Source organism: Staurois parvus, unplaced genomic scaffold (genome assembly GCF_062004578.1).
Source record: "Staurois parvus isolate SC_StPar_1 unplaced genomic scaffold, SC_StPar_1.0 ptg000414l, whole genome shotgun sequence".
In the NCBI taxonomy this organism is placed as follows: domain Eukaryota; kingdom Metazoa; phylum Chordata; class Amphibia; order Anura; family Ranidae; genus Staurois; species Staurois parvus.
In genome coordinates this window covers 4,739,883-5,673,776 of record NW_028318210.1, presented here as the reverse complement: position 1 = coordinate 5,673,776, position 933,894 = coordinate 4,739,883, and the positions used below count along the sequence as shown (strand labels likewise).

The window sequence follows — 933,894 nt, the reverse complement described above, 5'->3', positions numbered from 1 at the left end:
TTAACTTGTCTGTGAACTTGTTGTTTGTAGTAGAATTGACCTCTAGAAACTGTACTCCTCCCAAATAAAATGCAGGCAGGGCTCAAAGAACTGGTCACCTGTGATTTACTAAACTTGTTCTGTACTGTGTATATGTGAAGGTGGCCATCTTGGTAGAGGCAGTGCTTTTTTTTCTGATATCTGTGAGCCTCCAGCAAGGAGAACTGTGACCAGCAGGGTACAGCCTTTACTAAATCGCACTCCAAGACTTGAAGTTAGAGGAAGCAGTGCATTAGATGATCTCAACTGCAGAAATGAAGCTACACAGAACTGGAATGCCCATGCACCCGCACTTACAAGAACACGCGCTGCTATTTTTGGGAAGATTTTATAACAAAGGGTACGTTTTACAATATGCTTGTTTAGGCAGAATTACCACGTCTAGATGTTCTCTGTAACATAGCAAATCATTTCTGTTCCGCAAGTTTAGAAAAATACTCCATAGATTTTTTTAAGTATATAAAAAATGCAAAAAAAACGTCTGGTTCCTGAAATTTTGCCTTATTTATGCCTTATATATACTCTGTCTTGGAGACATGTTCCATTGATATTGCTATGGGTGTGTTATGTGCCCTTATGTTTATTTTGGCACCAGATAAGAACATGGTATTTCTGTACCCTATTTTTTTTTTTCTTAATAAAAAGTATTAATTATAAAAAAAAATAGGGTAATTATAAAAAAGTATAAAAATCCTTAATCCGCTAAAGCACATGCTATATAGTAATTGTAATCTAAATGTTACTTTGACTAGGACCACACATCTGTTCGTATTAAGTACCGGCTTTGATTAACTCTACTCTAGCTAGGGTACCATGATCAGAATGGATGTATATATTGTAAACCCTTACAGCATAAAGTATATAGCATCAAACCTAGCATCTAATGCTCTTTTCTGTGTGTTCTTCAAGGCTCTCCAATGCTGTTGGTTGATAAATATATTATAAATAATAATCGGAGTCACAGCACCAGTATGTAGTAAATAATCATGAGGATCGCTAATAATTTAATGTATTTATTAGTATTGTAGTGGAAGCAGGAGTGCGCTAACAGGCATAGAACGCAAACTCCATCAATCCAAACGAATTTCTGCAGGAACATGGTTCTTTCCAGAGAGTTGGCATTTATTGGATCCAGCAGTTTATGTAAAATATTACAATAATCCGAAACCTGCAGTGTCCCTAATTCATCTGACATAACTCAGTCACATTAAACTTCACTCATTTACACCTTCACCCCAATGACTAGAATGTAGAGCAATCTGATTGGTTGAATAGATGAGTTCTTTTGATCCTATGTATGACAAACAATGCTCCTTGACCTAGAATAGCTGCATATATGAATTTAATTTGAAGTTACTCAGATATTTCTTGTACTTTTTAAGGTAAAATAGCTTTTTTTTACCATGCTTTTACAAAGGTGAACAAGTTATCCCTTTGAAATGCTATTTACCAAAAATAAGTACCCTATTTGACTCCTTTAAGTCTGTTCACTTCTCTAAAAGGGGAAGTTCTGCTTTAATGCTTTGTCCCCCGCTCCCCATTAAGGATTGGCACCTTTGGGGAGCGGCTACCTGAATTTGACAGGCACCTGCTCCTACTTCTGCTGGGATCGCCTAGGCGATCGGAAGCGGAAGTTGTCCACTCCTTCTTACATTCCTTGTGACAACATTTAGCAGTGACAGGCCCCCTTTATTGAGACATCTGGGGTATATTAGACCCCAGATGTCTCCTATGAACTTAACAGCATCAGAGCAGACCAAGATCAGTCTGATGTGATGTTTGTATAACCTAGTAATAGCTTGTAAACAAAACACTGAACCTAGAAGTGACAACATACAGGTCATTTCCAGCTTCTAATACCATAGTGGTGACCTGAGACAATCAAGTCTCTGAACACCTCTATGGTAAGCCGGCACAACCTCCAACTGAAAACTCAGGTCTTACGGTGGAAAGGGAGAGCCACGGAAGCCTGCGGGAGGGGGGTGCAAACCCCTCCAGCCACCTGTAAAAGCAATTCAGCAGCTAATTAGCCACTAGGATTGCGTTTTACATTTTAGGGAATCGCCAGCTGAAAATAAAAGCACCGGTATGGTGCCTGTAGCTGCAGTCATCATCCCAATATTACCCCATAAACCAGAGGACGCTTGCGCGTGTCCTTTTGGGGGAAGGGGTTAATAACCCAACCAGCATTTATTCCTTTGTAAATTTCTTAACATGCCCTTGACTTTTTTCCACTTGTTTTAAGTAGAAATCCTGCCTGTTTAGATTCGTAAATCGGTTGGCCCACAAAGCCGGGAATTTACTTCTGAAGAATTATCGGAATAAAAGTGTTTACTGTTTCCATTTAATGTGTAAAGTGCAACTGTTGCCAGACTTCTCTGACCAACAATGCGAATCAAAATTTGTATGTGTGTGTGTGTGTGTGTGTATATTGTGGGGTTAGCTCAGGTGGGGGATCTCCTTCCCTGGGACAAAGGTAGACCGCACAGCAGGCTTTCATCAAAATCTGACTGGTTGTCAGCTTTATTTAAAAGGTTTGCAGGAAAATAAACAGAACATGAAAATAAACCCTTGCCATCCAGGCACTAACTAAACAAAAGATGATTCCTCTCTCAAAGGTGAAGGGCTTCTCCCTGTCACCAAAACAAAGTAACAGCAAACCTTTTCTTGCAGGTATAGTCCATACACACAGCTCTCTCAGAACACCTCTCTGAGTCCCAGGCCACGAGCCACTCCTTGCTCCAGCCCTGCCCTTTTTATACCACCTGTTGGTGGTCATCAGTGGAGCCCAAACTCTGGTCCGGACCCACCTGCTTAACTGTTGCCTCGAAAACCCGGAGTGGACTCCACCTAAACGGTCAGGTATGAGCATATGCGAGGTGACACATAGCGTCCCTCTATCACCTCGCCGTTCATCCTGTCACATATCCCCCCCCTCTGCTCAAGCCCCTGCGGCTGAGCAACTGTCCCAACCAGACAATGGACCCGGGAGAGGGCATCTACATTACTTTGCAGCTTCCCCGCTCTGTGTTCCACTGTGAATTTGAACACTTGTAGCGCGAGAAACCACCTTGTCACTTTGCGAGGAATTTACTTTCCACGGTGGGGACTAGCACCAGCACTCTATCCCCAGGGTTGAAGGTACGGATCCTGGCACCCCGGTTATAAACCCTTCTCTGGACCTCCTGGGCTTGCTCCATGTGTTCCCGAACAAGTGGCATGACAGCTGCGATTCTATCCTGCATCTGTGAGATATGCTCGATGACACTTCTATAGGGCGTGCTCTCTCCCTCCCAGGTTTCTTTTGCGACATCTAGCAATCCCCTGGGATGTCTACCATACAGTAATTCAAAAGGTGAATATCCTGTAGATGCCTGAGGTACTTCTCGTATAGCAAACATGAGATATGGTAGCAAAAAATCCCAATTTCTCCCATCTTTGTCCACCACCCTTTTTAACATATTCTTAAGGGTCTTGTTAAACCTTTCCACAAGCCCATCGGTTTGGGGGTGGTAGACCGAGGTACGGAGATGGGAGATTTTGAACAATTTGCATAACTCTTTCATAACTCTAGACATAAATGGCGTGCCCTGATCCGTTAATATCTCCTTTGGGATACCTACACGACTAAACACCCGGACAAGCTCTTTGGCGATATTTTTAGCGGAGGTATTACGCAAGGGGATGGCTTCAGGATACCGGGTGGCATAGTCAAGTATAACCAGTATGTGCTGATGGCCCTGGGCAGACTTTACTACTGGATCCACCAGGTCCATGCCCACTCTTTCAAACGGTACTTCAATTATAGGTAGAGGTACTAGCGGACTGCGAAAATGGGGTGAGGGCGCGGAATATTGACATTCCGGACATGACTCACAATGCGCTTTGACGTCTCCATGTAAGCCTGGCCAAAAGAATCTCTGGGTTATTCTCTCCTTTGTTTTCTCTACACCCAGGTGTCCACCCATTATATGCCCATGGGCTAAATCCAGTACCATCTGGCGAAAGGGTTTGGGGACCACTAACTGTTCTACCACCTCCTCCCCTTGCTTTACCACTTGATACAGCAAGTTATTGTTAAGAGCCATGTAGGGAAAAGACACCGCTACATCATTTTCCACTGGTTCCCCATCAATCATTTTAATGTTTTCACGGGCTCTATTAAGTGTGGAATCTTTCAGTTGTTCCGTACAGAAATCCTCTTTTCTGACCTCTAGGTCAGGCACCACATTCTGTCCACTCTCACTAGAGCCAGCGATCATCTCTTGCTCTATCTCCTCAATGTCTGGGGTTGGATCCAACTCCTCCTGCTCCCCAGCCATTACAGATAAAGGGAAAAGATCTACGCCTTCCTCGGACACACCGACAGTTTCCCCTTCCACCTTGCCGTCAAAGGGGTCAGGAGTGAGTTCAGGAGTTTTCTTTGTTTCCCCAGCAGGGGGAGCTCGGTCCTCCTGACTCCCCTCCTTATCCCATAACTTCCAGAAATGGGGAAAATCTCTCCCCAATATGGCTTCATGAAGCAGAGAGGGCACCACCCCCACTGAATGGGTCACAGGGCCCCAGGGAGTACCAATCTCCACCAGAGCAGTCTGGTAATTACGTGTATCACCATGAATACAAATAACCCCAATCATGCTAGGGTGTAAGCTTGCAGGGTTTACCAAATCACTCTTAACCAAGGTCACAACACTACCCGAGTCTAGCAGAGCAGTTACTGGCTTTTCATCAATGGCAATCACACACATTTGCTTTTCCATGCGTTTCTGACATGCTGCAGTACATACCACCTGTGCAAACAGAGACATGCGTTTTCCTAAATACGCATTTTCACATTGCATAGGTTCATCATTTAAAGGACAGTTTGCAGCAATATGACCTAACGCATGACAACGATAACATATTATATGTTCAGTGCTTAGACCTCTAAATGGCTTTGGGGACCTTCCTGACCTATTTGGCCAGTCTCTAGGTCCTAAGCCTACAGTCTCATTATCTGACACAATAGTCTTATCATTTTTTTCTGAGCCTTTGGCCCATGGAACAGTCTTACCGGATCTTCCGGATAGTTTTCCACCCCTAGTGACATTGGGGTACGGCCCAGGTGAATGGAAAAAGTCCTCAGCGGCTGCATATCTCTCCACCAGGTCCACCAGCTCGTTTGCAGATTTAGGGTCTCCACGGCCGACCCACTTCCTCAAAGTGGCAGGGAGTGCACGCAAATATTGGTCCATGACCACCCGCTCCACAATCTGAGGGCCTGACAATACCTCTGGCTGGAGCCACTTTTTGGAGAGATGTATCAGATCGAACATCTGAGATCTGGGTGGTTTGTCCGCCCTGTAATGCCACTGATGCACCCGCTGAGCCCGGACTGCAGTGGTGACACCCAGGCGTGCCAGGACCTCAGCCTTTAGTTTCTCATAGTCCTGGGCATCCCCTGGCTCCAGGTCATAATAGGCTTTTTGGGATTCACCTGTCAAAAATGGTGCAAGCAGTCCTGCCCATTGCTCCTTTTTCCATCCTTCCCGAACAGCAACCCTTTCAAAAGTTGTGAGGTAGGCCTCCACATCATCCGCCGGTGTCATTTTCTGCAACACATAGCTGGCCCGCACCATTTTCTGCTCCCCTGGCAGCGGATCTGCAGATTCCTTCTTTAATTCTAGTAGGTGTTGGGCCACCTGCTTAAGGAGCTCTCGGTCTGCTTCTTGGGCTTCCGCAAACTGGCGATTTGTCTCCCGTTGTGCTGCATTGGCCTGCAGCAAGGCTCTTATTATTTCCTCCATCTTCCCACTTGCTCAGGAAGTTGCCCGCATCCTCCACCATATGTGGGGTTAGCTCAGGTGGGGGATCTCCTTCCCTGGGACAAAGGTAGACCGCACAGCAGGCTTTCATCAAAATCTGACTGGTTGTCAGCTTTATTTAAAAGGTTTGCAGGAAAATAAACAGAACATGAAAATAAACCCTTGCCATCCAGGCACTAACTAAACAAAAGATGATTCCTCTCTCAAAGGTGAAGGGCTTCTCCCTGTCACCAAAACAAAGTAACAGCAAACCTTTTCTTGCAGGTATAGTCCATACACACAGCTCTCTCAGAACACCTCTCTGAGTCCCAGGCCACGAGCCACTCCTTGCTCCAGCCCTGCCCTTTTTATACCACCTGTTGGTGGTCATCAGTGGAGCCCAAACTCTGGTCTGGACCCACCTGCTTAACTGTTGCCTCGAAAACCCGGAGTGGACTCCACCTAAACGGTCAGGTATGAGCATATGCGAGGTGACACATAGCGTCCCTCTATCACCTCGCCGTTCATCCTGTCACAATATATATAAAAAAAATATAGAGTTTGTGTGTGTGTTATGCAGTATATATTCTGACAGAATATCTTACAATATACAATATGGATTGCAGGTTGCATCTTCAATGGATGCCAGCTTCATGCATAAGGTCATTCAGGTGCTCTCTGAGCTCCAGGTAGTCCCGAGTTCCCTTGTGTTTTCTTTTGCCTGTTAGTGGCCGTTTGCTTTGTTGGTCACCCATGCCTTGAGCTGCTTTTGGACATCCCAAAGATGAAAGACTTCTTATGTCCTTCAATGGGTTAGAAAGAAAATTGGATTTTTATGCTTACAGTAAAATCCTTTTCTTGAAATCCATTAAGGGAAGCAATGCTCACCCCCTCTACTTTATGTTCATGTTCTTGGTATTGCTTGGTTACAAAACTAAGGTATGTTGGTAGTAGGAGGGGTTATCCTTGACCTGCAGTTTTTTTGTTTTTTTTTGTTTGTTTTTTTTTGCCAGTGTACAGTCCCTCTGTAGGTGCAGTATAACCCAACGGTGAAGGACTTCCTCTGTCCCTTAGGGGACTCCTAGAAAAGGATTTTATGGTGAGTACAAAAATCCTCTTAATTGTAGGAAACAGGCTGGATCTTTATAATTCCTAGGTCACAGGTTGCTATATTCAAGGGAATGGACACTGGCAAAGCTTTGCTAGGCTTGTCCCCTGTGCATACCCCTATCCCAGACCTCAGCTTTTTGCTAATGTACATGGGTGATGGACCCTTTTTGTCTCACACAAAAAAACCTTCTATGCTTACAGCTTAACTGCAGGTTCATGATGACTTTTTAAATGGTTAATTTGGACCAAGCTGGTGCAAATGAACAATTTCCTTTACGAACATATGTTCCAAATGAGAGTGCTGCATAAACCGTAACTAGCATCAGCTACATACAGTATACTGCACTATGTTCTGGAAGCCCTATGGAACCCAGACCCTGAAGGACCCTCCTGGGGTATGCCCATCGTAACAGGTGCACTTTGGACCTAAAGTACGGACCAGCGACATGGAAATGTAAAACAGAATCACCCTGACTGATACTGAAGCCTTACACCTATGATGTGCCCCCTGAATAGTATTCGTTTTCTTCGTAAACTGCTACGGAAGAGTGAATGTGTTTGGACTTATTCACTTACAGAGTGTTTAAGGGATTAATTCACCTTTTGTAAAAAATAAATAAATAAATGCACATCTTTTTTGCAGGTAAAAAATGCATTTTTTTTTTATTTTTACACTGTAGCCTGTAAAGCATTGCACTCACGATCATTAGATTGTGGGTGCAATGCCAGGAACCTGCAGAATAAGCTGTCTGCCCATATCTCTTGTATGAGCAGACAGTTACTGAAGTGCAGGAAGAATCCATGAACTATGAGGGATAGGGACTGATGTGAATGTACAATATATATGTAAAACGCTGCGTAAATTGACGGCGCTATATAAGTATCTGTAGTAATATTAATAATAATGAGAGCACTCACCAGCACCTTCACAGTTCATTGAGAACTACAAGCCGTCTGCCACCACGGTAATGTGTTCAGAGACCACTTTGAATAAACGATGCAGCTTTGTGGACGGAGCTGTGACAGCAGGCGCAGGGTGAAGGTACCCCCACCTGCTGTCAGGGGGAAAGGGGGGGGTGAGTGAAGTTTGGGCTGGTGCTATACTGTTGCATGTTGCATCCTAAATTTGGATGTAACGTGTTACAAATGTGAACTTTTCCTTTAAACTTTCAAAATTTAGCAGTAAAAATGCCACCATTAAGAGCTTAGTCTCAGGTGTTACATCACACCACAGTAAAAATTCTGGATAAACCCTATGCACTCTGCTATATACCTTTTCTAGCAAATTTTGCATAAAAAAACAGGGATAGTTTACATACATTGAAATGCATGTTTAAGCTACTGTAGGTAGTTGCATCAAATTAATCCCACTGTGGCCAATCCCTAATCTGCTCAGCAAAATGCAAATGCTACAGTGGATATAGTGCCACTATAGTTGTAGAAGAGGTAACAAGGTTCAGGTCTGGTCATTGACCTACAATGCTATAGAAAAAAGACATACATATGCTCAAATCACAATAGCTTCTACATGCATATAATACATCAGGTGCTACAGGGGTGTGACCACATGTTAACAGTAAACATTCCAGATAAACCCTCTGCACACCGCTATACAGTTGCGAGAAAAAGTATGTGAACCCCTTGGGATTACGTGGAGTTTTGCATGAATTGGGCATAAAATGTGCTCTGAACGTCATCTAAGTCACAACAATAGAAGAACACAGTCTGCTGAACATAATACTACACAAACATTAGATGTTGCCATGGTTTAATTGCACATAACATGTAAACATTCACAGTGCAGGGAGGAAAAAGTATGTGAACCTTGGGACTTAATAACTGGCTGACCCTCCTTTGTCAGCAATAACCTCAACCAAATGTTTCCTGTAGTTGCAGATCAGACCTGCACAACGATTTGGAGTAATTTTGGACCACTCCTCTTCACAAAACTGTTTCAGTGTAGCAATATTCTTGGGATGTCTGGTGTGAATCGCTCTTAAGGTCATGCCACAGCATTTCAATCGGGTTGAGGTCAGGACTCTGACTGGGCCACTCCAGAAGGCGTATTCTGTGCTGTTGCAGCCATTGTTTTGTTGAATTACTTGTATGCTTTGGGTCATTGTCCTGTTGCATCACCCATCCTCTGCGGAGCTTCAGTTGGCGGGCAGATGGTCGTACGTTTTCCTGCAAAATGTCTTGATAAACTCTGGAATTCATTTTCCCATCAATGACAACAATCCGTCCAGGCCCTGAGGCAGCAAAGCAGCCCCAAACCATGATGCTCCCTCCGCCATGTTTTACAGTGGGGATGAGGTTTTGATATTGGTGTGCTGTGCCTTTTTTTCTCCACACAGTGTTGTGTGTTCTTCCCAAACAACTCAATCTTGGTTTCATCTGTCCACAGTATATTTTGCCAGTAGTGCTGTGGAACATCCAGGTGCTCTTTTGCAAACTTCAAACGTGCTGCAATATTCTTTTTGGACAGCAATGGCTTCCTCCGTGGTGTCCTCCCATGTACTCCATTGTTGTTTAATGTTTTCCTTATTGTAGATGTGTCAACAAAAATGTTAGCATGTACCAGAGATTTCTGTAGGTCTTTAGCTGACACTCTGGGATTGTTCTTTACCTCATGCAGCATTTTGCGCTGTGCTCTTGCAGTCATTTTTACAGGACGACCACGCCTAGGGAGAGTAGCAACAGTGCTAAACTTTCTCCATTTGTAGACAGTCTGTCTTACCGTGGACACATGAACATCAAGGCTTTTGGAGAAACGTTTGTAACCCTTTCCAGCTTCATGCAAGTCAACAATTCTTGATCGTAGGTCTTCTGAGAGCTCTTTTCTGCGAGGCATGGTTCACATCAGACAGTGCTTCTTGAAACCAGTAAACCCAAAACAGGTGTGTGTTTTTTAAGGGCAGGACAGCTGTCAGCAACACATCCAATATCATCACACTGATTGGAGTCAAGGTTGGCTCACTCCTGGCTCCAATTAGCTCTGGGAGAAGTCATTAAGCTAGGGCCTCACATACTTTTTCCTCCCTGCACTGTGAATGTTTACATGTTATGTGCAATTAAACCATGGCAACATCTAATGTTTGTGTAGTATTATGTTCAGCAGACTGTGTTCTTCTATTGTTGTGACTTAGATGACGTCCAGAGCACATTTTATGCCCACTTCATGCAAAACTCCACGTAATCCCAAGGGGTTCACATACTTTTTCTTGCAACTGTAATACCCTGTGTAGGAAAGTTTGCAGTAAAAAACGGATTTTTAATTCACTAAGAAGCTTGTCGGTGTTACCAAAACCCAGACTTTCTGTACTTATTAGTAGGAGAAAAATGCATCCAATTTGTCACACTGCCATGTGACCTATAATCTGTACCCAAAGTATTTACAAAGGTACTTGCACCCCTACTTGCCCTTTTTTTAAGAGCTCAGGGGATTTAGTTACCTAGACAACCTTCTGATGAAAGATTTATCCTCCTGTAAACTATCTGAAAACATCCAAAAGACTGTTCAGATACTCCAGGCTATCGGTTGGCTAATCAACTTTCAGAAGTATGCCATTAAACCTTTCCTTTGTCAGAATATGTAGGCCTCATTCTAGACACAGCCCAAACAAAAGTTTTCTTTCTGGAAAACAAACTTGTCTCTCTAAGATCTCATGCTCAGACTTTAAGATGAAAAGCACATCCGGCAGTGAGATTCTCTGACAGTCCTGGATCTCCTGGTGGCCTCATTAGAGTCTGTTCCCTTCACTCACTTCCACTCAAGGCCATCACAATATCCTGTTGACCTGGAACAAACTACTCTAGCTTTCCCTATGCTCCTCTTTAAGGATCTCTCTAGTTTGGTGGATTTTCAATCCAGTCTTGGCATTTTATTCCACATCCATGGATGGTAATAACATTTACCAGCCTCACAAGTTTGAGCAAAGTGTTATAATCTCTCATGGTTCAGGGAACATGGTCGCTCATGGAAGCAAAGCTCCCCATCCAGGAGCTCAGAATGATAAAACTAGTTCTGCATCACTGGTCCTTCTACAGGGAAAATGCAATCAGACTATACCATGGCTCTTGCCAATAAATGTCTCCAGGGGGGTACCAAGAGTCATTCAGCCTTAAAAGAAGTAAGTCTGATTATCTCATGGGTGAGAAACGCCGTCCAGCAATCTTTACTGTTCACATCCCAGGAGTGGAAAATTGAAGGGCAGATTCCACATTCATCACTGCCTGGATAACTTTAATCACCTTTTGTCAGAAATGGAAACTTCAGATGTGGGCATCCTGTATTCCAGGCACCATAACAAGTTACCCCTTTTTGTAACAAGGACCAAGAATCCTCTAGCACTAGCGCCAGATGCTCTGGAAAATCCCTAGACTCCACTTAGGTTGATATATTCCTTTCCTCTCAAGTGTTTCTGCCTTGAGTACTAAAAATACAGAGAGAAGAAATCGGGGATTCGTGTTGCACTTCCAGAAAGGTCTTTTGTACCTGGAAATCCTTCTTTGCCTGGTGTTTCAACCCCAGAGATTACTTTACTTTATGCCTCACATTCTGGATTTTCTACAATTGGGACTAGACCAGAGTTTAGTTTTAAGTATTCTTAAGGGACAGGTTTTGGCCTTGTCAATTTTTTTCCAAAAACCTCTGGCTTCACTTTTCCTTTTGTTGGACCTCTTGGTACAGTTTTGTTTGCCTAGTTGTTGCCCACCCTTCTAACCCATTGCTTTGAGATGTCTCTGGGCCTATGAATACTCAACTAGTGCCCTCTACTGTACACTTATGGTAAAAGGAATTTTGACTTGCCTATAAAGTCCATATCTTTGACTACAGTACATAAACCACAGGCCACTGTACCCTTTTGTTCTTGCATTACTCTGCATTGCATACTAAAAAACTTAGGTCTCATGGAGTGAGGTATGGTTATAGGTGTATGCCCGGGGGGGATGGGGTGTCCAGCAAAGTTTTGCCAGTGTCTAATCAATTGAAGGTAGCAGCCCATAACCCAGGGTCTATTAAATCCAGCTTGTGTCCTGTGCTGTATTCTAAGATATAGTATTTACAGAGAAGTCTCAATTCCTTTTATTTTTTTCAGTAAAGTTATACTTTGTAATCTTAGATGGTTCTTTATTCACTGAAAATAGTTCTTCAGAAAGGAATTGTCTTATGTTCTGCAAAGAAAAGGTTGAGCTTCCAGTCAAAGGTTCTACCTGGAATTCCACTTTAAGGCCTCATTCTCTCTGGCTTACTTAGGCGTGAGCCCATGTAAAGGCCGTGTTTGCCTGCATGGAGAAGCACAGGTGTTTGTGCATCCCCATGCAAACAGTCCGATTCATGTAATTTGTGACACGGGCTGCATGGACACAGTCAATGCCCCCAATTTGACAGCCATGTGGGTGGGTGTCCCTGAACACGCACAGCATTTGGGGACCTACATGTGCACCCACACAGATGTCAAATTGGAAGCAGTGCCTGTGTTAGTGTAGCCACTGTGTCCTTATAGACATTAATGGGACTGCCTGCACAGGAATGCTTGGAACATCTGTGCATTCCTATGTGAGCCAACACAGCCTTTGCGTAGGGGTACACTTAAGTGAGGAGTGCTCAACTTTTTGAAGGAGGGTCACTTAAGTGACTTGGTAAATGGCCAAGGGCCACAATGAAAAGAAATGGTTCAGAATTCCAATTTTTTTCTTTCTTTTTTTTTTTTTTTTATTTCCTGCAGCCACTGAATGTGGGCAACAGGGACAGGAGGAGAAGCTAGCTTTTAGCGGTTGCAGGAGGAAAATGGAGAGGATCATGTCCTGTGTATGCTGCCCTCACCCCTCATGACCAGCTGTAAAACAGAATGTGACTGAGAAGACTGCACAGCCCCCCGGAGCATGGTGCAGGGTTGCCATTGTGACCCCTGATGCTACACCAATGGTTGAGGGTGTGTGGTAAAAACATGTCTCAACTGTGGGGTTTTACTGCCTCCCAAACCACATATGTAAACATGCCGCACTGTGGTTTACCTGCACCATGGGTGCAGCACAGTGCACCTGCGCAGGGGCGGACTGACAAGTCATGGGGCCCCCGGGCAATAGGGGATCATGGGGCCCCTGTGTGCTTGCCCAAACTCAAAAAAGCCTATGCAAAGGGTACCAGGGACATCTCATGGGGCCCCCTACTGACCCTGGGCCCTCGGACAGTGCCCGAGTTTCCAAATGGTCAGTCCACCCCTGCACCTGCGTCTATTCTTTGAGTTAGCTGCACTTTGCTATAGAGCTGTATTACATCTTGCAGGTGTGGTTCACTTTCTGAAAAAACACCAAAACTGCATTCAGGAGTTTTGGTGCACTTTCAGAAAGCACGCCAATACCGCAGGATATAATAGAAGTGCGCTTCCCTGGTTTGAGGCCGATGGCCATAGGTTGAGCACCCCTGACTTAGGCCTCATTCACATGGGTGTACTTAAGTGCTCAGCTACACACCTATATTTAAAGTATTTTTTTTTTTAAATGTTATACAGCCTGAGAACTGTAAAAAGCATATCAACATTTAATTTCAGGTAAAGCTAGCCATAACAAAGGGTAGTTTTTGAAAATTGCAGCATCAAAAGACTGTAAAACTTGAAGCAGTAAAGTCACATTTTAAAGTAGATTGTTCTAGTTTAAAATATACAGTTACTACCACTGAAAGAAACACTGCTGAAGACTTGTAATAATTTATCCAAGCTGGAGACTTAATATTGAAAAGTACAGCTTCTACTTAATTCTGATTGCATTAAGAAGGAATGGCCAAGTAGCTAAGTCCTTTTCCTGAGCCTGTCTATTTCTGTCACATGGCAGATGTTAAGCCCTGGCCAACTTGTCTTTTCCTAATAACCTTCATCTCTTAACATTTAACCCACAAAATATCAGCACAAAACCTGGCTTAGCCTTTTTTTAACTATAATATAAAGGTGAATAATACATAACATAAATGGCAGAGCTGTACAATTGTGTTTATTTTAAAGTGTTACAGGGTGAATATCAAGTGCTGCCATTTTTTTAGACTAGTAAATGGTTAAATTGCTTATGTGACTTTCCTTTACACCCAGAGAAAACCAGGTGTACCCAAGTTGTGTCTTCATCTCCTGTTCTGGTGACAACTGTAAAATATTGAAAGATCAATTGCTGTAGGAAAAAAATGTTTATTTTAATTGAATGTCATCATTAATCATTTGTTTTTTCTCCTACAAATTTCCTGGTCCTACATACCTGGGCACTCTGCTGTAGAAGGGAATTGTGTATTTTATTTACAAAGATATCCAGTTCCTACAACTAAAGTATATTTCTTTGATTTGTTCCCTGCAAATGGTGTTATCCAGCTTTCTCTGAGAGACAACACACTTGCGAGTAAAAAAAAAAAAAAGTCAAATTACAGATTATTTACTTGTGCTTTAACTGTTTTCCCTCTGCCCTATAGCAGAAATACTGCTACAGCCCTACCAGTGCCGCCATTTGCGACCTCGGCTGTCAATCACTAGGTCCTGGCCGGTGATTACTCTCTGGCACCCGTGATTGCCGAGTATCTCCGGGGAGATACCTGTGTATAAACAACACAGATTTCTCCCCTGTCGGTTCCTGCACACTGCTTTGTATGGCTCTGCATAGCAGAGCCATGCAAAGCAGTGTGCTTACAGGGGAAAGCACTCCCACAGCATACTGTGAAACAGCACACAGTTAACCCCTTTGATCGCCCCACATGTTAACCCCTTCCTGCCCAGTGCCATTAGCACAGTGTCGATGTTTTACATTAGCACTGATCACTGTATTGGTGTCACTGGGAATGTCAGTGACGCCAGGTCAGTTCCCCCCCAGTGTCAGAATGCCTGCCGCAGTCCCTCTGTAAGTCACTGATTGCTGCCATTACTAGTAAAAGAAAAAAAAGAAAACATTCAGTATATATACCACCATTTGTAAATACTATAACTTTCACGTAAACCAATTCATGTACACGTATTGGGATTTTTTTTTTGTAGCAAAGACATGTAGCAGAATACATTTCGGCCTACATTTATGACGAAATTTGATTTTATTGAATGTTTAATCGCAAAAAGTCAAAAATATTGTTTTTTTTTCCCTCAAATTTGTTTTTTTTTTTTTTTATAGCGCAAAAGATAAAAAACACACAGGCGATCAAATACCAACAAAAGAAAGTTCTATTTGTGGGGAAAAAAGGACATAAATTTAATTTGGGTGCAGCGCTGCATGACCGCACAATTGTCAGTTAAAGTAACGCAGCGCCGTAATAAAACAAATGGGCTGGTCAGGAAGGGGGGTAAATCCTCTGGAGGGCAAGTGGTTAAAAAATATAAATATGTACATCAGCCAGCAGGCAGGCTTTAAGCTTTGACAATGGTTGATAAAGTGAAGATAATACAGTGTTTTGGAAATGCAAATACATATACAGTGGTTAGACAAAAAATGGAAACACTACATGATTTGCAGGTGTAAAAGCGACTACGTTTCATGTTGAAAGCGGAAGTGATGTAACATTCTTTTGCTTCCGCTGTGTGATGAGACACCTAGCTAACAGATGGGAAGCCTTACCTTTTTGTCTTTCACTGCATGCGATGCTAGTAATACGGAGTCATGTCTGAGCTTTAAAGAGGGAAAATTGTTGATGCCCATTTAGCTGATGCCTCTGACTGAAGTTGCCAATTTGCTGTGTCGCGAGGTACAGTATCAAAGGTTATGACGGCATATACAGTTTCTGAGAAAATGACGTCTGATCAGCATAAGCATGGTTGACATGGTCATGTATAAAATAGCCCCACCATAAGCACTTTCTCTCTCTGGGCTCTATTTGTGAGCTGTTCCCTTCAAGGTGGGGCTATTTTATACTGAGGATTGAGCGATCTGTTGTCGGCATCTCCTATTTCTGCTGCATGACAGCAGTCTATTCCCTAGGTGATCGCAACGGAAGTGGGAGCAGGTACCTGTCAAATTCGGGTACCCGTAACACCCCCCACTCCCCCGCTCCCCAAAGGTGCCAATCCTTAATGGGGAGCGGGGGACCAATCCTTAAAGCGGAACTTCCCCTTTTGGGTGCAACTCCGCTTTAATGTTTACTTATATGGCTAGAGTAAACAGGGACCTGAATGATTAGTATTGGTTATTATCTCTTTTCGCTTTCTGCTTTGTTACTTAACAGGACCAGTAGTTGTCCTGAGGAGTGGAATATACAAAAACACACAGCTATGTCTTCCATGTATGCACAGGTTGTCTACTGTGATCATAAAAAAAACTGTCCTTTGAAGAGAGTTAGACGTTCTTTACTTTATACCCACAAACATATATGAAAAAAAAAAACTTTAATGAAGTCTTGTTAAAACTCTAACCATTTACACTAGATAGTTGTTAATAATTCAACACAGACAATGCAAATTGTGCGCTGATTAGGTATTCAAAGCTGCCTAAGGAAAATGAATTCACTCATTGGAAAAACTGTGATTGCATGCATAATTAGTTGCAAAACAATAAGTGGTACAGATAACAAGCTTGTTAATGTGTCATACCCAATTACTGAATATAGATGTTCAACCCAGGAAAATATAGGCTAATTAGGGAGATCTCCACTCTAAAGTATAACTGTTTTTATCTTTTCTAATCTTAGAATTGTTTAGGTCTGTAAACATGACAATTTGTATTTAGATTCTGAATCTGAGAAGGCAGTTAATATATACCATGTTTTTCTCTCCATAAGATACACTTTCTTCCCCCCCAAAAAAAGCGGTAAATGTCTGTGCTTCTTATGGAGCAAATATTGACCAGGCCTCCCCCCATCGCCATCGCCATGTTAGGGTTTAGAGCCAGCGGTCAGCTCTTAAGTGGAGCCCCCTTTCGCCACTGCAGCATGCAGCCTGTCACCCGGGCTGCCTCCGATGCTCCTCATCCTCCCAGGAAGTCACTGCCAGGCAGTGCCCTCCCCTCGTCGATCCCTCAGCCTTCTCTACAGTGAAGTCCGGTCCGACCCCACTCCAGTTTGCAGGTGCGGCCTGTCAGAGCTCCTCCCCCTAGCAGGCAGGCAGGTCACTGCTGGGCATTGCGCCCCCCCTCCCCTGGCCCTTGGCCTGCTTTACAGTAAGGTCTGGTCCCATTCCACTCCTCTGTGCAGCCTGTCCCTGGAGGTCCTCCTGTTCCTGGCATGTCACCGCAAGTAGTGCACCCCCTGCCTCCTCTAGCCTGCAGCCTTCTGTAAGGTAAGATGCCAGTGTGGATGCTGGGAGTTGTAGTCCTTTTTTATATACTATGTACCTGGATGTATGGTGCCTCTACAGATCATTTGAGGGGGGCCCTGTTAAGACTTTCTGGCTTTATGAGGGGGATGCCCAGTAATCAGGGGGAAACCTTACAGTCTGTCCTCATTTGTTAATGACAGTGATGATGGTTCTTAATGCCATTGACTGCTGTTCCCTTTACACGGTTTAAATATTATTGATAAATTTTATTAAATATTTTAGTACACCATTTTGGTTCAGAATATTTTTTTTTCTTGTTTTCCTCCTCTAAAACCTAGGTGCGTCTTATGGTCAGGTGCGTCTTATGGAGCGAAAAATCCGGTAAATAATCAATCCTAAACCAGATACCTACAATAGCTTAGTTTGTGTGTGATATAATTGGGGGAAGCAACCTAGTCTTGTCATATGTGGGCTGTGCCTAGCCCTATGAAAGTACTGAGCTTCAGCAGGCTGGAATCTGCAAAGGATTGTTTTGGGCCTCCAGCGCTGAATCAGAGATCCAGGAAAGATCAGGCAATTTGGAGTGCCAATTTCATAGGAAGAATTATTTTTCTTTAAGCAACCTGATTACAGTCTCATGTGTGTGGTTTGAACATAGCACGGGTGTAGCGCAGTGTACCCATGGGTTAGCTGTGCTTTCCCATAGAGTTCTATTATATCCCACTGTTTTGGTCCGCTTTCTGAAAGCACCCCAAAAGTCCTGCATGCAGCTTGATAAATGTTATTACTGCAGCTTGCTCTGGGTCCACCCGTAGCACTTCCTTGAACCTATTGTCAGGAAATGTCCTATCATCCCTAGTGCCATGCACCATCTTCCTATCCCTGGCTGGAGGTATTTTGATATACACTGCAGGAGGAGCAGGAACAGTGCTTGCATTGATGGGTTCAGCGTCAGTGTATGTACATACGGCTGGAGTCGCAGCTGGTAGAGTGCACACATGGCTGGCTCCATACAACCCTGAAAGGGAACAGAGCCACCTTAACAATGGAAAGGAGAAAAGGTGTTAAGGGACACTGTCTGAGGCAAAAGGAAAACATCATATAATGTATGTGTATTGTACAAACATCAGCAACATAAATTACAGCGAAAAAAGTAGACTTTAATATTACTTTAATAAAGGTTAAAACCGGTATCTTGTTGCATTTACCTTAGGCTGCATTTTTACTGTTAAAGCTTAAATTTGAGCACACATTCACTTTTATGCACAAACACCAAGCAGACATATTTTTGAAAATATACAAAGTGAAATCAAATGGCGCTCCACACCAAACCTGAAAAGGGAAGCAGCTCTTTACAGTGTAAATTACTGTGTGTCAAAAATTTCTATATAAAAAGGCGCTCACCTCACTACAAATAAATTCAATCCCAGGCAGTGAGAACCATATAACATATGATCCAAAGTGCTAATATCATTGAATAATAATCAACATAACTTAAACATTATCCATTGAATGAATCAACATAAATCATAAACTAAAAAGTGTCCATAAATAAATCGCAGCCCATCCGCTGATTTCTCATCCGCTTGTGTGCCCAACACCTGTGTGAACTCCACTTGCTGCTGATTCCCCACCACGTGCATTAAAATGAAATGCTTACCAGATCCATCATAATTCATGCATGTCTCAAAGTCAAGGAGAGGAAGCAGATGCCACCAAGATCTTCTTTTCAAAGAAACCAGTATGATAATACACACACTCCGGAAACAAAGATGCTTCCCATAGTGTAGCAAATTTTATTAAATATAAAGAGGTTAAGAAGTTAAAGGATAAGAATATGCTCACATTTAAAAGTGTCGCTCCGGCACTTGCACAGTGCGTATTGTAACTAAGATGCCAAGCACTGCTGCTCTGACAGGTTGAGCCGGCATGCATTCCACAGGCTGAAACCAAGTCACCGGAAGTGACGTAATCAGGGACCGAATATGATGACAACAGCCAGGCCTCAATGCATTTTGCGGAATTGCATCATCCGGAGTTTCCTGAAATGGTATTTAATTTTAATGCACGTGGTGGTGAATCAGCAGCAAGTGGAATTCACACAGGTATTGGGCACACAAGTGGTTGAGAAATCAGTAGATGGACTGTGATTTATTTATGGACACTTTTTAGTTTATGATTTATATTGATTCATTCAATGGATAATGTTTAGGTTATTTGATGTATGAGTATAATGTATCCTCCTCCTAAAACAGCGCTCATCTATATACAGTGGGGCAAAAAAGTATTTAGTCAGCCACCAATTGTGCAAGTTCTCCCACTTAAAAAGATGAGAGAGGCCTGTAATTGGCATCATAGGTAGACCTCAACTATGAGAGACAAAATGAGAAAAAAATCCAGACAATCACATTGGCTGATTTGGAAAGAATTTACTTGCAAATTATGGTGGAAAATAAGTATTTGGTCACCTACAAACAAGCAAGATTTCTGGCTCTCACAGACCTGTACCTTCTTCTTTAAGAGGCTCCTCTGTCCTGCACTCATTACCTGTATCAATGGCACCTGTTTGAACTTGTTATCAGTATAAAAGACACCTGTGCACAACCTCAAACAGTCACACTCCAAACTCCACTATGGTAAAGACCAAAGAGCTGTCGAAGGACACCAGAAACAAAATTGTAGACCTGCACCAGGCTGGAAAGACTGAAGCTGCAATAGGCAAGCAGCTTGGTGTGAACAAATCAACTGTGGGAGCAATAATTAGAAAATGGAAGACATACAAGACCACTGATAATCTCCCTCGATCTGGGGCTCCATGCAAGATCCCACCCCGTGGGGTCCCAAATGATCACAAGAACGGTGAGCAAAAATCCCAGGACCACTCGGGGGGACCTAGTGAATGACCTGCAGAGAGCTGGGACCAACGTAACAAAGGCTACCATCAGTAACACACTACGCCGCTAGGGACTCAGATCCTGCAGTGCCAGACGTGTCCCCCTGCTTAAGCCAGTACATGTCCAGGCCCGTCTGAAGTTTGCTAGAGAGTATTTGGATGATCCAGAAGAGGGATTGGGAGAATGTCATATGGTCAGATGAAACCAAAATAGAACTGTTTGGTAGAAACACAACTCGTCGTGTTTGGAGGAGAGAGAATGCTGAGTTGCATCCAAAGAACAGCATACCTACTGTGAAGCATGGGGGTGGCAACATCATGCTTTGGGGCTGTTTCTCCGCAAAGGGACCAGGACGACTGATCCATGTACAGGACAGAATGAATGGGGCCATGTATCGTGAGATTTTAAGTGCAAACCTCCTTCCATCAGCAAGGGCATTGAAGATGAAACGTGGCTGGGTCTTCCAACATGACAATGATCCCAAACATACCACCCGGGCAACGAAGGAGTGGCTTCGTAAGAAGCATTTCAAGGTCCTGGCATCTCACCATGCACAGCACTGCTGTTACACTTCTGCGTGTGGGAGGTTCCGTACTGCTGGTGAACCGGCAAAACACTAGTCATACTATGTGGTTTATTCTTACTCTCTACTTATGCACTGGATCTGAGATATTTGCTTGAGTGACGGCTGCTGATGAGTCCAGAAGGAGGATATTTTCAAATTATCCACCTTAAACTGATTCATGATGCTTACCTGATTGGTTGCTGTTGGTGAGCTTATGAGGAGGATATCCATATTGCTGGTTATTCCCCACAATCTGGTGAGTGTTCACTTTGATGGAGTGCTGATCACTGTAAGAGCACAGAGGTGTTTGGAGTGAATCTTGTTTCAATACAGCGAATGCCCTTGGAGAAATAGATAAGCTGGACCAGTGGTCGGCAAGCCGCGGCTCGCGAGCCACATGCGGCTCTTTACCCAGTCTAATGCGGCTCTTCTGTGTGCCGGGCGCCTGCTCCCCTCCCTCCTCTCGGTCGGCCGCTCCCCTGCCTCCTCTCGGTTGGCAGCCCCAAAAGTCCGCGCGGACCTTTTAATCTGGCCTGCGGATGTGGCTGTCAGGATGTGTGTAGGCGGGGCAGCGTGCCGAACGTGAGGGGAGGGGAGCTAGGCTCCTCTCACAGTCCGCCCTGAAGACCCGAACGGCGCGGGAAGACAGCGAGAGGAACACAAAAGGTAAGTGAATTGACACGGGGGACTTGGCTTACTAGAAGGGGGGGGGGAATAGTACTGTGGGGGATGAAATACTATATGAGGGATGAATTACTTTATGAGGGATGAAATACTATATGGGGGGATGAAATACTATATGGGGGGATGAAATACTATATGAGGGATGAAATACTATATGAGGGATGAATTACTATATGAGGGATGAAATACTATATGGGGGGATGAAATACTATATGGGGGGATGAAATACTATATGAGGGATGAATTACTATATGAGGGATGAAATACTATATGGGGGGATGAAATACTATATGAGGGATGAAATACTATATGGGGGATGAATTACTATATGAGGGATGAATTACTTTATGAGGGATGAAATACTATATGGGGGGATGAAATACTATATGAGGGATGAAATACTATATGAGGGATGAATTACTATATGAGGGATGAAATACTATATGGGGGGATGAAATACTATATGGGGGGATGAAATACTATATGAGGGATGAATTACTATATGAGGGATGAAATACTATATGGGCGGATGAAATACTATATGGGGGGATGAAATACTATATGGGGGGATGAAATACTATATGAGGGATGAATTACTATATGAGGGATGAAATACTATATGGGGGGATGAAATACTATATGGGGGGATGAAATACTATATGAGGGATGAAATACTATATGGGGGGATGAAATACTATATGAGGGATGAATTACTATATGAGGGATGAAATACTATATGGGGGGATGAAATACTATATGAGGGATGAAATACTATATGGGGGGATGAAATACTATATGAGGGATGAAATACTATATGGGGGGATGAAATACTATATGAGGGATGAAATACTATATGAGGGATGAATTACTATATGGGGGATGAAATACTATATGAGGGATGAAATACTATATGAGGGATGAAATACTATATGGGGGATGAATTACTATATGGGGGATGAAATACTATACGGGGGATGAATTGCTATGGGGGATGAATTACTATATGGGGGATGAATTACTATGGGGGATGAATTACTATATGGGGGATGAATTACTATGGGGGATGAATTACTATGGGGGATGAATTACACTATGGGGGATGAATTACTATATGGGGGATGAATTACTATGGGGGATGAATTACTATATGGGAGATGTATTTTCAGTTTTAAAAATGTGGCTCTCAAAATAAATTTCAATCATGGTTTTGGCGAGATTTGGCTCAGTTGAAAAAAAAGGTTGCCCACCACTGAGCTGGACTGAACTTTGTGTAAATACACTCTATTCCACCTGGGTGGAAGAACTGTCATCTTATTATTTTATTTATATTTTTTCTATTATTTCTGTTTGTTCTCTACAATATATCTGTTATATATAAATGAGTGCTGTTTTATGAGGATACATTCTACACATACATCAATTTATCTATTGTTATTCTAACAGCTGCTTATCAATTTTTAATGTTATATTTTATTTAATTTATTTCCATTTATTTTAAATCACCAACACACAAGCGCATAGTTATAAGCTCTTGTGAGCCTATATTTGTTATTGTATTTAATGTTTAGGTTATGTCGGTTATTATTCAATGATATTAGCACTTTGGGTTATGTGGTTCTCACTGAGTGGGATTTAATTTGTTTGTAGTGGGGTGAGCCTTTTTTTTTTTTTTTTATTTTTGAAAATGTTTATATAGTATATACTATGTTACCAGATAGATGTTCAGCATTTTCAAGGCTGTATATCAAATATAAAGCTATAGAATCTCCTTTTAGTAGAAAATCTTGTGTGTAATGATATATATACAGTTTTAAGCTTTGCAATCCTAAAATATCATTGAAAATGTAAATACTAATAATTTTCATTACATGATTTACATATTTTTATTTACTGTAATATTTACATTCATTTCATGTGTCTCTTGTAGCGTTCCCCTACAAAATTAATTCTAGCATCATCCAACAAACCATCTTACTTGAATATATCAGTCTTCATGCTGTTGCTTCAAGAAGCACATCCAATCCAAGTTCCTTAATTTAGTTCTTTTGTAAATGTTTTCCAGTCATATACAGAGACCACAAACGTTCTTACAACTTCATAAAAACAGCCGTTGCAGTGCAAAATATAAACAGTTTTATGGGCTGTAGTTAGCATCACATACTGTGGTCAGCTAACTGTGGGGATAGAGCCTGGTGGAACGTTATCTGGGCCATAATCTGCTATTGGTATATCCACATTTGGATCAGATTTACCAGAAAGGGTGGAGATCTGGTTGGCTTTACCCAGATTCTTGATAACTTTGAAATTTTGTTTAGCAGTTTCCATACAGCTGTTCTCCAGTAACCATCCATGGGATTCACTTTCAGGGTCTCCTAATATCAGCACATTTTCCATGGCAGTCTGAAGGTAACGTACACCAGTGAGTACTGAAAGCTGTAGGAGACAAAAAGAGTCATAGATCCACAGCCGATGTACAGTTGCTAATACTATTATAAGTATATTATGTCAGGTATAATGGTGTTAAAGCATTCCAAATATTACAGAAGTAACATGTTTAGATATTGCCATATAGTATACAGTATATAAATCGAAAGGACTACGGTTCACAGTCATGGTAAGACTTTTCTAGATATTTTTTTACTGCAAAATTGAGCTGCTGTTAGCCCTGTTCCCGATTTGACCAAAGATACCCTCATTTGAACCTAGTCCACTGCCAAGAAATGCCACATTTCAAACAACTATTGGGATTGTCTCATCCACAATGAGACAGCTGCAAAGTATGAACAGTACTCAAATGGAACAGTTACTACATGGATAATTGGTGATAATGCCGAGAGAAAATGTTAGTCTCTATTAATACAAGACTATTGTCTAATGAAGAGAACTTTTCACTGGATGTAGTATTTTTACCCACATGTATATTCAGACTGGATTTATTTGTGGCTAGTGGTTTTGATTTTATTTTATACTTAAGTTTGGATTATTCAATATTCTGAACTTTGTAACTTATAGGTATCTGTTCCATAGCCTAGCCACACACCTATATATTTCTCCAGTCATGCTCAACAGCATGGATGAAGGAATTTCCCATTTCAGCTATTGTATTCTGACAGCTGGTACAAGGGGCTTTCAGAACACCCGAACAGTGACCTCATTTGATTAATGCAGTCAATATCCAGCCAACAATTTTCCGCCCAGCTTATTTAACAAATGTTAATTTAAAAAATCATCTTTTGTCAAGCTAGGTGGTGTTGACAGGGACACTCACAGCTTGAATTTAGACCAATTTAGCAAGAATTTCCTGAAATTCAAGCAGTGTATCGTAGGCTTTACTCTAAACCCCTGGTGCTCAACCTGCTGCTCTCAGGCTTGAGTTTCTGTAGTAAGTAGTCTGTGATGCTTTCTTGGGCCAATTAAGGAAAGCTATCCTTTTAAACTGGCTTCTAGTTGTTAAATGGGTTGTATTATTTCTTTTATACTATACTCCTTTTTTTTTTTTTTTTCTGTGCTGCATATCCCTTTTGTTTGTTCAATTGTTTTCCAATAAATTTTAACCTGTTCCCACCAGCCATATGCATATTGAGAATAGCTTTTTGTGTGTTGGGAGCATGCTCACTGCACACTTCCAGCACAGTAACAAAGATGCCACAGGTAGCTTCTGATGCCTACTTACGATCCGGAGCTTCAGATCATGTGACTGCTATGACAGCCAATCACTAAGAGAAATATCAAATGTTTCAAAAGTAAATTTTAACCTGTTCCTGCCAGCCATACACAGATTGTATTGACTCTGACAATTTTCAGTTGCACTACATTTCATTTAATAAATGTGGAGCCAGGGTTGGATTAACCATTAAGCAATATAAGCACATGCTTAGGGCACCAAGGGAAGGGAACACTTTTTTTTTCCCTAGCTATCCCTTAAAGGGTAAGTGCACTTATCATTTTTGTCCCTTTGTCATGAGCTAAATGAAGTCAAATAGCTTTGATGTGAATTCTCACAGACCTATAACCATATGAATCTTTGTGATGTTGGCGCACTGAACCATATATAGATGCGTTATCACCCAAAGGGCGGTTAAGTATTCTGGTGATATGGTCCTAAAGGGCTGCTCACCAGCAACTGTGGGGTTTTGCTGGAGCACTCCCATTCTTTCAAAACTTTAGTATAATGTAGGAAGAGACGATTAAATATCACTATAGGCCTTCCCATGCAACAAAGGTAAAGATAATTTATGGAGTTTAGCCAACAATGTAAGATCCAACAATAACAAACCTTTCCCTGGTGTTTTTATTTAAATCATTATCATTTACTTCACTCAACAACATACACATTAGAGAGTAGGGAGTAGTACACAGTATAGGATAGGGATTTGGGCATTTTTGCATTGTTTGAATATAGCAAAATCTGAAATTCCCCTTTTAATAAAAAATAACATGAAACCAATTACCATAACTAACGCAGGGTATTGTTAAATTACAAAGTCAGAGAGGGAACACTTAGCAGATACTATCAGTGCTGGCCAACCTTCAAGAAAATCATCTTGGAGAAACTAACCTAGTCTTCTAATCTACTTTTGCATGGTCAGATCAAATAAAATGATTCCTTTATTTAGTACAACTATTCAACAGTGGCCCAGTCAGTGCAATTCTTCAACCCTGTTATTCTCACATCTGCATCTCAACTCCAAAAGATCCCTTTTTGCTCTGTGTGTTAAAACCATTTAAAATACACAGAGTATAAGTTCTTGCACAGGACAAGAAACAGACAAATCACAAAGTGACTAAAAACCTTACAGTGCATTTAAAGTATGTATGTAGTTATACATTTTAAGGATTTTGTTTTGTTTTTTTTAATTGTAGTTTGGACCAAAATGAAAGTGAAATTTGTTATGGATGGCAGACCAGACTTACTTCAAAGAGCCATACGATGAGGACAGTAAGACCGATAGTCTGCATGAGTTGGTCATAGTAGTCCAGTAAAGCCTCCCTACAGCCGCGTATCCAGATGTTCAGCTCTTCCGCTAGGTAGTCGTAATTGTAGTGAGCAGAATTGTTGGTTATTTGATACTGGATGCAGGGACGGGGAGAACTGGGGTTGCAGCAGCTGAAGGGAACTCCATCTAGTAAATATTTTCCATCCACATTGCTTTTAAAACGACTGTAAAATAAAATTAGGCATACATTATACTAGATCTATTATTGCTAAATGGGCTAATTATAATTTCAGTCACTGGTTCTTTTGTTTGGACATCACATTATTGTTTGAGTAGTCCACACATTTAAACTGAACTTTTTTTGTGATTTTCACATTTTACCTGTTAGTTGTTTATGGTTGTAGATAAAATACAAATCAGTAAATTCTTCTTTTAGTGGCAAATCTCTTATTTTCTGTGTTTAAGCATGGACCATCCCATTCTACTTCATTAATAGTTCCTCAGTGTGACAGGCAGTGTCTCTGACCATTATCAAGGCTCATCTTTTGGACAGGATTCACTGGATGAGTTGCAGTGTGTTCAGAAACATACATGCGTGGGTGTTAAAAGGTCCATGCTGCCTTTCAAAATACACCTAACTGCAATGTATAGGTGTGAACCAGCACCACAGGATAAATAGGCATTCTTCATTGAAATGCATTTCTGGGTCAGAATTTTTTTATTGGGTTTTTACAAAAATAAGCACAGGTCATGCAGCTGTCAAGTAGATTGCATATACAGTATGATGGTAGAAACAAGCTAATAAGTTTGGTTTGGAGGTCTTTTAAAGCGGAGCTCCACCCAAAAGGGGAAGTTTCGCTTTAAGGACTACTCCTCCACTCCCTATTAAGGATTGGCACCTTTGGGGGCTGGGGGGGGGGAGCGGGTACCCGAATTTGACAGGTACCGGCTCCCACTTCTGGTCCGATCGCCTAAGTGATCGGAAACGGAAGGTGTCCTCTCTCCCTCCCTGTAGTCTTTTGGGACACGTGACAGGTCCCAGAAGACTACAGGACCATTCATGAAGCGCAGCGCTTACTCACGCTTGCACAGTGGGTACCCAGCTGTGAAGCTGCAAGCTATCACAGCCGGGTGCCCACACTGAAGATGCCGGCCTTTTGGAATACAGGACAGCCTATGAAACGGGCTGCAGGAGACACACCACGGGACCGAGGGAAAGGTAAGTGGCTGTTTTTTAAAAGTCAGCAACTACCATTTTTGTAGCTGCTGACTTTTTGACTTTTATTTTTCGATAGGGTGAGTGGAACTCTGCTTTAAAAACTCTGAAAACTGTAAGTGAAAAACGATAACCTCCAGATTTTTAGAGTAAATTGCTTTTATTTACAGTTTATCGCACGATCAGTTTTCACCATTTCACAAAATAGCGCAATTTAAAATGTATAAATATTATTTATTAACTCAATACAGTTTTAGCGTTTATATTTAGTAGGAACTTAGCATTAATTTTGTAAATGATTTTAGTGTATTTTCAGTAAAAACAGAAAATTGATAAACATTTGCGCAACTATTGCAGGGTCTAAAAAATAAATCAGTAGAACAATTCTTTATTCTACAGGTCACGTGCTTTCAGAAAGTGTATGGGTTTGGGGGCGGTTTTTACAAACTGAAAGTTGTAAGTGAAAAAAGATTACCTTCAGATTTTGAGTATATAGTTTTTATTTGCAGTTTTGGACACCTTCAGTTTTCACTTTTTCACAAAATGGTACAGTTTTTTAACTCAGTAGAGTTTTAACTGTTATATTTAGTAGGAATTTAGCAGGAATTTCGTAAGTTTTGCCATGTATGTATCTACGAATAACGTCTTTAGTGTATTTTTAGTGAAAATAACAAATTGATAAACATTTGCGTAGATATCACAGGGCCTAAAAAAAAATCAGTAGCACTTTCTTTTTATTCTACTGATCATGTGCTTTCAGAATATGTATGGTTTGGTAGGTCTTTTACAAACTATTAAAGCTGTAAGGTAAAAATAAAAAAACAATGAAAAAATTGCCTGACCACCTGAATTTCAAAATGGAGTGCAGGGGCTGGCAGCAAAAGGGTTAATAAAAAAAACACCCTTCCATTACGTTACCTAACTGAGACAATTCCTTCTTCATGTATGCCTGATATGCTTCTCCTTTCCAAACACTGCAGCTCACTGTGGGAGAGTTTCAGGAGCACAGTCAGTACTGCCAATCCAGAAAGCAGTGGGCAGGCATAGGTGTGGCCAGGTGCTGATTTACAACAAGCTACAGACTTGGGAATCGGCAGTGACAATGTTGCTAGCTATGCCCCCTGTGAGGAGGGGTGCAACTTGGTTCTGAATTCAGGAGCAGTGCAGGGTCATTGCCACAGTATCACAGGAAGCTGCATTAGGTGGGAGTAAACTAGTAGTGTCAACAAGTGTTTGTGAGTTTTTTTGGTAGGAGGCTAGGAGATGCACTTATAATTCTGCAGCACATGTGCTTTTTGTATATATTTCAAGGAGATGTATGGTTTTCTATGGAAGAACATTTGATAAGAAGGTAGTAAAGAGGAACATACAGTATGGTTGTTGCATAAAGACTTGTCCTCTTACTATGGGCTTTGCCTATTCTCTGTAGGAAGAATTGTGTATGGGATTGTTTGACTAAAATCTTGATGGCTTCATACTATGTGACTATTTAATACACTTAGCGAGTTCTTTAAGACATGATATGCCTACTGGCTTATACCCTGGTGTCTGTAATCCGAATGACGTAATGGGAAAGCTACCAGGGAGATAACGGAAGACATGGTCTGGATCAAGATGTCATGCCAAGTCAGAGAATAGAAAACAGACAGATTTCTCAAGCCAAGGTCAGGCCAGAAGGTGAGCAGGGCAGAAGGTGAAAATCTCAACCCTGAAAAATAGTTAAAATAAGTCAAACGCCACTACAAAAACCAACAAAGGGTACCCAGCTCTCACTGTAAGAAATTTAATGATGCAGATGTTACCTTTTCTGCGTATGTCCACCTCAGAGCTAATGTTACAGTAGAGAAGTCTATGGCAAGAAGGAGGACTAAGCAGGAATTTGAGACATACCGCAGCTTTGCATGTGTTGTTTCCTTGTTGGTTTGAGGCATCAAGGTTTCTGGGCATGTTTCATTTTACACCCATACAGTATAGCATAAAATGGTCATGCAACCCCCCCTCCCTTACTGAATTTGGGGGTTCTAGAGTGCATGTGTATTTGAGTTTGGCACATCTCTGAGTATCTCCACCCACACAACCATGTCATTTGTACCCAGAGGAACTCATAGTTCTCAAAGGAACACACCTGATATTCTGTACATCACAGTATTCTAGTGAAGTGCTTTTTGGGTCATTTTGGTCCAACTCACCATAACTTTAATGTTTCACTCTTCCCTACTCCATAGATCCATGTTGTGACTCCAATATCCTGCACTAAGTGTGAACATATCTAAAATAGTTGTATGCATTTAAAAAAAAAATATCCCCACACTACCTAAAACAATAAATCTGTATTCTTTTCTAAACCTCACTTTTATTTTACACTACATCTTTATTCTTGGTTCTGGAGCCATTGGCTGCAAGCGCTGATTGATTGCTGATTTTCCAGAATAACAGTTCGACAGAAGCCAATTGTTAGACTGGCTTCTGTTGAACAGACAGTGGAACACATGTTTTGCAGGAACTGGTCGACTTTTGGTATATGTATACCTAGCTTTAATCATTCCTCTCTTCCTTTCCTCTCTTTCGCTACATCTCTCCCCTGTCCACTTCAATCTAATATCCCCCCCCCCTTCTCTTTTACTCTTACTTTAATATAGGATTTTGCCCAAGTAGGCCATTACCCTATAGCTATACGCTTCTAATATAGCCTAACTGGTGATCTCGAGCATTATTTTCCCAGACAAATTGTTGACCTGATAGTTACCTGATAGAGGTTATTATTCTTTTTCATACTTCTTGTCTGACTTATTACTTTTGGCCTTATCTACAGATCTATCTTCTTTTTTTTTTTTTTTTTTAGATTGTTTGTTTGCCTATTCTTATGAGAGAAAGCTGTAATACAAATGCCTTCTCTTGTACCCATAAAAAAAAATTAATAAAAATTATATTTAAATAATGAAAAAAAAAAGTACAGAGCTCACATACAGACATTGCCAATTTCCTGCTGTCCTTTTCAACCTGGAGCCAAGCTCTGTTTTTATTCTTCAACTTTCTGGTGGTCCTGTGAACTGGTTGTGCACGGCCTTGTCATAGAGAATAATGGCCATCTACCTGCATGGCTTAGCTCATGTGCCCATAATGGCCATGAAATGGTTTAGATAAAAGGCACTGGATATTGGGTATTACAGTTTGATTTGATTGCTGGAGCTCAATGGCTTTGGCTAGGAAGCTCACATCAACCAGAAACATCTTGAATGTAGCACTAAGAAAAGGAGAGTAAACACCAAGCCACTAGTTTTAGAGTCCAAAATGATATGTTTAAATCCCAAACAAATAACACAGGATAAAAAGCAGTGTGTTTTGGGGGTTAAGTACAGTCATCCTTCATCAGGGCTGCAATAGAAACAAAAACTGCATATGTGCAAAGCTTAACAGGATTTGCAGAAAACAGAATAAAAACACTTCCTAAATCTGGGTAGACTAAAGCTATAAAAACCCGATGTCAGCATCTGAGGCCTGAACCTATATGGGTGAATTTGATTAGAAAGGTAGACAGATGGACAAATGCACAGTTACCCTTCAATTTCTTTTCAAACCAATGTACTTACTCAATGACCTCCTTGGAGCTCATGTCCAAATAACGAGCAGACATCCACTGGATCTCAAACCAGTCCCTAAATCCATTGTTTCCACAGCACTGGAACTCAATCTGTAGCATGTCAATGGTAGATTTTAGGAAGCAACGCCCGGGGATATCTGTGTCCTTGTAATATTTTAAGGCATCCTTAAGTCCACGGTACAGAGCAGATTCCAGCTCGTTCCTCATAGTATAACACATGATGGCTCCAGCAAACACGCAGAATGTAAAGAAGAAGGTGCAGATGATATAGGGCAGCATAAACAGCTTCCATCTGGAGAATTTATTGGCATCTGAACAATCATAGCAAATTTTTCCACCAAAGAAATTGATGACACAAGCAATTGTGCCCACAGCAATAAGCATGTTGGGAACGGTCTGAAGGTCCCTACTTATCATCAGCTCACTTCGTTTCTTAACTTCAATTTTCAGATAGAGCCCCAAACTGAAAATAATGAGTCCAGTCACAACAGACACCCAGTTTAAAATCCATAGAACTTGAGCTAGTTTTCCCCTTCTTGTCTTCGTGAACTTTACTTTGAGAACTGCCATTTTGTAATTGTAATAATAGGTGATGGAATCCTCCCTATGGAAGGAAAACATTGGGACAGAAAATATTTTTTAGAGTTAGCAAAAAAAAACATATTTTTTAATGTTATTAATATCCTTTAACCACCTGCCTACATGGCACTTATATCCCCTTCCTGCCCAGGCCAGTTTTCAGCTTTCAGTCACACTTTGAATGACAATTGCACGGTCATGCAACACTATACTTATAATTTTTTTGAGACAGAGCTTTCTTTTGGTGGTATTTAATCACCTATGGGTTTTTTATTTTTTGCTAAACAAACCAAAAACAACTGAAAGTTTTGAAAAAAAATTTTTTTTTTCCTAGTTTTTGTTATAAAATTTTGTAAATAAGTGATTTTTCTCCTTCACTGATGTGCTAATGAGGCTGCAGTGATGGGCACTGATGAGGAGGCACTAGTAGGTGGCACTGATGGGCATTGACAGGCATCACTGATGGACACTGAAAGGCAGCACTCATATATGGCACTGACTGGCACTGTTAGGTGGCACTGATAGGCGGCACTGACTGGCACTGATAGGTGGCAATGATTGGCAGCACTGATAGGTGGCACCAACTGGAATTGATAGGTGGAACTGACTGGCACTGATAGGTGGCAATGAAAGGCAGCTCAGATGGGCACTGATATGTGGCATTGATGAGGCATTGATGGGCACTGGCAGGTGGCATTGATGAGCACTGACAGCTGGCATTGATGGGCACTGACAGGTGGCATTGCTGAGGCTATACTGATCATCAGGGCACACTGATCATCAGTGCCCTGATGATCAGTGTACATGTCCCCTCTGAGGAATGCTGATTACTGGCTCTCCTCTCGAGCTGTCAGCGTGACAGCTTGTGAGGAGAGAAATTCCGATAACCAGCATTTCCCTATTTACATGTGATCAGCTGTGATTGGACACAGCTGATCACATGACTGAGCCGACATCTTCGGCTCTTTCCGTTGATCGGTGATCCGCTGTGTCACCAATCGCCACACTGCATGCTCCCGGAGCCACGCATGCGGTGTTAGAGTGGGAGGACGTCATATGATGTCCTCCCAAAACGAGAGAACCGCCTTGCACCCGTCATTACCTTTTATGGCTGGCGGGAGGCGGTTAAATTTGTAAGAGGATTCATTGCAAGTTGTTGTAATAAAAGTCACTTTATCTTTTTTACAAGCTATATTAGGGTAACTGATAGGGTAGCTCAAAGGGTATCTATACCCAAAAACAAAAAATGTAATATCTTGTGACTTACCAGCTCTTTTCCCCTTTATTTTCATCTGATCACATGTGTAATAGGGGACAGTTGGATATAAGACTGATACAGGGTTGGGGGTATGGAGAAGTAAAAGTTATGTTCAACTCTGGGCACACTGCTAACTTTAAAGCTGAAATACAGATATGTTTACTATTTAACTAATGAAGAATTTTTATTTAGTACAACCATTCTTGTGATTCATCTACTGTGGCCACACTGCAGAAAAAGGAAATGCATTTTTCTGCTATCTGGTTCAGCTTTATAGATCCTTGGATCACCTTCCCTGCTCACTGGTTAAAGGTGATGATATCTATTACTGTCCAGTGAGCAGGGAAGGGGGGAGAGGTGGTATACAATGGTGGGATTCTGAATCAGGAAATAGGGGTTACCTGTATGACTCTGCAGTGTGGTGGACAGGTGAAAATCACATGATGGCTGCACCAAATTAGAATCTCTGTAGTTAAAATCTATTCAGAACTGTGCAAAAGTTTTAGGCAGGTCTGAAAAAATTCTGTAAATGAAGAACGCTTTCAGAAATGGAAGTGTTCAAAGAGAAATCGAAATCAATATTTGGTGTGACCACCCTTTGCCTTTAAACCAGCATCAATTCTTCTAGGTACATTTGCACACAGTTTTTGAAGAAACTCAGCAGGTAGGTTGTTCCAAACATCTTAGAGAACTAACCACAGATCTGTGGATGTAGGCTGCCTCAATCCTTCTGTCTCTTCATATAATCCTAGACAGACTGTGATGTTGATCAGTTCTGTGGGAGCCAAACCATCACTTCCATGACTCCATGTTCCTCTTTACACTGAATATAGCTCTTAATGACATTGGCTGCATGTTTGAGGTCGTCGTCCTGCTGCAGAATAAATTTGGGGCCAATCACACGTGATCTGATGGTATGGCATGATGGAAAAGTATCTGCCTGTATTTCTCAGCATTGAAGACACCATTGATCTTGACCAAATCTCCAACTCCATTTACAGAAATGCAGCCCTACAGGTCAGGTGCAATGCTTTAGCCAATCACAGCACAAATGGCCAGAGCTAGTGGTGATGTCACTGCTAGCTCCACCCAATTGTTTACATCTGACGGACAAATGTCAGATTGCAGGGAGTGGTCGGTGGGCGTGGTTTTTTTTTTTTTTAAATTCCAGCGAGTCAGCGGCGTTGTGACAAGACTAGACACCATGATTGATGATGGAATACATCGAATAAATCATTTTTATGGGTTTTTTTTTTTTTTTTTAAATAAAAGACTTGTCAAAAACTGTTGTTTTTCAAAAGTCTGGCGTATTTATTTTTTACTGAATTTAACCCTTTAGTGAATGGGTAGGGGTACAAGTATCCCTTACTCATTCACAAGGGGGGGCAGCATCGGGGTGCACCCTTATTTAAAGGGGTACTCTGATGCTAATGAACTCCCCTGCCCGCAGACCCCCACAACCACCAGGCCAGGGTTGTGGGGAAGAGGCCAAGGGCACATGCCCCCCCCCCCCCCCCCCCTTCCTGCCCTGCCAGGCCTGTGCTTGGATCAAGGGTCTGGTAGATATTTAGGGGGGACCTCATGCTTCCCCTTAAAAATCCTACCAGGCCTAAAGGGTCCGTTATGGCTTTTAAGGGAACCCCACGCACTTTCCCCCTTTTTTGGGGAGGTGGGGTTCCCCTTAAAAGTCCTACCAGGGCCTAGTATGGCTTTTAAGGGCAACACTACTCACTTTTTAAAAAAAAAATTTACTTTTTTACATGTTTGTTTTTTGTTTTTTTTTTTTGTTTTTTTATGTCAATCCTGCTGCAGCAGGTTATATACATTGTACAGATGTGCAACTTTGTAGGTAGTTTAGGGGACCATAATATTTAAAGGAACTTTTCTTTTTTTTCACTGATTCATGTCCCTCAGGGCAGGACCCGAGTCCCCAGTTTATGGCCAATAACTTGCATTTAGGCCTTCCAAAAAGGGCACTTTTGAATTACAAGTTTGAGTCCAATAGACTTGAAGTTCGCAGTCAAGCATTCATTAGGTTTCAATGTTTGACCGCAAACCAAACACGGGGGTGTTCGGCTCATTACTACTGCAAACACTCATTATTGTACTGCTCTCCAGCCCTTCACAAACTGCCTCCTGCTACAGCCATATATTTCAAATTTTGACTCATCAGTCCAGAGTACCTGTTGCCATTTTTCTGCACCCTATGTTTTTGTGCATAGAACATGGAAACAAGGTGAAGCGACTCAGCTAAGCAGTACAATAATGAGCGTCTGCAGGCAACCGTGAAGCATGCTGGAGGTTCCTTACTAGTGCGGGGCTGCATTTCTGCAACTGAAGTTGGAGATTTAATCAGGATCAATAGTGTCCTTAATACTGAGAAATACAGGCAGATACTTATCCATCATGCCATACCATCTTGTAGACGTGTATTCGGCCCCAAATTTATGCTGCAGCAGGACAATGACCCCAAACATACAGCCAATGTCATTAAAAACTACCTTCAGTGTAAAGAAGAAGAAGGAGTCCTCGGAGTGATGGTTTGGCCCCCACAGAGCCCTGATCTCAACATCATCGCATTTTTCTGGGATTACATGAAGAGACAAAAGGATATGAGGCAGGCTACATCCACAGACAATCTGTAGTTAGTTCTCCAAGATGTTTGGAACAACCTACCTGCTGAGTTCCTTCAAAAACTGTGTGCAAATGTACCTAGAATTGATGCTGTTTTGAAGGCAAAGGGTTGTCACACCAAATATTGATTTGATTAGGATTTTTCTTTTGTTCATTTACATTCCATTTTGTTGCTTGATAAAAGTAAACTATTCACATTTCTGTTTCTGAAAGCATTTTTTATTTACAGCATTCTTTCACATGTGCCTAAAACTTTTGCACAGTGCTGTATGTATTTTTGTATGTAGCACACACTAACTTCAGACATTTTTATTTATGCTTTAGGACAGAGTATGTAAGAGTAACAATTTCTGTTAGGGTTTAATTTCTGTCTGTGCCCCCATTGGGTTGTTTACCTGTGAAGCCTATGCAGGGAATGGGTGGTGCTGTTGTCACTAGGACAGGAAAAAATAAAAATGTCTGTTAGTCTGTGCTATATACAAAAATACATTCAGTATATGTTTTAACTACAGAGACTGAATTCTGCATAGCCAATGTTATTTACACCTGTCCACCACACTGCATAGCCATACAGTTAATTTCAATACTTGCTCACTGTACCAAACACACATTTTGTAGTATTTGTCCTTGTTAGAGGTTTCCTACCAAGTTTTTTTCCTGACAGGACTTTAGAGAAAATCTCTCTAGGGAGTGATAAAAAACAGAATATATGGTCTAATTCTTCCCTGCTGTTTAAAAACAAATAGAACATTTATGCCAGAGTTCCAGTTTAAAGTGTTACTAAACTCAGAACCGTAAAATCAGTTTGTATATGCAGTAAATCATGCTGGGTATACTCACTGTGGAACCTAAGGGGTTAATCCTCTGCATTGTGTAAAAATGCTGTTTGATCTTGACTTCTCTGATCCTACCCTTCTTCCAGTGCCCTACTCTTATCTCCTGATAAGACATATTGTGTGGAGTCACTCTGCACATGCTCAGTTTGGTGTGTATTGCTAAAGAGGTTTTTGTTTCTTGGGAGAGTGCATGTAATCAGCACAGGGCCAATCAGCACTGTCCAGAAAGAGGTCAGGGGTTCTTGCATCCTCCTCAAGGAGAATGAAAACTTCTCCTACAAGCTTTAACCAGTGCTCGGCTGGACACTGGTAGAAGTCACAAGATTGCTCTAACTGCTGATGAGAAAAGGTATTTAGCAGTTTATATTTACTAAAATAATTGCATTTCCATTTTGTGTATACTGTGGGAGAGCAGATATAGTGAATGCAGGATCCGGGGTTTTGTTTGTCCTGCTAAGAGCAAATCTTTTGTGAGATGTTGAAGAGCAAGAATGGCACACAGAAGAGGAAATTCAAATATGGTACATAGTGAATAAAGTTGTAAAGCAACACAGGTCCAAATTCAACACCTATGAGCATGAATGCAAGAGTTATGCGTTTCAGAAACACCCCCTACAACCACAGGCCAGTTTGTGATCTAAAGAAAAACCACTCCTTTTTATTTTTATTTTCTATTAAAAATACCTATAGCCCTGTAAATTATACTGACTGTGGGAGATATCAAAAAGTGTTTTTTTTAGCAATAGTTTATCCACATAATAATACTTACTGGGGAAGAGATTTACACATTTTCACAGTTTTAACAGTATAGAACCCCTTTCTCAGTTTACATTTAAACCTCTTTTCATCTATTTTTAAATTGTGGTCACTAATCACTTTAGTCACCGGTCACACCGCTGCAATTTATGTGCAATTTCAGTACGATTTCAGGTGCAATTTCTGAAGACTTTATTAGTACTTGTGAAGATTTTCAACAATTTCTTGCAATTTGCAGTGTAATTTCCTTTATATTACATGTATGTAAAATCACAATAAAACTGCAGAAAAATGTAATGCAAGAACTACGTTAGAAATGACGCTGCAGCAAATTGCAAATGTTTAAACACTGAGGTTCACATTCATTAGATGGAATTTTTAGGTGCGATTTTAAATTCCCAAATTGCACCTGAAATCGCACCGGAATGACCGGGCACTTAAGGGACCGTACAGTAAACAGGTTATTACAGTTTATTTAACCACTTGAGCTCCAGACAATTTTACCCCCACATGACCGGGACATTTTTTGCTATTCAGCACTGCACTACTTTAACTGGCAATTGCGCGGTCATGCAATACTGTATGCAAATTAAAATTTTAGCATTTTTTTCACATTTGATCACCACTGGGTTTTTTATTTTTTGTGATATAAATGTAAATCGACCAATTTTAAAAAACAAAACAATATTTTCTACTTTGTTATAAACCACATTCAATACAATCAAATTTCGTCATAAATGTAGGTCAAAATGTATTCTGGTACATGTCTGTGGATAAAAAAAATCTCAATAAGTGTATACCAGTTTGTGGAAATGTTATAGTATCTACAATGGTATGTGTATGTCTATACTGTGTATATACAGTGTGTTTGTGTTTATGTATGTAAAATATATATATATATATATATATATATATATATATATATATATATATATTTGAAAACTGATCAGTTCTCATGTACTGACAGCCTATGTCTCATTTATTGAGGCACTAAATGCTAGCACAGTATAAATTCCCCCCAATTACCCCTTCTTGGAAAGGCATTTAGGCATGGTGAGTTCTGATTTTGTAATTTGTTGTCAACATTGTTTTTTAAAACAGACATTTTTTTTTTTGTACAATTTTTTTTACATACTGTTACCAGTGCAGTACATCGTCGGCATATGCAGGATTTATGTAGCGCCAACAGTTTACGCAGCGATTTACAACATAAGGGCAGAGTACAATTACAATTGAAATTAATACAGGAGGGATCCGAGGGCCTTGCTCATTAGAGCTTACAATCAGGCTACTTTTTTATATATATTATTTCTTTTGAAATTGCAGGGATACAGAATACGTCCAACATTCTTCTGTACATAAGTGGCATGATCTAAAGACACATTGGCTTCAGACCCATATTGATATATGTAATAATCTATTAATTGTTTTTGATGTCAGAAGACAACTCAAACACCAATAATGCCACAAGCGTATTTAGCTGTGCCTTAAAAATATATACTATTTCAATAACCCAAATCAGGCTACCTTCAGGTAACTGGATACTGTAAAAAAAACTTGCTATGGCCACCCCTAGAGTGCACACATATAACCCCGCCCACTCCATGAGACTCTCTTTTTGCTAATGTCCTTAGGTGATGGACCTGGGGTCATCTGATGCTTCTATCAAAATCTGACTGTTTTTCACCCTGAGCTATCTAGCAGTTTCTGAATTGGTGACCTACTGTGTGAGACCATCCTGTAATATTAGCTTTGGGCACTGGATTCTGTTTTAGCTGCTCACCGTGGCACAAAGTGCAATATATGTAGTTAGCTGCAGTGCTGTGTCGTGGTCCATTTCTATGGTTCCAGGATCCCAAAGACCTCTTCACGGTATGTCCACCATGATGGACAAAGCCTGGACCTCTTATAGACCCAGTGGCATGGATAAGGTAAGACAGGGTTTCTCCGTATGTTAACACTGGTTCCTGACTTTGAATAACACTATCCTCAGTGTGTAACACACAATGCAGTTTTACAGGCAGGGTTTTTGGGAGTTATTCACTTTATTGTGGTGTAACCCCCTGCCATTTCCTTATGTCTCAATGTCTCTAACACATTCTCGGCGCAAGCAATTTAAATGTGGTGGTTTTTCTCAACTTAACTAGACTTCTTTGCAGGAGGATGAGGTAACTGTGTCACACCTCCTGAATGATGAATTTCCACCTTCCTCTTCTGCCAAAACAGTGTTTTGCTGCACTTCTGCTGCCATCTTATACAGAGACACAGCCACAAGAACATGATCAGTCGCTGGGTTATAACAACTCCTATATCTGGACACCCAAAACTCCATTCAGTCCACACTCCATTCTGTGGGTACTGCACTGGTGATCCCCTCATATAGCAATGCTGACAGGTTCAAGGGAGCTATAACAAAAGGGCCACATAACATGTGTTTTGTAGATGGCCTACAGGATACTCAATACACTGCTCAGGGTAATAACTGTTCCCTTGTCCTGTTTTGACACCACTCCCTTCCTCTGACTCTAGGTCCCTTTCAGAGTGGGGGAACATCTGTGGGTGTTTTGGCCAGTATGGAATTGAGACATCCATGATGTCTGGGTCCAATCTGTCATTTCAAAGGGGTTCAAAATAGAGTTTCTATCTCTACCCTCTCCCCGCTTTATGTCTTTCAATCTGCCAGCTTCATAGCAAAAGAAGGCAGATTTAATTACTGCCTTCCACCAACTTCACGCACAAGGATTGGTTGTTCCAGTTCTTTTAGAAGAGTAATTTCAAAGTTTCTATTCAAACCTATTTACAGTTCCAAAACCAAATGGGGATATCCGCCCAGTACTGGACTTCTCTAAACAGATTACTTTGTATACCAAACTTTCAGATGGAATCAACAAGATCTATCATTACTGTTATTACTTCTCTCCCTCTACATAAACCATCAGTGGGGCACCAGAAGTCAAGCTGCCCTAAGAGAAACAGGTCTGCTATTCTCCTTGGCAGGAACTTACATTCCAGCTCTCTCGGCCATCCACGTTCCTGGAGTGGACAATTGGCAGGCAGGCTCCCTAAGCCTCTGATGCCTAGGCCTGGGGGAGTGGTCTCTGCACCCCAAGATTTTTCAAAATCTCTGCCAAAAGTGGGGCAAACTAAATGTGGACATCCTGGCCTCCAAATTCAACGACAAGCTGAACAAATAAGTAGCCGAGACCTGGGATCCTCCAGCCTTTGAAGAAGATCCTCTGACTATTCCGTGTACTTAATTAAAACTGGCTTATGCCTTCCCTCTTATAAAGAGCCTTCCTTAATTACTGGGCAAGAAAGAAGAGGAAAAGGTTCTGACCCTCCTCATCACACAAATTGGCCCAGAAAGACACGGTACATAGACATACTCAGACTTCTAGTGTATGAGCCTTGACCTCTTCCAAACAGACTAGACTTACTGGCCAAAGGCCCCTGTTCCATACTGCCTCTCAGTCCCTGGCTTTAATGGCAAGGCTGTTGAATCCCAAATCCTAAAGAATAGGGGTATTTTTGACACTGTTATTCCCACTCTGCTCAGAGCAAGACATTCCAAATCCCCCAGGATTTACCATTACACATGGAAGGCTTACTTTGCCTGGTGCAAAGATAGATGGCTGAACCCTAGGAAATACTGTCACTCATATTTTTACTTTTCCTGAATCTGGACTTGACCAACATCTCATTATACCAGTTTCTACCTTACCCACTCTTTTCCAGAAGCCTTTTGCCTCCTTATAAACTTCAGCGAGTTGTTCACATTAAACCAATTTTATTTCCTGTGTTGCCTTGGGTTCTCAACCTGATGCTCTCTGACCTTCAGAGATCCCCTTTTCAACTGATTAGAGATTTCACTTGTAAGGTTGCCTTCCTAGTCACCATTGCATCTGTAACGTGTGTTTCTGAGTTGGCAACTCTTTCTTGTTTTGCACAGGGGCAAGGTGGTTTTGGGACCAAAACCTTAGTTTTTTTTCCTAAGGTGGTTTCTTCTTGCCACCTCATTGAGGACATTGTCCTCCCTTCCCTTTGTCCTAACATGACTAGGAATTTCCTTACATTTCCTGAATGTGGTTGGGGCTGTCAGGGTCTTCATGGTGGCCACAGCTTCTGTTTCAAAGACCATCTCTGTTTTGCCTGGAGGTCCTCGTAGAGCACATTCTGCTTCCTGATCCACTATTACTAGGTGAATCAGACAACTTATTTCTAGGGAGTACACCCTAAAGGAAAAGATTCCTAGTTTCCCTATCAGAACTCATTCCACCAGATCTGATGGTATCTCTTGGGCTTTTCAGCATCAAGCGTCTGTATGCCAGATTTGCAAAGCCTCCATCTGGTCCTCTGTTCTCACCCTCTTCTACCAGGTGGATGTTCAGGCCTTGGATGATGTGAGCTTTGGCCTCATGGTGGTTCAAGCTGTTTTTTGTGGGTCTATTGGCAGTTATGTTTGCTATGTTGTTTCCCAACCCTCAGTTCTTGCATGGGGATGACCCATGGTCTGTGAATACCAGTACTGTATGACTAAGATAATAAGAATTTTGACATACCTGTAAATGGGATATCTTGGAGTACAGTACAGGACACACGTAATCCCCCTGTGTCTTGATCACTCTTTTTTAAACCCTCAAAACTCCTTGATAGCTCCCAAAAAAACAACTGGAGTGTCAGAGTGAGCAGGGTTAAATGAGTGTAATCTAAAGATGGCCCAAGCAGGTACTCTGCAAATAACTATAGTCGAATATCAGTCCTGTGTCCTGTATGAGGAATTTACAGTTAAGTCAAGATTCCTTTATTCCTGGCCATCCTCCTGTCAGCACATCTTGGGTTAACTCCTCTTGACCTCTGCCAAGACCACCTTTTTCCTAGCTTATAAAAAAGAAGCCCTCCCTTCCTCAGTTGTTCTACTTTGTTGGACATGGATTGGATTAAGTTCTCCCCCCTACCAAACATCCCCCCCCCCCAGGTTCAGCCCCCCTGGAGTTGGAGGGTCCAGAATGATAGAGGTCCACGGGCCTAGAATTCTTAAACTACATAGGTTTGTAGTGTCTGTGGCAGCAGTTCTCTCACCCATTTTGGCTCTTCTCCCTGCTTGTTTCAGGCTCCGAGCCCCTTACCTTGGAAACTTCACTGATGGCTCTCCTGGGTCCCTGGCACTGATGTCAAAGGGGGGGAGGGGCAGGGGGGGTCTAGCAAAGGGTTGAAGCTAAAAAATGGAAGCAGGCTCAGCAGTGGCACTGAACACCAAGGCTGCTACGGTGGAGGAGACCGGTAAGTGAGTAAGTCACCCAGATCTGTGTTGCCCAGCGGTTGCCCCCCTGTTATCCCCCCGAGATCCTGACTCAGCTCACCTTTCCTTTCTCTTCTCAGCTTCGGTTTGTAATCAGGAACTCTCTCTGCTGCCAACCTGGAGAAAGTCTGTAGGATGGTGGACGATTTAAAGGCAGTGCAAAATAAAATAAAAAAAAGGAGAGGGGGACATTGGAGGCTTTTTCTTCTGTTTCTTTCTATTCTTGTTCCATAGTTATGAGCGTGCCACAGCCACAGGAGGAACAAGGATCTGTGGAAAGGTAGGAAGGGACTATATGGGACTTGGTCGCAAAAGAGTGCCACACACAGGTCTGTGTTATTTGGTCTTTTTAGGAGCAGAAGCCCTAAGAAAAAACAATCATGGGAACAAAAGTCCCACAATCTCCGCATTCTGAGCCCCACTCAAGCAGGAGAAGCCACTCTCCCACTACGCCCCACGGCAATAAATCTCTGGCCAGGGATCAACAGAAGGCTAGTCGACCCTCAGAGGGTCTATGTTGGGCCTGTGCAGCCCCCTCCATTCCTGGAAAACTCATGTGTTGAATGCATTAAGAGATACTCATCCTCCAGAAAAGATTAAATGGTATTTCCCAAATTTAAAGAAACAAGGTGCCTCGTTCCCGGTCATGACAGAGATTCAAGAATTGATTGAGGAGGAATGGGAGAAGCCATAAAGAAAAGCAAGAATCCAAAATCGATTTGCAAAACTGTACCCATTCAAGCCTTCTGAGTCCGCCTTTTGGGAGACAACCCCAGGGATAGATGCACCCCTGCAACGCCTAGCAAGACACATTTTCCTGCTGCTGGAAGACTCTACTACATTTAGAGACCCAATGGACAGGTGAGCAGACGCTGAACTCAAGAAGATCTACTTGGTTGCTGGAGCAGCCTGTCATCCAGCTATAGCCCGCACCTCCATCTCTAGGGCCTTGAAGGTGTGAGTCAGGAATGTAGAGACTGCACTGAAATCCGGGATTGAAACAACTAGAATATTTGTGGCTCTAAAGGAACTCAACTTGACGGTCACTTTTCTAGCAGAATCATCCACAGATCTAGTGAAACTGCTGGCTAGACTGATGGCGCATTCTGTAACGGCGAAAAAAGCCCTTTGGCTCAGGCATTGGGATGCAGATGAAGCCTTAAAACAAATGCTATGCATCATCAGTACAATGGCAAAATGCTATTTGGAAAGACCTTAGAGGAAGCAATAAAGCGAGTTGCTGGCAGAAAATCAGGCCTATTACCGCAGAGGGCAAGGAAGCACCAGCAACCATTTTGTTCAAGGCAACTCAATTGTAGAAGAGCTCGGGAATCCAGGTCATACAGACCGGGCTGAGAATATGCTAGACTACAAATGAGGGGAGCACAAAGTTAATTTCTACGGGGCAGCACAAGTGGCCAAGAAAGCGGATAAACCATTTTTATGGTTTGTCCGTCCGACCCTGCCAGGTGGGCACCAGGCTGGCTTCTTTTTTGGAAGGTGTGGACGGTGAAAATTATGGATTGATGGGTCCAGGAAACAGTGAGACAGGGCTGCAAAGCCACTTAATATTTTTGTCCAGACGGAATGGCCGCGAGACCAAAAGGAAAGGAAGATTTTACGAGACTGTCACTAAATTATGTCAGAAAAAAGCAATTTTGTCAGTGCCCCCAGAAAATCAAGAAAAGGAAGTCTACTCACCAATTTTTTTTGGTACCCAAAGCCTCAGGAGATCTCAGGCCGGTGCTAGACCTGAGATCTTTAAACCAATTTATAGAGCCCAGAGGTTTCAAGATGGAATCAGTTTATACAGTTATATCCGTGGTGCAGCAGGAAGATTGGCTAATCTCAATTAATTTGGCAGATGCGTACCTCCATGTTCCAGTCAACAAGCACCATCAGAGATATCTCAGATTTACGACAGGAGGACGTTACTATCAGTTCAGGTGCTTGCCTTTCCAAATCAGCACAGCTCCCTGGGTCTTTACCATGATTTCACTAGCCACCATCTCGTATATCCCTTAGTAATTTTCCTTTCCTGGCCTGTCTTCACATCACCACAGTTTTCTTCCTCCCTAAGTGGCCTGTTGCCGCTAGATTATAGAACATGTGAGAAAGGGAGGGCCTTTTTTTAATAAGCTAGGAAAAGGTGCTCCTGGGAAAGGTCAAGTGGAGTTAACCCAAGATGTGCTGACGTGAGGACAGGCCAGGAGAGGAAAATTATGGTAAGTATTGATAACAATTTTCCATTTTCTCTGCATAGTTTAGTATTGTCAGCAGACACTGAAACTGAACTCTTAATTCCAACCTCGATGTCTATAATAAAAACGTAAAACAGCACTGAACCAAGACAGAGCTCTGGGGTGCCCTGCTCCCAACCCTAGTTTATTAAGAATAAGTCATTTACATTGCTTTCTGAATACATTACTGTTGTCAATTTTCTATCCATGTACATATAATTTCTACACCAATAGATCTTATATGAAAATTGAATGTGTATGAGGTGCAATGTTGAATGCCTTAGCAAAGTTCAGATATAATACATCCCCTTGCCTTCCTGTCTTCCTACTCACTCCCTCATGAAATGTAACAGGTTGGTCTGACTAGAATGGTTTAATATATTTTATAAATTATTACTACATTTTATACCATTATTGCTAACAAATTCTCAAATATGGTCTCTTACTAGTTCCTTGAACATTTTTACATACTATTGATGTTAAGCTGACTGGTCTGTAGTTTCCTGGCATACATTTTGGCCCTCTTTTTTTAAAATTGGTACCTCATTTACTTTACTCCATTCAGTTGGTACCATTCTAGACAGTAAGGTCCCTTTATAAACCAGAAAAATATGGGAAGATCGCTTTATCACCGAAAAGGTTATAATTTTCTAAAATGGCATAGAGTTATGTTGTTTGGTTATTTTAAACAAATATTTACCTGGTGGAGTGCCACGACTTTGTTTTTGTCTTTTTTTGGCAAATCATTGATTGTAATATTTTTATTGTTATTAAATGGATAGTCCAGTCTTTAAAAAATGAACATGCATTGAAATTATTGTTTAGATTAGGCAAACTTTCATGTGTGTATATGTAAAAATAAATACATTAAAGACAAACTGTGTTGAGACAATTATGTAGATTCCCATGTGTGACCTCGCCTTCAGAAATTATCAGCTGGCATGGAACAAGTATGCAGATTAGAAACACTAATTTCAGTCTCTGGCTTTATGGTATTCCCCATGTATGTCTCATTCTGGGTTGCCTTAAAGTATATGTTTAGTCAAAACTTTTTTAGCTTCGTTTTGGTTAGCATAAAGGAGATTTAAAACCATTTTTATTTTTTGCTCTCTGTGTTCCACTAAGAAGGTTTCCACTCACTATCTGTCCTGGATATGCAACAGGAAGTAGGAGAAAATATGCAACAGGAAGTAGGAGAAAATATGCAACAGGAAGTAGGAGAAAATATGCAACAGGGAGTAAGAGAACATCTCTACAAAAAGTGGAGACTCCTCCTCTTAAACAGTTGCCTCTGAAAGAAGTTTACATTAGAAGATTTCCCCCCAACTCTTGTTCAGGTGACAAGTGTAAAAATTTGGATTTCCCACCATGTTATGTCCCAGTGACAATGGTCCCTAGAACAAATAAAGATTATGGTTCTACATGAAGAGGTCACATACAATAATATTAGAGAATTCTAATCTTTTTATACTCCAAAAAAAAGTTTGGGGCTTAGGTTTACAATATTTCTGAAACATTTGCAGGTTAGGTTCTTTCAGCTGGTATTTTGACAGCTACGAAACTAGAAATGCTCAGAGCTGAGCAGGGGTGAACTGACAACTAATGGGGCCCCCGGGCAATAGGGGATCATGGGGCCCCTGTGTCCTTGCCCACACACAAAGCACACCCAAAAAAGCCTATAAAAAGGTACCAGGGGCATTTCATGGGGCACCCTACTGGCCCCGAGCCCTCGGGCAGTGCCGAGTGCTCGAATGGCCAGTCCGCCTCTGGACCTGAGGGAAATGCAAAGAGCTGAAGAAGTTAACTAACGGGAGGTTAATTTAGAGGTAAGGCTAAATCTTCCAGTGGGGACACCTGTTCCAGCAACCTTCTAAGGTGGAGATTTCCTTCACTTTGAGATTTACTCTCACTTTCTGTTGTATATCTAGGACAGGAAGTGAAGGAAAATCTTTCTAATGGAACACAGACAGCAGAGAAATACATACTGTCAGCTGTTTTAATCCTTCCCTACTCCGTCCATAGTTACATGGTTAGGTTGCAAAAAGGCACAAGTCCATTTAGTTCAACCAATAGAAAACATAAATAGTATAAATAACCATAAACTTCCATATATAGTATCCTGTATAGCCACAGCTGATTCAGGGGAAGGCAATAAAACTTTATAAAGCATGGCCCAATTTGCTTCAGCAGGGAAAAAGTAATTTCTTTCCTGATGTTCCAGTAAACAATTAGACATTCCCTGGATGAACAATCTCTTGTGTTATTACCTATAAATGTTAATATCCAGTTTTTTTTATGTGCATTTAGGCACGTATCCAGCCTTTTTTTATATATATATTTTTAATACATTTTTTTATTTAGGAGTAGCAGCAGTACAAAAGTTATAAGAATACAGGTATACAAGAAGTACTAATTGTAACAAGCAATACTGTAATACAATAGTAATAAGACCACTGAAATTACAGTGGCTGTCAATTTCAGAGATTAGCATTGGAACAACATGAATCACATGGTCTGCTCAATGGAACTTTGTCAACAGACATGTGACCACTGGTTCCCAACCAATTTTTTTTTAGTTATGTCGAGTATCCAGCCTTCTTTTAAAACAGTCTTGGGGTACATCACTAATAACTTTAGACCATTCAAAGTGGATATTATCACTGTTTGCTGCATATGGTCTTTTAGCAAGTTATCTATTAATTTACAAAATTAATGTTCTAAGCCAATAGACATTAACTTACACATTAGCAATTTGTGAGGGATGGTGTTAAATGCTTTTGCAAAGTCTAGGTTTATTATATCCATAAGCCCCTACTTTATCTAAGCTTTTGCTTACTTACTGTATAGAAAGAAAACAGATTTGTTTGACAACTTCAGTCTTTTGTGAATCCATGCTAACTAGTCCTTAAAATGTCTTATCCAACAAAAAAACATTTTGCTAGTTCATTCACAATAGTGGTTTAAAAACATTGTCTCTGTGTACGGTTTGTTATAATACACACTGGGGGGGAATTTATCAAAACTGGAGCAGCAAGAATTTGGAGAAGCTGTGTATGGAAACCAATCAGTTTCTATGTTCAGCTTTGAAAATGAAATCTACAAGCTGATTGGCTGCCATGCACAGGTGCTCCAGATTTGATCAATTCCTCTCATTGTTTGCACCTTAGGCTGGTCATAGACAATTTGGCTAAAGCAAGCGATGCTTCTAATTTCAAGTAATGTTTGCGATTGTTTAGTCGCTTGGTTTGTAGTGGGCACGTTGCTTGAGGGTGCTAGTTATTTCACAGGGATTGAAGAATCTGAACCTTCTGACCAAGAGATTTCCAAAGAGGTTAAAAAATGTCCGTAAGCAAAAACTACTGCCCCCAACTGCTGAAAGCACTCATTGCTGTGTTCCAGTGCTATGGGATAAGGCCAATAACCACATGCAATGCTGGAAATTAGGAGCAATACTTTCTTTTATCAAGCATTTTTTTTTACATTCAAGCAAAATGAAACCGCTGAGTTCTGAGTCATCAGTGCTGTGTCGGACGTCTGCAGAGGCAACTGCTTCCACACCAAGAGAAAGGGTTCTTCGCTGTAGCATGCTGGTATAGGACAGGCTTTTCTACTTGTGAAGTAGCTGCTTTCTTGGGGAAATGAACCGTAATAAACACTTTCTTTTATTTTGATGTGCCCGGAGTGTTGAAGCCAAGCTCTGGGAAACTTTAAAATGATCCCTGCATTGGTCTTGGTGACATCAGGACCTTGGACCACTGGAGCATGGGGGAGAAGGCACTGCGAGGACTGGCCTAGCAGTGCAGAGGAGCAAGTAAGTAGAACTTCTTTTCTATATCCCCTAGACATACAGTAAATAAGCAATCAACCCTTGGCTTTGTAATTTGTTGTTAGTATTTTGAATTTTATTCATTGGGCAAGTGGAAGCCAATGGAGGGATTGGCAGAGAGGGGTAGCAGACATGGCACGGTTGGTAAGGTGAATGAGCCTGGCAGCAGTTTTCATGATAGACTGGAGGGGGGATAGCCTATGTAAAGGTAAGCCAATGAGGAGGGAGTTGCAGTAGTCAAGGCGAGAGATGACCTGGGAGTGAATTAGGAGCTTTGTGGTATCATTGGTTAAAAAGGGGCATATTTTAGAGATGTTGCGGAGATTGAGGCGGCATGGGATTTGATGTGGGCCTGAAAGGATAGTTCAGAATCCAGGGTTACCCCTAGCACCCTGGCATGCAGGGATGGGTTGTTAGTGGTGCTATTGATCCTGACTGAGAAATCAGGGGAAGAGGCACGTGGGGGAGGAAATATTATGAGCTCAGTTTTGGATAGATTGAGTTTTAGGAAGTGGTGTGACATCCAGTCTGATACGTCTGTTAGTAAATCGGTGACACATGAGGAAACTGATAGAGTGAGCTGAGGAGTAGAGTGATAGATTTGTGTGTCATCAGCATAGAAATGGTATTGGAAACCATGGGAAGCTATCAGCTGACCCAAGGAAGAAGTGTAGATCAAGAATAGGAGAGGTCCAAGGACAGAACCTTGGGGGACCCCAACAGTAAGAGGAGTAGGAGAGAAGGAAGTAGAGTTGTAAGTGACACTGAAGGTGCAGTGAGATAGGTAAGATTCAAACCAATGTAGAGTACAATCATGGAGACCCAGTAAATAGAGTTTTTTGAGGAGGAGGGGGTGGTCAACTGTGTCAAAGGCAGCGGAGAGGTCCAAGAGCAAGAGTACGGAATAGTGACCATTGGTTTTAGCAGTTAGTAAGTTGTTTGTGAGTTTTAGGAGAGCAGTTTCTGTGGAGTGTTGTGGGCGAAATCCAGACTAAAGGGGATCGAGAAGGTTATTTTCAATAAGGTGGCAGCTCAGTCGGCTGTTGACTAGACGTTCAAGGAGTTTGGAGGCAAAAGGGAGTAAGGAGATGGGTCTTAGATTGCTAAGATTGGTGGGGTGCAGTGTGGCTCTTTTAAGGATGGGGGTGACTAGCGCATGTTTTAGAGAGTTAGGGAAGATGCCAGTAGAAAGGCAGAGATTGAAGATATGAGTTAAAGAATGAAGGATAGAGCCAGAGGGTGACCGTAGTACTTGCGAGGGAACAAGGTCCAGGGCAAAGGTGGCTAGGTAGGCTTTAGAAAACAGTTTACCAACCTCCTCTATAGTAGCTGGGTTAAACAAGGGAAGCATAGATTGTGCAGGTGGACAAGGAGTGTAGGGTGAGGGAGATATCTGTACAGTGGAGATATCGTCACAAATTGTATCAATCTTATTTATGAAGTGATTAGCGATCTCCTGGGCAGTGAGTAAGTTAGTGGGTGGAGGTAAAGAAGGATGAAGTAGAGAGTTAAAGGTAGAGAAGAGTTGATGGGGATTGCGTGAGAGGGTGTTAATGAGAGTGATAAAATAGGTCTGTTTGGCAGTGTGGAGACAAGAATTTTATTTTTGAAGGGCAGATTTATATTGGTCAGAGTTTTGCTGGGTCCTAGTCTTACACCATAAACGTTTAGAGCACTGCTATGTTTTTTTGAGGCATCTGGTATTGTCTGTTTGCCAGGGCTGTAGTGGTCAGGGCCTAATTCTGTGTGTAGTGATGGGAGCCAATGTGTCCAGGGTGGATTACAGTGAACTATTGTAGACAGAAGTGGAAGTGGCCAGGTTGGGGCAGGACAGGGCTGAGATTTTGTCATAGAGACAATCTGTTGCTGAAAAAAGAAGAGAAGGGTTAAGATAATGAAGGTTTCTACAGGAAACTGTTTTGTAGTTGGAAGATGAGGAGGAGGAAGCTATGGAGAGAGTGAAGCTAATAAGGGAGTGATCAAAGCTCATATTTGATAGTTTCTGCAAGTGTTGGTAAAGGACAAGTTTGCTTTAGAGTAGCCTTTCTCAACCAGGATTATGACTAAGGCCCAAAGATTGTGGGGCTGAAATGCATCAGTCTTTTCAATGGATGGATCTTTTTATGTCTCAATGGATCATGAATAAAGAATTGTCATTTTATTTCATACCGTGTCGGTGCTGGACGTCTGTGGGTGTTCTCCAGAAGTTGCTGGGGGTTCCTTGAGCAGTGAGCAACTTCTGCGTCCCAGATGAGTAACCACTAACACTAATGATCTTTCTAGCTGTCTATAAGGAAGGGAATTCTTCCTACTGACCCTAAGTGTACGAAACATTCTTCTGCTTGACCATCACACATGTACAGTGAGATGTTAAGTCGATTCCTATTTTCCCTGCATAATTTGGTATTGTCAGCAGACACTGAAATTGAACTCATTAATTTCAAACTTAATTCTACGTTTCCTGGGACCAAAAGGGTATTTCAAGTTCAAAAGGTTTAGAAAGGCTGTTTTAGTGCAAAACTCTTATAAGTTTAGAAACAGAAAACAGAATGTTGAAGCACTCCGCAACAAAATGTTTTTAAAATAGCCACACAGCATAACCCTGTGCCATTTTAGAAAATTATAACTTTTTTTTTTTGGAGCAGTGTACTGCTTGAGGTATATATATTTGAATTTCCTTTGTATGGTTATTTTTGCATCCTCTTGTGTTCCCACAATATTTTGATACTGTGGGAAGAAAACCGGTGGGAAGGGAGCTTGGCACAGACCCTGTCCCTTATTTTCCTCTTGAAACTTCTAACTGGTACAGGAGCATGGGAGAATTAAAAGCTGGGCTGGCTTCATGAAGGCTGGGTAGCTGAAATAATATTCTTATTTTTCATACACATTATAATACACTATCAACCTACCAGCAGCTTTATGCAGGGACAGTTTTTGTTAATAAAGTGCAGTTATTTTTAAAACGAAGAATAGCATGTAATTATTTTTTTTGTTTTGTTTTACATCACAATACTGAAACTTCTCAATCTTCAGAGGAACTAAGCAGAGTTGTCCCCTCTCCCGTTTATCTATTGAACCATTGAGTCTATTAATCAGAGAAGCGCCAGCCATAACAGGTTTAGATGTTGCAGGCTACCATCATAAACTGTGTGTGTCTAAAAATTTTTACTAACATACTTACCAATAATCTACACATTTCAGAACAGATTTATCCAAATAAACCTTGTGAAAAAAAAGAAAACTATGGATTATACCTTATTATCCATGCAAAGCAGATGACTGCCAGAGCCTGGAAAAATAGACTATTCCTTTCAAAGAACCTAACTCCCATGTTCACCTGTGCATTAATTTCTTGACTACGGCTACCACACTTGGTGACCAGCTGCCCAATACTCCATATAATCTAAAAACTAGATTACTCTCTACTCACTGGCAGATTTCGACAACTCCCACCTAACAATTGGAAACCTCGATTCTTTGAGCTACATAGTCTTGGTCCAACTGCAATGTATTTTTCCGCTTTAGTTCTCCCCCTCCTCTTTACCCTATTTTCCTCCCCAAATAACAACCCCCCTCCCCCATATTTCATTTATTTTCTCTCACTTCTCTACTTATTTTCTCTCTATTCTGCAACCTATTATGTACCTGCGTACCTATCGTATTTATTGTTCAGCTCCACCACTACTCCATTAACTTCCATTCCCTTTTTCCCTAGACTAGATGTCCTGAGGAACACTGATTTCTATTAATATTCTACTATTAGTAATGTCAATATTACCACAAAATAGATTACTCCCACATACTACCAAGCTAGTCATTTTAAAGTATATATGAATAATGCTGCATAAAATTTAAAAAGGAAAAACAGCTTCATGATTTTGAACTCCTGTATGAGCAATACTAGAGTTTTTATTAAAACCAATAATTCAAAAAGACCTTTTACAATATTTTCAGTTTCAGTTAAGGCAATCTGTTGCAATCATATTCATCTTGGTTAGGCCATTAATACACTCTTGTGCCACTATAGACACTAAAATGCCAACATTTTTCAAAGTATCTTCAAATGCAGGTAAAGTTCAAAACCTGTCTCAGGTTTAGGAAGACAGCCAAATGGAGGATCATGGAAGTCCTCTATGCACCATGCATGGTCCTCCACGCAATACACACCTGTTTTAAACTATCACCCTGAATCTAACGGTGGACTGGTGGATGCCATCCTGTACAAACGCAGCGTAGAATACCTGAATCAACCTGCTTTGGTTTTTTGAGAACCTCCTATCAAAAAAGACTTGTAACAATACTAAGTTCATTAAACTGAACACAACTCTGAATAAGAGGAATCAATAAGGTACTTGATCTCACCTATTTTTAGCAAAAAGCCATGTCCCAGCCTTTCCAAATATCAATATCTAGGATATAATGAGAGAAAACCACCTTTGTCAGTGTTCCATAATGCACTACTTGCAGTCTGAGTGCCCTATCACTAGACCAAAGCACTGCCACTTGAGAAGTGGATGATGTAAAATATAGTGATATATAGCTTGTTTGAAATCCTAATCTGATATAACAGATTAAAAGCACTATTGCCTCCAAAATCATTGATCAAAGCTGAAAAAGTAACACTTTAGCAAAACTTAAAGTGTAAACGATTTTAAGAATGATTGCTAGTAGCATCATCCATGAACACATTTATAGGAGAAAAGTAGAAAAATTAAGGAGAGATCAAAAGAAATAAAATAGCCTGAACAAAGTAAAAAAAATAGAATGAAAGGTATGTGGCGTGCAGTAAGAATTTTGCTACATAAAGGATTGCGGTATGTAAATATTAGAAGACAGTACCTGTATCTCTCCCTTTGGCGCGCCCCTCTATTTCACATCACAGGTAGGGCAGCTGCATTGGTGTAATATACCCAGGGTTAGCTGTAATTTGGGGAGCTGAGTCTGATCTATCTCTTGGCTGTAGAAGACACAAAACAGAGGATTTGTTGAGTGAACAGTCTGAGAATCTTGCTGCACTAATCCCTTCTGGTCTAATTATGGCTTATAGATTTAATTGTGCCCCTTATGTTAGATGCTGCAAAGCACTTTGCTAAATAGGATATGTTGTGATGTGACAGTGTGTCTGCTTCACAAAGGAAACTTACCAGTGTTTACTATTTTATACACCAGATTTCTGTAAGGAGGTTAAAATATAACCAAACCAAAGATTTAGAGTGGTGAGGAGTTAGAACAACTGTTGTGTTCCTGTTTGGGGGAATTCACTCTAATTGTGCTGATCGCTTATGTCACAGGAGATATTATTATACCATTCCCTGAACTTAACAAGGTTAATTTACTAAAGATAAATAGGTTGTTCACTTTGCAAAGGAATTTTCCCTTAGCTTAGTGACTGAGTTGAAAATTAATTTTGTAAGCATACCCAGCCATAAATAAAATAACATAAAAAAACCTCTAGCTGTATATAAAAAATACATTTAAAAGTATACCTATGGGCAGCACAGTGGCTAAATGGTTAGCACTTCCGCCTGGCAGTACTAGGGTCGTTGGTTCGAATTCCAGCCACGGCTCCACCTGCCTGGAGTTTGCATGTTCTCCCTGTGCCTGCGTGAGTTTCCTCCGGGTACTCCGGTTTCCGGTTTCCACACTCCAAAGACATGCTTAATTGGATCCTGTCTAAATTGGCCCTAGTTTGTGTATGTATGAATGGTAAGTTAGGGGCCTTAGATTGTACACCCCTTGAGGGTTAGGGACTGATGTGAATGTATAATATATATATGTAAAGCGCTGCGTAAATTGATGGCGCTATATAAGTACCTGAAATAAATAAATGAAGGTGAAACCTCTACTTGTTTGCGTGCTTTATTCGGTGTGATATACCATCTAGCCATACATACAGTTGTGTTCAAAATAATAGCAGTCAGACATCACTAACCTGATCAATCACTGTTTTTGGTATAAATGATATTTCTACACGGCAAATAATTTACTAGCAGGTGTAGTAGAGTAATAGAAATCCAACAGACCCAACAGTCATGACATGCATGCTGCTGATTCTGTGTAATTGAATCACTAATTGAAAGGGGCATGTTCAAAATAATAGCAGTGTGGAGTTCTATTAGTGAGGTCATTCATTCTTTGAAAAACAGGTGGCAATTATTGCCCTTATTTAAGGAAGGAAGGCAGCAAATGTTGTACATGCTGGTTACAGTGCATTTCTCTCTGAAATTCTGAGGAAAATGGGTCGTTCCAGACATTGTTCAGAAGAACAGCGTACCTTGATTAAAAAGTTGATTGGAGAGGGGAAAACATATAAAGAAGTGCAGAAAATGATAGGCTGCTCAGCTAAAATGATCGCAAATGCTTTAAAATGGCAACCAAAACCTGAAAGACGTGGAAGAAAGCAAAAAACTGCCATTCCAATGGATAGAATAGCCAAAATGGCAAGGACTCAGCCAACAATCAGCTCCAGGAAGATCAAAGAAGGTCTAAAGTTACCTGTGAGTACTGTTACAATTAGAAGACGCCTATGTGAAGCCAAGCTATCTGCAAGAAGCCCCCGCAAAGTCCCACTGTTGAAAAAAAGACATGTGCTGAAGAGGTTACAATTTGCCAAAGAGCCTATTGACTGGCCTAAAGAGAAATGGCACAACATTTTGTGGACTGATGAAAGTAAGATTGTTCTTTTTGGGTCTAGTGGCCGGAGACAGTTTGTCAGACGTCCCACAAACACTGAATTCAAGCCACAGTACACTGTGAAGACAGTGAAGCATGGTTGCGCAAGCATCATGATATGGGGATGTTTCTCATACTACGGTGTTGGGCCTATTTATCACATACCAGGGATCATGGATCAGTTCGAATACATCAGAATACTTGAAGAGGTCATGCTGCCTTATGCTGAAGAGGAAATGCCCTTGAAATGGGTGTTCCAACAAGACAACGACCCCAAACACACCAGTAAACGTGCAACATCTTGGTTCCAGACCAACAAGACTGACGTTATGGAGTGGCCAGCCCAATCCCCAGATCTTAACTACTTGCCGACCACAGATAGCCGAATGACGACTACACTGCGGCTGGCCAGTCCTGGGTGGGCGTCATATGACGTCGTCCCAGAACGCGCTCTCCTGTGCGCCCCCAGGGGTGCGCACCCGGCGATCTCCATGATCGCTGTGTCCTACGGACACAGCTGATCACGTGATGTGGTAAAAGGTCAATCACAGCGGCCTTTTACCACGTGATCAGCCGTGTCCAATGACACGACCTTAGAGATCACCGGGAAATGCAATTGCCGGTTCTCGGCTGCACTTTTCCCACCTGTCAGATCGTGAGGAAAGTAGTGCCGAGAACCGGCAGTTGTTGGAGCAGGGATCGGCACCGATCATCAGGGCACTGATGATCAGTGCCCTGATGATCGGTGCCCAGCAGTGCCACCCACAAGTTCCGCCCACCTGTGCCCAGCAGTGCGCCCACTAGCTCCGCCCACCTGTGCCCAGCAGTGCACCCACCTGTGCCACCCAGCAGTGTCACACACCTGTGCTCAGAAGTGCCACCTACCTTTGCCCAGCAGTGCCACCCACCAGTTCTACCCATCAGTGCAGCCCAGCAGTGCTGCAAGTCAGTGCCGCCAGTCAGTGCCACCTATCAGTGCTGTCTATCAGTACCCATCATCAGTGCCGCCTATCCATGACACCTCATTAGTGCTGCTTATCAGTGCCGCCTATCCGTGCCACCTCATTAGTGCTGCCTATCAGTGCTGCCTATCAATGCCCTCCAGTGCTGCCTATCAGTGCCCATCAGTGCTGCCTATCAGTGCTGCCTCATCTACGCACATTAGTGAAGGAGAAAAATTACCTGTTTGAAAATGTTTATAATAGAAACAAAGAAACTTTTTTTTTTTTTCGAATTTTTTGCAATTTTTTTGTTTATAGCGCAAAAAGTAAAGCGCACAGCGGCAATTAAATACCACCAAAAGAAAGCTCTATTTGTGAGAAAAAAAAGATAAAAATTTCATATGGGTACAATCTTGCATGACCGCGCAATTGTCAAAGTGCGACAGCGCTGAAAGCTGAAAATTGGCCTGGTAAAGAAGGGTGTATAAGTGCCCTGTAGGCAAGTGGTTAATCCAATAGAAAACTTGTGGGGTGACATAAAAAATGCAGTTTCTGAGGCAAAACCAAGAAATAGTGAAGAACTGTGGAATGTAGTCCAATCATCCTGGGCTGGAATACCTGTTCACAGGTGCCAGAAGTTGGTTGACTCCATGCAACAGATGTACAGCAGTTCTCAGAAACAGTGCTTATACAACTAAATATTAAGTGATTCAAAGGAAAGCAAAATCTTCAAACATTTTTCAGTTTATATAGTGAATGTTTGAGTTTGTAAAGAAGAATACAAACACTGCTATTTTTTTGAACAGTCTAATATTCACTTTTCTTAAATTTTTTTAGAGGAACAACAAAATTTGATATATTTTTCTTCATGTTTTGATTTGGAATAGAATGTGTAGTGTTCCCAATGCATTTGTGTGTATGGAAATAAAAGCTATTAGAAGGATTTTGAGCTTTATTCACTTTTTTCAACACACTTCTATTATTTTGAACACAACTGTACCTATATAAGACAATACAGTGACTGACACTAACTTTCCTGATCACTAATGTCACTGCAAATGAAGTTGAGGGTAGGTGCAAAAGTTTGAGTTGCCTCCTCAACAGGAAAAAAAAGAGGAACTCTTCCAACTCCTGTTCACCTGTGGGCATTTGTCCTACATTGGAATGATATCCTCTTATTTCCTACTGAGTCTACACAACAGAAAGTGAAGGGAAATCACCCACTGAGACACAGTTAGTAAAAAACAGTAATTTTAACTTTCCCTTACTTTTTTTTTTTTAAATTGAATACAAGGATATATTAGTCCTTTTATAGTATATGGAGTTTTTAAAACCTAAGTTTACCCCAAATCAAAACTAAAAATCATTAAAAAAAAAAAAATTAATAAAAATCAGCACCAAGGACATAACTTATAATTAGTATGCTGTGTCCCTTATGCTGACTTTTCTTTCCTTAGGAAAAATCTTCCTCTATCATACCCCACCCCCACAATCTTCCAGTGTGGCGTGGTTAATACAACTAAATGGCTGTCAGGAGCTTTCATCAAGAGGGCTTGACTATGTCATTTCTCGATGGCGGTGGATATGGGAGGGAATTTTTCGTAGAAGAAGAAAAATCAGCAATTTGCAATCAGCAAAAGGGACAGACAGCATACTTACTGTAAGTTATGCCTCTTGTTTTGATTTGTAGGTTTTTTATTTTACCTGTGCTTACAGTACTGCTTAATGGGTTTTGTTGTTTAAGTATTGCTTTGAAATAAATGTATGAAATAAGACATAAAAGGTCTGCTGTTTTATTATGTTATGTTTTGTGTCACTCTAATATCTGACACTTTCTTAAAGCGTGGGTGAAAAAAAAATCTGATCTCGGCACATACAATCTACATCTAATAAATACCGCCCCCAACACAAATGTTCTAAGTTTTTTAAATGAAAGTTTTCATAGGTTCCAAATTTTTTTATTTTTTTTTATTTCTTCATACACAAGAATCCTGGGCTATGATGGCCATTTTATTTTCCGTCCTTTTTTTCCTATGTGTGCACAGAGTATCTTTCCATTCTGTATTACTATTGTATTTCTGTGCAGATGCTTTGCATATCACAGCATTGAATAATACTAATGGTGCTTGGAAGAAATCAGCTTGTCAGATTTACACACAATCCAGGCTGTTGCAGCAGTAGCTAAGAACAAATGTGGCCAAGTTGTTCATTAGTTGATTTCTTGCAACATTTTTAAAATACATACTTCATGAAATGTTTATGTCCCCTTTCTCTGGGATTACATATGGTAAATTGCATTTTTTACTACTATGTTCCAATGTTCCTTAGAGAAGATCTATGGTGACAGCATACTTTCATTTTGTAACATCAGCATTGTAATAGCAACACAAGCTATAGTTATTTTTGACAGTACAATATAAACTTAGCTGAAAAATCTCCTTTCAATAGGTGCGTGCAATTCTAACATTCTAATTTATTGTGAATAATAGCTGGTTGTTAAGGAGCAGGCAGGCGCCACGTCTTTAACAACCATGACTCAGCTGCTGTCAGCAGAATTCCCAGCTGACAGTAGAATGTAAACAAAACAAGTGCTGTTTACCTACTTTACCCTCCTTCCTGACCAGGCCATTTCTTGCGTTACGGCGCTGCGTTACTTTAACTGACAACTGCACAGTCATGCAACACTGCACCCAAATGAAATTTGAGGATTGCGGTAATCTATCCTCCTGGTTCCGCATCCCTCTTCCCCTAGACTTTGCCGCCTGGCTTCCCTTCTTCCTCTCCTCCGGGCTACCGACCATCATCCTAGGGGACTTCAACATCCCCATCAATGCCAACAGCCCGGCTACTTCCCAACTCCTTCTCCTAACCTCCTCCTTCGAGCTCACACAGCACACACAGTCCTCCACCCACACTAATGGAAACACCCTGGACCTCGTCTTCTCCCACCTCTGCACCCCCCGCGACTTCACTAACACCCCCTTCCCCCTCTCTGACCACCACCTTCTCACATTCTCCATCTCCCCCTCCCTTAACTCCCCCCCCCAAAGTATCTAACCATCACCCGCAACCTCCGCAATCTGAACGCGACCGATCTCCACCCGGCAGCTGACTGTCTGTATGACAGTATCCTCCCTCCATCATGCCCTCACCTGGCCACTACTGTGTACAACGACTTACTGTCGGCTGCCCTCGACTCCCTGGCACCCCTAACCACGCGTAACACCAGACACCGACCGCTTCAACCCTGGCAAAACGAACATACGAAATGTCTCAAACTATGCAGTCGCTCGCTGGAGCGCTTATGGCGCAAAACCAGATCCCCTCGCGCGTTCTCCCTCTACAAAGCTGCCTTCCTCACCTACACCACCTCCCTTCATGCCGCCAAGCAAGCCTATTTCGTAACACTTATCAACACCCTCTCCACCTGTCCTCGCCAGCTATTCTCCACTTTCAAATCCCTGCTCTCTCCCCCCCACCTCCACTCAGCACCTCTCTCACCACCCATGAGATTGCCAATCATTTCCAAAACAAGATTGACGCAATCCGTAAGGACATTGTCAACTCACAATCTACCTCTCCACCCAGCCCCCCGCCCTCCATCATCCCCTCAACCCTCCCCTCCTCCGACCTCATAGCCACACTACCCCCCACTATGCCCAACGCCCCGCACACTATCACCTCCCCAACGCTCCGCTCCTTCAGCCCAGCTACCCCTGAGGAGGTCTCTAAGGTCTTCACCAAAGCCCGCCTCACCACCTGCCCCCTGGACCCTATCCCCTCACAGCTCCTCCAGTCACCCCCCTCTATCATTCGCTCCCTCACCCACATCTTCAATCTCTCCCTCTCCACTGGCACGTTCCCCTCCTCTCTAAAGCACGCGCACATGACCCCCATACTCAAAAAACCCTCCCTTGACCCCATTGACCTGAACAACCTTTGACCCATCTCCCTGCTACCATTCACTTCCAAGCTCCTTGAGCGCCTGGTCTACAATTGCCTAAGCGCCCACCTCACTGATAACAACCTCCCTTATCCTCTACAGTCTGGCTTCCGTCCCCTACACTCCACCAAAACCGCCCTACTTAAAATCACCAACGACCTGCTAACCGCCAAAGCTAATGGCCATTACTATGTCCTCCTGCTCCTTGACCTCTCCGCGGCCTTCGACACTGTCGAACACCCTCTCCTCCTTACTAAACTGCACACCCTTGGCATCAGGGATGCTGCTCTCTCCTGGTTCTCCTCCTACCTATCCCAACGCTCCTTCAGCGTCACCTATAACACTGCCACCTCCCCCTCTCTCCCCCTCTCTGTCAGAGTCCCCCAAGGCTCTGTCCTCGGGCCCCTTCTCTTCTCCATCTACACCTCCTCCCTTGGCAAACTAATACACTCCCACGGCTTCAATTACCACCTCTATGCCGACGACACACAAATTTACCTCTCCACCCCCCATCTCACCCCCTCTCTCTCCGCCCACATCGCCCACCTCCAGACTGGATGTTGCTCCATTTCCTCAAATTAAACCTGTCCAAAACCGAGCTCCTGGTCTTCCCCCTCCCCACGCCCCCCCCATCCTCTCCATCACTACTAACAACGCCACCATCACTTCCACCCCACATGCCAAAGTCCTGGGTGTCACCCTGGACTCGAACCTTTCCTTCCTACCTCACGTCCAATTACTATCAAGATCATGCAGGCTCCACCTCCGCAACATCTCCAAGATACGTACATTCCTCACCGCAGACACTACTAAACAACTCGTACACTCCCTCATCATCTCACGCCTGGACTACTACAACTCCCTTCTCACTGGCCTACCCAAACAAACACTATCCCCACTCCAGTCGATCCTGAACTCAGCGGCCAGACTCATCCACCTCACCAACCGCTCCACATCTGCCACCCCCCTCTGCCTATCCCTTCACTGGCTCCCGATTGCCCAGCACATCAAATTCAAACTGCTAACTCTGACCTACAAAGCCATTCACAACGCTGCCCCAAACTACCTAACCGACCTGATACCCAAATACCACCCTACCCGTGCCCTTCGCTCCTCACAGGACCTCCTACTCTCTAGCTCCCTGGTCTCCTCCTCCCACGCTCGATTGCAGGATTTCTCCAGGACTTCCCCCATCCTCTGGAACTCCCTACCCCAATCCATCAGACTGTCACCTACCCTCCTCACCTTCAGGCGTACCCTGAAAACCCACTTCTTCAGGGAAGCCTACCCCACCCTCACTTAACAACTGACCTCCTCCACTCCTCCCACCACTCCATCCCCCACAGCCATTTCCTCCTGTACCACTTTCCCCTCCCTCCTAGATTGTAAGCTCGAAAGAGCAGGGCCCTCGAACCCCTTGTGTATTACATTGTTTCTGTCTTGTCTCATGTTCTGTCCCCCTTGCTATTGTACAGAGCTGAGCAAACCCTTTGGCGCTATATAAATACTGTATAATAATAATATAATAATAATGTCCTTTTTGTTTTCCCCACGAATTGAGCTTTCTTTCGGTTGTATTTGATCGCCTGTGCATTTTTTATTTTTTGCGCTATAAAAAAAAAGACCAACAATTTTGACAATACTTTTGACTTTTTGCTATTAAACATGTTCAGTAAAAAAAGTTTTAAAAATCAAATGTCATAAAGTTAGGCCAAAATGTATTCTGCTACATGTCTTTGCTAAAAAAAAATCACAATACATGTAAATTAATTGGTTTATGTGAAAGTTATAGCGTTTACAAATGGCGGTGTATATATAGTGGAATTTTTTTTTGTGCTAGTAATGGCGGCGATTAGCAACTTATTGCGGGACTGTGGCGGGCATTTTGACACTGGTGGGAACTGACTTGGCGTCACTGACATCCCCAGTGATACCAATACAGTGATCAGTGCTAAAAAAAACCCAAAACACTAACACTGTACTAATGGCACTGGGCAGGAAGGGGTTAAGATGTGGGGCGATCGAAGGGTTAACTGTGTGGCGGGTGTGTTTTTACTATGGGGCCGTGTGTTTGTGCTTCACTGTAAGCACACCCTCGGCAATCACCTGACCCTGGCGAGTAGTCACCGGCCAGGACTACTAAAAAAAAGTTTGCCTTTAAGGCTCCATGTACACAGGATGTTTGGAAAACACTTCTAAACGCAAACGCTTATAAACATAGTTAACTGCGTTTTCAAGCATTTGGCGTTTGAAACACTGATAAAATCTACTCTTAAATGCAAGTTTGGCGCGTTCAAAAAAACGACTGTAAACTCAACTGCCTGTACACAACTGTAAACGACATAGTGTACATGGACACATAGGAAAACATTAGGGAGAATTCAGGGGCTGCTGAAAAAAACCGCAGAAAAGCTCCTAAACTTTTTATCAGCTGCAGTGTACATGAGCCCTAAGTATGCTTTAAATGCATTTACTGCTGACTCACTTCCAAGTTAAAGAGCAAAAATATTCTTATTCAAACAAACATATACAGTTCTAACATTTTCATTTTTATTTTAAAGATCATCAAAACAAATGCTTGATGTCACAACATATTTTTATTTTTTTTTACATTTGTATTTGAATTAGACCTACTGTATACAGCAGTTACTGTTAATACTGTAGTCACAAAATGTTGGCAGCAGAGGGCGCTAGACACCATTTATTTCTGGTGTAGTACCTCGAAGTAATGCATCATTGTTACTACATATTCTAAACTGTAGCTACAAGTGGCTGTGCAGGAGATTGCTAACTAATATATAGAGCAGGGGTGTTCAAGCTTTTGACCTTCCTGGGCTACATTGGAAGGAGAGGAATTGTCTTGGACAAGTTTAGCTGATGAGCAGAAAAAGTTGGACAGAAGTTAACATCACCGATATAGATAATGTACCTATATAAAATATTTTTATCACAAAAGTAAAAGAGGGCAACATAAAAGTAGTACAATACGTGACAGCAGGGGCGGACTGACCATTCGAGCACTCAGGCACTGCCCGAGGGCCCGGGGTCAGTAGGGGGCCCCATGTTACTTTTTTAAAGGCTTTGTGAGCTGGTAAGGACACAGGGGGCCCCATGATCCCCTATTGCCCAGGGGCCCCCTGAGTTGTCAGTCCACCCCTGCGTGACAGTGTTTTTGATTAACCGCTAGCCTACAGGGCACTTATACCCCCTTCCTGCCCAGGCCAATTTCCAGCTTTCAGCGCTGTTGCACTTTGAATGACAATTGCGCGGCCATGCAACTTTGTACCCATATGAAATTTTTATCATTGTTTTGTGACAGAGCTTTATTTTGGTGATATTTAATCACCTCTGGGTTTTTTATTTTTTCTTAAACAAATCAAAAACCACTGAAAATTGTGAAAAAAAAAAAAAAGTTTTTTTCTTAGTTTTTGTTATAAAATTTTGTAAATAAGTGATTTTTCTCCATCACTGATGTGCGCTAATGAGGCTGCAGTGGTGGGCACTGATAGGCTGCACTGATGGACACTGATAGGTGGCACTGATGAGGAGGCACTGGTAGGTGGCACTGATGGGCATTGACAGGCATCACTACTAGGCGGCACTGATAGGCGGCACTGACTGGCACTGTTAGGCGGCACTGACTGGCACTGTTAGGCGGCACTGACTGGCACTGTTAGGCGGCACTGATGCTCACTGATAGAAGGCACTGATGCTCACTGATAGGCAGCACTGACTGGCACTGATAGGTGGCACTGATTGGCATTGATAGGTGGCACTGAAGGGTGACACTGAAAGGCAGCTCAGATGGGCACAGATATGTGGCATTGATGTACACTGGTAGGCACTGATATGTGGCACTGATGGGCACTGGCACGAGGCACTGATGAGCACTGACACAAGGCACTGATGGACACTAACAGGTGGCGCTGCTGGGGCTACACTGATCATCAGGGTACACTGATCATCAGTGCAATGATGATCAGTGTACATGTCCCCTCTGCGGAAAGCCGATTACCGGCTCTCCTCTCCTCTCACTGTGACAGCTCGAGAGGAGAGAAATGCTGATAACCGGCATTTCCCTGTTTACATGTGATCAGTTGTGATTGGACACAGCTGATCACATGACCTGAGCCGACATCTTCAGCTCTTTCCGTGATTGGTGATCCGCTGTGTCCGAGGGACACAGCGCACTGCCGATCGCCGTGCTGTGCGCTCCCTGAGCCGTGCATGCGCGGTGAGAATGGGAGGACGTCATATGACGTCCTCCCAGAACAAGAGAACCACCTTGCGTCCGTCATATTACTATATGGCGGACGGGAGCTGGTTACACTAACGCATCAATATCTAGTTTAATGGATGTAGTAACATTTCTCAATAAATTTTCAAGGTGCTCATCTGATATTTTGGTTCTAATTTTGCCCTTTGTGTGCTTCATTCTTGAAAATAGTTCACAAATATAGATGCTACTGAAAACTGAGGCCATGAATAAGGCGAGATTGTGAAGAGTGGGAGATTTTTCATTGGGAAGATAAAATTTAAAAAAAGTCCAGCAAAGAGACACTGTAAAATTTTTCTTTGTCTGCATGTGTTTGCTGAGTGTAAATACATTTTTATAAAATATTCCCCCAACATTTTTAAAGTGTTACTAAACCCCGGACCCTGCATTCACTATATATGGTCTCCCGCAGTACACAGAACATGAAAATACAATTATTGTAGTAAATATAAACTGCTAAATACCTTTTCTCATCAGCAGTTAGAGCAGTCTGGTGACTTCTATCAGTGTTCCGCAGAGCACTGGTTAAAGCTTGTAGGAGGAGTTTTTTCTTTCTGCTCTAGGAGGATGCAGAACCCCTGACCACTGTCTGGACAGTGCTGATTGGCCCTGTGCTGATCACATGCATTCTCCTAAGAAAAAAAAACATCTCTAGCAATACACACCAAGCTGAGCATGTGCATGATATGTCTTATCAGAAGATAAGAGGGGGGTACTGGAAGAAGAGGAGGATAAGAGAAGTCAGGATCAAACAGCCTTTTTACACAATGCTGAGGAGTAACCCCTTAGGTTCCACAGTGAGTATAACAAGCATGCTTTACTGCATATACAGACTGATTTTAGTGTTGTGGGTTTAGTAACACTTTAAGTAAGTTTACAGTGTTGTGTTGTGTTGCATTCATAGCAGGGGCGGACTGACCATTTGGAAACTCGGACACTGCCCGAGGGCCCGGGGTCAGTAGGGGGCCCCATGAGATGCCCCGGGCATCTTTTTTGAGTTTGGGTAAGGACACAGGGGCCCCATGATCCTCTATTGCCCAGGGGCCCCATGAGTTTTCAGTCCGCCCTGATTCATAGCCATCATGGGCCGCAGGTTGGACACCCCTGATGTAGAGTATGCCACTTGAAAATGACTGTGTAAATGCAAAAATATAAAATAAATACAAGATAACAGGGACAAAAGGAGAGATTTAGAACATAAATGAGCTAATGAACACTCTAGTAGAACAGCCTTTATCATAATTTTCAGCATGGAGGAACCCTTACAGTAACTTTCAAGTCTTCGAGAGCCATAGGTAATATGTACTGTATCTACAACTCGTGACGCATGAGCGTGAACATTAAAGTGGTATGGAACCTACACTTTGAAAAAGTACTGACAAGCAGGGCTTTTAATACAGAAGAGACTGTAGTGGTCTCTTCTCTCATTAATCCTCCGCATGTCAGTTGTAATGTGATCTGAGCCACTCATTCACAGCTCAGACCACAATCACAGCACCCGCTGTGTACCATGGTGATATAACTCCCTCGCACATACACATGAGTGATGTCATCATGGCCTGGCCACTCAAGCTGCAAATGAGATGGAACCCAGAAGGAAGACTAGGCAAATATGGAAGTGACCGGGACCATCAGGAGCCATGATGGCGCAGCACCGGAGGGCTCTGTACGACAGATAAGTCTATCATAATGCGGTGCGGTGCATACTAGTACATTATGACTTAAAGTGGTAGTTATTTTTTGTTCTAGTTTTTTTTTTTTCTCTTGTACTTACAGGTAAGTACAGTAAATATCTCCTAAATGTGTGCTGTTTAGAAGATATTTACTTTAGCAGCGCTGGCAATGTCACCAGCATGCCGCAGCCGAGGCTCACATACACATGCATGGGTGTGACAACATCGTCACTTGGCCAGTCAAACGGTCCCAGCCCGCGAACCTGGAAGGAAGATCGGGTGAAGATGAAAATCGAGACAGTGCTCCACTGGCGGGCTTCGTTTTCAGGTAAGTCTTTCATAATGTGCTAGTATGCAATGGACACTAACACATTATGCTCTTAACCTGCAAGGAGGAGATGTATTTGTTTTATTTTTTTGCGGTTTACTACCGCTTTAAACCTGCAGTGGGCCATTTTTTTAATACTGAGTTTACTACAGCTTTAGGCTACGTTCACACTAGCCTTGTGTGCAGGCGGCAGAGAGGCATTTGGGAAGCGTTTTTACCGCTTCCCAAACGCCTCTGCCAATTCTGCACATTACAGCACATGGTGCTGTTCTAACAGGAGCGTTGCGTCGCGGCAAAACGGACGCCTCTGGTCGAGTCAGGAGGCTTTGAAGCCTCCTATTCTCGTCTATGGTGCCGCTCCGCAAACGCCCGGCCGGCGTTTGCGGTGCGGTTGCGACGCGGTTGCGGGGTGTTTGCGGAGCGGTAACACCACTCAAATGCATTATAGGCATTTGTGGGGCGTTATTAACGCTCGGCAAACGCCTAGCAACCGCCGCTAAACCGCACATGCGGCGTTTGCGGAGCGTTTGCCGAGCGTTAAAAACGCTCCGCAAACACCGGACCAACGCTTGCCAAACGCTATAGGGGCGTTTGGCAAGCGTTGGCAAAACAGCCTAGTGTGAACGAGCCCTTAGGTTTAGATAAAAGAACAAATAAAAGAATTTGCAAGATTATGAAATGATGCAGCGTCAGTGAATATAGCAAAAACTTACTAAATACATAAATAAGCTGCGTTCAATGTACCAAATAATAATAATAATAACTAAGCTGCGTTCAATGTACCAAACATGAAGTCTCGCTTAAAGTGGAGTTCCAGCCATTCCTGTGTTTATTAAAAGTCAGCAGCTACAAAAACTGTAGCTGCTAACTTTTAATAAACACGCACATACCTGTCCCGGAGTCCAGCGATGTACTCACCTGCGCCGTCCTTTCTCTGCTTCTTCTCTCCACTAAGTCGGCATCTCAACTGTGGGCATTGGGCTGTGACAGCTTGCGGCTTCGCAGCCAGGTGTCCACTGCGCATGTGCGAGCTGCACTGCGCATCCTGATTGGTCCGACAGTCTTTTGGGACCTGTGAAAGTTCCCAGGAGACTGAGGGAGGAAGGAGGGGGTTGAACTTCCGGCTCACTTTGCCAGGTACCTGCTCCCCCCCCCCCAAATATGGCAGTGGGGAGGGGGGGGGTAGGCAAACAAGGGGAGCTTCCACTTTTGGGTGGAACTCCACTTTAAATCTAAGTCCATATATACACAGATAAAAAAGATCTTGCAGTAGATCCTTGTAGTGTAACAAAAACACCAAGTGCCACCACCTAATCAAATGCACACTCCCCAGAGACCAAAAGCTGTAATAAGTATAGCAGACACGGCATGTTTCTCACAAATCCTCCCCAAGTGTATGCGCTTCCACTCCGGAATCACTCCTCTTAGGCAGCAGCAAAAGACAACTCCCTCTGGAGCAGAGCAGTAAGAGAGCTTATGAGGACCTGGAATCACGCAGGGGTGTGATATCAGCACTGAGACTCTGTCTCAACTAGTTTAATTCAAATGGACATTCTCAAGGGGATATTCTCAGTGCTGACGTCACACTACTACACAATTCCTGCTTGTGAACTGATTGGCTCCTTGTACTTATTTTTCCTCTTGCACTATAGCCCAATTGTACAGGGTCTACAAAAGACGGCTACCAGATTCAGGTGCTTACACTGCTTGCATTAAAAAAAATGCATTTATTGATATATTAATGATTAGCAAGCTGAAATAATTTGTGCCTTTTTTTATGTCTGCCTCGAGTTCAGTTTTAACCACAATAATTGAATATTTCCTTAACTGTGAAAGTAAATTGTAGTGTGTGTCTAGTTTACCCCTTGTCTATCAGGGTACATACTGTATATAAATATTCTGGTATTCAATGGGTTAAAGCAGACACACTCTGGAGCCACTGGATCACTTTTATGGGGCTAAGAAGGTGTGTAAACAGCAATAACTGAGAGCAGGAGGAAATCAGGGAACATCCATGTCCTGATCCCCCCTGCGACTATAGAACCCCGAATTGTGTATTACATATAGTGTCTTCTGGATTCAAAGCTGTCATTCCTTGACTACTGTAGCTGAGGTTGCAGCTAGTAAGGCATGATCTGTGCTTGATTAGCTGCAGTAGAGGGCAAGGGAGGCCATTGTGGATCTAATAGACCCCTAATGTCTCCATAAAGAGGACTTGTCAACTGTCCACGCTATGTATAGGGATTCTGATGGTAATAAAGTTTAAAAAATTGTTAAAGTATACAAAAGCATAATAATAAAACATTTAAAGGCACCCCTACTACCCTGTACACCCCCCCCGATACAAATGTGCAGGGTGAGTACATGTATGTAAACATAAATTGCGCCACACATGTGTGGTTTTATTGTGACTGCTGGTGTGAAAGCAATAATTCTAGGGCCATAATTCATGTTTAACTCTAAACTGATAACCCTGATAACCTGTAAAAGTTTTGGGGAGCACAAAATTTTAAGGCTCGATATGTTTGGAACCTATTTACTTAACTCAACCTTATCTTTTATGTTTTACAACATGGGTATAATACTGTGCTTGTTTGCACTAGAACTAATTTGTGTATTTTTCCCTAAAAATATGCATTTGATGAATAACTTTCTTCCTCATTTGTTGCTCTTTTTGATTTGATGTATAGATCTTAATAAGCAAATGTACTATATAGTTACCAGACGTATTATACTGCAGTAAACCGTACATCCAAACAGTAAATTTTTTTATTTTTCAAATTCCTGTATAAAAGAACAGTAGTGGTGAAAATAAATCACTTGTGGGTTTAACCAATCATAGTCATTTTTCATGGTCTATGTAACTGGGTGCATCGCACGGGTGTGTCCTTCACCTATATATCTTATACTAAGATGTCCCTCTGAGATGTATGCCAGGTTGTCCCTGGAAATGGCCCTCTGCTTCAACCCAAGGCTTCATAGCACTTTGTAACTTGAAATGAGGACAGACTAAAACATTTAATGCGAAAATGGCTTAATGTAGCTTAATGTGTAATAAACTGCCTAAATCTCAATCAATTGACTTGAAACTTTGCAAAGCCCAAGTTCTCAACTTCTCAAACATGTCCTAGAAGTTTTATAGATGTTGGCCTGCCACAAAGAAAATGGGGGACATTAAACTTGTTTTTTGGGGAGCTTAATGTGGCTTAATGTGCAAAAAAGAGCTTAGATGTTTACCAATTTTCTCCAAACTTCACACAATAGAAGACTCTATGGCAACATATTCTGAAAATTTCAGATCATTTGGTAAATTACACCAAAAGTTAAATAACATTAAGCTATATTTTACAATGCTAAAACATTTAATGTAAACAGCTTAATGTAAAAAGAGCTTAACGTACCATACCTTCTTCTCTTCCGTACATGGATTGTATTCAACTGGACTACATAATGATCGAACATAGACAATTGGAGTTGTTGGTTAGCGCCAATATAGAGGTTATGTCTATCTCAGATCATGCTCCAGTCACAATGAGGCTTCGGGTGGGTGAGGACCAAGATAAAATACCAGGGTGGAAATTAACTGAAATGCTTATACAAGACCCCAAATTAGAAAAAAGATTAAGGGGGGAGATTTTTTGATTTTAATGAGATGGAGGATGTATCAGTAGCCACAGTCTGGGAGGCACATAAAGCCAATATCTCAATGGGAGCAGAAAAAAAGAAAGAATAAGGGAAACAAATAAAGGTCGTGATTGCAGAGCTCTCTTATTTAGAATGGTTACACAAAAAGAAGATGGGTACAGACGTGTATCAGAAGTTAATAAAGGGGAAGAATTAAAAGACCTGATAGAACAGGAGTTGAGAAGGATATTTAATAGAGTCTCAAAAGAAAGATATCGGTGGGGGAACAGACTTGGAAAATATTTGATGAGGAAGTTAAAGGAAAATAAATAAAAAAATTTCATAGAAACAAGGATGATAAAGGAGAAATGGTATATTCCACCACCGATATTGCCAATAAGCTCCAAAAATATTATAGCTGCCTGTATGATGTGAGTTCTAGAGATCAAAAGAAAAAAAAAAAAGAGGAGAAAGTAAAAGAAAAAAGCTGAGAATATCTAAATGAACTGCCAAAAATAGCAGGAGAAAAACTAGAGGTCCAAGAGAGACCTATTACTCTAGAGCAGTGGTTCTCAACCTTCTAATGCCGCGACCCTTTAATACAGTTCCTCATGTTGTGGTGACCCCAAACCATAAAATTATTTTCGCTGCTACTTCATAACTGTAATTTTGCTACTATTATGAATCGTAATGTAAAAATCTTACCTCCAATACTGCTGCTTTCAACTCAGTAGCTGCTTTTAACAGAGTAGCTGCTTTCAACACAGCAGCTGCTTTCTACACAGTAGCTGCTCTTTACACGTGTGACTGATCCACATAAGTACATTATGGTGCCAACCCTGTCACATACACCTGTATTTGTACAGGGTGTATGTGATGGGGTTGGCGCGATGATGTCATCACGCCGGGCACTCGTATGTGGGTGTATTTGCATGTGGGCGGACCCGCCTGGAGATGGATAGAGGAGCGGTGTCTTGGTTCCTTAGACAATCGGAAATATGTGTTTTCAGATGGTCTTAGGTGACCCCTGTGAAAGGGTCGTTCGACCCCCAGGTTGAGAACCGCTGCTCTAGAGGAAATCAATCTTTCCTTAAAAAATACAGCTAAAGGAAAGAGCCCGGGACCAGATGGATATATGATGGGGTATTATAAAAAATGTAATGATCTGTTGGTCCCCAAAATGTGTAACTATATGAATGCAATAGTGGAAGGACTGGAAATGAGAGATGAGTCATTGCAGGCCCATATAATGATTATACTCAAAGATGGGAAATATAGTACACAGTGTGCTAGCTATAGGCCAACATCTTTATTAAATGTCACTACTAAACTATATGCTAAAGTGTTGGCAACCAGATTAAAGGATCTGATGCCGGAGTGGATACACCTGGATCAGGCAGGATTCATTCCTGGTAGAGAAAGTATGGCTAACGGCCTGAGAATATTGCTCATCTTACAAAAAGAAAAAGCGTGGGCATTACTTTTGTCAATAGATGCTGAAAAAGCTTTTGACAGGGTTAATTAGGGCTTTATGATGGATACGTTGGAGAAATTGGGACCAGGGCCTAAAATGCCAAAGTGGATAAAAGGACTTTATAGCGCCCCGTCAGCGGTGGTCAAGGTTAATGGGTCCCTCTCTCAATTCTTTAAAATGTATAATGGAACCAGACAGGGTTGCCCACTCTCCCCCTTATTGGTATATCCTTGGAGCGTGTATTGGCAAAGGTAAGGAAATGTGTGGACATAGCAGGAATAAAGGTTGGACAACTGGAGCATAAAGTGGCAGCTTATGCAGATGATATGTTGTTTTATATAGTAAACCCTAGAATATCGTTACCTAATTTAATTAAATTATTAAAAGAATATGGGTAGATATCAAACCTGAAAATAAACAAGGCAAAGTCAGATATTTTAAATATCAACATACCAAAAGCTGAGAGGCAGGGATTACAAAAAGAATTCCCATTTGCGTGGAGGGAAAAATAAATAGGTTACTTAGGAATAAAATTGACCTCTTCAATAAAAGTCCTTTGATCAGGCAAATGATATTCCATTAGTAAATGAAATAAAAGGAGAACTGGGGAGGTTGTCAAAAGACAGGATTTCCTGGATAGGTCATATAAACCTGGTAAAGATGGTGATAGTGCCAAAACATTTGTATAGGTTCCATATGCTTCCAATATATACAGTATGTATGGCTAGATGGTATATCACACCGAGTAAAGCACGCAAACAAGTAGAGGTTTCACCTTTATGTTGGAGAGGTTGTGGGGGAAAGGGCACGATGACACATATATGGTGGGATTGCCCAAAGATACAAAAATATTGGAAGGAAGTATTACAATATATTAGGAAAAATTGTGGGAATACTATACAGAGAGAGATCCATGGATTTGTTTATTCTATAAATTTGAACCTTTGATAAAATTACACAAGGACAAGGTACTATACCATATAATTAGTGTGGCCTGATCCCTAAGTTTTGGCTTGCCCCTGACCCACCAAGTATGAATGACTGGGTAAATAGAGTAGATAATATTTACAGGACGGAGGAGCTGTGTTATATTGAGGAGTGGCAAAATTTGGGAGAATATGGAATAAGTGGTTGTTTTTAAAACAACTAAAAGATAATATGAACTACTGAGAAGGAAGTAAATAAGTGTGGGAGGGAGTTGCTAAGGATGGCCCATAGAGAAAAGGCACTAGGATGAAGGGAATAAAGATATAGACTGAAAGATGAAAAAGGTTAGAAACTAGGAGGTGGCGTGGTTTTAGCGAGTTTGGGGGGAAAGGGGTGGGATGAGGGAAGTAGTGAAATTACGTTATGGGGTGGTGGGGATGCATTGGAGAAGCTTTTTATGGCTTTTGTTATTTATCCAGATATGTGTATTTGATGCCTTCTTCTTTTGTATTTAAAAAAAATTGGTGTCTTTGCGGTTTTACTAACTTCTCAACCTTCTACTCTATACCCAACACACCCCTGAATCCTGCACCCTGTATGTCACGCATCCCTGAATCCCACACTTTGTACCCAACGCACCACTGAAATCCGTACCCTGTACGTCACGCACCCCTGAATCCCGTACCCTGTACATCACGCATCCCTGAATCCCGCACTCTGTACGTCACGCATCCCTGAATCCCACACCCTGTACGTCACGCATCCCTGAATCCCACACTCTGTACCCAACGCACCCCTGAATCCCGTACCCTGTACGTCACGCATCCCTGAATCCCGCACTCTGTACCCAACACACTCCTGAATCCCGCACCCTGTACATCACGCATCCCTGAATCCCGCACTCTGTACCCAACACACTCCTGAATCCCGCACCCTGTACATCACGCATCCCTGAATCCCGCACTCTGTACTCAACACACTCCTGAATCCCGCACCCTGTACGTCACGCATCCCTGAATCCCGCACTCTGTACCCAACGCATCCCTGAATCCCGTACCCAGTATGTCACGCATCCCTGAATCCCGTACCCAGTATGTCACGCATCCCTGAATCCCGCACCCTGTATGTCACGCATCCCTGAATCCCGCACCCTGTACGTCACGCATCCCTGAATCCCGCACTCTGTACCCAACACACTCCTGAATCCCGCACCCTGTACGTCACGCATCCCTGAATCCCGCACTCTGTACCCAACACATGCCTGAATCCCGCACTCTGTACGTCAAGCATCCATGAATCCCACACTCTGTACCCAACGCACGCCTGGATCCCGCACTCTGTATGTCACACATCCCTGAATCCCACACTGTGTACCCAACACACCCCTGAATCCCTCACTGTGTACCCAACACACCCCTGAATCCCGAACTCTGTACTTCACGAACCCTAGAATCCTGCACTCTGTATGTAACAGATCCCTGAATCCCACACTCTGTACCCAACACACCCCTGAATCCCGAACTCTGTACGTCACGAACCCTAGAATCTCGCACTCTGTACGTAATGGATCCCTGAATCCCGCACTCTGTACCCAACACATCCCTGAATCCTTCCACACTTTGTGTAGCGCACTCTTCTGTGGCAGCTCCCAGATATTGCAGAGTTCCCCTTTAAACTCTAATACTTCTAGAACCCCGTTTGGAAGAGCAAGGTCACCAGCTCACTTCCCCCCTCCCTTATTTCCTGTGAAATGTGTTCCAGCTTGTAGCTGGTATCCTTATCTGCAGCTGGCATTCAAGGCCATATACTACACAGCTTAGGAAGCCTTTTGAATGTACAGAAAGTGAAAGAGGAAAAATATGCATTGTGACGTAATTGCTAATATGTATACTTTGTGAGATGTTTTTGAAGCCATTTAGCTTTGCAGACATGAGTCTGGCTAAGTCTCAACCAGCGCTTGTTAAACAAAAGGTTTGTGTTCCGGTGTGTGTCCGGAGTTTACCTGGTATCCCCAAAGTTGCCGCTACACTTCCACAGTTTGTACAAAATCAGTTGTAATGGAAGCGGTTTATTCTTTTTTTTTCATTGATTGTGCTGGGGTTTGTGTCCGTGAGACTCTTGTGTCTGGCACAGCAATCAAAGCATATGTTATAGGTACATAGGTTATAGGTACATGGAAGCACGGGTTTTGTTTAACTACGCCCCTTGGGTCCCTCCAAATGTCAAGCATTTGGCCACACCCATTGCTGCTAGTGGGTGCTACGCACACCTTAGGTCACTTCCTCCAGTGTCCCCCCATTGTGAAGTTCCTACGTTGGGTGGTATGACCCCCCCGCGCCTGCCACTGACAGCGGTGTGGACAGCACTGGGCCCATACTCCGCAAGGACTGGCAGGCGGTGGCCGCACCTACTCCTGACTGTTGGCGTTGCCGGGGATGAGTGTGGATGGGCATCCTTTGTATGTTCCAGGGTGAATGCCACCATACTAGCCAAATCATCAGCCAAAACATGTCTGTGCCCTGCTGGGGCTTGTTTCCTATGGGAGGGATGCTTATATTATCATGTGTCACTCTGCCCACACTCCCATCCATTTCCCTCACTGACAGTGTGATCTGTCCATGGAGGAGGACTCAGCACGCTCCTAGCCCTCTGCTGACGTCTGGGAAGGCACGTGACTATATTCCAGTCAGGGGGATTTGGAGCGCGCGGGGGATGAGCGCACAGGCACAGCGTGCAGAGATATGCGGGAGCGCGCACATGGAACGTGCACGCAGGTAAAGGGGACGCCTGCATGCCTTCTTTCTGACAAGACGTTCTGCAAATCACGCATGCGCAATGGCATTGTGCCGCTTCTCCCAGGTAACCGCATTCGCCGTGAAGCGTTAGGCATTCGCTAGGAGTGCCGGGGCGGGGTTTGGAGAAGGCATGTCTGAGCACCGCCCCTTTCTAGTGTGGATAACACAGGATCTTTCTGCTGACTCCACAGCCTAGCCAATCGGACAATTACGTTGGTGCCGGGGGGAGGGGCCGGGCCTTGTGAATGGGCATGGCCATGTCTAGCATGCTAGGTTGTGGTTTGTGTTGGTAAGGTAGCTTGTGACGTCGCTGGTGCTGCAGTGATGGAGAGTGGGGGGAGCAGCCGGTGACCGGGGGTGGGAAGGGACGGCCGGGCACGGGACCGGCGGGGGAAGGTTCGCTTTGTTACCGGCATGGCTGCGAGTTATTGGACCGTTACTGGGGGATAGAGGTGACCCATAGAGCACCCGTCTTGCTGAACGGCTTCTCCCCTCCTGGCTGCTCGAGGGCTTCAAGGAATGTCACCCTTCGGATCCTTCTAGTACTGGAGGTAAGATGTCACCCCATTCATGTACTCTGATGTGGAGGCACTACATGTCCCAGCATGCCAGGAGCTGATAGGACACACGGGAATACAGAGCTGGGCCATGGCAGCATAGTGACTGAGATCCGTGACTGGTCTTCCCAAGAGCTGCCCAGAGACAGGCCCTCTCCATCCAGAGACTGGCCGATCCCGAGGGCTGCCCAGAGACTGGCCCACTCCATCCAGAGACTGGCCAATCCCGAGGGCTGCCCAGAGACTGGCCCACTCCATCCTTAGACTGGCCGATCCCGAGGGCTATCCATAGACTGGCTGATCCCAAGGGCTATCCATAGACTGGCTGATCCCGAGGGCTTCCCAGAGACTGGTGTACTCCATCCATAGACTGGCTGATCCCTAGGGCTGCCCAGAGACTGGCCTACGCCATCCATAGATCGTCCGATCCCGAGGGCTGCCCAGAAACTGGCCTACACATCCATACACTGGCAGATCCCGAGGGCTGCCCATAGACTGGCTCTCTCCATTCATACACTGGCTGATCCCGAGGGCTGCCCAGAGACTGGCCCATTCCATTCAGAGACTGGCCCATTCCATTCAGAGACTGGCCCATTCCATTCAGAGACTGGCCCATTCCATTCAGAGACTGGCCCATTCCATTCAGAGACTGGCCCATTCCATTCAGAGACTGGCCCATTCCATTCAGAGACTGGCCCATTCCATTCAGAGACTGGCCCATTCCATTCAGAGACTGGCCCATTCCATTCAGAGACTGGCCCATTCCATTCAGAGACTGGCTGATCCCGAGGGCTGCCCATAGACTGGCCCTCTCACATCCATAGACTGGCCGATCCCGAGGGCTGCCCATAGACTGGCCCTCTCACATCCATAGACTGGCCGATCCCGAGGGCTGCCCAGAGACTGGCCTACGCCATCCATAGACTGGCCGATCCCGAGGGCTGCCCAGAGACTGGCCTACGCCATCCATAGACTGGCCGATCCCGAGGGCTGCCCAGAGACTGGCCTACGCCATCCATAGACTGGCCGATCCCGAGGGCTGCCCAGAGACTGGCCTACGCCATCCATAGACTGGCCGATCCCGAGGGCTGCCCAGAGACTGGCCTACGCCATCCAGAGACTGGACGATCCCGAGGGCTGCCTAGAGACTGGCCGATCCCGAGGGCTGCCCAGAGACTGGCCTACGCCATCCATAGACTGGCCGATCCCGAGGGCTGCCCAGAGACTGGCCTACGCCATCCATAGACGGGCCGATCCCGAGGGCTGCCCAGAGACTGGCCTACGCCATCCATAGACGGGCCGATCCCGAGGGCTGCCCATAGACTGGCCTACGCCATCCATAGACTGGCCGATCCCGAGGGCTGCCCAGAGACCGGCCTACGCCATCCATAGACTGGCCGATCCCGAGGGCTGCCCAGAGATCGGCCTACGCCATCCATAGACTGGCCGATCCCGAGGGCTGCCCAGAGACCGGCCTACGCCATCCATAGACTGGCCGATCCCGAGGGCTGCCCAGAGACCGGCCTACGCCATCCATAGACTGGCCGATCCCGAGGGCTGCCCAGAGACCGGACTACGCCATCCATAGACTGGCCGATCCCGAGGGCTGCCCAGAGATTGGCCTACGCCATCCATAGACCGAGGGCTGCTTGCCGTCTGAATCCAATGGCTGCCCATAGACTGGCCAATCCAAAGGGTTGCCCACCAACTTTGTAATCCCATAGGCTGCCCATAGACAGTCTGATCCCAAGGGCTGCCCATCAAGTACCTAATCCTAAAGGCTTCTCCTAAACTGCTTGATCCCTTAGGCTGTCCATCAACTGTCTAATCCCAAAAGCTTCCCCTAGACCCAGTCCCAAGGGCTGCATATTGACTGACCGTGGACCAGTGGTTGTCAACTTATCAGCTAAAGAGGTCCTCAAATGCGGCCGCTGACATCACCAAAGGGCCGAACATAACATTCGATATATATATAATGCTTGAGAGGCCTGTCAGAAACTGGAGACTTGATAGAGGAAATAAGGGTCAGAGAGTGTAGACATGCTACATTGTTGGCTGGAGATATCCTGCAGAAGATAACATGAAACTGTGAACATGTTACATGAGGATAGTAGAGATCAATGCTGTTACTCCAGTTAATGTTTCCACTACAGACTGCTGAGGGCAATACATCATATACTAAAGGGCTGCAGGTTGGACACCAGTGCCATAGATGGTCCAATCTCAAGAGCTGCTTATCGACTGGCTTATCCCCATGGCTGGCGGTTCCCAAAGGCTTCCCCATGGCTGGCGGTTCCCAAAGGCTTCCCCATGGCTGGCGGTTCCCAAAGGCTTCCCCATGGCTGGCGGTTCCCAAAGGCTTCCCCATGGCTGGCGGTTCCCAGAGGCTTCCTGATCCCAAAGGCTTCCCCATAGCTGGCAGATCCCCAATGACTGCGCACAGATTGGTGGATCTCTTATTTCTAGCAATGCAAGATGAAACCTAAATTTCATTTATTCATCCTTTTTGTTTATTTTGAAGCAAAGGGAAGGTGATAACACATCACAAGAATTTTTTAATTTTGTATAAAATCTCTACATGTGGTAACCAGTACTTTTGATGTTTGACATACCTGGTTTTTACCTAAATCTGCCACACCATTTGCAAATATTGGTTTATTTGTGGCGCCTATGACCGTGTCATCTAGGTACCTCAACCCCTTTCTGTATACATATCAGTTGTGTATGTGTCCGCAGATGTACCATGTACTCCTAGTTTATTTTGTGATAACATGTATATGTGTGATTGAGCTCCAGCACAATGTGCATTGAATGTACACAAGCGTAGTAGGGAGGGGCCCTTCAGTCTGCTATTTCTTTATTGTACTGAAGGCTTCCCCTCCTCCCCTGTCATTACTGAACATCACATCAGGAATAGACCCCCCTATGAACAGAGAATCCCCATGGTAAAGCAGATTTTGCTGTCATTCAGCCATAAAGCCCTGCTTTTTGTAATTGCCTCGTCTGCACATTAATTTGGGAAAGTGAAGGCTCACAACGATCAATCGATTCTGCCGTGTTAGCCTCTGCATTTTGTGGTGTGATCACAGCCATGCTGTGTGATGGAGTAAGGGATCCTCTATAGTCTGCTGGTGACAATGGCCCATCTTATGAAGAACTCCTTTCCAATATGCTGTTTGTCCAACATAGAATATTCATCTTTGCCCAGCTACCCTAATGATGACACTAGTAGAGACTGGCAGTTGGATGAGCAGCAGCACTGAAATCTATATACTGTATCAATGAATGGAATTGATGTTGTAGCAGAACAATGGTGGATCACGATTCTGGTGGATTACTAGTATGAGAAGTGTATTACATCAGTGTGTGTACATCCATCAGATAGTTGTAGCCTTGTATCTGACGTCTTTTGATTGTGTGTTCAGCATGTTTCTTCATCTAGCCCCGATGTTCCTGAAGCAGAAAATGAGCAGATGTTGTACAAATCCAGTTTAATGCCGCGTGTGTAAGAGATATAAAGAACGATTCATATGTTGTCCCATAAATGAGGATCTGCAGGCTGTGCCATTGTATGATTGCAGGCCGCTCAGAAGCGTTCCTTGTCTCCAGTGCTGCAGACTTTCCCAACACATTGCATAGCAATCCCCTCCTTATTGCAGAGCGTAATTAACCCCTCTGTTTCCCCGTGTGCCTGATCAACATTGAATAAACACTTCTACCAGCGCTGTGATGATGGAAGAGGTTTTATCTATACAAGATGAGCTAGGTTCTGTCATTGCCAGGGTTCTGCAGAGAGCAATGGTGATTATTATCCAGCTGGTGTGTGCCAGAGATCTGACGGACGGCTTTACTACACAAAGGTAGCTGAGCATCCCTTGTACACAAAGATGTCAACCTACCTGACACATGGAAGGAAATCCCTTTGTGCTTTGCTATGGGAGCATTTTCCTAGGCAAGCTGGAGGTCACATTGAATGGTAAAGTAACTTGCGCTTGCTTGGAATAAGTACATCAGACATGCTCTGTATATTGTGTGTTCTGCCATCTGCAGGAAAGTAGTTTCTGACCTTCAGATTACTGTGACAGAATATTTCTCCATTCTTCGGAAAGTGACTATCGAAATACTTTAGCGACAGTGAATATTTATAGGAAAACTGAGGCTGGGTTCACACTGATGCGGTACGGAATTCACACCGCATCAGAATCGCACCCCGTTGAGGCAAACCGCTGTGGATGTTTATGTTAACAACACCCCGAAATCGGTCCGCAAAACGCGGTGCAATGTGCAGAATCAGATTGCATAGGTATGAATACCCATGCGATCCAATTCTAGTGAGGACCCAAAAAAGGGTCCTGTACCTTTTTTGGTGCAGGTGCTGTGCGATTTGAGCCATACATAAGCCATACATTATGTATGACTCAAATCGCACCGCACCCATGCGATCTGAATCTAGTACGGACCAAAAAAGGGTCCGTACATTTTGCACATTTTGGATAGAGAGAAAACAGGTGGCGCACACACCTAGTGCATTATCCAAGGTTTTTTGTAAGGAGTGAAAGAATAATAAAAACATACAGACGAAGCATGTATCTAAAAAGCATAGAAAAATGACAATGGCCGCAACGGCAGGCAAGGTGTTCTCACTGTCAGTGCGGTGAAATGGCTGATGCGTTTCGGGGACGAATCCCTTTCCTCAGAGCTGATGACCGGCATCTGATGCAGATGTGTGATGAATGGAAAGTAGGAGCCTTGCTGTTGATGCCTTGAGGCAAGGCTCCTACTTTCCATTCATCACACATCTGCATCAGAGGCTGGTCATCAGCTCTGAGGAAAGGGATTCGTCCCCAAAACGCATCAGCCATTTGACCGCACTGACAGTGAGAACACCTTGCCTGCCGTTGTGGCCATTGTCATTTTTCTATGCTTTTTAGATACATGCTTCGTCTGTGAGTATGTTTTTATTATTCTTTCACTCCTCACAATAAATCTTGGATAATGCACTAGGTGTGTGCGCCACGTGTTTTCTTTCTATCCAGTGGCTGATTTCCCCGTCTGAGGAGGGCTGCACCCCTGAAGCATTTCCTTTGGTTGTCGCTGTCCTGGTACCCTTGGCTTACCTTTTGGCTGTGCATATCCTGAGGCGCTGGAGAGTACATACGATATCCTGCACATTTTGGGTGCAGTGCAAATAGTCATACAAAATGTATGGCTCCAATCGCACCGCACCCAAATCGCATGTGATTTGCACAGGAATGTAGTGTGGTTCCTGTATGAATCACATGTGATGTACCGCATCGCATTAGTGTGAACCTAGCCTTAATGCTAGGTAAATCAGGGCCGTTGTTCGTAGGGCTCCATGTACACGGGGCGTTTGGTAAAACTCTTCTGAACGATGGAAACTGACTTCTGGAAAACGTAGGTTAAAAAATGTCAGTTTAGCCACGTTTACATATCGCGTTTAGGAGCGTTTTTAAAAGATGACCTCAGGAGACCTTCCCAAATGCCCAGAATGCACTGAAAAATAGTAAATAATTAACTATTTCAGACATTTAGAGAGAAATAGAGAGAGCATTATGTGTTGAGATGACCTGTCTTTTCTGGTTGTATTCACTATGGATCCCATCTACCATTTTTTTCCTTCACGTGAAACCTGGAATTGACTGCGCTGGTGTACTAGGTCCATGCATTTCTGATGAAAAAAGGCTCTGGATAGCATCTGGACATTGAACAGATAAAAAATGGTTCTAAACGCAAACGCTTATACAACACGTTTACAAGCGTTAGGTTTTTGAAACGCCGGTAAAATCTACTCCTGAACGCAAGTTTGGTGCATTCAAAAAAACAACTGTAAACTCAACTGCCTGTAAATGACTGTGTACATGGACACATAGGAAAACATTAGGGAGATTCCAGGGGTTGCTGAAATAAACGCTCAACAGCTCCTGAACGTCAGTTTATAATCTCTAGTGTACATGAGCCCTAAGCCAGTCACATCTGTCATTCTCTGACCGGCACTAACACAAGAATTGGGATGCACTGCTCTTCCTTGTGCTCTGTATCAGTAAATCGGCCGCATTAGCACTGGCTGTGCATGGATTTAATTGCTTTGGCATGGGCTTATCACTTCTTGTAATTGGCCAGTCGGTATGGGCTATAGTTGGCTGGTCTTTCATTAGGAGCACTTTGAAGCCTCGACCGTTCTTGGTGAGACATCCACCAGTCCGCGGCCACCCTTTGAGTTTGCACAGTTGCCAAGTAATTTGATGTCTCTATACTTTGTAAACTGAGCGTTTGGGTTTTGTCAGGAAATCGATGATCTTTGTAGTTTGAGCTGCTATTGATCTTCAGTTATCTTCAGACATGCCTTCATTGGAAAATGCTTATCATAAAATTTACTGAGATTTGGTAAAATAAGGAACGGCTGAATTATTCAGAATAAAGGCCAAGATAGAAATTCCTTTAATCGGGAGCTACTGCAGTCAACATTTGCTAGTGCCACAACAAACGAATGGTCCCTGGCAGGTAGCGGATGTTAGGAGATGTGAGTCAGATTTCTGCAGACATTGGAGCATGTTGTGTTTCTGACAGCAAGAGAATATTACAAACACATCCAAGAAATTTCTACCCACATCAAAATTCTGTAGTATCGTATGGTTTTTGGTGGTAGGGTTGGCTGCATTCTCTGGAGTTTTTCCTTTTTTTTTTCTTTTTTTACAAACAGCAGAAAGAAGAAGCTTGTTTTGTGCCTTTTATTCTAACATCTTTTTCTTGTCAGATGATTTGGTGGGCCATGCCCTTATAGCTTTGAATTTTGACTGTATTGGAATGTCTAAAGCACCCACCTGATATTTACCCGTCTTGTCCACCCGTGGCCTGAGTGTCCTTTGGGCTTGGTTTTGCTTTTGTTAGCACAAGCAAGGCCAATATTTTTTTCCTTTTTTATAGGGCTTGCCTTTCTTAAAGTATAACTTCACTGTCTGGTTTCCATGCCTAGGAAAATGTCATACATCGCAGAAGTCTTCAGGGGGGTCTTTCTCAGCTACGCACACCCTCCTGTCTGCATGCCTGAGCTAAGGGCAGATGGATTCTAGGAATTAAATGCTAAAATGAATCTTTTGCACTTGGTGTTACTAAACCAGCACCCTGCATTCACTATATTTGGTCTCCCAGATGCATGGAATTGCAATTATTTTAGTAAATATAAACTGCTAAATACCTTTTTCTCATCAGCAGTTAGAGCAGTCTTGTGACTTCAGCAGAGCACTGGTTAAAGCTTGTAGGAGGAGTTTTCTTTCTGCTCTTGGAGGATGTGAAGCCCTCTGTCTGGACAGTGCTGATGTGCCCTGCGCTGATAACATGCACCCTCCTAAGAAAAAAAAAACCTCTCTAGCAATACACACCAAACTGAGCATGTGCATGTGACCACGGGTTCAGTCTATATCGGGTGGTCATTTCAACAAGAGGGGCAGAGAAGACAGGCTCAAACAACCTTTTTGCACAATACAAGGGATTAACCCCTTAGGTTCCACAGTGATTGTAACAAACATGCTTTACTGCATATACAGACTGATTTTACTGTTGTGTGGTTAGTAACACTTTAAGATGGCAAGGGCCAGAAATGCTAGTGGGGTGGTTCAAAGTGATTTCTCAGCAAACTAAATCATGGCATAGAGATGGATGGGGGAGTTTGCTTTGGAAAAAAAATGAATTAACCACATGCCCCCCCAGCCACTGTAGAAATACGGCGGCAGGGCGGTACGGCTGGGCAAAACCACGTTTTAAAACGTGTGTTTTTAAAACAGGTAGGGGGCGCGCTGCCACCCTACCTGTCCCGCCGATCACAGCCACGGATGTCAGTCGCCGGGTCACAGCCAGTCGTTACCGGCTATGTCCCGGTGATCGGCGGCAATCGCTGACAGAGAGCAGGGCTGCAGCAGCTATGCTTTCTGTCAGTTCCCTGACAGCTCCAGGACACGCTGATCGGGACAGAGGAGTTTCTCTCTCCCGATCAGCGGCGTTTACTGCAGTACACACCCCCACCCCCTAGTAAAACACTCCCCCTCACACAGTTAACCCTTTCCCTGAAAAATAAACTTAACCCCTTCCTCCCCAGTGCCATTAGTACAGTGTCAGTGTTTTTTTTTTTTTGCACTGATCACTGTATTGGTGTCACTGGGAAAGTCAGTGACCCCACGTTAGTACCCCCCAATGCCAGAATGTCTGCCGCAGTCCTGCCATAAGTCGCTGATCGCCGCCATTATTAGTATAAAAAAAACTAAAAATCCCAGTATCTTTCCCGCCATTTGTAAATGCTATAACTTTCACGTAAACCAATTAATTTACACGTATTGGGTTTTTTTTTTAGCAAAGATGCCGCAGAATGCATTTTCGCAGAAATTTGACTAAATTTGATTTTTAATTTTTTTTTTTTTTTTTTTACTGGACATGTTTTATAGCAAAAAGTCCAAAATATTGTTTTTTTTTCCCTCAAAATTGTCAGCCTTTTTTTATAGCGCAAAAAATAAAAACCGCACAGGCAATCAAATACCACCGAAAGAAAGCTCAATTTGTGGGGGAAAAAAAGGATGTAAATTTCATTTATGTACCGTATTGTATGACCGCGCAATTGTCCGTTAAACTACGCAGCGCTGTATAGCAAAAAAATGGCGTGAATTGCAGTATTTATACCATAGTTTGTAGACGCTATAACTTCCACACAAAGCAATCAATATACACTTATTGGGATTTTTTTTACCAAAAACATGGAGCAGAATACATTTTGGCCTAAATTTATAACCAACTTTGAGTTTACTATATATTTTTTATAGCTGAAAGTAAAAAATATTGTTTTTCTTCAAAATTTTTGGCCTTTTTTTGTTTATAGCTTGGAAAATAAAAAGCGCACAGGGGATCAAATACCACCGAAAGAAAGCTCTATTTGTGTGAAAAAAAGGACATAAATTTTGTTTGGGTGCAGCATTGCATGACTGCGCAAGTATCAGTGGAATTAGTGCAGCGCCGAGTAGCAAAAAGAGGCCTGGTCATTAACCACTTCCAGACCGGACACTTTTACCCCCTTCCTGACCTGGGCAATTTTCAGCTTTTAGCGCTATCACACTTTGAATGACAATTGCGCGGTCATGCAACACTGTGCCCAAATGAATTTTTTACCATATTTTTTAGACAGATAAAGCTTTATTGTGGTGGTATTTATTCACCACTGGGATTTGTATTTTTTTTGCTATGTAAATGAAATGTCCACAAATTTTTTAAAAAAGTGTTTTTTTAATAAAATTTTGCAAATAAATAATATTTCATCATAAATCTTAGCCAAAATTTATTCCGTTATGTTTTTAGTAAAAAAAAAAAATCCAAATTAGTTTATAAGCAAAAATTATAATTTTTAAACACTTTTTTTTACATTTTTATTTTTTTTTTTTTTTTTTTTATTTTTTTTTTACATACTGTCACCCTAGCAGTACAGTGTCACCATGGTGACACTGTACTACTTGTGAGGGGTGATAAAGATTTTTTTTTTTTTTTTTTACACTGATTGCTTTTACACCCATATAGGATGTAAAAGCAATCATTTCTCTTTCTCTCTGTGTGCATTCTTGCACTCATTGAGAAGAACTGAGTGAGCTGTGATTGGTCACAGCTTGTCACATGGTACAAGGCTTTTGTGAATAGCCTTGTACCATGTGACCTCTGTGATCATTCACAGATTTCACACATAGTAAGCAATGATGTCAGAAGTGACATCTTGCTTACTACTTTGCATGTGATCACTGATTGGCCAATCAGTGATCACATGATCGGGACCTCGTACAGAGGTCCCGTCCGACGATCGGTGTTTCACTGTGTCCGGAGGACACAGCGGGCACCGGATCGCGGTGCTGCGCGCTCCCAGGGAGCGCGCACAAGCAGGGTGCGGGGAGGCCGTTTATAGATGGCCACCCGACCCTGCAGTGCCACCGTCCGGCCGTTTATATACAACGGCCGGTCAGGAAGTGGTTAAGGGGGGTAAATCCTCTGGAGGGCAAGTGGTTAAATAGCTTTTTTGATGCTCAGATGCAGCGTAAGTCCGCTTTAAAGTGTTACTAAACCCACAACCGTAAAATCAGTCTGTATATGCAGTAAAGCATGCTTGGTATACTCACTGTGGAACCTAAGGGGTTAATCCTCTGCATTGTGTAAAATGGCTGTTTAATCCTGACTTCTCTGCTCCTCCTCTTGTTCAAATGTCCACATCTTATCCTCTGATAAGACAGACTGAACCGTAGCCAATCCTTCACATTCTCAGTTTAGTGTGTATTGCTAAAGAGGTTTTTTTTCTTGGGAGAGTGCATGTGATCAGAAAAGGGGCCAATCAGCACTGTCCAGACAGAGGTCAGGGGTTCTGCATCCTCCTAGATCAGAAAGAAAACTCCTTCTACAAGCTTCAACCAGTGCTCTGCTGAAATCACAAGACTGCTCTAACTGCTGATGAGAAAAGGTCTTTAGCATTTCTATTTTGTGTGCACTGTGGGAGAGCAGATATAGTGAATGCAGGGTCTGGGATATAGGGACATTTTAAGCTAGCCATACACGCAGTAGATTTTTGAACAAACATTCATATGAATAATTGTTTAAAATGGTTTCAAAAGTTCCTCCAGTGACTTGTTGAATGTCATTTGAAAGTTGGGTTTTAACAAATTGTTATTTTTTTTTTTTTTGGAATAAAAGTAATTTCTCAAAACAAAACTGCTATTCACTTTTTAAAAAAAAATGTGTTTCAGAATAAGTTTCCATCCTGCCCTTTCGGATTTTCTGTGGTTGAAAAGGAACATTTTGACCCCAGTAACGATTAAAAAAATGCCTTTTTTGTTTTTTTAAACTAAAATTTTCAAATAAAATTCTATTAGCGTTTGTGACATCTGAGAGTGAGCACTTCTGTGGTGAGATAATCCTAGATCGGGGGTCAGCAACACGTAGATTGTGATCAGGTGACTGGTAGATCGTGGTCTGGAATTGCTGACCCGCCATCCCACAGCATCAGAGTGCAGTGCAAGGGGACTACTTGTGACGTTGGAGATGTAGTAGGAAGTAAGCGCTGCGTAAGCTGACTCCTCCTCTGTAGTGCCGGCTCCTGTCCCACGCGGAGTGATACCAACTACGTGTCATCTATTATCCCGGCTAATGGCCTCCGGAGTGGCGGCAGCAGCAGGGAAGAAGAGCTCTTCGGTCAGTGTGAATCAATACACAGGGCATTATAGTATAGGACTGCTTTCACACTGATGAGCTGCGATTTACCAACACCGCGGATGCAGTGCAGTGTACCCGCAGCTTTCCTGCACTTAGCCATAGACTTCTATTATATCCTGCTGGTTTGGTGCACCTTCTGAATGCAGGAGGTTTGGTGTACTTTCAGAAAGTGTACCACACCTGCAGGATATAATAGAAGTCTATGGCAAAGTGCAGCTAACCCAGGAAAGTCGTTGATGCACTGCACCCGTAGTGCAGGTATACCACAGCACATCAGTGTGAAAGCAGCCTTATAGGGGGATCAGAGCAGTAAGGGTTCATTTACAGTTGCAGTTTGGGGAGTGGTAAAACCCCATAGCTAAAACATGTTTTTACCATATTGTAGGGCTCTGGCAGTGCTCATCCTGTTTCTCCTTGTACAAAGGAGCAGATACCAGTCCTGCTGATGGGTTAATGACCTTCTACAGCCCTGTCCAGCTCTCCTAGAGTAACTTCCTGTCTCCTGGAATCTCCTCCATGCTCTTGAGACTGTGCTGGGAGACACAGCAAACCTTCTGGCAATGGCATGTATTGATGTACCATCCTGGAGGAGGTGGACTGTCTGCAACCTCTGTAGTGTCCAGGTATCGCCTCATGCTACCAGTAGTGACACTGACCCTAGCCAAATGCAAAACTAGTGAAAACAGTCAGATAAGATGAGTAGGGAAAAAAGTCAGTGGCCTCCACCTATAAACCGTTCCTGTTATGGGGGTCGTCTTATTGTTGCCCATCTAGTGCACATGTTCATTTCATGAACACTAAAGCAGCTGAAACTGATTAACAACCGCCTCTGCTACTTAAACTCCTGGGATATTGATCTGGTCAGTTAACTGACTTGATGCTATACTCTGATTAAAAAGTGTTCCTTTAATTTTTTTGAGCAGTGTATATGGAGGTTGTATATTTGATTACTCAAGAAGAATTTAATACCAACAGATATCATTGACTTACTAATTTGATTAAAAGCCCAGACACACTGAACATCTAAGTAATATATTCCATCCATCTATACCCTGCTTAAGTGATTAGAGAAAAGGCAGTTTTCTAGGTGTGGAAGCAAGATTTATTTATTAAGTGTAATTCCAGCCGACTATTTTTGTCTGCAAAAATGCTTGGGCTCTTCCTTCCTCCTTTCTTCCTTTCTTCCTCCTTCTTTCCTTCCTTCCTTTCTTCTCTTCTTCCTTCCTTCCTTCCTTCCTTTCTTCTCTCTTCTTCCTTCCTTCCTTTCTTCTCTCTTCTTCCTTCCTTCCTTTCTTTTCTCTTCTTCCTTCCTTCCTTCCTTCCTTTCTTCTCTCTTCTTTCTTCCTTCCTTTCTTCTCTCTTCTTTCTTCCTTCCTTTCTTCTCTCTTCTTTCTTCCTTCCTTTCTTCTCTCTTCTTTCTTCCTTCCTTTCTTCTCTCTTCTTTCTTCCTTCCTTTCTTCTCTCTTCTTCCTTCCTTCCTTTCTTCTCTCTTCTTTCTTCCTTCCTTTCTTCTCTCTTCTTTCTTCCTTCCTTTCTTCTCTCTTCTTCCTTCCTGCCTTTCTTCTCTCTTCTTCCTTCCTGCCTTTCTTCTCTCTTCTTCCTTCCTGCCTTTCTTCTCTCTTCTTCCTTCCTGCCTTTCTTCTCTCTTCTCCTTCCTGCCTTTCTTCTCTCTTCTTCCTTCCTGCCTTTCTCCTCTCTTCTTCCTTCCTTCCTTCCTTCCTTTCTCCTCTCTTCTTCCTTCCTTCCTTCCTTTCTCCTCTCTTCTTCCTTCCTTCCTTCCTTTCTCCTCTCTTCTTCCTTCCTTCCTTCCTTTCTCCTCTCTTCTTTCTTCCTTCCTTCCTTCCTTCCTTCCTTCCTTTCTCCTCTCTTCTTCCTTCCTTCCTTCCTTCCTTTCTCCTTTCTTCTTCCTTCCTTCCTTCCTTCCTTCCTTTCTCCTCTCTTCTTCCTTCCTTCCTTCCTTTCTCCTCTCTTCTTCCTTCCTTCCTTTCTCCCTTTTTTTTTTTTTTTTTTTTTTTTTTATTTTTTTATGCCCTCCGTCTTCAACTTGGGAAAATAGTTTTCCCGCCTTCTGCTCTAGAAATACAGTAATTGACCAGAAATCTTAAGGTGAATTTCCTTTGTTGACCGTAGTTAATGGACAGGGTGTCTGCATTGAAAACATCCCCCTTCTTTTTTATTCCTGTTCTAATGCCAGCAATCCTCAGGAAAAGGTTGAACTCCCGCAGGGAGTTGCAGATGGCAATCAAAATGTGACAGAGGGTCCAACCTTTCTTGACCTATTCAGAACAAGAAAAGTAAATTGGCAATGGCTCCTCTTTTAAGATGATCCATTTGCATGCATCTTCTGCACCACAGATGCATTAATATGTTTCAAAATATGCTTCACGTCAGACTTGCTTGCAGTCAGCTGTGACCCAGCTGTGTGGAAACATTGCCATAGCCATCTATTTGAATCTTTAAAGTGTAAATAAACCTCAAGAATGAACTTCTCATTTACTGTGTGTGTGTGTGAAACTTGAAAAATTAGAATATCGTGCAAAAGTTCAGGTGCCAAGTCCAGCTGGAAAATGAAGTCAGCATCCCCATAAAGCTCGTCTGCGGAAGGAAGCATGAAGTGCTCCAAAATCTCCTGGTAGATTGTTGCGTTGACCCTGGACTTAATGAAGCACAGTGGACCAACACCAGCAGATGACATGGCTCCCCAAATCAACACAGACTGTGGAAACTTCACACTGGACTTCAAGCATCTTGTAGTGTGTGCCTCTCCATTCTTCCTCCATACTATGGGTCCTTGGTTTCCAAATGAGATGCAAAAGTTGCTCTCATCAGAAAAGAGGACTTTGAACCACTGAGCAACAGACCAGGTCTGTTTTTCTTTAGCCCAGGTAAGACGCTTCTGACGTTGTATGTGTATATATATGTGTGTATGTGTGTGTGTGTGTGTGTATATATATGTGTGTTTGTGTGTGTATGTATGTGTATATATATGTGTGTGTGTGTGTGTGTATATGTATGTATATATATATATATATATGTGTATGTGTGTGTATATATATATATATATATATATATATATATATATATATATATATTATAGCGCCAAAGGGTTTGCTCCCTATCAAGAGTGTACTATCTGTTTAATAAATGCAAAATAATACCTTTTGATCCTGGCAGAAATCTAGTGCTCTCCTGTGCATTCTACAGTATTATCGTCAGCCGTCTTTTCCTCATGTCCAGGCAGTGTTGCGAACCGTTGATATTTTTATTGGCAGCCAGTTAGAAAATGGGCATTTTTCTCCTGCCAGCAAGTGCCAGTGACAGGAAAAGGTTGACCATTATTTTGATGGCTGATGCAGACGCTGCTGGTTAGGGATCCTACACCAGCAATCCGCTCCCCTGCACAGATTCAAACAGGAAAGCCTTTCTTTGAGTCCATTCAAGGTTCTCATTTTTAACTGAAGCCCTGATGAATGGGGAGTTCCTTTGTCCCCTGAAACGTGTTGGCTGTCTTTAATGTAACATGAATAAATTAATTTGGACTCTTATCTTTTTGGTATGGTGCTCTTTCCATACAGTGCCTTGAAAAAGTATTCATACCCCTTGAAATGTTCCACATTTTGTCATGTTACAGCCAAAAACATAAATGTATTTTATTGGACTTTTATGTGATAGACCAACACAAAGTAGCGCATAATTGTGAAGTGGCAGGAAAATGATAAATGGTTTTCGGAATGTTTACAAATATCTGAAAAATGTGGCGTGCATTTGTATTCAGAGAGGAGAGAGACAGCAGCGCAACTCTAAGTGTAGATGGTTAAAATCAGTCAGATTTAATGGTAAAATTGCACTCACATAGATAGGTAACAGGTAAGCATGTCAAGTAATGGAGGTCCAGTGGTAGCATCGGTCTGATGGAGTGAGCATGCTCCGACCACGTGTCATCTTGGAAACCCAGTCCATGTGGTGACATCATCACTGTGAACCTCCTTGCGCCCCTCTGCTACTCCCTGAGCCCTGGACACCACCGGAGCAGCAGGAACACACCCAGCGCGTGGCCAAAAGACCTGATGTTCCCATCAAAAAAAGCAACAAAAAGCATATTAGCATGTTCAAAACCCCCAAATCCTGTAAGATTGAGTAAACACAATGTAAATGGATGTTTTTCCTTAGACTACTACCAGGCCATTTTATATCTGTTCTTTTGTGGATTCCTTTCTGTGTAGCTGTACAGCCGTGGCTGTTTTCTCGGGAAGCTCTGAATTTGGGTATTGATTTTTGGGTATTTAGTTCTATTCTTCTCTCTGTAAGAGCAGAAGGGCCTGACTGTATTACGTTTCAATTTCCTGCCTGAACTCTGTGCTGCTCACTCAAAGCACTTCTTTACATGAGCATTGCCCACCGAAGAGTGAGCTATGGTGGATCACTTTTCAGAGACACTTGACAGGTTAAGAGGCGATATGTTGCAGGGTGGTCCCATTTTTCTTGAATGTGACAGGAGGTATAATTTCTGCCACAAAGCAAAGCATTGCACCTGGGGCATGTACACACCCTGTCTGGCTGCCTTTTGAAGTGTAAAACTGAACTATACTCATGATGCAAGAGGAGGGAGGAGGGATACAAAGAAAAGATAAAGAAGAGGAGAATGAACTCACTGAAAAAAGATGATGATTGGGACTTTAAAGGTGCCAATAATAAAACAAAAAAAAAATTTTTTTTTTTTTTTTAATAATTACATTTATTTCAGTCATTTAAAATAAACAAGTAAAACATCTCCTAGATTGTAAGCTCGAAAGAGCAGGGCCCTCGAACCCCTCGTGTATCACATTGTATTGTTATCGTACTGACGCATGTTCTGTCTCCCTTTGTAATGTACAGCGCTGAGCGAACTGTTGGCGCTTTATAAATACTGTATAATAATAATATACACTTAAGTGTTTAAACTGGGTAGTAGTACTGGTTACAGTAATCTGAATCCGATGCATTACTTCTCAACATGTTTCGCCTATTTACAGGCTTCTTCAGGAGACAATGAATATAGCACCTGGGCTTCGTGCTGGTTGCTGACCTCATCAGCTGTTTGACTTTCAGTTACCAATCTTCACCCCTTTTCATTGGCTGGGCTAAAATAAACTCCCATGCGTATGCAGGGGTGACGTCATCTTGGCGTTTGTAATAATTGTACAATGAGCGAAGGGTACAGGATGTATAGGCAAGTAGGGAACTTTAAAGTAGAACTAAAGGCAAAACTTATTTTTTCATTTTGGATAGAGCAAGGAAAAGTTATACCCTCATTTTTTTAAAAAATTTTTTACGTTGGTATCCCATTGGGGAGATTTACCTTCACTTCAGGGGTCAGGGAAATGGTGAATTGACCTAAAGGGGACAGAATTAATTTTTTTTTTCCTTATAAAGTCCCACTTTGGAAGAAGGGGAGGGGGTAAAAATGCAGCACAACTGCCTGGTTTTCTGTGCCACCGTAAGTGCAAGCATAAACTTAGCCAAAAGGTGCTGTCGGTGTGGCATGAGCTTTGTAAGGGATCTTTCACCGAGGGATCTGTCACCGGGCCGACATTTGTGCTCAGACAAGGAGGTAAAGGAATAAAATGGCAATATACACAACTATCCCTGAGAAGTGAGGCTGCACTATAAGGCCTCATGCACACAGGACATTTGCCCAGCTCTCCTAAACTCCATCCTCCTGGTAGCAGCGGTTTGGCAGAAAAAACATTTGATCCGTCTAAAAGTGTCAGTTATGTTAAGGCTGGCCAAGGCCTTGGGCGTTACTTTATTTCATTGGCCAGAATAATAATTTATACTGATTTCTGAAATTAACGCCCAAGTTTTTGATGTGCCTAGTGTTAATGTGCATTTTTCCTGCCAAATCGCTGCTGCTCCTGGATGTGATGGCTGTGCTTTCTCCTGCCTCTAATGCAGGCCATAGACGGTTCGTTTATCGGCTGATTTTTCATCCGAAAAATGAAACCTCGTTCGTTCTGTAATTTGGTGTTGCCACCAATGATTTAGAAAATTGGCCGTTTTTCACGAATTTTCCAGCATGACCGGTAAACGAAATGAGGAGGAACCGCAAAAATCGACTGATGCCATTGCCCCACTAACAGTGTGAAAAACGGCCGATTTATTCTTTCAGACGAAAAATCGGCTGATAAACCGTCTATGGCCTGCATAAATGCCTATGTTTGCATGGACACGTGGGCTAACATAGTGGCAGATGCCCCCCAAAAGCAGTGTTTTTAACACTCGGGTGTGCATGAGGCATGAAAAACTTTCTTGTGAGGGTTCAGACTTTAGTGAATCGTCGTTCTTCACTTGTTCTCTTTAATTGCGCGGTCATGCACTGTACCCATATTACTTTTTTTTTTTTTTCTTTTGAAGCAGAGCTTGTTTTTGGTGGTATTGAATCACCATTGGGTTTTTTTTTGCTAAAAAAAAAAAAAAAAAAAAAAAAAAAACAAGATTTTTAAGGAAAGAATTTTTTTTTTTTTTTTTTTTAAATTAAATTTAGCAGATAAGTAATTTTTGTCTTCTGCTGATGGGGTGGCACTGATGGGCAAAGATGAGGCTGTGATAGGTGGCACTCAGTGCCCTGCTTATCAGTGTAACCAAAGCGATCTCAGGATTGCTGGTTATCGGTGATCCTTTCCTCACACGGTGACGGCGTTGAGAAAAGAAAAAAACGATAATTGGCAGTCTGTTTACATGTGATCAGTTGTGATTGGACTTTGAGAAGCGTGTTCTCGGAGGATGACTATAGGTGCCCTCCCAGAACAAGAGAACCATGCTGTAGCCAACTTTTGGCTATGTACAGCAATGAGTAGGTTAAAAAGAACCCAAAACACACACTAGGCAGCTAAACAAAAGGCCAGAACCTCGGAGAGAGAGAAAAAGCATAGAAAATGCTCATAGTAGCTTATATTGCACAGGAGTTTATGGACATTTGCTCTGCTTCTCCCCCCCCCCCCCAAAAAAAAAACACCATTCCTCCATGCCCATTTTTCACTATAATCAATGTATACTTGAAAATGTCATACGCTCCTAAATGCTGCGTTTATTCACGTTTTTAGGTGTTTTGTGAGCTTGAAAAATACTTTTCAGAATGTGAGTTTGGTGAAAAGGTAGAAAATAAACAAAAGCCCCAAACTCCTGAATATGCCTGTAGTATGCATGGACACATAGACTACCATAGAGAAGAATGTAGAGGCAGAGAAAACAAATTTCAAACTCCTGTAGAAGCAGCTTTTTGTTTTTTAGCTGCAGTGTGCATGAGGCCTAATCTGATGTGTTATCTTTGAAATCTTTATTCTCTCCGCCACCCCCAGTTGCACCATTCCTCTGGTGTGGCAGGGGTTAATAAAACTGAGGTAGCTGTAATAGGAGTGCCTGCCTTTTACACCCAGCTCCTCCATTCATTGAAGCTGAGACTACAACTTATCTATGAATAGAGAACAGGCTGATGAATGAAAAGTCAAGTCCATTCATAGATTGTTCAATCATAGAAGCTGTAGTTCAGCTTCTGTGAATGGAGCAGGGAGAGGAAAGGGCAGGCATAGTTGGGCCTTCTTGATCAGTGCTTGTCACAGGTCCCTCAGTTCCATTAACCCCCGCTGCACCGGATATTATGGCAGTGGGGGTGGGGAGTAGAAAGATGAAGGAACGCATCAGATTAATAGTAGGTAAGCCCTCTGGTGCTGATTGTTTTTATTATTTTGTATATAATATATACTCTGCTCAAAAAAATTTAAAGGAACTCTTTGAAAACACATCAGATCTCAATGGGGAAAAATCTCCTGCTGGATATCTATACTGATATAGACTTGGTAATGTGTTAGGAACGTAAGGATGCCCCATCGTTTGTTGGAAATAAAAATTATCAACCTACAGAGGATTGAATTGAAAGACACCCCGAAAATCAAAGTGAAAAAATAATGCAGCAGGCTAGTCCATGTTGATGAAATTTCATTGCAGCAACTCAAAATGGTACTCGGTAGTTTTATGGCCCCCACTTACTTGTATGCATGCCTGACCATGTCCGGGCATGCTCCTAATGAGATGACAGATGGTGTCCTGGGGTTATTTCCTCCCAGATCTGGACCAGGGCATACTGAGCTCCTGGGCAGTCTGAGATGCAACCTGGCGGTGTCGGATGGACCGAAACGCAAGTGTATAGTCCAAACGCACACGTTCCTGCATTAAAAATGGCTGTGTGTATAAGTGGGTGCTGCAGCGTTCGTCGGCTGGACCCGAACAAAATCAGCAAGGAAAAATGTCACCAGCACACCAAGGATCACCAATATTGGTCCAAAGGTTTTAATGAAAGATCACATAGTTACAGCAAGGCAACGTTTCAGAGTCTTGCAGGACCCCTTCATCAGACATTCCTACAACTGACACCAATGCTATGGAACTATTCCCACTGACACCAATGATTGGGCACTAATCCTTTTCCTGATGCCAATGACGAAGCATTGTTTATTCCCATTGACGTCACACTGGCCACAGTCCAGTCCCCTTAAAGTCTGAAGGACAGTAAAATGTCCCTCTGTTCAAAAAGTTTGTAGACCCCTGATCTAGCCTGTAGAGGTCTGTGTGTCCCTCCATGGATATGCCTCCCCAGACCATCACTGACCCACCACCAAAACGGTCATGCTGAGCAATGTTATAGGCAGCATAACATTCTCCATGGCTTCTCCAGACCATTTCATGTCTGTCACATGTGCTCAGGATGAACCTGCTCTCATCTGTGAAAAGCACAGGGTGCCAGTGGCGGACCTGCCAATTCTGGTGTTCAGTGGCAAATGCCAATAGAGCTCTATGGTGCCAGGCAGTAAGCACAGGGCCCACTAGAGGACGTCGGGCCCTCAGGTCACCCTCATGAAGTCTGTTTCTGATTGTTTGGTCAGAGACATTCACACCAGTTGCCTGCTGGAGGTCATTTTGTAGGTCTCTAGTAGTGCTCATCCTGTTCCTCCTTGCACAAAGGAGCAGATACCGGTCCTGCTGATGGGTTAAGGACCTTCTACAGCCCTGTCCAGCTCTCCTAGAATAACTGCTAGTCTCCTGGAATCTCCTCCATGCTCTTGAGACTATGCTGGGAGACACAGCAAACCTTCTGGCAATGGCATGTATTGATGTACCATCCTGGAGGAGGTGGACTGTTTGTAACCTCTGTAGTGTCCAGGTATCTCTTCATGCTACCAATAGTGACACTGACCTCAGCCAAATGAAAAACTAGTGAAAAACATTCAGAAAAGATGAGTAGGGAAAAAAGCTGTCAGTGGCTTCCACCTGGTAAACCATTCTTGTTTTGGGGGTCATCTCATTGTTGCCCATCTAGTGCACCAATTGTTAATTTCATTAACACCAAAGCAGCTGAAACTGATTAACAACCCCCTCTGCTACTTAGCTGACCAGATCAATATCCCAAGAGTTTCATTGACTTGATGCTAGACGCTGATTAATAAGTGTTCATTTCATTTTTTTGAGCAGTGTATAATTTTATTTATTTATTTTGCCTAAACATTGCTTTTCTGCAAGTATCCAATTTTATTTTTTTTTTAGTTTTCCAACTATGCTTTTGAAATCACAATTGAGATCTTCTGAGCTACATAAATTGATCATACTGCAAAAAAGGAATACTCCAATATGTGTGCTATATCCCCAACTGCTACCTTGAAATATGCCAGGCCCTTGTCATACAAATTCTTCATATAATTATTAGATGTGGTGCTTTTCTAAATCAATGCACCTCACCATCACTAGTGATAGAACGTGCATATGCTAAACCACAAAAATTAACAAATATAAAAAAAAGTATAACAAAATACTTTTTTTTTCTTTTTGAATAGAGTGGAGATGGATTAGAACCCCTGTCAGTTTTTTTTGCTACATGTGTCCCTGTTAGGGAGATTCACCCTCTCGATTTGTCTTGGCGACCATTATCTCCAAAAGTGAAAGAAGATACTAAATTTTGGGTTGCACCAGAATAGGAGTAGAGGGGAAATCTTCCAATGCAGATGCTAGTTCTGGTGACAATGATGTCAACCAGGGACTCCCTCACTTTGGAGGAATTTTTCAATTCCTCTTTTTGGTTATGAAACAGGAAGTCGAGGGGAATCTCCCCAATGGGACACAGATGGAAAAAAAAAACCTGACGGGTTAAACCCTCCCTTACTCTATTCAAAATGGGAAAAAATGCATTTAATTCTAATTTAATATTGTAAAGAAATATATAAATAAATTCCAAAGGCTTTTTTTAATCACAAGATAAAGTCTCTAGTGCAAGATTAGTAGCAGGTGTTGGGATGATAGCCAAAAACTGCGTGTCCAGATTAAAATAGTCCTTTATTTTCAGTGAATCTTCAATAATAAATTCTTCACACCTTTGCCTAAAACTGAAATGTTGTACTCCAGATAACTTTACCTTTCAGACTTTCAGATTCAGGCAGAGAAACCCTCCAATGGGGACACTAGTTCTGGTGACCCTGGGGACAACCAGATATTCCCTCAGTTTGAAGGGATTTCCTCTCACTTCTTCATATTTTGGATATACTACAGGAAGTAAAGGGAAATCTCTCCTATGGGACCAATAGCAAAAATTAAAAAATAAAAATTTACGGACCCCATCACCTTTTCCAAGGTGAAGAAATAAATGTTTGCCTTCCATTCTACTGTAATAATACTTTGGCAGTGCTACTTCAGTAAAATCTGTAATGCCTAATTGCATTGTTCCAGGATCAAAATCTCAGTAAAAATCAGAGCAGGGACTACAATAGTGTTCTTTTTACCTGATCAAAGATGAAATCAAACAAGGCAATCCGGCTCCATTCACATCTTGGAGTTTTGTATCGAGGGCAGAATCTCCACTATGCTGCCTGCGGTCCCAAAGTGCTTTGCAAAACTGACGAATCGCACCAAGCCTGTTTAGGTGCCATTCACTTTCAGTGGCACGCAAGACAGTGCGCTTCTGCTGCGATTGTTGTGCGAAGCTTGTTGCCCCAAAAGAAGCTCCTGCTCCTTTTGGTCAACAAGCTGCGCACAGTGCGGTTTTCCGCAATTGCAGCACAATTTATCGTGCCAAAATCACACTCGCATTTTAGGTGCCATTGAAAATGAATGGCACCAGAACAAGCACAGTGCAATTTTGTCAGTTTTGCATTTTTACAATTCTGTCTGATACAAAATGCCTAGATGTGAATGGAGCCTCAAATGAACTGTGTGCAACTAAGCACCATGTGTACAGCATGCAAAGCTTCTGATGGCTACTTAATTTTTCCAAAGGCAAGCCATAGCTGTGTGAGGACTTCCTCCTGTGACGTCACCAGGCTCCGCCCCAACATGTTTCCTCTCAAAAATGCAATGTGGGGGTTTGCTACTCCAGCTGCTGTAATGATCCTGGGAATTTTTTTTAAATATTGGATGGAGTAAGGGAGGGTAAAACCCTCTGTCAGTTTATTTGTAGCCATCTATGTCCCATTAGGGAGCTTTACATTTACTCCCTGTTGCATGGCCAAAACAGAAAATCTCTGCAAATTAACCGCTTGACAACCCCCACATAGCAGATGTTCTGCTATGGGGTGAAATTTACGTGATTTCGCATTTCCGGGTAGGGGGTGTGCGCCGCACTACCCTCGCTACAATTGGTTCCTGTGGATGTCCATCACCGGGTGCTGGCCAGGACTTGGTGATCGTCGGCGAAGCTGAGAGGGGAGAGATCTGTGTGTAAACAACACAGATCTCTCTCCTGTCAGCATGGGCGTGCTGCTTTCCATCTCTGCACAGCAAAGAGATAGAAAGCAGCAGGTCTCCCTAGTAAAACTGCATACATTTTTCCACAATAAAACACAAACCACACAGTTAACCCTTTGATTGCCCCAGATGTTAATCCCTTCCTGCTCAGTGTCATTAGTGCAGTGTCAGTGCTTTTTTTTTTTTTTTTTTAACACTGATCACTGTATTGGTGTCACTGGAGATGCCAGTGGCAATTAGTCATTTCCCACCCAGTGTCAGAATGCCTGCTGCAGTCCCCCAGTTCCACTGATCGACACCATTACTTGTGTGTGTGTGTGTATACACTTATTAAGGATTTTTTTTATCCAAAGACATGTAACAGAATTAATTTGTGCCTAAATTTATGAAGGAATTTTATGTTTAATTTTTTTTTTCCAGATATGTTTTATATCCAATGGTCAAAACAATATATTTTTTTTTCTAAATTGTCAATCTTTTTTGTTTTATAGTGCAAAAAAATAAAAAGCACAGGGGTGATAAAATACCACAGAAAGAAAGCTGTATTTGTGGGGAAAAAAATGTACAGATTTCTTTTATGTACAGCGTTGCATGACCGTGTAATTGTCAGTTAAAGTAATGCAGCACCGTAATGCAAAAAATGGCCTGGTCAGGAAGGAGGTAAATCTTCAGGAGGGCAAGTAGTTTAAGGGAATTCCTTGGGGACCCCCTGGTCACTAGAACTAGTGTCTTCTTTGGAAAATTCCTCCTATTACTTATCTGGGGACAAAGCAAAATTTAGGATTTTCTTTCACTTTCAATGATAATGGTAAACAGGACAAATCGAGAAGGTGAATCTCCCTAACAGGGGCACAAACGATAATAAAAACCTGAGCGTTCTCATCCATCTCCACTTCAAAAAAAAAAAAAAAATATTTGTCTTTTAGTTACATTTTAACCCCAACCCCCCCATCCTTGCTTCACTTACCTTTTTGTAGGTGATTAGCTTTTGATTTCTATGAAACCAGTATAGTGGTGGGGAGATCTGAATTTCCTCGCTTCCTCCGCTTCTTTGTGTAGGGATCAGAGTGTTTCCAATTGTGCAGTGCCAGCACCTGAACTCTTTTGGCCATCATTCCCCCCTCTAGTTCTATGAATGAAAAGCTATGAACGATGTCCTTCTCATCACAGCCCCCAGGAACCCTGACTTGGGCTAGGTTCACATATGTGCGGGTGGTGCCGCTGCGGATCCGCACAAAAATTCGTGGAGCCGCACCACCTGCACAGAAGAATGCGGACCCGCAGGTGGGTGCCATTAATTTTAATAGCACGCTGCCCGCACTGGAAATTGCAACTGTGCTGGTAACCGAGGTTCCCGTGTGGGCTGGGTTTTCAGAAGACATGCAGGGACTTCTTCCCTGTGTGTCCCGGGGCACGGGAGTCCATTCAAATGAATGGGCTCTCGTGCCCTCACAAAACGTGGACCGCAGGAACGCACATATGTGAACCAGGGCTTACTGAATAGGCTCTGACCAACATAGATTTGGTTGGGTTTTTGCTAAGCAGTCTTCCATACAATTGAGCTTTTGATCATGATGAGCCGGATCACCCTTTGTTCTTTCCTCAGCTGTCCTCTGATCGTACCACAGCCACCACAGGCTGAGCAGATAGGTGAGCACATGGAGACACCACTCTCCTTTCCTGCAGTATCCGTCTGATCCATGCTCCTCGAGGAACTGGCAATCCTTCATTAATGGTGGTGAATGTGTTGGATAAAGAAACACTTCTTTGTGTAATATGTTTATTGTAGTTAAAGTAACTTTAAAAGTTTTTAAAATTTGATTCTGCTAGCACTGATGCATTTCATCCTAGACTCCTGATTGGTGTACTGGGGTTGCATCATCCCGGAGGAGACATGCGCTATCAACACCCAGCTCTATTCAGGAATCATATCAATTCTGTGGATAATCTGACTGCACTGTGCATGTGTTTCAGGCAGTGACCAGAGATCGGAAGCAGCAAGAGGAATGTCTTTTGGCAGAAGAACATTTGATTGTCTCTCCTGCCAAAAATTCAACCTCCTAGCAATTTAAAAAAAAAATGACTTTAGTTTTGCTTTAACAACTGTGCGATATCAAAATAGGGCATCCATTGTTTCGGTGGGCGGCGGACTTCTCTCTACTGTTCATTCAGTGGAAGAACTCGTTTCTATCCACATTTTCAAGCAATGTCCAGTATGATATATTTTTTTTTTTATTTGAAAATTTAGTATAGAGGTGTTCTCTGCTACAGCTAGCACATTTTATACAGTGGAGATTACTGTAATTATCACTGACAGTACTTTTATGGTGAGTCATGTTCACCCCAAAAAGGTATCCTTTTAAAATGTCAAGGTGTTTCCATTTTAAAGAGTTAATAAACCCACAACAGTAAAATCAGTCTGTATATGCAGTAAAGCATGCTTGATATACTCACTGTGGAACCTAAGGAGTTAATCCTCTGCATTGTATAAAAAGGCTGTTTGATCCTGATTTCTCTGCTCCTCCTAGTGTTGAAATGTCCACCTGATGCAGACTGAACCCATGGTCACTTGCATATGCTCAGTTTGGTGTGTATTGCTAGAGAGGGTTCTTTTTTTTTCTTGGGAGGGTGCATGTGATCAGCACAAGGCCAATCAGCACTGTCCAGACAGAGGTCAGGGGTTTCACATCCTCCTAGAGCAGAAAGAAAACTCCTCCTACAAGCTTTAACCAGTGCTCAGCTGAAGTCACAAGACTGCTGTAACTGCTGATGAGAAAAGGTATTTAGCAGTTTATAGTTACTAAAATAATTGCATTTCCATGTTGTGTGTACTGTGGTAGACCAGATATAGTGAATGCAGGGTCCTGAGTGTAGTATCATTTTAACTGTATAAATATTTTGCTAAAATTATAAATAAAGCAACTGTACTGAATAGCAGAACCCATCCAGTATATGAGAACTGAAGGGTAGGCTTACTCCTAATGATTAACAGCAGCCTTGATGTGGGAATGTGTTTTTTGAGTTAAAATGTTACTAAGATGAAATCTCTATATTGATCATTTCCCCTTAAAGTCTATGTCCAGCCAAAGCTGTTTTTTTTTTTTTCCTCCAGTTTTTGATAGAGTAATGAAGGATTAGTACTCTGGTTGGGTGTTTTTTTTTTTTTTTTTACTTTTTTTTTTTGCTATTCTGGGGTCCATTGCTAAGATTTCCCCTCACTTCCTGTTCTGTTGATGGTGATCTCCAACAGCAACATCGACAAAGGGTCCAGTTCACACCACTTGCAGTCCAGTGCATTTTTTTTCCCAAAAACGCATCGATAATAGGTTACATGGTTTCCGATGGCATGGGTCACACCAGTGTGGTCAGTTCCAGTGCGGTCTCAGTTCCAGAAAAAAAATAGAACATGCTGAACTTTTTCTGAACTGTACTGGAATGCAGTAAAACACACTAAAAAGTGTCAGAAATGTGTATACAGAAACTCATCTGGAGTGTGTTTCTATGGTGTGAACTGGCCCAGAGATAAAAAGCTTTTATGGGGGAGATGATTCATGTAAATGGTATCATGTGCTTACTCCCCCAGAGTGACCACAAGGTACTGAGCCTCTTGGATTGGCTCGGTACATTCTGTGTACGTGGAGATTGGCGAGTGCAGTGGGAATCTGATAGCTATTAATGGATATTTACTGGTAATTACTTGGCACATAACCATCCACAACCTGACGTTTAACCTCCTTGGCGGTATGATTCTTTCCGATTTTTGGTGCTGAAAGCGGTACCATTTTTTTGCATGGAAATATGTAGTTTTTTTATTGTAGGCCTGTAATTCTTAGGAATAACTCACTGAAATCTGTCTGAACAAGAGTCTAGTAAACATCCCGGGTATGATAAAATTTGAAACACGTAATCATAAATTATAATTTAATAAATAATCATAAAAAATAATATAATAATAATAAATTTAATTCAATAATATAATCAAACCAAAAACACTGAAATGTGAAATATAGCGCCAAGTTAGCACATTGCTGAGCAAAGTCGCAAAATCGTTTTCAGTGACTGTTGAGGAATTTCCCCACGAATCTTTATCACTCAATTCTGCAAGTGGTTCTGATTTACTATCGCTGTTCTCTAGCTGATCTAAACCTGCTTTTGACCTAAAGGGACACTTTTTGGATGCCATGGACATTTCTCAGTTTCCAGGCAGAAAGAACAGACAAAATGCAGGCAGGGCGCAGGACAAAGCACTGGGGACAAAATGTATGTGAAATTGGTTGAGACAGCAATGTTTTACTATGTAAAATGTAAAAAAAAAAAAAAAAAGACATTTTTTAAAATTTTTAAATTTCCCGCCGCCGGCGGCGCCCGTACGTCCCGACGTCACAGAAGCCGGATGCTGCCATCGGCCGGAGGAGATGGCCGGGGACGCTGCAGGGGACACATCGCGGGAGCGCAGGGTAAGGTAAGTGAAGAACAAATGCCGGAGCAGTGCCGCATGGTATTCCCGAGTGTAGCTACACTTGGGAATACCGTTTGTGGTACTGAAATGTTACCCCGAGCTACACTCTGGAATACCGCCAAGGAGGTTAAAGACATACCATGTTAGAAAGTCACTGAGAGGGTCAATGTACCAACAACTGGTATTTCAGGCTTGGTAGATGCTGGAGAGGTAAACTAACTCTCAGGTTCTGACATCTCTCTGGGAATCTGTTGATGAGACCTCTGCAACTGTGCTTTTGGGTCTGAACACCTGCTCTGGCCATTATGTTCACGCTCCCTTTGCTGTATTGTTTATTTTATATGATGTCCTATGAAACACAAGTGCAGGAACACACAATACTTCCAGGTGGACAGGAACAGGTTTGTGAATTATTCAACAACTTGCTGTTGGGAGTATCCAAGAAGTCTAAGGCCCCATGTACACGGGACACTTCTGAGTGATGGAAACTGACTGCTGGAAAACGTAGGTTAAAAACGGCTATTTAGCCGCGTTTGCATACCGCGTTTATAAGCGTTTACGTTTAGAAGTGTTTTTTAAAGAACCTCAGGAGACGTTCCATAAAGCCCAGAATGCACTGAAAAACAGTAAAAAAAAAAAACTAATTCAGACATTTTGAGAGAAATAAAGCAGAAGCAAAGATAGCAGTATTTGTTGAGTTTAGCTGCCTTTTTTTTTTTTTTTTTTTTGTGATGTTTGGATGTGTTTTAGCTCATTTCTGTGCAGAAATTATTGCAGCAGTGTCTAACATATTTTCTTTCATGCGAAACCTCAAACTATGGTGTGCTAGGTCCATTTGAGTACCAGGAAAACACTTTGCATGCATTCTTGATGATAAAGGGCTCTGGACAGCATCTGGAAATGGAAGAGTTAAACATTTTTTTCAAACGTTTATAAACGCGTTTACAAGCGTTTGGCGTTTGAAATGCTAATAAAATCTATTCCTGAACGCAGATTTGGTGTGTTCAAAAAAAGACTGTAAACTCAACTGCCTGTAAACGACTGTAAACGAAGATGTGTACATGGACACACAGGAAAACATTAGGGAGAGTTCAGGGGCTGCTGAAAAAAAAATGCAGAAAAGCTCCTAATCGTGAGTTTATCAGCTGCAGTGTGCATGGAGCCTAAGGCTGGCCGGCTCAGCCTACCAGATGTCACTTATAACTGAAATTATCCATTTTGGGTGAACTGGCCCTTTAATGATAAAAGGCAGATAAATGTTACTTTTTAATAGGAGAACTGGGACCTGTGTGAGTCATAAGTGGCTGCTGACGGGCCTGTAATGACGAGTGCTATTAGACTGTGACAGTTCTGTGAAGGAGCCTGAGCTAGCGATAAAGGCTTGTATTTGACATTGGTATAGATGCAGGCGACCTTGGAAGGATGCTCCTTCTGGATGTAAGCAGTGTGGATGCCTCAGCAGCTTTGCTGATCTCAACCAGAGAAACTTCAGTCTTTGCAGTAAGATTAAATTACTTTCCATCTGATATGATTTTCTGCTACACAAATGGCAAAGACTGGACATTTCACTAATGTACCATTTGGCCTGAGCTAGAGAAATGTGCACTTTCCATTGTCTTTTATAATTAGTCTGCCTACCTATTCCCCTGCAGTCTGGCACGGTTCAGCTTTCCTCCAAAATAAGAGCTGAGAAATATGATGGGTTTCTTTACAGGAATAGTCATCCTATGCTGAAGCCATATATTGATATAGAATCTGGAAAATATTTATAAACCAGCACATTGATTACATACAGTGTTGGCTGCCACACATTGGATTTTGATATTGATTTTATATATATATATTTAAAATTACAGAGCAGCCCCGATCATCCTCTTGTTGGGTCCCCTGCTGGTTCTCCAGGCCCTCTCCCTTGCAGAGTGCCCCTTGGGCTGCAAGTGGCTCCTGCTGCTTTGTCTCAGCCAATGAGAATGTAGAAACCCAGGGGAGTCACTGTTCTCGTTCACATTGCTGGATTGGGCTTGGGTGAATATAAGGGGGCTGAGGGGGCAGCTCAACACTGATGGTTTTTTTTTTCTCTGCATAGAATGCATGAAGATAAAAAAACCTTCAGGCTTTAGAATCACTTTAATACAAAGTACCCTTCTGTTATGTTGCATGCATATACAGTGTGTATGTGTATACACACACACACACACACACACACACTCGAAAGTTTGGGCACCCCAGCTAAAAATTTGTATTAATGTGCATAAAGAAGCCAAGGAAAGATGGAAAAATCTCCAAAAGGCATCAAATTACAGATTAGACATTCTTATAATATGTCAACAAAAGTTAGATTTTATTTCCATCATTTACACTTTCAAAATAACAGAAAACAAAAAAATGGCGTCTGCAAAAGTTTGGGCACCCTGCAGAATTTATAGCATGCACTGCCCCCTTTGCAAAGCTGAGACCTGCCAGTGTCATGGATTGTTCTCAATCATCGTCTGGGAAGACCAGATGATGTCAATCTCAAAGGTTTTAAATGCCCAGACTCATCTGACCTTGCCCCAACAATCAGCACCATGGGTTCTTCTAAGCAGTTGTCTAGAAAACTGAAACTGAAAATAGTTGACGCTCACAAAGCTGGAGAAGGCTATAAGAAGATAGCAAAGCGTTTTCAGATGTCAATATCCTCTGTTCGGAATGTAATTAAGAAATGGCAGTCATCAGGAACAGTGGAAGTTAAAGCAAGATCTGGAAGACCAAGAAAAATATCAGACAGAACAGCTCGCAGGATTGTGAGAAAAACAATTCAAAACCCACATTTGACTGCACGATCCCTCCAGAAAGATCTGGCAGACACTGGAGTTGTGGTACACTATTCCACTATAAAGAGATACTTGTACAAATATGGTCTTCAAGGAAGAGTCATCAGAAGAAAACCTCTTCTACGTCCTCACCACAAAAATCATCGTTTGAACTTTGCAAATGAACATATAGACAAGCCTGATGCATTTTGGAAACAAGTTCTGTGGACCGATGAGGTTAAAATTGAACTTTTTAGCTGGAATGAGCAAAGGTACGTTTGGAGAAGAAGGGGCACAGAATTTAATGAAAAGAACCTCTGTCCAACTGTTAAGCATGGGGTTGGATCAATCATGCTTTGGGGTTGTGTTGCAGCCAGTGGCACAGGGAACATCTCACGAGTAGAAGGAAAAATGGATTCAATAAAATTTCAGCAAATTTTGGATGGTAACTTGATGTGAAAAAGCTGAAGTTAAAGAGAGGATGGCTTCTACAAATGGATAATGATCCTAAACACACCTCGAAATCCACAGGGGATTACATCAAGAGGCGTAAACTGAAGGTTTTGCCATGGCCTTCACAATCTCCTGACCTCAACATAATTGAAAATCTATGGATAGACCTTAAAAGAGCAGTGCGTGAGAGACAGCCCAGAAATCTCAAAGAACTGGAAGACTTTTGTAAGGAAGAATGGGCAAAGATACCTCAAACAAGAATTGAATGACTCTTGGCTGGCTACAAAAAGCGTTTACAAGCTGTGATACTTGCCAAAGGGGGCAGTACAAGATATTAATTCTGCAGGGTGCCCAAACTTTTGCAGACGCCATTTTTTTGTTTTCTGTTATTTTGAAAGAGTAAATGATGGAAATAAAATCTAACTTTTGTTGACATATAAGAATGTCTAATCTGTAATTTGATGCCTTTTGGAGATTTTTCCATCTTTCCTTGGCTTCTTTATGCACATTAATACAAATTTGTAGCTGGGGTGCCCAAACTTTCGATCCCCACTGTGTGTGTGTATGTGTATAATTATATATATATATATATATATATATATATATATACATACATACATACATACATACATCATATGTTCACAAAAAGGTTGTGCATGCAGTATTTTTAAAAGCAACTGATTCTTGTACCCAAATTTGTCTTGGAGGCAATGCCTTGTACAGCAGAGCTTAGACTGAGGGAGAAAGAAGCAGCATAAGGACCCAATTAGTTGAGCTGCGGAAGAGGAAGATATTAGAATGACAGAGAGGTGAGCTTGTCGGTATGCTGCTTCTCCTCCACGGTTTAGTCTCAGGCTGGGGCCAGGACCAGACCAAGTTATATTAGTGTGGACTTTTTGTCCCCTATGTGATGGGGGAAAAAAAAAGGTAAGTAAAAAAAATGTGTCTTTTTAATTGTACAAAATTAGTTAAACCCAAGCAGATAACTCCCTCCTCCCCCCCAAGAAAAAAAAAAAAATGTGAAGGCTCCCCCACACTTACACATGTACAAACATAAAAGCACACTGAGGCACCTATGCATGAAAAAGTTGATTGCGATACACATTGCCTATCTGCACACACTCCAGGATGACCGCAAGAATTCTAGCACCACACCTCCTCTGTAACGCTAAACTGATTACCTATAAGGGGCTTTAAAAGAGTCACCTCTAGAAAAATAGAGGGTACTGAAGATTGCTGCCATTTCACAAGCACACACAAATTTAAGGTTTGGCTTGTTGGATATCTATTTACTCGGTACAACCTCCACTTTTATATTTTAGCACAAAATTGGGTAATTTATTCCTTTTTTGTGCCCTAAAATTAACTTGAATGTATTTTTTACTAAAATGTGAAGTGTCCTAGCCCTTTGTGGTAGTATCGTGTGACATAAAAAATTGGAACTACCACGGTTTTACTCTCTAGGGCAGTGATGGCGAACCCGTGGCACGCGTGCCACAGCCGGCACGCCGAGCCTTATCTGTGGGCACGCCAGGAGAATACCGTATTTTTCGCTCCATAAGACGCACTTTTTTTCCCCCAAAAAAGGGGGGAAAATGTCAGTGCGTCGTATAAGGCGAATATAGAGCGGCCGGTCCGGTATTTCCACCGCCGCCGTGTCAGAATACCGGGCCGGCCGCTCAGCTCTGCAGTGGGACCGTACCTGTCCCTCTATCCAGCGGCGCGCTGTCTTCCCGGCTTCTGTAGTGTGCGTGACAGCCGGGTCCCAAGTGCTCATGCGCAAGAAGCAGTGCTCTTTGTGAATGGTAAGGCGGTACCTGGGACACATGACAGATCCCAGAAGCCGCCGGACCAATCACAAAGCGCAGCTCTTCTCGTGCATGCGCACTGGGCATCCGGCTGTCCGACGAGCGCCCACACTACAGAAGCCGGGAAGACAGCGCGCGGCTCGATAAAGGAACAGGTAAGATAAAAAAAAAAACTCTGCGGAAATAAGAGCGGGTACCTGTCAAATTCAGGTACCCGCTCCCCCTCCCTCCCCAAAGGTCAGCAGTCATCTGTACTGTCCGCAGTCTCTGGTCATCTCCTGTACTGTGTCTGCAGTCTCTGGTCATCCCTGTACTGTGTCCGCAGTCTCTGGTCATCTCCTGTACTGTGTCTGCAGTCTCTGGTCATCCCTGTACTGTGTCTGCAGTCTCTGGTCATCTCCTGTACTGTGTCCGCAGTCTCTGGTCATCCCTGTACTATGTCCGCAGTCTCTGGTCATCTCCTGTACTGTGTCCGCAGTCTCTGGTCATCTCCTGTACTGTGTCCGCAGTCTCTGGTCATCCCTGTACTGTGTCCGCAGTCTCTGGTCATCCCTGTACTGTGTCCGCAGTCTCTGGTCATCCCTGTACTATGTCCGCAGTCTCTGGTCATCCCTGTACTATGTCCGCAGTCTCTGGTCATCTCCTGTACTGTGTCCGCAGTCTCTGGTCATCTCCTGTACTGTGTCCGCAGTCTCTGGTCATCTCCTGTACTGTGTCCGCAGTCTCTGGTCATCTCCTGTACTGTGTCCGCAGTCTCTGGTCATCTCCTGTACTGTGTCCGCAGTCTCTGGTCATCTCCTGTACTGTGTCTGCAGTCTCTGGTCATCTCCTGTACTGTGTCTGCAGTCTCTGGTCATCTCCTGTACTGTGTCTGCAGTCTCTGGTCATCTCCTGTACTGTGTCTGCAGTCTCTGGTCATCTCCTGTACTGTGTCCGCAGTCTCTGGTCATCCCTGTACTGTGTCCGCAGTCTCTGGTCATCCCTGTACTGTTAATTAGTTTGCACTACTGTACGAGTTGTTTTTTCTAAACCAAAAGCTCGATATTCAGGTTTCATTGCAGTGTTGGCACTTTGAAAGAAATAAGTTGGTTTTGGGTTGCAGTTTGGGCACTCGGGCTCAAAAAGGTTCGCCATCACTGCTCTAGGGTCTTTTGATTTCAGAAAATATATAATGTTTGGGGGTTCTTCAGGCCTAAAATTATTTTTTAAATGTGTGCAAAAAAACGCAAAACCGGCTCTGGCAGCGAGGATAAATAAGCCCGACACACCCCTTTCGTCACGAGCACCCAGTCTGTGCTCATTACACTGCAAGGTCTCTCCTCGCTGCTAGCCCTTGCAGGGCATGATATGAAGGGACAAACTGTAGGTTCAGAATTTTTGAAGTGGTGTAAAATCAAGTGTATACTAAGTGGTTAGCACTTCTGCCTAGCAGCACTAGAGTCATCAGGTTCAAATCCCAACCACAGCACTACCTACATGGAGTTTGCATGTTCTCTGTGGCTGCGTGGGTTTCCTCCAAGTACTCCAGTTTCCTCCCACACTCCAAAGACATGCAGGTAGGTTAAATGGCTCCTGTCTAAATTGGATTGGAGAGAGAGAGAGAGAGAGAGACTATAGATTGCTGCTTAAATTGATGGCGCTATATAAGTACCTGTAACAAATAAATGTGAATGTAATTTTTATGTGCTGTCCTTTACTTGCCTTACTTGTAGCTTTGGTGATTTCCACAGCTTTGGTTTTTTTGTATTTGATTCATTAGCATGGATTACTGCTTAAAGTGCTTGTAAAGTTACATTTGTATTTAAATGAAGTAACAAACATGTCATCGTTACCTGCTCTGTGGAATAGTATTGCACGGAATGGCCCCAATCCTCTTCTGGAGTCGCCTGCTACCACACTAGGCTCTTCTTCTCTGAGTGCCCCCATAGCAAGCTGCTTGCAATGGGTGTACTCAAGCAGGCTTGAGCCAGGCTGTGTGCATCCATTGACACACACAGTATGGCTTTTTTTCCCACTTATGTTGTATTTATTTTTTACTTTTATTGCTGTCACAAGGTGGCTAACAGGTCCCCTATGTTCTAGCATGGGCAGGGAAAAGGTACTCTTTATGGAGACTTTGGGAGTCTATTAGACCCCCAGTGTCTCCCTTGCTCTCTAATGCAGTTTTTTTCCAGTACAGGAGAGCCCAGGAACCACTGTGGTTGCTGCTGGCAGGGGGAGGGTGGCACATTGTTAGCTCCATAAATGTGATCACTTTTATCAGAAAGCCCTTCATTGGCTCTTAAAGCCTGCATCAAATTTACAGCTACAGCAGGAGCTGTGAGCTTGCTTTAACCACTTGTCTACCATGCCTTTAATAAACACACCTTGATAGACAAGTGTTTACAGGTAAGCTCTTGACAGATATAAAAGATGAAGCAGCTCTTTAATCATTTATTTTTAAAGGTTGTTTTTCCCTAAAATAAACATATTACCCGCACCTTACATCCACTTCTGGGGTACCCCACCAGCGCTACTGGCTCCTCCCTCTTCCTTGTGTGCCTCCATAGCAAGCCACTTCTTGTGGGGGCACACCTGTGTGCTTAATCCTGAGCCAGGCTGTGTACATCTATTGGCAGCCACAGTGAGGCTCAGCCTTTCCTCCCACTCTCTGCTCTCACAGAATTTAAAGCTCCTGCTGCTGCCCTTGCGAGCAGAGAGAGAGAGAGCCGCTGCAGATGTACAGAGCACTGGATTGAGATAGGACTCGGGTAAGTATAAAGGGGGTGAGGGGGTGACACAAATACTGGGATATTTAAAAGTATTTTAATGCAGGGAGTTCAGTGAGGTAAAACATGTCTAGCTTTTACAAACACTTGAACACAGCATTGAACATATGGAATCCTCTGTATAGCAGTGCTGCATGTGGCTATATGTTCTGGACCAGTGCCTCGAACAGTCTATTGCATGTATTTTTTTTAATGCAAGCAGTGTAAAGCACCACCTCTTGCAGTGCCTGTACAGCAGAGCTGGAGTGCGATAGGGAGAAGCAGTACAAGGAGCCAATCAATTCATGTTCTGACTAGAAGCATGCTGATGGGAGGAGAACGCAGAGTGACAGATGAGCTCATCACTGTGCTGCTTCTCTTTTCACTGTCCAGTCACAGGTTGGGGTGAGTTGAATGATCCCGTCCATTAGATTAACTACATCTAGCAGGAATAAAAAGTATAGCTGGGAAATCTTTAGGTGAAACATGAATATTTCAGCAAAAGCTGTTTTTTGCTATTTTATCTTTGAATTGGCTATTCATTTTTTTTTGTTTCATCTTTTTAGTTTGAGGTCTGCTTTACCTCTCAGCACTTTCCCATAGCCATGTGTCATGAATACACCAATGTCCATGGTGTTACTGTGTGGTAGTGTGTTTTTTAGTTTTCTAGAGAGGACTTTTCCAACTTTTCTGTGCTCTGGGAATTTAAGGCTCGGGTCACACTACTGTGATGCAACTTTATTGTGATTTACAGTGTGGTTATGTGATGTGACGTTGTATATTCTACGTCACACTGTAAATTGCACCAAAGTAGTGCAGGAACCTTTTCCAAAAATCACACTATGTGGAGTCTTGTTGATTAGAATGGGCACCCTTGAAAACAATGAGCTTTCCTGTGCTGTTCACTGCTGCTCGTGCTGTTCACTGCTGCTCGTGCTGTTCACTGCTGCTCGTGCTGTTCACTGCTGCTCGTGCTGTTCACTGCTGCTCGTGCTGTTCTCTGCTGCTCGTGCTGTTCTCTGCTGCTCGTGCTGTTCTCTGCTGCTCGTGCTGTTCTCTGCTGCTCGTGCTGTTCTCTGCTGCTCGTGCTGTTCTCTGCTACTCAAGTCGCATCAGAAGTCTCACTAGTGTGAATTAGGCCCAAGCTAGAAAATGATCCTTTCTTACATGACGTATAGTTATAAGAGCCTGACTTGTATTAAAGAAGGCTTTGATTCCAAGACACCGACCTGCAGCTCTTCTAGACTGTCTCAGACCCATAGAGGTGTACATTTTGGGGCACTTGAGAAGAGTAATAAGACCCAGAAGTACTTCTCTTTTTTTTTTAATTTCATAACGGTGTAGTTTTCTAACATTGTACAGCTTCATTCATTATTTTACACAATTCTAGTTTTTCTTCAAAGCATATTAGGAGTTAACAGATTCACTGTGACCCAAAAAGGCAAAACTAGGTGCCACTCAGGTAGGGAGGTGAAGTTCAGACTAGACCGCTGTGAGTGCTGGCAGGCATAGGGACCTCATCCTAGCTCCAAGCTGCAGCAATGTCACAAGGAAGATCTGTAAACCGCACATCAAAGGCAGACCCATGTGCATGAGGTGAGATGAATGGCAGCCTCCTCCTGGACTCCAGGCAGGCCACACCCCCAACATTTTGCTCCACCCATTGGAACACATGGTCTCCATGATAAAACTCCAAGGGGCAGAGTAAATAAAGTTGGGGGCGTGGCCCAGCTGGAGGCCGGACTGAGGCTGCCATTCATCTCACTTCATCCACATGGGTCTGCCTTTGATGTGCAGTTTATGGATCTTTCCTTCCAAATTTTCAGGAGTTAACAGATGTGTTGTTTATATCTAGTGGTGACATTCTTAGTTCTGAATGTAATTACACAGCGAAGTCCCTTGTGAGTTACCTTGTTAGAGCTTGCAGACTAATTTGGAACTGTTTTATCCTTGGTTTGATTGAGGCAGAGAGGACATTTCCTCAGCTGTACATGACAGGAAATAGTTGCCTAAAGCTTAGATACTGTTTTATCTAATCACTGAACAGTATAGGACAAGTTTAATGTATACCTGCATAGTTTACAAATATAAAGCTGAACCCCAGGCATGAACATTTTCATTTAACCACCTCCTGTCCAGACACTTTTACCCCCTTCCTGTCCAGGGCAATTTTCAGCTTTCAGCGCTATCACACTTTGAATGACAATTGCGCGGTCATGCAACACTGTACCTGTATGACATTTTTTAGCATTTTTTTGAGACAGATAAAGCTTTATTTTGGTGGTATTTATTTACCACTGGGATTTTTATTTTATTTGCTATGTAAATGAAAAAGTCCAAACATTTTGAAAAGTGTTTTCTTATAAAATTTTGCAAATAAATAATCTTTCATCATAAATCTTGGCTAAAATGTATTCCGTTATATTTTTAGTAAAAAAAAAAAAAGCCAAGTTAGTTTATAACCAAAAATTATAATTTTTAAACTTTTTTTTTACATTTATTTTATTTTTTTATATATATATATATATTATTTTTTTTGTTTACATACTGTCACCCTAGCAGTACAGTGTCACCATGGTGAAACTGTACTACTTGTGGGGGGTGATGAAGATATATATATTTTTTTTTTACAGTGATTGCTTTTACACCCATATAGGATGTAAAAGCAATCATTTCTCTTTCTCTCTGTCTGCATTCTTGCAGCCATTGAGAAATACTGAGTGAGCTGTGATTGGTCACAGCTTGTCACACAGTACAAGGCTGTTGTGAATAGCCTTGTACCATGTGACCTCTGTGATCATTCACAGATTTCACACGTAAGCAATGATGTCAGAAGTGACATCTTGCTTACTACTTTGCATGTGATCACTGATTGGCTAATCAGTGATCACATGATCGGGACCTCGTACAGACGGTTAGTGTTTCACTGTGTCCGGAGGACACAGCGGGCGACGGATCGCGGTGCTGCGCGCTCCCCGGAAGCGCGCTCCCCGGAAGCGCGCACAGCTAGAAATGGCGGGTGCCGTTTTATGAACGGCAACCCGCCCCTGGAGTGCCACCGTCCTGCCGTTTATAAACAGCAGGCAGACGGCAAGTGGTTAAATACGTTCCTCAAAATATCACTTTGTATGCATCAAGTGCTTTTGCAGTTATTACCCTGTAAAAGTGACGACCTTCACACCCTGCAACCTCTTGGGACAGGTCCCAGGAGGTTGCAGGTCCATTCACTAAGCACAGTGGGAAGCCAGCTCAGCATGGACTCACAGTTGGCTTCCCAGTCCACGATGGCAGCGCTGGGGACCCAAAAAACAGTGAAGAACTGATGCGGGAGAGAACAGCACTGGATCCCTAGACAGGTAAGTGTCCTTTTTATTAACACCAGCAGCTACAATATTTTACTTTATTTTATTGACTTACTGAGGAACCGCTTTAACGAGCAGAGATGGGGAAGGGGAGCGTTTAGGGTGTTAGATCACCTTTTAATTTTTTCTGAAAAGATGAACTAACCCTTTACTGGAACAAACAATGTTCTAGTTTACAACTGATAATGAGATCTACCAGTGCAGTACATGTAGGGTTAAGTATGGTAAACATGTACTCCCTGGACCACTTGGCATAGCAGAGTTAAACTTCAAGTGATTGTAGGGCCATTTCACGCGAAGAGTCCGATTGGATCCATCTGTCAGTTTTCCAGGCAGATCTGATTGGTCCCTCTATTCCCCCTCATGAACCGGCGGGTGTAAACAGGTATGTGTCCATTTACACTTGACTACCTTCAATCCGGTCCACTAAATAAAAGGAAGGGAATCCATCCTCCTTCGTCTAGGCGGGTTTGGAGGGCAGTTGGGTGTAAACGGACAGTGGAGTATGATCACACCCAGTCACCGATAGAGCAGAGTGGGCTTTGTAGAAACTGAGCAGACATGGACCTGTAATCTGCCTGCTCTGATCTAATCGGCAGAAGACAGATACCCTGCTGATCTAAACAGATACAGGTCATAGACGGGGAGAAAACCGGCTGTTTTTCGGCCGAGAAAAAAATCGGCGGATTTTCGGATCGTTAGTGGGGTAATCGGTCGGCCGTTTTTCGTGATTTTGACACTTTTTTTTTTGTTGGTCATGTTGGAAAAAAAATCGGCCAATTTTGTCGTTCGGACGATTTTCGCAGCAATGATGGACAAATCGGCTGATCTTTTTACCGATTTTTAAAAAATGCACATGAGCAGTGACCAGCAAAAAGAAGAAAAAAAGAAATAGAATATGAATAAGGAGAAGAAAAAAAAAAGAATTTCAGGCCGATATTATATTTGACATTTAAAAGTATAACAACATTGTATCTATTTGTATCCGAATAGAAACATCTGTATCTGAAATGGATACAAATAGATACAATGTTGCTACTTCTTTATATTCTATTTCTTCTTTTCTTACTCTTATTCATATTCTATTTCTTCTTCTTAATTCATATTCTATTTCTTCTTATTCATATTCTATTTCTTCTTCTTATTCATATTCTATTTCTTCTTTTCTTCTTATTCTATTTCTTCTGTCAAATATAATAGCGGAGCTCTCTGCAGGGACACCGCTATTATATTTGCCGGCCGTAGACGGGACAAAAATCAGCTGACTTTTTTTTTTTTTTTACCAATGGTGGTTGCGTCGGCCGATTGAACGACTGATTTTTTTTTTTTTTTTTTTTTTCAAAAAAAAAAAAACTGTCCGGTTTTCTCCCCGTCTATGGCCTGATAGAGTCTGCCCCCTGTGAAAAAGGCCTAAAGTGTGTGTGTCTATCACGCTGCACCTGAAGTGGCACTACCATCTGACTTGGAAATTGTGCGACTTCAAGCGAAGTCACGTGATTTCAAAGTCCAGTATAGATCGGGGCTAAGGCTGTCAGTAGATTGGCCTCTACAAGTTCAGCAGTGCCTAGAAATAGAGAGCAATTGAGCATGTGCAGGAGCAGGGTTGAGATGGTGTAGGCACTTATTTTTAATGTTTTATCTACAGTGGGGCAAAAAAGTATTTAGTCAGCCACCAATTGTGCAAGTTCTCCCACTTAAAAAGATGAGAGAGGCCTGTAATTGGCATCATAGGTAGACCTTAACTATGAGAGACAAAATGAGAAAAAAAATCCAGACAATCACATTGGCTGATTTGGAAAGAATTTATTTGCAAATTATGGTGGAAAATAAGTATTTGGTCAATATCAAAAGTTCATCTCAATACTTTGTTATATATCCTTTGTTGGCAATGACAGAGGTCAAACGTTTCCTGTAAGTCTTCACAAGGTTGGCACACACTGTTGCTGGTATGTTGGCCCATTCCTCCATGCAGATCTCCTCTAGAGCAGTGATGTTTTGGGGCTGTCGCTGGGCAACACGGACTTCCAACTCCCTCCAAAGGTTTTCTATGGGGTTGAGATCTGGAGACTGGCTAGGCCACTCCAGGACCTTTGAAATGCTTCTTACGAAGCCACTCCTTCGTTGCCCGGGTGGTATGTTTGGGATCATTGTCTTGTTGGAAGACCCAGCCACGTTTCATCTTCAATGCCCTTGCTGATGGAAGGAGGTTTGCACTCAAAATCTCACGATACATGGCCCCATTCATTCTGTCCTGTACATGGATCAGTCGTCCTGGTCCCTTTGCGGAGAAACCGCCCCAAAGCATGATGTTGCCACCCCCATGCTTCACAGTAGGTATCGTGTTCTTTGGATGCAACTCTGCATTCTCCCTCCTCCAAACACGACGAGTTGTGTTTCTACCAAACAGTTCTATTTTGGTTTCATCTGACCATATGACATTCTCCCAATCCTCTTCTGGATCACCCAAATGCTCTAGCAAACTTCAGATGGGCCCGGACATGTACTGGCTTAAGCAGGGGGACACGTCTGGCACTGCAGGTTCTGAGTCCCTGGCAGCATAGTGTGTTACTGATGGTAGCCTTTGTTACGTTGGTCCCAGCTCTCTGCAGGTCATTCACTAGGTCCCCCCCGTGTGGTCCTGGGATTTTTGCTCACCGTTCTTGTGATCATTTTGACCCGACGGGGTGAGATCTTGCGTGGAGCCTCAGATCGAGGGAGATAATCAGTGGTCTTGTATGTCTTCCATTTTCTAATTATTGCTCCCACAGTTGATTTGTTCACACCAAGCTGATTGCCTATTGCAGATTCAGTCATCACAGCTTGGTGCAGGTCTACAATTTGTTTCTGGTGTCCTTTGACAGCTCTTTGATCTTCACCATAGTGGAGTTTGGAGTGTGACTGTTTGAGGTTGTGGACAGGTGTCTTTTATACTGATAACAAGTTCAAACAGGTGCCATTGATACAGGTAATGAGTGCAGGACAGAGGAGCCTCTTGAAGAAGAAGGTACAGGTCTGTGAGAGCCAGAAATCTTGCTTGTTTGTAGGTGACCAAATACTTATTTTCCACCATAATTTGCAAATCAATTCTTTCCAAATCAGCAAATGTGATTGTCTGTTTTTTTTTTCTCATTTTGTCTCTCATAGTTGAGGTCTACCTATGATGCCAATTACAGGCCTGTCTCATCTTTCTAAGTGGGAGAACTTGCACAATTGGTGGCTGACTAAATACTTTTTTGCCCCACTGTAGCTATACCTGCAAAAGGGGTCAGCCTGGAGGGATCTAGCAGGAACTAATTTTCTGACTAAAGTTCCACTTTAACATTTAGAATCACTTTAAGGGATGGGGGAGGCACAGACACCTTCATGGTTTTTTACCTTTATTGCAGAGAATACATTAAAGTGGTTGTAAAGGCTTAAGGTTTCTTACCTTCATGCATTCTGTGCATAAGGTAAAAAAACCTTCTCTGTGCAGCAGCCCCCCTAATACGTAAGCCCCCTCTCGATCCAGCAGTGTTCACCGGCGTCTCGGCTATCCTTGCTCCCACTGTTGTCAACCACAGTCAGTGAGCCAATGAGAAAGAGGGGGCGGGGCTGAGCCATGCCTCCGTGTGTGAATGGACCCACGGAGCAGCGGCTGGTGAGTGTGCATGCTCAGGTGCCCCCATAGCAAGCTGCTTGCTGTGGGAGCACCCAGCAAGAGGGTCGGACCAGGAGCACCATTGGGGGACCCAGAAAAGGAATAATGGGGCTGCTCTGTACAAAACCACTGCACACAGCAGGTAAGTATAGACATGTTTTGTTATTTTTGTAAAACAAAAAAGCAAACCTTTAGAATCACTTTAAGTTAAAAAAAAGATCTTTTTGCCTTTTTAGAACAGTTAAGTTTTGGAGCTTTCAGAAAAGAGCAACTAAATTTTAAACAGTCATTTTTTTCTTCTGCTATGTGAACTAAAACATATTACAATTATAAAGTAGGTATTATCCCAATTCAGCAATTGGTGTGGAAACGTACCTTCAGTGGATATCTGTATGTCACTCAGTTCAGTCACTACCCATGCAGGACAAATGCTGAGATAAAATTCTTTACAAGAGAAATCATGTACTGATACTGGAAGACTCACAAAGAGAAATAGTAGAGCACAGTCACAGCACTGCTGAGCAGGTAAATCTGAATCCATGAATTTCCAGATTGCAGCACCCATTGTCCCAAGGATGTATTGTGCCTGTAGGGTTCTGCTCTGGATGGTTCTAACAGAAATGTATTATCAAGAGGAGTCTGTAGGCTGCAATCAGAAGACCTGTAGCCTTCTAATCCATTTAGAAATCTGAATTTGAGGCTCTGTAGTGTACATTGTACATGTTGACTTCCCCCCCCCCCCCCCCCCACCAAGTATTTTTGTTTAGGTGTATTTTTTTGTTTAGGTGTAGTTTGTTGTATAGCAACGAGGGACATTCCAGGGGAGCAAAGTCCAACATTGACACATTGTAGTATGTGTCCTGTCTCTGTGACATGGGTTAGGGAAATTAGCAACCCAGCCTTAGGCATTGTATGTAAATCGGTTTACATGGTAACCGCTTTGCATGTTGAATAGCTAAAATAGTAAAATTAATAGTTTACAGAAGAGAAATGTTAAAATAAGATGCTCTTAATCTGAAAAATAAAATGAATGCAGCAACCACGTCCAAGTATTGGTAAACTGCAATATATTCCATTTTTGGGTTTAGATTCGCTTTCACTTTTTAACGTGCATTTTTTTTTTTCATGCAATCATTTGCTTACTGTTTTTTTGTGCTTCCCTGTAACAATCCTGTGTGAGCTCCTGAATGCCTCCTTTTCCAACTCTGACTTCCATTTGGAATGGGCAGTGCACGTTAGTTGCGGTTTTTGTACACTGCTGTATGCACACGATAGATCCCATAGTCCCTAGTCCATCTTGGAAGCATGCAAGAGATGGTGGCTATGTTCCTAAGTACAGTGGGACCATGAAGAATGAGTGTAGCCACCCTCTAACAGGAAGTTTAATAGTGATTGTAAAAAGAATTCCATCTAAACTGATAAAGGCTTGCTCTTAGGCCGCTTCTCATAATTGCTGCTAAGCTGCTTATATCCCAGGTAAATGAAGACGCCTCAAAAGTGGCCATGCGGTGTTCTTCTTTCATCAATGTTTATTTTGTGTTCATTTCAAATAGTTTGATGTCGCTTGATAGTAGAATTACATTGCCTGAGGCAAAATTGCATGAATCATGCTGGCAAATTGTAGAAAATGGGATCCTGGTGAGACAGTATCCATCTAAAGAACTGTCAGTAACTCTTACATGGTCTGTATACAGATCGACACAGGCATCAGTTGAATCCCATTGCACAGTACATGCTTAAATCTACTGTACATCAGGGGTGCTCAACCAGGGGTGTGGACATTTTTGAAAAAAATATTTGGGACTAAATCGGTGTCCCAATCTACTTGTCCCTCATGACAATCTACTTGTCCAGATGATAAAAAAAAAATAAATGTTTTCACCAAAATCATATTTAAATCCAAGGTGATTTTTAGAATGTCTGGGGCTTTTAAAAACCGAAGCGGCTTTACGGCGACTTAAACGTGTAATAATTTTAACATTGTGCTGTTTATCTCTTCCTTCCCTCCCTGCCTGTCTCCAGCACCGCAACCGGGGACTAGCAGGAAAGAGAGAGACCTTGCAGTGTAATGTGCACTATTGACTGCTCATCAAGAAAGGGGAGTGTCGGGCTTATCCTTTATCCCTTTCGGCCAGAGCCATTTTTGCATGTGTTTTTTTTTTTTTTTTTGCACATTTAAAAAATAATTTTAGACCTGAAGATTACATTAAACCCCCAAACATGATATGTTTTATGAAAGCAGAGACCCTAGAAAATAGTGATAGTTCCAAATTTTTATATCGCATGATATTACCGCAAAATTTCAGTAAAAAATAGTAAGTTAATTTATAATAAGGTAATTTATAAATTGCCCTTTTTTTTGTAAAATATAAGATGAGGTTGCACCGAGTAAATAGATATCCAACATGTCAAACCTTAAATTTGCATGCACTTGTGAAATGGCAACGAACTTCAGTACCCTATATTTTCTATAGGCGACACTTTTAAAGTCCATTATAGGTCATCTGTATAGTGTACGGAATTATTGCTCTCATCCTAGTGTGCACAGTGATATGTAACGTGTGCTTCGCAATTGACATTTTCATGTGTAGGTGCCCCAGCGTGTGTTTTTTGTATGTTTGTATGTGCGTATACGTGGGGGTAGGGAGCGTCTCAATTTTTTTTGGGGGGCGGGGAGGGGATGTTATGTGCTTCGGTGTAACTTTTAAATTTTTAGAATTTAAAAACAAAAAAAAATAAAATCATTTTTTTTTTCATCACAGGGGAAACAAAGTCCCCTATGTGATGATTTTTGCTGACAGGTTCTCTTTAATCTGCTCCACTGAATGTAATGCAGTCGGGCATTAGGCAAAACATATTCAACATTCCTGTCAACCTTTTGAAGAGCAAGGGTCACTTAAGTGATTTGGTAACCAGTTGCGGGTCACAATGGAATGAAATGGTTCAGAAAATCTTTTTTTTTTTCTTTTCCTTCTGCAGCCGCTGGATGCCAGCGGTAGGGAGAAGAGGAGAAAAATGAAGAGGATTGGTTCCTGTATATGCTGCCCCTCCTGTGTAAGTGTAAAACAGAATGTGACAGGGAGGTTGCACGGGCTCCCTGGAGCATTGGACAGGGTTGCCGATTGGGACCGCTGACACTATTACACTAGTGGTTGGAGTGTGTGGCAAAATCACACTATGAGGTTTTATCTCCCCCCCCCCCCCCCCCCCAAACTGCAAATGTAAACGAGCCCTTACTGTCCTGAGCCCCCTATAAGGCTGCTTTCATATGCCTGCTGAGTGGGTGCAGCACAGAGCACCTACCTCTTTGCAGGTTAAATGCACTTTGCCATAGACTTCTATTATATCTTGTGAGTGTGGTGCACTTTCTGAAAGTGCACCAAATCGCTGCTCAATTAATCCAGTTGACACATATTCTCTTCGCACTACAGACCTGACTGGATTACACTTGAGGCTCTGATGGGTGCCCCAAATCTGATTGACCTCCTGCTTTGGCTCCCCTTCAAGGATCATAGGGCTGTTATTAGCCCCACTTTGTCACACTCCGTCAGGCTCTGGGATATGGTCTTAGATCTCCCCACACACTTGTGGCTCCCCTGTTCAATAATCCCCTCTTTTCCCTGGTCATTCCCCTCATAGCGGATTAATAAGGGTCTTTATAGGATAGGACATCTCACAAAGCCTAGTGGCATCAAAACATTAGAATATTTGCAGGAAAATCTTATACTGCCACCCTTGGAACTCTTCCGTTACTGTCAAATCACCCATTTCCTTCGATCCCTTAAATGCACTACGGAGAATATCTCAAGTAGACCTTGTTATGAAAACAGATGTATGGGCAGACCTGGTATGAAGGGAGGTATTTAAGAGATGTACTCCTTTTTTCTCCATCCTTGTGGGTAAATTCCCATATCAAAGAGTGTGGGAGGCAGAGCTGGGAGAGGAGATGGAGGAGTCAGACTGGGCCTGATAGTCAGACCTGGCGCATGGGGGGGATCATGAACACTACACTGGTCAAGGGCATTATAAGGGGTTTTCCAGGTGGTAACTGGTTCCCTCCAGAATCACTAAAATCTACCTGGATGCTTTGTCTTTGTTTTTGAGGATGTGGCGGTGAGGGCACCATGTACCACATATGGTGGACCTGCCTGAGAGCATGGATTATGCTCCATGAAAAATTGATAAGCATCCTGTGGGACAAGCAAGCTAAATGTCATAGGGTATGAAGGGGCTGGGCGCATACGGGTGGACGGGAGTGTTGCTGGATACTTTTTCTTTCTTTCATTTTCTTTCATTCTTCTCCCCCACCCCCATTTTTTTCCCCTCTTCTTTTTCTTCTAATTTTTCACTTTTACTTCTATTTTTTTTTTTCTTCCATGATACTTATCCAGATGGTCATTTGGATCTTACATATGCATATTTTTAAGAGTGTTCTGACCATTGCCACAAGCTTTGGCCCTAAATTTATCATATATAATTTCATGAGTTTTGATGCCCTCCTCAGGGCTGTAGGTCCTTTACTGGTCTATTCATTTCCTGTATTGGGTGATACAACCCTGCACCCTTGTAACAACCAGTTGGTCATCCTGACACTTAACTTTTGGCTTTCCCGTTTCTCCCTCTTTGCTGTTGGTTTTTTTTTTTGATAATGCTGTTTTCCCTATTTGATGGCAATGTTTCTCGTTTTTACTGATGCCATCTGGATATACCTCTAAAATTTTTTGCATCGTTTTTCATGATTGTATGCTGAAACTCTTAAAAAAAGAAAAAACAATTATTGAAACACAATGCACCAAACCTGCAGGATATAATAGAATTGCGTTTCCCTGGTTTGAAGTCAAGGGCCATATCAGAAGGCTTTGAAGGCCATATGTGGCCCACGGGGCACAGATTTAGCACCCATGATCTACATGGTCTTCTATTCTACTAGCCATTTAAAGACATTTTTACTAGTGTACAGTACTTGGAGACCTTGTTGACAGACCCTTTTTATTTTGAAAACAATCTTCCCATGAAATTTATATGTGCATTTATATATCTTATGTATCTTATTTACCTGTAAAGGCCCCCCTTGGTGTAGACATCCAAAAGTTCTGAGACTGCAGCTGGGTCCTGCCATCTTGGATGTGATCTCAAAGCCTTCCTCTAGACCTGTGGTAAACACCCTTTTTGAAAGCTGGACATCTACCTGAACAACATGAAAGTGATCAAAGATCACTTGGGTTTGGCGGCTTTTTTTTTTTTTTTTTAAAGAAACGGGCAAGGCCAAACTATAAATAGTAATGACTTGAGGAAAACTTAGAAAAATTATAATAAAACTGTCACTGTAAAAATGTACACCTGGCCTACCTTTTTAAAAGTTAACATCCAGTAAGCAACTCATTCACTTTCATTTACAATTTGCTCATATTTGTAGAGTAATTGTGGACGGGGTCAGTCTGGAGGGCAGAGGACGGGGTCAGTCTGGAGGGCAGAGGACGGGGTCAGTCTGGAGGGCAGAGGACGGGGTCAGTCTGGAGGGCAGAGGACGGGGTCAGTCTGGAGGGCAGAGGACGGGGTCAGTCTGGAGGGAAGTGCCAGTCCTGGTGTCCTGCTGCACCGCGTCATTGGCTGCTATGGTGCTGAAGGCCAGGCTGCACAATGTTATGCATTTCTGTGACACGAGCATCCCAGCTTCCTGCAATGTAACAACATATGTTGTTTGAACCATCAACCTGCATCCTAGAAACCAATGAGGCTGTTCGTCCCAGCCATCTACATCATAGCAACCAATGAAAAGATGGAGGGAATGGAACAGGTCTGGGTGGGAACCCTCTAGCTGACACACCCCCTTCCCCAGGCAGTCACTGAACTCTGTTAGCAATTCTACAAATTGGACTTTTGTCAGGGGAGGAACAGAAAAGTTGGAAAGCAAAGAAATAAAAAATCGATTTCCTTTCAATACATCAATACATTTTCATTGGCGAGGCTATTACAAGTACAGTATTTAGACATGAATGTATGGGCCTATATCTAATATTTTATTACTCATGAGTGTTTTTCTATAAAACCTAGCTCCACTGATTTTTTTTTTTTTATTTTTTATTTTTCCTTGAAAGGATGCTTGTTTCTGCCATACCTGTATGGAACAAACAGTAAAGCACTATGCACTCACTCCATGCTCCAGCGCATCCTCTATTGCCACTGGCCACCATTCCTATTCTGGGTGTCCAAGTTACTGCACTGTCCACGTCGGCATAACAATTTTGTATTTCCCTTCTAGTTGATTTTAGTTGGTCTTGGGGCTACTTTTTTTTCAGCACAGTGTAGTGTAGACCAGGCAACACATACAGGAGTTAGATAATTTAAAGGCTGCTTTGCACTTGTGTAATCCATTGTGGTGTGATGGTGAGAATTATGTTATGAAATCAACACTTGAGCATTTTGTAGCTCAAGGTTCCAGAATGTGCAAAATCCCATGGTTTTCAGTAGTGCCTGTTCACACAGGCTTGTAGCTTCAACTTTTTTTGGGCTACAAGCTTCAAGCGTTTTTGGCCCCGATTAGTCTTTAGTGGGGAGCATGTGCAAAATGCGTTACCTTTCGTGAAAAAACACACCTATAGCTCCTTTTTCCCCATCTAACTAGCTTTCCATTGACCAAAAATAATTGAATTAAAAAAACAAACAAATTCTCAAGAAAAAAAAACTTTGCAAAACAACCAAAGATACCCAGCTCATGTATGGATGCAGCCCTAATGATTGTGTTTTTTTTTTTTTTTTTTTTTTTTTCCTTTGGTAATGTGATAAATCAAAGTGTTTCTTTTTCATGATGCCTGCCTTGGCAACCGACACACCTAAGATTTCTGGTGAATGCTCTGCAGTGCCCTCCTGTATGCACTGCACTGTCATGACCACAGTACACAAATCACATTGCTGGAGCCAGTACAATCCGGTATCCATCGTCAGCATTATTGTCAAGTATCCTTTTCTAACTTCATTCTCTGAGCCAGAGAAAATCTTGTTTTATTACAGCAAGCAATCATCCTTTTTTTTTTTTTTTTTTTTTCCCACTAAAATAGCTGGTTCTCGGTTACAGCCGAAAGGCCCGTAAATCCAAATCACAGGTTGTTAAATATAAAAGACCCGTTACTAACATTCACAAGTGTATTTATATACTTTTCCAGTTCAATTCCTGTAGTATTCTGATCCTCGGGCAAAATATTTTCTACATGTAGCTGACTTCCTGTCGGTAATCACATTAAAAAATGTTGTGGTCGGCCTCTTCTCAGCATGGAAGCACACTTAAAATGTTTCTAAACCCAAAAGCAAAAATTTAATGGATTGCAGCTTACCAATCCTTGTAGACAGTTGGAAATCAAACCAATATGGAGATCTATGGGACAAATTTGAAGTCACATCCCAAAATAACCATAAATTAAGTGAAAGGGGAAAAAAAGGGGACTTTAATGGTATGGCTCCTCAGTCAGTGAATCACACATTAAGAATAGATAAAACATTTTTAATGGCTATTTTACCCTTTTGTACAAATAAAGATATAGATTTTAAGTGCATCAATGGTTGACATCTAATGTAAACACCTTTTTAGAGAGTATCAATAACCAGCTGAGCATATACAGTGGAAATGATAAAAATACCTCAGTATCAGTAAAATTAATCTGATACTTTGATAGAGAAGCCCCTCATGCTCAACATGTTTCGCAACAGTAGCTTCATCAGGAGATAGGTGCTATAACAAAAGAGATTTTTTTATAATAAAATGAGGTGGGTTCCTATATACTGGCAACCGTGCATAAGAAATGGCAGATTACATTAGTGCTGGGAGATCAAACTTATGAGTTTGCAATATGTCACCAAACAAGCCGGCCAAATAACTGGCTCACCAAGCAGGGCAGAGGCACCAGCAATGTAACACTAAAAATATATAAAAAGCAAAAAGATCTCAGTAACACTTGTGTGTTCAATGCAAGTCCCAATATCATATATGGTTATAATGTTCAAAGGAAAAATCATACCAAAAGGGACTGGGGGAGGAAGGGAGAGGGGAGACCTAGACAGTCTGAAATTTTCCAAGCCCAGCAGGGCTGACAAGGAGAGCTAGAAAGGCCACAACAAAATAAAACGTTTCAAAAGCCAAAAACACAAATGTAAAGGGCAATATGTTGCAGCAATGCCCACCTCCTTTCTGACAATTGGGTAGAGGGGGGGAGTGACATTGCTGCAACATATTACCCTTTACACTGGAAAATGTCCATCTCTCCTCTTCCAATCCCTGGTTCCCTGCGATTTGTTCAGTGACATTCTGCAAACTTCTAAGTTTGATCTCTCTTCCCCTATAGTATTTGTATTCCAGCCTTTTTTGTGTGCTGCTGCATATGTGCATGGGGACACATCTCATTATTTATTTTTATTAAAAACTTTCTCTTTTGTTATAGCACCAAGTTCCTGATGAAGCTATTGACTCGAAATGCGTCGAACACAAGGCATTTCAAGCCTACTAGTTCCACTTTACAAATACTTTGACCATTTTCACAATTGATGTATATATGCCCAATTGATTGACACTTCCTATATAGAATGTTTACAATTGATGTCAATCATTGATGCCCTTGAACATATGTTTGAATTTATATTTTATCCTTTTTATAAAGATATGGATTTTATTTGTTTGATGTGTGATTCACTGACTGAGGAGCCGTACCGTTAAGGTCCTGTGTGTGGTTTTTATTTGGTTTGTTTTTTTTTTTGTTTCTTTTTTTACTTTAGACAGTTGGAAAATCTCCCCTCTTCTATTGTTTCGGTGACATGATTGTTGGGTTTCCCCTCACTTTCTGGTGGTGACAATGGTAACCTAGACAGAGGGCGAGTCTCCCCAGGTCCGAACCCTTACTTATTCTGTTCAAAACTAGGAAATAAAAGAATTGTAGCTAAGAGACACCCAGTGGTTTGCATTGGTCATAACATTAATTTGTTTTTAATTCTTTTCAGAGCTTTGCTTATTCTTTACAGTTCTATGAGATCATCTTTCAGTATCTTCTGTGTGTTGTCTGCTCTTCTAATCATTAAGGGTCTCGTGCTTGGAATCATAATGGTCTGTACATCACTGCAGCCAGTGCATCACTAATGTAATGTGCCCTTGTCTTCACAGCCTCTGGGTAAATGGAAGTCACCTCTGGGAGCCAGATGATCTCCGGTGACGAGAGTTCTGCCTAGCAGCTCCAGCACCAAGTGCAATGAGCGGGGGAGGGGAGCAGCCGGATATCCTCAGTGTAGGAGTCCTGGTTAAGGAAAGATGGAAAGTGGTAAGTTGTGTCATTTTTATTTCCTTAAATTTTATTTTATTCTTGCTTTTTTTCCTTGTTCCTTGTTTCGCATGTAAACCTGCTGCCACTGTAGATTAAAGAAAAAAATTACAAGGCTGATGCAAAAGCAGCTTAAAGCAGAACTCAAGTGTGCAGCAATGTATATTTTTTATACTCCAACCCCCCCCCCCCCACCCATGTGCACATCCTTATCTTATTTTAACATTTATCCAAAATTTTCTACCTTTTTTAACAATAGAAAAAGGTCAACAAACAGTGGCTTATATTTAGAAAAACTCATTCTTCTCAAAACTTAATACACACAATCTTCCTTAAAGCCAGCCATAGATGATCTGAATCTCGGCTGGGTTCAGCCGCTCTGGCATGGCCGGAGTGGCAGCTGAGGCCATCTACTACATGGTGTTGTAGCCTGACTCCTGGGGATCGGCCTTGAGCAACATGTGTTTCACCCCTCCCATAGGGGGCCACTGATGCATTTCACCACGCCTACAGGGGTCTTGGTCACAGAGGCTTGGAGCACAGACAGCTCGAGAGCTAAATGTGGCATCATTGTGTGTGTGTGTGTGTGTGAGTGAGTGAGATGTGAAAAGAGGATCAGAGAAGAGGTAATGAAGAGACTAAAGGAAAGAACTTAAAAGAAAAGTTCATCAGAAATGAGAAATTGAACGAGACAAAAAACACAAATGGAATTGAGAGGAAAAATTGAGAAAGATATATAGATAGAGATATGTATATGTGAAAAATGATTAAAAGATAAAGTGAAAAAATAGAAATGAAAAATAAATAAAGGAAACAAAAACAAACTGAAAATAACTAAATAGAATTGAGAAAAAAATAGTAAGCAAAAAAATGTCAGAATATAGTGCAAATGAACTAAAGGGGATAAAACAGAAGGTGTGTGTCTACTTTGTTGTAGAAAATAGTTTTTTAAGGTAAACCCTATTCAACTAATGAGGCAAAAATTGAATATGAAGAAAGAGGGAAAAAAAAATTAAATAAATAAATGGGAAATATTTATGAAATGTGAAAATGACATGTGAATAATGAAAAATAAAAAATAGGGAAAGAAAGCAAAAAAAGTTAATAATCCCTATAAGAGTGAAGAAATTAAAAAATTATGTAAAAACACAAAGGTCTGTTGTCCTGCTTAGGGACATCATATAGGACATGGAAAAAAAGGTATCGGAGATCCATGTAGCAAAGGGTCTTCAAACTTAATATCCATAATCATTATATTTTATCTGCTCTATATGACCAAGGGAGGAGAGAAATGAAAAACTGTGGAATTGTCTACAATCCCATGTTGTTCATAGTAGTGAGTGACATCCCACTCAAAATTCAGTCCTTTTCGGTATCTGGGTTTCAAGTCTCAAAAAACGTGGTATTGTAGCCATGTGTGTTCAGGCCAGTTTGAAGAAATAGGCTCAGTGAAATCATATTGTCTTAGCTCTTCTGTTGATAAATGTCACGTCATTAGAATGTTTTTGTAATCGGAGTCCCCATGTGAAATGGACAAATATTGAGAAATAATGACGGATATGCAATGTATTGCATATCATTGAATATTGAGCCCCTCGTGTATTGTTTTGTTACTGTACTGTCTCATGTACTATCCCCCACTATATTGTAAAGTGCTGAGCAAACCTTTTGGCGCTATATAACTACTGTATAATAATAATAATGTACAATACGTGGGTCGAACAACCAGATGTTTGTGACAGAATGCAGGACCAGAACTAACAAACTAACGTCTCTAGATACTTTAGAATACACCATAACTCAGATACTTACTCATTCCCTTAGGTCATAGAACAAATAGATCTATTGTTTCTCTCCTCTGTAAGAGGGAAGTATTTTGGATATTCAGACTCGAAACCCAGATACCTAAAGGACTGAATTTTGAGTGGGATGTCACTCACTACTATGAATAACATTGGATTGTAGGCAATTTCCCTGTTTTTTTTATTTTCTCTCCTCCCTTGGTCCTATAGAGAAGATAAAATATAATTATTATGGATACTGAGTTTGAAAACCCTTTGCTATACGGATCTCCGATACCTCCCCCCCCCCATGTCCTATATTATGTTCCTTTATTATATTCAATTTTTGCCTCAGTTGATTAGTGTTTACCTTTAAAAAACGATTTTTCTACAACAAAGTACACACACACATACATATTATCCTTCTGTTTATTACCCCCCTCCCCCTTTTTTAGTTTATTTTTTTGTTCATTTGTACTTTTTTTGCCATTTTTTTCTGTATTTTTTTTTCTCCATTCTATTTTATGTTTTCATTTTTTTTTCTTACTTTTTTCATGCTCCCCCCCCCCCCCCTTATTTATTTCTTATTTTTTGTTTTCTTACTTTTGAATCAGTTATTCATTTTATACTCTGTAATAAATATAAATAAATAAATAAATAAATATATATATATATATATATATATATATATATATATATATACAGTCATGGCCGAAATTGTTGGCACCCTTGATATTTTTCCTGAAAATCAAGTATTTCACACAAAAAAGGTATTGCATTAACACATGTTTTGCTATACACATGTTTATTCCCTTTGTATGTATTGGAACAAATATAAAACAGAGGCAGAAAAGCAAATATGACATAATGTCACACAAAACCCCAAAAATGGGCTGGACAAAAGTATTGGCACCCTTAACTTAATATTTGGTTGCACACCCTTTGGAAAACATAACTGAAATCAGTCGCTTCCTATAACCATCAATAAGCTTCTGACACCTCTCACCCGGAATTTTGGACCACTCTTCCTTTGCAAACAGCTCCAGGTCTCTCTTATTGGAAGGACACCTTTTCCCAACAGCAATTTTAAGATCTCTCCACAGGTGTTCAATGGGATTTAGATCTGGGCTCATTGCTGGCCACTTCAGAACTCTCCAGCGCTTCTTTGCCATCCATTTCTGAGTGCTTTTTGACGTATGTTTGGGGTCATTGTCCTGCTGGAAGACCCAGGATCTTGGACGCAAACCCAGCTTTCTGACACTGGGCCCTACAGTGCGACCCAAAATCCTTTGGTAATCCTCAGATTTCATGATGCCTTGCACACAGTCAAGGCACCCAGTGCCAGAGGCAGCAAAACAACCCCAAAACATCATTGAACCTCCACCATATTTTACCGTAGGTACTGTGTTTTGTTCTTTGTAGGCCTCATTCCGTTTTCGGTAAACAGTAGAATGATGTGCTTTACCGAAAAGCTCTATCTTGGTCTCATCTGTCCACAAGACGTTTTCCCAGAAGGCTTTTGGCTTACTCAAGTACATTTTGGCAAACTGTAGTCTTGCTTTTTTATGTCTCTGTGTCAGCAGTGGGGTCCTCCTGGGTCTCCTGCCATAGCGTTTCATTTCATTTAAATGTCGACGGATAGTTCGCGCTGACACTGATGCTCCCTGAGCCTGCAGGACAGCTTGAATGTCTTTGGAACATGTTTGGGGCTGCTTATCCACCATCCGGACTATTCTGCGTTGCAATCTTTCATCAATTTTCCTCATCCGTCCACGACCAGGGAGATTAGCTACAGTGCCATGGGTTGCAAACTTCTTGATAATGTTGCGCACTGTGGACAAAGGCAAATCTAGTTCTCTGGAGATGGACTTGTAACCTTGAGATTGTTGATATTTTGCCACAATTTTGGTTCTCAGGTCCTCAGACAGTTCTCGTCTCCTCTTTCTGTTGTCCATGCTTAGTGTGGCACAGACAGACACACAATGCAAAGGTTAAGTGAACGTCTCTCCTTTTTATCTGCTTTCAGGTGTGATTTCTATATTGCCCACACCTGTTACTTGCCCCAGGTGAGTTTACAGGAGCATCACATGCTTGTAACATTCTTATTTATCCGCAGTTGTGAAAGGGTGCCAATACTTTTGTCCAGCCCATTTTTGGAGGTTTGTGTGACATTATGTCGAATTTGCTTTCTTTCCTCCCTTTTTTTGTTTTGTCCCAATACACACAAAGGGAATAAACATGTGTATAGCAAAACATGTGTTAATGCAATACGTTTCGTGAGAAATACATGATTTCCTGGAGAAATATCAAGGGTGCCAACAATTTCGGCCATGACTGTATATATATATATATATATATATATATATATATATATATATATATATATTTCTCTTCAATATCTCTTCTATAATTCTCTTTTCACATCACCTGCACACACACCTCTTCTCGCGGCCAATAATGCCACATTTAGCTCTCGCCTGTCTGTGCTCCGGGCCCCCTATGGCGTGGTGAAATGCATCAGGGGAAGTGGCCAGAGCGGCGGCTGAGGCCATCCACTACACGGTGTTGTAGTCTGACTCCTGGGGATCGCTCTTGAGTGGCATTCACCCCCTCACACATTATTAAGTCTCTGTAGTAACTTGGGACAGTGCTCCCTTCTCTGCTGGCGGGGAGACTACAATCTATAACCAGCCTTGAGCGGCACCAGAAGCTTTCAAACGGTCTTTATTGATAGCAGCTATTATAGCCCCTAGGAGTAATCGCTGTGTTCTCCTGGCAGAGATGGCTCCCCCCGCCAGAAGAACACACTAGCTCCGCGGGAGGGATTCCTCCCATCAGTACTTGACTGTGTTTATAGGAGAAATTGAGCAGTTTTCTTTCCTGCAACCCGTGGTTGCAGGAAAGAAAATTGCATCATGTATGGCCTGCCTTAGTGTAAACAGTAGAAGACCATAAACCAGATGTGATGTGTTGCATGTGTTTGCAGTCCAGATCGTACTACTCAGACATTGGCTTCTCTTCTATACCTATTTACTCCTCTCAGGTGTTTTACCCAGCAATACCCAATAATAAGAGATTGCTCATAAAGTGGTCTGTCCTTGTAGTGGATTTGGCCATTTCTTTAACAAGCTTCTGATTGTTCTATGGCGGAAACACTTGGAGACACTTTTTAAGGCTTTGTTCATCATGGGCCTACAACCCGCAATGTCTGTCTGCCAGACCTTATGACTAGACCAAGGATATATCCAGGGATCCTGGGTCTTTCCCCAGGGACCCCTTAGCCCTCCATCAACTTGTGATTATGCCTGTGGCCCTGCTGTACTGTGTAGATAGCCTGGTGGATAATTGTATGCCTCACATCAAGAATAGGTCTCTCTCACCTGTTTACATGTGGAGGACCCTTTGTTGGCTCAGATGTTAGTCTGCAGAGCAGCAGTGCAAAAAAATGCTTGTGTTTTAACTTTTGATGAGAAACCTCTTTCTAAAGTGTTCCTAGATACCTTTTTATCAAGGACATCACCGAAGATAAATGCACCCTTTTGCCCCATAAAGAGAAGGCTAGGCCTCTGCTTGGAGAGTCCTCCCAGGTTTGGACTGTTCAGTCCAGGAGCCAACCAACCCTCTCCTCTTCTGCATGTGGATTATAGGATTCCTTTGGGGCAGCCCCATTTGCTAAACTCTACTCCAGACTGTTGCAAATCTACATTCTTGCTGCATGTGACAAGAAGGTGCAGTCTCTTGATTAATGCATTTGTCTAATGCCATTGACTGTGGCTCTCTAGTCAAGCTCAGGAGTTGGTGAAATTCTTCCTTTCTGCTGTCCTGGAAGGCTTTCACAATTGTCAACCTAACAGGCTGTGGAGGAGCCCTGGACACCCTCTTGGTGCAGGAAGCATTTTCTCCCAATCAGTATTCTGGTACTATTAGATTGTATGCCCCTTGAGGGTTAGGGACTGATGTGAATGTACAATATGTATGTAAAGCGCTGCGTAAATTGACGGCACTATATAAGTACCTTAAATAAATAAATGAGTAGTTCAGCTATGCCTTCAATGTTGATCAAAAGCTTCAGCAGTCCATTTTTTTGTCTATTTTTTTTGAGGCAGTTCAGTTTGATGCCTTTCCTGCTGTGAAACTCCTTCTCCTGCTTTGCAGGTTTGGGATAGAGTGCATTGCACTGAACCACCCCAGGCGCTCCTGGTACTGGACCATGTTTGACTCCTAGCTGACTACCTGTGGACTTTTCCAGATTATCCTGATTTTCTGTCTCAAACCATACTTCATGGCTGCTGGCTTTAATGTCCTAGTTGATGAAGTCCAGGTTCTAAAGGATAGGGATTGTTATCCCTATGCTTCTCAAAGTTAGGAAATCTACCTCTCTCAAGGTCTACTATTGTACCTGGAGAACATATTTTCATGGTTCCAGGCAAAAGAAACCCTTTTCCAGGAAGTGTTCCCTGGGAGAAATCCTGTCTTTTCTCCAGTCTGGTCTAGATCAACACCTGATGTCAAGGGTCAAATTTCAGCTCTGGTGACTTTCTGTCAAGTGCCATTGGTCTCTTACTCTTTGAAGGCTTTCTTTCTGGGTCCAGGGTCTCTGTGGGATCTCAAAAATGGTTTTGTTAGTTCTTCAGCGAGCCGTTTTGAACCAGGGATTTTCTTTCCTTTCCTCGTTGCCATTGTTTCTGAGCTGGCTGCTTTCTCCTGTAAAGAGCCTTTCGTCGTGGTTCACAATGACAAGGTTGTATTGAGGCCAAAAGCCTCTTTTTTTTTTTTTTCTTCCTAAGGTATGTTTTTCCTTTCACCTTAATCAGGACATTATTCTTGCATCTCTGTGCTGCTCCTAAACATCCCATGGGGCGTTGTCTGTATGTGGTATGTGCTCTTCACATTTACCAATCAGTTACAGCTTTCTTGATCCTGCTGGAAATCTAGCGAGCTGATAACTTCCAGTCATGAAGATTTGGAGACCAGACACTAGGTCTAGAAGTTTTGAATATTTGCAGAGTCAGTATTTTATTGATATCCCCATGTTGATTATTATGAGTTTGACTGTAATATTCCTTTGTACAGCAAACAATTGGGCAAAAGGAAAGCACATCTTTCTGTCTTTTGAGTTCTCTTGAGTGCTTGTGAAACAAATTTCTTCCAAGGAGGTGTTATGTAAGATCACAAGAGTGTAGTAAAAAAGAACTCTGTACATGCTGTGTGGTAAGATCTATTCCTTCCCCCTGGACGGGTGATGCAGCTGTTGTGGTTTGTGGCAGCTGTTCATAGGCTTGTGTACATGCAAATCCCAGCAATTCAAACTAGCATGGGTTGAAAAATATATCAGCAGAGTTTGCCTTCAGAAACAAATTTTGGTCTGCAAATACACAGCAGCACACATTTTCACAGACATTCAGCATTTTTACACTGCAGTGCACAATAGCTTGTTAACATCTGTGCATTATGTTGCAGTTGTGTTGTGCTGTGCCATGGAGGTGTGTTGGAGTGCCATCTGAAATGCATGGTAAAAAAGAGTGGAAGTGCTAGGACCTTAGAATTGACCTTTTTGGTGTAAAAGATTAAAATGGTAGTTTTGTCAGGATTGTATCTGGGTTGAGGGCAGGCTTCCTCTTCACGCCAGGGGACCTCCACTGCCCCCCTAGCTTTTAACTGAAGCCAATCAAGACTGAAATGCCAAACCAGAAAGTTATGGAGCCAGATACAGATTTATTTCAAAATCAAATAAAAGGAATGATCAGCAGGCCAACACATCTCAGGGGGCAAAACCATGTCCCCTTCATTATGGGTTAAAATTGTTAAGTTACTCTATCTGTTTTGAAATCTAGCGCCTGAAGGAATTCTCCACCATCAATGATCCTGAGTGGGCCTCCCAACAAATTAACTGGGTAGCACATAAGGCCTCTGTCAGGGGCATCCTTATCCAACTGGCTTCTAGGTATAAGAAACTCTCAGGCTCCAATCACACCTATGCGGTTTGCTTTTTGACTGTTTTGCTGTTTTTTTCTGCACGTGTTTTTGATGTGGTTCTACTGTGTTTTTTGTTCAGCTTTTTTTTTTTTTTTTTCTTTTTTGTTAAAGTGGAATTTTTTTTGTTGCTGGGCAGAATAAAAATGCCAAACACAGCAAAATTGTAGCAAAAACACACTATTATGCATTTCAGCAGCTTCTCCATTGAACTCTATTGTAGCAAAAATGTTGCTTTTTTGCTTTAAAAAAAAAAAAAAGTCCCTGACCCTTTCCAAAAACACAGCAGCTCAAAAAAGCATAAATGTCAACATGTTCTATAGGAGACCATGTTAAATGGACTGTAGTGCATTTCTGCAAAAAGCACTAAACGCATTGGTGTGAACGGAGCCTCAGGCCCTCTTATATCAAAAAGGCGTGTGGGTTTACTTTACCACACTCTGCATCTTGTCCTCCTGTGACCATCCTTGAGAGATCCACCTGCTGTTGCGTTGGCCTCTAGCCATCTTCGGCTGCTTGTGTTTCCGTTCTGCAAGCTCCCATCATGGATACACTGTATGGAAGGGCGTCACGAGACACGTGATGTCACCTTGTTTTGCTAGATCATAGCATAGCTTCGTCAGGACGAGCGATGGCCTCTCAAATGTCCAATTTAAAGGTGCACACCATGGGTACGCCGTCCCATAGAAATTCTTAAAGGGACAAGTTCTAAAGAATAAAAACCTCACCTTCAGGGGGGTTGAATACTGAAATTAATTTACAGGTCTTCTTAGAAGCATGAGAAAAAACAGATTTATTTGTGTTTTGGGTTATGCTCTGTAGAATCGTTGACTGTTATTTAATCTAGGCCATAGGAAGGGCATTTCAGAAATTGATATTAAGCATCTTATGATTAGTTAATAGACATTTCTCTTTTTTTCACTTTTTACCCTGATTATAAAGCCATACAAGTATCAACAGTTTACTAGATAGTTGAAGGAACATACTTACTGGCTACTTTTAGGTACACCTGTTCAATTGCTTGGAAACACAAATTGCTAAACAGCCGATGTTATTGCTGCAACTCAATGCATTTAGGCATCTAGATGTGGTGAAGACGACTTGCTGAAGTTCAAACAGAGCATCAGAATGGGGAAGAAAGGGTATTGAAGTGGTACGGTTGTCCATGCCAGACAGGCTGGTCTAAGTATTTCGGAAACTGCTGATTTACTGTGATTTTTACATACAGCCATCTCTAGGGTTTACAGAGAAAGGTCAGAAAAAGAGAAAATATCCATTGAGCGGCAGTTCTGTGGAGGAAAAGGCCTTGTTGATGTCAAAGGAGAATGGGCAGACTGGTTCGAGATGATAGAAAGGAAACAGTAACTCAAATAACCACTTGTTACAACCAAGGTATGCAGAATACCATCTTTCAACGCACAACACATTGAACATTGAAGTAGATGAGCTATGGCAGCAGAAGACCACACTGGGTGCCACTCCTGTCGGCTAAGAATAGGAAACGATGGCTCCAATTTGCACAGGCTCACTAAAATTGGACGATAGAAGATTGGAAAAACTTTGCCTGGTCTGATGAGTCTTTTTCAGCTGCGACATTCAGATGGTAGGGTCAGAATTTGATGTAAACAACATGAAAGCATGAATCCATCCTGCCTTGTATCAACAGTTCAGGCTGGTGGTGGTGTTATGTTGTGGGGTATATTTTCTTGGCACACTTTGGGCCCCTTAGTACCAGTTGATCATCGTTTAAATGCCATGTCCTACCTGAGTATTGTTGACCATGTCCATCCCTTTATGACTACAGTGTACCCGTCTTCTGATGGCTTCTTCCAGCAGAATAATGCACCATGTCACAAAGCTCAAATCATTTCAAACTGGTTTCTTAAACAGGACAATGAGTTCTCTGTACTCCAATGGCCTCCACAGTCACCAGATCTCAATGTAATAGAGCACCTTTGAGATGTTGTGGAATGGGAGATTCACATCATGGATGTGCAGCCGACAAATCTGCAGTAACTGCGTGATGCTATCATGTCAATATGGACCAAAATCTGAGGAATGTTTCCAACACCTTGCTGAATCTATGCCATTAAGAATTAAGATTGTTTTGAAGGCAAAAAGGGGTCCAAGCCAGTACTAGCAAGGCATACCTAATAAAGTGGCCAGTGAGTGTAGAACACTCCTATTGAGATGATAGATAAATTAGACCTTGTCCCTTTAAGAATTTCTATGGGACAGCGTACCCATGGTGTGTGCACCTTTAAATGAGACATTTGGGAGACTGCCCCTCTTTCAGACGAAGGTACGCTACGTTGTAGCGGAATACGCTGGCGTCACTACCTCGTCACATGACACCCTTCCATTCGATTTCCCCATGACGGGAGCTTGCAGAGCGGAAACACTAAAGGACGGGGCCTGGAAATGGCTAGAGGTCAATGCAGCAGTGGGTGGATGTCTCAATAACAGTTATGAGTACAAGATGCAGAGTGTGTTAAAGTATACCCACACATTTGTCCAAACCTATGGAAATTAGAGAAGATATGTTGTGCATTGTGAAGGTGAAGTCAGCAGCGTGTGATGGCAATTGATGAGGAGGCAATGTACATATGGACTGTGAGTGTGCGGAGACTTGGATGGACATTAATAGCGTGCAATTGTGAGATAAATCAATAAACAGTATATACAATTGGTCAGATATGAATCCTATGTAATAGAGTCCTATAAACTGAATGATAAACAGTCCAAGGTAATAGGTATAATTTCAATCAAAAACGAGTGTATTCCAGTATCCCGACATGGAGATATACAGATATTGCCCACTCACTGGAAGCGCAATCTTAATGCGCGTATCAAGATCTCATGTAGCCGAACGTCCTGTGAAGGTATAGCCTAGTGATGGGAGTATCCTCTGGTGGTAACTCAGATGGCAGGTGCCGGGGATAATGGTCTGGTCTAACACTCTTACTTCTGCAGCCTGGACAGGTACCTGGAATACTGGGCTGAGGTGTGGAGGCTCAGTGCCAAGTGGTAAACATAGAATTGCTCATAGTGTAGTATTGTAAAGGTTTATTAAGATAAAATAAATGAAGTAACAATATGAGCATAAACGCACAGGGGGATTGTGAGTAATAATAAGCTCCTGAATACACTGACCAGTGGAACCGTGTGGTGGCCGCCGGACCTCCTGATCTGGCGGCATGACGTCAAGGCGTGCAAGGGCTCCTCCTAGACGCGTTTCGTGTAATGACACGTCTGCTGTGGGGGTGATGGCATGGCAGATCATGATCAACAGGTTGCCAACCCTGGCTATAGACCTTTTTGATGTGGACCTTCCCAAAGCAACGGAAAGCAGTCCTGTGCCCTACGCTGTCCCATTCCTATCTTTATGAGATTCCTTTTGTAAGCTAACTTCGCCACACTCCCCACAAACTCCTATATTCAACAATCTAGTGTTTTCACCTGGCCTTCACTCCTGTGAATTTCAGTGGTGGTTGAATAACAGACTTTATTGTATAGGCCATTTTCTTGATCACCAAGGTATTTGCTCACTATCACACTTTATCCAAGAGATTGAGAGCGGACCACCAATGACATCACATCAGAAAGACCCTACGAAGCCAGGTGTCTTTGTGGTTAGATCCAGTGGGGCAGCATCTCAATAGTGTACAAACAATTTGTTAATATAACCAGTAAGCTTCCTAATGCGATGTAAGGGGACATGGGCTCAGATGTATGAAGTGGAATGGAGGGACTGGTCTTCTAGAACATACAAAGGCATTATGAATGTTACACTCGTCAAGGCCAGTTACAAAGTATTATCCCATTTAGTACCTGAGTGACTTTCAAAAATGTTTCCTGGTTCCTCCTCACTCTGTTTTCCGGGCTACGGGCAAGTGGGAATGATGTTTCACATGTGGATGGGTTCCAAGGTCATACACTTCTGGATGAGAGTTCACGCCCTGATATACTTGGTCACATTGGTGAACATCATTAAAAACCCTAGGGTGCCCTTCTAAATGAGCTAATTGAAGGGATTCCCAGACATATGCAAACATTAATATATTTAATGATCCTGTGGCCAAAATTGCAATAGCGACCACCTGGAAGAGTTCTGTCATGAAATAATGAAACGTAGAACCATCATACTTGAATACTATTTTTGTCTGGTGACACAAACTATAGAAACGTATCGCTCCTGATTTATGTGCCTTACCTCTGTGATTCTTTTGTAACTCTACCCGCTTGTGTTGTGAAATATCCGTGTGTATTATATTGATGGGTGCTTACCTTCTGCTTGAAAATTTCAATAAAACTGATTGAAACAGAAAAATTTAAAACTTTTGGAATATAGGAAACTGCACTTGTTAATGTGTAGTATATTTTGACCAGATTATTACAGGCTGCCTTTACCATCTGGTTAGGGACCATGTGTCCAAATAATAATCTGGTCAAAGGTTCCGTACATTGAAAAGTGCAAAAGTGCAAGTGTGAAATGCATGGCACAGCAACATTTTACACTCTGTTCTAATACATTGCCTTGCATTGTGGTACTGGGGTAGTATAAATGGGCCTTGCCTGAAAACATGATGGGTAGTTACATTGGCAGCTGATGTTTAGTAAAAAAAATAAAAAATAAATAAATTCTTATAAAAGTCAAGCTTTGCCTCCTCCAGCCTTCCAAGCTCAATAATAATTAAAAAATGTAATTTTAAAATAATATTTATGATTATTGTGAACCTTTTCATGAAAATGAGCCTTGATGATTTCATAGCTCAGCACTGCTTGTAGCACTTTTGACATGGCCATGCCAGTAGTGACTTACCCTTTATTTTGCACAGTCCATACCTGATAACTAGTTGCAGAGACACTGGGTATATTGATATGGTATGCAGGTGGGGCATATCCACAAGTGGATATAGGGTGGGCTCTTCAGATAGTACTGTGCTGTAAATGGTGGGTTCACCCAAAGGTATGCGGAAATTTCTGCTTGTTGCTGAATGTGTACTGCCTAGGGATGTGCTGGTACCGTAAGGGTATGAACTGTTTTACTTCAAGGTGATAAAATGGCATAACGCAGTGATGCAATTGCAGGTGGTTCTGAAAAATGTTTGATGAGTTGGGTAGTGGAAAAATGAATGGGCATTGGGTAGGCTGTCTGCGCTCTCAAGAGCTCAGGACAAAACCAAATTCCTATTCTTTACACTACTTAGCCTTCATTTCTTGTCATGAATGCTCCAGCAAAACTACTTAATCTGTCCATACACTAGCAGATTTTCAAACAAATTATTTGCATAAAAATTATTTTTAGTATATTTTGATGATCTGACCAGTGTCATCCAAACTACTTGAAAGCTTAATTTGCTTTTAACGACTTTGGAATGAATGTAGTTTCCTAAACAAAAACCAAATTCACTGTTAAAAATGTGTTCCAAATAATACATTTTGCTTGGATAGTACTCAATTGTTTCTGTTCCAAATACAAAATTTCACCCTGCGCCTTCGTATTCTCTTAGCACTGTGGTCGATAGTAAACATATACTTGACCCCACGAATGCTTCAAAAATAGAACACAGTGAATTAAGGTTTTTGAACTAAATTCGTCTTGTGTATAGCCAGCTTAAAGAACATTTACCCCAAAATTTCGTATTTCTGATATGTGCCTGTTGTACCATGTACTTTAGTTTAAAAAGTACCTTGTTGACTTAGTATTGCTCCCTTTATGTGAAATACCTGGTCATCCCAATACTCTCCCCGCTCTCCTATTTTCAACCTGACCAGACTAGGTATGAGAACACATGCATCCCAGTGTGGTCAGTTTCCTGACTGTGCTGGGAGCACAGGCTGCCTGTCCTCCAGTGATCAGACTTGTGCTGACATGTGCTTCCCCCCCTTGTACAGCCATTAACTAGGAAGATCAGTGTACTGCTGCTACTCCCCCTCCCCTTTCTCCTCTCTAAATCCCTTATGCAGCTGAGGACAGGGGGTATGTGATCTCTTATCTTAAAAAAGAAAAATATATTTGTGTTTTGTATACATACACGAGTGTTTTTTTTTTTTTTTTTTTTTTTTTTAAGTGTTACTAAACCCACAACCTTAAATCAGTCTGTATATGCAGTAAATCATGCTTGTTATACTCACTGTGGAACCTAAGGGGTTAATCCTCTGCATTGTGTAAAAAGGCTGTTTGATCCTGTCTTCTCTGATACTCCCCTTCTTCCAGTGTTCCCCTCTTATCCCCTGATAAGACATATCATGTGGAGTTACTGTGCACATGCTAAGTTTGGTGGTGCATAAAAGGTGTGTTTTTTTTTTTCTTGGGAGAGTGCATGTGATCAGCACAGGGCCAATCAGCGCTGTCCAGACAGAGGTCAGGGGTTCTGCATTCTCCTAGAAAGCAAACTCCTCCTACAAGCTTTAACCAATGCTCGGCTGGACACTGATAGAAATCACAAGACTGCTATATACTGCTGATGAGTTTTTTTAGTGGTTTTATATTTACTAAAATAATTGCATTTCCATGTTCTGTGTACGGTGGGAGAGCAGATATAGTGAATGCAGGGTCCTGGGTTTAGTAACACTTTAAAGCTAAACTCCAAACCATGAAAAAGTCCGAATAAATGCAGTTAAAAATGCAAAAACATTTTGTGCATTGAAGTGATTGTAAACTGATAAAGTTTTAACGTTCTGTCCCCTGCGCCTTTCCTGTTTAGTGAGACCTGGTAAACCTGTGAGTTTTGGATTTTTCTTGCAGTGCCACCTGCTGGAAGAATCTGATATAAAGTACTTGTGTCTGCCAAATGAATATAAAATAGGTTTGGTATGGATCCTTTTACAATGTTAAATTAACCAAGTAAATTAATTTGTCCCCCAAATCTAGTGTGCATTAGGCAGTATATGGTGTAACAAAGGGCGGAATAATAGTGATGAGACTGCTGTACTATGATGTATTACATGCAACACACAATCTGGTCAGCATGACTTGGTGTATAGTTTCATGACAGTCACTTTGGATGACTGCACCACTTTGACTGACTGACTGACCCATATAAATAATTGATATACACAGATGGTGGTTTTAACTGTCGGTCCTATATTGATTCACTTTCGAACATCTCCAAATCTTTTGTATTTTTATTCTATAATTTATTCATAAAAGGAATCTGTAAACACCGTAAAACTCGGTTTTAGTGCATTTGCAGATCTGCAGAAACGCGCTATAATTCATTTACCATTATTTTCTGTGGGTCCCATTCACTTCTGTGCAGTTTCCCGTAATCTGTTTTTTTTTGGAAAGTTATGAGGATGTTTTTACATGCAGTATAGTGTTATTGACTCCATGGACTTCAATGTAATCGTGTCAAAACTGCATATAAAATGCATTTTTTTAAATGTGTTTTTGACTTCTTTTCTTGCATGACAACAGACACCTCCTTCTAGCAACATAAATACATAGCTTGCCATTAGCGAAAAGAAAAAAATAAACTGCAATACGCATTAAATGTTAAATATTAAATATGTATTAAAAAATGCAAAATTTACTGCATTTTTGCAGTGGCTGTACATGCCTAGATGTGAATCTAGCCCAATATAGGATCTGTCATTGTTCCAGTGATATTCTTATTGATCTGGATCAAAGGAAAGGGTCTTTTCTAAAGACTGTATCCTTTGAAACAGGTCTGCAATGGAAGCTCCATATTTCTTTCTGGACTTTTTTCCTTTGACACAAGCTAGTTTAAATAAACCTTTACAAAACTGCAGTTTTGAAAAAAGTTGCAGTGTGAAAGAATTCCTCTTTTCAGTGAAAAGGGGGTATAGAACCTCTACTTGAAAAGGGCATCTAATGAAATGCTAGATTTCCTATGATATAGGGAATATGTAGAAATATTGGTGTCTAAACCATACCCAGAGTTTCTTGAGTTTCTACTTAAAAATAGCAGTGCACTTTCTGGTATATGATGGTGCCTAGGCACTCCTGTGTCTGCAGCCCCATAGCTGTATACATGCAATATGAGAACTTGGACACTGCTTCCTTTGCTAGTCTCAAGAGAATTGGAGTCAGAGTGCAGAACAAGAGCTGATCGGTTTGAATTTAGGGTGGAAGATCAACTAGAGGGAGACCGCAGGCAATAACTGGTAACTAATCCAAAGCTCAAAAAATTATTTAAAAAATTCCTTCTCTTGCGGTTTTGTGTGTTGCAAAGTGTAGTGGCTAGTGTTACCTATTAGAATACTTTAGCAGGTCATATCCTCAAGGAAAATAGACATTGTAATGATATATCATCTTTCTCTCCAATCTAAAATCTTAGAAGAGATGTACCTGTAAAAAAGAGATTAAATATCTATCTGTTCTCTCTGCGTGGGCGTACCTTTTGCCCTGTTGGCATTAGAGCACCGTTTTTCCTTTTTTTTTTTTTATTTTGCCTTTTTTTAATCTGTGCAATTAATAGCCCCTGCGTGGGCGTGTTTTATTGCCTCTCTTTTATACTGTTTAAAAATTTAATAAAAACTATTGAAATAGAAAATATCTATCTGTTCTGCGCTCCAGTCCAGACAAATTCCTGGCTGAAGTCAGGAACCAGCACTTCTGTGAGTGTAGAATCTCTGCCAATAGGACACAATAGTGATGTGGAAGGCAGCATGAGGAATCACTCAAAACTGTCTGAAGGAGACATTTCTCTGAATTTCAGCATTTGGTGGCATGGGCAACATGGCAGGTAAGTTTTCACACAGCAAGTCTAGTAAACAGACGAGGATACAAATTGTGCTTGTTGCATTTTTGCATTTTTGTCAATAGAAAGCTATTTGATTTTTTTTTTTTTTTTTTTAGAAAATTATTGCTGTGATGGGAAAAGCCATTTCTGTTACCTTTTTCATTTACGAAATGGATTGTGTGGCTACTAAATAAGGTCTACAACTGTGTGCAATAAAAATGCATACAGAGTACTTTATGGATCTTCTTGGTTTGTCGATCATCCTGTTAATATTAGCTGTTGTACGTATATTGGGTTTTGTTTAAAGCCTTTTTGTAAAAATCTCTGTTGCACAGTTAACCATAACAACTAATGTGAATGTACAATACATACATATATACACTATATTGCCAAAAGTATTGAGACACCCCTCCAAGTCATTGGATCAAGATGTTCTAATTCCCTCCCATGGCCACAGTTGTATAAAATCAAGCATCTAGGCATGCAGACTGCTTCTACAAACATTTGTGAAAGAATGGGTCGCTCTCAGGAGCTCAGTGAATTCAAGCATGGTACCGTGATAGGTTGCCACCTGTGCAATAAGTCCATCTGTGAAATTTCCTTGCTACTAAATATTCCACGGTCAACTGTTAGTGGTATTATAACAAAGTGGAAGCAACTGGGAACAACAGTAACTCAGCCACCAAGTGGTAGGCCACGTTAAATGGCAGACCAGGGTCAGCGCACAGTACGCAGAAGTCGCCAACTGTCTATAGAGTCAATAGCTAAAGACCTCCAAACTTTGTGTGGTCTTCAGATTAGCACAACTACAGTACATAGAGAGCTTCATGGAATGGGTTTCCATGGCCGAGCAGCTGCATCCAAGCCTTACATCACCAAGTACAATGCAAAGCATCAAATGCAGTGGTGTAAAGCATGCTGCCACTGGACTCTAGAGCAGTGCATACATGCTCTGCGGAATGATAAATCCCGCTTCTGTCTGGCAATCTCATGGATGTCTCTGGGTTTGGCGGTTGTCAGGAGAACGGAACTTGCCTGACTGTATTGTGCCAAGTGTAAAGTTTGGTGGAGGGGGGATTATGGTGTGGGGTTGGGCTTCAGGGGTTGGGCTTGGCCCCTTAGTTCCAGTGAAGGGAACTCTTAAGGCATCAGCATAACAGGACGTTTTGGACAATTTCATGCTCCCAGCTTTGTGACAACAGTTTGGGGATGGCCCCTTCCTGTTCCAACATGACTGCGCACCAGTGCACAAAGCAAGGTCCATGAAGACATGGATGAGTGAATTTGGGGTGGAGGAACTTGATTGGCCTGCACAGAGTCCTGACCTCAACCCAAGAGAGCACATTTGGGATCAGTTAGAGTGGGGACTGACAGCCAGATCTTCTCGTCAGACATCAGTGCCTGACCTTACAAATTCGCTTCCGGAAGAATGGTCAAACATTCCCATAGACACTCCTAAACCTTGTGGACAGCCTTCCCAGAAGAGTTGAAGCTGTTAAGGGTGGGTCAGCTCAATATTAAGACTAGGATGCCATTAAAGTTCATGTGCGTGTAAAGGCAAGCGTCCCAATACTTTTGGCAATATAGTGTATATGTAAAATGCTGTGTATTATTATTATACAGTATTTATAAAGTGCCAACAGTTCGCTCAGCGCTGTACATTACAATGGGAGACAATACATGAGACCGTACAATAATAATACAATGCGATACACGAGGGGTTCGAGGGCCCTGCTCCTTGGAGCTTACAATCTAGGAGATAGCGCTATTTAAGTACCTGTAAGAAATAACTAATTTGAAATAAACTTTTAGCCTCGATTCAAATTGCTGTTGACCCCATTGTTGTGCAGTTTTCAGTGTGACTAGGCAGTGTGACTTTCATGTGCTGTTAGTCTGTAAGACTCTTCGTCGCATTGAAGTTTCATCAGAGTAGTAGCTGATTAAACTTGAGTAGCATTGATTGGAAATGTTTTCACTTCTTATGTGACTCAAGTTGTATGCCAAGTCGCAGAGTGAACCAGGGCTTAGTGTGCAGTGCTGGAGACTTAATGCATTAGGTTATTGAATATCACTGTTCTTTTCACTGCTAGCTGCAATTACTCATCTATCTCAAAATAAAACCTTATCTTTTCATTTTGCACTGTTTAGAACCCCTGTTGTGTATTTTCTATCCTTGTTCAGTTGGGGAGATTCCCCTTTACTTCATATCTGGTGATACAACAGAAGTTAAAATTTTTCTCTTAAGTGAGGGAAAACCCATTGTTAGAAGTTGTCAATGGAATAGGTGTCCCCATTGGAAGATTTCCCCTCCTTTTATTTTTCCATTGACAACTTTAAAATTTGGATTTTCTATCCCTTCCTCACCTGGTGTCAATGATCACCATAAGAACAGAGTGTGACTTTCCCAAGCGGGTACACAGACAGTAGAAAAATTCTGACCCCAGGTTTTACTCTTCCCTGCTCAAAAACTTAAAAGGAAGAAAATTTATTTTGGCTAAATTTACATATCAAACTAAATTCACTTTCCCCCTTTGAATGTGGATCCTTTTAATTCTGAAACAAAATATTTTTAATAGGAACTGGTTTTCTTTTAACTTAAATTTTTCAGTCACAAAAGAACATAATGCAGTATTTGATGAGTACATTGATGGGCACAGGGTCATACAAATTTAAGTAATCTACATTTAGCTAAATGACCTTCTTCGATCTTGGAGAAGACCCTGAATCATCCGGTTTTCTCTGCACCTATTAATGGGTACAGTAAATGGGAGTGCATTTTCCATTCTCTTGACAATACCATGCCAGATGGGACCAGTGGTAGTAAAAGCTCGTTCTGCTGTATAAGCGTTACAAAAATATTGTGGCTGGCTCCAATTTCCATATAACATATGAAGGAACAGGATGTTCTTTAATTGCTAGAACTTTAAAGAACGAGTTTAGAACAGTAAAATCAATGAAAATATAAATATATATTCAGAACAATTGTGGTAATTAAATGCAATTTCAGGCAACTGCAAAGTGTGTGTGTGTATTTGTAATTTATCATTACTTCTCTAAAATTTTCGTTTTAGAAACAAATATTTTTAATACCATGCTGTGATGAACGCGGAGCTGAACCCCTGCTTTTCTCACCAACTCATGACAAAGGACTGGCCAATCTCACACCACGCTGTCACTGACGTAACAATGCCGCTCTCAGCTGCACCTTGCACAAAGATTTGCCACAATTTAGGTGCCAGCAGCCTGAAAATGATAATCACTGGGTTAAGTTATTTAAGCAATTAACCCTTTAAACACCCCCACCGCCTTTTTACCAAGAAGGAGGAAACCCACAATTGTAGCAATAACCACTATGATTTTAGAATAAATGTCTGCAACATGCACTGTCGCCACAGACAGGTATGTTCAGAGATTTATTCTATAGTAGCACTCTTCGAGAGACAGGGATTCTTTAGTAGCAAACCGCAACAAATAAAAAGCACCCCGGGCAGTTTAAGTCATAATGTACTAGTGTGCACTGCGTAATAGCACATTATAACGGACTTGCCTGAAAAAAAGCCCTCCATCAGCGCACTGTCAATGCTGTAGGGGCCGCCATCTTCACCTAGTCTTCCTTCCAGGTTTGCGGGCTTTGGCGGTATGAATGGCGAGCCATGATGACATCACACTTTTACAGCACAGTGCTCTGAAGGAACGGCACAGGTATGCTGTTCCTTTAGAGCGCATGCGCCCGTGACGTCACCAGCTGCTGCCTGAGAAAATGTTTCCTAAACGGTGCACATTTAGCAGATATTTACCGTACCTATAGGTAAGCCTTATTATAGGCTTACCTATAGGTAAAATTCAACCAAGGGAGTTAACTTTCACTTTAAAAGCCTTAGAGACAATTTCAGCACTTTTACAAATATGGTTTAATAGTGTAAATAGAATATTTACAGAAAAAATGGTGTAACAAGGAAACAAAGAGACAATAAAGCAACAGAGAAATAAAAAAGTAGTTGAGAATTAAGAATACTTTCAAATCCCTTTTGGTTTTATCAGAGTCCAATAGATCAAGCAAAAAAGGTATAGTGGCTCTCTCAAGTCCGGTTAGGTGTTCCTTGGTTGATAAAATAAGAGCTGTCAAAAGGTCCTGACATTCCCTTTTTTTCTATGGTATCAAAGGGGTGTTGACAGAGACATCTGACCAATCATTCGGGTTAAGGGGTGGTGGCTTGTAGGTCACCATGTTTGACTGTATCATGGCCCTCCCTTAAACACAGTTTTATAATAATATTAATATCTTCCACTATGTACAGGTTGCATTCTGGAAACTGGTAGATTGTTGTTCAGCATTATATGTTAAACCTTAATCTCTCTTCAACTACATATTCTTGTATAGGGATGTGGTGCAATATTGTGTTCATCAACCACTCGCCGTATCTTTAATCTGTTGTTCAGCATTATATTTCGTGTCCAGGGATACCAAACACAAAGTATTTCGGATGGGCCTGTCACCCAAGAGGTAGGAGACCGCTATCTCCCCTTTTGTATGTGCTAACTTAGCAATGTATCGCCTTGATTTGTTCGGTATATTACCCATTCAAATATATACTTAAAAATAATGTGTCTGGTCCTGTTGGATTTTATGAATTGTGTGTGGATTTTGTTAAGTTGTGAATTAGGCAGAGGTCTCGGAAAGGTTGCCTCACGCCTGACTGCTTTCTGGGTAGACATTTTATGGCTCGCTATTTGCTCCTAGTACTTTAATTGCCCTAAAAACCACGTGTGACAGAACTGAAGGATTTTGTCATAGTTTTACGACCAGTTAGAGGAAAGTGTTGATCTGTAGAGGTGTTTTTTTTTTTTTTTTTTTTTTAAATGGTCAGTAGAAACAGACATCCTGCCAGGCCTCAATTAGCTGTTTACAGCTCTAACCAAGGCCTGTGTACTGGTGTCTGCTGTCCATAGGTTGAGATAACAGGCTCTTTTGAAGTGTGTTAAAAGTTAAGGCTATGGATTGCAGGAGGAGGGAAGGGGGTAAGATCACTGTGCTCATGACAAAAATGGCTGAGACCTGAACAAGATGGATGTCGCCTACAGCTTCTATGTGCCTAATGCGCACAACCATTAAACATGTGATTCCATGACACTGTTTACAGGGTGTTCTACTGAGATAGCCCAGCAATAGCCACTTGTGTACTACCTCCATTAAGAACTGCATAAAATATATATAAACGTAGGGTGTGTTCCCCTCCTTTGAACAGTGTAAGTGTTCTCACGAACGCTAAACAGCACTTTTACATTGCAAACATTTTAAGCAAGCACACTGGAATAGTTTACCTCCTGGTGTAGACATAACGTTAGCTGACAGCCACAGCTTGCCTTGCGCTCTTCACCACCACTGTCCTGTGCGCACACTTGTATTTACTGTAGAGATTAGTAGGGTTGTCTCCGGGGACTTTAGGATAGTCTCAGTCATCCCTGGGTCAAATGCTGGCTCATGCTCACAATAGTGAATTTACCTATCGTTTGACTTCAGTGCAACCAACTTGTACAATCAATGCTGCAGGCTATAGCCGGAAGCAGTGATCATTGTATTCTGATGAAGAGGAAACCTCCCACTGTCAAAGTAAAATAGCACAGCCAGAGGGATTCAGTCAAAGCCAGTGGTTGTTGGGGGAATCCAGTGTGATGTATAATGTTTTGTTTTTTTTTTTCAAAATTTTTACAGAGTACAAAAAAAAGGAGAAAATTGAGAAACTGTAATGTCATCGTTACAATTGCATGCGGAACTTGAAGTCATTATATGGAAAAGACAAGATAGTCCAATTGTAGCTCTTGAACACATAAAGCAATATAGACATATGAATATAAACAAAAATTCTATATTGCACTACAGCAAGAAACATCAGGCCTGTGTTGTGTCAGTAAAATGAAGCCAACCAGGTATGTCATATAGCGGCAGTAAGATACAATTAAAAAAAAAAGTTTAATATTTGGCCTATGGCAGCGGCTTTCCATGCAACAGAGCGAAAATCCTTGAAAAGGAAAGAAAAACTGGGGTAACTGTGTGCCACGGTCCAAACAAGCAGGCCAGCTGGGTCTAAGTGCAGGTTTTTTATCTTTTTGGACTTGCATGTGTATTTTGTCATCGCTGCTACCTTTACTTTACTTTACATTAATTTGGGAAATACATGTATGTATGTGTCAGCCAAGAATTGTTTGAGCTACTAATTCTCTCTCCAGAGGTCTCCAGCATTTCCTCGAATTACCATCAGTGCCCTGCAGATGGTGTTCATTGTACAAAGCTGTCATTATCACTGGTGTCAGATGCAGAGCACCTAATGACCAACTTCATACTGTGCTTGTTTACTTTTTACAAAGGTCTAGGTAAGCAATTTATGTGCATTGCTTAGAAGTCGTCAGACCATGAGATGAAAGTTCAGTTGGAACAATACAGTTTCAAAATGCCCTACTGTATGACAAATATTGAACATGGACCGTAATACCTGAGGCCTGATTTGGGTGACCTCTTCAATAGTTGAACCCAAAGCTGTTCTTCATTTATTTTTCTTGATTAACATATTAAAGGCCAGCTGTGATGTTGGCCTACACTTCATGTCCTTTGATGTTGGTTATTGTGATTTTAGCAAAATGCTCTACTTTCATCTTTAGTAAAATAGTTAATTATTCATCAATAAAAATTTGGCTTCAGTGTTGTCTTTTGAACTCCCCTTTTCAAGATTTTCTTGTTTAATCCGAACCTTTTAATTAGAGGACCTCCATACTCAGAACGTGGTATTAACCTAAAAATGCTTAAATTGCATGAACGATTAAATGCATTTATGCTTTTCTGTGAAAGCTGAAGATACATGGATCAATCATAGTAGTATGACCACTTACCACCTTTTCCTGCCAAAACAGCCCTGACCCATCAAGGCATGGATTCCACTAGATCTCTGAGGTTATGCTGTGGTATCTGGTACCAAGCAGATCACTGCCTCCACCAGCTTGCCTTATTCCCATAGTGCATCCTGGTGCCATGTCTTTCCTAGGTAAGCGACATACGCTCTCCTGGATATCCACATGATGTAAAATAAAACTTGATTTATCAGACCAGGCTACCTTCATCTATTGCTCCATGGACCAAGTCTGATGTTCACGTGGCCATTCTAGAGACTTTTGGCTGTGAATATGGGTTAGCATGGGTGCCCTGAGCATGGCTACACAGCCCCATATGCAAAAAACTGTGATGCACTCTGTGTTCTGACACTTTTCTGTGAAAACAGGCATCAACTTTTTTTTAATGCGGCATCACTGAGCCTGATCTCTACATAAATAAGCTTTGACCATCCATGACCTTCTTGCTGGTTTTCCTTCCTAAAAAAATAAAGTTGACCACGTCTAGGAGCGATGTACCGCAGCTATCTGTACATAAACGCAGTTAATCGCAGTACAAAGAAAAAGTAAGTAAACAACTGCTATAGAAAAGGCAAGAATTTACTATTGCAGCTGCATGTAAACGCAGATAAACACAATTTACAAACGCAAGTGATCTCTGTGCCAAGAATGTTGGAATTTCAAAATAAAAAAACCTGCATTTACAAGAGGCAGAACCGCCCGTGTGAAAGAGGCCTTAAGGTGCAAGAAACTAAATCCAAACCAAGCATCAATTGGCTATTAGCTTCCGCATTTTTAACATTTTAACAAATCTTGTGCTTGAGCCTTTTATTCAGATTATTTTATTGTATCTTCTTGATTTATTCTACATACAATAAAACTGTGTATTAGAGAAGCTTGTTGTAAACATTCTGTAATGGGTTATATGTTGATTAGTCTTAAGCCGGTCATACATGGATCGAAATGCGGTTCCAGGTAAACAGGCTGAATTTCGATCCATGGACGGACAGGCTAGTTGTACAGAAGTTGATTTACCAATCGACTTCTATACATCCAGCCTGTCCGGTTTTTCCCAGTCGATCAGTGTGTAGTGTTATTACAGAATAAAATATGCACATTTTCTGTGCAGTTTGCCCTGTTTAAAATGACTCTAAAATGCTGATTCTGGTACAAAGCATTGCAAAGTTATTTACAAATTAAATGTTTTTTTTTTTTTTTCTTTCAGTTGTATTCCTTTTTTAATGGAAACTGTGTACATGTATGTTAAAGTGGTTGTAAACCTTAAAAATACAAATCCGTCTAATCCTACAGTTGAATAGATTTTACCTTTTACTAGACATTTGAGCTTAATTTGGTATGTTGAAGCAATCCCCTTCTCCAGAAATCCCCCTGCTCTTCTGAACAGAATAAATCCGACACAAGCAGAGAAATGGTGTCGCCACTCCTCCTGTGAGTAACAGGCTTTGCTGAAGATGAGATCCGCATGAGCCTCCATGTAATACACTGCAAAGGGTGGGAGAGCGGGTGTCCTCTACCTGCTGGTCTTTGCCTTCACAAGATCGAGAACTCAGCACCAGTGATTGTTCTTGAGCCGAGGCTGGAGGGTGTGCAGATTGTGTGACATCACATCTGCGCCTACTATTCTCCGGATCTAAGCCACGCCCACAGACCAGCAGTTTTTGGAGGGCTCAAACAAGCTAAGGGAGTATTTTTCTCAAGTGCACTCACAGCTGTATGTACCGTATTTTTCGCTTCATAAGACGCACTTTTTTCCCCCCAAAAAAAGGGGGGAAAATGTCAGTGCGTCTTATGGAGCAAATGTAAAGCGGCCGGTCCGGTATTTCTGCCGCCACCATGTCAGAATATCGGGTCATCCGCTCAGCTCTTCTCTCCTGCAGGACTTTACCTGGTCCTTGCTCCAGCGCTGCAGTCTTCCTGCGGCGGCTTCTGTGACAGCCGGGTGCCCACTGCACATGCGCGAGAAGCGCTGCGCTTTGTGAATGGTCTGGTGTCTTCTGGGACACATGACAGGTCCCAGAAGGCTCCGGGCCATTCACAAAGCGCAGCGCTTCTCGCACATGCGCAGTGGGCGCCCGGCTGTCACAGAAGCCGCCGCGGGAAGAAGGAAGGACAACTCCGCGGAAGTGGGAGCGGGTACCTGTCAAATTTAGGTACCCGTTCCCCCTCCCTCCCCAAAGATCTGCAGTCTTAGGGTAATCTCCTTTACTGTCTGCAGTCTCTGGTCATCCCCTGTATTATGTCTGCAGTCTCTGGTCATCCCCTGTATTATGTCTGCAGTCTCTTGTCATTCCCTGTATTATGTCTGCAGTCTCTGGTCATTCCCTGTACTATTTCTGCAGTCTCTGGTCATTCCCTGTACTATTTCTGCAGTCTCTGGTCATTCCCTGTACTATTTCTGCAGTCTCTGGTCATCTCCTGTACTGTGTCCGCAGTCTCTGGTCATCTCCTGTACTGTGTCCGCAGTCTCTGGTCATTCCCTGTACTATGTCTGCAGTCTCTGGTCATTCCCTGTACTATGTCTGCAGTCTCTGGTCATTCCCTGTACTATGTCTGCAGCCTCTGGTCATTCCCTGTACTATGTCTGCAGTCTCTGGTCATTCCCTGTACTATTTCTGCAGTCTCTGGTCATCTCCTGTACTGTGTCCGCAGTCTCTGGTCATCTCCTGTACTGTGTCCGCAGTCTCTGGTCATTCCCTGTACTATGTCTGCAGTCTCTGGTCATTCCCTGTACTATGTCTGCAGTCTCTGGTCATTCCCTGTACTATGTCTGCAGCCTCTGGTCATTCCCTGTACTATGTCTGCAGTCTCTGGTCATTCCCTGTACTATTTCTGCAGTCTCTGGTCATCTCCTGTACTGTCCGCAGTCTCTAGTCATCTCCTGTACTGTGTCTGCAGTCTCTGATCATTCCCTGTACTATGTCTGCAGTCTCTGGTCATTCCCTGTACTATGTCTGCAGTCTCTGGTCATCTCCTGTACTGTGTTCGCAGTCTCTGGTCATCCCCTGTACTGTGTCCGCAGTCTCTGGTCATCCCCTGTACTGTGTCCGCAGTCTCTGGTCATCCCCTGTACTGTGTCCGCAGTCTCTGGTCATCTCCTGTACTGTGTCCGCAGTCTCTGGTCATCTCCTGTACTGTGTCCGCAGTCTCTGGTCATCTCCTGTACTGTGTCCGCAGTCTCTGGTCATCCCCTGTCCTGTGTCCGCAGTCTCTGGTCATCCCCTGTCCTGTGTCCGCAGTCTCTGGTCATCCCCTGTACTGTGTCCACAGTCTCTGGTCATCCCCTGTACTGTGTCCGCAGTCTCTGGTCATCTCCTGTACTGTGTCGCAGTCCATTGTTTCAGAATATTTTTTTTCTTGTTTTTCTCCTATAAAATCTAGGCGCGTCTTATGGTCAGGTGCGTCTTATGGAGCAAAAATACGGTATGTTTACAATAAAATGTATTAATTTATGGCAAAATATTTTTTTTATATTTTGCATTTACAACCACTTTATATGTGTAAAAATATTACCGAGCAAACAGCTGATAGCTGAAATATTTGGCAACACTATTGTAAGCTTTTGGCATTACCTATTGGTGATAGATGCTGGTTAAAGAACAGTGTGGATGCAGAATGTTTTATTTTGTTTTAAAGGGAGGTACAAATACAGTTTACAAATCGATGCCCAAAAGCAGAGCAACCATTATATCAACAAAAGAGTGATCATAACAAAAATGGTGCAAACCGCAAGGTGACACAGTCATCGATTGGTCAATATAACAAAGCAGTGAAGAAAAAAAATATGGCAGCCATAAGGCTGATACTATTGATTGAGCAGGATGATCGACATGGCATCAGTCTGCTAACGGAGAATTAGCTGCCATTGGGCAGAGAAATGAGAAGAAAAGGGAAAGAAGGAGGGGAGAAGGAGAGGCGTGGGAGGGTGTGACGCAGGGAGTGTCCAGCTCACTGGGAGGCCACTTATGTCAGTATGCGAGTCATGGGCTCCACATTTTAGGAAATTTGGTGTGAATATTGGTAAGAATACTAGTCAATTGCTTGTTAATATAAATACCATCAAGGCGAGATTCAGTTTCTGAAAATTGAATTGCTTCTTCTGTGCCTTAGCGATTGTAAGTTTTGGAAGCTAGCAGAATAAAGTGGACCAACTGGAATTGGCGTAGTAATGTTCAGGGGTTTAAAATGAAGGAGGGCCAGCCAAGGGTCCTTAGTAAGTGGCATTCCAAGTAATGAAAGCAACAGTGAGAAGACCCTGGAACAGACGCAACCCAGTGTAAAGCAGATCCACCAAATGTGAAGAACGTCACCAGGGACCTGGCTTCCACGGAAGCATAGGCCTGAGTATCCGAGGAGAATATGGACTAGTCTGGAAGGGACCATGTACCATCTGGTCATCACTTTATAGGCAGATTCCAGGGTAGTAACTTTGATAGAGCAGGAAGCAGTGGAGAACCTAATGGCTTGCCAGTTCAAGGCAGACTTGTGGGCCTTCAAATCTTACTCCCACCGAATCACATAGGCATGAGCTGTTTTTGTGGGTAATTCGTTAAGCTGGTAGTGTGCTAAGGGAATTATTTTATAAGCCAGTACCCCACTGGCTTATAAACGAATGTGGCAGCTATGTTTGAAGATAGTAAGCTATGTGGAAAGGTCTTTTTTTGAATGAGACCAGTGATCCAGTGCCTAATCTGCATGTGTCAGATGAGCTCAGTTGCTGGAGCTTTGAAACACTCTCTGATGGTTTGCCGTTCGAGAACTGAGCCCTTCTCCAAAAAGGAAAGCAAAATATTAAATCTGTGCATGGTCCACCAGCAAAAGAGAAATGAGTGTCGAGACCTGATGGAAAGAGGGGATTGCCCATGAGAGGAAGCAAAAGGAGATACCCTGTTTCCCCTAAAATAAGACCTACCCCGAAAATAAGACCTAGTGCTATTTTTGGGAATTGCTAAAGTAGGAGACCTACCCCGAAAATAAGACTTAGTGTGATCAGGGCTTTTTTCCGAAACATGGCGGAACGCCATTCCGCAACCTCCAGCACTGGCCTTGCGCACACCCATATCTACTGTCTCTTATAAACACAGAAGCACGGCTGAAGTGACAGCACCATCCGCTCCCACAGAACCTCCCTACCCCTGTACTCACTGTGGGACAGGTAAGGAACAGATATCTGTGGGTGCAGTGTGTTTAGGGGCGGGGCATCTCCTCCTGCAGCCTAATGCATGGAAGCCAATGCCCCAGGGGTGATCACTGGCCAGTGGGGAAGAGACGGAGCGGTGAGTAAGTGCGCTTGGTGCACTGTGTGGGAAGATAGGACCCGAAACGGGAGTTACTATAGAGAGGGGCCGGCTGCTGACAGCTGTGTTTTTTGCAAAGCTAGCTAACCATATGAGGGCAGTGGAGGAGGAGGGGGGATGTGCAAGGTGAGCTGCAGTCAGGTGTTGCAGAGGTAAATTGAGTTAGGTGAGTTGCAGGCAGGGTGCATAGGTGATACAAAAAAGGAGGGTTGTGAAAAGAGATTCACATAAAAGCGGCTACATAATGAACAGAACGTGACACTAAGGGAATAATTTCCAAAAATTATGCTTTATTACACACAAATGAATATGACATATGGGCATTTGCCCTGGTTTACCATCACCTCAGTATGAGACAATACACACAGACCTAAAACCATTTAAAATGACACAAAAACCGGTCTAAATGTATGTGTAGCAGGGAAAATGGCTACATGAGTCTAGTGTCCCTGCAACACAAACACACAGGTGAACACTTCCCTAGGGAGGTGTATCCAAAAATTATGCCATGGGCATACCATAATAGAGGATATAAGGGATTAAACAGTAACCATAATGGCAAATCCCTATCAAAAAATCCCAAAAATTATGCTGTAAATATATATCTCACATGTATGCAATGGAGCAAGCACAATATGCGTCAAAAAGGAGAGTAGCAGGCCTCAGGCCTGTATGAAGGAAGACATAAATGTCAAATATATTGTACAATACATTCCTGTGCCGGCACAAGTGGTTGGGGCCCATTCATCTGTAATATAGATAGCTGTTTCCTAGAGCTCTTGGATGGGAATATGCCCCATTTATTTCCAGGATGGAAGAAAAGATGCACACAGCAGCACTCTGCTTGAAATGGTTTCTTCACCACTACATGTGGACTATACACCACTTTTTGTAGGAAAAAACAAGACACATCCCAAAGACTCTTCTGCCTGTTGAAATATATATGGTATATCTTGTTTCCTATACAAAGCACCATGATGTCCCCATCCTGTAGTGAAACAAACAATATGTGGGAAGTCACTGACAGAGCTCACACTCTATAGAAGATATATAGGTCATATAGATCACAGAGGACCATATATCTAATGTCCTGCAACAATCCACTCACCACCTGTGCTATGGATAACGGGAATGAAAGAGAAATCCTTCATAGGTACTGCCATACAGTGCCAAGGCGGCCAAGGAACCACCGCTGACATCCGCCGATATACCGCGGGTTCCAGCCCCTTCTCGGCGCTTGTGCTGCTTAGGCTTGCCTCATGGCTTGTAAAGATGGCTTCCTCCTTATGGGTCAGCGTGCGTTCCACCTAGTGCGCATGACCGGAAGTGACGTATCTGACGTATGACGTCAACGCGTTTCGCCGATGGGCGTATCTCACTCAGCTTCGTCAGGACCAATGAAACAACCGCATTTCAATTTCCTATTTATAGTGGGTAAAGACCCACCCATTTATGCAAAAAGCCAACCTGCAGTTATTCCTAATGGAAGAAAGAAAGGGCTAAATACTTAGCACAGCTGCTGGTCATTATTGAATAAAATTAAAAAACAGATATCCGGAGACAACAGAGAGGGGAGAGACTTTAGCAATTTTGACGATACACATATTGATCAAAAAATCATGAATTAAATATATTCGTCAACTAAAGCACCCATCACACTCTAACCAGAAGGTGGCGATATTAATCAGAGAATCAACAAGTCTATCCACTGAATCAAATTATCAGAGAAACCCCTCTGAATTACCATAATATACCACAAGATGGCAATATAACCTGAAAATTCTCATTAAGGGTCACTTCAACAGAAATACCCCAATTTTTAAATATCCATCCTATGGTATAATTATTATTAAAGAAAAAAGGTACAAAGAAAGAAGTTAGCTCAAAATACCGTCCTGATACATATGGTTTGGAGCTATATTTAAACTCATAACTTGAGATCTTCCATATTGTTTTAGTTGTTTCCATATACATACATACTTTTTAAGGATTTAAGTGACATATTAGTGAAAACAAAAATCCCACAAATTAACCACCACATGGCAATAATAAAGTACATGGCTCTAGCTATTTTTCCAAAAATACTTGGAGATCACATTCCACATTTAACCCCTTAGGGTGCAATGTATCAAGTTTATATATCCAAAATTTTTCTTTTTTAAGCAGTTCTCTGTCAAAATCACCTCTCCTCTGTGGAAAGTGCAGTGCATAGAAACCTTTCACTTTCGTACCATCCAGTTTACCTCCATGATATTTAACGTAATGTTGGGCAAGATTACTATCAGGTTTATTAGATCTAATATCTCTAAGATGTTCACCTATTCGTACTTTAAGTTGTCTTTTGGTCTTACCTACATACATCTTTTTACAAGGACAGGTTAAGATGTATAATACTCTTACTGTAGAGCAATTTATGAGACTCTGAATTTTATAATGAGTATTATTACCTGAATCATGAAAGGAATCCGTACGATCCACATATTTGCAAATTTGACATTTTCCACATTTAAACATCCCTTTAGTACGTGATTTTAACCATGTTGTTTGTTTCAATGGTTGATAATCTGAGTGAATGAGACAAGAGTGACAAAGGGGGTAATGTAGTGATTTTGAATGAACAAAACTATGTTAGGGAAGTGAAACGCTTATTGAGTGACTCATCCACGTATAGGAAAGTGACTACGAATCCTTTTCATATGGTGGCTAAAAAACTAAATTCCATCTTAACATTAGGAAAGGAAGCTGGTCTGTTAACTAGAAAGGAATATGAGTATCTGAGAACTGAAGAATTTATCACCCTACTTTCTACATTATCCCCAAAATACACAAAAATCAGGAAAATCCTCCGGGTAGACCTATTGTTTCAGCCATCAATGGCCCCCTAGATAAAACAGGGAAATATATAGATTTGTTTCTTAAAGACATGGTCCCTAATCTCCCCTCCTATGTAAGGGATACTAAAGATGTGTTGGCGAAAATTGAGAATATGACTATCAATGATGATGCCATTCTAGTGGGAATAGATGTGGAATCACTTTACACCTCTATCCCACATGAATGTGGTGTGAGATCAGTCTCTTATTTTCTTGACAGAACATATCCTACGTCGGGGGGACAGAATGAGTTTATCAGTGAGCTATTGGAATTTGCATTAAAACATAATTTTTTCCAATTTAATAATACCTTTTATCAACAGACTAGGGGTACCAGTATGGGAGCACCGTGGGCTCCGGCCTATGCATGTCTCCATTTAGGGTTTTGGGAGGAGCGGGTTGTATTCAGATCATCAAGATTTCTTGCAAATGTCCAGATCTGGTTAAGATATATAGATGATGTGTTCCTTGTATGGCGAGGAACATCTGAGGAATTAAAATTGTTTTTGGGAGAGCTCAATCAGAACTCCTTTAACATTGGACTTACATATATATTTGATGAAAGATGTATCTCTTTCCTAGATCTGGAGATTAGAGTTGAAAATGGAAGACTTCTTACAAAGACATATAGAAAACCCACTGCCGCCAACACCCTATTAGAGGCAAGAAGTTATCATCCGCGTTCACTGATTTCAGGGATTCCAGTGGGACAGTTTTTGAGATGCCGGAGAAATTGTTCAAATATCAATGACTTTAGGATGGAGGCCCAGGACCTCTATAGAAGATTTAGGGAAAGAGGATATTCCCATTCCCAAATTAGAAATGCTCGGAGACGGGCATATCAAACTGATCGCGAGGATTTATTATCCTCTAAAAAGGATGTGAAGGCCAAGTTGAGTGATCAACCTGTTAGAATGATAACCCAATTTGGAGCCCAATGGCAAGATGTAAAATTGATATTAGAAAAACATTGGAAGATTTTGACTCAATGCCCCAGACTGAGTAAGATTGTAGGCGAACGCCCCCAGATGGTAGCGAGAAGAGCACCAAATCTTGGTGATCTTCTCATTCACTCAGATTATCAACCATTAAAACAAACAACATGGTTAAAATCACGTACTAAAGGGATGTTTAAATGTGGAAAATGTCAAATTTGCAAATATGTGGATCGTACGGATTCCTTTCATGATTCAGGTAATAATACTCATTATAAAATTCAGAGTCTCATAAATTGCTCTACAGTAAGAGTATTATACATCTTAACCTGTCCTTGTAAAAAGATGTATGTAGGTAAGACCAAAAGACAACTTAAAGTACGAATAGGTGAACATCTTAGAGATATTAGATCTAATAAACCTGATAGTAATCTTGCCCAACATTACGTTAAATATCATGGAGGTAAACTGGATGGTACGAAAGTGAAAGGTTTCTATGCACTGCACTTTCCACAGAGGAGAGGTGATTTTGACAGAGAACTGCTTAAAAAAGAAAAATTTTGGATATATAAACTTGATACATTGCACCCTAAGGGGTTAAATGTGGAATGTGATCTCCAAGTATTTTTGGAAAAATAGCTAGAGCCATGTACTTTATTATTGCCATGTGGTGGTTAATTTGTGGGATTTTTGTTTTCACTAATATGTCACTTAAATCCTTAAAAAGTATGTATGTATATGGAAACAACTAAAACAATATGGAAGATCTCAAGTTATGAGTTTAAATATAGCTCCAAACCATATGTATCAGGACGGTATTTTGAGCTAACTTCTTTCTTTGTACCTTTTTTCTTTAATAATAATTATACCATAGGATGGATATTTAAAAATTGGGGTATTTCTGTTGAAGTGACCCTTAATGAGAATTTTCAGGTTATATTGCCATCTTGTGGTATATTATGGTAATTCAGAGGGGTTTCTCTGATAATTTGATTCAGTGGATAGACTTGTTGATTCTCTGATTAATATCGCCACCTTCTGGTTAGAGTGTGATGGGTGCTTTAGTTGACGAATATATTTAATTCATGATTTTTTGATCAATATGTGTATCGTCAAAATTGCTAAAGTCTCTCCCCTCTCTGTTGTCTCCGGATATCTGTTTTTTAATTTTATTCAATAATGACCAGCAGCTGTGCTAAGTATTTAGCCCTTTCTTTCTTCCATTAGGAATAACTGCAGGTTGGCTTTTTGCATAAATGGGTGGGTCTTTACCCACTATAAATAGGAAATTGAAATGCGGTTGTTTCATTGGTCCTGACGAAGCTGAGTGAGATACGCCCATCGGCGAAACGCGTTGACGTCATACGTCAGATACGTCACTTCCGGTCATGCGCACTAGGTGGAACGCACGCTGACCCATAAGGAGGAAGCCATCTTTACAAGCCATGAGGCAAGCCTAAGCAGCACAAGCGCCGAGAAGGGGCTGGAACCCGCGGTATATCGGCGGATGTCAGCGGTGGTTCCTTGGCCGCCTTGGCACTGTATGGCAGTACCTATGAAGGATTTCTCTTTCATTCCCGTTATCCATAGCACAGGTGGTGAGTGGATTGTTGCAGGACATTAGATATATGGTCCTCTGTGATCTATATGACCTATATATCTTCTATAGAGTGTGAGCTCTGTCAGTGACTTCCCACATATTGTTTGTTTCACTACAGGATGGGGACATCATGGTGCTTTGTATAGGAAACAAGATATACCATATATATTTCAACAGGCAGAAGAGTCTTTGGGATGTGTCTTGTTTTTTCCTACAAAAAGTGGTGTATAGTCCACATGTAGTGGTGAAGAAACCATTTCAAGCAGAGTGCTTCTGTGTGCATCTTTTCTTCCATCCTGGAAATAAATGGGGCATATTCCCATCCAAGAGCTCTAGGAAACAGCTATCTATATTACAGATGAATGGGCCCCAACCACTTGTGCCGGCACAGGAATGTATTGTACAATATATTTGACATTTATGTCTTCCTTCATACAGGCCTGAGGCCTGCTACTCTCCTTTTTGACGCATATTGTGCTTGCTCCATTGCATACATGTGAGATATATATTTACAGCATAATTTTTGGGATTTTTTGATAGGGATTTGCCATTATGGTTACTGTTTAATCCCTTATATCCTCTATTATGGTATGCCCATGGCATAATTTTTGGATACACCTCCCTAGGGAAGTGTTCACCTGTGTGTTTGTGTTGCAGGGACACTAGACTCATGTAGCCATTTTCCCTGCTACACATACATTTAGACCGGTTTTTGTGTCATTTTAAATGGTTTTAGGTCTGTGTGTATTGTCTCATACTGAGGTGATGGTAAACCAGGGCAAATGCCCATATGTCATATTCATTTGTGTGTAATAAAGCATAATTTTTGGAAATTATTCCCTTAGTGTCACGTTCTGTTCATTATGTAGCCGCTTTTCTGTGAATCTCTTTTCACAACCCTCCTTTTTTGTATGCCTCTTTTGGCTACTGAATGGAGACCATACATTGGGTGACACGTTAATGTATTTAATAACCTCTTTAATAACTTTCTTAGTATAGGGTGCATAGGTGAGCTGCAGCTGGGGGGGTGCAGAGGTGAGTTGAGTTGCAACCCACCTTTGCACCCTCTGGCCACAGCTCGGCTCTGCACCCCCTGGCCACAGCTCGGCTCTGCACCCCCTGGCCACAGCTTGGCTCTGCAACTCACCCCTTCACCCTGTCTGTGGCTCATATCTGCACCCTGTCTGAAACTCACCTGTCATATCACCCCTGCAACACCTGACTGCAGCTCACAACTGTCATCAACTGGCCCTCTCCATAGTAACCCCCACCCACAACTACCTGCAGCTCACCTCTGCACCCCCTGTCCACACCTGGACATTTAAAAAATAAGACCTACCCAGAAAATAAGACCTAGTGTGTTTTTTGAGCCAAAAAAAATGACAGTGTCTTCTTTTCGGGGAAACACGGTAGAGAGAAAGTAAACTGCTGGAATACTAACCCCTTCACGCCTAAGGGTAAAGCAAATCTTAACGTAAAAGTACAGTCTTGCAACTTTGACATGTTAGTAATAGTAAAATAAAAATATATATTTTTTTAATTTTTAGCTGTGTGTTTCTTGTTCTTGCCTACCACCAAAGAACAACCAAAAATAACTTTTCCAGCTTATGACGATCGCAGCGATACCATAAGTATGTATGTTATTTGTTGTTTGTACCCACAGTACAGCCCAGAAACAATAGTGCACATTTTTGTGTTTTACCTAAAAAACACACTAACTTTTTTTTTTTTTTAAATCCTGACCTTGGCCCAAACACTAACCCTGGAAATGAACTAGATCAAACCTTGATCTAGGTATTTTTTGCAGTTTTTTTTCTCCTCTATGCAAGGAGAGACAGAGAGATAGATACAATGTGTCTCTCTCCTCCATTCACAGAGAATAAAAAAAAAGCGGGAGCGGGCTGTACAGTGACTGATCATTGTGATGGCCAATCAGAGCGATCATTTGACCTGGAATCTGGAGTCCCGGGTCCCCGATCGTTAGACACCCTCGTCTTTGTGCTGGGAGCGCACTGTGCGGCACGCACCCAGCACAAAGACAGAGACACAAATATGCGGCCCCACGGAAAAAATCCCAGTTCTGCGAGGCCACATATTTGTGTGACGTCAGAGTGAAGGGGTTAAACACCCAGGTGTGGTTCATGAGAGGGCCGTAGAGAAGGGGACGTTCATGGTAGGGATTGTATGTTAACAGGGTCACAAGATGTGGCTTCTAGGTCCACCCACAGAGGAGCCTCTGAATGGCAGGGGAGTGATCTGAACTGCTTGATGATATTTTGCCAGGTTTGGGACCCCCTGACTTTGGTGGATGTACATGGTGTGCCGAGGGCATCAAGGCCAGCAGGAATGCCAAATGAAGGACATAGCATTGTTTTGAAAGGAGCGGAAAGAAGGGATCGGGATAAGGAGGGTGCAAAATAAATACAATATTCCACATGTTCCTACTTCTCTTTTTTCCACATTTGAGAATAGAGGCACCTGCAGTTTACTGTTGTGGGTACTCGGTATCCTGATGAGTTTCATGGCTGTTGGCAGTGAGACCTTGTCACTTTGAGTGAAAGCAATGCACCAGTTCTTTAAAGGTCATAGCAGCAAAGATTCCATTCATCAGTCATTAAATGCCATCTGTGACAGCACAGTTGGCCAAGCGTAGTACTATAACTTTGGACCAAATCGTACATGCCTGGGGGACCATCAGGTGAGGATACACTGCTGTAAATTTGCAATAGAAGCTAATGTTCTCTATTGCTGCTTTCTACCCCAATGACTATTAAGTTGGCCAGAGACATGTGATAATGTGGATATTACTTTGTGACTTGATTGGATTAAATTTGACAAACGTAATACATATTATCCAAAGACATGCCATTTGGAAATTTAGACTTTGATCTCTGAGATGTATTAGCTGTGCTGAGGTCTAAAAGGGTCAGTAGACATCTGAGTCATGGTCATTCTCCTCTGATATTTTACAGGATGTAAGTCTCACTTAGTAAAATAGTCTCTAATTGTATAGTACTATGAGCATATTTGGGAACACATCTCTTTGTATCCTTGAAGAAACCTGAACAAATTGAGGGTCTGGGCTATTGACAAGGGGGCAGTTGTGATGCTTGAAGTATGTGGGTACAAAAATTCATGGAATGGGTACTTCTTTCTGTCTGTTTCTGCCAGAGTATGAGAAGTGTAGCCATGCTTCTCTCTTGTGTTGGATGTAGATTCATGACACAGAATGGCTGCCACCTGTAAGTTTTGTATAGAGAAACCAGACTGTGTGGGACAAGTGTTGTCCTTGCTCTTCGGTGAATGTCTATTATAGTATGATTACAGTAAATTGATATTTTTATTGGGAGCCATCCTTGCATTTCATGCTCTAGTGAAGATGGAGGTTCAGGTTTCATGTGAGATTTGCAATGTGACCTCTTCAGAAGTGACCTCCATTGTCAAAGCTTAGTTTGCTGGCAGCTCAGATCAGGTACATAGCATTCTAGCAACCGTTATTAATCTCAACAGGCCAGTTCTTTTTTGGTTTTGAAACCAAGGATAGCTTCAATAAAACATTTTCACATTTTATTGAGTTTCCACATTTTCTTGAAATTATATAAACTAGGTGTCTTACAAATACAGAAATAAATTACAGTAACAATAACTCGTATATCATTCTAATTAGGAAAACTATGAGCACCCCTGAACCCAGTTATCTGCAGGAATGAGGCATGACAAGTGACCTGGCCCAGGAGGAAAGAGTTTCACCTGCTCCACATACATAGAATATCAGAGACACAGCATGACTTGGCTATACTGTATACCGATGAAAGTCTAAATTGCTGTTGGTATAAATGTATCTACCGTACACAAGAAAGAGGACTAATATATTGCCTGCCTTCATTGGTGTTAGTCTAGTATCATGTGGACTAGGCGGGAGAGTGGCCAGTGGTCTTGCGTGTGTTTGGGTATTTTTTGCATGTCCTATGGATTAATAAATACACACTATATTAATCTATCCTCCAGTGTGCGGCTGACCCTTCTTCCTATTGCATTGTGTTTGGGTATTGCCAGTCAGATTGCTTTGCAACAAAGGTCCCAACTAAGCGTGGGAGTAAAGACAGAAGGTGTGGGTTTTTTTTTCTTCTTGTGGATGCTTAGCTGGAAGGGATAGCCCCACTTATATGTAGTCTCATGGACTGATGTCTTTCCAGCAGGGGTTTCAGCAGACATCTGCAGTACAGTGGTTGGCTGCAGTGGTAGAGTAGTATTTTGAATGGATGCACTGTCAGAATCAATATTCCCCAAGTTCTGTGCCTTATCCTTTACGTTGAAGTGTACACGACACAATACTTCTCAGGGTGGGGGTTATGCAGGGATCCTGGGTCCCACAGCTCTGTGTACACTGTGTAGTTCAACAGGAACGGCATATGGCTTGCCAGAACTGTATTCAGCAAGGTGATAGAGGAGGCTTTCAGGTCATGACTACAGGGAATACCTCTCAATCTAATATTGTTGTATCTGTTCAGCATCTTCCTGATACAATTGGAACAGGGTCATTTTCTGCTGCTTTGACAGGTAGGCCACTTCCAGTGTGGTCAGGCTGTTGTCTGTGTTCTGCTGGCAGACTTCCACAGAAGCCACTTTAATATTCACCTGGTGGGTGTTGCCTGTAAATTTGATTAAGCTCTGTTGGATAGAGTGAAACATGTCAGTGGGCATGGCTTTGGAGACTAATAAGCTGAGGCCATTTTTCAATACATGCATTGCTTCAGATGAGCACCTTTTTGGCTGCCTGCACCTTTCTCCCTGGTGATTGTGGGAGTTTGGCCTCCCCATCTTGAGCAGCGTTCATAATCTAGCACTACGGTCACGAGGTGTGAAGGTCTGATGTTTCTGCTTTGGGATTCTGGTCAGGTTTGATTAAGTTGGTAAATGAGACACTGCCAATGCTTGTGTCTGTATAGGAGAGACTGTGCGTCCTAACTCCTGTCTGTGTGGTGGGATGTTGGGACTGAGTGTCCCTTATACAGAGCGAATAGGTTTCCAGCTAGTGAGTCTTCTTCTCTAGGCAGGAAGGCATCATGTTGATCTGCTGGTTTGTCTGCTGTGGGTGCTAGGAAGCGATTTATGGGATGTGCCGGAATGTGGGGTGGTTTCCCACTGTCGTTTTTTGGCATGGGCAAGAAAAGTATCTGAGTTGTCAAGTTTTGCTAAGTGGATCACCCCTCTTCGTGCAGAGCTCACAAGGTTTGCTTTTTAATGCTGCCATAGCATTTTTTGTTGCTATTCTGTCTCTCAGTGTTACAATACACCTACCATTTGATTTTTAGACTGACCATTTCTTAGTGAGTGGGAAAACATTCAAAATCAGCAGGGGATCAAATACTTCTTCACTGTATATATAATGTGTTAAACTTTTAAATAAAATAATACACACCAGTGCCATGCTTCCATTAAATGACAATCAAAAAATCATATGAACAATCCAAAAAATTCCACAATAGTGCAGTCCACAAATGGCCTATTAAATATCTTCTGTGTTTCACAATGGTTTTATAAACTGCCTTTTACGTCTTCATTCTTAATCATCACCTTTTATGTGTCAAAAGTACTGTTATTAGTGAAACCCACCAGCAGTCATATACCCCAGGTCATAGCACATCTGGTGGTGGGTTCCACTAATAATAGTACTTTTGGCGCATAAAAGGTGATGATTAAGAATTGTGAAGCACAGAAGATCTAGAATAGGCCTTTTTTTGGACTGCTCTATTGTGGAATTTTTTGGATTGTTCATATGATTTTTTTGAAGTTCACATTTAATTGTCTTTTAAGGGAAGCGCGACACTGGTGTATATTATTTTGCATATAAGTTTAACACCTATATGAGGGTATGAATAGTGTGGGTGACTCCATACACAGGTTTTGTTAATTAGTCTTTTGATGCAATAGCCGCTCACAAGGGTTTGGTAACTTCAACATGAGATGGCTGTTTTGGTTTGTCAATCTGGTTATTGTCTTCTACTCTTACACCTGTTGGAGCTACAGAACACCACTGGACATGATGCCTTGTAACTCTGAATACAGATGCATAATCTGTTTTTGAAAACGACACCAACAATATACCAAGGTTCTAAACCTTATTGGCCAGTGGTGACTGAAATAGTTCCAATAGTCCTGCTGCTGTATAAATCTGTTTTTGTCTGTAGTATTTGCAATAAACAGAGTTAAAAAACAGAATTCCTGTAACTTATGGGGAGTACAAATTACCAATGCCTAAATGTTTTCTATGTCTATGCCAGATGCAACTGATGACATTTTAAATATTTTCTCTAAGAATTTCTACGCTACACATTTAAATAATACTTTCATTTTGTTTTTTTTGGCTCGCTCTCCTGGTCAGTGCTTGAAATACTTTGGCTATCTCATGCAAACATTTGCATTATATGTTAGACTTCTAGTAAATTAACTCATTCTGATTTTCTGTTTCTCAGCTCCGAAAAATTGGTGGTGGTGGCTTTGGGGAGATCTACGATGCCCTGGATTTGTTAACAAGAGAGAATGTGGCACTCAAAGTGGAGTCTGCCCAGCAACCAAAACAAGTGCTAAAAATGGAAGTAGCAGTCCTCAAGAAACTACAAGGTAAGGTGGTCAAGCATTCATAATTTTTTGAATATCAGCAAGTCTGATTTGACCTCAAAGAAAATGTTATGTTAGGCCTCATTCCTGTGGCTGATTTATTTCTGTGCACTGTTCAGGACCACGTTTTGCCGGTACAAGAATGCATAGGTGTTGCATGTATCCCTGTGTTTACAGTCCCATAGATGTCTTTTGGGAGATGCAGCTGCATGGACTCAGCCTTTGTATCCCAGTGGCACACCCGTGCAGTTGAGTGTCACCCACACAAATTTCACAGTTGGACACAGCTTCTGTGTCTGTGCAGCTGCGTGTCCCAATAGAAATCTGTGGGACTGCCTATGCGGGCATGCATGCAACAAATGTATATCCTCGTACCGGCAAAACACAAAAGTGCATGGGGCGCATAAGTAAATCGTCCATGTGATTGAGGCCTAAAGAGCCTTACTAAAAAAAAAAAAAAAAAAAATCAAGCTCTCCTTTTTCTGTGTTTTACATTTCAGTTTATTACGATTCACCAGTAAACTATCCAAAGCATTTAATCGAAATGTGTGTTTTGTGCGCACGTGTTTATATGCTCACCAGCACGTCACTGAACTTCCACTCTGGAAGCGCACACTGAGCACAGCGTTTGATCACTGGTGTCAGGACTACATGTCCTATCATCTCTTTTGCCACGTTCCATCTTCCTAAACTCGCTTTCAAGAGTTGCAATCAATCTATTACATTAGAGGAGTAGGGGTGAGGTTTATATTGCTAGACTTCAGAGCTGCTTGTGTGCATAGACAAGTGTAAGGATATAAGGCTGGTAGTCCCAGCTGAGAACTTGCTTTCAAGGGTGGCTCCATGGGACTTTGTAAGGTATTAGTGTAGTTATAATCCTTTTCATTTGCCTAACCTTGTAATGGCTCACATGTTGTGGCTTCAGTTTGTAGTGCCATGGCAAATCGATTTCCCAATGTCCATGCATGAATCCATCTAACATCGCTTTTCAACAGCGGGACAAGCAACATATTGTTCGGTCGCATAGCATCCAATACATGCCTAGTACTTTTTCTGCGTTGCATCACAAAAGTGTGAGTGATAATGTGATGGAGCAAACACATCTCTTTCTGCATCGTAAGCTCTGTTAATAGCTCTCACCTGCAGAGCACTAGACTGAAAAACCCAGGTATTGTGGGATATGTCATTCTTCATAGGAAGTGTCAGTTCTTAGATTAGAGTCAAAGGTCATGCATTAGCCTGTGCAGTGCCTGAAAAGCTGTTCACCCATTCAAGTGTTTTCTTCAACGGTATCCTATTGAAAAGCTTTTTTTTTTTTTTTTTTTTTTTAAAAAGGGTTGTGCTTGTTGTGGACCCAAGCCATTTTGTGTCTCAACAAGTGCTTAACTGTCCCTGTTGATATTTTGGTGTTCAGTGACCTTGTGGATAAAGGTCTGCAATCACTTTCTGTAGCCCTTTTTTCTAATTGCAGATCCTTCGGTCCTCCAAAATCTGCAGCTCCTATCAGTGGCCCTGTACTATTGTATTGATAGGCTATTGGGATGCGATCTGCCAAATATCTAGCCTGGGCCTCCTTTCAGAGCATTTGAGGATGCAGTTCACTGAAGAAGCCCCTGCTCCAGAAACAGAAAAAAGAGCTCCTTTTCGTTTCTTTCAGGCATCCAAGGCCAAGTGTGGAACCCAGTTTTGCTATAAGCACTGGACCCTTGAATCCATGAAGTCCAAAGGCAAATCTTTCTCACAATGAGGGGGTACTTCCACTTGTAATAATTGGAGGAAGACTTGTGGCCATCTAGCTCAGCTCCTCTTTCAAGGGGTTATAACCATGGTCTCAGGGGAAGAGAGGTTCCAGGGTTTCTATTCCAACCTGTTTACCACTCTTAGAGAGAAAAGAGGCATGCTGGCCTCTGTGGACATAAAGGATTCATACGTACACATCCCCATCTTCCTTCTTCAGTGCTATCTGCATTTTGTTGCACATTAGCAGTTTGTGGAATTTCCCTTTGGCTTGTCCAATGCACCTTGGGTCTTCACCGAGGTGCTAGTCCCTGTTGTTGCTCTGCTTCAATCTCCGGGCATTCAAATGTGATATTTGGATGACCTCCTTATTAGGGAACAATTGTCTCAAGCTCTGTCAGTTTTGACAGGCTGTGTAGAGCCTTCAACGGTTAGGGTGGATCCTAAATTTCCAGAATTCTGTGCTGGAACCATCTCTTATCTTGCAGTATCTGAATCTGTTCCTGGATGGATATTTTCCAGTCAAGGGCTTTCCTTTCATGGGATAAGCTCTAGAAGGTATATTACCATGCTCAGACTCTAAGGTCTAGGAGCCAGCCAGCTCTGTACTTTTGCATGAGGGTTCTGGGCTTGGATAGTGGCTTCCTTTTGAGGCTGTTCCATATGTTTAATATCACTCCAGACCATTGCAACTCAACATTCTGGCAGTGTGAATCAGGAAAGCTCAGGACTCCTCAAAACCAGGCTTGTCTTGACCTTTTTGATGAAGAGCCCAGTGCATTCCTCGTGATGGTCTGGAAGGTTCTGAAGATGAATGCCAACCTGTCAGGTTGGGGAGGAGTTTTTTTTTTTTTTTTGGGTGGAGTGTTTTGATACGTTTTTGATGCAAGGGATTGACTCCAGGGCGATTAGGTTGTCCCTTCAAAGCTGGAACTCTCCACCAGGATTCAATTGGACAATTCCACGGTGGTGGTTTACACTAGCCATGAGGGAGAAACCATAAATCTAACTTTAGCTCAAAGAGAAGCAGATCTAATTTATTCTCGTGAGGAGAAAGTCATTTTAACCTGACCTGTGCCTTTCCTGCTCCAAAACCCTGATTTTGCCTGTTTTGCAGGATCGAGATGGAGGGTACCCTCGTTGCACCATACTGGCCAAGATAGTCCTAGTACTGGGACTTCATCAGGCTCCTGGTGAACTTTTAAATGGGCCCTCACAGATGGTCTGGTTCTTCTGTCCTAAAGACCAGTTTACCACCATCTTTCTCTGTACCTGGTTTTTGTTCTGAGGGATTGAGGCCTATGTAATTCACTTTTCCCAATGTCTTTAATGGCTTAGAAACACAGAAACGAGTATAGATCTATGTTCGTCTGAGGCATGTTGGAATCTACATATAAAAACAAGTAGTAAGAGTGAGCGCACAAATTAAACCAGAAAACAGCTGCTAGCATAGAGGGATAAAACCCCTTAATCCTCAAAATAGAACATAAAATATATATGCAGCGCTAAATAGTAAAGTGACTGTGCATGTCACGCAAGTATAAAATTTGCGCAAAATTAGTGGATTCCAATAATGTCAAAAAGGTGACAAGTGCAAAAGTGAATAGATGAACGTAACAAAGAACATAACATCAATAATTAAAGTGATATAGTGATTGTGAACATTTCATAACTACAATGAATCATAAACAGGTAAAAAATTGACATAAAATAAAGTATTCAAAAAGAAAGTCCGGTGAATAGATGAAAACCACTAAATATCGAATAACGAATTCCAATAATTTCAGTAACTTCAGGATTCAGTGCAGGTGACTTCTAGTGGAAGAAGGAATGAAGTGTGCTTGCACTTACTAGAATCGCAAGTTAAATGCGCATATCATAAATATCCAAAAAGGGGGACCCTGGTGGTCATCATGGATCTGGTCACAACTTGGGGAAGGGAGGGGCTCCAATGGCACACACTGGACAGCACTCCAGACCCCGCAGCAAACCAATCCAGCACACGGAGAGACAGGGATAGCTCCTTTAGCGGTTTCAGCCACTCTGTAGATCGGTACAGAGTGGCGGTCAGGTCCACATGTTCTTGATCTTGGCTTCATACTGAAAATACTGCCCTCCTGAACCTTATTTTCCACCTTTTTGATGACTTTTAAAGATTTCAGTCATGTCTTCCCATTGCATTCTTTCCTCCAAACTACATATTAAGTTCCTGAAGTCTGTTTTCTCAGACCTTTCACCATTTTTGTTGCCAGTCTCTAGACTCATCCTGTTTTAGCAATATCTTTTTGTGAGGTCTTCAGAATTGGACACATTATCCTAAATGAGCTCTTACTAAAGAGCTATATAGGAGAATCGGGATGACCTTTCTCCTACTGGTGACCCTTCTAATGATGCATTTTGCAATTCTATTAATTTTCCCCACTGCCTTGCGCACTGTTCATTTTGCAGTTTAGTAACACATTAAGAAAGATTTGCTTTTGTTTCTATGTGGCTTGGTCTCCGTGCTAGCAATGGTGCTTGGAGAACAATAGATTTTGACTTGCACAGGCAGTAACCTTTTCTGTATGCAAAAGTGTCTCCATATCCAGTGTGTGTCCATCAACTTTCTTCTCTTAAAAGTCAACTGTCAGATGTAGATATGAAATCCTTGTCTGCTTTTTTACTGCCTGAAAATGTTTATAGGCATAGCTGAGATGGTGATTACCCGGCTGCTGCTGTGTGAGCTGGAATGACGCAGGCTCGTTACCTCTAGGTCTACAGAAGGATGCCAGCAGGTGCAGCAGAAATCTAACTAGGAGAATTTCATTGAAAAGAAGGATGCAGTGTAATTACGATGTATCCAATACTGACATACAGGCTGCATCCATATTGTATGCTGGGCCCTTCATTTCCATGATTGTTTCCTGTAGAAATATTGGTGCTGGTGACAATTTCAAGCCACAAGAGATAAATCTAACTGGGTTCAGCAAGTCAACAACTGTGTCTGGGGGGAAAAAAAAAATTGCTTCCATTGAGAGACTCAGGAAATCCGGGACTTTTGGGATATACAGTATTGCCACCTAAAAGAAGATTGAACACTGGCAAACAAAATTGTGGCCTGCCCAGTTTAATGCCTCCAACTCCCAGCATGCCCCCTTTTTTTGGTTAGTGGTCTAGAAGGATTATCATTTCTCTTTGCTGAGAAGACTAATCTTTTTGCTAGCTACCATTCTTCAAACAATATTCCTGCTAGTCAAATCTTCACATTTCACTGGTACAAGGGCAGCTCTGAATATGCTTGCAAACCGTTTCCAAATACTATATATACATGCAACAATAAAAGCTTAAACAGAGCACACTGGTGAATGCAGATAAAACCACTTTAATTAGAATAAATGATAAAATTGCAATTACAATGAACACTTGGGGGTTGGTTTACTAAAGCTAGAGAGTGCAAAATCTGGTGCAGCTCTGCATAGAAACCAATCGGCTTCCAGCTTTTTTTAAATTTTTTTGTGAAATCTTAATTGAGCAAGCTGAAGTTAGAAGCTGATTGGCTACCATGCACAGCTGCACCGGATGATCCAAATGATTTTTCGTCCAAAAATCGGAAACGTTCGCTCGGTAATCCGATGGTGCCATCAATGATTTCGAAAATTGACCGACCAAGTCATAAAGTTCAACCCATATAACAGGCGAAACTTCTGTTCCTTCCAGGTCACGGCTCATGCGCATATTCTTTTTGGAAAAATTATCGTACGATTTGACCATCATTGAGACGAAAAACGGCCATTTTTCACAATTTTTTCAACATGCCTGATCATGGAAAAGGGGAGGAACCACAAAATTCGGCCAGTGCCATTGACCCACTAACAGAGCGAAAATCAGCCGATTATTCTTCGGACGAAAAATCGGTCAAATTTTGACCCATGTATGTCCGGCCTTGGTAAATCAACCCTTTAGTCTACCAAGTATCGATGAACTGGGAGGTGCCTTCCAAGAGCGAGGAAAATATTGGAAGATACTTCACATCCTGGTAATAGTCTGTATACATTGCTACCGCCTGGTAGGTGGTATAGAAGTATTGGCTCTTGTATCACCAGGTTGTGGAATAGCTTCTTTCTTGGATCTGTGCGGCTCTTGAACGTTAGAGGTCTTGTGGAATAAATGGATTGGGAGTAATTTTTTTCTTTTTCCTTTTTTTGTTGTGTTTTTATGTTGAGCGTGGAATTCATTTTTTGAATGTGCGGGAGCTACAACTGTGTTTCATTTTATGACTGTTGTAAAATGACAATGAATTTTCTGATTCTGAAGTGACTTGATGAGGACATATCAGCAAGAAAATGCTAGGTCATGCCAGAGATGCTGAAAATCTCTCAGTGAGTAGCCAGTAACTATGAGAGGATGTAAGCCAAAATGGATTCTATGTGGTGTGAGAGCGAAAAGGAGAGAGAGTACAAAGACACCACAAGCTGGTGATGAAAGAGGACCACAATTCTATGCTAGGATGTAATACTACCTTTAAAAAAAGGACATGTTTTAGGGCCATCCCCCATCCTCAGTATTGCTGCTGAGCTGGTCTTATTGGATTGCCTTTTCCTCAACTTGACTTTGGAGTGCTTTACCAGACCCCACTGGACTGGGAGCTGAAGGGCTGGCCTGGAATGGGTCTTTCAGGTACAACATTGCGGTGCTTTCAAGACCAAAGTGTACTGGTTAAGTTAGCTGCAGAGCCCTCTCGAGGGGTAGAACAGTGACATGGCTCCAGTAACCCTGTTTCTGATGACCTGCTTTGTGAGGCCATGCAGGCCAAGAACCAGGAGCTACCTCATTACTATGACATTTGGGCACTATTTAAAATTCTTACTTTCTAACCGTTTCATTGTGGATGAGGATACCACTGAGGGATTGTGCGCAGACATCAGTTGGGTGGAGTTTTGCTAACATTCATTTTTTGTAATCTCTTTCCTGACGTTCAGCATTGAGTTAGCACCTTCCTGCTGCTCCTGATCATAAGTGGCATTCCTTAATCACTCAGTTCCCCTCTGCTGTCCATCTACAATGAATTGGTCACTTTTGGCTGCCAAATCTACTCCTCTCACTCAACAGTCATGTTAGAGAGTATCTAAGGCCTAGCCTTAAATCCTGAGCTATGTGCTGTTCCACTTTGTGGTGCAACAAGCCTCACTCTAGACACATTGGGATCAGTCCTGCCATACCGGGTGTCTCTAGATCATACTCTAATGGTACCGATGCTGCCTGCAGTGTACCCTCTGAGATGCCAGACACCTCCAGCCTGCAATTTTGCTCTTTACTAGAGTTAATGCCATTCTCAGTCTTCCATAAAGTTAAACTTCAGGAAACCCCAAAATTCTCCCTTGCAGTACGGCTGCACCTGCACCGTTCGTTTCAGTTTAGGGACTTTGGAAAAGCAGGTTTACTTTTTCGATCATCTGCGCATCTGCTAGACCGGTCCCTGCAGCATCTTCCTCCTCATGCGCTGGCGGTCTATTGTTCTCTGATGTCATGAAGATTGATGCAGGGTCCATTTCCCTGTATTGGGCATGAGGAGGTTGAGGGAGAGTCCACCACTAGAGCATGGGGGAGCAGAAGAAGCTTTAGCTGCTGAGATTTTTTTTGATGCAGAATCTTTTAAAAATCCTTAACGAATTTATGTACATTGGCAAAGTAGCAGACCATTTCAGCCATTACTGACTTGATGCAAGCCACTTGCAAAATGTGGGGATCTGCCTGCAGCTTCTACCACTGCTGTGCCCAGTCTAGGTTCTTTTAGGACTTCCAAGAATTTTCTGGTGCACCTATTGTTTGCAGGAACCCTGACAAGTTGTTTGTTCCTCCCAAGGGACCCCATCAATTAGTGTCAGAAAACCTTTCTAGAATACTGTTCTCTCTGACAGGCCCGGCATTGTAGCCTGTCTTAGCAGTGACACTAGGCTGTCAACCTTGGCTTATTTGGCTAAGGCCATTGGAAGAGATAGAGGGGTTAGACAAAAAATTGAAACACTATTTGATTTGCAGGTGTGAATGTGGCGGCATGTTCCCCAAATCTTCAGCATGGGGGGGTGCTCACTTTCCAAAGTGAGGGGATGTCTTTTAGCTTTTGCAGCCAGGTGGACAATCCTCATTTCCAATGCTTGGGTGGTGTAGGGGATTTTCAGAGGTTGTAAACTTGAAGTATTTTTTTGCTGTTGCAAATTCCCCTACACCCCCCTTCCCCAATCGAGCTGCTCAATGGATGAGAAAAATTGGCTTTTTGTATTTGTCATAAAATCCATTTATTGGGAGTTCATTGAGAGACATAGGTCCCACCTCAATTGGTTTATTACTATGCTCCTCGTACTGCTATACCACAAAACTGAGCCATGAGTAGGATGGGTTATACTGGGCAAGACATAATGTTTTGTTTGCCAGTGTCCAGTCATCCTGTACAGCATGACCGTCTCTAAATTCCTATGTCCCTCAATGGACTCCAAGAAATGGTTTCTACTGTAAATTCAAAAATCCTGGCTTGTTTAGTTCCCGATTTACAAGTAACTGGACAGTTTCCAAGGTAGCCATTTCTTCAGAAAATAAGTACTGCTGGCTCTTAAATTTATAGTAACTGGCTCCTAAATTCTAAATCAATTTCTTCCCTGAAGTAGAGCTATTAATTAGGAATGTGATTGGGGCTTTCACTGGAAGGCACTTGTGACAGGTGCAAATAAATCATGTTTCCCAGGAACTGCTCCACTCTGCAGGACTGAAAGGTCAAACAGAGAAAACGGCAAGTAGCTTCATCAATTTATAAACTGCAAGGGAGGTGTCCTACTTTTTATTAATTTGATAAAACCTAATTTACAAAGAAACAATGCAGGATGTTTTAATGACTTTAAAGTAGATCTGTAGGCAAAATTTTTTATTTCTTTTTGCCTCTTTCATTTTGGATAAAGTAAAGCCTGGTACACACGATGAGAAAATCAGACGAAAAATATCGCTGTCATGTACCTAACAGAGGAGCCCGAGATGGCCAGGGTGGCCTCTTGCACAATTCCTATCCAAGCATCCCTGGTAGTGGAGACAGGAACTGCTAAGGCAGTGGAAGGGTGCAGGTGTCAGGAAGCTTTTGTAGTGGACTGAAGTTTGGCAGCACAGTCCTTCCATCCATAGTACGGAGGCTGGTCACAAGCCTTGTTCAGCAGCAGCCAGGTAGACAGGTGCAGGGTCAGGATCCGGTTCAAGGTTGGTAATGTGCTGGCAGCAGGGTCCCAAATGTCAGGAGGCAGAGACATAGTCAGGAATCCAAGCTGAGGTCGGTAAAAAAAGCGAGCAGCATACATAACAGGTAGGGGTGATCCAAGAGAAATGTCAGACGAACCCGGGTCAGGAACAAAGTTGGCAGACTTGTGAGAACCAGGAACACAGGAACTAGAGCTGAAGACAAGCCAGGCAGACTCTCAGTTTAAATAGGCTTCTGAGCGCCATATTCTGTGGATGTGTGCGCACAGAGCTTTCAAGAGCCAATCATGACCGTTCATGCAAATTTATTCAAATTAATCAAACAAACTATTTTTGTTTTAAGTAATACAGTATTCGCTCATAAAATCAAGTGACCCAGACCACAAATGCTTGGAAACAAAAGAATACATTACAATAAAATACATCACTTCCAGAGTTGTGTTCTGTTTTGAGAATTTTCGTTACTTTAGTAACCTATTCATTTTCGATTTGAGACTAGCATGCAAAAACAAAACAGGCTGTCATTCATCCAATGTTATCATTGCGCATACGAGGCTTAAGGGAGGGTTAGAACCCCTGTCTAGTTGTTGTGGTTGTTTTGGGGTTTTTTTTCCCATTGGTGAGATTTTCTTCACTCCCTGTCCCATAGCCAAAACAGTAAGTGAGAAAATTTCTGCACATTAAGGGAATCCATTGGAGCCCCCCAGGTCACCAGAACTAGTGTCCTCATTGGAAGATTTCCTCTCTATTATTGTTCTGGGGACAACACAAAATTTAGGATTTTCTTTTGCTTTCACTTTTGTTGGTAGCCTTAAACAGGACAAATAGGGTGAACAGGGACAGGGATAGCAATAAAAACTGAAAGGTGTTCTAATCGATCTCCACTCTGTCCATAACGGGAGAAAAATGTTTTTTGTCTTTATACTTTAACTGCTTTCCCACTGCCCTATAGCATATATACTGCTACAGGGCAGCAGGGGTGCGCAAAATCAAGTGTGTATATATATATATGTGATTTTGCATTTCCAGGTAGCGAGCGTGCACACGCCCTTCTTCTTCCTCTTCCTCCTCTTCTTCCTCCCCCTCCTTCTTCCTCCCCCTCCTTCCTCCTCCTCCTTCTTCCTCCCCCTCCTTCCTCCTCCTCCTTCTTCCTCCCCCTCCTTCCTCCTCCTCCTTCTTCCTCCCCCTCCTTCCTCCTCCTCCTTCTTCCTCCCCCTCCTTCCTCCTCCTCCTTCTTCCTCCCCCTCCTTCCTCCTCCTCCTTCTTCCTCCCCCTCCTTCCTCCTCCTCCTTCTTCCTCCCCCTCCTTCCTCCTCCTCTTCTTCCTCCCCCTCCTTCCTCCTCCTCTCCTTCCTCCTCCTCCTTCCTCCCCCCTCCTCCTCCTTCCTCCCCCCTCCCCCTTCTTCCTCCCCCTCCCCCTTCTTCCTCCCCCTCCCCCCAGTGTCAGAATGACTGCCGCAGTCCCGCTATAAGTCACTGATCGCCGCCATTACTAGTAAATAAAAAATAAATAAGATCCAGTATCTATACCCCCATTTGTAAACGCTATAACTTTCCCGTAAACCAATTCATTTACATGTATTAATGTATTAGCAGAAATACATTTTGGCCTAAATTTATGCGAAATTTGATTTTTAATTTTTTTTTTTATTGGACATGTTTAATAGCAAATGGTAATTTTTTTTTTTTCTCAAATAGTTTTATAGCGCAAAAGATAAAACCGCACAGGCCATCAAATGCCACTTAAAGAAGAAAGCTCAACTTGTGGGGAAAAAAAAAGATGTAAAATTCATTTGGGTGCAGCGTTGCATGATCGCGCAGCTGTCAAAGTAACGTAATGGTGTAATGCAAAAAATGGCCTGGTCAGGAAGGGGGTAAATCCTCAGGAGGGCAACTGGTTATTTCAGGATGACATTGACTCTGTGTCAGGGGTCAGGCTTGGAATCCAGTAGCTATAGCCGTAGAGAGGCTTCCACTGACCAGGATATCTATAAAAGCAAGAATGACGCGGGCTCATCTGAGGTGCGGGGTTCAAGCAGTAATCTGTATTCATTAGAGCTCCTGATGATAATTTTCCTGTGTGTTAGTGCCAAGTTGTAATCCTCGGCATCGCCCCATCAGGAGATGAACAAGCCGGGTCCAGTGGCAGATATGGCAGGTCGGGATCAAGCAAAAACGTAGTCGGTAAACAAGTCAAAGGTCGGTAACAAGCAGTTACAGGTTGGGATCCTTCCATTGGTTAGTAACGAGTGGTAGTGAAGATCAGGATAGCTGCAGGTACACAAAGGTCGATATTGGCTGGAGAAGGCACAATAATCTGGCAAACAGGAAGTGCAGACATGGCTTAAATCTGAAAGGAACAAAGAGTTCAAGGTTCACGAGAGACAAGGAAACATTGTCCTAAGCCAGGGGTCCTCAAAACTTTTTAAACGGGCCCAGTTCACTGACCTTCACACTGTAGGGGGGACGGACTATAGTTTAAAAAAAAAAAGACCAAATTCCTATGCACACTGCACAAATGCACTGGACATCGCAGTGCACTGTACACTAACGTACTGGACACCGCAATATATTGTACACTGTAACGCACTGGACACAGCAGTGCACTGTAACGCACTGGACACTGCAGTGCACTGTACACTAACTAACTGAACACCGCAGTGCACTGGACACAGTGCACTGTAACGCACTGGACACCGCAGTGCACTGTACACTAACTCACTGCGCACCTGCAGTGCACTGGACACTGTAACGCACTGGACACTAACTCACTGGACACCGTAGTGCACTGGACACTGCAACGCACTAGGCACTGCAGTGTACTGGACACTAACTCACTGGACACCGCAGTGCACTGGACACTGCAACGCACTAGGCACCGCAGTGTACTGGACACTAACTCACTGGACACCGCAGTGTACTGGACACAGCAGTGCACTGGACACGGTAAAGTACTAGACACCGCAGTGCACTGGACACCGCAGTGCACTGGACATTAACACACTGGACACCGCAGTGCACTGGACACCACAGTGCACTGGACACTAACTCACTGGACACCGCAGTTTACTGGACACCACCGCACTGGACACCGCAGTGCGTTGGACACCGCAGTGCACTGGACACTAACTCACTGGACACCGCAGTGCACTGGACACTAACTCACCGGACACCGCAGTGCACTGGACACTAACTCACCGGACACCGCAGTGCACTGGACACTAACTCACCGGACACCGCAGTGCACTGGACACTAACTCACCGGACACCGTAGTGCACTGGACACTAACTCACCGGACACAGCAGTGCACTGGACACTAACTCACCGGACACCGCAGTGCACTGGACACCGCAGTGCACTGGACACCGCAGTGCACTGGACACCGCAGTGCACTGGACACCGCAGTGCACTGGACACCGCAGTGCACTGGACACCGCAGTGCACTGGACACCGCAGTGCACCGGACACCGCAGTGCACCGGACACCGCAGTGCACCGGACACCGCAGTGCACCGGACACCGCAGTGCACCGGACACCAACGCACCGGACACCAACGCACCGGACACCAACGCACTGGACACCGCAGTGCGCTGGACACTAACTCACTGGACACCGCAGTGCGCTGTAACGCACTGGACACTAACTCACCGGACACCGCAGTGCACTGGACACTAACTCACCGGACACCGCAGTGCACTGGACACTAACTCACCGGACACCGCAGTGCACTGGACACTAACTCACCGGACACCGTAGTGCACTGGACACTAACTCACCGGACACAGCAGTGCACTGGACACTAACTCACCGGACACCGCAGTGCACTGGACACTAACTCACCGGACACCGCAGTGCACTGGACACCGCAGTGCGCTGGACACTAACTCACTGGACACTGCAGTGCACTGGACACTGTAAAGTGCTAGACACTGCAGTGCACTGGACACTGTAACACACTGGACACCGCAGTGCACTGGACATTAACACACTGGACACTGCAGTGCGCTGGACACTAACTCACCGGACACCGTAGTGCACTGGACACTAACTCACCGGACACCGCAGTGCACTGGACACTAACTCACCGGACACCGCAGTGCACTGGACACTAACTCACCGGACACCGCAGTGCACTGGACACTAACTCACCGGACACCGCAGTGCACTGGACACTAACTCACCGGACACCGTAGTGCACTGGACACTAACTCACCGGACACAGCAGTGCACTGGACACTAACTCACCGGACACCGCAGTGCACTGGACACCGCAGTGCACTGGACACCGCAGTGCACTGGACACCGCAGTGCACTGGACACCGCAGTGCACCGGACACCGCAGTGCACCGGACACCGCAGTGCACCGGACACCGCAGTGCACCGGACACCGCAGTGCACCGGACACCGCAGTGCACCGGACACCGCAGTGCACCGGACACCGCAGTGCACCGGACACCGCAGTGCACCGGACACCGCAGTGCACCGGACACCGCAACGCACCGGACACCAACGCACCGGACACCAACGCACCGGACACCAACGCACCGGACACTGCAGTGCACCAGACACTAACTCACTGGAACACTGCAGTGCACCGGACACTAACTCACCGGACACTAACTCACCGGACACTAACTCACCGGACACTAACTCACCGGACACTAACTCACCGGACACTAACTCACCGGACACTAACTCACCGGACACTAACTCACCGGACACTAACTCACTGGACACTAACTCACTGGACACTGCAGTGCACTGGACACTGCAGTGCACTGGACACTGCAGTGCACCGGGCACTAACGCACCGGGCACTAACGCACCGGGCACTAACGCACCGGGCACTAACGCACCGGGCACTAACGCACCGGGCACTAACGCACCGGGCACTAACGCACCGGGCACTAACGCACCGGGCACTAACGCACCGGGCACTAACGCACCGGGCACTAACGCACCGGACACTGCAACGCACCGGACACTGCAACGCACCGGACACTGCAACGCACTGGACACAAACTCACTGGGCACTGCAGTGCACTGAACACTAACTCACTTGGACACCGCAGTGCACTGGACACTAACTCACTGACACTGCAGTGCACTGGACACTAACTCACTGACACTGCAGTGCACTGGACACTAACTCACTGACACTGCAGTGCACTGGACACTAACTCACTGACACTGCAGTGCACTGGACACTAACTCACTGACACTGCAGTGCACTGGACACTAACTCACTGACACTGCAGTGCACTGGACACTAACTCACTGGCACCGCAGTGCACTGGACACCGCAGTGCACTGGACATTGTAACGCACTGGACACCGCAGTGCACTGGACACTAACGCACTGGACACTGCAGTGCACTGGACACTGCAGTGCACTGGACACTGCAGTGCACTGGACACTAACTCACTGGACACTAACTCACTGGACACTAACTCACTGGACACTAACTCACTGCACTGTACACTAACTCACTGGACACTACAGTGCACTGGACACTAACTCACTGGACACTGCAGTGCACTGGACACCGCAGTGCACTGGGTGCCAACGCACTGGACACTGTAGTGCGTCGGACACCGCAGTGCACTGGACACTAACTCACTGGACACTAACTCACTGGACACTGCAGTGCACTGGACACTAACTCACTGGACACTGCAGTGCACTGGACACTGTAAAGTACTAGACACCGCAGTGCACTGTAACACACTGGACACCGCAGTGCACTGGACACCAACTCACTGGACACCGCAGTGCACTGGACACCAACTCACTGGACACCGCAGTGCACTGGACACCAACTCACTGGACACCGCAGTGCACTGGACACCAACTCACCGGACACCGCAGTGCACTGGACACCAACTCACCGGACACCGCAGTGCACTGGACACCAACTCACCGGACACCGCAGTGCACTGGACACTAACTCACTGGACACTAACTCACTGGACACTAACTCACTGGACATTGCAGTGTACTGTAACACACTGGACACAGCAGTGCGCTGGACACAGCAGTGCGCTGGACACAGCAGTGCGCTGGACACAGCAGTGCGCTGGACACAGCAGTGCGCTGGACACAGCAGTGCGCTGGACACTAACTCACTGCACACCGCAGTGCGCTGGACACTAACTCACTGCACACCGCAGTGCACTGGACACTGACTCACTGGACACCGCAGTGCGCTGGACGCTAACTCACTGGACACTGCAGTGCACTGGACACTGTAAAGTACTAGACACCGCAGTGCACTGTAACACACTGGACACTAACTCACTGGACACCGCAGTGCACTGGACACTAACTCACTGGACACTGCAACGCACCGGACACTGCAACGCACCGGACACTGCAACGCACCGGACACTGCAACGCACCGGACACTGCAACGCACCGGACACTGCAACGCACCGGACACTGCAACGCACCGGACACTGCAACGCACCGGACACTGCAACGCACCGGACACTGCAACGCACCGGACACTGCAACGCACCGGACACTGCAACGCACCGGACACTGCAACGCACCGGACACTGCAACGCACCGGACACTAACTCACCGGACACTGCAACGCACCGGACACTAACTCACCGGACACTGCAGCGCACCGGACACTGACTCACCGGACACTGCAGCGCACCGGACACTGCAGCGCACCGGACACTGCAGCGCACCGGACACTGCAGCGCACCGGACACTGCAACGCACCGGACACTGCAACGCACCGGACACTGCAACGCACCGGACACTGCAACGCACCGGACACTGCAACGCACCGGACACTAACTCACTGACACTGCAGCGCACCGGACACTAACTCACCGGACACTGCAGTGCACTGGACACTGCAGTGCACTGGACACTGCAGTGCACTGGACACTGCAGTGCACTGGACACTGCAGTGCACTGGACACTGCAGTGCACTGGACACTGCAACGCACTGGACACTGCAACGCACTGGACACTGCAACGCACCGGACACTGCAACGCACCGGACACTGCAACGCACCGGACACTAACTCACTGACACTGCAGTGCACCGGACACTAACTCACTGGACACTGCAGTGCACCGGACACTGCAACGCACTGGACACTGCAACGCACTGGACACTGCAACGCACTGGACACTGCAACGCACCGGACACTAACTCACTGACACTGCAGTGCACTGGACACTGCAGTGCACTGGACACTGCAGTGCACTGGACACTGCAGTGCACTGGACACTGCAGTGCACTGGACACTGCAGTGCACTGGACACTGCAACGCACTGGACACTGCAACGCACCGGACACTGCAACGCACCGGACACTGCAACGCACCGGACACTAACTCACTGACACTGCAGTGCACCGGACACTAACTCACTGGACACTGCAGTGCACCGGACACTGCAACGCACTGGACACTGCAACGCACTGGACACTGCAACGCACTGGACACTGCAACGCACCGGACACTAACTCACTGACACTGCAGTGCACCGGACACTAACTCACTGGACACTGCAGTGCACCGGACACTAACTCACTGGACACTGCAGTGCACCGGACACTAACTCACTGGACACTGCAGTGCACCGGACACTGCAACGCACCGGACACTGCAACGCACCGGACACTGCAACGCACCGGACACTGCAACGCACCGGACACTGCAACGCACCGGACACTGCAACGCACCGGACACTGCAACGCACCGGACACTGCAACGCACCGGACACTGCAACGCACCGGACACTGCAACGCACTGGACACTGCAACTCACTGGACACTGCAACGCACCGGACACTAACTCACTGACACTGCAGTGCACCGGACACTAACTCACTGACACTGCAGTGCACCGGACACTAACTCACCGGACACTGCAGCGCACCGGACACTAACTCACCGGACACTGCAGCGCACCGGACACTAACTCACCGGACACTGCAGCGCACCGGACACTAACTCACCGGACACTGCAGCGCACCGGACACTAACTCACCGGACACTGCAGCGCACCGGACACTAACTCACCGGACACTGCAGCGCACCGGACACTAACTCACCGGACACTGCAGCGCACCGGACACTAACTCACCGGACACTGCAGCGCACCGGACACTAACTCACCGGACACTGCAGCGCACCGGACACTAACTCACCGGACACTGCAGTGCACCGGACACTAACTCACCGGACACTGCAACGCACTGGACACTGCAACGCACTGGACACTGCAACGCACTGGACACTGCAACGCACTGGACACTGCAACGCACTGGACACTGCAACGCACTGGACACTGCAACGCACTGGACACTGCAACGCACTGGACACTAACTCACTGACACTGCAGCGCACCGGACACTAACTCACCGGACACTGCAGCGCACCGGACACTAACTCACCGGACACTGCAGCGCACCGGACACTGCAGCGCACCGGACACTGCAGCGCACCGGACACTGCAACGCACTGGACACTGCAACGCACTGGACACTGCAACGCACCGGACACTGCAACGCACCGGACACTAACTCACTGACACTGCAGTGCACCGGACACTAACTCACTGACACTGCAGTGCACCGGACACTAACTCACTGGACACTGCAGTGCACCGGACACTAACTCACTGGACACTGCAGTGCACCGGACACTAACTCACTGGACACTGCAGTGCACCGGACACTAACTCACTGGACACTGCAGTGCACCGGACACTGCAGTGCACCGGACACTGCAGTGCACCGGACACTGCAGTGCACCGGACACTGCAGTGCACCGGACACTGCAGTGCACCGGACACTGCAGTGCACCGGACACTGCAGTGCACCGGACACTGCAGTGCACCGGACACTGCAGTGCACCGGACACTGCAACGCACTGGACACTGCAACGCACTGGACACTGCAACGCACTGGACACTGCAACGCACCGGACACTAACTCACTGACACTGCAGTGCACCGGACACTAACTCACTGGACACTGCAGTGCACCGGACACTAACTCACTGGACACTGCAGTGCACCGGACACTAACTCACTGGACACTGCAGTGCACCGGACACTAACTCACTGGACACTGCAGTGCACCGGACACTAACTCACTGGACACTGCAGTGCACCGGACACTGCAGTGCACCGGACACTGCAACGCACCGGACACTGCAACGCACCGGACACTGCAACGCACCGGACACTGCAACGCACCGGACACTGCAACGCACTGGACACTGCAACTCACTGGACACTGCAACGCACCGGACACTAACTCACTGGACACTGCAACGCACCGGACACTAACTCACTGACACTGCAGTGCACCGGACACTAACTCACCGGACACTGCAGTGCACCGGACACTAACTCACCGGACACTGCAGCGCACCGGACACTAACTCACCGGACACTGCAGCGCACCGGACACTAACTCACCGGACACTGCAGCGCACCGGACACTAACTCACCGGACACTGCAGCGCACCGGACACTAACTCACCGGACACTGCAGCGCACCGGACACTAACTCACCGGACACTGCAGCGCACCGGACACTAACTCACCGGACACTGCAGCGCACCGGACACTAACTCACCGGACACTGCAGCGCACCGGACACTGCAGCGCACCGGACACTGCAGCGCACTGGACACTGCAGCGCACCGGACACTGCAGCGCACTGGACACTGCAACGCACTGGACACTGCAACGCACTGGACACTGCAACGCACTGGACACTGCAACGCACTGGACACTGCAACGCACCGGACACTGCAACGCACCGGACACTGCAGTGCACCGGACACTAACTCACTGACACTGCAGTGCACTGGACACTGCAGTGCACTGGACACTGCAGTGCACTGGACACTGCAACGCACTGGGCACTGCAACGCACTGGACACTGCAACGCACTGGGCACTGCAACGCACTGGACACTGCAACGCACCGGACACTAACTCACTGACACTGCAGTGCACCGGACACTAACTCACTGACACTGCAGTGCACCGGACACTAACTCACTGACACTGCAACGCACTGGACACTAACTCACTTGGACACCGCAGTGCACTGGACACCGCAGTGCACTAGACACCGCAGTGCACTGACACCGCAGTGCACTGGACACTAACTCACTGGACACCGCAGTGCGTTGGACACCGCATTGCACTGGACACTAACTCACTGGACACCGCAGTGTACTGTAATGCACTGGACACCGCAGTGCGCTGGACACTAACTCACTGGACACTGCAGTGTACTGTACACTGTAAAGTACTAGACACCGCAGTGCACTGTAACACACTGGACACCGCAGTGCACTGGACACGAACACACTGGACACCGCAGTGCACTGGACACTAACTCACTGGACACCGCAGTGCACTGGACACTACCCGGGTTGTCGGAAAAAAAAAATAGAAAAACGGCACAGGCTGGCATATAGCTAGACAGCTCATTAGAAGCCCCTGATTTCAAATGCGTTAGTGTCCAGCGCTTTGCCATGTACGGTGCACTGCGGTGTCCAGCACGTTACAGTGTACGGTGCACTGCGGTGTCCAGTGCACTGGACACGAACTCACCGGACACCGCAGTGCATTGGACACAAACTCACTGGACACTGAAAAGTACTGGGCGCCGCAGTGCACTGGACACCGCAGTGCACTGGACACCGCAGCACACTGGGCACTGTAATGCACTGGACACCGCAGTGCACTGGGCACTGTAATGCACTGGACACCACAGTGCACCGTACACTGTTACGTGCTGGACACCGCAGTGCACCGTACATGGCAAAGCGCTGGACACTGTAACGCATTTGAAATCAGGGGCTTCTAATGAGCTGTCTAGCTATATGTTAGCCTGTGCCGTTTTTCTATTTTTTTTTTCCGACGGGCCGGGTAAATGTCTTTGGTGGGCCGTAGTTTGAGAACCCTTGCCCTAAGCCATCAGATAGTGAGTTGTCCAGCATTTCAGTTGGCACAGTGAGAAGAGCTACAGGTAGTAGGTTCAGATCTGGGCCCTGACACTGAGACACAGTAGTGACGTAGGGATCCACAGATGCAACATTATTGCCTAGTATCTGGTAGCAACAACTCCTGTAGCTTTTAAGAGGAAGAATTTAGCACATTGGCTGCTGGAATTGTGGATATTAAGTTGCATCAATTTTAACCTATGCTGACTGAATCCGTTTATTTGGTGGTGATGGTGGTTGTTGTTAGCAGTGATCCATAATTCCATCTGTCAGTCTTGTGGGTAAATTTGTGTTTTTGAGCCTTTAAGTTTGTGCTATTTAATCTTAGAACGTGTCCTTTGTTACCTCTATTGATGTACTGCTGGGATTTCATCCACACAAAGATTGCACAATCAAACTGTTAAGGAACCATGCTGCTATTCTGAAGCCATTATTGATCCGTTCTCAGTGATCCTGTCTGTTTCTGGTGTTTAACTGGATCCTCTGCCTTTATCTCAGTCCTCTGATCATAATAAAAGAAACAATGGTAGCTGTGTGCTGAGAAGATTAACATACCTGAAGTAACCTACCTGGTGAATGTGTTAGAGTAAGAGAGTCATTTGCATGAATTTAAAACCACCATCAGCAACTCATACAGGGTTAAATGTTTATTCATATTGGGACCTTTCAGAATGAATGAATTTAGTAGAGGTTCATTCTTAGCCTTGTGATTATGTGAGATTCCCGCACTGTCACTGTCGTTTTTTCCTTTCATGTACAATAAACCTGTTAACAAGGCTTCTTGAAGCACCCACCTGATGCAAGATCAGGGTGATGTCAGCATGGTTATGTGACTACAGTCATCTCACCATACATTTTTGCTTACATCTGATTGGATGATTGATATCAGTACAACTTCACCTCAATCACAAAACAAAGTGAAAATTCACTTTAAAAGTGAAACATGCAGGACTATCAAATCAAGCCCTTTTATCTCATCTACAGTGCTGGATCTGTCCCAGAAATTGCAAATCTGTCTCGGCTGCCCAGGATTCCAGGCACAGGGCTCACAAAATACACAAACATTGTTACATAGGATTACTAAATATGAGGCAGCCTTATTTGCTTCTAATTGTGTTGCTAATTTGCTTGATAAATGTTCTGTAATGTATTTTTCCTTTAAGTCTCATGCACACGGGGCCATGCAATGTAAAATTTGGCCTTATTTGCCTGGAGCCATAGCTGTTGTATACAGCCACCCACGGAATTCAGTATCTGTATGCAGGATAAGGTGCAGATACTTGCATCTGAAACTTGTGTACGCATATGGATGTATGACCCTGGATGCAGGTTGTCTATGTTCATGTGCATGTTCACGCAAGTACCAGCATACACGCTCGTACAGCCACTGATTTCTATGGGTGGCTGTTCAGAGCACATATGGCTCCTGGGCAGTGAAATGCACCTGAATTATACAATACATGCATGACACCTTAAATAGACTCGCTGACTCACACTTTATTATTAGAAAACAAATGCTGCTGGAAGATATGAATCAGCGTTCAGTGCGGGGAACAATGGCATGGAGTAACCTATGGCAACCAGTCAAAAATGAGCTTGCTGAAGCTCTGGGTGGGCTTACAGAGCAGTTAATGTTTCAGCTTTCCAGTAGAGGGACATTACAATTTTTCCATACAAATATAAAGATATATATATATATATAGATATAGATAGAGAGAGCGAGATATATATATAGAGAGAGACAGAGAGCGCTATAGAGAGAGAGAGAGAGAGTGTGGCAGTGCGGTATCCTGCCATGATGGAAATCATGATGGACACCCAGGATTCTCAACCATGCAGGTTGAGGGGCTCCAGGCAGTTCTCATAATGCAGAGGAAACTGGTTTATCAGTTTCCTCTTTGGTTTGTAAAGCCTGTTTTGGGACCTGTAGCCTGGAGATTTCTAAGAGATTTGGGAGGGGTGAAATCTCCAATCCTGGGCCCATGTTTTGAGAGCAGCCAGCGCGATGATTGCACAGGTGTGTGCAGGCCTTTTTGTGGAGGCCAGGCCATGATCCTGGGCTCCACCCCGGCAGAAAGGAGTCAGGCGGGCTCCACCCTGGCAGATGGGAGGTCTCTGCCTTGGAGTAAGGTGGGATTCACCTAGTAGAGGCGGAAGCCAGACAAGCTGTGTGCTATTGGCTAGCTGTGTGCGGGAAAGCCATTTTTGGATAGAGTCTGCAGGAGACAGACGGAAATCGGTGTACCAGCCAGAAGGCTGAATATCATTTGCATTTGTTTGATGTGGATACCCCTGCGTGGGAGGATTTATGGAACTTTTTCTTTCAAATAAAATTGGGCAAAAAGGCCCTTAAGAAGAAGCGAGTTGCTTTGTGCTTTAAAAAAAGCTCTACCATCTGAAGCGAGTTCTCACAATAGATAGAGAGATAGATCTAGATATATACATATATTACACCCGCGCCAAAGAAAATCCGAAATCTCAATAAATAATTGCTGCTGCTCATAGATGAAAATAACACCAACACAATGTTACCAAACCGCAGCGCAAAAAAAAAAAAATATATAAATTAATTATACAATAAATAAACATGTAAAAAAAAGAAATAAATTATATTAATGAACAAAAAGTCCCGAATGAGTAGTAAATATTGTGCTCCAATCAGAAAATAGTGCTCAAAAAAACTCTCCAACATGCCCACACCATCCGTGACTTCCAATCCTGCCGCACTCACCAGATGCTGTGGACTCTTAGCTGATATGGCTTAAGAGTCAAACAGGCTTAAAGGTGGGGTAGAACCTCCACAAATGTATCCCACTCAGGAAATCCTTGCTTGACAATCTCCAAACGATCACCCATAGATGGATAGCAATGTGAAAGAGAGAACAGAAACACCAATAGTGTAATACTGTATAAACTTTTTAATTATTAAAACTGATGCCCATATTGCACTCACATTTCTAAAATATTTTTTAAGCCTTTTTTTAACATGTAGACTCCTCAAGCAGATAACCGAACCCATCACATTAATCCATGGAAGCAAAAATAGCAGATCACATTGGAGCATTAGAAAGTGAACTAGCAGCAGTCTATGGAGATGTGCTCTATTCTCCAACAAAACGGCTCTTGGAATGCCGCAACCAGCAAGCGGTCCACTCGCCAGACGCGACTTCACGAAATTGCGTCAGCGCATTTCCCCCTCCTCCAGGGCGTTATCACAAATAGAGATATATATATCTATCTAAATTATTTTTTTTTTCACAAAATGTAATCTGTCCAAAAGATTAATATACTTTTTAAATAATTTAAATGTTCTATTTTTACCAGCGTCTTATTATATGTATAATTACATTTCAAAAATAACTTTCTTTCAATATTTTACTGTCCATGGTGCATGGATTTAAAGAGATTCTTTAAGTATTTGAAAGCATGTAGACTTTTCTTGGTTAGGTATATAGCAATTTTCCGCATAGGGCAGGTGGAAATGGGTTGCTGTGCTTGGATGAGCATAAAATTGTAAAATGTTGCAAGGCTCATGTAAGCGATTATGCCCTTTTTTTCTTTGCCTTACCCCCCCCTCCCCCCAGAGACCACTTATTCCTTCATCTACACTATAAAACTATCTCTTACCATTTGTAGGCTTCGTACAATGGACTTTTTTGAAAGATGATGACATCTGGTTTAAAAGGGTTTATTGAGCCAAATGGTTTTGTATGCACATGTGTTTAGCTTTGCCCTGCAGCCCTCTTACATGAATGATGACTGCAGAGTCTGCAGGCAGTGATCCTGCTGTCCTTGTTCACTTGCTGCTTACTCCATTGGCCCCCTCCCAGCTGAAACAATCATTCAAGTGCTTGCCAAGTATGGCACAGGTGTTGGATGTTCATTTTGTCTAGTAAATATATTTTTAATTTGTATTCTATTTTAAAGCAGGGCTTTTTTTGTCAGAGAATAGGTACAAGTACTCAACCAAACACCCCCACCAAAGTGTAGCTATGTGGCACGCTGTCCCAAATGGTGGGTGTGGCCAAATTGCACTAACAGTGGGAGTTTCCTAAAGGAACCTGGTAAAATAAATCCTGACCTATGTACGCTATACATGTTACACATGTGCCACCGTCCTTGTGCCCACACTATATGCTCTAAATTTTGTGGCACAAGTGAGAGTCTAACAGGCATGTGCAAAAGTCAGCACAAGGAAGTAAAAAGAAATTATAATTCCATTACATATGCTTTTAAAAATCTTACCTCAACCACTTAAACTCCAGATGATTTTGCCCCTTTATGACCAGGGAAGGTTTTCTACTTAGCATTGTGCTATGTTAACTAGCAATACTCAGTCACGCCACACCGTACCCAAATTAAATTATCATTAATTACAATCTAACAGAGCTTTCTTTTGGTGGTATTTAACTGGTTCCTACCCGGCCTATTGTACAATGAAGTCTGGGTGGGACCCAGGGGCGGACTGACAACTCATGGCACCCCCGGGCAATAGGGGATCATGGGGCCCCTGTGTCCTTGCCCAAACTCAAAAAAGCCTATGAAAAAGGTACCAGGGGCATCTCATGGGGCCCCCTACTGACCCTGGGCCCTCGGGCAGTGCCTGAGTTTCCAAATGGTCAGTCCGCCCCTGGTGGGACTGCTGTCATTCTCGGATGATATCATATGACACGCATGTGCACCCTTGGGGGTGCACGGCGATCAGTGGTGAGCTGTGTCCCTTGGACACAGCGTATCACTGATCAGGGTAAAGATCCAATAATGTTGGCTCTTTACCATGTGATCAACTGTGTCCAATCACAGCTGATCACATGTAAACACTGGTTTGTGGCATTTCCTTTCCTCAGCGCTGTCACTATCTGAGGAAAGGGAAAGCCAATAACTGGCTTTCCTGTGACGGGGCATTTACACTGATTATCAGGGCACTGATCAGTGCCCTGATTATTGGTGCCCATCAATGCCTCTTCATTAGTGCCATCTCATCAGTGAACCTAGTTGAGGGAGAGTGTGATGAGGCTGAAGCATTATGGGTGGAACAGCACATGGGGGTGCGTACTACAATTATTAGGGATGCACTGAGATTTTGGTCACCAAAACATATCGGCCAAAAATAGAAATGCAGATAGGAAACATTTTGCCAATACAGGTGCTGATACGGGAGACTGTGTACTCCAGATGTGAGGGGGGGGGCTGAGAAAGGCAGGAGAGGAGCGGTGTGTACAGTGACTGGCTGTCACTATGTCAGTGCCACTTTTTAAATGTAATTTTTTTTAATGTAATTACCGGCTTTTTTTTCTCTTCCCTATAGCTCACAGAATTAGCTGTCGCTTCCCTGCACCTAAAAGAAACCGTTTCCTTTTAGTTTCTTTCCCGAGATAAAAGAAACCAAAGTTTTCTATAGCACTGGGGAAAGTGACAGCTCATAATGAAGAAAAAAAAAAAAGCTGGCAATTGCATTTTAAAACCGGCACCGACATATAGTGACAGCCAGTGAGGGAGCCTCTCTGTGTACACTGCTCCCTCACTGTATTCACTGCTTCTCTGCTGCCCCCTCCTTGCACACACACCCTCCCCCTACAAAGAGGACCTGTCACTCATATGCTATCACATAGGGGACTATTGGTCACCTATGTGATAACAATAAAGTCATAAATTAAAAATATACATGAAAGTCGAAAAAAAAAAATGGAGCCTCCCCGCCCCCACATAAGCAGACGTTTCGGATCGGTTTTCGGCCACATGCATTCTGAATTTTCAATATCGGTTTCAGCACCAGAATTATTTTCATTTCAGTGCACCACTATCATTGGAGTTTGTTATAGTCCTCCCAGTGTTAATGAGGAGGTGGAGACTCGGCTTCTTGCACAGATCGCAAGGGCTGGGACAGTGATAATAATGGGGGATTTTAACTACCGGGAAATTGACTGGAGTAATGGTACTGCAGGAACAGTTAAAGGGCAAAAATGTTTAAGCCTACTACAGGACAATTTTATGGTACAATTCATAGAGGCCCCAACTAGCAATGATGCTCTGCTGGACCTGGTTATCTCAAACCATGCAGAGCTTATTACAAAAGTCCATATAAAAGAACACCTGTTTAGCAGTGACCATAACATGATTTAATTTATTAAATCACAGATTGGGCCACAGATTGAGCATGTCTGCTTTAGACACTTAAGCGGTAATTCACCCTCAAAAAATTCTGCTTTATTAACAACCCCCCCCTCCCTTTCTTTATGAACTTTTTTGGGGGGGAACTGGGTAGTTGGTTTTGACAGGTTTCTGCACCCCCTTCTGCTCAGGTCGCCTAGGCGATTCCACCGGACGTTCTCTCCCCAGCTTGCAAACTATGGGGATATGTCATAGGTCGCAGAAGGCTGCGGGACCATTCACAAAGCGCAGTGGGAATCGCATTGTGAAGCTGCAAGGAGTCAGAGCCGGCTTCCCAGTTAACATGCTGGTGTTGGGGACCCGAAGACTGTCGAACAACAGGGTAAAATGAGGACAGCACTAGATCCTTGGACAGCTAAGTGTCATTTTTTTTTTTTAATTAAAAGTCAGCATCTGCAGTGTTTGTAGTTGCTGACTTTAATTTTTATTTCCAAACAGGATAAAGAAGAATCTCTTTAGGTAAGAGTCTGTCTACAAGGGACACACAGAACGGTGCCCTTATATTTACTGTAATCCCCCTCTATAGGAATCACAGTAAAAACCCAGTACTTCTGAATATAGAGGCACTCCCCTGCCTGTCCTAATTCAGAGTTTGATGCTTGAGCATCAGTTGAGACCTATTGTTGCATATACAGCTGGGAAAACAATTCTTTCATCCCCTGCAGATTTTCTTTGTATGTGGGGAAACCTACAAAATTTTGCAGAAGATCAAATAATTATTTTCCCCACTGTATGGGTGCAGGTTGTTTAACCCTGTGAAAATCCAAACTTTCAGTACAAAAATCATGTCAAAGTTGATTGTGGAATAAAGGTTAGATGAATATTTGCTTATTACCCCAGCAATGCAGCTTTTGCCACTAGCATGTAAAAAAAAAAGATTTAAGTGGGCCTGGTAAACCACGTTGTAAAAAAAAACGTATAATTTTATCTTTATTACAGAAGCTGCTGAGGGAGCTTGGTGAGTTAAAGTGATATTAAAGGCTGATTTTTTTTTTTTTGCACCTTTTAATAACATACATGTCATACTTCCAGCCCTGATCCTCCCCTTCTCGGGTCCCCTGCAAGTGTTCCTGGCCCTCCCACCTGCCGCGTGCGCCCATAGCAAACAACTTGTTATGAGGTTACCCAAGCAGGCTCGCTTCTGAACCGATGCTCTGTCTGCCCATTCAGACACAGAGCATGGCTCAGCCCTGCCTCCACTCTCTCCTCATTGGCTTACTGGCTGTGGTTGACAGTAGCAGGAGCCAATGGCTTCAGCTGCTCTCTGTCAGTGATAAAGGAAAGATCCCAGAGAGCTGCTGCTCTCGTGCACACTGCTGGATCGAGACCGGGATTACATAAGTATTGGGGGGGCAGCTGCAAACAAGGTTTTTTTACCTTCTTGCATAGAATGCACGTAGATAGAAAACCTTGAGACTTTACAACCACTGTAAATAAAGTGTGATTTTTCCTTTTTAAGTGAATAATTTTTTTGTGTCTGTGATCCTGGTAGATTTTTATTGATATCCTGTAAAGAGTACATCCTGTTATAATTTTGGTTTTGTCTGTGGTGCAGCTTTTATATAGGGAAAACAAATACCTATGTTGCAAAGTCATCTGCCTGCTTTTTATAGTTTCTCAGATTGCAGTCAGAATCATTTATTTTTGCAATTAAGCTGTCCTCAATCTATGTCTTTACCGCGGAGTGTCTGTAATGAAGCAGGCTACAGTGATGTATCTTGAAAACCTCTCTCCGCATACGGGAAAAGCAATAGATCTTTGAAAGTGGGCAGACGTGCTGAGAATTTTTGTGAGTCCTGTACAATAAATCTAAGCCTCTCTATAATATATCTATCTATCTACCTATCTACCTATCTATCTACCTATCTATCTATCTATCTTTGAAAACACCCATGCTCTGTGTTAAATTATACCAAATAAAATAAACTAAAAGAGAAGAAATAACCAAAACAGCACAAGAGTAAAGCTGCCGTCAATTAGACATCTAATTGTGAATGAATGTGAATACAGTTCCTCTAGGATGACGTCGGCGCTACCATATTAACATAAATTCCATATATTTTACGTGTGAATAAAGTGCTCTTGTACATTCAGTTTGAATAATAAACATGCGTTGTGCCCAATCAAAGTGTGTTCTTTCCTTCTGCCCTTTTAAAGCGGTAGTAAACTGTGTCCATTTAACAAAAAAAAAAATCCCCTGCAAGGTAAAGACATTGCTAGTATGTGTTGCATACTAGCACATTATATAAAACTTGACTCAAAAAGAAGCCTCCAGTGCTTCGCTATCACCGCTGTAGAGGCTTTCAATATTCACCCAATCTTCCTTCCGGCCATCTGACTGGCTGGACCACGATTACGTCACTCCCACGCATGCGCACGGGAGTCTCTGGACACGGCACAGTGCTCTGAAGGAATGGCACGAGCATGCCTTTCCTTCAGAGCGCATGCGCCTGCTGCAAAAAAACTTGAATATCACCTAAATGATGCACGTTTAGGATATATCATTTTACCTACAGGTAGGCTTTATTATAAGATAACCTGTAGTTAAAAATATACAAAAAGGGTTTACTTCCACTTTAAGAAATACACACTCCACATTCACCGGCCTAATGATTTCTAAAGTAAAAAGTCAGATAATGCTTTTCCATCAGCTCCTAACTTCAGCTTGTTCAATTAAGCTTTGGCAGTAAATCCTGGGAGCTGATTGCTTTCTATGCAATCACACCAGATTTTGCACTCTTCAGTTTTAGTAAATAACCCTCTTAGTGTACCAATTTTATTGTAAACTCATTGCAAATATTATTGCTCTTCTATGAACATTGAGAGGTGCAAGCCACAAAAACAAAGTTTCAGTTTCTTGTGGCTTGTACTTTTCAATACTAATGTACTGTAAGTGCAATACTATTCCCAATGAGTTTACAATAAAATTAGTGCACTATATGCGGTTTTCACTCTCATGATAGTTCTAATGCAGGGCAACACTGGGCACCCTTACCCTAGGTTCACACCCAAGTGTTTTCCGCTTTGCAGAAACGTACTACAGTCCATTTAACATGATATCCTGTGGGACACACTCACATTTCCACATTTTCACCAGGTGCATTTTTTTTACAGGGTCAGGGACTTTTTTAAAGCAAAAAGTTGCATTTTTGGCTCTATAGACATGAATGGAAACGCTGCAGAAAAGCATGTAGTTCGTTTTTGCCGCAGTTTTTTGATGCATTTTGCAGTTTATTCTGCCTAGCAACAATAAAAAAGTGTCAAAAACGCAACGGAAAAAGCACTGCAGAAACAGACTAAATGCAAACTGTATAGGTGTGAACCTAGCCCAGTGTTTCTCAATTCCAGTCCTCATGGACCCCCAACAGGTCATGTTTTCAGGATTTCCATTATTTTGCACAGCTGATTTGATCAGTTTCACTGCCTTAGTAATTACCACAGCTGTTTCATCTGAGGGAAATCCTGAAAACATGACCTGTTGGGGGTCCATGAGGACTGGAGTTGAGAAACACTGGCCTAGCCTTAGAGTGACAGAAGCATTGCACAGATTTGAAGGAAAAGCTATCCAGTGGCTGACACTGAAGGCCGGCCAGTTAACACTACACGCATTTCATTTGCTTTTTCTGCAAGTTTTTCTGCACAGAACTGTACTGGAACACAGTAAAATGCATCAAAAACGCACCGGAACGCACCAAAATGTACCAAAACGCACTGGAATGCATGGCCCTGTTTAAATTGGAGGAAAAAAAAGGGGGAAAAAAACTGGAACGCATAAAAAACACACTGGAACGTGTCAAAAACGCACCGTAATGCACCAAAAATGTGCATGCAAAAACTCATACGTAACGCATCTGGACTGCGTTTCTATAATGTGAATTGGCCCTTAAAGGGACCAAGGACCATCATTTGCTATACCTGTGACACACTGATGGAAAAGCATTATCAGAGTTTTTACTGTAGAAGTCAATGACATCTGCGGTGTGTGATTTTTTTTTTTTTTTTTTTTTTTTTTTAATAGTAATGGCAGCGATCAGCCAGGAATCAGTGACACTAATAGTGATCAGTGCTAAAAATATACACTGATCTAATATAAAAATTATGTCATATGTTAATGACACTGGCTGGGAAGAGGTTAAAGATCTAGGGCAATGAAAGCATTAACTGTGTACCTAACCAGTGTTTTTGTGTGTATATTTAGGTGTTTTTACTAGGCAATGTGCTGGATTTTATTCCCTGCCTTGCAGGGAAAGAAAATCCAGCAGATCGCCACTGACAGGACACTGCTCTGCCTTGTTTACATATGTGTCCTGTCACTCCCCTGACTAATCACAGCAGAAGGGGCACAAAGAAGTGCAGAATTACGTAAAAAAAAAAAAGTGTGTGTGTGATTTTTCACAGAAATGCCACCCTGTAAACATACATCTGCTATAGGATGGTCGGGAAGTGGCTAGAGGTGATGTATAACATCGTCCAAACTCATCTGTAACCCCAACTCCCAATTTTTTGTACTTCAGTGAGCTGTTGGCCAGGTCACATCTTGCCTCACAACTTTATACCTCAACATTAAAAATTATTTCTTTTGTAAATAAAAGAAAAAAAACTAAACATTTTTTGTAAATGCTAGTGTCCGCACAGTGCTGAGGATCGAAGGCAGCATTTTATTTATTTTTTACATCAGAAGTAAACATGTTATTTTTATTTCCGTAGCTCTTGTTTAAGTCCTCATGCACATGGGACCTTTTTACAGCTGCGGCTTTTGATGTTTTTTCTACAACCAGTAAACCCCCCAGCATGTTATCCTATGTGTCCATGTACACATAGATTGTAATCAATGTTTTTTGGCAGGGAAATTTTTTGTCTAGAAAAAAACCCAGAACTAGTGGGTCTCCTAGAGGAGTTTTTTTGCTGTAAAAACGCTAGAAAGCTGAAACACCGTAAAACGCCGCAAACCGGCGCTTTTTTTTTTTTTGACCAAGAAAAAATATTTTTTTTTTGGTCAAAGAAACCCGCTAAAAACCGCAAACTCGGAAAAACACTGCTAAACGCGGGAAAACGCGGCTAAACGCTAATGCAAACATGCTAAAAAAAAAGTTGAAGTTAAGTTGAAGTTAATGTGACTTTGCACAGCTAACGTTACCAGCGTTATCAAAACATCCCGTGTGCATGGAGACGTAAAACCATTATCTGCTTTTCTGAGAGACTATATTTTTTTATCGAGCTTCTAAATGTCTTCCTTTCATGCCATTCATTGCTTACAATTGTGTAGCTAGCTTTGATTGGTCACAGTGGTACATGGAGGGACAATGACTGACAAAGCTAATCACAATAATACATACTGAATGAATCGCTTTCATTCAGTAAATATGGTTGTTTATACCAGAGAAATTCACTGGTATAAGCAATCATAGTGCAATGAAAAAAAAAAAAAAAATCCTGATCACTATGTTAACACTGTATTGCTCTGTGCACAGGAGTAAAAGAAAGAGGGGAAAAAAAGTAATATAAAATTGAAAAAAATTACTTTTTTTTTTTTTTTTTTACTACATACGATCACCAGTCAGTGTCCTTGATCACCGCCACACAACTTATATTATGACTCTGTACTGTATTGGTGACGGTATGAATAAAACAATTGTGAAAAAAGGACAAAAAAAATCACACTTCAAAAAACTCACCATGCCTCTTACTTAATACTGCAGGCTACTTTTCAAAAAGGGGTCATTTGGGGAATCTTTGTACTGTCCTGACATTTTTGGGTCTCAAGAAATGAGACAGGACGTAACTACATCAGGATTTACCAATTTTCAGATAGAGTTCACAAACTATGGCATATAACTTTTCCTACCAACTAAATAATAAACATTGATTTGGGTTATTTTCACCAAAGAAATGTAGCAGTATACATTTTGGCCTACATTTTTGAAGAAAGATTAGCAAAATTTTAACAGTACAAAAACATTTTTTTACATTTTCATTTATTTTGCAAAAATAAAAACCCCATTGATTTTATTGAATGGTTAATCTAGTGCTGCCTCAATATAAGCTGATCTTTAAGGGCTCGTTCACACTTGGCTGTTTTACCAACGCTTGCCAAACGCCCCTATAGCGCTTGGCAAGCGTTGGTCCGGCGTTTGCGGAGCATTTTTTAACGCTCCGCAAACGCTGCATGCGCGGTTTAGCGGCGGTTGCTAGGCCGAGCGTTAAAAACGCCCCACAAATGCCTATAATGCAGTTTGAATAGTGTTACCGCTCCGCAAACGCCCTGCAATCGCACCGCAAACGCCAACCGGGCGTTTGCGGAGTGGCACCATAGACTAGAATAGAAGGCTTCAACGCCTCCTGACTCGACCAGAGGTGTCCATTTTGCCGCAACGCGATGCAAACGCTCCCGTTAGAACAGCACCATGTAATGTGTAATGTGCAGAATTGGCAGAGGCGTTTGGGAAGCAGTAAAAACGCTTCCCAAACGCCTCTCTGCCACCTGCACACAACGCTAGTGTGAACGTAGCCTAAGGGACAGGCCTGCCCTAAATAAATCTGGAAACCTTGGCTAGATATAGCGGACTCTTTCTGGAGTGGTGGAATTTAGGTGCTAGTGATCTCTTCTGGTACGTATGGGGTGCTGATGGTGCGAGTGTTTTGTGTTTGCTTGTGTGTGTTTGACTGCTTTTGATTGTTGATCTGTTATGCTGTTTTTTTGTTTTGAAATCTTTATTGTTCTCTTAGGTTTTAGTTTTGGGTTCCTGTTCTCATTTCTCATTTTGTCTCTTCTGTCTGTTATTATTTGTGTTTTTTATTATTATTATTATTATACAGGATTTATATAGCGCCAACAGTTTTCTCAGAGCTTTAAAATATAAATGTAAATGCAAAATAAATACCTTTTAAAAAAAACTAAATAAAAAACCCAGTGATGATAAAATACCACCAAAGAAAGCTCTATTTCTGTGAAAACAATGATAAAAAATTCACATAGGGTACAGTGTTGCATTATTGCGCAATTGTCATTCAAAGTGTGACAGCACTGAAAGCTGGAAATTGGCCTGGGAAGGGAGAGGGTAAAAGTGCCGATTATTGAAGAGGTTAAACATTTTAATTGGTTTTTATTCAGTCATGCAGCTCTGTCTAATTTCCTTTGTTAATTTATTAACTTGATTTGTGTTTTTTCTTGTAGGTAAAGATCATGTATGTCGCTTCATAGGATGTGGGAGGAACGATCGATTCAACTATGTGGTCATGCAGCTGCAGGTATTGCAAAGTACATTTCTAAAAATTTTAAAAGTGATTCTTTTTGTATTATCATTGGAGTTCAGTGGAATCATTTAAAATTTCCAAATCATGTTAAAAACTCTTCAACCTGCTTACCAAGAAGAAGGTAATCTACAACTAGTCCAGTGTGAATGCCAGCCACTGCCACCAGCCAGAAGTGAAAACTTACAGATGATGAATTTGAACACACAATTAATATGTAGATAAAAGCAGTAAAAGAATTAATAGGTAATAGAATTCTTGTCTATTGTAAGGTACCACTTCTCCTATGACTATAATATTAAACATTGGGGCCCTAAAGTTGGTGCACAGATTCACTGTGTGAAGTGTGATAAACAAGGAGCTGTTGAGGACGACGATGTATGATGCGTGCATTGACCTTTATTTTTGTGTAGTCGCATTCATCCAATGAGTGCTTTCACTTAAGGCTTGTGGTTTTCAAATATGTGTACTTTCAGGACTGTTTCTCTTCGGTGACTATTTGAATCTTTGGGATTGTGCCAAATGAGGCCTCACTCACACATGGGTTTAAGGGCCGACTACATTTTCCTGTGGGAGACTCAGCAGGGTTTCTGTGAACAGCTCCAGGTAGGGACATCCATACAAAGCAATGAGGCTAAAAGCTTCCACATCCATTTTTGGACATTTGTATGCAACTGGGCTTGCATTGATTACCCTCAGCTGGGTCCTATACACAAGTTTGCATCCAGGGCCGATCATCCACAGATAATCACTGCATGTCTGTTTACATATGAATGTGTACGGACACTGTCAGCCTCTCATTGGCTTTCATGGGGCAGCTGTTTGTGAAAAATCCATTGAGTCTTCTGCAGGAAATCATGTTTGGCCACAATACTTGTTTTTTTTTTCCTAATTTAAACTTTGCTGTGTTCATCTGCAGATCAATTTCAGTTTATGGTTTTGAAAATATAAAACTATTTAACCACTTGCCCTCCTGAGGATTCACCCCTCTTCCTGACCAGGCCATTTTTTTGATGTTCGGCACTGCGCTTTCTCAACTGGTAATGCACAGTCGTGCAATGCTGCACCCAAACGAGATTTATGTCCTTTTTTTCACATAAATAGAGCTTTCTTTGGTGGTATTTGATCACCTGTGCGGTTTTTATTTTTTTGCGCTATAAACAAAAAAAGACTGAAAATATTGAGGAAAAACTATATTTTGCACTTTAAGTTACAAAACACATCCAATAAACTCAGTCATAAATGTAGGCTAAAATGTATTCTGCTACATGTTTTTGGTAAAAAAAAAAATCTCAATAAGTGTATATTTATTGCTTTGTGTGAAAGTTATAGCATCTACAAACTATGGTGTATATATATATTGGAATTTACACAGCTTTTACTTTCTGTCTATCACATTTCTTGAGGTGCTAAAATGGCAGGGCAGTACAACCCCCCACCCCAATGACCCCTTTTTGGAAAGTAGACACCCCAAGGATTTTTCAGAGAGGCATGTTGAGTCCATGAGCATTTTATTTTTTGGCACAAATATTTTGAATTTTTTTTTTTTACAGTTGCCATTTTAATGATATGTTGCTCAAGCATTCCATAAGTATATGTGGAATAACACTCCGAAACACATTCTTCTACTTCTCCCGAGTATGGGGATACCACATGTGAGAGACTTTTTGGCAGCCTAGCTACATACAAGCCCCCCAAATCCAATTACCACCTCTCAGGCTTTCAAAGGGCATATTCCTCATATCACTTCCCCACTACCTACCACAGTTTCGGAGGCTCTAAAATGCTAGGATAACCCCCCCCCCCCATGACCCTTTTTTGGAAAGTAGACACCCCAAGAAATTTGGTAAGAGGCATGGTGAGTATTTTATAGATATCCTTTTTATCACAGTTTGGAAAAGAAAAGAAAAAATAATTTTTTTGCTTTTTTTTCCAAAAACGTGGCAACAAATGAGAACTGCAAAACACTCACCATGCCTCTTAACAAATACTTTGGATTGTCTACTTTCGAAAAAGGGGTCATTTGTAGGGGTTGCTTCTATTATCCTGTTATTTCAGGGCCAACATTGGAAAAGGCTTGGTCTTCAAAAGTGGGTGATGTGTGGCATAAGCTCTGACACTTTTTGTTCCCATGAAAAAACAGTTTTTTGTGCTAGAAAATTACTTTGAACCGCAACATATTATATATTTTTTTTAAAGCAGGGGCCCTAGAGTATAAAATGGTGGGTGTTGAAATTTTTTTTACGTCACAGTATTTGTGCAGCTATTTTTCAAAGCAAATTTTTTGGGAAAAATACACTAGAATTTTTATGCACAAAAACACAATATATTGCACAATTGTTTGATAAATTATAAAAGATGATGTTACGCTGAGTAAATGGATACCAAACATGACATGCTTTAAAATTGCGCATGCCCGTGCAATGGCAACAAAGTATGTACATTTTTTATTTTTGATGGGCGACACTTTAAAAGCCTTTACAGGTCACCAATTTATATTTATACAGGAGGTCTAGTGCTAGAATTACTGCCCTCGATCTGACGTTCGCGGCGATACTTCACATGCATGGTGCAGCCACTGTTTACATACCGGCACGGGGTCAATGCTGGGGGGCAGTTATTTTTGATTTTTTTTTTTTTTTAATGCCATCACAGAAAATGTAAATATCCCCTATAACTTCAATGGGCATTGCCATATATTCTTTTTTGAGAAATCTGGGGTTATTACATTATCTAATCAAACCAAGATCGGTGTGATCAGATGCTTTCCCAATTTTACAAATGGCGCTGTTTATATCCTGCGAAACTGAAGTGATGAAATGCTCGTAGCTTCTGATTTCTTAGACTATAGAGATGATTGGAGCCATTCTGGTCTCTGAACAGCTCTATGGTTAGCCAGCAGAACTTTCGGCTGCATTCTCGGATTCCCCTGTGGCACAGGAGAGCCCAGGAAACCTGTGGAAGGCAGCGGGGGGGCACATGTCCCTTCCCGCTGCTCATAAAAAAACAATTCAGCAGCTAATTGGCTTCTAGGATTGTTTTTACATGAAAGCAGACCACCAGCTGCAAAAAACTACAGTATACCAGGATGATGGATGATGCCTGTAGGTGCAGGCATCATCCCGGTATAACCAGGATGATGTCCAGCGACGTACCAGTACATTGCTGGTCCATGTTGGGCATATATGTATCATCCGAGAACACGGGCATACGATGAATTGGCTCTGTGGACCAATATGACCGCAATTCATTCTTTTCTGTAATGCCCATGTTGAGGGTTAGGCCCAAAAGAGTTTAAAATCAGAAACCGTGAAAGGTTTCCATGCGAACTGTCTAGCAAGAGCTGAATGTGGGTGGGTGGCCATGTATTGTTGTGCGTATAAATTGCCTTGGCCCACAATCAATTGATACAAATCTTCCATGAAAAACAGCGGAGGGGCTAAACACTAGTGCTGGCAGCGACCGGGGCCGATCCTGCGAACTCTGCGTTTTTGTAGACACTATACAAAGGAGGCACTAGTATAGTTCTATTCATGAACAATATATTGATCCGTACAAACACTAAACTAGTAATGGCGGTGATCAGCAAATATCCCAAGCTTTGAACATCTCACGGAGCACTGTTCAATCCATCATCCGAAAATGGAAAGAGTATGTCACAACTGCAAACATACCAATACATGGCCGTCCACCTAAACTGACAGGCCAGGCAAGGAGAGCATTGATCAGAGAAACAGCCAAGTGGCCCATGATAACTCTGGAGGAGCTGCAGAGATCTGTCCACAGGACAACTATTAGTCATGCACTACACAAATCTGGCCTTTATGGAAGAGTGGCAAGAAGAAAGCCATTGTTGAAAAAAAGCCATAAGAAGTCCCGTTTGCAATTTACCAGAAGCCATGTAGCAAACATGTGGAAGAAGGTACTCTGGTCAGATGAGACCAAAATTTAACTTTTTGGTTTAAAAGAAACTATATGTGCAGAAAACGAACACTGCACATCATCCTGAACACACCATCCCCACCGTGAAACATGGTGGCGGCAGCGTCATGTTGTGGGGATGCTTTTCTTCAGTAGGAACAGGGAAGCTGGTCAGAGTTGGTGCGAAGATGGATGGAGACAAATACAAGGCAATCCTAGAAGAAAACCTGTTTTGAGTCTGCAAAAGACCTGAGACTGGGGAAAAGGTTCACCTTCCAGCAGGACAACGTCCCTACCTATACCCAGTCAAAACCAAGACATAAATCAAATTGAGAATCTGTGCCAAGATTTGAAAATTGCTGTTCACAGACGCTCTCCATGCAATCTGACAGGGCTTGAGCTATTTTGCAAAGAAGAATGGGCAAAAATTTCACTCTCTAGATGTGCAAAGCTGGTAGAGACATCCCAAAAAGACTTGCAGCTGTAATTGCACCAAAGGTGGTTCTACAAAGTATTGACTCTGGGGGGCTGAATACAAATGCACGCCACACTTTTCAGATATTTGTAAAAAAAAATTTGAAATTTTGGTTGTAACATGACAAAACGTGGAAAATTTTCAAGGGGTATGAATACTTTTTCAAGCCACTGTATATTTGACACCTAAAAAGTCCCATTGACAGTTACAGTGACACATATAAACAATGAGTAAATAACAGTCATTCTTAAACAGCACTCTATCACTCAATGAATGAGTATGAGAAGCCAAAGTCCACCTTTTATGCTGATGATATTTGGCAAATAGGGTGTCTTCTGCAATCAAAAAAACAATGTCCATAAATTGCAGTCCCAACATCCACTATTGGTTATCCACTTTATTTGCCACAGCTCATCAGGTGACATCCGCACTCACACAGATTGCCTCTCATTTTACTGATCGGTACAGATCGCATGATTCATGATTAGAATACACTATTGTTCATAATGATCAGAATTCTATTTCCCAATTCCAACTTGTCACTTTCCAGTATTGTTTGAAACAAGTTAATTTTTTTTGCATCACAGAGAAGGTCTGGTTTTAGACACTGGTAAATTATTATTATTATACAGTATTTATAAAGCGCCAATAGTTCGCTCAGCGCTGTACATTACAAAGGGGGACAGAACATGTGACAGAACAATACCAATACAATGCAGAACATGAGGGGATTGAGGGCCCTTCGAGCTTACAATCTAGGAGGGAGGGGATGGTGGCACAGGAGGAGATAGCTGTGGGGGATGGAGTGGTAGGAAGAGTGGAGGAGGTCGGCAAGTTAGCAGGGGGTGGGGTAGGCTTCCCTGAAGAGATGGGTTTTCAGGGTGCGCCTAAAGGAGAGGAGAGTAGGTGATAATCTGATGGGTTGGGGCAGGGAGTTCCAGAGGATGGGTGACACCCTGGAGAAGTCCTGGAGGCGGGCATGGGAGGAGGAGACCAGGGAACTAGAGAGAAGGTCTTGTGAGGAGCGGAGTGTGCGTGCTGGGCGGTACTTGGATATTAGGTCGGTGATGCAGTTTGGGGCAGTATGGTGGATAGCTTTGTACGTCAGTGTTAGGATTTTGAATTTGATCCGTTGCGCAATCGGAAGCCAGTGGAGGGATTGGCAGAGGGGGGTGGCGGAAACGGAGCGGTTGGAAAGGTGAATGAGTCTTGCAGCCGTATTCAGGATCGACTGAAGCGGGGATAGCCAGCGGCGAGACAGGCCAGTGAGGAGGGAGTTGCAGTAGTTGAGTCATGATATGATGAGGGAGTGGATGAGCTGTTTAGTGGTTTCTGGAGTTAGGAACGTGCGTATTTTGGCGATGTTGCGGAGGTGGAGTCTGCACGAGTTTGTAAAAGATTGGACTTCGGGCTGGAAGGATAGGTTGGAGTCCAGAATGACACCAAGTACCCTGGCCTGCGGGGCGGGTTTGATGGTGGCGTTGTTGGATGTGATGGAGAAGTCAATGGGGGGTGGTGTCCGGGCTGGTGGAAGACGAGAAACTCTGTTTTGGAGAGGTTCAGTTTAAGGAAGTGGAGTGACACCCAGTCTGATATGTCGCTCAGTAGGTGTGTGATTCGGGCGGAGACCGAGGGGGTGAGGTGGCGGGTTGAGAGATAGATTTGTGTGTCGTCGGCATAGAGGTGGTAGTTGAAGCCGTGAGAGTGTATGAGTTGGCCAAGGGAGGAGGTGTAGATGGAGAAGAGAAGGGGCCCGAGGACAGAGCCTTGAGGGACCCCAACAGAGAGGGGGACTGAGGGGGAGGTGGTAGAGTTATAGGTAATGCTAAAAGAGCGTTGTGACAGGTAGGATGAGAGCCAGGAGAGAGCAGAATCTCTGAGGCCGAGGAAGTGTAGTTTTTTGAGGAGGAGGGGGTGGTCGACTGTGTCGAAGGCCGCAGAGAGGTCAAGGAGTAGGAGCACTGAATAGTGGCCATTAGCTTTGGCGGATAGCAGGTCGTTGGAGAGTTTGAGTAAGGCAGTTTCGGTGGAGTGTAGGGGACGGAAGCCGGACTGTAGGGGATCGAGGAGGTTGTTGTTGAGGTGAGAGCATAGGCGGGTGTAGACTAGGCGCTCGAGGCGTTAAGATGTGAATGGGAGCAGGGAGATGGGTCTGAGGTTGTTCGGGTCATTGGGGTCCAGGGAGGGTTTCTTAAGTATGGGGGTGATGTGTGCATGTTTCAGAGGGGAGGGGAAAGTGCCGGAGGAGAGGGAGAGATTGAAGATGTGGGTGAGGGAGCGTAGGATGGAGGGGGAGGGAGGTCGTAGGAGTTGAGGGGATAGGGTTGAGGGGGCAGGTGGTGAGGCGGGCATCAAAGAGGATCTTGGAGACTTCCTCGATGGTAGTAAGGTCAAAGGTGCGGAGTGTTGGGGGAGTTTCAGTATGAGGAAAGTAGGGTGGGGTGGAAGTGGAGGTCAGAGCAGTGGTGGGGCCGTGGGAGAGGGGTGATGAAGGGGTAGCTGAGTGAGGGGGAACGGGGTTGGAGGGAGTTTGAGCAGCGACGAAGTCCCTGCGGGTTATGTCGAGTGGGAGGGGGGATGAGGGGGTAGCTGTGTGAGAGGGGACGGGTTGAGAGGGCGTGTGAGTTGCGGCGATATCCTTGCGAATTGTGTCAATCTTGTTTTTGAAGTGATTGGCAATCTCAAGGGCCGTGAGTGAGGTGCTGGGTGGAGGTGGAGGTGGGGGTGGCGAGAGTAGAGAGTTGAAGGTGGAGAAGAGTCGGCGAGGATTGGAGGAGAGGGCCTTGATGAGGGTCAGGAAGTAGGCTTGTTTGGCTGCGTGGAGGGAGGAGGTGTAGGTGTGGAAGGCAGATTTGTAGCGGGTTAAGACTTGTTGGTAAATCAGAAATATTGTTTTGTAGTGGCAGCCAAGTCAGTGCAGAGCTATCTTTATGGTATTGAGTAATGTGTTTTGATTAACATTTTAAGGGACTGCATCTGATATCGTCGCTGGGAAGATATTTTAACCAAAATTTTTTTTTCTCTGATGAACTTGCTTTGGCTTTCCAGTTGTCTCCTTGTGTAATAGAAATGCTGGTCTTGTACAAGGTTAGATAACAAGTTGCAAAAGAGGAATACCAAGTAGGTACAAAGGGTACACAAGTTGAGACGGTGGAATTAAGCAATTACAGCTAAAGTATACAAAGCAAAGTATAGTAAATAGAATATCACAAACAAAACCTGCAGATATTAGGCTTTCTCCTTTTGACTATCTGTTAGCAATATAGTTTTATAACATTTGTTATTGGACAAAGGTTTTGAAGGTGTTGTCCATAGATTCTGCCTCCCTGTCTTCCAGTATGTTTGTGAATGCTACAGAGATATATTATGTTCTTCAGGCTTTCTTAAGGCTTGGTCCACACTAGTGCAATTTCAGATGCTACTTGAGTCGCACAGAATCTCATGAAAAAGGGAAATCACATTTTTGTCAATGGTGAAAGTCATGAGGCACTTGTATAAACAGTTTCCATAGCCAGTCTAGAAAGGTGCCGTATTCATGTGCACCTACTGTGAATTGGTTCCAATTAACATTGTCTAAAATTATGGGTGCAGGCGGCAGCTTTCAACTTTTATTTGGTGGAGTTTACTTATTCACAGCAGCAAAGATGTCATAAAAATAAAATCATACATAGGTGGATGCTGCATCGATCTGATACTGCATCTGTCCCCCACCGGCTGAGAATTGAGCGATTAGACACTGCTGATTGCTCAGTTCTCCCCACCATTCTGAGCAGAAAGCGGTGACTGTCAGTCTGCAGCTCTCTACTCTGCCTCTCAAAGCGCTCAATGCAGCAAGTCTGGATCATGTCCTCTTGATGACTTCTTTGCTGCTGTGGAGGGGGCAGGAGCTGCTGGCTCAGGCTCTCAACAGCTCACTGAGATGCTGAGCCAGGTGCCGGATCAGGCTCCCGGGTGAATCCTGGGTGATCTTTTCCCAGACTGGGCTGGCACTGAAACGTCAGCTGACGGTGATCTTTAGCCCACTATCTGCTGAAAACTAGTCATAGGAGTGCAGAATGAATTACTCATGTGATCCACAGGACAAATATTCTTTTAATTGTGGGTTGTTTTTTTTTGTTAATATTGTCAATTTGCCTTTTTGAGGTGCATAGTATGTATTGTATGGCTATGACAACCTATGAGCTCTAGTTTGCCAGCTCCCTTCTACTTGGATTATGATCACTTTCCGATTATGTGTTCTGCAAGTCCTAGGGTCCCATTTTGGGTGACATGAGGGGAGTAGCATACTGAAATTAAACGTTGTTGGTTGTTTAACCTGCCGTATACCTTTTTCCATTTAGGCTTATAGCAGCCCAAGCCCTGACAACCCTATCTGGAATCTAGCATCTGTATGATATCTTGTACTGGTATTCATTTACTGCCTTAATTCCCAGTGTTCTGGAATTTATTTGCCTTTTTTAGGCTTATAGTATCCTTAACCCCTGTCACTGTTTTGGGTACTCTTATGTTTTTGTTTTGTTTTGTTTTTATTTACCAGAGTGACTCCTTTAGTGGATTATACTTTTGATACTATATCGGATGATTTGTCATTTTCTGCTGTTTTCAGACTATTTAACAGCCTTTTAAATGATGAGAACATTGCATCTATATCCCCTGATGGCCTACTGCTTTGACAGTGCTCTTACAGCAGTAATTTATCTTTTTTTTTCTTGTGTACACTTAATTATTACTCTTTTTAATTACTGGACACAAGATAGCATTCTGGAACATTGGGTTATATTGCCACATTCAGGAGAATTAAACACTGGCAAAACTGTATAGTCAGCCCAGGATAACCCCTTCCAGTCCCAGTATGGTTTCGTTTTTTGTTAATGTCCTTAGGGAAAATGTTATTTTCTCTCTGCTCTGAGAGAAGCAAACTTTTTTTTTTTTCTTTTTTACTTTTTATCAAGGCTTTTTTTTCTTTTTTTTTCCAACAAGATTATTCTGTTGCTGCAGAGCCATTGGGTCTCACCTTTGCAGCTTCCCGATTGGTTACTCCTCAGTTTTGCTCTGTGGGCTGTACCTGGACCCTGCCTTGAAGAATTATGGCCCGGCCTGTAATATTTACCTTTCTGCACTGGCCCCTGTGTTAAGCGCTCACCTAGGCAAGTGATGCAATATGTTGTTACAGTGTGCTCTACATGTTCAGGGCTAAGGTGGAACCCAGTACCTGAAGACTCTTTAGGAGGTATGCCCACCACAGGGGAGAAAACTGCCTGGATGGGGTATTGTTACTAAGGGGTCTGTATGGGCACTTTCCAGTACTTGATCACTATGTCTGTTAGCCACAGAATGCCCCCCAGATCACCACTGTAGTAGGTAAGGGAGTTTGTCCCCCTTCTTTGCAGGAGCCTTGTATATGTACTTTATTTCCCATCAAGGCTTAATCTCTTGCTGTTTTGCTGCTTCAGATTGGTCACTGCACCTGATGGGCTGGTGCGATGATAGTTTTATGGGTCGCATGCGCCTTCGAGGGTACTACTGGTCTCTAGTTAGTCATTGCCAAAAATATTGGCACCTGTGCATATAATGCACCACTCCGTCCAGAAAATTGTTGCAGTTACAAATGTTTAGGCATTCTCCTATTTATTTCTTTTGTTTATATTGGAATGACACAAAAAAGTGGAGAAATAAAAAGCCAAATCTGACACATTCCACACAAAACTCCAAAAATGGACTGGACAAAATTACTGGCGCCTTCTAAAAATTGTAATAAATAATTGCATTCCAAGTTTGTAATGCTCCTGTGATTTGCAATTAAACTCACCTGTATCAATTAATTGGTGATGACAATCTAGAAATAACACTGGCAACCAGTTAATGGTGAAAGATTGACTCAACCATTCTATTGTGTTGTGTGCCACATGGAGCATAGAGAAGAGAAAGAGCAGCAAAGAATTGCTGAGGATTTGAGAACAAAAATTGTGGAAAAGCATGGACAATCTCAATGTTACAAGTCCATCTCCAGAGATCTGCATGTTCCTGTGTCCACTGTGTGCAACATTGTCACGTTTACAGCCCATGGCACTGTAGCTAATCTCTCTGGACATTGACAAAAGAGACAAATTGATCAGATTGCACCAAAGGATTCTTCGAATGGTGGATAAACAACTTCCAGACAAATTCAAGCTGACCTTCAGGCACAGGGTACAACTGTTTTCTCACACTATACGTCACCATCTGAATGAAAAGGGACGTTTTGGTAGGAGACCCAGGAGGACCCCACTGCTGCAACAGAAACATAAAAAGCCAGATTGCAGTTTGTCAAAATGTACCCGAGGAAGCCAAAATCCTTTTGGGAGAATGTGTTGTGGACAGACGAAACAAAATGACAGCTATTTGGTAAAGCCCATCATTCTAATGTTTTCAGAAAAAAGCAGTGAGGCCTTTTAAAGAAAAAAATACAGTCCCTACAGTCAAACATGGTGGAGGTTCACTGATGTTTTGGGGTTGCTTTGCTGCTTCTGGCACTGGATGTCTTGACCGTGTGCATGGCATTATCAAATTTGAAGACTACCAAAGAATTCTGGGGTGCAGTCTAGGCCCAGTGTCAAATTTGGTCTCTGTCAAAGATCATGGATTTTACAGCAGGACAGTGACTCAAAGCACACTTCAAAAAGCACCCAGAAATGGTTTCAGACAAAGCGCTGGAGAGTACTGAACAGGCCAGTAAGGAGTCCAGATCTCAATCCCAATAGAGCATCTGGGGAGAGATCTCAAAACAGCAGTTGGGAAAAGAAACCCCTCCAATCTGAGAGACCTTGACCTGTCAGCAAAAGGAGAGTGGTGACAAATTTTAGTAGAGAGGTGTAAGAAACTCCTTAATGGTTACAGGAAACAATTGATTCAGTTATTTTTCCAAAGAGTGTGCTATGAAATATTAGGGGTGCCAATAATTTTGTCCAGTCCAATTTTGGGGTTTTGCATGGAATGTGTCAGATTTGACTTTTTGTTTCTCCACTCTTCTTGTGTCATACCAATACAAACAAAAGAAATAAAAATGAGAATGCCTAAACATTTGTAAGTGCAATACTTTTCTGGACAAAGTGGTCCATTATCTGACAGAAATGCAGGGGTACCAATATTTTTGACCATGGCTGATAAAACTTGAAGCCAGCGCTACAATACTTTGTATGGTCAACTGCATACTGGAGTACATGGCTGTGACACTTTCATGTTTTGTGAGCTAGAGTACATTGGCTGCAATGCCTTTTTAAGCTCTTTCACCTGCATATGTGCCCTGTCCAAGTCTTAGATCTGTCCAGAGTAACGCCTTCCTCTGTTTTCTCTGGGCATGAATTTTCCTGTAACTATGTCAGATTTTGGCTAACCTACCACTGCCATGTTTGCCTACTCAGTACACGGGCTGCAGGTGTTTTACGTGTTTTAAGAGTCTTTCTCTGATGTTGCTGCAGATGATTTTGCACATGTAACTGAGGATGAGGAAGAATCTCTGCTATACTCCATGGATGACTTTGTACTGGAGTGTAGGTTCAGTCCTCTGAAATCTCTTTCAGGTTAAATAATACCATTTCAATACTCATGGGTGCAGTATGCACATACCTAGAGCTCAAACAACCTGCATCTCTACTTCTACTTTGCCAGTCTGGTCTCCCTTAAAAGCTCCCACCTAGTCAAGATCTTCTAGTATATGTGCTACAGCAAAAGCCTTGAAGTCTCTTTTCTCCTGACGGGCCCTGCTGTGCTACCTACCATTGCTGTCATGTCAATTTGCAAATCATTTTTGGTTTTGACCTAGGATATGTCTTGGGTTCACAGTACAATGTTACGTGATCTTCCAGCATATCACAGAGCTCTTGCTTATTGCTCTAAACTACTGTTGATGAGCTTGAGGAAATTTTCCGTCTCGTATCTGGATATTCTTTGACCATCAAGGATACCTTCTTGCTTGTCAGTTTGTTGCTCTTCAGTTTGGCCTGTTCACTACTCCTCATGTCTACACCAGGATACTGGGTCTCTGCTCCCACTTTAATCTCAGGACGTGTGTGTGTGTGTGTGTGTGCGTGCGTGCGTGCGTGCGTGTGTGTGTGTGTAATAAGTGTGTGCCAACATATGACATGTGGAAATTTAAATGGTTGCTGAATTCTCATGACCAAAACAAAACTGCCAGTTTTTTCAAACCGAAACCATATCTGCTGGGTGCATCTTCATATCTCCTGCTTGTGTGCTTCCTGTGCTATATATAAGGGAATGTTAGCCAACTGCCTTTTCTGAACACTGTTTCAGTGGTTAGGAAGAAGGTGACCTTTGTACCTGATCGCTACCACTTAGTTATTTTATTTAATTAAAATATTGATTGCACGGCTGATATAGTACTGTTGCTTTTTTTCCCCACAGACCAATGTTCTTTCTGAAAGTATAATGTCTCACTATTCTTGTACATTTACAAGCCATTCTTTGCTGCTGTTCCTGCTACTGATTTTTGTAATAGCTCTTTGTGTTGATTATATTGCTTCATCAATACTATTATCGATACAAGTGTTCATATGTGCTCATGTGTTTTAATGGTTCTGCTTTGTTTCTTCAGGGTCGGAATCTGGCAGATCTCCGCCGCAGCCAGTCCCGGGGCACTTTTTCCATCAGCACCATGCTGCGACTTGGGAGACAAATTCTGGAGGCAATCGAGAGCATTCATTCTGTAGGGTTCCTTCACAGAGACATCAAACCGGTTAGTACATGACAAATATGTACACTTGGATGTCCTTACAGTGGATCTTTCCCCCCCCCCCCCTATGGTTTTGATAGAGTGAGGCAGGATTTGATCCCCTCTTGGGTCCTTATGACTGTCTGATGAGGTACATCTCGGCTGGTAAAAATAGTATTATGATTCCTTAGACAAGATATAATGTCACATCTCACTGTGTTTTTATAAATAGTGTTTCACTTTTATAATATTATAGTAGCAACAGTTACTTTATTATGCCACTGTAGGCAATGTGATGGCGTAAACAACCCTTGTGATGTGTATATCTTATCTAACTATAGATCTCTGCGCTTTGTTAGTCCTATCCCAGAAAAAAACATCTCTAGCTGTCAGCAACCAATAAATGTACTTCTCTAAAGAATATACTCTATAAAGTCTAAATGGTGAAGTGCTCCCTTATATCAGAAGTACAATAAAAAATTGTATATGAAAAATCCATCAATTTTGATATAAATATAGAAAAAAACCTATATGTACATAATAAGCTATATAAAAAGTCTATCCTCAAACTGTGAAGGGAACTCAATGAAGTTTTGATAACAAAATGGGTAGGAAAGGACTTATGGTCAAATGGGCACAAAAAAAACCATTTTATAATCAGAAAGCAAATTCCTATGGATGTGTAATTATTGTATTATGTGTAGTGGTTTGAGTTGGTGATATTTGTAGTTTTATTATTTTAACAAAAGTAGTTTTAAATGGCGTTTCACTTTACAAAAAATAATCCAATGGAAAGCATTTAGCATTATAATCTTAATTCAAATAAAATTTAAATAAACCAGTAAGAAGATGCCTTAAAGCGTTCTAATAGCCTTGCAACCAATCCTGAGCCCAGTTGCAGATGAAACAAGCACGCATTTGTTAGTGTATAGTAACTAAAGAGGTATATTCAAAAACAAAAATGTATTAAATTGCAGCTCACCAACTTTTAGATGTAGTTGGCTGCATTTGTTTTCTTGTTTAGGCTTTTTTCTTTTATTTTCACCTGCTAATCCAGCTAGTAAGTTTGTTTTATTTTGTAACTTCTTTTAACAGACCAAGCTGTCCAGACAAACCAGTTGGAGGGATGAGGCAAACCATTTAACACTGATAGGGGTGCTTCCACTGATCAGCTGTTATTCATTTATATAAAACTTTTATCCCAAAAGGAAAAAATGTTTGCTGTAACTGCTTATAAAGAGTCAGCTGGCGTTCAGCTTCAATTTGTTAGTCAAGTTTCTATGAATCTGCTAGTCTACTGTTAGGTTCACACTAGCCCACACTCTGTGGGGGAAGGGGGGGTGCCATTCATTCTGAATGGCACCCCCCATGCATCTCATCCTGCAGTGTGATTGTGATATGATCACGGGTGCAGAAACCACATGGTCAAAAAGACCATGCAATTTCCGTGTGACTGCGTTGCAGAAAAGGTGCCTGCGCTGCAGGTACAGCAGCCCATTCAAATGAACCGGGCCTAACACTACTCTCTCCCATGACTGACCATGCTGCTCTCCAAAGGTATGTGCTTCATTTCTTCATTCTGAATGCAGAGGCTCTAAGACAGAAAGTGTGTTACTGGTGGGATCTCCAGATGAAATAAATAAAAAAAAAAAACTAAAAAAAGAAATCTAATGCAGCCACTGCGGTCTAAAGATTGGTAAGCTGTGATTTATTACATTTTTGGTTTTGGGTTTAAAGGATAAGTTTATCTTTTGTTGCATGTTACACATTACACCCATATTCTCCCCTGCATCCAGTGTCACACATTACACCCATATTCTCCCCTGCATCCAGTGTCACATTCAAAATTGTTGTTTCTTCGGTCCCAGAGCAAGTCCTGTCTGCCAAGGCAAAAGATGGCTTGTAGTTCTCAATGGACTGCGAGGGCACTTATGAGTACCCTTTGTAGTTAATTTACACTTCCTCCAGTTTTTCTGCCCATACCTCTGTATGGGCTTTTCTGTTTGAAAACTGAAGGATGTGCCTGTAGTTGCCCGAATTTGCACTCGATAATAAATGCACATTTTTTCAGGAAAAATATATGCCTTTATTCCACCTCCCACTAAGGTAAACTTATCTTTTAATATTGCTTTAAATATTCAAAGAGTGAGGCTCCCAAAGACAGATGTGCAGATTCGGTAAACTAAACACTGAAATCTCACACATGGGAGAAGAAATAAACCCAATAGGAATTGAAACTCTTCAGCATCTGCCAGAGTGTAGAAATCAGGGATGCACAGAAATTTTGGTGGCCAAAACATTTCGGCTGAAAACACAGCTTTCTGCCGTCGGCCGAAATGGAACACTCAGGTTTGTAATGTGATTGGGGGTAGTGAGGAACTTCAAGGACAGACACTTTGGTACATGTGAGAGATGACGGCCTGTAGTAGATGTGTTTTTTCATAGCTCTATCACACTGTTGAGGTGAGGCAACAGGTGAGCAGAAAGGTTTCCCAAACAGCCAGATTACTGATAAGCTAATGTCTACTATTCAGTGCTCCTTCTCCTTGACCTCTCCGCGGCTTTCGACACAGTCGATCACCCCCTCCTCCTCAAAAATCTACACTCCCTTGGCCTCCGAGACTCCGCTCTCTCCTGGCTCTCGTCCTACCTATCACAACGCTCCTTCAGCGTTGCCTATAACGCTACTACTTCCCCCTCACTCCCCCTCTCTGTTGGGGTCCCTCAAGGCTCTGTCCTCAGGCCCCTTCTCTTCTCCATCTACACCTCCTCCCTTGGCCAACTCATACACTCTCACGGCTTCAACTACCACCTCTATGGCGATGACACGCAAATCTATCTCTGGACCCCTCACCTCACCCCTTCAGTCTCCGCCCAAATCACAAGCCTACTGAAAGACATATCAGATTGGATGACGCTCCACTTCCTTAAACTGAACCTCTCCAAAACCGAGCTCCTAGTCTTCCCCCCAGCCCGCACACTACCCCCCACTGACTTCTCTGTCACGTCCAACAAAGCCATCATCAGGCCCGCCTCGCAGTCCAATCTATCCTTCCAGCCCCAAGTCCAATCACTAACAAACTCATGCAGACTCCACCTCCGCAACATCGCCAAAATCTGCACGTTCCTAACCCCAGAAACCACTAAGCAGCTTATCCACTCCCTCATCATATCACGACTCGACTACTGCAACTCCCTCCTTACTGGCCTGCCTCGCCGCTGGCTATCCCCGCTTCAGTCGATCCTGAATACGGCATCCAGACTCATCCACCTTACCAACCGCTCCGTTTCTGCCACCCCCCTCTGCCAATCCTTCCACTGGCTTCCGATCGCTCAACGGATCAAATTCAAAATCCTAACACTGACGTACAAAGCTGTCCATCATACTGCCCCAAACTACATCACCGACCTAATATCCAAATACCACCGAAAACGTACTCTCCACTCCTCACAAGACCTCCTTCTCTCTAGTTCCCTGGTCTCCTCCTTCCATGCCCGCCTCCAGGACTTCTCCAGGGCGTCACCCATCCTCTGGAACTCCCTACCCCAATATATCAGACTATCACCTACTCTCCTCTCCTTTAGGCGCACCCTAAAAACCCACCTCTTCAGGGAAGCCTACCCCACCCCCTGCTAATTGCCGACCTCCTCCACTCTTCCTACCACTCCATCCCCCACAGCTATTTTCTCCTGTACCCCTATCCCCTCCCTCGAACCCCTCGTGTATCGCATTGTATTGTTATTTTACTGTCTCATGTATTGTCTCCCATTGTAATGTACAGCGCTGAGCGAACTGTTGGCGCTTTATAAATACTGTATAATAATAATAAGCGGACTAGTTTTGGCATGGCAAACTGAAATCCTAAACAGGTAGGCATTGTTCCCCTTACGCATCTCAAAATGTCATTTTGATATTTACTGGAGTATACCTGTAATGTTGTGAGCTGATGAAGGTATCTTTTTATTGTCTTTATTGTGTGTGTGACTTTCTTCCCATATGTTTTTACAGTCAAATTTTGCCATGGGTCGTTTCCCCAGCACCTGTAGGAAATGTTTTATGCTGGATTTTGGGCTGGCGCGGCAGTTTACAAACTCCTGTGGAGAAGTACGGCCGGTATGTATGTTTTTAAAATGGAACTTCACTTTCTCAATCAACATTGACTATTTGTAATCCTTATGCTGCTAGCATTTGTAAAAGGAGAGGAAAGTATATCAGATTTACTTGTTTTAAACTTTTCTTTTTTTTTTACATCACTTTAGTTACTTCCTGGAAACATAGGCAAATGATGTCATACATCCCAGGAGTTTTCAGGAGGGGAGGAAGGGTTTTCTCAGGTCAGCACACTCTCCTGCCTCCTGAGCTAAGGGTAGATAGATTCCAGGAAGTATGAATCATCTGCCCTTATGCAAGATGGCCACAGCCAAAAATGCTAGGGGGTGGTTTTTCAAAGTGATTTCACAGCAAAATAAAGCATGGAGACATGGATGGATGCATTTGCTTTGAATATTAAAAATTAATGAAATAGCATTTTTGTTTTGTGTGCTCAGGTGCGGGGTAGCTCTACTTTAATATTACAGTGCACAGGACAATGATGTGCAAATTATACCTCTATATTATGCCATGCTAGGGGGGTAGCAGTGCCTTATACAGGTCTTAAAGAGGAGCTACGGTAATTTCTTAAAAAAAAAAAATTAAGTCATCTGCTACAAATACTGTAGCAGCTGACTTTTAATAAGCCCACACTTACCAGTTCAGGGATTTAGTGCTGTCCTCATCGGTTCAAGTTGGTTCTTCGTTTTTCTTCAGGTCCCTGGTGCAACCACATCCTGTGGCTTCACACCTGGCTTACCACTGTTCATGGGCAAGTCATGCTGCACTTTGTGAATGGATCTGCAGCCTCTTGGGACCTGTGACTTGTCCCAAGAGGTTATGGGCAGAGAGGTGGGAGAGTGAACTTCTGCTCGGATCACATAAGCAATCCAAGCGAAAGTGGGAGCAGGTATCTGTCAAAACCAGGTAACTACTCCCTGAAAAAAAACCAAAATGTTTTTCCGAAAGTGGTGGGGCGTTGAGGAGAAGTGGAACTTCTTTTTAAGATGAAGTTCCACTGTCACGGTCCCCCCATGCTCCCCCTCTCTCTCTCTCCCCCCCCCCTTCCAGATCCCTGCACCCCCCCCCCCCCCATTATATGACCCTGCATGTAGCCCACATAAGTGGTGTGCTGGGCGCCAGGGAGCTGCCTCCTGCTGTGGACCCCACACCTTCCTCCTGGCCGTGTGTGTATATGTGTATGTGTGTGTGTGTGTGTGTGTGTATGTATATATATATATATATATGTGTATGTGTGTGTGTATATACACACTGCGATGCAGAGCCATACAAAGCAGTATGCAGGAGCTGACGGGAGAGATCTGTGTTTATACACAGGTCTCTCCCCTGTCAGAGATACTCAGCGATCACCAGGTGTCGGTGAGTAATCATCTTCTAGGACCCAGGGATTGACAGGCGAAGCCGTGAATGGCGGCGCAGAACTGCAAAATCGTGTGTGTGTGTATATAAGTAAATAAATATATGGTTTTGCGCACACGTGCCACCCTGTAATAGTATTTCTGCTAAAGGGTGGCGCGGAAGCGATTAATGTTTGTAATTGTTTAACTTGTGTTTTTATTCATAGATCCATAAGGTCCACGTAGGCAGTGAACATCCTCCATATACACTATGTTGCCAGAAGTATTGGTCGGCCTGCCTTTACATGCACATAAACTTTAATGGCATCCCAGTCTTAGTCCGTAGGGTTCAATATTGAGTATTGAGTTGGCCCACCTTTTGCAGCTATAACAGCTACAGCTCTTCTAGGAACGCTGTCCACAAGGATTAGGAGTGTGTCTATGGGAATGTTTGACCATTCTTCCAGAAGCACATTTGTGAGGTCAGATACTGATGTCGGACGAGAAGGCCTGGCTTCCAGTCTCCACTCTAATTTATTCCCAAGGTGTTTTATGGGGTGGAGGACAGTTAAGTTCCTCCACCCCAAATTTGCTCATCCATGTCTTTATGGACCTTGCTTTGTGCACTGGTGCGCAGTTATGTTGGAACAGGAAGGGGCCATCCCCAAACTGTTCCCACAAAGTTGGGAGCATGAAATTGTCCAAAATGTCTTGGTATGCTGATACCTTAACAGTTTCCTTCACTGTAATTAAGGGGCCAAGCCCAACCCCTGAAAAACAACCCCACACCATTTCCCCCCTTCACCAAACTTTACACTTGGCACAATGCAGTCAGGCAAGTACCGTTCTAGCAACTGCGGAACCCAGACACATCAGTCGGATTGCCAGACATTGAAGTGTGATTGGTTACTCCAGAGAACGTCTCCACTGCTCTAGAGTCCAGTGGCGGTTTTATACCACTGCATCCAACAGTTTGCATTGCACTTGGTGATATAAGGCTTGGATGCAGCTGCTCGGCCATGGAAACCCATTCCATGAAGCTCTCTACACCTTGTTGTTGTGCTAATCTGAAGGCCACATGAAGTTTGGAGGTCTTTATCTATTGACTCTGCAGACAGTTGGCGAATTCCGCTAACTGTGCGCTTTAGCATGCGCTGACCCCGCTCTCTCATTTTACGTGGCCTACCACTTCGTGGCTGAGTTGCTGTTGTTCCCAGTTGCTTCCACTTTCTTATAATACCACTAACAGTTGACCGTGGAATATTTAGTAGCAAGGACATTTCACAGATGGACTTATTGCACAGGTGGCAACTTATCACGTTACCACGCTTGAATTCACTGAGCTCCCGAGCAGAACATAATCTTTCACAAATGTTTGTAGAAGCAGTCTGCATACCTAGGTGATTGATTTTATACACTGGTGGCCATGGAGATGATTGGAACACCTGAATCCAATAATTTGGAGGGGTGTCCCAACACTTTTGGCAACATAGTGTGTATGTAAAACCTCAGTTTCAAAAAAGTTGGGACGCTGAGTAAAATCTACATTTAAAACAGAATGCAATGATTTGAAAACCTCATAAACCCATATTTTATTCACAATAGAAAATAGAAAACCAAAAATCAAATGTTTAAACTAAAAAAAGTGTACCATTTTTAGAAAAAAAAAAAAGGTAATTTTGAAATTGATGGCACCAACATGTCTTAATAAAAGTTGGGACAGGACCATGTTTACCACGGTGTAGAATCCCGTTTTTTAAACAACACTCTGTAAACATCGGGGAAATGGGGAGGTAAGTTGCTGTAGTTTCAGGAGAGAAATATTGTCCCATTCTTGCCTGACATAGGATTCTAATGGCTGAACAGTCCTGGGTCATATTTTTTATTTCAAGATGCCCCAAATATTTTTAGTTGGTGAAAGGTCTGGACTTCAGGCAGGCCGGTTAGGCACCCAGACTCTTCTATGAAATCATGCTGTTGTCATAGATGCAGTATACATTTTAGCATTGTTCTTCTGAAATATGCAAGGCTTTCCTTGAAAAAAAAAGTCTGGATGAGAGCAAATGCTTCTATAAAACCTGTATATATCTTTCAGCATTGATGGTTCCTTTCCATATACGCAAGCTGCTCATTACATATGCGCTAATGCACCCATCAGAGGTGCAGGATTTTGAACTGAGCACTGTCAACAATTTTGATGGTCCCTCCCCTTAGTACAGAGGATGCAGCATGCATTATCGCCAAAAAACCATGTCACATTTCGATGCGTCTGACCATAGAAACCGTTTTCCACATTGCAACAGACTATTTTAAAAGAGCTTTGGCCCAGAGAAGATGGTGACGTTTCTGGATAATGTTCAGATATGGCTTCTTCTTTGCTTGATAGAGCTTTAACTTTTTTGGATGGCACAGCGATTTTTGAAAGTGTTCCTGAGCCCAAGCATGTCCATCACCGAATCATGCCTCCAGATTCTTTGAATCTTTTGATGATCTTATGTACTGTAGATGATGCTGTACTTTAGAGTCTTTGCAATTTCACATTGAGGAACATTATTTTGAAAGTGTTTGACAATTTTTAGATACCGCTATTCACAAATTGCTGAACCTCTACCCATCTTTACTTCTGAGATACTATTACTCTCTAAGGCTGGCCATACATTATACAATTATCTGCAGATTTTCTGCCCAATTTCCTTTAGATTTACCTTCAACTATGTAGTGCAAGGGCCGGCCTAATTGGATACAACTGAAAGTGTTGTTTAGGTTTGTCCTCCTATTATATGGTTTTTGGTAAATCTAAACCAAAAATCTGCAGATAATTGTATAATGTATGGCCAGCCTAAGATGCTCTTTTTTTTTTATACCCAGTCATGTTACTGACCTGTTGCCAATTAACCTAATTATGCAAAATGTTCTTCCAGCTCTTCCTTGTTAGTACCACTTACTCTGATGGCAGCAACATGTCTCAAAAAAGTTGGGAAGGGCAATAAAAAGCTGGCAATTTTGAAATTACCTTTTTTTCTTAAAATGGCACATTCTATTTTCTGTGGTGAATAAAATACGAGTTTATGAGATTTGGAAATCATTGCATTAGGTTTTTATATAGATTTGACAGAGCATCCCAACTTTTTTGGAATTGGGGGTTGTATAATTTTTTTTTTTTTTTAATCTAAATTGCGTTGGGTTTACACTGCAACACGTCAGATAATTTGGCTATTGCTCAGATCGAGGTGGTTACTGAACTAGTATACTATCAAAGTAGTAAATATACAGCAAAGCCATGTATAAAATTGTCCATTACACATAGACCTATAATGCCCTGACAGCTTTGTTCTTGAACTTTATACCACTTAATTGGTATATAATGGTCCTGGAAATCAATGCTGATGCCCTGTTTTATTTTGGTCCTGCTCAGCACCTTAATTAAGAATGATTGGTAGCAAAGTATGCATTAAATTAGCCTCTATACAGGCCTAGACAAATGAGATGTCGGTTACTGCAGGACTGTCTTCAGCACTAACAAATGTTTTTGATTGTTCTGACATATTTCAGGCAACGCTGGTCACATAATTGTGTTTCCTTGTTTGAAAGGAGAGCGGAGGATTTGATTTGTTGCATAACAGATTTGCATCAGCTGCTGGCAGAGCCTTAACTTGATTTGCATTCAGGCACCTGGCTTTCAGCAGCCTGGCCACTAATGATGTGAAAATGAGATTTGTGAAGGAATGCAGTGAACAGAGGGGGAGCTCTATTTTCCTTCAACTCTAGTTTGTATAAAATTCAGTAAAACTGAACTCCGGACAAGCAAAGATTAAATACAAAACATAGAGGCATTTTGCTACCCTAAAAATAATTTTTACTTCTGTCCATACAGCACTGAGATTTATCCAGCCCTGTCACATAGCACACACAGATGCCTGACACCATACTTTCTGTTACAGTTAACAGGTGTGTCCACTTCAGCCTCCTGACTGGATAATGAAAGAGCAGAATCAGACCTAAAAGAACATATCTTTGCTCGCTCTATTCTCTTCTCCTCGTCAACACATTTTGTATGTAGCATATCTGATCTCTCTCCCTCTCCCAGTCAAAGTGCTGCTGTACAGCAAATTGTTAGAGACTGACAGGAGGTCAAATTCAGTTGCATTAACAGTACATTCAATTATTAGTCAATCGATGCATAGCTACATTAAATTACTATGTGTCTTCTATATTTGTCTGGGGTTTGGCTTCAAATTGGCTTCCTGGTTCCATTTTTAACCTAATGCTGGCTCTTCGGAAATAGAATGTTAATGTTTCATTGTGAGGCATCATGGGAATGATTTATAAATTATGCAAAAACAAGTAGTTTTTATATACAGTATGAACCATATGTCCTCTAGAATCATTTCCAGCGAAGGGTACAAAACGAATGAGAACAGTTGGCTGTTCCGATGATAATCCCTATTATAAATCATTTCTGGTGACTTTTCATTACGTCTTCTGTTCTCTGCTCACATAACTTTTGTCAGGTCTTTAAGATCTTTTTCTTGTTGGGGAAAACCTGATAATTACTAGTTTGGTGCAATCAGATAGGCCTTTGTGTGAATCCATTGTGGAAATGTCCTGTATTACCTGGGAACTGATAGCTTCAAGCACTTAGTAACATGGACAATAGATGACAAAGTTTGCTAGTTATTTAAAAAGACCGGCTGAGTTTTTCCAATAATATGGGCAGAACAGACAACTGCGCAGGGCCCATGGGGTTGCTAAAAAAGAAATAAAAAATGTCAGTGCTAATTATTATAGTAAGACAATATTTAACTTGCCAAGTCTTTAGACCTTTAAGGTAATCACCTGGAAACATTGTTTCCATGCTATCTGCCACCACTAAGGCTCGGTTCACATATGTGCGGGTGGTGCTGCTGCGAATTCGCACAAAAATCCGTGCAGCCGCACCACCCACACAGAAGAATGCGGACCTGCGGACAGGTGACATTAATTCTAATGGCATGCCGCCCGCACTGGAAATCGCAACCACACTGGGAACCGAGGTTCCCGTGTGGGCTGCGGTTTCCAAAGAAGTGCAGGGACTTCTTCCCTGCGTGTCCCGGGGCAAATGAATGGGCTCTTGTGCCCACGCAAAACGCGGCCCACAGGAACGCACATATGTGAACCAGGGCTTAGGGCCAGTTCACACTAGAATGTGGTGCGGGAAACTCGTGTTTCCTACACCATGTTCACAATGCACTACACTTAGGGCTCGTTCACACTTGGCTGTTTTACCAACGCTTGCCAAACGCCCCTATAGCGTTTGGCAAGCGTTGGTCCGGCGTTTGTGGAGCGTTTTTTAACGCTCCGCAAACGCCGCATGCGCGGTTTAGCGGCCGTTGCTAGGCGTTTGCCGAGCGTTAATAACAAACGCCTATAATGCGGTTTGAGTGGTGTTACCACTCCGCAAACTCTCCGCAACCGCTTCGCAAACGCCGGCCGGGCGTTTGCGGAGCGGTACCATAGACGAGAATAGAAGGCTTCAAAGCCTCCTGACTCTACCAGAGGCGTTCGTTTTGCTGCGACGCGACGCAAACGCTCCCGTTAGAACAGCACCATGTGCTGTAATATGCAGAATTGGCAGAGGCGTTTGGGAAGCGGTAAAAACGCTTCCCAAACACCTCTCTGCCGCCTGCACACAACGCTAGTGTGAACGTAGCCTTAGTCTGCAGTGCGTGTCAGTGTTAACCTAACAACATCCCAAGTGCAGTACAGTATTACCATGTGATCCAGTTTCCTTGCTTTATTTTTACAGCATGCACTACTTTTTAATGCGGTCAGACACGATTTTAGTATGATTTCAGATGAATGGGCAAAATCACACTGCACCCAGATCGCATGTAAATCACACAGGAACACACAACATACTCCTGTGCCATTCATGGTGTGAACCAGCCCAAATTAAACTCTGTATTCCAAATCCATACAAAATTCTTTACAACTGCACGTCAGAAGCAAAACACACATCCTTCTATACATTGATCCTTATGCATGATCGTATTACAACGGGGCGAGGGGCATGTACCTTGCACTGGCCAGAGTTCAAAATACATTTAATTATATAGTTGAGTTGAAAAAAGACACAGATCCATCTAGTTCAACCAATAGAGAAAAAAATTAAATAATAAAACCCTTATATACAGACTCTTATATGCACAGCTGTTCTAGAAGAAGGCAAAAAACCCTCCCGCCAGTGGGGCATAAAATAAATCCCTACCTGATTTCCCAGAAGGCCATTGTATATTCCCTAGATCAACATCCCTGGTGTTACCTAGAACTGTTGGTATCTAGTTATATTTTGTTCCTACAGAAATACATCCAGCTCTTGTTTAAAACAATCTAATGGGCAGGCCAGAACTAGTTGTTGACTGAAGTCTATTGCACATTTTAACGGCTCTTTGGCCAGGTTCACATATATGAGGCCATGCAGGCTGCGATTTGCAAGGGCATGAGAGCCCATTCATTTGAATGGACTCTTGTGCCTCGGGACACGAAGGGAAGAAGTCCCTGCACTTCTTTGGAAATCGCAGCCCGCACAGGAAACGAGATTCCCAGTACGGTTGCGATTTCCAGTAGGGCGGTGTGCCATTGGAATTAATGGCACCCTCCCGTGGGCCCCGCATTCCTCTGTGTGGGTGGTGTAGCTGCAGGTATTTGCGCGGGTCCTGAAGCAGCACCACCCGTACAGATGTGAACCAAGCCCTACTGTGAAGAAGCTATGCACAGCACCATGATAGCCCCCCTTACCAGCCAGAATCTGCCTACATTGCATAGAGAAGCACAAAGACCCAGTGATGTCACAGGGTCTAACACAAGGTATGTAATACATTTGAAAATTGTTTTATTTAATATAAAAAAGTATGCAGGCGAGCGCTAGTGAAATAAATAAAAAGCAGCTAGCAATTATGGCATAGGTCACAATCCCAATAAGTATAAGCATAAAAGAAGTGCGGTGCTAAAATGAATCAATAAATTAGGTGGAACAGTCTAGTGCAGCATAAATGTATATATAACTTAACGTAAGTATAAATACAGCAAAATAAAAGTCCGTGAATGAGTGTGACAATCCGTGCACTAAAGTGCAAAAATTAATAACAATGATCATGGTTATAACTTCTTAATTTACTATTACATTCAACAAATCCATTCGTATAGTGTCCTTAATGTTGGTAAAGTGCAATACTTTCAACGTGCAGGATGTGAAAGTGTGAACAATCCCAAAAAGGGGGAATCCACCACCTTGGATGGATGTACACTCACCAGAAAGTATATGGTATCAAGCATGTATATGATGATATGTCACATTGCACATTAAGGAACACTTGCCTGTTCAAACTTCCATTTTCTGTGTGCTGCGTTTGCTCAGGTACAGCAGCCCATGAATTTGAATTGGCTGCTATACCTTCAGGAACACGCAGGGAATGGTCCCTGTACCTTTTTCAAAATTGCAGCCGCACAAAAACCATGTGGTACTTTTTCAGCATGCAGTATCATGCACCCAAAAACGCACTTCATTTTTTGATGTGTGGGCGTGCTATTACGAATTAATGGTACCCTTGTGTGTCTGCAAAGGAACAGCATGTTGTGGGTGTGGGAATGCATGCAATTTGCACACTGCCTTCCACCTGCAACAGTGTGAACCTAGCTAAAAGAGGAACTCCGGGAAGCCACTAAAAACCAATCTTTGAACTGCTGAAGCTAATCAGAAGAAGAGGGGGAGCGTTGAGTAGTACAAGGGGGATGCTCTACTTTTCATGGGGTTATTTCTTACACATACTAGATTAAGGTTTCTTTAGTAACCGAATACCAGTCAGAATTGAACATGGCATGTAATATATACCCATCATATTGGCAAACAGACTAAATTGATGCTTATGTTGTGCCAGCACAAACCGTTTTCTTTTGGAAGTGCCCTAAAAATTGCATTCATACAGCAGTAATCATATTTTTCTTTTATCACATTTTTTTCAAAATGTATTTAATTATGACTAATGTAGCAGGCAGATACAGATATCACCCCATGCTTAATAACTGAGTGTATTATTGTTCTCCTGTACTCCCAAGAAATAGATTTTACAAAGACCTCAACAGAAAGTGCCCTTTGAACTTGGAGGATCTAGATTGGGATGATGTGGGTGGTGTGAAGACCTTTCTTTTGCTGGACACAATTTAGGCCTCATGGGCATTGAGGCTTTGGTGTTTAGCTGTGGCTGGAGGGTATAGGTGTACCTTCCAGCCCCACTGTCAGCAGCCTGTCAAATTCTTTGAGTGTCTGGCAGCTGCTGTGGCTGTATGAGGCTGGGCGATGCACCTAGAGGTATGTACATTTAGGGTGGTATGCGTTCAGGAACAAATGCTCTGAAAGCAAGAAGTCTGTGTACCAGACATTCATCCTTGGCCACATGCTGTTCTAAATAGAAGTACTGCTGAGTGCACTGTCCAGCCACAGCAACTATCAGACTAGTTTGACAGGCTGCTGACAGCGGGGCTGGACAGTGCGCTCATGCCCCTCCAGACTTCCATACTGTGCAGCTTTGACCAAAGCTAAATAATGCCCTTTGCTATGGGTGAAGGCAATTTAAATGCCTCCCAAAGCCTGACTGAAGAACTTCCAGATATGGCATTGTCCATACTGCCTTGTTGCAAAGACGCTCCCTGCTGATTCAAAGCCCCTTGCATGCACTTTTCTTCCCTGTCACTTTTTCTGAGCTCAGCGAAGCTGCAACAGAGCAGTTGGCAGACAACACATGGGGGGTTTGAGAGCTTAATCCTGTGATACCTTACCTGCATAGGACGTTTTTTTGGTAAAGGTGGGTGAAATAACCCTATAAAACATAAGCAAAGCACCCAGAAACCCATATGTTTGTCACTCCTATAAACACGGAAGATTCATGTGGGAGAAAGTGGAAAATTGAGTATTACATGTATACTTATTTACATTGTCTGTGGTCAGTAAAATCTGCGTTAATGTTGCTGATGTTTTTTTCCCTTTTAGTAATGCTTGCCTCAGGCACTTGGACATTAGAATAGTTCTTCTCTTAATGTTGGTACTTAATGTTATGTATCTATTTATTTATTTATTTTTTTTGACAATAAATGGTTTTCTCCTGTAGCCTCGGACTGTAGCTGGGTTTCGTGGAACAGTTAGGTATGCTTCTGTCAATGCACACAGGAACCGGGTAAGTGGTTTCAATTAATTTCATACTGATTTTTCATGAAAAAACAATTGCAATAGCAGCTTGCTATAATAATGTCATGCAATAAATAGTTAACACATTTCTAGAAATACTTGTGAACTTAAAATACAGCATGAAGAGAGTAGGTACAGTAACTACAGATCACATTAGGCCATCCACTGATAAGGTTGGGTAACCAGCTTAAACAGGCGTAGGATTGTATGTAGTCCACTTTCAGTAGTGGCTAAATGAAAAGGGACAGAGACTAATGCAGGCCATAGATGGGTCGAAAATCGGCCGATTTTTCTTAAAAAAACCCGAAAAATCGGTCGTTCAAGCGGCCAACGTTACCAGAAACGGTAAAAAAAATCGGCCGATTTTCATCCCGTCTACAGCCGGCAAAAAGTGTCCCTGCAGAGAGCTCCGCTATTTCTTTGACAGTTCCTTGACATTTATAGCGGTTGCAACAATGCATTTGTATCCATTTAGGATACAGATGTTTTTATTCGGAAACAAATAGATACATTGTTGCAACCGCTATAAATGTCAAGGAACTGTCAAAGAAATAGCGGAGCTCTCTGCAGGGACATTTTTTCCTGGACTGGAATTCCTCTTCTTCTTCATCCTCTTCTTCTTTTTCATCCTCTTCCTCTTCTTCTTCATCCTCTTCCTCCTCTTCTTCATCCTCTTCCTCCTCTTCTTCATCCTCTTCCTCCTCTTCTTCATCCTCTTCCTCTTCTTCTTCATCCTCTTCCTCTTCTTCTTCATCCTCTTCCTCTTCTTCTTCATCCTCTTCCTCTTCTTCATCCTCTTCCTCTTCTTCATCCTCTTCCTCTTCTTCTTCATCCTCTTCATCCTCTTCTTCATCCTCTTCATCCTCTTCTTCTTCATCCTCTTCTTCTTCTTCTTCATCTTCATCATCCTCTTCTTCGTCATCCTCTTCTTCCTCTTCTACTTCTTCATCCTCTTCTTCATCATCCTCTTCTTCTTCACCCTCTTCTTCTTCTTCATCCTCTTCTTCTTCTTCATCCTCTTCTTCTTCTTCTTCTTCATCCTCTTCTTCTTCTTCTTCTTCATCCTCTTCTTCTTCTTCTTCATCCTCTTCTTCTTCTTCTTCATCCTCTTCTTCTTCTTCATCCTCTTCTTCTTCTTCATCCTCTTCTTCTTCTTCATCCTCTTCTTCTTCTTCTTCTTCATCCTCTTCTTTTTTTCTTCTTCTTTTTGTCTTCCTCTTGCAGGTCACTGCTCATGCACAGATTTTTTTATCGGTAAAACAAATTGGCCGATTTGCCCATCATTGCTGCGAAAATCAGCCGATTTTTTTTCCAACTTTACCGATAAAAAAAATCTGCCAAAATACCGAAATACGGCCGAACAATTAGCCCACTAACGATCCGAAAATCGGCCGATTTTATTTTCGGCCGAAAAATCGGCCGATTTTCGACCCATCTATGGCCTGCATTAGTGAATATTTTTTCAGTAAGGGATATTTCTTCTATGTTAATGTATTAGTATATTGTTTTTGTTTGGTAGGATTAGTGTCCTCTGTGCTTGAGAACCAAATAAAGACTGAAAGCCTTTAAAATTTGTCATCCAGGAATCCTGATTAGCAGAACAGAAAAGGCAACCATGCTTAGGAAGGAAAACTGAGCCTTTGGTTTGAACATGCTTGTTAACTTAAAGGGGAACTCCAGTCTCCTCCAAAAAAAAAAGAGTCAGCAGCTACAAATACTGTAGCTGCTGACTTTTACTATGAGGACACTTACCTGTCCAGGGATCCAGAGATGTCCTCACCCATGCTGATTCTTCCATCAACTTCAGGTGCTGTCATTTTGGGTAAGGAAAACCGAAAGTGCAGCCTTTTGCATCACAGCCGGTTTCCTACTGCGCATGCTTGAGCCACGCTGTGCTTTGTGAATGGTCCTGCAGTCTTTTGAGACCTGTGATGTGTCCCAGAAGGCTGCGGGGGCAAGGAGGAGGGGTCAAACATCACTGTGGCAAGTGGGAGCTGGTACTTGTCAAATCAGGTATTCGCTCCCCCCCAAAAAAGTGCCAATTGTGCCAGTGGAGGGGGGAGGATGTAAACAAGCAGAACTTCCCCTTTTGGGTGATCTGCTTTAAGGGTCTGTGCACACCTATGCAGGTGTGACAGTACAAGTGCAAATTTGCATGATTTCATGCATTGTGCTTAGGGCAGCCCATCTATTTAAATGGACTTTTTTTTTTTTTTTTTTTAATGTATTTTTTTATATACATAGATACCATGTGTTTTGATGCACACATTAGCGTGGGGTGCCTTTGAGAATAAATGGCACCACCACGAGCCTGCAAGAGGAATGCACACTTTTTGTGTTGCGGAAACGCTCCTTGATTTGTGTGCATTCTGGCAATGCACAAATGTGCACCAAGCCCTCTCCATCAGCATTAGTGCTTGCATTCCTTTTACTCCCCTGCTGCTCTATTTACCTGCCTGTGTAATGTATGAGTTGTAGCTTTCACAAGACTATGAAATCCCCATGTAATGAGGCTGATTGGCCCAGGTAAGGCTGATATGCTTCTTGTAATCAAAGTAACATTTATAGTCTTTGGCTGCATTGAACTGAAAAGTGAGGATGTGAAGAAAAGAAGTAAATACCAGGAGTATGTGGGGAAATTAAAAAAAAAAACCTTTTTTCTTTACCCTGTGCTTCAGACACATTCCATGTACTGGTTTAGTTTTGCACCTTCCCGCATTGTTCAGTGCAGGCGGTATACATGACCACGCATGTTGAATTTAAGGAAAAATACAAAGTAGACCTGCGTGATAAATTATTGGACTTTTTACTTGCCATGTGGCATTCAATCATTTGTTTAGACTCCTGAAACACAATGCAGTAAGTTTGAAAAAGTATATATTTGGCAGTTTCTGGACAAAACAAAAACGATATTTAGTTCAGGTTTCATGTTGCATTGTACAGATGTTTGATTTTTTTTTTTCTTTTCAGAATTATAGCAATTATTGTAAAAATGCTTGAATTTGTTTCCAAAAGCAAATGGCTCTATTTATTCTGTAGGAGATGGGTCGACATGACGATCTTTGGTCCCTTTTCTACATGCTGGTTGAGTTTGTGGTTGGTCAGCTTCCCTGGAGGAAAATTAAAGATAAGGTAAATGTGCTTCATTTCCACGTTTTATTTAAATGTATGAACATTTCTCTTTAGACATACATTTTGAACTATGCACTCTGTTGATCTTTGTTGTCAAGTTATCTGTTTCTGAAAATGGTGCCTAGGCATAATTACTGGAATTGAATCATATATTCTTTTCTACTACTCCTGTACCACTCTCCCCTCCCTCCTAGATTGTAAGCTCCAAGGAGCAGGGCCCTAGAACCCCTCGTGTATTGTATTGTTACTGTACTGTCTCGTGTATTGTCTCCCATTATAATGTACAGCGATTAGCAAACTATTGTCGCTATATAAATACTGTATAATAATAATAATACTAGTCAACGTTCCCAGTATGGAAAGTCTGGAGGTTAAAGGGAATCCATTGCAATGCAACCTTAATGTGCAAAGCCTCACTAAGAATCTGTGCTTTTTCCCTATACTGTATACCAGTGCAGTGCTAGGTATTTCACGAACAGTGAAACTGATGAGGTTCGGTTTTACTGTCCTGATACATATATGTGCTTTGAGTGACTGAGCGTTTTTACTGACTCCTTGTACACATTCATTTTGCTTCATAACTGCTCAAGGGTACCTTTACAGTTTGTGCAATGGTTTTCCTTCTAACAACAATTGTGGGAATTTACTGTAATGGAGTGGACTGTTCCTGTTACTGTTTAACACTGCACAAGACTCAATACAACCTAGTTACTGTATGTATTGTGAGTACCACTTGTTGTTCAGAGAAATATATTGGGCATATCATTGCTTTATCATTCTCTGCCTGCTCTGACACTTAAAGGATATGTTCACTTTTCATTACAAGTTACACCCATATTCAAGGTGTAACATGTTACGAACTGACAGGCCCCCGCTCCTCCTCAGTCTTCTCAAAAAGAGAAAAGAAAAAAAGTTTTTTGGCCAGACACACACTTTAAAGTGGCTAAATATTTATTTCACTTTCTGAGATACAGTATATTTTTTTTTTTTCTCGTGCTAGGTGGATAATAATAATCATGCACATGATAATGCACTATGCTTTTTTAATCTCTGTGTTCTTGTAAACTCTAACCACATAATTTTTTTTCATAGGAACAAGTAGGCTCCATAAAAGAACGCTATGAGCATCGCCTTATGTTGAAGCACCTTCCCCCAGAGTTTTATGTGTTCCTAGAGCACATCAGCGGTTTGGATTACTTCACCAAACCAGATTACCAGGTAACATTGCATGCATCCAGTTATATTGAGATGATACTGAATAAGAAATGTAGCCAAGCCGATGTCATGCAGGAAACACATGTACTTGCTGATATGGCCCAAGTAAAGCCCCATGTTCTGTCCCAAATGTTCTGTGTCTGCTTCTTTTTGTCAGTTTCAGATATTATGCTTCGCATAAAAGCATTTCTGGCAGTTTAAGGTCAATAATGGTATTGAATCTGACCAGTAATTGATAAATTCACATACACCTTCACAGTTATGTGCACAAGACTCTTAAAACAGTTTTTCAGTTTATCTTACCAGTTACCAAATATCACTGGTTGTTATGGTTCTAAGGATTCGTTACGCTATCCTGTGAGTTAGAATCTTTACGTTACTACTTTACTTTTCCTACTAGCACACACCCACACACACAATTTGGAGTAGTTTGTCAGCTGACTGTATGCTATGTGACCACACACACAGAGATCTATGTCTGGCAGATTTTGTAGCTTACAGATGGACCTTGATCTGTGCTCAGTCAGCAGCCACACTTAGCAATGTTATACAGATTAACAGCAAATGTACAGTATATGGGTCATAGAGACACTAACCTAATGCACCATTATCTATAGGAGTCTGAATTCTTAGCTTTTATATCTCTGGGCAGGCAGTGCATAGAAATACAGTACTGTGCAAAAGTTTTGGACAGGTGTGAAGAAATGTTGTAAAGTAAGAATGTTTTCAAAAATGTTTTCTTGTTCAATATTTTTATTGAAGCAATTACGTCAATTCTTAACAGTAGCGCCAAAGACGCATGTGGATATTAGTGATACACAGGGAACATGTTGAAAAAGTATGACAATGAGTCATATTAAACTGACAAGAAAATGAAGAGAAATGGTCCAACAATTAGTTGATAATGATGGTGGGGGCTGGGAGCCTCCAAAAATTCATATAATATAAGTTTGACAATCAAGAAAAATAATGGCAACAGACTACCCAGATTAAAGGTCTTATAAGATACATACGGGATAACCCCGGGTATCTTGGTAAAGAGACGAAGGAAGAGCGAAGAAAAGAAGAGGAAGAAAAGGGAAAGGTCAACTGCTCCAGTCCGCTAGGGCTGCAAGCTACAGCCTTGTTGCAAACCAAACCATCAAGGCTCAAGGAGGGTCAAACCCAGGCGGAAGGAAAGGGTCTACCTAAGGCTGCCATACTTAGATTGTATCCTGTAAGGTGGCCTCTATTTTACTATGCATCATCTTTGGTAACCCTGTTTTTTTGTCTTCAGTATACAAAGTGTCAGGGTCTTCCAGGCCATCGCAATGGTTTGTTTGGATGAGGTCATAACTTGCAATAAAAGTTTCCACTGGGCTCTGGTAAAATCAAGGGTATAGTGATTCAGCAACGCAATCGCTGGATCAGGGTCTAAAGGCTAGTTAATGTGGAGGCCATCCTGTAAATCTCTACCCCAAACTGCTGCACACCTGGACATGTCCACCAAATATGAACATGTGTGCCCATCTCCCTGTAATTACAAAAACACACAGAGGGGTGGGTAGGTAAAATGTTATAGATTCTGGCCAGGACCAAGTACCAGTGTAGGAGAACCTTATAGTTAGTCTCTATTGCCAGTATGATTTGAGAAGATGATTTGGTCATTGCCCAAATGTCATCCCAGTCCTCCCTTTCCAGCTGTAGTCCAAGGTCCAGCTAGACGCATAATCAGGTAGGGTGGAAGGGGGAGAGGTAAGATGAGAGTATAGTTTAAATATGAGGCCTGGAACATGGGGATCGGAATTGCAGATACCCTCCAAAAGAGTCAAACTAGCGAGGGGGGAGTGCATACGCATGTGTGTCGCAAACAAATGAGAGATCTGGAGGTAGTGGAGAAATTCCCCTGCAGGGAGACAAAAATATATATTTTAATTTTTTATTTTTATCAATTTCCAAAATACAAAGTGATCGAACAGAAGATAAATCTAAATCCAATCAATATTTGGTATGACTACCTTTCTGCAAGTATACAAAGTGTTAAAGTGTAAGAGTTGATGCTAGCTTGAAGCCAAAGTCTGGGATTTTGTAGGATTAGAGTGAGGTGTATGTTTAAACCTACATATGAAATTGATGATCTTTGGCACCTGCTTGGTATGATTGGTTAAACAGTCATTAACAGAAACAGCTGTGTAGGAGGCTTAAAACTGAGTAACAGCCAAACTCTGCTACTAAGGTGAGGTTGTGGAAGACAGTTTCATGTCACAGGTAATACACAATAGCAAGACTGAGCACAGCAACAAGATAGTTATACTGCATTAGCAAGGTCTCTCCCAGGCAAAGATTTCAAAGCAGACTGGGGTTTCAAGATGCACTGTCCATGATCTTTTGAAGAAGCACAAAGAATAAGACAACAGTGATGACTGTAGATGCAGTGGTCTGCCTTAATGCAGCAGATAAGACACATCATGCTTACTTCCCTTCAACATTAGAAGCTGTCCAGCAGTGCCATCAGCACAGAACTGACAGAAACCAGTGGGACCCAGGTACAGTTGTGTTCAAAATAATAGCAGTCAGACATTACTAACCTGGTCAATCACTGTTTTTGGTAGAAATTATATTTCTACATGGCAAATAATTTACTAGCAGGTGTAGTAGAGTAATAGAAATCCAACAGACCCAACAGTCATGACATGCATGCTGCTGACTCTGTGTAATTGAATCACTAATTGAAAGGGGCATGTTCAAAATAATAGCAGTGTGGAGTTCTATTAGTGAGGTCATTCATTCTTTGAAAAACAGGTGACAATTATTGCCCTTACTTAAGGAAGGAAGGCAGCAAATGTTATACATGCTGGTTACAGTGCATTTCTCTCTGAAATTCTGAGGAAAATGGGTCATTCCAGACATTGTTCAGAAGAACAGCGTACCTTGATTAAAAAGTTGATTGGAGAGGGGAAAACATATAAAGTGCAGAAAATGATAGGCCGCTCAGCTAAAATTATTGCAAATGCTTTAAAATGGCAACCAAAACCTGAAAGATGTGGAAGAAAGCGAAAAACTACCATTCAAATGGATAGAAGAATAGCCAAAATGGCAAGGACTCAGCCAACAATCAGCTCCAGGAAGATCAAAGGTCTAAAGTTACCTGTGAGTACTGTTACAATTAGAAGACGCCTATGTGAAGCCAAGCTATCTGCAAGAAGCCCCCGCAAAGTCCCACTGTTGAAAAAAAGACGTGCTGAAGAGGTTACAATTTGCCAAAGAGCACATTAACTGGCCTAAAGAGAAATGGCGCAACATTTTGTGGACTGATGAAAGTAAGATTGTTCTTTTTGGGTCTAGTGGCCGGAGACAGTTTGTCAGATAAAGATGAATCAGAGTGACTTGCGAGCCACAGGTGTGATAATTACTAGAGGATCGCAAACATGAAACACATAACTACAACTGTGTTGGAAATATCTACAAATATATGTTGCGCTCCTAAATACTTCTCAATAAATAATAATTAAATTATTACCATTAAATTAATTCAAATTATGATACAAATAACTAATAAAAGTGTATAAATACCAAAAAATATTTAAATAGATAATTTCAACTAATCAATCTCCTCCAAATAAATATCAAAATAATTCCACATGAAATACTCCTCTAAAAAAATATTTTACCAAGTGCTCATAAATCATCTATTAGTGACATGATGTACTTACTAATACCCTCAATTTCATTTATATTCATAATACCCTCATTTAATATAATAAAAATAGTAAACCACCATTTAAAACGCATTTAAATGATCCCCCATAAATAAAAATAACCAAATGCTCATAAATAATTAGTAGTGATTAGTATGAATCCAAATATCATCAAAATAATAGTCCCATTGAATAAACAATTGTTTATATATATATAGTGACTTGGTGCTTGTTCTTCAATTTGTGACTTTTGTGAATCCTTCAAATAGTGAAGATGTGCGCTCACCTCCTTTGATGCCTGCAATTAGGCTATACACGCTTTTAAAACATTAGACGGGTTTAAATAACGCAATATCCCATTGGAAATCCTCTGCTGGCCTCTGAGTCATACACCTGCCGTCTATCGTGTTGTACGGCTCCTCTCCGAGTGATGACGTAGCTTGGAGAGGAGCCGTACAACACGATAGACGGCAGGTGTATGACTCAGAGGCCAGCAGAGGATTTCCAATGGGATATTGCGTTATTTAAACCTGTCTAATGTGAGTTTAATACTTGGATGGTGGGAATAAAAAGTTTTAACAGGTAAAGCACTATGTCCTCTATTTCTTCCTGCATGCGGAGTAACACAAGGAGAGGATAATTAGGAGGTCTGAGATAACAAAAGGAGTGTGTAATCCCTGAGGGGATAATCAGCCACCAGAGGATACATCCATTACTCCTAAAGGAAGGATCTCCCAATTTTACCAGCAAAAGTATATGTCCAGCAGGTTCCAGGGAAAGTGAACCGAAAGTGTGTATAGCCTAATTGCAGGCATCAAAGGAGGTGAGCGCACATCTTCACTATTTGAAGGATTCACAAAAGTCACAAATTGAAGAACAACAAGCACCAAGTCACTATATATATATATATATATATATAATTGTTCATTCATTATTCAACTATCTTCAGTGTAAAGAGGCACAAGGAGTCTTGGAAGTGATGGTTTAGCCCCCACAGAAACCTGATCTCAACATCATCAAGTCTGGGATTTCTTGAAGAGACAGGAAGATTTGAGGTAGCTTATATCCACAAAAGATCTGCTGAATTCCTTCAGACACGTGTGCATGAAGTATAGATAGGGGACGGACTCTAACCCCTTGTCCAATTACCTCTGGAGGTGTTACCTCACCTGCTGACAGGAGTGGTCTTGACTCCTTAAGTGGCCATAGATTTATAGGGGCCAGCTGGTTTTGATAGCTTTGTCAGCATTAAAGAAGTAGTAAACTATTCCCCGGAGGGTAGTGTCATAATGTGGTAGTATTCATTGCATACTAGCATAGTATGACAGACTTGCATGTGAAACAGATCCCTCCAGTGGCGCCCTGACACTGCTGATGAGAAATCTGTCTTCACAGGGTCTTGCCTGCGGGCTTTGGCCATTTGACTGGCCGAGCTGTAATGAGGTCACTCCCGTGTATGCAAGCAGGAGTCATGGCCTCAACACAGCTCTCTCAATAGACATCCTTTTAATATGTCATAAACAGTGCACGTTTAGGAGATATTTACTGTACCTACAGGTAAGCTTTTCTATAGGGGCATGTGCACTGCGCTCTCAAATGACTGGGAAGTAACTATACCAGGATATACACGAAACAGGAACAACAGAGTAGAGAAGACAGGAGGTGGAGCTGCCATACAGTGCCTTGAAAAAGTATTCATACCCCTTGAAATTCTCCACATTTTGTCATGTTACAACCAAAAACGTAAATGTGTTTTATTGGGATTTTATGTGATAGACCAACTCAAAGTGGCACATAATTGTGAAGTGGTGGGGAAATGATAAATTGATTTCGAAACTGTCTGCAAATATCTGAAAAGTGTGGCGTGCATTTATATTCCACCCCCCCCCCCCCCCCCCCCCCCGAGTCCAATACTTTGTAGGACCACCTTCCAACCAGAGAGGGATCTTCCTTTAGAATTGGTGTAGTATACAGATCTACAGGCGGGCTGAAGTTTGACAACTTGTTGATTGATGAGATAACTCAAATGGCAATAAAGGGAGAGGTTTTAATTATGGGTGACTTTAAAATGCCTGACATTAACTGGATTTCTCAAACTGCTATTACAAGCAGGAACAGGAATGTAATGGAAGCAATGAATTGGGTTTAGGTATATAACAAGTGCAGACCCAAACAAAAATGATAAAAATAAATCGTAATGAAAAATAATCACCAAGATCTTACTTCCAATCTCTCCAATCCAAATACTAACCAGGCGCAACCCTGCTTAGCTTCCGATTTGTTTTCAGACGACATTGGGCACATTCAGGGTGGTGTGGCCATAGGCTTTACACCCAATATCTATTAACAGCAATATGTGAAATCAAAATTTTTTTTCTATAAACCATGATATTGTGATAGTATACAAAAAAATAAATCAACAAAGTGCTTAAACCCAGGACTTCATATAGAGGCATATACACTTGAAAATACCCTAGGACAGAATGAAAAGCGTCTCACAAGCAGTGATGAGAGAATAGAATGAGCTCCTCAGGCTGTCACTTTCAAACACTTTTAAGGTCTTCCTGGTGTCATTGGTCACGCACATGCCAAATAATGAGACCCTCCATATGAGTTGTCACATGCGCATAGTGAAATTCTTCCGGGAAAAGGGTGCTTTCTCCAACCTCCCCTCATCCACAGAGACACCACAAATTTTGCTGTCAGTTGTCACTATATACAGTGCTCAGCATAAATGAGTACACCCCAACAGATTTATCAGAAAACCTTTACTTCCTTTCAAAATCAACATTTTCTAAGGGACACTGTACTACAAAATTCTCCTACAAATGCAGGCCATCCACCCTTTGTCTGCACACAAGTCTGCAGGACCCGTCAGTGTTATTAGCTACATGTTACTTCATCTGATATCCAGGTCCTAAAATTGTCTGTTCAAATTGTGGATGTATCTCTACTCTGTTAACTTCTGGATATTTAAAATATCTGTAATATCACTAAACCAAGAGAATATCTGTGATATCTTACCACTTTATGTCTAATGTTAAGCTGGTAGTTACCGATTTTGTCTTCTTTGTCTCTCTGCAGCTTCTTTTATCTGTCTTTGATAATAGCATGAAATCCTATGGAGTTGTGGAAAGTGATCCTTTTGACTGGGAGACGAGTGGTTTGGATGGTTCTCTAACTACCACAACAACATCAACCACCCCACAGCTTCACACTCGCCTAACCCCTGCTGCTATTGGGTATGGATCAAGACATGCTGACACTAAGACCAAAATAAAAAAAATAATTTAACGAATTTGCATATTTCTAATTAACATTTTACCTAAAGTGGTTCTAAAGGCAAAGTGCTTTTACCTTCATGTATTCCCTGCCTAGTTCTTGGCTTTAGAAATGGCTTTAAAGTGGAATTAACCCCATCAATTTAATGGTTTCCCAAAACAGTGATCGTTCACCACTTGCATTGAATGTAACCTTCACAGTAAGAAGAATGGTCAAAAAAAGTGCCAAATGTTTTCCAAAATAAAATGATATATTAGACCTTTAGGATAAGTTCTTCTATCTTCCTGTATTCTACCTTCTATAACCATTTTACCCTTTAATGAATTTCCTGATAAAACCATATTAATTTATACTCCTCAGCCTGCCCGGCGCTAGTGCAACGTTCTCCAGATTCCTTCTGCGGATACATCAGGCCTGGTCATAGAGAATGACTGTCCATCTTTAGCATAATTCCTGGCCATTAGTCTTGCTAGACCTAGTACTTAAAACTGGAGAGAGTACAAGAGAATAGGAACTGTGGGCAGGCTAACCTGAATTTTGTGTGTCATTAATATGAAGTTCAATTAGTACAATTTTTTTTTAATTGGGCTAGATGGGATCCCCTGTGTCATGTTAGTTGGGTTGAAATAAATGTTTACAACATTACTACATAATTGGGTGGCATTTTAACTTGCAATTATTAATGATTATTCTCTCTGCATTTGGCTTTATTCTAATCCTTTGCAAAATGATTTTAATTACTTAGCAGATGCGTAGCTTAAATCAAACTGTACATAGCTTAAAGGGCAAGTTCACCTTTCATAACGTTAGACCCATCTCCAGAGTGCAACATGTTCCTAAATGAGCAGTCCCTGAACCCCCGAGTCCCCGGAATGGCAGCGGGATGGGGATCTTCTTTCAGCACCACCAGGCACAATTTAAAAAAATAAATACAGCCGTGTGGGGCTCCATCCACTTACTTGCGTCATTCATTCACAGAGTTCTGTGAATGGGAGAGCCACAACTACCATCAGCAGTTGCTGCTGACAGCTTGTAGTTCTCAATTAACTACCAGGGTGCTGATAAGTGCTCTAGGTAGTTCATTGATCCTTTCTGCTGAGGTGTGGGAAGACAGCTACACTGACAGTCTGCAGGAGCCTTGCTTTGTACCTGTGATCTGCTGATTGCAGCTGCATTGCTGTACAGGCTCCTAATTAAAAAATAATGGACATTTTTTTTTTACCTATAAAAAAGATGTGCATGCATTTGTTTAATTTAAACTTCACCTTTTAAACCGAACCTGCTTTTAGCCCATCCAGGGTAAAGCAACAAAATTACTTTAATGCTGACACCATCAGAATTTTATACTAGCCTTCCCTCTAATGCCCCCTGCTCTAATTAGCTGTCAGGAACCAAAAAAACAAATGGTGTGGGTGAACATCGGACTTAATCCCCGCCTTCTGTGTAACAGCGGTAGGTCTTGGTGATTGTTCAGTCAAGAACCCAGTGCTGCTCTACAGATGTGGAGAGTGTGCCCTTTGCTCTGTGTAAGCTCCAAATCGTGACGAACAGTGTATTCTGTCTTTTCTCCAGGTGGCTGAAGGGAAGGTACATATATGCAGCCGATGGGGCTGGCATTTAAAGGATAAGTTCACCTTTTAGAACATGTTACGTGTTGTACCCGTTTTTAGGGGGGAACATGTAACATGTTCCAGGATCTGCACCCCAAACCCCCCCATGATAGCAGACCAGGGATCCTCGCCCTGCCTCCTGGTCACTAAATGAAAATAACGCGGCCATGCGGGACTATGGCCACATCATTCATTCACAGTTTCCTGTGAATGAATGCCTACAAGTAACATCAGCGTTTGTGGCTGACAGGCTGTAGTTCTCAGTTTACTGTGAGGGCACTGGTGGGCGCACTCGTCCCATTGAGCTTCCTGGACTGCAGTAACTGCCTGCCCATATCGGAAGTACGGTACTGACAGTCTGTGCAGAAGCCTGACACTGCACCTGCGATCAGCTGATCGCGGATGCAATGATTTCTAGGCTCTAAAGAAAAAAAATAATGAATGTACATTTTTTTTACCTGCAAAAAATGTGCATTTATTATCGTTTTTTTAAAAAGTGAACTTACCATTTAAAGTGATCTTGCTGGACAAAGAAAGTTAATTTTAGGTTTTAAATGGGATGAGCTCCCTTTGTGATTACAAGCACCTCCAGTTGCCTGAGGAGTGCATTGTCTCTATGAAGGGGAGAATATATTTCACAGCTTCTTCCTTTTTTTGTGAACTTCAATACTAAACTAATAATCCCCTTTATCAGGATTGCAAATGCTACACCCATACCTGGAGACCTGTTGCGTGAGAACACAGATGAAGTGTTTCCAGATGAGCAACTCAGCGATGGCGAGAATGGAATTCCAGTTATGGTCTCCCCTGAAAGGATCCCCGGATCACCCAGTCATCAGCGCCCCCAGGAGAGAGATGTTTGGGAAGAAATGGATGCCAACAGGAATAAGATTAAAATGGGACTATGCAAGGTACTTCCACTTTACCAGATGGTCCTATTGTTATGAATTTCTCTTAGCAGGGGTAGAATTTTAAACTGGGACTTTTTTTTTGAACGTTTTATACTTTTGAAAATTTTAATGCTCAAATCTGAAATAAGCAAATATCATGTAAATAGAAGAGGCATGTATATTCTTAAGTCTCGGTGTGCTTTGTGCACTACTTCCAGATCTGTGCAGTAATCTAGTGCAGAATTTTCTCTGTGCAGGAGCTTCTGGTAATAAAGACCGGTCATTGCTGGTCTCTGCTCTTGTGCAGGATGACTGGTCTTGTCTCTGCCTCCTCCTGTAGTTTTCTGGAGGCAGCCTGTAGAGGGTGGAGCTTGCATCCACAGCTCTGCTCCCTGCACAGGCTATGTACAGAACATCTGATTTTACAGGGTATGCTCTGGGTTTGCAAAGGGATTTGGTGCTCATAAAGTAGATTTATACAGTGTATGGCTATTAAGGAATATCTTTCAAAGAATTTTTGTGCCCGAAGTTCTGCTTTAATAAAAGTTCATTGAAAAGTTTGTGAACTTTAAATCTTACATAGTGAAAATTATGTCTCTTACTGAATTGGGTATTTTGGTATTGCATGTGTAATTCCTCATGCACGTGGCTATATAGGGACTGTACTGCATGCAAAGCCTGCATAATCACTTTCCTGGGGCCTGATGCTGGTTTGTACAACTGGCCATAGAGGTGAATTAGAAGATGCCGCTAAATGCGAGTATGTGTCTGGGGTTGATGAAAGCATGGTCATATGCTCCGAACACACACTATCTATGTTCGGAGAATACATCTGGGTGCAGTGGGTCCAGGATGACCTGGACTGAGAGAAAATTGGTTGAGTGATGCTGGCCATCTTACCGAGGAGAAAGAACGGCAAAAGAAATACTGATATCTCTAAAGTGAAGTTGAATATCGCAGCAAAAGTGGTTTGTTTTTAATTTTCTTTTTTGCTGTTCCTTTTTATCTTGCTGCTTTTTGCTGCGGTTTGGCTTTAACCTCCACGTAAGGTCCTGTTCACACCGTCTATATGCTCGAGGACCCACACCTGCATGCAATATAGGGAAACAGTAGCTCTGTCTGCGCAGCCTTGTGTCCCAGTAGATTAAAATGGGATGCCGGCATAGGTATGTGCACAGCACTAGTGCATCCCCATGCCAGTAAAAGTCGGTCCTGCAGGGGGCATGGAGATAATCGCCGCATGTGAACAAGGGCTAAATAGTTTTGGATGCAGTGTTTTTTCCTAATAGGTACATTAGTAGGGTTTTAAAATAATCTAACTTTTTCAAATGTATTTATTTCTTAGGCTGCTACTGAGGAGGAACATAGTAATGGCCAGGCAAATGGTTTACATAATGCTCCTAGTCTTGGCTCTCCTGTGCGTGTACGATCCGAAACCACACAGCTCGATCGAGATGTACCCCTTCTGCGCAAACTGCGCAACATACACAGCTTTGAACTGGAGAAGAGAATGACTTTGGAATCAAAACCTGATGCTGACAAGTTCTTGGAGAACTGGTAAGAAAACTTCTCTGGTTCTGCTTTCAATCACAGCAAGGGTGTGCCAATTAATTTAAATTTCTTGTAACTAAATCCAAAGACTTCTGTGCTATCTTGCACATTAAAAAAAAAAAATCTAAAACTTAATGTAAAGCTGGTCAGTACAATCTAGAAGCCTATGTGCATTTTCAGTGAGTCAGGAAATTTATTTAAATTGCCAACAGCTACAAAAAAAGCCTTAAAAAAACAGAAATCAAGCAACTTCTTTTTACATGTGGCATTTGTAACGTGTAGATCCCCTGTTGGGGTCTGTAGGTTCTATTTAATGCTAATTTACATTTGTACTTTGATCACTTATTGTGCCATGATACATGCTGAAATGGTATGCATTCTGTATTTGGTACAATTTGATTTATACATAAAAGTTTTTTATGGCCATGTTTTTCAGTAGTTAAACAGTCACATTCCCCTAAAGAAAAAGTGACAATATCCTCTGATAGCCCTCATTCAGACCTCCAGGAAGGTATATTCATTAATCTATGCTTTTTTATGGCCTCCCTACCACAGGAGTCTACACTGGGCAAGCTCCACCATTGGTTGCTGTTGTAGATTACCCTGATGATGAGGATAACAGCCCAGTTACGTGGCAGTGTTTGGGCTTGGTGAATGGGTAGCCCTTGCATTGTCCATGGAAGATCACACATTTCCTCATACCCAGAAGGTTCACTCCAGTAGACCAACAGAGCAGGTTGATGGAGTGGCAATGCAATGAAGGTGGCGAGCATACCTTGCTGTGGGGAGGACTGTCAGAAGACCATGCCAGTTTACCATGAATGGGCTTTTACAGGCAACAAATGGAACCAGTCAGTGAGCTGCTAATTTTATCCAGCAAAAATCATGTTTGATGAAATCTAAAATTTCACACAATTTTTCTTTAAAGTGGAAGTATAGTCAAATATTTTTATATATACTGTATATGTTTACTTATTTTGTATTCATCTTTATTTTTATCGGGATGTTTTTTGATTAATATGTGTTAATGGGGGCATTCATATTTGCCCATTATATACACAGGTTTTGCAGTGTGCCATACGGATTCTTTTTCATTGCTCTTTCTCATAATGCAAGTCTATAACTCACCTGAATGATTGACAAGTATGCCTTCCCTGTGCAGCTGACATATTAAAGTAGAGCTCCAGTCTCTGGTGAGAATAAGTCAGCAGCTACAAAAACTGTAGGTGCTGACTTTTATAAAAACAGCCACTTACCTGTCACAGGATCCAGTGGTGTCCTCATTGCAGATGGGTTCACTGGCTGTCCTGTGTCCCCGGCGCTGGCATGTTAAGTGTGGGCACCTGGCTGTGATAGCTTGCGGCTTCACAGCTGGTTGCCCACTGTGCATGTGCGAGCAGTGGGCACCCTTCACATCTGCTTACAGATACAACAGGAAAGTGAGAGGAAATCTCTTAAGGGGAAAAAGTCACCTGAATATTCATTCCCACTGTAAAATTTTCCCTCGCCGCTCGCTCTTGTGGCACCTCTAAAATTAAGGATTTCCACTTATTTTGTCTCAGTGACAATGGTTAGGACAAATAAAGATGCTAAATCGTCCCAGTGGGGACACAGACAGCAAAAAAAACCTAACTGAGGGTATAACCCTTCCCTACTCTGTCCGGAAAGAGTTTTTCCCTTTACATTAACTTTAAGCAGGGAGGGTAAATGAGACTGAGTTAGTGAGATACAGGTCACCCTCTGATGGCTAATGTGCAGAATCCTTCAAAGTCTCATCAAAAAGGATCAGTAAATGGAGGATGGACAGATGAGTGATAAAAAAAAGCATGAGCAAATGAATGCTGAAACTCCTGCACTGAACGATGAGCTCCACAATGTCAGTAACCCCACATGGAGTACTTTTTGGGAATGCAAGCATTGCTGCCCTCAACGGACCAGGGAGATCCAAAGAAACTGTGTGCAAAGAAACAGAGGGCGCACGGGCCTAGTGCATTACCTTCTAAAAATGAAATGTATTGAATAAAAAGTAGTATAGTCACAAAAGAATAAAATCAAAGGGGACTGTAGTCCTCCAAATGGCTGACGTGTTTCGAGGCTCTGAGGAAGAGGTTCTGTCTCTAAACTTGTCAGCCATTTGGAGGCCTACAGTCCCCCAACAGCCACCATCTAGGGAGATTGGACCATGCTGTCTTTTTTCTGATGTGCCTTTCATTTTATTCTTTTGTGACTATACTACGTTATATTCAATAAATCTAATTTTTAGAAGGTAATGCACTAGGCCCGTGCGCCCTCTGTTTGTTTCTTTGCACACATGGACAGATGATTGGTCTGCCTCCTCCATTCATAGATCACATTTCATTCATAGAAGTTGAAGTACCAGTTTATATGAATGCAAGTGCTGGGCAGAATGGGCAAACATAGTTGGGCACTCTTGACGAGGGACAGCTTCCTCAGTTCTATCAGCCCCCGCCACAGTGGAAAACTATGGTGGTTGGTGTAGCGGGAGGCAATTGCTGGAGCAAAGTTTCAAGGAAACCAGGAGCTAGCAGCACAAGGAACATAGAACGTTATTAATAAGTCATGTCCCTTGTGCTCATTTTTATTTTTGTTTTGTTTTTTTTTAATTCACTTCAGCTTTATTATACAGATTGCAGTTGTCAAACAGTTAAATTGTGATCCCTCGTCACAGGAACTGAAATTTTGTCCCTTGTAACTTCTCTGTGTCACTGCATACCACTTTAGTAATCAGATTCAGATTTACCAAAATTGTAATCTTTTTGGTGGCTTACAAACTCCTTTTTTTGATTTTTTTTTTTTTTTTCCTTAGAATTTTTTTTATATTGGCCTTCTTCATGTGAGTTACAGTAATAAGCTAGCAGTTGGTGTGTTTGGCAGGAGCTGTCCTTCATCACAAGCACGTTTCTTAGGTCACCAGATTACTGATAAAAGGGACTGGAGCAGGAGCGGACTGACAACTCATGGGGCCCCCCGGGCAATAGAAGATCATGGGGCCCCTGTGTCCCCACCCAAAGTCAAGCCACACCCACACAAAGCCCAACCAGATTGCACAGCCCACAGTACATGTGTTCATCACAGATTTTCTCTACGTTATGTTCAAAAGAAATGTTTAATAAGTTTATGAAGTCCTAATTTGACAGGCCTGTGGGTGCAGGTGCATGGCCCCAAACAGTGTGCATTCAGGGCCACTCGCCCACACCTGTCAAAAGCGGATCTGCAGCTGTGTTTGCACTCTCACTACGTCCCCATAGAGTAACAGTCTGCACAAACAATCCACTCATCCATACTCGAGGGAACCTGTTTTAATGAGCCCTTAATTTTTTTAATTTTATTTTTTTTGTTACTTTATGTATTATTTATTTCAATGTTAATTTTTACATATTTTTTCACAATGCTTTTGTGGGGGGGGGGGGGGGGTGGGCAGTGGATGGTGTCAGCAAGGAAGTGGACATTGTCAATAGAGCAGTGGACAGTGTTATTCGTTTTTTCTATTATTTTGTTAAAATTTTACTTTTTTAATTTTTCTTAATGTTTTACAATTTATTTATATTTCTTTTACATTTTTATTCACAACACTTTTTTTTTTGGGGGGGGCGCAATGGACTGTGTCACTAGTCTTTTTATTTTTATATATTTTTTTAATTTATTTTTTACAATTTAATGTTTTATTATTTATTACAATTTTTTTATCAGCCCTGCTGGGGGTTTTTGGCCTGAAGTCTCACTTTTGAGAAAGAGAAAGGGACTGAAGATTCTCCGGTCCCTTTCTCTGTAGCCTCACCTGCACTAAAGATGAATGACAGATCACTCACTGTGCTCATGCAGAAAAGAAAGGGGCCTGTAAATGACATATTTACTGGCCCCTTCCCCCGTCTATACTGACACATCCCCCACAGCAGCCAACAGGAAACAATGTTGTCGGCGCTGCAGGGGGGCAGGGGAGCACACAGGGGCTCAGAGAGCAGGGGGAATCTTATGGAAAGTCGGGGATGACTGGTGCAGTGATGGGGGGAGGGATTACAAGCACTGATTTACCTGTATGGCTTACCATGAAGCAGCTGAAAACCATAGGAGGGAGAGGAGGAGAAGCAGCTTGCAGTTGCTTCATGGAAAGCCATACAGGGATATTGGTGCTTGTAACTGCCTCTGCCCTGATCATCCCCAACTGTCAGATTCCCCCTGTTCCAGAAAATACCAGGATTGGCCTCTTACTGGCATTGGGCCCTTGGGTAGTGCAGTCTGTTGGGCATTCCATCCCTGGCACTCACTAAGTGTTATTCCCTATATATAACACATCTCTATACAGTGAATGCTAGTACCTATATATAACGCTGATATCTGCACACTGAGCCGCACTCAATGTACAGATTGGGGATGGGCCGTTCGGGTGTTCGGTGTTTGCCCGCCACACCCCACAATGCACTGTGCCCTGACAGTGCATTGTGAGTGGTCAAAGCAATGCACCTGACCAATCACAGCGCATGATAATATCACAAGGGGGCGGGATGAACCCCCACCCCCTTGTGACATCATGACAGTATATAAGAACTGTCAATGCGGGAGCAGCTGTCAGATGGTGGGAGCTGGCGTCGTGAGCGGAGTGGGTTTTTTATTTTATTTTTTCGGGTAGCGGCGACAGCGTGCATCGTTATTGATGTTGGATCTACTTCGGGGACATTTTTTAAATTTTTATTTTAATAAAGGACTTGTTAAAGACTGTCTCCTCTATTTTTTACACAACACTTTTTTTCATTTGTGAATGGGTACCATGTTCCGCATACTCATTCACATGGGGGGGGTTGGGATCTGGGGGCCCCCTTGTTACAGGGGGCTTCCAGATTCTGATAAGCCCCTCCGCCCGCAGACCCCCACAACTACAGGCCCACGGTGGGGAAGAGGCCTTTGTTCCCATCAACATGGGGATAAGGTGCTTGGGGGGGCCTTCTGCCCCAAAGCACCCCTCATGTTGAGGGCACGTGGCCTGGTATGGTTCAGGAGGGGGGTCCGCTTGCTTGTCCCCCCCCCCCCCCCCCCTTCCTGACCTGCCAGGCTGCATGTTCGGATAAGGGTCTGGTATGGATTTTTTTTTGGGGGGGGGGGGGGGGGGGGGCACATCGTTTTTTGTTTTTTTACATTTTGGCGTGGGGGTTCCCCTCAAAATCCATACCAGACCCAAAGGGCTTGGTATGAATGGGAGGGGGGACCCATGTCATTTAAAAAAAAAAAAAAAAAAAAGTTTGTCGGGCAATGCAAACAGTTCTTTTGACATTCAGCTGTCAGCGGGGAGCCTCACTGACAGCTGAAACATGAATGAATCTCTCACTACTAAAATACCGCATGACTAATAGTATAACTCATGCAGTATTTTAGTAACTGAGCGGAATCTTACCACAAACTCAGATGCAGGAAGATATGCCGCTCAGTTGTTCAGCTTGTGTTCGAAGTTCGCGGTCGAACATTCTGTAGGTTTGGACGTTCAACAGCGAACCAAACGGGGGTGTTTGGTCCATTTCTAATACAGATATCAGTGTTGTATACAGGGAATAGCACTCACTATGTGCTATTCCCTATATATGACACTGATGTCTATACACTGAATGCTGTTCCCTATTCAGTATATAACACTGATCTTTATACACTGAGTGCTATTCCCTATGCAGTAGTACAGTGGCACACGGTGTACAGAGATCAGTGTGCACTCAATGTACAGATATTGTAAGCTTGAAAGAGCAGGGCCCTTGATCCCCTCATGTTTTGCATTGTATTGGTATTGTTCTGTCACATGTTCTGTCTCCCTTTGTAATGTACAGCGCTGAGCGAACTATTGGCGCTTTATAAATACTGTATAATAATAATAATAATATCAGTGTGTGAGTACTATCACACTTTGGCTGGCCTGGCTGGTACAGATTAGAATAAAGCAGAGTGCACACACTAAGCTGTTGGGCTTACGATCACTGACCTGCTGCTTGCTCCATAGTGGACTCTGCTCTCTCCAGTATCGACCTGCAGTCCTCCACAGCGGGGATGTGGACTGTGGCCCCGCCCCTCCGCTGAATTCCCCGGGAGGAGAGGTGACCGTAGTGTCTGTTGCTGCCCTCATCCCCATGGGTCTACCATCACTCTGTCATTCTGGCCAGCACAATTCTCTCTGAGTCCCCCTCTCCCAGTGCTGCATCGCCGCTGGCAGGAATGTCATGATTCTCTGCCTCCTCCCACCTTAAACCTCCTCTAAAGCTGTGGGCACCTCTCAGAACGGACTGAAACTCTCATGGGGTCCCCTCCGGCAGTTTACGAATGGTCAGTCCGCCCTAGACTGGAGTGAACTATTGAATCGGTGCTCCAGATTTAATGTTCGATTTTGAATATAATATACCTTGTAAGGGTAAGTTGCTTCCTGAAATTGATAAAGGTTGTCCTTCAACAAATGATACCATAGTAGCTTGGTTAGCTGTGTATTATGGTGTTGTGGCTGATTGCCACAGCTGACTGGCTTAGATGCTCAGTGGTAACAATTCATGTTGTTGTCAAGCTGTTTTCTTTTAAATGTATTTTTGTTCTTTTAAAGTGCTGAAAAAGTTCAGAAGGAGGCACATTCAAAAGATGGACCAGTTGCTGATGGCTCTTCTCCTTCACCTTCTCAACCGCGGAAGACACTTGTTGCTCCAGCTTCTATGCATGCAGACCATGTCTGGCATTATGATGATGAGTATGTGCCAGAGGGTTCTAAGCCTGGATCAGCGAGTTCCCCAGAACACTTGGATGGAGTTGTTAGCAATGGGTTTGTAGCTGTGAATCTGAGCTCCTGCCGGCAGGAGGTTGACTCCAAAGAGTGGGTCATTGTGGACAAAGAGCGTGATTTGAAGGATTATGGCTCAAGTGGAAATCACGGTCAGAGGGTGACAGGAAGCCCATCAGAAGAGGAACCAGAGGTGCTTCAGGTGCTGGAAGAATCTCCACAAGACGGTCCTCCAAAACCAAGCTCTTGGACCGATAATAAGGGGCATAATATACCAGATCCAAGGGTTGGACTCGACATCATGGTTTCTTCAGGTGTGTGTGTGGACAAATTGGATGTCATGTCAGGTGCTGCTGGCCAACTGCTTCCAGCGACACCTACAAGTCCAATGGAGGCTCAGGCAGAAGGAGCAATCACTCCGGTAAGCAACCTTTTATTAAAAATAAACCGATCAGAGGGTAAACGCCCCCCTCCCCCCAATAATGTTTTTATTTTTGTTCAGCATTCAGACTGTGTGTTTCCTGTAATGTCTTAGCAATATTTGTTATATTACCATAGAAGGCCACTAAAATCAATCACACATTGTTTAATATAAAATTTGTTCAGATTTTTTAAAAAATGTACAGCAAGTAGATTTTTTGGCTGTATACAGACAGGGCAGACTGCATCAAGTAACAGTATTGGATTCTAAAAAAATGGTCTACATTGTGGCATATACAGAAGTACAGATGTTGTGGTTTTTTTACATGAGTTTTAAGATCATGATACCTTTAATTTCACACCAGAAGACCTCTAGTGGAGTTGTAAGTAGAAACTGAATCCTTTTAAAGGCTTTCAGTAGCTGCTGTTTATCATATTTAAAGTTTATGCCAAAATCAAAATTTTTCATTTTGTTTTGGATAGAGTGGAGGAAGATTAGAACTCGTCAGGTTTTATTGTAGTTGGAGACTTATTAGCAGATACCTTCATTTCCTATCTGAAAATGTTGTTCCTAGGACGGGAAGTAAGGGGAAATCTTTGTAATGAAAACAGACCTAATGAAGACATTTTTAATTTAAAGTGGTTGTAAACCCTTACGTATGCCCAGTGAAGTAACTGGCCTCAGGTGACTAAACAAATCCGCCTACATAAGATGTACCTGTTTTGTGCAATCTTCTCTTCTGTACATCAGTTTCGAGTCCAGAATTTATAAACTTGTCTGAGTTCAGAAAAAAAGGGGCGAAGATCAGAAATTACACATTGCACAGCTCAGTGAGGTAACTCTGAGAGCTAATTGGAGGGAAGCAACACTCCCCCCGCTCCCCCTTCCTTCACACAGCTCACAGGAACTGAGGCTGTCAATCTGCTGGAGGTCCCTCCCCATCGCCATTTTTTTCTTGGTATCAAGAAAACATGTCAGAAGTGAGTTATGCTGATAGCTGAGGAATGAGACAGCCGACAGGAATGACATTTGGTGCTCCTAATTGAGAAAAGAACACACTATGAAAGATATTCTTTGTTCTTATTTCATGTCTGAGGTTTACAACCACTTTAAGTAGGGAAAAGCTGGAACCAATGTTAACTTTTTATTGTCCATTTCCCCCTTGCTTCCCATCTGGAAAAAGGTTGTCCCCAGAACAAAAATTGAGATGGATTCTCTCTGGCACCCCAGGTAGCAGTGAAGCCTGACAGCAGATTTAACCTTTCCCCATTCCATCTAAACATGTAAAGAAAAAAATGGAATGAATTGGTGATTATTGGCCAGTCTCATATATGTCTAATTGCAGAGGATTGATTTTTTTTTTTTCTTGTGTCGTGAAGATCATAGGCGTAACATTTTGTTTTTGTTCATGCTTAAAAATGCTTGGATTTCATGCATTTATCTTATTCAATAGAGCTTCTATGAGGAAATGCAGACAAAGCCCTACATCCATGACTTGTGCTACGAGTCATGGCATTTGCAAGCATTATTTATTTGTTTTTTTTTCCTCCCCCTCATGACATATTCACAGCTTGGTGCTTCCCACATCCCGTTTTCCTCTACCTCAAGACCTCCTAGCAGTCCCATACGCTTCACAAGCCCTATAACATCCCCGTTGGGTCGCACAGAATCTCCACCCAAGAGAGAGGTTGGCATCCCCAAGAGTCAGTCAGCCGAAAGCTACTCTTCCTCCTCCCGTTCTACTGGCCGCAGGAAGCTTCCCGTCACTCCCCATAGTGGCACAAAGTACCCCTCTGTAATTCGAATATCAAAATCCCAGGTGAATTACTTATGTCCATAAGTCGGTCATCATGTGTCTATCCATGTTAGTGGTTTGTGTCCTCACTATTAACAGTAAAACATGTTTGTCGCCAAGCTAAATCTTGACGTTCCACATGGAGCAGAGAAGATTTTATTTTTGACCTTTTGACATTGAATCTAATACGTTATAATGACCAGATACATTTTGTCCCATTTTCCAGGTTTTTTTCTAGAATTTAAAAGTAGATTTTACTGTGTTGTAGTATCACATGCCATAGATGACTGCTAAGTCTGTAAGCCTAATTCCCTAAGAGTACTAGTGATAAGGGTCATATGCTTTTTATCATATAGTGCCCTACCAACCATTCACACAAATGTGAGGACCAATCACAGTCTAGTTATTGTAAAACACACACAAGCATTGCACTGTGATTGGTGGATTGGTTAGTAGCACTACACCTGAGAATTCCACTGCTTTAGCCACAGGTCACCTATAAGTCTAGGTTTTATCATAGTTACTATTATGGTTCAAAATCCTGGGTTGTCAGATCCATGCCTGTTACTTCGGATGGAAATATAGAATTTTGGGGAGGATGGACTTAAAAAACCAAAACAAACACTAGTCAAATTCATTAGAACAGTAGCAGACTGCTGAGATTAGAGCAGAGCCTGTGTGTTCATGTCAAACTAGTAACCTCTAAATAATAATGCAGAATAACATTTTCCAGTAGACTACCTGAGCCACAAGTAACTCAATTGTAGTGTCCTTGCATTTGCATGAATGTAAATGGTAGATGGCTCATACAGTCAGGTCCATAAATATTGGGACATCGACACAATTCTAACATTTTTGGCTCTGTACACCACCACATTGGATTTGAAATGAAACAAACAAGATGTGCTTTAACTGCAGACTGTCAGCTTTAATTTGAGGGTATTTACATCCAAATCAGGTGAATGTTAGACCTGTGAATTTATGGACCTGACTGTATGTTCAGCTTGAAAAGCAAAAATACCACTATCAAAATGATTGATTAGTGGGATTGTTAGATATTATTTTAAATAACATGTTAAACCTGCAATGGAGAAAAAGGAAAATAATCTAGAATTTATTCAGATGCAGTATTGTGCAACTTTATTTTCCTTTCTTCTTCTGGAATACTTCCACTAATTTCTGCCGTCAGAACAGTCCTTTAAAGCTTTCCTTCTTGGAGTCTTTAATATAGTCTGTTAGGAAAGACCCGTCCATTACCAAAAACAGCTCAGCACAGAATCTAGCTACTTTATTCTTGAGCTGCATGAGAACATCCTCCCTTTGTACCCCTTGTTATGTGTTCAGTGCTACAAACTGCATGCTTCACCTCCTATAGCTTGCTGTTCCATCTGGTGCTTATTGCAATAGTTAAAGATTTTTAAGAAATGATTTTGGTTCCTGTTCAGTGTTGTGATCATAATACAATGGTGCCATATTTGTTACTGCTAAAAATGGTGTGGTGTGATGTATGACTACTTGCACGGGTAATCCGTTTATAAAATGTGTGTAGTCTTGAAAAGTACAACACATAATGTGCTCAATTTTGATAGCGCTATACCTAAAACTGAGAGATTCATACTTACAGATCAAACATTTTTTTCTTAGCACTCCCTGCCAACCATCCCATCTCCTATTTGTAAAGAATTGTGCATTACCTCTCCGAAGGGAAAGGTGAAACCATTACTTTATAAAACTCTATGAACCTAGCTTTCCAACCCGATAAAACTGCCCCATGTGGTCCTGGGAAGTAGCGTTGCCAGCGAAAAGATTTGTAAAGAAAAATACAAACGGATACATTTTGCAAACTATCTATGGGATCGTAATTGTTGCCAGAAAAGATGTAAAAACAAAATCTTTTGTAATTATTGCCTTACCCCAGAAGATCTTGTACACCTACAAGGGTATGATGTCCCGGGTGCAGCAGAACATTTGCAGTCAGTGACTGCTTTGAGTAGTGCCCTAGGCAGTCGGGTAGTGTAGTGGTGAACTGTGGTGCAAGTACTTGCTAGGTATCAGAGGTGCTTGCTACCCCTACGAAAAAAAGTTAAAATTTAACTATGGTTGAAGGTTTATTATAGCTTTGGACAAAGAAAGTGGAGATGGATTAGAACATTTGTCAGCTTCTTTTTGAAAATTCCAAATCTTTGGTTGACGTAACAGTAATAGAGGGAATATCTTCCAATGGCAACACCCTGGGGACCCTGATATGACACCCTTAGATTCCCTCACTTTGGAGGGATTTTCTCTCACTTACTGTTTTGGCTATTAGCACGAAATTAAGGAAAATCAGCCGTATGGAACACAGATGGCAACAAAAAAATGGCAGGGGTTATAGCCCTCTCCTACTCTATCCAACTTGGAAAACAAAAGTTTGGATTTAGTTACACTTTAAAGCAGTGTCATTACCATAACATTTGTGAAGTCAGTAGGCCTTATGAAGTATGGCTGGATAGAATCCAGTCAGCCGTTTCCTTTCCTATTTTAAACTGCCCTCATTGAAGGAGTTAAAAAAGTCTACTGGTTGGTTAGGGGTATGCGCAGTCTTTTCCTAATCAGCCAGAAGCCCTTTATTGCTTTTGTTAATTTTACAATACTTGGTTATAGTGTCAAGAGTGGTCACTGAAAGAGACATTGTCATCCAGGGGAAAAAAAAGCTGCATTTGACGAAAGACCATCAAAACAAGTTCTTAAAGAGACAATGTGATCAACAGCATTTTAAAATAGTTGTTATATTTACTATTAGTGCCCCCAGCATCTGACATTTTGAGGTGTGTTGCATGCTTACATCTCTTTTTTCGCTCCCTGTTACAGGCATACCTCGGTTTACTAACACCTCTGTTAACGTAATTTTTGGTTTACAAATTTTTTTTGCAATACGAAGTAAGTTTCCCCAGGATGCATTGCACCTAGGAGGTTCTTAGCGCTGGCCCTGTGCCTTTAAAGTGCACTTTATAAAGAGTTTTGAACAGATGAGACTTCTTTTGATTTTTTTCTGACCTCTGGAATGGATTAATTGGTTTTAAATGCATTTATACATTTTTTTTTAATCATGTCCCTATACAGTATTTATGCCTTTAACCACTTGCCGCCCAGCCACTGTATATATACGGCGGCAGGGCGGCACTCGCAGGCAAAACCATGTTTTAAAACGTGTGTTTTGTAAAAAATAGGGGGTGCACGCGAGGCGTGCCGCCGCCGCCCTATCTGTCCCGCGGATCACCGCCGCAGATGTGAGTCGCCGGGTCACAGACGGTCCTTAGCGGCTGTTTCCCGGCGATCTGCGGCAAACAGTGACAACACAGCACAGCTGCAGTAGCTGTGCTGTCTGTCACTTCCCTGTCAGCTCGAGGACGAACTGATCGAGAAAGAACAGTTTCTCTTTCTCGATCAGCCTTGTCCCGTCCAGTACACACCCCCGCCCCCTAGTAAAACACTCCTCTCACTCCTATAACCCTTCCCTGCAAAATAAAGTTAACCCCTTCCTCCCCATTGCCATTAGTACAGTGTCAGTGTTTTGTTTTTTTTTGCACTGATCACTGTATTAGTGTTTTTGGGGATGTCAGTACCCCCCAATGTCAGAATGTCCGCCGCAGTCCCGCCATAAGTCGCTGCCATAAGTCCCTGATCGCCGCCATAATTCGCTGATCGCCACCATTATTAGCATAAAAAAAAACCTAAAAATCCCAGTATCTTTCCCGCCATTTGTAAACACTATAACTTTCACGTAAACCAATTAATTTACACGTATTGGGTTTTTTTTTTAGCAAAGACATGTCGCAGAATGCATTTTGGCAGAAATTTATGACTAAACTTGATTTTTGCATTTTTTTTTACTGGACATGTTTTATAGCAAAAAGTCCAAAATATTGTTTTTTTTTCCTCAAAAATGGTCAGCCTTTTTTTTTCGTAGCGCAAAAAATAAAAACCGCACAGGCGATCAAATACCACCGAAAGAAAGCTCAATTTGTGCGGAAAAAAAGGATGTAAATTTCATTTATGTACCATATTGCATGACCGTGCAATTGTCCGTTAAACTAGCGCAGCGCTGTATAGCAGAAAAATGGCGTAAATTGCAGTATTTATACCATAGTTTGTAGACGCTAGAACTTCCACACAAAGCAATCAATATACACTTATTGGGATTTTTTTTTTTTACCAAAAACATGGAGCAGAATACATTTTGGCCTAAATTTATAACTAACTTTGAGTTTACTATATATTTTTTATAGCTGAAAGTAAAAAATATTGTTTTTCTTCAAAATTTTTGGCCTTTTTTTGTTTATAGCGTGAAAAATAAAAAGCGCACAGATGATCAAATTACACCAAAAGAAAGCTCTATTTGTGTGAAAAAAAGGACGTAAATTTTGTTTAGGTGCAGCATTGCATGACCGCGCAATTATCAGTTGAATTAGTGCAGCGCGAAGTAGCAAAAAGAGGCCTGGTCATTAAGGGGGGTAAATCCTCTGGAGCTCAAGTGGTTAAAGTGCACTTTAGAAAGAGTTTTGAACAGGTAAGACTTTTTTTTTTTTTTTTTTTTTTTTGGTACTTTTTTCTGACCTCCGGAATGGATTAATTGGTTTTCAATGCATTCCTGTGGGAAACCTCGTTTCGGTTTACCAATTTTTTGCAATATGAAATGTCCCAGAGAATGCATTAAATTTGTAAACCGAGGTACACCTGTATTTGTATGATGACATTGTCTCCATATGAGCCTGTGTTGATAGGCGTTAGGCTTGTATTGATGGGAAAATGCAGCTTTCTCTTGACATTTTGCCGTTTGCTACATGTGTAAAGACCTAGGCATTTGGTCACATGACCTCTCCTTTTAGCAGATGGAACCTTGTTTTCTTCTGAAAAGGTAAACCTGTCTGCTCCCCATGAGCTCCTGACAGAAGCTCTAACTTTTCCCCATTCTGTTCAAAACTGGGAAAAATGTTTTGCATGGAGTTCTGCTTTAATGGTTGCATGGAAGTCTGCTTTACGAAGTAAAGCAAAATTGTTGTACTTATCTGTAGATTGTTCAGAGGGAAGTAGCAAAATTAAATTAGTTTAGTTAAATCCTTTTATAGCATCTTTTGGGGTGGGGGGCACGAGCTGTAGGTTTCTATCAGGATATTGAAATTTGTTGTTTATAATGCCTGAGCACATATTTTATCCACCCCGTTTAGATGTCTTTTAGCAATGTTTAAGGCCTTGTTCACATAGGCAGTTTGATTTGTGCTCCCTGCAGGGTCATGTTTAGCGGCACAGGGATGTACAGGAATACAGCATGGGACAATTCATTTATGTCACTGCACAGCTGTGCAGTGACATGCAGGGCCAGCCAGAGCAATGTGATGGTAACATGCAAACATTTTGCATATTTTTGCATTTCTCTGGAACGCACTGAGAAACGCTGTGTTCTGCTGTGAACAGTTGTTTTCTCTGTTATTGAAGTTAGCTGCATTTATCCATGAGGAAAAATACAGGTAACTGTACATAGTGTGACTGAGCCCCTAACACTGTAATATAAAAAGATTTATTAAATAAAATGTAGAGATTCTGCAATTTATTTGCTTACAATGTAAAATATATTCCCATGGGCAACAAGTTCAAAAGCCTAAAAATCAAACCTATGTGGCTTACAGCCAAAGTTGAAAAAGCTACAAGTAATAAGAAAAGACCTTTTATTAAATATAAAAATGAAGGAACACTATCATCGTTTAAACATTACAAAGAATATAACAGAATATGTAAAAAGGAAATCAAGGCCACAAAAATTGAAAACGAACGACAGATTGCAAAAGATAGCAGAACAAACCCCAAAAAATTCTTCAAATATATTAATAGTAAAAAGGTCCAGTCCGAGCATGTAGGCCCTTTACAAAATAATCTAGAGTGGGTGACTGGGGACAAAGAGAAGGTAAATTTATTAAATACCTTCTTCAGCTCTGTGTATACAAAGAAGCATGGGGGAACTCTTGTCCATAATGGGCATAGTATTGACACCGCCCCAGATGATCCACATTGGCTCACAACTGATATGATCCAGAAATATTTAGACAGAATAAAGGTGAATAAAGCACCTGGACCGGATGGCATACACCCATGGGTCCTTAAAGAATTGAGCTCTGTTATTTCAAAGCCATTGTTTCTCATTTTTTGGGACTCTTTAATGACTGGCATAGTACCACTGGATTGGCGTAAGGCCAATGTGGTGCCAATATTTAAAAAGGAATCAAAATCTTTACCAAGTAATTATAGACCTGTTAGTTTAACAGCTATAGTTGGGAAGATACTGGAGAGTTTGATAAAAGACCACATAGATGAGTTCTTGCTGGAAAAAAATATTTTAGGCATCAGACAGCATGGATTCATGAAAGACAGAAGTTGTCAAACAAATCTGATTTCTTTTTATGAGGGGATGAGCAAAACCTTGGACAAAGGGGTGGCGGTGGATGTGGTCTACTTGGATTTTGCTAAAGCGTTTGACACAGTTCCCCACACACGGCTAATGTGTAAGGCTAAGTCTACAGGCTTGGAAAAATCTCTTTGTAAATGGATAGAAAAAAGATCGTATTCAGAGAGTAGTGGTTAATGATTCATACTCTGAATGGTCTAATGTTGTAGTGGTGTACCCCAAGGTTTAGTGTTGGGACTCTTCCTTTTTAATATATTTATAAACGATATAGGTTCTGGAATTAAAAATTCCATTTCAGTCTTTGCAGATGACACCAAGCTGTGCAGTGGAATAACGTCCTTACAGGATGTCTCCAACTTACAAGCCGACCTCAATGCACTGTTTAATCGGGCAACTAAGTGGCAAATGAGGTTTAATGTTGATAAATGTAAAGTTATGCACTTGGGGGCTAAGAGTATGCATGCATCATACATACTAGGGGGGTACAACTGGGGGGGGATCAATGGTGGAGAAGGATCTGGGAGTTCTGGTAGATCACAAGCTTATTAATAGCATGCAATGCCAATGCTAAAGCAAGCGAAATCCTCTCTTGTATTAAAAGAGGTATAGACTCCAGAGAGAGAGATATCATATTACCCCGGTACAAAGCATTAGTAAGACCTCATCTGGAATATGCAGTTCAGTTTTTGGGCACCAATTCACAAAAAGAACATTGGGGAACTGGAGAAAGTGCAGAGAAGGGCAACCAACCTTATAAGAGGCATAGAGGAGCTCAACTAGGATATGAGGAAAGATTAGAGGAATATAATTTTTTCTCTCTTGAGAAAAGAAGATTAAGGGGCGATATGATCAACTTGTATAAATACATCATTGGTTTATATAGTGAACTCAGTGTAGAGTTTTTCACCCTGAGGTCTTCACAGAGGACAGGGGGCCACTCTGTCTGGAGGAAAGAGATTTAAAAAGAAAATGTGGAATAGACTCCCTCAAGATTTCATTCTTGCCAGCTCAGTGGATTGCTTTAAAAAAGACCTGGATTCTTTCCTAGATACACAGAATATAAAGGATACTAACATTTCTAGGTAAAGTTGATCCAGGGGATACCTGATTGCCTCTCGGGGGAACAAGAAGGATTTTTTTCCCCTGCAGGAGCAAATTGGCTCATGCTTTGCTTGGTTTTTTGACTTCCTCTGGACTAATTGTGATTTTAGGATAACTTTTTTTTGTTTTTTTGTTGAACTGGGTGGACTTTTTTTCTTTTTGTTCACCCAGACTAACGATGTAACTATGTAACAATAATCCAAATGATACCAGGGTCTATAATATCCTAGATCTGGGCTTAAACACTATAAAGGTTAAGTATGGTGAGAGAAACCAAGTGGGAACCTTGCAGTGTTCCCTTATGCATTTATCCATTTGCACATTTATAACATACTGTTATACCAGTGACCAGAAACAGTAAGATTTTGAGACTGCAATTTTTGTTGCCAGCAATACTATGGAAATTGATGTTGACATTTAAATTGTTAATAAGTTAACCTTTCAGAGAGTGGAAGACTAAAACAGCATAACAGTATATTTTCATTTATTGCTACCAAAACTTGTTTTATGCATCCTTATTTTAATTCTCTTCCCATAGATGACCATTCCTCGGCCTTCGGTTACATCTACACAGTCAGCTTCAGAAAGCTTCCCATGTGGACCTCATTTAGAGAAGCGAGACAGAGACACCCATGTCTTGGAGATGTTGTCACCACAGGAAAATCCACTAGGATATGGTGCATCAGAAGACCCTGCTACTACTCTGGCAAACAAAATAAACCTGGCACTAGATTTAGACAAAACAAACCAGGAAAAAGCATGTGTCAAATCTCTAGACTCAGGCCATAAAGACTTAGTTAATAAGAATGACCAAATAAGTGAGAAGAAAGGTTTAGAGACTCCAGTAAAGTCTCCGTCCAATTCTCTACTTGGTTTTCTTGAAGGTAAGCGGGAGCAAAACAAAGGCTTCCATCCACATGGGCATTCCCCTGAGCAGTTCAAATCCTCTGAGGGTGCAGTGTCTGATGTTAATCAACTTAATGAGACTAGGACTTTCCACTCAGTGCCAAATGGACATACAGATTCTCAAGCTGTGAAACCTGAAGTAGTTTCAGAACTGCAAATGGTTGACTTTACGGTAGGAGGGGACTCTCTGGAGGTTCAGCAAAATGGTTTTCATGAAGAAGAGAACAATGTTGCTGCTAATGGCTTCCTTGACCACAAGACGAGCTTGTCCATGTTACTTGAACAAGAGAGGGATACAGATCAAACAAGTCTAAAAAATGGAGAGCAGCTTGACCTAAGTGACAGTTCTCCACAATTTAGAAGAGATCACACAAAATCCTCCCTTTCCACCAGACATAGCCGAATTCCTGTATTGGCTCAGGAGGTAGACTCTGCTTCAGAATCATCTTCTCCAATCTCTGCTAAGGAAAAGCTTCTGCTGAAAAAAGCTCATCGGACCGACCTTGTCCGAATTTTAATGGAAAAACGACAGAAGTCATTACTTGGTGACTTCTCAAGTGCCTCTGACAAGTCACTGGAAGAAAAAACCTCACCACCAGCTCTGGGTTTACCTGAAAAAGAAGTTTTCTTTATTCCTAGAGCAGTCTCAGACTCTAATGTCAGGCAGTCAGATGATGGCAGTGTTGCAACTCTCAATATTCAGTCAAGAAAGAGCAAAATTCCTCGTCCTGTGTCCTGGACTAGTAATGATCAGATTAGCAGTGCTCCTCCAACTCCATTCCTTCCCAGACCACCTCCTGGAAAACCACCCACGCGGCCTGGAGTGGAGGCACGGTAAGAACAGTGTGAAACACGATTGTTTTTCAGTTAACTAGGATGGTGTTGAATGTTAAAATCTACAAAATGGCCAATTTCATAATCATTACATTTAAAATGCTAATCTGTCTAAAGCCTATGTTTTAGATGCTGGCTGTGTTAAACCACACAACTGTTTCTTGTGCTCTTGAGTTCTCTGTTCGTCACAGCTCCATTGGACATTTTGAGGGGGCTCCACTTTTTTGTATTTGTTTTTTACTGTATGTAGTATAAATAAAAGTAACCCCTCAGTGTAGGTAATATTGGAGACCGGATCGATATTGGACCTGCTGGTGGAGTACCAAATTGATGTACGTTTGCAGCAAGTGATTTGGCCAGGTACCACCTTCAGCTTTTCATGCACCTCTGAGTGAAGGGGGGGGGGACTGTAAGTGCTGGCTTTTAGAGTAACAAGGGTTTGCAGTGCTTGTGGTTCTTCTTTTTGAGAGTTAACCTGGATACTATTAAAGCAGAAAGCTGACCAGGTCATTCACTGTATGCTTCTGTTTTTTTGAGCATCACAGCTGTTTAAAATGAACATGATACCATGAGCTGTATCTTTAAAATGCTTACGTTCTGTTTTAGAAATGTTACACACTTTAACAAAAAAAAAAAATCTCCTTTCCTTGTGTTTAACATGTGCTAGTAGTTTCGTTTAACGGTTCAAACCACCAGTGTTGGCACATGGTAGCAGGAAGAATATCCTCCACCCCATGTATGATCCAAGTTATGCCTTGACACTTACACAGTGCTATCTCTCTTCACTCCCAGCAGTTGAAAAGAGTGCTGGGGAGGGAGGTGAAGGTAAGTACAAGCTGTTGGTGAGGTCCTCTTTTAATGTGGACATTGTTTTTTGGTTCTGCTTAGGCAAACACAGGTTCACTGTAAGGGACAAAACCATTCTGTGGACATCTATCTTGTAAATGCACTGAAGAAATTAAAAGTATTGGTCATCTGTCTTGTTTTTATAATCGAGCAACATAAACTGCATATATTGGTAGTCATTTTCTATGTATAAAGAAGCGCCCATCATTTTTGGTTCATCTTTGTCTTGCAGGATTCGCCGGTACAAGGTTTTGGGAAGTGGAAATTCTGATTCAGACCTGCTCTCCCGTCTTGCTCATATAATTCAAAATGGATCCCAGAAGCCCCGTAGTTCCTCCCAGTCTAAAAGTCCAGGTTCACCTCACAGTCCGAAAACGCCTCCCAAGAGCCCAGTTATTCCTCGACGCAGCCCAAGTGGTTCCCCGCGCAGTTCATCTTTACCAAGAACCAACAGTTCTTCCTCTTCAAGAATTGGGCGACCCCACCACTACGAGCCCAAAAGCTCAAATTCTTATGTAGGCCGTAGCAAATCACCGCCCAGCCTATCTGGCTCTTCTTCTTCAAGAAGGTCCTGTCAACAGGACCATTGCTGTAGTAAACAAAGTAAGAACTTATCCAAGGGATCAGGTAGTGGCCATCATTCAACAGGCAGCAAAACCAGCCGAGGAAAGCCCTCTGTACGGGAGAGCAAAGTTTCCAATAAACTGAGCAGATAACCAGGCTTGGCCTCATCTGCAGCAGTAATTTATCCTCTTGTAATGCATGTTGTGTATGTCATTGTATATTTTAAAAATCCAAATCAGTGTTGGTCTTTATGTTAAGAGGATTGACTTGAATGTTCTGAATCATGTTTTTGTCATGGGAGGTGATAAGAGACTGAAGACCATCAGTTTGGGTCTTTGCCAATGGGAAGGTGGATGGGGCTGTTGTGACTCAGTGCTAGAGCAGCTGCACTGCCTGTTCAGAGTAGGAAAAGTTTTGTGGATCATTCATAAACTGTAAATGAATTCTAACATTCCAAATGCTGGCAGATAACATCACACTGAATAATACAACCAATAATCACTAACGCACAACCAACAAAGTGCTTGATTTGTTTAAATGTGGTACTTTCAAGCTGTAACTCTCAAGCAGTTGTTCACATATGTCTTGGCTTCAGAGACAGTTTACCAATAATTGGATTGCCACAGATTATTTAGCTTTGTCCATAGATTAAATAGCTTTGCATGTTCATTTTTCTTTTCCAATGTAGAAGCTATATAAAGAACACATTTTCTATAGTGATGGTTGACTATAGGTTTATAGACCAATAGTCAACCAGTATTTTTGTGGTCTCTGCTTTACTGACCACTCCTTGAGTACACCAGAAAAGCAGCTTTTGAATGTCCCAGCAAGTTGTTGGACCTTATTTCCGAAAGTGCTACAGAATGCATTTATACACCCATAGCTCAAGTGAAATGGTTTTAAAATGGATTCACTATAGAAAATGAAAACAATTATTGCATTGGTTACAGCCTATAGTGGTTAATGTACTGCGCATTATTAAATTAGCCAAAGAGGCAAATATGTAGGTTATTTTCTGTAGCTAGATATGAACCTTGCACAAATGAACCCTACCTAATTTGAAACTTGGCTTATTCCAAAACAATTTTAGTCATGTGATCCCACTTGAAAACAATGAACTTATGGATTTATATCTCTGCTGAATTCCTCTGCGACAGTTTCCACCCCTTTCCACAAGACATATTGCAGGTAGATGCCATGGTTACCCAGTATGACACGGTTATTTGGCCATCTTAATGGAACTAAAATCTGAAGCTGGAAACCTGATCTAAGAAAGTGTGGAGGTTGCAGTTGATGACTTTTCCTTCAGAAGATAGGCAGTTTTTTCTTCAGTTCCTTACTGACCTTGAACAAGTATGTTTGTTAGGACTTCTGTCTTTGCTGATCTGCAGTCAGGCAGATCAACAACTGTGGCCCCATATCACTCCTAAGGTAGGTTTTTTTTCTTAAAGCTAAACTCTGGGGAAAATTAACAACTCATTCTGTGGGGCTCCAGCACTGCAAGGGTTAATTCCCTTTGGGTTTTTTTTTTTTTTTTTGTCTAGGGAAGCAAAAAAAAATGACTTACCTTGTCCCCCTCTCCCTGCGATCGCTACCCCGAAGCAGCTCTTCAGTGTTCTGTCAAGCAGTTGCACTCTGAGGTCATAACTTACAATGCATAACCAGCAGGCCTGCATGGTAAGCGAAGCCATCTAGGGCCTACTCACAACCCATAGGGGTTGATTTACTAAACCTGGAAAGAGCAAAAATCTAGTGCAGCTGTGCATAGAACCCAATCAGCTTCCAGTTTTTTTTTTGTTTGTTTTTTTGTGAAAGCTTAATTGAACAAGCGGGAGTTTGAAGCTGATTGGCTACCATGGACAGCTGTACCTTCAGCAAGATTTTGCACTCTCCACTTTTAAGTAAATCAACCCCCATAGTGTCATAGATAAGAGGGAGAGTGCGGAACAAGTTAGTCAAACTTTTTTTTTTAATGCTCCCCTAAACAAAAAAATAGCTTTTTACCCTTTGCTGTTTGCTGTATTTTTTAAAATGTCCCTGGGGTTGAGCTTTAAGCAGTTTGAATTTGTAATATTCAGGATTTCAACATTTATCATTGATTCACAGAATACTTTATTAATCCCACAGGGAAACTTTTAAACAATATGTATTCCTCTTGATTTGTGGGTCTCTGCAAGATAATTTTAAAAATTATTTTTTGTGATGTGAATACGCATTACTGCCATCAGTCCCCCCCCCCCCCCCCCCACACACACACCTTATTGACTGCCGAACAAAAAAGGATCATCTCTCATGACCTGATAGTACTGTTTGCAAAAATGTTAATTCCACAAACCTGGTAAGTAAAGAGGGGCTGACCAAAGGATTACCATTGTGTACTAGTCCTTGTCTACACATAAATATTAGAAAATTAGTTTGCTCTGCTGGAAATAGAGAATTTATATAAATAATCACCATAAAAGCACTCATAGCAAGTTTTCTCAAGATTTTTCCTTGATGTAAACTGGTCATAACCTGGACAATTCAAGCTGAAGATAATGTGCAAAAATGCACAAGGGTTTTCTTCGGTGCAAACATACTGGTAGAACCAGATTGAAAGGCCGTTACCTTTAAATATCAACTTTTTTTTTTTTTTTGGTGGAAGTGGACCATGCTTCGCCTCTTCCACCTCACAAGCTTCCCTATTGCTCATTGAGGCTACACATCACCAATCAATAATATTAGGATTACCTGTTATAAACAAGACTAGGTCATATTACAGCCATTTAGTTACAAGAACATGTTCCATATGAGATTAAAAAAGTATGTGTGGGTTAGAAGATAAAGAAAAACTTAGTATCAAAGCTGTATCACTTGGCTGAAGAGATGTTGGATCATGCCAGCATGACCTGAAAATATGCAGCATCTTGTCTTTCATGGTTCTTTAATTTTTCTCAGGTGTCAAGGTGAGGTTCAATGATTTTCATTATGACGCCCTCTTACACTTGGGACTAATATCTTGTGCCCCTCTCTTGCCACAGCCTGAAGACTTGCAGTGTATTCATTTCTGGGAGGAATTATTCTGTAGAGGAGTGTGACCATTATAACCATCCCACTTCATCAGTTTCTGCAGTCAAAGTTGATGAAAAAGCAGCAGTGTGGAGTATTGCTGATATACAGCAAAAGTATCAGCCTCGAGTTGGGAAAGCAATGGGTATTCAGAATTGTGGGAGAGAAAAATTGCCTGAATAGGATCCTCCAAGTCCTCCTCGCCCCAATTCAGAAAGTGCTGAAGCTCAGCAGCCAGGAAGTACATTTTAGGGTGAGATCTGGCTAGTTCACCAGTGTCTTTCAAAAGCTGGAGAGTAGATCGTTTAATACGTGAAGGCTCCATTATCCAAATAAGGAATCCATTTGTTTTATACCATCGCTGCGGCATCCAGAGAGGTTCACTTATTTTAATGCAAATGTGAACATTTTAGTTTTTTTTTTCTAATTGGTTTGATACATTTTGTAATTTCCTGGGGCATTAGTGATTTTCAACTTGTCTTTGACTCTTAATGTAGACTTCAGTGCAAGGAAAATATTAGGAAACTACTACATTCAGGTATTTTTTGGCACTTTTCAGTATAACACTCTTGAATATATTTCTCATGTCCGTGCATTTGTCATGCGCAAAGTGACTGGTAACGTTGCTAGTTGAGAGAGCCATCAGTGCTAAGTGAGACCATAGACTCATCACAACCCAGTTTGTGGAAACGTAGCAATTGATGGTATACCATACTCAGGCTGGTCGTATGCCGCTAGAATTTAGTTTGAAAATTCTAACACAGCATGTATATAAAAATCGTACACCATAATGTGCACATTAAGTATGGAGTTCAATTCAAATTCATGGTATGGACAAAATTTTTAGACGCTATTAAACAATAGTGTCTGTGGTAGGATGGAATGCTCTGATGAACGTTTTTTTGGAATTTCTGTATGAACGTTCAGATTAAATTCAGCTGTTGTATGACCAGCTTCACTTGCCAATGAATACTTCAAGCTAGAATATAGAACTGTGAAACTGTAGCTCCAGAGCACAGATTTGCTTGGGGAATTTGAAAAGGGGTGAACTATTATGGGGCAGATGCTTTGAATGTATGTTTTTGTGTATATCTTTCCACAGAGCAAGCAAGGCATTGTATATATGTATTGATATGCAGTGAATTGCATGTGGCTCTGCCATTAAAAAAAAAAGGATGTATTTACTCCTTGCATTGCAAAAATCCTTGTGGCTTTTTGCTGCTAGAAAATAGCAACCTTAGGATACATAAGGGATTTTTTTTTTGGCAACTTTTCTTGTCCATGTGTAGCCCTAAGCTTTTAACCTCTGCTGTGCTGGAGGAACATTGCAATCATATTAAACACTGTGGGTATAAGGGATATTAATATAGCTGAAAATGTGTGTGTCTTTTTATATGGTTACCCTGTCCTGAACAAGCTGCAGCCCTATACCCTCAACCCTTTACTTTGTATTATATTGTACAGTAACTTCTGTCCCTATAATTGCATGCCCTAATAGTAAATTATATCATATATAAATATTTATAAATATATATAATATATATATACATGGGAGGATGTATCATGTGCTTATTCTACATTTGTAGATTGCTTTTATTTTGTGTGCCTGAAAATGTTCAACCTTTCATATACGCATACGTGCGAGTATTTTCCGAGCATGGCAAGTTTTGCTGTTTTGGTTTTTTTTAATCTCCCAATACTGCCTCTTGAAAAAGATCCATTCTCAGCACTGCACGTATGAAGGGTTGGCAATATTTTCTTTAACTACTTTGGCTTCTGTGTATATTTTTGTACATTATTTATTTAACTGTATTATAGATTATTTAAATGTTTCCTGAATATAATGTGCTATGTTACAGTGTATCACATAAAGTTGGTTTGTGTAGAGAATATTTTTATTTAATGAATTTATTCATTTAATTAATGTCTCCCCACTTTTAGAGGGTGCCTATGTACAGAACTGTTTCTAAAGCCCATAAAAGGACCACAAAAAAAATCAAATGGTCTGGATTAAAGAATATTTTTTGTTTTTTTAAATTATGGTTACTCTTTAAATACACTCTCAGTAGCACTCCATATGTCTTGAAATCTTCTGTTCTTGCTTTGTTTGTGAAAGTGCAGAGTTTCACACAATGGCATTATTTCAACGAGATCTGCTCCTTTTCTCAAGTGACCTGAAAAAGAGGGCAGAAACCCCTAAATGTAGTCTGTAGGCTGTGTCAGACTCTAACCTTTCATGAGTAAGGCCTGGTTCACACTAGTGTGATTTCAAATGAATCACATGACAATGGAAATCACATTGATTTCAGTGGTGCCCGTTTACATCAATACAACGCAACTGCAATGCGACTTTGGGGAAGGTACAGGTTCTACATTTGTGCAATGTGGCATGATTTTGTGCCCCATAGACTTCAATCAAAATGTGCCAAAAATGCATGTACATGCATTTTTTTGTGCATTTTGTTTGGAGAGTTTTGTATAGTGTCCTGCAAAAAAAACCCAGATCCATATGAAATAATGCACTGAAAATCTGATCAAGTTCCAGCTGCACTAGTGTGAACCTAGCCCAAAGTTTGAATTAAAGATTGCAACCTATATTGATGGCTTCTGTCTCTTAACTTTGGCCATTGATATTGGAAACCTTTGGGTATTACTGAGCCTGTATGACTCGTTCATCATGCAGTGGCTTGGACGATAAAGTCGTATACCTTCTAATGTCCACTGACCTGTGCAGTATGTTATCGTCAGTGGATAGAATTCACAATATCTACACTGCGCTCATTGTATGTGGCAAAGCTATAAACAGTAAAAGAATAAACAAATGCTAATAAAAATGAACAAAATTGTAAATTTAATCCCATATCTGAATAAACTATCCTGGTCCATAAAGTTCACCAGAGAACTGGCATTCTCAAATACCAGATTTTAAATGTTTTATTAAAGGTGTAAGCAGAACTTTAAAGTAAACCTTTCTTAGGAGAAGTTTTTTTGAAAATGGTAATTGAATCAGGAAATTTCCTTTTAAAAGTGGTAGTATGCACATTTGGCTTGCGCCTTTCCACTGTTCCTGCGCTGATGGAATGTGGATTTAGGGCTCATTCACTCTGTATTGAGTTAATGCACATAAGTACAGACACTGCCATGTGCAATGATGCTGCATTGGTCTCCATTGTATTAGTGTATTGGACTGCCATTTTAAATGAGTGGTACTGCACCACAGCTTGTGCATTATGGCAATATGCTGTGAAATATACATTTTTAAAGCACATTGCACAAGTTTAAATGGGCCTGTAAGAAAGATGGAGTGTTCCATTGTAACCCCCCCACCCCTGGTCACATCAAGCCCGACTTTGAAATCGTGCGACTTAGTGAAGTCGCAAAATTTCAAAGTCGGATGAGATGGCGATTTGCAAGACATCTTACACAGATGTCTATGCGAATCGCACCAAAAGTAGTACATGTACTACTTTAGAAATCGGTGCGGCTCCGCCGCTCTAATTGCGGGCAATGGGATGTAACTTGGCATACGATTCGCAAGTTGCATGGCATGCAAATCACATGCCAAGTCGCACCCGATGTGACTGGGGTGTAAAGGACCTCCGAAACAGTAATTGCTCAGTGAACAATACAGATAAATTTATAGTGAGCTGCAGAGATCCTCATAGAACAGCCAGAGGGCCTTTTATTGTGGAAAGGCCCATAGTGGTATTTGTGTTTAAGCATCTCTCTGCTGACTTTTACTGAACAAGGGGTATTGAATTTATTTTGTTTTTGATGTTTATGCAGCATTTATTGGTTTATGTTAAATGGGAACAGTTATTTAATGGGATGCAAATCTTATTTTGAGTTTCTTTATATTAGAGACTGTAGACTGAATCCTCTCTACAGTTGCTGTTGCCATTTTTCTATTGCTCTCGTTCTGTTTTTTTATTTCTACGCAGTTTTATTATGTTAGCAACAAGTAAAAGCCTTATCGCCTTACAGGTCATTTTAATATGGTATAGATATCAGTTGAAGCTGGGATATCTTTTATTATTCTATAAACACAAGCAAGAACGACGTTGAACTTTTTTTTAAATAGGGAAGCTCTTGCTATAGGTCCCATCTTAGCTGATATATGGAATACAGTGCACCCAATACAGTTTATAAATTTCTTAGAGTTAGAAAGGAACCAAGGAATTATTTTTATGCAGGTCGCAGAAATATACTGCTTTCTTAAATCCTGGCTGGCTTCTTTTTGACCAATCAGGAGCTGAGAGCGTAATATAATAAAAACGGTCAGCATTTACATTGCTGGATGAGAGCACGTCTGTTAGACTGACACACTCCAAACTCCTTGTTCTAATAGATCCTGCAAGCTGTTAGTGCAATTAAAGCTGTGCAGTGTGTTTAAATACAAATCATTCTGACCTGACGCATGGACCATGTAAACCGCTGCAAAGATGCACTGTGTACGGGTCAAGTAAGATGCTTGTTAAAGAATCCAACCAAACTCACCCCAGTAACATCTAAGCTTTTCTTTTTCCAGCAAATATTGTCATTTGTATCCTTAAACACCTGTCAAAGCCATTATGAGGACTTTTCACCGTGATCGAATTTACTTTATGGCGGAAGCAGCAGAGGGGGAGACCTCCTGCATGGTTTTATCATGACTGTGGTGATCTGAAATCTGCCAAAACTAAAATATTTGTTATGTGAAGTCTGAACCTAAGTATGGTGCACGTTTTATGTTTCTAGAGTATTAGATGCTAAATTCACAGAACGAAACAAAAAATAACAGTATATTACACATTTTTCTTCCTGCTTTTATTATGTAGATACAATGTAGAATTTAGGTCTTAAATTTCAAACTTCTTTTTTGTCTGTTTAAAATAGAGCTATATGAAAATGTTAACTTAAAGCAAATGTAAACCTGTACTATCAAATGTCACTAACAAGTAGAATAGGCAGTTCCTAATAATGATTTGCTTGTGTTTAACATAAAAACAAAACAAAAAAAACTCTTTTATTGGTTGTTTTTGCAGAGATATCACCACGTTCTTGGCTGCTCTGTTCATGCTGCCTGGAGCAGATGAGGGCAGTGAGCTTGCTTGTTCCTCAACTGTAACTCCCACACCTCCTATTACTTGAATAGGCTTCCAGGCACATCATGCAAGGCAGCCTGAAGCCACACATTGGGGAGTGTACAAAGCAGGGTGATCACATCATCACTGCATTGTAAGGCAGTGGGTGGGTGTTGTCATCCTTGAAAAGGAACTGCCAGAACTAATGGGGGGGGACTTTAAAAAACACCACAGTAAGGACTGAGTGCTTTGTAGCACTATACTGTACAAAGCAATTTTTTGGGTTTACATACACTTTAAAGCTATGTTACCAGTCTTCCTTGGGACGGATAAACTGAGTATATGAAAGGCAAAAATACTTGAAGAAAGTTGAGCTCCTGGTTATATGGCCACATTCCTAAAACGACCAAAGTGACAAAAGGGGTACAAAATGTTGTAAAGGTGGAGGAATACATTTCTGGCAAGCAGCAAGGTGAACCTTCACTTCAGTTCAGTAGCTACCAGAGCCGCTGCTACCCAACACTTCTGCATGTATCTGATGGCACATCCCCTGCTGTGCACTGTGGTTCCTCCCTCCGACTTCAAAGTCATTATTGAGTCCAGTAGGGACAAAAGAGTTGACAGAGGAGCCCATGTCTCAATTCAAATGCCTAGGTCATGTGACAAGAATGAGATTTTTTACATTGCTTTAAGTTACCATTAGAATATATGTCCACTTTCAGACACTCTGTATCCTATTGTATTTATTGTTTTTCTCAATATTTTTTAGGGTACCTTTTTAAGCCCTTTTCCACAAACGGAGCCAGCAGCAAATGAAAATATGCTGTGCAGTCATCCAGTAATGGAAAAATTTAATTGCACTTTGTGTTTATTTTTTATACTTTTTTTAATTATTTAATGTAAAAGAAAAAAAAAGTAGTTGGCAAACTGTGATAGATTAGTGTTTTTGTACTAGCTGCTTTATTGTATTCATTTTGTTCTTTTGCTTATTAGCTGTTTTGTGGCAATGTAAACTTGTAATGCATCTCCTTGCTCACAAGCATTGCTTTAGATGCCCCGTGATGCATTATAAGTGGAGAAAGGAAAGAGGTGGAAATCCCACTATTGACCATATTTATATTATATAATCAAGTGTCCAATGTGTCCTCGCTTAATCCCAAATAAGATTTCTTTGGAGTTTGTAAACAATTGTTTACATTCAGGCACTTGGAAGAAATTGTGCCATCAATTCAGGTACATGCTTTGTTTTTCAGAACATGTAAAGATGAAATAAAAAGAAAAAAAAATAACATAAATGGTGTTGGTGTATATGTGTGTGAATTAATGGAGATCTTGCTTGAAAGCCTTGCCTTTTAAAAAATTCATGTTCTACATTAGCCTCTTAACCTAAAAAAAAGTGCTTCATTATATATTCTGTTATGATCTGGATTCAAGAGCCCTTGCCGCCGCATGCTAGTGATTGCAAGAAGCTTTCATTTCCACCTCACTTCATTAAACATGTCCGTAAGTAATGTGTGTGTCTGAGAGTGTGGATGTTGTAAGGAAAATGTGAAACATGGGAAGTAATCTGTGTGCTGCAATTTGAATCTAATGAATTCCTAGAATACACACGTCCAGTGAGAATTCAACATATAACTGGATACTATGATGCTAGGAACCCATTATATATTATATTCATTTGAAACTGAATGCTGTTTAAGCATCTTATTCACAGATTGTGTTTTATGTAATTATTATTAAAGACAGGTTTTAATGGGGAGTAACTTTTTTTTTGGGGGGGGGGGGGGTAGCTTTGTTATATTTGTTGATCACACAAATACTTATAGATATAACATTTAGTAAAAGTAATGACAGTATTAGGAAATATAACAAGAATGCTTCACTAAAGATGGTGTTTCTGCCATGGGCCCCTCCCATTGTACGGCATGGTGCCGCTGATCAGGATCAGACACATGCCTGATGGCAGTTCTGAGGTGAGACCATTAGTTCCAGCCTAGCTGTGTGCTATACACAAACTGGCCACTTTGTTAGGTACACCTTGCTAGTGCCAAGAAAATATCCCCCACTATATTACACCACCAGCCTGAACAGTTGATACAAGGCAGGATGGATCCATGCTGTTACGTTTATGCCAAGTTCTGACCATACCATCTGAATGTTGCAGCTGAATCAGTCTGCCCATTCTCCTCTGACCTCTGTCATCAAAAAGGCATTTTCGTCTACACAACTGCCGCTCACTGGATATTTTCTCTTATCAGACCATCCTCTGTAAACCCTAGTGCTGATTGTTGCGTGAAAATCCCAGTAGATCAGTTTTTGAAACATTCAGACCAGTCTGTCTGGCACCAACAACCATGCCATGTTCAAGGTCACTTGAATCCCCTTTCTTCCCTATTCTGATGCTCGCTTTGAACTTCAAGTTGTCTTCACCATGTCTAGATGCCTAAATGCATGGAGTTGCTGCCATGTGATTGGCTGACTAGCAATTTGTGTTACCAAGCAAGTGAACAGGTGTACCTAACAAAGTGGCCAGCGAGTGCATGCTGGACTTGTGTGTAAGGAATGAACAACCCCTGGAAAACTCCCCTTGTAAGCAACAATATGACCTTTTAGTGCCATACCAGTGTGACTTGCGAATTGTAAATCGCACCTGAAGTTGCATCTAATGAATGTGAATGGCACTGTCTCTTAACATTTGCAATTTTCTGTAGCTCGATATAAGTAGTTCATGCATTACTTTTTCAGGAGTGTATTGCGATTTCACACACAGAGAATATCTTTGAAATCGCGCTGCAAATTGCAACTGTGTGTTAATCAGTGTGACTTGAAATATTTTTTGTTAACCCTTTCCTTCTATTTGCTTGCCTGTTCAAGCCTTATCAGCACTGACCCTAATTTTTTTCTACCTGTGACAAGGACAGCTCCCTCCCTACATCCCCTCTACATAGATACATGTCACATGATCAGAGGTGTATGAAGAGGACATCATGGCTACTAAGGAACATGCAGTGCTGTGCAATGAAGAAATCATTAGCTTGGTTAGGGAGAGGCCAGCTCTAAACTTTCAGATTATAGGACCACTGTAAAAATTATGCTGTAAGGCTGCATTGTACTTCAAGCACTGGAACATGTCAGCAGATGATCAATCTCACAAAAGTAAGTTTTCAGCTTTTCATATACACTATATGGCCAAAAGTATTGGGACACCCCTCCAAATAATTGGATTTAGGTTTTCCAATCGCCTCCATGGCCACGGATGTATAAATTCAAGCACCTAGGTATGCAGACTTCTACAAACATTTGTGAAAGAATGGGTCTCTCTCAGGAGCTCAGTGAATTCAAGCGTGGTACCGTGATATGTTGCCACCTGTGTAATAAGTCAATCTGAAATTTCCTTGCTACTAAATATTCCACTGTCAACTGTTAGTGGTATTATAAGAAAATGGGAGCACCAGCAACTCAGCCACGAAGTGGTAGGCCACTTAAAATGACAGCGGGTCAACGCATGCTGAAGTGTGCAGAAGTCGCTAAGGGGTTTATTTACTAAAGCTGGAGAGTCCAAAATCAGACTCCCTTCTGCATAAAAACCAATCAGCTTCTAACCTCAGCTTGTTCAATGAAGCTTTGGCAATGAAACCTGGAAGCTGATTGGTTTCTATGCAGAAGGGAGTCTGATTTTGGACTCTCCAGCTTTAGTAAATAAACCCCTAACTGTCTGCAGGCAATAGCTAAAGACTTCCAAACATCATGTGGCCTTCAGATTAGCACAATAACAGTAAATAGAGAGCTTCATGAAATGAGTTTCAATGGCTGAGCAGCTGCATCGAAGCTTTACATTGCAGTGGTGTAAAGTATGCTGCCACTGGACTCTAGAGCAGTGGAAATGTGTTCTCTGTAGTGACAAATTACATTTCTCTGGCAATTTTATAGATGTGTCTGTGTTTGGCTGTTGCCAGGAGAACAGTACTTGCCTGACTGCATTGTTTGGGTTTGGCCCCTTCGTTCCAGTGAAGGGAACTCTTAAGGCGTCAGCATGCTAAGACATTTTGGACAATTTCATGCTCCCACCTTTGTGGGAACAGTTTGGGGATGGCCCCTTCCCGTTCCAACATGGCTGCACACCAGTGCACAAAGCAAGGTCCATAAAGACATGGATGAGGGAGTTTGGGGTGGAGGAACTTGACTGTCCTGCACAGAGTCCTGACCTCAACCTGATAGAACACCTTTGGGATGAACTAGAGTGGAGACTGCGAGCCAGGCCTTCTCATCTGACATCAGTGCCTGACCTCACAAATGCGCTTCTGGAAGAATGGTCAAACATTCCCATAGACACACTCCTACACCTTGTGCACAGCCTTCCCAGGAGAGTTGAAGCTGTTATAGCTGCAAAGCGTGGGCTAACTCAATATTGAACCCTACGGACTAAGGGCTCATGTACACGGGGCATTTGAAAAACTTTTATGACCGCTGGAAATTGACTGCTAGAATACATAGGTTAAAAATGTCAGTTTAGCCATGTTTACCTACCACATTTGTGTGTTTGCATTTGGAAGTGTTTTTAAAAGATAACCTCAGGAGACCCTCCCAAATGCCCAGAATGCACTGAAAAATAGTAAATTAACTTTCAGGCATTTTGTGAGAAATAGAGCAGAAGCAGAGAGATCAGTATGTGTTGTGATTACCTGTCTTTTCTGGTTGTATTCACTATGGATCCTATCATGAGCATAATGCGGCACGTTCTACCATTTTTTCCTGCACGCGAAACCTGGAACTGACTGCACTGGTGTAGCAGGTCCATTTGAATACATAGAAAACGCTGTGGATGTGTTTCTGATGAAGAAAAAAGGCTCTGAAAAGCATCTGTTTATGGACCAGCTCAAAAATGCATCTTAACGCAAACGCGTTTACAACGCTGATAAACTCTACTCCTAAATGTGATTTTTGTGCTTTCGAAAAATGCCTGTAACCTCAACTGCCTGTAAACTGCTATAAACGACTGTGTACATGGACACATAGGAAAATAAAACATAAAGGAGAGTTCAGGGGCTCCTGAAAAAAACGCACCTGTAGTTAAGTACACAAAACAAAGAGAAATAATCAATGTAACATTGTTTTTATGTTATTCAGTGTTTGATTTGCAGAGACATGGGTGGAGTCTAAAAGACTGATACAACTGCTACCTGAGAAAAACCAGAGAGTCCAGGAGTGGGTCAGTAGTTCAAAGACTGGTTCCATATGCTCACGCCTGGGAGATGGAATTTTTAAGACCCACATTGGAAATGATGGAGTAAGCTAAAATCTATCATATTTTCCGATTCTCTATATTAACAAGCCATAATGTTACTTTTACTCTTTACAAATTTTCTATTGCAGAACACATTGCACTTGGGAGGACAGCCCCCAGCAGTTTAGGAAGAGGAGATGGAGGATAAATAGGCATTGGAGAGTCTGTTATCAGATTGTCCATTGGTTGAAAACAGTAGTAGGAGCATGACCCCTGTTGTTGAGAATGTGGAACACCGCTGCAGCCATGTGACATCTCAACAATCTACAAGGGGGCGGTGTAGGGATGCCAAACCCATAATTACAGGCGGTCAATGATATGTTCAAAATAATGACAGCGAACATGGATGAGGATGCTGCTTTTGATACTGTTCTGCTTGGCCATTGGCACAAATTGAAACCAGAGAAGACGTTTGCTCTATGTATGGCATTAATGTCAACAGCCCAATCTTTTGTGGAGAAAGAGCCACACACTTCTTCCCAAGTTCCACCCATGCCCCCCTGAATGCCCATATCGCCCTCAATACTCCCTCCCAGCTCCAAGTAACCCATATGTCCCACCACCAAGTAGGTCTAACTGTGATGCGTATGGAAATATACTGCTCTCCCAGGATAGACCATGCTTGCACTACCCAAATTCCTTCCACAATCAGCTCCCCCAACTGCTCAACCACGACCTACCAGTACTGAGCCTGCTGCTGTTTCTCAGTATGTTCATCATTTCCCGAGTACATCGGAGTACTTTTCTTCCCCATCAGCCACTTCAAGCTCTTCTGCTATGGGGCCCAAGATGTATCAATAGCTATGATGTGTTATCCTTTGTTACTTAGCCTTCTTTTGCTTCTTTGTAGTTTAGTCACATTGTTAGCTTTTGTATAGCAGACGTAAATGGTTGAAAATAAAACTGTTATATTTGACATGAATGAGAATTGCATTTTAAGTATAGAAGTAACATCATATTTGTTATCAATGGGAGGAATAGAGCACCAGCATTGTTGTCAGTTATAAAAATTCAGCCCCATCATTGGTGTTATGTCAGGTATTGTTCATAATTCTAGTCATATGGTAAACAAAATGGTAATGAACACACTCCACAAAAAAATCTTCAACTCTTGTAATTATTATACAGGATTTATATAGCGCCAACAGTTTGCTCAGCACTTTACAATATAAAGGGAGACAATACAGCAACAATACAGTTCAATATCAGAGGGATAGGAGGGCCCTGCTCCTTGGAGCTTACAATCTAGGAGGGAGGGGCTAGTGGTACAAAAGTTAGTAACTGTGGGGGATGGACTGGTAGGAAGAGTAGAAGATTCCATTATTAGCTGAGGGCAGTATAGGTTTCCCTGAAGAGATAGGTTTTCAGAGATCGCCTAAAAGTGAGCAGAGTAGGCGATAGTCTGATAAATTGGGGTAGAGAGTATGGGAGGAGGAGACCAGGGCGCAGGAGGTCGTGCAAGGAGCGGAGAGTACGGTTTGGGTGATATTTGGAGACAAGATTGGTGATGTAATTTGGGGCAGAGTTATAAATGGCTTTATATGTTATTGTTAATGTTATTGTTAATATATATTTGATTTGTTTCAACAAAGAAACACCCACAGAAAATTGTTGGTGAATGAGCCAAACAAAATCAATAGAATTTTCATAAATAAAAAAAAAATTAAAAAAGGAGATGGGGGATGTGTGGAGAGGGGAATGTGAAAACAAACAGCAACGTGGTGCATCAACAGCCATCACCTACAGGACTGAACCTTATACATCAATAAGTATCACAAAAAAAACTTGTATGTGACATATTGGGCAATTTCAGCAAGCTGCCATTACAGCTCACTGGCAAGACATGAAAATATGATGTAAATTTGTCGCAAACCTGGGCAGCAATGCAGGAGCCCCTACTAGTACACAAATGAGCACCCTCAAGGGTAAGCATTTGGGGCTCATCACAAAGGTAGCCATCACGCTGGTGTACAAAATTATGTAGGGGACACACTGCTTTCACAGCACATACAGCAATCTTTAGATTCATATTTATTGGAGTATGAAGTAGGCGCTATTTGCTAGAATTCCGAAGGCACATTCAACCATTCTACGTGCCCTGGTAAGTCCGTATTTGAACTCCGTCTTCTATAGTTCAAGGTTATGATTGGAGTACAGTCTTAGTAGGTGTTCCCCCAGTGTGAAAGCTTCATCTGTTATTACAGCATAAGGTAGGGGAGGATAATCAGTTTCTGGGAGGGTACAGGTGTGAGGAAGGTCCAAGTTAATTTTCCTGTAATTTCTGACCAAAGTTACAGCGACTGAAATACTTTAATCGGAGCTGCTTCCATATGATCCAATATCTATATAGATGAAACAATAATAAGCGTCAGCGACTGCTAACATAAATGAAAAATATATTTATAATTAAAAAAAATATGCTTCCACTGACAATTGGTTTGATGATTCGTATATGCTTTCCATCAATTGCTCCCACGCAATTAGGAACGTTTCATTGCTCCCAGAACACATTGGCTATGTTGACCTAATCTTCCTTTCTAGGATTTTTCATGACTATAGACTTTAGCACATTCCAAAGGAATTTGCATGTGTCATGGACAATGTAACCTACAGTCGATCTCCCAATCATGATATCGTAATGCATACTAGGAAATGAATGACCTGTGGCCAAATACCTGAAATAAAAAATAAAAACGATAATATTGGCTTTTGGTTTTTCAGTGGGAGATTATGCAGTGAAGGAGGATTAGAGGGTTAACATATCCACTGCTCAAAGAAAAAAAATGAAAGGAACACTTTTTAATCAGAGTATAGCATCAAGTCAATTGAACTCCTGGGATATTGATCTGGTCAGTTAAGTAGCAGAGAGGGTTGTTAATTTCATTAACACTAAAGCAGCTGAAACTGATTAACAATTGGTGCACTAGATGTGCAACAATGAGATGATCCCCCCAAAACAGGAATGGTTTTACAGGTGGCCACTGATATTTGTTTTCCCTACTCCTCTTTTCTGTTTTGCACTAGTTATGCTACCAGTAGTGAAAATGACCCTAGCCAAATGCAAGAGACGATACCTGGACCTTACAGAAGTTGCACAGCCAGTCCAACAGGATGGCACATCAATATGTGCTGTTGCCAGAAGGTTTGCTATGTCTCCCAGCACAGTCTCAAGAGCATGGAGGAGATTCCAAGAGACAGGCAGTTACTCTAGGAGAGCTGGACAGGGCTGTAGAAGGTCCTCAACCCATCAGCAGGACCAGTATCTGCTCCTTTGTGCAAGGAGGAACAGGATGAGCACTGCCAGAGCCCTGCAAAATGACCTCCAGCAGGCCACTGGTGTGAATGTCTCTGACCAAACCATCAGGAACCGACTTCATGAGCGTGGTCTGAGGGCCCGACGTCCTCTATTGGACCTTGTGCTTACTGCCCCGCACCATAGAGCTTGATTGGCACTTGCCACTGAACACCAGAATTGTCAGGTCTGCCATTGGCACCCTGTGCTTTTCACAGATGAGAGCAAGTTCACCCTTAGCACGTGACAGCCGTGAAAGGGTCTGGAGAAGCCGTGGAGAACGTTATGCTGCCTGTAACATCGTTCAGCATGACCGTTTTGGTGGTGGGTCAGTGATGGTCTGAGGAGTCATATCCATGGAGGGACGCCCAGGTTGCACCTCAGACTGTCCAGGAGTTCAGTGATGCCCTGGTCCAGATCTGGGAGGAAATACCCCAGAACACCATCCATCGTCTTATTAGGAGCATGCCCTGCCGTTGTCAGGCATGCATACAAGCTAGTGGGAGCCATACAAACTACCGAGTACCATTTTGAGTTGCTGCAATGAAATTTCAGCAAAATGGACTAGCCTGCTGCATCACTTTTTCCACTTTGATTTTCGGGGCGTCTTTGAATTCAGTCCTCTAGGTTGATAATTTACATTTCCACCAAACAATGGGGCATCCTTACGTTCCTAACACATTACCCATTTTTCCCCATTGAGATCTGATGCGTTTTCCAAGCGTTCCTTTAATTTTCTTGAGCAGTGTACATATATGTCAAGGGGGTAATAGGTTAGTATGTCGATGTCCAAATAAGATGCATGAAATAGATGAAGTTATGTAGTATTTTTGTAAACTTACTTCAGTGTGATTATAAGTATTTCAATGGGAGGAACACTCATTCGATAGTTTGTGTTCATTCACTGTAGCTGGTTAGAGACCAAACCCAGCATTTCATCAAAACTAAAGACAGATAAGTGGCCAATGTGTCACCGTGGATTAATAATTCAATAACATAACGAGCAACAATGACTACTTAAAATTAAAGCCAATGTACACAATGGAACAAGAAGAACCTAATAAATGTTAATTATATTAGCATATCTGTGTGATTGTAAAACAGATGCAGGTTTTCATAAAGCTAACATGCATTGTGGGTTGGATGGATGCACACACAATACATTTTTTAGAAAACAATGCATCTACATGTTAAGAATTAGCACACAAACTCACCTGGTTATTGACATGCGTGTGTAATTGAAGAATTTTTCAGGATATGTACAAAAATCTTTGTAAATGACTCAGAACTTTCCTCTTGTTTGACGATTGGCAATGACTGAATTGATCCAGTGCCTACACCTTTTGACTAATCATTTATCTTACGTTCTTCCTCTTCTTCATCTATTAGTACAGCAACTGCAGCCGTTACGACTGCTGCTGCAACATACTGCATAGCAAACATGGATAGTTAGCAATGGATGGTTGTCAGGAAGGAACTTGTGCTGGAAAGGAACAGGAATTCCATCACACACCAGCCTTTTTCCATTGGACAGGGCCAAGTAGGTACATTGAACTGCACTGCCAATCATAATCAATCATTTAAAATCTTAAAAGTTGCACTAAAGTCTTCAGAAATCGCACAGAAATTGCATGACTTTAAATCGCAGCGGTGTGACTGAAGTCTTAAAGACTTGGTCAGTTTACAATCACATATCCCTGAAAGGAGATTATTATTATACAGTATTTATAAAGCACCAACAGTTCTCTCAGCGCTGTACATTACAATGGGAGACAGAACATGAGACAGTACGATAACAATACAATGCGATACACGAGGGGTTCAAGGGCCCTGCTCCTTGGAGCTTACAATCTAGGAGATTAGTGGGCTGGCTTGTCCATATAGTCAGTTTACACTGACATTCATATAGTCAGCTAACATAACCAGGATATTAGAGGCTTTAGTAGATATTTGTGAGACCAACATTAATTAGGAAATATGTAATATGCAATTTCCCCATGGGGGGGGGGGGAGGGGAGGGGTAATTTTTTTTTTTTACTATTTTAAATCAAAAGAATCATAGTAACATACTCTGCACTGAGCATTAGCAGTATGCAATTTAAAATATGGATGCAAATATAAAAAAAATGACATGGAATAAACCTCTGACTCTGATTCATGATTGCTTCACCTGTGTGTTGCTAGAGGGGATATCATTATTCTTGAGTGGTGTTTTTGGGAGAACAGGGTTCGGCTGAACTGAAGTATCTCTCATTAGAGAAGCCTTTTTACCATGGGGAAAACCCTTTAACCTCTTGCCGACCGCGCATAGCCGAATGACGGCTTCACCACGGCCGGCCAGTTCTGGGTAGACGTCATATGACGTCCTCCCAGAATGCGCTCTCCTGCGCGCCCCAGGGGGCGCGCACCCGGCGATCTCCGTGATCGCTGTGTCCTACGGACACAGCTGATCACGTGATGCGGTAAAAGGCCAATCACAGCGGCCTTTTACCACCTGATCAGCGGTGTCCAATGACACGCTGATCAGAGGGAAATGCAAGTGACGGTTCTCGGCTGCACTTTCCTCACACTGTCAGATTGTGAGGAAAGTACTGCCGAGAACCGGAAGTTGTCAGAGCGGGGATCGGCACCGATCATCAGGGCACTGATGATCAGTGCCCTGATGATCGGTGCCCAGCAGTGCCACCCGCAAGTTCTGCCCAGCAGTGCCGCCCACTAGCTCCACCCACCCGTGCCCAGCAGTGCACCCACCTGTGCCCAGCAGTGCACCCACCTGTGCCACTCTGCAGTGCCACCTACCTGTGCCCAGAAGTGCCACCCACCTGTGCCCACCAGTGCCACCCACCTGTGCCACCCACCAGTGCAGCCCAGCAGTGCTGCCAGTCAGTGCCACCAGTCAGTGCCCAGCGGTTGTGCCAGTCAGTGCCGCCAGTCAGTGCCCAGCAGTGATGTCAGTCAGTGCCGTCTATCAGTACCCATCATCAGTGTCACCTATCAGTGCCGCCTATCAGTGCTGCATATTAGTGCCGCCTATCCGTGACACCTCATTAGTGCTGTCTATCAGTGCCGCCTATCCGTGACACCTCATTAGTACTGCCTATCAGTGCCCTTTAGTGCTGCCTATCAGTGCCGCCTATCAGTGCCCATCAGTGCTGCCTCATCAACGCACATCAGTGAAGGAGAAAAAATGCCTGTTTGAAAAATTTTATAATAGAAACAAAGAAACTTTTTTTTTTTTTCAAATTGTTTGCACTTTTTTATTTATAGCGCAAAAAGTAAAGCGCCCAGCGGGGAGTAAATACCACCAAAAGAAAGCTCTATTTGTGAGGAAAAAATGATCAAAATTTCATATGGGTACAATGTTGTATGACCACGCAATTGTCAATCAAAGTGCGGCAGCGCTGAAAGCTGAAAATTGGCCTGGTAAAGAAGGGGGTATAAGTGCCCGGTAGGCAAGTGGTTAAAATAGTACTCAGGAAACCTTTGCTAAAAATAATTACATCTACAACTCACTGTACATTAGCATGATCTGTATTTTGTAGAAAGTATGAAGAAATGTAGGGTATCTAGAATATCTTACAACCAGAACAAAGGAAGCACTACAAACACGGTAAGTATTAAACCCAAAAGTAAACATGTTTTATATTGCAACTTACCAATTCTTAGGCTCCATGCACACAGGGCATTTCAATAATGCTGGTAAAGTCACATTAAAAACATCAGTTTTTCAGTATTTTTAAGCGTTTTGTAAAAAAGTCCCAAAATGCTGTTTTTCTGCGTTAGAGCATTTTTACAGCTAAAAAACTCCTCTAGAAACCCACTAGTTCTGGGGTTTTTTTTCAGCCAAAAAACGATTACAGTCTTTGTGCATGGGCACATAGGATAACATGCTGGGGAGTTTACTGGCTGTAGAAAAGACGTCAAAAGCCAAAAACAGCCGCTGTAAAAACGTCCAGTGTGCATGAGGACTTAGATAGTGGCATTAGTTTTCATTTTAGGCTTTCCTTCCCTTATTTGCACCTGGTGATCTGGCCAGTAAGTCTGTTTTTCAAAAGAACAAGCTGTCCTACATATGTAGCAGTGACAGGGATGAAACAAACAAGTTTACCATGAATAGGGGAGCTTACAGTTATCAACTTTTATTTATGGAAAACCTTTATCCTAAAAAGAAAAAAAGTGTATTTATGAAATATGCTGTGCCAACTGCAAAAAAATCAATCCTGTCTAGTGCTTCAAATCATATGCTCTATACCCGTACTATATACAGGTGAAACTCGAAAAATTGGAATATCGTGCAAAAGTTAATTTATTTCAGTAATGCAACTTAAAAGGTGAAACTAATATATGAGATAGACTCATTACATGCAAAGCAAGATAGTTCAAGCCGTGATTTGTCATAATTGTAACACCGTCTGTGTTGATTTGGGGAGCCATGTCATCTGCTGGTGTTGGTCCACTGTGCTTCATTAAGTCCAGGGTCAACGCAGCCGTCTACCAGGGGATTTTGGAGCACTTCATGCTTCCTTCCGCAGACTAGCTTTATGGGGATGCTGACTTCATTTTCCAGCTGGACTTGGCACCTGCCCACACTGCCAAAAGCACCAAAACCTGGTTCAATGACCGTGGGATTACCATGCTTGATTGGCCAGCAAACTCGCCTGACCTGAACCCCATAGAGAATCTATGGGGCATTGCCAAGAGAAAGATGAGAGACATGAGACCGAACAATGCAGAAGAGCTGAAGGCCACTATTGAAGCATCCTGATCTTCCATAACACCTCAGCAGTGCCACAGGCTGATAGCTTCCATGCCACGCCGCATTGAGGCAGTAATTGCTGCAAAAGGGGCCCAAACCAAGTACTGAGTACATATGCATGCTTATACTTTTCAGAGGTCCGATATTGTTCTATGTACAATCCTTGTTTTATTGATTGCATGTAATATTCTAATTTTCTGAGATTGGGGATTTGGGGTTTTCATGAGCTGTAAGCCATAATCATCACAATTATGATAAATCACAGCTTGAACTATCTTGCTTTGCATGTAATGAGTCTATCTCATATATTAGTTTCCCCTTTTAAGTTGCATTACTGAAATAAATGAACTTTTGCATGATATTCAAATTTTTTGAGTGTCACCTGTACAGTATATTATCAATTGCAATAATACATAATGATGTACCACATGAATAAAATCGACCAAAAATTGTGTTTATTACGCTACTATAAAAATCAAAGCACAATAACAAAACTCCAAATGTGAACATAGAAAATCAAAAATGTGAAGGCAATATAATGCAACTGGACCGTGTTCATGAATTACACCTCTAATATCCTTCTTCAATAATATATATACAGTGGGGATCGAAAGTTTGGGCACCCCAGCTAAAAATTTGTATTAATGTGCATAAAGAAGCCAAGGAAAGATGGAAAAATCTCCAAAAGGCATCAAATTACAGATTAGACATTCTTATAATATGTCAACAAAAGTTAGATTTTATTTCCATCATTTACACTTTTAAAATAACAGAAAACAAAAAAATGGCGTCTGCAAAAGTTTGGGCATCCTGCAGAATTTATAGCATGCACTGCCCCCTTTGCCAAGCTGAGACCTGCCAGTGTCATGGATTGTTCTCAATCATCGTCTGGGAAGACCAGGTGATGTCAATCTCAAAGGTTTTAAATGCCCACACTCATCTGACCTTGCCCCAACAATCGGCACCATGGGTTCTTCTAAGCAGTTGTCTAGAAAACTGAAACTGAAAATAGTTGACGCTCACAAAGCTGGTGAAGGCTATAAGAAGATAGCAAAGTGTTTTCAGATGTCAATATCCTCTGTTCGGAATGTAATTAAGAAATGGCAGTCATCAGGAACAGTGGAAGTTAAAGCAAGATTTGGAAGACCAAGAAAAATATCAGACAGAACAGCTCGCAGGATTGTGAGAAAAACAATTCAAAACCCACGTTTGACTGCACGATCCCTCCATAAAGATCTGGCAGACACTGGAGTTGTGGTACACTATTCCATTATAAAGAGATACTTGTACAAATATGGTCTTCATGGAAGAGTCATCAGAAGAAAACCTCTTCTACGTCCTCACCACAAAAATCATTGTTTGAACTTTGCAAATGAACATATAGACAAGCCTGATGCATTTTGGAAACAAGTTCTGTGGACCGATGAGGTTAAAATTGAACTTTTTGGCCGGAATGAGCAAAGGTACGTTTGGAGAAAAAGGGGCACAGAATTGAATGAAAAGAACCTCTGTCCAACTGTTAAGCATGGGGTTGGATCAATCATGCTTTGGGGTTGTGTTGCAGCCAGTGGCACAGGGAACATCTCATGAGTAGAAGGAAAAATGGATTCAATAAAATTTCAGCAAATTTTGGATGGTAACTTGATGCCATCTGTGAAAAAGCTGAAGTTAAAGAGAGGATGGCTTCTACAAATGGATAATGATCCTAAACACACCTTGAAATCCACGGGGGATTACATCAAGAGGCGTAAACTGAAGGTTTTGCCATGGCCTTCACAATCTCCTGACCTCAACATAATTGAAAATCTATGGATAGACCTTAAAAGAGCAGTGCGTGACAGACAGCCCAGAAATCTCAAAGAACTGGAAGACTTTTGTAAGGAAGAATGGGCAAAGATACCTCAAACAAGAATTGAAAGACTCTTGGCTGGCTACAAAAAGCGTTTACAAGCTGTGATACTTGCCAAAGGGGGCAGTACAAGATATTAACTCTGCAGGGTGCCCAAACTTTTGCAGACACCATTTTTTTGTTTTCTGTTATTTTGAAAGTGTAAATGATGCAAATAAAATCTAACTTTTGTTGACATATTATAAGAATGTCTAATCTGTAATTTGATGCCTTTTGGAGATTTTTCCATCTTTCCTTGGCTTCTTTATGCACATTAATACAAATTTTTAGCTGGGGTGCCCAAACTTTCGATCCCCACTGTACATTGGTGCCGAAATGATTGTGGCGCTCACCTTCTTAAGATGGATACACACTATAAGGAGATCGGAAGAAAAAGTTTGTAAGAGGAACAATCGTTCGATTTTCAGATGGTGTATACACAACTTTCGATGTCTGATTCAGACTTCCCAACATCGATCCGGTACATCGATCTGTGGTCCATTAGCTGGAAAATCGTTGTGCAGGGTGCAGCTGGGTGTGGCATTGTTACGCACGTAACAGCGCGGTTTTAGATTGGCTAGTCCTTCGGTCACGAGTTTGGTGAGAAGGGCTGGGGTCTGATGCCGCGCCCGTCACAGCGAGTAAATCGATATCTAACATGTCACACTTTACATTGCATACGTGCGTGGAATGGCGCCAAACTCCGGTACCTAAAAAATCTCCATAGGCGATGCTTTAAAAGCCTTTACAAGTTGCCAATTTAGTGTTACACAGGATGTCTGATGCTAAAATCATTGCTCTTGCTCTAATGTTCTCCAGGATATCTCACAAGTGTGATGCGATCACTGTTTATATATGCGTGCTAGTCCTATATATGCGTTTGCATTTGCGCGTAAGCACGGGGGGGGGGGCACTTTAAAAAAAGTTTTATATTTTATTTGAAACTTCAATTTTTTTTACTGTCACTTTAATTTTTTTTTTTTTTTAACAAACATTGCTTTCACAAGGGATGAACAACATCTCTTGTGAAAGCATTGGCCGTGACAGGTCCTTTTTATGGAGAGATCTGAGATCTGTTAGACCCCAGATCTCTCCTCTGGGCTCCAATGCAGCCAATCAGACACAAATCTGTCTGGCTGCATTCCTGGCCGCTAACGGCCAGGTAAACAAAGAGCTGAAATCTCGTCACTTCCGGTTCCTGGGGTCACAGAGAGGGAGGAATAACATCAGTTCCTCTGTCCTCTGTAATGTCACTGCCGCCAGTTACAGCCGTCCCGGCCTCTGCGATCGGCCAGGTGAGTCCGGGATAGGTGGCGATGGTAGTGGGACCCATTTGTGCTGCCTACAGAAGTGATCGAGTGCCTGTTTAGCCACTCGAATCACTTCTGCATGAAAGAAAATCACTGGCTGCAAATTTTAATACAGGGATGATGCATCATCCCGGTATAACTATGCCAACCCAGGATGTCCATGGACATGTTTAATCTATAAGAAATCCTTAACGTGAAGATTTAGGCCTTTTTCACACAAGGGGACTGATCTCGTCTGCCTGTCAGATTTTCAGGTGGACCGGACCTTCCATTGTCCTCTATGACAAACAGAAAACAGAGCAGCGCTGAAAAGTGACTGAGTACGGCTCCTCCTTCACACGTTTCGTGCGCACGCACATTCTCAAAAGGGGTGTGAAGTATTTTGATGTCACCTGCATAACAGGACCTGTTTTCAACACTTTACTTGGACCCAATTGTGTCGCGCTTTCACCATCCTATGAACACTCTTTGTCTGAAGACTTGTTTAGTCGCACAGATTTCCTTTACTGCCCCATCCATAGCGCATCACTCATCTATATTGAAAATATTGTTATCACGAATAATGATTTATTTCATTAATTTTTATAATTTATGGTTATCCTAAGTTTTCTCACTTTTCACGCTGCACTGTTTTCTGTTTGTATTATGTGTAAGGTTTAGGGTTCCTTTTAGTGCACTTGCAGCTGATTCCTATCTGATCCTAAAGCGATCGCTGTCTCTTTGTTTTCTTCATTGTCCTCTATGAAGCTGTCCGTGTAAATGGACATGTGTCTATTTACACCCACTTACATCCAATTCGCTACAAACAGATGGGGATCAGTTTTCCTTCCGTCTAGAGCACGGTTGTGTCAAACTGGCGGCCTTCCAGCTGTTGCCAAACTACAGGTCCCACAAGACATTGCAAGACTGACAGTTACAAGCATGACTCCCAAAGGCAGAGGCATGATGGGACTTGTAGCTTCACAACAGCTGGAGTGCTGCCAGCTTGACACCCCTGCTCTAGAGGATCAGATGGCAGTCAGGTGAAAATGGACAGACAGTCTATTTACATCTGATTGCTCATAGAGAAGAGCGGGCTGTGTCTGTGTCAGCGCTACATAAGTGGAGTGGACATGGACCCGCCATTCTCCTGCTCAGCGCGGATCAGTGGACTGGTCTTCCCATCTGCCCCATCTAGAAGGAGCCTTAAAGAGAAAAGTAGGGAATTTGCCTGTGTGAGTTTTGAATACAAATAAAGTGAGGGGCGCATAGTCTGAATGTGTGAGCTGACTTAGTCATCATAGCCATTCTGGAGGAAAGCATTTCATCAACAAGGACATGGTGGATGCTAGAGCCTGAGCCATGTGTCTTAGAAGAGCAGGTGTTGCTTCATTCTGTAGGGTTTAAAGGTTCCAGGCATCCACCAATGAGGGGCCAGGCAGTAGGTGTTGTATGTTTGCTCTTGATGTATAAGATGTGTGACTACAAAGCTTGGAGTGGTGCAGGGAAGGGTGGATGGTAGTGATAAAGTCACCAGTACCAGTACAAACAGACTGAGCAGGCCTCGTTCAGGTAGTTTCTGGCTAAAGTAGTTGTTGATTCTTACATATACCCAGTGAAATGACAGCCCTCAGATTATACACAGAGATGAAGCAAATCATCCTACATCATTTTCTCCTGTTCCGCAGCCATTTCTCCTGTGGAGCCTTCTGTCACGATCGCACGGTCACTGCCACCAACATGCAACAATTGCACGCCCACGACTAACAGTAATACGTCACGCCCGCGGCGTCAGACCCCAGACCTTCTCACCAAACTCGTGACCGAAGGACCGGCCAATCTAAAACTGCGGTGTGATGCGCGTAACAAGGCCACACCCAGCTGCACCCTGCACAGCGATTGTCCAGCTAATGGACTACAATCGGTGCCTGCACCCTGAATGCGCTTGTTACTGGGTCGGGTTAATTACGCAACTAACCCTTTCAAACTGCCACCACCGTCTTTTGTACAGAGAAGATGGAAACTCTGTCAGAAATACACTATAATGATTGAAAAGTCACCTGTCCAATATGGTCACCTACAGGCCAATTGGGCAGGGAGTAAACAAACACAGTAGCGTCTCTTCAAAAGGCAGGAATTCGTGAATTGCAAATAAGCGCTTAAAAACAGTTTAACACTTTCAGAAAGAAAGATTTATTACTAAAAGAGTCAAACAGGTGCAATACAATATTTACAAAGGGATATCACTAAAATATATATATGTATATAAAGATAAAGCAAAGAGATAATAGGAAGGAAGTTACAGGGTTAAGTTACTTGCCCATATGCCTTGTTTTGCAGATCCAAGTTGCAGAGCACGAAGGTTCTTTGATCTCCTCCTTGGATGTTAAGCTGTTAATCTGAGGAGATGTGTTAGAAACTAACTTTCAGGCTTGCAGCCTGTCCTTTTTAAAAATCCCTCTGAAAGGGGGGTTGCTCTGTTGGGAGGGGTCAGGAGAACTCTGAATTGGAACCAACATCTGTCATAATCCATGACATGAAACATCAGGGAAAAGCTGGACTTGAGGAATGTTCAATTTTCTTTCAAGTTCGGGGAGAAGCTGTCTTATCTGTTTTTAGGATGGGTGAGCCTACACAAGTTTCTCAGGTCAGTGCTTTTAAGTGAGAAAGGTTACACTTCCGCAGATGGCCTGGCATCGGACTGAGGATGCCTTAACTTGGGTTGACCCCTGCCATCTGTCAGGAAGGGAGGGGGTAGGGAGTGAATGATCGAGGAATACCTCAAATAAAAAGAAAAGAAAAAGGAAAAGGGGAACTCCACGTCCAACTCTGATGAGCAAGTTTGCTACACCTTCTAAAACACACAAACCACAGGATTCTTCTTAGCAGTAAGGGCTGGGGATCTAATGTCACACACACTACAGAGCTAGAGCACAGAGCTTCCTATAATGCCTCCCAGCAGTGGATGTCAATAGCCTGTTCATATTGCAATATGCTTACCCATAGTGGCGACTCAGTATGTAATATAATCCCTCCACAGCAGCAATAGTCAGTGACAGGCTTAGGCGATAATACCCCCTTGCCTGCTGCACCAGTGGTAGGCACAGGCTACAGTGACCACCCTCTCCCCAGCTGCAGTGATGGATCAGATGAGGCTGTAATAACCACCTCCTTGGGTTTTGTGCACCTAAATGCAGGACTAGAGCAATCAATGAGCCCAAACACACTGCTGTGTCTAGCTCTGCCCAAAAAAAGAAGCTTCTTCTAGCTCTGCCGGCAAGAACGTTTCTTTCATGTAGGGAAATACACAGATGCCCGTGGTGATTGCAGATTGTATACTGTGTGGTCCTACTGATAGGAAAGGTCTGTAATGGAGCCACCGGGGGATCTAATTGGTCCCTGCTCTTTCCGTTCACATTAATACTTCTGAGATTTTATAGATCCACAATAATCATGTCATCCTGATGGGGTTGATTTGCTAAAACTGGAGAGCGCAGAATCTGGTGCAGCTAAACTGATTCTAAAGGCTTGTTTCTTTCTTAAAGTGGAGCTCCACCCAAAAGGGGAAGTTCCGCTTTAAGGACTGTTCCCCATTAAGGATTGGCACCTTTGGGGAGCGGGTACCCAAATTTGACAGGAACCCACTTCTGGTCCGATCGCCTAGGCAATTGGAAACGGAAGATGTCCTCCCCCCTCTCCCTCCCTGTAGTCTTTTGGGACACGTGACTGGTCCCAGAAGACTACAGGACCAGGGGCGGACTGACCATTTGGAAACTCGGGCACTGCCCGAGGGCCCGAGGTCAGTAGGGGGCCCCATGAGTTGCCTCTGGTACCTTTTTCATAGGCTTTTTTGAGTTTGGGCAAGGACACGGGGGCCCCATGATCCCCTATTGCCCGGGGGCCCCATGAGTTGTCAGTCCGCCCCTGTACAGGACCATTCATGAAGAGCAGCGCTTCTTGCGCATGCGCAGTGGGTACCCGGCTCTGAAGCCGCAAGCTGTCATACTGAAGATGCCGGCCTCCTGGAATACAGGACAGCCAGTGAAACAAGCTGAGGAGGACACACTGCGGGACAGGTAGGTGACTGTTTTTTTAAAAGTCAGCAGCTACAGTTTTTGTAGCTGCTTTTATTTTTTTATAGGTCTAGTGGAACTCCGCTTTAAGAAAGAATAACAACCCTATGTATACTTACCTGCTGTGTGCAATGGTTTTATACAGAGCAGTCTGTATCCTCCTCTTCTTGGGTCCCCTGCAGGCTCTCCTTGGCCCCTTCCTCCTGTCGGGTGCCCCCACAGCAAGCAGCTTCCTATGGGGGCACCCGCTGCTCCGTGTGTCTATTCACCTTCTGTTTATCTTCATCTCCAGAATACATGAATCGTTGAGCCTTTACAACCCCTTTACCTGTACAAGCTGAAGTTCCATGCTGATGGGCTCCCGTGCACAGCTGCACCGGCCTTCACACTCTCCAGTTGTAGTAACCAGTGGCAGGTTTTCCCTGTGATGACGGATATGTACATTGTGGGCGTGTCACTTTATAGATTTGCACAGGCATGGCCCCCGGGTTCTGTGTGGCCCGGGGGCCGCTCTCATGCAGTCCGAGCTCAGACAGCAACGCCAATAGGCAGTGCTAACCAGTGAACGCCCCCAAATCATCAACCACGCCCATTCCCTCAGAATGGCACTATCGAAACCGCGCCCACTCTCTATGCACGCCGTGTAACCCCGCCTCTTCTCGTCCCTGTACCGCCCTGTCGATGACGTCAGGGGCCCCGCGGTTGGCGCGCAGGGCACAGCATGGCGGCGGTGTTGGAGTTGGTGTTGCTGGAGCGGGTGACGGTGGATGCGGTGTTGCGCTGGCTGACCGGCACGACGCAGGTAGAGCGCCCACAGCAGGCCGAATCCCGCCAGTACTGTAATAGAGAAGACCCGTGTCTAGCTTTATAGTGTTGTCATGAAGTGTCGAGACCCTGCAGGACGTGCAGCAGCCTGACCAGGGTGTACACCGTCCGTGTGTCAGCTCAGGGTGTCGGTGTGTACAGAGCACTGCAGGGCAAAGCACACCTCATACCAGAGGGGCACTCTGAGGGATAACCACTGGTCGTGTCAGCTCCAAACAGCTGGGGCAGACGGCTTGTGATTGGTGGAAAGGGACACGTGGTTCATTGGTCAACTGAACTGGATAGGTTGTCTTGTCCGGAGTCACCAGAGTCCCAACAATGTATCCTGACCTGGCCTTGGTTACTGGAGTCCTCATATCCTGACCCCGATCAGAGCCACCTCTGTATACTGTCCAGAGTCCCACCCACCATAACCTGAGCTGTACACAGTCATCAGAGCCCCCCACCATATCCTGAGCTATACACAGTCACCAGAGTCGCCCCCCCCCCCACACACTGTATCATGACCTGTCCCTGATCAGAGCCTCCCACCATATCTTGAGCTATACACAGTTACCAGAGTCCCCCTTCACTGTATCATGACCTGTCCCTGATCAGAGACCCCCACCATATCCTGACCTGTACACAGTCACCAGAGTCGCCCCCCCCCCCCCCACTGTATCATGACCTGTCCCTGATCAGAGACCCCCACCATATCCTGACCTGTACACAGTCACCAGAGTCCCCCCCACACTGTATCATGACCTGTCCCTGATCAGAGCCCCCCACCGTATCCTGACCTGTACACAGTCATCAGAGCCCCCACCATATCCTGAGCTATACACAGTCACCAGAGTCCCCCCCCGTCCCCCCACTGTATCATGACCTGTCCCTGATCAGAGACCCCCACCATATCCTGACCTGTACACAGTCACCAGAGTCCCCCCCACACTGTATCATGACCTGTCCCTGATCAGAGCCCCCCACCGTATCCTGACCTGTACACAGTCATCAGAGCCCCCACCATATCCTGAGCTATACACAGTCACCAGAGTCCCCCCCCACTGTATCATGACCTGTCCCTGATCAGAGCCCCCCACCATATCTTGACCTGTACACAGTCACCAGTGCCCCCCCCCCCCCCACTGTATCATGACCTGTCCCTGATTAGAGTACCCCCCACCATATTCTGACCTGTACACAGTCACCAGAGCTCCCCATCACTGTATCAAGATCTGTCCCTGATCTGTGCCCCCCACCATCTCCTGAGCTATACATAGTCACCAGAGCCCCCCCCCGTATCATGACCTGTCCGTGATCAGAGCCCCCCCATAAAGGCTCCCACTGCTGGCAATCAGCCAGTTAGCCAATGAGGAATGAGAGGGGCGGGGCAAAGCCGTGGCACCGTGTGTGAATGGACACACGGAGCAGTGGGTTCCCCCATAGCAAGCTGCTTGCTGTGGGGGCACCCAACAGATAGGAGGAGCAGGGAGAGACTGCAGGGGAGAAGAGGAGGATCCAGGCCACTCTGTGCAAAACCACTGTACACAGTAGGTAAGTATAACATGTTTATTTTACAAAAAGAAGAAAAAAAAATGAATCTTTAGAATTGCTTTAAACGCTGGGATAAGTGTATAAATGTAGCAGGGGAGTATGTAAAAAATGCCGTTTCCACGCTCTGAAATTTCATTATATAAACTCAAAAGTCCCAGTTTGACTTGAACGCCCCTCGTATGTGGGTACAATCCAGTATTAAGTTAATTCTGCTAAGCACCTCCAACTAGGTTTTTGTCTATTTCTAACAAATCCATGATGGTCATATGATATGCACAGTAACCCTACTCCTGTGTATATACAACAGCAAGAAAAAGTATGTGAACCCCTTGCAATTAACTGGTTTTCTGCAATAATTTGCCATAAAATGTGATCTGATCCTCACACAAACACAATTCTAATTTCTAGTTTCTTTGTTGAACACACCCATTAAACATTCACAGTGCTGGTGAGAAAAGTAAGTGAACCCATGGACTAATTACATCAGTGGTTCTCAACCTTCCTAATGCCGCGACCCTTTAATACAGTTCCTCATGTTGTGGTGACCCCCAACCATAAAATTATTTACCCAGTAATTATAATTCATGAATGTCGTTTTACCTCCAATGCTGCTGCTTTCAACACAGTAGCTGCTTTTAACAGAGTAGCTGCTTTCAACACAGCAGCTGCTTTCAACACAGTAGCTGCTCTTTACACATCGGAAATGTGTGTTTTCTGATGGTCTTAGGGGACCCCTGTGAAAGGGTTGTTCGACCCCCAAAGGGGTCACGATCCACAGGTTGAGAACCACTGAATTACATCAACAATAGCTAATTGGAGTCAGTGGTTTGCACATGTGGAGTCCAGTTAATGAAATGCGTTGGAGGTGTGGTGCAGAGCTATTTTGTGAAGACATTCAAACATTAAGATTGCTGTTCATAAGAATCATCAGCTGATGTGAAGCATGCCTCACAAAAGGGGCTTTCTGAAGACATACAATCAAGACTGGTTGATCTGCATAAGGCTGCATTTACATTTGAGCGCAGCTTGCATGTTTTTTACGCATTTTGTCATGCAATTTCTGTACGTTTATGCTCATTTTCATAGTGTTTTTGAGCTTTGGCATTTTTTTGTTAGCCAACAGAGAAAAATATCATCTGTTGCATTATTTGTTGCTTGGATTTTCAGCTTTTTAAAGCTTTCTCATCAGTCTTTATTTTATTATTCATTAACTATTTTTTATGTTAGGGTAAGGGGTTAGAGTTAAAGTGGTTGTAAAGGCTGAAGTTTTTTTTACCCTCATGCATTCTATTCATGAAGGTAAAAAACCTTCTGTGTGCAGCAGCTCCCCCAGTCCCCTCAATACTTACCTGAGTCTCATTGCGATCCAGTGATGAGAATGACAGACTCGGCTGTCCCGGGTCTTTTCCTCATTGGCTGAGACAGCAAGCAGGAGCCATTTGCTCCGGATGCTAATCACAGCCAATGAGGGAAGAGGGCGGGGCCAAGCCGCAGCTCCGTGTGTGAATGGGCACATGGAGCAGCGGGTGCCCTCATAGCAAGCTGCTTGCCGTGGGGGCACCTGACAGACAGGAGGAGCAAGGAGAGCCTGCAGGGGCACCTGAGAAGAGGAGGATCCAGGCTGCTCTGTACAAAACCACTGCACACAGCAGGTAAGTATAGACATGGTTGTTATTTTTCCAAAACAAAGTGAACCTTTAGAATTGCTTTAAGGTTAGGTTAGGGCAGTGTTTCTCAACTCCAGTCCTCATGGACCCCCAACAGGTCATGTTTTCAGGATTTCCCTCAGATGAAACAGCTGTGGTAATTACTAAGGCAGTGAAACTGATCAAATCACCTGTGCAAAATAATGGAAATCCTGAAAACATGACCTGTTGGGGGTCCATGAGGACTGGAGTTGAGAAACACTGGGTTAGGGTAAGGATTAGGGGTTGAGTTTAGCGTTAAATGTTGGGGTTTGGGTTGGGGGTTAATATTTTTTTTGTTGTTGTTAGGTATTAATCATAGTAACTAATACATTCAAAATGCATAAATAAAAACAATCATAATTAAATAAAATAAATGAATAATTTGCTATAATAAATAAATTATTAACCCCCAACCTTAATCCCCTAACCCTAAAAAAAATATATATATTAAATAAATTATTAATAATAATAAACACCCAAACAAAATAACAATAATAATACATTTTGTGTTGGTCTTTTTTTTCCTTTTTTTTTTTTTTTTTTTTAAGGGTTAGGGGGTTAAATGTTCCACCTGTTTTTAGGGTGGAAAATGTATCATGTTCCCATAGCCGCAGCCGCGCAGCGTAACAGTACAAGAAGTTTCCCCATACTATCTGTCAAATTTGAAAACAGGCGTGAACGAATGAACTGCAAGTCCTGACAGCCTTAGCGGCTGTGGGCTTGTAGTTTTCAATGAACTACCACGGCGCTGTGGAGTGCCATGGTAGTTAATTGAAGCTTCCTGTCATAATATCTGTTTGCTAGTACATCCCGTATGCAGATATTCTGACAGGTCTGCAGGAGACCTGCATGGCACCAGTGATCTGGTCGCTGGTGCAATGCTTTCCAGGCTTCTTTGGGCAAAAATAATAAATGCACATTTTTTTTACCTGCAAAAAAATGCATTTATTATTTTTGTCCAAAAGCTGAACTTATCCTTTAAGGTTAAGGGTTAAATATTTATTATTACATATAATAGATTTTCTTATTTTTATTTGTATTTATTTTACATTTATTTATTGATATATTACTTTTTTAAAAATGTTTTCAAATCTGCCTGATTTAATTAACAAAAAAAACTCCAGAACTTGTCTGAACTTCAGGCGACTTGGAGTGGAAATCCATCTCCACTGAGAATAATTTTTTTTCCTCAAGCGGTTTCGAGCTTTGAACTTCAAATCGCTCAGGTGTGAATGGGGCCTAAGGCTTTAAAGGTATCCAAAGCAAAGTGTTTAGGCATCTATCAGTTGACAGATAAATTGTCTATAAATGGGGACAGTTTAGTACTGTCACTACTCTTCCTTGAAGTGGGCATCCAACCAAGATGACTCCCCAAGCAAATGTAAAATTTCCAGAAGTTTTGAAGCCATGGGAAAAACTTTTTTTTCCCATTTTTTTTTTTTGGAAAAAAATAGAAATTTTCAGAAAAATTAAAGAAAAATGTTCATTAAGGAGTAGCCTTACAAACTGAAAGTCATTTTGTTAAACTGTGAACATGAAATGCAGTGTATATAAAATCATTAAGGAAAATAGTGCTGCGCTAACAAATATGTTCAATATATAGAAAGGTATAAAATATAAATATATAACATCTTCAGTCAACAATAGATACATAAATGGTGTCAGTGTAGATTCCACCAAAAAATCTAGTGTGAATGAGGTCCACATATAGAAACACCTTAAATACAGAGAATGAATTCCCGAGTTTATCTAAATATCCTACACGATAATCTCAGGGTGGCTGTCTACCAGCTGAAGCTTAGAAGAAATTGGGTGATGCAGCAGGACAATGACCCCAAGTATCAAAGTAAACCCACCACAGACTGGCTTCAGAAAAAGCAAATGCACCTTTTGGAGTGTCCCAAAGGCCAGACATGAACCCCATAGAGAAGCTGTGGAATAACCTCAAGAGAGCCGTTCACACCAGACATCCTGCAAATGTGTCTGAGTTGGAGCAGTTTTGTAAAGCGGAATGCTCAAAAATTCCTCTTGAACGTTGTGCGGGTCTGATTCAGAGCCACTGAAAGCACTTGCTTGACGTTATTGCTGCCAAAGGAGCTTCAACCAGCTATTAACTCCAAGGGTTCACTAACTTGTTCCTCCAGAACTGTGAATGTGTAATGGGTGTGTTAATAGAGAATAGAGAACTTGTGGTTCTCTATTGTTACTTAGATGAGGATCAGATCACATTTTATGGCAAATTATACTTCAGACAACCAGTTCATTGCAGGAGGTTCACATACTTGCCACTGTATAGCCCAGTCCCTTCCCAAAAGGAAAGGCAAAGATTTTCAATATTTATTTTATGTTTAGGTGCAGGATGTCAAAACGTAATTGTCTTCAGTAGTTGGAGATAGTTCAAAAAGAAAGTAAAAGCGAGCGCTGTAAATCAGAAGAGCAGCCAATGCACCAAAGGATGCCAAACAACCTTTCAAAACATGAATATATATAGGGTGCGGCGCTCAAGCAATAATCAATACATCAAAGATATAAATAAAACATGAATTATATAAAATACATAAAGTGACTTGTGACAAGGTGCCAACATATAAAGTGACTTCAGTGATATCATATATTCCGTCACTGTAGGAGTGACTCGTGGTGAACAATGATGATGGAATAGATAGTTCAAATGTGAGTATAGGAGATTGGAATATCTCCAGCAATAGGTGCTCCGTATCAAATCAGATGGTGAAGTGACCGGTATATATGATAAGGCTGTGCACTGACCAGATGCACAGTCAATCTACGCATGTAGAGACAATGCTCTTGTAGGGCACGCTCCAGGCTCCCGTATAAATCTGGTCTGGTCAGGTGTTCCCCTCACTGCTCTCCTCTGCTGGCAATATGGCCTCACTTCCTCCTCAATATGGCTCTGTGGGTTGTTGATGACTCACAAAGAGCCCAGAGAAAGAGGAAGCCAATAGTGTGATACCGTTTAAGCATAGGCATTTTTATTCCATTCAAAGGCAGTAGTACAGGGAAAAAGAAACAGTTGCACGTGGTGCCGACGGCGTAATGTCACAACGCTGTAGCTCCTCCTGACGTGTTTCGTGCTAACCGCACATAATCATAGGGGGTGTGCTTCCACTTATATATTCAAGTTGGAGATAGTTGGCAACAATTTTATTGTATTTTTGGTGCTGTATAAATACTGTATAATAAATACTGTATAATAATAATTTACTTCATGGTCTGTTCATTTTATTTGAAATTGTTTTGACTTTGTTTACCATCTTAATGTCTTGAGAAAAAAAAAAAAAAAGTTTTGTCATAACAGTCTTGCATTTAAATGATACCATTTTTTTGTCTCCCATATTCAAGCCACATTTGAGAGCTTTACCCCTTTCACTGCTAGGTCTGTACGGTGTGTGGACCTACAGCACTGCTTTCAGCAGGCCAGGTCCATATGCTGATGCAGTTCCTGGCTTCCCCATGCTGCCTCTCCTGCCGGCAATTACCGTATTTTCCGGCGTATAAGACGACTTTTCAACCCCTGAAAATCTTCTGAAAAGTCGGGGGTCGTCTTATACGCCGGTGCGAGCCGGTGTCAGGGTGGCACTTTTTCGAGGGGCGGCGCCGCCCCCCCTCCTCCTCCAACGGACACTAAGTACAGGGGTGGACAGAGGGGCTGCTGTACCTTACCTGGCTCCGGTCCTAAGACGATCCGGTCCAGGAAGCGCGGCTGCTCCTTCTTTCAGTTCGGCCGCTCGATGGTCACGCGGCCGCTCGGCTCCGCCTCCTCACCGGTGATTGGGCGCCAGCACTGGAAAGGCACACAGGCAACCAATCACCGGTGAGGAGGCGGAGCCGAGCGGCCCCGCGAAAATCGAGCGGCCGAACTGGAAGAAGGAGCAGCCGCTCCCCTCCCCCACTGACACCAACGATGACACTGAGACACTGTTCCTCCCCCACTGACACCAACTGATACCAATGATGGGGCACTATTCCTCCTCCCCACTGATACCAATAATGGGGCACTATTCCTCCCCCACTGACACCAATGATGGGGCACTATTCCTCCCACTGACACCAATGATGGGGCACTATTCCTCCCACTGACACCAATGATGGGGCACTATTCCTCCCACTGACACCAACGATGGGGCACTATTCCTCCCACTGACACCAACGATGGGGCACTATTCCTCCCACTGACACCAACGATGGGGCACTACTTCTCCTCCCCACTGACACCAACGATGGGGCACTATTCCTCCTCCCCACTGACAGCAACGATGGGGCACTATTCTCCCCACTGACAGCAACGATGGGGCACTATTCTCCCCACTGACAGCAACGATGGGGCACTATTCTCCCCACTAACACCAACGATGGGGCGCAATTCCTCCCACTGACACCAACGATGGGGCGCAATTCCTCCCACTGACACCAACGATGGGGCGCAATTCCTCCCACTGACACCAACGATGGGGCGCAATTCCTCCCACTGACACCAACGATGGGGCGCAATTCCTCCCACTGACACCAACGATGGGGCGCAATTCCTCCCACTGACACCAACGATGGGGCGCAATTCCTCCCACTGACACCAACGATGGGGCGCAATTCCTCCCACTGACACCAACGATGGGGCGCAATTCCTCCCACTGACACCAACGATGGGGCGCAATTCCTCCCACTGACACCAACGATGGGGCGCAATTCCTCCCACTGACACCAACGATGGGGCGCAATTCCTCCCACTGACACCAACGATGGGGCGCAATTCCTCCCACTGACACCAACGATGGGGCGCAATTCCTCCCACTGACACCAACGATGGGGCGCAATTCCTCCCACTGACACCAACGATGGGGCGCAATTCCTCCCACTGACACCAACGATGGGGCGCAATTCCTCCCACTGACACCAACGATGGGGCGCAATTCCTCCCACTGACACCAACGATGGGGCGCAATTCCTCCCACTGACACCAACGATGGGGCGCAATTCCTCCCACTGACACCAACGATGGGGCGCAATTCCTCCCACTGACACCAACGATGGGGCGCAATTCCTCCCACTGACACCAACGATGGGGCGCAATTCCTCCCACTGACACCAACGATGGGGCGCAATTCCTCCCACTGACACCAACGATGGGGCGCAATTCCTCCCACTGACACCAACGATGGGGCGCAATTCCTCCCACTGACACCAACGATGGGGCGCAATTCCTCCCACTGACACCAACGATGGGGCGCAATTCCTCCCACTGACACCAACGATGGGGCGCAATTCCTCCCACTGACACCAACGATGGGGCGCAATTCCTCCCACTGACACCAACGATGGGGCGCAATTCCTCCCACTGACACCAACGATGGGGCGCAATTCCTCCCACTGACACCAACGATGGGGCGCAATTCCTCCCACTGACACCAACGATGGGGCGCAATTCCTCCCACTGACACCAACGATGGGGCGCAATTCCTCCCACTGACACCAACGATGGGGCGCAATTCCTCCCACTGACACCAACGATGGGGCGCAATTCCTCCCACTGACACCAACGATGGGGCGCAATTCCTCCCACTGACACCAACGATGGGGCGCAATTCCTCCCACTGACACCAACGATGGGGCGCAATTCCTCCCACTGACACCAACGATGGGGCGCAATTCCTCCCACTGACACCAACGATGGGGCGCAATTCCTCCCACTGACACCAACGATGGGGCGCAATTCCTCCCACTGACACCAACGATGGGGCGCAATTCCTCCCACTGACACCAACGATGGGGCGCAATTCCTCCCACTGACACCAACGATGGGGCGCAATTCCTCCCACTGACACCAACGATGGGGCGCAATTCCTCCCACTGACACCAACGATGGGGCGCAATTCCTCCCACTGACACCAACGATGGGGCGCAATTCCTCCCACTGACACCAACGATGGGGCGCAATTCCTCCCACTGACACCAACGATGGGGCGCAATTCCTCCCACTGACACCAACGATGGGGCGCAATTCCTCCCACTGACACCAACGATGGGGCGCAATTCCTCCCACTGACACCAACGATGGGGCGCAATTCCTCCCACTGACACCAACGATGGGGCGCAATTCCTCCCACTGACACCAACGATGGGGCGCAATTCCTCCCACTGACACCAACGATGGGGCGCAATTCCTCCCACTGACACCAACGATGGGGCGCAATTCCTCCCACTGACACCAACGATGGGGCGCAATTCCTCCCACTGACACCAACGATGGGGCGCAATTCCTCCCACTGACACCAACGATGGGGCGCAATTCCTCCCACTGACACCAACGATGGGGCGCAATTCCTCCCACTGACACCAACGATGGGGCGCAATTCCTCCCACTGACACCAACGATGGGGCGCAATTCCTCCCACTGACACCAACGATGGGGCGCAATTCCTCCCACTGACACCAACGATGGGGCGCAATTCCTCCCACTGACTCCAACGATGGGGCGCAATTCCTCCCACTGACTCCAACGATGGGGCGCAATTCCTCCCACTGACACCAACGATGGGGCGCAATTCCTCCCACTGACACCAACGATGGGGCGCAATTCCTCCCACTGACACCAACGATGGGGCGCAATTCCTCCCACTGACACCAACGATGGGGCGCAATTCCTCCCACTGACACCAACGATGGGGCACAATTCCTCCCACTGACACCAACGATGGGGCACTATTCCTCCCACTGACACCAACGATGGGGCACTATTCCTCCCACTGACACCAACGATGGGGCACTATTCCTCCCACTGACACCAACGATGGGGCACTATTCCTCCCACTGACTAATGATGGGGCACTATTCCTTACACACTGACACTAATGATGGGGCACCATCATTGGTGTCAGTGGGAGGAATAGTGTCCCATCATTGGTATCAGTGGGAGGAATAGTGCCCCATCATTGGTGTCAGTGGATGAAATAGTGCCCCATCATTGGTGTCAGTGGGAGGAGTAATGCCTCATCATTGGTGTCAGAGTGAGGAATAGCACCCCATCATTGGAATACCATACTGAAATACCATACCATATTGAAATCAAATCTGATGTTTTTTCATTTTTATTTGGTGTGCGTTGGAAGAGGGGTAGTCTTATACGGTGAGCATAGCTCAAACCCTATATTTTAACAGGAAAAGTAGGGGGTCGTCTTATACGTCCAGTCGTCTTATACGCCGGAAAATACGGTACACACAATGTTTTAAAGATCACTGAACTCCAGTGCCCCCCCATCTGTGTTTACTATGTGTCAGTTTGTGAATGAATAGAACAGTCTGTTTAGACCCCTGACGTCTCTCCAACCCCCTCAAAAAAAAAAAAAAAAAAAAAAAAAAGTGAAAATATTAAAATTAAAATTAAAAAACCTAGTAAGGATAGATTTAGACATGTATCTAAATCTCCCTGCTGTTGAAGCCCGATCCACATTCTGTTCACGCTCCAGAGGCTACTGACAGGTGGTGAGGAAGCAATTCGATGCCTCCTCACCACCTGTTTTAACCCCATTTTTGCTGAAAAATTCAGTTGCAGTTGTGGGGCCTTTGTGACGCTTTCTCAAACTCGAATATGTAGCGTTTGAAAGGCAACATCATCACAAGTTGAGTCAACTGTGCCATGGACGCAAAGTATTGCGGCCGCAGCATTTAAACAACCCCTTCTGCTGCCAATTGCAGCTCATGAGGGCTGGTTGGCGGCAGAAATACAGCTCAACTGTGCATTTTTGCTGACACCCCCCCCCCCCCACTGCGAGTGCAAGAAAGGCCTAAGGCACCGTTCACGTTGAGCATACTACAGTGAGGCCATGTTGAGCTGCACAGGGATATACAGATGTTCTGTGTATCCTAATGCAGTCTATCCCATTGATGTCAGTTTGGACACAGCATTTGCTTGGGAATACATAGGTGTTCCATGCATTCCTATGTCAGCAATCCCATCCATATCAATTTGGGATGCAGCGGCTGCAGGGACACAGCAACTATTCCCAACTTCATCCATGTGGGTGCATGTCTCTGAACTCACAATGTCTGCATTTAGAGCCATGCATCTATACCCACACCGATGTCAGATCTGTCCTTGCAGGGGCTGTGTCCCAACTGACATGTATAGGGCTTCCTGCACAGGGATGCACAGAACACCTGTTGCATCCCTGTGCAAGTAAACATGGCCCTCCATGGGTGCACTCTTTGGTATACCCCATGTGAACAAGGACTTACTACGAATTTGGCAAGAGTTTCGTAAGTTATGCTCTGTTTGAGTGCAAATAGGGATATTAGTGTTTTTAAAATAGCAAATTTGATAAACATTTGCGCAAATATTATGTGGCCTTAAAAACCATAGAACCTTCTTTTTATTCTACTGTTCGTGTGCTTTCAGAAAATATATGGTCTGGGTGTCTTTTATAAACTTTGAAAGCTGTAAGAGAAAAATTATAACCTCCAGATTTTTAGAGAAATTTGGTTTACGTTTTTTTTGGCATATGTTTGATTTTCACCATTTTGCTAAAAGGTGCAATATAAAATTTACAAATATTTGTTTTAACTCAATACAGGTTAAGCTTTTATATTTAGCAGGACTTTTGAAAAATTATTTGTTTTTATCTGCCAATAATGATTGTAGTGCATTTTCAGTAAAAAGATTGCTTTGATGCACATTTGTGCAAATATCATGGGGACTTAAAAACCGTAGCCCCTTCTTTTTATTCTACACATCCATGTGCTTTCAGAAAATTTGGTTTGGGGGGTCTTTTACAAACTTTGAAAAATAAAAAATCAAGGGTAAAATTGCACAAATGGTCCAACCAGCTGAGTTTAAAAGTGGAGCGCAGGGCCTGACAGCGAAAGGGTTAAAGTGGTTCTAAAGTCAAAACATTTAACTCAAGGTAAAATATGTCCACTGCTCCTTGTGATAACTCCCCACCCCTAAACACTTACCTGACATCTCCAACGATCCAGCACTGTCCTGTCTGCAGCCCAGCTGCTCCTTGTTCCTTGTCTCACAGTAGACACTGATAGCAGTGGGAGCCATGTGCTCCTGCTTTTGTCAGTCAAATTCTTCAAGGAGTGAGTGGTGGAGGTAGATAATCCGCATTGTGTGTGTCTACAGACGCACAGCCAGGCTAGGGAGCGCATGGGTACGTGCGCCCCCTTGCTGACGGGGCACCCACATGAAAGAGGAGCCGAGAACAGTGGTAGGGGACTTCCAAAACGGAAGTAAGGTACTGCTTTGTTTAATACCATTGCACAGAGCAGGTACATAAAACATATTTTTTAACTAAAAATATTAGCCTCTAATATTGCTTTAACTTGTACTGAATTTATTATTAGAATAGACAAAAAAGAAAGTTGAATTGTTTGTTTTTGTTTTTTTTGACTGTTGATGTTTGATTGCTAGGAGAATCCTGTTGATATCAACCTTGCTCCGCTTCACTTCTTACGGAAAGACTTTGTCCCCTATCTGCTCAACTTTCTTCGAGAGCAGACCAGCGAAGTTTTAAGTAATGGACCATCAACTCCAGCAAAAACCCCAAATTCTAAGACTGTCCCAAAACCAGTTAGCTCCAGTAGCCAAAGGACTATCCTAGAGAAGAGACCGAGCCAGCCTTCAGGTCATCGGGGAAGTAGAGTACAGCTGTTTGCTCAATCTCCCAATAGTCCTGGCGCTTCAGAACTATGGTTCGCTTCTCCAAATTCAACAAACAGTGACTCCTCTGTTATGAACAGATCCAACCTAACAAACTCTTCAAGCAGAGCTTTTATTCAATCTAGTCCAACTTCAAGTTGCAGTCCTATTGCACATCACAATGAAAAACGCTCAGCGCAGAAACCAGTTCTTGGCAACTTCTTGGTGTTGACGCCTGAAGGACAGACGGTTCGCCGTGGTCGGAAAAAGAACAATTCATCCGGCCGTCATGTACCTAAAGACCAAAGTAGAAGATTGACTGAAAATGAATTACAGGGAGAAAGTAACACATGGAGTGCAAACAAAAAGAAAATGTGTATAAATACTTGTAGTCCTCCTGCATCTCATTTAAATATAAACAACTTGGAAGAGTTTCCACCTATGGGTGCATCTTGTGAAACCGCAAGGTAAATAGTTTTTTTTCCTTTTAATAAACTGCACATTTAGTAGAGATACAGATATTGAGCTCCCATTCCTTTTCTTCCACAGTCAGTGGAAAAAAATATTGGTTCACTATTGACATCCAGATCCTACATGTAGGGTTTTGCATTTTTGGACTTAAGTCTCTATTAAACTTTGTTCAAATTAGTAATAATACATATTTTTCTGTGCTCTTAATTCTCACTCTTACCCAATAACTGGCTGCCAGCACCTCACATGAATTAAAAGGTACAGTGGGTTGTGAAAGTATTCACCCCTTTAATGTTCTTTCTTGTTTTGTTGCATTAACAACCTTGAATTAAATGGTTTTTTTGGGCTTTATACCAGTTGATGTACACAATATGTCTACTTAAAGTGCTAAATATTTTTTATTGTGACACAAATATTAGGATAAAGAAGTCTGAAATCTTGAGTGTGCAATAAGTATTCACCCCCTTATCTATGAAAACCTTAAATAAGATGTGGTCAAACCAGTTTGGTTCAGAAGTCCTGTAATTAGATCAATACATAAGGTCCACCTGTGTGCAATCAAAGTGTCAAATGTCAGCATAAATACAATACTGGTTCTGAAAGCCCTCTGAGTCTGCAACACCATTAGGCAAGCAGCAAGAAGACCAAGTAGCTCTCCAGACTGGTCAGAGGTAAAGTGGAGAAGTAAAGATCAGGGTTTGATCTTAAAAAAAAAAAAAAAAAAAATCCCAAACTTTATGCAAAAGGAAGGTATTGCCTAAAGAAAAATAGGAATGCATGTTTTGGAGTTCACCAAACACATCAAAGAAGTGTCTTCTGGTCAGATGAACCTAAACCTGAACTTTTTTGCCATCATGGGAAAAGCTGCCTGTGGCACAAACATCACCCTGAAAATGCTATCCCCACGATAATGCATGATGATGAAATATAAAGAGCTTTAGGTGTCCCACAATAAATCACAAACACAAAACCAAAAATCAGCAATGTACAAATAAAATCTGTATTCCATGATTGTGCCCCTAAACCGTAGCCCACAATTTCAAATATTAAACGTACACCCTGAGAGGAGCTATTGAGTAGGGCAGCAAACTCAGTAGTAATAAAAGAAAATCAAAATGATAATGAACTGTTTCAATCATAATACTGTTACCCAGAATATAATATATATACAATCAAATTATATTGAGTGCAAAAAGTAAACAATTAAATGGACTACTTGTGAGTTCCTTCCTAACTACAATTCCAACGAATACTAATATAAGATTACTATAGAAATATAATGGTTCTGCTAGAATGTTAATCTGAGGACCATATCAATGAAACCAATGGTCCAATATATGCTGAACACCCAGCATAACTAAATATTACTACATTACTAAATATGCAATTAAATTCCAGGGTGGAAATCAAGGATAAATACAATAGGGTTTGATTTAAATAGGTTCCACCAACTGGCACACTTGGCTTTTGGATCTTGCAAGAGCCTAAAGGGATAAACCACCTACGTACTATGCACATAAACATGTGAATGAACCCTATGCAGTCATAGAAGTACACTTCAAAAAGAGCATTTATTAGCAGTCACCATGATGAAGCGTCACTCCATATGTTTTCTTTATATATTGTTACTTCAAATTAATGACCTGGATGGCCTATTCAAAGCCTAGACCTCAATCCAACGGAGAATCTGTGGCATGACTTGTGACTTGAAGATTGCTGTACACCAATGCAACCCATATAACTTGAAGGAGGTGGAGCAGTTTTACCTTTTAAAGAATGGACAAAAATTCCAGTGATGGCTAGATGTGCTAGGACAATAGAGACATACTCCAAAAGACTTGTAGCTGTACAGTAATTGCAGCAAATGGTGGCTTCACAAAGTATTGACTTTGAGGAGAAGGGTGTGGGGTGAACATTTATGCAAAATCAAGATTCTTGCTTTTCTTTGTGCCTCAATAAAAAGTATATTGCACCTTCTAAGTTGTAGGCATGGTATGTGCATCAAATAGTACAAAGCCTGCAAAAAAAAAATTAATTTCAGGATGTAATGCAACAAAACAAAAAAAAAACACCCAAAGGGGTGGATACTTTGGGCGCACTCTTAATGCTTTTGATCTTTATATTAATATAACAGAATAATTAAAAAGTAGTACTATTACTTTGTATTTTTGATCATAATTTACAAATACTGCTCAGATACTTCCTGTTTGACAGCAGCTGCTCCTGTATCTGCTATCTACAAGTCCCAGCTGTCATTTGGACAGCTAGCAACTGCAGTTAGAATCCAGAGAAGCAGTAGGAGGGGCACATTTTTTTAGAAACTACTTGTCCAAGGGACGAAATCATGGTCCCAGTCTACTTGTCCCTCATGACAATCTACTTGTCCTGATAAAAAAATTTTTTTTTTATCCAAAACCATATTTAAATCTGAGGTGCTTTTAGGAATTTCTGGGGCTTTTAGAAACGAAAGGGGCTTTATGGTGACTTAAGCTTTTAATGTTTTTAACACTGTGCTGTTTAACTCCTCACCCCCCTTCCTGTCTCCAGCACCACCCCCAGGAATAGCAGTTAGAGGAGAGACCTTGCAGTGTAAAGAGCACTGATTGGGTGTTCGTCATGAAAGGGGAGTGTTGGGCTCTTTTACCCCCTTCCTGTCCAGGGCAATTTTCAGCTTTCAGCGCTATCACACTTTGAATGACAATTGCGCGGTCATGCAATACTGTACCCATATGAATGTTTTACCATTTTTTTGAGACAGATAAAGCTTTATTTTGGTGGTATTTATTCACCGCTGGGATTTTAATTTTTTTTGCTATGTAAATGAAAACGTCCCAGGGAGCGCGCACATCTAGAAAAGCGGGTGCAACCCACCCCTGGACTGCCACCGCCCTGCCGTTTATAAACAGCAGGCGGACAACAAGTGGTTAATGCACAGCAGAAGCGCAACAGCTGAGCAAGTAATAAGGCACCAGCCTCAATGAAAAAAAAAAAAACTTTGTTCCTTCAGGTTACCCTTCCACATGGAAACACATGGGTGCTCAGTACTAGCTCCTGCTGAGCCACCAAATCAAGCTCCAGTGTCTGCTCCATTAGGCCCCGTTCACACCTGGGTGTTTAACCACTTGCCGACCGGCCGTTGTATATAAACGGCCGGACGGTGGCACTGCAGGGTCGGGTGGCCGTCAATAAACGGCCTCCCCGCACCCTGCTTGTGCGCGCTCCCTGGGAGCGCGCAGCACCGCGATCCGGTGCCCGCTGTGTCCTCCGGACACAGTGAAACACCGATCGTCGGACGGGACCTCTGTACGAGGTCCCGATCATGTGATCACTGATTGGCCAATCAGTGATCACATGCAAAGTAGTAAGCAAGATGTCGCTTGTGACATCATTGCTTACTATGTGTGAAATCTGTGAATGATCACAGAGGTCACATGGTACAAGGCTATTCACAAAAGCCTTGTACCATGTGACAGGATGTGACCAATCACAGCTCACTCAGTTCTTCTCAATGAGTGCATGAATGCACACAGAGAGAAAGAGAAATGATTGCTTTTACATCCTATATGGGTGTAAAAGCAATCAGTGTAAAAAAAAAAAAAAAAATCTTCATCACCCCTCACAAGTAGTACAGTGTCACCATGGTGACACTGTACTGCTAGGGTGACAGTATGTAAAAAATAAAAATAAAAAATAATAATATAAAAAAATAAAATAAAAATGTAAAAAAAAATTTTAAAAATTATAATTTTTGCTTATAAACTAATTTGGATTTTTTTTTTTTTACTAAAAAGATAACGGAATAAATTTTGGCTAAGATTTATGATGAAATATTATTTATTTGCAAAATTTTATAAAAAAAACACTTTTTTTCAAAATTTTTGGACATTTCATTTACATAGCAAAAAAAATACAAATCCCAGCGGTGAATAAATACCACCAAAATAAAGCTTTATCTATCTCAAAAAAATGGTAAAAAATTAATTTGGGTACAGTGTTGCATGACCGCGCAATTGTCATTCAAAGTGTGATAGCGCTAAAAGCTGAAAATTGCCCTGGTCAGGAAGGGGGTAAAAGTGTCCGGTCTGGAAGTGGTTAAGAGTTGCGTCAAAATCTCTGTGATTCTGCCTGCATTTTCAAAATGGACTACAATCGTAAAATGCAGGTTTAGATGTCATTATTTTCAATGGCACCTAAAACACAGTGTGGTTTTGCCTCAGTTGTCTGCATGGCAATCACGGCAAATCGCATCGCGTGAAGCTTGATGCCCAAAAAGAAGCAGGAGCTTCTTTTGGGAGACGCTCCATGCAATGCAATTTGCCGCACAGCTATCTTGGCAAAACTGCACCACTTTTTAGGTGCCTAAAAAAATAATGGCACCTGAACCTACATTTTGCGATCATGGGCAGAATTTCAGTGATTCTGCAGTGATCCCAAAACGCCCTAGTGTGATTTGAGCCGCCCTGGTTCACACATAAGTGATCCTGGATGTGTTTTTAAAATGCACAGATTCACATGACAGGCTTGAAATTACATGTTCCTATTGAGGTGGTTCACACAAATGCAATCCACACGCATTGCGTTTTGAGTGTCGTTACAAAAAGGGCATGTGGAGATAAGTGTTCACATAGGATTGCTATTGACAGGTATTTTTACATTGAAGTCAATGGGAGGCATTTTGCATTGAACTCAATTGGGAGGCTATTGTGGAGAGAGAGAGATGTCAAAATCACATCTGTACTGAAATGTACTCTGGGGGCACTCAGCAGGGGGAGGGGTCTGGTGTGTCGGCAGGGGACCCGAGAAGAGAAGGATCGGGGATGCTCTGTGCAAAACCACTTCACAGACCAGGTAAGTATGACAAGTTATTTAAAACATATCTGAACCTTAACAATCACATTAAACCTGTCATCCTGATAGTCATTCATATGACAGGCTGGGAAAGAGATGCTGTCAATGTGATTAGCTGTCAGATCATATTCACAGAGCGCAGGACCTGGCACCCTGACATAGGAGTTGTGTCTTTGTCAGGTACAAGAGATGCCTGCATAATGGCTAATGAAGTGGCTGGTGCTTGTACTGCTGAGAACTAATGTAGACAACCACCACACATCACATCCACATAGCTGGGTACAGGGGCAGCCATATTTTACAGATTTTGTAGATGTGAATTGGCTGCTGGTTAGTTGCCATTTGCATGAGAGCAAAGTGTCAGGTATCACTTGTGTATAAGTTCATGGTTGCTCAAGGGTTGCTGAACCAGTCTGTTGTTAGCAGTTCTGTTCTGTCGTAACCTTTACGTCCGTAACAGTAATTGGGTTAAACTAAAGGTTCACCTGGGCTTTTAAATGAGTATTTCTGAATCCTTTTTAAAATTTTGTTTTCCTCAGCAAATCAAAGCCATCGCGAAGGATCAATCCAACTCCTCTTAATGATGTAAATTCCAAATCTAGGATATGTTTTACCTCCACTCCAATCAGCACTCCTGATATAGACCGCAGCCACCCAGGTATGGAGGTGTTTACAAGGGTTCAGGAAGGAGTATGCACTCCTGATGCCAGCAGTTTACGGGAAGAGAGGGAAATACTGCGTAAAGAAAGGTAAGATTAATGTTTCACATTGGTACAATTCTGTTTATTGGTCATTTTGTATTTGCTTTTGTGCAGTGAGGTGGTCAGTTTGAGGAATACTTTGGTTTGGAAGACGGTCATTTTTTTGCGTCCAGTTCTCACACCTGCAACACCCTCTGTGGACCAGAGCAATTTTTACATTTGTACTATGGGCCTATTTTAAAAAATCTGCAGGTTTATGAGGGGTTAAGTCCAACAAGGTATACGCTCCCCAGCCACTTTATTAGGTACACCTGTTCAATTGCTTGGTAACACAAATTGCCAATCAACCAATCACATGGCAGCAACTCCATGCATTTAAGCATCTAGACATGGTGAAGACGACCTGCTAAAGTTCAAACCAAGCATCAGAATTGGGAAGAAAGGGGATTTAAGTGACTTTGAACGTGGCATGATTGTTGGTGCCAGACAGCCTGGTCTGAGTTTAAAAAACTGCTGATCTACTGGGATTTTCATGCACAACCATCTCTAGGGAAATCGAGACTCATCAGACCAGGCAACGTTTTTTCCAATCTTCTATTGTCCAATTTTGGTGAGCCTGTGTTAAGTTTCCTGTTGGCTGACAGGAGTGGTGGCTCCCGTTGTGTTTTGCAGCTGCTGTAGCCCATCTGCTTCAAGGTATGATGTGCATTCAGGGATGGTATTCTGCATGAGAAACTGAACTCTCTACTGCTATTTTCCTGGTAAAATCTGGAGACCAGTGCTCGGGCTTTAAACGTTCACTAGTCACATGGTACTCTTCAAAAGGATGCAGCTGGCTACACGGATGCTTCTCCATGTAATTCATTTATTGGTTACAACTTCTTGGCACAGGATCTATTGATGCTGATGCATTTCGGCGAAAGCTTTCCTCAAAGCATGCAGTACATAAAAAATTTAATAAATGTGGTGTATATATAATGATTCAGCCCCTCAAACCAAATGTGGGGGCGGTAACTGCTTGATTGAAACAATTAGACTAATTGATACAAGACAAATACAGATTTGAAGACAACCCTCCCACCCTAGGAGGGATGATATAATCCACTCTCAAGACCAAGTTTTTATTGCCGGAAGTATAGCTTACAAGTGCTACAATTCCTGGAGTTCTGTTTCAACCACTTGAGCACCGGGAAGGTTCTCACCCCCTTAATGACTAGGCCATTTTTCGCTATTCTTACTGGTAATTGCGTGGTCATGCAACACTGTACGAAAATTAAATATATATAATTGTTTTCATACAAATAGAGCTCTCTTTTGGTGGTATTTGATCACCACTGATTTTTTTTTTTTTTATCATGTAAACCAAAAACTACCGAAAATTCTGAAAAAAATAAACAATATTTTCTACTTTCTGTTATCATACAGTTATGCTCCAAAATTTTCATACCCTGGCAGAAATTGTGAAATTTTGGCATTGATATTGAAAATATGACTGTTAATGCCAAAAAACGGGCTTTTATTTAAGGATAGTGATCATATGAAGCCATTTATTATCACATAGGTGTTTAGCTCCTTTTTAAATCATAATGATAACAGAAATCGCCCAAATAGCCCTAATCAAAAGTTTACTTACCCTGGAGTGTTTGACCTTGGTACAGACACATACAGGTTAAAATGGCAAATAAAGGTTCATTTCCCACATCTGTGGCTTTTTACATTGCAATTAATGTCTGTGTATAATCAATGGGATTGTTAGCTCACATGAATGCACCGAGCAGGCTAGATACTGAGCCATGGGAGCAGAAAAAGAACTGTCAAAAGACCTGCGTAGCAAAGTAATGGAACTTTATAAAGATGTAAAAGTATATAAAAAGGTATCCAAAGCCTCGATTACTCCAGTCAGTACTGATCTCTTGATACCAAGCCAAGTAGACCAAGAAAGAATGCAGCCACAACTGCCAGAAGAATTGTTCAGAATACAAAGAAAAACCCACAGGCAACCTCAGTAGAAATACAGGCTGTTCTGGAAAAAGACTGTGGTTGTTTCAAGGAGTACAATACGATGATACTTGAACAAAAATTAGCTGCATGGTCAAGTTACCAGAAATATTTTACTGCGCTAATTGCACAAAAAAGCCCAGTTACAATATACCCAACAGCACCTTGACACACCTCACAGCTTCTGGCACACTGTAATCTGTAGTGACAAGACCGAAATATGGCTTTTATGGTCACAACCATAAGCGCTATGTTTGTAGAGTGGTCAACAAGGCCTATAGGGACAAGAATGCTATCCTCACTGTAAAGCTTGATGGGTAGTTCAGTGAGGTTTTGGGAGGGTGTGAGCTTGAAAGGGCATGGGGAATCTTGTGACAATTGATGGCAAGATGAATGCAGCATGTTATCAGAAAATACTAGCAGACAATTTGCATTCTTCTACACGAAAGCTTCTCATGGGACGCTCTTGGACTTTCCAGCACAACAATGACCCTAAGCACAAGGCCAAGTTGACACTGACATCAATAGTGACACTGATACAGTGATCAGTGCTAATACTGTACACTCACTGTACAAAATCACGCTGTGCCCAATCATAGCGTGGGCCAGCAGGGGGTGTGCATGCATGTGCTCTCAGACCCAGAAGAAGCCAGTCACATACAGCGGGTAACATAAGTATTGAACATGTCACCATTTTTCTTGGTAAATATATTTCTAAAGGTGCTATTGACATGACATTTTCACCACATGTCGGTAACAACCCATGCAATCCATGCATACATACCAAGAGACCAAAGCAAATAAGTTCAGAAATTAAGTTATTTGTAATAATAATGGAATAATGGAATGACACAGAAAAAAAAGTATTGAACACATGAATAAAGGGAGGTGCAAAAAGGAATGGAAAACCAAGACACCAGCTAAAATTTATCAGTAATTAGAGAGCAATCCTGCCCCTTGTTAGTGCAAATTAATATCAACTGATTAGTCTCAACTGATGGCCTATAAAAAGGTGTCTCATTTCCAAGGTGTCACATATCATGATGGGTAAAAGCAAAGAGCTCACTGAAGACCTTTGCAACCTTTTTGTTGTAAAACATACTGATGACATTGGTTACAGAAGGATTTATAAACTTCGGAATGTTCCAGTGAGCACTATTGGGGCCATAATCCGGAAGTGGATAGAACATAATTTCACCATAAACTGGCCACGACTAGGTGCTCCTCATAAGATTTCTGACAGGACTGAAATGAATTATCAGAAGAGTTGTCCAGAAGCCAGAGCTGCAGAGAGACCTGGAATTAGCAGGTACAATTGTTTCAAAGAAAACAGTAAGTAATGCACTCAGCTGCCATGGCCTGTATGCACACTGTCCATGCAAGCCTCCATTTGCTGATGAAAAAGCATGTTGAAGCTTGTTTAAAGTTTGCTGCACAACATTTAGACAAGCCTGTGAAATACTGGGAGAATATAGTCTGGTGAGATGAGCCCAAAATGGAACTCTTTGGATGCCATAATACACACCATGTTTGGAGGTCAAATGGCATTGCACATCACCCCAAAAACACCATAACGAAAGTGAAGTTTGGAGGTGGGAACGTCATGGTGTGGGGTTGTTTTTCAGCATACAGTACTGGCAAACTTTGTCATTTAAGGAAGGATGAATGGAAAACTGTACCAAGACATTCTTTTTTTTAAATATATATTTATTGAGTTTTAACACAAGACATACAAGAAATACAAAACCAAGGACCAAGGTCCAACAATTAAAACAGTGAACAGTCAAAACATCTCACATTGCCGTACAGGTCTAACATGCCAAAGTATACAGCAAAGTGAATGAATGTACTCCAGTAAAAAAAAAAAAAAAAAGGGGGGGGGGGGTGAACTATACATAACTAAACTTAGGTAGAAAGAACTCAAGGTAATGGATCTGTAAAGGACAAAGTAAGGGGATTGGAAAGCCATCTGTCCCATATTTTGTGGAACACTATGGATGTTTTCCTGAGCTTAAAAGTAAGTTTATACAGGGAAAGGGAATCATTAACAAGTTTAAGCCAAGAAGCCACTGTGGGTCAACTTGATCCCTTCCAGGACAACAGAATCATTTTTTTAGCATAGAAATATATCCGTAGCAATCTTTTAGTGTATTGCGAAAGTACTAGATCTCCAAAAATGCCTACAGCCCCATACACACGATGAGAATATCGGACAAACGATCGCCCTTTTTTTTTTTTTGCCTGCTAGTCTCGCATCGAAAGTGAAAAGGTTATTAAAGATACGAAAATTCTCCTATGAAAGAAAAGAATTTCAAAAGTGAAGTCATGTATTGTATTTGTATTGTATTTTCAGATGACTACTGTACTGACTAAACGAAAATCGTATGATCTGGTATCGTACGAGAATATTTTTTGCGCTTGTCCCTTCGGATATTGTTGCACAAATTGTTGTGATCAGCTCTCGAAAGCTGTGTACTAACGATCCGATTATTGGACGATCGGTCCTCGTACGACAATTTTCATACAATATTCTTATAGTGTGTACGGGGCATTAGAGACAGTTCTTGGAATGTAATACATTAGGTATGCCCAGTGTGGAGGATATAATGGAGACTACCCCCCCCCCAGAATTCCCGGACTGTCGGACAGAACCAGAAACAATGCAGAAAGTTGACCCTAGGTCCACAATCTCTGAAACAATCTGCTGTAGGTAATAAACCTATTTTATGTAACCGGGCGGGAGTAAGGTGTGAAAGATGGAAAATTTTTAGGTGGGATGATTCTATCTTTAGAAGAGATGACAGATTTAACGTAGGTATCACTGAATTCGGACCGGTCTGCCTCCTCAAATAGTATGTCCGTTGAAACCAATTCAGCCTGGACAACCAGGAATCTGGGATTTGAGTCCATCACCAGAGCAAAGTAATAAGTAGAGATCAATTTAGTAGGGTCAGGTTGTCGTAATAACTTTTCTAAAGGGGTGATCTAAAAAGGGTTATCTAAAGTCCCAAATTGTGTACGCACTGCATGATGGAGTTGCTGATGATAAAATAAATAGTGGGAGGGCAGGTTAAATTCCACTTTCAGTTGTTGGAAAGTCTTAAAACCCTGGGCAGCGAAAAGATGACATAGGTATTTGACGCCTCTAGAAGACCAACGTTGGGGGTCAGGCAAAGAATAGAGTTCTTGCAAAGTGGGATTATGCCACAGAGGATTATTGGGAGATCTGACCCAGGTGGTCTTAAATATTCGGGTCAGCACTACATTGAATAAAGACAAGGTGCGTAACGTTGTACCAGGACGAGTGGGTACTTGGCATCGATAAATAATATTATGAAGGGCTTCTAAGGACAAAGCGATAGCCACTTCAGTAGTGGTGCAGTCATTAGCGGAGGTAGGGAATAGCCAGTCATGTATATGAGCCATTTGAGACGCCAAGTAATATTATTATTATTATACAGTATTTATAAAGCGCCAATGGTTCGCTCAGCGCTGTACAAAGGGGGACAGAACATGTGACAGAACAATACCAATACAATGCAAAACATGAGGGGATCGAGGGCCCTGCTCTTTAGAGCTTACAATCTAGGAAGGAGGGGATAGTGGTACAGGAGGAGATAGCTGTGGGGGATGGAGTGGTAGGAAGAGTGGAGGAGGTCGGCAGGTTAGCAGAGGGTGGGGTAGGCTTCCCTGAAGAGATGGGTTTTCAGGGTGCGCCTAAAGGAGAGGAGAGTAGGTGATAATCTGATGGGTTGGGGCAGGGAGTTCCAGAGGATGGGTGACACCCTGGAGAAGTCCTGGAGGCGGGCATGGGAGGAGGAGACCAGGGAACTAGAGAGGAGGAGGTCTTGTGAGGAGCAGAGTGTGCGTGCTGGGCGGTACTTGGATATTAGGTCAGTGATGTAGTACGGGGCAGTATGGTGGACAGCTTTGTGCGTCAGTGTTAGGATTTTGAATTTGATCCGTTGCGCAATCGGAAGCCAGTGGAGGGATTGGCAGAGGGGGGTGGCGGAAATGGAGCGGTTGGAAAGGTGAATGAGTCTGGAAGCCGTATTCAGGATCGACTGAAGCGGGGATAGCCAGTGGCGAGGCAGGCCAGTAAGGAGGGAGTTGCAGTAGTCGAGTCGTGATATGATGAGGGAATGGATGAGCTGTTTAGTAGTTTCTGGGGTTAGGAACGTGCGTATTTTGGCGATGTTGCGGAGGTGGAGTCTGCACGAGTTTGTTAAAGATTGGACTTGGGGCTGGAAGGATAGGTTGGAGTCCAGAATGACACCAAGTACTCTGGCCTGCGGGGCGGGTTTGATGGTGGCGTTGTTGGATGTGACGGAGAAGTCAATGGGGGGTGGTGTGCGGGCTGGGGGGAAGACAAGAAACTCGGTTTTGGAGAGGTTAATTTTAAGGAAGTGGAGCGACATCCAGTCTGTCGCTCAGTAGGTGTGTGATTGGGGCGGAGACCGAGGGGGTGAGGTGAGGGGTTGAGCAATTTGTGTGTCATTGGCATAGAGGTGGTAGTTGAAGCCGTGAGAGTGTATGAGTTGGCCAAGGGAGGAGGTGTAGATGGAGAAGAGAAGGGGCCCGAGGACAGAGCCTTGAGGGACCCCAACAGAGAGGGGGAGTGAGGGGGAGGAGATAGCATTATAGGTAATGCTGAAAGAGCGTTGTGACAGGTAGGATGAGAGCCAGGAGAGAGCAGAATCTCTGAGGCCGAGGGAGTGTAGTTTTTTGAGGAGGAAGGGGTGGTCGACTGTGTCGAAGGCTGCAGGGAGGTCAAGGAGTAGGAGCACTGAATAGTGGCCTTAGCTTTGGCGGTTAGCAGATCGTTGGAGAGTTTGAGTAAGGCAGTTTCGGTGGAGTGTAGGGGACGGAAGCCGGACTGTAGGGGATCGAGGAGGTGGTTGTCATTGAGGTGAGAGCTTAGGCGGGTGTAGACTAGGCGCTCGAGGAGTTTAGATGTAAATGGGAGCAGGGAGATGGGTCTGAGGTTGTTCGGGTCATTGGGGTCCAGGGAGGGCTTTTTAAGTATGGGGGTGATATGTGCATGTTTCAGAGGGGAGGGGAAAGTGCCGGAGGAGAGGGAGAGATTAAAGATGTGGGGGAGGGAGTGTAGGATGGAGGGGGAGGGAGGTCGTAGGAGTTGTGAGGGGATAGGGTCGAGGGGGCAGGTGGTGAAGCGGGCATCAGAGAGGATCTTGGAGACTTCCTCGATGGTAGTAAGGTCAAAGATGCGGAGTGTTGGGGGGGCTTCAGTATGAGGAATGTAGGGTGGGGTGGAAGTGGAGGTCAGAGCAGTGGTGGGGCCGTGGGAGAGGGGTGATGGGGGTAGTTGAGTGAGGGGGAACTGGGTTGGAGGGAGTTTGAGGAGCGATGAAGTCCCTGCGGGTTATGTCGAGGGAGAGGGGGGATGAGGGGGTAGCTGTGTGAGAGGGGACGGGTTGAGAGGGCGTGTGAGTTGCGGCGATGTCCTTGCGAATTGTGTCAATCTTAATATAGATGGAAATTGGGGAAAGCCAGTCCCGCCAAGGAAATGGGCAACCTCAAAACCTCCAATGCCATTCTGGGGGGGGGCGATATTTCCAAAGGAACACAGGGCAAATAGTGTCAATTTGTTGAAATAGGAATTTGGGTATTTTGCAAGGGGAATTAGCAAGCACATACAAAATTTAGGGTGATAAATCATCTTCAGGATATTAATCCTTCCCATTAAGTCCAACGGCTGGTTCATCCACTTTCTGGTATGGATTCAACTGGGCAATCAATGGACATACGTTTTTAGTAATGTAGAAGGACAATGGCATCTGTACCTTGATTCCTAGATATCTGAACATGGTAACAACTGACACGGCACCAGGATCTAAGGGGAATAGGCTAGATATATCTCAATTCACCCGGAAGCCAGAGTAGTCACCAAAGAGTAATTTCTTGTAGTAAAGTATGCAAGGAGTCGTGGGGATCAGCTAAGTATACCAAGGTGTCATCTGCGTACAGGGAGATGCGTTCTTCTATTGTATCAACAGGGAGACCTCTAATAGAAGGGGAATTACAGATACAGATAGCAAGCGGCTGTATTGCCAATGCAAATAGTAGGGGGGGTGATCAGGGACAGCCCTGTCTAGTGCCCCTGTGTATTGGATAAGGCATCAGTAACATAGGAGTTCACTCTTATTCTGGCTACAGGTTTGGTATAGAGTAGATGTATCCAGGCTATCATACGAGAGCCAAAGCCATAGAGACATAATATCTAAAATAGATAGGGCCATTCTACACTGTCAAATGCCTTACAAGTGTAGAAGGACAAGAACACGTGTAGAGGAGCAGTCATGAGGGTATTGCATATTGTGGAACAATCTGCAAATGTTCATTCTAGTGGAGCAACCAAGTATAAAGCCACCTTGATCTCCCCTTACCAGGGTTGCCACCACACCATTCAAACGATTGGCCAATACTTTTGCCAGAATTTTAACATCAACATTTATAAGGGAAATCGGCCTATAGGAATCACATTTAAGATCAGTATATCATGACAGAAAGCCATCTGCAACTTCAAGAGGCTGTCTAGAAGTAATAAACTTCAACTGTCCAGAAGGTAAGTATATCTGTGGTATACAAGTAGGGGCAAATTCAGGTCTAGTTAAGCAAGTAGGCGGCCAGCCTTGTTACCATGTTCGAAAACTTTTTTTGTGTAGTAGAGAGCATATTTTTTTTTTAGTAAGGTCTAACAATCAAAGTTCATAATCTCTACACATCATCATCCATTCTGCCCTAGTAAGGGGATCAGGGCTAGCAGTATAAGTACTTTCAGCTGTCACCATGGCCGACTCCAGTTCCTCAGTGCCTATTTGAGCATTTTTACATAGCATACCAGTAAAAGCCATAAAGGTTCCACGGAGGGTAGTTTTAAATGCCTCCCACACAGTGGAAGGGTCAGCAGTGTTCAAGTTTGTACTCCAGTAACCAGCAATACCTTGTGTATTCTCCCCGCATCACCCTGTCCTCCAACCACTGCAGGTTCAAGCGCCACAGTGTAGAGCCGGTGCGCGGAAGCAGGAGGATGTCCATGGAGAGAGGGGCATGATCTGAAATGCACCTAGGTAGGTAGGAAACTGCAGAGACTAAAGGAAGCATGGTCACAGAAGCAAAGGTCATATCAAGACATGACAGTGTGAAAAGAGTCAGAGTAACAACTGTAGTGACGAGCATCAGGGTGTTTCCATCGCCATATTTCAGTAAGATCATACACTTGTACCCAGTCTAAGAGTATCTGATACATTTTACCTCCACCCCCCAAGCGGTCAGCAGCAGGGTCCAATACTGCATTAAAGTCTCCAAAATAGAGTAAGGGGCCACTAGGGAGAGACAGAGTCATAAGGGATAGTTAGGAGATCCGGAGAGAAAGGAGGTGGAATATAAATATCTATTAGTGTAAATATAATCGAGACAATCTGAATGGTAAAGACAACGAATCTCCCTCCCGGATCTGTTTTCACTTGGACAATATCAGCTGGGAGGGATTTAGCCAGCAACACAGAAACCCCACGGGAGTAGGAAGTATGGGTAGAGTGGAAGGAGTTAGCAATCCAATGACTTTTAAGGGCCAAAAGCTTAGATCCAGTCAAATGGGTTTCCTGGAGACATACAATATGTGGTCTGTTTTTTTGAAAAAGAGAATACCAATGTCCGCTTCTGGGGTGAATTCAGGCCTCTAGTGTTCATGAAAGAACTTTCACTGGCACAGACATAAACGATCAGTAGAAACAGATATACAATCACAGAATATCGATGTGACATGGAGCACATCTATACAGCTAGACAGTAAAACTGTGGAGAGAAGGTATGTGAGATTAGCAAAAAAAAAAAAACTTCCTGTTCCCAACAAAGAACCCCCCAAAACCCTCCCTGCCCATCCTGCTCTTCCATCCCCAACTTAGAGAGTTTAGATCCCACTAACTTTTTAACATCCATTGGCCTCACCACTAACAGGTCGGCTTTTTACAGTAAAAATCAAATCCTCTAAAAGGGTAGGAAGAGTCTCTGAGGCAGGGCCAAAAAGACAGAAATGGGCAGTCCATGGTCACAAGAGGAGTTCAGTAGGAGCTGAAGATAATTGGATCCGCCAGCACAGGTGAAGTAGTCCGAAGAGAGCCCCAAAGAGTTGAAATTGGGTTCGGACATAGGAGAGCCTGACAGAGCCCACGCCTGGGTTCTGGCCCGAAACGGTCTTCCAGCCATCACCTCCTTTGGGCTGGTGTAAAAGTGAGCTTTCTCATCATGAATAATGTGCAGCTTGGCTGGAAAGAGCATAGCATATTGTTGGCCATGATTTCTAGCCGTGCTTTTACAGTGGTATAAGAAGCGTGTTGATGCTGTATGTCTGCAGAGAAGTCAGGATAAATAGAGATGGTAGCGCCATTATACCGAAGTGGCCCCTTCTCCCTAAGACTTCGGAGGATGATAACTTTATGTTGAAAGCTGAGGATTCCTGCAATCGGGGAGCAAGGGGGGGAGCTAGAAAGGGGGTAGGCGTGGTGGTGTGCAATGGGCCCTCTCAATTACAAAGTTGGAGGGTAATGCCTCAGCTCCAAAGGTGTGCCTGAGCCAGGAAGAAAGAAACTGTTCAGGAGATGATCCCTCAGAGCGTTCAGGAAATCCCACAAAATGCAGGTTATTTCTGTGGGAGCGATTTTCCAAATCGTCCTATTTTGGCCTTGAGAGCCACCATTTCTTCAGTAGCCGTGTGCACTGAGGCGGTCAAAGGATGAAGAGCATCTTCTAGAGAACTAATGCGGTGTTCAGCCACTCCTATTCTCTCCCGAAGATTTTGTTCATCTTGTTTCAACAGAGAAAACCTGACATGGATGGTCTCTATCTGTGTAGTCAGAGAAATCTTGCAGTCATGTATGGCTTGCATAATCTGAGATAATGTAGGTTCAGTAGATTGCTTAACCCTATCCCCCTAATTATCAGAGTTAGGAGGGGAGCATAAAGGAGGAGATAGGACTGCAGGCAGAGCAAAGAGCTCAGGGGGTGAAGCACTCACCGATCCAGCAGAGCCTGTCAGGGAGAGAGCAGGAGGTGGCAGCGTGGAGGAGGCAAAGTGAGTGGAGTCAGCGCCATCTTGCCTATGAAAATGGGCCAGGTTTTTCGCCACCGATGGAGCTTTTGCTTGCCCGATTTTGACCATGGCGATGTGTCTGCCGTCAGGAGGAACAGAACGATTTGTGAGGATTTGGTGCAGGATGCCTGAAGGATGTTGGAATAGAGCCAAAGCCGTTGGGTTAAGCTGCCACTCAGTCTGGCATCAGGCCATGCCTCTTACCAAGACATTTTATTTATCTGCTGCCATCAACCAGGATGATGAAGATGAAATAAAGATGGACATTTCAGCAAGACAATGATCCCAAGCACAAAGCCAAGGAAACTCTCAACTGGTTTCAAAGAGAACATTAAGCTGCTAGAATGGCCCAGCCATTCACCTGACTTGAATCCAATAGAAAATCTATGGAAAGAACTAAAGATCAGAGATCATAGAAGAGGCCCACGGAACCTTCAAGATTGGAAGACTGTGTGGAAGAATGGGCCAAAATCACACCTGAGCAATGCATGTGACTAGATTCTCCATACAGGAGGCGTCTTAAAGCTGTAATTACCAACTAATGATTTTGTACAAAGTATTAAATAAATTTCAGTTAGCTTGTTCAATACTTTTTCCCTGTGTCATTCCATTTTATTACACATAACTTAATTTCTGAACTTTGTTTTGCTTTCTTTGTGTGTAGGAATTGCATGGGATGCTGCCAACATGTGGTGAAAATTTCATGTCAATAGCACCTTTAGAAATATATTTACTGAGAAAAATGGTGACTCGTTCAATACTTATTTTACCCGTTGTGTATATACTGTATATGTGACAGTAAATGTACTGTCAAGGCAGCAAGAGGTTAAAGTGGAGCTCCACCAAAAAGGGGAAGTTCCGCTTTAAGGACTGCTCCCCCACTCCCCATTAAGGATTGGCACCTTTGGGGAGCAGGGGAGGAGGGGCGGGTACCCGAATTTGACAGGTACCCACTCCCACTTCTGGTCCGATTGCCTTAGCGATCTCAAACAGAAGGTGTCCTCCCTCCCTGTAGTCTTTTGGGACACGTGACAGGTCCCAGAAGACTACAGGAGCATTCACGAAGCGCAGCACTACCCGCGCATGTGCAGTGGGTATCCGGATGTGAAGCCGCAAATTCTCACAGCCGGGTGCCCACACTGAAGATGCGGGCCTCCTGCAATAGAGGATGGCTGGTGAAACGAGCTGTGGGGGACACACCACGGGACCGAGTGACAGATAAGTGGCTGTTTTTTTAAAAGTCAGCAGCTACAGTTTTTGTAGCTGCTGGCTTTAATTTTTAGATAGGTTGAGTGGAACTCTGCTTTTAAGGTAACAAAATAATCCCTATATTGTTTTTCAGACAAATAACATTTTTCTTTTGGTATATTGTCTTGCAGAAATAATCTTTTTTTTTTTTTTTTTTTTTTTTTATGCAGTCCATGGGCAGAAAAACAGCAAAACTTTGAAAATGCAAATTTCTCTAAATTAATGTTTTAGTGCTTACTGTAGATAAAATTATACATTTTTTTTCTATAATTTTTCCTGTTTTAATTTACAATAAAAATATGATTTTGGTACAAAGCATGGCAAAGTTTTTTCCAAATTCAAGCGGTACTCGGGCGTGGAAATTTTTTAAAAAAACTACTTGTCCACGGACTAATGCAGGCCATAGATGGGTCGAAAATCGGCCGATTTTTCAGCCGAAAATAAAATCGGCCGATTTTCGGATCGTTAGTGGGCTAATTGTTCGGCCGTTTTTCGGTATTTTGTCAGATTTTTTTATCGGTAAAGCTGGAAAAGAATCGGCCGATTTTCGCGGCAATTATGGGCAAATCGGCCGATCTTTTTACCGATAAAAAAAATCTGCGCATGAGCAGTGACCTGCAAGAGGAAGACAAAAAGTAGAAAAAGAAGAAGAGGATGAAGAAGAAGAGGATGAAGAAGAAGAGGATGAAGAAGAAGAGGAGGATGAAGAAGAGGAGGATGAAGAAGAGGAGGAAGAGAATGAGGAAGAAGAAGAAGAGGAGGAGGAGGAAGAAGAGGAGGAAGAAGAAGAGCAATTCCAGTCCGGCAAAAAGTGTCCCTGCAGAAAGCTCCGCTATTTCTTTGACAGTTCCTCGACATTTATAGTGGTTGCAACAATGTATCTATTTGTTTCCGAATAAAAACATCTGTATCCTAAATGGATACAAATAGATACAATGTTGCAACCGCTATAAATGTCAAGGAACTGTCAAAGAAATAGCGGAGCTCTCTGCAGGGACACTTTTTGCCCGGCTGTAGACGGGATGAAAATCGGCCGATTTTTTTTTTTTTACCATTCCTGGTAACGTCGGCCGCTTGAACGACCGATTTTTAGTTTTTTTAAAGATAAATCGGCTGGTTTTCTCCCCATCTATGGCCTGCATAAATCAGTGTTCCAATCTACTTGTCCCTCATGACAATCTACTTGTCCAGATAAAAAATAAATCTATTATATTTAAATCTGAGGTACTTTTAGGAATGTCGGGGCTTTTAAAATCAAAAGCGGCTTTATGGCGACTTAAACATTTCATATTTTTAACATTGCGCTGTTTATCTCCTCCTCCCATCCCTTCCTTTCTCCAGCACCGCACCCGGGGACTAGCAGGGAGGAGAGAGACCTTGCAGTGTAATGAGCACCGATTGGGTGCTTGTCCTGAAAGGGGAGTGTTGGGCTTAACCTTTATCCTTTTTGCTGCCAGAGCCTTTTTTGCATTTTTTGCACAAGTTTAAAAAATAATTTTAGGCTTGAAGATCACACAAAATGCCCAAATATTATATATTTTCTGAAAGCAGAGACCCTAGAGAATGAAATAGTGGTAGTTCCAATTTTTATGTTGCATGATAGTACCGAGATTAACAAAATTTCAGTACAAAATACACTTAAGTTAATTTCTAGGGAACAAAAAAGCCATAAATTACCCTATTTTTTTATGAAATCTAAAAGATGAGGTTTCACTGAGTAAATAGATATCCAACATGTCAAACCTTACATTTGCGTGCACTCGTGAAATGGCGACGAACTTCAGTACCCTATATTTCCTATAGGCAACACTTTTAAAGCCCCTTATAGGTCATCAGTATAGTGTTAGGAAGGATGTCTTGTGCTAGAATTATTGCTCTCATTCTGGCGTGTGATGATGTAACGTGTATCACAATCAACGTTTTCATGCGTAGGCGCCCCAGCATGGTCTTTTACATTTGTATGTGGGGAGCCTCAATTTTTTTTTTCAAGGCGATGTTATGTGCTTGGCTGTAACTTTTAATATTTTACAATTTGGTGACAGGTTCTCTTTATTGAGAAATCCAAGGTCTAAAAGACCCTGAATGTCTCCCCTGTGCTAGACTGAATGTAATGCTGTGCAAATCACACTGCATTAAATTTTTTCCCAGCCTCTATGGCTGGGAATCTGTCAACGGGGGCCTGGAAATGACATCATAACGTCACTTCTGGGTCAGAACAAGAAGGGGAGGGGAGCGGACGTGTCTGCTCTCCTCCCTCATCTCTACCCGGCGGTGCAAGCTGAATTGGTCCCGGACCTGCACATGGGCAAGCAGAGCCTTGGGGGCGGGGGGGGGCGGAGGCTAGCACTGTAGGCTGTGTGAAAACAATCGGGTAGCAGCAGCTTTCACCTGACAGGTGAGACTAAAGGTTAAAAAGAAACTACCTGCCCGGTGCCCAGAACTACATGTCCCCGGCATTGGGTGATATAAATTCAACATCCCTGGGTACTAAACCCAAAATGGTAATATATTGCAGCTTACCAATCGGATGTGGTGGCTGCATCATGTTCTTTTTATAGGCTTTTTTCACCAAGTGATCTGACCAATAATACAGTATTAGAGTGCTCCCACTCCGGATGAAGAAGCACAGGAGTACCTTTAGACAGCAGCATTGTCAGTCTGGAGGAGAGTGTTAGATGTACTAGCAGATTTAGATACACTAACAAATTGAAACCAAACACCAGCTAACTCTTTATAAGCAGTTACAGCAAACAGTTTCTTTCGTTTTAGGATAAAGGGTTTTTTTTTTTGTTTTTTTTTACAGAAGGAATGTTTATTAAGAACATAGCACAGTGCACATGTAAATTGCAGCAGGGATACATAATAACAGAGTCCTGAGCTCTGATCACCATACACATACATGGAAGAAAAATAAGATACAGACTTGGCAAACAACATATAATCAATCATATGAGATCACAGGTGTCTTGTCACATAGGTCATCATATCAGGATAACAGTTTACATAAAAGCTGACCATTGTAAGCACCCCTGTCAGTGGTAAATGCTTTGACTCATCTCTCCAGAGCAGGCTTCGTAGACCAGGAACAGTCCACCGCTGGACCATGGGGGAGCACTGTTTTCTGGAGGAAGGAAGGTTTGGGTGAGTATAAGCTTTAACAACAACAAGAATATGGCCTGGGGAGCTCACCCTTAGTACAAAAAATAATAAAGAGGTACCACCAACACAGTTTGGTGGAGTGTTGCCCAAAAGCACAATATAAATAAAGAAAAGAAAGTAGTCTACACACCCATTTGGTTATTTCCTCATACAAAAGTTTATTATGCACAGCATAATAAAAAGATAAAAGCATCGCAGACCTGTGGCCCAACCCCTACCCCACCATTCCCTACGGACCCCCTTAATACAAAACCCACGCCAGCCCAAAGCCCTACCACATGCACACCACCTCCCAAAATGAATCCCCAAAAGTGGATACAAAACCCAGCCCAGAGCCCCACCACATACACTCCCCCTCCCAACCTGGATCCCAAAATAGCCCCCTGCACACACACTCTCATATGCCCCCAGGAGGAGCTGAGGACTTTGGTCCACTGTTTGCTGATGTCACTCAGCCGGTCCAGCCTTGGAAAAGATCCAGACTTTAAAGTTGGGATCCACCCCAGAGTCTGGAGCTGCACCTGGCTCAGCCCCTCAGTGAAGCGTTTAGAGCCTGAGCCAGCTGCTCCCTCTCCCTGCACAGCCCAGCACTCCAGTGAGCACTGGGGGGGGGGGGGGCCGAGCAGACAGCTGGTTGCAGTTGCCAGAAATGTCTTCTTGAGACCATTATCTGGATCCATTAAACATTTGTTGCCGAAATGTTAAAGGCCCATTCACAATCATGTGCATGCGGTTTACTCCTGCAATGCTGCTGGAGTCATATTTATTTTTGCAAACATGTTAAAATGTACATTTTAGGCCTGAAAGTTCATCATCATGCCGACCAGCAGACTGGTCATAAAAGAAAAAAAAAATTCAGAAATTGCCAGTTGATTTTGACAAAATCTGTTGCTTTTGAGCTAGAGATAATCTGAAATGATTGAATCAATGATCCATTGTTTATTGACATGTTTTATTTCTGTGTTGGTTGGTGAGACTTTTGTTTTGGTCCAAATGGAATTTTCTGTTGGCAGTTCAGAGAAGGTTGAACCAACTTGACCCCTCTGATGTTTTCCAGTGGTACAGTAGGTATGTGTATGGGTGTGTGAGAGCTGAGCTGCCACATAATGAAGGCTAAAATCTTGAAGAGCCAACCCAGTTAAAGCTAGAGTTTTTAAGGATATTTCACGATTCCATTTCATCCTGTGTCTGTTACTGCCCCACATATAGTCAGTTATCAATATTTTAAAAGTAGGTATGTTGAGCAATGCTGATATATATCTCAAATCTCTGAGAAGAGAATCATCTTAATGACGCAGAGTTTATTTTTACACTTTCTTTGTAGGTCCAAACTACTGCAGCAGACTTCATCTCCAGTGATATTAGACCCTATCACTCCCACCAAACAGATCTTCAGCCGAAACTCCAGTGTTTCATCGGATATGCTGACGTACGCCGACCCTGGCAAGGTGTCATATCAGAAACGACTAGAAATCCTTGCTAAGATTTATTCATCTTGTATTACAGGTAGTTCTTTCTTGTATTGGGTATTATGTTTTGAAATGTAGCTATTACATGGGAATTCAAAGGGTTTGCATGTGAAATCAGTTTTTTATTTTAATGGCAGACTGCTCTAGGGCAGCAGTGGCACCTGTGTGGCCTGTGAGATAGGATGTATCTTCTACCACAGATTGCTTTTACAGACAATGCAGCTGGTGTTACTTAGTGGGCAGATTTACTTCTATACATTCAGACAGCTTGACAGCAGCCAATAAATTGAAGCCAGTGATAGCTAAAGAATAAATGGGGAGGTGACATATTCAGAAAACTGGCATCCATTCAGCTGCAGCGTGTCCCTCTCTGTGTTTCTATTGCACCCTGGAGGGATAGCTGCAGCATCCATCACCACTGCAACCAGCCTGTCAAAGCTAGTGGCAGGCTGTGGCTTGACGGGTCCTTGTTGTGGTTCAGATCAATGGACAGAAGGTTGTTATTCTTTTTCCTGACCTTCATCCCTAAATGCATTGGGCTCTAAATGCCGGTACCACTCCGTACAGCTTTCAATCCCACCTAGCTGCAGCTTGCTATATACTTTGACTGGTTGGCTGCAGGGGGATGTATGCACCTGTACCTCCCTGGTGTACTGAAAATGCCAGGATAATTCTGAATATGGCCAAAATAAAGGTAAGACCATGTGCTAGTTGAGGCTAAGACCACTGTGAAGGAGAATGCGTGAGGACAAAGAACTACCATCCAGTTCAAGGATTATCCAAGAATGCCAACTTTTGCAAAAGGGTACGATAAGACCATTGGTGGTGTCTGCAAGAGTGTCCCTGTAGGGGGCTGTGACCTTGTGGACTTTTTGGTTGTGCCACTATTACGAGGCGCGTTTAAGTTAAACCAGGACTTAAAATTTTACAGGTATAAAAAGGGATGTTAACGTGGCGGTACTACAGGCAGTAGTAAGTGGCAAGTGTGTCCTATTACTGATAGGCGGTTGTGACGGAAGCATAGGCAGGACAGAACGCACAAAGCTTTATGGAACTATGAAAGACACTCAATCAGGACAATTCATGGCACTCCGCGACATGCGGCTTGTAGGGACACGCATGGTAAGCGGGCTCACGGGGCTCTGACTGTGGAGGCTGCCCTCAACACAGCTCCCACACAGCATACTAGGGCAACATCAGGCTCACGGGGATTCAACAGGACTCTGGCTGTGGAGGCTGCCCTCAACACAGCTCCCACACAGCATACTAGGGGCAACATCAGGTTCACAGGGATTCAATGGGACTCTGGCTGTGGAGGCTGCCCTCAACACAGCTCCCACACAGCATACTAGGGGCAACATCAGGTTCACGGGGATTCAATGGGACTCTGGCTGTGGAGGCCGCCCTCAACACAGCTCCCACACAGCATACTAGGGGCAACATCAGGTTCACAGGGATTCAACGGGACTCTGGCTGTGGAGGCTGCCCTCAACACAGCTCCCACACAGCATACTAGGGGCAACATCAGGCTTACGGGGATTCAACGGGACTCTGGCTGTGGAGGCCACCCTCACACAGCTCCCACACAGTATACTAGGGGCAACATCCGATTCATGGGGATTCAACGGGTGGTCTGTGCGCACACTAGGGACAGTTCATGGCACGGGTGGTCTCACCAATAGGGGGGACAGCGAAGAGGGGCTAAAAGGCTTGTAGTCCAGCACCAAATGCAAAGGAAAGGTCTCTGTGGCAGATTGTAATCCAACAAGGGGTCATTACAGGAACAGTTCGGGTAAAACGGGGAGACATACGCTCACGGACCCAACAGGGTGCCCGGTCTCCCAGGGGTAAGATAATAGGACACAGGTACCTGTTAAAGTGTCACCTATGGCGATGTAGTTTGTCATTGTACCATGAGCGTGCGCACTTTTAAATAGTCACTTGTTAGGTATCTATTTACTTGGTGTAACACAGTCTTTTATATTTTACCAAAAATTATGTATTATAGTGTGTTTGTGTGCATTAAATTTAATTAAAGTGTGTATTTTCCCAAAAAATTTGCATTCGAAAAACCGCTGTGCAAATATCGTGTGACACAAAAAATTGCAAAACCCACCATTTTATTCTCCAGGGCCTCTGCTAAAAAAAAATACATAATATTCGGGATTCTAAATAATTTTTTAACAAAAAAATATTTGTCAGAAAAAGTCTGGGTCTTTAAGTGGTTAAACAAAATTAGAATTATGCTTTTCTAACAAAAGTTGAGTTACCCTCCAGTCTCAGCTTATGCTCAGGGTGCATTAGATTAGTTAGAACAACCAGTCTGAAGTATAGAATTACATTTTATTTACAATCACTGGTAGGCCATAACTTGCTGTAAGGAGACGATGTGATATCAAAGACAAGCAAAATCAATGTTTATGGAGTTTAGCAAATAAAATAAAACCTGAGCTCTTCTCATTCAACCAGTGGTGCTAGCAAAATGTTGTCTTTTGTTTTTGCTCTTGAACATGATTAAATGTTAAAGTGTATCTATATGCAATTTTTTTTTTTAATGTAGAGGAAAAAGAAACCCTGTCAAGTTTTTATTGTTGCCTGTGTCCCTCCGTTGGGGATATTTGTTCCAGTGACCATTGTCACTGAGAAGTGATTAGAAATCCACGATTTCACAGTTGTTACCAGAAAGTGGTGAAACTAAATTTCTTCTTGTGACAACCAAGGGAGGGGTTCCATTTTGGGTGGATCTTCTCTCACTTTTTTGTTGCAACTTTAGGAGAGGAAGTGAGTGGAAATCTTAGGAACCGCAGTAAAACATTGACAAGGATTGGCAATACATACACTTTAACCTGAACACCAGTTCATCTAGTTTTCCATCACCTGTATGTCTATCAGCTTTCCTTAGGTTGAAGAAAGAGAGGTGAGCATTACCATGCCTGCTGCTCACCCTAAAGGTGTATTGCCTTTCTTAGAGCTCTGTTACATTCTTGAGTTTGATACTCTCGCTCCCATTTTTGGGAAGTGTTTTCTCTGCTTTTAATTAGATTTGTAATGATAAAATATTGATGAGTTCTATTTTATTTGCAGAAAACCTTGTGCCAAATATATTTCTTGAGTTCTTTTTTGTCCTTCAACTGCTAATATCCAGGGGACCTGTCAGTGCTGAAGATAGGAACTCTGACCTTGAGATTACCAGAGGATTTAAAGGTGACTAGCAACAATATTTCAGCAATGCATGCAATGCTTAAAATATAACTGAAGGCCAAACTTTTATTAGTGTTCAATAACCTATCAGGTTTTTATTGCTGTGTGTCCCTGTTAGGGAAATTCACCCTCTCTATTTGTCCTGGTGACCATAACTTGGCATCTGGTCTAGGAATGTCTGGGGGGATACTGTGCAAGCACAGCAGCAGTCGACACAGACAAGCCTGATAAATTCACATCTTTAGGGACACCAGAAATGCTGTGTAAGCATGGCAGCCGCGGCAGCCTGCGTTGATAAGCCAGGCAAATGTAGGTCTGGAGGGATGCAAAGGCTGCCATGTTTGCTATAAAACTGACAGCAGGTAATGCAGGTGCAGCAGGTGAGTAAATGTACCAGTAGGAATTGTAGCAACAGTTCCTCCTGTGGCACTTAGTGGGTTGGTACGGCTACCAGCCCCATTTACAATAGTAATAGGTTGCCATTGGCTGCATCTATTCACGAATCTTTGCACAGCCATCAATTACCTTTGGTGATCTCTGCTGGATGTACTTTGTCTGCGTCCAGCCACGATCACAGGTAATAGCTGGCTTTGCAGATAGCTACAAATAGGTGTGGCCGCCGGTGACCTGTCATAGTGAATGGGGCCGACGGCCACACATACTCACTGAGAGAAGTAGGAGCAACTGCTCATCAGCTATCTTTATTGTTGTTTATCAAAAACTGTGTCAAATATCACACTAATATGTTACCCTCTTTTACAAAAATAAAATTTACAAAAAAATTAAGTTTTATTACTTTACATAGGTACATTATCTATATTAGTGATCGTTAACCTTGTGATCTGCCCAACTTTTTCTGCTCATCAACTATCCTTATTGTTAGTATATTTTATGTATGGCCCAAAACAATTGCTCTTCTTCTAATGTTTTGCCTTCCGTTTCGACTTTGCCTCATTCGCACGGAGCATTGTACAGCAAGGCATGTTTAGCTGCATGTGGATGCACAGATGTTCTCTGCATCCCCATGCAGGTAGTCCTATGGATGCTGATTGGAACACAGTGGCTGCACTGTCCTTTTTCAGCAGCCGCAGTCAGTGATCACTTGACATCCTTGTGGGTGCATGTCCCTGAACTCACATTGTCTGCATTTGGGGCCAGGCACCTATACCCGCACGGATGTCAGATGGGGATAAGTGGCTCTGTCCTTGTAGCCGCAGCATCCCAATTGACATGAATAGGACTGCCTGCACAGGGATGCACAGAACACTTGTGCATCCCAGTGCTGGTAAACGCAACCCTTTATGGATTTACAGTTTAGTACACCGCATGTGAATGAGACCTTAGAAAGAATTTTGTAAGTTGTATTGCGTTTGTGTGTGCAGATAAAGAGTTTAGTGGTTTTTAGTGAAAATAGTGAATTAATAAACATTTACGCAACTGTTATGGGGCCTGAAAAATCGTTAGCACTTTCTTTTTATTCTTCTGGTTCTATGATTTCAGAAAATGTATTGTTTAGAGGGGTCTTTTACAAACTCTGAAAGCTGTAACTGAAAAATGAAAACATTCCAGATTTTTTGATTAAGTTGGTTATTTTACAGTTTTGCGTACCTTCGACTTTCACCATTTCGCAAGAAGGCGCAATTTAAAATTTACAAATGTACAAATGGCTCCATAAAGGTTTAGCTGTTATATTTAGTAGGCATTTTGTACAATTTGCTGTGTTCGTGTCTGCTAAAAAATAGCAAAAATGGTCTGGTCACTTGAGCTTAAAAGTGGAGTGCAGGGCCTGGAAGAAAAAGGGTTAAAATGTTTTCACTTTATACCATATTTTCAAAAATCTATGTAGTGTTCATTTTAATTCATTTATTCATGGAACTACAGTGTCACGTGGGGCCTTCTCCTGATAAATGGGCTTTATTTTTCAGATGCCGTGGAGTCTCAGCACTTTCAGAGTGTACACAACTGTGTATTTTTTGCTGTGTTGGTCCTTGATTTTCAGTATACGTGAGTTAATTAATTTTATAGTTATAGATTTATGTTACAGACCATATAAATTCAGGTGTATTTCTGTTTTTTATTTTTTACCATAGGCACTATTACCCCAGCACTGTCAGGGTATGGGGGAGCAGGTGACCTGCTCCTCCAAGCATGAGCACTGTCGTTTGACCACAGTGGGCAACATCTGTGGTCCCCGTGGTCACCCAGTGCCGGCTTAGAGAGAAGAAAGCTACAAGGTAGTGGGTGTCTCCTAAATTTTTAATTTACATCAATCAACTATGTGCACAAACAACAAACCCATGGACTGAACCCATAACCTCTGCAATAAAAGTACCATGTGTTACAGTTTTAGTGCAGCTTTGACAGCAAACGGCAGAGTGGGGATAGCAAAGTAAAGCAGACATGGTAAAGTCTGGGGGAACGCTAAAGCTCTGAAAAAGAATAATGGAGCATGAAAGAGCTGCTTGGCTTTCAGTATGCCTTCCACTATTCCATACATTGTATAGCTTCTGTTATTAATACTAGTATTACTGTATGTTTTAACACTGAATTCTGTTTATCTAATTGTTACAAGATACTGTGCGTTTTTCTTCAGAGTTAAAGAATTGACAAAATGCAGTACTTTCGTGCTTCTCTTGCAGTGTAATGTCTCTCTTGGATAAGAGCACATTAAAGCTTCTATCAGAAAATGATCGTATTGGGATATTCGCTCCCCCTTTACAGGAACGTCTCTTAGAAGCATACAGAATCAGTACAGGGAAGGTACATTGTTAAATTCCCGCAGTATTTGATTACTTATTACATCTATTACATTTTAACTTCTGAACATCCTTTGACTGATTGCAGGTTTTTTTAATGAAAGCTTTTTGGATATTCTTAAATAATGCATCTATCAGTGCTTCTACATGAATATCTAGGGCTGTTTCTGTGTACCTCTGTTTATAATAATTCTTCTACTGTCTACTGAGGGACACAGCTTGGTAATAAGCAATTTAGGGTTATACTGCTGCCTACAAAAGACACGAGGCACTTAAATACAGAAAGCCCTTGAGGCTGTAGCCCCTCCCATCTCACACCTGCACATTTTCTTGTAGTTCCCTTAAGAGAATGGATATTCTTTCCCTTCTGCTGTATTTTATTTTTTAATTGGAAGTTTTTTTTGTTTTTGTTTTTTTTTACAGTCAAAAGCTATTCGATTCAGGCTGGATTTTAAAAATCTTTAACGTTTCTTCAGTTAGCCAAGAAGTGCAGGGTTTTCCAGTTCATTGAGATAATTGGTGGTTTTCTCTGCAACAGTCCTGTAGTCAGCAGTGACAACTTGCCTGAGTTCCAGTTAAGAGGACTCCGGTCAGGGCAGTATGGCTCCATTATTGCAACTTGTTGCTCCTTCTGTTTCCAAGGGCTTGTAGTTCCCACAACTTTCTCCAGTTGAGACTGACACAGAGATGACTAATGTTTCTGATTCTGTTGGTGTTCCTCCAGAGGACTGATTGTCAGACTCTTCTTTGGAGGAGAACTCCACAAGCTGAATTTCAGTCTGAAGTTGTCTTACCAAAACAGGATTAGTTTTTGTTCTAATCTATGAGTAGTTGGAAATTGAATCACCACATCGTAATATTAAAGTGGAAATGTCAGGTCTAGAATTGACTAGGCTTTGGGCTGCTTCCACCCACCTTCTAACATCTATACTAACTACCCTGTAGAAGAAAGACATACTTTAATGCTTACCTATTCCCAGACCACTTCGGTCCAATCACATGACCTCTCCAGTGGCCAGCTTCAGGGTAGAGGAGAAAAAGCGCCAACAATAGATAGAATGCTTATATAGGCTTACTATAGGGCGTCTATTTTCAGCTGCCCCTCCTCTCTTCTGATGCAGGCCCCTGTTAGTCAATCAGGTGACCAGATTGTTCTGAGAATAGGAAAGTATTAATGCAGTATTAAACCCAAAGCCAAAAATATTATATTGCAGCCTACCAATCATTAGATGTGGTGGCTGCATAAGTTTCCTTTTTTTCTTTTTTAGGCGATTTCACCTGGTAATCTGGCCAGTAACACACCTCCTGTATTACATTGCCCCCACACTGGATGAAGGCCCACAGGGGGCACAGCAGACAGCAGCATTGTCAGTATGGGGGAGGGGAGTGTTAGATGTACTAGCAGATTTAAATACACAAAAAAATTTAAGCCAAACTCCAGTTCACGCTTTATGATCAGTTACTTCAAACAATTTTGTTCCTTTTTGTGATAAAGGTTTTACAAAAATAAAACCTGATCATTGTAAGCACCCCTGCCATTGTTAAATTGTTTTTCATCTTTGTAACTGACACATCTGAAAAAGAGCTTGTTCTTTTGATAAACAACAGACTTACTGGCTGGATTACCAGATAAAAATAGAGAACGAAAGCCTAAAAAAAAAAAAAAAGAAGCAGCCATCACATCTTAGAATTGCAATATAATAAATGTTTGCTTTGTGGTTTAATACTGCTTTATCCCCCCCGTTCGAAAATGCTCGGCAATCACCCAGCAATGGCAAGTACTCACCGGCCGGGACCCAGTGATTGACATCTGAGGCTGCAAATGGCGCTCGCCCCCTACGTGATTTTGCGCACCAGTGCCGCCCTGTACCAGTACTTCTGCTATAGGGTGGACGGGAAGCGGTTAATGTTACAATTTAGGCTTCAGTTCCCAACTTATCCCCACCACAACCCAAAGTGATCATGGAACACCTACTTATCAACTATTTATCAATATTAAACCACATCTGCCATTTATTTGCCCAGTGCCTTAAGGTCTGCTTGCAAGGCATAACTTTGAAGTATCCCAGAGTTGGGTAACAGTGAGGGCGGAGGAGGGGGCCTGAAAAAGTAAAACTGTTCCATTGGTAGGCCATTGTTTAAAAAATAGAGGGCTCCTCCACGTGGCCAATTTGTGAATTACGTAAGGCTAGCCTAGAATAAGAGACATTAATTCCCCGTACAGAACAGAGCGCTACAGATGCTAATGTAGATAATACCACATGTGTAGCCTCAGTACATAATACAGAGGAACATTAACCTAGCATAAGCCTGCTAGGAGTATCAGAGAAGAGGACAGAAAAACGATAACTCCATAGGCAATCCACAAATGTACTGGGCTGACCTGAATAGCGGAGTCCTGTGTGAATTGGAACACAGACAGTTAATCACTGCAAACAACAGTACTTCTCGGAGAGAATACCAGCATAGATAACAGAGAGAATCTGCAATATTTAGCTAACTGGAGTACTTTCCTGAATTTCTATATCCAGCCTGAATCTTCAAGTAGCTGTAGATGACCGGAGAAACGTTAAGAAAATCAGGATGGTCACAGACCTATGCTCATTGGCTGACTGGGCATACTTCCAGGATGTGACTTATGCGGCATGAATTTTACCAGCAGCTGTTGATAGAAACATCCTCCAAATGAACAGAGAGCAGCAAAGCTAAAGACACATTCACTATCCAGAGCACAGAATGATTGCGGACAGCGGTTATTCTCTGCTAAAGGTTTTGTTTTTTGTGGGTTTTTTTTTTTTTGTTTTGTTTTACCTAGTTCTTTCGTAGGCTCCAGCATAACCCTAAGAATTCCTGTATCCTTTGGTGGACAAGAAATAGGATTTTTGGACTTGCGGTAAATGGGTTTTTTTTGCATTTTAACCCGTGTTATGCAAGGGGGAGTGGGGATGTGTTTAAAAAGCAGGCTTTTAGTCACGTTAAATGCAAAACCATTTTACAAAACGAAAAAAGGTGACCAGTGAAATAACCCATCATGGCAAGGATATAGTTCTTGGACCAGTTACTTCTGTTTTTCCTGAACATGGTTACAACTTGGACTGCATATCGATTGTTGAGAAACATATAAATAAGGGTATATGATCGTTTTATCCTTTTAAAGCTTTTTATTAAAATTGTCTTACAGTCAGCAGTATGGTGAATGGAAGAGATGTTGAAATGCTTAGAGTGGGTGGAGGGGGGGTAGTACCTAACCAGAATAGTGATGTGTTTTGAAAGGATCACCATAGAGTCTGGTTTCTTATAAAACTGGTTTCTCTAGCATTCTCAAGATGATTCTACTTGTACATATCAGAAGTATGTCTGTTTAAATTGAACCTGTTTTTTTCTGTTTCAAAGGTATCTCTTTTGCTTCCAGCAACCCTCCATTCTGTGTCCTTTCAGCCAGAAACCGATAATCGTTCTAACTTTCCTAGTGATCGGTCATTCCACATTTTTAAAAAGCAAAGGTGTGTTATATTAATTTGCATGATATTATAAGGATTATTGTAGGTGCTGAAGTGTTGAGCTAATGTTGGAAGTTTTGTTTGTTTATGTGTTTTGTACACATTTCATAGTAAAAAGATTACATTACATCACATCAATGTCTTTTTGCAATTTCTTGATCAATATAACACAAACCACGTGACTGACATTGTCTCATATGCTTTCTAGAGATATATTTTATGAGCTACTACGTGAGTGGGAAGATTGCCATGTAAAGACGGACTGGGATTTTGAGCGTTTCCTGGGCAATAAGATCAGGTGAAAAACTATTTTGTATATTATTCAGTCTTCTCAGATATGTTTTTTGTAAATGTCTATTACCGTTATAGCATAGCTAAATATCCTCAGCTATTTAATGACTTAATCTATGGCCATTTAAAGTGATTGTAAACTTCAGAAATGAAATATGAACAAAGCACATCCCTCTATAGTGTGTATTTGTCTTAATCCAGAGCACTGTGTAATTTCTGTCTGCTACCTCATTTCTCTGCTATCAGCATGAACTGTTTATGACAAGTGTTCCTGACACCAAGAGAAAAATGGTGACAGAAGTGGGATCTCCAGCTGATTGACAGCCTCAACTGTGTTCCTGTGTGCTGTGTGGAGTCGAGTGTGTCCCTTCCCTCCAATCGGCTCTCAGAGCTCTCCTCACTGAGCTCTGCAGTGTGTAATTGAAGCTCTCTGCCCCCTTTTTCTGTAAGCTCAGACAAGCTTTATACATTTTGAACCTTTAACCTGGGTTCACTCATGTGCGGTGTGGTATATCGCATGTGATTCGCATAAGAACTGCACCGAATTCCTTTGCAAATCACATGTGATTTGTGTGCGGTGCGATTGGAGCCATACATTTTGTATTGCTGTAAACACACCACACCAAAAACGTGCAGGACCCTTTTTTGTGTCCGCACTAGAATCGGATTGCATAGGTATTCACACCTATGCGATCCGATTCTGCACATCGCACCGCATTTTGCGGACTGCTTTCGGGGTGTTGTTAACATACACATCCATAGTGGTTTGCATGAACAGGTGCTATTCTGATGCAGTGCAGAATTCGCACTGAAAAAGCTGCGAATTACGCACCACATCAGTGTGAACCAGGGTTTAATGGCTGTAGAGATGAGAGGGCTGCAGATAAACAGGTACAGGAGGATTTGTTTAACCCCCCCAGTGTTAACCCCCCCCCCCCCAGTCCAGTGGGCATTGCTAGGAACATTCTTGATCCATCTACTGCTTAGGAGTTGACATTTTACAGTGATCTTCTTTGGATTCAGTAGATACAGTGGGGCAAAAAAGTATTTAGTCAGCCACCAATTGTGCAAGTTCTCCCACTTAAAATGATGAGAGAGGCCTGTAATTGGCATCATAGGTAGACCTCAACTATGAGAGACAAAATGAGAAACAAATCCAGACAATCACATTGGCTGATTTGGAAAGAATTTATTTGCAAATTATGGTGGAAAATAAGTATTTGGTCAATATCAAAAGTTCATCTCAATACTTTGTTATATATCCTTTGTTGGCAATGACTGAGGTCAAACGTTTTCTGTAAGTCTTCACAAGGTTGGCACACACTGTTGCTGGTATGTTGGCCCATTCCTCCATGCAGATCTCCTCTGGAGCAGTGATGTTTTGGGGCTGTAGCTGGGCAACAAGGACTTTCAACTCCCTCCAAAGGTTTTCTATGGGGTTGAGATCTGGAGACTGGCTAGGCCACTCCAGGACCTTGAAATGCTTCTTATGAAGCCACTCCTTTGTTGCCCGGGCGGTATGTTTGGGATCATTGTCATGTTGGAAGACCCAGCCACGTTTCATCTTTAATGCCCTTGCTGATAGAAGGAGGTTTGCACTCAAAATCTCACGATAAATGGCCCCATTCATTCTGTCCTGTACATTGATCAGTCGTCCTGGTCCCTTTGAGGAGAAACAGCCCCAAAGCATGATGTTGCCACCCCCATGCTTCACAGTAGGTATGGTGTTCTTTGGATGCAACTCAGCATTCTCTCTCCTCCAAACACGACGAGTTGTGTTTCTACCAAACAGCTCTATTTTGGTTTCATCTGACCATATGACATTCTCCCAATCCTCTTCTGGATCATCCAAATGCTCTCTAGCAAATTTCAGATGGGCCCGGACATGTACTGGCTTAAGCAGGGGGACACGTCTGACACTGCAGGATCTGAGTCCCTGGCGGCGTAGTGTGTTACTGATGGTAGCCTTTGTTATGTTGGTCCCAGCTCTCTGCAGGTCATTCACTAGGTCCTGGGATTTTTGCTCACCGTTCTTGTGATTATTTTGACCCCACGGGGTGAGATCTTGCGTGGAGCCCTAGATCGAGGGAGATTATCAGTGGTCTTGTATGTCTTCCATTTTCTAATTATTGCTCCCACAGTTGATTTGTTCACACCAAGCTGCTTGCCTATTGCAGATTCAGTCTTCCCAGCCTGGTGCAGGTCTACAATTTTGTTTCTGGTGTCCTTCGACAGCTCTTTGGTTTTCACCATAGTGGAGTTTGGAGTGTGACTGTTTGAGGTTGTGGACAGGTGTCTTTTATACTGATAACAAGTTCAAACAGGTGTCATTGATACAGGTGATGAGTGCAGGACAGAGGAGCCTCTTAAAGAAGAAGGTACAGGTCTGTGAGAGAAAGAAATCTTGCTTGTTTGTAGGTGACCAAATACTTATTTTCCACCATAATTTGCAAATAAATTCTTTCCAAATCAGCCAATGTGATTGTCTGGATTTTTTTTCTCATTTTGTCTCTCATAGTTGAGGTCTACCTATGATGACAATTACAGGCCTCTCTCATCTTTTTAAGTGGGAGAACTTGCACAATTGGTGGCTGACTAAATACTTTTTTGCCCCACTGTAACTGAACTGTTTTTGATGCTTCAGACTTGTGTGTATGGCCAAATCTGAATGCTTCCTATGTTCTGTGCCACTAATGAGGTGTGTGGGAACCAAGAGAAGTGCTTAGGCAGCTAGCCATTGCGATCAAGTCGGCAATGATTTTACAGGAATGTCTGATGTTTCCTGTCAGCATTCTAAGTATAGGTTTTTTTTGTTTTTTTTAAATTGTTGGAATTTAGATTGTATGTTTTAATGGGCACTTTAATAAATGGGCTTCTTGCACTTTGATTTTGGGAGCCACCAGTAGGATTTTCCAAATGGCAAGCTAGTTTTGTGGTTTTAATAATATAGCTGTAATACATTGCTAGATATTATATTGCTCAATTAACATTGATCTTCTCCTTTATCTCAGGGCCATGATGGTAAACTTGTCTCTAGCTTCTAATCATAGTCATTTTGCAAGACTATTTCAGAAGCAACTTGTGCAGGTAAAATGTGATTGATTTGTTTTTCCTTTTCCATAGTTCAGTCAACTGTGACATTTGTCATGAGTATTTGCATTTTTTGGTAATTATTAGGAAGTGCTCGACATTTATTAACACATGTATTGGTTTTGCTGAGTTTGATGTCACACACTTGGACTTTTCTTTAGAGTGATCCTGTGTGACCATAAAGGTAATAAAATCACAGCTATGTAGTGGACACCAAAAGATGCCAGATCTTACCTGTGGGTTTACTAATATCCTCTTCAAAAGCCATTGAGAAAATTCTTTGCATATATATACCATACATATATAACCTTCTCTGTGCAACAGCCCCTCTAATACTCACCTAAACCCCTCTAGATGCAGCGATGTGTACTGAAGTCTTGTCTATCCCGGGTCTCTCTCTCCTCATTGGCTGAGACAGCAGCGGGAGCCATTGGCTTTCACTGCTGTCAATCACAGCCAGAGAGCCAATGAGAAGAGAGGGGTGGGGCCGAGCCACAGCTCCATGTGTGAATGAACACACGGAGTACCTGGTGCCCCCATAGCAAGCTGCTTGCTGTGGGGGCACCCGACAGGAGGGAGAAGAGGAGGATCAGGACTGCTCTGTACAAAACCACTACACATGCCAAGTAAGTATAGACATGTTTGTTATTTTTTCTTAAAAAAATGTAAGCCTTTAGAATCACTTTAAATACTTGGGTATCTTTTTTACCCCATTCCAGACTCTATTTTTGGCAGCTAACTTTCCACCATTTTTGGTAACTTTGGAAAAGAACTACACTATTTGGACTCCACATATTTTTTATGGTTTGGACAGAAAGGCAGCCCAAAAATGAAAATTCGTCTTGCGTGTCATATGCCTAGAGCACTTGACTTGTGCAGAAACTATAAAAATCAAATGATGGATCCACTTAGAAAAAAGCTTAATCTACAATACCTCTTTGTAGCCTTCCCCAGGTGGCAGATGAAATCCTGAGTGATATTAAATCACACCCACTTATCGGGGCAGCCCTTAAAACTCTCCTGAACCCAGGACAGCCCCAGTTGATCACCCTAAACCCATCTACCTTAACTCCGGTCACAAGACACCCTGGATTTGTACCGGTTATATCAGATAGAACATTCTGTCTTACTGACAAATCACACTCGCCTTCAAAATTTTATAGACGGTACAGGACAGAAATTCTTAAACAAGTAATAACTCATCTCTTACCCCTATGGAGCCCCTTCTAGTCAGTTTTAGTGGCTGTATGATAAACCATAAACTCTCAGCATTTAAGCCAATCTGCCTGGAGACAGAACTGATGCATCATGGGTTATTAACCTCTTTTGCTCTCCTAATAACACCACCAGAAGGGTTCACTCCCACCTATCTGAAGTGAGACAAAGAGTGTCTTTTTCTCCTAGACAAATAGATCATAATTTCCTCAATCATAAAGCGTTGGTAGCGAGTAGGATACAACTAGTCATTTTTAAACTACTCTCTTGATGATATATATATGAGTACAAGCCCTTCTTCACAAAATATATCCTCAACCAAAACACTGGCACGCTCCTCTACATCTTTTGGGGTTGTCCTATACTCAACCCATTTTGGGATGAAGTAATCTTTGTTTTCACTAGCCAATATTGATCTTTGCAACAAGCCATGTGCCTTTCTCCTCCATTTGACCCTGATCCCAACAGCGAGGTACAAACACTCCCTTCTCATACATTTGGTAAAGGACCTCTATATCTATAATTTGAAAGACACCATGTCTTCCAACCCGTGGGTATGTAGCTTTCCAAGGTCTAGGAAATCAAAACCTTGTAAAGCTCTTACGTGCGTCATAATTTACTGATGTTTACTCAGAAACATGTGATGCCCGTGCACAAGGGGACAAAAACTGTGTGTAAAGTGTGAGTATAGGTGAGTAAAGGTGCGTAAGTGTATAGATCAGCAAAATTCTTCTTCATTGTCATTATTGTGGCCCCTTGCACATCACAAGTTCCTGAGTAAAAAGTAAATTATGACGCCCGTGTGCAAGGTGCCTAAACAAGTAAATACGCAAGTAAAATAATGCTCTTAAATGAAACATTTTCTTTTTTTGTTTTACTGCTCTGTACCCTCTTATCCCTTCCCCCACCACTTCCTTTTTTAATACATTAGAAAATCTTAATCAAGAATAGAAAAATTATTTTGAGTGATTAGTTTTAATGTTTAACCCACAGGAGGAAATGCATGAAAATACAAAGATTTGCAGAATATTTGTCAGTATTATATATTTCTAATTCTTTGTAAAACTTTTCTTGAATAATCTGTCTTTTCACATGATATTTGGTTAGTTGTGTAAGGGACCGAGTGGAGGAAAGGGTGCTGCTGGAGCTGGTGATAACCCTGACCAGGACCTACTCAACATGCTTGGCTCTGACAACCTGAACAGACTGAAACGACTGCAGGAAAGATTTGTGGCCCCTCAAAGTGTTGGAGGCCCATGCCCTCCACCTTCTTTTCCTGGGTACCAGGAATTTTTCAGAGACTTCATACTCAGTGCAGGAAAGTAAGTCTTTATCAAATAGTTTTAGAAAATTGTCACTTGGCATACTTCTCAAAGCGGGGCTGCTGGCTTTAAAAGAGGAGACATTTATTAACATATCCCAAGGCCATTGCATCGTGCTGGAAAATGTTAATAAATTGTGGGCATAAAGGGGTTGAAAGGAATTTGTCTTGAAAGATACTGTCATTTCTGACAACCTTCTAAATTTGCTAGATATGTGGCTTTCTTTTCCTTTCCTATGCTTTTTGTTTTAATATTTTCAGAAAGGTAGCCTGCCTGCATATTTATTTCACTACTGACTTCCCTAAAATGTATGCACTTTCCCACGGAAGTCTCAGAAAACCTATTTATACTTCCAGCTGGATGACACTTTTTTACCTGTGTTTTTAAATTTGCAGCTACCAGTTTAATCAGCACCTAATGGACAGTCTGTGTCAGGAAATACAAGAGCTGGATGCCCTTTCCATTGTGGGGCATGAGACTACAGATGGTGAATCAGATATGGATGAGCAAGTAAGTGTCTTATTGATGTTGACCCCCCCTATTTGTAGCCACACCCACAAAATCAGATTTTATTCAAGACCTCTGCAAATTTACTCTCTGTATAACTTTTCATTATAAATAACGGGTAGCGGCTCCTTTCTCATACTTATCTAGTGATGAGTTCTCTGCTACTATGTCTGCATTACGGGGAAGATTATAGCCATGATGGCTGACTCAGAAAAAAAGGACAGCAAGTGAGCACTTCTCCAAATTCCATCTCTTATTTTTCTGCACATTCACTTTATTGATGCAGTGCGCACCTCTTGACCTGGAGCTGCCTACATCTGCCTCACCAATGGTCATCAGCCATGTTTCTTTAAAAAGTCCCTAGAATGCCAAAAATTTCCCTGTACATTTGTTTTTTTGTATGTTGACTGACCTACGCATGAGACAGTGTGAGCGGTTCTGTCCTAAAAAGGTACTCATTCTGCCCCCCCGTCCCAAAAAGCTGCAAGTTAAATAGAGGCTGGGGGGAACAGTCAGAACAACTTTCAATTTATTCTAAAGATCTGCTTTAAAAGGCCCTGTGCATAATGAGTTGAAAAGCCCTATTTTCATTTGTAAGTTTTGGCTTGCAATTTCAATCCTTAGCTGTCTGGTCCAAGGACATTAACGATAAATCCAATCATTCCACACAAACTTCCATAGGTAATCCATGTAAAGGATGGGTGCACTGCCTAACCCATCCATGCAAAATGCAACAATATGCATTGTTTTATACACACTTTGTGTTTGTCACACCTTAGAAATGAGCTGTCATGGGGGTGAAACCTTTTTGCTCTTCAGTTAAATCCTGCTTTACAATCTTTCTCAGTGTGCTGTTTTTTGTTTCCATTGTTATTATTATTATACAGGATTTATATAGCGCCAACAGTTTGCTCAGTGCTTTACAAAATAACGGGAGACAATACAGCAACAATACAGTTCAATACAAGAGGGATAGGAGGGCCTTGCTCCTTGCAGCTTACAATCTAGGAGGGAGGGGCTAGTGGTACAAAAGGTAGTAACTGTGGGGGATGGACTGGTAGGAAGAGTAGAAGATTCCATTATTAGCTGAGGGCAGGATAGGCTTCCCTGAAGAGATAGGTTTTCAGAGATCGCCTAAAAGTGAGCAGAGTAGGTGATAGTCTGATAAATTGGGGTAGAGAGTTCCAGAGGATGGGGGAAGCTCTGGAGAAGTCCTGGAGACGAGCATGGGAGGAGGAGACAAGGGAGCTAAAGAGTAGGAGGTCTTGCGAGGAGTGGAGAGTACGGTTTGGGTGATATTTAGAGACAAGATCGGTGATGTTATTTGGGGCAGAGTTATAAATTGCTTTATACGTTATTGTTAATGTTTTGAATTTTATCCGTTGGGCAATGGGAAGCCAGTGGAGGGATTGGCAGAGAGGGGTGGCAGATACAGAACAGTTAGGTGGATAAGTCTGGCAGCAGCGTTCATGATAGACTGAAGAAAGGATAGCCTGCGATGAGGTAGGCCAATGAGGAGGGAGTTGCAATAGTCAAGGCGAGATATAACAAGGGAGTGAATAAGATGCTTAGTGATTTCCGAGGTTAGGAACGGGCGTATCTTGGAGATGTTACGGAGGTGAAGTCTACAAGATTTGGACAGTGATTGGATTTGGGACTGAAAGGACAGATGGGAGTCTAGGATTACACCTAGTACCCTGGCATGAGGGGAGGGACTGATGATTGTGTTATTGATCTTGATGGAGAAGTCAGGGGAGGGGGCACGGTCTGGGGGGAATACTAAGAGCTCAGTTTTGGAAAGATTGAGTTTGAGGAAGTGGAGTGACATCCATGCTGACATGTCACTTAGGATAGTAATGCGAGAGGAGACTGAAGGGGTGAGGTGAGGGGTAGAAAGATAGATTTGTGTGTCATCAGCATAGATATGGTACTTAAAGCCATGGGAGTTTATCAAGTGACCAAGGGAGGAGGTGCAGATGGAGAAGAGAAGGGGTCCAAGGACAGAACCTTGAGGGACCCCTACGGAAAGAGGGAGTGAAGAGGAGGAGGCAGCGTTCTAGGTAACGCTGAAGGAGCGCTGCGATAGGTAGGAGGAGAACCAAGAGAGAGCAGAGTCTCTGAGGCCAAGAGAGTGGAGATTTTTGAGGAGGAGGGGATGGTCAACCATATCAAAAGCTGCAGAGTGGTCAAGAAGTGTAGTGAGTGAAATCCAGACTGCAAAGGGTCAAGAAGGTTGTTGTCAGTGAGGTGGGAGCTCAGGCGATTGTAGACTAAGCGTTCTAAGAATTTAGAGGTGAACAGGAGCAGGGAGATGGGTCTTAAGCTGTTCAGGTTGGAGGAGTCCAGCGAGGGCTTTTTAAGCTGTTCAGGTTGGAGGAGTCCAGCGAGGGCTTTAGAGAGATGAGGAAGGCACCAGTAGACAGGGAAAGATTGAAGATGTGAGTGAGGGAGCATAGGATGGAAGAAGAGGGTGACCGTAGTAGTTTTGAGGGGACAGGATCCAGGGGGCAGGTGGTGAGACGGGCTTCAGAGAAAACCTTAGTGACCTCTTCGGTAGTAGCAAGGTCAAAAGAGGAAAGTGTTGAGGGAGGTTTAGTTTAAGGTATGCTAAGTGGGATGGTTGTCTGTGCAGTGGCGATGCCCCTACGAATTGCGTCAATCTTGTTTTTGAAATGATTGTTGGTCCAATACCATGTCTTGGGATCCTGGTTCTATCCTGAAGGTACTTTTGTTCTCCAGCAACTGGCTTTTGCCTGTGGCCCTGCCTAACTGTGTTGAGGGACATGGGGATATTATTAATCAAATATCCAGAATAGTACAAAAAATTTAAAACAGAGCACACATCCGCTGTAGTGTAACTCCATTTATTAAGATGATAAAAAGATCAAAACCATTGTACTCACAATATGTGATAACATTCAAGCATGAAGTGAAAAAATACTCCTCAGCTTTTCCCTGGTGGTAGAAGTGGCAGATGAGAGACTGGAATTAAGTGGATTCGCTTTGGACGGCTACAATGGAGAGAAACACACCGCCGCCACTGCGCGTGTTCCTGGACTAGCTGGCGCCATGCTCCGTCCCAATAGAACACAACCCAGGGAGGAAGGGGGATGTATCCAAAGAAAACGGGGTGCGCAGGCCTAGTGCATTATCTTTAAAAAAACATTTATTGTAATAAAAGAAGTGGTAATATACTCACAATGGACAATAAAGTCAAAGGCACATCATGTAAAGGACAGCAATGTCAAGTCTCGCTGGATAACATCCGTAATGGGAATTTTGGACCTCCAAACTGCTAATGCGTTTCGAGGACTTGCCTCTTTCTCAGAGCCAATGCCTATAGTGCCTGTAACCTCTCTTATATATCCTAATATCCTGTGGGTGGGTGATCCCAGACCCACCCATAGGCGGAGATAACAAGCACAAGTGATGCCCTTTTAAAGATATGGGAGTAGATGGGAATGGAGGACCCAATTGTAAACATTGCTACAAATATGTGATAAATACTAAATGGTCCATAGAGCATACACAAGTGCATAAAAACCATACATGCAAATCTAATATGTGTCATACTGTATGAGTAGAATACATTTGCATCATTAGAGTAAAAATCACCCAGTTCTTCCATATCTGCACAAAACAAAAAAGGACTAAAATCGCACAAAGCCATGATATAATAATTACTATGTAAACTAATCACACCAAAAGAAATGTGTATGAATATAAATAAACATGGAGGTGCACAAAGGCTAGTTTCAGCAATGTCATAGGAGTGTATTGACTCACATCATCAGTGGCTGTATTAATACCATGGGTCTTGAATTAAGCATGACAAGCTGCATTATGCTTTGGCTGGTAAACTCCAATGAGCAGCAATATAGTAGTTAACTAAGATGGAGTGGGGTATCCTCTTCTGTAGCGTGTGCAGTCCAATATATCAATATATCTTTGGAGAGAATTTTTGGAGAGCTGCCACACTTACTCCCTATGGTACTACATGTCCCAGCCAGACAAGATCCTTGTGGACCAGCGAATTAGTACATGTGTTTTTTTCACTTTATAAATATTCAGAATAGGCCTACTTTCCGTAAACATGCAGAGGACGTTTTGGCTCAAATGTTGACATGCAGAGTTTCGGCACAAGAAGTGCCTTTTGAACTCCTGTTCCAACAACTGATTGGTGAATCCCTGAACAATTGGAGGTAAGGATGCATCGATCACCTTCCGAAAATAGTGTTATTGGCATTTTGCGGATATATAAAAAAAGGTGCCGATAATGGCAGCCAAATACGTGCAATTTTACCACGTTTAGAGTGCATTTTTCATAGGTCATATGACGTAGAAAAAAAATTAAAACTGCAACGTGTGCGTTTTTGCTGTGTTTCAATGCATTTCAGGCCTGTTTCACACCAATGCAGTTTGCGTTTTTGTCCTTTTTGCAGTGCATTTTACTTTTTGCATGTGTGTTTGTGACTCCTCTTTTTTTTTTTTTAGTGCGTTTTGCAAATATTTTTGAATTTATACTTGGCAAAATGCAGTCACGCAAGTACCGCTTTCCTGGTAACCACCGAACCCAGACATGTCCATCAGATTGCCAGACAGACAAGTGTGATTTGTCATTCCAGTGAACACGACTCCACTTCTCTAGATTCCACCACTGCATCTGGCGCTTTGCATTGCACTTGGTGATATAAGGCTTGGATGAAGCTGCTCGGCCATGGAAACCCATTCCTTGAAGCTCTCTACACATTGTTGTGTTAATCTGACGGCCACACGAAGTTTTGGAGGTCTTTAGCTATTGACTCTGCAGACAGTTGGTGACTTCTGCACACTGTGTGCTTGAGCATGTGCTGATCCTGCTCTGTCATTTTACTTGGCCTACCACTTTGTGGCTGAGTTGCTGTTGTTCCCAGTTGCTTCCACTTAGTTACAATATCACTAACCGTTGAGCGTGGAATATTTAGTAGCAAGGAAATTTCATTATTACACAAGTGGCAACCTATCACCATGCTTTAATTCACTGAGCTCCTGAGAGCGACCCATTCTTTCACAAATGTTTGTAGACGCAGTCTGCATGCCTAGGTGCTTGATTTTATACACCTGTAGCCAAGGAGGTGATTAGAACACCTGAATCCAATGATTTGGAGAGGTGTTCCAAAACTTTTGGCAATATAGTGTATATTTTTAAAAAAACTGTCTATTTCGGTTTTGGTTTTCGACCAAATGCATTCTGAATTTACGGTTTCGGTCCAGAATTTTCCCTTCGGTGCACCACTAATTGGAGGAAAGGTACCCTTCTGCCCTAGAAAAAGAAAGCTAAACCTCCTACTGGGAAAACCCTCTTCCTCTTAATACAGTATAAGAGTTCCTTTCATTTCTCTCTTACCTGAAGTCCAAGGCAAAGCCTGAAACTCAGTCCTGCTGTATGGCCTGGACCCCCAAATCCTCAAGTTCCACAAACAAGTTCTCCTCTCAATGGGGGGGCATCATCATTTAAAGTAGTGGAATGTTTGCTGGCCTTTGTAGCTATCTGGTCCTGAGACATTTGGGTTCAAAGCATGGTATCCAACTACAAGATGGAATTTCAGCCTGCCTCCAACACACTTCGGTTGGATCCTGAATCTCCAAAAATCAGCACTGGAGCCATCTCCTTGCTTGACCTTGCACACAGCCCTTTTGAAGAATTTCCTTCCCCTAAACAAACACCAGACCATGCTATCGCACACATGGACTCCTGTAGCCAATTTAATCTCCACTTTTGCATGAGGGGTCTTGACTTAATGGAAGCCTCTATTGAGCTAGTCCTATATGCTCAAATCCGCTCCAGACCATTGCAACTCACATTCTGGCTGCTTGGAACAAGAGAGTTGAGTCTCTGGACAGTCACATCCACCTGACCCACAGCACTGGAATTGCCCTGGCATCGAGAGTCCAGCTCTGGAGTCTTGCCAGTCTGTCTTCTTACTGGTATGGAAACCTGCAACGATGGACCTCTTGACTGCAAGGACATCTGACACCTGATTTGGATTCAGTCGGGACAGTGCCACATTAGTGGCTTACATCAAACATGGAGTAACCAGACGTCTTGCAGCTTAAAGTGGTTGTAAACCCTTACATACAGTATACTTACTATAGTTGGTGCACAGAGATGAAACAAATCCTCCTACATAAGTTATACCTGTTTGTTATCTTCTCTTCTCTAAATTTGTTCCAAGTCCAAAATGTATAAAGCTTGTCTAAGCTTTCAGGGGGCAGAGAACTGAAATGACACACTGCAGAGCTCAGCGAGGAGTGCTCTGTTGATTCACCTCCATTACATATTCATCTTATACTGATCTGACTTCAGTAGAATACATTTTGATTGGTTGGCATGGGGTACTACTCTTCAGAATTAGTAATTCTTTATTGAATAAAGCCAAGGAAATTTTTAAATCGCAATTATATATATTATACAGTGAACACCCAGAGTACAGTATACTCTAAAACCTTATATTGTGTTTCAGGATGAAAAAATCCGATTTGCCTCAGTTCTCCTAACTCTTCGGCTCTTGGCAAAGTTCCTGGGATTTTTGACATTTTTACCTTATAGAACTACAGAATCTCTTACTGGGGAATTACAAGAGTCTGCAGTTGCTGTACGAAACCAGGTAAAATTAATAAATTGCACTAAGAAGAAAAACATCCCTCTACATACCTGTACCAGTCAGCTTCATCTGATCCATTTACCAACCCTCTCCTTGCACTGTACTCCCTTTCCAATCTTAATTCTCACCATTTTAATTTGTTTAGTCACTGCTGTCTTCTATGTGAACAGAATTGATTTCCTGATCCTTCCTTTTCTCCTCAGACTCTTCCTATGTTAGATGTGCTGCAGTTACTCAGACGGTCCATACAGGACCATCGTACAGTGCTAACTGTTCCATGGGCAGTAGAGTATCTTTCATTGATGGATGGTGTTGCTCCATATCTGGAATATTACAGAAATGTATTTTGTCACTTGCTACACCTGTACAGGTAAATTTCTATTTAAAAAAAAAAAAACTCTTTATGTCAGTTTTTATATATTTACAGGAGTGTATGTTTTAATTAGACTGAACACATCATTTTAACATTTAGTAATCACCACAATTTAGATGGTCTACCTGATTCTTATACAGATAGAAGAAATGTGAATCCTGTATTAATAGCCAGCAGTGATACTCTGTAAAGAGCCTGCTGATTAACTGTTCTGGCAAGTAAGGCAATTTTTATTATTGTGTCTTGCTAGAAAGTTTACCTTCATTGCAGTTGTGTTTTAATTTTTTTGTTGGTACTCTGAAAGATTTTCTTTTGTTGCAGTTAGAAGTCATTGTAATTGGTTTATATAAATGATTTGTTGTCCCAGATACAAGCTGATCCTGACTGATGAGAAGGAGATGGGGTTATTAAACAAACTGCTGATTCTTGCTGTTCTGGGCTGGCTCTTCCAGGTACCTTGTTTTGTAATAAGTTCTGTTTCCCTAAAAATGTATTTTCTTCTACATCGCGAGATACAGAGCATCTTTATTCATGGGACTGAACACTGGCAAAAAAATGTCCCCTCCACGTTAGGCAAGGCTTCTGTTTTTTGTTAGTGTCTGAAGGTGCTGGTCATGCGGGTGCAGCTCTCTGCACAAAAATAGCTAACTTCTGAGTGATTTCATCCAGGATCAAGAGACCTTTTTTTTTTTTTTTGGATCCATGTCCTTTGGCAATTCATCACTCATAGGAATCATACCTGGACCCTGCACCAGATGACATGGTGGACAACCTGTAAGGTGGTTTGTTGGCACTGGATCCTGCATAATGTGACCCAGCATAATAATACATTATTACCAAAAGTATTGGGACTCCTGCCTTTGCACACACCTGAACTTGAATTGGATTCCAGTCTTAGTCCGTAGGGTTCAATATTGAGTTGACCCACAATTTGCAGCTATAACAACTTCAACTCTTCTGGGAAGGCTGTCCACAAGGTTTCGGCGTCCCTCTATGGGAATGTTTGACCATTCTTCTAGAAGCGCAGAAGGCCTGGCTCGCAGGCTCCACTCTAATTCATCCCGCAGGTGTTCTGTTCTGTTGAGGTCAGGATTCTGTGTAGGCCAGTCATGTTCCTCCACCCCAAACTTGCTCATCCATGTCCTCATGGACCTTACTTTGTGCACTGGTGCGCAGTTATGTTGGAACAGGAAGCGGACATCCCCAATTGTCCATAATGTCTTGGTATGCTGACACCTTAAGAGTTCCCTTCACTGGAACTAAGGGGCCAAGCCCAACCCCTGAAAAACAACCCCACACCTTAATCCTCTCTCCACCATACTTTACACTTGGCACAATGCAGTCAGGCAAGTACCATTCTCCTGGCAACCGCCAAACCCAGACACTTCCAACGCATTGCCAGACAGAGAAGCGTGATTCGTCACTCCAGAGAACACTGTATAAATAAAGTGCAGCGCTAATAAAAGTGACAATAAAAGTTCATAAATAATAAGAGATGATAAATCATCCCAACTGTAGTAGAATTCAAATGCTTGTGCTTGGAAGTAATGGTAAAATTGCGCACTCACCAGATGCGCATTGAATATTCGCATATAAACATATGCAACCACGGACCACTTAGGGAAGCGTGGTATGTCAGGCGCCTGGTGAACTTCCTTCTAGGTATGGAACAGCACAGCAGTGAATCTTGGGATTAAGTGAGATCTGCTCATCCAGAGTTCCCCTTTAGGATGGATGGGTATGCAGCCTGTTTACAGGGATTCCCTCCTCTGGGTTCTAGATAAGTAAGGATCATCTGCAGGCTCTGTAATTTAATAGCTCCATAAAGGAGCCACAAAAGAAGTGCCCATAGTGTAGTCATTTCTAATGCTTTATTCCATGGAAATTGGTTAAAAGGGGTTAACAGTATTGCAAAGTAAACGCAGCCCTGACCAAGAGTAGAGATGGCCACCGGACCTACACGTGGCTCCGGCAGCGTGACGTCACGGCGTGTTGGTTCCTCCTAAAGCTTTTCGTGCCACGCACGTCCTCAGAGTGAAGACCAAAGCTGTTTCTGCTCTTTGTAAATCATGTTTTATGCAGGACTGGTTCTAAATTGGAATGACTTTCATTTTTGACAGCTGATGAACTTGCATGGCTCTGAGGAGAGTGGCAGGATCTGCATATCTTTACCCTTTAGGTGCATGCCACTAAAAATGAAATACAATCAAAGGGCACCGCCACTTGTATCTGCAGACCTTCGTGAAGACCACAGAGAATATTACTCTTCTGCAAGCTTTCCTCTATCTCAAAGTGATCATTCCAGTCCCAGAGGATGAAAGGGTTTTTGCTTTCTACAAAGACCCTTTTACAGGTTCTGAAATCAAATTTCGATGTTTGTCCCCTTTTAGACCTGAAAAGACTTGGCAAGTTTCTCCAAGTGCGAAAGTTTAGATGGAATCAGTATGGTCCAGCCTGACCTTTACCCAGCAGGGAATTTCCAGACATCACTGGACATCAAACATGCTTACCTGCAAATTCCGATCCTTCCATCTCATGAAAGGTTCTGCGGTTTGCAGTGGAGGACTACCACCTAAAATGGTGTCTCTGCCATCAGTCTTTCCACAACTCCCATAATGTCCACCAAGGCACAGTGGGGCAATAAAGTATTTAGTCAACCACCAATTGTGCAACTTGCACAATTGGTGGCTGACTAAATACTTGTTTGCCCCACTGTATATATCTCTATCAACACATATGTGTCAAAACATCTAACAATGCATATACATACAATTGTGTTCAAAATAATAGCAGTCAGATATCACTAACCTGATCAATCACTGTTTTTGGTAGAAATTATATTTCTACATGGCAAATAATTTACTAGCAGGTATAGTAGAGTAATAGAATAGTCATGACATGCATGCTGCTGATTCTGTGTAATTGAATCATTAATTGAAAGGGGCATGTTCAAAATAATAGCAGTGTGGAGTTCTATTAGTAAGGTCATACATTCTTTGAAAAACAGGTGACAATTATTGCCCTTATTTAAGGAAGGAAGGCGGCAAATGTTGTACATGCTGGTTACATTGCATTTCTCTCTGAAATTCTGAGGAAAATGGGTCGTTCCAGACATTGTTCAGAAGAACAGCGTACCTTGATTAAAAAGTTGATTGGAGAGGGGAAAACATATAAAGAAGTGCAGAAAATGACAGGCTGCTCAGCTAAAATGATCGCAAATGCTTTAAAATGGCAACCAAAACCTGAAAGACGTGGAAGAAAGTGAAAAACTACCATTCGAATGGATAGAAGAATAGCCAAAATGGCAAGGACAATCAGCTCCAGGAAGATCAAAGAAGGTCTAAAGTTACCTGTGAGTACTGTTACAATTAGAAGAGGCCTATGTGAAACCAAGCTATCTGCAAGAAGCCCCCGCAAAGTCCCACTGTTGGAAAAAAGACAAGTGCTGAAGAGGTTACAATTTGCCAAAAGCACATTGGCCTAAAGAGAAATGGCGCAACATTTTATGGACTGATGAAAGTAAGATGGTTCTTTTTGGGTCTAGTGGCCAGAGACAGTTTGTCAGACGATCCCCAAAATAAAATAAAATGTAAAAAAATAAAAGCTATTAGAAGGATTTTGAGCTTTATTCACTTTTTTCAACACACTGCTATTATTTTGAACACAACTGTATATCATATATACAGGATCACCTCAGAAGCCAACCATCCGACTACTATCATAGAGTCATTACATCACTAAGCCTCCATCGTGACGTGTTTCGACACTCCCGACGTGACTTCCTCAAAGGTAAAACCTTGAGGACGTCATATGGGGTGGTGACGAAATGCATCTACTTACCAAAGGTTCTGCTTTGGGGGCTCCTGCATACCGGTATCGCTGTTGTGGATATCTGAATGACTTGCTTCTGAAGGATCAGTTTTGCTTCTCTTCTGCAGACCAATGTGCTTCACACAGTGCACTGGAGAGGTTCGGATGGGTCCTGAATTTGCAGACGTTGGCCTTGGCCCCAACTCAGAGGTTGATATATTTAGGCCTGACCCTGCATACTGTCTAGGCTCCTCTCCTTCTGGACATGTATTGCTCTGAGGGTTCAGGTAGACTTGCTCAAGACTGTAACTAGTCTGTCAATTTGCTCTAGCATGAGGGTTCTGGGAAATATGGTAGCCTCCTTTGAAGCAATAGCTTTGCCCAGCTTTCTTTCATTGAAATCCCTTCAATGGAATGTCTTAAGGGCATGAAACAGGAGGACACAGTTTTTAGATTCCCTAATATTGCTAATACCAGCATGAAGCTGTCTCTGGACTGATGTATCTCCTCACACATGCCAGAGATGGGAAAAGCGTTCCTACTTTTGTCCTGGAAGGTCCTAACGATGGGCACCGGCCTCATGGGCTGGGGTGGAGTTTTGGACATTTTTTTCGGTCTGGGAGAACTTGGTCACCTCAGGAGAGGTTGTTGCCCATCAACATCCTGGGACTGAGAGCCATTCACCTTGCCCTCTTGCATTGAATAGCTGAAGTGATTTCCTGTTAAGGGTCCTGTCGGACAATTCCATGGTGGTCTGCATTGAGTTGTAGAAAATTGGCAGGTACTTTTTTCTCAACAACTCTCTCAGGGGGACTGGGATTTTCACCCAGAGGTGTTCGGGGGAACTTTGTCACTGGTGGGGCACCCTGGATTTGGATCTTCTGGTGTCCAGGTTCAATACACAGCTGGATGGGTTTGTCTCCAAGACCATGGGTCTTTGAGCATTTGTTTTAAATACTCTGGTTGCACCGTGAGACCCTTTCTCCCTAATTTATTCATTTCTGCCATCATAATGTTTATATTGTCTGCTTTTCAGGATTAGAGTGGGAGGAATTCTGTTTTCTAACACCAGTCTCAGGTACTCTGACCTTGTGAACATGTTGGCTGACAATCCTTCACTTTTCTGGACTGACCGATCTTCTGTCACAAGGTCTAACCTGCCTCCCTTTTTTTTTATAGCCGCTGGCTGTTACAGCCAGAGTCTTGTGAGACAGTATTTGCTTTTCTGTCATTCCTACCCTATGGAAAGCTTGGAAGGTGAATTAGGGAAGGAAGGTTTAACACAAATCTTGGAAATGTTGTTTTCTTTGGTGTGAAACTAAAGGTTTTCTCCTCACAAGCTTGCCTGGTCTTGCAGCTTGGCTTTTCTCCAATCTGGAGCTTTTTTGGAACTGACCTTAAGTTTGATCAAGAGTCAGATTTCAGTCTTGGCGGTCACTTTTCAGAGACTGATTTCTTCACATTCCTTGGTGCGTACCTGTGTGCAGGGTGTCACTAGTGTTGTTTCACTGGTCAGCATTTTGTTGACTCCTTGAGACCCCAATTTTTCCCTAAGGCGGTTTCTTCGCTCCATCTCATCCAGGACATTGTGTTCTGGGGCCTGTTGGCTTGTTGCCCTCTCCTCATATTCAGTGCCTGGGACATCCCTATTCATAATGAATATAAAGACACTCTGGGGTTTATTTACTAAACCTGGAGAGTGCAAAGTCAGGCTCACTTTTGCATAGAAACCAATCAGCTTCTAACCTCAGCTTGTTCAATTAAGCTTTGGCAATGAAACCTGGAAGCTGATTGGTTTCTATGCAGAAGTGAGCCTAACTTTGCACTCTCCAGGTTTAGTAAATAAACCCCTCTGTGTTCCATGGTGTAGGGTATAGAAAAAGTTTTTTTTTTTGTTTAACTGTAAGATTCTTTTCTTAGAGTACACCTCGGGACACAGAGATGTCACCCCTCTTTGTGGTGCCTGGCTTTCTACAAAAACTGAAGCCTTTGCCTAAAGGGGAGGGGTTTTGCCTGGGAGAGGACTTCCTGTCTTGTCTTTCTGCCAGTGTCTGGTCATCTGAAGGTGGCAGCATAACACTCTTCATAATGAATATAAAGAGACTCTGTGTCTCATATCTACTATTTTGTTATTAGTGTGTGACTGATGCCATCCCTCCATGTAATATAATTGCTTTTTAGGTGCCAACAGTACCAGAAGAAATGTTCTTCAACAATGAAACTGTCAAAGATGAGATTTCAGTAGGAACTGTTGTAATAGCACAAGCTCTGGTAAGTGTGAGAGTCTGGACGTTTTTGTAATATCAATATGTAGGTACTACTTTGAATGGGTTTTTTTTTCCAGTGAGCTCTGAGTAATTGTAACTTTACTGTACAGGTTTGTTTTAGTGTGTTTTTTCCTCTGTAACGCCTAAAGTTCTCTCTGATAAAATCCTCAGTGTGGGAAGGGTTGCAACCTTTGTCAGGTCTTTGTTGCTATCTGTGCCTCTTCCCTTTTTTTTTGCTCAAGGTGGTACTAGCCACAAGGACAGGAAGTGAGGAGAAAACCCTCCACAGCAACACAGAAAGCATTAAAAACCCTTCCAGATTCAAAAATATAAAGTGTTTTAATCATGTTTGTATCATTATAGGGAATGTTTCCCTTTACTCTCCAGAATAACCATGAGAAATGAAGGACAATCTTATAGCCTCTTTTGGCTATACCTAACTTTAATCAGTTAACTATTTCAGTCCTAGAGCCCTTTCGATTGATTCTACTCATAGAGTAAACCGTCTTAACGCACAGCAAATGAAGGTCTTATTGACTTTTATAGCTCCATGCACGGTGGATCAGTTTATCTCTAAAGCTCACAACAAAATCAGTGAAGCCTTTCAGGTTGGCAGCTCAGCTCACTCTGCTCCCCTTTTCCCAAGCACCTACTCCGCTTTTACATTATAGATCAGAAGTCTGCCAAAGACTGGGAAAGGGGAGCAGAGTCAACTACCGTATTTTCTGGTGTATAAGACGACTTTTTAACCCATGAAAATCTTCTGAAAAGTCGGGGGTCGTCTTATACGCCGGTATACGGCGAGCCGGTGTCAGGGCGGCACTTTTTTGGGGGGCGGCGCGGTGCCGTCCCCCTCCTTCCAACGGAAGAGACACTAAGTACAGGGGCGGGCAGGGGGCTGCTGTTTCTTACCTGGCTCTGGTCCCGGTCCCACGACGATCTGGTCCAGGAAGCGCAGCTGCTCCTTATTTTGCTGAAGCACTCGGATGACGTAGAGGTCGGGGTAGCTTTTAACTACGGGCATCCTGGAATGCACTCTTTTTGACACCATGAAAGTGTCCATTTTGACATCAGGATTGGCTCAGACAGCCCTGCTGATCAAAGTCTCTGTTCTGTGCCAGGTTTGTGCAAGTACTCCTAAGACGAGGTTCACATCTGTGCTGTGGATCTGCACAAAAATCCATGCAGCTGCACCACCCGCACAGAAGAATGCGGACCTGCGGGTGGGTGCCATTAATTCTAATGGCACGCCGTCGCACTGGAAATCGCAACTGTACTGGGAACCAAGTTTCCTGTGCGGGCTGTGTTTTCAGAAGTGCAGGGACTTATTCCCTGTGTGTCCCAGGGCACGGGAGTCCATTCAAATTAATGTGCTCTCGTATCCGCACAAAACGCAGACCGCAGAAACGCAGATATGTAAACCTGGGGTAATAGTTTCCTTGCTTATCTTTAGTTTGCAGAATACCACATAGTGACAGTGTCATAAAAAAGTCAGGTTTTCAGTATGCAAGAATTAGAACTACTTTGCCTTTTTCACATAATTGCAATCACAAATATCCTAGAAGCTGCGGCTGGGCTTTAAATGTATTATAAATGTGAATGATGTCAGCTCCATATTAAGCAAATGTTCTGTAACTATAGGATTGTGTGCCTCTGGTGGATCAGCAACTATTGTACAACTGTTGTCCTTACCTTGGTAAGTTACCTATTAAAGTTGGACAATTAGAAAGAGCTAGTTAGCCAAAAATTTCACCTCATACAAAATATTTTTCTTCTTGGCAGGAGAATTGCGAAAATTGCTTGTTTCATTTGTGGCTGGCTCTGGAGGCAAAAATGGAGGTTTTATAAGGAAAATCACTCCTACTGCAGCAGAACCGCTGATGCCAAAACTAACTTTGTCACAAAAAAAGCTGCAGGTAAAATTAGGGTTTTTTTTTTTTTATTTTTTGTGAAAACCAAATCAAATTTGTCTTGTTCTTGCTATTAACTTGAATGGAATTGACTATAATAAATGAAGCAATGTTCATGGCAAAAGTGCTGGATTGCAACTCTGAGATGCTAGTCTCCTTTTTTATATATTTGTATATTTCTCTATCATCCCTTGAGAGACACTGCTTGATGATTTATTAAAAAACCTAGGGTTATACTGCAGCCTACTGGATTGCAGCTGTGAGAAGCTAGTCTCCCTGTTTATAATTTTGCATGTTGCTCAATCGTCCCTTGAGGGACACAGGTTGATAACCAAACAACCTAGAGATATAGGTTGCCTAAAGCAGGGGTGGGCAACTATGGCCCTCCAGCTGTTGTAGAACTACAAGTCCCATGAGGCATTGCATAACTGACAGTTACAAGCATGACTCCCAAAGGCATAGGCGTGATGGGACCTGGAGGGCCACAGTTGCCCATCCTTGGCCTAAAGGAAAACAGGACCCTAGGCACATAGAAAACTGAAGGCCAACTCCCTGAGCCTGTAAACCCTCCCTCCTCACACCTGCTTAGTGCCCTTAGGAGAACAGATGTCTTTCTGTTCTGTTAGTTTTTTGCTTGAATTAGAGAATGTTTCTACCGTCAACAGTTACTGGTAGATTTCAGGCTCTGCATATTGGAAAACCTGGAAGTCTCTATAGTAGGCCAATGGGCTCAGGTTTTCCCAGCTCATTAATTATACTGGCGTTCTGTCAATGACAGTCCTGTAGTTGGCAAGAACTTCCCATTTGTGTTCCAGTTAGTGCTGAAATGTACTTTTCGGTCAGGCCAGTATGAATGGGGATTTCTTGTGGCGTTCTCAGGCCAGAGCTGCAGCAGTGTTCCTGTCCCTGTCTGTAAAAACTCATTGTTGCATGTGCTTTGCAGTTTTATGTTGTGTTGAGGTTTTTATTCTGTTTGGTACTGAGGCTGCTTGTATGGTATTGCTACCAAAGCAGCTGTAGCTGACTGGCCATTTTGAGAAGGCATTAAATTCATTGGGTTAATTGGATCCTGTCTAAATTGTCCCTAGTATGTGTATGTATGAATATAAGTTAGGGACCTTAGATTGTGCACTCCTTGAGGGTTAGGGACTGATGTAAATGTATAATATATATGTAAAGCGCTGCGTAAATTGATGGCACTGTATAAGTACCTGAAGAAATAAATAAAATTAAAAAATAAATTTACTTGTGGGTTTACTATACACTTATGTATTTGCATGCTGGCAACATGGGGGAGCTCTCCTCTTTATGTGGATAATATTGACAGATTTGTCTCAAGACCTGATAATGGAAGCGATAGATGCCCTGGGGTGCCATGGGATCGGTATGCGCCGATCTAAGCCATTTCTCTGCTGAAATTTTTACCACATCTACCTTGAAGGATCGAAGTCTACAGCATTTTAGCCATTCTCATAGCTCTCGAATGGCCTTGGCGGTTGTTGTATGCCAACATTGTTCGTCTGGTAGCCTTTGCACCTCTACTCAGCTTCTCTTTAGCTGGCTTTTACAGCCTGGCTGTTAAAACTTGGTCTGAAATATGGTGTTTTAGGATTCAGTTATTCAGGCCATGCTTAAAGCTCATAAATCTATTTCCTGCAAGATTTATCAGCGTCCTATTTGTAATAATATGCTAATTTGCATCTTAGTTCAAGGAGTTGCATATATTGCCCCCCCCCCCCAGTTAATCCTCTACACCTACTATGAGAATTAAATATAGTATTGTCAGTGCTTCAAAGACCCCTCTATTTGAGAAATTTCCTTGTAGTTATCCTGTAAGGGCGGGTTAGCAGTTTTCAACATTTTCCTGTAGTGAGCCCAATTTGATCTTATATGGATGCACTGGTGCCATTCTGTCATTTCCCTGGGTGATGTAATCAGACAAAGAAAATAAAGAGAGGGCGCACTGGCCTAGTGCATTACCTTAAATAACATTTATTGATAAAAAATTATAGGTGATATACTCACAAAGGACAAATGTAAATAAGCTCATCATAAAGAACAGCACTGTCCAGTCCGCATGGTATCCACATAGGAACATTTGACCTCCAACAGTCTAACGAGGACTTGTCTCTTCCTCAGAGCCAGCACTACCGATTTTTTTACACATATTACATATCATTGTGCACTCCAGAATGAGAGCAATAATTCTAGTATGAGACATCCCCCGTAACACTATACTGATGACCTAGAAGGGGCTTTAAAAGTGTCTCCTATAGAACATATAGGGTACTGAAGTTCGTCACCATTTCACGAGCGCACACAAATGTAAGGTTTGACATGTTGGATATCTGTTTACTTGGTACAAACTCATCTTTATATTTTACAAAAAAAAATAGAAAATGTATTTTTTTTTTGTTCCCTAAAATTAACTTGTGTATTTTTTACTGAAATTCTGCGGTAATATCGTGCGACATAAAAAAATGTAAACTACCACTATTTTAGTCTCTGGGGTGTCTGCTTTCAGAAAATATATAATGTTTGGGGGTCTTCAGACCTAAAATGATTTTTTAAACGTGCAAACAAACGCAAAAACGGCTCTGGCAGTGAAAGGGATAAAGGATAAGCCCGACACTCCCCTTTCCTGAACAGCACCCAATCAGTGCTCATTACACTGCGAGGTTTCTCTCCTCCCTGCTAGTCCCCGGGTGCAGTGCTGCAAAGAGACAGGGAGGTGAGGAGGAGCTGAACAGTACAATATTAAACATATAAGTCACCATAAAGCCCCTTTTTGTTTTTAAAAGCTTCAGATGTTCCTAAAAGCACCTCAGATTTAAATATGGTTTTGGTTAAAATGTATTATTTTTTTTATCTGGACATGAGGGATATGTAGATTGAAACCCCAATTCAGTCCCTGGACAAGCAGTTTTTTCAAAAATGTCAACACCCCTGCAGACTTTGGTTCAATATTATTTCTTGCTGATAACCTGAAGATATAAATCTCTTTTCACAGGCTGAGCTGGAACAAGCATTCTTCCATAATCAGCCTCCCTCACTTCGGAGATCTGTGGAGTTTGTGGCTGAACGGATTGGATCTAACTGTGTTAAGCATATCAAGTGCGTAATTATCTCCTAGCTTGGTTTTATACAGAAAATCACATTACTTGCTCAACCTCTGTTAAATATCACAATTATTCCATTGAGTGATTGAAGAATGTTCATCTCTACTTTTAAAGGGCTACACTGGTGGCAGACCTAGTGAAGACAGCTGAAATTATTCTGAAGGACAAAGTGACAGAGGACAGTGCAGGTCACAGCATGCTGCTGGACGGCGTTTGTGCCAGGCTCTGTGAGGATGGACGGCAGGCTCTGCAGCAAGGACAACAGTAAGAGGAGTTTAAAATACAAGTGAACCATTTTGAAGCATTACCATATACAGAGATCTTACTCTCAGCATGAAATATTGTCTCTTAGAGCAGCTCTGTGTTACTGAAGACTGGAATGTCAGTTTTGTATTACCACGTGATGGCAACATGCTGAACTTAAAGTAGTCCTATACTTAAAATCTGAAGTTTGGCTTATACAGTTTGATTTGCACAGCTTTTAATGCAATAAAGCAGATCAGTTTAAAGCCCGACTCAGGGATGGGGGGGGGGGGGACCCTACAGTCACCCTCATCTGCACTGCAAAGGTAAATGCTCATTAATTCTAGTGATAGAGGAGGAGGCTGTATTAGTCACCCTATCCTTTGCTCCAGTGCTCTGAATTCCATATGACCGCAGCTGGGAGCACCTTAGAGAGGAGGCTGCAGTGGGTCAGTTGCCAGTGTTGGCCAGCACTACAGGGGAAAAAAAGATTTGGGAGTACTTATGTCAGATGATTGCAAAATGTGCAGACCATGTGGCCAGGCAGTGGGAAAAGCGAATAGAATTCTAGGATGCATCATTAGAGGGGTCACCAGTAGGAGGAAGGTGGTCCTGATTCCCCAATATAGACCTGTTAGTAAGACCTCATTTAGAATACTATGTCCAGTCCTGGAGACCTCGCTTACAAAATGAGATTGTCTTACAAGGCAGACCCTATGGACCACTTGGTCTTTTTGTGCTGTCACATTTCTAAGTTTCTACATATTGAGGTGTATTGAATACTTTTTTTTTTTTTTTTGCTAAAAAACAGTTTGTTGCCTTTTTTGCCTGTAGTTATGGTGCTTTGGTCTGTTTACAGCCATCACAGTTAATGGTAATCTGTAAGGTTATTTTATATATTTAATAAACTGCATTCTTCTTTCTAGATACTGCAAGAAAAAGGCTCCTGAGGCTGTCAGAGTGCTTCTTCCTGAGGAGACGTCTGCTTTTGTGGGTAGTTTGCTGTAGTCAGCACTTTGGTTCTTATATTGTTGGATTTAAAATATATTCTTAAAGTCCATCTCCAGCCACGTTGGAGAGAGGTTGCCTTTAAACACGTGTGGCAGAGCCACGTTCTTAGTGTACCCCTCCTTTATCTCAACCACTTCCCCTTAAGCTGAAAATGCAGTGAACACATGCCAAGTGCAAAACATTGCAGTGCAACAAAATGATTTCTACGGTCTCCTTCAGCGTGTAGTACTGCCTGCCAAACATGACCCATTTAACTGAGCGAAGCACAGTTGTGTGATTTGTTTCTTTTTTTTAGACGTTAAAATGGGCGCTTAGGAGGCAACCTAACACGATGCTCACCGGCTATCAAACACCTTCTTAAAAGCAAACCACTGCAGATCACTCTTCAGAGAGTGACTCAAATGTAAAGAAGCCCTTATATAATCTTTTGTTGTAAAGTACCAAGATCAATACCCCTTATTTGACAATATTCATACATTCTGCTTATGGCAGTCATAGCACTTACAGTTGGAGAACGTATAGTTGCCTGTTGTTTGTGGTGTCCTCTTGTCAGTTTGTGGACTATAATATGAATTCTTACTACTGGGTCAGTCACTTATCCTTAACCACCTGCAGTAGGTAAATACACTTTGTGCACAATTATTAGAGTGAATATCCTGCCCAAATCATCATTTGTATGCATATTGTCCAACTCCAAGCTGTATAAACGTGAATGCTTATTGGATTTAAGCATATCAGGTGATGTGTATTTGTGTAACGAGGGAGGGTGTGGCCTAAGGAGATCAACACCCTATATCAAAGTGTGCATAATTATTAGGCAGCTACTTTTCCAAAGAGTAAAACATTCTAAAAAGTTTTTTAGAGGGATGCAGCACTCTTGAAATTGCTAAGATATTAGGGTGTGATCACAGGACCATCAAACGTTTTGTTGCAAATAGTCAACAGGGTCGCAGGAAACGTGTTGAGAAAAAAAGATGCAAAATAACTGCCAAAGATTTGAGAAGAATCAAACGTGAAGCTACCAGAAACCCATTATCCTCCAGTGCTGTCATATTTCGGAACGGCAACCTACCTGGAGTGCCTAGATGTACAAGGTGTTGAGTGCTCAGAGACATGACCAAGGTAAGGGAGGCTGAAACCCGATCACCACTGAACATGACACATAAGTTGAAACGTTAAGACTTTGGCCAAGAAATAACTGAAGACAGGTTTTTCAAAGGTTTTATGGACTGATGAGATGAGAGTGCCTCTTGACAGACCAGATGGATGGGCCCGTGGCTGGATCAGTAACGGGCACAGATCTCCACTACGACTCAGACACCAGCCAGGTGGAGGTGGGGTATTGGGATGGGCTGGCATTATTAAAGGTTGAAGATGGACTTAAAATCAACTCCTAAATCCACTGCCAGTTTTTAGAAGACACTTTCTTCAAGTGGTGGTACAGGAAAGTCTACATCTTCCAAGAAGACCATGATATATATTCAGGACAATGTTTCATCGCATGCATCAAAGTACTCCACTGCATTTCTAGCCAGTAAAGCCTTAAAGATGAAAGAATAATGACATGGCCTCTGGTGAAGGAAAACGGTACACCTCTCTGAACAGTGTCTGGGAGGCAGTGGTTGCTACTGCACAAATAGTTGATCATCAACAGATCAAGAAACTGACAGACTCCATGAATGGAAGGCGTATGACTGTTATTGACAAAAGGGTGGCTATATTGGTCACTGATTTTTTTTTTTTTTTTTTTTTTTTTTTTAATGTCAGAAATGTTTACTTGTACATTTTGGGTTATTCTCACTTTAACAGAAGAAAATAAACAATTGAGATGGGAAAATGTTCATTTTTCATTTAGTTGAATATTAATTCTGCACACCAATAGTTGCCCAATAATTGTGCACACATAGATATTCTCCTAAGAAAACTAAAACCTCATTTTTACTTTCTTAATTATTTAGGATTGAGGTTTATTAACATTTTGGATTGATCAAGAGCACTGTTAGTTCACTAATGAAATTAATCCTCAAAAATACAAGTTGCCTAATAATTGTGCACAGAGTGTGGGTGGCAATTCAGCTTTCATTATAATGGTAAAGCTCTTGTTGCTTGCCCCTGTCAATTAGTATGAGGTAGTTAAAGTGGAACTAAGGTGGAAAATAAAAAATTAGCAGTCAGGCTCTTCATTGCAAAAATGCAATCCCATGCACACTCCCTGAAGCTGTATCATTCCCAGTTGGCCATATACCCCAAAGAGTAGAAGCCAGCAAGGGGAGTTTTGCTTAGAGACTGTCACTTACAAAAAAAAAAAACAGTTATATTCTGTGTATCCAAGAAAGAATCCAGGCCTTTTTTTAAAGCAATCCACTGAGCTGGCCAGAACCAACTTTTCAGGGAGTCTATTCCACATTTTCACAGCTCTTACTGTGAAGAAACTTTTCTGTATTTGGAGATTACATTTTTTTTCCTCCAGATGTAAAGAGTGCCCCCTTGTCCTCTGCGATGACCTCAGGGTGAATAACTCTACACCAAGTTCACTATATGAACCACTGATATATTTATACATGTTGATCATATTCCCCCTTAATCTCCTCTTCTCGAGAATAAATTCAGTTCCTCTAATCTTTCCTCATAGCTGAGCTCCTCCATTCCTCTTATCAGTTTAGTTGCCTTTCTCTGCACTTTCTCCAGTTCCTCAATGTTCTTTTTGTGAACTGCATATTGCACTAATAGGTGCCTGCATATAGCTTGCAGCAGTTCTTTTTGCCTCTGATATGCTCAGGCCAGTACTTTCTGGTACTTACAGAGCTTGCCCACTTCCTCCAGCCTCACATGCATCTCTGTTAGCCAGTGAGGCAGCCCATTATAATGATGGGCCCAATGGGAAGGTGGAGTGAAGAGAGAGTGTACAAGCTTCAACAGTGTCCAGAGATAAATCTAGCATTTTCAAGGGTATCAGGCTCTAGATTGTTTACTTTGTGCAGAGAGAGCAGGTAAAATGTTGATGGTTTATATTTAGTTATGGCAGCAGAACTATATACAGTATATGCTAATAATCATTTGAAACAAGATCAATATGTGCAAAAATACAACAAAACATATCACCAACTCATTGTGTGCATATAAAGTGCTATAGTGTTCCACTCCTTGTGAGCTTTCGGAAGGCTTTATTGCTACTTGTGAAGATTTCCAATGATTTCTTGCAATTTGTAGCGTGATTTCCATTATATTCTATGTATGTGAAATCACAACAAAACTCCAGAAAAAGTAATGCAAGAACTATGTTAGAAATAGAGCTGCAGCAAATCGTAAACATTAAGACACTGGCATTCACTAGATGCGATTTCAGGTGTGATTTCAATTCCCAGATCACACCGGTGTGACTGGGCACTAAAACAATGTTACTGTAAGGAACAGACAGTCAGATGGCCACTGCTGATCTCTGGGCACTATGAAGCCCAGTCAAGCACTGGTATATCATCTTCTGAGCTTTGGTGACCATCTTGGGGAAGCCAGTGCCTTTTATTGACATTGGAATCCTGAAAGTTATATATAAGGCCCCAGGTGAGCTCCCCTGCTGTATACCTTCAATGGGTATGCTGAGAACGTTTAGTGGAAGGAACAAAGTTTGAGATTTCCTGTCAGAGCAAGTGCATGGAGTGAGAAGGCTCCCAAGTGTGGGCCATGTCTGGTGTACTGTTTGGCTTCAGGCTTGTACAGCATGGAAGAGCTAGTGTAGCACTGTTACTACTCCTCACATGAGCACTGCAGCACTCCCTCGTTTAATTTGGGAGGTAGGCTGTTCTAGCCTGGGAGGTAAACTATGTTCTGTCTAACTACGAGTATTGTAATTGCCATGATTTGGAGCTGTTTGTATCATAATATGGACGTCAAGTAAAAGCACCTTTTATGTTCTACCACCTTATTTACTGTTGCATAGTTATGGAAGTGGTCCTTTCTAGGCCAAAGAACAGCCTATAATACTAAAAATGAGAATAAGTGATAGTAAGCAACCAGCTCAGAGCAGGGAGAGGTGGGGTGGTCAGGTGATAGAGGGCTCTGAGGGAGAGATTGTCCATAGGGCAGGAGAGGTGGGGTGGTCAGGTGATAGAGGGCTCTGAGGGAGAGATTGTCCATAGGGCAGGAGAGGTGGGGTGGTCAGGTGATAGAGGGCTCTGAGGGAGAGATTGTCCATAGGGCAGAGACGCATCTCTCCTGGGCAGCTGAGTTACCGTAATTGGTTCTTTTCTGCATCGCAGAGCCCAGCCTTACAGACCTGCCTGGAACTATGGAATGGCAAGCACTTGCAAGAGTTCTTAGTGATGTGATCTAAAGCTGCTGTGGACCCTCTGTGTGTGAAAAGAGCTGGTAGAAGGGCTTGGACTGTCCCCTTTCCCTCCTGAAATACATAAATTAGAGGGAGCCAGTTTCATGCTTCGAAGCCTGACTTGAGTATAGTGGTGGTTCCATCCCTATGTAAGGCCCCCTACACAAGTCCTGTTCTTAACTGCCTTTGATCACTAGCGAGCGCTTACACTAGGACATTTCAAAGTCACTCCCAGCCAATTCAAACCCCCTCCTATGTGCTCTCTTCCCCCCCGTCACAGTAGTTCTGAGTTCAGCTATGCTGCAACGGAGGAGATAATGGTCTTCACATGAGAAGGGGTTTGAGAGCTCGCTCCTGTGATGATGGGGGTGAGCAGTAATGGTTGGGAATGTCTTAGCAACAATGCCAGACAGGATAATGCCATCTTTGTGATTTTTTTGGCCAGGCTTAGGGAGGTACGTAAATGGCCTACAGCTTGTAGAAAGGCATTATCCATCTGTAGTCAAAGCTGCACAGTTTGTTTTTATTTACATCTGCCCCTTAACCTGCATAAGGCAGCTTCTTGGTAATGCTGAACTAACCCTTTACCTGAATTCCTGCTTTGGTATATTTTGTATGTCATTGGTTCATCAGTGGGTAATTACTACTACTTTGTCATGTTTTTGAGTGCCTTTAACACAGTGGGCTGCAAATGACTATGGAGAAACTTGAAGTGATTTCATCTTCTCACAGGTCCTGAAGAGTGCAGAAGACATTGCAGTATCCCTGGCAATAGAAAAGGCTTGCACTTGGTTAAGCACCAACATTTCAGGTAGTTTGATAAACCCATAAATTTATTATAACTCAGGTTCATCTGTCTGCACTGATAAGTTGCCAATGTATTTTTCCAAGTTGTTGTTTTGTTTTTTTTTTTATTTAATTCACTCATTCTCACCTGTATACTTTTCACTTAATTGTTCTCTAAACTATACTCGCTGTGTTGTTCTTAGAATCACATCAGAGGGAACAGCACAGGTTACTTAGAATGGGTGATGGCTGTCAGTTTGATACTGAGATGAAGCTGCTTGGCAAAGGCATCTGACTAATGTTTTGAACAGCCAATGGGGATGGAGAAGTTGGGGGGACATTTCTGGTGTCAATGTATTGGAATATAGCTATTAATAGTAAAAATGAATAGTAAATAATATTTTAATATTTAATATTACAGCGCTTATCAAAAGAGAGGTGAAGGCCACTTTTATTCGTATGGTGAAGTCACATAATATGACATCATCCTTTGTGGACAGTGCAGATGTAAAGAAGGAATGTTGTGATGATTGTGAGCACAAAGTCACTCTCCCCTCCAGACTCCTTAGTGAAATCAAGGTATTACAGTGATATGTATGAAGTGTTACCATTATTGTTTCTTACCTCTATTGCTCTACAGAAGCTTTACACAACCGAGTCAAGTGCTGAACATTGTTTAATATTTCCTTGCTAGGAGTTTCTCTGTATTTCAATTGGGCCACGGGATGGTGATGAAGGATTGGAATTAGCAAAACTGAAGAGTTTTTTTGAGCGTCTTTCTCAGACTCTGAATTGCAAGAAGGTAACCACGGAATTGTGAGGCTCTTGTTCACAGTAAGTAAAGTACATCCATTTAAAACATATTTGTTTTTTCTTTGATAGTATATAACCCTTCCAGCAGAACACCACCTTGCAAGGTGTACTGTGGAGCTGGTTTCCCTTCTAGGTAAGGCTGAATCTATACTTGGCTTTTCCAGCTACATACTTTTGTGCACTTTGTTCCATTTAGCCACTTTTTTGTCCCAAACTTGCAGTGTCTGATCAAGTTCCATTGGTGGATTTCGCTTCCTCTGAGCTACGCAACTTTCTTGAAATTCATCGTAAGAAGAGGGAGGCAACCGGTCAGCTCCTGTTGTCAGTGCTCACAATCTGGAAGAAGGATTTTTCAGTCCCTGTACCCATACAGTTGATATTTAGCCACAAAAATATGAAGTATTTTATGGATGTCCATAAACAGGAGGTAAGATCAGCCAATGTTTTATACTTATGAACTTATTTACTGATAGAATTGAAGACTGTTTATGATAACTGTAAAGGCTAGAAAGACAGTTATATTGTCATTCTTTTTCAGTACATTAAAATGTAAGTCTTTTGCCTTTGCAGAAATCAGGATTATACAAGCTTTTATTTATGTTATTACATTATACTGTGTATTCAGGAAGTATCCAGTGCCCCACACAGGACCTATTGACATTTGGTTGACATGCGCGTGTGGTTATCTACCCAGTATTTTGCATAGATGGCTGACCTGTAGAAACTAATTCTGGTCATGCACTGCTCTAAATTTGATTCCTGCTGGCTGGGTAGAAACTCAAAGTGTTGACAGGGCCATACACTGTTTGTTTGACAAAAGTTGACCATTCAGTCAACTTTTGTCAGTGGGACATTGTCTACATCCAATCTGTGGAGTTGGCTGTCTCAGTACAATAACCTGTCTGGGGGACTTGTCCATCCATGCTGTTCAGTGTGGATGGAGGAATTTGTTCTACTACTTTTGTTCAGCCTGAAATCTTTATATGTATCACCAGCTTAACACCTCTTTTGGTAACAAAAATAATCTCAGTTCTCCTACTTCAGTCGTTTAAATTTTTTTTTAAAAGCTGGAATTGCATTTAATATGTATTGCCCTATAAGAGTTAAAGGCTAAGTTCAGGAAACTTCTGTAACATTTTCCTTTAGACTTACCAAAATTATGGAATAGGAGGATCCGCCTATCCATTCACTATGTATCCAATCAGGCAGGCCCTTGCACTACATCTGAGGTGTCCAACCCGCATCCCCAGAGAGGCTAGCATGTGGCCTGGGCCCATCTGGAGGGATGCCGTGCAAGCATTGCCACGGCAGCCGACATTGATGAGCCAGGCAAATGCACACCCGGTGGGAGGCCAAGGATGCCGTGCAAACATAGTTGATGGGTACAGGGTGTGTGCGCTAATGATGTCAGCTGGAGAACGCCTTCCTGTGTCTTACTAGTTTTTATGTCCTAAATCTACATACCAGGAAGTCATGAACTTTTGTATGCAACACACCATGGGTTGAGGTAAGGCCTTGTCTGAAAAAAACTTGGAAGGTGGCTTTTTCTGCAACAGAGGTACATTAAGTACTTGGGGCCGAGCGTACACAAATATGCGGCCTTTCGGCAGCTGGACGTTGGCGCCAAGGGACTGCATATCAAATGTAAACAAAACGTGCCAAGAGCACACGCCCTACGCGCTCCCAGCACCTCCTTGACAAATCACTACTTGCAGTCAGGAGCTTTTCGATCATAGTTACATAGTCTAGCTGAAAAAAGGCAAAAGTTCATCCACAAAAAAAAAAAGAAAGTTATAATCCTACACCCACAGTTGATCCAGAGGAAGGCAAAAAAAAAACCCAGCAAAGCATGATCCAATTTGCTCCTGCTGGGAAAAAATTCCTTCCTGATCCCCCAAGAGGCAATCGGATATTCCCTGGATCAACTTTACCTATAAATGTTAGTATCCAGTTATATTCTGTGTATCTAAGAAAGAATCCAGGCCTTTTTTAAAGCAATCCACTGAGCTGGCCAGAACCAACTCGTGAGGGGGTCTATTCCACATTTTCACAGCTCTTACTGTGAAGAAACCTTTACATATTTGGAGATTTCCTCCAGACGTAGAGTGTGTGATGACCTCAGGGTGAATAACTCTACACCGAGTTCACTATGTGAACCACTGATGTATTTATACATGTTGATCATATCTCCCCTTAATCTCCTCTTCTCAGGAGAGAATAAATTCAGTTCCTGTAATCTTTCCTCATAGCTGAGCTCTTCCATGCTTCTTATCAGTTTGGTTGCTCCTTATGTGACCGCTGTGACAGCCAATCACAGCGGTCACATGACCTAAAACTCCACCCTGCCTCCCGGCGTCACAAATTCTTTTAAGTCCTAAGAGGTGCCGGCGACAAGGGGTTAATGGTATATTGATACATAGGGGAACTGGAATTTAGAGAGGAAAAAAAGGATGAACTTGACCTTTGAAAATGCAGCTTTTGCCCTTTCACCAAGCATATCCCCAGCAAACACAGCTCTGTAATCCAGTGCCAGTCCTTTCCCGGCTTCAATGACACCCAGAGAGGGGGAGTCAGAAGTAAGCATCCAGCACTCCCAGAAGGGTTTGAATTTTAACACATACAGCAGAGTTAAATGGAGCTGATTCCTTCTGTTGGCACAGTTTATTTATTGTCATCAAATCTGTTTTATGTACAGCAGTGGGAATTGTTTGCCGCCTTAGTGCAACAATTGCTTGAGTTTGGCCTTATACAGCACGATGATCTCGAAAAACATGTATGCAGCCTCCAGAAGTACAAGTGGCCTTTGGTAAGCATTCCTTATTATTGGGGGTTAATGCTTAAATATCTTTCCATCCTTCAATGCTCAAAGATCTACAAATGTGTTCTTATATGTGAGGGTGTAAAAATACTTTTCTACTAAAACTGAATTTCTTTCACAACAGGATCTGTTGTCTGAGCTGGACCAGTTAGCACTTGGCTCAGAAAACTACAGAAAGCCAAAAGACTCAACAGGTATACTTGTACCACAGACAGGGGCTGAAATAATTGCCCCTAGTTAGTGTCTGAACACCATTTGTCTCTTCCTACGACTGATGCTGCTACCTGTGCCATATGTTCCACTTGCCATCAAACAGCTGCTGACCCAATAGAAGGTATATCCGTATGAACTTACACGGCATATGGCCAATTCACTGGGCAGCCGGAGCCAAGAGCACAATACATTTTTTCAAAGAACTTTATATTTATATGGTTTGTAATATTTTCTTATTTCAGCTGGTAATATGGAACCCTATGGGTATTTTTATATTGCTAATTTTACAGTCTGTTGAGAAACCTTGTTAAATATTTGGGTTTATTAAGGGTCAGTCCACCAAGCATATTTCTATTTAAAAAAAATAAATATATATATTATCTGGTGGGCAGAGTGTTCTGCTGGTATCTTATGTCTCTTGGGGACTCCAGCAGTGAGAAATCCCTGATAAGAGCTCTGTTCTCATCCACATTTGGATGTTACTATACCCCTGATGCCTTCCTATAATATCCAATAAAAGGGAGTCATCAGGAAGAGTGGGAACTCCTTTTGGTGGCTACAGCAGGTGTTCAGTCCCAAGAACACAAGCACACAAGAGTTTTCCACCTGAGAGATTCAACAAACTGTTAGGTGGGTGCTGGAGATTTGGATCACTTAACAATGAAATGGCCCTTTTAGGTGTACTGACCTTTTAAGACTATCACAGAAAATAGCACTTGCATTTTAAATATTTTTTATATAAAACCACAGTTTAAAAAGGTAATCACTTGAGGTCTTCTACCTTGAGGTGGGTACTTTTTTAATGGTACATTTAGGCCCTGTACATATGGACTTCATTATGTGAAATAGAAGGTTGCACACGAAGCATTTACAAAGTACTTGTAAAGCTGTCCGTGAGTTTCTGGCAGCTTTGTTCAAGCATTTAAAACAAAGTTTAGTTGCAGTTTGATGGTGACAAACAGATCCTCATGGAAATGCTGCTTGTCACGCTAAACAAGCAGCTAGCAGGCTTTCAGCAAGCTCCAAGTAGTTCTGAAGCACTCCCATTAGCATATATCTTTCATGTACTCAAGCTAAGCTGAATTTGTTTTAAAGGCTTCAACAAAGCTGGCTGGAAGCTTTGCCAAAGCTTGCTGTATACACTGCTTGTTGTACAAGCTTTAGCCCATATGCATAAGGCCTAATTGTAGGCTACTTTTATACAAGAAAGACATTGGGCTCAATTCACAAAGCTACAATGCATGTTATTTGCCATATCTGTTATGACTTCCAATCACGTGATACTCATTTACAGCTGTCAATACTTAAAATACGTTTTAGGACAAATAATCATTTTATAGCTTAGTGAATTGAGCAACATCACACAAGGATAACGATCATGTCATGCTAGCACAGAAAAAAATAGTTTTATGTATTTGTTTTTTTTTTCTTTTTTCTTACAATATTGTTCCACTCTGAGCAGTATTTACTAGAAATATTTTTTGAAGCTGGTTAGTTAGAATTGGAGGTCATTCTAGAGCTCCTTGCTCAATAAGGTCTCATATAAAGGAGCAAACTACATTTTACTTGCATTGTTGTAGTTTGTGGAATATTTCAACTTAATGCTGATCAGGGCAGCAATATCACAGGATCCTAGGTAGCCATTGATGTCTGGAGCTTAAAGCAAACCTGTATTGAGAAAAATACAGAAGCTGCCATTAGTGACCGCCTAAAATTACTAATTGTTTGTCAGTCTGACCCCAGTATGAGTCAGAAGAATGCATTGCCGCTGCAGATGTCCTGACTGGCATATTTGTATTGAGTCAGTTAACACCACACTCCTGCAACTAGCATTCCCAAAAGTGGCAGTCTAGGCATTTTTCACTACAGGTTTTAAATACTTGCGCCTTTTACAGTGTTAATGAATTTACATGCTCCTTACTCAATGACAAATGTGTTTGTGAATAACTGCTAATTTGTGTATGGATACATGGCCTTATAAAAGGTGAGAAACAAGTAATAAAATAATATTGTGGTCACTGTTATGAATTTCATGTAGCCCTATTATGTTTCGAAAATATATATTTATCATTTTTTCATTAAATCATGTAAGACAAGATTGCATTTTATGTTTATTGCATAATGCCGTTTTTAATACAATAAAATCAGTTTTAAAGAGATGCATGAGGCGCTAAATAGCTAATAGTTAGGCTTCAGCTTTAGTTTTATCACCTGTAATAAAGTTTGTCCTGCAAGGCTGCTAGATTCTGTAGAACTCTTCACTGCAAAAGCTGCCCTGTCTTCTTCATGCTGCTGAACCTCCGGCACTGTGGAAACTAACAGATTTGTGTCTCTAGGTTTAGCTTCACTAAAGATGATTAGCCTGGGACCCCCCCCCCCCCCCCCCTCTTCTACTCTCTCCGCATTAAGAAAAGTTCTTTCCCTGAATATGCTGCCTGTAACATGATCTGTGGCTGGGGAAAGAATCCTGTGACTGATCAGAGATTCCCCTATTCACAGATTGTGTTACAGGCAGTGTAATCTGTGAAAGATAGGGCTGGAGGGGGCATGGCTCTGTTGGATCATCTTTAGTGCAGCTGAGCCTGGACAACCAAACCTAACCCCCCCAGCACCAGAAGTTATGCAAGAAGAGGACAGGGCAGCCTGCCGCAAAGCTTTCTACCAAACCTTACAGCCTGCACATTGTGGGACATACCTAATTAGAGGTAAATAATATACCTAATGCTGTAGAGGATTTTTTTTTTTTTTTGAAAGCTAAACTTCAGCATTAAAAGGTGGAGAAAGACAAGTTGCTGCTCTTGTCCATAGATGTTTGCTGATAGTTTTCAACTATCAATTCAAATTTTAAACCCTTCTAAAATCCCACAGGGGACCTAGTGTATGGAGCAATTGGCCCTTTTCTCATCTGTGTCTTGGTTGCTGAGCAGCATGGTTGACAGCCTTCCCCCTTCTTCTTCCTGATGATGCTGCTAGTAAGGAGACAAATTTTTAAGTAGAACTGAGTGACAGGGACACAGAGAAGAGCCTGGTGACATTGGATCAGAGCTGGACTCGGTATACTGGGCTAGGTTTGCACTCTCCTATGTGCTGGCTGTGAAGAGGGGTTCAGACACCAGGCAGGTAGTGTGCCTGATTTCTTTTATAGGGTTCAGTCTAGAGGTAGTGGCCACATCCATGAGCTGATGCTGGGGACTCCTCGTGCAGTGCTGGCTGGGCAGTGATAAATCTTTTACAGTCTGAGTAACAGTTGGCAGCTTGTGGTGTTGTGAATGACTCCACTCATTATGACAGAATGACAACACCACAAGAAGCCATCTAGTTCTCTGACCCGCCAGCACTGGCCAAGGAGTCAGCCCATGGATGCAGTTGTCTGCCCACTCTCCCACTCAGGCTTGACCATGTAGTGATTGGTTTTTAACAAGCAGAGTACTAGCTGTGTGTGTTTTGTTATGCCATTGATATTAATGACTTGCACTATTCACAATACAAGATGCTAGCAATGCTGACTGTAAAAGATCGATTACTGTCCTGCCATGAGTGGCTGTGGCAATGGCTATGCTATAGTTCCCCATAGGAAGCCCATAAATTAGACTTCTGCCTAGGGTGGGCTGCAGCCAGCATAAACATAGAACATTATGTCCTTTAGTAGACTATGCAGCCATCGGTCAGGATAGGACCAAGTGCTCCATCCACTAGGTCCCCAGGGGCGTTCCATAGGGATTTAAAATTTGTAATGATAGGAATTAGATGAGTTCTGATGTACTAACTGGACAACACAAAATTGTATCAAACAATAGCATTTTTTTTGTTAAAATACTTTTGTCATATCTTAATGCTGTTAATCTCCTCCAGCTCTCCTCAGCTACTTCGTGCCTGCATGCATTTGCTCCAGTGTCAACTGCATATCATGATTCCGGTCCTACCAACTGAGTGACAACAAGACCATACCAGTACGCTATGTGTGGCATGGCCACTTGTAGTCTCCATTAGGTGTAGGAGAATGTGACAGGGTAACAATGAAGGAGCATTTTTTGGAAGATAATGGTCACCCCCATAGCAAGAAACGCCTGAACAAGGTTACCTTTGTGGCAGGACCACCCCATGTTATTTAAAAGTGTTTGTACAGAGAAAACGTTTCTTTTCTGAATAGGGAAGGGTTTAAACCTCTGCCGATTTATTTTTTTGCCCTCTCTATCCTGTTGGGGAGATTTCTTTTCACTTCTGTCCTGAAGATGCAAGAGGAATTATCTAGCCGATGTCACTGAAACAAGTGCCCTCATTGAAAGGTTTCCTGTTGCACCAGGTTTATTCTATACAAGGCTCTTGAAATGAAAGCTTCAACTTCTGGTGATTGAGCCTATTCTCCTTTAAGGCTTAAAGATCAGATTACATTTGCATGCTTTTCAACTGGGAGGAACTGTGTAGTATTCCTTCACACATGCATTTATCTACATACACTGGATTCCATCATCAAGAATCAGCACATTTTGCAGCTGGCATGATAGATGCATGTAAATAGCAGAGGCTGCTGCGCCTGTGCTAAGCAAGGAGAGGCTGGCAGCAGCCATCAGTTTGCATGCAGCTGCACAGCAAACAGGTTACCTGCGGTTAGGGGCGGGTGTCCAAGCCGGGTATGCAGCTATGTGCAAACAGCGAAGGATGCTGTCAGCCTGTCATTACTTTGTACAGGCTGAGAGGCTGCTGTTATTCATATGCAAATGTTGTTCCAGCAATAAGAATCTGCTGATTCTTGCCGCTGGAGTCTGGTGTAAGCAGGTAAATGCCTGTGTGAAGGAGGCCTTATATATCTACAAATAAAGTGATTTATTATGTCCATCCTTGCTTGCAGTCTCAGGTTGTCCCATGAATCAGTGATTTTGCACATTCCCCCTACCCACCCAATTTCAGTGTTCACACCTCCATGTCCAAAGGATAAAACCAAATGCTTTTATTTTTTTTTTTTAACTCTTCAGAACCCAAACTTATGATTGTGTGTGTTTTTGTACACATGTATATGTAAGTGATTTATATTTTAAAATATTTGCTTACAGGAACTGTATTGCAGTAGCAAAATACACACACACACACAGAAATCAATTCAAATCTTTACTTTTTTTGTTTTTTGATACAGGGGATAGATTACAAACTTAAATCCAAAGCAAGCATATACATATATAAATAAATTATATTGTAAACATAAAAAAACTGTATACATTTTATATAAAAATAAACTTTTCACTGTACAGAAAACTGTATCCTTCAAAATTCTTTGCACATGGTGAAGTTTGTCTTTTTTTAATAACACATTTGTGTTGTACAGTGCTGAGAGCAACGTTCACATTACGCAATATTCCTAGCTAAGTAGGAGTTGTGGATGCTACTAGACTGATATAATTTGCTGGGTTTCTAAATCTCACTGTCAATATTTTCATGTGATGTGGCTATGGTCTCTAAACCAAACCTACTGCTTGCATGTGGCAAAGATTTATGCAAATCAGAACACCCAGGGAGCCTGTAAAGCCATGGTATTCCAACTAGGAAGTTGGAACATGGTCCTGCCTCCTGATTGGTTGGTGAGTTTGCCCATCACATTGATAGTCCAGTAAGTAGGTGGGGCTAGGCACAAACTCCAGGGGTTGTACAGTGAAGAACACAAATGGTCAGATCAGTGGGGGGAGTATTTTAAATGCTGTGCAGCGGTGGTGGGTAGGACTGCACAAATAAAAACTTAGGAGCAGAGCTGGAAGTAAATATTTTGGAAGGTGGCTGCAATTCTGAGGGTGGGAAGAAAAATTAAGTGCCAACTGCACATAAAACTCCTTTGACAAGCATTTAACTCTTTAGTGGATGTTTGGGGAAGTCCTGGGAGATTGCTGGGTTAGGCTTTGCAGATGCTTAGTATAGGCCTGCTGATTGTGATACTCTTCAAATTTAGTGTTTAGAAGCCAAAAAGTTTGAAATCATAATGGCAACAATAATGTACCATATTCATTTTCTCTGCAATTGGGGTGTCTCCTTAACTTTTCAGAAGACCAATTAGCAATTGTTGGACAAAGAAGTAAATCTTTAGAGCAAATATAGGGGCAGCTATTGATGATCTCTTTTCTAGAAATGCCACTTCCTCTGGCTTCAATGTGAGTTGCTGAACCGCAAGAGGTAAGCAGGTCAGAAACGTCTAGCAAAAGTTAATTTATACTTTTATAAACAATGGGGTTGATTTTTGAAAACCACATGAAGGAGGCATAGAAGTTGCAGTAGAGAACATTCTTGTTTTGTCTCCTCCGCTTAGATTTGATAAATGACATCTGCTTGGTTTCTGTGGATAATGGCACTATTTTTACCATCCACACATTACATCCAGGGAACATAGCCTATGACTCAGCTGACCACACGGGATTTGGGTCTGGTAATACAGAACACCAAACTAGTCACATTTTCAAAAGCTATCTGTATGCAGTCTACTGTTGGTAAGAAAATCATTTGCATAGAATACTGCGATTTGAAGAAAAATTAAAAACCTCATCCCTTGTCAGAAAATGTCTTCATATGTACAAAAACTAATTTTACAGTCAGCATTCCATACACATTGAGCATTGATTGCCAACAAGGTACCAAGCTCCTTCATTTAAGGAGCACCTGACCAGTTGCAGCTAAAACTTTGTATAGCATAGTGTGCCTTGTACAGTATTTTAAAAATGCATATTTTTCTGTATGCATAGAAAGTGCAGTAAACGCTGGCCCCCAAAATAAATATACAAAGCATATGGAGTGTCCGCTTACTTGAACATAATGGAAAAAGATCTAACGTATGGAAGACTTTCCCCACAATCTGACCGAGATCATTTGGCTATGCTGTTTATAGTGTTGGGTAAAGATACCATCCAGCTCTGCTACATCTGGCTTTCCTGCCTCACACTAAACAGCAACGTTTGCTGAACCTGGAATAGCTTCCTCCGTGTTCTATAAAATGGGTTGTTATGCTAAATCAGAGCTAATTTAACCTCTCACTGTCCATGTAACACATGCAGTGGCAAATAAGGTGGGCTTCACCTCCAACTTGCATGCTAGCGTTTATGGGAAGTCAAGGTTTTTGTGCTGAAGGTGACTGGGCTATAAAAGCACCTGCGGTCTCTAGTAAAAGATCAGAAGCTGGCGGCACCAGCTCCTGATCATGTGACAGCTAATCACATTGGCACATTATTAGGCCATCCTTCCCACCCCCAGCTGTAAAGTCCCTACTAAAGGGATGTCAGAGCTGGGCAAGAAAGGGTAATGTCTGCTAGCTCTTTTTACACCTTCAGATTTAATATAATTCAGGCATTGAGAAGAGCAATGCTTACATGCAGTAACAGATCTGATATTAGTATACTGCAGTCAGTTAGGAGTTGTTCTGGTTGCTATTGGTTACTGCACTTTGCATATTTATTATGCATTTGTATCCTTTCACCTAGTAATCAAGGGTCTTAAGCTGGGCATACATTGTAGGCGGCTGGTTCCTAAGAGATCAGCTGAAATTTGATCAGTGGGTAGCTCTGTCAGCTGACATCCCTTGTCAGAATAACCTGGAAAGGGGCTGCATCTGATTGGATGTAACCACTTTTCAGCTGTCAATCTTTCAGAGAGGCAATCGAGCTTTTGTGGAAAGTAATATAAATTGTTTGCTTATATCAACATGTGCTGAAATGTCCTCACAGTTCGACAACATTTACAGAAATCTTCATACAGCATTGTCCGAATGACTGCAGCTTCTATTCTGCCAGCACTGCAAAACTAAATCCATGCCTTTAAAAGGATTTCATTAGAGGACTACGTCAACCTTAGCTTATACATAAGTAAGAACAGGTTGGTTTATCTGTTTTCCCATAGCAATGTGAAAGAATTAAAAGAAGAATCAGAGTGATATTGGCACTACAGACTACCTGAGACTGTTCCCTCACACTCTGAATAATCGGACCTACTTCTCTCAGTTGTGAACTCCTAAGCAACCTTAACTGTCTCTTCTCTACAATATCGTCCTTGTGTGCAGACAAGACGTCTCTGTCCTAATTCATGCACGCTTCATAATGCTGTGTGCAAAATAGTTTTTTAAACATTTCTGAAGCATCCACAGGAAAAAAAAAAATCAACTGATTATCTTGCAAGCATGAGAGCTGCCAAATCTTATAAGGTGTGCTACAAGCATATTGTACTTATCATGGGAATCCCTTCACAGTTCTGTAACTGGGCTTCTGGGACTATTGCAGTCCTTTGTGCTGATGCTCATACAGTTTTGTGTTACCTAGAGAGGAAATTGGCCAGTCTTGAAAGCACGAAAGGCTGCCTCTTGCTGACCACACCAAGCAGCCTAGATGGAATAGCTGGAGCTCCAAGATCAGCCTAGGAAGAAAAAAAAAAAAGGGAAATATTCTGTTGGCCCCATCCATCAATGTTACATTATTTGGTTTTTGTTAAATCCTTTTGCTGCCATGAAGCTGTCTGAACACCTGCCTATTCAGTTAGAATGATTTTGTTTTGTTGTGCTCTGCATGATTACATCAAAAATGTAACTGTAGTTAATAGTATCCTCTTACTGGCCATAAAAAAGGGCAAAGTCTGTGGTGCAGAAGCCTACTACTCCTACCTTTAGAAGCATTCTTTTTCTCTGTTAAATATAAATACTCTGTATCATTGAGTCCATTGACTAGATCTGAACTGGAACAATTCCTCCCTGGATAAAAGCCTTCATGGTTTCTTTTCATGATGCCTAAACCAAAACAGCAGCATTTGCCCAGTTCTGGGTCTGAAGGCTCTCTTTTGTGTGCAAAAATTCTGAATGGAATTGGTCCAGTCAGTGGTCACCTTCCTTTCTGGCATCAGTAGATATAAAAGATATATATCTTCAAAATCCATGCTACCCGTTGCACTGTTGATTCCTTCAGTTTGTGGTGAAGAACAAATGAGTTGTTGAGATAAGGTGGTTTCTACAACCTTAGTTGTCTTTTTTTTTTTTAACCTAAGGTGGTTGCTTTGTTTCATCTCAACCAGGATATTGTATTGTCCTCCTTGTGTCCTAATCTTAAGACAAAGAAAGATAGGGCCTTTTAGACCTTGGATGTGGGTTGTCCAGTAAAAGTTTGTCTGAAGGCAAGAGCTTCAATTCAACATTCTGACTTTTGTCCTTCCTGAGGGACCGAAGAAAGATCAAACTGCACCTAAGTTCTACCATTTCTAGGTGGATCTATCAACTTCTTTCTCAGGCTTATTGGCTTAAAGGAAAGGACCTGCCATTCCATGTAATGACTCATTCTACCAGGAGTATTGGCTTTTCCTGGGCTATTGAAAAAAATTTATAGAAGCTATAGAATCATTTGTGCTGATAGGAACATAAAAAAAAAAAAAAAATCAATCAGTAGCAAAGCTACAATGTTTGATGGGTTTTTTTTTTGTTAACCACTTGCCTACCAGGCACTTATACCCCCTTATTTACCAGGCCAATTTTCAGCTTTCAGTGCTGTCGCACTTTGATTGACAATTGCACGGTCATGCAAGATTGTACCCATATGAAATTTTTATCATTTTTTTTCTCACAAATAGAGCTTTATTTTGGTGGTATTTAATCGCTGCTGGGCACTTTACTTTTTGTGCTATAAGCAAAAAAAGTGCAAAAAAATTTGAAAAATTATAACATTTTTCAAACAGGTAAGTTTTCTCCTGCACGGATGGGCACTGATATGCAGCACTAATATGCGGCACTGATAGGCGACACTGATCATGGGTACTGATAGACAGCACTGATAGGTGGCACTGACTGGCACAACCGCTGGGCACTGACTGGGAGCACTGCTGGGCTGCACAGGTGGGTGGCACTGGTGGGCACAGGTGGGTGGCACTACTGGGCACAGGTAGGTGGCACTTCTGGGCACAGGTTGTGACACTGTTGGGTGGCACAGGTGGGCGCACTACTGGGCAGGGTTGGGTGCATTGCTGGGCACAGGTGGGCGCACTGCTGGGCACAGGTGGGTGGAACTTGTGTGCGGCGCTGCTGGGCACCGATCATCAGGGCAGTGATGATCAGTGACCCTGATGATCGGTGCCGATCCCCACTCTGACAACTGCCGGTTTTCGGCAGTACTTTCCTCACGATCTGACAGCGTGAGGAAAGTGCAGCCGAGAACCGGCATTTGCATTTCCCGGCGATTAGCGTGTCATTGGACACGGCTGATCACGTGGTAAAAGGCCGCTGTGATTGGCCTTTTACCACGTCACGTGATCAGCTGTGTCCGTAGGACACAGCGATCACGGAGATCGCGGGGGCGCGCAGGAGAGCGCGTTCTGGGAGGACGTCATATGACGTCCACCCAGAACTGGCCAGCCGCAGTGCAGCCGTCATTCGGCTATCTGCGGTTGGCAATTAGTTAAGCAGCAAGTTGTGTAGTTGCTACAAGTCTGTAACAAAGGGGCAAGTGCCATGACTCTTACTGCAAGCTACACTATTAAATACACTCACTGGCCACTTTATTAGGTACACCTGTTCAGTTGCTTGGTAACACAAATTGCTGATCGGCCAATCACATGGCAGTAACGCAATGCATTTTGGCATCTAGACGTAGTGAAGACAACTTGCTGAAGTTCAAACTGAGAATCAGAAAGGGGGTTTAAGTAACTTTGAACGTGGCATGCTTGTTGATGCTGTCACGACCCGCGGTCACCGCCACCAACAGGCGACAATCGCACAGCCGCGACTAACAGTAATACGTCACGCCCACGGCGTCAGACCCCAGACCTTCTCACCAAACTCGTGACCGAAGGGCCGGCCGATCCAAAACCGCGGTGTGACGCGCGTAACAAGGCCCCACCCAGCTGCACCCTACACAGCGATTGCCCAGCTAATGGACTACAATCGGTGCCTGCAGCCTGGATGCGCTTGTTACTGGGTCAGGTTAGTTACGCAACTAACCCTATACTGCCACCACCACTTTTGTCGGAGACTGGGAAACTCCCGTTACTAAATATACACTATAATGATTGAAATATTGGTCTATATAGCACGGCCCGCGGACCTGCTATACAGAGATATACAAACAGTAGCGTCTCTTCAAAGGCAGGGATTCGTGAATTGCAAGTAAGCGCTTAGAAACAGTTTAACACTTTCAGAAAGAAAGATTTATTACTAAAAGCGTTGGATGCAAAATAAATATGTACAAAGAGATATCACAAAAATATATATATGTATACAAAGACACAGCAAACATAGAATAGCGGGAAAATACAGGATAAGTTACTTGCCTTGCCTGGTTTTAGCAAATTCAAGTTGTGAGCAGAAAGCTTCTTTGATCTCCCCTTGTTACGATGTTGCTGGGAGATTCCTGTGTGTGTGTGTGTCAGAGTTTCTCTAACTCGCTTAAAAGTCTTCAAGGGTCCCTCTCAGGGGAAGGGGGGCTCTGACTACCCATTTTGGGAGTGGTCATTGGGGAACTCTACACTAAATTACTAGCTCAGATCCCGTGATATGAACCATACAGTTGACCTGAGGACTGTGCACTTATTCTGGTTGGTTTGATAATGAGTGGGCTTACATAGTTTTGGGTGATAAAAATGACACCTCATTCAGACTGGATGGCTCCACTTCTCATGTCTTCCTGGTTGTCCCCCACACCATCTGCCAGGAGATAACCTTTGCCTCACAGGAATGCAGGGGGGATGTGAGGAGTGATTTGAGAAATGCCTCAGATAAACAGATAGAACACGAAAACGAGGGTTGAGGGGGAACTCCGCTCCAATTCTGATGAGCAAGTTTGCCACACCTCCCCCTTAAGTGGTTGCCAAGGAGTGAGCTACAAGTTCTCTCCTGACGCAACCGACATCTGTCCAGAGGTTCCTCTTGGGACGTCGTGGTACTGCTGTACGGCGGGAGAACCGAAGTCCGTCTGAACCGGAAGCCGTTCTCCCCAGCAGCACTGCTGGGCCGACCAAGTGAGTGGTCACGGGTGGGTACCAGTCGGCTGTGGACATCCGAATCCCGTGGCAACTGCCAGGGTGCCCACCTGTCCACAAAACACTTGGCTCAGGGGTGTCCTTTGCTAACATATTAATATGTAGCTTCTTATCAAGGTAGAGAAGAAGATTTCCCTCTCCTACCTTCTTCCTCAGGCTTAGGACTACATCTGGCCTGAAGGTAGTAGCGTCCGTGTGCACCGGAACCGGACAGGCGAATTCTGGGCCTTGCCTCCCAGTGGTGTCCACAGGTACCTTCATCCAAGATGGACAGTCCTTGTTACCTGCTAGCATCCAGGACACCGGTTCCTCCAGTTTCCTGTCTGCCAGGTCAGTCACAGGCCCAGCTGATGCATGATCATCGCATCCAGGCGTCTTACCATAGCCAGCTGTACCTGCGACTGACGTAACCTGCTTCTTGGCCTGGGGAGCAGACCAGGCCTCAACTGCCTCGGTCTCCCCATGCCCAGACCTCTGGGGGTCTCTTCTTACTGATGGGTTCCTAAACTGAACCACTGACATGCCCCTCTGACAGTTACCCTTCTGGGCTGTCGGACTGGGCACAGGCGGTTTGTTCCCGCCTAGTGACAGGGGCGCAAGTGGCTCTTCCCAGACAGGGCTGAGCACCGCGAGGCCCCTACAGTGGACAACGGCACCCAGGTCCACTGTGCATTGCGGGCCACTCCTGACCGCAGGAGTGGCTGTCAGTGCCTTCTCAACCCCAACTAGCTTTCCCAAGGATTCAGGCAAGCCACATGGGGTAGTGAAGGCTGGCTCGTCTGGAGCTTGCTGGGTTAGAGATGGTGGCCCAGGCTCCTTGCTCAGGCCCATGATGGCAAAACAGTAGGCACCTTCCGGATGCTCCATTGCCTCATGGCTCCTGGGCATGGGGTAGGCCACAAACCCAGGGCTGGTGTTCAGTTTCCCAAGGCTCTCAGAAAGCCTGGTCATCGTATCCTGCTGGAGGACCACGACCATTAGGACTGCCCAGACTCTAGCTGATCCCTGGATTCCTGACTGTGCCATTCCCTTTGCCTCTGTGGCCCAATCAGCCGGCACCTTCTGAATCCAGACACCATCTATCGGAGGCCTGGACAGCCGCTCCGGACCCCGAGTGCTAGGGAAGGGTGATTGGGTCTGGGCCCGGAGGCCCTCTCTCTGTAACCCAAGCATCAACCTTCCTTCCACTCGTAATCCAGGCCTGCTGCCTCTGACCTCTGTCTGTCTGCCTGTGAACACACCTTGACAAGTGAAATTAACTGACAGGCTTTCAGGCTCCCAGCCCCCACTGACTAGGCCAGTCATTCTAGCCTCCTTGCTCGTTTGTTTACTCTCCTCAGCAGGGGGGCTCACACCTAGCCCTGGAATAAAATTTCCATCTGAATGGCTTTCCAGAGCAGTCTTCCCTGTGGGACTACAAAGCTCATTTAGCTTATCTCTGAAGGTCCTTTGAGACTCACTTTTCAGGGCTGCCTGAAGTGTGAAACTGCAAGTCCCAGCCAGCTTACCTCTGAAGGTCCTTTGGGACTCACTTTTCAGGGCTGCCTGAAGTGGGGAACTACAAGTCCCAGCCAGCTGTGGTGTGCCTTCTTTAGCAGGGCAACTCACAGCTAGCGAGCCTCTGAAGCTCCGTTGGGAATCGCTTTTCAGTGCTGCCTGAGGCGTGGGACTACAAGTCTCAGCCAGCTGCCTAGTCCTATGCAAGGCCAACGGCTGGGCACTTATCAAGGCACAATCTTCTGAGCCTGGGCAAGGGACAGACCTATCCAGACAATCCCCTTGCTCAGCCTCCAGAGACTGTACCTCAGCCCCCAACACTGAAAACGCATCCTTTGTTTCATCACAAATCTCATTGTTAGCATTACCAACATTGCCGTCAACAATACAAACATTATCAATGACATTACCATCAATGCTACTGATATTATCCATGACATTCCTATCAATGCTACTGATATTATCCATGACATTCCTATCAATGCTACTGATATTATTACTGACATTCCAGACTGTATTCCCAATGTTACTAACATTAGTAAGATCACCCTCAGTGTCACCACAACGATCCTCAACAGTCATGTTCATAATATCAGGGACACATGAGTCCAATACCTCCCCAGGCCAGGGGATTTCTTCTGGTTCTCCAGCTAATGGAGACTCCTGCAGCCCCACACCATTCCCAGCCCCCTCCCTCTGTCCATCCACCGGTGGCCCAGACATTACCCCAGTATCTGTCCCCAGTTCCTTGGCTGGTCCAGAGAGTTCCAGAGGGCCCTTCCGGGTCTTCTCGGCAGGAGCGTAATACGAAAGAAGAGTGCCTAGGTCAGCACCCAACAAAACAGGGGTGGGCAGTTTATCCGAGACCCCCACCTCCCTCATCCCCCTCCCCGCACCCCAATCTAGGAATACCTTTGCACAGGGTGTGCGTGAACGGGTCCCCCCAACTCCTGTGAGGGTCAGGAACTTTCCTGGGATGAGGTTCTGTGGCTCAATCAGCTCTGGCCGGATCAAAGTGACGTCTGCCCCGGTGTCCCGGAAACCAGTTGCAGACCGGTTGCCCACAGTAACGGGCTGCAAGTTGGCGGGGTTTACCCGCATCTTCCTGCGAACGAACAGCACAGAAGAAGAGTTGCTGGCCGGCTGGCCAGATGATGTCATCTGCTTCTGCTCAGGACACTGCGTCCTGAGATGTCCGGCTTTCCCACAGGTGAAACATCTGCGGGTGTCAGGCAGGAATGGCTTGGCTCCAAGCGCTGCAGGGTTGGGCGGAGGTGAAGCTTGACTCACCGCAGTAGGAGAGGTTGCTAGGGACGATTTCCCCCCTTTCCAGCTGTTCGGAGGAGCTTTGCGAGGTTTAGGCACTCGCGTGTGGACGAAGGTATCTGCCAGGTCTGCTGCAGCTGTAGTAGATGCTGGCTCCCTCTCCAAGACAAACTGTCTGACGTCTGCTGGACAAATGTGCAGGAGTTGATCTCTGATCATGAGATCCTCCAAAGATTCATAAGAATCAACTTTCAGTCCCTTAGTCCACTGTCGGAATGTGGTGCGTAAGCGACTTGCCACATCCGTGTAAGAGTCCCCAGGTCCTTTCTGCATGGACCTGAACCGCTTGCGGTACACTTCCGGGGTCATCTGGTACTTCCGGATAATGGCATTTTTTAAACGTTCATAGTCATCATCTTGCCCCTCTGGCAATTCAACAAACGCTTCCAGGGCCTTGCCTTGTAGCCCTGGTGTCAGGTACCGAACCCATTGAGCTTGGGGCACATGGTACTGACGGCACGTTTTTTCAAAGGACAGTAAGTACGTGTCAATGTCACTGTCCTTTTCCATTGCGGGAAACTTGGCTGCGCCCACGGAAAGAGTGCCGTCCCTGTGATCTAGGGACCCGAGGTTCTGACCCGGTCGCTGCTGGAGCCTTGCCATCTCCATCTCGTGCCGACGATCAGCTTCCCTCTGCACCGCCTCTCTCTCAGCTTGGCGTTCCGCAGTTTCTCTGTCAGCCCGGCGTTCCGCAGCTTCTCTGTCAGCCGCTGCTTGGCGCTCTGCAGTTTCTCTGTCAGCCGCTGCTTGGCGTTCCATGAACCGCAGGTATGCCTCCAAATCTGTCTCCAGGAGGCGTTTTAGGGCCTCCTGCATCTGAGAAGAGTCTCTGCTGGTTACCGGCACCACGTTGCTAGCGCACTCAGGCGGTGGTGTGACGTTAACCTTTGGTGATCCTCCAGTGTCAGTCTCTGTATGCCCATCCTGTGAGGCTGTCTCTGAACCACTGGCAATGTGGGTAATGGGAACCTCTCCATGTTCAAGTTCCCCCGAGTTCTGATTTGCTCGGATATCATACTCCACTAGATCACTAATCAAATCTTCACGAGTTTTGCGACCGACGTCCAATCCTCGTGAGGCACATTCAACTTTCAAATCAGCTTTGCTCATTTTCTCGTAATCTGCTTCACCAGGCATAATTGCAAGCAAAGATAGAAGAAAAACGTAGGAAAAGAAGGAGCTGTTGCTATGTGTCTCTCTATACACACATATATATAAAATAAAATATGCACCGCTTGTTTTCTAAGGACTGTTTCCACAAAGGTTACAATCCTTCAGTGCAGAGCCAACTTTTAACACTGCACTGAAGCTCTTACTGCAATTATCCCACGTACGCTGCCAACAATATGTCACGACCCGCGGTCACCGCCACCAACAGGCGACAATCGCACAGCCGCGACTAACAGTAATACGTCACGCCCACGGCGTCAGACCCCAGACCTTCTCACCAAACTCGTGACCGAAGGGCCGGCCGATCCAAAACCGCGGTGTGACGCGCGTAACAAGGCCCCACCCAGCTGCACCCTACACAGCGATTGCCCAGCTAATGGACTACAATCGGTGCCTGCAGCCTGGATGCGCTTGTTACTGGGTCAGGTTAGTTACGCAACTAACCCTATACTGCCACCACCACTTTTGTCGGAGACTGGGAAACTCCCGTTACTAAATATACACTATAGTGATTGAAATATTGGTCTATATAGCACGGCCCGCGGACCTGCTATACAGAGATATACAAACAGTAGCGTCTCTTCAAAGGCAGGGATTCGTGAATTGCAAGTAAGCGCTTAGAAACAGTTTAACACTTTCAGAAAGAAAGATTTATTACTAAAAGCGTTGGATGCAAAATAAATATGTACAAAGAGATATCACAAAAATATATATATGTATACAAAGACACAGCAAACATAGAATAGCGGGAAAATACAGGATAAGTTACTTGCCTTGCCTGGTTTTAGCAAATTCAAGTTGTGAGCAGAAAGCTTCTTTGATCTCCCCTTGTTACGATGTTGCTGGGAGATTCCTGTGTGTGTGTGTGTCAGAGTTTCTCTAACTCGCTTAAAAGTCTTCAAGGGTCCCTCTCAGGGGAAGGGGGGCTCTGACTACCCATTTTGGGAGTGGTCATTGGGGAACTCTACACTAAATTACTAGCTCAGATCCCGTGATATGAAGCATACAGTTGACCTGAGGACTGTGCACTTATTCTGGTTGGTTTGATAATGAGTGGGCTTACATAGTTTTGGGTGATAAAAATGACACCTCATTCAGACTGGATGGCTCCACTTCTCATGTCTTCCTGGTTGTCCCCCACACCATCTGCCAGGAGATAACCTTTGCCTCACAGGAATGCAGGGGGGATGTGAGGAGTGATTTGAGAAATGCCTCAGATAAACAGATAGAACACGAAAACGAGGGTTGAGGGGGAACTCCGCTCCAATTCTGATGAGCAAGTTTGCCACAGATGCCAGACGGGCTGGCCTGAATATTTATATATATCAGATGATCTGCTGGGATTTTCACGCACAACTATTTCTAGGATTTACAGAGAATGGTCAGAAAATATCCAGTCAGCGGCAGTTGTGTGGACGAAAATGACTTGGGCAGACTGGTTCAAGATGATAGAAAGGCAACAGTTACTCATTCCTCAGAGATTTTGGTCCATATTGACATATTTCCAACATCTTGTTGAATCTACGCCATGAAGAATTAATGCAATTGTGAAGGCAAAAAGGGGTCCAACCCGGTACTAGCAAGGTGTACCCAATAAAGTGGCTGGTGAGCGTATACCGGATAGTTATATCAATGGATGTTGACACCCTCTTCAGATCTATTAACTTTACAAATCTCTTAGGGTAGGAACTGTAAATTAAAAGAAAACACAAGGGGGCACCTCAGAGTGCAGTATTCAGAAGTAATTTAATAATCCATACATAAAACACTCACATGTGTGAAGAAAGTAAAAAGCCTGGAATTAGACAAGGACCATAGCCACTCTGTTGGCAACTGTATAAATGGTATGATGACAAAGGAGCTGATTGGTGCTCCAAATCACATTACCAAGGCTATAGCTCCATCCCGACACCACTTTTGGTTTTCTGTGTTCTACGGCAGGTTTCCTGACGTCACTTACGGTTCCGCGATCCTCTCCGTCCCTGGGAGCCGATGACTCCGTACAATGCCGATATCCACCCTGGTTTAGGTGCCATCGGACCCTGGCCACTGACCCCATCTTACCATCTATAAAGTGACCAACAGAGTGGCTATGGACCTTATTTAATTCCAGGCTTTTTACTTTCTTCACACATGTGAGTGTTTTATGTATGGATTAATAACCACTTGCCTACAGGGCACTTATACCCCCTTCCTGCCCAGGCCAATTTCCAGCTTTCAGCGCTGTCCCACTTTGAATGACAATTGCGCGGTCATGCAACACTGTACCCATATGAAATTTTTATCTTTTTTTTTGTGACAGATAGAGCTTTATTTTGGTGGTATTTAATCACCTCTGGGTTTTTTCTTTAACAAACCAAAAACCACAGAAAATTTTGGAAAAAAAAAAGTTTTTTCTTAGTTTTTGTTATAAAATTTTGTAAATAAGTGATTTTTCTCCTTCACTGATGTGTGCTAATGAGGCTGCAGTGATGGGCACTGGTAGGTTGCATTGATGGACACTGATGAGGAGGCACTGGTAGGTGGCACTGAAAGGCAGCACTCATATATGGCACTGATAGGCGGCACTAATACACACTGACAGGCGACACTGACTGGCACTGAAAGCCACTGATATGTGGCATTGGTAGGCACTGGTAGGCACTGAAATGTGGCACTGATGGGCACTGGCAGGTGGCATGGATGGGCACTGATACATGGCACTGATCATCAGTGCTCTGATGATCAGTGTAGATGTCCCCTCCGAGGAATGCCGATTACCGGCTCTCCTCTCGAGTTGTCAGCGTGACAGCTCGTGAGGAGAGAAATGCCGAACCGGCATTTCCCTGTTTACATGTGATCAGCTGTGATTGGACACAGCTGATTACATGACCGAGCCGACATCTTCGGCTCTTTCCGTGGATCAGTAATAGCTGCGTGCTCCCAGAGCCATGCATGTACGGTGAGAATGGGAGGACGTCATATGACGTCCTCCCAGAACGAGAGAACCGCTGCCTTGCGTCTGTCATTTTACTATAGGGCGGGCGGGAGGGAGGCGGTTAAATTACTTCTTAATACTGCACTTCGAGGGACCCCCTTGTGTTTTCTTTTATTTCTGCAGGGATATATTCCAGTCTCTTGGTGGAGCTGCCTTTAGATGCTTTTAATGGACTTTTAAGTTATTCATGAATTTTATATGGACTAATCCCGTTTTATTGTCTGCCGGTTATACTCCATGTGTTTTACTTTAGGTTAGCATCATATGCTTATTGTAAATAGGAACTGTAAATTTCCTACAGGAATCATGCAGGTTTTTACTTTGTCTTCCATAGATAATCGGGTAAAACTGATAACTGGAGAGGTTTTTTTCCTAAAGACCAGGGGCTATATTTGTACAGCATGTAGTTCTTACCTGGACCATATAAATGACCCGCGTGACTGTTTCTCCGTTGCTACTATCAGGCTGCAGTATCCATGCACTAGGCAGGATCTCTCCCCTTACAACATCGTTAGTAGGACGCGGCATAGATTCGTTATGCACTGACTGGAAGCACAAGCTGCAACATTTCTCCTGTGTAATACAAACACATTCTTTGAGAACAGCTATTAACGTGTGTAGTTTGCTTCTTTTTACTTACACCAGTAAAATGCCTGAACTAATTAAAGAACTATCATGTTTTTACATTGTTCTGCCCATGGTGTCTCCTGAGTTTAGGTAATGAAGTCGCCCTGCCCCCTCCCCTTCCCCTGCAGCCAGTCCAAATACAGCTAGGAAGAAATTGTCGCAACTTGTCTCTTGCTGGGAGTGTTTTTTCAAGACGAGTGGAAGACTGTAAGGGTTGGGGGGTTCCAGCTTCCTATCTCTCAGCATTTCTCTTGCCGCACCTTGTCCTAGGAAGGTGCACTAAGCCAAGACAGGCTTCCATTATGATGAGTCTCCTTCCAAGCTGCTGTCTGCTCTGCCAATGGGGGCAGGTCCAACCTCATATCCACTGGCTTCCGATTGCCCAACGCATAAAATTCAAAATATTAACATTGATGTACAAAGCTGTTCATAACACTGCCCCAAACTACATCATCGACCTGATATCCATCTACCACCCAAAACGCGCACTCTGCTCCTCACAAAACCACCTACTCTCCAGTTCTCTTGTCTCCTCCTCCCATGCCCGTCTCCAGGGCTTCCCCCATCCTCTGGAACTCACTACCCCAATCCATCAGACTGTCACCTACCCTCCTCCCCTTTAGGCGCACCCTGAAAACCCACCTCTTTAGAGAAGCCTACCCCGCCCTCACCTAATTGCTGACCTCCTCCGCTCTTCCCACCACTCCATACCCCATTGCTATTTCCTCCTGTACCATAATCCCCTCCCTCCTAGATTGTAAGCTCCAAAGAGCAGGGCCCTCGAACTCCTCGTGTATTGTTACTGTACTGTCTCGTGTACTGTCTCCCATTATAATGTACAGCGCTGAGCAAACTGTTGGCGCTATATAAATACTGTATAATAATAACTTGATTTGGGAAGCACATAGCTACACGGGACAAAGTATTACATGTACTTTGTTACAAGGGCAAAGAAGTGTAAAAGACGTGTAACGAGAGTTCTTCTTTAACCCCTTTATGCCGGCTGCACATAAATGTGCGGCCTCCTGGCATCTGGGTCTAGACGCCGAGCGGCCGCACATTTGCGTTCATGTAACAAAAAACATGTGCTGAGAGCGCGCGCCCTGCGCGCTCCCAGCACCCATGTGTGGTACTCACGGACAGGTCCCGGTCCGCTCTTTCGATCAGGACCTTTTCCGATCATGTGATCGCCGTGACGACGCGTCACGGTGGTCACATGATCCCTAAACCACGCCCCGCCTCCCAGCGTCTGAAACTCTTAAAGGGCTGGGAGGTGCCGGCGGGAAGGGGGTTAAAGCGGCCATAGATGGACTAAATCTAAGGCCGAGATTCGATCCATTTCTGGGCAGGCTGACTGGGTACAACCAGCATGTCAGATTTTTACAATGCGATTACTGCCAAAGACTATAGCCACTAGCAGTAATAATTGTGTTCTCGCAGCTGGGATGGGGGAATCGAGTGATTTACTTTCCTGCAACCCATGGATGCACAATAGAAAATCACAATCTATGTCCTGCCTACAGTACAATTACCTTTACACACGGATTAGGAAACCCCAATCCATCTTATCCATGCATCTAATTGGGTACCTTTATGTGTTCCACCAGCACTGCCCCAGGCGTGGTCAGTGATCATAGAAAAAGGTCAGCACCATCTCAATTTAATTAGCCCTTTAATGCCATCTGTTTAATATCTACGTAAACAACATAAAGATGCTGCATTTACCAGAGCTACCCAGCTTAATATGTGCAAGCGATGCAACCAATTAGGAGTATTGTTACAGGAACTGTGAAAGGCATGGCAACCACACCTAAAACTTCCAATTAAACGTATTAAATAAAAATGAGATGCCTGCTGGAGTGGAGCGAAATATCACCTGTGACAAACCTCTATAGCTGGCCAATGATGGGTAGAGTTTCGAAGGAAAAATCTTGGGAAAGGAAGATAAGAAAGTTTGTTGGTTTTTCTAATAATTAGTTGGTCAAATCATTGTTCGTTTTTGACCACAGTGACAATAAAAAAATGGAAGTAACAGATTACAAAATTTGTCTAGAATTAACGTATACATTTCTAACAGGGTATGTGGTTTTAGTTCAAGTCTTTATAGCACTTACCTCTTCAGATTCCACAGTGATGCAACAGAAATCCCTGGGTTGTTTTAGGTAACAAAGTGACATATCCATCACCACATGGACTACAGAAAAAAAAAAATGATCAATGAGACATCAAATTTCATATGTTTGCAGCACAGTCTAGTTTTTAAATGATCAGGTCAGTTCATATTATAACTTGATATACAAGCTTTTTTATGTTTCTCCCACAACATGTTTACTTTAACTTGTATTTTTAAGATCACAGTGACATTTAGGCTTATTGTAAAACAAATACTACATTCATTTGCATCACAGAAGTTACTACAGTGCCTTGAAAAAGTATTATATTCAGCACATTTTGTTATGTTACAACCAAAAACGTAAATGTATTATATTTGGATTTTATGTGATAGACCAACACAAAGTGGCACATAATTGGGAAGTGGAAGGAAAATGATAAATGTTTTTCAAAAATTTTACAAATAAATATCTGAAAAGTGTGGCGCACATTTGTATTCATCCCGCTTTACTCGGATACCCGCTAGCTAAAATCTAATTGCCTTCAGAGAAGTCACCTAATTAGTAAATAGAATTTAATCTCAGTATAAATACAGCTGTTCTGTGAAGCCCTCAAAGGTTTGTTAGTGAACAAACAGCATCATGAAGGCCAACGAACACACCAGACTGGTCAGGGATAAAGTTGTGGAGATGTTTAACCACTTCCATATAGGGCACTTTTACCCCCTTCCTGCCCAGGCCAATTTTCAGGTTTCAGCACTCTCCCACTTTGAATGACAATTGCGCGGTCATAGAACATTGTACCCAAACTAAAATTTTATCATTTTCTTCACAAAACTAGAGCTTTCTTTTGGTGGTATTTAATCACCACTGGGGTTTTTATTTTTTTGCTAAATTAACAAAATAAGACCAAAATTTTTGAAAAAAAAAATGTTTTTCTTTGCGTTATAAAAGTTTGCAAATAAATAATTGTTCATAAATTTAGGCCAAGATGTATTCTGCTACATGTCTTTGGTGAAAATAACCCAAATTAGGATGTATTATTTAGTCTGTAGGAAAGTTATAGAGTTCACAAACTATGGGATAGATCTGAATATTGATCAATCCTGAAGTACTGACGGCCAATCTAATTTCTTGAGGTCCAAGAATGTCAGAACAGTACAGATATCCCCCAAATGACCCCTTTTTGCAAAGTAGACAGTCCAACGTATTTCATAACAGGCATGGCGAGTTTTCTGAAGTTGTAATTTTTTTGTCATAATTTTTCGGAAATGAATAAAAAAAATGATTTTCACTATTTTTTTTTTTTTTTACATACTGTCACCAGTGCAGTACAGTGTCATCATATAACTGGCATGGTGGTGATCAGGGACACTGACTGGTGACAGTACGGGGAAAAAATTTATATTTTTAAAAAAATTTTTATTCCATTTTTTTTTTTGAAGATATTTTTTTTTTTTCATATTTCACTATGACCAAAGTAGTATAATGTTACCATGGTAACCATGTACTACTTTGGGGAAGTGATCTATATTTTTTTTTTTTACACAATTTGCTTATAGCAAATAATTACTTTGCTAAAGCATTTTCCTGAATGAAATAGATTCATTCAGGATTTTTTTTTTCCCTAACTGTGATTTCGCCACAGCTAATCACACGACACAGCTGTGATTGGCCCAGCTTGTGCATCTGATTGCTGTGACCATTCACAGCTAGCCACACTTGTATACAACGGATGGCATGATAGGAAGCCATCCATTGTGTACAACTGTCATGTGACCTGCTGTGATTGGTCACAGCAGATCACATGGTACTGGCAACAGGGCGGGTACACAGATCTGTCCGAGGTACACGGCCAGTGACAGATTGCGCGGCTCTGCTGGCATGCAAACTGCGCATACCTGAAAGGACACTATATGGCGTCCACCCGGAGGGACGAGGGTTTTTGCCGGCCGCCATTCAGCCATAGGCCGGGTGGGAACCAGTTAAAGCAGGGTTAGATTATTAAAAAAAATATCCCAAGGTTTGAACATCTCACAGAGCACTGTTCAATCCATCAACCAAAAACGGAAAGAGTATGGCACAACTACAAACCTACCGGAAATGTCTAAATACCCGAGGGGGGTGGAGCCCGAACATGGCGGCACAGGAGAGCGGGGAATAGGAACTCTCCGATAGCCTCCCCCACCTACCCTCCCTAAAGTGTCCCTAGGGCCTAACTAGCTGTGTTGGAGGGCTGCTGGAGACCAACCTGGAGAAGGGGGAGATCCCGGCGGTGGTGCGGCGGTCGGTCGGGGAGCGGAGAGTCGAGCCTGCCATGCTCCTGAGGTCTGTCTGCGGTGATCCCAGAGAGAGCGTGGGGTTGCCAGGTGACAAGGAGGAGTGGCGTTACCACGTGGGCTGCCGCGGTGGACAGCTGGGAAAGGAAGAAACCGGCTGGCGTCCTAGGAGGCAGGGGAAGCGCCGACAGTCACTGCAGTGCTGTCTCCAGGGATATCTCGGGGTATAAGCAGAGGAGGAAAAAGGGAATTCCCTGGAAGAGGAGGAAAAGGAATTCCCTGGAAGAGGAGGACACGGCTGCAGGAGAAAGGGCAACCCAGAACTGCAACTCGGAAGCTGCTCCATAGAGGAGGGTGAGTGAGAGCTGCTGGTCCCCCAAGTGATAGCTTTTCAGACTGTGTTACAGATTATCTGATATCCAGCATAAGAAATAAGAAGGGAATTCCCAGAGAGGATCTGAAGGATTGGATGAAAGAAGTGACAAGTTTAAGTATATACCCCAGAGTCTTAAAAAGCTTTAAAAATCCTATATGTGACATGAAAGGAAAAAATAGTAAAGGAAGTATGTCCAAGAACTCCCAAACTGGAACAATAAAAAAATACACGTCGCAGGGGAAATTAACTCCAGTGAAATCCCAGGAAATAAGTGATAGGAGTGAACTGGAAATAAGCTTAGATAATAGCTTAAGATCTTCCCTGGGATCAGTTAACAATAGCCAACAAACACTGGAAAGTATGGAGATGGGCGAAACTGAAAAAGAACTGCAAATACCAAATAAAAAGGAAACGGCGGAGATGTTTAAAAACTTAGAAAAATCCATAAAGCAAGAGATGGGGATAATTCGGAAAGAAATGGGACAGTTGTTAACTAGAGTGGAAGAAACGGAGGAAACAGTTAAATACCACACCCAAATTATCCCAAAATTAGAAAAACTGATAATAGATACTCGGAAGGAACAGAAAAGACTGCTTTATATGATGGAGGATCAAGAAAATAGGGATAGGAGAAATAATATTAGAATAAGAGGAGTCCCAGAGCTGCTACAGGGGGAAGACTTAAAGGAGACCACAGGAAAAATTTTGAACTCCATAATGGATAGATCTGGTGCGGAGATGTTTAAATTGGATGGAGTGTACAGGATAGGAAAGTTCCAACAAGAAAAAGGCCCCGAAAAATCAAGAGATATAATCGTCCAATTCCATAATTATAGAGATAAAGATGAGATATGGAAGAAGATTAAAGGAAGAACAAATATCAAATATGGAGGGAAAAATATTCAAATCTTTGCAGACATAGCAGCTGAGACACTGAGAAGAAAGAGATCATTGAAACCATTATTGGAATTATTGAAGAAACAGAATGTGCAATATAGATGGGGTCGTTCAGCATGTTTAATCGGTTGGAGAGATGGAGTCACAGCATTTTTGAGATCCCCTGAAGATATGAAAGATATCTGTAACAAATTTGAACTGCAGAGAATAGAGATCCCGGCATGGGAAGAGGAGGAGGGAGAGTCATATATGTTGGGAAAAGAGGAATGGCAGCTAGTTAGAAGAGAAAATAGAGAGCATATAGATAGAGGGACACCGGGGAGGAGGGGGGGAAGGCGAGCGGTACATGGACGGAGCCGAGCCCCCAGGTTGGAATCAAAAGTGGGATTCTTTCCACAAATGATTCATAGGCAAACAAAAAGCCTAACGGGAGAGGGGGCAGGGGTGAGGGGTATCTATGGAGGGGTGGGATGCTCAAAAGATGAACAGGAAATTGGAAAACCTAAACAAGGGAGAGGAGGGAGGGGAAGTGGGGGGGGGTGGAGGGGAGGGAGAGAATTGGGGTGGGACTGGGGAGAGAGAGTTTTAAAACTGACATCTTGTATGAAAGAAGAGGTATAGGGAAGGGGAAGAAGAAAGGGAATGGTAAAATAGGAAGAAGGCAAATAAAATATGGAGGAAATACGGTTTGTAACCCATAATGTAAATGGATTAAATTGCCCAGGTAAAAGATTTAGACTATATAGAGAATTACAACATAGAGAGGCCTCAGTTGTCTTTTTGCAGGAAACACATCTAGAGTTAAAAAAAAATATTAAGCTAAACACCCGACATGGTATTATGCAGATTCCCCAGTTAAGAGAGCGAAGGGTGTAGCTATAGGATTTGCAAAAAACATTAGGTTTGAATTGGAAGATAGAAAGACGGACCCGGAGGGGAGGTTTTTGTTCTTGAAAGGTAAACTACAGGACATAGAATGTACGCTTGCAAACATATATTGCCCTAATAGGAAGCCGGAGATGTTTTTGAAAGGGGTTATGAGAAGACTGATGGACTTTGGAAAGGGATATTTAATAGTGGCGGGAGACTTTAACATATGTATGGATCCACAGATAGATACAACATCTGTAGTACAGAGAGGGGGAAATGGGTCCATGGGATTATTGAAAAAGGTGATGAAAGAGTGCCAATTAGTGGATAGCTGGAGAATTGTCAACATGAGAGATAGAGATTACACTTTTTTCTCTAGTGTACATAGGACATACTCTAGATTGGACTATATTTTGATGGACCATCAAATTGTTGAGGATTTGGTTAGAGTAAAAATAGAAGCAATAACTTTTTCGGATCATGCACCTGTAGTAATGAAATTAAGATGGGGAGGGAAGTTGTCAGGAGGCCTATCATGGAGGTTGAATGAGACACTCCTCATGGACCCAAATACCGACCGGAAGATCAGGGAGGAGATAGAGAGTGTTGGATTTTTAGACACATATAATACTGCTTCTAGTGTCTTGAGGCGATTATGAATGAAAGAGCCATTGAAATAAAAAAATGAAGTGTGATTTTATTCTATCACACAATGGTGTCAAATAAACAATGTAAAGCGTATTATGAACAGTTCCATGTAGATAAAACTACTGTAAAAATGACAAGCGAAAGTTCAAAGAAAAAGTCACCATTATCTGTCATGGCTGTCCTGTCCTTGCCATGCTGTCCTTCTCAATGACTTTGTAAAGAAGGAGAAGCCGGATGTGACTAAATTGTAGCTGGAAGTGATCTCAGTATGCACCTGTTGCAGCTTCTCAGACGTGTGTATGCAAGAGTCATGTTGCTTGTGTGTGTGAGCGAGATTGTGTGCCCCCCGAGTGTCTGTGTCTCATGCACTTTTAAGAGGCAAATGTACGTCATAGTTAGTGATCTGAATACCTTCTATGGAAAGTATTACTGCTTAGCAAAGCCATTTCATATAAGGTAAAGATGCTAAACATATGATGTTCGATGGACAGGAACATATGTATGCTGATGTACCAATATTATAAGCTAATGACGTAAATGTATCAATGTTAATGACGTATACTAAATATACACAGAAAATACGTAATGTAATAGTAAGTCACTTCTAATAACCTTGACATAACTACCAAATACTTCTATGCCTAAATATCTCTAAATATAGTCTACTCAACTTTCAACTGGTATATACTATTTCAGCTAAACTTGTATATCTTTTGGTCTCAGCTATAATTGAAGAATAGTAAATACTACCATTTGTCAAAGACCACTTACACATATTAATATTAATTATGACTAATCATAAAAACCAAATATTTTGCAAGCTTGCCATCAATATAAGTGCCGAATCATAATTTAGATTTAACATGTCCCCCTTATTATGATTAGTTCAAAATTAATGCTTAATCAATGCACACTTCATTCATGTCCCATACATACTGTCTTATACCAAATGATCGTACATATTCTTCATAACTGGACCAATCAAAAAATAACTTTCCTTCAAAACTCTATTCCTAAAAATTCTTAATCATAATGTTAATTGATATATGATAATAGTAATAATAATAATAATAAAAATAATTAAATGATGTAATAATAATTAATGTATTATATTTCCATATTTGTATAATATTTTAACTCTCCGGAAATATACTTTCCATTCTAAAATGTGTCATAAGTTTATATTGCTCCTATAAGAGTAATATGTTTCTTAAATCTTGTAACAAAAGATATTCTAATAACTGGAATAACTCTATGAAGTTTTAACCAAAAAATATTCCGTATATGAATATGTAAAAAATAAAAAATAATAATAATAATAACATCCCAATATGGATGTAAGTATCGGAATAAAAGGATCATTACAATGTATATGTGACCTATAACAATATTTTCAATAATAAATTGTTTTATCACTAATAAATAGATTTCCTCTTGATGAATCTTTTCTTCATGCAATGTCTATAAAATATCTTCGTTAAGTTCTGTAAAGTAGAAACATCTTTGTTGAACGCAATAAATCAGTCACAAGTGTGAAGTATTAAGCTCTTGTTCAATCTTCTTCCATATGAAGAACTCTTCTTTAACGTTCAAATTCCTTCACGTTGGCTTGTAGGAGATTGTTACGCTTCATGTTTGATTTTAGATGTCATTTCTGTAAAGAAATGCAGTATCATTACTTTGGCACAAACATTGCATTAGTCTTGCACCTTTTTCAACAAATATGAAATATTATGAAACAATCAGTGTATGAGTTTGAAACACATACTGTGAAGTAACATTACTTCCTAAATTATTTTTACAGAAAACCTCTATATATCAATCAAAATACTGTCCTAATCCTGTCTGAAATTACCTAAACTAGAATACAAAAGTAGTGTGTTATTTAGGTATGACAGGACGCAATCTTTCATCATAGGTCATGACCGCAAAACCCTGTTTTATTAAACAAAGAAAGGTTTTGTATCACCCCAGAGATGACAAAGGTTTATGCCTTTGTTCTCATCCCTATAATATTAGAAATACGCGTAACTGTTTTCTGTGCTGATGTCATTATTCTGGTGTCAGAGTGTGCTTCAGTAATACATGTTTTGCTGTGAATGTGAGGTAGAGACTTGTCTGATACAGCTGTACCTATCACAATGTGTTTGGCTAACAGTGCTCTTATCCACTGAGGATATCTTTCACGGCATTCTCTGAATGTATCTTCCTCAAGAATTCTTCTTACTGAACTGTCAGGAGACTGTAATATGATACTATGTGACTTTACTGTGCTTTGTGAAACTTTGATTGCATAAAAGAAACTCAACAGTTGTTGTGCCTCTGATGTAAAAGTTCTTTCCAATAGTGATAAACTTCTGGAGAAGTAACTAATTAGTCTCTCATTACCTTCTTTTAATTGAGACAAAGTTACTGAAATTGCATTATCAGATACATGAGTTTTCACAACAAAAGGAGCATTGGAACAAACCTCAATTGTACTTAATGCTGGCGCGTTCTGCAAATCCTTTTTCAACACTTTTAAAGCATTATTCTCATTTGGACCCCATTGGTCAACTAAGTTATTTTTACTCTTCAAAAGATGATATAATGGCTTAACTTTCTCTGCGAAACCATGTATAAACTCTTTGCAATGATTTATGTTTTTCAAAAATTGTTGCAATGCTTTATGTGTTGTAGGAACTGGAATGGCAGTGATAGCTCTGACTGTTTCCTGCAATAATTGTCTCTTTCCTTGACTGATCTGCATGTGAAAGCATTTCACCTGACTTTTCATCAGCTGAACTCTTTCCGGGTTTAATTTAAGGCCTGCATCCTGTAACAACATAAATAGCTCAGACAAAAGAGTAATATTTTCGTTAACATTCTGCGTACTTAGCATAATTGTATTTACATGCTGAAAAATGCATTCTGGCCTTGAAAATTGTGATAGAATTTTTTCTATGGACTCATGGACTATACCATCACTGATGTCTAAACCAGCTACTAATCGAGTGAATGCATAGGTCTCTTTCTGAAACTTCAAAGCTAACTTGTATTGACAACTTTTAGCTATGGGGATCGAAAAATGACTGTTATCGATTTCCAAAACAGAAAACACTTTGGATTCGGCCTTTAAATGTAACTTGATATTAGAATGATCAGGAACAACTGCTTTGTTATTTGTAATATGTTTATTCAGTGTCCTGAAATCAACTGACAAAGAATATGAATTGTCAGCATTTTTGATAGGCCAAATACAGTTATTTACTACTGATTGTGTTTTCTTTAAAATGCCAAGTTGTACAAACTCTTGAATAATGGCAGAAAGTGGTCCTATTGATTCTCGTGGTAATTCATATTGATTAAGGGGTATGGGGTCTTTTCCCTCAATATTCAATTCTGTATCTTTCAATGTTCCTATGTCATTTTTAAATTTTGACCACAAACTTGGAAAACGTTGTACCAATTCTTGTAAAGCATAATTACCATCAGTATCAGGCCATTTTTGTGCTGTAGACATTTTAGAGTTGAAACCAACATCACTGTATATAGAAGGATCCATTAACATTGATTTGGGCCTAGATGGATTCCTCCAAATAACTTTAGTCGTAATATCAATAATCCACTTTTGCTTATTGATAAAATCAATGCCAAGAATATTCTCGGTGGCATTACTATACCAAATATCAATGTTAGTTTTCACTAGCCCAGGTATTTCAAATGTTACATTAGGCACCTGTCTAGCAGTGGAATGACCTGTATTATTAAAACCTTTTATTTTACACATGGGTGAATTTGGTTTCACAGGTACGTTTTCTCTGGTCAGATTAATCTCAGATCCGCTGTCAATTAGGAATTTGATCTTTTTACCATTTAGTAATCCGTCTATAAAAGGCCTTCCATTGTCATCCAATACAATTGGAGCGACAAATTCTAACGATATCGGGGATGAATGTGGACGTAATTCTATTTTTGGAACTGGTAATAAACCATTTCTGTCAGTGACAGCCCTTCTCACCATGTTGTCAGAACAGTTGTTTCTAGTCAAAGTGTGAATTTGTTTAACTGATGAAGCATAAGGCAATTCAGTTAAATTTTTATCATTACACAACACAGCAGGTTGTACAAAAGCTGCTTTTTCACTTTTTATTTCCAGTTTCTTTATTTGTGAGTAAAATTTAAACTTCCAACAATGGCGTCTGATATGACCTTGTTTATGACAGTGAAAGCATGTGGTATGCTCTTTATGACTCGCTTGCTTGCATCTGTCGTTGTCATTCTTACTGGGACCTGTAGTTCCTGGCAGCACTGTAATCTGACTGTTTTTGTCACTTTGAAGCGCAGCTACCTCATAAGTGATATTGCTATTTTTCAATTTTCTTCGAATTTTGTCAATGAAACTTACTATATCATTCAGATTTTGTTTTTCCTCTGCTATGACAATGGTTACTGGGTCTAAATACGTGAATTTATTTACAAAAGCTTTGATCATAGCTGAGTCTTCCTCATTTTCTACTCCAAATATAATTTTATATGCTTTGGAAAACTTATTCTTAAATTCAAAAGGGTCTTCGTCAGCAGTGGTCTGAAGTAATTCTAGCATTTCTACAGAAAGTACGTCTTCACCTGTTGAACATAACAGCAATTGTCGCAGTCTGTCTGTCGCGTCATTATGTTTTTTATGGTCTTTATCGTTATCAACAGAATTTTTAATGCGAGACATAAATTTAATTGGTAGCCACATCGGAAATAAATAATTTATGTCATGATCTGAAATCTGATGGCATTTGACATGCATTTCATATATTTCCATGTTGCTATAAATATCTTTATCTGGATCATAAGCAGGGATGTCTTTTAAAACCTTCATTAATTGATTATGTATTTGCAACTTAAGTTTTGCAGTTTTACATAACAATTCTTTATGTTTAATTTGTGTTTCGTCATCAGAGTCAATATCCGAACTTTCAGAGATATCGGACAGCCGTGGCTCTGATTTTGAATCACTCTGTTTATCATGGCAACCTGTTTACTGTCATTCTGCAGTCTTAACAAAAGATGTCTTTAAGTCAATTTGTTCCTCAAGATTCTCTACGTAAGTACAGAAAATGTCACAGTTTGGGCAACTAGGAGCATCTTGAGACAAATTTTCATGCTGTACAGTGCTACATTCTGTCTGTTTTAATGTACAAGCTTTTTTAACAGATAAATCAACATTCAAAATCATTTTGTTGAATATTCTTACTAAATTTAAGATGTTAGATATCTTTTTACGTTGTCTGTGCACAGTAAATCTAGATTTATCTATCTGAATATTGGCCTGTAAACATTCGTTATACATATAGTGCCATAGCTGACTGTCTTCAGGATATAAAGAAACATCTTTAAACTCTAACTTGCTTTCATTAACTAAGTCATCAATAAATTCCATTTTTTTTTTTTATATTGAGACACTCCTTTTGCACAAAAGTTGACTAAACAGGCTGAACTGCTGTAATACTGACACTCAGTGGCTGAATATCTCCTGGCCATGGGAACTCTGCCTTACTGAAGTCTCTATCTGCTCAACCCAGCTCTGATGAAGAAGGGAGCACCCTCCGAAACGCGTTAGCCTTCATCCCCCCCCTTTTCAATTTACCTGTAACCCTGTTTGGATTATGGTTACTTATGCCTGTTATACCATCACTTTAAATTGATATTTCACCTATACTTGGAGAAGAGCCTGAGTGGGAATACTAAATCCTGAAAAGTGGTTTTGGAGTGCTGTGGTGCCTGGAGGATCTGTGAGAGGGATCCATTACTGCTCTTTGACCCGCAAGGGTCGAAGTGATGAGGTGAGAGGCTAATCCAGAAGGTGGTTGGATTCATAAGCTCTATCTACACCCAGATATCTGCACGATTTGTTTCACTTGTGGTCACCTTACAGTATTATTGGAAACACCGTTTACAGTTTTGTTCACCTTCAACATTTCATTATTGGACTTTGAGTTTGCGTTTATTATTTAGTCATCATTTCACTTCACATTGTGCACGTGTGATGTAATATATGTATGTGTATTTCTCATGCACATACGTATAGATTTAAGTTTGTGCTTTTTCATTAGTTTGGGTGGTTTATTTGGTAATTTTGTTATCATTAAGCACATATTATTTATTTTCATTATTATTGTCACTATTTTGATTTGAGTTATTGGATTCCACATTCACTTAAATAAGTTTGAATGTAGCGCAGCATTTATATGGTTTATATTTACTTGATCACTGGTATATGATTTAATGCTAGCAGCTGTTTGGGGTTCATATATTAATTTAGTTTGTTTTAAACACACATTTGGAGCGCAGGAGGGTCACACCACTATTAAATCTAGATTTATCTATCTGAATATTGGCCTGTAAACATTCGTTATACATATAGTGCCATAGCTGACTGTCTTCAGGATATAAAGAAACATCTTTAAACTCTAACTTGCTTTCATTAACTAAGTCATCAATAAATTCCATTTTTTTTTTTTATATTGAGACACTCCTTTTGCACAAAAGTTTTTTTTGCACCTAAAAAGTTTTTTTATATTTTTCTGTGGTATTGGTATATATATATTTTTCTGGACTTATGATTTGATGATTTCTTTACATATATTTATATATATTTACTAGCGCAAATTATTTATTAATTGGTACACTTTATATATGGTGTTTTTTTTGCAGCTGGTACACTATTAGTAAGTTATACAATTTTGACCATAGGCGCTATTATTAATTTTTCTTATTCCTAATAAATTCCATAATTGTTACTCACCGTAATCAGAAGATTTTCTCGTTTGACCCGGCTCAGTCACTGGAATTCTCGTCCAAGTCTGTTTAATCGCCTGTTCTGCTAGGATTTTTGCACCGTGTGTTTCCCAAGACTTGACAATCACAGAATCGTGCGTTTTCCCCCTTAGCAAGGCATGGGAATACTCGGCGATGGCTGGCTCACCAAAATGTTGGATTTTTAGACACATATAATACTGCTTCTAGTGTCTTGAGGCGATTATGAATGAAAGAGCCATCGAAATAAAAAAATGAAGTGTGATTTTATTCTATCACACAATGGTGTCAAATAAACAATGTAAAGCGTATTATGAACAGTTCCATGTAGATAAAACTACTGTAAAACTGACAAGCGAAAGTTCAAAGAAAAAGTCACCATTATCTGTCATGGCTGTCCTGTCCTTGCCATGCTGTCCTTCTCAATGACTTTGTAAAGAAGGAGAAGCCGGATGTGACTAAATTGTAGCTGGAAGTGATCTCAGTATGCACCTGTTGCAGCTTCTCAGACGTGTGTATGCAAGAGTCATGTTGCTTGTGTGTGTGAGCGAGATTGTGTGCCCCCCGAGTGTCTGTGTCTCATGCACTTTTAAGAGGCAAATGTACGTCATAGTTAGTGATCTGAATACCTTCTATGGAAAGTATTACTGCTTAGCAAAGCCATTTCATATAAGGTAAAGATGCTAAACATATGATGTTCGATGGACAGGAACATATGTATGCTGATGTACCAATATTATAAGCTAATGACGTAAATGTATCAATGTTAATGACGTATACTAAATATACACAGAAAATACGTAATGTAATAGTAAGTCACTTCTAATAACCTTGACATAACTACCAAATACTTCTATGCCTAAATATCTCTAAATATAGTCTACTCAACTTTCAACTGGTATATACTATTTCAGCTAAACTTGTATATCTTTTGGTCTCAGCTATAATTGAAGAATAGTAAATACTACCATTTGTCAAAGACCACTTACACATATTAATATTAATTATGACTAATCATAAAAACCAAATATTTTGCAAGCTTGCCATCAATATAAGTGCCGAATCATAATTTAGATTTAACAGAGAGGTTCTTTGAGGAAAATGAAACTGGGGATGTATAACTAGCTACAGTGCGGGAGGCACATAAAGCATATGTAAGAGGAATCCTTATTGCGATTGGGGCAAAGAAAAAAAGGGAAAGACGAGAGAAGATTAGTGGGCTTTTGAAGGAAATAGCTGAGATGGAACTCCTACATAAAAATAACATAAGGAAAGAGATAGAGCAAAGAGTGATAAAAAAAAGAGGGAAGAACTAGAGAAAGTAATGGAGGAAGAAAAAATGAGAACTTTTAATAAGATCATTGGGGAAAGATATAGATGTGGAGATAGATCAGGGAAATATCTGATGAGAGCCTTGAGGAGAAAGAAGAATAGGAACTACATAGATAAAATAAAAAACTCCAAGGGAGAGTTAGTCCATTCAACCAAAGACATTGCAAAGGTATTTAAAGATTACTACAGTAAATTATATAATATTGCCCCCAAGAATGACATAAATAAAGATAAAATGGTAAATATTGAAAAAAGAAGGGATTATTTAAGAAATGCGGGATTACCAACATTAAGTGAAGAACTATTAAACTCCTTAGAATCTGAAATCACACAGGAAGAACTAAAAATAGCATTAAAAAGCTTTATGAGGGGAAAAAGCCCTGGCCCAGACGGGTACACCGTGAGGTATTATAAAAAATATAGTGATTTACTGTTACCTAAGTTAAAGAGATATATGGAGGCGTTGGGGGGAGAGATGGAGATAAGACAGGAATCCCTTCTGGCACAGGTGGTTCTAATACATAAGGAAGGTAAAGACATCACCCACTGCTCAAGTTATAGACCGATATCGCTACAGAACATCGACATGAAGTTGTATGCAAAAGTATTGGCGAATAGGTTAAAAGATCTGATGCCAGATTGGATACATGGAGACCAGGTGGGCTTTGTTAGAGGAAGAGAGGGTCGAGATAATGGGTTGAGATCCCTGATGCTTATACAGAAAAGTAAAATGGAAAAAAATCCAGTAGTGCTGCTCTCGATAGATGTGGAGAAGGCGTTTGACAGGGTTAACTGGAGTTTCATGATGGACACACTGGAGGTTCTGGGATTGGGTATTAGGATGAGAAAGTGGATTGGAAAGTTGTATGAAGGACCGTCCGCGATGGTAATGGTAAATGGAGAGAGATCAGAGACTTTTTCTATGTCAAATGGAACCAGACAGGGATGCCCACTTTCCCCACTGTTGTTTGTTCTATCATTGGAACCCCTGTTATCAACAATTAGGAAAAACATAGATATAAGGGGAATTAATGTTGGAAAGACAGAACATAAGATAGCCGCTTTCGCGGACGATTTATTATTCTATGTTGGAAACCCGAGGATAACACTTCCTAACCTAATGAAAACACTGAAGGAATATGGGGAAATGTCAAATCTAAAAATTAACCCGAGCAAAACAGAGATATTAAATATAAATCTTCCAAAGAGCGAAAAAGAAAATATACAGAGAGAATTTCCCTTTATATGGAAAGATAGAGAAATAAAGTACCTGGGAGTAAAACTTACTCCCTCACAGAAAAATCTTTATAAAGCTAATTATATCCCATTGTTAAACGAGATTAGGGAGGAATTGAAGAAAATGGGTGGAGGAAATCCTTCCTGGCTAGGTCGTATTAACCTGATAAAAATGGTAATTCTCCCTAAGATACTGTATAAATTCCAGATGATTCCCATTAATCTTCCAGAGGTGTATTTTAGGACAATCAAGCGAATGGTAACTAAATATATATGGAAAAATAAAAAACCTAGGATATCATATGCAGTGCTAAGCAGAAATAAAGAAAAAGGGGGGTTGGGATTACCGGATTTTAAAAGATATCATAGGGCAGTCATTTTAGCAAGAATTTTTGACTGGACACATAACTCAAAGAGTAAACATTGGGTCACAATTGAAAATACACTTAGTAGATAGGATCTGAGTAGGAGTGTATGGGTGCCACCACAGTTTAGAGAATTAGAGGAGAGCACAAGTATATACACGAGGATTGTAATAAGGGAGTGGGATAAAATGCACAAACAGAGGAAATGGGATTTTAACTCACTATTAATATCACTAAGAAATTCAGAGTTTTTTCCCCCAGGTAAAGAGGAAATTACAGGTAAATGGATTATGAAGGAAGACGCTCAGTTGAGGGACGTAATGGAGGGGGTAAACTTAAGAACACTGGAGTATTTGAAAAGGGAAGAGGGAAGGATTTTCACTAGGATAGATATATGGAGGTACAGTCAGGTCCATAAATATTGGGACATTGACACAATTCTAACATTTTTGACTCTATACACCACCACAATGGATTTGAAATGAAAAAACAAGATGTGCTTTAACTGCAGACTCTCAGCTTTAATTTGAGGGTATTTACATCCAAATCAGGTGAACGGTGTAGGAATTACAACAGTTTGCATATGTGCCTCCCACTTGTTCAGGGACCAAAAGTAATGGGACAGAATAATAATCATAAATCAAACTTTCACTTTTTAATACTTGGTTGCAAATCCTTTGCCGTCAATTACAGCCTGAAGTGTGGAACGTACAGACATCACCAGACGCTGGGTTTCATCCCTGGTGATGCTCTGCCAGGCCTCTACTGCAGCTGTCTTCAGTTCCTGCTTGTTCTTGGGGCATTTTCCCTTCAGTTTTGTCTTCAGCAAGTGAAATGCATGCTCAATCGGATTCAGGTCAGGTGATTGACTTGGCCATTGCAGAACATTCCACTTCTTTCCCTTAAAAAACTCTTTTGTTACTTTTGCAGTCTGCTTTGGGTCATTGTCCATCTGCACTGTGAAGCGGCGTCCAATGAGTTGTGAAGCATTTGGCTGAATATGAGCAGATAATATTCCCGAAACACTTCAGAATTCATCCTGCTGCTTTTGTCAGCAGTCACATCATCAATAAATACAAGACAACCAGTTCCATTGGCAGCCATACATGCCCACGCCATGACACTACCACCACCATGCTTCACTGATGAGGTGGTATGCTTAGGATCATGAGCAGTTCCTTTCCTTCTCCATACTCTTCTCTTCCCATCACTCTGGTACAAGTTGATCTTGGTCTCATCTGTCCATAGGATGTTGTTCCAGAACTGTGAAGGCTTTTTTACATGTCATTTGGCAAACTCTAATCTGGCCTTCCTGTTTTTGAGGCTCACCAATGGTTTACATCTTGTGGTGAACCCTCTGTATTCACTCTGGTGAAGTCTTCTCTTGATTGTTGACTTTGACACACATACACCTACCTCCTGGAGAGTGTTCTTGATCTGGCCAACTGTTGTGAAGGGTGTTTTCTTCACCAGGGAAAGAATTCTTCTGTCATCCACCACAGTTGTTTTCCGTGGTCTTCCGGGTCTTTTGGTGTTGCTGAGCTTACCGGTGCGTTCCTTCTTTTTAAGAATGTTCCAAACAGTTGTTTTGGCCACGCCTAATGTTTTTGCTATCTCTCTGATGGGTTTGTTTTGTTTTTTTAGCCTAATGATGGCTTGCTTCACTGATAGTGACAGCTCTTTGGATTTCAGCTTGAGAGTTGACAGCAACAGATTCCAAATGCAAATAGCACACTTGAAATGAACTCTGGACCTTTTATCTGCTCATTGTAATTGGGATAATGAGGGAATAACACACCCCTGGTCATGGAACAGCTGAGAAGCCAATTGTCCCATTACTTTTGGTCCCTTAACAAGTGGGAGGCACATATGCAAACTGTTGTAATTCCTACACCGTTCACTTGATTTGGATGTAAATACCCTCAAATTAAAGCTGACAGGCTGCAGGTAAAGCACATCTTGTTCATTTCATTTCATATCCATTGTGGTGGTGTATAGAGCCAAAAATGTTAGAATTGTGTCCATGTCCCAATATTTATGGACCTGACTGTATAATCAATTGAAACAATTTGTGGAGAAATTGACGAAGCCCCTTAGAACTAGGAAAGAGTGGAATGAATTTGAGAAATACTTAGAAGCCCGAGGTGATGGGAAACACAGCACTGCTAAAGCATATAAAGCTCTCACGGATTTAGATAGTAAGTTTAAATTAAAGTATATAGAAAAATGGGAAAGGGACTTAGGAGTGGAGTGGGAAGAGCACACACAGAGGAAAATATATAGAATGGTACACGAAAATATTAGCATGTGTGAGGTGGAAATGAATTTTAAATGTCTGACAAGGTGGTATGTTACACCGATGATAGAGCACAGGATGAGTGAGGAGAAGCAACCTTGGTGTTGGCGAGGGTGTGGAGGGATGGGCACGATGTACCACATATGGTGGGAATGCTTAAAAATACAAGAATATTGGAAAAAAGTTATAAATCAAATTAGGATTATTACTGGAATGGAGATCGGACTGGACCCTGAAACCTGCCTTTTTCATAATTCAACAATAGCTGGAAGTAAATATAAAGAGCTGGGTATATGGTGCTGCCTAAATGCAGCAAAAAGTCTGATTCCCAGGTTTTGGTGCAAAGTTGAGGCACCGAGAGAAGAGGATTGGATGAATAGAGTAGACCAGATTGCTAGATTGGAAAAACTTTATTATACACAGGAAGATAGAATGGTGGCATATTATATGAAATGGGAGGAGTTTAAGTCTAAGGTAAAGGTAAAAGAAGGTACTGAGTAAATAAACGTAAAGAAGAGAGAAGGAGAGAACGAGAAGACAGGAGGGGAAAAGGGGAAAGGAAGAGGAAAGGGAGAAAATATAGTAATGCGTCACTTTCGTTTTTTCTTTTTTTTCCTTTTCTTCTTTCAAATCTTTGTATCCAGAAGATGTGAGAGGTTAGTCGAGTAGATAGATGTCAGGGGTTTAAAGAAATAGGGTGGGGTGGAGGGTGGGAATTAGGGGGAGAAAATGATACGAAATAAGTGTTTTTATGAGATCCTGTTATGTTGTACTTTTATTGTGGAATTTTGTATTGATTTATCTGAAAATGAACAAATATTTAAATTATAAAAAAAAAAAAAAAACTACAAACCTACCAAGAGCATTAATCAGAGAAGGAGCTAAGCGGCCCATGATAACTCTGGAGGAGCTGCAGAGATTTTTCGTTGTAGCATGATAAAATGTGGAAAATATCAAGGGGTATGAATACTTTTTCAAGGCACTGTATGAGCAATTGCAAATTAATGATTAAACACTTTGCTACCACAGACATTTTGTTTTCAGTTATTGCACACGTTTAAAATGCACATTTTAGTTCCAGAAAATTACTTAACTCCTCTAAACATGATATAGTTCTGAAAGTAAAGTCCCTGAAGAATAAACTGGCATTAGCTGCAATTTTTTATGTCACATGACATTAGTACAAATTTTCAGTAAAAATTAAAATGGTTAATTTTAGTGTACAGGAACACAATATATTACTCTTTTTTCGGTAAAATTTAAAATACAAGGTTGTGACAAGTAAATGGATACCCAACATGTCAAGCCTTAAAATTGCGCATGCCCCTTTACATAGTTAGTCTGGCTGAAAAAAGAAGACCATCCAGTTCAACCATAAAAAAAAAAAGTTATAATCCTATACTCACAGTTGATCCAGAGGAAGGCAAAAAACTCAGCAAAGCATGATCCAATTTACCCTGCAGGGGAAAAAATATCTTCCTGATCACCTGAGAGGCAATTGGATATTCCCGGGATCAACGTTACCTATAAATGTTAGTATCCAGTTATATTCTGTGTATCTAAAAGAATCCAGGACTTTTTTAAAGGAATCCACGGAGCTGGCCAGACCCAACTCTTGAGGGAGTCTATTCCACATTTCCTTATTTTGGAGATTACATTTATTTTCCTCCAGTTACAAATTTAAGTACTCAAAATTTTCCACATGTAATGCTTTAAAAGCCTCTACAGATTCTCAGTTTAGGCCTGGCTTACATTAGTGCATCTTCAGATGCGACTTGAGTCATATAGAATTGCATGAAAATGGAAATCACCTTGTTTTCAATGGTGTCCATTCACATCAATGCAACTTAGCATGGAGCACTTTTGGAAGATGTTTCTGTGCTACTTTGGTGCATTTCCTTTGTGTTTTAACCCTATAGAATATGCAGATCTTATCCAAATAGCACTATATAATCGCACTGAAAGTCCAAACAAAATCTGATTGCAGCAGTGTAAACCTAGCTTTAGTGATAAGCATGAGTGAGGGTCAAAGAATTGTTGCCGTGCTCCATGCATGGCACAATGTGTTTTTGTTTTTTGTTAAAACAACTGTGCCACACAAGTGAAGTATTACAACGAATGTCAGAGAGAGAGCCATCATTGTATGACCATCACTTGTAGTTAACTCTAAACTAATAACCTGAAGGCCCACAGCTGACTTAAATTTCAACACATTTTTAAAAATAGCACGTTTAAAATCTTGTGCTACCAGCCAGTGTTTTTTTGTTAATCTGCCTTTCTGTAATGAAAAGTTAAAATAATAGCAGACCTCTAAAACAAGCCTAATCCACCAAATAACATTTTAGATGGTCTGAAACCTTTAAAAAAAAAAAAACTTTATGCTGTTCTTTTCCTCAACATGTCACAGCTGATTATTCTGAACATGGAAAAGCAGCTCTCTTTCCATTGATAAGTGGAAGCTTTTCACGCTCTACTTCACTATGAGCCATGCTGTCAGTCAGTATCATGGAATCAGACACGGAGTTTGTAAATATAGCAGTCCCTAGTGTATTTCTCCTTCCTCTATTGAAGGACACAAATTCAGAAACGATTGGGTTATACTGCCAGCTGAAGGAAGGTAGGACACTGGCAAAAAAGAAAAGCTGTAAGCCCCTATATAATCCCTCCTCTACCCAGCATGCCTCTGACTTTTTTTTTTTTTTTTTTAGCAGAGCTGAAGGGAAAGCGTCCAACCTTCTAGGACACTAGCAAAAAAAAAAAAAACAACATCACTTCATGCTAGCCTTCCTTGCTTCAAGGTTTTTTTTTTATCCTTTGACTTCGGTCAAGAATCTATAATACACTGCTGCTTGAGCAAGTCTCTATAAAGCAACTTTCCAGATAAAAATTTCCTCTGCATTAGCTTTGGAGGCCATACCTAGTCCCCACTGAACTAGACACGTGGAGCTAGCCTGGATTATGACTTTTGAGCACAGCACTTTGCATTGTGATGCTTTCTAAACCTTTGTGCATTTTGTTAGCTGCAGTACGTTTTCAGGTCCAGAGCCATGGCGCAGTCCCAGGTGCATTCCTGGGTGCCTTTTTAAAAGCCCACATCCTGCTTTTGAAGTGACACCCTGAGTCTTCAGGTTAATGGGGTGGTCTTTACCCTCCACCCTGAGGGAACTCTACGCTGAGGTGTGTCCCCATGTCTTGGGATTGAGTCTGGTTGAACAGAACACTGAGCCAGTTCCTTGATCTAGACTCCATTTGACATCACTTAGGTTCAAGATCTTTACCTTCTAGGGAGCTTTGACAGGATGAGTGGCCTGTTTCCCATACACTGGACGATGTTGAGGATGCTGCTCTCAATTGCACAATTTTTCTTAGAGACACTACTTCTCATCAACCAGTAGACTCAATTCTGGCAAGAGGCTTGTGCACTTGGCTGTGCCCAATCTTCTGCATGGCACAAAGAAACCATCGCTGTTGGACCATTTCCCCAGATTGTCAGCACACACTGAAATCCTGGTGCAGACATTTTTGGAAGCCACTCACATGGAGTTAGGTGCTTATTGTGTAGCTAATCCGCATTCTCTTGAGAAGGAGGTCTCATGATAAAATGCCTGGCATTGGTGGAACCTGCCAGAAGTGACATATGCAGATTGTAGAGGATGGAAAGAGTGGTTGGGTGCTATTGTTTGAGGTAAGTACACACTATATGGGAATATGTTTTTTTCATTTTTACATTTCAAAGATTTACAGCAACCTAAAGGGGGTGAATCTTGATCATCCTGTTGCTTTTCTGGGGTTATGGTACATCTTTATTTCTGCCTACCTCTTGCACACCCTACCTTCACTATCCAGTCATACTGAGGTTTAGGCTTGATACATCTAGGTCTGTTATCAGTCTTGGGTCTTGACTATTCCTTTAGGATAGTACACTGAGGATGCTTACTATATTGAGTATCTCATTGAAAGATTGGTTGTCTGGCCAGGCATCCTCACTCCCATTTACCCTATAACATTCCTTTTCAGAGTTTCAAGGGTCAGAAGTTTAAGGCTTGGTCCTTTTGCTTGTAAACCAAGTGGTCATCTTCTGTGGACCTGCTTTTATCCAATGTTCCCTCTGGAGTTCCATTTAACTTTCTTGGTGTGGAATCGGTGTACTTTCAGGTGAAGTTGTTCTCCTTATTGTTGATCTTGTCTATCCTGGTCTTTAGAGCATCAGGTTCACTCTCTGTGGCATTCCCTTGGTCATTAGCAGACTCCCTTGTCTTGCAGGGGACTTTACCTCGTCTGTCTGGTTGCCCTGTATTGCAGATGGTTCTTGGTTCCAGATCTGATCTGCATGCATTGTTTGCTGGCCCTGTGTATTGCTTTCACACAAAACTGACCTACTCTGACACTCGGCTACACCTTCTTGGTGGAAATCCCTCCTTTCTTGCCCTTGCTCCTTTCTTTAATCTAATCTCTCTCCCTTATCCCCTTACCCCTATCTGATGTTCTTCTTTTACACCTTTTCCTTTGCTGTTCTATGTAATCTAAGTGAATTCTTCAACCTACAGAAATGGCCATCCTACATATTCCCAACAGTAACACTTCTGCTTACTGCTATATTTCTTTCATTCCTTGCATTTTAGGATATGATCATAATCTCTTTCCAGAACTATGGGGCATACGTCAGGTTTGGTTTGTATATACAGTACAGCTTAATTACCGGAAAGGTCCCAGGCAACTACTCTAACGCGATGCCATCTTTTGACCAAATCCTTCAGGCAGTCATGGGCTACTAGTTGGGACCCAGTTCTAGATGTGACCTTTTACTTCTGTTTAAAGAAAATCTGGGATACTTCCTGCCATGTTTTTCACTTACCCATGTAAGTCACTTACCCAGCTGAACAGTGCTGCTCACTCTCTGATGTACATAAGCACTTAGGATAGACTTGTCATACAGTCTCCTTGCATGAACATCTTTCACCATATCCCAGACATTATATAGAGGCCTCTTGATGACTCCAGCTCCAATAAAGCCATGCTTTGTTGGAGATGAGAAGGCCTTGTAGTATACCAATACATCCTTCTCGGTTCCCTGGTATCTGTAATAAACACCAAAGCAATACATACAATGACATACAAAAGAACAAACCAATCTCTGTAGCTCCTATTTTTAAATTGTCAAAATAGAGACTCTCAAAACAACATACAACATTTTTCAGGTTCAGATCCAACAAATAAAATCCTTGAAACTTCACCACATGTATTTTTTTCCATAAAGAAAATAGTGGGGAAGTCGCCTGTATAATGAAATATATTAAACAACCCACAATAAAATCATGGCTAGCTGCGTAAAGCAGGGGTGCTCAACTTGTGGCCCACGATTTCATGCTCTCGGATGGCGGGTCAACAAGCCCAGATCGCGGGTTGCCCATCCGCCATCTCAGAGCATCAGAGTGCATGGTGCCGGCAGCGGAGTGAGCAGGAGATGCATAAGCTGATGCTCCCTCTGTAGGGCCAGCTCCTGTCCCAGGCGGAATGACACCAAGTGCACTGCGCCTGGGACCTTTGTAGCAGCATGGAGAGTGATGCCAGCAGAAGCTAGAAGAGAGAAAGGTCAGTTTATTAAACAAACATCTCATGCAATCACCATATTAGCACTTTTAAAAAAGGATTAGTAGGCTGCTTTCACACAGATCTGCAGGTGCAGCACAGTGTACCTACGGCTTTCCTGCAGGTTAGCTGCACTGAGCTATAATATTGACACTATGATGCAGCGCTAAATATACAGCTGGCTGGTGGATATATCCACCCTATATATTGGATAATAGTAAGTTACATATAAACCATACAATTTTCTATATATGGTGTTAGATCTAATCGGATCTGATTCGGTGATACACAAGTGATAATCAGTGCAGAGTAAGAGGTTCTATAGAACCTGTATAGGTGGTATAAATTTGCTTCCCATCTAGGGATTGATTATAGCAGAAATGAACGTGATTACAACCACAGTGAATCTCTATACAGGGATAAAAACTACCACATAGGTGATACGTGCTATGACCCGTATTAAAACAAACCACAATAACACATAAAAGTCCATATGAAACTTTCAAACTGCTGCATGGTTGCTCCAGCCATGCATTTTCATGTGTGCTCCTGTGTTTGGTGAGAAAGTGAAGTGAGAATCCTAGACAGCAGGGCGCATATGACCCGTATTAAAACAAACCACAATATCACATAAAAGTCCATATGAAACTTTCAAACTGCTGCATGGTTGCTCCAGCCATGCATTTTCATGTGTGCTCCTGTGTTTGGTGAGACAGTGAAATGAGAATCCTACACAGCAGGGCGCATTAAAACAACCACAATAACACATAACAGTCCATATGAAACCTTCAAACTACTGCTTGGTCACTCCAGCCATGCGTTTTCATGCATGCTCCTGTGTTTGGTGAGAAAGTGAAGTGAGAATCCTAGACAGCAGGGCGCATATGACCCGTATTAAAACAAACCACAATATCACATAAAAGTCCATATGAAACTTTCAAAACTGCTGCATGGTCACTCCAGCCATGCGGTTTCATGCGTGCTCCTGTGCTTGGTGAGAAAGTGAAGTGAGAATCCTACACAGCAGGCATGCATGCTCACCTTCCCACTGCGACCCGCTAGGGCCACAATGCCTTTTGGATCACCCTGGATCCTGCTCGCAGTCTCCGGGTGGGACAGGCTCCACAGCCCCTGCTGGTCTCTCCTTCACTCCCTCTTATACCTCCATCCACAGGCGTCAGTATGTAAGCTCATTAAAGCACAACATATGGGACCATAAAAAGAAAGACTCCATAGTGTAATACTGTTATTTATTGCTAAAATAGGATACAAATTGCCAAAATGTCCACTCACATTTCTGTAGAAATCAACAGGCTTTTTTCCCCACTAACATGGGTGTAATGGATGCACCCTGGTGTACCAAGATGGCGCCTACCGGAAGTGCATCACCATGCCGCCTCTACGCCTTCCTGAGGAAGCCACGTGGGCGTGGCGTAATGCGTAGAGGCGACGCCATGCAGCAGTTTGAAAGTTTCATATGGACTTTTATGTGTTATTGTGGTTTGTTTTAATACGGGTCATAGCACGTATCACCTATGTGGTAGTTTTTATCCCTGTATTCACTGTAGTTGTAATCACGTTCATTTCTGCTGTAATCAATCCCTAGATGGGAAGAAAATTTATACCACCTATACAGGTTCTATAGAACCTCTTACTCTACACAGATTATCACCTGTGTATGACCGAATCAGATCCGATTAGATCTAACACCATATATAGAAAATTGTATTGTATGGTTTATATGTTACTTACTATTATCCAATATATAGGGTGGTTATATCCACCAGCCAGCTGTATATTTAGCGCTGCATCATAGTGTCAATATTGTTTATATCCATCTTGAGGGGATGTTTGTGCTCCCGTATAGACTTGTATAGCAGCGCAGGAGGACCCCCAATTATAATATTTGCACTGCGTTATAGACTTCTATTATATCCTGTGGGTTTATTGCTTTCTGAAAGCGCACCAAAACTCCAGAATGCAGGCGTTTTGGTGCGCTTTCATAAAGTGCATCTCACATGCAAGGTATAGTAGAAGTTTGTGGCAAAGCGCAGCTAACCTGCAGGACCGCCGCAGGTGCACTACGTTGCATTCGCGGTGCAGGTAAACTGCAGCTCATCGGTGTGAAAGAAGTCTTATAGGGGGGGGGGGGTCAGGACAGTAAGGGCTCATTTACATTTTTGGCGGTGGTAAAACCCCATAGCTGAGATGTGTTTTTACTACATTCCCCAACCCCTAGTGTAGCATCAGGGCTAGCAATGGCAACCCCATCCCATGCTCCAGGGTGCCTGTGCGATTTCACTTCAAAAGGTTGAACTCCCCTGGCATAAAGCATACCAGGATAGTCATACCTATATATAAAACTTCATCTTTTATTTACTCAACATCCACAATACAACAAACAGTTTAAATTCTAGGCCAAGGAAAAATACAATATTGAAGAACTACAAAGGAGATTGAGGCCGTTTTATAGTATTTGGTATCGCTAGACATATTTAATCTGCCCAGTAACCAAAACCAGACAGCAAAAAAAAATACAACACTGCTAACCCTGGTGGATGTACATGTACAGCGGGTAAAATAAGTCTTGAACACGTCCCCATTTTTCTCAGTAAATATATTTCTAAAGGTGCTATTGACGCAAAATGTTCACCACATGTTGGTAACAACCCATGCAATCCACACATACAAAGACCAAAACAAATAAGTTCAGAAATTAAGTTATGTGTAATAAAATGGAATGACAGAGGGAAAAAGTATTGAACACATGAAGAAAGGGAGGTGTGAAAGGGCATGGAAAGTCAAGGCACCAGCTGAAATCTGTCAGTAAGTAGAAAGCAATCTTGCCCCTTGTCAGTGCAAATTAATATCAGCCGGTTCAGTCTCAACTGATGGCCTATTAAAAGGTGTCTCATTACAAAGGTGTCACACAAGAAAATCTCATGATGGGTAAAAGCAAAGAGCTCTCTCTCTCAAGACCTTTGCAACCTTATTGTTGCAAAACATACTGATGGAATTGATTACAAAAGGATTTCAATGTCAATAGCAACTTTAGAAATATAAATGGTGATGTGTTCAATACTTATTTTACCCACTGAATCCCTCATACACATATGTATAGAAAAGAATGACCCTAATTTAAAATAATCACATTTTGTTACTTTGCAGCCTGAAATGAAGACAGACATAGTTTTTGTTTTATCCAGCTGTATGTGCAACACAATATCCAAGTGAAAGATATCACAAACATGTCATAAAAAAAATGTAAAAACAGAATCACAGAATTGGAAAAAGGATCACCCCCTTGTGTTAGTATTTTTACCTTTCGCTTTAATTACCTCCTTTAGTCTGTTGGGATATGTCTCTACTTCCCATCTAGACTTTGCAATATTTGCCCACTCTTCTTTGCAGAACTGGTCAAGTTCAGTTAAATTTGATGGTGACCTTTGTGGACTGCACTCTTTAAGTCATTCCACAGATTTTCAACGGGGTTTAAGTCTGGGCTCTGACTAGGACATGGAAGGACATTCACCGTTCTCTCCTTCAACCTCTGTGTGGACATTTTTGCTGTGTGCTTTGGGTCATTGCCATGTTGGAAGGTAAACCTTCCCATTGACAACTTTCTGGCAGAGGGCAGCAGATTTTTCTCAAGAATGTGATGGTATTTTGCCCCATCCATTTTTCCTTCTATCCTGACAAGTGCTCCAGTCCCTGCTGCAGAGAAATAACCCCATAACAGGATATTACCACCTCCATGCTTTACTGTAGCAATGGTGTTAATTGGATGGTGAGCTGGATTTCTGCCAGACATATTGTTTAGTATTGAGGTCAAATGATTACATTTTAGTCTCATCTGACCAGAACACCTTTTTCTATGTGGCCTCAGAATCTTCAAGGTGCGTTTTGCCAAAGCTCAGGTGTAACTGAATGTGGCGTTTCTTGAGGAGTGGTCTTTTTCTTGCAACCCTCCCATACAAGCCCCATTTGTGGAGAATTTGTGACATTGTTTTCACATGCACACAATGGCCACTATTTGTCATAAATTCCTGCAATTGCGTCGGAGTTGATGTAGGCCTCTTGGTAGACTTTCTGACCAGTTTCCTCCCGACTCTTTCATCCACTTTGGAGTGACAATCTGATCCAGGGAGGGCCTGTGTTTTACCAAATACCTTCCACTTCCTAATAATAGACTTCACTGTGCTTCTAGACATTGATAAGGCCTGTGAATTTTTTTGTATTCATCTCCTGACTTGTGTCTGTCCACAACTTTATCCTGGAAATCTTTTGACAGTGCCTTGCCACCCATAGTTGACTGTTTGCTTAAGTTGCACTACAAGGGACTGAAATGCTCCAGGAAAGCCATTTTCAAGCTGAGCTAATCAAAATGGCCACAGCTGATCACAGTTGAAAGTCAAATGGCTTTGTGTGCCATTGAGAAGGTGATTAGCTACACCTGATTGAGTTTCCAAATAATTTTTAGGAGAGGGTGATTCTTTTTCCAACTCAGTTATTCTGGTTTTGCATTTTTTTTTCTTTATTTCTTTCTGACATGTTGGTGTTTTATGTTTCACTTGGATGCTATAAGTTGAGTAAATACAGTTGGATAAAACGAAAACTGTGTCAGTCTTCATTTCAGGCTGCAAAGCAACAAAATGTGATTATTTAAAAGGGGGCGATTCTTTTCTATACCCATTGTAATATCATATCATTACGTATCCCTCCATAAAGGCCGCAATTAGTGTATATGGCATCCAAGAATATTGTTCTGTGGAAATTTTAAAGTATCAACATATAGATAAATCCATCAATGGCACACCACACCACCTTAGTTCCTAAATAAATTATAGTCTATACATCAATTGATGGTAATTGTTCATCTCTCCATGCAGTCCATATGAATATTTAAGAGTAGTAATCAGTATAACAGAGAACCTCATGTCATCATAAAGGTACACATCTTCACTGTGACAAGCTCCAGTTATATAAATCCAAAGATAATCAAAAAATACATAGGTCCAGTGATCTGGCCAAAACTCGACTCAATAGAGGAGACTGGCTCTGCATCCAGACCAGGGGCGGACTGACCATTTGGAGGGCCGTGGTCAGTAGGGGGCCCCATGAGATGCCCCTGGTACATTTTTCATAGGCTTTTTTGAGTTTGGGCAAGGACACAGATGCCCCATGATCCCCTATTGCCCTGGGGGCCCCATGAGGTGTCAGTCCGCCCCTGATCCAGACTATACCCCAGACACGAGATCTGCATACCAAATGTAATGCAATGCAAGTCCCCATGCAAGATGTAGTGAGCATAGAGGCTAATGGACATGTAAAGTTGTCATTAATTGGCCATCAGATATTGCTATATTGATGTATGGCATATAATTTATTCAAGTTTGGTGTGCAGTTACTGGATTTATCTATACAGTAACACTTTAAAGGATAAGTTCACCTTTTGGACAAAAATAATAAATGCAAATTTTTTTGCATGTTAAAAAAATGTGCATTTATTATTTTGTCCAAAGGAGCCTGTAAAGCATTGCACCAGCGATCAGTAGATCGCTGATGCCATGCAGGTCTCCTGCAGACCTGTCAGAATGTCTGCTTGCTGTACGGGATGTACGAACAAGCGGATATACTGACAGGAAGCGTCAATGAACTGCCACGGCGCTCCACAGCACAATGGTAGTTCATTTAAACTATGGGACTTGTAGGCATTCATTCACAGAACACTGTGAATGAGTGACGCGGCCGTGTGGGCGGAGCACGGCCATGCTGTTTTCAAGTCTGACAGATAGTACGGGGAGAACTGTCCCCGCACTATTAGAGGGGAGGGGTGCCGGCGGCTGTGGCTATGAGAACGTTACATGTTCCAAAGGTGAACTTATCCTTTAGGGTTGGATTACATTATAGAAACGCAGTCCAGATGCATTTCTGCATGCACGTGTTTGACGCGTTCCTGTGCGGTTTTTTTTATGCATTCCAGTTCATTTTTTCACAATGTTTGTAGAAGCAGTCTGCATGTCTAGGTGCTTGATTTTATACACCTGTGGCCATGGAGGTGTTTGGGACACCTGGAAAATGTCCCAATACTTTTGGCAATGTAGTGTATATAGCGTGTTACCATGCACACATCCACTGTGTTATAATGTAATGATGTGCATTATATCATACACATGGCATAAATGACCCTCCTAAACCAGCCCTTTTGTAGCTGCAGGTACAGTGGAGCTATTAATCCTTAACCCCTCCCAGCTGGCTGTACATATATATCTGGCAGCAGGGTCTTAAAGCTCACCTTTGTGCTGCCACATACACTGATCAGCAATAACATTATGAACATTGACAGGTAAAGTGGATAACATTGATAATCTCATAACACCTGAAAGTGGGTGGGATATATTAGACAGCAAGTGAACATGTCGCTCAAGTTGCTATGTTAAAAGCAGAAAAAATGGGTTAAAGACTCACTTAAGTAGGTTTAATGTATATATTTAAAAAATACATTTTGGCTTTGTGAGATTCATTCAATAATGCTTTCATCTGCTTTGCTCTCTAGCTGTAAGGTGTCAGTGTATACAATATGTGATCTGCAAATGACTAAGTGAAAGAGGAGCTGAAGAAGACAAGAATGTGTAATAACTTACATCCAGCCTGCTGCTGCCTGGCCATTAAACAGGTTCTTTGTGTCATACGAACAAGCAGCCATTACCTAGAAGAAAAATATTGGATATCAACCATCTTCCTTTAGGGGATTGAAGCCGTGCGACAGAAACAATTGAGTACTATCCATGATACTTTTTTTATTCACATTAACATACAATTTTTCAGGACAAGCGTTTGGAGTGTACCCCCTTCTTTAAAGTCCAAGCTGTACTAATGCACAAAGTTTTAGCAGAATGTTAAAATAGGACGGTCTGAGGGTGGGGGCAGTCACAGAAGGGGTCATAAAAATGTTGGATAGTGATTTAGAAAACCCAGGTCTAGATTTAGGCCATTATCCTTTGTGTCACATAGAACAATCATTCCTAGTTCAAAAGTTTTCCTTTCCTGAATAGTTTTGAAATTCCCTTTACGAATTAAGACGTTAAGGTCTTCCACAGTGTGGTCTGGTTGTGAGAAATGATGTCCCGCAGGTGTGCAGAAACTATCTTCCTTATGTTCCTTGATGGTGTGCCTGTGCAAGTTCATCCTTGTTTGTAAAGTCTCTCTTGTTTCGCCAACATAAGATCCTTTGCTACATTTATTTGGATGAGGTACACAACATTACTTGAGGTGCTGCTGTATGTAGGTCCCTTTTAAGTGACACTTTTTGATTGATTTGCACAGGTTGCATAATTGTTTTTTGCAGGGTTTGCTTCCATTATTTGTGACTTCATAATCAGAATTAAGTTTCCTGCTGATTAGTTGATGTCTGAGGTTGGATGGTTGCTTGAAAACACTGGATTATGATCCCACCCAGAATTTTACTAAGCAATTAAAAGGTCTCATTAAAACACTACCAACCCACCTACATTCACAGCTTATCAGTACGACACCGGATAATCCAGAAACTTGGGACTTCTACATGCTCCCCAAGACATACAAGCAAGGAAATCCAGGCAGACCCATAGTAACAGGTATGAACAAATCTCAGGGCTTTGAGAAGAAATGTTAAAACCATGAATCATGAATACTGATAGTTTCCTGCAAGATACAGCTGATTTTCTGAACAAGAACAACATTATACAACAATTACAACCATTACAATAACACTTCTAGTCACTATAGATAAAGAATCTCTGTATAGTAACATCCCTCACAAGGATGGGTTGACTGCATGTCAAAGATTCTTATAATCCTCAGCAAACCATAAATGCAGCGCTGTGGATGTCACACACTCACTGAGTTCATTCTTACACAACTGCTTTGCTTTCAATAATGACATCTTCAATGGATGGAGACTGCTATGGGAAGTAAAATGACACCCCAGTATATAATTTATGGCTAACCTGAAGAAAAAATTCCAGAACAGCATACAACAAAAGCCATACAGATAATATCGCCATATCAATGATATTTTCATCATATGGACAGAAGGTGAAGAATACCTAAAACAATTTTACTTATTGATCAACAACTTTCACCCATCAAGCCGCACACCACAATATACAGGAAACTTACTGACAGATGCAACTATCTCCAAAGTTCTAGTTTTCACGTTCCAACACACTAAAAGGGCCATCGTACACAGCCAGGCCATCAGATACCACCAAATATGTTCAGACCCAGAAGACAGAGAAACATTTCAAAACACTAGCAGACTCCTTCCATAAGAAGGGTTACAAGGACAAAACCATCAACACCAGCATAAACACAGCCTTGAAAACCTGAACAGAAAATCTACTTCACTGCAGAGAAAACAAACAAATAACCCTGTACCTCTAGTAACCACATACAATCCAGCACTAGAAGGGATAAGGGATAAGAAAGATAATCAAAGTTTTACAACCCATCATAACAAAGGATGAAACTAAAATATTCCAACAACCCCAATACTGGCTTTCAGACAACCACCCAACCTCAGACATAAATGAATCAGCAGGAAACGTCATTCTGATTATGAAGTCACAAATAGCAGAAGCAAACCCTGAAAACAAAAGAAAAAAGATGCAAACGGTGCAAACAAATCAATCTATCAAAAAGTGTCACACACTCAAAAAGGACGTTCAATATCACCGGATCATACAGCTGCACCGCCAGTAGTATTGTGTATCTCATCTAAGGAAATAAATGTAGCAAAGGATCTTATGTTGGCAAAACAAGACAGAAGATACACACAGGCACACCATCACAACGCATAAGGAAGATACTTTCTGCTCACCTGTGGGATATCATTTCTCACAACCAGACCACACTGTGGAAGACCTTAATATCTTAAAGGGAATTTCAAAACTATCCAGGAAGGAACATTTTTGAACTAAGAATGATAGTCCTATTTGACACGAAAGATATTGACCTGGGTTTTCTAAATCACTATCCAACAATTTTTACGACCACCTCTGTGGTTGTCCCCTCCCCACAACAAAGCCTTGTTGCTTGTGGAGTTGTATTTTTACATTTTCTCCCCAATATTAAAAGTTGTATGATTTTACACTATGGGATGTCCGTTTTTGTCTACATTTTTATGTCAATACTTGCTTTACTGCCTGTGAAGCAGAGAAGGAATTCTGATACAGCCCCTGTGGAGTTACACTGTTACCATTAGCAACACTGTTTAAATCCTGTCCTAGAACATCAGTTACCACTAGCAACGCTGCATACCTCCCTGGGAAGGATTATTGGTTACCACTACTATGTAGCACACTGGGATAGTCCCAAACAAAGCGCATAAGACCATCATAGAGATAGGTGGTCAAGGGATGACAGTGAGTGCCAGTGCATGTGGGGCACTGGTTGGAGCACAGTGGGGCATCTGTCACTCTATAACGGAGTTCACAACAAAGCATTTAGCACCTTATTCTCAGGAACTGGGACTGAATAATACTAATATAATATATGTGTATTGAATATCACAATCATATGTATATTTTATTGCACTATGTTTATTGTATGCGCGGTCCATATGGTATGGTAAGAGGCAGTATGGGTAGTAGAAAAACTGATTATAGTAAAAGGCATTTGTTCTGCCTCTCAAAGAAAAACTGCTCTGACAAATACATAGATACCTATTGCTGAACGCTCCTTTTAGAAATGCTAGTTGCCTGGGTATTTACTATGTTGATTGATAGGTATCAGTGCTTTTTAAAGCAATGCCTCAGAACTGACTTTACTAGTTGCATGTTGGTTTTATATCAACAGCTCAAAAGCAAATTCAGTTATTATTATTTATTAATTTCAGGTACTTATATAGCACCGTCAATTTACGTAGCGCTTTACATATATATTGTACATTCATATCAGTCCCTAACCCTCAAGGGGCGTAAAATATAAGATCCCTAACTCACATTCATACATGCACATACTAGGGCCAATTTAGACAGGATCCAATTAACCTAACAGCATGTCTTTGGAGTGTGGGAGGAAACAGGAGTACCCGGAGGAAACCCACGCAGGCACAGGGAGAACATACAAACTCCAGGCAGGTGGTGGCATGGTTGGGATTTGAACCAACGACCCTAGTACTGCCAGGTGGAAGTGCTAACCATTTAGCCACAGTGCTGCCCAGTTATTGACAGAAGCTGATGAATTGAGACAAGTGAAATAATAAATAAGACCACTTTTATCAAATATGGGCAGTGGGGATAAAATGTACTTCCTCTAGCACAGACAAAAATTTACCATCACAATAATGAGATCTAGACACAATACAGAATATACCAGTTCTTGTGTATTTGACTGAATGCTGATGAGCAGCAATTAGATAACAAGTGGCGTTTATGTGGTCTCCTATTTCTTTGCGTTTCCTTTTCTTAGACTTTACCCTTCGATCATTCCTCCTTCTCATCATCTATTTCTTTGCACTCTCTTTTCTCCCTGACACCTTGGGAATATAGAGACCCAGAAGCAGTTCCAAAGTCCCAGAAATGACTAAAATTCTGAATTTAATCCATTATGGTTAGTAATATATACATTACATTCAGCTTCTTAAATTTCCAGCCTCATCCACTTACTAACATAACCCAAAGGTGGCCTTCAGGTGACCTTACCCAGGAAGTGTTTTTAATTTTACCCATGTGGAACAAAAAAAAAAAAAAGACCTTATAAGCTGGGGTGAAAATTGCCGGGGGGGATTATACATTGTACGAGGTACTGCATAAAGGACTCACCTCTGCCATTGCGCTGGCTTGAACCTGGGTGGCAAGATCCTGATATAATACAGGTGCACGATGGAGGGGAGCGAGCGGATGAGTAGGTTGTCTTGGTGATGCCTCTGCTGCTGAACTTGCAGCAGGTGGTTGGTTTATATTTGGGTCTAAAAAAAGAAGGATGAATGGTTATATCTAGCCAATCTCTTGGCACATTTTCCAATTGACAAACTGAAATACGTTTTATTATTGCGGCTAACCATCTTATCAGGGGAATAATCTGCTCATAGTGCTCTCATGGTGGGAATACATTCCTGTTCACATCTATGTGTTTTCCAGTCCTTGCTCACCTACAGGAATAATCATTTAAAAGGTGGAAACATTCTGAGTATACAACTGCTGATTACACTGATGGGTATTGCATTACACTCCAAAAAAAAAATGGGAGTCCAAACTCTTTTTTTTATCTTTTATTAAATTTTTCCCAATACAAAAAAGTACATCCAAAACACAAAAGTAGAAAATAGAAACTACACCAAAACATATAAATCGTCTAAATCCAACACTCCCTCCAAGAATGTTACTGGGGTTTTTTTTCAGCCAGTAGATATTTACTAGTGTAAATTCAGGTCCTTGTATTTTACCCTTGAAAAAAATCAGCCCCCTGGATCCTCCATTCTTCCCTCCAGAGTAAAGCTCACATTTTTTGACACCGCAGTCGCTACCCCTTTAGCCCTTTTAACTGGAGAGTATACATAGTACTACGTTGCTTCTAGTATAACTTCACATTTGAATCAAGGGTTATATGTGTCTCTTGAAGAAGCACTATAGCTATGGAATGTTGGTAAATTTCCCTCAATATCTTATGTCTTTTTGTAGGGAAGTTTAACCCTTTCACACTAATAAGTCATAAACTTAATGACACTCATTTCAACTATTGTTTCCCTGTCCTACCAGAGTTCCCATTCACTAGGATGCAGATACAGACATTTTAAGATATGGACTTTCTCCCTTCTCTCCCTCCAACAATTTCCCGATTTCTTCCTGCTCCCCCCCCCCCCCTTTCACTAACCCTCCCTTCCCATTCACTCTCTTTTCCCATCCCTAAACCCTACCCGGCCTATATATAACCCTGGAATCTGTCGTGGAAAATTCCCACTAGCTATTTCTAATTGGGGGTGAAACTCAAAATACGCACGCCAACCCCAATCCTTGACTCATGTCATCCCTCAGGTTGGGGTTGACAGCATGCTTGGCCTCCGGCCCACCCGCCAGATCCACAATCTCACTGCCCCTCAGTCCCTCCCACCTTTTTACCCTTTGACCATCCTACAAGGTCCATTTTCTGTAAATCTAATTTCTCACAAAAGTCATTAAAATCTTCTAAGAACCTCAGCCTTGCCGAATTTCCATCCAATCTATAGAATTCTTCACCATCCGAATAGGCTCCACCGTTCAACCAGGAGAAAGAAATCTCAAATAGTGTAATATTGCCAAATAATAGTAAAATTTCAAAGCAGAGATTAAGGCCACTCACATGTCAGCAACTCGTAAAAGGCACATTTATTGAATATAATAGCCTCCAGATAAAACATGAGCGTTTTAGCAGCCTCCTTATTCCAGGAATCTCACATCAGCCACAGGATAGAGCAGAGAATCCATACAGACCAACACAGCTCCCAAAGATGGCCGCTGGAACGCACCGCTCAACGTGCGCTCCACTCACCGGAAGTGACATCAGACGTACGGGGTATGGACCGGAAATGCGTCAATCTTTCTCCTGGTTGAACGCTGGAGCCTATTCGGATGGTGAAGAATTCTATAGAGTGGATGCTAAAGAGGGTTTAGGATCCCTTTAAAATTCCTTAAAGGCTTCTCACTCACCAAGTTCTGGTGAGTGCATTTGATGTACCTAAGTTGATCAATCAATCAACTTGGGTACAAACAGCCTGCCGGATTTCACATTCGATTATTGCTAGTGGTGTTTATAGCTTATACCAATAATGACTGTGTTGTCCCAGTAAGGATGGCCCCCCCACCAGGAGAACACAATAGCTCTGTGGGAGAGATTTACCTGTCAACACTGTCTGGTGCAGGAAAGAAATTTGCTTTGTCTATGGCCTGCCTAATAGCCATGCTACTGCAGATTAGAGTTAGATTATTATTATTAAAGGCTTACCTGTAGGTAAAAGGTGCAAAATAAAGTTTACTTCCACTTTAATAATGAACATTAGTACATATCAGTAGTAGCACTGCAATTGTCTACTGATTGCCATACATGACTTTGAATTTGCTATTACTTCATTGACATTAAAAAAAAAACAAAAAAAAACCTATTATCTGACTTCATAGTTTCACTAACATTGATATTTAAAGGGTAAGTCAACCCAGAAAATGATACTTCAATTACAGGAGAACTCTGCTTGGCTCAGTCACTCATTGGTTTTCTTTTTTACCTCAAGAGAGCTTCAATGATAATCTCTCAATTCTATATTTTTTATTTCTGTTTCTGGCCAACCTTTGTGGGTGTTCCTGCTTATCATTCTGCATTATCCATAAAATAAATACATTGAACATTCAAGTAGTTCAGGAGATAGGGACCCCATATGGCCATTCAGACTCAGTAGCAGAGATACTACCAGTGTATTCCAGATATAAGGTATAGATTAAATTGGAACCAAAAGCACTATATTAAAAGAAAAAAAAAACACATTGTTATACACTCACTGACCTGTTTATTAGGTACACCTGTTCAATTGTTTGGTAACACAAATTGCTAATCAGCCAATCACATGACAGCAACTCAATGCATTTAGGCATCTAGACGTACTGAAGACAACTTGCCAAAGTTCAAACCAAGCATCAGAATGGGAAAGAAAGGGGATTTAAGTGACTTTGAACGTGGAATGGTTGTTGGTGCCAGACGGGCTGGTCTGAGTATTTCAAAAACTGTTGATGACTGGGGTTTTCACGCACAACCACCTCTAGGGTTTACAGAGAAAAAGATGGTCCGAAAAAAAGAGAACATATCCAGTGAGCGGCAGTTATGTTGATGAAAATGCCTTGTTCATGTCAGAGGAGAATGGGCAAATTGGTCTGAGATGATAGAAAGGTAACAGTAACTCAAATAACCACTTGTTACAAGAAATTATAATCAGTTTCAGTGTATTCCCGAGGATGTGCGTGTGCACAAAATGCATTGAGTGGAGCCTACGTTCTGATGTCCTGATTCCCAGATCAGCAGCCATTTTGGCAGGTCCGGCGCAATTATTTGTTGATTTTCCACGCGGAAGATGTTTAAGGCTTGTTTTTAATGTAACTTTTTTAATATTAAATACTACACTATACATGATCCTTTGGGCTCCATGTGGTGAGCACTTCTCTTTAGGCTCCGGATTGTACGATCAGCATTATGGAGGAGTGAGAGACAGAGGTTCCCTATTTGTACTGCAGGCCTTCTGGTGAGTGCATGGTGGTAGGAGACCCTGCACTGCTTGGAATTATTTCATCATTATATTTACTGTCACTAGAAGGACTTGTTATATCACTGCATGTGGCACTTTAATGAGCACAATTTGTATTCTAATATAGATTTATAGTATTTTATTTATTTATTGATTTTGATAGTCACATATTTATATGTATATTGTGGATACAGGTTTCATGCACTGCACTGTTGAGGCTACAATTCACATAGGCTCACAATATAAGGTTGAAAAAACGTTGATGAGTCTCGATTTGCCATGGCCTACCTGAGTATTATTGCTGACCATGTCAGTCCCTTTATTACTACAGTGTACCCATCTTCTGATGGCTACTTCCAGCAGTATAATGCACCATGTCACAAAGCTTGTCATGTTTCACATGACTGTCATATGCCTTTAAGTGTTCTTTGTATTTTGTCTCTGCTCCTCCCTTTCCTCTGGTTTAGTTCTTGCTGTATAGATAGCCCCACCCCTTTATCCAGTAAGGCATTTCAGCTTCAAGACTCATGTCATAAAGCAGATCACATTATGATCTTTTGACCTATCCGATGTTCATTGTCGTAAGATTCTCTCAGTTTATGGAATAAACTTCACAAGATCTACAAGATGTCATGTGGATTGAGTCAATGCCTGTGTTATTTAACTAAGATCTCTATCTCATCACTGCTATATCATCATCAATGCTTAGATTGGAGAAACAGAACAGTCAAAAGATCAGTGAAATGTCTTCATAGGATCCTTGCTAGCTTTGGATACACAGTGAGATGTTATATGGACTGGATAAAGCAGCTAACAGAGTGCAGCCATTTCTACACAAGCCTGTACATGTCTGCAAGTATGTCTCAGCATAACACTCATCAGTGTCAGGACAAATTATTGATGTAAATGTCTTACAACTGCAAGTTTATACACTGCATCTGTATGTATTAGCACATGGCTTGTCTGTGAAATGTTAGAAAATTAAAGAAAACTTTTCTGCAACTATTGCCTAGGAAACCTGAGCTCACCCACAGAAAAATTGATACATTTCTCTGTAAACTTTCTATCAACCTCTCTCCTTACTAACATGATGTTTCAGGAAAGTAATATACAGTCCTGGGAAACTAATATACAACCACAATCAGAGCTTCATCCAGAGCAGGACTTGGATAAAAGAGAAAAATGCTTAATCAAACCAACCTGGAAGGTGCAAGAGAACCTTAATGCTGACGACAAGGAAGGATTGCTGTCTAATATTAATGACTTATGGTCTAATACTGTTAAATGCATGTCTGCTCTCTCCCAACAATCTCATGAGCCAATACAATCTCATGAGCCAGAGACAACAGTTCCAGACACTCAGTTGTATCTTATGTCTCTTCACACACATCTCCAGAACGTCAACTCCCTGTGACAGCAGCCAAACTACTCAATCAAAGTCTCTTCTCTGCACCTACTGTACCGCAAGACGATTTTCCCTTATATCCTTCAACACATCAGACTGCAGCATCTCAGTTAGCCGCAGGCATTGGTGTGTATTTAATAGACCTTATACATATATATAGTGCAGCGCTGTAATGTGATAAAATTAGTATAAATTCGTTCATAAAGTCTTTCTTGCAATAATAAAACCAAATATGTGCAGGCCTTCTCCTCATTAGGTGACTGGAATCAAATAGCAGAAATGCGCACTCACCGACCGCACATTTTAAATGCGCCTGTGTATGATATTATCCAGAAGACCAGCCAGGTATGCAGCTCCAGAAACCACACGGATCCTCCCTCTCCAACACTGACATCCGCCTTGGGTGTAGCAATACCTCCAGATCCAGAGGCCCTCTCGCCCCAAATGATAGGTAGACAGGGATCCCCCTTCTGGTTCCAGGTACCCCCAAGAATGGAAGATGTAAATCTGCAACCCTCCAACTGGAAATAAGCAGCATGAGAGCCCAGAGGGAGTGAAGGTCCACGTCTGTCGTGCCGGCTTGCTGTCTTTAATAGACCGTCCACCTTACTTACTTTGGCACCAACAGAGTACCTCCTAGCAAACGCACTACTCTACAAACTAACATGCCAATGGACTTTAAGACAGTTCCAGCATTGAATGCCTTAGCAGCAACATATGTTCTCAAGTCACTCCACGTAAGTCCACCAACCGTCACAACCAAATCTGTTCCACCTGCAGTCATGCACCCAAAATCTGAAAACACGGACATGTCACAGTTTGCTAAATGCATGCTCCGCAGAGAGCTTGTTAAGACAGGCCTCACCAAGTTTGGTGGCAAGCCTGAAAATTACAGAGGCTGGAAATCCACAATGAGTGACCTAGACATCAATGCCACAGAAGAATTAGATCTACTCATCAGATGGCTAGGTCCCCAGTCTACTGAATGCATCAAGAGGCTCAAAGCAGTTCATATTGACAACCCTGCTGCAGGCCTTAATGCTGCTTGGGGCAGACTTGAACATACCTTTGGCAGCCCAGAGGCCATTGAAGATGTTTTATTAAAAAGGTTGCAAAGCTTCCCAAGAATTTCTGTTAGCAACAATCTAAAATTTCAAGAACTCAGCGATGTTCTATTAGAGCTTCAACTTGCTAAGGCTGACATCAACTTACCTGGTCTCAGTTACCTTGATACCTCTCATGGCATCAAATCTATCATTCTCAAGCTACCATATGATTCCAGAAAGATGGGCAGCGCTTGGATCAAAGTATAAGGAAGTACATAGGGTTGCCTTTCCTCCTTTTTCCTACTTCTGCGAGTTCATCAAAAAAATTGCAGACTCTAAGAATGACCCAAGTTTCTCATATGGGGACTGTAACCTTCTCAGTACACGCTCTCCAAGACCTACAAACACACATATGTCGCACAGAGACCATAAAGGTCCAGCGTTAGTGAAAAGGACCAATGTTCTACCTTCGCCTGCTACAGTTCTTGAAAAGACTGATCAAAATAAGAAAACTGATGACCCAAATCGCCAATGTCCAATACATAACAAACCACATCCCCTTAAGAAATGTATCGGCTTCAGAAAGAAAACCCTCCAAGAACGTAAGAAACTTTTGAAGAAATTTGGGGTTTGCTAAAAATGCTTGGCCTCCACAGAACACTTTGCAAAGGACTGTAAAGCGATCACCAAATGTATAGAGTGTGAAAGTGATGACCATGTGCAAGCTCTTCATCAATATTTGCACAACACTACTACGCTCACAATCTTCCTGAGGCAAAGCAAGGCGGGGAGCGCCCAGATCAAGCAGCACCTACCACCTCAGTGGTCTCTACATGTACAGAGATCTGTGAAGAAGGATTCTGCGACAAATCCTGGGCAAAGATATGCTTGGTCCATGTATAACCCAAAAGGTCAACCTGAAAAGGCCATAAGACTGTATACTATTCTGGATGATCAGAGTAACAGATCTCTTGCAAGAACTCAGTTTTTTGAACTGTTGAACATAACTGGAGATGCTCTGCCTTATACTCTAAGCACTTGTTCTGGCACTACAGAAGTCTTAGGTAGAAGAACCAGTGGTCTTGTAGTTACTCCTCTGAATGACAATGTGGAAATATCTTTGCCCACTATCACTGAGTGCAACCAGATTCCAAACACCAAAGAGGAGTTCCCTACTCCTGAAGCTGCTTTTCACCATTCTCACTTAAAGCACATAGCCAACCAAATACCAGTCCTCGATGAAAGTGCTGATATCCTGCTATTACTCGGTCGAGACATTCTAAGGGTGCACAAAGTTTGTCACCAAATCAACAGTCGACACAATGCACCATATACTCAGCGTTTGGATCTAGGATGGGTCATCATAGGCAATGTCTGCCTACACAAGGAGAGGAGGTCCTACTCAGTCTTTTCCTTTAAAACACATGCCCTGTCAAATAGACAAACTTGTTCTGCACAACGACTACATAAATATATTGTGAAAGAAAGACTGTTTGAAAAAGGTGCACAACGGCCCATCATACAAGACAAAAAGAAAGCTCTTAATCTCTGGGATGACAACATCGGCAACACAGTGTTTGAGGTAACCACTAAAGACAATGAGTTGGCAGCCACAATAGAAGACAAAGAATTCTTGAAAACCATGAGTAAAGAGTTCTACCAAGATGATTCCAACAGTTGGGTAGCACCTCTACCATTTCGTACCCCAAGAAAGAGACTACCAAACAACAGGGTACATGCAGAATCACTAATTCTTTAAATCGCAGTTTGAACCAGAAGCCTGAGATGAAAAAGCACTTTGTGGACTTTATGCAGAAGGTGTTTGAGAGAGATCATGCTGAGCCTGCACCTCCTCTTCCGGAAAGAGAAGAATGTTGGTATCTACCAGGTTTTGGTGTCTACCATCCTCGCAAGCCTGATCAGATTAGGGTGGTCTTTGACTCAAGTGCTCATCATGAAAGTGTCTACCTCATTGACAATCTTCTCACTGGGCCTAATCTGAACAACAATCTCATAGGAGTTTTGCTTCGCTTCAGACAAGAGCCAATTGCTGTTATGGCTGACATTCAGCAGATGTTCCACTGTTTCATCGTTCGTGAAGACTACAGAAACTTCCTCAAGTTCCAATGGTACAGCAATAATAATGTCAATGATGAAGTCATAGACTACCGAATGAAGGTACATGTTTTCGGTAACAGTCCTTGTCCTGCTGTAGCAATTTATGGACTGAGGAAAACAGCTCAAGAGGGTGAGAAAGAATTTGGATCTGATGCAAGACAGTTCTTCGAAAGGAATTTCTATGTAGACGACGGACTCAAATCTCTGCCCAATGAAGAAGAAGCTATTGACCTTCTTACTAGAACCCAGAACATGCTTGCCACTGCAAACCTCAGACTTCACAAAATCATCTCTAACAGCGACAAGGTCATGACAGCCTTTTCTTCTGATGACCATGCTGTCAGTGTGAAGAAATTCCAACTAGGATCTGACCTGTTACACAACGCAGTCTCGGATTGCTTTGGAATGTTAAACAAGACACATTCACATTTCAAAAATCAGCCTGTGACAAGCCCTTCACAAAGCGAGGAGTTTTGTCTACAGTGAACAGCATTTATGATCCCTTAGGTTTCATTCCACCTCTCACCATTCAGGGTAAGATACTGCTGAGACAACTTACTTCCGAAAGCTCAGACTGGGATACCCCCTAACCCAAGGAAAAACAACAAAGGTGGGAATCCTGGAAACAGTCTCTAAAAGCATTAGAATAACTCTAGATACCATGCTCTTACACCCAAGCATCCTTAAAGAATGCCACCAAAAGAGAGATTCAGGCAGGTCTTCTCTGATGCATCCAACGAAGCCATTACTGCGGTGGCTTATCTTCGCGCTACGGATCCCAGCGGTGAAGTGGGTGTAGGATTTATCATGGGCAAGACAAAAGCTCACACAAAAACCTGCACATACTACTCCAAGGCTCGAGCTTTGTGCAAAATAGTGCTAGGATATATACTAAATAATGCTAGGATATATACACAATCGCACAAGTCAGTTCTACGTGTATGTCGGCAACAGAGTGGAACACATAAGGAAGTTCTCTATGCCTGAACAATGGCACTATGTTCCCACTAGCCTCAACCCTGCTGACTGCAGCAGTCGTGCAGTACCTACTACTGCATTTAGGGACACATCTTGGCTATATCCACCATGAAAGAAGGTTCTGCACACCTTTACTTCAGGCCTATAAAGGAACTAGTACTTCTTTTGCCCAAAGAGGAAGACAAGTCATCAACCTGATTTAAAGGGAGGTAATAAGGAATAGTGCATGTTGCTGCCTTCCCCTCTGAATATGGATTTCCATCTCTCAGCATGGACTTTCGAGACCAACATCTGCAAGTATTATGCTAAATGTTTGCATTGTTTTCCTTTGTTCTTCCTTTCCTTCTTGTTTTGCAGATGTTCTTGGAAAGAATCTTCATTACTTATATTGGACTTGAACTAAAGTTTGTTATATCAGAAATCATAGATTTCGACGGGGAGTGTCATGTTTCACATGACTGTCTTATGTATTTACGTGTTCTTTGGATTTTGTCTCTGCTCCTTCCTTTCCTCTGGTTTAGTTCTTGCTGTATAGATAGCCCACCCCTTTTCCCAGTAAGGCATTTCAGCTTCAAGCCTCATGTCATGAAGCAGATCACATTTATTTATTTATTTCAGGAACTTATATAGCGCCGTCCATTTACGCAGCGCTTTACACACACACACATATATATATTGTACATTCACATCAGTCCCTCAAGGGGCGTACAATCTAAGATCCCTAACTCACATTCATACATACACATACTAGGGTCAATTTAGACAGGAGCCAATTAACCTACCAGCATGTCTTTGGAGTCTTTAGACCTATCCAATGTTCACTGTTGTAAGATTCTCTCAGTTTATGGAATAAACTTCCCAAGATCTACAATATGTCATCTGGATTGAGTCACTGCCTGTGTTATTCAACTAAGATTGGCATTATCGCTATTTCATCACAACTGTAAGTTACAGAGATCACACTTTCAATGCTTAGATTGGAGAGACAGAACAAAGGTCAAATAATCTCGCACTGGTTTCTTGAACATGTCAGTAAGGTTCACTGTACTCCAATGGCCTCCACAATCACCAGATCTCAATCCAATAGAGCACCTTTTGGATGTGGTGGAATGGGAGATTCACACCATGGATATGCACCCGACAAATCTGCAACAATTGCATGATGCCATCATGTGAATATGGACCAAAATCTTTGAGGAATGTTTCCAATATTGAATCTATGCTACAAATAATTAAGCAGTTCTTAAAGCAAAAGAGGGTCCAACCCGGGAAAATAACCAAACTTCTATGATCTACCCTGTACATGCCTCATGTCCCACGCAGAAGGCTGTTCTATTTACACCTGTATCATATTGATGTGTGTCACTGCTAACAGGATTTGAGGCCACCCCACCCCCTGCTTATATGTCTAGTGAATTCCCCTTGTATAGGATCAGGGCAGTAGGTTACTAAAATCAGGCTGCCCTTCCTAAGCATAAACAGTCTGTTCTTTAGCACGCTGAATCCCCTATTAAGACTGGTGCAGGCAATGCAGGGACAAGACCATTTAGCGCCAAAGGCGAAGATGCCATACGGTGCCCCCCCAGTGTATGAGCATTGAGTGTCAGCAAACCCGCCCCCCCCCAAACAAAAAAAGAAACATTCAAGCACTAATCTTTACACTTACCTACTAAGCAAAAATTCCACTTGCAAGTCAAAATTCTCCCTCAACAGAAAATTACCCTTTTCCAGTACAAATCCCCCTCCCAACTCAAATCCACTCCCTACCCAAATCTCCCCTCCTAGAACACATCCTCTACCCCTCAAATTTCCCATGAGCATAAATTATTATTATTATTATACAGTATTTATAAAGCGCCAATAGTTCACTCAACGCTGTACATTACAAAGGGGGACAGAACATGTGACAGAACAATACCAATGCAATGCAAAACATGAGGGGATCGAGGGCCCTGCTCTTTCGAGCTTACAATCTAGAAATCCTCTTCCTCCTTTAAATCCAGCCCCCCCCCCCACAAGACCTCCAAAATCCACTCTCCTAGCACTAATCCTGCCCCCAATTTCCCCTGCTAGCATAAATCCTCCCAATCCTCCCTATTAGCACATATCCACCCACCCCCCAAATCCCTCTAACAAAAATCCATTCTAGTACAAATCCCCCTCTGATTAAAAGGAGGGAGTTAGGGGGTCTGGGTGAAACCTTGACACCTCAGACTCACAGGAAGTGGGTTTATTCATGCTGGACGTCATGCAACCTTTGAAGACAAAGCTTAGCTGGTTCAGTGACCAGGTGAGTTTGCAGAGGACAGCAGTAGAGATAGGATGAGTATAGCAGTCGGAGCTGCGGTTTTATTTTTAGGCTGTACTGGGTCTGGTTTGTTTCAATTTATACCCAAGCTCGACAGCGAATCTCCAGCATCTACCAAATACTAAAATATCACTTTTGGGATGACTGACCCTTTATTCCTGGGCATATCTGAGATTTATGTTATGTATTACTCTTTCACAGACTCTGACACCGCAGTAGGTTGCACATCATCCTCATTGTTTACAGTGTATTGTGGGTCACATACCAGGCACTGAAGCATTCTGAGTGGGGACCAGAAGAAAACAGTTCCTCACTGCAGATCTTCCCCTTCCAGAACCAAGTTCTAAGTCCAGGCCCTTTGGTGAAATCTATATAAAGAAAAAAAAATATTTTGAGTCCAAAAAGTGAGCACACATGAAGATTTTCACAGGGATGTTAGTACTTTGTTAGCATAAGGGCCTGTTTTTGTATGCTTTGGGCTTGTGTTGATATCATCAGTTTGATATCAGTCTGAGATGCTTCTGAAATAATTCACAATGCATTGACAGGTGCATTTGACCTGCAGCTGACTTCCTTTTGACCTGTTTCAAACAGGTTTTGCACTCCCATAGACTTGTATGGGAATACAAAAATCTGTCTGACACAAAGAAAAGCACATTGACATAGAATTTTAGTGTTTTAAAAGATATGTTCACCTTTCAGAATGTTCCATCTGTATTTAGGGTGGAACATGTTCCAGCTCCTGCAGCCTCTCCCTCATCCCCTCCTTCCCTGTGACAGGCCAGGGATCTTCTCCCCACACCCACTGTCAAAATTCAAAAACAGCAAGGATGTGCAGGGCTCCGCCCACAGCTGCGTCACTCATTCACAGTTTCCTGTGAATGGATAGACTACAACTACTGTCAGACACCACGGTTAACAGCTTGTAGTTCTGAATGAACTGTGAGAGCGATAATGAACACTTTGGCAGTTCATTCACAAACCCTGCAGCTTTCCACAGACAGCCGGTAAGAAGAAAGCTGTAGAGCTTGTCTGCAGAAGCCTGACACCGCGCCTCTGATCCACTGATTACAAGTGCAATGCTTTTCAGACTCCTGCAGGAAAACATAATAAATGCACATTTTTGTCTGCAAAAATATGTACATTTATCATTTTTTCCTATAAGATAAACGTATCCTTTAATTATACATGTCTCCAACAATGATATCATATATCAATGGTTTGCTTATTTCAGAACTTAAAGAAGGCTGCCACTTTCTGAGTACTTCACTTGGCATTGTCAGTGCCTCAGATGGAACCAGAGCTCAGACTCAATTCACGTGCTAAAAAAAAAAAATACACGTAGAGTGGTAAAACAGGTCACTCCATCATCTAAATTTGTGCCACTGCCATTTTTAAGCAGGAAAATGCTGAGTATTTCATGGATAGTTTTTATGCAGAGTGCCTGCTCTCTCCGCTACTATCTAGACATAGATCCCCCACCAGGCAGAAAATGCAAAATATTCTTCACTTCCTTTATACTTCGAAGAGATAACAGTTCTATCAGCAATACTCAGCAGTGCCATACAAATGGCAGGGAGGAAAACAGAGGAATAGACCTAACCGTTTAATGACTTGGATGGGAGGGAGGACCAGATTTATTGGTTCATTTCCTGTCCCAGGTGCAACCAGTAAATGAGATCAATGTGAGGGAAATCACCTAGAGTGTATCAGCAAAACACAATTGCTAAAAAAAAGTAAAAAAAAAAAAAAAAAACACTCTCTTTACATCTGCAATAATTACTTCCTTTTCAGATGAGACCAATCACCAGACCCGGATGGAACACAATGACCATAACCTGAAAAATTCTAAACAGCCCCAAAAAATGTTTGGGTAGACTTCTCTTTTAAAGTGTTACTAAACCCAGAACCCTGCATTCACTATATCTGGTCTTCCACAGTACACGGAACATGGAAATGCAATTATTTTAGTAAATATAAACTACTAAATACCTTTTCTCATCAGCAGTATTTCTAGCAGTGTACAGCCGTGCACTGGTTAAAGCTTGCAGGAGGAATTTTCATTTTCCTCTGACTGTCCTATGAGGCTGCATGACCCATGACCCTCTGCCTGGACAGTGCTGATTTGGTGCAGAACACATGCACCCTCCAAAGAACAAAAAAACCCTATCTAGCCATACACACTAAACTGAGCATGTGTAGAGTGCCTGCTAGGGATCTGTACCATCAACAGATGGGATTGGGATCTGTGGAAGGAGAGGTTAAGAGAAGACAGGATCAAACATCCTTTTTACACAATTGAGAGGATTAACCCCTTAGGTTCCACAGTGAGTATAACAATCATGCTCTGCTGCATATACAGACTGATTTTACTGTTGTGGGTTTGGGAACACTTTAAGTAACATAAAATTACATTAATGTACTGTACTAAAGTAGGGCTCTTTATACCTATTGCCAACCTTACACCCCCCACACACACACACGCACTGCACTGCTCCTTTAGTGTCTACAGTTACAGGAAAGATCTAGGCAGCCAAAAGTCAAGGTAACTTGCTACACTTAGGGGATGCCAGCTTAGGTAACATCCTCACCCTGCCTCAAGGTAAGATTTCTCTTTAAATTAAAAAACACAAAACAATAATAATTAGGCAATAAAATGTGATACTGAGGCAGTACCAGCTGGGCATAAAGTAAAATACTACATTATATTCCTGAAGGTAATGTAGCAGCTCACAGAAGTTTATATATGAGTACAAGTGTCATATAATCACTGTTGCCCCCAAAGCTAGACATCTGACCTATAACTCACGATGCATCTCTGCATAGGGCCAAGCCATACAGAAGAGGTTCAGAAATGTAATGCACGTTACACTCACCTTTGCCTCTTTGGAAGTGCTCTTATTGCCCATGTCAGGGGTGGTTGTCATGCCACTGTTGTACCCTGATGTTGGTCCTGAGGACAGACTGAGACTAGAATTGGTAAATAAAGTGCTGGTGCTTACAAGTGTCTTCATTTTGGTATCCTCCTAAAAAGTAATACATATCATTTTATTTCCATTGTTTACTGATATGTTTCTGTAATGATATCCTATATCATGTTCCAAGCTGATCTCCGGGAAGAAACAAATGCTGTGTTTAATAGACAGACATATGGGTTGGTTCTTCGATTCTCACCTTCTGCAAAGAGCTCTGCAGCAGACGTCTCTTCTCTAGCTCTGCCCTCTCACGTAACTTGTCTCTTGCTCTAGCAATCTCAGTCCTGGCCTCTTCCCGAGCCTTCTGGTAATCCTTCAGCATCGCTTCAATCTCTGAGGGACACTGAGCTGCCCTTCTCTTTGGTTCCTGAATTCTAAGATACAGTTAAGACATTACTAATTCTGTTGCCGCTGTGATGTGCATGTTTGTCTGTTGATGCCAGGGCTAAGGATTTTGTAAAAGTAACGATAACCTTTGTTCATGTATCAGCACAATGACTGCATCAATACAATCATTTCCATCATGACTAAAGCTTATCAAATGTTTCAAACTTTTGTACAATATACACTAATGATGTGACTTTTAAACAGGTCAGGCTTCTTTTGGTGAGAGCTAATCAATGCCATACCTGGTGCTATCCACAACGTCTCTTCTCAGCTGCTGCAGGTATTCTCTGCGCCGGCTGGGCGAATCAGAGTCTCTTAATGATGACAGCGATGTTTGTGAGGCACTCAGCTGTTTCTGAGGGCTGAGGCTGCGGCTCCTCCTAAAACTCTGCAATCTCTCTTCTCTTTCCTTGCGTAAATTTTCTATCACTTTCATGTGCCTTGAGGGACAGTGATGGAAAGAGGTATTAGGAAATGAATGTTTCATCTGCTAATAATGTACATCCTGTACCTGCATATTCCTAGCTGGTAAAGTGGGAGTAAACTTGTACCTACAGGTGAGCTTATAATAAAAATTACCTGTAGGTACGAGGAATATCTCCTAAACATGCACCGTTTAGGAGATAATCAGTGTCCCTGCAGCTGATGACATCTCCAATGCATGCGCCCTGGAGGAAAGGCCGTTCCTTCAGAGCTCTGTGCTGCGGCCGAGACGCCTGCCTGCATGTGCAAAAGTGATGTCATCGCGGCTTTGCCAATCAAGTGGCTAGAGCCCCTGAACCCGGAACGAAGACCAGGTGAAGATGGAAGCCCTGTCAGTGGTGACAGCGCTCCGCTAGAGGGCTTCGTAACTAAGGTAAGTCTTTCATAATGACATTACCTTGCAGGGAGAATTTTTTTTTTTTTCATTAAAAGTTTACTACTGCTTTAATACTTTCTATATAAATAAAAGGGAGTAATGAATGACAAGCTTTTACTGCTGACCTCCTGAAAATGATATTTGTCTGTCATGCTATATAGCTTTAATCCAGAACCCATATAGAGATCAAAAGTTGTTACCTTACTTGCTGCCAACATTTGTTTGGCGTCGGTGACCTAGAAAGTACTGGAGTCAGAATCAGAAAGGTACCCCAGCAACTAGCATTTTCAGGTGGAATGACATGCCATCTATTTCCCTTGGACACATGACAAACATAACAGCAAACGTGGCAATAAAGTAAAAAAGGCTTAACACAACTGTGCATATTGTAATATTCCTGAATTCCTGTAAAGATGTGTGCTTATATATATATATATATATATGTATATTCATTCAGCTTCTTATGTATGAGACTGCTCAACCCCTTAAAGATCAATTTTAACAGTTATTTTGTAGTTTATTAATTTGGCTTTACTTTGACTGTAATTATTATTATTTTTTTAATAAAAGGGGGCTTTGTTAACCACTTCTCCACCACACTATAGACGATATACGGCTACAATGCGGCTCTCCAGTTCTGGGAGGACATCCCTGGAAGTCCTCCCATGTGCATGCAGTAGGAGAGCTCTGTGACCACAGTGTGCCCTGGACACTGGGAATCACAGATCGGGGTAAAGGGCCAAGCACAGCGGCCCTTTACCATGTGATCAGTTGTGTCCAATCACAACTGTCACAGTGTACACAGACTCAATTGATTTGCCAGCTATCGGCTTTCCTTTCATCATACAGAGACCGCGTGTGAGGGAGGAAGAGCCAGATCTGAGAGGGGCACAGTGAGTACAGTATTTTAAAGTGCTACACAGCGCCCTGATCATCAGAGCAGCCTCATCAGTGCTTCCTCATCAGTGCAGCCTCATCAGTGCACAACAGTAAAGAGGAAAAATTATTTAATTCGATTTTTCAAAGTGTCCGGTATTGAGGTGGTTAAAGTAAGTTTACCTAAAACAAAAAAACAGCACAAAACATATTACTTCCCTTCGGTGAGATGTGCTTGTACAGCTAAAGCCTCCTGTTGCTGATATCTTCCTCCTCCAATGCCCCCCAACCCATCGCTGTAATCTTTCAGTGTGGCGGGAGTTAATAGAACTAAGGAGCTGTGACAAGCATGAATGAACCTATAAATGGAGGGGACAGAACTACCAATCTTAAGCCCAACCCCATTTATAGATCCTGTACCATTCATGGAAGCTGTAGTAATGGCTTCTATGAATGCAGGAGTTGGGTGGAAAGGGTGTGCATATTCAGGCACTCTTGATGAGTGCTCATCACAACCCCTTGCTTCTATTAAATCCTACCCGGTACCGGTAGGGGTGGGAGGCATTGAAGATTTTGGAGAATGGACAATGCAGCAGCACTGAAGGTAAGTAATGTCCTTTGTGCATTTTTTTTGGGGGGGCTTTAAGATTTGACTTTTGTGAAAGTGATGCATGAAACTGCTTCTTACCTTGCATATAACTGTTTCTTTATTGAAACCTGATCTTGACTTTCCATCTTTCCTGTCTGTATCACTCTCAGTAGTGCATCAGTTTCTCCAATTCCATAGCTGAGCTTGGCTTCTGCTAGCTGTACAGTAAGGGGCTGTGGATTCATTTCCAAGTGTACTGCAGACATGACCTCTGCACGTTCCCGCTGCAGTTTCTCAATCTCACGAGATCGGCTTTCCATCGCTTCCTGAGACATATAGGTTGGGCTCTGTTTCATATTCAAATTGGGGTAACTCATTGTCAACTGTTCATTTCTCTGTGAGCTACCTTGAACTCCAGACCAATTGCTGAACTTATTATGAAGAGGCAGATCCTGCAAACTGTAATGATGTAATCTGTGACTGTTTGCCAATGTGGGCTCTTGACCTAGAAGAATGTCAGTATTGCATTCACTCTCCACTACAGAGGAGCCATCATCCTGCAGTTGCAAGTCAAACCCACTTACTTGGGAAGGTGAATATTGGTAGTTTTCATTTTTTACATATGAATTACGTGATGTTATGGTACTACTAGCAAAATCATTCTCACCAGTACCATATACTGTCTGTGTAGTTCTTTTTAGAGACTGCGCGTGCCTGTCCAACACAGGATGTGCTATCTGACAGAGATTTTCAAGTGATTGTGGGCGTTCCCAAGGTGGCAAAGCAGTAAAAATGGCTTCAGTTACTTTTTTGGGTTGAGTGGATCTAAAATTGTCTTTTTGATCTTCCTTGTCTCCATACCCTGAAATCTCAGAGTTACTACTAAATTGGTTGGTAATGGGAGAGTGTTTGTTTTGCAGAATGCAGTTTTCACTCTTGTATCTCTGAACTTTATGTGTTGCTATTCTTCTTTTAGGTGATTCTCTGAGAGAGCTACAATGTACAACTTCAAATTTATTTTCTTTATTTCCCTGACCAAATGAAAAAATGCTTTCGCTGTCGGTTTCTGTTTGAGAACCGGTGACTTCTAGCTTACAATTTTCTTGTTCTCTCCTTTTCCTATGCCAAGATACTTTCTCAAAGTTTTGTTCACTAGAATGATTTTCAAGTTCAAGTTTATTAAAAGGCTTCTTGCTTGCTCTTAGTGTTAGAATTGGTGATGAAGCTCTATCAACCATCAGAGTGTTTCCTTGAATTGCAGTGTGGCATCTCAGAGTTTGAAATTCGGATGAAGGACTATTTGCTACAGCAGAAGTATCTTCGGAGTTTTTATTCAAAATGGATGACACAAGAGAACTTGTAGGTGAAGAAAGTGGAAAAGTGCTAGCAGACAGGAACGGGACAGATGCTCGTACATGTGGTGATTTAGACATCCCATGATCTGCTGGTTTAGCAGGCACATATCGATGTAAGTTTGGAAGGCTTTGTGTCCTAACATTTGTTATTTGACCACTACTCTGTGCCCCTGTTAAATGAGTGTTGTCTGGTATATAAGTTGATGAATCAGCTCCAACTACCTTTACAATAACACTTATTTCTGAGGGGCTTAGAAAACTGTTATTTTCTTTGCTATAGTTCTGTGCGATATCTGTTTTTGTCTTATCTGTCTGAATACCTTTGTCTTCATAAGTTTGAGTAAAAGAGTCTTTGACTGATTTTTTCACAAGTGACTCTGCACTATCTTTTTGTAACTTAATAGCATCAAGTGGGAAATTTTCAGAGTGATGTTGAGACAAATTTCCCAGTAGCTCTGAGGTTTCTTGTAACAGCTGTGATAAATGAATGGACATGCTCTGCACATTGGACCAAGAAACTGGTTTCTGGTTCTTCATTTTTCGTGAGGATAACACATCTGTGCTACTTCTTTGGTGCTTGGTGGTCCTACGATATCTAGGCTTAGTGTGTGTTCTGTGTTCATAAGATATTCTTTGGTCATTTTCATTACAAGTCTCTGACTCTGAAGTATAAAGAATCATTATTTCATCTAGCTGGGAACAGTCTTCAAATCTTACTTGTGACCCAGTTGCCCCAACAAATTCTGTATCATTTCTTGTGTGTACAGCAACAGTTTCATCCAGTAGGTGATCTTGAAAACCATCAAGTGAATTTAAATCAGGTCTGGAATCATTTCCTCCAAAACTGCTGATTGTGCTGGATGCTGGTTTAGCATTTGCATAGGAACTAAGATGTGAATTAAAAGGAGAACTATGAGAATTGAGCCCTTCATCAACACTAGAGCACCTTATTAATTTATCAGCTGCGGCTTGAAACTTACTGCAAGATACATCACGGGCACTGTTAAATGAGAAGTTCCTCCACCCAGCCCTAGGACTAACTTCCTGCTGCCAAGAGTGCACAAAGGGGTTAATGTCACTTGAGGAAAAGTGAAGACCTTCTGTATTCTCACCCATTTCTCCTACTGATGTCTGTGTTTGTTGTGATGAGTCATGAAATAAACTGCTGGGGAGTGTAGATGGTACTTTACTGGGAACGCAGTCTTTATTATCAGTACCTTCATCCCCAAAATGTGTATGCCCAGCAATGCTTTCCTGGGCATTTACAAAACAGTTTGGAGACTGACAGTGATCAGTAATACAATTTATTTTACAGTGTGCTACATTATGTGGTGTCCAATCCTTTGATTCCATATTTGAATGGATTTCTTCATTACACACAGTCTGGATGCCAGAACCTAATCTTTGTGGAGAAGATTCATATCTTAGGCTGGAGGCTGATTCATCAGAAGAGAACTTTGAAGATTCAGTCAACTCTGATTTAGCAAGAGCCATGGTAGGTGATAAACATACACACAGTGTATGGGTAGAACAAGAACAGTAAGCTTTGTTAGACATGGTACAAGTTGACATGTCTATTTTGGAAATTACAGCGTGAGAAATGTCACCAGGGACACATGTGTGATTAGCACCATACATTTCTGATTTGCCTTCATTTAATAATGAAAGACTCTCCGGTGATCTGATTTTCAAACTTGTGAGGCCACTTGAGGCTAAAGAACTGGATGTTTCGGTGTCATCTTCTCCTGAGGAAATCTCAGCAGATCCATTTATCTCTGAAGGACATTCTCCACTGTCTGCTTCAGTCACACAAACATTGTTTCCAATTCCTTCATTTTTTCTAATTCTGTATTCCATTGTTAAAGCTGGATCAGTTAGTTCTAATGCACAAGTTGATATGACGTTTACTCCATGGGGGTCCAGCACTTCTATAGGTTGAGGTGTGTTTTTATCCATTATCAAACCTAATTTTGAGTTAGGATTATGTTGCCATTTCTTAGTGGTGGAAATAGACACTTCACACATATGACCTAAGCCAGGGTCTACACTTCCTTTCTCCATTGGTTCAATGTCTTGACATGGTCCAAAACTGGATGGCTGACAACTTGGAGATATTTCACTAATTTGGTGTGTTTCTTGGCTTTGAGAAAATTGATACTGACATTTATTTGAATCTTTCTGGATACATTTTAACAGTTCATTTGATTTTGAAATACACTTAGAAGAGTTATCAAATGGTGCAGCAGCTGGCAAAGTGCAGACATTTGTAGAATAAGTTAAACAAGGGTAAGCAGATTCAGATTTGCAAGTAGTATTTTCAGGGTTTTGTGACGAGATAACCTTAGTTTTGTCTTCTAATTCTTCCTTTGCTGAAGACCTTTCATTTTTTTGCATAATCGTATTCTTACTTGGAAGTTTGTTTAGTGTTTGTTGTGCAGGCAAGTTTTCCTCTTGCACTTTGACGCTGAAGTTTTGCTCTTTGGTTTGGCAACTTTCCCTTCCTACATTATGGTGTATTTGATTGCTCTTCTCCTCAAATCTTTCTTGAAGATTTCCCTGTCTCCCAGAAGCCCTACCAAAAGAAATTATGCCATCTGTTTCAGCCAAGGAATGAACATCAGAGTGAAAACCATGCGGTAGCTTGGGTGCCGATATTGTAGAACCTTCCTGTGTGCTTTCATTCTTTGTGACATATGTTCCTGTTCCATGTGGGATACCAAGTTCTGATTCCTCATTTTTTGGTTTAAAAAAATTACTTCCTTCTTTACACTTCAACATCCTGAAAGACCTCAATGCCTGATTTTCACCCTTGACATCTTCTACCATTCTTTTCAAGCCAAGTGAACATTGTGAGCCAAAGTGCGATTGTTCTAGCTCAGAAGTGTTTGGTAAACTTTCTGTATTTTTATAATGAGTGTTTACAGCTTTAGCCCTCCTACATTGGGATTCAAAAACATGTTCACTTTGCATTATAGCTTCATAATAAGGAAGAATCTGATATGCACTTCCAAAGTTTTGTGTTAAGGGTGGCACAACACAGTAATGGTTCTCTTGCATATTATTTATAACATCACACAAAGAGTCATTAGAATTGGATTGCTCATTATTTCCAGTAACAGTGTCTACGATAGGTTTCTGAAGACATCTTCCTAAAGTTGTAGAATCCTCAGTGGTTGATACAGGATTATCAGGTTTAACATTTAAAGCACCTTTGCCATAATCTGTATTATCATTTTCATCTATGTCATGCTTTAACTTAGTCTGTTTATTAATTAAATATGAATCTTCAGGTTTTCTCTTTGAAGCACCATATTTGCCATCATCTCTATCATCATTGGTATTCTCAGAATTTCCATGGGTTTTCTCTTTCTGTGAACATTTACTTTCAGATGTCACCTTTCCTATTCTTAGTTCTGTTAAGGCCTGCAGCTTCTGATCGGCAATTTCATTGCAAAAATTTTCAGCATCTTCACTATCACTTTTATTACAAAACAATGGATCTGTGTGGGTTGAAATGATCCCTGAGGCTTGGTCATTTTTATTGCTATTAAACAATTGTGAACTTTTCGTATCTGTGTGGATGGCTTGTCCTGGAGGACATATATCTTTTTGGTGTTCAAAATTTGATTTACAATAGTCTATATCATCTTTACAATTAAGGATATCACTAGTAAAATGTGGTCTCAGGGGTTTTGCATTCAACACATACACCTGCTGGGTGTCTTCAGACAAAGATTGTAAATTCTGCATTCCCTCTTCTGGTAATATCCCTGTCTCTTTCCAGGATTTTGTTTGAATGAGGGCCTCATCACATGAACTGTAAGTTAAAACATATTGTGTATTATTGAGACTGGATAACGGCCCTGTATTATCTTCACAAGAACCCAAAGATTCTCCCTGTTCATTACTATTTATGTCAAGAATATTATGTTGAATTACACAAGTCTTGTCGGAAAGTGCAGTTTCTGAATGTTTCAACAGGAGATCACTAGGATGTTTACTAAAGCAACCATTTACTCTGCTTTCCTTATGTTTAGGGCTGTTGTACTCAGAAATATTTCCACCAGGTAATGTACTCAACCTTGGTAGTAAGTGCTCAGTAGAAGGAAGGTCATTGAGGTTTATTACTGGAGAATTTCTGGTGACTTCCATATCAGCCTCTGGTGATGTGCAGGAAAGAAAAGAGGGTAAGCCACTAAGAACCAAATTACTTTTTGTGTCCTTGTGGCTGTTGCCACACCCATATTCAGTTCTAGAAGCAGGAGAATCACCAATACCAAGGTTTTCAATATGCGGCGCTAAATTTATTGTTTCACTCTGATCAACAGACATTGTGTGATTTATATTTTTCACAACTGACAGTGGTTGGTTGGCCATTAGAACTGATGTGCTAATATCAGCATTGTCAACAGCTTTAGTTTTGCACAGCCCATCATTAATTATTATTTGAAGGGGGTCAGCTACTTTATTTTTATAGATATTATATTTATCAGGTAAATGTTGTTCTGTATCCAGCTTGCACTCTCTGTTCTCATTTAGATCTACAACTGCACTGTATGTTGTCACTTGTGATTCCAAATCGGTGGTCTCAAGGCCACTATGAATTTGTCTGTCCTCTGCTTGCAGCACAATTGTAGTGCCTGTCACCTTTTTTGGGATTTTTTCACTCTCTAAACTATTAGAATGTAAAATTCCAAATCTTTTATATTCTGGACAGTTATCACTAAGAACTGTAGTTTGTTTATTCATATAGTCAGTTTGCAAATATGATAACCCTACTTGTGTTACATTTTGATCAAAGGTTTTCATAGTGGCATCAGTATGGTCAGGACTTTCACCATTCTCCTGGGTTAAATGTAAAACAAACATCTCTCTAGGTTTACATTCTTCATCAGAAATATCAGATGCCAAATCGTTAGAGATGTGTTTTGAGTGGAAATTTTGCTTCATATCCTGGTTTGCACTTTTTAAGGCTACTGTGCTTCCAGCTGTATTTAAATTTAAAGTATTCGTTGATATAGAAAGATTTTTATTACACTCTGTCAGTTTTTCTTCTGCATTATTCCCTTTTTCAATACTCGCTTTAATATTTACTTCCTTTGGTTCTATAGATTCATGGCTGTCTGTTTCTACAGAAATTCCGAGACCTTTCTTAGTATCAGTTTTCAAAGAAACTGTGACATCGTTATTGCTGACTTGATCTGTTGTTGTCGGTTCCAAAAATGGTTGTAGTATTTTATTTGCAACAGTTTTGGTAAAAGCAATGGGCTCCAGAGCTACATTCTTTTTGTCTAGCAAGGATTTCTGAGTATTTTTCTCACTCTCCATGAAATTGTTTGATAAGTCTGGAAAATCAGAAAAATCTTCTGAGGTATTGAAGTCACCTAAATGTCTAATGGCACAATCATTGTCAATATTAATACATTCATTAATAGGCTTCTGGTTTTCAAGACATTTTACTTTGATATGACTAGTGCTTGGTTGATTTCCCTCAACATCTAGAACTTGACAGTGCTGTGTGTTCAATTCTTCTGGTATGTCAGGGGATGCCTTAGGTTTGCTTTCAATAACAATATTTTTAGTAGATACTTCTGTCCCTTCATTGTGTGTGAAGTCTGAATCTGTTTTAGCAGCCTTATTGTCAAGACAGGAAAAGTCTTCATGAAGAGCATCCACAGCAGGTTCTACAGTACATTTGTCATTTGGTAATCCATGCAAAGTGTAGTCACTATTAAAAACAGGTGGACTAAGGTGAATTTGATGGGATTTTGCATCAGGAACATTCAAAGGTATTGTTGAGGTATCTCTGTATCCCATGGTAGCTTCGTCATTTATCTTAAGGTAAAATGAGGGACTTCTTTCTAGAGCTGTATTTTCTCCAGGAGTTGTGATGTCTATATTATTCTGATCATTGTCATTCATATTTAAACACCTAGGACTCTGGAGCTTCCAGAAGATCTCTGCTGGTAATTCTTCAGACGAATCCACATCTGGCACTTCATCTGCATCAGCCAAACTGTCTAGAGAAAAACTTTTTGAGAATCCAGTAGTAACTGACCCAGTTGTAACTAAAGGAAATGAGTTGTGATCTTCTGTTAAACTTTTAGAAGTGTCAGAATGAGTCCCAATTGTCTTGTATCTGTTATATCTTCGTTTATTATGCCTATCCTTTTTGTTTTCTCTTTCCACCAATGAGTCCTGTGACATCTGGCTGTCCTCACTGTCTGAATCCCTCTGGTTATATTTCTGCCTCTCTTTATCTTCCTGTTTCATTTGTTCATTTAAGGCACTGGCATATGCAGAAGACAGAGAATCTACAGAATAGTAGCTTTCACTATCAGAAAAGTCACTGTTATCATCTTCTTTCCAACGTTCAAGTCTTTGTATATTAGATTTCAAAAGTCCCCTATTGAGTCTCTCCGTGCTCATCCACCTCCTCTCAGTTACATGGGGATCTTCATGATGATGTTTGACCTTGGAAATGTTGTCAACAGAAGATGATATCTTATTAGTCCCATTAATTGGTTTTGTTTTATTAGTTGGTGTTGACATTGCCATGTTTCTTCTTACTGTTTTCGCTGGTGGAATCTTTCCTGGGCCAGTTGAACTCTGAATATTTCTGGCATATTTTTCTGGTGGCGATTTTATACCCTCACTTTTTGCTGCCAGTTTGTTTTTCTCCAACACTGTGTTTTTTCTAGATATAACTGCAATAGGTTGTGACTGACTTTTAGTTGCTTTTAATTTTGTGTCCTTGGTTCCAGTATTTACAGGAGCTCGTATATTTCTTTTCTTTGGTGGCTCAGTAGAACAGCTTGATAGTCCTTTTGATCTACCACCAGCTTTATCCATTTTTTGACGTTTTTTACTCATTTGTGGATCACTTGGAAAAAGTGTAGCACCAGAGTTGCTGTAACTGATAAGCAAGTTAATGGTTCTCTTTTCTGCTTGTTGACTTGCAGATTCTACAATGGATGGTTCACTGTCCACTTCATCACCGCTGCCACCATTGGGTGAGGTTTTAACAAGACAATCTATCGACACAGCTCGTAGGGGCTTTTTCTTTTCACAGGTTTTGAATTTTTGTACCAGCTCACTTTTACATTTTTTTTTTATGAGAGCACTAAAGGAAAGAATAAAATTAGTTTCACTTGGTTAGGAGCTATAAAAACAATAAAAAATATTCCAGACACATATAAAAAGGTAGTAGACAGATCTCAACAGAATAGGCATAAAATAGGAATTTTGACTAACCTGTAAATTTCTTATCTTGGAGTACAGTACAGGACACAAGATTCTATTCATAGACTATGGGTTATATGCTGCTACCTTGAGTGCACACTTGCAAAAACCTTTGCTAGGGTCACCCCTAAAGCATACCAATATAACCCTACCCACTCCATGAGGCCCCAGTTTTAACAAACAATAAGGAGTGATAAAGGCACAGAGAGAAGGGCCCATTGTCAGGGAGCGAGGAGCCAGACACACAAGGAGGTGCGATTAAAGGTAGGTTTATTTACACAGAAACAAGGCAAAAGTCTATGCAAGTCCGACAGCAACAGCGGATGATTTGGTAGGACAGACGTTCTCCTGCCAAGGTCGTCTTTCAGGATAATCAAGTCGAGAACCAGCGGGAATCGTAGCCAAAGCCGGGGACAGAAGCCAGGAAGAATGGTCGCCAGAGCCGGGATCAGAAGCCAGGAGGAATGGTCGCCAGAGCCGAGGTCAGAAGCCAGGAAGAATGGTCGCCAGAGCCGAGGTCAGAAGCCAGGAAGAATGGTCGCCAGAGCCGAGGTCAGAAGCCAGGAAGAATGGTTGCCAGAGCCGAGGTCAGAAGCCAGGAGGAGTCTTAGCCAAAGCCAAGTCGGTATCCAGGAGAGCAAAGAGTTAACCAAACAGGAGCTTGCTGCTGTGCAACAGACAGGACACGAATGCAATGGACAGCTGCAAACAGCAGACTTAAATGTGATAAGCCGCCACCTCCTGGGAGGAGCCGCAGAGGGCTGAAAGCATAAAGGATCCCACAATGCTTTGCAGACCTAAGATGGATGCCAGCACATGGAGCAGCACAAGCCCTGAGGAAAGGTAGGACCTTGATACCCATGTCCTGTACAGTACTCCAAGATAAAGAATTTACAGATAAGCTAAAGTTCCTGTTTTCATATTCATACAGCACAGGGCACAGGACTGGTATATACTATGGGACTTACGTAGAGATGGGAAATCCTAGAAGGAAAGGGGAAAAAAACCACTTCATAAAATTACACAATACCTTAATTTATAGAAAAACTACACCTGAAAATCAGGAGAAAACTGAGCAAGCTCTTGCAAGAGCAATATTTGCTTCTGAATCAGCATTGTCAATAACTGAAAATGCATATTGGCAGAAAGCTTTTTGACGACCATCATACTGTTTGCCAAGCAGAAATTCCTTGACAAAACCTCTTTTCAATTTGTAAAAGCTTCAAAATTTCTGGAAAGTTTACATTTCTAGATTTACCCAAGCAATATAACTGTAGATCAACAACATAGCAACATATAATTGCCAACCGGCCCACAAAATCACAATGGTTTAAGGAACCCAAACAAAATACTGAAATAACTAGAAACACCTTGCAGCAGAAGCTCACATCAGCTTTAAATATTCACCTTGTAGTACTTTGAAAACATGTAAACAAAGGACCTGGTCTTAGCTTTGCAAATATGGGATACAGATGCCTGATGCTGAAAAGCTTCCGACAGCCCTGGTAGAATGGGCTCTGATAGAAAAGGGAGGAACCGGTTTTCTTTAGGGCATAGGCTCTGGAAATTAGTTGTCTGATCCACATGGCAATGATGGAGGGAGAAGCAGGGTGTCCTCTATGAAGACCTTCAGGCAGAATGAATGAAGAAAAAGTCAGTGTCTTGCAAAGGAGGCTGTAGCTGCCAGAAGACTGCCCTAACCACATCTAGAAAATGTAATTTTCTTGTCATGTTTTGGGGGCAGAACAGAGGAAAGGGATGATGATGTCTTTACTGAGATGAAAAGAATAGACCACCTTAGAGAAAAAGGAGGGTTTTGGTCTCAAATCATTGTACAAAACAAGAAAAGGCTCTTTACAAGATAGAGCTACCAAAACAGACTTGATGGCAACCGAAAAGGCAAATATTTCTGATCAGTTCAAGGGGGGGGGGGGGGTCTCTGAAGAGCAGAGAGCATTAGGTTAAGACCCCAAGGTGACACAGGAAGTCAAATTGGGGGAATGATATGAGCAATTTCCTGTAGGAAAGTTATGATAAAGGATACGAAGGTAAGGGTATAGAAGATTATAAGGTAAGGTTTTTCTGGAAAAGGATGGATAAGACCTGCCCCTTGAGGGCACCAAGGGCCAGACACTGCTCAAGACCAGTATAAAAAAAAGCCAAAATAAGAGTGAGAGAGCATTCCATAGGGTTAAGCTTTCTGTTCTTGCACCAGACAAAGTAAGCCTTCCATGTCTGATGGTAAATCCTACAAGAGTTGGATTTCTTTGTTTTAAGTAAGGTGGGTAAAATTGAATCAGATCTAACCCTATCCGTTAGGACTTGGGTTTTAAAGACCATTTTGTTACAGCCTGTGACTGGGTAGCAGGATGTAATAGGGGGCCTTGAGCCAGTAAGTCTGGTCTCTGTGAATGAGGTCAAGGCTTGTCCACTAGAAGTCTGAGTATGTCTGTATACCATGTTTTTCTGGGCTAATTTGGTGTGGGGAGAATTAACTCTTTCCTCATCTATCTTGTGCTGTAATATAGAGAGGATCTTCATCGGAGGGAAGGCATACACCAGCTTGAACTGGATCCAAGAAATCACCAGAGCATCTACTGGGAAGGCTAGAGGATCCCTGGTCTTGGTCACAAATTTGTTTAGCTTGTTGCTGTAAATGAATTCCAGGATGTCCACATATGATTTTTCCCACCTTTGTCAGATATTTTGAAAATCTGCCTGCCAATGATCTACTCCTGAAAAGTGAACAGCCGAGAAAGCTGGAATGTACATTTCTGTCCATGAAAGTATTAGACTCGTTTTTTTTCAGGGATGCTATGTTTCAGATGCCCCCTTGATGCGTTATGTAGATCACTGCTGTGAAATTGTCTGATTGTACCCTGACTGGGTGGCCTTGTAGAAGAGAGGGTCCAATGTTTAGATACAGCTTGATGCTTCTCAGCTCCAGAATGTTGATGGGTAAGTTTCATACTCCTGTGGGTACCACATCCCCTGAGCAGTCAGTGAGTTGTAAACCTCGCCCCAGTCTGTAAAACTTGCATCTGTGGTTACCACATTCCAAATCTTGCGAAGGAACAAATTTTCCCAGTTCCAAGTCAGGTTTGGTGATCCACAATGTCAGGGAGAGCTGCACTTGATGTGACAGAAGGACTGGGCGATCCAAGGTTTGAGTCTGCTTTTTCAATATCTTTAGGATTTTCACTTGAAGGGGTCTGGAGGGAAATTAGGCAAAGGGAATTGCCCTGAACGAGGCTACCATGAGACAAGGAACCCTCATGCTGAAATAAATAGAGGGTTGTCGTTGTGACCTGGTACCTCAGACCCATGTACCAGAAGGTGTGAGGACTGGAGGGGATAATTTGCAAAGCGGATTATCCAGCCAAAGGTTTGAAGGAACTGGATGTTCCATTGCACATTGCCCAACAAGGTGTTAGTTGAAGAGTCCTTCAACAGAAGGTCATCCAGGGAACTCCCTGGGATCGTAAAAGAGCCAGAAGTGAGGCAAGTGCTTTTGTGAACAGTCGGAGTGCAGAAGAGAGCCTGAATGGCAGTGGCACAATCTGGAAGTGCTGGTCTCCCATAGCAAAACACAGGAAGCAATCATGTAATGGCAAACTAAGAATATGGAGATAAGCATCGTCAATGTTTACTTCTCTGAGGGAAGCAATGACAAATCTCGTAAATTCCATATGGAATTCTGGTATGCAGAAAAAAACTGTTTATGGATTTTAAGTCTAGTATTGGGTGGATGCCCCCATTTGGCTTTGGAACTGCGAATAGATTCTAATGGAAACCTTGAAACAGTTCTTCTGAATGAACTGATACAATTAATTCCTTATGTCTGAAGTTGTTGCAAGGCATAAAATCTCCCTTTTTTGGTCTGAAGTTGGCAGATTGGAAAGTAAAAAGTAAGCAAGGGGAGGGATAAAAACTCTAATTTTTACCCCTTTGAAATTACAGATTAGAACCAGATGTCTAGGCTCAAGATAGATATCCCCCCACTCTGACAAGTTGTGACGCCTAGTCATTGTGAGGTAGGCTTCTAGGAAGGATTGGTGGGCCTAGTAAGTAGGCCAGAATTGTGGCAAAAAAGTGTTAAGCATTGGCTTAGAGTTTGGTGCCTGGAGGGAGCAGAAGGATTCCTTTCTTACAAGCATGTTCAGCAGACGAAGCTGGACCTGTATAGTGCCTTGCCGCTAACTTCACACGTTGCACTTTGTGCCAAGGTAAGCACCTAACAGAAGATTGGATCCAGTACCTGAAGTAAACATTACTGTCCCCCATCCCCCCGAGCTAAGAAGATAAAGCAATTTTTGTTTAGCAGAGTTTACACATCAAGTTTTTAGCTAATGCTTACATTCCATGTGATAATCATCTAAAAGTATGCCTCCCAAATACATGAAAACGTCTAATACTTAAACTGTATTACTAAACACTGCTGGCAAAGTTCTGATATGTCTAAAAATTCCTGTTACCTAAACTAGATTATTAAATTTAACTTGCAATGCACTCATGAGACATATGTTAAGATATATGGAGTTGGTTCTCACCTATATGTAGGAAGTGTCTGTAAAGTCCACGGCAATGAGCGCCTCCTATAGTATGATAATATAGAAGAAGACGACCTAGTTCTTTCTAGTGTTGTCGAATGTACCGCAGGGTCTTGATGCACTGGCTTCAGTACATCCTCATTAATCCAGCATGCAGCCTCCAGTTGTTGGAGGGTTTTCTTTGCTTCTAAGAGTTTTTGTTTTTTTACAATCCTCTCCAGCTGAAACTTTACCCTTTTTCTTCTAATATTTCGCTCGGCCTTCCGAAGGGAGCATTTTCTCAGCAGTTCCAGCTGCAACAGTTGCTTTCTGTCCACCTCCTCTGGGGATGGATGGGTTTCAGTTTGTACACAGTTCTGTATTTCAATCTCTGCATATGTTTTGGTCTCAGTTTGAGCTGCTGATTCCTTTCTTTGTTGACAGGCTGCAGTTAGCCTCTGCTTCTCTTTCACAAGCCACTGCTGGTCTGCAATCACATGGAAAACATGGTCGAATATAAAATATCTTAACCATTTACAAAAAACAAAATCGGGTTGCAAGGTCTCATTGTCTAAAAATTAAACCGGTTGTCAAGTTCAAAACTCAAAGGCAGTTACAGATGCATACATAAGTTCTTCCACCAAGTCTAGCTCAGTCCAACCAAAATGTTTACCTGTAGACAGCCAGGCCTCTTCTTCCTACCGCTTTTACATGCAAAGCAGAGCCTCAGACACTTGAGATTGGGGAGATGGCTAAATTGATAGCCTCAGTCTATGGAATTAAACTGTGCACACAGCAGGAGAAAGAGCCCATCTGGACTGCAAGAACTAGATGGGTATATGCAGCTAAGGAATAGAGAGGAGGATTTGAATGAGTTTGGGGGTGGCAAAAAGGGTAAGGAAAGTTTCAAAAAGATTTGTGTGAAAGCTTCCTTACCCTTTAGGAAACTGAGTGAAAATATTTTACTCAGTTTTCTGTGACACTAGTTCTGGAATGTTCTTGATCATTTATTGTCCACAGGCTTTAACCTAAGTATTTGTATATGAGATGCTATAAATGATTCCTTTTTAAAGTGGCCTTTTTGTTAAAACAAAAAAGAAATGTTATCTTATCTGCTCTGTGCAATGGTATTGCATAGAGGGCTCCCTTACCTTCTCTACTTAAGTCCACCCAGCACACTCAGCTGCTCCTCTTCCCCGAGTACCCCTATAGTAAGCTGTGTGCTATGGAGGCACATGTGCAAGCATACTCTTGAGCCGGGTTGTGTGCGTCCATAGACACCTACAGGGTGGCTCTGCCATGATCCCTGCTCCCTTCTCCCAGGATTTCACTAACACCAATGGTTTCTGATGCTCCCTGAGTCTCCTGTAAGACTAGGAAGATGGGAGAAGAGGAGCTGCAGCCAGGCACAGCGCTGGATTGAGAAAGGACTCGGATAAATGTTTAGGGATCAGGGGAAGAGGAGGTACAAAAAGTGGTAAAACATTTCACTTTAATGCAGGGATTGCATTAAAGCGGAACTACAATGCATCTAAGCACCACAAAACAAAAACACAATTTAGTTCATTTTTACTATTCAAAGCAAATTCATCCAGGTCTCAGTGCTTTATTTTGCTAAGAAAATACTTTGAAAAACACCCCTCCCAGCATTTCTGGCCATGGCCATCTTGTTTAAGGGCAGATGATGCATGTAGCATTTATTCCTGGAATTCATCTGCCCTTACCTGAGCCATACAGACAGGAGGGTGTGCTTTGCTGAGTATTCTGGATCATTATAATTCATAAGGTGGAGAAATGTTTTAGGAGGAGCTAGTTGTAACTGTGTCCCTGGTGTTTATAGATTAAATACATAAATTATGTTCTTACTTTCTAGTATCTGCTGATTGAGCAGAGTCTGTTCCTGTTCCAGTTCGTTCTCTCCTTTCACCTGTGCAACCTGGATTTGCCTTTTCAAATCTTCCACATATCTCTGCTGCTCTTCTACTTGTCGATAAGACGATTCCGCATCTATTTTCCACTGCTGATAGTCTTGAGACACAGTCTCTGTACTGTTGCTAAAACAAGAGAGAAAGATTAGGAGACTTTTTGCCTCTGCATAGTAGCTCTGTATGTAAAAAAAAACAACAAATACATACAAGGAGTTAATGCTTGTAGTAAAAAAAAAAAAAAAAGAGCTCAGGAGATCATACTTCATCTTAAGGTGTATTCTTAATTTTGCAGCCAAATTGGGATAACACCTAATATAGATTTGTTATACATTCCTATTAACATAGCACAGCTGTTTGAAAAGTCTCTAACTTTTTTTCCAATGTAACAACTCACAGATTCTGAGTGTCATCTATGCTTTGTGTATCTACATCATTCTAACAAACAGTATTTTTTTTTTCAATTAATTATTAAATAAATAAATATATAGTCTTTAACTGTTATAAGGACAGCTTGGATCTCAGAGTCAGTAGGGCCTTGATAATGGTGCAAATACACAGCATACGTATTAAATTTATTAGGACTAATATGGAAAAACGACTCCACTTGATGAAGTCCATCACTATGCTTAATAACATTGTTATACGGTACACTTAGGGGGTCTATGTATAAAAGGTTTGCTGAATGGTCAAAGGCTCCAGCTAGTGGCCATAATGCTGTATTTGTTTTGAAATAACTCGATAAAAAAAAAAAAATAATAATTTTGATGGCGCTTATGATCACAGAAGATCGTTATATAATACAGAATACGACACGTTTTGTGGATGTGTGTCACGTTCATTCAGAAAACTTTTCATACATAAACTTCTTTAAAAGGATAAGTTCACCTTTCCACAAAAAGTAATAAATGCACATTTTTGCAGGTAAAAAAAAAAGTGCATTTATTATTTTTTGTGTTAGGAGCCTGTAAAGCATTGCAACAATGATCATCAGATTGCTGGTGCCATGCAGGTCTCCTGCACACTGTCAGTGTATCTGCTTGCTTGTACATCCTGTACAGGCAAGCCAATACTTGCTGACAAGAAGCCAATACTTGCTGACAGCCGCTAAGTCTGTCGGAACTTGTAGTTCATTCATTCTCAAAACACTTTGAATGAATTACACGACCGTGAGGGCGGAGTCCTGCACGGCAGTGCTGTTTTTGAAATCTAACAGATAGTACAGGGAACTCCATACTTCTCCATACTTCTGTCACAGTGAGGGGGGGCAGTGGGCGGTGGCTACAGGATCAGAACATGTTACATGTTCCACCCTAAAAAGGGGTGGAACATGTAACATGCTCTCAGTGGTGAACTTATCCTTTAAGCCATAATAAACTCTTCTAATTTTTTAATGGGACTTAAAGTGCTTCTACAGGCTCATATTTTTTTACCTTTATGCATTCTATGCATGAAGGTAAAAACCTTCTCTGTGCAGCAGCCCCCCCCCCCCCAATACTCACCTAAGCCCCCGCTTGATCCAGTGATGTGCACTGGAGTCTCAGCTATCTCAGGACTTCCTCTTCTCATTGGCTGTGACAGAAGCCAGAGCCATTGGCTCTCACTGCTGTCAATCACAGGCAGTGAGCCAATGAGAAGAGGGGGGTGGGGCCGAGACGCAGCTCTGTGTGTGAATAGACACACGGAGCAGCGGGTGCCCCCATAGCAAGCTACTTGCTGTGGAAGAACCCGGCAGGAGGGAGGGGGCAGGAGAAGAGAAGGATTCAGGTTTCTCTGTGCAAAACCACTGCGCACAGCAGGCAAGGATAGACATTGTTATTTTTTTCTTTAAAAAAAAAAATCCTTTAGAATCACTTCAATGTGATACTATGCACTGCATATTAGTACATTATGACAGACCTACCTGTCACACCAGCCCTCCAGCGTTGTGCTGTCATGGCTCCAGCTGGACCCAGGTGCTTCCATCTTCATTTGGTATTCCTTCTGAGTTTTCCCTCTCCAGCTGCTTGAATGGTCACAATGATGTCACTCCCACGCATGCACGTGGGAGTCACTTCATTGCGGCAGAGTTGGTGCCGTAAATGTGATCTGAGCTGTGCATGCGCAGCTCGGATTGCATTACTACTGACAGGCCAGGAGAGGCATTTATGACAGAATAGATCACCAGGGTCTCTTCTGGTATAAAAACCCTGCCAACCAACAATTTTTAAATATTGCTTAAATGCTATACATATTGTACATTTGTGCAGAAGTGCACCCAAAGCCAATTGTGTTTTTCCTAGTTTTGTATAGAGTGGTACATTTGTATCATTTGTGCCTTGTGACCTTTGTCAGGGGGTCTGAATGTGAAGGAGAGTCCACAATTCTGATTGTAACCGGAGCATCAATAGATGGGAAATCTTTCAATTGAGTAATTTGTTCTGATGATGACTAACAGCACTTTTGTGTCTACAGGGTGAGGAATAAAGGACAATCTCCCCAGTGAAACAAAGATGGCAACACATAAAATGATAGGGGTTTTAAATTTTCCCTTTCCTTTACCCATTGTAATTTATGCCTCCCAAAAAAGTCTGAAGCAGAGATTCCTCACTTTGAGTATTACTCAGGGACGCAGTTACCACTAAGATGGCTCTCTCCTCCAGCCTATCAGAATAGTACTTACGTTGTGTATATGGAGGTCCTTTTCTTTTCCTATTTACCAAGCATATATCTTCATGGTTTTACTGTCTGCTTATTAAGTGGCTCTAAAGGCAGATGGTTTTCTGCTTTATTACATTCAACACATTAAGGTAAAAAACCTTCTGCAGGCAGCTCCCTCCCCCAAGCCCCACCTCATACTTACTCGAGCCAGATCTTGATCCAGTGATGTGCACAAGAGCAGAGGCTCTCCCTGTTCTCTCCCTCCTGATTGGTTCAAAGACAGCATCGGGAGCCATTGGCTCTTCCCTCTCACTAGCAGCTTCCTTGCCTAACTCTGCAGCTATTGATGGTTCCAGGAGATCCTTCTGTGAGCATGCTGACAAGTTAAACTCTCCCTTTTATAAATTGAGTGCATGTGGTTTTTAACCCTTTGTGTTCATTAAACATTTACACTTAGATGGCTGTGCCCTCTTGTATTTTCTTTCTCGCCATTGGCACCTACTATGTCAATAATAGCCAGTAACGAGGGAAAGGGTGGGCTTCAAAGTCCCGCTGTCTGTGTTAATAGGTTCAAACAGTGAGGCTCAGGAACAAACCTGCACGAGTGCCCCTACAGCAAGCAGCTTGCTATAGGGTTACTCGGTGGGAAGAGGAGCCAAGAGCACTGGCAGCGGGACCTGAGAAGAGGGTGATCAGGGCTGCTCTGTGCAAATCCATTACACAGTGCAGGTAAATATAACATGTGGATGGACTTATAGACTAGGTGAATTATATAACAATGTAACTAGGTTTTTTCATTTTAAAGAAAATAGATTAACATTTGGAATGACTTGCTTGAGCAGTTGCCTTTTTTTCTTTACCAAGAACACTCTCTCAAATTTTTTGGACACTTCAGACTGAACCTATGCTCTGTTATATTGTTTAAGTAAACGCTAATAAATTGTTTGTAAAAATTGTTAGAAAAAATTCCCAGCGTCCAGCAAACATCAGCCTCTAGTTACTGCTATGCAGCAGACTGTGGATTACACACTGGAAGCAAATGAAGGCATAATGCTGAGTCAACACCAACTGTTTCTGACAAACAGACAAAAGGACAAGAATGTACATCCACTGCACTTTTCCTGCATTAGTTTAGAACAATCAACTTCATGGCAAAGAGGATGTACGATTATTTGCCATTTTATTTGGTTCAGATAATAATGACATGGACTCAATGATGGAGAAGGATCTGGGGGTTCTGGTAGATCACAAGCTTAATAATGGCATGCAATGCCAAGCTGCGGTTTCTAAAGTGAGCAAAATCCTCTCTTGTATTAAAAGAGCTATAGACTCCAGAGAGAGAGATATCATATTACCCCGTTACAAATCATTAGTAAGACCTCATCTGGAATATGCAGTTCAGTTTTGGGCACCAATTCACAAAAAGAACATTGGGGAACTGGAGAAAGTACAGAGAAGGGCAACCAGACTGATAAGAGGCATGGAGGAGATCAGCTATGAGGAAAGATTCGAGGAACTGAATTTATTCTCTCTTGAGAAGAGGAGATTAAGGGGAGATATGATCAACATGTATAAATACATCAGTGGTTCATATAGTGAACTCGGTGTAGAGTTATTCACCCTGAGGTCCTCACAGAGGACAAGGGGGCACTCTTTACGTCTGGAAGAAAAGAAATTTAATCTCCAAACACTGAAAGGTTTCTTCACAGTGAGAGCTGTGAAAATGTGGAATAGACTCCCTCAAGAATTGGTTCTGGCCAGCTCAGTGGATTGTTTTAAAAAAGGCCTGGATTCTTTCTTAGATACACAGAATATAACTGGATACTAACATTTATAGGTAAAGTTGATCCAGGGAATATCAGATTGCCTCTCGGAGGATCAGGAAGGAATATTTTTTCCCTGCAGGAGCAAATTGGATTATGCTTTGCTGGGTTTTCGCGCCTTCCTCTGGATCAACTGTGGGTATAGGATTATAACTTTTTTTTTTAATGGTTGAACTTTTGTCTTTTTTCAGCCAGACTAACTATGTAACTATGATCAGTTCCTAAATATCATTATAAATCATACATCTCGATTGCCCTACTTGAAATCTGTCAACACAGCATATGTTATTTGGGTGTGTAATAATCTAGAACAATAAAGTGGTAGCAAACTCTGGATTTTTATTTTTACCTACAGGTAACCTTATAATAAAGCTTACCTGTAGGTAAAATGAATATCTTCTAAACGTGTATTGGCATAGAGGGATTAGAACACCTATTTGGCATGTATTGCTGTCTGTGTTCCATGTTACAGAGTTTCTCTCTCTGTCCTGTCTACCATTATCATTGAAAGTGAAACGAAAAGGACATTTTGGGTTATCATGAGAAAAGTCCAATGAGGACACTAGTTCTGGTGACCTGGAAGGCCCCAAAATTTGCAGGGATTTCCTCTCACTTCCTGTTTTGGCTATGGGACAGGAAGTGAAGGTACATCTCCTTAATTGGACACAGATGGCAAAAAACTGACAGGAGTTATAACAATCCCTTACTCTATCCAAAATGGAAAAAACTATTCTACTTTAAAATGGACCTTACTTAACCTCTTCTAACACCTAAAAAAAGTCTTAACCCCCAACTTTTAAACTCAACACCTGACTTTTCACCCCAGAACAAATCTTGTTAGAACAGAGATGAAGGATCTCCCACTGCTGATTTGGGGCCAACATCGCTGCTTAAAAAAAGTCATCAACTTTGTTTATCTTCTCTCTTCATGGATCTATAAAGCTTGTTGATTAAAAACTATACCAGTAATGCGTATTTAGACCGGAGGTATTGTATTTATTTAATTCTTTAAATATTTTAAACATAAATCACCAGCGCCAAAATTCGTACAAATTAATACTAAATATACAAATAAATGCTGCTGCTCATCAGTGCAAAGCCACACCAAAAAATTAAATATAAAACATTAAAACAGCGCAAAAAGAACTATAAATAAATACCACTGCAAAAAAAAAAATATATATATAAAATTATAAGTCCCACTCCAAATTGGTGAAAAAATTATTATATAATAAAAATTATAAAAAAAAAAAACAAAATAAAAAAAATGTATATATTAATAATAATGTTTTGAGCACAATTTTTGTTGGAAGCATGATTTATTTCTTTGGGAAGAGGACTTTCAAGAACATTTGGAAAATGTGTATGTATATATATATATATATATATATATATATATATATATTTCTTTTGCAGTGGTATTTATTTAAAGTTCTTTTTGAGCTGTTTAATGTTTTATATTTGTTTAAAAAAAAATATGACTGGTTTGTGTTTTATGGGTGATAAATACAGAAAAGCATAAGATAAACTAGACTACAGGCTTTTAAGAATGAATGACAATAAAATATATATGTAGTTGGTCCTGCTTGCTCTACTCTGAAGTTGGTATGAGTAGAGATAGTTTTACACTAGTCTACTCTGAACAGAAGCTTACAGACAAAACAAGAACTTGTGCCTCATACAAAAGGACGTCTTCAGGTTATAAAGCAAAGGACAGAGGCAGTGAAATCCTAAAGATAATGAGAAATGTATTCCTTAATAAACACTATTTATTGTTTTTTTTTTTGTGCCAATACAAAATATTACCAATACTAACATGATCAGGAAACAGCATTATTCTTCCTGATCTGTTACATATTAAAAAATAACAAAAAAATGAATGGATAGTAAACTTGGAAAACAAGGAGATGATGTTACATTATAATAAACAGAGAAAGAGGTATACTGATCTTACCTTTCTCTGTATTAGACAAGCTCCATGTTTGCAGGGAGAAAAAAAAAATCAGAGTGTAATTCATTTGCTACTCTGCTTTGCAAGAAAAATCCCACCACGATGCATAGAGAGAAAATCTCTCCATCCAAACATGCTTCCAGCCAGGACACACACTGTCATTCCACGCTCCATTCCTCCTGCCGAGGCCCGCCCAGGCTGGTGCAGGGGTTTGGCTGCAGTCTACTCTACAGCATAATGCAGATTTCTGTTACTATAGTAGCTCAGGCATCAACAGCAGGGGAATGAACTGACCGCATTCTGGAAATCATCTACTAATTGCAAGTAAGACCTGACATTTATATCATTAGCTTGTGATAAAAATAAGTAGTTAAAACACATTGTTCTTCACTTCTCCCAATCAAAGTGTCCTTATTCATGGATTACACTGCAGTTGGAAGGCCAGAATACACAATATAAATGTTATCATGGTGATGTGATAGCTAATTGCAGCTTTTCCACTTAAAGGGGAATTCAACTAATTTAGTCAATGCATATATTCAGTTATCATTGCAGTGTAAAGTTTAATATGACTTTCACATTTATACAAGCTTGACCTTCCATAGGTTTCTTATAGGACACTTTGATTGGGAGAAGTGAAGAACAATGTGTTTTAACTACTTATTTTTATCACAAGCTAATGACCCATCTCCCTGCTCCCATTTACATCTAAACTCCTCGAGCGCCTAGTCTACACCCGCCTAAGCTCTCACCTCAACGACAACCACCTCCTCGATCCCCTACAGTCCGGCTTCCGTCCCCTACACTCCACCGAAACTGCCTTACTCAAACTCTCCAACGACCTGCTAACCGCCAAAGCTAATGGCCACTATTCAGTGCTCCTACTCCTTGACCTCCCTGCAGCCTTCGACACAGTCGACCACCCCCTCCTCCTCAAAAAACTACTCTCCCTCGGCCTCAGAGATTCTGCTCTCTCCTGGCTCTCATCCTACCTGTCACAACGCTCCTTCAGCGTTAGCTATAATGCTACCACCTCCCCCTCACTCCCCCTCTCTGTTGGGGTCCCTCAAGGCTCTGTCCTCGGGCCCCTTCTCTTCTCCATCTACACCTCCTCCCTTGGCCAACTCATACACGCTCACGGCTTCAACTACCACCTCTATGCCGACGACACACAAATCTATCTCTCAACCCCCCACCTCACCCCCTCGGTCTCCGCCCGAATCACACACCTGCTGAGCGACATATCAGACTGGATGTCGCTCCACTTCCTTAAACTGAACCTCTCCAAAACCGAGTTTCTTGTCTTCCCCCCAGCCCGGACACCACCCCCCATTGACTTCTCTATCACATCAAACAATGCTACCATCAAACCCGCCCCGCAGGCCAGAGTACTTGGTGTCATTCTGGACTCCAACCTATCCTTCCAGCCCCAAGTCCAATCTTTAACAAACTCGTGCAGACTCCACCTCCGCAACATCGCCAAAATACGCACGTTCCTAACCCCAGAAACCACTAAACAGCTCATCCACTCCCTCATCATATCACGACTCGACTACTGCAACTCCCTCCTCACTGGCCTGCCTCGCCGCTAGCTATCCCCGCTTCAGTCCATCCTGAATACGGCTGCCAGACTCATTCACCTTTCCAACCGCTCCGTCTCCGCCACCCCCCTCTGCCAATCCCTCCACTGGCTTCCGATTGCGCAACGGATCAAATTCAAAATCCTAACGCTGACGTACAAAGCTGTCCACCATACTGCCCCAAACTACATCACTGACCTAATATCCAAGTACCGCCCAGCACGCACACTCCGCTCCTCACAAGACCTCCTTCTCTCTAGTTCCCTGGTCTCCTCCTCCCATGCCCGCCTCCAGGACTTCTCCAGGGTGTCACCCATCCTCTGGAACTCCCTGCCCCAACCCATCAGATTATCACCTACTCTCCTCTCCTTTAGGCGCACCCTGAAAACCCATCTCTTCAGGGAAGCCTACCCCACCCCCTGCTAACTTGCCGACCTCCTCCACTCTTCCTACCACTCCATCCCCCACAGCTATCTCCTCCTGTGCCACCATCCCCTCCTTCCTAGATTGTAAGCTCGAAAGAGCAGGGCCCTCAATCCCCTCATGTTTTGCATTGTATTGGTATTGTTCTGTGACATGTTCTGTCCCCCTTTGTAATGTACAGTGCTGAGCAAACTATTGGCGCTTTATAAATACTGTATATTAATAATAATAATAATAATAATAGTATTAAAAATAGAAATGGCTCGCTCAGCAAGAGAGTTCGGGTCTGATTTAATAAAACTGGATAGTGCAAAATCTGGAGTAGCTGTGCATGTTAGCCAATCAACTTCTAACTTCAGCTTGTTAAATGAAGCTTTGACCAGAAAAAAAAAACCCTGGAAGCGGATTGGTTTCTATGCAAAAAATTCAAAACACTAACAATGACATATAAAGCCATCCACAACACTGCCCCAAATTACATAACCGATCTTGTCTCTAAATATCACCCAAACCGTACACTCCGCTCCTCGCAAGACCTACTCTCTAGCTCCCTTATCTCCTCCTCCCATGCTCGTCTCCAGGACTTCTCCAGGGCATCCCCCATCCTCTGGAACTCCCTATCCATATCTTCCAGACTATCGCCTACTCCACTTACTTTTAGGTGATCACTGAAAACCTATCGCTTCAGGGAAGCCTATCCTGCCCTCTGTTAATACTGGAATCCTCCACTCTTCCAACCACTCCATCCTCCACAGTGATTACCTATTGTACCATTAACCCCTCCCTCCTAGATTGTAAGCTCCAATGAGCACGGCCCTCAATTCCCTCTTGTATTGAACTGTATTGTTACTGTATTGTCTCCCACTATAATGTAAAGCGCTTAGAAAACCGTTGGCGCTATATAAATCTTGTATAATAATAATATGCACAGCTGCACCAGATTTTGCACTCTCCAGTTTTAGTAAATCAACCCCACTGAGTGTACATATAAACAAAACTTTTTTTTCGCAGCTTAGAGTTTTCCCTCACAGCAATACCTTTTTTTGCCACTAGATGCCCAGTCTTCCAGACTGAATGATAGCCAGGGTGATTCATCCCACATCCTCCCAGCCCATGCTGTCATGGACCAGCCCACTAGGGCACCATCATCTTGAAGGCTGTGCTCAGAGCATTACTGCACCAGACATCGGTCACACATCATTACATGAGTGCTGTTTAGTGCAGCAGTAAGGACTGCCCCCATCCCATCTAAACATGCTTTTGATTGGTGTATGAAGACAGATTTATTGCACTTACAGTAGCCAAACTGAAACAAAATAAGAATTTTTTTCACAAAAAAATTGTGTGTTCCATACATTTGCCTAAAAATCGTTTTTTTTCTGGTTTTTGGTGGGTTTTTTTTAAACCAACAAGCAGAGACCTCCAGTCTTCCACTAGAACTCCACCCCTTCACCTTTTTCTTTCTCTAAACCCCCTTTCCATATGAGACCAGTCTGATTATTATCCCCCACTTTAACAACACACCTTACACCCTTATTCCTAATATGATAAAAGGGAGAACCGAATTCTGAATAGTAAACTATTCCTAATCAAACTGCCCAAGGTTGTAGTTCCTCTGACGGATTTATTGGACACGGATGACCTGATACTTGCTGAATCACTATGGACAGTGCATACTAGATATACAAGTCAGTTACTCATATTTTTATTCTTAAAATATATACTGTATGTATGTCAACTACCTAGAATAGTCATCTATGCCAAATCGTTATCAATCCTTCTGTAACTCTCTAAATAAAGATTTTATTAAAAAAAAAAAAAAAATGTTCTAAAACAGAAACACCACTGATGAATGAAAACAAAAAATATCATAGAATTTTCTAATGAGAACAACTGACAGCCAGTATAAGAAGGAAAGAATTACTGCCTCCCTTGCAAAAAAACACTTTCTAAAATATGTCACTGGTGTATCCTACAGCTTTACAAAAGAAGCTACATATTTAAATTACGAGCAACTGACAAGACAATATATGGCACAGTACTTCCATTATGGATCATGAACTCAATGTACCATATCATATCACACTGAATATGTCACACAACTCTATAGCTCCTTCCCACAGTAGTATTTGTGATTAAAAGGATTACAACAATGGTAACACTTCCGAAGGAAAACATGGAATTAATGTAATTCTAGACGGTGAGGAACATACCTCGTGTTCAAGATGAGCGAGTTCTCTTTGGAAGAAGAATAATCTCCAGACAGGTCCAGCCAATCCAAAGAACAATCACTTACAAAAGACGTCTGGCTCTCCTATGATAGGAACATACAGTATAAGAAATGTATGTCAAACACTGGCTATAGTAAAGCTTCATTGCAGATGTACACTCTCACAAAAGTCCAAATTAAAAGCACTCAGGTGTCAGTGTGCTAGATCAGGCAACCGAAAAGCTTTCACAGGGTTCGTGTAGAACACAATTAAATGATAAATGGATACATTACACAACTGGAGGACAGTTGCCGACCGCACATAAGAATTTGTGAACTAAGCTGGATGCATTATTTTAATATTATTAGACATTCTATGTCCACGGTTTTCCTTAAAACCCCTTGTTACAGGAACACAGTAAAAAGTGTTCAGGTTTGGAATTTGAAAGGTGTTATATAGTATATACTCATAAATCATTTTATCTCATAAAATGTTATTTTATCGCTACTTAAAATGACTCTTTTTGTTCTTCAAGTGTCAAGCTTCCAAATAAGCTCACAGGTGGCACCAGCAAACCATAAAATATTGTACGTGTAAAACAAATCAAATAAATAAATTATACATACAATTGTACCTTTAGTGAAAAAAAAACAAACGCAAACTACAAATACCTCATTTTGTGTGGAACTAAACATACACTGCTCAAAAAAATTAAAGTAACACTTTTTAATCAGAGTATAGCATCACGTCAATTAAACTCCTGGGATATTGATCTGGTCAGCTAAGTAGCAGAGGGGGTTGTTAATCAGTTTCAGCTGCTTTGGTGTTAATGAAATTAATAAGAGATGCACTAGATGGGCAAAAATGGGACGACCCCCAAAACAGGAATGGTTCTTACAGGCTGAGGTCACTGACATTTTCTTTCTCTACTCATCTTTTCTGACTGTTTTTCACTAGTTTTGCATTTGGCTAGGGTCAGTGTCACTACTGGTAGCATGAGATGATACCTGGACCCTACAGAGGTTGCACAGACAGTCCAACTCCTCCAGGATGGCACATCAATACGTGCCATTGCCAGAAGGTTTGCTGCATCTTCCAGAGCATGGAGGAGATTTCAGGAGACAGGCAGTTACTCTAGGAGAGCTGGACAGGGTCGTAGAAGGTCCTTAACCCATCAGCAGGACTGGTATCTGCTCCTTTGTGCAAGGAGGAACAGGATGAGCATTGCCAGAGCCCTACAAAATGACCTCCAGCAGGCCACTGGTGTGAATGTCTCTGACCAAGCAATCAGAAACAGACTTTATGAGGGTGGCCTGTGGACCCGACGTCCTCTAGTGGGCCCTATGTTCACTGCCCGGCACCATAGAGCTCGATTGACATTTGCCATTGAACACCAGAATTGGCAGGTCCGCCACTGGCACCCTGTGCTTTTCACAGATGAGAGCAGGTTCACCCTGAGCACGTGATAGACATGAAAGGGTCTGGAGAAGCCATGGAGAACATTATGCTGCCTGTAACATCGTTCGCTCGCCTGGCCTAAATCCAACAGAACACCTCTGGGATATCATGTTTTGGTCTATCCATCGCCGCCAGGTTGCACCTCAGATTGTCCAGGAGCTCAGTGATGTCCTGGTCAAGATCTGGGAGGAAATACCCCAGGACACCATCTGTCGTCTCATTAGGAACATGCCCTGACGTTGTCAGGCATGCATACAAGCACATGGAGGCCATGCAAACTACTGAGTACCATTTTGAGTTGCTGCAATAAAATTTCAGCAAAATAGACTAGCCTGCTGCATCATTTTTTTACTTTGATGTCTTTGAATTCAGTCCTCTATAGGTTAATAATTTTCATTGCCATCAAACGTTGGGGCATCCTTACGTTCCTAACACATTACCCAGTCCATATCAGTATAGATATCCAGCATGAGATTTTTCCCCATTGAGATCCAATGTGTTTTCAAAGTGTTCCTTTAAATTTTTTTGAGCAGTGTATAATGACACACATAAGGGCTCAAAAAAGAAAAAAAAAGCAAGCAAAGATGATGTGCAAAAAGAAGTAACCCACAACAAGCAACACAAAGTCCATATAAGTTAAAGCCCAATTGTAGCTTTCTGTAAAACATGATAGTTCAATGCAGGGTATGTAGGAACATTGCATGTTAAATGCGATACATTTGTTTTGTTCTTTATTTGCATCCCAGGACTGGGCCCAAAGTGAGAATCCTCACAGCAGGGTGAAAATAATGACTCAGATGGTAAATAGTGGTGCACAGAAAGGGTTAATGTAAATTTTTGCACCACAGACTCCAAACGTTCATCAATAAAAAGTCCATAAACAGTCCATGGGGCAGTAGAGGCATAGCAACTGCTGTTCACAGAGTAAGCCAGCTCTGTATGAAAAAGGATAAGAGAAAAAAATGAAAGCGCTCACTAAGTGCAGTATTAAAAGCAGACTTTAATCTCAAACGGTTAAAAACACTCACAAATAGCATAAACAGGATCACTCATCATTAAAAAATGGCACTGCCTCTTGCTCCCGTCCTGAAGGATCCACCAGTGTTCTCCTGGCGACTGATGGATGGATGGAATCAAGCTGGGATGGGGAAAGCAACCTCCATCCCACATGTGCATTCCAAGCTGGCCCAGGAGATTTTTGCCATTGAGCATCCCAGCTTCATTCCATCCACCATCAGCACCCAGGAGAACACTGGTGGATTCTGTAGGCCGGGGACAAGGGGCAGTGCCTCTTTTCATGATGAGTGAGCCTATTTATCCATTTGAGATTAAAGTCAGCTTTTAATACTACACTTAGTGGGGGCTTTCCCTTTTTTTCTCTTATTCTTGAAAATAATGACTGCTGCCCTCTGTGTGAAAGTAGCGGTCTCTCTCCAGTGGTCCAACATCCACAGGCTCAGCCAATTAGCACTGCTCACAGCTAAATACAAGTAGTTGTGACTGTGCAAGAAGTGTATTGGACTGTTAGGGATATACCTCTGTTCTCCCCCAGAAGTTGGGGATAGACCTCTGCTCTCCCACAGAAGGAGCACACACGCGCGCACACACACACCCATAATAACTGAACATAATGAGTCATTAAGACTTGATTACATATACAAATACAAAAATATCAGTGGCCACTGTGTTAGTGCATTTTGCATACCATCACTGCACTACCTTGATTACTGCACTACCAGAATCTCTTGTAACATAAACCGCACTATAACAGCTGGATGATGTTGCCAATAACATTATCATAACTGAAGATAATACAATTGTAAGAAGCAAATTGAACACATTGGAAGAGATCATAGATGACAGAGAGGACATCAAAATAATTATACCATCCTCCATAATGACACCAATAAAATCATCACACAATAGGGTATAACGGGTGACAACCTAAAACATCAGAATCAACAAGCACACAACGTACCCTAACCCATACCCTGGCCTAAGGTGACCATCACATGGTCTTTGTGTAAAATCTGTTTTTTCTTTTTTTTTTTTTTCTACAAATGATTAACATCAATGGTGACCTAGCCCAAGACGGTGATATTACACTAATCAACACTCTGCTTTTAATACAAAAACAGTAAGTGTCAATGGAACCAAAAGCACCAGGTGTCAATCAAGATTAATGGAACCTATAACGTAACAAACTGCAATAATTTTCTATTTGACTTCCCTTTTCAAGCTACCTCTGGACATTCAGTTCAGAAATGAATGACATGATAAAGTGTGTGCAGGGGATTAAAAGACTAATGCATAAAATTCAGTATACCTATTAAGACATGAAACATTCTCACCTTTGTCTTGTTTGTTGGTATATACTGTACAGTTAGCACAAAGCTGAAAATATAAAGCAGACAGCAGGCTTCCTCCAATACCATATATTTTAGCACTAATGTTTTACTAAAATTAGTAAAAATCTAAAAAAAGAATATTATGCCATTAAGTCTCATAATGTCTTAATAGTGTATGTAAGTACTGTCTGTATCTACCTTTAAAAATCTTCAGTTGAAGATTGAGGGAGATTTTGTTTGCAAGTACAGACACTGATAAATGAAACCCACTGTACAAACAGTAGTATCCCTCAGATTTCACCTAATCATCAAATCAATGAACTCAAACCACACCAAGACCATCTGCTGTGCACTCTTTTGTAATGTGTAAAGGGCTATTTCAAGATCATAGTGTAGAACAATAAATGTTACACTGGATGATGTCATCCAAATACATGTACATTCGAAAAATATAATCAGTGTCATGGTCAGTAGCATACCTAATAAAGGGATTATTTTTGCAGTGATATCATTTAAAACTTACAGATCTCATTTGCCTCAAGACAGCAGCCTCTGCCGGGTGGTTAAATCGAAATTTGTGGTTCTTTCCTAATACAATTACAGCTCCTAAAGAGAAAAAAAGGCATAATGTATAATGAACCATGACTTCATATTCAATAAAGATGACAAAACACTGTACAGTACATGTTATATCCATCTAAGAGTACAGATCATTATTATTAATATTATTATACAGTATTTATAAAGCGCCAATAGTTTGCTCAGCGCTGTACATTACAAAGGGGGACAGAACATGTGACAGAACAATACCAATACAATGCAAAACATGAGGGGATTGAGGGCCCTGCTCTTTGGAGCTTACAATCTAGGAGGGAGGGGATAGTGGTACAGGAGGAGATAGCATTGGGGGATGGGGTGGTAGGAAGAGTGGAGGAGGTCGGTCAAGTTAGCAGGGGGTAGGGTAGGCTTCCCTGAAGAGGTGGGTTTTCAGGGTGCGCCTAAAGGAGAGGAGAGTAGGTGATAATCTGATGGGTTGGGGAAGGGAGTTCCAGAGGATGGGTGACACCCTGGAGAAGTCCTGGAGGCGGGCATGCGAGGAGGAGACCAGGGAACTAGAGAGAAGGAGGTCTTGTGAGGAGCGGAGTGTGCGTGCTGGGCAGTACTTGGATATTAGGTCAGTGATGTAGTTCGGGGCAGTATGGTGGACGGCTTTGTACGTCAATGTTAGGATTTTGAATTTGATCCGTTGCGCAATCGGAAGCCAGTGGAGGGATTGGCAGAGGGGGGTGGCGGAAACAGAGCGGTTGGAAAGGTGAATGAGTCTGGCAGCCGTATTCAGGATCGACTGAAGCGGGGATAGCCAGCGGCGAGGCAGGCCAGTAAGGAGGGAGTTGCAGTAATCGAGTCGTGATATGATGAGGGAGTGGATGAGCTGTTTAGTGGTTTCTGGGGTTAGGAACGTGCGGATTTTGGCGATGTTGCGGAGGTGGAGTCTGCACGAGTTTGTTAAAGATTGGACTTGGGGCTGGAAGGATAGGTTGGAGTCCAGAATGACACCAAGTACTCTGGCCTGCAGGGCGGGTTTGATATTGGCGTTGTTGGATGTGATGGAGAAGTCAATGGGGGGTGGGGTCCGGGCTGGGGGGGAAGACAAGAAACTCGGTTTTGGAGAGGTTCAGTTTAAGGAAGTGGAGTGACATCCAATCTGATATGTCGCTCAGTAGGTGTGTGATTCGGGCAGAGACCGAGGGGGTGAGGTGGGGGGTTGAGAGATAGATTTGTGTATTATTATAGAATCTCCCTCAAGAGTTGGTTCTGTCCAGCTCCGTGGATTGCTTTAAAAAAGGCCTGGATTGTTTCTTGGATACACAGAATATAACTGGATACTAACATTTATAGGTAAAGTTGATACAGGGAATCTCCGATTGCCTCTCAGGGGGATCAGGAAGGATTTTTTTCCCCTGCAGGAGCAAATTGCATCGTGCTTTGCTGTTTTTTTTGCCTTCCTCTGGATCAACTGTGGGGATAGGATTATAAGTTTTTTGTTTTTTTTTTAATGGTTGAACTGGATGTCTTCTTTCAGCCAGACTAACTATGCCACTATGTAATAGTCCTGTAAAAAAAAAACCTCTGACTGTGATTCTGTAAGGGTTCCCACAGCCTTGAATATTCACTGAACAATGGCTTGCATTTATGAGTGACAAAAGGGGGTCTTCTAAGAATCAGACCCTTTTATACCATGAATTCAATGAAAATATCTAGAAAAACAAAGCAAACTTTTTACTTTAATAGCAATGATACACCGTGTTCATTTCCAAGTGTTTGATCATATATTACTGTACAAAAGTAGTAGTAGTAGTGTTTTTTTAGTTAGCAGTGGTGCATTAGGCTTATACAGTCTTTTGGATAGTTTTTTCCTGAAAAGCATATAAACTAAAAACACAAATATGACAGGAACACAGAGAAAGGGGAAGGTGGGTTAAATATTTTCATGTCCATACTTTTTCAAAATACAATTGGGAAAACATACTCTAATAATATATGATCTCAACACATAACTCCATGACCTATAGGAAAAAACTATTTTCCTTGTTGTTTGGGGGAGGGGGGGAAATGTTTTTATACTGAACATATGCTATTTCCTGTAGAACTTTGGTGTCTGTGCAGCATATACAGTGAAGGAATTAAGTATTTGATCGCCTGCTGATTTTGAATGTTTGCCCACTCACAAAGAAATGATCAGTCTAAAAATCAAATGGTAGGTGAATTGTAACAGAATAGCAACAAAAAATTCAAAAGAAATGCATGTCTAACAAATTTGTACGAATTTGCATGTTCATGAGGGAAATAAGTATTTGATCCCCTTCACAAAACATGATTTAGTACTTGGTGGTAAATCCCTTGTTGACTATCACAGAGGTCAGACGTTTCCTGTAGTTGGCCACCAGGTTTGCACACATCTCAGGATCAAACAATGCATTTTAGCTGCGGTCGTGGTTACTGCTCTGTGTACACTACACATCCCATAATCCACAGTACGTAGTTCCATAGTCCATCTTGGGAGCAAGCGAGAGGGTGACTACCGTCAGGTCCATAAATATTGGGACATCGACACAATTCTAACATTTTTGGCTCTATACACCACCACAATGGATTTGAAATGAAACAAATAAGATGTGCTTTAACTGCAGACTGTCATCTTTAATTTGAGGGTATTTACATCCAAATCAGGTGAACGGTGTAGGAATTACAACAGTTTGCATATGTGCCTCCCACTTGTTAAGGGACCAAAAGTAATGGGACAGAATAATAATCATAAACCAAACTTTCACTTTTTAATACTTGGTTGCAAATCCTTTGCAGTCAATTACAGCCTGAAGTCTGGAACGCATAGACATCACCAGACGCTGGGTTTCATCCCTGGTGATGCTCTGCCAGGCCCCTACTGCAACTGTCTTCAGTTCCTGCTTGTTCTTGGGGCATTTTCCCTTCAGTTTTGTCTTCAGCAAGTGAAATGCATGCTCAATCGGATTCAGGTCAGGTGGTTGACTTGGCCATTGCATAACATTTCACTTCTTTCCCTTAAAAAACTCTTTGGTTGCTTTTGCAGTATGCTTTGGGTCATTGTCCATCTGCACTGTGAAGCGGCGTCCAATGATTTCTGAAGCATTTGGCTGAATATGAGCAGATAATATTGCCCAAAACACTTCAGAATTCATCCTGCTGCTTTTGTCAGCAGTCACATCATCAATAAATACAAGAGAACCAGTTCCATTGGCAGCCATACATGCCCACGCCATGACACTACCACCACCATGCTTCACTGATGAGGTGGTATGCTTAGGATCATGAGCAGTTCCTTTCCTTCTCCATACTCTTCTCTTCCCATCACTCTGGTACAAGTTGATCTTGGTCTCATCTGTCCATAGGATGTTGTTCCAGAACTGTGAAGGCTTTTTTAGATGTCTTTTGGCAAACTCTAATCTGGCCTTCCTGTTTTTGAGGCTCACCAATGGTTTACATCTTGTGGTGAACCCTCTGTATTCACTCTGGTGAAGTCTTCTCTTGATTGTTGACTTTGACACACACACACCTACCTCCTGGAGAGTGTTCTTGATCTGGCTAACTCTTGTGAAGGGTGTTTTCTTCACCAGGGAAAGAATTCTTCGGTCATCCACAACAGTTGTTTTCCGTGGTCTTCCAGGTCTTTTGGTGTTGCTGAGCTCACCGATGCGTTCCTTTTTTTTAGGGATGTTCCAAACAGTTGTTTTGGCCACGCCTAATGTTTTTGTTAACTCTCTGATGGGTTTGTATTGTTTTTTCAGCCTAATGATGGCTTCCTTCACTGATAGTGACAGCTCTTTGGATCTCATCTTGAGAGTTGACAGCAACAGATTCCAAATGCAAATAGCACACTTGAAATGAACTCTGGACCTTTCATCTGCTCATTGTGATTGGGATAATGAGGGAATAACACACACCTGGCCATGGAACAGCTGAGAAGCCAATTGTCCCATTACTTTTGGTCCCTTAACAAGCGGGAGGCACATATGCAAACTGCTGTAATTCCTACACCGTTCACCTGATTTGGATGTAAATACCCTCAAATTAAAGCTGACAGTCTGCAGTTAAAGCACATCTTGTTCGTTTCATTTCAAATCCATTGTGGTGGTGTACAGAGCCACAAATGTTAGAATTGTGTCGATGTCCCAATATTTATGGACCTGACTGTATGTTCCCACATACAGTGCGACCATTGAAAATGAACATACTCTCCCTCTAACAAGAAGTCAGATCACAGCAGTAAAAAATAACTAGGAATTGAAGACTAGGAGGAGGCTGAGAGCGGAGAGCAATAGGACTTTTCTGAGTTAAGAATGCATACTTGAACATTTTTTTGTTAAACCAGTTTAGTGTCACCTTACATCATGCACAAAGCATGCACCATAAGGTTTGCAAAAGTTTTCAAAATAAGTCAGCATAAAATACTTGCTTCCACAAGAATAATAGCATGTAATAAATAAAATAACATATACAGTAGTTAAAAGAAAAAGGGACAAAGTTTTTTTTGGCTCTACTTCTCCTTTGAGTCACAGGAGAGCACTTCGTTTTCCTGTGACCCGTATTCAGCCAACAGTAGGTTAAAACTCACTATCGGCTGATGTCACTTAGCCAGTCCAAACTCTGGAGGGATCCTGACTTTAAATGTCAGGATCCACCCAGATGCCTGGACCAGCAGCAAGCTGCTGGGAGCCTGAGCCAGTTGCTCCCTTGCCCTCCACAGCTTAGTGCTCACGGGCAGAGCAGAGAGCTATCACTGATCTCTACTCACTGAAGACTGAGAACTGAACGATCAGTGATCTTTGATCCCTCATTTCTCTTTTGCCTTAAGAGGCAGAAGGGGGCAGATGCAGCATCGGACTGAAGCTGCATCCACCTAGGTAAGCATGATTATTTTTTCATATCCCACACTTCTCTTTTAATTCTCCATTAACACCTGAGTGTTTTGTAGCTCAAAACTACAAAAAGCTCAGCTTTATAATCCTTTTTGCCTTAAATGGAGCCTGTTCACACCTGAGCGCTAAGGCTTCTGTCTCTTCTATAAACAGGTGGATACATGCAAGAAAGTCTGAAAAAAAGCAACAGAAAACATTGACACTTAGGTGTGACTGAAGCCTGTGTCTTTGGTACAGTATGCAAAACAAACATGCTCTATATTAAAAAAAAAAAAAAAAAAAAGGCAGACAACCCTTTGCCTGGAGCAATCATCAGCAAGGCATGTGACAAGCTACCAATACATGGAATGCTGACAATGCATCCAGCTATAAATCAATATTTAAACACGCCTGTATGCAGCACAACATTTTTATGGAGCTGTCCCTTATAAGCTTTCTGTTTCAATGCATTTTCCTTCCCACTACTCTGGCATTAGCTGTCATGCTTGGCAGCATGGAGGCTGCTAGTAATTCCTAGAGTGCACGGTAAGCTGAGATTAATAGAGGATTTCTGTGCAAATTACTGCCTTGATCTCTGTATTCCGACTGATTATCGGGGGAAATGACATAGTAAGTGGCAATAAGAAATACATCTGAAATGTGGGCCATTCCCACCAGATGCATTGGAGCTACACTGTCTATTTTAGGAGCAACCATGATGCATAGACAAGGCAAAACATCTTGTTTCAAATGGTGTCCATTTGCACAGTGTTGAATGCAGTACTTATGTCAGCGCAGTGGGTTGCGACATGAAATCACCAAATTGCAAAGCCACCACAGTGAACAGAACTGTTCTGTGGGGGGAAAAGTAAACATGGGTCAGCACATTGGTACTATGGTTTCCACCACTCACAAGCAGCTGTGTATTCAGGTCGCTGGTGTAAACAGCCCCTTACTTACTACCTTGAATATTTTATTTATTTCAGGTCTATACATATTTGGAAACTCTTAATAAAAGTGTGAAAAAGGATAGCAAGAAATTATTAGCAACTCTACTCTTAAAGGAGAAGTTCACCTTTTGGACTAAAATAATAAATGCACATTTTTTGCAGGTAAAAAAAAATCTGTATTATTTTTGTCCAAAGCAGCCTGGAAAGCATTCCACCAGCAACCAGGGAATCCCGCTGACAGCTGAAACATTAAAGAAGATTTTCACTACTAAAATACCACGACTTAATAATTTAACTCATGCGATATTTTAGTAACTGTGCGGTATCTTACCACATGCTCAGATGAGGTAAGATACCGCTTAGTGAATTGTCCCCTCTGTTCGAAGTTCGCGTTTGAACTTAGGTTCGAATGTATGACTAACCAAACAGGGGGCTGTTCGGCCCTTCAATACTTGTAAAGTGTTAGCCGTTAGTCAAGTCCATCTACATCTACTAGTCGAACACTCTCTTCTACCCAGACTGACAATGCTGCTGTCCAAAACCTGTCTGCTTTACTACTTTATGCAGAATGCAGAAGAGCAACTTGAGGATATGTTCTATTCAGAAATAAATAGCTGCCAGAGAGACTATCAGCTAAGTTAGGTGGGTAACCTATGGCTGCTGTGGGTTCTTGGTGAGTGTAATGGAAATTGTCACACCTACTGTAGTAGCTGTCTGCATGTGACTTTAGAGGAGAATATCTGTCTGCACATGACTGTTGAGAAGTATTTATTGTACAGTTAAACTGGCTGCTGCAGTGTTGAAAATAACATTTACATAAGGGTGTCTACTTTGGGAGGACTGAAGTTAGTGCTGAGTCGGTATCTGAACAGTTTGATAAATTGTTGAAAATGCTGCCTGTAAAAAAAAAAAAAAAAAAAGAGGTAATACTTATCTGCTCTCTGCAATGATAGTGCACATAACAGTCGCTTTCCCGCTCTTCTGGTAGTCCTCACCAGAGCGGTCAGTTTATCAGCTTCTCCCTCCTCTGAGTGCTTCCTGTAGCAAGCCAAGTGCTAAGGAGGCATAGTGCGTGCGCTCTCCTGAGTCAGGCTGTGTGCGTCCCTAGACACACACAGTGTCAGTAAGCCACACCCCCTCTCCTTCCTAACAGGAGTTTAACTGAAAACAGCAGGAACCTATGACTCTGTTACTCTCAGTTTCTCCTGTGAAAGCAGGAAGTGAGGAGGGGCAGTGTGGGAGCCCGAGACAGCACTGAATGGAACCAGGTAGTGTTTAGGGACCAAATGGGTTGGACAGGCAGTGGGGCGATTTTTTTCCTTAGTGCAGAGAATGCATTCAATTTAACAAAAATTTAGACTTTAATACCACTTTAACTTTTGTCACCTGCACATACCGTTTAATCGATTCCCTACCACTGCCAGGGGCAAAAAGAATAAGCCATGTGCAAGCTGCCAGTCAATTCTACTAAGAGTTTACACAAGGCTCTTCTTACTCCAATGTGACATGCTAGGTGCCTGAATGGCCAAGCAGCAGCTCTGACATGTGGGATGATGGGGAGCGAGTCACAGGCTCCCCATACCTAGAACTACAAGGTGTATCTCTTCCTTCCTGGAGGCACAAATCGGAGGCAGGGGAGTGAAGTGAAGGCAGCAGTTAAGTAAGCCTACTGATTTTCCCTAAATGGTCTCACTTCATTTACACGTAGCAGGTGAAAACAAATTACTGACCTTGGCAGAGGCGACACACATCTGTGACTTCTTGTCCATTGACTGTGCAGAAAGCTCCTGAGATTGGCCGCAGTTCTACAACTCCAAAGTTGTTCTCGATTATACAGTGATCCTGCTCAATGCATTCACCCTGTAATACTACAAGCCAAAAAGCAGAATCAGGACACCACATTTCTCATTCTTGGTCAGCAATATAAGCGGTCATTCCTTAGTTTGGACCTTTAACATCAACAGGCCTACAGCCCCACGAAGAAGGATAAATAGTGCCCAGATAGGTTTAGATGTGTTGATACTTTATTGGATGACATGCAGCGTTCAGTTCTTAACAATTGAAATGTGAAGTTAAAGAAAATCTGTCAAGTAGACTGCCTTTTCTGAAACCTTCTGTGCTAGTTGCTTGACCTTCATTCTGCCCCTCGGCTTCAATACCTTCAGCTATTAACCCATAACAAGTATTCAGATAAGGACATCTCACTCTACCCTGGCTTTCCTGATCTGCATACTAGTTCTGGGTAAGTGAAAAAAAAAAAGTAATAAATCTAGTGTTCAGCATAGTAGCAAAGCAAATAGCATTCAGTAGGCCAGCATTGGAAGTCCTCACATTTCCCCTTTACCGCTCTAAAACAGCTCACCACTGTGAGTCCAAGGGAAATAGCCAGTTTAGGTTATGATGATTTAATAAAAAAGAAAATATAATATGGCCAAAGTACAAATCACATTCTAGTTGTAATCTTCCCAGCACAGGTCAGAAATTACCTTTTTTTTTTTTTTTACCAAATTTGTAATTTATAGATAAGAAAGACTTTCTTTGCTGCAGTGTTTACAATTTCAGTGATTAAACTGGGTTCTAAATGGGAAAAATACCCTGAAAATATTGAACCTTTATTTGCTCTGTAAAAAAGTATGGGGAGCAAGACTATACAAAAAACCAAATATGATCTTTTTTTATTGCTATAAGTTTTATGACACCATGGAAGAAGCAACCCACAAAAAAAACCCAAATATTTCAGTACTCAATGGAGTTTATCCTGGTGACAAAATGTATGGTAACTGAAGAAGAAAAGTCAGCACCCCAGTGCCCAGACTCATCTCTTATCTGCTGAAGCCAATCAGTCGGCCCCGTTGCCGATGCTGCCACCAATGTCCACGAAAAATGGTAGTTTTTCATGGATTTTCCAGCATGACCGATAAAAATAAATGTGAAGATTCGTAAAAAACGACCAACGGGCTGGCCCCACTAATGGTGTGAATATCGGCCGATTTTTCGTGCCGTCTATGGCCTGCATTACAGCCCTCCTCATTGAACTGATCATACATTTTATAATATGAATACAATGCAATATAAGCAACACAGTGGCTAAGTAGCTTTCAACCATTTCATTGCAGCTTGGAAGACTAACTTCCCTACAGTCCATGTTGGAATGCCCAGTGCTTTCTTAGATGAAGCTAGAAATATCTTGCAGGCCAATGTGGATGCCCAGGCTGAGCTTGTTCCTTTCCCACCAACTGTTATATTGTTGTTGTCCACTTGTAGTACAAGAGTAAGCACAAAAGCATCATTCAAGCTGAACATCTGAATATTCTATAACTATTATTGGACTGACAAATGGTCCCTTTGGTGTGCCTGGTCATCCTATCATATAATGCATGTAGAAGAACAGTGTCTCTTGGTTTTAAAACTGTGAGAATTGGTCCACAAACCAAAGAGGATTATTATCGGTTTATTTGAGTCATTGAGACCAACCTTTTGTTGAATGTCATATAAAGTGGTTCTTAATTCTAAAGGTTTTAAGGTAAAAAAAAAAATCTGTTCTCTCCCCCCCAAAACACTTTGAGTCCTGCATCGATCCAGATCTGTGCCCATCTGCAGCTCTTCTTTCACTTCTCCCTGCTCTTACAGGCTTTGCTGAGTGCAGAGGGAACCACTGGGTCCTGCTGCTGTCAGTCAAATGTTGTGAAGAAGAAGCGGTGCTGTGTGTGTTTCGTGTCTATGGATGCACACATCTTAGCTCAGGAGTGCTCCCACACATGTGCCCTCATAGCAAACGCTTTGCTTTGGGGAACACACAGAAAAGGAGCGGAATGGGCCAGTGGGGGACCCTAGAAGAAGCATTGAGGGGACTCTCTGTGCAATAGCCTTGCACAGAGCAGGTAGGTATAACTTCTCTTTTATTTTAATTAAAAAAAAAAAGGTTTACAATCACTTTGACATTTGCAGACATTAATTTCAGTGTGCTGCAAAGTAAAGTTCTCAAGCTACTAGAGTGATAGTGGGAGTTATATGTGATCACTCCCCTTTACAGAGGACCTGGAATCTATAAGAAGTACCCCATTGTTGGCTTACCATGGACACAGCCATCCTGGTAGAGGCAGGGCTTTGTATTCTCATGTCAGAACCTCCAGCACAGAAAACAGTGAGCAGCACAGTAGTGACACAATCAAATCTCACTCCAAGTCTCCAAATACTAACAGTCAGAGGCAGCTGTGCCTTGGATCACACACTGCAGATATACAGCTATTTTATGGGGCTGTAAGCATGGGAGTGCCTAAGTACCCTCACATACCAGAGGTCCTCTTTAACCACTTGCTGACTGTGCTATAGCCGAAAGATGGCTACAGTGTGGTCATCAAGTTCTGGGGGGGAAAGGGGGGGAGGGTCATTCGACGTCCTCCTAGAACCGCACGCCCACTGCAGCACGCACCTGCCGCTTTCTATGATCCATGTGTACTTCAGACACAGCTGATCACATCACGGTAAAGGGCCAATCACAGCAGCCCTTTACCACATGATCAGCTGTGTCCAATCACAGCTGATCACGAAGAAAACATACTTGCGCAAGTGTGAAAGGAGACATCCACAATGATAAACTGATTATCAGTGCAGCACCAACAGTGCCCATCAGTGCTGTCTATCAATGTCAATCAGGGTCCATCAGTGCTTCAAATCAGTGCCACCTATAAGTGCCCTTCAGTGCCTCCGCATCAATGCCCACCAATGCTGCTTCATCAGTACCCATCGGTGATACCCATCAGTGCTGCCTATCAGTGCCCATCGGTGCTGCCTCATCAATGCAAATCAGTAAAAGGAGAAAAATTTTCTGTTTGCAAAATTTTATAATAGAATTGAAGAAAAACTTTTTTTTTTTCAAAATTGTCTTTTTCCGTTTGTCTGGTAAAAAATAAAACACCCGGTGTTGATTAAATACCATCAAAAGAAAGTTCTATTTGTATGAAAAAAATTATAACAATTTCATATGGGTACAGTGGTTGCATGACCGCACAATTGTCATTCAATGTGCGACAGCGTTACAAGCTGAAAATTGTCCTGGGCAGGAATGGAGTAAAAGTGCCCGGTAGGCAAGTGGTTAATATCCTAAAGCCTATACAACCTATAAGATACCTTTTTTGGATCAGATTTAAATCGGAAGGCTAATTCCATCCCAATACACAAATTTTAATTACCTCAAAATCCTTTAGACCAACCCTTTTCTAGAGTGCATTAAGCCCCCCGTCAAGGTACAGGAACGATTATATTATACAACTGCAAATGGCATTCAATCTAGACCTAATGGCTAAACAAAAATTATAGAACATCCTAGAATACAACTTTAAGCCCTGTACATAGTCACATCTACAGTTTTGTTTTATTACTGAACGTCAGCCTGTATACAATCCTGCAATAAAGAAGCAATGATTGCATCAAGTTATTCGATAAGCTGTGAATTCTGGAATACATCCTAAACAACATGAAAATGATACATACATATGTACAGCTCTCCAAACATCCACACCAAAATCAGGGCCAGAAAATACTAGCTATTGTTAAAATTTTTATTAAATTAGCATATTTTGCTACATGTTGCCTTTAAAACTGCAATACACTAGTAATGAATGCAGCTAAAATACTGAAATGTCTGGAAATAGGTCAAATCACAGAATCTGGCATACATAAACAGCCTTCTTGTCTTACCTATATCGTGATCGTCCTTCCCGATGCTCGTTGTTCCTTCCTAGACAATCAGAAAACAGAAAATCGAAGCCGTCAATAAACGAAATGGACAGAATAGATGACAGATTTGCACCTCAAACACAGACACCTCGGTGAGCACCGCACAACTAGAACAGCAAAGCCTTTGTCTAAACATTCACAATGTGGAACACAAGGCAATCCATTTTACCTTCTCAGGAATAGCAAGACAGCAGAGCCTAATGAATGCTAAGCAGAAATGACAAGAAAAGCCTCATCTATGAGCCAGGGAGAGCCGGAAAAAAAAAGAAAGAGAAATAGGGGGAGACAGAGATTAGTATGCTGTGTAATATATTTCCCGTATCCCTAGCTTTAACAACAAATCATGTGACAGCCGGGGGGATTCAAGGGGAGTCCCCAGACACTGGGGGTGATAACAGAAAGAGCCTGAATTGTGACATGGAGGAAATCTCATGGAAAATATACACAAAATGCCTATCTGTATATTAGCCAATTGCCAATATATATATATATATATATATATATATATATATATATATATATATATATACAGTCATGGCCGAAATTGTTGGCACCCTTGATATTTCTCCAGGAAATCATGTATTTCTCACGAAACGTATTGCATTAACACATGTTTTGCTATACACATGTTTATTCCCTTTGTGTGTATTGGGACAAAACAAAAAAAGGGAGGAAAGAAAGCAAATTCGACATAATGTCACACAAACCTCCAAAAATGGGCTGGACAAAAGTATTGGCACCCTTTCACAACTGCGGATAAATAAGAATGTTACAAGCATGTGATGCTCCTGTAAACTCACCTGGGGCAAGTAACAGGTGTGGGCAATATAGAAATCACACCTGAAAGCAGATAAAAAGGAGAGACGTTCACTTAACCTTTGCATTGTGTGTCTGTCTGTGCCACACTAAGCATGGACAACAGAAAGAGGAGACGAGAACTGTCTGAGGACCTGAGAACCAAAATTGTGGCAAAATATCAACAATCTCAAGGTTACAAGTCCATCTCCAGAGAACTAGATTTGCCTTTGTCCACAGTGCGCAACATTATCAAGAAGTTTGCAACCCATGGCACTGTAGCTAATCTCCCTGGTCGTGGACGGATGAGGAAAATTGATGAAAGATTGCAACGCAGAATAGTCCGGATGGTGGATAAGCAGCCCCAAACATGTTCCAAAGACATTCAAGCTGTCCTGCAGGCTCAGGGAGCATCAGTGTCAGCGCGAACTATCCGTCGACATTTAAATGAAATGAAACGCTATGGCAGGAGACCCAGGAGGACCCCACTGCTGACACAGAGACATAAAAAAGCAAGACTACAGTTTGCCAAAATGTACTTGAGTAAGCCAAAAGCCTTCTGGGAAAACGTCTTGTGGACAGATGAGACCAAGATAGAGCTTTTCGGTAAAGCACATCATTCTACTGTTTACCGAAAACGGAATGAGGCCTACAAAGAACAAAACACAGTACCTACGGTAAAATATGGTGGAGGTTCAATGATGTTTTGGGGTTGTTTTGCTGCCTCTGGCACTGGGTGCCTTGACTGTGTGCAAGGCATCATGAAATCTGAGGATTACCAAAGGATTTTGGGTCGCACTGTAGGGCCCAGTGTCAGAAAGCTGGGTTTGCGTCCAAGATCCTGGGTCTTCCAGCAGGACAATGACCCCAAACATACGTCAAAAAGCACTCAGAAATGGATGGCAAAGAAGCGCTGGAGAGTTCTGAAGTGGCCAGCAATGAGCCCAGATCTAAATCCCATTGAACACCTGTGGAGAGATCTTAAAATTGCTGTTGGGAAAAGGTGTCCTTCCAATAAGAGAGACCTGGAGCTGTTTGCAAAGGAAGAGTGGTCCAAAATTCCGGGTGAGAGGTGTCAGAAGCTTATTGATGGTTATAGGAAGCGACTGATTTCAGTTATGTTTTCCAAAGGGTGTGCAACCAAATATTAAGTTAAGGGTGCCAATACTTTTGTCCAGCCCATTTTTGGGGTTTTGTGTGACATTATGTCATATTTGCTTTTCTGCCTCTGTTTTATATTTGTTCCAATACATACAAAGGGAATAAACATGTGTATAGCAAAACATGTGTTAATGCAATACCTTTTTTGTGTGAAATACTTGATTTTCAGGAAAAATATCAAGGGTGCCAACAATTTCGGCCATGACTGTATATATATATATATATATATATATATGAGACAATTGTTTAAGTTGTTATTTTTCCTTTTAAACCAATAAAGTGTTAGTCACATATTCGCAGAAAATACAATTATCTCTGAAAATAGTTTATAGATGTAGCTGATTCTGTTACTATTAATATGAGTAGAACGGTGATTGTAACTATTAGCACACACTCAGACATTAGCAATTGCAGTCTTGGAACGGTGGTGTTGTAGGCTTAATAGTATACAAGACACTATCTGCATGGAGTTTGTTTCCAGGGTTTGTGTAGGGTTTCTATAGGTAGTCTGGCTTTCTTTCACAGATCATAAACATAATCTATGGTTATCAGGTTTAATTGACTATACAAACACTACCCCTTGTCAGGGACCTCCAGGATGAATACTTTAATGTTCTCTGACAATATAACCTAACAAACCGATATGAAAGTTGAATAATATGTACCCAAATTAAATATAAATGTCCAGGTTATACTTCTGCAAATAAACAAGTTAAGATAACCCGGTCCCCTGGAAATAGGTTTTCTGTTAACAGCGCAGGGGCGATGGGTGGGGGAAACTGCCCCCGCCGGGAGAAGACCAGTGATGTAAAAGCCGCTGGGATAATCGCATGTAACATCCGGCAGGCAGGTTGTACCCAAGTTGATCAATCAATCAACCTGTGTACATTCAGCCTGCCCATACATGATTAGAATATCGGCCGGTTCCTGATGAACTGGCCGAGATTTGAACATCTATGGCCGCCATGTAAAAGACAAAAGTTTACTCTGTTGAACATTGTCAGTAAGCAGCTTGGTAACATTTCCTGTAATTCAGTTCAATTGATTCACATGGGGCAACGCATACTGGCAAAGGGGGGCCCAGGGGTTTCATCAGATGTGTGCACATATAAATAACAAGAAGGCTTATACTCAGAAACAGAATTTGAAATACACCATTACCTTTAGATGATAAATCACCACTCCAGTGCTAAGGATATCATCATCCATAGCAATTAGATGAGGTAGACCAGAATCAATGGTCACTCTGGCCTTTCCGTGGTTGATGTCCACATTATATTGCTCCATAAGGGCTGCTTTATCTGTCCACTTGTCTGTCCAGTCTTTGGTGAGCTGCTCAATCTGTAATCACAGAACGGTAAAAAATATAAATGCTATGAATATCTGTGAAGGAAGTAATGGGTTGCAGTGACATCACCTGATCTATGTGTTTTACATATAGCCATTCACATTAGAAAAGGGGTATTGAGCCAAATGGCTCAGTATAGAAAGCAACTCTGGAAATGCAGAGTGCACCATGAGTTTGCATTTATTACTTATTTATTGGTACAGTCCCCTCCCCCCACTTCTGAAATGTCTAATATGGAGGGAGGGGGGGGTACATGCTGAACAGACTATATGCAGGACCAGAGTGGCCTCTAACATCCAGCTTCTGTATGCAGACAGCCCAACAGTATAGATTTAAAGAAGCATCTTCTTTCCTTTGTTTTCACCAGGTAAACTGGCCAGTAATTCTACTGTTTTTCAACAGAACAAGCTGTCCTGTAGCTGTAACAGTTACTTGGTTGAGAAAAACCATTTACTACGGACAGGGGTGCTTACAATGATCAGCTTTTATTTATGTAAAACCTTTACCAAAAGGAAAAAAAAACTGTTGCATTAACTTCTTATAATGTGTTAGCTGGAGTTTACCTCCAATTTGTTAGTGTATTTAAAGCTGCTAGTATGCTCCCCTCCCACCAGATTGACAATGCTGCTGTCCAAAGGTGCCCCCTATGCTCCATCATCCAAAGTGGAGACACTCTAATACAGGAGGTGTGTTACTGGCCAGATCAGCAGGTGAAAACAGAGGGAAAACAAGCCTAAAAAAGTAAACTAATGCAGCCACAACATCTAATGATTGGTAAGCTGCAATATTATTATTATACATGATTTTTATAGCGCCAACAGTTTGCACAGCGCTTTACAAAATAAAGGTGGACATCACCTTAGATTGTACGCTCCTTGAGGGTTAGGGACTGATGGGAATGTATAATATGCATGTAAAACGTGGTGTAAATTGACGGTGCTATATAAATACCTGAAATAAATAAAAATAAATAAATTACAGTAACAATACAATTTGGTACAAGAGGAAACAGAGGGCCCCGCTCGCATATTACATTATTGGTTTTGGCTTTAATATGCTGTAATTCACATTCAAGGTCTGTAAAGTATCTAAATCCAGCAATGTGTTAATAGAAGAACGCTAGGAAAATTTACAAAAAGGCATAATTTTGTTTTGCAAGATGAGCTTACCTAAATATTACTACAAAATAGGAGTAGGGGCATTTAGCTTGATTCATGGCATTGATTATTTATTTTTATTTTTTTTTTTAAGTAAAAGTTTCATTTCTCTGTATTTGTATTAGTGATCAGGCCTCATCCCCCAAGCATCTTTTAATATTTTTTCTAACTTCTTATTTATTTGTGAAAGGCTTTGGGCATAATAACAATATAGAAGCACAACGAGCTTACCTGCAATACCACAAACGCAGACACAATGCCGTTTTATAGAAGGCATTTTTAAGAAGGAGAACTAGACAATCATGTTAGCAAATAGCATGGACACATGAGCAAATGAAAGAAAATCAACAGATCTGTAAAAAACCTTGCACTGACCTAAACGTTAAACTCAAGTAAATGGAGAGCTAGCACTGGACCTGTGAGATCATCCTGTTGTTATTTAAGATGCTATCAATTCTGCCAGTTACATAACATAGGGGAGGAATTCATTATCTCATAAGAGCACAGCGCCATCTTATGGATGCATGAAGCAAATCATCAAACAAAGAAAAAAACAACATATGCTCAGCTAGTATTACTTGACTAGTTTGGCAGGATTTTCCAACAAAGTCACTAGTCATACAAGTACAGGGACTGATAGAATGTAATACATACACCCACCTTTAATTCATTCTGCCGCACCAGTTCCGTAAGATTCCCATCTCGCTCCTCACTGAATGCAGGGCTAATAGCTCTCTGGTATGTAGAATGCACAGGAAAAGAAAACAATATGACAATTCCACATATACATTACATACAGATAGAAAAAGGCGAATTTGCATGTATAAACCAGGTTACCTTTACTAACAATAGACTAACATCATATAATGCTTTATCTTACATCTGACCTCACAACTTTGCTCCATTCAGAGCTTAGAAATTTCAGTTCATTAATAATTGGGACTTAAGCAAAATACATTTAACATACTTAACATTTTGCATACAGACACATCAATATGGACCAGCCCACACCACTGCACATTCTGTAGACTAGGCCGTGCCAGGCCACTGCTTCTATGATTGGGGTCATTCTCTATTGTTCTGCAAACCAAATGTTGTGCCAATGAGCAGTATAGGTATTCCAGTATCAACCACTTGGTTTTTGAAGGCACAAGCTCCAGGGCTGTCATCCACTTCTTTGCCTTCCCTGCTCTGTCAGTCACTGATCTTGAACACATTTATGAATATCAGGTGTCAGGACAAGGATATACACATGCTTGCTAGGTCAGCAACCCCATGAATAGTGACTCTAGAACAGGGAAGACAGCATCAAAAAGAAGACAGCTTAGCTTAGCTTAGCTTCCGTATCTTTTATGAGAGATTCCCTTTAAAGGCTAAGTAAACCTTTTTTTTTTCCTCTAAATTCCAGCTCCCCTTTGTACCAATATACCATTAATGTACCTCGGTTGTAGAAAAATAAAAGCTTTCTTTGATTTGGAGAACAAGGCCTTACCTTAGCCTTTGCTGAATTTCTTAGAAAGCTTCATCACTTGCTGGTATGTAGATTTTGGACAGAAAACCCAATAAGTGAATATACCAGTGTGATAAATAGTCCCTACATAAATGCTTAATCTAACCCCAGATGCCAAAATATACTTTCTCCCCCGAAAGTCCAAAATACAAAGTCCAAGTGTTTCTCAGCGCCTCAATGTCCTAAATAACCACAAATGTGAAACCAAACAAGGCATTTTATCTTCTTATTCAATGTTCTTCCTCCACATGTGACCACTCCTTCTTATTCCACTTGTTACCCTCAAAAGAAAAAATAATTGCACATAGTGCATTATCCACGATGCATAATACCATTCACTTACAAAACTAGTGCCAATTAGTGCAAAAACCACTCCACCATGTGTTCACTTCTAAACATCTGTCATCCTTACTCTTACCCTCTAATAACTGGAAAATAGCCTCAACAGATTCCACTTCCAACTTCCTCCATGGTTCAACCTCCTAATCCATCCTTCTCTGCATAGGAGATACCCCACTGAAGAAATTAGATATAATGTAGGATCTTCAAGACAAAAAACAATCTCTCGTGCTCCCCTCACTTCTCCACAAATCACCAGTGTGTGTGAGTACACTCTCCACCACCTGATGGACCATGCACCTTACCAGACGATATATATCCACCAACATAGATAGACATAGGCTCCTCTCATTCCACAATATATTCGGCTTCCAATGGCATCATAACATATGTCAAAACAAATCAATTATAGTGCAGTGATAATAGCAGAATTTGAGCCATTTATTAGGTAAAATGCGCTTACAAACAAAATGTGTCTCAGCATGTATCCAATCAATCAACACAGCATGGAATGTAAAAAACCTTCTCCAAAATGGCAGCTCCATAACTCCCGGTTTATGCCCGACGTCACTGTCTGATGTGTTTCGTCACTTCTGACTTCATCAAAGGCTCAATAAGACACAGGAAGGATTTCATCAGCTGACCTCATTAGCACACACGTGTGGCTGCCTCCCCCTCTTTTTTGCTATCTTAATTTCATCTTGCATAGATCATTTAATTAGCAGTGTGCAGGAGCTGAGTGATCAGATAACAGCCTATGTGGATAGAACTGTAGTATTAAAAACGGGAGAAGTGTGTCCTGGGTTCATTAAAACTCACCATACAATATACAATCTGATTGTACAATCTCCTTTAGATCTACCATTAACTACATAGTGCAAGAACCTGCCTGATTGGATACAGAGTGATTGGATAGATGGTGTGTCCTTCTATGATATAGTTTTGGTAAATCTAAAGGAGATCGTACAGAGATTGCACAATCAAATTGTGTAGTGTATGGCCACCTTTATACACCTAAAATTAACTAGTTGCGCTTTCGGTGCCATTGATTGTTAACGGCACACCAAACACAGAAACAAGCACACATTTTGCCAAGTAAAAAAAACCGAGTGACAAATGCAGCAAAAACACACAATAAAAAATAAGCAACACATATCATGCCAAAATGTCCCATTAGTTACTCTGCCACATGCAGAGCAGACCACTGAATCAATGAGCTGCCCTATGTCTGTCACTGGACAAATGAGCCAAAAACATGTGCTCCCTCTACTCTAGGTGTGAATTGGGCCTGAAAGTGAAATTGGTTTGTTTATACAAGAACAATGCAGCTCCATTCACATGTGTGTTTCCAAACGCATGGCAAATGACACAGAAAATGCACTCATTGCCATATGTTTCAGAAACATGTTGCAAATGTTCATCATGTATGTGTTGTCATTGCATGGTAAAGGCACCCCAAGTGCTGCAAACGTACCAAAAACGGTAATGTACTGAACTCTGCTCCAAAAAAAGTTCTGGAGCTTCTCTGGGGCAATTGTTGTGTCCAGGACAGCCCTTCAAATGAATAGGCTGCCTTATGTGTGATGAGCTGTCGCGCATAGAGATGTGAACGGGACCTGACAACTGAGTGTCTCTATCCACTCCCTCCTATGTACTTGTATAAAGATGGCCATATACTATGCAATCTGATTGTACAATCTCTGTAGAAGTTCCTGTAGATTTACCAGAACTATGGAATAGGAGGACACATCTGAACAATCTATTCAATTTGTATCAAATCAGAAAGGCCCTTGTTGTACAGGTGAAACTCAAAAAATTAGAATATCGTGCAAAAGTTCATTTCAGTAATGCAACTTAAAAGGTGAAACTAATATATGTGATAGACTCATTACATGCAAAGCAAGATAGTTCAAGCCGTGATTTGTCATAATTGTGATGATTATGGCTTACAGCTCATGAAAACCCCAAATCCACAATCTCAGAAAATGAGAATATTGTGAAAAGGTGCAATATTCTAGGCTCAAAGTGTCCCACTCTAATCAGCTAATTAAGCCATAACACCTGAAAAGAGTTCCTGAGCCTTTAAATGGTCTCTCAGTCTGGTTCAGTAGGAATCACAATCATGGGAAAGACTGCTGACCTAACAGTTGTACAGAAAACCATCATTGACACCCTCCATAAGGAGGGAAAGCCTCAAAAGGTAATTGCAAAAGAAGTTGGATGTTCCCAAAGTGCTGTATCAAAGCACATTAATAGAAAGTTATGTGGAAGGGAAAAGTGTGGAAGAAAAAGGTGCACAAGCAGCAGGGATGACCGCAGCCTGGAGAGGATTGTCAGGAAAAGGCTATTCAAAAGTGTTGGGGACTTTCACAAGGAGTGGACTGAGGCTGGAGTCAGTGCATCAAGAGCCACCACACACAGACGGATCCTGGACATGGGCTTCAAATGTTGTATTCCTCTTGTCAAGCCGCTCCTGAACAACAAACAACGTCAGAAGCGTCTTATCTGGGCTAAAGAAAAACAGACCTGGTCTGTTGCTTAGTGGTCCAAAGTCCTCTTTTCTGATGAGAGCAACTTTTGCTTGAACTATCTTGCTTTGCATGTAATGAGTCTATCTCATATATTAGTTTCACCTTTTAAGTTGCATTACTGAAATAAATGAACTTTTGCACGATATTTAAATTTTTCGAGTTTTGCCTGTACATAGCCGATGGGAGATCTAAAGGAGATTGTACAATCAGATTGTATAGAAAGTGGATGAAAAGTAGTACTGTAATGAGGGAGGTGTGGTCCAGAGTGGTGAACACACCCTATCATGCCCTCTTCTGTGATGCAACAAGGAAGTGAAGGCTTCTGGGAGATGACCTACAGGAAGTAAATGCTGAGAGATTATCTACAGGAAACAATGGAATCTGAAAATCATTTAAAAAATTCAAATAAACTGACAAACTTTTCAACCTCCTGTGGATGAGATATATGAGAGATGAGAATGCAAGTATATGATCCAAACGCACACGTTCCTGCGTTAAAAATGGCTGTGTGTATGAGTGGGTGCTGCAGTGACCGTCGGCTGGAACCGAACAAAATCAGCAAGGAAAAAATGTCACCAGCACACCGAGGATCACCAATATGGGTCCAAAGGTTTTAATAAACCATCACATAGTTACAGCAAGGCAACGTTTCGGAGTCTCGCAGGACCCCTTCATCAGGCATGTGTGGTCACATGCCTGATGAAGGGGTCCTGCGAGACTCCGAAACGTTGCCTTGCTGTAACTATGTGATGGTTTATTAAAACCTTTGGACCCATATTGGTGATCCTCGGTGTGCTGGTGACATTTTTTCCTTCCTATATGAGAGATGAGCACACAGGGATGGCTGGGCCAGAAATACAATTGGAAAAACATTTCTATTGATTATGAAAAGTGAAATTCTGCCCAAAAAGGTGAATTTATCCTTCAATCTATCTTCTGTGTAATCTCCTGCATCAGCAGAACCTTGCAGGGTCCAAAGTTTGTAGCACTAATCACATTCAGCATTCCAAAACAGGTTTGAACAGGATTGGAGGTTGGAAAGAAAAAAAACTGACTTTTTTTACATGAGGGTTTCTGTAGGTAGGAGACAGCAAGAAGTCCGAGTAGATATTGTGTATCAGAGGTAGGGGTTCTCAGATCACCACACAATGAGTGAAAATGTCTGGATGAAACGCTCAAATACTTGTGTGTATGGTATGATCTCTGTGTGCAGCTCAAGGGTTCATTTTGAAATTTGGACTGAAGTGTAAATTGTGACTAAAGCGGCAATCATTGCACAAGTGGAAACCATACTGTAGTTACGGTAATTTCTTTGGTTTGGCATATTGATTGTCTAGTTGGTATCCTCCATTTCCACACCTTCTCAGTCACTAACTTTGAATAAGAATGTATATTATCAAAGTCATGAGCTCTTGTCTGCATATATTTTCTGGGTTGAAGTCAGAGCGTCAGTCTGAACTACACAACTAGCATTGAAATAAAGATATATAGTATTGCGCTCACAACCTTCCAATCTATATATATAGACAAATGAAAAAGTGTATACGATATACATAAATAACTAAATAAGTGAATATATAAAAATCAACTCACATAAACGGAATAGTGAAAAAATACTAAAAGTAAAATGATAAAATAATATAATATGATAATAATGTCCCACAAAAAAACATATAAGTGACTTTGTGCTGAAAAATCTTCTATATCTTTAAATAGGTGACTGCTTGTGCCTCCTCCCTCAAGTGAAGATGTGCGCTCACCTCATAGATAGCCTGCAATTAGGCTATTAAAGCTTGCGGTTCACCTCCTTGGAACCTACTTGTTTAGGAACTGATGTTGATAAGATAACCATTAAATGCGACATGTGCTGTAGAAAAGTATCCTCTCACTGGGTGCCACTCAGCTGTCTTCTTATTTCCATGTGGTTCTCAGACACCTGGCAAGATGAGGCTGGCGTTGGCCCTGCCTGGCAGAAAAGTCAGGTGGCCTTGTTTGTGATCCAAGTTGTAACTGGAAACTTACACAGGGCTCTGAGCAATAATTCTTGCACTAGAACTCGTCTGTAACTTTACACTGCTAACCTGCAGGCATTTTTAAAGTGTCACCCATGGAGATTTTTCAAGTATCGTAGACTGACGCCATTCCACAAGCGTGCGCAATTTTAAAGCATGACATTTTGAGTATCTATTTACTTGTCCTATCATCTGTCTTCTTTTACAAAAATAATTGGGGTATATATTTTTTTTATCATAAAAGTGTATTTTTTTCCTAAAAATATATATTAATTTTTCTAAACTGTCCATTTAGTTTTTCGGCCAAGTGCATCCTGAATTTTCGGTTTTGGCACCAGAATTTTCATTTCGGTGCACCACTAGAAACAAGTTCCATATTTTATAGGAGTGCTGCTGGAACATACCATTTCAAAGTTCCTTAGCATGGCTTTCAGTCTGTTAATTTCTTCTCTTAGCTCTCGGATCAGCTTAACATTGGTATCCTGGAAAAAAATAATAACTTTATACATCACCCAATGCTGTGCTGAAGGGCTTCATGTACAATCAATGCAAACCACGCAAAAGCTACAGGATTTATCTTATTCATAATATGTGCAAAAAATAATATTCTTTTCTAAATTGTTGAACTGAACTTCTTATAAGGAATTCCGGGCAAATCCAGTCCTCAGGTTTCCTCTACAATGTTGTCCAAATGGATAGGATATGGAGCGTTTAAAGAGCAATGCCACAAAAATACAGACTTTGCGGTTGATTTACAAAAACTGTAGAGTGTAAAATCTGGTGCAGATATGCATGGTAGCCAATCAGATTCTAACTTCAGCTTGTTCAATTAAGCTTTGACAAAAAAACCTGAAAGCTGATTGGTCTCTATGCAGAGCTACACCAGATTTAGTAAATCAACCACATTGAGTCTGAGAAAGCAGTATAGCTGTACTAGGAAGTAAAGCAGTCCTAATTGCACAGAGTGACAGACATGTGTGTACCATACACACATATTGGACAATTTGTATCTTGTAAGTATGTATAGTTGCACATTTCATGGAAGTATTAAAATTAACATGATTAAAGAATATGTGGAATAATATTCAAACTAATTGTATTATTACAAGATCAAAGAGATGTATATGAGGTCAGAGGAAGCAGACAAGATCTGTCAAATGTATAACCATCTTTTCCCAAAACCGGAGCACAATTTCCTAGATAAACATTTGCTGACTGAATGCTATGAACACTTTTGTCAAAACGTATTGAGGTATACGGTAAAAGTATGTGAACATTAAACTTTGAATAGAACTGTGTTACTGCAATTGAATACTAATAATCCTTTTCATGTATGTCATCATTTTCTGATTCTATCTTCTTTCAAGCAAGATCATTTTTATGGTGTCAGTGTGACATCTTGAAAGTCCAGAATGCTGCAACTTACTACTGGGGATATGGTGTCCAAATAAGAATGCAAACAAGGATACTATATTTTGACCTTAATATATATTTTTTTAAGTTGTGTTAAGTAAACAGGAACATGTAACAAGTGTAGCATAGAAATTTTCCCAATTTGGTTGCAAAAATGGAAATTCACTTTATAGCTGAAGTTTATTTACTTTCTTTCGGAAACAGCGGCAAACACAACAGTTACAGTAGGGGAGATTTACTAAAACCGGTGCACTCAGAATCTGGTGCAGCTGTGCATGGTAGCCAATCAGCTTCCAACCTCAGCTTGTTCAGTTAGGCTTTGGCAATAAAACCTGGAAGATGATTGGTCTCTGTGCAGAGCTGCACCAGATTTTGCACACATCAGCTTTAGTAAATAACCCCCCCATGTGTTGATGTTTATATGATTATCTGCAGGCTGCTGCTTCTGGTAAAAATCTGGATTGTGCTCTGAGCAGCTATCTTCTGGAGCTAAAATTATTAGTAGCCACCAGGGGTGGACTGACCATTTGGGAACTCGGGCACTGCCCGAGGGCCCGGGGTCAGTGGGGGGCCCCATGAGATGCCCCTGGTACCTTTCATAGGCTTTTTTGGGTGTGGTTTGAGTGTGGGCAAGGACACAGGGGCCCCATGATCCCCTATTGCCCGGGGGTCCCATGAGTTGTCAGTCCGCCCCTGGTAGCCACTGTCACTAAAAGTTGCATTGCTCACCTGTCTCCATCTGCCCTCTCTGCCATTCATTCACAGAACTTGATGCATTGTGAGAGAATAGTAATAATAGCAATATCAATGGTGGAGGTGGCAGAAGAGGAGGGGTGAGAGCTGCAACTTTTCTCAGTAGCATTGACTGCAGGTAGCCTTCACAGTGTGGAAAGATTGTTGATCAGGACAATACCTGGTGGTTCTATAGAAGGCACTGAATGGAAGCATATTACCAAAAACAGCAGCCTGCAGGTATTGAGATGCTCACACTGCACATGACTAATGTGCTTGGTGCTGTGTCCAGAAAAGAAATACTAAACTGAATCTTTAAAGTGGTTGTAAACCTCAGACATGAAATATGAACATAGAATCTCTCTCTAATGTTCAGTTGTCTCAATCCAGACCACTAAGTGTCATTTCTGTCTGCTGCCTCATTCCTCTGGTATCTGCAGGAGTGACTTCTGACACTTTTTCCTGACACTAAGAGGTAAAAAGATGATAGGAGAAGGCGCACCAGTACACAGCCTGTGATTGACAGCCTCAGCCCTGTTCCTGTGTGAAGGGGGTGTGTCCCATCCCTCCAATCAGCTCTTACTGAACTCTGCAGAGTGTAACTTGAGCTCCCTGCCCTCTGCTTTCTGGAAGCTCAGACAAGCTGTAAAAATGTTGGACTTTGGTGATGTAAAGAACAGAATGCAGATAAACAGGTACAACTTATATAGGAGGATTTGATTAATCTCGGTGTATCACCTGAGACCAGTTGCTGCACTGGGTATATGTGAGGGTTTATAACCACTTGCCTACTGGGCACTTTTACCCTCTTCCTGCCCAGGCCAATTTTCAGCTCTTTAGCACTTTGAATGACAATTGCATGGTTGTGCAACACTGTACCCATATGACATTTTTATCTTTTTTTTTTCTACACAAATAGAGCTTTCTTTTGATGGTATTTAATCACCACTGGGTGTTATATTTTTTTGCTAAACACATAAAAAAAGACCAAACATTTTGAAAAATTAAATTTTTCTTTCTTTTTTTTTTTGCAAACAAGTACTTTTTCTCCTTCATTGATGTACAATGATGAGGTGGCACTGATAGGCTGCACTGATGAGGCAGCACTGGTGGGCACTGATGAGGCTTCATTGATGGGCACTGATGAGGCTGCATTGATGGTGCAGCACTAGTGGGCACTGATGAGGCTTCACTGATGGGTACTGATAGGCAGCAATGATGGGCACTGATAGGTGGCACTGACGGGCTCTTTTGGGGCTGCACTGATAATCAGTGCCCTGATCATCAGTGTAGATGTTTCCTTTCATAGTTGCCGGTTACTGGCAATACTTTCCTCATGCTCTGACAGTAATGCAGCTGCTGAAATTGTATAAAATTAAGTGTGCAGCGAGAAGCTCGGTTTTTAATATTAAAAAAAGGAAAATTTAGTTCTGTATGAAATATTGTTTTAGAGAATAAAGTCCCAGGGAGTAAACCTTTTTAATGAACCCAACAGACATGACAGGGCTAACTTTGGGAAACTGGCTTCATTAGAGTGTTTAACTCTCCATTGGGACCTTAAACTCTCTTCAGATCGAAGCATATAGCATGTTTGTATTTCATACATTCTGTGGCTAATAAGAAGAAAATTAGAGAAGCAAAGAGGAGAAGGATCTCATGAAATGCATACAGACTATGGTCCATTGTCCTGCTGCAAAGATAAATCTAAAAATCAGAAAACCCAGAATGGCTGCAGGGCTACTGTTAGAAACAACAGAACCCCATATAGCCAACCTGACAGCCCCCCCCCCCCCAAAAAAAAAGAACACAATTTACTATGCTTCAGTTATGAATGAACACACTCAGTGATAGGTACCAACCACTTATTGTGTTCATTCAAGAAAGAAGGGTGTTGGTAAATTTGACATATTTACCAGACCCTTCCCCCACTCTCCATCCTGAAGGATGTTGTGTGCTTACAGCTGCTGGTGGGAAGGAGAGGAGGGCGCCACCAGCACTTCGGGGGTAGGGGCAAATGCATGGTGCACAGGGATGATGGGTGTGTCGAAAGGGGGGGGGGGGGGCAATTACTGAAACTGATCTCCTCTATTATTATTATTATACAGTATTTATAAAGCGACAATAGTTCGCTCAGCGCTGTACATTACAATGGGGGACAGAACAATAACAATACAATACAATGCAAAACATGAGGGGATTGAGGGCCCTGCTCTTTCGAGCTGTATGGCTCTTTCTGCAGCAGCTGAAAGCCAGCAGGAGGGAGAAGAGAAGCCAGCTTTCAGATGCTGCAGAGCGAGCCTCTCCTACTCATATCTGATTCACCCAGCTGCCTGGACCCCCCTGCTGGCCTGGGCCCCATACAGGAGGACAGGTGGTACCCCCCTATCCACAGACCTGTTGCAGTAAGATCAAAGGGAGGTTTTAATTTAACAACATTACATTAAAACATGGCTTGTATGACAAACTAACAATTTCCACTTTAATAAGCTGTAAAAATGGAAAAAAAAGCAAGCAGAACCAAGTCAGGTGCAGGCAACATGTTGCCCTTCAATGATCCATGTCCCCAGATGACCCAACAAATTGGACAGGATTCCCACAACTACTGATTTTTGTCAAGATATTTCAAAAGACTCACACTTACCTCATTCACTCGAGGTTTATTGATTATGTTTTTGGCATTAGAAGCATATCTCAAGGTGCTCATTGTTTCATTGTAGCTACTGCTTGAAGGTGATACAGCTGGAAACAACGCAGACAGAAGTGTGATGCGTCACATATGGAGAGGTAGTCACATAGGAGTTGACTTACTAAAGACAAATAGGATTTTCCCTTTGCAAGAGAAGTTGCACTTTGCAAAGCAATTTGCTCCAAGCATAGTCAAGGTGGTGAAGTTTCACTTTGCCAAGAATATCCAATCATATGCAAGGTAAATAAAGACAAAAACAACATTTTTGGCACAGATTCGATTTTGGAAGTCTGCAGAGCGTTACCTCATTGAATAAGCTCTGGGGTATATTTTGTTTAAAGTGCAACTTCCTTTGCAATAGTCTATTTGCCTTTAGTAAACGCCATCATTTCAGCTATAACAATGTTACAGTATCTTTCCAAAGTCATGATATTTTCCTATATTGTAATGCGCTGCCCTATAATCTCTATGACAGCTACACTTCTGCAGGATGGACTGCAGTAATTAAATATTGCTCTGACAGTGTTCTTACAAAATATGAGACCACACAGAAAAGAAATTTAGCTTTCCTCCTCCTCTTTGACTTGCATTGATACCAATTTTCTTTGCAGTACAATTCATATATTCATACCCTATCAACAAGTGATTGGGATATCTTTATATTCTTACTCTCATATGGCATTGCTAAAGTCCAGTCTTTCATACTACCATTGGGTATTAACGCTAATTGCATGCATAATATTTGGATTTTTTTCACAGCTTTACGTGTCATTTTGGTCTCTGTCTTCTAGATTGTAAGCTCCAAGGAGCAGGGCCCTCGAACCACTCGTGTATTGTATTGTTACTGTACTGTCTTGTGTACGGTCTCCCATTATAATGTACAGCGCTGAGCAAACTGTTGGCGCTATATAAATACTGTATAATAATAATAATAATGGGATCGGACATACTTTCACTCCTTGGAGGAATTAATATCCCAAATTTACCATCTATCACCGAGTGATACTCTATAAATTGGCTTACTTAAGACACAGTCAGTTTCATCTTTTGATATATTTTTTATGGACTATTTTTTGAATGTATATTACTCTATCAGGTCTATTCAACTGGTCTGATGACTTGCAATTTAATATATTTTGTCTCTTATACTACCTGTAGTCCCACTGGGGGGGAATATTTTGGTGCCCCTCTGTAGCCCTTGTTGTCTGGTGACATACACCTGACCACTCTTGCTCTCTTGAATGGTGCATCCCGCCGCAACATGGATTTCAGCCTCCAATCTTGGAAGTCTTCCCCCTTTTTTTGTTCTGAAGTGTTTTTGTAAGTATTATTTTTTATTATGTGATAAAAATCTTTTTGCTTATTTTTTGGCATATCCATTTATGATTGCTCATATATTTACTAGAAAGCCTAGTTTCTTATGCCCCCTTAGGAAGATCTAAAATGTGGAATGATCAAAACGCGTCGGGTATTCTCTTTTTTGTGTCTCATATTTTGTATTAAGAGTTCTTTTGTAAGAACACTGTCAGAGCAATGTCCTTTTAGTAATCATGTAGTTAATATTATAACAAAAATGTTTATGTAATAAAGCTGACAAAAAAATATTTTTTACTATAATATCTCCTTGATTATATGTATGATCTAATTGCTGCAATAAAGTCCCACTGGGGGTTCTTTGGGTATATGTATTCAAACAGGGACGAGCAGCCAGATACTCGACCTTCTTTGGTTATGCAGTAATTAAATATATTATCTAGGAAGCCTCTCACTAGTTGAAATTCTGAATTTCTATGAAATCTGATGGCAGGTCTGTTTTGATCTCTATGAAAGAAAAGATTTTCCTTTCCTTTGAATTAGGTAGGAACCACGGCTCTCTTTGAACATGGACTTACTTTTGTCAGTAAATAAATGTTATGAAGAGTGATAGTTCTGATAAAAAATAGAGCTTCTGATTTTCTTCCATGGGCACCCCATAGGCAGCAAGGCTGCCTATACAAAGGCTCATGCTCTGTGAATGGGGAAATCTATATGATGCAGTAAGAAGCAGAGGTTCATATACTTGCATAACAAATTATGGGCTGCAGAAGCTTGAGGCATATGTTAAGAGAATGAACATTTCTGCAACTGCATTCAGCCTTTTTATATTACTACATTTTGATATGATATAATAAATGATACTATGCAAAGAGTGTGTTTACAACCCATGCACTGGAAATATACTGGCTTTCACATATGGTAAGCTTGAGAAATTCAGCTAGATACATTTGAACACTGCCATTTTATTTATGTCTAAGTGAAAGTGAGCCTTACTGGCAATCATAATTGTTTTTGAATTGCCTCCAAGACTGTCCTTTAAAAGCCAGGTCAAGATGGAGTCTCTGTAGGGTACAAATGGCTGGCGCTTTGATCCACTGATGCTACTTCCGGATGGGCTGCTGCCTTGGATTCCACTATCTCCATCACTGATAATACTGTTGATGCTCTGGCAGCTACTACTCATCTGAGAATTATGGGCTGAAGATAAAACAAAAATACATATGTTAAAGCTTATTAGTCCATTCAATAAATTTTGTCAATTTGCAACTAATCTAGACTGATATTCTGTAACCAGAAAAGCATAACCAACTAGTTTAAGTGGATAGTGTCACAAGAAAACCTGTGTAACAAACTGCGCTTACCCCCAGGAAAAGATTACCTGTTGTCTAAATAGCTGTGATGAGTGCAGTAAGGCTTGCCACTAGCTAACAGATTGTCAGAGTCTGATTAGGGATGGTCAGAGCCTGATTAGGATTGTGTGAGTGTGATGAAAAAAAACAATGAAATCCTAAAACGAGGCTGAGAATAAATAAAATCGCTCCAAGAGTAAAATATATACCTAATAAGTGATAAAAATATACAATGAAAAATCAATATGGATATAATAATATCTAAAGGTGGAGATTAAAAACAGTCCAAAAGCTACTGTAAAGAAGAGTGTGCTGCTGCTGAGCTGTGTGGGCTGAGGCTGCAAACCTGCGTAAGACAAGAGAGGAGTGCACACTCCATAGTGGAGCATGCACAAGGAAGTTTAATGGACAAAATAAAATCAATAGTTGCACTCACAAACAAATGGGATATAGAGGTGTGTCAGGTGACTTGGAGGATAGGTCCAGAGTCAGTGTATGAGTTATTCCAGATCCTCGCCTTGGCCACTGGCTGGGGGAAGGCCTAGGCTGAAGTTGAAATGACATTACTGGCATAGATGGATGGAGCTGCTCCAAGGTCTGGAGTCCAACCACTTGATAAGGAAGCAGGATTGCTTCAAAACATGTCCCTGTATTTCAGGGTACACAACAGGAGGCTTTCGGCTCTTGGAATCCAAGTCTTACAGCAGCTCCTTCCATCTCTGCCAGTAGTTTCATTTCAACTTCATCCCATGCTTTCCCCCAGCCAGTGGCCAAGGTGAGGATCTGGGATAATTCATACACTGACTCGGGATTTATCCTCCAAGCCACCTAACAAGTCTCTCTATCCTACAGTTGTTTGTGAGTGTAACTATTGATTTTATTTTGTCCATTAAACTACCTTATGCATGCTACCCTATGGGGTGTGCTCTCCTCTCTTGTGATAACCAACTAGTTTGCTAGTATTAATATCACATAATCAGGATTATAAGTGAATGCTGCTAGGTTCAGTTGCTTACAAGATTGTCATAACAATAAAGGCAACTTATAGTGGTTTTGTACAAAATATATATGCTACCTCTCAATTCAATACATTAATTGACTAAATGTCTAAAGCAAGCAGTTTCTGCTGCTATGAATCTTTAGCCAACATGTAGTGCTTTGGGAATCCTTTGACATGAATTAAACATATGCACATGCACACTTATTTCTGCTTTTATTTGCCAAACTAAACCTAGCCTAGTCATAACTATTTACTATCAAAAATCAGAATAAATATTTACCTAATGCAGAGATAACAATGCCAAGTGTCACTAGGGACCTGTTGATGTTGGAGCCCTCTGTAAGCCGGTCTTTGCAGTAGTTTGGAGACGCTCTTTCACTAAACAGGGATGATAAAAATAAACAACCAGTTATAAGTGATCACTAAAGCCAACAATGCAACCATAAAATGCATCACTACTCACCTCCCTGCTAAATCCACCAGGTTGACTTTGCTGGTAATTTCTGATGGCATATTATCTTCCAAAATTGCCTGCATCAATAAATTAACCTTGGTTATTTATATACACACTAGGACACAGAGGAGTTTTTTGTTGGTAGGAGGGGGATTTTGTTTTCATGAAAGCAGTGTTTTAAGGTCCGCTAATTCACCAACTGTTTGCCAGTAATATTTCCTTACAGATTCTTTTCTTGTTTAATCACTATTTCATCTCTCTTCTTTTTCCTGGTACACAGGAAGGATGCAGAGTGAGTAGGAGCTCTAACCCTCAGGAGATCTATGAAACACCATCTGCAGGCACAGTCACCGAGATATCACAGAATGGAAGGATAGGGTATAGATTTCCTGTAATGTACTCTGTCAGACATTACAGATATTATAATGAGAGCTATACCTACTCTGAGAGAAAAATGCTAAGTTTTAGGATATAACATAATGGATCTTCTTTGCATCTGAAGATAGAGGCTTTGCTCACAGACATACAATAAAAATATTTTATTGGCTGGTCAACTTTCCTTTGCACCAGTTGTTAAAAATATACTGTATACACTGACTCAAAGCAGCAAATATGAATTCCATATTAACGAGATTATTCAGAAGTGCTGATATCTAGTCAGTGATTCACTCCAAATATATAAACTTGCTGTGTACATTCTCTAATGTGCAGAGAAACCCTTTAATAGAAAACTATAGTGCGACTTAAGCTGCTGGCTACCTAAAAAAAATCCCTACAGTTTTAGGCACATCACTTTAATGTTATGTAGAAGGTCCCACATTGTGCAGGCAGCTGGATCCTGGAGAAATCTTCATTTCAGGGATGTCTGCCTCTTCAGATGGTCTGTCTGGGATTTACCCCCCCCCCCCCCCCCTTCCTTTACTGAGAAAAGTTCCTTCATTGATTACACTGCCGTGAATGTGTTAGAATCAGTGTAATCAATGAAAGAACTTCTTAGTGGAGAAGACACACAGACATACAATAAAAATATTTTATTGGCTGGTCAACTTCCCTTTGCACCAGTTGTTAAAAATATACTGTATACACTGACTCAAAGCAGCAAATATGAATTCCATATTAACGTGATTATTCAGAAGTGTTGATATGTAGTCAGTGATTCACTCCAAATATATAAATTTGCTGTGTACATTCTCTAATGTGCAGAGAAACCCTTTAAAAGAAAACTATAGTACGACTTAAGCTGCTGGCTACCTAAACAAATCCCTACAGTTTTAGACACATCACTTTCCTGTTATGTAGAAGGTCCCACATTGTGCAGGCAGCTGGATCCTGGAGAAATCTTCATTTCAGGGATGCCTGTCCTCTTCAGATGGTCTAACTGGCATTCACCCCCCCCCCCCCCTCCTTCCTTTACTGAGAAAAGTTCCTTCATTGATTACACTGCCATGAATGTGTTAGAATCAGTGTAATCAATGAAAGAACTTCTCAGTGGAGAGAGGGGGTGAACCAGTTGGAACACCTTTATTGCTGGTTTGCTTGAAGACCTGAAGCTGTTAAAGTCATAACATTTTTTATCTTAATGTATTCCCTGTATTAACCCCTTCGTACCTAAGAGTAAAACAAATCTTAAAGCCTAAGCACAATTTTGCAACTTTGACATGTGTTAGCAAAACCGTACATATCATCACAGCTACTTTGTGCATCCAGGTGGATTATACCATGTTTTTTTCAGGACAGACTGGGCTTTCATCTGGTGGTAAATGGTAATGGATATCTCCTGATTTTTTTTTTTTATTACCAAAGGAAAACTGGCCAAAAATAGTAATAAAAAAAACCACTTTAAATTTAGCTGTATATTTCTTCCTACTACCATAATCTACCACCCAAAATAATTTTTCCTGCTCCTGACAATCGCAGTGATACCACTTGTGTGTATGTTAGTTGTTTGTACTCGTAATACAGCACAGAAACAATAGTGCGCATTTTGTTTTTTTTATTCTGCCACTAACTGACACTGATGCAAATTAAAAAAAAAAAAATCCTGACCCTGACCCTTGACCTAAACACTAACCCTGGCACAGACCTAGATCAAACCTTGATCTAGGGATTGTTGTTTATTTTTTTATTTTTTTTATTTTTTTGTAAATACACTTGTTTTTTTTTCCTCTCTCCTCCATTCAGAGAGAGAAAACAAGGGGGGCAGGCTGCACAGTGACTGATCACTGTGATAGCCAATCAGAGGTTAACACAGCGATCAGGTGACCTGGAATTGGGAGTTCCAGTTCCAGATCGTTAGAACAAGACGCAGGGATCTCAGTGACATCCCAGTCTTTATGCTGGGAGTGCACCATGTGGCGTGCTCCCAGCAGAAAGACAAGTACGCAAATCAGCGGCCCCATGGAAAAAAGCCCGGTTCTGTGAGGCTGCTAATTTGCGTATGGTTAGTGTCAAGGGGTTAAGGTAAAAAAATCGCCCCCCCCCCCCCCCCCACTCAATTCTGTGAGCAGAGAGTGGGAACAGGGTCAAGCCATGCTATCTGTGTCTATAGACGCACACAGCTCAGGTCAGGAGCAAGCCCGAATATCTACCCTCATAACAAGCAGCTTGTGATAGTGGCAGACACAAAAGAGGAGGAGCAGAGAGTGCTGGTGGAGATCCAAGAAGAGGAGGTATGGGGCCCCTTCTGTGCAATTCCACTAAACAGAGCAGATAAGCATTACATGTTTATTTAAAAAAAAAAGAAAAAAAAGAAAAACAGCCTTTATAACTGCTTTAACCATTGAAGCAACAGATGTTCAGAGATAGAAAGAAGAGAGGCATCCCTGCAGTGAAGATTGCTCCAGGATACAGGTGCCTGAACAACATGGGACATACTGTATTATAGGCCAGTGATTCGACTAAAGTTGTTGCTTTTTAGCTAAACTGCATTTAACCTCTTCAAAACCGAGTACTTTTACCCCCTTTGTGCCCAGGCCAATTTTCAGGTTTCAGCGCTCTCACACTTTGAATGACAATTGCGCGGTCATGCAACACTGTACACAAACTAAATTTTTATAATTTTGTTCAAACACCTAGAGCTTTCTTTTTGTGGTATTTAATCACCGCCGGGGTTTTTGTTTTTTGCTAAATTAACACAAAAAGACCAAAAATTTTGAAAAAAACCCACATTTTTCTTTGTTTCTTTTATAAAAGTTTACAAATAAATAATTGTTCTTCATAAATTTAAGCCAAGATGTATTCTGCTACATTTCTTTGGTGAATATAAGCCAAATCAGTATTTATTATTTAGTCTGTAGGAAAGTTACAGAGTTCACAAACTATGGGATATATCTGAAAATTGATCAATCCTGACATACTGACAGCCAATCTAATTCCTTGAGGCTCATAAATGTCAGAACAGTACAGATATCCCCCAAATGACACCTTTTTTTGCAAAATAGACAGTCCACGTATTTCATAAGAGGCATGGCGAGTTTTTGGAAGTTGTAATTTATTTGTCATAATTTTTTGGAAAATGAAGAAATTAAAAAAACTAATTTTCACAAATTTCTTTTTTTACATACTGTCACCAGTGCAGTACAGCGTCATCATATAACTGGTGTGGCCGTGATTAGGGACACTGACTGGTGACAGTATGAAAAAAAAAGTGATTATTTTATTTTTAATAATTTTTTTTATTACTTTTTTTCTCTTTAAGATTTTCTTTTTTCATATTACACTATGACCAAAGTAGTATAATGTTACCATAGTAACAGTGTACTACTTTTGTGGAAGTGATCAGTATTTTTTTTTTTTTACACAATTTGATTGCTTATAGCAATTTATTTGCTATAAGTAAGCATTTAACAGAATTAAATCGATTAATTTAGGTTTTTTAGTTGTGATTAGCTGTGATTGACCGCGTGCCTGGTTTTGTGCATTTTAGTGTGTTTTACAAGCATGTCCATGCTTTGTGTATATTTGTTGCTAATCATTGAGGATGGTTTTCCTGTAGTGTTATCATGGGGGAATGTGCTTCCTAGTTTTTAGTACATGGAGTTGAGAAAACATGGCCGATTTTAAACCCCTGTTTGCAGCTGCCGCAGCACCTGTCACGTTCTTCATTGTGGCAGATATCTAAGGATGATGACAAATTGACATGCTCACCCACAAGTTGAAAATGCATGAAAATACATAAAAATGCACAATATATCACAATCCACAATATATCCATAGACTTCACCAAGCCAGGAAACAGATAAACGCATGTAAAATTGGACACGCCTCGGTCAGACAACCTAACACACAGATGTGAATGACCTCATTAGACTCAATGTATTCTTATGACAGGTGCATTTTTATGTGCTGCAAAATACACATAAAACTGCACAAGTGTGAAGCAGGCCTAAAGGGATGCCAGGGGAAAGGAGGTTTACTTGAATTCAGTGAATAAGATATAGTAGCATTTTCCATGCTTCTGGTAATGTTGATTTACAAACATGCTGCCATTAAAGGATAATCTTACCTTTCGTAAATGTTACACGGTATACCCATATTCAGGGTGAAACATGTTATGGTCAGACCGGCCCTCGCTTTGACAGCTAGCGGGGATCTTCTCCCCCCTCGCTAGCTGTCAGATTTATTAAAAATGTGGCAGTGCGGGGCCATATTGGTTCAAATTCTTACACATTGACAAAATAAGTCCAAGCCAGGTTATGATCAGTAATAGAAGAAGAAATGTTCTGTTATCCAAGAGGTTCCAGTGTGGAAAATGGAACTCTGCTTACATATATATTGGCTTATTATCAGGCAAACAAAAAAGGTCGTAGAATATAAAAAGGGTGTAGTACTGACCTGGGTATACTGGATGGTGAAAATAGCATGAGACCGACTGCTGGCATCATGGATATGAGTGGCTGCTGTAATCCTGTGAGTTAAAAAAAACACTGGATTAGATGCTTCCTAATAATAGTAGTCATACCAAAAATCTTCTTATATATTAAGAAAAAAAACAAATATATAAAACAGTTGAAGCAGGTTGAAGGGAGAGTGATCTCAAAATTATAATCTTTGCAATAATCTTCTTTCCATTCTCAGTGGCAGTTAAAGGATTGAGGTAACAGACAGAACACAGATATTCAGAGTTAAAGTAGAATTCCAGGATAACCCTAACTAATCTTAAAAAAATACTGTGATTGATATCTTATCAGTTTTTAAGCAGTTAGGAAGAGATTGGATGGATGACACATCACAGGGTATCCCTTGCTGCCTTAAGAACAGAGGCTTTTGACGCGTCCATCTTTTCTCCATTTTTGTAGCAAATAAAAATGAAAGAACAAAAAGAAAGACGTCATTATTTGCCCTGTCTGTACCCAACTTGAAATAACGCACATCAACTCATTTTTTTATAAAATGGGTCACAGTTTTTAAACGATCACTGTGACTAAAGTGTAGCAGAGAATTAGCTGGATAAATGTTAGACGAAGGAAGCAGCACTCAGCCAAGTGTGAGCACAAGAAAAAGAAGTTAAATGTAAGTATGAAAAGCATTAACAAATGTACAGCTTCTGAACTGAAACGGTGAGGCAGACATGTACAGTATGTCACACATTGCCACTCTACCTGTTCTCCATTCCCTCCTCCAGCAAGGCTACAACTTCTTCATAACTGGTGACTACATGCTGGGATAACCCTGTATTTTAAAAATAAATAGTTATGTACAAACTAAAAACTCTGCAAACAGATCTATGCAAGTCTCATAAAAGAACATGAAATAAGTTGATAAAAACACATTTAACAAGGAATATTCTAAATTCCAAAATTACCTGAAAACATCAAAGTGCCCCTTCCATAAAGGGTGGACTCTGCGAGGAGGCCGCATGGTTATCGGGGATTTGTCCGCTGATCCCCACTGAGCAGGTGGATGGCTGGTCCTTGTCTGCACTACTTATGCAGAGTGAACACAAACACAGCCTGCTGTCCTTTATGGGCAGTTGGATGTAAATGGAGGCCTGTCCATTCATACCCGACTGCCATCTAATCCACTATACAGAAGGGAACGGATCTCCATCCGTCTGTCTTTGTCAGATCAGACTGGATGTGGGCAGGTGTAAATGGACACATGTCTGTTAGAGGAAAATGGAGGGTCCGATCAGGTCTGCCTAAAAAACTGACAGGTGGACCCAATTAGTCCGCCTGTGTGAAAGGGGCATTTTTGTTTTAAAGCCCACCTCCAACTTCTAGTAATACTAAACACACTTCTTGTTTGCGTTCAGAAAAGACAGACTTACATATAGGCAAGTGTTTGGGAATGGGGGGGGGTTGTAATTGCACTGGAGTGTTTTTTTTTATATCTTTATGTTACTACATTGAGCTAAAGCACGCTGAGACTTTAGTACTACGTGATTCTGAAAGAGTTTCATATTGCTGCTGGTGTCCCTATTAGAAAATGTTCCTCTAAGATCCTGTTCTGCTGATCAGGCCTGCATTGCTTTGTTCTCCTGCCCCAGTGACATCTGCTTTCTACTTTTCTTGTTCTGGTGTCACAAGTACAAAAAGTAAGAGTAAATCTCCCCAGTGATCTCAGATATAAAAAGTAAACCTTTCAGAACTCTCCTTCACCCTGGTCCAAACCACTATACTTTATACTACTATATTGTTTTACTGGTTTTAGCTTTAAAAATAAAATTGTAGAATGGTGTGAAAACATCAGATTATAGGTAATATCTTGATCTTCCTTGCTTTTCAGAGTTTATGCAAGGTCAAAAGCAATGAAAGCACTAAGATTTTTTGCCACGAGGAGGCAGTACTTAACCAAGCATACAACAAAATTGGATATATCTAGATTCTCATTTTCCTAGTACCAAATAAAGCCTCAAGTGTGCTGTCCCCAATCACTAAAGAGCCGCAGATACAATTTTGTGAATATTCAGTTTCATAGACAGCAGATGCACAGTTCAATATAGTCAAAGACTGCGGACATAATACAGAAGATGGTCAGAGGCTGCAGACATGATACAAGAGATGGTCCGAGACTGCGGACATGATACAGAAGATGGTCAGAGACTGCAGACATGTTACAAGAGATGGTCTGAGACTGTAGACATGATACAAGAGATGGTCCGAGACTACAGACATAATACAAGAGATGGTCCGAGACTGTAGACATGATACAAGAGATGGTCAGAGACTGCAGACATGATACAGTAGATGATCAGAGACTGCAGACATGATACAAGAGATGGTCAGAGACTGCAGACATGATACAAGAGATGGTCAGAGACTGCAGACATGATACAAGAGATGGTCAGAGACTGCAGACATGATACAAGAGATGGTCCGAGACTACAGACATAATACAAGAGATGGTCCGAGACTGTAGACATGATACAAGAGATGGTCCGAGACTACAGACATAATACAAGAGATGGTCCGAGACTGTAGACATGATACAAGAGATGGTCAGAGACTGCAGACATGATACAGTAGATGATCAGAGACTGCAGACATGATACAAGAGATGGTCAGAGACTGCAGACATGATACAAGAGATGGTCAGAGACTGCAGACATGATACAAGAGATGGTCAGAGACTGCAGACATGATACAAGAGATGGTCAGAGACTGCAGACATGATACAAGAGATGGTCAGAGACTGCAGACATGATACAAGAGATGGTCAGAGACTACAGACATGATACAAGAGATGGTCAGAGACTGCAGACATGATACAAGAGATGGTCCGAGACTGCGGACATGATACAGAAGATGGTCAGAGACTGCAGACATGTTACAAGAGATGGTCTGAGACTGTAGACATGATACAAGAGATGGTCCGAGCCTACAGACATAATACAAGAGATGGTCCGAGACTGTAGACATGATACAAGAGATGGTCAGAGACTGCAGACATGATACAGTAGATGATCAGAGACTGCAGACATGATACAAGAGATGGTCAGAGACTGCAGACATGATACAAGAGATGGTCAGAGACTGCAGACATGATACAAGAGATGGTCAGAGACTGCAGACATGATACAAGAGATGGTCAGAGACTGCAGACATGATGCAAGAGATGGTCAGAGACTGCACACATGATACAAGAGAAGGTCAGAGACTGCAGACATGATACAAGAAATGGTCAGAGACTGCAGACATGATACAAGAGATGGTCAGAGACTGCAGACATGATGCAAGAGATGGTCAGAGACTGCACACATGATACAAGAGAAGGTCAGAGACTGCAGACATGATACAAGAAATGGTCTGAGACTGCGGACATGATACAGAAGATGGTCGGAGACTGCAGACATGATACAAGAGATGGTCAGAGACTGCAGACATGATACAAGAGATGGTCAGAGACTGCACACATGATACAAGAGAAGGTCAGAGACTGCAGACATGACACAAGAGATGGTCAGAGACTGCAGACATGATACAAGAGATGGTCAGAGACTGCAGACATGATACAAGAGATGGTCAGAGACTGCAGACATGATGCAAGAGATGGTCAGAGACTGCACACATGATACAAGAGAAGGTCAGAGACTGCAGACATGATACAAGAAATGGTCAGAGACTGCAGACATGATACAAGAGATGGTCAGAGACTGCAGACATGATACAAGAGATGGTCAGAGACTGCAGACATGATACAAGAGATGGTCAGAGACTGCAGACATGATACAAGAGATGGTCAGAGACTACAGACATGATACAAGAGATGGTCAGAGACTGCAGACATGATACAAGAGATGGTCCGAGACTGCGGACATGATACAGAAGATGGTCAGAGACTGCAGACATGTTACAAGAGATGGTCTGAGACTGTAGACATGATACAAGAGATGGTCCGAGCCTACAGACATAATACAAGAGATGGTCCGAGACTGTAGACATGATACAAGAGATGGTCAGAGACTGCAGACATGATACAGTAGATGATCAGAGACTGCAGACATGATACAAGAGATGGTCAGAGACTGCAGACATGATACAAGAGATGGTCAGAGACTGCAGACATGATACAAGAGATGGTCAGAGACTGCAGACATGATACAAGAGATGGTCAGAGACTGCAGACATGATACAAGAGATGGTCAGAGACTACAGACATGATACAAGAGATGGTCAGAGACTACAGACATGATACAAGAGATGGTCTGAGACTGCGGACATGATACAGAAGATGGTCGGAGACTGCAGACATGATACAAGAGATGGTCAGAGACTGCAGACATGATACAAGAGATGGTCAGAGACTGCAGACATGATGCAAGAGATGGTCAGAGACTGCACACATGATACAAGAGAAGGTCAGAGACTGCAGACATGATACAAGAAATGGTCAGAGACTGCAGACATGATACAAGAGATGGTCAGAGACTGCAGACATGATGCAAGAGATGGTCAGAGACTGCACACATGATACAAGAGAAGGTCAGAGACTGCAGACATGATACAAGAAATGGTCAGAGACTGCAGACATGATACAAGAGATGGTCAGAGACTGCAGACATGATACAAGAGATGGTCCGAGTGTGTGGAATTGTGAACATGCTATTGGAGTTGTTGAAGACTGGGGACAGTTATACACAGCACTCAACAGTACAATTGAATCATAATAATTAAAAAGAGTCCATAAAATGTCTAATTTGTCATAAGTGCTTCCACGTCACTATTGCATCTTTTCCAATAAAGTTCTCTGTGCTCTCAAAAAAAGGTCACTCTCATTTCAGATTTAGGGGATCAATTCACTAAAGTTTACTGCATTCGATATGAAGGTCACTCATTTTTCAGAAGTATTGGATGAGATAATAAGAGTCAATTCATCAAAGTAAAATATCGATTGTGAGGTAAAGACCACACATTTGTTAAAATAGTGAGATAAATATCGCAAAAAATTAGATAAATCATTAAAGTCAATTCATTAAAAACCACACACACTTGTTATTTATCACCAGGTGTTTGCTGGCGGTATTTTAAAAAATGTACAAAACAACAATTAGCCCTGGTTCACACGGATACGGAATTCTCAGCGTTGTCTGTGCGAATTCCGCACCGCATCAGAATCGCACCCCGTTCATGCGAACTGCTGCGGGTGTGTATGTTAGTTAACAACACATCGAAAGCAGTCCGCAAAACGAGGTGCGATGTGCAGAATAGGTATGAATAACCATGCAATCTGATTCTAGTGCGGACCCAAAAAAAAGGGTCCTGCACGTTTTTGGTGTGGGTGCGGTGCGATAAGAGCCATACAAAATGTCTGGCTTCAATCACACTGCACACAAATCTCATGTGATTTGCACAGGAATGCGGTGCGGTTCCTGTGCGAATCACATGCGATATACCGCACGGCATATATGTGAACCCGGGCTGAGAGGAACTCTGCACTGGCCAGAAAGTGAAAAGTATATAATGTATCAGTTCTCCTGTGAGCTCAGGAATTATAATAAATTGTAACATTTCATCAGAGGGGGATCATTTTGTGAATGAAAGCACACTACAATGCTTCCATAGTTTCAGAGTATTGCTATGTGCATTCTGGTGCAGTGTTAGCCTGCAAAAAAAAAAATTGTGAAAAAACAACACCAAAAATAACACAAAATTTAAGTGCTAAATATCACAAAACAAATATTTAACACATTTGGTAAATAACGCATGTTTTTTAGCGAATTGACTACTTCTGAAATAAATACCGCATGAGGTTTTTTTACCAGTTGCCCTCCAGAGGATTGACCCCTCTACCTGATCAGGCCGTTTTTTGCGATACGGAGCTGCATTACTTTAACTGACAATTGCGCGGTCATGCAGCGATTTACATAAACAAAATGTATGTCCTTTTTCCCCCCACAAATAGAGGTTTCTTTCAGTGGTGTTTGATCACCTCTATGGTTTTTATTTTTTTGCATTATAAAAAAAAGACTGAATTTTGAGAAAAAAAAAACAATATTTTTGACTTGATATAAAACATATCCAGTAAAAAAAACTCAAATTTTGTCAGAAATTTAGGCCAAAATGTATTCTGCCACTGACAACCCTATGACACTAATGCAGTGATCAATGCTAATAAAAAGCAATGTCATTGTACTAATGACACTGGGCAGGAAGGGGTTAATATCTGGGGCAATCAAAGGGTTAACCGTGTGCTGTTTTACATAATGTTTGTTTTACTAGGGAAACACACTGCTGTGCAGTGTAGAGAAATACACAGCAGCATGTTTTTGCTGGCAGGAGAGAAACCTGTGTTGTTTACACACAGGTATCTCCCGTCAGTGTTACTCAGCGATCCCCGGGTGCCAGTGGGGAATCTCTGGCCGGGACCCGGTCACAGACATCTGTAGCCGCCAAATGTGACGTGGGTAGCACAGCCCTGCAGCAGTAATTCTACTATAGGGTGGCGGGGAAGTGGTTAACTCAAAAATTCATGCGGTATTCATCTCTTAGTGAAATGACACATAAGAACAAGCATCTTTTTCTTCAGAGCAACAAAAGCACCAGTTTATTACTATGCTCTATACCTGCGGTTACTAAATGGCGGACAGCGGTCCGAGAATGGCCCGAGCAGTGCTCCCGCACAGAGCGCCAGACTAGAATGACGAATCCACTGCTTGGCAAAGCTGGCGTCCCAGCAACCGATTACATCATGAATGCGCCCCACCCCTTGCAGCTTACTGTTTCTCCCGACTCCCGCACCCTGCCTGTCCACAAGCATGCACCCCGCCCCCTTCAGCAAGTTTCTCGGCAAGCTCCTGCCTCCCACTCCTGTCTGCCTTCAAGGTAGGGTGTGTTCTTTCTGTGGGACCTTGATGGGCACATTTATATTAAGGGGTACTATGATGGGCACATTTAATGTTAAAGAGTAATGTTGATGGCCACATTTAATGTTAAGGGGCACTCTGATGGGCACAACATAGAATGTGCCCCTTAACATAAAATGTGCCCATCAGAGTGCCCCTTTCCACAGTATGTGTCCATATGTGCCTCCTTAGCATTACATGTGCCCATCAGAGTGACCTTTAACATAAAATTTGCCCAACAGCTTATTTTATGTTAAGGGGCACTCTGATGGGCACGTTATGCTAAGGGGGCACATACTGTGGAAAGGGGTACTCTGATGGGCACATGTGATGGAAAGGGGCACTCTGATGGGGAAATAAGATGGAAAGGGGTACTTTGAGTGTAAGGGGGCACTCTAAAGGCAACAGCTAAAGTAAGGTGGCAATGTGATGGGGATACCTGCTGTAAAGGGGTATTCTGATGGGGACAACTGATGTAAAGGAGAACTCTGATGGGCACACCTGATGTGATGGGGATACATGATGTACAGTTGCACTCTAATGGAGACACCTTATGTAAGCGGCCCATTGATGGACACACACTAGGTAAGGTGTCACCGTGATGAAGGAACCTTATATAATGGGGCACTCTAATGCGGAAACTCTAACTGTAAAGGGGCACACTGATGGGAGACACCAAGCTGTTGATAAAAGTTCCTCAAAGGAAAAATCCCAGGTCAAAAGCAAAAAGTGGAAAATAAATATGGAACCACAAGTTCTACACTAGGCAGTGTAAAAAAAACTGAGCTGCCTATACCAGAGAGGGGTTTTATTAGTCCTGCTAGGACTGCCCATAGACGTTGCTGGGTTTTATTTCGGCCTAGAGTCCTGCTCCTGAAGTTGGCACTATAACCCTACAGTCAAGAATATGGACAGCTGTGTCCATCAATGAATGAGAGAAGGGGTCATTCAGAAGATTACCAGGAGAACAATGAGTTTATAAAACACAAAGTAGTTCTCATTTTGCTGTCTCTTTTACCCTACAGAAGCCAGAATAAAACTTTCAGATTCTGACTGCTAACGATTAGCCAACAGAGACAGTTTTATTTCAGCCACTTTCAAAAATGAAACCCAAAACATACATGTAACTTTGCATACCTTGTACATATGGGCCTTTTTCTGGGTGTTCACGAACTCTTAAAGTGTAAGGCTTCTTCTGGTCTCCTTGATGTAACAAGTCCCGGACACGTTCATTATAAATTTCTAGAAAGCTTAAATAAATACATTACAGTATCACAATGCAAGCTACAGAAGTTAAGTAATACAAGATGTGCAACAAATGTGGGATCATGGTTTTAAGATATTGATTACCCCTTACCTTACTTCTATCCTGCATGAGGATGCGGTGCCTGAGGGATCAGCATTATAGCAGAATAGACCCTTAGAGAGGAAAACACATTACTGTGCACCACAAATTATCCAGCATGATACATTTCTTAGTAGTTAAAGGCTAAACTGCTGACAGGATGCTAGATATTTAGACAGGAACAAGAATGATGTTTTTATGGACAGAATATAAACTCTTATCTTATTATACAACAGAAATATATATATATATATATATATATATATATATATTTGTAAAGAATAAAAACTTAACTTACCTCACAAATGCGGGGTGTTAATCCAACAGATGTCTGTAAAAACAGGAGGAAGTGCAATTAAAAATTCAAACAAAATCTGTTCTCATTAGTCCACATAATCTAACATCAACCAAATAAATCCACACACAGACCAGGGGCGCTTAACACTTGATGGACTAATATGAGAGCAATTGAAGTCCCCCCACTACTGTGCTGCTAGCAATCCACTGGAGAAAATGGAAGTAAAAAATTATCAACCTGTATGAGTCCACTAGTGTAGACAGAGGTGTCCATAAACTCAACGGTAAAGGTAAATGCTCATTCCATCATGGTTGTGGAATAAATTACATTTATTTATGGATGTTTTTTGGAAGCAAGTTTCATTTACCTTTACTGTTGAGTGTGTGGACACAGGTTTATCATACATTAACATCAGATTGTTAGTACAGGCACCCATAGATGTCTGCACACATCACACTTTATTGGATTTTGGAGTTCCATTATGTAAATATGAACTTTGAGAGCTTATTCACTATGAGAGATTATTCCTCTCCCCCCTCAGCTCTCTATTACTTCAACAATTTGTCAGGCAGCCTCTTTGGCCAACAGACCACAGTGGGAGGTAAAAGAGGTGGCCATTGGCATAGTAGATGAAAATTATATTTTGCATATTAGAAGCCACTAGTTTTAAGGCATTCCAGAAAAAAAGTTTGGGCACCTCTGGATGTCTGCATTGATATTCTATCACCAGTTTGCACATGCTGAGATGAGAAAAGCACACATCAAACTGCCAATACCCCTGAAGATGTGCGGGGCCAAAAGAGACTTATTCTGAGATGTAGCACATCAAATCAGCAACAGATCTGGCCAAGCACATTGATGGCCAATTCTTACAGGTAAGGTCAGTCCTTGTGGAGGATAAGCATTCATACTGTATGTGTGCAAATATGACAATTGCCAGCCTTCATAATATAGCACCTTCAGTCATTAAAAAAATGGTATTTCTGGGAATAATTATCTGGTAAAAAAGTTGGCAGCAAACTTTCAAACAATTATCGGCAACGCAAGTTTTGTTTGCAGATAATCCACATATACAAGGGCAACTTTAGGCCAGCATCACACCTTTGTGTTGCGGTAACACGGCATGCATGCGTCAGTGCATTGCGCTGCCATTCATTCTGAAAGATAGCTCAAGGTAATGGACCTGCACTGCAGTACACTTCAATGAATGGTAACACACTACAGTGTGTTGTGGTGCACTGAGTTAGGAAAAGAAATCAGGCCTGGTTTGCAAATGACTGGACTACCTTGAAGTGCTTGTTAACGCGTTGCATAGTTTGCGCTAAAGTGCCTGCATTAATGCAATGCAAAGCATTTTAAAGGTGTGAAGAGGTCCTTGATGATTTCCATCTTTCAGCTTGAAGTTGTGGGGCAGAGCTAAGTTTTAAGTTAGGGGGATAAGGGACCTTTGTTTAAAAGTGCACTCATCTTTTAAAGGTGTCTGATAACATAAATTCATAAAATAAAATATACAATTCTTCTTTTCTCAGTTTTTACCTAGTTCAGATCTACTTTAACATGCAAAGTAGGGGTGGTCACACAAAGAACAATATGAATAGACCACATAGGTACTGAAAAATGCACCTTTAAAAACCAAATCAAGTAATCCTGACCTTGAAGGTTGGGGGTATTTTCCACAATGATTCCATCTACGACTTGCTTCCTTTTGGGATTGTTTTAGTATTTAGTATAGTATACAGGATTTATTTAGTGCCAAGAGTTTGCTCAGCGCTTTACAATATAACGGGAGACAATACAGTTCAATACAAGAGGGATAGGAGGGCCCTGCTCCTTGGAGCTTACAATCTAGGATCTTAGTATAATATGCACTTTCTTCATGTTCCTTGACTATTAATTGTTTAACAAAACCAATAAAAATTATTATTAGAAAGAAAAAAAAAAAAATAAATCAGTGATGGCAACAACTTACTGCTATACAGTTTCCATATCAAATATTTTTTAAAGCTTTGGACCAATGCAAGGTAAAAACAATCAACAAGCTACTACACTGTGTGCACAATTATTAGAAAAGTTGTATTTTTGAGGATTCATTATTGAACAACTACAGTGCTCTTGGTCAATCCATAATGTTAATAAACCTCAAACCTGAATATTTAGGAAAATAGAAGTGAGGTTTTTGGCTTTAGTATGAAAATAAATGTGTGCACAATTACTGAGCAACGATTAGTGTGCAGAATCATGCAACTAAATGAAAAACAAAAATTTTCCCATCCCACTTGTTTATTTTCATCTGTTAAGGTGAGAATAAACAACTCAAAATTTACAAATAAACATTTCTGACATTTATGGAAAAAAAAAAAAAAAAATCAGTGACCAGTAAAGCCACCCTTTTCAATAACAGTCATAAGCCTTCCATTCATGGAGTCAGGTTCTTGATCTGTTAATGATTAACTTTTTGTGCAGCAGCAACCACAGCCTCCCAGACACAGTTCAGAGAGGTGTACCGTTTTCCTTCACCATAAATCTCCCGTTTAAGAAGAGCCCACAAGTTTTCAATAGGGTTTAGGTCAAGGGGGAAGGGGGCCATGTCATTATTCTTTCATCTTTAAAGGCCTTTACTGGCTAGCCACGAAGTGGAGTACTTTGATGCATGCGATGAAGCATTGTCCTGCAGAAATATCATTATCTTCTTGAAAGATCCAGACTTTTCCTGTACCACTGCTTGAATAAAGTGTCTTCTAAAAACTGGCAGTAGGTTTGGGAGTTGATTTTGAGTCTATCTTCAACCTGAAAAGGCGTCTGAGTCGAAGTGGAGCTCTGTGCCTGTTACTGATCCTGTCACAGGCCCATCCATCTGGTCTGTCAAACACCCATCAGTCCATAAAACCTTTGAAAACCCTGTCTTCAGATATTTCTTGGCCCAGTCTTGAGGTTTCAAGTTTCCTGTTCAGTTGTGGTCGGGTTTCAGCCTCCCTTACCTTGGCCACGTCTCTGAGCACTCAACACCTTGTACTTCTGGGCACTCCAGGCAGGTTGCAGTTCTGGAATATGACCGCACTGGAAGATAATGGGTTCCTGGTAGCTTCTCATTTGATTCTTTTCAATCTTTGGCAGTTAATATGCGTCTTTTTCTCAACACATTTCTTGCGACCCTGTTGACTATTTATAACAAAACGTTTGATGGTTCTGTGAGTCAGTTAAACCCTTTTGGGTAACGTTTCGCTATCAATAAGCATTGCACTTGTTCTAAAATTTGAGATTTCACTCAGTGTACCTTAATCAGAGTTCTGTAATCCACTGTGGCCAGAAGCACACAAAGCTGCATAATGGTCAGTATTAATAGTCAGCAGTAGGGCAGTAGGATTGTACTTTCTGAAGACTGTGTTGTGCAATTTCCTCTCTCAGAGCAATCAGCATCCACAATCAAATTCATACCTCCAAAGTAAGCTTGAATCGGATTGGTAGCTATAAGAAACATCTTAGCACTATCTTTTTATACATCAGGCTTGAGATGTGTGAGCGGCAGCAAGATGGGTGTTCTAGCATCAGAAGCATCCATGTTCACAGATCACAGGGGCTGGTGCACTGAAGCAATGTCTGGCATTTGTAAAGTAACTTTTTTTTTCTTTTAAAATAACAAACCTTACTTACCTTCTCTGTGCAATGGTATTTAACAGAGCAGACCCGAACCTCCTCTTCTGAGGTCCCCCGCACTCCTGGCTACTCCTCTATTAGGTGCACCACCATAGGAAGCCATTTCCTATATTGGCACATCGGTAGGCTCAATTTTGAGCTGTGCTGCCTGCGTCTATAGACACAGACGAGGCTTGGCCCCCACACCCTGCTCCCTTTTCAAAGGATTTGACTGACAACGGGAGCCAATGGCTTTTCAGCAAAGCCTGTGAAAGGGGGAGAAAAAGGTGGAGCACTGGATTGAGTGAGGACTCAGGTAGGTATAAGGGGAGTTGCGGGGGCGATACACATACTAAACATTTTTTTACCTTAATGCAAGGAAATGTTTAGGCTTCATAATCACTTTAAACACTGATGCTCTGAGCAGGTAACCTATATGCATTTTAATTCTTTCATGTTACTTTTTAAATAGAAAATGTCTTTACAAACAAATCATTTTTATTACATTAAAAACGACTGTGGATTCTTTGCTATAACTCACCGGAGTTCCCATCATGGTGTAGGTTTTCCCTGAGCCAGTCTGTCCATAGGCAAATAAACACACATTATATCCCTTAATGGCCTCTGAGAGTACCGTGGTACCCAGATCTTGGAATACCTGAAATTAACAAAGTATACACCAATTTTAGTATGTTAGTTTGTCTAGCATACATGGGATAAAACAAAGTCAATGGATAATTACCAAAACAAACATACAACCAAGTAGTTGGGTTTATTTGCTCATATTTATGTATTTTAGAGGTCATCGAAAACCAGGTTCAAAAGGTTGTTAAGCAATGCACAGATACCCACAAGTACTCTCAGAACACAAGCACCTGATAAAATCTTCATAAAGCAACTTGGAGTCTCTCAGTTGAGTACTTTTCCTTCTGCTTTCAGTACAGGACTATTGGAATGTCAAGGTTCCTGGCCTGTGTTACATTTGTAGAATCTCATTGTGCATGCACGTGTAAGTAGATCCAAGTCCTAGTTCACACTGGATAGAACTTTGAAATCGTGTGACTTCAAGTGAAATTGCATGAGTTCCAAGTTGGATGGCAGTGCACCTTAAGGTGTGACTTGATAGGCATCTGTGCAACTTCATGCAGAGATGTCTATGCAAGTCACACCCCAAATTGGCAAAAGTAGTGCAGGAACTACCTTTATAATTGGTGCAACTGCGACTTTGTCAGAGTCACACTAATTAAAATGGTTCCACTGCCAATCATGGCATACAATTTGTCATGCAATTGGAATGGTCAAATTGTATGACAATTTGCAACAGGGTGAACCAGAGCTAATAGCAGAAGATGAATAACACTGAATGCCTGTGGCCAGCTAAAAATGGCAAAAAAAGACATCCACTAAATAGAAAAAGTCACCTGCCAGTAAAGGAAAATCTAGAACTTATCAGTAATTAACCTCTTTGGCGGTATTACCGAGTGTAGCTCGGGGTTAACTTTCAGTACCAAAAGCGGTAACCCTGAGCTACACTCGGGAATACCCTGCAGCGTTGCTCTGGGATTCCCTGCATCACTTACCTTGTCCTGCGCTCCTGCGATGTCCCCCTTGCAGCGTCCCCAGCCATCTCCTCCGGCCAATGCCGGCATCCAGCTTCCGGTCCTTGCGAGCGTCGGGACGTACGGGGGACGGATCCGGCGGGAAATTTAAAAATTTTAAAAAGTGACATTCACTAAATACACTAAAATCACATAGTAAAACATTACTGTATCAAACCATTTCACATACATTTTGTCCCTAGTGCTTTGTCCTGTGCCCTGCCTACATTTTTACCGTTCTTTCTGCCTTGAAACTGAGAAAAGTCCATGGCGTCCAAAAAGCGTCCCTTTATGTCAAAAGCGGTTTTAGACCAGCTAGAAAACAGCGATAGTAATTTAGAACCACTTGCAGAATTGAGTGATAATGATTCGTGGGGAAATTCGTCATCAGACACTGAAAATGATTTTGCGACTAAGCTCAGTGATGTGCGAACTTGGAGCTATATTTCAAATTTCAGTGTTTTTGGTTTGATATTATTGAATTAAATTTATTATATTATTTTTTATGATTATTTATTATATTATAATTTATAATTTCGTGTTTCAAATTTTATCATACCCGGGATGTTTACTAGAATCTTGTTCGAACAGATTTCAGTGAGTTATTCCTAAAAATGACAGGCCTACAATAAAAAAACAACATATTTCCATGCAAAAAAATGAACCGCTTTGAGCACAGAAATATTGACATAATCATACCGCTAGGGAGGTTAAGATGCCTTTATATCCTGGATTTCAGGAAGTAAATGCTGCATGAATCATCTGCCCTTATTCAAGATGGCCACAGTCGGATATGCTAGAGGAGTGTTTTTCAAAGGGATTTCTCAGCAAAATAAAGCATGGAGACGTAGAGGAATGGGTGAGTTTGCTTTGAATATCAAAAATGAATTAAAAAGCGGTTTTGGTTTGTGGTGCTCAGATGCAGTGTAGTTCCGCTTTAATGTGTCCTTCCCATTTAAGAACAAATCAAATCCATGAAGCACAGATGATCATGACTTGGAATGGCTCCTATAAAAAGCAACAGAACTCTGATCATCAGGGAATAAGACAAAGCCTGTTTATCCTCTTTGTCAAGCTGGAAACAAAAGGGTGGACTGGCAGACTTTCCAATATGCACACACCAGAAATATGTATGTCATTCTCCTCCTGTAGCACACCCATTTGATAAATACATTCTATTTATCAGCTTTGTGGCACTTTTTTGGTTTGAGTGTAGTCAACCATAACATGTTGAGGAAGAGATGTAGGTAATAAAAAGGGAGATAAAGGCATGCTATGCTAGTACATTATTGTCCTGTATGAATCACTTGTCAGGCCACACATACAGTCTTTTACATTGCTGGTGGCAAAACATTTAAAGAGTAAAGAAGGCCTAATTGATATATTTAAAAAATAGGTTTAGTTTTCAAAAAAAAAAAAAAAAAAAACTTACAGGTGACCTGATTAATACATATAGGTTTATTAAAAGCGCTAAGCTCTTGCAAACTATTTCTAAGAACTCTGCAAAGGACAACGGGGCAGACTAGATATAAAGGATCAAGACTTGAAGACTAATAATGTCACTAAATTTAAATTTGTAAACCTGTTTCACGATATAATTTATTGCTATTAGATCTTAAAGTATAACTAAAGGTAAAACTTTTTCGTTTTGGACAGGAGTGGAGAGGGACTAGAACACATATCAGGTTTTTATTGCTAACAGACAAAATATTTCCCAGCACACTTACCAACCAAGAACGTGCACTCGCCTAGTGCTTCATCCGGAAGGGTATTTATTGTAAATTAATAAAACCATAAATATACTCACAAACCAAGGTTTGGAATCAGCTTATAACAATAGTGTATCCAGAGGCGCAATGATGATGGGTGGGACCCAGTAGGATAAACAGACCACTTGTGCGCCATCCAGGGATCTGTGCTGGCTTACGCAATTGGAGGGCAACAGAGCCAAACAGATAGGGTCCACAGTTACCATGACAAGGGATTTGTCTATACTGTGGTTCTAACTCTATGATTTTCAGAGCCTCCATAGTAGGAACACATATAAAAATGGGGAGGTTATAACCAATAACTAGGTTTTTACTGTTGTCTGTCTACCCGTTAGGGAGAATCACCCTCTCTATTTGTCCTATTTACCATTATCATTCAAAGTAAAAGTAAAAGAAAAATTCAAAACTTTGGGTTGTCCCCAGAAAAGTAAGAGATGAAATCTTCCATTGGGCACACTAGTTCTGATTATCTGGGGGGCCCCAATTTTTTGGGATTTCCTCTCACTTCCGGTTTTGGCTATGGGACAGGGGAAGTGAAGGGAAATTTCCAGATTGGAACACAGATGAAAAAGAAAAAAAGGAAATTAACCGACAGGGGTGATAACCCTTCTTTCACAATATTCAGTGTGGTTTCTTTAGTTCCTTCATTCAGTTGTAAAAAGCACAAAGCAAACTCTGAAAAAGTCCACCCTTCCCAGAATCCCATGCCTTAACAAAAAGAACCTGCATACCTTTGAAACCTACATTGGGAATTGCTGTTTTTGCAGTAAAAGATCTATGTTTTTCAAGGAGTTCTGGCCTTTATACGTTCCAGAATTCTGTCACACACTGCACAGTCTCTATAACTGTCCCCACACTTCTTAAAACACTCTCACACATAGTATTGTCCATATTATTAACCCAACTCCTTCCCAAAATTCTCCTTCATTGCACACCTAACCCTTCCCGTAATCGTCCTACACACAGAATTATCCTGTAACTGACCCCACCCATTCCCAAAATCTTCTCATGCACAGTATAATCCTACAACTACCCCCCCCCCTCCTAAAATTTTCTCACACAAGGCAGTCTAATAACTGACCCTGCCCCTTACCAAAATCTTCTCACACAAAGCATAGTCCTTTAACTGATCCTGCCCCTTCCCAAATCTTCTCACCTTTCCCAAGTCTTCCCACACATAGCATAGTGCTATAACTGAGCCCACCCCTTCCCAAAATCCTCTCACACAGCATAGGCTCTTTACTCGACCATTTAAATACCCCTTTAAATGCCACCTAGTCCTGAGAGTAAATATTTTACAAACGTTTAACAATAGCTGAGGAACGTAGTCCTAGGTCAATATTAACACAACAGGTACGGTAAGCTATGATTGTTACAACAAACACATGTTTTATGTTCCATTGTCTCTAAGTAACAGGAAAGAAAAGGCGAGAGCTCAGCTAGACAAATACAAACAAATGAAAATGTAATTAATAATTATGAAAACTATAAATGCTCTGCTCATATTACATGTGCCTACCCTTCCAAGCTCTCTATTTAGCATTACATCACATGACTTGCGATATTGGCAATTATCTATGAAGACATATTTGGGGACCTTTATTAATTCTGTCGCATAGCAAGGCGATGAGAAACAGAAGCAGCGAGACTATGAGAATGATTTATTACATGATTACAGCCTTATTCATAAATTTCTCTCTCTGCTTCTATAACGTAGGACTAGGACAGACTAAAACCTTACCCGAACCATTTCCTAATTCTGAATCAAACTTCAGTAAAAATCTATCTAAGAAATTAGCAAATTTGTCACAGTTGGTTGCCCAGGATTATAGGTGCAAGAGTTGCAAAAAAACTGTAAACCTGCTATAGAGATTTTGCTAACTAATAGCCTGATTTGCTTGATAAATGTCCCATATTGTATTTTTCAAGTCAACAAATTATTACTCTGTGTCATGCCAATTGAAAGATTCAAAGAAATAAAACAAAAACATTTAAAATCAGTACTAGTTTACATGATATGCAAAGATATATAAATGCACCGATAACATGGTCCAGGATATTGGGGACAGAAGTAGCAGACTTTGTCTCCTATAGTCTTTGGCCGACATATAAAGCTGGCCATACACTGATACATTTTTTGTACAGCCTATATGGAACAAAAGAAATATATCAGATTCCTCCATCTATACGAAATAGTGTAGATGGATGAATTTTCCCCTGCAGTTATAGTATCCTGACACCCAGCTCTCATCTGGTAGCAGTGCTTTTGAGCCAGCAATTTTCTGTCTTCTTTGGATCTTTCAAACAAAGCATGTCGGGCAGAGTGGTACCCAGTAATTGTATTTTGGCTGGTTCATTAGAAAGCGGCCAAAAATCGTTCAGTGTATGGCCAGCTTAAGGTTCAAATCCAATGAAATGTAAAAATCCTAAAAACATCCTTCACCTCTCTGCAGTTGAAGAACTAAAGTAAATGCTTTTCCATAAGGAATTCGCCCTAAACCACAACAGCCAGTCAGAAGCAATTGTTTAATGTGCTGACTATATTAAACATGGGAAACATATTCTGATTTCAGGATAACATTGCGTCTTGGCTGTCAAAATCATTTAAAGAATCACTTTGCCAAGGCAAATAATCTGATTGCATTAGACTGGTCTAGGTTGGGGGTACATTATTCTGTCCAAATTATGTTGACATCTCATGGATATTGTGTCATGATCACCTCACCTGCATATGCACTGACAGGACCCCTTCCTACAATGTCCAACAATTAATCATCTCCTTACATGAGCACCAATAGTCTTCATGCTTTGGCCACAAGACGGTATATTATAACATCAAAAAACTGACACAGTGTAGTACTAAAGGCAGAATTAAAGAAAAACATACAGTCATGGCCGAAATTGTTGGCACCCTTGATATTTCTCCAGGAAATCATGTATTTCTCACGAAACGTATTGCATTAACACATGTTTTGCTATACACATGTTTATTCCCTTTGTGTGTATTGGGACAAAACAAAAAAAGGGAGGAAAGAAAGCAAATTCGACATAATGTCACACAAACCTCCAAAAATGGGCTGGACAAAAGTATTGGCACCCTTTCACAACTGCGGATAAATAAGAATGTTACAAGCATGTGATGCTCCTGTAAACTCACCTGGGGCAAGTAACAGGTGTGGGCAATATAGAAATCACACCTGAAAGCAGATAAAAAGGAGAGACGTTCACTTAACCTTTGCATTGTGTGTCTGTCTGTGCCACACTAAGCATGGACAACAGAAAGAGGAGACGAGAACTGTCTGAGGACCTGAGAACCAAAATTGTGGCAAAATATCAACAATCTCAAGGTTACAAGTCCATCTCCAGAGAACTAGATTTGCCTTTGTCCACAGTGCGCAACATTATCAAGAAGTTTGCAACCCATGGCACTGTAGCTAATCTCCCTGGTCGTGGACGGATGAGGAAAATTGATGAAAGATTGCAACGCAGAATAGTCCGGATGGTGGATAAGCAGCCCCAAACATGTTCCAAAGACATTCAAGCTGTCCTGCAGGCTCAGGGAGCATCAGTGTCAGCGCGAACTATCCGTCGACATTTAAATGAAATGAAACGCTATGGCAGGAGACCCAGGAGGACCCCACTGCTGACACAGAGACATAAAAAAGCAAGACTACAGTTTGCCAAAATGTACTTGAGTAAGCCAAAAGCCTTCTGGGAAAACGTCTTGTGGACAGATGAGACCAAGATAGAGCTTTTCGGTAAAGCACATCATTCTACTGTTTACCGAAAACGGAATGAGGCCTACAAAGAACAAAACACAGTACCTACGGTAAAATATGGTGGAGGTTCAATGATGTTTTGGGGTTGTTTTGCTGCCTCTGGCACTGGGTGCCTTGACTGTGTGCAAGGCATCATGAAATCTGAGGATTACCAAAGGATTTTGGGTCGCACTGTAGGGCCCAGTGTCAGAAAGCTGGGTTTGCGTCCAAGATCCTGGGTCTTCCAGCAGGACAATGACCCCAAACATACGTCAAAAAGCACTCAGAAATGGATGGCAAAGAAGCGCTGGAGAGTTCTGAAGTGGCCAGCAATGAGCCCAGATCTAAATCCCATTGAACACCTGTGGAGAGATCTTAAAATTGCTGTTGGGAAAAGGTGTCCTTCCAATAAGAGAGACCTGGAGCTGTTTGCAAAGGAAGAGTGGTCCAAAATTCCGGGTGAGAGGTGTCAGAAGCTTATTGATGGTTATAGGAAGCGACTGATTTCAGTTATGTTTTCCAAAGGGTGTGCAACCAAATATTAAGTTAAGGGTGCCAATACTTTTGTCCAGCCCATTTTTGGGGTTTTGTGTGACATTATGTCATATTTGCTTTTCTGCCTCTGTTTTATATTTGTTCCAATACATACAAAGGGAATAAACATGTGTATAGCAAAACATGTGTTAATGCAATACCTTTTTTGTGTGAAATACTTGATTTTCAGGAAAAATATCAAGGGTGCCAACAATTTCGGCCATGACTGTATTTAGGTTATCGTCTGTCACTAGCATTACCAAAGCAGTTACTTTTGTACCCATTGATCCTATTTTTTTCTCAACTTCCTTTAACCTCCCTAGCGGTCTGATTATGTCCATATTTCTGTGCTCAAAGCAGTACTTTTTTTGGAAATATGTCTTTTTTTATTGTAGTCCTGTAATTTTTAGGAATAACTCACTGAAATATGTCCGAACAAGAGTCTAGTAAACATCCCAGGTATGATAAAATTTTAAACACGAAATCATAAATTATAATTTAATAATCATAAAAAATAATATAATAATACAGTTAATTCAATAATATAATCAAACCAAAAACACTGAAATCTGAAATTTGAAATAGAGCAGCAAGTTCGCACATCACTGATCTTAGTCGCAAAATTGTTTTCAGTGTCTGATGACAAATTTCCCCACGAATCATTATCACTCAATTCTGCAAGTAGTTCTAATTTACTATCGCTGTTCTCTAGCTGGTCTAAAACCGCTTTTGACCTAAAAGGGACGCTTTTTGGATGCCATGGACGTTTCTCAGTTTCCAGGTGGAAAGAACGGTAAAAATGCAGGCCGGGCACAGGACAAAGCACTCGGGACAAAATATATGTGAAATGGTTTGATACAGGAATGTTTTACTAAGTGATTTTAGTGTATTTAGTGAATGTCAGTTTTTGACATTTTTACATTTCCCGCTGGTTCCGTCCCCCGTACGTCCCACCGTTGCAGGGAACGGAACCTGGAAGATGGATGCCGGCATCAGCCGGAGGAGATTACAGGGTGGACATCACGGAAGCGAAGGACAAGGTAAGTGATCCAGGGATCCCAGAGCAACGCTGCAGTGTATTCCCGAGTGTAGATCGGGGTTACCGCTTTTGGCGCTGAAACTTTACCCCGAGCTACACTCGGGAATACCACCAGGGGGGTTAACAAACCACGCTGTGCAGCAAAAGTGTCAGAGGGCTGAGAAAACACTACCATGTGCAGACAGTGCCGCTATCCAAGGGTGCCTCCATTGCTCCTTCATAGATAGAGGAGACATCTTAAGTCAGGAAGTATATTACTGCCCGGATAACCAACTGAAAATAAGGCAAAATACTAGGAAAAAACCCCCCACGAATGCAGCCATGACATCTAAGGACTGGTAAGCTGCAATATATTACATTTCTGGTTTTGGTTTTTAATATGCTTTAATACACCAAATGTTACAATTTATACAGGCATGACTTACCCTTTAAGCAGCGCATTCCAAAAGGTGGGAAGGTGAAATTTCTCCACCCCAAAATGAAAGAAGGTGGAAAGGGGGTGCATGCTTAGTAGAGCCAGAACCATGAAGCCAGTAGCTCACCTCCGAACCACTGATATTCTTTTTGCCATTATTCAGAAAGTAAATTGTGAAGTAACCATCGGCATTCTTCCTGCCTCTAACCATGTATGCATGTATAAAAGGGGGCACTTCTTCACTGACCACCAGTGTATGTGAGTGTGAATTTATACCTATTGGGTTGAAAGCAAATGCACCTTAAAGCATTTAATAAAAATTGGAATGCTGACGTACCTGTAAATTCCATATTTTGGAGTACAGTACAGGACACAGGAATTGATTCTTAAATTATGGGTTAGATGCTGCTATCTCAAGGTGATTGGACACTGGCAAAAGCTTCCCTGTAACCGCCCCCAGTGTATCCATATAACACTTCAGTGCTTTTAACAAGCAATAAGGAGATCACAGTGAAGAAAGGGGAGGGACCTGTGTCCTGTACTGTACTCCAGGATGTAGCATTTACAGGTACATCAAAATTCCAATTATCGTATTCATACAGTAGAAAACACAGGTATTGATTAACCACGGGACATACCAAAGCAATAACTAGAGGGGTGGGTAACAAAATAGCTGAAACAGCAGCAACAGGCCCACAGGAAAAACAAGAAGTGTCAATGGACTTGAACAGTTGACAGCAGAAGCACCTTGCAGCCAAAGCATGCAACAGCAAAGGCTCAAACAGGCACCTGGAAAACAATTGGATTTGAAATACATAAACAGAAAATCAGGTGGTAGCCCTGCAGCTTGTGATAAGGACAGTTGCTAGATGCTGTAAAAGAAGAACCTAGACATCTCTGGGAGAATGGGCTCAGGCAGTAGAGAAAGGACTCAAAATGAAGATGGGCTAGTTCTTCAAGGGAAGACACAGCAAGTAGTCCTAGATGACAGTACTCAGGGCAGCAATCAGAAATTTCGGGGCCCCTTACCCAGCCTTAGGTCTGGGCCCTCCCCAGGCCTGCCCACCAACATTACCCAGGGCCCACTCAGTGGCCTTCCCACTGAATCCACTCACTGGCCATCCCACCAAGTCCCATCTCATGTCCTCTTCCTGCTCCTCCAATCCCAACTCCCCCATCCCACGTCCTCCTCAATCCCATGTCCTCCAGTCCCACCCCCTCCATCCTATATTCTCCTCCTCCTCCAGTAGCATCTGCTCCATCCCATGTCCTCAATCCAATGTCCTTCTCCTCCATCCTCCTCCAGTAGCATCTTCTCCGTCCCATATCCTCCTCCTCCAGTCCCAACTCCTCCATCCCATGTCCTGCTACTCCAGTCCCATCTCTTCCATCCTATGTCCTCCTCCAGTCCCATCTCCTCCATCCAATGTCCTTGATACCATGTCCTCCTCATCCTCCAGTCCCATCCCCTTGATACCATGTCCTCTTTTTCCTCCAGTCCCATCCCCTTGATACGATGTCCTCTTTTTCCTCCAGTCCCATCCCATGTCCTCTTTTTCCTCCAGTCCCATCCAATGTCCTCTTTTTCGTTCAGTCCTATCTTCTCCATTCCATGTCCTCTTCCACCAGTCCCACCCCCCATTTCCATGTCCTCTTCTTTCAGTTTCATCTCCCCCATCCCATGTCTTCCTTCTCATCCCATGTCCTCCTCTTACAGTCCCATCTCCTCCATCCCATGTCCTCAATCCAATGTCCTTCTCCTCCTCCATCAGTAGCATCTTCTCCATCCCATATCCTCCTCCTCCAGTCCCATCTCCTCCATCCCATGCCCTGCTTTTTGTGGAGGGCTGTCAATGCAAAAAGACTTCTGCTGCATATTCTAAACATCCTCACCATCCGAGCAGCCCGAGCCCTAAGATCAGTCACCACATCCTCCTCTGCTCAGCTCGTCAGCCTCTGATGCTATTTTCCTACCTGGGGATCAGGGCTTCCATGCACTGAAACTGCTGGACCCACCTCCACCACCCGAGCAGTAGCAGTGTGCTCGATTTCAGTCAGCCAGCGCCGGAACTAAGCATTTGCAGTTCTGAGCCGACAGCAAAGCCATATTTTTAATGGGTGATCTTCTCCTGCCATGGGCAGGAAAAAAGTGCTCAGTGTTTTACAAACCATTCATAATTCTACGGACTGTTGGCAACACTGCTTCTGTCCCACATGTTAGATGGTCCTGGTTGGAGCCCATGCCCCTAGGGATGCCAGAGCCCTCTACATATGTATGGGCTGTCCCCCCTGATGGTGGCCCTGACAGTCCTTACCCTAGCCACAAAGTAAATTGTAAAATGTCTGACATGCCTTCAGGCTGGACATGGGGAGGGAAAATAACCCAAGAAGGGGAGAACAAGAACACCAGTGAAACAAGAAGAACCAGCTTCATGGATATTTTGTCCCCATGTAACGTAAGAAAAGAAGGGGGTTCCTAAGAAGAAATTAGGGGCATAACTACAGTTTCCTTGGGCAACAAAAAGGGATGTTCCATTTTTTCAAAGGGCATTTAAAAGGGAGTAACCCCCTTGAAGACAAAAGGGACAGTAAAGGTCGGAGCGGGAGAAAAGGAATACCAACAAATTTCTTGTAATGAGAGTACACAGGAAGTGCAGGATGTTAATAAAAGGACTATACAAGGTCCAGCAGAGATAAGCATGGTACCGAGGGCTAGATGTTTGGCGATTTCAAACAGAAGAAGTTGCAGGGTGAGGAATGGTAAGTTCTTGGATGAGGTTCCATATCATCACATTAGATGAGAACTACCAAAAGGGGAGATGGCCTGCATGCCCCAAGGAAAAAGGGGGGCACTCAACCTAGGGGTTGGGCTGTGCCTAACTGGAGATATCAGTAAATGAGAACTTCCAGGGGAGGGGAGCTTCATTACAACAGGAGATGCATGAAAGTACCAGTGCCACTGTCTGCATGTGAAAGAGAAACAAAAACACAAGCCCTGAAGCCTCCTCCCTTCCAAGTAGGGAGGAGGCGAGTCCTAGTGACTCTGCATGGAGAAAATACTCATGGAGGGGCAATTGGTCAATTAATCAGTTTCTGTGACATTTATGGTACTATCAAGCTAAACGACAAATGCCTTCCCCTGTGTAACATTTACAGTGCAATATGACATCTGAATTTCTTTTGGCTAAGTAGGATTTACATGTAACTGCCTGGTAGGAGCCAGTGTCCCCTAGCCAGATTTTTGAAATGTGTAGTTCTACAAGAAAAGAAAACAATGGGATGAAGTCACCTTCTGGAAATCTTCCAAGTTGTGCTGCTGCTTCAACAAAGTGTTTTGTCTTTACAATATTATCTACAGACTGCATGTTTTAAAATTAGTTAACAATGAATACCGACAACTGACCTTTTAAAAAAATTTCACGGAAAATTATTTTTCTAAACCGTTTCACAAGTGTATTGATCTATACACGTGTAAGCCATTTACACAATGTAAACAAACTTAGTAACCACATTCAGTAGGAAGTACTTAGCATATAAGGTTTGTAAAGTTTCTTTTAGTCTTCCACTCAATGTCCCTAAAGTTACTTTTACTATAATAACAGTAACAATTGTGAAAGTCTGCCGTGACTAAAATGGCAATAAAGTTTCATTTACATGGCAACAAAGCAGTGCACACTTTTGCTTTGCAATGCTGAAGTCTTAAAGTTCAACGGCAAATTTTTCATTGAACAAAACTCAACAAAATTTAAAAATGACAATTACATGTAGATTAAAGTGCATATGTCAGAATTGTGAAACATGAAGTTATATCAGCAATACTGTGTCAGTAAAACCAAAGACTCCATAAAATATTGTGTTTGTCTTCGTTCTTTAGAACTTGTGTCCTGGGGTCATTGTTCAGGCTCCTGTTGGTTGAAATTTACATATTCCAGGAGGATACCCTAAAGCAGAATCAAGCCCACCAATTTAACAGTTTCCCAAAACAGTTACATTCAAGATCTGTCTCTGGTGGTAACAGTCAAGGTTGCCATTGTGCTTCTGTTTCAACCTAAAAAACAGACGCTAAGTTGGCACCTTCCTTGGCTGTAAAAAAATGGATGGTGTAGTTCTACTTTGAGGGTTCTAATGTCCAACGATTCAGAGTTGAGTTACCTCAAATTGGGGCCAAGTGTAGCATGTGTATGTCTGGACTACAGTACTCTACTATTTAAAGTATGCTGGGTAGAATTCTTGCTTATGGAGTTTTAGGTAGCTTGGGTGGGAGAAGCTGTAGCTTTTAGAGTTATGAGAAAGTCGTGGGGGGGTAGCAAATATAGAAGGTGGGCATACCAGTTTCTTCCCATCTTCCCACTCCACAAAAACTAAAACCGCACTACAGAATAAAAGAACCTTGATGACTTGTTATGCCTGGGGTGATCGACATATTGACAGCTGTTTTGTTAGCATTAAATGTTTTTTGTCTCTTTGTAGTTCCTAAAGTTTTTAAAGGGAGCTAAGCAAAATCCCAGCAGATATGTTTTGTGTATCTATAGCCAAAACTTTTTGTTTTACATTTCAGATATAAAAAATTTTCTGTGTGTGTCACCATGGTCATCGGGACAGATATGGGTCAGAAATGGATTATTTTCTCCAATAGGGACACCTGTAATAGTGACAGTTGTCTAAGAGGGTATTTCCCCCACATTGGAAACATTTCTTCTCACTTTTCTGTTGTGTCTCTGAGACAGGAAATGAAGGTGTATCCTGTCCCCAATAGTATATCATTGCCAGAACTTGTGTTTATCCCCCCTCCCCTCCTCAACAAGTGTAGTGTCAGTATACATTTTCTGATCACTTCCACCCTGATACATTCTCCACAAAAAAGCAGTGTTAGCAAGATCAGGCCCGATCTCTGTTAGCATTAGCAGTTCTTTTTATTTCTAGCATGCAGGAAGTCCCTGATTGCTAGCAAGGAACTCTTTTTTTCGCCAGTCACTACTAGGTACCTGTAAAGTTAATACTCAAAATGTAAGAAAGAAAAAAAAAAAAAAGGAACACTACTGAGGAGGCATACAGCATTCTGAGCATAACAGATGAGAGTGAAGGGGAGGCCCTACTGTCAGAATCAGGCTCAGAATATGAACCTTCAGTAAGCGGCAGCACCTTGACAGCTAGGTGGGACGATGGTGAAGAGGTGTACCGTACCCTATACTACTGAAGTACAAGAAACACATCATTATGCTTAAATGCAGCAGGGTGCAAATACTAGCGCTGCACTACTTTTTGGTGATCCGGCAAGCACCAGCAGCATAGTACATCCTGGCCTTTTAGGCACCATCATTGCAGTATTTCATGATGAAATGGCGAGCACCAGCAGTTCAGTACAAAGCTGATGAGGTGGCTAGCACTCATAGCATAATGCAACCACAGCCAACAAGAATTCGAGCACAGGCCTGCCCTTATTGGCAATGCCCAGATTCTGCAACACCTGTTATCCCCCTATTCACAGCCCAGCTCAGGGATCATGTGGAAACAGCCAACTTAACAATGCCCCTTAACTATTTTGAGCTGTTTTTCACTGAAGACCTCTATAATTTGATTGTGGGCCAAAATAATGTTTATGCTCAACAGTACATCACCGCCAACCCAAATTCAAACCTTGCCAGGTCATTAGAGTCCCAGAAATTTGCAGATGTGTATGCACCCCAACAAAACATCTGCATAGATGAGTTCCTTGTACATTTGACTGGCAGGCTTGCAATCAAGCAATATCTCCCCAATAAGCGTGCCAGTATATGTTTTGTGGAGCGCCACAAATTATGCATACCACTTTAGAATTTATGAGAGAAAGACAGTCAAGTGGAGCCCCCCGGATGCCCAGATTGTATGGGGAGCATTAGTAAGATAGTGTGAGACTTGTTGTCACCCATGTTCTGTTTGGGGTACCATTTGTACATGGACAACTTCTATGCAAGCATGCCACTTTTTAAAAATGTGTTCCTTTAAGAAATTGGCTGCTGTGGTACCATGTGACCTAATCATAGGGGCTTTCCCCAACAGCTTGTTACACCCTGTGACAGGAGCGTAGGCAGGACAGAACACACAAAGAAGATGGTAAACATACAAAGCTTTATTGAACTATAGAAGGCACTCAATCGGGGCAGCAACATGCGGCTTGTAGGGACACTCACGGTAAGTGAGCTTACGCGGACTCAACGGGACCTTGACTTTGGGGTCTGACCTCAGCACAGCTCCCACACAGCATTCTAGAGACAACAGCAGCCTCACGGGGGCTCAACGGGACTCTGGCTGTGGGGCTTGGCCTCAGCACAGCTCCCACACAGCTTTCTATGGACAACAGGAGCCTCACGGGGACTCAACAGGTAGCGATGGCTCAAGCACTCAGGGGGGCAGTCCAGGTAGCTATACTCCGGGCACGCCATGGGGCAGTTCAAACAAGGGTAGTCTGAGCGCACAATAGGGGCAGTTCATGACAAGGGTGGTCTGAGCGCACAATAGGAGCAATTCATGACAAGGGTGATCTGAGCGCACAATAGGGGCAGTTCATGACAAGGGTGGTCTGAGCGCACAATAGGGGCAGTTCATGACAAGGGTGGTCTGAGCGCACAATAGGGGCAGTTCATGACAAGGGTGGTCTGAGCACACAATAGGGGCAATTCATGGCAAGGGTAGTCTGAGCACACAATAGGCGCAGTTCATGGCTTCTAGGGACACTCACGATAGGTGTCTTGTAGATGCTCAGCAGCAGGCAGCTTCCAGGGAGGTAGGCAGTTTGCAAGGGGGGGCGAACCTCCTCAGCACACAGCAGAGCAGATAACCCGGGCCCCAGAGTATTAGGCAGGGTATCATGGGGCCCACAGCAAAGCAGTTCCAGCACACAGCACAGTGGGTAATCCGGGCCCCAGAGTATTAGGCAGGGTATCAAGGGGCCCACAGCAAAGCAGTCTAGCATACAGCACAGCGGCTAATCCGGGCCCCAGAGTATAAGGGGGGTTGCAGCGGATACTCCCTGCCCTGGAGTATTAGCAGAGGGGCAGCGGATACTCCCCACCCAGGGGTATTTAGCAGAGGGGCAGCGGATAATAGTTCTGACCTTTGGGGGAGTCTCCTGCAGAGTGCCCAGCGGGGATGGCTGCGGAGGCCCAGTCCCCCCCACCTGGACCTCCCAGCGGCTTGTAACTCCAGCAGCGGCAGACAGCACAGGAGGAAGAGGCCAGCCGGCTCCCGCGCCGGCCTTTTAAACCGCCCAGGACGCTTCTGGGTTGCCCCGGCAACGGCCAGCCCAGCGCCGCATTGCCGGAGCAACGAGGCACACCCCCTTGACTCGGGACGCGCTCTCGTGAGCATGGCCTTCGTCACTGGTGGGCACAGAGCGCGGGAAGCCCATGTGCCCACGCTGCGTCCGCTGGGGCGTGCAAAGACATCTTGGCAGTCTGCCGTTGGGGGTCTCCTGGCGAGGGGGGTCAAAGCTCCTCCGCCTAGATTGCCGGATGAGCTGTGATCCTCGCCGCAGGGGTCCCCTCCCCCCATCCTGCACAGCCTGGCTTGAGAGGCTGTGTGCAGGATGAGAGGATGCGGCAAGGGGGTAGGAGGGGGGAGGGTGAAGGGACGGCAGGACACACTGTGAAACACCCCATTTAGAAAGGGGGAGAACGCCTGCTTGCAAAATGAAGAACTACTAGCAGTAAAATAGAAGGACAAACATGATGTATTTATTCTGTCTTGCATTCACCCAGACACAGCAGTTCAAATTCATACAGCCTCTGGTGTTGCTGAAAAGCCTCTCTCTGCCCTTTTTTATATCCAGAAGGTGCTGTGACCCAAAGTCACTTTCCAAAAAATGGGTAATTTGGGGGGTGTTTGTACTGTCCTGCCATTTTACAGCTTCTAAAACGGATAGTAAGGAAATCCAATGCATAATTAATGCCCCTTGAAAGCTTGAAGATGGTCACAGAGTTACAATATTATTATGCTTTTCTGTTTAATAGGTTCATTTTGGTATGTAACTAGGTGGCTATAGCACATATGAAATTATATCCATTGTAGAATAGTTCATCCTTAATTTATATACTCTTACATGTATGAGTCAAAGGCGACTGGTTATCTAATTATGTTAATGTTGCTTTTCCACATCACCCTTTGTATGAGTATGTTTTGATTATGTAAATAGTTGTGAGAAGATCAAACAAAATCCAACCCAGATACAGGATCATGATGTCTAAAGATTTAATCTTTGTCTCTTGGTGTGCTTCAAATCCATGTATTACTACAGTATATGAAATCTGTTGGAATGTAACATTCCTTTACAAAAACAATAAAAATATTGAAAGATAAAAAGAGGCTGCCACCATCTTCTATAGCGGTGTATGTGGGTTACCTGTAAACATGTATTTACAATGAATACAATTGAATGACTATTAAAATTAAATCTTATTAAGGTGGGCTTGTTTCACATAAATGTAAAAGGCTCCACTTAAAAATGTTACTGTGCAAACTGTTTTGTAATGGAATGCTATTAAAATATTTTTTCTTTCCCTATGTGTAGTTAACCACAATTTTCAACACTTCCACAAATACACAAATTATGTTTTCTTGCATCCATGGCAGCAGTACCCTGCACACTGCTGTTGCCGTTTGTTACAAGTTCCTAGTCACATAGCATAACCTAAAACAAATCTACAAATTGCTGCTTATCATTTTAAGAATATAAACAATAAATGTTTGTAGCCAAGGACTTTTTTAAGGAACATATAGATGAAAGAGAAGAGTGCATAGATAAAACCCAGTGAGTTTATTTATACATTGCCTAAAAACAATTTAAAAAACACCGATGATAAAAATGTCTAATTTGGTGTTTATGCAAATGTTGGGGTCTACTACAATCCACAACGTGTTTTGAATGATCTTCCTCAGGAGTACATGTGAATTATATCCATATGACTAATCCCTCAATTCTTTAGGTGAAACCAAGTGTACATAAATCAGCTCGGATCCACAAATTGCGAAGCATCTTTCTTCCATTGAGGGGAAAGGGGAAGAAATTTTGATGGTATAGGTGGCACGCGTCAAAAAATATCACAGAGCATCACGATGTATTTCAAAGAACATGATCAAACATCCATCACCCTTAGTTAGACAGGAAAAGGCAACATACAGTAGAAGGCTGTCTCTAACCGTATATACATTGGGAATTCACAGCGCAACGTCGCTTATGCACCAATAAAGCAAAGAAAACTCAAAGCTTCTCTGCACAGTTTGGTCAAAGCCTTAAAGTGGAGCTCCACCCAAAATGGGAAGTTCCACTTTAAGCCTTTGTCCCCCGCTCCCCATTAAGGATTGGCACCTTTGGGGAGCAGGAGGGGGAGCTGGTACCCAAATTTGACAGGTACCCACTCCCACTTTCCCTGCGATCGCCTAGGCGATCTGAAGGGGAAGTTGTCCTCCCCCTTCCCTCCCCGTAGTCTTCTGGGACACATGGGGCCATTCACAAAGCGCAGCACTTCAAGCGTATGCGCAGTGGGCACCCAGCTGTGAAGCCGCAAGCTATCACAGCCAGGTGCCCACAGTGAAGATGCCAGCGCAAGGGAAAGAAGACAGCCAGTGAAACCAGCGGGGGTGAGGACACCGCTGGACCAAGAGAGAGGTAAGTAGCTGTATTTTAATCCCTCTGCCAATCCCTCCACTGGCTTCCCATTGCCCAACAGCTAAAATTCAAAACATTATCAATAACATATAAAGCCATTTATAACTATGCCCCAAATTATAATCAGCAATCTTGTCTCCAAATATCACCCAAACTGTACTATCCGCTCCTCACAAGACCTCCTACTCTCTAGTTCCCTTGTCTCCTCCTCCCATGCTCGTCTCCGGGACTTCTCCAGAGCTTCCCCCATCCTCTGGAACTCTCTATCCCAATTTATCAGACTATCGCCTACTCTGCTCACTTTTAGTAAATCTCTGAAAACCTCTCTCTTCAGGGAAGCCTATCCTGCCCTCAGCTAATAATGGAATCTTCTACTCTTCCTACCAGTCCATCCCCCACAGTTATTACCTTTTGTACCACTAACCCCCCCCCCCCCTTTTAGATTGTAAGCTCCAAGGAGCAGGGCCCTCCTATCCCTCTTGTATTGAACTGTATTGTTGCTGTATTGTCTCCCATTATATTGTAAAGCACTGAGCAAACTGTTGGCGCTATATAAATTCTGTATAATAATAAGAATAATTTTTAAAATCAAACAGCTACAGTTTTTGTAGCTGCTGCCTTTTTTTTTTTTCAGGTGGAACTCCGCTTTAAATGTGTCAACATGCCTTGTACATATCCCATGAACAGCAATAAGCTGTTTAAGTTCAGCTTACCATCAAAATCCCTTCCCCTCTACAGGAGAAAGCTGCTTCACAATTTGTGGATCCCAGCTGATTTATGTATACACTTGTTTTTAACCAAAGAATTTTTAGGGTTTTATCATACGGATATTATTCACAAGTACTCCGGAGGAAGATCATTTGAAATGTGTACACATGTGGATTGTAGTGGACCCCAACATTTGTGTAAACCTCAAAAAAATTTTTAATGCCAGTGTTTTTTTCAATTATATGTTTTTATTCCATGTATAAACTCTATGATTTTATCTATGCAGTGTTCTCTTTCATTTATATGTTCCTCAAAAAGTGTGTGGCTACATACATATATTTTTTGTATTTGTTGGAATTAGTGATAAGAACATATAGCATACAGTATCTTGGTTGATTTATTTATATACCAATTTCAGAGCTCTTTTCTGATAAAAGCACTGAAAAATCCTACTTTGCTCTTTTTGTTTATGAGGGGCTGGGGAGCTATGTTCACCATAGTTAAACTGGTCAGTACTATGCTGGCAAATCAGATTATCAGTTATAAACATGATTTGAACACTATCTGTCCTAACACAGGGTTAAAGATTGAGAAGCTGAGCTTCTTCATTATATGTTAAAGGGATGAAAAGTATTTCTGCTGTGACGGACTCATTCTGAACTAGTCCAGAAACAAGTAGAACAAGAGTAAGACATACTAAAAAATTGACAGCGCTATATAAGTACCTGTAATAATAATTATTAAAAAAACATAGGTACAGTGCATTCATAAAGTATTCAGACTCCCTTCACATTTTCAATGTTGATATGTTGCAGCCTGACACTACAGTTGTTTAAATTTGTTTTTTTCTCATTAATCTACAAACAGTACCCCATAATGACAAAGTGAAAACATAATTTTAGAAATCTCTGAATTTATTAAAAAAGAAAAAACTGAAATATCACGTACTCAGTACAGGTGTTCAGACCCTTTAGTCAGTACTTTGTTGAAGCACCTTTGGCATCAATTACAGGCTTGAGCCTTTTTGGGTATGGCATGACAAGCTTTGCACACCTGGACTGAGGAATTTTCTGCCATTCTTCTTTGCAAATTCTCTCAAGCTCAGTCAGGTTAGATGGGGACTGTTTGTGGACAGCCATATTCAGGTCTCGCCAGAAAAGTTCATTAGTTCAAGTCAGGGTTCTGGCTGGGCTACTCTAGGATATTTACAGAGTTGTCCCCAAGTCACTCCTGTGTTGTCTTGGCTGCGTGCTTCGGATTTTTGTCACGTTGTAAGGGGAACCCTCAGCTCAGTCTGAGGTCATGAGTGTTGTTCAACAAGTTTTCATTGTGGATATCTTTGTACTTTGGTCAGGGTTGAGGAAAAGCTGAATGGAGCAGTCTCCCACGCCCTGCTGCTAAAAACACCTCAACAGCATGATCCTGCCACCACCATGCTTCACTGTTGGGATGGTATTGGGTAGGTGATAAGGGGTGCCTGGTTTCCTCCAGACAATGTTTAGAATTGAGGCCAAACAGTTCAATCTTGGTTTCATCAGACCAGAGAATCTTGTTCCTCGGGTGCTTTTCTGCAAACCAAGTGGGCTTTCATGTGTTTTGCAGAAAAAGGCTTCCGTCTAGCCACTGTGCCATAAAGCCCAGATCGGGAGGGTTGCGATGCTTGTCCTTCTGGAACTTTGTCCCATCTCCACACTGAATCTCTGGAGCTTAGCCAGAGTGATCATCGGGTTCTTGGTCACCTCTCTTACTAAGGCCCTTCTCCCCTGATTGCTCAATCTGGTCGGGCGTCCTGGTTGCGCCAAACAACTTCCATTTGAAAATTAAGGAGGCCACTGTACACTTGGGAAATTTCAGTGCAGCAGAATTTTTTCGTAGCCTTCACCAGATCTATGCCTTTCAATAATCTGTCTCTGAGCTATGCAGGCAGTTCTTTTGATCTGATGGCTGTTGCTCTGATACAGTATGCATTGTCTGCTGTGAGGCCTTTTATAGAGCAGTGTGTACCTTTCCAAATCACATCCAATCAATTTATTTTACTGCAGGTGGACTCCAATCTAGATGTAGAAACATCTAAACAATGATCAAGAGAAATGGGAGGCACCTGAGCTAAATTTCAAGTGTTGTGGCAAAGGGTCTGAATACTTATGCCAAGGTGATACTTCAGTTTTTCTTTTTCATGCATTTGCAGACATTTCTAAAGTTCTGCTTTCACTTCTTCATTATGGCGTACTGAGTGTAGATTAATAATGGGAAAAATTTAATTTAAACAACTGTGGCATCAGGTTGCAACACAACATAACATAACCTAATGATAAAAGTGAAGGGGGTCTGAATACTCTATGAATGCCCTATATGTTATGTGAATGGCAGCAAAATATGACAGCAAAAGTGGAAATACACTACAAATTCAAGTGTTGTTTCCTTGCATCCATGGCAATAGTATGCTGAACACAATGCCCTTTAAATCTCATCCCCTGCTTATGTGGCTGTCTCAGTGCTTTCTCCATCAACAACACTACCTCTGGAATCAATGCCTTTTCCAAAAGTCTGCAGTAATCTTCAGGTAAAATAGCAGGCATTCCAAGAGCCAATGTTAGGTTTACTGCAGTGAGTTGTTAATCTTTGGCGACATAGTGGGAACACATCTACAAGGCTGCAAGAGGTTGCTGTATTTCTCCTAATACAACACTGGGAGAGAGCCTAAAAGTACAGTAAGCAGACCCTTGGCCAGAAAAGTAAAACTGTCAAAGCACAGACCAAGAGAATCATGGGGGAGACTCCAGTGATGACGAATTAATACTAGCAATATAAAAAAATAATTTGACATATAAATCACTCTAGAAAATAATAAAATATTGCAGTCATTACAGCGCAGTAAAATCCTGCCACGTGTTTTTCTGACACCTCCCCCAATAGGCGGAAAGTCTAAGCTCGAGACAGGAAATGTGAAAACAATGTCATATAAAAATACATTCCCCCAGAGGATTTCCCTTCATGCGTCTGTGCCACAAGATTTTAAATAGAAGTTAGAAAGAGTTGCTGATCAGGCCCAAGGTTTATTTGTTTTAGGACTACTGGCATCATTCCATCTACCTGCTGCATATTATTTCTCTTTATTTTCCGTCAGGCTTTTGCTAATCCATTACACAAGAGTACTGGCAAGATTTCGAATAAGTACAGAAATGGTTATAGCAGAAAAAGGCCCTAGACAGTTTCTCACTGTGCCAGGTACTTTATCGTCTCATATGAGAAGTACTGTATGTGGACCTCAGCCACTGATTGAATTAGCTATATAACTCCAAAGCCATCTGTATGGTAACATAGTGTGCAGAGAACAGTAAGATGTAGTATATTTTTAAGAACAAATTACACTCCAAGACTGCCATTTAGAATTCAAAGCATTTTTTCTTGTGTTAAATACAGGTTATCTTGGTCCAGCATGAAAGTGAAGGTACTTCACTTTAAGATGAAGAGTTGGCTGTCGTTATAGACAGAGTCCAGCGCGCTCCATACCGCAATAGGACCCAGTCATAGGACAGTGCTGTGCTGAAATGGTGGATGGTACCACCAAAGTATAAATGGAGTCCAAGATATCAACTAAAAATAGGAAAAAACCTCCTGCGCTTAAATGGAATCCTACTCACAAAAAAGCTGCTGACACTAACCTTATACCCAATAAGTGAATAGTCAATAAAATAAAACAGTGTAGCGCTAATATTACTAAAAAGTATTATGTAAATCGGTGATTACAAAACACAAAATTAGTTAAATAAACATCCCCTAAATATAAACATCGGGGAAAAAACAACACACACATATATAAATAGTGTCATGCGTGAATCCCTCATAAGGGAATATCCAGTGCATAAGGTGACAAATACAACCCTAAATCAATACTGTGAAAAAAACACAATAGTGCACAATATTATTGAACAAATAATCAATTCCAAAGTCTGAAAAAATAATTGCGATGCTTAAGGTGGTCCTCCCACTTCACTCTTCATGCAAAATATCCTGCAGTGTACGTGATTCACACGTGTCAATCCTTCAACATCCAAAATGCCCCCTCACCTCCTTACCTAGACCCCACAGGGCCAGCACGCTTTGAGGATCAAGGTGATCCTGTAAGAATAAATTCCTCTCAGGCTTTCCCCTCACTGTTGGTAAACGTCTCCAGCCTTCACCAGATTAGCAGCCAGCTCCTCCCAGGGTCATAATGAAACACAAGCAGAGACCCTCCATAGTGCAACCAGTTTTAATAGATGAATATCCAGATAAAAAGTATTTCACTCACATTACAGCAAAAGAAGAATTTATTCTTACAGGATCACCTTGATCCTCAAAGCGTGCTGGCCCTGTGGGGTCTAAGTAAGGAGGCGAGGGGGCATTTTGGATGTTGAAGGATTGACACGTGTGAATCACGTACACTGCACGCTACTTTACATGAAGAGTGAAGTGGGAGGACCACCTTAAGCATCACAATTATTTTTTCAGGCTTTGGAATTGATTATTTGTTCACTAATATTGTGCACTATTGTGTTTTTTTCACAGTATTGATTTAGGGTTGTATTTGTCACCTTATGCACTGGATATTCCCTTATGAGGGATTCACGCATGACACTATTATCTATATATGTGTGTGTTGTTTTTTTCCCCGATGTTTATATTTAGGGGACGTTTATTTAACTAATTTTGTGTTTTGTAATCACCGATTTACATAATACTTTTTAGTAATATTAGCGCTACACTGTTTTATTTTATTCAAGATATCACCTTCACATCATATTCAGATAAACAGACAGGACATTTTAACGTCACAAAAAGAAGGCAGCAATGTTCTGAGGCCACCAAGGACCTCTTCCTCAGGAAGCACTGACAGTCAGTGGGAGAGAAGAGGGGAATGTTAGAATATAATGGGGCAGATAAATCATGCAGGGGTGAGACACTAACGGAGAATGGAATTGGAAAGATGGGGGAGGGCTATGACAGGTGATCTGCAGTTTGCCATGTTACCACAAAACATTGACGTTTACAGTATCATTTGTAAAAAATATATGGTAATACAAATGTAAAATGCACCAATGTTTATTCGCCAATGCTAGAAGTCTGCCTTGCAAAAACAGGAGAGTTGGCAGTTTTGGTGCACAAAAAGCACTATGCTTTAGGCAAGCAATACACGTGGCAAACCTCTTTCCTACAACCACTTGATTCCCCCATCAACACAGGCAGTGTTTACAGGGGAACCCCTCCCGCTGAGCCATTGTATTCTCCCTTGGGGGGGGGTTTGATGTGAGCCATCCCTACCAGGAGAGGACAGTGATTATTGCTAGTGGCTTTACCAGCTGCTAACGATAAACATATGTAAAATCCAGCAGGCTGGTTGGACCCAAGTTGACCGATCAACTTGGGTACATTCAGCCTGGTCATACATGGTTAGATTCCTGCTGAACCGGACGATTTGAACCGTCTATGGCCAGCCTTAATTGGGATTGCCGATTCTTGGCTATATTCTTCACAGGACTGGCTGTTAATTGTCCTGGTTATGCCATCATTCAGAAAGACAAGCTAAAAAAATATGTAGCAATGTCTGTCTCTATCTGAGAAATGATCTAAACGTGGGTGTGAATCAGGACTTTGTTGATGGAGAGTACTGAGGCCTTTTTGCATATGTGTGTGCATACTGCACTGTTAAATTATTGGAGTCTATTACAGGCTCCCAACTGTTAATGAGGAGGTAGAGAGGTACAGACTCTGCTTTTTACACAGATAGAAGCAGGACCACTGTTAGAAATCATGTCAGGTATGCTGTTCATGGTCCCAACCTGACAGGGCCTGAGCCTGAGCACCCCTTCCCATAGCCTGCAGACTAGGGAGAGAAATATTTGGTATAGCAAAAACTTGTTAAAACTTGTACAGAGCACAGGGGCACTTAGTATGTAACATACAGTGTGCAGGTATCAGGTGTATATAATAAACAAAAATGCAGGTGTCAGGAGTATGTACCGTACAGACTGAAGGAATCATGAGTTGGTAATGCACATATTGCACAGTTTATGAGTTTGTAATGCTCACAGTTCAGGGGACATTCGTAGCTAGAGAACAGACTTCAGGGGTCAGGTGTGTAATGTACATAGTTCATGGGTCAGAAGTGGGTCAGGAATGGGTAATGTACAGAGTGCAAGGATTAGAAGGTGTAGCAAACTAGCTCATCAGAGTTGGACGCGGAGTTCCCCTTTTCCTTTTTCTTTTCATTTGAGGTATTCCTCGATCATTCACTCCCTACCCCCTCCCTTCCTGACTGACAGATGGTGGGGGGGTCAACCACAGGCTAGGCATTCCTAGTTTGGTGCCAGCCATCTGCGAAAATGTAACCTTTCTCACCTACGTCCTGATAAGGCCAGCATTTCTCAGAGAATTGGGAAGCACTGACTCAAAACGGTGTAGGCCCACACATCATAAAACTGACCAGCAGTTAATTGAACATTCCTCAGGTCAACTATATGTTTCATATCATGGAGTATGAAGCTGTTAAATTCAGAGTTTCCCTGACCCCTCCCAAAACAGCGTAGTGGCCAGTGTTCAGAGCCCCCCCCCCTTCCCTTTGAGAGGGATTTTAAAAAGGACAGGTAAGCCTGAAAGTTTTTAAGTTTTTAAACACATCTCCTCAGCTTAACATCAGAACGAGGAGATCAAAGAACCTTCCTGCTCTGCACCGTGGATCTGCAAAACAAGGCATATGGGCAAGTAACTTAACCCTGTAACTTCCTTCTTACTATCGCTTTACGGAATCTTTATATATATATATATATATTTTTTTTTTTTTTTTTTTCGTGACATCTCTTTGTAAATATTTTATTGCACCTGTTTGACTCTTTTAGTAATAAATCTTTCTTTCTGAAAGTGTTAAACTGTTTTTAAGCGCTTACTTGCAATTCACGAATTCCTGCCTTTTGAAGAGACGCTACTGTATTTGTTTACTCCCTGCCCAATTGGCCTGTAGTTGACCATATTGAACAGGTGACTTTTCAATCATTATAGTGTATTTCTGACAGAGTTTCCATCTTCTCTGTACAAAAGACGGTGGTGGCAGTTTGAAAGGGTTAGTTGCGTAATTAACCCGACCCAGTAACAAGCGCATTCAGGCTGCAGGCACAGATTGTGGCTCATTAGCTGGACAATCGCTGTGCAGGGTGCAGCTGGGTGTGGCCTTGTTACACGCGTCACACCATGGTTTTAGATCGGCCGGTCCTTCAGTCACGAGTTTGGTGAGAAGGTCTGGGGTCTGACGCCACAGGCGGGACGTATTACTGTTAGTCGCGGTCGTGCGATTGTCACATGTTGGTGGTGGCGACCGTGAGATCGTGACAGAAGGGTAAAGCACAGGCAAAGGAATCAGATAGGACAAAAGGTGCAAAGGCTGGGGGTGTACACGTGCTGCAGCCGCAGAAGCAGCCGAGCACAACCCACGCGCGAACTGCACGCAGTGACAGCACGGTGATGCAGGTTTTTAGGGGTTAAAACAGCTTAGAATTCCTTAATAAAGTCAGGTTATAAAATAGGCAACCTTTGTCTGTAGTAAATTAAATGGAAAGGGTTCTTTGTGGGTGAGCATTGTTATTATTACATGGGTTTCAGCATTTTATTTCCTGTAATCAGCAAAAAAAATAGATGACTCTAGATATTGTGCAGCCAGAGTCATATATAATAAATGGACATCATTACTAAATAGGCTCATTATAATAAAGAGTATTTACATTTATACTATGCAAGGCAAAACTGATTTGTGTAATGTGCAATTTAAAATCAGCACATAAATTACAAACTAGTACACAAATTACAGGCACATTTTTAACATAACAGAAATGGAAACATCATCAATCTAATGCACACGAAGTTTAATAGCCATCATTATTATCATATACAGTAAAGAAAAATTACACGCAGCTTATGTAGAGGTGCCTAAAGTGGTGGACAGCTTACTTTTTTGACTGCGTTAAGGTAAATTTTCTTTAGATTTTTTCTTTAGAAACACTTTAAAGCCCAAATCCAGTAATTATAAAAATCCACCCTTGCAGTGGGCCCCTCACACTACAAGGTATAAATGCTTGTTATGTCTAGGGGGGGCAGAAAGAAAGTAAATACTTACCTCACTCCTAAATCCACCATTGGTTCCTCAGCAACCTGTCCCACACAGGTTTTGGGTATACTGTATTTTTTCTTTTTAAGTATGTCTAAAGCCAAAAGATTTTTTTCTTTACTTTTAGTTTTGAATAGAGTAACAAAAAGGTAATACTCCTATCATTTTTTTTTTTTTTAACTGTCACATTGGGGAGATTTCCCTTTATGTCTCATCCTGTAAACACAACAGGAAGGAAGACAGAAATCTCTCCAAAGTTTGGTAAAGTGAAGGAACCCCTCAGACACTTGTCACAACAAGTGTCACTATTGGAAGATTTCCCATCTATTCCTTTTCTGATGACAACTTTAAAAAAAGTGGGATATTCCTTCAGAACATCAGTTATGTGGCTTACACATTGTCTTCAAATTTGTGAAAAGAAGGTTTTTTTCGTGTCCTTTCAGAAACAGTGTGACATCATAGCACTAGGGTTGAATCAGATTCACACAGTTCTATACCATGGTGCCAACTGGACTTTAAAAATATGGAACATGGATGCCTTAAGAAAGACCCCCCCCCCCCCCCAAAGAAAGGATCCCTACCCTCTAATCACTTCATAGGGCTGTTTGGGTGGGTGCATGGTTTGGAAGATGGAGAGACCAGCAGTTCTCGCTCTTTCTCCTTTCACTTTCCTACTCTTCTTTCTTTCAAGTTTAGCACCTTTTTCCTTTTCTGCCTTATTACTAAAAAAACAGTGCAAGTTTGCTGATAGAATCTGTTTAGCTATACAACTATAATCTCCAATTGGGGACATTTTTCTTACTTTCTCATTCCATTTGATACCTTATACTGCCTGAGAAACAATAGAGAGATTGACCTGCAATCCTGTTGATATGGACTGCTCTGGTACATACTGCTTTATTTTCTTTTTGCATGCCTTTCTTGTTCATGTTTCAATGATGTTAAATTGATAAATATTATTTATGAAGATAAAAATAAGAAATGTGTTCGGTCACCAAAGATGGTTGTACAAGTACAGCAGCAACAGCGTTAACTCTTCATATTTCCAAAGCCCCCAATTCAAAACATAATACATACTCGAGGGGGAGGGGGGATGAGGGGGTAGCTGTGTGAGAGGGGATGGGTTGAGAGGGCGTGTGAGTTGCGGCAATGTCCTTGCGAATTGTGTCAATCTTGTTTTTGAAGTGATTGGCAATCTCAAGGGTGGTGAGTGAGGTGCTGGGTGGAGGTGGGGGTGGAGAGAGTAGAGAGTTGAAGGTGGAGAAGAGTCGGCGATCACATCCAACAATGCCAATATCAAACCCGCCCTGCAGGCCAGAGTACTTGGTGTCATTCTGGACTCCAACCTATCCTTCCAGCCCCAAGTCCAATCTTTAACAAACTCGTGCAGACTCCACCTCCGCAACATCGCCAAAATACGCACGTTCCTAATCCCAGAAACCACTAAACAGCTCATCCACTCCCTAATCATATCACGACTCGACTACTGCAACTCCCTCCTCACTGGCCTGCTAGCCGCTGGCTATCCCCGCTTCAGTCCATCCTGAATACGGCTGCCAGACTCATTCACCTTTCCAACCGCTCCGTTTCCACCACCCCCCTCTGCCAATCCCTCCACTGGCTTCCGATTGCTCAATGGATCAAATTTAAAATCCTAACACTGACGTACAAAGCTGTCCACCATACTGCCCCAAACTACATCACCGACCTAATATCCAAGTACCACCCAGCACGCACACTCCGCTCCTCACAAGACCTCCTTCTCTCTAGTTCCCTTGTCTCCTCCTCCCATGCCCGCCTCCAGGACTTCTCCAGGGTGTCACCCATCCTCTGGAACTCCCTTCCCCAACCGATCAGATTATCACCTACTCTCCTCTCCTTTAGGCGCACCCTGAAAACCCATCTCTTCAGGGAAGCCTACCCCCTGCTAACTTGACTGACCTCCTCCACTCTTCCTACCACTCCATCCCCCACAGCTATCTCCTCCTGTGCCACTATCCCGTCCCTTCTAGATTGTAAGCTCGAAAGAGCAGGGCCCTCAATCCCCTCATGTTTTGCATTGTATTGGTATTGTTCTGTCACATGTTCTGTCCCCCTTTGTAATGTACAGCGCTGAGTGAACTATTGGCGCTTTATAAATACTGTATAATAATAATAATAATAATACTTGTCTTTGTGGGGTTAATGCTGCCGTATTGCCTGAGGGCTAGAGCTGGAGTCACCAGGTACCAACATTGGCATCAACAAAAACAAATATCTCAAACCTCCAAATGCCGCTACCTCGGTTCACAATATTCATAATTACCAAAATATAAAAACAGAAACATGCTGGCGTTACTAAGATACTTTACTAGCAATAAAATAATACAATACCTAGTGTTGAAACAAAAACCTGCCAGAAACTGAAAGGATTTTTGTCACTGATGTTATATGACAACTAAATATGTAATTGACTTCTAAGATTTCTCATTGTCCAGCAATAGGAACCCTAAAAATACTGGTATCCATATGAAGCAAAAAAAGCTCAATCAATGTAATGCACCCAATGTTCTACAGCTACATGTAAGGCCTTCATATGTTCGTCAGCAAAAAGTCGTGTACATAGTTGGAGCGGTTTTCTTTTATGCCCACTTTTGTAAGGAACTCTGTACTGGATGAATATATTTATTAGCCACCATTCATCCAAACAGAGGATAAAGCTCTTCTTTTATATCTGGACAGAGCTACTGACCCTTTCCCTAGAAGAAAGTCTAGCTGAGGCAGCAGGCAAAGTGTAAATCTGTGACCACCACATGTATCCAACAACGTTTGTAGTTTCTTTACACAGGCATACTGTATATCCTCAGGTCAATGGACAGAAGACTCATAATAGGTCATTTGAACCCCTTCAAGTGGAATTTCACTCTCTCAATCAACACTGAATGCTTTATACTTTAATCCTTCTTCTGCTAGCATTAGTAAATAGATAGGAAAGTAGTCCATATTTACTTGTTGTAAACCTTTTGCTTTACATTTCTTCAGTTACTTCCTGGTTTCCATACCTAGGCAAAATGATGTCATACATCCCAGGAGTCATCAGGAGTGGAGGAAAGGAGGAGGAGTTTCATTGGCTAAACACACCCTCTTGCCTGCATGCCTAAGCTAAAGGAAAACAAGATTCCAGGAAGTAAATGCTACTTGCCCTTATTCAAGATGGCTGCAGCCAGAAATGCTAGGGGGTGTTTTTCAAAGTGATTTCTCAGCAAAATAAAAGAATGGAGACATGGATGGATGGGGGAGTTTGCTTTGAATATTAAAAATGAATGAAATAGTGTTTTTGCCAATTATTAACAACCCTCTTTTCCCGCCGGGTTTGGATCACCCAGGGGCGTTTTCTTGGTGGGTGACTAATGGTTTTTCGCAGGTGCGACACTTTTTGATTTTTCGGTCCTTTCCCACCAGGGACTCTCTTCGGGAATCCTGGAATATCCCCCCGGCGGAATTTTTTCGATATCTTCAATTGCTACACTGGCTGCTCTCGCTGCGGGGTACTTCTGCGTTCCCGTACCAGAAATCTGCCTTTGAACAGCTTTGCCAACAGCGTCCGGGCGCTCTGGGCCTTATATCCCTTCTTTTTGCAGCTCTGAACAGACGCTCGTCGCATACTTCTCTTTCATATGTTGTTCAGTGGGAGCGTGACCTGGGAGTGGCTGTGGATCCGGAGGACTGGAATAAGGCCTGGTCACTCATAGCTAAATGCTCATTTAGTACGACCACACTGGAGGCAGCCTATAAGGTATTGTTTCGTTGGTACTGGGTTCCGGCTTGGTTGGCCCGGGCTAACCCTGCCTGTAGTGATCAATGTTTTCGGGGTTGTGGCCATCGTGGTGATGTATTGCATATCTGGTGATCATGCCCGAGACTGTTTCGTTTTTGGTCTCGTGTATTTGGCCTCCTTTTCACCTTGTTCCATCTCTCCATACACCGGGATGCTCGGTATGCTTTGCTTCATTGCCCCATACCGGGCCTCTTGGCTCACCAGCAGAAGTTGGCTTCCTATCTGTTTTTATCCGCCACTAGAACATTTGCTCAGGCCTGGAAGAGCCCGTTTGTCCCTCTTCAGGGGGTTCGGGATCGTATGACCACTATGATGCTCAATGAACAGATGTCGAGTATCTGCAACGACTCCCAACGTAAATTTTTGAAAATATGGGAGCCATGGTTGCAATATGCCCTTCCCTCACTCCCCCCGGCTAGTCTGGGGATGTAATGGCGTTCGGTATTGGCGCTCTTGAATCCCTGCTCTTTGCCCCCCCCCCCCTTTTTTCTTTTCCTTTTTCTCTCTCTCTGTTTTTGGTGTGACTGGACAGCTGCATTTAGTTGTTATAATCAGTTACATTAATGTTTTGTAACTTATGTGCCATTGATAGCCCCTGCGTGGGCGTACCTTTTGCCCTGTTGGCATTAGAGCATTGTTTTTCCTTTTTTTTTTATTTTGCATTTTGTCTATCTGTGCAATTGATAGCCCCTGCGTGGGCGTGTTTTATTGCCTCTGTTTATACTGTTTAAAAAATTTAATAAAAACCATTGAAATAGAAATAGTGTTTTTGGTTTGTGGTGCTCAGATACTGTGTAGTTTTGCTTTAAACTGTGTGATGTCATATAATATTTGTGCCACAGACACTCCCCCTTTCCCAGCAGCACTGGGTGAGAAAATGTAGATATAAATTTGGAATTGTATCAATGTCAAAGACACATACCAATATCTTCAATGGTCCTCTGTATATACAGACATTACTTTCTTGTGCAAACTGATATCCTAAGTCAATAGACTTCAGTTTACAAGTGAATTGCGCAAATGTCTCTCAGCCAAATTGTTCAGCTTTCACTGCTGTCCATATACAGTCATACTTGGAAACAATGTTCCCAATCAGTAATGATCAGTCCTCTGCAGTGAAGGAAATGTCTCAGTACTCGACCAGTTTTGCTGGAACCGCGCCAGCTACCGGAGGAAAGCAGGAGTGTACATTTCTCAATACCATGCCCCTAAATAGAGCAAATAGGTGCCAGATTGTGTCATCCATGTGCTATCTTCATAGACACACACTTGGTGAAAATGATTTTATTGTGAAGACTGAGATAGCAAATATCTGATAATAGCGCACCCCATTGCATACATACAGCAGTCACATCAATATTATGGATGGGTTGCAAATTTTGCCAGAACAGCCTGTTATTTCTCTAAGGGGCATTAAAGGTGACATGTAAAAAAGAAGGAAAAACCTTTAGACCTTCTGATGATGCATGAGGTCTGTCTGTGTGAGTAAAGATGGACGGATGCCGCATCACCCTCCCCAGCAGGAGTAACAGTGTTGGCCTCAGCTGCTGCGCCAGCCACGCCCCTCTGATGTGTTTCGCCAGGCCCACCAGGGGCTTGTGACCAAGTCCCCCAGTGGGAGGAGTGAAACATGCCAGAAGGCGTGGCTTAAGCAGCGGCTACTGGGGAAGGTGATGCCGCGTTTGTCCGTTACTTCCATTGTCCCTGAATCAATGCAAGGACGCTGGCTCCCACTTTCTTTTACCAGCAGGGTTCTCAAGTCTTCTGGCTTTCAGCAGAGCTAGAAGCTGAACAGGTCTTTCTGTATGCCATGATTATGCGTGTGGTCTGCCTGCGTGCCGTAATTATGCGTGCGGTCTGCCTGTGTGCCATGATTATGCATGCGGTCTGTCTGCGTGCCATGATTATGCGAGCGGTCTGCCTGCGTGCCATGACTAGGTGGGCGGTCTGCCTGCGTGCCATGATTATGCGTGTGGTCTGTCTGCCTGCGTGCCATGATTATGCGTGTGGTCTGTCTGCGTGCCATGATTATGCGTGTGGTCTGCCTGCGTGCCATGATTATGCGTGCGGTCTGTCTGCGTGCCATGATTATGCGAGCGGTCTTCCTGCGTGCCATGACTAGGTGGGCGGTCTGCCTGCGTGCCATGATTATGCGTGCGGTCTGTCTGCGTGCCATGATTATGCGTGCGGTCTGCCTGCGTGCCATGATTATGCGTGCGGTCTGCCTGCGTGCCATGATTTTGCGTGCGGTCTGCCTGCGTGCCATGATTAGGCGAGCGGTCTGCCTGCGTGCCATGATTAGGCGAGCGGTCTGCCTGCGTGCCATGATTAGGCGTGCAGTCTGCCTGCGTGCCATGATTAGGCGAGCAGTCTGCCTGTGTGCCATGATTAGGCGTGCAGTCTGCCTGTGTGCCATGATTAGGCGTGCAGTCTGCCTGTGTGCCATGATTAGGTGAGCGGTCTGTCTGTGTGCCATGATTAGGTGTGCAGTCTGCCTGTGTGCCATGATTAGGCGAGCGGTCTGCCTGTGTGCCATGATTAGGCGAGCAGTCTGCCTGTGTGCCATGATTAGGCGAGCAGTCTGCCTGTGTGCCATGATTAGGCATGTGGTCTGTCTGAATGTGTAGTCTCATTGTGTGCAGTGAATAAGACTGCAGCCTGTGTGCCATGACAAAGCATGTACTTTTGTATGCCGCTACCAAGCATGATGTTTTCTGTGTGCCAAGACTATGTACACTTTTTCTGCATGCCATGACAGAGCACACAGCGTGCTGACAATCATTTCTAAAAATACATGTTGGGTGGATTGGGACCTCAGGGGAAGAGCTCAGAGTGGAAGATATTTGCTGATTGGTGCCCTCAGCAGCTTACCCTGGCTTTATATATGCTCCCAAGCTCCATCCAGAACCCTCGATAGAGTCAACTGACAGTCGTAAGAGAGGGGAGCAAAGAATCTTCCGGCTGCCATGATCCCACGGGGGGCAGGAGGCCTTAAAACAAGTCCCCCTTCTATTCATTCCTCTAAATGTTGTTTTCAGATTCGATTACTAGTAAGGACATTGTAGCCCATTTGGTGTATTTGAATAAAAGCCTACATTTGTTTTCTGATTGGCCGATTGAATTGCTGTGTACAGTATATTCATCATCCAGTCAAATATCCACTAAAGTTCTGCAAAGTAGGAACAATGCTGGATGAACTCTCTCCCAAATTTCAGCTTTAAACCATCAGCATGATTAATATTCAAAAGGCAGAAAAAAATGCATGCTAATATATCTTGTACAAAGGACACAAAGCCTGATATATAGAAGGCTAAGGACTTTGGTGCTGACAAATGCGTCATTTGCGTTGTCAAATACAGAAAGTGATTGTATACTAGAAATTAATGGTGTAATAGACAGACGGGAGAGAGAGTAGGCGTGCACACACAATCACAGCATTATGTGCAGAAGGCTGAGAAATGAAGCTTGTAAATTATGAGAAGAAAGGGACTGTTAACATCCACTAACACCTAAACTATGTAAAAATGTAATTAAAAAATCATCAGTAAGCGTTACATTTAATTACTTTAGTGATTTAAAGTAGAACTATTGGCAAAACTTTTTTTCTCACTTTGGATAGAGTAAGGGAGTTATAACCCCCATCAAATTTTTTTTTCACCATCTGTGTCCCATCACAGAGATTTTGCTGCACTTCCTGTCCCATTGCAAAACAGGAAGTTTAAAGGGAATAATTAAAAGAATTCATTGTGGACCCCCCAGGTCACTAGAACTAGTGTCCCCATTGGAAGATTTCTCTTCTACTACTTTTCTGGGGACAACCCAAAATGTGGGATTTTCTTTTACTTTCAATGATAATAATGAACAGGACAAATAGAGTGAATCTACCTAACTGGGACACAGACAGCAATAAAAACCTGACAGGGGGTCTAATCCCTCTCTACTCTATCCAAAATTAAAACAAATAAACAAATTTTGCCTTTAGTTGTACTTTAACCACTTCAAGTCTGGACACTTCTACCCCCTTCCTGTCTAGGCCAATTTTCAGCTTTCAGTGCTATCACACTTTGAATGACAATTGCGCGGTCATGCAACACTGTACCCATATGAATTTTTTATCATTTTTTGGAGACAGATAAAGCTTTATTTTGGTGGTATTTATTCACCACTGGGATTTTTATTTTTTTTGCTATGTAAATGAACAAGTCCAAAAATTTTGGGGAAAAAAAGTGTTTTTCTTATACAATTTTGCAAATAAATAATATTTCATCATAAATCTTGGCCAAAATTTATTCCATTATCTTTTTAGTAAAAAAAAAGCCCAAATTAATTTATAACCAAAAATTATAATTTTTAAACATTTTTTTTTACATTTTTATATATATATATATATATATATATATATATATATATATATTTTTTTTACATTCTGTCACCCTAGCATGGTGACACTGTACTGTTTTTTTACACTGATTGCTTTTACACCCATAAAGGCTGTAAAAGCAATCATTTCACCTTCTCTCTGGCTGCATTCTTGCAGCCATTGAGAACTACTGTGTGAGCTGTGATTGGTCACAGCTTGTCACATGGTACAATGCTGTTGTGAATAGCCTTGTACATTGTGACCTCTGTGATCATTCACAGATTTCACACGTAGTAAGCAATGATGTCAGAAGTGACATCTTGCTTACTATGCTGCATGTGATCACTGATTGGCCAATCAGTGATCACATGATCAGGACCTCGCACAGAGGTCCTACACAGCAATTGGTGTTCCACTGTGTCCGGAGGACACAGCAGGCACCGGATCGCGGTGCTGCGCGCTCCCAGGGAGCGCGCACAAGCAGGGGGCGGGGAGGCCATTTATATATGGCCTCCCGACCCTGCACTGCCACCGTCCAGCCGTTTATATACAACGGCCGGACGGGAGGTGGTTAAGATATTGTACATTTTATTGAACCAGTATTCTACATCAATGTTTCTCAACCTTTTAAAATTATGGACAGTCTTGAGGCATCTCGTTTTAGAATGGGGTGCCTCAAGACTGTCCATAATTTTAAAAGGGCGCCCCATTCTAAAATGTGAATAACTATTCTAATAGTTTTATGTAACGCAGCAACATCTGCACATGTAGGACTTCCAACATTAGAGGTGATGTATTCTTCCAAAGCAAATACACTTTTGCACACTGGTACTGACTAGTATTCAATTGTTTCTCTTCTCCCTCAGTTTTTCTCCATCACTGAGCTAATGTGACCCCAGCACTGATGGAGAGGGGCAGGGAAGGGCCAAACTAGGATGCTGTGCAGGCAGCTGACATCCTCTTTATCAACTGATGTCATTGGTTGTCAGAACGCTGGTGGCTAGAAGGTCATAATGGTGCACAATGAAAACCTGTGGCTTTGTGTAACTAAAAGGCAAGCTTGTTCCACCCGCTGGCTTGTATACAAGTTTTGGACAATTTTTAGACATTTTGCCAAGGCACCCCTGAAGAAACCTCAAGGCACCCTGGTTGAGAAAGGCTGGTCTACATAAAGCAAACCACCACAGAAAGTTGTTTAGCAGTTTTGTTATCAGGACCAAAAAGATAATTTGTACCCTCCCACAGGACGAAAAAACACACAAGGAGCGATTGTTTGATAATCTGTTTGCTAGTACACAGCTTTCGGGAGACGATCAGAACAGTTCATGCAGAGTTATCCGAAGGGACAAGCACATTTTTCCATATGTGTAGTAGCACTCTCGTATTCGATATGAGAATAGGATGCAAAAAACCACAAATGATCATTCGTCTGATTTTCTCATGGTGTGCACTAGGCATAAACCGAAAATGTTTCTCCGTAGGCATTCTCCTCCATAGCAGCCAGAAAAATCAACTTATCTGACTTGTTCCCTTTTGGTCTGTAAAATATATAAGTGAAGTATTTTGCTATACCTGCTTGATCTATAGAAAAAAATACTCATTGACCCTGCCTTGTGAGCTGCTAACTTCCTGTCCCCTGTGCTGCACTCTTATCAGGTACATTGCTCCCAGATATCTCAGAACTACAGAACACCTCTCCCTATGTTATTCAGAAGAGAGGAGGGGGAGGTGTTCTGTAGTCTTGTCCTATTGTGACAACCTTCTCCTCCACAGGTGTACCTCCTGACTTTCCATTGCATATGGGATGTGACCTGTCTGCCGACAGCTCACGTACCTATCACTGCTTGTGCTGAACTGGTGGGAGTATTTGTGGTGGGATGAGGGATCAAGAGCATGCAGCTCCAGTTGTACTGCTCTCTGTGCAGTCTATCACAGACATGGCATAAATAATCTTCGTCTTTTAGGTAGACTCAGACAAAGTGTCAGCTGTCCATATTCTATGTGCAGAAAAGCATGTTAAAGTTTAATTTTTAAACAATGATCCTATGTGTAGAGGCGTATGTGCATCATTATTACTGTCATTTGTGGCACAGTAATATTTTAAAGGAGAAGTATAGCCAATGGCCTTTTGGCCATACTTCTCCTGTGGGTCACGTGAGTGTACTTAATTCTGCAGTCCTATGACCCAGAATCAGCCAACAGCAGGCTAAACTCTGCTGTCGGCTGACATCACCAAGCAGGTCCAGGCTCTGCAGGAATCCCAATAATAATATGGGGATCCATCCAAATTCCTAACTGGCAGCTGGCTCAGCCTCTCAGTGTGCTGCTGAGGGCCTGAGACAGCCACTCCTGCCCCCTTCACAGTTCAGCACTCCAGTGAGAGCTGGAGGGGCAAGGCACAGAGCAGTGACTGTCAGCTGGACTCGGGAACTGAGTGATCAGTGATCTTGATCGCTCAGTTCTTGGTGTAGAGTTGGTAGGGGACAGCTGCAACATTAGATCACCATCTAGGTGAGCATGTAGGTTTGCTTTTTTATTTCTGTACTTTTTTAATTTAAGGGTACTAGACTGAAGGATACGCAATATTTGTAGTGTATACTGCAAGTAGGCTCAGGCGCTGTTTAACCAAGCCACTTTCTGCCCCATCCCTCTTCCCTTTCCCCTGAGGTATCCCTTCTTGATACACGTTCTAAACTTGGGAGGTACAGTGGGTATAGAAAACAATCACCCCCCTTTAAAATAAAACACATTTTGTTGCTTTGCAGCCTGAAATGAAGAGACACAGCTTTTGTTTTATCCAGCTGTATTTACTCAATGAAAGATATAACACCAACATATCAGAAAAAAATAAAAAACAAAATCACTGAATTGGCAAAGAGACCATCCCCTTGTGTCAGCAATTTGTTGAACCACCCTTTGCTTTAATTCCAGCCTTTAGTCTGTTGGGATATGTCTCTACTAACTTTGCACATCTAGAGTTTGTAATATTTGCCCACTCCTCTTTGCAGAACTGCTCAAGTTCAATTAAAGTTGGTGGCTGTTTGTGGACTGCAGTCTTCCATAGATTTTCAATAGGGTTTAAGTCTGGTCTCTGACCATCCGTATGGAACAAAAATATATTTGAAATAAATAACAAATAAAAATAACAAATAATAATAAATATAAACATACATATACATACACACACACACACATACATACATATACAGTGGGGCAAAAAAGTATTTAGTCAGCCACCAATTTTGCAAGTTGTCCCACTTAAAAAGATGAGAGAGGCCTGTAATTGGCATCATAGGTAGACGTCAACTATGAGAGACAAAATGAGAAAAAAAATCCAGACAATCACATTGGCTGATTTGGAAAGAATTTATTTGCAAATTATGGTGGAAAATAAGTATTTGGTCACCTACAAACAAGCAATGGCACCTGTTTGAACTTGTTATCAGTATAAAACACACCTGTTCACAACCTCAAACAGTCACACTCCAAACTCCACTATGGTGAAGACCAAAGAGCTGTCGAGGGACACGAGAAACAAAATTGTAGACCTGCACTAGGCAGGGAAGACTGAATCTGCAATAGGCAAGCAGCTTGGTGTAAACAAATCAACTGTGGGAGCAATAATTAGAAAATGGAAGACATACAAGACCACTGATAATCTCCCTCAATCTGGGGCTCCACGCAAGATCTCACCCCGTGGGGTCAAAATGATCACAAGAACGGTGAGCAAAAATCCAAGGAACGCAGAGGGGGACCTAGTGAATGACCTGCAGAGAGCTGGGACCAACGTAACAAAGGCTACCATCAGTAACACACTATGCCGCCATATACTCAGATCCTGCAGTGCCAGACGTGTCCCCCTGCTTAAGCCAGTACATGTCCGGGCCCGTCTGAAGTTTGCTAGAGAGCATTTGGATGATCCAGAAGAGGATTGGGAGAATGTCATATGGTCAGATGAAACCAAAATAGAACTGTTTGGTAGAAACGCAACTCATCGTGTTTGGAGGAGAGAGAATGCTGAGTTGCATCCAAAGAACACCATACCTACTGTAAAGCATCCATCAGCAAGGGCATTGAAGATGAAACGTGGCTGGGTCTTCCAACATGACAATGATCCCAAACATACCGCCCGGGCAACGAAGGAGTGGCTTCGTAAGAAGCATTTCAAGGTCCTGGAGTGGCCTAGCCAGTCTCCAAATCTCAACCCCATAGAAAACCTTTGAAGGGAGTTGAAAGCCCGTGTTGCCCAGCGACAGCCCCAAAACATCACTGCTCTAGAGGAGATCTGCATGGAGGAATGGGCCAACATACCAGCAACAGTGTGTGCCAACCTTTTGAAGACTTACAGGAAACGTTTGACCTCTGTCATTGCCAACAAAGGATATATAACAAAGTATTGAGATGAACTTTTGATATTGACCAAATACTTATTTTCCACCATAATTTGCAAATAAATTCTTTCCAAATCAGCCAATGCGATTGTCTGGATTTTTTTTTCTCATTTTGTCTCCCATAGTTGAGGTCTACCTATGATGCCAATTACAGGCCTCTCTCATCTTTTTAAGTGGGAAAACTTACACAATTGGTGGCTGACTAAATACTTTTTTGCCCCACTGTACACACACACACACATATACATATATATACACATATTATTATTATTATACAGTATTTATAAAGCGCCGATAGTTCACTCAGCGCTGTACATTACAAAGGGGGACAGAACAATACCAATAAAATGCAAAACATGAGGGGATCGAGGGCCCTGCTCTTTCGAGCTTACAATCTAGAAATACATACATACATATACACACACACACACACATATATATATTTATACATACATACACACACACACACACACACACACACACACACACACATATATATACATATACACACACACACACACATACATACATACACACACACACACACACACACACACACACACACATATATACACACACATTAATTGAAATATATTGAATATGGCCAAAATTATAGTATTTCAAATATAATTTCAAATTCAGTACATCGATAAGACAACAAATACAAGTTCAAATTCAAATATTTGGGAAGAATATTTTTAAAATATATTTAAAATATATTTTTATTCCATGTGGGCAGGCCATACAAGGATATTCCCCTTTCTCTCCTTCAACCACTGTGCGGTCATTTTTGCTGTGTGCTTTGGGTCATTGTCATGATGGAAGGTAAACCTTCTTCCCACTGACAACATACTGGCTGAGGGCAGCAGATTTTTCTCAAGAATTTGATGGTATTTTGCCCCATCAGTTTTTCATTCTATCATGACAAGTGCTCCTGTCTCCCGTGCAGAGAAACACCCCATAATAGGATATTACCACCTCCATGCTTTACTGTAGGAATGGCGTGATTTGGATGGTGAGCTGTATTGGATTTCCACCAGACATATCATTTAGTGTTGAGGCCAAATAATTCAATTTTAGTCTCATCTGGCCAGAACACCTTTTTCTATGTAGCTTCAGAATCTTCAAGGTGCATTTTGGCAAAGCTCAATCATGACTGCATGTGGCCTTTCTTGAGGAGTGGCTTTTTTCTTGCAACCCTCCCATACAAGCCATATTTGTAGAGAATTTGTGATATTGTTGTCACATGCACACAATGGCCACTATTTGTCATAAATTCCTGCAACTGCTTCAGAGTTGCTGTAGGCCTCTTGGTAGCCTCTCTGACCAGTTTCCTCCTTGCTCTTTTATCCAGTTTGGAGCAATGTCCAGATCCAGGGAGGGTCTGTGTTATACCAAATACCTTCCACTACTTAATAATAGACTTCAGTGTGCTTCTAGGCATTGATAAAGCATTTGAATGTACCCGTCTCCTGATTTGTGCCTTTCCACAACTTTATCCTGGAGATCTTTTGACACTGCATTGCCACCAATAGTTGATTTGTTGCTTCAGGAACTGCACTACAAGGGACTGAAATGCTCCAGGAAAGCTCTTTTCATGCTGAGCTAAACTTGACCACAGCTGATCACAGTTGAAAGTCAAATGGCTTTGTGTGCCATTGAGAAGGTGATTAGCTACACTATATTGCCAAAAGTACAGGGACACCTGCTTTTACACGTACATGAACTTTAATGGCATCCCAGTCTTAGTCCATAGGGTAAAATATTGAGTCGGTCGCTTCAACTCTTCTGGGAAGGCTGTCCACAAGGTTTAGGAGAGTGTCTATGGGAATGTTTGATGTTGGACAAGAAGGTCTGGCACACAGTCTCTGCTCTAATACATCCCAAAGGTGTTCTGTCGGGTTGAAGCCAGACTCTACAAACTTTAGACTTGGCACAATACAGTCAGGCAAGCACCGTTCTCCTGGCAACCACCAAACCCAGAAACATCCATCAGATTGCCAGACAGAGAAGCGTGATTCATCACTCCAGAGAACTTTGCTATAATACCATTAACAGTGGAATATTTAGTAGACAGGAAATGTCACGGATGGACTTATTGCACAGGTGGCAACCTATCACGGTACCACGCTTAAATTCACGGAGCTCCTGAGAGCGACCCATTCTTTTATAAATGTTTGTAGAAGCAGTCTGCATGCCTAGGTACTTGATTTAATATACCTGGGGCCATGGAGGTGATTGGAACACCTGAATCCAATGATTTGGAGGGGCGCCCCAATACTTTCAGCAATATAGTGTATCTGGCATGGGATGCTTCACAAATTTAGATTTTTTTCCATTTCTTTGAAGCTAACTTTTACTAAATGGAAAATATATTATGAATTCCGCAGCACACTGTAAGGTGTATGATATATTGTTCCTAAGGTAGCCCTGGAAGTAACAATTATTATTATTATACAGGATTTATATAGCGCCAACAGTTTGCTCAGCATTTTACAATATAACAGGAGACAATACAGCAACAATACAGTTCAATTCAAGAGGGATAGGAGGGCCCTGCTCCTTGGAGCTTACAATCTAAGATTTTGTTGTTATTTTTTCGCTCTGTGAATTCAATAACTGGTTAAGCCTGATAGATAACCTCTATGGCATCATCAAGAATTGGAACCATGTGTAACCCATAATCTTGTATGTGTAAGTGTATACTTGCAATCAGAGGACTGCTCATACTATTCAGCAAATGGTTCAAAAGAATCTGCTCAGTTTACCTGCAATGATTTGGAGGGTGCCCCAATATATATGATGATTCATTTTTGCTATCATTTGCGACCGATCACTAATAAGTCTCATTATTTTCAAAAGGAAATTGCATTAGCACCCTACAATTTATCTTCTCATGTCACATGCATAACATCACTTTCTTAGCTTCTACAGGTAAAGAAAAAAAGAGAATCGCATATACTCCTAATGAGAAATATCTGTTCCTGTTTGCCTCAACAGAATGTATCAGTATCTTATTTGTTTAAAATTGGAAAAATGTTCTTACAGGTAGCATTAATTTTTTTCTTTAACAATACAAAAGCTAAACACTAAAACATAGCTGAAGTGGAAACACATGCTTATGAACAAACAACAACTATGGCTGGCGGTGAAGCCAAGAAAGTGATGTTATGCCTGTGAAATTCAGGCCATTAGAAGAGCTATTGTAGAGCAGCTGTGGGGTTGGCACTGACAGATGAGAAGTTGAGAAGATCATGAATTTCTCTCCATTTCTCAAATACACTTCACATTCTGAGCAATGCTATTCCTCTCCATCAGCACTCTTCATATGTTTAACAACCACCAATCATAGTCTTAGGACCCCTTGAAAATAACTGGGTTTTGATTTTACCGAAAATTCCCAATCTTGTTGTTCCTCTATCGTAGTAATACAAAGGAGTGCACCTTATTATTATGCAGTAACCTTGAGTAATTCCCTGTAAACCATAACAATACCACAATAAATCCATACCAAAGTGTACATGTAAGGATCATTTCCCAACATAGAGGGTCGAAAAAGTTTTCTCCATCCAAATAGATTTCAGTTGTGCTGAGTTAATGGCAAACGGAACCTGATACTAACTTCTTATTTTTTTATGTTAGAGATTAGATAGCCCTGGTTGCTGTGTTCATTACAAAGCCAAGCAAAATCAAATTCCTCTGAGGGATAAAAAAAAAAATAACTCTGAAGTATTCCTAAAGGCAAAGCTTTTTTTTTTGGTTTTGAACAGAGTGGATATGGATTAGAATACCTGTCAGGTTTTCATTGTTGGTAGAAGGGGTAGCAATGAAAACCTGACGGGTATTCTAATCCATATCCACTCTGTCCAAAACCAATAAAAAAAAAAACTTTGCCTTTAGTAATACTTTAGAGTTACCTTAATTTGCAGGGATTTCCTCTCACTTTCGGTTTTGGCTATGGGACCAGGAGTGAAGGGCAATCTCCCCAATGGGAAACAAAAAAAAAAAAAAAAAACCTGACAGGGATTATAAACCTCCCTTATCCAAAATGAAAAGAAAAAAGTTTTGCCTATAATTTGGCTTTTAAGGATAAGTTAATGTTTCATAACAGGGAAACCTCCCTGCACCGATCCCATGCCGTCACAGAAGGAAGACCTGGGGATTTGAAATCCCTGCGGCTTTCACTCCTCTCAGTGCAAGGATTACAGTACAGGCAAGATAGCTTTTCATTGGTCAGCACCGTCACGGTGCTGACCAGTCAGAAGCAGTCTAGCCTGTACTGTCATCCCTGCAAGGAGAGGAGAGAGAGCCACAAGGATTTCAAATTCCCAGTCCTGTCAAGTGGCTTTCTCTCCTCTCCTTGCAGGGATGACAGTGGGGGCTAGAAAGCTTCTGATTGATCAGCACCAAGCTTTTCCTTCTGTGGCAGTATGCGATCGGTGCAGTTAGGTAGGTTTCATTTGACAGGCCTGGATTCACACAGGAGAAGTGGAGACACCACATACGATTTGGACAGAAATCTCACTAAATTCCTGCTCAAATTGCATGCTATTCTTTGTGGTGCAATTTCATCCATACATTTTGTATTGACGCAAATCACACTGCAAAGTATCAGTACTCAGTATCAGTGAGTATTTTACCGAAAGTATTGGTACTTATACTCGCTGATCAAAAAAAGGAGTATCGGTGCATCCCTAGTTCTAAACACGAATTTGTTTTCACTTTAATGCATTCTCTGCATTTAGGTAAAACCTTGCACTGCCTGCTCCCCCTCCCAAAAACTTCAGGGTCCTTTATTGATTCTGTGCTGTGCCCAGCAGTGAGTCTTCTCTCCCCTCTTACTGTTCTCATTTTGCTGATGGCAACGTAAGCCATTGGCTCCTGCTGCAGTCAATCCAACCCAGTGAGCACAGAGCAGGAAATGGGGCTGAGCTTTGCTGTGTGTGTCTATTGGCACACACAGCCCAGATTGGGAGCACGCCCACACCTCAGCCCCCATAGCCAGTGGCTTGCTATGGGGCACACACAGAAGAGGAGGAGTCAAGATCACAGGCAGGGGACTCCAGAAGAGGAGATTCAGGGCCACCCTATGCAATACCATTGCACAGAGCTGATAAGTATAAATCTGTTTATTATTTTAATTAAAAATAACATTACTTTACAATCACTTTAAAGGGGTAGCAAGGCTGTACCATAAATGGAGTCTAAATATATGAAAGGGTCTATTGACTTGATTGAGTGATAGAAGGGGGAGGAAGGAAAAGGTCTTTAAACTGTGATGATTCTTTGCAGATAACCCATGTGACCATCCCTGCTGTATAGATAGGTTGAAGGAATCAGTTGGATTTTTTTTTTTTTCCATTCATTCTCCTGGATAAAGAACAAAAATCAAAGAGTGTATAGCCAGCTTTAGTTTAAAACCATTAAAAATTCTCAATAAAACGTTTATTGTGAAAAAAAACAAAAACCAGAAATGCAGGTCTAAAAGTATTTGGCCACAGATGGGCAGACTTTAGTTCATATCCCAACCATGGCACTACCTGCCTGCAGTTTGCATGTTCTCCCTTTGCCTCTGTAGGTTTCCTCCAGGTACTCTGGATTTCTCCCACACTTGAAAGACATGCTGGTAAGTTAATCGAATCCTATCTGGTTCTAGTATGTCTATGCATGAATGTGAGTTCGGGTCCTTCGATTGTAAGCTCCTTGAGGGCAGGGCTTGATGTGATTGTATAACATATGTAAAGCACTGCGTACATTGATGGCACTATAGAAGTAAAAGTAATAAATAAGTAAATAATTATTTCCAGTTCTCAGCTGACTTGTTCCAGCACCAGGACCCATTGTCATCCATACCCATTGCTGACAGTGACATATGTAAAATAATCCTGAACTTTTGCTTTTCTTCACAGAAGATTGCAGTATGAAGACCCTCTCACAGAGATACTTTCAAACAAGTTACAAATCCTTCTTGTGCACTATTAAGTGTTTCTGACTGCCTAAGTTGTTTGTTATTACCCTCTAGCACATGAGGAACATCCTAATAAATGCACAAAATTCTTACAAATCAGAAACATGTCTTGCTTTTATGGATCCATTTCTGGCCAGCCCTTGTTTGAACTAGCCCTAGGTCATGGATTTGAACCAGTAATATGTATTCTCAATGGGCATTTGTGCTTGTTAAAGATTCTACAAAACAATGAACTGCCACAGGGGGGATACTGAATATACTCTTGCCAAACATGGCATCTTGTTACTCAGCAGTGGGGCATGGTATTGGCTTATCTTTGACCGGTATCACATAGCTCCTAATCAAAATGATCCATCCTTCGGTGTCACTAAACCCATATAATAAAAAACCTATTAACAAATGCTGTATTACATGCGGTTCATACTCACTCAGTCCCTTTTAGATTTGTTTCTATATTCTGCAAAAAACCTGGCTTATCCCTTATCCTGCTGTTCTCCTTCTCCCCCTTTTGTTCATGTACCCAATGCATTTTGGAATTTTGCAGAGCAGTGTTGGCGGCTTTGCACATGCTCAGTTTTCAGTGAGTTTCTATGCTGAGCATTTCCTCTCTAGCTCACCCGAGAAGCCTATGTGACAACAGAATCACATATATGGGTGTATACACAGTGATAAATGGCAGCCCACACCCTCCCTCCTCCATGCCCACTAACCAGCTAAACACAGTAGGTGTGGGATGTTACATGTAGATTGATGGAGGCTTTACCTCCTTGTGATTCTAAGACACAGGCTGGAGGGGTATGACACAGCCTGTGACTGGCAGAGATCTGCCCACATCATTACTTTTGCCAAAAATAATAAAGATTTGATTTCAAATATATATAACAATTTAAAACAGTGTCTTAGTAATTATTTATGCAGATGCAGATTTATTTTACTCTGTATTCCAAAATCGGTTTCTTTTTTTTTTTTTTTAACATAACCATATGTACCCCATGTAACGTGAAATTATTACATTATATTTCCCTGATGCAGCAAACACTTGGCATGAACCGTTCCTCCAAGAGAATGATAGTGCCAGGGGTATATGTTCAGGACACAGACATACACCTTCTGGACACAAGCCACGTTTTACTACATATTTTCAACCGATACTAGAGATGCGCCAAAACAAAATAACACGGTTGAAGTCTTCAGATGGGGAATGTTTACAGCAAGTTGTACGCTGTAACCTAAGCTTTCAAAGCTTATTGTTCACTATGTGTCCACTTGTTATCCTTGTTTAAACAATGATTGTAGTCTACTGTTCTCATGTACCAAATCAAACAGAACAATCCAGTGTCAGCCTGGACTTCAATGGGACAGCTCAGTTGAGTCCCAAGGTAGAAGGTCATAAGACAAGCCTCAGCTTGCCTTGTTCTTGTACAACGCAATATCAGCCAAATCGCCCTCTGTAATCTGCTCTGCCATTCAACAAAGAAGGAGAGGAGTGATTTTATCCAAACATAAACAATAAGCTTCACTAAAAAACAAAGTTCTGGCACGAAGGGTGCGCTGTAAATAATGTATTTCCAGCTTGGGTTCTGAAACAGGAAATCTATTTAGGGGTTAGCATTATGCTGAAAAGAATCGAGAAAACAAAACTTATATGAATGTTTTACTAGCAGCAAAATATCTGCATTTTCAGAGCCTACACGGAACAAAAAATATATCTTTTTCTAAAGTTAAAACTAAATCTATCACTACCTATGCTGGCTACAAAAGTGTTAAGCATAGATGGGTCGAACCTTGGATGGTTCAGCAGGAACTGGCCCAGATTCAATCCTTCCGTGGGCAGGCTGGTTGTACTGAAGCTGATCCATCCATCAGCTTCAGTACAACCAGCCTATCGGATTATGTTCACTGCCAGTGGATATAGCCACCAGCAGTAATCGTGTTCTGCTGGCAGGGAAAGCTCCCCACTAGCAGAACACAACAGAGCTGCAAGAGGAATTCCCCAATCAACATCAACTGTTAATTAAATGATTTTCTTTTTTTTTCCACCCATACTGGAAGGAAAGAAATTTGTATCATATATGGCTTGCTTTAACCACTTGCTTCCCAAGGACATCCCTGTATATCCCTGAGTTGCAGTGGTTATACCGAGATGATGCCTGCAGCTACAGGCATGTTTGGCTGATTGACGTGGTAACAGCATTACCTACTTTACTAATGTTATCTTTAGCAGTGTGAACAAACCCTACTCCTTTAGTATAACAGCCCCATTATGCTATGTTCTGATTATCACTAGTGATGAACCACTTACCTCCCAAGCTTGTGCTGACATTCCTCTCCTACATGTAAAAATCAACTTTTTGCTTGTGCTAGAAAATTAGAAACCCCAATATATATATATATATATATATATATATATATATATATATATATATATATATATATATTCGATCCAGAGGAAGGCAAAAAACAAACCGCAGCAAAGCATGAGCCAATTTGTTCCTGCAGGGGAAAAAATTCCTTCCTAATCCCCCGACAGGCAAATCGGATATTCCCTGGATCAACTTTACCTATAAAATGTTAGTATCCAGTTATATTCTGTGTATCTAAGAAAGAATCCAGGCCTTTTTTAAAGCAATCCACTGAGCTGACCAGAACCAACTCTTGAGGGAGTCTATTCCACATTTTCACAGCTCTCACTGGGAAGAAACCTTTCCGTGTTTGGAGATTAAATTTCTTTTCCTCCAGACATAAAGAGTACCTCCTTGCCCTCTGTGATGACCTCAGGGTGAATAGCTCTACACCGAGTTCACTATATGAACCACTGATGTGTTTATACATGTTGATCATATCCCCCTTAATCACCTCTTCTCAAGAGAGAATAAATTCAGTTCCTCCATGCCTCTTATCAGTCTGGTTGCCTTTCTCTGCACTCTCACTGAACCTTGGGGTACACCACTGACAACCCTAGATCATTCAGAGTATGAATCATTAACCACTACTTTCTGAATACGATCTTTTAGCCAGTTTTCTATCCATTTACATACAGATTTTTCCAAGCCTGTAGACTTTACCTTACACATTAGCCGTGTGTGGGGAACTGTGTCAAATGCTTTTGCAAAATCCAAGTATAACACGTCCCCTGCCACCCCTCTGTCCAAGTATACCACATCCACTGCCACCCCTCTGTCCAAGGTTTTGCTCACCTCCTCATAAAAAGAAATCAGATTTGTTTGATAACTTCTGTCTTTCATGAATCCATGCTGTCTGTTACTTAAAATATTTTTTCCAGCAAGAACTCATCTATGTGGTCTTTTATTAAACTCTCCAGTATCTTCCCAACTATAGATGTTAAACTAACAGGTCTATAATTACTTGATAAAGATTTTGACTCCTTTTTAAATATTGGCACCACATTGGCCTTACGCCAATCCAGTAGTACTATGCCAGTCAATAAAGAGTCCCTAAAATTAGAGACACCCCCTTATTTAAGCAGAATCTCAGAGAATAAAATTGTGGGCGTTACAATATTTTTTTAATGTTACACAGTATTTGCACGAAGGGTTTTCAAGCAATTTCTGGGGGATAAAATACACTTTAAACAGACTGGGTATTAAAAGTATATACAGCTTTATCCTATTTACCTACATTCATTTTGGTAAGTGAACTACCTCTAGTCATTTAGTAAATCAACCCATTGTCTGTTTGAAAACAGAAAAATGTAGTTTTAAAATAAGGCGCTGCTTAGTTTGTAAAATATAACCAGGTTGAAGAGGTGGATGAGCTTATATGCAAAAATCCCACATTTATACCCAAACTCCAGACAAAGCTAAATACAAAACATGAAACATTATATATGGTTGCGGTTTTACCCAACAATGGATTTGTATTTCTGTTCATTCAGTCCTAATAATCACACAGCTCTGTCATATAGCATAGCAATGTCTGACAAGATAGGGGACCTGTCTTTTCACTACTGCAGTTAAATTACACTGGACAGTAAAAATAGAAGCAGCATACTGAAATGATGTCTATTGTCACAGCTTAACCTCTTTATCTATAGGTTACACCAGAGGGACTTCCTGGTCCCATACATGTAAGCTATGTCCAATTCCTCAATCTTTCTGTACAATGTCACCTTTCTTCACATGTGAATATTGTCCTAGAAGTGCCATATCTCCCATTTGTTGGTATTGTGGATCTGTATGTTTGATCCTTTCAATAAAAAGATTGAAATATATAAAAAAAAAAAAAAAAAAGAAGCAGCAGAAGCAGATTGATACGGCCATCTGTCTGTCACTCTGCTCTCTCTTCCTGTAAGCATGCTTCCTGTTAGCAAATGAGTACTGCAGCACACAGTTGACTGGGCTCTAGCGCCGCTTCTCAATGGCCAATTCTGAGCTCTGGCACACAAGGACAACAATAAGCTGACACCAAGTCAAACTCAAGCGCCAACACGATCTGCATTTAACAAAATGTACTGAGTGCTTTATTAATGAATACAGAATTGCACTGATGTGAGTTCAAACCAGATTAGCTGTAATGTACAGAGGGAGGAGGGTGGCTACACACGGGAGCACAGATTACCATTTACATACATTATTTATTTATTTCAGGTACTTATATAGCGCTGTCAATTTACGCAGCGCTTTACATATATATTATACATTCACATCAGTCCCTAACCCTCAAGGGGCGTACAATCTAAGGTCCCTAACTTACATTCATATACTAGGGCCAATTTAGACAGGATCCAATTAACCTACCAGCATGTCTTTGCAGTGTGGGGGGAAACCCGCACAGGGAAAACATACAAACTCCAGGCAGGTCCTGTCTAAATTGGCCCTAGTATATGAATGTAATTTAGGGACCTACTTTACATGGAAATTAAAAGCATGACAGCTGATAGACAAAAAGCTGTATTTACAGAAAGAATGTAAAATGGGGCTATGAGCTGAATTGAACACCATACACAATTAGAAAATTTAATCCAAAATTAAAACCTTTTTTGGAAAACCCGTCAGTTTTTTTTAGCCATTGGGGAGATTTACTTTCACTTCTTGTCCCATAGTCACAACAGGAAATGATATAAAGTCCCACCAAAGTGAAGGAATATTCCCTAGTTGTTGCCAGAACTAGAGCTCCCATTGGAAGATTTCTATTCCATTACTGTTCTCAGCCCAAAAGTTCTTTCAATTTTGATGATAATGGTAAACAAGACAGACAGAGAGTGAATCTCACTAATGGGGGGCACTGACAGCAATACAAACCTGGCAGATGTTTTGATCCCTCCCCACTCTATCCAAAATGAAAAAAAAAAAATGCCTTTAGTTATACTTTCAGTGCCCATACTGAAAAAAATAAAATGCCTTATAATCTAAAAAGACTGACAATATAGTATAGTAAAATACTGACAACCTATTTGAACACAGTAAAATGATCTATCTAGGCAGACAAAGATGTACAGTATTTTTCCAAGCAACTGATGTAATAAATGTGTTACTATTTAGTGGTCACATCTAAGCAAATATTATGAAGAAGGGACTTACCACTTCCTGAGATGCATATTTTGGATCATCAGGATCTACAGAGCAATAGCAGTAATCAAAGCCAAACTCCAGGAACCGATCTCTGGTGTCCCCACAGCCATCTGCTTTATAGTCCAGCTGAGATAAGCAACAGACATAGTGAGACACGGCCAAATAAAATAGATTTGTACTTGAAAAAATGTAACAGCAAGTGCTATTTGGAACATGGACATCACAGGAATATCATATGGATGGTATCACATGCACATGTGTCAGCTTAGAGCAGTATTAACAAGTGTATAGGTAGACTGACAGGTTGATTTACAATATAGTCAATAAATAATCAATGTTGGAAACAGGGGCGGACTGACAACTCATGGGGCCCCTGTGTCCTTGCCTAAACTCAAAAAAGCCTATGAAAAAAGGTACCAGGGGCATCTCATGGGGCCCCCTACTGACCCTGGGCCCTCGGGCAGTGCCTGAGTTTTCAAGTGGTCAGTCCGCCCCTGGTTGGAAATGGCTATTACTTCTTAGAATGATGTCTTTACAATGTACTATTCACATCTGACAGGTAATCAATCTTCAGTTATTACAATTATTCTTGTTTAAATAACATTTTTATCTGTGTTAGCATGGACAAATTAAAACTAGAAAAATTAAAGTGTTACTAAACCCACAACAGTAAAATCAGTCTGTATAAGCAGTAAAGCATGTTTGTTAATGAAGATGTCCTCCTGCGCTTATATGGATGTCCCAACAAGTTATTAATGAGCTGCTATCACCTGACCTGGCCTTAATAGGTGAAATGACAATTTCCATCAGGATCATGTTAGTAAGACACAAGCAGAAACATCCTCCATAGTGCAAGAACGTTTATTTTGCCAATATAAAGAAATAAGATGTCAATTAGCCCACTCACATTTGCTCCTTCAAAAAACACTTTTAAACATCATGCTATGGGTGTACTGCATGGGTCTGTATAGTGTACCAATATGGTGTCCAACTGGAAGTGCGTCACCGGAGGTTGCGTACTGACGCGTTGCGTCACTCTACCACGTGACTTCATCAGGGTATACATGATCCTGATGGGAATGTGAGCTGTTTATCAGAAAGGACCCTGAGCGTGGTATTGAGGAAAGGAGCTTATGCGGCATCTCCACCTGGATGAGATTATTCTCTTAAGGATCGTGGTGTGATCCTAAAAGGCGAGTTGGCCCTTGTGGTCAGGGTTTGGAGGTGAGGAGGCATTTCTGCCATTTGGAGGAGTATTTTCACAAGAGTGAAGATCACCTGATCACTTGCACGATTTTTTGTGTTATAAAGACCACAGTTATATGTTATTGGACATTATTTGGATTTTTTGTCATTTTTGATTCACATGTGTAGAAGTGTGGTTGTTCCTTCCTTGCAGAATTTCTGTTCGCTATTTATATATTAGCTGGCACTGAACACTGATGTATTGTTTTTTTCCCTTTATTATAATGGATCACATATTAATCACTTCAAGTCCCATATAGGGACAGGGGGAGGTTTGATTTTTTCCAATAGGAAAAAGGGATTCACTATATTTGAAACAGGTTATCCTGTGTATTTCACTTAAGTTGCACTGGATTGGATCTGATAGGATCAGAACACTGTGTGTATTTATTACACTGTATATACAGTGAGGAACAGAGGTATTTGAACACCCTGCGATTTAGCAAGTTCTCCCACTTAGAAATCACGGAGGGGTCTGAATTCATGTTGTAGGTGCATTCCCACTCTGAGAGACAGAATTTAAAAAAAAATTCAGGAAATCACATTGTATGATTTTTGAAGAATTTATTTGTCCTGCACTGCTGAACATAAGTATTTGAACACCTGAGAAAATCAGTGTTAATATTTGGTACAGAAGCCTTTGTTTGCAATTACAGAGGTCAAACGTTTTCTGTAGTTCTTGACCAGGTATGCACACACTGCAACAGGGATTTTGGCCCACTCCTCCACACAGATCTCCTCTAGATCTGTCAGGTTTCGGGGCTGTCGCTGAGCAACACGGAGTTTCAGCTCCCTCCAAAGATGTTCTATTGGATTTAGGTCTGGAGACTGGCTAGGCCAATCCAGAACCTTGATATGCTTCTTACGGAGCCACTCCTTGGTTATCCTGGCTGTGTGCTTCGGGTCGTTGTCATGTTGGAAGACCCATCCACGACCCATCTTCAATGCTCTGACTGAGGGAAGGAGGTTGTTGCTCAAAATCTCACAATAAATGGCCCCATTCATCCTTTCCTTAATACAGTGCTGTCGTCCTGTCCCCTTCGCAGAAAAGCACCCCCAAAGCATGATGTTACCACCCCCATGCTTCACAGTAGGGATGGTGTTCTTGGGATGCAACTCATCCTTCTTTTTCCTCCAAACACGACGAGTGAAGTTTAGACCAAAAAGTTCTACTTTGGTCTCATCTGACCACATGACTTTCTCCCATGCCTCCTCTGGATCATCCAGATGGTCATTGGCAAACTTCAGAAGGGCCTGGACATGTGATGGTTTGAGCAGGGGAACCTTCCGTGCAATGCATGATTTGAAACCATGATGGCGTAGTGTTCTACCGACAGTGACCTTTGAAACTGTGGTCCCAGCTCTCTTCATGTCATTGACCAGCTCCTCCCTTGTAGTTCTGGCCTATTTCCTCACCTTTCTTATCATCCATGATTTCCCAAGAGGTGAGATCTTGCATGGAGCCCCAGTCCGAGGGAGACTGACAGTCGTCTTTAGCCTCTTCCATTTTCTAACAATTGCTCCAACAGTTGATCTCTTTTCACCAAGTTGCTTGGCAATTGCCCAGTAGCCCTTCCCAGCCTTGTGGAGGTCCACAATTTTGTCTCTGGTGTCTTTTGACAGCTCTTTCGTCTTGCCCATGGTAGTAGTTGGCGTCTGACTGACTGTGGGGTAGACAGGTGTCTTTAAAGAGCTCAGACAGGTGCTACTAAGTTAGATTAATGAGTGGAGTAGAGGTGGACATTTTAAAGGCACAGTAACAGGTCTTTGAGAGCCAGAATTCTTGCTGTTTCTTAGGTGTTCAAATACTTATGTTCAGCAGTGCAAGACAAATAAATTCTTTAAAAATCATACAATGTGATTTCGTGAATTTTTTTTTTAATTCTGTCTCTCAGAGTGGGAATGCACCTACAAAAAGAATTTCAGACCCCTCCATGATTTCTAAGTGGGAGAACTTGCAAAATCGCAGGGTGTCCAAATACTTCTGTTCCTCACTGTATTTCATGTATAGTATTTATGTGTGGTAGTAGTACTGTTGTCACATTCTAGTATTATTGTACACACTTATATTTATTAGGATTAGCGCTTCACCATTCATTCATCCAAATACTCATACTGGAACCTAAGGATTAATCCACCACAGTGTGCAAAAAATGTTTGATCCTCCCTTTCTTCTACTGTTCTCAATCCATCTGCTGACAGGACAGAGCCCTGGGGGCAAGCTGTACATGCTAAGTTTGTATTGCTAGAGGGTTTTTTTTTGGGGGAGCGTGCATGTGGTCAGCACAGGGCCAATCAGCACTGTTCAGACAAAGGGTCTGGGGTTATGCAGCCTCACTGGACAATCAGGGGAGAAAGAAAACTCCTCCTACAAGCTTTAACCAGTGCTCTGCTGGACACTGATGAAAGTCACAAGACTACTCTAACTGCTGATGAAAAAAGGTATTTAGCAGTTTATATTATAAAATAACTGCATTTCCATGATGTGTGTACTGTGGGAGACCAGATATAGTGAATACAGGGTCCTGGGTTTAGTATTAAGCCTAATCTTGTGGAATAATGAAGACACCTCTCTTAAGACCCAAATCAGAGATGCGGGGACATTTTTAAATGTTGACTTGGGGAAAAGTTAGAAAAACCTGGAAAAATGTGTGACCATTACCCCAGGGATTAGAAGTTCCTATACTATGCTGGAACTTCATTTAGACAGACTTGAGGTGGGCAAGGGCACTTTTGTTGCCTGCTATTCCATAACTATCACCTATCTCTTCTTAAAGGTTTCCTTGGCACAGATTCACTCTAAAGATGGTCATATACAAATAGATGTGGCAGGAATGTGGGCAGTACTGTGGCTAAATGGTTAGCACTTCCGCCTGGCAGTACTAGGGTCATTGGTTCAAATCCCAGCCACGGCACCACCTGCCTGGAGTTTGCATGTTCTCCCTGTGCCTGCGTGGGTTTCCTCCGGGTACTCCGATTTCCTCTCACATTCCAAAGACATGCTGGTAGGTTAATTGGCTCCTGTCTAAATTGGCCCTAATATGTGTATGTATGAATGTGAGTTATGGACCTTAGATTGTACACCTCTTGAGGGTTAGGGACTGATGTGAATGTACAATACATTTTATATATATATATATATATATATATATATATATATATATATATATATGTATATAGTGCTGTCTCCTAGATTGTAAGCTCGATAGAGCAGGGCCCCCGAACCCCTCGTGTACCGTTTTGTTATTGTATTGTCTCATGTTCTGTCCCCCACTATAATGTACAGTGCTGAGCAAACCTTTCTGGCGCTATATAAATACTGTATAATAATAATAAATTGACGGGGCTATATAAGAACTTGAAATAAATAAAATGTCTTCATCCAGGGATGTCCAAATCTCCTGATGCAGCCATTGGATTCTGACAGCCGGTAACACCAGCTGTCAAATACCTGAACAATGCCTGGATCTGATTTAGCAGGTACTTTCCGCCTGGCTCCTTAAATTTTTCAATCAGGGAATGTTGGGTGGGAGGCAGCCAGTAGGGCCACCCATGGAGAGAGTTTGAGTTGGTTCACCAGGAACTGGCCAAAATGTATGGGCAGCTTTAGTTGTAGAGATGTTTGTCAATGATCAGATGACAGCAGTCTTTCTTTAAACACATGGTGGTCTCTGTGTACAGCAGATTCCTCCAGTACCTTTGTTACCTTGGGGGATATAGTAATAGTCTATAGGCTGAACAATCTAAGCCAGGTGAACGACCTTCTTGTTTGGAGAACTGTATTCTACACCTGAATTCTATCCAGCACTTGCTGAGTTACAGTTGCTCGATATTAAATCTTGCACAGATGTTTCCATTACACAGCTGCTTTGTTCTCTTTATTATTTCAATATGACTAGAGCACTAGAGCAGACTCAGCTACAGGGCCTTCCCTCGCTATAGCTGTGGCTATCATTTACTAACCTTGTAAAACCTCACACAATTGAACAGCTAAAGCCTGCAAATTCAGCATAGCAATACAATGATGTGGTGTAACCAGAGAACACTTGTGTTCCCATATGGCCATGACATATTTTTCTACTTCCATTGGAGGAGGTTCGTTTTCACATCTTAGAGAAAATAAAAAGTGAAGGTGTTCATACAAGCCAGCCTGCAGATGTCATTCTGCATTGGAGGTTATAAAATGAATGTAAAGGCGGTTTTATTCTGGAGCACACGTGTTAAATACAAGGCCAGCGGGCCGAATGTGGCTCACTAGGCCATTTCATGTGTCCCTTCCACCCAGGGCTTTTGTTTTCATCTGGATCGTGGCAGAACTCTGTTCCGCACCCTCCGGCTTTCACCCTCTGCTCCCCGCTTACCACTGTCTTCTGTGCACTGTATGCAAGAACAGCTTTCCTCTCGGGAGCTCTCACAGGTTCCTGCCTGGCCTGCACTCACGGCAGGGACAAGGGAGATGCAGTGATAGGTGGGATGGGGCATCACGTGAAGGCTGCAATGTTATGCCCATCTGGGGACCAATGATCTTGTTGAACGTGAGATAGAGGCGTAAACGCCTACACTATGGGGAGGTACTAGAGCCAGGCTGAGTATTTTTTAAAAGTTGAGATGCGTGGAAGCTTTTTTGTGTGGGGTGGGGGTCAGAGCTGAGGAGGGGTGGAAGTGAGATGTGGTCAGCCTGTGAAAGAGCTGAACCTTGCACACTCCCGAACCCTAAACTGGGTACGAAACACACCCCCGAACCCTGCACTCTGTACGAGACGCACCCCCGAACCCTGCACTCTGTACGAGACGCACCCCCGAACCCTGCACTCTGTACGAGACGCACCCCCGAACCCTGCACTCTGTACGAGATGCACTCCCGAACCCTGCACTCTGTACGAGACGCACTCCCGAACCCTGCACTCTGTACGAGACGCACCCCCGAACTCTGCACTCTATACAAGACGCACCCTCGAACCCTGCACTCTGTACGAGACGCACCCCCGAACCCTGCACTCTGTACGAGACGCACCCCCGAACCCTGCACGCTTTACGAAATGCACCCCCGAACCCTGCACTCTGTACGAAACACCCCCCTGAAACTTGCACTCTGTACGACACACCCCGAAACCTGCACACTGTACGAAACACACACCCCGAACCCTGCACGAAACACACCCCTGAAACCTGAACTCCGTACGAAACACCCCCCCGAACCCTGCACTCTGTACGAAACACACCCCAAACCCTGCACTCTGTACGAAACACACCCCAAACCCTGCACTCTGTACGAAACACCCCCCTGAACCCTGCACTCTGTACGAAACACCCCCCGAACCCTGCACTCTGTATGAAACACACCCCCGAACCCTGCACTCTGTACGAAACACACCCCCGAACCCTGCACTCTGTACGAAACACCCCCCCGAACCCTGCACTCTGTACATAGTGCATCCCTGAACTCTGCACATAACGCACTCCTGGTATTTATTGCCCTTTTAAGAACCTCCCACTGTTGGTGCAATTTGGCCATTACCACCATTTGATGTGGTTCGGCGGTGGGGGGGGGGGGGGGGGGTTGAATTCCTGCACCTATTCTCTGGATACATTTATATAGTCTTACAGATACAATCAGCCCTTTGAGAGCAGCCATAATGCTAATACGGCCCTCGATGAAATTGAGTTTGACATCCCTGATCTAGAGTCTGTAAAAAAAAAAAAAAGTCCTATTGTAACAACCCCACAAAGTTGGGACGCACCTTTTATCTACATAAAAACAATGCAATGAACTGCACATCTCATAAACCCATATTTTATTCACAACAGAAAATGTATCAAATGTTCAGATTGAGAAAGAAAAAAAAAATAATAGATAATTTTAAAAAGATAATTTTGAAGTTGATGGCAGAAATACGTCTCAACAACTTCCTCAAGGTGACACTAGAGATGATGTATACCCATGGTGGCAATGAATCATGTTCATATTATCGAGGTAAACTCACAGAATCACAACTGACAACTACATTTATTCACATCGGATGTGTTTACAGCTAGTTATATGCTGCTGTACGGATACAGTGACTAGGGGTAAACGTGCATCACCCAAAGAGCAAACCATTTACTATGAAGCTGGATTTCCTCTAATGATGCAATAGTACATTTGTTCATCACCATAAAAAGTGTCTGTAGTGTGCAGGCTACAAATTAGCCATTGTTCAGCCTGAAGGATGATTCTCTTTTTTTGGAAAGGGTTAACATCCGGGGCGATCAAAGGGTTAACTGTGTGCTGTTTTACTAAGTGTGCTGTGTTAGTGCTTCACTGTAAGCACACTGCTTTGCATGGATGTGCTGTGCACAGCCATACAAAGCAGTGTGCAGGAGCTGACAGGGAAGAGAACTGTTTTGTTTACAAACAGTTCTCCCCCCTGTCGGAGATGCTCAGCAATCACTGACTGCAACCCGGTGATTGACAGTCGTGCCCACGAATGGCGGTGCAGGTAAGGCTCGCGCGTGCCCCTACCTGGAAATGCAAAATCATGTATATATATATACACATGTGATTTTGCGCACAGCTGCCACCCTGTAGCAGTATTTCTGCTAAAGAACGGCACGAAAGCGGTTAACCTATGTACAGGAGCTTCCAGTAATAAAGACTGGTCACTGCTGTTCTCTCTCCTTGCACAGGGTGACTGGTCTTGCATCCGCCCCTTACTCTAGCTTCCTGCCGTCAGCCTGTAGTGGGTGGAACCTGCTGGGTCCCTCCCACAGCTCTGTTCTCTGCACAGACTATGTACAGCACAGTGGTGGTGTCACAACTATTATTTGGTAATAACTGAGTTACAAAGGTGTTAGAGTGCACACAAAGTGGATTTATATTATTATTATACAGGATTTACAGTTGCAAGAAAAAGTATGTGAACCCCTTGGGATTACGTGGCGTTTTGCATGAATTGGGCATAAAATGTGCTCTGAACGTCATCTAAGTCACAACAACAGAAGAACACAGTCTGCTGAACATAATACTACACAAACATTAGATGTTGCCATGGTTTAATTGCACATAACATGTAAACATTCACAGTGCAGGGAGGAAAAAGTATGTGAGGCCCTAGCTTAATGACTTCTCCCAGAGCTAATTGGAGTCAAGGTTGGCTCACTCCTGGCTCCAATCAGTGTGATGATATTGGATGTGTTGCTGACAGCTGTCCTGCCCTTAAAAAACATACACCTGTTTTGGGTTTACTGGTTTCAATAAGCACTGTCTGATGTGAACCATGCCTCGCAGAAAAGAGCTCCCAGAAGACCTACGATCAAGAATTGTTGACTTGCATGAAGCTGGAAAGGGTTACAAAAGTATCTCCAAAAGCCTTGATGTTCATGTGTCCACAGTAAGACAGACTGACTACAAATGGAGAAAGTTTAGCACTGTTGCTACTCTCCCTAGGCGTGGTCATCCTGTAAAAATGACTGCAAGAGCACAGCGCAGAATGCTGCATGAGGTAAAGAAGAATCCCAGAGTGTCAGCTAAAGACCTACAGAAATCTCTGGCACATGCTAACATTTTTGTTGACACATCTACAATAAGGACAGATGAAACCAAGATTGAGTTGTTTGGGAAGAACACACACCACTATGTGTGGAGAAAAAAAAGGCACAGCACACCAACATCAAAACCTCATCCCCACTGTAAAACATGGCGGAGGGAGCATCATGGTTTGGGGCTGCTTTGCTGCCTCAGGGCCTGGACGGATTGTTGTCATTGATGGGAAAATGAATTCCAGAGTTTATCAAGACATTTTGCAGGAAAACGTACGACCATCTGTCCGCCAACTGAAGCTCGGCAGAGGATGGGTGATGCAACAGGACAATGACCCAAAGCATACAAGTAATTCAACAAAACAATGGCTGCAACAGCACAGAATACGCCTTCTGGAGTGGCCCAGTCAGAGTCCTGACCTCAACCCGATTGAAATGCTGTGGCATGACCTTAAGAGAGCGATTCACACCAGACATCCCAAGAATATTGCTACACTGAAACAGTTTTGTGAAGAGGAGTGGTCCAAAATTACTCCAGATCGTTGTGCAGGTCTGATCTGCAACTACAGGAAACGTTTGGTTGAGGTTATTGCTGCCAAAGGAGGGTCAGCCAGTTATTAAGTCCAAAGGTTCACATACTTTTTCCTCCCTGCACTGTGAATGTTTACATGTTATGTGCAATTAAACCATGGCAACATCTAATGTTTGTGTAGTATTATGTTCAGCAGACTGTGTTCTTCTATTGTTGTGACTTAGATGACATTCAGAGCACATTTTATGCCCAATTCATGCAAAACTCCACGTAATCCCAAGGGGTTCACATACTTTTTCTTGCAACTGTATATAGCGCCAACAGTTTGCTCAGCGCTTTACAAAATGAAAGTAGACATTACAGTTACAATACAATTTGGTACAAAAGGAAACAGAGGACCCTGCTCATTAGAGCTTATATCCTTTTCGGCTATTGATGAATAGATTTAAGTGAAAGAATGCATGCCCAGAGTTCCGCTTTAAATGTATTTTGCATGCAAGCAGGGCAAGAACCAGCATTTGACCTGGTATCAGCCTTTTGCAATCCACTGTACAGCAGCACTCAGCCTGGGAGAGGGGAAGGAACACAAGGAGATAGTTGGTTGTGCTGTAGTACTCTTGTGTTAACAAGGAGCATGCTGGCAGACGGAGAGAACAAAGTGACAGGGACGTGGGCTCAGTCTTCTGCTTCTCCTTTTGCTGCCCAATCATAGGCTAAGAAGGGCCAATACCTGAGATATTTAACTGCATCAGATTAAAAAAACAGTTCTCAAGCCCTGACCAATAGGGCTATGCTATGTGGCAGAGCTATGTAAATCTTAGGACTGGCTGAACAGAAATAAAAATCCTTTAGCAAGTACCACATATGTCTTCCATTGGCGTATTTAGCAGTTTGTCTGGAGTTCAGCTTTAATGCATCACAGGGCTGTATTTACCATATTTATAAAGGAAAAAAAAAACATGATAAAAAAGAAATCCATATGCTGAACATCTAGCTGCCAACTAAATATATAGCACATGCAAAGAACAGCTGATGATTTCAGGTATCAAACCTACAAAAGCTCCGCATGAAACAGTCAGACTCTGGAACAGACACTTCAGTCTACAAAGTCTCCTGATCAGATTTCAAGGCAAGGAGAACTCAAAAGCCAGAAATTCTACATGCCAGCTAGAGAGGCCACTGACCCCTCAACTGATTCAACAATAGAAGATCAAGTATACTGGAGATGATGGGTTACACATTCCAGCACACAGCAAAACAGGATCCAGATTCATAGTGTCAATACTTTGTTTTATTATTATTAAAGTAGACCTAATTGCAAAACGTTTTTTTTTTCCATTGTAGATAGCATAAGGGAGGATTATAGCCACTGTAAAATGTGCAGGTTAATGTCCTTCCCAATGCAGTCACACAAAAAAGTGACACATCACGTCACACAGGTGTGAATTGGGCCTAAAGGCTGCATCCACACCTGAGAGTCAAGTTTTTGAGCGTTTCGTCCAGAGTTTGTATGCGTGTTTTTGTATAGCTTTTTTAAAGTGTTTTTCAGCTTCTGGCATTTTTTCATTTGCTAATAGAGGAAAATATAATCCGTTTCATCATTTGTTGCTAGATTTTTCAGCTTTTAGATTTTCCATCAACTTTTTTTTAATTTTTTATTATTGTCCATTTATTATTATCTTTTTAAGGGTAAGGGGTTAGAGTTTAGGTTAGGTGTTAGGATTAGGACTTGGGGTCAGAGTTACGGGTTAGAATATAAACTATGAATGTGATATATTATTAATCTTATCGTTGTAAATTGTTCACTGATCAATGTATTAATTAACATTCAGCACCACATTTATTGAACCTTTAAAAATTATGTCAAGGAACGTTTTTATAATAAAAAAAAAAAAGAGCAGTAAAAGGTTTGCATGACAGCAAAACGTCAAAATAATCAGTGTCAGGACTGGTAAAAATTATCCCTGTTCCATTACCAGTGGATTGTAATTTGTAATGTAATCTGACCACAAACAGATGCCATTTAATTCATTTTTAATATTCATAGGAAATTCACCCATCCTTTCATGTCTCCATGCTTTATTTTGTTGAGATATCACTTTGAAAAATACCACTCTAGCATTTCTAGCTGTGAACATCTTGAGTAACGGCAGATGATTTTATGTAGCATTTACTACATGGAATCCATCTGTCCATAACTCAGGCATGCAGGCAGGAGAGTGCTTAGCTGAGAAAGCCTCTCCTCTAAATGAAAGAAAAAAAAATGTCCATGAAGACTCCTGGGATGTACGATAGCATTCTGGCCTAGGTGAGAAACCAGGAAACAACTTAACCACTACCCATCCGGCCGCTGTATATAAAACGGCCGGACGGTGGCTGTGCAGGGGCGAATTGCTGTTCATAAATGGTGCCTGCCATTTTGGATTGTGCGTGCGTACAATAGAGGCGTGCGGCACTGCAGACACAGCAGAACACTGATTGCTGTACGGGACCTCTGTGTGAGGTCCAATCATGTGATCACTGATTGGCCAATCAGTGATCACATAAATAGGTGCAAGCAAGATATCACTTCTGACATCATTGCTTACTACGTCTAAAATCAGTGAATGATCAGAGATCACATGGTGCAAGGTTATTCACAACAGCCTTGTACCATGTGACAAGCTGTGACCAATCACTATGTTTGAAAAATTATAAAAAATGTTTGAAAAATTGTAATTTTTGGTTCTAAACTAATTTGGGTTATTTTTTTTTTTTACTAAAAAGATAACTGAATACATTTTGGCCAAGAGTTATGAAGAAAGATTATTTATTTGCAAAATTTTATAGGAAAAACTTTTCGAAATTTTTGGACTTTTTCATTTATATAGCAAAAAAAAAAAAAAAAAAATCCCAGTGGTGAATAAATACCACCAAAATAAAGCTTTATCTGTCTCCAAAAAATCCTAAAAAATTCATATGGGTACAGTGTTGCATGACCGCGCAATTGTCATTCAAAGTGTGACAGCGCTGAAAGCTGAAAATTGGGCTGGACAGGAAAGGGGTGAAAGTGTCAGAACATGAAGTGGTTAAGTAAAAAAAAAAGTTTACAACAAAAAAAATATAATACACTTTCCTATCTCTTTATTAATGCTGGCAGCATAAGGATTAAAAGTAGTTAATTCTGACTGATGGAGTAAAGTTCCATTTTCAGTTTTGAGGACTACAGAACCACACCCCTGTATTTAACGGGTAATGGGAGAGGGGTAGGGTACTGTGGCTTGGTCTTGTTCCTGTCACCTTAAATCAGTAGAGTGCCTGTTGTCACCCTAGGGCAGAAAGTGTGCTACTGGCAGAATCTCCAAATGAAAATGAAGGATAAAAAAAAAAAACTTGAAAACATGAAAAATGAACGCAGCCACCACATTATTACAGGTACAATTTACGCAGCACCCGCCAATTTACGCAGCACTTTACATTTATATTGTATATTCACATCAGTCCCTAACCCTCAAGGGGTGTACAATCTAAGGTCCCTAACTTACATTCATACATACACATATTAGGGCCAATTTAGACAGGAGTCAATTAACCCATCAGCATGTCTTTGGAGTGTGGAAGGAAACCGGAGTACCCAGAGGAAATCCACGCAGGCACAGAGAGAACATGCAAACTCCAGGCAGGTGGTGCCATGGTTGGGAATCGAACCCGCAACCCTAGTACTGCCAGGCGGAAGTGCTAAACATTTAGCCGCTGTGCTGCCCATCTAAGACAAGTAGGCTCAATATGCTCAATTGTTTTTCTTAGCTATTATATCTATAAGACTATTAAAAGGTAAAGTGGAACTTCACTCTCTCAATCAACACTATTTTTAATCCTTAGGATAGGATATGAAAGTATATCATATTTACTTATTTTAGACTTTTTTTTGTTTTTTTTTTTACACAGGTTTTTAGCTGCTTCCTGGTTTCCATACCTAGGGATGTCATACATCCCAGGAGTCTTCAGGAAGGGAGGAGAGATTTTCTCTACTAAGCACACCATCCTGCCTGCATGTCTGAGCTAAGGGCAGATGGATTCCAGGAAGTAAATGATACATGAATCATCTGCCCTTACTTAAGATGGCCATGGCCAGAAATGCTGGTAGGGGTGTTTTTCAAAGTGATTTCTCAGCAAAATATAGCATGGATGGGTGAGTCCACTTTGAATATTAAAAATGTATGAAATGGAGTTTTTAAAAATTGTGGTGCTCAGATGCAGTGTGGTTCCACTTTAGGAATGATTTATGTTGTAGATTTAACAGTTGTACGATTAGACTATAAAGTAATTCCATATAGAAGTGCAAAAATCTTGGGGTTTAATAACGATGTGGTGTACGTTCTGCTTTCTATTGTTCAACAAGGATTGTGCTCTCAATGAAGATCTATAAAGGGTGACTGAACACAAAATCTTAAGGAGGTTTATTCTGCTTTTATTTTCTCTCAGCAGTCATACAGCAAGGACACTGACTACACAGTACTGCAAACAAATAGCAGAGGGGGAATCAACACCCTTATGGTACACACACCCCAGTTGGTGGTCTCACATTAGGTAATGGTAACCTTTGACCTCGTGTGTGAACTCGGCTAATATGTCTGTAATATCTGTACACTATCAGAGACAACAGATAATTGGTTCACCATTTCTATCCTAGGTGGTTGGCCTTTTGTTTTTCTCCTATAGAGCCATCACAAATTGACAAGGCTGTACATAATTGAATACACACTGATGTCATTAGGTATATACAGCAAGTGTAAGGCTCATTTCACACAGGCTTCAGCTAGTACAAGAGCAGTGTGAACAGCAAGCTTCGACAAAGGATTTGCAGAGCTTTCAGCAAGCTTTGAGCCTAGGATTCACACTTCTGTGGATTTCAGTGCCTTTTACAGTTTGCAGAAATGCACTACAGGCCATTTAACATGATTTCCTATGGATCTAGTTCAGATCTGTGCATTTCTGAAAGGGTCAGAACCTTTTTTTCCCACAGCAGAATGCATTTTGGGTGTAATAGACTCTGATGGAACCGCATCAAAAACGCATGTACATGCATTTTTGGTGTGCTTCCTGCATGACAACAGACACCTGCCCTTAGCAACATTAAACACATCCTCAAAAAAGCAAAATGCGCTAAAAGAAATTTAAAGCACGTCAAAAACGTGTGTGAAAAAAAAAAAACAGCCAAAAACGCACAGGAAAAATGCATTAACCACAACCTGCATAAGTGTGAACTTAGCCTAAAAGTACCATTCAACACTAACCTGTAAATGGTGAACACAGATCCTAATGGGAGAGCTGATTGTCACTTTAAACAAGCTGCTAGCAGGCTTCAGCACTTCTTGAAGCTTGCTCGTCAAAATCCTGCTGAAGCTTGCTAGCAGCTTGCTTAAAGTGGCAATCAGCACTCCCATTAGGATCTGTACTCAGCATTTGCAAATTAGAGTTGAATGGTAATTTCAGGCTTTCACACTGTTCACACTTGCTGAAAGCTCTGCTAATACTTGCTGATCACACTACTCCTATAGTAGCTAAGGCCCTTGTTAGACAGGCCTAAGGGCCCATTCACACTATGCCCTGATCTGAATTGTACAGGAACGTGCGTTCCTGTGCAATTTATATGCGGTGCGGTTTTAAGCCAATTCATTTGAACAGGCTGAAATCGCACTGCACCCGCTAGAAGTAGTGCATGCACAACTTTTTTTTAAACGCAAGGCAAAGGCAACTGCATCGCATGGTACTTTGTACCATGTGGTTTGGTGTGGGCCGGTGTGGGCAAACAGTGTGTTTATGACCTGCATTCGGGGTGTCTAACTTCAACTGATCCCCGCAGCAGATAGCAAGGACACTGCAATCGGAATGAGGTGCGGGAAGGCGCACGGGAACGCGTCTCTCCCACACCTCTCTCTAGTGTGAACAAGCCCTAAAAGAACCTACAAATAACAGATGTTTTTTTTTCATTAATGTGGGCTCTTGTCTTCCAAGCTGGTTATGCATACTGTCTATAGAACAAAAATACAGAATCCCAATGAGCAACAATTACCACGAGAACAAAATATCAGCCATGTGTGACAGTGTTTGGCATTTTGCTGCAGTAGGACTGATATCTCGTAGTATCGCTGAAGAGCTTAGTTATCGGTGAACAAGACCCTCAGGGCTGATCTGCCTGTGATCCCCTGGGATGCAGAACAGGGAGGGTCATGGAAAAAGAACGCACACATATGGTTTTATTTAGCAGTATGGGCTGGGAACAAATGCCTTCCAGACAGTGCGGAGTTTGCTAACAGCCTAGAGGGCAAAACTAAAAAGGGAAAATGTATTTGTGACAAAGCCAAATATTAACTTAAAGCAGTAACTTCTAATGTCATTCGATGCAATGATAACCTCCTGTATACATCGGTGCAGAAACGGGGTTCCTGGTAAAGTCAAAAAAGTCTACAATGATTTGGCAACAAGAGTTTACTGCGGCATTTTAATGCCATTATATACTGGAAGTGGTTGTAAAGGCTTCCTGCCCCCCCCCCCCCCCAGAGCTCTGAGGAAGAAGGGATCGACCTTCGAAACGCGTCAGCTTCATTGTGAGTGTCTCCCCTCTCGATGGGACCTGCACCTGTCTGCTATTCCGGTACGCTGATGTTGGATTTTATATGCTTTTACCAATGCTACTTTTGGGAGTATATTAATAAAAATAATACAGTGCAAATAATACAAATAATCAAAACTGTGAAAAATTATATGTGAAAGTCCAAAGAAAAGTCCCAAATTAAAGTCCAATGTCCCTAAAAATTTGTCCCAAAAAAAGTTCGGGCTCAGGTAAGTAAATGGGGGTGGGGGGACAGATATAAAACCACCTGCGCTCAGAGACCCGGATCAGAATTCAGCAGGTAGAACCATATATAAAAGATCATCCAATGGCCAATCAAAGGTTGTGCAGCTTAAAACACAAGGCTGGGGAGGCCCAATAGAAACTGCAACGGAGAACAAAAACAAAAGCACACCAACCTTGCGCATTACCTCAGTAAGTAAAGCGTGAATTTATTAAATTGAGATTTATACTCACAAAAAATATGTATCAAACTTGCGCCAAGGAAATAAGTGAAAAATTAAATGCTGCTGTTCCAGGATTGACTAAACATCAAAAAATAATAATAAAAATAATACAGTGCAAATAATCAAACCTGTGACAAATTATATGTGAAAGTCCAAAGAAAAAGTCCCAAATTAAAGTCCAATGTCCCAAAAAATTTGAAAAAATTATGATTTACTCAAACTTTATAAATTTTCCAGCTTGCTCACATCTTCTGTGAAAAGCATTTTATAGATCCACACTCACCAAATGCTGTGAATTCCCAAACTGATATGGCTTTAAGATGCAAAAAAGGCAAGCCTGCAGGTGGGGTGTGGTGGCCACAGAGAGGATAGAACTCTTTATGCGATTTGGTGAGTGTGGATCTATAAAATGCTTTTCACAGAAGATGTGAGCAAGCTGGAAAATTTATAAAGTTTGAGTAAATAATAATTTTTTCAAATTTTTTTGGGACATTGGACTTTAATTTGGGACTTTTTCTTTGGACTTTCACATATAATTTTTCACAGTTTTGATTATTTGTGCTGTATTATTTTTATTATTATTTTTTGATGTTTAGTCAATCCTTGAACAGCAGTATTTAATTTTTCACTTACTTCCATGGCGCAAGTTTGATAGATATTTTTTGTAAGTATATATCTCAATTTAATAAATTCACTCTTTACTTACTGAGGTAATGCGCAAGGCTGGTGCGCTTTTGTTTTTGTTCTCCTTTACAGTTTCTATTGGGCTTCCCCAGCCTTGTGTTTCAGCTGTACAACCTTTGATTGGCCATTGGATGAACTTTTATATATGGTTCTACCCGCTGAATTCTGATCCTGGTCTCTGAGCGCAGGTGGTTTTGTATCTGTACCCCCCCCCCCCCCCCCATTTACTTACCTGAGCCCGAACTTGATCCAGCGCTGTGCCTGAGACCAACTATCTCTCTCTTCTCACTGGATACTGTGAGAGCAGCAGCAGCCAATGACTAAATCAAATCCAGTGATGAGAGAGCAGGGGCAAGTCCAGCCACTCTGTGTATGTGTCAAGAGATGCACAGTCCAGCTCAGGATTGAGCCCGCATGAAGTGGCTTACTATAGGAATATTCAGCAAGGTGGAGGAGCCAGGAGCGCCCTTGGGGGACCCCAGAAGAGGATCGGGGGTTGCTCTGTGCAAAATCAACAAGTATAACATGTTCGTTATTTTTTTTTTTTTTTTTTAAAGAGACTTTTCGATCACTTCAAGCATTTGGCAGTGACTCAGGACAGATTTCCCCTAATCAAGGCTTTTGGATAAATGCATAACTCCACCCAAGAGTCAGCCTTAAGCTTCTGTCAGTACTGAGGGCTTTTGAGAGAAGTACCTAGCCAGGGTGCTGTGAAGTTTTCAGGAAGATATGTACAGCACCCTGCTAGCCCCTCCCACCAACCATGACCTGTCTGCATGGCATAGAGAAATAGAGAGACCCAGTGAGGACATGATTGTGTCTAAAATAAGGTAAATCATGAAAACCATGAGGTTTCGTTTACAATGGCATCAATGGCGGAAGAACCATGGAAGGCAACATATAAGCAGATTAAGCTTCAACTTTAACAGCCTGCTGCAGATGTTATTGAGCACATTATTGCAAAACACTGGAATTAACAGGCTTGCTGATTATGCCATTACAGTTTTTATTAGTTGTGCGTTTTCTAGGAACAAATTTGAACTTGATGAACATAAAAAACAATAATGAGTTTTCAGAAGGTGATAATGTTCAATATTTTATGGTAACCAGACTCAGTTTCAGCAAAGTCCCTCACAGATTTGGATTGCTTACAAAGCCAATACTTTACTTAAAGCAGAACTTCAGGCAAGGCAGTAAATACACAGCTGAAATTCATACATGAAAGTTGTTTTAACTGCCAAAGGATTTTTATTCCTATCCAGCCAGTCCTAACATTAACATAGCCATGCAAAACAGCACAGCCAGCCTGGTGACCTGACTTTTCTCTGCTGCAGTTACTGCAATACAGCTGGGTCACCTCTCTACCCACAGCATATCACCAATGTTTTATGTTACTGTACTCATTTTCTTTGAGTAAACTTAATAACCGTGTTTTTCCAAAAATAAGAGACACTGTCTTATATTTTTTCTGCCAAAAAAACAAAAAACAAAAAAAAAAAAAAACACACTAGGTCTTATTTTTTTTAGTGTACAGGTGTGAACAGGGGGTGCAGAGGCAAGCTGCGGGCCGGGGGGGGGGGGGCTGCAGAGGCCAGCTGCGGCCGGGGGGGGGTGCAGAGGCCAGCTGCGGCCGGGGGGGGGTGCAGAGAGGCCAGCTGCGGCCGGGGGGGGGGTGCAGAGAGGCCAGCTGCGGCCGGGGGGGGGGGTGCAGAGGCCAGCTGCGGCCGGGGGGGGGGGTGCAGAGGCCAGCTGCGGCCGGGGGGGGGGGTGCAGAGGCCAGCTGCGGCCGGGGGGGGGGTGCAGAGGCCAGCTGCGGCTGGGGGGGGTGCAGAGGCCAGCTGCGGCCGGGGGGGGGGGTGCAGAGGCCAGCTGCGGCCGGGGGGGGGGGGGGGGGGGGTGCAGAGGCCAGCTGCGGCCGGGGGGGTGCAGAGGCCAGCTGCGGCCGGGGGGGGAGGGGGTGCAGAGGCCAGCTGCGGCCGGGGGGGGGGGTTTTGCAGAGGTGAATTGCCACTCAGCAATGCACCTTGTCTGCAACTCACCTGTCAATTTACCTCTGCAACACCTGACTGCAGGTCACCTTTGCACATCCCCCCTCCCCCTCCACTGCCCTAGCTTTGCAAAACACAGCTGTCAGCAGCCGGCCCTCTCTATAGTAACTCCCGTTTCGGGTCCTATCTTCCCACACAGTGCACCAAGCGCACACACTCACCGCTCTGCCTCTTCCCCATTGGCCGGCGATCACACCTGGGGCATTGGCTTCCATGCATTAGGCTGCAGGACAAGATGCCCTGCCCCACACCGCGTTCTGCGCTGTTCCAGCTGAGAAAAAGCCCCGATCACAACTAGCTGTTATTTTCAAGGTAGGCCTTATACTTTAGCAATTCCCAAAAATAGTACTAGGCCTTATTTTCAAGGAAACAGGGTAAAACATACCCATTAAAAACACTGGATTTGTCATAGGGCAATTGCAAACTAATTTAGCATATATGAGGTTTTGTAGTCCAGTAAAAGATAAAGTCATCAAATGCAGACATGTCCGTGTCCACTCCATGTATCCACTGCATCCTAGACAGCAAACTCTGGATTACTGCTCACACCCCCCTGACCTCTATAGAATGCACCCCCTCTACACGTGGATGGCCAAGCCATTATATGTTCTGCTAGCTGCAGGCACACACACAAGAGCGATGTTCACTTCACAAATATAACAAGCTATAAAATATATTATGAGGTTCTCTAGTTATCTGTAATTTATTAAATGTATTTCTTATGGTTTCTCGAATGTCCTGCTAACTAAAAGATAAATGTTTGTAGAAAAGAAAAACGTAGAATCTCATGCTACCTGCCCCTGAGGCCAGCCTCCATATAGTATTGCTGCCCTGCACAGTAGAATAGGTTAAGCATGTCTTTGGCCTTCATGTAAAGTATGTGATCAGTTAAAATACCTCCCGATCTTACACCTCCTTATGTATTCACAACATAAACATTACAGAGCAATAGTTCTGGCAATTATGGATTATAGAAGAACAAAATGGCAGAAACTGCAATATCCACTTAAAGCAGAGTTCCAACTGAAAAAAAAAATAAATAAATAAAAGTCAGCAGCTACAAAAACTGTGGCTGCTGACTTTTAAAATACAGACACTTACCTGTCCCTCGGTCCAGCAGTGTCCTCACCACCACTGGTTTCACTGGCCGTCTTCTCTCCCTGGCGCTGGCATCTTCAGTGTGGGCTTCACAGCCGGGTGCCCACTGCGCATGTGCGAGAAGCTCTGCGCTTTGTGAATGGCCCCATAGTCATCTGGGACCTGTCACGTGTCCCAGAAGACTACGGGGAGGGACAACTTCCGCTTCCAATCGCCTAGGCAATCGCAGTGGAAGTGGGAGCGAGTACCTGTCAAATTTGGGTACCTGCTCCCCAAAGGTGCCAATTCTTAATGGGGAGCAGGGAGCAAAGGCTTAAAGTGAAACTTCCCCTTCTGGGTGAAGCTCCTCTTTAATGTCATAAAAAGAACTGGCAATGTCTTAGCTTTTAGGCTCCACTCCTACATACAAGAACTTCTGCATACAAACTGTCCAATGCAGCTAAGGAAGGCCATAGATGGAGCAAAATTCTTTCCTACAACCATACAGCGTTCAAAGGGAAACCTCTCCCGCGGAGTCATTGTGTTCATGATGAACCGGCCAAAATTTGAACCGTCTTTTGCCAAATTTTGCCACCCAATGAGTGCTCATTACACTGCAAGGTCTCTCTCCTTCCTGCTAGTCCCCGGGTGCGGTGCTGGATACAGGCAAGGAGGGGAGGAGGAGATAAACAGCGCAATGTTCAAAATATTAAACATTTAAGTAGCCCCAGACATTCCTAATATCACCTCCGATTTAAATAGATTTAAAATTTTGGTTAAACTTTTTTTTTTTTTTTATCTGGACAAGTAGAGTGTCATGAGGACCAAGTAATTAGGGCCCTATTTAGTCCCTGGACAAGTAGTTTTTTCAAAAATTTCCACACCCCTGTCTATGTAAAGCACAAGCTTTATGACTTCACCGCACCTATAGTCCATTGATACCTCCTCCAGCCCCACAACTGAATGTCTATACATTGTTAAAGGATAAGTTCACCTTTGGGAACATGTTACTGTACATGCTCCACCCGTTTTTAGGTTGGAACATGTAACATGTTCCCATAGCTGCAGCCACACCTGCCGCCCCTCTTCCTCTAAGTATGGGGAAACTTCTCCCCATATTTATCTGTCAGATTTGAAAGCAGCGCGGCCGTGCGGGGATCCACCCACATGGCCACAGTATTCATTCACAGACTCCCATGAATGAATGAACTGCAAGTCTCGGCAGCCTTAGCGGCTGTGGGCTTGTAGTTTTCAATGAACTACCATGGTGCTGTGGTAGTTCACTGAAGCTTCCTGTCATATCTGCTTGACCATACATCCCATACGGCAAGCAGATATTCTGACAGGTCTGCAGGAGACATGCATGGCATCAGCGATCTATTGATTGCTGGTGCAATGCTTTCCAGGCTCCTTTAGACAAAAATAATAAATGCACATTTTTTTTTTACCTGCAAAAAAATGTGCATTTATAATTTTTGTCCAAAAGGTAAACTTATCCTATAAAAAGACCTTAGCAGGAGCTAGAGCGTGACATTCGCAATCAGTGGATCAGATAAAATGCTTTGCAGGCTCCAATGCAAAAGATAACAAATGAATTTTTGCTTTTTTCTATATAAGTGCTTTTATTATTTGTTTTTGCAAAAGATAAAATTCTCTAAAGTTGAACTGCAGCCATACCTTCAGCCTTGCACCATTTGTGCGGGTTTGTTCACACCATCCACTGTGTTACAAGGCAGCACCTGGTGTGCAGCCCGGCCTGAACAGGGCAGTGCTGATTTATTGGTCTTGGCACATCAAACTATTTACTTTTTTTTTTTTTAACAAACTTTATTTAAATGTCACACAGGCATCTCAAAGTTCAACTGACCGCCACACAGTATGAAACTGTGGATTGGATCACACTGCTATGAAAAAAGTACTACATGCAGTATTTATTTCAGTGCACACTGCCTGCACACCACCACAATGCAGCGGTGTGAACCAGGCACATAAGGAGACAAGGCATTTTATCTTATGTGGTAGGATTGCGCTGGAATATCGTCCCAATGCAGCCCCATCACATCTGGCATGAACATATCATTGGGGCTCCTTTTATGTATGGTTTATTCATTTAACATCAGCCTGAAGTGCAAAAAAATGGTGACTTTAATGGTATCCATACCTTTATATTTCTAATCCTTGCTATTTTGTCATCGACATTCAGTATGATTCTTGCTCCATCCGCAATCTCTCTGAAAAAAAGATTTTATCATGTTAGTTTATCCCAGGTTAATAATGTCCATACAAAACAAAGATAAAAACAGGCAGTCAAGACTAGTTAGCTTGTTAGGCCCCTTTCACACAAACGTTCCAATAGGGTCTCTGCATGCCTGTTTTTCAGGCAGACCCAATTGGACCCTCCATTCTGCTCTATGGAGCAGCAAGTTTAAATATACATGTGTCCATTTACATCCGCCTACATCCAATCTGATCCGCCAAGAACAGACGGATGGATCCCCTTCCGTCCAGCGAATTGGACCTGTCATTTACCTGATCAGCAGGCAGAACCACTGCTGAGCAAATGGATTGCAGGTGGAGTCCGCTCCATGTGGAAGGGGCCTTATTGCACAACAGTCACATCTCACGTCAAACCACAAAAAGTACAGTAATACAGCATACATATAACAACCACTTTTTTAGGTTCACCTGCATAGGCAACAAATCAGTATATATAGCACACAAACATGCAGCTGTTGGAAAAATCCATGATCTAAGTGACTATGGGTGTTTAAAAAAAAAAAAAAAGTTGGTACTAGGTATGGAATTTTACATAGAATACTGTGAAAACAGTTAAAACTTCCAATGAGTTGCAGCTCCGTGGGCGAAAACCCCTCATTAGTGAGAAAGGTCAAGAGGAGAATGGCCAGTCTTGTTCAAGCTGACAGGAAGTCCACTACGGCTCCGAATATTACACTTTACAAAAGTGCTGTGCAGAAAGGCAGATCTGAGCCTACAATACATCAACAAGTATCACAAAAAAAAAAGCTCTAGCCACAAAGCAAAATCAAAGACACAGCGATGGAACAATTCCCTTCTGTGTAGAGAAGAAACAATCCCGATGGGAAAATCCAAACTTCTGATGTTTGAAAGTGTTTGTTATCACTCTGGAGTGGATCCAAGGCAGGAATTATTAGTGTCCGATAAAAGGAAAACCAATTATTGACTTGTAAAGTTTACAATTGCAAAGAGGACCAAGTTTCTTTTGAAAGTGCTAGTTGCCTGGCTGGAATGGTGATGCTCTATGAAAGACGGGGATAATTACTAAAAGTGGAGGGTGTAAAATCTGATGCAGCTCTGCACAGGAATCAATCAGATTCCAGGTTTTATTGCCAAAGCTTAACTGAACAAGCTGAAGTTAGAAGCTGATTGGCTACCATGACCAGCGACACCAGATTCTGAGTGCACCAGCTTTAGTAAATGCATGCTTGTTCTGGGCCTGTGACTCAAAGTCAGACACACCCAGCCAAGCAGGATTTTCAGATGAAAGCCAGTAATAGTAGCCAACGGATTTTCTGTGACAGGTCTAATTCAAAGCCGGCTGAAGCAACTAAGAAGGTGGATCAACAGTCACTTGCTAATGCAGACCATACATGGTTTGAATTCCCAACAATTTTTCATCCAAAAATTTAAACCGTTGTTCGCTCAGTAATCCGATGGTGCCATCAATGATTTAGAAAATCGGCTGACCAAGTCATAAAGTTCACCCCATATAACAGGCGAAACTTCTGTTCCTTCCAGGTCAGGGCTCATGTGCATATTCTTTTCAGAAAAATTATCGTACAATTTGACCATCGAGTCGAAAATTGGTAGTTTTTCACCAATTTTCCAACATGCCCGATCACCGAAAAGGGGAGGAACCACAAAAATCGGCAGGTGCAATTGACCCACTAACAGAGCGAAAATCGGCCGATTATTCTTAGGTCCGATTTTCGGATGAAAAATTGGTCGAATTTCGACCCATGTATGCCCGGCCTTAGTCTGTAACCTTTCCTGAGAGGTTTCCAACTCTCATTTGCCCAGACTCCAAAAAATAGGATACACTTTTAATATGTAAGCAGCAATACTGTACAATGAGCTAAAAGACATTTCTGCATTGCACACACTTCCCTCAGTTCTATTAAACATCTTCCAAATTAATTCCACACAGCTGCTGGAACTCAGATACAAAAGAATTCATGGGAATCACCAACTGCAATAGAACGGCGCCAACAAAACACAAAGCTAACCTTTTCCTTAAGGCTAGATTCTCAACTATGCAATTTGACCCATTTCTGCAGTGCTTTTTTGCGGTGCGTTTTGCACATGTGTTTTTGACACGTTTTGTGTTTTTTCTTTTTGTTGCTAGGCAGATTAAAATGCAGCAAAAATGCACTACATGCTTTTCTGCAGTGTCTCCATTGAAGTCTATAGAATCAAAAATGCTACTTTCTGTGCTGAAAAAGGCCCTGACCCATTCCAAAAAACGCACCGGGTGAAAAAGCGGAGATGTGAACGTGTCCCACAGGAAATCATGTTAAATGGACTGTAGTGCGTTTCTGCAAAGCACTGCGGAAAACACTTAGGTGTGAACCTGGACTAAAGCAGAGCTTTGGGTAATGCACAGTGGCTATATGGTTAGCACTTCCGCCTGGCAGTACTAAGGTCGTTGGTTGGAATCCCAGCCATGGCACCACCTGCCTGGAGTTTGCATGTTCTCCCTGTGCCTGCGTGGGTTTCCTCCGGGTACTCCGGTTTCCTCCCAAACTCCAAAGACATGCTGATAGGTTAATTGGATCCTGTCTAAATTGGCCCTAGTATGTGTATGTATGAATGTAAGTTAGGGACCTTAGATTGTACACCCCTTGAGGGTTAGGAACTGATGTGAATGTACAACATATATGTGTAAAGCTCTGCGTAAATTGACAACGCTATATAAGTACCTGAAATAAATAATAACACAAATATCACAAATTGTCCCCCCCCCCACCTTTCCCAAGGATGAAGAGCATAATGCTTGTTTTTGTAGGTGATGATCCAGAACGGAGATTACTTACCTTAGTCTTCGGTCATACCGAACCCAAATTTAAAATCGTGCAATTTTACTTGAATTTGTACAAATTTCAAAGTCAGATGTCAGTCCGACTTCAGGTGCAACTTGGAAGACACTTGTACGACTTCATGCACAGATGTCTAAGCAAGGCACACCTGAACTTGCAAAAAGTAGTACATGAAGTACTTTCAAAAATGGTGCGACTTCAACAGAGTTGGAATTGCACTGATATGACCGCTTCCATTGCGGACAACAGGATGTGACTTTTTTTTTTAATTTAAATATTTTATTGTTTTCAAATCACCATATTAAATGTACAAAAGCTAATAAAACAGACCGTATACATTACACATTTCTGTCATAACACTCCCCAGAAATAACCTTAATCTCGGTGACCTTTTACCCCTCCCCTTACCTATTTCCCCCACCCTTGATTATGCATTTTTAACTTCATTCTGCTTGAGGGAATGGTTTCTGTAACTTCATTCTAGAACTCCTGAACCTTAGGTATTATACTGTACTATATTTATCCCCTTTCCCTTCTTTTCCTTATTTCACATATCTGAATTTTTAAACTGTATCCACTTTTCCCAACTTGTACGAATCACCTCCATTTTATCTTCCTCCATATGGTAAAGTTCCTCCACTCTATATATCTTCTCCACTCTTTCTACCCAATCCTTTATTTTCGGTGCCTGTTTCTTCCAAAACTTGGGTATCAGTCCCTTTGCTGCATTTAAATAATACAATAATCCAGTTTAATATTTTTTAACCGAAAGCTCGGTACCAAAAAGAAGGCAAGTCTCAGGGTCCTTAGGAATATTTACCTGTGTTATTTCCTGAATTATATTCACTATGCCCTTCCAGTATTCTTGAATTTTGTGACACTCCCACGATAAGCATCATTGTACCTCTCTCTCCACATCCCCGCCAACATAAAGGTGAGTTGTCTCCACTTATTCTATGCGCTACATTCCGTGTAATATACCATCTTACTAAAGATTATACACTTATAATTCATTTCCATTTCCTTCATATTTACATTCCTATGAATTAAACTATATATTTTCTTTTGTTTTCCCTCATCAATTATTACTTCTAAATCCCTTTCCCACTTCTCTATAAATAGTGACCTTGTGGCCGTGATTAAACCTGTGAGAATTTTATATATTTTAGTGATCCCGTGCTTCCCATCTTTTATATCTAATAAGTGCTCAAAGGGGTTCCAATCTTCTCTTTTTCTTAATGGCATTGGGAGACTACCTACAAAATGTTTTAGGTGACTGTACCGCCATTCATCCATTCTCGCAAATATATCCATCCTACTTTCCAGTTCACTAAGTGGACACAACTCTTCTCTCACCATTATATCTTTTTATTGAACATCTTTCTTCTTTATCCAATTCCCTGTAATACTTTCTTTACCTGAAGGAAAAAACTTTGTACATCCTAGGGGCATTACCAATGAATTAAATTCCCACCCCCTTTGTTTGTGTAAAGTGAACAGGATGCGACTTATTGTGTGATTTGAAACTATCAAATCGCATGAGAAGTCGCACTGGTGAGATCAGGGACTTAGGCTGGCCATACATTATACAATTATCTGCAGATTTTCTGCCCAATTTCCTTTAGATTTACCTTCAACTATGTAGTGCAAGGGCCTGCCTAATTGGATACAACTGAAAGTGTTGTTTAGTTTTGTCCTCCTATTATATGGTTTTTGGTAAATCTAAACCAAAAATCTGCAGATAATTGTATAATGTATGGCCAGCCTTACTCTATATCTAAGCACCTTGCTTCTTTCCAATCACAAGCCTTCTCATCTCACAAACATTCTCAATAGAAATTGTCAGCAATCACAACTATCATTTGTATTGTAGAACTATTATCAGTCTGGTAGAAGACTGTTATGCAGGCCATACATGGGTCCAATTTCTTTCAAAAATCATAACTAAGAATTTTCTCTCAAATGTTGCAACATTATTGGGCCACAGCATCAGCCAATTTTCCCAATCAATGATGGGAGAATCATACAAGAAATATAATCAAAAAGGAATTGATCATGAAAATTATTTTCTGTACAAACACAAGGTGAAATTGAAGGCTTGGTTGGTCAAATCAACAATCAACACACTGCAATCGGATCGCATATTACAAAAGTACCATCGGTGCAAGGAGATGCACTGCATTTGCAACCTGCGTTTTGGGTTTTTATTAACTTTTACTTGTTATCCATTGCACATTGCAAATATAGTGCATTTTGCATGGGGTGTGAATTGAAAAGCACGTTCATGTGCGATTCAGATGCGGTCATGATGTGGACCGACTCTTATTCTTTTTTGTTTTTTTTTAAATTTGGAAATTTTTTTTCAATAAATGCAGAATGCAAAAAAAAAAAAAAAAAAAAAAAAAGGCAGTCTTATGTGCTTCACAAGTGATTGTTGACAGATGGTGAGGACACGATGTGACGCCTCCTCATCATCACTTATTTTAACCCTAATATTGCTGATGCCCACCGTTCTGGGGCATTTGCAGCACTGCTCCATTCATTTGAATAGGTCACATTTGGTGGGCTTGCCGCCCACCGATCACAACATGTTTGGATAGTGTTTGCCGTAGGTGCAAAGAATCGCAGCTGCAGCATGTAAATATTCCCATCTGTTGCCATTTGCAGCTTAAAGTGGAGTTCCACCTAAGAAAAAAAAATAAGTCAGCAGCTACAAAAACTGTAGCTGCTGACTTTTAAAATACAGACACTTATCTTTCAAACGATCTAGCGGTGTCCTCACCACGGCTGGTTTCCCCGGCCGTCTTCTCTCCCCAGCACCGGTATCTTCAGTGTGGGGGGGGGACAACTTTCGCTTCCGATCGCCTAGGCGATCGCAGCGGGAGTGGGTACCTGTAAAATTTGGGTACCCGCACCCCAACAGGTGCCAATCCTTAATGGGGAGCGGGGGACAAAGGCTTAAAGCGGAACTACCCCTTTTGGGTTGAGCTCCGCTTTAAGGGGTGGCTGGTTGGGGGGTGCTAAAGATGCTGTTCAACCACACGTTTACCATCCCCCAACTGCACACCTAAACTTAGCCGAACAATCAATTTCTCCTTTTGATCTATTAAATATACCAGTGAAAAAGAGTTTTATTATATCTGGGCAAGTGTAAAATGAAAACAAGAATAGCTTTTCATCCAGAAACCTTGTGAGCTGATAACTTCCTATACGCTCTTGCTCTGGACTGTTATCAGTTAGCATTGTTCCCTGCTATCTCCCTGGACTATTAAACACCTCCCCCTGTTGGTGGTAAAGAGCTGGTGTTTTGTAGTCATAAACACACTCCCTGTCCTTGGGTGACAACGCTGCCAGTACAGTTGTCACCCTAGGACAGAAAGAGTATTAATAGCAGGCACACCAGGTGAAAATAAATTAAAAAAAAAAAAAAGCTATGAAAGTGAATGCAGCCCCCACATCTAAGGACCGATAAGCTGCAATACTATCAATTTTTGTTCTTGGATTTTGATACATTTTAAGCCGCTCAAATATATGTTATTTGGCAGATGCCACAGAGTGAATGCTGAAAATATTTAGACATTTGCAATATATATTTATCTCTTAATTTATTTCATCTATAAATTTGTTTCAATTGGATTAGTAAGAAAAACAACATTGAGCAGAATATATTAAAGAAAAGATAAAAAGAAACAAATACAAGGAACTTGGCTACAGTCAATGACAGTGAGGGTAAATCGGGACCGGGATACTTTGTTATTTCTGCTGGAATCCATCCAAAGTAACATCTGTTCCACTGCTTCAAAACATTGGAATTTCCGGCCAGTAACGGTCGCAGATCTTTAAAACGAACTGTCTTCACTCTTCCAGATATCTGCGCTGAATGTTATGAAACTGATGATTTACAATTCAGCATTTTATGAAACCTCCAGCTTTGTAATGGCAGATGCTGCACACAATTCTCCGACCTCCCCCTCCGGCCAGTAACATGGCCATATTGTTCATGTACGGTATATGTAATGCAACCCTCCTCAATGTTTTCTGAAGAACAGGTAATATTTGAACGGATCACACTGAAAGCATAATAGAAATGTTATTCTGTCCTGAACTAGTACAGAGGAATCCCCCTAACAGGACCACCCTGGTTATCCCATTCCGACAAAATGTTAGATTGGATTGCTGTGTCTGGAATATACAAATGCATCCACAAAGTGAAAATCAATGTTTCCGAATCTGTAATCTGGTTTGTTTGCATGTTTAATATTTTGGTTCTAAATCCCCCTTTCCTCTGAAGATTGATCCACATTCGTATCATGCTTCCACGGCTAATGACAGCAGTCTTAAAGCGGAGTTCCACTCACCTGTCAAAAAATAAAAGTAAGCAGCTATAAAAACTGTAGCTGCTGACTTTTAAAAAATAGCCATTTACCTGTCCCTCGGTGTGTCCTCCCGCAGCCTGTTTCACCGGCCTCCTGTATTCCTGTAGGCTGGCATCTTTAGTGAGGGCACTCGGCTGTGACAGTTTGCGGCTTCACAGCCAGGTACCCACTGCGCATGCGTGAGTAGTGCTGCGCTTCATGAATGGTCCTGTAGTCTTCTGGGACCTGTCACGTGTTCCAAAAGACTACAGGGAGGGAGGGAGGACACCTTCTGTTTCTGATCGCCTAGGCCAGGGGTAGGCAACCTGCGGCTCTCCAGCTGTTGCAGGACTACAAGTTCCATCATGCCTCTGCAAGTCATAGCTGTAACTGTCAGTTTTGTAATGTTGCAATGCCTCATGGGAAATGTAGTGCCACAACAGCTAGAGAGCCGCAGGTTGCCTACCCCTGGCCTAGGCGATGGGACTGGAAGTGGGAGCGGGTACCTGTCAAATTCGGGTACCCGCCCCCCAAAGGTGCCAATCCTTAATGGAGAGTGGGGAAGCAGTCCTTCAAGCGGAACTTCCCCTTTTGGGTGGAGCTCCGCTTTAGCCCCATTTTTGCCAATAAACACACTTTGCCAACAACTGTTTTTACGCCATTTTTGCTGACAAACATACGACAACCATGTGCATTGCCTGCAGTTGCAGGGTGTTTCCCCATCTGCTTGAGTGTGCAGCGTTTGGCAGGCTTGCCAGCCACCAATCACTGCATGTCAGGTAAACGTTGCTAATGCACATGTCAGAATTTGGCTGAACAGTAGCTTTAGATCCAGGGTGTCAAACTGGTGGCCCTCCAGCTGTTGCTAAACTACAAGTCCCATGAGGCATTGCAAGATTGACAGTTACAAGCATGACTCCAAAAGGCAGAGGCAAGATGGGACTTGTAGTTTCACAACAGCTGGAGGGCTTCCAGTTTGACACCCCTGCTTTAGATTCTGGAGAGTAGTTGGATGTGTATACACGTTATAACTACCCACAACCCAAATACTATACAGACCACTTCATTAAAGCCCAAATTCAGGAAGCTATAAAATGATCCCTTACAGTGGGGCTATACCCACACTGCAAGGGTTAAATGCTTTTTTTGTCTAGGGGACAAGAAAAGCACCTTTACTCACCTGATCCTCTACTCAACCACACTCCAGAGGTGGGCTGTTCCTCAGTGTCCTTGCATCGGGTGCATGGCTATGGACCCTGCATTGGTATTGATGACACCAAGACCTTAGACCGATGGAACCTAAAGGAGAAGACTCTGCGAGGACCAGTCTAGCAGCAGGGAGTCGCAGAGGATCAGGTAAGTAAATCTACTTTCTATGTCCTCTAGATCTAAATGACCAATTACAGTGCCTTGAAAAAGTATTCATACCCTTTGAAATTTTCCACATTTTGTCATGTTACAACCAAAACGTAAATGTATTTTATTGGACTTTTATGTGATAGGCCAACACAAAGTGGCACATAATTGTGAGGTGGAAGGAAAATGACAAATGGTTTTCAACATATATTACAAATAAATATGTGTTGGTTGTAACATAACAAAATGTGGAAAATTTCAAAGGGGTATGAATACTTTTTCAAGGCACTGTAACCCTTGTTATGCGGGCACAGCTCCACTGCAAGCCATCATGTTATAGATCCCCAGAGTTGGGCTTAAAAATGAAGATCTAACCCTAAATTGACATTTAGTTTGCTAAATCACTGTATACTGTAAACAATTGTTATATTTTTTTCTTTGAAATACTGTTCGTTTGCTGTTTAACTTTTTTTACTTATTTATATCTCCTACACATCACCTCCTGTCAATCCAGGATTGGGTGCAGATCTGGAGCAACTTCCTAAAGCTGTCAACAGTGGAACATGTCTGTATAATGTGTGTCAGGGTTAGAACAGAGGAAGATTTCTACTGAAAGGAGAAGAATCAACAAAAGGGACGCATCATACTTACTGTCAGTTATGTCCCTTGTGCTGATTTTTATGTTTTTATTTTTAGCTAAATGTAGGCTTTATAAAAAACAAATGTAACTTATACACTATTACTTCAGTATTAGCAATACAAAGATAAAGACCATAGTTGTATACTGTGACATATGACATGAATAACTCCGTCTATTTAGATTCACTTACAGACTAATTGTTATATAACAAAGATGTCAGAACTTCATGAAAGAAAAATGACAGGTTTTGTCGATTGCTACTTTTACTTTGCTCTAGCAGCCCACACAGAATTTCAGTAATTAGCTCTGAGCTCAGGACAGCTTGAAACAGGGATGATTTCTGGGGTTGGGCTAAGCGGTGGGCAGAAGAGACAGCTGCCTTTGGTGCTTCATTAGAAGGGGGGTACACCCTATGCTGATGAAGTATTTCACAGTTTATATGGGGGGCATACTTTAGCCTTTTTTGCCTTGGTTGCTAAAGGACATTGTCCCAGCGCTGCTGACTTGTCATCTGATGAACCGAATATCAGCAAACACACATATCCCTAAGCAGTATGACTGCACCTACTAATATAAAAGCCCATCACAATGAGAACATGTTTTGCAAGAATATGTTTTTTTTTTGTGGAAAGATGAACAATATACAGTGGGGGAAAAAAAAAAAAAAAAAAAAACATTAAAAAGAGATACAAGGATCTGAGTAACGTTCAGCCTCAGCACGCCATAGACTTGGACACGGCATCTATCCATCCTAGGCACACTAAAATGCCAGGGGGTCACACAGCAACTAAATGGCCTGTGTGCAAGCAGTCTATGGAGTGAAGGTCCACTGTAACTAGATCAGTGACTAACAATTACATCACCAATCTTGTCTCCAAATATCACCCAAACCGTCCTCTCCGCTCCTCCCTTGACCTCTTGCCCTCTAGCTCCCTTGTCCCCTCCTCCCATGCTCATCTGCAGGACTTCTCCAAAGCCTCCCCCATCCTCTGGAATTCTCTACCCCAATCTATCCAACTATCGCCTACTCTGCCCAGTTTTAGGCAATCTCTGAAAAATTCTCTCTTCAGAGAAGCCTAACCTGCCTATCAGCTAATAACCAAATCTTCTATTTCTCCTATCAGTCCATCCCCCATAGTTATTACCTTCTGTACCACCAGCCCCTCACTCCTAGATTGTAAGCTCCAAGGAGCAGAGCCCTCCTAACCCTCTTGTATTGTACTGTATTGTCTCCCTTTATATTGTAAAGCACTGAACAAACTGTTTGTGCTATATAAATCCTGTATAATAATAATAAAAGGCAAGATATGGCACCACCTGCCTAGAGTTTGCATGTTCTCCCTGTGCCTGCATGGGTTTCCTCCGGGTACTCCAGTTTCCTCCCACACTCCAAAGACATGCTGGTAGGTTAATTTGATCCTATCTAAATCGGCCCTAATATGTGTATGTATGAATGAATGTAAGTTAGGGACCTTAGATTGTACACCCCTTGAGGGTTAGGGACTGATGTGAATGTACAATATATATATATATATATATATATATATATATATATATATATATATGTGTGTAAAGCGCTGCGTAAAACTGACAGCGCTATATAAGTACCTGAAATAAATATAGTGATTAGCATCACTATAGAATAGAAAACAATGCTCTGACTTCCACTTTTAAGGCCTCATTAACACTGGCACTGTCCAACCTGCATTTATGTACATTTAGAAGACATCTCTAATCTAAATGCATGTAATGAGTTTTCAATGACGATTTTCAAACTGCATATTTCCCTGTGTTTAGGTGCAGTCAGTTTTATTCCATTTAGAGAAAAAACAATTCTCTGCATCCAGCATCCAATTAGACACAAACAAGGCTAACAACGTTTTAAAAGCAAGAACATCTAAATGCAGAGAAAAAAAGTAATCTGGAAAGCAGAACATTTTATTTATACTTCCCACAGGACTGCCCTTGCAATTAGAAAAGCTAAACGCAAGAGTAACATTGGGAAGGAGGCCTTAGGTAAATGGAGCAGATTTTTCTGAACCATTTGCTGAATAGTATGAGCAGTCCTCTGATCAGATGGCTTGTTGCCTTGAGTTGTCCGGCAACATTTCATTGCTGGAAACAGTTACAAATGATTGCAAGTATACACTTACACATACAAGAGTAGGGGTTACACATGGTTCCAATCCTTGATGAATAGATGTCATCTATCAGGCTTAACCAGTTATCGACTTCAGAGAACAAAACAATGTTACTTCCAGGGCTACCTTACAATATATCAGATGCCTTACAGCTTGCTGTAGAAATCATAACATATTTTCCACTTAGTAAAAATTAGCTTCAAAAGGAATGGAGAAGAAAAAAATTTAAATTTGTGTGAAGCATCCCATGCCAGATACACTATATTGCCAAAAGTATAGGGACACCCCTCCAAATCATTGGATTCAGGTGTTCCAATCACCTCCATGGTCACAGGTGTATAAAATCAAGCACCTAGGCATGCAGACTGCTTCTACAAACATTCGTGAAAGAATGGGTCGCTCTCAGGAGCTCAGTGAATTCAAGCATGGTACTGTGATAGGTTGCCACCTGTGCAATAAGTCCATCCGTGACATTTCCTTGCTACTAAATATTCCACACTCAACTGTTAGTGGTATTATAACAAAGTGGAAGCAACTGGGAACAACAGCAATTCAGCCACAAAGTGGTAGACCACGTAAAATGAGAGAGTGGGGTCAATGCATGCTGGAGTGCACAGTGCGCATATGTCACCAACTGTCTGCAGAGTCAGTAGCACAACAGTGCGTAGAGAGCTTCATGGAATGGGTTTCCATGGCCGAGCAGCTGCATCTAAGCCTTACATCACCAAGTGCAATGCAAAGCGTCACATGCCGTGGTGTAAAGTACGCCACTACTGGACTCTAGAGTAGTGGAGACGTGTTCTCTGGAGTGACTAATCACGCTTCTCTGTCTTTAAATCCGATGGACATGTCTGGGTTTGGTGGTTGCCAGGAGAACGGTACTTGCCTGACTGCATTATGCCAAGTGTAAAAGTTTGGTGAAGGGGGATTATGGTGTGGGGTTGTTTTTCAGGGGGTTGGGCTTGGCTCCTTAGTTCCAGTGATTGTAACTCTTAAGGCGTCAGCATACCAAGACATTTTGGACAATTTCATGCTCCCAACTTTGCAGGAACAGTTTGGGGATGGCCCCTTCCTGTTCCAACATGACTGCACATCAGTGCACAAAGCAAAATCCATAAAGGCATGGATGAGCGAGTTTGGAGTGGAGGAACTTGACTGGCCTGCACAGAGTCCTGACCTCAGTCCCATAGAACACCTTTGGGATGAATTAGAGCGGAGAATGTGAGCCAGGCCTTCTCATCAGACATCAGTGCCTGACCTCACAAATGCGCTTCTGGAAGAATGGTCAAACATTCACATAGACACACTCCTACACCTTGTGGACAGCCTTCCCAGGAGAGTTGAAGCTGTTATAGCTGCAAAAGGTGGGCCAACCCAATATTGAATTGTACGGACTAAGACTGGGATTCCATTAAAGTTCATGTGCGTGTAAAGACAGACGTCCCAATACTTTTGGCAATATAGTGTATATTTTCTAGGTTTGAGTCTGCAAAGAGCTACAAATGCAAATACCTGGGGGAACAGTGAAAGTGACAAAACATTCACTGGTGGTGAATCAATCATTTTCATGTAAAACACATGCACATGGAGGTAATGTTTGGAGAATGTCAAATTCACTGCTTTATACTGTATATATTCCCCTTAATGTGCTCAGGTTTTACACAAGGAAAAAAAAAAAAAAAAAAATCTTCCCAAATAGATGCAACTGTTACTAGAATGTGGAAAATGTAACTTCAAAAGTTACCGCTTAATGGGGGCTATTTTGAAAAACCTAGAGCAATGGTAAACAGACCCAGTGGTAACCAGACATCAGTTGGCTCTTATTTGATAACATGCATTACACATATGTCAGCTGGAATGTTATCAATGTATACAGAACACCCCCTAGATTTCCTTTGCATCTTTTTTTTTTTTTTTTTTAATAAATGTGCTGCACCCCCCCCCCCCCTCCCCCCTTTCCCCCGCCCAATTAGTGCGGATTACAGGCTGGCTATAGAACTTCACTTAGGTGATCATTGGTAATGCTATTGTTTTATTATGCTTTTTCTTTTTTTGTCATTCCTTTTTATTCCTACAGTGATCCATTTATTCAGGATTGTAGTCACTTTGTTGTTATGAGCATAGGCTTCTTTACACCATAGTCTACTCACAGGTGCAACTGTTCTTCCTATTGTTTATTGCCCAAATGTCTCTCCTTGGCATTCTCTGACTACAATGTAATGTTTTCCTTGATTCTGTATTACAAAATGTTTTTCTATTTCTTGTAATACTGAATAGATCTTGAATAAACATTTGACTATACCAATATGGTCTGATCAGTACAATGTCAGGTTCACTAATGTAGGCTCAGTTCTGACTCAAGACACCTACAAAGCTTGCCGAGGACGATCACCATGTTCTCAAGTCCTTAAATGCACAAAATCATTACCTTCAATGATATGTAGATATTCATGCAGTCCTGAATGATGATGGCATCACTGAAGACTATGGACCAATTCTGGACAGATGGCATGAATTTTTTTCCATGGAAAATAAAAGTGAGCTTCTAGACTTTGATCTTTTGTCTGTTCAACAGGTGACGGTTGGGTTTGATAACTTCTATAGACCTCAGCAGCTCTACCCCTCTCAGGGGGCAATGGCCTCCCAAATGAAGAATTTCAAATGAAATCGACAAAAAGAGTGTCCAAAGGCTGTCTTAAGAATCCATAATCATTTATTGGAAATTACAATGGGGTTGATTTACTAAAACTGGAGAGTGCAAAATCTGGTGCAGCTGTGCATGGAAACCAATCAGCTTCCAGGTTTTATTGCAAAAGCTTAAAGTGTTCCTAAACCCTATCCAAAGAAAGGGCCAGTTTACTGACTTAAGGGGGGCTGGCTGTGCCCAGTGGTAGTAAACAATGTCTGATCTTTGGTATTAGTGGGAGAAATAGTTGGTGTTAGCGGCAGGAATTACGTCCTATCGTTCGTTTTAGGAGCAGGAATAATACCTCAAGGGCCGGATAACAGCAGGTAAAGGGCCGCATCCGGACCCAGGGACACAGTTTGGAGACCACTGATTTAAAGAATAGCCAACTATTGACACTTTCCTCAAAGAGAATGAAAAAAATACAACCACCAATTATCAACAGAATTAAAATAATCTGAATCTATAGTTATACTGCCTAAATTACCTTTGTGCTGAAAATGTACAAGCAGCAGCATGGATAACCTCCTTTTGTTCACATTCATATAGTGACATGTACTAATCTACAATTCAATATCTGGGGCTTCCCTAATGAGTTAAAAGGCTGATAGAGTTCCTGAAGAGGCTCATTGTGTAGGATGCTCACTCATGCATCCGGTGTCACACATAATACAGCGCAGATCCTTTCCAAATCACGTGACTCCACTAGGTTTTCACATTCCTTAAATTGTGAGACTAAGCTGAAACTGCATGAACTTACAAATATGGCAGGAACACAAAATGTACGTCTGCAGATTTACATTATACTGATAAACAGCGGAGATGGTCCAGAACAAAACTGTGCAAAACACTAGAGAGTCACATAACCAACACAGCCATCTGCTTGTATAGAGCCTTTAGTTACTAAGAAGTAGCAGAATTTAAAAGCAAAGATTTTACAATCCAATAAAATACTCGATCACTGGTTTACCAACATGTACGCTTCACAGCAACTAAGTCAAACCTACATTTTAAAGCTGAATTCCAGGTCTAGATATTTTGCAGTTACACTGGTCCAGCTTAACAAATGTAAGTATGTACACTCCATGGCCAGTTTATTAGGTGTACTTTGCTAGTGCCAAGAAAATATCCCCCACACCACCACCAGCCTGAACCATTGATACAAGGATCCATGCTTTCATGTTATTTACGCCAAATTCTGACCCTTCCATCTGAATGTCGCAGCAACTAGCCCATTATCCTCTGACATCAAAAAGGAATTTTCATCCACAAAACTGCCACTCACTGGATATTTCCTCTTTTTCAGATCATTCTCTGGAAACCCTAGAGATGGTTGTGCATGAAAATCCCAGTAGATCAGCAGTTTTTGAAATACTCAGACCAGCCCGTCTGGCACCAACAACCATGCCACGTTCAAAGTCACTTAAATCCCCTTTATTCCCCATTTTGATGCTTGGCTTGAACTTAAGGAAGTTGTCTTCACCATGTCTACATGCCTAAATGCACTGAATTGCTGCCATGTGATTGGCTGAATACCAATTTGTGTGACCAAACAATTGAACAGGTGCACCTAATCAAGTGGCCGGGGAGTGTATGCACCATACCTGTGAGATCCTCATAGAAGTTGGCAATCACTGTAGTAAGTACCGCTACTACAGTGATCAATGCTATCTTCCAGGTCCTGTTATGATCAGCTGCTTAGGGAACACAGGAGGTCTCTCACTTGGCATGAATGCAATCAGAAATCATTTTTCATTTTCTCAATGAATGCAAAGTGTTCTGTAATTGTATGAAGTGGAGAGGCAGGGCTGTGCCACCTGTGCTGAGTGAGCAATATCCTATGTTCATTAGTCAGCTAATCAGTGTGGAATCCAGAAGCCAATGGCAATCGTTGAAGTACTAGTGCCAACTACAGCGATTTCCAACTTCCACGGGGATTTTCCAGGTTCGGTCAAAGCTGGATCAATGGAACCAGGCAAAAATAGCCATACCGGAAGTTTTAAAAACTGAAAGCTAATATCTGAATAACTGCAGCAATATAGCCAGTTCTTGTGAAAGATTTTGATGTAAAAAGGACCTACTACTGACAACGGTCTTCCTTGAAGTGGAACAAAAGTCTACAGTAAGCCCAAACTAAATCTCACTCCCCAATATTCTCCCCGATGTGTAGCTGTCATATCTACCTAGCAGCAGCTTTTCCCTCTTCACCATGTGTTACATTAACACACATGCTGAACTGGAGCTGAATGACTGCTTTTTAGGGATAAAAGGTAGAGATTTTGTTAAAAAAATAAATATATATATGACACTGTATACATTCCAAGTGCTTCTTTGGTGAACTTGAGGATGAACTTCTTCACAGTGCCTACATACACGAGTTTGGGCTTGTTATAAAAATAATTTATTGTTTAATAAAACTCCGTGATAGGAAAAAGATCACCCATTAGTACACCCCCTACACAAAACACTAAACAGTTCATAACATTTTACCATTTGGGAGAAAGGTCCCACTGAATTTTCATGACCTCATCTCTCTAATTCAAAAGGTAACAGCATCTACCCTGCCAAGGAGGATGTGTAACAGCAGGGATTACATCATATCCTCTCCTCTCTGCAGTCAAAGGAAACTACAGTTCCCATCAACCACAGGGAATCGTAGTGAATGTGGACAGGTACACTAGCCCTGTATATGTTGAATGTGTCTGAGAGTCTTGGTCTGCCCACCACAGCAAGTGGGGCTGAATTACATCACTACTTCCAGGAGAAAGAACTACAGAAGGGGTGTGCCAAGACCAGTGGCTGGGGGAATAGGAGGAATTGCAGCCACTGGTATAACAAACAGGAAACCAAAGAGAATTAACTGTTTGATTTGAAAATTAATAGACTACTTCAGAGGAATGAATGAACCAAAAGACGGATGACATATTTAAGAATATGTAAAGGCTTTCCTGTCCACAGATTTGCTTTAAAGTAGAAGTTTAGGCTGCACAATACTCAACATTTTTAAATCTGCCTCCCCAGTGCCTCCCTTTGCCCTGTATACATTTTAGCATACAGAAAAGCAAGTCATTTAGCTATGCAGTCGTGTGACCACAAAGAGTTTCTTCCTACCATCCACACATTACAGAGTAGACGGAGGTTTAAGGTTACAAAAATCTCTTAAGGGTCCGTGCACAAAAAATGGCTTAAAAAAGGCGGTGCCTGAGCGTGTCGTGTAATGACATGGTGCAAGGGAGCCAAGCAGAGTGGCCGGAGACTCGTGTGGGTCTGCGGGACGGGAGCAAGGCAAGTCGGGAGCGGGACTGTCAGTGCTGTTTGGACTGGATTGGACTGAAGGGACCGCCTCACATGGAGAGAGACTATCACTGTGATTCAGAAGTAGATGTGTCATGACGGTGAGGTGTCATCATCATCTGTGCTGCTGCACACTGCTGTCAGTGTCACTCTTAGTCAGTTTCATATGTGTCCCTGCCCATTCTGATTTCTTGTCCTCCTGAGTCTTGTCCCTGAGCTACATACTTACTATATCAAAAATAAATAAATAAATAAATATGTTTTTCCTTAATATCTACCTTAACCACCTCCCGCCTGCCATATAGTCCAATGACGGGCGCAAGGTGGTTCTCTTATTCTGGGAGGAAGTCATATGACGTCCTCCCATTCTCACCGCGCATGCGTGGCTCAGGGAGCGCGGCGATCGACGGTGCGCTGTTTCCCTCGGACACAGTGGATCACGGAAAGAGCTGAAGATGTCGGCTCGGTCATGTGATCAGCTGTGTCCAATCACAGCTGATCACATGTAAACAGGGAAATGCCAGTTATCGGCATTTCTCTCCTCTCGAGCTGTCACGCTGACAGCTCGAGAGGAGATCTAGTAAATCGGCATTCCACGGAGGGGACACGTACACAGATCATCAGGGCACTGATGATCAGTGTGCCCTGATGATCAGTGTAGCCCCAGCAGTGCCTTGTGTCAGTGTCCATCAGTGCCTTGTGTCAGTGCTCATCAGTGCCTCGTGCCAGTGCCCATCAGTGCCACATCAATGCCACATATCAGTGCCTACCAGTGCACATCAATGCCATATATCAGTGCCCATCTGAGCTGCCTTTCAGTGTCACCCGTCAGTGCCGCCTATCAGTGCTGCCAGTCAGTGCCGCCTATCAGTGCTGCCAGTCAGTGCCGCCTATCAGTGCTGCCAGTCAGTGCCGCCTATCAGTGCCATGTATCAGTGCTGCCTTTCAGTGCCCATCAGTGATGCCTGTCAATGCCCATCAGTGATGCCTACCAGTGCCTCCTCATCAGTGCCACCTATCAGTGCAGCCTATCAGTGCCCAGCACTGCAGCCTCATTAGCGTATATCAATGAAGGAGAAAAATCACTTATTTACAAAATTTTATAACAAAAACTAAGAAAAAACTTTTTTTCCCCAAAATTTCTGTGGTTTTTGATTTAAAAAAAAAAAAAAAATAAAAAACCCAGAGGTGATTAAATACCACCAAAATAAAGCTGTCACAAAAAAATGATAACAATTTCATATGGGTACAGTGTTGCATGACCGTGCAATTGTCATTCAAAATGCGACAGTGCTGAAAGCTGGAAACTGGCCTGGGCAGGAAGGGGGTATAAGTGCCCTGTAGGCTAGTGGTTAAATCACATCGCTAAGTGCATATTGTACTGGTTTGTAGCCCGAATACTGAAATTTGCACTTAAAACTGTAATTTGTCTTTTTAACTTTTGGAAATGTCAGTAAAAACTTGGCTGTGCCAGTAAAATTTGGGTGTCGTGTCAGTGAATTTCAATCTGCGAGGCTGGCAACACTGTTCAGAGACAATCGTTAATGCAGAAACTGCAAAAAATTGCAAGATCTGCTTTATATCATCTCTACCCAAGCAAAAAAGTAAATGAATGAGTATATAAATAAAAGAGCAGAGTAAAAGTGATTGCCTATACACTGCGGCTTCCAGCAGCTTACTGTAGGCGAGGGTCACATCACTGGGCCTTCACACAGGAAAGCCGAGGACAAATCTTGGGAGGGCTCATTCTTGCACAGTGACCTGAGATCCTCAGCTTTCCTAAGATCCTAGTAAAAGGCCTGCTGATGTCACCTGTACCTAGGCAAGCTGGATGGAAGTTAGTGTGCAAAGTGAAGAGTTCATAATTTTTCTTCTATTTTTCAATATAATATTTCTGACCATTTTGTGTGTGGAGGGTGCTACAAAAATGTTCATGCAAATATACAAGGTCTGCTTTAGATTCCAGAAGAATGACCAGAAGTTTCTCTGGCTGATTTGTGAACAACTGGAGCACAGACAGGAGTCAAACATAATACTATGGATCTATTAGTCTGGGATCACATATATTCCTGTGCAAATCACATGCGATTTGTATGCGGTGCGATTGTAGCCATACATTTTGTATGACTATTCACACTGCACCAAAAATGTGCAGGACCCTTTTTTTGGTCCGCACTAGAATCGGATCTCATGGGTATTTACACCTATGTGATCCAATTTTGCACATCGCACTGCATTCTGCGGACCGCTTTCGGGGTGTTGTTAACATACACACCCGCAGCAGTTCGCATGAATGGAACAGGATTCTGATGCGGTGTGGAATTCGCACTGAAAACGCTGGGAATTCTGGACTGTATCAGTGTGAACCAGGGCTTAAGGTACATGTGTTATATGGCTGTTTAATGTCCACTGAATAATTCTAGGGAGAACTTCCACTTTCATCTCTGTGGAGCCATTATTAATTGACAAGGAATCCAAAGAATCCATTTACAGAGTTATTTTTTGGGCGCTGGATCAGATAACATGCAGCTTGCAAAGTGAAAGCCATAGGCACTAGCATTTAATTCCTATCAGTCTGAAAATTCAAGTTACTGTACCAAAAATAATGCATTCAGTAATTTTGTATGCACAGTATATTAATATGAACACGATCTATAGGAATTCATTTGTAAAGGGAAGGTTGAATTGCCCCCTAGGACAAGGCCCCATAAGAACCTTTCACGCAGCTTTTTAAACTGAATATTGCCGCTTCCTCAGGGTACGACATCTACTCAGCATAGAAGTCAGTGGGAAATGGTCTGAGCCTCTAACTATAGACCAGCATTTCTCAAGCAGGCTTCTGTGGACCCCTAGGGTTCCTCCAGAGGTTGTTAGAGGTTCCTCAAGCAGTAAGTGATATCTGCCTTTCAGATGAGTAACCACTGACACCAATATAATAATTACTAGCAGGGGTTTCCTGAAACCAAAAAGTGATTTCAAGGGTTCCTCCACATTAAAAAGGTTGATGTAGGCTGATTACATTGGTGGCGGAAAATGTTCTGGTATGATGTTATTGGAGCGTTTTCAATTTATTTCAATTCATTTTTATTAAAGCTGTAGTAAATACCACAGGGGTACTTGTAGTAAAGCTGACCTGTAGATACAAGGAATATCCCCCAAACGTGCACCATTTAAGAGATATTCAGTGGTGCTCCAACCAGTGACGTCACCGCCACATGTGCTCTGAAGAGATGAGATACACATGCGGTCCCTTCAGAGCTCTGTGCGACGGGCGTGACTCCCATGTGCATGAGTTACATCATCGCATCTCGGCCATTGAAGCAGCCAAAGCCAGCGAACCCGGAAGGAAGAGCGGGTGATGCTGGGAGCCCAGTCAGCAATGACAGTACACCACTGGAGGGCTTTGCTGTAAGGTAAGTATTTCATAATGTGTTAGTATGCGGTGCAGACTAGTGCATTATGCTCTTAAAGCGGAGTTCCACCTGAAAAAAAAAGTCAGCAGCTTAAAAAAAAAAAAAAAAAAAAAAAAAAAAAAAAAAAAAAAAAACCAAAAACTGTAGCTGCTGACTCTTAAAATACAGACACTTACCTGTCCCTTGGTCCAGCAGTGTCCTCACCACTGCTGGCTTCACCGGACATCTTCTATCCCCAGCACTGGCATCTTCAGTGTGGGCACCCGGCTGTGACAGCTTGCAGCTTCACAGCCGGGTGCCCACTGCGCATGCGCTAGAAGCTCTGAGCTTTGTGAATGGCCCCGTAGTCTTCTGGGACCTGTCAAGTGTCTACTACTGGGAGGGAGGGGGGAGGTAAACTTCCGCTTCCGATCGCCTAGGCCAGGGGTAGGCAACCTGCGGCTCTCTAGCTGTTGTGGAACTACATTTCCCATGAGGCATTGCAAAATTACAAAACTAATAGTTACAGCTATGACTTGCAGAGGCATGATGGAACTTGTAGTCCTGCAACAGCTGGAGAGCCGCAGGTTGCCTACCCCTGGCCTAGGCAATCAGAAGGTGTCCTCCCTCCCTGTAGTCTTTTGGAACACGTGACAGGTCCCAGAAGACTACAGGACCAATCACGAAGCGCAGCACTACTCACGTATGCGCAGTGGGTACCTGGCTGTGAAGATGCAGGTTGCCTAACCCTGGCCAAGGCGATCACAGCGGAAGTGGGAGCGGGTACCTGTCAAATTCAGGTACCCCTGCCCCCCGCTCCCCAAACGTGCCAATCCTTAATGGGGATTGGGGGACAAAGGCTTAAAGTGGAACTTCCCTTTTTGGGTGGAGCTCCGCTTTAACGTGCACTGAGATTTTTTTTTTTTTTTTTTAAAGTGCATGAGTTGTCTACCGCTTTAAGTTGACAAATTGTACTTTGCTTAGCAGAATTTACAGACTAGTCACGGCTCTGGCCTTATAGCGTCTTACAAATTAAAGTCCCTAGGCCTCATTTACATGGGCATAGATATTGACTCAGGATCCACAGTAGATTGCTTTGTTCTGCGGTTACCAGTTGTTGAGAAGGTGATATGCTGAATCCCGCATGCCTGTTTAAAGAGGAATTTCACACTAAAATCCCTCTTCACCTCACCCCAACCACTGAGACATGCCCATGTCAAAAGGGATTAGAATAGTAGACCCAGTTTGGGGTTGTGCCAATTAACCTTCCAGTATGATTTCTGAGTGTGGGCAGAAACTGGACCGCCTTGGGGAAACCTACACATCTACTGGGAAAACACAAAGCAATCATGCTGTTGGGAACTGTACCCAGGATCCCAGTGGTGCAAGTCAAGAGGCTCAAACGCCCTTCAAGAATAAACCATACTCTTGTAAAAAAATAACCTAAAATACGGCAAAGTCCAAAGAGTTTCCATTTGAAGACTTGAATATTGCAATGATAACACAGCGTGTAATCTCTAAACCAGTCAGTTAAATTTGAAGATAGCAAACGATTCGGAATCACAAGATTTACTTTAGTCATGGCAGCAGTAAACATTTCCCCAGGGATCCCTAGACGATAAAACGAACTTTGTAAAGCTATGAAGTCATGAAGCGCATGACTTGAATTTGCAACTCTAAAAGTATTATGTGTAGAGGATTTTTTTTTATAAATGTTTTCTGCACAAACTCTCTTTTTCTCAGGTCCTTCGGATGTTCTTCATGGCTGTGCAGCTGGTAAATTCAAGAACAATGAGACAGTGTGGAAGGAGTCAGAGAAGTGTCACGCTGCTTGTGCGGGTCTACAGTCTATAGAAGAGAATGGTGCTAGAGATGGACACGCTCCAGGATGGTCAATCAGTGATACCGTTTGAGGCTATACACATTCTAACACAGCATTGCTTTTAAAGGAAACCCGTTCTCAGAGAAAGACAGAGGTTGCCATTACTGATTGCCTTGGAAAAATGCTAGCTGCCTGGCTGTCTCTGATTTCTATTACAGAGCCTGTGGCATGGAACAAGCATGCAGGTGTACCTCGGTTTACGAATTGAATTCGTTCCGCAGGACTTTTCGTATTGTGAACAATTCGTAAACCGAAACGAGGTTTCCTATAGGAATGCATTGAAAACCAATTAATCCGTTCTGGAGGTCAGAAAAAAGTAAAAAAAAAAAAAAAGTATTTTATCTGTTCAAAACACTTTGTAAAAGTGCAATTTAAAGGCATAAATACTCTACAGGGACATGATTAAAAAAAAATTTGTAAATGCATTGAAAACCAATTAATCCGGTCAGAACGACTGGTATACGTACTTGTAGGTCTGAGCACACTGAAGTCATTGGATCAGCATGATGGCGAGACAACTAGCATTTTAGGAGGTAAAAACCTCTTCAAGGTGAACTGCCTGATAACTCGCTACAACATTTTACTGAGTAGAATACCTATTGCTAGCTTGTTTTTTCAACCTATCCCCCCTGCCCACCGACCTACCCCTTCATTACTGTGTTTCTTACATTTGGTAACCTTATAACCATTTTATAACTTTCCCCTCCCAGGCTTGCACTGACCTATTCCTGATTCCACGGTCAGCAACGCACTACCACTTGTCAGGTTTTTTCATGCTGTGGGATCCATGTCTGTTCTTTGTATTCCCAGAACACTGGGAGGGAGAACAACAAAACAGGTGTAACTTGACCAAAGTTTTCCTTTAAAGCCGAAGCCCTGGTTTACACCAGATGCAGTCCAGTGCGTTTTTTATCTGCCTCAAAAAAGCATGCCCAGTGTTTTCCAAGTACAGGCGTACCTCGGTTTACAAACTGAATTTGTTCCACAGGACTTTGTGTATTGTGAAAAATTTGTAAACTGAAACGCGGTTTCCCATAGGAATGCATTGAAAACCAATTAATCCGTTCCGGAGGTCAGAAAAAAAGTTATAAAAAAAGTCTTTTATCTGTTAAAAACTAAAGTGCACCTTAAAGGCATCAATACTGTACAGGGACATGATTAAAAAAAAAAATTTGTAAATGCATTGAAAACCAATTAATCCGTTCCGGAGGTCATAAAAAAGTCAAAAAAAGTTTTATCTGTTCAAACTCTTTATGAAGTGCACTTTAAAAGGCATAGTACTGTACAGGGACAGGATTGAAAAAAAAAATTGTAAATGCATTGAAAACCAATTAATCCATTCATATTGCAAAAAAAATTAGTAAACGAGGCATTATTTTCAATGGATTTTCATTCGTAAACCGAAAATTACATTAACCGAGGCGTTCGTAAAGGTACGCCTGAATTCCAATAGCCCTAGTTCACACCAGTGCAGTCAACAAAAGTAGAACATTCTGCATTTTTTCTGTATGCAACGTGTCTGGAACGCAGCAAAATGCATCATAAACGCACCAGAATGCATATGTCTTGAATTGAGATTAAAAAAAAAAAAAAAAAAAAAAAGGAGGGGAAAAAACACATTGGAACGCATCAGGAATGCAGAAATTGCAGCATGTACCGTCCCCAACTCCAGGTTTCTAGAGTCCAAATAAACTATTTGCTTCACTAACAGATGCGCTCTGCTCAACCATTCACTAAAAGCTTTGTATTTCATCAAATGAATACAAGGCTTCTTTTGATTGGCTAGGGGGAAGTTGCGACATCATTTGCCTACTTCTCCCCCTCAGTCAGAGGACGTCTTGTATGCATTGATGAAACACAAGGCTGTGCATTTTTCGTATGTAAGGCAGCCCATTGAAATGAAAAGGCTGCCCTAAATGCAACCCACAAAATCGTGCAGAAAAGCGCACACACTGTCGCACATGCATAGGTGTGAACAGAGTCTTCCAGCATTCATCATACAGACCATTGTAGGTGTGTGCAATATCCAGCTCATGTTTATGGATACATTTCTTTCGGTACATTCTAATACTATGCCATTCTTCCTAAACTCATTTGCTTGTGTTGCCTCACAAACCCTGTTGCTAATAAAAACAATGGACAAGGAGTTTCCACACACAGAGCTGGAGACCCAAGCTGCACCCGCTACACATAGGACTACATTGCCTGCATATGTATGAGACCAGGCTCTGCAAGCAGGATCCCACTCACAGGAGCGTCCCAGCTCACAAACATAATACAATAGCCTGCATTCCACAAGACCAATACAAACCAACACCTCGGTCACATCGGGTGCGACTTGGTATGCGATTTGCATGCCATGCGACTTGCGAATCGCATGCCAAGTCGCACCCTATTGTCTGCAATTACAGCGGTCAAATTGGTGCAGTTCCGACTTGGTCAGAACCGCACTGATTTCTAAGCCCCCGGTCACATCAAAGCCGATTTTGAAATCATGCGACTTACAGCGAAGTCGCAAGATTTTGACATTGGGTGATCTGCCGATTTCAGTTGTGATTTGCAAGATATTTGACACAGATATCTATGCAAATCGCAACAAAACTAGTGCATGTACTACTTTAGAAATCGGTGCGGCTCCGACCAAGTTGGAAATGCACCCATGTGACCGCTCTAATAGCAGGTAATAGGGTGCGACTTGGCATATGATTTGCAAATCGCATGCCAAGTCGCGCCCGATGTGACTAGGGTGTAAAGTAGTACATGCATTTCCTTTGGTGCGATTTGCATAGACATCTGTGTCAGATATCTTGCAAATCGCACCTGAAATCGTGCAACTTCACTGTAAGTCGCACGATTTCAAAGTCAAGCTTTATGTGACCGAGGTGTTAAATCAGCCACAGTATAGGGAACAATTCAACAAATCATTCTGAGACTGATTTATGCACCTGTGACTGACAGCTAGACACCTGGAAGGCATCAATTCAGTGCTGTTCTTGATATGTGAAATGTGTTTGTAAATGAGAAATAAAAGTGCGTATTAAGTCCTCATGCACACGGGACTTTTTACAGTGGCTGTTTCTGGCTTTTGACGTTTTTTTCTACAGCTAGTAACCCCCCAGCATATTATCCTATGTGTCCATGTACACAGACTGTAATCCCCCTCCCTCCTAGATTGTAAGCTCCAAGGAGCAGGGCCCTCGAACCCTGTGTGTATTGTATTGTTACTGTGCTGTCTCGTGTACTGTCTCCCATTATAATGTACAGCGCTGAGCAAACTGTTGACACTATATAAAAATAAATGTTTTTTGGCTGGAAAAAAAACCCAGGACTAGTGGGTTTCTAGAGGAGTTTTAAAAATGCTCTAACGCTGAAAAATGAAGCAAAACGTTGAAAAACGCAGCAAACCGGCATTTTTTAGGACTTTTTTTGGTAAAAAAAAAAATATGCAAACATGGCAAAACGCAGCTAAATGCTAATGCAAAACCGCTGAAAAACTCACATTTTTAATGTGGATTTACACATTACCAGCGTTATCAAAACGTTCAGTGTGCATGAGGGCTAAGGGTCAGTTCACACCAGAATGTGGTGTGGGAAAAGGCGCACAACCGTGTTCCGTGCACGTTTCCCACAGCACGTTTAAACGCACTGCCTTTGCAATCTGCTGTGGGTGCCAATTAACGGTTAGCAGCCCCCCAAATGCAGATGACAAAAGCCCTACATTTGTGGACACCAGATCACATGGTGCTGCAGTACCATGTGATTTGTTGCGAGTGCATGCACTACTTTTGTGTGTTCCGGTATGAATTTCAGATGATTCAAATGAATGGGCTGCAAAACTGAACTGCAGAAGAACGCACATAATGCGCACAGGGATGGGGGCTGCGTTTCTGCGCAATTCTGGGGTTAACGAGCCCTAAAGGAAATCTATGGTCACAGCATACACTTTCATTTTATAACAGTAAGCAGTTAACCCGTGCAGTGCAGGCACAGCTCCACTGCATTGGAAAAAAACAATTCCCAGACTCCTGCTTTAAAGGCTGTGTTACTACATAAAGCATATCTATGATGAGAATACAAAATGATTATTTTCATTTCAACATTGTATTTCAATTATTTCTACTACACTAATAATTTGAACAATTTTGAAGTTTGTAAACTAATTCTGTGGCACATTTTCACTGCGCCCTGTAAGCATTGCTGTGTCACACATTCCATAGAGCCTGCCTTCTGAACTACAGAGGTGCTGAGAGGGGGAGTGTCAGGAGGTGGAGTCAGTACAAGAATCAGCTGAATTCAAGGGAATGAAAAACGCCAGCTTGCAATATGGCCGCCCCCAAGTGTTAAAAGTATTCCTGCACCCACAACAGTAAAATCAGTCTGGATATGCAGTAAAGCATGCTTGTTATACTCACTGTGGAACCTAAGGGGTTAATCTTCCTCATTGTCTAAAAAGGCCATTTGATCCTGACTTCTCTGCCCCTCCCCTTGTTGAAATGTCCACGCTGATAAGACAGATTGAACCCGTAGCCAAATGCACATGCTCTGTTTAGTGTGTATTGCTAGAGAGATTTTTTTATTTTTCTTGGGAGAGTGCATGTGATCAGCACAGGGCCAATCAGCACTCTCCAGAGGTCAGGGGTTCTACATCCTCCTAAAGTAGAAAGAAAACGCCTTCTACACGCTTAAGGCCCCTTTCAGACGGGTGTTCCATATGTCCGTTTTTCAGCTGTCCATTTACGGATGAAAACCGGACACTCATGTATTTCTATGGACTAACAGATGTAAAAGGATGATCATCTGTTTATATACATTAATATCCACATCCATTAACATCCTTTTTTTGAACAGAAAAAAAAACGTATTTTTCGTCTGCTAAAAAAACCCCGGAACAGACGAAAAACGTATGTAAATGGACGAAAATGTGTTTTTTCTTGGAAAAAACGTGACTGAACTGATGAAAAAAAAACGGAACACCCGTGTGAAAAGGGGCCTTAACCAGTGCTCTGCTGCACACTGATAGAAGTCACAAGACTGCTATATACTGCTGATGAGAAAAGGTATATCAGTTTATATTTACTAAAATAATTGCATTTCCATGTTCTGTGTACTGTGGGAGAGCAGATATAGTGAATGCAGGGTCCGGGGTTCAGTAACACTTTAAGCCCTGGTTCACACTGATGCGGTGCAGAATTTGCAGCGTTTTCTGTGGGAATTTTGCACCACATTAGAATCGCACCGCGTTCATGCAAACCGCTGCGGGTGTGTAAGTTAACAACACCCCGAAAGCGGTCAGCAAAACGCGGTGTGATGTGCAAAATCGGATCGCATAGGTGTGAATACCCATGCGATCCGATTCTAGTGCAGACCCAAAAAAGGGTCCTGCACATTTTTGGTGCGGGTGCAGTGCGATTAGAGCCATACAAAATGTAAGTCTCCAATCGCACCGCACAAATCGCATGCGACTGCCACAGGAATGCAGTGCGGTTCCTGTGCGAATCAATTGCAATATACTGCACTGCATATATGTGAACCCGAGCTTAAAGCCGATTTACCTACACCTGCTCCCACAGGCACTCTCCAGGCTCCAAGACTGGTCTCCTTGGCTCTTCTTTATGCCCTGGCAGTCACAGGACCTCAGAGGTCATCAAATCCAATGAAGAGTCCATTCCCGTGCACTGGACATAAGGACGCCAAGGGACAGTTCACAGCCGCAGCATAGAAGAAATCGCCAGCAGCTGGGGGAGCCGAGGATCAGGCAAGTAAAACGACAGCCCCAGACCTAAAGGAGCATTTAAACCTGGCATTGCAGGGGCCGCCCCAGACCTAAAGGAGCATTTAACCCTGGCATTGCACGGGCAGCCCCAGACCTAAATGAGCATTTAACCCTGGCATTGCAGGGGCAGCCCCAGAGCATTTAACCCTTGCATTGCAGGGGCAGCCCCAGACCTAAAGGAGCATTTAACCCTGGCATTGCAGGGGCAGCCCCAGAGCATTTAACCCTTGCATTGCAGGGGCAGCCCCAGACCTAAGGGAGCATTTCACCCTTGCAATGCAGGGGCAGCCCCAGACCTAAAGGGGCATTTAACCCTTGCATTGCAGGGGCAGCCCCAGACCTAAAGGAGTATTTAACCCTTGCATTGCAGGGCAGCCCCAGACCTAAAGGAGCATTTCACCCTTGCATTGCAGGGGCAGCCCCAGACCTAAAGGAGCATTTAACCCTGGCATTGCAGGGGCAGCCCCAGACCTAAGGGAGCATTTAACCCTGGCATTGCAGGGGCAGCCCCAGACCTAAAGGAGCATTTAACCCTTGCAATGCAGGGGCAGCCCCAGACCTAAACGAGCATTTAACCCTGGCATTGCAGGGGCAAGCCCCAGAGCATTTAACCCTTGCATTGCAGGGGCAGCCCCAGACCTAAAGGAGCATTTAACCCTTGCATTGCAGGGGCAGCCCCAGACCTAAAGGAGCATTTAACCCTTGCATTGCAGGGGCAGCTCCAGACCTAAACGATCATTTAACCCTTGCATTGCAGGGGAAGCCCCAGACCTAAAGGAGCATTTACCCTTGCATTGCAGGGGCAGCCCCAGAACTAAAGGAGCATTTAACCCTTTCATTGCAGGGGCAGCTCCAGACCTAGAGGAGCATTTAACCCTGGCATTGCAGGGGCAGCCCCAGAGCATTTAACCCTGGCATTGCAGGGGCAGCCCCAGAGCTAAAGGAGCATTTAACCCTTGCATTGCAGGGGCAAGCCCCAGAGCATTTAACCCTTGCATTGCAGGGGCAGCCCTAGACCTAAGGGAGCATTTCACCCTTGCAATGCAGGGGCAGCCCCAGACCTAAAGGGGCATTTAACCCTTGCATTGCAGGGACAGCCCCAGACCTAAAGGAGCATTTAACCCTTGCATTGCAGGGCAGCCCCAGACCTAAAGGAGCATTTCACCCTTGCATTGCAGGGGCAGCCCCAGACCTAAAGGAGCATTTAACCCTGGCATTGCTGGGGCAGCCCCAGACCTAAAGGAGCATTTAACCCTGGCATTGCAGGGGAAGCCCCAGACCTAAAGGAGCATTTAACCCTTGCATTGCAGGGTCAGCCCCAGACCTAAAGGAGCATTTAACCCTTGCATTGCACGGGCAGCCCCAGACCTAAAGGAGCATTTAACCCTTGCATTGCAGGGTCAGCCCCAGACCTAAAGGAGTATTTAACCCTTGCATTGCAGGGTCAGCCCCAGACCTAAAGGAGTATTTAACCCTTGCATTGCAGGGGCAGCCCCAGACCTAAAGGTGCATTTAACCCTGGCATTGCAGGGGCAGCCCCAGACCTAAGGGAGCATTTAACCCTGGCATTGCAGGGGCAGCCCCAGACCTAAAGGAGCATTTAACCCTTGCAATGCAGGGGCAGCCCCAGACCTAAACGAGCATTTAACCCTGGCATTGCAGGGGCAAGCCCCAGAGCATTTAACCCTTGCATTGCAGGGGCAGCCCCAGACCTAAAGGAGCATTTAACCCTTGCATTGCAGGGGCAGCCCCGGACCTAAAGGAGCATTTAACCCTTGCATTGCAGGGGCAGCTCCAGACCTAAACGATCATTTAACCCTTGCATTGCAGGGGCAGCCCCAGACCTAATGGAGCATTTAACCCTGGCATTGCAGGGGCAGCCCCAGACCTAAAGGAGCATTTAACCCTGGCATTGCAGGGGCAGCCCCAGACCTAAAGGAGCATTTAACCCTAGCATTGCAGGGGCAAGCCCCAGACCTAAGGGAGCATTTAACCCTTGCAATGCACGGGCAGCCCCAAACCTAAGGGAGCATTTCACCCTTGCAATGCAGGGGCAGCCCCAGACCTAAAGGAGCATTTCACCCTTGCATTGCAGGGGAAGCCCCAGACCTAAAGGAGCATTTCACCCTTGCATTGCAGGGGAAGCCCCAGACCTAAAGGAGCATTTAACCCTGGCATTGCAGGGGCAGCCCCAGACCTAAGGGAGCATTTCACCCTTGCAATGCAGGGGCAGCCCCACTGTAAAGGAGAAACACTCTCTCTCATAGAGATGGGCTTTAATTGTAATGAAACATGAATATTGCCGTCCAGTACAAAGCTCCATGAACTGTATAAATTAAACAGGATCATCTCTGCAACTAAAGACCACGGAGACTCTTTTTCCTAGTGTTTCTGGGCTGTAGCATGTCTAGATAAGGGATCAATGAAGACAAGTCTGCAGCTTTGTTTGGAAAGTAATGTATGTTGCGTAGTTTTGGAGGTTCCCCCCGCCTTCCTTCCTAAAGCGGTTCCAGGCACCCAGCACTCTATGGTTACACAGCAGCTCCTCTCACACAGCAATTTAAAACCCAGACAAGGGGGACTGGGAATAGGGCAGGAAATGGACTGAAGGAAGTATGTCTCATTCTCCGATCCGACGTATTCAGGATCGGTTATGTTTTACAGGGAGAGTAAAGCTAGGATGCACACGTTTTTACCGCTCCCCATAGAAAAGACCATGTCACCATGTATGTACTGCTGCTGCATGTTACTACAGGGAAATCCAAGTGGGATTGAGGACTATTGTGTAACGTATTGCTGATCAGATTGAAATCTTTATGTACCCCAGGTTCACACAAGCGCTTTCGCAGCATTTTGCAGAAACACACTACAGTACATTTAACATGATTTCCTATGGGACACGTTCACATATCTGCGTTTTCACCCGATGCGGTTTTTGGAAAGGGTCAGGGATTTTTTTTTTTAACGCAAAAAGTTGCATTTTTGATTCTATAGACTAAAATGGAAACGCTGCAGAAAAGAATGTAGTGTGTTTTGGCTGCATTTTTGATGCGTTTTAATCTGCCTAGCAACAAGAAAAAAAAAAAAAATCACCACGAAACGCAACACAAAAAGCACCGTAGAAACGGATCAAACGCAAACTGCATAGGGGTGAACCTAGCCTCACTGCTGTGGCTGGACATAGTAGAAAGGTGCTGAGCGATTCCATTCATCCACAAATTACAGATTGGACTGTAATGCAGGCCATAGACAGTTCATTTATTGGCAGATTTTTCATCCAAAAAACGAAACATCGGTCGTTCTGTTGCCACCAATGATTGTGAAAATCAGCCGTTTTTTCACAAATTTTCCAGCATGACCGATAAAAGAAATGAGGAGGAACCGCGAAAATAGGCCGATGCCAATGCCCCACTAACAGTGCGAAAATCTGACGATTCTTTCGGATGAAGAATCGGCCGATAAACGAACCGTCTATGGCCTGCATTAGTAACACCTGTAACCCCACTTAGAGATCCAGCAAAGGTGAAATACAATTACGGAACCGAAGCCATACATTGGTCGATTTTGAGTGATTTTTGGTTAGAAAATCAGACTTAAGAATAATCGGCCAATTTTCACTCTGTTAGTGGGGCAATGGCACCGGCCGATTTTTGCGGTCCTCCCCATTTTATCGGGCATGCTGGAAACTTCGTGAAAAAGAACCGATTTTTTCAATCATTTTGGGCACCATCAGTTTACAGAATGAACGATGCTTTCGATCGAAAAATCGTTTGACCCATGTATGGCTTGCTTAAGGCTCAGTTTACGAAGTCAACACACCACGGTACCAATATTTATTCTTTAAAAAGTGACAGTTATAGTTCAGCAAAATGGTAACCCGACACCGAACATCTGTCCAATCACAGGTCGGCTGAGTGGCATCCATAGATCCCTCATTCCTGACAGTCACAGCGCACACATGGACGATCAGATCGGCCGGACTGGTCTGTGTAGTCTGGAGTGTACTCCTCGTGTGTGCATTGTACATAGAGGACAGGAAGCCTGACCAGTGCAGCAGATCTGTCCCTGGCTCCGTCCCCGACTGTCCCTGGTTCCGTCCCTAGCCATCCCGCTCCCGGGACAAAGTTACCTTTTGCTGAGAGGTCGCACCCGGAGAGCTACCCTCACGTTGGCCATTTCTACATGCAGAGAGCCTCATGTCCTCCCCGATCTCCGCCACACCGAGCGCCTCTCCCCGGACTGCCCCGGCTGGATGCGGGGGAACTGGGCGTGGACTTCACCGAGGACACGGCACAGGGGCGGAGCCTACTACAATAACAAACGAATGCCTGGGCGTGGCCTCCCAGAGCAGCGTGTTATGTCCCTTGTCCGCCCTGCTCGGGATAATTCCGGCCCGCCCAGCTTCAAAAAAGGGGCGTGTCCAGCTGTCAGGCTGAAGAATAGTTTGTTAATGACTTGTCACTAAGGGAAACATCGCAGCGTCTTCCTGATCCACCAACTCCGGGAAACTAGCGAGGTGGGCAGGAGGGACCTGGGAATGCTGCCATTAGTTTAGGGTGATTAAACAGATCCTGTACCCCCTTATATCAGGTGTCCTAACAGAGTCCCTCCTTACAACAAAGTTCTTATAACAATCCCTCCTTACATCAACTGTCCCCATCAGAGTGCTCCCCTACATCAACTGTCTCCATCAGAGTGCCCCCATCACAGTGACCCTTACATCGACTGTCCCCATCAGAGTCCCCCTTACATCAACTGTCCCCATCAGAGTGCCCCCTACATCAGAGTGCCCCCATCACAGTGACCCTTCCATTGATTGTCCCCGTCAGAGCCCCCTTCCATCAACTGTCCCCATCAGAGTGCCCCCTTACATCAACTGTCCCCACCAGAGTGTCCCCCTTACATCAACTGTCCCCATCAGAGTGCCCTCTTACATCAACTGTCCCTATCAGGTCTCATGGATTTGAGAATTCACTCTCAGAGGTCTGGGGGTGCATAGCCCACCCTAGCACCCCCCCTAGATCAGATACAGGATCATCATACACAGTGCTGGATGCTCACTTCAGAACCAGATCAATTGAAAACGAAAGAAAGACCAGCAACACCTACACTGAGAGATTTCTGAGAGATCGTTTATAACAAATCACTATACTTTTATTGTTCATGTTTTTACTGTATATGTATTTCTCTTCATCTATGTTCCTATGAATACCCAACACCTTATCAAATAAAAACCACAAAGATGGCTATATCAGGGGTCTCCAAACCTTCTAAACAATGCACCACTTTACTGTCCTTCAAACTTTAGGAGGGCCAGATTGTGGCCAGTGGGTGAAGAAAGTGTTCCTGCATCAGTGGGAGTAAATTGTGCTGCATCCTTGGTATTAGGGAAAGTAATAATTTCCCCATCATGGTTGTCAATGGGAGGAATAATGCCCCATCATTGGTATCACGGGGAGGGGGATGTACATAATCATTAGTGTCAGTGGGAAGAATAGTGCACAACTATTGGTGTCAGTGAGGGGACTAGTGCCCCATTGTTGGCGTCAGTGGCATGAACTGTGCCCTAGTGTTGCTGACAATGGAGAAGAATAATATCCCAGGAGCCAGGTAAATGCAAGCAAGGAGCCACATCCAACCCCCAGCCGCAGTTTGGAGACCACTGCTCTATATGACGATATCAAAACCAAGCAATTAAAAGGTATTAAACCCAAAAATGTAATCTGTAGCAGCATACCGATCATTAAGACCGGGTTCACACGAATGCGGTTTGGGAAATGCTGTGAATCCTGCCCATTTCCCACACCACATTGCAATCACACGATCTGGTACGAGTGTCAATGTTAAATTGATGACACACCAAAACAGATTGCAAAATGCAGTGCGATTGCCAGAAATCACATGACATAGGTGACAACATCCATGCAATACGATTCAGGTGCGGGGAAAAAAAAAAAAAAAAAAAAAAAAAAAAGGGTCCTGCAGCTTTTTGGTGCAGGTGCGATGCGATTTGAGCCAAACAAAATGTATGGCTCAAATCTTACTACACAAACATTGCATGCAATTTCCACAGAAATGCGGTTTGATTCCCGTGCGAATTACATGCGGTGTCCTGTACCACATTAATGTGAATCCGGTCTAAGGGCCAGTTTACAACACATGCACTCCAGTGCATTTTTTGTTCTACACCAAAAACACACTGACGGTAGGTTACATGGTTTCCAATGGCATAGTTCACACCAGTGCGGTCAGTTCCAGTGCGTTCGAGAAAAGAAAAGTAGAACATGCTGCAATTTTTCTGCACTGAACTGTACTGGAACACAGTAAAATGCACCAAAAACGCACTGAAACACATTTAAACGCACATGTCCTTGTTAAGTTGAAGAAAAAGAAAGGAGAAAAAATTAACTGGAATGCATAAAAAAAATGCGCATACAGAAAGCATCTGGAGTTTCTATGGTGTGAACTGGCCCCAAATGTGGTGGCTGCATTAATTTTCTTTGTTTTGTCCCTCTATTTTCACCTGCTGATCTGGCCAGTAGCACATCTCCTGTATTATTGTGCCCCCACTCTGGATGAAGGAGCACAGGGGCACCTTTGGACAGCTGCATTGTCAGAGGGGAGGGTAGTGTTAGATGGACTAGCAGATTTAGAAACACTTGAAAATTGAAGCTAAAATCCAGCTAACACTTTATAAGCAATGACAACAAACAGTTTACCTCCTTTTGGAATAAAGATTTTACTTAAATAAAATTAATACACCCGTCAGTTGCAAATGGTTTGTCTCATCCCTGTAACTCCAACATTCGCAGGAAAGCTTGTTCTTTTGAGAAACCAACAGACTTACTGGCCAGATCACCAGATGAAAAAAGAAAGCCTAAGAAAGAAAACGAATGCATCCATCACATCTAAGAATTGGTAAGCTGCAATTTAGTAAATGTTTGCTTTTGGGTTTAATACCACTTTAAACCTCTGGTGTCCAGCCTGTGGTCCTTTGGCATTTTTTTGGACCCTGCAGGCTCTAACCTGTGTCTCCCAACTGCCCTGTTGTAGCAGTGATTTCCAGCAGCCTTATGTAGTCAGTCTCCAGCCTATAACTGTCTCCTGCAGCATGTCCCCTGGTCTACAGGCTCCAACCATACCTTGTATTCTGATTTTGTGGTTAACCTGTACTTGGCAAATTAATAAATCAAATTCAGGTGTCCTTTTAAGAAAGAAAGTAAAGCCAAGATCCTGATGATCACAGCTGATCTCTCAGCTGTGCCAGTTTATGAAGTTGAGGTGAGGAGCGGAGAACATTTTCTTCACTTCTCATCACAGGACACACCTGTCTGTCATTCACTTTTACGGAGATGGCCAGTTTAAGCAGGTGAGATCTGAAGAGATCTGAGAATCTGAAGATCTCACTGGCCATCTCTTTAAAATATCTCCATCCCAGACAGGGGCGGACTGACCATTTGGGCACTGCCCAGTGTCAGTAGGGGGCCCCATGAGAAGCCCCTGGTACCTTTATTAGGCTTTTTTGGGTGTGGCTTGAGTGTGGGTGAGGACGCAGGGGCCCCATGATCCCTTATTGCCCGGGGGTCCCATGAGTTTTCAGTCTGCCCCTGGTCCCAGATTCTCCAGCCTAGAGCTGGAGAATCTTGGTGAGAAGCTGCTGTGATGTGAGGAAGAAGGCTTCTTTCTTCCTAATATCAGCACCAGTGGGGTTAAACATTGATATCAATTATAACTTCTGCCTGGCAGTACTAGGGTCGTTGGTTCATATCTCAGCTACAGCACCACCTGCCTGGAGTTTGCATGTTCTCCTTGTGCCTGCGTGGCTTTCCTCCGGGTACTCCAGTTTCCTCCCACACTTCAAAGACATGCTGGTAGGTTAATTAGCTCCTGTCTAAATTGTCCCTAGTATGTGTATGTATGAATGTGAGTTAGGGACCTTAGATTGTACACCCCTTGAGGGTTAGGGACTGATGTGAACGTACAATATATATGTAAAGTGCTGTGTAAATTGACGGCGCTCTATATTAGTACCTGAAATAAATAACTATGTTTTCGTTTAGGACGCATTCAAACCTGAGCAATGCAGAATTTGTGTTAAAATTGTTTTAAAATATGCAGTGCGCTGTTAATGGCACTCCAAATGCTGTTAGCAGACATGCATTTTGTGAACATTTTATCATTTGACAAATACGCTATCAACGCACCAAAATACGTATTGAAAAAACACACAACACTCCATACCCCAAAAGGTTCAGTTTGGCTTTTTGGAGCCTTTTTAATGCACATTTTGGTGAAGTTTTTAACAAACATTTTGCTGCTTTTTTTCCAACGCATTTTTTAACAAATGTGAGCTGAGATTTTTATGTGCATTTTGGTGCTTTTTAATGTTTTGGCTCCTTTTTTACCTCAGTTTTTGTATGTGTTCTGGAAATGCATGCAAAATGCATGCCATGTTTGTGGTGCCATTATTTGTTAATGGCACCCAAAAGTGGCTAGCAGATGTGCAGTTTGCCAAAATATGCATAAAAACCAAAGCAAAATGCACTTTAAAAAAGTGCCAAAATATGTGTTACAAACCACAGCATGTTAAAATAACCTGTGCCAAAATGTGCGTTAAAGTGCCTAAGTCTAGGTTCACACCTGTGCAGGTTGCGTTTGAGCTGTTTCTGCATTGTGTTTTGCGTTTCGTTTTTGCACTTGCGTTATTGTGGTGGTTTTTTTTTTTATGTATTTTGCGTTTTTTTTTGTTTTTTATTCTTGTTGCTAGACCGGTTTAAAATGCAAAAAGCAAAACACATAAATGCAGCAAAAATGCAATACATGCTTTTCTGCAAGGTTTCCATTGAAGTTCATAGAACCAAAAATGCAACTTTTTGACCCTTTCCAAAAACGCACCAGGTGAAAACGCACAGTTGTGAACATGTTTCATAGGAAATCATTTTAAATGGACTGAACTGTGTTTCTGCAAAACGCTGCAGAAAATTCTTAGGTGTGAACCTAGGGTAAATGTGTGTTTAGAAAAGAGCCAAAATGCACATAAAAAGCCCACATCAAAATGTGTGTTAAAAAAATACAGAATGTTAAAAAGTGGCAAAATTAACATAAATAATGCTAAAATGTGCAATAAAAAGGAGCCAAAATACGCATTTAAAGAATGTACGTTAAAAAATACCAGTGGTAAGGGCTTATTATTTTCATGTAATTGCATGATCTTTATTACTTTGGTTTCACTTTTTAAACTCAGGAGATCTGTAATCACACAATTATTTCACAAGATCACATGCAGCCCTCCCCTTTCTACACAGATCTTGGCTATTCTCAGAGGAAAAACTTCTCCTCTCTTCTCCTTCTGAGAACAAATGTTCTCCGCTTCATAAACAGGGGACAGAGGAGAAGATTCTTCCCTGAGAACTGAAATGAGATAATAAACTCTTCTTAATAAACGTACATCTCAATTTCCTGCTTGTGTAATTTGGCTCACTGATTTTCTCATAAATCACTATGGTGTCCGTTTATGAACCAACGGTAAATGATCGCTGCTCAGTTCTCTGGAATTCTCGGAGAACACAGTTCATGAAGCGGTGTAGATCAGTTCTCCAAACTAAGGGAGAACGGTCTACAAATGCTGGAACACAGCTGCTTTTACTATAATCTCATGAGATTATAGTAAAAGATCAGTTTACTAAACAGAGGTAAATTATCTCTGCTTAGTTTGCGGTTCCTCCGATTCTCCAGCTCTGGGCTGGAGAATCTGGAGGGAGAACACAGATCTCCAGCAAAGAGCTGAACAGTTCTCCGCTGATCTCCTCCTGAGTGTCATAAACTGTGAATGACCAGAGAATAGCTGCGATCCTCTGAATCGCAGCTGTTCTCTGTGTCATAAACAGACACCTTTTGATATAGGTCAAATTTTAGCCATCCCCTACAAGAGAAATAGACCTTGCAGTGTTTCTCATCAGAACACTAAGAGTGCACCAGGTGATTATAATAAACCAGACCCTCCCAATCAGTACCCCAAGAACATAGTGGAACAAAACAGCAAACAACAGTATAATAAGGTGAGGCTCTGCAACAATGTTTGTTAAAATTTGTGCAATGTACATTGATCACCCTGAGGAGTTTTTTTTTCAGTAACAGTGAAGTTAGTCTCGGAGTCTGCGCACCATATTATTGCACTTGATGAATACATTGGGCCTGAATGACTGCAGTGTGAAATGCTATGAAATCCACAAAATGCACCTAACATGCACATGATTTTTGTGGATCAGTAATTCATTGGAAGTTGCTTCTTTCAGACAGGTGTAACAGATTATTTAGTTACACTAATGCAGGCCATAGATGGGGAGAAAACCAGCCGATTTATCTTTAAAAAAATGAAAAATCGGTCGTTCAATCGGCTGACGTTACCAGGAACGGTAAAAAAAAAAATCGCCCGATTTTCATCCCGTCTACAGCCGGCAAAAAGTGTCTCTGCAGAGAGCTCCGCTATTTCTTTGACAGTTCTTTGACATTTATAGCGCCTGCAACATTGTATCTATTTGTATCCATTTCGGATACAGATGTTTTTATTTAAAAACAAATAGATACCCTGTTGCAGACGCTATAAATGTCAAAGAAATAGCGGAGCTCTCTGCAGGGACACCTTTTGCCGGACTGGAATTCTTCTTCATCCTCTTCTTCTTGTCTTCCTCTTGCAGGTCACTACTCATGCGCAGATTTTTTCATCCTCTTCTTCTTCTTCTTGTCTTCCTCTTGCAGGTCACTGCTCATGCGCAGATTTTTTATCAGTAAAAAGTTCGGCCGATTTGCCCATCATTGCTGCGAAAATTGGCCGATCGGCAAAATCGGACGATTTTTTTCAAACTTTACCGATACAAAAAAATCTGCTAAAATACCGAAAAATGGCTGACCTATTAACCCACTAATGACCCGAAAATCGGCCGATTTTATTTTCAGCTGAAAAATTGGCCAATTTTTGACCCATCTATGGCCTGCATTACACATCTAATGCAGTTTGCTAAACTAGAAATATGATCAAGCCAGATGAACAGAGTAAATGACTCCTAAAATGCATGGGTTTCAATTTCCTAATAAAAATGCTCCACCTTACGACAGATACGTGTTCAGCATTACAGGCGTACCTCGGTTTACGAACGCTTCGCTTAACGTAATTTCCAGTTTACGAATGAAAATCCATTGAAAATAATGCCTCGGTTTATGAATTTTTTTCACAATACGGAGCAGGTTTCCCCAGGATGCATTGCATCTGGGAGGTTTATAGCGCTGGCCCCGTGCCTTTAAAGTGCACTTCAACAGATCAGGCTTTTATTTTACTTTTTTCTGATTTCCGGAACAAATTAATTGGTTTTCAATGCATTTACAAATTTTTTTCACAATACGAAGCAAGTTTCCCCAGGATGAATTGTGCCTGGGAGGTTTATAGCGCCGGCCCCGTGCATGCTGGAGTCTGTGGGTAGCATGTGGCGTAGAGTGTGGAGGTGTTGGAGCACTTTTTGCATCGAGTTTTGGAGCCATTCTGGAAATTTTTTATCATGTCCCTGTACAGTATTTATGCCTCACTCTATAAGGAGTTTTGAACAGATAAGCTTTTTTTACTTTTTTCTGACCTCCGAAATGGATTAATTGGTTTTCAATGCATTCCTATGGGAAACCGGATTTCGGTTTACAAATTTTTGGCAATACAAAACGTCCTGAAGAATGCATTAAAATTGTAAACCGAGGTATTTACATATATATATATATATTGTATTTGTGGGTGGGTGCAGCAAGGTGCGGAGGCAGTAAATACATAAGAATTGATTTACTAAAACTGGAGAGTGCAAAATCTGGTGCAGCTCTGCATAGAAGCCAATCAGCTTCCAGTTTTTTTTTGGCAAAGCTTAATTGAACAAGACAAAGTTAGAAGCTGATTTGCTACAATGCACAGCTGCACCAGATTTTGCACTCTTCAGTTAAATAAAGCCCACAGTTTCCAGTTGCAATTAGCAGAACTTGTATTAAAGTCACGGCCCAAAGATACAAACAGTCCAGCAAGAAGACACCCGACTGGGAACACTCAGAGTTCTGAACAGTAATGCAGGGCACAGCAAGTCAGGTTATGCCGACAGCATCTGTCACAACTGGTGGAATGAGGCCTGGACAGTCTATGGCCAATTAGGATTCCTGGAAATGATAGTATGTCCCTATCCTGTCCCTACTCATCTGGAACCTTTCCCTACCTCTATACACTTTCCCTGACAGATGAGCGACCTGTCCCGCACTATACACTCACAAACTGTGTGCCAAGACCTGAAGCCAGGGTCTTAAAAAGACACTGCCTGACCCACGATGACCACCAGAATCACATGGGGCAGCAGCATCCAGTCATTTCCCAAGTGACCCAGGAATCTATAGAGGAATAGGCTTCTCCTGACTACCTCTCCTCCTACAATGCCTCTGTTGTTGAGTGCCACCTGCAGTAGGAAAAGGAGACTGCACTTGCCTACATACTCATCTGAGGATTGGTAGAGTCCTTTCATTTGAAGCATTGAGCGCTAATGGTTTTTCCTTTCATCTCAGCTGTACAAGTTACACAATTTATCTGCCAGAATGATTAGTGGGGTGGCCTGTCTGACAGCACAGCTAGCATTGCAGGACACTTATGAAGATGGGACATGTACTGTGGTTTGTCCCATCGGAAACTGAATACTGTGAAAAAATGATACTTCTTTAGGCTCTCTTGTTACCCAGACCTTATCACTTACATTTGTGTGCAAAGCTCTCTACATTTTCTCAGAAAAGCAAGCACTGCTATCATATGCATTGCTTACTACCCAGTGGTCTGTCATCTCCATTGATTAGTACTTCTTAGTATGGCCGAATTTTTCGATTTATCTACATGACTTACTCTTCCTAAATTGGGCTGCTGCTGTTGCCTTGACCACATCAGTTAGTTATCATTTTATTGCTGGAATGATGGAATGATTTTGTATCACATTCACAGACATGACAATACAAACGGTAACTCACAGTTCTGATTTTTCACCAGTCTTGTAGTCTTTCCTACAGTAAGAAGATGTTTTACTCTTTCTAGGATAGTTCCTGGTGCATGAGAACCTGCTGCAAAGCCTTCAGTGATCGTTTTTCCACCAGTGGCTTGAAGTGTGCGTTGTCAAAAAAACTTTTCAGATTCTTTGATTCAAAAGCAGACACAGAAAGGTTTTAATAAACTATGCAATAGATTCATTAATTATCTCCGGTGACTTTCACCTCCTATATTGGGTTATAAGTGACTCAACAAAAGAAGACATGAGAACTTGTTTTGGATTGATGCAAATTTGTTGAGTCTTTGGGTTTGCTATTGATGGCTACTGGTGCGCTTAGAATTGCAGAAGGACAGCATTCATTTTTTCCAGCCACTTGAATCCTGGTTTTGGTTAATCCACGTTTGGTTCTTTCATATGATTGCCGCTGGGACTTCTTTGATTAAGACATTTCCTAATGTAATGCACATTGACTATTGATGTCTGTACCCCTGTTACAAATGTGCAGTTTGTAGTCACCTTTTCTCCATACATAGTCTTCTAAACAGGACTTATATAGGGTGGCTGTAACCTGCCCCTGTTGGACTACCTTTATCTGTCAGGTGAACTGAACACCCTGTCCCATTTAGCTTCTAATGTAATTCTGTCTTCTTCAATACCCAGTTCCCCATCTCCTCCTTTTTCACCTTGCTGTTACATGTCTTCTGATTTCTTTTTCTATGTCCATTTACAATGATGATCCTTATGATCTCCCTATACTTTTTATCTGCCACTCTAGCAGTGTTTATGTATGAATACTGAAAAATAAAGTCATTAAAGCACTTCCGTCAGGAAGAGTGATAAACTGACAACATATATAAACTGCTGTTCTTTAGTGTGGCAGCACCCAAATATTGCAGAGTTCCCCATTAAGCTTTAACATTTCTAAAAGCATCTGTTTGCAGAACCAGGTCATCAGCTCACTTCCTCCCCCTCATTTCCTGTGGAACAATGTGTTCCAGTCTAGCAGCTGACACCCTAACTTTCAGTTGGTGATATTTTATCTAAATGTGAAACCGCAAAGGCTATATCCTGAACTACTCAGAATGTATTTTAAAGGTACAAAAAGTAAAGAGGAAATATATGCATTGTGATGTAACTGGCTAGGTCAACCAGCTGGAAAACAAAAAGCTTCTTTTCCTCAAGTTCATGTCCTGAGTTTTCCTGGAATTCCCAAAGTTGCCATTACATTAGCATTCTTCAAGGTGGTATATAATTTTCCAGTGCCAGGATCACGATATAGATATCTAGCACAGAGAGTGTAGAGGAATATTCTATAATCTGAATTCATGCTGACACAGACAGTGTGAAGACTACACCAAAATATCACTGGACTGCATCGCAATAACAAAATGCTGGTATCCTGGAAACAGAAGACAATTGCATGTTATTCAAATGTGTTTGAGCTTGAAAATTTGAATATTTTTAATGGATCTGGAGATTTGCTTTTCCCTCACACCTTCTAAACTTCTTTTTGTCAGTGAGGACTGGGATTCAGGTTCCTAAGCTCACCTAAAGACTGCTGAAGGTAGTTTTGAATATAGAGGTATAACACCCTTGCTGTAAGGTCAGCTACAAGGCGTTAAAACCAACACAAGATGGCAGTGTCCTGCAAATTCAGAGGTACTCACATTCTGCAGAGCAGCCCCATGGACCTTGTATGCTGAATCGGAGGACTTTGCTGGGGAGTAGTGTATGAGAGGACTACTTTTCCCAGAAGTGCTGGTGTGTAGGAGGCGGCAGATATATACTGAAGCCAGGGAGACTGGTCAGGAAGTGAGAGGGGAGAGAGCTGTAGAGAGGAAGCAGAGCGTGGTACTGACTGCTGGAGAACCAGACGAGGCCGCAGAGTCAGAGAGAGGAGAAGCAAGGAGGAGCCGCTGTCCACTAACCTTGCCACCTTATTTAGCAAGACAGTCTGGCAGCAGGTGACCCAGAGTGCAGTGACTGGAGGGGACTCTGCACATGAGGCCGGAGAACCTGTAGGGGCCCCATCTGGTGAGAGAGAGACAGCCAGGACCTGCTGGAAGCCACTGATCGGGTGAGAAAACAGTTAAGCAAGAGAATACTGATCTTCTCTTAATACCTGCTACTTTACCTGCACGTGCTTTTGGATATTATATTCAGTTAACACATGTTGAGGCCTAGTTTCCATAGTCGCTACTGTTGAACACATTTACAGTACAGTTAAATCATCAGAGCTGACCACAGTGCATGCCTCCTGCAGGCGAGACCACATCAGTGCTCCCTGAACCATTGGCCTTTCCTCCTAAAGGAACATCTACCATGATTGCCATTGGTCACCACATCCCAGAGTGGAGTTGCCTTTTTGCTAAAAAGCCCATTTGCCAGTTTAACACTGTATTTGACTAAAAGCTGCTCTTTTCCCAGCGCATTAATGGAGACAACACGCACAAGTGTCATTTAAAGGGAAAGTACATGTCCTTTCTTCTACCTCCCCTTTGCATCAATCCTGTCAGGAACAATCACCTACATCACCTAAAGTCCTGCTTATTTGTGCACCAACTGGGCCCCAGTGAGTATGCAAAAGAGTCCTCACTGCACTTAAAAGGACATTGACTACCCTGGTCAAAGAGTTCCTTTACCTCAGATTTAAAGCGTGACGTCAGACTCTGAGGACCCAAAGTGAGCTAGTCTCATTGTTGCTAGTTCTTATTGCTCACTGGGCTTGCTACCACCTCAGGTCGGAGGCATTGGGTTCATTTCTAATTGCATGCCTGCTAACATTGATAGAACTTCTGCTATATGTGTTACTTCTTTACTTAGAGTTGCTAAGAGTAATTATTGTTATTCCAAGCATCAATACCAGTTTGTACTGGTCAACCAAGTTTACATTGAAGTTTAATATAAATCTCATATCATTTTTCTCTAATCTATGTGTGAGTTTACTTTCTGGTGTTAACTTAATCTGGTCAAAGGAACCTTGAGATGTCAGCAGGGGTTGGGCTTTCAGAGTGGGGTCTAGAATGACAAGGGGCCCGAAAATAACTCAGGGACTCCTAAGGGGGTAGTGCTACAGAAGTAAAAACCTCCCTCATGTTTATGACTCTCTTTGTGTATGACAGATTGGAAGACTTCCATTCATCTGCTGTGTACTAAACCAAACAGAATGTATTAGGAAACCTTTTCATCAGGACACAGACAGAGAGAAAACACTGCAGGATTCTAATCCATCCTTGCTCTGTTAAAATATGGCTAGAGCTGTGCACATTCCAAAAGATCAATGAGTGAAAACCTTCTTGGGTGTGCTTGCGCGTGTACAACTATTTTTCTGCATACTGAACAACTGCTTTACTATCCTAGAGGGGGGATTTGTGAATATTTCTTAGCAACAAATTGCAAACTTTATCTTGTTACAGAAGTATAATTGCTATGTAACAATGCTGTACAAGAAGAAAAGTGCAATACCAAAAACTAACACTAGCTGTCAGCATAGCCTCAATATTTGGTACAAGAAATGCATATGCTGCATGACTTTAGTGATACATTCCAGAGCTTCAGTATTTTGAAACATCAAAGTGGAGCTTCACCCAAAAGGGGAAGTTCCGCTTTAAGCCTTTAATCCCCCGCTCCCCATTAAGGATTGGCACCTTTGGGGAGCGGTTACCTAAATTTGACAGGTACCCACTCCCACTTCCGCTGGAATCGCCTAGGCATTTTGGAAGCGAAACTTGTCCTCCCCCCTCTCTCCCCGTAGTCTGCGGGGACACATGACAGGTCCAAGAACACTACGGGGCCATTCACAAAGCGCAGAGCTTCTCGCGCATGCACAGTGGGCACCCGGCTGTGAAGCCGCAAGCTGTCACAGCCGGATGCCCACACTAAAGATGCCGGCGCCAAGGAGAGAAGACGGCCAGTGAAACCAGCCATGGTGAGGACACCACTGGATTGAGGGACAGGTAAGTGTCTGTATTTTAAAAGTCAGCAGCTACAGTTTTTGTAGCTGGTGACTTCTTTTTTTTTTTCAGCTGGAACTCGGCATTAAGTAAGTTGTAATATTTTGTAAAATTAGAAATTGGAATTAACAAATCTTATTAAGGCTTCCTGCACACTGCAGCTCAAAGAAGCTGCTCCTACAGGAGTTTGAGCAGTTTTTGGCTATTTTTTTTCTCTACCTGTTAACTCCCCTCCATGTTAGCCTATGTCACCATGCACACTATAGGAGGAGCGTCCCTAGGGTTGGTGTCACCTGGTGCAGTAACACTTGGTGACACCCCCTCTGACGATCCCCGCAGAATGGATCAGATGTGCGGATTGAGCATAATGGATCGGACTCTGCTGAGCAGGCAGATCCGCTGGCGGAGTCCAGCCTTTAAAAAGTGCCTTAGAGGCAGAAAAAATATCACTTGTGCATTCAGGAGAGGAGCTTTTGAGCATAAAAAACACTCAAAAGTCAAAAAAACCATTAGCTCGCATTAACGCATATTAGCACACATTAACGTCAGGCGTGTTAACACCAAAATTCTGGCCAAAAGAATGCCTTAACATCATACACGGGAATGCTCATTAATGTGCATTTACACGGCTTTTTACCATGATTTTGATTCAGAAAACTCCTGTACAGGAATAAATGTTTTTGAGCTTCACAGTGTGCATGAGGCCTACAGCATAAGCGGCTAACAAAAAGTATTCAAACTGAATGGGCTGACATGCACAGCAACAGGCTGGCTGCATTTTGTGTTAATGGGGCCTGTTGCATGGGACACAAGGTATTGTGCTGGGGGATGCCCTTCACAATGAATGGCACAGCAGCACACCATTGTGGTGTGAATGGGCCCTTAGAGTCTGAATCCGTTTATAAACGTCTTCATGGTATTTGAAATACTGTGGTATATGAACCCATTGGAACTTTGCTGTAATTTGCCATAAAATGTGATTTGATCATCATTTAAATCACAACAATAGATACACAATATGGGCTTAAGCTGATGAGATATAAACAATTCTAATTTCTTGTATCTTTATTGAACACACTCATTAAACATTCACAGTGCTGGAAGAAAACGTAAGTCAACCCTTGGCGTTAATAACTGGTTGAACCTCCTTTGACAGCAACAACTTCAAGCAAACGCTTTCTGTAGCTCTGTATCAGACCCGCACAAAGTGGAAATTTTGACCATTCCTCTTTACAAAACTGCATTAGCTCAAACACATTTTGCAGGATGTCTGGTGTGAACAGCCCTCTTGAGGTCATTCCATGGCTTCTCTATGAGTTTAAGGTCTGATCTCTGACTGCACCACTCCAAAGGTGCATTTTCTTTTTCTGAAGCCAGTCTGTGGTGGGTTTACTTTGATGCTTAGGGTAATTGCCCTGTTGCATTACCCAACTTCTACTACACTTCAGTTGGCATACAGCCACCCTGATATTATCTTGTAGGATATTTTGGTAAACTTGGGAGATTATTTTTTCCCTCGATGATGGCAAGTTGTCCAAGACCTAAGGCAGTGAAGAAAGCCTAAATCATGATGTTCCCTCCCCCATACTTCACAGCTGTGGTGATGTTTTGACATTAGTAAGCTGTGTCCTTTTTATGCCAAACAGTGCTGAGTATTCATTCCGAACAATTCAACTTTCATTTCCTCAGTCCACAAAATATTTTCCCAATAGCATTGCAATTTGCCAAGGTGCTCTTTGGCAAACTTCAGGCATTCAGCAATGTTTTTTTATGAAAAGCAGCAGCTTTCTCTGTGGTGTTCTGCCATGGACACCTTGCCTTTTCAAAGACTTATGTATGGTAGTCTCATGATCAGGGATGTTTGCCAGTTTCATTGATGTCTTCAGGCCTTTAGCTGTTGCCCATGGGTTCTTCTTTACCTCACTGAGAATTCTGTGTTTTGCCTTGGGAGTCATTTTGACTGGGTGCCCACTTCTAGTAGCCATAGTATGATTATTATAATACAGGATTTATCTAGCACCAACAGTTTACACAGCACTTTACAACATAAAGGCAGACATTACCATTACAATACAAATTAATACAGGAGGATTCAGAGGGTCCTGCTCAATATAGCTTATAATCTAAGAATACCAAACTATCTCCACTTATAGACAATTTGTCTAACGGGTGTCAAACTGGCGGCCCTCCAGCTGTTGCCAAACTACAAGTCCCATGAGGCATAGCAAGATTGACAGTTACAAGCATGACTCCCAAAGGCAGAGGCATGATGGGACTTGTAGTTTCACAACAGCTGGAGGACCACCAGTTTGACACCCCTGGTTGACTGATGGATTCCTAAACATGTTGAGATTGCTTTGTATGCCTTTCCAGCCTTATGTCTTCAGAGCTACGTTTTGTGAGGCATGGTTAACATCAGCTGATGCTTCTTATGAGCAGTAATCTTTAAATGTCTGAGTGTATTTTATCAAAGTAGCTCTAAATCACACCTTCCAACTCATTTCATTAATTGGACTCTAGGTGTGCAAACTACTGACTCCAATTAGTTTTTGTTGAAGTAAATAGTCTATGAGTACACTTACATTTTTCTCCGGCACTGTAAATGTTCAATAAATACACAATAAAATCAAATTGTTTGTGTGTTATCAACTTAAGCACATTGTGTTTGTCTATTGTTGTGACTTAGATGAGGATCAGATCACATTTTATGGCAAATTACAGCAGAAAACCAGTTAATTCCAAGGGGTTGACATACTTTTCCTTGCCACTGTACATATCATCACAGTTTACAAAGGAAGAAGCATCAATAATTAATTGTTATGTTTTTGAATGACAAAAGAAAAACATTATATTTATTTAATGTGCTGGAATTATAGTGCTGAAATGTTATACAACACTTTACAGAGTACTCAGTCACTGTCCTTAAAAGAGAACCAAAGAAGTATTAAACCCTCAGTGTTTTTTAATTTAATGCATTGAGTACAAAAATACCAGCTACTGTGCTTGTAATCACACCAGACAAAAATAACATTGAAGATCTAGTTCACTACGTGTTTGTTTAAATTGTTGTGAATCATGCCCTGATGTATGGGGCACTCTTGGAACCCCAAAATGAATTGGATACTTTTTTGGATTGTCCCCCTGACCGTTATCAGAATAAAGTTGTATCTGGACCTCTAAGCAGTTGTGTGGCACTTCAGTTTAAATTACATTCCCTGACATTCTGCAACATTCCTAGGAAACGTTATCTTTACTGTAATATTCATCCTATGGAAAGGAATGATGAATGTTGAATTACAGATTAAATAATATTTGGGGTGGGGCATTAAAAATGATGAATATGTACTACAGGAAGGCACTATTCCAACATAGTCAAACTAAAAAAAAATATAAAACACAATGGGACTTTTAGCTGTATCTGTATAAGTATAAAAATGTTAACAATGTTTTATTATGGCAATAAAATTGGTAAACGAGCGCTGAGTAAAATGGACAAAAGTAAAGAGGAAAAAGCTGCTTGCATAAAAGGTAAACCTCTGGAACCTGCTCGTAAAATGTAAATATGTATATACGCAGCGCTAAAACTAGTAAGGATCAATAAATATCAATAAATGAACTAATAAATAATATCATAAAACCAATATGGATCTATAAATATTAATAAAAAAACTGATGAGTAATATCATATACGCATATCAAGAAATATAACAAGTATAAAACTGCGCTCGAGGGTGCTATGGACAGTGATGTGGAACAACGTCACAACTTGACTTAAGAGTGCATATAGTGACATAAATAATAAAAAGTCAATATTTTCCAAAGTCTAATGGAAATATGAATGACAATATAAGGGTGAAAATCCGTGATTACTGTGGCTGTGAGAAGGGATGTAGATTGCACTAACCAGAAAGCGCAATCTATTGCGCATTGGAGTAAATTAGGACCAACTCCTAGTCATCTGGATCTGGAAACATGTCACCAGGGGTGGACTGACAACTCATGGGGCCCCCGGGCAATAGGGGATCATGGGGCCCCTGTGTCCTTGCCCAAACTCAAAAAAGCCTATGAAAAAGGTACCAGGGGCATCTCATGGGGCCCCCTACTGACCCTGGGCCCTCGGAATGACAACTCATGGGGCCCCCAGGCAATAGGGGATCATGGGGCCTCTGTGTCCTTGCCCAAACTCAAAAAAGCCTATGAAAAAGGTACTAGGGGCATCTCATGGGGCCCTCTACTGACCCCGGGCCCTCGGGCAATGCCCGAGTTTCCAAATGGTCAGTCGGCCCCTGCATGTCACACAGGGGGTCATCTGGCCAGCATCAACAAGGCAGGTAACACACCATAGGAAGATATCCAGGCTCCAGAGATGCAATCATCAGCCAGCAGGGGGAACCATTCACATAAGTATATGCCCGGTCACACGGATTCACCGCCATCACCGAAGATGGACCTCTAGACGCAGCACTCTGCCGCCATCATTGCACGTGGGAGGAGCCAACATCCAGCATCACCTTTTAGCGCTCCGACAACTGTAGTCACACTGCTGATGACAGGAAATCGGTTGTCAGAGGCGATTGGAATCTTCTTCTGCTAAGATGAGATCTTCTATGGTGTGGGGGATGAAAGGCAGATCCCAGTCCAGGCAGCTCCTTGATGTAGAGGTTCAGGCAACTCAATTTATAACAAATGTTATAAATTGAGTTGCAGTTTTGTGAGTAAAATAAGTATTATTTGTAAATGAAGTGGGCAAACTTACAAAATCTGCAGGGGATCAAACAATATTTTTCCCCACTGTTTTTGCATGGAAATATGTCGTTTTTTTATTGTAGGCCTGTAATTCTTAGGAATAACTCACTGAAATCTGTCCGAACAAGAGTCTAGTAAACATCCCGGGTATGATAAAATTTGAAACACGAAATCATAAATTATAATAAATAATCATAAAAAATAATATAATAATAATAATTTTAATTCAATAATATAATCAAACCAAAAACATTGAAATTTGAAATATAGCGCCAAGTTTGCACATCACTGAGCTTAGTCGCAAAATCGTTTTCAGTGTCTGATGACGAATTTCCCCACAAATCATTATCACTCAATTCTGCAAGTGGTTCTAATTTACTATCGCTGTTCTCTAGCTGGTCTAAAATCGCTTTTGACCTAAAGGGACGCTTTTTGAACGCCATGTACTTTTCTCCGTTGCCAGGCAGAAAGAACAGTAAAAATGCAGGCAGGGCACAGGACAAAGCACTCGGGATAAAATGTATGTGAAATGGTTTGAAACAATAATGTTATACTATGTGATTTTAGTGTATTGAGTGAATGTCACTTTTAAAATTTTTGAATTTACCGCCGGTTCCGTCCCACGTATGTCCCGTACGTCCCGACGCTCGCAGGGAACGGAACCCGGAAGACAGATGCCGACATCGGCCGGAGGAGATGGCTGGGGATGCTGCAGGGGGGACATCATGGGAGCGCAGGACAAGGTAAGTGATCAAGGGAATCCCTGAGCAACGCTGCAGGGTAATCCCGAGTGTAGCTCAGGGTTACTGCTTTTGGTACTGAAAGTTAACCCCAAGCTACACTCGGGAATACCGCCAGGGGGGTTAATAGAGGTCCAGTGCTTCAATGGCTAACTTTTTTTTTTTTGTAATTGAAATCAAATAAAAATGCCCCCTGTCCTACAACCAACCTGTGGGGCTATAATCCCTATAGCAAGAGAAAGCAGCAAGCCTGCAGCCCCCTGCTATGCTGATGCCAGTTAATATACCTGTCAGCTCAGTTTCCTAGGCACATAAAACCAAGCCAGTGGTAGGAACTTTCAATGAGGATGGGGGACCCATGCTCCTCCCTCCTCTGAGCTGCCAACAATGGAACAGATGCAATTAAGTATACCACATCCCAAATAATACAGGATAAGTGCCTCTTGCATTGAAATCCACATAAAATTAGTGTAAGGTATTTAGTAATGAGGAAATGTAGTCTATTGTATTTTATGGTTTTAACACATATGTAAATAACAACATAAAATCCTTTATTGTTAATAATTCATTGATCAATAAATATATAGTCACTCACCTCAAAAATCCCCTTTAAATTATATTGTATTTTTGCTTAATTATAATTAGTTTTAGATTTAAAAAAGTGACAGGTATCCTACTGTTGCTGAAACTCCATTTAAACACAGTTTCAGCACCTTGAAGAACTATTGCTGGAAGATTCACCTGCAGGATAAAATGTGTTCTGTATAGCCACCACACATTTTTGACAAATGTTCACCTGCTACACATTTAACCTATTTAAAATGTGATTGTGGAATACAAAGTGAATGCTCTCAATCTTAGGGCTCGTTCACACTTGACTGTTTTACCAACTCTTGCCAAACGCATGTAGTGCAGCTTTAAATATTACACTCCCGATGCTCCTTTTGGAAAATTCCCAGGACCCAAGTCCATTGGATGTTGGGCACTCATTGAGAGACTATGTGGAAGCTACTGCCGAGCTCAGGAAGCCAGATCATCTTTTCACCATCCCTAGCGGTGCACAGAAAGGATTGAGAGCTTCTAGTAGAATAATCGCTACATAGCTGGTCAAGACTATCTCTTTAGCTTACAGAATGAGAGGGTTGCCTGTGCCTGAGGGGGTCACAGCGCATTCCAATAGAGGGGTTTGAAGATCATGGGCAGCATTGGGCCGAGTTTCCCGGAAACAATCTATAAAGCAGCTACATGGTCTTCTGTTCATACCTTCATGACTCATTATTGTATAGAACCTGCAGCTTTGACTACTGCTGATTTTGGCTGGGGGTGTCTTGGCCTCTGCTTCCAGTCGAACTTCAATTGGTTTGTCATTACCCTCCTGTGTGTGGCTAGTTAAATCCCAGCTGTGCTGACATGGAGCCGTCAGGAAAACAGAAAATTGAATTCAAATACTTACCATAATTTTCCTTTCCTGACGAGCTCCATGGCAGCACAAATCCCACCCAGTATAATAGTACACGTTATGGAACGCCTACGCTGAGGTGGGCCAAAAATGTATTGAGTTACATCCTGATCAGGCAGGGGGTGGGTGAGGCCTCACCCAGCTGTGCTGCCATGGAGCTCGTCAGAAATGGAAAATTACGGCAAGTATTTGAATTCAATTTTCCGTTTTCCATTTTGCAGTCCAATTTGAGAAAACCTACTATATGTTTGCTATATGATTCACACAACATACCTAAAAAACTTTTTAAAATATATTTGTTACCTTTACGCCAGCCAAAAATAGACTGAAATTTGTCCCGTTCAGCAGTGACTGAACGGATTTAAATGTATGTATGGGCAGTGTGGTTGTAGAGAAATTGATCATCCTGATTGACTTCTGTACAACCTGTTGGATTTTTCTTTGTTGATCAGCGCTGATACTGTAATTGTTATCTGATGGTGGATAGTCTCTCCACCATCAGAACACAATGATGCAGCAGGAAGGCTTCCCCCATCCATCTTGAATTTGTGGATGGGGGAATCAGGTCAGTTTTTTTTCCATTAACCCTACCGCTTGAATTAAAAAAACTGACTCTTCTATGGGCTGCCTTTAGGTGTTTCTAAGGAGAATTTGTTATGATCGATTATAAAAATTTCTGTACAGTCTCAAGTGTCTTTGTCCTCACACTATTCGTCATTAACATATGATGCAGAAGGGTAGTTTCTGCATTTTTATCCCTTTGTTAGGACAGTTTCAAATCTAGTTTTCAGGTAATAATGAAGAACTGTGAACACAGTACAGACAGGGTAATTTATGTTAAACATTACCCCACAGCCCCCTCTCAAAATTACAAAGCAAGGTGAGCACGTAAGGATTTTTACGTTAGTAATAAGCACTTAAAAGGTAACCAGTAATATGTATTTTTTTTAAGTTATGCTATGATAATGGGAACATATACCAGCTATAAAGTAGGTGTTATTCTAATTTGGCTGCAGAAGTGGAAATACACTTTAGGCATGTTTTCAGTATAGTACAATATGGTTTATTTATTTTTAAAAAGGGACATTACAATGTTCTTTAGTATATTGAATAATTATAAATCTAGAGCGAGGAATAGTATTTGCATCCACAGCAATTGTAAGGAATCTGTCTACATCATAAATCACAGTAGTATTTTCTTAGCACATAATGCACACACTAACATGTACAGTCATCAGCAAAGCTGAGACTCAGCCCTCCAACTTTCACAACTTTGCAGTTCAGATGAAAAATCTTGCACAAGGCTTGAGGCTGTGAAAGAGGCATTTCATAACAAACATCTTGCTACCCACTGTGTAGAAACATAGATAATGTAGGCTATTCCCTGAAAATGAAATTTTCAGCATTCTTTTCCTTTTAGCCAGAGATAAACAGGCTAACATATTCAGTTGGTTGCTTTTCAAGCACACAGTTCTTTTATTACAAAACATTGCAAACAACATGCAGTATATACACTATACAAACAGTGTAAGTTACAAACTGTGTTTTGTATCAATGACCCCAGAATTTCTATTCACACAGGCAACACAGACACCTTAATTCAATCACCATGGAAAGTGTCAAGGTAGATGCTGACTTTTCAAAAACAGTATGGGAGCTGTAAAAGATGTGGAACCTGTTCAGGTTACATAATCCCACCTTCCCTCGTGCCAGGAAGTCTGCATAGGTGTTAACCCTTCAATTTATAGTTGTGCTCAAAAGTTTGTATAAATCGTGAAATTTTGGTATTGATAATGAAAATATGACTGATCATGCCAAAAAACTGTCTTATATTGAAGGATAGTGATCATATGAAGCCATTTTTTATCACATCGTTGTTTGGCTCCCATTAAAGTATTCATACCCCTTGAAATTTTCCACATTTTGTCAACACAAAGTGGCACATAATTGTGAAGTAGAAGAAAAATAATAAATGGCTTTCAAAATTTATTACAAATAAATATCTGAAAAGTGTCTCATGCATTTGTATTCAGCCTTCTTTACTCTGATACCCCTAACTATAATCTAGTGGAACCAATTGTCTTCAGAAGTCACCTAATTAGTAAATAGAGTCCACCTGCGTGTAATTTATTTTCAGTATAAATACGCTGTTCTGTAAAGCCTCACACCCGCCGGCAGAAACCTATCCCCAATAGAGGTTAATTAATTAAGGTAACAACACATCCCACCCACTAAGATGATCGCCGTGTACTAAAAAAAACACACTTAAACACAGCCCACGGAACATGGAGGTAGATTCTGATGTAAAAGACAGGTGCACTTGGATTTTTGTAAATCCAATTGTAATGTAAAATTGTGTTTCACTAAGGTGAATGAAATGCACTTAATTGAATTGCTTGTGGCACCAGCCAACCATCGGGAAGAAAGCTGACATAAAACATTGTTCTATTGGACTCTGGATCACTGGATAATTCAGTGGTTCAGGACGGTACCTCCTTCCTATGGGAACCCAGTCATTGCACACTTCCCAGCACCTCTCCCATTTTGTTCACTTTTTTTCTATGGTCTTTTTGTTAGCTTTTCCTGCTTTTTGTTAGCATGCAGGAGTGTTCTCATCTTGGTATAGTTGCCTGTCTAGCTATGGTGTGTCATGGGGATTCCCCTCTTGAGCCACCTTGTATCCCATAGGCTATATGTTTTTGCCTGTTGCGTATGATGTAACTATTAAAGTACTGGTAGTACAGTCTTGGGAGGAATGTTTTGAGGATAGCTCCAAGGTGGTAATTTCTTCACGGGATAAATTAATTCAAACAATGTTTCTGCATAGAGTGTACTACATAACACTAAGGTTGTACAGAATCTATCCACAGAGGTCCTCTGACTATACCAGGTGCCACACGGCTATTGGCATGTATTTCACATGTTCTGGTCCTGTCCTAGGCTGGCACAGTTCTGGAAAAATGTTTTTGACCATATAAATGCCTATCTACAACTCCCCCTCCTGTGTTCACCTGAATTAGTTCTTCTGGGTATACAAGATGATGAGCAAAGACCTAGATACAGTATACTAAACTGTTAATTTCCTATTTGTTCTATTATGTCAGGAAGGAAATACTTTTAAAATGGACCTCCTCTTCCCTTCCCACATTGCCATCTTCGGAGTCTACAATAAACGCAGTGTTGCCTATGTATAGCTTAACATATATTAATAGGCACTGTCCTAGGAAATATGATAAAATTTGGAAGCCATGGTTGGAGCAATGAGTATTTCTTTTTTAATTCAAATTCAATTCAACCAAATCAAAAAATATCAATTTGGCAATCTAATTTGATTATTCTATTCACAATTCGAATTTCAGAAGATGGTTTTAATCTTTCTATTTTATTCTATTCTCTTGTTTTTTCTATTCTATTTTTTTTTTCTTTTCTATTCGAATTCAAACTTATTCTATTCGAAATTCGAATTTTGGAAGACGGTGATATTCTATTTTTTATTCTATTCTTTTCTTCTCTGTTCTATTCTATTTTTTATTCTCCAATAGTTTTTATTGAAATATTTCAAGTTACAAATGACAAATGTCATGTTATAAAAGAAGGTGTCGAACATTACCAAAGAACATCTGGTTGAGTAAACAACAGACATACCTTAGGAAACAATAAAATCTGTGCAATAATAACTGAGTAGATCAAATAGAAAGTTCCCAGCATTAAATCCACAATGTACAGGGGAAGCAATAGTAGGAAACACATGGCTCACACAGAACAAGTATTAAAGAAAACATGACAAATATTGTAGAACGTATAAAAAATAAACTCAACTAGCACCAGGAAACAGAGAGACAAAAGAGACAGTAAAAAGTGAGAAAAAGAGGGTAACAGGAATGAGAGTCTAATCGGGAAGTATTAAGGCACGAAAATGTATAGAATCATCGAGTCTCAAGTGTTATCAAATTGTTAGATTTATCTGTGTTCTACACAATAATACTATCATTAATCATGATCCAATTTAATTTGTTCTTAACATATTCAAGCAGAATAATTGATCTCTTCCAATATTTAGCAATGGTGATTCTCGCTGCTAACAGCATATAAGTAAGCAATTTAAGGGATATTTTTGGTACTGTAAGTGGAAATGTATGGAAGAGGGCCATCTACGGGGCCCTATGAACATTCACCCCCGTCACCCTGTAGATAAGGTTAAACATGCGGACCCAAAATCTAGTAACTATCGGACATTGCCACCAAATGTGGAACATAGAACCCATCTGGCTGCAACGCCAAAAGCACATTGGTGAGGCAGAAGGATGCATCCTCGCTGTCTGGGTTGGGTCCAGGTACCATCTCAATAATGTTTTATAGTTTGCTTCAATTAAGGCGGTATTGATGGAAACTTTAGATAGTGCCAGGGCTATATCTTGCCAGTCAGATAGATCATAACTAACATTCAGCTCCTGTTCCCATTGACCCATACAGGGAAGTTTACAGCTTGGATCAGCAAGAAGGGCGTACACCATAGAAATATGGCCTCTAGAGAGATTTGTATGGTGACAGGAAAGTTTGAAATTGGTAAGAATGGGTGGTCCATCTAGTGAAATAATATTCGCACGGACAAAAGAGGTGATTTGATTATATCTAAAGATTTCGGTGGGGGGCATCTGCAGTTTCTCTTTAAAGTACTGGAGAGGATAAACTCAGGCACCCTGGAGGTAGTCTCCTATCCGCAGCAATCCCTTGTTAATCCACCACTGAAATGGGTCCGGGACCAGACCAGGTAGAAATTCAGGGTTACAAAAAATGGGAGCTAAGGGACTGTGCAAGGAGGCTAATGATTTGCGATGGCGTAATCTATCCCAAACTGTCAATGAGAAAGACCGAGTAGGACATAAGATGGGGGGGCGAGATCTATTAGGGAGCCAGAGTAAGGAACCGACTGCTAAAGGATGGCAGGAAAGAGTTTCAATAGAAACCCAGAGGGGAGTAGATCCCTTAGGGGTAGTATAGGCCAATTGCGCAATTTGGGAGGCTTGGAAATATGCATGGAGATTAGGAAGACCAATCCCACCCTGCGACTTTAAAGTGTATAATGTCTTCTGGTTCATCCGAGGCCTTCTATTGTTCCAAACAAAACAAAGCACCTCTGCCCGTAGGTGTTGCAGCTCATGTCTCGGAATTGGTATCGGTAAGGTGCTAAAGAATTATAACAATCAAGGCAAAAACGTCATTTTAATAGAGCTGATCCTGCCAAACAAAGATATAGAGTAAGCAGCCCAACTATGAAGATCTTCCTTAAGTTGTTTGAAAAGAGGGGGATAGTTTGCTTTGTATAGGGTCTCAACTGATGCTGTCAAGTTAACCCCTAAATAGGGTAAAGAGCCACGGGCCCATTGAAAGTCATATATAGTCGAAGCTGTTGCTCCATTGAAGAGGGTAACAAAACATTAAGGGCTGTCATTTTATGAGAGTTTAGAGTCAGCCCAGAAAGTTCAGAGAAGTGACTCAAAAGAGATAATAAAGTAGGTAAAGTGGTCAGAGGGGATGTAACATATTTGAGAACATTGTCCGCAAATAAAGCGCATTTATGTTCCTGGTGACCACAGTGGAGCCTGTGGATTCCGGCATGAGAGCGGATCACCATAGCTAACGGTTCTATTGCCAATGCTAAGAGCAGTGGGGAGAGTGGGCAACCCTGTCTAGTGCTACGTTGAATTGGGAACACGAGGGATCTGTTACCTCAAATGGACACTTGAGCTGAGGGAGTGTTGTATAATGATTGCAATAGTTTGAGAAATGCAAGACCAAATCCAAAAACTCGCAAAACAGTAAACAAATATTCCCAGGTTAAGCTATCAAAGGCCTTATGGAGGTCCAAAGAAAGAAGTAGCAATTCTCCAGAAAGAGTGGCATCCCAATTAGAACGAACAGCAGAAATCAAAGCTATGGACCTGCAAATCTGATCCAATGTTTGGCGACCAGATATGAAACCCAATCAGTCTTTGTGAATATACTGTGCCAAAAAGGAATTAAGATGCAGGGCTAAAAGTTTTGTGAGGATTTTCAGGTCACAATTTATTAGCTCCTCACTAGTTATAGGTCATTCCATAAGTTCCCTGTGGGCTTCAGGAAGAGAGGGAACCTGCAAGGATCCCAAAAAATATTGAAGCATAGAAGGCTCAACAGACTGCGGTGGACTGTATAAGGTAGCATAGAAATGATTCTTGAAGAATCTCCTCAGGATCCTGTGCGATATGACCTCCCGAGAGCCTAAACTTAGGAAGTGCCAAGTAAATATGCTTGGGGGAAAGTTTACGTGCTAAGAGGGAACCCAGTTTGTCTCGTCATGTGAAGAATTTATGGTTCATCCATCATAGATGTTTTTCCGCTTTCGTGTTGAGACAAAGATTAAGCTCTAAATGAGCCTGTTCCACCTCAAGTAACAAGTCCGGGGTTGGAGCAATTTTATGTTGGGACAGTAAATCCTCATATTCCTTGGTTTTGACATAGATCAACTCTTCGCGAGATCTAGATAAGTCTAGAGGATAGTTGGATAAAAAACCTCTGATAGAGGCTTTATGAGCTGCCCAGTTAATAGCGGGGGTCGTGTCTTCTGCTTTATTAATGGTAAAGCAAGAGTTCAAATACTTTGAGGGCGGATTCAATCGCCAATGCGACTTGACCAGATTAGCAGTTAAATTAGAGAGTGTTAGCATCACTAGTAGGGCGAAAGATGTGATCTATACTCGAATAATGGTTGTGAGCTCTAGAAAAAATAGAATAGTCTCTAGAAGTAGGATTGGCCTCTCTCCACGCGTCTACCAAATTATAGTGATATAAAAGTTGAGCAAATTTGCGACTTTGTTTTGGAGGTCATTTACGTTTGGTCGTATGCGATTTATCAAGCGTTTGGTCTAAAACCAAATTCGAGTCCCCCTGGAGATAAAGATTGAAACAGGGATCGAAAAAAGGCTAATTGATTCACGTTAGGGGCATAGTAAATCAGAAAAGTCACTAAATTTCCCCTTAAGTGGCCTTTAGCTAATAGATATCGTCCTTCCTTGTCTCGTATCACTTTAGATTCAGTAAAGGTTAACCGCTGTGCTAGACAGAGCGCTACCCCTTGTTTTTTTCATCTACCGTATTTTTCGCCATATAAGACGCTCCGGAATAAAAGACGCACCCAATTTTAAAGGAGGAATATCTAGAAAAAAAAGATTCTGAACCCAATACATATAGTAATTCATCCCCCATAGTAATTCATCCCCCATAGTAATTCATCCCCCATAGTAATTCATCCCCCCTATAGTAATTCATCCCCCATAGTAATTCATCCCCCATATAGTAATTCATCCCCCATAGTAATTCATCCCCCCTATAGTAATTCATCCCCCCTATAGTAATTCATTCCCCATATTGTGTCAATTCACTTACCTTTGCTCCGCGCGTTCCTCTCGCCGTGCTCCCGCGCCGTTCCGGTCTTCAGGGCTGATCCACGAGCAGAGGGGGTGATGACGTCAGCGCGCACCGCAGGGTGTACTAAGATGGCCGACCGCTCCAGATATAGGCCAAAGCCGCGGCCTTTCCTACGGCCGTGGCCGCGTCTGACGGATTCTCTCTCTATTCATCGTATAAGACGCACCAACTTTTCCCCTCCAGTTTTGGGGAAGAAAAAGTGCGTCTTATACGGCGAAAAATACGGTATTCTATTTTTTTATTCTAATCTATTCTATTTGAAATGATAATTTTAGAAAACCGTTATATTCTTTCTATTCTTTTATTTTCTATTCTATTCCATTCTTTTATTTTCTATTCCATTCTTTTATTTTCTATTCTCTTCTGTTTTAGTCTGTTATTTTCTATTCTATTATTTTATTGTATTTTTTTATTCTTTTCTTTTCTATTCCTTTTATTTTCTATTCTATTCTTGTTTTTGAATTCGAATCGTTTGGAATCTCAGATGAAATTTTGTTTTGTTATTTCAGATTCATTTAAAATTATTACTATTGTCATTCGGAAATTTGAATACACACAAAACTCCAAATAACAAGAAATTTGTCTGAATTTTGATTTGGAATGAAACAAACCTATTTGTTTATCTGTTTGATACTTGTTATTGTACCACTTATATGTTCAATAAAGAGCAATCCTGGTTGTTAAAAAAAAGTAAGGGGAGCACCTATATATTGAACTGCGTCTTTGGATTTTTTTGGGAATCTCATTTCCTGTATGTTGAAAAATACAAATAAAGAATTAAAAAAATAAATAAAATAGCATCTGCCTTTTCTATCTGTTGTAAACAGTCTACCCCCTTATTCTTGTAACAGATAATAGGGTCCCTCTCTTTAGTGACCCATAAGTATTGGCATCACTGAGAAAGAGTCCACCTTTTTTATCCAGATATTTATATTGAATAAAATCAAAATCAAATCAAAATCAAGAACACAGGGACATGACCTTAAACAAACTGGAGGAAAGTTCAAAACTAATCTCAGAAAAAACAATTTTACTGAGAAAGTAGTTGATTCTTGGAATAAATGTCCGGCAGAGGTAGTGAGCCAGTCAACAGTAAATGGCGTCATACATGCTTAGGACAAGCATAGATCTCTACACAGAGAAAAAAGTAAAAACAACACCCCCCACCCCAAAAAAGCAAAAAACAAAACAAAAAAAAAACAATAAAAGAAAACACAAAATAACACACACAAAAAAATAAGCAAAAAACGAGCAGACTTGATAGACCACTCTGTTTTTCTGCCGTCACTTTTCTATGTTTCTATCTAATGTACAGAAAAAGAGTATTACTTACATGAATAAAGTGAAAACTGCAAAAAATGCAAGCAAAAAGGACTGTATTAATTTACTACTTATGCCTAGTAACAGTGACAGATAATTAGTGTTGGGGGGGAATTATCTTCCTTTGGGAACTATAGTTCTCGAAAAGTCCGAACAGGACTAAGACATGTAGCGCAAGGGCAGGGTCATCCAAGCCAGATCTCAAGTTCTTGAGAACCACTTATATGGGTAAAGGTTACATATTGTAGGTAGGCATTTATCTCATCTCTGCAGAGGTCTGATGTGGGGGCTTGAGTAGATAAGTCAATAATGGGCAGCTGTTTTCCTGGCCAACTATAGGGTTATAATGCTAATGCTAGATAAGGATCAACACAGGGAAACTCCAATTTAGGGCATTTCCCAAATGTGTATCAGATCTTCTTGTCCCAAAGTGCATCTAGGGTACAATGGGGTGTCTCTTTGTCAAGGTCCTACCTTTCCTCAGGGCTTGTGCTGCTCCATGTGCTGGCATCCATCTTAGGTATCTGCAAAGCATAGTGGGATCCTTTATGCTTTCAGCCCTCTGCGGCTCCTCCCCCAGGAGGTGGCGGCTTATCACATATAAGTCTGCTGTTTGCAGCTGTCCATTGCATTTGTGTCCTGTCTCTTGCACAGCAGCAAGCTCCTGTTTAGCTACTCATTGCTTTCCTGGATACCGACTCGGCTTTGGCTAAGACTCCTCCTGGCTTCTGACCCCGGCTCTGGCGACCATTCTTCCTGGCTCCTGATCCTGGCTCTGGTGACGATTCTTCCTGGCTCCTGATCCCGGCTCTGGCGAAGATTCTTCCTGGCTCCTGATCCCGGCTCTGGCAAAGATTCTTCCTGGCTCTTGATTCCGGCTTTGGCTAAGATTTCCGCTGTTGGACTTGCATAGACTCTTGTCTTATTTTTATATTAATAAACCTACCTTTAATTGCACCTCCTTGTGTGTCTGGCTCCTGACACTCTTCAAGAAAAACTGTACATTATTAAGGGAGTCTAGTATATTTTATGAAATGGAAATAACTGCATGAGTCTTAAAGAGGGAGAAATCAACATTTGAGGTATTCTTTGAAGGGCTTTGAGACCCTGCTTATCTATACGTTGACCAGTGGGTCAGTATGTTTTTTTTTCTGGCCATTAGGGCATGGCAGAGAAGAAGATATCTAAAAAAAAAAAAAAACAGTCCTGGGAAGGGAAAACTTTGTTTGTGATTGTTGGAAGGATTTGTGTTTATAAGTGTCAAATACCTGATAGGAGACTGAAATGACAAGGGTTGCTTCTCTGGTATCTCCTGCCCAAGCACCCCTGGAAATGGAATAGATGGTGCCAAGGAACAGGAGGAACAGTGCCAAGAGATGTTGATTGCAGAACCTCAAACTGGAGATGATTATCGGGAAGACCCAACAGAGCACCCAGCAAGAAGTGTCAGTTGAGGGATTACCAGAACCACCAGAAGTTAAAGGGGAATTCCGGTTTGGCCACAGGTTCAAGATGACTGAGTCCACTAGTGATTCCAGCAGGCAATTGTCAGGAATACTCATAGACAAATGTACCTAGTTCTAAAGGAGTCGTGAGGTGGCACTAGGTGACTGTGTGGAACAGAATCAGAGACAGTAGTGGAGTCACAGAGTAAGCCAAGGTCAGTAACAAGCAGACAGAACAATACAAAATCACAATGTCATGGATAAAGTTGAGGTCAAGAACTAGTAGACAGCAGTACAGAGCAGGATCTGAAATCAGGTCAGTAGCAGGAATCATATGCAGGATACAGGTTAGAACAAGAAGAACAAACTGAAGGCCAGTCAGCACTGACACTGGGTTACAGCATCCCTTAAATAGGCCTGACTCTATTTGTAATGTTGTGATTAAAGTGATGCACAGGCACATGTCTCTGAGCCAACTGGCTAACATGAATTCTGTGATAATTATTAAGGTATAGCTGAAAAAGTTGGGTAAGATCAGATTTGAAGGGTGGTTACCTTAGACTGGAATTCGGATGTATTCATTACCAGTCACCAATGACAAGTGCACCTTCCCTTTGTCTGCTGGCAGGATGGTAATGTTCAGATCCCTAGCAAGCGATATAAGAGCCCTTCTCTCTAGTGACATTAAGTTGGAAAGATAAGGATATGCTTTGGCAATGGAAAGTCTTATATGGAAGTTGTTCATCTTTTACCGATGTGTGGTTGCCATGGATGGAACGTTCTGTAGCTGTGATGATATCCACAGTAAAAGTTCCTTCCCTTGGCTAAGATTTCCTTCTCTGGCTGAGTAAACACTCTGTGTGAAAAGTTCTGTAAGCACTTATCCATGCTGTTATGGGTTGTTACACTATCACTATTTCTCCTGCAGGTTACACCTTCATTCTGTTGAATTTGTTAATCTCTCTTAGCTGTTGGGATAGCTAAGCTAAGCTAAGCTTGATAAGTAACTTTAACCACTCTTTCTAGAATCTTAACAGGAAGTTTGAAAACAATTGAAAACAATTCGCACTTTCAATCATGTAAATTAAAGAACTATCACCTATGCAGTCTTCCTGACGCCAAGGATGGGATTAAGTAACTAGTACAGGGTGGTTCCACAAACTTTAGAGCTCTCATCCTGTTCTTAGACAATCAACATCTGCCTTGGCCCTTTCCATGGTGACTGAATTAAGGTGTCTCTGCTAGCTGTGAGGATATAAACACTGGAGTCATTTCCAGGCACTCACTAGAACGAAAGAAGTAACTTAAATAAGCTCCAAATGTCTTCAAAATTACAGAACAAGTCCTGTCGAATATAACTAACTGTTGCTAGTTGTACCATCACCTGAATAAATGAGAACCTCCACAGACATATTGGTAGTATTATAATGACGTGATATATTAAAGGTAACCATTCCATATATAGTAAAAGGAAAATTAAAATATCTGACTGTCCAATGGACCCACACTAATTTTCCCACAATTTTTCCACTTTAAAGTGGAACTAACGCTAACAAAATCTAAAACACTGCTGTAGAGTATATATTTTTTGTCAGGTATGCAAATATCCTTAGCCTGAAAAACTACTAATTGTTGCTTCAAGCAGTTTTTTTATTTTCTGTGTACACTGTACGCTACATGCACTAATCAGTGTGCACTTCAGATCATTCCTTACATCTCATGGATGCCGGGAATAGAGCCGGGTACCAAGAAGACTGTAACTCCTGTGTAAAAGCACAGGAAATAAATCATTGGAGGCTGCACAATAATGAGGATGACTTGGAACAGAAATGTAGAGGGGGAGGAGATGTTTGCAGCTTGGTGACAGAGTCAATCAGCAAAGGAAGAGGGCAGTTTTGTAAGGTAAGTGTGAGATATTGTACAAGTATGCTGTGCATACAGCGCCACAACAAACTTTGTTTCTGCTTTAATATGAAAATAGAAAAAACTTTTCTGAAAGCTGATACATAGGCTGGAAAATGGGAGATTTCCCCTATTAAAATGAATATACCTCCAAAGTTTCACTGTCTTTTCATTATTTCCTTTAAAACAAATGTACACCCAAGGTTTCATTGTATTTTCATAAGTCATTTTTCAAGGTTCTATTTTAAACTGTAGATATATTACAATAGGCATTTTTCAATTTTGGAAGTCCACTTGGAAACCACGCACTAACAGTCTTCCGAGAAGCAGATCACAAGAAGGCCTTTCTGCCTCCATGCTCATGTACTATGTCACATCTGAGAAAGATAATAGCATGATCTTGTAAACACATCCTAAATTAAATTTGCTTGCTTATACCCGAATATATCTCAGCATTCCTCTATGGGATACTTACACTTATTTCTTGTCCACTGAAGGCAGTTAAAGTGTTACTAAACCCACAACAGTAAAATCAGTCTGTATATGCAGTAAAGCATGCTTGTTATACTCACTGTGGAACCTAAGGGGTTAATCCTCTGGATTGTGTAAAAATGTTGTTTGATCCTGACTTCTCTGAGAAACTCTGCACATGCTCAGTTTGGTGTATATTGCTAGAGAGGTTTTTGTTTTTCTTGGGAGAGTGCATGTGATCAGCACAGGGCCAATCAGCACTGTCCAGACAGAGGTCAGGGGTTCTGCATCCTCCTAGAGCAGAAAGAAAAGTACTCCTATAAGCATTTACCAATGCTCTGCTGAACACTGAGAGAAGTCACAAGACTGCTCTAACTGCTGATGAGAAAAGGTATTTAGCAGTTTATATTTACTAAAATAATTGCTTTTCTATGTTGTGTGTAATGTGGGAGACCAGAGAGAGTGAATGCAGATTCCTGGGTTTAGTAACACTTTAAGTTTGATCTTGAAATGTAGCTAAACTGCAATAAAATGAATTCTCTTAAAGAATAAGTACACCTTTTGACCAAAAATAATAAATGCACATTTTTGTAGGTAACGTGCATTTATTATTTTTGGTTGCAGGAGCCTGTAAAGCATTGCACCAGCGATCAGTAGATCGCTGGTCCCATGCAGGTCTCCTGCAGATCTGTCAGTATATCTGCTTGCCTGTATGGGATGTACAGGCAATCAGATATACTGACAGGAAGAATCAAAGAACTACCACAGTGCTTCGCAGCTCTGTGGTAGTTCATTGAGAACTACAAGCCGACAGCCGCAAAGGCTGTCAGGACCTGTAGTTTATTCATTCACAGAACTCGTGAATAAATGACGCAGCCATGTGGGCAGAGCCCTGCAGGGCTGTGCTCTATTCAAAAAGTGACAGCTTGTACAGGGAACCGCTCACTGTATTGCTGTCACGGGGGGGGGGTGATCAGGCAGTGGCTGCAGCATTGGGAACATGTTACATGTTCCACCCTACACACGGTTGGAACATGTTACATGTTCCCAAAGGTGAACTTATCCTTTAATTCCCTGTGGTTGCTTCTTACCCCAGTAATTGTTTAACAACAATGCCTTATGAATCTCAAAAACCTAAGGGCAAATAAAACTTTGAACTGGAAAAGGGTGCATGTCTCTACACACCAAATGCCCACTCTTAAAATATAACCTTTATTGAGGAGTTTATATAAAACAATATGTTCAAGACTATATATATATATATATATATATATATATACCCATAGAGCAAGGAGAACACACACTAAACCACAATATATGTGATCCCTACTGTGACAAATAATTTCATATCTTATGTAGCCAGTACATGTACCTGTAGATATGAGAATAGATTGTAGGTCCAGCAGAGATGATCTACTGCTATAGAGATAACCAACATTGCCAATAGATCACCTATATAGAGAGGGGGAGGATAGATATATGAGTATTTGGAGTCATCCATGTCCCACCTATCTTATAATTGTCAAGCCCTCCTACAAGCGTTAGGACCATAAATATCTCTTGCTACAGATATGTAATACAGGTACACTAATCCATGTGGTAATAGCTTAGACCACTAATGGATGAGCCCCATACATCACCATATCCACAAAACATTACTAACGTGGGGACACGCACCCTTGTACTGTTAGAAGTTACCCCAGTAATTGGTAACATAACCTTCATTGAGTTCTCACATGGGCTTCTCTTACATCTGGTCCAGGAAATGCTTAGTTTACAGAGAATTTTACATTTTGTTATATCCAACTGTGCAATTTTATTTACACATTTGTTATAAAACGCTATCCTTCTCTCAGAATTCCACTTTTGAATCTATTTGCATAAAGGGCCTGTAGCAAACTTGCTCATCAGAGTTGGACACGGAATTCCCCTTTTCCTTTTTCTTTTCTTTTTATTTGAGGTATTCCTCGATCATTCACTCCCTACCCCCTCCCTTCCTGAGAGGCAAATGTTATCTCCTGAGTGACAGATGGTGGGGGGTCAACACAGGTGAAGGCATCCCTGGTTTGGTGCCAGCAGTCTGCGGAAAGTGTAACCTTTCTCACCCATCATAAAACAGATAAGGCAGCTTCTCCCCGGACTTGAAAGAAGTTGGAACCTCATAAAACTGACCAGCAGTTAATTGAACATTCCTCGGGTCAGCTGTCACCTATGTTTCACATCATGGACTATGAAGCTGTTAGTTTTAATTGAGAGTCCACTGACCTCCTGCCCAAAATATTGTATTGGGCAGGCTCAGAGCCACCCCTCCCCCCCTTGCAGGCTGCAAGCCTGGAGGTAAGTTTAAGACACACATCTCCTGAGTTTAACATCATAACAGAGGAGATCAAAGACCCTTCCTGCTCTGCATTTGGATCTGCTTACAAACCAAGGCATATTGGCAAGTAACTTAACTCTTTACCTTCCTTCCTATTATCTCTTTGCTGTACCTTTTATATGCATATATATATATAGTTACATTTTCTTTGTAAATATTTTATTGCACCTGTTTGACTCTTTTAGTAATAAATCTTTCTTTCTGAAAGTGTTAAACTGTTTCTAAGCGCTTACTTGCAATTCACAAATTCCTGCCTTTGAAGAGATGCTACTGTGTTTGTTTAATCCTCTGCCCAATCGGCCTGCGGTGACCGTATTGGGCAGGCGACTTTTCAATTAATGTAGTGTATATTTGATAACGGGAGTATCCCAGTCTCCGACAAAAGTGGTGGTGGCAGTAGAGGGTTAGTTGTGTATTTAACCCGACCCAGTAACAAGCGCATTCAGGCTGCAGGCACCGATTGTAGCCCATTAGCTGGACAATCGCTGTGCAGGGTGCAGCTGGGTGGGGCCTTGTTACGTGCGTCACACCGTGGTTTTAGATCGTCCGGTCCATCGGTCACGAGTTGGTGAGAAGGTCTGGGGTCTGACGCCACGGGCGTGCTGTATTACTGTTGGTCGCGGTTGTGCGATTGTGGCATGTTGGTGGCGGCGATCGTGCGATCGTGACAGGGCTCAACACAGGAAAATCTTGTAGCCTGTCAAATAAATATTAAAAAGTAAGGGAATTTGCTGGATACAGCCTCCACTCCTAAACATAAAAGGATAAGTTTGCAAATGATGGTAGTAGTGATGGTAGTAGTGGCGGTGGGGGGGCTTTTTGATTAAGCCCCAGTAGGAGTTGGATGATCCTGGGTGAAATGTCATGCTGGACAATAAAATCGATTTTTCCCTGGACGTGGTGTGAATCTCCAGAATAGTTTTTTTTGTGTGTAGGAGAAAAGCAGTGAGCACCTGTGAGTTGAGGATTGCAAGGTCATTCATGTTTTTCTTGCCTATGTGATATGGGCAAATGATTGAACACCCAAGGGAATCTTGGTATGCGGTGTTCCACTTCTACAATTGCTAATAACAGAATGCGATTGAGAGGTACTCCATTGTCTTATATACAACATATTTGTGGGAATTGTTCTTTTATTTATCATAAAAGATAGATTCAATGCTGCAACTTGTCTCCTATTTCATTTATAGAGCTCTGTTTGTCTTTAAATAACTGAATAGGATGGTTCATAATGATTAAAGGCATTATAGAGTTTTTTTGCACATTAAGACAAATCTGTCTACTTTTTTTGACTGTGAAAAGTTGGAACAATTATTTTTTTATCTTTTATATAAATTGCATTTTCAAATAATCACTTTGGGTGATAAGAGTCTGTGGTGTCTTTTGCGCTATTCTTGGCTTGCTCATTACTATATTTATTAAGAGCAATATTTACAAAGCATTGAATGTAACCTATACAAATATTCACTGAAGGTGAAACAATCACTGTCATTTAAAACATATGCACCAGGAAGATTCCTCTGCCAAGTATTGACACATATCCTAATTTGTGGAAGTGACCCTCCAAATTTCTATTCCCCTGTTATTTTTCAGGAATGGAGACTGTGTCCAGCAATGCATATATTTTGGTTTAAGTACCACTTTTTCAGGTATGTGGACTGAAGGAATTTATCAGTAAATTATCATGCCCACACCTTTTCCATTATATTGTAATTAGATGCAAATTTAGGGTTTGTTCACATTTGATTACATTTCTAACATATTTATAAGCGTTTCACAAGCGTTAAAACCACACCAAAAACGAAGCTAATAAACTGGATTATTAACATGCTGCAACTGCACTGCAAATGTCCCACTTCATGTTTTGATAATGTGAACAGCACTGTGTGCTGTCCATAGTATCATTTGCATAGGCATTTGAGGAGCGTTAAAACACCCCTCAAACCCTTGCTTTCAATACCAGTGTGAACTAGGCCTTAATTTATTCCTGAATTTGACAGGTACCCGCACCCACTTCCGCTGTGATCGCCTGGGCGATCGGAAGCGGAGGTTGTTCTCCCCCCCTCTCTCCTCCTAGTCTTCTGGGACACGTGACAGGTCCCAGAAGACTATGGGGCCATTCACAAAGCGCAGCGCTTCTCGCACATGTGCAGTGGATACCTGGCTGTGATGCTAGAAGCTGTCACAGCCTGTTGCCTACACTGAAGATGCCGACACCATGGAGAGAAGACGGCTGGTGAAACCAGCCACGGTGAGGACATTACTGGACCGAGAGACTGGAAAGTGTCTGTATTTTAAAAGTCAGCACTTACAGTTTTTGTAGCTGCTGACTTATATTTATTTTTTTTTTCAGCTGGAACTCCGCTTTAAGTAAGATAATTGTTAAAGAGGAAAAATACAACTATAAGAATTAGAAGGGGAAATCCAAAATTATGCACAAAAACTAGATACATTTGAAGTCTTACTGGAGTTCATTAAATTTCATGAGATCTTGAAAAAAGAAATAGATCATCTTCAGAAAAAAAGTCACAATAGATATTTACAGACATTTTGGGGTTTATTTACTAAAGCTGGAGAGTCCAAAATCAGACTCCCTTCTGCATAGAAACCAATCAGCTTCCAGGTTTCATTGCCAAAGCTTCATTGAACAAGCTGAGGTTAGAAGCTGATTGGTTTCTATGCAGAAGGGAGTCTGATTTTGGACTCTCCAGCTTTAGTAAATAAACCCCTTTGAGTCTAAAGAGCTTCCTCGAGTAGACTGGAGAAAGATAGGACATAACTTGACAATGGGAGAAAAATGGGTTTTAAATGATTTGAGGAATCAACAAAGTATAATAATAAAACAGTTGGTTAAAGTGTCAATAAACTCAAGACTATGAAAAACTCTCATTGCTTGTTTTATAACAGAGTGTGCATACTCACAAAGCAAACATGATACTTTTCATGTACATGGTACAGTATAGCAGGCACAAATCAGGAACATGAAATTTTGGGTTTACATATTCTTTAACACTTCTGTGTTTTGTATCAATTTGAGGGCTTACCTTCTTTTGTACTGAACACAGGAGATATCCTTCAAAAATTACAAGACCTGGAGATTCTTCAAATTTGCTTGCTTGAATATCTGATACCTTGGACATAAAAAAGGAAAGGGAGAATTCAAGTTAAGCTCCTGCTGGAAAGAAATTAAATATCTATTGTCAAGACATTGGCATATTTTGATGTTAGACATTAGAATACCTAAAATTGTAGTCTAAAAACTGAATCTGACTGTACCACACCCCATGTACTCTATTCTGTTAGGGACCTTTTTAGACAATTCCATGGAACATCAATTTAGGTGGTCAGCTTTAAGAGCATCTACCAACTGTAGCTATCCATGAGATGGTGGGACAAAGATCATATGCTATTAAAAAAAGAGGCATGCTGAATTTATACCTTAAAATGATATTAAAGGCAATTATAAAAAGCAAACCAAAAAACAAACATGTTATACTTACCTGCTTTGTGCAGTGGTTTTGTAAAGAGCAGCCCTGTTCCTCCTGTCCAGTGCACCCATAGCAAGCAGCTTGCTATGGGGGCACCAAAGCAGGCGCTCTCCTGAGACTCACAGAACCGCGGCTCGACCCCGATCCCTCTCTCTCCTCATTGACTCACTGGCTGTAATTATTAGCAGTGGGAGCCACAGGCTCCCACTGAAGTCTCAGCCAATGAGGAGGGAGAGTCTCCAGAGAGCCAACGCTCTCGTGCACATTGCTGGATCAAGATGGAGCTCAGGTAAGTATTAGGGGGACTGGGGGGCTGCTTCACACAGAAGGTTTTTTACCTTCATGCATAGAATGCCCAACGTGAGTTAGTCTGCCAATTTAATTGTTTCCCATTCTGCTCACTTGGGAAGAAACATCTCAGGGCAGGGGTTATCATTTGATTTCTGAATTGCAGGACATCTAAACTGATCTGAGTGTGCTGGGTTTCTACCCTTATTTGAGTTCAGTAAGTTTATGCACATATTTTTCTTGTAATTGTACTGTGCTTACAATTTGATCTCAATATATTCAAAGTGTCAATTCACTCTAACCTGTGTGTGAATCTACTTTATGGTAACAGCCAGAGGGTTCTTCTGGCCAAAGGTCTAATGTGGGTTCAGGGAGGACAGGGAACCCGAAAATAACTCAATGGCCCTCAAGGGGATAGTGCTATACTAGGTTTAAGAGTGTTAACACAGAGAGCAGGAGTCAGGAGTACATAATGGACAGAATGTAGAGGAGTGTGTAATGCACAGTAATCCTCTACCCCTCACCCATATCTCCCCTCTCAGCACAAATCCACTTCCACTTTCTAGCAAAAATTTTCTTCATCCAAATCCCCCCTCCCAGCATAAATCACCCAACACAAATCCTTTGTATTCTGAACAAGGTGTGAACCATAGTTGAAATCCATCCAGGTGATCTTCAGTTGTCGCTTTGACCAAAAGCGCAGTTAGACCAAACATAATATTATGTGAGGTCACACTGCTGGAGGTGAGCAGACATCTGGTGGTGGAATGTTGCACTTTCATGTTTTGAAGCACTTGGTGGCTGCAGAAGCATGGAAGTACTTTAATGAAGATTGGACTTTTATATATTTAATTTTCAATTTATGTTGTGTTTTCACTTAATATTGTAATGCTGCACTGGTCACTGTGTTAATTAGTTTTGCTTTATATGAGATAAGGGTAATTATTTACATAATTTCAGTTCAGAGTTAATATTGAGGAGAAGGGTTATTGTTATCCATAGAAGCGTGCAAGATTATATATATATTTACATTGAAGGTGCGAATGGGGGTGTCGGTTCAGTTTTCTTTTTTTTGGTTTGGCTGAACGGAAAAACTGAATCATGTATGGCCAGCTTCAGTCACTGTCATTAGTCTTAGTGCATGTATATGGGTATAAAATAAATAAAAAAAAACCTAAAAAAAAATCATACCATTACATATATTATCTCCTACAATTAATATAGCACTGCTCTTACAATTCTCAATACTGCTTGTGACTCTGATCCATTTTTTTCTACATTGTCAGCATATAATACCTGATGGATGAAGGGGGAACCTTGAGCTTCTGAAACATGTTCTGTATTGTGTTAAATAATCCATTAATTCAACTATTGTGGATCTCTCATCTTTGAGATGTTCAAGCAGAGGATCTGAAACCAATAGGTCATAGAGCATCCTGCACAGTAGCAGGGGACCTTCTGAAAACGGAACAAGACACAACACTTCACAAATATGAATGCATGCAATTTTGTTAAGTTGCAATTTCAATGTGTTTGCATTAAAAAAATATTTAGTTCTGCTTTAAAGCATTCCAGGGACAAATGTTATTATTCATAGTATACTGTAAAATCCATGTTTGTATTTGTGAAAGTCACAAAATGCCCTGTATTATTTAATCTATTCACAAAATACAAGGTGTTCTCTGAATAGTCAAGGGGAGAGGAAGGCAGATAAACAATACTGTTGTTCCCTTGTCTTAGAGACACAGCTCTCATACCTGCAGCATGCCAGATCTACAGTGATAGTCTGTATTTGCATGAATACAAACATGAATTTCACAGTACAGAGCAAAGACCTTTACTATACATGAGATGGGGTAACTTTTTTCCACACAAGAATCAATAAAACCGTCTGTGCCTGGAGGTCAGCTTTCAATTGTATTTCCATTGCAGCCACATTGGGATAACACCAACTTTATATTTGTTAAATGTTCCCAGTAACATAGCATAACGTAAACAATATTTAAAAATTGCTGATAACCTTGTTAGATGCTTTTTACTTGTTTAAAAATTCTATTATCATGTACCTGGTAGAGACAGACAGACAGGTGCTTCTTCTGCACCACAGTTGAGGACAATTAGTGGCATGAGTGCAAGTGTTGCAGGCTTCACCAGACCTGTGTTGATGTTGAATGCGAGAAGATCATGGGGCAGGGTCCAAGCGCAGGACCACCGTGGTACCTGACCAGGTTACAGGAACTAAGTTGAGGCCCTTGCCTAGGTCGGACATGGTCAGGCAGCAGGGTACAGGATCATGAAATACATGCAGAGTTGCAGCACAAATCGAGTTCAAGAACAGCCGCGCAGCATAGTACCAAATCAGAAAGCAAAAACAGAGTCCAGGAAACAAGCCAAAGTGCATAACAACCAGGCAAACAAATGCAGAAAGCAGTAAGCAGAATTCAGAAGACAAGCAGAGGTCACAATGAAGAGGCAAAAATCCAGAGGCTGGTCGCAAGGCAAGCCCGGTGATACATGGAAAGGCAGAATCAGCAGATCAGGTCCCAGTAATGCAAACCACTCAGCAACTTCTTTCTGCAGTGCTCCGGTTTATATGCCTCTGGGTGTCAATATCAGTTCAATGCATCCTAATTTGTGTGCATGTGTGCTTACTTGCTAATGCATGTCCAACACTATGCCTATGCACAGAGCCATTAGCAGAAGAATGCGAATGCACACAAGCCTGCACTGGAGAATCAGACCTTGCCTACACCTACCTAGCTCTCCATGCTTTGTAATGTTTAGGAGGGGACTGTGAAGAAATATGTAAAATGGTGATGTGGTGGCTGCATTAGTTTTCTCTTTTCAGGCTTTTTTCCATTTATTTTATCTGGTGATCCAGCCAGTAGGGTGTCTGCATTCTGAAGTAAAGTAGTAAAAAAAGACAGCTTTGGATAGAAGCATTGTCAGTCTGGTTAGAGGGTAATGTTAGACTAGCAGATTTAGATGGACTTCACTAACAATCTGCAGCTGAAATCCAGCTAGCACTTTACAAGTAGTTACAGCAAACAGGTTTTTTTTTTTACACATGAAAAAAAAACCCAGTGCAAACTGCATAAAGGAAAAACAAAGAACAAAAGACCAAATAAGTCCCAAATAAAGAAAGTCTTGTGTTTTAAAAAAAACTTAAATAAAATAATATAAAACAATATAATTCCCAACATGTTCAAATCATCTAAATGGTGCAAGTTTTCACTCACACTCACAGGTTTTTATTTTTACATTTTAGGGTAAAATTATACATAAAGTAACAAAAGCTTACTATTGTAAGCATCCCTATCAGTATTAAACAGTTTGTTTCAACCCTCTACCTGCTACTTTGTCTGCCTGGACAGCTTGGTTGAAAGATAACAGACTTACCGGCTGGATCACAGGTGAAAGTAAAGTTAAAAAAAAACACTAAAAAAGAAAACTAAGGCAGCCGTCACATCTCAGAAATGGTGAGTTGCAATTTAATACATTTTTATTTTTGGGTTTAATACCTCTTTAACATGATTAGCCCAGTCTGTACTGTGCTGCCAAATATTCATTGTCAGTTGTAAACTATATTTGAACACTGCCTGTCCTAACACAGTTGGCCTCCTAAAATTGTTTGTTTATGAGGAATACCTTGGAGAGTCTCAAGTTTGTGTGAGGAAAAAGACACAGTAAGACTGTCCAGAACTGTTTGCAATCTACCAAGATACCCTCTCCTCAGAATCATCTAAAGCACGTGTCAAACACAAGACCCACGACCCTCCAGGCCATTTAATGTGGTCCTTGCCCCTCTCCTGTAGCTACGGCTCCCCCCTCTTCTCAACCTCACCTTGTCTCAGCATCCAGCAGCAGAGAGGATGACACAACTCCCCCTAAAGATCCTTTGCCTCTGTGCACCCGCAGCATCCCCTCTTCTCTGCCTCCCCTGGTCACAGCATGCAGCAGACTCTAGCAGCCGAGTAAAGCCCTCCTCTGGCCCTCCTCCAGACCCTGCACTTTCAGCTTCCCAGCTGCACCCTCAGCTTCTTCCCAGCTGCGGCACAAGGTAAAGGGGTGCTCTGTGATGTAAGGGATGATGGGGGACTCTTGACTTCTAATGGTGGGGGGGAGATTCTTAACATCTGTTGTAAGGGAGGGTGGGGTGCTCTGGACATCTAGTCTTAGAGTTACAACCGGCCCTTTGAGGGCAACCATAATGCTGATGTGGCCTGCAATTAAATTTAGTTTGACATCCCTGATCTAGAGGTAAGAAATATTTTTAATGTTTTTTTTCTAGGTATGCTGCGTGAAAAGGAAAACATAACAAATATATAGAGGGTTTTCTCAAATTTGACTGAAAAAGTGGAAATACTCATTAAATGCTAATGCCAAGTACACAGGTCTTGTTAGTCTCATATCGAAAATGCTTTTGGAAGTGATATAATTTATTGTATTGTATTGTAATGTATTATTTCGTTTCTGAGCATGCGTGGTCTTGGTCACTCGCTTTTTTTCTTACAAATACTATACTAATTACACAAAAATTGTTAGTTCTGTTATCTTATGAGAAACATCGTAATCAGTTTCCCAAAAGCTGTGTACTAACGAATAGATTATTGGACAATCGCTCTGAAACCCTTTTTGTCGTCCGTCTTTTTCATCATGTGTACCAGACATAAGCTCACCCTTTATATATAAAAAAAATAGTAAATGCTCTTCTTTTTGCATGACCCTGCAGACACTCAGTACAGCTGAATTATAGGAAGAATCGATGGACTACAAGAGCACTCATTACTTGTAGTTCATTCATTCACAGAACTCTTGTAAACGTGTGTACCATGTTTAGGTGCATCAAGGTCTTGCGCTTAAATTCATTTAATTGGCCAGAATTTTAATTTATTCTGGCCATTGAAATGAACTAACGCTTAAGCACTAAATGCGCCTAGCATTAATGTGTGTAGAATCATTTACAGGCGCCAAGTGTTTTTTCTGCCAAATCGCAGCTGCTCCTAGATGCACTGGCAGTGCTTTTGTTTCTGACTCTAAACTCTCCTGCCTCTAACACTATGCCCATCTGTGCATGGACACATAGGGGGGATTTACTAAAACTCGAGTGTGCAAAAATTGGTGCAGCTCTGCATGGTAGCCAATCAGCTTCAAGTTCAGCTTGTTCAATTAAGGTCTCTTTCACATGGATGTTCCGATCGGGTCCGCCTGCTCGTTTTTAAGACATCCAATCCAATCTGACCCACAAAAAAGAGATGGATGGGAATCCAATTCCCCTTCCGTCTGTTGGATCGGGTAGGATGGAAACGGACAGGCGGTCCATTTCCATCTGACCGCCCACTGAGGAGAGCGAGCTGCTCTGTGTCTGCTCTGCAACAGCGGAGTGGACACAGACCTATCATCCGCTTGCTCAGAGAGATCCCCTGCTAAGAAAGCTGATCTGCTAAATGGGTCCGCCCATGTGAAAGGACCCTAAGCTTTGAGGGAAAAAAATGGAAGTTGGTTGGTTTCTATGCAGAGCTGCAACAAAGTTTGCACTCTCCAGTTTTAGTAAATCAATCCCATAGGCTAACATTTAGAGGTGTTTAGAGGCAGAAAAAAGAAATGTCAGACACCCCTAGGAGCAGCTGAAAAATGTGCATGCTTTGCCTGTGATTCAGAGAATGTCATTTTAGGTGTGTTAAATGGTAAAATTCAAATCAACGTACAAAAAATGGAGCATGCAGGACCTTATTCAAGTATACTGCAACATGGCAGTTTCAGTTGCTTCCTGTTTTACTCAAAACCGATCACCATGAGGATATACAGAGCAATAAAGACCTAAAACATGGAAAATGGGGTTACCAGCATTCAAATACTTTCAATCAATTAAGTGGGACTTGTCGCTCACAAGGTAAACTGAACACAAGGGTCTAATTTATATTTTTCTTTCCTTCTAATTTCAGGAGAAATAGGACAGTCCCACATAAAGCAGTGAGGATACGTTTCCTTTTCATTTTTCATTACGCACATGCTGTATGTACTGGAGGTCAATGTCCCAATCCTTTGGACATTTGGTTTCCAAATGAACTTATGAAGATTAATAAGAAGAATATTAATAAGAACAACATGATTGTGGTACTGGACTGTCTGGTCAACACGGTGAAATAGACGGTGTTTTCTTGTTCTTGATGCTTATTATGGAAAGCTGACTGCTATTACATTTTACTTATCAGGAGGTGGACTAAAAAGCTGCATATCTCTTATTGATGAGAAACTCCATTAATCTTTAAAGACTTTCATAGTGGACTGGACAATTTTAAGGAATACAATCACTGTATAAAGAAGAGAACTAACCTTTGTAAGAAGTGCTTGTTGAAGATAAAAGAATATGGATAAAAATATGAACAGTACCGGAATGCGATATATCTAATACTTAATTTCTGGATTACAAAATCATTGGGGAGTCACAAATATCTGACTTATCCAAACACTTTTTTTGAGTATGTAGGAACAATTTCAAAGCATTTATGTTTTCACTCAAGATTCACACAACTATCACCCAACATTTACACATTTTTTTAATTTATACGTAAATGAAAATGTGTGAATTTTGGGTGAAAACATTGATAAATAGATCACAGTGTGACTTAACCACTTGAGCTCCTGAGGATTTACCCCCCTTAATGACCTGGCCTCTTTTTGCTACTTGGCGCTACACTAATTCAACTGATAATTGCGCGGTCATGCAATGCTGCACCCAAACGAAATTTACGTCCTTTTTTTCACACAAATAGAGCTTTCTTTCGGTGTAATTTGATCACCTGTGCGCTTTTTATTTTTCACGCTATAAACAAAAAAAGCCAAAAATTTTGAAGGAAAACAATATTTTTTATTTTCAGCTATAAAAAATATATAGTAAACTCAAAGTTGGTTATAAATTTAGGCCAAAATGTATTCTGCTCCATGTTTTTGGTAAAAAAAATCCCAATAAGTGTATATTGATTGCTTTGTGTGGAAGTTATAGCGTCTACAAACTATGGTATAAATACTGCAATTTACGACATTTTTCTGCTATACAGCGCTGCGCTAGTTTAACGGACAATTGCGCGGTCATGCAATATGCTACATAAATGAAATTTACATCCTTTTTTTCAACACAAATTGAGCTTTCTTTCGGTGGTATTTGATCACCTGTGCAGTTTTTATTTTTTGCGCTATAAAAAAAAAAAGGCTGACAATTTTGAGGGAAAAAAAACAATATTTTGGACTTTTTACTATAAAACATGTCCAGTAAAAAAAAAATGCAAAATTCAAATTTAGTCATAAATTTCTGCCAAAATGCATTCTGCGACATGTCTTTGCTAAAAAAAAACCCAATGCGTGTAAATTAATTGGTTTACTTGAAAGTTATAGCGTTTACAAATGGCGGGAAAGATACTTTTCTTTCTCGATCAGCTCATCCTCGAGCTGACAGAGAGGTGACAGACAGCATAGCTACTGCAGCTGTGCTCTCTGTCACCGTTTACCGCCGATCGCCGGGACATAGCCGCTAATGAGCGGCTGTGACCCGGCAACTGACATCTGCGGCGGTGATCCACAGGACAAATAGGGTGGCAGCGCGCCTCGCGCGCGCCCCCTATTTGTTTACAAAACACACGTTTTAAAATGTGGTTTTGCCTGTGAGTGCCGCCCTGCCACCGTATATGTACAGTGGCTGGGCGGCATGCGGTTAATGAAAGACGAGGTAATTCAGGGCTGCTATGGGGTTTATTTACTAAAGCTGGTTCATTCTGAATCTCATGCAGCTGTGCATGGCAGCCAATCAGCTTCTAAGCTCAGCTTGTTCCAATTAAGCTTTAGCAATAAAACCTGTAAGCTGATTGGTTTCTATGCAGAAGTGCACGAGATTCTGAGCAAACCAGCGTTAGTAAATAAACTCCTATGTGTCGCCTCATATGCTTTCATGTGTGAGAAATTAAGGTGGAATCCAGTTCGGTTTTCTGGGCCACCTTGGCAGTGTAGCCAGCCAGGTTTTGGTTTCCACTTGTGACCAGCAGCAGGTGGGATAAAAAAGGAAGGACTGGTGGAAGAGGCTGCTCTGACCTTGGACTGAGGAAGCTATCCTGAGATAGAAGTACATGTGGAAATGGCTCTGTAGAGAAAGAAAAATATTTTTTTTTTTGGTGACTGGGAAAAGCCCTTCACTTGTAAGATCGGAATCTGTACTGTTTATTTAGTGCCTGGATGGCAAGGATTTGCTTTCTACTTTTTGTTTGTTTTGTGTGCAAACTTTTAAATAAAACTGACTACAAGTCAAAATTTTAGGAAAAGACTTACCATTTGGACTGCCTTTTTTCCCAGGGAAAGCATTCCCTAATTGAGCTAACCCCCACAATAGATATAAGGTGCTTTTTATGAGTCTTGTAGGCTTCTGGGTATCTTTTAAAGACATTTGAATGTTTTAACACAAAAGTGGGTTATTGCCTTAGCCGCAGTATTGCCATATTTCCCCTTTCATTTCAGCAATAAGAAGCTATAAGTGGTTCCAACCCCCCTTTCCCCTGCATGCACACTGCTATCTGTGTCCCAGTAGTAGAGGTGAGCCGTGGAGAGGGTTGCCACCTTTTCTTCAAGCCAAACCCAAATACTTTAGCAGCGCACAGCTATTTTTTTTGTATACACTGTTACATATATTTTGTGATTAAATAACATTTCTAATCATATAGAGTGAATCACAAGCGTTCTCCCTTTACATCTGAAGCTGCAGAGTTCCCCTTTACATCTGAAGCTGCAGAGTTCCCCCTTTACATCTGGATCTGCAGAGTTCCCTGTTACATCTGAATCCGCAGTGTCTCCCCTTACATCTCTATCTGAAGTTTTACCTTACATCTGAATCCGCAGAGTTCCCCTTTACATCTATATCTACAGTTTACCCATACAACTGAATCCACAGAGTTCCCCTTTACATCTGTATCTGCAGTTTACCCATACAACTGAATCCACAGAGTTCCCATTTGCATTCAAAACTGCAGAGTTTCCCCTTTACATCTGAATTCGCACTGTCTAACTGTACACCTGTATCTGCAATTTCCCCTTTACATCTGAAGCTGCAGAGTTCCCCCTTTCCATCTGGATCTGCAGAGTTCTCCTTTACATTTGAATCCAGAGTTTCCGCTTACATATGAATCTGCAGAGTTCCCCTTTATATCTGAAGCTGCAGAGTTCCCCATTACATCTGAATTCACAATGTCTCCCCTTACATCTGTATCTGTAGTTTTCCCTTACATTTGAATCCACAGAGTTCCCCTTTACATCTGTGTCTGCAGTTTCCCCTTAACACTGAATTCATAGAGTTCCCCTTTGCATTCAAAGCTGCAGAGTTTCCTCTTTACATCTGAATTTGCAGAGTTCCCCTTTATATCTGAATTCACAGTGTCTCCCCTTACATCTGTATTTGTAGTTTACCCTTACATCTGAATCCGCAGAGTTCCCCGTACACCTGTATGTGCAGTTTCCCCTTACATCTGAAACCGAAGTGTTCCCTTTTACATCTGAATTCACAGCATTCCACTTTACATGTGAATCCACAGAGTTCCCTTACACTATAAGGGGGCACTCTGCAGACTCTGATGTAAGAGAGAACTTTGGGGACTCTGCTTTAAGGAGGTGACTTCAGGGGGAACACCACAGACTCTGGTGTAAAGGGGAACACCGATGTAAGGGAGTCTCTGAGAACTAGAGCTCCTACTGACATCATAGTTTCCAGCAATCCCCTTTAATCAGGGTTCCCAGAGCCCCCCTTACATCAGAGTTTGCAGAATTTCCCCTTACAGCAGAGTCTGCAGAGTTCCCCCTAATGGACTCTAATGTAAAGGGGAACTCTTATATAATGGGTGCTCTGGGAACCCTGATTTCGTGGTTATAGGGCTTTGAGGAAAGGGGGAACACTGGACTCTGGTGTAAAGGGGAAATTTGATGTAAGGTGGTCTCTGCTCACCAAAGCCCCCTTGACATCAGAGTCTGCAGAGCACCCCTTACATCTGAGTTCCCCTTACATTAGTGTACTGATTCAGAGGCAGGATAGAGATGGGGGGAGACTCCAGTCACAGACAGGGGATGGATGGTGAGCTCATTTACCCAGGACGGAAGCTCTTTCATCTACCATGTAGCTGCCAGCTGCTGGGCTTCAAAGTTCCTGCCCACTCATCCCCTTTCTGAGGCACAACACTGCCAAGATTGGAGTGTGGGAAGGCAGACACAGGAGGAGAGGGGAGGGAGGAGGGAGGAGAAGTAGCAGATCTGTCTATCTCACTCCTCTCCTATTCATGCAAGGGGAGGAAGGGGGGAAACTGTGCTGGGTCTGGGCAGTGTGAGAGAGTGTAACAGACACTCTTGGCTTACAACTGCAGCCAGAAACCCAGCTGAGGAGCCACAGACAGGGCTGAATAATGTGTCTGGATTTCAGGCGGTTGGAAACCCGGGCACATGATTCAAAACTTGAGATAACCGGGTGAATGCCGGACAGGTGCCAACCCTAGCTGTGGAGGGTGGTGTAGAGGTGAGCTGTGGATGGGGGGTGCAGAAGTGAGCTATGGGTGGTAGGTGCAGAGCTGCGCTGTTAACATGGGAAGGGGTGGGGGGTGGGGGGGGGGTGAGCTTCGAATATGTGCAGAAAAACATATACAATGGAAGAATTCCCTTTTTTACAGATAATATTGCTTAGGTTTGTACATGTCTCCCACTTGTGGAACAACAATACTAAAACATAATTATTGTCCTTATAGTTACAACACCACACTATCCTTTAATTTGAGGAAAAGGTTATCTATGCCCCTTCTCTGGGTCACAGACCTCAAAGTGCGTGTTGCAAATGAGTGATACAAAAAAGTCAGAATTTCAAATCTCCCTATTTTGCTCCTGATTAGAGAATTGAAAAGAAAATCAGCACAACCGTCCAGGAACTGTATTCCTAAAACAGAGATTTGCAGTGGCATCCCCATTACTATTCTCATGACAGAGTCACTTTCAGCATGCCCCTGCATTTCACAGTGCAAGCCGGGTGCCTCACTGGGTGCTCACACTGCATGTAGAATGTCTGCCTTGAAGAGAAGTTAATGTTAACATTTTCTATTCCAGTCAGGCCTTAAATTATTTTTTCTTGAAGTTATTTTTCAATATTGTTACAGATCTAAAAAAGCAAATTAATAGTTGTGCTCAGTTCATTCTAGTTCTTAAGCTGGATGAAAAGAGTAAATACCACAGTGCAGTTGGACAGTAAAGGCAGGGCTGGCATTGTTCCCAGTGAAGTAATCAGGGAGAAATGAAACACGGAATGGTAATTTTTTCCTATCATGTGACTCTAAGACTTTAACCTCAATTACACAACTGGTAAGAAATACATTCATGAGCATAACATTGCTTACTTGTGGACACAGTCCCTAAAATGTCACTAGCTTTCCATCTCTGAGCATTGACATGGAAGGCTACAGACTTATCAGCACTTTTAAGCTGTGAAGTATTTGTAATTATTTTAATGGTGCATTCACAAAACTCAAAGAAAATACAGTATATGTCCATATAAAATCCTACAGCCAAAAAAGAAAATTTACATGAGCAGGATTTTTACATAACACAGCAGAATGAGCTCAAAGTGAAAATGTGTGCGTTAGGATAGTTTATCTCCTTTTGAGATTAATTTGAGGCATACACAGGAAAAAAGAAGTTTGCAAAAATTACCATTATAACATTAAAGCAGTTGTAAAATGTATTTTTTTGATTCCTAAAATATAAAACATGTTATACTTACCTGCTGTGTGCACTTGTTTTGCAAAGAGCGGCCTGAACCTCCTCTTCTGGGGTCTCCTGCCGAAGCTCTCTACCCCTGCCTGAGCGCTCGGCTACTTGTCTTCTGCCTGTGCCACCATAGCAAGCCGCTCCAATGGCTCCCCCAACTGTCAAGAGAAGACTTCACCAGAGTGAATACAGAGGGTTCACCACAAGATGGAAACCATTGGTGAGCCTCAAAAACAGGCAGGCCAGATTAGAGTTTGCCAAACGACATCTAAAAAAGCCTTCACAGTTCTGGAACAACATCCTATGGACAGATGAGACCAAGATCAACGTGTACCAGAGTGATGGGAAGAGAAGAGTATGGAGAAGGAAAGGTACTGCTCATGATCCTAAGCATACCACCTCATCAGTGAAGCATGGTGGTGGTAGTGTCATGGCGTGGGCATGTATGGCTGCCAATGGAAATGGTTCTCTTGTATTTATTGATGATGTGACTGCAATCTTACAATACAAATCTGTATCCTGCTATTGTTTATGTGCCTGTTCTAATTTATGTAATTATTCTATCACCCCTTTTAATTTCCTTTCTCGATCTCTTTTTTTTTTTTCCTTCGGCTATCAGGATTCCCCTCATATAGGCCTTATGTGCCTCCCATATAGTCACCACCGACATTTCCTCTCTTTCATTCAGAGCAAGAAATTGCTCTAGATCTTTTCTTACCATTTCTCTATATCAGGGTCTTGTATAAATGTCTCATTTAATCTTCACATAGCCCTTTTATTTCCCCCTCCTTCCAGTCGTAGTCTCACCATGACAGGGGCATGATTCAATATGGACATAACCTCTATGTTAGATTTCACCAAGGACTCCAGCTGTCTGTGCTCAATTAATACATAGTCCAATCGTAAATACGATCTGTGCGCAGAGGAGAAGAAGGTATAATCCCTTTCTCTGGTATGTTTTACTCTCCAAGTGTTGATTTTGGTGGAACTCCTTTTTCAACCTTCTTAATTTTTTTCCTTCCTCCCTCTGCGCACTTGAAGACGCATCCATCCATGGATCCAAACAGCAATTGAAATCTCCTGCCAAGATCAGGCTACCTATCTTAAATTCTATAATTTTCCCAAGCAGATCTATAAGGAGGCTCTCTGGACTTTTATTTGGGCAAAAAATATTAACCAATGTATATTTTTGTCCCTGCATTTTCCCTCTTAAAGCTAAGTACCAACCCTCTAGGTCTACCAGTTCGCCCTAAACCTCAAAGCTTATGTTTTTTGCAAATCCTATTGCAACTCCTTTGGCCTTCTTTATTGGTGAGTCCACGTAATATCAGGTTGGATGATACCTCGAAAATAACTTAACATTAGTATCATAAGAAAGATGTGTCTCTTGTAAGAAAACCATATCTATAGGGTGTTGGTGCACTTCCCTAAGTATCTTATGTCTTTTAGTTGGAAAATTAAGACCTTTCACATTATAAGTCATAATATTAATCATACTCATATCTCATAACATATTTTTCTTCAAATCTACATTTCCATTTACAAGTAGGGAAACAAAGACTATTGAACTCATGGACAGCGATCCTACCTCATAGTCCCCATACCCCCCTACCTTCCTCCCCACCTCCCTCACCCCTCCCCACCCATAAAACCCATCTGGCCTATATATTGCCCTACAATCTGATGTAGGAACCCCCCCATGGCGATTCCTAGGGTATGGCTCAAAACATGCACACCAATCCTGATCCCCTGTTCTCAACATGAGGGCTTCTCTTTTCTTTCCTCTATATCGAGACCTGAGAGGGCTCCAGACGCCACGCCATTACTATATCTTACTCACGCTTCTTCTCAGAAATCAGATGGAGAGTGAGAGAAAGGGTGGGCAAGATGGGGACAGGAGATAAAAGAATAATTAAAAAAAAACAACAAAAGGAGGTAGGGAAGCCACTAATTAGCCTCCTCCTCCTTTTTTTTTCTTTCTCTCCTCCCCCCCAGGCCTCACCTCCATCTACCTTCATCTTCTATCTTATGCTGCCAGTTCTCATTTCTTGACTCCATACTCTCTTTGAACCCTGTGATAATTGTGTGCACAGATATGGACAATGACAACCATATTTTGTATCAGACCCTGCAAATACCATTCTCGCTCCCTCCAGTCCCCCTCCTCTTGCAGGAATGTGGTCTGTGTGTGTGCTGAGTTCACGAGTGCATAGGGCACAGCTAATGGGCTTCATGGTTGTAACCCCAATTAGTCTGGTTACACGATGTCTGATACACCCTTACATCCGTCCGGGTTGTAAAACTATAACTCAGTCCTTTACTTGACATGAAACCTTATCTCAGAGTGGCTGTAAAACGTACATCCCACTTGAATCACTTTTTCATACAAATTCATAAATCCCGATAGGAACAAGGCCCATTAAAACAAAGCATATAGATTGGTAATTTTAATATGAGTCACCTGACACCTTACACCCCTATGTGGCACCTACACGTGAGTAGAAAGCAATATGTTTTTATCTGGAACGGTAAGATATGTCATATTTGGTGTCTGGACGTTCAGAATATGATTCTGCATATTATTCTACCAGTGGATGCTACATGTACCTATGGAAGGTTATTGACCATGGTATAAACTTGGGGGATAAACATGGTATAAACTTGAGGGATTTGGGTCACAGTCTGGGTCTCCACCTAACACCCCTCCCCAAATGAGGCGATTGGCCCTTGGCTTCAGTAGAAACCCCTTGCTGGGACACTAGAAAAGGCTGTCATGCCTGGAGAGAAAGAGAAGAAATTTTCCCTTTTAACATCAGGAACCAACTTTGGGAGAAAAGGTACCCTTTTGTTCAGGACACTTGAGCTCTGCTTAAACCAAGGACTTCTGTAGGTATCCTACCTTCTGAAACTTCTTTCTTTATCTCTCTGTTGTGTTACTGCTCTCTCTATTTATATATATATTTGTTACATCTTTTTTTGTAAATATTTTCATTGCATCATTTTGACCTTTTTAGTAATAAATCCTGTATTCTGAAAAGTGTTGAACTGTTTCTAAAGCTCTTTAATGCAAACTAAGAATCCCTGTCTCTGAAGAGTGCTACCGTGTGTTTTAACCCTCTGCATACATCTGTCTGCGGTGGCAGTGTGTATATAGACGCTTATTCAAACATCATAGTGTTACTGCTAAGATTTGTGAGTTTTCTCCTTCTCTGTAAAAAGGTGGTGGTGGCAGTGTCAAGGGTTAATTGCGTAATTAACCTGACCCAGTAACAATCACTCTCAGGCTGCTGGCACATAGATTGTGGTCCAGCGAGTTGGAAAATCTTTGTGCAGGGTGCAGCTGAGAGTGGCATTGTTACGCAAGTGGCAGCGTGGTCTTAGATTGGCTGGTCCTTCGGTCACAAGTTGGTGAGAAGAGCTGGGGTCTGACGCCGCGCCCGTCACAAACCCCTCTGACCACCCCACTATTTCGACAGTCTGCAAGTCTAGTTTTTCACAAAAGTCTCTTAGTTCCTCCAGGAATCTCAATCTTGCCGATTTTCCATCTCTCCACCCAATCAGACATGCCGGGAACCCCCATTTGTAACAAACTCCTTTCTCCCTCATCTGATCGAGCAATGGTTTCAAGACTCTTCTTCTAGATAAAGTCTCATAGGCAACATCCGCAAAAATCTGCAAGTTCGTTTCTCCAAATTTTATTTCAGGGGCTCACGCAGTTTTTTCCATATTCTCTCTCTTTCCTCATAATTATGAAAGCAGACAATCACATCTCTAGGGAATTCTGGCGTGATTCCTGATGGTCATCTAATTCTGTGCACTCTCTCCATTTTTTGGGGATCTATAGCTGATATTCCTAGTAGAGGGTTGAATACCCTTTTTATTTCTTCCTGCAAGTCCTCTTCTTTTGTATCCTCCGGTAGGCCCCAGATCCTCAGATTATTTCTCCTCCCTCTATTCTCTTGATCTTCCAATTTATATGATAGCTTTCTCTGTTCCTTTTTCATCTCTTCTACTCGCCTTTCCAATTTAATAATCTGCTAAACAGGGGCCTCAATTTTCCCCTCTACTTCTTCAACTCTTGATAACATTTGACCCAAGTCCTTATGAATCCCTGCCATTTAATTTTTTATAAAACATTCCAATTTTGCGAACATATCCAGCATCTCACTTTTTGTAGGAATTTGAAATAGAGCTCCTTTTTGACCTGCCACATTTTCTTTTATTATACTTTTGTTATTTATAGATTCATTCGGCAGATTTCCATCTCGTGTTCCAAATTACAGTCTAGATTGTTTCCCTTCAAACTGTCTGTGTCTTTCCTTTTGGCGTCCCAGGCCTTGTGTCTCAGGACTTTTTTTTATTGTATTGACATATATTTCTTAATTGTACTCATGTTTGCGTTCGACTGAGGGATTTTTAAGCCTCCTCCCTTGGTGGATCAACTCCTCTTATTGGGTGGGTTTGTCTGCAGATAATTTATTCACCACTCAAGTATATAACATAAAATATCACTCCTGTGTATGGCCCATCCTCCTAGTTGGTCTCTGTCATACAGTGGGGATCGAAAGTTTGGGCACCACACCTAAAAATGTGTATTAATGTGCATAAAGAAGCCAAGGAAAGATGGAAAAATCTCCAAAAGGCATCAAATTACAGATTAGACATTCTTATAATATGTCAACAAAAGTTAGATTTTATTTCCATCATTTGAACTTTCAAAATAACAGAAAACAAAAAAATGGCGTCTGCAAAAGTTTGGGCACCCTGCAGAATTTATAGCATGCACTGCCCCCTTTGCCAAGCTGAGACCTGCCAGTGTCATGGATTGTTCTCAATCATCGTCTGGGAAGACCAGGTGATGTCAATCTCAAAGGTTTTAAATGCCCAGACTCATCTGACCTTGCCCCAACAATCAGCACCATGGGTTCTTCTAAGCAGTTGTCTAGAAAACTGAAACTGAAAATAGTTGACGCTCACAAAGCTGGAGAAGGCTATAAAAAGATAGCAAAGCGTTTTCAGATGTCAATATCCTCTGTTCGGAATGTAATTAAGAAATGGCAGTCATCAGGAACAGTGGAAGTTAAAGCAAGATCTGGAAGACCAAGAAAAATATCAGACAGAACAGCTCGCAGGATTGTGAGAAAAACAATTCAAAACCCACGTTTGACTGCTAGATCCCTCCATAAAGATCTGGCAGACACTGGAGTTGTGGTACACTATTCCACTATAAAGAGATACTTGTACAAATATGGTCTTCATGGAAGAGTCATCAGAAGAAAACCTCTTCTACGTCCTCACCACAAAAATCATCGTTTTAACTTTGCAAATGAACATATAGGCAAGCCTGATGCATTTTGGAAACAAGTTCTGTGGACCGATGAGGTTAAAATTGAACTTTTTGGCCGGAATGAGCAAAGGTACGTTTGGAGAAGAAGGGGCACAGAATTTAATGAAAAGAACCTCTGTCCAACTGTTAAGCATGGGGTTGGATCAATCATGCTTTGGGGTTGTGTTGCAGCCAGTGGCACAGGGAACATCTCACGAGTAGAAGGAAAAATGGATTCCATAAAATTTCAGCAAATTTTGGATGGTAACTTGATGCAATCTGTGAAAAAGCTGAAGTTAAAGAGAGAATGGCTTCTACAAATGGATAATGATCCTAAACACACCTCGAAATCCACGGGGGATTACATCAAGAGGCGTAAACTGAAGGTTTTGCCATGGCCTTCACAACCTGCTGACCTCAACATAATTGAAAATCTATGGATAGACCTTAAAAGAGCAGTGCGTGACAGACAGCCCAGAAATCTCAAAGAACTGGAAGACTTTTGTAAGGAAGAATGGGCAAAGATACCTCAAACAAGGATTGAAAGACTCTTGGCTGGCTACAAAAAGCGTTTACAAGCTGTGATACTTGCCAAAGGGGGCAGTACAAGATATTAACTCTGCAGGGTGTCCAAACTTTTGCAGACGCCATTTTTTTGTTTTCTGTTATTTTGAAAGTGTAAATGATGGAAATAAAATCTAACTTTTGTTGACATATTATAAGAATGTCTAATCTGTAATTTGATGCCTTTTGGAGATTTTTCCATCTTTCCTTGGCTTCTTTATGCACATTAATACAAATTTTTAGCTGGGGTGCCCAAACTTTCGATCCCCACTGTATATACAGTTCTGGATAGGTTTACACGATAGTGAGATATTATCACATTCCCTTAAATACACTTTTCCTTGGCCATCTGAGATCACTCTGCACCTTCTTCAACCCGCCCAGTCCCTCCTCACAGATATCCAGTCTCTTATTATAGCGACAAAACCGTATTGGTATAAGAATTTAGCCGTTGTCCATGGCAACCCACCACTTCCATCCAATGTCAACTCCTCAAGGGGTGACCTGGGCGGGAGATCATTTAGTTCAGCATGTCTCAAACTTCTTGTGCTGACAGGTGTCTCAGAGTCTCTGTTCTCAGGATATATATCCACCTGATGCAGATCCACTTACAGACCCTTCAGAGATCTCTCCAGGATCTGACCTCTCTGTAAAGTCCAGCACTGATCCCTCCAGAGGCTCTTGGGATCAGGCTTCTATGCAGAGCTGTCCCTCCAGTGTGATCGTCTGCACAGGCTTTCTCCACATGACATCTGTCATCTGCTTCTCCCTGAATCTGGAGGACCCAAAATCCTCCTTCCAGCACTGGGAGCCCTGATGTCCTGTCTCCTTCACTGCAGCCAGGTATTCCCTGAGTCCTGCTGAGGACACGTGTATGCCTCTCGACTTCCGCCTCTACTCACCCCGGCTGCCCCTGAGCTGTAGGGAAAGCTCCAGTCCTCCTCTCTCTGCTCCCTCTGTCCGCCCAGCTCCAGGTAGGAGGGTGGGAATCAAGTATGGTGTTGATGGGGTGTCCATGGGGTGTCATGGGGGCATCCACCTTTTACTCAGGCGGCATCTTTTTCGCTGGCGTCCTGAGCTCCTCTGTCTCTCGAGCTCATGGCACCATGCTCAGGACCCTTCCCCAACCTGCCCCCAACATTCTGATTGAAAGTTTTTTTATCCTAATAAGGTAAAAAAAGTTTGCCTTTAAAACCACTTTAATGTGTATCAAAACTAAAGGGGAAAAAAAAATAACGTATTGCAGCTTACTAGTCCTTAGATGTGGTGGCTGCATTAGTAATCTTTCAGATTTTGTTTTCTTTTATTTTCATCTAGCAATCCTGCCAGAATTTTTTTTGTTTTGCATGGAGCTGCAGTGCTCAAGGCATTTATATTGCAGCCTATTTGACAGCAGCAGTTCAAATCCAAGAAAGGCTACTTCTCGACTTCAGTTACAAGACCCCTCATTCTGAACTGCCGTTGTATCTGGTGAGTTTAGGGGAGAGGGTGGGCTGAGGGTCTATACTGTGGGGTGGGGTGGGCTGGAAGGGAGCTGTTCATACTGAAAAGGGGAGTATTTTTCAAAGTACAGTGAACTTTACTGTGTTGCACTATGCCACAGTGATTCTACCCATTGCCTACTCTATCCAAAAATATTGACAGATTTACACAATTACATCACAATTCAATAGCTAAAGTTTATAGGTGATTCTTGGCTCCCAAAGTCTTAACATGTCTTGAAGTGCATAATTTGCTCCAGGTCAGTGACTCAGAAAGTACTGAAGGCTTGAAATCAGAATGACAGTCTAGTAACCACAAATTTGAAAAGAAAGGTTTAGAAATGGCAGACTACCTATTTTGTTAACACAGATTTCCTTTAACATAGGAGTAAGGAAAGCTACACACATAATCTATGAATGGCCACAAATGGCCCAGAATTTGTGATTGAGGTAGCCAATTCAAGAATTGTCTGCTGTGTTCAGTTTGAGCACCATCTAGTTCTGTAGTCACGTAGAAGCACGTGGATAGAACTACATATCGCAGTACAGGATCAGGAACCTGACACAACTGGAAAGGAGTTAAATGTAACATTTTTTTTTGGCTCTTTAGCTCTTCGTAAGAGCAGAGTTTGGAGTTCTTCTTTGGAAAGAGTGCGCCGTTTTCCAAAAGCTAGGTTTTTGTTTTTCAATCAAACTATTGTGGCTGCTAGCTGAATATTTGTACATTCCTATTGATAATCCAATAGCAGACATGCTGTTATTGTTTTTTTTAGCATCAGAAGTGCTTTGCATGGAAAAGTAAAATAAGAAAATATTTGGATTAACTTACAATTTTTTGGTGACATTTTGTGTCAAGAATGATTTTTTTTTATTCATTTTAATCTGAATTTATTTAACTCTTCGCAATACAGTAAGACATCATTTGGATGGGTGTTGACATTGACACCCGTGCAGGCAGGCAGGCCACGTTAGTCATTGTGCTTGCATCTGTCCTGAGCTGCACACAGGTAACCTATAAAGATTGATGCAGTCGCATCAGCTGTACAGACACAGACACATGTCAAAATTTGACATGCATGTAGGAGCGGGTGCACAGATCCAAACACACACTGCCTGCGTTTGGATCTGAATGAAGCCTAAAAGGTTTGCAGGTCAGCATGGGGGGGGGGGGGGGGTTACAATAGTTGTGGTTGCTGCATTAGTTTTCCTTTTTTTATATTTATTATCACCTGGACATTTTGCCACTAGATAGCTTCCAGTCCTAAGATGAAAATACTCACTCACTCTTCTGTGTCAGGTCACCCTCTCCAATTTCCTTCTTCTATTGGTGATAGTTAAGAGCTCGCCCTCCGCCCTATAGCAGCTTTACTACAAGGTGGACAACCTGTGCAAAGTCACGTATATTTATGTGATCCGCGCTCGCGTGGTGTTCACAGGCAGGGGGCGCACGCAAGCCCCCGCCGACCTGGTGTTGCTGTGATACGGTACAGCACCAATCACTCACCAGATTCAGGCCAGTGATGTTTGGCCTGGATCTGCTGATCGGCTGTACCGAATCAGAGCTCAGCCGCTGCCTGTGTTTACATTACACAGGCACAGGAAACTATGCAATCTTCTCTCCCTGGAGCATATTTCATTCCAGAGAGAGAAGAAAGCAGATTCACATGAGTCGAAGCAGCACACTTTTACAGTAAAAGGTTACATTTAACCCCCTGATTGCCCCCCAGTTAACCCCTTCACTGCCCTGTCACCAGTGTCATTAGTACAGTATACAGATTTTTTTTTACTGATCACTTTATTAGTGTCATGGGCAACTTCAGATAGTGTTAGCGTCAGTTAGCGTCCCTCCCAGATAGAATCAGATTGCCCGCCACTACAACAGTCATCACGTTTATTCCTTTGATTGCCAGGAACACACTCACATACATAATAAACTTCCGTCTGAACAGATCACATCAGAACTATACCAGCGTTCACAATAGTATAGTGTCCCCAGAAACGCAGCATTAGCAGGATCAGACCCAGCACCTGCGTTAAGCCCCTACATTCAACCCTCCCCCCATTCTTGCCCATGAAGTGCAGTGTCAGTAGATCATTGTTACTTGATACATTGCACACAAAACTTCAGGGTTATCATGATCAGGACTGATCTCTGCTAGCACCAGCAGGTTAATATATTTTGTAGCGGTTCAAGCAGTCCCTGACAGCCAGGTGCTCTTTTTCCTGTGAGACGCACTAGGTACCTATAAATTTAGTGGCCAAAATGTTCAACGAAAGATACACTAATGAAGAGGTCTACAGGATTCTGAGTGAAGGGGAAGTGTCACTGACAGAATCAGGCTCAGAATATGAACCTGTAGTGAGCAGTGGCACCCTGACAGATAGCTCAGGCGATGGAGTAGAGGTCCCTGCTAAGGTTAGGCGTACCCAACCCCATTCCCAGGTTGCTGAGCTGTTACAATTGCATGATGATTCTCCTATGCAGCAGAGTGCCAGTACTAGTGCCGCTCTATCTTTTAGTGAACTGGCGGGCACCAGCGGCCTAGCACATCCTGGTCTTTTACATACCAGCACTGCAGTATCACTTGGTGACGTAGCGAGTCCCATAAGTGCAGTACAAGCTGGTGCAGTGGCGAGCACAAGTAGTGTCCCGCAGCCACCAAGAATTCGAGCAGAGGCCCGTAGAGCCCATAGTGTCCTTCCGGATGTGCTTGCAAATCCTGATTGGCAGCCCACAAATTTTTCAGCACCCGTACTTCCCCCATTCACTGCCCAAAGCGGAATTCAGGTGGAAACAGCAAATTTAACTACTCTCCTTGATTTTTTGGAGCTGTATGCACTGATTGTGGATCAAAGCAATTTATATGCACAACAATTTATCGCTGCCAACCCAAATTCAAACCTTACCAGACCATTTGCATGGAAACCTATTATGGTTTCTGAATTTAAAGTTTTTTTGGACCTAACCCTCAACATGGGCATTACTAAAAAGAAGGAGTTGTGGTTGTATTGGTCCACAGACCTGATCCATATATGCCTGTATTCTCTGCTGCCATGGCCAGGCATAGATATGAGAATATAATGTGATTTATGCATTTCAATGACAATACACTCTGTTGTCCTTGGGGTATACCCTGAATATGATAGGCTCCACAAAATTCGGCCCCTCGTAAATCACCTTGACTAGAAATTTGCAGATGTGTAAACACCCCCAGAAAACCATCTGCGTTGATGAGTCCCTCATTAATTTTTCTGTCCGCCTTGCATTCAAACAATTTCTCCCCAGCAAGTGTGCCAGATATGGGGTCAAAATGTATAAGACCTGTGAGAGGGCAACAGGCTACACATGTAATTTTTGGATTTACAAGGGAAAGGATAGTCACATGGGGAGCAGTGGCAAGATAGTTTGGGACTTGGAGTCACACTTTTTCCACATGGGGTATTACTTATACATGGACAATTTTTATACAAACATGCCACTATTTAGACATTTGTACAATCTTGGAATTGGTGAATGTGGCACCATGTGACCTAATCGCCAAGGCTTCCCTCAACAGCTTATAAATAATTGTCTTAGAAAGGTAGAGAAAAATGAATTGCTCGCAGTGAAGTGGAAGGACAAACAGGATGTTTTCATCTTGTCTTCCATTTACGCAGACACGACGATCCAAATTTCCACTGCAGCTGGTGTTGTTGAGAAACCCCTCTATGTCCACGACTATAACCTTAACATGGGAGGAGTGGACTTCAATGACCAGATGATGAAGCCGTACTTAGTTTTCTGTAAAGCCAAAAGCTGTTACAAAAAAAGTGTCTGTATATTTATTTAATTTGGCTCTGTACAATGCTTTTTTGCTTTACAAAGCAACTGGACAAAGTGCATCCTTACTAAAATTTCAGGAAGAGATCATCACAGCCCTTTTGTATCCAGAAAGTGCTGTGGCCCAAACCCCCAACCCAGATGCAGTGAGCCGGCTGCATGAGAGGCATTTTCCTGATGCGATTCCTGGTACCCCAACGCAAAAATCACCCCAAAAAAGATGTGTCTGTAGCAGACATGGACTTAGGCATGACAACCACTTTTTTTTATCCCTCCTGTCCTGGCCAATCTGGTGTCTGCCTCCGGGACTGCTTCCATTGCTACCACACACTAGTGGAGTATTAGCATAGAGAACAGCACGGGAAAATATATGCACAGGATCTCGAAAGATGTTAGGTAGTCAGGAAACTGGCTACCATTACTTTTGGAGTTTACAGGTTTACAGGTTTAAAAAAAGAAAGTTAAAAAGGAAATAAGTAAAATAAAACATACATTTTTATTTAAAAAGTGAAAAAAAAACAAACAAAACAAAAACAGTTGTTGTTTTATTGAGTTACTGTTTTATTGTTACTATTTTATTAACCATACGTTAGTGTGTGCAGCACAGCTGGATGAGATTTTTCATCTGCAGTTAAAAAAAAGAACATATATGCCCAAACATGAGGGCCTGGGGTGGTCAGTGGGTGGATTGCTCCTATGCTTGCCATATATTTTTAAAAACTTTTTTTGGCAGAGACTTCTTCATCCACATCGATCAATGTGAACAGAGGAATCTGTTATGCCTTTTTTTTCATTCAGCCCATGGGCTGAATGAAAAAAAAAGAACATTTCATGTATGCCCAACATTAGAGGTGGGCGGATGCAGGGCGGTATATTCTAATGATGGGTATACCACACACTTTTTAGCTAATTAGCTGCAAGATTGCTTTTACAAGCATCAGAAGGCAAAGCTCAGCCTTCCCCACCAATTATCTCTATAGTCTAAAAAACTGGAAGCTAGGAGAATTTCACCACTTCGGTTTTGCCGGATATAAACAGCGCCATTTTTAAATTGGGAAAGTATCTGATCACACCGATTTTGGTGAGATCAGATGATTTAAGGGCAGAGGAGATATCTAGAGTCTAATAGACACCAGATTTCTCAGAAAAGACCTGTTACTGCTTAATGCTATCAAAGGGGATATTTACATAATAAAAGCGAGTAAAAAAAATAATAAAAGGGACAGTGGGAAAAAAAATAAAATGAATAAAAATAAATAAATGAATGCACCCTTGCCCCCCTACACATGCTTGCAATGGCGTACGCAAGCGGCGGCCCCGTGTCGGTATGTAAACAGTGGTTGCATCATGCATGTGAGGTATCGCCCTGAATGTCAGATCAAGGGCAGTAATTCTAGCACTAGACCTCCTGTGTAAATCTAAAGTGGTAGCCTGTAAAGGATTTTAAAGAGTCGCCATTAAAAATGTATGTAGTTTGTTGCTGTTTGCTTGGGGCCTACGCAGTTTTAAAACATATCATGTTTGGTATGTATTTATTTGGCATAACATCATCAAACAATTGGCCAATATATTCTGTTTTTGTGGATTAAAATTAAAAAAGTGTGTTTTTAAAAACAAGATTGCATTTGAAAAATCGCTGAGCAAGTACTGTGTGACATAAAAAATTGCAGCACCCACCATTTTATTCTCTAGGCTAAAAAAATATCATGTTTTGGGGTTCATAGTAATTTTCTAGTAAAAAATACAGATTTTTTTCATGTGAACAAAAAGTGTCAAAAAAGGCTTGGTCTTCAGGTGATTAGAAGAGTGAGTGATGTGTGGCATAAGCTTCTAATGCTGGGCATAAATTGCCAAGATAACAACTTCCCCCAAATTACCCCTTTTTGGAAAGTGGACCCCCCAAAATATTTGCTGAGAGGCATGTTGAGTCACTAAAAGAATTTAATTTTTACCATAAGTTTTTGGTAAATGACATTTTTTTAACACAAAGTTAGTGCTTAAATTATATATTGCTCACACATGCCATGGGTATGTGTGGAATTACTCCCCAAAATACATTCTGCTACTTCTTCCAAGTATGGGGGTACCACATGTGAGAGACATTTTGGCAGTCTAGCCTCATACAAGACCCCAAAATCCAATAAGCACCCTCAGACTTTTAATGGGCTTTATTGCCTCATTACACTTCTTGACTACCTATCACAGTTTCAGAGGCCCAGAAATTCCAGAATAGTACAACCCGCCCCCCCCACAATGACCCTTTTTTGGAAAGTAGACATCCCAAGGAATTTGATGAGGCATGGTGAGTATTTTGCAGATCTCGTTTGTTGCCACAAGTTTTTGGGTAATGAAGAGAGAAAACGAAAAATTATTTTTTTTCTTTTTTTCTTTTTCAAAACCTTGTGAGAAAAAATGAGATCTGCAAAATACTCACTATGCTTCTTATTAAATTCCTTGTAGTGTCTACTTTTCAAAAAGGGGTCATTTTGGGGGGGGGATTGTGCTATCTCCTAGATTGTAAGCTCGAAAGAGCAGGGCCCTCAATCCCCTCATGTTTTGCATTGTATTGGTATTGTTCTGTCACATGTTCTGTCCCCCTTTGTAATGTACAGAGCTGAGCGAAATATTGGCGCTTTATAAATACTGTATAATAATAATAATAATCCTGGAATTTCAGAGCCTCTGAAACTGTGATAGGTAGTGAAGAAGTGAAATGAGGAATTTACGCACCTTCAGGCTTTCACAGGGGTCCTTGGATTTCAGACTTCTGTATGCGGCTAGGCTCCCAAAAAGTCTCTCACATGTGGTATCCCCATACTCAGGAGAAGTAGCAGAATGTATTTTGGGGTGTAATTCCACATATACCCATGACTTGTGTGAGCAATGTATCATTTAAGTGACAACTTTGTGTAAAAAAAAAAAATTTTTTTTTGTCATTTTCCAAAAACTTGTGGTAAATAATAAACAAATAAAGTATTCCATTGACTCAACATGCCTCTCAGCAAATAGTCTGGGGTGTCTACTTTCCAAAAAGGGGGCATTTGGGAGGGGGGGGGGGATATTGTGCTATCCTGGAATTTCAGAGCCTCTGAAACTGTGATAGTGAGGAAGTGAAATGAGGAATGTATGCACCATCAGGCTTTCAGCCCGGGTTCACAATGATGCGGTGCGGAATTCGCAGTGGTTTCTATGCACATTCCACACCACATCACAATCGCAACCCGATTGTGGGTGTGTATGTTAAGTTAACAACACCCCGAAATCGGTTCGCAAAACGAGGTGTGATGTGCAGAATCGGATTGCATGGGTGTGAATACCCATGCAATCCGATTCTAGTGCGGACAAAAAAAAGGGTCCTACACCTTGTTGGTGTGGATGCAGTGTAGTTTGTCACACAGAAATTGTGCGTTTGTTTAAAAACAAAATGCAAAAAAAACTAATAAAAAAGATCTGACAAAAAAAAATACACTAAAATCATTATTAGCAGACACAAACACAACAGAACTGACACAATTCCTGCTAAATTCCTACTAAATCTAAAAAATAAAATTGTATTGAGTTAATAAATAACAAATATTATAGATTTTACATTGTGCCTTTGTGCGAAACAGTGAAAACTGAAGGTACACAAAACTGTAAATAAGCAACCTAAGCCAGCCATAGATGGATCAAAATTCGGCCGCTTCAGCTGGCACTAGAAGAATTTAGATCCATCAATGGGCAAACTGGTTGTACACAAGTTGAACTCCTGATCGACTTTTGTACAACCTGCCTGTTGGAAAATTTTCTATATCTCGCGATGCAGACGAGTGTATTCTGACTGCGGAAAAACCACCCCGCTGTCAGTATACAATAGCTCTGCAGAAGGGATTTCCCCATCCACCTCAAATGTGTGAATAGGAAGAATCAATTCATTTTGTTTTGTTCAACCAGCGGTTGAATTACTGTATGTATGGCCTGCCTTATTTTAAAAATCTGGAGGTTATATTTTTTCACTTACAGCTATTAGAGCTGTAAACAACCCCCTAAACCATACATTTTCTGAAAGCAAAGGAGCAGTAGGATAAGTGGAAGGTGCCACTGATTTTTTAGGTCCCACGATAGTAGCACAAATGTTTATTAAAACAATATTTTCAACAGAAATACACTAACATCATTATTAGTGGACAAAAACACAGCAAAACTTACAAAATTATTACTAAATTCGTACTAAATGTAAAAGATAAACTGTATTGAGTTAATAAATAAAAAATAGTTGTACATTTTAAATTCTCAGTCCCACTCCATTTTGCCTCTGTAGGGTCCAGGTATTGCCTCATGCTACCAGTAGTGACACTGACCTCAGCCAAAGGCAAAACTAGTGAGAAACATTTAGAAAAGATAAGTAGAGAAAAAAATGTCAGTGGCCTCCACCTGTGAAACCATTCCTGTTTTGGGGGTCGTCTCATTGTTGCCCATCTAGTGCACCTGTTGTTAATTTCATTAACATCAAAGCAGCTGAACTGATTAACAACCCCCTCTGCTACTTAGCTGACTAAATATATATATATATATATACATATATATATATATATATATACACATACACATTTAATAAACGATATGGGATGTTCAAAGAACTACAGGTCAAGCTATGGGATTAACACAAAAAAATCTGGTTTTGCAGATCCCTTTGTCCAATTAAAGCCCAAAACCAGGCTAGCCCAAAAAAGAAAAATGCATATGCTCCCCCCAAACAATATGCAGGCTATAATGCTTGTTTTGTTTAGGGGAGGGCTAACAGGGATGAATACTTCTCTGCACTTTCTCCAGTTCCCTGATATCCTTTTTGTGAACCTGTGCCCAAAACTGAACTGCCTATTCCAGGTGAGGTCTTACTAATTTGTACAGGGGAAACTGATATCTCTCTCTCTGGAGTCTATACCTCTTTTAATACGAGAGGATTTTGGGAAACCGCAGCTTTGCATTGCATGCCATTATTAATCTCTTCACGCCGATAGTACGCAAATATACGGCCTCTCGGCGGCCGGGCCTTGCGTACCATTGCTAAACAAACATGTGCTGAGAGCGCACACCCTGCACGCTCCCAGCATATGTGTCAGCGTCCACGGAAAGGTCCTGATCTCTCCTTGCGATTGGGACCTTTCCGATCATGTGACTGACCCTAAACCCCACCTCCCGGCGCCAGAAACCCCTTAAAGAGCCGGGAGGCACCAGTGTGAAGGGGTTCAGCTTATGATCTACCAGAACACCCAGATCCTTCCCACCACTGACTTCCCCTAGTATGTATGATGCATAATCTTAGCACTCATATGCATAGCTTTACATTTATCAACATTAAACCTCATTTGCCACATAATTGCCCAATTAAACAGTGCATTGAGGTAATCTTGTAAATTGGAGACATCCTGTAAGGACGTTATTCCACGGCACAGCTTGGTGTCATCTGCAAAGACTGAAATGGGATTTTTAATCTCAGACCCTATATCGTTTATAAATATATTAAAAAGTAAGGGTCCCAACACTGAACCTTGGGGTACACCACTGACAACCCTAGACCATTCAGAGTATGAATCATTAACCACTACTCTCTGAATATGATCTTTTAGCCAGTTTTCTATCCATTTACAAACTGATTTTTCCAAGCCTGTGTAGGGAACTTTTGTGACGATTGTGCGTAATAGAGGCATGGACGCTGTACATGACAAGCCATCTTGTTAGGTCGCAGCCATGTTGTCTCTCCTGTCCTCCCTCCTCCCTTTTGAATGGAATGTAAGTCTGTAAGTGAACGGAGGTCAAAAGGGCCTCTTATCCTAAATAAAATACAGCTAGATGAGCTCCATGGTTGTAAACCACTAATTAGTCTGGTTCCAGGGGGTCTGCTTGAAAACCACTTTCCTCTGCCCGATCGTAAAGCAAAAACTCAGTCAGTCATGACCTGTTAGGCCATTAGAGCTAGAGCATGCCATAAAACATACATTCCACATTCAGTCATTTTTCATACAAATTCATAAACTTCAGCAGGATACATTAATATGAAGTATATATTCGGATAGGTCATTTTTATATGAGTCACACATATAGTCACATATGAGACCTTACATCCCTTTGTTAGCACCTATAAGAGAGTAGAAAGCAATTTCTTTTATCCAGAGTTGCAGGATATGCTATGTTTGATATCTTTGCGTTTGGAATATAATTCTAAATATTAATCTGCCAGTTGCTAGGATGCTACCTGTACCTATTGAAGGTTATTCACTGTAGTATGAAATTGAAATGGATTTGGTCATAACCTTGGTTACCGCCTAACACTCATCCCCAAATGAGATGATTGGCCATTTGTTTTCAGGAGACACCCCTTTGAGATGATAGAAAAAGACTGACAGCCTGGAGAAAAATGAGCTCTCCTTTAACCAGTTGCCGCCCGGCTTATAGCCAGATGGCGGCCAGGCGAACAACTCGTCCCTCCGGGTGGACACCATATGGCGTCCTTCCAGGCATGCACATTGCGCCTGCCCGCAGCGGCACGATCTGTTACCGGTCGTGTACCTTGGACACGGCCGATGACAGATCTGTGTACCGGCCCCGTTGCCAGTACCATGTGACCTGCTGTGACCAATCACAGCAGGTCACATGACAGTTGTATACAATGGATGGCTTCCTTTCATGTCATCCATTGTATACAAGTGTGTCTAGCTGTGAATGGTCACAGCGATCACATGCACAAGCTGGGCCAATCACAGCTCTAGTTGTGTGAAGAAAATGATAAAATTTTAGTTTGGGTACAATGTTGTATTACTGCGGAATTGTCATTCAAAGTGTGAGAGTACTGAAACCTGAAAATTGGCCTGGGCAGGAAGGGGGTAAAAGTGCCTTGTATGGAAGCGGTTAACATCGATCAGGAACCATCTAAGAGACTTGAGAGCCAAAGCAGCCTTTTGTTCGGGCAATTGGACTCTGCTCAAACCAAGGACTTTTGCAAGTATTCTGCCTTCTGAATTTCTTTCTTTTATTTCTCTGTTGTTTTATTGTTCTCGTTATATCTTTGTTACAACTTTTTCTGTAAATATTTTAATTGCACCATTTTGACCTTTTTAGTAATAAATCTTATTTTCAAAAGTGTTGAACTGTCTCTAAAGCTTTTAATGCAAACTAAAGAATCCCTGTCTCTGAAGAGTGCTACTGTATGTAATAATCCTCTGAATGCATCTGTCTGTTGTGACTGTGTGTATTACAGATGCTTATACTAATAGCATAGTGTTACTGCTAAGATTTGTGAGTTTCCTCCTTCTCTGTAAAAAGGCGGTGGTGGCAGTGTGAAGGGTTAATTGCGTCATTAACCTGACCCAGTAACAATTGCTCTCAGGCTGCTGGTACATAGATTGTGGTCCTGCGAGCTGGAAAATCTTTGTGCAGGGTGCAGCTGAGAGTGGCATTGTTACGCAAGTGACAGCGTGGTGTGAGATTGGCTGGTCCTTTGGTCACGAGCTGGTGAGAAGGACTGGGGTCTGACGCCACGCACTGTCACAACTGTGTCAAGCGCTTTTTGAAAAATCCAAGTGTACCACGTCCACAGAGACTCCTGTGTCCAAGGTTTTGATTACCTCCTCAGAAAAACAAATCAAATTTGACAACTTCTGTCTTTCAAATCTATGCTGTTTGTAGCTTAAAATATTTTTTTTCCAGCAAAAACTCATCTTTGTGGTCTTTTATTAAACTCTCCAATATTTTCCTGGGTACAGAAGTTAAACTAACAGGTCTGTAGTTACTTAGTAAAGACTTTGATACCTTTTTAAATATTGGCACCACATTACCCTTACGCCAATCCAGTAATACTATGCCAGTCATTAAAGAGTCCCTAAATATTATAAACAATGGCTTTTAAATGACAGAGCTCAATTCTTTAAGGACCCGTGGGTGTATGCCATCCGATCCAGGTGCTTTATTCACCTTTATTCTGTCTAAATATTTCTGGACCATATCAATTTTGAGCCATTGTGGATCATTTGGAGCTGTGTCAATATCATCCTCATTATATTGTAAAGCGCTGAGCAAACTATTGGCGCTATATAAATCCTATATAACAATAATAATTATGGACAAGAGCTCCCCCATGCTCCTTTGTATACACAGAGCTGAAGAAGGTATTTAATAAATGTGTCTTCTCTTGGTCCCCAGTCACCCACTCTAGATTATTTTGTAAAGGGCCTACATGCTCAGACCTGAGCTTTTTACTTTTAATATATTTGACAAATTGTTTTGGGTTTGTCCTGCTATATTTTGCAGTCTGTTGTTTGAGTGTATGGAGACTGGTTCAAAGTTATCTCCACTTGCACAGATAGACGTATCATATTCAGTAATGTATGTTCCCTTCCTGCTTTGTGCTTCTACACATGAAATATATCATACGAAAGAAAAAGATCCTGCTAGTTAAAATCAAGCAAATGATGGGACAAAGTGTAGTGTAAAGTAGCTGTGCTTTTGGAGCAGGTGAGTTTAACATAAATCAGCGCATCTAAAACCCTGGGATAAACAAATGAATCTGTACATGCCTCAGGCACCTTGTGATAGAATCTGTAGGTGCGTAAAGATAGGCAAAATGTCTGAAACACAGGATTCGGTATGCATGTGAATCTCATTTACTTTTGCATGTTTCCTAGTGCTCTAACAGTCTAATTTCTTTTTCATAGTCATAATTAATTAGCCAAAAACAAAAAATTACAATATTTGCAGCTCACTTCGTGGTATGCTCATGGTAACAGTAATTTCCTTAATAAGGCAGCTGGGATGCAAGATTGTGTACCAGTGAAATGAAAGAATGAAGGTGAATAGAAGCTCAACAAACATTATTCATAAATCATAAAAGAAAGCCTCCATAGTAGAAGCACATAATGGATAGACTAAGGGTGAGTAAGCCTGGAGGAAGCCCACCCCTCCTTAACCACTTGCCTACCGGGCACTTATACCCCCTTCCTTACCAGGCTATAAACAAAAAGGAGCAAAAGATTTGAAAAAAAAAAAGTTTCTTTGTTTTTATTATAAAATTTTGCAAACAGGTAATTCTCCTTCACTGATGTGCATTGATGAGGCTGCACTGATAGGCAGCACTAATGAGATGGCACTAATAGGCGGCACTGATGATGGGTACTGATAGTCGGCACTGCCTGGCGCAACTGCTGGGCACTGACTGGCAACACTGCTGGGAACAGGTGGGTGGCACTGCTGGGCACAGGTGGGCGGCACTGCTGGGCACTTGTGAGCCAAACTGGTGGGGGGCACAGCTGGGCACCGATCATCAGGGCACTGATCATCAGTGCCCTGATGATCGGTGCCGATCCCTGCTCTGACAACTGCCGGTTCTCAGCAGTACTTTCCTCACGATCTGACAGCATGAGGAAAGTGCAGCCGAAAACAGGCAATTGCATTTCCCGGTGATTAGCATGTCATTGGACACGGCTGATCACGTGGTAAAAGGCCACTGTGATTGGCCTTTTACCACATCATGTGATCAGCTGTGTCTGTAGGACACAGGAGAGTGTGTTCTGGAAGGACATCATATGACGGCCTCCCAGAACTGGCCGGCCACATTGCAGCCATCATTTGACTACCTGCGGTCGGCAACTAGTTAAAGGCAGAGGGGCACACTGGACACCCAGCATTTGGAACAATGGCAGCCATGGTATCCAGTGTGACAGCATGAGGAAAGTGCAGCCGATAACTGGCAACTGCATTTAACGGTGATCTGCCATGTCATTGGACACAGCTGACCACGTGGTAAAAGGACGCTGTGATTGGCCTTTTACCACATCACGTGATCAGCTGTGTCTGTAGGACACAGCAGTCATGGAGATCGCTGGGGGCACACGTTCTGGGAGGACATCATATGGCACCCTCCCATAACTGGACAACCGTGCTGTAGCCATCATTTGGCAATAGCGTGGTTGGCAAGAGGTTAAGACAGGTCAGAGTCCTGCCTTTTGGGATCTCATAATTAAACAAGCCTGGAGGTAGTAACAGCAGCCAGCCTAACATGGAGGACTTGTTATTTTAACCTAAGTATACCCTTGGTACGCATAAAACAATACTGGCACATATATACATACTGTATGCCTTCTCATCTGACATCAGTGTCTGACCTAACAAATGCACTTCTAGAAGAATGGTCAAACATTCCCATAGACACACTCCTACACCTTGTGGACCGCCCCTCCAGAAGAGTTGAAGCTGTTATAGCTGCAAAGAGTGGGCCAACTCAGTATTGAACCCTATGAACTAAAGTGTCCTTTTATCAAGCAGCGGTAAATGACTGCTGCTCAGTTCTTTGGCATTCTCAGAGAGTTCTCCTCTGAATGCCTTTTTATGAAGCGGTGTAGATCACTTCTCCAAACGGAGAAGCGACCTACAAATGCTCTGAACGCTGGAAAAAGGCTGCTTTTACTATAATCTCGCAAGATTACAGTAAGAGATCAGTCAAACACCGTTTACTAAGCAGTGGTAAATTGCAGCTGCTTCATTTGCGGTTCCTCCGATTCTCCAGCTCTGGGCTGGAGAATCTGGAGGGAGAACAGAGATCACCAGTGAAGGGCTGACATCGCTCCTTCATATACTGGCCATCTGTGTGCTGAGATGATCAGCGGAGAACATGTTCTCTACTGATCATCTCTGTTTCCTAAACCACTAATGATCAGAGATCAGCAACGATCCTGTTTCATAAAAGATGCCATTAAAGTTCATGTGTGTAAAGGCAGGCGTCCCAATACTTTTGACAATATAGTGTGTATATATTCTTGATAACAATGTTTTGCTTTTCATGTTGCTGCTGTCACTACACATTGTATATAGGGACCATTATATATTAATGTGCACCCTGGAAATGTTTGTTTTGTTAGAAATGCATTCCTTCATTCAAGAATGTTTGTTCATAATATTACAATGACCTGATTGGTTTTCGGACTTCGTTTCGTATCTTCGGCATTCGTTTTGACTAATCGTTGGTCCGGGAGGACTTGAACTGTTTTGCAGTTTTTCTGGAAGATTGCTATTTATTATGAAATCAGGTGGATTCGATATTTTTGGACACTAGTCCCACCCACCAAGAGACATGACATGGACAGTATGACTGACATCATGTGCATTCCAGTTAATGAATGGAACACAATCTGGATCCATGCTAGCCGAATTATTGAACACATTTGAGAATTGAATTCATTTCCCAATGGGCCGGAACTATCGCATCATCTGACGCCATCTGAATGAAACAAATACGCTCATCTCGGGATCGCCTTTCCTCAGATTCAGTGCCATGCGTTACTATGTCCATTGGGAGATACACATACAGCTGTCTCTAAAAATGAAATTTTTCTACCAGAAAAGTGAATTGTATTCTATACGTATGCAGTGAATTGTATTCTATACGTAGTCAGTGAATTGTATCCTATACGTAGTCAGTGAATTGTATCCTATACGTATGCACTGAATTGTATTCTACACGTATTCAGAGAATTGTAGTCTACACGTATTCAGAGAATTGTAGTCTACACGTATTCAGAGAATTGTATTCTATACGTAGGCAGTGAATTGTATCTTATACGTAGGCAGTGAATTGTATCTTATACGTAGGCAGTGAATTGTATCTTATACGTATGCAGTGAATTGTATCTTATACGTAGGCAGTGAATTGTATCTTATACGTAGGCAGTGAATTGTATCTTATACGTAGGCAGTGAATTGTATCTTATACGTAGGCAGTGAATTGTATCTTATACGTAGGCAGTGAATTGTATCTTATACGTATGCAGTGAATTGTATTCTATACGTAGTCAGTGAATTGTATCTTATACGTAGGCAGTGAATTGTATTCTATACGTAGTCAGTGAATTGTATTCTATACGTATGCAGTGAAGTGTATTCTATACGTATGCAGTGAAGTGTATTCTATACGTATGCAGTGAAGTGTATTCTATACGTATGCAGTGAATTGTATTCTATACGTAGTGAATTGTATCTTATACGTATGCAGTGAATTGTATTCTATACGTAGGCAGTGAATTGTATCTTATACGTATGCAGTGAATTGTATTCTATACGTAGTCAGTGAATTGTATCTTATACGTAGGCAGTGAATTGTATTCTATACGTAAGCAGTGAAGTGTATTCTATACGTAGGCAGTGAATTGTATTCTATACGTAAGCAGTGAAGTGTATTCTATACGTATGCAGTGAATTGTATTCTATACGTATGCAGTGAATTGTATCTTATACGTATGTAGTGAATTGTATCTTATACGTAGGCAGTGAATTGTATTCTATACGTAGTCAGTGAATTGTATTCTATACGTATGCAGTGAATTGTATTCTATACGTAGTCAGTGAATTGTATTCTATACGTAGGCAGTGAATTCTATTTTATACGTAGGCAGTGAATTGTATCTTATACGTAGTCAGTGAATTGTATTCTATACGTATGCAGTGAATTGTATTCTATACGTATGCAGTGAAGTGTATTCTATACGTATGCAGTGAATTGTATTCTATACGTAGTGAATTGTATCTTATACGTAGGCAGTGAATTGTATTCTATACGTATGCAGTGAATTGTATTCTATACGTAGTCAGTGAATTGTATTCTATACGTAGGCAGTGAATTCTATCTTATACGTATGCAGTGAATTGTATTCTATACGTAGTCAGTGAATTGTATTCTATACGTAGGCAGTGAATTGTATTCTATACGTAGGCAGTGAATTGTATTCTATACGTAGTCAGTGAATTGTATTCTATACGTAGGCAGTGAATTGTATTCTATACGTAGTCAGTGAATTGTATTCTATACGTAGGCAGTGAAGTGTATTCTATACGTATGCAGTGAATTGTATTCTATACGTAGTCAGTGAATTGTATTCTATACGTATGCAGTGAATTGTATTCTATACGTAGGCAGTGAAGTGTATTCTATACGTAGGCAGTGAATTGTATTCTATACGTAGTCAGTGAATTGTATTCTATACGTAGGCAGTGAAGTGTATTCTATACGTATGCAGTGAATTGTATTCTATACGTATGCAGTGTCCTGGCTTCAAGGGCAATGCTAGGTATGGGGCCAGCCTGGCACACCGACCTCTCAGCTCCCCCCCCCTGTGGAGCTCCCTATCCAGTGACGGACTCATCTTCCCGCTATAGCCGGAACTAAGGTGGAAGGAGGTGAATATTTCTGACTGAACCTCATACTACGGTTACTTTCCACACACACGCGGCATTGCCCAGCGAGGAATCCGCCTGACGTCACTCGGTTTCTTGTACTGAGTATTGCGAAAGAGGGAATCTGGTCCGCCTGACCCAACAGCTCCACAAGTCAGAGGACTCGTTCCCCGCCCTCCTGCGGGTGTATCATAAACCACGGCGCAACCAAACCTAACCCAGCACAGCGGAAATGCCCTCCTCTTCGAACTTTTGACAGCCCTTAGCTACCACCAATCACCGCACGCTTAGCTTGTACTGTAAGCCAATCGTAGCGCGGTACAACAAGACGGACCAATGATCGAGCTAGGTAGGCGGGAGTCAGCGCGCATAGGTACGGTTACTCGGGGAGGCGGTAGGTAGAGAAGAGGCGTGAGGTAGGTGGGACGTGTTGCAAAACAAGCGGGGCGGTCAGCCAATGGGAAGCGGTTGCTGTTTTTGGGCGGTACTTTCGTTGGGTGGTGACTCGGCGGTTGTAAGCAGCGGTAGCTGTCGGGTTAGGTTGTGCCCAGGCAGGTAAGCGAGACCTGGGAAGTGGAGCTGCAGGCTGGGGTTGGGAGGAAGGAGCCGCTGCCGCCGCCCTTCAGGTGAGTGTGAGCTCTTCGCCCGGCCTGTGCAGTTTGTTGGGGAACGTTCCGTCCACATAGAGGAGGCTGTGACTGGCGGGGGGCTCTCTGGGGGAAGCAGCGCACTTCTTCAGGACGAGTCCCGGGGGAATGTGTCACGTGAGTCGGCTCCTCCCTCCCTACTGGGTGTATCAGTGATGGTGAGCAGCACTGGAGGAGCACACTGCCCTTTCCCCAGGAACTGGCCGGACTGTGTGCAGATTGTCAGTGCCTGTCCTCTGTAGGAGGGCACACTCCCCATGTACTGGGACTGTTCTGAATATTAATGGCCCACTGCACTGTCCTCACACCCCACATAGGGAGCGCTATTGTCCACAAAGTGACAGTTATTTTCAGTTGAGCGTGGAGAGACCTGCTGATTGGTCACATGACTACATGGAGGAGCCTCAGGCTCAGTTCACACCTGAGCGATGTGCCGGCATCTTCTAGAAGCCTATTGACATCCAACACGAGGGTCCCCATTGTATTGCATGGTGGCCGTCCACTCCGGCGTCACACGAGCCTCCCGTGGGTTATCGGTCACAGGAACTGCAGTGGGTGTGCTGGGAAAACCCGTAACGCATGCCTGTGCGTGATTATTTGGGGGGTTTTTTGGTTCGTTTTGATATCTAGCTTTCCATTGGCTAAAACAAAAACGCTCCGATGTGAAAAACCTGAGACATAAAAACATTTGAAGGAATCCGATGTGAGCCTGGACTTACAGCGGAACTGTAGTTAGAAAATTAAAGTAGAACTAGAGACAAAACTTCATTTCTTTCTTCATTTTGGATAGAGCAAGGGAGGGTTATAACCCCCTGTCATATTTTGTTTTGTTTTTTTGCAGTCTGTCCGATTGTGGAGATTTCACTTCCTGTCCCATACAGGAAGTGAGAGGAAATCCCTGCACATTAAAGTGTTACTAAACCCACAACAGTAAAATCAGTCTGTATATGCAGCAAAGCATGCTTTTTATACTCACTGTGGAACCTAAAGGGTTAATCCTCTGGATTGTGTAAAAAGGATGTTTGATCCTGTCCTCTCTGATCCTCTTCTTCCGCTGCCCCCAATCCATCTGTCATACTACAGAGCAGCAGTGGCAAGACTGCACATGCTCGTGTTTTTTTTTTTTTTGCATGTGATCAGCACAGGGCCAATTGGTCCGGTCCAGACAGAGGGTCAGGGTTTCTGCATCTTCCTAGAGCAAATTGAAAACTCCTCCTACAAGCTTTAACCAGTGCTTGATCAGACACTGATAGCAGTCACAAGTCTGCTATATACTGCTGATGAGAAAAGGTATTTAGCAGTTTATATTTACTAAAATAATTGCACTTCCATGTTCTGTGTAATGTGGGAGAGCAGATATAGTGAATGCAGGGTGCTGGGTTTAGTAACACTTTAAGGGAATTAAGTGGGGACCCCCAGGTCAACAAAACTAGTGTCTCCATTGAAAGATTTCCCATCTATTACTTTTCTGAGGACAAACCAAAATTTGAGATTTTCCTTTGCTTTCGCTTTCAATGATAATGGTAAATAGACCAAATAGAGTGAATCTCCCTAATAGGGACACAGACAGCAATAAAATTTGACAGAGGTTCTAGACCCTCTCCACTCCATCCAAAACGAAAAAACATGTTTTGCCTTTAGTTCTACTTTGTCCTGCTTGGTCACTTCATGCTGGCCCCTTTTGCAGGCATAGCTATATAACTGCCTATAGTGTATAGAATCCACTTATAACACTGCCTGACTCTGCTTTGCACATGCTCAGTTGTTCCCTAATAGGTACTTTTCTGAAATCGTAGCAGCCAATCTGCTGACAGCCTAAAGATTTACTGCTGCTCAGGGCTTCAGCAAAATGGCAGCCTCTAGCAAGAAGAGCTGGAGGCAATTTAAAGCATACACTGATTTGGTAGCATAATTATGTGTAATGTATGCTCCTTGCCAAAGAACACTTTTTTCATCAAGTTGTTATGGGTAAAATTCAGCTTTTAAAGTGGAACCCCAATCTAGACCTAACTAAGCCTAAAACTGCCCCCACCCCCTTCTAACACCCCTGTAGAAGGAAGATGCTTATACATATTTAGTCTCAGAGATCTCCAGTCTGTTCACATGATTGGTTCCAGCAGAGGATTGACAGCTGACAAATGCCCCATGGTAAGTCTGTGGGTGACGTGACCACCCAACCTCTGCAGCTGTTGTCGGCGATCTCTCCTCTCCCCTGAAGGCGGCTGCTGGGAGCCAATTACGTGACCAGAGCATCCTGAGAATAGGTCAGTAGAATCAACTTCTTTCTACAGGGGAGTTGGATAGGAGTTAAACGGGGGGGGGGGGGGGGGGCAGGGAGAAGATCTAAGCTTAGTTAGATCTAGCCAGGAATTCCACTTTAAACCCCGGTTCAAATGTATGGGTTTTTTGGAGCACAGATCGGATGACGGGTGGAATAAACGGTTTCCATGGAGGTTGTTCATACAGTTAGGTCCATATATATTTGGACACAGGAACAATTTTAGTTTTTTTCAGATATTTGCTAAAACATCTTCAAGCTATAGTTATATAATGAATATGGGCTGAAAGTGCACACTCTCAGGTTTAATCTGAGGGTATGTACATCCAATTGGAGGAAGGGTTTAGGGATTACAGTTCTTAAGAGTAGCCATCCCCCCCTTTTTCAAGGGACCAAAAGTAATTGGACAGTTGAATCAAAAGGTGTTTCATGGCCAGGTGTGGGCTACTCCTTCATTATTTCTTCATCAATTAAGCAGGTAAAAGGTCTGGAGTTGATTCTAAGTGTGGTATTTGCATTTGGAATCTATTGCTGTGAACCTACATTATGCGTTCAAAGGAGCTGTCATGCAAGTGAAACAGACCATTGTAAGGATTCAAAAATGAAACCAATCCATAACAGCAACATTAGGAGTGGCCAACCTCTGAGGAAGAGGTTGTGTCCTCGAAACGCGTTAGCCAGTTGGTCATCCAGGGTTCCATCTTATGGACCCAGATGTTGTTTGGATCATACATCTTGTTCAGTTTGACATGGTTGTGTTTTTATGTCTATTGTGAGTATGATACTTACTTTATTTCTTCAATAAATATTTTAAATGATAATGTACTAGGTCGGTGTGCCCTTGTTTTTGTTTCTCCATATGTACAGTTGTTAGGTGGGGGTAGGATAGACCTCTCTGAAGAGATGCGTTTACAGGGATCGTCTAAAAGTGGACAGAGATGGAGATAGTCAGACACATTGGGGAAGGAAGTTCCAGAGGATGGAAGCGGCTCTTGAGAAATCCTGGAGGCGAGCATAGGAGGAGGTGACAAGGGGGCTAGAGAGCAATGAGGTCTTGCGAGGAATTAAGAACGATTTGATTGGTATTTTGAAACCAGGTTAGTGATGTAGCTGGGGGCTGAGTTGTGGATGGCTTTGTTGTAAGTATCTTGAATTGTATTAATTGCGTGAATGGGAGCCAGTGGAGGGACTGGCAAAAAGGGGTGACCGGTTGGTAAGGTGGATGAGTCTGGCAGCTGCAGTCATGATGGACTAGAGGGGTATAGCCTATGCAAAGATAAGATGTTATTAAACAAAAAATGTATTTAACCACTTCAATACCGGGCACTTCTACCCCTTTCCTGCCCAGGCCAATTGTCAGCTTTCCGCGCTCTCACCCTTTGACAATTGCACAGTCATGCAGTACTCTACCAAAACTAAATTTTTATGATTTTGCTCACACAACTAGAGCTTTGTTTTGGTGGTATTTAATCACCAGTGGGGTTTTTATTCTTTGCTAAATTAACAAAAAAACACAAAGTTTGCACCCCCCCCACGATTTTGCTTGTTTCTGTTCTAAAAGTTTGCAAATAAATAATTCTTCATAAATTTAGGCCAAGATGTATTCTGCTACATTTTTTTGGTGAAATTAACCCAAATCGGTATTTATTTAGTCTGTAGGAAAGTTATAGAGTTCACAAACTATGGGATATATCTGAAAATTGATCAATCCAGAAGTACTAACGGTCAATCTTATTTCTTGAGGCCCAAAAATGTCAGAACAGTACAGATATCCCCCAAATGACACCCTTTTGCAAAGTAGACAGTCTGAGATATTTTGACAAAACAAAAAAAAAACATACGTCATACATCAACATTATATAGCTGGTGTGGCGGTGATCAGAGACACTGACTGGTGACAGTACAAAAACAATTTTTAAAAATGTTTTTCATTTTGTTTTAAATTTTATTTTCTTTTTTTTATATTACACTATGACCAAATTAGTATAATGTTACCATAGTAACATTGTACTAGTTTGGGGAAGTGGTCAGTATTTATTTATTTTTTTTTCTTTTTACACCGTATGATTGCTTATAGCAAATAATTTCTTTGCTATAAGCAAGCATTTAACTGAAATCGATTCATTTGGGATTTTTTTGTTGTGATTAGCTGTGATCCGCATCTAAGCACATGACATAGTTGGGCTGTGATTGGCCCAGTCTGTGCATGTGATCACTGTGACCAATCACAGCTAGTGACACAATTGTTTACAATGGATGGCATGAGAGGAAGCCATCCATTGTTTACAACCTTCATGTCACCTGCTGTGATTGGTCACATGGTACTGACAACGGGCTAGTACACAGATCTGTCATCGGCATAGATGAAACAGTGCTCAACAGTGACTTGATAAACAGTGTCCTTCCGAATGTCCAAGTGAACCTTTAAAAAAAAAAACAAACTTTCTATTCATAATATGTGTGCATATTCTTCTTAAAGAGCTCTATGCTCAAAAAGCTTGATAAAGTGGACAGTGCTCTTTAAAAAGTGCTCTTGAAAGGTGCTCTTCTTATAGTGACCCCGTAGTGACAACGCTCAAAAGATTTGATGGACCCCTGCTTTTGCAATACTCAGACTGCGCTTTATCTGGTGGTGGATATTTCTTTCCTTTTGCCTTCCTAACGCTTATCGATCCTTCCTTCCAGCCATATTCTTAACATTGGGTGTCCTATACACTCATGGGAACCAAAAGGAGAGAGGATGCCCTCATAGTGTAATACTTGCTGAAAGTATCCTGGAGATTCGCACTCTGCATTACAATCTACCAATCACTAAACTTGACATTACAAACTACTGACCAGTGAACTTTGTATTACAATTTACTAACCACTGGGAGCAGTTCAATGAGGTCAGTGTTATTGCAGAAGAGACCAGCAGGATTATTCTGCAATAAAGCATTGTCTGCTCAGTTGTAGTCAAGTTTAGTTCTGCTTTAATAACTTTGTGTTAAAGTAGAACTAAAGGCAAAACCATAGTTTTTCTTTTTGGATAGAGTACGGGAGCGTTGTAACCCCGTCACTTCTGGTCTCCTAGCCAAAACAGAGGAAATCCCCCCAAAGTGAGGGGATCTGTGGTTGTCACCAGAACTAATGTCCCTATTGGAATATTTCTCCTTTATTCCTCTTCTAGTGACATCTGAAAATTTGGGATCTTCTTTCATTCTTGATAACTGTAAACAGGACAAAACGAGAGGGCGAATCTTTGTAACACATACAGCAATGAAAACCTTAGAGTTGTTCTAATCCTTCTCCATTCTGTCCTTAATTTTAATAAAAATAAATAAAAGTTTTGCGTTGGGTTATACTTTAGCTCTGTGAATTGAGCCCATTGTCCCTTGTTGTACGCGGCTCTAGCTGGTTTTGGAGGCTGTGATGAAGCTGGGCACAGGTTGCTGTCACCTTGGTGCTTGAGGTATGACTGCCTGCTCCTGTCTTCCTGGAGTAATGTATTGTGTTTTTTTTTTTTTTTAACTAGTGTTGTGTAATCCATGGACAGGTGATAGGAATATTATTTTTTTAGGTGGGGCATGGGGTTTTCCCAGTTTTGCCACACTTGTAAATTGTTTATGTTGGGAAATGCTGTTTTTGTGATCTCAGAGCAGTGCAATGTTGCGGTGCTGTGGGGTGTTAGCCATATTGAATTCTGCATTTATCTGTACAGAAAGCTCTGTGTTGGCTCACATGGTACACAAAGGATGAGTGGAATATGTTTCCTCCTAATACAATGCATCTCTTGTAGTTCTTAAAATTACACAGCAGAGAAAGTAGTTTTCAAATTCATGTAACCTGAAGTAGTAAAGTCTACTCATTATGGTTTCATCTTTGCTTGAGGCTGCATTCACACCTGAGCATTCCAAGAATGTGGCAGAATTGCGCATTTCTGCCTGCGTTTTCCGCAACCCACTTGCAGTGACATTATGTCTTAGTAGCACCCCAAATGTGGGTAGCAGTTCCACATTAAAATGCACAAAAAAGTGGAATGCAGAACACGCATGGCTCAATGGCATAAAAAAAGGTACAAGGTACATTAGCTACTTTTTTTAGTTTTTTTTTTTTTTTTTTTTTTTTTTTTCCTTGTGAAGGGGGTGCCCATGCTAATGAATGTGATGCCCTATGCTGCGACACGTGAAACGCAAGGAAAAATACATTGCATCTCTCAGTAGTTAAAGCTTGATGTTTTATGTGCTGTGCACACTCTGCTGATGCCTAACCTGCAGCCCTGTGATACTTGCTCTTTGGACCCCAGCAGTTGGTGCTGGGAGCACTGATTTGTAATGGATGTGATCTCTAGCAGCTTCTTGTAATGTTTCCCCAATCTGAGTCTTGCCGATTGTTTCCAACCCCAGGCCACGCTTGTAACGTCCTCAGTCAGGGTTTTGCACTGGAGATTGGGGGGGATGGTAAAAAAAGGCATTTGAGCTGCAGATTTACAACCCCTTTTCCCTTTTAAGAGGAAAAGGCAGGTGGATGTGGTTGTAAATATGCCGTAGCAAAAATTATACTGTAACACATTTGATGTCCAGTACGGCTGCTAACCACAACTCATTCAAGCAAATGGGGCTGTGACCCTACTGCATGCAATGCGTGCGGCTGCAGGATGGGGGTGTGGGATTTGCAGGGTTTAACGGGCAGTGGGGAGGCGATACTATGAAGTTGATTTAATAAGGACTGAGCTCTTTGCATGTCCTAGTGAGCTTAGTGAATGAGGGGAACCTCTGCTGACTTCCATCAAATCATGTTCAAGCAAAATGCTGTTTTGTTATTTTCCTTGCATGTGATTGGATAGTCTTTGTTCAGTGAAGCTTTATCTCATTTACTAAGCTCTGGAGCAACTGCACTCACAAGGCGTACAGTCTGTAAGCCTTTACTAAATCCACCCGATTGCCTCCTCACGCCCTTCAAATGCCTCTAAAAAGTGATGTGCTGTGAATGCATTTCAGAGGAGTAGAAAGTTCTGCTTCCAGTATAAATTTGACCTGATTGTTTCCTCTAGTAAAGTCTGTCACTTCTGGCTGTCATCCATAGCATTATGTATACTGAATATTGCATGTGTCCCCTTAGTGACGTCAGGAGCCAAAGTTTGAATTGACACTAAACTCTGGTTTTAAAAAAAAAAAAAAAAAAAAATGCTATTCCAGTGTGTATACTTAAAGCGGAGCTCCACCCAAAAGGGGAATTTCCTCTTCAATGCTTTGCCCCAAAGGGGGGGGGGGGCGCAGGTACCCAAATTTGACAGGTTCCCACTTCTGCTGCGGTTGCCAAGGCGATCGGAAGCGGAAGTTGTCCTCCCATGCCCCCATCCCTCCCCGTAGTCTTTTGGGACACGTGACAGGTCCCAGAAGACTACGAGGCCATTTACAAAGCGCAGCACTTCTCGCGCATACGCAGTCACAGCCGGGTACCCATACTAAAGGTGCCGGCTCCAGGGAGAGAAGACGGCCGGTGAAACCAGCTGTGGTGAGGACACCACTGGACTGAGGGACAGGTAAGTGGCTGTATTTTAAAGGTCAGCAGCTACAGTTTTTGTAGCTGCTGACCTTTATTTTTTTATTTTTTCAGCTGGAACTCCGCTTTAACTCAGTACCTTCTGTTGCACTCAGCCTCCTCCCAAATCTACAAATTCCGCTTTTACTTTTTCCTTTGATCTAACTTCATGTTAGAGGGTGGCTTCGTTAATTCCCCATGGTCCCACTGTATGTAGGAATGTAGCCACCCTCTCTTGCTCACTCCCAAGTAGTTGGACTAGGGATATGGGACGAAGTGTAGAGCAGTGCACATGACCGCAAGTAACATGCACTGCTCAGTATAAACACATGTAAATGAGGGGGAAAAGGAGTTTCCGGAGCTAATTTATTTATTACAGGGACTTGTATAGCGCCGTCAATTTTTGCAGAGATATTACATTCACATCAGTCCCTAACCCTCAAGGAGCGCACAATTTAAGGTCCCTAACTCACATACACATACTAGGGATGATTTAGACTGGATCTAATTCACCTACCAGCATGCCTTTGGAATGGAGGATGAAGTAGGGAGAAAACACAGTAAGAAATGATATAGTGAAAATTAAATTACAGGACCTTTTTAATTTGTGTTGTATATGGATTCATTTTGGAGAGTAAGGATATTGTTTAGTGCCCATTCAAGACCTCCTGTACCCTGTAAACCGACAACTACTGGTCTATGTTGTAGACCAGCCATTCTCAACTAGGGTTCTCCCTGAGATTGCTAGGAGTTCCTTGAGTGATGGGAACTCTTATCTTTCTACCTATACTGTCCAGCAATGAATCTAGGTAGTTCTACAATGACAGTTCATGTTGGGGGACTCCACAGTTTTTGCTGACTACATTTATCGCCTGTTATTTAATTTACATTTATTACTAAAGCTGTTATACAGAGCAGGGGATGTAGAAATGATCTGTCCTGGGTGTGAAATGTTCTAGCTGAGCCATATTCTTAAATTTGAAGGGTTCTACAATTTAGTGATCGTTCTGATGTACTGCAAACTTTAGGAAAAATTCTTTTTAGAAGGGGTTCCCCAAGACCAGGGAAATATTCCAAGGATTGCTCTGGGGTAAAAAGGTGAGAGGTCGCCATAGACAGATGAATCCCTTATGTGCATACGAGTATAAACAGATACATTGTATGGATGAATTGGCACCTAGGCACGGTTCCTACTACTTTGATGCAATATTGTTGCAATTTACAGTGCGACTTGGCAATGTTTTTATGTATTCTGTGGGGCCATGTTGCACTATAAATCCCACCCAAGTAGCACAGGAACCTTTTACAGAATGGCACTGTGCTGATTTGATTTGTGTTTGCTTTGAATATAATGTGATTTCCCTTATGTAATTCTGCGTTGACTCAAGTCATGTTAAAATGTGCACAATTGTGAATCAGCATTTAGGTGGTAATGTTGCACTTTTGGAATGACATATTTTTTGCTTCCTTATCTGTAAGCTTGTGGTTTATAGAAAAAACCTGCAGACAACTGTCTGAGCAATCTGAGTGCTGCTGGTGTGTGAGTCTGATCATTTGTGTATGAGCCCTAAAATGATACTCATCTTTCATGTTCTGGATTAGAAAAGCAGTACAACCAGGTATGTTCATGCTGTCAATTTCTGTGCTTTCTCCTTTCCTTGTTTAACTGGATTGTAGGCTACAGGGATAAGAACATTATTTTGTAATGTATAGGTCGCATTAAAGAGCACTTATGATTGGTGTCCCAGCTTTTAAATAAGTGCCTGCCACACATTTTAACTGCCTATGTTTTATGTCCTCTGGCATTGTGCTAGTAGCTGGTGGAATGGTTTTCCTTAGGAACTGGTAAAATTACTGAATTAAGTACATGTAAACCCTCGCCTTCTAAAATGAAAGGCAAAGCACTTTGTATAGATATATATATATATATATATATATATATATATATATATATATATATATGAGGGGGGGGGGAAATAAATGTTTATAATTTTTTTTTAAATAAGTGATCACATACCCTCTGTTCCCAGCTGCATAAGAGCTAGGGGAGGAGAAACTGCAGTATACTGATCTTCAGAGTGAATGGCTGTAGCATAGCTAGAGAACTGACTGCACTGTGCTCTTGTGCCTAGTGTGGTTAGTTTTTAGCCCTGGTTCACACTAATGCAGTGCTGCACATCGTATATGATTCGCACAGGACCTGCACTGCATTCCTGTTGAAACCACATGTGATATCTGTGCAATGCCATTTGAGCCATACATTTTGTATGGCTCAGATCGCATTGCATCCGCACTAAAAAGGTGCAGGACCCTTTTTTTTTTTTTATAACCGACACCTGATTCTCATCGCATTGGTGTGAACACTTATGTGATACAAATTCTAGTAATCACACTGCGTTTTGTGATCTCTTTTGGGGTGTTAATTGACATTAACATTGACACCTGTATCAGATTGCATGGATGCTGAACGATTGCAATGCGTTGCGGGAAACGCGCAGGGTTCGCTGCGTTTCCTGCACTGCATTAGTGCAAACCAGGGCTTATTAGGGAAGTAGAGGAACTGGCAGGAACACCAGGGATGTCACACAAAGGAAGTAATACAAAGAGAACCGGATACTTTTTTCATACAAGTACATGGTACAGCAGGCACATGTCAAGAGTACAAAATGCTGGGTTTACATGTTTGTGTGTGGGTTTTTTTGTTTTTTGTTTGTTTTTTTATTTGGCGTCCTGAAGAAATTGAATGTGCATCTAAAACCAAAATGCTAGAGGGGTAAAAGAAAAAACATATCTTGTTAGGGCTCATTTAGCTGAAATCCAGACTGATATCGAGGCACACACTGATGCAGCTCTGTAATTTATTACATTTTTTTTTTTTTTTAGCTGTAAGTGCTGGTTTACATATATGTGGATTGGATGTGGTTTAAACTTCATCCAATTCGCATGACATAGGAAATAGCATTGCATCCTATGGTGCCTGTTCTCATATGTCCGGTGCACTGGCAGTGCAGATTGAAAAAGAGTCCTGTATGGTTTCTGAGCAGTGTGGTCCAGTTCAGGTGTGGATTACAGGATATTGACTTCTATGGGAACCGTTTCTAAACTGCACATGTCATGAGCTGTAAACAGGATAAAATCAAGATCTTAAACCGCTGACCAACTACTGTCAGGTGGCTGTGAAACCTGAGCTTCGCTCTGCACCGCACATGTGTGAATCCACACTGAATTTTATTTTGTAATGGCTTTTACAGTCTGTAGACAGCAAATCTCAAAGAGGGGAGGGAAAAGCAGCATGAGGCACCTATCAGTGGGGTGAGAATGAGGGAAGGTGAGAGAGACGGGGTGAGAGACTGCTCTAGAGGACTATCCCTGTCCCTGTTTGCAGTCCCTCCTTTGCCCCCATGACTGAGTCCTTGTCTTCGGGAAGGTGTGCGAGATGCTCAGGACCGTACCTTCTATGCCAACAGAGGATGTTCATGATGGCCAGCAGTGGGCAGGACAGGAGGTTCTCTGCTCCTTCCAGCAGATCTATGTGATGGAATGGTTCCTGGTTGCCTGCGCTTCCTACCTGTCCTCGTTTTCCAGACCCCCGGTCAGCCTGTTCTCCAGGCCTTGGAGCGGAGAGGGGGTTAAAGAAGTCTAGGGGTTCCAGGCTCTGGGAGGCGCTGGGGATGTTGTTCCTGCTGTTGCTCGCATTTTCAGAGTTTTTCTCACTCCCGGGCTATCAGTCCCTGTCATCCTCGCTGTTCACCTTCCCTACAGCCTCCATCTCAAGGGTCGCCCGCTCGCCCTGTGGAGATGGTACCTGAAGCTGAGTGCTACTTTCCTGCCCACACTCCGAGGCCTTTGCTGTCCCGCACCACTGCCACTCTCCATGACAATGCCCCCAGGGTCCCCGTGCAGTGCCCAATTGGTCAGTCTGCCCCTGGGCCTATATTAAGGGGGGCCCCTGGAGCTTCAGCTCCATGGCCTCCTACGTTAATCCAGCCCTGGCGAAGGGGCATTTTACTGACTGTGCTGCCTTATGGTGGTGCCAAGATGCAATTTCTCATCGCTATGGCGACTTGGTCGAGCCCTGAACTATTGTTTTTAATACTATATTAAAAGTATCTTTGTGAAATTACAGGTCTTCTCTTTAAATGATTTTATATAATGTTTAGCAGGGTTTTCCAGCTATAAAGAAAACAATATCAAGTCTTCAGTAAGCCATTTCATATATACATTTTTATACTGTATTCTGTCCTGGTTGAAGAGGAAGAAAATATAATTTTATTGTGTGGCTGTCTCATTATGCTGACATAAACTTCCCAGATTGTCTTTTTGGCAGCAATGAGTTTAAGAAATTGCAGGACTTAAGATGGCAGTGTGTTGCCCAATCTTGGCTCAGTAGAAGTTTTTCCGGCATCGATCAGATGAGTAACTCTTCCTTTTAGGAGTGATAAGTTGTTGGAAGGACTCTTTATTGCACACAGATTTGCAGCAGGTACTATTGCTTGCCTTTTGAATGCCATGGATATCTTAAAGGATATGTTCACCTTTTTACAAAAAATTATAAATGCACTTTTTTTTTTTTTTTTGGATAAAACAATGTGCATTTATTTTTTTTCTGGAGCCTGAAAAGTATTGCACAAGCTATCCGCAGATTGCTGGTGCCATGCAGGTCTCCTGCAGACCTGTCAGTGTATCTATGTGCCTGTACACATAGTTACATAGTTAGTCTGGCTGAAAAAGACAAAACTCCATCCAGTTCAGCCATTAAAAAAAATTATCCTACACCCACAGTTGATCCAGAGGATTTTTTTTTTTTTTTTGCATTCTGTCACGAAACGTTAATTTTGTGCGTTTACAAGATGCCCAAGAAACATTTGTCACAATTTATTAATGACACCCCATGGGGGGGGGGGAGCTCAAAAAAAGGTGCATAAGCTACAGTCCCACACATAGGGTAGCCCACTGCAACAGTTAGAACATTTTTTTTTATTTTTTTTATTGGGGAGTAAGGCATTCACATCCTAGGACCAAAGGAAAGCAGGGACTAGTGCCAGTCGCTGGGGGAGTGAGGAGTAAGGCAAGTATCCCCCTAAACAAGCTATGGGACTCTTTCTGTGGGAATGTGGGGGGCGTTGGAGTTTTATGGATGTCTGGATTTCAGTTTTGAGGGAAAAAAAAATCAAAGCATGCAGACAATACTATACTGCATGTTTGGCACATTTGGTAAGTGTACACTGCATATGTTGGGACAGATGACGTTTTTTCAAACAACAACAAAAAACCCCTAAGATTAAAGGCTTTGGTCTGTGTATGAAACCTTGTAATTAGCATTGGATGGGGGATCTTGCAATAAAATGTAATGGTGTCCATATTAATAGATCGATATGGATAACAACCTCCCATGATATAATGGATAACACCCTCCCATATGGTAGGCCTTTTGGCCTTCATACAGCCTGTTAGGAAAGATGAGAAACCCAAATTCTACAAGAATTGTGCTTGTCTGCCTAGGCCAGCAAGCCTGAAGCCAGGTTCTGTATAAAGTATCTTTTTAATGTTCTACTGCAGCTTGGATATCATATCTATTAATATGAATTCCAGAAACATGTAGGCCTCATGCACACTGGCCATTCCCCCCCCCCTTCTCTAAACTCCCCTCCGTGTTAGCCTATATGTCCATGCACACACAGACTTTTAGCAGTATTTTGTGGCAGATTTTAGAGACAGGAAAAATCCTCTGCCAGTGCATCCAGGAGCAGCAAAGTTTAGGCAGAAAAAATACTTAATATTTGTAAATGGGTGTTAATGCTTGAGTGTTAATTCATTTCAGTTGCCAGAATAAATTATTTATTCTGGACACTAAATGAATTAACGCCTAAGCGTTTGATGCCTGCACAACTCTAATAAATGCTTGTAAAAGCGTTAGATACTCTTACAAGTGTCAGATGTTGTTTTTTTTTTTTTTGGATGTTTTTTTCCTGCAAAAATGCTGCTGGCTTCTAGGAGCGTTGGGGAAAAGTCCTGTGTACAACAGGCCTAAGACCCCATGTACACAGGACACTTCTGAATGATGGAAACTGACTGTTGGAAAACGTAGATTAAAAAAAGTCTGTTTAGCCGTGTTTGCATACATGTTTAGCGTTTTTTAAGAACCTCAGGAGACCTTCCAAAATGCCCTGAAAAACAGTAAAAAATTAACTGTCAGACATTTTGAGAGAAATAGAGAGAGCAGAAGCAGAGAGAGCAGTATTTGTTGAGATTAACTGTCTTATATATTTTTTTTGTTGTGGTGTTTTGGATGTGTTCCAGCTAATTTCTGTGCAGAAATTATTGCAGCGGTGTCTAACATATTTTTGTTTCATGCAAAACCTCAAAGTATGGTGTGCCAGGTCCATTTGAGTACCAGGAAAACACTGCATGTATTTTTCATGATGGAAAAAGGCTCCGGACAGCATCTGGAAATGGAAGAGTTAAAACAAAAAAAATTGCAAATGCCTATAGATGCGGTTAGCTGGGTTTATAAGTGTTTTGAGTTTGAAATGCTGATAAAATCTGATGAACGCAAGTTTTCTGCATTCAAAAAAATGACTGTAAATGACTGTGTACATGGACACATAGGAAAACATTAGGGAGAGTCCAGGGGCTGCTGAAATAAATGCTGAACAGCTGCAGTGTACATGGAGCCCTTATAGTGAGATCCCTCTTGAAATTGCAACCCAAAGGTTGTATACATAGACCAAAATTTCTATCCCTCCAGGTTTTTTTACTTCTTAGTTGAACAAGTTGTCTGCCCTAACACATCCAGTGTACAGAAAAAAAAGTGCCAATTTTTTTTATTTTATTTTTCAGAAGGCAAAATTAAAATGTATGTAAAACCTAACAATGATCTCTTCTTATTTGCTCCCTTTGGCCTATTAAATATGCCATAGAAAATAGTTCTCGATAAGTACAAAAATACTCATTGATCTTGCCAGACGTAGTGGTGTCCTGTGATTTCTGCAGTGTTATCTCTAACATTATTAGGGTATCTGTCTACTTCACCTCTGTTAACTACAAAACCCCATCCCCTTGTGTTGAGGGGATGAGGTGTTCTGTAGCCCAAATCAGAAGAAGTTCTGCTGATACTGTACAGTGAATGAGTGTTATCACTGTAGAATAGGAAGCATGTTACTAACTGCATTGTCAAGTGAAAATAGGGGGAAAGGTGGAGCCTGAAAAAAGACAGATGCAGCCACCTCACCTGATGACTGGCAAACTGAAATATTAAATATTTGTTTAGTGTTTAGATGTGTTATAGATACTCTGTAGACCTGCTATGACTCTTCGGGTGTATAGGTGGTTATAGATCTGAAATGCACATCACCAGAAAAAAGGCACTAAGGCCTCATTTACACGGGCAATAATTTGTATACATTATTTTTCTTCTATCCCATTATACATAGTTTGTCTTTTTATTTTTTTCCTTTGAGTCTTTTAGCTTGTCCAGTGGCTGCTGCTTTTTCTCCAATTGGTGGCAGATGGCTAACCCAGGCTAGGCTCAGAGGAAATGGGCAAAATGACAAGAGAGTTTTTGTCCGAAGAAGACTGCTGGTGCTGGACCAAAGAGGACTGGAGTGTTTGTAAGAAGAATATTTTATTTATGGACAGATGTGGATGGAGCATTTTATGGTTTTAGATGCATTCAGAGTTGTAATGGTGGTCTTTCTTTTTAAGTTTTTTTTTTTTTTTTTGTTTTTTTGTTGTTTTTTTTTCTGTACACGTTTGTTTTTAGGGTTTAAAGTCTTGATTGCGTCATTTGGTCCTTTAGGCTAGTATTTATTGGTTTGTTCTGTGAATGATCTGTTTTTAGAAAGTGCTGACAAGGTGATGCGTTGTTGGATTAGGCTTTTATGTTTTTTGAACTTCAACCTTTTCGACATGTAGTGCGTTCATAAGAGAGGCACTGAGCCAAAGGCTAGGGGTTTTTTTTTTTTTTTTTGTTAATGCTAACTTATTTTTGTTAAATACTTTATTGGACCTAGAACCTCCATGTGATTATTTATCCAGCACCTTCCTGATACATCCTGGGAAATGTTTCTTACATGTTCCAGGAGGCAGACCCAGAGTTCCATGCAGAATTATGTCTGCGTCCCAGGCTGCAGAGCATCTGGAAGGCCCTGGTTATTTCACCACTGGCTCACTCAACCAGGAATAGAAAAATCAATAGTTTATGGTCTGTATAAGAGGATTTCTTTGACACATCAAGGAGGGGACATCTGAGCATAATACCGCCAAGCTCATTCATTTAAAGCACGTTTGACCCTATATGGGTCAGAGTTGAAGGTGAGCACGCATGCTAGTTGGTGGAGGAGCACAAGCGGTGTTTCACTGGTGGATTAACAGAATATTTACTTTTGCTATTTTTACTTTTAATTTTTACTATTCATATATTTGAAGATTTTTTGGGGGGGTGTCCTATCTTTTGCAATGTGTCGTTCGTTTTCAATTTTTGCTGCCTTTATTTCCTTTTTGTATATTTTGTTACATTCATTGTAATGTTTAAACGATGATAGTGTTCCTTCATTTTTATATTTAATAAAAGCTCTTTTCTTATTATCTATAGCTTTTTTAACTTTGGCCGTAAGTTATAGGTTTGATTTTTAGCCTTTTAAAATTATTGCCCATGGGAATATATTTTGCAGTGTGTTCACATACAGTCTTTTTGAAGAACTCCCATTTCTGTGTTGTGTTCATCAATGCCAATATTCCCTCCCAGTCTAAGTTATGGAGAGCAGCTTTCAGCCTTGGAAAATTAGCTCTTAAAGTTGAGCATTTTTATTTTTCACGTATGTGCTTGATATTTACAACTAACAATAAATTAAATCATGTTATGGTCACTGCTACCCTGATGTTCTTTTATGTGGACCTTTTGGCGTAAGCTCTGCATGGTTTGCGATTACTAGGTCCAGCAGAGCATCATTCCTAGTTGGGGCCTCTATGAACTGTACCATGAAATTGTCCTGTAGTAGCTTTTTAAATTTTTTTGCCCTTTTTAACTGTTCTTGCAGCATCGTTACTCCAGTCAATTTCTGGGTAGTTAAAATCCCCCATTATTATCACTGTCCCAGCCATTGCAGCCCTTGCGATCTGTGCAAGGAGCTGAGTCTCCACCTCCTCATTAACACTGGGAGGAGTGCATTTGCTACAAGTATAGAATTTAAAAATCATAAGACTGGATTTCCTCTTTTTATTCCACTCCATTTTGGGCATAGTTTTATTTTAGCAGCTTTTCTTCCACCATAAAAAAAAAAAAGCAGCTGACTTATTTTTTCATCTCTACCCATAATAGGGAAACGTTGGGGTTGATTTACTAAAGACAGATATACTGTGCACTGCAAGTGCACTTGTTCCATAGCTTAGTAAATTAATTAAACATTTTCTTTGCAAAGAATAGCCAGTCACTTGCAAGGAAAATAAAAAAAACTTATTTTTGCTTGCACATGATTGGATGTAAAGAAATTTAGCAGATCTTCCCCTCCTTTCAGAGCTTCCCTTCAGATCTAAAGTAACTGCATTTGAAGTGCACTTGTGGTGCACAGTATATTTACCCTTCGTAAATCAACCCCATTGTCTTGGCCAAATGGGGAAGCAGAAACTGTATAAACAGAGAGACACACTGCTGCCATTCTTGAGTTATATTCGAAATTGATACATTTTCATGCTCATCCCATAGCTTTACATGCTAATGAACCCACCCATGGAATTTGGATCTCCTGAGTAGCATGCTAGCTTTTGCCACAAAATCACTACATAGTGAGGATCATGTTCATGACCGCATGGGAACTAGACTTCTGAAATATGAAATATCTCTTGTAATGTCTAATACTCCTTTCAGGAGTAATGTGTTGAAACTGACAGAAGGTTCTGCCATGCTCCATTCTAGGTTTTGCAACAGATATATCTTTGGGAAGTTACTTTTTTTTTGTGTGGGTTTTTTTTTTTTTTTTTTTTTTTTCTTTGTTAACTTTACCTTCTTGTTCACCCGATACCGGAAAATACATTTTTTTTTCCAAGTTCTTCTTCACCAGAAACTGTCTTCCACTACTATATTTTACCAGATACACATTTGCAGCTTTGATAAAACTGTGGCGCTTACATTGGTATGAGAATGTGTTGCTATGTACAAGGGTTTAGTTTACTGATTATAATTTTTTTTTAACTGGTTTTTATGCTCTGGCTTCTTTCTGCACAGATAAACATACTGTGTTACACTTTGTAGCAAGTGCAAATAGAAGATCTCTGTATGGACATTGTTTAGTTTGGATTCAGCTGGAGATATCAGGGTGTTGACACAACCAGCTAAGTCTCACACTGTATTCTTCCTGAGGCATAAAATAGATCTTTTGCCTTTGCAGCGTTCTCTATAAATGTTTACCAAGTGGAATATGTAAATCTGCCATTGTATGTACATTTTTATTTTACAGAAACTGAAAGCTCTTTTTGAGAGAACCTTTCTCAAGAATACATCTGATTGTATTATAAGACCTTCCTTTTATTAGACATTTCCTGATTGTGTGAATTCCGTTGTCCCTATTTTTATTTTGTCTATGTATAGCAGAGCAGATAGATAAGCAGGCATGATTGTGACTCTCAAACATCTGTTCCAGCCAGCGCATCCCAAACTTGCCACAGTTGACTGTTTATTGCGAAGGCTGGGGAGGCCTACTGCGCAAACATCAGGTGCCAGCTTATTAGCAGAACGGTAGCACATGGACAAGGAAGGCAATAGCGACTGGACAAGGTTCTCCTGCCTTTCAGTTGGCTACACACCGCTAAACCAAAAAACTCTTGTTTGTGGTATTTCTATTGCTGCTGAAGAAGAGGTGTAAGCCGCTTTGTTTAAAGGTAGGCATGAGCAGATGTGTGATAGGTCCAAGCTGCTCTAGACACACTGAAAATGTTTTAGAGTGTAAGCAGATCCATCAAATGTGTTGCCTAGCCCTCAACATATAGCAGGATCATGCTGCTTAATTGTTTAACCTCCCTAACGGTATTCCCGAGTGTAGCTCGGGGTAAAATGTCTGTACCAAAAGCGGTAACCCCGAGCTACACTCGGGCTTGCCATGCAGCGCTGTATAGGGAGTCCCTGCAGCACTTACCTTCTCCTTCGCTCCCGCGATGTGTCCCCTGCAGTGTCCCCGGCCATCTCCTCCGGCAGATGCCGGCATCCGGCTCCTGTGTTCCGGTCCCTGTGACGTCGGGACGTACGGGCGGCGGGAAATTTGAAAATTTAAAAAAATTTTCAATTTTTTTCGAAACTATTTTACATAGTAAAACATTGCTGTTTCAACCCATTTCACATACATTTTGTCCCTAGTGCTCTGTACTGTCCCCTGTCTGTATTTTGAATGTTCTTGCTGCCTGGAAACTTAGAAAAGTCAATGGTGTCCAAAAAGTGTCCCTTTAGGTCAAAAGCGGGTTTAGATCAGCTAGAGAACAGCGATAGTAAATCAGAACCACTTGCAGAATTGAGTGATAATGACTCGTGGGGAAATTCGTCATCAGATACTGAAAACGATTTTGCGACTTTGCTCAGTGATGTGCGAACTTGGCGCTATATTTCAAATTTCAGTGTTTTTGGTTTGATTATATTATTGAATTAAATGTAATATTATATTATTTTTTTATGATTATTTATTAAATTATATTTGTGTTTCAAATTTTATCATACCCGGGATGTTTACTAGACTCTTGTTCGGATAGATTTCAGTGAGTTATTCCTAAATATTACAGCCTACAATAAAAAAACTACATATTTCCATGCAGAATAATGGTACCGCTTTCAGCACCAAAAATCTGAAATAATCATACCGCTAGGGAGGTTAAGTTAGGAGGGACCTCAATGGGCCTGAGAAGTGACATCCATTCAGTCTAAGGCAGGTCCTAGTGCAGATTTTTTTCCTGCAACCTGTGAAATTCGCATGATTTGCCCATCAATACAAACAGTGTTGACAGGGGAATCCCCTGTGATGAGCTATTGTCTTCTCCTGGCGGGGGAAGCCGCTCCTGCTGAGAGAAAACTGATTATCGCTAGCAGCTGCTAGTGATAATCGCAAGTAAAATTCGGCTGGCTGCTTGTACCCAAGTTGATCAATCAACTTGTTACGTTCAGCCTGCCCATACACTGTTCAAACCTTGGACAGTTCCTGCTGAACTTCCTTCCGTGGTTACAGGAAAGAAATTCACTCGATTTCCTCCAGCAACACAGACAGTGTTGACAGGGGAATCCCTCCTGCCGAGCCATTGTGTTCTCCCAATGGGGAAAGACTACCCTTCCAGGAGAAGACATTATTGCTAGAGGCTATAACAGCCAGTAGTGATAATTGCATGTGAAATCGGGCAGGCTGGTTGTACCCAAGTTGATCGATCAACTTTGGTGCATTCAGCCTGCCCATACATGGCTTGAATCTTGTCTAGTTCCTGCTGAACCGTCAGTGACTGGCTTTAGTAAGTGTTTTTTTTTTAATTTTTTTTTTTTTTGTTTTTTTTTTTTTTGGGGTGCAAAACTTGTATCAAATATAGTAGATTTAATAATAGAATGTTCATATAAAGTAGAAAAATGGCTCTAAAACCATGATATATATATATATATATATATATATAGAGAGAGAGAGAGAGAGAGAGAGAGAGAGAGAGAGAGAGAGAGAGAGAGAGAGAGAGAGAGAGAGAGAGAGAGAGAGAGAGAGAGAGAGAGAGAGAGAGAGAGAGAGAGAGAGAGAGAGAGAGAGAGAGAGAGAGAGAGAGAGAGAGAGAGAGAGAGAGAGATTTTTTGGCTTGAACATTTTGATATGTAAATTGTGAGATCAAATAACCAACAAAAAACTCATGCAGCTTTTTGAATTGACAGTAATGGCTTTTAATGGTGGTGGATTTGTTGACTCTGGCACAGTTTATTCAGAGACATGCAGCAATAGTATGTGAAACTAGGTTAGTTGGAAGGTGTGCTATTTTACCCGATTAAGCTCTGGAAACCTTCACCCGTATCACATGACACCGGTCTGTTCCAGCTTGTTGATACTTGTTGTTGAAATATTTTAAGGCTGTTTTTAGTTTTTTTTTTTTTTTTCTTTTTTCTATCACTTCATACATATGAAAATTAATGTTTCTTCATGTATGTTTTTTTCCCATGGTGTTTGTTTATATTGCATTCTTTCTGGTAATTATTGTGGTAATCATGGCTCTGATTCCCTTTGTTCGTTATGTGCCTCTGCATATAATTAGTCCCTCAGGGATATTTCTGTTTTAAGTAATTTGGCATGCGGTGAAATGAAGAGTTTACTGAGCTGCTTGCAGTCTCGATCCCCTGGACACCATAGTACAGAGCCAGTGTTGTGAGGACCCAGGCAGAGGAAGGGATTAGCTGGTCTCATGAACCAGACTATGGAAAGCCCATAAATTACTTTGTATAAAATGTGTTAACAGGGTTTCTGAAATCATTGATATGTATTGACAGCAAAGAAACAGATAAAGGTATATTGGGGAGATAATAGTTTACTAAATTTTGGTATTTTAGGCTGTAATGTTATTCCTTTTTAATTAATTTTACAGATACGGCAAACCATAGCTTATACAATATTCTTTCCTTCCAACATGGGTGAAAAGAAAATGGCTTGATTCCCCCATCAACACAGTCATTGTTGATTTGGGGAATCCCTCAGACAGCGCTATTGTATTCTGCCGGCAGGGAGGCGCAAGGAATGCATTAAGCTATAAAACACGCAGCCTTTAGAACCACTTTGAGAATATTCAGTGGTACTAAGCTGTACAGTTGCTTTGGTATAGGGCTCTAAAATATTTGGCTGTAAGAATCGCTTCCAACAAATATATGTTAATTTTTTTAGCTATCATTTCTAGTATTTGTGGGCCTCCATTACTGTTGCAAATTGAGAATTCCTTGGCTTTAACTCTGCCAGATGCTATCTTCGCAAAGGATGATTTGTGAGCTGTGTGTTTACTTTGAGGCATGCCAGTAACCTAGACTGACTGCCACAAGCTTAAGGGAGCGTGTTCAGTCCTCTGCACTCCTGCTGTCATACATGCATATAGTTACATAGTAGATTAGGTTGGAAAAAGACACCAGTCCATACAGTCCAACCTGTTACCTATTTATTAGGTTGTGTGTTTAACATGTTCTGTAAGTGGTATATAAAAAGAACAGACTGAAACACTTGATAACACGCAGGTCATATTTATTGACTGCTTTACAAGATGTACTGAGGCATTTCAATATAATATATTATATATATTATACATAATTAAAGCGGTATTGAACACAAAACTAAAAATGTATATATAACAGCTTACTAATTATTATGTGGTGGCTGCATTATTTTATTTTGGCTTTTTTCCCCTGTGTTTTCACATGGTGGTCTGGCCAGCAATACACCTCCTGTATTAGTGAGACACCACTCTGAAGGAATGGGCACAAGACACAGCAGCATTGCCAGTCTCGGAAGGATGGTAGTATTAGCAGATTTGAATACAATAACAAATTGAAGACAGACTCCAGCTAATACTAATCAGTTACAGCAAACAGTGGTAAATGGATTGTCTCATCCATGTGAACTCTTTCATTCTGCTGGAGAGCTTCAGCTTCTGAAAAAGGCAGACTTACTGGCTGAATCACTGCATGAAAATAGAGAAACCCCCCCCCCCCCAAAAAAAAATGGAAGCTAATGCAGCCATTACATCTAAGGATTGGGAAGCTGCAATTTAATATTTTTGGGTTTAATACTGTTTTAATAGCAGATTTCATCTACCCTTTTATGTGGTAGCAAATTAAAATACTGCTAAACGCTTTCTCGTCTAACTTGAGCAGGTTGAAGAATTTTTTGTTTTACTTTTCTGTTTAAAAACCTGAGGAATTTAAAAATAAAAAGAGGCTGCAGCTTCTGAGTAATAGTTTCTGTATTTGTTACCAGGGCTATACACTAGATCGGGGGTCAGCAACCAGTAGATCTCAGCCAGGTGACTGGTAGATCACGGTCTGGATTTGCTGACCCGCCATCCCAGAATATCAGAGTGCAGTGCAAAAGGACTACTTGTGACGTTGGAGATGTAGTAGGAAGTAAGCGCTGCGTAAGCTGACTCCTCCTCTGTAGTGCCGGCTCCTGTCCCACGCGGAGTGATACCAACTACGTGTCATCTATTATCCCGGCTAACGGTCTCCGGAGTGGCGGCAGGAGCAGGGAAGAAGAGATCTTTGGTCAGTGCGAAGCAATACACTGGGCATTATAGTATAGGACTGCTTTCACACTGATTCTCTGTAGTTTACCCACACCGTGGGTGCAGTGCAGTGTTACCAGCAGCTTTCCTGCGGGTTTACTGTGCTTTAGACATGGACTTCCATTATATCCTGCTGGTTTGCTGTGCTTAGCCATAGACTTCTATTATATCCTGCGGGCATAAAGATAGATAAAGCATAAAGAAAGCTATAATCGAGGTCAATGGCAAAGCTCAGCTAACCCAGGAAAGTCTCAGATGCACTGCACCTTCGGTCCAGGTAAACCTCAGCCCATCAGTGTGAAAGCAGCCTTATAGAGGGCTCAGAACAGTAAGAGTTCATTTATGTTTGCAGTTTGGGGGTTGTAAGACCTCATAATTAAGATGTGTTTCTACCACCTGCTGCCTCAGCAGCTAAAGGGGGTAGGGATTGGGGGCGGTAAAAGTGTGACACTATTGCCCAGTGATCTACTCCCATGTTGTTCAGGTAGATCTCCACCTCTTTAAGGTTGCCTACCCCTGCACTAGATGAATTGTGATGGCTTCTAATAAATGAAGTTGATTGACACTCGGTCTTCACATGTGTTTTAGTCCATTCTGCAAGATAATTATTAGATACAATTTGAAATAGGGGGGCAGAAAAGAAATTGGGTTCTTGACTGATTTTCACACAAGTTTCCACAGTGTACTGTTATATAAAATATTGCAGTGCTGTGCGACCTTACCATTTCAGATGGTATAACATACTTTTTCAAACATTTCTGGGCTGTTTGGGTTGCTTGGAATATTTTTCAGAGGTTGGTGAAAGCCCCCTGGGACAGAAAAAGCGGTTACTGTATGAGCAGTTTTCAGGTGTGCTTCTATAAATGAAGCCTAGAATGTCCATACTGTGTCAGTGTTTTAATTTATTCATGACTGTGCTGTGATGCCCGGCTTATCAGCTGCACTTTAGCCTGAGAAGTTGATATGTGCTATTCATGGCATTGTGATTAATTCATTGACTAATTTCTGGGCACATTGCATTCTGCTTCTATTTAAAGAATGCCTTGCACTAGAATGATCTACCAAGCATGGGAATGCCTTTTTTGAATTTGAGTGACCTAGTTTTAGATAGCAGAAACATTTCTAGTTATTTCAGGCACGTGGTTTTGCTTATTTGAAGTATGTGAGAAAATGACATTGCAGGGAAAAATATATAAAGTTGTATTGTGGGTGATGGGTAGATGTGTATATATTGTTTTGGTGGCTACTAAAGCGGAGATCCTACCCAAAAGGGGAAGTTCCATTTCAAGCCTTTGTCCGCCGCTCCCCATTAAAGATTGGCACCTTTTGGGGAGAGGGTACCCGAATTTGACAGGTACTCGCTCCCACTTCCTCTGATCGCCTAGGCGATTGGAAGCGGAAGTTGTCCTACACTGCCCCCCCGCTCTCCCCATAGTTTTCTGGGACACATGACAGGCCGCAAGTTGCCGGAGAGAAGACGGCCGGTGAAACCAGCCGTGGTGAGGACACAGCCAGACTGAGGGACAGGTAAGTGGCTGTATTTTAAAAGTCAGCAGCTACAGTTTTTGTAGCTGCTGACTTTTATTTATCGATTTCATTTTCAGCTGGAATTCTGTTTTAACAGCAATTTCTGCTTCAATGCAGAATCTTGTGGCTTTGTATTTAAGCACAGAAATTGAATCCCAATTCCTGATATATATTTATTTTTTTTTTTAGTAAGGAAAATTCCTATCCTAAAGTTGTCGCAGCAACAGGTGTCCCATTGGAATTGGGACCGTTGTAAATGTTAGCGTTTACCTTACACTGTCTCGGTGACAGTGGTCACCAGGGCAACTAGAAAGGACCGGACAATAAGGAAATCCAGAGATTGCAGCTTAACCCCCCCCCCCCCCCCACAGGAAAAATATTTTTTATTTATAGGCTTGCATCAGGAACTCACATAGGTCCCATCAGACCAATCATGGCATATGACATCAGGCAAAATCGTGTGTGTATATATACCCGATCTTTTTTTTTTTTTTTTTTTTTTTTTTATTGGGGGCCCCAGTAGTAGATCACTGGGTCCTGGCCGGTGATTCCCTGCCAGCACCTGGCAATCACCGAATATCACTGATAGGGGAGAGGCCTGTATGTAAACAATACAGATCTCTCCCGTCAGCTCCTGCACACTGCTTTGTATTGCTCAGCATAGCAGAGCAATTCAAAGCAATGTGCTTACACAGTGAAACAGGCATACAGTTAACCTTTTGATTGCCCCAGATGTTAACCCCTTCCTGCCCAGTGCCATTAGTACAGTGTCGGTACTTTTTATTAGCATTGATCACTGTATTGGTGTCATTGGGTATGTCAGTGACAGTCCCCCCAGTGTCTGATTGCCACCATTACTAGTTCAAAAAACAAAAAAATCCCAGTGTGTGTATATATACTGCCATTTGTAAATACTATAACTTTCATGTAAACCAATTCATTTACACGCATTGCTTAAAAAAAAAAAAATCCCAAAGACACATAGCAGAGTACATTTTGGCCTAAATTTTCAGATGAAATTTGTTGTGTGTTTTTTTTTTTTTTTTTTTTTTTTTCTTTTTTTTTTTCTGGACATGTTTAATAGCAAAAGGTCAAAAATATAGATGTGGTGTTGTGTTTTTTTTCCCCCAAAATTGTAAATTTTTTTGTTTATAGTGCAAAAAATAAAAACCACAGAGGTGTTCAAATACCACCAAATGAAAGCTCTATTTGTGGGGGGGGGGGGGGAGACGCAAATTTCATTTGGATGCAACGTTGCATGACCGTGCAATTGTAATGCAGCTCCGTATCGCAAAAAATGGCCTGCTCAGGAAGGGGCGTAAATCCTCTGGAGGTCAAGTGGTTAATAGCAAAAAGTTGAAAATATTGTTTTTTATTTTTTTTTTTCTTCTTTATAGCGCAAAAAATAAACGCACAGGCGATCAAATACCACCAAAATAAAGCTCCATTTGTGGGAAAAAGACAGACTTACATTTCATTTGGGTGTAGTGTTGCATGACCGCCCAGTTGTCAGTTAAAGTAACGCAGCGCCGTATTGTGAAAAATGGCCTGGTCAGGAAGGGGGGTAAATCCTCCAGAGGGCAAGTGGTTAAAGAAAACGTGAGTGAGCAGGCACAACATTTTTTTATTTTTTATGGAACTCATATTCAACTGTAGGCCATAATAGAATGGCACAATCGTAAAACAAAACCTGGCAACAAGTAAACTGAAGGGACCCTGTTGAAAAGACTGCATACCCTTCGTTCCTTTAATAGTAGTTTGAGGCCCTGAATTCTTGCTGGTGGTATAAGTGCCCATTCATCTTGGCAAAATGCCTCCAGGTCATGCAAAGTCTTTGGTATTGTTGTATGAACAGCACGTTTTGAGTTTTCCCCCACAGTGGCTCAATGATATTGAGGTCCGGAGACTGCGATGGCCAATCCAAATCCCCCCCCCTTGTCCTTTGGGTCATTGTCGTGCTGGAAAGTCCAAGAGTATTCGGTATAGAAGAATGCAGATTGTGTATCAGTATTTTCTGATAACATGCATTCATCTTGCCATCAATTTTCACAAAACTCCCTGTGTCTTTAGAGCTCACACATGCACACACCCAAAACATCAGTGAGCCACCACCATGCTTCACAGTGTGGGTGGTATTCTTGTTGCTATAGGCCTTGCTGAGCCTTCTTCAAACATAGCGCTTATGGTTGTGATCATAAAGCTCTATTTTGGTCTCAACACTCCAGATTAGTGTGCCAGAATCTGTGAGGCCTGTGAGGGTTGTCAGGCATATTGTAATTGGACATTTTTTGTTGCATTAGTGCAGTAAAGGCTTCCTTCTGGCAAATTGATAATTCTGCTCATTTTTTTTTTCCCATGTATCGTCGTATTGTGCTCCTTGAAAAAAAAACACATTGTCTTTTTCCAGACAGACTGTTTTTCTCCTGAGGTTTTCTGTGAGTTTTTCTTTGTATCCTGAATAATTGTTCTGGCAGTTGTGGCTGCAGTCTTTCCTGGTCTGTCTGACCTTGGCTTGATATCACGAGATCCCTAAAATTTCCAGGTTTTAATAAGTGATTGAATGGTACTGATTAGCATATTCATGGCTTTGAATATCTTTTCATATCCTTTTTTTCCATCTTTATAAAGTTCCATTACCTTGTTACGCAGGTCTTTTTGACAGTTCTTTTCTGCTCCCCATTGCTCAGTATCTAGCCTGCTCAGTGCATCCACATGGGAGCTGACAAACTCATTTTACTATTTATACACAGATCCTAATTGAAATTTAAAAACACAGATGTGGGAAATTAACCTTTTAATTGCCATTTTAACTCGTGGGTCTGTACCATGGCCAAACATTCCAGGGAGTGTAAACTTTTGATCAGGGCCGTTTGGCTCCTTTTTAAAATCAGAACAACAGAAATCACCCAAACAACTATGCAATAATAAATGGCTTCATTCTTTGATCATGCCAAAAAAACTGTCTTATTTAGTCATATTTTCATTATCAATACCAACATTTCACGATTCCTGCCAGGGGATGTAAGCCTTTGAGCACAACTGTAAACATAAGTTGACATGCAACTGCCACCAACTCCCAACTTCATGAATGTGGAGAACTCCGCAGCTCACTGCCCAAGCCAATCTCATTTCATAGGCCGCTTACACCATTGAAGAACTCTGCCAAGGCAAGGGGGCAGTAAGTCTCTATACCCTACCAACGTCTACTAGGCATGCATCCCTGACAAGGCACACCCTGCCTTACCAAATGGGAAAAAGATTGAAATATTACATTCTCTAATGACCAGAAGAACCACATTCTGTGGGTTTTTTTTTCTTTTGCACACAGAGCTTCAATTTGTAGAAAATATCAAAAATCAATTTTGAGTATCTGCTAATGTTCATGTTTCTTGAACTCCTGCACGGGGCTCTTTCTCAGCTGATCATATAAATCACAATGTGGGCTGTGTCAGTTTTGGCCCTTCAAGCGGAACCCCACCCAAAAGGGAAATTCTGCCTGTCTGTTTTTTCCCCTCCCCATTGCCCCCCCCCCCCCTCCACTGCCACATTTGGCACTTTTTGGGGTTTATTAGGATTCTGGCTGTGATTTAGAATCCGGTTTCCCTTACCAGCTCCCAAAGCAGATTGAAGATTTGGCTCTGGTGAGGACACCGCTGGACCCCGGGGAAGGGTCAGTGTCCTCATTAAGTCAGCAGCTACAGTATTTTTGGGGTGAGACTGGAGGTCTGCTTTGACAGAAGTGTTGGTACTCCTAGTAAGAAGGGATGTGTGGCTTTATAGGCAGATGACTGTTTTGAAGGAGAGGTTAACATTAGCGTTTCGGAAAGATTTTCTAACTGGTGAAAATTCTTCTCTCTCAGAAAGTCTTGCATGGCTGTGTAAAACTTCCTTCTAGACATTGTATCATTCTGTGATTTTTAGCTGAGAATGAGACACTGTCCAGGAGCACATTTTTCTGTTGTGGCAGGAAGAGTCACGTTACCAGTTGTATATTACAGAACAAGAAGTAAATGAAAAGTCCAGCAAGGAGAGTGAAACAAACTGGTGGGTGGGAGCCAAAACTTGAATGGCTTTCTGCTATTAATAACATCCCTATGAAGAAGGAACCAATGGGTGATTTTACGCTCCAAGCAGCTGATAAAAACTGAATTATTGTGGGGGGGCTGGCTTTTTAACAAATGTAGCACTGGATAACCAGGAGCAAAGTTTTTATATTTTAGATGCAATTGGTATGACATTGGAGTGATGAGAAGTGAAAAGTCAAGAACAGTAGCACTGACGTGGCGGATATCTTCCTGCATTGTCATTTTGCTGTATGCTCCATTTACTGTGACACATGAACTGATCAGACTTTGCCCCATTCATAGATCACGTTACAGGCAGTGTAATCAGTAAAAGAGCTTTCATCAATGGAGTAGAGGTCAGGAGGGAGCTTAACCCCATCAGATCATCTTTAGGATTCATGCACACTGGGCATTTATCCCTGGTGTATCAGGCTTTAGTGTTTAGTTGTGACTGAAGGGCCCAGGCGCACTGTCTAGCCCTGCCGCCGGCAGCCTGTCAAACTCTGGGTCTGACAGCTGCTGTGGCTGGACAAGTTTGGGCATTGCACATATTGGTATGTGCAGCTTAGACAGTATGGGCCCAGGGACAAATACAAGCAGTCTGTATGCTGGGCATTCATCCCGGAGTGCATGCTGCCCTAAACAGAAGTATTGCTGAGAGCCCTAACCTGCCTTGTCCAGCTCCAGCAGCTGTCACTCGTGAGTTTTCCAGACTGTTAGCAGTGGGGCCGGACAGTGCACCTGAGCCCTCCAGCCGCAGCTAAATGCACAGGGGTAAATGCCCAGTGTGCATAAGGCTGTACTGTCCCTTTTACACACACCCCACCAGCTCTGCCACTTTTTTTGCTAAAAAAACAAACAAAAATTAAAATTATAAATGTTGATTCAGGTTACATCAGTCTTGTTCAGTATCTGTACATTTTATCTGTAGTTCAGTTTACACATCTGTCTTCAAGCAGTATTAAACCCAAAGCTAAAATTGCCTTCTATTGTAACTTACCAAGCATTATATGTGGTGGCTGCTTCAGTTTTCTCTTCTTTGGTTTTTTCCCCTCTATTTTTCACTCGGTGATCTGGCCAGTAACACACTTGTATTAGTGAGACACCACTCTGGAGGAATGCGCACAGCACACAGCAGAAATGTATCGTCACTCTGGGGGGCATGGGAATAATAAATGGTTAAGTAGATTTAACCAATTCAATACCGGGCACTTTTACCCCCTTCCTGCCCAGGCCATTTTTCAGCTTTCAGCACTGTCGCACTTGTAACACTGTACCCATATGAAATGTGTTGCATTTTTTCACACAAATAGAGCTTTCTTTTGGTGGTATTTAATCACCACTGAATTTTTTGCTAAATAAAACAAAAAAACCCTGAAACTTTTGAAAATTTTTGCAAATAACATTTCATAATTTTTAGGTCAAAATGGTTTCTGCTACATTTCTTTGGTGAAAATACCCTAAATTAGTTTATATTATTTAGTCTGTAGGAAAGTTTTATAGAGTCCACAAACAGACATTTATTTATGTCACAACTTTATCCCAAAAGGAAAAAATGTTTGCTGTAACTGCTTATAAAGTGTTTGGCTAGGTTCACAACATTGCAATTTCTGCATGCTGTGTTTGCATGGTCACAGCAGCATTCCCGCACCCACAATATTGTGGAGCTAACCCTAGCTGGTGTTCAGTGTCCATTTGACAAGTCCATCTAAATCTGCTAGTGCATCCTAGGGCAGTTTGACACTACCATGCTGGAGATTGGTCTCAGCGCAGTGTAACCCCCATGTTCGTGTGGATTATCCACGGTTTTTGATACACTTCTATTATGTCTGCGGTTTTTTTTTTTTTTTTTTTTTTATATTTTTATTTTCTAAAGCACACCAAAGATGCAGCATACAGGACTTATGTTGCACTTTCTGAAAATGCTCCAAAAAAAACGCAGACATAATAGAAATCTTATGGAAAACCATGTGTATCCCACATGAAAACCACACTGTGCTGCACCTACACTGAGGCCAAACCACAGCATGTCTGTGTGAAAGTGGCCTAACACTACCCTCTCCCCAGACTGACCATTCTGCTCTCCAGAAGTGTCTGCTTTACCACTTCATCCAGAATTCAGACACCATAGAATGAGAAGTGGCAGGATCACCAGATGAAATCAAGAAAACGAATGCAGCCACCACGACTACGAATTTGTAAGCTGCAATAGACTTTTTTTTTTTTTTTTGGATTTAATACCGCTGGACCTAAAAGTTCAGCTTTTATTTGTACAGACAACTTTTTGTTAATGCGTGTACAGTATGTTTCCATTTCTTCCTTCCTGCTGTCAGAAACAAAAACATTACTTTCAAGTCTGCTCTGCATATTAATTCTGTTTGTTGTCAAACACGTTTGCAAGATGAAATGAAAACATTGCTTGTTATGTTGTCTGATTTGGTTTTAGCGTATTAATCTACATTTGCTGTGGGGTTTATTTTCCCCTTTTTAAAACTGCATTTTACTGTACAGAACATTCATCCTTTTTTCTTCCAAAGTAATCTAGTGGTCCAGTTGTTCCAGTGCAATTATCCATGCATTTTCTGCAGTTTAATGGTTTGGGTTTATTTTTTTTCTTAGACATTTTTTTTCTGACATTTTTTATTATCGCCTGTTGATCCAGGTAGTAAGTCTATTATTTTTCAGCCTCTTTAAAGTGACCAAGTTGTCCAACAAAAGTGGCAGTTAGATGGTTGAAACAAACATTTAACACTGACAGGGGTGCTTACAATCCCAAAAGGGGAAAAAAAAACTGTTGCTGCAGCTGCTTAACCACATCCTTACCGTGCTATAGCCGAGTGACGTCTACAGCATAGTTGTCCAGTTCTGGGAGGGCCTCATATGATGTCCTCCCAGAACGCGTTCTCCTACGCGCCCCCAGCGACGTACACTATGGACGTATGGACTATGGACGTACACAGACGTGTCCTATGGACACAACTGATCACATGGTGAGGTAAAAGGCCAATCACAGCGTCCAGTGACACAGCAGATCACCGAGTAAATACAGTTGCTGGTTATTGGCAGCACTTTCCTCACATTATCACAGCAAAGGAAAGTACTGCCGATAACTGGCAGCTGTCACAGAGCAGATCGGCACTGATGATCGGTGCCGCCCATCAATGTGGCCAAGCATATCAGTGTCTCCTCCTCAATGCCCACCAGTGCCATCTATCCGTGCCACCTCTTCAGTGCCCATCAGTGCAAGCTTAACGCACATCAGTGAAGGAGAAAAATTACCTGTTTGCAAAATTTTATAATAGAAACAAAGAACTTTTTTTTTTTTTCTCATTTTTTTGCTTTTTTTTTTTTTTTTTTATAGTGCAAAAAACAAAAACACCCGGTGGCGATTAAATCCACCAAAGGAAAGCGCTATTTGTGTAAAATAAATGATTAAAATTTTTTTTTTTTTTTCATTTTATATAGCAAAAAAAAAAATCCCAGTGGTGAATAAATACCACCAAAATAAAGCTTTATCTATCTAAAAAAAAATGCTAAAAAATTCATATGGGTACAGTGTTGCATGACCATATAATTGTCATTCAAAGTGTAAGAGCGCTGAAAGCGGAAAACTGGCCGGTCATGAAGGAGGTAAAAGTGCCCGGAGTTTAGTTTATAGGAACTAAACTCTGGAAAATACTCGCCTCAATTTGTTGGCGATGTTATGGTTACATCCTTGCTAGCCACTGTCATCTTCTCCCCAAGCTACTTCCATGTGCCAGGTTTTCAGGTTTTCTTACCCACTTTAGGGACCGCAGTACAATGTGGGTGGAGAGAAAGAACAAAGATTTTTGGTAAAAAGCAGCACACATTACAAGCATTACCACTTTTTAAGTACACAGTTAACCCTTTGATTACCCCACGATGTTAACCCCTTACCAGCTAGTGTCATTAGTACAGTGACAGTGTATAGTATTAGTGATTTTTGTATTCTTGTCAGTCAGTTCCCACCCAGCATCAGTTAGTGTCAGTTTGCCTCCCACACTATCAAAGTTCTACTAGAAGTCACTAATCACCACCATTACTAGTATAAAAAAAAACCTACAAATTACATAAATATACCACAGTTTGTAAATGCTATAACTTTTTACACAAACCAATCATTATACATTGATTGAATTTTTTTTTTTTACCAAAGACGTAGCAAAATACCCTTTGGCCTAAATTTATGAAGAAATTTGGATTTTTATTTTTGGGTATGGTGTGTGGGGTTTTTTTTAATAGCAGAAAAGTAAAAAAAAGTTTATTTTCCAAAATTGTTCACCTTTTTTTGTTTTATATAATAAAAAATACCCCAGTGGTGATCAAATACCACCAAAAAAAATCTGTGTGGGAAAAAAAAAATCTAATTTTCATTTTGAGTACGGCCTTGCATGACTGCGCAATTACAGTTGGTAAATAGCAAAAAAATGGCCTCGTGATAAGGGGGGAGATTCCTTCACTTTGGAGAGGAAGTCAAGGGAAACCTCCACAATAGAACACAGGTGGCAAAAAACTTACAGGGGTTATAACCCTCCCTTACTGTATCGAAAATGGGGGGGGGGGGGAGCTCATGCGCAGCTCAGACTGTGAGCAAGCAGGTAATGGTGTCTTATTGCACAAAAGAGACATGTCGTGTCTTCTGCAATAAAGAGCTGCCTGCTTGCAGTTTTCTGCATTTTAGGTTTAGTTCTGCTTTAATTTGATAGTCATAAGGACTTTTGTACAGGGAGTAGCTCACATCTTTCCCTGTTCTTTCCCCTGTAACCCCTTGGGATCTCAGTATGTTTCTCTTGGCTCTTCATAAGATATCAGGGATATTCAATTGTTAGAAGTTGAAGGATAGGGTTCCACCTTTCCCTTCTTTTAAGGCATGCATTTCAGCCACCTTAGCATTGTTGTACAAACTTGCACATTCATATTAGTTAAATATGCCTATTTGTGCATATGGGGATGACGAAGGAAGTATTCATCAAGGGGTGGGGAAGCCATTGATCAGGAAGTTCCAACTTTTTCAGTCAAGTCCAAACTTGAAGAGATTCTGTCTGTCTCATGGAGGGCTATAAACAGAAGTTAATCTTGTTAGCTGCAGTTTATGTCAATACATATTTAGCTATATAAAAACAATATCATTCAGCCTTTAATATTAGGTGTAGTGCTCCAGTATGACTGTCCAGGGATGTGCAACTCCTATCACCCGAGACATGCAATTTCGGGCACTGGGCAGGAAGTTTTTTTCACACTTAGCCATGCTGCGTTCAAGCAGCCAACAGTCGTATGGTGGTTCAGCTTACTAGCATTTACTCAGCAAAGAATGCACATTTAATTTGTGTCAACTGGTTCGTTTAGACTTCAGGATTTTCAGTTTTGCGTGTATTACATTTTTTACTTCATGCATCTATGGTCCTGATAAATCATTGGCTACCAATTACACCAAGCAAAATGCATCTTTGGTTACAAACTCCCTAATTTGTTAGTTTATTCCCTTCAAGGTAAAGTCTTCTGAGCTTCTATAAATAGGCCTAATCTTTTTATATTAACACAAAGGTGATCCACCATAGCAAATACTGAAAGTGTATGTGCCCTAGCCTTGGGGAAGACCAGCCCTGAAAGTTCAGTACGTTATGGATATCCTCTTGTAACCAGTGGTTGGGACATAACCTGAAACTAAATAGTCAGTCATTACTGTGTGCCTGCTTTCTTGAGCAAAATGCAAATAATACTTTTTTGTCTTGGCATACAGTGGGGAAAATAATTTGATCCCCTGCAAAATTTGTAAGTTTGCCCACTTACAAAGATATGAAGGGTCTATAATATTTTTGTGTATTTTAAATGATAGAGACAGAATATCAACCAAAAATTCTGAAAAAACACATGATACAAATGTTATGAATTGAGCTGCAATTCAGTGAATAAAATAGGTATTTGATCCCCAGTCAAAACATGACTTCGTGGAGAAACCCTTGTTGGCAAACACAGAGGTAAGGCATTTCTTGTAGTTGGTTACCAGGATTGCACACATCTCAGGAAGGATTTTGGTGCACTCTTCTTTACAGATCTTCTCTAAATCCTTAAGGTTTCTTGGCTGTTGCTTGGCAACTCAAATTTTCATCTCCCTCCATACATTTTCTATAGGATTAAGGTCTGGAGACTGGCTAGGTCACTCAATGACCCTAAGGTGCTTCTACTTGAGCCATTCCTTTGTTGCCTTGGCTATATGTTTTGGGTCATTGTCATTTTGGAAGACCCATCCTGTCTTCAGTGTTCTGGCTGAGGGAAGATGGTTCTCATCCAAGATTTGACAATGCATGGCCCGGTCCATTGGCCCCTCAATGCTGCAAAGTCTGCCTGTACCTTTAGCAGAGAAACCACCCCAAAGCATAATGTTTCTACCTCCATGCTTGACAGTAGGGATGGTGCTTTTGGGGTCATAGTCAGCATTTTTCGTCCTCCAAAAACAGCGAGCCGAGTTAATGCCAAAGATCTCAATTTTGGTCTCATCTGACCACACCACTTTCTCCCAATACTTCTCTGAATCATTTTAGATGCTCATTGGTAAACTTAAGATGGGCCTGTACATGTGCCTTCTTGAGGAGAGGGCCCTTGCGGGCGCTGCAGGATTTCAATCTTGCATGGGGCTCCATACCGAGGGCAGTTGATGGTTATTTTGTATTTCTTCCATTTGCCAATAATTGCTCCAGCAGTTGTCTCCTCACCAAGCTTCTTGCTGATGGTCTTGTAGCCCATTCCAGCCGTGTGCAGGTCTACAATCTTGTCCCTAACGTCCTTTGACAGCTCTTTGGGCTTCCCCTAATGACGGTGAAGTTGAATGGAAGAAAAAGATTCTGTGGACAGGTGTCTTTTATACACATAATGAGTTGTCATTAGGAGCACCTTCTTAAATTGACAGGACTAATCTGTGTACCACAAGAGCACATAGCCAGTCTGTAAGAGCCAGAATTGTTGTTGGTTGGTAGGGGATCAAATATTTATTTTACTCACTGAACTGCAATTCAATTTATAACATATTTGTATTGTGTATTTTTTTTTTCTGTATTTTTTTTGTTCTGTGTCTATTATTTTTAAAATACAACTATGATAAACATTTATAGACCCTTAATTTCTTTGTAAATGGGCAAACTTACAAAATCTGCAGTTTTCCCCAATGTATAACCTTCTGATTTTTTTGTTTTTAATATAAACCCTCAGAGAGAGGAAAAAGTTGGAAGCCAACTGCTTTGGACTGCTCGGTTTTTCTTTAATCCAAGCCTTTTAAATAGGAATAGTCCCAACAGTGCGCTGTCCTTTGTACCTCTAAATGCAAAATTTGGATCCTCTAAAACTCCTTTTTGATTGAGATTTTTCAAATAGGCAAAACATATTGAAAGTATTATTTAAAAGTTTATTTAAAAAAAAAAAAAAGTGTTAATTCTTTGCTCTGTGCAGTGGTTTGTGCACAGAGCAGCCCCTATCTTCCTCTTCTTGGGTCTCCCCCCAGTGCTCCAGGCCCCTCCCTCCTGCCTAGTGCCCCCATAGTAAGCAGTCACTGCTCTGTGTGTCCATTAACGTGTGGAGTGTGGCTCGGCACTTTTTCTGCTCAGTCATTGGATCACTGGCTGTGATTGATGGTAGCGGGAGCCAGTGGATAATGCTGCTGTCTCAACCAATGAGGAGGGTGAGCCGAGGCTCTTGTCCACATCGATGAATCGAAATGGGGCTCAGGTTCATACATAGAATGCATGATGGTAAAAAGCCTTTCAGCCTTTTCAACCATTTTAAAACCATAGTAATGCAAACAGTCTTTTGGAAGGCTTATGTAATTTATTCTGCCATATATCAAAAAATGCTTCTAGGGAGAAATTCAATTAAATTTTTGGCTGTCACTATTTGGGTATCATAAATGCTTGAAAGTAAAACGTGCTGGCAAATTAATTTCATTGTATTTTTATTGCTGAAGTGATATTAAAGGCATTTTTTTTTTTTTAATAACATGCCATACTTACCCAGGGGTGTGGAAATTTTTGAAAAAAAACTACTTGTCCAGGGACTAAATCTGTGTCCCAATCTACTTGGCCCTCATGACAATCTATTTGTCCAGATAAATTTTTTTTTTTTTTTTAACCAAAACCGTATTTAAATCATTTTTAGGAATGTTTTAAAAACAAAAAGAAAAAAAACCCCTTGAGCTGATTCACACACGTGCACTATAGATTGAAGCTCAGGTTTCACAGCTAATTGACATAGTAGCTGTTCACAGGTTTACATCAGGTTCAGAACAGGATTAGCTCAGGATCTTATGTTCACACGTGTGGTTTAGGAACCGGTCCCACAGAAGTCAATAATCTGTAATCCGCACCTGAACCTAAAGCTGCTGCTCAGAATTCGGACATGACTTTTTAAAACTTACTGAATCTGCACCGGCCGTGCACCAGACATACACTATATTCCCAAAAGTATTGGGATGCCTGCCTTTACACGCACATGAACTTCAATGGCATCCCAGTGTTAGTCCGCAGGGCTCAATGTTGAGTTGGCCCACCCTTAGCAGCTAGAACAGCTTCAGCTCTTCTGGGAAGGCTGTCCACAAGGTTTAGGAGTGTCTGTGGGATTTTTTGGCCATTCTTCCAGAAGCGCGTTTGTGAGGTCAGGCACTGATGTCGGACCAGAAGGCCTGGCTCGCAGTCTCAGCTTTAATTCATCCCAAAGGTGTTCTATCAGGTTGAGGTCAGGACTCTGTGCAGACCATTCAAGTTCCTGCACCCCAAACTCGCTCATCCATGTCTTTATGGACCTTGCTTTGCCCACTGGTGCACAGTCCTGTTGGAACAGGAAGAGGCCATCCCCAAACTGTTCCCACAAAGTTGGGAGCATGAACTTGTCCAAAATGTCCTCGGTATGCTGACTCCTTAAGAGTTCCCTTCACTGGAACTAAGGGGCCAAGCCCAACCCCTGAAAAACAACACCAAATTTCCCCCTCCACCAAATTGTACACTTGGTACAATGCAGTCAGGCAAGTACCATTCTCCTGGCAACTGCCAAACCCAGACACTTCCATTGGATTGCCAGACAGAGAAGCGTGATTTGCCACTCCAGAGAACACATCTCCACTGCTCTAGAGTCCTGTGGTGGCGTGCTTTACACCACTGCATCCAATGCTTTGCATTGCACTGTGTAATGTAAGGCTTGGATGCAGCTGCTCAGCTATGGACACCCATTCCATGAAGCTCTCTATGCACTGTTGTGCTAATCTGAAGGCCACACGAAGTTTGGAGGTCTTAAGCGATTGACTCTGCAGACAGTTGGCAACTTCTACGCATCAGCATGGGCTGACCACACATTATTTTAGTAGCAAGGAAATTTCACAGATGGACTTATTGCACAGGTGGCAACCTATCATGGTACCATGCTGGAATTTACTGAGCTCCTGAGAGCGACCCATTCTTTCACAAATGTTTGTAGAAGCAGTCTGCATGCCTATGTGCTTGATTGTATAGACCTGTGGCCAAGGAGGTGATTGGAACACCTGAATCCAATGATTTGGAGGGGTGTCCCGATACTTTTGACAATATAGTATATATGAACGGGCACCATAGGAAACCATGCTATTTCACATGTCGTGGATTGGATGCGGTTCAAACCGCATCCAATCCGCATATACAGGTGAAACTCGAAAAAATTAGAATATCGTGCAAAAATTCATTTATTTCAGTAATGCAACTTAAAAGGTGAAACTAATATGAGATACTCATTACATGCAAAGCAAGATAGTTCAAGCCGTGATTTGTCATAATTGTGATGATTATGGCTTACAGCTCATGAAAACCCCAAATCCACAATCTCAGAAAATTAGAATATTACATGCAATCAATAAAACAAGGATTGTACATAGAACAATATCGGACCTCTAAAAAGTATAAGCATGCATATGTACTCAGTACTTGGTTTGGGCCCCTTTTGCAGCAATTATTGCCTCAGTGCGGTGTGGCATGTAAGCTATCAGCCTGTGGCACTGCTGAGGTGTTATGGAAGACCAGGATGCACCAATAGTGGCCTTCAGCTCTTCTGCATTGTTCGGTCTCATGTCTCTCATCTTTCTCTTGGCTATGCCCCATAGATTCTCTATGGGGTTCAGGTCAGGCGAGTTTGCTGACCAATCAAGCACTGTAATCCCACGGTCATTGAACCAGGTTTTGGTGCTTTTGGCAGTGTGGGCAGGTGCCAAGTCCTGCTGGAAAATGAAGTCCGCATCCCCATAAAGCTCGTCTGCGGAAGGAAGCATGAAGTGCTCCAAAATCTCCTGGTAGACGGCTGCGTTGACCCTGGACTCAATGAATCACAGTGGACCAACACCAGCAGATGACATGGCTCCCCAAATCAACACAGACTGTGGAAACTTCACACTGGACTTCAAGCATCTTGCAGTGTGTGCCTCTCCATTCTTCCTCCATACTCTGGGTCCTTGGTTTCCAAATGAGATGCAAAAGTTGCTCTCATCAGAAAAGAGGACTTTGGACCACTGAGCAACAGACCAGGTCTGTTTTTCTTTAGCCCAGGTAAGCCGCTTCTGACGTTGTTTGTTGTTCACGAGTGGCTTGACAAGAGGAATACGACATTTGACCATGTCCAGGATCCGTCTGTGTGTGGTGGCTCTTGATGCGTTGACTCCAGCCACAGTCCACTCCTTGTGAAAGTCCCCAACACTTTTGAATGGCCTTTTTCCTGACAATCCTCTCCAGGCTGCGGTCATCCCTGCTCCTTGTGCACCTTTTTCTTCCACACAACTTTCTATTAATGTGCTTTGATACAGCACTTTGGGAGCATCCAACATCTTTTGCAATTACCTTTTGAGGCTTTCCCTCCTTATGGAGGGTGTCAGTGATGGTTTTCTGCACAACTGTCAGGTCAGCAGTCTTTCCCATGATTGTGATTCCTACTGAACTAGACTGAGAGACCATTTAAAGGCTCAGGAACCCTTTGCAGGGGTTATGGCTTAATTAGCTGATTAGAGTGGGACACTTTGAGCCGAGATTATTCCACCTTTTCACAATATTCTAATTTTTTGAGTTTCACCTGTATGTCAACAGGCACTCAGCCTTTAGAACCTCTTTTTAAAGAATAAAAAATTTATAATGATTTGAAAAACGTTTAGAACCCAACTTTGAGGTTCAGGCTCAACCCAAATCCCCCCATCCCATGTGAGTATTTTTGAGCTTTTGGGGGTTTTTTTTGTTTGTTTTTTTTACATTTTAACACAAGTACATGGTACAACAGGCAGATATAAAATGTTAGAACAACATATTTTTTTTAAACCACATGCCTACCCAGATCTGTTACTGCTTCTTAAACTCTTCAGCATCAAGCTTCACAGCTGTCACTTGGGCTTCTTTTCAGATGTCTTTCTTATCTCACAAGCTTTAAGGCATGGATCACACCAATGCAGTTTTTTTTTTTTTTTTTTGGTGCTTTTGTAGAAACCTACTGCAGTCCATTTAACATGGCTTCCTATGGGGCATGTTCACATCTATGCTCTTTTGAGCCGCTGCTGGAAAGGGTCAGGGACTTTTTAAAATGCCTGTAGTGCAATTTGTTACGCATTTTGCATTTTAATCTGCCTGGCAACAAGTTGGCCCAAAAACGCAAAGTGCATGAAAAAGCACACTGCAAAACGGACAAAACGTAAACTGCATTGGTGTGAACCATGCCTAAAAGCTTTGTTTAGGCTTCCACTGATGCTAGTTTAAAGTGCTACAAGCTGCTTTCAGGGTCTGTCTAGCCTTTCTGACACATTTGATATGTGATCGTGTTAAAATTGTTTGCTGTTTTGCCGACCCCTCTTTTGGACATCCCAGTTATAATGAATAAAGAAGAGTACGTCTTCTACTGTGCAGCTAAGTCCCCACTCACACTTTGTATAGCCGGAACTTGCGTTCCAACTCCATCCGATTCCGTGTGTCATACATATTGAAGTGAATGGGCTGCGCTATGTGCGTTTGTCGCATGTCATCCAAACACACATTGTGCTCATTGCAGCGATTGCTACATGATTTGGAACTACAGGCAGAATTGCGGCGTTTCCCCCAGCAATTCCAAATTCCCACATTTGAGTTCTTTACACAATTATATTTACCTTGTTTACAAACCAGATAAAAAAGTAACTAGAACATCATTTTTAATTTTGTAATCACATCTATATCACTATCTATATCTACTTCTGATTTGTACAATATTACAAAAGGGGAAACAAAAATATGCAAAGTTGACACTCAACTGAATCCAATTAGCATTTTGAAAATAGCATTTTTTACTGCAGCTGATCTAAGCAGCTGAGTCATTCTTGATTGCGTGTGACTTTAACTTGCACATTAGGGCCTTTCTAATAACCTTTTGAGCTGCTTTATCCCTCACTGACTTATTTGATCAGATTAGAGGTTCTGACACAATTGCTGTGTATACAAGCCCATAAAAATGAAAACGTTTGATGGCAGAAAGTGGAAAATGTCAAAATGTTTTATTTTCATTTATCTGTGTGCTAGAGTACACCTGGATTTTCTGTCATTCATAGATTGATTTTTTTTTTCTCTTTAAAAAAAAAAAAAAAATCCCTAATATATATTTTAGTAATGCTCCAGTTGCAAATTGAAAAGGATCTGAGAAAGCTTTCATCTTTCTTTCCTGCATTTTCAGCTTCCAATTTCTTTCCTTGCAGTGGGGTCACAAGTAGCATCTATGGTTTTTATTTTTAGCCAATCCTTTCTACCTTCCAGCCAGCCACACAGTGCTTTCAACTATAGATCTGTCTCTTCAGTGAACAGGTCATTTTCTTCTTTTTTTTTACCTAATAATATTTTCCTTTTTTTTTTTTTTCTTTTTTTTTTTCTTCTTCTTAAGGATACAGATTGAAACTTGATAAGCTACTCTACCTTTTCAACACAGAGGAGCCCTTGATATAATAATTTTCAGTCTCTGGGAACCCTGTTAAAAATTATTATACGTACAACTCATGATGGGTTAGTGTGATGGTCAGTGGGAAGAATGTTCCTTACACTTGTGGTCATTGGGAAGAATTGCCCCCCTACAGATAACTAAAAAGATCAATGGTGTCAATGGGAACTTATCTGAGAGGCAGAAAGTTTTCATTGCTCAAGAAACCCCTAGCACCCTCTGGAGGAATCCTAGGGTGCCATGTAAAGAAAAAAATTTTTCTTTTTTTTAAAGGGATTTGAACATTATTTTAAGTGAAGACAGTCATTCAAATTCGTAACACAAAATCCAAATATCTGCTTCTGAGGATATATGTATGCCAGATGCAGGTATTTGGGCGGGGGGAGGGGGCGTAATGAGATCAGTAAAGGTGTGTGGTTTTTTTTTTTTAACGCCCATGAATGTGCCTGAATGTAGCCTTAGAGGCATAAAAAAGCCAAAACACACCAAGGCTGCATTTGGAGAGGCATTTACAAGCATAATTGATGGTTGTGTAAATGCTCATATAAGTGCACATGGTTGTAAATTTATTCCAGTGACCAGAAGAAATTATTATTTTGGCCAGTAGAATGCGTTTATATTTTACACAATGCCATATATTCATAAATGTGACAGATGTATTTTTTCTTTTCTGGCAGAAAATAAAAATACAGCTTATTTGGAGCATAACGTTATGCCCGTGTGTGAGGCCTAAATCAGACTTGCTCGATCTGAGAAAATATTTTCTGATAGCTTTGCGGTAGACTGTTTTTAATTTTTCTGGTATGGTCTTTCCAAATTTCTCTTAGAATAATTTATATGGAACAGGTGTGGAAATTTAAAAAAAAAAAAATTACTTGTCCAGGGACTAAATTGGTACCCCAATCGACTTGTTCCTCATGACAATCTACTTGTTCAGATATAAAAAAAAAATAAACATTTTTTAACCAAAACTGTATTTAAGTCGGAGATGATATTAGGTATGTCCGGGGCTCTTAAAAACAAAAGGGGCTTTATGGCGACTTAAACGTTTAATATTTTTAACATTGCGCTGTTTATCTCCTCCTCCCCTCCCTCTCTCCAGCACCGCACCTGGGGACTAGCAGGGAGGGGAGAGACCTTGCAGTGTAAGGAGCACTGATTGGGTGCTTGTCAAGGAAGGGGAGTGTCAGGCTTATCCTTTATCCCTTTCCCTCCCAGAGCCATTTTTGCATTTTTTTGCACAAGATTAAAAAAAATAATTTTATACCTAAAGATTACACAAAATCCCCAAACATGATATATTTTCTGAAATCAGAGACCCTAGAGAATAAAATAGTGGCAGTTCCAATTTTTTATGTAGCATGATATTACTGCAAAATTTCAGTAAAAAGAACAAGTTAGTTAATTTTAAGCTACCCTGTTCAAGGGTGTGGAAATGTTTTTTAAAAAACCTACTTGTCCAAAGGACTAAATCAGGGTCTCCGTCTACTTGTTCCTCATGACAATTTACCAAGGGACCAAATCAGGGTCTCAATCTACTTGTCCCTTGTGACAATTTACCAATTGACCAAATCAGGGTCTCAATCTACTTGTCCCTCATGACAGTCTACTTGCTCTGATTTAAAAAAAAAAAAGAAAAAGCACTGAATCAAGTTCCAGTGTTTGCTCCGTTTAAAGGATGAGTTCACCTTTAAAAAAAATTTGTGTGTATATGTATGTAAGTGTGTATGTATGTATGTATATATGTGTGTGTATGTGTATATGTGTGTGTGTGTGTGTGTGTATATGTATATGTATATATGTATATATGTACAGTCATGGCCGAAATTGTTGGCACCCTTGATATTTCTCCAGGAAATCATGTATTTCTCACGAAACGTATTGCATTAACACATGTTTTGCTATACACATGTTTATTCCCTTTGTGTGTATTGGGACAAAACAAAAAAAGGGAGGAAAGAAAGCAAATTCGACATAATGTCACACAAACCTCCAAAAATGGGCTGGACAAAAGTATTGGCACCCTTTCACAACTGCGGATAAATAAGAATGTTACAAGCATGTGATGCTCCTGTAAACTCACCTGGGGCAAGTAACAGGTGTGGGCAATATAGAAATCACACCTGAAAGCAGATAAAAAGGAGAGACGTTCACTTAACCTTTGCATTGTGTGTCTGTCTGTGCCACACTAAGCATGGACAACAGAAAGAGGAGACGAGAACTGTCTGAGGACCTGAGAACCAAAATTGTGGCAAAATATCAACAATCTCAAGGTTACAAGTCCATCTCCAGAGAACTAGATTTGCCTTTGTCCACAGTGCGCAACATTATCAAGAAGTTTGCAACCCATGGCACTGTAGCTAATCTCCCTGGTCGTGGACGGATGAGGAAAATTGATGAAAGATTGCAACGCAGAATAGTCCGGATGGTGGATAAGCAGCCCCAAACATGTTCCAAAGACATTCAAGCTGTCCTGCAGGCTCAGGGAGCATCAGTGTCAGCGCGAACTATCCGTCGACATTTAAATGAAATGAAACGCTATGGCAGGAGACCCAGGAGGACCCCACTGCTGACACAGAGACATAAAAAAGCAAGACTACAGTTTGCCAAAATGTACTTGAGTAAGCCAAAAGCCTTCTGGGAAAACGTCTTGTGGACAGATGAGACCAAGATAGAGCTTTTCGGTAAAGCACATCATTCTACTGTTTACCGAAAACGGAATGAGGCCTACAAAGAACAAAACACAGTACCTACGGTAAAATATGGTGGAGGTTCAATGATGTTTTGGGGTTGTTTTGCTGCCTCTGGCACTGGGTGCCTTGACTGTGTGCAAGGCATCATGAAATCTGAGGATTACCAAAGGATTTTGGGTCGCACTGTAGGGCCCAGTGTCAGAAAGCTGGGTTTGCGTCCAAGATCCTGGGTCTTCCAGCAGGACAATGACCCCAAACATACGTCAAAAAGCACTCAGAAATGGATGGCAAAGAAGCGCTGGAGAGTTCTGAAGTGGCCAGCAATGAGCCCAGATCTAAATCCCATTGAACACCTGTGGAGAGATCTTAAAATTGCTGTTGGGAAAAGGTGTCCTTCCAATAAGAGAGACCTGGAGCTGTTTGCAAAGGAAGAGTGGTCCAAAATTCCGGGTGAGAGGTGTCAGAAGCTTATTGATGGTTATAGGAAGCGACTGATTTCAGTTATGTTTTCCAAAGGGTGTGCAACCAAATATTAAGTTAAGGGTGCCAATACTTTTGTCCAGCCCATTTTTGGGGTTTTGTGTGACATTATGTCATATTTGCTTTTCTGCCTCTGTTTTATATTTGTTCCAATACATACAAAGGGAATAAACATGTGTATAGCAAAACATGTGTTAATGCAATACCTTTTTTGTGTGAAATACTTGATTTTCAGGAAAAATATCAAGGGTGCCAACAATTTCGGCCATGACTGTATATATATATATATGTATATATGTATATATGTGTGTGTGTGTGTGTGTATATATATATGTATGTATATATAGATATTAGTGTATATGTAGCCCAGAGAGCATTGCCCTGCAATCAGCAGACTGTGGTGTAGTCATTACTCCTGCAGGCTGTCAGTGTAATCTGTCTGGCTGTACATCATACAGGCAGGCAGTTTCACACGGAAGAATCAATGAACTGCTAAAGCACTCAACAGAGCCATGGTAGTTCATTGAGAACTACAAGCCAACATCCTCAAATTTATGTCGGTACTTGTAGTTGATTCATTCACAGAACTCTTTGAATGAATTGCACAGCCATGTGGGCGGAACCCTGCACGGCAGTGCTCTTTTCAAAAAGTGACAGCTGTTAAAGGGAACCTCTCTCCCTTCTGCTGTCACACACAGGGCTTGGGTTGCCAAGCCACTGCAAGAGTGGGAACATCCTAAAAACGGGTGGAACATGTTCCTTAAGGTGAACTGATCATTTATCCCTTTCACTGCCAAAGCAGTTGAGGTGTGTGGTTTTTTTTTTTTTTTTTTTTTTTTTTTTTTTTCTTTCTTCCCACACGTTTAAAAAAAAAAAAAAAAATCACTTGAGACCTAAAGATACATTAAAACCCCCCAAACATATATTTTCTGAAAGCATACACACTAGAAAATTTTGTGGTAGTTCCAATTTTTTTTATGCCACACATTGCCGCAAAGGTCTAGGAGACGCAGAATTTCAGTACAAAACTCGCCAAAGTTACTTTTAGGGAGCAAAAACGCAATAAATTACCCAATTTTTTGGTAATGTACAAAAGATGAGGTTGCACCAAGTAAATAGATACCCAACATGTCAAACCTTAAATTTGTGTGCACTCGTTAAATGGCGACAAACTCTAGTACCCTATATTTTCTATAAGCGACACTTTAAAAGCACCCTATATATCAGTTTAGCGTTACGGGGGAGGCCTAGTGCTAGAAATATCGCTCATTCCAGCCAGCATGATGATCATGTGTAGGTGCGTGTGTTTTTAGGTGCGTATATGTGGCGGTTGGAAGGGCCCTTAAGATTTTCTTTTGGGGGGGGGGGGGGGGAAGAATTTTATTTGCTAAGGTGTATCTTTCTTTTTTTATTTTTTTTAATACACATGGGAGACAAAAAGCCCCCTATGTGATGATTGTTTGGCGATAGGTTCTGTTTAATGAGACATGCAGGGTCTCCCCTGTGCTCCTCTGAATGTAATGCAGAGCAGATCGCTCTGCATTACATTCTTTCCCGGCCTCGATGGCTGAGGACTGTCATACATGTCACTTCAAGGTCAGGATCAAGAAGGGAAGGAGAGGTGTCCGCTCCTCTCCGCCCCCCCGCCGCCCAACCTGCAGTTCCCACTGTTCCCGACCTGTGGATGGGAAAGTGGAGCCTGGGATACATGGGGGGGCACTTTCTCTGCATGTGCACATCATACACACATGCACAGCACCACCTGCTGACGGACTCAATCAATCTCCTCTCTGGATCAGACACACAACATCTGGCTATAGACGTCTTACCCATGAGCCTGTTTTTAAATTCTAAGATGTGAGTTACTACTTATCTTTCTATTAAATACCTTCACAGTACACACTTAGAGGCGCTGTATTTCTTTGTAAATCTTGGTAATCTGGCAGGTACTCAACCTTTTAAAAGGGGATGATGGGGCATGCAGAGACTGCACACCCCATGGTGCAGACATTGTTTCCAGAAGACCGTGCCATTTACCAAGATGGTAATGCTCCGTTTCACACACCTGGTTGTTGTCAAATTGTGGTTTAATGAGCATGCAGATGAAGTCTCGTACCTTCCCTGGGTGTCGAAGTCGCCAGATCTCTTAATATCAGTTTCCATTATCCCAGGGCTTGACAAATCCCAGGCACCAGGTCGCCATGGTGACTAGAGATTGCATCCTGGTGCCTGGGCTCTTGTCAGCCATCCGTATCCGCTTCCCACTTGCTGACCGAGCTGTAGCCGAAAGACTGCTACTACGCGGTCACCCAGTTCTGGGAGGGCATTTATTGATGTCCTATCAGAACCCTGCCCCCAGGGCATCTTGGATTCCAAAGGCGGTCCAACACCATATTTGGTAACAATTTTGTCCTTTTTTACCTGCTGTTTCGGCAATTTTGTCCAACCCCGTACTAGTAGGTACAAGGAATATTGTGCACTGTTTTGGAGATATTCACTGTTTCTGCTGCCGGTGACTTCACTGGCGCATGTGTTCTGAAGGGACGGCATACCCATGCTGTCCCTTCATCGCTCTGCGCTGCGACCAGGATTCCCATGCGCAGGAGAGATACCATTGCAGCTCTGCCTTTCAAACGGCTGATGCCAGAAACCCAGAAGACAGACCAGGTGAAGATGGAAGCCCTGTCAATGGTGACGGCGTACCACTGAAGGGCTTTGTTTTCTTTCATAATGTGCTAGTATGCAATGCATACTGGCGCATTATGCTCTTAACCTGAAGGGAGGGCTTTTTGTTTGTTATTTTTACAGCTTTAAACTGTGTTCCCACAATGGGAGGCCAGTGTTTCTCAACCTCCACCTTTTTTTTTTTTTTTCTCCCCCAGTCAAGGCACCTTTTTAAAATTATGCACAATCTCAAGAAAGCCCATTCAAAAATGTAACAAAATTAACTCTCTCAGTACTGTGCATGGACTGCGTAAATGTGAATGACCTCCTTAGGAATGCATTTTTCCACCTCCTAGGAATCACTGTGCTATAAAACGCATCTCAAACCACATTGTTACTTGTTTTCTTTGATGTTGCAGTTTTAAGTCTTGAAAGGTGTCTTTTTTTTTTTTTTTTTTTTTTTTGTAGTTGCTGCAATATTTTTTATGCTGGACATTTCCTCTTTTGCTTTCTGATATTTTCCACTTAAAAAGAAATTGTCTGCTTTAGCTGCACAGCTTTAAAGGTAATTTTGCGAGATGCATTGACACAGCGACTGCTGAGGAGTCTGCCACAGTTGGTGACCAGAATTTCTGTTCTAGAAACCTGGCTTGAGTTGTCAAAACACAGGAAGTGACAAGTTTGCTTCACCTTATCTGCTTGTGGTTGTGTGTGCTGAATCAGGATCTGGTATATATCTTGTTGTATAGCTACAAGGAGCACGCACCCGTTTCTGAGAATCATGAGCTGGCAAGGTGTTTTTTGTTTTTTTGTTTTTTTTCCCCCTCAGCAAGTTTGGTTTGTTTACAGTGCTGGTTTCCTGTGATTCTGTCAGTTTTGTCAAGGAGAAATAGTGTGTGTCCTATGTCCTGTCGAATTTGCCACCTTGAGATTTATGTGGAAGAACAAATGTTTTAAAGCAACCTAGGCAGATCTTAAATGGGGACACCTGTTCTGGTTGTAGCCGTGTTGAGGGGATTTCCTCTTTTTTGAAAGATTTCAACATACATCCTATTGTTTCAGGGTACAGCTTTAAAGTATATGTGAACATTTGACAAAGGAATTGCATAAAAACCTGGTTTAGACTCAACCCCAGTGTAGTGTACTATAGAACTTTTTTTTAGATCAAAACACCACAAAATGCTTCCTTTTTCTAAGCAGCTCAACCATACTCACCTGTGCTATATAAAAACTACACATCAAAAAACATTAACACTTTGTACTGGTTCTACTTTGAAGTCCAGCTACTTCAGTGTGATTTCAAAGCCGCCGATCAGTGCGATTTCATGTGCTGCAAGCCACACATGAAATCACACAAAAATAGTGTAAGAACCATTCTCAATGTTGCTGCAAATTGAGTCGCACTGATTCTGAACGGTTCCATTGCCGCATATAGGGTGTGTCTTGTCATGTGACTTTGATCTGCCAAGTCGCATGACAAGTCACATCGGTGTGAACTGGGGCTAAAAAAGTTTTGGCCAAAACATAAATGCAAACATAACACATGGAAACTTTAAATTAAAAAAAAATGACCCATAACAGGGCCCCTAATAGCATCTTATATAATACATATGATAATTTCCTGTCAACCTATGTATAATGTTTTATATAACACAGGTCTGCGACTAAAAAGCTGTTTGATTATTTTCATCTAATTTCCATGTATTTTGGTGTGCTGAAAACAAATAAAATATTGAAAAAACTCCTAGACATCATGATTTGCCACAAAATGCAAAATTGTCTTCAAATTTATCAAATTTTTTTAATTTTTGGTATTTTTTTTATATTATGGGTTTTTGTATTTCAATGGTTTTTATTTATTTATAACAATTAACACAGGAGCAACAAATCACGCCCACGCAGGGGCTATCAATTGCACATAGAACAGGGATTTCTCTAATTTCTAGTTCCTCTAACACCAACAGGGCAAAAGATACGCCCACGCAGGGGCTTTCAGTGGCACTTAAATAACAAAACATAAATATAACACTGATAATAACTCGGACTAAAGGCAGCTATCCACTGCCACACCAAAGCAAACCGAGAAAAAAAAGAAGGGAAAGGAAGGAGAAGTACAAAAGAAAAAAGGATAGCCAAACCAAGAGCAGGGATCCAAGAACGCCAAAGTCAAACAACATCACATCCCCAGGCTAGCCGAGGGGAGTGTGGGAAAGGTATATTTCAACCACGGCTCCCATATTTTTAAGAATTTTTACATTGGGAGTCGTTGCAGATACTCGACATCTGTTCATTGAGCATCATAGCGGTCATACGATCCCACACCCCCTGAAGAGGGAGAAACGGGCTCTTCCAGGCCTGAGCAATTGTTCTAGAGGCCGACAAAAACAAATAGGAAGCCAACTTCTGCTGGTGAGCCAAGAGGGGACAATGAAGCAAAGCATACCGAGCATCCCGTTGTATAGAAAGATGGAACAAGGTGAAAAGGAGGCCAAACACACGAGACCAAAAACGAAGCAGCCTCAGGCATGACCACCAGATATGCAATACATCACCACGATGGCCACAACCCCGAAAGCGTTGATCACAGCAGGCAGGGTTCGCCTCTGCCAAATGAGCTGGAACCCAATACCAACGAAACACCTTGTAGGCCGCCTCCAGTGTGGTCGTATTAAAAGAGTATTTAGTTACAAGCGACCAGGCCCTATTCCAGTCCTCCGGATCCACAACCACTGCCAGGTCGCGTTCCCACTGAACGACATATGAAAGAGAAGTATGCGACGAGCGTCTATTCAAGGCTGCATAAAGAAGGGAGATAAGGCCCGGGGCACCCGGACGCTGTTGGCAAAGCAGTTTAAAGGCAGATTTCTGGTACAGGAAAACAGAAGTGTCCCACAATAACAGCAGCCAATGCCGCAATTGAAGGTAACGAAAAAATTCCTCCAAAGGGACATCCCGTGACTCTCGAAGAGACTTCCAGGTGGGGAAGGACCGATAGGTCAAAATGTATCGTACGTATGAAAAACCAATGGCCACCCACCAAGAAAACGCCCTTGGTTGATCTAAACCCGGTGGAAAGAGGGGGTTGTTAGTAATCGGGAGCAAAGGCAAGAAAGGTGACATTGTCACTGGAGTAACGTACCGAGTCCCACACTTGTAAGCCATGGAGCAAGATCGGACTCAGTGCTGTGGGGCGCAGGGCAGGGGGAAGCCATAGAAGTGTCAATCGCAATAGGGGCACATTTAGGTAATTCCAGCAGGACCCAGAGAGATGTGTCTGAGGAAGCATGCAACATAGAGGGGCGATCTGGCTCGCCTGATATTTAGTTACATTGGGAACCCCAATGGAGTCTATGGACAAAAAGCGTAATTCTGGAAACTCTGGGGCGTTTATCGGCCCAGATAAAACGCATAATCTTCGCCTGAAGCAACCGAAGGAAATGAGGAGGAACCCGCACTGGGAGGGTGTGAAAATAGTATAACAATTTTGGCAAGATGGTCATTTTCACTGAATTGATCCGTCCTATCCATGACAGGTGCGGAAATTGCCAAGAATGCGTAAGAGAGGACACAGAGCGAAGCAATAGATAGTAATTTGTAGCAAACAGTGAGTCGTAGGTGGGGGTCAAGTGAATACCTAGGTATTCAAGAGAAGAAGAGGCCCATTTAAAAGGGAAGTGGGACTGTAGGCGCAAAATCAAATCTGAGGACAAAGTAATATTAAGCGCGACAGTCTTATTCAAATTGATACAGAGACCCGAAATCAAAGAGAAGCGCTCAAGAACCTGTTGCAAATTTGGAAGCGTCATCAGGGGATTAGTGAGAGTCAAGAGGGCATCGTCTGCTGCAAAAAGGTTCAACTTGAACTCCTGTCCCGTGTATGGAACCCCCGATACATTACAATCGGTCCGGAGCACCATAGCCAACGGCTCAAGCGCCAGGACAAAGATCGCCGGGGACAGGGGGCATCCCTGTCTCGTACCTCGCCAAATAGGAAAGGGATCTGAGAAATACCCAGTGTATTTAACGGAAGCCGAAGGGGAAGAATACAAGGCTTGAATCCAAGAAAGAATAGAGTCCCCAAAACCCCAGCGAGACAGCACAAACCACAGGTATTCCCAGGATAGAGAATCAAAGGCTTTATATATGTCTAAGGACAGTAAGAATCCCAGTATTTTCCGCTGTTGTAGAAAATGTATAAGATGGACCACCTTACGAACATTCACCTGCCTGTCTCCCAGGGACGAAACCCACTTGGTCTCTGTGGATCAGGCTACGCAAGTATTTGATATGAAAGTTAAGAATCTTGCCCAAGATCTTCAGGTCTTCATTAAGAAGAGAAATGGGCCTAGAGGCTTGTGTTTTTCCTGCATATCTGTTGTCTTAGGGATCATGGAAATATGAGCTCTAAGCGCGTCCGGAGAGGGCAATGAGCCCTAACGTAACTCATTAAAATAGTCAGCCAAGAAGGGTGCTAACAGGGTTGCAAATTTCTTATAATAAAGGCCGGAAAAGCCGTCTGGACCCGGGGCAGCTGTAGACCGTAGAGATTTAATAGCTTGGAGCACTTGGAGTACGGTGACACCGGCGTTGAGGGCCTTCTGCACTGCCTCAGATAGTCCAGGAAGTTGGAGGTCTTGAAAGAATGCCTCTGCCTGAGCCACAGGGAAGGGATCTGGTTTGGCGTAAAGGCGCAAAGAAAGTCCGCAAAACGAGAGACAATCTGCTGGGGATTAGAAGTACAGCCACCCACGGGATGTCGCAATCGGATCGGTTTATGGGGTTTCCCCACAGAATTGAGTTTTCTGGCCAGCATTGGACCAGGCTTATTACCCCAGGAATAAAATTTTTGTTTGGTCCAACGCAGGGCCCCTTCTGCCTCTGAAGAGGAGAGTAGGTCCAACTCTGCTGCCAGGGCGTCTCGAGCGCGTTTATGGGCCGTGGATGGGAATGACTTCCAATGAGCATCCGCAGAGGCCAACAGAGAATGGAGCTCCAAAAGTCGACGCCCCCGTTCCCGCTTCCGAACCGCTGCCAGCTGTACAACCTGACCCCGCACCGTGGCTTTGTGCGCCTCCCACAGGGGTACTGCCGAAGAAACAGATCCCGAGTTTTCCGCGAAGTATGTGCGTAAGAAAGATTCTATGTGTTGGCAGGTGACCTGAGTGGTCAATAAAGAGTCATTAATGCACCAGTCCGACCCAGAAAGGGCCAGGAGGAGCACTAGAGGATCATGGTCCGACCAGGGCGAGGAGGGAATAGCTATCCGCCTGACCAAAGGAAGCTGCTGGACATACATGAATACACAGTGTTCCAAATTATTCTGCAAATTTTATATTTTCTCATTTACCTAAATAATTGATGTAAATAACAGCATAATTCTCATGTTATCAACTATTAAGAGTACAATTCACATTTTATTGAACAAACCTCCTAATGATAACAGTATTTTTTTTAAACATAAAACACTTACAATGCACTGTTCCAAATTATTACGCACAGTAAGTTTCAAAACACTTTATAGGTTGTAAAGAACTGAAAATTGTCATTTGTTGTGTTTTGCAGCATATTTACTGAAATCAAAAGCTATTTCAATCAAACTTTTAACAACATTTTAACTTTGTAAACATTTGAACAGGTCATGTTACATTGTAACATAGGACCCCTTATTTGATAGCAGCTTCACAAGTCTTGCATCCATTGAACTTGTGAGTTTTTTGGACAGTTTCTGCTTGATCTTGTTTGCCAGATGTCAGAATAGCCTCCCACAGCTGCTGTTTGGATGTAAACTGCCTCCCACCCTCATAGATCTTTTGCTTGAGGATGCTCCAAAGGTTCTCAATAGGATTGAGGTCAGGGGAGGATGGAGGCCACACCATGCCTTTCTCTCCTTTTTATCCCCATAGCAGCCATTGATGCAGAGGTATTATTTGCAGCATGAGATGGTGCATTGTTATGCATGAAGATGATTTTATTACGGAAAGCATAGTTCTTCCTTCTGTACCAGGGAAGAAAGTGGTCAGTCATAAACTCCACATACTTTACAGAGGTCATCTCTACACCTTCGGCGCCCCTAAAGGCGCTGACCAGCTCTGTTCCCATGATTCCGGCCCAAAACATGACTCCACCACCGCCTTGCTGACGTCGCAACCTTGTTGGAACAGGGTGGCCGTCCACCAACCATCCACTACTCTATCCATCTGGACCATCCAGGGTTGCACGGCACTCATCAGTTAACAGGACTGTTTGAAAATTAGTCTTCATGTATTTTTCTGCCCGATGCAGCCGTTTCTGCTTGTGAGCATTGGTTAGTGGTGGCCGAATAGAAGGTTTATGCACAGTTGCAAGACTCTGGAGGACTCTACATCTTGATGTCCGTGGGACTCCAGAGGCACCAGCAGCTTCAAATATCTGTTTGCTGCTATGTAATGGTATTTTAGCAGCTGCTCTCTTGATCCGATGCATGGATCTGGCAGAAATCTTCCTCAATGTGCCTTTATCTGTACAAACCCGTCTGTGCTCTGAATCCACCACAAATCTCTTAATAGTGCGATGATCACGCTTAAGTGTTCGTGAAATATCTAATAGTTAAATGTTTTCATACCTCGTCCAAGGCATTGCACTCTTTTTGGCAGCAGAGAGATCCTTTTTCTTCCCCATATTGCTTGAAAATGGTGCTCTGCTTAATAATGTGGAACACCCTCCTTTTAGTAGCTTTTCCTTAAATTGGGCTCACCGGCCAATCTAATTATCACAGGTGTCCGAGATTGTTTTCAGTGATCAAAAGAGCCCCGACACACAATGCCATCCATGAGTTACACTGAAAAACAAAATATTTCATCCTTGTGACACTTAAATAGAACTTGCATAATAATTTGGAACACGGTGTATATGGTCAATTCTACAAAAACTGTCATGAGGATTGGAATAGAATGTAAAGTCGCGCTCAGTTGGGTAGAGTTCCCTCCAGACGTCCGCCAGCCCCGCCGTCCTCGAGAGAGCGCATACGTTCCTCTAGCACTAAGTCGTGAGAAGGGGCCGACCCCTGGTCATAGCGCCTATCCAATGTGGAATCCAAGGTAACATTGGAATCTCCCAAAAGGAGACCCTTGGAGTGTTGGGAGACAATGGTGCAAAGATGGGAAAAGAATTTGTTGAAAGCGATTGGGTGCATAGTAAGAGACAAAGGTAACCTCCTGATCCCAGAGGGTGCCCTGCAGAAGCAAGTACCTACCTGTGGGGTCCGCTATATTCGGAGCACAGACAAAAGGAAGATTGCGCTTGAAAGTACACCCCAGCGTTTCTCAGGGGCCAAGGCTGTGTAAAGGTGGGAAAGTGAAGCGAAAGATACCGTGGAGCAGAGGACTGAGAAAACCTGGTCTCCTGTAAACCTACCACGTCAATTTGTTGCGATTTGAGGTGATGAAAAACTTTAGCACGCTTCTGAGGTGAATTGAAACCTTGAACGTTTTGTGAGTATACTTTCAGAAGGGGTGAGGCCATGGCGGTATCAGCACTGCACGCTCAGCAGAAAAAGCATAGGTTGGCCAACAGTTATTTCCAATGGTGTTCGGACCATGGCATCCCGAGACCCTGCATGAGGATAAAACAAAAAAAAAACAGAGAAGAAGAGAAAAAAAATAAACAAATATATACAGCAGTACAAACGTGTCACGTCAATGGTGACATGCATCCTCCTACACCTGAAGGATATCGCTTGGGGGGTGGCTCTACCACCGGACACATGGCTGCAAATGAAAACATCAAAAACATAAGCCCTCTGGGGGCAAAAAGCAATAAACACAGTATAACGGGATACCAAAGTAATAAAGAGTTCCAGAAGTGAGCACATCCACAATAACCTCCCGATAGAAACCCCAGCTAAACTAGGGGGCCAACCCCCATCAGGAAGACAGCTACAGGCCACCGTAGAACCACTACACAGCCCAAGTGGTGCCCCACCTCCCAATAGGGCCAACACCCGGTCAGGCCCACCTCTCACCCCGAAGCCCGAGGGAACCAGCACCCCATACCCAAACGGGAACCCGAAAAACAGCACCCATGGTAGGCCAAGACAGCAAAGTCATAATCCGCAAGTCCAGGAGGAGACCCTCCCCCCCCCCCCCCCCCCCCCATTCAGTGATGGAACCCAAGGGAATGGGTCGGATCAGGCCTAGCCTGGAATGCTAACAACTGGAAAAGCCCTAAGGGCCAAACTCGCAGTCCCATCAGGAAAGTCCAACGGTGAAACAAAACGCGGGAGATCCAAGATACATTCTCAGCCCGGAGAAGAGCAGGAGGGACTTGATCGTTGAGAGGTCTGAGGGAGGGCCCTCTTCCTGTTGGACGACCGCTCCCAGAGGCGGCCCGGTGGATCGGCCTCGCTGGGGATCCACTTGAGTGAGCCGGGCTCTGAGCAGCGGCCTCCGGCGGAAGAAGTTGCAAAGATTCCAGGAGCAAATGGGCCTCCCCCGGCGTAACAACAGAGTGACTGCAGCCCTAGTAGTTGAAGGTGAGGCGGAACGGAAAGCCCCAAGCGTATTTAATTCTGTGGTTCACCAGGATCAAAGTGAAGGGCTTCAACTGACGTCGCTTCTGCAGAGTGGTCTGGGAGAGGTCCGCAAAGAGCTGGTAGCGATGTCCCTGGAATTTGAGGTCTGGTTTGTTTCTGGCCGCCAAGAGGATGGTTTCCTTAGTGCGGTAGAAACTTGATTATGTCCCTTGGGGGCCCATCCGGTCTTCTGGGGCCCAATGCACGATGAATGCGGTCAAATTCAAGCCGGTCGATGGGAATTGCGGCCGTCAGCTCCTGAAACAGAGCAGTAGCGGTGAAGGTGAGATCTGTGACAGTTTAAGGTATACCCCTTAACTGCAAATTGCCGCGATGGGAACGCTAATTCTTTCTTGAGGTCATGCAAGTCCTGCTCGTGACCCTCAATGACCGTAGCCGCCGCATCCATTTTTAATTTATCTTCAAGATCATTCGTCCGATTGCCCAACTCTCGAATTTCATGCGAAAGTCAGTTGGCAAGCTTGGAGGTAGCGGAGGACAGTTCTGACTGTAGCATCGCCTTGAAACGGTGCAGAAGCTCAGCATCCCTCAGACCTGGAGGGGAAGACCGCAGGTATGCTTCTGATACCAGGTCATCTTCACCCCTAGGATCCAGCCCACCCGTGGGTAGTGGTGGCGGGGGACCCGAAATCGTGACTGGGGCTTCAATTGCGGCTTCCGGCGGAAGTCACGATCCCGCGGCCGGGGCTCTGGAACTCTCCGGCATGCCAAAAATCGAGGCCGCGGCTTCACCCGCGATCTCCAGCGGGTAGGCCCCAAACTTTGAAACGGTCTGCCAGACACTGGAAGCGCATAAGATGGCTGATTTTTTTTCCCCATCAGGGCACCAGGGGATGGGGCCAGGAGAGGTTGGAGGGAAGGCCAGAAATCGACCTTAAAGGGGTTGTCCGAGTTATGTAAAAAAAAATATAGCACTGTAACTCTTATGGTCAGCAATATAGATATTAAGCTACGCAAGTTTTTGGGAAAAAAAATTCTATTTCCTCATTTCCCTAGTTTTTCTTCTGGCCCTTTGTTGTTTGCAGGTAAACAATCTCTGCCCTTCCCGCCCTGCAAAGGGGGTGAATACAAGTGCTGCTCTGAGTGACATGTCTGACTACTGGGATACTTAGCAGCATGCTGTATGTGTAAGCCTCAGCCCTGAGTCTGTGTTTCTAATAGTAGAAGGGGATAATCTTTCCTGAAGAATCCAGTGGGAGGGAGACACAGGGCAGATAGCAGCAGCTCCGGTCAATGCAGGGGGGCGTGGCCAGCACTGTGATGTCTCCTGTACAAACACAGAGCTGCTCTCTCCTGCAGTCCACACTTGTGCATGAATCACCATCAGGTTCTTGGTTCTAGGCTGTTCACACTTTTTCATCGCAGTTCGTGTTAGCGCGTCATTCTTCAACCGTTATGTTATGGCTCCACGAAAGTATATTCGCTAGACAGTTTCTGTTTCATCTGTGGTGAATATACAGTGTTGAAGCAACAGCAGAATATTACAGACTTTGTGAAAAAAGTATACTTTGGACTAAAAATTGGAGATCAAGATAAAGTTTGGACGCCTCATAAAGTGTGCAAACTGTGTGTTAAAGACCTCCGAAACTGGTTCAAGGGTAAGAAAAAAAATCTTTCCGTTATGGGATTCCTATGGTATGGCAAGAGCAAAAAAACCATAGTGACGACTGTTACTTTTGTTCATACGATGTGAAAGGGTTTAATTCCAAATGGAAGCATTGCATTTCATACCCCAATCTTCACTCAGCAATTCGTCCCATCCCCCATGGCACAGATATACCAGTACCCAAGCCCCCTGCTACCTTGGAAGAGCTACCTAGCTCCGATGAAGGTGAAGTCATACCTGAACCAGATGACGAATCAAGTTCTGACTTTGAAGATACAAGACCAAAATGGTTTTCTCAGGAGGAGATGAATGATTTGGTAAGAGACTTGAATCTTCCCAAAGATGCCGCTGAGTTACTCGGATCAAGGCTGAAAAGCAGGAATTTATTGTTGCCGGTGTCATCTTCATGGTTCAGACATCGTGAAAAGGAGTTCGTTCCTTACTTTGCCCAGGAAGACAAGTTGGTTTATTGCATAGATTTCAAAGGTCTGATGGGTCAATTTAAAATCCAATATGATTCAGAGCAATGGTGTCTTTTTATAGATTCTTCAAAAAGAAGTCTCAAAGCAGTTTTACTCCAACGTTGGTTTTTACGCTTCCATTACCCGTAGGTCATTCCGTACACTTGAAGGAAACCTACGAAAACTTGGAATTGGTTCTTCGTAAACTTAAATATGAAGACCATGGTTTGCAAGTGTGTGGGGACTTGAATGTCTTGTGCATGCTGCTCGGGCAACAAGCTGGATATACCAAATACCCTTGTTTTCTGTGCCTATGGAACAGTCGAGACCGACAAAGTCACTGGACCAAGAAGAGTTGGCAGCCGAGGGTGCTAACAGTCGGTGAAAAAAATGTCCTCCGAGAAACTTTGGTACCTTCTCATAAAGTTCTTCTACCACCTCTCCACATAAAATTGGGAATGATGAAGCAATTCGTAAAATCACTTCCAAGAGATGGAGAATGCTTCAAATACTTGGTCACCAAGTTTCCAGGCCTGTCGGAGGCAAAATTGAAGGAAGGTGTGTTCATCGGACCAGACATTAGATGGCTTGTAGTTGATCAAGAGTTTGTCAATACCATGACGGATCCTCAAAAAGAAGGCTGGATTGCATTTAAAGAAATTTTTAAGCAAGAACAAAGATCCTCACTACAAAAAGATCGACGGACGAATGCTGAAAGCATTTCAAGCTTTAGGTTGCCTGATGAGTTTGAAAGTGCATTTCCTCCAGTCCCACCTTGACTACTTTCCTGAAAATGTGGGAGCTGTGAGTGAGGAACAAGGTGGACAATTCCACCAAGACATTAAAGAGATGGAAAGGAGATACCAGAGAAAATGGAGCATTACAATGATGGCATACTACTGTTGGATGCTTCAGAGAGACATTCCAGATGCTACTCACAAGCGTAAATGCACCAAGAGAAGCCTCGCAGGGAAGACGAATCGAGTTTAGTGTGTGTAGGTGAGCTCATTTCAGTTCAAAAAAGGATTTTCATGAAAAGATTGTAATAACTTTTTAATTTTATAACTCTATTTCCATTTATTTTGAGGTATTGCCTTATTTAACATAGTTACCTAAATTGTCAGGAAACGAGATGTCCTATGACAAAATGGAGGTCATTTTCGTATTCAGTGCACCAAAAAACATAAAGATTATGTGGAATAACCAAAACCGCTTTTTAGAAATTTTTTTGCAGACCTGTGAATTGTAAAACTGGGAACCAGGATGGGGACTGGCTAGTATATACTTGGAAACTTAACACCTCATGTGATGCCTATCCATTATATGTGTGACTCTGCCTCCTTTAAAAATCTTGATGGAGAAGGATACCACTTGAAATATCTGCGCACCAGAGACATCAGTCTCCTTATGTTCCAACAGGAAAGTCCCAGACTTAGAAATCCAAGACTGGTGTTATGATGTTGAAGTTATTGGGCAACTCAGTCCAAAAGATGAACATCTGTACCGCCCAGCGATCAACAATTTAAACTTGAGTGTATGTATAATATTTTTTGAAATTGGGGTTTCAAGTCAAACCTCCTGCACACCAGTATGAAATTCAATGAAATAGTTAATATTTTGCACAACTGTAGGGATCAGGATCTACCCACTAGTAAACTGAAGTAGTCCATAGTAACTAAAATGGAAGCGACATAGTCCTGTGTATAAAGCTCAAATGTGAGTCTGGAAGCTAAAGAGTAATAGATACTTATCCGCCCCAGTCATTGTCCAATAAAGGCAATGTTCACACAGAGGGATCCAGCATGATCAAGAGGAGCACCTGACCGGTTTCATCAGCTCCAACCTGCTCTATCAGAGGTTACATCAGTAACAGTTTACTATGCTTCAGTAATGGACAGAACACAGGAGTGATCATAGAGATCGCTCACTGTATTCATTCAGGAAATAAAGGGGCCAGTAAATGACATATTTCCTTGCCCTTTCGCCCACTCTCCATCCTGAAGCCAGTAGCACTGCGGGGGAAAGGGTACACAGGAAGGCCTGGACATCACGGGAGGCAGGGTTTTACACACTTAGAACCGACCTGCAGTGGATCCGGAGGAAGTAGGAGGCATAGAAGCTAACAGCGCTGCAGGGGGAAACACAAGAAGATTGGTTTCATTAATAAGGCTGTACAGCCATTTCAGCAGATGCCCAGGCCGCCCTTTTTTGAGTTGATCGGGCCCAGTATAGGAGGGCTGTGGGTTCTGTCTTAGTGGCCCTGATAAAGACCAATGGTGCAAAAAGTTCAAAGTAATCTGTGCGGCAGCAGTGAGAGCAGCAGTAGATCTCCATAGTATTCAGGACGCTTGTTTTTAATCAGTGTGTCTATGCATCTTCTTCCTTTTTTTTTTTTTTTTTTTTTTTATTTATTTTTTATTTTTTTTAATGCATGTTCAGTGAGTGCTATGGATTGTTTTTGTTTATCTTCTGTTTCAATGTTTTTATTGAAAACATGCAAATAGGTAACGATTATAGCTAAAGGCCCTTGGTGGCCATGCAAACAGATCTCGCAGCGCAGGTGGGACACAGAAATGACAAAAGTATTCTACATTAGCAACGTGTAAAGTAGGTGTAGCAAGTCCACGTATCCCAGTCCATCAGGAGTGGGGGGAGTGAAGTACAGCCAGTGTGTGGGAAGAATCCCATAAATGCAGTGAGTGGGACAGCATGGGGCTGAAAATTGCCCTCCGATTCTTAGGGGAAACCCACAAAGATCGATAGGGAGAGGCGCACAAGCCTTTGTCTTCAAGGCTATCCACTCTGGTCTATAAGAAGTGGCGTATATTTGGGAAAATTGGGTCAACTGAGCCGCCCTATAATATTTACTGAGGTCTGGGACCCCCAGCCCACCAGAGTCTCGTAAAGTATATAGCATTCGACGTACTCTGTGACTCCTAGCGCCCAAAATAAAGTGCAGTAATTTTTGTTCTGGAACCTATGAAGGTCAGCGGCTGGAAATGCTATGGGTAGGGTACTAAAGAGGATTTTGGGTAGTAATACCATCTTAACTGCAGCAATCCTACCCATCCAGTACCGGGAAGCGAAATATGACTACAGCTCAACGTCCCGCAATAAATGTGTGTGTAAAAAGAAGAAAAAAAAGTGGATAATTTGCCTTATAAAATGTTGCTATGGAAGAAGTCAGCTTAATTCCTAGGTATGGCAAGGAACTTGTCTGCAAAATAAAGCTATATTTGGTCATTTAGACTCTGTAAAGTAGCCCCACGTAAGTTGATGTTGAGGGCCTCAGACTTTTCCCAGTTTACGGCCAAACCAGAAATATTCTCAAATGGAGCCAAATGACCAGTGAGAGATGGGAGAGAGGTGTGTGGTGAAGTAAGAAAGAGGAGTAAATCATCGCAAACCGAGCACATTTATGTTGTTTATACCTGCTGTCTACATCTAAGCTGTCAGGATGGGTCCGGCTGGCTGCAGCCAGAGTCTCGATGATAATTAATAAGAGGAGATGGAGGGCAACCTTGACAGGCGCCGGACGCTTTAGAGATGGGATTGGAGAGGTATCCCCTCAGCCGTATTTGCGCTGAAGGTTTACTATATAGTGTGTGGGGAAACAAATCAGGAATTTGGGGCCGAAGCACCACCTCAAAAGTATTCGAAATAACTATTCGCACGAGATGGTGTTAAATGCTTTCCGGATGTCCAATGAGAGCAGCATGCCTTTTTGGGAGTTGCCTCGATCCCTGGAAGACTGTAAAATAGAGAGGAGATCAATGGCTCTCCTTTATTTGATCGGAAGCTTGCCTATCAGGCACAAACCCAACCTGATCCTTGTGGATATGGTTTGCAATAAAATAGTTTGCCTGGTAGATTAAATTTTTATGCCAAGAGTTTTGAGTCTGTGTTTATCAATGATATTGGCCTGTAATTAAAATACATCACTAAGCTTTTTGTTATGTTTGGGAATGAGGCTGATAAAAGCTCTGTTGGAATCTACTTTCGTCGGATCAACGTTTTGGAGAGCGTTAAAATAAGTCACTTAATGTGGAACAAGGAGGGGAGCAAATTTCTTGTAATACAGGGCTGTGAAGCCGTCAGGTCCAGGGGCCTTTAGCCAACTTTGACTCTTTGATGACCCTGAGGACCTCGGCCTGAGAAATTTTACTGTCCAGGGTCTCCCTATGTGAATCTGATATGGTAGGTAATGGAAGATGAGCTACGAAATCCTCAAAATCCTCTTGAGTAGCGTTGTGCGTGTTGGTTTATAAATTCTGATAATAGGTGTGAAATTCTTTTAAGCACAGTTATGGGATTCTGAGTCAGTGAGCCATTCATTGTTCTATGTTTAGAGATTACTGTCAATAGTGGTTTGGGAGTCAGTTTCCGTGCCAACAGTTTCCTTGGTCGGTCGGAATGTTGATCAAATTTGGCCTGAGACCACCTAAGGGTTTTCTCTGCCTTGGTAGTGAGACATACATTTTAGTTCGAGATGCGTGGCTTCTATTTTATTCCGAAGATCGAGTTGCGGGTTCTGTTTGTTCCTTAAGCAGGGTGGTTAGTTCTGACTCTTTGGTGTATGAGAGCTTTGGAGGTGTTCTTATATCTTGAAGCCAACTGAATAAGGATACCCCGTACGGAGGCTTTATGGGCTGTCCAATTTGTTTGTGGTGAGGTCTGTGTTTAACAGCGAAGAATTCTTTCAGATGCATTTCGGCATCAGAGCAAACAGAGGCTGCGGAGTAGTGATTCATTTAAACGCCAGGAGTAAACCGAATTAGCTTTGCGAAGAGAAGTGCAGGTGGATATAACAGACGAGTGATCAGACCAAGCGACCTCTAGTATTTTGGAAGAGTTAAACAAGGGCACGTTGCGAGAGGGAGTGAAGATGTAGTCTATCCTAGAGTAGATTAGATAAACATTAGAATAATATGTAAAGTCTCACATCTGGAGGTATTAAATTCCCGCCAAACATCAATGAAGCCAAATTGATGTAGTAACTACCCAAATTTTAGTGCCCATCCTGGATGGTTGTAGGATGCGGGACCTCGGGGGCCTCGTCTTGTCCAAGACCGAGTCCAATGCTGTATTAGAGTCCCCAACCTCCCCAAGACCACAGTTCCTTAAAAAATGCAGAGACAGTGTCTGGAAAAGAGACTGGAAAACGCTATCTGGTTGGTGTTAGGTGCATAGAAAGTGAGGAAAGTTACCTTTAGGGTCCTGAGCAACTTTAAGGGGTGAAAAATAAAGCTAATTAGATATGTATACTGTGACTCCCCATATCTGGTGTGTTGGCTAAAAAGAATTGGGGGTAATGACAATGTGCAAATGGGGTCTGATATGTATTGGGGAAGTGAGTCTCCTGTAAGAAAACTACATCTGCTTCCACAGAATAATAGTGGAAAGCTTTTCTACATTTTACTGGCGAGTTCAGACCCTGAGTATTATGGAAGAGGAACGTGATTGGTTTAGGTGTGTTATCGGAAGCCATGAGAGGGGTCCAAAAAAACTAACTTACCCCAGAAAGGCTGGAACCAGGAGGCAATCCGAAAGCAAATCCCAATGGAGAGCGCATGTCGCGTGGGTGGAAAAGGAGGATGAAGACAAATAGAGAAATGATTCAGAGGTGTATGGAGGGAAGCCAAGACCTGCAAGCAGGGAGAAAGATAAACAATATGATAAATGGCAAATTATCATGAACAATAGTAGAGAGGTCAGATTCAGGTATGCCGCAATGGCCACCAAACTTGAACTAAGTACGTCCACATGTAGTGGAAAGAGGTCTGAGTCCACGTCAGTCGATAGTACAGTAGGTGGAGTCAGAGTGGGGAAAAGTGCTCATGCACAAGGCCTGTGCTGAATCTAATCAAAACAGCAAAGTTAACGAAGGCCCTCCAACGTTCCTACAGGTCACTAAAGAGCAAACCAAATGGTAAACAAAATATAATAGGTCAACAGTGCACAGGGGATAAGATTCATCCGTAGCAAAACTAAAGTCCTGAAATGAAAATGTGAAAATGGGTGGGGGGACCAATTATCAATCAAACATGTAGTAAAGAGAGAAACCAGCAGTCCCAGGCAATTGTATCAAGGAGGTCGGGAATTTTGCTATGAACGGCTTCTGATGTTGTGCCATAGTGGTGATAGAGGAGCAGTGGCCTCTGGATGGTTTTTATCTTCCAGGCAAGGCGATTGACGCCGTGGTGTTACAGATGGAGAGGTCGAAATCAAGCCTAAGTGTAGCAATAGAGCATTGCCTTCAGCGAAAGTGGCAAATGAATTACTTTTTTTTTTTTTCTTCCCCCTGGTAGGTGACTGACAAGCGGAAAGGAAACATCCAGCAGTATTTGATTTTCTGGTCTTGGAGAGATTTCAAGAGCGGTTTGAAAGCTTGTCACTTCTGGGCTGTGGCCTGTGATATTTTGGCAAAGATTTGGATATCATGTCCTCCTATCTGGATATTTGGGTTTCCTGAGTTTTTATCATAGTCCGCTCCTTTGATCCCATAAAAGTGAGGCTTCACAGTGATGTCCCTAGGTGGTCCATTTGGTTGAACGGCTGTTAGGGCCCTATGGGCCAGATCCAGCTCTAGTTTATGATCCTGTTCATTAGGGAGTAAGGATTGCATCAGTTCCATAACTGCCGCATGAGTGTCTGTATAGGACTCAGGAGGGCCTCAAATTCTAAAGTTCTTATCTCCAGGACCTATTTTCCAGGTCATCTATTTTAGCCAGGGCCTCTTCCAATATAGTGTGTAATTGAGAAATCTGATTGGTCCTGGAGACCATAGTGTCCAGCTTAGTTTCTATGTCATTGATACGATTACCTAGATCTTTGAATTCTTCTTCAAGTTCAGTGGTGATGCGTTTGCTCGCCTTCTCTAATCCCTGATCCAGCAATGCTGAAAACCTCGCTAGTATGATGGGATCACCAGAGTACTCTGGTTGAAGAAGCTGAGAGTGTTGGGGAAGGGAAAACATGTGGCTCAGAACTTGCATTATGTCTGCTGTGGATGGGAACAATCTCCCCCATAGCCCTATCTAGTGAGGAGCTGGTGGACTGGGAAAGGGGGGGGTCTCTGCCTGGACAGTCATCCTCATATGGCAATGCAGGAGAGGGGGGGATCTTGCTCACCCTGGCTGGAAGAGGAGAGGTTCGGTAATGGTCCAAGGCCTGCCACGTGTCAGAAGCAGAGAGTGGAACTGTGGTGGCTGCCTGGTCTAGGGCTAGATTCTCCTGGAGACGTGCCGGGGCTGTTTTAGACATCCTGACCAAGCTTTTCCCTGCATTGATTGAATCCATGTGGTTGAGCTGTGAATTTTTGGTTCCCAGTCAATTTTCAACCTTTTGCAGTGAGGGCCAACCAGTCAGGAGAGAGCACATCTTTGGGGGATTTGGTGGGGGACTTGTATCACTTATCTGCAGCATGGTGTGTGGTTTTTATTTATTTATTTTTTTTTTTCTGCACTGATTTTTTGACTTTTCAGGACTTTTTGGACTTGATTATGTTTAACAGTGATTTGTAAAATATATTCTTTGCAACATTGATGCATTATTATAGTTGACCGTAATCACAGTGTGAGTGATTTCACAGTGGTATTGAGTCCTCATGCATACTGGATGTTTTTACAGCTGCTGTTTTTGGCTTTTGACTTTTTTTTTTTTTTTTCCTACAGCTAGTAAACCCCCCAGCATGTTATCCCATGTGTCCATTCACACATTGACTGTAATCAATGTTTTTTGGCAGGGACTTTTTTTGGCTGGGGGAAAAAAAAACCCCAGGGCTAGTGGGTTTCTAGAGGAGTTTTTTAGCTGTAAAAAAGCTCTAACGCTGCAAACCGGCGTTTTTGGACTTTTTTTGACAAAAGAACATTTTTTTGGGGGGAAAAAAAAAAACGCTAAATGTGGCAAAACACCACTAAAACCTAATGCAAAAATGCTAAAGAAAGCTGAAAAACAAGTTTTTAATGTGATTTTACACAGCTAACGTTACCAGTGTTATCAAAACACCCCGTAGGCATGGACCCTTATAATTATTTTACAGAATTGATACTTGGTTTTATATTTGTTTCTATATTTAACCGGTTAACACTAAGTGCAGCACTATAACTATTTGTGTATTGGCACCATTTTATACTAGCAGCTGTTTATTTTCACTGTAGCGCACTTATTTGCATTCCTTTTTTTTGGTTTATTTTTGATTTCTAAGAACTACATATCCCTTTGGTTGCTTCTTCTGTCAGCACCTCTGTAGTTCAGACAGCAGGTTTTTGAAATGGATGACACAGTGCATATTCAAAAGGGATGGTTAATGTGTCATTCACTGCTTTCACTACAGTAAGTGTGTGGGATTCTTCAAAATGTAATTGTTCAGATTAGTTAGAGCAGGCTAAAAATACTTAAGTTTATTTTTGAAATTTTGACCATGGATACATATAGAGCTCTTCTATATACATATACATATATCGATACATATAGAGTTATTCCCCCCCCCCCCCTTTTTTTTTTCTTTTTTTTTTTTTTAAAAATACCCAGGCTTTTCTCCCACCTGTACTTCACCATGTTCCATGACTGCCTTGCCTTTACTTTGCAAAATCCCATAATCGTACATTGTCGCCTTTTTATACTACTGACCATGGTTAATACATTATTTGCAGTGGATGTGCACAATTTCTATTGTGTTATAGGCACAGTTTCTTACTAAATCTCATATGCCTCATCCTGAAAAGCAGATTAAATTACACCAAACTGGTATTTATATGCATGTGGCCTGATATTCCCTAAGCCTACTAAAAACAGTTAAACTTTAATACCTGTTGACCTTGAGGACTATGTCAGCTTAATGGCAGTGATGGTGGAGACAGCTAGCAAGAGACAGAATCATTCAGACTACATGCCTTTTTCCTATTTTAGTCTCCTCTTTAGCCAGACAGGATAATTTCACTTTCTCACTGGTCATCTGCTAGCAAGTGAAATTTCTTCCCAGCTCAATGAAGAAGCCATTCTGTTAGGGGAATTGGTTCCCCCGTCTGGACCATACATGTGCAATTTTTTTTTTTTAGTTACATTTTAATCACTTTCCATGCACTGTAATTCAGAAACCATCATTTTGATGCTAAGGAATCTACAACCCCAATTCCAAAAAAGTTGGGACGCTGTGTAAAATCTACATAAAAACAGAATGCAGTGATTTCCAAATCTTATAACCCATATTTTATTCACAATAGAAAATAGAAAGCGAAATGTTTAACCTGAGAAAATGTACCTTTTTTAAGAGGAAAAAATGAGGCACTTTTGAAATTGATGGCAGCAACATGTCAAAGTTGGGACAGGGCAACAGAAAACTGACAAAATGGGTATAACTCTTTGGCCCTACTTTTTCTGTGGGTCACAGGAGTGCTTAGTTCTACACTCCTCCTATGACCTGTATTCTGTTGAAAGCAGGCCAAAGTCTGGTGTCAGCTGACGTCACTCAGCTGGTCTAGACTGGCGGGATCCCGACTTTAACCACTTCCCGCCCATAGGACATACCCATACGTCCTTGGATTGAAGTGGTTCTACAGGGACCATGGCTGCAGTCATGATCCTGGTATCTTTTTTTTTTTTTTTTTTTTTTTTTTTTTAGCCGGTAATGCCGTACAATGTAAAAGCGATTTGATTGACTCAACTGCTGGATTGCTATTAAATGGAGGGGCAAGGCTTCTCCCTTCTGCCATCTCCCTGGTAGGACGGGAGAGCCCGGGACTGAAACTGGCTTACCGTAGAGATGCAAGATGTCTAAGGAACTGGAAGTGACAAGGATTTTCACTCGGATATAAACAAGCCATTACCGGCTTGTGAAAGCATCCAATCAAACAGATCAGGTTTGATCAGATGCTTTTAAGGTCAGGGGAGAGCTGGGATCTAATAGTACATCTCTTGTGATAGCAATAAAAGTGATAAAAAAAAAATTAAAGTGTAAAAGAAAAAAAAAAAAGGAAAAAATTTAAAGCTGAGCATTGTCAGGCTACTTGGCATGTAGAGCAACCTGTGGAGTCCAGGGCCATGGTCCATTTCTATGGTTCCCGGACCCAGAAGACCCCATCGAGGGTAAGCCCACTAACTGGTAAAACCTGGACCTTTAATCTGCCCAGCCTAGTAGGTAAGGTAAGATGGGATTTTTTTTTTCCTGTGTGTTTTTTACTGGTTCCTGGCTTTTATGAACACAGTCCACAGTGCATAGCACATTGTGGTTCTATAGGCAGATGATTTGGGGGTTGTTCACTTTATTTACAAGCAATTTAGGATAGGTTAACCTTTTCTTACATGTTACACCTGTGTTCAGTAACGTTACTGTTATAGCAGCACCTTTTCCCCCCCCCTTTCCCGATCGCCCATTGTGACAGCGGCCTGGGGATCTTCTTGCCACGCACGCTGTCACAATTAAAAAAACAAAAACGCTGTGCAGGGCTCTGCCCACCCAGCCACGTCACTCATTCAGAGTTCTGTGGATGAGAGAACTACAACTACTGTCAGCCATTGCGACTGACGGCTTGCAGTTCTCAATGAACTATTAGAGAGTTGATGAGCGCTCATTGTAGTTCATTGATGCTTCCTATCATTCAGTAACAATAAATAAAAGTTGGCAGTTCTTCCTTTTTCTTATCCAGTCTCTGGAGGATAAGGTAACAATCCTTGTTTTTGAAACGTTAAATCAAAAACTGGAAAAAGACCATTTTGACAACTCAGATTTTAATACTAAGTTCATTGGGGCAATTTTGATCACATCACCTTGTGGTGGAATGAGCACCATTTTGTCTTTGATTTACTTTTTCATTGTCATCTTTTTTTCAGTTGTCTATGGCCAGCTTTATTGAGAAAACTTACAAGGTTATCTAATTATCCATATTTTTAAAGAGCTCAACATTTTTACAAAGTTGTTCAGATTTGTTGTGCAGATTTTAAGCAATTCTTTTCCATGACCATCTGATGCAACAGAAAAGCTCTGCTTTGTGATCTCATGTTAAAGTTATTTACAATTGCAGCTTCATTTGTAACTTTTTCATTCTAGAATTTATATATAAATGTTAGTTGTTCAAATGATTGTTGGAGGAATTACTTATGCAGTGTGACTATTAACAGATTAAATTCTCATCAGTGCAGAAGAGAGCCTGCTAGCTGACAAGTAGCCACTCTTGGTGTTCAGCACAGAGGTTTGAGGTTTCATAACCTACCAGGACACTATCTGCATGGAGGTTGAATGTTCCCTTTGCATTTGTTGGTTTTTTCCTACAGTGCACAACATACCATTACATTACCTTTTTCCTAAAATGTTCTATTTTTTATGTGGTGTTTTTTTTTTAATTTTATTTCTAGGGACCCTAAGCATAAATCGACTGTTTATGCATCTGGAGCTTACGTTTGCAGAGTAATAAACAGCATTTGCGTCTCTCCTTAAGCCTGCTCTCCTTCTAATGTGTGTTACCAGTCCGGACCTCATCCAACATGGCCGCTGCTATACTTCCGGCAACGTCTGACATCACCTGTGCAGCATTTCGTTTTTCAAAGGATGCGTCCGTCAGACTACAGCCGGCTATATATGCGCTGCTCCTCCTACCTCCTCTGATTTACAATCGCCATCTCACAAGAGGGTAAAGTGCCCTACTCCACATCATCTAGACGATCTCAGCTGATCGTTAATGAACAAGGGCCGAACTAAATGATGACATTGAAGGGCCTCGATGTTACAGGTCCTTGGACCTCTCTTCTGACATCTAATGGCTAGATGTCAAATCTCCAATTACAACTGCATACCATAAATAAAATCAAATATATAAATGTACATACCCAAAATGGGTATAAATTAAATAAAATAAATTGCCTATAAATGGATTAAAATGGGAAAAAGAGGGAAACTGATGTACAAAAAATGATGGGCATAGAACTAGTATCTAAGATAATGAAGGGTTCCTAGATATGTCCATAAAGATATGAGTAACCATACGGACCCCAACCTACATGTACAGCATATCAATGCCAGAAAGGGGGTGGGGGGGGCAACAAATCCTGAGGTCCCCAGTACTATTATGTATGTGAGAGACAAAAATTTTAATTCCTTGTGTGTACCAGACATTGGATTGAGACCGAGGTAGGCAACAACTTGCCTGATCTGCTGTAGATGAGCAGAAATTTTTTTTTTTGCCAATAAAATTTTTTTTCTTCAGGTTATATCAGTAACACTTCATCCCTTTTTTCTTTTTTTTTTTTTTTTATATATAGTAACATCAATTTGCATGGATAATGTGCATAGTAGACTGGATTCATGCACAGCACAGATGAAATTGTGCCTTTTTCCTATTTGAGTGAATTGAGAAATTTGAGAAGATGAGATTTGCTTAATTTACCATCTCATTTTCTTATCTGTTAGCCAGTGTTTTGTATGTAGTATTGCAGAATACTATGAGTGGATAAAATAAAAAACATTTCCATGAGATATTGAACTAATCTAGAGCACAATCTGTCTGGGGAAATCGCTAAAACTGCATGGATTTAGTGCTTGAAAAAGAAATGGCTCATCTAATAAAATGTAAAAATGTATATTCTCAGTACCTAAGCACGTTAGACTCTGTCATGTGGCATAGAGGACAAAGTATTTTTTTTTACTTTTGTCTTTTTAGCATACTTTTAATATTGTTCGTTTCTTAGGATTGTATACCTTTAACCTCTGCATCATTTAAGGTCTGTTTAATAATAAATATCCTTACCTATTTTTCTTTTTCCTTGCAGGGACAGAATAAATAGCTTTGGTAGCATAGAGTGGACTGCAAAGGTAAATACTGTACATGTATCTTACAAACCTTTATTGTGATTATACTGTAAACATGCAAATTAGGTTATTTTTCCCTTTTAAAATCAATCTACCAAAAGGTCTGTAGTGGCAGCCTACATTTCCTTTAGACAAAGTAGACTGCCTGGCTGTTTGTAGCGTGGATACTTCTGTGTCACTAACATGAAATAAACATGCAACATAAGTGAGTAGTATATTCAGATGACAGAGGTCAGCAGTGCCAGCCTATGTATTTTTCCATAAATGAAAATTGTTCACTGATAAGACGCATGTAATTGTTGATTCATTAGGGTAGTGGTGTATGAAGCTTGAGGTTGTCTCCTGAAAAAGCCAGAGTTAATCCACAGGGAACCATTTAGAAGGAACCAATAGAAAACCTGCTACAAATTTTCTAGCAGTGTAGGACTTTATTGGTCATTCAAAGTATACTATATCCAGACAATGTTGCATATAAAGAAATAATCCATCAATGCCAGTTCATGTAAGAGTAAATAACAGACTAAGTCATAGCATGAAATAACCACACAGTTCTTTACAAAATAAGAGCAATAACACTAATACAAGCAAGGCAAAGGAGGAATAAATAGAAAAGTCACAAACCGTTCAGTTGGTTTATGTGCACATGCAGTAATCCAAACAGATCAGTACACATTAGATCAAATTGCTAATCTAGACCCTGGTGAATATGTGAAAGAAGGGTCCTAAATGGGTGAAAAAAGGAGCTGCAATTCAAAAGCACAGCAATGCCTAATGGGCATAAACAGAAGAGCATGGTTTTGAAAGCTTGGCAAATCCTAAGTGGTGCATTCAGTCCTTTGTTCCATATTGCATCAGTGTCTTTTGAAGCTAGTTAGCACTGTGAACAGCTAGACAAATACATTGTAAAAGACATATAGTCAGAGTATATCCTGACCTCCTAGTGATGCTTGGGGCACATCAGTTGCTGTATAGTTGAAGTTTAATTGTAGAAACTATATAGTCCAGATGTAACCCAAGTCTCCTAATTATGACTGTATATCTGTCAGTAATCAGGGCAACATTAATGCCTTGTATAGGTGTGCTGTAATGGGGGAACTGGGACATTATTCACACTACAGCAGGCTATGCATATGTTCAAATATATAATATGGATTCACACCAAAGGTCTCATCATTACACTTACTAGAAGCAGAAGACATAGAAACCTAAACCTCTATGCAGATCACAATGCATTTCAATAGATAATGTATTGCAGCAAACGTTCAACAAGCTTGAAAAGCTGAAATGTTTTTTTTTTTATGTTGCACAGCTAGGAATCTCTGGGAAAATTATCTACCTAGTGTACATAAAGAATGCCTCAAATCTCATTTGTGCAGTGGGTTAACAATTTGCATAGGGCTTCAGGTTACGTTCCAAGCATCCCCAGGTCAGTCCTTACTGCATTGAGCTGGTCTTTTTCTTTTTTTTTTTTTTTTTTGTTACAACACTGGTCCTGATTATGGGAGGGAATCACAGTGAATTTAGGAAAGTTATCGTAATGTCTTAATATTTTTAGTAGTGATGGGTCTAAAAATCTGCAATGAATGTCTCACTGATCAATTTGTCAATAGGATAGTAAGCGTGGAATATCTCCAAGAGGGACAGAACAATAGCAACCATTTCAGTTGAAGAGTTCCTGGCCTCCTTACTGTATCAGAAAAAAAATTATGCATTGATAATGCAAACAAGTGCAAAGTACAGAAAATAATGCCATCTAAGAGTTGATTTGTTACTGAGCTGACTTTAATTTCCTGATTGTGAAGTTCATCATAACACAGGCTTCTATAAATTGAGTTATATGCAGCTACCTATAGATGATTGGACTGTGACAAAATAAAGGCTTTAGGGACATGCCTCTAACTCCTCCCACTCCAAGCTAACCTCAGTTTTTTTGCCAGCATCGTAGGTAATTGGACCTTTTTCCTGTACTGCGAGAAAGTTCTCTCTGTACCCATTTCTCTCATTACTCAGTTTCTTCAGTTGATTTCTTCATCACCCAGCTGCACCACAGCCACTACTTGGATCAAATGGTAGCCTCCTTTTGAGGCAGTGCCATATGCTGGTTTCACTGGTTGCAACTCAACGTTCTGACCACTTGAGACAAACTGACTCAGTCCTAAGACCTCCCAATGCATCTGAACTCAAAGGCCAAACATTCCTTGATGTGGATTACCAATCTGGTACTGGAGTTAGGGAAGCATTTTCTTCCACACGTGTGGGCAGTTCTCATAATGCATGCTAGTCTGTTGGGCTGGGAAGTAGCCCTTGATAGCTTGTCAGGGCAGTGGGCTTGATTGTCAGTGGAGGGGAGGCTCCATTTTTAAACATTCTAAAATGTGCTGGACTCCTTTTTATTGTGAGGACAACCAAAAAGAATACAGATGGACAATGACTTGTTAACCATCAAGGGGGCACCACACATTGTTATACTGTATTTGGAGCAAACTTGATCCTCTTGTGGGCATAACGTTCTGCCCCTGTATGCTGTCGTTATCTCAGGCATGGAAAATTGGCTTAGAGACTCTCAGTTGTCAGCGTCTTGAGCTGTGAAGAATAGGCTCTCCATTCAGAAGTATTTCAAGCTCTTTGCCAAAGGTGGGAGACATCAAATGTGGATTCTGTAGTGGCAAGATTCAAAAACACACTGGACAGGTTTGTTGCCAGGTCCAGGAACTGTCAAGCCTTTGCAATAGATGTTCTGGTGAGGCCGTGAAATAAATTTAATCTGACCTTTTTATATCCCTCTAGATTCTCCATTGCCTTTGTTGCAGGATCAAAAATAAGGGTATCTTGGTCCTATTGCACTGCATTGGCCCTGTTGACAAGTATACTTGAACGTCTGGTAGATGCTTCATGGCTTCTTTCAAATTTTCTGGACCTTCTATTTTTAAGGGTCAGCATCCCATCCTGCTTCTCGGTTGCTGGATTTAATGGCATGGTAATTGAAGCCATGGGCCTCAGGGGGAGGGGCCTTCTAGATTCTCTCATCCTTACCCTTTTGAAGGCTAGGAAGTCCACTTTTCATAAAGCCTGTCGGCACACCTGGAGGACCTACTTCGATTGGTGTGAGCTGACAAACTTTTCATCCTAGAAAGTATTCTGGAAGATGTTTCCAATCCTTCCTCCAGTCTGGTCTGTGGTCTGGTCATTGATCAACATCTGGCCTTTAATATGATTTAAGGGACAAATCTCAGCCTTGCCTGTTCTGTTTCAGAGACCTTTGGCCTCTCACCTTCTAGTTAAAATCTTAGTTCAGGAAGTAGCTGCAGCCCCCCATCCTCCTTCCTTTTTTTTTTGTTTGTGTACTGTACTGCAGAAAACTTATTTTACTGGCAGGTCAAAAATCCTATTTTGTATTGCGCATGCTTGGGCAGGTTATTCATAAGCGTTGACAATAAAATCTAGAATTTTATTATTATACAAGATTTTGTAAGTGAACAAATGATAGCAACAACTCCTTATTAGATAATTGGCAGTTTCCAAATTTATTTCAGGTACTTATATAGCGCCATCAATTTACGCAGCACTTTACATATATATTGTACATTCACATCAGTCCCTAACCCTCAAGGGGTGTACAATCATCTAAGGTTCCTAACTCACATTCATACATACACATACTAGGGCCAATTTAGACAGGAGCCAATTAACCTACCAGCATGTCTTTGGAGTGTGGGAGGAAACCGGAGTACCCGGAGGAAACACGCACAGCCACAGGGAGAACATGCAAACTCCAGGCAGGTGGTGCCATGGTTGGGATTTGAACCGGCAACCCTAGAAATGCCAGGCAGAAGTGCTAGCCACTTAGCCGCTGTGCTGCCCCAAATGTTTGTACTTTAATCACTTAAAGACCAGCATGTCAAACCCCTTTCCTGTCCAGGTCATTTTCCAGTATTGGGCACGGAAATGCTTTGATAATTACTCAGTCATGCAACACTCACCCTACCCACCTTAATTTTATATCATTTTTTAAGCCGCTTTTATTTGGTTCTTTTTATTTATCACTGGGTTTTTGACTATGTAAAAAAACCTACATTTTTGAGGAAAAACTTTTTTTTTTTTCCTTCCCTTAGTGACACTATACTAGGATGCCTATTGATTTGCGACACAGGCTGCCTGCTTTGGTGATGCTCTGGGGAAACACTATTTTCTCTCACACCGATCGGCTGTGGAAAAAGTGCTGGCTGCAATATGCAGCCTTTGTGTGTGGTCTCTGTGATTGGTCATGACAATGAGATTTGCACAGCGATCATAGTGTACGAAGCTGTATGCACGAGCAGCACGATGGGAAGGTCTTTTTTTTAAAATGGCCTTCTACCCTCAGGAGACAGTTATCCAACTTTTTTTTTTTTTTTTTTTTCTGGCTGCTTCTTACCTTTTTATTTTGAACCTCCATAATAACACAGGTCTGCGACTAAAAAGCTGGTTTGATTATTTTCATCTAATTTCCATGTATTTTGGTGTGCTGAAAACAAATAAAATATTGAAAAAACTCCTAGACGTCATGATTTTTACAAAATGCAAAATTGTCTTCAAATTTATCACATTTTTGGTATTTTTTTTTTATATTATGGGTTTTTAACCAAATTTAAAGTCCAAATTACTACCTGCCTAGGGATTTCAGTGTTGAACTTCTGTGATCTGTCGCTTGGCTGCCCTACCTTGCACTATGTTGCCATTCTCTTTGATTACATCAGTAGCTTCCTCCAGCACCGTGTAGAAGCTGAAGCCTCCATGGCTCTGTAACGTGCCATTCTTGCCTAGGTGAAAAAATAGGTGTGCTGGATCTGGAAACAATAAAAGTAATGCAATAGGTGATTACAATCTTTTACGTTATCTCTATTATAGGCATGTTAGATGGCCTCCTTTATAGGCCTTAATGGGATTTTATTTATGGATACGAAGAAGCAAGTGACTGACCAAAACGTTTGTAGACGTGGCTGTTCACCTTCCCATGGGCTGCACAGTGTGGCTCGCATAGGAGTATGGAGGGGTTGGGGGGAGGGATATACATTGTTCAACATAAATGAGTACACCCCTTTTTGAAAGATTTTAATAAATATCTCAATGAACACAAGAACAGTTTCCAAAATGGGAACAAAACTGAATTTTATAGAACATTTGTTTAGCTCATTACATGAAAGTAAGGTTAAAGCGGAGTTCCACTTATTTGCCTCCTCTCCCTCTCCACTGCCATATTTGGCACCTTTTGGGGGGGAGCAGATACCTGGTTTTGACAGGTAACCACTCCTACTTCCGACTCAGTTTGCCGCGGCGAAGTGAGCCAGAAGTTCGGCCCCCTCCTTCCTCCTGCAGTCTCGAAGACTGCTGGACCAATCAGGAGGCGCAACACGACTCGCACATGTGCAGTGGGCACCAGGCTGTGAAGCCGCAAGCTGTCATAGCCTGGTGCACGCAGTAGAGATGCCAGCACCGTGCAGGGGAGAAGGGACGCACAGGTGAGAACATCGCTGGACTCTGACAGGTAAGTGTGTTTTATTAAGTCAGCAGCTACAGTTTTTTTTTTTTTTTTTTTTTTTTTTTTGTATTTTTGTAGTACAGTGTCCCATAGAAAATGTTGATGCTGAAAGGAAAGTAAAGGTTTTCTGGCAAATCTGTTGGGGTGTACTCATTTTATGCTGACCACTGTAACTAAGAAGATATCTATATATAAAAGAATTCTCTTAACTCCTGTCCCTAACATCTACATTCATGAGTCGCTCCTTAATTTTTCTGGCCGCCTTGCATTCAAACAATTTCTACCCAGCAAGCATGCCAGATATGGGGTTAGGATATATAAGACCTGTGAGAGGGCAACAGGTTATACATAGAAGTTTTGGATTTATGAGGGAAAAGATAGTCATGTGGAGCCCCCCGGATGCCCAGACTACATGGGGAGCAGTGGCAAGATAATTTGGGACTTGGCGTCATCCTTTTTCCATATGTGGTACCACCTATACGTGGAACCACCTATACGTGGACAATTTTTATTCAAGCGTGCCACTCTTTAGACATTTGTAGAATCTTGGAATTGGCACATGTGGCACCTTGTGACTCTATCGCTGGGGCTTCCTCCAACGGCTTGTAAATGCCCGTTTTAGAAAGGGGGAAAAAGCCTGCTTGACAAATGAGAAATTGCTTGCAAAGAAATGGAAGGACAAATGGGATGTTTTCGTCCTGTCTTCCTTTCTTGCAGACACGACCATCCAAATTGCCACGGCAGCTGGTGTTGTTGAGAAGCCCCTCTGTGTCCACGACTTTAACCTTAACATGGGAGGGGTGGACTTCACTGACCAGATGATGAAGCCGTACTTCTTTTTCTGAAAAGCCAGACGCTGGTACAAAAAAGTGTCTGTTTATTTCAGTTGGCTCTATATAATGCTTTTGTGCTTTTCCATAGCAACTGGACAAAGTGGATCCTTCCTAAGATTCGAGGAACAGATAATCATGGACATTTGTATCCAGAAGGTGCTATGACCTAAAACCCCAACACAGATGCAGTTAGCCGGCTGCATGAAAGGCATTTGCTTGATGCCATTCCTGGTACCCCAACCCAAAGGACACCCTAAAAAAGATGTCGTGTCTGTAGCAGACATGGGATTAAGTGTGACACCTGCTTTTTTCCTTTTTTTTTTTTTTTTTTTTTTTTTTGTCCCTCCTGTCCTGGCCAACCTGGTCTCTGCCTCAAGGACTGCTTCCGTTGCTACCACACACTAGTGGGAGTATTAGTATACGGTACAGCATGGCACATTCAGGGCACATATTTGCACAGGGTCTCGAAAGATATTAGGTAGTCAGGAAACTGGCTATTGCATTTTGAGACACTACAGTCTGGTTAAGTTCATGTTTTAAAAAAAAAAAAACATAAAAAAATAAAAAGTGCAAGTGCAAAAAAATAAAGAATTTTTAAAATCAAAAACAGTTTGTATGGTTTTTTTTTTTTTTTTTTTTTTTTTTGAGTTACTGTTCTACTGTTACGATTTTACTGTTTTATTGTTAACCATTGCTGTTTTCTTTGCAGGAATGCCATTCAGCTGCACCGAACTGTTTTTATTCTGACAGCAACAGGAACTTGCTTTCAGAATATAGATAAGTCAGTGTGTGCAACGCTGTTGGATGAAATTTTTCATCCGCAGTTAAAAAAGAACATTTATGCCGAAGCATGGGGGCCTGGAGTGGCCAGTGGGTGGATGGCCCTTATTCTTCGGTGTGTGTATGTGTGTATATTTTATGTGTGTGTGTGTGTGTGTGTGTGTGTGTGTGTGTGTGTGTGTGTGTGTGTTTTTGGCCACATATTTCAATAAAGTTGTTTTGAGTTACTGTTGTTAACCATTTCTTTTCTTTGCAGGAGTGCCATTCAGCTGCAGCACCAACTTGTTCTGACAGCAACAGGGTCTTGCTCTCAGAATATACAGAAGTAGGTGTGTGCAGCGCTGTGGGATGAGATTTTTCACCCACAGTTAAAAAAAAAATAAAATAAAATAAAAAGCATATATGCCGAAGCATGGGGGCATGGAGTGGACAGTGGGTAGATGGCCCCTATGGTTTGGTATATATTTAGAAAAACATTTTTTGGTAGATATTTCTTCATCCACATGGACCAATGTGAATAGAGGATTGGGCTAGGATCCCTTTTTTACGTTCAGCCCAATGGCTGAATGACAAAATAAGAACATTTTCATGTGTGCTCACCATTTAGAAGTGGGTGGATGCAGGGTGGTATATTCTAATGGTGGGCATACCACACACTTTTTCTGGCAGAGATTTCTCCTTTTTTTATATTTTTTTTTTTTTTATGCAGCCTGTGGGCTGAATGGGGAAAAAAAGAGAGCATAGCATATACCCAACAAGGACCAGCGACATCCTGGTGCATCACTGGACTTTGAGTGGGTATACCAGGATGATGCCTGGTATCGGTTTTCAGCCGGCGATTGGCTTTCATTTAAAAGCAATCTTAGTGGCTAATTAGCTGCAGGATTGTTTTTGCAAGCAGCTGTTGAAGATTCCCCCCGCGCTGCCTTCCACGGCCTTCTCTGGTAGTCCCGTGCCATCGGGGGATCCTGAGAAACCAGCCAGTGCTGCTGCCAGCTGACCATAGAACTGATTATAGAGATGATTGGCACCATTCTGGTCTCCAGTCTAAGAAATCGGTAGCTACAAGTATTTCATCACTTCAGTTTCACAGGATATAAACCGCGCCATTTGTAAATTGGGAAAGCATCTGATCACACTGATCCTGGTTTGATTAGGTAATGTAAGGGCAGAGGAGTTATCTAGAGTCTGATAGACCCCAGATTTCTCAAAAAAGAATATATGACAATGCATTCCCTGTGTTAACATTAAATGTGATAAAAAAAAATGAAAGGGACAGTGTAAAAATAATTAAATGTATCAAAATAAAAAAAAAAGCACCCTTGCCCCCCACACGCCCACCTGTATGTGCGAGTGTTAACCCTGTGCTAGTATGTAAACAGCAGTTGCACCATGCATGTGAGGTATCACTGTGAACGGCAGCCCAAGGGCAGTAATTCTAGCACTAGACCTCTCCTCTGTAAATCTAAAATGGTAGCTTTTAAAGCGTTGCCTATGGATATTTATTTATTTCAGGTACTTATATAGCGCCGTCAATTTACGCAGCGCTTTATATATTTATATATATATATATATATATATATATATATATATATATATATTGTACATTCACATCAGTCCCTAACCCTCAAGGGGCGTACAATCTAAGGTCCCTAACTCACATTCATACATGCAAATACTATGGACAATTTAGAAAGGATCCAATTAACCTACCAGCATGTCTTTAAAGTGTGGGAGGAAACCGGAGTACCCGGAGGAAACCCACGCAGGCACAGGGAGAGCATGCAAACTCCAGGCAGGTGGTGTCGTGGTTGGGATTCGAACCAACGACCCTAGTACTGCCAGGCGGAAGTGCTAACCACTAAGCCACTGTGCTGCCTCTATTAAAAATGTATGCAGTTTGTCGCCATTGCATGGGGCATTTACAGTTTTAAAGCATTTCATGTTTGGTATCTATTTACTCGGCATGCCATCATCTTTTATATTTTACCAAATAATTGGCCAATATATTTTTTTTTTGTACATTGGTAATGTTAGCTGTGTATAGTCATCTTAAAAACGTGAGGTTTTTCTGTATATAATATTTTTTTTTTTTTTTAGCGTTTTCGCATTAGCGTTCAGCAGTGTCTTGACGCTTTTTTTTTTTTTTTTTTTGCTCAAAAACTCCAAAAACGTAGGTTTACCGCTGTCACAGTGGCCGCTCTCCCCCTTCGCAGGCCCGCATCTGAGGTGACCCCCTGCTGTCTCTCGTCCTGCCGCGGCCCATTGAGGTTAAGCTGTGCAGGACGAGAGGCGCGGCCCCTCTCACCTCTGCCACTATCTTATCCCCATCCAGCGAGGCCAGAGGGGACAGGATAGCGAGGTTCACCCTCTCTACGGAGAGGTGCGAACCCCCTGCAGAGATGTTCCGCATCACGGCGTCAGGCTGACGCCGCACGATCTCTGCATCCGCAGCGTGGGCATGAGGAGTTCCCGCGGATGCCTCCGGACAAAGGCACGCCGCCCCCAGTTGCCAGGACGACCGGAGAGCGTCCTGCATCAGCTTAAGAGGCTGATGCCGGGCTCTCCGATCATCCATTCCGCTGTGCAGTCACGGAGGGAGCCCAGCTGCGGCGGGACCCTCGTGACCAGACTCTGCCTGAGACCCCCAAGTCTACGGGGAGATCGCCCACACCTGCCTGAGACCCCAGCTAAGGGGGATTACCTTCTACCTGCCTGAGACCCCCAAGCCTGGGGGCAGATCGCCTGCCACCTGCCTGAGACCCCAGCTAAGGGGAGATTACCTGCCAGCTGCCTGAGACCCCAAGCCTAGGGGGAGATCGCCTGCCAGCCTAAAGGGAGAGGCCACTCGCCTATTCCGGACCCCAACAGGTACCTGTGTCCTACTTTCGTATCCCTGGGAGACCAGGCACCCTGTCGGATCCGTGAACATATGCGTTTTACTTGAACCCCCTACTCCCCCTGTTGGATTACAATCTGCTACAGAGACTTTTTCTTTGCCCCCCCCCCCCCCCCCGTACTGGACTACAAGTGTTTTAGCCCCTCCTTGCTGTTCCCCTACCGATGAGTGTCACCCTCCCTGCAAACCCCCCTATTGAGTGACTGTCATCCTTTTTTGTCTCAATAAAGCTTTGTGCGTTTGCCATCTACAGGACAGTGTGTTCTGTCCTGCCTACCCTCCGTCACAACCGCGTTTTTCAACATTCGTGCATTTTTACAGCTAAACTCTAGAACTAGTTCTTGGGTTTTTTTTTCCCAGCCAAAAAAACGTCCCTGCCAAAAATCATTGATTACAATCTATGTGTGCAGCCTTACAACCTATGGACACATAGGATAACATGCTGCGGAATTTACTGGCTGTAGAAAAAAACATCAAAAGCTAAAAACAGCAGCTGTAAAAATGTCCAGTGTGCATGAAGACTAGAAGTTAGTGTATTTTTGTCAAAACAAATTTGCGTTTGAAAAATCACTGCTTGAGTACTAATGTGACATACTCACAATACCTTTTTAAATTCCTTGAGGTGTCTACTTTTGAAAAAGGGGTAATTTTAGGGGGGGGGTGTTTGGTGCTATCCTGGCATTTCAGGGCCTCCGAAACTGTGATAGGTAGTGAGGAAGTGAAATGAGAAAGTTTCGCACCTTCAGGCTTTCAAAGTGGTCATTGGATTTCAGGCTCCTGTATGTGGCCAGGCTCCCAAAAAGTCTCATACATGTGGTATCTCCATACTCCGTAGAAGTAGCAGAATGTATTTTGGGGTGTAATTCCATGTATACCCATGGTATGCATGAGCAATATATCATTTGAATGACAACTTTGTGTGTATCCTTCTTTTTTTTTTTTTTTTTTTTTTTATTGTCATTTTCCAAAAACGTGTGGCTGGAGGGGGGGATAAAATTCTTCAATGGACTCAACATGCCTCTCAGCAGATAGCTTAGGGTGTCTACTTTCCGAAAAGGGGTCATTTGGGTGTGTTTGTATTGCGCTGGTATTTTAGCACCTCAATTAATGTGATAGAAGGGAAAAAGCTGTGTAAAGTCCATTTATCTATACCAGAGTTTGTAGATGCTATAACTTTCACACAAACCAATTAATATGCAGTTATTGGGATTTTTTTTTTACCAAAGATGTAGCAAAATACATTTGGGCTAAATTTATGATAAAATTTGGGTTTATTGGATATTTTTTGAGGCCGAAATGCATCCTTTTTTTTTTCTTTTTTTTCTTTTTTTTTTTTTTTTACATTTTCTCTTTGTTTATAGCGCAAAAAAAAAACCCAGAGGTGATCAAATACCACCAAAAGAAAGCTCTATTTGTGTGGGGGAAAAAAAGGATATAAATGTCATTAATGTACAGCATTGCATGACTGCGCAATTGTCAGTTAAGCTAGCACATCGCTGTATAGCAAATAATGGTTTAAATTGCAGTATCTATACCATAGTTAAACGCTATAACGTTCACACAAAGCAATCAATATACACTTATTGGGATTTTTGTTTACCGAAAACATGTAGTAGAATACATTTTGGCCTAAATTTATGATTAACTTTGAGTTATACTATATATTTTTTTTTATAGCCGAATGTAAAAAAAAATTGTTTTTCAAATTTTTTTAATTTATTTTTTTTAATGTAAATTTTGTTTATGGTGCAAAAAATAAAAAGCGCACAGGTTATCAAATGCCACCAAAAGAAAGCTATTTGTGTGAAAAAAAGGACATTTTTGTTTGGGTACAGCATTGCATGACCGCGCAATTACAAGTTGAAATAGTGCAGTGCCGAATAGCATAAAAAGGCCTGGTCAGGAAGGGGGGGTAAGTGGTTAATGGGACAGCTGATGATGCGGCAGTGCCACAACAAGGTGAGGGACGTGGCGGCAGCATGTGAGTGGTTGCCCACTATCAGGTGTTGCTATGATTAATCTAAAATGACAGGTGCTCTTTAAATGTAAGGAATCCGACTCATTCTTGCTGGTAGTTAGAATCTTTAATATTTGCAAACCAAACGAAGGTTTCCTTTTTAGAATAATAAGCTGTGAGGTTCATAAAACAGCGATATCAGAACCGATTTTAGGTTAATAGATTAATCACACATAGCTGGAGAACCGCTCAAATTCTTTTATTTCATGTTTTTTCTCATGGTTACTGTGAAATTGTGTGAATGCACCAATGCAGTGCATGTTATCTCAGCTTGCAAAGCTTGGATTCATTGAATGAGTTTACCAAAAATTTCAATATTGCAGAATATACAGCCTCATGCTACAGAACTAAGCTCCATTTCATGCTGAATAGGCTACATTCTTAATAGAATTGTACTCCCAAAAGCATTTTATTAACAATAAATTTGCTAAAAATAAAAAAAATCTTTTTTTTTGTTTTTAATATCCTTATCCACTTTGCTACTAAGTCTCTTGTACTGGTCAGCAGCCCATAGAGGAGGCACTTGGTGATAAGCAAGGAATGCAGCTTCTATAAGCTGTCACTGAACATGGTGTCATCTCATGAGAGGTAACAGCTTGCTAATTTTGGAGAATCTGCTGAAAATAGTATGCAGTAAAAATAAAGTCTATACATTAATTGGCTAAGTGTATGTGTGAAAGAATAGCAAAAACTGAGTTTTATGCCTTTTAATGAAAATCTGTAGTGAAAGATCATGCAAGCTTTTAAAGCACACAGCCCCTTAATCTAGCAGTCAGCAGTGAAGTGTTAGCTGCTTTTTCGGACAACATTTTGCTGTTTATCAGCATAATTAGTTTGTTCTTCAAGACCCGTGTTAGGTTCCAGAGTTTAGAACTAGTGTTCACTATCACAAGTGGCAGCAATGAGAGTTCTTTGCAGGATTATGGCGCTTTTTTGGGAAATCGTTCGTATAGTGTCCCTTCTCTGTATTCTATGAATACCCACCGAGAAGCTTTCTAAGAGTAATAAAAATCATATCCAACCGAAAAATATGATCCCACTTATATCTGCCGCAGGACTTTTTTTCAGACTAATTTTCTTCTATTTGTATGTATTTTAAACTGTTGCCTATATTTATCCTATAGCTATAAAATCATATTTTATCCATCCCGTCCTTGTGATCCATCTGTTTTTCTCCTCTTAAGCCACTAAAAGGGTGATGTGCATGAAGCAAGTACATGACCTTTAGCACTGATAGACCTGTAATAGAAATATTATTATTATTATTATTATACAGTATTTATAAAGCGCCAATAGTTCGCTCAGCGCTGTACATTACAAAGGGAGACAGAACATGTGACAGAACAATACCAATACAATGCAAAACATGAGGGGATCGAGGGCCCTGCTCTTTCGAGCTTACAATCTAGGAGGGAGGGGGTGGTGGCACAGGAGGAGATAGCTGTGGGGGATGGAGTGGTAGGAAGAGTGGAGGAGGTCGGCAAGTTAGCAGGGGGTGGGGTAGGCTTCCCTGAAGAGATGGGTTTTCAGGGTGCGCCTAAAGGAGAGGAGAGTAGGTGATAATCTGATGGGTTGGGGCAGGGAGTTCCAGAGGATGGGTGACACCCTGGAGAAGTCCTGGAGGCGGGCATGGGAGGAGGAGACCAGGGAACTAGAGAGAAGGAGGTCTTGTGAGGAGCGGAGTGTGCGTGTTGGGCGGTACTTGGATATTAGGTCAGAGATGTAGTACGGGGCAGTATGGTGGACAGCTTTGTACGTCAGCGTTAGGATTTTGAATTTGATCCGTTGCGCAATCGGAAGCCAGTGGAGAGATTGGCAGAGGGGGGTGGCGGAGACAGAGCGGTTGGAAAGGTGAATGAGTCTGGCAGCCGTGTTCAGGATGGACTGAAGAGGGGATAGCCAGCGGCGAGGCAGGCCAGTGAGGAGGGAGTTGCAGTAGTCGAGTCGTGATATGATGAGGGAGTGGATGAGCTGTTTAGTGGTTTCTGGGGTTAGGAACGTGCGGATTTTGGCGATGTTGCGGAGGTGGAGTCTGCACGAGTTTGTTAAAGATTGGACTTGGGGCTGGAAGGATAGGTTGGAGTCCAGAATGACACCCAGTACTCTGGCCTGCGGGGCGGGTTTGATGGTAGCGTTGTTGGATGTGATGGAGAAATCAATGGGGGGTGGTGTCCGGGCTGGGGGGAAGACAAGAAACTCGGTTTTGGAGAGGTTTAGTTTAACGAAGTGGAGCGACATCCAGTCTGATATGTCGCTCAGTAGGTGTGTGATTCGGGCTGAGACCAAGGGGGTGAGGTGGGGGGTTGAGAGATAGATTTGTGTGTCGTCGGCATAGAGGTGGTAGTTGAAGCCGTGAGAGTGTATGAGTTGGCCAAGGGAGGAGGTATAGATGGAGAAGAGAAGGGGCCCGAGGACAGAGCCTTGAGGGACCCCAACAGAGAGGGGGAGTGAGGGGGAGGTGGTAGCATTATAGGTAACGCTGAAGGAGCGTTGTGACAGGTAGGATGAGAGCCAGGAGAGAGCAGAATCTCTGAGGCCGAGGGAGTGTAGTTTTTTGAGGAGGAGGGGGTGGTCGACTGTGTCGAAGGCCGCAGAGAGGTCAAGGAGTAGGAGCACTGAATAGTGGCCATTAGCTTTGGTGGTTAGCAGGTCGTTGGAGAGTTTGAGTAAGGCAGTTTCGGTGGAGTGTAGGGGACGGAAGCCGGACTGTAGGGGATCGAGGAGGTTGTTGTCGTTGAGGTGAGAGCATAGGCGGGTGTAGACTAGGCGCTCGAGGAGTTTAGATGTAAATGGGAGCAGGGAGATGGGTCTAAGGTTGTTCGGGTCATTGGGGTCCAGGGAGGGCTTTTTAAGTATGGGGGTGATGTGTGCATGTTTCAGAGGGGAGGGGAAAGTGCCTGAGGAGAGGGAGAGATTGAAGATGTGGGTGAGGGAGCGTAGGATGGAGGAGGAGGAAGGTCGTAGGAGTTGAGGGGAAATATCATAAATTACATCACTCTCTGTCCTTCCTTTCATTAGGACATTGCTGTGACGCACATATACTTTTGGGAACTGGTATACGTAGAGGACCTGGATATCTTTCTCGTGTGTGTGTGTGTGTGTGTGTGTGTGTGTGTGTGTGTGTGTGTGTATGTATGTGTATATGTGTATGTATGTGTATATATATATATATATGTGTGTGTGTGTGTGTGTGTGTGTGTGTGTATATATATATATATATGTATATGTGTGTGTATATATGTATATGTATATACACACACACACTGTGGTACAGTACTGATTACGTTTGTTTTACAGCCGTGTTATTTTTATGCTGCCAAGGGCATATGAAATGAATATGTAGTAATAAGACAGGGTGCTGAGAGGCAATGGTTTAGATATGGTAGCTAGAGGAAAGAACCACTGGAGCAAATAACTGACCCAGTTAATGATCACAAAGTGGGAAATATACACTATGGTGTGGGTGACCGATGCTGCCCAAGGCCAGTGAGACTAAAATAAGGTGGAACTCACTTGTATTGATGGCTGCTAATCAATTCTCAGTGTCTTTCATACACAGAAATTTCAGAATTCTAGTTCTAGCTATATGGAAAATTCCTGCATAACAAGTTTTCTTTTTATTGTGAAAACCTGCACAAACAGCTGGGAACTGTTTTTGCTGATTTAGCCATCTCCCCCACTGAAAGGCATTTAACCCAGTACTACAGACAGCCTGCCAGTGTGTGTCCTAGTATTCACTGGCAGTGAGACTGATTTGAGTATTAATTGTGATAATAAGGTACATGTGAGTGTTGGCAGTGCTCATTATCACTTCTGGAAATTTCTTAACATGTTAGGTATTCACTGTGAATAATGAAATACAGTTCCCTTTTTCTCCATGGCCATACGCAGCTCAATACTGACAAGCAGTTTAACAGATATTAAGTAGAACTATGGCCAATATAAATAATTGCATATATGATGCAGCCTTGTCACATAAGCATTTACATAGTAGTTTGGCAGTTTTTATTCTACACTCCACCCCCTGGCCCCTCCTTCCCCCACACATGTCACATGTGGTGTTTAAGGACTGTGCCTCCTGAAACTCCTCCTGTCAGAACTTTTGCAGTTCATATGGCATGCTCTGTGAAACAAGGGACATAGCAGTGTATATTCAAAGGGTATAGTGAATGTGTCACAGCATTCAAATACGTTTAATCCTGTGGGATTCTTCGAAAAGTAAGTTTAGAAATTTACACTAAAATTATGGTTGAATTATAGTTCAGATTATTAGGAGTAGGTTGGAACAAATGTAAATGTGGAAATCTAATGATTTTGCATTTTGACTATAGATGCACTTTTTAATTCTAGTGACAGACCGCATGGTTACAGTTTGTGTCCAGCACTACAAAAAAAAAAAAAAAAAAAAAGGGCGCACACCAGTCTAGTGCATTACTGTAATACACTCTTTATCAATGAATAGAAGCAAATAATATACTCAAACAAGTTGAGTCAACAGGCATATCAAAGAATAAAGACGTGACTATCGCCAGATCAACAAACTTGACCTATAACACGGGAAGAACACTCCAGGTCCAGTATGGCTTGTGTGTTTTGGGGGGCCACCCATCTTCCTCAGTGCCTCCTTTTGTAAACAAAAAAAAAAAAAAAAAAACAAATTAGTATATATCCTTTAGTCTGTGTGAAAGTGAGTCTGCAAACTATGGTATATGCAGCGGGTAAAATAAGTATTGAACACTTCACCATTTTTATCAGTAAATATATTTCTAAAGGTGCTGTTGACATAAAATGTTCACCACATGTCGGTAACAACCAATGCAATCCACACATACAAAGAAACCTAAACAAATAACCTCAAAAATTAAGTTATGTGTAATAAAAGGGAATGACGGGAAAAAGTATTGAACACGTTAACTGAAATTTATTTAAAACTTAGTAATTCCTCTATGGATAATAGCTTCAAGACTCCTCCTATTTGGAGAAACTAGTCGCATGCATTGCTCAGGTGTGATTTTTGCCCATTCTTCCACACAATCTTCAAATCTTGAAGGTTGTGTGGGCCTCTTCTATGAACTCTGATGTTTAGTTGTTTTCATAGGTTTTCTATTGGACTCAAGTCAGGTGATTGGCTGGACCATTCTAACTTCATTTTCTTTGAAACCAATTGAGAATTTCCTTGGCTTTGTGTTTGGGTTCGTTGTCTTGCTGAACTGTCCACCCTAATTTCATCGTCCTCATCCTGGTAGATGACAGCAGATTTTTAGCAAGAATGTCTTTGTACATTTTTCCATTCATCCTTCCTTCAACCATATTAAGTTTGCCAGTACCATATGCTATAAAACAGCCCCACACTATGATGTCACCCCCCTCCTCCAAACTTCACTGTCGGTATGGTGCTTTTGGGGTGATGTGCAGTGCCATTTGACTTCCAAATGTGGTGTGTATTCTGGTATCCAACAAGTTCAGTTTTGGTCTCATCTGACCAGACTATATTCACCCAGTATTTCACAGGCTTGTCTAATTGTTGTACAGCAAACTTTAAACAAGCTTCAACATACTTTTTTTTTTTTTTTTTCCCAGCAAAGGAGTCTTGCATGGTGAGCATGCATGCAAGCCATGGCAGTTGAATACATTACTTTTCTGTGAAACAATTGTACCTGCTAATTCCAGGTCTTTCTGAAGCGCTCTACAAGTGGTTCTTGGACAACTCTAATGATTCTTTTTATTCTGTCAGAAATCTTGTGAAGAGCACCTGGTTGTGGCCGGTGAAATGTTCTTTCAACTTCCAGATTATGGCCCTAACAGTGCTCACCTGAACGTTCAGAAGTTTAGAAATCTTTCTGTAACCAATGCCATCAGTATATTTGCAACAATAAGGTTGTGAAGCTTTTAAGAGAGCTCTTCGCTTTTACATGTCATGAGATATTTCTTGTGGGACACCTTGCTTTCTAATTACTGATAGATTTCAACTGTCTTCTTGGCTTTTCATGCCTTTTTGCACCTCCCTTTCTTCACATGTTTAATACTTTTTCCTTGTCATTCCATTTTATTATATGTAAATTAATTTCTGAACTTTGTTTTGGTTTCTTTGTATGTATGGATTGCATGGGTTGTTACTGACGTGGTAAGAATTTCATGTCAATAGCATCTTTATAAATATATTTACCAAGAAAAATGGTGACTCGTACCCACTGTATATATGAAAATTGATCAGTGCTGATGGCCTATCTCATTTCTTGAGGTACTAAAATGTCAGGACAGTACAACCCCCAAATGTCCCCTTTTTGAAATGTTGACATTCCAAGGTATTTAGTAAGAGGCATAGTGAGTTTTTTTATGTTTTTTTTTTTTTTTTTTTTTTTAACTTGTCACATTTTTTGAATAATGAAGACATTCTAAAAAAATAAAAAATAAAGTTGTAATTTTAACAAGTTATGTCTCACATATAGCATAGGTATACTTATAATTACACCACAAAACACATTCTGCTATGCCTCCTGAATGTGAGATGCTATATATGTTAGATTTTTCCCTAGAGCCTAGAATGCATAGAGGGGCCCAAAATCTAAGCAGCACCTTTGGTCTTTCTAGGTGCATAAATTACGTATCTCATTTCCTGACTATCACATCTGTGGAGGCCTTGGAGCACCAGGACAGTGGAAATACCCAAAAAATGACACCATTTGAAAAGCAAACGTTCCAAAGTATTTTCTAAGAGACATTATTGAATCTTTTGAAATTTTTTTTTTTTTTTTTTTTTTTTTTTTTTCCCCCACAGGTTTTTGGAAAATGCAGGAAATAGAATTGAAAATTTTATGTAAGGTTGTCATTTAGATATTTAACACACATCATAGGCATACTTAGAGTTACACCCCCAAAACACATTCTGCTATGCCTTCTGAATGAGACTTCTTCAGTATCCCAGGAGACGGTCAGGATTTTAGCAGTGTACAAGATAACAATGAGGGGAACTCTGCACTGGTCCATAAATTAAAGTATACAATGTATCTGTGTTGAAATGTTCTGCCCTGAGCTCAGGAATGAAAACAAATTGGAACATTTCACCAGATGGAGATTGTTCTGTGAATGAAAGCATACTAGAAAGTTTTTCACTTTCAGAATATTTGTGAGCATTTATTTCTCCCTCTGGTCCACTGTTAGCCTCATGCACACTGGACGTTTTTACTGCTGCTGTTTTTGGCTTTTGGCGAGTCTTTTTCTACAGCGAGTAAACCCCCCAGTATGTTATCCTATGTGTCCATGCGCACACAGGCTTTAATCAGCGTATTTTGGCTGGGAAAAAAACCCAGAACTAGTGTGTTTCTAGTGGAGTTTTTTAGCTGTAGAAACGCTCTAACGCTGTAAGATATGGCAAAGCAACATTTTTGGGCCTTTTTTGCTTTTAAAAAAAAACAAAAGTCTATCCTATTGTATAGGTCAGCTATTCCCAACCCTAAGGTTACTCCATAGGATATCCTCATAAGTTCTTTAAGTTGTGGCTGATTGACCTCTCATTTGATGGCAATTGCAAAGGTTAGGCTTGCTTGGGTTCTAGGAATTGGGACTGCTATAGGATGCTATATTATCTGACCACTCGTATAGAGGCTACCGTTGCAGTACATTGCTTTTGATACAATTGATTTGTGTGATATACAGTGAAGGAAATAAGTATTTAAAGCAATTTTAGCATGAGTTTTTCTGCCAGAATGTTTTACACTGTGATCAGTAGCAGAGATGTTTTAGATTTTAATAGCCCTCTTTTTTGAGGTTACCCATTAACAAGATTAGGTGAATACATGCCAAAAAAGGTCACACATATGTATATGAAACAAGAAATGAGATTTCTATTGATTGATTTTTTTTTTCTCTCTCTCTGGTAACCTATATAAACAAAAGCTTGTTCGCATAAGAAATCTTTTGTAGGTGGAATTTTTCCATAGATCTCGTTTGTCTGGGTTCCGATTTCAGAGGTTATTTGAATTGTCTTGAATGTATGTTTTATTAATCTTTTGTCATATCTTCTTTAACCACTTCCTGTCTGCCCTATAGCAGAAGTATTGCTACAGGGTGGCAAGGGTGTGCAAAATCACCTATATATACGTGATTTTGCATTTCCGTGGGGAGGGGGGGCCTGCGCAAGCTCCTTAGCTACGCCGCCATTCGTGGCCTTGGCTGTCATCTGGTGGTTACTCACCAGCGCCCGGTGATTGCATAGCATCTCCAACTGGGGGGAAGGAACGAGAGAACTGTTTGCTCCCGTCAGCTCCTGCGCTTTGCTTTACATGGCTGTGCACAGCCATGCAGTGTGCTTACAGTGAAGCACAAACACAGCCCAGTATGCAAAACGGTACAGTTAACCCTTTGATCGCCCCACATGTTGACTCCTTCCTGCCCAGTGCCATTAGTACATTGTCAGTGCTTTTATTAGCACTGATCACTATATTGGTGTCACTGGGGATGTCAGTGACACCAAGTCAGTTTCCCCCCCAGTCTCAGAATGCCCGCCGCAGTCCCGCTATAAGTTGCTGATCACCGTCATTGCTAGTAAAAATAAAAATACCAGTGTGTATATATACTGCCATTTGTAAATGCTACAACTTTCACGTAAACCAATTAATTTACATGTATTGGGGTTTTTTTGGGGCTTTTTAAAGCAAAGACATGTAGCAGAATACATTTTGGCCTAACTTTTTGATGAATTGTTTTGTTTTTTTTTTAATTTTTACTGCACGTGTTTAATAGCAAAAAGTAATAAAGAAATTTTTTTTCTCAAAATTGTCTTTTTTGTTTTTATAGTGCAAAAAATAAACGCATAAGCAATCAAATACCACCGTAAGAAAGCTGTATTTGCGGGGAAAAAAAGGACGCAAATTTCATTTGGGTGCAGCATTGCATGACCGCTCAATTGTCAGTTAAAATAATGCAACGCCTTAATGGAAAAAATGGCCTCAGGCAAGGGGGGTAAATCCTCTAGAGGGCAAATGGTTAAAGAATTAATTCACCTTTCATAACATGTTTCATAACAGCCCGGCCCCTGCTTTGACAGCTAGCGGGGGATCTTCTCCCTTCTCGATAGCTGTCAAATTTTTTAAAAACTGTGGCTGTGCGGTGCTCTGGCCGCGTCACTTATTCACTGTCTTATGTTAATGAGAAACTACAAGTTCCGACAGCCTTAGCGGTTGGTGGCTTGTAGTTCTCAAGGAGCTACTACAGCGCTGTGGAGCGCCGTTGTAGTTCATGGAGTCTTGTCAGTATATCTGCTTTCCTGTACGGGCAAGCAGATATGCTAACAGATCTGCAGGAGAGCTGCATGGCACCAAAGATCTGCTGATTGCTGGTGCAAAGGTTTACAGGCTCCTGCAACAAAAAATGCATGTTTTTTAATTAAATTTTTACTTAAATTAGCATTTATTATTTTTTGTATAAAGATGAACTTATTTAAAGTAGAACTAAAAAAAACTTTTTTTTTTTTTTTGATTCAGGATAAAATGGAGAGGGATTAGAACACTGGTAAGGTTTTTATTGCTGTCTGTGCCTTGGGAAGATTAACAGTGTTTACTGTTGTTGCCAAAAGTAAAACTAAAAATCCAAATTTTGGATTGTCACCAGTACAGAAATAGAGGGTGACAACCAGGAATTCTCACTTTAGAGGGATTTTCTCACTATTTGTTTTGGCTATCGGGAAGGAAGCAAAGAGAATGCAGATAACAAAAGAAAAAAAAAAAAAAACCCAATGGGGGTTAGAACTTTCCCTTACATTTATCCAAAATGGGGAAAAAGCTTTTGCTTATAGTTCCACTTAAAATCTTTTAGCAAACGAACCTTTAACCACTTGAGCACCTGAGGATTTACCCCCCTTAATGACCAGGCCTTTTTTTGCTGTTTGGCGCTGCACTAATTCAAATGATTGCGCGGTCATGCAATGCTGTACCCAAACGAAATTTACGTCCTTTTTTTCACACAAATAGAGATTTCTTTTGGTGGTATTTGATCACCTGTGCGCTTTTTATTTTTTGCGCTATAAACAAAAAAACCACGAAAATTTTGAAAAAAAACAATATTTTCTACTTTCAGCTATAAAAAATATATTGTAAACTCAAAGTTAGTCATAAATTTAGGCCAAAATGTATTCTGCTACATGTTTTTGGTAAAAAAAAAATCCCGTGCATTAGCGGGCAAACTGGAGCTATCTAAATGTAAATCTGTTGGGGTTTAGTTTTACTTTTTATCAGTTCTCGTTATTCATAAATTGTACATATGGCAGTGGTCCAAGTACCAATCAGATCTTCCTCGGATGCTCTATGGGTACTTTAAAAAAGTATAGAAACACAAAACTACTAAAAGCAAAGGAAATCAGCTCATACAGATCCCCAAATCCTATTGGCAAGGGGCACAAGATGAATGTTTAATGTCCAATGTCATAAGTGCTATATGAGTGCATATAGCACTAGGGTAAGCTCGTCTAGCTGTAGCAGGCTCTGTGTGAAAATAAGGAGAAAAAAAGCGCCTCTAAGTGCAGTATGTAAAGATATTTATTGGGAAGCAATGTAAAAGCACTCACATTGTATAAAAATTAGGAAGGCTCAGGTAAATAGAGTGTAAGCCGAGTCCTCGCTGCACTGGCCGTGTCCGCACTACATGAGACTATGGACATCACAGAGAAGCCAGCCGGCATGTGAAGTCTCTGAAGATGGCATCTGGAATGCACCTTGGAGCGCAGCGTAGGCAACAGCGTGATGACGTATGGGAGACCAGCATGCAAAGTGACGCGTTTTGGAGCATGTGCCAAATCACTAAGGGCGGAAGCACACTCCCTTCTCCAGCTGAAGACGGAGACCTTAGCCGCGTGTGTGTAAAAAAGCAAAATAGTTAAAAATAAATTTTAAAAAATTCACCCCTATCCCTGTTTTATAATCCTATACCCACAGTTGATCCAGAGGAAGGTAAAAAAAAACCCCAGCAAAGCATGATCCAATTTTGCTCCTGCAGGGGGAAAAATATCCCTTCCTGATCCCCCTGAGAGGCAATCAAATATTCCCTGGATCAACTTTACCTATAAATGTTAGTATCCAGTTATATTATGTGTATCTAGGAAAGAATCCAGGCTTTTTTTTTTTTTAGCAATCCACTGAGCTGGCCAGAACCAAGTCTTGAGGGAGTCTATTCCACATTTTCACTGCTCTTACTGTGAAGAGGCCTTTCCATATTTGGAGATTAAATCTTTTCCACCAGATGTAAAGAGTGCCCCCTTGTCCTCTGTGATGACCTCAGGGTGAATAACTCTACACCGAGTTCACTATATGAACCACTGATGTATTTATACATGTTGTTCTTATTCCCTCCCCCCCTTAATTGCCTCTGCCTCTTCTGACATGCTATGGTTTGCCTAGTTGCCATAATGAAAAACTCAAATCGGTATCCTAATTTTGCGTGGGATCTCTCGTAGCGGTTTATGAAGGAGGGCTTTGCTCGGGTTTTCCTGCAGGTTGACTTATGTGATCGAGCGGTTCAAATTATATACCCTAATCTACAAGCGGTAGGCCGTTGGGCAGGACCACCAAATATGAAACCTTGTTCCTGTGTTCGCGCATCCTATGCTGGGTAAAAACACTGCATGAATTTTCCAGGAGTATTTTGACGCAGCCTGCCAGGTTGGTGTCCAGTCCTCCCAATGATAAATATTCTTTAAGGTAAGAGACCATTGAGCATAGTAAGAAGGCAATACCTCTGTTAGATGGTCATGAATGGACCCATAAATTGGAGACAGGTTGCTTTTATTGGTTGCAGAGGATCTACTTATTGATTCAAATCTTGTAAGCGTCTTTGGAGAGGCAAGGTTTCTCACCAAGGGTTCAATAAAATGATGAAGCGGAAGATACAGAAAGAGTTCAGTAGAGGGGATATGTTGGTTATCACGAAATTGAGCAAATGTTAGTAACCCTTTCACTGTCAGCATTGAATGAACTGTCAAGACCATGGGAAATCCACGAAAAGAAAGACGCATAACCTAGAACAGGATGCTTTTTCATACAAGTACATGGTACAGCAGGCACATATCAGAAATATAAAATGTTGGGTTAGCATATTTTTAAAAGTTGGCTAGAGGTTCATTTTAAAGTTCCAGATAGAATAGGGAAGATCTAGAATCTGTGGTAAAACTTTATAGCAAGATATTTTCTGTGTGACAATTTTAGACTAGAGTCAAGTAACCTACCAGCAAGTCTTTAGAGTATTTGCAGTACATTCCTGTAGACAGGAAGTAAACACAAAAAAAAAAATAGCTGGAAACCATATTTTTGATATAGGAAATGATCATTTTCAAGACTGGTTGGTTTTATTTACGGCCTAATCCTAATCTAAAATTTGTACTTTTTTTTAGGTTGTCAAAGATGAACAAACTTCGTCAGAGTTTTCGGCGGAAGAAAGATGTGTATGTTCCAGAGGCTAGTCGACCCCATCAGTGGCAAACAGACGAAGAATCTGTCAGGATTGGAAAGTGTAGCTTTCAGGTCAAGGTAATTGTACTATGTTAAAATGTATTTATTTTCTTGGTAGATTGATACAGTTTGTGCATTTTATATACTTTCCTATTTTACTTACATTCAGTCACAGGAGAATGCTTCTAACCGAAACATGTTTGGCAGTTGACTGTTTTGCTGTTTGTTTACTTCTAATGGGTTCACTATACAATCTGTCTTGCAACCACTTATATCCCACTGTTTGTAGTTTGCCCTGTTGAAATGCAAATGAATATGAATATTACTTCTTTTCTGCATTGAATATGTACTAAAGATACCTGTCCAGTCAAAAGTTAAATTTGGCATGAATGTGTATTCAAGGCATAAAGTCTTCTTACTTTAGTTTTAGACACGTGTGCTGCATACAGAATTTTTAGAAATGAGAAGATAAAATGCACTACACAGCGATTTGTAACAGCTGCCCAAATATTTTGTGGAAGCTTTTCTTGACTTTAAAGAAAAACATGACATTTTAATATCTTAATTGTATGTTACAGGGACACAGGTATGGGTTATGGGCTCGTACCATCAACACACATCCACCACCTCCTGCTCTCAGGGGCTCAGATCAATCAACTAAATTGCTAATGTTCATCCAACACTGATCAAAGGTTGTGCATCTCTAACACAAAGCCAGGGAAGCTTGATATAGACTGCAGTAGAGAACAAAAGAAAAGAGTGCAGAAAACCTTGCGCATTACCTCAGTAAACGGTTCATGAATTTATTGATAAATTATACTCACAAGAGTAGCAGTAAAAAAGGCATACAACATCCAAAACCAACACAGGGTTAGACATGTGTGAGTTCCAGAAGGGAGATAAACTCTTGGTCAAGCTGATTCCTTTCGAAGGGTGGTACCTTCTTCCTCTGAGCTTAAAAGGTCTACAAATGAGGACCTGTATTGCTGGTAGAAATAATCTATTTTCAGTTCAATTACTGTTCACAGGAGGCATTTTACCACTATGTGTCAGGGTTTGTCAGTTTTGCCAACCTTCAGGTGACTGTACACTGGCAAAGCACTTGAGGACAACCACCTATTTCAGTAAACCTCAGTGTTTTCAGAAGCAGTGTATCTAGATCAGTAAAACGCTGGGATCCCTACCTAGATGCCACGCTTTGGCGGTGGCCCGCAATGTTGCCTTAGGCACTGGATCCTGCATGGGTGCTCACCTTTGCACAGTACAATAAGACAAGTTAGCCGCAGGGTGCTATACAAGTCCAGGGTTGTGATCTACCACAATGGAACTCGGTCCCTGAAGACCACTTCAGGGGTATGTCCACCATGATGGGCGTAGCCTGGTCACTTTTACAGGCACCAGCAGTGTAGATGGGTAAGACCAGTTTGCCCTGTATTCTGACTCACTGTCATAACTGATACTGTATGTTTGGAAAATTTACACAGCTGTGAAACTCTGTGCATTCCAAACTTGGCCCTAAAACCCAACCACTTAGAGTGCAGCCTCTGAAAGATGACTGAGAATTGCATCATACCACCAGTCATGAGCTTTGCCACCTTCCCACCTACAATCTTGATAAGGCAGATAGACCATCCCATATTGAACTTTATGAAAAAGAGGGAGGAAGGAGTGCCTAGGATCAAGTTGTAACTTTATCCTATATTTTACACCCTAATTCATGAAAACCCCACAGGAAAATGGAAAAACCCTCACTTTTAGCAGTATGGTGGAATCCAAGAATAAGGAAGCAGTGACAAAGGCTAATTGGGGGGTGGTAAAACTGTAACTCAACCACAGGGTTTTAAAACACCCCCCTAACTTTACATGTGAACAAGCCCTAAGGGTGCTGCTTCCAAATGTAACTAAGGGCTCATTCACAAGTGCAGCAGGCACTGCTTCTCCGAAAAGCGAACTGATATGTTGCCTCCTCAACAATCTATTTAAACACATGATTGCTGTTCAGTGAAAATGATTTCAACACAGTAGTACAGCAATTGGAGGTTTAAATCAGGTATGGGAAAGCAACACTGATGGACAATATGCCTGGTGATCTTTGACTTCTCCCATGTTGTTCAAGTAGATCTCCACCTCTTAAAGGTTGTCTACCCCTGATTTAGTTTAATATGTCAAGTTTAAAAAAAAAAGACAATTTGTTCTTAAATATCTATATGCAGTGGTAGATATAAATAACCAGCTATATGGATCGGGAACAAAGTATATAATCTACTCTGGGAATAACAGACAGAAGAGAGAGATATAGATAGATATAGACACACACACTTACAGACTCACACACACACTCACACTCTTAGAGATTGGATATGGCACATAGCTCCAGACTCTGAGATCAAAATTTTTATCTAAAGAAAAAAAAAATTAAAGGCCTAAAACGCTGTTTTGACGATTTTTAGACAGGATTGTAATATAAAATTATGCATGACAGACTCCCTTGTCAAAGGCAGGTAGCTTGATAGGCAGGTTGCTTGATGCACCTGCTGTCACTAAGACATTTAGGGGTTTACCAATCAGCTTCCAGGTTTTATTGCCAAACTTTAATTGAACAAGCTGTGGTTAGAAGCAGGTTGGTTTCTGTGCAGAAGTGAGCCTGATTTTGTGCTCTCCAGCTTTAGTATATAAACCCCTTAGTAGCAGAAGTATACTTTGTATCACCTGTCATAATGAGGTTCATAAACAAAAATTAGCCCTTTTACCAAAACATATTCAAGCTATAGTTCTATAATGGATATGGGCTGAAAGTGCGCACTCTCAGGTTTATTTTGAGGGTATGTACATCCAAATTGGAAGAAGGGTTTAGGAATTACAGCTCTTAAGAATAGCCATCCCCCTTTTTCAAGGGACCAAAAGTAATTGGACAATTGAATTAAAAGCTGTTTCATGACCAGGTATGGGCTACTCCTTCGTTATTTCTTCATCAATTAAGCAGGTAAAAGGTCTGGAGTTGATTCTTAATGTGGTATTTGCATTTGGAATCTATTGCTGTGAACCTACATCATGCATTCAAAGGAGCTGTCCATGCACGTGAAACAGGCCATTGTAAGGCTTCAAAAATTAAACCAATCCATCAGAGAGATAGCAGCAACATTAGGAGTGGCCAAATCAACAGTTTGGTTCATTCTGAGGAAAACAGAAGGCACTAGTGAGCTTGGCAACATAAAAAGGCATGGACGTCCACGGAAGACAACAGTGGTGGATGATCGCAGGACCCTCTCTATGGTAAAGAAAAACCCATTCACAACATCCAGACAAGTGAAGGACACTCTCCAGGAGGTGGGTGTATCATTGTCAAAGTCTACAATCAAGAGAAGACTTCACGAGAGCAAATACAAAGGGTTCACCACAAGGTGCAAACCGTTAATAAGCCTGAAGAATAGAAAAGCCAGATTAGACTTTGAAAAAACATCTTAAAAAGCCAGACCAGTTCTGGAAAAGCATTCTTTGGATGGATGATACTAAGATTAAGCTGTACCAGAATGATGGGAAGAAAAAAGTGTGGTGAAGGCTTGGAACAACTCATGACCCAAAGCACACAACGTCATCTGTAAAACATGGTATGAGGCAGTGTGATGGCATGGGCATGCATGGCTGCCAGTGGCACTGGGTCATTGGTATTTATTTATGATGTGACAGAAGCAGGCAGATGAATTCTGGTGTGTTTATAGAGATACTGTCATCCCAGATTCAGCCAAATGCAGCAAAGTTGATTGGACGACGCTTCAAAGTGCAGATGGACAATGATCCAAAACACTCTCCAAAAGCAACCCAGGAGCTTTTGAAGGAAAAGAAGTGGAATATTCTGCAATGGCCAAGTCCATCACCTGATCTAAATTCAACTAAACATGCATTTCACTTGGTGAAGGCAAAACTAAAGGCAGAAAGACCCACAAACAAAGAACTGAAGACAGCTACAGTTAGAGCCTGGCAAAGCATCAGAAAGGAGGAAACCCAGTCTTTGGTAATGTCCATGGGTTCCAGACTTCAGGCAGCCATTGCCAGTAAAAGATTCTGAACAAAATATTAAATTTATTTATGATCGTATTAATTTGTCCAATTACTTTTGAACCCATGAAAATGGAGGGACGGTGTACAAAAATGGTTGCAGTCCTAGTCGTAAACATGTCCATTGGTTGGGAACAGTGTGAAGCTTGATTCATTGGACCACCTTAGTCTTCCATTGATCATTAGTCCACGATTTATGGGTGTTGCACCACTCTCTCCTCTTCTGAGCAGTATTATTGGTCACTAGTGGTTTGGCAGTTGCAGCTCGCCTGTGAATGTTTTGCTTATGGAGTTCCCTCCCCACAGTTTTTGTGGACACGGGCTTTGGAAGACTGAGATTTAAGCTCTGCAGTCACTTTTGCAGCAGTTGTTTTCTTATTCTGGGTCACAATCCTGCACAATGTCCTTTTTGTCTTTTTCGGTCAGTTGACCATGTCGACCGCGCTTATGCTTATCAGATGACGTTTTCCTGCAAGCTGTATATGCCGTCATAACCTTTGATACTCGTGACACTGCAAATATATTGACAACTTCAGTCACCGAGGTACCAGCTAAGCAGTTACCAACAATTTTCCCTCTTTGAAACTTGGTAAGCTCTGACCTTACTCCGTGTTACTAGCAGCACATGCACTGAATGATGAAAGTGAGGCTTCCCACCTGTTAGCGAAGTGTCATCACACAGAGGAAGCAGAAGAATGTTACCTCACTTCCACGAAACATGCGTTAACTTTCACACCTACCAGATCATGTAATGTTTCCATTTTTTTGTCCAACTCCTGTATCTTTCCCCTTGTCCGCGCTTCAGATGGTGAAAAAAATTAAAAGCAAAATAAAATGTGAAAAAAACTCCCCAAAAATTACTGCTGCCACTTCTAATGCCTCTTTAAACAAATATAAAGTAATCGACCAATATAGTGCTCCAATCACTAATAGCGCTGTGAAAAAAACACATACACAACTAAACAATATAAATAAATTATGTATGTATGGATAGATAGAGAGACACTCAAAGTGTGTGGTGGTGGGAATGTTTTTAAACAAAGCGCAAGAGTCCTGTGCTATCAGAGTGCTCCTATAGCAAGCCACAACATATAGTATATAGCGCCTATATCAAGGTAAAAATAGCTTCTACCTTTTTAAAATTGCTTTTGAATCACTTTCTTCTCCTACCCAGGATTACATGTCCCATGAGACATTGCTTTTCACACATTCACAAGCTCCCAGTGTGTGCTGCACTGTGTATACTGACATGTATGAACAGTCTACTGAGCTATCTGTGTGCTGCACTGTGTATACTGACATAAACAAATAATGCATTCTTTATGCAGGCCAACTAAGCAGGTGACCAATTATTTAATAATGAAAATAGTTGACAACTAATTTTATAATCGGTTATGTTGATTAGTTATTTCAGCCCTAGAACAGTCTATGAAGATTGATACAATCAGGAAAGATTTTCCCTCCTCCAAAGATCCTCACAGAAAACTGTCCTATGGAAACTGTTTCCCTTGAAATGCACAATGCCAATAGTTGATTCACTCGTCTTTTATATTTGTATAAACATCTCACAATTTCACCCAAAGGTATCCTTACTTTTAGGGGACCTATACATAGAAAATTTGAAACTCTCATGAGAGCTCTTTTAACCATTTGCCGCCCGCCTATGGCTGAATGGCGACCGGCAAATGTCATCAGCGTTCCGGGTGGACGCCATATGGCGTCCGCCCGCACATGCGCAGATTGCACTCCTGCAGAGCCGCTCAGTGGCGCGATCTGTCACCGGCCGTATACCTCGGACACGGCCAATGACAGATCTGAGTATCGGCCCCCGTTGCCGGTACCATGTGACCTGCTGTGACCAATCACTTAACTGTGTTGACTCTTGACAGGTGGTCATCGCACAAATTTCCAGCACGCACATATGTTTATAGCCTAAAGCCTGTTTGGCTACAGTTGCATATAAAATATACCTCATATGTTTATTCTTTGAGGGAGGTCATCTTTTTGGTGAAGCTTTTGAAAACCAAAAGATGTTGCTGAAAAAAGAGGAATTCCTGCAAAGAGGACCCTCCCAAAGATCCCAGATCTCTACCTTCTCTAAAGGATATTGTACAGAAATTTTACGATAAAACTGTATAATGTATGGGCAGCTTTAGATTTCCTTTCCACTATATAGTGCAAGGGCCTGTCTGATTGGATACAGGCTGTTGTTATTATTATAATACAGGATTTATTTAGCGCCAACCGTTTGCGCATCCCTTTACAAAACAATGTCCGACATTAGTTACAATACAATTTGGTACAATAGGAATCAGAAAATTTAAAGTGTTTAGGTTTGACCCTATATTATATGGATTTTGGTAAATCTAAAGGGAAAATGTACAAGAAACAGCTAATGAGGCCGATTGGCCAATATTCACACCTTTTAGTGGGGCCAGCCCGTCGGCTGTTTTTCACGGATCTTCTTGTTTATTTTTATCAGTCATGATGGAAAATCAACGAAAAACAGGTGTTTTTCGTAGACATTGGTGGGAGCATCAGAAACGGTCAATTTTTCGTTTATCGGCCGTTTATATAAACTGCCCGTCTATGGCCTGCATAAAGCGTAGAGTACTTATTGTTTCCATTGTAAAGGTCTGATCAAGATAAACCGCTAGTCTTTTGTCTAAAAAGAATGGGTAAAAGACTCTCAATGCCTCCCTCTTTCTGAGGGCCATTCCTTACTCTTATGCAGGCCATAGATGGGACGTTTGTCGGCCGATAAATGAAAAATCGGTCATTGCTGCCACCAATGTGTAGATTTTCCAGCATGACTGAGAAACGAGAAGAACCGCAAAAAGTTTTCAGCAAAGGCTCAGAATATTATGTTGAATTGCATCTCTACTTCCTCATTTTTTTTTTTCTTTCTTTTTTTCACCACCTTCTGATCTGACAGAACAGTCAGGATCACATAACGCCACGTCCAATAGTCTAATTGTAGAGATTAGTTCAAGTCTAGTTGGCTACTTCTATAGCTGGAGTAACCTCCCTAGAGTTTTGCAGTTTCCTCACTCTCCAGAAACTCATGCAAGTTTCTTAATGCAGGTGGAATTCTCTACCCATATAAAAAAAAAAAATCTGATTTCTTTAGGGAGAGTCTGCTTTTTCTTCATACCCACATTTCTGGATGGTTCCACATAATTATACCAGTAATTGAGGCATTCGTTCATTAATGAGACCCAACGGTTTTTCTTGATTTCACATGGAATCACCGAGGTTTAGATTTTCCTTACCTGGATTAGTGTTTATAGAAGGCAGATCAGAGACACTAATCCCTTCCAGACATAAGGGATCGCCCTTGGGGTTCTGAACTAACACTTGATGGAGTGTACAGTTAGGTTCCTGATCTTGGTCTTTGTTTTGCCTTCAGCAGGGAAATTTGCTGTTATCCCTGAAATATTGAATTTAGCCATAGGATGGAGTCCAGAATAAATTTTGTTTTTTTCAGAAACCAGAAATTGTTTAGTTAATAAAAGCACCCATCCTTCATTCTAAGAAAAGGAAACGGGTGAGTCCTGGGAGCTCAGACTCCATCTTAAGAACTGAGAGAGGAAAACTATTATACCTGCAGCACGTGATGTGGGCTAAAGTCGCATCGCAGCTGCACTGCATTGATGTGAATGTACTCCTTTGAAACCAGTGTTCATTCCATTGTCAACTCAAGTTACATCAGAAAGCACATTAGTATGGATCAGGCCTAAAGAATTATGGCATTTTTTTACACACCTTTTTGTGTACAGACATCTACAGGTCTGTATGTATGTAAACACAAGCATTATACAGACAACAGGTTTTCAGTTTTTTAATAGGATGTTTCTGCCAGCATGATCTGGCATAACTACATCAGTTCTGTGTGCATAGAGCCCACATCACTTTTACATAAAAGCTCTGACCCAGCAGCACAAAACAGAAACCAATTCACAGCTTCAGTAGCAGACACATCCAAAGAGCTTAAGTACTTGAAGCGATTCTAAAGGTTCTTTATTTTCCAAAAAAAAAAAAGTTTATACTTGCCTGCTGTGTGCAGTGGTTTTGCACGGAGCAACTTGGGTCCCCCGCAGACTCTCCTGGCCCCCCCCTTCTGTCGGGTGCCCCCACAGCAAGCTTCTTGCAATAGGGGCACCCACTGCTCCGTGTGTCCATTTACACACGGAGCTGCAGGTTGGCCCTGCCCCCTCTCTTCTCATTGGTTGACTGGATGTGATTGACAGCAGCATGAGCCAATGGCTCCTGCTTGCTGTCTCAGCCAATGAGTAGGCAGAGACCCGGGACAGCTGAGGCTGTTGTTCACATTGCTGTATTGCGATGAGGCTCGGGTAAGTATTGAGGGGACTGGGGGCACTGCTGCAGGCAGGTTTTTTACCTTCATGCATAGAATGCATGAAGGTAAAAAAAACCTTGAGTCTTTACAACCACTTTAAAGCATATGTATATGGGGGAAACCTTTTTAAAATGCAGTTCTTCGCTTCAGTAAATTTAACTTTTCCCACGTTTTTATCTCTTTTAAAAAAAAAAATACCTTTTTGTTTTGCCAGAAATGCAGTCTGCTCCTAATTCTGTCTTGTGGAGTTTTGCCACATGGCTTTTTGTGGACAGACATTGCAAGATTTGGTTTCAGACCTGCCCACTTGTCTTTTGCTTAAGTACTGAATCCCTCCCTTTTTCATTGTACCATTGGGGTGAATTGTGATTTTGAGTGGTGAAAGTAGCCACTTCCCACCACGTGACTAGTCAGAATCTTGCTATGATCTGTTCTGGAAGCCTTAAAAGAGAAGTATGGGGTTTGGTTCCCCCCCAAATTATACTTGCCTATGTATAGGCAGCATCGGTCCCCTGTTGACTCTAAGTGTGAGAACTCAGTGAACACAGTCGGCGACTGCTGAACGTGGAGTTCTCACAAGTGCTCTGAGCAGATAGTGGGGACTGTAAGTCATCGCTGTCTGCTATGCCTCCCCCCAGTGCTCACTAGAATGATTGGCTGTGGAGGGGGAGGGAGCGGCTGGCTTCCCGCTCTCAGCAGATCAGTGAAGCTGAGGCAGATGCTGCTGCAGACTCTGGGGTGGATCCTGACTTTTAAAGTTGGCATCTTTCCCCAGCCTGGATTGGCTGAGTGATGTCAGCTGACAGCGGGCTTCAGCCTGCTCTCAGATGAATACGGGTCACAGAAGCGCAGAACGAACATAGCAGAAGTACAGCCAAAAGAGCTTTGGCTGTACTTCTTTTGACGAAAGAAGAGTGACACCTAATTACCCTTGAAAGTCAGTGCAATGAGGACTGTGGGTGTGGGGAGGGTGTAGCGTGTAAATTCACCTTTTTTTTTTATTTGTTGTGAAAAGGTGAACTTACACTTTTAAATGTAAATGAAACGTGAAGTTAGATTTAACAAACAAAAGATAGCAAAAAGTTAATTTAGGGTCTACATACACTTTAAAGCTAAACTAAATTAATTTACACAGAGGTGATTAGTTTCAGACATTAACCATACTTTTTCTTCTTTTTAGTACCTAGGACATGTGGAAGTAGATGAATCTCGGGGCATGCATATTTGTGAAGATGCAGTAAAAAGATTAAAATCGGTATGTATTTTTGTGTTTTACATTGGTTAATCTGCAGCTTTATTTTATTTGTTTAAATGTATCTGGCTGATATGTTTCAGTCAACCGTTACATTTTCTATACTTCGGCAGCTAGCATGTGATAAGCAAACCACCCTAATTCTTGTATCTAACGTGATTCGGCTTTCATGGTAAAGCAGCACAAATGCAGTAATGATGTGTAAAATGTTTTAATCCCTAGTACCCAATAAACTTAAGGTGGTTGCAGTCCTTTTTTAAAGATAGATTCTAATAGTTCCTGTGTCTTACTGGAGTTTTGTAGTGTTCCTTGTCTATAATACATAAAGACAAATATAGGACTAGAATTTTGAATAGAATAGGAATTTCTAAATTTATATGTCTCTTAACAGACGATAAAGAAAATTGTCAGACATTTGGATTATACTGTCTCCAACAGGAGGTTGGGACACCAACAAGCCAAAAAACTTTAACCAGGCCTCATATTACACCACTTCCAACAGTGATGACACGCTTTTTTGCTTTTGTCCTAGGAGGATGGATACATTTTCTTCAGTTCTGTGGAAATTGAGTTTACCGAAAATATTTTTTTTTTGCTGGCCTATTTATTCTTATTTTTTAATCAATGCTGATATTTCTTCAATGACTTCAATTAAGTCTCCAAAAATGTTGCTTAAACTGGTCTCTTCACAGCTGCTATATGGATCACTGTATCTTCGGCAATAGCTTTGGAGGCCATACCTGGACCCCACTTAACTGGAAGATTGTGGGGCTAGCATGAAATGTCACCTTTTGGGCACTGGGCTCTGCATTGTTGTACTTCCTGGAACCTTGTGTACTCTGTTAGCCTCACAGTTTTAGCACTGCTTCTGGCATGTCCCAGTCTCTGAACTGATGATATCTGCTAGGTGGAGTGTTGCACACCCCATGTGCTTTCTTCTGCCATTTAGTGGAAGCACCTTCCTGCTGCTGCTGCTGCTGCTTCTGAAACATTTTGTGGATCATCTGGTCTTGCTTCTCTGCTCTTCAACAGTGGCAAGGTCGCCTCCAGCTGCCTGCAACCCTTATCACATTCAGCTGCTTGGGTTTGTGAGTATGCAAGGCCTTGCCTCACTTTGGGCCTAGTATTCCACTGTGTGTTTCAACATATCTTTTTAAAGACACACACACAGGACAGTCCTATTTCAATGGGTGACCTTGACCTATACTCCATTGCTTCTAGAGGGTGTTCTCTCGTTATCCCTTGAAGGAACCAGCACCTGTAACTTAGATGTAACTTTTATTAGATGATCAGTAAAATGACAATTTTATAGTCTTGCAACTTTCTGCTTCTTGCTCTTTAAATTCCTTACTCTCTTAAGTAAACAATCAGATATAGGTTGACAGAACAATGATGATAATTAAGATGGCGCCTTCATCCAGAGCCTCACCCTAGGTGACTCATAAGGAGAAAAGTATCTTTTAATGTAAACAACCCCCATAAAAGGGAATGAGTCGTTTTGGGGAAAATGATTGGAAGATATCAACACGGATGGAAGAACACGCAGAAACCCAGTGGACTTTTCACCCAATCAATGTATATGCTTTGCCTGCATCATAAGCCCTATAAATGATACTGTTCCTCAATAAAACAGAATTTTAGGAAGTTGACAAACTGCAACAGTGTCAGTGTCTTTCTTCCACGTGCACATAATTCTATATTAATTTGGCTCACTGGTAGATCACGGTAAATGGTCTGTAAGTGACCGAGTCCAAAACACTGGGACCCCTATTATTATGGGGTCAGCCCTGTCGGATGCTTGTATAGCTCCACAACATGATGCTGAGATCTCCCGTGTAAACAAGACACTTTATATATACTTTGGATTGTTTGTCAGTTTATGCAAAGTTAATGGAGCAATCTGTTTTTGCCAAGGTTTTAATCGTGCTCCAACAGCATCCATGGCCAAGTCAAATTCTGAAATACTGGGTTTTCAGTTTTAGGTGTGCTTTAGGCTTCATTTACCATGTCTGGTTCAGATTGTTTCAGCAAATTCCATAATATTTAGAATAAATAGTTATTAATCTGATTTGATGCAGTACGTTCTACCCTGCAATTGAAGCCTGTTGTTCCAGGCATCAGGTCTTTTAGAGCTCTTACAGCTTCAGACACACTTAGTATTTGAAACCTTCCTCTGTAACGACTGTAAATAACTATACAATATTGGATCCTTTCTGACAGTGTAAAGGTGTGATTTCCATTTGAAAGGGAATTTATTAAAAAGCATTCTCTAGTCCCTGGAGACAGCATACCTCCAAAATACTTTTGCAGATTTCACTTACTGACAATTGGACTTCCTACTTAGGTCTCTGAGTTATGTGGAGTGACTCTGTGTCCCCTGTTGGCAGTGATTCAAATTTGTGAATCCATGTCACTGTAAATCACCTATGAATCTCATTCCTTTAAGAGGACCTCTCCATCTCAAGGACAAAACCTAATGTTCTGATCCTCTTGTAGCAAGCATATGGAGCCCTGCACTTCAGCTATGATGGTCTTTTACAAGCATCCAAGCTTGGGTCTTGCATGGGTGTAATGTCTGTTTCCTATGTCTAGGGCGCTTCAGCTATACACCTATACATCTAGGACATCATGTATACGCACAAGGAACATTCAATTTACTTTTCCTTTAAAGGAACAGGAGATCTGTGGGTGAGAGAAGGGAACCCCATTCTTTTTCTAATACCTCAGCAGTAGCTCATAGGCAATCAGTCTACCTCCCCATCAAGCTGCAAGACCTTAAGGTCTGAACTCCCCAGTCTTATCTGTTCACCTCTGCATGAAAGTGTGCCCCACTTTTCAGATTGAGAACATCCTTATTTATCCTATTCAGTCTTTTTGCTAGTTTACCTCTTCACAGTTTAGATGCTTTAGATGAGTGTCCATTCTAGACCCTTGAGACAAAGGTTATTTGGGTTTCTGCATCCTGGGGTCTCTGTATCCTTCTCTAGTAGGGCCCTAAGTTTGGGCATGGTATCCCACTTGATCTGGCACTCCTCTCCTCAGGGAAGATGTTTTCCATCAGATGGTTGCATCCTTTTCAGTCCTTTTTTGCCTCAACCATATCTCTCTCCTGAGGAATCTCTTGACCTGCAAGGGATCAGTTCCTACTACTTCCTTTCCTAACTCTTCAGTGACCTCCCAGAGGTTCTGGATCTTTCTCATGGCAGTGACCTTTATGTCCACCCTATTGCCTTATCCTGGTATTCCAATTGTGTACCACTCAAGGGAACCTTCCCTGAAGGAAGTGGTTTCCTGAATTCTCACAATTTGAGTTAAACCAATGGTTCTATTGTGCACAATCTCTGGCGATCTTTGACCCTTTTCTTTATATGTGGTAGATATTTTGCATACATCTCTTTTGTGGCTTGTGGGATTGTTGGGGAATTTCAGTTTAACACGACCACACTTTTTGGGTGGTCACTAAATCTTTTTTTTTTTTTTCATTCTTTCCCTCTGAGCTGGTATAGAATTTGGGCAAGGCACCAAGCTGGTCTTTCAGACCAAGAAGTCCTGGAGTCTGTTTGCTAGACTCTGGCCAGGTGGGAATTATCCCTACCTCCCTCCTGGAAAGACTCCTCTAATGGATGTATCCTCTTGCCTACTCCTTCAGATACCCTTAGTAGTAGGAATGCAACATCTTTTGATCTCAGTGGCTATTGGTGGCACCTCAGTTGGACTGCATTGAACATCCCCAATGTATAAAAATTACTAAACTCCCATGTCCTTCAATGAATAAAGAAAATAAAATTTCTGAGCTTACTGTAACTTTTTTTTTTTCGTTTAAGTTCATTGAATGACACAGGTCTCGCCACTCTGTTACTTATGTGCTGCTTGTTCACAAATCTGTAGCAAGACATTTGGAGGCAGGGTTATACGGGGGCTGGCTTGATGATATTTGCTAGTGTCCCAACCTCCTGGTGGTGACAGTATAACCCAAGTGTCCAGCAAGTTCTAAATTTGTCCCACTCAATGGACTGCAAGAAAAAGATTTTATGGCAAGTGTACATCTTTTTGTCAGTAAGAAACACGTCTAGTTGCATTGTTTCTTGAAGTGTAGACATATTTCTAGGAAGTGTAAGCAAATAAGATGATGCAGATAGGAGCCTTGTTAAAAATATTTTTTCTGGGAAAAATGTTAAGGGGTTCATATTTTGAGTTGTCACATTGAGAAGCTGTTCATGTTTCATATACGTTTGTCTCTTGCTTATGTGAAGTTTTCATTTTTCTGTTAATGTAATGTTCGTAATGCGAAAACATGACGTGCCTAAATTAATGGTGATCTTTGTTATTTTTGAGTTGTATGCGAAGTTTAGTTCAATATATTTATAAACAAAGTAGGAAGCGTGGACAATTGTTTCTCTGGATTGAATGAACTTCCTACACAGAACAATGTTGTTTTTGTGTGAGCTGCAATTGGAACTTGGTGAATTTATACTTCCTAACTATAACAGTAGCCGTGAAGGGGAAAGCTTCTTGAATGTCTCTTCCCTCATGTTAAAATGCTTTGCTCATTAGTCACTATCCACATATAATTGCACCTGTCTTGTCATTTTCACTGACATGCATAGGAGAGAGAGCAGTCAGTTTGTCACTGAAATCCTTGAAAAAAAAAATCAAACACCAAACTCTTGGGCTGATACAACTGTAAGGTCCATATTTAACAGATTAATATTTCAATAGGAGGATTGACAGCATGTTTAAATTCAGTTGGGTATGCTTATAAATTATTAAATCTAAAGCAATGCAATTTATTTAGGTACAGAATATAATATAAGTATTTTTAAATATGTAATATAACTTAAAATACTTTTAAGTATGCTGTGTGAATGGGAACACACAACAAACATATCATTTTTCTTTATTCTTGTTAAATAGAATCTTTTATATGTAATTATTTAAACCTTGTTTAATGGGGCCTAAACTCATGTCTGCTGAGGAAGGAGCTTATAACTGCTTTAGGAGAAGCCCTGAAATCAAAGGCAGGTGGAAAGAGATCGCCATAATACCTAAAATTGAGCATTTGCAGTGTTCAGTGCTCATTGGTGGTCCCACATTTGAATATATTGTCCAATGAGTTATTAGAGTTGAATATAAACCATCTTCTTCATGATATTCCTATTGGAGAGAACTGTTTACTAGCCCACAATCTTGTATCAGCTTCGCATTTTTTGGATGTCTTACAGCAGAAATGAAAAGGCTAATACAGCTGCAGCCGACAGGTTCTCTTTAACGTCTGAGTCAGCCCTTTAAAAGCAGAATAAAAAGGACAGGGATTCATTAGACAGGAGGCAAAGTGCACATGGTATGTGTGAGTCATTCATGCATGATATCAGGTCCTCTCCATTGTAAGATGCCAGAATGTACAAAGGTTCTAAATCTTGCCATGTGCCGTTCCTCCTCAGTGGTCATGTCTTTCCGTTGTTAATGTGTATGACATGTTTAATGCTTTTTTTGTTTTAGCAGGTTAAGTAAAGAATCATAATTATCATTTGCTTTTCTTTTAAATATGTATTTACAAATTAAACCTTTTAACCAGTTTAGTTCTTTTAAGATAATCAAACTTGCATGTCTGCTGTTTCTTTTTTTTCCTCTAACTGTTCCAAAGTTGTATGGAAGTGACTTTGTCCCTAACATGTGCAGCTTTTGGAGTAATATTAACGATTAACTGTCACCCTGAAATTAGGAAGATGTGGAGAATTGTCCTTAGCGTCTGCTAGCTGCAGGGCTGACTTTGTGGAGGAGTGTGATGAATTGGAGAGTTGTTGAACTTGGCAGCAGAAGGCACCTCCTTTCTCATTAGATGTCACCTCATAGTGATACATGAGACACTTACATTATGCTCTCTTCACATTCGGTGTATATTGTAACTGCTAGATCCCAAGCCATTCATAGAGGATTCTTCGTAATGCTGCTCAAGCAGTGCAGTAAATGACTGTTCTTCACTGTAAAATCCGTAGACACATAGCATGGTGTCTTGAGCAAAGCTTGTATGGTATGGAGCTTCAACTACTGCAGTGAGCTTTTATCTCTTATGTATAAAAAAAAAAAAAACCTGTAGTTTTGAAAATCCAGCTACATGCAACAAACTATTTTTTTTTTTGTTACAGTATGCAAACAAACTAATATTTACATTTGTAATTGACAATGGTAATTGCAAAGCAGCTCGTATGCATTCCAGGACATGACGGTTGTCTGTGCCCACCCACTCAGCTATATGATGCTAATAGTCAAAGGCACAGAGTGGGATATTAGAAGTTCACACTGAGGGGAAGTCATGGCCACAAACCCATCATACCTTTCTGATTGTTCATCATATATACAGTATTGGGCGTCGTGCATGTTTCCTCCTGGTAACTAACCAGCTTATTTCTCTCCATTTGCTCTGGGAGATTTTGAACACAGAAGGCTCACACTGGGGGATTTACACATACTGGACCAGACACAATCTGGAGCAATTGTGCATGGTAACCAACCAGCTTCTAACTTCAGCTTGTTCAGTCAAAGTGCTATTCAACTGAAAAAAAAGTAATATATTACAGCTAGCCAATCCTTCGATGTGGTGGCTGTATTAGTTTTTTCTTTTTTTTTTTCTCCCCCCATCCTCTGTCTTCACCTGGTGCACTAGGCAGTAACACACCCCTTCTATTAGAGTTCCCCCACTTTGGATGAATTAACGCAGGGGGCTCTTTTAGATGGCAGCATTTTCAGTGGGGGGGGGGGGGGGGGGACTCCAGCTAACACTTTTTAAGCTGTTACAGCATACATTTTTTTTCCTTTTTAGGATAAAGGTTTTACATAAATTAAAAACTGATCATTGTAAGCATCCCCTACCAGTGTTGAATGGTTTGTCTCATCCCTGTAACTGATACATCTTGCAACTGAGCTTCCTTTGAAAAACAACAGACTTACTGGCTGGATCATCGGATATTAAAATATAGGAAAGAGCCTAAAAAGAAAACTAATGCAGCCACCACATCTAAGAATTGGTTAGCTGTAATATAAGGTTTGCTTTTGGGTATAAAACCGCTTTAAGCTTTGTAAATGAAAGCTGGAAGCTTATCAGATGTCATGCATATCTGCTCCAGATTCTGTCTGCTCCATTCTTTGTGAATTGCCCAGTTTGGGGTTACCCAGGGGAAGACCGGAAAATGACTATTTTCCAGACAGAAACTTCTTACATGTCTTGGTTTGTTCTGCAGAGACCCATTTTTTTGTAGTAACATTGGGTTGTGACCTGTTATTTTAAATAAATGTCTGAATTTGTTTTTTTTTTGTTTTTTTTTGTTTTTCTTTTTTTTCTTTTTTGGGTTTTTTTTGTGCTTTTAAAGAAAAAAAAGAAACTCTACCAATCCTTTTTTTTTTTTTTTTCCCTGTGTAAAACTTCCCAGTTGCCAGGCCCCCTGTTCCAGATCAAGCATATACTGTATGCACCATTGGCTGAGATATAGCTTGTGTAACCAGCATAAGGGCTGCCACAGCATGCTGCCCTCCCCTGAATACATGTACTGGTGCAAAACTGGTCGGGGAGAGCTTACCTTACGTTGGACACGCGGCAGCAACGCCATGTTTTTGGTGTAATGCCTGACTATGTCTTCCTTTATGAATGTATTCAGTGATTTGTACCAGCATGGTGATTTTGTTGGTGGTCCACTGGAGTTTTTGCAAATTTGCTGGAGCCATTATATCAGACCAGCTAGTGGCTACCAGAGGTGGATCTTTGATGTGTGAGAGCCCCCACGTTGTTGCTGTTTGCATTTTGGATCTCCTCATACTAGATCAATCTCCTAAAACTTAAAGGTCTTATTCTGGTAACGAGTACCCCTGCATGTGGTGGGACACTTCAGAAGATTTTCCTGATGGAAATTACCATCACAGAATTTTTTTTAACAAGTTGGTGAACTTTGGACTTTATTAATTTCATTTTTATTCTTAAGCTTATAATTTTTTTTTTTTTAAATCAATTGCACATTAATGTATATTTTATTTATTTATTACAGGTACTTATTTAGCGCTGTCAATTTACGCAGCACTTTACATATATATATAGTCCCTAACTTACATTCATACATACACATACTAGGGCCAATTTAGACAGGTTCCAATTAACCTACCAGCATGTCTTTTTGGAGTGTGGGAGGAGACCGGAGTGCCCGGAGGAAACCCACACAGGCACAGAGAGAACATGCAAACTCCAGGCAGGTGCTGCCGTGGTTGGGATTCAAACAAACAACCCAAGTAGTGCCAGGCGGAATTGCTAACCATTTGGCCACTGTGCTGCCCACATTTTGGAGATGAATTGGGAATATATTGTATGCATTTTGTGCATTTAGGAAGACCGTACACTGTTTGCACTTAGTACTCTCTCATCTTGGAAGTTGCACCTATTTGAGTTGATCATATAATTATTGATTCAGTGATATATTTTTGATATTTATGCACTTCATGATTTAAAGAGACCGCGCACTCACTTCCAGATTGTTATCCAGTCTGCCCTTCTCTTCAGACTATCAATCTTGCAAGCTGCTCTTGTGGATCAAGGAGTTTTTTCAGCGTAATGCCAACACTTGTTTCAGGGTTTTACTCCCAACATTTACAGTTCCCACATCAAAAGGTATTCATACAGTCAGATCTAAAGGCCTTAAATTCTCTCATCTATGCTTTCTATATGGTCCTAGATCTGTCATAGCCTTCCCTCAATGAGGAGACTTTCTAGCCTCTTCGGACACCAAGGATGTACACTTGCATATCCCTCACCCCAACATTTCAACATTACCTCAATTTTGCTGTGGGCACCTAACACCCTCTGTAGAGCTACTATTTGGTGGCTACACTTCCAGGGCATTCCTACGTTCCTGTTGTGATATCAGGACAGCCTCCTATTGGGGGAACAGTCAGAGTTTCTGACCAACAACATGATGTGGACAGTCCAGATCCTAAAATAGTATAGTTGGATCCTAAACTTTCAGAAGTCAGTGCTGGAACAGATTCATTGCTTAATGTATCTGGGTCTTATCCTGAATACAGCTCAAGGCAGTTTTTCTTCCCAAGTAAAACTTTTGAGACTCTGCTCATAGATTTAGACAATGCAGTCCAGTAGCCTTCAAAATCTGCAATTTAACAAGAGTATTCTGAGCTTTACAGCAGCCTCTTTTGAGGCAGTTTCATTTGTTCGTTTTCACTCCAGACCCCTTCATCTTAGCATTCTGTCATCATGGGACAAATTGACAGTCACAAGACAAACCTACTTACCTGACACTGAGGATCAGGTTATCCCTGGCCTGGTGACTCAGTAATCCAGCTCTAAAGTTGGGAAAATCCTTCCTCCTGTTATTTTGGGACATCTAACAAGAGTTGAAGGGCTGGGGAGGAGTTCTAGACACCTTGTAGTGCAGGGGACTTGGATGCCAGAGCAATCTTGTCTCTCAATCAACATGTTAGAGGTCCGTATAATCTGGACCTCCAGACTGAAAGGTCAACTGATCCAAATTCAGTTGGACAACAGCACAGCAGCAGCGTATATCCGTTATCATGTAGGAACCAGAATTTCTGCTGTAGACAGGATTATATTTTGAACAGAACTTCATGTTCCAGCCTTGTCCACTGTTCTCATTTCAAATGCTCATAGACTTAGGCACTGCAGTTCAGTAGCCTTCAAAATCTGCAATTCAGCATTCTGGGTTTCATTTCCTCATTTTTACTCCAGTCAACAAATCCAGGGGACAAGGATGCCAAGAATCTTGTCTCTCAATCATTCTATGCATGAAGGTAAAAAACCTCTGTAGTCTCTTCTTCTTGGGTCCCCGCTGGCGCTCCTAGCTCCTTTTCTTCGGCGAGTGTCCCCATGGAAAGCGGCTTTCCATGGGGCATCCGTGCCAGCTCGCTCCTGAGCCACCCTTTTGACACAGACTGGCAGCTCATCCTGTTCCCTCATCACTACATTTGAATGACAGTCAAATCAAACTGCCCAGTGAGGAGGCAAGAATAAGAGGGGCTCATGTAAGAATCCTATCGAGCTCAGGTAAGAATGAGAGGGGATCCTGCTGCACAGAAGGCTTTTTTTTTTTTTACACCTTAATGCATAAAATGCATTAAGATAAAAACCTTAAGGCTGTAGAACCACTTTAATGGTTAATATATGCACAAAATGAGATTTCATATAAATAGATGACTGGAATTTTCACTTTTTTGGCAGAGATCCTAAACATGATCTTGTCTCTTACTAAACAAACCTCACATGCCTATTGTCTTGTAAATTCCAGTTGTGAAGGTATAAATGCTGCACTGTATTCAAGTTTCTGTCTTTCTCAGCATTTAAATTATAAACACTGATGTGAATCATAAGGCCCAGATAAACTCGTTTACTTCTGCAGTCCACATCAAGAATATGTGGGGATTGCATTAATATGATGGTGAAAACTATTCCATGAAAACACTGAAAACTGCCCACATTTAGGGTCTATTTAGAAAATATCTGCTGTGTAAATATCCACGTATTTGTTTGGCCGTTGCTATATTTTTCTAAAAGTGAAATCTAGGGTTTTGGTTTTTTCCCCAATCATGCTTGCCTAGGTGGATGCAGCATCGGTTTGATGCTGTATTGGTCACCCACCGGCTTGAAGTGTGAGAACTCAGCGGTCACAGGACCGCTGATCGCAGAGCTCTCACAGCTTATCGGAGCAGAGAGTGGTGACTGTCAGTTTCTGCTTACTTGCTGGGACTGAAAACTGAGGGATTTTAACATTTTTATGGATGTTTACACTTCTGCTGTAAACACACTAGTGATGTTTGGAAATAACTTACTTTTTTTTTTTTAATTTCATGACTCTCTACTGAAATACATGGGTTTGATATTTAAGAACTGGCCTTAAAATGCTTGTGGCCTGGTAGTCTTGCTGATCTGGCTTCAGAACGATCTGAGTCACTGATGCAGAAAAAGACTAAAGATTGGAATTTCCGACGTCACTCTGACCTCGCTTGCTTTTTCAAAAAGAGGTTAGCAGTGGCAGCCTTCATGTCCCCTCAGTAATGATTTCAAGATCGTGCTATAGTGCTAACAACAAGGAAAGTGGCAATACATTTTTAAAAGGCCTCAGTGCTGCTATAGTTGACTATTAAAAATTACAGAAAATAATGGTATTAATCTCAAGTTATTAGAAGGAGCTTCTGATAGGCAGGTTTTGCCTCATGTACCTTCTGCTGCCTTGTTTAGTGGTTTTTAGTTTTCCTTTTTTATGCTTTTAAATTGGTCTTTTTTCCTTTCAACTAGCAACTTGGCACAGCTCAGTTTTATATTTTGGTGCAGCTTGCACACTTGTGTTGTAACTCATAGCAGATGCCCAATCATTATATATGTAATTATTCTGTAAAGCTAACTAAACCTAATGTATGAATGCTATGGGTCACTGTGTGTGCAGCTTGCACAGTGCGGTAATTCCTATCTCAGTGCTGTAAATTGAATTGTGTCAGCAAATTAATACAAGTTCTTGAGCTTTTATCTGCACAGTCTAACTGCTGTTGCTCCTTAGCACCTGTTTGCATTTTAGGTGTATTTTAATGGTTTTTGTTGTAATGCCTTTGCTGGGGACTGGACAAGGATGTTAATATCCTCTTCAGCAGCAAGTTAGGTAAAAACTGGTATTGCAGTTCTCTTACCCACAGTCAGTGCTTTAGTGATGTATGCTTCTCCTCCCACTCTGCTAAAAAAAAATTTTCTTTATCTGTCATTATTTGAGATTTCCCACAACTGCCTGCCCTGATAGGGAAGTAAGCTGACCATGGCTCCAACTATTTCCTGCTTTATCCAAGACTAAAAGTTTTGGTCAAATTTAGTTGAACAGATCATCCTTTCTTTGCACAACAAAAATTTGGAATCAGTTGGTTCACTGTTTGCATTTAGGGGTGTGAACCCATATAGATATGAAATTGGAAGCACATACATATATATATATATATATATATATATATATATATATATATATATATATATATATATATATATATATATATATATATATATATATATATATATATATATACACACCTCCCACTTTCACTGCTTTCACTTTCCTAGATGTATTCACTGCCCTGACCGAGCTCCTATAGCACCGATTTACAGTTCAGGTGAAGAGTGGGAGCTGGATCTCATCTGAATGCCTTTCTCTACCAGAATGCTGCGGCACCCTGACTACCTCAGATGGCGCCCCAGCTGAGAGAGGCTGGTTTAGTTGACATTTCACTCTAAAGTGTGTTCGCTTTTATCTTTTAGGTATAGACACATTGTTTGTGAATTGATTTATTGTGCTAGGCTTACATACACAATGTTACTTCAAGACTGTTGTCTAAAAGAAGACAAGTCTAGACATTCCACTTTTCTTTAGTCCCAGATTGTTTTTTGTTACAAATTACATACACTGTACATTCTGACAATCTAAGAATTGGTTCAGAATTGATCTGTCTTTTTGATAATATAATTTAAGTATTTATTTTCTAAGTGTACCTTTCAGGCTGGCCATAAATGGGGAGATCTGCTTTCAGTGGTGTTAGATTATAGGCTGAAAGGAAACATGAGGGGGGACTCTTTATTGGAGAGTGGATAGCTGAAATATAGATGTCCTATCTCTGCCTGCTTAAGATCCTCAACCACTAGAAAGACATAGTAGAGGTCAATGTGGAACTTGTAGAATCTTGGAAGACTCCAAAGCTACTTATGGCATAGGTTTGTGTAGAAATAGAAGACATGAAAGGAATAGAGACATCCAAGTGTATTCTGTAAATGAGTCAGCTTATGCCAGCTTCTCATTTAAAACCCCAGCAAAAGAAGTACAACTATAATATGGCATCAGTAATGGCGGATTGTTGTAAGTCATACACCATAGCAAAAAATTTATAATTTCTGACACAAAGCAAATTTATTTTTATTTGAAACAGCACTGAATGTAAATATCTAAAATGTTTCTATTTTGTAAAGTGCCAGATTGCTAATTAAAAAGGAAAAGTTACAGATTAGGCATTAGTTTGTTTAATTGCATGGGAAATGGCAGGGTGACAACTTCCTCCTCTTTTCCTGGCATCGTTTACCTGCCTCCAGCTACTATTTAACCCTTTTTTTCCGTGCATGGGCATAAGGAGTGGTGTCATTTGCTTGCTCCTCTGTAGCATTTACTAATGCTTCCTGCCCTGTTTGCATGTTGATTTAAAACCTTGGGAGATTTATAGCTTCCAGCAATAATAGTGCTCGACTTGTCCCCTCCCCTGTTCCTCCAGGAAAGGAAATTCTTCAAAGGCTTCTTTTCAAAAGTAAGTTCAATGCCATTTGTAATTAAACATATAAGGAGTTGCACACTGGTATATTAAACTGGCACTATTGCTTTCTTATTCCTGCACTATATAAATTGCTCAAATTTAACAGTTCTGTATAGTTGCACATTTTGATAATCTTACTCTTTATATCCCTACTGCCTTTAATGTAAGAACTTTAAAGTGATAGCCATAGTAAAATCAAGTTATTTTTCTTTACTTCGGTAATGCAAAAAAAAAATTTCATTCTTACTTGAAATTGAGATAACCTGAATATTTTATCAATATTTGTGCAATGATCATTCAAATACAATTTTGCAATGATTTCTGGGTCCAGGAATGCTATACAAGCAGGAATTTCAGTGATGGACAGTTTACTATAACTGATGTCACAGCATTGGTGATGGTTCCCTGTTCATTGTGAAAATGGCATTTAGGCATTGCTGACAAAGATTAGTTCAGAAATAAATTGGGCAAATTCTGTATTTGAAGCTAACTGACTCCAACGCTTTACAGCGGTTGTTTATTGAATAGACCTTCATAGTACTGACTGTTTACTAGCACATCTAGACGCTCTCTGAGGGAATTTTCTCAAATCTGGAGCAAACTGGATTTGTAGCAGCTGTGCATGGCAACCAGTCATCTTCAATCTTTCATTTTCATAGCTTAACTGAGCAAACTGAAAATAAAAGCGAATTGGTTGCCTTGCACAGCTGCTAAAGGTTCTGTTTTGTTTCGCTTTTGATAAATTCCCCTCAATGTGATTGAGGGATTGGACCACAGTAAAGGACACATTTTTAAAATTTTCAGTTATTTGAGTACAAAGCCAGATTTTCAGATTTAGAGGCCAGAATTCAGAGAAGTTGAATTGTGAGCAATATGTGTAGATAAATATAGTCATCTAAAGTTTTTCTCTTTAAAGCCCAGCTCCAGACACAAATGTGCTTTTGGATAGACTTCAGAAGAATAAATACTTCTAACAAGGTTTGATTTCTGTCCATAACCCTGTTGGGCAGGTTTCACCTTGCTTGTCTTACTGACCACCTTTGCTGCAGGACCATAAATAAGTTGGTCTTTAGACACAAGGACAGGAAGACAGAGAAGCAATATTAACCTGACAGGTTTTTTTGTCTCCAATGAAAAGATTTCCTATCCATTCCTGACCTGCAGTGAATGAAAATCTATCCAATGGGGTCACAGGACACTGTAAATCTTGACAAGGTTCTACCCTAACAAACTCCTAAACTTTTTCGGCTAAATTTGGGCTTTAAAGTGGTTCTACAAGCTCAAGATTTTTTTATCTTCATGCATTCTATGCATGAAGGTAAAAAAAAAAAAAAAAACATTCTGCATGTTGCAGCCCCCCTTACCTGAGCCTGAGTCCCATCCCCATCCAGCGATGTCCATGAAAGACTGTGTTCTCCAGGGACTCACTCCTCATTGGCTGAGGCAGCAGCATTAGCCATTGCTCCCATTGCTGTCAATCACAGCCAGTGAGCCAATCAGGAGAGGGAGGGTAGGGGTCAAGCAATGGCTCTGTGTGAATGGACACACACAGCTGTGGCCTGAGTGCCCCATATAAAGCTGCTTGCTGTAGGGGCACCAGACCAGAGGAAGGGGCCAGGAGCACTAGCAAGGACCTGAGAAGAGGAGCATTCGAGCTGTTCTGTGCAAAACCATTACACAGAGCAGGTAAGTATGAAATGTTTTTGTTTTTTGTTTTTTTTAAACAAGACTTTAGTATCACATTCATTTGTTTTAAGTTTGAACACAGTTGTTGCTAATTGATCTTGGCTAACAGCAGGGTTTGCCTTCACACAAATTAGGCTGTTGTGGCCAGGTAAGTTCCACAATGGCTTGATAGGCCATCATATCATATACAAGTAAGCTGTTCTGTTTGATGTGCACCCTGTTCCAAATTATTATGCAAATTATATTTTTCTCATTTACCTAAATAATTGATGTAAATAACAGTCATCATAATTCTCATGTTATCATTAGGAGGTTTGTTCAATAAAATTTGAATTGTACTCTTAATAGTTGATAATAGTATTTTCTTTAAACATAAAAAACTTACAATGCACAGTTCCAAATTATTATGCACAGTAAGTTTCAAAACACTTTATAGGTTGTAAAGAACTGAAAATTGTCATTTGTTGTGTTTGCAGCATATTTACTGAAATCAAAAGCTATTTCAATCAAACTTTTAACAACATTTTAACTTTATAAACATTTTAACAGGTCTCGTTACATTTTAACATAGGACCCCTTATTTGATAGCAGCTTCAGAAGTCTTGCATCCATTGAACTTGTGAGTTTTTGGACAGTTTCTGCTTGAATTTGTTTGCAAGATGTCAGAATAGCCTCCCAGAGCTGCTGTTTTTGGATGTAAACTGCCTCCCACCCTCAGATCTTTTGCTTGAGGATGCTCCAAAGCTTCTCAATAGGATTGAGGTCAGAGGAGGATGGAGGCCACACCATGACTTTCTCTCCTTTTATCCCCATAGCAGCCATTGATGCAGAGGTATTATTTGCAGCATGAGATGGTGCATTGTCATGCATGAAGATGATTTTATTACGGAAAGCTTAGTTCTTCCTTCTGTACCAGGGAAGAAAGTGGTCAGTCATAAACTCCACATACTTTACAGAGGTCATCTTTACACCTTTGGGGACCCTAAAGGGGCCCACCAGCTCTGTTCCCATGATTCCGGCCCAAAACATGACTCCACCACCGCCTTGCTGACGTTGCAGCCTTGTTGGAACAGGGTGGCCGTCCACCAACCATCCACTACTCCATACATCTGGACCATCCAGGGTTGCACGGCACTCATCAGTGAACAAGACTGTTTGAAAATTAGGCTTCATGTATTTTTCTGCCCAATGCAGCCGTTTCTGCTGGTGAGCATTGGTTAGTGGTGGCCGAATAGAAGGTTTATGCACAGTTGCAAGACTCTGGAGGACTCTACACCTTGATGTCCGTGGGACTCCAGAGGCACCCGCAGCTTCAAATATCTGTTTGCTGCTATGTAATGGGATTTTAGCAGCTGCTCTCTTGATCCAATGCATGGATCTGGCAGAAATCTTCCTCAATGTGCCTTTATCTGCACTAACCCATCTGTGCTCTGAATCCGCCACAAATCTCTTAATAGTGCGATGATCACGCTTAAGTTTTCATGAAATATCTAATGTTTTCATACCTCGTTCAAGGCATTGAACTATTTATTTCACTCTTTTCGGCAGCAGAGAGATCCTTTTTCTTCCCCATATTGCTTGAAAATGGTGCTCTGCTTAATAATGTGGAACACCCTCCTTTAGTAGTTTTTCCTTAAATTGGGCTCACCGGCCAATCTAATTATCACAGGTGTCCGAGATTGTTTTCAGTGATCAAAAGAGCCCTGAGACACAATGCCATCCATGAGTTAAACTGAAAAACAAAATATTTCATCTTTGTGACACTTAAATAGAATATGCATAATAATTTGGAACAGGGTATAAAGTAACCTTTGTGTTTTGATGTCTTTAGTGTTTAACTCTACATGTAGAAATACAGTATGTTTGACTTTTTCTTTAATTTAGCTGGAGCCCTTTCTTTATCCCTATAACATGACAATACCTTGTCATTTAATGTTAAATAGACTTGCATAATTCTTGAAGTTCACAAAAGTCTTTGATTTTCCAAAAAGCTAATAGGACTCTAAAATTGAAATGTCTTTCTGGTATGCAAGCAGATCCACAATTTATTGGGAGATTTTAAGCCTCTTGCACACTGCACTTATATTTGCTTTTACAGGTGTTTGGCATTTTTCTTTTTTTTTCTTTTTTTTTTTTTTTTTAGTAAAAGCACCTTTGTTAGCCTATGTGTTCACCCTGACATAGGCGTTTATGAGTGTATTAGAAGAGGAGCATTCACAGGCTGAAAAAAAAAAAACTTCAACAAATTCAGGAGAGGAGCTTTTGAGCAGAAAAACAAGAAATAAAGTTAGATACCCCTAAAACACTAGGTTCCCCTAGCATTTGGGCATTAATGCATTCCAAAAGCCACAATGTAGTATTCTGGTCAACTGAATCCATTAATGCTGAAATGTTTGACGCGCTTAAATGCGTGCACACATTTTTTTAAGCTGCCTTTCTCATACCAAGAGTAAAAGGCGTTCAGAGGAGAAAATCAAACGCCCTATGTGCATGAGGCCTAATATGGCTCACATTTCGTTGCTGACCCCTAGACAGTGCTTTTTCAGCTTTTTGACCATTTCTGTCTCCATTTACTTTAAAACTGGGAAGGCCATGTTCGATCATCTGTAAGACATCAGTTTACTTCTCTTAAAAGAGACTACCTGAAGTGTTTGGTTTTTTTTCCCTTCTTTCATCCGAGTGTGCTAGATGTGCTTAATCTGGACTGCCTAAATGCCATTTTTCAGTGTGCTACAAATTAACTAATAAAGATACCAGTGGAGTAACTCCTTACATATGTGTGACAATTTCCTCAGTTTTTTTGGTAGATTCTCCAGTCCAGGTAAAGAATTTTGATGCAGAATTCTTTCCTTCCCAAATAACGTTTGCAGTAGTATTGTTCTAAGTAATTCCCTTTGAGATGCTGCTCACCCTTTCTCTGCAGTGCTTTTCTGACCTGCTGTTCTGCTTTGGTGAGTGACTTGGCATGGATCTTGGGTAAATAGGTGTTGGCTTTCCATATATTTTAGTTCTGATTTGCTTTTATTTTAGGTTGGTGGACAAACACATTTTCACTACGAAATTGTAATTATTTTATTTTTTAATTCCTTAAAGACTGGCAAGAAGGCAATCAAGGCCGTGCTGTGGGTTTCAGCTGATGGACTCAGAGTTGTGGACGAGAAGACAAAGGTTGTACACTTATATTTTCTTGGCAGCTTCCCCCTTTTTTATGTATACCTTGTTCATAAAGCAAAACAAAGTGAGTTAAAGAGCAGCATCACTTCTCCTGTGCCCCCCCCCCCATGTTAATTTGGTTTTTAATTTTAATCCTACATTTTATCCTAAATTTACATGCTCCCCTGACCAATGAATCTAGTGCTGCCCCGCTGTGATCGCCATTGGCTGTCAAACAAGTCCCGGGTGTCGTCTCCGACATCATCAAGAGCCAAGTGTCTCTACAGGTTTCAGGCAGCCAGTCAGCCCCTGATGACATGTGGCCGGACAGCTGTCCTCCAAACAGAGTGAATGGAAGCCCGTGCCTCCTGGGATATGTGATGTGATGATGTCCAGGAGGCTTCAGGTGCCTGGGCTGAGCCTAGGTGACAATGTGGGGGGGGGAGGTGCAAGTTGGATCGAGAAAAAGATAAATAAAATTTTGCTATTTTACCACGTGGAGGGGAAAGGAATACAATGGGGGATTTTTTTTATGGGGGGGGGGGATTCAATTGCTTTTGCTTTGAAGGGAGAAATGTTCTGGGCTTTTCCAAGGCTTTACTACCTGGCTAGACATTGACCTTGAGGATGAGAGTTTTTGGGGGTTAAAGGGATACAGTGGGGGAATGTTTTCTTTTTTTAGGAGGTGGATATTCAATTGCTTGTTTTTGAAGGGTAGCTTTTCTACCTGGTGAGTCACTGCCCTGGAGGATGAGCGTTTTTAGACTTTTACAAAAAAATTATAGACTTTAAATGCATTCTTTTTCTAGGCAAGTGTTTGCCAGTTAGTGAAGTAAAAATCAAGATGGCAACCTCAGAGCTGGCACCTTTCAAAGAGTTGACAATGTGAGTTAACCATAATGTAACTCTTTGCCGTTCTGGCCACTTTTAGGCCAGGTCAGATTCACTTTTTGTACTCCTAAGGGCACATGCACACAATGTTTTTAATGCTGCTTTTAAGGGTGTCTGGCATTGTGGGGTTTTTTTTCCCCCTACCTCTAAATTCCCCTCCATTTTAGCCTATGTGCCCATGCACACAAAAGTGGTTAGAGGCAGAAACTGAAAACTGCCAGTGCATCCAGGAGCAGCTGTGTCGTGGCAGAAAAAATGATTGCATGTAAACACGCATTAATGCTAGGCACATCAAGCACTTGAACGTTGATTCATTTCAATGGCTGGAATTCTGGCCAATGAAGTGGATTAATGCCCAAGTGCTTGATGTTTCTACACACATTTACACGTGTTAGGAGTGGGTTGTTTTTTTTTTTGGGTGGGTTCATGCAAAAATGTGACTGCCAAGAGGAAAGAGATTAGCCAACGCCCTGTATGCATGGGGCCTAAGTATTAACTCCAGTGTTTACCAGAGAAAGCAGTTATTCCCTCTGCTGGGCATGTTCATGAGCCTAGAAGGAACACGGTCACTGCAGGTACAGTATCTGGTGCCTATAATGACTGACACTCATGGAGATGAAGCTAAACACACGTACTTAGAGCAATGTCCATAACAAGAATAAAATTGTGCTTTATACTGTTCCAAAGAAAAAAAAAAACATATATGGTATATACAGTGACAGTTTTATAGTTTCAATAAAAGCTGACAAAGGGTATTGACAGAATTTTGCTTTTTGTGTCATTTCCTGTTTGCTCCCACCCCAATGGACTGTGTTTTAGTTAGTAACCTGCTGTTTTGCTTCCTCACACAGGATCTTTTAGTAGACCAAACAATAGAAAAAGTGTCATTCTGTGCTCCGGACAGGAATTTTGACAGAGCATTCTCTTATATCTGTCGTGATGGGACAACAAGAAGATGGATATGCCACTGTTTTATGGCTGTTAAGGACACGGTCAGTATTGAGAAGACTTTTATACTATATTATTATTATTATTATAGTATTATACTATAATTATACATATATAAAATATATATGTAATGTTGTGAAATAATTAACATTTTGTAGGCATAAAAAGGGAAGAAACGGGGCAGTTCCTTTTGTGCTTAGCTTTGCAAGTGTTTGATATCCTCTATGACAAAAAACTACTTTCTGAGATGTCACTAACTTGCCAGTCATTTGTGGACATAGTCTTTCTCTGTAGTTTGACAAAATTGGCCTCTTGATTATCCTCCTGTTAATTTTAATCAGTAATTCATGTTCGATAATGGGCATGTTGATCTCGGCTTTACAGTGGGTAAAATAAGTATTGAACACGTCATCATTTTTCTAGGTAAATATATGTCTAAAGGCGTTATTTGACATGAAATTACACCACATGTCGGTAACAACCCATGCAATACATACAAAGAAACCAAAACAAATCAGTTCACAAATTAAGTTATGTGTAATAAAATGTAATGACATAGGGAAAATGTATTGAACACATGAAGAAAGGGAGGTGCAAAAAGGCATAGAAAGCCAAGACACCAGCTGAAATCTATCAGTAATTAGAAAGCAATCCTGCCCCTTGTCAGTTCAAATTAACATGAGCGCATTCAGTCTCACCTGATGGCCTTTAAAAAGGTGTCTCATTACCAAGGTGTCACACAAGAAACATCTCATGATGCTCTCTCAAGACCTTTGCAACCTTATTGTTGCAAAATATACTGATGGCATTGGTTGCAGAAGGATTTCTAAACTTCTGAATGTTCAAGTGAAGTTAGGGCAATAATCCGGAAGTGAAAAGAACAACATTTCACCATAAACCAACCACGACCAGTTGCTCCTCCTAAGATTTCTGTCAGAAATCTATGAACTCTGATGTTTAGTTCTTTCCATAGATTTTCTATTGGATTCAAGTCAGGTGATTGGCTGGGCCATTCTAGCAGCTTTATTTTCTTTCTTTGAAACCAGCTGAGAGTTTCCTTGGCTTTGTGTTTGGGATCATTGTCTTGCTGAAATGCCCACCCTCATTTCGTCTAAATCATTCTTGTAGATGAAAGCATATTTTTACCAAGAATGTCTTGGTACATTTTTCCATTCATCCTTCCTTCAATGATATGAAGTTTGCCAGTACCGCCCCACACCATGATGTTCCCACCTCCAAACTTCACTGTTGGTATGGTGTTTTAGGGGTGATGTGCAGTGCCATTTGACCTCCAAACATGGTATGTATTATGGCATCCAAATAATTCTATTTTGGTCTGACCAGACTTTATTCTCCCAGTATTTCACAGGCTTGTCTGTGTTGTGCAGCAAACTTTAAATAAGCTTCAGCATGCTTTTTCTTCAGCAATGGAGTCTTGTGTGGTGAGTGTGCATACAGGCCCTGGCGGTTGAGAGCATTACTTATTTTCTTTGAAACAATTGTACCTGCTAATTCCAGGTCTTATTGAAGCTTTCGATAAGTGATCCTTGGCTCTTGGACAACTCTTCTGATCATTCTTTTCCTCTGTCAGAAATCTTACGAGGAGCAACTGGTCGTGGACGGTTTTGGTGAAATGATGTTCTTTTCACTTCCGGATTATGGCCCTAACTTCACTGGAACATTCAGAAGTTTAGAAATCCTTTTGTAACCAATGCCATCAGCATAGTTTGCAGCAATAAGGTTGCAAAGGTCTTGAGAGAGCTCTTTGCTTTTACCTATCATGAGATGTTTCTTGTGTGACACCTTAGTAATGAGACGCCTTTTTATAGGCCATCAGGTGAGACTGAATCAGCTCATGTTAATTTGCACTAACAAGGGACAGGATTGTTTTCTAATTACTGATAGATTTCAGCTGGTGTCTTGGCTTTCTATGCCTTTTTGTACCTCCCTTTCTTCATGTGTTAAATACTTTTTTCCCAATACCTTTTCTTTCCATTTTATTACACATAACTTAATTTCTTAACTTGTGTGTTTTTGTTTCTTTGTATGTATTGCATGGGTTGTTACCGACATGTGAAAATTTCATTTAAATAACGCCTTTAGACATATATTTTACCTAGAAAAATGGTGACATGTTCAATACTACTTTTACCCACTGTATATACAGTACTGACTGAAATTCGTAAATGAGCTAGAGCAAAAATATTAGTATTTTGCTAACTTAAAGTAGAAGGCTGTATTTTCCAAGCACAGGCAATAACTGTTTGGGTTATTATTTTTTAACATAAAGAGAAGTCTCTTAAAATTTGTTCAGAATATATTTTTACATGTACTGACATGACACCCTTTTTTAATGTGAGATTTGTTATGATTTTGAGTGTCCCTTCCAATCTGTTTTTTTTTTTTTTTTATGAATTTAGGGGGAGAGGTTAAGCCATGCTGTTGGATGCGCCTTTGCTGCATGTCTGGAGAGAAAACAAAAACGTGAAAAAGAATGTGGTGTGACTGCTACGTTTGATGCCAGCAGAACCACCTTTACCCGGGAAGGCTCATTTAGAGTTACCACTGCCACAGAACAGGCGGAGAGAGAAGAGATCATGAAACAAATTCAGGATTCTAAAAAAGGTACCTCTCTTTGTATTTTGTTTCCTCATTTCTATTGAGTTCTACTCTTCTAATGTTTTTAATAAATGCAGCTATTAGTTTTTACTAACTGGGCATTCTTCAATTCTGAAGGCGTTTTTGTTGCTTATCCAAACTCTGAGCGTCGGGAACATATCACAGCATATATATCCACATAGGCCACCTTAGTGTGTCAAAGAAAATATTAAATGTGCAAGAAAACTAAGGCAAATGCTCTTGGTCAATGAACTTCTAGGCTTACACATTCATAATTAAAACACCAATGTGGACGACTTAAAGCAGTAGTAAACCGCAAGAAAGATTTAAAAAAATCTCCCAGCAAGTTAAAAGCATAAAATCTGAAAACAAAGCCCCTGAGCGGAGCTCTGTCACAGCTCCTGAGGTTTCCATCTTCACCCAGTCTTCTTTCCAGGTTCGCAAGCCGCGGCCATTTGATTAGCTGAGATGTCTTTTCGGCTGTGGCATGGCTCTCTCAATGGACAGAAGAAGAAACGCAGTGCCTCTGAGTGTAGACTGTATCACCGCTTTAATAGTTAAAAAGTAAATTAGCAACTCACATATGTAAAATGACAAGCGGGCTCATAAGGAACGGATGTTCAGACCGCCTCATTGCCAGGTGGTAAACCGCAGTGTGGCTGTGTGCAGGCAAGACAGTGGGGAGTGCTGAAGAGGGAGAAGAGCACCAGTTGGTGTTGCTGCAATGGCCCACTATGAAGTCCGGAGCGTTGGCGTCTGACGTCATAAAGTGCAATGCGTTTCTGAGCATGCGCAGGGTCCGATGTAGACCGGCATCTGCTTGATGGAGCGCACCGGTCTACATCGAACCCTGCATGTGCTCAGAACAAGACTCTCTCAATGGACAGCGCACCATGAGGTCACCGATGCTTTTACAGTAAATATCTCTTAAATGGTGCATGTTTTAGTAGATTTTCACAGTACCTAGAGGTAAGCTTTATTAACGGCTTAAAGATCGCCCTATAGCAGATATACTGCTACAGAGCTGCCCCTGTGCGTAAAATCACGTGTATATAAACAGCATTTTGCATCTCCGGGTAGGGGGCGCACATGAGCCCTATCCACGCCGCCATTCGCGGCCGCGGGTGTCAGTCACTGGGTCCTGGCTTGTTATTACCCACCAGCACCCCGTGAATACCAGCAATCACCGACAGGGAGGAGGGCTGCTTTATTTACGAACAGTCGTCCTTCCTGTCAGTTTGGGCACACTGCTCTGGATGGCTGAGCACAGGCGGTGTAGTCTAATGGTGGGCATTCCACACACTTTTCCTGGCAGAGATTTCTTCATTCAGCCCATAGCATATATACCCAACAAGGATCAGCGACGTACTGGTACATCACTGGACTTTGGTTATACCAGGATGATGCCTACAGCTGCAGACATCATCCTGGTATAATTTTTTTCAGTCGGTGTTTGGCTTTCATGCACAAGCAATCTTAGTGTCTAATTAGCTGCAGGATTGCTTTTACAAGCAGCAGGAGACTATGCCACCCTCCCCCGCTGCCTTCCACGGCCTTCCACTGGTGCATTCTCAGGTTCCCCCGATGGCACGTGAATAAAAATCAAAATAACTTTTTAAAAAAAAAATCACCCTTACCCCCCCGCACGTGCTTAAGCGTTGACCGTGTGCCGGTATGTAAACAGCGGTTGCACCATGCATGTGAGGTATCGTCGCGAACGTCCAATCCAGGGCTGTAACTCTAGCACTAGACCTCCTCTGTAAATCTAAAATGGTAGCTTGTAAAGGCTTTTAAAGCGTTGCCTATGGATATTAAAAATGTGTGCAGTTGACGCCATTGAACGGGGCATGCGCAGTTTTATAGAATGTCATGTTTTGTATCTATTTACTTGGCAAAAGCACAATATATTGGCCAATTATTTGGTAAGATATAAAAGATGATGGTACTATGTGACATAATGTGACAAAATTGCAGCACCCACCATTTTATTGACTAGGATGTCTTTAAAAAAAATATATGTTTGGGGGTTCAAAGTAATTTTCTAGCAAAAAATACTGATTATTTTGATGTGAACAAAAAGTGTCAGAAAAGGCTTGGTCTTCAGGTGGTTAGAAGAGTGAATGTTGTGTGGCATAAACTTCTAATGCTGGGCATAAAATGCCCCCACTCGCCAAAATGACCCCTTTTTTGGAAAGACACCCAAAACTATTTGCTGAGAGGCATGTTGAGTCAATAGAAGAATTTGATTTTTTTTACCACAAGTTTTTGGAAAATGACAAAAAATTATGTTTTTTACACAATTGTCACGATTTATTGCTCACACATGCCATGGGTATATGTGGAATTACGCCCCAAAATACATTCTGCTAATCAAGATGGCAAGTGGTTATCGGCTTACCTGTAGGTAAAAGATACAAAATTGGGTTTACTTTCACTTTAAAATGACTGTCTAAGACAAATATTTGCTTATTGTTCTTGCGTTGATTATATAATATGCCTAAGGCCCCATTCACACCTGAATGTTTTCTAGCTCAAAGCTTCACACCTAATAGTATTACTTAACCGCTTCCCCTCCTCCCAATTGCAGAAATACTGATACAGGGTGGCAAGGGTGCGCAAAATCACGTATATCTATGTAATTTAGCATTTCCGGGTAGGGGGCGCGCACCACCTACCTGTGCTGCCATTCGCCTCGGCTGTCAATCACTGGGTCCAGGCCGGTGATCACCGAATATCTCCAACAGGTGAGAGACCTGTGTTTAAACAACACAGATCTCTCCCCTGTCAGCTCCTGTGCACTGCTTTGTATGGCTCTGCATAGCATAGCAGAGCCATACAAAGCCGTGTGCTTACAGTGAAACAGACACAGCCCACGTAGTAAAACAGCACACAATTTGATCTCCCCACATGTTTACCCCTTCCTGCCCAGTGCCATTAGTACAGTGCCAGTGTTTTTTTATTAACACTGATCACTGTATTAGTGTCACTGGGGATGTCTGACACCAGATCAGTTCCCCCCACAGTATCAGAATGCCCGCTGCAGTCCAGCCATAAGTTGCTGATCACCGCCATTACTAGTAAAAAAAAAAAAAAAAATTCCAGTATCTATACCGCCATTTGTAACTTTCACGTAAACCAATTCATTTACATGTATTTTGATTTTTTTTTAGCAAAGACATGTAGCAGAATATATTTTGGCCTAAATTTTTGATGAAATTTGATTGATTTTTTTTTTTTATTATTTTTTTTTATTGGACATGTTTAATGGCAAAAAATATATATATTTTTTTTTCTCCCAAAATTGTTGCTATTTTTTTGCTTTTAGTGCAAAAAATAAAAACTGCACAGGCGATCAGATACCACTGAAAGAAAGCTCTATTTGTGGGGGAAAAAAAATGTTAAATTTCATTTGGGTGCAGCTTTGCATGACCGCGTAATTGTTAAAGTAACGCAGCACCGTATCGCAAAAAATGGCCTGGTTAGGAAGGGGGGTAAATCCTCTGGAGGGCAAGTGGTTAACCACCTCAATACCTCTGTATGTACATAGAGGTGAAACTCAAAAAAGTAGAACATCGTGTAAAAGTTAATTTATTTCAGTAATGCAACTTAAAAGGTGAAACTAATATATGAGATAGACTCATTAAATGCAAAGTAAGATCGTTCAAGCCATGATTTGTCATAATTGTGCATTTGGGGTTTTCATGAGCTGTAAGCCATAATCATCACAATCTCAGAAAATTAGAATATTGTGAAAAGGTGCAATATTCTAGGCTCAGTGTCCCACTCTAATCAGCTAATTAAGCCATAACACCTGCAAAGGGTTCCTGAGCCTTTAAATGGTCTCTCAGTCTGGTTCAGTAGGAATCACAATCATGGGAGACTGCTGACTTGACAGTTGTGCAGAAAATCATCATTGACACCCTCCATAAGGAGGGAAAGCCTCAAAAGGTAATTGCAAAAGAAGTTGGATGTTCACAAAGTGCACAAGCAGCATGGATGACCGCAGTCTGGATTGTCAGGAAAAGGCCTTTCAAAAGTGTTGGACTTTCACAAGGAGTGGACTGAGGCTGGAGTCAGTGCATCAAGAGCCACTACACACAGACGGATCCTGGACATGGATTTCAAATGTCGTATTCCTCTTGTCAAGCCGCTCCTGAACAACAAACAACGTCAGAAGCGTCTTACCTGGGCTAAAGAAAAACAGACCTTGTCTGTTGCTCAGTGGTCCAAAGTCCTCTTTTCTGATGAGAGCAACTTTTGCATCTCATTTGGAAACCAAGGACCCAGAGTATGGAGGAAGAATGGAGAGGCACACACTGCAAGATGCTTGAAGTCCAGTGTGAAGTTTCCACAGTCTGTGTTGATTTGGGGAGCCATGTCATCTGCTGGTGTTGGTCCACTGTGCTTCATTGAGTCCAGGGTCAACCTAGCGTCTACCAGGAGATTTTGGAGCACTTCATGCTTCCTTCTGCAGACTAGCTTTATGGGGATACTGACTTCATTTTCCAGCAGGACTTGGCACCTGCCCACACTGCCAAAAGCACCAAAACCTCGTTCAATGACCGTGGGATTACTGTGCTTGATTGGCCAGCAAACTCGCCTGACCTGAACCCCATAGAGTATCTATGGGGCATTGCCAAGAGAAAGATGAGAGACATTAGACCGAACAATGCTGAAGAGCTGAAGGCTGCTATTGAAGCATCCTGGTCTTCCATAACACCTCAGCAGTGCCACAGGCTGATAGCTTCCATGCCACGCCGCATTGAGGCAGTAATTGCTTCAAAAGGGACCCAAACCAAGTACTGAGTACATATGCATGCTTATACTTTTCAGAGGTCCGATAGTGTTCTATGTACAATCCTTGTTTTATTGATTGCATGTAATATTCTAATTTTCCGAGATTGTGGATTTGGGGTTTTCATGAGCCATAAGCCATAATCATCACAGTTATGACAAATCACAGCTTGAACTATCTTGCTTTGCATGTAATGAGTCTATCTCATATATTATTTTCACCTTTTAAGTTGCTTTTTCATATTGTGTTGCGCTCCTAATAATAGGTATCTCTTCTATATTCCTTATTCCTTAATACACCCAAAAATTGACAATGTGTAATCGAATGATCTGATACATAAAAATATATAAAAATGTAAAATAAATTAGTATACAGTGATGTAAAAAAACTAAATATAATAAACACTTGTGTAGAGAATACCTAAATGTGAATATGATTCTCTTAAAAAATACATGATATGATGGTTTGTACGTGATAATAAAAATAAATAAACCAATATTGCACCATAATTTGTGAAAAAACGTGAAATATATATAAATAAAATATATACTATATATATATACTGCAAATAAATAAATAAAAAATAAAAAATATATATTAATAATGTCCTTTAAATTCAGTGACTCTGTGCTTGATTTAATCTTGAATTGGTGACTTTTTGTGAATCCGTGACTCTCTGTGAATCCTCTAATTAGTGCAGATGTATGCTCACCTCCTTATCTGCCTGCAATTAGGCTATATGCGCTTGTGGTTCACCTCCTATGGAACCTGCTTGGATGAAATTCCTCCTTAATAGACTGTGAAATATGGATATCCTTTATCATTAATTAGCCCATTCGGGATTGATCACTCCTTACGAAATTCAAATCCCCTTATGATCTCTCCATGCGTTTCTCCATATGTGGGGACAAATTACCAAACATAGTGTTTTATCCTTTTAAAAAATTCCTGCTTTATTACTTCCAGAAGATACACTCACATTTGTTGTACAAAGTATGAGGCAATTTGTATATAACGAGTAGTCCGCCGACCGTTGAGTCATGCACCCGCCGTCTGTCAAACAATCCGGCTTTCTCCGAGTGACGTTACAGCCCCACCCCTACGCGTTACGCCACTGGTCACGTGGCTTCATCAGGGGGTTGTGATAGGTTAGTCACTCTTCCATTGCCGGCTTATATAGCACGGCCACGCCATATTGTTGTATATCTGCAGGGAGCAGCCATGTTTTTGGGGGCACTTTCATTGCTTTAATATTATTGCCAATTGATACATATGTTACTCTTACTGCTATGTCTGACTCGGAGAAATACATTGTGATGTGACTCTGCGGCTTGCCAGAATACAAAACGATCTTTTTGACATATAATAATCATAACATTTGCTTAATAATAAAACAATCTAATACCTAAAAAATGCATGTCATCGTATATATATAGATGTTTGTGTGTATGCACCTACATCCATATAAATGAAAAATATTCATTAAATATTAAAATGTGTATATCAATAAAAATATACACAGAGGGGAATGTGTGTATATATATATATATATATATATATATATATATATATATATATATATTAATATATAATATATATATATAATGAAATAAAGAAAAAAATGAAATAAAGAAAAAAATATAATAAAAAATATTTTTTACAAAAAATGTTTTATATACAAACAATACTAATATGAATGTAAAATCTTCTTTACAGCATATCTGGAATCTAACTAGCCAACAAACTATAAAAAATTAAAAAAAATATATATAAAAATTATATATATATAAAAGAATAATGAAATGAGATAAATGTACGGATACTCCCACATAGATTTTGAACACCTATCACACCTTAATGAATGGGCACGGAGTCTACCTATATCCATACATCAAAATGTGTAGTTAGAAATCTAAAAATATGGTATGTGAATCCTCCACTGTCTTATATACTGCCTATATTGAAGTACCCCTATAAATACTCAATCCATCAAACATAATATTATATATTTGTGTGGCAAATGAGAGACGAGCCGACCCCACTGATACTAATAGTCCCCCCACATTCACCACACAAACACACAAACATTCCTAGGTCAAGGCAAAAAGCCATGTATAAATAATATCAAATACAACATGCTAAAATCTAAACATCACTAATAAAGCATGATAAATCGAATTCCTTATTTAACCCCCCTGGTGCTAAGCTACCCAACTCATAGATCCAAAATGACTCTTTTTTTACTAATTTCTCGCACTAAGTTATCTCCCCTCCAATGTGGGTTATGTTTAGTAATACCCCAAAATTCTACTTTCTCTGCGTCCTGGTTATGATATTTTTTGAAATGTACTGATAAATGATGATATTTGTAGCCTATACTGATATTGTGTATATGTTCTTTCACACGTTCTTTGAGACTTCTCTTTGTGCGTCCTATATATAAATAATTACATGGGCATTTTAGGGCGTACACTACACCCCTACTATCACATGTAATAAATTGGTCGATCTCATATTGTTTCCCATTTTTGGGGTTGGTAAATGATTGTCTACATCTTGGATTCACATGCGTTCTTCTACAACTATAGCATCGACCGCATCTATAAAACCCTGTCCCATTGAAAAAGCTTAAAGTACTAGTAGATTTCCGGGGAGGTTCTAACACATTTTTCACTACTCGATCTCGAATATTAGATGCCCTTTTGTAAATAAACCTAGGTTTATCTTTAATAATGGGCTTAAGGGTCTTATCTAATTTCAGTATGTTCCAATGCTTAGATATAATTTTCTGTATATCCCTGTGTTGTTTGTTATAAGGTAATATTATCGATATTTCTTGTTCGTCTACTTTACGTTGTATCTTCTTTTCTAATAGTGTTGTTCTATCTATAACTTCTATTCTCTTACTTTCTTCTAATATAGTTTCTCTCTTATACCCTTTATCCACAAACCTTTGGGCCAATATTTTGCTCTGCTCTCTGTAGTCTTCTATATTGGTGCAATTGCGTCGCAATCTAAGGAACTGTCCCCTAGGGACATTCTTAATCCATGGTCTGTGGTGACAACTGTTGACAGGAATGTATGAATTGCGATCTGTTTTCTTAAAATAGTTTGTTGTTATTATACCATCACCTGTATTTATTAGTTTGAGGTCTAGAAAATGTATCTCTTTCTCATTGATATTCCAACTTAATGTGATAGTTTTAGTGTTCCGATTCAAATTCTGGTAATAATTAGTCAATGATGTATCAGTGGGGTCGGCTCGTCTCTCATTTGCCACACAAATATATAATATTATGTTTGATGGATTGGGTATTTATAGGGGTACTTCAATATAGGCAGTATATAAGACAGTGGAGGATTCACATACCATATTTTTAGATTTCTAACTACACATTTTGATGTATGGATATAGGTAGACTCCGTGCCCATTCATTAAGGTGTGATAGGTGTTCAAAATCTATGTGGGAGTATCCGTACATTTATCTCATTTCATTATTCTTTTATATATATAATTTTTATATATATATATTTTTTTTAATTTTTTATAGTTTGTTGGCTAGTTAGATTCCAGATATGCTGTAAAGGAGATTTTACATTCATATTAGTATTGTTTGTATATAAAACATTTTTTGTAAAAAATATTTTTTATTATTTTTTTTATATTTATTATATTTTTTTCTTTATTTCATTTTTTTCTTTATTTCATTTTATATATATATACATTCCCCTCTGTGTATTTTTATTGATATACACATTTTAATATTTAATGAATATTTTTCATTTATATGGATGTAGGTGCATACACACAAACATCTATATATATATACGATGACATGCATTTTTTAGGTATTAGATTGTTTTATTATTAAGCAAATGTTATGATTATTATATGTCAAAAAGATCGTTTTGTATTCTGGCAAGCCGCAGAGTCATGTCACAATGTATTTCTCCGAGTCAGACATAGCAGTAAGAGTAACATATGTATCAATTGGCAATAATATTAAAGCAATGAAAGTGCCCCCAAAAACATGGCTGCTCCCTGCAGATATACAACAATATGGCGTGGCCGTGCTATGTAAGCCGGCAATGGAAGAGTGACTAACCTATCACAACCCCCTGATGAAGCCACGTGACCAGTGGCGTAACGCGTAGGGGTGGGGCTGTAACGTCACTCGGAGAAAGCCGGATTGTTTGACAGACGGCGGGTGCATGACTCAACGGTCGGCGGACTACTCGTTATATACAAATTGCCTCATACTTTGTACAACAAATGTGAGTGTATCTTCTGGAAGTAATAAAGCAGGAATTTTTTAAAAGGATAAAACACTGTTTGGTAATTTGTCCCCACATATGGAGAAACGCATGGAGAGGAGATCATAAGGGGATTTGAATTTCGTAAGGAGTGATCAATCCCGAATGGGCTAATTAATGATAAAGGATATCCATATTTCACAGTCTATTAAGGAGGAATTTCATCCAAGCAGGTTCCATAGGAGGTGAACCACAAGCGCATATAGCCTAATTGCAGGCAGATAAGGAGGTGAGCATACATCTGCACTAATTAGAGGATTCACAGAGAGTCACGGATTCACAAAAAGTCACCATTTCTAGATTAAATCAAGCACAGAGTCACTGAATTTAAAGGACGTTATTAATATATATTTTTTATTTATTTATTTGCAGTATATATATATATATATATATATATATATATATATATATAGTATATATTTTATTTATATATATTTCACGTTTTTTCACAAATTATGGTGCAATATTGGTTTATTTATTTTTATTATCACGTACAAACCATCATATCATGTATTTTTTAAGAGAATCATATTCACATTTAGGTATTCTCTACACAAGTGTTTATTATATTTAGTTTTTTTACATCACTGTATACTAATGTTTTTTTACATTTTTATATATTTTTATGTATCAGATCATTCGATTACACATTGTCAATTTTTGGGTGTATTAAGGAATAAGGAATATAGAAGAGATACCTATTAGGAGCGCAACACAATATGAAAAATTAACTTTATGGACACAGTGGTAGTTGTGTGTTGAGTGTTTGCGATCCAATTATACTTGGGACATATTGTGTCCATTTTTGGCGTTCTTGGGGGGCTGTTATTTGGTGGATACAACTTGGCTCGCAAGTCATACAGATACCTTTTAAGTTGCATTACTGAAATAAATGAACTTTTGCACGATATTCTAATTTTTCGAGTTTCACCTGTATGTCGTGGTATTGAGATGTCGGGATCATGGTTGCAGCTACAGCCATGACCCCAGTACCGTTTTTTTTTTTTTTTTTTTGGTTTTTTGTTTTTTTTTTTAAAGGAGGTGATTTCCTTTAATGTAAAAATAATCCTAGCAGCTATACAGCTGTTGCATTTTTTTTACAGACAGCGGATGGGGGTCCTGCTGCATTTTACTGGGCTCTCCTGAGCAATTGGGGAGCCCGGTAAGGATGCGACCAGAGGCATTGGCTTCCTTGAGCACACTAAGATGATGATGATCCTTTCACTTTGTGATGTCACAAACCAGAAGTGATGAGGATTTTGTCACTTCCAGTTTCAGGTTGTTTACAAACTGTTGATTGCTTGTGATCGGTTTGATCTGCTGCTTTGGAGGCCAGAGCCATAGACCCCAAATCTGTCCATAAAGAGGACTTGTCACACACAGCCTATGCTATCAAATGGGGGGGTTCACCCCTTTTTGAGAGCAACAAAAGTGATTTTAAAAAGTGTAAAAATAAAAAAAGAGGTACAAATTTTAAAACCTTTTTAAAGCGTCCCCGTGCTCGTGTGCAAAGGAGAACACACAAGTTGGTCCCACACACATATGTGAATGGCGATCGCACTACACATGTGAGTGAGGTATCACAGCAAGAGTAATAATTCTAGCGCCAGACCTCCTGTGTAACTCTAAACTCTGGTAACCTGTAAAGCAAATATCTTAATATAAGGTCTACGCTGTGATAAAGAAGGTTGCTAGCAGAAAGGTTGATATACAAAAACTCTATGGAACCACAGAAATAATCACCTGCAGCACCAGGTAACCTGTATGAATAATTTAATATAACATGGTTTGTTCCATAGGCATATGCTATTTTAAAGCATGACCTGTTTCATATCTATTTACTCGGCGTAACATCTTTTCTATTTTACAAAAAAATTGGGTATTCTATTGTGCTTCTGTTCGTTAAAGTGTATTTTTTCCAGAAAACTTACATTTGAAAAACCTCTGTGCAAATACCATGTGATGTGAAAAAATATGTATGCTTTTATTCTGCTTTACTGTGTTGGTGAAGGTGCAAGGTACTACTAGGCAACTCTAGCCAACATCTTCTGAGATCCAGCCTCCTGATGACCTCAGCTGTGTAATGCAGTGATCGCTAAGGCATTAGTGGATGTGACATCCTTCTGAAGACCCCCTAGTACAGTGCATTGTGAAAGTATTCCCCCCCCCCATTTGTGTGTTATCCTACTTTTTCACCAATTAAATCTGAAATTAAAATGGATTTTTGAGGCTTTGTACCATGTGATGTACACAACATGGCAACGACTTTAAAGTAAAATATTATCTTAATCGTACAGTACAGGACACACGCTGGATAGTAATAGACCCTGAGTTTTAGGCTGGTACTTTCAGGTTATTGGAAACAAGCTTTCCTGGACATGCTGCTCAAGTGCACCTCACTCAGGTGTTAAATTATGAGAATTTTGGAGCTTCAGTCTACTAAATGTTCACCTATGACTGGGACCTAAGGCCTTTGTCGGTAATATATGTAATTTATAAATTGTATTAGTAGCCTTTTTACTACATAGAAATAATATAATAATCTCTACAAGAATAAAATTGCAGAGATGGCAAATGGAGGAAAAAAAATTAAACTCAAAGATTTGATCTCAATTAATGTTTGAAATGTTTGTGTACATTTTAGGTGTGGACGCAGAATCAAAAATGGTGGCATCAGTTGCTGCTTCTGCTACTACAACTACCACTACTACCACTGCTGCTGTGACCTTAGCCCCTGCTGCAGTGCTACAAGCTTCACCAACATCTGAAGTTAATGCATACCAGGATAGCAAAGATCTTAATAACCCCCATGCAATTCCACGCAGACATGCCCCTGTTGAACAATTAGCCAGACAGGGCTCATTCAGGGGATTCCCTGCCCTCAGCCAGAAAATGTCCCCATTCAAACGTCAGCTTTCTCTGCGAATCAATGAATTACCATCAACTGTGCAGAGGAAGACAGACTTCCAAATCACCAACCCAGGTAAGGCAGTTCTAAATCTTTCTCCATTTCATCTATGTATCAGACAATACTTATTCATGTAAGAATAAAAGGCCATTTGGATTGTTTTGGAAACGATTACTCAAGGTTTTTGATTTTTAGCTTTTGGCTCTCAACTACATTTTAAAGGAGTTAATACATTTTCATATCTAATTTTATATATGCTTTTCTAACAGTGGCACTAAACAAACGAGTTTACAGGATTACCAAAAAGCAAAGTTCACATTAGAAATATCTAGTAAATGTTAATAAATCCTTACTGGAATGTCAATGTTTTCTGAAGTGTTCTTTCATTCTGCCTACTAAGGCATGTGCATTATATGCTACATCTAAGGCATGCCTGTGGCAATAACTGTCACAGTTGTCATTGTGCTTATGTCCACTCTCAACCAAGCATTCAAGCCCTCTAATGCAGCAAAAATATGAAGTTGGTGATCTTTATGTTTTTGTTTTTTTTTGTTTTTTACAAAAACTACTAGAACGGTTCTTCCCTTGCATGGTGTTATGCAACCACACCAATTATAATTTACTGTTCAAAACCACCTTTTTTTTTTTTTTTTTTTTTTTAATTCAGCTGCGAGATTCATTCATAACCGCTTTGTTGACATGATCATATGATTGCAAGTATCGTGAGCTGTAATCCCACACAGTGATCGGGGGGGGGGGTTTGAGCAGGCACAATAATGTAGATCTATGTCATTGTGCTTACTTTGGCTTGTCAGCAAGTGGTTAATGGTGTATTGGTACATAGGGGAGCTGTAATTTAGGAAGAAAAAAACGTATTCTTAAAATAGACCTTTACCAAGGTACAGTGCCTTGAAAAAAACATTCATACCCCTAGAAATTTTGTCAAGTTACAACCAAAAACGTAAATGTAATTTTTTGGGATTTTATGTGATAGACCAACACAAAGTGGAACATAATTGTAAAGTGAAAGGCAAAGGATATATGGTTTTCAAAATTTTTTACAAATATCTGAAAAGTATGGCGTGCATTTGTATTCAGCCCCCTTTACTCTGATACCCCTAACTAAAGGCTAGTGGAACCAATTACCTTCAGAAGTCACCTAGTTAGTAAATAGAGTCCACCTGTGTGTAATTTAATCTCAGTATAAATACAGCAGTTCTGTGAGGTTTATTAGAGAACATTACTGAACAAACAGCATCATAAAGGCCAAGGAACACACCAGGCAGGTCAGGGATAAAGTTGTTGAGAAGTTTAGAGCAGGGTTAGGTTAAAAAATAATATCCCAAACTTTGAACATCTCACGAGCACTGTTCAATCCATCATCCAAAAATGGAAAGAGTATGACACAACTGCAAATCTACCAAGACATAACCGTTCACCTAAACTGACAGACCGGGCAAGGAGAGCATTAATCAGAGAAGCAGCCAAGAGGTCCGTGGTAACTCTGGAGGAGCTTCAGAGATCCACAGCTCTCAGGTGGGAGAATCTGTCCACAGGACAACTATTAGTCGTGTATGCCAAAAATCTGGCCTTTATGAAAGAGTGGCAAGAAGAAAGCCATAAGAAATCCAGTTTGCTGTTTGCGAGAAGCCATGTGGGGGACATGGCAAACGTGGAAGAAGATGCTCTGATCAGATGAAACCAAAATTGAACTTTTTCACCTAAAAGCAAAACGCTCTGTGTGGCGGAAAACAAACACAGCACATCACCTTGAGCACACCATCTCCACTGTGAAACCTGGTGGTGTCAGCATCATGTTGTGGGGGATGCTTTTCTTCAGCAGGGGTAGGGAAGTTGGTCAGAGTTGATGAGAAGATGGATGGAGCCAAATATAGGGCAATCTTAGAAGAAGACCTGTCAAAGTCTGCAAAAGACTTGGACTGGAACAGAGGTTCACTTTCCAGCAGGACAATGACCCTAAGCATACAGACAGAGCTATAGTGGAATTGTTTAGATCAAAGCCTATTCACATGAATTGCCCAAAGTCCAGACCTAAATCCAATTGAGAATCTGTGGCAAGACTTGAAAAATGCTGTTCAGACGCTCTCCATCCAATCTGACAGAGCTTGAGCTATTTTGCAAAGAAAAATGGGCAAAAATTTCAGTCTCTAGATGTGTAAAGCTGGGACATCCTCAAAAAGACTTGCAGCTGTAATTGTAGTGAAAGGTGGTTCTACAGATATTGACTCGGGGGCTGAAAACAAATGCATGCCACACTTTTCAGATATTTTTTTGTAAAAAAAATTTAAAAACCATTTATCATTTTCTTTCCTCTTCACAATTATGTGCCACTTTGTGTTGGTCTATCACATAAAATCCCAATAAAATACATTTACGTTTTTGGTTGTAACATGACAAAATGTTTTTCAAGGCACTGTAAATACAGGAAACATTACAGACCTTTAAAAATATCCGTACAGGCTATTGAGCCAAATGCAGACAAACATGCAAAACGGCCCTGTATTAAATGCTATTATTTTAAAACAAGGCATTTATGTGACTAAAAAAATGTATCATTGGTTTAAAAACCTGAATCTAAAAGTCAAATGTTACTTTGGGCCTCATTCATAACAGCATGGATATCACTTGCGCTCTGTTATGCACTGCTGTGCTTCATACAGCTCTGCCCATTAATAAAAATGAACTGAAAAAAAAAAGCCTTATGGAGTTTTCTGCTCATTGGAGCAGAGAAAGCTCAATGGTTGGAGAAAAGCCAGTTACATTATTTTTGAGGTCACAGAGCTGTCAGAGCTTGCGCTGGTTACAACTGAAAAACACATGATCTGATACATAGGGCTCAACGACAAGAAATCTGAGAATTCCTCCTTGTAGTGGGACTGTGTCCGCACTGCAGGTGTTAACTGCTCATTTAGGTTTAGGGAAAAGTAAAAGCACTTAACTTCTCGGGCAGAGTTCCCCCCCTGCTCTGGCAGTGGACTGCCCCTGGGCATCAGTATGTCCTATGGGCCCTGCAATAGTCTTGATCACATCAGGACCTTAGACCACAGGAATATGGCAAAGAAGATGCTGCGGGGAGCAGTCTAGCAGCACAGAGGATTGGATAAGTAAAGCATCTTTTCTATCCCCCCTACACCTCAACAAGCAGTTAACCCTGTGAAGGTGCAGCCCCACTGCAAGGAAGAATTTCAAATTTCCTGGAGTTGGCCTTTAACAATTTTGTTTGTTTTTTGTAGAACAGCAGTTATTTTTGTTTATTTTTAAAATGTTCTGTTATAGTAATTTATGGAATGTTCATTGTGATGTTCTAGTTGCTGAAATGGAAGGGGAGACTGACAGCATCAGCGCCTTGTGCTCCCAGATAACCAATACATTTAGCGCACCATCAGAAGACCCATTCACATCAGCTCCGATGACCAAACCAACCACTCCTCAATCTCCACCATTTGAAGGTCTGTACTGGATGGTGTGCATTACTGTTTCTATGTCTAACTAATGTATGTTATAGTTGTATGTTTGTTTTATTACTGCTTATTGGTGAGACCTAATACAGTTTTCTTACTAGTTAGAGCTGTGTTACCTTTAAGCTGCAAGAAATAGTAGTGTTCCCATTACTCTTAATAGAACAGGGACACCATTGCACCAAGTCTAGAGTGGCAATACTGCTGCATTCTGAACACAGCTGCTCAGCATTGGCACCATTCAGAGAATGCTTTGCATTTACTAAATGCGCAGTTGACACCTGGGTTACTGTGTATTTCTTCATGGACATGCTTACCCTATTTCCGCACTCTGCTCTGTGTGAACACCATAGGGGAATGTTCTCGGCAATAACAATGGCAAAAGCCAGGTGCAAAGGAGCTGCAGAAAAAAGTTAAGGCAAACATTCGCTTTGCCAAAGGCCTGCAAAACACTTGCCCTGGAGCAGGACCCTATATCAACATCAGTCTCTGCATCCAATTCTAGCTTTGCCTCAGACATGCAACAAGCAGCCTATCTGACCAGGCAGATTTTTCTGCAAAAATGCCAGATTTTCTAGCACAACTAACGGATTTAATACAGTCATCATTGTCCACGGCACAAAAGTGCCAAGCTTCCTCTCCAACCCTGCTGTCTCTGCCCGAGTTGGAAAATGAATTGCCACTCTTAGAGGATGGAGGCATTGAGGGGGAATGAAGAGGGCCCAGAGACAGTGTTAGAGGTGGCTATGGAAGATTCTCTGCCTCTTACACCTGATATATCTTAATGGGATATGCTTGGCAGTGTAGAAATGTACACTTCTGCTCTATGCATAAAAGAAACCTGCTAAGTTAAGACATTCCCCATTCATGACAAAATAGAATGGGCAATTTATGACAATTGAGATAACCCTGAAAAGATTTTTACCCCCTGAGAATGATTGCTGATCTTGCTCTATCCAGTGTAAAGAGTTCACTAAAAAGAGAAAAAAAAAGTCTGTTTTAGTAGTAGATCCTGGTGTCTGTCTTATAATATCCTAATGTTCCTAATGTATCCTAATAATGTTCCTATAGATGTATTTTCATTTAAAAATTTACTGACAGAAAATTTGAGATCACTTTTAAAGATATTCTTTAAAGTGGTTGTAAACCCTTACATATACCCAGCGAAGTGAGTGGCCTTAGGTGATACACAGAGATGAAAGAAAAAATGGAAGGTTCTGAAACCCTTTTCCTTGAGAGCTTCTACCTCCTTTTGATATGTGTGCTTTCCTCATTCTCCTCTGGCTTCAACTTCAAAGCCTATCAATCCTTTCATTCGATGCAAGACTTGGAACCCAAAACCCTTTTCAGAATGAAGGGACATCTGTTTGCCTTTCTCTAGGTTGGACATCCCAGACTTGTGGGTTAAATCTGTGGTTTCAAAGGGGTACAAAATAAAGTTCAAAACCTTACACCCTCATCGCTTGCTTCTCTCAAACCAACAGAAATTTTCTCATGGACAGTCAGATCTGCAGACTGTTCTGAACTATTAATTCTTCTGGAAGACAGATTCAAAGGATTCTATTCAAAGGGTATTCATCCTTTCCTGGACCTGAAATCCCTAAACAAGTACCTTCACATTTCAAAGTTTTGCATGGGCTACTTCCAAGATGAGCTACATCCAAGATGCTTATCTACATATTCTATTTTTCATTCTCATTTACCCAGCTCATCAGTGATGCCTGCATTTGCAGTAGGATGCAGACTTTTGCAGTCTGTAGCACTGCCATTTGGCCTATGCTCTGCAGCTAGAGTATTTTTCACAAAGGTACTCATAGATCTTCTTGCCCTCATAAGGCATTCAGGTAACAGGGTTCCTATGAAAACTTCTGAAGTACACATCTCTCTTTCAACTATCTGCAAAAATCCAAAGGACTGTTCAGATTCTTCAGGCCTTTAGGTGGGCAGAAAACCTCAAAGGTCTGTGTAAAAATATGCTGCTGATTCGTATATACCAAAAAAAAAAAAAAAATCTTAAAATACCAAATTAACATAATTCAGAATTGTGCTAACTGTAGACGTGTGTAATTATAATCCAACATCATTGCATTATAGTCCTTCATGTAAATGTCAATGAATAAAACTGATACAATTCACCAATCATCATCAAGTCAACATATACAATTCAATTTGCGAGATCAGATTGTGTGCTAGATACCTCCACCAAATCCCATTTGGTCACACACCTTATCAATTTACTCTTATTACAAAGGTTTTTGTGCACCTTTTAATCAAATTCATTGGACTCCCAATAACCCAGCTCGACTCTCCATGTCTCAAGCAATCCTCCAGAGAACTCTCACTCAGTAAATCCAGCAATCCTGTCCTCAGTTGACAAAGTATGGATCGGTGCTGAAAAGGATACAAAAACTGACATAGTGCTCACTGAGTTATTTTCATTAAGAAAAAAAAGTTTAAAAAATGCATTCCAACACTGCTCAGGTAGATGGCTGTAACACTGGCAATATACAAATAACAATTGCATGGAAACTTTTCACCCTACATATTAGGTCGTTCTGATGTCATCAGGGGCAGCTGGAAGAGTTGTTCAGGTTTTGGGCCTATCCATTTTGATCGAAAAACTTCTGGCTTAATTTTTCTCCTGCAAAAAAACTTTTATTCAAGTTGTTAAATAACAGCACTTTGTGGTTCCTTGGGATCTTAATTTTGGTTATTTCTGCCCTGCAGAAATCATCCTTTGGACCCAATGGGGAACTCCCTGTCAGATGTGTCTCTGAATGAACAGACCTCTATTGTAGGGAGCCATTCCTGATGCTCCACAAAAATATAGTAGTCTTGTGCCTGAAACCAACTTTCTGCCTGTGGTGCTATTTAACTTTCACTTTTAATGAAAGTTGTCTTTCCCTATTTATGCCCTGCTTCTAAGCACCCCAAAGAGATGGCTCTGACAACGTTCAGACAATGAAGAACAATCTTGACTTTTTTTTATAGAAGCTGTGGCTATAAACTCTAATTCTCTGTCTTGTCACAGTCTCACAAAGGACATCTTGCTTCAAAATCCACTATTGCCAGGTGGATAAGACAACTCCTTTCAAGAGCCTACACTCTAAAGAAGTGATGGTCAACTTGAAAATTATAGAGAACTTCAAGCTTGGCCCCTGACACACAGTAGCAACACATCTTCATGCATTGAAGTGCATTGCATCAGGTTAGGCAACATGTTAACAAAGAAAAAAAAATTGGCTAGAACGCATCCCATCACCCAAACATTTTGGTCTTGCAGCATTTTTTTGCAGTGTATCGCAGTGCACACTGAAGACGTTGAAGTACAGTAACCTCTGGGGGGCAGTGACTGCAGTATTAACCTCCAGCATTGGTTATTAGTGGACACAATAATACACTGCTCAAAAAAATTAAAGTAACACTTTTTTTAAAAACCTGGGATATTGATCTGGTCAGTTAAGTAGCAGAGGGGGTTAAGTTTCGGCTGCTTTGGTGTTAATGAAATGAACAGGTGCACTAGATGGGCAACAATGAGATGACCCCCCCCCCCCCCCTCCCAAAACAGGAATGGTTTTACAAGTGGAGGCCACTGACAACAATCTTTGTTTGTTTGTTTTTCCCCCTACTGATCTTTTTTGACTGTTTTTCACTAGTTTTGCATTTGGCTAGGGTCATTGTCACTACTGGTAGCATGAAGGTGATACCTGGACCCTACAGAGGTTGCACAGGCCGACCAACCCCTCCAGGATGGCATATCAATATGTGCCATTGCCAGAAGGTTTGCTGTGTCTCCCAGTACAGTCTCGAGCATGAAGGAGATTCCAGGAGACAGGCAGTTACTCTAGCAGAGCTGCACAGGGCTGTAGAAGGTCCTTAACCCATCTGCAGGATCAGTATCTGCTCCTTTGTGCAAGGAGGAACAGGATGAGCACTGCCATAGCCCTACAAAATTACCTCCAGCAGGCCACTGGTGTGAATGTCTCTGACCAGACAATCAGAAACAGACTTCATGAGGGTGGCCTGAGGGCCCAACATCCTCTAGTGGGCCCTGTGCTCACTGCCCACCACCATAGAGCTTGACTGGCATTTGCCATTGAACACCAGAATTGGCAGGTCTGCCACTGGCACCTTGTGCTTTTCACAGATGAGCAGGTGGACCCTGAGCACATGTGACAGATGTGAAAGAATCTGGAGAAGACGTGGACAACGTTATGTTGCCTGTAACTTCATTCAGCATGACCGTTTTGGTGGTGGGTCAGTGATGTTTTGGGGAGGCATATCCACGGAAGGACACACAGACCTCTACAGGCTAGACAATGGCACCCTGACTGCCATTAGGTATCGGAATGAAATCCTTGGAACCATTGTCAGACCCTATGCTGGTGTAGTGGGTCTTGAGTTCTTCCTGGTGCAGTACAATGCCCGGCCTTATGTGGCGAGAGTATGCAGCCAGTTCCTGGAGGATGAACGAATTGATACCATTAAATGGCCCCCACACTCCCCTGACCTAAATACATTTGAAATTTTGGCCTATATTATGTTTATTTTGTGGTTTGTATGTTGAAATGGATTGTATCAAACAACGTTCAGTTCTGCTTATTACCACCATTGTGTTTATAAGTCACTGGTAATGCAGTGTTCATGCATAATAAGCACAGTTTAATATGGTCTTAAAGGCATCTCAAATGCATGCTCTGTTCCCTGATAATATGCGGTCTTCGATTTGCTCCTGAGTCTGATGCTTATTAATATGAACACTGTGTGGGCGAAGCACAGAGAAGAATTTTGGGATGTCACAGAAGGATATGCCATTGCAGTCAGTGCTTCCCAGCTGCCCAACTGGTGAACTTGCCCCAGTGATTAAATTACCTTTTCACCTATGCACAGTAAGTGGATGTTCTCCATGGGGAGTAATTGTCCCAAGCTGCTAGAGACAAGTGTGCCTCTCAATTACAGTAACAAAGTTAGATTTTGTAACTGTTTTAGATTGCTGTGGAAAATGGCCAATAAAAAATTGGACTTTCTCTACATACTTACCTGTAAAATTCCTATTCTTGGATGTCAGGGCACAGAGCAGGCTATTCATGACTGTGTGGGTTATATGCCACCTATAGGTGAATGGACACTGGCCAACCAATCAGAGAGGAGTCCTCCTCTTTGTAACCCCTCCTACACAAGTAAGCAATGAAATTCCAGAAAGAGGGGAGGGACCTCTGTCCCATGATGTACTTCAAGAAATTAATTTTATAGGTAAGCATGTAGAAAAAAAAATCTAATTTTCTTTATAGTACATCACGGGACACAGAGCATATTCATGACTATGTGGGTTCCCCACAGCAATTAAAATTTTGAGGGGAAGGTGACACCATAATAGCCATCGCCAACAATCCCACAGAAAAAACTTACTCATCTGTTCGCAAGACGCTGTGACCAAAGGCAGAGTCCTCTGCAGCCCTAACATGCACCTTATAGAACTTTATGAACGTGTGAACCGAAGCCCATGTAGCAGCCCTGCAAATCTGAGCAACTGACACCTGATGACGGATTGCCTAAGACGTCCCTGCTCTCCTGGTAGAATGTGCGCTTGCCTGAAAGGGTGGGACCTTACCTTTCAAACCATAGGCTTGAATGATCAACTGGCGAATCCAATGTGAAATAGTCGCTTTGAATGCCGCCTGCCCCTTCCTGGAGCCCTCAGGCAGCACAAAGAGAGCATCCGACTTCCTAATCTGCGTCATCAACTTCAGGAAGTCCCCTTATAACGCGTACCACATCCAAGGTATGCAAGGATCTCTCCCTTGTCAGCTGCAGCCTAGGAAAATATGAAGGCAGAACAATGTCCTGATTGAGATGAAATCTAGAAACCACCTTTTGGTTAAAAAAAAAAAAACAAAAAACGGTTGAGCTCACAATACCACCCTATCTTGATGCAAAATCAGATAAGGTTCTTTACAAGAAAGAGCTGCAAACTCCGACACACTTCTTGCAGAAGTGATTGCCACTAGGAACAAAACCTTCTTGGTCAACAGGACTAGCGGAATCTCCCAAATAGGCTCAAAACTGCCTGGTTCTCCTCCAGCTGAGACCCTTCAGATAGAGAATCTACTGCCTGACCTTCTTCCAGGTCCTCTAATGCCTCTTCATCCTCTGGTTCAATCCACTCTTGTTCAAGGACTGGTGGATCCGGTGAATGGGATCTCTTCCGCTTCTTAATCACCTGAGAAATGGATGCAGTCATTCCTATGATCATATCTTCTAAACCTGCTAAGGCTGAAGCAAGACCCTCTTTGGTTACATGTGCTAAAGCGGATGCCCCAGCAGTAGCCAAAATGCCAGACAAACGTAGTGGCTTAGACTGCCCAGATGCTCCTGGCTTTCCAGGAGAGATAACAGCGCAACTTCGAATAGGTTCTTCTAGACCTGATGGTGCACATGTGCCCTTTCCTGCTGTGCCTCCCCCACCCCCCTTTCTGGAAGACATCCCATCCTACAGTGCTCAATCTGAATTAAATACAGATAGAAACAAATAGTGTTTCCAGGATACAGCTATGCCAGGTAGTGTGACCAAAAACACTGCAACTGCTGATTTCCATGGACTCACATACCCACTGAATATCCTTCTGTGTCCCAGCCACCTCCAGCTGCAGCAACCCCACGTGTGCCCAGGAACACTGGATACATAAATATGGTCGACTTCCTCTTCCGGCTGTTTCTGCACATGCGCACACGAACGTATACTCGCCCCTTCTGGGGGCGCGTGCCTCATGGCCGTAGATGGCTGTCTTTACGTCAGGCTGCACCCGCTAGAGGCAGCAAAAAGTCCAGGCAAGCTTTAGGACAATGAAGTACTCCCCCTAGTGGAAACCTTCGCCAACAAGGGACAAACTGTGTATTTGATTTTTCTTACATTTCCCTTTTCCTTCTTGGAAAAGAGGAGGCATCTTACCATTTCCGCTGCAGTACTCCGTATTACACCAAGAGTCCAACCTTCACCCATCACGGCGGGCCTTGTCATGTAGACCTTCAAGGACTCTGTCCCCATGCTGTGGGGCCAATGCCTCTGACCCATACAGCACCCTGCTGGAAAACACCTTGGTCAGACTTAATACTGCACAAGGTTCCATTTACGCAGGGTCCAGCAACACCTTCAGTGACCATCTACCTTACAGACACTTTTTTAAAAACTGAGGTACTCCCTGTGTAGGAGGGATTTTATAGGGGAGGACTCTTCTCTGGTTGTCCAGTGTCCATTCACCTATAGGTGGCATATAATCCACATAATCACGAATAGCATGCTCTATGTTCCGTGATGTATGATAAAGAAACTTTATTTTAACTTTTTATTTACCCCGCTATACTTACTGCATGGTTATTTTGTACAACCCCAGTTCTAAAAAAGTTGGATGTTGCATAAAATCTACATTAAAACATTCTGCAATGGCTTACAAATCTCATAAAATATTTTTGTCACAATAGAAAACATATCAAGTTTTAAACTGAGCAAATGTACCATTTTAGGAAGAAACCATGTATTTCTGAAATTGGTGGCAACAACACATCTCAAAAAAAGTTTTTGTACGGGGCCAAATTTATCATGTTGTAGCATTTCCTCTTCATTTAACATCAGTCTGTAAATATCGGGGAACTGAGGAGACCAATTAGTGGAGTTTTGGGAGAAGAATGTTGTCCTATTCTTGCCTGTTATAGGTTTCCTACTGCTCAACAGTCCTGGGTCGTCTTTTGTCGTATTTTTTTCCCTTCAAGATGCGCCAAGTAAGGTCTGGACTGCAGCTAGGCCAGTCAACTACTTGCCCTCTAGAGGATTTACCCCCCTTCCTGACCAGGCCATTTTTTTGCAATACGGCGCTCCGTTACTTTAACTGACAATTGCGCGGTCATGCAACGCTGCACCCAAATTAAATTTGATCGCTTCTACACTTTTTTTTGTTGGTCTTCTTTTGTTTATATCACAAAAAAAAAGTCAATTTTGAAAAAAAAAAAACCCACAAGATCGTTTAATTTTTGTTATAAAACATATCCAGTAAAAAAAAAAAAAAAAATTCATCATAAATTTAGGCCAAAATGTGTACTGCTACATGTCTTTCCAAAACAAAAAAAAAATTGGTTTACGTGAAAGTTATAGTGTCTATAAATGGTAGTTTGTGTGTGTGTGTATATGTATATGTGTGTGTATGTATATATGTCAGGTCCATAAATATTGGGACATCGACACAATTCTAACATTTTTGACTCTATACACCACCACAATGGATTTGAAATGAAATAAGCAAAATGTGCTTTAACTGCAGACTGTCGGCTTTAATTTGAGGGAATTTACATCCAAATCAGGTGAACGGTGTAGGAATTACAACAGTTTGCATGTGTGCCTCCCACTTGTTAAGGGACCAAAAGTAATGGGACAGAATTATAAATCAAACTTTCACTTTTTAATACTTGGTTGCAAATCCTTTGCAGTCAATACAGCCTGAAGTCTCGAACGCATAGACATCACCAGATGCTGGGTTTCATCCCTGGAGATGCTCTGCCAGGCCTCTACTGCAACTGTCTTCAGTTCCTGCTTGTTCTTGGGGCATTTTCCCTTCAGATTTGTCTTCAGCAAGTGAAATGCATGCTCAATCGGATTCAGGTCAGGTGATTGACTTGGCCATTGCATAACATTCCACTTCTTTCCCTTAAAAAAACTCTTTGGTTGCTTTTGCAGTCTGCTTTGGGTCATTGTCCATCTGCACTGTGAAGCGGCGTCCAATGAGTTCTGAAGCATTTGGCTGAATATGAGCAGATAATATTCCCGAAACACTTCAGAATTCATCCTGCTGCTTTTGTCAGCAGTCACATCATCAATAAATACAAGAGAACCAGTTCCATTGGCAGACATACATGCCCACGCCATGACACTACCACCTCCATGCTTCACTGATGAGGTGGTATGCTTAGGATCATGAGCAGTTCCTTTCCTTCTCCATACTCTTCTCTTCCCATCACTCTGGTACAAGTTGATCTTGGTCTCATCTGTCCATAGGATGTTGTTCCAGAACTGTGAAGGCTTTTTTAGATGTCGTTTGGCAAACTCTAATCTGACCTTCCCGTTTTTGAGGCTCACCAATGGTTTACATCTTGTGGTGAACCCTCTGTATTCACTCTGGTGAAGTCTTCTCTTGATTGTTGACTTTGACACACATACACCTACCTCCTGGAGAGTGTTCTTGATCTGGCCAACTGTTGTGAAGGGTGTTTTCTTCACCAGGGAAAGAATTCTTCGTTCATCCACCACAGTTGTTTTCTGTGGTCTCCGGGTCTTTTGGTGTTGCTGTGCTCACCGGTGCGTTCCTTCTTTTTAAGAATGTTCCAAACAGTTGTTTTGGCCACGCCTAATGTTTTTGCTATCTCTCTGATGGGTTTGTTTTTTCAGCATAATGATGGCTTGCTTAACTGATAGTGACAGCTCTTTGGATCTCATCTTGAGAGTTGACAGCAACAGATTCCAAATGCAAATAGCACACTTGAAATGAACTCTGGACTTTTTATCTGCTCATTGTAATTGGGATAATGAGGGAATAACACACACCTGGCCATGGAACAGCTGAGAAGCCAATTGTCCCATTACTTTTGGTCCCTTAACAAGTGGAAGGCACATATGCAAACTGTTGTAATTCCTACACCGTTCACCTGATTTGGATGTAAATACCCTCAAATTAAAGCTGATAGTCTGCAGTTAAAGCACGTCTAGTTTGTTTCATTTCAAATCCATTGTGGTGGTGTATAGAGCCAAAAATGTTAGAATTTTGTCGATGTCCCAATATTTCTGGACCTGACTGTGTGTGTGTGTGTGTGTGTGTGTGTGTATACACACACACACACACGTAGAGGCAGCATAGGAACAAAAAATTCAAAAGAAATGCATGTCTAACAAATTATGCACTGATTTGTATGTTCATGAGGGAAATATGTATGTATGTGTATACACACACACACACTCTCTCTCTCTCTCTCTCTCTCTCTCTCTCTCTCTCTCTCTCTCTCTCTCTCTCTCTCTCTCTCTCTCTCTCTCGTGCTGATCAGCGACTTACAGTGGGACTGCGGTGGCCATTCTGGCACGAACTGCCAGTGACATTAATACAGTGCTAAAAACAAGCAATGACACTGGGCAGGAAGGGTTTAACATCTGGGGTTATCAAAGGGTTAACTGTGTGCTGTTTTACTGTGTAAGCATGCTGCTTTGTATTCCTCTGCATAGCAGAGCAAAACAAAGCAGCATGCTGGAGCTGACAGGGGAGAGTTCTGTATTGTTTACATGCAGACCTCTCCTCTGTCAGTGTTCAGTGATCACCGGGTGCCAGCAGAGAATCTCCAGCCGGGACCTGGTCATTGACAGCCATATCTGCCTAGGGCGGTATGCCCGTCCCCTACCCAGAATTTCAAAATCATGTATGTGTGTATATATGATTTATGTATGTATATGATATATGTATATATTTGTACTCTAGGACAGCAGGGAAGTGGTAAAGTACCTGGACAGCCTGGCTTCATAGTAGAAGATTCAATATGCAGTTTAGCATTGTCCTGCTGAACTTTGCAAAGCCTTTCCTGAAAAAGATGTGTCTGGATGGCAACATATGCTGCTCTAAAACCTGGATATATTTTTCAGCATTGATAGTGCAAATAGAATGAGAAGCTTGTACATCTGGAAAGGCACCAATGCACCCCCATACCATCAGGCTTTTGAATTGAATGCTGATAACAAACTGGAAGGTCCCTCTTCTCTTTAGTCTAGAGGACGTGGCCCCAATGTTTGTAAAAAAAAAATAACATTTCTATTTATCTGCCCAGTTTTCCACTTTGCAACAGACCATTTTAAATACGCTTTGGCCTAGCAAAGATGGAAACATTAATGCACCCTGTTAAGATATGGCCTCTTCTTTGCATGATAGAGCTTTAACTTGCAATTTTTTATTTTACAGCGAGCGGTGTTAAGACATTTTTTTTTATTTTTAAAGTATTCCTGAGCTGATGCAGTTACAGTGGATATAAAACAGGGGTGGGCAAACTTTTTGACTTGAGGGCCGCAATGGGTTCATATATTGGACCCGGGGGCCGGACCAAGAGTAGATGAATGATGTGTATGTGTCATCCATAGTAAGTATAGTAATATTCCCCCATAGTAAGCATAGTAATTCATCCCCCATATAGTAATTCATCCCCCCTATAGTAATTCATCCCCCCTATAGTAATTCATCCCCCCTATAGTAATTCATCCCCCCCTATAGTAATTCATTCCCCATATTAATTCATCCCCCATATTAAGTCCCCAAGTCCCCCCTGTGTCACTTACCTTTGCTCCGCACGTTCCTCTCGCCGTGTTTCCACGCCGTTCCGGTGTAGCATGAAAATCTGTCTCCTATGAGGATCTGTCCCCCTCGACGTATCTGCGCATGTGCCAGTTTCAGGCATTAGCAGCCGATCGGCGATCTCCGGCACATGCGCAGATACGTCGAGGGGAACAGATCCTCATAGGAGACAGATTTTCATGCTACACCGGTCTATAGGGCGGACTGTGAGAGGAGCCTAGCGGGAGCCTAGCTCCGCGGGCCGGATTTAAAAGGTCCGCCGGGCCGTATACGGCCCATTGCTGATATAAAGTCTACACACCCCTGTTACATCACAGAAGCCTGACATTTTAAAACAAATTGAGACAAAGATTAAATAATTTCAGAACTTTTTCCACCTTTAATGTGACCTATAAACTGTACAACTCCATTCAAAAACAAACAAATCTTTTAGGGGGGGTAAGTAAAAATAAAAAACTAAAATGATGTGGTTGCATAAGTGTGCACACCCTCTAACTGGGGATGTAGCTGTGTTCAGAATTAAGCAATCATGTTAAATAGGAGTCGTTACACACCTGCTATCATTTAAAGTGCCTCTGATTAACCCCAAATAAAGTTCAGCTGTTCTAGTAGGTCTTTCCTGACATTTTCTTAGTCGCATCCTACAGCAAAAGCCATTGTCTGCAGAGAGCCTCCAAAGCATCAGAAGGATCTCATTGTTAAAAGGTATCAGTCAGGAGAAGGATACAAAGGAATTTCCAAGGCATTGGGTACATGGAACACAGTGAAGACTGTCGTCATAAAGTGGAGAAAATATGGTGCAACAGTTACATTACCAAGAACTGGACGTCCCTCCAAAATTGATGAAAAGACGAGAAGAAAACTGGTCTGGGAGGCTGACAAGAGGCCTACAGCAACATTAAAGGAGCTGCAGGAATATCTGGCAAGTACTGGCTGTGTGGTACATGTGACAACAATCTCCCGTATTCTTCATATGTCTGGGCTATGGGGTAGAGTGGCAAGACTGAAGTCTTTTCTTACGAAGAAAAACATCCAAGCCCGGATAAATGTTGCAAAAACCATCTGACGTCTCCCAAAAGCATGTGGGAAAATGTGTTCTGGTCTGATAAAACCAAGGTTGAACTTTTTGGCTAAAAGATATGTTTGGCGCAAAAACAACACTGCACGTCACTAAAAGAACACCATACCCACAGTGAAGCATGGTGGTGGCAGCATCTTGGTTTGGGGCTGTTTTTCTTCAGCTGGAACTGGGGCCTTAGCCAAGGAAGAGGGAATTATGAACAATTCCAAATACCAGTCAATACTGGTACAAAACCTTCAGGCTTCTGCTAGAAAGCTGAACATGAAGAGGAACTTCATCTTTCAGCATGCAAATGACCCAAAGAATACATCCAAATCAACAAAGGAATGGCTTCACCAGAAGAATAAAGTTTTGGAATGACCCCACCAGAGCCCAGACCTGAATCTGATGGAAAATCTGTGGGGTGATCTGAAGAGGGCTCCTCGCAATCTGCAATATTTGTCCACTCTTCCTGTAAAAACACTCCAAATCTGTCAAAGTCCAGATGTGCCACGCATACCCAAAAAGACTGAGTACTGTAATAAAGTCAAAAGGTGCTTCAACAAAGTATTAGTTTAAGGGTGTGCACACTTGCGCAACCATATTATTTTAGGTTTTTATTTTTACTTCCCTCCACTTAAAAGATTTCAGTTTGTTGTTCAACTGAATTGTACAGTTTATAGGTTACATTAAAGGTGGGCAAAGTTCTGAAATGTATTTCTTTGTCATTTTTTTACACAGAAACCTGGCATTTTAACCGCTTCCCTTCCACCCTATAGCAGTAATACTGCTACAGGGCAGCACGGGTGTGCAAAATCACGTGTTTGTATATAAACGTGATTTTGCATTTCCTGGTAGGGGGCACATGCCCTACCCATGCCGCTATTCGCGGCCTCGGCTGTCAGTCACCGGGTCCCGGCCGGTGATTGCTCCCCGGCACCCGGTGATTGAGGAGCATTACCGACGGAGGGAGAGAACTGTAAGTAAACAATACAGTTCTCTCTTCTGTCAACTCCTGCACACTGCTATGCATGGCTTTGCATAGTAGAGCCATGAAAAGCAGTGTGCTTAAAGTGAAGCACACATAGTATACAGTAAAACACACAGTTAACCCTTTGATCGCCCCAGATGTTAACCCTTTCTTGCCCAGTGCCATTAGTACAGTGTTAGTGCTTTTTATTAGCACTGATCCAAATCCACCCCCCCCCCCCCGTGTCAGAATGCCCACCGCAGTCCCGTTATAAGTCACTGATTGCCGCCATTACTATTAAAAATGTAAAAAAGTCCCAGTATATATATCGCCATTTGTAAATGCTATAACTTTCACAAATTTTACTAGATATGTTTTATAGCAGAAAGTAAAAAAAAATTTTTTTTTTTCTCAAAATGTTTTTTTTTTTTTTTTTTTTTTTTTTTTTTTTAATAGTGCAAAAAATAACTGCATGGGCAATCAAATACCACCGAAAGAAAACTCTATTTATGAGAAACAAAGGACCTAAGTTCCATTTGAGTGCAGCACTGCATGACCGCACAGTTGTCAGTTATAGTAACACAGTGCCATAACGCAAAAAATGGCCTGGTCAGAAAGGGGGGGGGGGGAGATAAATCTTTTGGAGAGAAAGTGGTATAACGGGTGTGTAGACTTTTTATATCCACTGTATGTCCATCAGAGCATCATGCCTGTTTTTGCTATTATGTACTCTAGATGATATATTTAAAGTGTTTGCAGTTTTTCTCTGGAAAACATTATGAAATTTGTTTAAAGTGTTCTTAAACCCACAACAGTAAAATCAGTCTGTGTATGCAGTAAAGCATGCTCGTTATACTCACTGTGGAACCTAAGGGGTAATCCTCTGCATTGTATAAAAAGTCAGACTGAGCCTGTAGCCATTCTGCACATGCTCAGTTTAGTGTGTATTGCTAGAGAGGCTTTTTTTTTTCCTTGGGAGAGTGCATGTGATCAGCACAGGTTCAATCAGCACTATCCAGAGGTCAGGGGTTTTGCATCCTCCTAGAGCAGAAAGAAAACTCCTCCTCCAAGCTTTAACCAGTGCTCTTCTGAACACTGATTTAAGTCACAAGACTGCTTTATCTGCTGAGGAGAAAAGGTATTTAGCAATTTATATTTATTAAAATAATTGCATTTCCATTTTCTGTGTACGGTGGGAGATCAGATATAGTGAAAGCAGGGTGCTGGGTTTAGTAACACTTTAACCTAATTAGTTCCAGCTCTTCCTTGTTAGTACCACTTACTTTGCCAGCCTTTTGTTGCCCTTCCCAACTTTTTTGAGACTTATTGCTGCCATCAATCTCAAAATTACTTTATTTTTTTTTTCTTAATGGTACATTTTCTTAATTTTATATATTTTATCTTTTCTATTTTTTCTTGTTCATGAAATAAGGGTTTATGAGATTTGCAAATCATTGCATTATGTTATGTAGATTTCAGGCAACATCTCGATTTTTTTGGGATCTGGGGTTGTAGGTCTTTGAATTAACTGCATTTTATTGATCAAGGGCTTCTCTACTAAACATTTAAATTTCCATGTTATGTTGGTACTATTTTCTTAATGTGCATGACTCAGCTGAAACTAACACACTTGCTTGTTGTCATTTTTAGTAAATGGCACCACTTCTGCATTCACATTGCCTGCCCCTAAACCTGTACCAGTCACTGTGGCACCCTCAGCAGCACCAGTTCGGGAGACCAATCCATGGGCACATGCGCCTACAGCTGCTGCCTCACAAGTTACTAGCACAGGAGCAGCACCTGTAGCCCCAGTAGTAGGTAAGATGAGAGACCACAAGCTTATTGGAACAATCCATGTTTACTATGATAGTACCTAACATTACTCGCAAACAGAAAAAAGCCCAGGAGATGAATTGTGTGTTTAAAAAAAAATTAAAGTGGTATTCATTTCCCCTTTAAAAAAAAAAAAAAACCTCATACATACCTGCTCTATGCAGTGGTGTTTTGCACAGAGCAGCCCCGTTTCTTCTTTTTTTGGGTCCCCCGCCGAAGTTCCTGGCTGCTCCCCCTTGACCAGTGACCCAATAGCAAGCCACTTGCAATGGGGGCACTGGTGCATGCTCACTCTTGAGCCTGGCTCTGTGCGTCCATAAGACACATAGAGCCACAGCTTGGCCTTGTCCCTCTCTCTCTCTCTCTCATTGGCTCACTGGCTGTGATTGACAGCAGTGGGAGCCAATGGCTTCCGCTGTTGTCTTGGCCAGTGAGGAGAGGGAGTTCCAGAACAGCTGGGGCTGGATCGAGCGGGGGCTCAGGTGAGTGTAAGGGGGGCTGGGAGAAGAGCAGAACACGTTTTTTACCTTCATGCATAGAACATTTTGATTTGCTGATTTATAGAACATTTCGATTGCTGATTTATAAGCCTGTAGTCTGTCAGTTAGCAGCTGGCTACACCTAGTCCTGCACGCTGCTTTCTGCTATAAAAATATGCCACTGCTTTTACATGGGGCTGTCCCATGTCCCATCTTACTACTGTGACTGAGCAGCCATTAGGAGGAGTGCCCTCCAAGTGCTATAGGAGGGAGCACGGTCCTCTTCCCAAGGGTCACATTTGGACCTCTTTCCTGTCACAGCAGCTGAGCTATCAAGGAAGGTAGGACAATGTGCATGCATGGCCCTCCAAAAAAATATGGTTCCCCATCCTATAGTGATGGGGATCGCTTGTAATGACTGCTCAAAACAGTGGTAAGACTTGACTGAAACTGCAACTGCTTTAGGTGACTCAATTATTTGTGAATTTGGCCGACAGGTCTGTTGCCAGAGGAAAAGCATGGTTGTAAGATCTGATCAGCACAGGGCACAATGGTGTAGTGTGATTGCATTGTGTTTTTGTTTTTTTTAAATAAATAAAAGTTAGAACTAAGCATTTAAGTAATGGTCTGTAAGATGTTTGATAAACCTTTTTTTTTTTTTCTTCTCGTGTACTCTTTTGCAGGACCCGAGTTCACATCTAGTTCAGCTGTAGTCCAGTCGAACCACAAGCGAACTCCTTCAGAGGCAGACCGCTGGCTTGACGAGGTGTCTAAAACCGTTAAAGCTCAGCAACGCCAGTCCCCTGTGCCTGTTCCTGTCCCTGCCCCTGCCCCTGTGCTCCAGCCTCAACCCATACTACAACCTGTTGTTGCCGCTGCACCAAGTTCCACTCAGTCTTACTCAACAAATGCATTTATAACTCAACCTACAGTACCAGTTGCCATAGTTTCCTCTTTACCACCTACATTCATGCCTGTGCAGCAACCATACACTGTGGCTAATGGAATGAGCTATGCAGCCCCCAGTGTTCCTGTTGTTGGCATCACGCCTTCGCAAATGGTTGCGAACGTGTTTGGAGCTGCAGGTCACCCCCCTGTATTTCATCAGAAGCCTTCACCAGGTCTGGTCAAACAGCAGACATTTCCCACATATGAGACAAATAGCACCACTAGCAGTCCCTTCTTCAAGCCAGCTGTGAAGCAGCAAAATGGTTCAGTGGCATTCAATGGAGTAGAGAGCAGTGGCTGGGATTTGGGTGCCAAGCAACAAGGGCCACCATCAACCTCCGCTATTGACCCATTTGAGGCCCAGTGGGCTGCTTTAGAAAGCAAATCAAAGGCTCGTGGAAATCCATCACCAACAAACCCTTTCTCCAGCGATCTCCAAAAGACCTTTGAAATAGAACTATAAAGCAATGTCTAACATATTTGAGACTGGCCTAAGATTTCTGACACATTTTGCCATAAAAATTCTATGGGATATATAGGAAAAGGACCAATGATGGACATGAAAGCTGCAATAGTCACCAAATCTGTATTCAGTGAAGACCTGTGAGGAAAATCCAGTGTTCTTCCTCCTGATCAGTCATAGGCTTCCCTAACACAGCAAGTCAGAGAAGATTTTTTTATTGTGGTCATGAAGTTGAAAAGTCAAAATGTACTTTTTTCAGAATAAAAACATGGCCACAAACATGACATGACTCTCTGCAAAGCAGTATAGCAGTGCCTGAGCTTCCACAACAAAAGAGAATATATGTGTATATAAAAAATCAAGGGGTATAATACTTGGGGATATGTTCATCCCTGGTCTGCTTGGTACTTAGGGTTGTATTGCACGTCAGATCACTGAATTGCAGCCCTCTACTGGCAGATAAGGGAATAAAGCCAAAATCTTTATTTTTATGCATTACAAATATTTTAAATAGTTTTGGGTTAATTAATGGTTGTATAAGTTTGTAAGTAATATTGCCAAAGGTTAAAATAAAAGTTTGGATTCAGTTGCTAGTAACTGTAAATAATATTTGATTTAGCTGCTAATTCTTACATAAAAAAAAAAACTGGACTGCCTGTGGCTTTATCTTAAACTGGTATTTGTCACCTGCAGCTGTAAGTAGCACATAGGTTAAAGCGAACCAGTGCTTTTCACAAGAAGGACAAAGCAACAGGTTTGATTTAATGGCTACCCCACCAGCAGTTTAATCCCCCCTTTACTTTACTGCCCGCTTTTCCATTCAGCCTTCAGGAGTAAAGAGAGAGCCCTGGGTAAGTTGTAGGTCAGGACATGGAGCTCACATAGACTTACACCACCCCCATGTGAGTGCTCAATTCTCAGGTGGCCAATCACCATCACTGTCATGCAGGAGGAAGGGGAGTGAGTTGCATGCTCTCCTGTCATGTAGGAGGAAGGGGAGTTAGTTGCATGCTCTCCTGTCATGTAGGAAGAAGGGGAGTGAGTTGCATGCTCTCCTGTCATGTAGGAGGAAGGGGAGTGAGTTGCATGCTCCCCAGTCATGTAGGAGGAAGGGGAGTGAGTTGCACGCTCCCCGGTCATGTAGGAGGAAGGGGAGTTAGTTGCACGCTCTCCGGTCATGTAGGAGGATGGGGAGTGAGTTGCACGCTCCCCGGTCATGTAGGAGGAAGGGGAGTGAGTTGCATGCTCCCCGGTCATGTGGGAGGAAGGGGAGTGAGTTGCATGCTCCCCTATACCTGTAAGAATAGGGTATTTTCTTCACTCCTAGCTGAATGGAGAAGTGGGGACATGAAGCCAAGTGGAAGCAGCTGCAGGCACCAATATTAAAGGGAACCTGTTTCTTATACCTGCATGAGCAAAGCACTGATTCACTTTAGTCATAAACAGTGGAATAGCTTGTTCTATGGGGAAAGGGCAAATTTAAGAACAGTATTTGCTTGGTGTAAAAGCCATTGCAGACCTCTGTCTTTTTATTTTCTTTACACAATTCTATATTGCCTAAAATATATATATATGTATTACCTATGTATAAATGTTGTTACTTTTTGAAAAAATGCTGGTCTTGTTTTATATGTTTTATATATTTTATATATTAATATATATTTTATCATATATATTAATATATACAGCTTAGAGTTTTAATACCACTATGATCTAAATTGCACAGTATATCTACTTATAAAGCCTTTTTATTTTTTTTTCCCTTTGCCATTTTTTGCAATTTTTTTCCCCCCATTTTTTTGTTTCTTTTCTGTTCATTTCTTCATGCTATACCTCAGATCGCAGAGAATCATCTTTATCTGTGTTGGTCTTAGTTATATAAGTGTATAGTTGTACAGATTTACTTTAACAAAAATAAACTTTGGTGGTGGAAAATTATTTTATCCCAAAGTCTTTCTATGCCTGATTTTCCTTGTGTGGGACATTTTCCATTTCTCATATAGAAGTTAAGTGTGCATGTACATAAGTGTGCCCATTCACTGAATAAATTGAATGTGGAAGGGCATGTTACTTCAGTGGTGAAGAGCACAGAAAGGCACAATGGTGCAGTGCCGGCGATTGCTGAGGCAGGCTTTGATACAGTGGCAAATGAAGAAAGGGCCTGTTGAAGAGGTGGTGAAAGGGAGAGGATGAAGGTTGAGCATAGTGGTGTGAGAGTGGATTGGTGTGCAGGTGTGGTGCTGGGGATGGTTGTAGTCAGTGTAACACCAAATTTAGTCCTCCTGGACCACAGCGATTCTGGGGACTTAAGGTGTGTGTGTATGTATGTATGTGGATTAGTTGGGGGTGTAAGTACCTTTCTAATTTCTAGCCCTGTCAGCTCAAACCTATGTCCATAAATACTAGGTCCAGGTCTTGCTGTCTATGCATGGGCAGTAGAACCCTTTAGACTATGGATTTGGGAGATAGGTCAAACTCCTGGCCCCATAGAAGTGTATGGGGTTCTACTGCACACCTACACAGTCAGTGAGAGGTAGAAGACACACAAGCACCCTACCGTGCATCCCTGACTGTGGGCTTTCCTGCCTCCCAGCATCCCTGACACCACAGCATTCTGCCAGCCAACACTTGCTCCTACCTCTGTAAGTGAACCATTACCACTGCACTCATGATTTTGACACTCATTGCATCTGAACACCCTTGATACTTGATCTTTCTGTCAGCAATTCTGCAACTGGAGCTCCTCCTGTCCCTGCTCCCCCTTGCTACTTTTGCCTGGAATTTCTGGGCTTTCTGCCCACTTTCACCTTTCAAGTGCAACCTGTAGATGTCAGTGAGTCCTCTGGCGGCGTTGTATACATTGTGTGTGTTCTTGAAGAAAGAGGGTGCAGGTGTATACTCTTGGGCTGAGAGAGAGAGAGGGAAGCCAATTGCAGAACCCAGTTACCACCTCTATTACTATGAAACCCTTTTGATGAGGCTGCCATTTTCTAGAAGTCCAGTATCCAAATGTGTTTTGTGGAGGGTTTTTCGTGGTTTTCTTTCTTTTACTTTAAATCAAAAATGGGTAGCTAGTGTGAATGTATACTAAATGCAAGAGAAATGACCTGGAAAGTATAAGCAAACTTTATGCTTTCCTTATTAAGTTCTCCTGTGCTTAAATGTACTTGTGATTACACATGCTCACGTGTATTTAGACATGCTCAGTTATAAACTGCCCCTGTACACACAGAATTCTGTTTTCTCTAAACACAACAAAACTGATTGCAGCTAAATGCATGTAAACGCAGTGTGAATTTATGCCATTTAAAATCATTATGTACATTTATGTGTGTTAAGAAATGGCTTATAATTACACATTAAAGCATGTATGTCTTTGTCAGTGAGGCCTTAAAGCGCAACTTCAAGCAATCCCTTCTTGGTGATCCGTGTACATTGCAGGTATTTTAGCATGCTTGTTAAAGTCCTACCTCTTTCTGCTCTGAAGAAAAAGCTGTTTGTTCCACGGTGTCCTTCGATACTGATCCTGAATTGGAATAACTGATGCAATATAATCATCCGGTGCACTGTTTACATTCTATTAAGAAAAGCTGCAAGGGGGGTGCCTAAAATTTTACTTTGTATGATAGTTCAGACTTCTGGGAAAATCAGTGAGCCAATCACACAAGAAGGAATTGTATTTTGTACACCCAACAGTGCACCGAATTCCTCCAGGTTGCCATATTGCATTAAGTTTTGCAGAAAATTACAGCAGCTGCAGATTGTAAAGGAAACATTTGAAGTGAATTCTTTACAGGTTTTCAAAAAGAAAAAAGCAATGTCACAACTTATCTACTTGTATCTTATTATCTTGTGGAGGTAGGTATAAGAGTGAAAGTGGATGATGTGAAAGATCACTATGTTAGGTGTACAAGTACTACCGGTATGTTACCACCAAATGGTAATGTTAAGGTGTCAGTCTCAGGTTTTTGCAAACCTCCTATCGGAACATGGCCTATCTCAAGCAGGTGTAACGGAAAAGGTCCAACTTATCTGTACCTCCTACTATAGGGCTACCTGTGTGCATCAAACCGCTCATGAATGCGGATCGGATGGACTGCGGTCGTATAGCAGCCCTTTCCAGTGTCTGGATATTGTGTTGCAAACCACTACTAGACAGTGTCTTAAGATCTCTTTTAATGGATCACAGAGAGCTTGAGAGCACAGCTAGTTTTGGTGTGCCGTCTAGATTTATTTGCATTTTATTGTACACCTAGCAGATAGAATGCCAAAAAGTTTTTGTATTCTTGTGCAGTTCCAACTTCCACCAGATAGATGGCTCCCTTGATCTTTTTGGAATTTCCAGCAGGTATTGGAAGACAATGGAAACAACTTTTGGAAGTTTCTTAAATATTTGTGGGTGGAGTTACAGATCTCAATATGTTAAGATCCCAGACCGTAAACAATTTTCCATATAGGCCATCTTAACCTACACCAGTAAGGGCCCAAACTAATGGGACTTTAATTGTGCTCTAGCAGAATAATATACAAAAAGTTGCGATCCAAGAAATATTTGTTTTTGCAAAACTTAAAAAAAAAATACAATAAAAAAAATAATTTATTTTCACAAGAAAGGTGAAGACTACAAGAAGATCAGCAAAGCTTTTGCTACAGTAGTCTAACTGATAAGTAAAGTGATACAAAATTTTGACAAAGATTGAACTGCAACCATATCACAAAAACATCCAGGCTGTTCATTGAAGTTAACATCTGGACAGGAGCGTCTGATGAGAAGGGTTGAAGAGAATCGCCATGCAAGTTCACTGCAGTTAAAGAAGTAGAAAGCCAAACTGGGGTGATTGTTTCCCGTAACACAATACGGTGTACGCTGCAGTAGAATGGTATGCATCGGTATTGTCCATGAAGGAAGCCTCTGCTAAAGCCTATGCACAAAAAAGCCTGCCTAGAATTTGCCACTGATGGCTTCAAAACTATGGCTTTGCAAAGGTGAGGAGTACAAAGAAAAATGCACGGTGCCTACAGTGAAACGTGGTGGTGACAGTGTCCTTCTGTGGGGCTGCATGAGTGCTGCTGGTGTCGGGGAGCTGCATTTCACTGATGGTATCATGAATTCACAAATGTACTGCTCTATATTGAAAGACAATGCTACCATCACTTGGTCACCATGCTCTTTTCCAACATGACAATGATCCAAAACACACATCTAAGGCCACTGTTGCATTTCTGAAGAACAACATGATGAAAGTGATTCAGTGGCCAAGTATGTCTCCTGATCTGTACCCAATCAAACACCTATGGGAAATTCTGAAAAGACAAGTTGAGCATCACTCTGCATCCAGGCTCTAAAGTAGGTCGTTCTTGAAGAATGGAAAAAGATGTAATATGTCATCAACTTGTTCATTCCATGCCTGGAAGACTTGGTGCTGTCCTTACAAATCATGGAGGTCATACAAAGTACTACATGTAGTAGTACAGGAATGTTGGATTTCTATCTCCTGCACTCAGGACATTTAGTTTCTACCTTTTTAGCCCTGTAAGGTGGAAGCATTAGGCGGCAGCGCTGTCGCCGATTGCTTTCGCACAGTGCCAGCCTCTCCACGCCCCCCGGGCTCCGTTTGCCCATCTGTGGGCCAGGCTCGCTGACTGCTAGAGGGGAGGGAGAAGAGCGGACAAGTCTGTTCCCCTCCCCTTCTTGTGCTGACCCAGAAGTGGCATTACAATGTCACTTCCGGGTCCCCGTTGAGAGATTGTAATGCAATCCCCGGGAAAGAATGTAATATGGTGCGATGTGCACCAAATTACATTCAGGGGAGACATGCATGGTCTTTTAGACCTTGGATGTCTTAGGGGACAAAAATTTTTGGTGACAGGTTCTCTCTGTGATGGAAAAAAAAAGTAAAAAAAAAATATTTTTTTTTAATTGTAAAAAAATGAGTTACACCCAAGCACATACCATACAGACCTAAAAGCACACGTTGGGGCACTTACGCATGCAACCGTCGATTGCGATACACGTCACATATAGCCACGCACACCAGAATGAGAGCAATAATTCTAGTACCAGACCTCCTCTGTAACACTAAACTGGTGACCTATAAGGGCCTATAAAAGTGTCACCCTATAAAAAAAAATAGGGTACTGAAGATTGCTGCCATTTCATGAGTGCACACAAATTTAAGGTTTAACAAGTTGGTGATCCATTTACTCGCTGCAACCTCATCTTTTATATTTTCCAAAAAATAGGGTAATTTATTGCTTTTTTGTGCCCTAAAATTAACTTGTATTTTTTACTAAAATTTTGCAGTAAAACTACCACTATTTTATTCTCTAGGGTCTCTGCTTTCAGAAAATATGTAACGTTTGGGCATTTTATGTAATCTTCAGGCCTAAAATTACTTTTTTTAACTTGTGTAAAAAATGCAAAAACTGCTCTGGCAGTGAAAGGGATAAAGTATAAGCCCTGACCCACCCTTTCCTGAGGAGCACCCAATTGTTCATCACACTGCATGGTCTCCCCCCTTCTTTTAGTAGTATTTTTTGTTTTAGGTTGGTTCTTTTTGTATTGTCCCATTTTGTGGTGATGGCTAACTGCAAGTGTCTAAGTATGTGCAATTTTTGCAGTAAAGCATCATTTTTGATGACTATCTGGGTATCGCTTTCTGTCTATAATGTAACCGCTTTCTCCTTGTGAATTCTTTTTCACTGTTTTTTTGCTGTCTAGTTTTGGTTACTGGGCAGATTAAATACGTCTAGCAATACCAGCTACTATAAAACGGCCTCAATCTCCTTTGTAGCTATTCAATGGTCTCTCCCCTCCCTGCTAGTCCCCGGGTGCGGTGCTGGAGACAGGCAGGGAGGGGAGGAGGAGATAACCCGCACAATGTTAAAAATATTACACTTTTAAGTTGCCATAAAGCCTCTTTTGTTTTTAAAAGCCCCATAAATCCTCTTTTGTTTTTAAAAGCCCCGACATTCCTAAAATCACCGCCGATTTAAATACAGTTTTGGTTTAAAAAAAAAAATATATATATCTGGACAAGTAGATTGTTATGAGGAACAAGTAGATTGGGGCCCCAATTTAGTCCCTGGACAAGTCGTTTTTTCACAAATTTCCACTCCCCTGTAGTTTTTGTTGTGGGGTGTATTCATTTTTGCATCAACTATTTTTAGTAAAACTGAAGATTTTGTCATCTAAGTTATATTATTAACCTTACTTTCATGTAATGAGCTAAACAAATGTTCTATAACACTCAGTTTTGTCAAAAGTTTGGAAATTGTTCTTGTGTTCATTGAGATATTGATTAAAATCTTACTTTTCAAAAGGGGTGTACTCATTTATGCTGAGCTCTGTAGGTACCTTTTTCCTAATCTATATACAGTTGTCGCATGACCCAGCTCTTTCCCAGCTTGTCTACAGGGAAATATAAGCAGGAGGAGCTTCTAGTCCTTTGCTACTGTTCACAAAAAAAGCCTTTGGGATACAGATAAACATACAGATAAATGATTAAAGCGGAGCTCCACCCAAAAGGGGAAGTTCCGCTTTAATGCTTTGTCCCCTGCTCCCCATTAAGAATTGGCACCTTTGGGGAGCAGGTACCCTAATTTGACAGGTACCTGCTACCACTTCCGCTGCGATTGCCTAGGCCATCGGAAGCGGAAGTTGTCCTCTCTCCCTGTAGTCTTCTGGGACATGTGTGACAGGTCCCAGAAGACTACGGGGCCATTTACAAAGCGCAGCGCTTCACGCAGATGTGCTGTGGGCACCCGGCTGTGAAGCCGCAAGCTGTCACAGCCGGGTGCCCACACTAAAGATGCCGGCGCCAGGGAGAGAAGACTGCCGGTGAAACCAGCGGTGGTGAGGACACCGAGGGACAGGTAAGTGGCTGTATTTTAAGTCAACAGCTACAGTTTTTGTAGCTGCTGACTTTATTTATTTTTTCAGCTGGAACTCCGCTTTAATATCAAACTGTTATAAATCATCATACAAATATTCATTTTAAATCAAATCTATTATATTTTGGCAATAACATGGTGTGGGCAGATTTCTGCCAGTCAGGCTGTGTCTTAAAATAACGGAGGTGAAGCCTTCATCAATCAAGAGAAAATATCCCACTCCTATTTTGTTTAGCTGGTTAGTGGGCATGCAGGAGGAGGGAGGAAGTGGGCTGTCATTTAGCCACATGTCATAAACCCACATGTCTGACTGTATAGTCACGAGCTGCTCAGATGTGATAGGGAGGAAATGCTCAGCATAGAAACTCACTGAAAATTGAGCATATGTACCAGCTGCCAACACTGCTCTGCAAAATCTCCAAATTCATTGGGGAAATGAACAGATGGGGAGAAAGAACAGCAGAATAAACCAGATTTATTTTTTTTGCAGAATACAGAAAACGAATCCCATAGTGATTGCGTATGAACAGCATTTAGTACAGGATTTATTGATGGGTTTTTTTAATGATGTGGGTTTCATGACACTTTAAACTCCCTTCTTTTGCTATTGTCCTAATATAGTTGTAAAGCTGCCATGTCTGGTACCATTACTTCTTGGTGAGTTGAGATAGGGGTTCAAATTAGGGTCTCAGTTGATGAGAGTCCAATTGTAGATTTGAATCTTTGTGATTTTATCTTGATAGAGGAAGGTGGCTAGGGACTTGCCATGTGGGAACTGGGAGTTGTGAATAGAGGTGAGTGGGCTAGTTCTAGAGGATGATTTCAGGGAACCCAAAATGGCATCCCACTGTTGCAGGAGAGAAGTAGTCAATAGAGAGTGTCATTTGAGGGACGGTGTGCTGGAGGAGAGGAGAGAACTCTTTTCAGTATTACTCCCATCTTTTCTCATTCTAAATGGAACCAGTCTAGGATCCTGGATATAAGTTATGCTTTACTGTATAGTGGAAGCCCTATGCTGCCTTGAATTTTGGTTTAATAAACATTTTAATCCTCACCCTCAGGGAGCCATTGCAAAGCATAAATGTTGGTAAGAGGCAATTAAATTTATAATGTCCTTAAAAATGATCTCTTACCTTGCCTGCTATAAAGTGGTATTAAACCAAAAAATGTAATATATTGCAGGGTACAATCATTGGATGTGATGGCTGCATCCGTTCCTGCTTTTTTTCCCCCCATCTAGTGATCTGGCCAGTAACACTTCCTATATTTGTGAGACACAACCCTGGATGAATAAGCACAGCAGCATTGGCAGTCCTAGGGAAGGATAGTGTTAAATGTATTAGCAGATTTAGATGCACTAACAAATCGAAACCAAACTCCAACTCACACTTTATAATCGGTTACAGGTTTTTTTTTTTTAAACTTTTTGGATAAAGGTTTTATATGAATAAATAAAAACTGATCATCATCATCACCTCTTATCAGTGGTAAATGAAATGTCTAAACCAGTGTTTCTCAAACCTTTCAGTCGAGGCACCTTTTACAATTTTGTACAATATTGAGGCACCCCTTAAATTCTGCACAATATCAAGCCACCCTTTAAAATTCTGCACAATCTTGAGGAACCCATTACAAAGTGTAAAAAACTAAACTTAATAGTTTTACATAACACAGCAACATCTGTACATGCGGGACACCCAACGTCAGAGGTGATTCATTCTTTCAAAGCAAATACATCTTTGCTCACTGGTACTGACTAGTATTCGATTGTTTCTCTTGTCCCTCAGTGTCTGTGTCTCACTTCGCTACAATCACTGGCAAAAAGTATAGAATCACCACTCTTGGAAAATGTTCAGCCAATTGGTTAATTGTGTAGAACAAAACCTAATCACAGACATACCTCAAAACTATTTACGTTTAATATTCCATCCTTCTCACTTTAAGAAACACTTAAAATAAATAAAATACAAGAGAGAAAACTGTAGTCAGTTGCAACTGTTTTTACAGATCAAGCAAAGGAAAAAAAATTGCAATCACTCAATTCTGAGGAAAATATTATGGAATTATGACAAAATAGCACTACAGTACACCACTCGTACTTTGTTGCACCACCTCTTGCTTTTATAACAGCTTGAATTATTTAAGGCATGGATTTAACTATCGACCAACAGTATCCTTTATCAGTCCGGCTACAACTTATTGCAGTTGCCAGATCAGTTTTGCAGGTTGGAGCCTTGTCACGGACCATTTAATTTAATTTTCACCATAGATTTGCAATTGGATTGAGGTCCGGACTATCATCTATGATTGTGGAAATTTGCATGTTTTCTTCAGACAGTCGTCTATGCATTTCATTGGAACGGCACCAAACAAAAGTTCCAGCATCATCACCCTGACCAATGCAGATTCGTGATTCATCACTAAATATCACTTTCATCCAGTCATCCACAGTCCATGATTGCTTTTCTTTAGCCCACTTTAACCTTGTTTTTTTTTTCTGTTTAGGTGTTAATGATGGTCTTCATTTAGCTTTTCTGTATGTAAATCCCATTTCCTACGATGTCTTACAGTTTGGTCACAGACTCCAGTTTCTGCCCATTTGCACCTCATTTGTTTTGTTGTGCATTTTCTGTTTTCAAGGCATATTGCTTTACATTTTCTATCTTGACATTTTGATATCTTCCTTGGTCTACCAGTACGCTTCCCTTTTACAACAACTTTCTCATTTGATTTGTACTTGGTCCAGATTTTAGACACAGCTGACTGGGAACAACCAACATCTTTTGCAACATTCCGTGATGATTTACCTTCTCAGGGATGTTCAACTCATATTGCCCAACTCCCAGGACATGTAGTTCTTATTACCTCTAGTGCTGCTGCGGGCAAGCAGCAGGGCTCATCTGTCAGGTGGAAGCATTCGGGCGGAAGCGCTGCAGCCCAATTGCTTCCACACGGCCCACAGTCAGCTGCCTGCTATATTTCCTGGGCTCAGCTTGCCCATATGCGGGCCCGTGACTGGTTCAGAGGATGCCGATATAGAGGAAGGAAGAGCGAGGACACGTCCGTTCCCCTCCCCTTGTCCTGATCCGGAAGTGATGTGACGTCACTTCCAGGCCCCGTTGATAGATTCCTGGCCATCGAGGCTGGAAAGGAATGTTGTTCTACACAATTAAATTAACATTTTCCAAGAATGGTTATTCCATACTTTTTGCTAGTGGTTGTAATGTGACCGAAAGTGCTGACAGAAAGGGGCTAGCAAGGATGCTAGGCATTTTTCCAAGGCTAGAGAAAAAAAACACATGGTTGACCAAGAGAGTCCACCCTTCGAGAGGCTTTAAAGGAGGACCAACTGCAGTGTAACTGAACCATTAAAGCTTACCCACGGGTTCAGCTTACCCACGCTGCCATTCATACACTTTTTCTAGAAGTACAGTTGCAAGAAAAAGTATGTGAACCCCTTGGGATTATGTGGAGTTTTGCATGAATTGGGCATAAAATGTGCTCTGAACGTCATCTAAGTCACAACAATAGAAGAACACAGTCTGCTGAACATAATACTACACAAACATTAGATGTTGCCATGGTTTAATTGCACATAACATGTAAACATTCACAGTGCAGGGAGGAAAAAGTATGTGAGGCCCTAGCTTAATGACTTCTCCCAGAGCTAATTGGAGCCAGGAGTGAGCCAACCTTGACTCCAATCAGTGTGATGATATTGGATGTGTTGCTGACAGCTGTCCTGCCCTTAAAAAACACTCACCTGTTTTGGGTTTACTGGTTTCAAGAAGCACTGTCTGATGTGAACCATGCCTCGCAGAAAAGAGCTCTCAGACGACCTACCATCAAGAATTGTTGACTTGCATGAAGCTGGAAAGGGTTACAAAAGTATCTCCAAAAGCCTTGATGTTCATGTGTCCACAGTAAGACAGACTGTCTACAAATGGAGAAAGTTTAGCACTGTTGCTACTCTCCTTAGCCGTGGTCCTCCTGTAAAAATGACTGCAACAGCAGAGCGCACAATGCTGCATGAGGTAAAGAAGAATCCCAGAGTGTCAGCTAAAGACCTACAGAAATCTCTGGCACATGCTAACATTTTTGTTGACACATCTACAATAAGGAAAACATTAAACAAGAATGGAGTACATGGGAGGACACCACGGAGGAAGCCATTGCTGTCCAAAAAGAATATTGCAGCACGTTTGAAGTTTGCAAAAGAGCACCTGGATGTTCCACAGCACTACTGGCAAAATATACTGTGGACAGATGAAACCAAGATTGAGGTGTTTGGGAAGAACACACAACACTATGTGTGGAGAAAAAAAGGCACAGCACACCAACATCAAAACCTCATCCCCACTGTGAAACATGACGGAGGGAGCATCATGGTTTGGGGCTGCTTTGCTGCCTCAGGGCCTGGACGGATTGTTGTCATTGATGGGAAAATGAATTCCAGAGTTTATCAAGACATTTTGCAGGAAAATGTACGACCATCTGTCTGCCAACTGAAGCTCCGCAGAGGATGGGTGATGCAACAGGACAATGACCCAAAGCATACAAGTAATTCAACAAACCAATGGCTGCAACAGCATAGAATACGCCTTCTGGAGTGGCCCAGTCAGAGTCCTGACCTCAACCCGATTGAAATGCTGTGGCATGACGTTAAGAGAGCGATTCACACCAGACATCCCAAGAATATTGCTACACTGAAACAGTTTTGTGAAGAGGAGTGGTCCAAAATGACTCCAGATCGTTGTGCAGGTCTGATCTGCAACTACAGGAAACGTTTGGTTGAGGTTATTGCTGCCAAAGGAGGGTCAACCAGTTATTAAGTCCAAAGGTTCACATACTTTTTCCTCCCTGCACTGTGAATGTTTACATGTTATGTGCAATTAAACCATGGCAACATCTAATGTTTGTGTAGTATTATGTTCAGCAGACTGTGTTCTTCTATTGTTGTGACTTAGATGACGTTCAGAGCACATTTTATGTCCAATTCATGCAAAACTCCACATAATCCCAAGGGGTTCACATACTTTTTCTTGCAACTGTATGTGTAGCATAGCAGGCCATCAGTATGGGGAACGGGTAGCTAGTATTGACAAACTCACATAGCAGACTGATCAAGTTATCCCATCCACTACCACTCGGAGAGTGATGATGCTAACCCCTTCCCAGGACTGGCGGCTAGGCCCCAGTGAGCCGCCAAATATACCATGAAGCTAGTGCACCAGAGTCCATTTATGGATCAATGAATCAAATACAGCATAAATTGCATTTGGATAGTCCGTTATACCAGCAAGTCATGATATAGGATTAGGTACCCCAACCTGTATGGGAAAGGATTGATCCAGAGTAAGTAACAAGTAGACAGGGCAGGCTGAACAAACATGTAGTATGACTGGATCATCAGAGGGCCAAACATAAGGTGAATCTATTGATTAATTATGTCCAGAAGGCAGCCAATGCCCTTACATTCATTGATCAGGATTTCACACCGCACTGTAGATAGCCCCAATGAACACAGAGAGCATAGCTGGTTAACTCATGCAGGGTATAGGTGGAGCATACTGCAAGCACTATGGTGAAGCCACTATCAATGAGTCCATAAAGGTACTTTAGATAATGGCACACAAAAATCAACACACAATCACATGTAATGTGCCCGGGGCCTCTCACCACTCCAGTGTAATAGTCAGTGCTCCTGCAGGGCTGTGCTGGCTTGTATCCAATCCTCCACAGGTTGTACTAGGGCTCGTGATAGCACACTTTACATATGGCGCGCTACATTAAAATCTGCGTATTTAAGGCAAGCTTAGAAATCCGCCATAGAGTATCCATGCACCAGGCAGCTGGTGGTGCGCCGCCAATGGGGGGTGGGACCTGCGGTTCTTTGACACTGCCTATGGCAACACGTTTCACCCACCTTACAGCTATGTCAGGAGGTACACACTGCCAGCCTCTTAAAGAGTCTGTCAACCCTTTACACCAATAGTGGTGGCCAGGGGAGGTTTTTTACTTAAAAGGACAGCAGTCATTGAATAATTTAAATTTTTTTTTTTTTTTTTTATAAAAGAATTGGAGATATTGATAGTTTCTATACACATCCAACATGTCCATCTATAGCAGTATGGTAGTTCAGCCTAACCTAAGCTCACCATCCATCTGTTTTGTTAGGGTTTTGGTGTTGCATTCGATATGTGCAAAGAGAGATCACACAAATACTTATAAGTAAAACATTTATTACAAGTAATCACAGATAAAGACAATAGAACAAGAATACTTAACTATAGATGCTGGTTCTGCCATGGGTTCCCCTAATTACATGGCATGGCACCACACAGACACTTGTTCATTGCAGCTCTGAGATGAGACAAATATTTCCAGTCTACCTGTCTGTTATATACTGGACTTGTGTAAGCAATCTAACCCCCCCCTGCAAGCTAAAAGGAGAGCAGTGGTCTGGCTTGTCCAAATAGTCACATTCCTTTGTTATTTAAGATAATCAGACCTTGTCCTCATACAGCCCTTTAACCAAGGCTTGGAGGCATTCTTAAACATTTGTGAGGCCAATATTAACCCCCCTGGCGATATTCCCGAGTGTAGCTTGGGGTTATGTTTCAGTACCAGAAGCGTTAACCCCAAGCTACACTTGGGATTACACTGCAGTGTTCCTCTGGGATCCCTGGATCACTTACCTTGTCCCGTGTTCCCACTCTGTTCTCCCCCTGCGTCCTGGCCATGTCCTCTGGCCGATGCCGGCATCCGTCTTCCATTCCCTGTGAGCGTTGGGACGGAATCGGCAGGAGATTCAAAAATTTCAAAATTTGTGATACACAATACACTAAAATCTTATAGTATTACATTACTGTATCAAACCATTTCACATACATTTTGTCCCTAGTGCTTTTCCAGTGCCCTGCCTGCATTTATACTGTTCTTTCTGCCTGGAAACTGAGAAACGTCCATGGTTTAGACCATATATTGAGTAATAATAATTTGTGGGGAAATTTGTTATCAGACACTGAAAACAATTCTGCGACTTAGCTCAGTGATAATTTATGATTTCATGTTTCACGTTTTATCATACCCAGGATGTTTACTAGACTCTTGTTCGGACAGATTTCAGTGAGTTATTCCTAAGAATTACAAGCCTACAATAAAAAAACAACATATTTCCATTGAAAACAATGTACTGCTTTGAGGACAGAAATACTGACATCAGACCGCTAGGGAGGTTAATAAGGAAATATGGAATTTGCAATTTCTCAATCATTCCACCCCCTGGCTCACAAATATCATACAGCGATGATCAAGGCTACAATATATGTCAAGAGTGGAGAGAAAACACCTAAGTATTGTAAACAACTGAAAAATTAATGTGTTCATCCACCCCCCAGTTAAATTTACCTTAAATGAAAAATGGGGGATCTAAAGTGTATCTATGTAGAGTGTAGTTGTCTACTTTCCCTGTCTGATTTTACCTACACAGAAAATCTTATTCAGTTATCTTAAGGCTGAAAAATATAAAAATATCTTAAATTAAAAGAAAAAAAAAATACATGTTGGACTAAAAAAAAAGAACATCAAACTTTTCAAGAATTCGAAAGCACAGGAGCAGACACGAACATCAGACTTTCTTTTCCGAGAGTTTTGACGCTTGTCACAGTTCTCCATATCTGGACAGCAGAGTCTTAGTCATCCGATGATCAGATCACAGCTGCAGCATAGCATATGCAACCTTGTAAAAATCAAAGAACTGTAGAATACAAAGTCCATTTTATCCTTTGGACTATTACAGTTCACAAGTCATAGACGTGCAGACACTTGACCACCATGTATGATGGAACTTTTGACTTGACCACCATGACAGTTCAGGTACTTGACCAAGATAGCGGATGGAACAATTCAGATAATTGACCATCAGAGCAGGTGGAACTTGCACCAACAGTTCAGCTGCTGATCAGTGGCAAAGTCTTTACTGACAGTTGCTGCTGTCAAAAGCTTTTGTCTCCTTTCTCCAACATGCTTCTGGTTGATGTCAAGGCAGGTGTGTTGCCAAGGCTGTCAGTCCAACATTCCATAACTAACAACAATGCCCATATAGCCCATTGTAGATTTATGAGCAGGAAAATCCATGGTCCCTAGTGACCTGGCCTAACACAAAATCTCAGGTTTTTTGTGAAGGGTAAAATATTGTTACAGGAGCACCACACATCTACCACCTGTACTCTGCATTACTCTGTATCTGCATAAATTATAGGCCCATCTTCAAATGTATGTGTTTCCTCCGTATACTCCGGTCTCCTCGCACACTCTAAAGACATTCTGGCAGGTTAATTAGCTCTTGTCTACACTGACCTCAGTATGTGCATACATATTACCCATACATATGTGTCATCATATTCTACATGCTAGTCTCACACCCAAGCAGTCGGGGAGGGTTGAGGAAAATCAAACCGGGGAACCTATTTTATTATGATTATCTACCAAGAAAATTTTATGAACACTCATTCGAGTGTATCAAAAGTGGTGGCCAAAGGATCGCTGAGTGTCGGATAGAACAATGTATATATCAGTATTTAGAGCGCCCTCTTTTGAAGGACTTCCTTTAAAATTTGCATTCATTGCAATAAATCAAAATGATATGATTAGCGTAAATTAAAGCTGTCATTTATGTAAAGTTAAACCTTTACTATAGTATCGCTCATTCTGTACACATCTTGTGGATTCTTTTTTTCACTCCCCCAGTGGTTCTGCCTTACAGTATCACTACAATGATTATGGCAGAATATACTAAAGTACATGCCACCATAATCTCTTAAATACACACAGGAAGGGACAATACAGAAAGATGTACAACCACATTTTCAGTGTAAATGTTTGGGTATTCTTCACCTTTCAAAACACAAAAAACAAGCAAACCATCCCAGATGTGAAAACAATATTACTAATAAACACTAGGTTTTCCTCTATTGTTTCATATTCAACTTAACCAGAGAAACCTCTTAAATAGCCATCATGCAGCATCAAAATTATTTGCTGGTCTGTTTACAATCGGCTCTAGCAAAAACTTTGATTACATTCACATATTTCACAGAAACATAAAAATCAAACCAATAATAAAACCGTGCAAATTGTCTATTAAAGCTGTGATCTTCTTTAATTCTGTCAATCAACCATATTGATGCCGCTTAGTATTACCTAGGATGTAAAAACAAAAGAAAAGGTCTTAGTGAGGTATCAATACATTTCCTTCCTAGAAATAAACGAATGGTTAGCACAGAACACATTACACATAATATTTGGCCGTTATATTGTTGATTCCTGAGTGCATTCTATTACCCATAATAAATGAGCTCATATCAATTAATTCATACATTAATTATTACTGCGTGGATTTTCATTAAAGGACGCCCATCAAAACTTATCATTTATTTACCATGGTTGAGATGACATTCACAGATTCACCACATGTGCACAAACATTATACGTCACCATCCATTTTGATTTTTTTTATTTCATCCTGTTGAATCCGATACAGATCTTGGAAACTCGTAAACTTCTAGGAACAGACCTGGTTCTTTCTGGAATTTTTATCTGGCTAGCAGAACTTATTTATTATTAATGGTTGTACTGTGATGCTCCATGAAACAGCAATGGGGGAAAGCATGTGCGCTCTATAAGTTCAACTGTGCTTTTTTTTTTTTTAAATAGAATGGGTGGGGGTGGGGATATTTTTAATCAGGTTTTTACTGCTGTCTGATTTCCCCCCCCTTCCACACCTGGACAGGAACCAAGAACAAATTATACCAACTGGGCTCTGACAGGAATGAAAACCTGAACAGCACTGGAGAGGGAGAACAGACTTTTCCACGTTGAAAACACCCTACAAGACATTTCAGGTAAAAAATGATTCCAAATTGTAAGAGGCAGTACAGGATTATAAGGAGGAAGGCTTGAGACCTCAGAGGGGCTTTAAACAAACATTTAGATAGTTTTAACACTACTAAAGCTTGCTAAAAAAAAAAATTCTTTGTTTTTTTTAATCTCTTTTTAATCTTTTTTTTTTCCTTTTTTTTACACTGAACTAGTGCCACATGTAACCACTGGAGGTCACCATTATCCCACTTTTATTTATAATGATCTACAGTACACCGCACAAGAGCGGGCTTCCGTATGCGCAAACAGTACCGTGGCCTTTGTATGCCACACACCGACAGAGATCTTCCTTTACTATGTAGTATAATTGCATGTATTGTCATATACTACACCACTTTAACCACTTCAATACCGGACACTTTCATCCCTTTCCTGCCAAGGCCAATTTTCAGCTTTCGGTGCGGTCACACTTTAAATGACAATTATTACATGGCCATTTACATTCATCATGTAACTCTGTACCCCAATGACGTTTTTTTCACACAAATAGAGGTTTTTTGGTGGTATTTAAAGTGGTTCTAAAGGCAGAAGGTTTTTTACCTTAATGCATTCTAAGTTAAAGCTTGTGCCGGGCCTCGGGTTGTGCTCCTTGTACTCACCCCTGTTGTGTGGGGGGTATCCTGGTGCTGGCTCCCTGCCTTCAGCTGACATGGAGGACTGAAGGCAGGGGCAGCGGTTTCCCAACTGTGCCTGTGGGAGTAGCAGGTCCTGGCTGGTTACAGCATTAGAGGGTGCTGTGAACATCTAAGGTACTGCACCACCCTGTTGGTCACACTAATTTCTTTATCTGGCTTGTCTCTGAGCATTGCCAAGGCTGACTGTCTATTCTGCTGAGCAGGTGTCTGTCTGTGCTACTGCATAGGTGCCATTTTGGAATTGCCCTTTTCCCATAGGCAGGGGCTAATTAGTAACTTTTGGCTCAGGGGGGCAAGTACAACCCAAAAACCCATGGTACAGCCACTGCCCACCTCCCGCTCTCCCTCCTCCCGATCCCCACCTGCCACTTTCATCATCCATGTAAATTAAAACACAAAAAAAAATAAAACAATAAATCACATTATAAATGAAAGAGGAATACAGTGTGTGTGCATTGACACCACATCCAAAATATTGATGAAAAAACGGAAGAGGAATTGATTTGAGAGAACTTTCAGGTGTCAAAATAATACAGAGAAAAAGAGAAGTCACAACCTCTGTTTAAAAAAAAAAGTTATTACAAATATCCATGATTAAAATATATGTAATAGAAATACATAGATAATTACAAGATCCTGAAACTGCTACATCTGTGGCTGCTCGGAAAAACACATAGCCTGTATGACCCAAACTACAACCCAATAGTTGGTCATACAAGATAATGTTCTGGGTAAGCAGGTAGAGTAGTAGTGTCCATGCACACACAGACTGTAATCAACGTTCTTTGGCTGGGACGTTTTTTGGCTGGAAAAAAACCCCAGGACTAGTGGGTTTCTAGAGGAGTTTTTTAGCTGTAAAAATGGTCGAACGCTGAAAAACGTGGTAAATCGCAGCAAACCAGCGTTTTTAGACTTTTAAAAAAAAAAGCAAATAAACGTGGCTAAACACTAATACAAAAACGCTTAAAAACTCACATTTTTAACATGGCTTTACACAGCTAACGTTACCAGCGTTATTAAACCACCCCGTATGCATGGAGCTGTAATGTGGCGGCACGGCGAACTGTGGATGGGGCCGAATTGTGGTAAGAGTGGGGCCTGGTTAAATATACAAAAGCCTTCTTTTACTCATGAAATATGCTGAAATTGCTGTCCCACAAGCCAGAGTCTCCCAGACATATACAAACCTGAAAAAAAAAAATTAAACTCTTCCATTACGTATGATTTTGTATACATTGAAAATCGAGAGCTAACACTTAAAGCTACTTTCACACCGAGAAGTTTTTGCAGCATTTTTGTGTTAAAAAAAGCTAAAAAAAAAAACGCTTCGCTATGTATGTGAATATATATCTATGTATGTTTTCACACTGAGGCGTTGTGTAAAAACTCCTGCTTGCAGCATCTTTGGAGCATTTTTGGGGAGTAAAAAAAAAAAATGCCCCAAAAATGCCTCTTCCCATTTGAAATCAATGGAAAACACCTGAAAAGCGCCTCAAAAATGCCTCTGGTGCAGTTTTTAAGTTGCGCGTCCTTTAACAATGCTCAAAAAGTACTGCAAAAGCACAGTAAAACCGCCTATGCATTTTTGCTGTGTTTTTGCGGTGGATCAGTGTGAGGGCCAGTTCAGCGTTTCAGCTGTTTTTTTTTCTACATCCAAAATGCAAAGAAAGCAGGTTATATAATTGTCAATGTCTTATTTCATATCAGTGCTTGCAGCTCCAGTGCGTTCTGGATGCAGAAAAAAAAATAGAACAGGTTGCATTTTTTATACTCAGAACTGTACTGGAACACGGTAAAATGCACTGAAACGCACCAAAACACACCAAAAACTCACTGGAATGCACATGTCCTATTTAAATTGAAGAAAAAGAGAAGGGGAAAAATTTACTGGAATGCATAAAAAATGCACTGGAACGCACCAAAAATGCACTGGAACGTGTCAAAAATGCACATGCAAAAACTCATCCAGAACACATCTGGACTGCGTTTCTATAGTGTGAATGGGCCCTGAAAGTAGCCTAAAAACTCCTGCTTGCATCATCTTTTAGGCATGTTTGGGGAGTTAAAAAAGCCCCAAAAACGCCTCTTCCCAAGTGTTTTTGGAGCAGTTTGTAAGTCAGGTGTCCTTTAAAAAACGCCCAGAAAGAGCGATAAAAATGCCTATGCGTTTTTGCTGTGTTTTTGCGGCAGATCAGTGTGAAAGTAGCCTAACACCCTGGTCACATCAAGCCCAACTTTGAAATCGTGCATCTTGCAGTGAAGTCGCACGATTTCAAAGTCGGGTGAGATGCTAATTTCAGGTGTGATTTGCAAGACATCTGACACAGATGTCTATGCAAATCACACCAAAAGTAGTGCATGTCCTACTTTAGATATTGGTGCTGCTCCCACCAAGTCGGAACCGCATGAGTTGACCGCTCTAATTGCGGGCAATAAGGTGCGACTTGGCATACGATTTGCAAGTCACATGACATGCAAATTGCATGCCAAGTCGCACCAGATGTGATGTTATACAGGCCATAGACAGTTCGTTTATTGGCCAAAAAACTAAAAATTGGTCATTCTGTTGCCACCAATGATTACTAAAATCGTCAGTTTTTCGTAAATTTTCCAGCATGACTGGTAAAAGAAATGAGGTAGAACCGCGAAAATTGGCCCATGACATTGCCCCACTAACGGAAAAAAGATATACTGCTACAGGGCGGCCCCTGTGCTTTGTTTACCAACAGTCCTCCTCCCTGTCGGTTTGGGCACACTGCTCTGGATGGCTGAGCAGAGCCATCCAGAGCAGTGTGCTTACAGTGAAGCACCCCCCGCCTCCTAGTAAAACACTCCCATCACACAGTTAACCCTATGCCCCTCATGTTAACCCATTCCTGCTATTAGTACAGTGTCACTGCTTTTTTTTTTTTTTTTTTTTTTTTTTTTTTAGCACTGATCACTGTATTGGTGTCACTGGGGATGTTAGTGACACCAAGTCAGTTCCCCCCAGTGTCAGAATGCCCGCCGCAGTCCCGCTACAAGTCTCTCATCGCCGTCATTATTAGTATACAAAAAAAATCCAGTATCTATACCGCCATTTGTAAACGCTATAACTTTCACGTAAACCAATTAATTTACAGGTATTGGGATTTTTTTTTTAGTAAAGACATGTAGCAGAATACAGTTTGGCCTAAATTTATGACAAAATTTGATTTTTACTGGACATGTTTAATCGCAAAAAGTCAAGAATAATGTTTTTTCTCAAAATTGTTGGTCTTTTATTTTTTTTTTATAAAAAGTACGTAAATTTAATTTGGGTGCAGCATTACATGGCCGCACACTTGTCAGTTAAAGTAACACAAACTGCTTTTTTAACCGCTTCCTGGAACGGGTGCGCAAAAACACCTGTGTGTGTATATATATACAGTGGGGATCAAAAGTTTGGGCACCCCAGCTAAAAATTTGTATTAATGTGCATAAAGAAGCCAAGGAAAGATGGAAAAATCTCCAAAAGGCATCAAATTACAGATTAGACATTCTTATAATATGTCAACAAAAGTTAGATTTTATTTCCATCATTTACACTTTCAAAATAACAGAAAACAAAAAAATGGCGTCTGCAAAAGTTTGGGCACCCTGCAGAATTTATAGCATGCACTGCCCCCTTGGCAAAGCTGAGACCTGCCAGTGTCATGGATTGTTCTCAATCATCATCTCGGAAGACAAGGTTATGTCAATCTCAAAGGTTTTAAATGCCCAGACTCATCTGACCTTGCCCCAAAAATCAGCACCATGGGTTCTTCTAAGTAGTTGTCTAGAAAACTGAAACTGAAAATAGTTGACGCTCACAAAGCTGGAGAAGGCTATAAGAAGATAGCAAAGCGTTTTCAGATGTCAATATCCTCTGTTCGGAATGTAATTAAGAAATGGCAGTCATCAGGAACAGTGGAAGTTAAAGCAAGATCTGGAAGACCAAGAAAAATATCAGACAGAACAGCTCGCAGGATTGTGAGAAAAACAATTCAAAACCCACGTTTGACTGCACAATCCCTCCAGAAAGATCTGGCAGACACTGGAGTTGTGGTACACTATTCCACTATAAAGAGATACTTGTACAAATATGGTCTTCATGGAAGAGTCATCAGAAGAAAACCTCTTCTACGTGCTCACCACAAAAATCATTGTTTGAACTTTGCAAATGAACATATAGACAAGCCTGATGCATTTTGGAAACAAGTTCTGTGGACCGATGAGGTTAAAATTGAACTTTTTGGCCGGATTGAGCAAAGGTACGTTTGGAGAAGAAGGGGCACAGAATTTAATGAAAAGAACCTCTGTCCAACTGTTAAGCATGGGGTTGGATCAATCATGCTTTGGGGTTGTGTTGCAGCCAGTGGCACAGGGAACATCTCATGAGTAGAAGGAAAAATGGATTCAATAAAATTTCAGCAAATTTTGGATGGTAACTTGATGCCATCTGTGAAAAAGCTGAAGTTAAAGAGAAGATGGCTTCTACAAATGGATAATGATCCTAAACACACCTCGAAATCCACGGGGGATTACATCAAGAGGCGTACACTGAAGGTTTTGCCATGGCCTTCACAATCTCCTCACCTCAACATAATTGAAAATCTATGGATAGACCTTAAAAGAGCAGTGCGTGACAGACAGCCCAGAAATCTCAAAGAACTGGAAGACTTTTATGAGGAAGAATGGGCAAAGATACCTCAAACAAGAATTGAAAGACTCTTGGCTGGCTACAAAAAGCGTTTACAAGCTGTGATACTTGCCAAAGGGGGCAGTACAAGATATTAACACTGCAGGGTGCCCAAACTTTTGCAGACGCCATTTTTTTGTTTTCGGTTATTTTGAAAGTGTAAATGATGGAAATAAAATCTAACTTTTGTTGACATGTTATAAGAATGTCTAATCTGTAATTTGATGCCTTTTGGAGATTTTTCCATCTTTCCTTGGCTTCTTTATGCACATTAACACAAATTTTTAGCTGGGGTGCCCAAACTTTTGATCCCCACTGTATATATATGTGATTTGCGCTCCCATGGTTTTCACGCCTCTCCCAGATGGCTTCAGATTGCCTGTCAGTACACCAGTAATCACATTTAACACCTTGATTGCCAGGAACACACTCATACACAATAAACCTCCATTGCTAGTATAGTGTCTGAAGGGATCTATATCTTTGATCAGATCAGCACTATAGCAGCATTCACATTAGTATAGTGTCCCCAAACACATAGCTTTAGTGGGATCAGCTGCGGCACCTGCCAGCACCTACATTTAGCCCCTACGCTTACCCCCCCCCCTTTCTCCCCCAGCAAGTGCAGTGTCAGTAGGTCACTGCCACTTGATACATTGCACAGAAAACCGCAGTGTTCGCAGGATCAGGCCTGATCTCTGCTAGCACTTGCCAGTAAATTTTGATGACTCTCATATGCAGCAGAGTGCCAGTACTAGTGCCACTCTGCCTTTTGGTGAACTGGCAAGTACCAGCGGCCTAGTACATCCTGGTCTTTCACATACCAGCACTGCAGTATCACTTGGTGATGTGGCAAGTCCCATAAGTGCAGTACAAGCTGGTGCGGTGGCGAGCACAAGTATTGTCCTGCAACCACCAAGAATTTGCACACAGGCCCATAGAGCCCCTAATATCCTTCCGGGTGTGCTTGTAAAACCCGATTGGCAGCCCACAAATTCTGCAGCACCTGTACTTCCCCCATTCACTGCCCAACCCGGAATTCAGGTGGAAACAGCAAATTTAACTACTCCCCTTGATTTTTTGGGGCTGTTTTTCACAGAAGATCAGTATGCATTGATTGTGGATCAAAGCAATTTATATACAAAATAAAATAGAAAGCGAGCGCTATCCGGAAGTCTGAAAGCGGCTAGAACACCAAAAGGTAACCAAGAGAAAACCTTCAAATAAAGTACATAGACATTTATATATAGAGACCATATATAAGGTGCAGCGCTATAATAACATATAAAATTATAAAAACATAATAAAAACATAAAAGTGCCAATATCAAATCACACTGCGGTGAAGTTAGGTGAGATAAATAATAGTCTCAGAATTGATCAGAAGTGGGGATCCAAACGATCCTAGTAGGTGCGTGGGATAAGATTCTGTGCAGCACACGGTGAATCTGAGGTAAGGATTACGCACTCACCAGAAGTGCGTCAAAAAAACGCATGTAGGTTTTATCCTGTAATGTCAGAGACCGATCATCCGTTGCCAAGATAAGGATAGAATCCTACACCTTCCAGATCGCCCCTTGGGTATGTGCTTCAAGTTTCATGAGCGCATCTCGGGCATATCACCATCCGGGGTCCCCCTTTAAGGCAGATTCTGCAAGTGGGGACTCTCATAGAGGAGAGCCCAATAAGGGACACCACATAGTGTAATACCGTATGAGCTAGGTTTATTCAAGATGCAGCATGATAAAAATACAAAGGAGTAAGATGGAACACTGACCAGATACTGTAAAGGATGACCACCAGCGGTGGTCGGACGTCCAGATAATGCAGCCCCTCTGACGCGTTTCGTGCAGTGCACGTTATCAAAGGGTCCTGGGCTTTCATGCAATTTATATGTACAACAATTTATCGCCGCCAACCCAAATTCGTAGTCCATTGGTCCGTCTGTGTGACACGCCACATACATGTTGATCCTAGCAGGGCCAGGGCGACAGACGGACCAATGGACTATGAAGCCTGCACAGGGCCCTGATATATATTGCTGAGCCTGTCCATGCCTAATTAATTTTGAGTGGATATCGGTGTGATAGAGGAGGTGGTGTGGAGCCATTGGGACCAGTATTACCAGATGGTAAAGAATATAATCGGTGTGGAACATCATATCAATAAATGATTTGTGGCCCTTAGGGGTCGAGAGAATGAGGTCAGGAGGCACTCTAGCCACTGGAGGATACAAGCACTAGAGTGACCACTTTTTTGAGCACATTTTGAAGATAAAGCACTTTACACTTTAAAGAGTGTGTTAGCACAAATTTTTACACTTTATTTTGGACTGATAATTTGATTGTTTACCCTAACACTTGTCACTTTGTTCAGTGATTGTTCACTGTGTATGAATTCATGTATATTAATTTTATTTATGGTATGTATATGTATTTATATAGTTTATAAAGCACTTGTCACTTTCTATACACATAGTGTGTACATTTGTCACCAGTTTTAGCCACTGGGTGGCAGACTGAGAGTTTGCTTGGTTTGAAGACGATTTTATTCATTTGAGCACTAGTCACTTTTATAAAAATTTATGTATTTTAGATTTTTGCAATTATATTTATTCAGTATTAACAAGTTTAGTACCCTCATTGTTGAGCGCTTCATCCATTTTTAGATATCATTTTGTCCCGTGGTATAGGGTTTAGATGATAGCAGCTGGCTTTGTGTAGTTACTCTGTGGAGCGCAGGAGGACATCTTTTTACATTTAACCCTCAACATGGGCATTACTAAAAAAAATTAATTGCTGTTGTATTGGTCCACAGACCCTATTCATCATATGCCGTGTTCTCTGCTGCCATGGCCAGGTATAGATATGAGAGTATAATGTGTTTTATGCATTTCATTTACAACACACTCTGTTGTGTGACCCTGAATTTGACCAGCTCCACCAAATTTGGCCCCTCGTAAATAACCTTAACCAAAAATTTGCAGATGTCTATACTCCCCAGCAAACAATCTGTGTTGATGAGTCCCTCATTCATTTTTTTTTAGCCACCTTGCATTCAAGCAATTTCTCCCCAGCAAGCATGCCAGATATGGGATCACAATGTACAAGACCTGTAAGATGGCAACAGGCTATACATGGGCTATACATATACGTTTCAGATTAACGAGGGAAAAGATAGTCACGTGGAGCCCCCTGAATGCCCAGACTACATAGGGAGCAGTGGCAAGATAGTTTGGGACTTGGTGTCATTCTTTTTCCATATGGGGTACCACTTATACATGGACAATTTTTATTCAAGCGTGCCACTGTTTAGTAATTTGTACAATTTTGGAATTGGCACATGTGGCACCATGCAACCTAATGTGTGCCCACCATTAGAAGTGGGTGGATGCAGGGCTGTATATTCTAATGGTGGGCATACCACACACTTTCTGACAGAGATTTCTTCTCTATTTTTCATTCAGCCCACAAGCTACATAAAATGCAAAATACTCACCATAAAACGAACGAAACCAGCGCTCAAATCTTCATGCTGACTAGAGGTACTGTAACTGTCATTCATTGAGGTGCAGCCCTTAAAATCTTGGTACTGGTAAAGAAAAGCAAAACACTGTGCACTCTCTGTGTATTACCGTGGTGATACACGAGTTTATTTAAAAGCATAAAAATGCATACTCACAAACCAAAGGGAGATAAAAACAGAAGAGAAGACCCTTATTGAGGTAGGCTAACGCGTTTCTGGAGAAGTACTCCCTTCTTCAGAGCTACTAGCTACTGACTCTTTATCTCTGTTTTTATCTCCCTTTGGTTTGTGAGTATGCATTTTTATACTTTTAAATAGACTTGTGTTTCACCACGGTAATGCACGAAGAGAGTGCTCCCTGTTTAGCTTTTCTTTAAAAATACTCACCATGCCTCTTTTTAAATTCCTTGGGGTGTCTACTTTCAAAAAAGGGGTCATGGGGGGGGGCGTTGGTGCTATCCTAGCATTTCAGGGCCTCCAAAACTGTGATGGGCAGTGAGGAAGTGAAATGAGGAAGATACACACCTTCAAGCTTTCAAAGTGGTCATTGAATTTCAGGCTCCTGTATGTGGCTAGGCTCCCAAAAAGTCTCACACATGTGGTATCCCCATACTTGGTAGAAGTAGCAGAATGTATTTTGGGGTGTAATTCCACATATTCCCATGGCTTGTGTGAGAAATATATAATTTAAGTGACAAGCTTGTGTAAATAATTAAAAAAAAATGTGTTTGTCATTTTCCAAAAACTTTTGGAAAAAAATAAATCTTCCATGGACTCAATACGCCTCTCAGCTGATAGCTTAGGGTGTCTACTTTCCGAAAAGGGGTCATTTGTGGGTGTTTGTACTATCCTGGTATTTTAGCACCTCAAGAAATGTGATAGGCAGTCAGAAAACCTGTGTAAATTCCGTTATCTATGCCATAGATTGTAGACGCTGTAACTTTCACACAAAGCAATCAATATACATTTATTGGGGGTTTTTTTTAACCAAAAACATGTAGCAGAATACATTTTGGCCTAAATTTATGACTAACTTTGAGTTTACTATATATTTTTTTTATGGTCGGAAGTAAAGATACTGTTTTTCTTAAAAATTTTTGGTGTTTTTTTGTTTATAGCGTGAAAAATAAAAAGTGCACAGGTGATCAAATACCACCAAAAGAAATCGTATGTACTCTCCAGCGCCTCAGGATATGCACAGCCAAAAGGGAAACCAAGGGTACCAGGACAGCGACAACCAAAGGAAATGTTCCAGGGGTGCAGCCCTCCTCAGATGGGGAAATCAGCCACTGGATAGAGAGAAAACAGGTGGCGCACACACCTAGTGCATTATCCAAGGTTTATTGTAGGAATGAGATAATAAAAACATACTCACAGACGAAGCATGTATCTAAAAAGCATAGAAAAATGACAATGGCCACAACGGGAGGCAAGGTGTTCTCACTGTCAGTGCGGTCAAATGTCTGACGCGTTTCGGGGACAAATCCCTTTCCTCAGAGCTGATGACCAACCTCTGATGCTGATGTATGATGTATGGACAGAAAGAGCCTCACTGCAAAAAGAGACCTGGTCAGGAAGGCTGGTAAATCCTCAGGAAGGCAAGTGGTTGAAATAGTCAGGGACTGTTTGGCAATCATCAGCTGTTGAGATAATTAACACTCTGGTGTGAAGTGTGTAATATACATATAGTGTATATAATGTAGGAGTGTGTAATATAAAATTATAGTGCAAGAGTGTGTAATATAATGTAGGAGTATGTAATGTACAATATAGTGTATATAGTGCAGGACTCTGTTAAGATGGCCATAGGGGGAGATTTCCCCATCCACACAAATTAGTTGGATGGAGGAATCCCTGTACAATAGCCCTCCACAGATCAATCTGTCCCCCTGTACAAAAACCCGCCTTCCCAAGCCAGTCTGTCCACCAACACAATTTTCTTCCCCAGGTCAGTCTGCTCTCAGTATGCTTCCACCTCCCTCGGCTCAGTCTGTCCCCCTCTATAACAGTACAATTATTACACCCCCACAGCTCAGTCTGTCCCTCAGTATAATCATTATCCCCACCCAAAGGTCAGTTTGTCACAGTCTGCGCAGTCCCCCCCCCCCCCAAAAAAAATCAGACTTCACTTCAGACAAGGAGAGGGGTGCAAAGTGTATGGCAGCAGGCAGTATGTGCAGGAGAGGGGTGCGGAGTGTATGGCTGCAGGTAGTATGTGCAGGAGAGGGGTGTGCAGTGTATGGTGGCAGGTAGTATGTGCAGGAGAGAGGCGTGGAGTGTATGGCTGCTGGTATTACATGCGGGAGAGTGGTGCAGAGTGTATGGTGGCGGGTAGTACGTGCGGGAGAGGGGTGTGGAGTGTATGGCTGTGGGTAGTACATGGGAGAGAGGGGTGCAGAGTGTATGGCGGCAGGTAGTATGTACAGGAGAGGGGTGCAGAGTGTATGGCAGCAGGTAGTGTGTGCAGGAGAGGGGTGCTCCATCACTGCAGAGGCCACTTGAAAGTGACAGTGGCACACACAGAGCAACTGAAGTTAGCTGCACAGTACCAGTACTGGCCTCCCACTTTGCTGTAGACACTACTCTCACGGCCATTCCCCATCTCAAACCCTTCAAGTCTTTGCACACAGGTCTCAACATCTTTCAAAAACCCGCCAACTCATCTCCCTCCACACATCCTGCAGAACAAAGTCCTACAGACATCCCTCCTGGCAGGATCAGCAGCAGCCGGCAGCTCCACTTCCACCCCTATAATCTTTCTGCTGGTAGTGAAGGAGGACACTGAGTGGGGGCACCGTAGAGTGCCGAGAGAGGGGGAGGGAGGAGCATCCAGGTTGACGCAATATTTACATAGTGGCTCTGTAGTTTTAACATACCGGTGCTGTATATCTACTTATTGGCGTGGCAGCAGAGGGAAGTGGTGCAGCCTTTTTACTGACATCAGAGTGGCCCAGGGGGTGATTGCCACCCAGCCCAGTCCGCACCTGCCCATAGGGGGCACCAGTCGAGCAGGATGTACATTGCTGAATTAAATACATAGTTAAGTGTTCTTGCATAGCAAGGAACACTTATTGTTATCTCACATATATATTCTTATTCTTATTATAGCCATATTTGCCACGCTAACTCCTCCCACAGTTTTTACACTACAAATACAAGTAATACATCAAAACGTGCGGATTGTTCCCGATCAGATTGCTATTACTTTGTGGAACGTTTTGCCGAATCGTTCAAGAAATATCGCGGTTTTTGCGGCAAAATTTTCCCATAGGAATGCATTGAGCAGCAGAGCACAGCTAGAGTGTGCAAAGGAAAAATCAGAACATGATTTGTAAACTGCCATCACTCTGCCATTTTCAAGCCCACCTACACATATCTTATATCAAAACGTTCAGCTAACCCTGCTGTCACTAAAAATGTTCACGGCTAGGACATACTCCTGATAGTTTTCACAATATGACCATTTGTTTGGACCTCACCCCTCCCATTGACTTTCATTGAAACTCCACTTTAGACACAAGAAATTTTAAGGGACGTTTTTAAACTGCGACTGTGCCTTCATTTTTTATCTTTCAGAGACATACTATACATCATAATTTAGGTCTGTTTCTTGTGATTGTCACAATATAAACCTTTTCACGGTAGCATTTATACTTTTAAAACTACAAGCGTTTGAAAATGGCAATCGCTAGTGAACTTGGCAAGTTTAAACAGCCTGTTTAGAGCAGAGCTTCTCACACACCTGTGACTGACTGAGTCACAGGTGCAACCAAAGGTCACTCAGGGGGCAGCTGAGTCACATTAGAGTGAGAAGTGAGAAAGCTACAGTGTGGAATACAAAATCAGAACATAATTTGTAAACTGCCATCACTCTGTCATTTTCAAGCCCACCTACACATATCTTATATCAAAACGTTCAGCTAACCCTGCTGTCACTAAAAATGTTCACGGCTAGGACATACTCCTGATAGTTTTCAGAATATGACCATTTGTTTGCACCTCACCCCTCCCATTGACTTTCATTGAAACTTCACTCACAGCCACCTGAAATGTTAAGGGACGTTTTTAAACTGCGACTGTGCCTTCATTTTTAATATTGCAGAGACAAAATTTAGGTCTGTTTCTTGTGATTGTCACAGTATAAACCTTTTCATGGTAGCATTTATACTTTTAAAACTACAAGCGTTTGAAGATGGCAATCGCCAGTGAATTTAGATATCAAAATTTAGGTCTGTTTCTTGTGATTGTCACAGTATAAACCTTTTCATGGTAGCATTTATACTTTTAAAACTACAAGCGTTTGAAGATGGCAATCGCCAGTGAATTTGGTAAGTTTGAGCACAGTGTTTAGAACAGAGCTTCTCACACACCTGTGACTGACTGAGTCACAGGTGCACCAAAGGTCACTCAGGGGGCAGCTGAGTCACATTAGAGTGAGAAGTGAGAAAGCTACAGTGTGGAAGGAAAAATCAGAACATGATTTGTAAACTGCCATCACTCTGTCATTTTCAAGCCCACCTACACATATCTTATATCAAAACGTTCAGCTAACCCTGCTGTCACTAAAAATGTTCACGAATGCCAGTAGTGTACTGCACTCCAATATATTCTACCTTATGTGATATAATGAATTCATAAGTGTACCACCAATAATCAAATAATTACATCAATTAATTATACTTAAATATATGATTTGTGTAAATATATAAAATAAATTAATTTATCAATGTGAAAAAACAAAAACTATGAATGAAAAATATAAATAAAAAATAAAAAATATTTGCAGTGGGAATGACAGTTCCTTCTGTATAAATGAGATGGTGTTATTATTCAGTCTGGATAAAAATAAAAATAAAATAAAAATAAAATTAAAATAAAAATAAAATTAAAAATTAAAATAAAAATAAAATTAAAATTAAAATAAATAAAAAATATTTGCAGTGGGAATGACAGTTCCTTCTGTATAAATGAGATGGTATTATTATTCAGTCTGGATAAAAATAAAAATAAAATAAAAATTAAATTAAAAAAAAAAAAAAATTAAAATAAAATTTAAAATAAAATAAAAATAAAAATTAAAATAAAATTAAAATTAAAATAAAAATTAAAATAAAAATAAAATTAACATAAAATAAAATAAAAATAAAATTAAAATAACATAAAATAAAAATAAAAATAAAAATAAAATTATAATTAAAATAAAAATAAAATTAAAATTAACATAAAATTAAAATAAAAATAAAAATAAAATTAAAATAAAAATAAAATTAAAATTAACATAAAATTAAAATTAACATAAAATTAAAATTAACATAAAATTAAAACTAACATAAAATTAAAATTAACATAAAATTAAAATAAAATTAAAATTAAAATTAAAAAAAAATTAAAATAAAAATAAAATTAAAAATAAACATAGACATAAACATATACATAAACAGAGACATAAACATAGACATAAAATTAAAATTAAAATAAAAATAAAAATAAATAATTGATATCCCGGATAAGACACTATGTTTCTTTTCCCTTCTCTGTATGTTCCATATATGGAGGACTAAGCCAAGCAGCCAGTGGAGAAAGTCTCACTGAGAAGGCTGTGCTGAGGAGAGAGGAGAGAGAGGTTCACGCAGTGGACACAGACTCATCACACTATCCAGACTGAATAATAACACCATCTCATTTATACAGAAGGAACTGTCATTCCCACTGCAAATATTTTTTATTTTTTATTTATATTTTTCATTCATAGTTTTTGTTTTTTCACATTGATAAATTAATTTATTTTATATATTTACACAAATCATATATTTAAGTATAATTAATTGATGTAATGATTTGATTATCGGTGGTACACTTATGAATTCATTATATCACATAAGGTAGAATATATTGGAGCGCGGTACACTACTGGCATTTATGATTAATATTTATACACCTAGAGAGGGTGCGATTAGTACCTGGCGATCTAATATTTAATTAATACTAATTTTAGCACGCAATTAATTAATTAATTCGTAATTAATTTGTAATATTTTATTATTTATATATTTTTCACATATTTTTTTTATATTTCTTAAGTATGATATCAATTAACAATAGAGTTTATATATAGAAAGAAAACTCCTAGTGGCTCACAAGTAACTATCCAACTTTTTATAAAAATGTTCACGGCTAGGACATACTCCTGATAGTTTTCACAATATGACCATTTGTTTGCACCTCACCCCTCCCATTGACTTTCATTGAAACTCCACTCTAGACACCAGAAATTTTAAGGGACGTTTTTAAACTGCGACTGTGCCTTCATTTTTTATCTTTCAGAGGCATACTATACATCAAAATTTAGGTCTGTTTCTTGTGATTGTCACAATATTAACCTTTTCACGGTATTAACCTTAAAACTACAAGCGTTTGAAGATGGCAATCGCCAGTGAACTTGGCAAGTTTAAAAAGCCTGTTTAGAACAGACATGCTGACATTCCTCTCAGAGTGAGTTGTCATAGCAACCCAGCTGTCTCAGCACAGTGAGCCTACTCCGCCCACTCCAGGTGCAGCAACCAAAGGTCACTCAAGAGGCAGATGACTCACCAGGCTGGACTGTGAGCTTCAAAATACAAGCTGAAATGCATTTCTCACTATCAGGCTTGCAATGTGCACTGCTTACATTTCATCAATCATTTGGTAAAGGTTGCGGCAAGAACACTTTACACAATTTCCCCAGAAATTGTAGATTTTCTAGTTACATAGTTAGTCTGGTTGAAAAAATACACTAGTCCATCCAGTTCAACCAATAAAAAGGAAAACAAAGCAAAAAAAAATTATACAATTCTATATACACAGTCCTATAGCCACAATTGATCCAGAGGAAGGCAAATCCAATTTCCTCCAGCTGGGGAAAAAAGTCCTTCCTGATCCCCCGTGAGGCAATCGGATATTCCCTGGATCAAGTTTACCTATAAATGTTAGTATCCAGTTATATTCTGTGTATCTAGGAAAGAATCCAGGCCTTTTTTTAAAGCAATCCACTGAGCTGGCCAGAACCAACTCTTAAGGGAGTCTATTCCACGTTTTCACAGCTCTTACTGTGAAAACAAATCTTTCTGTATCTCAAGATTAAATCTCTTTTCCTCCAGACGTAAAGAGTGCCCCCTTGTCCTCTGTGATGATCTCAGGGTGAATAGCTCTACACTGAGTTCACTATATGAACCACTGATGTATTTATACCTGTTGATCATATCCCCCTTAATCTCCTCCCTCCCCCTAAATGTTAGTAACCAGTTATATTCTGTGTATCTAAGAAAGAATCCAGGCCTTTTTTTAAAGCAATCCACTGAGCTGGCCAGAACCAGCTCTTGAGGGAGTCAACTTCACAGCTCTCACTGTGAAGAAACCTTTCCGTGTTTGGAGATTAAATTTCTTTTCCTCCAGATGTAAAGAGCGTCCCCCTTGTCTTCTGTGGTGACCTCAGGGTGAATAACTCTACACCGAGTTCACTATGTGAACCACTGATGTATTTATACATGTTGATCATATCCCCCTTAATCTCCTCTTCTCAAGAGAGAATACATTCAGTTCCTCTAATCTTTCCTCATAGCTGATCTCCTCCATGCCTCATATCAGTTTGGTTGTCCTTCTCTGTACTTTCTCCAGTTCCCCAATGTTCTTTTTGTGAATTGGTACCCAAAACTGAACTGCATATTCCAGATGAGGTCTTACTAATGATTTGTACCGGGGTAATATGATATCTCTCTCTCTCTGGAGTCTATACCTCTTTTAATACAGGAGAGGATTTTGCTCGCTTTAGAAACCGCAGCTTGGCATTGCATGCCATTATTAAGCTTGTGATCTACCAGAATTCCCAGATCCTTCTCCACCATTGATTCCCCCAGTTGTACCCCCTCTAGTATGTATGATGCATGCATATTCTTAGCCCCCAAGTGCATAACTTTACATTTATCAACATTAAACCTCATTTGCTACATAGTTGCCCAATTACACAGAGCATTGAGGTCGGCTTGTAAATTGGAGACATCCTGTAAGGACGTTATTCCACTGCACAGCTTGGTGTCATCTGCAAAGACTGAAATGGGATTTTTAATCTCATACACTATATTGTTTATAAATATATTAAAAAGTAAGGGTCCCAACACTGAACCTTGGGGTACACCACTGACAACCCTAGACCATTCAGAGTATGAATCATTAACCACTACTCTCTGAATACGATCTTTTAGCCAGTTTTCCTTCCATTTACATACGGATTTTTCCAAGCCTGTAGACTTTACCTTACACATTAGCCATGTGTGGGGAACTGTGGCAAATGCTTTAGCAAATCCAAGTATACTACGTCCACCGCCACCCCTCTGTTCAAGTAGACCACGTCCACCGCCACCCCTCTGTTCAAGTATACCATGTCCACCGCCACCCCTCTGTTTAAGTATACCATGTCCACCGCCACCCCTCTGTCCAAGGTTTTGCTCACCTCCTCATAAAAAGAAATCAGATTTGTTTGACTTCTGTCTTTCATGAATCCATGCTGTCTGTTGCTTAAAATATTCTTTTCCAACAAGAACTCATCTATGTGATCATTAATACCACGTCATGTGACATCCACTCAGAAGGAGTATCCTGCCTGGCCACTCCTACTTCTGAGTGGACGTCACATGATGTCTTGTCAGACGGGGCCGCTCACGTAGGGCCGTGCAGCGGCTCGATCTGTCACCAGCTGTGTTCAAAGGACAGATCCGATTACAGGTCACTACATCATTCACTGCCAGTGTCAGGTGATCACTGTGAGCAATCACAGCAGATCACATGACAATTATATACAATAGATGGCTTCCTTTCATACCATCCATTGTATACAATTGTGCTGTTAGCTGTGATTGGTCACAGCAGTCACATGGTACAGACAGGGCCAATTACAGCCCTTCTGTGCCATGTGATGAGCTTTGGCCAGTCACAGCTAATCACAACAAAAGACTGAATGAATCAGTTTCATTCAGTAAAAATGGTTGTTAATATCAATGTAGATCATAATGTGTAAAAAAAAAAAAAAAAAAAAAAAAAAAAAAAATCCTGATCACTTGCCCAGAGTAGTACTTTGGTAACAGTATACTGCTCTGGTCACAGTGTGTTTAAAAAAAAATGTTTATTTTTTTTTTTTACATAAAGTCACCAGTCAGGGTCCCTGATCACTGCCACTCCAGTTATATGATAATGCTGCACTGGACTGGTGACAAAATAAAAAAAAAAAATTGTGAATTTTTTTTTTTTAATTTCTTAATTTTCCAAAAAATTGTGACAAAAAAAGTACAACTTCAAAAAAATCGCCATGCCTCTTACTACATACCTTGGACTGTTTATTTTCCAAAAATGGGTCATTTTGGGGCTATTTGTACTATCCTGGCATTTTTGGAGCCTCAAAAAAATTATTAGTTGTCAGTACATCAGGACTAATCGATTGTCGGATACATATACCATAGTTTGTGGACTAACATTGTATAACATTCCTACAAACTAAATAATATACAATAATTTGGGTTATTTTCACCAAAGAAATGTAGCAGAATACATTTTGACATACATTTATGAAGAAAGGTTATTTGCAAAATTTTATAACCGAAACAAAGAAAAAAATGTGTGTGGGGGGGTTTTTTTTTTTTTTTATGTTTTGGTATTTTTTTCTGTTTATCAAAAAATAAAAAACTCAGTGGTAATTAAATACCACCAAAAGAAAGCTCTATTTGTGTGAAAAAAAAATTATGAAAAATTTTTATGGGTACAGGGTTGCATGACCACGCAATTGTCATTCAAAGTGTGACAATGCTGAAAGCTGAAAATTGGCCTGGGCAGGAAGAGGGTGAAAGTGTCTGGTATTGAAGTGCTTAAATAAACTCTCCAGTATCTTACCAACTATAGAAGTTAAACTAACAGGTCTATAGTTACTTGGTAAAGACTTTGACCCCTTTTTAAATATTGGCCTTACGCCAACCCAGAGGTACTATACCAGTCATTAGAGTCCCTAAATATTATAAACAATGGCTTTGAAATAACGGAGCTCGATTCCATTAGGACCCGTGGGTGTATGCCATCCGATCCAGGTGCTTTATTCACCTTTTTTCTGTCTAAATATATCTGGATCATATCATTTGTGAGCCAATGTGGATCATCTGGAGCTGTCATTATGGACATGAGCTCCCCCATGCTCCTTTGTATACACAGAGCTGAAAAATAAATTTGCCTTCTCTTTGTCCCCAGTCACCCACTCTAGAATATTTTGTAGAGGACCTACATGCTCAGTCATGACCTTTTTACTATTAATATATTTAACCACTTGCCTTCTGGAAGATATACCCCCCTTCATGACCAGGGCATTTTTTGCTGTTCGCACTGCGCTATTTCAACTTGTAATTGCAGTCATACAATGCTCTACCCAAACGAAATGTATCTTTTTTTTTTTCTCAAACAAATAGAGCTTTCTTTTGGTGGTATTTGATCACCTCTGTGGTTTTTACATTTTGCGCTATAAACAAAAAAAGTTTTGAAAACAAATGACATTTTTCACTTTTGGTTATAAAAAATATCCAATAAACTCAAAGTTAGTCATAAATTTAGGCCAAAATGTATACTGCTATGTCTTCCGTAAAAAAAAATCCCAATACATGTATATGAATTGGTTTGTGTGAAAGTTACAGCATCTACAAACCATGGTGTGTGTGTGTATATATGTGTGTGTATGTATGTATGTGTATGTGTGTGTGTATATATATATATATATATATATATATATATATATATATATTGGAATTTACACAGCTTTTACTTTCTGACTGCCTTTCACATTTCTTGAGGTGCTAAAATGCCAGGGCAGTACAAAGACCCCCAAATTACCCCTTTTTGGAAAGTAGACCTCCCAAGGATTTTGCAGAGAGGCATGTTGAGTCCATGGAACATTTTATTTTTTGCCACAAATTTTTTTTAAATGACAATTAATTTTTTTTTTACACACAGTTGTCACTTAAAATGATATATTGCTCATGCATGCCATGGGTATATGTGGAATAACACCCCAAAACACATTTTGCTACTTCTCCACATGTGAGAGACTTTTTGGCAGCCTAGCTACATACAGGCCCCCAAAATCCAATGACCACTTCTAGGCTTTCAAAGGGCATATTTCCTCATATCACTTCCTCACTACCTATCACAGCTTTGGAGGCCCTAAAATGCCAAGATAGTACAAGCACCCCTCCCCCCCCCCAAATACCCCTTTTTGGAAAGTAGACACCCCAAAGAATTTGATAAGAGGCATAGTAAGTATTCTACAGATATCATTTTTGTTACAAGATTTTGAAAAAGAAAAACAGAAATGAAAAATAATACATTTTTGTTTTCTTTCTTCATGTTCCAAAAACATGTGGCAACAAATGAGACCTGCAAAATACACACCATGCCTCTTAGCAAATACCTTGGAGTGTCTACTTTCCAAAAAGGGGTCATTTGAAGGGGTTGCTTCTACTATCCTGGCATTACAGGGCCAACACTGTTGGAGATCAAGCCTTTTCTGACACTTTTTGTTTACGTGAAAAAACTGTTTTGTTTTTTTTTGCTAGAAAACTACTATGAACCCCAAACATTATATATTTTTTTAAAGCAGAGGCCCTAGAGCATAAAACGGTGGGTGTTGAAATTTTTTACATCACACATTATTTACACAGTGATTTTTCGAACTCAAATTTTTGGAAAAATACACTTTTTAGAATTTTAATGTATAAAAACACAATATATTGCCGAATTGTTTGATAAAATATAAAAGATGATGTTACACTGAGTAAACGGATACCAAATATACTTTAAAATTGCGCATGCTGGTGCAATGGCGACAAAGTCCATACACTTTTAATATCGATAGGCAACGTGACTTTACAAGTCACCATTTTATATTTACACAGGAGGTCTAGTGCTACAATTACTGCCCTCGATCTAACATCCGCGGTGATACCTCACATGCATGGTGCAATCTCTGTTTACATACGTCATGGGACAAAAGCTTGCATTCGCCTTTCCGCACGAGAATGGAAAGGGGGGAGGGGTAGATGTGATTTTTTTTTTTTTTTTTTTCTTTTGCACTGTTCCTTTATTTTTATAACTTTAATTATTATCACAGTGAATGTAAATATCCCCTGTAATAGCAATGGGCATTGACAGGTATTCTTTTCTGAAAAATCTGGGGTCTATTAGACTCTAGATATCTGCTCTGCCCTTAAAGCATCTGATCACACCAAGATCTGTGTGATCAAATGCTTTCCCAATTTAAAAATGGCGCTGTTAAAGTCTGGCAAAACAGAAATTATGAAATGCTCGTAGCTTCTGGTCTCTTAGACCATAGAGATGATGGGAGACATTCTGGTCTCTGATCAGCTCCATGGTCGGCCAGCAGAACGTCTGGCTGCATTCTCAGATTCCCCTATGGGACAGGAGAGCCCAAGAAAACTGTGGAAGGTTGCAGGAAGCGGGGATGTCCCTTCCCGCTGCTTGTAAAAACAATTCAGCAGCTAATTGGCCATTAGGATTGCTTTTACAAGAAAGCCAACCGCTAGCCGAAACATATGATATCACCGCTGCAGGCACCATCCCGTTATAGCCACTCAAAGTCCAGCGACGTACCAGTACATTGCTGGTCCATGTTGGGCATACATGTTACAGCAGAGAACACGGGCATACGATGAATTGGTTCTGTGGACCAATATGACTACAATTCATTCTTTTTTGTAATGCCCATGTTGAGGGTTAGGCCCAAAAAAGTTTAAATTCAGAAACCGTGATAGGTTTTCATGTGCATTGTGTGTCTGGAAAGAGCTGAATTTGGATGGGTGGATGTATAGTTGTGCGTAAAAATTGCCTTGACCTCCAATTAATTGGTACAAATCTTTTGTGAAAAACAGTGGAGGAGCCAAAGTGCTGACAGAGAATGGGGCTGATCCTGCTAACACTGCGTTTTTTGGGACACTAGACAAAGGAGGCACTAGTATAGTTCTGTTCATGATCATTATATTGATCCGTACAAATACTTTACTAGCAATGGCGGTGATCAGCGACCTATAGTGTGAGTGCGATAATGTGTGAGTAATCTAACATTAGCTGACCCTGTCTGGGAGGAGCGCTAACTGACCCTGACGCTATCTGATGTCTCTAGTGGCAGGAATACAGTGATAATTGAAACATTCTATATAGTGACACTGTACTAATGGCACTGGCTGGTTGACGGGGCAATCAAAGCGTTAAATGTGCTAATCTAACGTGTGTGTGTAAAATGTAGTGCTTTTACTTGGTGCCGTGTTCTCTCTTCTCTCCCTGGACTGATGGAGGGGCAGCACCCTGCAGGCGGGTTCACACTCTGAAATAGAAAGCAACGTAAAATTACGTTGCTTTGCCCAGAGCCCCTGCTCGCCCGCAAAATGCAGGTAAGCAGTCGGCAAGTAGTTAGAAAAATTTTTTTTTTTTAAATTCTCAATACAGTATATTTTTTATTTTTGTTTTTTTTTTATTTTTGTTTTTTTTATAATTTTAGCAGAATAGTACAATGTTACCATAGTAACAATGTACTACTGTGGGGGGGGGGGGGTGATGAGGGATTTTTTTATTTTTTTTTACACTTTGCTTTGCAGAAGTAAAGATAATTTCTCCTGCAATGCAAAGCTTGCTGTCTTGCAACTAACTCATTCATGAACTGACATGAATGAGTTAGGTTTTGGACAGGTTTTTGTTGCTTTGATTTCCTTTCAACATATTCTGTTATATTCCTTCTAACATTTAAATGATTATATTGTTCCTTTATTTTTATATTTTTTAAAAGCTCTTTTATTATTTTTAACTTTGGCAAAGAGTCACATAGGTTTTATTTTTTATCCCTTTAAATTTATAGTCCATATATTTTGCAATTCATATATGGTCTTTTTTTGTTCTGTTTTTATCGATGACAATATCTCCTCCCAGTCTAAGTCTTGGAGAGCAGCCCTCATCCTTGGAAAATTTGCTCTCTTAAAGTTGAGTGTTGTTTATCTTTCCAGTATGTGCTTACAGCTATGTACAGCTATTTTGTTTACATTAAATGAAATCATGTTATGGTCACTGATACTCTTATGTTCTTTTATATGGACATTGGTAATAAACTTTGCATGCTTTGAGATTACCAGATACAGCAGGGCATCATTCCTAGTGCGGGCCTCTATGAACTGTACCATAAAATTGTCTTGTAATAGGTTTATAAGTTCTTGCCCTTTAACTGTTCCTGCAGTACCATTACTCCAGTCAATTTCCAGGTAGATAAAATCCCCCACTATTATCACTGTGCCAGCCCTTTCTATCTGTACAAGGAGCTGAGTCTCCACCTCCTCATTAACACTGATTTGCCTATAACAAACTCCAATGATGACCTTTGTAGTACGCACCCCCATGTGCAGTTCCACCCATAATGCTTCAGTCTCATCACACTCTCCATCAATTAGGTTCTCGCTTTGAGATCACTTAGACATATACACCACCACCACCTTTCCTTTTGACCCTGCTTTTCTAAAAGAGAACATAGCCAGGAGTATTAATAGTCCAGTCATGTGAAGAATGAAGCCAAGATTCGGCAATACCAATTAAATCATAGTTCTCTTCATACATCGTTCTCTTCATACACCAAAGCTTCCAACTCACCTATTTTGATTGCCAGACTTCTGGCACTGGTGAACAAACACTTTAAAGGATACGTTCACCTCTCTACAAAGAATAATATATTTATATTACATTTATTATTGTTTGTTGTAGGTGCCTGTAAAGCATTACACCTGCGATCAGCAGATTGCTGATTCCTTGCAGGTCTCCTGCAGACTGTCCGTGTATCTGCTTGCTCGTACATCCCGTTCGGCAAAGCCGATACGTCTGACAGGAAGACTCGAACTACCACAGAGCTGTGGTAGTTAATTGAGAACTACAAGCCAACAGCCACTAAGGATGTCTGGACTTATAGTCCATTCAGTCACAGAATACTGTGAATGAATGGTGTGTTCGTGTAGGTGGAGCATGCTCGGCAGCACTGTTTTTAAAAAGTGATAACTAGTACAGGAAACTTCACCCCATACTGCTTTTACAGGGAAGGGGACTGGGCAGCGGCTGCAAGATTGGGAACATGTTCCACCTTAAAAACTGGAGGAACATGTAACACATTCCCAAAGATGAACTTATTCTTAAAATTCATTGTCACTTTTTGCACACACCTTTTGCATATTTTTTCTGTTAGGACAAAGAGTACAATTACCAATGGCTGTTTCTAACATGGGAACCATCTTATCACCTGCCATAGACCTCCCCCCATCTTCCCCCATTCCACCCACCAAAAGGGCTGACCCCTGTATGCCCATTATAATCTAATTCTCTCGCCCCCCTCTCCAATCCTTTTTAAATGCTCCTCCAGCCTTCCCATAAACCTCTCCCCCAGTACTTAGGTGCAAACCATCTTTAGTATACAGGTTGTACACCAATGAAAAGTCAGCCCAGTGCTCTAAAAACACAAATCCTTCCCTCTTACACCAAGTCTTTACCCATGCATTCAATTCTCTAATCTCCCCCTGTCTTTCCTGTGTTGAGAATGGCACAGGCAATATTCCAGAGAATATCACCTTTGAGGTCCTTCCCATATACTTGTAGCCTCGTTCTTTAAATGTATTCTTAAGGAGCCTCCACATTCCATGTATGCTGTCATTGGTTCCAACCTAGACCAAGACAGCTGGGTCATGCCCAGCCTCTCCCAGTAATTTATCAATCCAGTCCAGCACATGCCGAACCCTGGCACCAGGGAGAGAGCAGACCATTCGATTGAGGTGATCCTGGGGACTGGTTATAGAATCCCTTATTAACACCAACTCTCTAGGCCTTCCTGTGCTACCCTCACCACCTGTACAAGATGGGCTGCTCTCTGGGCTGTTAGGGATAGCAGTGACATCTAGGGTTGTCACCCCTGAGCTTGCCACCCCCACATCTTTACCTAGGGCTGGCCTTCCTTTTCTGTAAGCCCATACCAATCCCTCTGACTACAGTAACCCATCTTCCTACCTGATAACCCTGATTTACCCCTCCATCCTCCACATCAACACCATTAATCACCTGCTCAGTGAGCAGAAGACCGCTTTCAAGGTTGTAATTTCTGCCCAGTGTTTCAACTTGCTCCTCCATCTCTCAATGCAAGCTTCCAGAAGGGCAACCCGCTTACATCTGTTGAAATATTATCCATCCTGGAGCTGTTACATAGTCTGGCTGAAAAAAGACAAAATCCCATCCAGTTCAACCATTAAAAAAAAAAAAAAAAAAGTTGTTATCCTATACCCACAGTTGATCCAGAGGAAGGCAATAAAACCCAGCAGAGGATAAGATGTTTTTGGCGGTTGTCCCCTCCCTTATTTTACCCTCCCCATTTGCTTCCCTTCCTCCCCCCTCCCCCCCCCTTTTTTTTTTCTTTTCTCTTCTTCTTTCTTTCCCTTTTTTTTCGCCTTCTCTTTTCTTTTCCTTTCATATGCTTACACACGTTTCAGACAATCCTTCCAATAGAATACTGAGTATGCTGCCAGCATCACCCCACGCACTCCGTTAGCGGTCCCCACGACAATTTACTCCTACATTCGCATTCGGACAATTCCACCATCGCATTCTGTAGTATTGCCTCTTACCTAGGCATTGTATTTACTCTTCTCCCCCCTACAGATTCTTGCCGCAAGACATTATGGTAGGAGGCCAGACGTCTCTTTATTTTTAGCACTTGACAAGCATACCTAAATACTACAGGCACAACCCTGTCGTGGCCTAGTTCATCCACACTGCTTGGTCTTGCGTTGGACCTCATTTGCCTTTGTATGATATATGCTTTGTTGCATGTCCTATGTACACTTCATCTGTACATTTTCGTGTGATAATTTGTATCTTGTTTTCAATAAACTTTGTTTTTTGGAAAAAAAAATAAATAAATAAAACCCAGCAAAGCAGGATCCAATTTGCTCCTGCAGGGAAAAAAAATCCTTCCTGATCCTCAAAAAGGCAATCGGATATTCCCTGGATCAACTTTACCTATAAATGTTAGTAACCAGTTATATTCTGTGTATCTAAGAAAGAATCCAGGCCTTTTTTTAAAGCAATCCACTGAGCTGGCCAGAACCAGCACTTGAGGGAGTCAATTTCACAGCTCTCACTGTGAAGAAACCTTTCCGTGTTTGGAGATTAAATTTATTTTCCTCCAGATGTAAAGAGCGCCCTCTTGTCCTCTGTGATGACCTCAGGGTGAATAACTCTACACCGAGTTCACTATATGGGCCACTGATGTATTTATACATGTTGATCATATCCCCCTTAATCTCCTCTTCTCAAGAGAGAATACATTCAGTTCCTGTAATCTTTCCTCATAGCTGAGCTCCTCCATACCTCGTTATCAGTTTGGTTGCACTTCTCTGTACTTTCTCCAGTTCCCTAATGTTCTTTTTGTGAATTGGTGGCAAAAACTGAACTGCATATTCCAGATGAGGTTTTACTAATTATTTGTACCGGGGGAAATGATATCTCTCTCCATGCTTCTTATTGCTGTTGCTCCATTGTTGTAGACATGCGGTATAGTGTGCACTGCACCAAACCTTCAACCCTGCTAGCACTAATTTTCCCAGTTACAAGAATAATATTACTAAGAGAAAATTGCAGATGTTACATACAGGTAGAAGACTCCTATAATCTCCTGTTTTGAACTCTTGTTTTAACTCCATTTAGTCAAATTTCTACTTTGTCAAAGTTTCAGCAAGCAAAAAGTCAGCAAGTTCTTACAGCCAAGCTGCCACTGGAGGCTACCCAGTTTTTATTTGTGTTAGTGCTCAGGATTGTGAGTGTTTCATCCCCTTGGTGGATCTGGCACTAATGAGATCAGGACCAAGGGAACTAAACTCATTTCAGGAGTCTTTCTTACACAAATTTATTTATGGGGCAGTAAACCAGCTCTGGCTCTCAGGTAACATCTGGATTCTCAGTAATTCCATTAGGAGCTCCTTTATGTCCAAAGAGGAATTCTCAGCTGCCTTTTCCACTGTCAAACAAGAAAAAGAAGGTTCAATGATCAACTTGCCAGCCAGTTTGCCAACAACTGAATTAACCTGTCTAATAGTATGCGTTAAAAACAGGGGTTTATTTAACACACATTTGCAATTACATACAGTCATGGCCGAAATTGTTGGCACCCTTGATATTTCTCCAGGAAATCATGTATTTCTCACGAAACGTATTGCATTAACACATGTTTTGCTATACACATGTTTATTCCCTTTGTGTGTATTGGGACAAAACAAAAAAAGGGAGGAAAGAAAGCAAATTCGACATAATGTCACACAAACCTCCAAAAATGGGCTGGACAAAAGTATTGGCACCCTTTCACAACTGCGGATAAATAAGAATGTTACAAGCATGTGATGCTCCTGTAAACTCACCTGGGGCAAGTAACAGGTGTGGGCAATATAGAAATCACACCTGAAAGCAGATAAAAAGGAGAGACGTTCACTTAACCTTTGCATTGTGTGTCTGTCTGTGCCACACTAAGCATGGACAACAGAAAGAGGAGACGAGAACTGTCTGAGGACCTGAGAACCAAAATTGTGGCAAAATATCAACAATCTCAAGGTTACAAGTCCATCTCCAGAGAACTAGATTTGCCTTTGTCCACAGTGCGCAACATTATCAAGAAGTTTGCAACCCATGGCACTGTAGCTAATCTCCCTGGTCGTGGACGGATGAGGAAAATTGATGAAAGATTGCAACGCAGAATAGTCCGGATGGTGGATAAGCAGCCCCAAACATGTTCCAAAGACATTCAAGCTGTCCTGCAGGCTCAGGGAGCATCAGTGTCAGCGCGAACTATCCGTCGACATTTAAATGAAATGAAACGCTATGGCAGGAGACCCAGGAGGACCCCACTGCTGACACAGAGACATAAAAAAGCAAGACTACAGTTTGCCAAAATGTACTTGAGTAAGCCAAAAGCCTTCTGGGAAAACGTCTTGTGGACAGATGAGACCAAGATAGAGCTTTTCGGTAAAGCACATCATTCTACTGTTTACCGAAAACGGAATGAGGCCTACAAAGAACAAAACACAGTACCTACGGTAAAATATGGTGGAGGTTCAATGATGTTTTGGGGTTGTTTTGCTGCCTCTGGCACTGGGTGCCTTGACTGTGTGCAAGGCATCATGAAATCTGAGGATTACCAAAGGATTTTGGGTCGCACTGTAGGGCCCAGTGTCAGAAAGCTGGGTTTGCGTCCAAGATCCTGGGTCTTCCAGCAGGACAATGACCCCAAACATACGTCAAAAAGCACTCAGAAATGGATGGCAAAGAAGCGCTGGAGAGTTCTGAAGTGGCCAGCAATGAGCCCAGATCTAAATCCCATTGAACACCTGTGGAGAGATCTTAAAATTGCTGTTGGGAAAAGGTGTCCTTCCAATAAGAGAGACCTGGAGCTGTTTGCAAAGGAAGAGTGGTCCAAAATTCCGGGTGAGAGGTGTCAGAAGCTTATTGATGGTTATAGGAAGCGACTGATTTCAGTTATGTTTTCCAAAGGGTGTGCAACCAAATATTAAGTTAAGGGTGCCAATACTTTTGTCCAGCCCATTTTTGGGGTTTTGTGTGACATTATGTCATATTTGCTTTTCTGCCTCTGTTTTATATTTGTTCCAATACATACAAAGGGAATAAACATGTGTATAGCAAAACATGTGTTAATGCAATACCTTTTTTGTGTGAAATACTTGATTTTCAGGAAAAATATCAAGGGTGCCAACAATTTCGGCCATGACTGTAGGTAAGCCACAGAGCCATATCATGGCACCCTGGTATTCTGTGGTCCTAACTCGACAAAGTTTGAGAGCCCCCACTGTGTTGAAACAACTAGCAGATATTCATAAGTATTTGTAAAGAGATGGCTGTGAGAGGTTGAGAGGTCTAGGTCTCTTTCCTCACAGGAGCTTCTTTATGATTTCTAACCATACAGCCATTTCACGAGTTGGAAGATGAGGATGTGGAGGAAGGAAGGGTCAAAGGAAGCGTACTCATCCGAGGTGCACAAATCTTCTGAGGATGATGAACAAGCCTCTTATGCCTCTAGCTTAATGGTCCATATTTAGCATTCCTACATAGGTGGTTCTTAAGAACCTAAAATTTCTGCTGCTGGAACCTTCTAGGCATAAGGTATTAGGGTTGGGGTCTTGGAAAGTGCCCAAACCAACCAAGTCCTTTCTGGCGTACCCTCATAATGAAGAGGATCTGTATAAGGACTGGGCCCATCCGGACAAGGTATTTGTGCACCTAAGTAATTCACTCAAGAATACCCAAAGGAAGGCTCTTTTCACAAAACATTGGAGGTCTCAGCTGTTGCTTAAAACTTTTACTAACCGTGGATCATGTACCAATGTTTAAAGTGTATTTCCACTTTTGCAGCCAAATTGAGATAACGCCTACTTTATATTTGTTACATGTCCCCATTAACATAGCATAACGAAAAAAAAAAAATTAAAAAATTGCAGCTTACCTATTTAGATGTTTAATTCCAGACCCTCCAGCAAGAAAAAATCCTAGGTAGTTCTCCTTGTATATAAGGGGGCTGGGCAGCTGTTTTTTCCATAATTAACCTGTACTGTGCAGGAAGATCTTCATTATCAATTGTAACTAGATTTGAACGTTGTCCTAAAAAAAAAAAAGTTAAAAATGTAGAGGATGGGCTGCTTGTAGTGCATGTTAATGAAGCCAGATTGGGGACAGGCTCACTCTAACATTGTTCAAAAAAACCTTGCAGTCTGTCAATACACCTCCTCCTAAGAAACCTCTAAGACGATAATAAATTAAATAAAAAATAGACATACTGTGTGAATGGGAACACATAACAAACATATGGTAGGGTTTTCTCAAATTTGACTGCAAAAGTGGAAATAGTACAGTATCTATATACAGTGTATATATACTATTTTTTTAAGCCTGGATCGGATGGCACTTGTGTGTAAACAGACAGGCATTCCGTTTACATGTGACCACCCATAGAGAAGATCAGGCTGTGCCTCTGTCTGCCGCCTGTTCTGACCCTGGCCTGTTTATTGACCACATTTCTGCCTGTTGCCTGGACTGATCCTTTGCCTGTTTGCTGGCAATGTCTCTGTCTTTGGCCTGAACTGACCCATCTGCATTTCCAACTGACTATGTTCCTGTGAGACACCAGTCCCAGCCATCCCCTGGCACTACTATAGGTGATGCTACACTAAACTATAATCCCTGACCACTCATATAGAGATGATCATTACAGTACATTGTTTTTTATAAAATTGGTTGATTTGTGTGATACACAAGATACAATGTCCAGTATATAATCAGCCCAGACAGTGAAACATTCTCACATGTGGTATCTCCATACTCATAAGGAGTAGCAGAATGTGTTTTGGGGTGTCATTTTAAGTATGCTCATGCTGTGTGCAAGAAATTCATTTTCTTTCTGCATTCTGGGGTGTTTGCTTTCCAAAATGTGGTTATTTTGTGGGTATTTATGTTGTTCGGTTTCTTTGATGTAACATAAGTAAACCAAATGGCAATAATTGTAGATGTGGAGTATTTAGCTATTGACGCCTACCACAAATGTTTAAGGTACAACAATTTTTTACTCGATTTTCTGAGCAAGTGTTTTTTCTGGAAATTTTCAGTAGTGGTGAGATCTTATTTCCATACATAGCATATGTGCTCTTCTACCAACCACCTGAGGTGCCATCTTGTCCAGGCTATTTGGAGGATTCTTTGTCCTACATAATTGGCTTTAATTAGTTTGCACATTAATCATTTATTTGAGGCATTATGAAATCTTTGGTAAGTTGCCCTTCATCAATTCTTAGTAACATATATTTCTTATATGTAGTTTTGTATACCTGACGTGATTTGATTTTTCTGATTTATATATTCAAAATATCTATTTTATTTGTACAATGTATAATTGATATCAGAAAAAAGAATAATTAACGAGCGCTTGGAGATGTATAACAAGCAGCTGGCATAAAAGGCACAAACCTCAAACCTTCACACTAAGACAATATCACATGCAGCGCTATAAAAAGTATAAAGTAACATATACAGTAATATGTGATGGACTACTAGTGCTTAGTAGTGATTTATAGGTGTCCACATAGTATAATGCAATAGTCCCAATAAACTGTGCAGGACGTGATGAACTCCGTGCTGTGAAGAGTTTAATACTATGCACTCACCAGAAAGCGCATAATATGCGCATTTGAGTTGTCAGACCACTCCTGGTCCCAGAAAAGTTGAACCTGTATGGATCATCTGGCAAGCTGTCACTCTGTCACTCCTTGGCCAGCAGGGGGATTCCCGACATCCAGAAACCCTTATAGGGCTAATCCAGGTTCCTTAACCAGGGCACTCATATGAAGTATCCACCTTAAGAGAGGGTGGGCAGCAGGTCCACATTGGCTTCCAGACGAAGATTGGGCAGCCGCTTCTTTATGGCGGCTCTAATAGCAGCCCGGGGCACCGAACGAACCATGATATCAACTTGTTGTAGTAGGTGCTATATTTTTTATCTCCTGAAGAAGCCTAAAATAGGCGAAACATGTTGAGAAATATTGCACCAGATCTATGCCTTTGTACAAGTATTACCATTATTGTTGGCATACTCAATTGTTAATTTTTTAAAGTTAAAAATAATTTTTATTGATTTGGCAATAAACATTGTATATTTTAATATATAACATTGTTTCACTTTTGAAAAGTTTACCCTGGCACCTTTACCATTTACCCCCCTTTTTTCTGTGAGGAGTTCATTCTCTTCCTCCTTTTCCTTTTGATCCCTTTTTTCCTTCCTTTTTTGGGTATTTCTGCTGTACTGGTGCTCCTCCAGGGCCTCCAAAAATTTGATAGGTAGTCAAGAAATTTAGATGTTTAACTTATCCCCCTAGAACACCTGAAAGTGCTCCTTGGATTTTTGGCCCCCCTTTATGGCCATGCTGTGGAAAAAGTCTCACATGTGGTATTCCCATACTTAGAAGACATAGCAGAATGTGTTTTGGGGTGTAATTAAAAGTATACCTATGCTGTGTGTGAGAAACAACCTAAACGTTAAACTAAAATGACAACTTTTGTGAGGAAAAAACATTTTTTTTAAATTTTCCAAAAAAATTTGACAAAAAAATTACAACTTCAAAAAACTCACCATGCCTCTTACTAAATACTTTGAACTGTCTACGTTCCAAAAAAGGAGTCATTTGGGGGTATTTGTACTGTTCTGGCATTTTAGGGCCTCACAAAATGACAGAGGCAGCCAGTACATCAGCACTGATCAGTTTTAAAATATACTGTATATACCATAGTGTGTAGACTCTAACTTCAACAAAGACTAAATAATATAAACAGTTGCATGACTGTAATTCAGAGTGTATCAGTGCTGAAAGATGAAGATTTGCCTGGGCAGGAAAGGGGGTGAAAGTGTCCAGTATTGAGGTGGTTAAAGTATCCTTTTCCTTGGCTATTTCAGGCATGCAACCCACCATTGGGGGTTTGTCAGGCATTATTGGTATCGGCAAAGCATATGCAAAAGAACGAGGAGCTCTTGTCTGGTTCATTCTTCAGATAGAACTTAGAACTTAGAGCTTTTTGCTGGAGTTGCTCTTCTGCATGGAATGGCTGTGATATTCTCTCCAGCAACCACAGTATCTCATCTGGTACTGGGAACTGTGGCTTAAACTTTGGTCAGCTGAGCTCCCCTGCAAGAATCAGCTGGATGCCTTTCAATGGAAAAGCCTGTTTGGCAAATGCTTTGGATATGTTTATTCAAAAAATCTCGGGAAGAAGGAACACCCTCTTCCCTCTAGGGAAACTGCAACAGCCTTTGGAGCTGAAGCCATCTATCTCTGGAACTAAAACTATTATAACTAAGGCCTCTGAAAGGGGCTGAAACTTGTCCGTCTTCTTCAGGATTTGATGGGAAAATAAAGTTATTCTTTAAACTTCAAAATGTTCTGGTGCCAGACTCTCACTGTTCTACTCAAACTAAAAAAGGTTTCTTTCAGAACTTGGGGGTAAAACAGAGAACATCCTTTTGGAGGAAGTTCTGAAACCCCAAGCCCCCCAAGACAGGTAAAAAAACATCCCGGTGAAGAGGCACCCCTACTTTTGTAAGTGGATGGAGGCTTGACAGCCTTCACAGCTGTATGAATCTGAGAGATTGCCACTGTTTGGATCCAAAACCTTGTGTGCAGAAGCTACAAGCTGGAGTTTCACGTTTTGACTCCTCCACACTTATATTACTAAACCCAGGATCCTGCATTCACTATATCTGGTCTCCCACAGTACACAAAACATGGAAATGTAATTATTTTCGTAAATATAAACTGATAAATACCTTGTCTCATCAGCAGTTAGAGCAGTCTTGTAAATTCTATCAGTGTCCAGCAGAGCACTGATTAAATCTTGTAGGAGGAGTTTTCATTCTCCCCTGATTGTCCTATGAGGCTGCATAATCCCTGACCCTCTGTCTGGACAGTGCTGATTAGCCCTGTACTGATAACATGCACTCTCCCAGGAAAAAAAAAATCTCTAGCAATGCACATCATTATCGCTGCCCCTGGAGTGGCAGCCATGAGTCTGTAAGTTTTTCCTCCGAAACCTGGAAAATATATAACCAGTGTGGGAATCATTCCCATTTAATAGTGAGCAGTAACAGCCCTGAAGAAGGAAGAGTCTTTTCTCCTGAAACACAGTGGTTTTATGTACTTGTCAATATTCTCAATGAATGCTCTTAATCTACCATTAAAAGAGCATTCTTTTGGACATCGGGCATTCCTTCTTCTTTCCTATTATTCCAAATTCAAATAGTGGAATCCTTTGTTTATTTATGCATTACCGGCCACCCTGAAATCCCTGTATATGTGGAACTGAATCACTGACTTGGTGTAAATACCCTCTGTCTGTGGTGGGACAGGTTAATCTAATTAAATGATATGGGTCTCACAATTGCTTTATGTCTTCTTACATAATTCCCCTATATGGCTTCCTATGCATGTGTTCAGAAAGTTTGATACTGTGTTTTGCACACTCTTATTTGGAGAAAACCTAATCCATGCATTAAATGGGGAACACTGCACGATATCAAAAAGTCAGGTGGTCTTGCAGTTCCCAACCCATTCTTGTACTTCCTCCTCTCACAGCTTCAGCATCTGGCTAGCTGTAATGACCCCATTGGCATTGCCCCCATTAGAGCAATCATTTCCAATAAATTCCAGGGAAAACGTTTGGAGCCTGGTGAATTTAGACTAAATGTACACTACCCCATCTTATGTATGATGGCTAGAATGTGGAACAGAATTAAACTATACCTCCAATATGTTGATTACACAACCTACACCCACTTCATTTAAACTTTAACTGTCCTGAGCTTTTGAAACTGAAAGGCTTTGATAACTGGTCTTCTAAGGGCCTTGTTTATATCCAACAATTATACAATGGTCAAGTCCTCAAAGATTTCCAAACTGTGAAAGATAAATATAGCTTATCGAACAGGTATTTCTTTCAGTATCTGCAGTTACAGCATGCTATTCAAGCCCAAGCAAAGTCATGTGCTTGGTCACCCACTGCACCCACTATACTTGCATACTTACTCGAACACTATCTAGAGAATCTAAACGGAGCAAATGTCGGCAATTTATAGCTCACTGATGGAAAAATCTTCAAAGTCCCTAACTCTAAAATGTAGAGATCTCTGGCAAACAGATATCGGTACCTTAGCTGATTGGACCGATATCCTTATTAATGTATTACAAGTGTCCCTACGACGGAGAAACTGACACAACACTTTATTATACATTGACCCTACCACACCCCTCAGAAACTTTTTGGCTAGCACAGGAGGGACATTATGCCCGCGCTGTGAAATTGATACAGGTACCTTGTTACCAGGGGTGGACTGACAACTCATGGGGCCCCCGGGCAATAGGGGATCATGGAGCCCCTGTGTCCTTGCCCACACTCAAAAAAGCCTATAAAAAAGGCACCAGGGACATTTCATGGGGCCCCCTACTGACCCCGGGCCCTCGGGCAGTGCCCAAGTGCTCGAATGGTCACTCCGCCCCTGCTTGTTACACATGTGGAAATGTCCAAAACTTTAGATATTGGAGACTTGTTATGGATACTAATATTACAAAATTTCTCACTAATTTGCTGCCTGACCCCAAGATAGTGACCATACATTCCTTTATTTTTATTATATATTTTATTAATTTTGAAACATAACATTATTTCAAGTAATTCATTAATACATTTTCAATATCAAATTTTTTTTTACAAAAACCCTTCTCTCCCTCCACTCCAGGTCGCCCCAGCTCTCTGTCATCCATCTACCACTTCTTACCACTCTTCTCAAGTATATTCAATAAATCAAAGGGGGGAACTTCAATCTTCCCCCTTATAGTCCTCTTAATTATACATAACTCTTAGTTGTTTTATAACTTATCCATCTCTCACAAGTTTTACAATTTTTTTTTTTAATTTTATCCTCCTCAATATGGTAAAGTTCATCCATCCTGTATATGTATTCCACTCTGTTAATCCAATCCTTTATTTTAGGAATGTCTTTGCTCTGCCAAAATCTTGGAATCAAACCTTTGGCCGCATTCATTAACCACTTGCCCTCCTGAGGATTTACCCCCCTTAATGACCAGGCTTCTTTTTGCTACTTGGCGCTGCACTAATTCAACTGATAATTGCGCGGTCATGCAATGCTGCACCCAAATGAAATTTACGTCCTTTTTTTCACACAAATAGAGCTTTCTTTCGGTGGTATTTGATCACCTGTGCACTCTTTATTTTTCACGCTATAAACAAAAAAAGACCAAAAATTGGGAAGAAAAACTATATTTTTTACTTTCAGCTATAAAAAATATATAGTAAACTCAATGTCAGTTATAAATTTAGGCCAAAATGTTTTCTGCTACATGTTTTTGGTAAAAAAATCACAATAAGTGTATATTGATTGCTTTGTGTGAAAGTTATAGCATCTACAAACTATGGTATAGATACTGCAATTTACACCAATTTTTTGCTATACAGCGCTGCGCTAGTTTAACGGACAATTGCGCGGTCATGCATTACAGTACATAAATGAAATTTACCTCCTTTTTTTTTCCCCACAAATTGAGCTTTCTTTCGGTGGTATTTGATCGCCTGTGCGTTTATTTTTTGCGCTATAAAAAAAAAGGCTGACAATTTTGAGGAAAAAAACTATATTTTGGACTTTTTCCTATAAAACATGTCCAGTAAAAAAAAATTTAAAAATCAATTTAAAATTTATTCTGCGACATGTCTTTGCTAAAAAAAAAAACCCCAATACGGGTAAATTAATTGGTTTACATGAAAGTTATAGCTTTTACAAATGGCGGGAAAGATACTGGGATTTTTAATTTTTTTTATACTAATAATGGCGGTGATCAGTGACTTATGGCGGCGATCAGCGACTTTTGGCGGGACTGCAGGAGACATTCTGACACTGGGGGGAACTGACTTGGGGTCTGTCAGGGATCGCGGCTCCAAGTTCAGTGACCGCGGCCCCTCTCCCAGCACATGCGCACTGGTGGCAGATCACGCCGGGACACAGGCACTAGGTCTCGGTGAGCCGCGGCTGACAGGATGCCGCGTATGCGCAGTAGGAGCCGCGGGCACGCCTCAGGCGTCCAATGACAGCCGGGGGCGCGTCCTGGCCGGCCAATGACAGTGCAGGGCGCACTATTTAAAGATGCCCTGCACTGTCACAGGTTGCTGCAAGGTCTATCTGTGATCCTGAGTTCCTGTACCTGTTTAGGTGACCCTGATTGCCCTGACTACGCTGCCTTCTCTTGTGATTTGACCTGGATTGCCCTGACTACGCTGCCTTCTCCTGTGATTTGACCCGGATTGCCCTGACTACTCTGCCTTCTCCTATTCTGACCCCCGGCTTGTCTGACCATTCTGCGGACTGACTTACCCTGCTGACCCTGCGTGTGACCTGACTACTCTTCGCCTGCCGATTCGGTACCCTGCTTACCCCCACGGGACCACGGCCCGTGACCATCCTGCTAGGTCCCGCCATCCTCTTCACATCTGGCTCTCCCAGTACCTGCATACATCCCCGGAGGCTTCCTCTGCCACTGGTGGGCCTGCTCAGAGGTCGTGACCTGGCCCGGGTCTGTTACAAGTCCATCCCCACCATCAGGGGCCCTGGTGAAAGCACAGACCGGGCTTAGACTCCATGCTCTGGGTAGGTCTGTCAGTTGGCAGCCTGAGGCACCACCTGGCGGATCCTAACAGTACCTTGCGGCCATGACAGAGCCAGGAAGTGGACCAGCGTCCCTAGAGGATATATGCCAGCACCTGGCAACTTTGACCCAAGCTTTCCAGAATTTCCACAGCCACTGCGCCCGACTTGAGGACCGCATGGAGTCGTTAGCCACCCTGACTCCCCCTGCTCAGAGTCCTCCAACTGCGGAATCTCCCGCTACCCCGGCATCCGAAGCAGTTGCCGCGCCCCTAGCTCCTGAACCCCGCGTTCCCCTGCCAGAACGATTCCGTGGAGATCGAAGCCGCTTCCGAGCCTTCTGGAACGCCTGCACCCTGTATTTTGACTTGCAGCCCCACACGTTCACCACCGAGACCATCAAGGTGGGGTTTATAGTCTCTCTCCTTCAGGATGAGCCCCAGGATTGGGCTCACCGTCTGATGGAGAAGCACGATCCCCATCTTGATTCCGTGACCGAGTTCTTTCAGGCCATGGCTGTGTTGTATGACGACCCTCAGCGGGCTGCTTCCGCAGAGGCTACCCTATACTCTCTACGGCAAGGCCGCCGGGCAGCCGAAGAGTACGCGTCCGATTTTAGGCGTTGCATGGGAGATACCAGATGGAACGATGCGGCATTATGTCACCAGTTCTGCATCGGGCTGTCTGAGTCTCTCAAAGATGAGCTAGCACGAGTAGGCCTACCTGACTCCCTGGAAAAACTGATTGAGTAGACTAAGGGAACGTCGGCTGGAAAGGAGCAGCCAGGGTCAAAGGGTGGCATGGATTCCACTGAGAGAAACCGCTCCAGCCCCAGGGAACCATACCCGAAGCGCGGAACCAGGGGACACCTCAAAACCCATGCAACTGGGACTGGACCGTTCCACCTTATCAGTCTAGGAACGTCAGAGGAGACGATCACAGAACCTATGTCTGTACTGCGGGGAAGCTGGTCACCAGGTGCGCTCCTCTCCTGCAAAAATGAGTAAGTCCGCTTCCTTTTCTTTTACTTTACCTGCAGGAAGGGGTGATCAGTCAAGTTACCTGGCAATACCTGTGTCTTTACAGCTCCCCGGAGGAACATTGTCGGTGACCGCAATCGTTGACTCAGGAGCATGTAGTTGTTTCATCGATCTTACTTTTGCTCACCGGCAAAAGATCCCTCTCCAGACCAAAGAAAGGGGGTTTAACATCTTCTTGGCAGATGGGTCTAGTATAAAATCAGGGGTGGTGGACCAGGAGACACCTATTTTTACCACGATGGCAGACCATCACCAAGAGTTCCTCCGTCTGGATGCCATCGCATCCCCCCTTTTTCCAATCATTCTGGGGCTCCCTTGGCCCATAACCCCCAGATTGATTGGGAAAAGGGAACAGTTCAATTTCGGTCACCTTACTGTCTGAGTCACTGCCACGTCACAGGATCCGTGGTTCCCCGGTTTCTCCTGTGCTTGGATGGCGATACCGATCTATCCCAGGTTATTCCTCCGGCCTACCATGACTTCTTAGACGTATTCAGTAAGCGAGGAGCAGACATTCTTCCTCCGCACCGTTCATATGATTGCCCCATAGACCTCCTACCCGGATCTGAAATCTCGTTTGGCCGTATCTTTCCTTTATCGGAACTGGTGTCGGGAGTACTGAGGGAATATATTGACGAAAACCTTCGGAAGGGATTTATTCGCCCATCCACATCCCCAGCCGGGGCCGGGTTGTTCTTCGTAGAAAAGAAGGACAAATCGTTACAGCCCTGCATAGACTACCGTGATCTGAATAAAATAACGGTAAAGAATCGCTATCCCTTACCCCTAGTCCCCGAGCTCCTCCACAGATTGAGGTCCGCAATGATTTTCACTAAATTAGACCTGCGGGGGGCATATAACCTTGTTCGTATCAGGGAGGGGGATGAATGGAAGACGGCTTTCCGTACAAGATTCGGTCACTTTGAGTATTTGGTGATGCCGTTCGGGCTCTGTAACGCTCCGGCCACCTTCCAACATTTTATCAACTACGTCTTTCGTGATTTCCTCGATGTTTTCGTGGTGGTTTATTTGGATGACATCCTAATTTTTTCTCCCTCACTGGAGGTTCATCGAAGTCACGTGTTACGGGTGTTAGAACGATTGCGTCAACACGGGCTATACGCCAAGGCAGAAAAATGCTGTTTCGAACAGCGCGAAATCACGTTCTTGGGACTGGTTCTCTCTCCCGCGGGGTCGCGATGGATCCCCAGAAAGTCACGGCGATCCTAGATTGGCCAATACCCGCCAATAAAAAGGGGGTACAGCGTTTCATCGGCTTTTCAAACTTTTATAGAAAGTTTGTTAGGAACTTCTCCGGTCTGGTCTCCCCCATCACGCAACTGACGAAACAAGGGGTCTGCTTTAAGTGGACTCCCGAAGCTCAGACGGCATTCGAAAAGCTCAAGAAATTGTTCACCTCTGCTCCCATTCTCTGCCATCCGGATTCTTCTCTCCCATATGTTTTGGAAGTGGACGCCTCCGAAAACGCGGTGGGAGCGGTTCTGTCCCAAAGGAATGGTATCAAGGAACTACTGCATCCTGTGGCATTCTTCTCCAGGAAGTTGACGCCGGCGGAACGAAACTATGACATTGGAGATCGGGAGCTCCTGGCTATTAAATCCGCTCTAGAAGAATGGAGGTATTTACTGGAAGGAGCCACACACCCAATCCTAATATTCACAGATCATAAAAACCTTGAATATTTAAGAACGGCAAAACGACTGAGACCTCGCCAGGCGAGATGGGCTCTTTTCTTTTCTCGGTTTATATTCCATATAACGTACCGACCCGGTTCTAAGAATACAAAACCAGACGCTCTGTCCCGCATGTTTGAGGACCCCGACGATGCAGTGTTACCTGACACCATCTTACCTTCCGGAAGCTTCCTCGCTCTACAAACGGAACTTCGCTCCAGACTTCTCGATGCTTCTGTAAGACTGCCAGTCCCGTCTGGGTCACCACTCCAGAACCGCGGGGGGCTGTTTTGGAAGGAAGATCGGATCATGGTCCCAGAAGGTGTTCGAACCTTGGTCCTGGGGCACTGCCACGACCATCCAATGGCGGGTCACTTCGGGGTTACGAAAACTCTGGAACTACTGCAGCGCTCGTTCTAGTGGCCAGACATGATCAAGGACTGCAAGCGCTACGTCCAAACCTGTCCCACCTGCCAAAGGAACAAGCCCTCCAGGAGCAGGGCATGGGGATTGTTACGTCCATTGCCTATACCCAAGCGGGCCTGGCAAATGATAGCCATGGATTTCGTGGTCGAACTCCCACCATCCCAAGGCTACACAGCAATAATGGTGATCGTCGACCGCTTCTCAAAAATGGCACATTTCGTACCCCTGGAAAAGACACCATCGGCACCAGAAACAGCACGGATCTTCATTAAGGAAGTAGTGAGGCTTCATGGGGTCCCCGAAGATATAGTGTCAGATCGGGGAGTCCAGTTCACCTCCAGGTTCTGGAACGCCTTATGTAAAGCGCTGGGAATCAAGCTGTTGCTTTCATCCGCTTACCATCCTCAGACCAACGGCCAAACAGAGAGGACCAACCAAACGCTAGAACAGTACCTAAGATTATTATTATTATTACTACGAGTTTATATAGCGCCAAAGGGTTTGCTCAGCGCTGTACAATAGGGGGGACAATACATGGCACAGTACAACAATAACAAACAACGTACGAGGGGTAAGAGGGCCCTACTCTTACGAGCTTACAATCTAGGAGGGAGGGGGTAAAGGTACAGTAGGAAGTGGCTGAGGGGGATGAAGTGGTGGGAGGAATGAGGGAGGATGGCCGTTAGGTGAGGGTGGGGTAGGCTTCCCTGAAGAGATGGGTTTTGAGGGAGCGCCTGAATGTGAATAGGGAAGGCAACAGTCTGATGGATTGGGGCAGTGAGTTCCAAAGGATGGGGGAGGACCTGGAGAAGTCCTGCAGTCGTGCATGGGAGGAGGAGACCAGGGAGCAGGATAGAAGGAGGTCCTGTGAGGAGCGAAGGGTACGGGTAGGGTGGTACTTGGTGATCAGGTTGGTGAGGTAGTCAGGGGCAGTGTTGTGAACGGCTTTGTAGGTCAGGGTTAGGAGTTTAAATTTGATGCGTTGGGCAATCGGGAGCCAGTGGAGGGAGAGGCAGAGGGGGGTGGCAGAGGTGGAGCGGGTGGTGAGGTGGATGAGTCTGGCAGCTGAGTTCAGGATGGTCTGGAGCGGGGAGAGCCTGCACTTGGGTAGGCCCGTGAGGAGGGAGTTGCAGTAGTCAAGGCGTGAGATGATGAGGGAGTGTACTAGAAGTTTGGTGGTGTCTGGGGTGAGGAAGGAGCGTATCTTGGCAATGTTGCAAAGATGGAGCCTGCATGTGTTTGTGAGTGATTTGACATGCGGTTGGAGGGAGAGGTTCGCGTCAAGAATGACGCCAAGGACTTTGGCTTGCGGGGCGGGAGTGATAGTGGAGTTGTTGGTGATGATGGATAGGATGGGGGGGGGGGGGTGTTGGCAGGGGGAAAGATGAGGAGCTCGGTTTTGGAGAGGTTGAGCTTGAGGAAATGTAGCGACATCCAGTCTGAGATGTCATTTAGGAGGTGAGTGATGCGGGCGGAGATAGTGGGGGTGAGGTGAGGGGTGGAGAGGTAGATTTGGGTGTCGTCAGCATAGAGGTGATAGTTGAAGCCGTGAGATTGTATGAGTTTGCCCAGGGAGGAGGTGTAGATGGAGAAGAGAAGGGGTCCAAGGACAGAGCCTTGGGGGACCCCAACAGAGAGGGGGAGGGAGGGGGAGGTGGCACCATTGTAGGTGACACTGAAGGAGCGTCGGGATAGGTAGGATGAGAACCAAGAGAGAGCAGTATCTCCGATGCTACACATCCTACCTTCAGGATGACTGGCTGACGTTGTTGCCTTCCGCGAAATTTTCTTACAACAACTCGAATCACTCAGCTACGGGACAATCCCCGTTTTTTTCCAATTACGGTTATCATCCCACATTCCTCCCTGATCTGATGCCCGAAAATCCGGTACCTGCGTCTCAAGATATCTTGAATTTCTTTTCTGTCAATAACAAAACGATTCAGGAGGCCATCGCAAAAGCCCAAGAGGACAGTAAAAGGGCGTTTGACAGGAAAAGAAGAGGAGAGTTACTGCTTCAACCGGGGGATCAGGTTTGGCTGGCTACGACCAACTTGAAGATGCTGTGTCCTTCGAGGAAGCTAGGACCCAAGTACATTGGCCCGTTTCTGGTTAAACGAGTAGTCAACGAGGTGGCCTACGAACTCGAGCTTCCGCGAACCTTCAAAATGCATCCTGTGTTCCATGTGTCTCTCCTGAAACCATCCAGACCAGATCCCTTCCCGGACTGTGAATCCAGACCTCCCGAGGCAGTCACCATAGGTGAAAAGGAGGAATATGAAGTGGAGACTATCCTCAGTTGCCGAAAGAGGGGGGGCCAGACACAGTTCCTGATAAAATGGAAGGGTTATGGCCCTGAGGGGAACTCATGGGAACCCACCCAGAACATTCACGCACCCAGGCTCATCCGGTTCAGCGACCGCGGCCCCTCTCCCAGCGCATGCGCACTGGCGGCAGATCAAGCCGGGACACAGGCACTAGGTCCCGGCGAGCCGCGGCTGACAGGACGCCACGCATGCGCAGTAGGAGCCGCGGGTACGCCTCAGGCGTCCAATGACAGCCGGGGGCGCGTCCTGGCCGGCCAATGACCGTGCAGGGCGCACTATTTAAAGATGCCCTGCACTGTCACAGATTGCCGCAAGGTCTATCTGTGATCCTGAGTTTCTATACCTGTTTAGGTGACCCTGATTGCCCTGACTACGCTGCCTTCTCCTGTGATTTGACCTGGATTGCCCTGACTACGCTGCCTTCTCTTGTGATTTGACCCGGATTGCCCTGACTACTCTGCCTTCTCCTATTCTGACCCCCGGCTTGTCTGACCATTCTGCGGACTGACTTACCCTGTTGACCCTGCGTGTGACCTGACTACTCTTCGCCTGCCGATTCGGTACTCCGCTTACCCCCACGGGACCACGGCCCGTGACCATCCTGCTAGGTCCCGCCATCCTCTTCACATCTGGCTCTCCCGGTACCTGCATACGTCCCCGGAGGCTTCCTCTGCCACTGGTGGGCCTGCTCGGAGGTCGTGACCTGGCCCGGGTCTGTTACAAGTCCATCCCCACCATCAGGGGCCCTGGTGAAAGCACAGACCGGGCTTAGACTCCACGCTCTGGGTAGGTCTGTCAGTTGGCAGCCTGAGGCACCACCTGGCAGATCCTAACAGGGTCACTGACATCCCCAGTGACACCAATACAGTGATCAGTGCGAAAAAAAAAAACCACTCACACTGTACTAATGGCACTGGGGAGGAAGGGGTTAACTTTATTATTCACTGTTAGGGTTAACTGTGTGAGGGGAGTGTTTTACTAGGGGACGAGGGTGTGTACTATACGTAGACACACTGATCCGGACAGATAAACGCTTCTGTCCCGATCAGCGTGTCAGGAGCTATCGGGGAACTGACAGAAAGCACAGCTACTGCTCTCTGTCAGTGATTGCCGCTAATCACTGGGACATAGCCGGTAATGACCGGCTGTGACCCGGCGACTGACTTCCGCAGCCGTGATCGGTGGGACAGGTAGGGCGGCCGTATTTCTACAGTGGCTGGGCGGCATGTGTTTAAATGAAATATTACCATGTTCTTTTATTGCTTCACTGTAAAATCCACATTATGAAATATACAGGCCCAAGTGTTATTTGGTATTATGGTTCACATTATCTCCTGAACTTGTTGTAATATTCCTTTCCAAAACTCTTGGATTTTGGAACATTACCACCATATATGTGCCATAGTACCTTAGGGCCCCACACCCCCTCTAACATAAAGGTGAACTCTGTGTCGTTGCTTATGTGCTACACTAGGTGTGCAATACCATTTTACTAAGCATTTATAGTTAATTTCTACTATATTCATATTTACAGAACCATGTGTCAATCTGAATATTTTCTTTTTATCTTGCTCCTCCAATTTTATTCCAAGTTCTTTTTCACACTTCTCCAGGTACAGTGGAGAAGCAGATCCTGTTGTATTAGTAAATATCTTATAAATAAGATATAACAAAGTTATATGTTTACTTATTGTTTTTTGGCTAAAAACACGTTCCAATGGGTACATGTTCTGCAGATTTTTCAAGGAAGGGGTACGCTTTACTCCTAGATTATTTAATTCTCTCTCTTTCCATACAAAGGAGAAGGCTTTGTAAACTCGGTTTTTCTGACTTTGAAACTGTGATATTTAATATCTCAGATTTTGAGGGATTAATTTTCAAGTTTGATAATTCACCATAGTATTTTAAAATTTTCATTAGGTTGGGTAATGTTATTCTAGGGTTCACAACATAAAATAACATGTCATCTGCATAAGCCACAATCTTATACTCTACATTCTCTATTGAGATTCCTTTTACATCTATACTCTTTTGAACAGTCGCTAAAAGTGGTTCCAGAGAGATAGCAAAAAGCAGTGGAGAGAGAGGGTATCCCTGCCTTGTGCCATTATGCATTTTAGAAAATTGTGATAATGAACCATTGACTTTCACCGCTGCTGATGGAAAACCATCCAATTTTTTTATCCACTGAATCATCCTATGTCCAATTCCTAATACTTCCAATGTGTCCATCATAAATCCCCAATCAACCCTATCAAAGGCTTGTTCAGCGTCGATCGACACTACCAATGCCGAACCCCTCTCTCTCTTGCTTTTTTGCAAAGGAAGCAATGATCTTAATCCATTATCTCTTCCCTCCCTCCCTGGCACAAATCCCACTTGATCTATATGTATCCATTCGGATATCAACTCCGTCATCCTATTTGCTAAAACCTTTGCATAGAGTTTCGTATCTATATTTAAGAGTGATATCGGTCTGTAACTAGCACATTGAGATGGGTCTTTCCCCTCTTTCGGTATAATTGTAATGTATGCTTGCAGCGACTCTTCTCTCATAACCATCCCCTCTCCCAATGCATTCATATACCGGCACAAGCTGTTTTTGGAACTTCATATAGTATCTCAGTGTATAACCGTCTGGTCCCGGGCTCTTTCCTGTTGCTGTACTTCTCAGTGCCACACTGATTTCTTCCTGGGAGATTGGCTTTTCTAGGGCTAACAGCCTCTCCTCCTCTAGCCTGGGCAACCTGACCTCTTTTACGTATAACTGCCTTTTATCTTTTCTTTCTCCCTCTGGTTCTTTCAGATTGCTAGATGTTATATCATATAGCTTACTATAATATGTTTGAAACGTTTTAGCAATATCAGTGGTTGAATATACCATTTCTCCATTTTCATCTTTAATTTTATCAATACAATTCCTTGATTTCTTTTCTCTTACCCTTTTCGTTAAATATTTTCCTGGTTTATTCCCCCACTGATATCTTTCTTTATCCACCCTATTAAAAACTCTTCTAGCTTCCTGTTCCATAATATCCTTCAATTCCTGTCTTTTCAAAAATATCTTCTGTTGTATCTCTGTATCTATTTTCTTTTTATGTAGTTGTTCTAGGTCATATATTTCCTTAGTTAACAGTTTTATTTTCTTCTCCCTTTCTTTCTTTTTTTCGGCTCCTATTGAGATCAGAATGCCCCTGATATACGCCTTATGTGCTTTCCATATTGTCGCCACAGATATCTCTTCAGTCTCGTTGAGCATAAAATGTTGCTCTATCTCCTTCCCTAGTCTAATCTGCATCTCTGGATCCTGTATAAGGTTTCGTTCACACTAGCGTTGTGTGCAGGCGGCAGAGAGGTGTTTGGGAAGCGTTTTACCACTTCCCAAACGCCTCTGACAATTCTGCACATTGCAGCACACAGAGGCAAAATGGATGCCTCTGGTCGAGTCAGGAGGCGTTAAAGCTTCCTATTCTAGTCTATGGTGCTGCTCCGCAAACGCCCGGCCAGCGTTTGTGACGTGGTTGCGGGGCGTTTGCGGAGCAGTAACACCATCCATACTTCATTATAGGCATTTGTGGGGCATTTTTAACGCTCGGCAAATGCCTAGCAACCACCGCTAAACCGTGCATGCAGCGTTTGCCAAGCGTTAAATGCTCCGCAAATGCTGAACCAACGCTTGCCAAACACTATAGGGGCGTTTGGCAAGCGTTGGTAAAACAGTCAAGTGTGAACGAGCCCTAAGTGTTTAATTTAATTTCCACATATTTACTTTTATTCTCTTCCTTTCCCCATTTTAGTCTCATTGTAACAGGTGCATGATCTGATAATGACATACTTCAATTTTAGAATTTACCAAGGATTCCAGATGTCTGTGCTCTATCATTATATAGTCCAACCTTGAGTACATCCCATGCGCCGGAGATAAGGTATAGTCCTTATCCCTTGGATATTTAATTCACGATATGTCCATCAATTGACACTGATAAAGCCTTTTTTTAATCGATTTTAGACTTTAGGCATTATCAAAGCCCCCCTTGGCTGCGCCTTGGGGGACTGAATTTGGACCCTGCCATGTTTAAGATGTTTGGACTGGCCTGTAATGTTGCTTTGGGCACTGCATTATGAGTTAGGTACTCACCTAAATGTGTAATGAAATACAGTGAGTTAGCCATAGGGTGCTGTACATGTCTAGGGCCATGGCCCATCTGATGGTAGAACCCCTTTCCCTGATAACCTCTTAAGGGGTATGGCCACCATATCTGGATGAAGCTTGGGCCCTAACATTCACCCTTAGCTAACTGGGAGGACTGTAGGCTTTGGTGTTAAATTAGGGCTTCTGTCTTAGAGTTAACCATCTGAGTTAACAATGTAAAACAGGGCTGCAGCTGCTGGTATTCACTTTTACTGGTAATTTGGCATCTTTTCTTTGTCATTGTCAGTTTCTGTACCTCAATCAGAAACTACTAGTGTGCTTGCCCAGCTTGCTGATACAGCAAGGGAGAATGTCACCAGCACACAGAGGATCACCAGTATAGGTCCAAAAGTTAATGAACTATCACATAGTTACAGCAAGGCAATGTTTCAGAGTCTCGCAGGAACCCTTTACCAGGCATGTGACCACCAAGACTCTGAAACGTTGCCTTGCTGTAACTATGCGATCGTTCATTAAAACTTTTGGACCCATATTGGTGATCCTCGGTGTGCTGGTGACATTTTCCTTTGCTGATTCTGTTCGGTTCCAGTTGACGGTTGCTGCAGCACCCATTTATACACACAGCCATTTTTAATGCAGGAACGTGTGCGTTTGGGTTGTACACTTGCATTTTGCTGATACACACGTGTGAGGACTGGCTGCTGCTCTGCTGCTCTGCTCCATATCAGCACCTTGATCCTTTGATGTTTTGGGCTTCCACTGTCTCCAGTGGCTAGTCCCAGAAGACGTGACCTGTACTGCAGAGCAGAAAGAGTTCAAAGTACCACTTGTGGGGTTCAAACGGAATGGGGTCAGCAGACCTTGCCAATTCATGGTCACCTATCGAATCAGTAACAACCCCCTACAAGGTCTAAATTCTGCTAGCCCTTTTTAGCTAGTACTCTCTCCAGATGTCCTAGAAGTACTTACAATGAATGCCAGTCTGTCAAGCTCCGAAAGGAGTCCTAAATGTCCTCTTGATGCAGGCGACTTGATCAAAAGCCAAGCAAACTCAATGACCAACATCCTGGAACTCGAGGCAAATAGGTTGCCCCTCCAATGTTGGACCTCTCAGCTGGTCACCCAAACAAGATTCAGTCATACAAAGCCACAGACTTGGCCTATATAAACTAGTGGTAGGCACCAGAAGTCACAATGCTCAAAGAAAAGTGGTCCTGATGCTGGTTTGGGCAAAGCTGGCCCAGGATAAGACATACTCAGATACCTATCAGACTCTCTGTGGACCCCTCTTGAATCTCCTAGATCTTCTGTCACTGGGGCCAATCCACCATCCTGCTTCTCAATCGTTGGCTTTAATGGCTTGTTTTTTTAAGTCCAAGTTTGTTATTCCTATGCTTCTAATGGCTAGGAAATAATCTTAACACAAAAACTGCCATTGCACTTGGAAAGTGTATTTTGCGTGGTGTAAGGCTAGGAAATTCCATCCAAGTACTTCATGGGACGAATCCCGTCTAGATCTGTATTCAGCTTTGAGTATTATTAATGTCATATCTCATCCATAGTTATTCTTTTCCAAAGAATACTTCCTTCTCACTCTCTAGAGAAAACCTTTGTGCAGGGTGTTATTAACCTTGCTCCCCCTCTTTCACTTCCCAGTGAAACCATTGGATCTCACCCTGGTTCTCTTGGTCCTTTGGAAACTGCCTTTTGAACCTGTCAGGGATATTCCCCTTTCTACACTCACTCACAAGGTTGCCTTTCTCATTGCTGTCATCTCCATGAGGCAAGTCTATGAGTTAGCAGCCTTATCTTGTACAGTGCCTTTCTTAGTCTTACATAGGGACAAGGTTGTCTTGACGCCCAAGGCCTAAGGGTGTTTCCTCCTTCCACTTTAACCAAGATATTGTTTTTCCCTCTCTCTGTTCTCCTCTAAAACATTCCAAACATAGACTGATGTTAGGATAAGAGTCTTAACTCATGGAATGCCCATGTCCTGTAATGTACTCCAAGAATAGGACTTAGCAGAGAAAATTATTTGTTTACATATCTGTAAAGATTAACACTCAAATAATCTGTGAACCCCACATATGTCTATTTCACACTATCCTTATAACACAATGCCAGCACATTTATGGTTCATCTTACAATCACAGGCAGGCTTCATTTTTTTTTTCTTTTACAAGAGTAAACTATATTTTATATATATATAATTAAACATCGTTTATATTAAAACCATACAGAGAACTGAAGTAAACAGAAAAGCTGTCAATGGGCTTTGTTCATTATCATCATATGTTACAGGCACTCAGAGAAAATACTTAAAACCATTTACCCCCTTTATTATTTTCTCAATGTGGATTTACTGTTAATGTGGTTGAATTCGACAGGCAAATGTGTCAGGGAGATGAATTGATAAGAAAGTAAAGCAACTCCAAGAAATCTAAACATTCTCCCTTGCAATGGAGCTGCACCTGCACTGCAGGGGTTAACTGCTTGTTTATGTGTAGGGGATTAGTTAAAGTAGATTTACTTATCTGATCCTCCACTTTTACAGGTTCCTATGCACTGCTAGACCGGTCCTTGCAGCTTCTTCTCCCCATTCCTTGACAGTCTAAGGTTCTCTAAAGTCATCAAGACTGATGCAGGGTCCATAGCAGTCATGAGACAC

The 933,894-nt window shown here is 41.8% G+C and overlaps 5 protein-coding genes, 1 long non-coding RNA gene and 1 pseudogene across 11 annotated transcripts; 4 read left to right on the top strand and 3 right to left on the bottom strand.

Moving 5' to 3' along the window:
• Window positions 1-23,155: 23,155 nt before the first annotated feature.
• On the bottom strand, window positions 23,156-31,627 carry LOC149454942 (photoreceptor outer segment membrane glycoprotein 2-like). The gene is made up of 3 exons (XM_089686829.1): window positions 31,030-31,627; window positions 26,201-26,447; window positions 23,156-23,719 (listed from the first exon to the last, which is right to left on the bottom strand). The coding sequence occupies exons 1-3, from the start codon at window positions 31,608-31,610 to the stop codon at window positions 23,453-23,455; spliced, it is 1,095 nt and encodes a 364-aa protein (XP_089542955.1). The 5' UTR covers window positions 31,611-31,627; the 3' UTR covers window positions 23,156-23,452.
• An 11,267-nt stretch (window positions 31,628-42,894) lies between these two features.
• LOC149454941 (lamina-associated polypeptide 2, isoforms alpha/zeta-like) lies at window positions 42,895-43,758 on the top strand (annotated as a pseudogene).
• A 31,739-nt stretch (window positions 43,759-75,497) lies between these two features.
• On the top strand, window positions 75,498-269,218 carry TTBK2 (tau tubulin kinase 2). 2 transcript variants are annotated; one of them, XM_089686882.1, is made up of 16 exons: window positions 75,498-75,672; window positions 127,089-127,242; window positions 167,789-167,936; window positions 201,227-201,300; window positions 214,290-214,430; window positions 218,416-218,520; window positions 228,998-229,063; window positions 232,114-232,206; window positions 233,299-233,424; window positions 240,183-240,340; window positions 242,685-242,901; window positions 244,226-244,437; window positions 251,018-251,609; window positions 253,180-253,428; window positions 261,483-262,684; window positions 263,763-269,218. In XM_089686882.1, exons 2-16 carry the CDS (start codon window positions 127,174-127,176, stop codon window positions 264,244-264,246), a joined length of 3,936 nt encoding a protein of 1,311 aa, XP_089543008.1. In that variant the 5' UTR covers window positions 75,498-75,672; window positions 127,089-127,173; the 3' UTR covers window positions 264,247-269,218. The 2 variants fall into 2 exon arrangements, with proteins under 2 accessions (XP_089543008.1, XP_089543009.1); XM_089686883.1 differs by lacking the exon at window positions 253,180-253,428.
• Window positions 269,219-278,592: 9,374 nt separating this feature from the next.
• LOC149454939 (uncharacterized) lies at window positions 278,593-293,357 on the bottom strand. The gene is made up of 2 exons (XR_016314152.1): window positions 293,116-293,357; window positions 278,593-279,831 (listed from the first exon to the last, which is right to left on the bottom strand). It is a non-coding gene; the product is annotated as an uncharacterized LOC149454939 (long non-coding RNA).
• A 126-nt stretch (window positions 293,358-293,483) lies between these two features.
• Window positions 293,484-378,957, top strand: CDAN1 (codanin 1). The gene is made up of 28 exons (XM_089686881.1): window positions 293,484-293,589; window positions 306,261-306,955; window positions 312,347-312,556; window positions 329,350-329,531; window positions 332,579-332,698; window positions 334,621-334,699; window positions 335,335-335,455; window positions 338,845-338,954; window positions 339,160-339,249; window positions 342,254-342,329; window positions 344,655-344,869; window positions 345,265-345,379; window positions 351,880-352,023; window positions 352,224-352,390; window positions 352,761-352,845; window positions 358,385-358,474; window positions 360,112-360,166; window positions 360,253-360,386; window positions 363,391-363,494; window positions 363,614-363,763; window positions 364,669-364,732; window positions 369,810-369,888; window positions 370,285-370,442; window positions 370,558-370,665; window positions 370,746-370,809; window positions 370,898-371,103; window positions 373,372-373,482; window positions 373,619-378,957. The coding sequence occupies exons 1-28, from the start codon at window positions 293,509-293,511 to the stop codon at window positions 373,733-373,735; spliced, it is 3,930 nt and encodes a 1,309-aa protein (XP_089543007.1). The 5' UTR covers window positions 293,484-293,508; the 3' UTR covers window positions 373,736-378,957.
• On the bottom strand, window positions 378,801-631,004 carry STARD9 (StAR related lipid transfer domain containing 9). 3 transcript variants are annotated; one of them, XM_089686878.1, is made up of 34 exons: window positions 630,882-631,003; window positions 598,320-598,389; window positions 576,002-576,118; window positions 524,866-524,982; window positions 520,692-520,724; window positions 520,406-520,467; window positions 520,186-520,298; window positions 512,867-512,936; window positions 512,100-512,172; window positions 507,276-507,343; window positions 507,093-507,190; window positions 505,457-505,660; window positions 503,102-503,199; window positions 498,720-498,797; window positions 492,584-492,658; window positions 490,580-490,759; window positions 487,424-487,463; window positions 483,454-483,591; window positions 475,862-475,944; window positions 471,536-471,636; window positions 460,847-461,034; window positions 459,002-459,467; window positions 445,954-454,332; window positions 443,773-443,970; window positions 443,343-443,517; window positions 443,045-443,194; window positions 440,434-440,536; window positions 428,871-429,016; window positions 424,710-424,774; window positions 417,349-417,554; window positions 395,392-395,471; window positions 395,154-395,207; window positions 393,065-393,223; window positions 378,801-382,083 (listed from the first exon to the last, which is right to left on the bottom strand). In XM_089686878.1, exons 1-34 carry the CDS (start codon window positions 630,926-630,928, stop codon window positions 381,982-381,984), a joined length of 12,336 nt encoding a protein of 4,111 aa, XP_089543004.1. In that variant the 5' UTR covers window positions 630,929-631,003; the 3' UTR covers window positions 378,801-381,981. The 3 variants fall into 3 exon arrangements, with proteins under 3 accessions (XP_089543004.1, XP_089543005.1, XP_089543006.1); XM_089686879.1 differs by lacking the exon at window positions 395,154-395,207; XM_089686880.1 differs by lacking the exons at window positions 378,801-382,083; window positions 393,065-393,223; window positions 395,154-395,207; window positions 395,392-395,471 and adding an exon at window positions 400,488-402,112 and having other exon boundaries at window positions 630,882-631,004.
• A 75,102-nt stretch (window positions 631,005-706,106) lies between these two features.
• NUMB (NUMB endocytic adaptor protein) lies at window positions 706,107-868,492 on the top strand. 3 transcript variants are annotated; one of them, XM_089686875.1, is made up of 12 exons: window positions 706,107-706,243; window positions 777,107-777,149; window positions 801,573-801,708; window positions 811,227-811,301; window positions 824,601-824,633; window positions 829,419-829,493; window positions 831,221-831,361; window positions 833,738-833,942; window positions 845,690-846,028; window positions 849,283-849,423; window positions 864,482-864,649; window positions 865,827-868,492. In XM_089686875.1, the coding sequence occupies exons 3-12, from the start codon at window positions 801,583-801,585 to the stop codon at window positions 866,552-866,554; spliced, it is 2,031 nt and encodes a 676-aa protein (XP_089543001.1). In that variant the 5' UTR covers window positions 706,107-706,243; window positions 777,107-777,149; window positions 801,573-801,582; the 3' UTR covers window positions 866,555-868,492. The 3 variants fall into 3 exon arrangements, with proteins under 3 accessions (XP_089543001.1, XP_089543002.1, XP_089543003.1); XM_089686876.1 differs by lacking the exon at window positions 824,601-824,633; XM_089686877.1 differs by lacking the exon at window positions 864,482-864,649.
• Window positions 868,493-933,894: the final 65,402 nt, after the last annotated feature.

Bases quoted from the DNA above. Each gene is read 5' to 3' on its own strand.
- CDAN1 (XM_089686881.1), top strand. From the start codon at position 293,509: ATGGCGGCGGTGTTGGAGTTGGTGTTGCTGGAGCGGGTGACGGTGGAT. The intron at 352,024-352,223 runs GTAAAATTAATA...TTTTCTCCTCAG, and splicing joins CAGTTGCTGTACGAAACCAG to ACTCTTCCTATGTTAGATGT. The intron at 363,764-364,668 runs GTAAGAGGAGTT...TCTTCTTTCTAG, and splicing joins GCTCTGCAGCAAGGACAACA to ATACTGCAAGAAAAAGGCTC.
- LOC149454942 (XM_089686829.1), bottom strand. From the start codon at position 31,610: ATGGCAGTTCTCAAAGTAAAGTTCACGAAGACAAGAAGGGGAAAACTA. The intron at 26,448-31,029 runs GTAAGTACATTG...TTTATTTTACAG, and splicing joins AGCTCCAAGGAGGTCATTGA to TCGTTTTAAAAGCAATGTGG. The intron at 23,720-26,200 runs GTAAGTCTGGTC...TGTCTCCTACAG, and splicing joins TCATCGTATGGCTCTTTGAA to CTTTCAGTACTCACTGGTGT.
- STARD9 (XM_089686878.1), bottom strand. From the start codon at position 630,928: ATGGCCAACGTGAGGGTAGCTCTCCGGGTGCGACCTCTCAGCAAAAG. The intron at 429,017-440,433 runs GTATGTGACCCA...TTCTTTTTTTAG, and splicing joins TCAGAATGCTTCAGTGCCTG to ACCCAAATATAAACCAACCA. The intron at 417,555-424,709 runs GTAAGTTATTAC...TGTTTATTACAG, and splicing joins CAGGCAGCAGCAGGCTGGAT to ATACCAGGGAACCGAGAAGG.
- TTBK2 (XM_089686882.1), top strand. From the start codon at position 127,174: ATGAGCGGGGGAGGGGAGCAGCCGGATATCCTCAGTGTAGGAGTCCTG. The intron at 167,937-201,226 runs GTAAGGTGGTCA...TTTTTCTTGTAG, and splicing joins AGTCCTCAAGAAACTACAAG to GTAAAGATCATGTATGTCGC. The intron at 262,685-263,762 runs GTAAGAACAGTG...TTTGTCTTGCAG, and splicing joins CGGCCTGGAGTGGAGGCACG to GATTCGCCGGTACAAGGTTT.
- NUMB (XM_089686875.1), top strand. From the start codon at position 801,583: ATGAACAAACTTCGTCAGAGTTTTCGGCGGAAGAAAGATGTGTATGTT. The intron at 801,709-811,226 runs GTAATTGTACTA...TCTTCTTTTTAG, and splicing joins AGTGTAGCTTTCAGGTCAAG to TACCTAGGACATGTGGAAGT. The intron at 849,424-864,481 runs GTCTGTACTGGA...TGTCATTTTTAG, and splicing joins TCAATCTCCACCATTTGAAG to TAAATGGCACCACTTCTGCA.